At 44.8% G+C, this 947,744-nt stretch overlaps 1 protein-coding gene and 2 long non-coding RNA genes across 6 annotated transcripts; 1 reads left to right on the forward strand and 2 right to left on the reverse strand.

The window, feature by feature from the left end:
• Positions 1-292,298: 292,298 nt before the first annotated feature.
• On the reverse strand, positions 292,299-296,080 carry LOC143963827 (uncharacterized). Its single transcript, XR_013271045.1, has 2 exons — positions 292,593-296,080; positions 292,299-292,497 (listed from the first exon to the last, which is right to left on the reverse strand). It is a non-coding gene; the product is annotated as an uncharacterized LOC143963827 (long non-coding RNA).
• A 9,697-nt stretch (positions 296,081-305,777) lies between these two features.
• On the reverse strand, positions 305,778-874,520 carry KCNIP1 (potassium voltage-gated channel interacting protein 1). Of its 4 annotated transcripts, XM_077473562.1 has the most exons (10): positions 874,396-874,520; positions 874,106-874,234; positions 790,455-790,499; positions 603,550-603,674; positions 563,688-563,757; positions 517,604-517,674; positions 445,782-445,889; positions 389,802-389,906; positions 329,096-329,158; positions 305,778-314,120 (listed from the first exon to the last, which is right to left on the reverse strand). In XM_077473562.1, the coding sequence occupies exons 2-10, from the start codon at positions 874,164-874,166 to the stop codon at positions 314,073-314,075; spliced, it is 696 nt and encodes a 231-aa protein (XP_077329688.1). In that variant the 5' UTR covers positions 874,167-874,234; positions 874,396-874,520; the 3' UTR covers positions 305,778-314,072. The 4 variants fall into 4 exon arrangements, with proteins under 4 accessions (XP_077329688.1, XP_077329690.1, XP_077329689.1 ...); XM_077473564.1 differs by lacking the exon at positions 790,455-790,499; XM_077473563.1 differs by lacking the exons at positions 790,455-790,499; positions 874,396-874,520 and having other exon boundaries at positions 874,106-874,342.
• Positions 439,624-440,585, forward strand: LOC143962696 (uncharacterized). Its single transcript, XR_013270763.1, has 2 exons — positions 439,624-439,896; positions 440,162-440,585. It is a non-coding gene; the product is annotated as an uncharacterized LOC143962696 (long non-coding RNA).
• Positions 874,521-947,744: the final 73,224 nt, after the last annotated feature.

Below are 947,744 nucleotides of genomic sequence, written 5' to 3' on the forward strand. Positions count from 1 at the left end.
AGAGCTACCACAAGTACAAGCTGGATTTTGAAGAGGAAGAGATAAAATTGCCAACATTTGCTGGATCATGGAGAAAGCAAGGGAGTTCCAGAAGAACGTCTACATCTGCTTTATGACTACAATAAAGCCTTTTATTGTGTGGATCACAAGATGTGGCAAATACGGAAAGAAATGGGAATACCAGACCACCTCACTTACCTTCTGAAAAACCTGTATGCAAGTTAAGAATCAACAGTTCGAACAGGATGTGGAACAATTGACTGGTTCAAAATTGAGAAAGTAGTGCGGCAAGGATGTATAGTGTCACCCTACTTATTTAACTTATATGCTGAGCACATAATGCGAAATGCCAGGATCGAAGAATCACAAGCCGGAATTAGGATCCCAGGGAGAAATATCAACAACCTGAGAAATGCAGACGATACCTCACTAATGGCAGAAAGTGAAGAAGAACTAAAGAATCTCTTAATGAAGGTAAAAGAGGAGAGCGCAAAAGCTGACCTGAAATTGAACATTAGGAAAAATAAGATTATGGCAACGGTCCCATAACTCCTTCCCTTGGCAAATAGAAGGAGAAAAAATGGAAACGGTGACAGATTTTATCTTCCTAGGTGCCAAAATCATGGCAGAATGTGACTGTAGCCATGAAATTAAGAGATGCTTGCTTCTTGGGAGCAAAGCAATGGCAAACCTAGAGACATCACCGTACCGACAAAGTGCCCTATTATCAAAACTATGGTATTCCCAGTAGCAACCTATGGCTGTGAAAGTTGGACCATAAAGAAGGTTGAACGCCAAAGAATTTATGCTTTCGAACTATGGTGTTTGAGAAGGCTCTTGAAAGGCCCTAGAATTGCAAGAAGATCAACCAGTCAATCCAGAGGGAAATCAACCCTGAATATTCACTAGAAGGATAGATTCTTAAGCTGAAACTTGAATACTTTGGCAGGTATCTGCACCCCCCTCCCCCCTGAAAGGTGCCAATTGTGGCGCCGGAGGGGGGGGGGGGGGATCCAATGAGCGGAAGCTCCACTTTAGGGTGGACCTCTGCTTTAACAAGCTCTGGCAGGCAATGGAGGACAGAAAAGCCTGGCACACTATGGTCCATGAGGTTAAGAAGAGTCGGACACGACTGAACAACAGCAAAAGCAAGTGCCCCAATACTTTTGACAATATAGTGTAGTTACATAGTTAGGTTGAAAAAAGATCTACAGTAAAAATCAAGCAAATAGAAAACCTCATTATACAAAATTCTTTACCCACAGTTGATCCAGAGGAAGGCAAAAAAATCAATAAAGCATGATCCAATTTGCCCCAGTGCAGGAGGAAAAAAAATCCTTCCTGATCCCCAGGAGGCAATTGGATATTTCCTTTTTTTTATCTACTGAGCTTACAATATGTTAGGATGTTGTTTGTGTACTTTATTTTTGGCATTTAATTCTATAAATCCTAAAAAAATGGTTACTAAATTACAGAAATTGGATTTTAGTTTGGTCTTTATATCTGTGGATTAACCACTTGAGATCCGTGCTATAGCCGAATGACGGCTACAGCGCGGACCTCCTTTGCCGGGACGACGTCTATTGACGTCGTCCCGTGCACGAGCGGCCTGCGCGCCCCCTGAGGGGCGCGCGCGGCGCGCTCTGTGATCGGCGAGTCTATGAGACTCGCCTGATCACGGATCCGAGGAAGGGGTCGATCCCGACCCCTTATCACGTGATCAGCTGTCAGCCAATGACAGCTGATCATGTGATGCAACGGAGCCGGTAATCGGCTATTATTCCTCCTCGCGCTGACAGCGCGAGGAGAAAAAAAAAAAGAGCCGATCACCGGCGGCCGTGATCGGGACATCAGTCCCGATCACGGCCATCCCTGCCAGTGCCCACCTGCCCCCTGCCAGTGCCCACCTGCCCCCTGCCAGTGCCACCTTAATAAAATATAAGTGTCCCCGTCAGTGCCACCCAGCAGTGCCCACAGTGCCACCCAGCAGTGCCACCCAGCAGTGCCACCCACAGTGCCCACAATCTGCCTCAACAATGGTGCTGCACCCTAGTGCCACATATCCGTGCCCATCAGTGTCATCTACCAGTGCCCATCAGTGCCCAGCAGTGCCGCCCATCAGTGGCCAGCAGTGCCACCTATCAGAGCCACCTATCAGTGCCCATCAGTCCCATCTATCAGTGGTACCTATCAGTGCCCCTTAGTGCCACCCATCTGTGCCACCCATCCGTGCCACCCATCCGTGCCACCCATCCGTGCCCATCTTTGCCCATCAGTGCCGCCTTATCTGTGCCCATCAGTACTGCCTTATCTGTGCCTATCGGTGCCACCTTATCTGTGCCTATTAGTGCCGCCTTAACTATGCCCATCAGTGCCCGCCAGTGCAGCCTATCAGTGCCCACCAATGCAGCCTATCAGTGCCCACCAGTGCAGCCTATCAGTGCCGCCTCATCAGCGCACTTAAATGAAGGAGAAAAATGACCTGTTTGCAAAATTTTATAACAAACTATTAAACATGATTTTTTATTTTTATTTATTTTTGCATCTTTTTTTGTTTGTTTAGCAAAAAATAAAACTCCGAGCTGTAATTAAATGCCACCAAAAGAAAGCTCTATTTGTGGGAAAAAAATGATAAAAATTTCATTTGGGTACAGTGTTGTATGCCCGCGCAATTGTCATTCAAACTGCATCAGCGCTGAAAGCTGAAAATTGGTCTGGGACTGAGGGGGGTTTAAGTGCCCAGTAAGCAAGTGGTTAAAGAGGAAGTAAACTCTCCCACTCGAATGCTTCTCTTCATTTAGTCCATTATAATAAGTAATTATCAGATTATAGCCACTGTAATCCAGCCCAAATCGCATATTATTTACTGTTTAAAGAAAGTTTAAAAAACTTGTTTCCAGGCAGGGGCGGACTGACAACTCATGGGCCCCTGGGCAATAGGAGATTATGGGGCCACACAGTATACACAAACACGCGCACACAGTATACAATCACACAGTATACACAGACATGTTTCTATTGGCTGAGAAGGTACTGGAGAGGTGGAGCAGCTATAATCTTGGGATTTTTAGACCAAAAGGATTTCGGTAAGGGACATTTCAGAGGCAGATGTAAAAAAAAACACACATTTTTACATACTGTCCCTGGTTTTACTGAGGCTGGCAACCCTGATGGGGCCCCCTAGTGGCATGGGGCCCTCGGGCAGTGCCCGAGTGGCCCAATGGTCAGTCCGCCCCTGTTTCCAGGGGTTAGGCAGCACCATCTTAAGTATTGTTTTCTTAGTCCACAGTAGAGTGTATTTCTGCCCTTACATTGAGCACTTCCTGTACTGTTAACCAAGCCTCCTTCTCAATCCAACGTTTCTATGGCAACCCTGCTTCCCTGTTCATAGCTGATTTGTTTTATTTCATAGTATTTACTTGTGCCGATGTCTAATGTTTCCCTTTGTCAGTCTTATCAGCTTCAGCTGATAAGAATGTAGTAATGGTCAAGTTTACACTGCATGCCATGTCACATGGTCACATGGTGTGTAGGATGAAGCTCTGAATGATTCTGAAGTCTCCTGGGAGTTCAGTGTTGTGTCGTAGGAAGTCCTGATAACAGATAGATAAGCACATAGAGAGTGTGCCGTAAATCAGGGGAGATCTGGGCATGCTCAGTCACTTCATTCTAAAGAACAAAAAAGGATTACAACAATACTAAGAAAGTAAGGAGATATCTACAAGCAGTGTTCATTAGGGTTTTTTATGCTGATTTACATGGGACAAAGTTGTGGGGGAGGGTTTACAACCACTTTAAATACTTTTTATCCAATAGACCACAGTTTCACATCCATCACTGTCCTTATCACTGGTGTTGCTTCTCAGTTCACTTTTTATTCACTGTTTACTCATGATTGCACTGACATCTTATAGCTTCAATTCTTTTAAGCTTGTAGATGAGGGGTGGCACAGTGGTGTAGTGGTTAGCACTCTCACCTAACAGCAGCAAGCCTCGCTGGTTCGAATCCCAACCACAACACTACCTGTTTGGAGTTTGCATGTTCTCCCTGTGCCTGCAAGGGCTTCCTCCAACATTCCAACAACATGTAGGTAAGTTAATTGTACTCTATCCAAAATTGGCCCTAGTATATGAATGGGGACCTTGGATTGTGGGCTCCTTGAAGGTAGGGACCGATGTGAGTGTGCAATGTACAGGGATAGGGACAATTGCAGACACTCAGTCAAAGACTGTACAAAGACTGGTGTCTTTATTCAACCTTACTAACTATGTAACTATGATGTGATTATAGTGGGTTTTAAATAATGAGATAGATAACAGAGAGGGGGTTATGGTGTTGCCTGCATGGTATAGAGATTAGTGATGGCCGAACTTCCGATGGAACGTTTCGCGAACGTGCCCAAAAGGTCATATTTTCAGCCACAAAATACTTACTAGCTGTGCACACATAGTCCCACAACATGGACACTGACATACCAGAAGTATTAAGTGAATCTGGGAACGACAAGCATTTTTTTTTATCTGTGAAATTTTGTCAATTTAAGAGTGCATGAAGGCCATGGAGGAGAGGCAAGGTCAGGCCAGGCTATGAAGGGGGTGCAGGAGTCCCAGTGTGCCAACCTGTGCTTGAGCCCCTGACCCCTCCCTCTGCCCGGCCCTTACACCCATCTATGAAGTGCTCCACTGCGGTGGTCCAGAGGTGCCAGTCCAGTGCTTATCCTCAGCCATGGTGCTGGCACTGCCTGCTGATTGGCTTCTCTGCTGCTATCTCCCTCACTGTCTGACACCAGCACTGAGATAGAACACTGACACCAGCACCGCGATAGAGACTAAGCACTGACACCAACACCGAGATAGAGAGCACTGATGCCAGCACCGAAATAGAGAGCACTGACACAAGCACCGTGATAGAGAACACTGACACCAGCACTATGATAGATAGCACTGACACCAGCACCGTGATAGAGACCACTGACACCACACCAACACCGAGATAGAGAGCACTGACACCAGCACTGTGATAGAGAGCACTGACACCAGCACCGAGATAGAGAGCACTGACACCAGCACCGAGATAGAGAGCACTGACACCACACCAGCACCGAGATAGAGAGCACTGACACCAGCACTGAGATAGAGAGCACTGACACCAGCACCGTGATAGAGAGCACTGACACCACACCAGCACCGTGATAGAGAGCACTGACACCACACCAGCACTGTGATACAGAGCACTGACACCACAACCAGCACCATGATAGAGAGAACCGACACCAGCACCGAGATAGAGAGCACTGATACCACACCAGCACCGTGATAGAGAGCACTGACACCAGCACTGATACCAGCAACTTGCTGCGGAACCCAAAAATATGACACTGCTCAACCTCTTCAAACAGGAGGGTTCGGACATATAGTACGGTGTCCGTACATCCAGCATTGCGACTTCCTCATCTTCCTGCTCCTGCTCCTCCACAGCTTGATCAATGACACGACGCAATGCACGTTCCATAAAGAAGGCATAAGGTACAATGTCACTGATGGCGCCATGGCTGCGATTGACCAGTTTGGTGATCTCATCAAATGGTCGCAAAAGTCTGCATGCATCGTGCATGAGCAGCCACTGGCGCGGTGAAAAAAACCAAGCCCCCCAGAACCTGTTCTGCCGCAGAGTTCGTACAGGTAGTCGTTAACTGCACGTTTCTGCTGGAGCAGCCTATCAAGCATATAGAAGGTTGAGTTCCATCACGTCGGGCAATCGCAAATAAGACGTCTGGCCAGCAGATTGTGTCCCCCCTGAATGTCAGCAAGGAGGGCCATGGGCGTGTAAGATCTTCTGAAATGGGCCGAGATTTTCCTTGCCTGCCGCAAGATGTCCTAGACCCCAGGGTATTTGAAAACGAATCGCTGCACGACCAAGTTTAAGACGTGTGCATGCATGGCACGTGTGTAATTTTGCCCTGTTTCAATGCGCTAAGCAGATTGGCACCGTTGTCACACACCACTTTACCAACTGTCAAATTGAGCGGTGTTAGCAACTAATCTGCCTGTGAACGCAAAGCTGAAAGGAGTGCAGGGCCAGTGTGGCTTCCAGGCACAACAGACGCCGCACAGCATGGCAATGTCTCACCTGGCATGTCAAATAGGTTCTGGGGATCTTGGGCGGCGCAGCATAAGAGACGCTAGCAGCGGAAAAGGAGGAGTCAGCCGAGGAGGAGAGGGAGGATGGTGTAGGACGAGGAGAAGAAGAGCCAGGCCTGCATGCAATCCGTGGCGGTAAAACCAAATCTACATGGGTTCCACGGGTTACATGCTTGACGGCCGTCAGAAGGTTCACCCAGTGATTAGTAAAAGTTATATACCTTCCCTGCCCGTGTTCGCTAGACCACGTGTCTGTGGTCAGATGTATCTTGGCACCGACACTGTGTGCCAGAGATACATTCACTTGCGGCTGAACATGGCCATATAGCTCTGGGATGCCCTTCTGTGAGAAATATTTTCTTCCTGGGACTTTCCATTGTGGTGTTCCAATGGCCACACATTTTCAAAAGGCCTCCGAGTCCACCAGTATATATGGTAGTAGTTGGCGGGCTAACAGTTCTGACAAGCCAGTGGTCAAACGTTGGGCAAGAGGGTTATCCGGTGTCATCATTTTTTTACGCTCGAACATTTGGCCCATGGAAGCCTGCCTTTTTCCAGAAATACGTGAGGACAGCATGATGGAAGGTGGAGTGGAGGACAATTCTGAGGAGAGAGGAGAAGGAGAAGTAGAAGACGAGGCTGGAAGATGAGAGCCTGGAGTGTGGCTTTGTGGGTTCCTTTGCTCCTACTGAGCTCGGTGATGGCAGCTCATGTGCCTTCTTAAGGCGGTCATCCCTAGGTGAGTGTTGAGCTTACCGCGACTTATACGTTGACTGCAAAGGCTGCAGATGGCAACACTATTGTCAGCAGTGGACACATTAAAAAAAGCCCACACTGCAGTGCCATGTGCCAGCATCCTGGGAGCACCAGATGTGACCGTACATGGTTGATGCCTCGCTCCTGATACATTAGCAGTCTGGCTTGTCCCACCTGAGCAATGTTCTGGGGATCTTGGGCGGCGCAGCATAAGAGACGCTAGCAGTGGAAAAGGAGGAGTCGCGGATATAAGTTCCGCCTGCTTCTCCTCCCTATCTGTGGTCCATATCTCCCTCTGAACTGCCCTCCTCTTCCTCTCTTGTGGGCACCCACGTGACATCACTAGACACGTCATCATCGACATCACCTTCCCCACCGCTATAATTAGAGATCTTGGAGTAGGCAGCAACACTGGGGACCAACCTCCTTGGGCTGATCTGGGTACTGTCGTCAGACTGCTGAGTGGCGGTTGTTGCTACCTCCTCTTCCTGATCCAATGCCAATAATGGCTGCGCATCGGCAATGTCTTGTGATGGATCGGAAAATAATTCCTGTGACTCAAGCGGAGGGTATATGGTGGTGGTGGTGTTGGTGTAGGTGTCTTTTGGGGTGCACACAGCAGAGAGTGAAGAAGAGGGTGCAGATTGAGAGAATAAGGATGATCTATCACACCAGTTATAATACTTTTTTCTAATTGCGTTTGTCACTCTTTGTAGTATCGCTGCAGAACCACTCAGCAGTCACAATGCTGCACAGTGGAAATGCACTATATTATGCTTTCTATATTTGAAAGTATTTTATACGTGTATTACACCGCTATGTACTGCACACCAAATAGTACACCTATACCAGTCCTTAAAAGGACCTTTGTGGACCTAATAGTAGCTAGCTAGTAGTAGCTAGTGAATTGCAGACTGTCCCTGCTCCAAACACCGAACTGTCCCTCTCTACACTGAGAAATGACAGCTGCAGAATCGATAAGCAGCACTGCATGCAGTGCACTATAATATGCTTTCTATATTTGAAAGAAAGTATATTATACGTGTATTCCAACCCTATATTTTGTACACCTATACCAGTTCTTAAAAGGACTTTTGTGGACCTAATAGTAGCTAGCTAGTAGCTAGTGAATTGCAGACTGTCCCTGCTCCAAACACCAAACTGTCCCTCCCTACACTGAGAAACAACAGCTTCAGAATCGGTCAGCAGCACTGCATGCAGTGCACTATAATATGCTTTCTATATTTGAAAGAAAGTATATTATACGTGTATTACAACCCTATATACTGTACACCTATACCAGTCCTTAAAAGGACTTTTGTGGACCTAATAGTAGCTAGCTAGTAGCTAGTGAATTGCAGACTGTCCCTGCTCCAAACACCGAACTGTCCCTCTCTACACTGAGAAATGACAGCTGCAGAATCGATAAGCAGCACTGCATGCAGTGCACTATAATATGCTTTCTATATTTGAAAGAAAGTATATTATACGTGTATTCCAACCCTATATTTTGTACACCTATACCAGTTCTTAAAAGGACTTTTGTGGACCTAATAGTAGCTAGCTAGTAGCTAGTGAATTGCAGACTGTCCCTGCTCCAAACACCAAACTGTCCCTCCCTACACTGAGAAACAACAGCTTCAGAATCGGTCAGCAGCACTGCATGCAGTGCACTATAATATGCTTTCTATATTTGAAAGAAAGTATATTATACGTGTATTACAACCCTATATACTGTACACCTATACCAGTCCTTAAAAGGACTTTTGTGGACCTAATAGTAGCTAGCTAGTAGCTAGTGAATTGCAGACTGTCCCTGCTCCAAATACCAAACTGTCCTCCCTAACGACAGCTGCAGAATCGGTCAGCAGCACTGCATGCAGTCAGTGCACTATAATATGCTTTCTATATTTGAAATAAAGTATATTATAAGTTTATTAAAACCCTATATACTTTACACCTATACTAGTCCTTAAAAGGACTTTTGTGGACCTAATAGCAATAACTAGTGATTAGACTGACTGTCCCTGCTCCACACAGCGTCCTTTCCCTACACTGACAAAAGACAGAATGTAAAATGGCCGCCAGATCATGTCTATTATAAGGTAGGGGGTATGTCAATGTGCTGAAATCTCAATTGGCTGTCCTGTACCCCATGATGAATGTGTCATGGGTCAAAGTTCTTCACAATGTAAACAAATATGTCCGCCGCAAACAGCGCCAGAAGTCCGCCGGTTTGGCGAATCGATCGCGAACGAGCAAAGTTCGCAGCGAACCGACTGCCGGGCAAAACGCAAGGCCATCTCTAAAAGAGATGATTTGCATTGTATTACATAGAAAAAAATACTGATTTTAGATGGAATTTAAAAAAAACAGCACACAACACTCCACTGTGCATTAAAGCGGAGGTCCACCCTAAAATGGACCTTCCGCTCATCGGAATCCTCCCCCCCTCCGGCGCCACAATTGGCACCTTTCAGGGGGGAGGGGGGTGCAGTTACCTGGATAATCCAGGTAACTGCACCCACTTCTGGGATAGCTCTCTGCGGAAAGGGGCGTAGATTACGCCCCTTTCCGCAAGTGCCCGCCCCTTTCCGCAAGTGCCCCGCTGCCTGCTGGGAAAACACACAGATCCCAGAGGCAGCGGGCACCGTCCTTATTGCGCAGCGCGGCTCGCGCATGCGCAGAAGGGAACCGGGAAATGAAGCCGAAAGCGGCAGCACCCGAGAAAACGATCTACAGATCGGCTTCGGGTGCCGACATCGCGGGTGCGCTGGAGAGGTAAGTGTCACTATTTTAAAAGTCAGCAGCTGCAGTATTTGTAGCTGCTGGCTTTAAAAAAAAAAAAACGCGGAGTCCCGGCGGACTCCCGCTTTAATCACTGCCAGAACAGTTTTTCTTTTTTTTTAAACACATTGTTAAAAAAATAATTTTATGAAGATTATATAAACTCCCCAAACATTATATTTTCTGAAAGCATACACCCTACAAAATAGAATAGTGGTAGTTCCAATTCAGTGCTATATGTAGTGTTATATGTAGTGCTATATACAGTAATTTCACAAAAAAATACAAAAAATACAAAGTAAAATATAGGGCACATAAGCATAATACTGTACATTACCCAATTTTTTGGTAACATATACAAGATGAGGCTGCACTAAATAAATAGTTACCTAATGTCAAGCTTAAAAATTGCGTGCACCTGTGAAAGAGCAAAAAACTTTGGTACCCTATATCTTCCATAGACAACATGTTAAATGCCACCTGCAGGTCATTACTTTAGAACTAACTAATAAAAAATGAGCCTAGAATTACTGATTTCACTCCAACATTATATAACACATGTAGTGTAATCAACGGTTTTGTACTTAGGAGCCCCCAAAACATACATTTACATCTATACATTCATGTTTGTGGGGATGGAGGGGCCTCAAAAAATTTTTATTGGGGGGGGATTTTAACCACTACAATACAGGGCACTTTCGCCCCCTTCCTTCCCAGCCCAATTTTCAGATTTCAGCACTCTCGCAATTTCAATGACAATTGCACGGTCATGCTACGCTGTACCCAAATTAAATTGTTATCATTTTGTTTGCACAAATAGAGCTTTATTTTGGTGATATTTATTAACGACTCCGATTTTTATTTTTTGCGATATAAGCGAAAAAAGAGCGGAAATTTGGAAAAAAAAAACAATATTTTCTTCTTTCTATTTTAAAAGAAATCCAACAAAATCGAATTTTGTCATAAATTTAAGCCAAAATGTAATCTGCTACATGTCTTTGGTAAAAAAAAATTGTTTAAGTGTATAATAATTGGTTTGTGTGATCACGGACATATGTACGCAAATGATCATGTACATATTTGTGCAGGTGATCACGGACATACAGTGGTGTGAAAAAGTGTTTGCCCCCTTCCTCATTTCCTGTTCCTTTGCATGTTTGTCACACTTAAGTGTTTCGGAACATCAAACCAATTTAAACAATAGTCAAGGACAACACAAGTAAACACAAAATGCAATTTGTAAATGAAGGTGTTTATTATTAAAGGTGAAAAAAAATCCAAACCATCATGGCCCTGTGAAAAAGTGATTGCCCCCTAAACCTAATAACTGGTTGGGCCACCCTTAGCAGCAACAACTGCAACCAAGCGTTTGCGATAACGTGCAATGAGGCTTTTACAGCGTCCTGGAGGAATTTTGGCCCACTCATCTTTACAGAATTGTCCTAATTCAGTTACATTAGAGGGTTTTCAAGCATGAACGGCCTTTTTAGGGTCATACCACAACATCTCAATAGGATTCAGGTCAGGACTTTGGCTAGGCCACTCCAAAATCTTCATTTTGTTTTTCTTCAGCCATTCGGTGGTGGACTTGCTGGTGTGTTTAGGATCATTGTCCTGCTGCAGAACCCAAGTTCGTTTCAGCTTGAGTACACGAACAGATGGTCGGACATTCTCCTTCAGGATCTCTTGGTAGACAGCAGAATTCATAGTTCCTTTTATCACGGCAAGTCTTCCAGGTCCTGAAGCAGCAAAACAGCCCCAGACCATCACACTACCAACACCATATTTTACTGTTGGTATAATGTTCTTTTTATGAAATGCAGTGTTCCTTCTACGCCAGATATACTTGGACACACACCTTCCAAAGAGTTCCACTTTTGTCTCATCGGTCCACAGAATGTTGTCCCAAAAGTCTTGGGGATCATCAAGATGTGTTGTGGAGAAATTGAGACGAGCTTTGATGTTCTTTTTGCTCAGCAGTGGTTTTCTCCTTGGAACTCTGCCATGCAGGCCATTTTTGCCCAGTCTTTTCCTGATGGTGGAGGCATGAACGCTGACCTTAACTGAGGCAAGTGAGGCCTGCAGTTCCTTGGACGTTGTTGTGGGGTCTTTTGTGACCTCTTGGATGAGTCGTCGCTGCGCTCTTGGGGTAATTTTGGGCGGCCGGCCACTCCTGGGAAGGTTCACCACTGTTCCATGTCTTCGCCATTTGTGGATAATGGCTCTCACTGTGGTTCGCTGGATTCCCAAAGCTTTGGAAATGGCTTTATAACCCTTTCCAGACTGATAGATCTCAATTACTTTCTTTCTCAATTGTTCCTGAATTTCTTTGGGTCTCGGCATGATGTATAGCTTTTAAGGATCTTCTGGTGGACCTTACTGTGTCAAGCAGCTCCTATTTAAGTGATGTCTTGATTGTGAACAGGTGTGGCAATAATCAGGCCTGGGTGTGGCTAGAGAAATTGAACTCAGGTGTGGACAACCACAGTTATAGTATGTTTTAATAAGGGGGGCAATCACTTTTTCACACAGGGCCATGATGGTTTGGATTTTTTTTCACCTTTAATAATAAACACCTTCATTTGCAAATTGCATTTTGTGTTTACTTGTGTTGTCCTTGACTATTGTTTAAATTGGTTTGATGTTCCGAAACACTTAAGTGTGACAAATATGCAAAGGAACAGGAAATGAGGAAGGGGGCAAACACTTTTTCACACCACTGTATATGTGCAGATAATCATTGGGACATGTGATTTTAGTGGGACTTATGTGGGGACATGTGTTTTTATTATTGGGGACATGTGTTTTTATTATTTGGGGACATGTGCATTTTGGGGACATGTGTGTTATGGGGACGTTGTGTTTTCACTAGACTGGTGATTAGTGAGTAAAAAGCTGTAAAAAACAGCTCATACTCACTGATCTTCAGCCAGCTGCAGCGATCTACTCTCCTCTCCTCAGCGATGACTTCCGTGTGAGGAGAGGAGGAGCCAATTGCCTAGCAACCGGCTGTTTGTTTACATCACATGACGGCCGTGATTGGACACGGCCATCATGTGATCAGGAGGGCCAATCACAGAGCCCTCCTGCAGATCCGAGATGTGCCGTGTCCGGGTGACATGGGTGCATCGGGATTGCGCCGCTGCGTGGGCACGCACGTGCGCGATCCCCCTACTTCTGATGGACGTTCAGGAACGTCCACTCAGAAGTTAAGAGCCTGGGTGGGGTAATGTTCATTTTTTTATCTTTCTTTTTTTTTATTTTTACTTTTTTTATCACAGGGGACAAAAGGTCCACTATGTTATGCATGTATGGTGACAGGTTCTCTTTAATTAGATATCAGAGGTCTAAAAGACCCCTAATCTCTTACCAGCACTCTAAGGAAACGAATGCAGTGCAGATCGGGGTGGCCATCAATGGGGAGAGGTGTAGCAGTTTTCCAGTTTTGTTTTTTGGGGGAGTTCAGGGGGTTTGACATGGAGCCCAAATACATCATATTTCATTAAGGTGGTCTAGTAGGCCCTCTTTTGCATGGGGTTCTTAAGGCCAAATGGTCTCCCTTAAAACCTGTTATTGAATATTTTTCATAGTACAATAGAAAGTATTTAATTGATTGGTACACAGTTTGGTATTTGGGTTGTATCATGGTAGATAGGAGAGATCTGCAGCAAGTAGTAGTAAACCAGAAGATCCATGCTGCTATTAAGCAAATACTTATAAATCCACCAAAAAGAACAGTGCTTTAGTTAATTTCTTGGTGTGGTGAGAGGCAGGTCACATGCTATAGAGTGAGTAGGAGAAAGAGGAGGAGATGTTAAGGAGATGGTGAATTGTTTTGGATATGGATTTAATAACTGCATGCCAGTTTGACCTGCCTATAATTTGGAGATCACAATTGTAGGTGATTGCAGTTTCAATAGGTGAGGAATCGAGTGGTGATCCACACAGATTGCATTTATGAAAAGGATTTTCATCTTTTCATCACACATACAGACTGGGAATTTTATTTATTTGTATAATTTCAATATATATTTGTATTGTATTAAATTCATGACATTAACTCGAGAGCTGTTCTTTTTGGTGGAAAAACACAAGTTGCGAATTTCGGGGCTTGTACTTTTCCCCAATTGAACATTTGACAAATCTTGTTCAATTACACCTGAATCTGGTATCTCTGAACCCCAAGGGCTAAGAACGTAATTAAGTAAGCTTACCCAAGATTTATTTATGCAGAATTTTTGTTGCAATAGATTTTTATTGTTAATTATAACAACAGTTTACAAAACATGTCAATAATAAGTGGCAGTAGGACGAGATGCCCCCTAAAAGACAAATGCTTCATACTGGTAAAGCATATAATGAGAAAACAAGTAAGAAAAACATATCCCTCCCCAGACCATGGTTGCAATATAGAAGGTAAGAGAATAAACCTTGACCAGTCCGAGAATGAGAGCGCATGATAGCAATAGTACATTCGAGAACAAGGGGTCAACGAGGCCCCCTCCTGATTCGTGGGGACCCGGAGATCCCCCCTTAACACCTTCCACCCGGGGCCGAGACGGGCCCAGGGAAGATCGCCCAGCCGCCCCAAATGGGAACACACTGCGACCGGGCAACTCCCCAGGGCCCCCTCCACCCCCCAGCAAAAGGGACAGGTCAACCAACTACATTGGTTATGCATTCGAAATATAGCAAGTGAGAACTATGAGTTATGCAACTGAATGAGGCACACGGGATATATACTCAATATCTGGGAGGAAGAGCAAAAGAACACAGTAGAACAAATGAAGATTTCCTTTCAGCGTATAGATTAAGAAATCCAATAAGTGAAATGTTAACTAATCACAAAGAATATTTGCAACCAAAGGGAGCATCCCCTACAGGGAGGGGAAAAGGGAGTATAGGAGGAAAAGGGGATAGACAAAGAAAATAAGAGCAGGGAAAGTAGAGGAAAAAGGCAATTAGCGCAGAAGAGTGTAAAAGGAGATAAAGGGAGGTGTAGAAGGTCGTCTGGAGAAGTGAGCGACAGCCAGTAGTACAGCTATTTCAGTGTGGGAGGGTGATCCCAATAAAAGATGCCCAAGGTTCCCAAGTGTGATAGAATTTCTCAGAACGATCCAAGATTACACCGGCCATTTTTTCTTGATTCATGATCCAAGAAATTTTTTTCTTTGCTACTCTGGGTGATACAGTAGGCGTCTTACAGGCTTTTGCCAGGGTAAGTTTGGCACCCAGTAAAATAAAGTGGATGAGGCGTTGTGTAATCTTGGGCGCTCCCGTGACTGGGAAGTTGAGAAGTGCAATGAGGGGGGATGGTAAGATAGGCTGTGAGGTAATTATGCTTATCCAGGAGAAAATTTTACGCCAGAAATGTCGAACCCTGGGACAGGACCACCAAACATGAAACATGTCACCTCTAAGGTTACAGCCCCTGAAACATAGAGGAGATGTTGACGGGAAGATGTGGGCAAGTCTTGTGGGTACTAAGTACCACCTGGTAAGTACTTTAATGCTCGCTTCTATGAGACCGGTATTCATGATGCCCTTGTATGAGTAGGAGAAATTCCTTTGCCAAGTCTCCAGGTTCCAAAATTGGGCTAAGTCATCTTCCCAAGCCAACATGTAAGAGGTTTTGGACTGTTTACCCGAGAGTGCCCTGTAAACCAGTGAGATCCCACCCCTCTGCTCGATGCCTTGCCCACACCATTGTTCATAAGGGGTAATTTGTGGTCCATCTGGGAAGGATCTGCATTTTTTGTGAAGAAATGCGGATATCTGTGTAAATCTGAAGAATTCAGATCTGGGCATGTCCAGTTTACTTACACAATAGGCCTTCGTTAGGGGGCCTAAAGGTCTGAGAAAGTGACCGATTCTGTAGAGCCCTTTGTCTAGCCACCACTGGAACGCTTTGATGTCTAGGCCCGGGTAGAAGTCTGGGTTGTGAAATAAGTGTTTCAGGGGTTCTAAAGAAGAAATTAGGTGTGTGTTACCCCTGAGGGAGTCCCATAAAGTGAATGAGTGGGACAGCGTCGGCGACATGATCGGGGGTCTGGATTTTTTGGGGCTCCATAGAAGGAAATCAAGGGTATGAAGCGGGACTGCCAGTCTTTCAATGTGTATCCAGTCAGGGTGTTCCCATCGGGAGTAGATTCTGGAGAGCTGTGAAAGTTGTGCTGCTTGGAAATACCAAAGCAAGTTTGGCAGGCCCAGTCCCCCCTCTGTCCTTGATCTATATAGGACCGACTTAGCCAGTCTGCGTCCACCCTTCCCCCAAATAAATTTGATGACTTTGGCTTGGAAGAGCCCAAGGTGGTTTTTGTTTATTGGTATCGGAAGGGTTCTAAAATAGTAAAGGATACGTGGGAGTAATGTCATTTTGATGGCATTGATCCTACCTAGCCATGTCATGGGAAGTCCCGACCCCTTTAGGAGATCTCTCTCTAATTTTTTGTACAGCGGCGGGTAATTAGCTTGGTAGAGGAGATCTATCCTTGGTGTCAGTTTTATTCCCAGGTATGTAATAAATGAGTTGGTCCATGAGAGTCTAAAGCTATCTCGAAGCCTAGAGATGAGTGAGTCTGCAAGATTAATGTTAAGTGCTTGAGATTTGTTGTAGTTGACCTTGAGGCCAGATACCAAGCCAAAGTCATCTAGGAGGCGGCATAAGTTAGGGAGCATTGTGAGGGGAGAGGATACAAAAAGTAGGATGTCATCCGCAAACATTGCGCATTTGTGAGTTTGGGAGCCACAAGATATGCCTTTGATATTAGGGTTGTTCCTAATAGAAATCGCTAAAGATTCAATCGCTATAGCGAAGATAAGAGGGGATAGAGGACATCCTTGTCTCGTCCCCCGTAAGATAGGGAAAGATTCAGAGTAAAATCCCTGCAGACGTACCTGGGCCGAAGGGGTTGAGTAGAGAGCCCTCAGAACATTGAGAAAATGCTCACCAAAACCCCAACGCTGTAAAGTTGAAAAGATGAACGACCAGTTAATAGAATCAAATGCCTTTTGCAGGTCCAAGGAAAGCAAACAGCCTTGTCTAGGAGCTCCTTTGTCCCAGTTGGAGTTTAGGATAGAAATCAGATCAATGGCTCTACGCGTCTGGTCAGAGCCTTCTCGGCCTGGTATAAAGCCTACCTGGTCCTTATGGATATACAGACTAATGAAAGAGGCCAGGCGGTCTGCAAGGATCTTAGTCAGAATCTTTAGATCATTGTTGATGAGGGAAATTGGTCTATAGTTGGAAACAGCACTAGGGTCCTTGTCTGGTTTAGGAATAACCGTTACATATGCCATATTAGAAGAAGCTTCTAAGGGACCCCCTCTCCGAAGCTCATTGAAAAAACGAGCAAGGTATGGGGCTAGAGTGGTGGAAAAGGATTTGTAGTAAGGTATAGAGAAACCGTCCGGGCCAGGAGCAGAGTGGGGTTTTAATTTTTTGATCACAGCACAGACTTCTTCCTGTGAGATAGGGGCATCTAAGATCTGGCGATGTGAAGATTTCAAAATTGGGTTTTGTACCGTGTCGAGGAACTGATCAACCTGCGCTTGCGTCGGGCAGTCTTTATTACTATAGAGGGATTGGAAGAAGGAATGAAATTGTTCCATTATGCGTTGCGGATTTTGGGAGAGGGTACTACCATTTATTTTGATTTTAGGGAGAGCAGTGTGTTTGATTTTTGGAGAAAGTCTACGTGCTAAAAGTGTGCCTATCCGATCTCCCTGGCAGTAAAAACGGGATTGATTCCAGCGGATCCATTTTTCAGCTCTAGTAGTGAGTGCTAAGTTTAAAGAAGCACGAGCTGCATCCAGGTCCGAGATGGGAACCTCGGAGGGGCGAGCCTTGTGTCTTTTAGATAGGGCCGTGAATTCCTGGTCCAATCTGACAATATCAGATTTTTGTGCTTTGTTAATTTGAGAAGCAATTTGGATAAGGTGTCCTCTGAGAACCGCCTTATGAGCAGCCCAAAGGCACGAGGGTCCAACCTCCGGGGTGTCGTTGACTTGAAAATAAGTTTTAATTTTGGTATCAATCTCTGCCTTCCTGCCCGGGTCGCTCAAAATAGATTCATTGAGGCGCCATCTCCTACCGGGTCGAGCCACTCCAGGGCGTCGGAAGGCTATCACCACCATAGAGTGGTCCGACCAGACTACGTCTTTAATGAAAGCTCTGTTTGTTAATGGAATGGTATGGGAGGTAACCCATATGTGATCTATTCTCGAGAAAGATTGGTGGGGACTGGAGAAATGGGTAAAATCCCTCAGGGATGGATTCATTTCCCTCCAGATATCAATCAGCCCATGTTGAGAGATTAGTTTGGCTATGCGCAGACTTTGTTTAGTGGGTCGAACAAGGCGTTTACCCGGAGGACATGCCTTGTCCATACCCGTGTCAAAGGCCGTATTCGAGTCACCCCCAAAAACTACAGTCCCCTCCAATAAAGGTGACACGGTGTCTAGTAGATTCTTAAAGAAGGCATATTGACCTCTGTTGGGGGCGTAATATGAAATGAATGAGTAGAGATGACCATCTAGCTCTCCAATCAATAGGAGAAATCTGCCTTCTGGATCTTTAAGTTCTGACTTGAGAGAGAATGTACATCTGTTGGAAATAAAAATACCCACCCCCTTTGTTTTATCATCTGCATTAGCCAGTGAGAAATTAGAGAATTTGGAATGGATAAAAGAAGGATGGAAGCGTTTAGGGAAATGGGTTTCTTGTAGAAGTGCTACATCAACTTTTTGGGAGTGAAAATGTTGAAACATTTTCCGACGTTTAGCCGGGGAGTTTAGGCCTTGGGCATTGTGAGTGATTAGCTTAAGGGGAATTTTGTCTGGGTCAGTTACCGCCATCGAGCAGAGGAGTGGGAATACCCCGATACACAAAGGCACTTACCCTTAGTAGATTCATAGACCAGGACAATATCAGACCGGTGTGTGACTTCAGCTAGCATGGATGAAGACCGTGCCCTCATTCTCCAGACGACTTCTAGGGGAAAGAAAGAGTAGAGAATGAGCAAGAAAAGGGGATAGAGAGGAACAGAGAAGAGAAGAAGGGGGACAAACATGACCCCTGATGCGGGCGGAATAAAATACCACCTGCAAAAAAAATACAAAAACCTCCCCAATCTCAATCCCAAAGGGGATAAAGATAGAGAGTAATCCTGACCAGTGAAGGGTCAATACCGAGTTCACTAGGCAGGATGGGGTGCATGAGCACCGCCCTAGCAGGAAGGACCATCTAAGAATTTAAACAAAATGTAACTGTCAAAAAGGCCCCAGAACCAACGTTAACAATTGAAATCGTTTGAATCTCCCCAAAGGCCAGGAGAGAATAAAGAAAAACAAATCAGGAGAGGAAAAATACTTGAGTGTGGCAACATAAAATTGGTAAAAAAGGGTTAGCCAATTCCCCCCAACACAGAGGGAGACCTTGAGTGCCGCTCCCACCTATATGGTGAGGTATATTCTAGGCGATTTCCCCGTTCAAGGTCCCCGAGAGGGAAATAGTAGCCCCCCAAAGTCCCAAAACTTGTACTGCAGACAGTTCATAGTGAGTCAGGGAGGGACGTTGTCCTTCGATTTCTTGTATCTTGCAGGTTTCCACATCGAGTTCAGTGGACTGGATGGACTGGAGGGAAGTTGCCTTTTAGCCGAGTGAGGAGAGGGCTCCTGTTGCATAGCGATTGGGTCGTGAGAGATGAGGCCGAGTCGTAGGAAAAGCTGTTCCCCTTCTGGAAGTGAACTAAAGGTGTAGGGTTTGCCATTGAATAACATCTTCAGTTGAAATGGAAAGAGCCACCAATATTTAATGTCCTTATTCATTAAAATTTGAAGTAGCGGTTTCAAGGTGCGTCTCTTTTGAATGGTGGAGGGAGATATATCAGCAAAGACTTGTAATTGGTGTCCCTGAAAGACGATCTTGGACAGGGATCTGGATTTCTTCATGACTGCTTCTTTCACTGTATAGTGGTGAGGCTTTACTACAATATCTCGAGGCAGGCCATCATCCCTGGGGGGCCTGAGGGCCCTGTGAGCCCTATCAAGCTCTAGATGGTGTTGTGGGGTGTCAGGGAGCAGATCTTTAATGAAGGCCTGTATTGTCTCAGGAACGTCCTTGTAGGATTCAGGGAGTCCCCTGACTCTAAAGTTGCACCTCCTATTTCTATTTTCAAGGTCATCTATTTTGGCATTGGCAGTATCCAGTTGCTCTTGTAAAACTTGTAAGCAAGCAGAGTTTTGATTTGTTCTGGAAATCGTCGCATCCAGGTTGGATTCAATAGTTTCAATGCGAGATCCAATGTTCTGGAGGTCTGCTTTAATGTCATTTGTGATTTTGGTAGCCGTATTTTGTAAGCCCCTGTCCAGGAGTTCTGCAAATTTAGCAAAGAGTTCAGTCACATTGATCGGCTGCAGTAGGCCCAGATCCCCAGGCTGTGTTAGAAGTTGGGGCTGAGGGAGGTTAGCTCCCAAGGGTGGGAAATCCATGTCTGGGAATGATCGCTCCAGAAGGGACACTGTGGAGGCTGGGGAAGTCATTTCAGGACGATCGGTACCTGACTGTCGTTGCAGGGCAGAAGAGGGAGAGACTGCCAGCTGTGCCCCGGTCGTGTAAGCCGCGTCCGATCGGTGAGGCCCGGCCGCCATTTTCGCCTCTGTCTGGGAAGAACGGGTCGTCTCGAAAGTCGGCTCGAGGTTTCTCCTGACAGCCCCGGAGTACATTGGGGAGATCCCTGATGTATCCGCTACTCAGCGGACGTGTTGTGGAGTGAGCGTTGGTTCTCTGGGCGCCGTTATCAGTCCTGATCCGCCAGGGCGGGACAGAGCTCCAGGTCTATGCGGCCATCTTCGGAGCTGCCGCGCATGCGCCCTCTATTTATGCAGAATTTAAACAAAAAAAGTGCATCGCAGTAGAGGTCAAAATGCAGAACAACACAGCACATTGTGATATGCTTATATTTACAGACACTTCCTGGTGTGAATAAGCCTTCTTGGTTCTAAATGATATATACAGTATATAGTTTGTATAGCTTATAATGTATGTGTGTTCAGAGTGTACCAGCTCTGCATAATGGTGGTATATTAGCTAACTATAGTGTTGTTTCAGAAAAAGCAAAACAAATTGACAGACTTCTATTAGCTAGAAGATTAGCTTTTAACAATCACCATATAAACATATATCCTTTCAGCCTTAAAGATAAAAGTTCATATGACACAAAACATTGTGTTCAGATTCTTAAATCAATACTTACAGCTCAAATTATAGCATTAAACTAGTGCTTTGAAAAGAAAGCTATTGATTCTAATCTGCTTGAAGCAATCAATTACTCCCTGTCCTCATTATTCTAAACTGTAATGAAAACTAAACTGTGTTGTGCTGAAAACTAAATGTGAAGATGATCATAAACCAGAATTTAAACTCCATGGATTATTCATATCATCCCATTTAGATTTGCCATTTCCATTATGAGTACATTTACCATGAGCATTTAATGGACATCTAAAAGGGAATTCATTAAAGCAAGAGATGTTGGCAGCACTTACAGGCTTCAGACTGCTTTATGCTTTCCTTTAATAGTCTAGTATTATAAAAGTGATTTATTGTGATCATCCCATCAGTAGTTTGCATAAAAATCGGAAAGAGGTAACAAATTCTGAAAGAGAGCACTTTCATAATGAAATGAAACATTTCAAAGCAAAGTTCTCTACCTTACTACAATTTTTTATTTTATTTTGGATGGTTAATTAAATTGTAAAATGTTCCCATCATCCTTTTTATACTAACCCTCAATTTATTGTACTATTAATAAATTAAGGAATGCTTTAATAAGAACTGAGAAATTTAGACAGTTATTAATATAATACATATACAAAAGCCATGTAAATATTTAAAAAAGCACACTCAACAATAATTAAATAATTCCTTAATATAATAATGTAACTTATATAATGCATAAATGAAAGCTATGTAAATTATAACATGCATACTTATATACATACAATTTGATAAATAAAGACTATTTTATATTTCTAGAGATGTTGCTAAAATAACCAAACTACCCCCTTCTTTTGATGTAGAGTTTATTAAAGTGGGGTACCCCCTAAAAAAAAAAATTTAAAAGTCAGCAGCTACAAATACTGCAGCTGCTGGCTTTTAATAATCGGACACTTACCTGTCCCGGGTTCCAGCGATGCGGGGGAACGAAGCCCCCCCCTCGCTCCCCGCTCCGCTCGCGGCGCCGTCATGCATACTGTGGGCACCCGGCTGTGGCTTCACAGCCGGGCACCCACTGCGCATGCGCGAGCGGCGCAGGGCGCCGTGATACGCCGTACAGTCACCTGGGACACGTGACAGGTCCCAGGTGAATGTGCGGCGCGAGGGGAAGTGATGTCACCAGCCCGGGCAATGAAGAAGGCAGACTACGAGGGACCCCCTAGCAACCGGTATTTAGAGGTGAGTAAAAATTTTTTTTTTTGCCAATTATTTTTTTTTGATTTTTTTTAAGAATTTTAAGTAGTTTTATTTTTTGGGGGGCAACTCCACTTTAAGTTGAAAATGAAGGCAAAAGAGAATTGGAAGTTAAGAAATGTGAATATGGAGATATACAGTACATTAACAATTCAAAGGAAACATTAATCCTATAGTAGAACATTAATGGTGAGACTGGGCTATGAACTAGTTATTCTTATGCTAGAATTTTAGATTAATAAATCTTAATGCACTCTGCCTCCCTCATTACCCTGTTATGGCATTGATGTTTGACAAAGTTATTGATCGTCGCCAGTGAACAAAGAGATATTGATGTCACAACATGTTGAAAATAGCATGGAATGCAATGTTCTTTGGCATATAAGGGACTTCAACATCTCAATAGACACACATTTAAATTAATGATTGTCTATAGTACATGAATTAACCATTTAAGGGCATTTGTAATACATTTTATATTTACCCAGGGGTTACCCAAGGACTATAGCTTACATAAAATATCCTAAAAACCAATAGAGCAAGCGTAAAGTGAAGGGTGCATCCTACAACTAGTTTTCCATGTTTCTGGAGCTATTTAACTTGCTATGTAGACTATTGCAGCAGTTTTATCAATAACAAGCAATGAAACCATCCAATCCAGGTTTTTGAGAAACATATGGAGCTTTATGAATGCTTCTTGGAAAGCTACAGTGCTTTAGTGCTTGAGAGAATATTGACAAGCAAGGTATGATTGATTAAGGCTGAATAAACTCTTGATTTTGCTACTCCTGTTGTTAACCAATTCAGCCCCGGAGGATTTGGCTGTTCAATGACCAGAGCACTTTTTACAATTTGGCACTGCACTGTTTTAATTGGTAATTGCGCAGTCTTGCAATGCTGTACCCAAAGGAAATTTGCGGCCTTTTTTTTTCCACAAATAGGCATTTCTTGTGATGGTATTTGATTGCCTTGCAATTTAAATTTTTTTGTGATATAAGCGGAAAAAAATCCAATAAACTAAATTTTAGTAATACATTTAGGACAAAGTGTATTCAGCCACATGTCTTTGTTAAAAAAAAATATTAATAAGCGTATATTTATTGGTTTGCGCAAAAGTTACAGCGTCTACATTTTCTGAAATTTACGTAGCTTTTAGTTTGTGACTGCCTATCTCATTTCTTGAGGTGTTAAAATGGCAGGGCAGTACAACACCCCCCACCCCCCCAAAAGAGCCCATTTTAGAAAGTAGACACCCCAAGGAAATTTCCGAGAGGCATGTTGAGCCCATTGAATATTTTTTATTGTCAGAAGTGATTGAAAAATCCATTGTAGCGGTGAGTCGGTAGAAGCAGAGGGTGGCGGGGGGTCATCCCCTCTCACCTCCCGTAAGAATGATCAACAGTGGAACAGCCGCTATGATCATTCTTATGGTGTATGGAATCGCCGTCTAAAAAATATGATATCTGAATGATGCTCGTAGCTGCAGGCATCATTCAGATATCCCCGCAAAAATCAAGGATGTCATTTGATGGCTGGCGGGTGGACAGGAAGTGGTTAAAACGCATTTTTTTTAACATAAAGTTGTTCATTTATACAATATTTCTAACTCATAGCATGTATATACCAAAAATGACACCCCAAAATAGATTCTCCTACTCCTCCTGACTATGGCAATAGCACATGTGTGAGACTTCCACAGCGGCCGAGTACAGCCAAGTATGGCTGAGCAGGGCTGGGTATGGCTGGGTATCGCCGAGTATGTCTGGGTATGGCTGGGTATGGCAGAGTATGGCTGGGTATCACTGAGTATTGCAGAGCATGGCTGGGTATGGCTGGGTATTGCAGAGTATGGCAGGCAATTGCAGGGTATGGTAGAGTATTGCAGAATATGACAGGGTATGGGAGGGTATTGTAGATTATGGCAGAGTACTGCAGGGTATTGCAGAGTATTGCAGGGTATTGCAGGGTATTACAGAGTATGGCAGAGTAATGGAGGGATGGCTGAGCCAGGATGGATGGCTGTAGCTCTGTGTCACAGAGCAGCACTGTGGGCACTACAGATCCAGCCCACAGCGCTGCTACCACCAATCTCTCCCCCTCTCCTCTCACATTGTACCGATTGGTATACAGAGAGGAGAGGGGAGAGAGGACATAATCATGACATGACGCCGGTTTGTGTACAAGTGATCGTCCATCATTTGACGGAGCGATCACGTGGTAAGCCAGGTCCTCTGGACCCGGTGGTCACGGATGCTCTCAGGTGCGCACCCCAGGGGGCGAACGAGAGCGGGATTCTGGGAGAACGTCACTGTCCCAGAAATATGCAACCGCCCTGTAGCCGTCAGGGATCCCCCAGCATGGGATGTGTGAATATACTGGATGACCTGAGCATTGGCGCTCATGTGTGAACCGGTACGTGCCTCAGGTGTGTGCCTCAGGCACGTGTGCGATGGGTGCGGGTGCGCACACAACGGGCACACACACGTTCGCGCTAGCGCTGTTTGGCGCCAATGGCCCTTTAAGAGGATCACAGCTACACTTGTGCGGCGCTGTTCGTCTGCAGCTCTGTGCTCAAGTTCTTGATTCATGTTTGTTTGATCCTGTGATTACCGACTCGTCTGATTGCTCTGACCTCTCCTGTCCCAATCCCGGCTTGCCTAACCCTGCTTATGGACTTCTGCCTGACCCCTGCCGGCCATCCGACCTTGCTCCAGCCTGCTGCATCGGTCTGCTTGTCTACCTGCTTTGATCCAGCTTGCCTGACTATTCTTCTGCCTTGCTGCTAGTGTGCTGTGTCCTATCCAGGTCCTGTAGCCGCTGCTCAGGCATCCGCCGGTCCACTGGTTGCTGATCCGCTGTCATCTCAGCCATCTCCTGCAGTTCCAACCTGCCTGGAGAATCTTCACCCTGCTTCTCGTCAGCCGCTGCAACCTGCTCAGACACTCCTACCCCGCTGTGCTCACGGGACCACTGTCTCATGTGTGTGTGTACATTATATATATATATATATATATATATATATATATATATATATATATATATATATATATATATATATTACTGCTCAGCAGGAGTCCACTCAAGTACAGGTGGCTGCCTTGCAGGAGGCAGTACAGCGGCTGGCTCAGGGACGTGAACAAGTGGCTGTTGCCGCTGGCAACCAGGTGTCTGTGAGGGCCAGACATTTTTTACAAAAAATGAATGCCCAGCGACGATGTGGAGGCCTTTCTCACCACCTTTGAGAGGATAGCGGAGAGAGAGGGGTGACCCTGTGACCAATGGGCCAGCATTATCTCCCCTTTCCTCATCGGTGACCCGCAAAAGGCCTATTTTGACCTCCCAGCAGAACATATCAGCGACTATGAGCGTCTGAAGGCAGAGATCCTGGCCCGCCTAGGAGTGACCACAGCTGTCCAGGCTCAGAGGGTGCATCGCTGGCGGTACAAACCTGACCGACCACCCAGGTCGCAAATGCATGAACTGGTTCAGCTGGTTAAAAAATGGCTGCAGCCAGAAAAACTGTCAGGCCCACAGATGGTGGAACGAATAGTGATGGACTGGTACCTGCGGTCCCTGCCAAATGACCTACAGCGCTGGGTAAGCCATGGAGACCCCGCAACCGCTGACCAGCTGGTGGAGTTGGTTGAAAGGTACACCGTGGTGGAGGACCTACTTGGGCCTGCCAGGCATAGGGAACCCACACCAAGGGCAACCAGACCAGCCATAGCGCCTAGGAGAGAAGCCCTGCCAGACGCTGGGATCCGCAAAACCACATCATCTGCTACAGAACCTCGAAGGGTGGTTCCTGTCCCAAGAACAGGAGACCTACAGTGTTGGCGATGTCGGTCCTGGGGACATACCCGGGCGCAATGCCCACTTCAGGAGGAGCCTATGGACTGCGGGATTGGTCGGAGAAGCTCCTTCTACGTGCAAAGAGTCTGCACCACTCACCTGGATCCAATTGCAGGACAGTTTGAGTGTGAAGTGTGGGTGAACCACCTTCCTGCCAGGGCGCTACTGGACTCTGGTAGCATGGTAACATTGGTACATGCCAGGGTGATTGGGAGACTTGGCCCTGTAAGGAAAACCCTACGGGTAGTGTGCATCCATGGGGACACCAAGGAGTACCCCATGGTTGCGGTGACTGTGTCCTATGGCCATACCTCAGTGACCCAAGAGGTCGGGGTAGTGAGAAGCCTAATACATGACATTATAGTGGGGTGGGAATGTCCACTATTTTTCGAACTGTGGAGCCAGGTACAGATGGGGATGCCAGGACAGCCAGGAGAGTCGGAAGGACCTGGGCCTGAAACCCCCACAACCCACCCCACTGATACAGAGATACCCGTTATTGATAATGATACTGTAGAGAATATTAAGTTGAAGGATGTGACTGTTTCAGATTGGAAAACCGAGTTAAACTCTGAGGGGGGGGGGGGGTCTTCCCGTTACAGGTTATGCTGGGGGAGGATGACGAGGAGCTCTCCCCATTGCAGTCTCCGGTTGAGGAAAGTGAAGGGGAAACATCCTCAAGGCCAGTACACCCAGATCTAGATGTACCCAGGGGTGCGTTTGGCACCGCCCAGTTGCGGGATCCTACCTTGGTCAATGTCCGAGAGCAGGTTACTGTTGTGGATGGGGTCCCACAAATGCCGGGAGCAGATCAGAGGTTTCCTCATTTTGCGTTAAAGGAGGACTTGGTTTATCGAGTGGCTGAAAGCCGTGGGGAAACTATAGAGCAGTTGCTGGTTCCCCAACCGTATAGGCGGATGCTACTCGATCTAGCCCACAACGTCGCACTGGGAGGACACTTGGGGGCAGAGAAAACAGAGGCCAGGATAACCGATCGGTTTTACTGGCCCAGGGTGAAGGTTGAGGTTAAAAGATATTGTGCATCTTGTCCCATTTGCCAGTTAACTGCCCCAGTGTCCCACTATAGAAGCCCTCTGGTACCCTTGCCAATTATTGAGGTTCCATTCAAGTGGATCGCCATGGATCTCGTGGGACCCCTGGTAAAATCGGCAAGGGGGCACCAGTATATATTAGTCATCCTAGACTATGCAACCAGGTACCCAGAAGCAGTTCCTTTGAGGAAAACTTCCTCTAAAGCCATTGCCCGGGAACTATTTCAAATGTTTTCGCAAACTGGTTTTCCCAAAGAGATATTAACGGACCAGGGCACCCCTTTTATGTCAAAGGTGATGGCGGACCTGTGCAAACTGTTTCAAATTAAGCAGTTGTGGATGTCCGTCTATCACCCGCAGACCGATGGCCTAGTGGAGAGGTTTAATAAAACTTTAAAGACCATGCTAAAAAGAGTCGTCCAGAAGGACGGGAAGGATTGGGATATGTTACTCCCCGCCCTTTTGTTTGCCATCTGGGAGGTTCCACAAGCGTCCAGGGCTTCTCCCCATTTTAGCTAGTGTATGGGCGACGGCCTCGGGGGGTTGCTGGATCTGGTAAAGGAAACATGGGAAAGTGAGTCCTCACCACACAAAACCATAGTAGAGCATATCTCTCAAATGCAAGAGAGGGTGGCTAAGGTGATGCCGCTGGTGAGGGAGCACATGCAGAGGGCTCAGGAAGCCCAAAGAAGGGTGTATAACCGGTCTGAGAAAGTCAGAAGCTTAAGACGGCATTGTGCCAGGATCCGGTGCTTGTTGCCCCAGACTTTAATAAGGATTTTGTTGTACAGACAGACGCTTCAAATGAGGGGTTAGGAGCAGTCCTGTCGCAGGTAATCAACGGGGAAGAGCACCCCGTAGTTTTCCTAAGTATAAAGCTGACGGCAGCGGAGAAAAACTATGCGGTGGTGGAGCGGGAGTGTCTTGCCATTAAGTGGGCATTGGACTCCTTGCGGTATTTCTTCTTAGGCAGAAGGTTTCGCCTGGTATCCGACCATGCCCCGCTGACCTGGATGAGGCAAAATAAACACACGAATGCCAGAGTAACGAGGTGGTTCCTGTCTCTCCAGGAGTTCAATTTTGTGATGGAGCACAGACCCGGGAGACTACATCAGAATACCGATGCTCTCTCCCGGGTCCACTGTATGGTGTCAAATGGTGCCTCCAACACCTCCGTGTTGAGGCAGAGGGGGGGGGATATGTACAGGACGCCAAGGTTGGGTCCTGGACGGGTGCTATGTGGCGCCTATATTCGGGAATCATGGTAGGCCTCAGGGGGTCACCCAAAAATGGGTGACAAATTCCAGGGATAGTTTCGGGAGAAGACTGACTCACGGTCCTCTCTATATTTTAAGAGAGATAGTTGGAACCCGGAATTTGGGAGGCTCTGAAGTGACATTTGGGTGGGAAAGAGCCTCCCTCCCTGACCACAGGGATTTGGCCCACGGGGGTTAACGGCCTCCAGGAAGACAGACAGCCTATAAGACAGGAAGTAGTAGAGAGGTGGGGGTGAGGAGGAGAAGGAGATGAACACCTGTCTGAGGAGCTGTCTGGCTGTGTTGTTGTATTTGCTGTTTTGCTGTTTTGGAGGCTGCAAAAAGATCTCTGCAAGGACTCTAAAGAAACTTTTTGGTGAAGACCTGTCTACAGAACTGTAGGTGCTTTTCTTTTTTGTATTATTTGTGCTGAAGATAAGCGGACTTTAATTTAAGTTTTTTATATGCTGAAGAAAAGCTTTATTTTTGATTTAATTATAAATAAATATATTTTGGTTTCACCTTATAACGGTTTATGCACTTAATCCCGTGGAGCTAGTATCCCCAAACTTCACAATATATATATATATATATATATATATATATATATACATATATACTCTGCATCTAGTGTAGCCTATATCTACAGTGCATTCTGTGTTGTACTACTTCTAATACACTTCAGATGGTGTACACGGTATCAAATACAGTGTATACAGTTTCTACTACACATGTGGTTGTGTACACTGTATCTAATTTACAGTTGTATGTGTGTATGTATATATATATATATATATATATATATATATATATATATATATATATACACACATACACACATACACAATTCAAACCAGACTCTTTTTTTAGGCATGTGGCCAGGAAAGGGAGGGCAGCACATGTGCACACCATCTTCCTTCCTGTATCTTACCAGGTCAGATTCCTTCAACATTAGGAGTGCATCCTGAAAGGGAGAAGGGGTGTTTAAGCCTTTCTCACTTGCATGGCATTTTGTCCTCATGTTGAGGGGACAAGGTTTTCATACCCATATCCTGCCCCCCACCAAAAAAAAAAAGTACAGTGGTGTGAAAAAGTGTTTGCCCCCTTCCTCATTTCCTGTTCCTTTGCATGTTTGTCACACTTAAGTGTTTCGGAACATCAAACCAATTTAAACAATAGTCAAGGACAACACAAGTAAACACAAAATGCAATTTGTAAATGAAGGTGTTTATTATTAAAGGTGAAAAAAAATCCAAACCATCATGGCCCTGTGTGAAAAAGTGATTGCCCCCTAAACCTAATAACTGGTTGGGCCACCCTTAGCAGCAACAACTGCAACCAAGCGTTTGCGATAACGTGCAATGAGGCTTTTACAGCGTCTGGAGGAATTTTGGCCCACTCATCTTTGCAGAATTGTCCTAATTCAGTTACATTAGAGGGTTTTCGAGCATGAACGGCCTTTTTAAGGTCATACCACAACATCTCAATAGGATTCAGGTCAGGACTTTGGCTAGGCCACTCCAAAGTCTTCATTTTGTTTTTCTTCAGCCATTCGGTGGTGGACTTGCTGGTGTGTTTAGGATCATTGTCCTGCTGCAGAACCCAAGTTCGTTTCAGCTTGAGTACACGAACAGATGGTCGGACATTCTCCTTCAGGATCTCTTGGTAGACAGCAGAATTCATAGTTCCTTTTATCATGGCAAGTCTTCCAGGTCCTGAAGCAGCAAAACAGCCCCAGACCATCACACTACCACCACCATATTTTACTGTTGGTATAATGTTCTTTTTATGAAATGCAGTGTTCCTTCTACGCCAGATATACTTGGACACACACCTTCCAAAGAGTTCCACTTTTGTCTCATCGGTCCACAGAATGTTGTCCCAAAAGTCTTGGGGATCATCAAGATGTGTTGTGGAGAAATTGAGACGAGCTTTGATGTTCTTTTTGCTCAGCAGTGGTTTTCTCCTTGGAACTCTGCCATGCAGGCCATTTTTGCCCAGTCTTTTCCTGATGGTGGAGGCATGAACGCTGACCTTAACTGAGGCAAGTGAGGCCTGCAGTTCCTTGGACGTTGTTGTGGGGTCTTTTGTGACCTCTTGGATGAGTCGTCGCTGCGCTCTTGGGGTAATTTTGGGCGGCCGGCCACTCCTGGGAAGGTTCACCACTGTTCCATGTCTTCGCCATTTGTGGATAATGGCTCTCACTGTGGTTCGCTGGATTCCCAAAGCTTTGGAAATGGCTTTATAACCCTTTCCAGACTGATAGATCTCAATTACTTTCTTTCTCAATTGTTCCTGAATTTCTTTGGGTCTCGGCATGATGTGTAGCTTTTAAGGATCTTCTGGTGGACCTTACTGTGTCAAGCAGCTCCTATTTAAGTGATGCCTTGATTGTGAACAGGTGTGGCAATAATCAGGCCTGGGTGTGGCTAGAGAAATTGAACTCAGGTGTGGACAACCACAGTTATAGTATGTTTTAACAAGGGGGGCAATCACTTTTTCACACAGGGCCATGATGGTTTGGATTTTTTTTCACCTTTAAAAATAAACACCTTCATTTACAAATTGCATTTTGTGTTTACTTGTGTTGTCCTTGACTATTGTTTAAATTGGTTTGATGTTCTGAAACACTTAAGTGTGACAAACATGCAAAGGAACAGGAAATGAGGAAGGGGGCAAACACTTTTTCACACCACTGTATATGGTGGATTGCAGGGGGAACTAGTCAATATTTGGAAGTCCCCTTTATAATAAGGAGGCCACCAAATATCCACCCAGGGAATGATTATAGGGGTACATTAGTGTCCCTTGTTACTCATCCTCAGAAAGATTTAAATAAAAAAAAAAAAAAGGAGAGACCTCTGGACAAAGTCTTTTAAATTAAAGAAAACACAACAGAAACAAAACAGAGATTTTTTTTGTCCTATTTGTAATCCACGTTAACCACTTAACAACCGCCCATTGCCGATTAACGGCTTCAGGGCGGTTGTTTAACTCTGAGAGGCCGTTAATTAACGGCCTCCCAGAATTCTGCTCTCGCGCGCCCCCTGGGGCGCGCACATGAGATCATCCCTGACACCGATCTCTTTCCCCTCCGCTGTACCCATCGGTACAGAGAGGGGGAGGGAGGAACCGGCGTCATGTTATGACGCAGGTTTGTTTACAAGTGATAACTCCGTCATTTGACGGAGCGATCACGTGGTAAACGGCCGCTCGTCGCGGCCGTTTACCACGTGATCGCTCGTCAAATGACGGAGTGATCACTTGTAAACAAACCGGCGTCATAACATGACGCCGGTTCCTCCCTCCCCCTCTCTGTACCGATGGGTACAGCGGAGGGGAAAGAGATCGGTGTCAGCAGCGATGTGGGCTGCATCTGCAGTGCCCACATCGCTGCTCACCGAATTTAACCCCTCAATACCCTGCCAATACTCTGCCAATACTCTGCAATACTCTGCAATACCCTGCAATACCCTGCAGTACCCTGCCATTACTCTGCAGTACCCCCCATTACTCTGCAGTACCCCCCATTACTCTGCAGTACCCTGCCATTACTCTGCAGTACCCCCCATTACTCTGCAGTACCCCCAATACTCTGCAGTACTCGCCATTACTCTGCAGTACCCGCCATTACTCTTAAGTACCCCCCATTACTCTTCAGTACCCCGCCATTACTCTGCAGTACCCTGCCATTACTCTGCAGTACCCGCCATTACTCTGCAGTACCCCCCAATACTCTGCAGTACCCTGCCATTACTCTGCAGTACCCCCCAATACTCTGCAGTACCCTGCCATTACTCTGCAGTACCCCCCAATACTCTGCAGTACCCGCCATTATTCTGCAGTACCTGCCATTACTCTGCAGTACCCCCCATTACTCTGCAGTACCCGCCATTACTCTGCAGTACCCCCCAATACTCTGCAGTACCCCCCAATACTCTGCAGTACCCTGCCATTACTCTGCAGTACCCCCCAATACTCTGCAGTACCCGCCATTACTCTGCAGTACCTGCCATTACTCTGCAGTACCCCCCATTACTCTGCAGTACCCGCCATTACTCTGCAATACCCCCCAATACTCTGCAATACCCCCAATACTCTGCAATACCCCGCCAATACCCCGCCAATACCTTGCCATACCCAGCCATACTCGGAGATACCCAGCCATACTCGGTGATACCCTGCAATACCCAGCCATAGACGCCCCCTCGCCACCCTCCGGTGCTTCTACCAACTCGCCAGTACGATCAAAGCCAGAATCTTTTATTTTTTTTATTTCAGGCTTCCCAGCCTAGAGGTGAGATGTGGGGTCATATTGACCCCCAGATTTCACTGTAAAGAGGACCTGTCACCCCATATTCCTATTACAAGGGATGTTTACATTCCTTGTAATAGGAATAAAAGTGATCAAAAACTTATTTTTGGGGAAAAAAATTTCAAACTAAAATAAATAAAGTAAAATAAACAATAAAAATAAAAATAAAAATTTAAAGCGCCCCTGTCCCCATGTGCTCGCATGCAGAAGCGAACGCATATGTAAGCCCCGCCCACATATGAAAACGGTGTTCAAACCACACATGTGAGGTATCGCCGTGAACGTTAGAGCAAGAGCAATAATTCTAGCCCTAGACTTCCTCTGCAACTCAAAACATGTAACCAGTAAAAAAAATTTAAAGCGTCGCCTATGGGGATTTTTTAAGCAGCGACGTTTGGCGCCATTCCACGGGCATGTGCAATTTTGAAGAGTGACATGTTTGATATCTATTTACTCAGCATAACTTCATCTTTCACTTTATGCAAAAATTGGGCTAACTTTACTGTTTTTTTTAGCACAAAACTGTTTTTCCCCCAAAAAAACACGTTCGAAAAATTGCTGCGCAAATACCGTGTGAGATAAAAATTTGCAATGACCACCATTGTATTCTCCAGGGTCTTTGCTAAAAAAAATATATAATGTTTTGGGGTTCTCTGTAATTTTCTAGCAAATAAATGATGATTTTTACATGTAGGAGAGAAATGTCAGAATTGTCCTGGGTGCTCCAGAACGCCTGATGGCGCTCCCTGCATGTTGGGCCTCTGTATGTGGCCACACTGTGTAAAAGTCTCACACATGTGGTATCGCCGTACTCGGGAGTAATAGCAGAATGTGTTTTGGGGTGTAATTTGTGGTATGCATATGCTGTGTGTGAGAAATAACCTGATAATATGACAATTTTGTGGAATAAAAAAAAAGGAAAAAAAATCTTGATTTTGAAAAGAATTGTGGGAAAAAATGACAACTTCAAAAAACTCATCATGCCTCTTACTAAATACATTGGAATGTCTTCTTTCCAAAAAGGGGTCATTTGGGGGGTATTTGTACTTTTCTGGCATGTTAGGGTCTCAAGAATTGAAATAGGCCATCAGTCCTTCAGGTGTGATCAATTTTCAGATATTGGCACCATAGCTTGTGGACTCTATAACTTTCACAAAGACCAAATAATATCCACCAATTTGTACTTATTTTTACCAAAGATATGTAGTAGTATACATTTTGGCCAAAATTTATGAAGAAAAAATTACTAATCTGCTAAATTTTATAACAGAAACGAAGAAAAATTTATTTTTTCGCAGAATTTTTGGTCTTTTTTCTTTTATAGCACAAAAAATAAAAAACTGAGAGGTGATTAAATACCACCAAAAGAAAGCTCTATTTGTGTGAAAAAAAGGACAAAAATTTCATATAGGTCCAGTGTTGCATGACTGAGAAATTGTCATTCAAAATGTGAGAGCACCAAAAGCTGAAAATTGGTCTGGTTATTAAGGGTGTTTAAGTGCCCAGTGGTCAAGTGGTTAAACATGACCACACTCCACCTGTCGGCCCACTGTACTTACACAGCTAAATTAATCCAATCATGGAGTGTGCTATATCTTTGCAATGATAGAAATAGAAAAAATCATAAAAAAATACATACTTGAGATACACCTCTAATTAAAAACATTTAAGCTCCATTTTGGAGCAATTAAATATATTCCATCCACACCATCTATACTGGCAAGACATACACAAATGTTTGGCGCATACTATAACCACAAAGGTGAAAATGCTTTAGCTTCCACATTTACGATTAGTGTCTCACTAGGGCACCAGAATTTTTTTTGTCTATCAAACAAAGCATATGATAAATCAGGGCCAATGAGTTGAAGAAGAAAAAAACATTTCAATTTAAGGTAACAACGATGCAAAGTAATATAATTCTTCCCAATGCCGTTGTACGATCATTAGAAAAGCTACTTAATAATTTTCATTTCCTAGAGGCTACAGAGAGGTATTATTGCATATTAAAAAATCTAAATTCAGCTCCCCCAGAGGTAAATGAAAGTTATTAAAACAACCTATTTATTGTTGCGATAACTATCCATTTGTGTTAAAGAAAAAAAAAACAATTTTGAACACATACAAAGAAAGAGGTAGTTAAGTTATAATTGGTATTTTCAGTATTCTGAGCATTAGGGTACGTTAGCTGTATTATGCTTTAGTGCATTGAGAGCTACAGAGAACAGACATTTCAAGAGTGGCAAACTTTCTTAAATCCCTGGTGGAGATGAGGTTTATAATTTGCTGTTAATGATAGTTTATTTACATTTATAATTGCTTCGTTACGTAAAAATCAATATGGCCCTGTTGCCAGATTGACCTCAGATCTCAAACTTTTTTTGTTATTAATTTCTTTATTAAATTGCAGTTGGATATCTATACCCTTAAAATACAGTTTTAAAAATGGAATATATAAGATAACATTTCCAATTATTTACACATTTTTTTAACTCAGTTTTTTTTATTTTTTTTTGCTTTTTAAAGATTTTATTGAACATATCGCATATGAGTTGTGGTACAAATCGTATTTGTCAATACCATAAAACTAAACATAGCGCAAGATAAATTGTGAACAAAGAAAAAGAAAGAAAAGGGAAGAGATGAGAGTATCAGGCAGCGGAGCGTGATATCCTTGATAGAAGATGATTACTGGAGGGGAGGGACTGCCTCAATCCCCTCCCCCTCAGAACATCCATAAGAGGTTGAAAACGAGCGGAGAAACAGATGAACATAGCATTTGTGCAGTATAAAGTGGGCGTTGAACAAAGGCCTAGGAAAATCTATGAGAATTTACACCTTACAGAAGAAATATATATCTGATAAGGTCGGACATACCGCAGAGGGCTCAATTCAGTCACTTAGTGGGACAGATGGACTTCCTCCGCCCTCCAAATAGAGAACATTGGTGGAGGGGCTCAACTGGAGATATTAAGATCAGGTGCATGACTAAGCTCTCGGGTCAGGTAACCAGTATTGCCAATTAACATAAAATTTACCCAAGTGCATGTGTGCTTTTGCAAAAAGGAATTCCATCAACATATGATCGTTCAAAATCTTAATGACATCAGAAATGGAAGGTGAGCAAGGTTGTTTCCAGCGACGGGAAATGGCCAGTCTTGCCGCTATTAGTATGTGTGTAATTATGGGGTGGAATTTAAGGGGCCACAATGTAAGATCAAGACCAAAAAGAGCCGTCTGCGGTGTCAAATTGACAACTGTACTCGTAACGTCCTGGATAAAGGAGGAAATTCCTGCCCAAAAGCTATTTATGGGCGGGCATTCCCACCAGATTTTCATCACAGTCTCCCAATGTGACACATTCCTAGATACTACTGCCGGAAAACGGATTGCTCGGTACCAAAGTGATGGTGAAGCTTGTATTTGTAATGTACGTTCCTATGAGTCAATCGCCGGAGTGGTTCGATCCGGACTAGGCTTCATCAAGAGACCATAGAAATATGATATACCCCTTATCTTGCAGTTAATTGAAGAGAATGCATGCATTATGTCTTTAGTCAAAGAGCAGACCGATGTCTGGATAGAGGATAGAGCATGACGGATCCTCAGGTATATGTAGAAGTCTTTGTTGGGGATGTTGAAGATCTCTGAGAGCTGTTGGAAGGACTTAAGTTGGCCACTTTGGAATAGATCCCCTAGGGTTTTTATGCCTTTCAAGGACCAGCTATGGAGCTGTAGATCCCACGATAAGAGCGAAATGGCGGCAAGTGGGAGATGATATAGGGCTTGTACATACTAGCCACCTGCGGTTTGCAAGATCGCCTTCCAGTTACTTGTGAGGGCCTTGACCATTGGAAGGTGAGAGTGTGTGGAGTGCAGACCCATCCAAATAGCCGCAAGGAAGTGTGAGGGAGGGATCGACATATCTGCAATTTCGATCGAGGTCCATGGCAGGGAAGCAGCTGGGTCCCACAGTTTTCTAGTTTGGTCTAGTATAGTGGCTTTGTAGTAAGCTCTGAGGTCCGGGACTCCCAGCCCAGCAAATCTAGTAGGTATGTTAAGCAGCGGGGCTCTGATACGTGATTTATGGGCCGCCCATATAAAGTTGTTGATAATCCTTTGCAAACCAGCAATATCAGGTTTCAGAATAGGTACAGGTAAAGTTCTGAACAGGTAAAGAACATGCGGCAAATGGAACATCTTAGCTAAAGCGATTCTACCTGCCCAGGAAGCTTTTACGGATAGGAGTGAAGTAGCAGTTTCCTGAAGCTTCTGGGTCAAAAGAGCAATGTTAGTACGTAAGATCAGGGAGGCTGGGGAAGTCAATTGAATGCCCAAATAAGACAAGGAGGAATTGGGTGCCCAGGAGAAGGGAGAGGTTGATGTTATTCTCGTTTTATGAGGAATGGGAAGGGAAATACCTAACATCGCCGATTTGGAAGGATTTAATTTATATAAGGAGATTTGGCTAAAGCTGTGTAGAAGGGCACAGAGAGGAGGGAGAGAGTGAACGGGATCAGTAAGCCAGATGACTATGTCATCCGCGTAGAGGCCAATCTTGTGGGTACTCTGGTTAATTTCGAGACCTGTTATGTCAGGGTTGGATCTAATGGCTTGCGCTAATGGTTCAATCATTAATGTAAAAATGAATGGGGAAAGAGGGCACCCCTGGCGGGTCCCATTCTTTATCAGGAAAGGGGAAGAGAGTAGACCTGATGTCAGGACCCTAGCACTTGGGGTAGAATATAGGCCTAGTATGGCTTGAAGAAACTTGCCCGAGATGCCAAATTTTTGAAGGACCATGTCCAAGTAGAGCCAATTGACCCTATCAAATGCCTTCTCTGCGTCTAAAGAGAACAGCAGAGAAGGCACTTGATGATGCTCCGCCCAATAGAGCATGTCAATCAGTCTGCGGGTCCCATCCGAGGCTTGTCTTGAGGGGATAAAACCCACCTGATCCGGGTGAATCAAGGTGGAGATGTAGCCGGCTAATCGGGTGGCTAGTAGTTTTGAGTAAATTTTGGTATCGTGTTTAGCAGCGATATGGGGTGATAATTAGCAGGGTCATGGGATGGTTTGCCCGCTTTGTGTATGGTTGTGATAACCGCTTCTAGGGATTCAGAGGGTATTTCCCCAGTAGCTAGGAAATTATTAAACGAAGCACATAAGTGAGGTAGCAACTGGTCGATATATGTTTTATAATAGTCATTTGTGTAACCGTCAGGCCCGGGAGCTTTTTGAAGAGGGAGGTCTTTTATCGCGTTGGAGAGCTCTTGATGCGTGAATGGTTGGGCCAGTGATTCTAGTTGCGCCGGGGAAAGTGAGGGGAGCTGAAGGGGGGGCAAAAATTCTGATATGTTTCCCACCGTAAGGTGTGGTTCTTATGTGGAATTGGAAAGGTTATACAACTTTGAGTAGAAGAGACTAAATTCATCGGCTATATCCTTGGGATTGCAAATTTTCTGTCCCTTCTGGTTTAGGAGGAAAGGGATCCTATTCTGTGCTGCCCTCTTTTTATATTGTTGGGCCAGATGTTTCCCGGTTTTATTGCTTTGGGAGTACCAAGTGAGTCGCAGGCGTCTTAGGTAATAATTAAAGTTTTTGTGAAGAAATGAGCTAAGGTCATTTCTTAGGGTACAAAGTTATTTTGCGATCAGGGGGGAAGGAGCGCTTTTATTTGTCACCTCGAGATTGTGAATTTTCTTTAAAAAGGAGTCTATCGTTGCCATCCGTTTTTTCTTCTTCTGTGCACCCAACTTGAGGCATACTCCACGAATAACTGCCTTATGGGCATGCCAGAGCGTTGTGGGATTAGAGACAGAGCCAGAGTTAGAGTCAAAAAATAGTGATATCTCAGATCGGATGAATTCTCGAGTCTCAGGTGTGCTAATAAGCACGGAATTCAAACGCCAGAGTGTATGTCTGGCTGTGGGTGGGGAAGTGGCAATAGTAATCGACACTGGGGCGTGATCAGACCAGGTTATGAGGCCCACTGTGGCTTCACTAATTTTCTGAAGTGTAATTTTAGAGACTAGAAAGAGATCGATCCGAGAATATGACCTCTGAGCGTGCGAATAGAAGGAATAATCCCTCTCGGTATCGTGGAGGCATCTCCATGGATCATGGAGGTCCTCCTGCAAGGCCGCAGCGGATATAGCCGTGGAGTGTCTGCGTTTCATATTAGACGTTTCTAGCTGGATATCAAGAACATCGTTAAAATCCCCACAAAGCACTAGATGTTCCTTGGGGTAAGGTTGAATTTTGTTCACTATGGACCTATAAAATTCTTTTTGACCTGTGTTCGGGGCATATTGATTATTGAATACAGCCGACAGGATCAAGTATCTACCAGCTGGATCCTGTTCAATATGTGTGAGAGAGAAAGATACGGACGATCGCACAGCAATCATCACACCTCTCGCTTTCTTATCGGAGCGAGCATGGAAACACTGGGGAAAAAGCTTGTGGGAGCATTTTGGGGAGTTGAGTTCAGAAAAATGCGTTTCCTGAACACATAATATATCTGCTTTTTGGGCTAAGGCTTCTCGCCAAAGTAACGACCTCTTAAAGGGACTGTTAAGGCCTTTGGCGTTTAATGACACTATCTTAATCGACATTTTTCATGGGGGTGGGGCCTGATATCAGTCTTTGCTGTGGTACCGAGAGAGATATACTCCGCTTTAAAGGGGAACTCCAGAAAGAGAGTAAAAGAGCGAAATATTGCAGCTAAATTAGAGTGCCGCTCGTACTCCGTAGCCGCTAAACTAGGTGATCAGGTCAGGCAGCCCCCAAATGGGACTGACTGCCCTAACCCGACACCTGTAAAAATCAATACAATATCAACTCTAGAAGAGAGACAAAAGCAACAACAAACAAAAAACAAAAAAAAAGAGCCAAGTAAATAAGCAAGGTGTAGTGAACTATAGGGTGTTTATCCCTTTAACAGGTTAAATCAAACCAATAGACGTGCGTAGCACATCAAAAGAAAGTATGGAGCGTGGAAGGGGTATCATAACCGCTTCCACTCATCCACAGCATCACTATGTAAGTGTTATATAACATATTTAACATAGGCAGCAGTATGCATCTGTAGCGACTAAGGATACAAATTACCGCATGGTTCCGGATAGGTTCAAATTATGTGAGAGCATGGGAGTCCCAGGGGGTAGCCATTCTGGAAGATGGTCTCGTTCCAGGTGTATTAGGAGGAGGTGCTTGGGAGATCATACCCCAATTATGGGTTGCGATATGACACCAGGAGCTTAGTGGGATGCCCCCACTTGTAAACCACTTTATGTTCAGACAGAATGGACGTCACTGGGGCGAACGCTCTGCGAGCCTGAGCCGTAGTGGCAGAAATATCATTGAACAGTAATGCCCCGTACACACGAGCGGACTTAAATCCGAAGGAGTTTCCGCCGGAGTTCCGCCGGAGTTCCGCCGGAGTTCCGACAGAGTTCCGTGGAAACGGACTTGCCTACACACGATCCCACTAAAGTCCGCCAGTCTGGTACGCGGTGACGTACACCAGGTCCGACGAGACTATAAAACGGAAGTTCAATACCAAGTGCGCCACCCTTTGGGCTCGTTCTGCTAATTTCGTGTTTATCTCGTGTTAGTAGAAGTTTGGTGAGAGACGATTCGCGGTTTTCAGACTCGTATTTTTCAGAACGTTTTTCACTGCTTTTCAGTTTGTGCTTGTGAGGTTTGTATCTGTTTTTTAGTGCGTGTAGTCAGTTCGTGTCTGTATTTTGCAGTGCGATCTAACTGCGCTCGCTGACTTTCAGCTCGCTCTTCACAGGCCTTGCTGTTCTTCAGTGACGTCTGTTAAGTTCGTTCTGACAATCCGACCGTTTTGAAGCCATGTTGCGTGTACGTACTCGTCGTCGAGTTCGTGCTTTGCTTGCGCTTGGTGTTGTAGTTCATTCTGCAACCCAAGAACAGTCCGTGGACGGGGTGTTGAGGAGTTCATGGACGAAGAATTGGTTGCTCCAGCGTGACCAGTTCTCGCACATGCCTTTGCTTCGTGAGATCCGGGAGAATAATCCTGATGATTTCAGGAATTATCTCCGGATGACGGACCCCGTTTTTCACCGTCTGCTGGCTTTGCTGACCCCTTATATCAGCAGGCAGGATACCTGCATGCGGCAAGCCATCACTCCGGAGCAGAGGCTCGTCGCCACGTTGCGCTACTTGGCGACAGGGAGAAGCCTTCAGGACCTCAAGTTCTCGACAGGCATCTCCCCCCAGGCTCTGGGGATCATTATCCCCGAGACCTGTTCTGCCATTATACAGGTCCTGCAGGAGGACTATATTAAGGTAAGATTTAGCATTTAACATCACATTTTATTGTCTTTAATGTTTGCTAATGCCTTGTATTTCTTTCCTCAATCTCTAATTACCATGATTGCAATATGCTGTGAATGTCCCCTTTGTCCTCATGCATGCTGCAATCTTTTAATGCTCCTTTTTTGTTTTTCATGCATATTTGCCTTCATTAAACCTCACCAACATGCTATGGTAGGCCCATATCCACCTAGTCTAGTCACTTAAAATGTCTTTTGTCAGCTCCATTCTATTGCTTTATCCTAAAACCAAACATTTTAAAGATTATTCCAAATGGTCTGTGTCCCCTTAACTGAATCCCCCCCCCCCCCCCCTTAATAGTATCCCAAATGGTCTGTGTGTCCTTTAACTGGATCCCCCCACACTTAATATAATTCCAATGAGTCTGTGTGTCCTTAAATTAATGTTGAATTATATATTGTATTTTTAACACACTTCAACCCTGGAATGATTTTCCCCCCTTCCTGACCTTCATCACTTTTTTGGGTGATTTGGCAGTGCGTTGTTTGAATTGACAATTGTGCGTCCTTGTAACATGGCTCCTCCTAGTAAATTATCTTCATTTTATTAGCACAAAGAGATTTTGTATTTGGTTGTCTTTGATCACCTCTGCTTTTTTTATTTTTGGTGATTAACCACCAACAAACCCAAAATGCATTTTTCAAAATATGCATTTTTTTCTCACTTTTCGCTCTAAAGAAAGATAGGCACAAAAATATATCACCATGATTTTTTTGGACATCATTTTATGCTGATACGTATTCTTTTAGTAAACAAAAATGTGTTAAAATGAATCACAATAAGCGTTTATTGATTGTTTTGGGCAAAAGTTCTATCGTTTCGTAAATATGGTCTATTTTGCTGGCATTTGTAAAATCTTGCCATTTTTGAAAATAGTAATGGCGTTGCTAACCGTTTTATTTTTGTTTTTTTTTCTGGTGACTGCCACATTATGGCGGACACATTGGCCAATTTCCAAACATTTTTGTGACCATTGTCATTAATACAGTGATCAATGCTGTAAAAAATTGTATTGATTACTGTAAAAATGTCACATGCAGTGAAGGTGTTTTATTAAGCACAAGGGGGCCAAGGAATGGCTTAAAGTGTGTTCTGGGTGAGTGTTTATTAACCACTTGAGGACCGCCGTATTGCCATTGTACGTCAGCACAATGGCACAGGCAGGCACAATCACGTACATCTACGTGATTGCCTTCCAGCGGGTGGGGGGTCCGATCGGACCCCCTCCCGCTGTTTACGGCGGTCCGATTCGGTCCAGGAGCGCTCCGTGATGAGGGGATGGCCGTTGGTTTTCGGCCACCCCCTCTGGATCGCTCCTGGCCAATGAGAAGCTTCCTCCCCTGTGTATTGTTTACACAGGAAGGAGGAAGTGATGTCATTCTCCTCGGGGCGGTCTTTTTGACCGGACTACGAGGAGAAGAGTAAAAGTAAGTGTGCACCAACACTACACTGACATGTAGGTACACACAGGCACACAAACCCCCCCCGATCCCCCCCCGATCGCCCCCCGATCCCCCCCCGCCCCCCCTACCCCCCCAGTCACAGTGTCACTGATTGCATTGATCATTTCTTTACTGATCAATGCATTCAGTGTCAGTTGTGACAGTAAAAACTGTCAGGACAGTTAGTGTTAGGTCCAGGGTAGCCCCCTATCACCCCCCAATAAAGATTTAACCCCCTGATTGCCCCTAGAGTTAACCCTTTCACCCCCTTTTGCCAGTGTCACTAAGCGATCATTTTTCTGATCACTGCATGTGTCGCTAGGTAGCTAGTTATTTTTTTAGGTTCACCGCCAGGTTTTTATTTCGCTAGGTACCCCGATATACTACCCAATAATGTTTTTAACCCCCTGATTGCCGCTAGTTAACCCTTTCACCCCCTTTTGCCAATGTCACTAAGCGATCGTTTTTCTGATCGCTGCATTAGTGTCGCTACAGTCGCTAGGTAGCTAGTTATTTTTTTAGGTTCACCGCCAGGTTTTTATAGCGCTAGGTACCCCGATATACTACCCAATAATGTTTTTAACCCCCTGATTGCCGCTAGTTAACCCTTTCACCCCCTTTTGCCAGTGTCACTAAGCGATCATTTTTCTGATCGCTGCATGTGTCGCTAGGTAGCTAGTTATTTTTTTAGGTTCACCGCCAGGTTTTTATATCGCTAGGTACCCCGATATACTACTCAATAATGGTTTTAACCCCCTGATTGCCGCTAGTTAACCCTTTCACCCCCTTTTGCTAGTGTCACTAAGCGATCGTTTTTCTGATCGCTGCATTAGTGTCGCTACAGTCGCTAGGTAGCTAGTTATTTTTTTAGGTTCACCGCCAGGTTTTTATAGCGCTAGGTACCCCGATATACTACCCAATAATGGTTTTAACCCCCTGATTTCCGCTAGTTAACCCTTTCACCCCCTTTTGCCAGTGTCACTAAGCGATAATTTTTCTGAACGCTGCATCAGTGTCGCTAGTGTCGCTAGGTAGCTAGTTATTTTTTTAGGTTCACCGCCAGGTTTTTATAGCGCTAGGTACCCCGATATACTACCCAATAATGGTTTTAACCCCCTGATTGCTGCTAGTTAACCCTTTCACCCCCTTTCACCAGCGATCACAGTATAAGTGTCACTGGTGACGCTGGTTAGCCAGTTAGTTATTTAGGTTCCCCGTCAGGTTTTTATATAGCGCCAGGGACCCCCATATACTACCTAATAAAAATTTGAACCCCCTGATTGCCCCTAGTTAACCCTTTCACCACTGATCACCGTATAAGTGTTACGGGTGACTCTGGTTAGTTTGTTTTTTATAGCATTTTATATTCAAATCCGGAAGGCAGTGCTTGGTTTTCGGGGTCCCGTACGTGGCTAGGCTCCCAAAAAGTCCCCCACATGTGGTATCCCCGTACTCGGGAGAAGCAGCAGAATTTATTTTGGGGTGTAATTTGACTTCTGCCCATAGCATGTGTGAGCAATATATCATTTAGTGACAACTTTGTGCAAAAAAAAAAAAAGTTTGTAATATTCCCGCAACTTTTGGCAAAATATAAAATATTCCATGGACTCAACATGCCTCTCAGTAAATAGCTTGGGGTGTCTACTTTCCAAAATGGGGTCATTTGGGGGGGTTTTGTGCTATTTTGGCATTTTATGGCCTTCGAAACTGTGATAGGTAGTGAGGAGTTAAATCAAAAATTTGCACCCTTAGAAATCCTGAAGGTGGTGATTGGTTTTCGGGGTGCCGTGCGCGACTAGACTCCCAAAAAGTCCCACACATGTGGTATCCCCGTACTCGGGAGAAGCAGCAGAATGTATTTTGGGGTGTCATTTCACATATGCCCATAGCATGTATGAGCAATATATCATTTAGTGACAACTTGGTGCAAAAAAAAAAAAAGTTTGTAATATTCCCGCAACTTGTGGCAAAATATAAAATATTCCATGGACTCAACATGCCTCTCAGTAAATAGCTTGGGGTGTCTACTTTCCAAAATGGGGTCATTTTGGGGGGTTTTGTGCTATTTTGGCATTTTATGGCCTTCGAAACTGTGATAGGTAGTGAGGAGTTAAATCAAAAATTTGCACCCTTAGAAATCCTGAAGGTGGTGATTGGTTTTCGGGGTGCCGTGCGCGACTAGACTCCCAAAAAGTCCCACACACGTGGTATCGCCATACTCGGGAGAAGTAGCGGAATATATTTTGGGGTGCAATTCCACATATAACCATGGCATGTGTGAGCAATATATCATTTAGTGACAACTTTTTGTAAAAAAATTTTTTTTTTTTGTCATTATTCAATCCCTTAGGACAAAAAAAATAAATATTCAATGGGCTCAACATACCCATCAGCAATTTCCTTGGGGTGTCTACTTTCCAAAATGGGGTCATTTGGGGGGGATTTGTACTGCCCTGCCATTTTAGCACCTCAAGAAATGAGATCGGCAGTCATAAATTAAAAGCTGTGTAAATTCCAGAAAATGTACTCTAGTTTGTAGACGCTATAACTTTTGCGCAAACCAAAAAATATACGCTTATTGACATTTTTTTTACTAAAGACATGTGGCTGAATAAATTTTGCCCTCAATGTATGACTAAAATTTAGTTTATTCGATTTTTCTTATAACAAAAAGAAGAAAATATCTTTTTTTTTCAAAATTTTCGCTCTTTTTCCATTTATATCGCAAAAAAAAAAAATCGCAGAGGCAATCAAATACCATCAAAAGAAAGCTCTATTTGTGGGAAGAAAAGTACGCAAATTTTGTTTGGGTGCAATATTGCATGACCGCGCAATTACCAGTTAAAGCAGCGCAGTGCGAAATTGCAAAAAGACCTCTGGTCCTTAAGGTGTTTATTGGTCCGGAGCTGAAGTGGTTAACTGTCTGGGGGATGGGCTAGCAGTGACATGACCCTGATCACTGCTCCCAATGACAGGGAGCAGACGATCGGTGTCCTGTGACTAGGCAGAAGCGTGAAATAAAGTTTGTGTTGTAATGTACAATGTTTAATGTGCAAAAGTACTTTTTTTGGTTTTTTCTGCTTTGCCTCCCCAGTTTCCTTCATCGCCACAGGAATGGCAGACTGTGGCATCCCATTTTGCCACCCGTTGGGACTTTCCGAACTGCGGTGGTGCGATAGATGGGAAGCACGTCCACATTGTGCCACCACCCCATTCGGGGTCATACTTTTATAATTACAAGGGGTTTCACAGTATTGTGTTAATGGCGGTGGTGTCGGCACAGTATGAATTTCTGTATGTGGACGTGGGGAAGAATGGCCGGATGTCGGATGGAGGAGTCTTCGCCCAGACGGAGTTCTACCGCCGTCTACAGACAGGTGGCCTGGGATTGCCACCTGATTCGGAGAATGTGGAGGAACTACCCTTCGTGTTCATCGCTGATGAGGCTTTTGCTCTGGACGACCACATCATGAGGCCATTCCCCCAAAGAACCCTCACCCCGGAGAGGAGGGTTTTCAACTACCGGCTGGCCAGAGCGAGAAGAGTTGTGGAAAATGCATTTGGAATAATGGCCAGCCGGTTCCGTGTTTTTCTGACTGCTATAAACCTAGCCGAATACAAACTGAACCATGTCGTACTTACGTGCTGCATTTTGCACAAATTTTTACATAAAAACTCAACAACTTATTTATCCACAATAATGCCGGAGGCTGGACTTGGTCCGGAATCACTGACAGGCCTGGATACTGGCCGTACTGGCTTGGCCCCCCAAAGTGCCTGTGAAGTTCGCCAAAGATATGTGACTTATTTTAACGGTAGGGGGGCCATTGCAATGCCACACAATATTTAATTTTTAAAAAGAGTAAAATAATAAAAGAACCTCAAATCTGAAATGTGTTTTCTTGCTTGCTTTTGGTTTGTGCTGTCTCCTATGTTATCCTAGTGCACTTGTAGTGCCAAGTGTATTTTCATTAAATTCAATAAGGCCCATTGTCACTGGATACACAAAATCACTTTTCCCAAACTGGTATTGAGCATTGAAAGAATACGCCACACATTCTTGATTCTTCAAAATTTTAATTTGGCCACATTCACATGTGCCATTGAATATTTAGTGATATAATTTTTTTTTGGGTTTATTTAACTTTGTTTGCCAAACATTTTTTAGTTTCCTTTTTTTTCAAATTTTTAAAAACATTTTTTTTTTTTTGTGGTTTTTATTTTTCGTTAAAAAATATGAAAAATGTAACAACAATCAGCCACAATCGTAAAAATTTGGGAAGTAACAATCTTTGAACTAAAACAAGGGAAATGAAGAACATGATCGATATTATGGAGAAACGGATTATATTCTCCCCAAAATATCGATCATGTTCTTCATTTCCAGCTGCATATTGTCAATCTGAGTCTTCATGAGATCCAGGCTAGTTCGCATGTCATCTAGTTCCCCATTCCAGCACATTATCTGGCCAATCAGCCTTTGTGCGCTGTCACTGGAAAATGGGGCCCTTTCCACAACCATAACATCACCTACAATAGATGGGAAAAATTGGGTCAAAAATTATGCAGTCATACATGGATTTCAACAAGCTGGGGTGTCAGACACTCACCTGGTGGGGTGCCCATCTCCCCTACTTCCTCCACCTCTCCTTCCTCAACCTCTCCTTCCTCGACATCCTCGGGGGGGGCACTGGTGCTTGGAAATGTGTCGCTTTCCACAACAAGAACATCACCTAAAATAGATGTAAAAACATGTGTTTGGAAATATGCAGGTATATATCGATTACCTGAAGCTGTGGTGTCAGACACTCACCTGGTGGGGTGCCCATCTCCTCTCCTTCTTCCACCTCTCCTTCCTCCACATGCACATCCACGGGGGGGATGGGGCTAACCTCACATTCATGCTGGCAAGGGTGGCGGTCCCTGGGATCCTGCTTTGTGAGGCTTTTCTCCCCTATGAGAAATTAACAAACAAAAAGGTATACTTTAGCACACAGATATTTAAGGCCAGAACTAGGAAGATGAAACCTTGATTAGAAGTGTTGTACAATTGTCGGTTTATGAAGAGATGCAAAATGTGAAGACATGATAAATCAATTCACTTTGCCAAAAAATCAAATAATTTGCTTTTTGTGCCAAGGTTCACACATGCCCAACCCCCCCCCCCCCAAAGTATACCAGGGAACCCCGTGTGGCGTGTGGTTTACCCTAATAAATGTTCTCTGGTGTCCCACACCTTTGCTCATGAGTGCAGATGTGTTTTTACCCAGCTGCCAAGTGTCCTCTCCTTCAATTACACTGAATGTTCTTTTCTAGTCATTGTATTTTGAAACACATCTAAACCACAATGTCCTAATCATTTTTTGTGTCCTAAAAATTACACAGCCAAAAAATGCTGTTTAAACCCTGTATCATAAACGAGGTTTGCCACGAACAATTTACGAGGGTTTGTTAAAACGATACGATTCTTTTACTGTATCCAACATGAAAGCAGCAATTTTTTACATTGTACAAAGGTAAAGCATATGGATCTGTATGCAATAATCATAAAATAGGAACACACGACAAGTACTTACTTTTTTTCAGAACTTTCTTGATCCTTCTGTATTGATCCGGCTCCCTCAATTTAAGGTCGGACCACCGTTTCCTCAATTGGTCTTTTGACCGTCGTACCCCAAAACGATTATGCAGGGTCTTAACTACTTTGGCCATGATTCTGGCCTTGCGCAAGTTCGGATGGGTGTATGGTCCATGCTTGCCATCATAATCCTTACTTCGCAAGATTGCCACCATCTCCACCATCTCTTGAAATGCCATATTTGAGGCCTTAAATCTCCTCTTTCCGGATCGGGACGTTTGTGGCTCCGGGGATTCGTGACTACTGGAGTCGTTAAGATCAAGCACCTGTTGTGTTTCCGCCATGTTTCTCCTACTGCGCACCGTAGAGAAAAGGGGGCGGGAAATATTCTTGGAAAAGAACGTCATGGGCGGGCAAAGCAGGCGTAGTTCTACGCGTACGCACTGGATCTTACGCCAAAATGCACATGTCGTACGTACGTTAAGTGCGCAGAAAGGGCGGGAAAACATGAACTTGACTAAAAGAACGTCATGGGCGGGCAAAGCAGGCGTAGTTCTACGCGTACGCACTGGATCTTACGCCAAAATGCACATGTCGTACGTACGTTAAGTGCGCAGAAAGGGGCGGGAAAACAAGAACTTGACTAAAAGAACGTCAGGGGCGGGCAACGCAGGCGTAGTTCTACGCGTACACACTGTATATAACGACAAAAATCACATGTCGTATGTTCGTTTGCGAAAATAGGAACGGAAGTTGGGAGCAAGCAAAACGAAGGTAAGTTTAAACAAATTCCCCAAATAAGTGGCAGATCCTGGGGTCTATATTGGGCTAAGATTAGGAGAGTCTGAGCTAACATTATTGTTTTTGGCTTGTGTATTGTCTTTCAGAAAAATGAATCAGAAATTTAAAGTTTTAAGTCTATTTATAGACAAATATAAAGAGATGACAAATCTGTGGCATTCCAAGCACATTGATTATTTTAATAAACCAGTAAGGAGGGCAACACTGGTGAAATTTGTGACATTTGTGCAGCCTTGGATCCCAGAGGCAGACGCGGACTTTGTGGAAAAGAAAATTCAATTATTGCGAAATATGTACCGAAAGGAAAATAAGAAAATCGAGAAATCCAAAGCATCAGGAGCAGCACCAGGTGCTGTGTATGTACCCAGGCTGTGGTACTTTAACAAGCTACGGTTTCTTGGCGACCAGTGTAAAGCCAGGGAGTCGCTTTCAACTCTTCCCTCCACCCTTCCCTCCACCCTTCCCTGCAGCATTCCCTCCACCTCAGCAGAGGCTGATGAGCAAGCGGAGCCTTCCATCTTGGAAGAAGCGGATGCACCCAGCTGGAGCCAGGTATTTTGTTACAAAAAATAGTGATATTCATAATATTAATGATGTTAACTAGATGTTCTAATTTAAACGCTATTATTGATGTTAAAAAAACCTAAAAATTTGGACATATCAATTTACAGTAGTGGCCACAAATGTTTGTCACCAGCAGAAACAAGAAATAGTGGTGTCATAATGATACTCTTTTATATGTATTAACAGAATTTTGAAGTCAGGAGCTGAAAAATGTTTATGATTGATGAACAAAAAACTAAAACAATGTCCCTTTTTTATACACAGGATGAGCTCAGCCAGGAGGAAGGTGGGGAAAGTGGCAGGCAGGAGGAGGCTGGGCCCACTGTCAGCCAGGAGGAGGCCATGCCCTCTGTCAGCCAGGAGGTGGCCGGGCCTAGTAGAAGCCTGACAACATCACAGGTGCCTCCCCTCCGTCTTCCATCAAAAAGGGCAAAAAAAAATTCGGTATCACAGGAGGAATCCCTGCGCCTAATTCGAGAGGCTACTAATGTCTTAAACAGCCCCCCTGATGCTGAAGAGGCCTATGGCTGCTACATCGCCAGCCGTCTCCACCAATTAGAGATGGGCCAACGTCTCCAGTGTGAAAGGCTAATTTTCTTGGCGTTACAGAAGGGGCTGAGTGGCGAATTATCTGCCAACAGCAATATTGTGGAGCAAGTTCCTCCTGTTCCTCCTCCTCCTCCTCCTCCTCCTCCTCCTCCTGCCACGAGTACACCACCGGAGACACAGCCTCCCAGGAAGGCTACAGGGAAGGGTGCAGTGAAGGGTGGAGCGAAGAGAAGAAGGTGCTGACCTGGCTTCACTCTGGTCCGACCAAAGACGCAGCCTGTTGTACCACAGCCTGGGGACATATATACCATCTGATGCTGCTCTTGATGTCTGGGATTCTGGGACCATATTGGATTTCGTAATATTTGAATTTTCTTTTCCACAGAGTTTCACGTTTGCCCTGGGGCCAAAAGGCTACACAAATGTCACAAGTTTCTCCAGTGTTGCCTTCATTTTTTTTTGTTTGTTGAACCAGAATAAATGGATATTTTTGTTTGAAAATATAATTGCCTATGTGTTTTTTGGTCAAATACATTTCTAAAAGACAATGTGAAATTAACAAGGGACACTAACCTCCTTGAGGTTACAAACAAAATAAAAATGTTATTGTGGTAACTTGTCACCAGAATAAAAATAAAAAGGTTATTGTGGTAATGAAAAAAAAAAAAAAAAAAAAAAAAGTTTTTGGTGTTAACTTGACGGAATAATTAAATATGGAGATCACAAGAAAAAAAATGGTAAAGAATTCTACCAAAAATATGGAGGAAAAAAATTAGTCACCACCATTTTTTATTTTTTTTTTTGTTTGGAGTAATTTTTTCCTCCATATTTTTTTTGGAATTCTTGAACATTTTTTTTCTTGTGATCTCCATATTTAATTATTCTGTCAAGTTAACAACTTTTTTTTTTTTTTTTTTTTTTTTTACTTGACAGAATAATTAAATATGGAGATCACAAGAAAAACATGGTAAAGAATTCTACCAAAAATATGGAGGAAAAAAATTAGTCACCACCATTTTTTATTTTTTTTTTTGTTTGGAGTAATTTTTTCCTCCATATTTTTTTTGGAATTCTTGAACATTTTTTTTCTTGTGATCTCCATATTTAATTATTCTGTCAAGTTAACAACTTTTTTTTTTTTTTTTTTTTTTTTACTTGACAGAATAATTAAATATGGAGATCACAAGAAAAACATGGTAAAGAATTCTACCAAAAATATGGAGGAAAAAAATTAGTCACCACCATTTTTTATTTTTTTTTTTTGTTTGGAGTAATTTTTTCCTCCATATTTTTTTTGGAATTCTTGAACATTTTTTTTCTTGTGATCTCCATATTTAATTATTCTGTCAAGTTAACAACTTTTTTTTTTTTTTTTTTTTTTTTACTTGACAGAATAATTAAATATGGAGATCACAAGAAAAACATGGTAAAGAATTCTACCAAAAATATGGAGGAAAAAAATTACTCCAAAAAAAAAAAAAAAATATATATATATATTGAGATGGGGCTTTAAAATAAAAACAAGATCATTCATGAGATGAGGAGAAATAAGACAGAAATGTGTTTTGTGAGAACTCTGTGAGTGAATATGAGCAGCAAAGCAACTTCGTTCTTCTAGCATTATAAATAAAGACTTCGTTCTTCTAGCATTATAAAGAAGATGCGCTATACATTTAAACGAGCACAGAATTTGCAGCATGACGAATGTGCTACTTCCAATACGAACTGGAGTTTTACAAGACCGAGCACTTCCGTCTCGTACTTGCTTCAGAGCATGCGTCGTTTTAGGACTGTCGGAACAGCATACAGACGAGCGGACTTCTACATCGGAACTGGGTCCGGCGGAGTTCCGTCGGGAAAATTTGAAGCATGCTTCATTTCTAAAGTCCGTCAGACTTTGGCGAGTCAAAAGTCCGTTGCAGCCCACACATGATCGGATAGTCTGACGGACTCGGTCCTTCGGACTTTGGATGTTGAAAAGTCCGCTCGTGTGTACGGGGCATAACACTTTGGTAAATGGCTCTGGCAGTGTGCGCAAGGCTCTCGCAGCACGCATGATTTCTTCTTTAACATGAAAGAAGTGCACTCTCGCTAATATGTCTCCAGGGACTGAGGGTGGGAGGTGCTGTGGCTTGTGCAGTCTATGCGCCCGATCGATGAGCAAGTCTTGTCTCGTCAGTGATGGAACAAGTTTGCGGAACAACTGGTGCAGGTACGGAATTATATCCGTTGTTGCCAGCGATTCTGATACCCCCTTATCTTTATATTATTCCTGCGTGAGCGATCTTCGAGGTCTGCGATTTTTAAACGCATTTGAGATATTGCTGCAGCCTGCTCATCCTGTACGTCCACCATCCTGTTATGCGCATTAGTGGCTTCAGAGAGATTTTGCTCAATATGCTCCGTGCGGCGCTCTAAAGAGTTAACTGTATCTTGGATTTGATTAACAGAGATTTTCAGCTCTCTATGTAATTCAGCTTGGAGGGACATAAGCATTGCTTTCATACTGTGTTCTGAGGCAGGACTATCTGTGGAAGGGAACTCAGCAAGTGATTGTGCCTGGGTTTGTGCTATAGAGGGACTACAGGTCCCAGTGCTATGCTGTTTCTTAGAGGGAGGCTGTTTGTCAGGGGAAGGAGCAGGGAAGTCAGCTAGCCTCTTACCTCTGTCCCCCGGAGATACAGCGTGATTGTCCAATTTATCCATGTCCTCCAGCTGCTCAGGGCCGTCGAATGCCTCGCTTGCCTGTGCACTCGGCAGGGTCTCCGGTCTCCTGCATGCGCGATCGGCGCCATCTTGGCTCCCAGGCCGTGGAGGCTTCATGTAGAAGTCTAAGAGCCGTCGGGGTCCCTTTACTTTCGATTTCTTGCGGGACATACCCCCAGCTGTGTCCCCCGTCCCGGAGGTTGCTTGTTCGTGTGGGGCTGCCTATATCGCTGATTAAGGCTGTGGAGGAGCGGAGCAGACGCTTCAGGCGGTCATCCTCAGCAGCGGCCAGACCACGCCCCCCCCCTTTTAACTCCATTTTGTCAGCTCCCAGGAAAAATTGTATCACTTTAAAAAAGCATAGTTTTACAACAAGCTGTGAAAGAAATGGTAAATTCTGTATATACTGTAACTGTATTTTGTTTTGTATGCTTTGCTTTGTATTGCACAATGCACTCATTTTGCACATGCCACTAATAATGTATTATTTACCTATTTTCATTTGTTCCAGTCCTGATTATAAATTAGTTTGCCTATGTTATGCCCCTTAGTACCATAAAAGCACAGTTGTAATATTAATTTTATACCTATGTAAGCATGTGTATAAAAAACGTAATTTGTGCCGAATAACCAGTTCCTGACCGGCGCACGCCAATGTACGTCGGCAGAATGGCACGGGCAGGCATATTGGCGTACAGGTACGTCCATTTTTATATGCCACCCTGCCATCGCGTGCACGCCGCTGGTGGCGTGCTCGCTTGCCGGTCGGAACCCTCGTGAGTCCGGTCGTGGGTCCTGTGGACTCGATCACCGCGGGGATACCCGCGGTCGTTTCACGGGGCGACTGAACGGGGAGATGCCGTTGTAAACAGTATCTCCCCGTTCTCCCTAGCAACAAGTGACACTGATCTCTGCTTCATGTGATTGGAGCAGAGATCAGTGTTCACTAACACAAAGCCCAGCCCCCCACAGTTAGTAATACACCTCTCAGAACACTTAACCCCTACACTGCCACCCCCTGGTTAACCCCTTCACTGTCAGTGTCATTTACACAGGAATCACTGCATTTGTATGGCACTAATTGCTGTATAAATGACAATGGTCCCAAAAATGTCCGATGTGTCCGCCATAATGTCGCAGGCACAATAAAAATCGCTGATCGCCGCAATTACTAGTAAAAAAAAATTATTAATAAAAATGCCATAAAACTATGCCCTATTATTTAACTTTTGCGCAAACCAATTAATAATCACTTATTGCGATTTTTTTTTACCAAAAAAATATGTAGAAGAATACGTATCGGCCTTAACTGAGGAAAACATTATTTTTTAATATATTTTTGGGGGATATTTATTATAACAAAAAGTAAAAAATAATGCGTTTTTTTCAAAATTGTCACTCTATTTTTGTTTATAGTGCAAAAAATAAAAACCGCAGGGGTGATCAAATACCACCAAAAGAAAGCTCTATTTGTGCGGAAAAAAGGACATCAATTTTGTTTGGGAGCCACGTCGCACGACCGCGCAATTGTCAGTTAAAGCGACGTAGTGCCGAATCGCAAAAAGTGGTCAGGTCTTAAGGCAGCAAAATGGTCCGGTCTAAAAGTGGTTAAACTGCACAGTGATTCAGAAAGATGCTGAGTGTATCTTTTTGTGGGTGCTCCCTACTGCAGTAGGTATTATTAATGCTAAACCACTAATCAATATGAGGATAGTAGTTGGCTATCTATAAAATTTCCAGAACAAAGCAAAATATATACTGTGTAGCATTTTAGTTCAAAAACTTTTTTTGGTGATATTATCTTGCATATTATGTTTTTTTTTATGCGATACATAAGCAAAAAGTAACAAAGCTTAAAAGTTACTATGGGCAGGGCTGTCATTAGGGAGGTACATCTTTAACAGGAGGCAGCTGCTGCCAGAGCGGATCGGCTGCCAGGATGCAGGGGAGGGTAGAGAGGTGGGCGGATCCCATGTGTGTGCGAATGGAAGCCCGCTGTCATGAGCTGTGGGGTGAGGTCAGCTGCCAGGTCAGAGGGCCTCATGGAGGAGGACATCAGTTGGGAGAAGCCACTCCCTACTCTTTTGTGCATGCAGGTCATGGCCCCCTGTCACAGTCGGACATGCTCCGCTTCGGTCAGGTACCAGTGTGTGCCGGGCTGTGCAGGGTGGGTGAGGCCAGTTGGTGCCAGTGGAGGGCCCCATAGAGGAGGAAGTCAGGGTGGAGAAGCCCCCCCACTTTTTCTTGCAGCTGCCAACAGAGATCCTGGTGGAGATGGGACACAGGCTCAGCTACCCCTCCTGGCACTGCTGGACAGGTGAGAGCTGGGAAGACTGGTGCTTCCTTAGGTGTGTGTGACACTGCCCCCACCTGTCCTGCTTCCTCCCACCTGTGACACTGCCTCCCACCTGTGGCACTGCCTCCTACCTGTGGCACTGCCTCCCACCTGTCCCGTTGCCCCCCACCTGTGACACTGCCTTCCATCTGTCCCACTGTCCCCCACCTGTGATATTGCCTCTTACCTGTCCCGCTGCACTCCCACCTGTCCCACTGCCCCACACCTGTCCCACTGCCTCCCACCTGTCCTGCTTTACCCCACCTGTGACACTGCCTCCCACCAGTCCCAGTTCCTCCTACCTGTTCTGCTGCCTTCCATCTGTTCCACTCCCTCCCACCTGTCCTGCTGCCCCCCACCTGTGACACTGCCTCCCACCTGTCCCACTGCCCCCAACTGTGACACTGCTTCCCACCTGTCTCGCTCCCTCCCACCTGTGACACTGCTTCCCACCTGTCCCGCTCCCTCTCACCTGTGACGCTGCTTCCCACCTGTCCCGCTCCCTCCCACCTGTGACCCTGCCACTCACCTGTCCCACTCCCACCCACCTGTCCCACTCCCTCCCACCTATCCTGCTCTTTCCCACACTGACACTCACCTGTCCCACTCCCACCCACCTGCCCCGCTGCCCCCCACCTGCCCCGCTGCCCCCCACCTGCCCCGCTGTCTCCCACCTGTCCCACTGACCTCCTCCCATGACACTTTCCCTTCCAGTTCTGCTGCCCCCACCTGTCCCGCTGCCTCCATTTCATCCAGCTGCTCTTCTCCTGTGACACCCCCTCCTAATCCATTGCCCTCCACCTGTCCCCTTGCTCCCTTCCTGTCCCATTTCCCCCCTTCTGTGGTAGGAGAAGATGGGACTGGAGGAGGAAGAGGTAATGGGATGGAGGATATGGGACTGAGGAGAAAAATGATTCCTGGATGGCCGCACATCAAAAAAGGCATCTTTATTGGCAAACGATTAAAATCAAAGTACAGTCACCTCATAAAAATAGGGAAAACAGGACAAATAGCTAATGCATTTCACACCCCATCATGGTGCTTATTCATAGCTAAACAAAAGAAGCATGTTCATGGGTATATATAGAAGTATTTAGACAACCCTATAGGCTAAATGACCAATCAAAAAGAGCAGTCTCAATCCCATAAGCACGCTTCAAAATACTTCCCTTAGCAAAATGGAACACACCTGAGCAACAAAAGGGTGGCCAACACTTGTAGTTGTCAGCCATGCTCAGTGTGTGGATCCATAATCCCAGGGGTAGAAAAACATGATAAGTACTAAAACAATCCTGGATCAAGTACAAAATAACAGCTTCAATATCAAAAGTATCTTATCGGACATTATCTGCTGAACAAATTGCCAGAACTATGCGTACTTCACTATATAAAAATGAACAAATAATAACATATAAAGCATCCATGCATATTGTCATGACACCTGTAAATTTGAACAGATCCAAAAAATGTGCTAATGTAATCCATATAATAAATTGAATTAAAAATATGTAAATGTTATATCATAATTTCCATATAAATACAAGCACCCAAAGGAAAAGCCAGTGCTCACACCATTAGGCATATTACACATACCAAAAATTCCATATAACAACAGGTTAATATAAAAACAATGTCAAAACAACAGCCCTTATGTGGAGGGGGCACTGAAATAGTGCATGTGAAAAATGGAAAACAAAAAGGTTTTTACGTAGAACCGTAAAAACATAAAGAAGGACCCAGAGGAAATCAAGTAATAAAGTTACTTATGAATCAATGAAGATATAAATATGTCAAAATCGCATGAATTGCTCTATCAATGTTTTTCTAGCAAAATCGCTTAACATAGAGATGTTTAGCAATTTAAATTACTTAAGAATCAATGAAGATATACGTATCCAAATGGCATAAATCACATTAATTGTATGCGATTTCAAAAACTTTTTCTGGCAAAATCGCATAATATAAAGATGTTTATCAATCTAAATTACTTATAAATCAATGAAGATATACGTATCAAAGTATATTTATTCATAGAAGTGAGAGACGTCCCACTCAAAGTTCAAGCTGGTGGGACTTCTAGTATTTAAATTAAAAATCCATCAAAATTCTTGTTTACACAGCATACTGAATTTATCTTCGCCTCTAGGTGGTTTAACTATTTTTTCTATACCTTGAATGCTGAGGCTGAAAGTATCTCCTGAATGGACATCATTCCAGTGATGAGATACGTTAGTGGCATATTCTTTTTCTATGTCATAGAGATGGTCGTGCAGACGATCTCTCAATATGCGAGTAGTTCTGCCTATGTACTGGATAGAACAAGCAGTGCACGTAATGGCATAAATTATATAGCGTGTATTGCAGTTCATAAAAGACTGTATTTTATATGATTTACCCATAGAGGAGGAAGAAAGGGTGCCCCCCCCTTTTATGAAAGGGCAATACATACAAGACTGGCTATTTATATGTTCCTTTGAACTGTAGCCAATGTGTAGCAGGTTTTTTTACTAAGGTAAATACTGGGGGACAATAATCCACCCAGAGACAGTGCTCTCCTTGACAGGTACGTATACCTTTCTCAAGAATTGGAGAATAAATATGATCGTTAGACAATGCTGGTAAATATTTGGTAACTATCTTTGCGACCTTAAGGAACTCAGCACTATATGAAGTAGTAAAGGTTGGAATAGAGTGAGATCTATTTGAATTTCTGTGTCTGCTGGGTTTATCGATTAACAGATTAGCCCGAGATCTTTTGTTGGCAATAGACAAAGCCCTATTAATAGTTGATCTGGAATAACCCCTGGCTTCAAATCTATCTGACATCTATAGTGCCTCCTGTTCAAAGTCTGCTTGTCTGGTACATAGTCTTTTTAATCTTAAAAATTGGCCTATCGGGATGCTTTTAATGGTGTGGGATGGATGGCTGGAATCTGCAGATACAAGAGTATTACCCACTGTTGGTTTCCTGTATAGATTCATAATTGTCTCCTGTGAGCCTCACATCCAGAAATTCTATGGTTTTTGGAACATGGTAACCAGTAAATTGTAAATATAGATCGTTGTCGTTCATATACTCTAACCATTGATCCAGACTGATGTGAGGGTCAGAGACAATGAACAGGAGATCGTCTATATAGTGAAAGTAAAAGACAGTGTACCTTCAACGGGGACTTTCAGGTCCAAAAATGTGGGACCCCTCCCACCATCACATATACAAATTAGCCAAGGATGGCGAGAACGTCGCTCCCATAGAGGCCCCGCACTTTTGGAGATAAAAGTCCCCATCGAACATAAAAAAGTTGTGTGTCAAACGGTATTCTAAGCTCATGATAATGAATTCATGTATGGCTAGAGAAAACTTTCCTGATCTTTTTAAGAAAAAAGACACCGCCTGCAAGCCCAGAGAATGTGGAATTGAGGAATAAAAGTTGGAAACATCACATGTTATCCAAATGAATTCCCCATTCCAAACCAAACCATCAAGCCTGGACAAGAGTTGTTTAGTATCTTGTAGGTAGCCCGGCAATTCCGCCACCAATGGCTGTAGCTGCTTGTCTACCCACTGTCCCAATCTCTCATTTAAGGAATCTATACCCGCCACAATTTATCTACTTATAAGAGGGGTTAACCCTTTGTGTAATTTAGGAAGGTGATGAAAAATGGGGATAACAGGAAACTTAGGTATAAACATTTTTCACTTTTTGTGTAAATAAACCCATGGAAACAGCACGATCCAACAAAGAGGACAACTCAGCCCTAAAGGAATCAGTGGGGCCTCCTCTTAATTTGCGGTAAGTCAAGGGGTCTGATAGTTGTCTCACAGCCTCTTCTCTATACATGGTTGTGCTCATGACAGCCCCTTATCCACATTTCAATCACATCCATCACAATGCTATCATCCTTACGCAAACTCTCAATAGACATTTTTTCATCATGAGACAGATTGTCCACTGGTTTCTTTGAAATACTGCATGCTAAAGCAGTCAAATCCCTTTCAACCAAAGTTTGGTACATGTCCATATCCTTGCCTCTCGAGTTCACAGAGTAAAAGTCAGATTTCATCTTAAATGATAATGCACCACAATGGACATCATTATCGTCTATATTAGTGTCTGATTCAATAGCTAAATCAATAAGGTCTGTAAGGGCACACACATCTTTAAATGATTGAGGGGAAGGGGTATAGACTCACTGACCATTATCTTATCCGCTGGTGGGGAAGTGGTCAATTCCGCTGATTCAAAATAATGTTTTTACAGTGTTAAAGTCCTGGCTAATTTATTCACATCCAAGATTGTTCCAAAAAAATTAAAATGATTGGTGAGGCAGAAGTTTAAACCCCTAGATAACAAAGCAATGTCAGCGGAAGATAAAGGTCTTGAACACATACAAATTTTGGATTACTTCCGTCCCCACAACTGGTAGTGACCCTCCTTTGTATTTTCTATGCCTTTGACCTCCCCTCCTCATTTTCCTTTTTTCTTTTTTTTTTTTTTTACTTTTGTAGTATCCTGTTCCACCCGAGTTTAAAGGCAAGGCTTTATCTGTGTGTGTATGTCCAGCAACCTCATGTCCAGGGAAGAATCGGATCCAGTTAAAGCCTTCGTGTCCGAGAAACGGACAAAGAAGATCTTTGTCGGTGAACTGAACGAAAGGTGGGTTGCTTCCATATATATACCTTATCTGTGTCATAATCAATTTGGTCTCAAAGGTGTTTTTCTTTCTTAGTGGCAGTCACACTCCTTTCCAATTTATCAAGTTTTTTATTGAGTTGACATCAAGCTGCAAAAAAACAGGTTGATTTTGCTGTTCTGTTAGCTCACTTTGGATTACAGCCATTTCACCTTGTACACGATTCAGCTCCTTTTTCTTGCATGTGGTAAGAGTGTTAGTCCATTCAAGTTTAAATTCCTCATCAGGAAATTCAAATGTGGGGAATTTCCTGATATGAGGGCCCCGAGGGATTTGCTCCAATGTTAAATATTCAGTGAGGGAAATAATGTCCCAGTAAGCTTTGATTTCCTTGGCCATCAACTCTTCCAGCTTTCTAAAAGTCCTTTTCAAAATTAAATCCCTAGTATCAACATTTTGCAATTAAATAGTTTGCTGGCTGGAACGAAGCGGGTTGTCAGAAGGAGCCGTCTGGGTCCGACTAAAACCTGTATCCATATTAAGATATGGTTTCAAATGTAATAGAACCAGATGCCATGTCCATGCAAAAGCACTCCTGCTTTGAAAACCAAGTGTAACAGAGGATATAGGACTGAAGGAGAAATGGGATGGAGAAGATGGGACTGGAGGAGGAGGAGGACATGGGATGGAGGACATTTGATCGGATGGAGGAGATGGGATTGCAGGAGGACAAAGAGGACATGGGATAAAGAACATGGTATGGAGAAGGAGGAGGATGTGGGATGGCCAGTGGGAATATTCAGTGGGACAGCCAGTGGGAGGGTGCTAGAGAATGTTGGCAGGGGTTCCACAATTTCTGATGGCTGCCCTGACTAGGGAGGAGATTTACTAAAACGAGTGCACCCGGAACCTGTGCAACTGTGCATATTAAACAATAAGCTTCCAGGTTTTATTATCAAAGCTTAATTAAATAAGCTGAAGTTAAAAGCTGATTAGTTACTGTGCACAGCTGCACCAGATTCTGTATGTGCCATATCTCTAAGGAATAAGGAGAACAAAAAAGAAAAGAAGCAATAGACAAGACAATACAAAAAAAGTTTGTATTTATTTATAACACATCAAAATAGACTAAGCAGTTACGCTTTGTGAAATAAATTTAGCTATACTGTACCCAATAGCTTCTGTTCATACAAAAACAGCACACAAGGAAGATACGTACGTATTGCTCATTAAATAAATAAAATAAATAACAAGCAGGAAACAATTGAAACATACACATTGTCTCCCTCTGTCCCCAACATGATTATATGGAAAGAAAGGAGGTATTAGTAACAGTGTGTACTACTAGTATGTTATTGGGATTTTAAGACAATTTGTTAAAAAAAAAAAATTATAAAAAATATTTATTATTAAAAGTCAAGAAAATATCGTATATATCAAAAACATAGACAATACAACAATTCAACAATTATTGCATAAGACCAAGATATTACATCACATTGAATACAATTCATAGTGTGTATCCAAAGTTGAAGTTGTATTCCCCAGCTACTTGCTATTCCGCCATAAAGGCACTTGTAGACGGTTATTCAGTAGGTGGGGGGATGTCCAACGCGTTTCAAAATATAGACATTTAACAATTTCTTCTTAAGGGTTTAATACCACTTCTGAAATTAAAAGCAATAACATTTTAGCATCAATGCTTCCTACATTCATGCATAAACTTTTCAATGTGCCTTACATATGCACTTACATCACATTACACACAACTTTTGACATACATTATGAATGTTATTCAATGTGATGTAATATATTGGTATTGTGCAATCATTGTTAAATGTCTTGTTTTTTATATACAATATTTTCTTGACTTTTAATATTAAATATTTTTTATAATAATATTTTTGAATCAAATTGCCTTAAAAATCACAATAAGGAGGTAAATACTGTAACTAACATGTTTAATAAGGTACTTCTGAACTCAGAGCCTACTACCTCAAATTGGTGAAAATGAATAAAGCATATTAACATACATTGTAAGTTCTAAATAAATCATTAAACCAGGGCAGTATATCTATTATCCAGAAGATAGGGGCCCCATTGTTGCCAAAACGTATTCCAGTTGAGATTTACACTGGCAAACATAAGCTTTAAACTGATGTAGTTGTTGAGAATTTTAACTGTTAAGGGGGGATAATCCTTCCATTTCCACTGTCTCACCAGTGGCACCATCTGGATGTTATCAGTACATGTGTAAAAAATATCTAGAAGTCAGAAGGCCATTGCTCAATCTATACACCCAGTAGCATGTAGAAATATGGGTAATAGAAGCAATGATCTCAAAGACATCTTTTCAAAAACCGATAAGATTATCAATTGACTCAAAGATCTAATATATCCACAGTCTCTCTAGTACAAAAAAATCCCTGGTAGCCTTTGAGGGTTCTTATACCACCTATATTATAATAATTGTTATGTGGATGCTTTAGGAGGCCAGCAAAAAGAATTGCTCAATTTCTGGGGCGTGATAATGATTTTTAGTTGCCTGTCACACCCTTCTATGGTAGTAAATGATTTGTGCAGCTCCAGTTTAAAAATGTTAGGAATAATGGATTCAGACATCCATCAGCAGGGAAGACCAGATTTTTGTGGCCACACTCAGAAAATTGAAAGCCAACTGTGTATGAGTTAAGTAAGATTTATTTACAATGAAACCAAATCCATCCAAACACCAGCAAACAGAATAGACAGCAAACATGAAGTTACAGGGTGTACAGGTTGTGCTATGATGTTTAATAATCTAATGGCCTGGGGGTTTTGCATAGTATTCAAAAGCAAAATGGGGAGATAATTAGCAGAGCCCAAAAAAGATTCCTGAGGGAATATCAGGGGATGAGCTTCGAGTTTGAGTCAAACTCATGTTCGACTCAAACATTGCCCGTTCGCCTGTTTGCTGAACAGCAAACAATTTGGGGCTTCCCCAGTGACGTGGGGGTGACCCCGCCCCCTCTGATGTAACAGAAGCCTGTGGGCGGGGTCACCCGTACATCTCTGGGGAAGCCCAGCTTTCCCCTTGCGTCAGAGGGGGCGGGGTCAGGTGATGGGTGGTCCCGTCCTCCTCAGCTAAGACATGTCAGGCTGCGGGGGTTCCTGCAGTGTCTCCAGTGGAGACAGGATGAATGCGCTGCGCTGGACCATCGCTGGATCAGATCACCCATTGCTGGACCCCGGAGAAGAGATCAGCCATCGCTGGATAGCAAGAGTGGATTACCACCGCTGGAATCTTTTATTTTATTTTTTCTTATTATTAATGAAGGACTTTTCCCAATGGTGTATGTGTGTTTTTTAACAATTTTTTACACTTTCTTTGTGAAATGGTAGGGGTACTTTTGTACCCCCTTACCATTTCAAACAGGGGGGCAGGATCTGGGGGTCCCCTTGTTAAAGGGGGCTTCCAGATTCTGATAAGCCCCCCGCCCGCAGACCTCCACTGTCAGGGCTGGCTTAGCCCTTCCTTCTCTGGGCTGGCTGCTCAGCTGTCAGCTAATTGTCAGCTCCCATCTCTCTCCACAGTTACCAACTTTTCCTTATCCAGCTCGTCTGACCTGCCTACTTAAAGCTGTCCAGCTCACTTCATATCTGCCTTCGCCTTGGTCACATGACAAGAAACCAACTCCTGTGGTTCTGTTCATAGACTGGATTGCTGCTGCGCAGTCTCTGTGCAGGCACCCACCTAGAGTACTACCTCTATAAGAGGTATGTCTGGTTCCGCTCCACTTCCCCAGCGATTTTGGGGTGACCCAGTTCAATGCACAGGGTTTCCCACGGACAGAAGCAAAGCAGGTTTTGTGAGATCTTTGCTTTCTGAGAGAGCCTTGGCCTGGGCTAACCCTCTATGGGAGACGCAACAACATGTTGTTTTGAGTTACCCTGAGTTTGTGGCCTCCTTTAACCACTTTCAGACCGGACCATTTTGCTGGTAAATGACCAGAGGTCTTTTTACACTTTGGCACTGCGCTGCTTTAACTGGTAATTGCGCGGTCATGCAATGTTGTACCCAAACGAAATTTGCGTCCTTTTCTTCCCACAAATAGAGCTTTCTTTTAAAGGTATTTGACTGACTCTGCGATTTTTATTTTTTGTGATATAAACGTAAAAAGACCGCAAATTTTGAAAAAAAATGATATTTTCTACTTTTTGTTATTAGAAAAATCCAATAAACTCAATTTTAGTCATACATTTAGGCCAAAATTTATTCAGCCACATGTCTTTGGTAAAAAAAAAGTCAATAACTGTATATTTATTGGTACGTTTTCTGGAATTTACGCAGCTTTTAGTTTACGACTGCCTATCTCATTTCTTGAGGTGCTAAAATGGCAGGGCAGTACAAAACCCCCCCAAATGACCCCATTTTGGAAAGTAGACCCCCTAAGGAAATTGATAAGTGGCATGTTGAGCCCATTGAATATTTTATTTTTTTGCCTCAAGCGATTGAATAATGACAAACATTTTTTTTTTTTTTTACACAAAGTTGTCATTAAATGATATATTGCTCACACATGCTATGGGCATATGTGAAATGACACCCCAAAATAAATTCTGCTGCTTCTCCTGAGTACGGGGATACCACATATGTGGTACTTTTTGGGAGCCTAGCCGCGTACGGGGCCCCGAAAACCAAGCACCGCCTTCAGGCTTTCTAAGGGCGTAAATTTTTGATTTCACTTCTCACTACCTATTACAGTTTTGAAGGCCATAAAATGCCAAGATGGCACAAAACCCCCACAAATGACCCCATTTTAGAAAGTAGACACCCCAAGCTATTTGCTGAGAGGCATGTTGAGTCCATGGAATATTTTATATTTTGCCACAAGTTGCGGGAAAATTACAAACTTTTTTTATTTTATTTTTTTTACACAAAGTTGTCACTAAATGATATATTGCTCATACATGCTATGGGCATATGTGAAATGACACCCCAAAATAAATTCTGCTGCTTCTCCTGAGTACAGGGATACCACATATGTGGGACTTTTTGGGAGCCTAGCCGCGTACGGGGCCCCGAAAACCAAGCACCGCCATCAGGCTTTCTAAGGGCGTAATTTTTTGATTTCACTTCTCACTACCTATTACAGTTTTGAAGGCCATAAAATGCCAAGATGGCACAAAACCCCCACAAATGACCCCATTTTAGAAAGTAGACACCCCAAGCTATTTGCTGAGAGGCATGTTGAGTCCATGGAATATTTTATATTTTGCCACAAGTTGCGGGAAAATTACAAACTTTTTTTTTTTTTTTTTACACAAAGTTGTCACTAAATGATATATTGCTCACGCATGCCATGGGCATATGTGAAATGACACCCCAAAATAAATTCTGCTGCTTCTCCTGAGTATGGGGATACCACATATGTGGGACTTTTTGGGAGCCTAGCCGCGTACGGGGCCCCGAGAACCAAGCACCGCCTTCAGGCTTTCTAAGGGCGTTACAGTTTTGAAGGCCATAAAATGCCAAGATGGCACAAACCCCCCCCAAATGACCCCATTTTGGAAAGTAGACACCCCTAAATTTACGGGTACACTAGTGAGACTAGGTAATAAATGGCGGGTGCCCTGAAACTATAAAAAAATAACTAACCAACCAGCGTCACCTGTAACAGTTATATGGTGATCACTGGTGAAAGGGTTAACTAGGGGGCAATCAGGGGGCTTTATGCGGTAGTATATGGGGGTCCCTGGCGCTATAAAAAGCTGCGGCGAACCTAAATACCTACCTGCCTAACTAGCGTCACCTGTGACACTAATACAGCGATCAGAAAAACGATCGCTTATTAGGCTGGGTTCACACTGGAGCGATGCGGGAACGCCATGAATCCGCGGCGGGTTCCCGCATCGCATGCCTCCCGGCAGCAGTTCACACTGCCCTATGCGAACTGCTGGGAGTGTCAGTGAAATGTTAATGACACCCCAGATCAGTTTGCATATCGCAGTGCAATCTGCAAACTCGGATCGCATGGTGTGAACACCCATGTGATCCGATTCTGCTGCGGACCAAAAAAAGGGTCCCGTGCGAGTTTGCGGCGGGTGCGGCGAATGGCTGAACTCGAATCGCAGAGATCGGATGTGATTTGCACTGCAGTGCGGTGCGAATCACATCCGTTCTCATAAACCGCTGCAATGTGAACCCAGCCTTAGTGACACTGGCGACGGGGGGTGATCACGGGGTTAAACCTTTATTGGGGGGGTTAGGGGGGTACATTAGAACTAAAGGGGGCTAACCCTAACTGCCCTAACAGTTATTACAGTCACAAATGACACCAATGCAAAAAAAAAAAAAAAAATGCATTGGTGTCACTGTGACTGGGGGGGCAGGGGTAATTGGGGGGGTGATCGGGGGTAAAGGGGGGGTGTGAGTGTGCCTGGCATGTTCTACAGTGTAGTGTAGTGCTTGTGCAACTCACCGATGCTCTCTCCTCGGTGCCGGAACGAAAAATACCGACACGGAGGAGAGATTACATCACTTCCTCTCCTGTGTTTACATTACAGGAGAGGAAGTGATGCAATGCTTCACTCCCATTCGTCAGGAGCGATCGCGAGGGGGTGGCCATGAATGAATGGCCGCCTCCTCATCACCGATCGCTCCTGCACGGATACCGACCCGCGGGAAGGCAGGGACGTACATGTACGCCCATATGCCTGCCCGTGCCATGCTGTCGACGTACATCGTCGTGCGCGCGGTCGGGAAGTGGTTAAAAGGGTATTTGACGTTCCCGCGCACTCTGCTTCTGCTGCCAAGTGCCTGATGTCCATCAAACAGAGTACGAGAACTGTTGCCGACTACGCCATTGAATTCCGTACTCTGGCAGCAGAAGTTGCTTAGAACAATGAGGCCCTCGTGGCTGCTTTTTCTCATGGTCTCTCGGATTCCATCAAGGATGAGATAGCAACCAGAGATATACCCACTGAGCTGGAGAGCTTGATCTCGTTTGCCATCCTCATTGACTCCAGACTCAGAGAAAGACTTTCTCTTAAGGAGCGCTTACGGAAGCCTCCTGTACATTTGCCTCCGAGCTTTGTAGTCCCACCCATGCCTCCCTCCCCTCCCATGCACCTGGGCTTCACGGAGGAGCCTTTAGGAGGAGGGAGAGATTGTGCCTTTATTGTGGCCAGGCAGGTCACTTTTTGAAGTCTTGTCCAACCGTGCAGGGAATGGCCGAACCTTGAGGTCCTGTCATGGACAGACCTTAGGTGGCGTTGTTTCGTCCCCAGTTATCCAGAAGGATAAACCCCTGGTTTCGGTCACCCTTTCTTGGACTAAGTCGTTCATCGAGATACAGGCTCTAATTGACTCTGGGGCTGCAGGCCTGTTCATTGATGCTGTATTTGATCCAGCTGCGTGACACTCCTTATTGAAACCATTGGTCTGAAACCGATTTACCACCTCAGTGCCACGCCCTCAGCCGATTCAGGTTGAGAAGCATGAGGAGTATTAGGTACAATCCATTATTGACTCCCGTATGTTCCGTGGGGGCATACAGTACCTGGTGCATGGGAAGGGGTGCGGTCCGGAGGAATGCTCCTGGGTTTTATCCTCGGACGTATATGCCCCTGTCCTCCTCTGCAATTTTCATAGACGTTTTCCCCTCAAGCCCGGTGGCCCTCCGAGTGTCATTGAGAAGGGGGTACTGTCAGGGCTGGCTTAGCCCATCCTTCTCTGGGCTGGCTGCTCAGCTGTCAGCTAATTGCCAACTCCCATCTCTCTCCACAGTTACCAACTGTTCCTTATCCAGCTCATCTGACCTGCCTACTTAAAGCTATCCAGCTCACTTCATATCTGCCTTTGCCTTGGTCACATCACTAGAAACCAACTCCTGCAGTTCTGTTCAAAGACTGGATTGCTGATATCCCTTCTAGCTCCTTATCCTGCTTGCTGTTGCTCTACTTGGATCTCTGACTTCTGGCCTGGCTGATTACCCGGTCTGGTTATTGAACTCTGGACTGGCTGACTTCTCGATCCGGTTACTGGACTCTGGCTATGCTTTGACTATGCTTTCTCTATTTACCTTTTTATTTTTATTTAATAAACAAGTGTGATTTAATTGTACTTCTGTCTTGGTCTGATTCATGGTTTCTGACACCCACAACCACCGGCCAGGGTTGTGGGGATGAGGCCCTTGTCCCCATCAACATGGGGACATGGTGCTTTGAGGGGTCACAGACCCCCAAAGCATCCTCCCAATGTTGAGGGCATATGGCCTGGTATGGTTCAGGAAGGGGGGTGGCCGCTCTCGTCCCCCCTCTTTTCCTGTGGCCTGCCAGGTTGTGTGTTCGGATAAAGAGTCTGGTATGGATTTTTGGGGGGAACTCCACGCCATTTTTTTTACATTTGGCGTGGAGTTCCCCTTAAAATCCATACCAGACCTGAAGGGTCTGGTATGAATATTTGGGGGGAACCCCACGTAATTCTTTTTAATTTAATGCGGGGTTCCCCTTAATATCCATACCAGACCTGAAGGGTCTGGTAATTGAATTTGGAAGGAACCCCACGCTTTTTTTTATCAATGACTTTCAATGACTGTTCTCTGTATTAGGGGATCCGACAATTCATTATAACCGCGAGTGCTTTTAAATTACTTTTTTTCCTGCAGAAATTACACTTTGTGCAGGGACAGTTCTAAGCATGTGAAACATGTGCCCCTTTACAGACATACTATACACACCCAGGTACGAAATTTAAAGGAATATTACATTTTTATTGTTTCACTTTAAGCATTATTAAAATCAGTGCTCCCAAAAAAACTGCAGTTTTTAAAACTTTATTTTGCATTGGTACATGTCCCCTGGGGCAGGACCCAGGTCCCCAAACACTTTTTAGGACAATAACTTGCATATAAGCCTTTACAATTAGCACTTTTGATTTTCAACATTCAAGTCCCATAGACTTTAATAGGGTTCTAAATTTCACACGAAGTTTAGGTCGTTCGCAGGTTCTGGTGCGAACCAAACCGGGGGTGTTCGGCTCATCCTTATCTCTGTTGCAGCTGCCTGGTTAAAAACTTGACACACGTGGGACGATAATGTGTCTACATATGTTTTATGACATTCCCTGCTTGACCCAACAGGGTCAGTGCTTTTTGAAGAAATAGACCTTTAATTGCTGCCATTATCTCCTCTACAGTGAATGACACTGACCATAGAAAGTTGGCTGGGAGTTGCAGAAAGGCATAAAGAGTGGAGAAACTGATGAACCCTCTGAATGTGGGGATAGGGCCTGATGTAAATTCTCAAAATGTTATAGAAAATATTATAATTTCCAAAACGAATTAGCTATGTTATGAAAATTACTGGCTAATTTTCAATTTTTATCCTGAAAATAGGAAATTCTAGTTTGTCCCATCTTACACTTAAACTGCTTGCCCATTGTGTACGGCCCTTAAGTCTTTTAATATAATAACAATATTGGCTTTTGGGGCAAGAGTTAAACTGGCATATAAATGTGCTCCACTCTGCTGCATGCAGGCTATATTGTTTATTTTAACCACTTCACGCCATAGTTATAGCCGAAAGATGTCTACAGCATGGCGCTCAATTGCCGGGAGGGCGTCTCTGGACGTCCTCCTGTTTTCTTCCCTCTCTGCGCGCCGCCGTGGGCACGCACCGGGGAAATTTTGTGTTGGCCGTGTCCCTTGGACAAAGTCAATCACAGATGGTGCTAAATGGCCAATCACCAGCCCATTTAGCACTCGATCGGAGCTTCCAATCAGAGATGATCTCAAATGTAAATATATGAGATCATCTCTCATTGACGGCTCTCCCTCCTCACACAGAGACTGTGTGAGAAGGGAGAGCTTCCTGCTGCAGTGTGAGTGAAAAAAATCACACAATACAGTGGCACATATTAGTGCCGTCTGTCCCCAATGCCACCTGTTAGTGCCATCTGTCCCCATTACCACATATCAGTGCCAACTGTCTCCAGTGCCACCCATCAGCGCCATCTGTCCCCAGTGCCACCTATCAGTGCCACCTGTCTCCAGTGTTACCTTCCCCCCAGTGGGACCTGTCCCCAGTGCCATCTGTGATTAGTGTCACGTGTCATCAGTGCCACGTATCAGTGCCATCTGTCATAAGTGCCACCTGTCAGTGTCACATGCCATCTGTTATCAGTGTCATGTGACATCAGTGCCACATATCAGTGACATCTGTCATCAGTGTCATGTGCCATCAGTGCCACGTATTAGTGCTTGTCATCAGTGCCACATATTAGTGCCATCTGTCATCAGTGCCACATCTTTGTGCTATCTGTCATCAGATCCACGAATTAGTGCCATCTGTCATCAGTGCCAAGTGTCATTAGTGCCACATATTAGTGCCATCTGTCAGTGTCACATGTCATCAGTGCCACATATTAGTGCCACCTGCCATCAGTGCCACATCAGTGTCACGTGCCATCAGTTCCATGTATCAGTGCCTTCTGTCATTGCACAACCTAATGCTTAGTACAATTTAGGGTATTCAGGTGGCTCTAGCATTAGGCCTCCTGTAGGACCTAATTTTGACAATAGGAATGAGTTTGACTTTGGGGGTAACCCACAGAATAGCTTCTATCCCTTGCGGGATTTGAATGGTCCCAGTGAGGATAGGGAACCTATTCGTTCAAATCAGTTTGGGGTGGCCAGTAATTGCCCCTCGAATAGTTCACAGGACTCTGTTGCCAATAGAGGCTTAGAATATGCATGTTCTGGGCCATTGTGCCATGAACCTAACCAGTGGGGTTTTCACAGGCCCAGTCAGGGAATCAAAAGGGCTATAGACAGAAAAGAGGAATTAGAGGGGGGAGAAGAGTATGAGCAAAAGAGAAAAAAAACGTAGTGGGAACTGGTATCTTCAATCTTAGCATGGCTGTTCTAACTTAATCAGAAAAGACCGTACTAGATAAAGGGCTGAACCCCCCCGTAGAATAAGTTTGAAACCTATATGGATGTACACAAGTACATCCAAAAATGAAACATCATAAGGTATATGCTTCCCAATCCCTTTAAGGATAGGGTAATAAGACCTAACGATTATCATCATTCTGGACTCTCCAATGCTTCGCTGTTTAACCCCCCAGGGGCATTAGCCCCGTCGATTCGTGTCTTTAGGGATGTGATTCTCAAAGACCTTGAATCGATGCCTGTTAAGAAAACTACACCTCAACCTGAGCTTATTGCTGGCCTAGATTTGTTATGCAATAATAAGGATCTCGTTATTAGATCTACTGATAGGGGGGGGGGGATTGTTGTTTTAAATAGAGCTGATTATATTGCTGAAATGTATCGTATCTTGGATGACCGTGAAAGCTACTCCCTACTCAAATCCGATCCCAAGTTTCTATATCTTAACGAGTTACAAGATATTGTTAAGAGAGGATTTGATCAAGGTATCCTTGACAAGAAAGAAAGATCCTATCTTGTTCCTAAGGCACCTTGCACGCCCATTATCTATTACTTGCCAAAGATTCATAAAAATCTTACCTGCCCCCCGGGACGTCCTATTGTCAGTGGGATTGATTCTCTTACGTCCCGGGTGGGCAGGTATATCGGGTGGTCCAGATGTGCTGAGGCAATTACGTTGACCTTCTGAACGGAGGTTTGCATGCCGGCCAGCATTTCATGCTTTTTTACTGCTATGTTTGTGAGTATATTTTGTTTATTTAAATAAAAGTATCCTGCCTGGTTTACGCTATGGGAGGCTTTCTTTGTGTTTTCCGAGTTACCATCGAAACCATTGCCTGCTTATGTGGAAATCTTCATGGTCCATTCGAAAGTGTTTCCACAATAGGAGTCAGGATCGGTGCAGTTTGGGTGACAAATTCAATGAGCGTTTACATACCACTTTCTGGTAAGCGTGCATTCCCACTGTTGACTCACGGGTTTCTGGCTTGGTGAAGGTGGATCGCACGGCTGACTGGCACCCTCTTAAAGAGATATCTCTTCCATTATAAAGACTTTTTGTTTCGACTTTTTCTCATTGGTTGTGGTTCACTGGTTCACCTTTTTTATGGATATCATTTTTTATTAATTTGTCACTGGGTTTTTATCTTATTTAATTATAATTAATAATCACTGTATTTATTTATAATTATTTATTTATTGATTATAATCAATTTAAATTAATTTACTTATAGTCAATAATTAATGAATTTATTTATTCATTTATAATTATTTATTCACTTTTTGAATATAATCAACTGTTATTAATCACTATATTCATTTATTCATATTTCATTTTTGAGCATTTATCACTTCATTTTGATTGTATATGAATTGTTCTAGCTGATTTCACTTAATCTATTGGAATTATCTGATTAATTTTCATTTCTTTGCACAAACAGTAATAGCCTCAGTGGGGTTAGGTAGCGCAGCTAATTTTGTTCTTTATATGCACTGTATTTTGGATGTGTATCACATCCTGGTAGCTGCAGCTGTAACTGGGTTTTTGTTTTTTAATCTTTTAGATTAGGAGCGCAGTAATTTTTTTCTCTTATTTGCCGTCTTTGTACACTTGTCTTTGTACTCCTCACCTGGTTGCTGCCACACATGCTTGACACCATCTAAACCAAATAAGTTTATCTTGGTCTCAGACCATGGGACATGGTTCCAGTAATCCATATCCTTAGTCTGTTTGTCTTCAGCAGATTGCAGGCTTTCTTGTGCATCATTTTGGAAAAGGCTTCTTTCTGGGATGACAGCCATGCAGACCAATTTGATGCAGTGTGCAGCGTATGGTCTGAGCACTGACAGGGTGACCCCCCCACCCCTTCAACCTCTGCAGCATTGCTGGCAGCACTCATATGTCTATTTCCCAAAGAAAACCTCTGGAAATTATGCTGAGCACGTGCACTCAACTTTTTTGGTTGACCATGGTGAGGCCTGTTCTGAGTGGAACCTGAGTGGCCAACCTGTCTTGGCCACCATGCTGCAGCTCATTTTTAGGGTCTTGGCAATCTTCTTATAGCCTAGACCATCTTTATGTAAAGCAAAACATTTTTTTTTAGATCCTCAGAGAGTTCTTTGCCATGAGGTGCCATGTTGAACTTCCAGTGACCAGTATGAGAGAGTGAGAGTGATAACAACAAATTTAACACACCTGCTCACCAGTCACACCTGAGACCAAGTAACACTAAGGAGTTACATGGCACCGGGTAGGGAAAATGGCTAATTGGGCCCAATTTGGACATTTTCACTTAGGGGTGTACTCTCTTTTGTTGCCAGCAGTTTAGACATTAATGACTGTGTTTTGAGTTATTTTGAGGGGAACGTAAATTTACACTGCTATACAAGCTGTACACTCACTATGTTACATTGTAGTAAAGTGCAATTTCTTCAGTGTTGTCACATGAAAAGATATAATAAAATATTTACAAAAATATGAGGGGCGTACTCACTTTTGTGAGATAATGTATATGGCATTAAACTTGCAGTAATGCAATGAAATATATTGTGGTAAACTTACATTAATGCAATGAAATGTATAGCATTAACCTTGCAGTAACGCAATGAAGAATACGGAGTTAAACTTGCAGTAATGCAATGAAATATATGGCGTTAAGCTTGCAGTAATGCACAGAACTATATGGTGTTAAACTTGCAGTAATGCACATAACTATATGGCGGTAAACTTGCGGAAATGCAATGAAATATATGGCAGTAAACTTGCAGCAACGCAATGAAATATACAGCCTTAAACTTGCAGTAACACGCAAAACTATATGGTGTTAAACTTGCAGTAACGCACAGAACTGAATGGCGTTAAACTTGCAATAATGCAATGAAATATATGGCGTTAAACTTGCAGTAACACAATGAAGAATACTGCGTTAAACTTGCCGCAATGCATAGAACTATATGGTGTTAAACATGGAGTAACGCAAAATAATATACAGCATTAAACTTGTAGTAATGCAATGAAAAATATAGTGGCATTAAACTTGCAGTAATGCACAGAACTATATGGCATTAAACTTCTAGCAAGGCACAGAACTATATGGCGTTAAACTTGCAGTAACGCAACGAGGAATCATACATTAAATTTGTCACAATGCAAAGAACTATATGGCGTTAAACTTGCAGTAATGCAATGAAATATACAGCATTAAACTTGCAGTAATGCAATGACATATACGGCATTAAACTTGCAGTAACACACAGAACTATATGGCATTAAACTTGCAGTAACACAATGAAATATGCGCCATTAAACTTGCAGCAACACACAAAACTATATGGTGTTAAACTTGCAGTAACGCTATGAAATATACGGCGTTCAACTTGCAGTAACGCACAGAACTATATGGCATTAAACTTGCAGTAACACAATGAAATATATTCAGTGGTAAACTTGTTGTAACACAATTAAATATTCAGCGTTAAACTTGCAGTACCCCACAGAACTATATGGCGTTAAACTTGCAGTAAAGGAATGAAATATATAGCCTTACACTTGCAGTAACACAATGAAATATACAGCATTAAACTTGCAAGAACACAATGAAATATATGGCGCTAAACTTGCATTAACGCAATGAAATATACGGCGTTAAAAATGCAGTAACACAATAAAATATACGCGTTAAACTTGTAGTTATGCTCAGAACAATATAGTATCAAACTTGCAGTAACACAATGAAATATGCAGCGTTAAACTTGCAGTAATGCGCATGCAATGATATGGGGAGTGGGAGTGGCCTGGTCATTTATGGTGTGGAGCTATCTGCATGGATGGTTACTAATTTTCTTATCTAACCTCCTGTTCATTTCTGAACATGGTTAAACTTGCAGTAACGCAATGAAATATACGTGTTAAACTTGTAGTAACACTCAGAGCTATAAAGTATCAAACTTGCAGTAACACAATAAAATATAATGATTACTAACGTATTAAAATTAATAAAAAGTCCAAAGATAGCTGTTGAGTCGAAAAGTCCACGTGAGGCATCTTCAGTGGTATACAGTCAGTTCACGCATAAAGTGACTTACTGCCAAGGGGGGGTACCACCAATGGTAAAATTGGCTGCTCACCTCATTGTATTAACCCTTTAAATTACAGAGGGTTGTATGCACTTAAATATCAACAAATGCTTATCAACTTGTCCAATCGCTGTACTCCTCTCTGACAATATCCGACCGATTCGCAAACGAAAACACAGCTTTCTCCCATTCAGAGTCAAATGAACTGACATGTTTGTGGAATACCCACACTGGATCGGTATATAGCAGTATTCAAAATTCCTCAGACCATGTGGATAGAAAGACAGGCCATAGTGCTCTCCATAGAAAAACGTTTTAATGATGAATATACATAAAAAACACACTTACAATAACGAAGCGTCATACGATCATTAAAATGAACAATGAACGCATGTGATGTCATGTGATCACCATCCTTACGTTACATCCCTATGGGCAGGACTTCATCAGCGGACACGGAAACTTTGTGACACCCGATATATAAATATACAATAAGGGTTTCCTATAGTGCGCTTACTGTGAGCACGACGTGGCGGACAACCTATCCATGTTTACGAAAGTTACCAAGGTAACAACACATCCTGTCGTGTAGTACGAATCTACACGATAACAGGCAAAGACCTCGGGGCAGCCCTTGTGAATTTAAACAAACGTTACCATGTTAACGGCTCATCCCATCATGCCTATCCGCACTATGCAAATGAGCACAACAACGAGCGGAATTTAAAAAAGGAATCATATCAATATTTGCAAACATTGCCGTTGCAACAATGAATCTCTTCCCCTTATGTATATAATGTAATCAAATAAATACAAACTTAATGGGTACTCAAATCCAATACAAAAGAACCCCATTATTAACCACTTCCCGACCGGCGCACGACGATGTACGTCGACAGAATGGCACGGGCAGGCATAAGGGCTTACATGTACGTCCTTGCCTTCCCGCGGGTCGGGGGCCCGATCGGGCCCCCGCCCGGTGCCTGCGGCGGTCGGTATTGGTTTGGGAGCGATCCGGGATGAGGGGGCGGCCATTCATTCATGGCCACCCCCTCGCGATCTCTCCCGACGAATAGAAATCCTTCGTCACATCACTTCCTCTCCTGTAATGTAAACACAGGAGAGGAAGTGATGTAATCTCTCCTCCGTGTCGGTATTTTTCGTTCCGACACCGAGGAGAGAGGATCGGTGAGTTGCACCAACACGACACTACACAGTAGAACATGCCAGGCACACTCACACCCCCCCGATCACCCCCCCAATTACCCCTGCCCCCCAGTCACAGTGACACCAATGTCTTTTTTTTTTGCATTGGTGTCATTTGTGACTGTAATAACTGTTAGGGCAGTTAGGGTTAGCCCCCTTTAGTTCTAATGTACCCCCCTAACCCCCCCAATAAAGGTTTAACCCCGTGATCACCCCCCGTCGCCAGTGTCACTAAGGCTGGGTTCACATTGCAGCGGTTTATGAGAACGAATGTGATTCGCACCGCACTGCAGTGCAAATCACATCCGATCTCTGTGCGATTCGAGTTCAGCCATACAGATAGTATGGCTGAATTCGCATCGCACCCGCCGCAAATTCGCACGGGACCCTTTTTTTGGCCCGCAGCAGAATCGGATCGCATGGGTATTCACACCATGCGATCCGAGTTTGCAGATCGCACTGCGATATGCGAACTGATATGGGGGTGTCATTAACATTTCACTGACACTCCCAGCAGTTCGCATAGGGCAGTGTGAACTGCCGCCGGGAGGCATGCGATGCGGGAACCCGCCGCGGATTCGTGGCGTTCCCGCATCGCTCCAGTGTGAACCCAGCCTAATAAGCGATCGTTTTTCTGATCGCTGTATTAGTGTCACAGGTGACGCTAGTTAGGCAGGTAGGTATTTAGGTTCGCCGCAGCTTTTTATAGCGCCAGGGACCCCCATATACTACCGCATAAAGCCCCCTGATTGCCCCCTAGTTAACCCTTTCACCAGTGATCACCATATAACTGTTACAGGTGACGCTGGTTGGTTAGTTATTTTTTTATAGTTTCAGGGCACCCGCCATTTATTACCTAATAAAGGTTTAACCCCCTGATCACCCGGCGGGTGTCATTTGTGACTGTAATAACTGTTAGGGCAGTTAGGGTTAGCCCCCTTTAGTTCTAAGGTACCCCCCTAACCCCCCCAATAAAGGTTTAACCCCGTGATCACCCCCCGTCGCCAGTGTCACTAAGGCTGGGTTCACATTGCAGCGGTTTATGAGAACGGATGTGATTCGCACCGCACTGCAGTGCAAATCACATCCGATCTCTGTGCGATTCGAGTTCAGCCATACAGATAGTATGGCTGAATTCGTGTCGCACCCGCCGCAAACTCGCACGGGACCCTTTTTTTGGTCCGCAGCAGAATCGGATCGCATGGGTGTTCACACCATGCGATCCGAGTTTGCAGATCGCACTGCGATATGCGAACTGATCTGGGGGTGTCATTAACATTTCACTGACACTCCCAGCAGTTCGCATAGGGCAGTGTGAACTGCCGCCGGGGGGCATGTGATGCGGGAACCCGCCGCGGATTCGTGGCGTTCCCGCATCGCTCCAGTGTGAACCCAGCCTAATAAGCGATCGTTTTTCTGATCGCTGTATTAGTGTCACAGGTGACGCTAGTTAGGCAGGTAGGTATTTAGGTTCGCCGCAGCTTTTTATAGTGCCAGGGACCCCCATATACTACCGCATAAAGCCCCCTGATTGCCCCCTAGTTAACCCTTTCACCAGTGATCACCATATAACTGTTACAGGTGACGCTGGTTGGTTAGTTATTTTTTTATAGTTTCAGGGCACCCACCATTTATTACCTAGTCTCACTAGTGTACCCCTAAATTTAGGGGTGTCTCCTTTCCAAAATGGGGTCATTTGGGGGGGGTTTGTGCCATCTTGGCATTTTATGGCCTTCAAAACTGTAACGCCCTTAGAAAGCCTGAAGGCGGTGCTTGGTTTTCGGGGCCCCGTACGCGGCTAGGCTCCCAAAGAGTCCCACATATGTGGTATCCCCGTACTCAGGAGAAGCAGCAGAATTTATTTTGGGGTGTCATTTCACATATGCCCATGGCATGCGTGAGCAATATATCATTTAGTGACAACTTTGTGAAAAAAAAAAAAAGTTTGTAATTTTCCCGCAACTTGTGGCAAAATATAAAATATTCCATGGACTCAACATGCCTCTCAGCAAATAGCTTGGGGTGTCTACTTTCTAAAATGGGGTCATTTGTGGGGGTTTTGTGCCATCTTGGCATTTTATGGCCTTCAAAACTGTAATAGGTAGTGAGGAGTGAAGTCAAATATTTACGCCCTTAGAAAGCCTGAAGGCGGTGCTTGGTTTTCGGGGCCCCGTACGCGGCTAGGCTCCCAAAAAGTCCCACATATGTGGTATCCCTGTACTCAGGAGAAGCATCAGAATTTATTTTGGGGTGTCATTTCACATATGCCCATAGCATGTGTGAGCAATATATCATTTAGTGACAACTTTGTGTAAAAAAAAAAAAAATAATCATTTTTTTGTCATTATTCAATCGCTTGAGGCAAAAAAATAAAATATTCAATGGGCTCAACATGCCACTTATCAATTTCCTTAGGGGGTCTACTTTCCAAAATGGGGTCAATTGGGGGGGTTTGTACTGCCCTGCCATTTTAGCACCTCAAGAAATGAGATAGGCAGTCGTAAACTTAAAGCTGCGTAAATTCCAGAAAACGTACCTTAGTTTGTAGATGTGACAACTTTTGCGCAAACCAATAAATATACAATTATTGACTTTTTTTTTACCAAAGACATGTGGCTGAATACATTTTGGCCTAAATGTATGACTAAAATTGAGTTTATTGGATTTTTCTAATAACAAAAAGTAGAAAATATCTTTTTTTTTCAAAATTTGCGGTCTTTTTACGTTTATATCGCAAAAAATAAAAATCGCAGAGGCAATCAAATACCATCAAAAGAAAGCTCTATTTGTGGGAAGAAAAGGACGCAAATTTTGTTTGGGTACAACATTGCATGACCGCGCAATTACCAGTTAAAGCAGCGCAGTGCCAAATTGTAAAAAGACATTTACCAGCAAAATGGTCCGGTCTGAAAGTGATTAAACACATTTTTATATGGCAAAGCATGAACTATTTTCTCCAAACTTGAGTTTACAAAAGTCCACCTCCTACAGAATGCATATAAAGATGTGTTTCGAACTTAATATTCAAAAACAATTAAGAATATTAAAATGTGTATAATACACATATATCAACGTGACATCACCTGCAGCCAATAAATTAAATAGTACTAAAAATACAATAAAAAGTAAACAATAAAATCATCATCAGAAATAAAACAGTTAATATCAAAATCGACATTCAATCCACCAGGCATTAATACATTGGTCTCATGTATCCAGTAAGATTCCCTACGACTTAACTGGCATATGAAATTACCCCCCCCCCCTTCCAATGTTTTGTGATCCTCTCAATCCCCCAAAACTTTAGGCCTTTAGGGTTTTGCTGATGCAATTGCTTAAAGTGTCGGGACACATTGTGGGTTTTCAGACCTTTTTTAATATTATCAGCATGTTCTGCACATGTAAAGGTCTAGAAGTGAGTCCTATGTATTGTAACCCACATTCGCACTCTAACATGTAAACCACCCCGATCGTGTCACATGTAATCAATTGCCGAATATCGTATTCCCTATTAGTTGCAGAGGCCAGAAACTTCTTCCGTTTCTTAATGTTGACTTTAGAATGCTTACACGGCTTACACTGCCCACAAGCGTAGAACCCCCCCAAAAAGGAGAACAATTGGTTCTCTGGTGGAATAGGGGGGTTAAGAACGCTGGGAGCAAGACGGTCCCTCAGAGAGGGAGCTTTTTTATAAATAAACTGTGGATGAGTACGTAGCATGGGTCCCAAAATGTTGTCCTGCTTTAAAATGGACCAATGTTTAGACACTATCTTTTCAAATTTTTTATGTTGAACATTGTAATCTAAAATCATTCTAAAATTTTACTCACTATTATTAGTCTCCCTAGGTTGACTGGAGACTAAAGTAGACCTATCAATCTGTTTGACCTTTTCAAATTCTACCTTCAAGACTGACCTATTATATCCCTTTTGTTCAAATCTGATGATCAACACTTCGGATTGAGATATATAATCCTCACTCCTCGTACAATTATGATGTAACTTAATGAATTGTCCCCTGGGGATGTTGCATAACCAAGATTGGTGATGACAACTCCCCAGGGGGATATAAGCGTTACGATCAGTAGGTTTAAAATGGTTAACCAACCTGAAGTTACCCAAATCTTTGTTGATCTCCAGATCCAAAAAGAGTATGTGATCTTGACTCACATTCCATGTGAGCGAAATATTCCCATCATTGGAATCCAATGATTGAATGAAAATGTTGAGTGAAAATCTAGTACCATCCCAAATCAAAATAAGATCCTCTATAAATCTACAGTAGCACACCAGTTCTGGGGGGCGATGTTTAAAAACTGCTTCTTCCTCCCAGTGGGCCATAAATAAGTTGGTCACACTGGGAGAAAAACGAGCTCCCATTGCAACCCCTCTGGTCTGTAAATAAAATTCCTTGCCATACCAAAATTAATTTCGGCTCAGGCAAAAGTTTAAACAAGTCAGCAAAAATTCCTGATGTCTACCCGACAATGCTGATGATGACAAGGCCCACTCAACTGAGGTCATAGCGTCATCATGCCCTATGATGGTGTATAGCGAGCCTACATCAGCTGTCACCAAGATACTGGAAGGGAAACATCCCAATTCTTCCAAAATTTGTATATGTTTAGTATCTTTCAGGTATGCCGGAGTGTTCAACACTAAAGGCTGAAGAAAAAAGTCAATATATTGACCCAATCTAGCAGATACAGAATCGATACCATTCACTATAGGCCTCCCTGGGGGATTGCTACTGTCTTTATGGATCTTAGGGAGAAAATATATTATAGGAGTTCTACAAAACAAAGGGTCTAGATATGCTGCTTCCTTTTTGGATAAGATCCTTTGGTCTTTTCCATCTTCTATGATGGAATGCAGTTCATCTTTATACGTTAACATTGGGTCTCTATTTAGGATTTTGTACGTATCCTCATCATTTAGTAGTCGGGACATCTCCCTTTGGTAATACTTCTTACTTAAAATTACCAAACCCCCCCCCCTTATCTGTGGGCCTTATGACAATCTCTTTGCGTGCTTCTAGAGACTTCATATCTCGCTTGATATATTGAGGATCCATAATTTTCTTAACCCTTAATTCTTCCACATCTTTTGTGACTATATTTTTGAATACTTCCATATATTTATTCTCCACATTAGGAGGGTTAAAAATAGACTTATTACGTAAATTAGAATGGTCACCCCCACTCTGTGTGGGGCCTACACGTGAATTAGACTAAAAGTATTTTTTTATGTTCAAGGTCCTAACATATTTCTGAAGACTCACATATGTCTGGAATTTGTTTACATTTTTTTACGGGTGCAAATTTCAAGCCTCTGTCTAATACTTTTATTTCATCAGTGTTTAATGCAATACTACTAAGGTTGTAGATCCCCATACCTATTGGGGCTTGGGCCTTTTGTAGTCGCCTACCCCCTCGTTTTCTTCTCTTTCTTTTCATTTCCTGAGAGGACCCACACTGGGTGAGGTGTGAGGAGGAGGTTATCTCCACCATTCCCCTACATTGGGTCTGTATACTGGTGGAACTTCCTCCTGTGAAAATCCCCTCCTCCATAAGGTGCCTGGTTAGCTAATGGTGCATATTTATTATAGGTGGGTATTGGTCTTTCTGGGGGAAAATAAGGTCTCCCTCCTCTCTGCTGACCTCCTCCCTCCCCATACTGGTTATTCGTCCTCCAATCATTAGATTGATTTACATAATGAAGAGAGGGGGGATAATGATTATCCCTCATAGGCCATGATTGCCGATTCTCTCCTCTACCTCTTCCTCGTTTGTTTTTACCCCTCCTATCATTTCCCTGAGCGTAATTGTTCTCCTGTGTTGGAAACTGACTAAATTGCTGGGGTGAAGCATATGTATGGATAGGTTCTACACTCAGAGGGCCTTTCTCTGTGTTTTTATTAGTCTCACCTGTGGGGTTCTGACTAATGTTAGTAGCTGAATTAGAGTCTACTTGCCACTTAAAAATGTTACCCCCTCCAAAGTCATCAAGATCTCTCACAATTTTTTTCTTTTTATTATTTTGAATCTCTAAATCCCATTTGATAAGTTTATTCTTAAGTTCAGCAGACAATTTAATAAACTCCTCACTCTCCTTGTGAAACTCCAAATTTTTGGTGATTTCTTTAATTTGAGAGTCCAAAACATGCATCTTCCTTTGCTTACGCAATAGAAGAAACTCCAAAAACTCAAAACCCTTTTCAAGGAAGAAATTTGGGATGGTACTAGATCGTCACTCGACATTTTTATTCAATCATTGGATTCCAATGATAGGAATATTTTGCTCACATGGAATGTGAGTCAAGATCATATAGTCTTTTTGGATCTGGAGATCAACAAAGATTTTGGTAACTTCAGGTTGGTTAACCATTTTAACCAGACCAGAGGTCTTTTTACAATTTCGCACTGCACTGCTTTAACTGGTAATTACGCGGTCATGCAATGTTGTACCCAAACAAAAATTTGCGTCCTTTTCTTCCCACAAATAGAGCTTTCTTTTGATGGTATTTGATTGCCTCTGCGATTTTTATTTTTTGCGATATAAATGGAAAAAGACATGGAAAAAAGATATTTTCTACTTTTTGTTATAAGAAAAATCAAATAAACTCAATTTTAGTCATACATTTAGGGCAAAATTTATTCAGCCACATGCCTTTAGTAAAAAAAAATGTCAATAAGCGTATATTTATTGGTTTGCGCAAAAGTTATAGCGTCTACAAACTAGAGTACATTTTCTGGAATTTACACAGCTTTTAATTTATGACTGCCTATCTCATTTCTTGAGGTGCTAAAATAGCAGGGCAGTACAAACCCCCCCAAATGACCCCATTTTGGAAAGTAGACACCCCAAGGAAATTGCTGAGGGGAATGTTGAGCCCATTGAATATTTTTTTTTGTCCCAAGTGATTGAATAATGACAAAAAAAAAAAAAGTTTACAAAAAGTTGTCACTAAATGATATATTGCTCACACATGCCATAGTTATATGTGGAATTGCACCCCAAAATATATTCTGTTGCTTCTCCTGAGTACAGGGATACCACATATGTGCACCCCGAAAAACAATCACTGCCTTCAGGATTTATAAGGGTGCAAATTTTTGATTTTACTCCTCACTACCTATCACAGTTTCGAAGGCCATAAAATGCCAAAATAACACAAAACCCCCCCAAATGACCCCATTTTGGAAAGTAGACACCCCAAGGAAATTTTTGAGGGGCATGTTGAGTCCATTGAATATATATATATTTTTTTGCCCCAAGTGATTGAATAATGACACAAAAAAAAGGTTAAAAAAAGTTGTCACTAAATGATATATTGCTCACACATGCCATAGTTATATGTGGAATTGAACCCCAAAATATATTCTGCTGTTTCTTCTGAGTACGAGGATACCACATATGTGGGACTTTTTGGGAGTCTAGCCGCGTACAGCACCCCAAAAACCAATCACTGCCTTCAGGATTTCTAAGGGTGCAAATTTTTGATTTTACTCCTCACTACCTATCACAGTTTTGAAGGCCATAAAATGCCAAAATAGCACAAAACCCCCCCAAATGACCCCATTTTGGAAAGTAGACACCCCAAGCTATTTACTGAGAGGCATGTTGAGTCCATGAAATATTTTATATTTTGCCACAAGTTGCAGGAATATTACAATTTTTTTTTTTTTTTGCACAAAGTTGTCACTAAATGATATATTGCTCACACATGCTATGGGCATAAGTGAAATTACACCCCAAAATAAATTCTGCTGCTTCTCCCAAGTATGGGGATACCACATGTGAGGGACTTTTTGGGAGCCTAGCCATGTACGGGACCCCGAAAACCAAGCACTGCCTTCCGGATTTAAATATAAAACGCTACCAAAAAAAACTGTTAACGATCGCAGGGATCAGGACTGACTCTGCGAACGCTGCAGTTATGTGTTTAGTGTTTTGTAAGTGACAGTGATCAATTTATACTGCACTTGGGTGGGCTGGGCGGAGGGGCAAAACGCAGGTGCTAGCAGGTATCTGGGCTGATCCGGCTAACAATGCGTTTTTTTGGAACCCTAAACTGCTGGGGACGCTAGTATAGATCTGATCAGTCAGATATTGATCTGTTCAGATACTATACCACTATGGGAGGTTTATGCTTTGCGCGTGGGTGTTAGCGGTACTGGCACTAACCTAGCGCTGCCTGGGGTGACGCAGACCCTGACCCTAAAACCTAATTGATATCACCCGCTGGGTGATCAGGGGGTTAATCCTTTATTGGGTAATAAATGGTGGGTGCCCTAATGCTATAAAAAGCAAACTAACTAGCCAGAGTCACCCATAACACTTATACGGTGATCACTGGTGAAAGGGTTAACTAGGGGCAATCAGGGGGTTAAATTTTTTATTAGGTAGTGTATGGGGGTCCCTGGCGCTATATAAAAACCTGACAGGGAACCTAAATAACTAACTGGCTAACCAGCATCACCAGTGACACTTATACGGTGATCGCTGGTGAAAGGGTTAACTAGGGGCAATCAGGGGGTTAAAACCATTATTGGGTAGTATATGGGGGTACCTAGCGCTATAAAAACCTAGCGGTGAACCTAAAAAAATAACTAGCTACTTAGCGGCACCAGTGACACTAATGCAGCGATCAGAAAAATGATCGCTTAGTGATACTGGCAAAAGGGGGTGAAAGGGTTAACTAGGGGCAAGCAGGGGGTTAAAACCATTATTGGGTAGTATATCGGGGTACCTAGCGCTATAAAAACCTGGCGGTGAACCTAAAAAAATAACTAGCTACCTAACGGCACCAGTGACACTAATGCAGCGATCAGAAAAAGATCGCTTAGTGATACTGGCAAAAGGGGGTGAAAGGGTTAACTAGGGGCAATCAGGGGGTTAAAACCGTTATTGGGTAGTATATCGGGGTACCTAGCGCTATAAAAACCTGGCGGTGAACCTAAAAAAAATAACTAGCCACTTAGCGGCACCAGTGACACTAATGCAGCGATCAGAAAAACGATTGCTTAGTGACACTGGCAAAAGGGGGAGAAAGGGTTAACTAGGGGCAATCAGGGGGTTAAAACCATTATTGGGTAGTATATCGGGGTACCTAGCGCTATAAAAACCTGGCGGTGAACCTAAAAAAATAACTAGCTACTTAGCGGCACCAGTGACACTAATGCAGCGATCAGAAAAACGATCGCTTAGTGATACTGGCAAAAGGGGGTGAAAGGGTTAACTAGGGGCAATCAGGGGGTAAAACCATCATTGGGTAGTATATCGCGGTACCTAGCGCTATAAAAACCTAGCGGTGAACCTAAAAAAATAACTAGCTACTTAGCGACACCAGTGACACTAATGCAGCGATCAGAAAAACGATCGCTTAGTGACACTGGCAAAAAGGGGAGAAAGGGTTAACTATGGGCAATCAGGGGGTTAAAACCAATTATTGGGTAGTATATCGGGGAGGCGGATACAAGCAGCTAAAACTAAAAAGGCATTAGGGGAGGGTATTTTTAATCTCAGCACCCAGGCACTTTCTGACCCCGAAAAACGGCTTTTGGATAAGGGTCTGAAATTTGCTCCACCAAGATGTCTGAGCAAATTTCAGACCTACATGGACATACACAAGTTTGTACGCAGATTAAACATCAAGCGGTACATGTTGGGTAACCCCATTCAGGAGAATAATAGGTCGAGTCCGGTCTTTCAACATTCCGGCCTTGCCAATGCATCCCTTTTCAATCCCCCAGGGACACTGGCTCCTAGTATCAAAGTCTTTAGGGATCTAGTACTTAAGGATTTGGATGGGATGAAAGTAAAGAAATGCAAACTTCGGGGTGATCTGCAGAAGGGTTTGGATTCCCTCTGCAACAATAAGTCCCTTGTCATCAGACCTGCAGATAAAGGGGGCGGCATTGCCATCCTGGACAGGTGCGACTATCTCAAAGAGTTGCATCGCATTACTGATGACAGGGAGACTTATTCCCTGCTTAGCAGGGATCCAGTGATTAAATACAAAAAGGAATTAACAGGGATTGTAGATGAGGGCTTCCGTAGAGGGATCCTTACGGACAAGGAAAAATCTTTCCTTATACCTATGGCCCCTAGAACCCCAGTTATCTATTATCTCCCGAAGCTACATAAGAGTACTACCTGCCCCCCTGGTCGCCCTATTGTTAGTGGTATTTACTCGGTGACGTCCAGGGTGGGCAGGTATATAGACTTTTTTCTTCAGCCACTTGTGAAGAAAATCCCATCATACATGAGGGATACCAAGCAAATCCTTAATATGTTAAACTCCTACAAACCAACCACAGGCTTATGGCTCGTGACAGCCGACGTCACATCACTTTACACCATTATTCCCCATGAATTGGGTTTTGAAGCCGCCAGGGTTTATTTGGAGCGAGACTCTGGTTTAACACAGATCCAGATTGATTTCATTTTGGCCCTTTTAGATTTTGCAGCCAAGCACAATTATTTCTGGTTCGACAACCAGTTTTATCGTCAAGACAAAGGGGTTGGCATGGGGGCCAAATATGCCCCCAGTTTGGCTAACTTATTTATGGCCAAATGGGAGGAGGATGTCATCGATTCTCCCAGACGACCGGAGATAGTGCTGTGGGCACGATATATTGATGACGTCCTCCTCCTGTGGGATGGTGACGAACATGAACTCCATGCCTTTATGGAAGGGCTAAATAACAACTCGAGAGGCATCAAATTTAGCTATGAAGCCAGCCAGGAAGGTGTGAACTTTCTAGATTTAAACATCAAGGTTAATAGTGAGAGTTTTGTTACCTCCACCTTCTTCAAATCCACAGATAGGAATTCCTATATTCCTATGGGCAGCTGTCACTTGGACTCCTGGTTAAGGTCGGTCCCTTTGGGACAGTACCTACGCATAAGGAGAAACTGTTCTGACACCAACAAGTTTGATGAGCAAGCCAAGTTACTATCTCAGCGGTTTTCGGAGAAAGGCTACGCGGCAGACCTGTTGACCGAGGCTTATACAAAAGCACAGGAGAGAGACAGATCTACCTTGCTGGCAGATAGGGAGAGTGAGGCCGATGCCAATCAGTCTTTATTACCCTTCGTTACTACCTTCTCGATGCAACATCAGAAGGTTAAACAGCTGATCCGTAGACACTGGCATATTTTGACCAATGACCAAACTCTTGGAACTATCCTACCGGAAGTCCCTAGAGTAATTTTTAAAGGAGTCTCTTCACTAGGCAATATGATTGCTCCTAGTGTACAGAACCCCCCTGTGAAGGACAGATGCTTCTTTCAGAACCTCAAAGGGTTCTATAGGTGTAGGAATTGTCAGGTGTGCTCCTACAATAAGAACAAAAATTCTAAAATCCTTGAATTCGTCTCCACCAGCACCCAGAGAAGGTATATAGTGGAGCCGTTCATCACATGCTCGTCAGAAGCAGTGGTTTATTTCATCCAATGTCCTTGTGGGCTTCAGTACGTGGGGAGAACTAAGAGAGCCCTCAAGGTCAGATTGAATGAGCATATCGCCAACATTAAACGGGGTTTTGACAAACATCCCCTTTCTAGAGATTATGACGAGAAACATGGAAGGGATCCGTCTAACACCTTGTACATGGGGATTGATAAGTACAAACCCCACTGGAGGGGGGGAGCTCTGGTCAGAGAGATCTCACGGCTGGAGATGTCGTGGATCCATAGACTAAAAACTTACACCCCTTACGGTATGAACACAGATACAGACGTTAATGCGTTTATTAATAATGCTTAACGTGTTGTTCCTGCCAGTGTTCTAGGCACAGACGTAAAGCATTTATGACTTTTTCCATCAGACATTGTGGGATCTGGATATTTGTGGATTTTTCTACCTCAATGTAGCGTTTGATGGTTTTTCTTGTAAGCTCCCATTCTTTCCATTTTGAGAGAGAAATATCTTTTTTCTCATCTTTTTTCTCATAATGTATTGAGTTCTACATAATACAGTTGTGTATGCCCCTTTCACTTTTTGCTGTGGGTGAACTTTGTAGCTTAGTTAATACCGCTATCTTAATATTATGAAGTGTTTAACCACATATTGAGTTAGCCATGTATTACAAAGTGCCTTGTATGTTTTATCCATTTTTGATTATTAAGTGTTAGTTAATAATTTTTAATTTTGTGGTTGGACTAGTCCCCTCCTCCCTTTTTAATTTAATTTTATTTGAGGTATACATATATATAATTCTTTATTCTTCCTCCTTCGTGATATGGAGGAAGATTTATTTGCTATGGAGGTCTGGAGCCATGACTACACTGTATTGAAAGCGAGACATGGCACCAGATGAAACGCACACACTTCCCTGCAGGGGGTGATGTGCGCCGCCCATCCGCCCACTACGTACGGTGTGTTGTCATCCGCTCGTTACGTACATTGTATTGAAAGCGAGACTTGGCATCAGATGGAGCGCACATACTTCCTTGTAGTGGGTGATGTGCGCCGTCCATCCGCTCGCTACGTACGACGTGTTGTCATCCGCTCGTGACGTACGATGTGGCGTCATCCGCTCGTTACGTACGGCGTGTTGTCATGCCGTTGTAAGGAGCATCGTTTTACAGTCGTAAACAGGGAGGGGCGGGTGATTGCATGGATCATTTCCGCCGCCTTGGCTCTCTGACCTTGCACTCTATTGGATATGAGAGTGAGGCCTGGTTCTTTGATCCCGGAAGTGAAATAGGCTCGCACTCTATTGGATATGAGAGTGAGGCCTGGTCCTTTGATCCCGGAAGTGAAACAGGCTCTCACTCTATTGGATATGAGAGTGAGGCCTGGTCCTTTGATCCCGGAAGTGAAACAGGCTCTCACTCTATTGGATATGAGAGTGAGGCCTGGTCCTTTGATCCCGGAAGTGAAACAGGCTCTCACACAATGGAGGAGGTGGCTTGTTCCAACATTCACTATATAATGGAGGCAATATGGCGTGTCACCCATACCCCAGACGACGTGAATTTTTCACGAAACGCGTTGGGTGGCGTGACACGCTGACTTGCCTCATGTGAACTGGTACCAGAAGGGATATCGATTGGTGTTCGCGATCGGCCGACGCTTGCCCAGTTTGATGATATGCCCGATGTTCTTTCATGTTTATAAGTGCATCTCTTGTTTTATATTTTTGTTTTAATAAATGATTTTACACTATTTGGAGCATCTTTTCCTCCCTATGGTGAACCTTCCTTGATCCTACAATGCTACACATCTGAGTCCCGCTTCAAACAGCGTTTTCCCCTGCTGGATGGTTTATGACTGGCGTATCTCCTAACCTGCCCTACATAAAAGTGTTCCATTTGGAGGGCTCAAATTTGATCCATCTTCAGACCCATTTTGTGATTAAGCGCTCCCTACCGGGACGTCTGGTAAGGGGCTATTATTACTTGTCTGGTGGAGGTGCACCTGGTTTTACTTCACGTTGATTGAAAAGTTTTACGATTGAATAGATCCCTTCTACACAGGGTGTTTCTCCAGTTGGACTTTTAATGGACTTTATGTTATCACATACATTTTCAGTACTGTTTGATTCTACTTTATATGTTTCTTGTTTTTGAATCGCTGACTTAGAATTGTACATTTTTTCCTTTTGGTTCATAACCTATGAGGGGCAATATATATGTTTACTGTATTTAGTTATAAGTAATGCCTTATGGTTTATTTAGTCATTAGTTTGGTGTGTTAGAATAATAGATCACAAGATACACTTCTTTAAGGTAGAGTGGTTTACATCCTAATAGAAGTATTAGGGATTGCGCAGTTCTCTTCTTTTTCTTTGTTTTTATATGTATATTTCACTTTGGGTATATATTAGAATTGCTGCATCACACATTTTCGTTAAGTATACACTGTAGCGCAGATTTCCTCTTCCTTTTTTCTTAGTATATCGGGGTACCTAGCGCTATAAAAACCTGGCGGTGAACCTAAAAAAATAACTAGCTACCTAGCGACACTAGTGACACTAATGCAGCGATCAGAAAAATGATCGCTTAGTGACACTGGCAAAAGGGGGTGAAAGAGTTAACTAGGGGCAATCAGGGGGTTAAAACCATTATTGGGTAGTATATCGGGGTACCTAGCGCTATAAAAACCTGTCGGTGAACTTAAAAAAATAACTAGCTACTTAGCGGCACCAGTGACACTAATGCAGCGATCAGAAAAATGATCGCTTAGTGACACTGGAAAAAGGGGGAGAAAGGGTTAACTAGGGGCAATCAGGGGGTTAAAACCATTATTGGGTAGTATATCGGGTTACCTAGCGCTATAAAAACCTGGCGGTGAACCTAAAAAAATAACTAGCTACCTAGCGACACTAGTGACACTAATGCAGCGATCAGAAAAATGATCGCTTAGTGACACTGGCAAAAGGGGGTGAAAGGGTTAACTAGGGGCAAGCAGGGGGTTATAACCATTATTGGGTAGTATATCAGGGTACCTAGCGCTATAAAAACCTGGCCGCGAACCTAAAAAAATAACTAGCTACCTAACGGCACCAGTGACACTAATGCAGCAATCAGAAAAACGATCGCTTAGTGACACTGGCAAAATCGGGAGGGGTTGTGTGCCTACATGTCAGTGTAGTGTTGGTGCACACTTACTTTCACTGTTCTCCTCGTAGTCCGGTCAAAAAGACCGCCCAGGGGAGAATGACATCACTTCCTCCCTGCCTGTGTTTACTATACACAGCGGGGAAGCTTCTCATTCGCCAGGAGCGATTGAGAGGGGATGGCCAGAAACCAACGGCCATCCTCTCATCCCGGATCGCTCCTGCAGAGAAACGGACTGCCGCATCCAGCGGGAGGGGGTCCGATCGGACCCCCCACCCGATGGAAGGCGAGCACGTACATGTACGTGCTTGTGCCTGTCGGTGCCATTGCACCAACGTACATTGCCATGCGGCGGTCCTTAAGTGGTTAAACCTACTGATCGCAACGCTTATATCACCCTGGGAAGTTGTCATCACCAATCTTGGTTGTGCAACATCCCCAGGGGACAATTCATTAGGTTACATTGTAATTGTACGAGGAGTGAGGATTATATATCTCAATCCGACGTGTTGATCTCCAGATTTGAACAGAAGGGATATGATAGGTCAGTCTTGAAGGACAGAATTTGAAAAGATCAAATAGATTGATAGGACTACTTTAGTCTCCAGTCAACCTAGGGAGACTAATAGTGAGCAAAATTTTAGAATGATTTTAGATTACAATGTTCAACATAAAAAATTCGAAAAGATGGTGTCTAAACATTGGTCCATTTTAAAGCAGGACAAAATTTTGGGTCCCGTGCTACGTACTCTTCCACAGTTTATTTATAAAAAAGCTCCCTCTCTGAGGGACCGTCTTGCTCCCAGCGCTCTTAACCCCCCTATTCTTCCATCAGAGAACCGATTGTTCTCCTTTTTGTGGGGGGGTTCTACGCTTGTGGGCGGTGTAAGCCGTGTAAGCATTCTAAAATCAACATTAAGAAACGGAAGACGTTTCTGGCCTCTGCAACTAATAGGGAATACAATATTCGGCAATTGATTACATGTGACACGATCAGGGTGGTTTACATGTTAGGCCGCGTACACACGGGCGGACTGTTCGCTCAACTTTGTCCGCTGAACAGTGTTTCAGCGGACAGTCCGCTCGTGTGTGGGGCTTCAGCGGACAGTTTCAGCGGACAGTTTGACGAACAAAGTTTTTCGGAAATTCCGAAAAACTGTCCGCTGAAACTTGGTTTGAGCAGACAGTCCGCCCGTGTGTAGGCCACTTTCGAAATGAGCAAACTGTTCCCGCTCGGAGGAAAGTCTGCTCATTTCGAGCGCGTGTGCAGGTAGGCGGGGCCCGCGACGGAGACGTCGCGGGCTCCGCCGCCTGGAATGTACTTAAAGGGGACCCCCAACGCCGAAAAAAATTGGCGTGGGGGTCCCCCCAAAGTCCACAACAGACCCTTGTCCGAGCACGCTACCCGGCCGGCCAGGAAAGGGGGGCGAGCGAGCGCGCCCCCCCTCCCGAGCCGTACCAGGCCGCGTGCCCTCAACATGGGGGGTGCCTTACAGGTGAATGGGTAGGGGTACATTGTACCCCATACTCATTCACATAGGGTGGGGGGCCGGTATCCGGGGGCCCCCTTATTAAAGGGGGCTCCCGGATTCCGATAAGCCCCCCGCCCGCAGACCCCGACAACCAACGGCCAGGGTTGTCGGGAAGAGGCCCTTGTCCTCATCAACATGGGGACAAGGTGCTTTGGGGTGGGGGGGCCGCGCGGCCCCCCCTTCGCCAAGGCACCCCCCATGTTGAGGGCACGCGGCCTGGTACGGCTCGGGAGGGGGGGCGCGCTCGCTCGCCCCCCTTTCCTGGCCGGCCGGGTAGCGTGCTCGGACAAGGGTCTGTTGTGGACTTTGGGGGGACCCCCACGCCGATTTTTTTCGGCGTTGGGGGTCCCCTTTAAGTACATTCCAGGCGGCGGAGCCCGCGACGTCTCCGTCGCGGGCCCCGCCTACCTGCACACGCGCTCGAAATGAGCGGACTGTTGCCTCGTGTGTGGGCGAGTCCGTTCATTTCAAAAGTTGCGCGGACTTAGTACGACGAACAAAGTTTGCCGTATTTGTCCGCTCAAAAAGTGCCGTGTATGGGCGTGTTCGTTCATTCAAAAGTTTGAGCGGACTGTTTGACGAACTTCGTTTCGGCAGACAGTCCCCGCGTGTGTATGCGGCCTTAGAGTGTGAATGTGGGTTACAATACAGAGGACACACTTCTAGACCTTTACATGTGCGTTTAGCAGAACATGTTGATAGTATTAAAAAAGGTCTGAAAACTCACAATGTGTCCCGACACTTTAACCACTTGCTTACTGGGCACTTAAACACCCTTCCTGCCCAGACCAATTTTCAGCTTTCGGTGCTCTCACACTTTGAATGACACTGTACCCAAATGAATTTTTTGTACTTTTTTTTTCCCACAAATAGAGCTTTCTTTTGGTGGCATTTGATCACCTCTGGGGTTTTTATTTTTTGCGCTATAAATGAAAAAAGACAGAAAATTTGGAAAAAAAAACGCATATTTCTTTGTTTCTGTGACAAAATTATGCAAATTATTAATTTTTCTTCATAAATTTTGGCCACAATTTATACTGCTACATATCTTTGGTAAAAAAAAATACCCAAATTAGTGGATATTATTTGGTCTTTGTGAAAGTTAGAGAGTCTACAAGCTGTGGTGCGAATCGCACAAAATTGATCACATCTGATGTACTGGTGGCCTATCTCGCTTCTTGTGACCCGAACAAGCCAGGAAAGTACAAATACCCCCCAAATGACCCCTTTTTTGGAAAGTAGACATTCCAAGGTATTTAGTAAGAGGCATGGTGGGCTTTTTGATGTTGTCATTTTTTTCCCACAATTCTTTGCAAAATTAGGTTTTTCATTTTTTTAATTTTTTTACACAAAATTGTCATTGTAATAGGTTATTTCTCTCACATGGCATGTGTATACCACAAATGACACCCCCAAAAAAATTCTGCTACTCCTCCTGAGTATTACAATACCATATGTGTGGAACTTTTTCACAGCCTGGCCACATAGAGAGGCCCAACATGCAGGGAGTGCCATCACGTGTTCTAGGAGCATAAATTACACATCTAACTTGTTGACTACCTATTACACTTTTGAAGGCCCTGGAGCACCAGGACGATGACACGTGACACTGATGACAGATGGCACTGATATGTGGCAATGATGACATGTGGCACTGATGACAGATGGCACTAATATGTGGCACTGATGACAGATGGCACTTATACGTGGCACTGATGACAAGTGGCACTTATACGTGGCACTGATGACACGTGGCACTAATACGTGGCACTGATGACAGATGGCACTAATACGTGGCACTGATGACAGATGGCACTAATACGTGGCACTAATACGTGGCACCGATGACAGATGGCACTAATATGTGGCACCGATGACGCGTGACATTGATGACAGATGGCACTGATAAGGGGCATTGATGACACGTGACACTGACAACAGATGGCAAGTGACACTGACAGGTGGCACTGATGACAAATGGCACTGATACGTGGCACTGATACGTGGCACTGATGACAGATGGCACTAATATGTGGCACTGATGACAGATGGCACTATGTGGCACTGATGACACGTGGCACTGATGACAGATGGCACTTATACATGGCACTGATGACAGATGGCACTGGGGACAAATGGCACTGACAACAGGTGGCACTGGGGACAGATAGCACTAACAGGTGGCACTGGGGACAGATAGCACTAACAGGTGGCACTGGGGGCAGGTAGCACTGGGGTGGATGGCACTGGGGCAGGATGGCACTGGGGGAGCATGGCACTTTTTTTATTTATTTTTTTATTTTCCCACTTACGGCCACTGCAGCCGTTCATCTCTCCCCTCTCACATGCTGTCTGTGTGAGGAGGGAGAGCGGCGCTGAAAGATGATCTCATATGTTTACATATAAGATCATCTCACATTGGACACGCCGATCGCGCTGTAAACTGCCGCTGTGATTGGCCGTTTACAGTGATCTGTGTTTGCCTGTCTCCGGGGGACAGGACAAACACAAAACTTCCCCGATGCGCACCCGCGGCAGCGCGCATTGCGGAAGTAAACACCAGGACGTCCAGGGACAGCCTCCCGGACAAAAGTGCCTGCTCTATAGCCGTCATTCGGCTATAGGGCGGGTGGGAAGGGGTTAAACAATTCCATCAGCAAAACCCTAAAGGCCTAAAGTTTTGGGGGATTGAGAGGGTCACAAAAGGGGGGGGGGGGTAATTTCATATGCCAGTTAAGTTGTAGGGAATCTTACTGCATACATGAGACCAATGTATTAATGCCTGGTGGATTGAATGTCGATTTTGATATTAACTGTTTTATTACTGATCGATGATTTTATTGTTTACTTTTTATTGTATTTTTAGTACTATTTAATTTATTGGCTGCAGGTGATGTCACGTTGATATATGTGTATTATACACATTTTAATATTCTTAATTGTTTTTGAATATTAAGTTCGAAACACATCTTTATATGCATTCTGTAGGAGGTGGACTTTTGTAAACTCAAGTTTGGAGAAAAAAGTTTATGTTTTGCAATTTAAAAATGTGTTTAATAATGGGGTTCTTTTGTATTGGATTTGAGTTTGTATTTATTTGATTACATTATTTACATAAGGAGAAGAGATTCATTGTTGCAACGGCAATGTTTGCAAATATTGATATGATTCCTTTTTTAAAGTTGTTGTGCTCATTTGCATAGTGCGGATAGGCATGATGGGATGAGCCGTTAACATGGTAACGTTTGTTGAAATTCACAAGGGCTGCCCCGAGGTCTTTGCCTGTTATCATGTAGATTTGTACTACACGACGTGATGTGTTGTTACCTTGGTAACTTTCGTAAACATGGAGAGGTTGTCCATCACGTTGTGCTCACAGTAAGCTTACTATAGGAACCCCTTAATTGTCTATTTATATATCGGGTGACGCGTAGTTTCCGTGTCTGCTGATGAAGTCCCGCCCATAGGGGCGTAAGGTACGGACGGAGATCACGTGACATCACCCGCGTACATTGTTCATTTTAATGATCGTATGAAGCTTCATTATTGTAAGTGTGTTTTTTATGTATATTCATCATTAAAATGTTTTTCTATGGAGAGCACTATGGCCTGTCTTTCTATCCACATGGTCTGAGGAATTGTGAATACTGCTATATACAGATCCAGTGTGGGTATTCCACGAACGTGTCAGTTCATTTGACTCTGAATGGGAGAAAGCTGTGTTTTTGTTTGTGAATCGGTCGGATATTCACAAACGAAAGAGTACAGCGATTGGACGAGTTGATAAGCATTTGTTGATATTTAAGTGCATACGACCCTCTGTAATTTAAAGGGTCTATATGATGAGGTGAGCAGCCAATTTTACCATTGGTGGTGGTCCCCCCTTGGCAGTAAGTCACTTTATGCATAAACTGACTGTATATCACTGAAGATTCCTCACGTGGACTTTTTGACTCAAAAGCTATCTTTGGACTTTTTATTTATTTTAATATGTTAGTAATCATTTTATTTTAGTTAGAGCGCTGTACCATCTGTTTGATATATTGTATTTTGGGATTTGGTAATTGATCCTTGGTGTTCAGCAGCTTTTCGTAAAGGGGTTGTACTGCGCAAATTTTTTCTGTATTTATAACACAATGAAATATGCGGCGTTAAACTTGCAGTGACGTACGGAACTGAACGGCTTTAAACTTGCAGTAATGCAATGAATAATATAGCATTAAACTTGCAGTAATGCACATGCAATTATACGGGGAGTGGGGGCGGCCTGGGATTTGGAGCTATTTGCATGAATGGTTACTAATTTTCTTATCTAACCTCCTGTTCATTTCTGAACACGGTTTTGAGTCTGGGTGGACACGCAAGCCACTTAAGTGACCTTGCTCCCGTCTTCTGATGGGAGCAACCTCATGTTTGATTCCCCAGGACCATGACCTGGGGAGGGCTTTGTCACCCTGTAGTTCTTATTTAATGGTTAAAATGTTACTTACAGTGCAAGGCAGTAAGCCTTGCAATCCTCTCCTAATACTTATACATTTCTCTGCTTTCTTCTTCTTTTCTTGGGCTCTGACCTCCCGCTTCACTCCTACCACATCCTCATGGACCCCTGGGCTGCTCAAGTCCTCCAGTCCTTGGAGCCTGGAGGCTCTGCATCTATGTCGCTGTGAGTGTGCTCTGTCAGACCATGATGTCAGCTGATTATCTAACTAAGTACTCAGTTATTACACATAATGTGCAGGGCTTTAATTTCCCTACCAAAAGGCCAGTTGGAATTTTTACATGACATGCTGGCAGTGCTGCTTCCTAAAGTGCAGGGACGTGTGATTCTAGGTGGGGACAGTAATCTACCTTTAGAACAAATGTTAGATAAGTTGTCACCTAATAAATCCATATCTAAACATGTACCCAGAAGCAGCAGTAACTTGGGATGGCTGCTAAAATGAATGACTTAATTGATGCTTGGCAGAAGGACAATCCATCCACCAGAGATTACACGTCCATGGTTCATACTTTCAAATAGATCATATGTTTATAGGATCCCCATTACTATCCTACGTGAAATTGGATCACTCGCCAATTAGGTTATCCCTTATGGACCTGTGGAAAAAGCCATGTCCCTCCCTGTGGCGTCCTAATGCAATGTTATTAAACAACGTTATTATTGCTAACGGAGATAGAAGCGCAGATACGCAAATTTTTTCAGGCAAATTTGCCCTTGGCCACGTCCCCAATTATAAATTGGGCAGCCCACAATGCCACTATTTGTGGTAAGTTACTACAAATAGCGGCCAGACTCAAACGATCCCGGGACAGTACGATAACACAACAAGAGACAGAATTGAATGACCTGCTATATGAACAACGGGCATGACCACAGATATTTGGCTTAAAATTGATATGGCCAGACTGGCATTAAACTCAGATACTACATGATAGGGGATATACCTGCCAAACTTTTAGAGCAAAAATTTGTTCCTCACCCCTACACGCCAGCATTGCCTAAACGTAGACTGAATAATGGGCAGTTGAGCCAAAATGAATAACTAATTTTAAAAAAAATTTACCAAATTTTACTCCAAATTATACAGTGACCCAGCGAAATAGGGACAGGCTAAAATGGAGGATTTTTTCAGTAATATTTCCTTGCCCAAATTGACACGAGAACACTTGGAACTAATGGACAATTCTCCAAAATAGAAATAGGACAGTCTAGAAAACGTTTGAACCCCTCAAAAGCCCCGGGATCAGATGGGTTCTCAGGACAATACTACCAAATATTTCAAGAGGTCCTAGCCTCACATCTCTGTAAATTTTTTAATGCAATCAGACAGAGCACAGATCTTCCAGCACAGGAAAACACACTATTAACTGTGCTTAGTGTTACCATCTACCACATGCCCATCTTTTCCTCAGTAATGCCCAGGACCAGATATCTCATTATTATGAGATTCCTACACTACAATGATAATACCCAGTGCCCTCCCCGAAATGACCCAAATTTTGACAAGCTTTATAAAATTTGGCTACTACTCAACTATTTTTCTGATATCTTCCCCTAATTTTTTAACCCAGACCAACACATTTGCGTGGATGAGTCCCTTGTCAAATTTTCTGGGAGGCTGGGCATAAAACAATTTATTCCCTCCAAAAGGGCCCACTATGAGGTGAAGATGTACAAATTGTGAGACAGCACTACAGGGTATACCTATGCCTTCATGGTATACGAAGGGAAGGACACCCAGCTACATTCCCCCAATTGCCCAGAATACATTGGATCGAGTGGGAAAGTTGTTTGGGAACTCATAAATCCACTCCTGGAGAAAGGCTACCATATCTATATGGACAACTTTTATACAAGTTTACCCCTGTTCCGGAACTTCACAGAAAGAAAACTCCAGCATGTGGCACCGTAAGGACTAAACGGAAGGGCTTTCCTCAAAGCCTCTTCAACAAAAATCTAAGAAGAGGAGAGACAGCGAGCTTATGGAAAGAAAAGAAATTCTGGCTGTGAAGTGGAAGGACAGAAGGGATGTGTATGTTCTTTAATCGATCCACAATAATACCTTTCGTGGAGATCAACAGGAGGGATGGCCGAGTTCAAAAGCCAACATGTATCCACGAATACAATATGTTCATGGGTGGTGTCGACTTCAACGACTAGATGTTCGAACCCTACCTTGCCACAAGACGAACATACCAGTGGTATAAAAAAGTTTCCATTTATTTATTTAATTTGGCCATATATAACAGTTACGTAATTTATCACAAATCTACTGAAAGACACAAATCCTTCCTTGCCTATCAAGAGGAAATCACCACTGTCCTTACATTCCCAAACGGCCCACCAGAAACCATTAGATCTGATGTGATTAGTAAACTCTCCGAACGACACTTTCCCGAAAAAATCCCTCCCAAACCAATAGGCCAAAAACGGCAGAAAAAATGCAAGGTGTGCACCAAAGGAGGAGTGAGAAGAGACACCACTTTTTATTGTCCCCAATGTCCTTCCCAACCAGGCATCTGCGTAGTTGGCTGTTTCCGTCGTTACCATACTTCACTACATTATTAGTGAAGTATGGTAAACATAACCCTCACTTCCTGCCATTTACCTTTACACCCCTTATGCCTCTACTTGCTCTGTAACTGACCCTGGCTTGTTATTCGACCATGATTCTGCCTACCGATTCTGTTTATACCTCTGCCTGATCTGGAACTGACCCTGGCTTGTTATTCGACCACGCTTCTACCTACCGATTCTGTACATACCTCTGCCTGATCTGGAACTGACCCTGGACTGTTTGACCATCCTTTTTTCTTGCCTCTTGGACTGATCTTGTACCCTGCCACTGGACTAGTGGGATTCATAACATAGGGGTCTAACATATGTGAGGGGCTCCAGAATTGTTTTTCTGGATGAAGAAAACATATTTTTTTGTTTTCTCATTCGTAGATTAGAGTCTGGAGACTCGGAGGCTTCAAAGAGATTTGGGTGGGAGAAGCCTCTGCCCCTATCCCCATTCTGCCCTGAACGAGGCCCTACTTTTGCCTGCTGCCTGTAGGACCTATGCCTTCATGCCTCTGCCTGTCGCATGAACTGACCACACCACATGGATGGACCATTGCTGACAATCTCTGCCTGCACTGACCCTGGACTGTATCCCTGCCTGTACCGACTATGGAAAGTGTTCCTGCCTGTTGTCTGGACAATTGCGTTTGCTTTTGCTGACCAAGTCCATGCCTGCTGCCTGGACCAGTGCTATCCTCCTGTGGACAACTGTGCTACTAAAACCACAGGTAATCTTTTTTTTACCCTTTGCTCAACAGAATGTTTTTTGGGGTGTAATTATTGGTATGTGCATGCTATGTGTCCCTAGAACACCTGGCGGTGTTCCTTGTATGTGGCCAGGCTGTGTAAAAGTCTCACACATGTGGTATTGCCATACTCGGGAGGAGTAGCAGAATGTATTTTGGGGTGTAATTTTTGCTATGTACATGCTATGTGTTGGAAATATCTTATAAATGGACAACTTCTGGAAAAAAATTAACCATTCAAAAGACTCATTATGCCTCATAGATTATATGTTGGGGGGTTTCGGCAATGCACTAGAGCGGACGTGTGCTCCGTGAGCTCCGGTGCTAATTCAGCTTTATTATTAAGATTCCCTCACAGCCACTTCACCCGAAGATGGGACGGAAGACGGGCAAGTCCCTAACCAAGAAGGGTGCCTCTACGGGGTCCATTAAGAGATTCCTCTAGCCCGAACCCGAAGATGTGGGGGAGCAGGACGGCCTAGGCCACTCGCCACACTAGGCGCTACTAGGGGTGAGCCCCGCCTCCCGCGATAAGGCCGGAACGCAGACCGCGCTCTCCTTATTCCTCCGCCGACTCGGGAGGTGAGGAGGGCCTGCCTGTCTCAGCCGGAGTGGCGACGAAGGTGAGCGACCTCCCAACCAAATCTGACCTGGCATCTATGCTGCTAAACCTGGAACGGGTCATCAAGAAAGAGGTCTCCGAGGTCCGCTCGGACCTGTCTCAGGTACTGCTAAGGGTGGAGGAATCCGAACAGCGCTTAGACCGTCATGCGAGTGCCATTCGGACACTGCAGACGACCACCCACCAACTTTCCATTGCACACCGGACAACCCTCTACAAAATCGAGGACCAGGAGAACCGCAACAGGCGTAACAATATCCAGATTAGAGGCCTGCCGGCCTGACCTACTACCGTCTATCAGAGGCATCTTTAATGGCCTCCTAGGCCGAGCGGCGGATGCACCCTTGAAAATAGATCAGGTGCATAGAGCCCTTCGTCCTCGCAACCTCACTACTGACACCCCGCGTGATGTCATTTGCAGGGTCCACCATTATCCGGAGAAGGAGATGATAATGCAGAAGGCCAGAGGCACCACGCCATTTGACTTTGACGGTGTGATGCTCTCCTTTTTCTCCGATCTGGCGAGGGAGACCCTGGACAGACGCAAGGCCCTGAGTCCCCTTACGGAACTGCTCCGGGCGGCCTCCATCAAATACAAATGGGACTTCCCTGCGGCGCTGATCACCTCGGCAGACGGTAGAACCACGGTTCTCCGTTTCCCAGAGGCCCTGGTCAGATTCTGCAAAGACTTAAATATCGCTGCCTGGCTGGCAGGATGGCATCGACCACGGTTGGCAAAGAGCGGGCCGCAACCAACGCGTCTCCAACCAGGATCACCAACCTTGAACCCACAGAGAACCATGTCGCTTGCTTCTCCAACTGGAGCTGGTTCCTTGGCTGCTACCGCAAGTATACCCCCTTTTTTTGTTGACCCCCTTTCTTTTTTAGCTGGGATCACTTTGCTGCCCTATGGGAGCTAACAACTGTTGTGAGTGTCGCACTCTCCCTGCCCCGCACATATGCTAAGCCTGACTTTTCACCACGGCTGACAAGCCCTACTGCTATGCGGGTAGGTTACTGACTGCCTGCTGTTCCCATGGGCTCAAGTGGGGGACCCCGCTCAGGTTTGGACATTGGGTTCTTTTTGTTTTTGGTTTGGTTTTAGTTACTTTTATCTAATTTGTTTCTCTAGAACCGTGCCCTGATTTATGTATTTCCTTTTTCACCTACACTAGGATGCTGTGAGTTTTTGATGCAGTGTCGGTGCTGGGCCACTGGGACGCTGCTCGGACCCCCATGGCGTGGTTTGCGCCCAGTTGCCTGAGCTCGGCCTCCCCCTCTCAGGGCGGGAGCCGTTTGGTGCGTGTGCGGGGGCCCTGAGCCGGACGTGCAGCCCGCTTTTTCACTGCATGATTATGCGTGCACCAATAGCTGTTGTTAGACAGTGTTTATTCTGGTATTTATGTTTTCTACTCTCTCTCCTGTTATTCTATCTTTCTTCTCCTTGCTCTTCTTCACTCTCTCCTTTTCTGTTCCCCTCCCTTCCCCTGCCTCTCTTTTTATCCTCTCCTATACACCCTCACCCGTTTAGACCTAGTCCACCTTGGTTTTGTACTAATGATATTATGGTGTTCGCGGTTCCACCCCTTAAGACCCCATGGCCACGGTGAACCTTGTATCTTTAAATATCAGGGGCCTACATGCCCCAGGGAAAAGACACAGCCTGTACAGGGAGCTGGATCGCCTGCGGGGGGACGTGGTCTTCCTGCAGGAGACCCACCTCACACATACGACCCTGGTCAGACTACATTCAGCGAAGTACCCCACATGGTACTATAGCCTTTCGGATGTTTCCAAAGCTAAAGGAGTGGCCATTGGGCTGCGTAGGGGAACCGCGCTCACACTGGAGTCTATGTTGAGCGATCCTGCTGGATGCTTCTTGTTCCTGAGGGGCACCCTGGGCAGCATGCCATGCATTCTGGCTACACTTTATTCCCCCAATCGGGATCAAGCGGGTTTCACACTTAACTCCTTGCGGGGTTTTTCCTGTGGCTGCATCCTCCTAGCGGGTGATTTTAATGTTTCCTTGGAACCTACTTTGGCTACTTTGGCTCGTCCTTATCCTGCAAAAAATTTAAATTCATCCGTGCACGGCTCCATGACTTACAGCTGATGGATGCTTGGAGGATTAGTCACAAGCGAGAGAGAGATTTTACTTATTCCACGGTACATCAAACGTATTCTAGAATTGATTTATGCTTCATTGATCACCAACACTTACCACTAATACTGAGATCAGGCATAGGAACCTCCCCCTTATCGGACCACGCGTCCATCTCACTAACTATTAAAGTAGAGTCGCTACCCCCTAAATCCACTAATTAGAAGTTAAATGAGGATCTTATATCTGAGGAGTTGGACAAAAAATTAATAGGCGAGGAATTGGAATTTTATTTTAAGACTAATGTAAGCCCCGATGTTTGCCCAGGTGCAATATGGGAGGCCCACAAGGTATTTATTAGAGGTAAACTTATGGAATTGGGGTCTAGGAAAAAGAAGGAGCGTATACTACAACAAACCACATTATTGCAGGAAATTAAACGCGTATGCCTTGTACACACGATCAAACAATTCGGTGGAAAAGTCCGAAGACTTTTTACCCAAAAGTCCGGCGGACTTAGAAAGTAGTTTTGCACTCCAATCTGTCCGCCGGACTCGCATTTCGGCGGACAATCCGGACGTGTGTGTGCCAGTCCGCCGTACTTTTGAAATGAACAGACTTTTCCCGCCCGGAGAAAAGTCCGCTCATTTTGAGCGCGTCTCCAGGTAGCCAGGGCTAGCGAAGGAGGCGTCGCTGGCCCCGTCACCTGGTATGGACTTAAAGGGGAACCCCTACGCCGAACCCCCCTCCTGAGCCGTACCAGGCCGCGTGCCCTCAACATGGGGAGTGCCTTGGGGAAGGGGGGCCGCGCGCCCCCCCACCCCAAAGCACCTTGTCCCCATGTTGATGAGGACAAGGGCCTCTTCCCGACAACCCTGGCCATTGGTTCTCGGGGTCTGCGGGTGGGGGGCTTATCGGAATCCAGGAGCCCCCTTTAATAAGGGGGCCCCCGGATACCGGCCCCCCACCCTATGTGAATGAGTATGGGGTACAATGTACCCCTACCCATTCACCTGTGAAAAAAAGTAAAAAAAAAACACAACACAAAAGGGTTAAAATAGTTTATTGCACAGCTCCGGGGGTCTTCTGTCCGTCTTCTGGGGTCTTCTCGCCGGACTCCTCCGCTATCTTCTGCTAGCTCTTTTACTAGCGGAGGAGCCCGGCTTTCTTCTTCACCGCCACGGCCCTCTTCTTCCAACTTTGGGGGTCTTGTCCCCCTCTTCGGTTCTTCTTGCCGGGCCACCACGCCGTCTTCTAGCTCTTTTACAGCTCTTTCTGTCACCGCTGTCGCCGTCTTCTGTTCTTCTGTTCTTCTCTTCTTCTTTTCATCTCTTCAGATGCTGCCTCCGCTCACAATGGCAGGGATGCGGCGCGCAGCGACTTATATAGGGAAATCCCTGGATGATGTCGCCGCCCATTATGATGTCACAGTCCCAGAGGATGCTGGGACCCCCCCATGTTGAGGGCACGTGGCCTGGTATGGCTCAGGAGGGGGGGAGGCGCTCGCTCGTCCCCACTCCCTTTCCTGGCCGGCCGGGTAGCGTGCTCGGATAAGGGTCTGATGTGGACCTGGGGGGGACCCCCACGCTGATTTTTCGGCGTAGGGGTTCCCCTTTAAGTCCATACCAGGTGACGGGGCCAGCGACGCCTCCTTCGCTGGCCCCGGCTACCTGGAGACGCGCTCAAAATGAGCGGACTTTCCTCCACGTGTGTGGGCGAGTCCACTCATTTCAAAAGTATGGCGGATAGTCCGGCGGACTTAGTACGCCGTATTAGTCTGCTGAAAAAGTGCCGTGTGTGGGCAAGTAGCTCATTCGGAAAGTCCGTGGAACAGTCCAGCGGGAAGTCCGCCAGACTAAGTCCGCCGGATAGTCCGCTACGTGTGCGGTATTAGAGCGACAACACAAACTAAATCAGGCCCCGACTCTTTTCCACACCCTGACTGAAAAACGGGAGGCGCTGAAGTCCCTCCTACACCTGGAGCAGAAACAACGCTCTCGGCTGGTATCCCAACGGTTTTATGAATGGGGGGATAGACCTGGCAAGTTGTTGGCCAACTCCGTGAGACAGCGGAAGGCTGCAGCGTTTATTGCTAAAGTCAAAACCCCCACAGGAGCTATGGCGTTCGACACTCCACACATAGCCAAGGCGTTTAGGGAGTTCTATCAGCATCTATACCACGTACACCAGGCTGTTAGAGATAAAGAAGCTAAGGGGCAACTCATCCATGAATATTTGGCCCGTGCAGACCTCCCTAGACTCCCCACGGAGACCTTGGCTTCCTTAGAGGGTGAGTTTACGCCGGCGGAGCTCCTAGGTGCCCTGAAAGGTATGGCCTGTGACAAGGCCCCGGGGCCGGATGGCCTTATGGTCACTTACTATCGCTCCTACGCTGACATACTAGTCCCCCATCTGGCTACCTATGCTAATGGGACATTGACTGCCGGAGCTCTGCGTCTGGAGACTACCCATGCTCATATTACGGTTATCCCCAAGGCGGGGAAGGATCCTAGTGATTGCACGAGTTACCGCCCCATTTCGCTATTGAATATTGACGCAAAGATTTATGCCAAAGCTATTGCAAACAGACTGCTCCCCCTGATCCCGCAGTGGATCTCGCAGGACCAAACGGGATTCGTCCCGGGAAGGGAGGCACGGGACAACTCCCTGCGCACTCTTTCCTTGATGGCACATGTACGGCGGACCTCCCAGCCCACCCTGTTACTCTCTACAGATGCTGAAATGGCGTTTGACAGGGTGGACTGGGAATATCTCATGGCGACGTTATCTCACCTCAGAATCGGCCCCTCTTTTGCAAGCCCAAAACTCGGCATTATACCAACAACCCACTGCCCAACTACGAATTAATGGAACCCTAAGTGACCCCTTCACCTTACACAATGGCACGCGCCAGGGCTGCCCACATTCTCCAATTCTGTTCGCGATCTTCTTGGAACCCTTTCTCTCCATGGTTAGGCGAAACCCGAATGTACATGGTATAGCAGTAGGCAAGACGGAACATAAGTACGCAGCATATGCGGACGACATACTATTCTATATTTAACAACCCCTAATTACCCTCCCAAATCTTATGTCTGAATTCTCGGCTTACGGTACGGTTTAAAATTTTACAATTAATATGTCCAAATCGGCATTATTAAATATATCAGTCCCCGCACACTCTGTGTCACAGTTGAAACACGCCTTTCCCTTTACTTGGCAGACGAGAAGTATGAAATACTTAGGTATTTACCTTACGCCCACCCCGCTGACTCTCTTCCGTACAAACTTCCTTCCCCTCCTTAACACACTTCGGTCAGATATCCAGAAATGGTCCCAGCTGAGGCCTTCTTGGATGGGGAGAATTGGGATGGTTAAGATCAATCTGCTGCCCAGGGTGCTCTTCATGCTTCAGATGATCCCGTTTGGGATACCGATAGGTTTCTTTACGATATTGAACTCTATGGTGTATAGATATGTATGGAATAGGAAGAGACCCAGGCTTCCTAGATCCCTACTTATCCACCTTAAGTGCGATGGAGGGCTAGCGGTGCCGGATTTTAGGCTTTACTACCGCTCCATTGTATTAACCAGGCTCTCATATTGGAAATACAGCAAGGATGCCGAATTGTGGGTTGCTTTGGAGGCAGATCTCAGTGGTACCAAACTTTCTACATTGATGTGGATACCGAGGAAATACCGAACCTTCTCAGCCAATACATCACCATTAACACGATCAACCCTTATGTTATGGGATTCCCTGTGTAAGGCCCAGAGATGGGCGTACAACTCACCTTTGATGCCCTTGATGGGGCACAACTATTTTCCGCCTGGCAATATGGATCCCCAAATTCACTCCTGCCACCTGGGAACTAAAACTTACCTGCATCAGGTTGCTGGCTCCTCCGGCATTTTACCAATTTCTAACATCATGGCCACCTTTCCCATCTCTTATATGGATCGTTGGAAATACCGCCAATTGGTGGCCTTTGTTCACTCACTCCCGCAACCCATACGCTCCTTCACTGAGCTGATTCCGCTGGAGGTCGCATTCTCAGATGTTCATCCAATAGAGAGACATTACAGCACATGGACATTTGGACATTCCCCCTAACTTATAAATAGACCTGATCCGGTGGCCATTTTACATTCTTTCTACTGTCACTATAGGGAGAGGTTGCTGTGTGGAGCAGGGAGAGACTGCAGTGACCCAAATCGCTAGCTATTAGGTCCACAAAAGTTATTTTAAGGACTGGTATGGTATAGGTGTAGTTCAGGATATAGGTTTGAGGCAGTGCTATTCAAGTCATTGTTGCAGCAGATTGTCTTTTGTCAGTGCAGATAGGGACAGATAGGACGCTGTGTGTTGCAGAGAGGGACAGTCAGTTTAATCATTAGCTGTTACTATTAGGTCCACAAAAGTCCTTTTCAGGACTGGTATGGTGTAGTAGTACAGGATATAGTTTTGAGTGCTATTCAAGTTATTGTTGCAGCAGCCTGTGTTTTGTCAGTTTAAATAGGGACATACAGGAAGCTGTGTGTGACAGTGAGGGAAAGTCAGTTTAATCAGTAGCTGTTACTATTAGGTCCACAAAGGTCCTTTTCAGGACTGGTATGGTAATAGGGTTGTACACGTATAATATTCTTTCTTCCAAATATAGAAAGAATATTATACTTGACTGCTGCCCTTCTGTTGCAGTAGTCCTTTATGAGTATAGGGACTAAGGTGCAGTCTGCTAATCACAACCTACTAGTTTCACAAAGGTCCTTCTAAGTACTGGTAAGGTATAGCGTACTAGAGTATATAGGGTTGAGTGAGGTACAGTCTGCTAATCCTTAAGGACTGGTATAGGTCCACAATATATAGGGTTGAGGTGCACTACTGCTGACTGCTGCCCTATTCTGCAGTAGTCCTTTATCAGTATAGGGACTGAGGTACAGTCTGCTAATCACAACCTACTAGTTCCACAAAGGTCCTTCTAAGGACTGGTAAGGTATAGCGTAGTACAGTATATAGGGTTGAGTGAGGTACAGTCTGCTAATCACAACCTACTAGTTCCACAAAGGTCCTTCTAAGGACTGGTAAGGTATAGCGTAGTACAGTATACAGGGTTGAGTGAAGTACAGTCTGCTAATCACAACCTACTAGTTCCACAAAGGTCCTTCTAAGGACTGGTAAGGTATAGCGTACTAGAGTATATAAGGTTGAGTGAGGTACAGTCTGCTAATCCTTAAGGACTGGTATAGGTCCACAATATATAAGGTTGAGGTGCACTACTGCTGACTGCTGCCCTATTCTGCAGCAGTCCTTTATCAGTATAGGGACTGAGGTACAGTCTGCTAATCACAATCTACTAGTACCACAAAGGTCCTTCTAAGGACTGGTAAGGTATAGCGTACTAGAGTATATAGGGTTGAGTGAGGTACAGTCTGCTAATCCTTAAGGACTGGTATAGGTCCACAATATATAGGGTTGAGGTGCACTACTGCTGACTGCTACCCTATTCTGCAGCAGTCCTTTATCAGTATAGGGACTGAGGTACAGTCTGCTAATCACAACCTACTAGTTCCACAAAGGTCCTTCTAAGGACTGGTAAGGTATAGCGTAGTACAGTATATAGGGTTGAGTGAGGTACAGTCTGCTAATCACAATATACTAGTTCCACAAAGGTCCTTCTAAGGACTGGTAAGGTATAGCGTACTAGAGTATATAGGGTTGAGTGAGGTACAGTCTGCTAATCCTTAAGGACTGGTATAGGTCCACAATATATAGGGTTGAGGTGCACTACTGCTGACTTCTGCCCTATTCTGCAGCAGTCCTTTATCAGTATAGGGACTGAGGTACAGTCTGCTAATCACAACCTACTAGTTCCACAAAGGTCCTTCTAAGGACTGGTAAGTTATAGCGTAGTACAATATATAGGGTTGAGTGAGGTACAGTCTGCTAATCACAATCTACTAGTTCCACAAAGGTCCTTCTAAGGACTGGTAAGGTATAGCATAGTACAGTATATAGGGTTGAGTGAAGTACAGTCTGCTAATCACAACCTACTAGTTCCACAAAGGTCCTTCTAAGGACTGGTAAGGTATAGCGTACTAGAGTATATAGGGTTCAGTGAGGTACAGTCTGCTAATCCTTAAGGAATGGTAAAGGTCCACAATATATAGGGTTGATGTGCACTACTGCTGACTGCTGCCCTATTCTGCAGCAGTCCTTTATCAGTATAGGGACTGAGGTACAGTCTGCTAATCACAACTTACTAGTTCCACAAAGGTCCTTCTAAGGACTGGTAAGGTATAGCGTACTAGAATATATAGGGTTGAGTGAGGTTCAGTCTGCTAATCCTTAAGGACTGGTATAGGTCCACAATATATAGGGTTGAGGTGCACTACTGCTGACTGCTGCCCTATTCTGCAGTAGTCCTTTATCAGTATAGGGACTGAGGTACAGTCTGCTAATCACAACCTACTAGTTCCACAAAGGTCCTTCTAAGGACTGGTAAGGTATAGCGTAGTACAGTATATAGGGTTGAGTGAGGTACAGTCTGCTAATCACAACCTACTAGTTCCACAAAGGTCCTTCTAAGGACTGGTAAGGTATAGCGTAGTACAGTATATAAGGTTGAGTGAAGTACAGTCTGCTAATCCTTAAGGAATGGTATAGGTCCACAATATATAGGGTTGAGGTGCACTACTGCTGACTGCTGCCCTATTCTGCAGCAGGCCTTTATCAGTATAGGGACTTAGGTACAGTCTGCTAATCACAACCTACTAGTTCCACAAAGGTCCTAAGGACTGGTAAGGCATAGCGTACTAGAGTATATAGGGTTGAGTGAGGTACAGTCTGCTAATCCTTAAGGACTGGTATAGGTCCACAATATATAGAGTTGAGGTGCACTACTGCTGACTGCTGCCCTATTCTGCAGTAGTCCTTTATCAGTATAGGGACTGAGGTACAGTCTGCTAATCACAACATACTAGTTCCACAAAGGTTCTTATAAGGACTGGTAAGGTATTGTGTACTACAGAATATAGAGTTGAGTGAGGTACAGTCTGCTAGTCCTTAAGGACTGGTATAGGTCCACAATATATAGGGTTGAGGTGCACTACTGCTGACTGCTGCTCTATTCTGCAGCAGTCCTTTATCAGTATAGGGACTGAGGTACAGTCTGCTAATCAGAACCTACTAGTTCCACAAAGGTCCTTCTAAGGACTGGTAAGGTATAGCGTAGTACAGTATATAGGGTTGAGTGAGGTACAGTCTGCTAATCCCAACCTACTAGTTCCACAAAGGTCCTTCTAAGGACTGGTAAGGTATAGCGTACTAGAGTATGTATGGTTGAGTGAGGTACAGTTTGCTAATCCTTAAGGACTGGTATAGGTCCACAATATATAGGGTTGAGGTGCACTACTGCTGACTGCTGCCCTCTTCTGCAGCAGTCCTTTATCACTATAGGGACTGAGAGTTTTGTCACAGGGTCATTTAAAAAATGACAGGCAGAGGAAGAGGCAGGCCCTTCCGCAGGGGTGGTAGGGGTAGGGCAGGAGCAACAGGCTTGATCCAAAGTGGGAAATTGCAGAAGGTGCGTGCGATTACGTCAAAGGAAGCACCAGAATTGGTTGACTGGCTCACTCAGCCTTACTCTTCTGCACCCTCCTCATCCTCTCGATCTGCACCCTCTTCTTCACTCACTGCTATGTGCACCCCCAAAGACACTACCACCTACAACACCACCACCACCACCACATACCTTCCGCTTGAGTCACAGGAATTATTTTCCGATCCATATCAAGACATTTCTGATGTACAGCCACTCTTGGCATTGGATCAGGAAGAGGAGGTAGCAACAACCGCCACTCAGCAGTCTGACGACAGTACCCAGATCAGCCCAAAGAGGAGGTTGGTCACCGGTGTTGCTGCCTACTCCGAGATCTCTACTTATAGCGGTGGGGAAGGTGACATCGATGATGACGTGTCTAGTGATGACGTGTCTAGTGATGTCACGTGGGAGATATGGACCATCAGATAGGGAGGAGAAGCAGGAATAACTTACATTGCACAGGAGGGACAAAGCTGACTGCTAATGTATCAGGAGCGAGTCATCGACCATGTACGGTCACATCTGGCGCTCCCAGGACACCGGCACATGGCTCCGCAGTGTGAGCTTTTTTTAACGTGTCCACTGCTGACAATAGTGTTGCCATCTGCAATCTTTACAGTCAACGCATTAGTTGCGGTAAGCCCAACACTCACCTAGGGACGACCGCCTTAAGAAGGCACATGAGCTGCCATCACCGAGCCCAGTGGGAGCAACGGAACACACAAAGCCACACTCCAGGCTCTCACCGTCCAGCCTTGTCTTCTACTTCTCCTTCTCCTCTCTCTTCACAATTGTCCTCCACTCCACCTTCCATCACGCCAAGGTCACGTTTTTCTGCAAAAAGGCAGGCTTCCGTGGGCCTAATGTTCGAGGGTAAAAAAATGATGACGCTGGATAACCCTCTTGCCCAACGGTTGACGGCTGGCTTGTCAGAACTGATAGCCCACCAACTACTGCCATATAAACTGGTGGACTCGGAGGCCTTTCGAAAATTTGTGGCCATTGGAACACCAAGGGCATCCCAGAGCTTTATGGCCATGTTCAGCGGCAAGTGAATGTATCTCTGGCACACAGTGTCGGTGCCAAGATACATCTGACCACAGACACGTGGTCTAGCAAACATGGGCAGAGAAGGTATATCACTTTTACTGCCCACTGGGTGAACCTTCTGACGGCCGTCAAGCATGTAACCCGTGGCACCCGTGTAGATTTGGTTTTACCGCCATGGATTGCATGCAGGCCTGGCTCTTCTTCTCCTCCTCCTCCTCCTCCTACTCCATCCTCCTCCCTCTCCTCGGCTGACTCCTCCTTTTTCGCTGCTAGCGTCTCTTCCGCTGCGCCGCCCCAAGCTCCCCAGAACCTATTCGACATGCCAGGTGAGACGTTGCCATGCCATGCTGCGTCTGTTGTGCCTGGAAGCCAAGAGCCACACTGGCCCGGCACTCCTTTCAGCTTTGCGTTCACAGGCAGATCAGTGGCTAACACCGCTCAATTTGACAGTTGGTAAAGTGGTGTGTGACAATGGTGCCAATCTGCTTAGCGCATTGAGACAGGGCAAAATTACGCACGTGCCATGCATGGCACACGTCTTAAACTTGGTCGTGCAACGATTCGTTGTCAAATACCCTGGGGTCCAGGACATCTTGCGGCAGGCAAGGAAAATCTCGGCCCATTTCAGAAGATCTTATACGGCCATGGCTTGCCTTGCTGACATTCAGCGGTGACACAATCTGCCGGTCAGACGTCTTATTTGCGATTGCCCGACGCAATGGAACTCAACCTTCTACATGCTTGATAGGCTGCTCCAGCAGAAACGTGCAGTTAACGTCTACCTGTATGAACTCTGCGGGAGAACAGGTTCTGGGGAGCTGGGTTTTTTTTCTCCGCGCCAGTGCCTGCTCATGCACAACGCATGCAGACTTCTGTGGGCATTTGAGGAGATCACCAAACTGGTCAGTCGCAGCCATGGCGCCATGAGTGACATGGCACCTTATGCCTTCTTTATGGAGCGTGCATTGCATCATGTCATTGATCAAGCTGTGGAGGAGCAGGAGCGGGAAGATGAGGAAGTTGCAATGCTGGATGAATTCCCAGGGGGGCTACTCTATCTGAGACAAGTGAACAACAGGAGTCTGAAGAGGAGTCAGAGGAGGATGGTGCCGGGGCGGATGAGGAGGAGCAAGAAGAGCATGCTTTAAACCTTTCTGGGATCCCTGTTGTGCGTGGATGGGGAGAGGAGAATGAAGAGGACGACATTATCCTGGATGATGAGCAGGAGCCAGGCCACCACACCGCTTCCAGTTTAGTGCAAATGGGGGCCTTCATGCTCCAGTGTTTTAACAGGGACCCCCGTATAAAAAGCATAAGGGTCAAGGACCAGTACTGGGTGGCAACATACTTAGACCCCCGGTACAAACACAAAATGGTGGAAATGTTACTGCCGTCACAGAGGGCTGTCAGAATGGAGCACTTCCAGGCCTTGCTTCGAGAAATGCTGCATTCTGCTTTTGCGTGCACTGGCAGAGGAGCAATTCCCACTCCCGGAGAAGGAGTTGTGGGTACCAATCCAACAGCACCTGAAAGAAGAGGCCGGTTTGAAGATGTGTTGGTGACTTCTGATATGAGGTCATTCTTTCAGCTGACCCATCGACAGGTGTTATCCGGATCCAGCATCAGGGAACGCCTAGACCGACAGGTGTCCGACTACATCGGGTTAACGGCCGATGTGGACACTCTGAGGAGTGATGAACCCCTGGACTACTGGGTGGACAGGCTTGACCTCTGGCCAGAGCTTGTCCAATTTGCAATGGAACTGTTGGCTTGCCCCTCGTCCAGTGTCCTGCCTGAAAGGACGTTCAGAGCAGCAGGGGGGATCGTGACCGATAAGCGTACTCGCCTAGCTCACGACAGTGTTAACTACCTCACATTTCTAAAAATGAATGAGGCATGGATCTCAGAGGAATTCAACACATGTGACCAGTAGACCATGTATATGTCTAGAAACGATTTTTTTAATCGAGCACACAGGCCTTCTTTCTTCATTTGGCTCACTTCCTTGTACTAAAAAAACACACCGTACTATATGCCCGTACCCTCCTGTTTGAAGAGGTTGAGCGGTGTCATATTTCTACTGGGGCTGCTTATTATGAGGGGCTCCCACCATCCCTGTGCTATGCTGACTTACTTCTGGGGCTGCTTATTATGAGGGGCTCCCACCATCCCTGTGTTATGCTGACTTCCTCCTGGGGCTGTACCTCTGCTGTGCATATTATGAGGGGCTCCCACCATCCCTGTGCTATGCTCATTATGAGGGGCTCCCACCATCCCTGTGCTATGCTGACTTACTCCTGGGGCTGCTTACGGTGCAGGTGTCAGTGCTGTATATCACGGTGCTGTTGTCAGTGCTGTATATCACGGTGCTGGTGTCAGTGCTTTATGTCACGCTGCTGATGTCAGTGCTCTCCATCACGGTGCTGGTGTCAGATCACTCTATCACGGTGCAGGTGTCATTGCTGTATGTCACGCTGCTGATGTCAGTGCTCTCTATCACGGTGCTGGTGTCAGATCACTCTATCATGGTGCAGGTGTCATTGCTTTATGTCACGCTGCTGATGTCAGTGCTCTCTATCACGGTGCAGGTGTCAGATCACTCTATCAACGTGCAGGTGTCATTGGTGGGAGCACTGATTTTAATGACGATTAAAGTGAAAAAAAAAGTGAAATATTCCTTTAAATATGGTGCCTGGTGGGTGTCTGTAGTATGCCTGTGAAGTGCCACGTGTTTCCCGTGTTTAGAACAGTCCCTGCACAAAGTGACATTAAGCGGAAATAACACCATTTAAAACTGCTTGCGGTTTTAATGTTATATCTGGTTCCTGCAATATGGTTGAAAATCATTCAGAAAAATGGCATGGGTAGCCCTCCCTGCCCATTACCAGCCTATTTGGGTCTTGTACGCATATTAAGGGGAACCCTGTACCCATATTAAAAAAAGGAAATGCGTGTGGCCCCCAGGCCCTATATACTCAGAACAGAAGTATACAGGCGGTGCAAACAAGACAGGGACTGTGTAGGTTTGTTGTGTTAAGTTGAATCTGTTTGTAATTTTCAACTGGTACATTTTTAAAGTGTAGCTCCAGTCAAAAAAAATATTTTTAAGCTTTTTGGAAAACATAGGGAAGGGTTATCACCCCTGTATAATTTGTTTTGTCGTCCATCTTTTTTCATCTCACTTGCTGTTGTCTCCTTCCGTTTGCAAGTAGGAGATGTTTGTAAATTGGATGTTTGAAAGTAGGGGCCTGCCCTATATGCTCTGCAGAAATGGCGGAACAAGGTGTTGGTTTTGCAACAACATTGTAAGCCCTCAAAGTGACTCTTGGCGGGCGCTGGAGCGCCCTGCTGTGAACCATTATATCAAGAATTGTAATTACATGCCATTGTTGAACAGTGGTAGAAAAATTGACCTTTGGTGGTTGTGGTGCTGGTGCCACAACACTATAAGTCCTCACAGTTACTCTGGGTGGGCACAGGAAGGGGCCCTCCTGTGAAATATTATATCAAGAATTGTAATTACATGTCCCTGTTAAGCAGGGGCAGAAAAATTGGGCCTTAGGCACTGGTGCCATCACACTGCAACCTCTGCCATACACTCTAGTTTTATTGCAGGAATTAGCCCTGCTGCAAAGCATTGCATCAAAAATTGTACTTAAACGCCCCTGTTAAACAGGGGCAGAAAAATTGGGCCTTAGGCACTGGTGCCATCACACTGCAACCTCTGCCATACACTCTAGTTTTATTGCAGGAATTAGCCCTGCTGCAAAGCATTGCATCAAAAATTGTACTTAAACGCCCCTGTTAAACAGGGGCAGAAAAATTGGGCCTTAGGCACTGGTGCCATCACACTGCAACCTCTGCCATACACTCTAGTTTTATTGCAGGAATTAGCCCTGCTGCAAAGCATTGCATCAAAAATTGTACTTAAACGCCCCTGTTAAACAGGGGCAGAAAAATTGGGCCTTAGGCACTGGTGCCATCACACTGCAACCTCTGCCATACACTCTAGTTTTATTGCAGGAATTAGCCCTGCTGCAAAGCATTGCATCAAAAATTGTACTTAAACGCCCCTGTTAAACAGGGGCAGAAAAATTGGGCCTTAGGCACTGGTGCCATCACACTGCAACCTCTGCCATACACTCTAGTTTTATTGCAGGAATTAGCCCTGCTGCAAAGCATTGCATCAAAAATTGTACTTAAACGCCCCTGTTAAACAGGGGCAGAAAAATTGGGCCTTAGGCACTGGTGCCATCACACTGCAACCTCTGCCATATACTCTAGTTTTATTGCAGGAATTAGCCCTGCTGCAAAGCATTGCATCAAAAATTGTACTTAAACGCCCCTGTTAAACAGGGGCAGAAAAATTGGGCCTTAGGCACTGGTGCCATCACACTGCAACCTCTGCCATATACTCTAGTTTTATTGCAGGAATTAGCCCTGCTGCAAAGCATTGCATCAAAAATTGTACTTAAACGCCCCTGTTAAACAGGGGCAGAAAAATTGGGCCTTAGGCACTGGTGCCATCACACTGCAACCTCTGCCATATACTCTAGTTTTATTGCAGGAATTAGCCCTGCTGCAAAGCATTGCATCAAAAATTGTACTTAAACGCCCCTGTTAAACAGGGGCAGAAAAATTGGGCCTTAGGCACTGGTGCCATCACACTGCAACCTCTGCCATACACTCTAGTTTTATTGCAGGAATTAGCCCTGCTGCAAAGCATTGCATCAAAAATTGTACTTAAACGCCCCTGTTAAACAGGGGCAGAAAAATTGGGCCTTAGGCACTGGTGCCATCACACTGCAACCTCTGCCATATACTCTAGTTTTATTGCAGGAATTAGCCCTGCTGCAAAGCATTGCATCAAAAATTGTACTTAAACGCCCCTGTTAAACAGGGGCAGAAAAATTGGGCCTTAGGCACTGGTGCCATCACACTGCAACCTCTGCCATATACTCTAGTTTTATTGCAGGAATTAGCCCTGCTGCAAAGCATTGCATCAAAAATTGTACTTAAACGCCCCTGTTAAACAGGGGCAGAAAAATTGGGCTGCTGGCATCACCCAGAACCAAAAATGTTCTTCCAACATATCAGCGGAGGAGGAAGAGGATAGACAATCAACATAACAGGACAGTCACTCAGCATCAGCATAGGCAGTCTTGAAGGGATGTGGTATTTCAAAAAAAATTATTCGGTTACATCAGCTTCAGGTGCTTGGTAGCTGTGGGTGATCCAAGACTGATTCATCTTGATGAAGGTCAGTCGATCAACTGATTCGGTGGACAGGCGCACCCTGTGATCGGTAACGAAGCCACCAGCAGCACTGAAGGTGCGTTCCGAAAGAACGCTGGATGCAGGACAGGCCAGTAGCTCAATTGCATACTGTGCAAGCTCTGGCCAGTGATCCATCCTCAAGACCCAGTAAGCCAGAGGATTTTCAGTGGGAAAGGTGTCCAAGTCTGACCTTGCCCCTAGGTATTCCTGCACCATGTAAATTAGACGCTGGCGATGGGTGCTGGAACCAATCATACCTTGGGGCTGCGGACTAAAAAATTGTCTGAAAGCATCAGTCAGACGGCCACCTTCTCCACCGCTCCTTCTGACTGATGCCTCAGCAACACGTTGTCCAGGACCAGGAGTTTGTGACCTCCCAGTCTCTGGGAACGCGTTGCACAGAGCTTTCTGCAAGGCCTCCCGGAGATGTCTCATCCTCTGCTCCCTCTGCGATGGCAAAATAAGGTCGGCAACCTTACCCTTGTACCGTGGATCAAGGAGAGTGGCCAGCCAGTAATGGTCCCTCTCCTTGATCCGAAGAATACGAGGATCCTTCCGCAGGCTTTGCAGGATCAGGGAGGCCATGCAGCGTAGGTTAGCTGAGGCATTCGGTCCGGAGTCCTCTGGGTGACTAAGGACAACATGATCCGCAGCTACCTCCTCCCAGCCACGTACAAGTCCACGTGTTTCTTGGGACTGTAAATCATCCCTATAAGACTGCTGCTGCTGATGCTGAGTGCCAGCCTCCACCTCCATGCTGACACAATCATCCTCCTCCTCCTCTTCCTCCTCCTCACCCTCTTCCTGTGTGATGGGTGGCACAGCAGGAACACTGTCTGGATAAAGGGGGCCTTGAGAGGCAAGGAAGTCCTCCTCTTCCTGCCTCTGTTCTGCCTCAAGTGCCCTGTCCATTATTCCACGCAGCGTATGCTCCAAGAGGTGGACAAGAGGTATAGTGTCACTGATGCATGCACTGTCACTGCTCACCATCCTTGTGGCCTCCTCAAACGGTGACAGGACAGTGCATGCATCCCTGATCATGCCCCACTGGCGTGGTGAGAAAAAACCAAGCTCCCCTGACCCTGTCCTGGTGCCGTAGTCGCACAGGTACTCATTGATGGCCCTCTGCTGCGTGTGCAGCCGCTGCAGCATGGCCAATGTTGAGTTCCATCTGGTGGGCATGTCACATATAAGGCGGTTCTTGGGCAGGTTCAACTCCTTTTGGAGCTCAGCCAGCCGAGCACAGGCATTAAATGATCGGCGGAAATGCACACAGACTCTCCTGGCCTGTTTCAGGACATCCTGTAAGCCGGGGTACCTGCCCAAGAACCGCTGCACCACCAGGTTAAGGACGTGAGCTACACAGGGCACATGGGTCAGTTGTCCCTGTCGGAGGGCGGAGAGGAGGTTGGTGCCATTGTCGCAAACCACCATTCCTGGCTTAAGCGGGCGTGGCGTCAACCACCTCTCGGCCTGCCCCTGCAGAGCTGACAAAACATCCGCCCCAGTGTGGCTCCTGTCCCCCAAACAAACCAGCGCAAGCACGGCATGGCATCGTTTTGGCTGCGTACTTGCGTAGCCCCTGCAACGCCTACGGAGCACCGCTGGTTCTGAGGACAGAGCACTGGAAGAGGCCATGGAGGAAGAAGAAGAGGAGGGGGTGGAGGAGAGAGGTGTGTCACAACCAATAGTAGCATTTTGGAGGCGTGGTGGCGGAACAACCTCCAACACTACTGCACCTTGTCCTGCATCCTTCCCAGCAGCCAGGAGAGTGACCCAATGGGCCGTGAAAGACAGGTAACGTCCCTGTCCATGCCTGCTGGACCATGAGTCAGCGGTAATATGCACCTTACCGCTGACCGCCCTGTCCAGCGAGGCAAGGACATTGCCTTCCACATGCCGGTAGAGAGCCGGAATCGCCTTCCGTGAGAAAAAGTGGCGTTTGGGGACCTGCCACTGAGGAACCGCACATTGTACAAACTCACGGAAGGGGGCCGAGTCTACCAACTGAAAAGGCAGCAGTTGAAGTGCTAGCAATTTAGCCAAGCTAGCATTCAACCGCTGGGCATGTGGATGGCTGGGAGTAAATTTCTTCCGCCGGTCCCGCAGCTGGGGCAGGGACATTTGTCTGCTATAATCGGACGTGGATGTACCACTAGCAGAGTTCCCGGAAGCACTTGGCTGTGACACACCTAATTCTACACCTTCATTCCTCTCAGAGCAGGTTTCAGAGAGGACTGAAGGTCTAGTGGGGTTGGAGATGCCAGCTGATGAGGAGCAAGGAGAGGTCCGCTTTGTTCTTTGGTGTGGGTCTTTGAGGTATGCTTGCCAACGAGCTGCATGGCAGGTCAACATATGTCTGGTCAAGCATGTGGTGCCCAAGCGGCTGATGTTTTGGCCACGTGAGATACGCTTGAGACATATGTTGCAAATAGCAGCGGTGCGATCTGATGCACTCGTCTCAAAAAAGGCCCACACCAAAGAACTTTTAGAATAACGCGCAGAGGAAGCGCTCTGCGCAGAGGAAGCGCTCTGCGCAGGCGGAGCTCTGCGGTGTGATTCAGTCGGTGTGCTGCCCCTAAGCTGGCCCCCGGAGGGCATCCTGCCTCGTTGGACATGTGCCTCCTCCTCCTCCTCCTCCTCCTCCCTCCTTCCAGGCACCCACGTGGAGTCAGTGCCCTCATCATCCCCTCCCTCTTCATCGCTGTAGCAAACCTGGCAGTATGCTGCAGCTTGTGGAACATGACTGCCAGATTGCTGTCCTTCTTGAGCATCCCCTCTCTCTGTGCTCACGCTACTGCCTTCCTCTAGCTGAGTGTCATCATCAGAGCCCACCAAACACTGGGCATCCTCCTGGAGCATGTACCCAACACTGTGCTCAAAGAGTTCAGGAGACTCCTCAGGAGGACGTGGTGGGTCTAGGGAAGGAGTCACTGATGATGACATTGAGAGGAGGGACGACGATGTGTTGGCAGCTGCTTTTCTACTACCCTGAGACTGGGTGAGAGAGGATGAGGAGGATGAAGAGGGCTTGGTCATCCACTCTACCAAGTCGTTGGCATGTTGCGGTTCAACATGTCCAGCTGCAGAAAAGAAGGACAAGCATGTCCCATGGCCACGTGCTGATGACAATGCACCGCGTCCACGACCAGCACTGTTGTCTCTAGACACAGAGCCTGCTTGCCCTCTTTTATCGGCTCGCGCCTGTCTGCCTCTCCTTGCTGGCCTTCCAGACATGGTAATGGCCTGAAGGGAGTTGGGTAAAACAGTAGTTGGGTAGTTTATATTGTGCTGGAGGCACACAACACCCACTATCTCCTGCAGATGCCTTTTTTATAGAACAGCAGAGTTAAAGGGGTATATACAGATGTATACTGTGCTGTGCTGGAGGCACACACAACTTCCAATAACTCCCGCAGATGCCAATCGGGCCCAAATAGAGAACAGCTATGTAGGTGGATAATAGCGGTATGTACTGGGTACAGAGCAGGCACACAGCACGCACTATCTCCTGAGTGACACTACTGACTGCAAGCTCTATTGTTAAAGATGGACCACTAGCTATATAGGTGAGGTGAATATCACGGTGTATACTGCGGTCAGGGCACGCAGACAATAACAAGAAAACAGCAGAGTTAAAGGGGTATATACAGATGTATACTGTGCTGTGCTGGAAGCACACACAACTTCCAATAACTCCCGCAGATGCCAATCGGGCCCAAATAGAGAACAGCTATGTAGGTGGATAATAGCGGTATGTACTGGGTACAGAGCACGCAGACAGCACGCACTAACACTACTGACTGCAAGCTCTATTATTAAAGCTAGATCACTAGCTATATAGGTGAGGTGAATATAGTGGTGTATACTGCGGTCAGGGCACAGACAGTAACCACTACACAAGAGCAAAATAGTAAATCAGCCAAAAACGATTGGTGTGTAACTGTGTTGAAGGTACACAGAACACCCACTGCTTCAGATGCTAACAAACACTACACGAGGCCGCCTGAAAGGCAGCTTTATATAGTGTGGGGCGTGCACTACACAGCCTGAGCTATGATTGGCCACAGGCAGGATGCCTGTGGCCAACCATTGCTCTCCTCGCTACTGGCGCTGCGATTGGCCAAGCATGCGGGGTCACAGTGCATGCTTGGCCAATCGTGAGACAGCAATGCATTGCGCCATCGCAATGCATTGTGGGCCACACGAATTTTGCCGCGAACGACCCAAACGTTCGGAATTCGGCGAACGCATGAACGACCGATGTTCGAGTCGAACATGCGTTCGACTCGAACACGAAGCTCATCCCTATCCCTAACGATCCATGGTATATACTGTTCCACTGTACGGGGAAACCAACAGGCCCCTATAAAAGATCGATTACGCCCCACATACTTAATGCGGCAAAAACCCTCATTCTGTAATTTTGTAAAATGGGGAAGATCCCAACACTCCGACGTTGGTTAATTAAAGTAGATAACCTTTATTACATGGAGGACTTGACCCTCTCCCTCCGTGGTAAATCTGATTTAGCAAAGAAAATTTGGGCCTGTTGGGTTTCCTTCAAATACTCCACTAACTATGCAGATATTATGTCTCAACCGTTGTAATCTCAATATTTTAGGTTCCTATTAAGATGTTGGGGACACCTGTAGAGCAGGGGCGGACTGATAACATCCAGGGCCCCCGGACCAAATTAAGCAAGGGCAGGCCCTGCCCATGACCCGCCCCTGGCCCGTTCCTTCATTTTGCATAAAGTACAACTTCTGCCTTTTTTTTTTTTTAAAAACACTATTTAACAGAGTCTAATGGGACCTGGAGGGAGGTCTTTCTCTGACAATGTCCATTGGACAGTCTGTTAGAAATTGTCCCCTCCAGGCCCCATTAGAGACTACAACAGAGTCTAATGGGACCTGGAGGGGGGGTCTCTTTCTAACAGTGTGCATCAGAAAGTCTCTGTTAGAGAGCGAGACCACCTCAAGGACCCATTGGAGAATTCAAAAGAGTCTAATGGGACCTGGAGGGGGGTCTCTCTAACAGAGACCCTTTCAGTGTCCATTGTAGAATCTGAGTCACCCCTTTAGGTCCAATTATAGACTGAAAAGGAGTATAATGGGACCTGGAGGGAACAGTTAACACCTTCATTAACTCTGGTCCTCAGGGGATCCCCTCCTTGTGCCATGACTCTCAGCCCTGCCCATAGGTGTGCGTGGCCTACTGTATTGAAGTGTGCACCTCAAAGCTCCAACATATATGCATTTGTGACATATTAACCGGCCTTGTCCCCACTCATCATCCTAAAACAATGGGGGGGGGGAGCAGGTGAGCACACAGGGGGACCTGGGCAGCAGAAAGAAAATAAACTGGGACAAGAGGGGTGGCATACATTGGTACCAATACCTGTATTTTCCCCGATGGGGTAGGTGCCAGGTAGATAGCAGGCGGGCAGGCACAGCGGCTGCATATTATGGGCACAAAGCCTGCAATTGATGGAGCACAGTTGGCTGCATTTGCTGTGATTATAGGGGGTGTATGAAGAATGTATGGAGTGTGCTGTGATTATAGGGGGTGTATGAGGAATGCATGGAGTGTGCTGTGAGTATAGGGGGTGTATGAAGAACGCATGGAGTGTGCTCTGAGTATAGGGGGTGTATGAAGAATGCATGGAGTGTGCTGTGAGTATAGGGGGTGTATGAAGAACGCATGGAGTATGCTGTGAGTATAGGGGGTGTATGAAGAACGCATGGAGTATGCTGTGAGTATAGGGGGTGTATGAAGAATGCATGGAGTGTGCTGTGAGTATAGGGGGTGTGGGGAATGCATGGAGTGTGCTGTGAGTATAGGGGATGTATGAGGAATGCATGGAGTGTGCTGTGAGTATAGGGGCTACATGAGGAATGCATGGAGTGTGCTGTGAGTATAGGGGGTGTATGATGAATGCATGGAGTTTGCTGTGAGAATAAGGGGTGTATGAGGAATGCATGGAGTGTCCTGTGAGTATATGGGGTGTATGAGGAATGCATGGAGTGTGTTGTGAGTATAGGGGGTGTATGAGGAATGCATGGAGTGTGCTGTGAGTATAGGGGGTGTGGGGAATGCATGGAGTGTGCTGTGAGTATAGGGGGTGTACGATGAATGCATGGAGTGTGCTGTCAGTATAGGGGGTGTATGATGAATGCATGGAGTGTGCTGTGAGTATAGGGGGTGTATGATGAATGCATGGAGTGTGCTGTGAGTATAGGGGGTGTATGATGAATGCATGGAGTGTGCTGTGAGTATAGGGGGTGTGGGGAATGCATGGAGTGTGCTGTGAGTATAGGGGGTGTATGATGAATGCATGGAGTGTGCTGTGAGTATAGGGGGTGTATGATGAATGCATGGAGTGTGCTGTGAGTATAGGGGGTGTATGATGAATGCATGGAGTGTGCTGTGAGTATAGGGGGTGTATGATGAATGCATGGAGTGTGCTGTGAGTATAAGGGGTGTATGAGGAATGCATGGAGTGTCCTGTGAGTATATGGGGTGTATGAGGAATGCATGGAGTGTGCTGTGAGTATAGGGGGTGTATGATGAATGCATGGAGTGTGCTGTGAGTATAGGGGGTGTGGGGAATGCATGGAGTGTGCTGTGAGTATAGGGGGTGTATGATGAATACATGGAGTGTGCTGTGAGTATAGGGGGTGTATGATGAATGCATGGAGTGTGCTGTGAGTATAGGGGGTGTATGATGAATTCATGGAGTGTGCTGTGAGCATAGGGGGTGTATGATGAATGCATGGAGTGTGCTGTGAGTATAGGGGGTGTATGATGAATGCATGGAGTGTGCTGTGAGTATAGGGGGTGTATGAAGAATACATGGAGTGTGCTGTGAGTATAGGGGTGTATGAAGAATGCATGGAGTGTGCTGTGAGAATAGGGGGTGTATGAAGAATACATGGAGTGTGCTGTAAGTATAGGGGTGTATGATGAATGCATGGAGTGTGCTGTGAGTATAGGGGGTGTATGAAGAATGCATGGAGTATGCTGTGAGTATAGGGGGTGTGGGGAATGCATGGAGTGTGCTGTGAGTAAAGGGGATGTATGAGGAATGCATGGAGTGTGCTGTGAGTAAAGGGGGTGTATGATGAATGCATGGAGTGTGCTGTGAATATAGGGGGTGTATGAAGAATGCATGGAGTGTGCTGGGAGTATAGGGGTGTATGAAGAATGCATGGAGTGTGCTGTAAGTATAGGGGTGTATGATGAATGCATGGAGTGTGCTGTGAGTATAGGGGGTGTATGAAGAATGCATGGAGTATGCTGTGAGTATAGGGGGTGTGGGGAATGCATGGAGTGTGCTGTGAGTATAGGGGGTGTATGAGGAATGCATGGAGTGTGCTGTGAGTATAGGGGGTGTATGATGAATGCATGGAGTGTGCTGTGAGTATAAGGGGTGTATGATGAATGCATGGAGTGTGCTGTGAGTATAGGGGGTGTATGAAGAATGCATGGAGTGGGCTGTGAGTATAGGGGTGTATGAAGAATGCATGGAGTGTGCTGTAAGTATAGGGGTGTATGATGAATGCATGGAGTGTGCTGTGAGTATAGGGGGTGTATGAAGAATGCATGGAGTATGCTGTGAGTATAGGGGGTGTGGGGAATGCATGGAATGTGCTGTGAGTATAGGGGATGTATGAGGAATGCATGAAGTGTGCTGTGAGTATAGGGGCTACATGAGAAATGCATGGAGTGTGCTGTGAGTATAGGGGGTGTATGATGAATGCATGGAGTGTGCTGTGAGTATAATGGGTGTATGAGGAATGCATGGAGTGTCCTGTGAGTATATGGGGTGTATGAGGAATGCATGGAGTGTTCTGTGAGTATAGGGGGTGTGGGGAATGCATGGAGTGTGCTGTGAGTATAGTGGGTGTATGAGGAATGCATGGAGTGTGCTGTGAGTATAGGGGGTGTATGAGGAATGCATGGAGTGTGCTGTGAGTATAGGGGGTGTATGAGGAATGCATTGAGTGTGCGTATGAGGAATGCATGGATTGTGCTGTGAGTATAGGGGGTGTATAAAGAATGCATGGAGTGTGCTGTGAGTATAGGGGGTGTATGAGGAATGCATGGAGTGTGCTGTGAGTATAGGGGGTGTATGAGGAATGCATGGAGTGTGCTGTGAGTATAGGGGGTGTATGAGGAATGCATGGAGTGTGCTGTGAGTATAGGGGCTGCATGAGGAATGCATTGAGTGTTGCATATGAGGAATGCATGGAGTGTGCTGTGAGTATAGGGGGTGTATGAGGAATGCATGGAGTGTGCTGTGAGTATAGGGGCTGCATGAGGAATGCATTGAGTGTTGCGTATGAGCAATGCATGCAGTGTGCTGTGAGTATAGGGGGTGTATGAGGAATGCATGGAGTGTGCTGTGAGTATAGGGGGTGTATGAGGAATGCATGGAGTGTGCTGTGAGTATAGGGGGTGTGGGGAATGCATGGAGTGTGCTGTGAGTATAGGGGGTGTATGAGGAATGCATGGAGTGTGCTGTGAGTATAGGGGGTGTATGAGGAATGCATGGAGTGTGCTGTGAGTATAGGGGGTGTATGAGGAATGCATTGAGTGTGCGTGTGAGGAATGCATGGATTGTGCTGTGAGTATAGGGGGTGTATGAGGAATGCATGGAGTGTGCTGTGAGTATAGGGGGTGTATGAGGAATGCATGGAGTGTGCTGTGAGTATAGGGGGTGTATGAGGAATGCATGGAGTGTGCTGTGAGTATAGGGGGTGTATGAGGAATGCATGGAGTGTGCTGTGGGTATAGGGGCTGCATGAGGAATGCATTGAGTGTTGCGTATGAGGAATGCATGGAGTGTGATGTGAGTATAGGGAGTGTATGAGGAATGCATGGAGTGTGCTGTGAGTATAGGGGGTGTATGATGAATGCATGGAGTGTGCTGTGAGTATAGGGGGTGTATGAAGAATACATGGAGTGTGCTGTGAGTATAGGGGTGTATGAAGAATGCATGGAGTGTGCTGTGAGTATAGGGGGTGTATGAAGAATGCATGGAGTGTGCTGTAAGGATAGGGGTGTATGATGAATGCATGGAGTGTGCTGTGAGTATAGAGGGTGTATGAAGAATGCATGGAGTATGCTGTGAGTATAGGGGGTGTGGGAATGCATGGAGTGTGCTGTGAGTACAGGGGATGTATGAGGAATGCATGGAGTGTGCTGTGAGTATAGGGGCTACATGAGAAATGCATGGAGTGTGCTGTGAGTATAGGGGGTGTATGATGAATGCATGGAGTGTGCTGTGAGTATAAGGGGTGTATGAGGAATGCATGGAGTGTCCTGTGAGTATATGGGGTGTATGAGGAATGCATGGAGTGTCCTGTGAGTATAGGGGTGTATGAGGAATGCATGGAGTGTGCTGTGAGTATAGGGGGTGTATGAGGAATGCATGGAGTGTGCTGTGAGTATAGGGGGTGTATGAGGAATGCATGGAGTGTGCTGTGAGTATAGGGGGTGTGGGGAATGCATGGAGTGTGCTGTGAGTATAGTGGGTGTATGAGGAATGCATGGAGTGTGCTGTGAGTATAGGGGGTGTATGAGGAATGCATGGAGTGTGCTGTGAGTATAGGGGGTGTATGAGGAATGCATTGAGTGTGCGTATGAGGAATGCATGGATTGTGCTGTGAGTATAGGGGGTGTATGAAGAATGCATGGAGTGTGCTGTGAGTATAGGGGGTGTATGAGGAATGCATGGAGTGTGCTGTGAGTATAGGGGGTGTATGAGGAATGCATGGAGTGTGCTGTGAGTATAGGGGGTGTATGAGGAATGCATGGAGTGTGCTGTGAGTATAGGTGCTGCATGAGGAATGCATTGAGTGTTGCGTATGAGGAATGCATGGAGTGTGCTGTGAGTATAGGGGGTGTATGAGGAATGCATGGAGTGTGCTGTGAGTATAGGGGCTGCATGAGGAATGCATTGAGTGTTGCGTATGAGCAATGCATGCAGTGTGCTGTGAGTATAGGGGGTGTATGAGGAATGCATGGAGTGTGCTGTGAGTATAGGGGGTGTATGAGGAATGCATGGAGTGTGCTGTGAGTATAGGGGGTGTGGGGAATGCATGGAGTGTGCTGTGAGTATAGGGGGTGTATGAGGAATGCATGGAGTGTGCTGTGAGTATAGGGGGTGTATGAGGAATGCATGGAGTGTGCTGTGAGTATAGGGGGTGTATGAGGAATGCATTGAGTGTGCGTATGAGGAATGCATGGATTGTGCTGTGAGTATAGGGGGTGTATGAGGAATGCATGGAGTGTGCTGTGAGTATAGGGGGTGTATGAGGAATGCATGGAGTGTGCTGTGAGTATAGGGGGTGTATGAGGAATGCATGGAGTGTGCTGTGGGTATAGAGGCTGCATGAGGAATGCATTGAGTGTTGCGTATGAGGAATGCATGGAGTGTGCTGTGAGTATAGGGGGTGTATGAGGAATGCATGGAGTGTGCTGTGAGTATAGGGGGTGTATGAGGAATGCATGGAGTGTGCTGTGAGTATAAGGGGTGTATGAGGAATGCATGGAGTGTCCTGTGAGTATATGGGGTGTATGAGGAATGCATGGAGTGTCCTGTGTGAGTGTGTGAGTGTGTGATTATGAGGAATGCATGGAGTGTGCTGTGAGTATAGGGGGTGTATGAGGAATGCATGGAGTGTGCTGTGAGTATAGGGGGTGTAGTATGAGGAATGCATGGAGTGTGCTGTGAGTATAGGGGCTGCATGAGGAATGCATTGAGTGTGCATATGAGGAATGCATGGAGTGTGCTGTGAGTATAGGGGGTGTATGAGGAATGCATGGAGTGTGCTGTGAGTATAGGGGATGTATGAGGAATGCATGGAATGTGCTGTGAGTATAGGGGGTGTATGAGGAATGCATGGAGTGTGCTGTGAGTATAGGGGGTGTATGAGATATGCATGGAGTGTGCTGTGAGTATAGGGGCTGCATGAGGAATGCATTGAGTGTTGCGTATGAGGAATGCATGCAGTGTGCTGTGAGTATAGGGGGTGTATGAGGAATGCATGGAGTGTGCTGTGAGTATAGGGGGTGTATGAGGAATGCATGGAGTGTGCTGTGAGTATAGTGGGTGTGGTGAATGGGTGGGTGTGGTGAATGCATGGAGTGTCTTTATATCTATATATATATATATATATATATATATATATATATATATATATATATATATATATATATATATATATATATATATATATCTCTTTATGTCTTTTAGATCTTTTTCTGCTGTTTTTAAAGAAAATATATATTTTTTAAAGGGGTGGGGGTTGGGCTTGCCCAGGGCACAGTATCGTCTAGCACTGGATCTGTTTGGGTACTGTAAATCAGGCACTCCTGATCTGGGAGGGCAATTTAATGATTTCAGTGCCAGTGCCCAAGGCAAATCAGAGTGCCAAGATCACAGGGCAGAATTCCTCTAGCAGCAGATCAGGCTACCTGCTGCTGATATAAATCAAATGACAGGACCACAGAGTGGAGTTTCCCTCCCCCTCCCTAAGCTCAGCAACAGCTCCCTTATGAAAACAACAGCCATCAACCATCCTAATTCCTCCTCTTCACCACAGCCTGCACAACAGGGAACCCCCTCCCCCTCCTGCCAGATGACTCAGTCAGCTCTCTGCCTACAGCAGCTCTGCTCCCTCCCCCACGGTCTAGCAAGGAAACAGCTCAGCAGTCATCATCTTACCTTCCTTGCTTCTGGGCTCTCACTCTTTCTGCTACACCCTCTCTTCTCTCTTCACTCTTCACTCTTCACTCTTCACTCGCCAGATGCAGAGGCACCATGTGACACAGGGGAGCTTTTAAAAGGTAGCACCTCTGCACAACATTCTGAATCAATCCGCCCCCTCTCAGCCGGGACTAACTAAACATCAGCGGCTTATGCGGCTGTATCCCTCCTCTACAAAAAAGAGTCCCCAGCCAAGTAGCAGACATGATTCACAGCAGGGACAATATTATTTCAAATAAATCATGTGAATTGTATGCCAATACCTCAGTGCAATTTTTGAGGGTGCTATGAGGTGCCACCCCTGTGGGCCACTCATGGGGTCCCCCTAACTACGGGCCCTCGGTCCGTGCCCGAGTGACCACCTGCTGTAGAGGCTGAGTTGAACTCCCTCCCCACCCCACCCTCCCCCTTCCCCATTCCCTTCTCTGTTTTTTGTCTTCTGTCTCTTTTATATCTTTATCAACTGTACTTCTCTTTCAAATTGGAAGGAAGGAGGTACTCCTCATTGACATGTTGACCTGAGAGTCCCAGCTTAGACGGTTTATAGTAATAAGTTTTGCTTTATGATCTTGGGGACTTACAGGTCCCAACCCACCTCTGCTGCTCTGTCCTTCATGTATTGGACATTGTCTAGAGCAATGGATGTTGTTAGTGCTTTATCTGATGTCCCATGAGCTGGTTCATATATTTTATTGTACATGCTTCTTTTCTTCAATAAACATTGATTAAAAAAATAAAAAGTAAATAAATTATACGTTGGGGTGTTAGCTTTCCAAAATGGGGTCATTTTGTGGACGTTTCCATTGTCCTGGTGCTCCTGGGCCTTCAAAAGTGTAATAGGTAGTCAACAAGTTAGATGTGTCATTTATGCTCCTAGAACACCTGATGGTGCTCCCTGCATATTGGGCCTCTCTATGTGGCCAGGCTGTGATTTTTCACACATGTCCCACACATGTGGTATCGCCCAACTTAGGAGAAGTAGCAGAATGTATTTTGGGGCATCATTTGTGGTATACACATGCCATGTGAGAGAAATAACCTATTACAATGACAATTTTGTGGAAAAAAAATCTTAATTTGCAAAGAATTGTGGGGAAAAAAATTACAACATCAAACGCCTAACCATACATCTTATTAAATATCTCAGAGTGTCTACTTTCAAAAAGGGGTCATTTTTGGGGTATTTGTACATTCCTGGCTTGTTTGTGTCACAAGAAATGAGATAGGCCACCAGTACTTCAGGTGTGATACATTTTTTATGATTTGCACCACAACTTGTAGACTCTCTAACTTTCACACAGACCAAATAATATCCACTAGTTTGGGTTATTTTTACCAAAGATATGTAGCAGTATAAATTGTAGCCAAAATTTATGAAGAAAAATTAATCATTTGCAAAATGTTATCACAGAAACTATGAAAAATGTGTTTTTTTTTCAAAATTTTCGGTCTTTTTTCATTTATAGCGCAAAAAATAAAAAAACCCAGAGGTGATCAAATACCACCAAAAGAAAGCTCAATTTATTTGAAAAAAAGGACAAAAATTTCATTTGGGTACAGTATTGCATGACTGAGTAATTGTCATTCAAAATGGGAGAGCACTGAAATCTGAAAATTGGTCTGGTCGAGGGGGGTTTAAATGCCCAGTTGTCAAGTGGTTAAAGAGATGCCCCTTGCAATATGCAGTTAGTTTTGTCTCAAATAACTCTTCAGCATAAAAGGATTTTATATTATAGTTATATTCATTTAACCACTTGAACTGTATATGTAGTTTACAGCCTAAGTTTGCCTTTACAAAATATTAGCACAAGGGGCTCACTTCAGTTTGACATGTGTGTGCCTTGTGCTTCTGTCTTCTAATTCAGTAGTAATCTTTCACCCAGCTTTGTTGTCATAATCTTCTGGTTCTGTGCAGGTTAATAGAACTTAGGAGCTGTCACAGACAACCATCAAGAGTCCCTGATTATGGCAACCCTTTGTCGCCAGCACCTACATTAAGAGAAGGAGTACTATAGCTTCTATGAATGAAATAGGGTCTCTGAATAGATAATGGGTAGACTTTTTAATCATCCACCCTTCCTCCATTCATGGATCCAGTTTCACTCCAAGAAAATGTATAATGGTTTCTATGAATGACAGAGCTGGGTGGAAAGAGTGGGCATAGTTTGGGCACTCTTCCTCAATTCTATTAACCCTTGTCATGCCTGCATGCCTGAAGATTACAACAATGGGTGTGTGGGTGTGTTGGGGGGGGGGGGGGGGGGGGCTTCAGAGAAGGAAAATTACTACTGAACTATAAAACAAAAGCACAAGGAACAGATAACACTGAACAAAAGGAATGTCCCTTTGCTTGTTTTGCAATTTTTTAGGGAACTTAGGATTTAAAATTTAGAAATGTATTAAGAAAAGTATGTTTGGATCAAACATTGCAAGGTAGATTACAAACCAGGTTTAGTCATAACAAACAAAACATATGTATAGAATATTAGTAGAAGCAAAATGTACCAATTATACAATGAGTAAAAAAGAATAAAACACTAAAATACATAAAACATAAGGTAAAACTGATTACTTCATACTAGATGCACATCCGAAGGTAAGGATTTGGAGCACATTTGTGTGTGTGTGAGCTCTAACGTTTTACAAAAATATGATGGTTTATCATTAAGTGGTTGAAGAAATGTATTTGCCTCAATTTATAAATATCAAGCATTTGTGTTATAACATTTCCAAAGTCTTTTGAAATTTCAACAAAAATTATATAGAAGATCATTTTTTGGTATTTGGAATTTGAAATTTCAGCTCATAGGATATAGCAGGGTTAAAAACAAAAAAGTTTGCTTTGCAAAGAATTTTAGTGGTATGGCTTTTGTTCTGTAACCATAAATTATCTCCAATTATGCTTTTATGATGGCCTCTTCCAAAAGTATCAGCAGGAGATGTGTCGAAAGAAGACATTGAAAAATACATGAAGATATGAAAGCAATGAGGAAGAATATAAATCCAGTCCCATTATTGTAGTACTTGGTTTTGCCTCTAGATAGCAGCAGAGTTCTTCTTGTGAGATGGAAAAGTAGCTAATGGTACCACTGTGTAAAAAATGATGTGTAGCTGAAAAATAAAAAAATAGTTACTTTAAAAAGTATCTTCTGTTTTTAATCAACAAAGTTTTGTAATAAGATATCTAAAAAGCACAGGACACATGGAAGCACTGTGTTCATGATAACTTTGTAAAACAGAGAATTTTGTTTAATTCGTTTGGATCTGTTTGGAGATCTCTGTATTCTTATTCTTATTTAGGGGTTCTTTATTTTTTGAGTGGAAGATATATATATATATATATATATATATATATATATATATATATATATATATATATATATATATAATGTTTTTTGTTTTGTTTTTTCAAAGGATTGACAGTTTCCTAATCGTTTATGAGTGGCAAGGTTTAGATGTTTTCAGTGTTTATGGTTCATTTGAGAAAAATGTGCTGCGTTATCGTAAACTTGAAATCCATATATGAAAAAAAAAAAGGACAAATTATGGCAAAGAAATGGTAAATAAAGTGCTGACACAACCTAGCGTGTATGTATATCTTCCAAATTAAGACAGAACAAATGTAATTATTATCATATGGAAACAAATCATAATAAAAAATATGATAATTAAAATGCTGATACAACTAAGCGTGTATGTGTATTGTTAAATTAAAGACGTTGTGATTCTAATAAATGTGGTAACAAATCATGACAAAGGTGCAAAATCTTGAATGAGCAATAATTCCACTTTTCCGTTGTGATCAGAGGTGCTCCACCTGAAGAAAGCCTCCACCGACTCCCAAAGGTCAAACTCTCACCTTCACTAATTGACCGCCACTACAAAGGTCAAACTCACATATTATTCAAGCAGCAGGACCCAGGAGGCACCTCTAATCACAATTGAAAAGTGTAATTATTGCACATTCAAGATTTTTCACTTTTTGAGACTTTTTCATCATCTGTTACCAAAGAAACGTATTAGATTTGTGATGTCTTTTTTTTTTTTTTTTTATGATACACATACATGCTTGATTGTATCAGCACATTATCTGTCATATTTTTGCTAGAATTCATAATTAGTTTTTTTGATATATTGGTTCAAAGTTTTAGATAGCACAATTTTCTCACATTGTTATTTTCTTTTATTTGTGCTGCAGCTTTGTCTTCTTATGGGCTGGTGTGCAATTTTATTTTTATACGCAGTGTTTATACAGTTGATTTATTATCTAAAGTGGTGTTTCTCAACTCCAGTCCTCAAGGCGCCCCAACAGGTTAATTTTTTAGGCTTTCCATTACTTTGCACAGGTCATTTGATCAGTTTCACTGCCTTAGTAATTACTAGGGTTGCACCGATATCGATACTAGTATCGGTGCAGATAGCCAGTACTTGTACTTGGGCAAATGCTCCCGATGCTTCACCTGATACCTTTACATACAAAGGCTCCCAGATGTGGGAGGATAAGGCGGAGATGAGAATAAGTTCTGGCACAGTGAAGAGTCCTTGCAGCGGAAAGTAAGCTGGCTGGGGCAGGGGTGTGGGTCACAGCTGCATGTGCTGCCCATCAGAGTTGGTGACCAGGGGGTTCCAGAATCATTAACGGAAGTGACGGCCCATGTCTCCACCAGGGACTGTACACTGCGACGCTCATTCTGGTAAACCCTGCACTCGGCCCCAGTAAGCCTGCAGTCACAAGGTGGCAGCAGACACCCAGCCCATATAGTTTACTAACTATATGGGCTGGGTGTATCAAGATGTCCGCTGCTGCATAATGACTAGGCTTACTGAGGCCAAGTGCAGGGTATATCAAGATGGGCTCTTGTATACTCTACTCTACTATATCAGTACCCATCAGTCAGTGCCACCTATCAGGGCTGCAAATCAGTGCCCACCAGTAAGTGCCACATTGGCGTAAATCAGTGGCCATCAGTCAGTGCCTCCCATCAGTGCCCATCAGTCAGTGCCACCTATCAGTGCTGCAAATCAGTGCCCATCAGTCAGTGCTCATTAGTGCTGCTGCATATTAGGGCCTCCTCATCAGTGTCACCTAATACTTTCAGTGCCCATCAGTGCAGCCTCATTAGCGCACATCAGTAAAAAAAAGTACTTATTTACAAAATTTTCTGACAGAAACTATAACATAATTTTGAAGAAGACATTAAAAAAAAGTATTGGTGATTGTTATCGGCGAGTACTTGAAAAAAGGTATCGGTACTTGAACTCAGTCTTAAAAATGTGTCGGCCAGCAGTTGTTTGCTCCCCACATTGCAATTATTTTTGTTTTTATGTATCACGTGATTTTAAATTTTTCAATAAACCATCATTGGTTGTATTTCACCATGCGAGGCGTTTTTTTTAATGTTTTGTCCCTTTTATGGTGAACCTTCACGAGACTTCTGGCACCAGGTTCTACAGCAATTCATGGTACGGAAATTCCATTTACCTTCTCCATCTGGATATCGTAAGGAATCCCAAGAGGAAAATATCATCTGGCCGGTGTATTGGGGTGAGTGGATGGAGCCCCCCCCCATAAGCTCGTAAGACACACTACTATAAGGTGGATGTGTCCAACCCATCCAACCCATCCGGTAAGAGTATCTACCTTCTCTAACTTGCTTAAAATCCATTTTCAAGAGGTTCTGAAGTCTGAGAACTTCTCGAGTTATTTAGCCTTGAATACCATCTGATGACTCTAACAAAGCTCCAGATGCACCAGAGTGATTAATTTTGGTAAAGTTTACACATATTTTGTGGACTTCTGTATCACTACTATTTGTCTGTTTGCTAGAAATATATATTTTCACTTATTGAGATAGGTGCCTTCAAGCGCTGCACTGATTTATATATGTTAATTTGAACTTGGTTTGTTTGTGTGCTAGCAGCTGGGCTGTGTTTTTCACAGGAATATTGCAGTTTTACTACTTTTGTATTGTGAATTAGCGCAGTGTTTTTCTTTCTTCTAAAATATAACTTTTATCTGCAAGCTCAGTGCACCAGCACTGCATATGTTACTGTGACATACACCCTGTACATATTCTGGGTGTATTCTGCTATTGCAAAAACACCCATTTAGTGCAAAAAACAACTTTGCAGTGTTTTCTGCATATGTGGAGGTGCATGTTACACAATTTATATATTTTTCTTCTATTATGCTATTCAAAATAATTTTTTTAGGGCAAAAACTATTTTTTGAATAGCATTTTCGCCATTTCTGCAGCTCTAAGATACACGTTTACATACTCTGGGTGTATTCTGCTATTGCAAAAAACACCCATTTAGGGCAAGATCCTAAATTTGGAAAATATGAGGAGAACGTCAAAGAAGGGACGTGGCTCCGGTCGTGGTGCTGCTGGTGGAGCTCCTGTTGCAGGGAAAGGACGTGGTCAATCTGTGCCAGCTACACGCACAAGTGAAACACCTTCCTCAGGTGCGAGTAGATGACAGAGCCTGCAGTGGTATTTGGTCAGGCCTAATGTGGCTGTACGAATGTTGAGGCCAGGACAAGTACAGGCGATAGTAGATTGGGTTCCTGACAGTGTCTCCGGTTCCTTGACATTGTCTCCCACCCAGTCTCCTGATGAAAGATCAGAGTTGGCACCTGCAGCCGACGTCCATCAGTCTTTCACATCACCCCCTTGCAAATCAGCCGTCTGAGCCCCAAATCATGCAGCAGTCTCTTCTGCTTTTTGATAACTCTGTTAGCAGGGTTTCCCAGGGTCATCCACCTAGCCCTGCCCCAGAAGTGGAAGAGATTGAGTGCACTGATTCCCAACCACTTATGTTTGAATATGAGTACATGGGAGGACCATCGCAGCACGTCTCGGATGATGACGAAACACAGGTGCCAACTGCTGCTGCTTTCGCAATTGTGCAGACCAACAAGGAGGGCATGGGTGAAGACTGGGTGGAAGATGATGTGGAGGACGATGAGGTTCTGGACCTCACATGGAATCAACATCATGCAGGTGGCCAGTGTAGTTCGGAGGAAGAGGCGGTGGTCGCACAGAGCCACCAGCTCAGCAGAAGAGGGAGCGGGGTGCAAAAGCGGAGCGTCCGTCCCCTAGACAGTATGCCTACTACTGCCCAACACAACAAGGGACCGAACAGACCAAAGCGAGGTCCAAGGAGTTCCCTAGCGTGGCAGTTCTTCAGACAATGTTCTGATGACAAGACATGAGTGGTTTGCACGCTGTGCAATCAGAGCTTGATGCGAGGCATAAACGTTCTCAACCTGAGCACAACCTGCATGACCAGGCATCTAAGTACAAAGCACGAGCTGCAGTGGAGTAGACACCTCAAAAAACAAGAAAGGTCTCTGGCTCCTCCTGCTTCCTCTTGGAAGCACCTACCACCTGGGTCACCAACCATCTCCACAATGTCCCATGTAAGCGTTCAACTCTCTATCTCCCAAACACTGAAGCGGAAGAGGAAGTACCCCCCTAGCCACCCGCGATCCCTGGCCCTGAATGCCAGCATTTCAAAATTCCTCGCCTTTGGAATGCTGTCATTCCGTCTGGTGGCATTGGCTGTCCCACAGTACGTCGTGCCCAGCCGCCACTACTTTTCCAGGCGAGCCATCCCTTCCCTGCACAACCAAGTGGGGGACAAAATCAGGTGTGCACTGCGCAACGCCTTCTGTGGCAAGGTCCACCTAACTACGGATGCGTGGACCATTAAGCACGATCAGTAGTGTAGTGGCGGCTGGGCCTGAGGCGGATAGCAGTTTGGCGCATGTCCTTCCACCACGAGGATTGCAGGGCGCTTCAGTTTGCCTCCTGTTTCTAACTCCTCCTACTCCGCTTCCTCATCCTCTACCGCCTCCTCATCCAGTCAGCGTAACACCTTCACCACCAACTTCAGCACAGCCAGGGGTAAACGACAGCAGGCAGTTTTAAAACTTTCCTGTTTGGGGGAAAAACCCCACACCGCGCAGGAGTTGTGGAGGGACATGGAACAACAGACTGATAAGTGGTTGGTGGCAGTGAGCCTCAAGCCCGGCCTGGTGGTGTCCGATAATGGGAAAAATCTCATAGCAGCTCTGGGCCTAGCTGGATTGAGGCACATCCCTTGCCTGGCGCATGTGCTGAACTTGGTGGTCCAGAGGTCCCTTAAAAATTACCACCATATGCCAGAGCTGCTGCATAAAGTGCGGGCCATCTGTGCGCACTTTCGGCGTTCTCACCCTGCTGCTGCTCGCCTGTCAGCACTGCAGCGTAACTTCAGCCTTCCCGCTCACCGCCTCATATGTGACGTGCCCACAAGTTGGAACTCCACCTTGCACATGCTTGCCAGACTGTGCGAGCAGCAGCTGGTGATAGTGGAATTTCAGCTGCAGCACGCACGCGTGAGTCACTCTGTGGAACAGCACCACTTCACCACCAATAACTGGGCCTCCATGTGAGACCTGCGCCAACAAACGCCAGGTACACAATTGTCCGGCAGCAAGAGCACAGTTCTAGAGGATGACGAGGTGGAGGATGAGGAGGAGGAGATGGAGGAGGAGGAACCATGTTCAAAGCAGGATGGCACCCAGACCAGCTCATGGCCATCACTAGTGCGTGACTTGGGGGGATACAGAGGACAAAGACGATAAACCTCCCACAGAGGACAGCTTTTCATTGCCTCTGGGCAGCCTGGCACACATGAGCAATTACATGCTGCAGTGACTCCGCAACGACCGCCAAGTTGCCACATTCTAACTGGTGCTGATTACTGGGTGGCCACCCAGTTACAAGGACAACGTACCGTCCTTAATTCCCTCATTGGAGGAAGAGGTCACCAACGCAGCCGGGGCACCGCCAGCACCTCAGAAGGCAGGGTTAGCATGGCTGAAATGTGGAAAAGCTTTGTCAGCACGCCACAAGAACCAGCACCACCAGCTGAGATGTAACTTCTTAGCAGGAGGCAGCATTTAACCAACATGGTGGAGCAGTATGTGTGCACAAGCTTACACGTACTGAATGACGGGTCTGCCCCCTTCAACTTCTGGGTCTCCAAATTGGGCACATGACCTGAGCTTTCCCTTTACGCCTTGGAGGTGCTGGCCTGGCCTGCCCTGCAGCCAGTGTATTATCTGAACGTGTATTTAGCACGGCAGGGGGGCGTTATCACAGACAAGCTAGCTGCTTGTCCAGAGCCAATGTGGACAAGCTCACGTTCATTAAAATGAACAAGGCATGGATCTCACAGGACTTGTCTGTACCATGTGCAGAATATACATGTATACCAGTGTTCTGACAAAAACGGTCTGGTGATCGGATAGTGTCCGGTCAGAGGACAAGGAGATTCTGAAAATCTCAGAAGATGAATGGCGCCTGAGTGCAGTTTCAAGCCCCATCATCCAAGTGGACACATGGTAGCACATAGTAACAGGGCCCCTCACGGCCTCGCTTCGCTTCGCTTGAACCTCGGATTGTGTGACTTGAACCTGGACTCACAGCGTAGCACTGTTCGTCTTCTGAGATTTTCGAAATCCCCTTTTCCTACATACTGAGAAAATGCAGTACAGGGCGGACACTATCCGATGGGGGACAGAATTCGACACATCACCAGCCTTACCCAGCCATTGTTGTATTTTTGAACCAGCGTTGGCTACCTCGTCCTCCTCCACCGCCGTTTCCACCTACACTGCCACATCCACCGCCACCTCAACCTCCTATTCCATATGGACCTCATCTTCCTAGGTCAAGATTATAATTTTTTATTTTTTTTATTTCAAAGTATTTTATTTTCCCACTAGCTTATCCATTAAATTGAATCATTTTTTCTAGAAAGGGCATATTCTGGGGCATTCTCACCATATGTGTGGCATCGTGCCGTTGAGTTTCTGAGGTACTTAATCAATTCCTGTACCTCTTCTTCTGAGAATGGGGCCTCCAGCATATATATATTGTAATGGACGCCGTGGCTGGGTCCTGGAAGGATGCTATATTTCCCCTCTGTTTGGGTTGTGCTCTCTTTAAGGGAATACAATTGATTAACCCACCTGTTAAGGCAGTGTCTTTAAAAAGCAAGACAGGAAGTTGTAGATGGGTGTGGAGGAGTGTGAGCAGCTTGCTGCTGGTTGAAGAGTGGTTTGCCCTGTGGGAGACTGTAGTCCGTGTAAGGGACTGGGAAAGGCTGACAACCTTGAGAGTCAGGAAGACTAAGGAAGTCGGTGAGTCCAGGGGGCTGGAAAGAGTTGACAAATCTGTTGGGAGCAAGCAGAGGAACTGTTGACAATTGAGAGTCAGGTGGCTTGGTATGTTCATTTGTGTGCTGAATGAATTTAAACCCCTGCGTGGGATTACTGGATGAACTAATATTTTGTTTTCTTATAATAAACGTGGGCTACCAGGCCCTTAACCATAAACTGCCTGCCTGATGTAGACTAAAACGTGCATCTACCAATTGAGTTTAATCACCCCGAACATTACAAGTGGTGCTCGAATGCGGGCATGTAGATGGTGGAATCTGGGTCCTTGCTCCATGGTGAGTCGCATCAGGAACTGCTGCTAGCTGTGTGTGGCAGCCAGGCGAACAGCATTGCGTATACGTTTATTTGATGGACTGTGTTGCATGCAGGTTGTGTACCTGTGAAGGAAGAATCAAACATCAGATTTTTTTTTTTTTCTTTCTCTGCTGAGAACTGTTACAAGCTGCTGTGTGCATGTGATTGCAAGGATGAGGCAGTCAAAAAGCAAGAAGTTCATGTTTAATCAAGTTAAAGAGGATGTTGTTCCTGGCAGCCTGAGCCCAAAGGTGCCACAGCATGACGCAAGGAGGCCTCTGCGCTGCATCCGTTGTAGTGAGTGGGGACATGCTGTTGCCCATTGCCCCTTGTCACAGGAATGTTTGTGGAATAACCAAGCTGGATGGGAGGTTGATGAATTCTGGAGCTCATCTACTAATGATTGTGATCAGCTGTGTCCTCAGAAGTGGTATCCAATGGCAACGAGTGAGAGCCAATCATGGAGGAGATGCCAAGAAGTGAGCTCAGCATGGCCTGAGAAGATGTCTCCACCTTGTAGGACCAGTAAAAAGGGGCCAGTGACATGTGAGACAGCGAATGAATGGTTCAAGCGGAATCGCAAAGAGTCGGGTGCACTGCAAGGGGCTGAGATCTTGGCCTCTGACTATGTGCAACCCATGCTGCCTACAGAGGAGGTGGGAGACTTCCTTGTAAGATTTGAAAAAGTTGCTGTAAAGAGAAAATGGCCTAGGGACCGGTGGCCAAAACTGCTGCAAACCTTATTGCGGATAGAGTTCCGGTCGGTTTACCATTTGATGGATGGGGGCCAGGATGACTATCGCAAGTTTAAAGAGGAAATCCTTCTTAGAGGAGAGTTCCATCGTATCATGGGCCGCCAGCAATGCTCCAGGATGGGAGAAGTGTCGCCGGAAGTCCTAGGAATTGGAAATCCAGAGAAACGTAAGGTTTTCTGTCATGGCCACTTAGGCAAAGGGGTCAGTCCAGAAAGGAGAGTATATCAGCCTGAATCCTGCATGAGGTATAGCCAACCTGCTTTGGAGCGCAAGTCTGCAGTTACCCCTAGCAACAAGGATCTTGTGTTACCTACAGGGGGCGTCAGTGGGTCCAGAAAGGCTGCAGTTTTGCTCCATGGCCACATGGGGGAGTCAGCCTGTGGAGACACCACACCAGTGAGACAACGCACTCAAGTGAAGGCTATGACAACAGCTGCAGGAACTGGTAAGACTGTTTCAGTTTATGATGCTGAATCCAGTGAAGTGGGAGTATGTCCAGTGGGGAGATCCGCAGTACAAATGGACATAGACTTTCTGCATTGTGCTACCCAGAGCAGTGGGGAGGCGCAGCGTAAAGCCCAACTAGACGCAGGGCTAAAGACTGAAAAGGACATGGGGACTCTGCATATGCCTGCTATGATCCAGCAGATGGCTGGGAAAATTGAGCTAGGGGTGACCAAAACGGTGCTGGTACCATGTTCCCTAGTGACAGCTGCTGCAGGGTTGCCCAGGGAAACTTCCAAGGAGCTTGCAGTGTTGGAGCAGAGAGTTTCCCAGGTCAGCTATGGAGCTGCCCAAATAGGCAAAAGTGCCCCTTTACAGAGAGCAGGTGCTGTGAAGAGTCGCTCAGAGGTTATGGTGACTCATAGACAACCCACAAAAACAGCAGTTGTGTCTACATGTAATGAGAATGCTAATGATCGTACTAACAAAAGTGATACTATTGCTAAACGTGATGAGTGTAATGACATTGAAACATGTATTTCTTGTAATGTCATATCTGAGAGTGAGGTTGGTAATATGTTCACTACCAGTGATGAGAGTAGGAGATCTCCCATGACAGGCAGAGGCACAGGATTGTCCATGGAAGTCTCATGGGGTCTCCATGTGTTGGAGTCAGAGGCTGTCCAGGATGGCTCTGGTGCTATGCTGGTGGAACAAGGGGGGACTAATTCACACAGTGGGAGCGTGTGGGCGCAGCCCCACAACCCTACAGGTAGCCCAGTGGGCAAGGGGTTAATTCAGCCTGCAAAAGTTGAGTGTACAAAGCTGAATGTGTCTGTAATGCCACCAGAAAAAGGTGTTCAAAATGGTGTGCTGCACCAAGCTTTAGGTGATGAAGCATCACCCCAATGCAACGTTGATAAAAGTGTGGTGTTACAAAATGATGTATATAGAAATGAGGAATGTGCAGTTAAAGCTAATGAATCCCAGGTTTCTGTGTGGCCTTCTACAGCAGGTGATGCAACGCTGTGGAACACCCATGGTGGAACCACAATGGACTGGGACAGCTGGGCCAAACAATTGCTAGCCATGCTGGGTAAGGCTAGCTTAAGTAACAAGGGTGTGGACACAACTGCTATGCCAGACAGGGGGATCGCAGAGCCGTCGGTGGTTGAGGGCGCCTTGGTCCTTGCAAAGGTTGCTGCCCTCCCCTCTGAAGAAACAGTTCAGGGCACTGGCATCGCAGATGTGTTGTCCACAGCTCCACAGCTAAATGATATTGAGTATCAAAGTGATAGTGTGACTTGTAATGACCTGCAGAGGCTCACCAACACTGGTGCAGAAGGGATAAGTGTGAGACATGTGTCTGACAGCTCTCCAGGGGAGAAACAGTCTGTGATGATGAGTACCTCCAAGGAGGATGAGGTCTCTTCAAATGTCTCACCCTCTCAACCTGCAGTCGCTGAGCCCCTCCATGTCTTGGACAGGGTAAAAGACCCTAGAAAGTTCTGGTGTTTAGACATGGGATGTTTAGAGATGACCGAAACCTTACTGGAAATGCTAGAGTTGGTAAAGATGAACTTACTGTATACTTGGGTATCTCCACCGCAGTTGGACCAGGGGGTGCTGCGTAGCACCAATGGGTGGAGCCAAGTGGTACAGGCAGTGCTGGGAAACCTTGACCAACAGTGGAGTTGGTGGGACCAATGGTTACCCATTTGGCACAGGATCTCCAGATTCTCTGTGAGCGTACTTCTAGTTATTGATTGGTATGGAAGGCACACGAGAGAACTGCTTGAGATATCAGAGGTCTCTCCGTCTGATGTGATGACTAGAAACATCTCGGCTGGTGTGGTCCGAGGTACGGCGGAGCAGTGGTCAGTAGAGGGCGCAGATACTGCCTTTCCCGCTAGGCCTCATGAGAAGGAACGGCCCAGAATGGACTCAGCAGTAGCAGAGATGCTTTCTGTCACTGGCCCAGAGGTACAAGTTAAGGTGCCCGGAGACACTATGGGAGAAAGTGTTAATATTGGTTGCCATAACAATGTAATGTGTTCACATGGAAAAAATGGTTTATGCTTGGGTCAGGGTAGGTTGTTAGAACAAGTACCCATGGAGTGTTGGACAACGGGTGAGGTGGAGCTGTGCTATGGTCCCGTCGGATGTAGTCCCTCCTCGGGTCTTCTTCTAACAAGCACTGATGATACGGAAAGCTGTGATCTGTTAAGAGTTCGTTCTGCAAACAATGATTTGGTTGCCATGGGTAACAAGAGAAACTGTTTTGAACCTGAAATACAGATGGTGAAGGGTAAAATGGGTATTTGTAAGTTGAAAGGAGGGCTCAAGGAAGGCAGAGTTCCCCCAAGAAAAGTGAATAAGCCCAGGGACCCCAAAAGAAGAGGAAGGCTGAGTATAGGACAATATAGGAACCTGTTAAGATCCAGGGGGGAATGTTCCTGGAAGCGCACCCGGAAAAAAGGTTGGGCCTACGTGGCTGACAGCCAGCACAGAGGTGTCCCAACCATCATGATGGGTGCTGGTGTTCCTCCCTCCGGATCGAAACACAGGGGGGGGATATGTAATGGACGCCGTGGCTGGGTCCTGGAAGGACGCTATATTTCCCCTCTGTTTGGGTTGTGCTCTCTTTAAGGGAATACAATTGATTAACCCACCTGTTAAGGCAGTGTCTTTAAAAAGCAAGACAGGAAGTTGTAGATGGGTGTGGAGGAGTGTGAGCAGCTTGCTGCTGGTTGAAGAGTGGTTTGCCCTGTGGGAGACTGTAGTCCGTGTAAGGGACTGGGAAAGGCTGACAACCTTGAGAGTCAGGAAGACTAAGGAAGTCGGTGAGTCCAGGGGGCTGGAAAGAGTTGACAAATCTGTTGGGAGCAAGCAGAGGAACTGTTGACAATTGAGAGCCAGGTGGCTTGGTATGTTCATTTGTGTGCTGAATGAATTTAAACCCCTGCGTGGGATTACTGGATGAACTAATATTTTGTTTTCTTATAATAAACGTGGGCTACCAGGCCCTTAACCATAAACCGCCTGCCTGATGTAGACTAAAACGTGCATCTACCAATTGAGTTTAATCACCCCGAACATTACAATATATATATATATATATATATATATATATATATATATATATATATATATATATATATATATATATATATATTTTTTTTTTTTTTTTTTTATGTAATTTTAAGTTATTTCCCTATCCACGTTTGTTTGAAGAGCACTTGCCATGCTCTTAACAACATTGTGTTGCCATTTGCAGCCCTCTAGCCCTTTCCATTACTTTTGTAGAGCCATTTTAGTCCTCAAAAGTTCTGGTCCCCATTGACTTCAATGGGGTTTGGGTTCGGGGTCAAGTTCGGTCCCGAACCCAAACTTTTTTCCGAAGTTCGGCCACACCCGTCGAACCCGAACATCCAGGTGTCTGCTCAACGCTAATAAAAAATGATACTTTATATTTCTACCCACACAAATCTTTATTTGGAATAAACCACATATTTATCCCAGTGGTGTACTCACCAATCCTTTTAGATTAAAGAAGAGATGGTGTATGAATGATATGCACCTAGTCAACAAATCCTACTGCTTTACAGCATGCCCTCAAAGAATACCTCCTGCACAATGCTTCTCCGAATATCCAGACATCTCCCCGGTTCTCCTGTGGGAAGCTCATAAATCACTAATATGAGGTACCTGCCTTTCTGTCTCTTCCCATCTTAACCGGGACAAAAAACTTAGATTACAGCATTTAGAAACAGACTATTACCAGCTATTTCTTCAAATCCAGTCTTCACCCATCTAATTGAAACAAGGGTGAACAGCGGCGCTAGATATGGTGATAACATAAAATTATATAACAACTGGAATATAGGTATACATAAAATGTGTGTGAATAAGCACACATGCTATTAAAACATTTGTTTAAAACATAATGTCCATAAATGATCCGAGATCTTGTATGATTAGCACCTGGAGGCAGCTCCCTTAGAGTGAAGCGATGAGCTCTGTGTAGAAATGGGAACAGAGGGGCGCCAGACTGAGTGCAGTATAAATCATATATTTAATAAAAACAAGTAGTAACTCACAGGTTAAATTAGATGAGTTCAGTATGCAGTGAAAATCGCCAGTCCTGGAGTCTCATAAATGTCTTCCCTTTGCAGCCTGGGGCACTGGTGTGATCTTACAGGGATCCAGAAAATGCTGGGAACCAGGAGGCAGGAAACAAGAAGCAGCTGGTCGTGACTTCACAGGAACAGGAAGTGTGATTATTCACAGTGGCAAGGAATGGTAATGCATTTCGAAGCTACAGCTTCTTCATCAGACCATGATTAGCTGGCAAACCTGGCAGTCTTATATTACAGAGGAAATAGAAACAGAGAGATCTGATGGGCTGGCCAGCCCGTCAATCAAATACACAGATTCAAAGAGGTAGATGGCTGGAGACCGAGGAGAATGTAAATATGAGTAAGAAGCTTGCTGATTAATAGTGGAAGATAAGTTTATAACGTTTGCAGAAATCGATCAATTCACTAATTGATTAAATACATAAATATAAAATGTATAAATATACCTCAAATTTAAAATGAATACATTTTTATAAGTAAATTAACTAAAAAATGAATTAAGAAAATTATTAGCAATTTGGAAATCAATTGATTATTATAAATTATAATGAATTAATAAAATGGTGAGAATGGAGGAAAGAGAGGACTCTATGCTAGGTATAATATTACGTTTCTAAGTTATATCATGACCAAAACATCATGTACATGTTCACAACATGCAGTTGTAAACATGTACATGTGCAACAAATGCATGTATATACGTGAGTATATACAAACATCTTTCTGTCCCAATACTCTCTAGAGGGAACATACTATTGTATAAAAAAGGGGAAGGGGGAAGAGAAAAAAAAAAAAAAAAAAGGGGGGGGGGAGGGGGTGGTAAAAACAAAAACAAAAAGGGGGGGTGGTAAAAAAAAAAGAAAAAAAAAGCGGTGCCAAATTTGTGTCTGTTGCCCAAATGAGCTATTTAGTGGATAAAACTGGGTATCCATTCACCAGTAACCGGGCAACCCACTGAGGCATGACCAGGGGAAAATCACACCAGCACCTGATTAAATAACAGTGCTGATTTCGATCTCCTCGTTCATTCCTCTAGGCGACATAGTATCCAAAGTGAAAATCCAATACGTTTCCTGACGACACAGTCTTTTGAAACGTTCTGCTGGGGGAAATTTATCTGGAATTGATTCAAGGACCCAAACTTTTAGATCCTTGGATGATTGTTTATGATATTCTAGAAAGTGGCGGGGGACACTGTGTTTAGGGAGACCAGCATCGACAAATCTGCGATGTTCCCCAAATCTGGCTCTAAGGGCTCTGATTGTACGGCCCACATATAGCATGCCACAAGGGCAGGCTAGACAGTAAACCACAAACATGGAAGAACAGTTATGGAAGGTGTTGAATGTGTATGTCTTACCCTTATGAGCAAAGGATTTTTGACCATGTTCAATATGAGCACAAGTCAGGCACAGGGATTTTTTACACTGAAACATGCCCACCAGAGGAATGAGTGTTAGTTGAATGTTATTGGATATAGATTGGGCATATTTAATTTTGCTAGGAGCGATTTTCCCTTTTATATTTGGAGCCTTCCTATAGGCAAATTGTGGCACTGTAGGAATACTGGTTTTTAAGTGTGGGTCTTGCTGTAGTATAGACCAGTGTTTTTTGAAAACGCTCTCCATTTTCCAGTGTTTGTTGTGATATTGGGTTATGAATCTTGTTCCTACATTTTCTTGTGATCGCTGTTTTGATTTTGGAATGTCATTGGTATTGTAAACCATATGAGCCTGATCGATGAGGTCTGGGGGGTAGCCTTTCTCTATAAATTTCTGTTTGAGGTGAACACTTTGTGCATTATAGTCCTCCAACCTAGTGCAATTGTGCCGTAACCGGCAAAATTGACTTTTGGGGACATTTTTAACCCATCTCGGATGGTGACAACTGGTGAAATGTAAAAAAGAGTTCCCTGATGTGGGCTTGGTGTAACCTTTAGCTATAATTGTGGACTCTTGGTGACTGAGTTCCAGGTCCAAAAAACAAAGAGAAGTGGCATTTATTTCTGAGGTAAAGGAAAGACCAAAATTGTTAGAGTTGCAGTGTGATAGAAATTCCTGTACAGTATGAGGAGGACCATCCCAGATGATAATAATGTCATCGATGTAGCGCCCATAGAAGACCAGGTGCGCTGCGAATGGGTTATGTGCCCATATGTACCTGGTCTCCCATAGGCCCATCGTGAGATTTGCATAACTGGGGGCAAAATTTGCCCCCATAGCAGTCCCAGTATTCTGAAGGTAATAATCATCCTCAAAGTTGAAGTAATTATGTTCCAGGCAGAATCTGGTCGCTTTCAGAATAAACTGTGACTGTCTGGAATTGATGTCACTGTCCTCGGATAAAAAATGCAAAACCGCCTGTAGTCCAACCTCATGCGGGATCGAGGTGTACAATGAACACACATCCAACGATACCCACAGATATGTTGTTCACCCTTGTTTTTACTGTATATTGAAGCCATTAGTGTGCTGCAGTTTTGTGTGTTAGCATACAACCATGGAATTTTTATCACAAATCGAATGTATGAAAAATGACAATCTTGAACAGTTTTATGAATTTTTTTCTCCTTCTTTCTTCTCTTCCACTGCTCCTCTATCTGGTCCTAATACAAAAGATGCTTGCACAAAAATTAAGAAAATTGAAGAATTGATTAATTCAGCCAACCAACAGTGGTGGGATGGCTTTTTCCTTAACCACTTGCCGACCGCCGCACGACGATGTACGTCCATTTTTTGAAGAGGGATATCTCGGTAACGGCAGCAGCTGCTGCCACAACCGAGGTGTCCATCTCTTCAGGCGGCGGTCGGCTGTACGATAACGGTGGTCTCCGCGGCGGATTCGCCGCAAGATCACCGCTATCGGCGGCGGGAGAGGTGCCACCCCCCCTCCCGCCGCCCTCCCGCACCTTCCGCCGCTTACCGGAGCCGTCGGTAGCGGCGGAGGCGATCGGGTCCTTCACTCTGCTGGGCATAGAGACAAGTGAGGCTAAGATGGCCCCCACTCGTCTCTATACCATAGGAGGGCGGAAGCGACGTCAAAACGTCACTTCCGCCTATACCTCTTAAAGGTATATTTTTTTTTTTAAATGTCAGATTTTCTTTTTTTATTTATTTTTTTTTTTTTTTTTGCATTTTAGCCCAAATATGAGATCTGAGGACCTTTTGACCCCAGATCTCATATTTAAGAGGACCTGTCATGCTTTTTTCTATTACAAAGAATGTTTACATTCCTTGTAATAGGAATAAAAGTGATCCATTTTATTTTATTTTTTTTAAAAAGTGTAAAAATAAATAAAATAAATTAAAATAAATAAGAAAAAAAAAAATAATTTTTTAAAACACCCCGTTACGACGAGCTTGCGCACAGAAGCGAGCGCATACGTGAGTAGCGCCCGCATATGAAAACGGTGGTCAAACCACATATGTGAGGTATCGCCGCGATCGGTAGAGCGAGAGCAATAATTCTAGACCTCCTCTGTAACGCAAAAAATGCAACCTGTAGAATTTTTTAAATGTCGCTTATGGAGATTTTTGAGGCTAAAAGTTTGACGCCATTCCACGAGCGGGCGCAATTTTGAAGCGTGACATGTTGGGTATCAATTTACTCGGCATACCATTATCTTTCACAGTATAAAAAAAATTGGGCTAATTTTACTGTTGTCTTATTTTTTTATTCAAAAAAGTGAATTTTTTCCAAAAAAAGTGCGCTTCTAAGACCGCTGCGCAAATACGGTGTGAAAAAAAGTATTTCAATGACCGCCATTTTATTCTCTAGGGTGTTAGAAAAAAAACAATATAAAATGTTTGGGGGTTCTAAGTAATTTTCTAGCAAAAAAAACTGTTTTAAACATGGAAACACCAAGTCCGAAAAAGAGGCCTGGTCCTTAAGTGGTTAAACAGTATTCTGAGTCCAGAATTTCTCCGCGGGGACTTCGTGTACTTAAGAATTGTCCTTTTCTAGATAAAGATCTCCTTATAGAATGGGAGCAGATTGCAGAATTTTGCACTCAAAAATGGATAAAACTGCTGATTATGCAGAGAGACAGGAAATTTTATGCCCTGAAAGAGCAGATAAAGACCACTATAACATCATTGTCCTCTTTAACCCCCTCTGCCCCTAGAGAATGGTCAATTAGAGAGTAGAGAATTTTGAAACAACATACAAAAAGGAAAGAGGATTTCCTTCTAAAATCGAAACTAGGAAAATTCCGTAGAGATATAGATGATTATAACTCGAACAGAGTTTTCAATTGGAAAAAGAAAAACCGTTTGAATAATGTGCCACCACTCATGTCCCTGACTCCTACTTCTCACATCCATAATCATTCGAATCTCATTCCCTCCAAATCCAACCACCAGACTGCTACTTCTAGATTTTCCAAATCTAAAACCCCAAGTCCCTTTCCATCTTCTCAAAACCACAGAACAGTATCTTCCTCCAATAATAAATCTGAGACCCACAGGCCAACATCTGTACATCCCACGGCAGACATCAGTCTGAGTCGTACAGATACCACCAATAGAGATTTGTCCAATACTACATCTGCCTCAGGTACACTAACCACTGCTATTATAGTGACAGAGGACACCACCCCTACCATTTCATCATCCATTGATCCCGTCACCATTATCCATGATGCACCAATTGCATTAGGTATGACTGATAACACTGTCCCTACTTGTGATCTTTCAATTACGCCCTTGGCACCAGCCAGAGATAGTGATCCTATACATGATGTGGCTGGAAACATTGGCCACCCACCTGGTTCTCCTAGTGCTCTCAATAAATCATCTTTTTTATGCCTAACCCCCCGATCCAGCCCCAACAAAAGAAAACACGACGACGACGAGGCAGGAGAGGGGGCAGATCTAAACACACCACACCCAGAAAAAATGCGGAGACTGTAAAGATCTTCAATTTGTCTTCCATTAAATTTACTGATGATGAACTGTCATTATTACAACGAGGTCTAAATTTCGCCCCTACTATTCCACTTAATCCATTTACCATTTTCAAAGATTTGAACAAATTCATACGAAATATTACTCTCAAGAGACATTTCAGTCTACAGGCCAACAAACACAAAGATACCATAGTAGCCAATGTCAACACCATCCCAGTGCCTGACACCATTTTCGATACCTCCATAGAAATACGAGCCATGAGCGATTTGATGGAACTATGGGAGGATTGTGATAATATGGAGCAAATTCTTGAATTCCAACAACTAGCCCATTCTCCACCTATTAAACATACCTCTTTTAAACCAAAGTCTATCTTTAACCCCACACATAACAAAGGCCCCTACATAGAATCATTTTATCAGGTGGTATATTCAGAACTTCTGGAAATATGTAAACAATACAAATCCATACATAATAAAGCCAATCTCACCTCTCAAGAATGTCTAGCTATAAACAACTTAAGTAAGAACGAACAAATAATTATCAAAATGGCAGACAAAGGTGGTGGTATAGTCATTCAAGACCGAGCCACCTATCTTGATGAATCACACCGCCTACTTTCTGATCGTAGCACATATACAAAACTAAAAACAGACCCTTTACCAGATTTCATCAAGGAATCCAAGAATTTGATTACCATAGCTTCATCTGAGGGTGTCCTTTCTAAAGCTGAAGCCTCTTTCTTCCATAGAGAATATTACAATGTACCGTACTTCTACCATCTTCCAAAGGTACACAAGAACCTTGAGAATCCTCCTGGACGTCCCATTGTGGCATCCATGGAGAGTATTACCACCAGTTATTCTCTCTACATCGATCAATTCCTCCAACCTCTGGCCCAAGCTCTCCCCTCGTATATCCGGGATGGTACCCATCTCCTAGAGTTATTACAACCATATACTTGGGAACCAACATATCTGTGGGTATCGTTGGATGTGTGTTCATTGTACACCTCGATCCCGCATGAGGTTGGACTACAGGCGGTTTTGCATTTTTTATCCGAGGACAGTGACATCAATTCCAGACAGTCACAGTTTATTCTGAAAGCGACCAGATTCTGCCTGGAACATAATTACTTCAACTTTGAGGATGATTATTACCTTCAGAATACTGGGACTGCTATGGGGGCAAATTTTGCCCCCAGTTATGCAAATCTCACGATGGGCCTATGGGAGACCAGGTACATATGGGCACATAACCCATTCGCAGCGCACCTGGTCTTCTATGGGCGCTACATCGATGACATTATTATCATCTGGGATGGTCCTCCTCATACTGTACAGGAATTTCTATCACACTGCAACTCTAACAATTTTGGTCTTTCCTTTACCTCAGAAATAAATGCCACTTCTCTTTGTTTTTTGGACCTGGAACTCAGTCACCAAGAGTCCACAATTATAGCTAAAGGTTACACCAAGCCCACATCAGGGAACTCTTTTTTTACATTTCACCAGTTGTCACCATCCGAGATGGGTTAAAAATGTCCCCAAAAGTCAATTTTGCCGGTTACGGCACAATTGCACTAGGTTGGAGGACTATAATGCACAAAGTGTTCACCTCAAACAGAAATTTATAGAGAAAGGCTACCCCCCAGACCTCATCGATCAGGCTCATATGGTTTACAATACCAATGACATTCCAAAATCAAAACAGCGATCACAAGAAAATGTAGGAACAAGATTCATAACCCAATATCACAACAAACACTGGAAAATGGAGAGCGTTTTCAAAAAACACTGGTCTATACTACAGCAAGACCCACACTTAAAAACCAGTATTCCTACAGTGCCACAATTTGCCTATAGGAAGGCTCCAAATATAAAAGGGAAAATCGCTCCTAGCAAAATTAAATATGCCCAATCTATATCCAATAACATTCAACTAACACTCATTCCTCTGGTGGGCATGTTTCAGTGTAAAAAATCCCTGTGCCTGACTTGTGCTCATATTGAACATGGTCAAAAATCCTTTGCTCATAAGGGTAAGACATACACATTCAACACCTTCCATAACTGTTCTTCCATGTTTGTGGTTTACTGTCTAGCCTGCCCTTGTGGCATGCTATATGTGGGCCGTACAATCAGAGCCCTTAGAGCCAGATTTGGGGAACATCGCAGATTTGTCGATGCTGGTCTCCCTAAACACAGTGTCCCCCGCCACTTTCTAGAATATCATAAACAATCATCCAAGGATCTAAAAGTTTGGGTCCTTGAATCAATTCCAGATAAATTTCCCCCAGCAGAACGTTTCAAAAGACTGTGTCGTCAGGAAACGTATTGGATTTTCACTTTGGATACTATGTCGCCTAGAGGAATGAACGAGGAGATCGAAATCAGCACTGTTATTTAATCAGGTGCTGGTGTGATTTTCCCCTGGTCATGCCTCAGTGGGTTGCCCGGTTACTGGTGAATGGATACCCAGTTTTATCCACTAAATAGCTCATTTGGGCAACAGACACAAATTTGGCACCGCTTTTTTTTTCTTTTCTTTTTTTACCACCCCCCTTTTTGTTTTTGTTTTTACCACCCCCTCCCCCCCCCCCCCTTTTTTTTTTTTTTTTTCTCTTCCCCCTTCCCCTTTTTTATACAATAGTATGTTCCCTCTAGAGAGTATTGGGACAGAAAGATGTTTGTATATACTCACGTATATACATGCGTTTGTTGCACATGTACATGTTTACAACTGCATGTTGTGAACATGTACATGATGTTTTGGTCATGATATAACTTAGAAACTTAATATTATACCTAGCATAGAGTCCTCTCTTTCCTCCATTCTCACCATTTTATTAATTCATTATAATTTATAATAATCAATTGATTTCCAAATTGCTAATAATTTTCTTAATTCATTTTTTAGTTAATTTACTTATAAAAATGTATTCATTTTAAATTTGAGGTATATTTATACATTTTATATTTATGTATTTAATCAATTAGTGAATTGATCGATTTCTGCAAACGTTATAAACTTATCTTCCACTATTAATCAGCAAGCTTCTTACTCCTATTTACCTTCTCCTCGGTCTCCAGCCATCTACCTCTTTGAATCTGTGTATTTGATTGACGGGCTGGCCAGCCCATCAGATCTCTCTGTTTCTATTTCCTCTGTAATATAAGACTGCCAGGTTTGCCAGCTAATCATGGTCTGATGAAGAAGCTGTAGCTTCGAAATGCATTACCATTCCTTGCCACTGTGAATAATCACACTTCCTGTTCCTGTGAAGTCACGACCAGCTGCTTCTTGTTTCCTGCCTCCTGGTTCCCAGCATTTTCTGGATCCCTGTAAGATCACACCAGTGCCCCAGGCTGCAAAGGGAAGACATTTATGAGACTCCAGGACTGGCGATTTTCACTGCATACTGAACTCATCTAATTTAACCTGTGAGTTACTACTTGTTTTTATTAAATATATGATTTATACTGCACTCAGTCTGGCGCCCCTCTGTTCCCAACCCATCTAATTGAGTAGGACCTGCCTAGAGAAAACTAAAGCAGAGCTGGACCTGCTTTTGGCTGAGCCACCTGACAAGGCTACTCATAAGTCCAAACACAAAATCTATATCCCAGCTAATAAGCCGGATAGCTTTTTGGCTCTTCGCCTCCATCAGCTGGACCAGGTCCGAAAACCAATTAGATTTGAACTAGCTAAGAATCACCATACGAGGGCCTGGCTTGGCGGCGATCCGGGATGGCGGCGTAGACCTGGAGCTCCTGTCCACGAGGCCCAGCTTACAGTAATCACGGCGGGGAAAAGACGCCAGAAGAACAGCGGTAAGCAAGGACCGCCACGGGGGATGTCGGCAGTGAGGTCCCGCTCCCCTTCGGAGCAGAACGCGCAGCCAAATAGGCAAATTCCGGACCTCTTCCATTCAAGGCCTAGAGGCGGCTCGCAAGCCGCGGCCTCGAGTAGATTGTGCTCCCACAGCAGGAGCCCGTTACGCTCGAGGATGGACCCCGACGTCCGAGAACCCCAAATGCTCACCATAGATGACCTCAGGAGTGTAGCTGCTGACATCAAGGGCACACTATCCGCCGATATTGCGGATTTAAGAGGAGACATTCAATCCATGTCAGTCAGAGTGGAAGAAACTGAGTCAGTGCAGGCCCGCCATGATGCCTCCCTGTGTCACGTTCAACAGATTACACGCCATCCATCTAAGAGATATCAATCGACATATGGAGGACCTGGACAACAGGGGGAGAAGTCAGAACCTTAGGGTGAGAGGTCTCCCCGAATTAGTTGAACCCAATCACCTTACTCAAGCGGTTACCCACATCTTTAATGACCTTCTGGAAAGACCTCCGGAAACCCCGGTTGCATTTGAACGCATCCACCGAGCACTTCGTCCGAGGGGTAGAGATGCAGACCCCCCGAGGGATGCAGTATGTTGTCTAATAGACTTTCAGCTGAAAGAAGAGATCCTCCGCAAAGCTCGGGGAAGAAATCAGCTCACATACAGGGGAGCCACCATAAAAAAAATTCAGGATCTCTCCAGTATTACGCTGCAACGCAGGAGGGAGCTGAGGCCCCTCCTGGAAGTTCTCTGGCATAGAGCCATCCAGTACCGCTGGAAATACCCTTTTGGCCTGTCAGCTTCCCATCAGGGTCACACCGCAACCCTTAGGGTGCCAGAGGACTTGGACCACTTCTGCTCAGCCTTAGATATACCTACAGTGGATCTACCAGATTGGTACAGCGACTTCAAGCTCCCATCTTTAACGAGAGTCTCCTCCATGGAGGGAATAGATGAAGCTGGTAACTTCCACATTGGCCGATGGCGCAGAGCTCCTCACCAACATCCTCCTCCTCTCTCGCCCCGAAGGATCCCGGACGTCCCACGAAATGGCAGTCCCACTGCATCTCCAGTCCACAGAAGGCCTGGACACAATTGACCAGTCCAGTTCAAAATGAGGACACCCCCACAGGGGGCCTTTCAAATTCACGCTATAGAGGAACTACCGAGTGGGAGGAGTCCGGAATAGGGAATCCAAGGGCGAGCCCCTCCCCTTACCGGAGGGCCTCCAATTTGACGAGAACGGTTGCCAGGTATTACATTTTTATATTACACAATTGTGCCTGGGTTCCCGTACAGCCCGACACAACGGGTAATTTTGGCACAAATGATATTGCAATATCTTTGCGATTAGTAGCCAACATGGATTCCTCCCCCTCGTGTACAGCGACTTTTCTCAGTTGCTTTGGAGCTAGGGTCTTGGTTCCAACGTTTTTTGTTTTTTATAGTTGTCAACTTCATTGTTGTCGGTAGGGCAGTCGATTGCTCAAATTTAGGTCTTGTCATGCATCAGTTATGTTCTGTTACATGTTGCTTAGGTTGTAGCTTCCAGTGTCTCACCACGATTAAATGGTGCCCCTACACAGGTTACCCCCTAGACATATTAATCTAAATTAGTCATGAAGCAGTTTACCTCGCTCATGAATTAGGCCGTTTTAGTCTTTGAGCTAAAATTCCAGGATTCTGGAATTCTGTACATCTTAGGAAATGCCTCCTTCCACTTGAAAGCTCCCCTCCATGCTCTAACCTAAGGGCATTATCAGCTTGTGTGCATTCCAGAGGACACACAAACCCTCTAGTGTCCTGTCCAACCTATGGTGGGCAATCCCCTCCCCTCTTTGCTCCCTAATACTATGGTTTCTTTCCAGCTCTATTGTATGAGTTGAGTAAAGGGGGAAGGTAAAGCTATTCTTGGCCCCTATCTCTCCTATTTGGGTTCTTTACCTGTTATATATGCCACCCCACCATTTATATGACACTTTAGGCCTCATTAGGACTTAGGGCTCGCTTCCCCTCGTGATACTCCGTCCACCACCCCCACACAACGGACGCTGGTAGTCTCTGTTGACCACACTGAATTTAGACTCACTGAGAAGGTTGACGAGCTCAACCTACTCTTCAGCCTGACCCTTATTACCCCCTTCCCCATTACGTGAAGACCCATCTACCTAGGCTCCCACTCTTTTTTTTTTTTCCTCCTCTTCAGTCCTCCCACCTAACGACAATGCCTCCCCTCAATCCTCGCCAACAGCATGATAGCCTGAAACTAGTATCCTTGAATGTAAAAGGGCTTAATACCCCGGAAAAACGCACTCAAGTGCTCTCACTCATGCGATCACTGCAGGCAGACATTGTCTTCCTGCAAGAAACTCATTTTTGTTCTAAATCGATCCCGAAACTATTTAGCCCTAGCTTCCCCCTCTGCTACAATGCCACCTCCCCCACCTCAAAATGTAAGGGGGTCTCCATTCTTTTCGCAAAAAATTCACATATTCAAAAAACAGACACGCTAGCAGACGAACAAGGTAGGTTTATCTTCCTCAAGGGAATGTTCAGAAATAGGAAAATTACACTGGCCAATATCTATAGTCCTAACACCTCACAAGTTCCTTTCTTCCGTGAAACTATAAATAGATTGTCTGAATTCCAAGAAGGCCTACTGATTCTAGGCGGGGATTTTAATGTCCCGCTAGAGCCTCTCATTGATACGTCCTCCGGCACCTCCAGCATCCCCTTCAGAGCCATCAAGCAAATTAAGAAAAGCTTACAAGAGGCACTCCTTCATGACACGTGGCGCATACTCTTCCCCAAGGAAAAGGACTTTACATTCTTTTCTATTAATCACAATAGATATTCACGTTTAGATTACATCATGATTTCACAGCAGGGTCTCCAACATCTAGTGAGAGCAACCATAGAACCCATGACAATCTCTGACCACCATCCTGTCACAACAACACTCTTCTTTCCTGAAACACTGACTCGATCCAATGTATGGAGGTTAGACGCGAGCATTCTGACAGATAAGATCAGGGAGATGGAAATTCGAGACTGTTTAATGCATTTCTTTCGTGAGAACGACACACCCGACACATCATTCCAATTGCAATGGGAAGCCCACAAATGCGTCGTGAGGGGGAAAATGATTGCTATTACAGCAGCGATGCGAAAAGAGAAACAAGCTAAAATGACAGCCCTACTGGCCAAACTCAGAAAATTTGAAGCGCAACACAAGCGCTCCCTAGCACTAGACACCCAAGCTGAGCTTACAGAAACCCGCGCATGCATCCAAGAAGAACTTAATCGCCACGTCAAAAGAAAATATATCTTGACCCTGAAGCTCTTCTACGAATTGGGAAATAAAACAGGCCATCTATTGGCACAAGCGCTGCGGGTGAAAAAAGCCAAGCACACAGTTCACCAAATCCGATCGCCGACGGGCGCCGTACGCGAATCAAACCCCGAAATAGCACGGGAATTTGAAAAATACTACGCTTCCCTTTATAACTTGAACGGGAATTCTTCGAATACCCAAGACCCACAACTCAGGCAGAAGAACTTTATAGAATACCTTAAAAACATACCGGTAGGTAAAATTCCTAAAGATGCGGTAGACGCACTAGAAGCCCCGATCGCCACCACAGAATGGGTAAAGGCAGTAAAACAAATGAAACCGGGTAAAAGCCCGGGTCCTGACGGTCTGACGGCAGCGTACTATAAAATCTATATGGATACCCTCCATACACCCTTTTTAAAAGCATTCAATACTCCCTCCCTCTCTAGATCTTTCTCAAAGGGGCTCCTTGAGGCACATATAACTGTAATACCTAAGCCAGATAAAGATACTACTAATGTGAGCAGTTATAGACCTATATCCCTCTTAAACGTGGATATTAAGATTTTTTCCGAAATCTTGGCAAATAGGCTTCTCCCACTCCTTCCCTCTCTTATTTCCACAGACCAAGTAGGTTTTGTCCCTGGCCGTGAAGCGAGGGACAACACAATAAAGGTAATTAATCTACACCATCTAATTACTCAATCAGGGCAGAAGGCCATGTTTCTATCTTTGGACGCGGAGAAGGCGTTTGACAGAGTAGCATGGGACTACATGGAAGCAGTGCTACAGAACTTGGGCTTAGGCCCCCACATGCTCAACCTGATCATGTCTCTGTATTCGGTCCCAACTGCTAGGGTCAGGGTTAATAATACTCTGTCGGACGCCTTCTCCATCCAGAATGGCATGAGGCAAGGTTGCCCTCTCTCCCCAATTTTATATATTTTGACCTTAGAACCCCTTCTGCAAAAAATTAGGCACAATCCGGATGTCAAAGGAATACAAACTCCACACAGAGAATTTAAATACGCCGCCTTTGCGGATGACATCCTGTTATTCCTCTCTGAACCTATGACCTCCCTGCCGGTTGTCCTTAAAGAATTTAGAGACTTTCAGTCGATAGCTAATCTTAAAATTAACTTCACCAAGTCATATGCTTTGAACATATCTCTTCATAAAGCCACGAAGGAACAGTGCGAACTTAACTTCCCTTTTCGTTGGAGGAGTGACTGCATCCCTTACTTAGGGATTAATCTCCAGTCAGACCTGTCCGAACTATACATCAAAAACCACTTACCCTTGCTGTGTAAATTAACAGATGATCTCGTCAAATGGAATAAACCCACGTTCTCATGGTTTGGTAGAGCTGCCATTTTAAAGATGAATGTGCTACCCAGAATGCTGTATGTGCTTCAGGCAATCCCTATACAAATGCCTAGCTCCTTTTTTAAGTCCTACAGGAACATATGCACCAAGAATTAACTTCAGACAACTCACCTACCCAAAACACTTGGGGGGATTGGCCTTCCCGATATCTACAATTACTATAGGGCGATCCATTTATCCAGAATAGCGGACTGGAATCTTCACAGTCAATACAAGGATTGGATTCCACTGGAAGCCTCCTTTACCGGTCTCACACTAGCTACTATACCATGGCTGGAACAGGCCCACATCCCACCGGAATTACACCAGCATCCGCTGATAGGTCCTACTCTAGCGGGCTTTAAGCAAACCTGCTCCCAAACAAGGTTCTCATCGGTACCGGGCCCCCTTACGCCACTTAAATTCAACCCTAATTTCCCCCCAGGTATGTCTTCTCAATTCCTTGTAGACAGATGGTCGAAAAATCACGTCCAGGCTTTTCACTTCTTTGATTCGGGAACACTGCGCTCGGCGTCACACATTGCAACACAAATGGACAAAATGCCCATATCTCCCTGGTCTTATCTGTTAGGCCGCGTACACACGGGCGGACTGTCTGCCCAACTTAGTCCGCCGAAACACATTTCAGCGGACAGTGGGGACAGTGTGGGCTTCAGCGGACTTTTTCAGCGGACAGTCTGGCGGACTAAGTCTTACGGAATTTCCGTAAGATTGTCCGTCCAAACTTGGTTTCAGCGGACAATCCGCCCGTGTGTGTGCCAGTCCGCCGTACTTTCGAAATGAGCGGACTTTTCCCGCCCGGAGAAAAGTCCGCTCATTTCGAGCGGCTATCAAGGTAGGCGGGGCCGGCGACTGAGACGTCGCGGGCCCCGCCGCCTGGAATGGACTTAAAGGGGAACCCCAACGCCGAAAAAAATCGGCGTGGGGGTCCCCCCCAAGTCCACAACAGACCCTTGTCCGAGCACGCTACCCGGCCGGCCAGGAAAGGGGGGCGAGCGAGCGCCCCCCCCCCCCCCACCCTGAGCCGTACAAGGCCGCGTGCCCTCAACATGGGGGGTGCCTTGGGGAAGGGGGGCCGCGCGGCCCCCCCACCCCAAAGCACCTTGTCCCCATGTTGATGAGGACAAGGGCCTCTTCCCGACAACCCTGGCCGTTGGTTGTCGGGGTCTGCGGGCGGGGGGCTTATCGGAATCCGGGAGCCCCCTTTAATAAGGGGGCCCCCGGATACCGGCCCCCCACCCTATGTGAATGAGTATGGGGTACAATGTACCCCTACCCATTCACCTGTAAAATAAAAGTACCCAAAAAAAACACAACACACGAGATAAAATATTTTATTGCACAGCTGCGGGGGTCTTCCGAGGTCTTCTCGCCGGACTCCTCCGCTATCTTCTTGTAGCTCTTTTGCTAGCGGAGGAGTCCGGCTTTCTTCCTCCCCGCCGCCGGCCTCTTCTCCCGACTTCGGGGGTCTTGTCCCCCTCTTCGGTTCTTCTGTCGGGCCACCGCGCCTTCTTATAGCTCTTTTACAGGCGGTGGCCCGGTCTTCTGTCGCCGCTTTTGCCGCCGCCTTCCGTTCTTCTTCTTCTTCTTCTTCTTCTTCTTCTTCTTCTTCTTCTTCTCCAGGAGATGTTGCCTCGACGATCTCTCCGGCCGGAATGCCAGAGCCGCGCTGCGCGGCCACTTATATAGTGACAATGGGGCGGTGTCACATGGTATATGTCACATGGGTTGGTCACATGGGTTGATGTCACATGGGGACTATGACATCGTAAGGGGGCGGGGTCACCATGTGACACCAACCCATGTGACATATACCATGTGACACCGCCCCATTGTCACTATATAAGTGGCCGCGCAGCACGGCTCTGGCATTCCGGCCGGAGAGATCGTCGAGGCAACATCTCCTGGAGAAGAAGAAGAAGAAGAAGAAGAAGAAGAAGAATGGAAGGCGGCGGCGACAGCGGCGACAGAAGACCGGGCCACCGCCTGTAAAAGAGCTATAAGAAGGCGCGGTGGCCCGGTAGAAGAACCGAAGAGGGGGACAAGACCCCCGAAGTCGGGAGAAGAGGCCGGCGGCGGGGAGGAAGAAAGCCGGACTCCTCCGCTAGCAAAAGAGCTACAAGAAGATAGCAGAGGAGTCCGGCGAGAAGACCCCGAAAGACCCCCGGAGCTGTGCAATAAAATATTTTATCTCGTGTGTTGTGTTTTTTTTGGGTACTTTTATTTTACAGGTGAATGGGTAGGGGTACATTGTACCCCATACTCATTCACATAGGGTGGGGGGCCGGTATCCGGGGGCCCCCTTATTAAAGGGGGCTCCCGGATTCCGATAAGCCCCCCGCCCGCAGACCCCGACAACCAACGGCCAGGGTTGTCGGGAAGAGGCCCTTGTCCTCATCAACATGGGGACAAAGTGCTTTGGGGTGGGGGGGCCGTGCGGCCCCCCTTCCCCAAAGCACCCCCCATGTTGAGGGCACGCGGCCTGGTACGGCTCAGGGTGGGGGGGGCGCTTGCTTGCCCCCCTTTCCTGGCCGGCCGGGTAGCGTGCTCGGACAAGGGTCTGTTGTGGACTTGGGGGGGACCCCCACGCCGATTTTTTTTCGGCGTTGGAGTTCCCCTTTAAGTCCATTCCAGGCGGCGGGGCCAGCGACGTCTCCTTCGCGGGCCCCGCCTACCTGGAGACGCGCTCGAAATTAGTGGACTTTCCTCCGCGTGTGTGGGCGAGTCCGTTCATTTCAAAAGTAGGGCGGATTGTATGGCGAACTTAGTCCGCCGTATTAGTCCGCTCAAAAAGTGCCGTGTGTGGGCAAGTCCGTTCATTCAAAAGTTGAACGGACTGTCTGTTGAATTGTCTGACGAACTTAGTTGGGCAGACAATCCGCCCGTGTGTACGCGGCCTTAATCGTACACTTCCTAAAATCGATAGACAAAAATTCTGTTTGCTCTAGGCCACTTACCACATTTGAAAAACTATGCACCCAGAATGCCCCACAGCGACATCTTATCGCTATCACACATAACCTCCTATTCGAGGATATACGTCCCAGTTCGGGCAAGGCCTGCCGCAAATGGGAGGAGGATCTATCGATGACTGTGACTGATGATCAATGGGAAAACATATTTCGGAATATTCACTCAGGATCACTTAATGTGAACGCACAAGAAAACGGGTTCAAGATTCAGGTTAGATGGTATCGCACACCCGCTCTCCTTAAAAAATTCTACCCTTCCACCACTAATACTTGCTGGAGGTGTCAGACTGACATTGGGACATTAGTGCACACTTGGTGGACGTGCCCGTTGATACAGGCCTTCTGGAAGGAAATTTGTCAAATCACATCCCAAGTGACATCTTACCAGATAGACGCGACCCCGGCCCAATGCCTCCTCCACTTGTCACCTCTACCACACAGCGCATATCACAAGTCACTGGCAATGTTCATGCTTAATGCAGCGAAACAATGCATTCCCGTCCACTGGGGCTCCCCCAAGGTCCCCACACTGAAAGAATGGTTTCATAGGATCAACAAAATGGCAGACATGGAAGAACTGATTCACATTTCCAGAGATACAACCTCAAAATTTAACATAATCTGGACCTGTTGGAAACATTTTACATCCACCCCAAAATATACTGGAGTTATGACTCAAGCAAGAATATAATTAGGTTCTATATTACAGAGTATCCCACGAACCTGTCAACGCGACCTTTGAGGTGGGGGAGGTGGCGGAATAGATAAGTCAGTAGAAGGCGAAATTCTCCCCCATGTTAGAAGGGATCAGTGCTCCCCCCCCCCATTTCTGTTCCCACCTGTGTGGTTTTTTTTTCCTTTTTTTTTTCTTCCTATTCGTCCTCCCTCTAGTTGTCCCCCCTCCTAGATGATCACTTTACCTTTACCTTTGTCTACCCCCCCCCAACCCTCCCATGATTGCTCATTCCTAAGACTTTTAAGACATGTATCTTAACGTGTAGAATACGGGAACCAGGTTTAACAATGCACTACCCACAGGAAGACCACCCTATTATAAATGACTGAAGAACATTATTGGAATAGGTTACCATGCGTTGTAGTGTACAATATACCCTGCTATCTTCAATTACCCATTACGTGTCATCATAATTCCGGGCCCTTTTGGAAGTCGCCTGGGAAATGTACCCCAATGGCAAAGAGAGATTAGATTCACCCTTATTTGGGCACCAAACATAATTCAGCTATGTCACCCCTCCAGGGTAATCGTGGTTCAGCTCTATCACCTTGATTGTAATTGTAAATGTACACATATTAGCTTCGACAACTGTTTGTGACGTTAGCTGTTTTTCAGCCATTGGATATTGGTTTCCGTAAGAAATGATGGATTGTCCTTTACTTTCCTCTGTGCTTGTATCCTTTTCCTTGTTTCTCCCAAAAAAATGTTTATAAAAAATAAAATAAAAAAATAAAAAAAGAATCACCATACGAGGAACCCTGTCAAGGTTGCTCGTATGGATTTAGAAAGAAGTTATATGAAGCCAAGTCTAATTTCTCCTCTGATCAGGCTAACTCTCTATTACAGGATCTGCACATGCCACCTATGTTCAAGGACAATTGAGAGTCAATAGAACGCCCTGTCTTGGTCACGGAGGTCTTGCTGGTGATCAAAGCCCTTAAACCAAATATGCGCCCCACCCCTGTCGGCTGCATATTTAAAAAACATCCTGGACATATTAACCCCCCATTATCTAATGCTTTTTTTTTTTTTTTTTTTTTTATAAAATTTTATTGAACAAAGGCATACAACAAGTTGTACAAAAGTTGCGGGCTAATACTTTTCTCATTGAAACAGAAAAAAGATAAAGGCAGAAAATAAATAAAAACATTCAGGCAACTCGGGGTTTGATAACAACTAAGTAATTTGTATATAACAAAAAGGAGGATTCACCATTCCCCCAAAAAGGGAGAAGGGGAAGCCTCCCCTGGATGGATCTGGTGGTTAGAAGATAACCTGGTGTGCAATATAGGAACAATCTACAAGGTAACATAGAGTATAGGTGTAATGCAGTACATAGGGGAGAGGGGGGGGGGGAGGTGCTGCACAGTTCCCGGCCGTCCATGAAAGGCGATGCATGAATGAGGCCCCATGTGAGGGGGAGATAGATAGGAGCACAGAGACACGCATGGTATGATTTCAGGTTGCAGCGATTGGCGCCGGTAATGCGTGACCCTTATAGATGAAGGAGTGGTCCTCAAGGTGGGCTCGTTCCTGGGGGGTGAGTTTTGAAGACACATATAAGTCCCATCTATTGTGGAAGCGAAGTTTGGCTTTGGTGTGCAGAAAGCTAGTGTTTAGTTTGTCCCGAAAGAGGAGGTGCATGAGTTCTCTGTCCACTTGTGATACAGATGGTTTGTTCGTGGAAGTCCAGTTGGCCAGGATGTTTCTTCTGGCGAGTAATAAACAAAGCAAGGCCCAATCCTTGCCCAGAGGTGTGGAAGTAGCCGACCAAGGAAGCAGTTTGGGGTCCCAATGACCAAAGATAAGGAGTAGCGGATCCTTGGGGATTTTCAAAAGTGTTATCTTGAAGATAAATGCCAAAATTTCATCCCAGAATGAGGAGATAACCAGGCAGGACCAGTAACGATGGGTAAGGGAAGGTCTCGGATGCTGGCAGAGAGGACACAAAGAGACCGCAGGTTGACCTGAGGGTGGGGAGTATAGAAAAGGTATGTGCGCTCGGTGTACAATTTTTAGTTGGGTTTCCCTCCAAATTTCATTTGGGACCAACTTGTAGACTGATTGTAGTCCTTGTAGGATCTTGTCCACAGTATCAACACTTGGAAAGTCTTTAGCCCAATTAGAAACCGAGGAAAGTTCCAAAGAGGGTGTAGTATTCAGCAATAGAGGTTTGTAGATATCTGAGATACCATAAGAGTCTTTATGGAGAAGTACATCAATGAACGAGGATTGGAATCTTGCGTGCTCTGCTCTGCATGTTTTCTGCATGAAACTGAGGCATTGACCATAGTGGAAAGCAGATGAATCCGGTAAGGAAAACTTAACGGCTAGCTGGCGGAAGGAAAGTGGTCGACCAGAGTCCGGGTCACACAACGAGAAAAAGGAGTCAAGGCCTTGTTGACGCCATGTATCATAGGGTTGGCGGTCCAGCCCCGGGGCAAAGGTCGGGTTGCCTTGTAACGGGAGATGTCTAGATATGTAGGGAGACAACTTAAGGCTCTTTCGTGTTTCTCTCCAGGCAATGGCCGTGTTTCGCAGTAAAAGGTTGTGTTGCAATGACGGATCCAATTGTTTCCATTTGCAGTGGAGAAGTGCAGCTAGGGAGTAAGGATGGGTCATTTCAGCTTCCAGTGAATAGTTGGAGCAGCAGGATTTTTGGGATATCCAGTCCAAACCTACCCTTAAAAGACATGCTAAATTGTACATTCTAAGATTGGGAAGACTAATACCCCCTTCGCTCCTAGGAAGGTGAAGTTTAGGAAAGGCAATGCGGGGCCTCTTACCTCGCCACAGGAATTTGGAAATTGATGAGTTTAAAAGTTTAACATCCTTATGCCTGAGGAGTAAAGGTATCGTCTGAAGGGGATACAGAAACCAGGCGAGCAAAACTAACCATTTTTACCAGGTGACACCTTCCCAAGAGCGAAAGAGGCAGATCCATCCAGTTATCCAGTTCCTGCATAAGTTTAGTAAAGAGGGGGGGGTAGTTCAAGTGATAAAGAGATGAGGGGAGCTTCCCTATCCTAATGCCCAAGTAAGTGATATGGGTGTTAGCTACCTTAAAAATAGAGTGGTTTGCCCATGTCGGAGGTGGAAGGGAACCCAAAGGGAGTATTTTGCTCTTGGAGTAATTAATACGCAATCCCGAGCACTGCCGGAATCGGTCAAATATGGATTTGATCGTGGGCATGTCTGAGGAGGGGTTGGCAGAAAATATCAAAACGTCGTCGGCAAAGAGGGAGGTTCGTAACTCATGTGACCCGACTCTGATTCCGTGCAGCGGTGCATTATATGTCAAGTGTCTGGATAATGGCTCTAACGCTAGGTTAAAGAGAAGTGGGGACAGGGGGCAGCCCTGTCGGGTCCCCTTATGTAGCCGGAACTCATCAGACAGAAGGCCGGCGGCCACCAGTCTGGCTGCAGGGGAGGTGTACATGGAGCTGATCAGGTGCAGAAAAGGTCCGGTGAAGCCCATATCCCCCAGTACCATGGAAAGCCATTCAAAATTAACATTATCAAATGCCTTTTCGGCGTCCAGAGTAATAATAGCCAGATCGCTGGTTGGATGACATCTAGCATATTCTAATGCCATCATCACCTTCCTGATATTGATAGTTGCCGTTCTGCCCTTGACAAAGCCTGACTGAGCGGAATGGATCAGGGAAGGGATGATGTCGGCCAGCCTATTGGCTACTATTTTAGAAAGAATTTTGACGTCAAGATTAAGGAGCGAGATGGGTCTATATGACCCAGGCTCTTGCGGGTCTTTACCCTTTTTTTCTAACAACTTAATAATTGCTTGGTTACCTGACGGGAGATAGGGGCCACCAGACCATATATGTTGATAAACAGCAGCCAGAGTCGGAGTTAGAAGAGTATTCAAGGATTTATAGAACTCGCCTGATAAACCATCCGGGCCTGGGGCTTTGGAGGAGGCTAGCTTACGGATCGTGGCAGATATCTCTGAAGGGGAAATGGGGGCGTTTAACGAGTCGAGTTGAGAGGGAGATATTCGAGTCAGGCGCGTACCATCAAGAAAATCGCGAGCAGTGGGTCGATCAATGGGGTCCGCCGCATACAGAGAGGTATAAAAGCGGAGCATTGCCGCATTTATGCCCTTCGGAGTAGACATGACCGTGCCGTCGGGGTTGCGTAGCGACGATATGACCGTGGGACGGTAGGGTCCCTTGCACAATCTGGCAAGAAGCTTGCCAGCTTTGTTGCCAAATTTATGTAACGTGGCGTCGAAGTGGGCCCTTTTAGTGGTTTCCAATGTTTCAGCCCAAGTGTCAAATGACTGTTTGGCTGTGTGCCAAGCTTCGCGATTTTCAGGGGAGTTTAAGTTAGAGCGCGCCCGCTGGGCCAGATGTAGTCTGGAACTGGAAGCTTTGTATTGGGACTGGGCGTGTTTCTTGAAAGAGGAGGCATACGAGATAATGCGTCCCCTAAGGAACGCCTTACCTGCATCCCAGAACAAGTGCGGGTTGTCGACATGTGTTGCGTTTGTTTGCGAGTATGATGCCCACTCTTTCAACATGTAAGTTTGAAAATCTGCATTGTGCTGTAAGAAGGAGGGGAAGCGCCAAATTCTGGGATTAGGATGTAAGCCGGGGGTGTCTAGGGTCACTGATATCGGAGCATGGTCTGATATGGCTATGTCATGGATTTCCGCCGTCGGAAGAAAAGGGATTAAATCGTCAGAGCCAAAATAGTCAATCCTAGAGAAGACATTGTGTGGATAGGAATAAAAGGAAAATTCCCGGTCGGTCGGGTGGTGTAGTCGCCAGAGGTCATGGAGGTGGAGGGATTCCATAGTCAGCGCCAGGGTCGTGGGAGTGATAACAGTCGAGCAAAGTATAGGGCGGGGGGGGAGGACTTGTTGTCTGTCGGGTGAGCAACAGAATTAAAGTCACGCCCTACCAGATGTGGGAGGTGTGGGAAGCGCAGAAGCCAACTGGTCAGCGTGCCAAAAAAGGATTTTGTGGGACTATTAGGAGCATAAACATTTGTAATAGCAAGTTCCTTGGTCCCTATGAGGGCCCTGATAGTGAGGAGTCTGCCCTGATGATCTGTGTCAGTAGAAAGGATCTTACAAGGGAGATTCTTATTGATAAGAATAAGAACCCCTGCTTTTCGACCCACAGCTGCAGCGCCCGCCACCTCACCTACCCAGAGCTTCCTCATCCGGACAAAGTCCGATGAAGAGAGATGGGTTTCCTGTAGCAGTGCTACGTCAGTCTTGAGTTTCTTGAGGTGACGCAGTACCTTCATGCGTTTGTTGGGGGAACGGAGCCCTTTAACGTTCCACGATACTACTTGTAGCATGGTGAATCGTTAAGTGCAGTGATAGCGGGAACAAATAATACCATGTGTTCGGGAGGACCCGGGACATAAAACAGCAGGAGCTGCGCTCCAGAGAAGGCCAGGATAAACCTTGGTAGAATGACAGCAAGGGGGAATACATCAGGTATAAGTGCAGCTGTATAAGAAGGGGGAAGGAAGGGACGGGGAAGGGAGTGGCAAACAGGCCAACCAAAACAACTCACTGTGAACTTCTCTTTTTTCCGCATGGGAGGTCACTGTGTAGACCAGCTCCCAGAACCAGGCCATCGAACTGATATAAATACGGCTGCCCTAGAGAAGGAAATATGGCCCGCCGTCACCCCAGGCAAGGGTCAGAACGAAATGAGATGGTCCACACAGAAGACCCCACAAGGGGAACCAGTGATTGTAACCTGAAAGAGGGAATTGAGAGGCTACACACAAATATTGAGAGAGGAGGAATAAAATAAGATACATGCAGTTCTAATAATACAATAACAAAACATCCATAGGCCAAGGGCCCATGGGCCATGGTGAAGACATATGAACAGATAGTGCAGCGCCCAGAGCCAGTCACGGCCCTGGGCAAATAATACCTTATGAGTGCGCACAGCGCGCGGGTGGACCAGGATGAGAGTAAGTCAAAACAGGAGCCACTTCTACCAGGTGGAAACGGGTGGTAGGTAAAGCTGTGTCCCTAAAAAAGAAGGGAGAACAAAAAAGAAAAAACACGGTCCAAGTGTTCATCAACGAGCATTTAAAGCGTGGGGGGCAGGACCTGAGGCCCTGAAGCGCTTGGGGGAGTCCTTCCGTGGGCTCCTCTGGTCAAGAGCTCTATTGACAGGGGCTGCCTTGGGAGCCAGGCTCAGTGGAGGACCCGAACGTAGCGATTTCAGAAAACGCGATGCATCATCGGGGTCTTGAAAGGAGAGTTGTTCTCCGTTGGGTGCTTTGATCCGTAGAATTGCCGGAAATGCAAGAGTGAATTTCAACTGCCGTTGGAATAGTTCCGTACAGATATGTTGAAAAGCCTTCCTCTTCTTAGAGACATCCACTGAATAGTCAGCAAAAATCAGGATTTTGACTCCATCAATTTGAAGCGATCTGGACTGACGATACTGCTGCAAAATGGAGGCTTTGTCTGCGTAATTTAGATATTTAGCAATTATCGGGCGTGGGGACTTGCGGTCCGAGTTCGGCGCCCCCACACGATGTGCTCGTTCCACGACGAAGGGTCCCCCCAGGCCCAGAGCCTCCGGGATGCGGTTTGCGCACAGGTCTGATAGGGCAGAATGGTGGAGCGACTCTGGAATACCAACAAAACGCAGGTTGCTCCTCCTGGACCTATTCTCGAGGTCATCAAGTTTTTCCAAAATAAATTTGTTTGTTCTGTCCTGGGCTTGTTCCAGGGACTGCGTTTGGTATAATTCTTCCTCTAATGTAGAGATGCGACTTTCAGCCTCATTAAGTCTGGATGCATGTTCCCCAAGTTGGGCCTGAATTTTATGCATGCCCAGGGTGACAGCTTTTTCAACAGAGGCCGCTATCATAGGGGAGAGGAGAGCAGCCACGGCTTGTGCCAGAAGCTCAGTCTGTGGGTCTTGCAGCTGTGGGGATGGCAAAGCATGTAGCATGGCCGCAGGTGCTACAGGCCCAGGTACTTGCGTGGAGGCAGGTGGATGCATGGGAGGGGGTGTCTTGGAGGCCGTCTGGCCTTGCGCTGGGTCTCCTACCTCCATCGCTGGTGTCTGCTCCTCCGGGTAGGCCGCGCTGGCTGGAGCGGGGGCCGAAGCGGTGTAGGCCGAAGCCGGGGCCTCGATTTGCGGCGCGGCCCGGTTTTTTCAACGAACCGGTCCATCGTGGAGCCGGTATCGTGGGGAGGATGGCTGGCCGGTGTAACGGGCGAAAATGCCTGATTTAGAGCAGATTTGAAGGCCGGTCTGCGGGAGCTGTGTGGCGGGACAGCTACTCCATACGGCACCGGAACCGGAAGTTATCTAATGCTTTTAATGCCTTGCTGAAGCAGTGTTCCTTTCACAGGGACACAGTGACGGCTATAATATCCATGTTACCAAAACCTAATACAGACCATACAGTATGGATGAATTACAGAGTAGGATTTCCCTGCTCAACTTAGATATAAAAATCCTAGCTTAAATTCTAGCCCTTAGACTCAACCAATTATAGGAGGCTTAGTTCACAGGGACCAAGTGGGTTTCATCCCAAGATGCCAAGCCAGTGCTAACATCAAATGAGTGATTTTGCTTCAGCATTTGTCCAGAACTCACAAAATACCACTGCATCTTCTCTCGCTTGACATCAGAAAAGCTTTCGGTACTGTTTCATGGTCATACCTACATTTCATCCTCCAGGAATGAGGCTTTGGCACCAAATTTCTTGGATGGATTGCTTCTTTATATGACTACCCACAGGCATAAGTAAAGTACTCAGGATTTAGATCAGAACTGTTCTCCATTATGTGTGGTACTAGACAGGGCTGCCCACTACCCCCCTTACTTTTTGCCCTTGCAATTAAACCCCTTGTGCTCTTGGTTCGAACTAACCCTGACATTAAGGGTCTAGAAATTGCCTTGACTGACTATAAGTTGTGTTTATTTACTGATGACGCTTTACAGTTTGTCACCTCCCCATGTACAACTCTCCCAAATGTATTTAAACTACTGAATACTTTTGCTTCAGTTTCTGGATTAGAGGTCAACCTAACCAAATCCAAGGCCCTCAATGTGTCCCTGCCCTCAGGGGAGCTCTCTTTTTTTCAGGAAATCTTCCAGTTTCAGTGGTTTACATCCTCAATGCTGCATCTTGGAATCTACTTAATGAGTTGTCCCTCTCTCCTATATCGGGCAAATTATCTTCCGATGCTGTCACATCTATGGTCTCTACTAGCCTCTTGGCAACCACACTGCATCTCCCGGTTAGGCCGTATCGTCGCAGTTAAATTTACCTTATTCCCTAAAATAGTGTACCTCTTTAGGGCCCTGCCGGTCTCAATTTCCTGTTATTTCTTTCGGGCTCTACAGGGTTGTGTATATAAATTGGTTTGGGATACTATTAAACTGCAGAACAAATTACATGGAGGCTTGGGGGTCCCTAATTTTCTCAGAAACTTTCATGCCACTCAATTGACCCAGATTACACTCTATCATGCTACATCTGAAATGCCGCCATGGGTTGCTTTTGAGGCGATCGATATATCGGTAACTAATATGCTTTGGATGACACATACAGATCGTGTGCCTATAACCAAACCAGAAACACAACATTCGCTTACGCTTTGGGACAAACTCCGCTGTTCATTTAAGCTCAGGTCCCCTCACAGTCCACTCCTTTCTTTTCTAAACTATTCAGCTTTCTATCCAGCTTACTCTAGTCCATCCTCATTTTGACTTTGGCAAGACCTGGGCTTGACACTTATATGTGACTTAGTGACAAATAGCGACTTGAAAACATTTGCAGTATTACGAGAACAGGTCCAGATTCCGTTTAGGTAATATTTTCATTATCTTCAGATTATCTTCAGATTGCACACTCTTCTCTCACTAGCCTGTCCCCTCTAAATTGCCATCCTATGCAGTACAGTGGTCCAGAGACCTTTTAGGTAATATTTTCATTATCTTCAGATTGCACACTCTTTTCTCACTAGCCAGTCCCTTTATGAAGTTATATGTAACTCTGATCCACATGCCCCTGGTATTATATCACGTCCATATAGCCATCTCACATCACCTTTGTCTACATTGCCATCCTATACAGCACAGTGGTCCAGAGACCTTGAGATAGATGTAGAATTGTAGGATTAGGATGCCATCTGGGCCACCACAAAATCCTCCTCTCAAAATATTTTAGCCCTTGAAACAAATGATAAGGTCCTCATGCGCTGGTATTTGGTCCCAGTAAGGATCACCATATTTTTGCCTTATTTATTCCCCTTTGTGTTTCTGTGAGTGTGACCAAGAAGGTACTCACTTACAGATTTGGTGGGAGTGACCTATTGTACTGAAATTTTCCAAATGGTTTCCACAGACTGTTCTAGAGCTTAGTTCCATCTCATATTGCAACTCATGACAGTGGCTAAACCAACCACAGTGCATGCCTGGAAGTCCCCCTCTCTTTGTGCCATTGAAACTAAACATAGGGTCACCCAGGCTATCCATAGCAAAATTGAAGCAAATATTCAGGATAAAATTCCTAAACACCTCAAAATCTGGCAACCATGGGTGGACCATTTTCTTCCCCCAGGCTTTGATGAGTCTCTCCTGAAGCCCCAGATCCTTCACGACTACCAGTTTTGTATACTTTGGTAATAGTTCCAGTATTATTTCCTCTGTTGTTTGATCCAATATGCTTGGAAGATCCTACGCCTTCTATTCATTATACATGATGCATAATTAATGTGCCCTTAGAACTGATATATTGTTGAGCTTTGTACCCAAATGCATTTTTTTCCCTTTATATTGGAATCAGACTTGTACTTTTTCTATAACAATAAAACGTTTAAAAAGAAAATTGCTGTTCACAGATGCTCTCCATTCAATCTGACAGAGCTTGAGCTATTTTGCAAAGAAGAATGGGCAAAAACTTCACTCTATGTGCAAAGCTGGTAGAGACATCCCCAAAAAGACTTGCAGCTGTAATTACAGTGAAAGATTGTTTTACAAAGTATTGACTCAGGGGGGCTGAATATAAATGCACGCCACACTTGTCACATATTTATTTGTAAACAAATTTGAAAAACATGTATAATTTTCCTTTCACTTCACTTCATAATTATGTGCCACTTCATGTTGGTTTATCACATAAAATCAATTTACATTTTTGGTTGTAACATGACAACATGTTGAAAATTTCAAGGGGTGTGAATACTTTTTCAAGGCACTGTACTATGTTTATCCTGATTCTGTGGTTCTTTACCAAATAGTACACAGAGAAATGCTTAAAAACTACTTAGGCCGCGTACACACGCGGGGACTGTTCGCTCAACTTTGTCGGCTGAACAGTGTTTCGGCGGACAGTCCGCTCGTGTGTGGGCTTTCAGCGGACAGTTTCAGCGGACAGTCTGCTGAACAAAGTTTTTCGGAAATTCCGAAAAACTGTCCGCTGAAACTTTGTTTCAGCGAACAGTCCCCTCGTGTGTAGGCTTGTTCGTCAAACTAAGTTCCGCGCATGCTCAGAAAGGATTTACACGCCGAAGTTTGCATTGCAGTGTATAGGACGTCGTTTTCTAGTCCCGTCGTACGTGCCGTTCACGTCATCGCGCACGGTTTCAGCGGACTGTTCGTTCGTCGTGTGTGGCCAAGTCCGTCCATGCTAATTTTGAGCGGACTGTCCGCTGAAACTGTTTGACGGACAAAGTTGAGCGAACAGTCCCCGCGTGTGTACGCGGCCTTACCTTCATCAATGAGTGTACTAAGAAGTATATAATGATGGGTATTGTCTAATAAAGTATGTTTTTAGGGACATATAACTTCCTTTATGTATTTTCACTTACCTGCTTTGCTACTCTCTAGTGCCATAAGGGTGGTATTTTTGTATATAGAGTACATTGTTCAAAAGTGGTTTATGGGCAGATTCCAAAGCTCAGCTGTAGCTGTGTATACTTTGAGGTTAGAATATTAGATGTGTGCAGTATTTGAGGATATATTTAACAAATATAAAACATTAAGATGCTGAAAACAAATTGCTTTTCTTCTTAAGGACATATGACAACATTGACATTTCAAAATCAGCATATTTTTTAAGACTTTGTCTAAGGCCGCGTACACACGGGCGGACTGTCTGACGGACTTGGTCCACTGAAACGTGTTTCAGCGGACAGTCCGCTCGTGTGTGGGCTTCAGCGGACTTTTTCAGCGGACAGTCTGGCGGACTAAGTCTTTCGGAATTTCCGTAATATTGTCCGTCCAACTTTGGTTTCAGCGGACAGTCCGCTCGTGAGTAGGCAAGTTGGACGGACTAAGTATGGCGCATGCTCAGAAAGGATTTACACGGCCGAAGGTTGCATTGCAGTGTATTGGACGTCGTATTTCTAGTCCCGTCGTATGTGCTGTACACGTCATTGCGCAAGCTTTCAGCGGACTGTCTGTTCATCGTGTGTGGTCAAGTCCATTCATTCAAAAGTAGGACGGACTGTCTGTCGGATTGTCTGACGGACTTAGTTGGCCAGACAGTCCGCCCGTGTGTACGCGGCCTAAGAGAATGCTTGTTTTTTAGACATGATTAATTAATCCTGTACACTCCACCCCATTATAGCCTAACAAGCAGGAGAGACAATATCCTGATTATCTACAAAGGAAAGCATGATACCTTTATATTCATTGCTATGAAATAAACTATTGCAACCCTCCCTTTGTCTCACATGAAACATTGAATTAATAGGCTCTATGATCAATGAAAATCTTAAAGTGATTGTAAAGTCTAGAATAATTTTTTAATAAAATAACAAACACGTTATATTTACCTGCTTTGTGCAATGGTTTTGCTCAGAGCAGCCTTGCCAGTGCCCCAGGCTCCTCCTCGTCTCCTCTTCTCTGTGTGCCCCCATAGCAGGCAGCTTGCTATAGGGGCACACCTGCAGGGTTGCTCCCAAGCTGTGCTGTTTGTGTCCATATACACACATAGTGTGGCTCCACCCCGACCCATGAAGAGGAGAAGAGAGTGGAAACAAGACTGCAGCCGGGCACAACACTGGATCACTGACAGGCTCAGGTAAGTGTTTAGAGAGAGGAGATGGGAAATAATGCAGATAATGCATTAAGGTAAAAAAAAAAACACCCAGACTTAGAACCACTTTAATTTTGTTTCAAACAATATCCTGTTGCAAAAAACAAACCATCATAGTGCTAAATGAATTCAAAATAAAAATTAGTAAAAACAGCAGCATTCATGAGTACAAGAATAATGCAATATCAAAAACATTATATACAAACAATGACAGCAAAAGAAAGAAGCTGGTATGAGATGGGTAAAGAGAGAGGTAGTGTCTCAGTCCCAGTTAATATTTGCACAACACCTATCTAGAGCCCATGGGACTTTTGAAGAGTCAAGCCTCAAACACATATAAAATATAACAAAAGGTAATAGCATATATTTAAAACTATACAGAATACAAATTTAAAAACTTCTGCATTAAATCTAGATGATCTGTAATAATATCCCCCATCAACCTGGAATATCTGTGCTGACATTCTCACCACTTTATGCGAGATGAAAGACCTTGCTTCCTTCCTTCCAATGCGTTTGGTGAGATGAAAGACCATGCGGCTGATTTGCGGTTCGGCCGTGTCTTGTTCCAGGTTACAGGTATGTTATACCAGTGGCCAAGTCTTATGGGCACCATCAACACCATTTGTTTATGGATAATTTATTATACATTTTTCATTCAACGTTTAGATCTATTTATCAAGCAATTGGATTTGTTTCACAGTTCTTTCAGCTGTTTTATCTAGTTATTAGCACTTTATTTCTTCACAGGTATCACTTTCAACAGTCAGCATTGATCATTGCATATATGCATGATATTATACACATTCAAGGTTTGACACTTCATATAGATATAGATTTATGTGCTTACTTATTTATACCCATACACACTGTAGCAGAGCGGTACTGCTTGGGTTCGGGTCTAGTAAACAGCACTAAACAGTTCACTAATGAGTCAGCTGTGTTCTGGGCTTTGACTTCAGCCCCAGAATATTTTACCCCCTTCCTGACCAGAGCAGTTTTTACAATTTGGCACTGCGTCGCTTTAACTTACATAGTTACATAGTTAGTCAGGTTGAAAAAAGACATAAGTTCATCTAGTTCAACCACAAAAAAATATATATAATAATAATAATACCATACAATCCCATATACCCAATTCTATACCCGCAGTTGATCAAGAGGAAGGACAAAAACCCAGCAGAACATGATCCAATTTGCTAAAGCAGGGGAAAAAATTCCTTCCTGATCCCCTGAGAGATCAGATTTTCCCCAGATCAACTTTACCTATAAATGTTAGTACCCAGTTATATTATGTACACTTAGAAAATAATCCAGGCCCTTCTTAAAGCAATCCACTGAGCAGGCCAGAACCACCTCTGCAGGGAGTCTATTCCACATTTTCACAGCTCTTACCACGAAGAAACCTTTCCATATTTGGAGATTAAATCTCTTTTCCTCTAGACGTAAAGAGTGCCCCCTTGTCCTCTTTAACTGACAATTGCATGGTCATGCAATGCTGTACCCAAACAAACTTTGCGTCCTTTTTTTGCCACAAATAGAGCTTTCTTTTGGTGGTATTTTATCACCTATGCGGTGTTTATTTTTTTCACTATAAACAAAAAAATAGGGATAATTTTGAAAAAAAGTTTTTTTTTACTTTTTGCTATAATAAATATCCCCAAAATGTTTTTAAAAAACAAATTTCTTCATCAGTGTAGTCCAATATATAATCTTCTGCATATTCTTGATAAAAAAAATGCAATAAGTGTATATTGATTGGTTTGTGCAAAAATTATATAGTTTACAAACTATGGGAAAGATTTATGGCATTTTTATGGTGTTTTTATTATTTTCTTCTTTTTTTTTTTTACTAGTAATGGCAGTGATCTGCTATTTTTAGCGGTACTGCGACATTGTGACAGACAGATCAGACACTTCTGACCCATTTTGGGACCACTCACAATTATACAGCAATCAGTGCTGTAAATATGCACTCATTACTGTGTAAATGTCACTGGTAGGGAAGGGGTTAACACCAAGGGGACATCAAGGGGTTAAATGTTTGTTCCCTAGATGTGTTCTTACAATGAGGGGATTGGACTGACTGGGGGAGGAAACATCATTGTTCCAACTTAGCTGCGTTATCTCCCTATAAGTCTTCTGTAATTGCAATAGGTTTAAAGTGCCAATATAACAATAATATACAAATGAATACTGCAGTGGTATACGAGTGATTTATGTCACCATACAAAATCCCACATCATAAATTGCGAATAAACACAAAGGGTGGGGAGCACTTGAGTGAGATCACTGCAACAGATCTTTTTGATTGCGGTCACCAATCAAGTCACGTTTACAATTTATTTTTTTATATATTCAATAAGGACTTTTTTTCTATATTTAATAAGGACTTTATATTAATTTTGAACTGATCCTTATGTGATCAGGGGGTCACGGGACTATATGCACTTGAGCACTTTACTGATCACGTTTTTGTGTCACTATATATGTATTTTTTTTTTTTTAAGGATGTGTGTGTGTGTTTATTCACAATTTATGATGTGGGATTTTGTATGGTGACATAAGTCACTTATATACCACTAAAGTATTCATTTGTATATTATTGTTATATTGACACTTTAAACCTACTGCAAGTACAGCAGACTAATAGGGAGATAGTGCAGCATTTATTATTATTATTTTGATATGGTCTCTCCCCTGATAGACCAGTGATTTGTGTGTTTACACACACAAATCCCCATGCACGCGATCGTGCATGGCCGGTGGCTCTTAAAGGGGAACCTGTACAGGGCTTCGTGCAGCAATGTCATTGTGCCGCAGTAAATATCCGTGAGCTGGTCGGAGACAGGGTAGGTAATGACCAGACCAAGGTTCTAGGCTCCCAGTTGTAGATGACTCCACCCTGCAGGCAGGAGGTCTGGGCATGGGAGTCAGGAGGGCTTTACCTAGGAAAGAGAGTTAGGAGCCAGTGTAGCATGAGGCTACTTGCTGTATGCATGGAGGTGCTGAGCATCTGGTCTGTGGGAGACAGACCAAGGCCCTAAAGCATAAGGCCTCAGCGGGAGAGCTGCATTTATAAGCCATAAGCATTTATAAGCCAGGAGGGCTGAATATTGTTTATTTCGGTAGCAGAACTGAAATGCTGAATACCCCTGCCAGGGAATCTACAGTGTTTGTTTTGAACTTTCTTTTTAAATAGAGAAAAGCGAGTGGTGGTGTCCTTAACATTCTACGCATGGAGTGTAGAACCCCTGACAACATGTTTTTCAACTGCACATGTGTAGATTTTGAACATCTATATACATGTGATATTCCTGTGTAGTTTCTACCCTTCAGCTCATTTGGTGAACTTTATTCATTTTTCAGGATCTGGGTGTATCCTTTCCACCACTGGGCCAGGCATTGACGGCTGGGGGCCCATTCTGAAAGTGTTTGGCTCCTTCTCCCTCCCCCCTGCCCCTCCACAACTCCTGGGTAGAAAGAAGTGGACCTTTGGGCTGCTCCATCTGGCCTCATCTACTGTATGCATTTGTAAAATACTTGATTTTAAGAATTTGCTTTTAAACTACTATACTTAGGTAGAAGTTGGCCACAACCTTTCACAACTGTAAGTTGAAAATGTAAGGTGTGTTTTATTTTTAGTTTTTTGTTACTTATATGTGTACTTTATCTCCAGATATTCTTCTCCTGTGCTTCTCCTGAGGAAGCTAGTTCTTTCATCTCTTTCAGCACAGGTATTCCAGGTTGATGAGGGATATTAATACAGACCATCTAGGTTAATTCAGAGGTTTTTCAATTTGTATTCTGTATAGTCTTAAAAATGTATTTCTACTACTGATATATATGTATGACATGCTGTTTTAAACGAAAAAATGCTGCGCTTACCTAAAAACCCAACCACCAAATATTGTTCTAAATATTGTAAAGCTGCAATTATTACGATGTGACACACATCAAAAGTAAGCATAAAACACGAATATAACTGCGCTACCCCACAAATTTGACCTAACAAATGATTCGCATATATACTACCATGGACCTGGAATCCCCAGTAACGGTTCTCATACACATCAAAAAGAAATATCAGAAAAAATATTCAATATAAACACCATGTGACTAGTGTTGAATAAATAAAAAATGACAAAAAATATATATATAATTAATGATAAAAAACCTGCAATCCTAATAAAAAATATCAAATAAATAAATAAATTCATTATAAAATATCAAATGAGTAAATAAAGTGCTTCAAAAGAGAAAAGTACAGCAATTCATAGAACTACACAAATAAATTAATGTGCTCAAAAGGAAAGAGCAGTGCAAGCAGTCCATAAAGTTGAAAAATAATTCTTCCAACGAGATTCCGTATGGAGACAGGCTTCCTTCACCACCAATGTGCTGATAAATAGACCAAATGCACGCTTACCAGACCGAAAAAGAGTCCAGGCTTATAACACATATCATGTAAAGACCATCGGAATGGAACAGCAACAGTCCTCTCCAAAAACGACCTCCACTGACGGGATCATTCACAGGGTACAGACATGAAAAACTCCCATAGTGTAAATCCACATAGATACCAGTTTATTAAAAAATGAATAACATACTCACAAATGAATAATAAAAACAGCGTTAAATGCCGGCCGGCAAAACGAGCGCCCAATAGTTCCTGTCACGTGATGGCGTCAACACGTCGAGACCACCCTACGCACGTTTCGTCATATGTAACGTCGTCTGGGGTGTGGTCCAAGATGGTTCAACAATGAGCTTTATGGTTGGTATGCAGCATCCAAAATGTTGATTTCACTTGGATTTTAATATATGCAGTTGCCATCATCCTGCACAGAGAAAAACATTCTTTCTTCTGTGGGAGATCAAAAGTGATTTAATACCTCCTGTATTATGAAGTTTGGGACTCTGGTAAGCAATTGCATGTGGTGCTGGCTGCAGCACTGGAGTCAAATTGATTCAAAAGGATAATTTCACAAGTGGACACACTTTTTGTGATTGTCTTGTGAATATTATTTAGCGACCTATTTTTCCTTTTAGACCCCTTTCACACTGAGGCATTTTTCAGGTGCTTTTGGGCTCAAAATAACGCCTGAAAAACATCTCCCCTGCAGTCTCAGTGTGAAAGTCTGAGTGCTTTCACACTGAGGCGATGCGCTGGCAGGATGTTAAAAAACTCCTGCAAGCAGCATCTTTGGAGCTATGTATACACCGCTCCTGCCCATTGAAATGAATGGGCAGCTGCGCCAAACTGCTAGCAAAGCACCACTGCATCGGCGTTTGTGAGTCGCTTTAACCCTTTTTTGGATACTAGCAGGTGTTAAAAGCTAGTGGCGGAAAATCTCAGCAAAAATTACGGTAAAGTGTTGATCAAAAATAGTGCCGCTTTACCACCGGCTCCGCCGACACCCCAGTGTTAAGGCAGCCTAACAGTTGAATTTGTGTTAATATAAATTGGATATTTGCATGTAACAGTGCAACAGATTTTTGTCTATATAATATCCTGTTACAATTTTTATTGAAATTGATCACCCTGCATTGACTACGTGCATTCTGGGGAGATTGATAAAGTATTATTAACACTGAATGCAGTGGGCCTGTGTGTAAATTCATTCAAGTTGGTCCCTTTTCCCAGAAAAAAGTGGTGTTTATTGTATTGATAAATATTGGGTACAACTTAAAGGGGAGGTGGTCAAATAGAGTCTGACATTACTCATACTAATTTGTAGCATTAATGCAGAACAAAGCTTACTATGTCTATACCGTTCTTGGCATATAAGTATTAAAATGTCATTTTAGCCCCTGAGGAATAATATGTTTTAAAATGTGTCAGTCTATTTCCACAAAAGAATGTAAAATGCTTGGATTTTGCAAAAGTGTTTGACACAGTTCCCCACACATGGCTAATGTGTAAGGTAAGGTCTTTAGACTTGGAAAAATCTGTTTATTTCCACTGGTGGCTGTGTCATCTTCCGGGGAATCTCTCTCTCTAAGCATCTCCTATCTTCTTTTCTCCTCCTTAGCCTTGGTCTTATTGTTCTTTGTCTTTATAAATATTTCTTTGGATAAGCATTCTTCATAGTGTCGGGCTTATTCTCACAATATGTTTACTAAGATCCCTTTCTTTTCGCGGTAAGCCCTCCCATGATCTGTTTCAACAGTCTACAATTATTGTTATGTTTAGACCTCTGCACAGAAGACGGTCAATATTTGCTTTCAATAAAGTGCATTAGGGATGAGCTTCGTGTTCGAGTTGAACCCATGTACGACTCCAACATCATCTGTTCGCCCGTTCAGCGAATTCTGAACATTATGGGCCATTCGTGGCAAATTCGAGTGGCGTGTCACGGCCCATAATTCACTGCGGCATCGCAGTGCATTGCTGTCTGATGATTGACCAAGCATGCACTATGACCCGCATGCTTGGCCAAACACAGCACCATCTGTACAGTGAGCCGTAATTGGCCAAAGCCAGGGTGGCTTTGGCCAATTATGGCTCAGGGGGTTTAGTACACGCCCCACACTATATAAGGCCTTGTGTAGTGTGTTCTGGCATGCTGATAGAGAGAGAGATAGGTAGTGTCATTTAATTTAATTTGAGTTAGATAGAGCAGGCAGGAGGTGAGTCAGTTGGCTGCAGTGAGTGTATTGTGTATATATATATATATATATATATATATATATATGCATCCTAGGTGTTGTGTGTGTATATATATATATATATATATATATATATATATATATATATATATATATATATATATATATATATATACATACAGTGCCTTGCAAAAGTATTCGGCCCCCTTCAGAGGCGGACTAAGTGGGGGGGGCGGGCCGCCCCGGGTACCACACATTGGGGGGGGGGTGTCAGGCCAGCGCCCTCCCCCTCCGCAACTGAAGAGGAGACAGCGCCGTGGGTTCGCAGCCCACAAAGAGAGAGCCCGAGGCACTGGCAGTGGGCGGCATTGCAGCGGGGAGGTGCGAGCAGCACCCGAGTGGAGTGACACCTGTCGGTTTAGTGATCTGGGACCCGGCGCAACAATTCCCTTCTCTCTGTGGTCAAGTCGCGCCGTTCTGATCAGTCTCGGCAGCGGCTGTCACTCACAGTGAAGCCGCCTCCCCCTCCTGCTGCATGCACAGCACTGTGTAGACGTAAAGGAGGAGGGGGAGGTGGCTTCACTCTGCTCGGCTGTGAGTGACAGCCGCTGCTGAGACTGATCAGAATGGCACAACGCGAGTCACGCGACCACAGAGAGAAGGGGATTATTGCGCCGGGTCCCGGATCACTGAGCCGTCAGGTGTCACTCCACTCAGGTGGTGTTCGCACCTCCCCCCTGCAATGTCACTGTCTTGGGCTCTTCATGTGTGTTCAGGTATATTATGGGCCTGTGGGGGGGCCTGTATTGTTAGGGGGGTCTGAGCATTGTGGGGTGGTCTGCACACTATGGGGGGGTCGGCACTGTAGGGGGGGTCCTGCACAGTAGGAGGGGTCCTGCACTGTAGGGGGGGTCCTGTACTGTAGGGGGGGTCTGTACTATAGGGGGGTCTGCACTATAGGGGGAGGGGTCTGTACAGTAGGGGAAGATTTGGCACTGTAGGGGGGTTCTTTACTGTAGGGGGGTCTGCACTGTGGGGGGGTCCTGCACTGTAGGGGGGGTCCTGCACTGTAGGGGAGTCCTGCACTGTAGGGAGGTCTGCACTGTAGGAGGGGTCCTGCACTGTAGAGAGGTCTGCACTGTAGGGGGGGTCCTGCACTGTAGGGGGGTCTGCACTGTAGGGGGGTCTGCACTGTAGGAGGGGTCCTGCACTGTAGGGAGGTCTGCACTGTAGGGGGGGGTCCTGCACTGTAGGGGGGTCCTGCACTGTAGGGGGTCTGTACTATAGGGGGTCTGCACTATGGGGGGGGTCTGTACAGTAGGGGAAGATTTGGCACTGTAGGGGGGTCTGCAGTGTAGGGGGGTATGCACTGTAGGGGGAAGGGGTCTGTACTGTAGGGGGGTCTGTACTGTAGGGGAGGATTCTGCACTGTAGGGGGGGGGTCTGTACTGCAGGGGAGGGGCCTGCACTGTAAGGGAGTCTGTACTGTAGGGGAGTTCTTACTGTAGGGGAGGATTCTGTACTGTAGGGGGGAGAGGTCTGTGCTGTAGGGAAGTCTGTACTGTAGGGGGGTCTGCGCTGTAGGGTGGAGGGGTCTGTACTGTAGGAGGGTTTGCACTGTAGGGGAGGATTCTGTACTGTAGGGGGGGTCTGCGCTGTAGGGTGGAGGGGTCTGTACTGTAGGAGGGTCTGCACTGTAGGTGAGGATTCTGTACTGTAGGGGGGTCTGTACTGTTGGGGGTTTTACACTGTAGATGGGGGGCCTGTACGGTAGGGAGGTCTGCACTGTAGGGGGGTCTGTGTAACATGCAGGGGGTCCAGAGCTGCGAGGGGCTGTGTAATGTAAAGGGGTGCAGAGGTGCAGGGTGCTGTGTAATGTAAAGGGGTCCAGAGGTACAAGGGCTGTGTGATGTAAAGGGGTCCAGAGGTTCAGGGTGCTGTCTAATGTAAAGGGGTCCAGAGGTGCAGGGAGCTGTGTAATGTAAAGGGGTCCAGAGGCACAAGGGCTGTGTAATGTAAAGGGGTCAGGAGGTTCGGATTACTGTGTTATGTAAAGAGGTCCAGAGGTACAAGGGCTGTGTAATGTAAAGGGGTCCAGAGGTGCAGGATGCTGTGTAATGTAAAGAGGTCCTTAGGTGCAAGGTCCTGTGTAATGTAAAGGGGTCCAGAGGTGCAGGGTGCTGTGTAATGTAAAGGGGTCCAGAGGTGCAGGGTGCTGTGTAATGTAAAGGGGTCCAGAGGTGCAGGGTGATGTGTAATTTAAAGGGGTCCAGAGGTGCAGTTGTGGAGAGGGGGGTACACAGTTGTGACAAAAAGATATTGAAGGATGCAGAGGTATGCAGGGGACACAGTGGGGTGTTTTTACATTTTAAGGTAGGGGGTGCCAGATATAGGATCCGCCCCGGGTGCCAAATGCTCTAGGTATGCCCCTGGCCCCCTTGAACTTTTCAACCTTTTGCCACATTTCAGGCTTCAAACATAAAGAGATAAAAATTTTATTTTTTGTGAAGAATCACCAACAAGTGGGACACAAACTAAATGTATTGGATTTTTGAAACTTTTTTAACTAATAAAAAAATGAAAAGTGGGGCGTGCAAAATTATTCGGCCCCCTTGCGTTAATACTTTGTAGAGCCACCTTTTGCTGCGATTACAGCTGCAAGTCGCTTGGGGTATGTCTCTATCAGTTTTGCACATCGAGAGACTGAAATTCTTGCCCATTCTTCCTTGCAAAACAGCAAAAAGAAAAGATAAGATTGCGCTATGGACAAATTTACCTGTTTGCTAGACAAGTTTAAATAAGTTTAAATGTTAAAATGACTACAATAAAGTGAACTGTGAAGGGTTAAAGCTGCCTGTGCTTGAAACCTATCCCTCAAGATGGGAATAGATTAGAAATCTGAAAAATAAATTAAGCTTTGGCGCTAAAACCTAAATGGTGTACTAAAAATGCTAATATTCTGCAAATTACATAAAATGAAGCCCAATGTGGGAATTTCACCAATACACTGTATATGTGATATTAAAAATATATGTGAATGGGAATGTGTATCCGTTATCTTACATAACAACTATGCACAAGTGTGGTAAAAAATAATAATAACTATGCACAAGTGTGGTAAATAATATGATGAAAAATACAACTAATCTATCACAACTAAAAATGTAAGTGCTTTGGTAAAAAGTGCTTTTGCTCACATAAATGAGCCAATACTTATACTCTAAAAAGTGATAATCAAAAAGGCATTGTGAAACTACCAAGTGAAAACATCAAAAAGATCATATAATGTCCAATCCAAAATATATTATAATGTCCAACTGAAAATATTTATTCAAAGTCGCATCATCTAGTTGCTGAAAAAACGCATAAGACTTTTATCAGATAGGAAGGTGAAGCAAGGTGACTGGTGAAAACAAGGGTTAAATTCCTCTCCGGTGCGCCACTCTGTGTTAGAGAAGAAATGTATATATGCGCTCACCAGACATTAAACCCCCAATGGGTTAGCCAAGCAGTCACAGTATGAGCCACTGTGCAGCTCTCTCAAGGCTCTGCCACCGCTGTGCTGTGGGGATATTTTACACTCTTCCTTCCGTGAATGGTCCGTTTAGCGTTTGTACATGAAGGGAAACAGAAGTACAGCCATGGTGCAATATTGTTGTGTAAACGTACAATGTTTATTAAAATCAGTTTTACTCACAAATTCCAAAAAAGATAGATCGCTGTGAAATATGTTCCGCCGGCGTTACTGCTTGAATAGCAGTGTAAGGTGCACGTTCTAGGCCACGCCCTACGCGTTTCGTCAGAGCGACGTCATCTGGAGCGGCCATATTGGTGCACCTTCACGTTTATGTAGGGTGCAGTGCTCTTCTGCGCTTGCGCGATGTATTAGCGCCATTTTAATTGTGGGAATGCCCTATCCGAGCCGCTGTGCGTCTATATTGTATGGTCTCTTGTGACAGTATAAACGTGGGAAGACTCTTTGCTTATTGTCAATCCAGGGTATGCCGTCTTCTATTGTGTAACGGTCACAATTAAACTTTTGCCTACATGTTTGTAATTGCGGACTCCGGGCATGGTGAGATATAATAATGTAGCACCGCAACCTACATAACTATTCCAGTATACTTATAAAGGGAATATCAGCAATTATGCATGAATACAATTGGTATCTTTCAATATACTCATAAAAAGAGGTTAACCACTGTACATAAAAACAATTAGTAAAATTAATATAAAATTAATACAGTGTATGTAAAAAATATATGTAAAACATACAGAAAAGAAAGGAGAAATTATTAAAATATATAAGGACCAAGTATATAAAATTTAATATAAAATTTAATATATTTAATATATTTAATATATTTAATAGTAATACCCTGACCAGCTGCATATTGCATGTGTTACCTGCTGGGCTTCCTGACTACAGGATTTTTATATGTGTTTATTTTCAGTCTGAATGGTTAAAAACAAGAATACAAAAAACTATATGTCCACTATATTAATAAATGGACATATTCCCCGGTAAAGAGGACAGGAGGAGAGGAAAAACAGCTCGAGCTCAGTGAGGTTGGATGGAGAGCGTTTGTGAACAGCAGTTTTCAGCTCTTTCCACAGATTCTCGATTGGATTCAGGTCTGGACTTTGACTTGGCCATTCTAACACCTGGATACGTTTATTTGTGAACCATTCCTTTGTAGATTTTGCTGTATGTTTGGGATCATTGTCTTGTTGGAAGATAAATCTCCGTGCCAGTTTCAGGTCTTTTGCAGACTCCAACAGGTTTTCATCCAGAATGGTCCTGTATTTGGCTGCATCCATCTTCCCCTCAATTTTAACCATCTTCCCTGTCCCTGCTGAAGAAAAGCAGGCCCAAACCATGATGCTGCCACCACCATGTTTGACAGTGGGGATGGTGTGTTGAGGGTGATGAGCTGTGTTGCTTTTACGCCAAACATATCATTTTGCATTGTGGGCAAAAAGTTGGATTTTGGTTTCATCTGACCAGAGCACCTTCTTCCACATGTTTGGTGAGTCTCCCAGGTGGCTTGTGGCAAACTTTAGACAAGACTTTTTATGGATATGTTTGAGAAATGGCTTTCTTCTTGCCACTCTTCCATAAAGGCCAGATTTGTGCAGTGTACGACTGATTGTTGTCCTATGGACAGACTCTCCCACCTCAGCTGTAGTTCTGTGCAGTTCATCCAGAGTGATCATGGGCCTCTTGGCTGCATCTCTGACCAGTCTTCTTCTTGTCTGAGCTGAAAGTTTAGAGGGACGGCCAGGTCTTGGTGGATTTGCAGTGGTCTGATACTCCTTCCATTTCAAAATGATTGCTTGCACAGTGCTCCTTGGGATGTTTAAAGCTTGGGAAATCTTTTTGTATCCAAATCCGGATTTAAACTTCTCCACAACAGTATTACGGACCTGCCTGGTGTGTTCCTTGGTCTTCATGATGCTCTCTGTGCTTTCAACAGAACCCTGAGACTATCACAGAGCAGGTGCATTTATACAGAGACTTGATTACACACAGGTGGATTCTATTTATCACCATCAGTCATTTAGGACAACATTGGATCATTCAGAGATCCTCGCTGAACTTCTGGAGTGAGTTTGCTGCACTGAAAGTAAACTGGCCGAATAATTTTGCACGCACCACTTTTCAGTTTTTTATTTGCTAAAAAAATTTAAATTATCCAATAGATTTCGTTCCACTTCACAATTGTGTCCCACTTGTTGGTGATTCTTCACAAAAAATTAAAATTGTATATCTTTATGTTTGAAGCCTGAAATGTGGCAAAAGTTTGAGAAGTTCAAGGGGGCCGAATACACCAAAGGCCTAATTTTTCTACCACTGTTCAATAATGGCATGTAATTAAAATTCTTGATATAATAGTTCACAGCAGGGCGTTCCAGCACCCACTAAGAGTAATTTTGAGGGCTTACAGTGTTGTGGCAACACCAACACCTTAAGCCCAAATTTCTGCAGAGCATATAGGGCAGGCCCCTACTTTCAAACACCCAATTTACAAACGTCTCCTACTTGCAAACGGAAGCAGACAACAGGAAGTGAGATGAAATCTACCCCTAGGAAGGGAAATTCTCTCCTGTAAGAGTTGATATGGGTAAAACGTGTCTCCTCTCCACTGATGTTTTATCATCAAATCCTTGTTTCACTAAAAAACTCAAATTTTCAAAAAAACATTTGTCATTGGGACAGAAAGTAAGGTGAAATCTCCTGAAGAGGTGCACAGACAGCAAAAATAACCCTCCCCTATTTTTCCAAAAAGCTTAAAAATTGATTTTTTGACTGGAGCTATACTTTAAAAATGTAACAGTTCAAAATTACAAACAGATTCTACTTAACAACAAACCTACAGTCCCTGTCTTGTTTGCATCGCCTGTATACTGCTGATCAGAGTATATAGGGCCTGGGGGCCACACGCCTTTCCTTTTTTTATTTAGGTGCACAACTGGGGGAATGGATGGTGGAAAAGAATCTGGGTGTACTGGTAGATCATAAGCTTAACCATTTCAATACATGACATTTACTGTATATACCCTTTCTGCCCAGACCAATTTTTAGCTTTCAGTGCTCTCACACTTTGAATGCCAATTGCTCAGTCATGCAACACTCAAACAAACATTGTTATAAGTTTAACTTATAGTTATAAGTTTTTTCATGCAAATAGAGATTTTTTTTGGTGATATTTAATCACCACTGGGAGCAAAAATTTTGAAAACAAAACACTTTTTTTTAGTTTCTATGATACAATTTTGCAAATTTTTGTTCATAAATTTGGGCCAAAATTTATACTGCTACATCTTTGGTAAAAACAACCCAAATTAGTGGATATTATTTTGGCCCCTTTCACACGGGACAGATCTGTAATGATCCACCCCGTAATGATCTGCTTGCTCAGCGGGGATCGCTCCGTTTATCCCCGCTGAGCCGGCGAGTGACAAGGCGGTCCCGCCACACTGTGCAGGGACCGCCCTGTCATATCTCCGCTCTCCTCTATGGGGGATCAGATGAACACGGACCGTCTGTCCATGTTCATCCGATCCGCTCTGCAGACAGATAGAAAAATAGGATTTTCCTCCATCTGCAGAATCGGACCATAGCGGAGACGGACGATATCGGGTGTCCCATAGGGATGGATGTATGTCCGTATTTCATCCACAAATGTGTGAAAGGGGCCTTAGTCTCTGTGAAAGAGTCTACAAGCTATGGTGCAAATCATTGAAAATTGATCACATCTGATGCACTGATGGCCTATCTCATTTCTTGAGGGCCTGAAATGTCAGGAAAGTACAAATACACCCCAAATGACCCCTTTTTGAAAAGTAGACAGTCAAAGGTATTTAGTAAGATGCATGGTGAGTTTTTTGAAGTTGTATTTTTTACCCACAATTCTTGGGAAAACTATTTATATTTTTTTCACAAAATTGTCATAATAACAAGTTATTTCTCACACATAGGATATGCATACTTCCAATTACCAAATTTGTGTGACTTTTACACAGCCTGGCCACATAGAGAGGTCCAACATGCAGGGAGCACCATCAGGGGTTCTAGGAGCATAAATTACACCTCTAATTTCCTAACGACCTATTACATTTGTGAAGGCCCTGGAGCACCAATACAGTGGAATTACCCACAAAATTACCCCATTTTAGAAAATAAACACCCCAACGTCTATTCTATGAGGCATAATGAGTCTTTTGAATGGTTCATTTCTTCCACAAGTCTTTGGAAAACATGGAGAGAAAATGAAAGCTTTTTTTTTTTTTTTTTTACACAAAGTGGTCAGTTTATATGATATTTCTCACTTAAGCATGTATATAGCAAAAATGATACCCCAAAACACATTCTGCTACTCCTCCTGAGTATAGCAATACCACATATGTGAGACTTTTACACAGCCTGGCCACATACAGAGGCCCAGCATGCAGGGAGCACTGTCAGGCATTCTAGCATTCTAGCGACCTATTACACTTTTGAAGGCCCTAGAGCACCAGGACAACGGAATTACCCACAAAAATGACCCCATTTTGGAAAACAAACACCCCAACGTATATTCTATTAGGGATGAGTCATACACCCCCCAGTTTGGTTCGCACCAGAACCTGCGAACGGACCGAAAATTTGTGTGAACTTTAGAACCCCATTAAAGTCTATGGGACTTGAATGTTCGAAATTAAAAGTGCTAATTTTAAAGGCTAACATGCAAGTTATTGTCCTAAAAAGGGCTTGGGGACCCGGCTCCTGCCCCAGGGGACATGTATTAATGCAAAAAAAAGTTTTAGAAACGTCCGTTTTTTGGGGAGCACTGATTTTAATGATGCTTAAAGTGAACAAAAAGGTGAAATATTCCTTTAAATATCATGCCTGGGGGTGTCTATAGTATGCCTGTGAAGTGGCACGTGTTTCCCGTGTTTAGAACAGTCCCTGCACAAAATGACATTTCTAACGGAAAAAGGGTAATTTAAAACTGCTTGCGGTTTTAATGTAATGTCTGGTCCCGGCAATATGGATGAAAATCATTGAGAAAAATGGCATGGGTATCCCCCCCCTGCCCATTACCAGCCCCTTTGGGTCTTGTATGGATATTAAGGGGAACCCTGTACCCAAATAAAAGAAAGGCGTGAGGACCCAAGGCCATATATACTCAGAACAGAAGTATAAAGGCGGTGCAAATAAGACAGGGACTGTGTAGGTTTGTTATTAAATAGAATCTGTTTGTAATTTTGAACTGGTACATTTTTAAAGTGTAGCTCCAGTCAAAAAATCTATTTTTAAGCTTTTTGGAAAACATACGGAAGGGTTATCACCCCTGTAACATTTTTTTCCCGTCTGTGAGCCTCTTCGGAAGATTTCACCTCACTTTCTGTCCCAATGACCAATGTTTTTTGAAAATTTGGGGTTTTTAGTAAAACAAGGATTGGGATAAAGCATCAGTGGAGAGGAGACACGTTTTTCCCATATCAACTCTTACAGGAGAGAATTTCCTTTCCCAGGGGTAGATTTCATCTCACTTCCTGTTGTCTCCTTCTGTTTGCAAGTAGGGGACGTTTGTAAATTGGATGTTTGAAAGTAGGGGCCTGCCCTATAAGCTCTGCAGAAATTTGGGCCTAATGACACTGCAACCCCTCACAGATACGCTAGTTGGAGCGCAGGAATGAGCACTGCTGCAAAGTATTGCATCAAAAATTGTAATTACACGCCCCTGTTAAACAGGGGCTGAAAAATTGGGCCTTAGGCACTGGTGCTGATGCCACGACATTGCAACGCCTCACAGATACTCTAGTTGGAGTGCAGCAATGAGCCCTGCTGGAAAATATTGCATCAAAAATTGTAATTTCATTTTTTTTGGAGTTACCACTCGGCGGATATGCTCAAATTCAAGCTACTTCATATATCTCCAGCTATGGAAACGGACACTACTGTTTTCTCAACCACACAACTTCCTAGCCACCGTTCTTGGCAATCATCCTGGATATTGACTGTCTTAAGGGAACATTTTTACTTCATAATTGATCCCTGTACAACTTACCACAGGCTTCCTGACTTAACCAACGATACAAATCTAATCTTTCCACAAAAGATGAAAAAGTGCCATATCTTCCCTGGACGACGCCGGCATCGACTAACATCTCATTTAACTGATTTGAATGACCGTTAAGATTTTATCAATCAATGCGAGAGGCCTCAACCACCCGGCCAAAAGAAGATCCCTCTGGAAGGAGGCTATTCAGCACAAAGTGGACATCCTAGCAGTTCAAGAGACTCACTTTCATAGCTTAGCCACACCCAAATGTTCCCACCCAAATTTCCCACATGTTTTCTTGTCATCTACTACAACAAAGAAGAGGGGGGTAATGCTGGCTATAAGAGACACTGTGGCGTTCGAATTGAAAGACTCCTTTATTGACCCAGAAGGTCGCTTCATTATACTGGTCTGTATTATAAATAAGCTTCCTATTACTTTAACATGTGTATATGCTCCCAACTCGCATCAACTTAAATTCGTTAAGCGGGTTGTCAAACAAATGTCAAAGATGCGAGCGGGGAGCATATTAATGTGTGGGGATTTCAATATGATTATAGATGACAACTTAGACACTTCTTCTCGAGCCAAACAGCGTTTCCGGAATTTCCTTATTAGAGAGGAATTGTATGATGCTTGGCGTTGCTTAAACGCAAATGATAAATCGTTCACATACTATTCCCCCAGACACAATTCATACTCCAGATTGGACATGTTCCTTGTAGATAAGGTGCTGTTGCAGAGAATCTCCCACTCTACTATATACGCCATAACGTGGTTAGACCACGCCCCTGTGGTCATACAGATAGAGGGTGGGAGTGCCTATGCTATGGCACGCTTATGGCGATGTAACGAGTACTTAATTCAAGACCTTAAACTTCAAAAAGACATTGCCCTACAGCTAGAAGAATTTTTTCATTTTAATACTCCCAATGTCACAAACCCCTTCAACAACTGGAATGCCCACAAAGCATATATCCGTGGTATCCTTATTGCATTGAACTCAGGAGTATATAAGGCACGCTCAGCTAGGGTCACGGATCTTATTACTGAAATTCGTAAACTAGAGAAGGAAAACCAAACCGCACCTACAGTAGCTCTAGCCTCGAAGCTAGCCAACACACGTTTCCAACTCAGGGAACTATTTAGTATGCAACACGATCAATACATGAGCAAGCTTAAATTAAACTATTATGCCAACAACAACAAAGCAGGTAAATTTTTAGCGAATAGACTTAAAGAACGTAGATCCAAAACAGTAATTCCTCACTTGTACTACCCTGACGCCTCTAAAAAAATAGAAAACCCACAGGAAATTGCAAATGCCTTTGCAGATTATTTTTCGTCACTATATAATTTAAAGGATGACCCCAAAACCACCCAACCATGTAGAACAGACATAGATGACTTTTTATCTAAATTGAAATTGCCCTCGTTTTCGGAAACCCAGCTTCAAGCACTAAATGACCCCTTCTCCACAGCAGAATTGGAAAAAGCTATAAAGTCCCTCCCCCTCAACAAAGCCCCGGGGCCGGATGGCCTATCCAATGGATATTACAAAGCCTTTAGCCATATATTATCTCCGAACCTTTTACCACTATTTAACGAGGCCAGGATAAAAGGCACCTTTCCACCAGAAATGCTCAAAGCTTATGTGATTACACTACCAAAACCAGGTAAACCCCCGGATGTTCCAGCTAACTTTCGCCCCATATCTCTTTTAAATGGTGACATCAAGCTCTATGCAAAAATGCTAGCTAACAGGTTATATGATCTTATACCAGAACTGGTGAAACCAGACCAAACGGGCTTCACCAAAGGTCGTCAGGCATCGGATGCCATCAGACGCCTTTTAAATATAATCCACCAGGCAGAAACTCGAAAAACGCCTTCTCTGCTTCTATCTGTGGATGCAGAGAAGGCGTTTGACAGAGTCCATTGGGGATATATGGAAGCGGTTTTACGGAAGTTTGGATTCCAGGGGGAGTCGTTATCAGCTATACTAGCCTTATACACAAGCCCAGCAGCACAAGTTTATACGTCAGGACTGGCGGAGACCATTCGAATTCACCCTCATATTACAGGCTTTAAATACCACCAGACCACTCACGTAATCAATCTTTTTGCGGACGACGTAATTCTCCTTCTTTCCAACCCTACCATTTCACTTTAATTCACCCATGATGTCCTCAGTAAATTCGGTAGCTTGTCATACTAAGTGCTCATGCACACGGACGTTTTAAAAAACTGGCTGCAAAGCTAGCTCCGATGCCTGGAAAAATCGTTGTTAAAAACGTGATTTTTACCACGTTTTGCATTGGCGTTTTTGCGCGTTTTTGCGCGTTTTTTAGCGTTAGCGTTAAGTAGCGTTTTTTAAGAAACACATCTCTTGGCTATAGCACTCAGAAAACAAAGAAAATATGTTGCGCGTTTATGCGCGTTTTTGCGCGTTTATGCGCGTTTTCCCGCGATTCGTGTTTTTACAGCTCTAGCTCCACGCCACGGAACGCACTGGTCCTGGGTTTTTTTTACAGCTTAAAAACGCCTATGCCATTTGCAGCTCAAAAACGCCTAGGTGGGCATGAAGCCATAGACTAACATGGACAGCCGTTTTTAAGCTGCAAAAAAAGCTCAAAAAAAGTGGCTGTAAAAACGTCCGTGTGCATGAGGCCTAAAAGTTAAAGTGGAGGGCCACCCTGAAAACAAAAAAAATATTAAAAATTACAAAAAAATATAAAAAAAAAAAAATGAAAAATTTTTTTTTTTTTTACTTACCAGAAATGCCTGTTGCTAGGCACTTTCTCCTAATCTTCCTCTTCCTCCTCCGCGGAGATCTTCTGTCTTCTGTCTTCGTCGCGGCGTCTTCTGGGTAATGAGTCGCGCTGTGTTCTGGGAACTGTGTGTTCCAGAACACAGCGCGTCCCATTCAGAAAGCGCTGCGGGACTCGCGCATGCGCAGTAGCTGCGGGACTCGCGCATGCGCAGTAGGAAACGGGCAGTGAAGCCGTAAGACTCCACTGCCTGTTTCCCTTACAAGGAATGGCAGCACCGGGACCCGAGAGCCGAGGGACGGGTCGGCCTCGGGCGGCCGACATCGCGGGCACCCTGGACAGGTGAGTGTGTTGATTAAGTCAGCAGCTGCAGTGTTTGCAGCTGCTGACTTTTTTTTTTTTTTTTGTATAACCGGCCCTCCTCTTTAATTTTAATAAGTCCCTAATACTAGACCTGGGCGTTCACCATCCTACTAGAGATCATTTAAAAAAAAAACGCCCATATGTATGGGCAGAGAAATCTATCCCCTATTTGGGCATTCAATTAGCGGCAAAAATATCACAGATAGCTGAGACGAATATCAAACTCCTACTTTTAGATATACGGAAATCATTGAACACCATGGCCAAAACGGAACTATCCTGGGCAGGCAGGATTGTATCCTACAAAATGGTTATTCTCCCTAAAATCTTGTACGTTTTCAGAACCCTCCCCATCCCATTTAAAGCATCCCACTTCCATGAATTAAATAAATCTCTTAAATTGTTTATATGGCATGGGAAAAGAGCTCGCTGCTCCCACAAAATTCTTATACGACACAGAAAGGTGGGTGGGATGGGTCTCCCGGATATAAAAGACTATTATTGGGCATCCCTCCTAACTCAAGCCAAAAACTGGTTTCATATACATCCCTCTCCACTATGGGTGAATATAGAAGCAGCTGTTAACAAAGTATATCCTTTAAATTTATTACTGATTGCAGACTCCTGGAAACCGTTAACATTAATGTCCTTGTCCCCGACCACCAAAGCCACGTTGCTTGCGTGGAGATACTTTTTGGCTCAACCAAAAAATGACAATTCATTCACCACCATAAAAATCCCATTGCAAACACTTGGGACTAGGGATGAGCTTCGTGTTCGAGTCGAACATACGTTCGACTCGAACATCGGCTGTTCGCCCGTTCGGCGAAGTCCGAGCGTTTTGGTCCGTTCGCGCCTAATTCGTGTGGCGCTCACGGCCCACAATGCACTGCGATGGCGCAGTGCATTGCTGGCTCATGATTGGCCAAGCATGCATTGTGACCCCGCATGCTTGGCCAATCGCAGCGCCAGCAGCGAGGAGAGCCATGATTGGCCACAGGCAGGATGCCTGTGGCCAATCATAGCTCAGGCTGTGTAGTGCACGCCCCACACTATATAAGGCCGCCAGCGCGGCGGCCTTGTGTAGTGTGTTGGCGTCTGAAGCAGTGGGTGTTCTGTGTACCTTCAACACAGTACACACCGATAATTTTCGGACGATTTTCGATCTTGCTGTTGTGTAGTGGTTGTTGTCTGCGTGCCCTGACCACAGTATACACCGCTATATTCACCTCACCTATATAGCTAGTGATCTATCTTTTATAATAGAGCTTGCAGTCAGTAGTGTTAGGAGCTAGTGCGTGCTGTCTGCGTGCTCTGTACCCAGTACATACCGCTATATCCACCTACATAGCTCTTCTCTATTTGAGCCCACTTGCCATCTGCAGGAGTTATTGGAAGTTGTGTGTGCCTCCAGCACAGCACAGTATACATCTGTATATACCCCTTTATCTCTGGTGTTCTATAATAAAGGCATCTGCAGGAGTTAGTGGGTGTTCTGTGTACCTTCAACATAGTACACACCGATCGTTTTCGGTCGATTTTCGATCTTGCTGTTGTGTAGTGGTTGTTGTCTGCGTGCCCTGACCGCAGTATACACCGCTATATTCACCTCACCTATATAGCTAGTGATCTATCTTTTATAATAGAGCTTGCAGTCAGTAGTGTTAGGAGCTAGTGCGTGCTGTCTGCGTGCTCTGTACCCAGTACATACCGCTATATCCACCTACATAGCTCTTCTCTATTTGAGCCTACTTGCCATCTGCAGGAGTTATTGGAAGTTGTGTGTGCCTCCAGCACAGCACAGTATACATCTGTATATACCCCTTTATCTCTGGTGTTCTATAATAAAGGCATCTGCAGGAGTTAGTGGGTGTTCTGTGTACCTTCAACACAGTACACACCGATCGTTTTCGGACGATTTTCGATCTTGCTGTTGTGTAGTGGTTGTTGTCTGCGTGCCCTGACCGCAGTATACACCGCTATATTCACCTCACCTATATAGCTAGTGATCTATCTTTTATAATAGAGCTTGCAGTCAGTAGTTTTAGGAGCTAGTGCGTGCTGTCTGCGTGCTCTGTACCCAGTACATACCGATATATCCACCTACATAGCTCTTCTCTCTTTGAGCCCACTTGCCATCTGCAGGAGTTATTGGAAGTTGTGTGTGCCTCCAGCACAGCACAGTATACATCTGTATATACCCCTTTATCTCTGGTGTTCTATAATAAAGGCATCTGCAGGAGTTAGTGGGTGTTCTGTGTACCTTCAACACAGTACACACCGATCGTTTTCGGACGATTTTCGATCTTGCTGTTGTGTAGTGGTTGTTGTCTGCATGCCCTGACCGCAGTATACACCACTATATTCACCTCACCAATATAGCTTGTGATCTATCTTTTATAATAGAGCTTGCAGTCAGTAGTGTTAGGAGCTAGTGCGTGCTGTCTGCGTGCTCTGTACCCAGTACATACCGCTATATCCACCTATATAGCTCTTCTCTATTTGAGCCCACTTGCCATCTGCAGGAGTTATTGGAAGTTGTGTGTGCCTCCAGCACAGTATACATCTGTATATACTCCTTTATCTCTGGTGTTCTATAATAAAGGCATCTGCAGGAGTTAGAGGGTGTTGTGTGCCTCTAGCACAATATACACTACCCAACTGCTTTTTTACCCAACTCCCTTCAGGCCATTACCATGTCTGGAAGGCCAGCAAGGAGAGGCAGACAGGCGCGAGCCGATAAAAGAGGGCAAGCAGGCTCTGTGTCTAGAGACAACAGTGCTGGTCGTGGACGCGGTGCATTGTCATCAGCACGTGGCCATGGGACACGCTTGTCCTTCTTTTCGGCAGCTGGACATGTTGAAGCGCAACATGCCAACGACTTGGTAGAGTGGATGACCAAGCCCTCTTAATCCTCCTCATCCTCTCTCACCCAGTCTCAGGGTACTAGCAAAGCAGCTGCCAACGCATCATCTTCCCTCCTCTCAATGTCATCATCAGTGACTCCTTCCCTAGACCCACCACGTCCTCCTGAGGAGTCTCCTGAACTCTTTGAGCACAGTGTTGGGTACATGCTCCAGGAGGATGCCCAGTGTTTTGTAGCCTCTGATGATGACATTCAGCTAGAGGAAGGCAGTAGCGTGAATGCAGAGAGAGGGGATGCTCAAGAAGGACAGCAATCTGGCAGTCATGTTCCACAAGCTGCAGCATACTGCCAGGTTTGCTACAGCGATGAAGAGGGAGGGGATGATGAGGGCACTGACTCCACATGGGTGCCTGGTAGGAGAGAGGAGGAGGAGGAGGAGGCACATGTCCAACGAGGCAGGATGCCCTCCGGGGGCCAGCTTAGGGGCAGCACACTGACTGAATCACACTGCAGAGCTCCGCCTGTGCAGGGCGCTGCCTCTGCACGTTATGCTAAAAGTTCTTTGGTGTGGGCCTTTTTTGAGACGAGTGCATCAGATCGCACCGCTGCTATTTGCAACATATGTCTCAAGCGTATCTCGCGTGGCCAAAACATCAGCCGCTTGGGCACCACATGCTTGACCAGACATATGTTGACCTGCCATGCAGCTCGTTGGCAAGCGTACCTCAAAGACCCCCACCAAAGAACAAAGCGGCCCTCTCCTTGCTCCTCATCAGCTGGCATCTCCAACCCCACTAGACCTTCAGTCCTCTCTGAAACTGCTCTGAGAGGAATGAAGGTGTAGAATTAGGTGTGTCACAGCCAAGTGTTTCCGGGCAATCTGCTAGCAGTACACCCACGTCTGATTATAGCAGGCAAATGTCCCTGCCCCAGCTGCTGGACCGGCGAAAGAAGTTCACTCCCAGCCATCCACATGCCCAGCGGTTGAATGCTAGCTTGGCTAAATTGCTAGCACTTCAACTGCTGCCTTTTCAGTTGGTAGACTCGGCCCCCTTCCGTGAGTTTGTACAATGTGCGGTTCCTCAGTGGCAGGTCCCCAAACGCCACTTTTTCTCACGGAAGGCGAATCCGGCTCTCTACCGGCATGTGGAAGGCAATGTCCTTGCCTTGCTGGACAGGGCGGTCAGCGGTAAGGTGCATATTACCGCTGACTCATGGTCCAGCAGGCATGGACAGGGACGTTACCTGTCTTTCAAGGCGTATTGGGTCACTCTTCTGGCAGCTGGGAAGGATGCAGGACAAGGTGCAGTAGTGTTGGAGGTTGTTCCGCCACCACGCCTCCAAAATGCTACTATTGGTTGTGACACACCTCTCTCCTCCACCCCCTCCTCTTCTTCTTCCTCCATGGCCTCTTCCAGTGCTCTGTCCTCAGAACCAGTGGTGCTCCGTAGGCGTTCCAGGGGCTACGCAAGTACGCAGGCAAAACGATGCCATGCCGTGCTTGCACTGGTTTGTTTGGGGGACAGGAGCCACACTGGGGCGGATGTTTTGTCAGCTCTGCAGGGGCAGGCCGAGAGGTGGTTGACGCCACGCCAGCTTAAGCCAGGAATGGTGGTTTGCGACAATGGCACCAACCTCCTCTCCGCCCTCCGACAGGGACAACTGACCCATGTGCCCTGTGTAGCTCACGTCCTTAACCTGGTGGTGCAGCGGTTCTTGGGCAGGTGCCCCGGCTTACAGGATGTCCTGAAGCAGGCCAGGAAAGTCTGTGTGCATTTCCGCCGATCATTTAATGCCTGTGCTCGGCTGGCTGAGCTCCAAAAGGAGTTGAACCTGCCCAAGAACCGCCTTATATGTGACATGCCCACCAGGTGGAACTCAACGTTGGCCATGCTGCAGCGACTGCACACGCAGCAGAGGGCCATCAATGAGTACCTGTGCGACTACGGCACCAGGACAGGGTCAGGGGAGCTCGGATTTTTCTCACCACGCCAGTGGGGCATGATCAGGGATGCATGCACTGTCCTGTCACTGTTTGAGGAGGCCACAAGGATGGTGAGCAGTGACAGTGCATGCATCAGTGACATTGTACCTCTTGTCCACCTCTTGGAGTATACGCTGCGTGGAATAATGGACAGGGCACTTGAGGCAGAACAGAGGCAGGAAGAGGAGGACTTCCTTGCCTCTCAAGGCCCCCTTTATCCAGACAGTGTTCCTGCTGTGCCACCCATCACACAGGAAGAGGATGAGGAGGAGGAAGAGGAGGAGGAGGATGATTGTGTCAGCATGGAGGTGGAGGCTGGCACTCAGCATCAGCAGCAGCAGCAGCAGCAGTCTTGTAGGGATGATTTACAGTCCCAAGAAACACGTGGACTTGTACGTGGCTGGGAGGAGGTAGCTGCGGATCATGTTGTCCTTAGTGACCCAGAGGACTCCGGACTGAATGCCTCAGCTAACCTATGCTGCATGGCCTCCCTGATCCTGCAAAGCCTGCGGAAGGATCCTCGTATTCTTCGGATCAAGGAGAAGGACCATTACTGGCTGGCCACTCTCCTCGATCCACGGTACAAGGGTAAGGTTGCCGACCTTATCTTGCCATCGCAGAGGGAGCAGAGGATGAGACATCTCCGGGAGGCCTTGCAGAAAGGTCTGTGCAATGCGTTCCCAGAGACTGGGAGGTTACAAACTCCTGGTCCTGGACAAAGTGTTGCTGAGGCATCGGTCAGAAGGAGCGGAAGAGAAGGTGGCCGTCTGACTAATGCTTTCAGACAATTTTTTAGTCCGCAGCCCCAAGGTATGATCGGTTCCAGCAACCATCACCAGCGTCTGATTTACATGGTGCAGGAATACCTAGGGGCAAGGTCAGACTTGGACACCTTTCCCACCGAAAATCCTCTGGCTTACTGGGTCTTGAGGATGGATCACTGGCCAGAGCTTGCACAGTATGCAATTGAGCTACTGGCCTGTCCTGCATCCAGCGTTCTTTCGGAACGCACCTTCAGTGCTGCTGGTGGCTTTGTTACCGATCACAGGGTGCGGCTGTCTACCGAATAAGTTGATCGACTGACCTTCATCAAGATGAATCAGTCTTGGATCACCCACAGCTACCAAGCACCTGAAGCTGATGTAACCGAAAATTTTTTTTTGAAATATCACATCCCTTCAAGACTGCCTATGCTGATGCTGAGTGACTGTCCTGTTATGTTGATTGTCTATCCTCTTCCTCCTCCGATGATATGTTGGAAGAACATTTCTGTTTCTGGGTGATGCCTAAGGCCCAATTTTTCTGCCCCTGTTTAACAGGGGCGTTTAAGTACAATTTTTGATGCAATGCTTTGCAGCAGGGCTAATTCCTGCAATAAAACAAGAGTATATGGGAGAGGTTGCAGTGTTGTGGGACCAGCACCAGTGTCTAAGGCCCAATTTTTCTGCCCCTGTTTAACAGGGGCGTTTAAGTACAATTTTTGATGCAATGCTTTGCTGCAGGGCTAATTCCTGCAATAAAACTAGAGTATATGGGAGAGGTTGCAGTGTTGTGGCACCAGCACCAGTGCCTAAAGCCCAATTTTTCTGCCCCTGTTTAACAGGGGCGTTTAATTACATTTTTTGATGCAATGCTTTGCAGCAGGGCTAATTCCTGCAATAAAACTAGAGTATATGGGAGAGGTTGCAGTGTCGTGGCACCAGCACCAGTGCCTAAGGCCCAATTTTTCTGCCCCTGTTTAACAGGGACATGTAATTACAATTCTTGATATAATATTTCACAGGAGGGCCCGTTCCTGTGCCCACCCAGAGTAACTGTGAGGACTTATAGTGTTGTGGCACCAGCACCACAACCACCAAAGGTCAATTTTTCTACCACTGTTCAACAATGGCATGTAATTACATTTCTTGATATAATCGTTCACAGCAGGGCGCTCCAGCGCCCACCAAGAGTCACTTTGAGGGCTTACAATGTTGTGGCGAAACCAACACCTTGTTCCGCCATTTCTGCAGAGCATATAGGGCAGGCCCCTACTTTCAAACATCCAACTTACAAACATCTCCTACTTGCAAACGGAAGGAGACAACAGCAAGTGAGATGAAAAAAGATGGACGACAAAACAAATTATACAGGGGTGATAACCCTTCTCTATGTTTTCCAAAAAGCTTAAAAACATTTTTTTTGACTGGAGCTACACTTTAAAAATGTACCAGTTGAAAATTACAAACAGATTCAACTTAACACAACAAACCTACACAGTCCCTGTCTTGTTTGCACCGCCTGTCTACTGCTGTTATAGGGCCTGGGGGCCACACGCATTTCCTTTTTTTAATATGGGTACGGGGTTCCCCTTAATATGCGTACAAGACCCAAAGGGGCTGGTAATGGGCAGGGAGGGCTACCCATGCCATTTTTCTCAATGATTTTCAACCATATTGCAGGAACCAGATATAACATTAAAACCGCAAGCAGCTTTAAATGACTTTATTTCCGTTAAATGTCATTTTGTGCAGGGACTGTTCTAAACACGGGAAACACGTGGCACTTCACAGGCATACTACAGAAACCCCCCAGGCACCATATTTAAAGGAATATTTCACTTTTTTTTCCCACTTTAATCGTCATTAAAATCAGTGCTCCCGCCAAAACGGACGTTTTTAAAAGTTTTTTTTGCATTGACCCATGTCCCCTGGGGCAGGAGCCAGGTCCCCAAACCCTTTTTAGGACAATATCTTGCATATTAGCCGTTAAAATTAGCACTTTTAATTTCGAACGTCCCATAGACTTCAATGGGGTTCTAACGTTCGTACGAATTTGGGGTCCGTTCCAAAGTTCTGGTGCCAACCCAAACCGGGGGGTGTTCGGCTCATCCCTACTTGGGACACTACTCCCTTACAGCCATATCACCAAATGGATAGACTTGGGAATAGAAGGAGTAGAAGAGCTTCTAGACAAAAGCATTCCTTTAACATTTCAGACCCTACAAGCTAAATTCAAATTACCTGCTTCACATATCATGTTATATAAACAAATATCATCATTCTCAGTCAAAAACCCCTTGCCGGAAATCGAAATAAACACCCTTGCATGGCGTTTTTTTACGACCAATCAGGATAAATGTAGAGGCATATCTTTTATTTATAATCTACTTCAAGCTAAACAAGAATTCATTAAGTCCCCAACTATATTATCTTGGGAGAATGATCTAGGTACAACATATGAAACAGACCACTGGCGCGCAGTACTACGATACAATTATAAGGCCCACGAGCTGCATTAGCCATTGGGAACTAACCCAAGAAATACTAACAATATGGTACAGGACCCCCTTTCAACTGGCCAGGATGTTCCCTACACACTCCATATTATGCTGGAAGAATTGCGGTACACCTGGGACAATCCTACACATATTCTGGCAATGCAAAAACCTAACTAGTTACTGGAAGAAAATATTCACCGTTCTCGCTGATATCACTGGGATAATACAAACACCAAATCCAGCACTAGCAATCCTCCATATAGGCATACACAATTACCCTACCCAATTCAGGTTAGTGGTTACTCATATTTTAACCACTAATCATAGCCAGACACTGGAAAAATACCCTCTCCCCGAACCCCTCAGAAGTAATGGCACAGGGGAATCTTAACTATCACTACGAAAGACTATTGTCGATTAGGAGAAACTCTTGCACAACTTTTGACAAAAACTGGAAATGTTGGAAAGATTGGTACGGGCGTTGAAGACATAACCCTTTCCCTCTTCCCCCATCCCCCCTTACCCTTCCCTGATACCCTTACAACTATATTATGTACAATAATAACACTGAAGTAAGAAGTCTGTTAATTGATTAGGTAGCCGAGACTTTATTGCAAATTGTATTAATAGCTGGAATCTAGTTTGCTTCAATTCCCTTTCCCATGTCGAACCTCCTCTGGCGCAGTGAGATCCCAGATGGGGCGCTAGAGGGGGCTAGATAGGGTCCTATGACGGGATGACCAGCTAGATTGGGCACCGACACTATTCATAACAGTAAAAGGAAGTTTCTTACAACAGAAGTGTCCTCCGCCAAGTAATGCACTGTATGTTGTCGAATGTTACAATGTAAAATTGTCTATAACTATATTCAGTATTATCTGATTGTATCTGTTAGGCCGCGTACACACGCGCGGACTGTTCGCCCAACTTTGTCCGTCCAACAGTTTCGGCAAACAGTCCGCTCAAACTTAGCATGGACGGACATGGCCACACACGACGGACGAACAGTTTGCTGAAACCGTGCGCGATGACGTGAACGGCACGTACGATGGGACGAAAAATACGACGTCCTATACACTGCATTATAGCTTTCGGCGTGAAAATCCTTTCTGAGCATGCGCGCAACTTTGTTTGACGAACAAGCCTACACACGGGCGGACTGTTCGCTCAAACAAGGTTTCAGCGGACAGTTTTTCGGAAATTCCGAAAAACCTTGTCCGTCCAACTGTCCGCTGAAACTGTCCGCTGAAAGCCCACACACGAGCGGACTTTCCGCCCAAACACTGTTCAGCGGACAAAGTTGGGCGAACAGTCCGCCCGTGTGTACGCGGCCTTACTCTTCAATAAAAACTATATTAAAAAAAAAAAAAATTGTAATTACAAGCCCCTGTTAAACGGGGGCTAAAAAATTGTGACTTAGCCACTGGTGGTGGCCCCCAGAACCAAAACTGTTCTTCCAAGCTATCAGCAGGATCATTGAGGAGGAAGAGGATAGTTAGTCAGCATAACAGGATAGTCAGTCAGCATCAGCATAGGCAGTGTTGAAGGGATGTGACATTTAAAAAAAAAATTATTCAGTTACATCAGTTTCAGGTGCTTGGTATCTGGTGGTGATCCAAGACTGATTCATCTTTATGAAGGTCAGTCGATCAACCAAGTTGATGGACGGGCGCACCCTGTGATCAGTTACAAAGCCTCCAGCAGCACTGAATGTGCATTCCGAAAGAACGTTGAATGCAGGACAGGCCAGTAGCTCAATTGCATACTGTGCAAGCTTTGGCCAGTGATCCATCCTCAAGATCCAGTAACCCAGAGAATTTTCAGTGGGAAAGGTGTCCAAGTCTAATCTTGCCCCTAGGTATTCCTGCACCATGTAAATCAGACGCTGGCAATGGTTGCTGGAACCGCGATCATACCTTGGGGCTGCAGACTAAAAAATTGTCTGAACGCATCGGTCAGACGGCCACCTTCTCCACCACTCCTTCTGTGACTGACCGAAGCCTCAGCAACACGTTGTCCAAGACCAAGAATTTGTAACCTCCCAGTCTCTGGGAACGCTTTGCACAGACCTTTCTGCAAGGCCTCCCGAAGATGTCTCATCCTCTGCTCCCTCCTCGACGGCAAGATAAGGTCCGCAAGCTTACCCTTGTACTGTGGATCAAGGAGAGTTTCCAGCCAGTAATGATCCCTCTCCTTGATCCGCTGAATACGAGGATCCTTCCACAGGCTTTGCAGGATCAGGGAGGCCATACAGCGTCGGTTAGATGAGGCATTCGGTCCGGAGTCCTCTGGGTCACTAAACACGACATGATCCGCAGCCACCTCCTCCCAGCCACTTACAAGTCCACGGGTTTCTTGGGACTGTAAATGATCCCTAAAAGACTGCTGCTGATGCTGAATGCCAGGCTCCACCTCCATGCTGACACAATCCTCCTTCTCCTCCTCCTCCTCTTCCTGTGTGATCGGCGGGCCAGCAGGAACACCGTCTGGATAAAGGGGGCCTTGAGAGGCAAGGAAGTCCTCCTCTTCCTGCCTCTGTTCTGCCTCAAGTGCCCTGTCCATTATTCCACACAGCCCATGCTCCAAGAGGTGAACAAGAGGGACAGTGTCACTGATGCATGCATTGTCACTGCTCACCTTCCTTGTGGCCTCCTCAAATGGTGACAGGATATTGCATGCATCCCTGATCATGGCCCACTGGCGTGGGGAAAAAAACAGAGCTCCCATGAGCCTGTCCTGGTGCTGTAGTCACATAGGTACTCATTGATGGCCCTCTGGTGCATGTGCAGCCACTGCAGCATGACCAATGTTGAATTCCACCTGGTGGGCATGTCACAGATTAAGCGGTTCTTGGGCAGGTTCAATTCCCTTTGGAGGTCAGCCAGCCAAACACTGGCATTATTTGACTGGCGGAAATGCAGACAGACTTTCCTGGCCTGCCTCAGGACATCCTGTAAGCCCGGGTAACTGCCCAAGAACCGCTGGACCACCAAGTTAAGGACGTGAGCCACCCGGGGCACATTGGTCAGTAGTCCCTGTCGGAGGGTGGAGAGGTGGTTGGTGCCATTGTCGCAAGCCACCATTCCTGGCTTAAGCTGGTGTGGCGTCAACCACCTCTCAGCCTGCCCCTGCATCTCTGCCCCAGTGTGGCTCCTGTCCCCCAAGCACACCAGCGCAAGCACGGCATGGCATCTTTTTGCCAGCGTACTTGCTTAGCCCCTGGAGCGCCTACGGAACACCGCTGGTTCCCAGGACAAAGCACAGGAAGAGGCCATGGAGGAAGAAGAAGAGGAGGAGAGAGGTGTGTCACAATCATCAGTAGTAGCATTTTGGAGCGTGGTGGTGGAACAACCTCCAGCACTACTGCACCTTGTCCTGCATCCTTCCCAGCTGCCAGAAGAGTCACCCAATGCGCGCGTGAAAGATAGGTAACGTCCCTGTCCATGCCTGCTGGACCATGAGTCAGCGGTAATTTGCACCTTACCACTGACCACCCTGTCCAGCGATGCATGGACATTGCCTTCCACATGCAAGTAGAGAGCCGGAATCGCCTACCATGAGAAAAAGTGCAGTTTGGGAACCTGCCACTGAGGAACCGCACATTGCAAAAACACATGGAAGGGGGCAGAGTGAAAACTGAACTGAAAAGGCAGCAGTTAAATTGCTAGCAACTTAGTCAAGCTAGCATTCAACCACTGGGCATGTGGATGGCTGGGAGTGAACTTCTTTCGACAGTCCAGCAACTGGGGCAGGGAAATTTGCCTGGTACAATCAGACGTCGGTGTACGCTAGCAGGTTGCCTGCAAGTACTTGGCTGTGACACACCTAATTCTACACCTTCATTCCTCTCAGTGCAGGTTTCAGAGAGGACTGAAGGTATAGTGGGGTTGGAGATCCCAGCTGATGAGGAGCTAGGAGAGGTCCGCTTTGTTGTTTGGTGTGTGTCTTTTAGGTGCGCTTGCCAACGAACTGCATGGCAGGTCGACATATGTCTGGTCAAGCATGTGGTGCCCAAGCTGCTGATGTTTTAGCCATGCTCTGCGGTGTGATGCAGTTGGTGTGCTGCCCTTTAGCTGGCCCCTGGAGGGCATCCTGCCTCATTGGAGATGTGCCTCCTCCTCCTCCTCCTCCTGTCTCCTATCAGGCACCCACGTGGAGTCAGTGACTTCATCATCCCCTCCCTCCTCATCACTGGAGCAAACCTGGCAGTATGCTGCAGCTGGGGGAACATGAATGCCGGATTGCTGTCCTTCTTGGGCATCCTCTCTCTCTGGACTCACGTTACTGCCTTCTTCTAGCTAGATATCATCATCAGAGACTTCAAAACGCTGGCAATCCTCATGGAGCATGTACCCAACACTGTGGTCAAGAAGTTCGGGGGACTCCTCAGGAGGAGGAGATGGTGGGGCTAGGGAAGGAGTGACTGATGCCATTGAGATGAGGGAAGAGGCCGCGTTGGCAGCTGCTTTGCCATTACCCTGAGCCTGTGCGAGAGAGGATGAGGAGGATGAGGAGGGCTTGGTCATCCACTCTACCAAGTCTTAGGCATGTTGCGACTCAACGCGTCCAGCTGCCGAAAATAAGGACAAGCGTGTCCCATGGCCACGTGCTGATGAGGATGCACCGTGTCCATGACCAGCACTGTTGCCTCTAGACACAGAGCTGCTTGCTCTGTTTTAGTGGCCCATGACTGTCTGCCTCTCCTTGTTGGCCTTCCAGACATACTAATGGCCTGCAGGGAGATGTAGCTGCACAAAGCTGGGACATATATACTGCTTATACTGCAGCTAGCAGAATCAACTGCCTGCCTGTAGTATTATTACTATGAGAACACCAGCAATTGGGGTAGGTTTAGGTGTACACTGTGCAGATGGCACAATACACCCACTGTAATTACTGCAGCTGCCTGCCTGTGGTATAGGACTTGAAGAACACCAGTATTTTGGGTAGCTTTAGGTGCACACGGTGCAGATGGCACAATATACCCACTGTAATTACTGGAGCTGCTTGCGGTATAGGATCAGCAGAACACCAGCAATTGAGGTAGCTTTAGGTGCAAACTGTGCAGATGACACAGTACACTGACTGGAATTGCTACAGCTGCCTGTGGATAGAATCAGCAGAACACCAGCAATTGGGGTAGCTTTAGGCGTACACTGTGCAGATGATACAATACACCAACTGTAATTGCTGCAGCAGCTGCCTGTGGTATAGGATCGGAAGAACACCAGCAATTGGGGTAGCTTTAGGCGTACACTGTGCAGATGATACAATACACCAACTGTAATTGCTGCAGCAGCTGCCTGTGGTATAGGATCGGAAGAACACCAGCAATTGGGGTAGCTTTAGGCTTACACTATGCAGATGACACAATACACTGACTGTAATTTCTGCAGCTGCCTGTGGTATAGGACAAGCAGAACACCAGCAATTGGGGTAGCTTTAGCTGTACACTGTGCAAGTGGCACAATACACCCACTGTAATTGCTACAGCTGCCTGAGGTATAGGACCAGCAGAACACCAGCAATTGGGGTAGCTTTAGCTGTACACTGTGCAGGTGGCACAATACACCAATTGTAATTGCTACAGCTGCCTGTAGTATAGGACAAGCAGAACACCAGCAATTGCGGTAGCTTTAGGTGTACACTGTGCAGGTGGCACAATACACCGACTGTAACTGCTACAGCTGCCTGTGATATAGTATCAGAAGAACACCAGCAATTGCGGTAGCTTTAGGTGTACACAGTGCAGGTGGCACAATACACCGACTGTAATTGAGACAGCTTCAAACAAAATTAAGACACTGTCTCTCCATCTATCTCTCTCTCTCTTAGCCGACGCAACACACTACGTAAGGCCGCCAAGCAGGTGGCCTTATATAGTGTGGGGCATGTACTAAACCCCCTGAGCCATAATTGGCCACAGGCATCCTGCCTGTGGCCAATTATGGCTCTCTTCGCTGAGAGTGCATGCTTGGCCAATCATCAGCCAGCAATGCACTCTGATGCCGCAGTGAATTATAATGTTCGGATTTCGCCGAACGGGCGAACAGATGATGTTTGAGTCGAACATGGGTTCGACTTGAACATGCAGCTCATCCCTATATTCTATGATGCATTATGAGTCATTTGAACGGTTACTTTTTTACACAAGTCTTCAGAAAACGTGGAAATAAAATTATTATATTTTTTTTACACAAAGTTGTCAATTTAAAAGATATTTCTAACACATGTATATAGCAAAAATTACACCCAAAAACACATTCTGCTACTCGTCCTGAGTATGGCGATACCACATGTGTGAGGCGTTTACTCTTATACAGAGGCCCAAAATTGAAGTAGTACCTTCAGCAGCTTCCCATGGGGGCACTGGATAGAGAGGAGGGGCCAGGAGTTCCGGTGGGGGGCCCAAAAAGCCATGATTTTGTCTATGTATAAAATATTAGTAAGACCGCATCTGGAATATGCAGTTCAATTTTGGGCGTGAGAGTTCACAAAAAAGGATATCGTAGAACTATAGACAGTGCATCGGAGGGCAACAAAACTGATAAGAAGCATGGAGGATAGGGATGAGCCGAACACCCCCCGGATCGGTTCGCACCAGAACTTTCGAACGGACCCCAAATTCGAACGAACTTTAGAACCCCATTGAAGTCTATGGGACTCAAACGTTCGAAATGAAAAGTGCTAATTTTAACCGCTAATATGCAAGATACTGTCCTAAAAAAGGGTTTGGGGACCTGGCTCCTGCCCCAGGGGACATGGGTAAATGCCTAAAATGTTTTTAAAAATGGCCATTTTGGCGGGAGCACTGATTTTAATGACGATTAAAGTGGAAAAAAAAGTGAAATATTCCTTTAAATATGGTGCCTGGGGGGTGTCTGTAGTATGCCTGTGAAGTGCCATGTGTTTCCCGTGTTTAGAACAGTCCCTGCACAAAATGACATTAAACGGAAATAACACCATTTAAAACTGCTTGCAGTTTTAATGTTATATCTGGTTCCTGCAATATGGTTGAAAATCATTGAGAAAAATGGCATGGGTAGCCCTCCCTGCCCATTACCAGCCTATTTGGGTCTTGTACGCATATTAAGGGAAACCCTGTACCCATATTAAAAAAAGGAAATGCGTGTGGCCCCCAGGCCCTATATACTCAGAACAGCAGTATACAGGCGGTGCAAACAAGACAGGGACTGTGTAGGTTTGTTGTGTTAAGTTGAATCTGTTTGTCATTTTCAACTGGTACATTTTTAAAGTGTAGCTCCAGTCAAAAAAACTATTTTTAAGCATTTTGGAAAACATAGGGAAGGGTTATCACCCCTATATAATTTGTTTTGTCGTCCATCTTTTTTCATCTCACTTGCTGTTGTCTCCTTCCGTTTGCAAGCAGGAGATGTTTGTAAATTGGATGTTTGAAAGTAGGGGCCTGCCCTATATGCTCTGCAGAAATGGCGGAATAAGGTGTTGGTTTTGCCACAACATTGTAAGCCCTCAAAGTGACTCTTGGTGGGCGCTGGAGCGCCCTGCTGTGAACGATTATATCAAGAATTGTAATTACATGCCATTGTTGAACAGTGGTAGAAAAATTGACCTTTGGTGGTTGTGGTGCTGGTGCCACAACACTATAAGTCCTCACCGTTACTCTGGGTGGGCACAGGAAGGGGCCCTCCTGTGAAATATTATATCAAGAATTGTAATTACATGTCCCTGTTAAATAGGGGCAGAAAAATTTGGCCTTAGGCACTGCTGCTGGTGCCACCACACTGCAACCTCTTCCATATACTCTAGTTTTATTGCAGGAATTAGCCCTGCTGCAAAGCATTGCATCAAAAATTGTACTTAAACGCCCCTTTTAAACAGGGGCAGAAAAATTGGGCCTTAGGCACTGCTGCTGGTGCCACCACACTGCAACCTCTGCCATATACTCTAGTTTTATTGCAGGAATTAGACCTGCTGCAAAGCATTGCATCAAAAATTGTAATTAAACGCCCCTATTAAACAGGGGCAGAAAAATTGGGCCTTAGGCACTGGTGCTGGTGCTACCACACTGCAACCTCTGCCATATACTCTAGTTTTATTGCAGGAATTAGCCCTGCTGCAAAGCATTGCATCAAAAATTGTAATTAAACGCCCCTGTTAAACAAGGGCAGAAAAATTGGGCCTTAGGCACTGGTGCTGGTGCCACCACACTGCAACCTCTGCCATATACTCTAGTTTTATTGCAGGAATTAGCCCTGCAGCAAAGCAGTGCATCAAAAATTTTAATTAAACGCCCCTGTTAAACAGGGGCAGAAAAATTGGGCCTTAGGCACTGGTGCTGGTGCCACCACACTGCAACCTCTGCCATATACTCTAGTTTTATTGCAGGAATTAGCCCTGCTGCAAAGCATTGCATCAAAAATTGTAATTAAACGCCCCTGTTAAACAGGGGCAGAAAAATTGGGCCTTAGGCACTGGTGCTGGTGCCACCACACTGCAACCTCTGCCATATACTCTAGTTTTATTGCAGGAATTAGCCCTGCTGCAAAGCATTGCATCAAAAATTGTAATTAAACGCCCCTGTTAAACAAGGGCAGAAAAATTGGGCCTTAGGCACTGGTGCTGGTGCCACCACACTGCAACCTCTGCCATATACTCTAGTTTTATTGCAGGAATTAGCCCTGCAGCAAAGCAGTGCATCAAAAATTGTAATTAAACGCCCCTGTTAAACAGGGGCAGAAAAATTGGGCCTTAGGCACTGGTGCTGGTGCCACCACACTGCAACCTCTGCCATATACTCTAGTTTTATTGCAGGAATTAGCCCTGCTGCAAAGCATTGCATCAAAAATTGTAATTAAACGCCCCTGTTAAACAGGGGCAGAAAAATTGGGCCTTAGGCACTGGTGCTGGTGCCACCACACTGCAACCTCTGCCATATACTCTAGTTTTATTGCAGGAATTAGCCCTGCTGCAAAGCATTGCATCAAAAATTGTAATTAAACGCCCCTGTTAAACAAGGGCATAAAAATTGGGCCTTAGGCACTGGTGCTGGTGCCACCACACTGCAACCTCTGCCATATACTCTAGTTTTATTGCAGGAATTAGCCCTGCTGCAAAGCATTGCATCAAAAATTGTAATTAAACGCCCCTGTTAAACAAGGGCAGAAAAATTGGGCCTTAGGCACTGGTGCTGGTGCCACCACACTGCAACCTCTGCCATATACTCTAGTTTTATTGCAGGAATTAGCCCTGCAGCAAAGCATTGCATCAAAAATTGTAATTAAACGCCCCTGTTAAACAGGGGCAGAAAAATTGGGCCTTAGGCACTGGTGCTGGTGCCACCACACTGCAACCTCTGCCATATACTCTAGTTTTATTGCAGGAATTAGCCCTGCTGCAAAGCATTGCATCAAAAATTGTAATTAAACGCCCCTGTTAAACAGGGGCAGAAAAATTGGGCCTTAGGCACTGGTGCTGGTGCCACCACACTGCAACCTCTGCCATATACCCTAGTTTTATTGCAGGAATTAGCCCTGCTGCAAAGCATTGCATCAAAAATTGTAATTAAACGCCCCTGTTAAACAGGGGCAGAAAAATTGGGCCTTAGGCACTGGTGCTGGTGCCACCACACTGCAACCTCTGCCATATACTCTAGTTTTATTGCAGGAATTAGCCCTGCTGCAAAGCACTGCATCAAAAATTGTAATTAAACGCCCCTGTTAAACAGGGGCAGAAAAATTGGGCCTTAGGCATTAGTGCTGGTGCCACCACACTGCAACCTCTCCCATATACTCTTGTTTGATTGCAGGAATTAGCCCTGCTGCAAAGCATTGCATCAAAAATTGTACTTAAACGCCCCTGTTAAACAGGGGCAGAAAAATTGGGCTGATGGCATCAACCAGAACCAGAAATGTTCTTCCAACAAATCAGCGGAGGAGGAAGAGGATAGACAATCAACATAACAGGACAGTCACTCAGCATCAGCATAGGCAGTCTTGAAGGGATGTGATATTTCAAAAAAAATTATTCTGTTACATCAGCTTCAGGTGCTTGGTAGCTGTGGGTGATCCAAGACTGATTCATCTTGATGAAGGTCAGTCGATCAACTGATTCGGTGGACAGGCGCACCCGGTGATCGGTAACAAAGCCACCAACAGCACTGAAGGTGCGTTCCGAAAGAACGCTGGATGCAGGACAGGCCAGTAGCTCAATTGCATACTGTGCAAGCTCTGGCCAGTGATCCATCCTCAAGACCCAGTAAGCCAGAGGATTTTCAGTGGGAAAGGTGTCCAAGTCTGACCTTGCCCCTAGGTATTCCTGCACCATGTAAATCAGACGCTGGCGATGGGTGCTGGAACCGATCATACCTTGGGGCTGCGGACTAAAAAATTGTCTGAAAGCATCAGTCAGACGGCCACCTTCTCCACCGCTCCTTCTGACCGATGCCTCAGCAACACGTTGTCCAGGACCAGGAGTTTGTAACCTCCCAGTCTCTGGGTACGCGTTGCACAGACCTTTCTGCAAGGCCTCCCGGAGATGTCTCATCCTCTGCTCCCTCTGCGATGGCAAGATAAGGTCGGCAACCTTACCCTTGTACCGTGGATCAAGGAGAGTGGCCAGCCAGTAATGGTCCCTCTCCTTGAACCGAAGAATACGAGGATCCTTCCGCAGGCTTTGCAGGATCAGGGAGGCCATGCAGCTTAGGTTAGCTGAGGCATTCGGTCCGGAGTCCTCTGGGTCACTAAGGACAACATGATCCGCAGCTACCTCCTCCCAGCCACGTACAAGTCCACGTGTTTCTTGGGACTGTAAATCATCCCTACAAGACTGCTGCTGCTGCTGTTGATGCTGATGCTGAGTGCCAGCCTCCCCCTCCATGCTGACACAATCATGCTCCTCCTCCTCTTCCTCCTCCTCATCCTCTTCCTGTGTGATGGGTGGCACAGCAGGAACACTGTCTGGATAAAGGGGGCCTTGAGAGGCAAGGAAGTCCTCCTCTTCCTGCCTCTGTTATGCCTCAAGTGCCCTGTCCATTATTCCACGCAGCGTATGCTCCAAGAGGTGGACAAGAGGTACAGTGTCACTGATACATGTACTGTCACTGCTCACCATCCTTGTGGCCTCCTCAAATGGTGACAGGACAGTGCATGCATCCCTGATCATGCCCCACTGGCGTGGTGAGAAAAAACCGAGCTCCCCTGACCCTGTCCTGGTGCCGTAGTCGCACAGGTACTCATTGATGGCCCTCTGCTGCGTGTGCAGCCGCTGCAGCATGGCCAATGTTGAGTTCCATCTGGTGGGCATGTCACATATAAGGCGGTTCTTGGGCAGGTTCAACTCCTTTTGGAGCTCAGCCAGCCGAGCACAGGCATTAAATGATCGGCGGGAATGCACACAGACTTTCCTGGCCTGCTTTAGGACATCCTGTAAGCCGGGGTACCTGCCCAAGAACCGCTGCACCACCAGGTTAAGGACGTGAGCTACACAGGGCACATGGGTCAGTTGTCCCTGTCGGAGGGCGGAGAGGAGGTTGGTGACATTGTCGCAAACCACCATTCCTGGCTTAAGCTGGCGTGGCGTCAACCACCTCTCGGCCTGCCCCTGCAGAGCTGACAAAACATCTGCCCCAGTGTGGCTCCTGTCCCCCAAACAAACCAGCGCAAGCACGGCATGGTATAGTTTTGCCTGCGTACTTGCGTAGCCCCTGGAACGCCTACGGAGCACCGCTGGTTCTGAGGACAGAGCACTGGAAGAGGCCATGGAGGAAGAAGAAGAGGAGGGGGTGGAGGAGAGAGGTGTGTCACAACCAATAGTAGCATTTTGGAGGCGTGGTGGCGGAACAACCTCCAACACTACTGCACCTTGTCCTGCATCCTTCCCAGCTGCCAGAAGAGTGACCCAATGGGCCGTGAAAGACAGGTAACGTCCCTGTCCATGCCTGCTGGACCATGAGTCAGCGGTAATATGCACCTTACCGCTGACCGCCCTGTCCAGCGAGGCAAGGACTTTGCCTTCCACATGCCGGTAGAGAGCCGGAATCGCCTTCCGTGAGAAAAAGTGGCGTTTGGGGACCTGCCACTGAGGAACCGCACATTGTACAAACTCACGGAAGGGGGCCGAGTCTACTAACTGAAAAGGCAGCAGTTGAAGTGCTAGCAATTTAGCCAAGCTAGCATTCAACCGCTGGGCATGTGGATGGCTGGGAGTGAACTTCTTTCGCCGGTCCAGCAGCTGGGGCAGGGACATTTGCCTGCTATAATCGGACGTGGGTGTACCGCTAGCAGAGTTCCCGGAAGCACTTGGCTGTGACACACCTAATTCTACACCTTCATTCCTCTCAGAGCAGGTTTCAGAGAGGACTGAAGGTCTAGTGGGGTTGGAGATGCCAGCTGATGAGGAGCAAGGAGAGGTCCGCTTTGTTCTTTGGTGTGGGTCTTTGAGGTACGCTTGCCAACGAGCTGCATGGCAGGTCAACATATGTCTGGTCAAGCATGTGGTGCCCAAGCGGCTGATGTTTTGCCCACGTGAGATACGCTTGAGACATATGTTGCAAATAGCAGCGGTGCGATCTGATGCACTCGTCTCAAAAAAGGCCCACACCAAAGAACTTTTAGAATAACGCGCAGAGGCAGCGCTCTGCACAGGCGGAGCTCTGCGGTGTGATTCAGTCGGTGTGCTGCCCCTAAGCTGGCCCCCGGAGGGCATCCTGCCTCGTTGGACATGTGCCTCCTCCTCCTCCTCTCTCCTTCCAGGCACCCACGTGGAGTCAGTGCCCTCACCATCCCCTCCCTCTTCATCGCTGTAGCAAACCTGGCAGTATGCTGCAGCTTGTGGAACATGACTGCCAGATTGCTGTCCTTCTTGAGCATCCCCTCTCTCTGCACTCACGCTATTGCCTTCCTCTAGCTGAGTGTCATCATCAGAGCCCACAAAACACTGGGCATCCTCCTGGAGCATGTACCCAACACTCTGCTCAAAGAGTTCAGGAGACTCCTCAGGAGGACGTGGTGGGTCTAGGGAAGGAGTCACTGATGATGACATTGAGAGGAGGGAAGACGATGCGTTGGCAGCTGCTTTGCTAGTACCCTGAGACTGGGTGAGAGAGGATGAGGAGGATGAAGAGGGCTTGGTCATTCACTCTACCAAGTCGTTGGCATGTTGCGCTTCAACATGTCCAGCTGCCGAAAAGAAGGACAAGCGTGTCCCATGGCCACGTGCTGATGACAATGCACCGCGTCCACGACCAGCACTGTTGTCTCTAGACACAGAGCCTGCTTGCCCTCTTTTATCGGCTCGCGCCTGTCTGCCTCTCCTTGCTGGCCTTCCAGACATGGTAATGGCCTGAAGGGAGTTGGGTAAAAAAGCAGTTGGATAGTGTATATTGTGCTGGAGGCACACAACACCCACTAACTCCTGCAGATGCCTTTATTATAGAACACCAGAGATAAAGGGGTATATACAGATGTATACTGTGCTGTGCTGGAGGCACACACAACTTCCAATAACTCCTGCAGATGGCAAGTGGGCTCAAATAGAGAAGAGCTATGTAGGTGGATATAGGGGTATGTACTGGGTACAGAGCACGCAGACAGCACGCACTAGCTCCTAACACTACTGGCTGCAAGCTCTATTATAAAAGATAGATCACTAGCTATATAGGTGAGGTGAATATAGCGGTGTATACTGCGGTCAGGGCACGCAGACAACAACCACTACACAACAGCAAGATCGAAAATCGGCCAAAAACGATCGGTGTGTACTGTGTTGAAGGTACACAGAACACCCACTAACTCCTGCAGATGCCTTTATTATAGAACACCAGAGATAAAGGGGTATATACAGATGTATACTGTGCTGTGCTGGAGGCACACACAACTTCCAATAACTCCTGCAGATGGCAAGTAGGCTCAAATAGAGAACAGCTATGTAGGTGGATATAGCGGTATGTACTGGGTACAGAGCACGCAGACAGCACGCACTATCTCCTAACACTACTGACTGCAAGCTCTATTATAAAAGATAGATCACTAGCTATATAGGTGAGGTGAATATAGCGGTGTATACTGCGGTCAGGGCACGCAGACAACAACCACTACACAACAGCAAGATCGAAAATCGTCCGAAAACGATCGGTGTGTACTGTGTTGAAGGTACACAGAACACCCACTAACTCCTGCAGATGCCTTTATTATAGAACACCAGAGATAAAGGGGTATATACAGATGTATACTGTGCTGTGCTGGAAGCACACACAACTTCCAAAAACTCCTGCAGATGGCAAGTGGGCTCAAAGAGAGAACAGCTATGTAGGTGGATATAGCGGTATGTACTGGGTACAGAGCACGCAGACAGCACGCACTATCTCCTAACACTACTGACTGCAAGCTCTATTATAAAAGATAGATCACTAGCTATATAGGTGAGGTGAATATAGCGGTGTATACTGCGGTCAGGGCACGCAGACAACAACCACTACACAACAGCAAGATCGAAAATCGGCCGAAAACGATCGGTGTGTACTGTGTTGAAGGTACACAGAACACCCACTAACTCCTGCAGATGCCTTTATTATAGAACACCAGAGATAAAGGGGTATATACAGATGTATACTGTGCTGTGCTGGAAGCACACACAACTTCCAAAAACTCCTGCAGATGGCAAGTGGGCTCAAAGAGAGAACAGCTATGTAGGTGGATATAGCGGTATGTACTGGGTACAGAGCACGCAGACAGCACGCACTATCTCCTAACACTACTGACTGCAAGCTCTATTATAAAAGATAGATCACTAGCTATATAGGTGAGGTGAATATAGCGGTGTATACTGCGGTCAGGGCACGCAGACAATAACCACTACACCTTCAACACAGTACACAACACTACACGAAAATCGGCCGAAAACGATCGTTGTGTACTGTGTTGAAGGTACACAGAACACCCACTGCTTCAGACGCCAACACACTACACAAGGCCGCCGCGCTGGCGGCCTTATATAGTGTGGGGCGTGCACTACACAGCCTGAGCTATGATTGGCCACAGGCATCCTGCCTGTGGCCAATCATGGCTCTCCTCGCTGCTGGCGCTGCGATTGGCCAAGCATGCGGGGTCACAGTGCATGCTTGGCCAATCATGAGCCAGCAATGCACTGCGCCATCGCAGGGCATTGTGGGCCGTGAGCGCCACACGAATTTGGCGCGAACGGACCAAAATGTTCGGACTTCGCCAAACGGACGAACAGCCAATGTTCGAGTCGAACGTATGTTCGACTCGAACACGAAGCTCATCCCTAATGGAGGAGCTCAGTTATGAGGAATGATTAACTGAACTGAATTTATTTTCTCTTGAGAAGAGGAGATCAAGGGGATAAAAGATCAACATGTATAAATACATAAATGGTCCATATTGTGAACTTGGTGTTGAGTTATTCACTTTAGGGTCATCACAGAGGACAAGGGGCACTCTTTACATCTAAAGGTAAACAGATTTAACCTCCAAATATGGAAAGGCTTCTTCACAGTAAGAGCTGTGAAATTGTGGAATAGACTCCCTCCAGAGATAGTTGTGGCAAGCTCAGTATATTGTTTTTAAAAAAATGCCTGGATTATTTCCTAGATAAACACAATATAACTGGATACTAATATTTTGTAAAGTTGATCCAGGGAATATCCGATTGCCCTTTGGGGGATCAGGCAGGGTTTTTTTCCTCCCGCTGGAGCAAATTGGATCGTGCTTTATTGTTTTTTTTTTGCCTTACTCTGTATCAACTTTGAGTATATGGTAGTGTATATGAAGGTTTTCTATTTGTGTGGGGTTTTTTTTGTTCATGTTGTTTGAACTAGATGGACTAGTGTCTTTTTTTTAACAAGATTAACTATGTAACTATGGCAGTGTAATAGTAAATGTTGGCATGGCACACAGATATTTCAGCCAGTAATTGTATACAGGCATTTTACAATATATAAAAATAAAAATGATGAAGGGGGCGTGTCCGGAAGCCAAGCTGGAAGGACGCTGTGAGTGAGAGCTCTCCTCCAGCCCAGCGCTACATCGGCCTCCTTCGGGGGATACCAGCCACATCTAATGGGGAGATCACGGGCTACTAGGTCTTCTTCCACCCGGCGGTCATCCCAACCACCTCGGCCTCTCTGAAAGCCTTCTTTCTGCAGCCCGGAGGATCGCCGAGCGAGGGCCGCAAGATGGCGCCGGCTGACCCGGTCACGCTGCGGAGGGACCCGGCCTCACCTCCCCCGCAGCGACGGCGCGACCTCCACACGGAGCACCATGCGGTCCCCCTCCTGGACATGGACGGCCCGCATCCCTCCACCGATTCCCCCCACGAGTCCCGGGGCACCCAAGCTGGGCAGGAGGACAGGCCGCGATTCGGCGCAGGCCATGATTCCAAGATGGCGCCGGGGACACAGCACGGGCGCCCTCTCCCATCACCTGCATACAGCCAGACGGATCCCCAGGAAGGCCACTGGTCCCCGCAGGAGCCGCCGCATGCCAGAGCACTGCCAGGGGTGAGTGATAGTTCTCCCTCCTCCACCCCACCCTCCGCTCCGCTGGGATCACAGTCTGCAGCTCAGCAGGCCCCCCTTCCTTTACTCAATGTTCCGAGGCCTTCCCCCACCTGTTGCGGACGGCCTCGGACCCGGCCATAGCAGGGTCTTTCTCTCCCTACTCACTGGGGGCCACGGAGGACCCCACCTGTCACACGGGAGCCGCAGCACCCCCCCGGCCGAGGGAGGGGCCCTATACATGCAGCAATTACCCGCTCCCCCCAAGGCCCAGAGACTGTCTTGATCCAGGGACGCCAGCCTACCCCGAGCCCAAGTAACCAGCCACTCTACTTATGCCCAGGTGGTCCGCACCCACTCCTCACTCCCACTAGATGTCCGTCAGGACCCCTCATCCGGCTCTCCTCATGCCACGTCTTGGTCAGACCATCTGAATCCCCCACCATCTTGGCCCCCCTCTCTGGTAGAGAGGTCACGGCAGGGAGGCTCTCCTCATCGCCCGTCGCCACCCCATTCCCCAACGGGGCATCATGACGGTGGATATCCCCCCTGGCACACCTATTTGACAGCCATTCCCACGAAAGATGATTTTAAACAACTTGTAGCGGATGTGAAGGCCACATGTCGCGCTGAAATCCAGTCACTGCACGCCGGCCTCAAACACCTCGCTGAACGTGTTGAGATGGCGGAAGAGGAGATCCAGGAGACTAAGCTGGCTGTACATCGCACTCAGGTGGAGAACTCGGACCACCGGCTCCTCCTACGCGACATGCAGCGCCATGTGGAAGATCTCGATAACAGAGGTCGGCGGAACAACATCCGCGTCTGCGGCCTCCCCGAAGCCGAGGGGTCGAGGACCTGCAGGCCTCTTTGCAAGCACTGTTTAACGGGATGTTGGGATAAGACCCAGCCAAGCCCATTGAAATGGACAGGGCCCACCGCGCCCTCCGACCCAAAGGTCCTGCCTCCAAGCCGAGGGATGTCATCTGCCGGGTCCATTCTTTCCCCCTCAAGGAAGACATCATGCGTAAATCCCGCTCCATCCGAAACCTTATGTTTGACAATGCTCCAATCCAGGTCTACCCGAATGTCTCCTGGATAACCCTCCAAAAACGACGGCTGCTGCTGCCCCTTCTCCAAGCCTTGCAGGACAAGAACATACTCTACCGCTGGGGATTCCCCTTTTGTCTTACGGCCAGACACCAGGGGAAGTCTGCATCCCTTCGATTCCCAGAGGACCTGGCCCCCTTTTGCGACACCCTGGGCTTACCGGTCCCCAAGCTCCCTGACTGGGATTTGATTGCTTCTCCACCACCTCCGCCGGTCATCTGGCAGAAAGTTCCCTCAACTAAACGGCACAGAGGGCCGGAGCCGGCCCGCAATTCACCTGTACACCAGTGACACGGATGAGCCCAGTCCAGTGGACGTCTCCCCTTTGCAGTTTTTTCTTTTCCCCTGTTTTTTTTGGGTTTTGTCTCCCCCCCCCCCCCCGATTGCCGAAGCTACACGTTTTACTTGTTTTTTTTTACCCCGGGCTGGTCCAGGTTGAGTTCCAGAACGGTTCGACTGCCGGGTTACTGCCCCCCCCCCCCCCGTGGTTTTGCACTAGTTGGTTCCTTTTGTGGAGTGGACTGTTGGTGCCTCCCTGACCCGGGTTCTTTTTCCTGGATTTTTTGGTCGGGGAGTCGATAAGGAACTGTGCAGATCCAGTGTCCCTATAGGACCTCTGGACCTGTCGTTTATTGATGTCTTCCTTTATCTTGTATTGTGTTATTGTTTTTCTTCTTTCCCTTTTTTCTAGGCTTTCTCCCTCTCTGGTCTTATCTGTGACGTTCTGCCAGCGGTTCTCCCGGTCGCCGCCCCTCCTCCTGTGGTCGCCGCTCCTTCCGGGGCATCCAGGCCTCCATCAAAGTAAGCTAAGTATGCCCTGCACCCCACCCCTACTTGATCATGGCTAAGATTCTATCCCTCAATGTACACGGCCTGAACTCCAACAAAAAATGACACCTAGCGCTTAGGGAGTTCCGGCAGGCGGGGGCAGACATAGTGATGGTCCAAGAAACACACTTTGACCGGGGAGACTCCTTTACATTCGCCTCCAGACATTTCCCTCAGGTCTACCAGGCTTTCAACCCACAGAAGAGGGCGGGAGTGGCCATTCTTTTTCGACAGGGCACCCCTTTCACTTGCACTTCCGTATACCTAGACCCACGAGGCCACTACATTATTCTCCGCGGTCTGTGGGGCACGCAGGCCCTGACTCTATGCGTCATCTATGCCCCAAATGTCCGTCAACACCAATTTTTGTCCAGGGTGTTTTTCCGTCTGTTTAAGACGTCCCCCGGGCTTCTGGTGATAGGGGGGGATTTTAACCTTACTCAATCCGCACTCCGTGATCGCCTAGCTGTGGACCCTCGGGCACCTCAGGCTAGGACCTCCAGAGACTCTAGGCTGTTCCGCCAAATCACCAGAAGGCGGGGCCTTTTTGACGCCTGGCATGCTTTGCACCCACAGGACCGCCAGTACACTTTTTACTCGGCCCCTCACAGCACACACTCACGTATTGATTATTTTTTTGTCAACAACGCGACACTTAGGGCGGTCCACTCTGCACATATACTGCCCATCTCCTGGTCGGACCACGCCCCCATAACTCTATCCCTAGAATTAGATCTCCCCCTTCGTAAGCCCTGCACCTGGAGGCTGAACAATTATCTCCTGCAGCATGCTCCGGCAAAGGCGGTGCTGGAGACTTCGCTCCGGCACTACTTTGTCGAGAATGATACCCCAGACGTCTCCCTCACTACCCTCTGGGCCACCCACAAAGCGGTCATCCGGGGGCATTGTATTGCCCTGTCCTCAGCTTTGAAGCGGGACGCACGGGCCGCTGGGCTGCTGGCCGAGAAACGGCTCACGACCCTAGAGGCCCGTCTTGTGGAATCCCCCTCCATCTCCACCCTCAAGCAAATTGTCCAGACTAGGCAGACGCTTCGGGACCTGGCGTTGGGGTCGGTAGAGAAAGCACTGGTCCGCCTGCGACAACTCTATTATGACAAGGGAAACAAAGCACAGTCACTGTTGGCCCGGAAGTTGGCAGACCGCACAGTGTCCTCTACTCCGGCCCAAATTAAAAACAGGGGGGAGACCTTTTGACCCACCCCCAAGTGATAGTGGACGCGATCGCGGACTTCTATACGGATTTGTACAATAGGCCTGACATCCCCCACAACCCCCCAACCTCGGGTCTGTCTACCCGTATTACTCAGTACTTGGAAAACATCATACTACCCCGACTGCAAGACACGGACCTCCGGGAGCTGAACGCCTCTATTACTGAGGAGGAACTCCTGGAGACTGTGAGGGCTCTTCCAACCCACAAGTCCTCGGGACCAGACGGGCTCCCCTACGAGTATTACAAGACGTTCTTACCCCTCCTGAGCCCACATATGACCAAACTATTCAACTCCTTTCTCCTCCAGACCCCGGTCCCGACCGACATGCTAGGCTCATTCATTTCCCTCATTCCCAAGCCAGACAAAGACCCGACCTCTTGCGCTAGCTACTGGCCTATAGCCCTGCTGAATGCTGACCTTAAAATTTTCATGAAGCTCCTCGCAAACCGCCTAAACACGATTCTCCCTTCCCTAATACATAAGGATCAAGTGGGCTTTGTCCCCTTGCGACAAGCGGGGGACAACACCAGGAAGATCATTGATCTTATTGACGTTGCGAACAGAGACAACTTGGCGTCTCTGGTTTTAAGTTTAGATGCATAGAAGGCGTTTGACCGCCTCAGCTGGCCCTTCATGGAGGCTACGTTGCACCGTATGGGCTTTCGGGGCCCATTTCTGCGCACGGTACAACACCTCTACACTACACCCTCTTCGCAAGTTAGGGCCCCCTTCGCCACATCCTCCACTTTCTCTATCGCTAATGGCACCCGCCAGGGCTGTCCGCTTTCTCCTCTTCTTTTTGCTCTGTGCGTGGAGCCTCTGGCGGCTGCCATTAGAAGCAACCCCGATGTCTGAGGGATCCCGGTCAGGGGTAGGGAATTCAAGATTTCGCTTTTCGCAGATGACATTATCCTCACCCTGACCCAGCCTAGGATCTCACTACCCAATCTCTATTCAGAGCTGGACCGCTACGGAGAGCTTTCAGGCTATAAAATTAACCCTTCCAAATCGGTGGCCCTCCCACTAAACATGGCTACGGCTGAGACGACCCACTTACGTTCTGCGTTCCCATATAAATGGGAAAGCTCCTCCCTTAACTATTTGGGGGTCCTCCTTACACCGCCATTCCATACCTTGTACCAGGCCAACTCCCCCCCCCTCTATCGGGCGATTAGGGAACTGATTCGTAAATGGAAGGCCCATCACATCTCACTCCTGGGACGGATTACGTCTATTAAGATGGTGGTCCTCCCCAAGCTCCTATACTTGTTTCAGACACTGCCAGTCCCGGTCCCATATGCACAATTACGCACACTCCAGAGGGACCTGTTGAAATTTGTTTGGAACTACAAGAAACACCGGGTCCCGAGCTCTGTCATGACGGCCTCACGCTTAGACGGCGGCCTGGCGTTTCCTGACTTGGTTCGTTACTACCAGGCCACCCAGCTGCGGGCCATAGCCTCCTGGTTCCCACAGAGATCGTTTAATAGGTGGTCAGAGATTGAAAAAATCTGGTTAGCCCCAGTACATCCGAACAGTTTTCTCTGGGGCGCGAGTGTCGAGATAGACTCGGGTCGGCTACTAGGGCCGATGGCTCAGCTCCGTCTGCTTTGGCGATCACAGTCTCCATTCGGAGTTCTCCCCACTGACATCCTTTCTGTGTAACCCGCTCCTGCCGGCTGGCCTGACCCATCAGATGTCCTGGCCCTGGGCTTCGCGCGACCTGTTTCACCTAGGGCACCTGGTAGATCCCAGAACGAGAAAGCTTTTGTCCTTCTCGGTGCTCCAGGATAAGCACGACCGCCCCAGACAGACGTTCTACAGCTACTTACAAATTCGACATTTTGCACAATCTATAGCCCCTCACCTACGTTTTTCCCCGCCCTCTCCTTTTGAACAGATAATTCTGGAAGGCAGACATCGCAGAGGGTTGATCTCGGACATCTATCGCATTCTTAACACATACCATTTTCTAACGAGGGGTAAACATTCCTATATGAGACGCTGGGAGAGGGAATTGGGTGAGGAGCTCTCCCTCGAGACTTGGCAGGGGGTGTGGGGCCAGGCGGCCAAGTCCTCTTTGTGCACATTGTACAAAGAGAACTCCTACAAAATCATCTTTTTCTGGTATCAGACCCCGGACATACTCCACAAAATATACCCCTCCACCTCAGACCGCTGCTGGCGATGCTGTTCCACATTTACTGGGCCTGTCCCCTGATCGCCCCGTACTGGCTCATGACCCGAAGGCTGCTCCAGCGTTTATTTGACGTCCCAGTACCCCACTCCCCTAAATTTTTCTTACTAGGCTTGTCCCAACCCGCACTGGCCAGGTCGGGTCCATGCATGTCCTGACAGCGGCCCGTTGTCTGATAGCCTTAAACTGGAAAAACCCATTGCCCCCGTCTAGGGAGGCCTTATACGCAAGGATCAAAGATGTTGAGCTCATGGAGAAGATGACCGCCAGGATGAGGGATAGGCTTGAGGAGCATGACCTGGTCTGGGGGAGATGGCGGCTGCTGGAGGATTGATGGCGAACCGGTATGGGTGTGGTGATGTAGACCGCTGGTGCTCTAGTTTCTTTTCTTTTTCCGTTTCTTCTTCTCTGTTTCTCTCCCTTCTTCTCTCTTCCACCTTTCTTGCTTATGCTATTGATGGTCCTTGTCCTGTTTTAAGTGTGGCATATGAGCTAAGCAGCAGACCCTGGGTGGCTTCTTGGTTTCCTATGCGGATGTTTGACTCTGTGTGTCTCTCATCCCACTCTGCACCCCTGGTCAGATCGCCTGTTCTCGCTGCACCTCCCAATACTATGTTATTTTGTGCTGTTTCTTGGCAATGGGCCCTCCAAACTTTGGGAGCCTTACTGCTTTTGCTGTATGCCTGTACTATTATCTCTGTTTTATGACCACGAAAAATAAATAAAACTGTTATTTGTAAAAAAAATGATGTGGATTTTTAACTAAAATGTTGTGTTTAAGTCAGCATGCCTTAAAAAAGTCCCATTTGGCAAATGTAATCATCGTACAAGTGGATCTCACATTCCCTCTCCACATAAGCAGGGGCTTGCAGAGCTGTGCTGGAAATTGACCAGCTCTCTACTAATTTATTGATAGCACCCACCCCAAGACAGAATTCAGCCTGGTTTTATCACAGTTGACAAGAACATAGTAGGAGAAAGACATGGGACTTAAAGTGGTTGTAAACACTTACAAACCACTTTGACCTACAGGTAAGCCTAGATTAAGGCTTACCTGTAGGTCCAAGAAATATCTCCTAAACATATATGGTTTAGGAGATATTTGCCCGAAAACAGGCACCACTGTCTATGGCGCATGCGCCGTAGACAGCGGCGCGCAGGCGCACTGAGCGCGGCATTCTCAACGACGGAGCTGCCGTGCGTGTCGGCTCCCGTGCGCATGCGGGGGAGTGACGTCATCGCGGCTTCGCCGAATGACAGCGGCGGAGCTGCGAGACCCCACCAAGAAGATGGATGCGGCGGACTACAGGGGACAGCGGCGACTTCGCTGGCTCCTGTGTCAGGTAAGTGACACATAATGGACTACTATGCGATGCATAGTAGTCCATTAGGCTTTGCCTTTGCAGGGAATGAAAGAGGAAGTAAACTCATCAGGGTTTACTTCCTCTTTAAGGCTTTGGAGAGAGAAAAAAAACACTGCAGATATATGTATCCAGCTCATATTTCATGAACCAGGTTTACATCCACTTTAAGGTCTTTCATTACATATGCTTTCCTGTGTACTGGGGGGAGAGGGAGGAAGGGGGAGTTCTGGGTACTGGGGGGAGAGGGAGGAGGAGAGAGTTTTATGTGCTGGGGGGGTCTCTGTGTACTGGGTAGAGGGACACCACCCTGTGTACTGGGGGGCACCACCAACATAGGGAAGTTTTTTCCTTTCAGTGATATCATTGAATCATGGACCACTGGCAAACCAGTTTGTCCCTATGTTTGTGAAGACAAGGGCCTTTTCCCCACAACCCTGGCCCAGTGACTTTGGGCTCTGCTGGGGTAGACTCATCAGAATATTGTGGGCCCCTTAAAACTATGAATAAGTAAGGGGTGCTTCTGATAACTCATTCACAGAATACAGTCAAAATGTAAATAAACACACTGACGTCATGCACAAGACCATTATTTAAAAAAAGGGGATGCAGAACACATTTGGTTCACAGGGGATGCAGGACACCCAAAACTGATAGACTGGGAATGCATGAGCTTCACAGGAGAGCCAGAAATGAGTTGTACTAAAAAAACTGAAACCGCAGGAGTCATTGACATTGTCAAATAGATTGTAGTTCCTGGGTCCTGGATGACTGATGGGCACAGGATTCTGTTTTTTGATTCAGTGGAACACCAGATCATCCATGGAGGATGATGCATCACACTCAGCTAATTCAAGTAAACAGATTAGGATAAGCTATCTTTGTTAGTTTAGAAGGAAAAAGGTTGAGCAGACGTTCAAACGACAATGGCAATGATTCATAAAATCGCAAAAGGGCTTGCAGATTTCCACCAATGCTTAATGTTTTAGTTGTCCTTATTAATATACACGATATTGTCAAAAGTATTGGGACATCTGCCTTTACTTGCACATGGACTGCAATGGCATCCCAAATCTGTAGGGTTCAATATTGAGTTGGCCCACCTTTGTGAGCTATAACAGCTTCAACTATTCTGGGAAGACTGTTCACAAGGTTTAGTAGTGTGTCTATGGGAATGTTTGACCATTGTTTCAGAAGCCCATTTGTGAGGTCAGGCACTGATGTTGGACGGGAAGGACTGGCTCACAGTCTATGCTTTAATTTATCCCAAAGGTGTTCTATTGGGTTGAGGTCAGGACTCTGTGCAGGCTAGTCAAGTTCCTCCACCCCAAACTCGCTCATCCATGTCTTTATGGACATTGCTTTGTGCACTGGTGCGCAGTCATTTTGGAAAAGGAAGAAGCCATCCCCAAACTGTTCCCACAATGTTGGGAACATGAAATTGTCCAAAGTGTCTTGGTATGCTGATGCCTTAAGAGTTCCCTTTACTGAAACTAAGGGGCCAAGCTCAACCCCTGAAAAACAATCCATGCATCATAATCCCCCCTCCACCAAATGATTTGGACCAGTCCACAAAGCAAGGTTCATAAAGACACGGAGCAGTGAGTTTGAGGTAGAGGAACTGGACTGGCCTGCACAGAGCCCTCACCCCATCTCGATAGAACACCTTTCGGAATGAATTAGAGTGGAGACTGCGAGCCAGGCCTTCTTGTCCAACATCAGTGCCTGACTTCATAAATGCACTTCTGGAAGAATGGTCAAACATTCCCATAGACACACTCCTAAACCCTGTGGACAGCCTTCTCAGAACAGTTGAAGCTGTTATTGCTGCAAAGGGTGGGCCAACGCAATAAAGCCTCATACATACTATTAGATTTTCTGCAGATTTTTTCCTTCAGATTTACCAAGAACATATAATATGAGGTCAAGAAGAGTTTCAATTTGTATGCAATCAGGCAGGCCCTTGCACTGCATGGTTTTGGTAAATCTGAAGACAAAAATTTGCAGAAAATCTAATAGTGTGTTTGGGGCCTAAGACTGGGATGCCATTAAAGTTCATGTGCGTATAAAGGCAGGTGTCCCAATACTTCTGACAATATAGTGTATACAGTATGTCTCTTTTAAGAAGGAATTTCCTCTCATCCACTGTTATGGTGGCACTCTGTATACCAAGGTGGGGCAGGAGGATGTCACTGAGATGTGAAGTGAGTAAAAACCTTTTCGATGTGAATGCAAAAAATAATAAGCTTACAGAAGATTTAAAACTCTGAATCTTTAAAGAAATACCACATTTTCTGGTGCAGTTAGCAAAATGCTAGAAGTAATAAAAGTACTCATTATTGTGGTAACAGATTCTGCACCAGTGTTTGTCATCTTTTGCAAGTCAACCTGATGTTTTTAGAGACTAAAAAAGAAAATATCTTACCCCTGAGCACAAAATACAAAAGAACAGAAAGCAGTTGTTCTAAAGAAAATGTAGCTTTGCTTATTATGTAGAATTTAATTTAATTGTTAGTTTAGTTGTTTTGTTCATTTGGGACCATTATTGTTTAGCTTCTTGTAATATCACAGAGTAGTAGAGGAAGCATATCTCAAAGGGGTAGTTTATTAAAATGTATAAATATTTAAGCAGTGTGCTAACAAATAGAAAATATAATTCCACCAAAACTGTTACATAGAAATAGAGTTTAGTTTGTAAAAGAAAAAAATATATATAAATATTTTTAGATATAAAACATTCTGACCAAAAAGGTACTACAACTTGCTTGCAAACGACCTAAAAAAATGGGGTCTTTGGGCGCTGCCCTGATACACCGAAGCAGTGTTTTAAATCTCACTATATTTAGCCAAAGCAATGTACCATGTTATTGACTAGAAATATTACAATAGAACTGAATCAATAGTCTTGATCACAATTTGTATGTATTAACCAATTGAGGGCTTTAGGCATAAGAGATATGCCATAAAAAGCTTCAAAAACGTTTCTAAGGAGCATTTCCTCTCCTGCCACTATTATTTTAATGTATCAAAATGACATTTAACAATTGGCTTGTATTAAATTGCAAGAGTGGTTGTAACAATGCAGCTTCTCCTGTGTAAAATTACACTTGCAGATAGTGTCAATGAGTATAACAGTTGTGAGGGAGTTAGCTCGGCAATGGGTGTGTGTGACCCCCTGGATGAGTTCACTACACAAAAGTAGACACAGCAAACAGCATTGCAGATGAAAAAACAAAGGTTCGGTTAATTTACACTATTACAATGAACAAAAAATCACAGCAAACAAAAAGAAACATGAAAATAAATCCTTGCCAAAGTGGCCACTTACTACACACACAGGTTCCCTATCTATTGACTAGGTGCAGCCTTGTACTGCCCCCAGCACCTCCCTGTTTAAGAGGTTTGCCCAACAGGCTTTGTCTCACTGCACAGGACAGGTATTACGCTCCCCAGTCTCCGCAGACACAAAACGGGTTCCAGGATGGAGCAAGCAGGCTGGGAACTTTTGTAGAGGCCCTAATGAGCCAACTTGCTTCAGCTGGGCTCTCAACGCTTCCTTCTAGTGAAATAAATCCTCATAGAGCCTGAATCTAGGACTAACATACCTGCCATCCTGGATGCAACCAGGCTGTTTTACCTGCCTGCTGTCACATACACCCCCCTTGTTTCAACCTTGAGGTTGGAACAACAGTAGTCAGGCATGCGTAAAACTAGTATAAAGCATCCACATTCCCCATCTGAACCCCAGGACGATGCTTTACCATAAAGTAGAATTCTTGTAGGGCTGCAAACAACCTATTTACCATTCTATTGGTCTTCTTATTTTGAGCCATTCACTTTACCGGAGCGTGATCAGTAACTAGGTCAAAATGTCTACCTAGCAGATAGTATCGAATGTAGTCTGAATTCCACTTCACAGCTAAACACTTCTTCTCAATGGTGGCATAATTCACCTTGTGAGATTTCAATTTTCTGCTGAGATATAATGACCAGGTTCTCTTTCCCCTTCCAAACCTGGGACAACACTGCTCCTAACCCAACATCTGATGCATCAGTTTGTACAAAGCCATTAGAGAAGTTGGGGGAGTACAGCACTGGCTGGCTACATAGTGATTTTTTTAAAGACTGGAATGCTGCTGGAATTTAGCCATGACAGACTCTTTCCCTTTTGTCAGGTTGGTTAGGAGCATAGACTGTGAAGCAAAATGGGGAATGAATCGCCAATAAGAAATACATTAGGCTCATGTGGACTGGCATGTTATTGCCATCATCCCTTGGTATACAAAACAATTGTGACCTCAAATATTGGTATTTTAAAGGCAATATAAACAAAGAGAAAAAATTCTATAAAAATATATGTAGTTCAATGATACACAAAAAGAAAATCCTAAAAAACAGCAATCCTAAGAGTAAAACCAAAGGTAATGAAAATTGGATACATAGATACACATCAGCATGACAGTAAAAAGTGGCAAATTTAAACTACAGATTCAACAAAGAGAACATAATAAAACATCACTCTATGTGGTAAGTAGTTGAAGAATCGATGCGTTTCAAAAAAAGTGCATATAAATTCTTCATCAGGGACAAAAAAACACTTTCTGAAAATACAGAGTATGATATCAATACATGAAATGCAGGCATACTCAAGATATTCTATGGCATGTACATAACGCTTATTGAAAAACACTTGCATGTCAGAATATTGATTCTAGAAAGGAAAACTCCTCCATCTTAGAGAATGAAGTCGATATAGGTCCTCCACCGCATTAAGGGGTCCAAGAGTAGAACACTCAACAAGTACGTCAAATCGCAAAGGGCTCTATCATTTCACATCCCAAACCCCAGAAAAAATTCATAGGGAATGGGAATGGCCTATAACAAAAAATAAAATAAAATAAAAATTGACTTGTATCAAAATAAATAAACAAGTCAGACTAGCGTGAAAAAAAACTAAAAAAAATCAACCATAAGAAGGACTTACATAGAGCACAAAAATAGGGGTGCTCGGCTCTGGAGTATCCACGCCACCCCTGGCTCTGGTCCAGCAAACAGTAGATCCCCCTAAGAGTATGAACAACATCTCCTTGTTTGTTATTACCAGACCCACAGATTCAAATGGATGGAGCTGACATCCCCAGGGCTCCTGGCGTCTTCCTAAAATAGCCCCTAAAGTAGCCAAAAGGGAGCAAAAACATGACGTTATGCGGGCCAAGCCGCTGCGTCACTATCTGTGGCTGTCGGCTGGGACTAGTTGAAAAAGGCGACATGAATATGCGCGGTTGCCCAAGGCCCAGAAGTAGCCTCAAGCACTGGGGCGGTCCCCCGCCAGAAGAGACAGTGGTGCCATTACCATGGCAACAATGCCGCCAATCATCAGGCATCACCATGATGATGATGCCGCTCACCGAGCAGAGGAGGCAGCCCATGCCCGAGGTGAGATGGTCACATGGCAAAACAGCTGATCACTGCTGATCACTGCTACAAGGGGAGGGGCCACCCGAACACCCATGTGACCACAAAGCAACCCCTCTCCCCACGAATGTAGACCTGTGCTGGGCTGGAACACTCAGCACAGAATCACCCCCACTGTAAGCAGGAGGTATAATCCATCCCAGAGCCAGCAAAGACCTATAGGCCCGAACATCAGGCAACCTCTGAGCCACAAAACGTGAAGGACCCAATATAGGCTGAGTCCGGGGACAGGAAACCAAAAAATACCAGAGCAATGCACATCTGGTGAGGTGCCTGAACCCCAGGGAAAACTAAAATCTCCGACACACTAATCAAACCCCCATAAAATGCCACTACTATGGGTCACCCAGAGGAGGCCCTCATATAAACCACATGAGGGCCTATGTGTGCCCTTGTTTAATTACTATTTTTACTATACTCTCTTTGCATATAGTTGATATTGCCTTGCCGTTTTTTTACATCAGGGGTGCCCCATAATACTATATGTGATTTGGAATGCTATCTGCGTTGTATATATTTATTTAACATTGTCTATTATGGTGTGTTTTTTAGGATTAGGATCCTCCTCCATCTGGGCATCTACTTTCGGTTGTCACCGCCGCATTCCCGTCACATGTAGGCCCTCATGTGGTTTTATATGGGGGCCTCCTCTGGGTGACCCATAGTAGGGGCATTTTATGCCCCTCCTTGGGCCTATCTCAGGGGGTTTGATTAGTGTGTCAGGGGATTTAGTGTTCCCTGGGGTTCAGGCACCTCACCAGATGTGAATTGCTCTGGTATTTTTTGGTTTCCTGTCCCCAGACTCAGTCTATGTTGGGTCCTCCCTGTTTTGTGGCACGAAGGTTGTCTGATGTTCGGGCTTACAGGCCTGACCTATAGATCTTTGCTGGCTCTGGGATGGATTACACCTCCTGCTTACAGTAGGGGGGGTGATTCTGCGCTGAGTGTTCCAGTCTGGCACAGGTCTACATTCATAAGGGGAGGGATCCCCCAGCTCTTGAGACTATTTTCTGGCCTTAGGCAACCGTGCATATTCACACCACTCTAGGGGCTATTTAAGCAAGATGCCAGGAGCCCTGGGGATGTCAGCTCCATCCATTCAAATCTGTGGGTCATGGAATAACAAACACAGAGATTGTTGTTCATATTCTTCGTGGGACTTACTGTTTGCTGGACCAAATCCGGTGGTGGCGTGGATACTCCAGAGTCGAGCTTATTATGTTTTTTTATAAACAGGTCACATGCTAGTCTGACGTGTTTATTTTGATACAAGTCAATTTTTATTTTATGTTATTTTATTTTTTGTTATAGGCCCTTTTCCCATCCCCCCTGAATTTTTTGAGGGGTTTGGGATGTGGAATGATGGAGCCCATACATGCCATAGAATATCTTGAGTATGCCTGCATTTCATGTATTGATATCATACTCTGTATTTTCAGAAAGTTTTTTTGTCCCTGATGAAGAATTTATATGCACTTTTTTAAAAAGTGTCGGACTCTTCAACTACTTACCACATAGAGTGATGTTTTATTATGTTCTCTTTGTTGTATCTGTAGTTGAAATTTGTCACTTTCTACTGTCATGCTGATGTGTATCTATGTATTCAATTTTCATTAGCTTTGGTTTTAACCATAGGATTGCTGATTTTTAATATTTTCTTTTTGTGTATCAATAAACGATATATATTTTTTTATAGAATTGTTTCTCTTTGTTTAAATTGTGTTTAAAATCCCAATATTTGTGGTTTCAATTGTTTTGAATCGCCGATAATAGCCAGCAATTCCTAGAAATCGGCTAGGGGAGTTTGCCAATAGCCTTTGGTCAGATCGAGCGTTGTCATATACCGGGCTGCTCCTAGTCGGTTGATCAACTCATCTATAGGTGGCATGGGACAGGTGTCAAATTTTGTAATTTTATTCAACTGTCGAAGATTGTTACAATATCACCAGCTCCCATTAGGTTTGGGCACTAACATCATATCAACAAAAAAGGAAAAAAAGGAGGGCTATGGACTTTTTAGGCACAGTCACAAAAACTTTAAAAAAATATATACAGTTTTATTTACATATATACCAAAAAATGCACAAACAACTTTAAAAAGTCATAAATAGTCAAAAATTCATCCAGAAGATGTTACCACTATTTATACTATGACCATAATATATTAAGTAGTAAGAAACAACAAACCTCTTTAAAATTAAACAATCCAAGACATACTATGTGAACAAAATCGCAAAACATCAAAGGTAATTGAATGTTGGTATTCGACATGTTTCACGTGCCTTCACGCTTCTTCCGGAGCTAATTATGATTAACTAATAAGAACAGAAAGCAAGATATTTTTGATAATACAAAAATACAATACAGTAAATATATATTATATATTTAAAACATCAGATAAAGAGTGCAATCTGTGGAGGCTGGTCTAAAATGATGTATTGACTTAGAAACAGTTTATAAAGGGCACTATGGGGACATACGTAACATGATATAAAAAGTAAAAGAGGAGGGAGGGGAAAAAAATAAATAAATACCTAATACAAAAGAAAAAATTTTTTTGTTATTTTGTTAGAAATTAATAAAGAAATACTTACTAATTATAACATCGTAGAAACAATTTTTTATGGTGGTAATAAAATACTATACGGTATATAATTATACAGGATCCCAGCAGCAGGGGATATCGTATATATATATAGGAGGCGTTTCCGTTGGAATAAACTGGAGAAAAAAAAAGTTTATAATTCTAAAAGTTAGTTATACGTTTGTCGTGAAATCAAAGGCCCAAAAAAAAGGGGCAGATCAATACTCACCACATTAAAAATAACTGGGAAACCCAGAATCCCATAAGAGTGTAAGAAAGACAGTACGCAAAGGATGGCTAGGCGCAGCAGGTGAACGGGGACCAATCGGGACCAATTGGGGAAATCAAGGAGTGCTCCCCAATCGACCAAACCCTGCGCCATGGAGACAAAAAGAGCCCATGACACTGGGTGGCCACATAGCGCCCAAAACTGCACCCAAACGCACCGATCTCTCAGAAATAGCCAGAGCCTGCACAGAAAACAACATCAATAAATAATGTTAATATCTGAAATTATTTCAATCTGATAAATTATAACTCTTAAAGTTTATTTAAGGGCATAGCAAAAAAAAACAAAAAAAAAACACCATCATATATTAAATGTTAAATCGCAAATTCCCAAAACCCGGATAGCTGACATAATAATATTATTACATGCGTTTAAATGGACATAGGAGGGAGGGCTGGAAATAGGACAAGATGGAGACTAAGATCAATGTCTGTGGGCCAAAATATTCCAATGTGAAATAGATATACAGGCAAGAATAATTTGTTCACATAATCATATTAAAGGATAGATATAGAAAGAGCTCTAAAGATAGGGTCTGTATGACTGAGCCTCTTTGATACCTGGAGCGTAAATCGCATTGAGTCACTCAATCCAAGTAGTCTCTTTTCTAAGAATTTGTTTATCCCAATCACCTCCTCGTGGGTCTTGGGAGACCACAGCGAGGACAATGAATGAGACAGATGTGTTGAATTTGTGGTATAAGTCCAGATGCCTACTGACTGACGTGATCATTTTTCCACCAGAAGAGTAATATACATGGTCCTTATTACGGGAACATAACTGTCTAATAGTTTTGCCCACATAGAAGGCAGAACATTTACATGACATAAGATAAACCAGTCCGCGAGTTTCACAGTCAGCATGAAACCTAGGAATAAACCGTTCACCATTGGGCAATGTGAACTGTTCACCTGTCTGAACCCAAGGACAAAATGGGCATTTGCCACATCTATATATCCCATGTCGAGGTTCAATCAAAGGGATAGTAGAAAAATGGCTGGACGTGAGCTTGTCACGTAAAGATCTCGATTTTCGGAAAGTAATGTTAGGGGATGTGTTTACATATTTAACAAGGACTGGATTCTCACATAGTATCGGCCAATGAGAGGCCAGAGTTTCACGTTAGTGAAATCTAGAGAATCTAGAATGGTTAGAGAATCTAGTTACAAATCTTACTGTTGAGGTCTGTTCATTGGTCCTTTTCTTGTAAAGTAGAGAATTTTGCGATTGACGTAGAGCTTTGTTGTAAGCTCTACATAAAAACGATTTGCTATACCCCCTAGCTTTGAGGCGATCACGTAATATGTTTGCTTGAAATTTTAATTCCTCTCTGTGAGTACAGTTACTGTACGACGCAGCCTAACATACTGTGTGTATGTTATGCTACGTATAAGTGCATCTGGATGTGCACTTGCTGCATGCAGCAATATATTGCCCCCTGTATTCTTCCTAAAGAGAGTGGAAGCAATGCAGCCTACATTATCTTTGAAAATGGTAAGGTCAAGAAACTTAATTTTGGAGACATAGCTGGCCACCGTAAATTTAAGGTTAAATGAATTATGGTTGAGACTATCAACAGGATCTCAGAGGTACCTGTCCAAATGATGAATACATCATCGATGTATTGCAGCCAGCACAACGCTTGGCTGGTATACATCGACAAGGCATCATCAGAGAAAATTTTATGTTCCCACCCCCCCAGGTACAGGTTGGCATAGCCCGGTGAACAGCAAGTGCCCATGGCCACCCCCTGTACCTGGAGGTAGTGGGACTCTTTGAATAGGAAACAATTGCGTGTAAGTATAAATTGTAAAAGATCCAATATGAATTCACAAAATTCTCAATGGTGATGATCTTGTTCACGTAGAAAGGTACATCCTGATGCCCTGCTCGTGAGGGATACTGAAGTATAGTGCCTCCACATCCAAAGTCATGAGCAAGGCATCAGGAGGCATGACCGTGCCCTCAATATGTTTTAATAGATCAAGTGTATCTCTGATATAAGAAGGTAAGGCTAGTACATGTGGCATAAGAGAACCAATCCCTGATACTATCAGCCTCCCTGGAGGCATAGTGGGATGTTGGTGTATTTTTGGTAAGGCATACAATGTTGCCATTCTCTGATTTTTTACATTGAGGTAGTCATATGTATCTTTGTCAATCAGGTTTCTCTGATAGGCCGAGCCAATAATCAATAGATATTCATTTTCAAAGAATTTGATTTGTGTCGCAGAAATTTGTGTACACCATTCCCTATTACGTAGGATCTTAAGTACCATAGCAGTGTAGGTGGCCTTGGTCATAAGCACGATGTTGCCGCCCTTATCAGCCACCTTACTTTCAAGGTCTGTATGATTCCGTAATCGCCAAATCGCTTGCAATTGTGAACAAGTAAGGTTACTTGGTTTGGGGGTAAGCGCCATCTGTTTTATGTTGTTGACCGTACCTTTGAGAAAGGCCACGATTTTGTTCATATAGTATGTCTTGGATTGTTTAATTTTCAAGATAAGGTTTTTGTTTCTTACTCCTTAGTATATTATGGTCATAGTATAAATAGCGGTAACATCTCCTGGATGAATTTTGGACTATTTATGACTTTTTAAAGTTGTTTGTGCATTTTTTGGTATATATGTAAATAAAACTGTATATATTTTTTTAAAGTTTTTGTGACTGTGCCTAAAAAGTCCATAGCCCTCCTTTTTTCTTTTTTTGTTGATATGATCTGAAGTCAGGATGTGGCAGGCTTTGATATCAATTTGTATCCACCATACCACTTGGTGTGTTGATACACTCAGTCTTTTCCATTATTGGGCACTAACATTATAGTCACTCTGGGACTCTTCTATTACACCCAATATAAGCATTCTTTGTACTTCCCCATGTATTGCCTCCCGTCGGGCCTCTGGTATTCAATAGGGTTTTAGTTTCCCCCTTTCACCTGGCAGAGTGATAATGTAATGCTCTACCCCAGATGTTTGTCCCAGCAGCTCAGAGAAAACCTTTTTGTTGCAGAGCACAAACTCTTTAACCTCCTGTTGTTGGTGTTTTGATAAGGTGACTGCTATTACAACCTCAGGAACCAAGCAATCAGACTGACCCAGTGACAATAAAGTCTCTGCGACTAGGGATTGCCTATCGCTCTAGGTTTTCAACAGATTAATGTGATATATCTGTTCTGGCTTTCATCTACTTGGTTGTCTGACCCTGTAGTTCACCTCACTCACTTTTTTAATTATTTCATATTGGCCCTGCCATTTGGCCAGGAATGCTTTCAACTGTAGGGATTAGCATCAGTACCCGTGCAATTCTATCTTGCATCTTGTCAACACGCTCAATCACACTACTGTGGGAAGAACTCTCGCTTTCCAAATTTCCTTGGCGATGTCCAACAGCCCTCTTGGGTGTCTCCCATAGAGTAACTTGAAGGGTGAAAAACCCTTAGAGGAAATGTGGTACCTCCCTGATGGCAAACATCAAATAGGGTATTATGCAGTCCCAATCCTTTCCATCTCTATCCACCATCTAACCTTTGCTTTAAGGTTTTATTGAACTTTTCAACAAATCTGTTTGGGGGTGATACATGTATGTCTGCAATTGTGTCACTTTGAACAACTTGCATAGCTCTTTCATAACCCAGGACATAAAGGGTGTACCTTGGTCCGTAAGCAGTTCTTTACAAATACCCATGAGGCTAAATACAAGAAATAGCTCTTTGGCTATCGTCTTGGCAGAGGTATTTCAGAGAGGAATTTCTTCTGGGTAGCGAGTGGCATAGTCAAGTATAACCAAAATGTACTGATGCCTCCTAGTGGACTTCTTTATAGGTCCTACCAAATCCATTATAATCCTCTCAAATGGGACAAGATATAGGAAAGTAAAATGGGACTTTAAATGAGTCATGACATTGTAGTTAGTAAAATTATGTATGAATATCTGAGAATTGTTTTGGATAAATTACATTTGTTTTGGTGTCATAATCCCCAAGTGGTAGTCCAAGATATTTGTAGGCATAATAAAACAGATATATATATAATAATAATTTTTTATATATTCATAAGAAGAATATTAACATGATAATTGTAATAGTAGATTTCATGAAAACAATGAATATAATTAATACAATAGATACAATTACTGGTAAATGTATAAATAAAACTACAGATCATAGGTGGAAAAAAATCACATAATAAGTATATAAACAGTAGATAATAATGATGTTGAAATAAAGTTGTATAGGGATCCTTAGGCCGCGTACACACGGGCGGACTGTCTGACGGACTTGGTCCGCTGAAACGTGTTTCAGCGGACAGTCCGCTCGTGTGTGGGCTTCAGCTGACTTTTTCAGCGGACAGTCTGGCGGACTAAGTCTTTCGGAATTTCCGTAATATTGTCCGTCCAACTTTGGTTTCAGCGGACAGTCCGCTCGTGAGTAGGCAAGTTGGACGGACTAAGTATGGCGCATGCTCAGAAAGGATTTACACGGCCGAAGGTTGCATTGCAGTGTATTGGACGTCGTATTTCTAGTCCCGTCGTACGTGCTGTACACGTCATCGCGCAAGCTTTCAGCGGACTGTCTGTTCATCGTGTGTGGTCAAGTCCGTTCATTCAAAAGTAGGACGGACTGTCTGTCGGATTGTCTGACGGACTTAGTTGGACGGACAGTCCTCCCATGTGTACGCGGCCTTAGTTGTATACCCAATACGTTTCATGGCTGACTCCCAAAATCAGGGGTAAGATCCATTTGTATACTGGAAAGTCAAATAAATAAAATACTATTCATTTACAAAGCCCTCAAAGTTCACAAGTAGGAACCAGCTCCAATAAGGGAATGACATGGTGATCTAGAACTGTTTGTCCCAACCAGAGTTGAGGCAGGATAACACAGAGAAATCGGAGAAAGGGCTAGGAGGAACAGCAGCCATAGAACAAACCAGACAGTCATGTCTTATGTTCAAAAGGTATAGTGTGTGCATATTTTAGACAAATCTGTGAAAAAACAGGGAGGTGTGTACCGAGTGATCCCATACATGGGACCACAGTGTATGTGTGATAAGATGTGTATGGAGATTATGAAAATAAACAGCACAGCTAAAAAGAGTGTGCAAGTAGTGTGGTAGTACGGAATCTCCAATCCTGGGACCGGGTTTTGGGACCAGCCAGCAGTCTGGCTGGATGATTGCACAGGTGGGTCTTGGGCTTAAAACAAAGCCAACACCATGGTTCTGGGCTCCACCCTCCCGAGGAGTCCAGGCGTGTAAGGGAGAAGAAGTGTGCATGTCTGCACAGGTCGGTCTGTCAGAGCAGACAGAGGGTCCAAGCTTGTGGGCTGAAAGAGAAGCTGTTAAAGAGTGCTGAGGTACTGGGTGTACAGGAACTCTGTTAAAGAGCCAAGAGGGCTGCAGCAGAAGTCTGAGCAGCATTGCTGCTAAAGAGAGCCAGGTGGCTTGGTATTTTTGGTTCTACGTACATTATTGCTGTGGAGAGCTGAAACCCCTGTGTGGGCAACTATTTTGTTATCGGACTTTTCTTTCTTTAATAAAAGTGGGCCTACAAGCCCTTAAAACGGCATATCTGGCGTGGACTCAGCTCACTGGTAAGCTCTACCTTTAAGCTAAAATAACCCCCAAATATTACAAGTGGTGTTCGAATGCGGGCAGAAGACGGTGGAATCCGGGTCCTTGCTCTACAGTAAGTTCAAGTCAGGAACTATTGGCTGTGTGTTGAAGTGCAGCCAGGCAAAAGGCATTGCGTGTTGCAGGTGGTGTACCTGTGAATGAAAAGTCAAATTTTTTTTTTCTCTTGCTATGAACTGTGTTTGTGTGCATGAGACAGCACAATCAGTGTGTGCAATGTGCAGGTGAGGAAAGCTTGCATTAAGAGAAAAGCAACTTGCTGAAATGAGAGACAGAGCTCTGTGGTTGGAGGGGTTGTTACCACCCAAATGAGCCCCATACATACCTGATCAGAGTGTATCAAGGAGAAAAAGGGCTGGGGTTGTCCCTAGCAACCCTGGTGCAATGAGTGCACAGGTGACTGCTGTTATGGAGAGTCCACCAGCATTTGAATCTGCAGTGGATTGGTGCGGCATTTAGCAGCACTGGACCAAGCTACAGAGGAAAGGAAGCCAACCCTCAGTGCAAGGGGAAAGCCGCTGGATGTCCATAACTGGAAGAGGGCTGTTGTTGCCCCTGGCAAAGCTGATGCAGTTAAAACAGCTAATGTGAAAGATGTGAATGTGTCACAGCATGAGACGGGATCCAGCAGAGAGAAGCCCATGCTATATGCAAGGAGCGAGGCTGATCAAAGGCTGAGGATGAGAGTGGTTGCCCATAGCAACGCAAAGGAAGCCAGTCGGGCTGTCTCTGTACCATGGGCTATGTCTAATAAGGATCGTGGAAAGCAGCTTAAGGAGGAGCCAATTTTTCATGTTGGAGAGAGCCAGCAAAGTTCTGCTGGGAGAGTGCGGTCTCCCATGGCAACCGGAGTGAAATTTATGCCTGAAAGGAGCTGCAGTAGAGGTTTGGTTCAGCGTCCCCACAAAGAGGCCTGTGCATTCCGGCCAGCTGGGAATCACCAGGAGAGAATCGCTTTGGGAAAAAATCGTCCAGTACCATGCCTGGAATGTGGCCAGCTGGGGCATGGCATGTTTTCTTGCCCTAGGTTGTGGAATACGGCTGGAGATAATGTTGCTGAGAAAGTTTTGTCTGTAGGCTCAGATTCCGGTGAAAATATGTTTGCAGTCACCCCTAGAAACAAGAAGTTTCCTGTTGTGCCTGCAGGGGGTGCTAAACGGTGGGAGATGCCTGCTGTAGTTTCATCCCATGGCCACCAGGAGGAATTGGCCAGTAAAAGTGCAGCAGAGGACTGGTGCATAAGACGACGTACTCAAATGAAGATGGTGACACCAACTACTGCGGTGGGTAAGACTGTCTTTAATGAAATGATGGCTGGAACTGCTGATTTCATGTGTAAAAGGACTGGTTACGAGACTGTCCATGACGATGTGAGAGTGACCCCAGTTAGTGGGGCCACTAAATGTGCACTTGAGAATGACTTTTCCCTATATAGTGGGAATGCAAGGGTTAAAATCCAAATAGAACCTGTGTTGATGTCTAAAAGTGTTGTGTCTAATGACTATCAGGCTCAAGTTGACCATGGGCTAGGACAGCCTACAAATGTGAAAAAACAGGGAGGTGTGTACCGAGTGATCCCATACATGGGACCACAGTGTATGTGTGATAAGATGTGTATGGAGATTATGAAAATAAACAGCACAGCTAAAAAGAGTGTGCAAGTAGTGTGGTAGTACGGAATCTCCAATCCTGGGACCGGGTTTTGGGACCAGCCAGCAGTCTGGCTGGATGATTGCACAGGTGGGTCTTGGGCTTAAAACAAAGCCAACACCATGGTTCTGGGCTCCACCCTCCCGAGGAGTCCAGGCGTGTAAGGGAGAAGAAGTGTGCATGTCTGCACAGGTCGGTCTGTCAGAGCAGACAGAGGGTCCAAGCTTGTGGGCTGAAAAAGAAGCTAGTAAAGAGTGCTGAGGTACTGGGTGTACAGGAACTCTGTTAAAGAGCCAAGAGGGCTGCAGCAGAAGTCTGAGCAGCATTGCTGCTAAAGAGAGCCAGGTGGCTTGGTATTTTTGGTTCTACGTACATTATTGCTGTGGAGAGCTGAAACCCCTGTGTGGGCAACTATTTTGTTATCAGACTTTTCTTTCTTTAATAAAAGTGGGCCTACAAGCCCTTAAAACGGCATATCTGGCGTGGACTCAGCTCACTGGTAAGCTCTACCTTTAAGCTAAAATAACCCCCAAATATTACAGTAGGCAGAAAATGCAACGACAGATGGTGTGTGAGTGAGCAACAAGTGGTTTTTAAAAAAGTGTGTATGTATGAGAACGTGAATAAGCCTACCGTCTCCTACGTGATATGAGTGTGGCTCAAAGTGATTCCTTTCTTGAGCTCATCGCAACCTCGGAAATGAGACCACTAAGTATCCAGTCCTGCTGTCCGTGGTGGACAGGCTGGAAGATGGTGAAGGGAGTGGATGTCCTTAAAAGATCACATGGGTCTCTAAAGGTAGTTAAAAAAAAGAATAAATTGATCATTGATAGAAAAAAATATATAATATGAACTAAGGGCCATGAATAAAAATGTAGAAATTATAAATTAGTATATTTTGTTTGTGGGGTCACCTATCACATAGGAGATGGTAGGCTTTGGGTAAAAACTGCACACACAATACCTTTTGGACCTATGACATGACTGTCCGGTTTGTTCCATGACTGCTGTTCCTCCTGGCCCTTTCTCCGATTTCTTTTGGGGAGGGTGGTTGTTACCCTGTTTCAACCCCAGTTGGGACAAACAATTCTAGATCACCATGCCATTCCCTTACTGGAGCTGGATCCTACTTGCAGACTTTTCTGTAAATATCTCTATTAAAGGTGGTGTATTTGACATTTCCCTCTTATTCAAGGGTTTGTATATTAATAGTTATTTTTTTATTTGATTATCCAGTATACATCTTACCCCTGATAATTGGCAGTCTATATCTATCTAGGTATACAACTAAGGGTGCCTATACAACTTTATTTCAATCATGAATTTCAATATTATCATCATCTACTGTTTATATACTTATGTGATTGTTTCACAAATGATCTGTAATTTTATTTATACATTAATTGTATCTATTGTATTATGCCCTTTGATTGTTTGCATGAAATCCACTATTATAGTTATCATGTTAATATTATTCTTATGATTATGTTAAAAATGATTTATTATCTATATATCTATTTTAATAAGCCTACAAATATCTTGGACTACCCCCTAGGGGATTAATGACACCAAAGCAAATTTTATTTATCCAAAACAATTCTCGGATATTCATACATAATTTTAATAACTACAATGCCATGCCTCATTTTAAGTCCCATTTTCCTTAACTATACCTTGTTACAATATATTTAGGGATGGAGGCATTTCATTGTTCAAACTAGGGTTGGGATGGGTCACTTTTGCTTCCAATTTCTCTCTCAAAGGGGTCCTCAATGATGGGAAGAGGTACCAGTGGGTTAGGAAAATGTGGCATAGGTGCCGACTTCTGGCACTGTCAGGGAACCAATGGTAGGAGAAGGGCTCTAGAACCCGGCATCCCTCAAGGCATCAACAGCAGGAGAGGGGCTCTAGGACCCAGCATCTCTACCAGCATGTCTCATGGGTCTTTATAAGGAAGTGTATTAGTGTTCAAAGCTGCTGATTGATCTTCAGCTTGTACCGTGTTCCTGTGATCCTTGTTCCTTTGCTACCAACCCGGCTTGTTCTTGACTATTCTCCTGCCTGTCTCCTGACCTTCACCTGCTTGTCCAACCGATAGTCTCTACTTTCTCCTGTGTCTGACACTGGCTTCCCCTCTGACACTGCCTGCTTCCTTATGCTCCTGGCTCCAAACTCTAGCGTGAACTGACTTCCCATTATCTCAGTGCTACTACAGACCTGCCACGTCTCACAGATGCCACCTGTCTGCAGCAACTACTGAGCACATCAGAAACCCTTCTGAGTTCCTCTGCAAACAACATCACTGGCAACCTGTGCTACTTTGTGCCTGACTCCTCTTGTTCTCACTTTCAGGGGAGTCTGGAATTTAGCTGCAAGGGAAGCCCTCTCTCCACTGGCCTCCAGCACCAGGTACGTGATAGACACACAGGGTAGGAGGAACAATAACTTTCTATTTCCTTCATGACCCCAGGCCCATAGAATCTCTGCAAAACTCGCTGTTTTTTTTCTGCCCCAAATTACCTCCAAGAATGTGCCCCTGGGCTAACTCCAACACTAACTTACTGTAAGTTTTTTTGCACCACAAGTTGCTCAATGGTTTCTTCAGCCCTTTGAGCAACTTGATACAGTAGATCTCTTTCCACAATGAAATACGGGTAAGCGCAAGTCTTATCTGGGTTCACTAGTTTGCCATCTTACTCTTACCGCATTTTCCTGTGCTTTTATCAAAGTGGGGTCTTTTAACTGTTCTGTGGCAACATTTTACCTGTGAAACCTAGATCAGAAAACTGATGTTGTTTCTTCCCCAATTTCTTGAGTCTCCCTGCCAATACTGACAAGGGGAATTCTGGAGATTCCTCACCACTCCCAGAGGACTTGTGCGACAGTGGGGGGGGGGGGGGGGGTGCAGGACAATCCCAGAGTTCCCAGAATTTTGGAAAATCCCTCCCCACAATAGCATCATGTGGTAAGTGAGACAATAACCCTGATGAGATAGGTTACCTTTTGGGGTCTCAAGAAACAATGTAGCCACAGGATACTCGGCTGTCCCCATGCACACAAATAACAGTCACCTTGTTATTCCCAGAGACCACTGAAGTAACCAATTCAGCTTTTACTAATGTTACCAGGCTACCTGAATCCAGCAACACAACAACATTTCTACCATTAATATACATTTTGCATAAATGTTTCTCTGTTCCCCAAATGGCAGTGCATTCAACTGTCACATTGCATCGATTCATCCACAACTGGGCAAATTGCTGCAATATGTCCCTCTTCCTGGCAGCGGTAACAGATAATCTTTTTTGCTCCTTCTGTGGCCTTGACTTCCCAGGCTGCTCTCGCCAGATATTAGGGAACTCCCTCCCTCTCACTCTCTCCACCCTCACCCCTTGGTATCATCTTACCCACCACTGTGGATGGTCTGGTCTTAGGATGGAAAGTCTGTGAGTCACTGGGAGAGGCGGTCAGGTTCTCTGTAGCTAAGTACCTCTAAATCAGATCCACAAGCTTGAATCATACATTTGAGACCTAGAGGGGTTTTCCAAGCCAGAAAGTCCATTTATGCACATGCTGAGCCCGGGTGGCCACAGGGTGACACCCAGCAGTGCCAATATTTCAGTTTTTAGCACAACATAGTGTTTTGCTTGTTCAGGCTCTAGGTCAAAATAAGCTTTCTGCGATTCACCAGATAATAGTGGGGCCACCGGTCTAGCCCACTGCTCCTTAGGCCACTTTTCCCTTTCATCAGTCCTTTCAAATGTGGTCAAAAATCCTCTATAGTAATTGTTGGCAGTAAACGGCTCACACAAAATGATGGGGTATTAATGGAACCACTTGTCTCACTGGTCTGCTGACATTGCTGTAGAAGTGGGAGCTGTTGGAGTCTCTGCTCCCACATCTGCAATAGGTCTATGAAGCGAGCCTCATATTTCTGCTGGGCTTGTTGCCGAGCTTTCAGACTCTGCTAGTGAGCTTGCTGCTGAGCTTCCAGACTCCACTGAAAGACTCCAAAAAAACTGCCCATGGCTTCCTCCACCAACTGTTTTAGCTTGGCAGCGGTGTGTGTGACCCCCTGGATGAGCTCACTACACAAAAGTAGGCAAAGCAAACAGCATTGCAGGTGTAAAAATAAAGGTGCAGTTTATTATTTACTATATACCATGGAAAAATCCCAGCAAAACAAAAAGAAACGTGAAAATAAATCCTTGCAAACTTGGCCACTTACTACACACGTAGGTTCCCTATCTATCAACTAGGTGCAGCCTTGTGCTGCCCCCAGCACCTATCTCCCTGTTTTAGAGGTTTGCCACACAGGCTTTGACTCACCTCAGAGGACAGTTCACAAGCTCCCCAGTCTACACAGACACAAAACTGGTTCCAGGATGGACTGGAGCAACTCCCTAAGAAGGCTGGGAACATTTGTAGAGGCCCTAATGAGCCAACTTGCTTCAATTGGGCTCATTACATCACCACTAGGGATGAGCATTGGGTGTTCCTCTGTTTGCCGAATAGCAAACAATTTGGGGTGTTCGTGGCAAATTTGAAAGCCACGGAACACCCTTTAAAAGTTTATGGGAGAAAACAAAAGTGCTAATTTTAAAGGATTATATGCATGGTATTGTCATAAAAAGTGTTTGGGGACCTGGGTCCTGTCCCAGGGGACATGCATCAATGCAAAAATAAGTTTTAAAAATGGCAATTTTTTGCGAGCAGTGATTTTAATAATGCTTAAAGTGAAACAATAAAAGTGAAATATTCCTTTAAATTTGGTGCCTGGGGTGTGTCTATAGTATGCCTGTAAAGTGGTGCATGTTTCCTGTGTTTAGAAAAGTCTGAGAGCAAAATTACATTTCTAAAGGAAAAAAAGTCATTTAAAAGTACTTGCGGCTATAATGACTTGTCGGTCCCGGCAATACACATAAAAGTCATTGAAAAAAATGGCATGGGATTCCCCCACAGGGGAACCCCAAACCAAAATGTAAAAAAAAATGTGTGGGGGTCCCCCCAAATTCCATACCAGATCCTTATCCGAGCATGCAACCTGGCAGGCTGCAGGAAAAGAGGGGGAGATGAGAGAGTGGCCTCTCTCCTGATCCGTACCAGGCCACATGCCCTCAACACAGGGAGGGTGCTTTGGGGTAGCGGCCCCCTCAAAGCACCTTGTCCCCATGTTGATGGAGACAAGGGCCTCATCCCCATAACCCTTGCCCGGTGGTTGTGGGGGTCTGCGGGCAAGGGGCTTATCGGAATCTGGTACCCCTACCATTTCACAAAAATTGTGAAAATGGTAAAAAAAAACACAAGACACGGCTTGGGACAAGTCCTTTATTAAAAAATAAAAATAAAAGTGTCCCATGAAGTCCATTCATCTTCTTCTTCTCTCACTCTGATGGACCGGGAAAAAAAAGTTGCACGCCACCACTGATCTGACTCCATGGAAGGCACCAGCCGTAATAACTGCTTCTCAGATGCCAGCTATTTTATAACTGAGGGCGGGGCCACACAATCACATTGCCGGATGACCCCTCCCCCCTCTGACACATGGGGACATCCCTATGGCTTCCCTGTAACGCCAGAGGGTGCAGGGTCACCCAGCGACATCATCATGTGGCCCTGCCCTCAGTTATAAAAGAGCTATCACCTGAGAGGTGGTCATTTTTCTATTTCGATCCATCGGAGCGAGAGAAGAAGATGAATGAACTTCGTGAGACACTTTTATTTTTTAATTTTTTAATAAATGAATTGTCCCAAGTGTTTGTTTACTATTTTCACACTTATTTTGTGAAATGGTTGAAGTACATTTGTACCCCGTTACCATTTCACACAGGGGGGAGGCCGGGATCTGGGAGTCCCCTTGTTAAAGGGGGCTTGCAGATTCCGATAAGCCCCCCGCACGCAGACCCCCACACCCACCGGGGAAGGGTTGCGAGGATGAGGCCCTTGTCCCCATCAACATGGGGACAAGGCGCTTTGGGGGAGGGCACTGCCCCAAAGCACCCTCCCCATGTTGAGAGCATGTCGCCTGGTACAGTTCGGGGGGGTGCTCTCTCATCCCCCCTCTTTTCCTGTGACCTACCAAGTTGTGTGCTCAGATAAGGGTCTGGTATGGATTTTTGGGATACCCCACACCATTTTATTTGGCGCAGGGTTCCCCTTAATATCCACACCAGACCTAAAGGGCCTGGTATGGAATCTGGGGGGACCATGCTTTTTCTTAAATTATGGTTTGGGGTTCTCCTGTGGGGGAATCCATGACATTTTTTTCAATGACTTTTATGTGTATTGCCAGGACCGACAATTCATTATAGCCGCAAGTAATTTTAAATTACTTTTTTTCCTTTAGAAATTTCATTTTTCTCTTGGACTGTTCTAAACACGGGAAACATGCGGCACTACACAGGCATACTATAGACACCCCCAGGTATGAAATTTAAAGGAATATTTCACTTATTGCTTCACTTTAAGCATTATTAAAATCACTGCTCCCAAAAAAAAAATCAGTTTTTAAAACTTTTTTTTGCATTAATACATGTCCCCTGGGGCAGGACCCAGGTCCCCAAACACTTTTTATGACAATAACTTGCATATAAGCCTTTAAAATTAGCATTTTTGATTTTTCATGTTCTTGTCCCAAAGACTTTAACGGTGTTCGCGTGTTTGAACAAATTTTTTGCCTGTTCGCATTTTCTGGTTTGAGCCGAACCGGGGGGTGTTCGGCTCATCCCTACTTACCACTGAAAGATTCTTAGCATTTCCTCCTAGTAGAATAAATCTGCATAGAGCCGGAATCGAGGACACACATACCTGTCATCCTGGATGCAACCAGGCAATTTTACCTGCCTGCTGTCACACAGTGTATTTGTCACAGATCAGCTGCAAAGCTGATCTGTCACCCATAATTCTACAGACTTATATGGCCAGCTTGTTATATGTAGCTGATCCGTCTTCTCTTTCAACTGTAATTGTACATACATGCAAGGTTGACCTGTTAATTTTACCACAGACATGCAAAGCTGATTTGTTACCTGTAGCTGATCTATTAATTGCAGTTCCACAGACCTGCAAGCTTTGCTGTTACCTGTTCTATAGCCATGTATTAAAATTAGTCCTAGGCAGTGGTAAAGGATACACTCCTAAAGGTAGCTACTGTAATTGTCTAAAGTTCATCTACATGCTCCAATTGGACTGTAATTAAACAATCGTGTTACTGGCCTTGCAACTCTCTTTAGACTGGGCGTTATTAATAAAATATTTCAAATACTCAGAGTACTAAAAAAAACAGCTTGTAAAACACAGCATTCATCTAGGCATGGATTCCCCTGAATCACTGGATACAAATGAAAAATTGTTGACCCGTAAAGTAACCCTCTGTCACTGACAGTAATGTTGTTGTGTTTTGAGAGCCAAGCCCTCTTCCTCAGAGCTAACTGCCGCGCACAGAGTTTGCTTTTAGTCTTTTAGCTAGTCATAAAACTTTTTGGAAGGCACCTCCCAATTAGCATAGAAGGTGTATCCAAGCAATAAATAAATCTCCCCTTGTAATATATTAACAAATAACATCCCAAAACTAAAACCACAAGGTACATATCTTACAGCATATACAATAAAAATATCTCCAGAGCACAATCTAATTTATCTTCTGAGTTACATAATACAGTATATAATATATCATATTATAATAGCCAGTAAAATCCATACCAGACCCTTATCTGAGCAGGCAACCTGGCAGGCAACAGGGAAAGAGAGGGGACGAGAGCGCGCCCCCCTCCTGAACTGTACCAGGCCACATGCCCTCAACATGGGAAGGGTGCTTTGGGGTCTGACCCCAAAGCACTTTGGGTGGGGACAAGGGCCTCATCCCCACAAACCTTGCCTGGTGGTTGTGGGGGTATGCGGGTGGGGAGCTTATCAGTATCTGGAAGCCCCCTTTAACAAGGGGACCCCCAGATCCCGGCCCCAGTGTGAATTGGAAATCCTACCATTTTACAAAAAAAAGTATCAAAAATGGTAAAAAAGACAGGAGACATTATTTATTAAAAAATAAAGAAATAAAAATGTCCCGCAAAGTAAATTTAGGGGAAGCCCCCATGGCATCAGAGGGGGTGGGGTCACCCGTTTACATCACTGTGTGCCCCCTCCCTCAGCTATATGAGAACTGTCACAGAGAAGACGCGTCAGTTGGTGGGAGCCTCCCATGGATCAGTTGTGGCTTTTTTTACATTGCGGGACATTTTTATTTTTTAATAAAGGACTTGTCCCAAGCTGTCTCTTGTCTTTTTTACAATTTTTGACACTTTTTGTGTCACTGTCATCATATATGTGAACCAACCAAGGAGAAGTGTGGGACTAGTAGTCTTTGGATCAGCCATTCGGATGTTGTGATATTACTCCCGGACTACACATCCCAGATACCCCTGCGCAACAGGAGGGGACCTCTGGGAGGAATTATAAAAGGGTCAGTGAATCTGCCAATGCTCTCTTCTTCCTGGGCCTCACTGAGTGTGCACCTCTTTGCTGTTCGGAGCTAGAGCTGCAGCCTACCACACGGCAATCAAGTAACACATAGCTGGCTCTGGAGGGCCCAACTCTGAAGTTTGTTAGACATCCACATGGCATTAACTCATCAGGCAGACCCAACGACCACCTGCATCCTGCAGCTGGTGGGTCATTGCTATTCATCATTTAGAAGGAAATCCCATTCAGGGTCACTGTTCCAGAGGCTTCTATCCGGTCCGGTCATTGTGTACAGACATCTTACCCATGGAAACACTTTACTAAATTACATAAGACACTGTACATAGACATCCTTACCCTAAACTACTTCAAGGAGTTTCACTAGCCTGTTCAAGCTGTCTTGCTTGTCATCCAATCACTGTGCCATATTTGGATATAATTTAATGAGCTCCAACTACCGGTGAAGACTATTGCAGGTTTGCATTCTGAACATTGCTGTTGTTATTGGTTAGAGGGCCCCATGTCCTGCTCTTATTCTATCTGGTCTCTCATTAAGATATAAAGGTTTTGTAGGCCAGCCTGGGATTCCCCTTTAGTGTGGTAACATATTGCATATATAGTGGGTTGTACAATCCTTTCAGTTTACTCTCTAGCTAGTATTCCTGTGTACATACAGGTCCTTCTCAAAAAATTAGCATATTGTGATAAAGTTCATTATTTTCTGTAATGTACTGATAAACATTAGACTTTCATATATTTTAGATTCATTACACACAACTGAAGTAGTTCAAGCCTTTTCTTGTTTTAATATTGATGATTTTGGCATACAGCTCATGAAAACCCAAAATTCCTATCTCAAAAAATTAGCATATCATGAAAAGGTTCTCTAAACAAGCTATTAACCTAATCATCTGAATCAACTAATTAACTCTAAACACCTGCAAAAGATTCCTGAGGCTTTTAAAAACTCCCAGCCTGGTTCATTACTCAAAACCGCAATCATGGGTAAGACTGCCGACCTGACTGCTGTCCAGAAGGCCATCATTGACACCCTCAAGCAAGAGGGTAAGACACAGAAAGAAATTTCTGAACGAATAGGCTGTTCCCAGAGTGCTGTATCAAGGCACCTCAGTGGGAAGTCTGTGGGAAGGAAAAAGTGTGGCAGAAAACGCTGCACAATGAGAAGAGGTGACCGGACCCTGAAGAAGATTGTGGAGAAGGACCGATTCCAGACCTTGGAGGACCTGCGGAAGCAGTGGACTGAGTCTGGAGTAGAAACATCCAGAGACACCGTGAACAGGCGTGTGCAGGAAATGGGCTACAGGTGCCGCATTCCCCAGGTCAAGCCACTTTTGAACCAGAAACAGCGGCAGAAGCGCCTGACCTGGGCTACAGAGAAGCAGCACTGGACTGTTGCTCAGTGGTCCAAAGTACTTTTTTCGGATGAAAGCAAATTTTGCATGTCATTCGGAAATCAAGGTGCCAGAGTCTGGAGGAAGACTGGGGAGAGGGAAATGCCAAAATGCCTGAGGTCCAGTGTCAAGTACCCACAGTCAGTGATGGTCTGGGGTGCCATGTCAGCTGCTGGTGTTGGTCCTCTGTGTTTTATCAAGGGCAGGGTCAATGCAGCTAGCTATCAGGAGATTTTGGAGCACTTCATGCTTCCATCTGCTGAAAAGCTTTATGGAGATGAAGATTTCATTTTTCAGCACGACCTGGCACCTGCTCACAGTGCCAAAACCACTGGTAAATGGTTTACTGACCATGGTATTACTGTGCTCAATTGGCCTGCCAACTCTCCTGACCTGAACCCCATAGAGAATCTGTGGGATATTGGGAAGAGAAAGTTGAGAAACGCAAGACCCAACACTCTGGATGAGCTTAAGGCCGCTATCGAAGCATCCTGGGCCTCCATAACACCTCAGCAGTGCCACAGGCTGGTTGCCTCCATGCCACGCCGCATTGAAGCAGTCATTTCTGCAAAAGGATTCCCGACCAAGTATTGAGTGCATAACTGAACATAATTATTTGAAGGTTGACTTTTTTTGTATTAAAAACACTTTTCTTTTATTGGTTGGATGAAATATGCAAATTTTTTGAGATAGGATTTTTGGGTTTTCAGGAGCTGTATGCCAAAATCATCAATATTAAAACAAGAAAAGGCTTGAACTAATTCAGTTGTGTGTAATGAATCTAAAATATATGAAAGTCTAATGTTTATCAGTACATTACAGAAAATAATGAACTTTATCACAATATGCTAATTTTTTTAGAAGGACCTGTATATGTTTATTATGCTTTGCATTGTTGAAATGTAATTAAGCTGTTTCTTGGGGACTCCTCATCTGAATCTTGGTTGTTATCTATAACTCAGTTGATCAATACCCCCTTTGTACATATATCTTTACTCCAGTAAAACCTAAAGATAATATCTATTTGACTTTTGTTGGAGTGTCATGTAAAAGTGTCAGGTGGGTTGGAGTGTTCACAGGGTCAGGGGGTGCAGTTCAACAGGTAAATCAAAGCAGCCCTCAAGGGGCTAGTGCTACACAAGCTATACAAAAATGGCAACAATGCCAATTTATAACTATATTTTGCAGTAAGGTGTACAAGGAAGGCCACTCCTAGCCTAATATTTGACATTCTCCATATTGGAGCATATATAGCAATGGATAAATAAGGGCAGGTATGCCTGGGAGCAGGCTATTCCTCCTTAAAAGGCACAGAGACACAATAGAAGCCCAGTAAGACACAAGCAGCCAAAGGCGTCCAATGTGTCTCCATACCAATTCCAGCAGGCAAGCGATATGAAAAGGGCAATTATCCCAATTTATAGCTAGCTTTTGTAGTAAGGGGCACAAATAAGGGTTTTGCACAGTACAAACAACTAAAAAAAATCCCAGCTAGCCTGCGAAAAGAAAATGACCCTGGTTACACTGTTCTTGCCAAACCAATCTATTAACCTTCTATGAGGAGGTGAGTTGCCATCTGGATAAAGGAAGGCCTGTGAACGTGGCGTATCTATATTTTGCAAAAGCATTTGGCACAGTTCCCCATAAATGTTTACTGTATAAAATAAGGCCCATTGGCATGAACCATAGGGTGAGCACATGGATTTAAAACTGGCTACAAGGGAGAGTTCAGAGGGTGGTGATAAATGGGGAGTACTCGGAATGGCCAGGGGTGGGTAGTGGGGTCCCCAAGGGTTCTGTGCTGGGATCAATCCTATTAAATTTTTTCATAAATGACCTGGAGAATGGGGTAAACAGTGCAATTTCTGTATTTGCGGAACGATACTAAGCTAAGCAGGGCAATAACTTCTCCGCAGGATGTGGAAACTTTGCAAAAAGATCGATCTGAACAAATTATTGGGGTGGACAACTACATAGCAAATAAGGTTCAATGTAGAAAAATGTAAAATAATGCATTTGAGTGACAAAAATATGAATGCAATCTATATACTGGGGGGAGAACCTCTGGGGGAATCTAGGATGGAAAAGGACCTGGAGGTCCTAGTAGATGATAGGCTCAGCAATGGCATGCAATGCCAAGCTGCTGCTAATAAAGCAAACAGAATACTGGCATGCATTAAAAAGGAGATCAGCTCCGGAGATAAAACAATAATTCTCCAGCTCTACAAGACTCTGGTCTGGCCGCACCAAAAGTATGCTGTCCAGTTCTGGGCACCGGTCCTCAGAAAGGATGTACTGGAAATGGAGCGAGTACAAAGAAGGGCAACAAAGCTAATAAAGGGTCTGGAGGATATTAGTTTTGAATAGGGATGAACCGAACTCCCCCCAGTTCGGTTTGTGGCAGAACATGAGAACGGGCCAAAAATGTGTGCAAACACGCAAACCCTGATAAAATCTATGGGACTTGAAAGTGAAAAATCAAAAGTGAGAATTTTAAAGGCTAATATGCAAGTTATTGTCCTAAAAAGTGTTTGGGGACCCGGGTCCTGCCCCAGGGGACATGTATGTGTATCAAGTTTTTTGAAGAGCAGTGATTTTAATAATGCTTAAAGTGAAAAAATAAAAGTGAAATATTCATTTAAATATCATACCTGGGGGGTGTCTATTGTATGCTTGTAGAGTGGCGCGTTTCCCATGTTTAGAACAGTCCCTGCACAAAATGACATTTCTAAAGGAAAAAAAAGGTCAGTTAAAATGGTTTGCGGCTGTAATGTAATATTGCCCCCCCAGCCCATTAATGGGCCCTTTGGGTCTGGTATGGACATTAAGGGGAACCCCGCACCCAAATAAAAAAAAGGCTTGGGGTCCCCAGTCTCTATATACTCTGAACAGCAGTATACAGGTGGTCCCTGGGTTACAAACAAGATAGGGACTGTAGGTTTGTTGTTAAGTTGAATCTGTTTGTAATTTGGAACAGGTACATCAAGTGTAGCTCCAGCCCCAAAATCTATGTTTAAGCTTTTTGGATAATATAGGGCAGGGTTATCGCCCCTGTAACTTTTTTTTTTGCTGTCTGTGTCCTTGTTCAGAAGATTCCACCTCATTTTCTGTCCCAATGCCAATTGGATTTTGAAAATTTGGGGTTATTAGGGAAAGAAGGATTGGTGATAAAGCATCAGTGGAGACACCTTTTTCCCATGTTAACTCTTACAGGAGAGAATTTCCCTTCCTAGGGGTAAATTTCCTCTCACTTCCTGTTGTCTCCCTCCGTTTGTAAGTCGGATATTTGAAAATAGAGGACCGCCTGTATATACTATACTATACAGCCTGCCCTATACACTCTGCGTAAAAATGGGCCTTAGGTGTCGGTGGTACCAGAACACTGTAAGCCCTCATAGTTACTCCTGTTGGGTGCAGGAACGGGCCCTGCTGTGAATTATTACATCAAAAATTGTAATTACACGCCCCTGTTAAACAAGGGCAGAAAAATTGGGTCTTAGGCACTGGTGGTGGTGCCACAACACTGCAACCCCTCACAGATACTCTAGTTGAGAGCAAGAAGGAGCCCTGCTGCAAAATATTACAGCAACAATGATAATTATATGCCCTTGCTAAACAGGGGCAGAAAAATTGGGCCTTAGGCACTGGTGGTGCCCTGAAACAAAAATGTTCTTAGAAGCTATCAACATGAACATTGAGGAGGAATAGGATAGTTACTCAGCATAATAGGATAGTCACTCAGCATGGGCAGTCTTCAAGGGATCTCACATTCATGGAAAATGTATTCAGTTACATCAGCATCAGGTGCTTGATAGCTGGTGATCCAAGACTGATTCAGTTTTATGAAGGAGAGTCGATCAACTGAGTCTGCGGAGAGGTGCACTCTGTGATTGGTTACAAATCCTCCAGCAGCACTGAATGTGCGTTCAGAAAGAACGCTGGATGCAGGACAGGCCAGTAGCTCAATTGCATATTGTGCAAGCTTTGGGCAGTGATCCATACTCAAGACCCAGTAACCCAGTGGATTTTCGGTTGGAAATGTCTCCAAGTCTAATCTTGCCCTAGGTATTCCTGCACCATGTAAATCAGACGCTGGCGATGGTTGCTGGAACCGATCAGACCTTGGGGCTGCGGACTAAAGAATTGTCTAAATGCATCGGTCAGACGGCCACCTTCTCCACCACTCCTTTTGTGACTGACTGAAGCCTCAGAAACACGTTGTCCAGGAGGACCAGTAAATTGTAACCTCCCCAGGCTGTGGAAACGCATTGCACAAACCTTTATGCAAGTCCTCCCGAAGATGATTCATCCTCTGCTCCCTCTGCGAAGGCTGGATAAGTTCTGCAACCTTATCCTTGTAACGTGGATCAAGAAGGGTTGCCAGCCAGTAATGATCCCTCTCCTTGATACCACCAATCCGAGGGTCCTTTCGCAGGCTTTGTAGGAGGCCATGCAGCGAAGGTTTGCTGAGACATTCGATCCAGAGTCCTCTGGGTCACTAAGGATGACATGCTCCACAGCTACCTCCTCCCAGCCACGTACAAGTCCATGGGTTTCTGGGGACTGAAAACGATCCCTTGAAGACTGCTGCTGATGCTGAGTGCCAGGCTCCACTTCCATGCTGACACAATCCTCATCCTCCTCCTCCTCTTCTTGCAGGTCCACAGGAATACTGTTAGGATAAAGGGGGCCTTGAGAGGTAAGGAAGTCCTCCTCTTCCTCCCTCTGTTCTGCCTCAAGTGCCCTGTCCATTATTCCATGAAGCATGTGCTCCAACAAGAAGACAAGAGGGAGAGTATCACTGATGCATGCACTGTCACTGCTCACAAACCTTGTGGCCTCCTCAAATGGTGACAGGACAGTGCATGCATCCTTGATCAGTATCCACTGGCGTGGCGAAAAAAAGCCTGACCCTGTTCTGGTGCCATACTCACACAGGTACTCATTGATGGTCCTTTGCTGTGTGTGCAGCTGCTGTAGCATTGCCAACGTTGAGTTCCACCTGGTGGGCATGTCACAAATGAGGTGGTTCTTGGGCAGGTTGCATTCCTTTTGAAGGTCAGCCAGCCGAGCACTGGCATTATATGACCAGTGGAAATACCCACAGAATTTCCTGGTCTGCCTCAGGAGATCCTGTAAGCCTGGGTACCTGCACAAGAACTGCTGCACCACCAAATTCAGGTCCACAGATGAGCTTTATGTTTGAGTCAAAGACATGTTCGACTCAAACATTGGTTGTTCGTCAGTTCGCCGAACAGCGAACAATTTTGGGTGTTCGCGGCAAATTCAAAAGCCGCGGAACACCCTTTAAAAGTCTATGGGAGAAATCAAAAGTGCTAATTTTAAAGGCTTATATGCATGGTATTGTCATAAAAAGTGTTTGGGGACCTGGATCCTGCCCCAGGGGACATGTATCAATGCAAAAAAAAGTTTTAAAAACTCCAGTTTTTTTGGGAGCAGGGATTTTAATAATGCTTCAAGTGAAACAATAAAATATGTAATATTCCTTTAAATTTTGTACCTGGGTGGTGTCTATAGCATGCCTGTAAAAGGGCGGATGTTTCCTGTGTTTAGAACAGTCTGACAGCAAAATGACATTTCTAAAGGAAAAAAAAGTCATTTAAAACTACTCGTGGCTATAATGAATTGTCAGTCCGCAATACACATAAAAGTTCATTGATAAAAACAGCGTGGGGATTTCCCCACAGGAGAACCCCAAACCAAAATTAGAAAAAAATTCCACACCAGGCCCTTCAAGTCTGGTATGTGTATTTTATGTGTATTGCGGACCAACAATTCATTATAGCCACGAGTAGTTTTAAATTACTTTTTTTTTTCCTTTAGAAATGTCATTTTGCTGTCAAACTGTTCTAAACATGGGAAACATGCGCCCCTTTACAGGCATACTATACACACCCCAGGTACGAAATTTAAAGGAATATTACACTTTTATTGTTTCACTTGAAGCATTATTAAAATCACTGCTCCCGAAAAAAACTGGCATTTTTAAAACTTTTTTTGCATTGATACATGTCCCCTGGGGCAGGATCCAAACACTTTTTATGACAATACCATGCATATAAGCCTTTAAAATTAGCACTTTTGATTTTTCATGTTCGTGTCCCATAGACTTTAACGGTGTTTTCGTGTTCGAACAAATTTTTTGCCTGTTTGCATGTTCTGGTGCGAACCGAATGGGGGGGTGTTCGGCTCATCCCTATTCAGGATGTGAGCCAAACAGGGAACATGGGTCAAGTGTTCCTGTCAGAGGGCGGAGAGGAAGTTGGTGCCATTGTTGCAAATCACCATTCCTGCCTGAAGCTGGCATGGCATCAACCACCTCTGAGTCTTCCCCTGCAGAGCTGACAGAATCTCTGCCCTAGTGTGGCGCCTGTCCCCTAAGCAGACCAACTCAAGCACCGCTTGGCATCTTTTTGCCTGAGTGCTTGCGTAGCCCCTTGAACGCCTACGGAGCACCGCTGATTCAGAGGAGAAATATGCAGAGGAAGAAGCCATAGAGGAAGAAGAGGAGGGGGTGGAGGAGAGAGGTGTGGCAGAATCACCACTACTAGCATTTTGGAGGTGTGATGGTGGAACAAGCTCCAACAATACTGCACCCTGTCCTGCATCCTTCCCAGCTACCAGCAGACTTACCCAGTGTGCCGTGAAAGAAAGGTAACATCCCTGTCCATGCCTACTGGACCATGAGTCAGCGGTAATATGCACCTTACCGCTGACCGCCCTGTCCAACAAGGCCAAGACATTGCCTTTCACATGCCGGTAGAGAGCCGGAATGGCCTTTCGTGAAAAGAAATGGTGTTTGGGAACCTGCCACTGAGGTAATACACATTCCACAAATTCACAAAAGAGGGCAGAGTCTACCAGCTGAAAAGGCAGCAGTTGGATTTCTAGCAATTTAGTCAAGCTAGCTTTCAGCCGCTGAGCATGTGGATGCCTGGGAACTAATTTCTTTCGACGGATTAGCAACTGGGGTAGGGAAATGGAATAGTCTGCATTGGCAGGAAAACTTCTCTGAGCCTGGATGACAGAAGATGAGGAGGATTAGGATGGCTTAGTTATCCACTCTACCAACTCTTCTGCATGTTGTGGATCAACACGGCCAGATGCTGAAAAAAAGGACAAGCGTGCCCCACGGCCATGTGCTGAGGATTCACCGCGTCCACCACCAGCACTGTTGACTGTAGACAGAGAGCCTGCTTGGCCTCTTTTAGTGGCCTGTGAGCATCTTCCTCTCCTTGGTGGCCTTCCAGACATGCTGTAAATTTTTATTAGCTTGGCTAGGCTTGGCTAGACTAGAATGCAGTGAATATATATATATATGTAGGAGTGTCAGAGAAGGACTTTGTCCACCCATACTCGCCATGCTATTGAGCGAAAGCATGTGCACGGCCCAAATGTGGTCTGATGCTTTGGGGGCAGAGGAGAGATCTAGAGTCTAATAGACCCCATTGTTTTTTAAAAAGGAGTACCCGCCACTACCCCTTGCTACCATAAGGATATTTACATTCTCTGTGACAACAATAAAAATGCTAAAAAAAAAAAAAGTAAGGAACAGTGTAAAAAAAAAAAAAAAAGCAAAAAAAAAAGAAAAGAAGCACCCCTGCCCCCCCCCCCACCATGCTTTCAAGCAAAGGCGAATGCAAGCATTGGTCTTGTATCGTATGTAAACAGCAATTGCGCCATGTATGTGAGATTTCACCGCAAACATCAGATCGATGGCAGTAATTCTAGCTGTAGACCCCCTCTGTAAATCTAAAATGGTAATCTGTAAAGGCTTTTAAAAATGTATGTAGTTTGTCGCCGCTGCACGACTGTGCACAATTTTAAAGAATGTAGTGTTTGGTATCTAGGCACTCAGCATAAGATCATCTTTTACATTTTACCAAACATTACAGGCAATATAGTGGGGGTTATTTATGAAGGCCAAATCCACTTTGCACTGCAAGTGCACTTGAAAGTGCACTAAAAGTGCACTTGGAAGTGCAGTGGCTCAAAATCTAAGAGGTAAATCTGAAATGAGTGGAAGCTCTGCAGATTTTATCATCCAATCATGTGCAAGCTAAAATGCTGTTTTTTATTTTCCTTGCATATCCCCCTCGGATCTACAGTGACTTTACTTCCAAGTGCAGCTTCAGTGCACTTTCAAGTGCACTTGCAGTGCAAAGTGGATTTGCCTTTAGTAAATAACCCCCAGTGTGTTTTAGTGCATTGAAAAATTCTAAAAAGTTATTTTTTTCAAAAAATCACTGCGCAAAAACTGTGTGAAAAAATATATAATGTTTGGGGATCCAAAGTAATTTCTAGCAAACATCATGTCTAGTCTAGCAACTTTCATGTAAACAAAAAGTGTCAGAAAGTGCTTTGTGGGTGATGTGTGGCATAAGCTCCTAATGTTGTGCATAAAATGCAAGGACAGTTCTAACCTCTCCAAAAGACCCTTTTTTGCAAAGTAGACACCCCAAGCTATTTGCTGATAGGCATGTTGAGTCCATGGAATATTTTATATTTTGCCACAAGTTGCGGTAAAATTAATTAACCACTTCAGCCCCGGACCAATAAACACCTTAAGGACCGGGGGTCTTTTTACAATTTTGCACTGCGCTGCTTTAACTGGTAATTGCGCGGTCATGCAATATTACACCCAAACGAAATTTGCGTCCTTTTCTTCCCACAAATAGAGCTTTCTTTTGATGGTATTTGATTGCCTCTGCGATTTTTATTTTTTGCGATATAAATGGAAAAAGAGCGAAAATTTTGAAAAAAAATGATATTTTCTTCTTTTTGTTATAAGAAAAATCGAATAAACTAAATTTTAGTCATACATTGAGGGCAAAATTTATTCAGCCACATGTCTTTAGTAAAAAAAATGTCAATAAGCGTATATTTTTTGGTTTGCGCAAAAGTTATAGCGTCTACAAACTAGAGTACATTTTCTGGAATTTACACAGCTTTTAATTTATGACTGCCTATCTCATTTCTTGAGGTGCTAAAATGGCAGGGCAGTACAAACCCCCCCCCCCAAATGACCCCATTTTGGAAAGTAGACACCCCAAGGAAACTGCTGTTGAGCCCATTGAATATTTATTTTTTTGTCCTAAGGGATTGAATAATGACAAAAAAAATAAAAAATTTACAAAAAGTTGTCACTAAATGATATATTGCTCACACATGCCATAGTTATATGTGGAATTGCACCCCAAAACATATTTCGCTACTTCTCCCGAGTACGGGGATACCACATGTGTGGGACTTTTTGGGAGTCTAGTCGCGCACGGCACCCCGAAAACCAATCACCACCTTCAGGATTTCTAAGGGTGCACATTTTTGGATTTCACCCCTCACTACCTATCACAGTTTCGAAGGCCATAAAATGCCAAAATAGCACAAAACCCCCCAAAATTACCCCATTTTGGAAAGTAGACACCCCAAGCTATTTACTGAGAGGCATGTTGAGTCCATGGAATATTTTATATTTTGCCACAAGTTGCGGGAATATTACAAACTTTTTTTTTTTTGCACAAAGTTGTCACTAAATGATATATTGCTCACACATGCTATGGGCATATGTGAAATGACACCCCAAAATACATTCTGCTGCTTCTCCTGAGTACAGGGATACCACATGTGTGGGACTTTTTGGGAGCCTAGCCGCGTACGGGACCCCGAAATCCAAGCACCGCCTTCAGGATTTCTAAGGGCATACATTTTTTATTTTACTCCTCACTACCTATCACTACCTATCACAGTTTTGAAGGCCATAAAATGCCAAGATGGCACAAACCCCCCCCCAAATGACCCCATTTTGGAAAGTAGACACCCCAAGCTATTTGCTGAGGGCCATGTTGAGACCATTGAATATTTTTTTTTTTTTGTCCCAAGGGATTGAATAATGACAAAAAATAAAAATTTTTTTTTTTTTACAAAAAGTTGTCACTAAATGATATATTGCTCACACATGCCATGGTTATATGTGGAATTGCACCCCAAAATATATTCAGCTACTTCTCCCGAGTATGGGGATACCACATGTGTGGGACTTTTTGGGAGTCTAGTCGCGTACGGCACCCCGAAAACCAATCACCACCTTCAGGATTTCTAAGGGTGCAAATTTTTGATTTCACCCCTTACTACCTATCACAGTTTCGAAGGCCATAAAATGCCAAAATAGCACAAAACCCCCCAAAATGACCCCATTTTGGAAAGTAGACACCCCAAGCTATTTACTGAGAGGCATTTTGAGTCCATGGAATATTTTATATTTTGCCACAAGTTGCGGGAATATTACAAACTTTTTTTTTTTTGCACAAAGTTGTCACTAAATGATATATTGCTCACACATGCTATGGGCATATGTGAAATGACACCCCAAAATACATTCTGCTGCTTCTCCTGAGTACAGGGATACCACATATGTGGGACTTTTTTGGAGCCTAGCCGCGTACGGGGCCCCGAAAACCAAGCACCGCCTTCAGGATTTCTAAGGGCATACATTTTTTATTTTACTCATCACTACCTATCACAGTTTTGACGGCCATAAAATGCCAAGATGGCACAAAACCCCCCCCAAATGACCCCATTTTGGAAAGTAGACACCCCAAGCTATTTGCCGAGGGCCATCTTGAGACTATTGAATATTTTTTTTTTTTGTCCCAAGGGATTGAATAATGACAAAAAAAATATATATTTTTTTTTTACAAAAAGTTGTCACTAAATGATATATTGCTCACACATGCCATGGTTATATGTGGAATTGCACCCCAAAATACATTTTGCTGCTTCTCCTGAGTACGGGGATACCACATGTGTGGGACTTTTTGGGAGCCTAGCTGCGTACGGGGCCCCAAAAACCAATCGCCACCTTCTGGATTTCTAAGGGCGCAATTTTTTTATTTCACTCCTCACTACCTATTACAGTTTCGAAGGCCATAAAATGCCAAAATAGCACAAAACCCCCCCCAAATTACCCCATTTTGGAAAGTAGACACCCCAAGCTATTTACTGAGAGTTATGTTGTCTGAACGAAAAAAAAGAGATTGATCGGTGGGTATGCCCACCATTAGATACCTCCCTTCATCCACCCACTTCTAATGATGGACATACATGCACCATTTATATATGCCGAAGCATGGGGGCATCCTCCCGCAAAAAAGTTATGCCACGTACATACGTTCAAACTTTTCCATGGGCAAGCCCTCCGTCGGAATTTTGACCGTATGTACGCGGCATTAGGAGCAAAATCGCTCCTCCACCCCTTATGCCCCCATGCTTCGGCATATATGCTCTTTTTTAACTGTGGTGGTGAAATCACCTCCTACAGCACTGGAGTCACGGCTTTATGTATCGTGGGAGCAAACGCTGTTGCTGTCAAGATAAATAAATCCGCGCTGCAGCTGAATGGCGTACCTGCTAAGCAAATTATGGTTAACGTTAAAACAAAGTAACATCACAGTAAAACCTTACCATACCATACCTGCAAAGCAAATGCCAAAAAAAACAGTAAAAAATAAAACATTTTTTAACACAACCTGTGCCTAAAATATATATATGCCGAAGCATGGGGGCATCCTCCCGCAAAAAAGTTATGCCGCGTACATACGTTCAAACTTTTCCATGGGCAAGCCCTCCGTCGGAATTTTGACCGTATGTACGCGGCATTAGGAGCAAAATCGCTCCTCCACCCCTTATGCCCCCATGCTTCGGCATATATGCTCTTTTTTAACTGTGGTGGTGAAATCCCCGCCTACAGCACTGGAGTCACGGCTTTATGTATCGTGGGAGCAAACGCTGTTGCTGTCAAGATAAATAAATCCGCGCTGCAGCTGAATGGCGTACCTGCTAAGCAAATTATGGTTAACGTTAAAACAAAGTAACATCCCAGTATAACAGTAAAACCTTACCATACCATACCTGCAAAGCAATTGCCAAAAAAAACAGTAAAAAAATAAAACATTTTTTAACACAACCTGTGCCTAAAATATATATATGCCCAAGCATGGGGGCATCCTCCCGCAAAAAAGTTATGCCGCGTACATACGTTCAAACTTTTCCACGGGCAAGCCCTCCGTCGGAATTTTGACCGTATGTACGCGGCATTAGGAGCAAAATCGCTCCTCCACCCCTTATGCCCCCATGCTTCGGCATATATGCTCTTTTTTAACTGTGGTGGTGAAATCACCTTCTACAGCACTGGAGTCGCGGCTTTATGTATCGTGGGAGCAAACGCTGTTGCTGTCAAGATAAATAAATCCACGCTGCAGCTGAATGGCGTACCTGAAAACATGAAAAATGGTTAACAATAACACAGTAAACAGTAAAGTATAAAAAGTTAGAGAGAAGAGAGAGAGAGAGAGAGAGAGAGAACAATAAAACGACAACTATTTTTGGTTTTTATATTTTATATTTTTTTTGTTTTTTTTATTTTACTTTTTTTTTTTTTTATACACTTTTCTTTGAACTGTAAACTGTAACGGTTCGGGTCTCTCAAAATGCAATGGCATCTTGGGAGACTCTGTGTTAGTGTGCCTAGCCTGTGAAATGCTGTACCCTACGCTAATACTTCACTAGTGTGTGGTAGCGTTCAAAACACTCACCCTGACAAAGACCAGGATTGCCAGGACAGCGTGGACAATAAGAACGGGTGTCACGCCTAAATCCACGCTTGGTACAGACACGACATCTTTTTTGGGGGGCTCGTTGGGTAGGGGTACTCGGGAGGACATAAGAATAATGCCTCTCATGCAGCCGGCTTACTGCATTTGGTTGGGAATGGTGAGGTGCAGAACCCTCTGGATACAGAAGCTCTGTGACAACCTCTCTTTGGAAGAAAAGAAAGGTTAATGTCCCGCCTGAAGTTTTGTATAGCACAAAAGCATTCAGCAAAGCCAATTGAAATAAGTAAGCAGACACTTTTTTGTACCAGCGTCTGGCCTTACGGGAAGCTAGATACGGCGCCAACATCTGGTCATTGAGGTCCACCCCTCCCATATTTTTGTTATATTCATGGACACAGAGGGGTTTCTCCACAATACCAGTCGCATGAAGGGAGGTAAGAACGAATACATTCTTATTATCCCTCCACTTCATAGCGAGCAAATTATTACACCGATAGCAGGCTCTCTCCCCCAGCCTAAGACGGGAATCTACAAGCCACTGGGGAAAGCCCCGGCGATTAGGTCGCACGGTGCCACATGCTCCAATCTGATGATCAAATAAATGACTAAACAGTGGCACGCTGGTGTAATAGTTGTCCATGTACAAGTGGTACCCCTTTCCGAATAAGGGTGACACCAATTTCCACACTATCTTGCCAGCGCTTCCTATGTAATCAGGGCAGTTCTCCGGCTCTACGTAACTATCTTTACCCTCATAAACCATAAAGCTCCATGCATAGCCTGTGGCCCTGGCACAGCACTTATAGAGCTTGACCCCGTATCTGGTACGCTTGTTGGGAATGTACTGTTTGAATGACAAGCGACCAGTAAACTTAACCAGGGACTCATCAACGCAGACAACTTTTTGGGGAGTAAACAAGTCTGCAAAATGTTGGTTGAAGTGGTTTATGAGGGGCCGAATTTTGTAGAGCCGATCGTATTCAGGGTCTCCACGTGGACGACAAAGTTCATTGTCACTGAAGTGCAAGAACCGCAAGATCTGCTCGTATCGTTTCCTGGACATGGAGTTAGAGAACACGGGCATGTGGTCAGCCGGATGCGTGGACCAATAAGCCCGCATCCTCATGAATTTATGTGTGCCCATGTTGAGGGAAAGGCCCAGAAAGGTCTTAAATTCGGCAACCGTAACTGGTTTCCAATCTCTGGCAAGAGACGGCAACTGGGGATTAGCGGCGATGTGTTGACCAGCATATAAATTGGTTTGGTCCACAATAGATCTATAGAGATCTTCCGTGAAATACAGAAAATAAAAATCGAGTGGCGTAAAATCATCTGTATCCACCTGAATACCGGGTTGGGCAGTGAATGGGGGAAGTACTGGTGCTGCAGAAGTGGTGGGCACCCAATCAGGATTGGCAAATTCTGCAGGAAGGGCACTATGGGAACGACGGGCCTGTCTTCGTCTTCTTGGTGGCAGCTGGACACTACTTGTGCTTGCCACCTTGCCAGCTTGAACTCGCCACGTCACCACGTGATACTGCAGTGCTGGATGTACGTCCAGGGTGTACTAGGCCGCTGGTGCTTGCCAGTTCACCAAAAGGATGAGCGCCGCTAGTACTGGCTCTATACTCCATACGAGGGACTTGCGGTTCCTGCACCTCAACAACATCAGAAGATCGGGGTCGGGTACGCCTGAAGTTAGCAGGGACCTCTTCTTCGTCGTCAGAGCTATCTGACATGGAGGCGCTGTCCTCTACAGGTTCGTATTCTGAGCCTGAATCTGACAGATCAGTGTCTTCCTCTTCACTATCTGTCATGCTCAGAAACGTGTAGGCCTCTTCACTAGTGTACCTTCGCTTTGCCATTTTGGGCTCTAAATTTAGGGGTACAGTAGTGAGACTCACAGGTAAAAAAGCACCTAGCCTGTCAGCGACTGTATAAAACGCTACAAAAAAAACTGTTAGCGATCGCAGGGATCAAGCCTGACTCTGCGAACGCTGCAGTTATGTGTGTTGTGTTTTGTAAGTGACAGTGATCGATCGATACTGCACTTGGGTGGGCTGGGCTGGGCTGGGCAGAGGGGCAAAACGCAGGTGCTAGCAGGTATCTGGATTGATCCTGCTAACAATGCGTTTTTTTAGAACCCTAAATTGCTGGGCATGCTAGTATAGATCTGATCAGATCAGATATTGATCTGTTCGGATACTATACCACTAAGGGAGGTGTATGCTTTGCGCGTGGGTGTTAGCGGTACTGGCACTAACCTAGCACTGCCTGGGGCGACGCAGACCCTTTCTGACCCTAAAACCAAATTTATATCACCCACCGGGCGATCAGGGGGTTAAACCTTTATTAGGTAATAAATGGCGGGTGCCCTGATGCTATAAAAAGCGAACTACCTAACCAGCGTCACCCGTAACACTTATACGGTGATCACTGGTGAAAGGGTTAACTAAGGGCAATCAGGGGTTAAAACCTTTATTGGGTATTTATATGGGGGTACCTGAAGCTTTATAAAAACCTGACGGGGAACCTAAATAACTAAATAACTAAATGGCTAACCAGCGTCACCAGTGACACTTATGCAGCGATCGCTGGTGAAAGGGTTAACTCTAGGGGCAATCAAAGGGTTAAAACCTTTATTAGGTTATATATCGGGGTACCTAATAAAAACCTGGCGTTGAACCTAAAAAAAAACTAGCTTCCTAGCGGGACCAGTGACACTATTGCAGCGATCAGAAAAACGATCGCTTAGTGACACTGGTAAAAGGGGGTGAAAGGGTTAACTGGGAGGGCAATCAAGGGGGTAGGGGGCTACCCTGGACCTAAAGGGGCCTAACACTAGCTGCCCTGACACTTTTTACAGTCACAACTGACACTAAATGTAGTGATCAATAAATAAATGAACACTGCATTAGTGACACTGTGACTGGGGGGGGGCGGGGGGCCGATCGGGGGGGTGATCGGGGGGTGACTGGGGTGAAATGTGTGCCTATGTGTAACTATGTGTCAGTGGACTGTTGGTGCACTTACTTGTGTGTCTTCACTCCGCGCTGTCCGGTCAAAAAGACCGCCACGAGGAGTGTGACATCACTTCCTCCTCCTGTGTTTACATTTTCACAGGTTAGGAAGTTCGTCACTGGCCAGGAGCGATCGAGAGGGGATGGCCAGAAACCAACGGCCATCCCCTCATCGCGGATCGCTCCGGCACCGAAAGGGACCGCCGTATCCAGCGGGAGGGGGTCCCCCCACCCGCTGGAAGGCAGGCACGTACATGTACGTGCTTGTGCCTGCCTGTGCCATTGTGATGACGTACATTGGCAATACAGCGGTCCTTAAGTGGTTAACTACTTAAGCTACGGACCATTTTGCTGGCCAAAGACCAGACCACTTTTTGCGATTTGCCACTGTGTCGCTTTAACCACTTGGGGACCGCCTAACGGGGATGTACGTGATTTTTTTTGAAGAGGGATATCTCGGTAACGGCAGCAGCTGCTGCCACAACCGAGATGTCCATCTCTTCAGGCGGCGGTCCTCTGTACGATAACGGTGGTCTCCGCGGCGGTTTCGCCGCGAGATCACCGCTATCGGCGGCGGGAGAGGTTCTCCCCCCCTCCCGCCGCCCTCCCGCACCTTCCGCCGCTTACCGGAGCCGTCGGTAGCGGCGGAGGCGATCGGGTCCTTCCATCTGCTGGGCATAGAGACAAGTGAGGCTAAGATGGCCCCCACTCATCTCTATACCATAGCAGGGCGGAAGCGACGTCAAAACGTCACTTCCGCCCATACCTCTTAAAGGTATATATTTTTTTAAATGTCAGATTTTCTTTTTTTTTTTTTTTTTTTTTTTGCATTTTAGCCCAAATATGAGATCTGAGGACTTTTTGACCCCAGATCTCATATTTAAGAGGACCTGTCATGCTTTTTTCTATTACAAGGGATGTTTACATTCCTTGTAATAGGAATAAAAGTGATCCATTTTTTTTTTTTTAAAACAGTGTAAAAATAAATAAAATCAATTAAAATAAATAAGAAGAAAAAAAAATTTTTTTTTAAAAACACCCCGTCACGACGAGCTTGCGCACAGAAGCGGGCGCATACGTGAGTAGCGCCCGCATATGAAAACGGTGGTCAAACCACACATGTGAGGTATCGCCGCGATCGGTAGAGCGAGAGCAATAATTCTAGCCCTAGACCTCCTCTGTAACGCATAAAATGCAACCTGTAGAATTTTTTAAATGTCGCTTATGGAGATTTTTGAGGCTAAAAGTTTGACGCCATTCCACGAGCGGGTGCAATTTTGAAGCGTGACATGTTGGGTATCAATTTACTTGGCATACCATTATCTTTCACAATATAAAAAAAAATTGGGCTAATTTTACTGTTGTCTTATTTTTTTATTCAAAAAAGTGAATTTTTTCAAAAAAAAAGTGCGCTTGTAAGACCGCTGCGCAAATACGGTGTAAAAAAAAGTATTTCAATGACCGCCATTTTATTCTCTAGGGTGTTAGAAAAAAAACAATATAAAATGTTTGGGAGTTCTAAGTAATTTTCTAGCAAAAAAAACAGTTTTAAACATGAAAACACCAAATCTGACAAAGAGGCCTGGTCCTTAAGTGGTTAACAGACAATTGGGTGGTCCTGCAATGTGGCTCCTTTTTTTCCCCACAAATAGAGCTTTCTTTTGGTGGCATTTTATCACCCCTGCGGTTTTTATTTTTTGTGCTATAAACAAAAAAAGAGCGACAATTTTAAAAAAAAAAGCATTATTTTTTACATTTTGCTATAATAAATATCCCCCAAAAATATATAAAAAAACTTTTTTTTCCCTCAGTTTAGGCCAATACGTATTCTTCTACATATTTTTGGTAAAAAAAATTGCAATAAGCGTTTATTGATTAGTTTGCGCAAAAGTTATAGCGTTTTTAAAAAAGGGGGATCGTTTTATGGCATTTTTATAAAAATAAATTTTTACTAGTAATGCCAGCGATCAGCGATTTTTATCACGACTGGTGGACACATCCAACATTTTTGACACATTTTTGGGACATTGTCATTTATACAGCAATCGGTGCTATACAAATGCACTGATTCCTGTGTAAATGACACTGGCAGTGAAGGGATTAACCACTAGGTGGCAGTGTAGGGGTTAAGTGTGTCCTGGGGCATGTGTGGGGGGGGGGGGTGTGGCTGTGTGTGACATGTCCCTTTAGGGCACTGCACAGCGTATTCCCAGCACAGAGACCATGATCTCACCAAAGGCCCCGTACTAAAGATCGGGACCCGGATGTTCCGATTCCAGGTCACCCGATCCCTGTGATAGCCTCTGGTTGGCTACCACAGTGATCAGTCACTGTGAAACCCGCCCTGTGTGTTTTTTTTTTTTCTGTGACAGGAGAGGAAAGATACAATTTATCTTGATCTTTCCTTGCAGAAAGGAAGAAGGAACAAATTATTTGTAAAAATGTTTTAAAATATATAAGAAAAAATACCTAGATCAATGCCAGGGTTAGTGTTTGGGTCAAAGGTCAGGATATTTTGGACAGGATTTTTTTTATTTTTAATTAGCATAATTGTGTTTTTGTAGGACAAAAATAAAAATGCACACTATTGGTTCTGGGCTGTACTACAGGTACAAACGACAAATAACATACACATGTGGTATCGCTGAAAACGTCAGGAGCAGGAAAATTTATTATAGGTTGTTCTTTGGTGGTAGGTTATGGTAATAACAATAAATATACATCTACATTTTAAAAAATAATTATTTTTTATACTATTTTGGGCCAGTTTTCCCTTTATAACAATAATAATAAAAAATATTAGAGATCCATAACTATTTGCTACCAAATGAATGCTCAATTTGTCATAAACAAAAAAAAAGAAAAAGGTATAATCCACCTGGATGCACAAAGTAATTGTGATGATATGTACAGTTTTACTAACACATGTCAAAATTGCAAAATTATCCTTAGGCATTTAGATTTGTTTTACCCTTAGGCATGAAGGAGTTAATCTCAGTTTTACCAAAAAGAGATCCATGAACTTGGGTGCCAGCTTCTTTGATGGGCATGCCAGCCTGAAGTTTGCTCTGGATAGCCATACTCGATCTCCTGTTTGAAGAGTCAGCTCCCTTCTCCTCCTCTTGTCGAATGCCTGCTTGTTATCCATCTGCACCTTTGTCACTGCTTCCTGTAGGATCTTGTTGTTATGACTGAGTAACTCCATTGTACTGCTGGAACTGAGGGCTCAAACAAAATCAGGTAAAAAAGATACATAGAAACCATAGTTTGCAAAAAATGGGGACTACCCTGTGGCAGAATGGCTGACATTATTATATGCAAACTTGGCTAGGGTCAACAATGACACCCAATCATTCTGTACAAAGGATGTAAAATACCAGATGTACTGCTCCAGTGTCTGGTTTGGTCTGCTCCTCTGCCTGCCGTTAGTTTGGGGGTGGTATGCAGAGGACAAGGATAGCTCAATCTTCAGAACCTTACACAATGCTCTCCAAAACCATGAAGTGAACTGCACCCCCCGATCAGATACAATGTTCACTGGAACCCCATGAAATCTCACAATCTCCTTAATAAAGACTCTGGCTGTTTCCACAGCAGATGGAATATTTTTCAATGGTAGAATGTGGGCCATCTTTGAGAGCCTATCTACCATCACAAAGATTGCCGTGCATTCCTCTGATGGTGGGAGCTCTATGATAAATTCCACTGAAATCATTTTCCATGGTCTATCGGGGACAGGTAGGGGTTTCAGTAATCCCAAGCTCGGCTTCTTGTGGCCTTGCTTCGGTTACAGATGGGACAAGAGTTCACATAACTCCTGCAGAACCCTTCTAGATCTGGCCACCAGAAGGTACGACTTACCAAGTCTTGGTCTGGTATGAAAATCTGACTCTTCCACCATTGTAACCCACCTGTGGCTACCAAGGTCACCCCGGGGGACTACTGATATTAGTGGAGGCCTGTTTAATCTGTGACAGCAGATCAGGTTGTAAAAGCAGAAAGTTACCTGCGGGTAAGAAGTTATCTGGTACAGCCAGTTTCCTTGGGTCCTCATACATCCTTGATAGCGCATATGGCTTAACACTCTTGAATTTCCGGTCTGTACCAGATATGGAAGGTGAATCTTGTGAAGAACAGCACCCACTGAGCTTGGCATGGCCTCAGCCGTCGGGCGGATCATAGATATTCTAAGTATTGTGATTAGTTTAGATTAGTATGGGGCGTGTTGCACCTTCGAGTATATACCTCCATTCTTCTAATGCCGTTTTAATAGCGAGTAATTCTAGGACACCCACATTATAATTTCTCTCCACTGGGGACAGTCAGCAGGAGAAGAAGGCCCACTGCTCCTATTGCTAACTCTGAGGAGTCTACCTCCAGGATGTAGGGTAGTGCTGGGTTAGGGTGGCTTAGAATTGGTGCAGAGGCAAACAATTCCTTTAAGGTCTGGAACGCTTCTTGTGCTTCTGTACTCCAGTTGAATCGCAGGTGTGACTTGGTTAACTGGGTGACAGGGGTTATAATTGCTGAGAACCTCTTGATGAATCTCCTATAGAGTATAATACTCCCTTAGTGCTTCTTGTTCCTTCTCGGATAAGGGGAAAATGCGCCCAAAGGGGATCTCAGACCCAGGGAGTAACTCTATGGGCTAGTCATATGGCCTATGGGAAGGCAGCGTGTCTGCCCCGTTTATTGAAAACATCTTGGTATTCCTAATAGGGCTTGGGTACAGGCTGACTTGTCTACGGGTTGGAGTCCATACATAGTAAGGTGGTTGTGGCCTCAGAGGCCCTGGGGAAGCAGTGTTCTTGGAAGTATTGGGACTGAAACTTGAATTCTCCAGTGATCCAATCAATTTGAGGGTTATGGGCTTGGAGCCAGGGAAGGCCCAAGGTGATTGGAAACAGTGGAGATGAAATAGCATCCAAGCTTGGGAGTTCCTTATGCTGAGCTGGTGTAGTCACAGATAGTGGCCCTGTCTCCTGAGTGACTAGTCCTGACTTAATACAAGATCCTTCGTCCAGTTATACCGACAACCCGCTTGGTCGCATGAAATAGCTGCATGCCCCTAACTCAATTATGGCATTGACCCATACTGTTCCATTCAGAAGCTGAAAAGAGTGGAGAAGAGTGAGATGAGTTGCTTGTTTTGACAAGGAAGACAGATGGGTTAAAGGTAGAAGCACTAGTTTCGCTGGACAGACACATATGTAATGGCTTGCCTCCCCGCAGTATAAGCATAAGTCCCTCTGTCTGCACCCAAAGACACTCTTTGGGAGATAATGCAGGGCGTATCAATCCAATTTGCATTGGTTCAGGCTCATTGGGAGCCGAGCTGGCAGAACTGGTATGTGTCATGGCTGGGTTGGACTGATTGGGGCTTATCACGGAGTGAACCTTTCTACCAGTTGATTTAGATTGCCAGGGTAATCAAGGACTCCTGGGTATTGGGTATACCAACCCAGGTGAGCTCATCCTTGAGGTTCTCAGAGAAGCCCAGACAGAATTGGTGTCACAAGGCTGCTTCATTCCACTGGGTGTCCACACTCCAACATCTGAAATCTGAGACATTATCCTCGGCTGCTCACCGACCTTGCTGAAGTGGAGGGCTGCTTCAGCCGTAAAATAGGATTTCTATAACAGCTGACCTGTAAAATCATTTTCTTGGAGTACATCAGTGGACACAGAGCCATAGTAGTTACTATGTGGTTATAGGTCATCTTCAGGTGATGGACACTGGCACATCCTAAGACAGGAAGTCCACTTCAAATATAACCCCTCCCACTACTGGGAGTACGTCAGTTTTTGTAGCAAAGCAATATACGTGTATTAAAAGAGGGGGGGGGGGACTTCGGTGTCCCGTGATGTACTCCAAGAAAAGGATTTTACAGGTAAGCTGTTATAAAAATCCTATTTTCTTTATCGTACATCACGGGACACAGTGCCATAGTAGTTACTATGTGGGATGTCCCAGAGCAATGCCCACTGAGGGGAGGGAGACACAACAAAAGTAGGGCACCATGAGACTAGAGGACTTATACTGCTACCTGCAGTACACTACGCCCAAAGGCAATATCCTCATGCCTTTTTACATTCACCTGATAGAATCTGGTAAATGTATGGACTGAAGACCAAGTTGCGGCCTTGCAGGTTTTAGCCATGGAAGCTGGATGATGCACTGCCCACGAAGCACTTCCAGCACTAGTGGAGTGTGCTTTGATTTGAGAGGGTGGAATCTTCCTCTTCAAATCATAAGCTTGAACAATTACTTGCCAAATCAATTTAGAAATAGTAGATTTCAATGCTGCCTGTCCTTTTTTAGGACCTTCAGGCAACACAAACAAAACCTCAATTTTTCAAATCTGAGCAGTAGCCTTCAAGTAGACTTTGACTGCTCTCACCACATCCAGAGAATGTAGTGACCTGTCTTCCATAGAACAGGGTTCTGGAAAAAATTAAGGTAGAACAATTGCCTGGTTTATACGAAAACCTGACACTACCTTTGGTAGAAAGTTAGGATGAGGACGCAATACCATCTTATCCTTGTAAATACTGTAATTAAATATGGCTCTTTACAAGAAAGAGGAGACAACTCTGATACCCTTCTTGCAGAAGATATTGCTACCAGAAAAATTAGTTTCCTTGTCAAAAGGGACCAAGGGAATATGCCGTATCGGCTCAAAAGGTTTCTGCAATGCCGACAGAACTAAATTCAAGTCCCAAGGGTTCAGGGGTGAACTAACCCAGAGGATTAAGCCGTGTTACCCCGTGAATAAAGCTACGAACCAAAGAATGCGAAGCAAGTGGTCGTTGAAATAATACTGATAAGGCCAAGACCTGGCCTTTGATAGTACTTAAGGCCAGCTTAATTTCTAACCCCAGCTGCAGAAAGTCAAGGATTTTACCTATGATATACTTCCTGGGGTGCCAACCTCTGGATTCACACCAGGAGACATGTGCCTTCCAGACACTATAATATATGATTCTGGAGGCCGGGCTCCTTGTAGATAACAGTGAACCTGATAGCCCACGCTTCTTCAGAATGTAGGTCTCAATAGCCAAACTGTTAAATTTTGCGTTTGTAAAGTAGGTTGGAATACTGGACCTTGCGAGAGAAGGTCTGGACGTAGTGGTAGGGTACAAGTGTCCCCTACCGCCATCCTTATGATCTCTGCATACCAGGATCTTCTGGGCCATGCTGAGGCCACAAGAATCACTGACTTCCCTGCCTGCTTGACCCTGCAAAGAAGTCATGGAAGCAGCAGAATAGGAGGGAATGCATAAATCAGTGAGAACGGATTCTACAGGAACACCAAGGCATCTGTTCGGCACGCTAGCTGATCCCTTGTTCTTGACACAAAGTTGTCAATCTTTTTGTTGAACCTAGATGCAAACAGATCTATGTCTGGGATCCCCATCTTTGGCATATTGTCAGGAAGATATCAGGGTGAAGGAACCATTTTCCCGGGAACAACTGCTGGTGACTAAATGAGTCCACCTGCCAATTTTCTATTCCTGGAATGAAGAGTGCTGATAGGCAAGGTACATTGTTTTCTGCCCAAGTTAGGATATGATTCACCTCTCTCTGGGCCGCACAACTCTGGGCTCTCTGGGCCTCCCCAGGGGGGATCCGGGGCCCCTTTTTATCAGGGGATCCACACTCCTGGACCCATAAAATCCAAAGCACTGGATCCCGGGGTCCAGCTCTCTAAAAGAGAAGCATTATGGGCTAAACCTTGTTTCTTCTGCCACAAGGCCCGGGTACCATTCAATTTGGCCTAAAAAGACACTTTGAATGGTTTTGGTTGCATAGCCTGTCCCAGCAAAGGAATATTCCAGTGGAGCTCAGCATAGCACATCTTTACTCGTGACCAACACCTAAGAAACAGTAGTGGGAGGGGTTATATAGGGAGTGGACTTCCTGTCTTAGAGTGTACCAGTGTCCATCACCTGAAGGTGGCCTATAACCACATAGTAACTACTATGGCTCTGTGTCCTGTGATGTATGATAAAGAAAGGTACGTTGGGGGTTGTCTTATAGCATTGTGTTGAAAAAGGATGACATCTCCTGAACCTGTGTATCATTCTTCTCCAGTAAGTGGTGGGTCCAGGACTGATGTTCCCTTTGCTGGAGAGCGATGTTGAAACCAACCTTTGTGACCTCCAGAGAAAATGTCCAGGGTTGGCGAGCAAAAGATAACTGGCAGGCGATGCGGAAGGCCCGGAATTTGCTAAGAGAATTGTTCAGGTTTGGGAACCTGTGGTTCTGGTGGCAGCATCATCACTGCAGGTGGAGGAGCCGCCTGGGCTGGACTGGTCAGAGAACTGGGTGGGGTAGCTGGGGACTGTACCCGTTCTTCCAGCTGAATATATGCCTCTTGCAGGGACTTCAAGGCCTGTGTAAGAGCAGCGAGATGTTGGTAGATCTCCTCCATAGGAGAGTGTCCTCTTGCAGGCTCCATCATGGCTGTCTGATACTATCACATACCTTGCTGGTAGAGCCTGACAAGCAGAGGAAGGCCTCTCATACAGCCTGGGGCAGGGACCACTGAGTTTGCAACAGCGACCGCGAGAGCATGTTGAGGTAGGAGTACCTGTGGTGTTCTCCGTAGTAGGGGGACACATGTAGCAGCTAGCTGTGGTTGGTGGCTGTGAATGCAGTCACTCATGGATGCAGGGGTTCTGCTGATGCAGGTTGGTTGCTGGTGCTGGCTACCGCAGATGCAGGTATGTGGAGGCTGTATCAAAGGGAGGAGGCTGGTGCACAGTCAGACAAGCCAGGCCAGATACGGAAGAATCAGGTACATCAGAGATATCAATAACTGAAGAAAGGTCAAGCAAGCCAAGGTCAGGTATGGAGAGAATCAGAGGAGTCAGGAAGCCGGGTTACAATCAGATCAAGGGCAGGCACTGGAAATAGGATACAGGGGAAAGTTGCAGATCAGACAGCAAAGGCCCTAGTGCATCTGCCCTCTCTATATACTGCAATTGGCCATAAAAGGTGCCCCACACATGTGCACATGTGCAAGAGCATTCACCCGAACCCGTGGATATGCCTGCCAGGAGAGACATCATTGGAATTGTGCCCACACATGAGCAATGGTGTCTGTTGCTGCACATCTGCTCTGCTATGGCCAGCAACAGATACTCCTGATGTAGGACTCCTCCTAATCCATCATAGCTGGCATCTACATGCAGAATGTGTGGCTTTTGTGGGTCTGCATAAACCAACATTGGTGCTTCTGTAAGCCCTTGTACACACGGTCGGAGATTCCGACAACCAAATCCGTCGTAGTAATTCCGACTGATTAATTCTGGAAGAAGTGATGTTGCATATACACGGTCGGAATAAGTTGTCAGAAAACCCGATTGTACATAACATGATGACGTTATTTCGTTAGGACGGGACTACGTTCAGGCTAGTAGCCAATATCTTTGGTCTAGGAATTTGATCTGAGCATGCGTGGCACTTTGTCCGACGGAGTAGGCTACACATGATCGGAGTATGTCCGATCGGAGCATTTTGTCAGAAAATTTTACCGGCAAGTTGGAAAAGTTGGTCCGTTGGATATTCCAACGGAAACAGTCTGATGCAGACCACACACAGTCGGAATATCCGACAAGACGGTCCGATAGGAAACATTCCATCGGAATCTCCAACCGTGTGTACAAGGGCTTAGACTTTTCTTAAGCTGTAGAAAAGTGTCCTCAAAAACATAAATCCACCTCTGACTGAAAGGAATTTTGTGGGTTGTACAGCAAAAAAGGAAAGGAGGTGGCGGCATGACTGGCGTAGAAAAATTGTATTTTATGAAAGTATCATAAAAGTCAGCAATATGATATGCATACACTGCCCATGTGGCTTCAGCACAATGTGTCAATGCCAGGGGTTCCTTTGATCAAGTCATTAAGAGGCCAAGCAGTCTTAGAATAGCCTCTAATGAAGAGGGGATAATAGCTACAAAACCCCAAGAAGGACCTCAGTTCTTTCAGATTCGTGAGACATAGCCAGGTTACCACAGGCTCCACTTTATCAGGATCAGTTGCTACCCCTTCTGCAGATACGACGTGACCCGCACAGTTTACTGAAAAATGAGAAAACTTATATTTGTCCAGGGAGAGTTTCAGATCTTCTTTCCTCAGACGACCTAACACTTTAAACAGTTATGTTCCTGGTCATGCTCCTCCAGAGTGGACCTAAAAACAATTATGTCATCTAGGTAGACAACACATTGTGTGGGACAAAGGTCTCCCAAAGTCCAGCCCATTAGATGCAGGAAGGTTGCAGGTGCACCACTAATACCTGTAAGCATGTGAGCAGACTGGAGAAACTCCGTGGGACAAATAAAACCTGTCTTTTCTTAATCTTCCTCATTCATTGGTACTTGGTAATAACCAGATCTTAAGTCCATTACTATTAACCATTTGTTGCCTTGGAGGGCATCAAGGGTTCCTCGGTGTTGAGTCTAAAATGGCTTTTAGACTCAACAATGATGTTTTGATCTTTAATTTTGTGCAAGCACTCTCGAACATCATCCAGATCCATCATTAAGAGGTATACATCTGGGTCTTTTTCTAAATGGGGTGCTAGCTATTAGGCGAATACTGTGCTGAATACTTTTAGCACACCCAAAATCCATTTCATCAAAAGAGAAAACATCATTGTTCCATTAGCTGCTCTCCTACAGTTTGTGCTCTGCAGGACTATCAGCATCATTCAGGTGAAAGTCGAATTTGGCTTCTTTCTCTTCGACCTTGGCAGGGTAGGAGCTAATGATTTCCACTGGGTAAAAATAGCAGACATCTCAAGTCTCCCATGAGGTGCAAGTCTCTGCAGCGGCTCCCATACACCCACAAGTTCCTCTCGATCTCTCGGGAATGATCCGTGTGGTGGGGAACAGCTGAGAAGACCAACTCTGTCCCTGCAGATGTCTCTGCAAACAGCTTCCACTCCTAGCATCCCCATCAACACTAAACAATCTGTCCTTGTAATTAGGGCTTTGGCTGGCGGCCATTTTGTGGTGGACTAAATTGCATTGACTTTCATGGGAGAAACATTCTTCTTGTGTTGAGTGTCCAACCATTTTCCTAAGAAAAACACCTCCTTACAGCATAGGACAATATATATATATATATATATATATATATATATATATATATATATATATATATATATATATATATATATATATATATATATATATATATATATATACGCACTGTTTATTTGTTATGTTCTTTTACTTTATTTTAGAGCAAGTGTATAAGCCACCATTTTCCTTAGAAAAACACCCCATACAGCATTGGACAATATATATATATATATATATATATATATATATATATATATATATATATATATATATAAAAAATCAGCTTTGAAGTAAAAAAAATGAACAAGTAAAAAAAAAAAGAACAAATATGCTGACATTTCACCAAAGCCCCCCCCCCCAAAAATATAAAAAATAAAAATATAAAGAAATTCTTAAAAAATTTAAAAAAATTTAAAAAAGAAGGGGCGTGGCTTGGACGCTGATGAAGATGGCTGCTTAACTCCTCCACTCCTGCTGACAGGGCTGCTTACCTTAAAAATACGGAGGTATTATTCATTCTTTTTACACCCAAATTGACATGGGTACATCGTCTAGGAACTCCTTCACCTCAAGGTCTCGGTCTCCCCGAAATCTGAGCTGTTATTCCTCTCTTACAATCCCGGCTATGTTCCGGTCCAATAATACTGCTGTTGATTCATCTTCAACTGCGCAATTAAATTCCGGTATACCTATGGCTGATAATTCCCTATCACAGTCGTCTGATAATAACATTATGCTTATGCAAAATCAACACCCCAGCATTTCGGATTTACATTTAGTTGCGGCAGATATTAAAACTACGTTAACGGCAGCTATATCTGATCTTCGCATTGATATCCAATCTATTGCTGGACGTGTTACTACAATAGAAAAAATACAAGATAAACATTCTATTACTATTAACTCTGCTCATCAATATATTGATACACACTCCCTTCAACTACGTGACCTCAATAGACACATTGAAGATCTCGACAATCGTGGCAGACGTCATAATTTACGCTTGAGAGGCCTTCCTGAATCAATTGATACAGACAACCTTAAGTCTACTGTTATGATTATATTCAATAATCTATTAGGAAAGCCCCCTGCAACTCCTCTAGGAATAGACAGAATCTATCGTGCTCTCAGACCTAAAGGTAGAGAATCTGATCCCCCTAGAGATGTCATCTGTCACTTAATTGACTTTCAGCTTAAAGAAGACATTCTCAAAAAAGCTCGCAATGATTCTAAAATCCTTTTTAATGGCACAGAATTGCATCTATTCCAGGATCTTTCCGTTATTACACTACAGAGACGCAGGGAACTTAAACCCCTTCTTGATGTTCTCCGTAAACGCGGTATTCCGTACCGCTGGAAATTTCCCTTTTGTTTATCTGCATCATCACTAGGCCGCACAGCCTACTCAGAGTGCCTGAAGATCTGCGTCATTTCTGCTCTACACTGGATATCCCTTTTACTGCAGTTCCGGATTGGTATGCGGACTTTCGTCCACGGATCACAGGCTCAGCCCAGCTTCATTGCGAACAGATGGATACCCAAACAATTCGTCACCGCAGACAACGATCACCGTCGGAACAACGTCCCTTGGATCCTGCTTCTGCTAATACTGGCGGTGATTCACATTCCACGAGAGCACCTCATTCCCGCCGAGCCCGCCGGGGTCATTGACTTTCATTGACTTTCTAATGCTCTGCTTATTACTTCTTACTTTTTTTTTTTTTTTTTTTTTTCCGTTCAAAATTTTTATTAGGAAAAGAGAATGGTTACAATAACAGGGCACGTAACGTGCGTGCAAAAACAGTACAGTCCAACACGTTATACATATTTGAACATAGTACAATTGATCTGCGTCTGAGTATGACGTATTTCCATGCTGAAATTCCGATGCAGAACCTACTCACAACATGGGAAGGTTAAACCTCCCGCTATCATGTAATAAACATCTCTTGCCATTCCTTCCCAACAGCTGTCGTAATGCGTTTAACAGGTCACATTGGAACGGTCTAAGTAAGGGAACGTCTGTATTAGTCTAAGAAATAAAGTAGGGTTCCGTACCCGAGCAAGTCGGTTATCTCACATGTAGTCATTTGTGGGCAAATTGGTAGACCGTCTAAATGAATGCAGCCTATTGGTAGTGAAAAATGAGTAGTTGAGTACGTATGAAGGGTTATCTACACAGGTAGAGGAGGGGAGGGGGGGGGGGTAAAGAAACAAAGGGGTAGAGGAGGGGGAAAGGGTGTAGGGAATATGATTGCCTCTCCGGCTTCCGCCGTCCGCGATGTGTGGGCCCAGTTTATCTGGGTCTCTGCATTGTTTGCGCCGTGAATGGGATCTAGTAGATCCCAAACCTTCCTAGTCTAGGAAGAGGAGGGGTAATGTCCATGTGATTACCTAATAATAGCGTCAGGGTCACCAGGAACTGGCCGTTAATGTGTTTGGTATCTCTCTGAGTTCATGAAATCTCTCCATTGTCCCCAAGTTCTAGCGAACTTATGTGGTGTGTCTTTCGCAATATGGATTAGCTCTTCCATTTCTGCCATCTTCTCGATGCGTTTAAACCATTCTGAAACAGAAGGGGTATCCGGGGAACCCCAGTGAGCTGGTACGCATAATTTGGCTGCGTTAAGCAGGTGCATAGACAGAGATTTCTTGTACACTTGAGCGGGTATATCAGAATGGTGGAGAAGAAATCTCTCAGGCGAGTAGTCTAGTTGGGCATTCGTAATTTGGGAAATGGTGGTGTGAACTAGCATCCAAAAGGCCTGTAGTTTGGGGCACGACCACCAGACATGAAGGAATGTGCCTCTCTCAATGTTGCATCTCCAGCACCTGTCTGTGAGCTCATTGTTATATTTGTTTATCAAAGCTGGTGTCCTGTACCACCTAGAGATTGTCTTATAATTGTTTTCCTGCGTTGTAACATTAAGTGATGCTTTGTGGGCGATTAGGAAAATCCTCTCCCACTGATCCTCTGTCAATTCCATCTGCAAGTCTCTCTCCCATGCCCTGCAAGCGGTTCCCTCTTTCGGCGAGATCGAGGAAAAAAGGAGTGAGTATGTGATTGAGATGACATGCTGTTGTGGTGTGGATTGGGAGCAGAGACTCTCAAATGGGGTAAGTGAGCGTCCCAGAACGTTGTTTAAGTTTGTCTTTAGAAGGAAATGGCGGATTTGGAAATAGACCCAATAGGGGAGAGGGTCTGCTTCAGGAGTCTTGGGAATTGCCTCGCGTTCTAATAGTTTGCCCCTTTGGAAAAATTGGTGGGCCTGTACGTCTGGATATGGCCAGCTGTTACTGAGAAAGTGGGTGGACATTCCCGGTTGGAAGTCCGGATTGAGCCTAACCGGGGTGAGAGGACCCGGGTTCGAGGAGATCATGCCCCCTTTGACTGCTTCTCTGAAACTGGATAACGTTGCACTTATCAGAGGGTGATCTTTTAGTGTCTTAGGGATGCCGTGTGGGGGCAACCAAGGGGTACTTTTAATTTGGAGCTCCGTCAGGGAGTCTTCTAGCTTCACCCAGTCTTTGGTATCGTAGTGGACCGCCCAATCAACAATTCTACATAAATGGGTGGCTCTTGCATATAGTAGAAGGTCAGGTAGACCGATGCCCCCCTTTTGTTTTGGTTTGGTTAGTTGAGAATAGCTAATTCTGGGGCGTTTGTGGTGCCATAGAAAGTGTTGGGTCAGCCTTCTCATGACTTGGAAAAAGGAACGAGGAAGTTTGATAGGTATTGTTTGGAATAAGTATAGAACTCGAGGAAGGACATTCATTTTCAATATCGCAGCACGGCCAAACCATGAAAAATGTGATTTGTCCCAGTTGCGCAGATCTGAAGCAATAGCTTGAGTAAGTGGGCCAAAGTTCTTCGCATAAAGGTCTGACAGGTGTGAGGGAAGTTGAATCCCTAGGTATCGAATGGAATCTTGTTTCCATATGAATGGGAAGTTATTCTGGCATTGGGTGACTATGTCATGCGGGAGGGATATATTGAGGGCATGGGATTTAGAGAAATTAATTTTTAAGTTGGAAATACGCTGGAACAGGTCGAATTCTTTTAGTAAGTTGGGGATGGAGGTTAGGGGGTCCCTGAGGAACAGCAAGATATCGTCCGCAAAAGCCGCCAACTTGTATGAGTGATCAGCAATGGGTATCCCCTTGATGTTGTCGTTCGCTCTTATGCTATTTAGAAGGGGCTCAAGCGTGAGGATGAACAGTATGGGGGAAAGGGGGCATCCCTGTCTCGTTCCATTGCGGACGGGGAAGGCGCCTGACAGGTGGCCATTGACTCTAATTCTCGCCGTTGGAGACGAGTATAAAGATAAGATGTAGTTCAGCATGTGGGAGGGAATACCCAGGTGTTGTAAGGTCATAGCAAGGTAGTCCCAGGCCAGCCTGTCAAACGCCTTCTCCGCGTCCAGGGAAAGAAAAAAGCCTTTCATCTTGCTAGAGGAGAGATAGTGGTGAATATTAATCGCCTTGATGGTATTGTCCCTGGCTTCACGCCCAGGGACAAATCCCACCTGGTCTTTGTTAATCCATGAGGGTAGGAGGGGGAGAAGACGATTGGCAAGGATTTTCGAAAAAAGCTTCAGGTCCACATTTAGCAACGAAATTGGCCTGTAATTTGAGACCGAGGTGGCATCTTTACCCTCCTTGTGTATGACCGTTATGTGTGCTGCAAGCGTGTCAGTGGGTGGGGAAGGAGAGGTGGATAGGGAGTTGAGGGCTGCCAGAAGTGGGGCATTGAGTAAGTCAGGGAAAGTTTTATAATACGGGGCTGACAAACCATCCGGACCAGGACTTTTGCCTGGTTTCAGTTGTTTGATCGCCCCTTTCAATTCCTCCTCAGTAATAGATCTGTTAAGGTCACTGGCCATTTCGTCCGAAATAGGGGCAGGTCCAAATTCTTGTAAAAACTTCATAATTAAGGCTTCTCTATCTTTATTACCCGGTAGGGTCGCTTGTTGCCCCGAGATGTGGTAAAGCTTTCTATAGTATTGTTCAAATTGGGCCGCTATGTCTACAGACGACGTGTAAGAGACGCCCGCATGATCCTTTAAGGTGTGGATAGTATTATTGGCTTTTTTTGAGTGAATGGCCCTGGCCAATAGTCTCCCGCTTTTGTTGCCCTGTTCATAAAAGAGCTTCTGTGTCAGGACAAATTTACGTCTAGTTTTGCAATTGAGTAGATCAAGGAGTTGTCGTCTAGTTTCCGTAAGGGCCTGTAAGGTATCCTGCGCCTGCGATTGCTTGTGTGTACGTTCAAGTCTTTTAATTTTATTAATAAGGTCAGTAATCATCCCAGAGTGCGCTTGTTTCCGAATGGCTTTGAGGGTCATAAACTCGCCTCTAATCACACATTTATGTGCCTCCCAGATCGTAAAGGGGGAAAGGTCCGGGTCCGCGTTGTCTCTAAAGTAGTTGGTAAGGCTCGTTCTAATGTAGTTGATGTCCGTCTCGGAGGACAACAGGGTGGGGTCCAGGCGCCATATTTTGGTGGTCGTTTTCGTCTGTGGAAGTGTCAGGGTAATCGTAATTGGGTTATGATCCGAGTGTATAAGGGGTTCGATAGTTGCTGACTGTAACAGTGGTAGGTCCTTTTGAGAGAGAAAAAGGTAATCCAGACGTGTGTATTTAGCGTGGGGGGCCGAGAAGAAAGTGAAATCCTTCTCGGTTGGATGTGCTACGCGCCATGAGTCGTGGAGACAGAGATCTTGCAGATGGGATTTAATCTTACTCAGAGATCTATACGGTAGTGATGAGGTACCGGTTGAGGAGTCTAACAGAGGCTGGAGAGCAACATTGAAATCCCCTCCCAAGACGGTGATACCCGCTTGGAAACCCAATAAAAGTTCTGTTACTGTGCGAAAGAAGCTAACCTGGGCTGTGTTTGGGCAATAGATGTTCACTAAAGTGCACTTATAACCGTTGAGAAGGCCCTTAAGGAAGATGTATCTGCCGTCAGGGTCTATCAGGGAATCCTCCAGCTGCCAGTGAAGGTTTCTAGACAGAAGAATGGACACCCCCTTGGTCTTGGCCAGCGGGTTTGAGGCGTGAAAGGCCGTGGGGAACCTGTAGTTGGACAATTTAGGGATTTTTTTCGAGTGGAAGTGCGTTTCTTGAAGAAAAGCCACATCCGCTTTCAGTTTCCAAAGCATGTGCAATATTTGGGACCTTTTTTCTGGGATGTTTAAGCCCTTGACATTCTGGGACACTACCTTCAGTGTTACATTGTGGGTGCGGGGGTTATCGGTAGGCATATTCGCGTCGGTCGGCTAAGATAAGGTGTGCGTGACAAAACCTACGCTCCGGCCTCTTGTTATATGCAAGGCCTAGACTTCTGAGATCTATGAGTATGTATTGTATTGAGTCGCGGACCGGCGAAGGCCGGAGAGGCAATGGAGAGAGGTGTGGGGTAGGGTGACTATTGGTAGAGAGGGAAGGGAGTTGGGCTGGAGAGAGGTGTCAGGAGAACGGGTCAGGGAGAAGGGAGGGGAAGATCGGGGTGGAAGGGGTCACTATACACCACCGGGGGTATGTAGACCTGCTACTTTACCCAAAGTACCTTGGCATCCGGTGTAGGTCAACGAAAAGAAATTCTTTGTCGTTTTGTGGAGGAGTGGAAGGTCGTCCGAAATAATTTCTTACAACGTCCAGTCAGGGTCGAGACCATTTAAACTATCATAGTTTCGAGAGTTGAGTATCTACTGTAGTAGGGGGGAAGCAAGAGGTAAGCGAGTGCAACAAAAAAAAAAAAAAAGAAGAGGTTCGTTAAACATTCTGGTAGTACATCATGCGATATGCTATATGAGACCATGTGAAGTTAGTCTAAACTACAGCAACTAAACAGAACAGTAGAACTAGTTAGCTGCCCTTAAAAGGCACCAAAGAAATTGGAGGAGCTAAGTGTACAATCAAACAGAAAAAACATTATCCTGCCCAGCCCCAAATCAACCATGAGCCCAGAAATAGGTGGGGGGGACAATAAATGGGAGAGGGACGGTAGGGGGGAAACAAGGCATCCAGGTTAAGCAGAAGCCAATAAAAGTACAAAAACACAAAAAAAAACAAAAAAAAAAGTGAATATGTGTGCCTCCGTTCCTGACTGCCATAAGACAACAGGAGACCTGAGGTTATCGAGGGAGTGGGCAACACATAGGTACTCCTCACCCCCGTGTAGGAGCGGAGTACTGATATATCAGAGAAGGGGCCATTGCCACACTGAAGTTCCATGCAATGCGCACAGGGGCCTATCGTCTCTGTACGACTGCAAGCCGATGGAATATATCAATGAGACAAACATGAGAGGACATGACCCCAAGATCCAGACCCTATCCCTCCAAAAATCAAGGTGAACTTGTTTCCGCACCTCCATCACCACCCCACCAACATTAACAGTGAAGAGGCGGGAGTCAAGTCTAACAAGGGTGAGGAACACTTAAACTTTCTAGTGAACCCCCCAAACTAACAAAAACAAACAATACCCAATGTTCCATAGGCTGCCTGTTGATCATCAGAAAAAGGGCTCAATGTACAGTTCTAGTCTCTAGAGGCGGCTTTGCCTGGAGCATCAACCGTATCCCCTTTAAGCAGAACGATAGTAGAGCCTCTAGTAGGAACTGATGTTGTCTGCCAGCCCGTTCGCAGTTGAGGCAGAGAGATTGTCACGGGTTGCCCGGGCAGCAGTCGGCAGCCCCCGCCGTCCCAAAAAAAAAAACTGGAAAGTGATACCTTACCAAAGGTGGTCAGCACGCTGAGGCGCGTCCTTTAAGAGCACATGGCAAGTAGTGAATGACCACATGGCCCGTTCAGTGTTGAGGGTCTGGAAAGGGATGTGGGGGCAAGGAGTAAAAGAGCAGGGGATTGTTTCATCAAGTGTCACTATTGTAAAAGCCCGTGGGGTGGCAAGTCACAACCAATGTGAAAAGTAGCAGTATCAACCATTGGAATCCCCTGGCCAAGTGTTCAGGTGGTCCCATGAGATGTGAGGTTGTTCAGGAACTATCTGGCCTTGCACGCCTGTGTGCAGGGGAGGATGTCGGGCTGAAATGAGGTCTGTCCCTTCGTTCCCTCTGATGTGGCGGACGTGGTGAAGCAGACCTCCGTCTCCGAATTTGGAAATCCTCTCTTTCAGGGACGATGTCCATGGAATTAGACCTCTGCATACGCGGGGCGCGAAACGCTCTATACCAGTCCGGCAATTCAATCAGGGGTATTTGGAGTGTAGAGCAGAAGTCCCTAAGATCTTCTGGAACCCTGAGATGTGCTGTTCGACCCGCTACTGTGGCAGAAAGACAAAACGGGTGACGCCAGCGGTATTGAATTTCCTTACGGCGTAGAGTCTCCAGAAGAGGGCGTAGGTCTCTTCTGTGCTGTAAGGTAATGGGGGAAAGGTCTTGGAAGAGCTTAATTTCCGCGCCTTGAAAGGTCAGGTTGCGCCTGTCTCTGGCCCTTTTCAGGATGTCTTCCTTCAGCTTAAAGTTGACAATACAGCAGATTACATCCCTCGGGGGGTCTGAGTCTCTGCCCCTCGGCCTAAGGGCTCTATGCAGCCTTTCAAAGTCAATCGGGGTCTCAGGGGGTCTCCCCAAAAGGTCATTAAAGATATGGGTGGTGGCTTGAGTGATATGCGGTTGTTCAATCGTCTCAGGAATGCCTCTTACCCTGATGTTATGGCAGCGTCCGCGGTTGTCCAAGTCCTCCATGTGTCTATGGAGTTCTCGGATGTGTGTGCTGTGCACCTGTGAGGCCTGTTGTAGGTGGAGAATGGCAGTGTCATGGCGGTTTGCGGCCTCCTCAAGCTCAGACGTGCGGATGTGCATGGCTTGAACGTCCCTCCTCAGGTCTGCAATCACTGAAGTGAGGGACTCCTTGATATCATTTGCCACTGACCTGAGGTCCGCCATCGTGATTGTGCGAGCTGCGGGCGGGCTGTCTGGTCTCTGGGCGCTTCTCCTCCCTGAAGGGCTCCTGCTGGGCGAACGTTCGTCCGAGTAGGCCGCAGACGGAGCCTCGGCCTCGCGTGAATGCGCTCGGAACATGTCCGGGATATTGCGCCCGGCGCCGGATCCGAGTCCCCTTTTGCTTCCCCATGCTGGCGGCTGATTATCCCTCGGCTAGGCTTCAGGCTCGGTCTCTGGCTGCTGGAGCTCTGTGATCAGGCGGCCATTCCGGAACGGCGCCAAGCCACGCCCCTACTTCTTACTTTGATTTCCAATGCTGTTTCTATTTACCTGCTCTGCTTGATGTTTTCTTTTGTTTTTCTTTCTTTCCTTTCTCTCCTCCTCCCTTTCTTTTTTTTATTTATTTATTTTTCTTCTCCCTTCTCCTAATCTTGTTATGATAAATTATACATTGTATTTCATTCTCGATACATTAGTAATGAATTATATCTGTTTCTTTTCTTTACATGTTTTAATCAACCTGATCTCACTGCCACATTTTTCTCCTTTGCAGTGGTTTAGTTCCTCTATGAAGTATCGTCGGATGTCTCAAATGTTATTTTTATTTATTTATTTTTCCTTGGCATGTAGACCTCCGGGATTTGTTGGTTTATCTATATCTGTGTAATTGATATTAATTTTATTATTATTAATTCTTGTTTTTCTATAGGAAGTTATTGTATTTATGGTTATATGGCTATTACCATAGGGGAGAGTGAAGTGGGGGGGGGAGAGGGAGGAAGAAGTAAAGGTTTGGGTGGAATATGATAAAAGATTGGGACTACAATTTTATTTTTGAAAAATATTAACCTTTGTACGATATGGACACAGTGGAAAAACAGAAATTGCGCTTAACATAGCATACTTTTTTTTTGACACCCATATTTTACATTGTGATATTCTTCGAATACTCTATTCATTTTTTTTATGTATATACCTCCTCCATTTTATGTTGTTCATTATCTTTGTTCAACGGGAAACTTATTATTACTTACTAAAAGACACCTCTTTTTTGTGTCCAACCTCGTTCTCTCACAGTGGTATACGCTACTCTCATTCATAATAAAAAATATTTAATTATTACTCATACCACTGATCAATATCCGGTATTTTGGTAGATTTATTATCTACCATTCACGGATCAACAAGCGGGTTCTTGTTTATCCCCGGTTTTACCCCTTTTTGATCTCATACCTATTTATTTATATATTTATTTATTTGTTTAATTTTTTATTTTTATTTTTTTCTCTTTTTTACTTGCAGTATAATATTTTATCTTCTTTTTCTCCTGCATCTCATATCGTACAATGGCTTATTCACATATTAAATCTTCTTTGCCGACCATTAAAATTATTTCCTTAAATATTAGAGGTCTTAATGTACCAGAGAAACATTCACAATTGCTTTCCTATATGCATAAAAACAAAGCTGATATAATTTTCTTACAAGAAACACATTTTAAAACGAATTCCACTCCTAAACTTCATGATGCCCAATATCCATCTTTTTTTCATGCCACTAATCTCCATTCAAAATCCAAGGGGGTTTCTATTTTAATTGCTGCTAAATGCCCTTTCCAAATTTTGGACTCCTGTATAGACATAGAGGGAAGGTATCTTTTTTTGAAAGGATCACTTCATGGTAAACCTATCACTTTAGCTAATATTTATGTTCCTAATTCTAAACAATCCCTATTTTTTAAATCAACCTTGCAGAAACTGTCTGCTTTTTATTCTGGTATTCTCATTATAGGAGGTGATTTTAATGTTCCCTTGATACCTATTCAGGATAAGTCTACCGGTTCCTCATCACTCCCTTATACAGTTTTACGCTCCATTAAAACTCAACTTCAAAATTTATCTCTACATGATACATGGCGTACACCAGGGGTGTCCAAACTAAGGCCCTCCAGCTGTTGCAGAACTACACATCCCATGAGGCATTGTAAAACTCTGACATTCAAAGACATGACTAGGCATGATGGGGATTGTAGTTCCTGAACAACTGGAGGGCCGTAGTTTGGACACACCTGGCGTACACTATACCCTACAATGAAAGATTACACCTTTTATTCTGCACCACATAAACGTTACTCTAGACTTGACTATCTATTTCTTTCTCAGAAAGACCTACCTTTCCTCACTTCTACCACTATTGATCCTATGTTTTTATCTGATCATCACCCTATTTCCATGTCCATGTAATTTCCTGATGTACTTTCAACACCATCTATCTGGCGTCTAGATCCCTCCCTTCTCACAGATAAAAGATTTTCTCCCGTCTTTGTTGAGAGACTGAATCAATATTTTGCTGAAAATACCTCTCCTGATGTTTCACCTTTAGTGTCCTGGGAAGCGCACAAATGCGTTATAAGAGGTTACTTTATTGCACTTTCCACAAAACGCAAAAAAAGAAAAACAATCATATATCAATAACTTGACATCTCGTATTCGCCATTTGGAAATGGCACATAAATCTTCACAGGCTATTTCCTCTTTAAATGATCTTATTCAAGCTAGAAAAGATTTGTTAGCCGAATTGCACAATCAATATAAACGCAATTACATATTAAATTAAAAACGTTTTTATGAATACGGGAACAAAGCAGGGAAACTATTAGCAAATGCTTTGAGACTCAAGAAGAGACGTTCTACTGTTCATTCCCTCACCACTTCCACGGGACACAAATTAGTTACTAATACTGATATTGCTAATCACTTTGTTAATTATTATACACGTCTATACAATTTATTGCCCTCCATTTCAGACTCTGAACGAAACACCCGAATAAAAAAAATTCAAGATTTTTTATCTAAATATACCACGAGAAAACTTTCCGAACAAGACTCTCTCACTATAGCACAACCTATTTCTTCTAAAGAACTTGATATGGCTCTTCAACAGTTAAAACCTGGAAAGAGTCCTGGACCTGATGGTCTAACTTCGGGCTATTACAAATCTTTTATAGAAATCCTCCGCCCACATTTTCTAAATGCTGTTAATTTCTTATCTTTACACAAATCTCCTACGCCTGATTTACTTACTGCTCATATAACAGTTATTCCTAAACCTCATAAAGATCCATCCCTTGTTTCTAATTACCGTCCAATTTCATTGCTGAATGTGGATCTGAAGATTTATGCAAAAATTTTGGCCAATCGTCTTTTACCCTTCTTGCCCACATTAATTTCATTAGACCAAGTAGGCTTCATTCCAGGTAGAGAAGCAAAAGATAATACAACGAAAGCTATTAATCTACATCATTGGTTGTCTTCCTCACAACAACGTGGTTTTTTCTTATCTTTAGATGCGGAGAAGACGTTCGATAGAGTGGCCTGGGATTATATGTTTGAAGCTCTCAAAATATTTGGTCTCCCCGAACACATGTTGCAATTTATTCATGCATTATACTCCTCCCCGACTGCGAGAGTGAGAGTTAATGGCCACCTATCGAACGCCTTTCCAATTTCCAATGGCATTCGTCAAGGATGTCCCCTATCCCCTTTAATTTTTGTACTCACTCTTGAACCTTTACTTCATTGTCTCAATTCTAATCCTGACATCCATGGAATTACTATCGCCCACAACACTTATAAACTAGCAGCTTTTGCTGATGACATTCTGTTATTTCTTACTAATCCTCATATTTCTATTCCATCCTTGCTTAAAGACTTTGCCACATTTAGGCTGGGTTCACACTATAGCGATGCGGGGAAACGCCGCGAATCCGCGGCGTTTTCCCGCATCGCATGACTCCCGCCGGCAGTTCACACTGCCCTATGCGGACTGCTGGGAGTGTCAATGAAATCTTAATGACACCCCCAGATCCGTCCGCATATCGCAGTGCGATCTGCACACTCGCACAGGAATTGGATCGCATGGTGTGAACACCCATGCGATCCGATTCTGCTGCGGACCAAAAAAAGGGTCCCGTGCGAGTTTGCTGCGGGAGCGATGCGAATTCAGCCATACTTTCTCTATGGCTGAACTCGCATCGCTACAGAGATCCGATGTGATTTGCACTGCAGTGCGGTGCGAATCACATCCGGATCTCCCCCCCGCAGCAGTGTGAACCCAGCCTTAAATTTCTATCTAATCTGCAAATAAATTTCAATAAATCCGAAGCTCTGAATATATCTCTAGACGCTGATGATATTTCCCAATGTAAATCAAATTTTCCTTTTAAATGGAATACTGATTCAATCACTTACCTTGGTATACAATTACCCTCTCATTTGTCTAAACTCTACTCTAAAAATTACATTCCCATCCTTCAAAATATACAAAAAGACTTACATTCTTGGTCCACTGGTATATTTTCCTGGTTTGGTAAAGCTACTATAATAAAAATGAACATCCTTCCAAGACTTCTTTATCTTTTTCAAACTATACCCATTAAGCTACCACGCGCCTTTTTTGTCTCACTCCGAAGTGCTTGCTCTTTATTTCTGTGGGGTAAACTCAGACCAAGAATTAGTTTTGATAGACTGACCATGCCTAAATTGAAAGGGGGTATTGGTCTTCCAAATTTTTCTAAAAATTATTAGGCCTGTCACCTATCAAGAATAGTTGACTGGAATATTCACTCTTCTATTAAAGATTGGATATCCATTGAACATTCATTTACTAATATTCCTCTTCACCAACTACCTTGGATTTCTCCCGCTCATATACACAATACTATACAAATATTCAATCAAGCTTGTAAAAAACATAATAATAATACTTCTTCTCCAGGTCCCTTCACACCCATTTGTGATAATCCTGACTTCCCGCCAGGTATTTTAAACTCTTTTTTCAAGTCTAATTGGCCTCATAAAATAGTTAGGGCCATGCAATTTTTTCATGATGGTTCCTTTTTAAATTTATCAGATTTACATTTACAGACTTCAAGTTGTTCTTTCCCTTTCTGGCTATACTTTCAAATAAGAAATTTTTTAAATAACCCTCTCAAACGTATAGCTTTTACAAAATCACTAACCTCCTTTGAAGTACTATGCTCTCAAATTGAACCTCAAAAACACGTTATTTCTAAAATGTATTCTTTTTTTTTCTCTGATATTGACTCCAAATCCAATGTTGCCAGTCAACGATGGGAGCAAGATCTCTCTCTCGATCTTTCAAGTAAAGAATGGAGTAAGATTTATTCCTATGTACATAAAGGTTCCATTAATGTTTCTACTCAGGAAAATGGTTTTAAAATTTTCTCTAGGTGGTACAAAACTCCACTTTCCCTACATAAGTTTTCTCCTTCCATACCTTCTCATTGTTGGAGATGTATGGATTTAGAAGGCTCTTTACTTCATATCTTTTGGTCTTGCCCCCTTATTCAACCTTTCTGGAAAGAAGTCTACCGTATTACTTCTCTAGTTTCCACATTCCCAATTGATTTCTCGCCAGCACAGATGCTTTTACATCACTCTCATATCCCTAGAAAAATGTATCATAAATCTCTTACTCTACACTTAATTAACGCAGCAAAAATGTGTATTCCAGCTCTATGGAACATTACTACTCCCCCATCCATTCTGGATTGGTTTAATCGTATAGAAAAAATTAAATGCATGGAAGAATTGATTCATCAAGCGAATGATACTACTGATATCTTTAGGAAGATTTGGGATTCTTGGAATTGCTTTTGTAAATCCTCTGACTATGCGCAATTATCCTTATGATAATTTTGCGAATCTTTATTGTCATATACTGCATTTTGATATTTAAAGTTCCTATTTAATTTATTTATTTATTTATTTTTCTTAAATGCATGTCCATTTTATTTATGCTTATTGTAAGTTTGTATTGTTATTTTATTGTTCCATTATATATTTTTTTTATTTACTCTTGTATACCACAATAAAAATGTATTGCAAAAAAAAACAAAAAAAAAAATACTGACACCAATCTCCCCTGCCCTACCAACACTGTCCACTGCCCCAACCTCCTCCCCCCAAAAAGCATTGTGAAAAATTAAATTGTAAAATAATCTATTTTCAAAAATAAAAAAAACTACTGACACTGTCCACTGTCACATACCACCCATCCCCTTTCCCAGAAGGACTGTGGAAAAATATTAAAAAGGTGATTAAAAAATATTTTGCCGTGGGGGAATGAGTTTATCACCTCTCTGAAATTAGTTTTTGCAGGTTGGGATGTCTGCAGTAGGCTACCACTTGCCAGGCTGGTATTATAACTGGGGTATGTGGTAATGTTCCGAACAGTAACAACCTCCAGGAATGCAAGGCAAAGGAGACAGGGTATAAATCATAAAGAGCAATGTCTAAAGTTTTTACTGAGCTCATGCAGTAAAAACTCGCAGGTCACCTTTCTTACAGGTTACTTTCACACTAGGGTGGGCGCAAGCGGTAAAGTGGCACTATTATTAGCGCTGCTTTACTGTCGTTTTAGTGGCGCTATTCCAAAAAAGGGTTAAAACGGCCCGCGAAGTGCTGCTACGGTGGTGCTGCCTCCATTTTTTTCAATGGGTAAGGGTGCTTTATGAGCGGGTTTCTGTGTTAGCAAAGCAGATATTCAAATATTCATTTGCTTTGCTAACACACCTGGGTAAACTTTAAGCATAGTGGTTTGGGGTGGCTATAGCGACCATGGATAGATACATGCAATGCATGAATCTATCCATAGTATACAGTGGGGGTGGCTGGAGAGAGGGGGCGGTGCCCGAGCACCCCTAATGGATGCACTGCCACTGGTGGTACTGTCAAACCCATTGAGACGCTTGGCTCAAGTTGCAGCACAGTTCCACAATGGAAAATTGCTGTTTGACAAAAAAACAGCCATTGTGCATAGTTTGCATTTTATATAAATTTCTTAAAGGAGAAGTATGTTTTTTTTTTTTCCCATTATACTTACCTAGCTGGATGCAGCATCGGTCCGATTCTGCATCTGTCTCCTGGGTTCGCTGAACTGAGAAACAAGCCATCGAACACGGCCATTGCCTCGGGTTCTCTCGGCTACCCAAGCATAGAACTGCTGACTGTCAATCAGCAGCTCTCCTGCTCTGCTCCGACACGCTCACTGGAGCGCTGAGCTATGGAGAAGTGACAAAGGAAAAGGTCTGGTGTCCCCAGTGACACACTTCCATCCCTGTAATATAAAACAAACAACAAAGGATTCCCCCTGAGACTTTAAATTAAGTGGGTACTGTTTCCGCCAGTAAACATAACAGTAGTAAATATAATATATGGTTTATTCAAGTACAATTGTTTACATGGATAAATAACATCAACGGTTGCCAATATAAAATATATAAACAAGGAGTATTGGTACATAAATGTAGAAGTAGTACATGGTACACGGGCATCATACTACCCGACTAGTTTCGTGAGATCCAGCTCGCTCTTCAGGGGTGGATGTGTGTAACAATGTACCTAGGATGAACAAAAATATATATGTTTGGCAATATAGCACAGTATTAGTTATAACAGCGCAGGGTAGGAGGGGTTGTAGGCCCCCCCATACTTACCACTGAGCTTGGCCATGGCTCCAGGTGTGCAGCCTCGAGACGGCAGCAGCGTATGCCTCCCCTGGGAGCTGAGGGGGCAGGATCAAATGGGACCCCAACCAGGGCCAAACGGAGAGCAGGCATGGCAAAGGTGTAGTGATGTATCCCTAGGGTCCTCATTGGTCGATAAAACGTATAGGCTGTGAACATAAGTATGTTTGTCAGGCATCTGAAGTAGTAGAGTAAAATCAATAGATATTGGTATAAAGATATGTATGCATGTATGCATGAATGAATGAAAGGCCTGAGCCAAAAGTTGTAGGGCCATGAAGATGGTTAGAAACCTAGGACAACAGAGGGGTACTACCAGGTGACAAAAAGAGGGGGGAAAGAGGTGAACTACAATTGTGTGGGTAGTGATGTATCCCTAGGAACCTCATTAGTCCATAAGGCTGGACTTCTCCTTAAAGTGTAATTTACACTGTGCTTGAAGCATGGAGGAATGAATAATATCTGGTTGTTGATAATGTTGTATTTCATTTTAGTTTTTGTTGGGAGATTACCTAGTCATGATGTGACAAAATTTTACAATAAAGGGTAATTTTTATGTGCATTTGGCTTCTCTTTAGACCTTTTCCTTCTGTGCTGTTTCTTGTAAATGTTGGTTGGACTAGCCTGCACACCCTTGTCTTTAATCACAATCATTTTAGCATCACTAGCCAGAAGGGGAAAAAAATAGCTGTTTGTTTTTTGATTGTAGAAAAATCTGCCTTGGTTTCTGTCATTGCTATCAGTGAGAGTATTCCCCTGTGAGGTAATCATGGAGTAGAATGCAGAAACGGGGTAAGTGTGTGTGTAAAAGTGTACACAGCTATCCTGTAGAGAAGTCCTTGTGGCAAAAGGGCAGTAGGAAGCATCTGAGTAACATGTAAAGGGCTTTAGGCAGACATAGTAGTATCACTACCTGTGGTTTGATGTAACACCTAATCGGCCACCTGAGACTAAGCTGTGAATAGTGGAATATTATCGCCAAGTTCGGAATTTGTTAAAACTAAGTGAATAATTTTCAAACACAATTCCCAGATAGTTTTGATATAGAACATATACTATTTAGGAAAAGTGTAATAAGTGAAGGTTGTATATTGGTCCGTTAAAAGGTAAGCCTGTCCCCAGTTAGGATCTGGGCTTCAGCCATGATGATGGGCATACTTCAAAAAGTGGGGATCTTTGGGGTCTGGGTTTCATAGGGATGGACCATGGAACCGGACCTGTATAGCACCCTAACTACATGCTTTGTGATTAGGGATGGGCCAAACGAACCCCTGTTTGGTTCGGACCAGAACTTTCAAACACCGCAAAAGTTCGGCCCTGAATAACAAACTCCATTAAAGTCAATGGGACCCGAACGTCAAATATCAAAAGTGCCCATTTTAAAAGCTTAAATGCAAGTAATTAGGCATACAATGGTTATAGAGGTCTGGGTTCTGCCCTGGGGGAGATGTATCAATAAAAAAAAAGTTTGTGAAAAACGTCATTTTTAAATGAGCAGTTATTTTGATTTGATTTTTAAATTAAAAGCCTAAAAATAGGGTGGCACAGTGGTGTAGTGGTTAGCACTCTCACCTAGCAGTAACAAGGGTTGCTGGTTTGTATCCCAACCACGACATTACCTGCCTGGAGTTTGCATGTTCTCCCTGTGCCTGTGTGGGTTTCCTCCAGGTACTCCAGTTTCCTCCCACACTCCAAAGACATGCAGGTAGGTTAATTGGCTTCTGTCCAAAATTGTCCCTAGTATATGAATGGGGACCCTGGATTGTGGGCTCCTTGAGGGTAGGGACTGATGTGAATGTGCAATGTACAGGGATGGGGACAATTGTAGACACTCACTCAGGATGGACTGATGTCTTTATTCAACCTTACTAACTATATGACTAAATGAAAAATTCCTTCCAATATAGTGCCTGGGGGTGTCCTTAGTCTAACTGTAAAGTGGTAGATCTGTACCATGTCTAGAATCTGCTGCAGCAATAAAAGCCAAAAAAATTATGAAATTAAATTTTTTCTTGCAAGCTGCCTTTATTTTGCTCAGCAACAGCTGGGGAGCCAGTGTGTATGATGAGGCCACAATGTAGCGCATTGGGAACAAGATTAGAGATTTTTTGGATACATTCTGGTGTCACTTTTATTTTGGATAGAAGTAACAGGTGCATTAAAATTGGTCTTTGGGTGTCGGGGCGCCTTCCCGCCGTAACGCTATAGAGATAATCTTGATGAAAGCAAGAATTTGCCTTGCTGTAAAAAATTGCAATGATATGCACCTGTCAGACAGGTGCTAAAAAATTGGTCTTTGGGTGTTAATTGTGTCCATGAAACCTATATCAAAAACATTCTTCCAGATGAAATGATTGAACACCCTCAAAGATATGTGGCCTTAAAGTCCTGCAGAGATTCCACATTTCAAAAAGAGTTAATCAGTGATATCGGCATCAAGGGCTTCATAGCTGGTAATCCAGGGCTGATTTATTTTTATAAAAGTGAAATGGTCCACGGAGTCCGTGGACAGACATCTTCTATGATCAGTAACAAAACCTCCTGCAGCACTGACTGCCTGTTCTGAAAGCACACTGGATGCAGGGAAGCCCAACAACTCAATAGCATACTGGACAAGTTCTGGCCAGTGGTCTATTCTCATGACCCAGTAAGCCAGTGGATTGTCAGCTGGAAATCTCTCCATCTCTGTTTTGGCTCTGAGGTAATTGTCCACCATGTGATGCAGACGATACCAATGGGATGTAGAAGCTGAAAGCCCTGGGTGGCGAGGACTAAAAAAATTCCAAAATGCCTTACTTAGGCGGATGCCTTCTCCAACGCTCCTTTCTTGACCAACGGAAGACTCACAACAAAGTTTTCCACCACACTGTAACCTACTAGAGTCAGGAAAAATGTTCAATAAAATCCTCTTTAATATGTCCTCAAGAGATTTTATGCTCTGCACTCTCTGTGGGGACGGGATGAGTTCAGAGACATTCCCCTTTGTCATGGTTATGCAGTAATCTTTCTCTGTCAGCTTACCTCCTCATGTGTTCAGACTAAGGGGCCAGCCACTCTCACCTGTCTGTTTTTATAACCTCTCCTCTAAGCATGGCTCCTCCCCAGGCCCTATCAGGGAACCAGGCCCTATCAGAGAACCCTATATTATATTATCAGGGAACCCAATGTTAACCTGTGCACTGCAAGCCAGCGGTGCTGATCAATCATTGTGTTTTTGGCTTCCTGTTTCCTGCTTGCCGTGTGCTCTTCGTTTGTCTCTGTTGTTCTCATGACCCTGACCTTTTGGCGTGTCCCAGATTATCCCTGTTTGCCTGTGACCCTGAACCTTTGGCATTTACTCTGTTGTTCCTGTCTGCTAGTTGCCTTGACCTCTGCCTTATCCTTTACTATCCTTTTTGTTCCAGCCTGCTGCTTCCCTCTCCTGTAGTCTACCATGAGTGTGAGCTGTGAGACCCTAGGGCAGTGATGGCGAACCTTGGCACCCCAGGTGTTTTGGAACTACATTTCCCCTGATGCTCTGGCACTCTGCAGTGTACTGGAGCATCATGGGAAATGTAGTTCCAAAACATCTGGGGTGCCAAGGTTCGCCATCACTGCCCTAGGGGCTGTGATCAGGAGCCAGACTGCAGCGCAGTCTATCCTCACCACTAGAGGCTCTGGTGAACACCTGCTGGCTCTTAGGCGGCGTACACACGCGGGGACTGTCTGCCGAAACTAAGTTCGTCAAACAGTCCGCTCAAACTTTTGAATGAACGAACACGCCCACACACGGCACTTTTTGAGCGGACAAATACGGCAAACTTTGTTCGTCGTACTAAGTCCGCGCAACTTTTGAAATGAGCGGACTCGCCCACACACGAGGCAACAGTCCGCTCATTTCGAGCGCGTGTGCAGGTAGGCGGGGCCCGCGACGGAGACGTCGCGGGCTCCGCCGCCTGGAATGGACTTAAAGGGGAACCCCAACGCCGAAAAAAATCGGCGTGGGGGTCCCCCCAAAGTCCACAACAGACCCTTGTCCGAGCACGCTACCCGGCCGGCCAGGAAAGGGGGGCGAGCGAGCGCGCCCCCCCTCCTGAGCCGTACCAGGCCGCGTGCCCTCAACATGGGGGGTGCCTTGGGGAAGGGGGGCCGCGCGCCCCCCCCCACCCCAAAGCACCTTGTCCCCATGTTGATGAGGACAAGGGCCTCTTCCCGACAACCCTGGCCGTTGGTTGTCGGGGTCTGATCGGAATCCGGGAGCCCCCTTTAATAAGGGGGCCCCCGGATACCGGCCCCCCCCACCCTATGTGAATGAGTATGGGGTACAATGTACCCCTACCCATTCACCTGTAAAATAAAAGTACCCAAAAAAAAACACAACACACGAGATAAAATATTTTATTGCACAGCTCCGGGGGTCTTCCGTCTTCGGGGGTCTTCTCGCCGGACTCCTCCGCTATCTTCTTGTAGCTCTTTTGCTAGCGGAGGAGTCCGGCTTTCTTCCTCCCCGCCGCCGGCCTCTTCTCCCGACTTCGGGGGTCTTGTCCCCCTCTTCGGTTCTTCTGCCGGGCCACCGCGCCTTCTTATAGCTCTTTTGCAGGCGGTGGCCCGGTCTTCTGTCGCCGCCTTCCGTTCTTCTGTCGCCGCCTTCCGTTCTTCTGCCGGGCCACCGCGCCTTCTTATAGCTCTTTTGCAGGCGGTGGCCCGGTCTTCTTTCGCCGCTGTCGCCGCCGCCTTCCGTTCTTGTTCTTCTTCTTGTTCTTCTCCAGGAGATGTTGACACGTCGCTCTCTCCGGCCGGAATGCCAGAGCCGCGCTGAGCGGCCACTTATATAGTGACAATGGGGCGGTGTCACATGGTATATGTCACATGGGTTGGTCACATGGTGACCCCGCCCCCTTACGATGTCATAGTCCCCATGTGACATCAACCCATGTGACCAACCCATGTGACATATACCATGTGACACCGCCCCATTGTCACTATATAAGTGGCCGCTCAGCGCGGCTCTGGCATTCCGGCCGGAGAGAGCGACGTGTCAACATCTCCTGGAGAAGAACAAGAAGAACAAGAAGAAGAACAAGAACGGAAGGCGGCGGCGACAGCGGCGACAGAAGACCGGGCCACCGCCTGCAAAAGAGCTATAAGAAGGCGCGGCGGCCCGGCAGAAGAACGGAAGGCGGCGACAGAAGAACGGAAGGCGGCGACAGAAGACCGGGCCACCGCCTGCAAAAGAGCTATAAGAAGGCGCGGTGGCCCGGCAGAAGAACCGAAGAGGGGGACAAGACCCCCGAAGTCGGGAGAAGAGGCCGGCGGCGGGGAGGAAGAAAGCCGGACTCCTCCGCTAGCAAAAGAGCTACAAGAAGATAGCGGAGGAGTCCGGCGAGAAGACCCCCGAAGACGGAAGACCCCCGGAGCTGTGCAATAAAATATTTTATCTCGTGTGTTGTTTTTTTTGGGTACTTTTATTTTACAGGTGAATGGGTAGGGGTACATTGTACCCCATACTCATTCACATAGGGTGGGGGGACAGTATCCGGGGGCCCCCTTATTAAAGGGGGCTCCCGGATTCCGATAAGTCCCCCGCCCGCAGACCCCGACAACCAACGGCCAGGGTTGTCGGGAAGAGGCCCTTGTCCTCATCAACATGTTGACAAGGTGCTTTGGGGTGGGGGGGCCGCGCGGCCCCCCTTCCCCAAGGCACCCCCCATGTTGAGGGCACGCGGCCTGGTACGGCTCAGGAGGGAGGGCGCGCTCGCTCGCCCCCCTTTCCTGGCCGGCCGGGTAGCGTGCTCGGACAAGGGTCTGTTGTGGACTTTGGGGGGACCCCCACGCCGATTTTTTTTCGGCGTTGGGGTTCCCCTTTAAGTCCATTCCAGGCGGCGGAGCCCGCGACGCCTCCGTCGCGGGCCCCGCCTACCTGCACACGCGCTCGAAATGAGCAGACTTGCCTCCGAGCGGGAACAGTTTGCTCATTTCGAAAGTAGCCTACACACGGGCGGGCTGTTCGCTCAAACCAAGTTTCAGCGGACAGTTTTTCGGAATTTCCGAAAAACTTTGTTCGTCAAACTGTCCGCTGAAACTGTCCGCTGAAGCCCCACACACGAGCGGACTGTCCGCTGAAACACTGTTCAGCGGACAAAGTTGAGCCAACAGTCCGCCCGTGTGTACGCGGCCTTAGACTCTGCGCCCTGGGAAATCTATGCTCTAGCCCCCACTGGGATCTGTGTTAGTGATCCAGTAGACCTGCTTCCTGAACTTCCCTGGGTAATATCCGTAGCAGTCAGTACTAGAGTCCACTATCTTAGCAGTGCACTTCTGACTCATACGGAGTGCATCTGTCACCTGGTCTCAGATGACCTGACACCCTTATAACAGTGGTCAAGGAGGGTTGCCAACCAGTAATCATCCTCCTCCTTTATGCCACGCATTCTTAGGTCCTTTCGCAGGCTTTGAAGCATGAGGTTGCCCATGAGCCTCAAATTTGCAGATGCTTGAGAAGCAGACTCCTCGGGGTCACTCAGAATGACAGGATCTGGAACTTCCTCATCCCAGCCACGTACTACTCCCAAGGGTCTTTGGTTTGGAAAGCCATCACTTACAGTTTGACGCATGTCTTCCTCTTCTTCAAAGCCTATGAGCGTACCAGAATCCTCCTCCTCATCCTCCTCCTCTCTCTCCAGCTGTGTGTTCTGTGACATAGGAATGATGGTGTCTGCATAAAGTGGGCCTTGAGAGGAAAGAAAGTCCTCATCTTCTTCCTGCTGCTCTGCCTCCAGTGCCCTGTCCATAATGCCACACAGAGTCTGCTCCAGCAGGAACACAACAGGCATGTGTCACTGATGCATGCACTGTCACTGCTCACCATCCTTGTGGCCTCCTCAAATGGTGACAATACAGTGCATGCATCCTTAATGATCAGCCATTGGTGTGTGGAAAAAAAAGCAGAGGTGGCCTGAGCCTGTCGTCGTACCGTACTGATACAAGTACTCGTTGACGGCCCTCTGCTGCATGTATAGCTGCTGCAGCATTCCCAAAGTTGAGTTCCACTTGGTGGGCATGTCACAAATCAGGCGGTTTACGGGCAGGTGGAATTCCCGCTGAATTTCAGCCAACCGAGCACTGGCTGCTTTAGTACATCGTCCAATCCTGGGTACATACTTAGGAAACGCTGTACCACCAATTGAGTACATGTGCCAGGCATGGCACATGTGTAAACTTTCCCTGTCTAAGGGCAGACAGGAGGTTTGAGCCATTACCGGACACCACCGTTCCTAGCTCCTGCTGGTGTGGTGTGAACCACCTCTGGGCCTGTCCTTGCAGCGCTGCAAGAATCTCTGCTCCGGTGTGGTTCCTGTCCCCTAAACACACCAGCTGAAGCACTGCATGGCACCTTTTAGCCTGACTCTGGGAAAAGCCCTTTGAATGTTTAGGGGGTACCTGATGTTAATAGGACAATTCTGCAGAGGAGGGCATGGAGGTGGCAGAGTAGGAGGAGGAGGAGGGGGTAGAGCTCACAGGTTTGGCATCATCACCACCAGCTGTATGGAGACATGGGGGCACAACAAGCTGCAGCACTGAGCCCTGTCCTGCATCCTTTTGAGTTGCAAGCAGCGTTACCCAGTGTGCTGTGAACAAAATATATCACCCCTGCCCATGCTTGCTGGAGCACATGTCAGCAGTAAGGTGGATTTTACGGCTGACTGCCTTGCCTAACATTGCCAGAACATTCCCTTCCATGTGATGGTATAGAGATGGAATGGCCTAACGTGAAAAGTAGTATCGACTGGGAACCTGCCATTTTGGTACAGCATATTGTTCAGCACGAATTCATGGAAGGTGGCAGAATCCACCAGGCTGAAAGGCACAACAACTTTGACAAGGTTGCATTCAGGCACTGGGCATGTGGGTGGCAGGGACTGTATTTTTGCTGCTGAAGATGGGGCATAGAAATTTTCCAGCTACAGTCTACTGCTGGCAGATGAGCTGCTAGGACCTTGGACACCCTGTGCTATGCCATCATCCCTGACAGTGGAGGCTGCTGAAAGGTAATGACTTGGTATCGCAGGGGCAGACTGAAGTGGGTGAGGAGGGACAGATTTGTGCCCCTTTTGTGTGGCTTTTAGGGGCTCTTGCCAATGGACTGAGTGGACGTTAAATGCCTTGTTAGGTATGTGGTACCCAAATGGTTGGTGTTTTTGCCACGTTTGATGTGCCGGTGACACAGTTTGCAGATAGCAACAGTGCGATCTGCTGCAGATGTGCTGAAAAAGGCCCAGACAGCTGAGCTGTGGGGAGTGGGCAGGGAGATAACAGCTACAGAATTTGATGGAATAGGGTAGCTGCTCTCTACTCTTTCTTGATGTCAACCTCCTTGGGGTTGTGCCGCCTCACCTACAGTTTCCTCCTCTGCTCTATCTGGCACCCAAGTCGCATCAGTGACCTCATCATCATCATCATCCTCTCCAGACTCAGAATTCTCCTGACACTATGGGTGGAAGCTAGTGGAATACAGGGTACAGAGTGGGTGTATTCTATAAACAGTGGAGCTTATGAGAAGTGGGAGGGGTCAAAAAGGAAGGGCAGAGTCTGGTGCCCCCCCCATCCTAAAACTTCACCAGCTGCCATAGACGTCAATGTGGTTGGTTATTCGGTTCCGAACTTTCCCAGTGTTTGAAGTTCTGGTGTGAACCAAACAGGGGGTCATTCAGCCCATCTCTATCAATTACCTAGGGACACTTTAAAAAACGGAGGTCTCACAAAGTGAGGTAGGATTATAAGAGCACGCTCAGAGGCATGTCCAGCAAAACTTTGCAGTGTTCAATCACCTTAGGGTACCAGCTTATAACCCAGGGACTATGAATGTTGATCCAGTGTCCTGTACCATATGATAGAGATAGGTTTTTATTATTTTTGTAGAAATACACAAGCTTTTCACAACTCCCACTGAAACTAATGAAATTGGTTTGAGAAACCCCCTACCCCTCTTTGTGGAAAATATAAATTTTTTCAAAGTAGTTGATCAGGCAAACTTTATAACTAGGGATGAGCCCGATGTTTGAGCCAAATGTAAGTTCATCTCGAACATTTGGTGTTGGTTCATTCGGCGAAAACTGAAAATGATGGGGCGTTCGCAGCAAATTTGAGCACCGCGGAACGCCCCAAAATGCACTGTGAGGTCGCAGTGTATTGATGTCTGATGATTGGCCAAAGCATGCACCTGACCTGCATGCTTTGGTCAATAACAGCACGCTCTGCTGTGAGAGCTATGATTGGCCAAAGGCAGGGTGCCTTTAGCCAATCATGGTTTAAGTCCATGGCCCACACTATATAAGGCTGCTTACATGGAGGCCATATATAGTGTAATGAATGAGAGAAGTTAGCTAGAGGCAGGTTAGTTAGTGGCATGCAGCTAGTTTGGTATACTGTATATATATGTATATATACATATATATACACACACACATACATACACACATTATATATATATATATATGTATATATACATACATACATGCATACATACATACATACATACACACACACACACACACACACACACACATATATATATATATATATACAAACATATACAGCGTAGTCAGTTTAGTGTAGACTATATATACAAAGTGCGGGCAGTGCATTAATATACCCTGCATGTGTTCCCCCGCCCCCACCCCAGTCAATACCAGGCCCTTTTCGGGGAACCATTTTTGTGGTTTTTACTTTTTGACACTTTTTTGGTGAATGGGTAGGGGTAACAATGTACCCCTACCCATTCACATGGGGGCAGTGCCCCACAACCAATGGCCAGGGTAGTGGGGACAAGGTTTTTTGGGGGGACCCCAAAGCACCCTCCCCATGTTGAGGGCAAGCGGCCTGGTATAGTTCAGGAGGTGAGCGAGTGCCCCCCCTCCTGAACCATTCCAAGCCGCTCGCCCCCCCTTTCCTGGCCTGCCAGGCTGCTTGCTTGGATAAGGGCCTGATATTGGCTGGGGAGGGGAACCCACTCCATTTTTTCCTCAATTTTGTATCTATTGCCGGGACCCGCAAATCATTACAGCTGTGAGCAATTTTAAATTAAATTTTTTCCTTTAGAAATTACATTTTCCTGTGGCACAGTAAAACACATCAGACAGGTGAAAATTACTGCTCCTGAAAAAATGATTGTTTCAAAAACTTTTTTTGCATTGATACATGTCCCCTGGGGCAGTACCCGGGTCCCTAAACACTTTTCATGGCAATAACTTGCATATAAGCCTTTAAAATGAAAACTTGATTTTTCACATTTGTGTCCCATAGACTTTAACGGTGTTTGCATGTTTGCACAAATTTTTTGCCTGTTTGCAGTGTTCTGGTGCGAACCGAACCGGGGAGGAGGTGTTTCAGCTCATCCCTAGTTATAGCCTTATAACCGGCATGACATCAATATTTTTGACCACTTCTCCTTGCAAAATTCCTTTAGTTACAAGAGGTTTGTGGGTTTCCTTGAATAAACTGCCCCTTTCAAAATCTCCCTACAAAATTTTAATTGGAATCAAACTGCATTTGGAGTAGTGCAGTTCATAATCCTATTTTTGTTTTTTGAGGCATTTTTTGTTGGACTTGCTAATGTGCTTTAGATCATTTTTAAATAGCTCCCAACTGTCCCTGATTTCGAGGGACTGTCCCTGATTTGGAACAAATTCCCTCTTTCCTCCTCATTTGTCCCTCATTTTGGTCTGATCTATAAAGTTGTATATAAAATGTACTGGCTATCTTATAAATAGTGTTTCCCAGTGCTAAACCTTTCATCCAAATTCTAAATTGCTGCATTTGTATATTTCAAAAGCCAGAGAAATAGTAGTGGTAAAAAAAAGAACTTGTGGGTTTAACTAATAATTGTTTTTGTTTAATTCTCCTTTAAGGGAGCGTGGCAGGGGGTGTGTCCTATGCCTACATACTTTTGCTAATAGGTGTCCCTCGTTCCCATCTCAAAAAGTTGGGAGGTATGTTTTTAGGTTAAAAGTGTAACTCAGCTTTAAGTCCCAGTTCGGCTTCAACATGTGAACAGATGTTCTCACATTTTCATCCGAATATATAGTTGATGCAATGATTGCAAGCTGCCCAGGGCCTGAAACAGCAAAGCAATGCTAAACCATAACATTTCTACCACCATGATTCACAATTTAAACAAGGTTCTTCACCAAAATCCTGTCTTTAGTTTGCAGCAATCATGTTTACTGTTAGGGTACTTGCACATGGAACTGATGTATGAACTTCAGATATTCCTGGATGGGAATGGGCTGTATAGATCATGCATGTATTTGTACATGTACACACACGAAAAGATTCTTCTATGTTTTTTTTTTTTAAATCAAGGGAGTGCAGCATATGCACATAAAATATTGACCAGCAATGTAGACTTTATTTTTTTTAATATACTGATCCATGTGTAGTGCAAGCATAAATAAAATGGGCTTCCTTTAGATCATTAAAAGAATGCTTAAATAATTAGTGTTTTTAGGCTTTCATGTGCAAAAAGCCTTATGGCGCGTACACACAACCTGACTTTTCCGGCAGAAAAGGTCCGAAAGTCTTCCCGGGAGAGTTCCAACGGAGTTCCGACCGAACGGACTTGCCCGCACACCAAAGTCTATCTATTTTGAACGTGATGATGTACAACAGGACTAGAAAAGGAAGTTCAATAGCCAGTAGCCAATAGCTGCCATTGCGTCGTATTTGGTCCATCGGACTAGCATGCAGACAAACGGTTTTCCCGATAGTAATTGATTCCGTTGGACAGTTTTGAAACATGTTCTATTTCTAGGTCCTTCGGAATGTTTGAAGAAAAAAGTCAGACGAAGTCCACACACGATCGTAATATCAGACCTTTTCTGCCAGTAAGTTTGGTCGTGTGTACGTGGCATTACTGTGACCAAACAACTCTGTTTGATTGGTTAGTCTTCATCACATTGTTCCAGAAGGCCTGGTCTTTGCCAGTTTGTTAAATGTCAAAACTTAGCCCTTGTACACACAGTCGGACATTCCGACGGAAAATTTCTGATCGGACCATGTTGTTGGATAATCCGACCGTGTGTGGGCTCCATCTGATTTTTTCTGTCGGAATGTTCGACCAACAAAGTTTGAGAGCTGGATACAAAATTTTCCAATAACATGATCCGATGGGCTAAGTCATGTTCTATTTTTTTTTTTTTTTTAGGACAGCAAAGGCTTTTTCTCAACACATCTATCATGCAGACTAAATTAGATGCATGCACTTTGCCTCCAACTATTGCAAAATCCAACCAATGCCCAAAAAATCACAGCCTACAAATGCTTAGGCAGTTCTAGTCTTGAATCACTGAACCAACAGGCTATGGTAGGCCCTAAAGCTGGATACACAATATACAACTTTTGTTGTTAGATTTCCTTTAGCGTTACAGTCAACTACTGCAAGGGCCTGCTCGATTGCACACAAATTGAAAGTGTTTAGGTTTGAGCTCATATTATATGCTTTTGGTAAATCTAAAGAAAGTTGTATAGTGTGTATCCACCTTAACAGAGAAACCACCTTCATACAAGATTCCAACCAGACAGATTATCCACGGTCCACTGGATCAGCACAAACCACCAGAGTTAGGTTATTGCATAAGCCAAGCCATGGCTTAGACTACAGATAGTGAAGGACGCCACAGGTTGATTTGAGGTCTAGTTGGGAATATATGTGGGATTGAAGGGGTAATGGGAACAGGCCCCAACTTTATTTAAAGAGTATATTTATTATGCATGTTAAGAACATAATCTATCTTCAAGGAAAAAAAAACATGTCAAAAAAAGGCACACTCAAGAACCACTTAGACTTTTTCCCATCGTAAGTTTATGTTTTTTATGTTTCTAAAAGGAGCTTTTTTAGAAAGTCAGAACTTTCTGGTTTCTGCCCTATGTTGGGCCCTGTGCCTTTTGCAATTGCTATGTCACAGCTATTCCAGGAGGTAGTGTGTTAACAAGCTCCAATTTTGCAGTATATCTGTACATGCACCCAAACACCACATGTGGTACAGTTGCTAGATGTCTTGGCAGTCTCTGCCATTTAAAATGGCTATGCAGATGAAGGCATTCATGCAGTGGTAAAATTATTACACTCCCAACATCATTTCAACCAAAAGGGTATTTCTGAAAATAAATGACCTGGGCTATTGTGTAGACAAATTATATTTCAAAGTTGCTTTTGTGTTACACATTAGACAAAACATAATAAATTTTACATGAAACTATTATAAATAACTAGTTTACATACAATTGACATACATCATCCATCCATGTGTGCCAAAATGATTTTTACCGTCGTAGTCACATCACAGAATGGTAATTTTGGTCAAAATGGCAGCAGTGATGGCTTTAACCACAACATTTTCAGTTGGGTAAAATGATTTGGCAATAACATTTTTATTAATTGTAATACCAAAGTAATTCTTCAATTCTTATACAATTATTATTATTTTTTTATTTGGAGGTGGTTGTTTTTTGCAAAAATTATTTTGTTTTCTATGCAAATACATTTATTTAAACACAAACAGACACAACAAACCAAATAAATTTTGTTTAAAACCACTAGTGTTACTTGCAAATATAAAAGTGCACTTTTTGTCCTTTATCCCATTTGTTGACACTAACATTAGATTGATGGCATAAAGCATTGTGAATGTTGCTATTTAGTGCATTTTTTAATGTTACATTGGAAAAACAAACTAAAACAAACTAAAACAGCTTACAGATGAATGGAAAAACAGCCCAAAATAATAGCGATGGGGGGAATGGTAGGAAGGATTTAAAAAGGGGTGATTAGTGGTACCTAAGATTTAACATGGGGTTAAACTGAAGAAACTTTAACAAAAATGAACATACAGCTAGGAAGACAGCTCCCTTAGGTTTCTCAATCCTCAAACTGCCAGAAAATGTTAGTTATTAGCAAGCAGTACAAGCTTTGTCACTCAATGTATAAAGAATGTTACAGAAAGTACAAATAATTCGACTTTCTCTTACATTCATTGAGAGACACAGCTTTTAATTATAGATCAATCAGAAACAGTGTGATGTCAACAAGCAGTACTAGGGAAAGGCGATACCTGAATAACAAATGAATTAACATGGTGAGCCCTTATACCACATTTGGCTGATGCAACCTTATGAACCTTATAAAAATAGGAAGGTATCAATGGAGGACCAGGTCACAGCCTTACAGATGGATCTCAGAAAAGCCCAAGGAGTGCTGACTGAATAGGTACTGTAATGGCAGGAAATTTTTTTTTTATGTTTAATGGCGTAAGCCTGAAATATAGTTTTTAGAATCCATCTAGAGATGGTAGCAGATGAAGTAGCATGTCCCATATAGGGACCATCAACCACAACAAATACGTTATCGGAAAGACTGCAGTAGCCTAAAAGTAAACCCTAACACCACAACATCTAAGATATGTAAATTACTTTTTTAGGCCAACAAGAAATCAGACAAAGGGGTAGGGGCGGAATACCTTCATTAAGGTGAGACTACCTCAAATAGAAAAAAAGGGCGGGATGTTACCACCTTGTCCTTGTGCAAAATCACAAAGGGTGATTCACAGGAGAAGGCTGTGAACGCAGACATGCCAACCTGTGTAACAATATCTGCAAGTGATCCTCCTAAATGATGGCAAAAAGAGGTCTTTGCAAGATTGTAAAGTTCCATGAAGGAATCACCTAACAAGAGGAACACCATGTATAAAAGTAAGGAATGATTTGTCAAAGGGCATAGAAACATGGCAGCCAAGGATAAAATCAAACCCCCCCCAAGCCCAAAAGGCTTACTATTGTCATAATGATCAGCCAATGTGGAGGAAGAAATGACACATTTCCTGCTTCAAAGGAGGAGACCATCAGACTGAACACCATCATACAGGAAAGAAGACAGAATTTAATGGTTTAATGAAGACTCTTGACGTGGTACTGAAGTTTGTACAGTTTATCCAGCAGAAGAAAATGTGTCAGGATTAGCCCCAGATTCTCCAGATGAAAAATTTGATCAGACTGCAAGTACTGCAAGGTTTATAACATTAACTGAATGTGGTCCTGCAAAGTTTGGTAGAAGCCTGCTCCCAAGACAAGATCATCAAGATAACCTCCAACTGGGATCCCTGAAGTGAAGAAGAGCAAGATCAGGGCCAAGATCTTTGTGAATACTCAAGGAGCAGAGGCAAGACAAGCCACAAATGGGCAATGGTAATGTCCCACAGTGATTTGTTGGTAGCTCTGACAAATTGGGACATTAAGAATGAATGTTGATGCTTAAGCCTCTTTGATGAAGAGAAGCAACTACCAAATAAATGGGATCCATTCTGATTTTTTTTTCACAAAGGCATTTATTACCTACTTTCTTAGGGATTTGATCAAGTATGTTTTGGATAGCTAGAGATAAGTTTGTGAGGGAAACCCAGGGAACGATTGTGGCCAGAAATCACTCCAAGGAAAAAGACCAATGGTTTTTCACCCAAATATTTTAGGGCCTGAACCATTTGATCTGTTAAGGCCAACAAAGTACAGAATACTTGTTCTGATGCAAGGTCCTAGGGCAAATGTCTAGCCTTCTCCACCACAGCCAATGCTTTAACAACTCTCCTCGGAGTTCCAGCAATGGTATACACAGAACAGAGAATCAACTCCATTTTATGGTCCATTGAGTTTTTAAAAACATACAGTTTCCACTGCAGAGATCACAGTTGCTTTATTAAAACTTGAAACCAGCCGTTCCAGGATAAGAGGAATAGTAATTTTAGTGAATTATTATTAGGAAGATTCCGTTCCTTGTAAATGGGATTGTCAAAGAACAAATGGTATGGAAACACTTTTGTATCTCACTTAGGTTTATGAAAACCAACAACAACCAAGAGTTCAAATAAGGAAGCAGGAGAATCCTCTGTTTTGTGAGTTTTACAAACTGGTTTAATCAGAGGTGAAACCAATTCCTTTTCAAGAATTAAGGGAAAAATCATCGTTCTTGTCCACAGAAATTAAAAAGTGAGAATCTTCATCCAAGCCCTCATGAAATCCAAGACCAGACAAAACCGGGGCCAAGCCGTTAAACAAGTCAGACCGGTGAATTTGGAGGACGTATCTATGAGACTTTGCTTAGGGTCAGAAATAGCTTGTACAATCTTAGTTACAAAGCCATCCATAATTGAAGTCAGGGATTCCAGTGTAATTGAGGAATGGGGAGGGGGGCAGAAGAGACACGTGATAGTGTAGTAGGTGGGGTAGCAAAGGCAGATGCACCTAAGGCTGCTGTACAGATAACACAAAGTGAATCACCCTGGTTACTATCCATGGTAGTGTGACAATCGGTATACACAGAGGCAGCTGGTAAAGAGGAAATTGGATTGGAATTACCTCTTCTTAGAATCAGTCATGTTACCACATTAGAGACTCTATGCAATAAGAGCTGCCACCAACAAACCACTCCACAGGAATGAGGTATGCACCCAGACAGCCACTCAAGAAAGCAAGCATTTCTGAGATGCAAAGGCTGGTTTCTTCAGGAAAGAAACCACAGATTCTAATAAGGATCCAATGCTTCAGCTTGAGAAGGGCAAAAAACAACTGCAGCACACAGTTAAAGGCTTCAGGCTCCAAGGAGCATGCGCAGTGCCTTAAGGACCTACAGGGAACAATAATTGCATAAAGAGTAAAACCAACTATGCTTACACAATACAACTTAAAAAAGCAAAAATTATGTGGTGGCTGAACAGAAAGCCACACAGATAAAAATAAATAAATGACTGTAATCAGTGTAAAGCACTCTGTAATAAAAGAGAGAATAGGAAAGGATAGAAATCTAGGGTTAGCCAGACAGCACAGACAGCAAAAATAACCTCAGATTCCCTCCAGGATCCAGAAAGATGGGGCCCTTCAGCCTCTTTAGGAAACACTGTGACAAGCAGACCAACACAACCTCTCATACATATTACAGTACATAAAAGGCTTGCTGTCCAAATAGAAAAAAAGGGATTGCACAGTGAGTATTTGTTACAACCTAGAGAGACTGATGGTTAGACTAGGGAGACTAGGGAGACTAGGGAGACTAAAAGGCTAGACTAGGGAGACTAAAAGGATCAACATCCAACCTGTCTACCAGTCAGCTTCTTGATAGAAGAAATAGTCATCTAAGACGATTTCAGGAGCAGAAGAAATACGCATCTTAATCCTCGACACTAGACAAAAAAAAAAAATGTCCTCTGACAGTTGTGGGATTAAAGTGACATCAAAGGCTCCTTTATAAAAAAAAAATAAAAAAAATATGTCATACTTACCTTTGCACAGAGCAGCCCCAATCCTCCTCTTTTTTAGGACCCTGTCGGTGCTCTTGGCTTCTCCGCCTTAGCCAGTTCCCCCAATAGCAAGCCGCTTGATTTGGGGGCACTGGTGCGTCCATAAGACACACAGATCTGTGGCTCAGCCCCATGCTTCCCCCCCCCCACTCTCTCTTCATTGGCTCACTGGCTGTGGTTGATAGTAGTCTCAGCCAATGAGAAATGAGAGACTCATAAGAAGCTCATCTCTCATGCACATAGCTGGATTGAGAGGGAGCTCAGGTGAGTATTAGGGGGCTGTTGCACACAGAAGGTTTTTTACCTACATGCATACAATGCATGTAGGTAAAAAAAAAAAAGTGAGACTTTAAAACCACTTTAAGCCACCCAAGGGAGCTGTTCAGACATTTTTTTACACATGTCTGGAAGCAGGCAGCTTAACCCACTGGTTCTGATTGATCTTCAGTGAAAAGCTGCGTCTCTCAACGAATAAGAGAAAATTTCATTTATGCAATTAAAATTCTACCTAATATAACACTTTTATGCTGTATGTATGGACTTTGTACCACCGTTAGCATTTGAAAGTATTATAGCTACATGTGCTACTTTGACCAAATTTATGATTGCTGATCCAGCACAGGAAGTGAAAGTAATTTCCCAAGTGGGACAAAAACTAAAAAAAAAAAAAAGCATAGACTGGAATTTTAACCTTTCCCTACTCTGTCTAAAACTAAACAAAAAAGTTTTGGATATACATAAATTTTAAAGTCAACCTGTCATGAGAGTATCAGGGCTGCTATTGCTAAGCTTCTTTTGAAAAATCCAGTTACCTGACTGTTATCACCTACTTCGAGTCAATTAACTGAAAAATAAATACAGATTATTAAAATCAGAGGAATGTAAAAAGGCTATATTTGAATCCTTGTCCCCTGTTAGTTAATCAAAATATTGAAGCATAGAGGTTACCAAGACAATCAGGTAACTAGTATTTTTAGAAGATCAGCTCAGCCATCTTCCATATTTCTTACATTATTTAAATTTTTACATGTATATAACAATCAACACATCAAAAAATTCTCTTTAAAAAAATATATCTACTATGAATAGTAATTTTCTTCCGGTTTTTAGGAACTTAACTTTGCTGCTACAATAATTAGTGATGATAAAGGAAGGCAACATATCAATACACCTACTCTAAATCTGATCCCCTGTTCAACAAAATTTAAGATGGACCTTGCACCAGAAAGCACCCATTACATTGGGTCCTCCTTTATCAATCATAATATGATAAACTTGCCAAAAAAGCACCTGTGGGGAAAAAAGTTAGTCTATTTACTTTACTGGCTTCCACTCACAGTACCTAGGTAAGGGTGACATCGCAATCCTTCTGATAAGATCCTGTGAATGACGAGGATCACAAATATTGTGGTGGTGTGTATTCTTATGATATTTGGAATATCCAACATTTCCCAGGATCTCACTGGAAGTATAACTGTGCCACTCCTTGTAGTGCAAAATCTGGGCGTAAGGTAAGTATTTATTTTTACTTTTGTTCCCACAGGTGTGCTTTTGTACATCCATTATGTGCACATTTTGTAGGGTGGTTGAAGCCTTGAGGTAATGCACAGACTGCTTTCTCTTGCATAATCCTCTTTACTAAGAATGTAACTAGCTTTTTATTTGCCTCTACTATGCCTGTTTTGGCTGCAAATACCAAACAGCTTCAAATCAGTTAAACAGAAAACGTTAATATTGTTTCACATTTTTCAATGTCTATTAAAGTGTGGGAACAATTGCATATATTTTTGGTTTACACGTGATGCAGACTCCCAAACTAAAATAGCATACTTTTTTTACAAAGCATTTCTGTGATGTGTGCTAATGGCTTAAACATCCCATATTATGCTATTTAATGTCATGTTGATGTTTTTAGCATATCCATTGCCAAAATTTCACTGGAACTCAACAAGTTGACATAGGTAATATATTCAAGTGAATAAATAGTGAGTAAAGTGTATACAGATGTTCACTTAAATTTCAGCCTTGCTCATTGCTTATACTTACATAGTTACATAGTTAGTAAGGTTGAATAAAGACTCCAGACCATCCAGTTCAACCTGAGTGAGTGTCTACAATTGTCCCTATCCCTGTACATTGCACACTCACATCGGTACCTACCCTCAAGGAGCCGACAATCCAAAGTCCCCATTCATTCACTAGGGTCAATTTTTTTTTGGACAGAAGCCAATTAACCTATCTGCATTTCTTTAGAGTTGCCTGCCTTTCAGTCATCCATCGCTCTTTTTGTGCACAGGAGTGAAAATAAAAAATACTTTCTAAGCTTAAATCATAACTAAAGGGAAAAAAAAAGTGTTTCTGGTTTTGGACAGAATGGAGAGGGTTTTAACCCATGTCAGGATTTTATCGCTGCCTGTGTCCCTGTTAGGGAAATTCACCATCTCCATCTGACATGTTTACTGTTATCATCGAAGGTGAAAGTGAAAAAAAAACCTCAAATTTTGGGTTGTCCTCAGATCAACAATAGAGGGGATATCTTCTAATAGCTACAAAAGCTCTGGTGACCCTGATGACAACCAGGGATTTCCACACTTTAGAGGGATTTCCTCTAATTTACCTATGTTTGGCTATGGGACAGGAAGTGAAGGGAATTCTCCCCAATAGGACCCAGATGGCAAGAAATCCTGATGGGGTTGAAACCCTCCCCAACTCTGTCCAAAATGCTAATAATTCTTCTTTAAAGTTGCTCTAGCAGGACCTTACTCAGGCTTAGGACTATCTCCATACACCACATGACAGGGCAAATTATTGTTGATTGGCTGATCATGCACCTATGATTTCTGAGAAGAAGGAGAGTAAATCACAGTGCAGTGCAATGACTCATTCAAGCAGGAACCTAATGGCCATAACCCTGGGGTTCCCAAAAGATTACGTGCAAGTATATACAGCATACCTGCATGTTATGCCACACTTACCTAATTAAGTGCCTTTCTCCAGGGATGTATTGTCCATGTTCCCCCCCATCACTCCTTTATTACTGCTGGCATCTCCAGATCTTCTAGTAGCACAAGCTTCAGCCATTTTAATTGGCCAACCAGAAATGGCTTTGTCCTAACACCCAAAGCATGCAGAGATTGAGCTGCACATGTGCAGCTCAAGCTACAAGTAGGTGAAAAATGTTATCAGGCAGGGCTTTTAAGGCAAAGGAGGCATACACTGGGGTTTTTCTTTTTTACTAAAGACAAATAGGCTGCTTATGTTGAAAGGGCATTTTCACTTTTTGTTTAATTCTGTTTATTAAATGAGGTATTTTGACTTTGCAAGTAAATTTTACTTTAGCCTAGTGAATGAGGTGAAACTCTACTAACTTTAATTATCTAATAACGTGGAAGCAAAAACACTCATTTTTATTATGTTCCTTGCATGTGATTGGGTATTCTTTGCAAATTTTAACCACATACCCAGAGTTTATTCTACCATGAAAAACGACCTCATAACAATAGATAAAAAAAATTAAAAAAAACTTTAGTTCTGCTTTAAAATACACTAAAATATATTTTTATTGAAAACATAACTAGATTCGATGAAGGTGTTTGATATTTGCATTTACTTACGCTTTAATGTTTCTGTTCATAAAATATATTATAATCTGTTCAAAATTCAGTTCATGTGGAGTGTCTTCCTACTATATTTTTTACAAAGCGATACTAACACAAAATAGTTGTATGAAAAGCTTTTAAGTTTTCAGTTACAGTTTATGGCTAAACAAATTAACAGTATTGAATCTTATATTTTGCAATCATACTGCATTAAAAAGCAAAAGCATTTAAAACTAGCCAAACACATATCCACTAATAACAAAGGTAAAGCTATAAAACATGTAAACGCAGTACACATCCAAAAGAGTATTAAATCCTGTGAATGCGTCACACAGGGGAAATCAAACAATTCTTTTTCCACAAATTTGAGATTGTTGATAGATGACAATATGGATTTCTATAAATTTGTTCTTTGATGGTTACAAACTTCATAATTACAAAATTTCCAGAGAATGTTTTGTGGTTCGATTTGTAAGGTTACAAACATTTCACAGTGCGATTGAGAGTCAGCACCATTGTTCACATAGCCTTTTTTACATAACATTTTCAAAGAGCTGTAATGACCTCATGATATTGTCATCCTAAAAAAACAAACAAACACAATGTTAATTTTTTTGTTGTTAATTTTAATTGTGAATTATTGCATAGTTAAATTTTTTAACAAATTACCCAGCTACTAAATTAACACACTGATGGTCTTAAAAGAAGTAGGCATCTCTAGTCAGCATATTTGTTGCCAAAATAAAAAGAAGTTTGCACATCCTCTGCAAGGACCCATTTTACACATAATGGGTGTTATTTATTAAAAGAAAATCCACTTTGCACTGAAAGTGCACTTGGAAGTAAAGTCGCTGTAGATCCGAGGGGGACATGCAAGGAAAATGAAAAATAGCATTTTAGCTTGCACATGATTGAATGATAAAATCAGCAGAGCTTCCACTCATTTCAGATCTACCCCTTAGATTTAGAGGGAGTGCACTTTCAGGTGCACTTGCAGTGCAAAGTGGGGTTGCCTTTCGTCAATAACCCCCAATGAATTTTAATTCTTTTCCATATACACTTACTTTAATTTGCTATATTTTAAAGAATGGAAATAGATAAAAAATAAATGTGGCAAATGTAAACGTTTGGCAAGCTGTCCATCAGGAATCAGTAACACCATCAATGGTAGAAACATTTCCTGTAACACAGCTTGTATTTTCTTGCTTTAAATTATATTTGTTTTCCATGTGGGTTTGGGAGTTTATGTTAAGCCCACTGTTCTCTATTTTCTTCATTGCAACAAATGCAATATTAACAAACTTCAAAACTTAAAATGGTTGTAAAGGCACAAGGTTTTTTAATGAATTTAATGCATTAAGATAAAAAAAAAAAACTTCTGTGTACAGCGGTCCCCCTCAGCCCCCCTTATACTTACCTGAGCTCCATCTTGATCCAGCGATGTTGCACAAGAGACTTGGCTGTCCAGGAATCTCCCTCCTCATTGGTTGAGACAGCAGTGAAGCGCCATTGGCTACCGCTGCTGTCAATCAAAGTCGGTGAACCAATGAGAAAAGAGAAGGGGCGGGCTGGACCACGGCCCATGTCTGAAAGGACATAGGGAGCTGTGGCTCAGCTCAGGTGCTCCCATGGCAAGGAGCTTACTGTGGGGACACTCAAAAGGAGGGAGGGACCAGGAGTGCCAAAAAGGGGCCAGAGAAGAGGAGGCTCTGGGCTGGTCAAACTACTGCACAGAGCAGGTAAGTAGAACATGTTTGTTATTTAAAAAAAAAGAAAAACAAGACTTTAGTATCACTTCAATATTTCCATTCCTCCTTGCAGACTTCTAGTTCAGAAAAATGTACACAACTCTTTTTACTAATATTCAATACTTTCAATTTGAAGGACATATAAAAATGTTTTTTTTTCTTGATCTGCCAGGTTTTGCCAAAAGTTGTTGTAACCCTAAAAAAAAAAAAAAAAAAAAAAGGAGATACTGTTCCATTATAACTGCTTGTTGCTTGTGCTGTCTAACCTGTCCCTCTTTGCAAAAAATCTGTCTGATCCTGCCTGTTTCGGTGTCCTATGTAAAATGACCATGGTAACCATGACTGATGATCCCTGATTACTGTGGTCAGTTTTACATCCCTCCGTCATCCCGCTGCTCTCCTTCTCTCTCCCCCTCCCTTTCTGCCTGTCAACTCCCTTGTGTGTGTGTGAGCTGCCCCTTCCCTCTCCTCCTGCCACTATTAATAGTAAAATAAAATTAAATATCACTGCCAGCACCTATGTTTTATGAAGCCATCCTACACGGTGTAAGTATGAGTGTAAAATGAGGCCACTAAATACCTTATCTAAGATCTATTCTGGCCGGTCACGTGACTTCCGGCAGCTCTCTTCCTCCAATCTAAAGGCTAACGCAGGAGGGGCTGAGCAGACAACACAGCGGTCACATGACCTCCCTGGCTGATGTCAGAGGGGATCTTGGCCTCTCATTCTGTAGCCCTTAGAATGGATGAGGAAAGCGCTAAGAGGTCATGTGACTGGCAAGAAAAGATCTGAAATAAGGTATTTAGAGGCATTGTTTTACACAAACGCTAGGGTGGCTTCATAAAACAAAGGGGATGGCAGTGATTTTTTTTTTTTTTTACTTTACAACCACTTTAATTTAGGGGCATTCTAGATTGCAGAATGTTTAAGTTAAAATAATAATTTTCTTTTTCTGGCAATCATATGGTACATAAGTATAAAGATATCCCATAGGTAGCATGTGTGCTTTCTGTTTTACACACACAAACAAAACCCACAGGTGCCTTAATGCTGATATAAGCTCACTCGCAGAAGTATGGTGTCCCACCTAGGATTTTCAGCATCTAAATAATACACAGCATTGTAATCAGTTTAGCATTTTCAAGTCCATAACCCTTTATTTCTTCTTTTTGATCCTTTTCTTTGGTGGATTTGCTAAGATCATTATTATACCAAAAAATAAGTTGCCCACTGTTGAACATCCTGGTTGTATGGTAACCCATCCTGGAATCTTGGCTTCTTATATCCATTCATTCCCTGGGGATACTGGAGCCAGATCCCCTTATTGGGATCAGAGTAGCTGGTAAGTGGCATGAGAATTTGGTGTGCACTTTGAGTATGAAGATTTTGCTTTCTACACTGAAATATGTTTTTTTTGTTGATACACAAGTATAAATTAACTTTTTGCACAAGAGCACTTCTCTTCTTTTTTTCTGATGGACTTTACTGGAATATTTATGAATGTTTTTTTACACATTCTTATTTACAGTTTTTGATATATTTGAATGTTTTACTTGATTGATTAGTTATGAATGTATGCACTTTATATTGATGGTGCAACATCTTTTTCAGTAATATTAAGTGAATATTATGTAAAAAAAAAAGACAAATTTCTTGAGTAAGTTCAACTTTTTGACCAGATGTCCTCACATTCTCTTTAAGCACACCTTTGATATGACGAAGAATATATAGTTGGCTCGATGACAAGCTTCCTATGCCCTGAACAGCAAACCAATCTTAAACATTAACATTTTCACTACCATGCTTCACAGTTGCTATGAGGTTCTTCTGCTAAAATACTGGCTAGACTTATTGGCATCCAACACTTTCTTCTCAAGGGCCTTGGAGAGCCCTATTAATCCTGGTATGATGACACTAAGCATGTCAACAGCAAAGAGAACATAGATCCTAGATATACTTGTGCATAGGTTTAAATAAGGCAGGTTCCACCTGCATATTCCCCAACAAGTTTCTAATTATTGGCACCCAATCTGGGTCACTGAATCCTAATTTCATAGCAAGAAAATTAATACACCGTGCCAATTTTATATATAATTTGTTTAGGTATATTACCTTTATTTATTGGCACTATTTGAATCAAGGCCGAGTATTTGAAAGTGAATGCAGTGAATCGCACTAGACTTGTGGCAGAGTAGCCAACACACATGGATGCACCCAACAACCACAATAGGCATCCTTACAATATTATATTGTGCTCCTTTTACCTCTCCATATAGTAGTGTTTTGAATAGAAACTATATACAGAAGTGTATATATCACTCATATTAATACAACTTTGAACAGAATAAATACTTTGTGTCGACATATAGAAGTGAAAAAAACTTTAATATGTACCATTAAAAATCTATTACACAACAATAAATATTACTCTCGACCAGTGGCTGGTGGGTTCTTTTGGGGGGGCAGCAAACAAACACCCCCTGGTGGCGTGTCACAGCACTGAAACTACACCCCCCATGCGGGTGGTTCAGCCCAGGACTTACTTGTGTGGCGGGGCTGTGGTGTCCTCTCCTCCTTTCCTGGAGTGCCAGCAGCGGCTCCGGTGTCCCTTCCTCCATATTCCTCCACTGTGTGTCTCCTCTCCTCAAAGTGCTAGGCATCCAATAGGATCACCTGATGCTTTGGCCAGTCTGGAAGCAGGTCTCACAGACCTGCCTGATTGGCGGGGAGGGAACTTTAGTGAAATAATAGTGAAAATTAATTTGCTATGATCACACAACTGGGTGGACTCGGAGCGCAATGAGGCCATACTTTTTTGAAGCCAATTAGAGCCTCTGGTTCTAATCAGGTGCTTCAAAAAAAACACCCACCCCGCATTGGAATCCATGGTCTGGCACCACTGATATGTAGATCAGGGGACCGGACGCATGGGTAGGGGAGGTGGCGCCCGCACACCCTCAATGGACAGGCCGCCACTGCTCTCAGCATAGAGGTTCACAACATGCAAAGATTTGGATTACAGTTCACATATGAACTCAATACATTTTGGGAATCCTTCTTCAGGATAACATGTGACAGAATCACTACATTGGAACCCACTCCTAATATTTAATAAAGTAATACCAGCCAGCAGGGTAGACTGGAATTCATAGGATGTGTGTGTTGCCCATAGAGGTGCAAATGAGTAAGCCACTGTGAAGTCACTGCCTCCTGGGTGGAAAACACAGGTACATTCAGTAACACAGGCAATGGTCTTGTACACACATCCCAATAGGAAACCATCCAGACCCAATGTGAGTAAGTCACAATAAGGACAACATGGTAGTCAAAATAGTCAAGGCACATATTTTCCAAAGAGGGGGCTCTTGATAAGTATCTTAGAAACAAATTCAGTTAACATGAATCCAGCCTCCTACTAAGGCAAGCTTGGGATGGTTACTATGTGCAGGAAAAAAGCGTGTATACCCCTAACGTAGAGGAATTTGCTGCAGGAGTAAACAGCACAAGACAAAATTCAAAAGAGTCTACGCTACCTTCCTATCATAGCCTTTATGGACACAAATCACAGAGAATAAAATAAAATATGTGACACTTCCAGTAATAGTCTTGTTATGTCCACATCCCTAAGGAAAAAACAACTGTGATAAGAACTGTTAACTCTGACCCAGAGTTTGATTCCTTCTATCTACACCTCAATCCTTTTTTTATCTGCATTCCACACTTCCCTGGTTCCTTTACTACCGCTCTCTCCTAGCAAGCAGTGTGTATCAGCTTCCTTTAGCACCTCCTCCTTCCAGTTCACATTTTCACCACTGCTGTTTCCCAGGCAATACATTACATTCCATAAGGCCTTAGGAATTTCTATCTCCTTGATGAAGGTAGAGGTTCTATCAGAGTATTGGAAGAGATGGAGGCGGAGCATGCTATAGCTACAGACACTGGTTACCAAGTTCTTACATCATCACTACAATGTCTGCTCACTAACCTTTGACTTTTACTCTTTTCAGGCGCCCTAATTTATTACCTTGATAATAGTATTTGGAATTATTGGTCAATCTCATCTGTAGACATCCACGGTAAGTGTGAAGTTCAGCACAAATATATATTTATAATATATCTAAGAAAATATGGTCCTGTATATTTGAAAAATAATTTCTTGTTTAATAACAATTACCAACGGTCTTCTAATTGTAATTTCCTTCCTCCTACCATTATATCATCTAGCTCATACACTAGATTCTTACAGCCAAATAAGTGAAAACCTATTTATTGCGAGTCATCATTTATACGTGGTCCTAGAAAATATCCTTTGCTTTCTATATTCATGCATACGAATCTTCACTTTTAATCTCATTCATATGCCAATGCATTGTTTTTTAAAACTCCTTTGTGCTTCCCTTACATTGAGAGACACAATATGCTGGTATGAATAGTTCTAATGATGGTACATGCTGGCATTTGTAATTCTTCCCTATTATAATGATAATAATTATGTTTATATCCTCTTGTTTGATGTCACATATTTTTATTTCCTTTTTTATAATTTTTTCATACTTTTGAAGTATCAGGTGTATAGTTGATTGGAACCAGATTTCATACTGTGTGAATAACAATGCTTTTATGCTTTTTAACTGTTATATAGTATGTATGGTATTTACAGTATTCATTAATTGCAGTATTATCCTTCTCTATATGTATATTATATGCCTATTATGCCTTCATCATTTTGTGCCGATCACCCCCCGCCTAGTTTATTAAATCTTCTGCCCATTTCCCCATACCCTTACTCCTTTTAAGCCACATACACTGCTGCTTAGGTTTTGAAAAAGGAGCTACTGCACATGCTCAAACGCATTATTGCGTTATTATTGTAACTAGGGATGAGCCGAACACCCCCCGGTTCGGTTCGCACCAGAACTTTCGAACGGACCCCACGTTCGTTACGAACGTTAGAACCCCATTGAAGTCTATGGGACTCGAACATTCGAAATGGAAAGTGCTAATTTTAACGGCTAATATGTAAGATACTGTCCTAAAAAGGGTTTGGAGACCTGGCTCCTGCCCCAGGGGACATGGGTCAATGCAAAAAAAAGTTTTAAAAACGGCCGTTTTGGCGGGAGCACTGATTTTAATGACGATTAAAGTGAAAAAAAAAGTGAAATATTCCTTTAAATATGGTGCCTGTGGGGTGTCTGTAGTATGCCTGTGAAGTGCCACGTGTTTCCTGTGTTTAGAACAGTCCCTGCACAAAATTACATTTAACGGAAATAACACCATTTAAAACTGCTTGCGGTTTTAATGTTATATCTGGTTCCTGCAATATGGTTGAAAATCATTCAGAAAAATGGCATGGGTAGCCCTCCCTGCCCATTACCAGCCTATTTGGGTCTTGTACGCATATTAAGGGGAACCCTGTACCCATATTAAAAAAAGGAAATGCGTGTGGCCCCCAGGCCCTATATACTCAGAACAGCAGTATACAGGCGGTGCAAACAAGACAGGGACTGTGTAGGTTTGTTGTGTTAAGTTGAATCTGTTTGTAATTTTCAACTGGTACATTTTTAAAGTGTAGCTCCAGTCAAAAAAACTATTTTTAAGCTTTTTGGAAAACATAGGGAAGGGTTATCACCCCTGTATAATTTGTTTTGTCGTCCATCTTTTTTCATCTCACTTGCTGCTGTCTCCTTGCGTTTGCAAGTAGGATGTTTGAAAGTAGGGGCCTGCTCTATATGCTCTGCCTCCTGTGAAATATTATATCAAGAATTGTAATTACATGTCCCTGTTAAACAGGGGCAGAAAAATTTGGCCTTAGGCACTGCTGCTGGTGCCACCACACTGCAACCTCTTCCATATACTCTAGTTTTTTTGCTGGAATTAGCCCTGCTGCAAAGCATTGCATCAAAAATTGTACTTAAACGCCCCTGTTAAACAGGGGCAGAAAAATTGTGCCTTAGGCACTGGTGCTGGTGCCACCACACTGCAACCTCTGCCATATACTCTAGTTTTATTGCAGGAATTAGCCCTGCTGCAAAGCATTGCATCAAAAATTGTAATTAAACGCCCCTGTTAAACAGGGGCAGAAAAATTGGGCTGCTGGCATCACCCAGAACCAAAAATGTTCTTCCAACATATCAGCGGAGGAGGAAGAGGATAGACAATCAACATAACAGGACAGTCACTCAGCATAGGCAGTCTTGAAGGGATGTGGTATTTAAAAAAAAATTATTCGGTTACATCAGCTTCAGGTGCTTGGTAGCTGTGGGTGATCCAAGACTGATTCATCTTGATGAAGGTCAGTCGATCAACTGATTCGGTGGACAGGCGCACCCTGTGATCGGTAACAAAGCCACCAGCAGCACTGAAGGTGCGTTCCGAAAGAACGCTGGATGCAGGACAGGCCAGTAGCTCAATTGCATACTGTGCAAGCTCTGGCCAGTGATCCATCCTCAAGACCCAGTAAGCCAGAGGATTTTCGGTGGGAAAGGTGTCCAAGTCTGACCTTGCCCCTAGGTATTCCTGCACCATGTAAATCAGACGCTGGCGATGGGTGCTGGAACCAATCATACCTTGGGGCTGCGGACTAAAAAATTGTCTGAAAGCATCAGTCAGACGGCCACCTTCTCCACCGCTCCTTCTGACCGATGCCTCAGCAACACGTTGTCCAGGACCAGGAGTTTGTAACCTCCCAGTCTCTGGGAACGCGTTGCACAGACCTTTCTGCAAGGCCTCCCGGAGATGTCTCATCATCTGCTCCCTCTGCGATGGCAAGATAAGGTCGGCAACCTTACCCTTGTACCGTGGATCAAGGAGAGTGGCCAGCCAGTAATGGTCCCTCTCCTTGATCCGAAGAATACGAGGATCCTTCCGCAGGCTTTGCAGGATCAGGGAGGCCATGCAGCGTAGGTTAGCTGAGGCATTCGGTCCGGAGTCCTCTGGGTCACTAAGGACAACATGATCCGCAGCTACCTCCTCCCAGCCACGTACAAGTCCACGTGTTTCTTGGGACTGTAAATCATTCCTATAAGACTGCTGCTGCTGATGCTGAGTGCCAGCCTCCACCTCCATGCTGACACAATCATCCTCCTCCTCCTCTTCCTCCTCCTCATCCACTTCCTGTGTGATGGGTGGCACAGCAGGAACACTGTCTGGATAAAGGGGGCCTTGAGAGGCAAGGAAGTCCTCCTCTTCCTGCCTCTGTTCTGCCTCAAGTGCCCTGTCCATTATTCCACGCAGCGTATGCTCCAAGAGGTGGACAAGAGGTACAGTGTCACTGATGCATGCACTGTCACTGCTCACCATCCTTGTGGCCTCCTCAAACGGTGACAGGACAGTGCATGCATCCCTGATCATGCCCCACTGGCGTGGTGAGAAAAAACCAAGCTCCCCTGACCCTGTCCTGGTGCCGTAGTCGCACAGGTACTCATTGATGGCCCTCTGCTGCGTGTGCAGCCGCTGCAGCATGGCCAATGTTGAGTTCCATCTGGTGGGCATGTCACATATAAGGCGGTTCTTGGGCAGGTTCAACTCCTTTTGGAGCTCAGCCAGCTGAGCACAGGCATTAAATGATCGGCGGAAATGCACACAGACTTTCCTGGCCTGCTTCAGGACATCCTGTAAGCCGGGGTACCTGCCCAAGAACCGCTGCACCACCAGGTTAAGGACGTGAGCTACACAGGGCACATGGGTCAGTTGTCCCTGTCGGAGGGCGGAGAGGAGGTTGGTGCCATTGTCGCAAACCACCATTCCTGGCTTAAGCTGGCGTGGCGTCAACCACCTCTCGGCCTGCCCCTGCAGAGCTGACAAAACATCCGCCCCAGTGTGGCTCCTGTCCCCCAAACAAACCAGCGCAAGCACGGCATGGCATCGTTTTGCCTGCGTACTTGCGTAGCCCCTGGAACGCCTACGGAGCACCGCTGGTTCTGAGGACAGAGCACTGGAAGAGGCCATGGAGGAAGAAGAAGTGGAGGGGGTGGAGGAGAGAGGTGTGTCACAACCAATAGTAGCATTTTGGAGGCGTGGTGGCGGAACAACCTCCAACACTACTGCACCTTGTCCTGCATCCTTCCCAGCAGCCAGAAGAGTGACCCAATGGGCCGTGAAAGACAGGTAACGTCCCTGTCCATGCCTGCTGGACCATGAGTCAGCGGTAATATGCACCTTACCGCTGACCGCCCTGTCCAGCGAGGCAAGGACATTGCCTTCCACATGCCGGTAGAGAGCCGGAATCGCCTTCCGTGAGAAAAAGTGGCGTTTGGGGACCTGCCACTGAGGAACCGCACATTGTACAAACTCACGGAAGGGGGCCGAGTCTACCAACTGAAAAGGCAGCAGTTGAAGTGCTAGCAATTTAGCCAAGCTAGCATTAAACCGCTGGGCATGTGGATGGCTGGGAGTAAACTTCTTCCGCCGGTCCAGCCACTGGGGCAGGGACATTTGCCTGCTATAATCGGACGTGGGTGTACCACTAGCAGAGTTCCCGGAAGCACTTGGCTGTGACACACCTAATTCTACACCTTCATTCCTCTCAGAGCAGGTTTCAGAGAGGACTGAAGGTCTAGTGGGGTTGGAGATGCCAGCTGATGAGGAGCAAGGAGAGGTCCGCTTTGTTCTTTGGTGTGGGTCTTTGAGGTACGCTTGCCAACGAGCTGCATGGCAGGTCAACATATGTCTGGTCAAGCATGTGGTGCCCAAGCGGCTGATGTTTTGGCCACGTGAGATACGCTTGAGACATATGTTGCAAATAGCAGCGGTGCGATCTGATGCACTCGTCTCAAAAAAGGCCCACACCAAAGAACTTTTAGAATAACGCGCAGAGGCAGCGCCCTGCACAGGCGGAGCTCTGCGGTGTGATTCAGTCGGTGTGCTGCCCCTAAGCTGGCCCCCGGAGGGCATCCTGCCTCGTTGGACATGTGCCTCCTCCTCCTCCTCCCTCCTTCCAGGCACCCACGTGGAGTCAGTGCCCTCATCATCCCCTCCCTCTTCATCGCTGTAGCAAACCTGGCAGTATGCTGCAGCTTGTGGAACATGACTGCCAGATTGCTGTCCTTCTTGAGCATCCCCTCTCTCTGCGCTCACGCTACTGCCTTCCTTTAGCTGAGTGTCATCATCAGAGCCCACCAAACACTGGGCATCCTCCTGGAGCATGTACCCAACACTGTGCTCAAAGAGTTCAGGAGACTCGTCAGGAGGACGTGGTGGGTCTAGGGAAGGAGTCACTGATGATGACATTGAGAGGAGGGAAGACGATGCGTTGGCAGCTGCTTTGCTACTACCCTGAGACTGGGTGAGAGAGGATGAGGAGGATGAAGAGGGCTTGGTCATCCACTCTACCAAGTCGTTGGCATGTTGCGGTTCAACATGTCCAGCTGCCGAAAAGAAGGACAAGCATGTCCCATGGCCACATGCTGATGACAATGCACCGCTTCCACGACCAGCACTGTTGTCTCTAGACATAGAGCCTGCTTGCCCTCTTTTATCGGCTCGCGCCTGTCTGCCTCTCCTTGCTGGCCTTCCAGACATGGTAATGGCCTGAAGGGAGTTGGGTAAAACAGCAGTTGGGTAGTTTATATTGTGCTGGAGGCACACAACACCCACTAACTCCTGCAGATGCCTTTTTTATAGAACACCAGAGATAAAGGGGTATATACAGATGTATACTGTGCTGTGCTGGAGGCACACACAACTTCCAATAACTCCTGCAGATGGCAATTGGGCTCAAATAGAGAACAGCTATGTAGGTGGATTATAGCGGTATGTACTGGGTACAGAGCACGCAGACAGCACGCACTATCTCCTAACACTACTGACTGCAAGCTCTATTATTAAAGATAGATCACTAGCTATATAGGTGAGGTGAATATAGTGGTGTATACTGCGGTCAGGGCACAGACAATAACCAGAAAACAGCAGAGATAAAGGGGTATATACAGATGTATACTGTGCTGTGCTGGAGGCACACACAACTTCCAATAACTCCTGCAGATGGCAATTGGGCTCAAATAGAGAACAGCTATGTAGGTGGATTATAGCGGTATGTACTGGGTACAGAGCACGCAGACAGCACGCACTATCTCCTAACACTACTGACTGCAAGCTCTATTATTAAAGATAGATCACTAGCTATATAGGTGAGGTGAATATAGTGGTGTGTACTGCGGTCAGGGCACAGACAATAACCACTACACAACAGCAAGATAGGAAATCAGCCAAAAACGATCGGTGTGTACTGTGTTGAAGGTACACAGAACACCCACTGCTTCAGATGCCAACATACTACACGAGGCCGCCTCAATGGCGGCCTTATATAGTGTGGGGCGTGCACTACACAGCCTGCCTGTGGCCAATCATGGCTCTCCTCGCTGCTGGCGCTGCGATTGGCCAAGCATGCAGGGTCACAGTGCATGCTTGGCCAATCATGAGCCAGCAATGCACTGCGCCATCGCAGTGCATTGTGGGCTGTGAGCGCCACGCGAATTTTGACGCGAACGGACCAAGTGTTCGGATTTCGCCAAACGGACGAACAGCCAATGTTCGAGTCGAACGTACGTTCGACTCGAACACGAAGCTCATCCCTAATTGTAACTGTTGCAGTTACATACGGTTAACAAAACGCATTTCAATACAAAATTAGCCTTAATTTTCATGTCTGCTTATAGTCTTAGGCCCCGTACACACGAGAGGACTGTCCGTCCAACTTAGTCCGCCGAAACACATTTCAGCGGACAGTCCGCTCATATGTGGGCTTCAGCGGACTTTTTCAGCGTGCAGTCTGGCGGACTAAGTATTTCGGAATTTCCGTAATATTGTCCGTCCAACTTTGGTTTCAGCGGACAGTCCGCTCGTGAGTAGGCTAGTTGGACGGACTAAGTATGGCGCATGCTCAGAAAGGATTTACACGGCGAAAGGTTGCATTGCTGTGTATTGGACTTCCGATTTCTAGTCCCGTCGTATGTGCTGTACACGTCATTGCGAAAGCTTTCAACGGACTGTTTGTTCATCGTGTGTGGTCAAGTCCGTTCATTCGAGAGTAGGACGGACTGTCTGTCAGATTGTCTGACGGACTAAGTTGGCCATACAGTCCGCCCGTGTGTACGCAGCCTTACACTTTACCAAATACTCCCTATAATTCAAAAGCCTATGCTTGTGAATTATATGGGGGCTAGCAGGGAAGAATCTTATCAATCCTTCTGCTGAAGATGCTATGTGAGTAGACACAGCAGATCATATGGGGCAGAGATGGTGGGAAAAAATGTCATTCAACCTACTGGAGTCATCCCTTAAGTTGGTATGTCATATGGTGCAAATGTGAAAATGAAAAGCTTCCTGACAGATTCTGAGCCTATGAAACATGCGATGCTGAATAATGTCTGTGCTGGCTGAATGCATTGTTGGAAGTCTATAGTTTAATTTAGCGGATAAACTCTGCTTTGTGTGAGCAGAAGCTTGGACATAAAAATAATTTCTAGGGGCTATGTATTTTAATTATTTTATTCTATATGTGATTTGTGTTGATAAAGGTTAATATAAGAAGGTAATATGGACTTCAATTTCTTATTAATGAGACCCCTTTTCAAAGGTATCTGTGCAGGATTCCCTTCAAGTACAGGGTCTACACACTTTTCTCTACATAGTAACCATTAAAGTATGCCTTAGAATATGGAATATACACACTTCTGTATATGGTATCTACTGTATACATAACACTGCCATACAGAGAGGGAAAGGATTATGTATTTTAGGAAGATCTAATATCTGTTCAAATATGTTGTAAAAATAAGCATATTACATGGAATGTACTTCTTTTCCACATTCATCACTACAACAGCTCCCACTGCATGCTCCTAGCTTCCCAGGACTGTTATTTTACCATGTTTTTTTTTTACCCCACATGTGACCCTTCCTCATTACCTTCTTTCTTTTGCATTACTCCCTGCCTACATCTTTATGTCATCATTTGCCATTTTCCCGTCCTGTTCTCCTCCTTTTACTACCTGCCCTTTTCTTTTTTTCCTGTTACACTAAGGTTTTTCTGCTCAAGACACTTTACATAGCCAAAATGATGATTGCTAAGACCTGGTTACAGGGGCGGAACCAGGGGGTGCTTGGATAGCAGACCCATAGCAACCCCATCAGCAGTTGCCCTGGACACTTCAGAGAAGAGATTCACAGTTTGCAGCCTGGGTCTCCTGCTCATCATGACTTCAGGCAGACTCAGCTCTTGATGTGAGCGGCTCTCCTGCCCCTGTGTGTACACATGCTGCTCAAGGAGTAAGCAGGCACTTCCCCTAGCTGTACTCCACACCAGCCTGACTGGCCACAGACTAATTATAATTAAGTTTGCTTTGCATTGTGCTGAGGGATGAATACTGCAGTGCTTGTGGAACAGCTGTCATATTTGTGATGGAAAATTGTAATGTTAGGGAAACGACTATAATATGTGATGGAGCAACTTTAATGTAAGTGGCGCATATTGTAACATTTGTGGTGGAGCAACTGTAATATTTGTGGTGGAGTAACTGTCACGTAAGTGGAATAGCAGTAATATTAGTGAAGCATATTTTAATATTTGTGGTGGAGCAACTGTAATGTTAGTGGCGTATACTGTAATATTCACATAGTTACATAGTTGGTAAGGCTGAATTGGTTTTGACTGGTATAGATTTTGTTAGAGTATGCACGCTTCTTTTTGTTTTCCGTCATTTTGAGTTAAAAGTGAAAAAGTAAGAAAACAATGTCATGTCCATATTTTTGTCAATGGTGTTACCCATAGATGCACCGCTTCATAGGAATATTTTGGGCATCCGCCAAGCAAAAGGAGTTTTGCATTTTTTTAAAATATTATTAAACTAACTTCTCCCCGTTGAATGGAATTTAAAAATATTTTTTGTTTTGCATCGATAAATTTTTTGGCCCAGCTCCCCGTTATAATATTAAATGAAGAGTGTTAAATTGGGCTTTAAAGGCTAAATTCACCTTTTACATTTTTTTTATATTTTTGAAGGAAGAAAAATGCACATCTACTTTTTTTAATAGGAGCTAGAAAAACATTGCCCCTGTGATAAGTGTGAATGAATGAGCCCTTGTTCACACTGAACACGGCTTTGAAATTGTGCAAGATCATCTGAACTTGCACGATTTCAAAGCTGCATTTCAGTCCAACTTTGGGGGTGGCATCTGTGTGGGTTCATGAACCCACACAGATGTTTATTGGAATTGCCCCTGAAGTCCCCAAAAGTAGTGCAGGAACTACTTTTGGAAATCAGCACGGTGCCGCAAAAATTGTGCGAGTTCATCTGAACTTGCACGATTTCAAAGCCGCATTTCAGTCCAACTTTGGGGGTGGCTTGAAAGACATCTGTGTGGGTTCATGCACAGATGTCTATTGAAATTGCCCCTGAAGTCACCAAAAGTAGTGCAGGAACTACTTTTGGAAATCAGCACGGTGCTGCAAAGTCGGCGTCGCACCGATTGGGACGCTCCTTATGCCGGCAATAGGCTCAGATTTGACCTGTCAAATCATACAGATGTGAACGGGGCTAAATGAATAAATCAAGTGGCCACACTGACTTCAAAAGTGCCAGAAGCAGCAGAATAGAAGAACCCCCAAACACTGCCATAGGAGAGGGCGAAGGGTTAAGGGTTGGGGTATTCCATGTGCACCACATAATACACCCTAAATATAGATGTAACATGGTCCAAAAGAAGGAGTTAGCATTTAAGCATGACCTGTTTTAGGGCTAAATATTTGAAAGCGTAAAACAGATTTTGTACTGTGTTGAACAGATCAGTAAATTAAATAATGTCTTACCTCTTGGCAGGACTCAATGAATTCATCTAAAGTTACAACTCCATCTTTATTTTTGTCCATTTTCTGAAAGAGAAAATTACTTCAGTTAAAAGATAGAAATGAGCAAGAAACAAAATAACCTTATTGACATAAATAACTAGGGAAAACTTCATAACAAAGCCAAAAAACGTTAATAAATGTTCCTCCCCTTGAAATCCTTCAACTGACAATTAGTGCAGCTGGGGCTCTCAATCCCGGCTGTCACTGACAGTTGAACTCCCCATTGATGATTGGGAACCAATCGCCATGGTTTCCGATCATGTGATCACCATGTCAGATATGAAAAAATGAAAGCCATCCGTCTACAAGTGAACACCTTCATGCGGAGACAGAAAGGTAGACGTGCCCTGCCACTAGATTGTGTGGGCTGACTACTACTTGTCCTGCAAAACCCGCTTGCTCCTCACTACCAGGGCCATCTTTAATGGGGGGTCAAATGGGCAGCTGCCCAGAGCCCAATTATTGTTGTGGGGCCCAATAGTGCAGTGTATGAAGGATTGTGGTATTACCGTATAGTAATGTGCAGTACATGGAGTGTAGTATTGTAGAGTACAGTATGGTTGTCTATAGTAGTGCAGTGAAGCAATGTAGAACAGTGCAGTGTGATAAGTCCAGTAATTCAGTGGGTATTATTATTATTATTCATTGATTCATTTTTATCTCCAGATACCTACCTGCACCTCTCCTGAGGAAGAATTACCTTGTGAAATGCCTAGAAATCATTTGCGCAGCAGCTCTAGATCAACATTTATGTCTTCATCTTTTTTTTTTTATTGTATTTTTTATTGAAAGTATAAAGATAACAAGATTACAGTACCTTACACTTATATAAGTGCGCAGGCAAACAATATTAATAGTATAAATAACAAATCAAAAAAGGGGGGAGGAATGTAAGGAAAGGGAGAGAGAGGGGGAAGGGGAGAGAGGGAAGGGGGAAAGGATAAGGAAGATCCAGTACAGTCAGTATGCCAGCAAAATAACAGTCATTTACGGCACAGATCACAGATCGCTACAACCATACGTATATATACCAAGAGGCCAATGTATTCTAGATTCTGCAAAACTTGGGAGAGAGCGGGTGGTGTTTGGGAGAGCCATCGTACAGGGATGGCTCTTTTAGCTGCTATTAGAATAAAGGTGGCAAGTTTCTGAGCATGTTTGGAGAGTCCAGGGATCGGTAGTCCTAATGGAAGGAAAATCTCAAACAGATCCTGGATAAAGGACTGTATTGTAAGCCAGAATGGGCGGATCAGGGGACAGTCCCAGAAAACGTGGAAACGAGAGCCTGTGTCTCCCTGGCATCTCCAACACACCTTAGGGGTCTTGGGGTCATATTTGTGCATAATTTCTGGCATTTTATACTAAAAGAGTAATATCTTATAGGCCGTTTCTTTCTGTTCCACGCAGCATGATGACTTGGAGATGGCTGCCTGTGTTTTCTGCCACGGCGGGAGTAGTACGGGATGTTTTAGCACTTGAGTCCACTTCCACATGTAAGAATGGGAAGAGTCGGTAATGGGCACTGAGTCGTGGAGTATTCTGTATATGTCAGAGATTAAATGGGCCTGATATGGGCCTTGAGCACATAGAAGTTCAAATGGGGTTGGTTTGTCAAGACTTAGGGCGGGGGATTTAGAGGCAAAATAATGTCTGATTTGCAAACAGGAGTGGAAGAGCTGTTTGGGAATCTGGTGCTGCTTCTGTAACTCCACAAATGATAGTAAACCCCCTTACCAGGAGACTTCTATGTTGCAGAGTTGAAATATACCAGCCTGGGACCACGGAAGCATTCTATCGTATGCCAGGCTGTTCAGTATATCTGGGTTAAACAGTATGTTTATCAAAGGAGGGCATTGGGAGGCAAGAGAGAATAATCTCGAGCACTTCCTCCAGATATCCAAGGGGAACAGCATCAGGGCTAGACATATGCTGCGAAGTGGACCCATGGAGGTTTTAAGGTCTGGCCAAATCATGGCACAAATGTGTGCAGGTCTAGTGATGCTCATCTCAATTTCTGATCACACAGTAGGGGCTTTCCTGGGTGACCAGGTAATAATTGGTTTGAGGTGTGTAGCGTAATAATATTTAATCAGATCAGGAGCTCCCAGACCCCCATCCCATCTCGGAGCCAGCATCACCGAACCTTCAACCCTATGATGTCTTCTTTATCATTGTGGTACATGTTTTTAAATGTGTGATAATAAAAAAAATCCCATGGGAAAAACGTTTTTTTTTTCTGTGTTGTACATTTAAATGTTACTTTACACTTTAAAAACAAAACAATACATGTCATTGATCAATTTATGCTGCAGAACAGTAATAATAAGTACAATATCAGGTAATATAATGTCTAAGTAAATATCAGGTATGTTTATTCTTAGTTAACCACTTCAGCCCCAGAAGGTTTTTCCCCCTTAATGAGCAGGCCATGTTTTGCGATACGACACTGCGTTGCTTTAACTGACAATTGCGCGGTCATGCAACATTGTACCCAAATAAGTTTGATGTACTTTTTTTCCCCACAAATAGAGCTTTTTTTGGGGGTATTTGATCACCTCTGCTGTTTTAATTTTTTTTATTTTTTGCGCTATAAACAAAAAAAGAGCAACAATTTTGAAAAAAACAACAATATTTATTTACTTTCTGCTATAACACATATCCAAAAAAATATATACAAAAAAAATATGTCTTCATCAGTTTAGGCCAATATGTATTCTGCTACATATTTTTTTGTTGAATAAAATCACAATAAGCATATATTGATTGGTTTGCGCAAAATTTATAGTATCTACAAAAAAAGGGAAATATTTAGGAACTTTTTATTTTTTTATCGTTTTTATGGCAATGTCGAGGATCAGCATTTTTTAGTGGGACTGCAACATGCAGACAAATCTGACCCTAAGTGATACTTTTTAGTGACCAGTGATATAAAAATGCACTGATCACTGTATAAAGGGCATTGGCAGGGAAGGGGTTAACACTAGGTGTGATCAAAGGATTATGTGTTCCCTAGGGAGGTTTTTTCCAACTGTCAGGGAGTAGAGAGAGATCGCTGTTCCTGATCACTAGGAACAGCTGATCTCTCTCTCTCCTCCCCATCAGATTGGGGATCCGCCTTGTTTACATATGCAGATTCCCATTCTGCCTCTATTTACAGCGATCGTGGGAGGCTGGCGGATATCGAGTCAGCTGGACCCGCATTACCACATGCACAGAGTCTGTGTCTTTGTCTGTGTCTTTCTGCTTTTCAGTTCCTCTGTTATCAGCATGACAACTTCTGATAAGCAAAAGGGGGGGTGGAGGTACCTGACCTATACTACTACCACCTGTCAGCAATATTAGTCAGACTAGTTAACTGGTTCCATCATTCGCATTTTAAACAATGTGTACACATAGAACAGTTAATTGTCCCCTTTGATCTCCAGGTGCTTCCCTGGTCAGATACCGCTGTCCTGGGCTCACTTTCGTCCATGACTCTTCTTACAGCTTGAACAATGTCGTCAAATTTGGCAGCTTTGGAAGATGTTAAGGGAATGCTGTGAATTACAGAATATGATTGGAGGTTGTAGATAGGATATGAAATTGGTGCAGAGTTGGGTTGAGCGAGGTGACGTTGGTTTGAGTAGTCATTTCGGGTAGTTCTAATTGTTTTCTCTCTTTTTTTTTTTTTGCTCTCCCTCTGCCTCTTGATAGGGTTTGGCAGTGGGTAGGTATATGTTTTATATTTTATTATAATGTGGTATGTTTTTCATTATTATTTATAGGATGTGGATTATGTGTGTGTTCTCTATTTTTATGTGTTTTTGTGTTTAGTTGTTTGTTGGTTATGTAAATTTCTTAAAATTGTCAATAAAAATTAGAAATAAAAGAAGGTCTTTTTAAACACACACACATTATATATATATATATATATATATATATATATATATATATATATATATATATATATATATATATATATATATATATATATATATATATATATATATATATATATATATATATATATATATAGATACATATACACAAACACAGTTGTGCTCATAAGTTTACAAACCCTGGCAGAATTAGTGATTTCTTGGCCATTTTTCACTGAATATGAATGAGAACACAAAAACTTTTCTTTCACTCATGGTTAGTGTTTGGCTGAAACCATTTATTATCAATCAACTGTGTTTACTCTTTTTAAATCATAATGATAACAGAAACTACCCAAATGACCCTGATCAAAAGTTACACACCCCAGTTCTTAATACCATGTATTGCCCCTTTTAACATTAATTACAGCTTGAAGTATTTTGTGGTATTTGTGGATGAGGCTCTTTTTCTTTTCAGATGGTAAAGTTGCCCATTCCTCTTGGCAAAAAGCCTCCAGTTGCTGGAAATTCTTGGGCTGTCTTGCATGAACTGCACATTTTGATGTCTCTCCAGAGTGGCTCAATGATATTGAGGTCTGGAGATGGCCACTCCAGAACCTTTGGTTTATTCTTCTGTAGCCAATGACAGGTCTTGGCCTTGTGTTTTAGATCAATGTCATGTTGGAATGTCCAAGTACGTCCCATGCGCAGCGTCCTGGCTGATGAAGGCAAATGTTCCTACAGTATTTTTTGATAACACACTGCATTTATCTTGACGTAAATTTTGACCAAATTTCCTGTGCCTTTTGTAGCTCCCACATCCCCAAAACATCAGCGATCCATGTCCGTGTTTCACAGTAGAAATGATTTACCTTTCATCATAGGCCTTGTTGACTCCTCTCCAAATGTTATGATTGTGGCCAAAAAGCAAAATGTTGGTCTCATCACTCCAAATGACTTTGTGCCGGAAGGTTTGAGGCTTGTCTCTGTGCTGTTTGGTGTATTGTAAGCAGGTTACTTTGTGGCATTTTCGTATTAATGGCTTTCTTCTGGCGACTCGACCACGCAGCCCATCTTTCTTCAAGTGCCTCCTTATTGTGCATCTTTAAAACAGCCACATCATGTTTTCTGAGAGTACTGTATTTCATCTGAAGTTATTTGTGGGTTTTTCTTTGCATCCCAAATAATTTTCCTGGCAATTGTGGCTGAAATTTTAGTTGGTCTACTTGACCGTGGATTGGTTTCAACATTACCCCTCATTTCCACTTCTTCATTAGAGTTTGAACACTGCTGATTGGCATTCTCAATTCCTTGGATATCTTTTTATATCCCTTTTGCATTTTCTATAGTTCAACTACCTTTTTCTGCAGATCCTTTGACACTTCTTTTGCTTTGCCCATGACTCAGAATCCAAACACACACTAATTACAAGCAGACAGATCACAGGTGAGGATGGTTACCTTTAAAAGCCATTCAAACCCCTTTGTGTGAACTTGTGTGCATGTCATCAGGTCAAACTCACCAGAATATGTAAACTTTTGATCAGGATCATTTGGATAGTTTCTGTTGTCATTATGATTTAAAAAGAGTAAACACAGTTGATTGATAATTTTTCGTGCATGTCTGGTAGAACAATATTGGATGAACAGCCATCGGCTTTTGAAAGCTCTGTACTAACGATCCGATTATCATACCATCGATTTTAAAGTGGTATTTCCCATACAATTTTCTGATTGTTTGTTTCAAGCTTTATTTGGTTCAGATGGTGTCAAGCATGTGTGATGGAAAACAGGTGAGGAGTACAAAGACAAAGTGTGTCTTGCCTAGTTAAGTCAAGCATGGTGGTGGGAGTGTTATGCACTGGGGCTGCATGAGTGCTGCCGCCACTGGGGAGCTACAGTTCATTGAGGGAACCATGAATGCTAACATGTACTGTGACATACTGAAGCAGAGCATGATCCCCTCCCTTTGGAGACTGGGCCGCAGGGCAGTATTCCAACATGATAATGACCCAAAACACACCTCCAAGATGACCACTGCCTTGCTAAAGAAGGTAAGGGTAAAGGTGATGGACTGGCCAGGCATGTCTCCAGACCTAAACCCTATTGAGCATCTGTGGGGCATCCTCAAACAGAAGGTGGAGGAATGCAAGGCCTCTAACATCCACCAGCTCCATGATGTTGTCATGGAGGAGTGGAAGAGGACTCCAGTAGCAATCTGTGAAGCTCTGGTGAACTCCATGCCCAATTGTGTTAAGGCAGTGCTGCAAAATAATGGTGGCGACACAAAATATTGAGACTTTGGGCCCAATTTGGATATTTTCACATTTTCTGCGGTTTAGATATTAATGGCTGTGTGTTAAGTTATTTTGAGTGGACAGCAAATTTACATTGTTATACAAGCTGTACATGCACTACTTTACATTGCAGCAAAGTGCAATTTCTTCAATGTCGTCATATGAAAAGATATAATAAAATATTTACAAAAATGTGAGGGGTGTACTCAGTTTTGTGAGATACTGTGTATATATATATATATATATATATATATATATATATATATATATATATATATATATTTATTTATATATTGTGACATTGGGGTGTTTAGCTCAAGTGGTTAGATGCATTTTCAGTCCACATCAGGCAGGCATTTATAGTTAAGGGCCTGGTAGCCCACGTTTATTAAAGGAAAAACAAAGCAATAGTCCATCCAGGAATCCTACGCAGGGGTTTAACTTCATTCAGCACACAAATGAAAACATACTAAGCCACCTGGCTCTCAATTGTCAGCAGTTCCTCTGCTTGCTCCCAACAGATTTATCGATTCTTTCCAGCCCCCTGGACTCACTGGCTTCCTTAGTCTTCCTGAATCTCAAGGCTGTCAGCCTTTCCCAGTCCCTTACACGGACTACAGTCTCCCACAGGGCAGACCACTCTCCAAACAGCAGCAGCAAGCTGCTCACACTCCACCATCCTCCACACTCTATTCCCAACAGCCCCTCGTTATATGGGCTGTGTGCAGCTGGGCACACACCCTGCTCGCTATCGTCAAGACACGGACACAGGGTTGGAGATCCCGTCCCACCCTTGACTCTCAGGGATCTCCAAACTACAGAATCCCATTTGGAGCTAGCAAAACCTGGAGAAAACTGACAGAGCAGTTTTTTCCATTTAAACACTACATTCTGTAGTCTTGCAGTCCGCAGATATGCAAACTCTGTGTCTGTGTCTCTTTTTCCTCCAATTTCATAAGGACAGAGCCTTGCTCTGTCACATATCCCCCCCCCCTTTGTTTCGATCCGGAGGGAGGAACACCAGCACCCATCATCATGGTTGGGAAACCTCTGTGCTGGCTGTCAGCCACGTAGGCCCAACCCTTTTTCCGGGTGCGCTTCCAGGAACATTCCCCCCTGGATCTTAACAGGTTCCTATATTGTCCTATACTCAGCCTTCCTCTTCTTTTGGGGTCCCTGGGTTTATTCACTTTTCTTGGGGGAACTCTGCCTTCCTTGAGCCCTCCTTTCAACTTACAAATACCCATTTTGCCCTTCACCATCGGTATTTCAGGTTCAAAATAGTTTCTTTTGTTACCCACTGCAACCAAATCATTGTTTGCAGAACAAACTCTTAACAGATCACAGCTTTCCACATCATCAGTGCTTTCCAACTCAATGTTTGTTAGAAGAAGACCTGAGCAGATAGAAACACATATCCAAACCTATTTCACAGAAAATGTAGGCTCAGTTGATTCTCTAGTTGCCTTGTGGGAAGCCCACAAGGCGACGGTCAGGGGACACCTAATCCAGATCGCTTCTCGTACAAAGCGGGCCAGGGAGCAGCGGATACGGGAGTTGTCCTCCTTGTTAGAAGCGGCAGATGCGACGTGGAAGGCGCGTCCTACGGTAGCCCATAGGCGGACAACTTGGCCACTGAGTTGGACATGCTCGCCTCCGCTCAGGCGGAGAAAGCTCTGCGCTGGTCCAAATATAAATTTTACAGTTGCTCGAACAAACCTGGTCCCATGTTGGCTAGGAAACTTAATTCAGTGGGGGGTCCGGGCAGGCCGGTTCGATTACAGGTGACAGGTGGGGGATTCACGTCCAATCCATCCAAGGTAGCTGCTGGCTTTGCCTCCTTCCTCTCCTCCCTCTATAGTGGACCAGCTGCCTTCGACCAAGACAGGACCGAGAGATTCTTCCAATCAATTAGTCCTCCTTTATTGTCCTCAGCGGCACAGGCTAATTTGAATGCTCCCATAACTGAAATGGAGGTCACCCAAGCCCTAAAGTCCCTTAAGCCGTCCAAGGCCCGGGTCCGGACGGCTTTACCGGTCTATACTATAGGACATTTGCATCCCTGCTCACGCCCCATTTAACATCTTATTTCAACGCCTGGCGGGAAGGTGCGAGACCCTCGCCGGACTCGGTGAAAGCCCATATCTCTATGATCCCTAAGTCATCCGAGGAAGCCACAGACCCACAGTCCTTTCGTCCCATCTCCCTGTTGAATGTTGACCTGAAGGTTCTGGGAAAGGTTCTGAGCACGCGAGTCAACAGATATCTTCAGGCCCTCATTCACAGGGATCAGGTGGGCTTTGTGCCCAGTCGCCAGGCGGGGGACAATGTCCGCAAGGTGGTCCATCTCCTTAATATACTTCGTCAGCGTAAAATACCAGGACTTTTGCTATCCCTAGATATTTATAAAGCTTTTGATTAGCTTTCCTGGGACTTCCTTTACTTTGTTCTAACCAAATGGGGATTTGGACCACATTTCCTACAATGGATCCATATTTCACCGAGGGTGCGGAATAGAGGGCCTGGATCCATTGTAGGAAATGTGGTCCAAATCCCCATTTGGTTAGAACAAAGTAAAGGAAGTCCCAGGAAAGCGAATCAAAAGCTTTATAAATATCTAGGGATAGCAAAAGGTGGAAGCCTTTCTGAACCTTTCCCGATACTCCGGGGGACTAGACAGGGATGCCCCCTTTCCCCGGCACTATTTATCCTGGCATTGGAGCCACTGGCGGCGGCGATCAGGGCCAATTGTGATATCTCGGGAATCCCTTACGCGGGCACTCAATACAAAGTGAACCTCTTTGCGGACGACGCCCTATTGACCCTGTCCAACCCGCTTATCTCCCTGCCCAACCTGCAACTAGTATTAGACCGATTTTCGGCCTTCTCAGGTCTTCAAATTAACCTCTCCAAGACCACAGCGATGAATGTTAACCTCCCTCTGGAACTGGTGCAGCGCCTCCAGGACCATTTTCCATACCGTTGGGTATCCCACTCGATTGATTATTTAGGTGTCAAATTGACACCGTCTTATTCTTCCCTTTTCTCGGCCAATTATTATCCCCTGTTGCGAACGGTGTCCACCCTTATGCAAGCCTGGCAATTCCCCACACTCTCATGGGTAGGCAGGATCTCGGCGGCGAAGATGACCATCCTCCCTAAAGTCCTTTATTATTTTCGTACTTTGCCTGTCCGGGTACCCACTTTTTTCTTCCACTCCTGCAGAATAGGATCCTCCAATTTAAATGGGCGCGCAAACGCCCCAGGGTACCTAGAGCAACCCTTTATACCCATAGGCTCCGGGGAGGCTTGGGGGTCCCCAATATCTCTAAATATTACACAGCGGCCCAGATCGCTCCGTTGACTATGCTCCATGCAACCACGGATGTTCCTCTGTGGGTGCTCCTGGAGGTGCCTGACTGTGACCCTTGTGCACTTCAGGCACTCCTCTGGCTCCCCAGAAATCTGCGCCCTCCCTCCCTAAGCCCCATGCTCCTACATAGTCTGCAGGTGTGGGACTCAGTTCGCTTTTCCAGCAATCTGATGCCCCCCTTTCTACCCCTACTTCCCATCACCCATAACCCTCTTTTCCCCCGGGTCTGGAGGAGCCCCAGGCATTTTCCTGGTGGTCCTCACATGGCTACCCACGAGTCCAAAATTTTCTTTCCTCACGCTTATTTCCCTCCTGGGAGAATATCCGGGAAACAAACGGGGCGCCGGGTAACGAGCATTATCACTTTATCTAATTAGAGCACTGGATTGCAGCATTGTGCCGCAAGTCCACCTACCCCTTCCAAAAAAACTTTTTTTGAACATTCATGCCAACATGCCCCAGGGTCCCCAGGCCTTATTTTGGCCATTTATGCCTCCCTGAATAGCCGTCCGCCATCAGCACCCCTCTCTTATATGACTCAATGGGAAAAGGACCTTCAGACCCCAGTAAACCCAGAGGACTGGAGCAGGGCCTGGAAAACAATCACCAAATGCTCGTTCAACACGAATACCCTGGAGGCTGCATATAAAGTAATGCTCCGATGGTATTGGGTACCTGCCCGCACAGCTCGGGCTTTCCCTGGGAGTACGGACAGATGCTTCCGCAATTGTGGACAGCGAGGTGATGTTATGCATACATGGTGGGCTTGCCCAAGGCTGGTGGGGTTCTGGTCTAGGATTTTTGGTTTGCTGCAGACACTTTTCCACCTAACCATCTGAAGGGACGCTAAGCTAGCTCTCCTACATTGCCCGGTACCTGGTTTGCGGGGCCCTCAACAGAAGTTGGCTACTTATCTATTTATAGCGGCCAAGCGGACCATTGCCCAAGCCTGGAAGTCCCAATGGGTAGACTTTCAAGGTGTTAAAACCTGCATGACTGCAATGTTACTTCAGGAACGTATGTCCAGTATTGTTCATGATTCTCATGCTAAATTTCTAAAAATCTGGGAGCCGTGGATCTCCTATGAGTTCCCCGCACTCCAAGCAGCATGCCTAGGCTTGGTCTAACTCCTCTTGGCGAGACACCCGCACCCGAACTTTCCCCCTCCTTCCTTCCCCCTCTTTTCTCTCTATCTTTTCTTCTTTTGTTCCCTATCTCTCTTCACTCTTCTTTGTAATCTCTCCCATTGCTAACGAATTCTGCTGCCCCCCGTAGGAGGGGGTAGTGGAAGAAGGGCCTGCCCTCCGGAAACGACGAGGGAACGAGTAGCCTGGTTCTGGAACCAGCCTCGATACCATCCCCTACTCATATTCCCTCCTTTTCTTCTGTTTATTATAAGTATAATGTGATGGCTGGCCCTTTGGTTTCATATTCATGCTTTGTAGCCCCTGCGAGGGCGCACAAGGAGCAGATTGTAGTCTCTTGTTTATTCCTGTTTATTCAACTTTTCAATAAACATATTGAAACAGAAGAAGACCTGAGGAGGGACTACATCCGACGGGACCATAGTACAGCTCCACCTCACCCGTTGTCCAACACTCCATGGGTACCTGTTCTAACAAACTACCCTGACCCAAGCATAAACCATTTTTTTCAGGTGTACACATTACATTGTTATGGGAACCAACATTAACACTTTCTCCCACAGTGTCTCCGGGCACCTTAACTTGCACCTCTGGGCCAGTGACAGAAAGCATCTCTGCTACTGCTGAGTCCATTTTGGGCCCTTCCTTCTCATAAGGCCTAGCGGGTAAGGCAGTATCTGTGCCCTCTACTGACCACTGCTCAGCCGCACCTCGGACCACACCAGCAGAGATGTTTCTAGTCACTGCATCAGGCAGAGAGACCTCTGATATCTCAAGCAGTTCTCCCGCGTGCCTTCCATACCAATCAATAACTAGAAGTATGCTCACAGAGAATCTGGAGATCCTGTGCCAAATGGTTAACCATTGGTCCCACCAATTCCACTCTTGTATATCAAGATATACAACGGAATTTACACATATTTTCTTTTTTTGAAGTGTATGTAATTTTCTTTGTTTGAATTAGTGCCTTACTGGTTCATGTGGTTTGTTGCCACCTAAGCGCTACACTTTTTTGTTTTAATTTTTGCATGTTACTGTGTAGTCTTCAGTAGTGTTGGCAGCTGGGTACAACACATTTTTTCACAGTGCAGTATTTTTTTACACAGCGATGTCAGACTCAGACGAATTCTCTGGTGTGGCTGGGGCATGTGGTGAAATACCCTCTAGCCACAATAGCCGCTCCCTGGCTTTAGCAAGGATTGCTTCCTTTTTTTGCTTTGTCCGTCCCATCCTTGCGGTCTTGCACACAGCAGCTTGTAACAGTTCTCAGCAGAGGAAAAAATATCATCAAATATCCATCAAATACCTATGCGCAATGCTGTTCGCCTGGCTACCACACACAGCTAGCAGTAGTTCCTGATGCGACTCACCATGGAGCAAGGACCCAGATTCCACCGTCTACATGCCCGCATTCTCCACCACTTGTGACATTGGGGTGTTTAGCTCAAGTGGTTAGATGCATTTTCAGTCCACATCAGGCAGGCATTTATAGTTAAGGGCCTGGTAGCTCACGTTTATTAAAGGAAAAACAAAGCAATAGTCCATCCAGGAATCCCACGCAGGGGTTTAACTTCATTCAGCACACAAATGAAAACATACCAAGCCACCTGGCTCTCAATTGTCAGCAGTTCCTCTGCTTTCTCCCAACAGATTTATCAATTCTTTCCAGCCCCCTGGACTCACTGGCTTCCTTAGTCTTCCTGACTCTCAAGGCTGTCAGCCTTTCCCAGTCCCTTATATGGACTACAGTCTCCCACAGGGCAGACCACTCTCCAAACAGCAGCAGCAAGCTGCTCACACTCCACCATCCTCCATACTCTATTCCCAACAGCCCCTTGTTATATGGGCTGTGTGCAGCTGGGCACACACCCTGCTCGCTATCGTCAAAACCCGGACACAGGGTTGGAGATCCCATCCCACCCATGACTCTCAGGGATCTCCAAACTACAGAATTCCATTTGGAGCTAGCAAAACCTGGAGAAAACTGACAGAGCAGTTTCCTCCATTTAAACGCTACACTCTGTAGTCTTGCAGTCCACAGATATGCAAACTCTGTGTCCTGTGTCTCTTTTTCCTCCAATTTCATATACACACATATACACACACACACACACACACACACACACTGAAGCAGAAAGGAATATACATTGGCCCGGAAGTGAATCTGCACACAGGAAGTAGGTGTGTGTTTTGAGGCCAAATCATTTAGATATACACACATGACCCACACAAACACCAACCCATGTAAAAATAAATAAAAAGTGATCTTTCTTTGCAAATAAGAATCATCTCTTCCGGGACCCTCATCAGTGCAGCCTAGGCTCCCCGTCCATGCCTTACAGGAGGAGAGATCGCATGCAAGCCTAATATCCCTAGCCTCACCTCTGCCATGGACTGCCGTTCGTAACTGTTCCCGCATGTGATCCTTTTTTCTTTTTTTGTTGTTGTTTCTACCCATTTCCCCTTCCCCCTATGGGACTCGGACCCCAGTTGGCTTCTCCATCAGGCCCCCCTCTGGCATGGCCTCGTCCATCACCCTGTAAAGATAGACGCTGTGTTATACGCCAGGATGGAGTCTTTGTAACCTTGTTTTTTTCTTTTTTTTTTTCTTCTTCCCTGCATCCTCACCTTGATGAGAAAATGCTAAAGAAGGTATAACCGCATCTTGGTTGGAGCTGCCCTTCCTACCCCAAGACTTGGACACTTCTACCCTAATTCTCTGACATACCATGCCATACGCTCTCTACCAAATCTTAACATTTGGAACCCCCCATTGTCTCCTCCACCCCTTCTCCCCTCTCCCCCCCCCCCACTCTTCCTCTACTGGTAGGCTCCCCAATACAATTATTTTAGTATGTTTAATATTTGTTTTCGAATCCCCAGCTCGCACCCCTCTGGTGGTAGCCACCCTTGCTTGTGTCCCCACACAACAGTCCTGCTGGGATGATAGCTGACCCTCCCAGATTCTTTTCTATTTAGGTGGCATAGCCAGTCTATCCCCACCTCTGGTAGTGTTCTATTCATCCCCTACCCCCCCCTTTTTCTCTTACTTCCTCCCTCACCCTTGGCTCCGCACCCACCCCTTAGGGAATATCCCTACCGCCTTCCAAGTTTTTGCTAAATATACTGTTGCCAACAGCGGCTCTCACGTAATCCTTCTTGCAGGACTATGAAGGAACAGATATTGACTGGGCCCGCTCTGAATGAATGAATGAATGAAATACTTGTATAGCGCACAATGCGAACTGAATCGCCTCTAGGCGCTGTGGCGAGCTTTGGTCATCAGCTAAAAGAGGAAGGTCTTACGTTTTTTCCTAAAAGCCAGGTGATTTTTTTCCAGACGGATGTCGATTAGTAGAGCATTCCATAGCCGGGGCCCTTGGACAGCGAATCTCCGATCCCCCTTGGATTTATACCAGGCTTTGGGCACGAGGAGGAGGTTTTTGTTATCAGATCGAAGACTGCGGTTTGGTGTGTAATGATGTATTTTCTCCATTAGGTATTGCGGAGCTTCTCTATGCACGCATTTATGGGTGAGGCAAAGGATTTTGAACGTGTTCCGATTTTTTACAGTTAGCCAATGTAAGCTCCTCAGCGAAGGAGAGATGGATTCCCATGGGTTTTTTCCTGTTATCAGCCTTGCCGCCGTGTTTTGGATAAGTTGTAATCGCGCAAGTTGATATTGAGGTAATCCTATGTAAAGCGAGTTTGCGTAGTCCAGTCGCGAATTGATGATTGTTCCAACTACCACTGCTTTGTCCTTCTTTGGGATAAAAGGGACGAGTCTGTGAAGCATGCGCAGCAGATGGTGAGATCCCCTGACTACTGCTCCTATTTGCGCATCCATTCACATTTGTGCGTCTAATATAACCCCAAGACTCTTGGCTTTAGTTTTTGGGGAGATAGCCTGCCCAAAGACAGTTATTGGAGACCAGGGGGTTTTGGTTGCAGGTTTATGATTTGGGTGCAAGATAAGCAGCTCTGTTTTTGATTCGTTCAGTTGGAGGGAATTGGTGGTCATCCAGTCCTCTATTGATCTGAGGCAATTTTCAAGTTGTTGTTGGTGATCTTTTTTCCCATTGATCCTTAAATAAAGTTGTGTGTCGTCAGCGTAAGAGTGGAAGCAAAGGTCTGAGCATCTGATGATTTGGAGCAGTGGGCCGATGTAAATGTTAAAGAGAACGGGTGACAAAGGAGAGCCTTGAGGGACCCCGCAGGTGACTGCCTGAGATTCGGAGAAGTATTTTCCTAGTTTCACTGTCTGTGACCGATATAGCTCTGACCCTGAAATGCCTATCCCTCAATGTTAAAGGCCTCAACTTACCAGAAAAAAGGTCCCAACTCTTGACATCCTTGGCCAAACACAAGGCACACTTCATTTTCCTGCAAGAGACCCATTTCCGTTCGGATGCCATACCTAAATTAGCCAACCACATCTACCGAACTGCAATACATGCCACTGACCCCAATTCTAAGACCAAAGGTGTCTCCATACTAATATCTAAGCACGCTAATTTTCAAATATCTGATTCCCTTATTGATCCTGAAGGCAGATACGTTTTTCTTAAAGGCTCTTACGCCTCGAAGCTGATCACGTTGGCCAACCTGTACTGCCCAAACAACCACCAGGTCGCCTTTATTAGGAAGGTATGTGACCTGCTGACTGCGTTTCGAACGGGGATTACCCTTATCGGATTTCAATATCCCTCTGAATCCATTACTGGACTCCTCTACAGGCACATCTACTCTGACGTACAGGGCCAGATGTTTGGCACACCCTATACCCCTCAGACAAGGACTACACCTTCTTCTCGACCCCACACCAAAAATACTCTAGGATTGATTACTTTAAGTCTCCCAACCAGAGTTAACCTTTCTTCAACAGAAGACCAAAGAACCAATGTTTCTATCTGATCATCACCCGATCACAGTCACTCTATCTTTCCCTGAAACCTACTCCAGAACAAAGACCTGGCGATTAAACCCATCCCTGCTCTAGGACTCCCTAGCGATTGACCGTATCCGTACGAGACTTCAGCAATACTTCCTGGAAAATTTGAATCCAGAAGTTTCTCCTATTTCCCTCTGGGAAGCGCATAAATGCGTAATCCGGGGGGAACTCCTAACCTTAGCCTCAAACACCAAGAGACAGACTCAACAGACTATTAATGACCTCATTAAGAGAATTAAATCCCTTGAAGCCCACCACAAATTGACCCACGCACAGAACACCCTACAGGACTTAATATGCACCCAAGCCCTTCTTTTGGAGGAGCTAGGCAAACACACTAGAAGACGGTAGAAGACGGTACATCCTCGGCCAAAGGATCTTCTATGAACAGGGTAATAAATGCAGTCACCTTTTGGGCCAGGGACAACACCATCCGCGCACTACTGTAAATCTTCATCACTGGCTCACGAATTCTAAATCACAGGGGTTCTTCCTGTCACTCGATGCTGAGAAGGTGTTTGACAGGGTGGCCTGGGACTACATGCGTGAGACACAACGGGCCATTGGTCTGGGGACTAGGGATGAGCTTCGTGTTCGAGTCGAACATATGTTCGACTCAAACATCGGCGAATTCCGAAAGTTATGGGCCGTTGGCGCCAAATTCGTGTGGCGCTCACGGCCCACAATGCACTGCGATGGCGCAGTGCATTGCTGGCTCATGATTGGCCAAGCATGCACTGTGACCCCGCAAGCTTGGCCAATCACAGCACCGGCAGCGAGGAGAGCCATGATTGGCCACAGGCAGGATGCCTGTGGCCAATCATAGCTCAGGCTGTGTAGTACACGCCCCACACTATATAAGGCCGCCAGCGTGGCGGCCTTGTGTAGTGTGTTGGCATCTGTAGCAGTTAGTGGGTGTTCTGTGTACCTTCAACACAGTATACACCGATCGTTATCGGCCGATTTTTCATTCTTGCTCTTCTGTAGTGGTTGTTGTCTGCGTGCCCTGACCGCAGTATACACCGATATATTCACCTATATAGCTAGCGATATATCTATCTTTTATAATAGAGCTTGCAGTCAGTGTTAGGAGCTTGTGCGTGCTGTCTGCGTGCTCTGAACCCAGTATACATCGCTATATTCACCTATATAGCAAACTATTTTGCTAGTTTTAAATAGAGCTTGCAGTCAGCGGTAGGAGCTTGTGCGTGCTGTCTGCGTGCTCTGAACCCAGTATACACCGCTATATCCACCTATATAGCAAACTATCTTGCTCGTTTTAAATAGAGCTTGCAGTCAGCGGTAGGAGCTTGTGCGTGCTGTCTGCGTGCTCTGAACCCAGTATACACCGCTATATCCACCTATATAGCAAACTATCTTGCTCGTTTTAAATAGAGCTTGCAGTCAGCGGTAGGAGCTTGTGCGTGCTGTCTGCGTGCTCTGAACCCAGTATACACCGCTATATCCACCTATATAGCAAACTATCTTGCTCGTTTTAAATAGAGCTTGCAGTCAGCGGTAGGAGCTTGTGCGTGCTGTCTGCGTGCTCTGAACCCAGTATACACCGCTATATCCACCTATATAGCAAACTATCTTGCTCGTTTTAAATAGAGCTTGCAGTCAGCGGTAGGAGCTTGTGCGTGCTGTCTGCGTGCTCTGAACCCAGTATACACCGCTATATCCACCTATATAGCAAACTATCTTGCTCGTTTTAAATAGAGCTTGCAGTCAGCGGTAGGAGCTTGTGCGTGCTGTCTGCATGCTCTGAACCCAGTATACACCGCTATATCCACCTACATAGCTCTTCTCTATTTGAGCCATCTGCCATCTGCAGGAGTTAGTGGAAGTTGTGTGTGCCTCCAGCACAATATACACTACCCAATTGCTGGTTTTCCCAACTCCCTTCAGGCCATTACCATGTCTGGAAGGCCAGCAAGGAGAGGCAGACAGGCGCGAGCTGATAAAAGAGGGCAAGCAGGCTCTGTGTCTAGAGACAACAGTGCTGGTCGTGGACGCGGTGCATCGTCATCATCAGCACATGGCCAAGGGACATGCTTGTCCTTCTTTTCGGCAGCTGGACATGTTGAGCCGCAACATGCCAACGACTTGGTAGAGTGGATGACCAAGCCCTCTTCATCCTCCTCATCCTCTCTCACCCAGTCTCAGGGTACTAGCAAAGCAGCTGCCAACGCATCGTCTTCCCTCCTCTCAATGTCATCATCAGTGACTCCTTCCCTAGACCCACCACGTCCTCCTGAGGAGTCTCCTGAACTCTTTGAGCACAGTGTTGGTTACATGCTCCAGGAGGATGCCCAGTGTTTTGTAGGCTCTGACGATGATACTCAGCTAGAGGAAGGCAGTAGCGTGAAAGCAGAGAGAGGGGATGCTCAAGAAGGACAGCAATCTGGCAGTCATGTTCCACAAGCTGCAACATACTGCCAGGTTTGCTCCAGCGATGAAGAGGGAGGGGATGATGAGGGCACTGACTCCACGTGGGTGCCTGGTAGGAGAGAGGAGGAGGAGGAGGAGGAGGAGGCACATGTCCAACAAGGCAGGATGCCCTCCGGGGGCCAGCTTAGGGGCAGCACACCGACTAAATCACACCGCAGAGCTCCGCCTGTGCAGGGCGCTGCCTCTGTGCGTTATTTTAAAAGTTCTTTGGTGTGGGCCTTTTTTGAGACGAGTGCATCAGATCGCACCGCTGCTTTTTGCAACATATGTCTCAAGCGTATCTCGCGTGGCCAAAACATCAGCCGCTTGGGCACCACATGCTTGACCAGACATATGTTGACCTGCCATGCAGCTCGTTGGCAAGCGTACCTCAAAGACCCACACCAAAGAACAAAGCGGGCCTCTCCTTGCTCCTCAAAAGCTGGGATCTCCAACCCCACTAGACCTTCAGTCCTCTCTGAAACCTGCTCTGAGAGGAATGAAGGTGTAGAATTAGGTGTGTCACAGCCAAGTGCTTCCGGGCACTCTGTTAGCAGTACACCCACGTCCGATTATAGCAGGCAAATGTCCATGCCCCAGCTGCTGGACCGGCGAAAGAAGTTCACTCCCAGCCATCCACATGCCCAGCGGTTGAATGCTAGCTTGGCTAAATTGCTAGCACTTCAACTGCTGCCTTTTCAGTTGGTAGACTCGGCCCCCTTCCGTGAGTTTGTACAATGTGCGGTTCCTCAGTAGCAGGTCCCCAAACACCACTTTTTCTCACGGAAGGCGATTCCGGCTCTCTACCGGCATGTGGAAGGCAATGTCCTTGCCTCGCTGGACAGGGCAGTCAGCGGTAAGGTGCATATTACCGCTGACTCATGGTCCAGCAGGCATGGACAGGGACGTTACCTGTCTTTCACGGCCCATTGGGTCACTCTTCTGGCAGCTGGGAAGGATGCAGGACAAGGTGCAGTAGTGTTGGAGGTTGTTCCGCCACCACGTCTCCAAAATGCTACTATTGGTTGTGACAAACCTCTCTCCTCCACCCCCTCCTCTTCTTATTCCTCCATGGCCTCTTCCAGTGCTCTGTCCTCAGAACCAGCGGTGCTCCGTAGGCATTCCAGGGGCTATGCAAGTACGCAGGCAAAACGATGCCATGCCGTGCTTGCGCTGGTTTGTTTGGGGGACAGGAGCCACACTGGGGCGGATGTTTTGTCAGCTCTGCAGGGGCAGGCCGAGAGGTGGTTGACGCCACGCCCGCTTAAGCCAGGAATGGTGGCTTGCGACAATGGCACCAACCTCCTCTCCGCCCTCCGACAGGGACAACTGACCCATGTGCCCTGTGTAGCTCACGTCCTTAACCTGGTGGTGCAGCGGTTCTTGGGCAGGTACCCGGGCTTACAGGATGTCCTGAAGCAGGCCAGGAAAGTCTGTGTGCATTTCCGCCGATCATTTAATGCCTGTGCTCGGCTGGCTGAGCTCCAAAAGGAGTTGAACCTGCCCAAGAACCGCCTTATATGTGACATGCCCACCAGGTGGAACTCAACGTTGGCCATGCTGCAACGGCTGCACACGCAGCAGAGGGCCATCAATGAGTACCTGTGCGACTATGGCACCAGGACAGGGTCAGGGGAGCTCAGTTTTTTCTCACCACGCCAGTGGGGCATGATCAGGGATGCATGCACTGTCCTATCACCGTTTGAGGAGGCCACAAGGATGGTGAGCAGTGACAGTGCATGCATCAGTGACACTGTACCTCTTGTCAACCTCTTGGAGCATACGCTGCGTGGAATAATGGACAGGGCACTTGAGGCAGAACAGAGGCAGGAAGAGGAGGACTTCCTTGCCTCTCAAGGCCCCCTTTATCCAGACAGTGTTCCTGCTGTGCCACCCATCACACAGGAAGAGGATGAGGAGGAGGAGGAGGAGGAGGATGATTGTGTCAGCATGGAGGTGGAGGCTGGCACTTAGCATCAGCAGCAGCAGCAGTCCTGTAGGGATGATTTACAGTCCCAAGAAACCCGTGGACTTGCACGTGGCTGGGAGGAGGTAGCTGCGGATCATGTTGTCCTTAGTGGCCCAGAGGACCGAATGCCTCAGCTAACCTACACTGCATGGCCTCCCTGATCCTGCAAAGCCTGCGGAAGGATCCTCGTATTCTTCGTATCAAGGAGAGGGACCATTACTGGCTGGCCACTGTCCTTGATCCACGGTACAAGGGTAAGGTTGCCGACCTTATCTTGCCATCGCAGAAGGAGCAGAGGATGAGACATCTCCGGGAGGCCTTGCAGAAAGGTCTGTGCAACGCGTTCCCAGAGACTGGGAGGTTACAAACTCCTAATCCTGGACAACGTGTTGCTGAGGCATCGGTCAGAAGGAGCGGTGGAGAAGGTGGCCGTCTGACCAATGCTTTCAGACAATTTTTTAGTCCGCAGCCCCAATTTATGATCGGTTCCAGCAACCATCGCCAGCGTCTGATTTACATGGTGCAGGAATACCTAGGGGCAAGGTCAGACTTGGACACCTTTCCCACCGAAAATCCTCTGGCTTACTGGGTCTTGAGGATGGATCACTGGCCAGAGCTTGCACAGTATGCAATTGAGCTACTGGCCTGTCCTGCATCCAGCGTTCTTTCGGAACGCACCTTCAGTGCTGCTGGTGGCTTTATTACCGATCACAGGGTGCGCCCGTCCACCGAATCAGTTGATCGACTGACCTTCATCAAGATGAATCAGTCTTGGATCACCCACAGCTACCAAGCACCTGAAGCTGATGTAACCGAATAATTTTTTTTGAAATATCACATCCCTTCAAGACTGCCTATGCTGATGCTGAGTGACTGTCCTGTTATGTTGATTGTTTATCCTCTTCCTCCTCCGCTGATATGTTGGCAGAACATTTCTGGTTCTGGGTGATGCCATCAGCCCAATTTTTCTGCCCCTGTTCAACAGGGGCGTTTAATTACAATTTTTGATGCAATGCTTTGCAGCAGGGTTAATTCCTGCACTACAACTAGAGTATATGGGAGAGGTTGCAGTGTGGTGGCACCAGCACCAGTGCCTAAGGCCCAATTTTTCTGCCCCTGTTTAACAGGGGCGTTTAATTACAATCTTTGATGCAATGCTTTGCAGCAGGGCTAATTCCTGCACTAAAACTACAGTATATGGGAGAGGTTGCAGTGTGGTGGCACCAGCACCAGTGCCTAAGGCCCAATTTTTCTGCCCCTGTCTAACAGGGGTGTTTAATTACAATTTTTGATGCAATGCTTTGCAGCAGGGCTAATTCCTGCACTAAAACTAGAGAATATGGGAGAGGTTGCAGTGTCGTGGCACCAGCACCAGTGCCTAAGGCCCAATTTTTCTGCCCCTGTTTAACAGGGGCGTTTAATTTCAATTTTTGATGCAATGCTTTGCAGCAGGGCTAATTCCTGCACTAAAACTAGAGTATATGGGAGAGGTTGCAGTGTCGTGGCACCAGCACCAGTGCCTGAGGCCCAATTTTTCTGCCCCTGTTTAACAGGGACATGTAATTACAATTCTTGATATAATATTTCACAGGAGGGCCCGTTCCTGTGCCCACCCAGAGTAACTGTGAGGACTTATAGTGTTGTGGCACCAGTACCACAACCACCAAAGGTAAATTTTTCTACCACTGTTCAACAATGGCATGTAATTACAATTCTTGATATAATCGTTCACAGCAGGGCGCTCCAGCGCCCACCAAGAGTCACTTTGAGGGCTTACAATGTTGTGGCAAAACCAACACCTTGTTCCGCCATTTCTGCAGAGCATATAGGGCAGGCCCCTACTTTCAAACATCCAATTTACAAACATCTCCTACTTGCAAACGGAAGGAGACAACAGCAAGTGAGATGAAAAAAGATGTACGACAAAACAAATTATACAGGGGTGATAACCCTTCCCTATGTTTTCCAAAAAGCTTAAAAATAGTTTTTTTGACTGGAGCTACACTTTAAAAATGTACCAGTTCAAAATTACAAACAGATTAAACTTAACATAACAAACCTACACAGTCCCTGTCTTGTTTGCACCGCCTGTATACTGCTGTTCTGAGTATATAGGGCCTGGGGGCCACACGCATTTCCTTTTTTTAATATGGGTACGGGGTTCCCCTTAATATGCGTACAAGACCCAAAGGGGCTGGTAAGGGGCAGGGAGGGCTACCCATGCCATTTTTCTTAATGATTTTCAACCATATTGCAGGAACCAGATATAACATTAAAACCGCAAGCAGTTTTAAATTATGTTATTTCCGTTAAATGTCATTTTGTGCAGGGACTGTTCTAAACACGGGAAACACGTGGCACTTCACAGGCATACTACAGACACCCCCCAGGCACGTTATTTAAAGGAATATTTCACTTTTTGTTCACTTTAATCGTCATTAAAATCAGTGGTCCCACCAAAACGGCCATTTTTAAAAACATTTTAGCCATTGACCCATGTCCCCTGGGGCAGGAGCCAGGTCCCCAAACCCTTTTTAGGACAGCATCTTGCATATTAGCCATTTAAATTAGCACTTTTAATTTTGAACGTTTGAGTCCCATAGACTTCAATGGGGTTCTAAAGTTTGTACGAATTTGGGGTCCGTTCGAAAGTTCTGGTGCGAACCGAACCGGGGGGTGTTCGGCTCATCCCTACTGCGGACCCGCATGTTGACACATATCATGGCCCTGTATTCAAGTCCCTCAGCAGCAGTGAAAGTCAATGGCCACCTGTCGGACGCCTTTCCCATCAACAATGGTACCCATCAGGGATGCCCTCTCTCACCTCCAATATACATTCTAACCCTAGAATCCCTTCTTAAAAAACCCAGACATTCAGTGAGTCACTGTGAAGGGGAGGGAATTTAAGGTTGAAGAATTTGCTGATGACATTTTACTTTCTTTGAAAGGACCCCGAGTTTCCCTGCCCTGCCTTCTCAAAGACTTAGAAACCTTTGGAACCCTGTCGAATCTCAAAATTAACCTCATGAAATAACGGGCTCTATATGTCATCCTCCCCCTCCTTGAAGTGACACATTGTCAAGAGTCCTTTCCTTTCCGTTGGGAACAGGACACAATCACCTACCTAGGCATTCAAATACCTTGTCGCCTATCAGACCTATATCTGAAAAACTACCACCCTGCCCTAATTACAGTCCAGAAACACCTTAAAGATTGGATGGGTCTGAAAGTTTCATGGTTTGGATGTGCAGCCCTCATAAAAATGATACGTCTACTTTATCTGCTTCAATCTGTCCCCATCGCCTTACTGACAGGATTCTTTGGTACCTATCGGAAAGCCTGTTCCGCTTTCCTCTGGAAAGACTCCCCCCCTCGCATTAATTTCTCCCGCCTCACAGTACCCAAAGCTAGAGGTGGCATCAGGCTACCGCACCTCCAGAAGTACTACATTAGTTACATAGTTAGTATTAGTTACATAGTTAGTTACATTGCCTGTCACCTTACAAGGATCGCAGACCGGAATATCCATGCCCTTAAGAAATCATGGATATTCCTTGAAAAGGCCTTTTCGTCTAGACCCTTGCACCTCCTCCCAAGGTTAACACCAAAGAATTGGCCACAAACCTTCGGGCACACCCTCTCATTAACCCCTCTCTTTCGGCATTCAGAAAGGCCTCCAACTGCGGGTCTTTTTCCCCCGTCCTTGAGCCCCTTAACGACTTCCCTTCAGGGGAATCTGACTCCTTTTTACAAGGCGAATGGCCGCACGAGGACGTCCTTGCCCTCCAGTTCTATTCCAACGGAAATCCCATTCCCTTTGACCAGCTAAATTCTACCGCTAGGACGCCCCCACTCTCCTTCTGGACTTACAGATCCGACACTTCCTTACGACCCAGGCTCAACAGTCACATTGGACAAGACAACTGACCATGTTCAAGTCCCTGTGTCATCGAAAGACCCCACAAAGACATCTGATCTCCCTCCTCTACAATCTTCTCTCAGAGACCTCTACCCAGTCCCCAACCCCTTCGCAAATATCCTGGAATAGGGAACTGCAAACTGAGGACTGGAGTACTATATATGAATATGCACGTAAAAGTTCACTAAACTTGGCCATTCAAGAAAATGGATACAAGATAGCTACTCGATGGTACAGAACCCCATCACATCTTCACAAATTCTCCCCGAGTATTCCTGACATGTGTTGGAGATGTGGGTCGGGAGTGGGCACCAAGCTCCATGTGTAGTGAGATTGTGAGAGACTCCAGCCCTTTTGGAAGGAGGTCCACAGTCTCATTGCGCATATCACCACGCTCACCTTAGATTTCACTCCGGCCCAATTTCTCTTGCATCACTTATCCCTATCCAAAAAAGATTACTATAAATCTTTGGCCATGCATATGGTCAACGCTGCCAGACTTTGTATTCCCATACATTGGCATTCCACCCATACCCCAGAAATTCGGGAATGGTTTGCGAGGATTTTGAAACTTAAAGAAATGGAGGAACTGATCCATATCTCACAAGATAGGATCCATAAATTTTCAAGTACATGGGCATGTTGGATTCACTTCCAAACCACTGATCGATACCGGCAATATGTCCCTCAGGGCTGAACTAAAAACATAGCTTTAACTCCAAGGAAGCCTTGGGGCGGGTGCGGCTCCATCCTCCCCACCCCTTTCCCCCTGCCCCCCTCCTTTCTTCTTTCTCTTTCTCTCCCTCCATCTGTTATCATCCTTTTGCCCCCCCCCCCTTGCTCTATTGCGCTTGGGTTTTTGTCCCCCCCCCCCTGTAACCCCCCTTTCCTCTTCTTCTTCACTTCGACTTTCCTTATATAAAGTAGGTACCTCTCACTCACCTGTATATAAGCCCTGTTAGGATACGCCACACATCTGAGTCTGACCGAGATTGACCCAATACGTACTCTCCTCCCCTTGTGTATAATGTGGGAGGAGAAGGGGGAGGGGATAACAGATAATGTGCCCCTCCGCACTCCTACGATTTATTGGGTGGCCGGTCAAGGTCATTACGTATCTGTTTTGGACTATACTGTGGTATCTTAATATTGGCACCTTCTATGGTATTTTCTGTTTTCGCTTTTATATGTTACTTGTTATGACATGTATGTTCATCTTTATACTCTGAATAAAAAAAAAATGAATCATCGCTTCCTCAAAGAGCAGTGAACGGGGGCATGGTGACGGGAAGAAATTAGCAGCAGTACAAGAAACTTCCTGGAGGGGCACAATGTCATTCCTGTGTGTTGGCCACGGCTTTCGGGGACCAGATATGCGCCACGGGGACATGAGCACACAGCAGTCGCGCATCTAGGGGCAGGCTCATAACTTTGGCAAATAATAGGAAAGCAGATGCAGATTTCCAGGACTGAAATAACAAATATTTCTAGTGAAAGGCAACTGGTGTTTTCTATTAAACAAGGTTAAACTAAATTAAAACCTTTCTTATTTTTGCTTGGGGATAGAGTGCAGAGGGATTTGAAGTCTTGTCAGTTTTTTGGGATGTCTGCACCCCTGATAGGGTGAAGACACCTCCCAAATTTTGCTGGTTTCTCCAAATTTATTCACTTCCTGTCACATAAGTAAACAGGAAGTGAGGCTAAAACCCTACAAATGTCTTTCCTTGGGGACACACAGGTCAATCTAAATAGTGTCCCAATTAGGCAAATTGCACTCTAGCACTTTGCAGTGTACACCCCAAATTATTAGGTATCTTGGACTTTGGGGTTTATGTCCAAATTGAAGCACATCATCCAGCATGCTACACAATTACTGATGGGACAAACAAGCCCCCCCCCCCCCCCCCAGTTCAGGGAGCAAACAAACAGCCAACATGGGCAAAAGATATACGTCACACACCATTGCAGTTCATGGGATCTGACCTATTAATTTTGGTAGTTCCCACTTGGCTGGCTTATATTCTAGTTATTGGCCTTAAAATGGGTATACTTCCGGTTCTGGTGCCACATGTAGTAGGAGCGAGTGACGGTGGTTCCGACAGGGACAGCCTAAAAGACCAGCTCCCATTATCCAGGCACAACCCTGTCCTCTCCTGCTTCTGGGGGGCTCCCTGAACACCTCTACATGTAGCGTTTCCTCGCCCCGGGCAGCTCCAGCTCCTCACAAGCCGCAACACCAGAGCCGGTCTCTCCAGGCTTTCTGCACTCTAAAATGGCCATCACCGCTGACGTGAGTACAGCCCTGCACAATTTCCTCACAGCTCCTGCCTCTCCAGAAGAACAATATGGCAGATTTGTGCTGTGGCCACTCTTCCCTGCCATCACAGCAGCGGTGGATAGAGCAGTGAGTGCGGGCATTGATCAGCTCAGGAGGGAGATTAGGGACCAGGCAAGCAGACTCCCTGAGGCAGAGAACCGCATATCAGAGCTAGAAGAAGGCTCAAAGCTCACAGTCAGCCACCCACCAGACCTCCCAAACTCAACACTATATACTAGAGAAGCTGGATGATTTGGAAAACTGATCTTGCCAAAACAATTTGCGGGTCATTGGCCTCCCTGAATCCTAAAATTCGGAATCCCTTTCAGAACTCTGCACTACATGCATCCCGGCAGCCTTTGGGATCACATCACCGTGCACTGTAGAGAGGGCACATCGTGTAGGGGCCCCCTCAAACGACAGATGCTTCTCGCGTCCTGTCATTGTGCGATATCTTAACTACACAGAGTGGCCATTTTGAAATCCTTCAGCAAACGCCAAGTCCTTCCAGTTAGATGGCCATAAGGTACTAACCTTCACCGACTATTTGCAGGAAGTGTCACGCAGAAGGAAAGCACTCCAATCCATCACCTCAAGGGTGTTAAATTCACTCTGGCATACCCGACTATCCCCCTGACTCATGGATTGATCAGGAGAGTCCAAATCCTTCTCCCACCCTAAGGAGGCAGCTTCCTATCTTAAAATGTACCTGCACATTCACCAAGAGCTATCCCCAATGGAGACAAATTGCTACCCAGAAGGCCCCAGGGAGCAACGTTAGCCCCCGCAAAGATCCCCTCAAGACGTTTCGGTACTCTGACTTGGCTAAGCTCAGCTGATTTACAACTCTCTAGGACCTCAGGGGTAGTTCACTTCATAACACAGCTGCTCTAGATATCTGGCCCGCCATTCATTTGACAATAATAATATGTTTGGTTTATTTTTGCTCCCATTTTTGTTACAGCCTTCCGAAGACGTTTGGGCTGTACCCCTGAGTGATAATTTTGTCATTCACGGGGACCCCACAGAACTTGTCATGATTCTGCATTGACTGCCTGGTGGACACGATTGTACATTTGGACTTCAGTCCCCTTCTCCCGTAATGCTGTCCATTTGTTGGAGAATACATGTGGAAAAAGTGAAGTCAAGGCTTCTCTGTAACTGAGTTTTTTTTTGCTAAATTTGACTTGATCTCTCTTTACACAATACTCGTCCCCCCATCCATTCTACCTTTCTCGTTCCCCTTACCAGGGCCTCTTCCATGCCCCACCCCTCCTCATTAACTAGTATTATCCCCCAGTCCATTTCACAACACCACTTAATCCAGCTACCACTCGCCCACTTTACCCCACCCCCCTTAATATGAGAATTACATCTTGGAATGTCAAGGGGCTCTGCACCCCACATGAACGCATGGCAATATTGTGACATTTAAAAAGACTTAAAACAGACATCGCCCTCCTACAAGAGACTCATCTTCCTTTGGAAGATTTCCTCTGCATACATAAATTATGGGTAGGGAAAGTGTTCGGCTTGGCATCAAGGAAGGAAAAGGCAGGAGTTCTGATTGTTATTCATAAAAACCTCCCATGTGAAATAGAATCCACGGTCAGTGACACAGAAGGCTGTCTTCTGGCCCTACACCGCCACATCGTGACTAGAAACCTAGTAGTGACCAATGTCTATGCCCCCAACTCTCCCACTGAATATTTTTTCCAGTCAGCCTCCTCGCACTTACCTCCATACCTACATCTTCTTCTGGTGATAGTAGGGGATCCAAACTCAGTTATGTTAGTGCAGGAAGACAAATCTATGGCGAAGACCGCATTCCACCCTCACCAACAAACTTCAGCCACTCCAATATTTTCCTTTACTGATGCCCTACAGCTCATTGACCTTTGGCACCTAGCACACCCCGAGGGCAGAGACTTTACCTTCTAATCTCCCCCATCACACTTTATCCAGGATTGACTATCTAGCCTGCAATTATGTTCTCTTACCTTACACAGCAGAAACCCATATACACGAAATAGCTATCTCAGATCATGCCCCTGTCTCAGTCCACGTCAGAGATTATGGCTCATCACCCCCAGTAAAAATATGGCACTTTCCCCATTATCTAGCCCATAACCTTGATCTCCAAAAAGCACTGCATGAAGCCTGGTCAGAGTATGAATTGACAAACGCAGTCCACAGCATTCATCCCAATTTTTACTTGGACGCTGGTAAAGCTGTGTTGCGAGGCAGAATCATTGCATTTATGGCCTTTTATAAAAGAAAAGTCCTCAAACGCTATCGAGAAGCCTGCGACACTCCCAAACACTGTTATCACAAAACAACTCCCCTGACCATCACAAATCCTGATGCCAAGACTGATTTCGATCTGTGGGCTGATGCCCAGGAACAAATCTACCAAACACAATAAGCCAGGGAAATTGCTGGCTAGACTTGATATAGGAGTACCCACACCCCCACACAAATAACAGTGCTAAAAGACTCAAAGGGAAATACCTCCTCTTCTGCAACCGACATCAGCCTAATCCTCGAGCAGTTCTATACCAAACTTTACAGTCCAGACCAAATATATGCTCAGCCCAAAAATTCTTAGCCCAAGCTTCCCTACCACCGCAGATTCACAAGTCAATATCTATGCTGGCAAATGAGAAGGCCCCAGGCCCGGACGGTACACCCCCAAATTCTATAAATTGATGAAACACACGGTGGTCCTTTTACTAGCAACGGTTTACCAGAAGATTTTAGAAGGAGGCGACTATTTGCCATCTGGATACCAGGCCCACATAAAGTTAAAGCAGTAGTAAACCCGCTGAGGTTTTTTTTTCATACCTGCAAGGGAAAAGGCATAATGAGCTAGTATGCACCACATACTAGCTCATTACGAAATACTTACCTTAGAACGAGGCCCCGACATCTCGCCCGATCCACTCCGAGGGAGATGACATGTTCCCTTGGCGTGTCTTCTGGGTATCGCGGCTCCGGCGCTGTGAGTGGCCGGAGCCGCGATATCGTCACTCCTGCGCATGCACACGGGAAATTTCTTTCCAGCAGGGTCCGGCGTCTGCCAGACTTTCAGCCGAGAATCCCCTGTGCGCATGCGCCACTGCAGTCAGCGGCGCATTGCGAGGGGAATATCTCCTAAACTGTACAGGTTTAGGAGATATTTTTTTTACCTACAGGTAAGCCTTATTATAGGCTTACCTGTAGGTAAAAGTTGCAAAAAATACTATACAACCATTTTAATAGCCAAAAAGCCTCCTATAGACCAATCTCCCTTTTAAACCTGAACTCTAAAATCCTTTCTAAAGTCATGGCCAACAGGCTAGCTAAAATGATGCCTACCCTAATACACTCCACGCACGTCCACGACGTCCAACATACAGAAAGTACTCACAGTCCCTGAACATGCAAAGACCAACCCCAACAGCGATATCACCATAATCTCCCTTGACATAGAAAAGGCCTTTGATAATGTCAGTTTCACATGGTTGTCAATGGCCTTGCAACGTTTTGGATTTTCGGGTCCCTTACTACATCTATTCTCTTCTATGTATGCAGATCCCACAGAAAATATTGTAGCTGCCGAACCCCAAATCATTTAAACTACACAAAGGCACCAGACAAGGTTGCCCCCCTACCCGCTTCTCTTTAATCTCACCATAGAACCTCTCTCCCGCCACATACTCTCTCACCCCTCCTTACATGGAGTACACATAGGCCAACAAAAACTGCGACTAGCACTCTTCTCAGACAACATTCTTTTCTTGACTTCCAACCCAGCCTCAGATATGATTACTATCCAAGAACTCTTCACACGCTTTAGGAGTTACTCTGGTCTGCGCATCAATTTCTCTAAAAGTGAAATTCTCCGTTTATCATGCTAGACCCCCACCCTGGACTGGTTTCTCTATCTTTTCTGTTGCAAACTCCCATATCACACACAGTGACTGGCCAATCCCCAGACGACGTCCTTTCATGATGAAATGCGTAGGGAGGAGCCTGTGGTGGTGACATCATTTTATGTTTGATATCCGGAGATTGATGGGACATAGTTGGTAGGCGGAAGGGAAGCCTGTGGAGACGCCGCAAATTCCGAGACTGTGTTAACTATTACGCTGGTTGATGATGATCCATCTTGTAAGTGCAACTCTTTTACCTTATTAAAATTTGAAAAAAATACTACGCTATGGAAGCCATCTTTGTTTTGTCTCATGAGCGAAACAGTTATTTCCTCAGCTGTGGAAGCCGGTATAGGTTGCGGGGGAGACCTGAATCTTTTCCCTAATGCTTGGTGGGACTATCTTTATGGTAGTCTTTTGCAGCTGGTAAGAGGCTTTGCTACTCACTTTGGTGCAATTCACCTTGGATTTGGGATGTTTTCACTGTCAACTTGTTTGGAGCGACATTGGCACTTTATGGACTTTGTTTCATGCATTAGTTTGGGAACTGATTAATACACTGTTTTATATTATCATTTGTGTGGAGCATTAATTTGCACTTTATGGATTTTGTTCACATAATAGCATGTGATTTTATTAATGCACTGTTTTGTATTATTTAGTGATCACGCTGCTTAATTTATACACATTTTTCACAGATTTTTACCAACTTTTCCTTTGTTTTTGGTGATTGCTTTAGTTTTCTAAGGCCGCGTACACACGCGCGGACTGTTTGCCCAACCTTGTTCGGCAAACAGTTTCGGCAAACAGTCCGCTCAAAATTTGCATGAGCGGACTTGCCCACACACGAGCGGACTGTTTCAGCGAACTGTTTGCCAAACAGTCCGCTCAACTTTTGAAATGAACGGACTCGCCCACGTAAGGCGGAGGCAAATCCGCCCATTTCGAGCGCGTGTACAGGTAGGCGGGGCCCGCGAAGGAAACGTCGCGGGCTCCGCCGCCTGGAATGGGCTTAAAGGGGAACCCCAACGCCGAAAAAAACCGGCGTGGGGGTTCCCCCAAAGTCCACACCAGACCCTTGTCCGAGCACGCTACCCGGCCGGCCAGGAAAGGGGGGCGAGCGAGCGCGCCCCCCCTCCTGAGCCGTACCAGGCCGCGTGCCCTCAACATGGGGGGGGGTGCCTTGGGGAAGGGGGGGCCGCGCGGCCCCCCCACCCCAAAGCACCTTGTCCCCATGTTGATGAGGACAAGGGCCTCTTCCCGACAACCCTGGCCGTTGGTTGTCGGGGTCTGCGGGCGGGGGGCTTATCGGAATCCGGGAGCCCCCTTTAAGAAGGGGGCCCCTGGATACCGGCCCCCCACCCTATGTGAATGAGTATGGGGTACAATGTACCCCTACCCATTCACCTGTGAAATAAAGTACAAAAAAAAAACACAACACAGGGGAAAAAATATTTTATTGCACAGCTCCGGGGGTCTTCCGTCTTCGGGGGTCTTCTCGCCGGACTCCTCCGCTATGTGTGTGTAGCTCTTTTGCTAGCGGAGGTGTCCGGCTTTCTTCCTCCCCGCCGCCGGCCTCTTCTCCCGACTTCGGGGGTCTTGTCCCCCTCTTCGGTTCTTCTGCCGGGCCACCGCGCCTTCTTGTAGCTCTTTTGCAGGCGGTGGCCCGGTCTTCTGTCGCCGCTGCCTTCCGTTCTTCTGTCGCCGCCTTCGGTTCTTCTGCCGGGCCACCGCGCCTTCTTGTAGCTCTTTTACAGGCGGTGGCCCGGTCTTCTGTCGCCGCTGTCGCTGTCGCCGCCTTCCGTTCTTGTTCTTCTTCTTGTTCTTCCTCTTCTTCTCCAGGCGATGTTGACACGTCGCTCCCTCCGGCCGGAATGCCAGAGCCGCGCTGTGCGGTCACTTATATAGTGACAATGGGGCGGGGTCACATGGTATATGTCACATGGGTTGGTCACATGGGTTGATGTCACATGGGGACTATGACATCGTAAGGGGGCGGGGTCACCATGTGACCAACCCATGTGACATATACCATGTGACCCCGCCCCATTGTCACTATATAAGTGACCGCACAGCGTGGCTCTGGCATTCCGGCCGGAGGGAGCGACGTGTCAACATCTCCTGGAGAAGAACAAGAAGAACAAGAAGAAGAACACGAACGGAAGTCGGCGGCGACAGCGGCGACAGAAGACCGGGCCACCGCCTGTAAAAGAGCTACAAGAAGGCGCGGTGGCCCGGCAGAAGAACCGAAGGCGGCGACAGAAGAACGGAAGGCAGCGGCGACAGAAGACCGGGCCACCGCCTGCAAAAGAGCTACAAGAAGGCGCGGTGGCCCGGCAGAAGAACCGAAGAGGGGGACAAGACCCCCGAAGTCGGGAGAAGAGGCCGGCGGCGGGGAGGAAGAAAGCCGGACTCCTCCGCTAGCAAAAGAGCTACACACACATAGCGGAGGAGTCCGGCGAGAAGACCCCCGAAGACGGAAGACCCCCGGAGCTGTGCAATAAAATATTTTTTCCCCTGTGTTGTGTTTTTTTTTGTACTTTATTTCACAGGTGAATGGGTAGGGGTACATTGTACCCCATACTCATTCACATAGGGTGGGGGGCCGGTATCCGGGGGCCCCCTTCTTAAAGGGGGCTCCCGGATTCCGATAAGCCCCCCGCCCGCAGACCCCGACAACCAACGGCCAGGGTTGTCGGGAAGAGGCCCTTGTCCTCATCAACATGGGGACAAGGTGCTTTGGGGTGGGGGGGCCGCGCGGCCCCCCCTTCCCCAAGGCACCCCCCATGTTGAGGGCACGCGGCCTGGTACGGCTCAGGAGGGGGGGCGCGCTCGCTCGCCCCCCTTTCCTGGCCGGCCGGGTAGCGTGCTCGGACAAGGGTCTGGTGTGGACTTTGGGGGAACCCCCACGCCGATTTTTTTCGGCGTTGGGGTTCCCCTTTAAGCCCATTCCAGGCGGCGGAGCCCGCGACGTCTCCTTCGCGGGCCCCGCCTACCTGTACACGCGCTCGAAATGGGCGGACTTTCCGAGCGGCAACAGTCCGCTCATTTCGAAAGTACAGCGGACAGGCCCACACACGGGTGGACTGTTCGCTCAAACACAGTTTCAGCGGACAGTTTTTCGGAATTTCCGAAAGACTTTGTCCGTCCAACTGTCCGCTGAAACTGTCCGCTGAAAGCCCACACACGAGCGGACAAACACTGTTCAGCGGACAAGGTTGGGCGAACAGTCCGCCCGTGTGTACGCGGCCTAAGAGTTTTTTCACCATTACTCTTAGTTTCACAAACAATTTTTTTTTATATTCGTACAATATTGTATACAACATTATTTTGAGTGCTTAAGTGGGATTTCAGCTTTATGCCAATTGTCAGGAATTTTTCACTAAAATCTTTTTATTTATCATTAATTAGCGCTGCACTTATATTTTTTACTATCTATTTGGAGTTTGGTATCAGGCTTTATGGTGCTGGCAGCTTTTTACTATCTGATTGTTTTCTTTAGCGCAGCATTTACCTTTTTGGTTTTATCCTATTGTCTAACTTTAAGCTGGCGCAACAACACTCCCTGCATATTCACCAAGCCATCAGTTAACGTAATAAGGTCTGGCTGTCAACTTGCTTCACGACGGACAGGTGCGTCATTCTCAAAAAATGGTCCTCTGCCAACTCACCCAACATATCAGATGTCCACCAAGACCTCATAACCCTCCTGCACAAGGAAAAACTTGATGCCGGTTTGTCATCCACTGGCTTGTCTCCTTGTCTACAGCTCAAATGGTTACCCTTTATCACTAAGACCCAAGCAACGACCAACATGGGTACTTATCTCCAACTACTCACATCGACCCACATTGATCCACCGATGATCCCAAACTTGTTCCCCATTGAGCCACAGTCTGAACAATGGGTGTACTCCCTGTACCTACATCACCATTGAATATCCCCATGTTAAGAGGACACCCCGACATTACTACCTAAGAACTGATATACATTTATGGTTTATTTCTCCTCCTCACCACCCCCCTCCCTGGGTATTTTTAATCAACTGTTTATTGTTTATTTGCATTTTTAAGCCGCGTACACACGGGCGGACTGTATGGCCTACTTAGTCCGTCATACAATCCGACGGACAGTCCGTCATACTTTCGAATGAACGGACTTGACCACACACGGATGCACAAACAGTCCGTCGAAAGCTTGCGTGATGACGTGTACAGCACGTACGACGGGACTAGAAATAGGAAGTCCAATACACAGCAATGCAACCTTTCGCCGTGTAAATCCTTTCTGAGCATGCGCCATTCTTAGTCCGTCGAACTAGCCTACTGACGAGCGGATTGTCCGCTGAAACCAAAGTATGACGGACAGTATTTCGAAAAATCCGAAATACTTAGTACGCCAGACTGCAGGCTGAAAAAGTCCGCTGAAGCCCACACACGAGCGGACTGTCCGCTGAAATGTGTTTCGACGGACTAAGTAGGCCATACAGTCCGCCCGTGTGTACGCGGCTTTAGTCTTCTATGGTCAACATGTTACTCTCTCTGCTAGCCCAGACTAACTACAATCAATCCATTTATAGCAATATAATGCTGCGCTATCCAAATGTAATCAAATGAAAATTGTACTAAATCCTAACATTACTGACTGCAGTTAAACATTCCTATGTAAAAAATCTAGTGAACATAATAATGAAATCTTATGTCCAGTCAATAATAAAGACAGCTCTGTCTAGTGTTAATGGGCAACATTGAGGAGGTGAGATAAATAGAAAATCCCTGAGATTGGAGACAATGGATTAATTGTAATCTAAAAAACAAACAAACTCTTGCAAGCTACCATGTGAAAAGTCATATGATAATTAGAGAGATGATTAAAGGACAGGCTGCAGTTAAAGTGGTTCTGCACCTTTAAAAAAAATATTAAAAGCCAGCGGCTACAAATATTGCAGCTGTTGACTCTTAATAAATTGACACTTGCCTGTCCCAGGGTCCAGCGATGTCGGCGGCAGATGACAAGCAATCGCTCGTCTCTCTGCTGCCCCCACCGCCATCCTCTGTCAGGGAATCGGGAAGTGAAGCATTGCAGCTTCACTGCCCGGTTCCCTACTGCGCATGCGTGAGTCGCGCTGCGTGTCTCTGCTGGTCCCCGTTGTGTCCTGGGAACTGTGTGTTTCCCAGAACACAATGGGGGGGGGCGGGGCATCTGCGGCGATCTGCGGCAGTCTTGTCCCGGAAGTGGGTGCAGATACCTGGATTATCCAGGTAACTGCACCCCCCCTCCCCCCTGAAAGGTGCTGATTGTGGCACCGGAGGGGGGGAGGGATCAGATGAGCGGAACTTCCACTTCAGGGTGGAGGACCGCTTTAAATATTGGTGGTGAGATATTCCATCCCTATGTAAAAAATCTAGTGAGCATAATAATGAAATCTTATGCGAATAAAATTGTGATTATAAACAACTAAAAATTGCAATCATATTCAATTCTTCCAATGTCAACCTGTGTAGCATACACACCTCTATATACCTCTATATACACCTCTATATACATGTTGCATTCATATGCAACATATGAGAAATATGCAACCCTGTGCGATAATTGCTATAATTTTAAAACCTATAATTTTCATAAATCTATATAAAAAAGTGCATTAATATACATGCGATACTCCCAATATCAACCTGTGTAGCATACACACCTCATATGTACATGTTACATTCATATGTAGCAGAAAAATATGCAACCGTGTGCAATAATTGCAATAATTGCAGTGATAACCTGTAATTTACATAAATCTATATAAAAGTGCATCAATATACGATAATCAATATAAAAATAAAGTGACATGACTACTCCATTCTTCTGGTACTCATTGCAGATGATAAAACAGATGATAAAACTATAAAGTGCCCCCCCTTCCCTTTGGTGTATGCGCTCACCTTAGAGCGTGTGACCTTGCACCTAAGCTTGGTCAAAACACACTTTTAAACCACCTCTGGGTTTATGGTCAGCATTCAGATCCTTGGATGGTTGCTTGCAACAATATTAATATGAAAAACAGGGGAAACGGGATAGTGTATTACCGTTTTCAACGTTTTATTTAAAATGAAAATATTCCCTATATTAGGGTACTCACATTTAATAGGTGCTATGAGCGCAGCCAATCTGTAACTAGCCAATTGAATATAAAGGCTGTATTGAGGTGTCTTCTCCTGCTCTGAGCTAATTCCACTGTCTGACAAACCATCCTGTCCCCTCCCCAACATGAGTCGATACCGGGAAATAATGTATCTTCCTCAGGGGGAAATGTGAGTACCCTAATATAGGGAATATTGTCATTTTAGTTTTCAATGATTTTTATTAAGTTTTCAGCAATACAAAATAGAGATTTGGCATTGAAATTAACAGTGCAAAGCTTATATATACTAATGCCGCGTACACACGCAGCCGACTATCCGACGGACTTAGCCTGGCGGACTTCCCGCCAGACTGTCCGTCGGACTTTCCGAACGAGCTACTTGCCCACACACGGCACTTTTTCAGCGGACTAATACGGCGTACTAAGTCCGCCGTACTATCCGCCCTACTTTTGAAATGAACGGACTCGCCCACGCATGCGGAGGAAAGTCCGCTCATTTCGAGCGCGTCTCCAGGTAGGCGGGGCCCGCGAAGGAGACGCCGTTGGCCCTGCCACCTGGTATGGACTTAAAGGGGAACCCCAACGCCGAAAACAATCGGCATGGGGGTCCCCCTAGGTCCACATCAGACCCTTGTCCGAGCACGCTACCCGGCCGGCCAGGAAAGGGGGGGACGAGCGTGCGCCCCCCCTTCTGAGCCGTACCAGGCCCCCCCACCCCAAAGCACCTTGTCCCCATGTTGATGAGGACAAGGGCCTCTTCCTGACAACCCTGGCCGTTGGTTGTCAGGGTCTGCGGGCGAGGGGCTTATCAAAATTTGGGAGCCCCCTTTAATAAGGGGCCCCCCAGATACCGGCCCCCACCCTATGTGAATGAATATGGGGTACAATGTACCCCTACCCATTCACCTGTAAAATAAAGTACAAAAAAAACACAACACACAAGATAAAATACTTTATTGCACAGCTCCGGGGGTCTTCCGTCTTCGTGGGTCTTCTCGCCGGACTCCTCCGCTATCTTCTTCTAGCTCTTTTACTAGCGGAGGAGCCCGGCTTTCTTCCTCGCCGCGGCCTCTTCTTCCGACTTCGGGGGACTTGTCCCCCTCTTCGGTTCTTCTGCCAGGCCACCGCGCCTTCTTCTAGCTCTTTTACAGGCGGTGGCCCGGTCTTCTGTCGCCGCCGCCTTCTGTTCTTCTCTTCTTCTTCTTCTTCTTCAGATGTTGCCTCGTCTGGTCCTCCGCTCACAATGACGGGGACCGGGCACACGGCGACTTATATAGGGACATCACCAGATGATGTCCCCACCTATTATGATGTCACAGTCCCAGCATCCTCTGAGACTGTGACACCATAATGGGCGGGGACATCATCCTGGATGTCCCTATATAAGTCACCGCGTGCCCGGTCCCTGTCATTGTGAGCGGAGGACTCGACCAGGCAACATCTGAAGAAGAAGGCGGCGGCGACAGAAGACAAGCCCCTCGCCCGCAGACCCCGACAACCAACGGCCAGGGTTGTTGGGAAGAGGCCCTTGTCCTCATCAACATGGGGACAAGGTGCTTTGGGGTGGGTGGGGCGCGCGGCCCCCCTTCCCCAAGGCACCCCCCATGTTGAGGGCACGCAGCCTGGTATGGCTCAGGAGGGGGGGGGGCGCTCGCTCGTCCCCCCTTTCCTGGCCGGCCGGGTAGCGTGCTCGGACAAGGGTCTGATGTGGACCTGTTTGCGTGGAACAATCTTATCATATGGCCCTCAGGGTGCTCCTCCGCGCTAGGGAATACCATCTGCCCCAGCTAGTGTTCGGGGCTTTTTCGGCATCCCCCAACCACAGAGAGGCCATCCCCACCCAATAATACCAGAATCTTGGAAAGTAAAAGAAGAATAGGAGTAAGCGGAGAGGAGGGGGGGAAGGATAAGAGGGAAGGGAGGGAGGATGACTCCACACTCTGTGTTATTACCCCTCAGAGACTTCTTAGCCAGAGAGTGTCCGGGAGTCATTTGTCAAATAACCAACCCATGGATCCCATACTTTTTCAAATAGTTTAATTTTATTTTGTATAATTGCTGTTAGTCTCACGTTTAACATTATCCATGAAAGCTTATGTTTAAACTGGTCAAACGGTATTGCTGCTGACTTCCAGTTTTCCGCTATTGTGATTTTAGCTGATACAAAGATGAACATAAGGAGCTGTCTTTGGCTTTTAGAGGCTTCCTCTATCTTACAGCCCAATAGTGCATGCTTTGGGGACTTGGTCAAGTTTATTTGGGTAAGGGAGTAAGCAAAGTTATAGATCCTGATCCAGAATTTCCGCACTTTGGGGCATTGCCACCAGATATGGAATGCCGTTCCCTCCGGACCATAGCCCCAAAAGCATTTGGATGATGCCCCCGAAACAGGGCTACTCTAGTAAGTACCAAGTACCACCATAATAGTACCTTGTAATTTGCTTCTATTATTGAAGTATTGATCAGCAACCTGGAAGCTGCCTGAGCCACCGATTGTCATTCTGCTAGTTCTAGGTTCTCCTGGACATCCTTTTCCCATTGAATGATATAGGTCAGTTTAGGTGAAAAAAATGTTGAGATCGAGTATATAGCCGATATATGACCTCTGAGTTTATTATACTGGTGGCACGTTCTCCATAGGTGTCATAGTTGTAAGGTTACCTTTGAGTGATAGGGTCTGTATAAAATGATATATTTGGGTATATCTAAAGAGTTCTGTATCTGGTAATTGGTATTTTTCTGTTAATGTTCTTTTGGATAGGATAACCCCGTTATCACAAAGGTCTCCTATCTGCAATAGACCCTTGTTGGACCACCATTCGAAAGCAGGGCGGGTGAGGCCCAAGGGAAAATTCTCTGTTTCACAGGAGAGGGGTTAGAATATTGTCATTTTAAATAAAACTTTTAAAATGGTAATGCACTATGCATTTTCCTCTGTTTTCCATATGCATATTGTTGCAAGCAACCTTCCAAGGATTTGAATGCTGACCATAAACCCAGAGGTGGTTTAAAATCGTGTTTTGACCAAGCTTAGGTGCAAGGTGACACGTTCTAAGGTGAGTGCATACACCTTTATGTTGCGATTTTGTGGACACAGATTAATGCATTAATTAGTTTGGCACAAGAGCACTTTAACCGCTTTAGCTCCGGAAGATTTTACCCCTTTCCTGACCACAGCACTTTTTGTGATTCGGCACTGCGTCACTTTAACTGACAATTGCGTGGTCATGCAACTTTGCACCCAAACAAAATTGATGTCCTTTTTTTCTTTTGTTGGTATTTGATAACCTCTGCGGTTTTAATTTTTTGCGCTATAAACAAAAAAGAGCGACAATTTTGAAAACGCAATATTTTTTACTTTTTGCTATAATAAATATCCCCCAAAAATTTTTTTTTTCAGTTTAGGCCAATATGTATTCTTCTACATATTTTTTGTAAAAAAAAAAAAAAAAAAAAAAATCGCAATAAGTGTATATTGATTTGTTTGCACAAAAGTTATAGCGTCTACAAAATAGGGGATCGTTTTATGGCATTTTTTTATTCATTTTTTTTTATTAGTAATACCGGTGATCTGCGTTTTTTATCGGGACTGCAACATTATGGCGGACACATCAGACACTTTTGACACTATTTTGTAGTGTATTTTTTATTTAATGACCATTGTCATTTATACAGCGATCAGTGCTTTAAAAATGCACTGATTAATGTGTAAATGACACTGGCAGTGAAGAGGTTAACCATTAAGGGAGCCATGAAGGGGTTAAGCGTGTCCTAGGGTGTGACTCTAACTGTGGAGGGGTGGGCTACTGGTCACATGACAGCAATCACTGCTCCCGATGACAGGGAGCAATGATCCCTTTCATGACACAAGCCAGAACAGAGAAATGTCTTGTTTGCAGGCACTTCCCCATTCTGAGGCACCGAGACACGATCGCTGGGCGACCGGAGGACATAGAGTCCACCGATCCCGCGGGCCCGTCAAGCTGTGCTCGGCGCGAGCGCGCGTGCCTGCTATCCCCACCTCTTAAAGGGGACATACAGGTACACCCATTTGCCCACCACTGCCATTGTGTCGATGTATATCTGTGTGCAGCGGTCGGCAAGCCGTTAAAGACAGTTCACTTTATTTCTATATTGATTATTGTATATTGATGCACTTTTATATAGATTTATGTAAATTACAGGTTGTTGCTGCAATTATCGCAATTAGTGCACAGGGTTGCATATTTCTCTGTTGCATATGAATGCAACATGTGTGTATAGAGGTGTGTATGCTACACAGGTTGAGATTGGGAGTATCGCATGTATATTAATGCACTTTTCTATATAGATTTATGTCAATTATAGCTTGTCACTGCAATAATCACATTTATCACAATTATCACACAGGGTTGCAGATTTCTCTGTTGCGTATGAATGCAACATGTGTATATAGAGGTGTGTATGCTACACAGGTTTACATTGGGAGTAATGCATAGGATTGGAATTTTTTATTGTTTATAATCGCAATTTTAATTGCATAAGATTTTCATTATTATGTTCACTAGATTTTTTACATAGGAATGGAATATCTTACCACCAATATTTAACTGCAGTCAGAAATATTAGGATTTAGTACGATTATCATTTGATTACATTTGGATAGAGCAGCATTTTATTGGTATAAATTCTTATTTGGCACGAGCATATGAGACGTGGTCAATGATAGCAGCTGTCCTTTAACCACTTCAATACTAGGCACTTAGACACCTTCCTACCTAAGCCAATTTTCAGCTTTCAGCGCTGTCGCAATTTGCATGACAATTGTGTGGTCATACAACACTATACGTTCGAGTGGAGTGTGGAGTTCCCCTTTAAAAGCAAAATCGAGCCCAAGGAAATTAAAGGGATTAGTGGGGGAGACAAAAGCATTGGAGAATGCAGTGGAGTGTGGAGTTCCCCTTTAAAAGCAAAAGCTAGCCAAAGGAAGTCATATGCATTATGGGGGGAGGGGGGTTCATGCCCTTTTAGGCCTTAAAAAAGGAGCTAGAGGAACAAGAGTCTTTTTAAATAATTTTAACAAGGTACATGTCACATGGCAATTAGTTGGCTTCACTGGTCATAAGCACTCCCCCCCTTACACACTCACTACTATAACCTTCCTGCTAGCTCCTTCCCAATGCCAGTGTTTCGTCAGATTAAGCAACCTGTCAGATTTTGTAATGGAAGTGACATTCTGTCATTGCCATCTTGCTACACTCTACACTCATCCACAGTAAGGATCCAGTGAGAAGGCAGCAAGCGGACATCTTGTTACAGTCACCAGAGTAATGCATTTCACACTTATTTTTAACAGTAAACCTAGCTTATATAGTGAAATACAGTATTTAAAAATCCACCTGACTGTTTAGATGTTGAATTTTAAAAGCAGCAGCAAACTTGCTGATCTCACAAGTTTGGTAATATGACATAACAACACTGCTTTGAAAAATCAACATCAAAACATTCTGATGGATTTAAAAATACTGAATTTCACTATATAAGCTGAGTTTACTTTTAAAAATAAGTGTGAAATGTGTGTAACAAGATGTCCGCTTGCCGCCTTCTCACTGTATCCTTACTGTGGATGAGTGTGGAGTGTAGCAAAATAGCGGCGACGGAAGGTCACTTCCGTTACAAAATCTGCCGGGTCGCCTAATCTGACAAAACACCAACTCTTTTCAATCATAGCTGCACCCACTTGGTCCCTCATCGCTTTGACAGGAGCCCTCCTCTCATGTTCTCTTCACATTTGTTCTGGCAAATTACTGATTGCATGTTACCCCTTCTCCTCCAGATAACTGCTTGTGCCAACCGATTGCTGAGTGGGAAAAGCGAAAAGCAGTTTGGCCATTGGGAAAGCTCAAAAACAGGAGTTGTCACGCCCACTAGAGCTTAGAGCTTAGTTGGTGGACAAAAGGAGCAGTGTTAAAAAATAACCACCATGCGGCAGCCATCTTGGTGGCGCAACATTAATGTGGCAGGCCTGCGCGGAGCGGCACTGAGCTCATTAATGTTGCGTTTTTGTAAACGCATTTGTCATTTTTCCTGTGGTGTGTCACTTGGATGGATTAATAAATGACTCATATTCATCATCTTGGAGTGCAGCTGTTTCTTCTTTTTTGGCAGTTTGTACGGTGGGCGAGCCGTGGCAAACACCCTGGAGACTTCAATTCACTTCACTTATTCATTTATCTGGATTCACCCACCTGGGTGGTGTTCCTTGTTTTTTTCCCCACAAGTCTTAAAATGACAGGCATGTGGATGCACGTATGTGGCCCCAAACACGGAAATTGTTCACTCTGGGCCACATGCACACCTGTCAAATTAGAACCTGCAGCTGTGCTCGTACAGCTGCTGCGTCCCCATAGAGTAACAGGTGGCTCCAGCCACACACACCACTTATTCACACTGTATGTACAAGAGAACCTATATGAAGGAAAACCTTTTTTTTTTTTACATTTTATAAATGGTTTTATTATTTATTGCAATTTTTTATATATTTGTTTACATTTATTTTACAATTATTTTATTTTACAATGCTTTTAGTGGGGAGGCAGTGTATGGTGTCAGTAGGACAGTGGCCCCTGTTATTTTATTTATTTGTTCTTTCCATTTTAATTAATTGATTTTTTTTTACAGGGGAGGCAGTGGACAGTGTCAGTTTTTTATTTTAATTAATTTCTTTTTTATTATTTTTTTACTTTTTATTATTTATTAAAAAAATTTTAACAGCCATGTTGAAGGCTCATTTTGAAATCTCATTTTTGAGACCGTGATAACGACTGAGGAAACATTCCCCAGTCCCTTTCTCTGTAGCCTCAGCTGCCCCTCAGAGGCTCCTGCTTATTCACAAACTGAAAGCTTTAGATATGAATGGACCCAAAAGCGATTGGTACTGATCACTGACTCATTCCACTTTCCACCCTGACACAAGCATTAATCTCCATGTATGGTTATCCATGAAGCAGCTGAAAGCTGCGGGAGGGAGAGGAGGAGAAGTGGCTTGTAATTGTGCCCCCCCCCCCCCCCCCCACAACACCAATCACCCCTGACTGTTATGCCCTATACACACTATCACTTTTTCTGCTGAGTTTTTCCATCAGGTTTACCAAAACCATGTAGTACAAGGGCCTGCCTGATTGCATACAAATGGAAACTCCTAAGGTTTGACCTCATATTATATGGTTTTGGTAAATCTGAAGGAAAAACTCAGCAGAAAAACTGATAGTGTATATGGGGCTTTAGATTCCCCCTGCTACAGGTGTTGGTACCAGGAGCCCCCCATGGGGCCCCTATTGGCCTTAGGCAGTGCCGAAGTGCTGGAATGGTCAGTCCCCCCCTGTTGCATAGTTTATAAGGTTGAAAAAAGACACAGGTCCAAAATATGTGTGTGCCATTTTTATTCTCTAATAATTTCTATTGCCCTGTAAATTCTGCTTCCTGAAAAAGACATCTAAAAGCTGTGCCCATCCCTAGCCCAACACAGCCTTTATCCCTTCATTCCGCACCCCACATCACCCCCACGTATCAGTTCCCAACGTTTTTATTATTTTTTCACTTATTGTTATCTCTACATATATTCCACCTGACAACAGGTTACAGTTTTGAAGCTCATTCATACCATCTGATTATGATATGTAGTTGTGTGTATATATTCTTGCCATACAGCGCTCATACTGTAGGTTTTATCTTACGGATTTGAGTTTTATAAGAATTTTTCATATGCAACTACGTGAATGATATTTTTAGCTGTAATTTTCCATTTGTACATATTTATCTGTATATTTGCTTTTTGTGAACCCTTTAACTTTTTGAACAACCCTGAGGAAGAGGGAGTCGTTGTTCCCCCGAAACGTGCTGGTTTGATTTTATTGTTTCTATGAAAAATAAAACGTCTTTTCAAACCCACATCTACTGGACATCGGTGCTCTTTTACATCCACTGATCTAAAAGTCATGACACTCTCAGATAGAATCACCTCCTGGGGAAAGAGTTCGATGCTGCTGCGCTATCAATAGAGAACCCTTTCCACACTCCAAGAACAGACCTCTTTTCTTCTAACCTCAAACCGAAGGGGCATTTTCTCTTCAGGGATCTTAGAATAAACAGTTTATTACAGTTACTGAAGTCACCTTTGATGCATTTGTACATTGTAATCATAGCCCCTCTTAAGCGCCTCTTCTCCGCAGTGAATAACTGTACTCAATGTGATCAATCCTCAAAGCTGAGGTCCTCCACCCCCCTTATTAGAACTAGACTTAGGACAAATGGGAGACAGGGCTTTTTGTGCAGCTGCCGCGTGCTTGTGAAATGCCATACCTGACACTTTGAGGGCTCATCAATCCATCGACTTAAGGGTCTTAAAACATTTCTTTTTAGCAAACGTTTGTTTCTTTGTATAAATTGCTAATTTTAACCTCTAGCGCTTTGAGATCTTTTATGTAAAGCGCATTATAAATAAAATGTATTATTATTATTCATTTTATCTAATTCAAAAACATCTTTCCTGAGGATTGACCAAAACTGAACTGCATATTAAGGATGAGACTGAACCAGTGTTTTGTAAATGGGTAGAAATATTGATTATGCCTTGAATGTATGCCTTTTTAATGCATGACGGTATTTTGCCAGCTTTGTTAGCTGAAGCTTGGCACTGCATGCTATTGCTAAAGCTGGATATACACTTAGAGATTTTTTCAATCAGGGGGTTGAAGGGGAAAAAAATAAAAAAAATCACAGATTTCATAATGTGCTAGTATGCGATGCAAGGTCCATAAAGACATGGATGAACTAGTTTTGGATGGAAAGAACTTGACTGGCTTGCACAGAGTCCTGACCTCAACCTGATAGAACACCTTTGGGATGAATTAGAGTGGAGGCTGCGAGCCAGGCCTTTCCCATAGACAAATTCCTAAACCTTGTGGACAGACTTTACAGAAGAGCTGAAGCTGTTTTATCTGCAAAGGGTGGCCAACTCACTCAATATTGAACCCTACGGACTAAGACAGGGAAGCCAATAAAGTTTATGTGCATGTAGAGGCAGGTGTCCGAATACTTTTGACAATATAGTGTGATAGTGTGTATATATATATATATATATCTATATCTATATATAGACAGAGATATCTATCTATCTATCTATATATATATATATACACACACACACACAATCCCATACCCACAGTTGATCCAGCGGATGGCAAAAAAAACCCCAATAAAAGCATGATCGAATTTGCTCCAGCAGGGGAAAAAAATTCCTTACTTAACCCCAAGAGGCAATCAGATATTCCCTGGAACAACTTTACCTATAAATATTATCCAGTTATATTATGTGTATCTTAGAAAGAATCCAGGCCTTTCTACAAACAATCTACTGAGCTGGCCAGACATGAACATTTACATGAATAAATGAAAGTTGATTATTGTAAGCACCCCTGTCAGTAGTAAATGGTATGATTTAACATTCTAGCTGCTACTTTTGCAGAAATTGCTCAGTAGAAAAACAATAAACTTACTGGCAGGATCACCAAAGGAAAAAAAAAAGCCTAAAACAAAAACGAATGCAAATGCAAATACAAATGTTGCGTTAAACACGATCAGACTTTCCGGCAGACTGGGTCCAACAGTCTTTCCGACTGACTTTGTAGTGGAGGTCTGCCTGACTTTCAAACAAATGAACTTGCCCACGCAATCACTCCAAAAGTCCTCCGGTTCCGAATGCGGTGACGTACAGCACGTACGACTAGACTGGAAAAAGAAAGTTCAAGCCCCAGTGCGCCACCCTTTGGGCTCCTTCTGCTAATCTCATGTTTATCTCGTATTAGTAGAAGTTTGGTTAGAGACGATTTGCGCTTTTCAGACTTCAGCTTATTTTGATCATTTTCTGCGGTTCAGATTGTACTTGTGCTTGTGTTGGGTTTTCAGTGCGTGTTGGTCAGTTCGTACCTGTATATCAGGGAGTTCTGATCCGCTCGTTCCTGTTCTTCAGGTCGCTCTTCATAGGCCTTGCTGTTTTTCAGTGCATTTGTTTAAGTTTGTTTGTTTGACCAGCTGACCGTTTTGAAACCATGGTACGTGGACGTACTCATTCTTGAGTTCATGCTGTGTGGGGGCTTGGTGATGATTGGAATATGCTGTGAATGTCCCCTTTATCTTCATGCATGCAGGATTTTATTTTTTAAACTCCTTTTTTGGTCTACATGCATATTTGCCTTCACTAACCTCCCCAGCATGCAATCCTGGGCCCATATACACCTATAGCATAGTCCCTTTAACAATGTATATTGTCAGCTCCATTGTAATGCTTTACCCTCCCCCCATCCCCCCAAATGTCTCCAAATGTAATGTGTGGTCTTAAATTAATTTAGAACCCTCCCCCACCCCCTCAAATGTCTCAATTTATACTGCTGTTGTGCAAGAATGTTTTTGTGTAATCTGCTTGCAATGTTATATTTAAAAGTACTTATATTTTTTTTTTCTTGTTTGACTCCACAGTTTCCTTCCACGCCACAGGAATGGCAGACTGTGGCCTCCCATTTCGTTGGGACTTTAACAACTGTGGAGGGGCGATCGATGGGAAGCATGTTCGCATTGTGCCACCACCCCATTCGGGGTCTTACTATTTCAATTACAAGGAGTTCCATAGTGTAGTGTTGATGGCAGTGGTGTCGGCACAATATGAATTTATGTACGTGGACGCGGGGAAGAATGGCTAGATGTCGGATGGAGGAGTCTTCACCCAGACGGAGTTCTGCTAGCGTCTTTAGACTGGTGGCCTGGGATTGCCAGCCAATGCTGAGAATGTTGAGGCACTCCCCTTTTTTATTCATCGCAGATGAAGCCTTCAGTCTGGGCGAGCACCTGATGAGGCCGTTCCCCCAAAGGACTCTCATCCCGGAGAGGAGGGTTTTTAACTACCGGCTGGCCAGAGTGAGAAGAGTTGTGGAGAATACCTTCAGGATAATGGTCAGCCATCAATATGGCGGACTATAAACGAAATCATATAATCATGTGCTGTTGCATACTTCATAATTTTTTAAGACAACATCCCAAACTTATCTACCTTCAGTTGGGCCTGAGGCCGAACTTAGTGCAGAATCTGTACTCTCAGGTCTGGATACTGGCCGTACTGGCTTGGCCCCCCAAACTGCCTGTCAAGTGTGGGACAGATATGTCAATTATTTTAATGGTAGGGGGGCCATTGCAATGCCAGAACATATTTAACCGTTATATTAATAAAAAAATTATGATAAAATCTTGAGTTTTATTTCTTGTTTGCTTTTCTTTTTGACTGTCTTCTAGGTTCTCCTAGTGCACTTGTAGTGCCAAGTGTATTTCACTTTCGTAAATAAGCCCCTTTGTCACTGTAAACACAAAAAGAATTCCAAAACTGGTATTGAGTATTGAAAGAAGAAGCCACACACATTGTTGTCTTTTAAATTTTTTACTCTGTGCACATTCAAACGTGCGTTTTTTAAAACGTGATTCAACGGTATTTTTATTTTTATTTTATTTATTTATTTTTAATCATTTTTACTCAATATTATTTTTTTTCTTTATGCACAATATTTTATTTTCTGCATTATTTTTTTTTTTTGTTATTTTTTTTTTTTTTTTTTAAAGCAGGCATCATTTGTAAAAAAAAAATAACCAACTCTGGAACTTACAAAGTTCAACATGTAAAACTTTTGCAGGTGATTTCACCCATGTAAAAGCCACATTTTGAAGATGCACACACATTGGCAGTCCAAATGGGTAATGTCAACATGTGCTATCTCCCATCATGGGGGATCAACGGACGTGTTTTGTGGGTGTAATCCCTTCCTCTCACCTGCTAGCATTATGAGGAAGGGGTTGCAACTACATTGAGATCCCCTGACGGCAGATAGCCATCATTTTAAAAATATAAAAACCAAAACAAAGTTCTAATTTCAAAAGGAAATAAAGAACATGATGGATTGTGTTTTATGGAAAAAGGGATTCGATTCTCCCCAAAACATCGATCATGTTCTTCATTGCCTGCTGAATGATGTCCAGCCGATTTCTCATGGCATCAATCTCACCGTTCCAGGCCATGATCTGCCGAATGAGTCTTTGGGCGCTGTCAGTGGTAAAGGGGTCCACCCCTTGCCCTTCCACAACCAGAACATCACCTAAAATTGTAGAAAAAAATATGTATTTAGAAATATGCAGGCATAAATATATTACCTGAAGCTGGAATGTCAGACACCTGGTGGGGTGCAGATAACACCCACTTCCTCCACCTCTCCTTCCTCCAGATCCTCGGGGGGATTGGGCTAACTACTCAATCAGGCTGGTGAGGTCGGGGGGCCCTGGGATCCTCTGACTGTTGTCTGATGAGTCTTTTCTCCCCTATGAGAATGAAACAAAAGGTATACTTAGCACACTGATATTTGAGTCCAGAAATAGGAATATGAAACATTGCTTTGAAATGGTGTACAATTGTCTGTTTGGGAAAAGATCCAAGTTGAAGACATGATTAAAACTCAGTTTTAACCAAATAAAAACTAAAGGGTAGTTGGGACTTTAAATTAAGCAATTGGATAGTGGAGGTAAATTGTAAATAAATAATGTTTAATTGATGACATTAATCTAAAATCATAGAAAATATTTGTTCATTTCATATATTGCAGCATGCAAGTTAATTAGCATAATAAGAACACACAAGCACTTACTTTTTTTATGCACCTTCTTGATTTTTCGATACTGATCCGGCTCCCTCATTTTAAGGCCAGACCAGCGCTTTCTCAATTGGTCTTTAGACTGTCGTACCCCAAACTGCTGCTTCAGAGTGGTCGCAACTGAGGACATTAATTGGGACGGGTGTGCGGGCCATTTTTGCCATCATAGTCCTCCCTCCTCAAGATGTCTCCACCATTTCTTCAAAGGCCATGTTGGTCGCCTTCAATCTCCTCCTGGATCTGGATGTTCTGGGCTCTGGGCTTTCCTCCTCGCTACTTCCAGATAATATCTCCGCCATCTTTATCTATATACTCCCACTGCGCACCGAAGAGAGAAGGGGCGGGGAAAATTAGTTATAAAGAACGTCAGGGGCAGGCGACGCAGGCGGAGCTTGATACAGGCACAGTGTATATAAAGCTAGTACACTGTCGTACGTACGTCCGAACAGAAGTAGCGAGCATCCTAAACGAAGGTAAGATTTGACCTTTGCCCATCACAGTGGTCTATACTGCTTCAAAGTTGAGGCCTATATTGGGATAAGATACTGAGAGTTTGGACTGACATTGGTGTTTTTGTTTCTTATCTGTGTGTGTTGTATGTGTGTTGTGTGTGTGTTGTGTGTGCCCTATATTGGGATAAAATAATACTGTTAGTTTGGACTGACTTTAGTTTTTTTTGTCTTGTGTATTGTCTTTCAGAAAAAAATGACTCCCTTTAAAGCGGTTCTTCACCCTAAAGGGGAAGTTCCGCTAATCTGATCCCTCCCCCCCTCTGGTGCCGCAGACCCCCGCAGATGCCCCCCCCCCCCCGTTATGTTCTGGGTAACACACAGTTCCCAGGACACAGCGGGGGATCTGAAGAGACGCGCAGCATGACTCATGCATGCGCAGTAGGGAACCGGGCAGTGAAGCCGCCATGCTTCACTTCCCGATTCCCTGACAGAGGATGGCGGCAGTGGCAGCAGCGAGACGAGCGATCGCTCGTCATCTGCCGCCGACATCGCTGGACCCTGGGACAGGTAAGTGCGATTTTATTAAAAGTCAGCAGCTGCAATATTAGTAGCTGCTGGCTTTTAATATTTGTTTTTAGGTGCAGAACCACTTTAAAGAGCATGATTTTTTGTCACATTTTATTGACCTATATCCAGATAACCGAAACCAGTGGGAGGTCAAGCACCCTTTGTATTACAACAAGCAGGTAAGTAAGGCAACACTGGGGACACTTCTGGAGTTTGTGAAGACATGAGTCCCCCAGGCAGACATTAAGGATGTGGAAAATAAAATCCGAATCTTGCGGAATATGTACAGGCGGGAGCACAATAAGATACAGAATTCCCTCAGATCGGGAGAAACAGCAGATGAGGTTTATGTCCCCAAGCTGTGGTACTTCCACAAACTTCATTTTCTGGACAACCAGACTGATGCCACCCTCCACCCTTCCCTCCACCCCAGCAGAGGCTTCCCAGGAAGAACCGGGCCCTTCCATTTCCATCCTTGAGGAAGTGGATGTGCCCAGCTGGAGCTAGGTATAATATTTTTATGGAATATTGATTGTCCTAATATTAATGATGTCAACTAAAATGTTTGAATTGCTTACAAATCAATGATTTTAGCCCAACAATTATGTATACATATCACTAGACAGTAGTGGCCAAAAATGTTGGTAAAATGTTGGTGAACAGCTAGAAAAATGGGCTGGGGTCAAAATGATAGCCTTTTCTATTTCTTTAAAATTCAATTTGTAAGTCATGAGCTGAAAATTGTGTGTGATTGATGAAGCAATAAATACAACTATGTCCCTTTTTATACACAGGATGAGCTCAGCCAGGAGGAGGCCATGCCTAGTGGTAGACAGGAGAAGGCTGTGACCAGTGGCAGGCAGGAGCCTCACAGAATGCCAGGTGCCTCCCCTCCATCTTCCCACCAAAAGGCCCAGGAAGGTGAGCAGAACAGAGGAGGAATCACTTGCCCTCATTTGGGAAGCCAGTCAGTTCCTCAGTACCCCCGCTCCCCCCAATGCTGAAGTGGCATATGGTACATTATGTATTTGACCACCAGGTTGGTGGAACGGGAGAAGGGCCAATGCCTCCTCTGTGAGGGTATTTTTGCTGAGGCCCTTCAGAAGGGGTTGAGAGGCCAGCTCACCGAAACCAGCCATATTTATGATCAAGCCCCTACTCCTCCTCCTCCTCCTGCCACAAGTCCACCACCAGAGGCACAGCCTCCAAGGAAGGCTGCAGAGAAGCGTGGAGGGAAGGCTGCAGGGCAGCGTTGAGGGGAGGCTGCATGGGAGAGGTGAAAGTGATTGCCTGGCTTCAGTCTGGTCTCACAGCCTGGGGACATAGATGTCATCTGCTGCTGTTTCTGATCTCTGGGAGTCCTGGACCAGATTGTGCTCCCTATTTTGTTTTCCACTGATTTGATGTGTGTCCTGGGGGACAGAAGGCTTCACAAATTCCAAAAGTGTCTCCAGTATTGCCTTCCTCTTTATTTTGTTAACCAGAATAAATGGATATTTTATTTTCACTAAATACTTTCCTATGTGTTTTTATTCAAAAATGACAGTTTGTGAGTAGGCATGTACATGTCAAAAAGACTATGGGGGTTATTTAAAAAAGGCAAATTTGTTTAGAGCTACAAGTGCAAACTACAAGTGCAAAGTGCACTTGAAATTGCACTACAAGTGCACTTGGAAGTGCAGTCGCTGTAAATCTGAGGGGAAGATCTGAAATGAGGAGAAGCTCTGCTAATTTTATCATAAAATCATGTGCAAGCTAAAATGCTGTTTTTTTAGTTTCCTTGCATGTGCCCCTCGGATCCACAGTGACTGCACTTCTAAGTGCTCTTTCAGTGCAATTTCAAGTGCACTTTGCACTTGTAGTGCTAAATGAATTTGCCTTTCATAAATAACCCCCCTATGTTAAATTAACAAGGGACACCAACCTCCTTAAGTTTCAGAAAAAAATACAAGATAATAATGTTATTGTGATAACTGGAAACTCCAAAAATTATATATATATATATATATATATATATATATATATATATATATATATATATTGTAATATTTGGGGGTTATTTTAGCTTAAAGGTAGAGCTTACCAGTGAGCTGGATCCACACCAGATGTCGTTTAAGGGCTCGTAGGCCCACTTTTATTAAAGAAAGAAAAGTCAGATAACAAAATAGTTGCCCACACAGGGGTTTCAGCTTTCCACAGCAGTAATGTATGTAGAACCAAAAATACCAAGCCACCTGGCTCTCTTTAGCAGCACTGCTGCTCAGACTTCTGCTGCAGACCTCTTGGCTCTTTAACAGAGTTCCTGTACACCCAGTACCTCAGCACTCTTTAACAGCTTCTCTTTCAGCCCACAAGCTTGGACCCTCTGTCTGCTCTGACAGACCGACCTGTGCAGACATGCACACTTCTTCTCCCTTACACGCCTGGACTCCTCGGGAGGGTGGAGCCCAGAACCATGGTGTTGGCTTTGTTTTAAGCCCAAGACCCACCTGTGCAATCATGCAGCCAGACTTCTGGCTGTTCCCAAAACCCGGTCCCAGGATTGGAGATTCCGTACTACCACATATCCCCCCCCTTTGTTTCGACCCCGAGGGCGGAACACCCAAGTTACTTTTGGCACCTCTGTGCCAGATACCATTTACAGAAGTACCCTCCTGTCCAACCTCGCTTCTCCTAACGGGGAACTCCACCCAATGCCTCCTTTGGGGTCTCCCTCTAAGCCTTACTGTCACTCTGCTATGAGCTTTGATGCGACCTTCCCAACTTTTCTTCCGAGTGCATTTCCACAAGCACTTCCTCTCCTGAAATCTTAATGGGTTCCCGTTGGTCTTCCTACCAACCCTTCTGCCTCCACGCTTCAGGTTCCCAGGTTTCCCCAAAACTCTCTCAGCAGTACTGTTCTGAGACTGTAGGGGTCCTATTTCTATAGTGTTTAGAACGGAAACCCACCTCTTATTTCTGGTACCTGACTCAGCAGTCACTAATTGATTATCAGGTTTACCTGTACCTTTGGACACCACATTATCATGTACCATTAACACATTATTTGGTTCATCATTGACAGACATATTCAAACCAACATTAGACCTCTCAATGTTGCACATGTCACCAATGCCTTTTTTTCCAACATTTGCTAGGGTAGAGTCCACAGAGGGCACACATACTGGAGGGCCGCCATCACCCACAGGAACCTCACAGGACGCCACCTCCCCTGGGTTCACCCACTCTGCAGGCAGCTGTCCTACCACTTGACCCGTTTTGATGCTACCTGTATTTTTATCCACCGGAACAGGCAAGCTCTCGTCTGATCCACATACAATTTTTACCATGCTCCTTGTCCATTCCCCTGTCCCGGGAACCTTATTAGGTTTTTCACCTAAACCAACCACTGGACTGGGGACCCCAGTCTCTTTAACCACCTTTGTTTGAGCCCTGGTCAGGATCTCTGCTGCTTTCAGGTCCACACATGGCCCTTCCACCTCATGTGGTTTTTCTACTGGTGCAGTATACACGCCCTTCACCAACTGACCAGCACCACACTGGACCATAGCAGCAGAAATGCTTCCCATCTGGCTGTTAGGAGGTGTAACCACAGGCAATTTAGGCTTATTTTCAACTTCTCCAATGTCTGTCTCAAATATTTCTTCTGGATCTAATCTAGCAGCATACGTAGCGGCAACTTTTAACAAAAGTAGCAAATTTAGGAATAAACCATTCCTGTCCTGTTTTGCTTTGCTCTGTACAGCCTGCCATACAGTGCTCCACCTAGTGGTACTGCGCAGTACCAGCCCATCAGACTGTGGAGGAGACACACTAGTATAGATTGGCTGTACATCCCAAAGTTCAAGCATCTCTTTTAATGCTTCAGTTATAAACCAGGCCCTTGACTCCAGACCTAAGTCCTTCCTGGGGATTTTCATGACACTGGGGATGCAGAGAGACCCACTTGCTGAGACTTGAAAAGTTGAAGGTTAACGGAACCTCCTCCCGTCTGGAGGTAAACCCAGCCTGGTGCTCCACCAGAGCGCTGCCAGGTGCTGGACTTATACAACTTCTCAGGCTCAGCATCAGTGAACTGCTCCAGAACATTACCAGTGACATCACGTTGACACTCCATGCCAACCTCAGTTTTGTGGGTCACGGACAATGTCTCTGCTGTGCCCTTATTTGCTTCATCCTGCTCACCAGGGTTAACCCCTGCAGCAGCCACCGCGCCCTCAGGTACAGGCTGTTCTGCAGCCCCTCTTGCTGGCCCAGCAGAAACCGTGTCCACCTTATCTTTGTGCATAAAAGCCTTATCTATCAGGGAGATAAGATTTTTGCTCCAACTATCCCAATCTGTTGTATGTGAGCTCCCTTCTGCGGTACTCCTCAGCACCAATCCATCTGCCCAAGGAGAGACATAAGAACAGACTGGCTTAGTTGCAGACTCATAACACCAGTCATTGTAAATCATGTCAGACTGTGGTAGCACAGGTTGCAATACACCATATTCACCACCTTTCTCAGCTTGCACTAACACATTACCATTACACGGTACAGTTCCATTCTGTCCCACCAGAGTGACATCGCAGTTGTCCAGGGCAACCTCTGACTCCAACACATGAAGTTCCCTGGAGATTCCTGTGGACAACTGTGCTGTCTTACCACCAGTTGCTACAGGCAACGGCCCATTTTTGATAACCTCAGGTTCTTTCAGAGCAAAAGTTTTCCCAACAGCATTAAACTTTTCATTAACAGTGACACTTATAGCATTTTTCGCATTTGTAGGCTGTCCTAGCCCATGGTCAACTTGAGCCTGACAGTCAATAGAGACAACACTTTTAGTCATCAACACAGGTTCTATTTGGATTTTAACCCTTGCATTCCCACTATATAGGGAAAAGTCATTCTCAAGTGCACATTCAGTGGCCCCACTAACTGGGGTCACTCTCACATCGTCATGGACAGTCTCGTAACCAGTCCTTTTATACATGAAATCAGCAGTTCCAGCCATCATTTCATTAAAGACAGTCTTACCCACCGCAGTAGTTGGTGTCACCATCTTCATTTGAGTACGTCGTCTTATGCACCAGTCCTCTGCTGCACTTTTACTGGCCAACTCCTCCTGGTGGCCATGGGATGAAACCACAGCAGGCATCTCCCACCGTTTAGCACCCCCTGCAGGCACAACAGGAAACTTCTTGTTGCTAGGGGTGACTGCAAACATATTTTCACCGGAATCTGGGCCTACAGACAAAACTTTCTCAGCAACATTATCTCCAGCCGTATTCCACAACCTAGGGCAAGAAAACATGCCATGCCCCAGCTGGCCACATTCCAGGCATGGTACTGGATGATTTTTTCCAAAAGCGATTCTCTCCTGGCGATTCCCAGCTGGCCGGAATGCACAGGCCTCTTTGTGGGGACGCTGAACCAAACCTCTACTGCAGCTCCTTTCAGGCATAAATTTCACTCCGGTTGCCATGGGAGACCGCACTCTCCCAGCAGAACTTTGCTGGCTCTCTCCAACATAATAAACTGGCTCCTCCTTAAGCCACTTTCTACGATCCTTATTAGACATAGCCCATGGTACAGAGACAGCCCGATTGGCTTCCTTTGCGTTGCTATGGGCAACCACTCTCATCCTAAGCCTTTGATCAGCCTCTCTCCTTGCATATCGCATGGGCTTCGCTCTGCTGGATCCCATCTCATGCTGTGACACATTCACATCTTTCACAATAGCTGTTGTTTTAACTGCAGCAGCTTTGCCAGGGGCAACAACAGCCCTCTTCCAGTTATGGACATCCAGCGGCTTTTCCCTTGCACTGAGGGTTGGCTTCCTTTCCTCTGTAGCTTGGTTCAGTGCTGCTAAATGCCGCTTGCACCAATCCACTGCAGATTCAAATGCTGGTGGACTCTCCATAACAGCAGTCACCTGTGCACTCATTGCACCAGGGTTGCTAGGGACAACCCCAGCCATTTTTCTCCTTGATAAACTCTGATCAGGTATGTATGGGGCTCGTTCAGGCGGTAACAACCCCTCCAACCACAGAGCTCTGTCTCTCATTTCAGCAAACCTGGCTTCTTTTAAGAGCTTTGACCGCCCCATACTTAGAGACTCCAGAACAACTTTAAACAGTCCAGGAAAATGAAAGTGTCTCTTTTAAAGCAAGTTGCTTTTCTCTTCATGCAAGCTTTTCTCACCTGCACATTGCACACACTGATTATGCTGTCTCATGCACACAAACACAGTTCATAGCAAGAGAAAAAAAAAAAAAATTGACTTTTCATTCACAGGTACACCACCTGCAACACGCAATGCCTTTTGCCTGGCTGCACTTCCACACACAGCCAATAGTTCCTGACTTGAACTTACTGTAGAGCAAGGACCCGGATTCCACCGTCTTCTGCCCGCATTCGAACACCACTTGTAATATTTGGGGGTTATTTTAGCTTAAAGGTAGAGCTTACCAGTGAGCTGGATCCACACCAGATGTCGTTTAAGGGCTCGTAGGCCCACTTTTATTAAAGAAAGAAAAGTCCGATAACAAAATAGTTGCCCACACAGGGGTTTCAGCTTTCCACAGCAGTAATGTATGTAGAACCAAAAATACCAAGCCACCTGGCTCTCTTTAGCAGCACTGCTGCTCAGACTTCTGCTGCAGCCCTCTTGGCTCTTTAACAGAGTTCCTGTACACCCAGTACCTCAGCACTCTTTAACAGCTTCTCTTTCAGCCCACAAGCTTGGACCCTCTGTCTGCTCTGACAGACCGACCTGTGCAGACATGCACACTTCTTCTCCCTTACACGCCTGGACTCCTCGGGAGGGTGGAGCCCAGAACCATGGTGTTGGCTTTGTTTTAAGCCCAAGACCCACCTGTGCAATCATGCAGCCAGACTTCTGGCTGTTCCCAAAACCCGGTCCCAGGATTGGAGATTCCGTACTACCACAATATATATATATATATATATATATATATATATATATATATACCGTATTTTCCGGCGTATAAGACGACCTTTTACATGTAAAAAAACTGGCCAAAAAGCAGGGGTCATCTTATACGCCGTGTCAGCCCCTCGGATGCCGGCTGGGTGTTCGGTAATACTGTATGTAGCTTCGGCTACATACAGTATATACCGCTGAGCCAATCCTGGTGAGCGATGTATTCAAATGAATACAGAGCCTGCTCAGATTGGAGTAATAACCTCTGCCAATCCAAGCAGGCTATTCTGTAGCCTGCTCAGATTGGCTTTGAGATTCAGAGAGGCGCGGGCTGATGATGTTACAGCCTCTGCCAATCCAAGCAGGCTTTGTATTCATTAACAGAATACATGGCTCGCCGTGATTGGCTCCAGCAAAAACAGGAAGAAGGAAGAAATATGAAGCCTCGGAAGCCTCGAAAGCCGGGTCGTCTTATACAGTAAGTACAGTTTTAAAAGCCTTTTTGTCCTGTAACATTAGGGGGTCGTCTTATATGCCGGGTCGCCTTATACACCGGCAAATACGGTATATATATATATATATATATATATATATATATATACAGGGGCGGACTGACCATTCGGTCACTCGGTCACGGACCGAGGGCCCGGCCACTAGGGGGCCCCATCAGGGTTGTCAGCCATAATAAAAACCTGAAATGTCCCTTACCGACATATTTTTAATGTAAAAATCCCGAGATTGTAGTTGCCCCGCCTCTCCACTGCCTCCTCAGCCAATGGGAAAACAGTGTACCCGCCCCCTTCTTCAGCGCGGCTTATTCGAGATATGAGCAGGAGATGCCGACAACTGGAGGAGAGAAGAAGAAGAAGGAGGGGGAGGGCACAGCCTGCAGCCTGATAGAAGGTAAGCAACTGAGCTGAATATATTATTATGAGTGGTTTACCCTTGTCAGCAAGGGGGAGGGGGGAGGCTGTGTTTGCTCAAGCAGAGCTCTTCCTGTCTCTGAAGCAGTTAGATCGTTTGTCTGAGGAGAAGTGAACTGCTTCTGGAGGATGTGCTGAATGTCTCTCCCCCCCCCCCCCCCCCCATCTGTGCTACACCTCCCTACTCATTACCTGCTTACCAGTACACAGGCACAGTCCCCTCACATGCATTCCTGTGTCTGTGAGCTGCTGGGGTACTACAAGTCCCAGCATGCCAGGAGATGGAGGCAGCAGTGTGTTCCATCAGACTTTTTATAGTGTGTGTATATACTGTGTGTATATATACTGTGCAGGCATGTGTCTGTGTCTATAGTGTGTGTGTGTATATATATATATATACTGTGCACTTGTGTGTGTATATACTGTGCAGGCATGTGTCTGTGTCTATACTGTGTGCGTGTGTGTGTATACTGTGCACTAGTGTGTGTGTGTGTGTGTGTGTGTGTGTGTGTGTGTCTGTAAGTATACTGTGTCTGTGTATTACTGTGCATGCGTGTAGGTATACTGTGCATGCATGTGTTTGTGTATATACTGTGCATCTGTGTGTACTGTGCATGCGTGTGTGTATACTGTATGATCCATGTGTGCTCACTGCCGCTCAACAGAATTTGATCCAACAATCCTGTGCCCGTGAAAAATGCCCTTGTTGCCATTCGGAGCCATCTGATTGGCGCACTGCTGAGCTCAACCTCGGATCAGGCAGCAAGGCAGGTCTGGGTGCACACCTGTGCAGTGATAACATGGTGCACAGCTTTTATTCATATGCCCCACTGCCCGATCTGAGGCCAACCACTGCAGTTCCCTATTCCGCTGACTCTACGACAGCACATGTGCAGTTCAGAGCCTGCAACATGTGGCTTTATTTTTTTTTTAAAGGCCTTGCCCACCAGCTGCCTACCTCACCAAGCACCAAGGTGCAAAGGTGTGTGTGTGTGTGTGTGGGGGGGGGATATTCATGGAAGGTGGCACTCTGGGGGCTCTGCCGTAGGGCATGTCAAAAGTGTCCAATCTGTCTGCCATAATGTCGCAGTCCCGCCGCCATTACTAGTAAAAGAAAAAAAATTATAATAAAAATACCATAAATCTATCCCCTATTTTGTAGACGCTATAACTTTTGCGCAAACCAATCAATATACGTTTATTGTGATTTTTATTTTTTAACAAAAATATGTAGAAGAATACATATTGGCCTAAACTCTGGAAAAAAATGTGTTTATATCTATCCATCTCTCTATCTATCTTACTTTTTTTTTATAGTATAAAGTAAAAAATATTGCTTTTTAAAAAAAAGTGTCTGCCTTTTTTTGTTTATAGCGCAAAAACTAAAAATCCCACAAAAGAAAGCTCTATTTGTGGGAACTAAAGGACATCACTTTTGTTAGGGGAAATACCTCGCACGACTGCGCAATTGTCAGCTAAAGCGACACAGTGCCGAATCGCAAAAAGTGCTCTGGTCAGGGAGGGGGTAAATACTTCCGGGGCTGAAGTGGTTAAGACTCTCCCATTGACCATGCCCATTGTTCGCCATGGTTCACTATGCATGCCACAGATCATCATCTCCCTGGTAGGGGTCCCAGTGCAGTATTTTGCCCAGGGGACCATGATGTTAAGGTGGCACTGCCCATGAGAGGCTCGTGGTGCCTTTACTGGGTCACCAGCTCTAGGTCTCCTGCCACCCTGCATGTCGCCGAGCTTGGTGCCCCTCCTCTAAAAAAAAAAAAAAATGGCTGCCACGTGGCGGCCATCTGTAAGCCTGGGGGCCCCATAATCTCTTATTGCCCGGGGGCCCCATAAGTTGTCAGTCCGCCCCTGTATATATATATATATATATATATATGGAAATCGCTAGAATTTTTTTTTTTTATAATTGTAAAATATATATTGATGAAATATAAAATGATAAAAGATGAGTCTAAAAAATAATTGTAAACATTATTTATGGAGATCGGGCTTTTAAAAACTAGAATATTAGTCATGAGATGAGGATAAATAATGAATAAAGAAGTCTGTGTGAATATGAGCAGCTAAACAACTTCATTCTTCTAGCATTGTAAAGAAGAAAAGAATGCGCTTTATTAAAAGATCACAGAATTAGCAGCGTGAGGAATGTGCTTGCTTCAATACAAACGCTAGTTTTACCAGACCGAGCACTTCCGTCTTGTACTTGCTTTAGAGCATGCGTCGTTTTTCGTCCATCAGACTAGCACACGAATGAACGTTTTTTACGCTAGAAAGTCGAGTCCGTCGGACAGATTTAAAACATGTCCGATCGTGTGTACACAGCAAAAAAATAAGTATGCTGCAATATAATAAATGTTTGCTTTTTGGATTTAATACCACTTTAACCAAGGCAATGCTGTTTTCTGCCACACCTTGCTTCATGAAATTATAACAGGATAAGAACACACAACAAATAGAGAAAAATCTCTGCCGCTGCACACCATACCACACCATACACATCAAACAAGCCCACTTATTACATGCTGGTGTTGTATGTGTGTGCGGTGGCTGAGATTTTTCTCTATTTGTTCTGTGGATTACTATCCTGACCTGCATCCTTAGTGGAACACACCAAATGGGGGACATATGCCGGAGCAGAGACCCTAAAGTTGGTTTCGGACAAGAACACAAGCATTCAAGCATCAAAACTGCTCTTATCTGAAAGTTATAATTTTAAAATATTGTTTTTTAAAGTAATGCAAACTAACCTGAAAAAATAGGTCCAGGTGTTGCTTAGGGGCATCATCCTTGAGAGCAGGGTATGTATATTTCCCCATCATGTCATATATGGCTTTAATTATATCCATCATTTCCTAAATGAGAAAGGGAACAATTATTTAATTAGGTAATTGCATCATTCTTTACAGAATAAAATGTTTTTACTGGCCCTGTATAACCTTACAATCTTATTAACTTGCAAACCTACCATTATGAAGTAACTTTTTACATTTGTTTGAGATGTCAGATTGTCTCAAAAATGTGCTAAGTGTCCAGGGATTTTTGAGGTGCTGTGAGATTAAAACTGATTTATAGATTGTAGTGAAGTGTAAATAGTTTGGACCAAGCTGGTTCAAACAAAGTATTACCTTCACTACTAGATGTTCCAGATGTTTGCGCTGTACAAGCTGTATGTAGCATCAGCTACACACAGTATACAGCACTGTGTTTCAGTAGTGAGATCAGTGAGATAAAATCTTCCCATCTCATTCCCAGAACAAAATCAAGTCAGGGCTGAGCACTGCTCAACTATTCATAGGGAGCTTTGTATTCTATGAAATATGTGACATAATTCGTGTTTATCCTCATGACACATCACAGGAAGCACCTCCATGGTTAACAGAGGACAGAATTAAAATTAGACTTGGGAAAATTAACATTAATAAATAACCGGGACCAGATAGCTTGCACCTGAGGGTACATAGGGAACTCAGTCAAGTAATTGCCAGACCACTGTACCTAATTTTTACTGACAGTCTACTGACTGGAATGGTATCAGCTGATTGGAGAAAAGCCAATGTAGCACCAATATTTAAAAAGGGCCCAAAATACATCCCTAGGAATTACAGACTAGTTAGCCTAACATCAGTAGTATGCAAGTGTCAGAGAGTTGCCCGTAGCGGACTTGTCACTGGGCGCGCTGCGGGGCATCGGTGTGTGCTGGTGCGCGCTGGCGCTGCCGGGTGCGCGCCTGCGCGTGCGCGCGCGCGTGCGCGTTCGCGTGCGCGCGCGTCGGTGCGCGTTGGCGCCAATCGGCCTACTTAAGTGTTACCCCGTGGTGTGATCGGTGCTGTCCGATCTGCAGCTTCCTGTGCCCTGTGACTTCGCTTGTGTTCCTGAACTCCTGTTTACCCGGCTCGTCCCTTGGATTTTCCTGTCTGCTGCCTGCCTTCGACCTCGGCCTGTCTCTGACCTTGCATCTGCCTGCTCCTTTGTACCACGCTGCCCGCCTGTTGCCAACCCTGCTTGTGACCCGGACTCGAACTTGCTTATCCCTTTTCTGCACTACCTGCCATCTGTCATCTGTGCCTGTGGCTGGACCTGCTCCCACCTTCTGCTTGCATCTGCTCCTGCATCTAGCCGTGAGAAACTGTCTACCTGCCTGAACCCTGCCGTCGGATCCCTCCTTCAGCAACTAACCCGCCAGGCTCTCATACCCGTCTGCGCTCCCGTGCCTCCTGTCCATCCTATCAGGGGCCGTGAACCAGACCCGTAAGGGAGACCTTCCCCTGCTATTTCGGGCTCACCTGTCAGGTACGTGGGTCTGACGGTATCGGACAGCCATGTCTGAGCCTGAGCAGGGAGCCTCCCCCATGGAGGAATTGTGCAGACACCTGGCGGGTCTCACTCAAGCCGTGAAGAGTCTGCAAGAAGGCTACACCAGACTGGAAGGCCAAATCCAGGTACTGTCATCTCCTGCACACCAACCAGGAGCTTCCGCTGCCGGACCAGCATCCTCCGTAGTAATGCTGCCTCCCGAACCCAGGGTACCTATTCCAGAGAGATTCTCTGGTGACCGCGGTAGGTTCCGGTCCTTCCGCAATGCTTGCGAGCTTTACTTCGCTTTACAACCTCGCACCTTCTCCCTGGAAGTGACTAAAGTGGGCTTTGTGATTTCTCTCCTGTCTGGTGAACCCCAGTCCTGGGCCCATCGCCTGCTTGAGCAGAAGTCGCCCTCTCTTGACAGTCTGGATACCTTTTTCGCCACAATGTCCCAGCTCTATGAGGATCCCCAGCTGAGAGCAACTGCGGAGGCTGCCTTGCATGTCCTACAGCAGGGGCGCAGGGCGGTTGAGGACTATGTGGTGGACTTTAGATGTTGGAGTTCTGATACAGAATGGAATGACGCCGCCCTGCGCTACCAGTTCCGCATGGGTTTGTCTGACTCACTCAAGGACGAACTGGCACGGGTCGGTGTCCCTCAGTCTCTGGAAGAGCTCATCAACCTCTCCATCCAAATCGATCGACTCCTTAGGGAACATCGTTCTGAGAGGTCCTCCAGCCAGTTTCGGCCTACGTGGGTCCTCCCCAAGGTTCCTAGTGCTTCCAGCTTTTCTCGGCCGTCCACCCTAGCTCCTCCGGCTCCGGGACCTGAACCTCCTGAACCCATGCAGCTGGGTCTCATCCGTCCTTCCCTCACTCTGGAGGAACGGCAACGTCGAAGAGCCAGTAACCTGTGTATGTACTGTGGGGAACCAGGTCACTACGTGAGATATTGTCCTAACAAGACACGTAAGTCTCTTCCGATTCCTTTCAAGCATGCTCCTAATCTGCCTAAGTCTACTTCTCACCTTGCTCTCTCTGTTGTTCTACAGCTTCCCGACAAGGATATCCCAGTTCCAGTCATAATTGATTCCGGAGCCTGTAGTTGTTTTATTGACCAGACATTTGCTGCCAATCACCGCATTCCCCTCCGACCGAAGTCCCAGAGCCTGGCGGTGCACCTTGCCGATGGCTCCATCCTAAGTTCTGGTCCTGTCACCCAGGAAACCATCCCCTTGCTGGCCACCATGGGTCCTAACCATCATGAACTCCTTTGCTTGGACGCCATTTCTTCCCCTCTTTTTCCCATTATCTTGGGAATGCCCTGGCTACAAGCCCACAACCCCAACATCGACTGGCCCTCAGGGAGGGTCGAGTTTCTTTCCGGCTACTGCCAACAGCAGTGCCTTCTTGAAGTCCCTTCCACGTCCACTCAGCTTCTCAGTCTGGACTCTGATCCTGAGTCCCCTCAAGCAAATCCTGAGCCCTATCGGGATTTTGCGGATGTGTTTAGCAAGAAAGGAGCAGAAACCTTACCCCCGCACAGATCTTACGACTGCCCGATAGAGCTTTTTCCCGGAACTGAGGTCCCATTTGGAAGGATTTTTCCGCTAACTGAGCAAGAGCTGGAAACTCTGAAGGGCTATTTGGATGAAAACCTCAAGAAAGGCTTCATTCGCCCATCTACTTCCCCAGCTGGGGCCGGCATCTTTTTCGTTGAAAAAAAAGACCACTCTCTTCGACCTTGTATTGATTATCGGGAGCTAAATAAACTTACCATCAAAAATCGCTACCCGCTACCCTTAGTGCCTGAACTCTTCCAGAGACTGGGATCCGCTGTTGTGTTCACCAAGTTAGACCTCCGTGGTGCCTACAATTTGATTCGCATTCGTGAGGGGGACGAGTGGAAGACTGCCTTCCGTACGCGGTTCGGGCACTTCGAATACCTCGTTATGCCCTTTGGTCTGTGTAATGCACCCGCCACTTTCCAACACTTTATAAACGACGTCTTCCGTGACCTGTTAGATTTATATGTTATCGTTTACTTGGATGACATCCTAATCTTCTCTTCCTCAGTCTCTGACCATCGCAGACACGTCCGAAATGTGTTGACCCGCCTTAGGCATCATAGACTTTACGCCAAGTTGGAAAAGTGCGAATTTGAGCTCCAAAGCATACAGTTCCTTGGCCTGGTTATCTCTGTTAATGGCATCAAGATGGACCCTTGGAAAGTGTCCGCTATTCTGGATTGGCCCGCTCCTACCGATAAAAAGGGTGTCCAGCGTTTTATTGGCTTTGCCAACTTTTATCGGAGGTTCATTAGGGGCTTCTCAGCTATAATCGCCCCCATCACTGAATTAACCAAGCAAGGAAACCATTTCTGTTGGTCCCCTAAGGCCCAAGTTGCTTTTCAGAAACTGAAGGAACTTTTTACTTCTGCTTCCATCCTAAAGCACCCGGATCCTGCCCTGCCTTTTGTCCTTGAGGTGGACGCTTCCGAAATCGTGGTAGGGGCTGTACTCTCCCAGCGACAAGGTTCCAAGGCCCTTCTCTTCCCTGTGGCCTTTTACTCTCGCAAGCTTTCCGCAGCGGAGAGAAATTACGATGTGGGGGACCGGGAACTACTGGCTATAAAGGCAGCTTTGGAGGAGTGGCGTTACTTACTGGAGGGTGCTGCACATCCAATCCTGGTCTATACCGACCATAAGAATCTGGAGTATTTGAGAACGGCTAAAAGATTGAAACCACGGCAGGCGAAGTGAGCATTGTTCTTCTCCAGATTCCACTTCCACATCACGTACAGACCCGGCTCCAAGAACATCAAGCCTGATGCCCTCTCCCGCATGTTTCATAACTCCCAGGATACCTTGCTTCCAGATACCATCCTCCCTGCTGGAAATTTTCTGCTTCTTCAGGGGGATCTCCTGTCCCGGATAAGACAAGCTTCTGTGGGGTGGTCCCCACCAGTTGAGAATGTTGTGAGGTCACAAGATGGCATGTTCCGGTACAGGGACAAAATCCTAGTCCCGGATGATGTGTGGATGGCTGTTCTGGAGCTCTGCCATGACCACAAACTTGCCGGCCACTTTGGCACGTTGAAGACGGCGAACTTGGTACAGCGTGCATTCTGGTGGCCGCAGCTAACTAGTGATTGCAGGAAGTACGTAGAGTCCTGCACCACCTGTGCCCGGAACAAGACTAGCCGGACAAGATCCTGGGGTCTACTAAGAACCTTGCCAGTTCCAGAAAGACCTTGGAAGATGATTTCAATGGATTTCATCGTGGAGTTGCCCCTGGCGGAAGGTTTCTCTACCATCTTTGTGGTGGTCGACAGACTGTCTAAGATGGCCCATTTTCTGCCCATGAAAGGCACACCTTCGGCCTTGGAAACTGCAAAGGTGTTCATTAAAGAAGTGGTGAGGTTGCATGGAGTTCCCTCAAGCATTGTATCCGACCGGGTCGTCCAATTTACCTCCAAGTTTTGGAAGGCTCTGTGCAGTTCCCTTAAGATTGAGTTAGCGTTTTCTTCTGCCTATCATCCCCAGACGAATGGGCAGACGGAGAGGACTAATCAGACCTTGGAACAATACCTCCGCTGTTTTTCTGCCTTCTCACAAGACGACTGGGTCTCTCTTCTGCCTCTAGCCGAATTTGCCTATAATAACTCATTGCATTCTGCTATCAAACAGATGCCTTTCTTTGCAAATTATGGTTACCATCCATCCTTCTTGCCCAGTTCGGTTCCTGAGTGTGCCATTCCTGCAGTTTCAGAGACAATTGACTTTTTTATGACCAACAACAAATTGCTACAGGAGGCTATGGCCAAGACCCAGGATTATAACAAGAGGATGTTTGACAGAAAGAAGCGAGGAGAACTCATCCTTGTACCGGGCAATCAGGTCTGGCTTTCTAAGGCTAATCTGAAGATGGCTTGTCCCTCAAGGAAGCTGGGTCCTAAGTTTTTGGGTCCCTTTGCAGTCAGAAGGAAAATTAACGATGTTACATATGATTTGGACTTGCCCAGTTCCCTAAAGATTCATCCAGTCTTCCATGTATCTTTGTTAAAACCTGTTACTCCTAATCCTTTCACTGGCCGGAACTCGGGCCCACCTAAACCCGTAATCGTTAATAATGAAGAGGAATTCGAAGTGGAAGCGATTTTGGACTGTAGAAGGAGGGGTAATCAAATCCAGTATTTAATCAAATGGAAGGGGTACGGTCCGGAAGATAACTCCTGGGAACCTGAAAGCAATTTACATGCGGAGCAACTGCTCAGTGCTTTTGAAAGTGCCCACTTGGATAGATTGGCCCGGATGGGCATCCGGAGGCCGCCCTTGAGGGGGGAGGCACTGTCAGAGAGTTGCCCGTAGCGGACTTGTCACTGGGCGCGCTGCGGGGCGTCGGTGTGTGCTGGTGCGCGCTGCCGGGTGCGCGAACGCGCGCGGGTGTGCGTTCGCGCTGGTGCGCGTGCGTCGGTGCGCGTTGGCGCCAATCGGCCTACTTAAGTGTTCCCCCGTGGTGTGCTCGGTGCTGTCCGATCTGCAGCTTCCTGTGCTCTGTGACCTGTGACTTCGCTTGTGTTCCTGAACTCCTGTTTACCCGGCTCGTCCCTTGGATTTTCCTGTCTGCTGCCTGCCTTCGACCTCGGCCTGTCTCTGACCTTGCATCTGCCTGCTCCTTTGTACCACGCTGCCCGCCTGTTGCCAACCCTGCTTGTGACCCGGACTCGAACTTGCTTATCCCTTTTCTGCACTACCTGCCTGCTGTCATCTGTGCCTGTGGCTGGACCTGCTCCCACCTTCTGCTTGCATCTGCTCCTGTATCTAGCCATGAGAGACTGTCTACCTGCCTGAACCCTGCCGTCGGATCCCTCCTTCAGCAACTAACCCGCCAGGCTCTCATACCCGTCTGCGCTCCCGTGCCTCCTGTCCATCCTATCAGGGGCCGTGAACCAGACCCGTAAGGGAGACCTTCCCCTGCTATTTCGGGCTCACCTGTCAGGTACGTGGGTCTGACAGCAAGCTCTTGGAGGGTATGATAAGGGACTATATACAAGATTTTAGTAATGAGAACGGTATCATTAGCAGTAATCAGCATGGATTCATGAAGAATCGTTCTTGCCAAACCAACCTTTTAACCTTCTATGAGGAGGTGAGTTTCCATTTAGATAATGGAAGGCCCATAGACATGGTTTATCTGGATTTTTCAAAAGCATTTGACACATTTCCCCATAAACTTTTTTTTTTTTTTTTCACGTTTCACATCTTTATTTGTAAAAAAAATTGAAAACCATTTATCATTTTCCTTCCACTTCACAATTATGTGCCACTTTGTACTGGTTTATCACATAAAATCCCAATAATTACATTTACAATTTTGGTTGTAACATGACACAATATGGAAAATTTCAAGGGGTGTGAATATTTTTTTCAAGGCACTGTAGGAATTGACTTCCACAATTCATTTGTGACTGCTTGCTCCAACAAACGGAAAGTTATTCTATATATAAGTAGCAATGGTATTTATGTGCTCATAACCTTTTTTTTTTTTTTTTTTTTATTTACATAATCTTTATTTATTTTCATAATAATTTTTCCATAAACAAACTTTATACATTTAAATACTCAATTTTACAAATCTCTCCCCCCCCACCCCCTCCCCTTCAAGGACATATCAGGAAAAAAAAAAAAAAAGAAAAAAAAACAAAGGGTCCCTCATGCACAGACTGTGATCGTAATTCTCCTAGTATCTCGGTCTTCTTAACACCTTTTCCTAAAAACTCTCTCTCTCCCTCCCCCCCCCCCCCCCATCCTCAGTCATTACAATCCCTTATGCTGGGTGTCCCAGCCTATCCAACCATGGTTTCCACATTCTTTTGAATTCCCTAAAATTCCCTCTCCTTACATATACTACCTTTTCCTTCCAGACCGTCTCTGTTATTAGCTGCCTCCAATCTGCTACCGTCGGGGGGTTTTCTGCCTGCCACCTCTGCGCTATCAATTTCCTTGCCTGAAACATACACCTCATCACTGCTTTGTTTATACAAGCTGATCCTCTTATTCCCTCGTTCAGGCCCAGCACACACATTCTGGGGTTCCCGTTAACCGTCACTCTAAATGTTTCATTCATATCGGCGATAACTTCTGACCAGTAGCGAAACAGTTTAGGGCACCTCCAGAACATGTGTGTCAGATCCCCTGTCGCCTGACATCTCGGACATCCATCGTCTACTCTTTGCCCAAACCTATATAGCCTCTTCGGTGTATAATAGGCTCTATGTAACAGCATCAGATGTAATACCCTCTGGGCTGGCGAGACAGATATCAAATGTCCCCCCTCAAGTATCCTCATCCACTGCTCATCTGAGAATGTTCCTACTTCCTCCTCCCATTTTCTTCTACTTTTAAGTTTTCCTGGGGTTTCTATACTCCCTTGACATATGTGTGGATAAATTTCTGCTATAAAACCTCTCTCTCTATCTTGGGAGTTTAATCTATTATAAATGGGGGATTTACTCCAAACTGGCCCTGGTGTATCAAATTGTTTCAATAAAGCATGCCTGATTTGTAAATATTTATAAAACGAATGTTTTGATAAATCAAATTCCGTTCTCAGTGTGTTAAATGTTTTTATTGTGTTTCCTTCATACAACTGGGCCAGCCTGTCAATCCCTCTACTTTCCCAGTCTTTGTATCTTCCTATCTTTCCCATTTCCTGTAAGTTCAGGTTATTCCATTGGGGGGTTTCTCTAGTCAACCCTTCCAGGCCTTTTATCGCTTTTACTGCCTTCCATACTTTTAAAGCAAGTTTTATTGTGGGCATTCCATGGGGGAATGAGTTTGCCTCCAGAGCTTCTACTATAGTCTTATGAGGTGTCCCAGTAATCATTAATGTCGTGTTTGTATCTCCACTGAGCTCATTGCTCGTCCCCAGATGCTGCAATTGTGCAGCTAAGAAATAGCTTCTTGGGTGAGGTACTGCCATTCCTCCTTTCCTTGTTGGTAACTGCAGAATTTGTAAGCCTTTTCTTGAAGTACCTCCTCTCCATATGAGTTCTCGAAATAGTGTTTCCATTTTTTTTAAACCATTTTATGTCTATCCATATTGGCGAATTGTGCAACAGATACAATAACTGAGGCATCCACAGCATTTTGACAAGATTGCATCTCCCTGCGACTGATAATGGGAGTTTCTTCCAAATTTCTATTTTATTTTTACATTTGACTAATAGTGGGGCAACATTATCACTTATATACCTTTTTGGATCTCTTTTTATATGTATTCCTAAATATTTTATTTTCTCCACCACTTCTAACTGCGGGATTGCCAATATACTTTGGCTCCCCAGTGTATCTATAGGCATCAAAGCTGATTTTTCCCAGTTTATAGTTAATCCCGAGAAACTGCTAAACTCCCCAATGACTTTCATCCCCTGCTTGGTGGACTTCTCTGAGTCCCCCAAATAAAGGAGAATATCATCCGCGTATAGCGCGATCTTCTCTTCCCTCATCCTTCTTTGGAAGCCTTCCATATTAATATTAGATCTTATTGCAATGGCTAATGGTTCCATTGCGAGGGCAAAGATCAGGGGTGACAGAGGACACCCCTGTCTTGTCCCTCTCTCTAATAATATTTTATCTGAATACTCGTTGTTAACCCTGATTCTAGCACTAAGACCATTATACAAAGTTTTTATCCATGCAATGAATGTAGAACCAAATCCAAATTCGCTCAGTACCCGCCAGATATATCTCCATTCTAGACTGTCAAAGGCTTTGACTACATCTAAAGCCATAATTGCCCTTTTACCTACGTTTTCCGTTGGTATCTGCAGGTTAAGATACAGCCTTCTGATATTCATACTAGTTGATCTACCGGGAATAAATCCTGTTTGATCAGGATGTATCAATCTGGAGATAATTTTATTCAATCTGGCCGCCAGTACCTTAGCTAATATTTTTGCGTCCGTACACAGAAGTGAGATAGGTCGATAAGACTTAGTTTCCAACAGATCCTTCCCCTCTTTGTGCAGAACAATTATCGTTGTTTCTGTCATCGAGGTGGGCAATCTCCCTTCCTCCTTTGCCTTATTTAATACTCTGAGAAGCTCCGGAAGCAGTACTTTCCCATAATATTTATAAGTTTCCAATGGAAGACCATCTGGTCCTGGGGACTTCTGGTTAGCCATTGCTGTCACTGCAGATTGAACTTTAACTGTACAAAATTAGGGCAAGTTCAGCCGGTGGTGATAAATGGGGAGTACTCAGAATGGTCAGAGGTGGGTAATAGGGTCCCCCAGGGGTCTGTGCTGGGACCAATCCTTTTTAATTTGTTCATAAACGACCTGGAGGTTGGGGTAAACAGTTCAATCTCTGTATTTGCAGATGATATTAAGCTAAGCAGGATGTGAAAACCTTGCAAAAAGATCTGAATAAATTAATATGGTGGGCAACTACATGGCAATGAGGTTTAATGTAGAAAAATGTAAAATAATGTATTTGGGTGGCAAAAATATGAATGCAATCTATACACTAGGGGGAGAACCTCTGGGGGAATCTAGGATGGGAAAGGAGCTGGGGTTCCTAGCAATGTCATGCAATGCCAAGCTGCTGCTTACAAAGCAAACAGAATATTGGCATGCATTAAAAAGGGGATCAACTCCAGAGATAAAACAATAATTCTCCCGCTCTACAAGACTCCGGTCCAACCGCACCTAGAGTATGCTGTCCAGTTCTGGGCACCAGTCCTCAGGAAGGATGTACTGGAAATGGAGTGAGTATGCAGAAGGGCAACAAAGCTAATAAAGGGTCTAGAGCAGGGATATGCAATTAGCGGACCTCCAGCTGTTGCAGAACTACAAGTCCCATGAGGCATAGCAAGACTCGGACAGCCACAAGCATGACACCCAGAGGCAGAGGCATGATGGGACTTGTAGTTTTTCAACAGCTGGAGGTCCGCTAATTGCATATCCCTGGTCTAGAGGATATTAGTTATGAGGAAAGGATGCAAGCATTGAACGTATTCTTTCTGGAGAAGAGACACTTGAGAGGGGATATGATTTCAATTTACTAATACCCTACTGGTGACCCCACAATAGGGATAAAAAAAATTGTGGAAAATTAGAAGAAAAGTGGTTTAACCTTAAACTACATAGAGGGTTTGTTACTGTAAGAGTGGAAAGGACGTGGAATTCCGTTGCACAGGCGGTTTTCTCAGCGGGGAGCATCGATAGTTTCAAAAAACTATTATATAAGCACCTGAACGGCCACACCATACAGGGATATAAAATTTAATACTGACATATAATCACACACATAGGTTGGACTTGATGGACTTGTGTCTTTTTTCAACCACACCTACTATGTAACCTATGTAACTATGTAATCCACCCACCTCTCTACCTCTTCACCTTAGCCAACAGAGCACTGTAAACTGTATGTAGCTGAGGATATACAGCTCATACCATGCTCATACACATCTAGTAGTGAAAGAAATTTTTTGTTTGGACCACTTTGGTCCAAACAAACTATGTAAGCTTCACTAAAAGCTATTGAACCACTTGCCTACTGGGCACTTAAACCCCCTTCTTAACCAGGTCAATTTTCAGATTTCAGCAGTGTCACATTTTGAATGCCAATGACTCAGTCATTCAATACTGTACCCATATAAAATGTTTGTCCTTCTTTTCACACAAATAGAACTTTCTTTTGGTGGTATTTAATCACCATTGAGCTTTTTATTTTTTGCGTTAGAAATGAAAAAAGACCAACAATTTTGTAAAAAAAAAGCATTTTTCTTTGTTTCGGTTATAAATTTTTGTAAATTAGTAGATTTTCATTATAAATTTGGGCCAAAAGTTATACTGCTACATATCTTTGTAAAAAAATAAACTAAATAAGTATTTATTATTTGGTCTTTCTGAAAGTTATAGAGTCTACAAGCTATGGTGGCAATCATTGAAAATTGATCACACCTGATGTACTGATGGTCTATCTAATTTCTTCGACTTGTCAGCGCTCCATTCAGTACAATGGAACCATTCTAATAGGAGCGACTCAAGTTGCTCCAACTTAGGCCGCGTACACACGCAGGGACTGTCTGCCGAAACTAAGTTCGTCAAACAGTCCGCTCAAACTTTTGAATGAACGAACACGCCCACACACGGCACTTTTTGAGCGGACAAATACGGCAAACTAAGTTCGTTGTACTAAGTCCGCGCAACTTTTGAAATGAACGGACTCGCCCACACACGAGGCAACAGTCCGCTCATTTCGAGCGCGTGTCAAGGTGGGCGGGGCCCGCGACGGAGACGTCGCGGGCTCCGCCGCCTGGAATGGACTTAAAGGGGAACCCCAACGCCGAAAAAAATCGGCGTGGGGTCCCCCCAAAGTCCACAACAGACCCTTGTCCGAGCACGCTACCTGGCCGGCCAGGAAAGGGGGGCGAGCGAGCGCCCCCCCCCTCCTGAGCCGTACCAGGCCGCGTGCCCTCAACATGGGGGGTGCCTTGGGGAAGGGGGGGCCGCGCGGCCCCCCCACCCCAAAGCACCTTGCCCCCATGTTGATGAGGACAAGGGCCTCTTCCCGACAACCCTGGCCGTTGGTTGTCGGGGTCTGCGGGCGGGGGGCTTATCGGAATCCAGGAGCCCCCTTTAATAAGGGGGCCCCCGGATACCGGCCCCCCACCCTATGTGAATGAGTATGGGGTACAATGTACCCCTACCCATTCACCTGTAAAATAAAAGTACCCAAAAAAAAACACAACACACGAGATAAAATATTTTATTGCACAGCTCCGGGGGTCTTCCGTCTTCGGGGGTCTTCTCGCCGGACTCCTCCGCTATCTTCTTGTAGCTCTTTTGCTAGCGGAGGAGTCCGGCTTTCTTCCTCCCCGCCGCCGGCCTCTTCTCCCGACTTCGAGGGTCTTGTCCCCCTCTTCGGTTCTTCTGCCGGGCCACCGCGCCTTCTTATAGCTCTTTTACAGGCGGTGGCCCGGTCTTCTGTCGCCGCCGCCGCCGCCGCCTTCCGTTCTTCTTCGTCATCTTCTTCTTCTTCTTCTTCTCCAGGAGATGTTGACACGTCGCTCTCTCCGGCCGGAATGGCAGAGCCGCGCTGCGCGGCCACTTATATAGTGACAATGGGGCGGTGTCACATGGTATATGTCACATGGGTTGGTCACATGGGGACTATGACATCGTAAGGGGGTGGGGTCACCATGTGACCAACCCATGTGACATATACCATGTGACACCGCCCCATTGTCACTATATAAGTGGCCGCGCAGCGCGGCTCTGCCATTCCGGCCGGAGAGAGCGACGTGTCAACATCTCCTGGAGAAGAAGAAGAAGAAGAACGGAAGGCGGCGGCGACGACAGCGGCGACAGAAGACCGGTGCGGTGGCCCGGCAGAAGAACCCGAAGAGGGGGACAAGACCCCCGAAGTCGGGAGAAGAGGCCGGCGGCGGGGAGGAAGAAAGCCGGATTCCTCCGCTAGCAAAAGAGCTACAAGAAGATAGCGGAGGAGTCCGGCGAGAAGACCCCCGAAGACGGAAGACCCCCGGAGCTGTGCAATAAAATATTTTATCTCGTGTGTTGTGTTTTTTTTTGGGTACTTTTATTTTACAGGTGAATGGGTAGGGGTACATTGTACCCCATACTCATTCACATAGGGTGGGGGGCCGGTATCCGGGGGCCCCCTTATTAAAGGGGGCTCCTGGATTACGATAAGCCCCCCGCCCACAGACCCCGACAACCAACGGCCAGGGTTGTCGGGAAGAGGCCCTTGTCCTCATCAACATGGGGACAAGGTGCTTTGGGGTGGGGGGGCCGCGCGGCCCCCCCCTTCCCCAAGGCACCCCCCATGTTGAGGGCACGCGGCCTGGTACGGCTCAGGAGGGGGGGGGCGCTCGCTCGCCCCCCTTTCCTGGCCGGCCGGGTAGCGTGCTCGGACAAGGGTCTGTTGTGGACTTTGGGGGGACCCCCACGCCGATTTTTTTCGGCGTTGGGTTCCCCTTTAAGTCCATTCCAGGCGGCGGAGCCCGCGACGTCTGCGTCGCGGGCCCCGCCCACCTTGACACGCGCTCGAAATGAGCAGACTTTTCTCCGGGCGGGAACAGTCCGCTCATTTCGAAAGTACAGCGGACTGGCCCACACACGGGCGGACTGTCCGCTCAAACCAAGTTTCAGCGGACAGTTTTTCGGGATTTCCGAAAAACTTTGTTCGTCAAACTGTCCGCTGAAACTGTCCGCTGAAAGCCCACACACGAGCGGACTGTCCGCTGAAACACTGTTCAGCGGACAAAGTTGAGCGAACAGTCCCCGCGTGTGTACGCGGCCTTAGAAAAAAGTTCCTGTACTACTTGGAGGCAACTTCGGAGCGGCTTTCATTGACTTCTATACAGAAGTCATTTTGCAAGCCGCACTGAAGTCATACTGTACAGGGCAGCTTCAGAGTTGGATGAGAGTTGGGTGACTTTGAAGCCATCCCTGTGTGAACCAGCACTCACAAGCCAGGAAAGTACAAATACCCCCCAAATTACCCCTTTTTAGAGAGAAGACATTTCAAGGTATTTAGTAAGAGGCATGGTGAATTTTTTAAAGTTGTAATTTCTTCCCACAATTCCTTGAAAAATTAAGTTTTATTTTTTTACAAAATTGTCATATTACCAAGTTATTTCTCACACACTTTATAGGCATACTTGCAACTACACCCCAAAACACATTCTGCTACTCCTCCTGAGTATGGCATTACCACATGTGTGAGACTTTTACACAGCCTGGCCACATACAGAGGCCCAACATGCAAGTAGCACCTCCAGGCATTCTAGGGGCATATGGACAATAAAAATGCCCCCATTTTGGAAAGCAAACACCCCAATGTATATTCTATAAGGAATTATGAGTCTTTTGAACATGTAATTTTTCCCACAAGTTTTGGGAAAATGTGGAAAGAAAATAGTAGGGTTGGTATGGAGAGTGGAGGGGTGAGTTAGGATTATCAGATAGGAAAATGTGTTACTGTAGTCAGAGGGAGTGATAAGGGTTTTACAGAAAAGGAAGGCCAGCCCTGGGTTTGAGCACCCTAACAGATATGCCAAGATGGGTAAAGGGGAGGAGGTGGCAGCCCTAGATAGTCACTACTACCCCTAACAGCTGGTAGAGCAGCCCATCTAGTGGGGGGGGGGGGTGAGGGTAGTGCAGGTAGGCCTAGAGTTGGTGGTAATAGGGGATTCTATAATCAGAAGGACTGATAGAATAAATTTGTTGTCAGGATCGCCTAAACCAAATGGTTTGCTGTCTCCCTGGTGCCAGGTGCCAGGGTTTGGCATGTGGTGGACCAGGTTGATAAATTACTGGGAGGGGCTGGGCAGGACCCAGCTGTCTTGGTCCACGTGGAAATCATTGACAGAATATATGGAAGGTCGAGGCTCATTAAGAATGCATTTAACCACCTCAATACAGTCCACTTACACCCCCTTCCTGACCAGACCAATTTTCAGCTTTCAGCGCTCTCACAGTTTGAATGACAATTACTCAGTCATGCAACACTGTACCCATATGAAACTTGCGTACTTTTTTCCACACAAATATAGCTTTCTTTTAGTGGTATTTAATCACTAGTGGGTTTTTTATTTTTTGTGCTATAAATAAAAATTTATACTGCTACATATCTTTGGTGAAAATAACCCACATTAGTGTATATTATTTGGTCTTTGTGAAAGTTATAGAGTCTACAAACTATGGTGTCACTGAAAATGAATCACATCTCATCAGGCCTTCAGTACATCAGGTGTATCTCATTTCTTGAGACACTAACAAGTCAGGAAAGTACAAATACCGCCCAAATGACCCCTTTTTAGAAAGTAGACATTCCAAGGTATTAAGTAAGTAGCATGGTGAGTTTTTTTAAGTTGTAATTTTTTCCCACAATTCTTTGCAAAATGAAGATTTGTTTTCTATTATTATTATTTTTTACAAAATTGTCATATTATCAGGCTATTTCTCACACACAGCATATGCATACAACAAATTACACCCCATACCACATGTGTGGTATTACTTTTACACAGCCTGGCCACATACAGAGCACCAACATTGAAGTAGTACCTTCAGGCGTTCTACGAGCAAAAATGACACATCTTATTTCACAGCCACCTATTACACTTTTGAAGGCCCTGGAGTACCAGGACAATGGAATTGCCCACAAAATTAGCCCATTTTGGAAAGAAAACACCCCAGCGTATAATCTGTGAGGCATAATGAGTCTTTTGAACGGTTCATTTTTTTCCAGAAGTTTTTGGAAAATGTGGAAAAAAATGAAAACGCATTTTTTTTTACACAAAGTTGTCAATTTATAAGATATTTCTAACACATAGCATGTATATAGCAAAAATTACACCCCAAAACACATCCTGCCACTCCTCCCGAGTATGGCGATACCACATATGTAGGACTTTTACACAGCCTGGCCACATAGAGAGGCCGAACATTGAATTAGTACCTTCAGGTGTTCTAGGAGCATAAATGACACATCTCATTTCATTCCTACCTATCACAATTTTGAAGGTCCTGGAGCACCAGGACAATGGAATTACCCACAAAATTACCCCATTTTGGAAAGCAAACACCCCAACATATATTCTATGAGACATGTGCTGCAAATAGGTACTCGGGTACTCTGATGGGCTGCAAATAGGTACTCTGGTACTCTGATGGGCTGGTAACAGGTACTCGAGTACTCTGATGGCCTGGTGACAGGTACTCGGTACTCTGATGGCCTGGTGACAGGTACTCGGGTACTCTGATGGCCTGGTGACAGGTACTCGGATGGGCTGTGACAGGTATTTGGGTACTCTGATGGCCTGGTGACAGGTACTCGGGTACTCTGATGGGCTGTGACAGGTACTCGGATGGGCTGTGACAGGTACTCGGGTACTCTGATGGGCTGTGGCTGGTACTCGGGTACTCTGATGGACTGTGACAGGTACTCGGGTACTCTGATGGACTGTGACAGGTACTCGGGTACTCTGATGGGCTGTGACAGGTACTCGGATACTTGGATGGACTGTGGCAGGTACTCTGGTACTCGGATTCACTGTGACAGGTACTCGTGTTCTCTGATGGACTGTGACAGGTACTCGGGTTCTTTGATGGACTGTGACAGGTACTCGGGTACTCTGATGGGCTTTGACAGGTAATCAGGTACTCAGATGGGCTGTGAGTAGGTACTCGGGTACTCTGATGAGCTGTGACAGGTACTAGGTTACTCTGATGGGCTGTGACAGGTACTCTGTTACTCTGATGGGCTGTGACAGGTACTCGGGTACTCTGATGGGCTGTGACAGGTACTCGGGTACTCTGATGGACTGTGACAGGTACTCTAGTACTCTGATGGACTGTGACAGGTACTCAGGTACTCGGATGGGCTGTGACAGGTACTCGGGTACTCGAATGGACTGTGGCATGTACTCGGGTACTCGGATGGGCTTTGACAGGTAATCAGGTACTCAGATGGGCTGTGAGTAGGTACTCGGGTACTCTGATGAGCTGTGACAGGTACTAGGTTACTCTGATGGGCTGTGACAGGTACTCTGTTACTCTGATGGGCTGTGACAGGTACTCGGGTACTCTGATGGGCTGTGACAGGTACTCGGGTACTCTGATGGACTGTGACAGGTACTCTAGTACTCTGATGGACTGTGACAGGTACTCAGGTACTCGGATGGGCTGTGACAGGTACTCGGGTACTCGAATGGACTGTGGCATGTACTCGGGTACTCGGATGGACTGTGGCAGGTACTCTGGTACTCGGATGCACTGTGACAGGTACTCGTCTTCTCTGATGGACTGTGACAGGTACTCGGGTACTTTTATGGACTGTGACAGGTACTCGGGTACTCTGATGGGCTGTGACAGGTACTTGGGTACTCTGATGGGCTGTGACAGGTACTCGGGTACTCTGATGGACTGTAACAGGTACTCCGGTACTTTGATGGGCTGTGACAGATATTCGGATGGACTGTGACAGGTACTCGGGTACTCTGATGGACTGTGACAGGTACTCGGGTACTCTGATGGACTGTGACAGGTACTCGGGTACTCTGATGGACTGTGACAGGTACTCGGGTACTTTAATGGGCTGTGACAGGTACTCGGGTACTCGAATGGACTGTGACATGTACTCGGGTACTCGGATGGACTGTGGCAGGTACTCTGGTACTCGAATGCACTGTGACAGGTACTTGTCTTCTCTGATGGACTGTGACAGGTACTCGGGTACTTTGATGGACTGTGACAGGTACTCGGGTACTCTGATGGGCTGTGACAGGTACTCGGGTACTCTGATGGACTGTAACAGGTACTCCGGTACTTTGATGGGCTGTGACAGGTATTCGGATGGACTGTGACAGGTACTTGGGTACTCTGATGGACTGTGACAGGTACTCAGGTACTTTAATGGGCTGTGACAGGTACTCGGGTACTCGGATGGACTGTGATAAGTACTTGGGTACTCTGATGGGCTGTGACAGGTACTAGGGTACTCTGATGGACTGTGACAGGTACTCGGGTACTCTGATGGACTGTGACAGGTACTCTGATGGACTGTGAGTGACAGGTACTATGATGGGTGGTGACAGGTCCTCTTTATTGGGGGCTCAATCAGTGTGATTGGTGTGTATTGTAAGCGGTAATGAGATGTTACCGCAATCTCCTCCTCACACGCAATCGTTGTGTTAGGAGGAGAACCCGGTAACATCTCGTTACCACGGTTTGTTTACATTTAGTGATCTGCTGTGAAACGATCACAGCTGATCACGTGGGTAAACAGCCTGCCAATGGCTGTTTACCAGTGTCGGTGATGAACAGTGTTCCCGGAAACACGCCGCCACCGACAGGATTATTTAAACTAGGATTGAGGGGAGAGGGTGAAGTAGATTGTAATGGGGGCAGACAGGTCAGACAGGGATGGTGGATGAAATGGGGGCTATGGGTGGTGATATGAAAGTTCCCATGTTACAAACAACCATTGGAAATGGTATTAGTTGTACTAAAGTAAGTATGCAAAATAAGTGTGCAAAATGTGACAATGAATTAAAGTGTTTATTCACCAATTCCAGAAGTCTTCCAAGCAAAATAGGTGAGCTGGAAGCTTTGGTGCATAAAGAAAATGATCATTTAATTGGTATTACTGAATCTTGGCTTCATTCTTCACATGACTGGGCTATTAATATTCCTGGCTATACTCTGTTTTGGAAAGACAAGGTAAAAACAGAGGGGTGGTGGTGACTGTCTCTATGTGAGAAGTGATCTCAAAGCAAGTGTGAAAGAGGACCTAGTTGATGGAGAGTGTGATGAGGCTGAAACATTATGGGTGAAAATGCACATGGGTGTGAGTACTACAAAAGTAATCATTGGAGTTTGTTATAGACCTCCCAGTTTTAATGAGGAGGTGGAGACTGAGTTCCTTGCACAGATAGAAAGGGCTGCGAGGGCTGAGACAGTCAGGGATTTTTACCAAACAGAGCTTGAGTGGAGTAATAGCACTGCTGTAACAGTTAACCACTTCCCAACCGGCCCGCGACGATGTACGTCGGCAGAATGGCACGGGCAGGCAAATTGGTGTACAGGTACATCCATTAGTAATTGCCGCCCTGCTATCGCGTGTGCGCCGCTATTATTAATTAAAATGCCATAAAACTATCCCCTATTTTGTAAACCTTATAAATTTTGCACAAACCAATCAATAATCACTTATTGAGATTTTTTTTACCAAAAATATGTAGAAGAATACGTATCGGCCTGAGGAAAAAAAAATATTTTTTATATATTTTTGGGGGATACTTATTATCGCAAAAAGTAAAAAATAATGTGTTTTTTTTTTTTTATTGTCGCTCTTGGGAGCCACATTGCATGACTGCGCAATTGTCAGTTAAAGCGACGCAGTGCCAAATTGCAAAAAGTGGTCTGGTCTTAAGCCAGCAAAATGGTCCGGTCTGAAAGTGGTTAAAGGGCAAAATGTATAACCTATTATAAGACAATTTTATTTTACAGTTCATAGAGGCCCTGACTAGGAATGATGCTCTGTTGGACCTGGTAATCTCAAACCATGCTTAGCTTATTATTAATGTTCATATAAAAGAACATCTGGGTAGCAGTGACCATAACATGATTTCATTGAATGTTAGCTGTAAGCAACAAGCTCATGCTGGAAATATAAAAACACTTAAAGCGGCTGTAAATCGCTGGATTCTTTTTTTTTTGTACCTTGCAAGATAAAGGCATAATGTTCTAGCATGCATCACATAAACTTACCTTAAAACGAAGCCCTCCCACGCCAAGAAGTCAGATCTGGAGGCCACTTCCATCTTCAGCCATCTTGCTTCCGGGTTTGTGGACTCCAGCTCTGTGATGTGCATGTGTGTGGGAGCCGCTGCTCACGGCACGGGGCTCTAAAGAAATGGCACCGGTGTCTGTTTCTTCAGAGCATATGTGCCAGTGAAGCACTGTCTGCATGTACAGTAAATATCTCCTAAATGGTGCACGTTTAGGAGATATTTACATTACCTATAAGTAAGCCTTATTATAGCCTATTTCACTTTAACTTTAAGTGAGCAATTTTTAAAAATGATGAGGGCTGCTGTCCAAGACTTTGACTGGAAGGGAATATTGGCATGATAAACACAGAACAGAAATGGGAATTCTTCAAACAGACTGTATGTGAACTGACTGCAAAGTATATTCCCATGGGCAATACGTTTAAAAGGCTTAAAATAAAACCTTCGTGGCTCATGGCCAAAGCAAAAAAAAAAAAAAAACTATAAATAAGAAAAGAGCTTTTAAAAAATATAAAAAAATTAAGGAACACAATCAACGTTTAAATGTTACAAATAATATAAACAGGATATGTAAAAAGGAAATCAAGGATGCAAATATCTAAAACGAACGACAGATTGCAAAAGATAGCAGGACAAACCCCAAAACATTCTTCAAATATATTAATAGAAAAGGGGTCAGGTCTGAGCATGTAGGCCCTTTACAAAATAATCTAGAGTAGGTTAATGGGGACAAAGAGCAGGCACATTTATTAAATACTTTCTTCAGCTCTGTGCATACAAAGGAGCATGGGGAAGTTCATGTCCATAATGGGGATGGTATTGACACAGCCCCAAATGATCCACAGTGGCTCAAAACTGATATGGTCCAGAAATATTTAGACAGAATAAATGTGGATAACACATCTGGACCAGATGGCATCCACCCATGGATCCTAAACGAATTGAGCTCTGTCATTTCAAAGCCATTGTTTATAATTTTTAGGGACTCTTTAATCACTAGAATATCACCACTAGATTGGCATAAGTTCAATGTAGTGCCTATATTTAGAAAGGTACCAAAGTCTTTACCAAGTAACTATAGACCTGTTTGTTAAATTTCTATAGTTGGGAAGACCCTGGAGTTAATAAAAGACCACACAGATGAGTTTTTGCTGGAAAAAGTATTTTAAGCAACAGACAGCATGGGTTCATGAAAGACAGACGTTTTTAGACAAATCTGATTTCCTTTTATGAGGAGTTAAGTAAAACCTTGGACAGAAGGGTGGCTGTGGACATGGTATACTTGGATTTTGAAAAAGCGTTTGACACAGTTCCCCACACAGCTAGCACATTTTTCCAGACCTGTAGACTTAACCTAGTCTACAGGTCTGGAAAAATGTGAATGGATATTCAGACAGTAGTAGTTAAAGTGGTTGTAAACCCTCCACCACAACTTTGTCCCATGTAAATCAGCATAAAACACCCTAATGAACACTGCTTGTAGATATCTCCTTACTTGCTAAGTATTGTTGTAATCCTTGTTGTTCTGTAGAATGAAGTCACTGAGCATGCCCAGATCTCCCCTGATTTAAGGTACACTCTCTATGTCTTATATATCTGTTATCAGGACTTCCTACAGCACAACACTGAACTCTGCTAATCACTCAGAGCTTCCTCCTACACACCATGTGACCATGTGACCTCACATACAGTCTAAACTGCAGCCATTACTGCAGTCAGTAATATAAGTAATAAGTAATACAAGTAATATGCAATTTGGGATGGATTACAGTGGCTATAGTCTGATAATGACTTATTATAATGGACTAAATGAAAAGAAGCATTAAAGTGGGAGAGTTTACTTCCTCTTTAATGATTCTTACTCTAAATGGTCTAAGGTTATCAGTGGTGTACCCCAAGGTTCGGTGCTGGGACTCTTACTTTTTAAAATACTTATAAATGATATAGGGTCTGGGATGAAAAATACAATTTCGGTGTTCGCAGGTGACACCAACCTATGCATTAGGAATAATGTCCTTTTGAAGATGTCTTCAACTTACAAGCTGGCCATAATTCACTGTTTGTTTTGGGCACCATTTCACAAAAAGAATATTGATTAATGCACAATCCCAAGACAGCGGAAAATTGTAGGTGCTGAAAGTGGGAGGGAAGGGGTGTTAAAGGCTGGGTAACGGTCAAAAGCATATTGTCTGAAAATATGCTAGTTTTAAATTGAGCCCAGCAAGCTCCATTCCCTTGGAGCTCATCTTCCCTGATCAGCATGAGTAGAGATTTTTTAGCAGTACAAAAAAGTGTGGGGGAAATGACAGGTTTGAGAAGTGCCCTGAAATGCCCTAATGTCTCCAAAGTAAGAGCCAGCATCTTTTAACCAAGATAGGGAACTGGTAAACAATTGAAATTCAAGTATAAAAGGCAGAGCCAAAATCAAAAAAATATATTATTTTTTGAAACACCCCCCTATAAGGAAAACAAAAAAAAGTATTTTAACTAAGTGCACTATGTTCAAGCGCCGGACACAGTGCACTATAGGAGGCGCCATGTCAATGCAATCATGAGATTGTAAATGTGGCGCTTCATTGGGGCTGTTTAGAGCTGCTTTGCGGTGCATTCGATCGCACTGAGCAGCATCTGCCTGGCTGGGTGCTTTGTTCTCAGTGTGAGAACAAAGTCACTTCCGACGGGCTACAAAAAGATGGCCGCCGTGAGGACTAAACCCCTTGTGTTCTGTGGAGAAGGGAGGCCCCTTCCCTCTCCACTGACCACACAGAGAAAACCAGTAATGGACGGGCCACCACTGTCCCTGACTGACTGATCCATCAATCAGTAACAGTAAGTTGTAGTGCCGTTATTCCAATTTACAGGAACAAGCTTCAGTAAGGACGGCCACCTTTGCATATCTGACAGTCACAGTTGATATCAGCCGATCACAAATCTGTGTACTGTGGTGTTCTGTTGTATGTACTGTGGTGTTCTGTTGTATGTACTGTGTTTTCTGTGTTCTCTGTATGCATTGTGTGCTCTGTATGTACTGTGTGTTCTGTGTTCTCTGTATGCATTGCTTGCTCTGTATGCCCTGTATGTACTGTGCGCTCTGTGTATAGTGTGTTTGGGTATTGGGAGCTGTGACAGGGGAGGACGGGCAGGTAAGGACCCGAAGGGGTTTGCACCCTGCGAAATTTTTTTATCACCAGCCACCACTGGCCAAAATACCATCAGAGTCAGTCCCATGTCACTGTATCAAAAGCTTTGAATATATCTAGGAATAACAGAAAATATGTCTCTAATACATTAAACAGATTAGTAGGGTTGCTGCTGATATTATCGCTGGCCTGGAAAAGGGAAACAAAATAAACCTGATGCCTATAGATCAGGAAGAAGAGGTTATGGAGGTGAATTGTCAGTATGTTCGCTAATAGTTTGATGTCTAAGGCCGCGTACACACGGGCGGACTGTATGGCCTACTTAGTCCGTAGAAACACATTTCAGCGGACAGTCCGCTCGTGTGTGGGCTTCAGCGGACTTTTTCAGCGTGCAGTCTGGCGTACTAAGTATTTCGGATTTTTCGAAATACTGTCCGTCATACTTTGGTTTCAGCGGACAATCCGCTCGTCAGTAGGCTAGTTCGACGGACTAAGAATGGCGCATGCTCAGAAAGGATTTACACGGCAAAAGGTTGCATTGCTGTGTATTGGACTTCCTATTTCTAGTCCCGTCGTGCAAGCTTTCGACGGACTGTTTGTGCATCCGTGTGTGGTCAAGTCCGTTCATTCGAAAGTAGGACGGACTGTCCGTCCGATTGTATGACGGACTAAGTAGGCCATACAGTCCACCCGTGTGTACGCGGCTTAAGTTTAACAAAAAGAGTTTGGACGGAAGTTGGAAAAATCTGTTTGATTATCGTCAAGTTTCAGAAGAACTGCAATATTCGCAAGCAAAGAGAAGGGACACAAGCGATTTCCTTTTTTAATAAAATTAAATAAATTAATGAGTTTGGGACTGAGTAAGTCACTACATTTTTTATAATAGAGATTACAGAATCTATCCGGAGAATGATATTTTTTGTTTTTGTGAGATTTAGGCTTGATGCGTACCTATGCATTTTTAATGCTTTTTGCATTTTGCAGATTTGCACTACAGCCCATTTAAGATGGTTTCTTATGGAACATGTTCTGTAGTGCAAATCTGCAAAATGCAAAAAGCACTAAAAATGCATAGGTGTGAATCAAGCCTTAATAGATGACCTCTAAACATTAGAGAATTCAGGGAAAGTTACATTTTTAAAAGTGTATCAATTAAAGAATAGACATGGGCCAAACACCCATGTTCGCAGCAGAACTTCCCCAAAAAATATATATCTATATTTAGCGCCGCTTTACCGTCATTTTAGCGGCACTATTTGGTCAACAGCGGAGCAATTTTAACCCCCACTAGTGGCCGAAAAAGGTTTAAAACCTCCCGCAAAGCACCGCTGCCAGCGGGTTTGCAGCGCAGCCCCATTATTTTCAATGGGAAGGGGCGCTTTAGGAGCGGTGAATACACCGCTCCTATAGCGCTGCAAAGATGCAGCTTGCAGGAATTTTTTGACTGGCCTGCAAGCGCACCGCTCCAAGTGCACTGCTCCTCAGGCTTTCACACTAGAGACACAGGAGAGGCTCTTTGCAGGCACTACACAGGCGCTATTTTTAGCGCTGTAGCGCCTGTAAAGTGACTCAGTGTGAAAGTAGCCAAATATTCAAGTAATTGGGCATACAATGGTTATGAGGGCCTGGGTACTGCCCTGGGGGACATGTATCAATGAACAAAAAGTTTGTAAAAAACTTCAGTTTAAATGAGCAGTGGTTTACTGATGCTTAAAGTGAAACCATAAAAAAGAGAAATAGCAATAAAAATGAAAAATTACTCTAAATATAGTGCATGGGGTGTCCCCTTAGTCTGCCTGTAAAGTGGCACATCTGTACCATGTGATTAGAGATTTTGTGGATAAATTCTGGTGTCTCTTTTGCAGACTTTGGATGGAAGTAAATAAATTCTAAGCACCAATGAATTAGCAATTATATAAATTACACATATGTGATTCCACCAGCTGCAGTATCAACTTGTTAACACCAAATACAGATTAAAAAGGAAACAGTCACCACGCTACCACGCTAGGTGTACACAAATATGAATCCTTAACAGTCCCAATAAACTGTTATTGAAAGTGATTATGCTCAATACAAAATCCATGTTGTATGGTGCTCAGACTGGGTTCCCCACATGGATGTACGCTCACCCCTTTGAGTTGACCAACTATATCTAGTATAGTCGTTCAAGTGTGTGGGGAAACTCCTGGAGAGATGCATGTCAGATAAGTGGATACGAATAACAGAAAAGAATCCTCATTGTGCAATGTCGTTGAAAATGTATTGGTAAAAACAATTTAAAGTTACAATCACATGTGTTAATGCCCAAACATCCTGGCACCCGGCGTGTATAGCAGGCGATTTATTTTGGGAAATCGTCCCACAAAATATAGTATGGCACTGGCCACGGTTCAGGTCGATTCCCGGAGAATAGCATGGGTGGAAGTGTGTTGTGGTGAAGTGGTAATGCCCGAGTTTCAGACAATCAATGCGCCATGGTGGATAAAGTCATTTATACTAGATATTGCAGAGGCTATGAGAGTCACCCCTCTCCAAACTAGAGAAAGAAGACCACAGTCCCAACATATATGCTTAACGGTACCCAAGAGCTGACAGCCCCTGAAGCATAGTCCGGAAGCCCCAGGAAACATGGCCTGAAGTCTGGATGGGGTGTAATACCATCTAATCAATACAATATAGGCCGTTTCTCTAACAGCTAAGGATTTTGAGGATTTTCATAAGTTATCCAGCATTGTGTCCCAATCCTCTGGAGCAATCTGTTCATTACAGACTGACTCCTATTTCCTTTTGTATGGAGGATCACCCGGGAATCCCAAAGATAGTGCTGCTTTAGGCATTGGAGAAAATGCCCTTTCCTCTGGGGGAGTCATGGCAGATCTGTTCAAATGAAGTAGGGGGCGAGGATGGGGAAAGTGCAAAGTGCGCTGCATAAAAGTGTCTTATTTGCATGTAGCGGTAGTGTTCCCTGAGTGGAATCTGTTTTTTGTGTTTGGAGGAGGTCAAACATGGCAAATGTATCACTTATTTGGAGGTCAGCTAATGTGACCAAAGAGTTAGAGGTCCACCAAGAGAAACTATCAGGATGATTAAAAGCTATGGAGAATAAGGGATCTCCTTGGAAAGATGAGCCTTGGGGTGCAGGTGACATCAGGTCGAGTTTACCCTTATAGCGGTTCCAAAGAATGAGAATGAGCCACTAAGGAATTTAGGGAGGCAATTTTATGTATAGAGTTGGTGGAAGACCATAGTATATATGGGAGACAATAAGGTTTGATAGATATGTCTTCAAACTTGACCCATGGTACCTTGGATTCTGGAATATTCCATTGGGCTATCTGGGAGCCGCAAGCCGCCAAGAAATATAGCCAGAGATTCGGTAGACCCACACCACCAGTGGTCTGAGAATTATATAAAACGTTTAGAAAATCTAGGCAGCTTCTCTCGCCTATTGTAATTTGTCCATAAAAGATTTGGGGATAATAATAGGTAGGGCTCTGACTAGATACAAAAGTTTTGGTAGATTTTGACTGCCGTGACTCTCCCAAGAAACAAAATATGGTAGGTGCTTCAGGATTTAAACAGATTCCGAAGATGGGACACACATGCCAGATAGTCCGCTGCGAAAATGGAGGACCACGTGGAGTGATATAGATGCCCAAATAGGGTATTTTATCTGTCGACTAATGAAATGGGAAGGATCCCCAGAGAGTTTCACATTGAGCAGGGGGTATATTAACCAGGTGTGCAATTGATTTTGTTACATTTACTGTAAGTCCAGAAATAGAGGCAAATTTGGATAGTAAGGTGAATTAATTTGGTAGGGAGATTTGGGGTTGGGTTAGAAAGAGTATGACGTCGCCTGCATGCATGCAGAGTTTAGAGGGGGTGGATGCCAACGGGTATCCAGATATGTCTGGATGTTGTTTGCGGTTGCTAGGGGTTCTAATGCTAGAGAAAACAGGGGGGATAGAGGACAACCCTGTTGGGTGCCCCTACCCAGTGTGAAAAACTAAGAGTTACAACACGGCAGTTTTATTCTTGTTTTAGGATGGTGGTACAAGGCTTGTATACCTGTCAGAAGTTCATCTCTGAAACCCATACATTGTAGGACAGCAAATAAGTAAGGCCAGAGTATTCTATCAGATGCTTTATTAATATCTAGACTCAATAAAGGGACCTGTTTTTTGTGTAGATTAGCATCCTGGAAGACATTCAGTGTCAATCGGATATTATCAGTGATGAATCTGTTCAGAATGAAACCCGACTGGTCAGTTGAGGTCAGGGATTCAACGGTATTGGTAAGTCTTTTAGCTAGGACACGACTAAAGATTTTGAGGTCATTATTAATGACCGATATCGGGCTATAATTTTGAGGGAGCAGATGATCATTAAGTGGTTTGGGAAGAAGGGACATGTTGGCCAAGGTCATTTCAGTAGGGAACTGGACTCCCTTGAGAATTTTGTTAAACATAGTTGTAAGGCGTGGAACTAAAATAAAGGCATAATGTTTGTAGTAACTAGCTGTAAAGTCATCTGGGCCAAGAGCGTTTCAAAGATTTGACTACACCTAGCAGTTCTTCCTTTGTGAAAAGAGCATTAAGGAAGTCTGTGTGTGATGTTGATAAAGTGGATATTGGGAGGGAGGATAGCCAGTCCTGGGTTGATTGGGATGGAAAAGGAGGTGGGTGTGAAAGTAATTTAGAGTAAAAATTTGCAAAAATATTTAGAACCTCCTTGGGGTGTGAGACTGCATTACCGGCTGAATTAGGGAATTTATAGAGATGGGATGGGTGCAAGGTTTGATTCAATTTATGGGCAAACACAGAGGATGTGGTGTTGCTATGCAGGAGAAATCTGGCCCTGGACCAACAAAGAGATTTTTCAGTCTTAGCTGATAATAGGGCATCCAGCTAAAGTATTTTCTGAGCTACCATACGTTCGTTGGACCTTGATGGGTTTCCTATTTGAATTTTGTGTAGTTGGTGTAGCTCAGTGGTTAAAGTATAAATTTGTTGCCAGTGCTCTTTGTTTTTCTGGGATGCTATACGAATGAGTCGGCCTCTCAAAACTGCCTTGTGGGCAACCCAGAGAGTACTAGGGGACATGTCTGGAGAGGCGTTTACAGTGAAGTATTTCTGAATAGCAGTAGAAATTTCTTGGCGTATTAAAGTGTCAGTGAGGAGGGAATCGTTCAATCTCCATGTGTAGGGGGTGTCCGACAGGCCAATTAAAGAGGTAGGTAAGGCAACCATGTTGTGGTCAGACCAAGGGCAGAGGTGATTAGCACAGTGTGTGGAGTTAGCCCGAATGATGGGTGTGCAATAGATGTAATCTAATCTAGCAAAAGAGTTATGGGGGTGAGAGTAAAAGGTGAAATCTCTTGCACCTGTATTGTGTGCTCTGCATGCATCAGATAATTGGAATGACTGTAGTGTTTTGGTTAATGATTTAGGGAAAGCTGAACTGAGCTGGGAAGCAATGCTGTCCATCTGGGCATGGGCCACCAGGTTGAAATCTCCACCTACAAACAAATGTGTTAAAGAGTATCGTTCAATAATTTTAAAGGAGGATATATGCGGTACATTAGGGGAATATACATTTGCTATTGTGAGTTCTCGCCCAGCCACTAAACCTTTGATTATAAGGAACCTGCTGTCTGGATCTTTATAGACTTGTTTCAACTCTAGGGGGAATGAATTATCTAAAAATATCGCCACCCCTCTACATTTGGATTGGTACAGGGTATAAAAAGCTTACTTATATGATCTATGGAAAAAAGTTGGGTGTTCATTAGAGGCGAAATGAGTCTCCTGTAATAATATAATTTGAGCTCCCAGTTTCTTATAGTTAGTAAAGGCTTTTTTTGTTTGTGGGGAGAATTAAGCCCTGCGTGTTATGTGTAATACACGTTATCACCATTTATGTAAAGAAAATATTTTAAGCTCACCTGAAGGGGAAAGTGGTAACGTCAGTACAGCTTCAAAACCCCACTGCACAGGGAGAATGCCAATCTGGGAATACCTTATACAATATCCAGTATCAAGACCATTGTAAGATAAACTGTGACTGAAATACTTTGGCAACTGAAATAACAAAAACATAACTTGAAACAGTTCAAGCAAAAAAACAACAAAAAAGAACGCCAGCATAATGATTAAGAGCTGGACTATTGACGAGTCAAGTTGCAAGTAGCAAGAATCTGAAACAGCAAAATTATATATGTAAGGGGCAAAAGCGCCCTTAACTTCTGAGGCCATATCCAGACTTCAAGAGGAAGTCAAGATATGAGGGGAGTGGGGTAGCATAGCATTGATATCCCTGAACTAGCCTACTTAGTAAGAGACTAACACATTATGTGTGCTTGACTAAGGGTCTAAGGATAGTATCCTGTAGAAATCAACAGAAGTCCTGGAAAAATTACCATACCAGAAAAGAATAGAGGATGTAACTAATCCACAAAAAAAGAAAAAGGGAGGGGGCTGGATAGTACTTATCCAAACAGGATGCGGTACATAAGTACATAAATGGCAAAATATGCGGGTATTCTGAATGTATCCTGTGAGGCTGTATAAAAGTCATCTGGGAAGGGGAGGTCAAAGCTTCATGGTAGTCCAGAGGTTTACTGAATAATGTAGTAAGAGATAGTGTATAACATAGGATAAGTTGGATACTGGAACTTCCAAAAACGGACATTAGATGGTGCTCAGACCTCAGAAAACTCCATGAGATAGCCAGGATTCAATGTAAGTATTGGGAAAGATGTAATGTCTCAGGCAGTGAGCTAGTAGTGTTTTTGTAGAGGATCACAGCTTCGGACTTATATACATACTATGTAAAGTGGTTATACCTTATGGCAAATTACAGATAAAGGAACGAAGGTATGTTGAAGGATTAGTTGGGGTTTATTTAGAGAGTTTATATACAGCCATAACTTAGGTATCAGGAGGGTCAGCAAGGCATTAGCAGTTCAGAAGTACAAAGTTTATGCAGTTCAGGTATACTTGCAGTGAGATGCTGATGGGGACACTCCATAGGTCTGGAGAGATGGTGGTGAAGCGTTCATTGGCCCAAAATAAACAGTAGTAAGTGGGTGCTCTGTCTGGCCCAAACAAAGAGGATGAAGTGGGGCTCTGTCCGGCCCAAACAAAGAGGAGGAAGTGGGGCTCTATCAGGCCCAAACGAAGAAGATGATGTGGGGCTATGTCCGGCACAAACTTGAAAAAGTAAGCAGCAATGTGTGTCTGGCACTTGGCCTGGTACCAGGTTCCTAGCACAAATGATGAATCATTGGTGGCAGCTGTTTAAATTGGAACAAGAGGAGGTATCAGGTGATGTGGCTGAGACCACATCAATGGGCTGAGGGGATAGTGGAGATGACTGAGCCCCCAGTGGATGAGTCAGACATTACAAAAGAATCCCTAATGGTGACAACAAAGTGCCTGATGGATGTTTTGGCCAGTGTCCTGTCTGAGGTGTCTGCGATCGAGTCTCGGAGGGGGTGTGTGCCAGATGGGCAATGGCCTGGGAGTGGAGGGTGGACGAGGTAGGGCTTCAGCGTCTAGGAGGCCCAATCTAACTAAAAATTTTTGTCCTTCCGAGAGTGTAGTTGCTGTATATGTTGTGCCATTATGGGGAACTGAGAGTTTAAAGGGGAAGCCCCATCTGTAGCGAATGTGTGCATTTGCTAGCACTGTGGTTACTTCCTTCATCCTGCGGCATCTGTCCAGGGTTAACAAGCAGGACAAAACTCTGGATAGCAGCTCGAAAAAGACTTGAAATCCCATCTTTAATTGAAACAACGTGGGTCACATCAAAACAAAATCAAAAAATCCACAGCAAAAGAATAACAGGGTACATGAAAAGGCTGACGTGTTTCGCACCGTAATCAGTGCTTACTCAGAGCATATCTGTCCAGGGTTGCAGGAGAGATATCTGGATATATTTGTATTGGAGTATCATCCAGGGATATAGTGTGAGAGTTGGTGGCAACCCTAAGGATCTCTTCTTTAAAGAGGAAGTCCTTTAAGCAGAGGACAATGTCTTGAAGGGGTTTATCAGGTGGAGGTTTCAGGTGGAGTGCCCGGTGTATACGGTCACAGGTAAAAGAATCCAGCTTATGTTCAGGCAGGAGGGACTGGAATAATTTGTGCATATCAGGGATAAGGTCAGAGGTGGTCTCAGGAACCCCTCTGATTCTGAGATTATTCCTGCTTTTGCGATTGTCGAGGTCCTCGACCTGAGACTAATTGTGAGACAGTCTCAGTAAGGGATTCAAATTCTCTATAGAGGTCATTGTGGGCTATACTGAGTTCATCATGTTTAGTCTCTAAGCGATCAGTATGGGCCCCTAAAGCAGAGATCTCCTGTGTTAGAGTATTTGTGCTTTTGTACAATTCTGTTTGGAATTTGGCGGCTATTTTACTGTAAATGGGCTCTTGTCTAAGTCAGCCTTTGTGAGAGGTGGGGAATGCTCACAGTCCTGTAGTGGAGCAGAGACATCCTGTGCAGTTTGTGGTAAAGGATAAGCAGGGCTGCCAGCACCATCTTGAGACATCTTGAGACATGCTGTATCGTTCCTGAGTTGGCAGCAGATAGTTGGTTAGTGACCTCTGCGCCAACTTCTTTACTTTTTTACAGGATGCACAATGTGGTCCGGGGGTGTTGGAGGCAGTTGTGGAGAAATGTGTGCACTTCTGGCCCCAGGAAGCAGGCTAAATGAAGCGAGTAGGTTGGAGCTACTCAGTCATGCGGCCGGTCCCACGGAAGGCGCTCATTCGCCCCCCATGACAGTGATATTTTAATATTGAGAGAGGCCATCTAGTGAAAATTAAATTAAATTAAATGTAGTGTTTATGAAAGCCACCTAGTAGACACAGTGATCAAGTTAAGTGGCCAATAACATTTTAGTTGTGATGATGTTATTTAGAGAGGCCATCTAGTCGCTATGAGTCAGAATAAAATAACATTAGGGTGTTTATAAAAAACACATAGTGGACAAGGAGATCACAGTACATGGTTAGTACCATTATAAATGTGATAACGCATATTAGTAATTAATTATATTTAGTAATATTCCTGAAGTGATAAACAAATTAAATAAATAGGTTAAATAAATCAAATTAGTTTGGATGGAAGTAATAGGTGTAGAAAAACCGGGCTTTGGGTGTTGGTGGTGCCTTCACGCCATAACACTATAAAAGTACTCTTAATGAAAGCAAGAATTGGCCTTGCTGTCAAAAATTGTCAAACAGGACATGAAACCTATACCAAAAAAATGTATTCCAGATGAAATCAACACCAACAAAGCTAGAGAGCCTAGACAGTCTTTCAGAGATTCCAGATCCAGAAAGCACTTAATCAGTAACATCGGCACCAGGGGCTTTATAGCTGGTGCTAATCCTGGACTGATTCATTTTTAATAATGTCAGCTGGTCCATAGAGTCTGTGGACAGATGCACTCTCTTATCTGTCACAAAACCTCCAGAAGCACTGAATGACGGTTTGAAAAGCATGCTAGATGCAGGGCAGCCCAGCAGCTCAACTGCATACTGGGCAACTTCTGGCCAGTGGTCTATTCTTATGACCCTGTAACCCAGTGGATTATTAATTGGAAAGCTGTCCATGTCTGTTTTTGCCCCTAGATAATCTCCCACCATACAAAGCAGACGCTACCGATAGGATGTGGAAGCTGATGCCCTTGGGTAACGAGGACTAAACATTTTTTGAAAATGCATCACTGAGGTGGCCTCCTTTTGCACTGCTTCTCTCTAAACCAATAGAAGCCTCAAAACAATGTTTTCCACTGTAATCTACCAGAGTCTGGAAAGGCGTTATATAAACTCCTTGTCACGTACCTTACAGCGGAGTCCGAAATGACTAGGGCGGCCTCTTGCACGATCCCAGTCCTAGCACCCCTGGAGGTGGAGACGAGGTCGGTGCAGGTAAACAGAGACAGACAAGGTTGCAGGGGTAATCCAAGAGAGTAGTCAGGGAGAGCCAGGTGTTCAGGATCAGGAGAAGTCAAACAAGGTAACAGCAGGTATACAGGAACATGCTCCTCTTTAAGGTGCCCTTCAGAGATTTCATCTTCTGCTCCCTCTGTGGGAACGGAATGAGTTCCTAGAATTTCCCCTTGTAACAGTGGTTAAGGAGGGCTGCAACCGATAGTGATCCTTCTCCTTGATGCCACATATTCTCAGGTCTTTTCACAGGCTTTGAAGAATGAGGGAGCCCATGCACTGCAAGTTTGCAGAGGCATGAGAAGAAAACTACTCTGGGTCACTGAGGATTAAAATATCTGGAACTGCCTCCTCCCAGCCATGTACAACCCCCAAGTATTCTGGTGATGGAAAACCATCTGTTAAGGGTTGACATATGTCTTCCTCTGCTTCAATGCCTCCAAAACTGCCAGAATCCTCCTCCTCCTCCCTCTCCTCTTGTGTTTTCAAGAGGCCGGACTTGGGGGCTTCAGTAACTACAACTGCAGTGTTTATCCTCATGACACATCACAGGAAGCACCTCCATGGTTAACAGAGGACAGAAATAAAATTTGACTTGGGAAACTTAACATTAATAAATGACCAGGACCAGATGGCTTGCACCCGAGGGTACTTAGGGAATTCAGCCAAGTAATTGTCAGACCATTGTAACTAATTTTTACTGACAGTCTACTGACTGGAATGGTACCAGCTGATTGAAGAAAAGCCAATGTAGCACCAATATTTAAAAAGGGCCCAAAATACATCCCTGGGAATTACAGACCAGTTAGCCTAACATCAATAGTATTTAAAGTCTCGGAGGGGATGATAAGGGACTATATGCAAGATTTTAGTAATGAGAACGGTATCATTAGCAATAATCAGCATTGTCTCAGGAAGAATCATTCTTGCCAAACCAATCTATTAACCTTCTATGAGGAGGTTGCCATCTAGATAAAGGAAGGCCTGTAGACGTGGTGTATCTGGATTTTGCAAAAGCATTTGATACAGTTCCCCATAAATGTTTACTGTACAAAATAAGGTCCAATGGTATGGACCACAGGGTGAGTACATGGATTTATAACTGGCTACAAGGGCGAGTTCAGAGGGAGGTTATAAATTGGGAGTACTCGGGATGGTCAGGGGTGGGTAGTGGGGTCCCCTAGGGGTTCTCTGCTGGGACCAATCCTATTTAATTTGTTCATAAATTACCTGGAGGATGGGGTAAACAGTTCAATCTCTGTATTTGCAGACGATACTAAGCTAAGCAGGGCAATAACTTCTCCTCGGGATGTGGAAACCTTGTAAAAAGATCTGAAGAAATTAATGGGGTGGGCAACTACATGACAAATGAGGTTCAATGTAGAAAAGTGTAAAATAATGCATTTAGGTGGCAAAAATATGAATGCAATCTATACACTGGGGGGAGAACTTCTGGGGGAATCTAGGATGGAAAGGGACCTAGGGGTCCTAGTAGATGATAGGCTCAGCAATGGCATGCAATGCCAACCTGTTGCTAACAAAGCAAACAGAATATTGGCATGCATCAACTCCAGAGATGAAACGATAATTCTCACGTTCTACAAGACTCTGGTCCGGCCACACCTAGAGTATGCTGTCCAGTTCTGGGCACCAGTCCTCAGGAAGGATGTACTAGAAATGGAGCGAGTACAAAGAAGGGCAACAAAGCTAATAAAGGGTCTGGAGGTTATTAGTTATGAGGAAAGGTTGCAAGCACTGAACTTATTCTCTCTGGAGAAGAGACGCTTGAGAGGGGTTAAATCTTTTTTGCAGAACAGAGTTTAACAAGACTCGTGGCCACTCATTAAAATTAGAAGAAAAGAGGTTTAACCTTAAACTATGTAGAGGGTTCTTTACTGTAAGAGCAACAGGGATGTGGAATTCCCTTCCACAGGTGGTCTCAGTGGGGGCCAGTGATAGTTTCAAGAAACTATTAGATAAGCACCTGAACGACCGCAACATACAGGGATATACACAAGGTAATACTGACATATAATCACACACATGGGTTGGACTTGATGGACTTGTGTCTTTTTTCAACATCACCTACTATGTAACTATGCTGAGTGGCATCACAAGAAAGGGTATCTGCATGAATCGGCCTTGAGAGATAAGGAAGTCCTCCTCTTCCTCCTAATGCTCTGACTCGAGTGCCCTGTCCATAATGCCACGCAGAGTCTGCTCCAGCAGGAACACAACAGGCTGTGTGTCACTAATGCTTGCATTGTCATGGTTCACCATCCTTGTGGCCTCCTCAAATGGTGACAGTACAATGCATGCATCCTTTATCAGCAGCCACTGGCATGGGAAAAAAAAGCCAAGGCAGCCTGAGCCTGTCATTGTTCCATACTCACACAGGTACTCGTTGATGGCCCTCTGCTGCATGTGCAACCACTGTAGCATTGCCAAGTATTTTGCAGTGCGTTGGTGCATGTTTAATGCAGTATATTGCAGTGCGTTAGTGCACATGTAACACAGTATATTTAGGTGCAGTATATGTCACTGTGTTAGTGCACGTTTAACGCAATATATTGCATTGCGTTGGTGCACGTTTACCACAGTGTATTGTAGTGCATTAGTGCACGTTTAGTGTAACATATTTCAGTGCATTGGTGCACATTTACCGCAGTATATTGCAGCTTGTTAGTGCACATTTAACGCAGTATATTTCAGTGCATTGGTGCATGTTTAGCGCAGTATATTGCAGTGAGTTGGTGCACGTTTAGCACAGTATATTTCAGTGCGTTTTTGTATACATTTAATGCAGTATATTGCAGTGCATTCGTGCACATTTAAAGCAGTATATTTCAGTGTGTTGGTGCATATTCAATGCAGTATATTGCAGTTTATTTTCAGTGCGTTGGTGTACATTTACCACAGTATATCGAAGTGCATTGGTGCATGTTTTCCTGCTGTATATTGATGCCTGTTGGGGCATGTTTAATGCAGTATATTGCAGTGCATTATTACACGTTTAACGCAGTTTATTTTCAGTGTGTTGGTGCACGTTTATTACAGGATATTGCAGTACGTTGGTGCACGTTAGTATATATTTCAGTGCAGTAACGTACTTAAATATACTGCAGAAAACCTGCCCTGACAAAATAAAATGATACTAAAGTAAAAATGGCAATATAGTGTGGATGAGTGAGTTTGGGGTAGAGGTACTTGACTGGTCTGCACAGAGTCCTGATCTCAAAGCAATAGAACACCTTTGGGATAAATTAGAGCAGAGACTGCAAGCCAGGCTGTCCAATATCAGCGCCTGACCTCACAAATGCGCTTCTGGAACAACGGTCAAACGTTCCCATAGACACTCTCCTAAACCTTGTGGACAGCCTTCCCAGAAGAGTTGAAGCCATTATAGCTGCAAAGGATGGGCCAACTCAACATTGAACGGCCTAATGCCCCATACACACGGTCTGACTTTCTGACGGAAAAAGTGCGATCGGACTGTGTTGTCGGAAATTCCGATCGTGTGTGGGCTCCATCTGACTTTTTCAGTCGGAATTGCTGAAACACAAAGTTTGAGATCTGGATCTAAAATTTTCCGACAACAAAATCCAATTGTTTAAATCGTGTGTAGACAATTCCGACGCACAAAGTGCCACGCATGCTCAGAATAAATTATTAGATGAAAGCTATTGCCTACTGGCCTCTTTATAGTCCCGTCGTATGTGTTGTACGCCACCTCATTCTGAACGATCTGATTTTCCGACAACTATGTGCTACCGTGTGCATGCAAGACAAGTTTGGGCCAAAATCTGTCAGAAAAAAGTTGACGGATTTTGTCGTCAGAATGTCTGACAGCGTGTACAGGGCATAAGATTGGGATGCTATTAAAGTTGATATGCATGTAAAGTTTGGAATCTAAATACTTTTGACAATATAGTGTATGTACCTATGCATTATACGCTGATGAGGATAGTAATATAGGATGTTGTATAATTGTTGTATGTGTTCTTTTATATCTCTTTTCCTCTTCTTTCTTAGCATATGCATTATGCGCCTGATTGGAATAATTTTTTTGAACCTTAACTTATATGTTCCTGAGCAAGTATGTAATCTGCAAAACGTGTAAACCAGTTTATGCCATCTTCGTGATAATATTCCAGAGTGTTGGAATATATTTACACCACTGTGATCATTACATATGATTTTTGCTTTTAACTTTGGTATCTATTTTTGATAATTTATGTGAAATGAAATAAAAAGTTGTTGTTATACTTAAATAAATTTAAATAATTACTGTGCTAACCCTAAAAAAACTTGTGGAAAAAAGCAGCTACATACTAATTTGAGAAGCATAACAAGATAAAAGTGGTAAATAATGTAGCGCTTATAAATGTACACAGATATTTTATATATGTGAAATAGTACAGAAAATGACAGTATTCATGAGAAAAACATCTGTGAATAATAATAGTGTGCAAACAATATATAATAATGTCCAATAAAATAAACAGTGTGGAACAAAGACTGTGGCATCCAACATCAGATGATGAGAGTTCACAGATGAGTAGAGTGGAAAAGCTCTGTCCATTGAAGAATCAAGACAATAAATCATCAACCACATAATAAGATGTGAATGCTCTTACCAGAACAGGTGGACTCTAATGTCAGCGACACGGAGTCTAACAGGCAGAGTGCCGCAGGCGGCAGATGTGTGGAACTCACGAGGGTCCGAGCCTCCAAAATGGCATCCGGGGGAACTGTGAGTAACCTCCGAGTCAACTTTCAAGCGAAAACCATCACAGCTGGATCTTGATGACAGTCTCAAAAAGGACAGCACACCCATTCACATCCAGATAATATGTGGAAAAAAGGGAAATGGCTTCCACATGGTGTAGGTCAAAAAAGATTATTTATTTATAAAAACTGGCAAACAAGTGGTTGGAGTAGAGATGGTCATCTCTCAATCATGTAATTTTTGTCTTTTTCTTATCATGGGACCTCACAGTGAGGCTTGGATTTTCAATGGTCAGGTGACCAGCTCTACTCCAATCAAAGGTTTTTAGAGGTCACACATTCTGATTGGTCAATTTAGAATAGTTTATATATATATTGGCAGTGTGGGAGAGGTGATATATGCCCCTTTCAAAGACCCATTGGTCGAAACGCGTAGGGATTAGCTCATTACTCTACACATTGCCATACATTTTATATGTGATCGCCCTTTTTACTTGTATTCCAGTTTTTAGAAATAAATAACCTTTTTTGACCTGAATGGGTGTGTTGTCCTTTTTATTCCTATCATCAAGATCCACCTGTGATGGTTTTCATTTGGAAATCAACTTGGAGGATACCCACAGTTCCCCCAGATCCCATTTGGAGGCTCGGACCATCATGAGTTCCACACATCTGCCGTCTGCAGCACTCTGCCTGTTAGACATTGTGTTGCTGACATTAGAGTCCACCTTTTCTGGTAAGAGCATTCACATCTTATTACATGGTTGATGATTTATTGTCTTGATGATTCTTCAATGGACAGAGCTTTTGCACTCTACTCATCTGTGAACTCTCATCATCTGACGTTGGATACCACAGTCTTTGTTCCACGCAGTCTATTTTGTTGGACATTATTATATATTGCTTGCACATTATTATTATTCACAGATGGACTTTTGAGTTTTTCTCATCACTACTGTTATTTTTTAGTACTATTTCACACATATCACGATATCTGTGTACATTTGTTAGCGCTACATTATTTACCACTTGTTGTTATACTTAATGTTATATGAGTTGGAAACTCAACGGCATATTTAAAGTCCCTTTTATCTACTGTATATTTGGACTTCTATTTGATACTTTCAGGGATGATGCCCTAGGGAGTCATGATTTAGATTTACACTTAAATACTCCACTCTCACTTTTGGGTGCTTTCTTATATGCTTCCTCCTTTACACTTTTGGGTTCATGCTTATATGCTTCCTCCTTCCCAGCTGGGAAACCCAAAAAAGTACTTCCTCAAGAAATAGCCCAGCATGCTTGCTCTAGTCTTAGCCCACGTACACATGGTCAGAGATTTTGGCAACCAAATCCGTCAGATTTTGCCCGTCGGATTTAGTCCAACGGATTGTGTCCGAAACTGTTGCATACACACGGTCGGGCCAAGTTGTCTGATTTTGCGGTTGCCAAGAACACGGTGACGTAAACCGTGTACGGCGGGACTAGAAAAAGGAAGTTCAGCACCATGTCCGGCACCCTTTGGGCTCCTTCTGCTGATCTCGTGTTTTAGTAGAAGTTTGGTGAAAGACGATTCGCGCTTTTCAGATTAGTGATTCAGATCGCTACTGCTCTTCAGTTTGTGCTTGTCTTTGCGTATATGATAATCAGTGCGTGCAGTCATTAAGTATTTGCTTCTCATTGTGGACTCTATCTTGTTATAGTACGCTTTGAAAGGCATTTTTTATTGTCTGCTTGCTTCTGCTATTCAGGTCGTCCTTTCAGGCCTTGCTGTGTAGCGTTGCTTTCTGGTGTCCGTTCTGACCACCCGACCGTTTTCCAAACATGTTTCGTCTACGTACTCATCGTACAGTTTGTGCTGTGCAGGGGTTCTTACTTTGACTTTGACACATCTGAGGATTTCGATCGACCACTCACTAGGTTCGAGGAGTACTGTGAGAAGAAGGAGCCCCTCTCTCATATTATTTCTAAAATATATGTTTTACTAGTCTCCCCTTTGGAGGATATTGATATAAGGAGTTTGGATAAATGGGAAAGAGATGGACAAACCTTTACCCCGGCCCAACGTAAGAAAATAATACATTTGACTTTTAAATCATCCAGATGTGTTAAGATACAGGAATTAAATTATAAAGTATTAATGCGTTGGTATTATACTCCATCACGAATGCATACTTTTTTCTCAGAGTTATCGGATAGGTGTTGGAGGTGCGGTAAGGAGAGAGGCACTATTGTCCATATTTTTTGGAAATGCCCAGTGATTAGACAGTTTTGGGAAGAGGTTCGGAAAATCTCTCAATTGTTTACTGAATATCATCTTGAGGTAGATCCGGCATTTTTTCTATTACAATGTACACACATCCCATTAGAGAGATACAAGAACTCAATGCTATGTCACTTGGTGAATGCAGCTAAAAGCGGCATCACCATTTGTTGGAAAGAAACGGGTTCTCCACAAATCTCGCAATGGTTAAATAAAGTAAGGAAAATTGGGATCTTGGAGAGTCTGATCCCTATGCCTCCCGAGGAAAGGGAAGCTATAGCGCAAGTCTGGGCCCCATGGGATATATTTTCACAGTCAGAGGAAGGGAAGAGGCTGATTGGAGAGGAAACTGAGGACTAAATCAAATGGCTGAGTGATGTAAACCCTACCTATTGGAAGGGCGATGTCGGACTCCTCCTCTCTTCTCCCTCTTCCCAACCCTCTTTCTGCTCTATTCTTCTCCCCCCCCCTTTTTTTTTCTCTCCCAAGGAGAAGGTTGGGAATCGTTGAGGGGAATTTGTTTATAAAAATGGCAAGATATGGTTATCAGAAAGTGTTTCTTATGTATAATTGTTGTTAACAACCTACGTATTGTTTTGTTCTTGCAAAGAAATAAAGAATTAAAAAAAAAAAGAAAAAAAGAAAAAGGAAGTTCAGTACCACGTCCGGTACCCTTTGGGCTCCTTCTGCTGATCTCGTGTTTTAGTAGAAGTTTGGTCAAAGACGATTCGCGCTTTTCAGATTAGTGATTCAGATCGCTACTGCTCTTCAGTTTGTGCTTGTCTTTGCGTATCTGATAGTCAGTGCATGCAGTCATTAAGTATTTGCTTCTCATTGTGGACTCTATCTTGTTATAGTACGCTTTGAAAGGCATTTTTTATTGTCTGCTTGCTTCTGCTATTCAGGTCGTCCTTTCAGGCCTTGCTGTTTAGCGTTGCTTTCTGGTGTCCGTTCTGACCACCCGACCGTTTTCCAAACATGTTTTGTCTACGTACTCATCGTACAGTTTGTGCTGTGCAGGGGTTCTTACTTTGACTTTGACACAAGCCAAAGGGCTTGTGTCAAAGTCAAAGTAAGAACCCCTGCACAGCACAAACTGTACGATGAGTACGTAGACGAACCTTCAGGACCTCAAGTTCTCTACAGGCATCTCCCCCCAGGCTCTGGGGATCATTATTCCAGAGACCTGTTCTGCCATCATTCAGCTCCTGCTGAAGGACTATATTATGCAATTTTTTAACCTTAAACATCACATTCTATGTATTTCATGATTGCTAATGTCTTGCATTTCTTTCCTCATTCCCTAATTACCATCATTGCAATATGCTCTAATTAGCAATCTTCTATCTGATGACTTGACCCAACCAATACACACTCTAAATACCTTTTTCATGATCACATTTATGGAACAATTCACCAAAGCATGTAGTGTAAGGGCCTCAATACTTTCAAATGCTAGTTTTATTTTTTTAACACATTAATTTTCTTGCTATTGTGGCAGCACGCAGGTAAAATCACCTGGTTGTATCCAGGATTGGAAATATGTGTGCCCTAGATTCAGGCTTTATGCAGACTTGTACAACTAGAGGGGAAGAGTTAATGAGCCCAGCTGAAGTAAGTGGGCTCATTAAGACCTCTACAAAAAACCCCAGCATGCTTATTGAGATGCTCCATCCTGGAACCAGTTTTTGTGTTGTATAGACTGGGGAGTGTGACACCTGTTCTGTGCGGTGAGTTAACGCCTGTGTGGCAAACCTCTATAAAAGAGACAGGGACTGGTGCAGCACAAGGCTGCACTCAGTTGTTAGATAAGGAATCTAAGTGTGTAATTAGAGGTCAAGCTGACCAGGATTTATTTTCATGTTTTATTTTTGTTTGGCTGTTATATGTTTCACTGCATCTAGCATAAATAAACCGCATCTTTTGTTTTTTTTGCACCTACAACGCTGTCTGCTGTGCCTGATTTTGTGTTGTGAACCCATCCAGGGGGTCACACACACCCGCTGCCGAGCTAACCCCTCACAGTTGGTGGAGAATTTTGGCAGTTTTTTATTTTTTATTTAAGGCCAGCATGGAGGAGATACTGAGACAGCTGGCTCTAGCAAATGCCAATCAGCAGCAGACAAATGCGAGTTTACAAAGGAGCCTTGCAGCTCAACAACAGAGCCTTGCAGCCCAGCAGCAGACAAATGCAACTTTGCAGCAGAGTCTGGAAGCTCAGCAGAAGGCTCACCAGCAGAGTTTGGAAGCTCAGCAACAAGCCCAGCAGCAGACAAATGCAACTTTGCAGCAGAGTCTGGAAGCTCAGCAACAAGCCCAGCAGCGATCTGAAGCCCGCTTCATAGACCTGTTGCAGAAGCAAGAGCAGAGTTTTCAACAGCAAATAGAGACATTGATACAGCAACGTCCGCAGACCAATGAAGCAAGTGGTTACAATAATACCGCATCCTTTGGTGTGAGCCGTTTACTGACAAAAATGACTGGAGAGGATGATCCGGAGGTGTTTTTGACCACATTTGAAAGGACTGCTGAAAGGGAAAAGTGGCCTAAGGAGCAATGGGCTGGACTGGTGGCCCCTCTGTTAACTGGGGAATCGCAGAAAGCTTATTATGACCTAGAGCCTGACCAAGCAAAAGACTATGTGGTACTAAAAACAGAAATATTGGCACGGCTGGGTGTCACCCTGGCCGTCCGGGCTCAGCGTGTGCATAATTGGACTTTTCAGGTTGGAAAACCTCCCAGGTCTCAAATGTATGATCTCATTCACCTGAGCAGGAAGTGGTTGCAGCCAGATACTTTGACCGCACCAAACATTGTGGAACGTGTTGTCATGGATCGTTTCCTGAGAGCTCTTCCTACTGCCATCCAAAAATGGGTAAGCCATGGAGACCTAGAAAATGCAGATAAACTTGTGGATCTGGTTGAGAGGTACTTGGCTACAGAGAACCTGACCACCTCTTCCAGGGACTCACAGACTTTCTACCCTAAGACCAGATCATCCCCAGTGGTGGGTAAGATGACTCCAAGGGGTGAGGGTGGAGAGAGTGAGAGGGTGGGAGTTCTACCTAAGGTCTGGCGGGAGCAACCCAGGAAGCCCATGCTGCAAGAGGCAGCGAAAAAGATTATTTGCTACCGCTGCCGCCAAGAGGGACATATTGTAACAAATTGCCCAGTTGTTGATGAGCCTATGCAATGTGACTTTATAAGGGAAAGACGTCAGTTGCTGTTTGCGACAGTTGCATGCACTGCCATTGTCCTGAGAAACATTTATGTAAAATGTGTATTAATGGTAGAAATGTTGATGTGTTGCTGGATTCAGGTAGCCTGGTAACATTGATAAAAGCTGAATTAGTTACTACAGAGGTCTCTGGGAAGAACAAGGTGGCTGTTATTTGTGTGCATGGGGACACCCGAGAGTATCCTGTAACTTCAGTGTTTTTTGAGACCCCCAAAGGTAACCTCTCTCATCAGGTGGGGTTAGTGTCTCACTTACCACATGATGCTATTGTGGGAAGGGATTTTCCAAAGTTCTGGGAACTCTGGGATTGTCCAGAGCCCCCCACTGGTGCCCCTATAGACCATGAAGATGACCAGAATTCCTCTGGGAGTGGTGAGGACTCTCCTGAATTTCCCTTGTCGGTATTGGCGGGGGAAACTCGAGAAACTGGGGAGGAGCCAACATCCTCAGATGACAACATGCCGCCTGTGGAGTTTTCAGATCTTGAGGTTCACAGGGAAAATTTTGCCACAGAACAGTTAAAAGATCCCACCCTAATAAAGGCACGGGAAAATCTGGTGAAAATAGATGGCGAGTTAGTGAACCCAGATAAGACCGGCACTTATCCGTACTTCACTATGGAAAGGGACCTGCTGTATCGAGTGGCTCAAAGGGCAGAAGAAACCATTGAGCAACTTGTGGTGCCCAAACCTTACAGGAAGTTGGTGTTAGAATTGGCCCATGGGCACATTCTGGGAGGTCATCTGGGGACAGAGAAAACCAGAGAGAGGATATTGCAGAGATTCTATTGGCCTGGGGTCATGAAGGAAATAGAAAATTATTGTTCCTCCTGCCCTGTGTGTCAGAAGTCGGCACCTATGCCACATTTCCGTAACCCGCTGGTACCTCTTCCTATCATTGAGGTCCCCTTTGAAAGGATCGCAATGGATTTGGTAGGTCCGATAATCCGGAAGCAATTCCTCTTCGAAATACCTCGGCCAAAACCATAGCCAAAGAGCTATCTCTTGTTTTTAGCCGCGTGGGTATTTGTAAGGAACTGCTTACGGACCAAGGTACACCCTTTATGTCCAGGGTTATGAAAGAACTATGCAAGTTGTACAAAGTGACACAATTGCGTACATCTGTGTATCACCCCCAAACAGATGGGTTGGTTGAAAGATTCAACAAAACCCTAAAACAAATGTTAAAGAAGGTGGTGGATAGAGATGGAAAGAATTGGGACTGTCTAATACCCTACCTGATGTTTGCCATTAGGGAGGTACCCCAATCCTCTACGGGTTTCTCACCCTTCGAGTTGCTCTATGGGAGACACCCAAGAGGGCTGCTGGATATCGCCAAGGAAACTTGGGAAAATTAGAGTTCTCCTCACAGGAGCGTGATTGAGCATGTCGCCCTGATGCAAGATAGAATTGCACAGGTGATGCCAATCGTAAAGGAACATTTGACCCAAGCGCAGTTAGCACAGCAGAGAGTGTACAACCGTGGGGCCAAGACCCGTACTTTTTCCCCGGGGGATAGGGTCTTGGTGCTAGTCCCTACGGTTGAAAGCAAATTTCTGGCCAAATGGCAAGGTCCATACGAAGTAATTGAAAAAATTAGTGAGGTGAACTACAGGGTTAGACAGCCAGGAAGGCGAAAGCCGGAGCAGATCTATCACGTCAATCTGCTGAAAGCCTGGAGGGATAGGGAATCCCTAGTCGCAGAGACTTTGTCACAAGCACAACCTAATTGCTTAGTTCCTGAGGTTGGAATAGCAGACACCTTATCGAAAGCCCAACAACAGGAGGTTAAAGAGTTTGTACTTCGTAACAAAGAGATTTTCTCTGAGCTGCCGGGACAAACATCTGGCGTAGAGCATGACATTATCACCCCGCCAGGAGAAAGGGTAAAACTAAAACCTTATAGAATACCAGAGGCCCGCCGGGAGGCAATACGTGGGGAGGTTCAAACGATGCTGGAATTGGGTGTGATAGAGGAGTCCCAGAGTGACTGGTCCAGTCCTATCGTACTAGTGCCCAAACCTGATGGGAGCTGGCGGTTTTGTAACGATTTTCGACAATTGAATAAAGTTACAAAATTTGACACCTACCCCATGCCGCGTATAGATGAGTTGATTGACCGGCTGGGAACAGCCCGATATATGACAACTCTTGATCTCACCAAAGGGTATTGGCAAATTCCCCTGGCCGAGTCGGCCAAGGAGAAAACTGCGTTTGTAACCCCAGATGGGGCATTCCAATATAAGAGAATGCCGTTTGGGTTACAGAATGCACCGGCAACATTCCAGCGAAAAATGCATAAGATTCTGAGGCCCCATCAGAAATATGCTGCAGCTTACCTGGATGATGTGATTATCCATAGCACAGACTGGGTCTCACATTTGCCAAAAGTACAAGCAGTCCTAGACTCTATCCGGGAAGCTGGGTTTACGGCCAATCCAAAGAAGTGTACCATTGGACAGGAGGAGGCCAAATATCTTGGGTACACTATTGGGAAGGGGGTGATAAAACCCCAAGTCAATAAAGTCGAGGCCATACAGAGTTGGCCACGTCCCAACAGCAAGAAACAGGTACGAGCCTTTCTGGGAATCGCTGGCTATTGTCGACGATTCATTCCCCATTTTGCTTCTCAGGCTGTGCCCCTCACCAACCTGACAAAAGGGAAAGAGTCGGTCATGGTTAAATGGTCCCCAGAGGCTGAAGAAGCATTTCAGTCCTTAAAAACAGCCTTATGTAGCCAGCCAGTGTTGTACTCACCAGACTTCTCTAAGGACTTCGTGGTACAAACTGATGCATCAGACGTTGGGTTAGGAGAAGTGTTATCCCAGGTCTGGAATGGGGAAAAGCACCCAGTCATTTACCTCAGCAGGAAGTTGAAGTCCCATGAGGTAAATTACGCCACGATTGAGAAGGAATGTTTAGCAGTGAAGTGGGCTCTAGATTCCCTTCGGTACTATCTGCTAGGTAGGCACTTTGACCTGGTGACTGATCACGCTCCTTTAAAGTGGATGGCTCAAAACAAGGAGACCAATAGAAGGGTAAATAGGTGGTTCCTGGCCCTACAGGAATTTAACTTTACAGTTAAGAATCGCCCTGGTGTTAAAATGGGGAATGTGGATGCTTTGTCTCGGATACATTCGTGTCTGACTGCTTGTGTTACAACCCCGAGGTTGAAACAAGAGGGGGGGGTATGTGGCAGCATGCAGGTAAAATCACCTGGTTGTATCCAGGATGGGAAATATGTGTGCCCTAGATTCAGGCTTTATGCAGACTTGTACAACTAGAGGGGAAGAGTTAATGAGCCCAGCTGAAGTAAGTGGGCTCATTAAGACCTCTACAAAAAACCCCAGCATGCTTAGGGAGATGCTCCATCCTGGAACCAGTTTTTGTGTTGTATAGACTGGGGAGTGTGACACCTGTTCTGTGCGGTGAGTTAACGCCTGTGTGGCAAACCTCTACAAAAGAGACAGGGACTGGTGCAGCACAAGGCTGCACTCAGTTGTTAGATAGGGAATCTAAGTGTGTAATTAGAGGTCAAGCTGACCAGGATTTATTTTCATGTTTTATTTTTGTTTGGCTGTTATATGTTTCACTGCATGTAGCATAAATAAACCGCATCTTTTGTTTTTTTTGCACCTACAACGCTGTCTGCTGTGCCTGATTTTGTGTTGTGAACCCATCCAGGGGGTCACACACACCCGCTGCCGAGCTAACCCCTCACACTATGTAATAGCAGAATGTCAAAATGTCCTTCCATTTTGTTATTATGACACTTCTTACCTGTCCGGTGGGCTGCCAATAGTGTAACTAAGGAGGGGCTTCACAAAGTATCACACATTATTTAGGCATTCAGCTCTCAATCAAGTGGAGAGGGTTACCTCTCCTAAACATCCCCCCTCATTTTTTATCAAGGGCCCATCAGATGGGGGGGATGGGGAGGGGGGTTAGGACTCTCATAAGGGGACCTTATACTTTAGGCTTTAAATACTCATTTTAAAAAATGTTATACTAATTTTGTCCAAAAATGTGTGTGTCTAATCTGCATGCAATGTTGATTTGTAAAATTACTAGTTTTTTTTCTTGTGTCACCACTACACAGTGTCCTTCAACGCCACAGGAATGGCAGACTGTGGCCTCCCACTTTGCCAGTTTTCGTCAAGTTGTGCCTTTTTCAGCAACAGTGCAAACCCAAGTTCAGAGTGAGATGAGGGGACAGTCTCTTCTTCAGATAATCTTATTATGTTGTGGGTCTGCTACACACACACCTTCTTTTTGTTAACTAATGTGTAGTGCATTACTGATCTAAATCATGCTCATTTTCAGCACCATGGCAGGAAAATGGCATTATTGTCCAAATTGACACCTCACTCTGGGTGCTTTTTACTAAAGGCACATCCACTATGCACTACAAGTGCACTGCAAAAGTACACCTGAAACTGCACTTGGAGTGCAAAGTGGAGTTGCCTTTAGTAAATCACACTCCTTCTCAGCACAAACTAAAATTTCACTACAAATACATTTTAAGCCCAATGAAAAAGGAAGCCACACATTGTTGAGAATTCAACTTTTTAATACAAGCACATTCATATGTGCGTTTAGTAAAGGTTTTTACAACAAACCAAGATATTTTGGGTATCCAAAACCCAGTTTAATCATATTTAGTTTTTACTTGTTTTTTGTGTAAATAGGCAAGTATCAAACCGTAAAATACAGAACACAGGAACTTACAAAGTTCAACTTGGAAAAGTGAAGACAATATCAGACATGAGTATGTACAAACTGGGCTGATATTGCCTTCATCACATGGGGTGTGACCCCTGAAAAATACAAATTTGGAAGATGCACACAGTGTGTCAACATGTGCTATCTCCCATCATGGGGGATCAGTGTCCATGCTTTGGGGCTGCAACCCCTTCATCTCAGACACTTTCCACAAAACATGTACATTGATCACCCATGATGTGAGATAGCGCATGTTTACACACTCTGCGCATCTTCCAAATTTGGAATTATGCAAAATACACCTTTTTAAAAAAACAAAACAAAACTAAAACCCTATCTAGTTTTTTCGTTTTCACACTCTCTCCCCAAAACATCAATGATGTTCTTCATTTTATTTTTAACATCATTGATGTTTTGTTGTACAATTTCCAAATCCCGATTGCACCCCATTATCTCCCCGATCAAGATCTGGGCACTTTCACTGGTAAAACGGGAATCTTCCTCCACATCACCTAGAAAAAAACAAACAAACACACCATGTAATCCAAATATGGTGATATACATTGATGAGCTTACCGGAAGCTGTGTTCTCCGACACTCACCTGTTGTGGTGACAATTTGGCCAACCTCCACGATCTCTCCTTCTTCCTCCTCTTCCTGCTCCTGTTCCTCTGTTTCTTCTTTTGGAAGTTGCCCTTCTTTGGGAGGGGTGTGGTCCCTGGTGTCCTCATGGTCCCTGGTGTCCTCATACTTGCCGAGTCTTCTCTCCCCTATGAGAATGTAAACAAAGATTAATTAGCACACAGAGGGCAGAAATAGAAATATGAAACATTGCTTGGAAGTGTTGTACAATTGTTTTTTTGGGCCGAGTTACAAGGTGAAAACATTATTGGGGCCACTTTGTTAAGCTGGAATACTTCCCTGCAGAACGATGTTTCATACGAACGAACGAAACCATGACCTTGAAAGTGGCCATTTTAAAATGCACAACATGAAATCAAAGCACATGGAGTATGTATGCAAGCAAGAATAATCATATGAACACACGACAACTACTTACTTTTTTTAAGAACACGCTTGATCCTTAGGTACTGCTCGTGCTCCCTCAGTTTCAGGTCTGACCAGCGTTTTCTCAGTTGATCCTTGGATCGGCGTACCCCAAAATTCTTCAGAAGACTCTTCACAACTTTATTCATGATCTTGGCCTTTCTGATATTTGGGTTTGGGTAAGGTCCATACTTCCCATCATAGTTGCTCCTGTTCAATATGTCGACCATCTCCAACATCTCTCCAAAAGACATATTTGAGGCCTTAAATCTTGTCTTCCTGGATCGTGACGTTTCAGGCTCCGGGCTTTCCTCACCCTCCTCCTCGTTAGTGGAACTATTATTGTGCACCTGCCTTCTCTCCGCCATGTGCTCTCCCCACTGCGCGGGAAGCAAAGGGGCGGGGAATAGTCTGGAAAGAACGTCAGGGGCGGGCGGAGTTTCACGCATGCACACTGTATATAAAACGCCACACGTGTATCGTCCGTGCGATCTGGGAGGAGAGTGTGAGTCACGGACGCGGCGAACGTCGAAACGAAGGTAACATTTTTACATTTGTGCTTCACTAGACTAGACTGCTTGTATCTAGGCCGCTGTTGGGACAAGATTAGGAGGGATTTTAATTGCATTATTAGTATTTGAGGGTTTGTCTTGTGTTGTGTCTTGCAGACAAAATGGACCCATTCAACAATCCCAACTTCATGGGGCTATTCCTCGAGCTCTACATGGAGATGCCCTGCCTGTGGCAGTTCCACAACAAATTTTATTATGACAGATCAAAGAGGAACGCAGCACTGGAGAAACTGCTTGCTTTGGTGCAGATCAGGGTCCCTACGGCAGACATGACATATCTGAATTGCAAAATTGTGGCCATGAAGCTTACATATTTCAGGGAGAGAAAGAAGCACCTGGAGTCCTTGAGAGCAGGAGATCCAGATGCTGTTTACTACCCCAGGCTGCATTTTCTGGTAGACCAAGGGGTACCCAGGCCACCACTCAGGCCACCACTCTCCATGCTTCCTCCAAGGCATCCTTCACCCCCAGCTGAGGCTTCTGATGTCCAACCTGGGCCTTCCAGGCAGCACCATGTGGTGGGGCCCAGCTTGAGACAGGTATGGCATTGTTGAACATATTTCTTGTGTTACATTTAATGATGTTAACTAGATGTTCTTATTGATCAGTAAGTTGTGATTCTCAATCACAACTTAATCTCAATAGACAGTAGTGACCAAAAATGATTGGGACGGGAGAGAAAAATGCTGGTGTCAGAATGATAGTCTGTTCTATTTGGTAACATTCAATTTGCAAAAGCCAGGAGCACAAAATGTTGTGATTGATGATCAAAAAACTAAAACTATGTCCCCTTTTCATACACAGGAAGACCTCAGTCGGGGGGAGGCTGTGGCAAGTGGCAGCCAGGAGGTCCAACAACGCCCTCCTCCTCCTGCCCCAGCTACAGGAGCCCAGCCACAGCCTGGAAGGATGCCTGGTGGGAAGTCACAAGGGAAGACCAGAGAGTGATGGCCTGGGATGAGTCAGGTGTGCCAGAAGATGCAGCCTGTTCAATATCACCATCCTGGGGACAGAAATGGCATCTTAATTTACTGCTCTCTAGGACTTCAGGAGCAGACTTCTCTCCCTGAGATATCTACTCCTCAGGCCACCAATTTTTTTATATCTCATTTAGTCATGTCTGCCCTGGGGGCCAAAGGCTGCACCAAAGTTAAGAAGTTTCTCCAGTGCTGCGTTCCTATTTTTATTTTCGAGCAAACAAAATACATTTTATTTTTGTTTGATGAAATACTTGTGTAATGTGTTTTCCTTCAAAAAGTAGAGTTTATTTGTGAGCAGGCAGGTACATTTCCAAAATACAAAGTGAACTAAATAACAAGGGGTACCAACACTAAACAACCTCCTGTAGATTAAAAAAAATCAAAAGAAAATCTGAAAAATACAATAATGTTGTTGTAAGTTTACACACAAAAATAAAAAGTAAAAAAAAAGGAGAAATGAGCAGTGTCTTTAAAGGAGATTTTTAGGGAATCCCCCCCCCCCAAAAAACATCCAAAAAATAAAAAAAACATTGTGTAGATGTGACTTAAACTAAAATTGTATTGTTGAAATGGTTAAAAAAGAGTAATGAAATCCGTTCGGGAGAAGTGTGTGTGACTATGAGCATCAAAAGAAGTTGGTTCTTGCAGCATTGTAAAGAACAAGAGAATGCGCTTGATGAATGATTTTTTAACATTGCAGCGTGACGAATGTGCTATATCGCTTACGAGCAGTAGTTTTAGCTGAACGAGCGCTTCCGTGTCGGAATTTGAATGTGAGCATGCGTGGCACTTGGTCCGATGAAAATGCTCTACACATGATCGGATTAGGTCCGCCTGGCCCAGTTGGTCGGGAAATCTTTCCAACATGTTGGAAAATTGGGTCGGACGGAGATTCGGACGGAATCAGTCCGATGCATACCACACACAGTCGGATTATCTGACGACACGGTCCGATAAGACTCATTCCGACAGATTCTCCGACCGTGTGTACAAGGGCTTAGGGAGATCTTACTGTGATCTGGCCAAGAGGTGGGAAAACCTGATTATTTTTATCCACAAAGGAACAACCGTATATTGTGAGGGACTGTTGGGAGTAAAGAGGGCAAGGGTAGCCCACCATATTCGGCTGATTACAAAAGCCCCATTCCTACTAAATTCAAATGGTAACTGACAATGTTTTATTTTTACCACCCTTTTTTGTCCTAGTAACAATGGTCACCAGTACAAACAGAAAGGTTTGATCTCTGCAATTGAGATACAGCAATAAAAAACCTTTCACTCTTTTAGTCTAGGTTCACATCTATGCAGTTGATGCATTTTTCAGGCATGTATTGCAGGGTTTTTTGTGTTTTTAAACCCACCTTTTTTAGGCCGCTGCATACCAAGTACTGCTACTCATTCACCAAAGAAGTGTAAAAGTGTATAAAGACAGTACAAGAATTTTTGACAATCCCTTTATTAAAAATAAAGAAAAACAATGTCCCCCGATGTAGAGCCATCATCAAGCATGGCAGGTCAGGAAAGGGAGGGGACAAGCGAGTACCCCCGCCCCCTTTGAAGCACATGCAAGTGTTGTGTTTTTGATGCTTTTTTTATGCGTTGTGTTTTCCCCTTTAAAAATGCTGTATATAGCTGGTTGCTAAGGAGTGGGACGGGAAGCCAGCCGCTGCATCCTTAATAACTGAAGAGTCATCAGCTGTCAGTTGGGTTTTGTAAAAAAAAGAATTGCCGGCTAAAAAAATCTGTGAAACAAAATGGCATGGGGTCCCCCCCAAATAAACACTAGGCCCTGGTATGGGGCTCTGGTGTGAGTCCATTGAAGACTATTACATGCAAAAGGCAATCTGCTGCTGGAAAAAAGTCCCTGACCCTTTCTAAAAATGCACCGGCTGAAAAATGCATAGATGTGAATGTGTACTATAGGAAAACATGCTAAATGGACTGTATTGCATTTCCAAAAAGAGAAAAACGCACAAAAAGCGCATAGGTGTGAACATAGGGTTAAATTAAACTAAAAAATATATATATTTTTTCATATATGTAGAGAAATTAAGGTATCTTTGACAGAGGAACCAACCTGTGTTGAAAAATATTCACACATTCTTAAAAACTTCTGAAAGATGGTAAGTGTGTTTACATTTTAACACAGCTTTCACCCTAGAGTTGCATATGTCTGATTCAATTGAAAGAAATGTTTAAAAGTTATGTGACTCTTGGGTGAAAACATTCAAAAATAGACCCATAGCATTTCTTGGAGTTTACTTTTGTCAAATGGACCAGCTGAGCAACCTTATAATATCTACAGTATAGAGATATAGAGGTTTAAGACTGGCTTTTCCTTCAAATGTTTATTTTCATAATTTTCTTAGTTTTCCTAGAATTAGTGGGATGAACATTAAAAGGTTTATGAGCGCAGTAAGGTCATTAAACTAAATAGATGTTATTAAAAACCAATAATTCAAGATAGAAAGGCAGGGTGGCCATCTTTACAGTATAACAGTAATTCATTGGGATATATAGGGACAGGCACAGGTGAGTGAAAAGGCCATATATAATAATGCAATATTTTTATAGCTGATCAACACCCTTAGTCAGACAGATCTCAAGACAAGAAATGCACTCTTATTTTAAATGCAAACTTTAAAGCTAAATATTTTTGCATGTGGGGATGTTAAAAAGGACAATGAAGGGATGTTATAAAATATAAATTAACAATACAAAGGAATGAATTTATCTAATAGCTAAGTTTAGTTAAAAAAAAAAATAAGCACAAGGGATACTTCTAACCAACAGTGTGATGTGTCCCTTGTGCTGCTGTCTCCTGGATCTATGAATATAATGTTATTTATAAATGAGGAGAGGTGGCCCTTTCAATCATCTGCTCATCACCGTCACCAGAGAGGGTTGTGGACTAGCACGTACAGCCTGGGTCCAGAAACTGGAAGTGGAGGACGATGCTGGACTTCAAAAGCCAAAAAGGTAAGTATTAGGTAATTACAAAAATTACCACAAAACAGCTAAGGGCAGTCTGTAGTATGACAGGGAAATGTAATTTAGGTTTTGGCAATGAGGAGAGGTGGCCCTTTCAATCATCTGCTCATCACCGTCACCAGAGAGGGTTGTGGACTAGCACGTACAGCCTGGGTCCAGAAACTGGAAGTGGAGGACGATGCTGGACTTCAAAAGCCAAAAAGGTAAGTATTAGGTAATTACAAAAATTACCACAAAACAGCTAAGGGCAGTCTGTAGTATGACAGGGAAATGTAATTTAGGTTTTGGCAATGCTTTAAAGCAGTTCGGGAAAAAAATAATTTTTGCCATGCGGTGGGGCTGTGCCCGCACTGCATGGTTTAACTACTTGTTTTGTCCAGTGGCGTACAGAAAGGCTATACTCACCCAACCCTTTAAACCACTTGGTTCCCACACTACGTCTATTGACGTCATGGGCTTTCAGTGGTTATATCTAAATGATGCCTGAGGCCACAGACATCATTCAGATATTGCCGCTTTCAGCCGGCGATTCCCTGCACCATAAGAATGATCATAGCGCCTGTTCCGCCGCTTGATCATTCTTACGGGCGGCGGGAGGGGACCCCCCCTCCCGCCGCTGTCCGGTGCTTCTACCGACTCACCGTTTCCATCGGTGAGTCGGTCACAGGATCCGCCGGCCCCAGCAAGTAATCATAGAGATTTCTGGTGGACTAGATTGTCCCTGGAGTCTCTATGATCGTTCGGAGGCCGGGTGCGATGTTATGACGTCACGCCCGGCCTCGGTATTCAAATTAACGGCGCCGATCTGGCTAGGAAGCCAGGATCGTTTTTTTTTTTTTATTATTATTATTCCCAGCCTAGAGGTGAGATATGGGGTCTTATTGACCCCATATTTCACAGTAAATAGGTCCGATCGTGCCATATTCCTATTACAAGGGATGTTTACATTCCTTGTAATAGGAATAAAAGTCATCAATTTTTTTTTTTTTTTTTTAAGTGTAAAACTAAAAAAATAAAAATAAAATTACGGTAACAATAAAAAAAAATAATAATTTAAAGCGCCCCTGTCCCCGTGAGCTCGCACACAGAAGTCCCGCCCACATATGAAAACGGTGTTCAAACCACACATGTGAGGTATCGCCGCGAACGTTGGAGCGAGAGCAATAATTCTAGCCCTAGACCTCCTCTGTAACCCAAAATATGTAACCAGTAAAAGAATTGAAAGCGTCGCCTATGGGGATTTTTAAATACCAAAGTTTGGCGCCATTCCACGAGCGCGTGCAATTTTGAAGCGTGACATGTTGGGTATCTATTTACTCGGCGTATCCTCCTCTTTCACATTATGCAAAAAAATTGGGCTAACTTTACTGTTTTTTTTTAAGCTTTTTTTTCTGAAAAAAACGTGTTTGAAAAATTGCCTCGCAAATACTGTGCGAGAAAAAAAGTTGCAACGAGCGCCATTGTATTCTCTAGGGTCTTTGCTAAAAAAACATATATAATGTTTGGGGGTTCTATGTAATTTTCTAGCAAAAAAAATAGGAATTTTACATGTAGGAGAGAAATGTCAGAATTGGCCTGGGTGCGAAGTGGTTAAAAAACAGCACTCTCCCTTGCCCAGCAGTAGACTGTTCCTGCCTCTTCATGTTCAGAGACGGTCTATGGGCGTGAGGTCATCAGGAATAGTTCACTGCACAAGACCGCTAGACCATGAGGGAGAAGCCTCAGGGACCGGTCTTGCGATCAGAAGATCTGCAGATTAGGTAAGTATATCTCCTCAGCCCTAGCTAAAAACAATCAGTAAACCTATGCAGTGCGGGGGCAGTCCCACTGCATGGGATAAAAAATCCTGTCATTTTTCTTTAAAAAATGAATAGGATCACTTTAAACCACCATAAATGTGCCTTCCCAGTTGACTCTAATAATGTTTTCCACTTGTAGGTTAAAAATCAGCAATCATTGATGACATTTTGACCAAGCAGAAATGGCTAATTTTGCTTATGCCTGGAAGACTGGAAGTTGCAGTAGTGCATACACACAGGAGACACCAGTGATCCAATACAGTTTTAGCTGGAAAGCCAGGAATTAGTAGCAATCCCTACTTTTACACATCCTCCATTTTTGCTTCAGTTTCATCTCGAGCCCTAATTCACCTGAATGTAAAGCTGTCACTGGCCTGGGCAATTAATATTATGGGCATGATTATAAAATGCTTAAACAGTGGTTACCTTCATGTTAAGCAATCACCTGATCTAGAGACACATGTCCCACTCCTTTAAACCTGTAAATGCTACTAACCATTCAATTAAATGAGGTATTGAATCCCCAGCAGACTGAGATAAGAAAATTATAAAAGATTATCCAGTAAGACAGAAAGTGAGAAAAGGGAAAGGATTTTTTTTATATATTATCGGTAAGAGGGATAGGAAAAGGGAAAAAGCACTTAAATTCTTTACCTCTTTGTTTATATATCCGTCTTTGTTTATGTCATAGAGATTGAAGGTCCACCTTAGCTTTTCGCGAATTGTTCCTCTCAGCAAGACTGATAAAGCAGCTACAAAATCCTAGGAAAAAAACAGAAAGGAAAAAAAAGGAAAACATTTCACTTGTATACATTTTTGAACTGTAGTTTATATATTTTCACTATGTATTAAAACATTTTTAAATTAAATTTACAAATAAACATGTAATACAGGGTACAGTGACACGTGTTACAGTATTGTGGATTGTCTAAGGACAGCACTGAAGACACTGCTTACCTTCCAACTCTTTCTCTCTCTGAAACATTATATAGCATCGTCAAAACTATTAATGAGAGAATATGCTCAAGTTTGAGTAATCAAATTTTCAGTGAATCTTATTCAAAATTTGATGAACCTAAGCTTAGAGGTGAAAGTCTTAAGGATGAATGTTGCTATTAAATTCAGAGAGTTGAACTTTTCATGATGCGGTGAGGAAGTAAATATATGAAAAAAACAAAACAAAAACATAACTTGACATGCTTAAGGAATGTCTCAACTCGTGGTGTTACAAAACAGTATGATTTTTAAAGGAAGTGACAGTGTACACTCAGCTGTAGAAATTATTATTTTTAGATTATAACTACATACTTACATACAGTTTACATACAGCAGCACCTCCCACACACTGTTCCTGTACATAGTTTCTTTTTCACTTTCAAATGATGCAGCTTCTTTTATTGACAGGAACAAGTGAATGCTCCGCTTTGAGCACTCCAAAGGTTTCTATCAATATAAAAATATATAAATGTGCAAAAGATATGAAACCCCCAAATTACCACCTGTGAAATAAAAGCCAGCTTTTTTTTAGATGGGCAAGTTACCTAAATAAAGTTTAATTCAATTACACAGGATTTATATAGCAGCAACACATTGTGCAGTGCTTTACAACATCAGGGAATACAGTACGGTCATAATAAAATTCAAAACAGAGGGACCTGCTTGTTAAAGCTTACAATTTAAAAGAGAGGGTCAAGTGATACAAAAGATAATAACTGTACACTGTGGGCTGATGGAGACAGTGAAAATACAGTTGTTAGGTGGAGGCAGTAAAGGCTTCTCTGAAGAAAAGGTTTTTCAGGGATCGCCTAAAAATGGACAGATTAGGAAATAGTCGGGCAGATTGTGGCAGAGCGTTCGATAGGATGGGATCGCCTTGGAAGCAGTCCTGGAGGTGAGCGTGGGAGGAGGTGACAAGGGAGCTAGAGAGCAGGAGGTCTTGAGAGGAACAAAATAGAATGGCTTGGTTGGTAATTTTAGACTAGTTGTGAATGGCTTTGTTAGTTATTGTTAGTATTCGAAATTTAATTTATTGGGTAAGCAGAAGCCAGAGGTGGGATTGACAGAGAGGGGTAGCAGACACTGAACGGTTGGCAAGGTTGATGAGTCTGGCAACAGCATTCATAATGCAGGGGATAGCCTATGTAAAAGTAATGGAATGAGGCTGGAGTTGCAGTAGTCAAGGCAAAGATAACCAAGGCAAAGTCATTACAAGCAGCCATCTGAGTGTGCCTGCTTGTACCATCTACAAGCTCCAGTTGATTCAGAATGCGCAGCAAGGTTCCTGACAGGTGTTGGTCATTATGACCACATCACTCCATCCCTTAGAGCCCTGCATTGGCTGCCCGTGAAAGAACGGGTTCTTTATACCTGATCTTTGAGATCGGCGAACCTGGCCATATTGAAGATTCCAAAATTTAAAAAGAAAATGCACGGAGGGAGAACGAGTCAAGTACAAGGAGCTGAATTTTGGAACTTTACTTTTTGTACAAGCTTTTGGAGTCACCCAATTTTAATTGGGGTGTGATGGACAGACTCCCTGGTATTTATTTTGTATGTTGCCATGCTGGTATGTTGGTTCTCTTAAGGTCTTTTAATGTCAAAGTCTTTTGTTTTGGGCATGGAGGCCTTCGGGAAAGACTGCGTAGGTTAAGTATTTGAATAAATAAATAAAATAAATAATTAGAAGCCATGTAGTGTCATTGGTTAGGAAGGGGCGTATTTTGGAGATATTGTGGAGATTGAGGAATCAAGCTTTGGACAGTGATTGGATGTGGGGCCAAAAAGATAATTCAGAGTCCAGGATTACACCTAGCACCTGGCATGTGGGGAAGGGTTGATAGTTGCGCCACTGATCTTGACATCGATCTTGACAGAGAATTCAACGGAAGAGGCATGTTGGTGAGTAAATATTATGAGCTAGGTTTTGGATAGATTGAGTTTCAGGAAGTGATGTGACATCCAGGCTGATATGTCTGTCAGTAAATTAGTGTGAGGAAACTGAAGTTGTGAGCTGGGGGGTAGAGAGATAGATTTGGGTGTTGTCAGTGTAGAAATTATATTAAAAACCATGGGAGGCTGACCGAGAGAGGAGGTGTTAATTGAGAATTGCAGAGGTCTGAAAACAGGGCCTCAGAGACCCTGGCGGAAAAAGGAAGAGGAGAGGAGGAAGTAGAATAATAAGTGACACTAAAGGTGCGGTCGGATAGGTAGGATGAGAACCAAAGAAGAGTACAGTCATGGAGACCAAAGGAGTAACAGCTACTGTATCAAAGGCAGCTGAAAGGTCCAGAAGGAGCAGTTCAGAATAGTGTCCATTGGTTTTAGCAGTTTAGATTGAATTTTAGGAGAGCAATTTCTGTGGAGTGCTGAGGGCAAAATTCAGACTGAAGGGAATCAAGAAGGTTATTCTCAGTGAGGTGCTTACTCAGTCAGTTGTAGACCAGGCGTTCAAGAGTTTGGGGTAAAGGAGACCAAGGAGATCTAGATTGGTGGTGTGCATGGATTGCTTTTTAAGCATGGGGGTGACTGGTGCATGTTTTAGAGAGTTGGGGAAGATGCCAGAAGAAGGAGAGATTGGACATGTGAATTAGATCCTGTAGGTTAGAGCCAGAGGGTGACCACATTATTTGAGAGGGAACAGGGTCCAAGGGGCAGGGGGTTAGGTAGGCATTAGAAGTTTAGCAATCTCATCTTTAGTAGAGGGGTTGAATGAGGCAAGTATTGAGTGTACCTGTGGACATGGGGTGTTGGGGGAGTTATCAATACAGTGGAGATTGCATCACAAATTATATCAATCTTATGAGTTAGTGGGTGGAGGAAGTGGAAAACGAAGTGAGATTTTAAAGTAAAGAATAGTTGACAAGGACTGGATGAGAGGGTGTTAATGCAAGTGATAAATAGGTCTTCTTGGCAGTGAGGGCAGATTTATATTGGTTAAAGTCTTTCTGAGACTTAGTCTTATGCCACAGATACTCAAGAGTGCGGCTAGGTATTTGTGTCTTCCGGTGTCATCTGTTTGCCAAGGTTGTGGGGGTCAGTGCTTGAATCTGTGTGTACTAAGTGGGGAGAACACGACCAGGCTGCTGAAAAGAGTGTTATATTGTAGAGGTGGTCAGTAGCAGAATAGTGAAGAGAAGGGTTAAAGTGGTGAAGCTTTCTACAGGTCATTGTTAGGGGGTTGGAGGAAGAGGCAGTGGAAGACAGGGAGAGAGTGAAACTAAAGCGGTGGTGAACAGAGAGAAGAAATGGATTGTTGGAGATGTTGAACGGAGTGCATTGGTAGAAGAATACAAGGTCAAGGATGTTGCCATCAGAGTAAGTAGAAGCATGTATCCATTGCTTCAGGTCAAAAGAGGAGGTTAGACTGAGAACTTTAGGAGCAGCAGCGGTGTTAGTATTAACAGGGATGTTGAAGTCACTGAGAATGATTGTTGGAATTTCAGAAGAGAGAAAGTAGTGTAGCCAGGCAGAGAAATCATCAAGGAAAGTTAATAGAGGGCCAGTAAATCAGAGCAATTCTTAAAACAATTGGAAAAAATAGACTTATACAGTGAGCTTCAAAAAAAATTGAGAGGGACAGAGAGGGAGGAGCGTGAACCTGAAAGGTGCTTTGTGGGGATAGGAGGATACTCACTCCACCTCCCTACTGTCCACTGGGTCTGGGGGACTGAGTCCAGAGAAGGCCACCATGGGATAGGAAAGCAGGAGCTGCGGTGTCATGAAGTCAGGTTTCAGTAACAGCAAGTGTAGACATTTTTATTCTAAATTCAATAATAGGAATTTTGTTATATTATTAAATGCAAGCTTGCTAAATATTACATTTTTATGATTAATCTTATACAGTAAGAGTGAAAACTGAATGGCTTAATCAGAATATTGTGAGTCGAGCTATAGCTAACCAGCAACACTTGAGCTGAATGCCAGTTGGTCAGAAAAATGTAAGATGGAGTTGGAAGTGGACAAGCATAGACAGGATTAGTTTAACCAAAAATAATATATATTTCTTAAATATAATTAGGATTATAGTGTAATAATATATTCTCAGTTTTAATTAGTAGTAGCTGTATGTATTTGTTTAAAGTGCATTATTCACATCAGGCAATGCTTCTTGTGAAAAGAAAACCCAGAACTGATGTGTGTTTTTTATGGGACAGGGCAGCTGTAACCAATACCTCCAATCTCATCTCATTGATTGGAATCCAGTTGGCTGAAACCTCATGGTGTGTTCAATAAAAGCAAGGTAACATTTAATTATTTTTGTGTTATTAGTTTAAGCAGACTGTGATTGTCTATTGTTGTGGCTTAGATGAAGATCAGATCACATTTTATGACCAATTTATGCAGAAATCCATATCATTCCAAAAGGGTTCACTGACTTTTTTTTCAACTGTATATTTATTTATATATATATATATATATATATATATATATATATATATATATACACACACACACACACACACACACACACACACATACACACACACAGTGCTTTGAATAAGTATTATTCATGCCACTTGAAATGTTCCACATTTTCTCATGATTTAACCAAAAACGTAAATGCATTTTATTGGGATTTTATGTGATAGACCAATACAAATTGGCACATAATTGTGAGTGGAAGGAAAAGGATAAATGGTTTTCAATTTTTTTCACAAATAAATATGTGAAAAGTGTGGCATGCATTTGTATTCAGCCCCCCTGAGTCAATACTTTGTAGAACCACCTTTTGCTGCAATTAAAGCTGCAAGTCTTTTTGGGTTGTCTCTACCAGCTTTGCAGATCTAGAAAGTGACATTTTTGCCTATTCTTCCTTGCAAAGTAGCTCAAGCTCTGTCAGATTGGATGGAAAGCTTCTGTGAACAGCAATTCAAGTCTTACCACAGATTCTTAATTGGATTTAAGTCTGAACTTTGACTGGGCCATTCTAACACATGAATATGCTTTGATCTAAACCATCCATTGTAGCTCTGGCTGTATGTTTAAGGCCGTTGTCCTGCTGGAAGGTGAACCTCCCCCAAGTCTCAAGTCTTTTGCAGACTCTTTACCCAAAAGTCCGGCGGACTAAGAATGTATTTTTGCACTCCAATCTGTCCGCCGGACTCGCATTTTGGTGGACAATCCGGTTGTGTGTGTGCCAGTCCACCGTACTTTTGAAATGACAGACTTTTCCGTAGAAAAGTCCGCTCATTTTGAGCGCGTCTCCAGGTAGCCGGGGCCAGCGAAGGAGGCGTCGCTGGCCCCTTCACCTGGTATGGACTTAAAGGGGAAAAAGCCGAAAAATCGGCGTGTGGGTCCCCCCCCAGGTCCATATCAGACCCTTATCCGAGCACGCTACCCGGCCGGCCAGGAAAGGGGGTGGGGACGCCCCCCCTCCTGAGCCGTACCAGGCCGCGTGCCCTCAACATGAGGGGGTGCCTTGGGGAAGGGGGCTGCACAGCCCTCCACCCCAAAGCACCTTGTCCCCATGTTGATGAGGACAAGGGCCTCTTCCCGACAACCCTGGCCGTTGGTTGTCGGGGTCTGTGGGCGGGGGGCTTATCGGAATCTGGGAGCCCCCTTTAATAGTTTTTTATCACAATTTTTTGGACAGAATTTTTTTCACAGCTGAATGGGTAGGGGTACATTGTACCCCATACTCATTCACATAGGGTGGGGAGCCAGTATCCGGGGGCCCCCTTATTAAAGGGGGCTCACGGATTCCGATAAGCCCCCTGCCCGCAGACCCCGACAACCAATGACCAGGGTTGTTGGAAAGAGGCCCTTGTCCTCATCAACATGGGGACAGGGTGCTTTGGGGAGGGGGGCCGCGCCATGTTGAGGGCACGCAGCCTGGTATGGCTCAGGAGGGGGGGCGCTCGCTCGTCCCCACCCCCTTTCCTGGCCAGCTGGGTAGCGTGCTCAGATAAGGGTCTAATATGGACCTGGGGGGGACCCCCATGCTGATTTTTCGGTGTAGGGGTTCCCCTTTAAGTCCGTACCAGGTTACGGGGCCAGCGACACCTCCTTCGCTGGCCCTGGCTACCTGGAGACGCGCTCAAAATGAGGGGACTTTCCTCCACGTGTGTGGGAGAGTCCGTTCATTTCAAAAGTACGGCAGATAGTCCGGCGGACTTAGTACGTTGTATTAGTCCGCTAAAAAAGTGCTGTGTGTGGGCAAGTAGCTCGGTCGGAAAATCCGGTGGACAGTCCGGCGGAAAGTCTGCCAGACTAAGTCCGCCAGATAGTCTGCTACGTGTGTACGTGGCATAACAGGTTTTCTTCAAAGATTGCCTTGTATTTGGCTCCATCCATCTTCCCATCAACTCTGACCAGCTTTCCCTACCCTGCTGAAGAAAAGCATTACCACAACAGGATGCTGCCACCCCCATGTTTCACAGTGGGGATGGTGTGTTTAGGGTGCTGTGCAGTGTTAGTTTTCTGCCACACATAGTGTTTTCTTTTAGGCAAAAATGTTAAATTTTGGTCTCATCTGGTCTTTTTGGTCTCATCTTATCAGAGCACCAGTTTCCCTCACATGGCTTCTTGCAAATTGCAAATAGGACTTCTTATGGCTTTCTTTCAACAATGACTTATTTCTTGCCACTCTTCCATAAGGCCAGATTTGTGGAGTGCACAACTAATAGTTGTCCTGTGGACAGATTCTCCCACCTGAGCTGTGGATCTCTGCAGTTTCTCCAGAGTTACCATGGGCCTCTGGACTGCTTCTCTGATTAATGCTCTCCATGCCTGGCCTGTAACTTTAGGTAGATGGCCATGTCTTGGTAGGTTTGCAGTTGTGCCATACTCTTTCCATTTTCAGATGATGGATGGAACAGAGCTCTGTGAGATTCATCATCTCAGATTCAAAGCTTGGGATATTTTTTTATAACCTAACCCTGCTTTAAACTTCTTCACAACTTTATCCCTGGCCTGTCTGGTGTGTTCCTTGGCCATCATAACGCTGTTTGTTCATTAAGGTTCTCTAAAAAATCTCACAGAAAATCTGAATTTATACTGAGATTAAATTTCACACACTCTATCTATTGGTACAAATAAGACCAAGGATAAATCCGGGGGAAAATACAAGCTTAAAGCAGGATTCCACCCTAAAGTGGAACCTCCGCTGATCGGATCCCTCCCCCCCTCCGGTGTCACAATTGACACCTTTCAGGGGGAAGGGGGGTGGAGATACCTGTCAAAGACAGGTATTTTCACCCACTTCCGGGCATAGACTCCCGTGGGAGTCTACGCCATTTCCTGCCCTGCTGCGCTGTCTGCTGGGACACACACGGGTCCCAGTGACAGCGCGGAGATTTCCTATTGCGCGGCGCGGCTCGCGCATGTGCAGTAGGGAACCGGGAAGTGAAGCCGATTCGCTTCACTTCCTGATTCCCTCACCTAGAATGGTGGCGACAGCAGCCGAGGGCCGAGCGATCCATCGGCCTCGGCTGCCGGCATCGCTGGAACCCGGGACAGGTGAGTGTCCATTTATTAAAAGTCAGCAGCTGTAGCATTTATAGCTGCTGGCTTTTAATATTTTTTTTTGGTGGAATCCCTTTTTAATTTACCACCAGCCCACAGACAATCAAATAACTTGTCTAACAGTATGCGTTAAAAGCAGGGGTTTAGTCTGCACACATTTGCCAAAGCATGCATAAGCCACAGAGCCTCGTCAAGGCACCCTGGTATCTGTGGCACCTAACACCAAGGCCACCCCTTATTAGAAAGGTACAAGGTACACTGAAACACCCAGAATATAGCACAATGGCTACAAAGGTGTCAGTACATTGCCTGACCAAAAAGCACGACAGTGATACAAAAAAGATGCCACTTGCTCCCATCTATAGCTGGCTATCGCAGTACGAAGCATTGGAAGGCTAACAACAGGTACAAACGAGGCCAAGGATAAATCCAAGGGAAAAAACAAGCTTAGCTTACCACCAGCCCACAGACAACCAAATAATCTGTCTAACAGTATGTGTTAAAAGCAGGGGGACACTATCTGTTGACTACTGAAGGCAATTGATTCTATTAGATTTTAATTAGCGTATCAGAGTAAAGGAGGCTGAATACAAATGCATGACACATTTTTTCACATATTTATTTGTAAAACATTTTGAAAATCATTTATAATTTTCCTTTCTCTTCACAATTGTGTGGCACTTTGTGTTGGTCTATCACATAAAATCCCAATAAAATACATTTACGTTTTTGTTTGTAACATGACAAAATGTGGAAAATTTCAAGGGGTATGAATACTTTTTCAAGGCACTGTATATATACACACAGTATCTCACAAAAGCGAGTACACATTTTTGTAAACATTATATCTTTTCATGTGACAACACTGAAGAAATGACACTTTGCTACAAGATAAAGTAGTGAATGTACAGCTTGTAAAACAGTGTAAATTTGCTGTCTCCTCAAAATAACTAAACACACAGCCATTAATGTCTAAACCGCTGGCCACAAAAGTGAGTACATCCCTAAGTGAAAATGTCCAAATTGGGCCCAAAGTGTCAATATTTTATGTGACCACCATTATTTTTCAGCACTGCCTTAACTCTCTTGGGCATGGAGTTCACCAGAGTTTCGTAGGTTGCCACTGGGGTCTCTTCCACTCCTCCATGACGACATCACGGAGCTGGTGGATGTTAGAGATCTTACGCTCTCCACGTTCTGTTTGAGGATGCCCCACAGATACTCAATAGGATTTAGGTCTGGAGACATGCTCAGCGTCTGGGATCGTTATCATGTTAGAATACTGCCCTGCTGCCCAGTCTCCAAAGGAAGGGGATCATGCTCTGCTTCAGTATGTCACAGTACATAATCAAAAAATATCAGAAACACAGCTGATCCAAGTGCTCAAAATGGATAAAAGATACATAGTTAGTAAGGTTGAATAAAGACATCAGTCCATCCAGTTTAACCTGAGTGTCTACAATTGTCCCTCTCCCTGTGCATTGCACAATTACATCGGTCTCTACCCTCAAGGAGCCCACAATCCAAAAGCTCATATACTAGGGCCAATTTTGGACAGAAGCCAATTAACCTACCAGCATGTCTTTGGAGTGTGGGAGGAAACCAGAGTACCTGGAGGAATCCCACACAGGCACAGAGAGAACATGCAAGGCAGCAGGCAGGTAGTGTCATGGTTGGGATTCGAACCAGCGACCCTTTATACTGCTAGGTGAGAGTGCTACCCACTACACCACTGTGCCACCCAGATGTCAGTGTACTGTAGCTGCAGATGTAGATGCAAAGATAAACTATAAATAAAATATCCTAGCATTAAAAGTGCTTAAGAAACATATAGCCAAAGATGTTAGAATGCAATTGAATATACTGCACATGAAACAAATGTTCATATATAAGTCCCAACAAAAAGTCCATAGGGTAAATGTAGTGCTCTGTGATTCCTCAGAAATGTAACTGTGCTTTACCATCACCAAAAGAAGAAACCTTGTGCTCAGAGTGGTTCCCTTTAGTAATGCACTTGCCCCAAATGGGCTAATAATGAGCCTTATAATCTCCAGGAAATACTGCATATGCCATTAATCTGGACTGGAATCCTTCCAAGGACAGCAATCATAATGTGGGTAAACCTGGACTCTCCTTTAAGATGTGACCTGTTCTTGCATATACCATGTTAATTGCTTAGGATTGCTCACCATATCAACCATGCAAAAAAGAAGGGATTCTCATAGCATAACACCGTTTTTATTTGGGAACATCCCCACAAACCATACAAATTTGCTTACAAGATAAAACAGATCAAACAGCATTGGAGGTGTTTAAGTCAATACCACACAGCGCTTAGTCAATTCTCACTGCTTCCTAAGATGTTGTTTTGGCTTGGTGAGACCCCGGGATGACAGACACTGAGGCTGGTAGATAGGGGAGCTGTGTGGACATGCCCTAATGCGTTTTGTAATCACTTCTTCCTCAGAGGGCATGGCCACGCAGTACAGCTCACCCCTTAAATGCGTCCGGTGGGCAGCGATTTAACACATACTCTGCTGGAGAGTCAAAACAATCAGCGCAGATATCCTTGCGCCAAGCTGAAACAAACATCAGTCTGCAGTGTCACTGAACACACAAGTTGTATATGCCAACAATGCCTACCATTGTATATATCACTCGAGCTAACACCGCTCAACACTGAAGCCCGCATATAAAAGCCCAGTGCATGCTACGGTGCCAGCCCGAGCGCATACACTCCACATGCATTTAAAAAACATTGTCTTGTGGCAAGCGTGAAACACACACTCATACCTACTGGAACAATATGCATTTCTAGGCATATCCCGGAGCCATCAGCAACTCCAAAGTGGTTGAAGATAGAAGGGACATGCAAATGTGCAAATATGTGTATAGTAAGAACATATATCACAAAACATTCTATTATAAAATCACATTTAACCCAAAATGTGCATGTAAAAGCATTAATAATAAAATGACACTTTAAAAAAGCAAAGGAAATTGATGTAAGAAAAAATGCAAAAAAACACTGCAGCACACCCACATATTGCCAAATATAAACATACTACAGACTACTCCATGTAAGTATGCCACAATGGCAGTATACTCAGCAGAAAAACTCACACGACCATAGTCGCATGGCACGACAACCGCATACTACTCAATATGCACAAACTACATAATTAATTGTCACAGTGGTAAACTAGACCAAGTAGCCGCCCAGCTGTCTATAAAGACATACTAGGCCTCAAACTCCAGGGAAACAAATTAATAATACAATGAATTCAAATACAAAAAACAAGTATATAAAAAATATACATGTTAAAATATTCAAAAAATGCAAGGAAAAAAATAGATACTGTATAAGGAAAAAACAGATACTGGAGGGTAAATATATATTGAGGAAAAATATCTAACTATCATATACCTTGCATCAGAATTTATTAGACACGATGATTCCAATTATGGCCACAATTCTCAATACTGAAATGTAATTTATAAAATTACCTAAGAGCTTTACCGACCCAAAGTAACGTACTATAGGCCCCCTAGGTTACCAGGGCAAACCAGGTAACCAGGCCAAATAAATCATACTACAAAGTCCAAACCCAGAAGCATTAAAACTTCTAATAAGGATTATTCACATCTACACTGAGGTATATTGGGCCAATTATAGTAAATACCAGAAAAATAAATATTTATATATAAGGTGTTATGGAATCAATATTAAAGGGGAACATATGCAACACTAGTAATCACTAATGAAACAATTCAAATCCAAATCAATATTCATTCCATTGAGGCTAAGCGTGTTAGTCATAAAGTTCCATTGGGTAGCATGTTTAGACAGTTCACAAACGATGTTACCACCCCTCCAAGCTGGGTGAACCCTATCTATCCTCCAGAACTTCAGACCAGTTGGATCTCTACCATGTTATATATGAATATTTGTTTCATGTGCGGTATATTCAATTGCACTCTAACATCTTTGGCTATATGTTTCTTAAGCGCTGTTAATGCTAGGATATTTTATTTATATGTCACAGTACATGTTGGCATTCATGGTTCCCTTAATGAACTGTAGCTCCCAGTGCCGGCAGCAGACCATGACACTCCTACCACCATGACTGTAGGCAAGATACGCTTGTCTTTATATCCCTCACCTGGTTACCGACATACATGCTTGAAACCATCTGAATCAAATAAGTTCATCTTGGTCTCATCAGACCACAGGCCATGGTTCCAGTAATCCATGTCCTTAGGCCGCGTACACACGGGCGGACTGTCTGCCCAACTAAGTTCGGCAGACAATCCGACAGACAGTCCGTCCAAACTTTTGAATGAACAGACTTGCCCACACACGCCACTTTTTGAGCGGACTAATTACAGCGGACTAAGTCCGCCAAACAATCCGCTCAACTTTTGAAATGAACGGACTCGCCCACACACGCGGAGGAAAGTCCGCTCATTTCGAGCGCGTCTCAAGGTAGGCGGGGCCCGTGACAGAGATGTCGCGGGCCCCGCCGCCTGGTATGGACTTAAAGGGGAACCCCAACGCCGAAAAAAATCGGCGTGGGGGTCCCCCCAAGTCCACAACAGACCCTTGTCCGAGCACGCTACCCGGCCGGCTAGGAAAGGGGGGCGAGCGAGCGCCCCCCCCCTCTCCTGAGCCGTACCAGGCCGCGTGCCCTCAACATGGGGGGGTGCCTTGGGGAAGGGGGGGCCGTGCGCCCCCCCCCACCCCAAAGCACCTTGTCCCCATGTTGATGAGGACAAGGGCCTCTTCCCGACAACCCTGGCCGTTGGTTGTCGGGGTCTGCGGGCGGGGGGCTTATCGGAATCCGGGAGCCCCCTTTAATAAGGGGGCCCCCGGATACCGGCCCCCCACCCTATGTGAATGAGTATGGGGTACAATGTACCCCTACCCATTCACCTGTGAAAAAAAGTACAAAAAAAAACACAACACGGTTAAAATATTTTATTCGGCGTTGGGGTTCCCCTTTAAGTCCATACCAGGCGGCGGGGCCCGCGACGTCTCCGTCGCGGGCCCCGCCTACCTGGAGACGCGCTCGAAATGAGCAGACTTTTCTCCGGGCGGGAAAAGTCCGCTCATTTCGAAAGTACAGCTGACTGGCGCACACACGGACGGACTGTCCGCTCAAACCAAGTTTGGACGGACAGTTTTACGGAAATTCCGTAAGACTTTGTTCGTCAGACAGTCCGCTGAAAAAGTCCGCTGAAGCCCACACACGAGCGGACTGTCCGCTCAAATGTGTTTCGGCGGACTAAGTTGGGCAGACAGTCCGCCCGTGTGTACGCGGCCTTAGTCTGCTTGTTTTCAGAAAACTGTTTGCAGGCTTTCTTGTGAACCATATTTAGAAGAGGCTTCCTTCTGGGATGACAGGCAGACCAATTTGATGCAGTGTGCGACGTATGGTCTGAGCACTGACAGGCTGACTCCCCACCCCTTTAATCTCTGCAGCAATGCTTTCAGCACTCATACGTCTATTTCCCAAAGACAACCTCTGGATATGACGCTGGGCACATGCACTCAACTTCTTTGGTCAACCATGACGAGGCTTGTTCTGAGTGGAACCTGTCCTGTTAAACCGCTGTATGTTCTTGGCCACCACACTGCAGCTCAGTTTCAGGGTCTTGCCAATCTTCTTAAAGCCTAGGCCATCTTTATGTAGAGCAACAATTCTTTTTTTCATATCCTCAGAGAGTTCTTTGTCATGGAGTGCCATGTTGAACTCCCAGTGACCAGTATGAGAGAGTGAGAGCGATAACACCAAATTTAACACACCCGCTCCTCATTCACACCTGAGACCTTGTAACAGTGACGTGCCACATGACACTGAGGGAAAAATTTGATTTTTTCTTCATACTTTAAATACCCTGTAAAATCAATTTCTTTGAGTACATCAGGGGACACAGAGCAACCAGATATATTACTACCTGGGTAATATATTAATGGACACTGGTAGAATAATCAAAAACAGGAAGTTATCCAATATATAACCCCTCACATACAGGAAGTACTCCAGTTTTGTAGCGAGCAATGAACTGCCAAAAAGAGAGATTGAAGGGACCTCTGTGTCCTGTGATGTATTCAAAGAAATGGATTTTACAGGTAAGTATGAAGAAAAAAAATCTAATTTTCTTTCTCGTACATCACGGGACACAAAGCAGCCATATACATTACTACCTGGGATGTGCCAGAGCAATAGCCTTGAGGGGAGGGAGACACACTGTATGAAAACGTTATAAGATTTATACAGCAGCCCCCAAGACACTACAGCCAAAAGCCGAGTCCTCTGTTGCCTTAACAGCCACCTGATAAAATCTTGTGAACTTATTTACCAAAGACCAAGTAGCAGCCTTGTATATCTGCACCACTGATAGTAAAAAGCCCAGGAGGTTCCAACACCCCTGATAGAATGAGCTCTAACCCCAAAGGTATGAGCTTTACCTTTATTACCTTTGATTAACTGGACAGATCCAAAGTGAAATGGATGCCTTATGCCACGTACACACGTAGCCGACTATCCGGCGGACTTAGTCTGGCGGACTTCCCGCCGGACTGTCCGCCGGACTTTCCGAACGGGCTACTTGCCCACACATGGCACTTTTTCAGTGGACTAATACGGCGTACTAAGTCCGCCGGACTATCCGCCGTACTTTTGAAATGAACGGACTCGCCCACACACGCGGAGGAAAGTCCACTCATTTTGAGCGCGTCTCCAGGTAGCCGGGGCCAGCAAAGGAGGCGTCGCTGGCCCCGTCACCTGGTATGGACTTAAATGGGAATCCCTACACCGAAAAATTGGCGTGGGGGCCCCCCTAGGTCCATATCAGACCGTTGTCCGAGCACGCTACCCGGCCAGCCAGGAAAGGGGGTGGGGACAAGCGAGCGCCCACCCTCCTGAGCTGTACCAGGCTGTGTGCCCTCAACATGGGGGGGTGTCTTGTCCCCATGTTGATGAGGACAAGGGCCTCTTCCCGACAACCCTGGCCTTTGGTTGTCGGGGTCTGCGGGCGGGGTCTCATCGGAATCCGGGAGCCCACTTTAATAAGGGGGCCCCCGGATACCGGCCCCCCACACTATGTGAATGAGTATGGAGTACAATGTACCCCTACCCATTCACCTGTAAAATAAAAGTAACAAAAACCACAACACACAATGGTTAAAATAGTCTATTGCACAGCTCCGGGGGTCTTCTGTCCATCTTCGGGGGTCTTTTCGCCGGAATCCTCCGCTATCTTCTGCTAGATCTTTTGCTAGCGGAGGAGCCCGGCTTTCTTCTTCGCTGCTGCCCTCTTCTTCATGACTTCGGGGGTCTTATCCCCCTCTTCGGTTCTTCTTGCTGGGCCACCGCGCCTTCTTCTAGCTCTTTTACAGGCGGTGGCCCGGTCTTCTGTCACCGATGTCGCCGTCTTCTGTTCTTCTGTTCTTCTCTTCAGATGTTGCCTCGTCACTCTCTCCGCTCACAATAACGGGGACGCAGCGCGCGGAGACTTATATAGGGACATCGCCGGATGATGTCCCCGCCCATTATGATGCCACAGTCCCAGCATCCTCTGGGATTCCGATAAGCCCCCCGCCCGCAGACCCCAACAACCAACGGCCAGGGTTGTCGGGAAGAGGCCCTTGTCCTCATCAATATGGGGACAATGTGCTTTGGGGTGGGGGGCCGCGCGGCCCCTCCTTCCCCAAGGCACCCCCCATGTTGAGGGCACGCGGCCTGGTACGGCTCAGGAGGGGGGGGCGCTCGCTCGTCCCCACCCCCTTTCCTGGCCAGCCGGATAGCGTGCTCGGGTAAGGGTCTAATGGGGACCTAGGGGGGGACCCCCACACCGATTTTTCGGCGTAGGGCTTCCCCTTTAAGTCCATACAGGGTGACGGGGCCAGCGATGCTTCCTGCTGGAGACACACTCAAAATGAGCAGACTTTTCTCCGGGCGGGAAAAGTCAGTTCATTTCAAAAGTACGGCGGACTGGCACACACACGGCCGGATTGTCCGCCGAAATGCGAGTCCGGCGGACAGATTGGAGTGCAAAAATACTTTCTAAGTCCGCCGGACTTTTGGGTAAAAAAAACTCCGCCGGAGCCTACACACGGAGGGATTGTCCGGTGGACTTGAGTCCCCCGGACTTTTCCACCGAATTATTTGATCGTGTGCACGAGGCATTAGAAGTCGCTTGAACTTCTGATGCTTGCAGACCTTTCCAGGTAGACTCTGACCGCCCGCACTACATTCAAATGGTGCAACTGCTTCTCTTTTGGCGAACCAGGCTGAGAGAAAATAAAAAAGGTAGAACAATGTCCTGATTAAAATGAAATTCAGAAACTTAGGCAAAAAGCACGGAACAGGACTGTGACAGACCTAGCCGGGACCAAGGCTGTTGGAGGGGACTGAATGCGAGCCTCTTGGAAACCGATTATGGGCCCTGGATTTTAAGGGGCACAGGGTGAATGAGAAACCCACTATAATCTGTGCTAGTCACATTCAATGCTGTATATATGTATATATAATGTGTGTTGTCTCATGCTGTTGGGACACACACGTTAGATGCTAATACCATCAACTCCAGCCACCTGTCTGTTGTCTTGTATAATTTAAATGAGTCTAGTCTAGCTTGACACAGATTCTAAAGACTATTTCATCTATTTCACCTATTGTTTGTGCTAATTAATCCTGTAATTTTATGAAGGAGTCCAGTGTTGATAGGTAATTACAGTGCCTTGCGAAAGTATTCGGCCCCCTTGAACTTTTCAACCTTTTGCCACATTTCAGGCTTCAAACATAAAGATATAAAATTGTAATTTTTTGTGAAGAATCACCAACAAGTGGGACACAATTGTGAAGTGGAACGAAATCTATTGGATATTTTAAACTTTTTTAGCAAATAAAAAACTGAAAAGTGGTGCGTGCAAAATTATTCGGCCCCTTTACTTTCAGTGCAGCAAACTCACTCCAGAAGTTCAGCGAGGATCTCTGAATGATCCAATGTTGTCCTCAATGACTGTTGGTGATAAATAGAATCCACCTGTGTGTAATCAAGTCTCTGTTTAAATGCACCTGCTCTGTGATAGTCTCAGGGTTCTGTTGAAAGCGCAGAGAGCATCATGAAGACCAAGGAACACACCAGGCAGGTCTGTTGTGGAGAAGTTTAAAGCCGGATTTGGATACAAAAAGATTTCCCAAGCTTTAAACATCCCAAGGAGCACTGTGCAAGCGATCATTTTGAAATGGAAGGAGTATCAGACCACTGCAAATCTACCAAGACCTGGCCTCCCTCTAAACTTTCAGCTCAGACAAGAAGACTGATCAGAGATGCAGCCAAGAGGCCCATGATCACTCTGGATGAACTGCAGAGAACTACAGCTGAGGTGGGAGAGTCTGTCCATAGGACAACAATCAGTCGTACACTGCACAAATCTGGCCTTTATGGAAGAGTGGCAAGAAGAAAGCCATTTCTCAAAGATATCCATAAAAAAGTCTCATCTAAAGTTTGCCACAAGCCACCTTGGAGACACACCAAACATGTAGAAGAAGGTGCTCTGGTCAGATGAAACCAAAATCCAACTTTTTGCCCACAATGCAAAACGATATGTTTGGCGTAAAAGCACCCTCAACACACCATCCCCACTGTCAAACATGGTGGTGGCAGCATCATGGTTTGGGCCTGCTTTTCTTCAGCAGGGACAGGGAAGATGGTTAAAATTGAGGGGAAGATGGATGCAGCCAAATACAGGACCATTCTGGATGAAAACCTGTTGGAGACTGCAAAAGACCTGAAACTGGGACGGAGATTTATCTTCCAACAAGACAATGATCCCAAACATACAGCAAAATCTACAAAGGAATGGTTCACAAATAAACGTATCCAGGTGTTAGAATGGCCAAGTCAAAGTCCAGACCTGAATCCAATGGAGAATCTGGGAAAAGAGCTGAAAACTGCTGTTCACAAACACTCTCCATCCAACCTCACTGAGCTCGAGCTGTTTTGCAAGGAAGAATGGGCAAGAATTTCAGTCTCAATGTGCAAAACTGATAGAGACATACCCCAAGCGACTTGCAGCTGTAATCGCAGCAAAAGGTGACTCTACAAAGTATTAACGCAAGGGGGACGAATAATTTTGCACGCCCTACTTTTCATTTTTTTATTCGTTAAAAATCCAATAGATTTTGTTCCACTTCACAATTGTGTCCCACTTGTTGGTGATTCTTCACAAAAAATAAAAATTTTATATCTTTATGTTTGAAGCCTGAAATGTGGCAAAAGGTTGAAAAGTTAAAGGGGGCCGAATACTTTCGCAAGGCACTGTAGCTCAGGTTAATTCTGTTTCTGGCTACAGTTGTATTGTTAGAATAATATGAGTCCCCCGTGTGCATGTCCTCCTGTGCTGTGTGCGTGTCCCCCTGTGTGCATGTGTCCCCCTGTGTGCATGTGTCCCCCTGTGTGCATGTGTCCTCCTGTGTGCGCATTCTCCCTCCAGTGTCCCACTGTGTGTGTGCATTCTCCCTCCAGTGTCCAGCCATGTGTGCGTTCTCCCTCCAGTGTCCCCCTGTGTGTGTGCTCTCCCTCCAGTGTCCCCGTGTGTGTGTGCTCTCCCTTCAGTGTCCCCGTGTGTGTGTGTTCTCCCTCCAGTGTACCCCTGTGTGTGCTCTCCCTCCAGTGTACCCCTGTGTGCATGTGTCCTCCTGTGTGCGCGTGTCTCCCTGTGTGCATGTCCTCCTGTGCTGTGTGCATGTCCCCCTGTGCCGTGTGCGTGTCCCCCTGTGCTGTGTGCGTGTCCCCCTGTGCTGTGTGCGTGTCCCCCTGTGTGTGCATGTGTCCCCCTGTGTGCGTGTCCTCTTGTGTGCTTGTCCTCCTGTGTGTGCATTCTCCCTCCAGTGTCCCACTGTGTGTGTGCATTCTCCCTCCAGTGTCCCCCTGTGTGTGTATGTGCATTCTCCCTCCAATGTCCCCCCATGTGTGCGTTCTCCCTCCAGTGTCCCCCTGTGTGTTTGCTCTCCCTCCAGTGTCCCCCTGTGTGTGAGTGTGTGTGTGTGCTCTCCCTTCAGTGTCCCTGTGTGTGTGTGTGCTCTCCCTTCAGTGTCCCCGTGTGTGTGTGCTCTACCTCCAGTGTCCCCCTGTGTGTGTGTGTGCTCTCCCTCCAGTGTCCCCCTGTGTGTGTGCTCTCCCTCCAGTGTCCCCCTGTGTGTGCGCATTTTCCCTCCAGTGTCCCCCTGTGTGTGTGTGCTCTTCCTCCAGTGTCCCCCTGTGTGTGCTCTCCCTCCAGTGTCCCCCTGTGTGTGTGCGCGTTCTCCCTCCAGTGCCCTCCCCCGTGTGTGTGCTCTCCCTCCAGTGTCCCCCTGTGTATGTGTGTGCTCTCCCTCCAGTGTCCCCCTGTGTGTGTGTGTGCTCTCCATCCAGTGTCCTCCTGTGTGTGCATTTTCCCTCCAGTGTCCCCCTGTGTGTCTGCGCGCGTTCTCCATCCAGTGTCCCCCGTGTGTGTGTTCTCCCTCCAGTGTCCCCCTGGGTGTGTGCTCTCCCTCCAGTGTCCCACTGTGTGTGTGCTCTCCCTCCAGTGTCCCCCTGTGTGTGTGCTCTCCCTCCAGTGTCCCCCTGTGTGTGTGCGCTCTCCCTCCAGTGTCCCCCTGTGTGTGAGCTCTCCCTCCAGTGTCCCCCTGTGTGTGCATTTTCCCTCCAGTGTCTCCCTGTGTGTGTGCGTTCTCCCTCCAGTGTCCCCTTGTGTGTGTGTGCATTCTCCCTCCAGTGTCCCCCTCTGTGTGTGCCTCCAGTGTCCCCCTGTGTGCGTGCATTCTCCCTCCAGTGTCCCCCTGTGTGTGTGCGTTCTCCCTCCAGTGTCCCCCTGTGTGTGTGCGTTCTCCCTGCAGTGTCCCCCTGTGTGTGTGCGTTCTCCCTCCAGTGTCCCCCCGTGTGTGTGTGTGCGTTCTCCCTCCAGTGTCCCCCCTGTGTGTGTGTGTTTGCGTTCTCCCTCCAGTGTCCTCCCCGTGTGTGCGTTCTCCTTCCTGTGTCCCCCCCGTGTGTGTGTGTGCATTCTCCCTCCAGTGTCCCCCTGTGTGTGTGTGTGTGTGCGCGTTTTCCCTCCAGTGTCCCCCTGTGTGTGTGCGTTCTCCCTCCAGTGTCCCCCCGTGTGTGTGTGTGCATTCTCCCTCCAGTGTCCCCCTGTGTGTGTGTGTGTGCGTTCTCCCTCCAGTGCCCCCCCGTGTGTGTGTGCGTGCGTTCTCTCTCCAGTGTCCCCCCCCTGTGTGTGTGTTCTCCCTCCAGTGTCCCCGCCTGTGTGTGTGTGCTCTCCCTCCAGTGTCCTCCTGTGTGTGCATTTTCCCTCCAGTGTCCCCCTGCGTGTCTGCGCGCGTTCTCCACCCAGTGCCCCCGTGCGTGTGTTCTCCCTCCAGTGTCCCCCTGGGTGTGTGCTCTCCCTCCAGTGCCCCACTGTGTGTGTGCTCTCCCTCCAGTGTCCCCCTGTGCGTGTGCTCTCCCTCCAGTGTCCCCCTGTGTGTGTGCTCTCCCTCCAATGTCCCCCTGTGTGTGCGCTCTCCCTCCAGTGTCCCCCTGTGTGTGCATTTTCCCTCCAGTGTCTCCCTGTGTGTGTGCGTTCTCCCTTCAGTGTCCCCTTGTGTGTGTGTGCATTCTCCCTCCAGTGTCCCCCTCTGTGTGTGCCTCCAGTGTCCCCCTGTTTGTGTGCGTTCTCCCTCCAGTGTCTCCCTGTGTGCGTGCATTCTCCCTCCAGTGTCCCCCTGTGTGTGTGCGTTCTCCCTCCAGTGTCCCCCTGTGTGTGTGCGTTCTCCCTGCAGTGTCCCCTTGTGTGTGTGCGTTCTCCCTCCAGTGTCCCCCCGTGTGTGTGTGTGCGTTCTCCCTCCAGTGTCCCCCCTGTGTGTGTGAGTTCTCTCTCCAGTGTCCTGCCCGTGTGTGCGTTCTCCTTCCAGTTTTCCCCCCCGTGTGTGTGTGTGCGTTCTCCCTCCAGTGTCCCCCTGTGTGTGCGTTCTCCCTCCAGTGTCCCCCCTGTGTGTGTGTGTGTGTGTGCATTCTCCCTCCAGTGTCCCCCTGTGTGTGTGTGTGTGCGTTCTCCCTCCAGTGCCCCCCCATGTGTGTGCGTGCATTCTCTCTCCAGTGTCCCCCCCTGTGTGTATGTGTGTTCTCCCTCCAGTGTCCCCGCCTGTGTGTGTGCGTTCTCCCTCCAGTGTCCCCCCTGTGTCTGTGTGTGTGTGTGTATGTGCGTTCTCCCTCCAGTGTCCCCTCCTGTGTGTGTGTGTGTGTGCATTCTCCCTCCAGTGTCCCCCCCTGTGTGTGTGTGCGCGTTCTCCCTCCAGTGTCCCCCCTCTGTGTGTGTGAGCGTTCTCCCTCCAGTGTCCCCCCTCTGTGTGTGTACGCGTTCTCCCTCCAGTGTCCCCCCTGTGTGTGTGTGTGTGCGTTCACCCTCCAGTGCCCCCCCCCCTGTGTGTGTGTGTGCGCATTCTCCCTCCAGTGTCCCCGTGTGTGTGTGTGTGTGTGTGCGTTCTCCCTCTAGTGTCCCCCTGTGTGTATGTTCTCTATCCAGTGTCTCCCTGTGCAGGTTTGGCTTGAGTGTGGAGACCAAGGGGGCCCCATGATCTTCTATTGCCCGGGGGCCCCATGAGTTGTCAGTCTGCCCCTGCAGACTAGATTCATTTACATTATACAAGACAACAGACAGGTGACTGGTATTAGCATCTAGCACAGATTATAGTGGGGTTCTCATTCACCCTGTGCCCCTTAAAATCTAGGGCCTATAATCGGTCTCCAAGAGGCTCGCATTCAGTCCCCTCCAACAGCCTTGGTCCCGGCTAGGTCTGTCACAAGGACATCGCACCAAGTAGAATACAATGAGACATTTTTGAGAACCGATCAACTACCATAAGGATAACTGTGTTGCCCTGGGATTTGGGTAACTCCACAATGAAATCCATAGACAGGTGGATCCAGGGCCTCTCTCCATGGGTATGGGTTGTAGAAGGCTCACTGGAAGGTATCATGGAGTCTTACTCTGAGCACATACGGAACAGGCAGCTACGAAGTCGGTTACATTAGCACGTAGTCTAGGCCACCAGAATTGTTGGGAAATGGCCCAAAAAAGTTAATTCATCCCAGGGCTGCCAGCAGCCTTGGAAGAATGGCAAGTCTGGAGCATGGCAGTACAGAGACTCTCTAGGACAAAGCAGCGGTCACAAGGTTTTTCAGGAGGTGTATGGACCTGAGCAGCAAGAATATTGTCACCCAAAGGAGAAGTGAGACCGTTGCGAACCATAGCCAGAATACGATCAGGAGGAATCACAGGAACCGGAACCGACTCCATCTTGGAAGTGGAGGAAAATTGTTGTGACAAAGCGTCAGCCCTTACATTCTTAGTACCGTGTAAAAAGTAGACATAATGAAACTAGAAAAGAAAAGAGCCCATCGCGCCCCTTCTGGGAGAGAGGCATTTAGCCTCAGACAAGAATGTGAGATTTTTATGGTCAGTAAGAATGAGCACCAGCACAGTGGTACTTTCAAGGAGATGTCTCTATTCTTTCAGGGCTAAAATGATTGCTAACAGCTCTCTGACACCAATCTTATAATTGCACTTTGTAGGTGATAATTTCTTGAAAAAGTAGCCACAAGGATGCATAGTGCTCTCAGAGATAGGACGTTGAGACAGAAGGGCGCCAATGCCAGTCTCAGAAGCATCAACCTCAAGGATAAAAGGTAACGTAGAATCAGGATGTGCCAACACAAGAGCAGAAACAAAGGCAGCCTTGAGACTCTCAAAGGCCTTAATGGACTCCGGAGACCAACTCTGTGGGTTACAGTACTTTCTGGTCATGTATGTCAGGGGCTTGACCAAAGACAAGAAGTTACAAATAAACTTCCGATAACAGTTGGCAGACCCCAGAAAATGCTGCAGAGGATGTAAACCCACGGGTCGGGGCCACTGTAGGACTGCTGAAAGTTTCTCTGGGTCCATCGAAAAAAAAACAGGAGTCAAAATGACATAACCCATTAACTTAACCTGTTCACAATGGAATTTGCACTTCTGCAATCTACAATCGAGATTGTTCTCTCTTAGTTTGTGAAGCACATGACAGACATCGTTAATAAATTCCTGGAAAACTGCTGGGGCGTTACACAGGCCAAAAGGCATTACAAGGTAGTTATTATTGCCTGTTCTGGTATTAAACACAGTTTTCCACTCATTGCCCCCTCCTTAATTCTCATGAGATTGTATGCCCCTCTCAAATCAAGCTTTGTGAAAACCGTTGCTCTCTTGAGGTGGTCAAATAACTCCATGATCAACGGAATCAGATTCTTAAAGGTGAAACAATTGAGACCACTATAATCAATACAAGGTCTCAGTTCACCACTCTTCTTCACAAAGAAGAAACCAGCACCAGCAGGAGACAAGGATTTGCGAATAAAACCTCCAGAAAGTGCGTCTGCAACATACTCCTCCATGGACTTATCCTCCAAGACCGACAAAGGGTAAATGCAGTCACGAGGGGGTATGGCACCAGGTTGAAGGTCAATTGCTAAATTATACGTCCCCACCCGTGTGGAAGCAAACTACCAGTGTGTCAAAGACACCGCTAAAATCACGGTACTCCTCCAGCATTGAGGAGAGTGAAGAGGTGCACAGGACCTTGGCTACCTAATGGAAGCATGTCTTACTGCATTGTGGTGACCAGGAGAGAACCTTAGCATGGAGCCAATCAAAAGAGGGGTTGTGCTTGTGTAACCAAGGATAACCAGTGGAAACTTAGGTAAAGAAATAACTTGGAATTGGATTATCTTGAGGTGAAGAGCCCCTACAGCCCTGGACAACGGAACAGTCTCATGAGTCACATGGGCAGGCTGTAGAGGTCTCTCATCAAGAGCCTCAATGGCAAGTGGAGTGTCATGCAGCTGCAGTGTAATCGAGTGGTTCGATATATAAAGGCAGCATCAATGAACAGGCCTGCAGCCCCAGAGTCGATAGGGCCTGTATCTCGATGGACGACTCAGCCCAAGAAAAGGTGACTGAAAACAGGGACTTATCCTTCTGGATAACTGGGGATGAAACAACGCCACCTAAGGTCTGTCTGTGACAGAGTCTCAAGGTGCGGGCTTTCCCTGGACGGGTAGGACAAGCCTTCAAAAAGTGACCTGCCTGACCACAATAAAGGCACAATCTCTCCCTCCTCTTAAAGGTTCTCTCATCCACAGAGAGACGCGTGAAACCCAAGTGCATGGGTTCGCCTTCACTAACCAGTTCGGTACCAGGAGGCATGGGAGGTGAGGGAGGCATGAGTGGGACTGCAAAGCTCAGAGACAAACGTACAGGAGGCTCCTGTAAGCTCTCCTTAAAAAATAGAGTCTTTCTCTGAGTCTGGAGTAAATGAGCATGGCAAACGTGATCAACTTCTCCAGCTCAGTGGGTATATCTCGGGCTACTGTCTCATCCTTCATGGTATCCAATAGACCATGAGAAAAAGCAGCCACGAGGGGTCTCTTTGTTCCATGCAACCTCTGCTGCCAGAGTACAGAATTCAATTAAGTAATTGGCAACAGTTCTCGTACTCTGTTTGATGGACATGAGGCACTTGGCAGCAGAAGCAGAGCATGCAGGAACATCAAATACCCTTTTAAAGGAAGCTAAAAAACTCAGGGTAACTAAAGACAACAGTTTTTTATGTCTCCCATAGAGGGTTTGCCCAGGCCAAGGCTCTCTCAAAAACCAAAGATATCATGAAACCTACTTTGCTTCTGTCCATGGGAAACACCTGGGGCAGCATCTCATAGTATATCTCATCCTGGTTGAGAAACCCTCTGCATTGGACTGCATTGCCCCCAAATCGCTGGGGAAGCGGAGCGGAACCATATATACCTCTTATAGAGGTAATACTCGAGGTGGGTGCCTGCACAGGGACAGCAGCAGGGACGGCCTGCAATACAGGTTGTACCTGAGCAGACACAGTGGAAAATTCCAGGTGAGCCCTGCGACTCAGGAGCATTTGTGACACCATGGCAAGCTGATCCATGCGGCGATCCTGCTCATCCAATCTGGAAAAAATATTACCAACAAGTGGATTGACTGCATCTTCTGAATTCATGGCCCTCGCCTACTGTCAGAAACCATGAATCAGACTGAGACAGAAGTACAGTCAAATCACACTTGTTTAATAATGATTAAAAAAAGGTAAACAGAGTAAACGTAGTCAAACATAGCCAGAGTTTGGGAACCAGAACAGATAGTCAGACAAGCCAAAATGTCAGGGTGCCAGAGATGAGCATAATAGAACAGCAAGCAGGATCTGGAGCCAGAAGGAATGTCAGCCAAGCAAGTCTTTAACAGGAACACAGGAGAGCGTCTCTACAGATGTGACCAAGGCAAAGGCAGAGATCATCTGGACTGGACGGCTTAAGTAGGCAGGACAGACGAGCAAGATATCATCAACATGTGAGTCACCATGGAGAGATAGGAGCTGGCAACTAGCTGACAGCTGAGCGGCTAGCTTTGAGAAGGAAGGGCTGAGCCCAGCCCTTACACTTACCTGCCGAACCTGATCCTTTAGGGCCTCGACTCCTCTTGGGGCAAGAACGCTCTTGCCTGGACTGTGCCCATAAAAAGGCCTAAGTATTCCGTACTTCAAACCAGTTTTAGGCCCATTTCTCAGAATTTATAAACCATCCAAAATGTTCCAGGAATTGGAACGTAAAGGTAATTTTCCTTATCAAAACCTGCAGAGATTGATCCCTGTGTAAGACATCATCTAAGTAGCCAACAATCAAGAACCCTCAAGATCTTAGAAGACCCGATATGGGTGCTAGGATCTTTGTGAAGACCCGGGATGCGGTTGCGAGCCCAAAGGGCAGAGCCACAAACTGAAAATGTTGTTCCTCTATGACAAAGTGCAAAAGCCTTTGATGAGGTTGAAAAATTGGCACGTGGAGGTATGCATACCTGCTAGAAAATCTCCTTCTTGGAGAGAGGTCACGACTAGGGAGGAGCCCGATGTTTGAGTTGAACGTAAGTTCGGGTGTTCGCTGAATTTGTGGTGTTGCGGCAAATTCGAAAGCCACGGAACACCCTTTAAAAGTCTATGGGGGAAATCAAAAGTGCTAATTTGCATGGTATTGTCATAAAAAGTGTTTGGGTCCTGCCCCAGGGGACATGTATCAATGCAAAAAAAAGTTTTAAAAACGTCAGTTTTTTCAGAAGCAGTGATTTTAATAATGCTTAAAGTGAAACAATAAAAGTGAAATATTCCTTTAGATTTCGTATCTGGGGAGTGTCTATAGTATGCCTGTAAATTGGCATGTTTCCCGTGTTTAGAACAGTCCCTGCACAAAATGTCATATAAAAATACTCGCGGCTATAATGAATTGTTGGTCCCGGCAATACACATAAAAGTCATTGAAAAAACGGCCCTTTGGGTCTGGTATGAATATTAAGGGGAACCCTGAACCAAAAAAAAAAAATAATTAGCTTGGGCCCCCCCCCAGATTCCATACCAGGCCATTCAGGTCTGGTATGGATATTAAGGGGAAACCTGTGCCAACATGGGAATAAGGTGCTTTGGGGGGGGCGCTACCCCAAAGCACCCTCCCCATGTTGAGGGCATGTGGCCTGGTATAGTTCAGGAGGGGGGTGCTCTCTCGCCCCCCTATTTTCCTGTGGCCTGCTAGGTTGCGTGCTCGGATAAGTGTCTGGTATGGATTTTTGGGAGGACCCCCACACCATTTTTTTAAAATTTTGGTGCAGGGTTCCCCTTAATATTCATACCAGACCTGAAGGGCCTGGTATGGAATTTGGGGGGACCCCCATGCAATTTTTTTTAACATTTTGGTTCGGGGGTTCCCCTTAATATTCAATTATTTTTATGTGTATTGCCGGGACCTACAATTCATTAGAGCCGCAAGTACTTTTAAATTACTTTTTTTCCTTTAGAAATGTCATTTTGCTCTCGGACTGTTCTAAACACGGGAAACATGTGCTACTTTACAGGCATACTATAGACACCCCCCAGGTAAGAAATTTAAAGGCATATTTCACGTTTCTGTTTCACTTTAAGCATTAATAAAATCACTGTTCCTAAAAAAAGTCAGTTTTTAAAACTTTGTTTGCACTGATGCATGTTTCCTGGGGCAGGACCCAGGTCCACAAACACTTTTTATGACAAGAACTTGCATATAAGCTTTTAAAATGAGCACTTTTTATTATTCATGTTCGTGTCCCATAGACTTTAACGGTGTTAGCGTGTTCCAACACATTTTTTGCCTGTTCGCATGTTCTGCTGCGTACCGAACTGGGGTGTGTTCAGCTCATCCCTTGTCATGACAGAGCGAAGTGATTACATCCAAAAGGGCTGTTGTAATATGGCTGAACCGGAGTGACTCCATCTTTATAAGTTCATATAAGATTAACTTGGGTTAACCTGTTAGTCAGTTAGTTTAAACTCTGTACTTACAGACTGTAGCAGTTTTCCTATAAAGCATACATATAAGAAAATATAGCTTGCATAAGCAGTTTTATTCTGCACTGTCTAAATATAGAATTTGTGTCTCAATATGTCTGGGCCACAGAACTCATGACTGTGACTCATGAAAGCAGATGACATAGTTAATGATATGTAATGATATGTAATGTACACCTCTGTATTAACCACACCCATTTTCTATGCAATGATTAGCTGATAATGGTGCATATAAATTGTAGACCCTCCCAGAATAAACCAGACAACCCCTGAACACCAATCTTGATTCATCTCTTCTTGTGTTCAGCAAAATGCTGTCTCCTTAGTCTGCAGTGCTAAGCAGGTTTCGTAAGTGTGGTAATTGCCGTAATTATACCTAGCTGGTCTTTGTCAGGTATATGGAAATACCATTTTAATCACAACAAGGGCCACTCTGAGAGATCACGGTTCAGTGCTCTTAGATCCAGAATTGGTCTCATGCCACCATTTGGCTTTGGAACCGTGAACAGCTGCGAATAAAACCCTGTTCTCCTTTCGGGAAATGGGACCTCCATGATCACCCCTTGCCAGCTTAAATGGTCTAGTGCTTGGAGTAATAAGCCCTTTCTTGAAAGGTCCGTGGGAACGCTGGGCCTCGCAAATCTTTGAGGAGGGTAAGAGTGTAATTCCAGCCTGTACCCCTGAGACACTATGGAGATGACACACCTGTCCTGAATTAGCGTTCCACACAATCACGCAAACTGTACCAACCTTCCCCCCACCCGCAGGAGTGGGGGCGTTCCTTCACAATTTAGGTTTGGTGCCAGTATTAGCAGGCTTTTGGACCCACGGCCTCTTTTGGCCCTGGCCCTGCTGTTTACCTTTGGCAGCAGATCCCTGGTGCTGTCGGAACTGCCTAGGGCCTGGAAAACCTGAGGAATTAGCACGTGGCACCTTAAAAGAGGGCAGTGTAGCTACCTTTTTCACAGAAGGAGGGAACTCTTTCCTCCAAATATCTTTTGGATGTACTTATCAAGATCATCCCCAAACAAAATGTTCTCCATAGATAGAAAAACCAGCTAGCATCCTCTTACAAGGGAGCTCTGCTGACCAGCTTTTTAGCCATAAAATTCTGTACATGTGCACAAACAAAAACGCCAAGCGGGAGATCTGTTGCATGGAATGTTTAAGAGCATCTATAGCAAAGCAAAGAGCATTAGGCAGATCTGCTCTATCTTTAACAGAGTCCTCCAGTCTATTGGGCCGTCTAGCCTGATCCGTCCAGGCTTGACAGACCCCAATTGCTGCTACTGTGGGCTGAACCTGAACCTGCCGGGGCGGAGGATGCTTTTAACAAGGTTTCCGGTTTCTTATCCGCAGGATCCTTAAAAACCTGTGCATTAGTGCGCATGCGCGAGCGCTCCGTGATGGCCGCTTAAGCCGGGAGCTCCGCATCACCCCTGCTCCATTATCGCTCGTGGCACCGCAGCAACAACCCGAACGGCTCCTTTTTACCCCGTTCGCTTCGGGGAACCCGACGGGAACACCCGCAGATGCCCGGTCCGGCGGCCAGACGAGATCTGGGACCGGATTTCAGCAAAGAAAAACGGAGAGGGTGTACCAAGATGGCCGCCGTCCAGATTACCTCACAGCCTCACACAGCCACAGGGGACAAGCAAACTGAACACAGGCAAGTGTTAACCCCTGCAACTCTGTCATATTCACAAGTGGCCCAGGGCAGTCACCACTATCCCCAGACTCCGTCCCCAGCCTCCACAGAATCCCTCCTGAGCCGTCACATTGAAGATAATGCCCTGTCTCCATTAGGGCCTTTGTCTCCGTGCCTCATGGCTACACCTCCCCCTCCCAGGCCTACACAGGACTCTGTCTCCCCGCAGGAAGACCTTTTTCTTAAATTGTCAGCCCTCCTGGAAAGGGGCCTGGCGAACACAGCAGCACAGATTACTAATGACATGAGGTCTGATTTTGCCAACCTAGGTTCTAGGATGGAAGCGATTGAAAGTAAACTGGACATTACTGTCTCACGCACGAATCAAAACGCAGCGCATATTCAAACCCTTCAGGAGCAACTAGATATGGCCCTATCTAGGATCGATGACCTCGAAAATAGGTCCAGGCGTTATAATATTCGGATCCGGGGCCTTCCTGAATCCTTTTCGGATGTATCGACAGTTGTCCAGGAACTGATTAAAGAACTGATCCCAAATATTCCCTCACATAGACTGGAACTAGACAGGGCCCACAGAGCCCTTGGACCCCTGAGAAAAGATGGCTCCCCCAGAGACATCATAGTGAAGCCACACTTTTATGCTGTTAAGGAAGAGGTCCTGAAGCAGTCGAGACTGAGGCAACAGGTCTCCTGCCACGGTCACCAGCTCCAAATCTTTGCTGACCTGTCCCCTTCAACCATTCAGAAGAGACGAGCCCTGAAACCACTTCTCATGGCCCTCTCCAACCAGGAGATCAAGTATCGCTGGGCTTTTCCCTTCGCAGTCAAATTTACTCACAAGGAACGCACCTACTCGTTTTCCAGTCTGCAGGAAGGTGAAAAGCTTCTCCTCCACCTGAAGATTATCTCCCAGGAGGCTCCCATGGAAGTGTCGGCCAACGCAGCAGCTTCAGCCAAGCGTCCACAACCAACGAGCCCAGTCTCCCCCCTTTGGGCATCCGGAAAGAACAAGAAATCAAGGGATGGCAGACCCCCCTAACAAGGACTTCAGGAACCCCACACTTGTTTCCTCCATGTTTGGAATCTACTTCGGGACAGGTTTCCCTCTGTTGTTGTGAGCCTTAGGCTCCTATTACGCCTTGTCCCCCTACTGGACCTCTTCTGGCTCCTCCAGATTAGGTCTTCCCCCCTTCCCCTTTTTTTCATTTTTTAACTCACCTGTTTTTCATCTCAGTTATTTTTTTTTTTTTTTTCTCTCGACGGCCAGGTCGGGTGTTTTTTCCCTTTTCTTTTCCCCTTCACAGGGGAGGTGTGGAGGATCTGTTCAACTGCACACAATCGTTCTCTTCATAGCCCCTCCTTCATGGTTCCTCCACATTTTGATCTACCCATCAAACGTTTTTTCCTTTGGGCAGGACTGAATTGTGACTGGTACATTTTGCTAGTTTTGCCCTTTTTATCACAGGTTGTTCAGGTTTACTTTCTGTTTTATACGACCTCTCATAAGTGGTGCCTTAAGCATATTTGTTTGATTTTTTTTTCTAATGATTTTTCAGTCAGGGGCAGGGGTGATCCCCTTGCGCCTCCATCCTTCCCGCGAAGACAAGTTTTTGTATTTGCGGGACGGACAGCCGGCCCTCAGTTAGGGAGCCGGCTCCTTTGACCGTTGGTCTATGGGGGGTAATTCCCCCGACCTTTACTGTACTTATTTGTCGTTGTCTTCTCATGTATGTTTTTTTTCTCTCTTTACCTTTCCTCCCTTCTTCCTTTTTCCCCGGAGCCAGCCGCCAGGTCATGCAGGGACCACGGAGCCAATTCTGCATTGGTCTACCTCCTCGACTTCAGCCAGTCCTCAGGGTGTGGGATCGACCTCGGGTAAGAGCAGCCTGCTTACACATCTCACCTTCCACAGGTTTCCATGACTGATTCCAATTGTCCTTCAGGGGCTCTCCGTTTTGCCTCTCACAACACTCAGGGACTAAACTCCCCCAGAAAAAGGAGATTAGCCTTTGACCACTATCGCTCCCTCAAACTGGATATAGTTCTTCTTCAAGAAACACACTTCCCAATTCGGTACAGCCCTAACTTCCTCCATCCACACTACCCCAATTTCTTCTTAGCAAATGCTGAGAACAAGACTAAAGGGGTAGCCATCCTCTTTTCTAAAACGTGCAAGTTTGAACACTCTTTTACATATAGCGACCCCGGGGGTAGGTTTATACTGGTCAGGGGACTGATTGAGGGCAACATGTACTCCATAATATCGTATTACGCACCTAATACAGGACAATTGAAATTTTTTCAAGACCTCCTCAAAACCTTGCTCCCCCTGACGGAGGGGAAGGTGATTTTCGGAAGAGATTCGAATGTTGCCTTTGATCAGGGCCTAGACAGATCCAAACCTCCTAGTTCTCAATTAACGCGCCCCACCAAACTCAGCTTATCTATTGCGAGGTACCTCCACAAGCACAACTTAGTGGACATATGGAGGGAATTGAACCCTACCAAACGGGATTTTACACACTACTCTTCACCACACCAATCCTACTCTAGGATAGACCATATTTTGGTTCCTCCGGAGCTGATCCCTCCCACCCGTAAGGCCTCCATTATCGATGTGCCCTGGTCGGATCATTCAATAGTTAGCATCTCCATGGACAATACCATTACAAAAAGGCCAGGGACACACTGGAGACTCAACGAATCTCTCCTAAATGATTCTCTGATTACCAAAGAAATTGAGAGCTCCCTGAAAGAATATTTTAGCCTTAATGAGGTGGGGGGGATCTCTCCGGAGACCCTTTGGGCGGCTCATAAAGCTGTGGTTAGAGGTAAAATAATAGGTATAGCCTCGCGAAACAAGAAAGCTAGGCAGTTCGCCATACAGAAACTTGAAACTGAATTTAAAACCCTAAAGTCCCAGCATAAGAAACATCCCTCTCGGGCACTAGCCGAGCAGGTGGATGCGACCAGATTAGAACTAAACTTGGCCCTAACGGTTAGGACAGAGAAAGAGATCCGTTGGAGCAGTGCAAGATTTTATCACCAGAAAGACAAAATAGGATCCATGCTAGCGACCAAATTGACCCCTAAGTCTCGTTCTCACTACTTCCCCAAAATTAGGGTGGCAGGGCAAACGCTTTCAGCTAATCCTGACAAAATACTGAGGGCCTTCCGAGACTTCTATGCCAAACTTTACAGTTCAAACCAAGCAAGAGACCGCCAAGCCTGCAATGCCCTCTTCCGGGATTTGCCCATGCCTAAACTGTCGGCTGACCATAGAGATGTAATGGAAGCGGAATTCTCGACTGAGGAGATAAGGGAGGTAGTGAAATCCCTCAAAACGGGTTCGGCTCCGGGGCCTGATGGTCTTTCTGCCATATATTATAAGACATTCATAGACCCCTTAGCTCCTTACATGGCAAAATTCTTCAACTCAATCGCTAAAGGTGCCCCATTAGATCCTCAGCTGAATTCCGCATTCATTACGGTTATCCCAAAGCCGAATAAAAGCCCGGAAGAGGTCGAAAATTACAGACCCATTTCTCTAATAAATAATGACCTTAAGATACTTACAGTTCAAGATCTTGGCCAACCGGCTAGCATCCTTTATTGGACGATATGTCCATAAGGACCAAGTGGGATTTATCCCTGGAAGACAAGGGCCGGATCTGACTAGGAGGGCAGTAGACATCATTTCTGTTCTTCAATCTAACTGGATAGGAGGTCCTAAACAAGAGGGTATGCTGCTGTCCATTGACCTACACAAAGCTTTTGACTCCATCGAATGGCCTTATATCTTCTCACTCATGACACAATGGGGATTTGGCAACAGATTTATGGGCATCCTTCATGCCCTATACTCGAATCCGACCGCATCTATTCGATTGTTGGGCCACTACTCCCAACCTCTCACCATAGCCAGAGGCACTAGGCAGGGGTGCCCCTTATCCCCCTTGATCTTTGCCCTAGCTATCGAAACTCTAGCCATTGCCATCCGCATGAATCCTGATATACAAGGGGTCTCCTGTGGCGCCCAATCTCATAAATGCGGTCTGTTCGCAGACGACCTACTGCTCTTTCTCACCTCTCCACTCACCTCGCTGCCCGTCCTCTATAAAACCCTAAAGACCTTTTCATTAGCCTCAGGCCTCAAGGTCAATTTCGCCAAATCTCATGCCCTTAATATTTCACTCCCAGGGCGGATTGTAAGCAGCCTTCGGGACAACTTTGAATTTGCATGGAAGGACACGTCCCTGGATTATCTAGGGATTAAACTCACTCCTAAAATAGAACAATTATATTCGGCCAACTTCCCTCCCACCTACAAGAAGCTAGAACTAGACTTACGAAATTGGGCTAAGCATGGTCTTTCATGGCTAGGCAGGGTTCATTCCCTTAAAATGACTCTCCTTCCCAGACTTCTCTATCTATTCAGAGCAATGCCAATTGCCATCAGGACTGATCACCTTAAATCTTTTCAGAGGAAGGTAACTCACTTTATATGGGGAAAAAAGGTCACAGACTGCCCTGTAGCGCGCTTTTTAGGCTGCGAAAACAAGGTGGGATCGGAGTCCCGCGGCTGCTTTGGTATTACCAGGCGGCCAGAATTGCACAATTATCCACTGTTTACTCCCGGCTTGAAAAACCGGAATGGGTGAATATAGAGCGACAGGCCGCCCCATTACATACCTTAGACTTCCTGCTCTGGGTCCCCGCCAAGGAGAGATCCCCCATTCTCTCGCCCACCCTATCACAATCCCTCTCCCTTTGGGATAAACTTAAAACAAACAAATCCTTAGTGTCAGACTCCCACCCGCTTGCGCATATTTTTAATAATCGGGACTTCCCTCCGGGAATGGATATTAAGTCATTCAAGTGGTGGTTGGATAAGGGGCTGTACCGAATTGGACATTTCTTTACTCCCTCGGGCCCGATCTCCCTGCAGTTTTGTAAAAAGAAGCTAGAACTCCCCAATAAGGAACTATTTAGATTTTCTCAGATTCAACATTACCTTCATGGGCTCTGGAGGGAGAAGCCGGGTCCTCCGCGCTTTTCTGATTATGAAATTTGGTGTGGTCAAGCCACAGATCAGAGAGGAGGGATCTCGATTATTTACCAAGCTCTTGCCCAGAATGGTAGTAAATCACCCTTCATGATAGCATGGGAAAAGGATCTTCTCATCCAATGGAAACCGGAGTCCTGGTTCTCCTCCTACTCCAGAGCCTATAGGGAAATTAAGAATGTTTCCCTGATAGAAGCTAACATCAAAGTGTTGACCAGATGGTATTTGACCCCGAACAAATTGGCCCGAATGTTTCCCTCGACCAGCCCCTTATGCTTTAGAGGTTGTGACATGGTAGGAACAATGGCCCACACTTGGTGGGAATGCATCAAACTCAGGCCATTCTGGCGGAAGATGTTCAACCTAATCTACCAGGTAACAAAAACTCAGATTCCTAGAACCCCTTCAGTGGCTCTTCTGAATGGCCCCATCCCACAAACAGGCAAGTATACTAGCATCTTGATCCACTTTATGCTGCTTGGAGCCAAGATCACCATAGCCAAATCCAGGAAACAGCCCAGGGTTTCCCTTCGGGCAGTCAAACATAAAATATCTTGGATTATGACCCAGGAGAAATTGACTAGCATTTTATTAGACTATAAAGACAAATTCGAATCAGTCTGGGAACCATGGGCACAACATGTGGGCATCTCCCTCATCACTGGCATATGATGTAATCTGGATTTTTGGGCGCCTAGGTCCTGGCACTGGCTCTGTCGACTGGCTCTATTCTCCTTCCCCTACCTCGGCTTTACCCCCTCTACATGATGAACACCTCCTCCTGTCAAATATACCAGACGATTCTTATCTGTTGACACCCACTGGGTGTTTATCAGCCATCTCTATCTTTCCTTCGTTGTCTTTTCTACTCTCTTCTGGGTCCCTTCACCCCACTGTTCCCCTGTCTTCGTCTTCTTTCAGACCCATAACATTTTAATCTCATGATAGATTCTGAAGATAACTGTATTTTTTTTCTTTTTTTGACTGGTCTCAAGAGTGTATAGGCCTTATCTATGTAGGTCTTAATCCGGTTTTATAACCTCACTAATCCCTCAGACCCTTCTGGTATTTTTTTGGATACGGGGGGGTGGGGGGGCCTGGGTTGGGCTTGCCTTGCACAGCAAGTTCCCGTAAGGGGTGCTGGGCTGGCCCCTAGGGCCTCTGGTCCTCCTGACCTTGGGATAGCCAGGGACTTTTATAGTCATACAGCATGTACTGTTAATGTTATGTTCCCTCTTTCTATTTGTATTGAGTTGGGACCCCCTGGGGTCACGACCTTGCTTCATTGTTCATAATATTTGTTTCACTGAAGGTCGATCAGTCTTTGATGTCTATCTTGAGATATTACTGGTACTTCTTTCTTGATTGTATACTTTTGTAACCAATAAAAACTTTGAAAGAAAAAAAACCTGTGCATTATCCACCGGACACGTTAAGGTCTTGCTTAGGGAGGAAACCGATGCATCCACAACTGATATTAAAGCTTTCCTCCATAGGATATAATAAAGAAAATCTCCTTGGAGGCACAAACATCCTGTCTGAGTGTTCCAAGTCAGAATATACCTCCTGCTTCAAGAGTGGGTGAAAAGGAAAAACCTGCGTACCCTGCTCTGGTTTTAAAGAACCAAGGAAGGATCAAGTTGTTTCAGGGACCTCTACTGGAGGTAACTTAAAAGCTGTATGGACCATCTGTATAAGAGAATGGATGAGAAGCTTTTGTGATTGAGAGGCTAATATAATCTGAGTCTCTTCAGGCTCTGAATGAGTTGAGAGAGATTCCTCTGTTGGAATATCAGCTGCCTGATCGGCCATTACCACTTCTGCCTCATCAACTCAGTCTTGCTTCAATATAGGAGGAATAGGGGAAAGGGATCTGTCATGCTTTCTTCCACTCTGTGTGACAGGAGTGATCATTCTAGCAATCTTGCTTTCTAGACCAGCCAAAGCTGATGATAGGTCTTCCTTAGTAATATACTCTGAGGTATAAGCAATGGTAGCAGGCAAAACGCTGGATAGACTCAGCGGTTCAGATTGCCCGGTGTCATCCGGTCTTTCAGGTGAGGCTATTGCAGCAGAGTTCCGTTTACCCGCTACAGGGCCCACTGATAGAACACATGTACCCCTTGCTGCAGCACCCAGAATGCTTCTTGGAAGACATAGCTTGTTGAAGCAATGGTAACTGACTTTGTGACACAATACACAAGTTCCTCAGTACCACAACTCCCCCTTGGAAGAATGCTATACAAATGACCCATTCTTCCAGTCAAAGCAACATAACTAGGCTGCACCTGCCATCACTCATAGGACTCATGTGTCACACCAGGATAGGCTGCCCTGTGTCCCTCCAGTCTGTCCAAAAAGACCTCTGACTGTATGTTTTTTTTTAATAAAAAGCTTTGCACGGTTGGGCAGCTCTGGGAAGAGAAACACAGAGTGAACCCATGCCCTCTAGAGGGCAAAGCAAGCATAACAAGGAAAACATTTTTCTTTTTAAAATATGTCAGCTTAGATACAACTGTTGCAGGGGAATATATAATAATTGGATCTTGGTTTTTCAAAGAGCCACTTACCACTCCTGCCGCAGGACAATAGCCTAAGCCAGAGGTCCAGCCTTCGCCCATCACGGCGGGTTCTGTCACCACGGACCTTCAAGGACTGGGTACCATTTTAGGATGAGGGTCTACTCCCTTGGACCTGTACAGCACCGTGCAGGAATGCCTTAGTTCTGTGGTGTCCAGGATTCCACTACGCAGGGTCCAGCGCCCGAAGGTTGCATTACAGGCAAAACCTTGTTGTTGATCCTTTATTGTTCTTCCTTATGAGGCTCGGGTACCATTTATCTTAGCATAGTAGCTTTTTGAAATGGATCCAATCTGGAAATGCTGTCCCTTGATTCTTAAGAACCTGCGCGGGGTTGCAGCATGGAAGCTCATAGAGAGCTCAAAAGTGACCATCCATCATTTTAGACAATGGCGAAAAAACTGGATACTTCCTGTATGTGAGGGGTTATATTGGGATCACTTCCTGTTTTTGTTTATTCTAATAGTGTCCATTCACCTATAGGTGGTGCATAACCCAGGTAGTAATGTATATGATTGCTCTGTGTCCCGTGATGTACGAGAAGAAAAATAGCTAAATTGGGCCCAATTTGGACATTTTCATTTTTGTTGCCAGCGGTTTAGACATTAATGACTGTGAAATTATTTATTTTGAGGGGACAGCAAATTTACACTGTTATACAAGCTGTACACTCACTACTTTACATTGTAGCAAAGTATCATTTCTTCAGTGTTGTCACAAAAGATATAATAAATATTTACAAAAATTTGAGGGGTGTACTACTTTTATGAGATACTGTGTATATATAAGAGGGCCAGTATGGTGGCCCGTAATTATGGGAGGAGCCCGGAGGGTATATAATCAGACCACCCACAATGGTCTGTGTCGGTTCCAGTGCAAGGTACTGCACATCAAGAGGCCGACTCCTGTCCAGTCGCAGGTGCACTTCGGCTTCTTCATTCGTGGTCTTCGTCAGCGGTTCCCGCTCATGGTCGCAGATAAGTAGTATCCGAATCTTTTCATATCATGTGCAAACTTGCGGCTTGTCATGCTTACTATCCTGCACCCCTTTCGCAAAACCTACCTCTGAGTTGTTGACACTCATGTCCCGACATCTTTCGGCACAGGCATAGTTCATTCGTAAATTCCTTCTACCAAACATACGATTCATTCATAGATCCAAGCCTCCGAGTCGCTGTCGGTCGCTCTCCAATATCACTCGCCATAGGCTTCACTAGTTATAAGATTCACTGTTCTCATCCTTTTTGAGATAAACAGGTATTGTTTGTATGGGTTTCTGTGGCTGATTGAGGTGTAATTAAACCCACCTGATGTCTTTCCTGCACTTGATTAGCCTGGGGGGATGGGTGGTTGATAGGTGTTTGGTTTCACAGTAAGGAATGGCATACACTCTACAACCAATTCGTATCAGATACTCCTTACTGCCAATTTATATCAGATTCATCTCATACATTTTTTAAGCTGATTCGTGTCAAATGCATTGCACAGGCTGACTCTGCCAACTCACTGCGTGTCCACGTAGTTGTACCTTTGAGATCGGTCGTATATCTTCATCGATTGTCCCACGCTCTGACCGCTACACACTCGCTGTTGCAGGTAGGACTTTGTTGTTACCGCTCCTCTAAACTCTAGTAGTTACGTTATCATGTTCGTTTATCATGTTCGTTTTGCAAAAAGTCGCACTTACGCCACCGTAAGTCTTTCTATGTCATCTTTCATGTATTTCATGCTTTCTACCCAACGCAGGTTTACTCGAGCCGTTCACTTCACGGCGATGCGGTCAAATCTGACATTCAAGCCCCTTACTCACCTCACGTCTATGGCTGATTCGAATCTAGTCGCAACTTCGCTTCTATGTTTCGGATCCTTGGCAATCACAAAGCCCCTTCAACCGCCATCACCATTTAGTTGATTCGAACCCAGCCATATCATCGGCAATACGGTCAGATCTGTCATACGAGCCCCGTAGTCACCTCACATCTATGGCCGATTCGAATCTAGTCGCAACTTCGCTTCTATGTTTCGGATCCTCGGCAATCACAAGCCCCTTCAAACCACCATCACCATTTAGTCGATTCAAACCCAGCCATATCATCGGCAATACGGGCAGATCTGTCATACGAGCCCTGTAGTCACCTCGCATCTACAGCCGATTCGAATCTAGTCGCAACTTCGCTTCTATGTTTCGGATCATTGGCAATCACCAGCCCCTTCAACCACCATCACAATTCAATCAATCCGAACCCAGCCATATCCTCAGCGATACGGTAGGATCCCATAAACAAGCCTCTCGGTCGCATCTACGGAGGATTCGAGTCTAGTCGCAGCATCTGCGCAAAGATTCCAGTCCTTGCCAAACGCAACTCTAACAACCAAGCCGAATCCTGTTGCATATCCGACTCAAATGAGTCAAATCTTTCGCAGACTATTCCATAGCTATAACCCAGTTCAAACTAGTCACATCGACTGTACGAATTCAGCAGTACTTACGTTTGACTTTCTCAGTCTATCCATACATGATCATACACAATTCTCTCCACCAATTTGCTCAGTGTTGCGCACGGTCATTCCTACATAATGACATTTCCTCTATAACCTTTTCTTTCGCCTTTCAACAAAGCTCCTTGCAATCGCTGCAAGCATCAATGCAATGGCTCAATACGGCCACTCATCTCCAGTAGCAACACGGCTGCTCTCCTCATTCCTACACACTTATAATTTAATTTATAGATTCAAATAAAGCTGCTTTCTTGCAATCGCTGCAAGCATCTCTGCAATAGCTTAATACGGCCACTCATCTCCAGTAGCAACACAGCTGCTCACCTCATTCATCCATTCATTCATTCTCACCTCATAATTCAAATAAGGCCGCTTCCTTGCAATCGCTGCAAGCATTTCAGCAAGTGGCTCAAACTGTCACTCATCGTCTCCAGTAGCAACACGGCTGCTCATCATTTTCTCTGTCGCTTTGCCCTTTTTAGAAGGTTAGAACACCAGTTAGTCCACCCTGCACCAGGTTTGGACAGTATCTCCCCAAAAAAAAAAAAAAATAAATAAAAAGGGAAAAAAAAAAACCATTGTCGAGGGCTTGCATTTTCACCAGGGGGCCAGCTTTGCCCCAAAGAGCTCTTTGCAATCCTCCTTGTCAAAACGAAATTCTCATGTCACCTTACTACAGGCTCCCGGTCAACTCAGTTCTCGACCCCAACCAGTCGACTTCACAACTAGTGCATAAAGTCAGGTGTTTAGTTCAAAGGGATTCCCCCTTTCTCTTAAACACTCTTTCACTACATATTTTTACTTCACATACAGAATTTGACCTGCTCCTGAGGCGTTAGCAACTGTCACATACTTCTGTGCACTTCACTCTGTTTTCGAAGCACAAGCCTTCAATACGCAGACAAGGTCGCCTAATCTCCATACTTGCTGGCAGTGCAAGCATTAGTAGACCGAACCCACGTCAATTAACTACAGATCGCAACATTCCTACTTAGTATACCAGACTTCAGCTACCCACCCCAGTCCGCCCTGGGGCGCTCTGGTTCATTAGTCTGTGCCGAGCACAGACTGACAACCGAGCTATCGGTTACCTAGCCAGTCACCTCCTGGCTCACCTCGGTTGTCACGCATTCTTTTGAGTTTTCTAAAGTCACACTCAACAGCGCTCGAGCGCAAACCAACTGTCACTATGGCTGTCGTTCCTTGTCCTATTCTTCTTGTTTCCTTCCGCCTTTCATCTTATATACCCAACGCAACTATCCCCTCCTACCTTTTCAACTTACCTCAAACATACGCACCCCCCCCCTTGCTTTTAGTTGACGCCATGTCGCAGGCAGACAGTGAGGACTTTGCCTCAGCCCTGCCATCACCCTTTACGGGCTCAGCAAGCGGCGGTTTACCGTCTCACAAGAGCTTGGACCAATAAAAAAAAAAATCATAGCAGAACAGGGCGCAGGAGTAAATCCTACCCTGCCGCAGCCAGGAAACCAAGCCTTTAGGCTACTGTTTCCACCGCCAGTGGCAGCCCTTCCAGGCACCCCTTCAGTCTATCTTCTTTGCGACTACTCAGCTGCACTCCTGGGTAACCACACTGTCAACAGCAGTCGTCGAAGTCCAAGCAGAGTGACAGCCCTGGAGGTACGCCCAGCCGTGCCCCTACCAGCTCCAGTCACCACCGTCATTCCCGTACCTTCACTTACAGATACACCCAACTTCTGCACCATCGTCTTCCTTGCACACCTTGTCCTAGCAGGGCATCTAGGAGGACATCTTGGATGACAACGACGTTAACTTAGCATCCCTCCTCATAGCAGTACACAACTTGGCCTAGAACAAGTCATATTCGCGGGGAGATGTCTCCGTCATCCTGAAGGCCAGAGAGCCTTTACTTAATCGCAAGCTCACTGTCACAGAGTTTGTGCTGGCCTTGGGGACAGTCAGAGACATGCTAGGCAGAGCAACCCCAACAGGAGGGTAGAATTGGACCCGTATCTGCATGCAGCAGGTCACAAGTACGCAGGGTGCCCATCCTTTGACTATCACCGCTCATTTTCAGCCAAGGCAGCAGCCAGACTCAAGGGGATCCTTTACCTCCCATCTTTTAGTGTTTCTCTTCCAGGTAAAGACCCTGACTAAATCCTTAAATTAAGATGTGCCAGCTATAGCAGATCTGCCCATGGGAGTCCAATTTCTCACAAATTGGAATGGCATACCAATGTGTATTCCCTCAGCATCTCTCTCTTCATCTCAGGTAGTCATGGTCACCACAGGTCCTCGCCTCAATTTTGGCCAAATTGGGTTTATAGGGCCATGGCCGTCAGAAATCCTCTTGATTCCTGGGTTCAGTTAGTCCTCCTCTTTGTTCGACCTCTACCCCATTGTCGCAGCAGCTCAAGTCTAGTGCAACAACTGGGCAGGACAAACAGAGACGTTCGCCACAGACAACCAAGCCACAGCCAGTATTATGAATAAAGGAGGTCCTAGTAGCCTGCCATCGTGGCCTTCCTGCGCAGGCTGGTGCCACTATCCCCACAGCACCAATCTAACGCCCTATGCGTCCACATCCCAGACAAACGCAATAATCTGGCCGACGCACTACCCGTTAACTTTGCTTCGTTATTTTGCAGGAACCTGGAACGGACCTGACCATGTCTCTTATCCCACACTGGTTGTAGCTAACCTCGGATTCAAACAACACTTTCACGACGCTACCTGCCTTATTAATCTTTCACTATCTCGCAACACCCTGAAGGCCTACCGTGCAGCCTAGAGGTTCTATGTCAGGTTACTAGCCTCAAACCCCAGAGCAATACCAAGAGTTCTCCATCACATCCTGGTCTTCATACTATGCCACCACACACAGTTGGCATTGTCACACAATACCTTAGACCCCACTCAGCTGACATCCAGTATTTCATCCCCTTATGAGATCCTAACAAACCATCTTGTTTGCCGCCCATACGGTCAAGACCATGTTGTGTGGTATTCACAGGCAATGACCCCAAATCAGTATCAAACGGCTACCCATCACCAGCGCCATATTCCGAGACGTGTCTTTCATCCTGTCACATTCCCCTTTGGCTAAATTCAGCCTGGTCGTTCAAGCAGCCATCTACCTGGCTTTCTACAGCTTCTTTTGCCCCAGTGAATACTGTCACCATCCCAGTTGTAAAGTGTTACGTAGACGCCACCTCACACGCCATCAGACTTACTTCATCTTGCTCCTCAGGGTGTCCAAAACACAATAGTCCAGTCCAGGGATTGACATCAAACCTTTCCAAACTCTCAAAGCCTGGTGCCCCGTGTCCATCCTAGATCAATTTTTGGCCAATATGTTTGATCCCTCAAAGGACAGCCCATTACTACCGTTCCCGATTAGTACCCCAGGCAGCAACCAGTTCATTAGTCACGTCAGGTTCCTTTTGAGCAAAATAGGCCAGGACCTTGGTCATTTTCTTGGACATTCTTTCGCATTGGAGCAGCATCAGCAGCCTCACGAAACGGGGTCCCAGTCCATGCGATCAAAGATGGGCAGGCGGGAATCCACCTGCTTTACTCGATATATCTCCAATCCACAAGTGAAAATGTCCTGAGCCTTCAGCAACTTTGCCCCGTAGTGTCTTGTTGTACATAAATTAATAATTACCTCCCTAAACCAAGTCTTTTGCGGCCTTCTCTTGGCATATCGCCCAGCAGACCAGGGCTCACCGCCCAGCTCACCAGAGCTTACCTTACAGCAGACCAAGGGCACAATTCAGGTCTATGTTATGTTGTTAGTCTTGTGACGTGTTTATGTGTTTTTTCATATCTCTTAGAGCGGAGGGCTCCGACCATAAATAAGAGGGCCAGTATGGTGGCCCGTAATTATGGGAGGAGCCCAGAGGGTATATAATCAGACCACCCACAACGGTCTGCGTCGGTTCCAGTGCAAGGTACCCACCCACCCATTTCCCTTCTCAGAGTACTTCCCTTAAAACATGTTTCTCTACAGAAACATCCATTTACTCTCTTAAGGTATGTGGCCTTCTCTTGGCATATCGCCCAGCAGACCAGGGCTCACCGCCCAGCTCACCAGGGCTTACCTTACAGCAGACCAAGGGCACAATTCAGGTCTATTTTATGTTGTTAGTCTTGTGACGTGTTTATGTGTTCTTTCATATCTCTTAGAGCGGAGGGCTCCGACCATAAATAATATATATATATATATATATATATATATATATATATATATATATATATATATATATATATATACACACAATTATATATAATTTTCTTTTATAAATTATTAAAAAGCCATAAAATAGAGACCTGCAGTTATGTCACCTTTTGATGTGTGAAGTCACGTTTTAGATCAACATTAAGATCAGGAAGTTATTTCTTGTCAAAGTATATATATATGACTCTGATTTCAGTTCCCCTTCCCTTCAAGAAAATAGCTGTAATAAACAGTATTAATGCTTTCCATACAAGGTTCTGAGAATTATAACGTCTACATGTAACATAAAAAGACATTATAAGAGACGATGGAACATTAATTTATACACTCACGGACACACACTTAAACAGACACACTAGGCAGCAGGAAGACATCAAGACACCTATTCATATACATATATTAAGCACCTTCCCACTGACCTCAAAGCGTAACACTTATGAACATGCAGTAGAACAACATAGTACATATATCATGTGCTCAAGGGCTCTCCCTAGGTTTTAAATGCAATGTTCCCAATGCAAAGTAAAGCAATATGGTGCTTTTGTGGAAAATGATAGAAGTCCCTTGTCCTCTTGATCTTCAGCTAGCTCAGAGTATTATACTACAGTATTTGTAAATCCAACAGAGAAACAAGTGGACACCAGACTGTATGATAAGTGATGCGCTTGCAAACAGAACTTTACTTATAATACTCTCTCCTTAGCAGTGAAGGCGATACAGCATTAACTTTATAGCACGGGGAGAGCAACCTTGCAGTTCCACTGTATGCAGGCTATGGATGAATGAGAATGCTTCTCTGGGTCCCACCAGCAGTCTGTAACAAAGTAACATGGCAACAGTACACTATATTGATCTGGGCAAGTGCCCGCTCACCACAACAGGTCCAGATGCTTGCAAAGCTCCTTTTCTGGTATCTAAGTCCCGATCCAAGCTGGCACCATCACACCGCACCACTCCTTCTGATGACTAATGTAACTGTAATGCAGGAAACCTTTACAAATCTTGGGTCCTCTGGTCCATCCGCACGCTGGTCCAGCTGACTGTGCTCTGGAGCTCCTCAAAGGCAAAACGATTCCGCTCCGTGCCTTCAAGGCTGCAGTTTGTCGGTCACACACAGATCTCCTTGCAGGCAGGCTTAGAGTGGTGTCCCAAGAGGCCGGAAAATTGGCCGCACTGTCACTACCCAGAAGGCTGTTCTGTGACCTAGCATTGTGGGTAGGTGAACTGGGCATTGCGGGTCAGTAGTTCACAGACTGAATTTTAACACACGAGTCACTTCCTCATTCATTACATCTCCCACAATGCTTTGGAGCGTGGCTTTAAAGAAACCAAACAAAAGTCTTAATAGCATTAAATAAAAAGGACACTAGAGGGAGCCAAACTCTTATTTGAAGAACATCACATTGTTTAACATAGTAACTTGGCTGGCAAAACCCCTCAGCTACACATGGTTTCCCCTTAAACCACTCAAGTGATGCTTTAGCATTGTGTGTTTGGGGTCGATGTCCTGCTGGAAGGTAGACCTCCGCCCTAGCCTCAAATCACATAGAGAGTGGTACAGGTTTTGCTAAAGAATATCCCTGTATTTAGCACCATCTATCTTTCTCTCAACTCTGACCAGTTTCCCAGTCCCAACTGCTGAAAAACATCCCCACAGCATGATGCTGCCACCACCATGGTTGTGGGTGATGTGTTGGGTTTGTAATAACTTTGTTTACTACAATATACTACTAACTTTCTCCTTCTTTGTAAAATAAACTATCACCCAAGTGGAATATAATCTGTTAACATTTGAATTTGGTGATATTTCAATGTACCTATATGTTCATGACTATTCATAATACTCTTCTCCATGTTGGAGCACGCGTTTACCCTCTCTGAGGCATACATTGTAAAGTTTTCATTGTAAAATGTTAAACCTTAATAAAAATCTATTTTGAAAAACAAAAAGAAGCTGATTGATTACAATGCCGAGCTGCATCAGATTTTAGAAAATCTCCCCCTGTGTCTCTGTAATTTTTAGGATTTCCCTTAAATTTAGTAAGCAATAGAAGGTGAGCCTCATTAAGATCACAGTCTGTAGCTGCTGCTGCTATTGCAAAGTAATTACTTGTCTTTGTAACAGTGGCGGCCCATACATACAGGGTGCCCCTAATCCATATGCCTGGCCCTAATCTACATTTGATTTCAATGGGTTTTTTTTTAAGCTTGTGATTAGAGCCTGAGGCTCTAATCGACTTTAAAAATGTTGGGCTTGGGGCGCAGAGCATTGTGCCCTGAGTCCACCCTTTGTATGACATTAGCAAATTAATATTCGCTTTCTGAGATGCTGCCATGATCATCCCCTAGCAGGGCATTTTGGAATCTACAAGACTGACAATTTGATCTCCCGTGCCTTCTGGTGGCCAGATTTTATGCAGGACTGCAAGAAATATGTTAAATCTTGTATCACATGCCTTCAAGATAAAACAGACAGAACCAGAACTTGGGGACTCTTGGAGCCTCTCCCCGTACCTAAGAAACCATGGAGCATGATCTCCATGGATTTCATCGTAGAGCCCCCCCCCCCCCCCCCCCCATCTGAGGACTTCACCACCATTTTTGTTGTGGTAGATCGTCTAACGAAGATGGCTAATTTCGTACGCTTACAAGGAATTCCTTCCGCCATGGAGACTGCCTCAGCCTTCATCAAGGAAATTGTTAAACTACATGGTATTCCTGATAGCATTATCTCTGACCGAGGGGGAAAATTCACCTCTAGATTTTGGAGGGCCTTATGTGAAGCACTGAAGATTGAACTCTGCCTCTCCTCAGCTTACCACCCACAAACAAATGGACAGACTGAAAGAACCAACCAAACCCTCGAACAGTACTTACGATGTTTTTCCTACTTTACTCAGGTTGATTGGCTCTCTCTCCTCCCACTTGCAGAATTCTCATACAACAATTCCATCCACTCAGCAACCAAGCAATCACCCTTTTTTGCTAGTTACGGGTATCACCCCTCATTTTTGCAGGAATTATCTGTTGAATCTCCCGTACCCGCTGTACAAGATCAATTAAACTTCCTCAGTACTAATAATCAATTATTACAGGATACAATCTCTAATTGAAACCAACGGTGCCAAATCCCTTTCCAGACCATGTTTCTGAAATTCCTCCTCTGATTCTCGTCCAAGGTAATGAAGAATTTGAAGTGGAGGCCATGTTGGACTGTAGACTTAGGAACAACCAAACACAGTTCCTTGTCAAATGGAAAGGCTATGGCCCGGAGGAAAATTCTTGGGAACCAGCTTCAAATGTACATGCTCCAAGACTGGTAGCCTTCTTTCAACACCACCCAGAAAAAAGAGCCCTGAAGGGCATCCGGAGGCTGCCCATAAGGGGGGACAATGTAAGAGAAGTGCTCTGGTGCACACACGTGCACGCGTGTGCGCAAAAGACTGCGTGCACGCACAGGAGTACATCCCTAATGTCAACTGGCACCTGACAGTCTATTTAAAGGGTGCTCTGACTCACAGACAGTGCTGACTGGTCTTCAGCTGTGTCCCGATCTTCTGATTCCTGTTATACCCTGCCTGATATCTGTTGCTGAACCTGGCTTACCCTGACGCTGCCTTTGGACTCATTCCCGATTACTGGTTCCTGATCTCGGCTTCCATTTGACCTTGCTTCTGCATATGCCTTTGTACTTCGCTGCCCGCCTGTTACTGAGCCCGGCTATCCTTGAGACCCTGCTCCTGCTCTTCACCTGGCTCAAACACTGCCTGTTGTCCTGCCTCTGATACTGAGCTTACTACTCCATCTGCAAGTTCTGCAAGCAACACTTACAGGCACTTGTGTTCCTCCTGGCCCTAGCCACCATCTGTTGCACTTTCAGTGGGGCTTGGGCTGGAGATACAAGGGAGGCCAACCTCGTCATATCAGAATTCTACCAGGTACGTGACAGCCATGGACCTCATTAGGAAACTGAATTTGAAAATAAGTAACAAGAGTATCTGTTACCCTTTGCACATCTAGCCACATTTAGATGAACACATTTCAGGAAGGTGTAAAATAGTGAAAGAAAGCTTTGGAAAGAAGATGAAAAAATTACAGAGAAATAGCAATGATTACTCCCTGGTAGGGATGAGCCGAACACCCCCCGGTTCGGTTCGCACCAGAACTTGCGAACGACCCCCGCGTTCAGTACGAACGTTAGAACCCCATTGAAGTCTATGGGACTCGAACGTTCGAATTGGAAAGTGCTAATTTTAACGGCTAATATGCAAGATAGTATGCTAAAAAGGGTTTGGCGATCTGCCTCCTGCCACAGGGGACATGGGTCACTGCAAAAAAAAGTTTTAAAAACTACAGTTTTGGCGGGAGCACTGATTTTAATGACGATTAAAGTGAAAAAAAAAGTGAAATATTCCTTTAAATATGGTGCCTGGGGGGTGTCTATAGTATGCCTGTGAAGTGCCACGTGTTTCCCGTGTTTAGAACAGTCCCTGCACAAAATGACATTAAACGGAAATAACACCATTTAAAACTGCTTGCGGTTTTAATGTTATATCTGGTTCCTGCAATATGGTTGAAAATCATTCAGAAAAATGGCATGGGTAGCCCTCCCTGCCCATTACCAGCCTATTTGGGTCTTGTACGCACATTAAGGGGAACCCTGTACCCATATTAAAAAAAAGGAAATGCGTGTGGCCCCCAGGCCCTATATACTCAGAACAGCAGTATACAGGCGGTGCAAACAAGACAGGGACTGTGTAGGTTTGTTGTGTTAAGTTGAATCTGTTTGTCATTTTCAACCGGTACATTTTTAAAGTGTAGCTCCAGTCAAAAAAAATATCTTTAAGCTTTTTGGAAAACATAGGGAAGGGTTATCACCCCTGTATAATTTGTTTTGTCGTCCATCTTTTTTCATCTCACTTGCTGTTGTCTCCTTCCGTTTGCAAGTAGGAGATGTTTGTAAATTGGATGTTTGAAAGTAGGGGCCTGCCCTATATGCTCTGCAGAAATGGCGGAACAAGGTGTTGGTTTTGCAACAACATTGTAAGCCCTCAAAGTGACTCTTGGTGGCCGCTGGAGCGCCCTGCTGTGAACGATTATATCAAGAATTGTAATTACATGCCATTGTTGAACAGTGGTAGAAAAATTGGTGGTTGTGGTGCTGGTGCCACAACACTATAAGTCCTCACAGTTACTCTGGGTGGGCACAGGAAGGGGCCCTCCTGTGAAATATTATATCAAGAATTGTAATTACATGTCCCTGTTAAACAGGGGCAGAAAAATTGGGCCTTAGGCACTGGTGCCATCACACTGCAACCTCTGCCATACACTCTAGTTTTTTTGCAGGAATTAGCCCTGCTGCAAAGCATTGCATCAAAAATTTTACTTAAACGCCCCTGTTAAACAGGGGCAGAAAAATTGGGCCTTAGGCACTGGTGCCATCACACTGCAACCTCTGCCATACACTCTAGTTTTTTTGCAGGAATTAGCCCTGCTGCAAAGCATTGCATCAAAAATTTTACTTAAACGCCCCTGTTAAACAGGGGCAGAAAAATTGGGCCTTAGGCACTGGTGCCATCACACTGCAACCTCTGCCATACACTCTAGTTTTATTGCAGGAATTAGCCCTGCTGCAAAGTATTGCATCAAAAATTGTACTTAAACGCCCCTGTTAAACAGGGGCAGAAAAATTGGGCCTTAGGCACTGGTGCCATCACACTGCAACCTCTGCCATATACTCTAGTTTTTTTGCAGGAATTAGCCCTGCTGCAAAGCATTGCATCAAAAATTTTACTTAAACGCCCCTGTTAAACAGGGGCAGAAAAATTGGGCCTTAGGCACTGGTGCCATCACACTGCAACCTCTGCCATATACTCTAGTTTTTTTGCAGGAATTAGCCCTGCTGCAAAGCATTGCATCAAAAATTTTACTTAAACGCCCCTGTTAAACAGGGGCAGAAAAATTGGGCCTTAGGCACTGGTGCCATCACACTGCAACCTCTGCCATACACTCTAGTTTTTTTGCAGGAATTAGCCCTGCTGCAAAGCATTGCATCAAAAATTTTACTTAAACGCCCCTGTTAAACAGGGGCAGAAAAATTGGGCTGCTGGCATCACCCAGAACCAAAAATGTTCTTCCAACATATCAGCGGAGGAGGAAGAGGATAGACAATCAACATAACAGGACAGTCACTCAGCATCAGCATAGGCAGTCTTGAAGGGATGTGGTATTTCAAAAAAAATTATTCGGTTACATCAGCTTCAGGTGCTTGGTAGCTGTGGGTGATCCAAGACTGATTCATCTTGATGAAGGTCAGTCGATCAACTGATTCGGTGGACAGGCGCACCCTGTGATCGGTAACGAAGCCACCAGCAGCACTGAAGGTGCGTTCCGAAAGAACGCTGGATGCAGGACAGGCCAGTAGCTCAATTGCATACTGTGCAAGCTCTGGCCAGTGATCCATCCTCAAGACCCAGTAAGCCAGAGGATTTTCAGTGGGAAAGGTGTCCAAGTCTGACCTTGCCCCTAGGTATTCCTGCACCATGTAAATTAGACGCTGGCGATGGGTGCTGGAACCAATCATACCTTGGGGCTGCGGACTAAAAAATTGTCTGAAAGCATCAGTCAGACGGCCACCTTCTCCACCACTCCTTCTGACTGATGCCTCAGCAACACGTTGTCCAGGACCAGGAGTTTGTGACCTCCCAGTCTCTGGGAACGCGTTGCACAGAGCTTTCTGCAAGGCCTCCCGGAGATGTCTCATCCTCTGCTCCCTCTGCGATGGCAAGATAAGGTCGGCAACCTTACCCTTGTACCGTGGATCAAGGAGAGTGGCCAGCCAGTAATGGTCCCTCTCCTTGATCCGAAGAATACGAGGATCCTTCCGCAGGCTTTGCAGGATCAGGGAGGCCATGCAGCGTAGGTTAGCTGAGGCATTCGGTCCGGAGTCCTCTGGGTCACTAAGGACAACATGATCCGCAGCTACCTCCTCCCAGCCACGTACAAGTCCACGTGTTTCTTGGGACTGTAAATCATCCCTATAAGACTGCTGCTGCTGATGCTGAGTGCCAGCCTCCACCTCCATGCTGACACAATCATCCTCCTCCTCCTCTTCCTCCTCCTCACCCTCTTCCTGTGTGATGGGTGGCACAGCAGGAACACTGTCTGGATAAAGGGGGCCTTGAGAGGCAAGGAAGTCCTCCTCTTCCTGCCTCTGTTCTGCCTCAAGTGCCCTGTCCATTATTCCACGCAGCGTATGCTCCAAGAGGTGGACAAGAGGTATAGTGTCACTGATGCATGCACTGTCACTGCTCACCATCCTTGTGGCCTCCTCAAACGGTGACAGGACAGTGCATGCATCCCTGATCATGCCCCACTGGCGTGGTGAGAAAAAACCAAGCTCTCCTGACCCTGTCCTGGTGCCGTAGTCGCACAGGTACTCATTGATGGCCCTCTGCTGCGTGTGCAGCCGCTGCAGCATGGCCAATGTTGAGTTCCATCTGGTGGGCATGTCACATATAAGGCGGTTCTTGGGCAGGTTCAACTCCTTTTGGAGCTCAGCCAGCCGAGCACAGGCATTAAATGATCGGCGGAAATGCACACAGACTCTCCTGGCCTGTTTCAGGACATCCTGTAAGCCGGGGTACCTGCCCAAGAACCGCTGCACCACCAGGTTAAGGACGTGAGCTACACAGGGCACATGGGTCAGTTGGCCCTGTCGGAGGGCGGAGAGGAGGTTGGTGCCATTGTCGCAAACCACCATTCCTGGCTTAAGCTGGCGTGGCGTCAACCACCTCTCGGCCTGCCCCTGCAGAGCTGACAAAACATCCGCCCCAGTGTGGCTCCTGTCCCCCAAACAAACCAGCGCAAGCACGGCATGGCATCGTTTTGCCTGCGTACTTGCGTAGCCCCTGCAACGCCTACGGAGCACCGCTGGTTCTGAGGACAGAGCACTGGAAGAGGCCATGGAGGAAGAAGAAGAGGAGGGGGTGGAGGAGAGAGGTGTGTCACAACCAATAGTAGCATTTTGGAGGCGTGGTGGCGGAACAACCTCCAATACTACTGCACCTTGTCCTGCATCCTTCCCAGCAGCCAGAAGAGTGACCCAATGGGCCGTGAAAGACAGGTAACGTCCCTGTCCATGCCTGCTGGACCATGAGTCAGCGGTAATATGCACCTTACTGCTGACCGCCCTGTCCAGCGAGGCAAGGACATTGCCTTCCACATGCCGGTAGAGAGCCGGAATTGCCTTCCGTGAGAAAAAGTGGCGTTTGGGGACCTGCCACTGAGGAACCACACATTGTACAAACTCACGGAAGGGGGCCGAGTCTACCAACTGAAAAGGCAGCAGTTGAAGTGCTAGCAATTTAGCCAAGCTAGCATTCAACCGCTGGGCATGTGGATGGCTGGGAGTAAATTTCTTCCGCCGGTCCAGCAGCTGGGGCAGGGACATTTGTCTGCTATAATCGGACGTGGATGTACCACTAGCAGAGTTCCCGGAAGCACTTGGCTGTGACACACCTAATTCTACACCTTCATTCCTCTCAGAGCAGGTTTCAGAGAGGACTGAAGGTCTAGTGGGGTTGGAGATGCCAGCTGATGAGGAGCAAGGAGAGGTCCGCTTTGTTCTTTGGTGTGGGTCTTTGAGGTATGCTTGCCAACGAGCTGCATGGCAGGTCAACATATGTCTGGTCAAGCATGTGGTGCCCAAGCGGCTGATGTTTTGGCCACGTGAGATACGCTTGAGACATATGTTGCAAATAGCAGCGGTGCGATCTGATGCACTCGTCTCAAAAAAGGCCCACACCAAAGAACTTTTAGAATAACGCGCAGAGGAAGCGCTCTGCGCAGAGGAAGCGCTCTGCGCAGGCGGAGCTCTGCGGTGTGATTCAGTCGGTGTGCTGCCCCTAAGCTGGCCCCCGGAGGGCATCCTGCCTCGTTGGACATGTGCCTCCTCCTCCTCCTCCCTCCTTCCAGGCACCCACGTGGAGTCAGTGCCCTCATCATCCCCTCCCTCTTCATCGCTGTAGCAAACCTGGCAGTATGCTGCAGCTTGTGGAACATGACTGCCAGATTGCTGTCCTTCTTGAGCATCCCCTCTCTCTGTGCTCACGCTACTGCCTTCCTCTAGCTGAGTGTCATCATCAGAGCCCACCAAACACTGGGCATCCTCCTGGAGCATGTACCCAACACTGTGCTCAAAGAGTTCAGGAGACTCCTCAGGAGGACGTGGTGGGTCTAGGGAAGGAGTCACTGATGATGACATTGAGAGGAGGGACGACGATGTGTTGGCAGCTGCTTTTCTACTACCCTGAGACTGGGTGAGAGAGGATGAGGAGGATGAAGAGGGCTTGGTCATCCACTCTACCAAGTCGTTGGCATGTTGCGGTTCAACATGTCCAGCTGCAGAAAAGAAGGACAAGCATGTCCCATGGCCACGTGCTGATGACAATGCACCGCGTCCCCGACCAGCACTGTTGTCTCTAGACACAGAGCCTGCTTGCCCTCTTTTATCGGCTCGCGCTTGTCTGCCTCTCCTTGCTGGCCTTCCAGACATGGTAATGGCCTGAAGGGAGTTGGGTAAAACAGCAGTTGGGTAGTTTATATTGTGCTGGAGGCACACAACACCCACTAACTCCTGCAGATGCCTTTTTTATAGAACAGCAGAGTTAAAGGGGTATATACAGATGTATACTGTGCTGTGCTGGAAGCACACACAACTTCCAATAACTCCAGCAGATGTCAATCGGGCCCAAATAGAGAACAGCTATATAGGTGGATAATAGCGGTATGTACTGGGTACAGAGCAGGCACACAGCACGGACTATCTCCTGAGTGACACTGCTGACTGCAAGCTCTATTGTTAAAGATGGACCACTAGCTATATAGGTGAGGTGAATATCACGGTGTATACTGCGGTCAGGGCACGCAGACAATAACCAGAAAACAGCAGAGTTAAAGGGGTATATACAGATGTATACTGTGCTGTGCTGGAAGCACACACAACTTCCAATAACTCCAGCAGATGCCAATCGGGCCCAAATAGAGAACAGCTATGTAGGTGGATAATAGCGGTATGTACTGGGTACAGAGCAGGCACACAGCACGCACTATCTCCTGAGTGACACTGCTGACTGCAAGCTCTATTGTTAAAGATGGACCACTAGCTATATAGGTGAGGTGAATATCACGGTGTATACTGCGGTCAGGGCACGCAGACAATAACAAGAAAACAGCAGAGTTAAAGGGGTATATACAGATGTATACTGTGCTGTGCTGGAGGCACACACAACTTCCAATAACTCCAGCAAATGACAATCGGGCTCAAATAGAGAACAGCTATGTAGGTGTATATAGTGGTATGTACTGGGTACAGAGCACACAGACAGCACACACTAACACTACTGACTGCAAGCTCTATTATTAAAGCTAGATCACTAGCTATATAGGTGAGGTGAATATAGTGGTGTATACTGCGGTCAGGGCACAGACAGTAACCACTACACAAGAGCAAAATAGTAAATCAGCCAAAAACGATTGGTGTGTAACTGTGTTGAAGGTACACAGAACACCCACTGCTTCAGATGCTAACAAACACTACACGAGGCCGCCTGAAAGGCAGCTTTATATAGTGTGGGGCGTGCACTACACAGTCTGAGCTATGATTGGCCACAGGCAGGATGCCTGTGGCCAACCATTGCTCTTCCCGCTACTGGCGCTGCGATTGGCCAAGCATGCGGGGTCACAGTGCATGCTTGGCCAATCGTGAGACAGCAATGCATTGCGCCATCGCAGTGCATTGTGGGCCACACGAATTTTGCCGCGAACGGCCCAAACGTTCGGAATTCGGCGAACGCACGAACGACCGATGTTCGAGTCGAACATGCGTTCGACTCGAACACGAAGCTCATCCCTACTCCCTGGAAAAGACAAGGCCATGGCAATATAGGAGACAGTCTGAGGCCATACAACCACCACTTCCATGTCTGAACACTAATCCAGGGGTTGAGAAATCAAAAACTTACACTCAAACCAATCCAGGGAGTCCTGTAAGAAGAACCCCATGGAGACCCTGGCAACATAAGCTCTGTTGGCCCACAAGAGAACAACAACATCCCTTCTAGGACATTCGCCAATAGTACACTGGGAGCAACCATCTCAACCAATAGAAGATAACCTGATGGAGCTATATTAAGCATATCCTGGGAAGACAACAACAACAGAAGATTTTACACATCCAGACCCAAATATACCCATTAGGTCTGAGAACCAACAAATTATGGATGAGAAGTCCCCTCAAATAATCTTTCTGGGTCAGGAGGTAGAGCTATCTAGTATCAGTGGTGTGTCCAGTTAAGGGTAATATGGTGACAGCATCAAAAATGCACCTACATTGCTAATACATTTCATTTAAACTTTTTTTCTACTTGTTTATCTACAAACTGAAGTCACCCCCTCTATCAAGCCTTAAAGCAGAGAAGATAACAATGTTTCTCCACCAATATGGGTCAAGAGAAACCATACATAATACAACAAAGAGGGTGTGTGTGTGGGGGGGGGGGGGGGGGCAGAAGCATTATCATCTCTATCAAAAGATGGCAATTCCCTTCTCAAAAATGACTGAACTACTGTCCATCAGTTAAACCCAATCTTTTTTTAACTGTTTACAGATCTACAGGGTTTCATAAGAAAATTAACATGAGGATGACATTTAAAAAAATGCATTTCTTCTTTTGCTTTAACGTTTAAGCCCCAGTCCACCTCCTACCCCACCCAATAAATAGGCGATTTAATCTCGACTTTCCAAGCAGTGGAAATTAAAGATTCAGTAATATTATTTGATAAAGGACCAATGGTGTCCAACTTGATGAAGGAAGAATAACATACCATCTTTTGTCCGATAGTTGAATCATAACACATTGGGCTTATTTTACCAGTCATCATCTTCACTCCTCTATAGAGTTTCTGGATGTGGTCCTGACAGGTAACCCAAGGGGATAATAAAATTCATTCTGAAGGCACCATCGATAATAGGATGTTTTAGATGTGGGATCCCCAAGTGCTTAAAGCATAGCTCCACCCAAAAGGTTAAGCTCTGCTTGTTCCTACTCTCTCCCCTCCACTGCCATATTTGGCACTTTTTGGTACTGGTTTCCGCAGCAGCGATCTCTGAGCATTTCCAGCCCCTCCTTTCCCCCATGCTGCCTTCTGGGAGACACACAGGTTCCAGAAGATGGCAGAAGATGGCGGGTCCATTCCAAAAAGTGAAGGATAAAAGGCTTCACTGCTGGTTTACCTGACAATGCACCTGCACCTGAAGCCTATTGACGAATCAGCTCAGCGTGCCAACATTGCGGGATCCAGACTGGAGCTCCTCTTTAAGTTGTTTATCCATGACCAACATCACCACTATCATTGAGTTATATGGCACAAGCTCAATTTGGCTGATCAATTTCTCTCTTAATTGCTCCCCACACAAAATTTAACTCAGCCCTATTGAAGGAAGATTGTGTGGCCCCAACATTTTTTTTTCCCTTCTTGCTGTAACTAGTTGAAAGATAAAGACTTTAGACTCCTAGAGATTTTTCATTTGCCAATTTCTTTGACCTATTACATTTAGATTTCCCAATTCAGGTAAATATCCACTCCTGGGGAGTCCCTGCCTTTGTGGTGAGCTGCCAAATGCAGGCCAATTGTGTTCAAGTAATGACTATATCTACATTTTATTGCCCCCCTACCACTACCTTTTAGCAGGGGAGATTTTTTCAATCCATGCTGCTTAAAGTGGACAGGGAAACCTATTCTAAATATAAATATGTATGTTAGCCTAATTCCCACTGAAAGGTCTATAAAGTCGATATCCAGGAATCAGAATATGACTTCTTAAGATTCTAAGTAGGGATGGATGACTGATTCGGCCCCAGTGTCAGGTCACCTGAGGCAAGGTGACAGATGCACATCGTTCAGGTCAGGAGTGCATAGCTAAAATAGTGGACCCTAAGGCTGACAGGGGTGCACTGCTAAGGGAGTGGACCCTACGGCTGACCTGCTTTCCTGAACCATACTGAGCTGACTGATGGAGCTCTGGGTGGCTCAGGAAAGCAGGTCCTCTGGAGCACCAACACGGATAACACTGGGAACTAGAGCATGAAATTCCCCAGGGCGTGATGTCTAAGAGCCAGCAGGTGTTCACCAGGGCCCCAGATGGTGGGGATGAACTTCGCTGCAACTGGATCCTGGCTCCAGGTCACGGCCCACAGGGCCTCTCAGCTCAGGCTCCCCATAGGCTTCTGGAGGATAGAGAGGAAGCAGCAGACCATGACAACAAGGGATAAACAGGAGAGGTCGGGGGAACGAGCAGACAGAGATAGTCAAAGAACACGCCAAAGGTCAGGGTATGAAGCAGACAGGGATAGTCAAGAACAAGTCAAGTTCGGTAAACAGAATCAGACATAGAGCACACAGCAAGACACACAGAAAGCTTGGTCAAGGCAGGCTTGGACAGCACAGTGTTAAATAGTGTATCCAATAGAGGCTAGGGTGGAGCCACGCTGAGAGAAGATTACTTAACCATGCAGGTATAAGAGTGCAGGCCCTAAGGCTGATACACAGACCAGTGGTAAGCAGACAGACAGGGCATGAAAGTATTACTGCAGATTCAAGACACGAGCATGAGTTTGGATCGAACATTTGCCTGTTTGGCCATTCACTGAACACCAGAATTTACAGGGTGTTTGCCAGGTGTTCACCCCGACGAACATCCTGCAATGCACTGAGCGCTGCACAGTGCATTCTGCGCCCTGATTGGGCAAAGCTTTGCCCAATCAGGGAGCAGTGTAAACTTGTTAAGGAGCGAGGCCTGGAAGGATTCAATAATATTATGAGATAAAGAACCAATGGTGTCCAACTTGACGAAGGGAGACATTTATGCTATGAGAATTCTTATAGAAAACATGAATATCAGGATTAGGCATGCCAATAAGGGTGGCAGGATCATCATTCAAGACAAATCAGACTATATCCTGGAAGTGAAAAGAATTCTAAAGGATAAAACATACTTAATGGTGTTGGAATCCGATCCCACTGTCAGTTTCTGTAACGAACACTGTATATCACATTCATTGATGATGGCTTTGAAAGGTCGATATTTTACTTTTATCATGTCCCCTAGGTTGATAAATTCTTATCTAATCCACCTGGATGACACATTATTTCTGGTAATTAAGCTGTTTATAGATGGACTGATAATCAACCAGTTCAGTGGGGGCCAGCTAAATTTTGATCAGTGGGTGGCTGTTCTACCTGACAGAAGTCAACTGTTTTATCAACTTCTGTTGAGGCTGGGTTCACACTGCTGCGGCTACGAGAACCGGATGTGATTCGCACCGCACTGCAGTGCAAATCACATCTGATCTCTGTGCGATGCGAGTTCAGCCATACAGATAGTATGGCTGAATTCGCATCGCACCCGCCCCAAACTCGCACAGGACCCTTTTTTTGGTCCGCAGCAGAATCTGATCGCATGGGTGTTCACACCATGCGATCCGATTCCTGTCCGAGTTTGCAGATCGCACTGCGATACGCGAACTGATCTGGGGGTGTCATAAACGTTTCACTGACACTCCCAGCAGTTCGCATAGGGCAGTGTGAACTGCCTTCGGGAGGTATGCGATGCGGGAACCCGCCGCGGATTTGCGGTGTTCCCGCATCGCTGCAATGTGAACCTAGCCTGAAGGAGAACTTTTTTTCAATCAGCAGCTACAGATCCTGATCATTGTATTCTGACAGCAACGAGTACAGCTGTCAGATTGCAACGTCCCGGCAGAGGAGGTGATTACTCCATCCACTTCATTTGTGTGGATGGACAAAACTGTAAGCTTTTTCTATTTTAATCAGGGTGGATTTAAATCACAATTTAAATCACTAGTAAAAAGGCCTGATTTAAATCAACTCAATTTAAATCATAATTTTTTAAAGAGCAACAGTCATCTCTGTCCTGCAGCGGCTCCTCCTCTGATCCGCTGTTGACTTACCGACAGTCTCATTCACTTTAATGGGGCGACTGGTGATGTGGCAGTGATACAACAAGGTGAGGGACGTGGCAGCAGCAGGCGAATGGATGCCTGCTAACAGGCGCTGCCATGATGGGTCTGAAATGACAGGTGCTCTTTGAATGTAAGGCCTTATTCTTTCTGGTAGTTAGAATCTTTAATATTTGCAAACAAAATGAAGGTTTCCTATTTAGAATAATAAGCTGTCAGGTTAGTAAAACAGCTATATCAGAACTGATTCAATCATGCAGTTTGTAGTGTACATATATTTGTAAAATAATAGGATAAAGAAATATTCCTGAACTTCGTTTTATCTCATGGTTACTGTGAAATTGTGTGAACGCATCAATGCAGTGCATGTTATCTCAGCTTGCAGAGCTTGGATTCATTGAATGAGTTTACCAAAAATTAAAATATTGCAAAATATACAGCCTCATGCTACATAACTAAGCTCCATTTCATGCTGAATAAACTAAATTATCAATGTATCTTAAATAAAAAATCTATCTTTAGATAGATTTTTACTCCAAAAGCATTTTATTAAAATAAATTTGATAAGGGCTTGGACATGAGAGTGTGAGGACACGTCTCGTGTGGGCTCCAGCACTTATTCCTGCTCTCCGCGCTAATCTATCACATTCAGACCCCAATGGCAAGTCTCACCCCAAAAAGAGCACTCCAGCAAGCTCTATCAAGTGTTTTCTATCCACGGAGACTGAAGACTTGCCGGCGTCAGACTGGCTAGGCCGCTTGCCAAGTGGGTCGAGTACAGGCTCTGCCTCCCAACATGGGCCAGAGACCAGAAATTGGTCTCCAGTTTCCTCGGGCGGATTGGATGGAGAGAGAAACCCGAGTAGGCATTCGAGAGTGGAGGAGCTGGTGATTGGACACAAAAACGGCCTCAATGCTGTTGAGCCTGGAGAGGGTAATCAAGAAGGAACTCTCTGAGGTCCGGGCAGACCTATCCCAGGTACTGGAACGCATTGGAGGAGACGGAACAGCGTCTGCAAACCATTACCCGCAATGTGTCTATAGCTCATAGAATGGCGCTCTATACAATTGCGATCAAGAAAACCGAAAAAGGATCCGCATCAGAGGACTACCGAAGGCAACAAGAGAGGGAGATCTGGTGGCCTCCATCCGTGGCATTTTTAACAGCCTCTTGGGTAATCCGGCTGACTACCATCTAAAGCTTGATGGGGTCCACCGGCCCTTGGCCCACGTAACATGTCTTATGAAACAACCAGAGATGTTATTTGCCGGGTGCATTATTTAGAGTAAAAGGAACTTATTATGAGGAAAGCGAGAGAGGCAGCCACGTTGGAATTTGATGGAGTCACTTTGTCCTTGACCTGGCTAGAGAGACCCTGGAATGGTGCAGAGATTTAAAACCCCTCACGCAGAAGCTGCGTCAAGCATCTATTAATTACAGATGGGGGTTTCCATCAGCTCTCATAGTGAACAGGGATTGGAAGACAGCCATCTTACGTTTCCCAGAAGATTTACCCACATTCTGCATGGATTTGAGCACCGAAGCTTCCAGGCTGGCAAGATGATATCCCTGTGCTGCCTAATGTGTCAGAAGTTCACTGGCAGAAAGTCTCTCGCAAACGTTGCTCAACTACCCTGGGATCCACCTCTGGAGCAGATTGAACATGCACTTTAGGATCACCAAGTTCCACCTTGAACGGTACTGTGGGGATTCAGTTAACCCAGGGCTCTGCCAAAATATTCTCTTCTGTTATTGGGAGTTAGTACTTGTTATGTCTTAGCGGACAGTTTACACTAGGCTAAGTAAAAGTTCTATAGTTCACTTATTCTGGAAAGTCGTAGAGTGGTTGTTGTGATAAGATAATGTGTCTAGACCATAATGCAATCATTTAACAGTGTGCGGCATCGGATCACGCAGATGGCGGATTCGGTCATGCGCGGTTCCGACTCCGTGGCGATGACCTCCCCCCCTAGCGGGGGTAGCGTTGGGCCCCGTTCGCTGGTGTGGGCAACCCGTTTGAGGGGCGTGCACTGCGGGGACGGGTCTTACTCCATCCCGCGAATTGCACTGCAAGGATTTGCGTGCATAATAGAGAAGTACTGTTGTGTTAGACATTATTTTATTTTGGTCTTTCTTTCTTCTCTTTAACCGGTTTCTCTCTCTAGTCTCTTTCTCCCCTCCCCCCCCCTCCCTCTTTCTCTCCCCAGCCAACTTACCAGCTTTGCAGTATTCACGGACAGGACAAGATTTCCAGATGAAACCGATGGCCACGATTAAGCTGATTTCATTCAATGTGAGAGGGCTACATGCTGCAGGTAAGAGACACATGCTCTATAGAGAACTTAAACTTATGCAGGGAGACATTGTCTTCCTGCAAGAAACCCATCTTACTTATACCACCACGGTCAGATTGTATGCCCACCACTACCCCACATGGCACTATAGCCTTTTGGATGTCTCAAAGGCAAAAGGTGTGGCCATCGGTTTCCGAAGGGGTTCCTCCTTTCTTGTAGAAGATTGCCTAGCAGATCAATTGGGGAGATTTTTGTTCATAAGGGGCAGCCTGGGTAATATGCCATGCACTCTTGCCAACTTGTACGCACCTAATCATGGGCAAGCTGATTTCATAGCAGCCACCCTAAACAAACTAAAGGACTTTGCCCGGGAATGTGTTATTATGTGGGGAGACTTGAATGTATCCCTAGAACCTGTCTTAGATACCTCCCAGGGCAGGTCATGCATTCCTTATAGACGTCTTGCATACATTTGTAAACAGTTGCATGATGGCCAACTTATGGATGTATGGAGGATCATGCACCCAAGTGAAAAAGATTATACACACTGTTCTCACTTATACAATTCACACTCACGGATAGACTATTTTTTCCTACAACATCATTATCTAGAACTTATGGTGAGATCTGGTATTGAAATTTCGCCAATTTCTGACCATGCCCCGATTAGCTTGTCATTACATGTCTCATCTTTTCCCATGAAATCCACAAATTTGAAGCTTAAGACTCACTTTTAACTGAGGAAATAGATGTAAAAGAGATTGGTTTAGATCTCTCCCTTTATTTCCATGACAATGTCTCTTTGGAAATAACACCAGGGACTCTATGGGAAGCTCATAAGGCCCATATTAGGGGCAAGCTTATTGAGCTGGGTGCAAAGAAAAAGAGGGAGAGAACATACCTACAGTCTCAACTCATTAAAGTGGTTTTAAACCCTCCCCCACAACTTTGTCCCATGTAAATCAGCATAAAAAACCCTAATGAACTCTGCTTGTAGATATCTCCTTACTTGCTTAGTATTGTTGTAATCATTTTTGTTCTTTAGAATAACGTCACTGAGCATGCCCAGATCTCCCCTGATTTGTGGCACACTCTCTATGTGCTTATCTATCTGTTATTCACAACACTGAACTTCCAGGAGGCTGCATAATCACTCAGAGCTTCCTCCTAGACACTATGTGACCATGTGACATCACATGCAGTGTAAAGCAGGGCATGGGACAGCATTACTGCAGTCTTATCATCTGAAGCTGATAGGACCCACACAGGCAAACACTAGATAATCAGCACAAGTAAATACTATGAAATAAAACAAGTCAGCTATGAACAGGAAAGCGGGGTTGGCATAGAAACGTTGAATTGAGAAGGAGGCTTGGTTAACAGTACAGGAAGTGCTCAATGTAAGGGCGGAAATACACTCCACTGTGGACTCACAATACTTAAGATGGTGCTGCCTAACCCCTGGAAACAAGTTTTTTAAAGTTTCTTTAAACAGTAAGTAATATGCAATTTGGGCTGGATTACAGTGGCTATAGTTTGATAATTAAGTATAAATGAAAAGTACTAATGCGCTTCACCTCACTAATAAAAGATGTGTAGGAAAAAAGTACTAAGCAAAAAATATGTGTAGTAAATATATATAAAATGTATATAAATGTGTGGAAGCAGCCAGCAAAAAAATAGTGATCTCAGCACCAAAGGAATAATGAGTAAAATAAGTAAAATGCGGCGCTACCAAAAAATAAAATATAAATGTAAATATAAAATATGGAATATATCAAAACATAAATAGTGCGAAAAAGTGAATCCACCTCACTAAAGTGATAAATGTGCAATATAGGGCAATCAGTTGTTGCAGCTAATAAAATGATAGATGTGCATAAATGATCAAACAATCATGCATGAAATAATGACACAATCCAAAATGCAAAAAACAGGGTTGCTAAATAACATGTGCAAAAAATGCAATAATAAATAAATAGTGCTCCACAATTAAAGTCCATGCAATTGCTTCGTGAGCATATACCAAAGTCCATGCACTAAATTAAGAGTGACTTTCAAACACGTGACTGTTCAGCGACTAACTTCAGTGCAAAGCTTGTGCACCACCAGTTTCTCCCAGCCTCTCACCTCAAATGCTTAGTATACAAGCACTGTATGCAAGCAGAAGCTAATCCATCCTCATCCGTCCAGCAAATAGTATGCCCCTGTACACATACGATTAGTCCTTTCTCAGGTTCTTCACATAGATCCCATTAAAGTGGGCGGTACATAGAGCATGGAATAAAAGGACAGGGGGGCTCTCATGTGTAGTATTCAAATATAACAATTTTAATAGAGCAAATTTTCACTTACATCAAAGCAGAAAACAGCGAGTAACGTAGTACAATCCGAACTTCCGGTCTCGGCCGCGACCGGAAGTGATGAGTGTAACACCACAGCTCCTTCCCTGACGCGTTGCGTCACGACCTCGTGACTTTTTCAAAGGGTAAAATTAAAATTGTTATATTTGAATACTACACATGAGAGCCCCCCTGTCCTTTTATTCCATGCTCTATGTACCGCCCACTTTAATGGGATCTATGTGAAGAACCTGAGAAAGGACTAATCGTATGTGTACAGGGGCATACTATTTGCTGGACGGATGAGGATGGATTAGCTTATGCTTGCATACAGTGCTTGTATACTAAGCATTTGAGGTGAGAGGCTGGGGGAAACTGGTGGTGCACAAGCTTTGCACTGAAGTTAGTCGCTGAACAGTCACGTGTTTGAAAGTCACTCTTAATTTTGTGCATGGACTTTGGTATATGCTCACGAAGCAATTGCATGGACTTTAATTGTGAAGCACTATTTATTTATTATTGCATTTTTTGCACATGTTATTTAGCAACCCTGTTTTTTGCATTTTGGATTGTGTCATTATTTCATGCATGATTGTTTGATCATTTATGCACATCTATCATTTTATTAGCTGCAACAACTGATTGCCCTATATTGCACATTTATCACTTTAGTGAGGTGGATTCACTTTTTCGCACTATTTATGTTTTGATATATTCCATATTTTATATTTACATTTATATTTTATTTTTTGGTAGCGCCGCATTTTACTTATTTTACTTATAGTTTGATAATTACTTATTATAATGGACTAAATGAAAATAAGCATCAGAGTGGGAGAGTTTACTTCCTCTTTAAAGACATAGGTCAACTTGAGAACAATCACAACATTTCCAATCTTTCATTCCCTTACAAAGAAAAGAGAAGAGTTGAAAGCACTCTTTTATGAGTAGTACAATTCAAGGCGTTGCTTCATTTCCCAACAGTTTTATGAATGGGGGAATAAGCCTAGCTGTATTTTAGCCTGCTCCATACAACAACAAAAAATCGGCTTCATTTATAGCTAAAGTTAAATCAGCCTCAGACAAAATGCTATACAAGGACATAGCTAGGGAATTATGCTATTTTTATCAGCAGCTATATCGAGTAGGGGAAGCCATTCCAGATGATGCAGTTAGGAAAATAGGTATTCAGGAATATCTACTGAGGGATGATCTCCCTAAAGCTCCCCATTTCTGTTCTAGAGGCTCTGGAGGGGGATTTCACCACAGCATAGCTCAAAGGGGCACTTAAAGCAATGGCCAATGGCAAGGCACCAGGTCCGGATAGGTTGACGGTGGCCTACTACTGCACTTCTGCTGACATCTTACTCCCGCATTTGACTTCATATGCCCACTGTGACTACGCGAGGGGGATTCTGCCCAAGAACTCTCCACGCGCATATCACAATATTACCCAAGCTCGGGAAAGACTCAAGTCTTTGTGGCAGTTATCGTCCAATTTCTTTATTAAATCTGGATGCTAAAATATACGCCAAATCGATTGCCATTAGACTTTTACCCTTAGTCCCTTGGTGGGTCTCCAGAGACCAAACAGGTTTTATACAGGGGAGAGAGGCTCATGATAATTCCCTCAGAATGCTCTCCCTGATATCCTATGTGCGGATGTGCTCCCAGCCCACCCTTCTTTTGTCCACAGATGCTGAGAAAGCGTTCAATAGTGTGGACTGGGAGTGCCTGCTAACCACCCTGTTACATCTTGGTTTAGGGCCGAACATGCTGGTGAAAATATTGGCCTTGTATCAAATGCCTCCAGCTCAATTAAGAGTCAATGGCACACTAAGTGACCCTTTTTACCTTCATAATGGAACCTGTCAGGGCTGCCCCCTATCCATAATTCTTTTTGCTTTACTGTTAGAACCCTTCTTAGCGACGATACATAATGACTCTAATATTCATGGGATTAAAGTGGGAACGTCGGAACAGAAATATGCCGCGTACGCGGATGATATCCTCTTTTATATACAACAGGGATATGCAATTAGCGGACCTCCAGCTGTTGCAGAACTACAAGTCCCATGAGGCATAGCAAGACTCTAACAACCACAAGCATGACACCCAGAGGCAGAGGCATGATGGGACTTGTAGTTTTGCAACAGCTGGAGGTCCGCTAATTGCATATCCCTGATATACAACAACCCCTTATATCTGTGCCCAATCTCATGTCCGCTTTTACCAAATTTGGCGCAATATCTAATTTCAAAATGAACCTATACAAGTCAGAAATATTAAACATATCGATCCCATAGGCAACAGCGATAAGATTACAGTCTTCCTTTCCATTCCACTGGCAGCCACTAGTGCTAAAATACCTTGGAATTTACCTCACTTCTAAACCAGCTTCTTTATTTCGTAGAAATGATATCCCCTTATTGAACGCAATTAGGTCAGATCTCCAGAAGTGGACACAGTTGGCACACTCATGGCTAGGAAAAATTAGCATTGTAAAGATGAATATATTGCCCAGGCTGCTCTTTTTATTCCAAATGATCCCTTATAGCAGTGGTCATCAACCTTGTCCTCGGGGGCCCACTAACAGGCCAGGTTTTATGTATTATCTTGGAGAGATGCCAACTAAAATACTGCAATCACTGAGCAGCAAATTATATCACCTGTGATGTATTTCAGTTATCTTGCAAACCTGGCCTGTTAGTGGGTCCTGATGACAGGGTTGATGACCACTGCCTTATAGGATACCTATTGGGTTATTTAAGTTATTACAGTCCATAATAGGTAAATATGTATGGAATCGCAGAAAAAAAACCAAATTGCGTACAAATGGTTAATAAGACCTAAGTTTGCAGGAGGGTTAGCACTCCCGGATTTCAAAAATTACTTCCAAGCTATAGTTTTAAGCCAGATATCAGACTGGAAATACCACAAAACCTCCAAGCTATGGGTGCAGTTGGAAATGGATTTGAGTGGGATAGATTTATTCCCTTTGATTTGGATACCTGGCAAATTTCGAAGATTGGCCTCGACTACTTCTCCACTTACCAAATCTTCCTTAGCAACATGGGAGTCTTTACGTAAAGCTCAGGATTGGCCCTACAGTTCACCACTTGCAGTTGACAGGACATGACTATTTCCCACTGGGGAACATGGATTCAAGTTTTAGCAATTGGATCTCGGAGACACCTATTTTACTACATCAAGTAGCAACAGACTCAGGTATTCTACCTATATCTACCTATATCGACCATAGTACCAAGTGGGCCAATTTTATTTATGAGTCAATGGAAATACCATCAGCTCTCGAACTTTGTTAAATCTCTCCCTCAGCCATTACGATCCGAGAATTACTTGAACCCAGTGGAGAAGCTGTTTGCTGGGAACCAGCCCCCCGATAAGCCCATTTCTAACTTTTACCAAGCGCTGCTGTCCCTGTTGCCTATAACGCAACATTTGTTTTTAGCTAACTGGGAATTGGAGCTCCAAAGTCCTCTATCTGATACCCAACGCAATACGATACTTCAGCTATCACGTTTCATCCATTTCTTCGAAAACAGCGGAAGTAAATTACAAAATGTTAATGAGGTGTCATTATACCCCAGCCACACTCCATACGTTTTTTCCATCCACTCCGGATCTCTGCTGGAGGAGCTGTGGTTGCTGCCCTCTTATTAGACCATACTGGACCACTATCTTATATTGGGTTGAAAAAATCCAGAGTAATGGGGTCCCTAACGATCCTTGGAAATTATTGTTTCACTGTACGGATCAGCCAATAGGATCATACAAAAAGTTGATCACACCCCATCTATTAAACGCAGCTAAGGCGCCCATTCCAAGATTTTGGAAACAACAGAAAATCCCTTCTATATGTCAATGGTTAGAAGTCGTAGACCGAATTTATCATATGGAAAATAGCAACCTTAAGCTTAAAAATAAAGCTCAGTTAGCAACCAAAATATGGTCCTGTTGGATCGTCTTTAAGTTTTCATCAACATATGCAGAAATTATGGCCTCATAGTAAAGGCTGGAAAGAATGATTGTACTCTTATTTGGAATGGTATACTGCAATGGCTGGACAACTACCCCACCTCCTATCCCCTCTTCTTTTTCTTATCTTTAACTCATCTCTTTCTTTACTTCTCTGTCTTTTTCTCCATTTAATAGCATATTTTAAATGTTTTTTCCACTAGAGATTTCTGGATATTAGAAATGTAACCTCCAAGGGTAGCACTTATAGAACACAGGGCTACTAATTGAAATGCCACATTTAGTGAATACTATAGGGGAAATGTTTGGCCTTTCCTTACATTTCTGAGTAAGCGTGTATAAGATATCACATGAATGACATCGGCCATAGGATAAGAGGTGCTACAGTGGTACATGCTGTAAAAGAATTCTGTTCCATGCTCGGTTGCATTTCGTTTTATTGTAATATGTTACATAATCTTCAATAAAAATGTATTGAACAAAAAAAGAATAAATTTGACAAAAATCTGATTTAAATAAATAAATAAATAATAGGATTTCTTTTTATAAATTTTTTTAAAAATCATAGATTTTTTATCCACCCTGATTTTAATATCCACTCCTGGAGAGTCCTTGTCTTCGTGGTGAGCTGCCAAATACAGGCCAATTGTGTTCAAGTAACAACTTTATCTGCAATTTATTGCCCCCTACCACTACCTTTTAGAGTACAATACCTGGCAGAGGAGTTTTTTTCAATCCACGCTGGTTAAAGTGGAAAAGGGAAACCTATTCTAAATCTACACATGTATGGTTAGCCTTATTCCCACCCAAAGCACAACACAGTTGATATCCAGGAATCAGAATATGAAATCTAAGATTATTATTTTTTGGCGAGACCCCACGCTTTAAAAAAAAAATATTTTGAGGTGGTGTTTTCCTCCAAATCCATACCAGACCAGACCCAAGGGGCCTGGTATGAACTTGGGGGGGACCCCATGCCATTTTTCTTTATTTTTTTTAATAGCACTTTTTATTTTTTATGTTCAGCTGTCAGCGGGGAAACCCATTGGCAGCTAAAGACTCATTGGTTGTTAAGGACACTGCGGCCAGATTCCCCTTCCACTGTGTCCTATTCACTCAGTGCATTGCAGGGTGTTCGTCGGGGGGGAAAACAATGCAATTTGTGGTGTTCAGTAAATAGTCGAGCAGGCAAATGTTCAGCCCAAACTCATGCTCGGGCTGAACCATTCGTCCATCCCTACTTAGAATCCTAAGAAGTCTTAAGACTGTAAATGCAAGGAGGGATTGAAAAGTTATTTGCCTGAATGTAAAAGGAGCCTCTGAGAACTAGAGTAGGTGCGAAAAGAAAAGCCCGGCGTCGCAGGGGTTAACAAAACCCCGTAGGCAGAGGGCTGGCATGACTGTGTGAACAGTGCATGTCAGCCCTGAATGATAGGGGGCGGGGGATTGGCTGAGGGGAGTAGGAGGTGGGTTATTCAGTGCAGGGAAGCTGATCCCGCCCCCTCCACGAGGCAGCATTCAAGAAAAAAGTTTCCCACCCTCCCTCCCTAAGCTTGGGCTGTATATGTCGAGGGCTTTTTTTCTGTGTTGTGTGTTTGTGTTTTTCTCTTTCAGGACTAGAACATGGACTGTCGTGGCAGTGGCTGGTGTTTGGTCTTTGTGGGTGAGGAAGAGAGTTCTGAAGAGTCAGGATCTGTCGGTGGTACGGGTCCTGTGGGTGGTACTCCAGTTAACGGAGGTTATCTGGTAATTGGTTATGGGGGCATTGCGGTAGGTGGGTGTCTCTGAGTCAGCCTGTCGGCTTGAGGCCCAATAACCCATGCAGAGTGACCGCAGTGTCATAATTTTTGGATATAACCTGAGTGTTATTGGTGTACCTGCAAAGACCAACACTAGGGGGAGCTGATGTTTTTGTCATAACTGATGTTGTTATTGTCTTGTTACTGTTTTTATCATGGTTTATGTTATTTAAAGAGTTATATATTTTTGGATATTTTATACAGTTTGTTTAATAAATTAATGGCTGCTACGGCCTATTTTACTCCAAAAGTGGTATGGTCTTATTTATTATATAATGGTGAGGTAAGTGTAGTAAAGGTTGGTAGAAAATGCATATATGTTATAAACTAGTCAAGCTTTGCTGCCTGAATACAATAGATGACATGAGCAGGGAACATTTTAAAGTAAAAAAGCAAAAATGCCATATGCAGTATGCTGCAGTCTGTCAATAACCTGTGACATAATTGTATGACCTGTAGAGCCATTGATTTTTCACGTACTGTAACAGGGTTACAAAGCTATTTATTCTGCAGTGAAATCTCTGTAGCATTGCTACTTTTTGGACAGTGTAATTTTAAATAAACATACCATTTTACAAGTAAGCAACAAACAAATCAAAGTCCAAATCCAGCACATTAAAAAAGTTGCAATAGTTTTTCTTTCTTCTAGTAAAAAGACTTTAACCATATGACTAAAGTTGGCAATTGTAGGCAACCTAGCCAGTATAATACTTTTTCCCAACTTCTGTTACTATCAATTTTGCTGGGCAGCTAGGCCTTTGTGTAAAGGTGGAGAAAATATAAAGAAAAAATTCAAAAAAACATAATTCATATACTGAATACTATCATAGGTATTAACACTAAACGTTATTATAATAAATTTTTTCCTACAGTGCACCTTTAAGGTGTCAGCGATAGAGACATTGATGAAGTGCACAAGGAGAATTACACCTATGGACAGAATATTTTCCCTTAGCTACATGTCCAGTGTATGAGAGCTAGTGTTCAGAAATCCTGAGGATTTTTTTATGGCACACTACAGTATAGGGTTGGGCTGATGGTTAAGCAGATTGAAAACTTGCCTTGGGTGTATCAGAGGTTGGGATAACACAACACAACAGGATTGCTGCACATAGAAGGAGCTCCAGTTATAGAAAGGAAGGTACAGCTCCCTTGGCATGGACCTAAAGAATGGTACACACCTCTGTATTTTTAGCAGAAATTCTTTTTCATGAGCTTTGCAAGAACTATAAACTGCACCACACTGATGAAACTAAGCACCACCAAGTTTTCCCCTTTTAATGACATGCCCTTCCTACCTAAAGCTACTTCCAGGCTGTTTGCATTTCAAAAATACCCAGGTGAATACAAGGCTGTGGTTGGAAGATGAGGAATATTTGCCTGTTTGAGAGTATATGTACCACTGACACTGCAGGGACTCTATAAACTGAGGACCATTGACTGTGCTTGGGGGGGGGGGGGGAAGTTGTCTACACTCCAGTGTTTCTTTAGGGATATCCCATGCACCCCCATTCTCTATCCAAGTTCAATGTTCCTAAAATAATAACCAAAAGCCAAAGCCGCTAGACTGACTCGGATGTGGGTGCTGTGAGGGGGAAGTAGGATGGAAAACCTTTGGGGGTAGCGTATAAATAAAAAGTGTTTCATACAAAATGTGGTTTAACCAGTTTTCAATTTTTATTTTTTTTTGTTTTGTTTTGCACATCAATCTGTCTGCCGGACTCACACCGTACTTTTGAAATGAACGGACTTTTCCCGTCCGGAGGAAAGTCCGCTCATTTTGAGCGCGGCTCCAGGTAGCCGGGACCAGCGACACCTTCTTCACGTTACCTTGTATGGATTTAAAGGGGAATCCCTACGCCGAAAAAATGGCGTGGGGGCCCCCCCCAGGTCCATATAAGACCCTCATTCGAGCACGCTACCTGGCCGGCCAGGAAAGCTGGTGTGGACGAGCGAGCGTGGTCGTTGGTTGTCGGGGTCTGCGGGCGGTGGGCATATAGATGTATACGTATCGGCCTAAACTGAAGAAAAAAAATGTTTTTTATATATTTTTTGGGGATATTTATTATAGCAAAAAGTAAAAAATAATGCATTTTTTTCAAAATTGACACTCTTTTTTTGTTTATAGCTCAAAAAATAAAAACCGCAGAGGTGAGCAAATACCACCAAAAAAAGCTGTATTTGTGGTAAAAATAGGATGTCAATTTTGGTTTGGAGCCAGGTCGCACGGCCGCGCAACTGTTAAAGCGACGCAGTACCGAATCGCAAAAAGTGCTCTGGTCAGAAAGTGGGTAAATCCTTCCGGGGCTGAAGTGGTTAAAACTTGTAGGAGGAGTTTTTTGACTGTCCTATTAAACTGCAAGATCCCTGACTCTCTGTCTGCACAGCACTGATTGGCCCTGTGCTGATCGCATGCACTCTCCAAAGAAAAAAAAACCTCTCTAGCGATACATACCAAACTGAGCATATGCAGCCTGACTCCATAGACTCATGTTATCAGGAAATTATTAGGGGTCCGTGGAAGGGGAGGAGGATCATAGAAGCCAGGATGAAACTGCCTTTTTAAAACAATGCAGAGGATTAACCCCTTTGGTTCCACACTGAGTTTAACAAGCATGCTTTACTGCATATACACACTGATTTTACTGTTGTGGGTTTAGTAACACTTTACCTCCTATCTTCGTATTTTTCATACTATTTTTTGCTGTTTTCCAGGGGTTGTATGCTCCTTTGGGGTAGCAAATGGGCTATTAGCTCATTTTTGTTTTTTCGATAGATGATTAGATGATTAAATGTATTTTAAATGCTATCCTAATGTGCATACAATTTTAATCCCTTCAAAAATATAATCTACATTCACATTTATATTTTTAGTGAAATGAAAGGTATACTGTACATAGCTGCAGAGGAAACTTACATTAATTAATTTAAAAAAGAGGGTGTTTTGTAGAATGAGTACTAAACTGTACTTTTGTGCTTATATAACACCTAAACAAAATTGCAATTGCACAGATATAAACTGGCCTAAATTAAAAATCCACTTACCTCAAATTTAACTGATCCAGACTGAGCTGCATCAAATGCATTGAATAGATAATGTGCATACGTACTTGCATCTATAAAATAAAAATGCAACAATAATTTAGAATAAAAATGAGCTGTTTGAATTTGAAATAATTTCATCAGCTTTTAGTTAACATTAAAGTAAAATTCCAACTTAACCCTAACTAGTCTTACAACGGTCCCTTCCTCCCTCCTAACACTTACTGTATGCTTACTAACCTGAATAAGATCTGTATACTTACCTATTTTCAGCTAGCTCAAGTTCCATCACATGATCTCCCCTGTGTCTGCCTGTGGAGCTGCAGGGGAGGAAAAAGAGTGCTCCAACAATGGCTAGTGAAGCCTGGACATCACCCATAGACTTCAATAGGCCATCTGTTGTCTGCACTCCCTCTTGCCCTGTGCAGCCACACAGGCTGAGCTGGCTGAAAAAAGATATGTATACAGATTTTTCTTACACAGGTTAGTAAGCATTGGTATTAGGAGGGGGTAGGGGACAGTTTTAAGGGTAGGAAGGGTTAAGCCTGGAATTCTGCTTTAATTATATACAGTTACATGATTCGTTATTAAAAAGTGAGTGAAAAGTTTCCATGTGACGTGTATAGGACATGTAATTGTTTCTTCATTTCCTCTCAATTCGTTATTAACATGTGGGTTTTTCTTTTATATTAATGTATACGAGAACTAGCAAATTTGCACCTAAAATTTACCATGCATTTTAAAGTAGCTGTAAACCTGAAAAATTAACAAAGCACACATTGGTATAGTGTTTACTAATCTGAATCCAAAGCACTGGGTCTAGTTCCTCTCTGATCTCTCCTCCCTCTGCTATCTACATGAAATACTGTTATAACGCTGTATGTGTCGGCAGGGGGCAGGAGGCAGAGTTTCTGGCTGTCTGTGCGGGGGCAGGGGGGAGATCTACTGAAGGAGAGGAAGATGAGGGGTTGGGAAGATAACTGTCAGCACCAACACAGATGGCACCAGGTAAGGCTAAAAATACTGCACAGCACAGAGATGACAGGCTGAGACAGCTTGCTCTGGATTCTGTTACATACAGGCTGCCATGGTTGATAATGAATAGATGTCTCTGGGTCTAACAGGTGGTATACTAGTGCTAAGGTGTTACTGGCAGCATGGTGGTGCCAAGGTGTTGCTGGCTGCATGCATGGTGGTGCCCAGATGTTGCTGGCAACATAGTAGTGCCTGGGTTTTGCTGGCAACATGGGAGTGCCCAGGTTTTGCTGGCAACATGGCGGTGCCCAGGTATTGCTGGCAACGTGGCGGTGCCCGGGTTTTGTTTGCAACGTGGCGGTGGCCGGGGTTTGCTGGCAATGAGGCGGTGCCTGGGGTTATCTGGCAACATGGCAGTGCCCGGGGTTTGCTGGCAACATGGCAGTGCCTGAGTTTTGCTGGCAACGTGGATGTGCCCGGGTTTTGCTGGCAACATGGCAGTGCCTGGGTGTTGCTGGCAACATGGTGATGTCCAGGGTTTACTGGCAACATGGTGGTGCCTGGGTTTTGCTTGCAACCTGGTGGTGCCTGGGGTTTGCTGGCAACATGGTGGTGACCGAGGTTTGCTAGAAACATGGTGGTGCTGCAGGTAAGTCCAGGAGAAGTTTGTTCTGGAGGAGCCAGATACTGTTTGCTACATGCACTCTGCTTTGGAGCACCAGTACCCTGCATTCGATCTAAGAGGAAAAGGTGGAGCCTAAAGAGGGAGAGGTGTGGTCTTGATAGGAGGGGTGGGTCATATTTAAATTACGGAGTGCACAAGTTTAGCCAGGCCTAGGGCAGCACAAATCCTAAATACACCACGGAGTATGTGTGATGTCAGATACTTACTCCCTGCTTTCTGCTGCTGAGAGATGTTGTGTAAAATGTGTGTTTTAACCACTTCAATACCGGGCCATAGTCAAATGACGGCCACAGATGGGATCTCCCATCCTGGGTGGACGTCATTTGACTGCCTCAGTATTGCGCCACTCCTGCGGGCCCCCGGGGGCCCGCAGCATGGCGATCGTGGATGAGCTGTGTCCCTCGGACACAGCCCATCCCCGATCTGTGGGATTTTCCTCCCCATCGACCCCCCCCCGATACATGTGACCGGCCGTGTTCAATCACAGCCGGTCACATGTACTGTGCCGTTATAGGGCTCGTGCACGCGCCTAGGGTACGTGCAGAGCTCCAATCGGGGATGCAGCTTATCACCCTGACACAGCCCAACCCCGATCGCAGTAAAGAGCCAATGAAATTGGCTCTTTACCATGTGAACGGCTGTGTCCAATGACAGCCAGTCACAGAATGTAAACAAACCGCGGTAACGAGAACATCTCGTTACCACTCAGTGTACACCGACACACACTGATTACCCCCCCAATAAAGAGGACCTGTCACCACCCATCAAAGTACCTGTCACCACCCATCAAAGTACCTGTCATCACCCATCACAGCCCATCTGAGTACCCGAGTACCTGTCAGCCCATCTGAGTATCCGAGTACCTGTCAGCCCATCTGAGTACCCGAGTACCTGAGTACCTGTCCCAGCCCATCTGAGTACCTGAGTACCTGAGTACCTGTCCCAGCCCATCTGAGTACCTGAGTACCTGTCCCAGCCCATCTGTGTACCCGAGTACCTGAGTATCTGTCAGCCCATCTGAGTACCCGAGTACCTGTCCCAGCCCATCTGAGTACCCAAGTACCTGAGTACCTGTCAGCCCATCCGAGTACCCGATTACCTGTCAGCCCATCTGAGTACCTGAGTACCTGTCACAGCCCATCTGAGTACCTGTCACAGTCCATCTGAATACCTGTTACAGTCCATCTGAGTACCTGAGTACCTGTAACAGCCCATCTGAGTACCTGTCACAGTTCATCTGAGTACCCGAGTACCTGTCACAGTTCATCTGAGTACCCGATTGCCTGTCACCAGCCCGTCAGAGTACCCAAGTGCCTGTCACCAGCCCGTCGGAGTACCCGAGTACCTGTCAACAGCCCGTCGGAGTACCCGAGTACCTATCACTAGCCCATCGGAGTACCCAAATACCTGTCACCAGCCGTCGGAGTACCCGAGTACCTGTCACCAGCCCGTTGGAGTATTCGAGTACCTATTTGCAGCCCATGCCTCATAGAATACACATTGGGATGTTTGCTTTCCAAAATGGGGTAATTTTGTTGGTAATTCCATTGTCCTGGTGCTCCAGGACCTTCAAAAGTGTGATAGGTAGGAACGAAATGAGATGTGTAATTTATGCTCCTAGAATGCCTGAAGATACCACTTCCATGTTGGACCTCTGTATATGGCCGGGCTGTGTAAAAGTCTCACACATGTGGTATCGCAATACTCAGGAGGAGTAGCAGAATGTGTTTTGGGGTGTAATTTTTGCTATATACATGCTATGTGTTAGAAATATCTTATAAATGCACAACTTTGTGTAAAAAAAAAAAGATTTTAATTTTCTTTCCACACTTTCTGAAGACTTGTGTAAAAAAATTAACCGCTCAAAAGACTCATAATGCTTCATAGAATATACTTGGGGGTGTTTGTTTTCCAAAATGGGGTCATTTTGTGTGTAATTCCATTGTCCTGGTGCTCCAGGGCCTTCACAAATGTAATAGGGCGTTAGGAAATTAGAAGTGTCATTTATGCTCCTAGAACACCTGATGGCTCTCCCTGCATGTTGGGCCTTTGTATGTGGACACGCTGTATAAAAGTCACACACATGTGGTATTGTCATACTCAGAATAAATAGCAGAATGTATTTTGTGGTGTAATTTTTGCTATGTACATGCTTTGAGTTAGAAATATCTTATAAACTGACCACTTTGTGTAAAAAAAAATATGTTTTCATTTTCTTTCTACATTTTCCGAAGACTTGTGGAAAATTTCCTAGGGCAATTAGAGGTGTCATTTATGCTCCTAGAACCCCTGATGGTGCTCCCTGCATTTTGGACTTCTCTGTGTGGCCAGCCTGTGTAAAAGTCGCACACATGTGGTATCGCCATACTCAGGAAGAGTTGCAGAATGTATTTTGGGGTGTAATTGGAAGTATGCATATGCTGTGTATGAGAAATAAATTGTTATTATGACAATTTTGTTAAAAAAAAAAAAAAAAACCTTCTTTTTCCCAAGAATTGTGGGAAAAAATTACAACTTCAAAAAACTCACCATGCCTCTTACTAAATACCTTGGGCTGTCTACTTTTCAAAAAGGGGGGGTCATTTGGGGGGTATTTGTACTTTCCTGACATTTCAGAGCCTCAAGAAATGAGATGGTGTGATCAGATGTGATCAATTTCAATGATTTGCACCATAGCTTGTAGACTCTATAACTTTCACAGAGACTAAATAATATCCACTAATTTGGTTTATTTTTACAAAAGAGATGTAGCCATATACATTTTGGCCCAAATGTATTAACAAAAATGACTTATTTGCAAAATTTTATCATAGAAACTAAAAAAAAGTGTTTTTTTTTTTTCAAAATTTTCGCTCTTTTTTCACTTATGCTGCAAAAAAAAAAAAAAAAAACCCTGTGGTGATTAAATACCACCAAAAGAAAGCTCTATTTGTATGAAAAAAATTATAAAAATTTTGTTTGAGTACAGTGTTGCATGACTGAGTAACTGGCATTCAAAGTGTGAGAGCGCTGAAAGCTAAAAATTGGTCTGGTAAGGAAGCTGTATAAATGCCCTGTATTGAAGTGGTTAAAAGACTGCAGAGGACAGAGGTTTGCAGATATATAGGTACAACTTATGTAGGATGATTTGTTTCATCCCTGTATCCTCTGAGGCTTTTTACTTCAGTGGGTATATGTAAAGGTTTACAACCACTTTAAGCAAGTAATCCATGAAATTAAAAGTAATGAATGGTGCATTCTACACTGCACACAGTGGCGGAATTATAGGGGTCGCCAAGCTCGCCATGGCGACCGGGCCCCCTGTACTTCTGCGATAGGAGGGAAGGCTGAGAGGAGCTCACAATCATCAGCCGAACTGAAATCGGCACTGTGCGGCAGCTCCTCACATTAGGCTTAGTGAAAGCAGTGTGTGCTCTTTGTCTCCCCCTAGAGTGCAGTACCCGCCAGGAAGAGGTAAATGTCTGCTGTTTTTTTTTAATAAGCCTATCTACTGTATTTGTGATTGTATGTGTGTGTGTGAGCATGTTTGTATGAGTGAACATGCTTGTATGTGTGTGTGTGAGCATGCTTGTATGAGTGAACATGCTTGTATGTGTGTGTGTGAGCATGCTTGTATGAGTGAACATGCTTGTATGTGTGTGTGTGTGTGAGCATGTTTGTATGAGTGAACATGCTTGTATGTGTGTGTGTGAGCATGCTTGTATGAGTGAACATGCTTTTATGTGTGTGTGTGTGAGCATGCTTGTATGAGTGAACATGCTTGTGTGTGTGTGTGTGTGAGCATGCTCGTATGTGCGTGTGTGTGAGCATGCTCGTATCTGCGTGTGTGTGAGCATGCTTGTATGTATGTGTGTGAGCATGCCTGTATGTGTGTGTGAGCACGCTTGTATGTGTGTGTGAGCATGCTTGTATGTGCATGTGTGTAAGCATGCTTGTGTGTGCGTGAGCATGCTTGTGTGTGTGTGTGTGTGAGCATGCTTGTATGTGTGTGTGTGTGTGTGTGTGAGCATGCTTGTATGTGTGTGTGTGTGTGTGTGAGCATGTATGTGTGTGTGTGTGTGTGTGAGCATGCATGTGTGTGAGCATGCATGTATGTGTGTGTGTGTGTGAGAATGCATGTATGTGTGTGTGAGCATGCATGTATGTGTGTGTGTTCGAGCATGCTTGTATCTGTGTGCGTGAGCATGCTTGTATGTATGAGCATTAATGTATGTGTGCGTGTGTGTGAGCATGCTTGTGTGTGTGCGTGTGAGCATGCTTGTATGTGTGTGTGAGAGCATGCATGTATGTATGTGTGTGTGTGTGTTCATATATGTATGTGTATGTATGCATGTGTGTGTGCATGTGTTTATCAGTGGCGGTGCATCCAAAAGGGTGCACAGGTTCCACCCCCTCTATGACCAATGGATAGATTCATGCATAGCATAGCATGAATCTATCCATGGCCACCGCTGCCACCCTCATATTTAGGTGTCTGGTTCCTTTTGGGGTGCCAGGTGCCTGAATTACAGCGGCGGGGGGTGTTTTTGTAGCGCCTGATTAGAGCCATGGGCTATAATAGGCTTCAAAATAGGTGAACTGCGAGCGCCATGCTTGACGCTCACAGTCTACCCAGCCAGGTGTGTTAGAAAAGTGAATTAATATTCACTTTCCTAACACTGAACCGCCTCTCCACCAATCAGGTGTGCGGGTCTTTTACCCATCACTTGTTTGGCTGAAACGATAGACACAGCTATTGGACGCCCATCAGGAGGAGAGGACGGGAGATGAGGATGGCAGTAGCTGCATGGAGGACCCCGCTCATAGCCGTTACCCGCTGCCCCACCAAGACAGGGTAAGTGGCGGGCAGACAGTGAGCAGGCAGTGGGGATTCACAGTGGCAGCATTTGATGGGCACAGTAGCAGCATTTGATGGGCACAGTAGCAGCATTTGATGGGCACAGTGGCGGCATTTGATGGGCACAGTGGCAGCATTTGATGGGCACAGGGGTGGCATTTGATGGGCACAACGGCAGAGTTTGATGGGCACAGTAGTGACATTTGATGGTACAGTGGTGGCATTAGATGGTACAGTGGTGGCGTTTGATGGGCACAGTGGCTGTAATTGATGTTTTTTAAATCGGTTCCTTTATATGCAGCCACCCACTTGGGACTGGGCCCTGGTGTTCCACCATCGGGCTCGGAGAAAAGAGCCCTGTCCGGAGGTCGGGGGGGGGGGGGGGCCCGCCATGGTTTCCTGCATCGGGGCCCTGAAGGTTCTAGTTACGCCACTGACTGCACATATGTACAGATTAACTGGTGGAGAAAAAAATATTCGATTTTTTGCCCACTTACAAAGAAATGAAGGGTCTATAATGTTTAGCATAGATGTATTTTAAATGATAGACAGAATATCAACTAAAAATCCAGTAAAAAAACACATGATACAAATGTTATAAATTGAGTTGTAGTTCAGTGAGTAAAATAAGTATGTGATCCCCAAGCAAAACATGACTTGGTGGAAAAACCCTTGTTAGAAAGCACAGAGGTAAGACATTTAGGCTGCTTTTACACTGGGGCGGTATTCAGGCGTTACAGCGCTAAAAATAGCGCCTGTGTAACGCCTGAAAAAAACCGGCCCCTTTAACTCCAGTGTGAAAGCCGGAGGGCTTTCACACTGGAGCGATGCGCTGGCAGGACGGTGAAAAAAGTCCTGCTAGCCGCATCTTTGCAGCGGTGAAGGAGCGGTGTATTCACCGCTCCTATACCGCTCCTACCCATTGAAATCAATGGGACACCGCGGCAATACCACCGGCAAAGCGCCGCTGCAGCGGCGCTTTGCGGGCGGGTTTAACCCCTTTTCGGCCGCTAGCGGGGGTTAAAACCACCCCGCTAGCGCCCGCACACCACCGCTAAAACGACGGTAAAGCGCCGCTAAAAATAGCGGCGCTTTACCGCCGACGCTGCTCCCGCCCCAGTGTGAAAGCAGCCTTATTGTAGTTGGTTACCAGGTTTGCGCAATGGTCTACTCTTCTTTACTGATCTTCTCTAAATCCTTAAGGTTTCTTGGCTGTTGCATGGCAACTCAAAATTTCAGCTCCCTTCATAAATTATCTATAGGATTATCGTCTGGACACTGGCTAGGCCACTCCATGACCTTAATGTGCTTCTTCTTGAGCCACTGCTTTGTTGCCTTTGTTGCCTTTGGTGGTATGTTTTGGGTCATTGTCATGCTGGAAGACCCATCCATGACCCATCTTCATTGTTCTGGATAAAGGAAGAATGTTCTCATCCAAGATTTTACAATACATGGTCCCGTCCTTTGGCCTCTCAATCCGGCAAAGTCAGCCTGTACATTTAGCAGAAAAACAGCCCAAAGCATAATTTTTCCACCACCATGGTTGACTACAGGGATGGTGTTCTTAGGGACATAGTCAGCATTTTTCTTCCTCCAAACACAGAGAGTTGAGGTAATGCCACAGAGCTCAATTTTGGTCTCATCTGACCACTGATTTATTTATATGTTCACTGACAAGCTTCAGACGGGCCTGTACATGTGCCTTCTTGGGAGGGTGACCTTGCAGGCACTGCAGGATTTCAATCCCTGGTGGCGTATTGTGTTACCAATGGTTTGTTTGGTGACTGTGGTCCCAACTGCCTTGAGATCATTCAAAAGATTCTCCCATGTAGTTTGGGCTGATCTCTCACTTTTCTCATGAACATCCTTACCCCATGAGGCAAAATCTTGCATGGAGCTCTAAACCGTGGGTGTTTGATTGTTATTTTGTATTTCTTACATTTGCGAATAATCGCTCCAACAGTTGTCTCCTTTTCACCAACCTTCTTGCTGATGGTCTTGTAGCCCATTCCAGCCTTGTGCAGGTCTACAATCGTGTCCCTGACATCCTTTGACAGCTCTTTGGTCTTACCCATGATAGTGATGTTTGAATGGTAGAAAGAGATTCTGTGGACAGGTGTCTTTTATACCCATAACAAGCTGTCGTTAGGAGCACCTTCCTAATTTGACAGGATTAATCTGTGTACCTCAAGAGTACATACTGTAGCCAGTCTGTTGGAGCCAGGATTATTGTTAGTTGGTAGAGAATAGGGATGGGCCAAACGGACCCCTGTTCGGTTCGCACCAGAACGTTCAAACACCACGAAAAGTGCCCATTTTGAAGGCTTATAGGCCAGTAATTGGGCATACAATGGTTATAGGGGTCTGGGTTCTGCCCTGGGGGACATGTATCAATAAAAAAAAAAGGTTTGTGAAAAATGTCATTTTTAACCACTTAAGGACCGCCGTATTGCCAATGTACGTCATCACAATGGCACAGGCAGGCACAAGCACGTACATGTACGTGCCTGCCTTCCAGCGGGTGGGGGGTCCGATCGGACCCCCTCCCGCTGGATACGGCGGTCCGTTTCCCTCCGGGAGCGATCCGTGATGAGGGGATGGCCGTTGGTTTCTGGCCACCCCCTCTCGATCGCTCCTGGCCAATGACGAACTTCCTCCCACTGTGTATTGTTTACACAGGAAGGAGGAAGTGATGTCATTCTCCTCGGGGCGGTCTTTTTGACCGGGCTACGAGGAGAAGACTAAAAGTAAGTGTGCACCAACACTACACTGACATGTAGGCACACACAGGCACACAAACCCCCCCCCCCCCCGATCCCCCCCCGATCGCCCCCGATCCCCCCCCGCCCCCCCAGTCACAGTGTCACTGATTGCATTGATCATTTCTTTACTGATCAATGCATTCAGTGTCAGTTGTAAAAGTAAAAACTGTCAGGGCAGTTAGTGTTAGGTCCAGGGTAGCCCCCTATCACCCCCCAATAAAGATTTAACCCCCTGATTGCCCCTAGAGTTAACCCTTTCACCCCCTTTTGCCAGTGTCACTAAGCGATAATTTTTCTGATCGCTGCATCAGTGTCGCTAGGTAGCTAGTTATTTTTTTAGGTTCACCGCCAGGTTTTTATAGCGCTAGGTACCCCGATATACTACCCAATAATGGTTTTAACATCCTGATTGCCCCTAGTTAACCCTTTCATCCCCTTTTGCCACTGTCACTAAGCGATCATTTTTCTGATCGCTGCATCAGTGTCGCTACTGTCGCTAGGTAGCTAGTTATTTTTTTAGGTTCACCGCCAGGTTTTTATAGCGCTAGGTACCCCGATATACTACCCAATAATGGTTTTAACATCCTGATTGCCCCTAGTTAACCCTTTCACCCCCTTTTGCCAGTGTCACTAAGCGATAATTTTTCTGATCGCTGCATCAGTGTCGCTACTGTCGCTAGGTAGCTAGTTATTTTTTTAGGTTCACCGCCAGGTTTTTATAGCGCTAGGTACCCCGATATACTACCCAATAATGGTTTTAACCCTCTGATTGCCCCTAGTTAACCCTTTCACCAGCGATCAGTATAAGTGTCACTGGTGACGCTGGTTAGCCAGTTAGTTATTTAGGTTCCCCGTCAGGTTTTTATATAGCGCCAGGGACCCCCATATACTACCTAATAAAAATTTGAACCCCCTGATTGCCCCTAGTTAACCCTTTCACCACTGATCACCGTATAAGTGTTACGGGTGACTGGTTAGTTTGCTTTTTATAGCATCAGGGCACCCACCATTTATTACCCAATAAAGGTTTAACCCCCTGATCACCCGGCGGGTGATATCAATTAGGTTTTAGGGTCAGGGTCTGCATCGCCCCAGGCAGCGCTAGGTTAGTGCCAGTACCGCTAACACCCACGCGCAAAGCATACACCTCCCGTAGTGGTATAGAATCTGAACAGATCAATATCTGATCTGATCAGATCTATACTAGCGTCCTCAGCAGTTCAGGGTTCCAAAAAAACGCATTGTTAGCGGGATCAGCCCAGATACCTGCTAGCACCTGCGTTTTGCCCCTCTGCCCAGCCCACCCAAGTGCAGTATCGATCGATCACTGTCACTTACAAAACACTAAACACATAACTGCAGCGATCGCAGAGTCAGGCCTGATCCCTGCGATCGCTAACTGTTTTTTTGGTAGCATTTTATATTTAAATCCGGAAGGCAGTGCTTGGTTTTTGGGGTCCCGTACGTGGCTAGGCTCCCAAAAAGTCCCCCACATGTGGTATCCCCATACTCGGGAGAAGCAGTAGAATTTATTTTGGGGTGTAATTTGACTTATGCCCATAGCATGTGTGAGCAATATATCATTTAGTGACAACTTTGTGCAAAAAAAAAAAAAGTTTGTAATATTCCCGCAACTTTTGGCAAAATATAAAATATTCCATGGACTCAACATGCCTCTCAGTAAATAGCTTGGGGTGTCTACTTTCCAAAATGGGGTAATTTTGGGGGGTTTTGTGCTATTTTGGCATTTTATGGCCTTCGAAACTGTGATAGGTAGTGAGGAGTTAAATCAAAAATTTGCACCCTTAGAAATCCTGAAGGTGGTGATTGGTTTTCGGGGTGCCGTGCGCAACTAGACTCCCAAAAAGCCCCACACAAGTGGTATCCCCATACTCGGGAGAAGTAGCGGAATATAGTTTGGGGTGCAATTCCACATATAACCATGGCATGTGTGAGCAATATATCATTTAGTGACAACTTTTTGTTATTCAATCCCTTAGGACAAAAAAAATAAATATTCAATGGGCTCAATATACCCATCAGCAATTTCCTTGGGGTGTCTACTTTCCAAAATGGGGTCATTTGGGGGGGGTTTGTACTGCCCTGCCATTTTAGCACCTCAAGAAATGAGATAGGCAGTCATAAATTAAAAGCTGTGTAAATTCCAGAAAATGTACTCTAGTTTGTAGACGCTATAACTTTTGCGCAAACCAAAAAATATACGCTTATTGACATTTTTTTTTACTAAAGACATGTGGCTGAATAAATTTTGCCCTCAATGTATGACTAAAATTTAGTTTATTCGATTTTTCTTATAACAAAAAGAAGAAAATATCTTTTTTTTTCAAAATTTTCGCTCTTTTTCCATTTATATCGCAAAAAAAAAAAAATCGCAGAGACAATCAAATACCATCACAAGAAAGCTCTATTTGTGGGAAGAAAAGGACGCAAATTTCGTTTGGGTGCAATATTGCGCAATTACCAGTTAAAGCAGCGCAGTGCGAAATTGGAAAAAGACCTCTGGTCCTTAAGGCGTTTATTGGTCCGGGGCTGAAGTGGTTAAATGAGAAGTGATTTTTTTTGATTTTTAAAGTGAAAGCATAAAAATGAACAATTCCTTCTAATATAGTGCCTGAGGGGGTCGCCTTAGTCTACCTATAAAGTGGCAGATCTGTACCATGTCTAGAATCTCTGCAGCAAAAATTACATCTATAAAGTAAAAAAAAAAAGACATTTTCCCTGCAAGCTGCCTTTACTTTGCTCAGCAATAGCTGGAGAGCGAGTGTGTATAATGAGGCCACGATGTAGTGCACTGGGAATAGGATTAGAGATTTTTTGGATACATTCTGGTGTCACTTTGACTTTGGATAGAAGTAACGGGTGCGTAAAAATTGGTCTTTGGGTGTAGGTGGCACCTTCACACCGTAACCCTATAGAGGTAATCTTGATGAAAGCCAGAATTGGACTTGCTGTTAAAAATTGCAATGATATGCACCTGTCAAACAGGTGCTGAAAAATTGGTCTTTGGGTGTTAATTGTGCCCATGAAACCTATATCAAAATAATTCTTCCAGATGAAATGATTGAATACCTCAAAGCTAGGCAGCCCTAAAGTCCTGCAAAGATTCCACATCCCAAAAAGACTTAACCAGTGACATCAGCATCAGGGGCTTCATAACTGGTAATCCAGGACTGATTAATTTTTATGTAAGTCAAACAGTCCACGGAGACTGTGGACAGACGCACACTGGATGCAGGGCAGCCCAACAACTCAATAGCATACTGGGCAAGTTCTGGCCAGTGGGCTATTATCATGACCCAGTAAGTCAGTGAATCCTCAGCTGGAAAGCTCTCCAATTCTGTTTTGGCCCTGAGGTAATCGTCCACCATGTGATGCAGACGCTGCCGATGGGATGTGGAAGCTGACAGCCCTGGGTGTTGAGGATTAAAAAAATCAGAAATGCCTCACCTAGGCGGACGCCTTCTCCAACGCTCCTCTCTTGACCAACAGAAGACTCAAAACTACGTTTTCTATGACACTGTAACCTACTGGAGTCAGGAAAAACGGTCAATAAAAGATACTATCTTCTGCACTCTCTGTGGGGACGGGATGAGTTCTGAGACCTTCCCCTTATAACGGTGGTCAAGGAGGGTTGCCAACCAGTAATCATCCTTCTCCTTTATGCAGCGTATTCTTGGGTCCTTTCACAGACTTTGAAGCATGAGGTTGCCCATGCGCCTCAAATTTGCCAAGGCTTGAGAAGCAGACTCCTCGGTGTCACTCAGGATGACAGGCTGACATCTGGAATGTCCTCATCTCAGTCCCAGACTACTCCCAATGGTCCTGAGGTTGGAAAGCCATTCCTTACAGATTGACGCATGTCTTCATCTTCTTCAAAGCCTATGAAAGTACCAGAATCCTCATCACCACCCCCCCCCCCCCCCCCAACTCTCCTCCTGTGTATTCTGTGACATAGTAATGATGGTGTCTGGATAAAGTTGGCCTTGAGAGGAAAGGAAGTCCTCCTCTTCCTCCTGCTGCTCTGCCTCTAGTTTCATGTCCATAATGCCATGCAGAGTCTGCTCCAGCAAGAACAAAACAGGGATTGTGTCACTGATGCATGCACTGTCACTGCTCACCATTCTTGTGGCCTCCTCAAATGGTGACAATACAGTGCATGCAACCTTAATGATCAGCCATTGGCATGGGGAAAAAAAGCCGAGGTGGCCTGAGCCTGTCATCGTGCCGTACTGGCACAAGTACTCAATGATGGCCCTCTGCTGTATGTATAGCCGCTGCAGCATTGCCAAAGATTCCACTTGGTGGGCACTTGGTTATGTCACAAATCAGGTGGTTTATGGGCAGGTGACATTCCTGCTGAATTTCAGCCAACCAAGCACTGGCTGTGTATGACTGCCTGAAATGGCTACAGACTCTTCTGGGCTGCTTTATTACAACTTGCAACCCTGGTTACGGGAAATACTGCACCACCAAATGGAGGACATATGCCAGGCATGGCACATGTGTCAACTTTCCCTGTCTAAAGCAGACAGGAGGTTTGAGTCATTATCGGACAACACCATTCCTGGCTCCAGCTGACGTGGTGTGAACCACCTCCTGGGCCTGTCCCTGCAGAGCTGCAAGAATCTCTGCTCCGGTGTGGTTCCTGTCCCCTAAACACACCAGCTGAAGCACTGCATGGCACCTTTTTACCAGACTCTGGGAATATCCCTTCGAACATTTAGGGGGTTCCTGATATTCATAGGATAAATCTGCAGAGGAGGACATGGAGGTGGCGGAGGAGGAGGAGGAGGAGGGGGTAGAGCTCACAGGACTGGCATCATCACCACCAGCTGTATGAAGACGTGGGGACACAACAAGCTGCATCACTGTGCCCTGTCTTGCATCCTTTCGAGTTGCAAGCAGCATTACCCAGTGTGCTGTGGACGAAATATATCATCCCCATCCATTCTTGCTTGACCACGTGTCAGCAGCAAGGTGGATTTTATGGCTTACTGCCTTTCCCAACGATGCCAGAACATTCCCTTCCACGTGATGATAGAGAGATGGAACGGCCTTACGTGAAAAGTATCAGGGACTGGGAACCTGCCATTGTAGTACAGCCCATTGTGCGAATCCACCAGGCTGAGAGGCAGAAGTTGGAGAGCCAACAGCTTTGACAAGCTTGCATTCAGACACTGGGCATGTGGGTGTCAGGGACTGTATTTTTTTTTTCCGCTGCAGCAGGTGGGGCAGAGAATCGGATGTGATTAAGTCAATCATGAAACGTCTAAACATCTATTCCAATGTATATATGAGTACATGTTTTATATGCCTGACATATCAGCTTCAGTTTATAAGTTTATCAGCCTTAAGACATGTTCAGATATTTTGCAAACTCACCCTTCCCTAGCTTAGGAACTGGACTGACAGTCAACAGTTAACAAAAAGTTTGCACCTGCTTCTGAGAATACATTCAAAATATAACAACATAACACCAACAGTTTAAAAAAGAAGCAAGAACAAGGCCACTTCCTCGTGGACGTCCCAGCTAAAGGCCAAAACTTTGTCACATACCTTGTCCTAATGTATTTTTATATTTGAGGTTTGTATGCGCCAGTCTTGTTGATGTATCTCTTAATCTTTAATGGAAAAAAATCTTGAGAAGCGGAAATATTAAGCAGAAGTTTTTCTATTCTGAACTGAGTGTCAGCTTAACCACTTCAAAGAATGCATGCTTTTATATTCAATCTGATCAGGAGTAGATATAATAATATTGGACTTTTGTTCTGAATCCAAAACACTGCTAGGACCTGGGACACCCTGTGCTATACCATTATCCCTGTCAGTGGAGGCTGCTGAGAGGTAATGACTCTGTATCACATGGGCAGACTGAAGTGGGTAAGGAGGAGGAGGTGTTTATGCCACGTTTGATGTGCCTGAGACACAGTTTGCAGATAGCAACAGTGCGATCTCTTGCAGATGTGATGAAAAAGGCCCGGACAGCTGAGCTTTGGGGAGTGGGACGGGAGATAACAGCTGCAGAATGTGATGGAATAGGGTGGCTACTCTCTACTCTTTCTTGATGTCGGCCTCCTTGGGGTTGTGCCTCCTCACCTTCAGTTTCCTTCTCTGCTCTATCTGGCACCCAAGTCGCATCAGTGACCTCATCATCATCTCCATCTCCTCCATCTTCATCATTACCACTGGAGACAATTTGGCATTATGCTGCAGCTTGGGGAACATGAATGCCAATTTGGCTACTAGTGTTCCTCCCTCTCTCTAGGCTCATGTCCCTGTCATCCTCAACCTCAGAACCAACATCTGAATCAAGTAATGGCTGGGTTTTATCAAGGTGCAAGTGGCTGAAGCTGTGGTGAAATAACTCAGCTGACTCCTCAATGGCTGATGTTGGGGCTATGGCAGGAATAGATGTGGACAAGGAGGCAGGTTTATCCACTCTGGCAACTGCAGGGGATTGCACACTTGTCACTGCTTGCGTGACAGAGGATGAGGAGGATTAGGAAGGTTTAGTAAGCCAGTCCACCACCTCCTCTGCATGCTGTGGCTGGATTGCACTGGCAAACGCACTAAACAGAGGAAATGATGCCCTGCCTGAGGACTGACCACCACGTCCACCTTTGCCTGTGAACACATTTGTTGCTGGCTCCCTTACAGTACCAAGGGAACGTCTGCCTCTCCTCGTTGTCCTCCCAGACATTATTGGTGCTTATAAGCAAATGTAAAGTAGTAGCAAAAGTTGAAATCTGTACATAGATGCACTTTAATCAATGTAAAGAGGTGTTTGGTGCACTTTAATTTGAGTACTCACACTACACAGACACACTCCACAGATACACTATAATATACTGCAATATAATGTACCAAACATAGAGTGATGCACAGAACTATATGGTGTTAAACTGGCAGCAATGCACACAAAACTATATGGTGTTAAACTGGCAGTAACGCACACTGAACTATATGCCGTTAAACTGGCAGTAACGCACACAAAATTAATATGGCATTAAACTAACAGTAACGCACACAGAAGTAAATGGCACTAAAATGGCAGTAACGCACGCAGAACTATATGGCTTTAAACTGGCAGCAAAGCACGCAAAACCATATGGCGTTAAACTGGCAATAACATACACAGAAGTAAATGCCATTAAACTGGGAGTAATGCAATCAACCGTCACTACACTGACACTATCTGAACTGTCCATACTCTCGCTATACACTAATGTAAAGATTACTGGCACAGTCTCAGTACACTACACTGACACTATCTGAGCTGTTCCTACTCTAGCTGCACACTATGCAAAGCCGAATGATGGTCCTCTTCACCACACTCACACTATCCATAGACTGACACTAAACTAATATTCTACACTGACAATTGAAGCAAAATAGCACATTATATAGTTACATAGTTAGTAAGGTTGAATAAAGACACCAGTTCATCCAGTTCAACCTGAGTGTCTACAATTGCCCCATCCCTGTACATTGCACACTCACATTGGTCCCTACCCTCAAGGAGCCCACAAGTCAAGGTCCCCATTCATATACTAGGGCCAATTTGGGACAGAAGCCAATTAACCTACCGTTTTTGGAGCGTGAGAGGAAACCGGAGTACCCGGAGGAAACCCACGTAGGCACAGTGAGAACATGCAAACTCCAGGCAAGTAGTGTCGTGGTTGGGATTCAAACCAGCGATGCTTTTTACTACTAGGTGAGAGTGCTAACCACTACACCACTGTGCTGCCCATTATAGCAAACTAACTAACTAATAGCACTAAACAGAGCCCTGTTCTATTTCTCTCCACGCTGAAATCACACTGAAAATGGCTGCCATTGAAAGAATACTTTTATACTGTGGGGCGTGAATGAGTCATGATTGGATAAAGTCATGATGATAGTGTCCAATCATGACTCTGACAGTGCTCTGTGCCCTGATTGGCTGAAGCTTTCACTGCTTCAGTCAATCAGGGGTTGCAATGCACTGTTCAGTGCATTGTGGTCGGTTTGGGGGGCAGAACAAATGGTCAAACAACCCATTTTTCGGCTGTTCGCCGAACGACCAAACTTATGCTCAGACCGAACCATTAGCCCATCCCTAGTAGGGAATTAAATACTTATTTTACTCACTGAACTGAAACTGAATTTAGGACATTTGTGCTAAATCATGTGTTTTTTTCTGGATTTTTGGTTGATATTCTGTCTCTATCATTTAAAATACACCTATGATAAAAATTATAGACCCTTCATTTCTGTGTAAGTGGGCAAACTTACAAAATCTGCAGGGGATCAAATAATTATTTTTCGCACTGTATTTTCAACAATCATATTCTGGTACTAAATCCAACACTGACTTATTCTAGGTTCCCACCTATGCATTTTTGCGGGCCACGTTCAAATGAATGGGCTGCCGTGTCTGCATTTCTGCAAAAAAAAAGGTGCATGCTCCTTTTTCAAAAATGAGGCTGCAGGGAAATTGCATGGTCATGGATCCTGCACCTGCACTGCAAATTTTTTTTTTTAATTTAATTCATTTTTATTAGATTTATAAGCACAAATAAACAATAAATTTCACACTTCATAAAAGCCTTCAACTCGTGCATAAATATCACAAAAACAAAACTGTATTCAACACACAAGTTGTGAAAAACTCGCAATATAATTATCCCCCAACCCCCCCGCCCAACCCACCCCCCTCTTCGAATACACACTGTTAGCTCCAGCCACTCCAGTAATGGTTGACTGGTTGGGTAGTAAAGGACGCCGCCAAGAGCAAGGGAAAAGGGGGTAAAAAGCAGGCCCCCCCCACACCCCCGAGCGACCCATCCATAGGGTGGTCCAACAGGGGGAGCGCGGCAGGAGCCCCCCCCCAAACACAAACCAACCGAATGGGTGCTAGGCCAGCCCCTCAGTGGCCCCACCGAGGGGGTAGCCCATGTCGCTCAACCAAGGGTTCCACAGTGCTCCGAATTTCTTTAAGTTGTTTTGCTTTATAAACATCACTCTTTCACACCAAATTGTAGAACTAATTGCATTGACCCATGTTTCAAATGCGGGGGGATTTCTGGCTTGCCAGTTTATTGCTATTAACCGCCTAGCCTGGTACAGGCACCTTAGTACAGACATCCTTATTGGGGAGGAGGCTCCACCCTCTAAAATCCCCAATAGGCAGGTCTTAGCTTCTGGTTTCAAAGTAGTCTTAAAGATCCTGTTTATTCTATCTACTATTTCTATCCAGTACCTATACAATTTTGGGCATTTCCACACCATATGGAGAAGGTCCCCTGACGCCCCACATCTGGGGCAATCATCGCTAGGTTTCCTGCCCATTTTCCACATCTTTTGTGGGGTGTAATATGCTCTATAGATAAGGAGCAAGTGGGACACTCGCTGAGATGGAGATATGGATACCAAGTTCCCCTGTTCTAGGATTTTGTCCCATTGTTCCATAGATATCGGTCCTACATCCCTTACCCATCCCCTCCTGCTCTTTTCAGGTCCCTCTCCCTTCAGAATTTTATCCCTAAGTTTAATATATAACCTAGAGATCTGACCTTTTACTAGCTTCCGGTCAATAAGTCCCTGGAGCAAGGGGGATTCAGACCTCTCAATAACTAATGACCCAAACTGGGCTTGAATTCCATGCCTTAACTGTAGGTATTTAAAAAATGTCTTGTTGGAAATACTAAATTCTTGCCTAAGATCTTCAAAGGATTTCATTAGGTTCCCTTCATATAATTGCACTAGCCTACTAATCCCCTGCCTCTCCCATTCCACGGATCTATCTATGCTATATAATTCAACCATATTTCTATTGTGCCATAATGGAGTATAGTTGGTCACTCCCACCTTTCCCATAAGTTGCTTTGCTATCTGCCACACCTTCCTCATTAATGCACTAGTAGCGCACCTATGGGCAAATGAATTGGCCTCCAAAACTTCAGCCAATACTTTATGGGGCGCATTCTCAATCATCAATTTGTGGTTTGGGCACTCTCCAACTTGGAGCCCCGCCCCAGCTAAATGCTGGAGTTGGGCTGACAGAAAGTATGATCTCGGATGTGGTATCGCCACTCCTCCCCCCGCGACGGGTAGCTGCATTGTCTGCAATCTGATCCGAGCTTGCCCCTTCTTCCAAATTAGGTCCCGAAATAACGATTCCAACTTCTTGAACCATTTCTGGTTAAACCAAATTGGAGAGTTATGTAGAATATATAACAACTGTGGCTGCCAGATCATTTTAATTAAATTGCAGCGCCCCGCCACGGAAAGAGGAAGGCAACACCAAGTGTTAACTTTCTGTTTCATTTTCATCAATAGTGGCGCCAAGTTATCATTAACATACTGAAGTACTTGGGGATTTGGATCTCCGGAGAAGTAAATCAGTATGTTAATGATAACTTGGTGCACTGCAAATTTACATGCGTAGGGGTGCCATTCAGAATGAATGCCAGCCTTGTGCGTTTTTGCAGAGCAGTGCATTTTTACTGCGGGTACACACACAGAAGTGTGAACCAAGACTTATACTGTAACCCTAGATATACCTGTTTTCTAATGAACTAACTCACGGTTAGTGTGTGGTTGAACTGGATGGACTTGTTTCTTTTTTCAACCTGACTAACTATGTAACTATGGTCAGAAATAACAATATGATCATTTTACCCATCGATAAATATCAACATCAATTCTTTGCACATATACAAATATTTTTCTTTACAATTTCTCTTTTATTGATTTTTAATTTTTAGACAAACATACAAAAATATATACCGTATATATCACTTGTAGTATTTGGATATTCTAATATCTTAGTAAAACAAACAGTGTATTAAAAATACTCCTTGATCTTACTTTAGTTTCCCTCTTTCTATAGATCTAATATATTAAGGTATTCCTTTTACTGTTCTCTCTTAACTATTATCCAACCTTCAGCTCTGTACATACTACTAAATGACAGGACAAGCACACATCCATCACACACACTACTTTGTAGAGGTTTGAAATTCTTCCCATTGTTGCCACATTTCTGGGCAAATTTCGTTTTTATTTGCACATTGAGTCTGTGCACCAAACAACCTTTTAAAAACATCTAAAACATTCAAACAGGACCCAACCCTTACTGCATTCTGTACACAGTATATACCATCTTTAGTAAAAAAAAAATCTTTCATGCATACTCCATGCTTCTCCTTTCAGCCAATAAAGAAATGGGTCTTAGGGAGGAGAATCAGAAATATTAATTTGCTATTGTCACACAACTGGGTGGGCTCATATAATGAGAAATTTGCCTTTTGGATATTTAGGTTAGACACTTTGTCCCCTAATGGGTTAAACGAGGAGTTAGAGACAAACAATTTGATATAAGCATCCAATGCCCACCCTGCACATAAAATAGTGTTGTTAAAAAGGATCTGATAGAAATTACCATTATAGTTTGTTTGCCCTTTTGGGTTTCTGGGACACAGACACGTGGGGCATTAGTATGTAGAAGTCTCTGATCACCTTTAATATATATGTCTGCTATATATACTCTGTTATCCACCATTTTTATTATTATTATTTTCCATTTTCTTCAATTATTATTTATTACTATTATTTTTTCACTTATTTTTTTTTTCACTTAACCTTTCTCAAATGTTTAATAACATTGTATTATAACTCTTATAATATAGGGAGAGGTCAGAGATGTGTCTACAGCCAACCGCAATATCTCACCTCCCTCAGACTACTTCCGGTCTCTAGCCTTCTTAATTCCCACTGGTCCGTCCTATCACAAGACTTGACAAGGCACAGGAGTGCAAAACATGTCATCATAGCAACGGTACCCCCTACTATTAGCTTGATTTCAAAGTGTCCATTCCTCCATTGGCTTCTGCCTAGGATCTGCTGGCGCAGTGAGTTACATCATCGATTGATGCTGCTTCCACTCGTTGTCTCCATGGGGAGACGTCACAGACTTTGATGGTTGTTCCTTCCCTAGCACCATGCATGGCACTTACACATATTGGCTCTCCATCAGCCCCCAGATTCCCCTGCTTAGTCCAGCTGTCATACACCAAGGCTGGAGCTTGCAAGTGCTGAGGCACAGCTCGAACTTCTTCAACTGCAGGCAAGTAAGCAGATTTCAACTATGGAGGTTTGTTATTAACCATGTGACAACTGGGCACTTAAACCCCCCTCGTGACCAGACCAATTTTCAGCTTTCAGCGCTCTCACACTTTGAATAACAATTACTCAGTTATGTAACACTGTACCCAAATAAATTTTTTTTACTTTTTTTCCCATAAATAGAGCTTTCTTTTGGTGGTATTTGATCACCTCCGGGTTTTTTATTTTTTGCTCTATAAATTAAATAAGACCGAAAATTTTGAAAAAAAAAGAATTTTTCTTTGTTTCTGTGATAAAACTTTGCAACTTATTTTTCTTCATAAAATTTGGCCACAATTTATACTGCTACATATCTTTGGTAAAAATAACCCAAATTAGTGGATATTATTTGATCTTTGTGAAAGTTATAGAGTCTACAACCTATGGTGCAAATCATACAAAATTGATCACATCTGATGTACTGGTGGCCTATCTCATTTCTTGAGACCCGAACAAGCCAGGAAAGTACAAATACCCCCCAAATGACCCCTTTTTTGAAAGTAGACATTCCAAGGTATTTAGTAAGAGGCATGGTAAGCTTTTTGATGTTGTAATTTTTTCCCACAATTCTTTGCAAAATGAAGATTTTTTTTTTTTTCACAAAATTGTCATTGTAATAGGTTATTTCTCTCACATGGCATGTGCATACCACAAATGACACCCCAAAATAAATTCTGCTACTCCTCCTGATTATGACGATACCACATGTGTGGGACTTTTCCACAGCCTGGCCACTCAGAGAGGCCCAACATGCAGGGAGTGCCACCAATAAAAGTAATTGCATTAAAAATAATAAAAACATGTAAACATATATAAATATATATAATAGAACTAATATATATATATAATAGTAAAAAAAATGATTTTTTTTTAAATTGAATTTGGTTCTATTATATATATTTATATATTTTTACATTTTTTATTATTTTTAATGCAATTACATTTATTGGTTGATTTTAGTTTAGTTTATTTGTTTATTTATGTATAAATTTCCTTACATGAGATGTGTATTCAGGTGCCGGCCCCCCCTCCCCCTTTCTCCCTCTGGCCGTGACTTTAGTAAGAGTATACTTTGATGTGTTGCCGCCCCCACACCCAGGCTTTTGGCTGGCGTGCGTGAGGGTGGAGGGGTTGGATCTGGCGGTCCAAAGCTGTGGGCGGGACTGACTCTGCCCATACTTCCGGTTGCAGCTTGCGCTCCAGCGACTCCTGTGTACGGAGGAGCGGAAGCTGATTACAGAAGGCGGCCACAAGCTTGCGCTCAGGCGACCTCTATGTGCGCATGAGCGGAAGCGTCCCATTCGGGGCGGCCGGAAGTTGTGGGTGGAAGTGGGTGGAACGCACTTCCACCCGCACTTCCTGCTATATGAGGCTGGGTGCGCTCCAGCTACGAATCAAGTGGAGATGAGAGTGAGGTTTACACTAGGTAAGACTTCCCCTTCTTTATGCACCTGTGTTAATGTTGAGATTGATAGATCCCTAGTTGATGCCTGCGTTCTTATATATACACGAATATCCATTTATAAAAAATATATAAAAGATATATTAGAATAATTGCTCCTCTCCATACATAAATAAATAAATATAAAAATATAAAATTAAATTAAATATAAGGATAAAGATACTTATATACCACGTCATTCATATTATAATATTTATTTTTTTATTTTTATATGAAATAAAAATAGTGATGATGGGGGATTGTTGTTGGAAGGTTGATGGAATGGAGGAGGGAGAGAAAAATGAAAGCCTAGTTGCTAGCTGTTGGGTTGTTTTTTTTTTTTTTTGTGTGGGTGGGGCTCTATGACCTTCAGGCCACATGTTTTCAGAAACCTCCACATATATAGAACGCTAGCCTCCAGCGAGGAACCATTGCTTGTTTTGGCTCTGAAGAAAGCGGATTCCCCCCTGAAACGCATGAGCCGTTTACGTTGGGGTATTCATCAATCAATTTACCTGACATCAGATCTGGATGTGTCGATGTTTGGTGCGATGGATCCAATTGTATTGATCATGCCTTTTATCAGTACTCGTTTGTGAGTAGCCATTTTGCTATTTGTTCTGTTCTGAATAAAGCTCTATTTATGGTAATGCACTAGGTCAGTGCGCCTTCCTTTTTTGTTTTGTTTTTCCAGTATTTGAATACCCAATATTCTAAGGAGGGCTGCAAGACCTTTTTGACACTACCATCTTAACCACTTCCCGACCGCCGCACGACGATGTACGTCGACAGAATGGCACGGGCAGGCATAAGGGCTTACATGTACGTCCTTGCCTGCCCGCGGGTCGGGGGCCTGCGGCGGTCGGTATTCGTTCGGGAGCGATCCCGGATGAGGGGACGGCCATTCATTCATGGCCACCCCCTCGCGATCGCTCCCGACGAATGAAAATCCTCCGTGACATCAATTCCTCTCCTGTAATGTAAACACAGGAGAGGAAGTGATGTAATCTCTCCTCCGTGTCGGTATTTTTCGTTCCGACACCGAGGAGAGAGGATTGGTGAGTTGCACCAACACGACACTACACAGTAGAACATGCCAGGCACACTCACACCCCCCCCGATCACCCCCCCCCAATTACCCCTGCCCCCCAGTCACAGTGACACCAATGTCATTTTTTATTTTTTTTTGCATTGGTGTCATTTGTGACTGTAATAACTGTTAGGGCAGTTAGGGTTAGCCCCCTTTAGTTCTAATGTACCCCCCTAACCCCCCCAATAAAGGTTTAACCCCGTGATCACCCCTGTCGCCAGTGTCACTAAGGCTGGGTTCACATTGCAGCGGTTTATGAGAACGAATGTGATTCGCACCGCACTGCAGTGCAAATCACATCCGATCTCTATGCGATTCGAGTTCAGCCATACAGATAGTATGGCTGAATTCGCATCGCACCCGCCGCACCCGCCGCAAATTCGCACGGGACCCTTTTTTTGGCCCGCAGCAGAATCGGATCGCATGGGTGTTCACACCATGCGATCCGAGTTTGCAGATCGCACTGCGATATGCGAACTGATCTGGGGGTGTCATTAACATTTCACTGACACTCCCAGCAGTTCGCATAGGGCAGTGTGAACTGCCGCCGGGAGGCATGCGATATTCGTGGCGTTCCCGCATCGCTCCAGTGTGAACCCAGCCTAATAAGCGATCGTTTTTCTGATCGCTGTATTAGTGTCACAGGTGACGCTAGTTAGGCAGGTAGGTATTTAGGTTCGCCGCAGCTTTTTATAGCGCCAGGGACCCCCATATACTACCGCATAAAGCCCCCTGATTGCCCCCTAGTTAACCCTTTCACCAGTGATCACCATATAACTGTTACAGGTGACGCTGGTTGGTTAGTTATTTTTTTATAGTTTCAGGGCACCCGCCATTTATTACCTAATAAAGGTTTAACCCCCTGATCACCCGGCGGGTGTCATTTGTGACTGTAATAACTGTTAGGGTAGTTAGGGTTAGCCCCCTTTAGTTCTAAGGTACCCCCCTAACCCCCCCAATAAAGGTTTAACCCGTGATCACCCCCCGTCGCCAGTGTCACTAAGGCTGGGTTCACATTGCAGCGGTTTATGAGAACGGATGTGATTCGCACCGCACTGCAGTGCAAATCACATCCGATCTCTGTGCGATTCGAGTTCAGCCATACAGATAGTATGGCTGAATTTGTGTCGCACCCGCCGCAAACTCGCACGGGACCCTTTTTTTGGTCCGCAGCAGAATCGGATCGCATGGGTGTTCACACCATGCGATCCGAGTTTGCAGATCGCACTGCGATATGCGAACTGATCTGGGGGTGTCATTAACATTTCACTGACACTCCCAGCAGTTCGCATAGGGCAGTGTGAACTGCCGCCAGGAGGCATGTGATGCGGGAACCCGCCGCGGATTTGTGGCGTCCCCGCATCGCTCCAGTGTGAACCCAGCCTAATAAGCGATAGTTTTTCTGATCGCTGTATTAGTGTCACAGGTGACGCTAGTTAGGCAGGTAGGTATTTAGGTTCGCCGCAGCTTTTTATAGCGCCAGGGACCCCCATATACTACCGCATAAAGCCCCCTGATTGCCCCCTAGTTAACCCTTTCACCAGTGATCACCATATAACTGTTACAGGTGACGCTGGTTGGTTAGTTATTTTTTTATAGTTTCAGGGCACCCGCCATTTATTACCTAATAAAGGTTTAACCCCCTGATCACCCGGCGGGTGTCATTTGTCACTGTAATAACTGTTAGGGTAGTTAGGGTTAGCCCCCTTTAGTTCTAAGGTACCCCCCTAACCCCCCCAATAAAGGTTTAACCCGTGATCACCCCCCGTCGCCAGTGTCACTAAGGCTGGGTTCACATTGCAGCGGTTTATGAGAACGGATGTGATTCGCACCGCACTGCAGTGCAAATCACATCCGATCTCTGTGCGATTCGAGTTCAGCCATACAGATAGTATGGCTGAATTTGTGTCGCACCCGCCGCAAACTCGCACAGGACCCTTTTTTTGGTCCGCAGCAGAATCGGATCGCATGGGTGTTCACACCATGCGATCCGAGTTTGCAGATCGCACTGCGATATGCGAACTGATCTGGGGGTGTCATTAACATTTCACTGACACTCCCAGCAGTTCGCATAGGGCAGTGTGAACTGCCGCCAGGAGGCATGTGATGCGGGAACCCGCCGCGGATTTGTGGCGTTCCCGCATCGCTCCAGTGTGAACCCAGCCTAATAAGCGATAGTTTTTCTGATCGCTGTATTAGTGTCACAGGTGACGCTAGTTAGGCAGGTAGGTATTTAGGTTCGCCGCAGCTTTTTATAGCGCCAGGGACCCCCATATACTACCGCATAAAGCCCCCTGATTGCCCCCTAGTTAACCCTTTCACCAGTGATCACCATATAACTGTTACAGGTGACACTGGTTGGTTAGTTATTTTTTTATAGTTTCAGGGCACCCGCCATTTATTACCTAGTCTCACTAGTGTACCCCTAAATTTAGGGGTGTCTACTTTCCAAAATGGGGTCATTTGGGGGGGGGGGTTGTGCCATCTTGGCATTTTATGGCCTTCAAAACTGTAACGCCCTTAGAAAGCCTGAAGGCGGTGCTTGGTTTTCGGGGCCCCGTACGCGGCTAGGCTCCCAAAAAGTCCCACATATGTGGTATCCCCGTACTCAGGAGAAGCAGCAGAATTTATTTTGGGGTGTCATTTCACATATGCCCATAGCATGTGTGAGCAATATATCATTTAGTGACAACTTTGTGTAAAAAAAAAAAAATATTTTTTTTTTGTCATTCAATCGCTTGAGGCAAAAAAATAAAATATTCAATGGGCTCAACATGCCACTTATCAATTTCCTTAGGGGGTCTACTTTCCAAAATGGGGTCATTTGGGGGGGTTTTGTACTGCCCTGCCATTTTAGCACCTCAAGAAATGAGATAGGCAGTCGTAAACTAAAAGCTGCGTAATTTCCAGAAAACGTACTTAGTTTGTAGATGTGACAACTTTTGCGCAAACCAATAAATATACAATTATTGACTTTTTTTTTACCAAAGACATGTGGCTGAATACATTTTGGCCTAAATGTATGACTAAAATTGAGTTTATTGGATTTTTCTAATAACAAAAAGTAGAAAATATCATTTTTTTTCAAAATTTGCGGTCTTTTTACGTTTATATCGCAAAAAATAAAAATCGCAGAGGCAATCAAATACCATCAAAAGAAAGCTCTATTTGTGGGAAGAAAAGGACGCAAATTTTGTTTGGGTACAACATTGCATGACCGCGCAATTACCAGTTAAAGCAGCGCAGTGCCAAATTGTAAAAAGACCTCTGGTCATTTACCAGCAAAATGGTCCGGTCTGAAAGTGGTTAAACTGTCGGTATCACACTTTGAAGACCGAGACACCAGAGTGCAGGAGAAGTTGTCTTTTTCTTGTGTAAACACACCAATTTCACTTTCAGACTCCACTCACACCTAGAGTAGTGGGAGTGCATGGTTTTTGGGGACACCAGTGTGTGCCTCTGTGTTTGGTGTGCCATTAACAATTAGAATGCGGCCTGAGCCCTTCTCAAAAGCCGCTGGGGAAGCCAGGCAAATGCATGCATGGAGAAATACTGTGGATGCTGTGAAAACATAATTGATGGGTAAAGGTGTGCTAATAGGGTCATCTTATAAACTCCTTCCTGTGTCTTGGTTTCTCCATCCTACATCTAATGTCAGGATGTGATGATACTTTCTAAGAAGTACAGCAAGGGCTAACAGACAGCCTTGTTCTCAAGATCAGCCAAGGTACATTAAAGTGTTACTAAACCCAGGACCCAGCATTCAATATATCTGGTCTCCCACAGTACAGAGAATATAGAAATATAATTATTTTAGTAAATATAAACTGCTAAATACCTTTTCTCATCAGCAGTATATAGCAGTCTTGTAACTTCTATCAGTGTCTGGTTAAATCTTGTAGGAGGAGTTTTCATTCTACCCTTACTGACCTATGACCTATGACTGACCTATGAGGCTGCATGACTCCTGCCCCTCTGTCTGGACAGTGCTAATTGGCCCTTTACCGATCACATGCACCCTCCCAAGAAAAAAAACAAATTCTAGCAATACACACCAAACTGAGCATGTGCAGATTGCCTCCTAGGCTCTTTACTATGAAGAGATGGATTGTGGACATTGGAAGAAGAGGAGGATCAGAGAAGACAGGATCAAAAATATTTTTTACACAATGAAAAAGATTAACCCCTGAGGTTGCACAGTAAGTATAACAGGAATGCTTTACTGCATATACACACTGATTTTACTGTTTTGGGTTTTGTAACACTTTAATGGTTTATTGGTACATAGGGGGGCTGGATTTAAAAAAAAAAGGTGAACTTAGTCTTTAAACTTACATTACTGTGCAGAGTTATGCAATACAAATACAAAACATGCTTAAAGCGGTTGTATACCCGCTAATGTGTTCTTTTTTTTTTTGCCACCTGCAAAGGAAAAGGCATAATGAGCTAGTATGCACGGCATACTAGCTCATTATGAAATACTTACATTAGATCGAGGCCCTGACATCTGTCCTGATCCACCCCGAGGGAGCTGACATGTTCCATCTGCGTTTACTCCGGGTATAGCGGCTCCGGCGCTTTGAGTGGCCGGAGCCGCGATATCGTCACTCCCGCGCATGCGCGCGGGAGATTTCATCCCGGCAGGGTCCGGCATCTGCCGGGCTTTCAGGCGAGGATCCCCTTGTGCGCATGCGCCGCTGCAGTCAGCGGCGCATTGCGAGGGGAATATATTTTTTTACCTACAGGTAAGACTTATAATAGGCTTTTCTGTAGGTAAAAGTAAAAAAATTGACTATACTAACGCTTTAATGATTCTACCACTGATATATGCACCAAAAATGTATATTGGAACTGTTATGGTAGTGAAAAGATTCAAATGTTAAATATTTTATCATATCAGGGCATGTTTTACAGTTTTCCCCCCCATGCACATAATTAAATGCTCTTTGAAAAGTGAATTTTCACCTCATTCACTAAGCTAAGAAGAAATTCCCTTGCAAAGTGATAATTCCTCCGGGAAAGTATAAAGCCTATTTGTCTTCAGTTAATAATCTAATCAAATTGTTCAGACATATTGGGGCTTAAACAGTCCCCTGCTGTTTATAAATTATCATTATATTATAAATCCTCAGCCTTGGAAAAGCTTTTTAAATTAGGAATGATCTCAGCTTTTTTTATTATTTGTTTCATAAACCCCCTATTTTATTTCTACAAATCATTGTGCTGTGCACAGTGCTGGAGATTTGTGGGTTTCTGTTTAAGCATAAGCATGGGTGTATGCAGGGGAGCAAAGAGCTATGTAAGTCGGCCTGTGGGAGATATCGAGCAGCATCAGGGCAGCTACAGATACTGGGCAGGTGAAAACTGTGGTGGTGGTAGTTATGGGTAATGGAATCTTTCTTTTTCATGTAATCTGGGATATCTCTGGAATGACCGCCACCCAGTTTGGTGAAAGCAAAACAGGTCATTTATTTAAATCACGGTTAAATAAAAAGACAGCTTACTTCAGCCTAAGTCAATAAATAGTTAAAATCCTGGTATCAAAAACTAAACATCAGGCTCACTGCTAATCTTTGATCCCATACAGGGGTTAGGCTCCTCCATAATAAGGGTGCCAGGTAAGCCACGGTTGGGGGTTAGCAGCCCGTCTCTCTGCTTGTGTGAGAGCTTAAACTTGCCACACAGCTTGTGTGTCTCTCTTCCACTCACTTCCGTGACACAGGTGCTGATTTCCATCTGCTTCATTTCAAGCACCTAGGCTGCGCTGGTGGCTCCCAATGCTTCCTGGTTCTCAGATTGGGGTTGGGGCAGCTGGACACCTCACTGCTGGATGGTGAGAGAGTGGGGAGCAGCGGGCGTTCAGAGCATGCGTGCTCCTTCATGCAAACGCACGCTCCTCCCCACGCTCTCACCATCCAAAAGTGACGCGTCCAGCCGCCCCCCGAGCCGAATCTGAGAACCAGGAAGTGTTGGGAGCCACCAGTGCAGCCAGGAACATCAGCTGCCTCTCCACCTGCAAAATGACTGCCTTCCCCCAGGAGTGGATGAACTTCCTATACCATTTCACATGCGCTGTAATCTCTACAATCTTGCGAGTTTAAAATCGTCTGTCCTATATTAAAATGTTTTTATCACACTGCACTTAGATGGCGCTGCTCTCTTCTTAGTTTTTTACTGTCTATAGAGCCCCTTCTGACTTGTTATGAGCTGACAGCCATCCAGAGTCAGCCCATCTGTGACCATCTACACACCTCTTGCGGCATTTGAACTCTCATGCATGGACTCCCCACTATAGAGAGTAGATTAATTCACCCACTTCTCTATATTTGAGCTGACAGAGAGTACATGAACATGTCTTACCAAGAGTGGCCGGTCCATTGGGTGCACTGGGGCGCTGCTCCCCTGCAGGGCGCCGGACGCTTGTATGAGGTTTTTTTTCAAGCCACATGATTAGAGCCTGAGGCTCTAATTGGCTTAAAAAAGGTTGGGCTTGGGCGCATAGCATTGCACCCTGAACCCACACACTTGTGAGTTGTGACAATAGCGAATTAATATTCACTATCATCTTCTGGCTTTTCCTCCTGGCCAATCAGGACAGATCAGGTTGGCAGAGAGGAAAAGCTGAGGTATACATGGAGGGGTGATGGCAGGGGTGACTGTCAACATGGAGGGGTGAGTGCGGGTGGACCTGGGGGGACAGAGAAAGGGACTAAAGATAGTCCATTTTCTCTGCAGCACTTTACTTGAATGAATGAGAATCTGTATAGAGATTCCATTCATTCAGAAAATGACAGTCTGATACATTGTAACACTCTGGGTTACAACATATCAGCTGTCAGTGTCAGTGGGCACATAGCAGCAATCAGTAGTGATCACTGCATGTGCCCTCTCTTCTACAGGGGGAGCTTAGTAAACACATGTTCACTAAAGCCCCCCAAGAACCAACTTCACCCCCACCTCACATCTGGACCCCCTAAAGCCCCATGTAGCACCTGAAGCTGGCGGGAATGGAAGAAGAGGGTTATAATAATGTTGGCTGCGGGGAGCGGGTTTACTGGGGGGTGTCGGATCAGATGAAGGGGGGTAGTCAACGCTGGGGGTGAAGAAGGGGGTTGAAGGAGATAGCAGAGAAGAGTTGGGGGGCATTTTTAGATGGAAGGGGGTGGAGAGGCAGGGAACAGGGAGGCGGCGTGTGGATGGGGACGGTCACATTAGGGCTTAATAACGCTGATCAGTGGGTTGTAATCCACTGATCAGAGTCACAGAATTGTTCAGCAGAGTCTGCTGAACAATTCTGATATAAGCTTATGGTCATTGAAGTGACCATAAGCTTATAGGAGAGGGAGAAATGAGGTCCATAGCCTTACTGACCTGGCTACCTGCAGGGACTTCTGTACGTCTGTACAGCATGAGGCTGAAAGGGTTAAACAGTGGCAAAGGGTTATGTGAGGTTATCTTCAAAGATAAATGTGGAAAAAGATGATTTTGTTCTTGCCTAAAATATTTTTTGTTAAGTCAATTGATGGACTCCAGAATTTAGTAATTCTAATGCCGCGTACACACGGGCGGACTGTATGGCCTACTTAGTCCGCCGAAACACATTTCAGCGGACAGTCCGCTCGTGTGTGGGCTTCAGCGGACTTTTTCAGCGTGCAGTCCGGCGTACTAAGTATTTCGGATTTTTCGAAATACTGTCCGTCGTACTCGCATTTCGGCGGACAATCCGCCCGTGTGTATGCCAGTCCGCCGTACTTTTGAAATGAGCGGACTTTTCCCGCCCGGAGAAAAGTCCGCTCATTTCGAGCGGGTATCCAGGTAGGCGGGGCCCGCGAAGGAGACGTCGCTGGCCCCGCCGCCTGGTATGGACTTAAAGGGGAACCCCAACGCCGAAAAAAAACGGCGTGGGGATCCCCCCAAGTCCACAACAGACCCTTGTCCGAGCACGCTACCCGGCCTGCCAGGAAAGGGGGGCGAGCGAGCGCCCCCCTCCTAAACCGTACCAGGCCGCGTGCCCTCAACATGGGGGGGTGCGGCCCCCCCACCCTAAAGCACCTTGTCCCCATGTTGATGAGGACAAGGGCCTCTTCCCGACAACCCTGGCCGTTGGTTGTCGGGGTCTGCGGGCGGGGGGCTTATCGGAATCCGGGAGCCCCCTTTAATAAGGGGGCCCCCGGATACCGGCCCCCCACCCTATGTGAATGAGTATGGGGTACAATGTACCCCTACCCATTCACCTGTAAAATAAAAGTACAAAAAAAAACACAACACACGAGATAAAATACTTTATTGCACAGCTCCGGGGGTCTTCCGTCTTCGGGGGTCTTCTTGCCGGACTCCTCCGCTATCTTCTTGTAGCTCTTTTGCTAGCGGAGGAGTCCGGCTTACTTCCTCGCCGCCGGCCTCTTCTCCCGACTTCGGGGGTCTTGTCCCCCTCTTCGGTTTTTCTGCCGGGCCACCACGCCTTCTTATAGCTCTTTTACAGGTGGTGGCCCGGTCTTCTGTCACCGCCGCCTTCCGTTCTTCTTCTTCTTCTCCAGGAGATGTTGCCTCGACGATCTCTCCGGCTGGAATGCCAGGGACGCACTGCGCGGCCACTTATATAGGGACAAGGGGCGGTGTCACATGGCTTTATGTCACATGGGTTGGTGTCACATGGTGACCCCGCCCCCTTACGATGTCATAGTCCCCATGTGACATCAACCCATGTGACCAACCCATGTGACATAAAGCCATGTGACACCGCCCCTTGTCCCTATATAAGTGGCCGCGCAGTGCGTCCCTGGCATTCCGGCCGGAGAGATCGTCGAGGCAACATCTCCTGGAGAAGAAGAAGAACGGAAGGCGGCGGCGACAGAAGACCGGGCCACCGCCTGTAAAAGAGCTATAAGAAGGCGCGGTGGCCCGGCAGAAGAACCGAAGAGGGGGACAAGACCCCCGAAGTCGGGAGAAGAGGCCGGCGGCGAGGAAGAAAGCCGGACTCCTCCGCTAGCAAAAGAGCTACAAGAAGATAGCGGAGGAGTCCGGCGAGAAGACCCCCGAAGACGGAAGACCCCCAGAGCTGTGCAATAAAGTATTTTATCTCGTGTGTTGTGTTTTTTTTGTACTTTTATTTTACAGGTGAATGGGTAGGGGTACATTGTACCCCATACTCATTCACATAGGGTGGGGGGCCGGTATCCGGGGGCCCCCTTATTAAAGGGTGCTCCCGGATTCCGATAAGCCCCCCGCCCGCAGACCCCGCGGCCCCCCCTTCCCCAAGGCACCCCCCATGTTGAGGGCACGCGGCCTGGTACGGTTTAGGAGGGGGGGCGCTCGCTCGCCCCCCTTTCCTGGCCGGCCGGGTAGCGTGCTCGGACAAGGGTCTGATGTGGACCTGGGGGGACCCCCACGCCGATTTTTTTAGGCGTTGGGGTTCCCCTTTAAGTCCATACCAGGCGGCGGGGTCAGCGACGTCTCCTTCGCGGGCCCCGCCTACCTGGAGACACGTTTGAAATGAGCGGACTTTCCTCCGCGTGTGTGGGCGAGTCCGTTCATTTCAAAAGTAGGGCGGATAGTATGGCGGACTTGGTATGTCGTATTAGTCCGCTCAAAAAGTGGTGTGTGTGGTCAAGTCCGTTCATTCGAAAGTATGACGGACTGTCCGTCGGATTGTATGACGGACTAAGTAGGCCATACAGTCCGCCCGTGTGTACGCGGCTTTAGTTAATTGGATTACACTGTTGCCTGTAGGAAGCTTGAACACTGGCAAGCAAAATTAAAAAAAATTAGGCTAGCCCCCTATAACCCATTCTGACCATCACACCTCAGTTTTGTGAGCAAGCATTACTTTGTACATAAAAACACAGGGGGATAGGACCTGTGTCCCTCAATGGATTTTAAGAAAAGATTTTATGCCAAGTACAAAAGTACAAAAAGATATGAAGTTTGAAATAAAATAATATTTAAAGGAATCAATAAATGAGCAAAGTTGGTTGACAAAAAGGAGAAGCAAATAAAGGAATTTGCTACTTACAAAGCAAAACACCAATATGGAATAAGGAATCGCTGTCTGAAAGAATGATGGCCTCAACAAGAATGTGAAGCACAATTAATTAAGCACCCTAAGGAAAAATCATGTGGAAGGGAACTGAGACCCAATCCTGGACTTCAGGAAAAAAAAGTTTGACAACACAAAGCATGTCCCAATCCAAGCTCCGATAGCCTCTGCCGCTGCCGATGGCTCCGGTAAGCGGCGGAGGGCACCAAAGCACGGCAGAGTGGCCCCCTTCCCACCGCCGAGTAATCTTCTGGTGAATACACGGACCACCGGCCGAACAAGAGGATACCGGGGGTTATGGCAGCTAGATGCAGCCATAACAACGATATTCCTCCTCAAAGTAAGGATGTATATCGTAATGCAGCAGTCCAGAAGTGGTTAAACAGAAGGTTTGTGGCTACAAGGTGTGAGGTAGAGATGGTAAATAGGCTTGTGCCAAAAATCAGATTGTCTCTTGGGGGATCAGGAAATAATTTTTTCCCCTGCTGTATCAAATGGAATCATGCTCTGCTGGGGTTTTTTGCCTTCCTCTGGATCAACTGTGGGTATAAAATTGGGTATATTGGATTGTACAATATTTTATTTTTTTATTTACTTATTGTTTTTAAGGTTGAACTGGATGGACTTGTGTCTTTTTTCAACCTGACTAACTATGTAACTATGAAGTAAAAATCTGGAGCCTAAGTGTACTAAACATATGGACTGACATAACTGCCATGCAAGACTGTAGTTTCACAAATTTTTGAAGAAGCTGTAAAAAACTCAAAGGTCTTAATCTGTGTCAAAGAAATCACTCACAAAAGATGTGATCCATTGAGACACGGTGTCACACATTAAAGTTTCCACCAAAGGAGGGCAGAGTTGTAGCAGTAAATAAACTGTGACATAAGAAGGAATTCTAATTAAGCATTGGTGAAGCCCCTAAAGTTTACAAAGGAATTTGCTGTTTAATGGAAAAAAAAACCTCTATGTTTCAGAAGAAACCATGACAGAGAAGGAGATTCTCCATCTTCACACAGAATATTTTCCAGAAAGGAGGGCAACAGATTGGTCATTCAGACTCGAAATATGAAACATGTTAGATTCATCAATGACCCATTTAAACACGTGTTCTACTCAAGTTAAGTTCTACTTAAGAGGTAGTCGGGGAGCTTAAGACAAGCTGCCAGCAATGGGACTGGATTTTGGATTTGTGCCCTCCAGCGACAGCTAAACACTGGAGACTCAACCACCTTGGCTAAACAAGCAGTGTGTCAGTGAAATCTTAAAAGATATATACATCCAAAATGAGGTTGTTGTATTTACAAATGCAGGCAATTGGGTTTGATGACAATAGCAGGCAGCTAGAAGTGACCAGTTCAATGAAGGCAGACAGTTGTGTAAGACCAGAGACTGGGACATGCACAGTGCAACTGAAAAAAGCAGTAGGAGTGGGCAGAGATTTCCTTATAAGCCAAAGGAAGGTGCAACATTCCCCCTCGAAGATGACATTGGCCCTGATTTCCCTCAGACAAAGCAATTACCTCATTAAAAAATTAAAGGAATTTTAGAAATTATAGCCATCCGGAAAATAATACTGTGACACAGCTGCAACACAGACTGCTAAATACATCAAGCAAAAGTGCTGGGATTATACTCTGTTGATTATATTACACGAGGCACTAAACAAAAAGCATCTCATAAAAGACTGCAGGAGAAGGTGTTATGGCTCTGAAACTAATATGAAATGTGCAGCGTTCAGAGACACAAAATTACATATATATACAGTATTTCACAAAAGTGAGTACACCCCTCACATTTTTGTAAATATTTTATTATATCTTTTCATGTGACAACACTGTAGAAATTACACTTTGCTACAATGTAAAGTAGTGAATGTACAGCTTGTATAACAGTGTAAATTTGCTGTCCCCTCAAAATAACACACAGCCATTAATGTCTAAACTGCTGGCAACAAAATGAGTACACCCCTAAGTGAAAAATGTCCAAATTGGGCCCAAAGTGTCAATATTTTGTGTGGCCACCATATTTTGTGTGGCCACATGAAAAGATATAATAAAATATTTACAAAAATGTGAGGGGTGTACTCACTTTTGTGAGATGCTGTATATACACGTTAGGTAGCTTCAACCACATAAAGTGCCACTCACAAATCACCACAGTAGTTGGGTAAAAGCAGAATTGATTAAAAGCTATGCTGAGGGACTATCTGCATATTATAGCCAAAAGGTAGGGGTCAAGTCCTGGGGAAAAAAGTGTAGGAACTCCCACCCAACATCCACTCCCGCACAAAAAAAAAAGAAATAAGAGGACATCGGGGCACATCAGGGCACGAGGCATATCAGGGCATGGGACACATCAGGCCACATGGCACATCAGGGCACGGGGCACATTATGGCACATCACGGCACATTATGGGGCACATCAGGGCACATTATGGGGCACATAGCACATCAGGGCACATAGCACATAAGGGTGCGGGGGCACATCAGGCCACATGGCACATCAGGGCACATCAGGGCATGGGGCACATCAAGGAACATTATGGCACATTATGGGGCATATAGCACATCAGGGCATATTATGGGGCACATAGCACATCAGGGCACATAAGGGCACGGGGCCCATCGGGGCATGGGGCACATCAGGCCACATGACACATCAGGGAATGGGGAAACGTTGGCACATGGAGGCACATTATGGCACATCAGGGCACATTATGGGGCACATCAGGGCACATTATGGAACATTATGGGGCACATAGCACATCAGGGCACATAGCACATAAGGGCACAGGGCACATCATGCCACATCAGGGCAGGGGGCACATTACGGCATGGGGCACTTCAGGGCACATAATGGGGCACAGTGGGGCACATAGGACATCAGGGGGCACATTTGGGCATGGGGCACATTGTCATCTTACTAGCCAGTATGCAGAGTATGGCAGGAAGCGTTTGGCTATAGTAGGTTCTCCCTCACTTCACACAGCACTGTTCGCTCCCCAGCGGCCCCTCCTCTCTTCTCGTCTATCCCTATTGGCTTGTGACAGACCATAGGGTCTGGGATAGACCATAGACGAGAAGAGAGGAGGGGCTGCCGGGGAGCGAACAGTGCTGTGTGAAGTGAGGGAGAACTTACTACAGCCAAACGCTTCCTGCACTACTCTGCATACATCTCATTCGGGCGGCTTGAGTCCTGCAAAGGGAACGGCGTTCCCGCTGTGAAAATAGTGCAGGGACGCCGTTCCCACACGTTCCTGCAGGACTCGAGCCCTGCCAAAAGGCAATACTGACAAAATGCATAGTTGGAGTCACTAAAGACTGTGCCATGGCTCTTGACTAGAAGAGCACTTTTCAGTGATAATCACAGCATTCAGATGTCTGCCAGTGAAAGTCATTTAACAGACATAATCACAATTCATACAGTAATTGGGAACTGGTGAGGTTCCCTAGCTGCACTGAAGAGATGACAATATAATTTATGAATAGTAAGAGATCACCGTGGATCAGTGTCATGCCAACTGACTAGAAGTGCCCTGCAGCAAGTATCACAGTATACAGAGGCAGAGCTTGGTGAGTGAATTTCACATAGTTAGGTTGAAAAAATACAGAAGTCCAATAGGTTCAACCAACAGAAAAAAACAAAAAATTTGAAAATCCCCATATACACTATCCTATACCCACAGTAAATCCTGAGAAACCTCATTAAAGCGTAATCCAATTTGCTCCAGCACAGGAAAAAAAAAGGGAGGGAGTCTATTCCGCATTTTCAAAGCTCAGCATCCAACCACCTAGGACACTAACAAAAAAATGAGGTATGATGGCTGGAAGTAGGGTTATCTGGGGGCTGGCTTAATTTTTTTTTTTTTTTGCTTATTTGTCGTGCCTAAACCTCCTAAAGGCAGCAAAATAAACCAACTGCCTGTGTAGAACACATTTTCTTTTTGGTAATAAATGTAATTGTCATGGAGTTGCAAAACAGAAAATGATGTACTCCAATTGCCCCTCTGTAAAAACCGGAAAATTGTATCATACTTACTGTAATTTTCCTTTCCTGGTGCCTATTCATGGCAGCATACCTGTGATAGAGCTCCGCCTCGACTCCTCCCTCAGGACTAGTGAATAGCATAAATTAAAGGCATAGTCCCTCCCCCAACATTCTCTTTAATATAGAATGCCGAGGGTGGGAGCGTATGCTGCCATGGATAGGCACCAGGAAAAGAAAATTACGGTAAGTATGATACAATTTTCAGTTTTATACAGAGGGGCAATTTCCGTTTTCCTGGTGCCTCCATGGCAGCATACTTGTGATAAATAACTAGCTGACAAGGGTGGGATAATGCTTAAAGGACATTGCAGCCTGCACTGCTCTCCTTCCGAACTCAACAGTTGTGAGAGCTCCTGGATCAATATGGTAGTGTCTGAGAAAAGTATGGTGAGAAGACCAGGTGGCGGTCCTGCAAACCATCTCCACTGAAACATTAGCCCTTGCTGCCCAGGAAGCTGAGACTGCCCTTGTAGAATGAGCATTCACTGGGGATGGAGGCTCCATATTCCTCACTCTGTAGGCCTTCTGGATCAGCTTTACAACCCAAGATGCCAGAGTTATGATGGAAGCTTCTTTTCCTCTGTATCTACTGAACAGTACAATGAAAAGTCTCTCAGAGTTTCTGAAGGGTCCGGTGGCTTCTAGGTAAGCTTTGAGCACTCCGGAAATGTCCAGCTCGTGAAAAGACTCTGAGTCTACATCTGAAAAAACTGGTAGTGCCCAAGGTTCCGATAGGTGACTTCTAGTAGCGACCTTAGGTGTGAACCCCCGAAGAGGACGACGTTCCACTCTGTCTGGAGAGAAGGAGATATGGTCGTCACCTATCCCTAAAGAGTGAAGTACCGAAATTCTTCTGCCAGGTGTAATGGCTAGCAGGAAAGCCGTTTTCTGTGTTAAGTTCCATATTGCTACTTGTTCTACTGGAGCAAAGGGATGGTCAGATAGAACTTCAAGGACTAGGGACAAATCCCACTTAGGAAACGATCGTCTGACAGGAGGGTGAATTAAAAAAAAAATCCTCTGAGGAAAGTGACCACCAAAGGATCCTCCGCCCATCTTCTATTTGTTGCTGCAGAAATTGCTGCTACCTGCACTTTGAGGGAGCTTAGACCAAGCCCCAGGTCAAGACCTGTCTGAAGAAAACCCAAAATATTAGACGTAGAGGGAAGGATTGGATCAAAGTTATTACCAGCAGCGAATGACAAGAACTTATCCCAGATTCTTGAATAAATAGCATTAGTTGCAGGTTTTCTGGCTTTTAGCAGGGTTGATATGACGCCTGGGAACACCCTAAGGCCTCGAACCTTTGCCTCTCAACTTCCAAATTCGAAGATCCAACTTCTGCGAGTTTGGATGAACTAGATTGTCCTGCGTCAGAAGTTGAGGTAAAGGAGGGATCCTGATTGGAGAGCTCACGCTGAGACGCATGGCTAGAGGAAACCAGGGTCTCTTTGGCCAATACGGAAGTACCACTACCATTTGAACTGACTCTCCGAGGAACCTCAGGAGGAACTTGAATATTAATGCCCAGGGAGTAAAGGCGTATGCCATGGTGAACCTCCAGGGGCACAACAGGGCATCAAATTGGGTGAATACCCTGGGAGAGGTGCACAGACCGAAAAGGCAGAGCTTGAAATTGTAGGTGGGTCTGTCCCACTGCAAATCTTAGGTACTTTTGAAATGCAGGTAGAATTGGGATGTGTAGGTATGCATCCTGTAGATCGACTGAGATCATCCAATCTGTGTGCTGGACTGCTTGAATAATTGTTTGCAGGGATTCCATTTTGAAGCTTTCGGGGCGGATGTACCAGTTGAGCCCCTTCAGATCTATCACAGGCCTCCACTCCCCTGTCTTCTTTGGCACCAGGAATAGGGTGGAGTAGAAGCCTGCAAAGCACTCTGATAAGGGAACCAGCGTAGCCACCCCCTGAAGATGGAGAGATGTTATGAAACGTATTAGAGCTTGAGCCTTAAGCGGAGAGGATGGAATCTCTGTTCTTTTGAGAGATGTGCGAGGTGGAGGATGAGAAACTCCAAAAGTGTCCCCACTGGATTATTGACAGAACCCAGGGCTCCTGGCAATGCTCAGACTGGAACAAAAGACCTTAATCTGGCTCCTACCAGGAGTGCCTGGGCTAATCTGGTGTCAAAAAGACTGCTTCTGTTCCTGTGAAGCCGTAAGGGCTTTATTCTTCCTGCTCAGAAAGGATGCCTGGGTGCCCTTCCAAGGCCTTCTGTTATCTCTAAAGTGCCTTGATTGTCTGAAATCCCTTGGGTTCCACTGACGGAACCTAGAAAAACCTCCTCTGGATCTTTGCATCCTTCTGTCCTGGGGGAGCATGCCGGATTTCCCCCTGTCACACTGGAGATAGTTTTATCTAACGTATCCCCGAATAGTGCTTTCCCATCAAATGGGATCTTGCACCAGTTCTGCTTGTAAGCTAGATCAGCCGTCCAGGGTTTTAGCCACAAGGCTCTCTTCGCCATTACTGACTGCAGCATAGATCTGGCTGAACACCTAATGGTGTCGATGGCTCCTTCTCTGACTAAATCTGCTGATAATCTAAGCTCTTCCAAGGCCTTAATTATGTCTTCCTTGGGGACATCCTGGCATAAGGCCATCTCGATGTTGTCTGTCCAGGCCCTAATGGCGCTTGACACAGAAGTGAGGGCAACGGCTGGTTTACAGATGGCTCCTGCGGCCAAGTAGCTCCTCTTAAGATCCAGATCGATCCGCCTATCTAGAGGGTCTTTGAAAGAAGTGGAATCCTCCATTAGAAGGGTGATATTCTTCACAAGGCGTACAACTGCTGTGTCTACTACAGGCATAGAGTTTAGTAACTGCGTTTTGATCTCTGGTAAAGGGCAAAGCTTATTGAACCGGCCCAAAGAAAGTTTTGTATCGGTTTTTGACCACTCATTCTGAATGACCTCGCTGAAGTCGCCCATCAGAGGGAAGAGAATCTGCTTCCTTTTGAGGAATGGGAAATAGCTCTTAGATTTTTTAGATGGTTCCTCTGCATCCTCCCAGGCGATCGCAGTCTTGACTGCTTGGATGAATGGTGGGACCAAGGAATAGCTGAACCCAGAAGGCTCTGATTCCTCTGAAGAGTCCCCTGAGAGGTCTTCAGGTGGTAAATGTTCAGCCGGCCGACCTGACGGAGGCAAAGGGGTACTAACTGCCGAGGGACCGGGAACCTCAGTCTGTCTCCTGTACCTGGGATGTCTGTGGGACTGACTGAGCGGGAACCAGGGCCACTAGCTCAGAGAATGAGTCTTTCATTGTCCGCTTTAGCAGATCCACAACCTGCTGACTTTCAAGCTTACGGTTGGCTGCATAGTCTCTAAAGCAGTCTTTACAGACCAGCTTGTCCGGTAGTGGCGTAGCCCCACATGTCCAGCACTTCTACCTTGCATAAGCCCTAGGAGAGGGAGACTGATCTCGTCTTCTGGATCTTGACCTCTCCGACCTATGGTGTGAAGAACGGATCCTATGATGTGAAGAATGGGACCTGCAGTCTGGGCTGTCATCACCGCAGTGTCTTGAGAATTTTCTGGTGCTCTGGGAGTGGGCAGGGCTACGATGCAAGGAATCCATGTTAGATTTAGGCAGCGCACTTTTTTTTTTATACTTACGTAAAGTTGGTCTCATACCTAATGGAAGTAGGAGGATCTTTGTTATGAGATGAATGACTTATTGCATAGTTGGGCAGAAGAATCAGCTGTAGAAATATAGTAAGACAGGGAGGGGGGAGAGAAAAAAAAAGACTAACTGTACACATGTATACACACACATAACCTATACATATATACACCCATATATAGGCTAACTCCCCTATTCCCCCCTTTTTATATATATATATATATATATATATATATATATATATATATATATACACAGAGCAGAGTCAGCAATGAATTTGCAGGGCACAGCTGAGCAGATACTGACAGCCATGACCCATACAAGCTGACCCTTAAATACAAAACAAGGTGGGTGGGCTAATCCCAAAGTCCACCTCTGACCTAGAAAAAAAAGAGGGCAAAACTGGAAACTTTTCCAGTAACCAAGATGGCTGCCGGCCGAACAGGCAACAGCGCATGTGCCCGCGCATGCTCAGTAGCTATCGGCGCCAATGACTCTATACAGATCCCTTGCTAGTCGGCATTGGGTCCCCAGCCCTGGAACACTGAAGCGTCAGTATGGCCGCGAGGACGCCGACCCGCAGAGCCACCTGTAGCCAGGAAAGTAACTGTAAAGTAAGGGGAGCGTGCCCGCGGCCCCCTATACATAGAGGGCAATATATATGAATTTAAAAGATGGCAAATATATGGTACCGGCAATCATAATAGAACATATAAGAAGGAAGTAGAGCAAGAGAGTGAGAGAGAATACAAGGAAGAAAGAAAAAAAAAACACCAGCCTGGAAAATGTGAGCTGATCCTGCGACTCCGCTGTATTCATCATGAAATAAGATGGCAGACTGCGTTCCTGTGAGGAAACTGCAAGATGACCCCAACAGATCCACAGAGGGGTTCCCAGTCTTATTAGCACTGTGAGCGGCCCAAGAACAGGGACTGTGCACGGGAAAGGCTAAACCCGGCAGACGCTGCCAAAGGAAAAAAAGGAGAATGTTGGGGAAGGGACTATGCCTTTAATTTATGCTATTCACTAGTCCTGAGGGAGGAGTAGAGTCGGAGCTCTATCACAGGTATGCTGCCATGGAGGCACCAGGAAAATCTATTATGTAGGTAGTCACCGATCTCCCCAGTGTAAAAGATACCTATGTAAACTTCTTACAAATGCTATTTTTGAAGTTTTCTGTGCATAAGTGCATTGAAAGTTCTCTTTGAATGCATGGGAATTGTACTTTGTATTCATTTTTCTAAACATGATGAATTATAAATAAATTATAAAGCAGAATATCATAGTTTAAAGGGAATGTATAAAGGTTTTTTTATCTTGTTTATTTTTTAGCGTAAGCAGTAAAAATATATTTAACCACTTCGGTACCGCGCTATTGCCAAATGACGGCATTAGCGCGGACCTACATTTCCGGGACAACGTCTATTGACGTCGTCCCGTGTACGAGCGGCCTGCGCGCCCCCTGAGGGGCGCACGCGGCGCGCTCTGTGATCGGCGAGTCCATGAGACTCGCCTGATCACCGATCCGTGCAAGGGGTCGATCCCGACCCCTTATCACGTGATCAGCTGTCAGCCAATGACAGCTGATCATGTGATAGAATGGAGCCGGTAATCGGCTATTATTCCTCCTCGCGCTGACAGCGCGAGGAGAAAAAAAAAAAGCCGATCACGGCCAGTAATGTAAGCGCTCACCTGCCCCCTGCCAGTGCCCACCTGCCCCCTGCAGTGCCAATTTAATAAAAGTTAGTGCCCCCCGTCAGTGCCACCCAGCAGTGCCCACAGTGCCACCCAGCAGTGCCCACAGTGCCACCCAGCAGTGCCACCCAGCAGTGCCACCCACAGTGCCCACAATCTGCCTCAAAGGTGCTGCACCCCAGTGCCGCCCATCAGTGCCCAGCAGTGCCGCCCATCAGTGCCCAGCAGTGCCACCTATCAGAGCCACCTATCAGTGCCCATCAGTCCCATCTATCAGTGGTACCCATCCATGCCACCCATCCGTGCCACCCATCCGTGCCATCTTATCTGTGCCCATCTTATCTGTGCCGCCTTATCTGTGCCCATCGGTGCCGCCTTATCTGTGCCTATTAGTGCTGCCTTAACTATGCCTATCAGTGCAGCCTATCAGTGCCCACCAGTGCAGCCTATCAGTGCCCACCAATGCAGCCTATCAGTGCCCACCAATGCAGCCTATCAGTGCCCACCAATGCAGCCCATCAGTGCCCACCAATGCAGCCTATCAGTGCCGCCTAATCAGCGCACTTCAATGAAGGAGAAAAATGACCCATTGCAAAATTTTAGAACAAACTATTAAAACATGATTTTTTTTTTTTTTTTTTTTGCATCTTTTTTTGTTTGTTTAGCAAAAAATAAAACTCCGAGCTGTAACTAAATACCACCAAAAGAAAGCTCTATTTGTGGGAAAAAAATTATAAAAATTTCATTTGGGTACAGTGTTGTATGCCCGCGCAATTGTCATTCAAAGTGCATCAGCGCTGAAAGCTGAAAATTGGTCTGGGACTGAGGGGGGTTTAAGTGCCCAGTAAGCAAGTGGTTAAAAATATATTTTCTTTTTGGTTTATTCTGATAAATATAAAATATTGCATATGAATAATTTGTACATTAATATGCAGCAAATTGTTGACATTATTAGTTCTTTTTCACATTTTCTTGAGTCTTTCTATTACTTTGTTGAAAAAATCTTGTTTACAGAGTTCAATAGTACAAGTTTAAATTTACATATAGACGTGAATGAGTCAGAGTAGTACCTCATTCCATTCATACAACTCCGTATTAGATTCTGTATCAGAGACAGTTAGTCTGAAAAGGAAAAGCTTTTGCTGCGCTTTTTTGTTAAAATGCCGATAGTGCTCTTGGAATTCAGATAACCATCAGTTAAAAAAAAAAAAAAAGAAGTAAAATAAAAGTGATTAGAAACTGTTATAGTTTCCTTTGAATATGCAGTATAAAAATGAGGGCTGATTATGGCAACAATTTGATGATCTTTTACAAATAGTAAAGTCTTCCCCAAAGGCAGAGTTCCATTCCATAATAAATGTCTGTTTAGGGACCAGCAGCTAAAAGTAAACTGATATGAGATTATTAGAAGCACTGCCATTGATCTTATCCTGAAAATGTTAGTTTCCTGGTTGCTATGTTAAAAGAAAAAGTCAGCAAGTCTTCATGTTTCTTTTGTGACAGGTTTTCTTTAATGCCCCTAATTTTTTTAGAGAAGTATTCGTTTTATACTAAATAACCTTTTTTGTCTTTATAGTCTGTCCCAATAGGTTAATGATAACATGTTATCTTTTTCCCCCAAATTGTACTTTTTTATTTTTTTGTAGCACATTTGAATATATTTATTTTATTTTGTAGGTTTTCTTTCAGATAAAAAAATTGAAAGTTAGGGAAAAATAAGATTATGGTAAAATCCATTTCCTGGACTATAGTAAAGGTCACAGGCATCGTTAAATCATTATGACTTATTTGCAGTTACCTTCAGGTGCGTGGACATTGGCAAAAAAGGCTGCATGGACATTTCCCTATGTAACCCCCTCCCACTCTCAAATAGTCACTTTTTTTCAAGCAATAGAGAGATCATAACAGAGGGGGGTATGCTGTGTCCTCTATTTCAGTGTTCCTTTATAATTATGCACATTCTGGAGGTACACCATTCTAAAATGTAAAAAAGGAGACTAGTAGTTAAAGATAACGCAGTAACAGCCACACACGTAGGACACCCAACATTAGAGGTGATTTATTCTCCCAAAGTAAAAACCGATACAGACTAGTATTCCAACAGTTCGCTTCTTCCTCAATTTGTCTCCCTCATACAGCTATTGGGACCTCAGTGCTGAAGGAGGGGCAGGGAAGGGCAGACAAGGATGTTGTGCAAGAGTCCAGTGTCCTCCTGATCAACCAATGACATCACTGGTTGTTAGGATACCACCTGTAACGATGCACAATGAAAACTTGTGACATTGTGTGATCCACCCACTGGCTTGTATACAATTTTTCACCCCTGAAGAAACCTGAATGCACCCCAGGGTTGAAAAAGGCTGCTCTACTGTACTCCAGGAAACAGATTTTACTGGTAGGTTAAACGTACTATTTTCCTGAAATTTCCCATGCTTACTTCAAAATATATGGTAAAATAATTGCGGCAAGTCAAATTTGGACTATTCATTTATTAAAGTTTTTTGTCTTTCAATGTTATATTTTGTTGCATACCAATACACAGTGTACAATTATAGCGCAGGACATGATGAAAATACAACTTTTTTTTCTTTTTTACTTTAGCCAAACTTTCATAAGAAAGAATAAGAATTTTTCTCCCCAATCACATTGTGATCTCTTGTCCTTGATCTAATGTTCTAGTGACACCCCCTTAAAAAAACACTTACCTCCATGAGGAAAAAATTGTGAGTAGATCTGTTTAAATGTGTCTTCATTAACAACTCCACTAGGACATTCCTTAAAATATAAGAAAAAAAAAAGGTAAGCAATTAGGTAAAACATATGTATTCAGACTATATACGAGGGGTCTTCAAAAAGTTTCCACACTTTTATATTTTCGTTGGAAACGGTGAAGGTGGTGGGAGTAGTAATTGGCCGTGTCTGAGAGTGTCATGTGACTAGTCTATCTGGCAAGCCGGCTAACTTAGCAGTTAAGTATAATATTTGTCATACTGTGATGATGGCTGCAAAACATTTTTAAGAACCCTCGTATTATACGCACACACACAAAATCCAGCTGTTGCAGCACCGCAGTATTTATTGGTTCATTAAAGTCACATGCCATAATCCAAAATTAAATGAAATAACAGTTTTGGATCAGCCAGCTGAAATATTTTTCTTGAAAAGTATTCTAGATTTTGTCTCGCTCACTAAAAAAGTTATTAGACCATTTCTTTCTTTAAAGTAGTTGTAAAGTCAATAACTGCCATCCCCTCCCCCGTGCTGTGCTGTGTGTCTGTTTTTTTAAAAATTCTAATCCTAAATACCTCTTCTCACAGCACCTCCGTGCTGTCATGTATCCTCCTCTGCTCTCCTTCCCTGATCTAAGGAGAGTGACAAGAGGGGCTGAGATTCCCCTCTGATGTCACCCGTCCAGCAGAGGAAGGTCACGTGACCGCACATTGGTGCTGTGAGAAAAGGTATTTAGGATTAGAATTAAAACAAAAAAAAAACAGACACACAGCACTATATATCTTCATAAAACAGAGGGGATGCCAGTTATTTATAGATGTTATTTTCAAGCCACAGAGAAGAGGAGCAGGAGGGGAGGGGCAGGAAGGTGATCAGCTCTCACACACAGGCTTAGGAACTTATAGGCAGGGAGGGATGGGGAGAAGAAGAGACTCACAGCAGAGAGCCGAGAGCGGGATGATGAAGGCACATAAACTGACCATGGTATCATTGATCAGCAGCCATGTTTACTGTGGTCAGCACACACAGGAAGACACAGGAACAGGCAGGATCAGCCAGGTATTTTACAACATAGAAAGAACAAATTACATGGCACAAACACTATATTTGTCCTTTTAGGGTTACAACCACTTTAACCCTTTCATGAGTCACTGATGCCTAGATCAACTTTAGCAGCATCAGCATACAGTATGTCTTTAACTTGACAATAATAATATAATGTATGTTTTTTGTTTTTGTTTTAAAGACATAGAAGACTCTTGTGGTACACTTTTCATTACATGCTGAAAATGTCATGAATTATTATATATATATATATATATATATATATATATATATATATATATATATATATATATATATATACACACACACACATACATATATACACACGCAGTATATATATATTTTTATTTGTGTTTTTTAGATGAGACTAATAGTCACAGCATGCACTTTTGATAACATCAACTATGTAAGAGCAAAATAAGTTATTTTTGACAATTCAGTAAAAGCTTAGGTTCATGTTTTGAGTCTTGCCTGTCTGCTCACCATCTCTTCCCATAACTTCCTGTTTCTTTGTATGAATCCTTTACTGAGTCTGTCTCCTAATATTCTACCCCTCAATGACTCTGTAGCTAGAAATAATTGAAATACAATGTGGAAATGAATATGTGATTTTAAATTTCAACCATACACTTTAACATTGTAATTCAATTGCTCAATTAATTATATAGAGCTGTGGATGACCACTGCAGCCTGAAAGTTTCAGTGTTTTTTTACAGGCTGAAGGTTTTAATTTTCCCCAGTGAAGCTTCTAGCCTGCATGTGATCACCTCGTCTTAGATCACATGGTGGACACATAATCGGGAACCATGCTTGATTTGTTCTTGATCATCAGTGGAGGTCCAAGTTGGGGCTTGTGGCTCTAAAGAATGGACATGTTTATAAACCCAATTTCAGCATGGAGTGAAGTAACATTTATATATAGAGAATGGGTAGAAGGGATTAATCAGAAAAGGTTCAAAAACAATCCTGGCTATCCTCGTAATCTGGCCTTTAAGAATTAATAAGGAAACTGGTAGAAAATCAATGTTTTGTCCCAAAGACAGAGGCCGATTTCCTAAAAGAGCTGAGATTTTTATTCAGATTGTAGCTGTGTTCACACTGAATAACAAATTATGTGCAGATTAAATATTCAAATCAGCCTTAGTTTTTAAAGTTTTGAAGTTTAGATTTTAGTTCTATGCAAGGATATCATTGTTACTTTTTTTTCTAGATTCACTTTTTTGCTATCCTCAGAGTATGAAACTTCCCTATACAGTAGTTTTAGCAGTAAGAGAAACAGTACTACTTTCTGGATACATGTTAATTTTAGTGGATGGTAACCTACGTTGCTATTGCATTAGCCTTTTACCCAGCCAAGGAGAATTGACTTGCACACAAGTGGAAATGGTTGTGTAGACCTTAAAAACATTATTTTTCTAGGCATTGTATGTGGATGTGCCCTATACATTGATTGGAGTGGGGCTGGAGCACAGCATTGTACCTCTTATAACTGATGTCATTACAAATTGGCTGGATGTGGCTTGTATACCATCATGACATGACATGAATCACAATTACTACTAACACCTGTATATGTCTTTACCAGTAAAGGAACTCTGTGTGATTGTGGGCAGCTGCAATATTATCATCCATGGACATTCATGTAGCATTGAAAGCGAGTCTGCTTTATATATGGCTAGGAGCAAGGGCTGATTACTGCACATTGTTACAATATATTCCCCTTTCACAGACTGTCATCCTGTGGAGCTGAATTTGTATATCATTATTGCCTATAAGTAGTGATGTAAGTAACTCAGTTGAAATAAACTGAGTTACATAACGCAGTTACTTTAGAGGGTAACAAGTAATCTAACTGATTACTCTTCCCCTCATGGTAACGCCGTTCCCATTACTTGGGGCGGCGTTACTGCAATTACATCTACTGCCAGGGACCAGGTAGACGGAACTAGCGAAGGATGTGAATGTCGCCACCTCCATCGGCGAGATTGACTCCTCGCTGGCCCCGTCGCCTAGGATGGATTTAAAGGGGAATTTAAAGGTTCTTGTCAATCTCACCGATGGAGGCGGTGACATTCACTTCCCTCACTAGTCCCGTCTATAGAATATAAAAAAAAGTCACAGTTACTTTGCTGAGTAACTAATTACTTTTCCAATGTAGTAACTAGCGCAATTACTTTTTGGGAGAAGTAATTTGTTACTTAACTAATTACTTTATTAAAGTAAGATGACCAACACTGCCTATAAGACTCTTGTGTAGGACTTTTAGCCAATGTGCTAGTTATAGGATATCCACATACACGGAGCTTGCTGTTTTGAAGGTTAATCAGCTGCTAGATACAGTTATGACATATTGTATGACAGGCTGGATCTAGAAGGCTTGTTAGGAACCGGATCGTGAAACAAGATCTATTCTATGTGCAGGCTCATATATGTATGGAGTACAAGTATTCACCATAGGGTGGATTTTGTCCTTACAGCTAATGCCTGTTTTACTATATATTGGTATCACTCTTGAGGTAGTCCACTATGGTTATGCTTTATGGGTAATGACCACCTTATACTAATTTTTCCTAATTGTGCTTTAGGCTGCGGTGTCATACACATAGGAATCCTTTGTGGACCTGATCTAGAAAGGGGGGAACAGGTATAGATTTGGGAGGGGGAGAGGGGTTCTTAGAGAATAGGGAGTGGGGTGGGATCTGGGGTGTTGAGGAGTGTGGGGTTTGAATGGGGGTTGGGGATTGAGGGAGAGTTTTCCTTGTGGGGAGCTTGGACACCGTGCTGTATTTTTTAATCATATACAGTGCCTTGAAAAAGTATTCATACCCCTTGACATTTTCCAAATTTTGTCATGTTACATCCAAAAATATAAATGTATTTTATTGGAATTTTATGTGATAGACCAACACAAAGCGGCACGTAATTGTAAATTAGAAGGAAAACGATAAATGGTTTTTAAATTGTTTTACAAATATATATGTGAAAAGTGTGTTGTGCATTTGTATTCAGGCCCCTTCACTCTGATACCCCTAACTAAAATCTAGTGGGAACAATTGCCTTCAGAATTCACCTAATTAGTAAATAGAATCCAGCTGTGTGTAATTTAATCTCAGTATAAATATAGCTGTTCTCTGAAGCCCTTCAGAGGCTTGTTAGAGAACCTTAGTGAAAAGACAGCATCATGAAGGCCAAGGAACACACCAGACAGGTCAGGGATAAAGTTGTGGAGAAGTTTTAAGCAGAGTTAGGTTATAAAAAAATATCCCAAGCTTCGAACATCTCACGGAGCACTGTTCTATCCATTATCTGAAAATGGAAAGAGTATGGCACAACTGCAAACCTACCAAGGCATGGCCGTCCACCCAAACTGACAGACCATGCATGGAGAGCATTAATAAGAGAAGCAGCCAAGACGCCCATAGTAACTCTGGAGGAGTTGCAGAGATCCACAGCTCAGGTGGGAAAATCTTTCCACAGGACAACTATTAGTCGTGCAGTCCACAAATCTGGCCTTTATGGAAGAGTGGCAAGAACTAAGCCATTGCTGAAAGAAAGCCATAAGAAGTCCCTTTTGCAGTTTGTGAGAAGCCATATGGGGAATACAGCAAACATGTGGAAGAAGGTGCTCTGGTCAGATGAGACCAAAATGTAATTTTTTCTGGCCTAAAAGCAAAATGCTATGTGGGGGGAAAACTAACACTGCACATCACCTGAACACACCATCCATACTGTGAAACATGCTGGTGGCAGAATCATGTTGTGTTGTTGCTTTTTTTTCAGCAGGGACAGGGAAGCTGATCAGAGTGGATAGGAAGATGGCTGGAGCCAAATACAGGGCAATCTTAGAAGAAAACCTGTAAGAGTCTGCAAATGACTTGAGACTTGGGTGAAGGTTTACCTTCCAGCAGGACAACGATCCTAAACATACAGCCAGAGCTACAATGGAATGGTTTAGATAAAAGCATATTCATGTGTTAGAATGGCCCAGTCAAAGTACAGACCTAAATCCAATTGAGAATCTGTGGGAAGACATGAAAATTGCAAATCTGCATGAGCTATTTTGCAAAGAGGAATGGCCAAAAATGTCACTCTCTTGTGCCAAGCTGGTAGAGACATAACCACAAAGACTTATAGCTCTAATTGCAGTGAAAGGTGGTTCTACAAAGAATTGACTCAGGGGGGCTGAATAAAAATGCATGCCACACTTTTCACATATTTATTTGTAACAAAATTTGAAAAAACATTTATCATTTTTCTTCCACTTCACTATTATGTGCCACTTTGTGTTGGTCTATCAAATAAAATCCCAATAAAATATGTTTACGTTTTTGGTTGTAATATGACATAATGATGAAAATAACAGGGGGTATGAATTATCTTTTCCAGGCAATTACTGTGTGTGTTTGGAAGCCTTTGTAGGTGCTATATCCTTTGTGGTCAGGCCCATTGTGACAGGACAGGCAAAACAAGCAATTGCTTGGGGCCGCCAGCTGGCCTGGGGCCCCAGCCACACCGCTTCCTATAAGCTGCAGCCTGTAGCGTGGCCAAGCTCCTCTTCCTTCCTCCTGCAGTCCACGCGGTACAGGAGATTCAGGGGGTGGCAGTCATCAAGACCCATTTAGTAATAAAAAATATGATAGCTTGCTGACTATAATAAAAACAATTCCCATAGCTTTCTTTCCATTTTCTTTCTTTCTTTACCATCCCATTTCTATCTTATTGCTTCTTTTTTGAATCAGGTAATATTTATTAAAGCTTTTTGAAAAAATTTGCAAAGCGGGGGCGTGGCTTGACCTCAGCCAAGATGGAGGTTTAGACCCAGAGCTCCGGTGTACAGCGGGATAACGGAGCGGCTCACGGAGCACAGTGGCCACACTTTACATCCCTATACCGGCGTTTCGATCCGGGCACAGCCTGCCGACATGTCTAGGAGGAAAAGAGCGGAGAGGAAGCCCAGAAAACTGACGGCATACTTTATGCAGCCGCCGAGACAACATGGCCAAGATGGCACCGGCGCGTCCTCCACTCCGCTCCTTACATCCAGCATTCTGGAGCGGTCCAATGAGAATGCTCACACCAGCAGTGAACATTCGCTGGGGAACTCACAGGCGTCCACCCCGCTGAGCAGAAGTCCAGCCAAGGCCAGGAGCAGAAGGGACAGCTCCGGAACACTGCAGCAGCACGAGGTGAGATCCCCTACTGATTCCCAGGAAGACACTAGAGAACTCCCTGACTCCATTACCACTTTCCCCACGACAAACCAGCCTGTCCTGGACACTACCCTTAAAGACATGCTAATCTTTTTGCGCAGCACCATTCATACAGACATGATGTCTTGTATGAGAAGCTTTAGCACAGAGCTTAAGGAGGTGGGTGAGAGAGTGGGTCATGTGGAAACTAAAATGGGGGAATACGCCACCACTATAAAGGACTTAATTGATGCCCATGACTCAGTTGAGGAAGAACAGAATTGGATTAAAGCTAAGCTGGCGGATTTGGAAGACAGGGCCAGGAGGAACAATGTGAAGCTAAGGGGCATCCCTGAGTCGGTAGCCCCAGCAGACCTGCGTCCCTATGTTACCAACCTGCTAACTACTCTTATGCCAGATCTTTCGCCAATAGAAATTTCTATTGATAGAATACATCGCATCCTGAAGCCTACCTTTATTCCTGAAAATTTTCCTAGAGATATTCTATTTCGTAAGCATCTTTACCAAACTAAGGACCATTTAATGCAAATTACCAGGAAAGGGGAACACCGCACTACGGAATTTTCTAATATTCAGCTCTATGGGGACCTTTCGCAACATACATTGCAGCTTCGCTAAAATAACATCACCAAGGTTCTATGGAATCACAGCATCAATTATAAATGGGGGTTCCCCACCAAATTGATTGTGAGCAGGGAAGGGTCCAACTATGTGATTTCATCACCTGACAAAGGCCTTCAACTCCTCAAAAGATGGAAGATCCTCCCCGACGATTCCTCTCTGCCTCCTGCTGCACACAGCCCAAAGGGCCAGTCACTGGTTGATTAACTGTACTATGACACTGGATTTGGATCTGAGGCTTTTTTTGCGGCCGCTGCGCTGTGTTAAACAGCCTCTTATGGGCCCCACCTGACGGAGCCACTTTCTTTTGGTCAATAAAGCCCCCACTTTCTTGAGCAGATACGATCTGCACACGGGTTATGATGACGCTCCTTATACCCAGTTATTGTTTTGGAAGTTTTTTCCCTTTTTTGTTTTTCCTCCAGGAGCTATCAGCACTACCACCACGTCCAGAAACAACCAACTCCAACGTATCAGAACACCTACTTTACGCAGAGGATCTTGCAGGGGCCTTCTATCCACCGCATCTACACTACTACCACCTAAGGATGTACCGAGCAGAGACCAGTGGTGAGTACAAGTGTCTCCTCATGGGCAGCGCCCCATCACATAGATGCAATGCCTCTTAATATCCTGTCAGTCAATGCCCACAGACTAAACCACCCGGCCAAGAGATTTTCTTTATGGAAAGAAGCCCAATCATCGCATTGCGATATACTCTGCGTTCAAGAGACACATTTTCAAAAGGATTCCCCTCCCAAATGCACATCAAGAGGTTTTCAACACTATTTTCTAGCCAGTGCACAGAAGAAGAAGAGAGGTACTATGATAGCTATTAGAGACACTGTCTCCTTTCTTTTGCACCAGGAACTTACTGACCCTAATGGTCGATTCATAGTCTTGGTGTGCGATATCAATAACACCCGTTATACATTGGTAAATGTTTATGCACCTAATGTTCGCCAGATCCGTTTTTTGAACAGACTTATGAAAAAGATAAGCAAAATTAGACAAGGTGCTCTATTGTTGTGTGGAGACTTTAATATAGTACCAGGCCCGGAGATGGACTCAACGTTTACCCCTGCTAGAAAATCTCAGTCTTTGTGCAACTTCTTAAGAACTAACGATATATTTGATGTATGGCGTTGTAGGCATGCCGATCAGAGAGATTATTCTTTCTATTCTCATAAGCATCGCTCTTACAGTAGGATTGACCTCTTCCTCTCAGACAGGTGGTTCTTCCAGAATATCACTCATACCAAAATTAATTAAATCACATGGTCGGACCATGCTTCAGTGCTGGTCACAATCGCAGACAACAGTCCCACTAATGCCTCCTATTTGTGGCGATCAAACTCCCAATTGATTCAGGATCCAGCTACCAAACGTTTACTGGAGGACCATCTCTCTGAGTTTTTTCAGATTAATTCTACCCCTGAGGTCACTCCTACTGTGGTATGAAATGCCCATAAGGCATTCATCCGTGGTATCTTTATCCAGCAAGGTGCACGGTTGAAGAGGTAGAAGCAAAGGCAGACGGAAGATCTTCTGAACAAAATCACAACCCTAGAAAGCCTGAACAAGACCAATCCTACTTTAGCTCTCCATACCGCTCTAGGGCATTTGAGGCATGAACTCAGACTAGTGTTAATACACAAATTTGAACAGGTGGAAAGGAGGCTAAAACTGTCCTTCTACTCTGCGGGCAATAAGGCTGGGAAGGCCTTGGCGCGTAGGCTACAGGGACAGCGTATCAAATCAAAAATCCCTCACCTGTTCAACCCTAGGACTAATATCAAAGAATGTGATCCGCAAAAAATTGCAGACTCTTTTAGCGACTATTACGAATCTCTTTATAACTTAGGTAAAGTCAGTTCTACCCCACAGCCATCTAAGGATGACATAGCAAATTTTTTAGCGCAAGCAAAAATTCCTACTCTAACCACTGATCAGTTGGAGGAACTAAATTTGCCTTTTACGATTGCTGAGGTGTATAGGGCCATAGACATTTTACCAAACAACAAATCCCCAGGCCCTGACGGGCTGACTGGAGAATATTATAAGACTTTTAAGTCTGTGTTGGGCCCCCACCTTCTTAAGGTGTATGAGAATGCTGCTGCCTCTGCTCTCTTCCCGTCTGAAATGATGAAAGCAATTATAGTAACCCTGCCTAAGCCGGGCAAAGCTCCGGAGGTGCCCCAAAACTTTCGGCCTATATCATTACTGAACAATGATTTAAAGGTATACGCTAAAATGCTAGCTTTACGTCTGATGCCGATGTTGCCTACTATCATAGATGCTGACCAGTCGGGGTTTACTAAGGGGAGGCAGACCTCGAATGCCATGAGGCGTGTTATAAATATAATTGGCTTGGCAAGGGGTCGGCGATCGCCTTCTCTGCTCCTTGTCTTGGACGCAGAGAAGGCGTTCGACCGGGTCCATTGGGGTTATCTGTCTAAAGTGTTAGGGTCATTTGGCTTCACTGGCCATATTCTATCGGCCATACTTGCCCTCTATACCTCTCCTTCGGCTAGGGTATATTCCTCAGAAATGTTGTCAAACCCCTTCCAAATCACGAATGGCACTCGACAGGGATGTCCATTATCCCCCTTGATCTTCAATATGCTCATTGAGCCTTTGGCTGCGTGCATCAGACAGGACCCGAATATTTATGGGTTTAGGGTGAAAGGTCGCAAACATGTTGTCAGCCTATTCGCTGATGACATGATTCTAATGTTTACTAGACCATCTGATGCACGTCGCCAGGGTTCTGGATCACTATAGCAAAGTCTCGTACTATAAAGTAAATACAGCCAAGTCCTATGTTCTTGATCTGGGAAACTTTTGCAGTCTTCCTACCCCTTTCAATGGCAAGACTCGGCAATACCTTATTTAGGGATCACGCTTACCCCCTACCCTGATCAACTTTTTAAAGCTAATTATGTTCCTTTAGTAGACAAAATGAGGTCTGGTCTCCGCGCCCTAAGTAAGCACATTCTATCATGGTCGGGACGACTTACGGCATTTAAAATGCAAATACTACCTCAGTTGCTTTATATTTTTCGTACGGTCCCCATTCCAGTCACTAATCAATTTTTTAGTAAATTGCAGTCATTGCTCTCGGGGTTTCTCTGGGAAGGTAAGAAAGCTAGAAGTGCATTCAAGAAATTGAGCAAGTCTAGGAAGGCTGGCGGCCTCGGCTTGCCCATACTAGTGGATTACTACAGAGCAGCTATCCTAGCACAACTGAGGGAATGGTTTGCTAATAAGCCATCCTCGTTATGGGGGGAGATAGAACAGCAGAGTGTTCCAGGCAGTAATTTACAAGATTTTGCCCTGGCCTTCCCATACCTTGCACGGACACCGAAAGATCTTTCGCTCCCAGTGCTAGCAACCTTAAACTCCTGGAAATTATTTGTTTCTACACAATCGCATAGCAGCCCAACCTCTACAATTTCATTACCAATATCTATATTAACAATACTAATTCCTGAGCTATCCCTGAATAGTTGGTTTAAATCGGGAATCCATTGGATTCACGACCTGTTTAGTGGCTCTCAGCTTAAACCCTTTGCAAAGGTGCAGGAGGAGTACGGCTTATCGCACTTGGAATGCTTTACTTATCACCGAATACAGTCATATCTTACTAGTAAACACACTCCCCCTTACAAAGTTAATTGGCGAATTAAACAATATCTTAGTACCGGGGGTGAGAAAAAAGGTGGTATCTACCTATTTTATAGCACTCTAAATGACAAATTGATATTAGAAAAGTCTGGGCCTATAATGGCTTGGGAGAGAGATCTTGGAGTCTCTATTTCTGACGATCAGTGGAGCATAGCTATCCATCACACGTATTCTGCCACAAGATGCACCTCCCTTTGGGAATTAGCACATAAAACCACACAAAGATGGTATTTAACACCATACCGTCTGGCCAAATTTAACCCCTCGATCTCTTCACTTTGCTGGAGAAACTGTTCTCAAGTAGGCACTATTCTTCAAGTAATGTGGTCGTGCAGCAAACTAGCTGGATTCTGGACGAGAATATTCGAAATATTCTGACAAGTGACAGGCATCACGATGTCCCCTTCCCCTGCTTTTGCACTGCTTAATATAGGAATAGAAGATATTCCACCATCCCTTAGACAGTTTGCAACTCATCTATTTTTAGCAGCTAGACTGGTACTTCTTAGGGTTTGGAAATCCTCTCAGCCACCGGAGGTGCAAGAGGTTATTCGATCTCTTGCTACTCATTACAATTACGAACTTATTTTGGCATCGATATCAGGGAAACGTACTTCCTAAATAACTGGCTACCGTGGTGCGACTGGTACAAAGCACATATACCATAGTTAAACATCGTAGCTAATCTAGTAGTGTGGGGTGTGAATTCAGAGGAACTGGAAACATATCCCACTCTCTTCAGAAACTCTTATTGAGTGATAGCCTCCTGCCCTGGGGCCTAGTATTAGGCTCCTACCCTCCCTTCCCTTCCCTTCCCCTTACCCGATTAAGGTTACAGTTTGGTTTTCCCCTAATTTTTTACTTTCTTTATGGCACATAGTAGACATTATGGAATATCAGCATTGTCGCCTACCGAATGTTTGTCACAATCTATGGGAAATGAGTATAAACCCGATTGTTCTAAGTTCAATACAGAATCCAAATGAAGGGAACCATATGATTCCTCCCACGGGGGTGCAGCTAGACCCCCGAGGGGGCACCTACGATGGGAGGGTGATATGGTCTCAGGCGGTGGTAACGATGCCTGTTTGGCAGTATGTTGTGTCAATACACTGTATTGTTTTCTATAACTGCAACCACATAGTTAGCGGATTATGTTTGGATCGTCTCCTGTTTATGTCAATGGTATGATTCCTATGTACGAAAGTTAATTTGTATATTTTGTACCCTGTAAATCTGAAAAATTTGAATAAAAATGTATTGGTTAAAAAAATTTGCAAAGCAAAGACTCTGCAGTACACTCTACTGTAGAGTCTTTTCTCTGCTTCGTATTGTTTTGCAAAAAGCTTTAATGCACAATAACATGGAAATGGGATGGTAAAGAAAGAAAATGGAAAGAAAGCTATGGTAATTGTTTCTATGGTAAAGCTATAGTAAATCTTTCTATTTTTCTCTCATTAGATATCGTTTGATATACTGTGTCCACTGTACAAGATGTTATCCCTTATCTATAATTTATATGCCCAGCCAGACGAGACTTTCAGAACTGACTTCTTTCTGCCCATGGTTGACACAGCCCTCAGAAGCCTAAGTGACAGGTTTTTAAGATTGAATGGTGTTTATTTATGACCTTTATGACTTTCTGTTCTCAAAGGACAACATGAAGCAGACAATAAAGAATGGAAAGGTTCATGAACGATGCAAAAAAATTGAACAAACCCTCCATGACATTGATGCTGATGACTTGGCACTTGAGATCAATTCATCTCTCTACACTTTTCCTGATCATGTAGTCACTTCCCCATTTGACATGCTTAATTACATATACAGTGAGAAGCTACTGGATTTGTACAGTAATTTAAGCATTGCTTTGCGTCTACTCCTGACTCTCCCTGTGTCAGTGGCCTCTGGGGAGAGGAGCTTTCCACTGCTACCCCGTCTGCCAGCTCGCTGATTGGCCAGCTGCCCTCTCATCCACGAGCCACCCAGTTGCCCAGCCTGCCTTCTCTCTCTCACACTGCCCATGGAGTCACCCACTCTCTCACCCGCCCGCCGAGCCATTCGGCTGCCTGGCTCACCCACTCTCTCACCCGCATCTAATTTCCCCCCTCGGATCCGCCCCTGCTTTGCTCATACTGTACTTCAACAGCCCTGACCTTAGATGTTGTATTGACTATCCATGTGCCACTTTTCTGTTTTCTGTTGTCAGTTCTGTTTACTCCTAGCAGTGGCTCTTGGCTACTAACCTCAGTTCTTAAGTCATACTTGCTGAGGAAGACTGCTTAAGTTCCTCAGAGAGCCCAAGTACAAGTGTACACATAAATAGAGTCCTTGAAAGGCTGTTGCTAACAGGGAATTGCAGCAACAGTCATCTGAGAGTAACCACTTCAATACCGGTTACTCTTATCCCCTTCCTGCCCAGGCCAATTTTCAGCTTTCAGTGCTGTCGCACAATTGCACGGTCATGCAACATTGTACCCATATGAAATGTTATGATTTTTTTTTCCACACAAATAGAGCCTACTTTTGGTGGTAATTAATCACCACTGGGTTTTTCATTTTTTACTAAATAAATGAAAATGGACAAATATTTAGAAAAAAAAAAGTTTTTCTTAATTTCTGTTATAAAACTTTGCAAATAAATAATCTTTCTTCATAAATTAAGGCCAAAATGTATTCTGCCAAATTTCTTTGGTGAAAAAACCCAAATCAGTGTATAATATTTTGTCTTTAGGAACGTTATAGAGTCCACAAATTATGGTATATATATATATATATATATATATATATATATATATATATATATATAGAATATATATATATATATATATATATATATATATCAGAAAATCGATCAATCATAATGTACTGACGGCCTATCTCATTTCTTAGGCCGCATACACACGGATGGATTGTCTGGCCAACTAAGTTCGTCAGACAATCCGACAGACAATCCGTCCTACTTTTGAATGAACGGACTTGACCACACACGATGAGCAGACAGTCCGCCGAAAGCTTGCGCGATGACGTGTACGGCACGTACGACGGGACTAGAAATACGATGTCCAATACACTGCAATGCAACCTTCGGCCGTGTAAATCCTTTCTGAGCATGCGCCATACTTAGTCCGTCCAACTTGCCTACTCACGAGTGGACTGTCCGCTGAAACCAAGTTTGGACGGACTGTATTACGGAAATTCCGAAAGACTTAGTCCGCCAGACTGTCCGCTGAAAAAGTCCGCTGAAGCCCACACACGAGCGGATTGTCCGCTGAAACACATTTCAGCGGACTAAGTTGGACAGACAGTCCGCCCATGTGTACGCGGCCTTAAAAGCCAAAAATGCCAGGACAGTACAAATACCCCCCAAATGACCTTTTTGCAAATTAGGCAGTCTCAGGCATTTAGTAAGAGGAATGACGCATTTTGTAAAGTTGACATTTTTGCCACGTTGAAATTTTTTGCCACAATTTTTTTTAAAAATTAAGAAAAAAAGTTGATGTACAGTATCTCACAAAAGTGAATACACCCCTCACATTTTTGTAAATATTTTATTATATCTTTTTATGTGACCACACTGAAGAAATTATACTTTGCTACAATTTAAAGTAGTGAGTGTACAGTTTGTATAAATTAGTTTGTGTAAAGTAGTGAGTGTACAGTTTCTATAACAGTGTAAATTTACTGTCCCCTCAAAATAACTCAACACACGGCCATTAATGTCTAAACCACTGGCAACAAAATGAGTACACCCCTAAGTGAAAAATTTCCAAATTGGGCTCAATTAGCCAATTTCCTTTTCCAGCATCATGAGACTAGTTAGTGTCTCAGGTCTCAGGTGTGACTGGGGAGCAGGTGTGTTACATTTGGTGTTATCGCTCTCACTCTCTCATATTGGTCACTGGAAGTTCAACATGGCCTCTCATGGTAAAGAACTCTCTGAGGATCTGAAAAAAAAAATTATTGCTCAACATAAAAATGGCTAGAAGGGCGTGGCTTGGCGCGCGGCGGGGATGGCAGCATAACTGAGGAGCTCCGTCGGATCCGTGGCCCTAGCACGTCTAACTGCACTGCTTTTTATCCGAGGATGAACAAACAGCACTGGAATTCACACCACACTCGCTCCCGCCGCTCCGGGATCGCAGGCAGAGAGAGAAACATCTCAGATCTCTTTAAAGATCAAGCGGCTGCCCTGACTGCCGCGGAGGAAGACAAGATGGCGCCGATGCACGCCAAGGACGACCTCAGCGAGGATTCGCAGTCGGCGACGGAGGACGCCAGCAGGAGAGGTACCCGCACTAATCACCCCCTTACCTATGAGGACATGTCCGGCTTTGTGGCGGACATTAAAGCCTCGTTCTCCACCGCCATTACAGACCTGAAGACCAGCTTCCTGGTTCTTCAGGAAAAGATGGCTGCTTCAGAGACGGCTGGGAAGCATAGAGACAAACAGATTTCTAGACTGGACAGGGTGGCAAGTGCTCATGCTGTGCATTTTATTGAGATAAACAGACATTTAGAGGACTTGGACAACAGGGGAAGGCGCAATAACATTAGGGTGCGTGGTATACCGGAATCGGTCATGGCCGAGCAAATTCCCGCTGCGTTGCAGAGAGTTTTCAACACTGTGCTGGACAGGCCGGAGGACACGGGTATTGAATTTGTCAGGGCCCACAGAGCCCTCAGAGCTTGGGGTCCGGATACGCTACCCCCTCGGGACATTATATGTAGGCTTGCAGAGCTTCTCCCTCAAAGAGGATATCATGTCCAGAGCACGCAGGAATGAGCAGATCATTTTCAACTGGGAAAATATCAAGCTCTTTCAGGACCTCTCGCAAATCACCCTGAAAAATCGCAGGGCTTTGCGCCCTCTCCTGGAAAAGTTGCGAGAAAAGGAGCTACGCTATGCTTGGCGCTTTCCCTTTGCCCTGTCGGTCACGCATTGGGGGTAAACAACACATCCTGCGTACCCCTGAGGATCTTCCAGAGTTCTGCACAGCGCTCCAACTTGAACCGCTGGATTTACCGGACTGGTACCAAGAATTCTACCCACCGCCCAAAGATAGGAGTCCGCCTCATTCGCCTCTGACCTCCCCGGAGAAACATCACTCTAAGAAAATGAGACAAGGCCGCCATGAGACACTGGGGTCGGGCACTCCTCGGGGCCGTCCTCATTCCTCCAGGAACCTGCTGGAAGATTGACAAGCTTGCAAGGCGCATACCGTGGCAGGCCCTCATCGGTTTAAGGTTCTCCTTCTGATTCCCATTTGACTGTCCGGAGCTGCACAATTTGAGACTCCTTGTTCCCTTTTTTCTTTTTCTTTTTCCTTTATTTTTGGTCTGATTTCAGCCTCTGCTTTTGATCCCCATGTTTTATTTTTCTTTATTCTATTTTATTTCATTTTATTATTTTTTTGCCTTTATATCATTTTTCTTCCCCCTTTTTGTTTCGGGGGTTTTTGTGTTTAGCTTCCATGCTCCACTAGTGTTCTTATACACAGCACCACCTCACACTGGGTCTTCAGCTGATAAGGAATTGTATGAGACTGACTGTTGCTTTACAGACCTGATAGAGTAATGGACCCATTATCCGGCAGTGGAAGGTCATATCTCACAGTCCCTGATGGCTGCACAGAACTGCATGGCAGATCACCTTTTATCCCCATGTTATTCTAAAGGTTTCCCCCATTTTTTCCTTTTTTATTTTATTTTATTTTTTTTTTAAACCCCCCCCCCCTCTGCAGTGCAACTTGGACATTTGAGCATTCATGGGCTTGGTTGGGCCACGGCCCGACTTTCCGTTCCTAGATTATTACAGTTTTACTTGTTTAGCTATAAGATTGATTAACCTCCTCAGGCTGGGCGGACACACAAGTAGGTTGTTGTGTGTGTCGCGCACAGTAGTTGCTGCTGTTCTCGTTGGGTGTCTACATTGACCCCACAATAGTGCCTCGGGCGGATCCAGTTGGGCCCGCCCGTATACACTAACTTTGACCCTCCAGGACGAACTATTCGCCTGCGGAGGGAGTGACTTATACCCTCCACTCTTTTTCTATCGTGCCTTTCTACTCTTACCTATTTTCTCTCTTCTCTCTCTGTATATAACTTGGGGCTATAGAGTGTTAAGATTTAAATTTGTATTACGGTCTGTCTGATATTGTTTTCTTCTAAGGCTTGATTACAGGTGCGGGTGACCCTCTCTCTCTGAGTCTCTATAATGGCGTACTCCAATCTCGGCGGCAGGCCCACGGTCATTTCCCATAACGTTAAAGGTCTCAACATTCCTGAGAAGCGATCCACCCTTTTACGAGAGCTCAGGAAAGGTAGGCCAAGTTTTGTCTTTCTTCAGGAGACGCACTTCCAGACAAATAAGGTACCCAGGCTTACTGACTCCTTCTTTGTGGAAGCACATCATGCCACGAACGAGACTTCTAAGTCAAAGGGGGTCTCGGTCCTGGTAAGCAGGGAGGCCGATTTCGAGCTTTCGGACAAACTGGTGGACCCGGGTGGGAGGTTTATTTTCCTCAGGGGGTCTTGTAGAGGGGTTCCCCTGACGCTGGCGAACGCTTATTTCCCCAACACTGCCCAGCTTACGTTTTGCCACAAATTAATCGACGAGCTGACGGGTTTCTGTAGGGGCTGTTTGATTCTAGGGGGGGATTTCAATGTTCCCTTGATCCCAACGGAGGATACTTCTAATGGGAAGTCGATAGTTACCTATAGAGTTCTTAAAAGACTCAAGCAGCTCTTACACTCGTTGGACCTGATTGACACCTGGCGTTACTTGCATCCTGAGGGTAGAGACTACTCCTTTTTCTCTATCCCCCACGGCAGACACTCAAGACTAGACTACATTTTTATAACGCAGAGGGATATTCCTCTGTTGACGGGAGCCAATATTGGGTTACAAACCATTTCGGACCATTCTCCCATTTCCATTACGCTGAACTTATTTACGCCCCCACCCAAACCAAATATGTGGAGATTGAATTCTTCCCTGTTGACGGACCCAGAGGTGCTCTCCTATCTCACCTCTTCCTTATCAGACTTTTTTAGGCGTAACACAACTCCGGAGGCTAGCCCCATGGCGATTTGGGAGGCCCACAAGTGCTTTATTAGGGGTGAATTGATCCGAATAGGCACACACAAAAAGAAGGAAAGAAATAAAGAGATAAAAAGACTGACGGATAGAATTCGCTCCCTGGAATCTCTTCATAAACAGTCCCTTGCAACAGACACCGCAACTGCCCTATTAGAAGCTAGACGGTCCCTTAAACAAATTTTTGACACCAATACTAGGAGATTTCTCTTCTTTAAAAAAAAGATTTATTACGAACACGGAGACAAGACGGGCAAGATACTGGCCAGAGCTTTGAGGACCCTTCCGACACGGAATAACATCGTGGGCATCAAGAACAGGGAAGGTAGAATTGATAGGGACGTAACCAGCATAGCTCGACATTTTCATGAATACTATACGAATCTCTACAACCTCCCTTCCCGACATAAATCGTCAGAAGCGCAGCCTGACAGGTGCCAAGTTATAAAAGAGTATCTGCAGTCCGCCAATCTCCCTTCCCTTAGTGCCGACGATGCCGCCCTGTTAGAAAGACCTATAGACATAGCGGAGCTTCGATCGGCCATTAGAGACCTGAAACCTGGTAAGAGCCCTGGCCCAGACGGCCTTACGGCCATTTACTACAAGACGTTTTTGGACCTACTAATTCCCCCTCTCCAGAACGCTTTGGGAGACCTGTCCAGACGGGACCATGTCCCAGACGATTTCTTGGCGGCGTATATTACGGTGCTACCCAAAGAGGGAAAGGATCCCCTGGTTTGTTCAAGCTATAGGCTGATTTCCCTACTTAATATCGACGTGAAGCTCATGGCCAAAATCTTGGCTAACAGGCTGAGGCCTCTGCTTTCCGACCTGATAGGTCCCGACCAGGCTGGGTTCATGCCTGGTAGGGAGGCCAAAGACAACGTGATGAAATCACTGAACCTACTTCACTTGGCTCACCAGCGAAAGATCGAGGGTCTTCTCCTATCGACCAACGCGGAGAAGGCCTTCCATCGAGTAGCATGGGACTACATGTTGGAGACGTGTAGACATGCGGGTCTAGGCCCCAATATGATGGCTTGGATATCGGCCCTCTATCAGAACCCTTCCGCAAAACTCAAGATTAATGGCACGCTCTCGGACACAGTCCACATTAGAAACGGGGCGAGACAAGGGTGTCCCTTGTCCCCCCTACTTTTCATTCTATCATTGGAGCCATTTATTAGACACATCATGTCGAATGACTCTATTTATGGTTTCCAGATCAACCAACGGGTGTTTAAAGTAACAGCATATGCTGATGATCTGCTATTTTATTTAACTGAGGCCGCGAACACACGAGCGGACTGTTCGCCCAACTTTCTGAAACAGTCCGCTCGTGTGTGGGCTTCAGCGGACTGTTTCAGCGGACAGTCTGACGAACAAAGTTTTTCGGAATCTCCGTAAGACAGTCCGCTGAAACTTGGTTTCAGCGGACAGTCCGCTCGTGTGTAGGCTTGTTCGACAAACTAAGTTTCGCGCATGCTCAGAAAGGATTTACACGGCGAAGGTTGCATTGCAGTGTATTGGACATCGTATTTCTCGTCCCGTCGTACGTGCCGTTCACGTCATCGCGCATGCTTTCAGTGGACTGTCCGTTCATGCAAATTTTGAGCGGACTGTTTGTCGGATTGTTTGACGAACTAAGTTGGGCGAACAGTCCGCCCGTGTGTACGCGGCCTGACCCGCATGTCTCCATCCCGTCCCTGGTGAAGGAGTTCTCCATTTATGGTTCCCTCTCCAACCTTAAAATAAATTACTCTAAGTCTGAAGCCATGAACGTCACGTTGAGTCCGGATTGCTTGACTAAGACTCAGACTAACAGCCCCTTTAGGTGGGTTAGGTCCGCCTTAAAATACCTAGGAATCTGGTTGACACCACATCTATCCTCAATCTTTGAGCGTAACTTCCCCCCTCTCCTTAAAACTATAGAGGGAAGGCTGCGGGACTGGCACCCCAAATATTTTTCATGGTTTGGCAGGGCAGCCATCTGCAAGATGACAGTTTTGCCTCAAGTTCTGTACCTACTCCGCACTTTACCCATTAAAATACCCCAAAGCTTTTTTAAAGCTCTACATGCCTCACAGATGAGATTTATCTGGGCACACAGGCCCCCTCGGCTGAAATCCACTCTTTTAATGGGACCTAAGGCCAGGGGGGGTCTGGGTATCCCTGATTTCAAAGGTTACTATCAAGCCGCACATATAGCACAAATAATAGACTGGCACTGTCACCATCGCTTTAAAGACTGGGTCAACATTGAAAACGAGGCGAGCGTAATCCCCCTACGTTTCTCTCCCTGGATACCCATATCTAAATATCCCACGGCAGTGAAGGCACATCCGCTTATTGGCACCACACTTAAAATTTTTCACGAGCTTACCAAACATTCTAAATTTTCTACCCCCTTAAGCCCTCTTACACCCCTGCTTGATAATCCTGACTTTCCGCCTGGGATTAGCAACCAATTCCTGAATCCACAGGGCTTGGAGAAGCCCCTTCTGGCAAAGCACTGCTTTTCAGACGGGAAAATGAAAGATTTTATGCCCTTCAAAACGGACAACGGTACTCCACGCATGCCCCTTTGGTCATATTTCCAGATACGTAGCTTTGTCAATTCCTCAGATCACAGGGTTCATTTCACAAGAGAACTCACTGAAATAGAATCGGTCTGCTGGAAGGGTGAACCTGTTCCGAGATCGACTTCGATCTCCTACGCTTGGATGCAAAACTTGAGACCGCGGGACGACAATAGACTCAGAGAGAGATGGTCAGAGGAACTGGGAGTTGCGATCACTGACAAACAATGGGAGACAGCATGTATCCTGGCTCACAGGTGCTCCCTAAGCACACGAATGCAAGAAACAGCTTTTAAGATACTGTCTCATTGGTATGCAACGCCAGTGAAACTTCATAAGTGGTACCCACAAACGTCAGATAGATGCTGGAGGTGTGTGTCACCGAAGAGGGCACCTTGCTCCATATATGGTGGCAATGCGAAAGGCTGGTACCATTTTGGTCCAAGGTGGTCGAGATGATCACACAGATCACGGAGACTAGGCTCAGATTAGACGCTGCATGCTGTCTTTTACATATTTCAATCTTCTCTCTCCGGAAGTATAAAAATTCGCTCTCTAGACATATGATAAACGCAGCCAATTCCCTCATTCCCCTTTTCTGGAAATCTACAACCATTCCCACCTTGAGGGACTGGCTGAATAAAGTGTCCTACATTTGTGAAATAGAGGACACAGCGGCACAGTCCAACGAATTGGTGACCCGCTATCACAACACCTGGTCTCCGTGGTTTGCATTTAGATTCTCTCAGGCTTACACTATGTTGCAGTCACAAACTTGAACTGTCAGAGTAACCGGGGGGGACTCCGAGGCATCAAGGGGCGGATCGTCCCTAGACGTTAGTTGATACATATGCTGGTCTACCCGATCTCACACCTAGAATCATTCTGCTACCGCTGGAGGGGGCCCCTGTGGTACTTCCCCCTACACTCTTGCTCCTCTTTCTTTCTCTCTTTCCTTTTCTCTATATTCCTTACTTTTCCTCTAACTGCCCTTGTTTCTTTCTCTTTGGACCGCAAAGAATAGGAAATTCAGTTAGGCCGGTATTTGAATGTGTATGGCTTGATGTAGCTTCAAAGTGTCGATTAGGTCTGTACACCTTCTGTTATGACCACAATCTGATATGTTTTACCTTTATAGTCAATGTTCTCATCTTGTATACTTTTCGAGCACCTTCTCTGTTCTGAAATGTATATGTGGTACTGTGCAATTTCTGTTCTAACGTGTTTTGTACTTTGCTAATAAACTTTTTCTTTAATGAAAAAAAAAACAAAAAATGGCTAGAAGAAGATTGTCAAGACCCTGAAACTGAGCTGCAGCACAGTGGCCAAGATCATACAGCGGTTTAACAGGACAGGTCCCACTAATAACAGGCCTCCCAATGGTTGATCAAAGAAGTTGAGTGCAAGTGCTCAACATCATATCCAGTAGGTTGTCTTTGGGAAATAGACGTATGAGTGCTGCCAGCATTGCTTCAGAGGTTGAAGGGGTAGGGGAGCAGCCTGTCAGTGCTCAGACCATACGCCGCATACTGCATCAAATTGGTCTGCATGGCTGTTGTCCCAGAATAAAGCCCTTTTCTAAAGATGATGCACAAGAAAGCCCGCAAACAGTTTGCTGAAGACAAGCAGACTAAGGACATGGATTACTGGAGCCATGTCCTGTATTCTGATGAGACCAAAATAAACTGTGTCTTGCCTACAGTCAAGCATGGTGGTAGGAGTGTCATGGACTGGGGCTGCATGAGTGCTGCCAGCACTGGGAACAACAGTTCATTGAGGTAACCACAAATGCCAACATGTACTGTGACATATTGAAGCAGAGCATGATCCCATCTCTTTGGAGACTGGGCCGCAGGGCAGTATTCCAACATGATAACAACCCCAAACACATTTCCAAGATAACCACTGCCTTGCTAAAGAAGCTGAGGGTAAAGGTTATGGACGGGCCAAGCATGTCTCCAGACCTAAATCCTATTGAGCATCTGCGGGACATCCTCAAATGGGAGGTGGAGGAGAGAAAGGTCTACAACATCCCCCAGCTCCGTGATGTCGTCATGGAGGAGTGGAAGAGGACTCCAGTGGCAACCTGTGAAGCTCTGGTGAACTCCATGCCCAAGAGGGTTAAAGCAGTGCTGGAAAATAATGGTGGCCACACAAAATATTGACACTTTGGGCCCAATTTGAACATTTTCACTTAGGAGCGTACTCCTTTTTGTTGCCAGCGGTTTAGACATTAATGGCTGTGTGTTGAGTTATTATTTTTGAGGGGACAGCAAATTGACACTGTTATATAAGCTGTACACTCACTACTTTACTTTGTAGAAAAGTGTAATTTCTTCAGTGTTGTCACATAAGATATAATAAAATATTTACAAAAATGTGAGGGGTGTACTCATTTTTGTGAGATACTGTATGTCTTGACAACCAATCATATAGCACCACATGTATTTCTATGGTGAAACTGTTATAAAAAGGTTTCTGCAGGGGGCGTGGCCAAGATGGCACTGAGAGTGGCTGCTTTTCCAGAGAGCTCCACTCCTTCTCGGCAGTTTATCTGGATCCAGGGTGGAATTAAACTTGTTAATTTACCCTTCCAGATCGGGAGGGTGAACGAGCACCACACCAGCCCTAGGCCCTAGGAGGGAAGAGATGTCAAGAGCCGGCGGCCACCAGTGCTCCCCCTGGACACATTCCAGCCCTCCTTGTGCAGCTAGGCCGCAAGCGTGGCCTTCCTGGCAGACCCCGAGGCTCTAGAGCAGGATGGAGGCACCCGCGCTCCCTGCTTACGAGAATGGAGCTCTCCACACCGCACAAGCCACAGACGGCGGTGGGAGAGACCGACCTCCGGTAGATTCTGGCCTATCCTGATACACATCCCGGCCTCCACGTGCAACTAGGCCGCAGCCGCAGCCTTTCCTAATGGCCCTGAGGCTCTGGACTGGGTCAGAGGCGCCTCCTGCGACCCCTGCTCATGAGGCAGGTACTCTGCGCAGACCGCAGGACAAGGATGGTGGAGTGAGAGGCTGAACTCTGGTGCATACCGGAGCATCCCCAGCATACATCCCGGCCTCCTTGTGTAGATAGGCCACAGCCGTGGCGGGAGCGACTTCTTCTGACAGGCCCTTGAAATCTGGAGCGGATCGCTGCTGCACACCAGGAACTGCTGGTAAGGGGTGGAAAGACTGACTGGGGGCCCTAATACTCACTCCCTGACACCCCCCGGCCCCACTAACAAACCCTCCAAGATACCCACAGTTCAAATAGCTTACATTGTAAGCCCTGGGCATCTGAATGAGGTGCCGAAGCTCGGATGCAAAGTTTAGCAAAGGGGGTAAAAGATTGACTCACTCTCACAGCCAAACCCCCCAAATGCCCACCGACCCCCAAGTGGAGGTTCACACCACAGAGCCTCACAGATGGGCTCCATGGACTCGGCCGAGTCCCGACCTCCGTGGCTGGCTCATCAACTTCAGGGACAGAGACAAAATTCTCAGTGCCTCCAGAATTGTTGGCGACCGCCATTATCAGAATGCCTAGCTGATGATTTTCCCTGACTATTCGGTGGAGACCCAAAAGCTCAGGAAATTCTTTGACCACGTCAAAGCAGCATTGAGAGCGTGCAATATCCGCTACAGTGTCCTCTCCCAGGGCCGTCTGAGAGTCCAGGATGGAGAGACAACCCACTCCTTGAACACCCCCAAAGAGGCATCTACCTGGCTGGACTCGATACCACCGGCCTGCTGATCGGGCACATGGTATGCACCACAAGACACCCTCAATTCTGCTGAGCTTTACTCAGGCCCAGGCCTGGGTTGACCACAAATTAACCCACGGATGAGACAGCCACACCTTTGTAGCACCTGTTGTGCCCTGTTTGTACCCACTACTGGATCAAAATTACTGCTGGGACTCATTTCGGGTTTCCTTTCTCCTCTTGAACACATGTCCCTTACAGCTTACTATATTGAGCCAACAGTTGTCTCACACTTAAAGAGCTGCTCGGTCTACTGCTTGACCCCCCCAGAGAAGTTTCCGGGGGGCTGAGCTTGCCTCTTACACAGACCCCTTGTTGCAGTCAATGAGCTGAAACGATTTGGGATGAATGCCCTCCTCAGTTTAAGGGGGTTGGGCAGGGTGGGGGGTGGGGATTGTTCCCTAAATGGGGCCAGTTTTTTTCATTTTAGTTATTGGGTTTTTACAAATGTTCCTAGTTTGGTTGTATTCTATTTGTGTACTAAAATACTTAATATTTCAGCATTGCATTGCTTTCAGATGTGTCTGCCTCGGGTCCAGTGGTCCACATCAGGAGCTGAGATCCACATTGATCCTAACCCCTCTATTGCCCCTAGAGCCCGTGTCTAATCTTAACATCCTTTCATGGAATACCAGGGGGCTGAACTCGCCTATCAAACGATCCCTGGTGTTCCAATTCCTTAAAGCTTCCAACCTGCATATATGTGTGCTCCAAGAAACGCATCTTATGGGGAGCAGGATCCTCACCCTTAAAAAAATCCTGGGTGGGTTATCATTATCACTCCACACATTACAGTTTTGCCAGGGGTGTCAGTGTCCTGGTGTTGAAGTCCCTTCCCTTCCGGCTCCTGGATCTGGCCCTAGACCCAGACAATAGGTATGTCGTCATTCATGCTAAGATCCACTTGATGACGTGGACCATTCTGGGTTTATATTTACCTCCTCTGGCCTCCTTGCTGATGCTGAATCAAATCACTAGCAAGATAGCCAAGTTTGCCTCTGACAATGCTATCGTCCTGGGGGATTTCAATCTAGTCCCTGACCTGGTCATGGACAGACTGATGTCTGTGGGGCACCACTGCCCTGGGCTGGCTGAATGGGCTGACACCTACGGCCTGACAGATGTCTGGAGGTGGAGACATCCCCGATCTCGGGCATTACCGTGTCACTCGGGATCCCATAGAACATTCTCTCGCATAGACTTGGTCTTTGCGGGGAGCCCAGTCCTCCCTAGGGTCACAGACATATAAATATCGCCCAGGAGAATTTCAGACCATGCACCCTTGCTCCTGACATTAGACCTCTCCCTGGCCCAGCTGACAGACTGTGGAGGCTATCTAGATTTTGGATTTCAGACACTGCTGTGAATGCTCAATTCAGGACTGAGTTGAGTGGCTACTGGGCGGCTAATGCTGGTTCAGCGGAGGCTATGGTTGTGTTGGATGCCTTTCAAGCCACAACGAGGGGACAATACCAGACCATCATTGCCAGAGTATGCAGAGAGTGCAGAGCAGATCTGACTAAGGCTGAGAGGGAGGCAGTTAGTGCAGAGGCACTCTTTGTTTGCACTCGAGACCCCCGACACTACTCGCAATTGCAGCTCATAACTAAGGAGGTTATCCGCCTCCGCACCTCTCTTACCCAGAAGAAAATGCTAGCACAGTCCCAATGGATCTTTGAGCAGGGGGAGAGGTCAGGAAGACTGTTGGCCTGGCTCTTCATAGAGCAGAAACGGGGGATGAGTATCTCACATATCAGGGGATCCTCAGGACAGTTGATTCATACCCCAGATGGGATTAATCACTGTTTTGTAGAATTCTACAAATCCCTTTATACCGCTAGGACAGACTACAGTAAGGAAGACCTAACGACATACTTGGCTGACATTGACATACCGTCCCTTACGGTAACGTACTGCAACAAGCTAGATGCCTCCCTTACGGTCTTGGAGATTCTGCAGGCGCTTAAATCCATGAAGGATGGGAAAACGCCGGGGCCCAATGGTATCCCAGTGGAGTTCTACAAGCAATACGCTGCAGAGCTCGCTGATAGACTCCATAGTCTCTTCTCTGCATCGACGTGCCTCGAGAAACTTCCTGACACCATGAGCGTAGCGATAACAGTCATGATCCCCAAGCTGGTAAAAGATCCCACCTTATGTTCCTCATATCGTCCCATATGCCTGCTAAATGTGGATCCAAAAATATTGGCCAAAATTTTGGCTACTAGGCTAAACTTAGTCATCACTGCCCTCGTCCACAGGGACCAAACAGGCTTTATGCTGGGAAGAAGCACAGATATTAATATTACATGCCTTTTTATTCGTATAGACAGAGCAGATGGAGGGACGATGGAGGTAGTGGCCTCACTCGATGCGGAGAAGGCTTTTGACTCCGTCGAGTCGGGTTACCCATGGGAAGTACTCTCGCGATTCGGGTTTGGTCCGGGCTTCACAAATTGGCTATGCATGTTATAGTATGGTATGTGCCTCAGTTAGAATCCGCACCAATGGCTATGTCTCGGGGGTCATTTCAGCTAGCTCGGGGCACAAGACAAAGATGCCCCCTCTCTCAAGGTCTGTTTGCCCTCTCAATGGAGCCCCTTGGCTATATTTCTGAGAGCGGATCCTAGGATTAAGGGACTACAGATGAGCCCAGTTGAGGAAAATCTGTCTTTGTATGTGGATGACGCTCTGCTCTATTTAGCGGACACGTTGTCCTCCTTACAAACTGCACTGGAACTAATTAACCAATTTGGTCGATACTCAGGGATTAGTATTAACTGGGACAAATCAGTCCTCTTCCCACTCCACTCCGCAACCCCTGGAGTGCCACATCCACAGCTTAAGTGGGTAGAAAGTTTCATATACCTGGGGAATAAAATTAGTAGTAAAGCACAGGACTATATGGACACAACTAGCAGCCAGATGTGCTGTATGGTGTTCCCTCCCTTTGACCCCTGTGGGCAAAGTCAATCTGCTAAAGATGATCTCCCCAAGTACTTATATTTTTTCCGTATTAACCCCATACAGATCACCAGGACTTTCTTCCGGAGGCTGAAGAGTTTGCTGATATCCTTTGTCTGGGCTGGGGGGCCCCCCAGGGTGGCCAAGCAGATATTATACCTCCCATTATCGGGGGGGAACAGAACAGAAGCTTCACACAGTGGAAGACTCCCACTGAGGTGAATCGTGCGGACAGAGTGGAGAAGAAGCCGGAGCAAGATGCGGGATGAGAAGAGCGGAGGAAGAAGAAGATGGAGAAGAAGCAGAACATCGAAGGAAGACCAGAAGAAAGAAGATGGAAGAAGAAGCAGAGAGAAGAAGAAATTAATAAAGGACTTGTCAAAAATCATCTCTTGTGTTTTTTTAACCCTTTTGACACTTTTTTGTGAAATGGTAGGGGTACATTTGTACCCCATTACCAGTTCACACAGGGGGGCTGGGTTCTGGGGGTCCCCTTGTTAAAGGGGGCTTCCAGCTTTCGATGAGCCCCCCGCCCGCAGACCCCCACAACCACCGGGCAAGGGTTGTGGGGATGAGGCCCTTCTCCCCATCAACATGGGGACAAGGTGCTTTGGGGCTACCCCAAAGCACTCTCCCAATGTTGAGGGCATGTGGCCTGTTACGGTTCAGGAGGTGGGGGGTGCTATCTCATCCCCCCTCTTTTCCTGCGGCCTGCCAGGTTGCGTGGGTCTGGTATAGATTTTTGGGGGGACCCCACACAATTTTTTTTTAAACATTTTGGTGCGGGGTTCCCCTTAAAAGCCATACGAGGGTCTGGTATGGGTTTTGAGGGGGCCCCCCATGCCATTTTTTTAACATTTTGGCAGGGGGTTCCCCTTAATATCCATACCAGACCTGAAGGGCCTGGTATGGAATTTAAGGGGACCCGCGCAAATTTTTTTTTTAATTTTGGTCCGGGGTTCCCCTGTGGGAAAATTCCATGCTGTTTTTATCAATGAACTGTTATGTGTATTGTCGGACCGACAATTCATTATAGCCGCGAGTAGTTTTAAATAACTTTTTTCCCTTTAGAAATGTAATTTTGCTGTCAGACTGTTCTAAACACGGGAAACATGTGCCTCTTTACAGGCATACTATAGACACCATTGGTCACCGTTTCATTTTAAGCATTATTAAAATCACTGCTCCCGAAAAAACGTCCGTTTTTTTTTTTGCATTGGTACATGTCCCCTGGGGCAGGACCCAGGTCCCCAAACACTTTTTATGACAATAGAATGCATATAAGCCTTTAAAATTAGCACTTTTGCTTTCTCCCATAGAACTCAAGTTCGACTCGAACATAAAGCTCACCCTTATATACCAGAGATATGCAATTAGTGGACCTCCAGCTGTTGCAGGACTACAAGTCCCATGAGGCCTGGCAATACTCTGACAGCCACAAGCATGACACCCAGAGGCAGAGGCATGATGAGACTTGTAGTTTTGCAACAGCTGGAGGTACCCTAATTACTTATCCCTGCTATATACTAATATAAATTACATATATCACTGTGTAACAAATTGAGTCTAATTGTGTGATTTAATACTTATTATTAAAGACTTCTTAAAAACTGTTCAAGGACAAGAGGAAATGATATGCTAAACTATATACATGATGGAAAAGATGTTCATACACATAAAAATCAACCATGTCCACATATATATAAATCTTTTTTTTTTTTCCTTTGAAACGCAAGTAATTTAGGGTGTTTTTCATTTTTTTTCTCGCCTTCTAGTTGAGTGTTGAGAACACTCCCTTTGATTCCATAAGTGATCTTAATAGAAAGGTAAATTCAATAAATATTGAATGCTTTCTACGGAGGTTCTGTGTGGAATATTTGCAATGTATATGCGTTTATATACAAAATTTGCCTCTACATGATACATATATATATATGTGGATTTTCAAGTGTATGCGCATTTTTCCATCATGTATATGGTTTAGCATCTCATTATTTCCTCTTGTCCTTGAACAGTTTTTAAGAAGTCTTTAATAACAAGTTTTCAATCACACAATTAGACTCAATTTGTTACACAGTGATTTATATTGGTATATTTACATGTTTTTTCACTAGTTATTATATTTTTGGTTTTTAATACATTTCTTGCTTACATGTTTACTTTATCTATTTCTCGTATTGACCATATTATGATCAGATCTTTTAGCATTTAAGAAATGTTTTTATGTCGGTGAAGTTTTGCGTTGATTGCTCTATAACTACAGGTGTTTTGTGTGAGGTGTTTGATTTGATATACGCCTTTAACCAGTTGACCACTGGGCACTAAAAACCCCTTCACTATTTAGACCAATTTTCAGCTTTCGGTGCTCTCACATTTTGAATGACAATTACTCAGTCATACAACATTGTACCCATATAAAATTTTTGTCCTTTTTTCACACAAATAGAGCTTTCTTTTGGTGGTATTTAATCACCATTGGGTTTTTAATTTTTTGCGCTATAAAAGAAAAAACTGAAAATTCTGTAAAAAAATGAATTTTTCTTTGTTTCTGTTATACAATTTAGCAAATTAGTAATTTTTCTTCATACATTTTGGCCAAAATGTATACTGCTACATATCTTTGGTAAAAATAAGTACAAATTGGTGGATATTATTTGGTCTTTGTGAAAGTTATAGAGTCCACAAGCTATGGTGCCAATATCTGAAAATTGATCACACCTGAAGTACTGATGGCCTATCTAATTTCTTGAGACCCTAACATGCCAAAAAAGTATAAATACTCCCCAAATTACCCCTTTTTGGAAAGAAGAGATTTCAAGGTATTTAGAAAGATGCATAGTGAGTATTTTAAAGTTGTCATTTTTTTCCCACAATTTTTTGCAAAATCAAGATTTTTTTTCTCAAAATTGTCACATTAGCAGGTTATTTCTCACACACAGCATATGTATACCACTAGTTACACCCCAAAACACATTCTGCTATTACTCCCGAGTATAGCAATACCATATGTGTGAGACTTTTAGACAGCGTGGCCACATACAGAGGCCCAATATGCAGGGAGTACCTTCAGGCGTTCTGGAGCACCCAGGCCAATTCTGACATTTCTCTCCTACATGTAAAAATCATAATTTTTCTATAAAATTACGTAGAACCCCAAAACATTATATATTTTTTTTTTAGCAAAGACTCTAGAGAATACAATGGAGGTCATTACAACTATTTATCTTGCACGGTATGTGCGCAGCAATTTTTCAAACACATAAAAAAAAAAAAGTTTTGTGCTTTAAAAAAAACAAAACAGTAAAGTTAGCCCAATGTTTTTAATAAAGCAACAGTGTAGCACTAATATACACACTAAAATGAAATGCATGTGCCTAAAATCAATGTGTATGAAACAAAATTATATGTGTAAAATACAAAATTAACTGTGTTTGGACACAGTAAATATATATATATAATTAATAATATAATATATAATTGGACACAGAGTTCCAGTTTGCGTACCTCTTGTTGATACCGTGACTACCTGTATGCTAGCTCTGGCTTTGCTGGCTGCCCTTGGCTTATCATCTGGATTGCCGTTTTAGCTGTTGAACACAGAATTTGCGGTCTTTTCTACAACTCTGAGAGCTTGAGCTGCCTTTAAAAAAGATCTGGTATATAAAAATCGAACTGGGGGATTTCCCACATCTTGGAGGTACTGGATCTATCATACAACAGCCTGTCCCCAGGTGACATTGCACAGCTAGGGGTACTCCCACGACTCAGAGTAATCTATCTAACAGGAAATGAGCTGACTCAGCTGCCCCTGATCTGACTGCTCCACCACGGAATGATGACAATATGACAATGTTTCCATGTCTGGAAATTCTGATGTTGGATAACAATAGACTATCACACCCATCCGTATTCATGAGCCTGGCTAGACTTAAAAAGTTATTTTGGAGTACATGAGGAACTGTTGGGGGCGATACCCATTTTGATTATAGAGTGCCTGTGGAGTGTTCGGACCGAGAGTCGGAGATACTACGCCAGACCTGCCTCATCTCCTCCTGTGTACAGCACCTGATCCAGGCTTCATAGGATCTCAAGCCTGTTTTGACCCACTGTCATACGACATGTGCATCCATCCTAGTTAGTAAGAGTATTTATTTACTTACCTTCGAAGTGTCGCTAAGAGGGACTACAGACAATCAGTTTACCATCCCCATTGGCTTGGTGTCACCGCAACAGGAAGAGCTCTTCTTTTCACATGTTCTGTGGACTGTTGTTTTGTGTCCATTTTATATATTTACTGTGTCCAAACACAGTTAATTTTGTTTTTTACACATATCATTTTGTTTCATACACATTGCTTTTAGGCACATGAACTATTTCATTTTAGTGTGTATATTAGCGCTACACTGTTGTTTTTATTATTCACGTTGAACTTTGTTTAAGTGTTGGCAGCTTTTCTTCACTTTGAATTGTTTTATGTTGTAGCGTCTTTTCCCCACATGTTTTTGCATAATGTGAAAGATGAAATTGTGCCGAGTAAATAGATACCCAACATGTCACCCTTCAAAGTTACACACACTCGTAGAATGGTGCCAAACTTCACTACTTAAAAATCCCCATAGGCAACACTATAAAATGTTTTACTGGTTACATGTTTTGAGTTACAGAGGAATTCTAGGGCCAGAATGATTGCTCTCGCTGCGATACCTCACATGTGTGGTTTGAGCACCATTTTCATATGTGGGTGGAACTTACTCATGCGTTCACTTCTGCATGCGAGCACACGGGGACAGCGGTGCTTTAAAAAATTATTATTATTTTTTTATTGTTCATTTTACTTATTTACTTTTTATTTATTTTAGTTTGACACTTTTTTCCAAAAACTAAATTTTTTGATCACTTTTATTCCTATTACAAGGAATGTAAACATCCCTTGTAATAGAAATATGGCATGACAGGTCCTCTTTACAGTGAGATATTGGGTCAATAAGACCCCACATCTCACCTCTAGGCTGGGAAGCCTGAAATAAAAACAAATAAAAAACATTCCTAGCTTTGATCATATTGATGAGTCGGTAGAAGCACCGGAGGGCAGCGGGAGGACGGGACATCCCTTTTCGCCTCCTGTAAGAACGATCAAGCAGAGGAACAGCCACTTTGATTATTCTTATAGTGTAGGGAATTGCTGACTGAAAAAGCTGATATCTGAATGATGCCTGTAGCTGCAGGCATCATTCAGATATCCCCACACAAAGTCAAGGACGTCATATGACGGCGGGCGGGAAGTGGTTAGAATGCATTTTTTTTAACACAGTTAACAAAGTTGTCCATTTATACAATAGTTCTAACACATAGCATGTACATTCCAAAAATGACATTCCCGAGTATGGCGATAGCACATGTGTGAGACTTCCACAGTCTGGCCACATACAGAGGCTGAGTGCAACCGAATATGGCTGAGTATGGCCGAGTATGGCTGAGCATGGCCGAGTATGGCTGGGTATGGCTTGATATTACAGGGTATCGCTGAGTATAACTGGGGATGGCAGAGTATGGCTGGGTATCACTGAGTATTGCAGAGTATGGCTGGGTATTTCAGGGTATGGCAGGGTAAGGGAGGGTACTACAGAGTATGGCAGGTTATTGCAGGGTATGGGAGGGTATGGCAGAGTATTGCAGGGTATTGCAGTTTATTGTAGACTATTGCAGGGTATAGCAGAGTATTGCAGAGTATTGCAGAGCATGGCAGGGTATTGCAGAGCATGGCAGGGTATTGCAGAGTATGGCAGGGTATTGCAGAATATTGCAGGGTACTGCAGGGTATTGCAGAATATTGCAGGGTACTGCAGGGTACTGCAGAGCATTGCAGAGTTTTGCAGGGTATTGCAGGGTATTGCAGAGTATAGCAGGGTATTGTAGAGTATTACAGGGTATAGCTGAGCATAGATGTATGGATGGCTGGATGTGACTGCACTACAGATCCATCCCACATCACTGTTGCCATCCGATCTCTCCCCCTCCACTGTACCAATCGGTACACAGAGGGGAGAGAGGAACGGGCGTCATGGCATGACGCTGGTTTGTTTACAAATTATCGCTATCATCATTGTAATTTTGTCTGGCTCATGACAATAAAGACATTTCTACAGCATCTTTTGGATTCAAGTGTGCGATCAATCTTTTCTTCTCTTCTTTATATCACCTGACTCCCACTCCCAATGTGGTTTGATGGTTTGTTTTTGTTTTTTTACAGTTTTAACTCAAAACATTCCTTACTTACTACAAGAAAATTCACATGAAAAAGGAGCCATCACTATGAAAATTCTAAGCTTGCTTATGTTGCAGATTCAGACCCAGTGGACATTCATGCATTCCGTGAGCACAATCCCTTAACAGATCTGGTAAACCATACACTGTTGCTTGCATTAAACATTGAACATCCAAATATCTCTGTTTTGTGCCATAATATGGTAAGCACCATGACTGCTCATGAAGGTATGAAAGGCAAATAGCCTGGATTGATAAGGGATAAATCAAAGATAATTTTCTTGTGGGTGTAGTTTTCAGCAGAAATAGAAAACATGTGAAAAGACACAACATCTGATTCCTAAGGGGAATACCAATGGCTTTACTAATCCTGGACAACAGGAGCCCTATCCCCATATCTCCTCCCAGGTGCTCTGGAAGTCAGAACAGCCATCACCAACTAAAAGAAGCAATCTGTCTGTTAAAATTAGGCTCGGTTCACACAGGGGCGACTTGTCCAGGCGACTTCGCCGCCTGACAAGTCGCCCCCCGTTCTGTACTACGGAACCATTCTAATAGAAGCGACTCGAGTCGCTCCGACTTAGAAAAAAGGTTCCTGTACTACTTTGGCGGCGACTTCGGGCGACTTGCATTGACTTCTATACAGAAGTCGTTTTGCAAGTCGCCGCTGAGGTCGCGGCAGGTCGCGGCGCTGCAAGTCGTGCCGCGTCCTGTGTGAACCGAGCCTTAATAAGCTAGAATCGTTTTTATTTTGATATCATAGTAAAGCTTGTCAAAATAGCTACAGTTTTATTGGTTTTGAGACACTGCTGCTGCTACTGTTTATTATAACGTTGTTAATGTATACTAAGTCAATATTAAGTACAAATTTACATTGGAAAAACGAAACGTCAGTTTGGCTAGAGGATTGGTGATCACACCTTTTACTCTGGTGGGGGAAAAATCATTACGCCCATCACAAGACATATTGGCCTTCATCATAAATATCACACAGAAATGGTTTCCTTCTTTGTCTGGAGGTGATTTCTCCAGATAGCAGAGTAAGGAATTGGGACAAGCGTATACTCCAGCATGAAACTCTATGGATCAAACGCCTTGATGCTATGATCCTACCAGGCCTGAATGAGGTTAACTCATATAGACCTTTTCTTTGAATAATCTGGGCTTTATGGATACACATGCATATGCACATATGTTATATGTGCAGCTGCATGTGTATATCTGGTCTGCCTCTGGTCCTCTCTACTATTATTTTAACTGCATTTTTTCCTTGGTGATTTGCAGGGGCTCAGATTTGGATTTTTCCAGCAATCTATTTCAATTTTAACTGATCTCCTGTCTTTGATCATATATTCCATAACTACAATCCAACCTGAAGAGATGACATAGCCATGTAAGCCACTAGATTTCATCCTGTAGCATCCCAGGTCAGTTTTGCCAATTTCCTACTTAGGATCTTGGGACCCATTCCTTATGTGACTTCCTATCACAGGGAGAGAAAGGCTGTGGCTTCATGCCCCTGTTTTTTCGCTGTCAGATGGGCAACACACTGCACGGATGCTGCCCGTGCCTGTGTGGATGCCCGTTTGGAGACATTGAGCATGCGCAATTCCCACGCATGCTCTCTGCGGGTCTGGGCCCGGTGACGTCACACACCAATTGGTTGGTGGGCAGCACTAGGCAGGAGCCTCACACAGATAAGAGAGGGCTGTGTGTGGAGCTCAGCGTTTTGCTGCAGTCCTGCTGTATCTATTCCCCTCCCCCGTTGTGGATGGTAAGTCCTGACTACACCTGCATTCTAACTTTTACACTGTGAAAATGGGGGTTCAGTGATAATCCTCCTTAAACCCTTTGTTATAGGGACCCTTCTCCCATAGATGCAGTGCGTGCTTGTTGGATTACTCAGGGATAGGATGAGCTTGGTGTTCGAGTCGAACGCATGTTCGACTCGAACGCCGGCTGTTCACCCGTTCGGCAAAGCCAGAACTCCGTGGGCCGTTCGCACCATATTCGTGTGACGCTCATGGCCCACAATGCACTATGCCATCTCAGTGCATTTCTGGCTCATGATTGGCCAAGCATGCACTGTGACCCCAAATGCTTGGCCAATCACAGCGCCGGCAGCGAGGAGAGCCATAATTGGCCACAGGTAGGATGCCTGTGGCCAATTATAGCTCAGGGGGTTTAGTACACGCCCCACACTATATAAGGCCACCAGCGCGGCAGCCTTGTGTAGTGTGTTGCGGCATGCAGGGAGAGAGCAGGATAGGCAGGGACAGTGTGTTCTTTTCTTGTGAATCTGCAGCAGTTAAAGTGGGTGTTGTGTGCCTCCATCACAGTATACACCTGTAGCTACCCTTTATTGCTGGTGTTCTCTAATACAGGCATCTGTGACATTTACAGTGGGTGTTGTGTGCCTCCAGCACAGTATACACCTGAAGCTACCTTTTATTACTGGTGTTCTGTAATACAGGCATCTGCAGCAGTTAAATTGGGTGTTGTGTGCCTCCAGCACAGTATACACCTGAAGATACCCTGTATTGCTGGTGTTCTGTAATACAGGCATCTGTAGCAGTTAAATTGGGTGTTGTGTGCCTCCAGCAAAGTATACACCTGAAGATACCCTTTATTACTGGTGTTATGTAATACAGGCATCTGCAGCAGTTAAATTGGGTGTTGTGTGCCTCCAGCACAGTATACACCTGAAGATACCCCTTATTGCTGGTGTTCTGTAATACAGGCATCTGCAGCATTTACAGTGGGTGTTGTGTGCCTCCAGCACAATATACACCTGAAGCTACCCTTTATTACTGGTGCTCTGTAATACAGGCATCTGCAGGAGTTAAAGTGGGTGTTGTGTGCCTCCAGCACAGTATACACCTAAAGCTACCCTTTATTACTGGTGTTCTGTAATACAGGCATCTGCAGGAGTTAAAGCGGGTGTTCTGTGCCTCCAACACAATATACACCTGAAGCTACCCTTTACTACTGGTGTTCTGTAATACAGGCATTTGCAGCAGTTAAATTGGGTGTTGTGTGCCTCCAGCACAGTATATACCTGAAGATACCCTTTATTACTGGTGTTCTGTAATACAGGAATCTGCAGCAGTTAAATTGGGTGTTGTGTGCCTCCAGCACAGTATACACCTGAAGATACCCCTTATTGATGGTGTTCTGTAATACAGGCATCTGCAGCATTTACAGTGGGTGTGGTGTGCCTCCAGCACAATCTACACCTGAAGCTACCCTTTATTACTGGTGTTCTTTAATACAGGCATCTGCAAAGGTTAAATTGGGTGTTGTGTGCCTCCAGCACAATGTACACCTGAAGATACCCCTTATTACCGGTGTTCTGTAATACAGGCATCTGCAGGAGTTAAAGTGGGTGTTGTGTGCCTCCAGCACAGTATACAGGGAACCATGAATGCCAACATGTGCTGTGACATACTGAAGCAGAGCATAATCCCCCTCCTTTTGGAGACTGGGCCGCAGGGCACTACTCCAACATAATAACATCGCCATATACACCTCTAAGAAGACTGCTTTCCTAAAGAAGCTGAGGGTAAAGGTGATGGACTGGCCAAGCATGTCTCAAGACCTAAACCCTATTGAGCATCTGTGAGGTATCCTCAAATGGAAGGTGAAGGAGCACAAGGTCTCTAATATCCACCAGCTCCGTGATGTCATTGTGGAGGAGTGGAAGAGGACTCCAGTGGCAACCTGTGAAGCTCTGGTGAGTTCCATGCCAAAGAGGGTTAAGGCAGTGCTGGAAAATAATGGTGGTCACACAAAATATTGGCACTTTCAGCCCAATTTGGACATTTTCACTTAGGGGTGTACTCATTTTTGTTGCCAGCATTTTAGACATGAATGACTGTGTGTTGAGTTATTTTGAGGTGACAGCAAATTTACACTGTTATACAAGCTGCACACTCACTACTTTACATTGTAGCAAAGTGTAATTTCTTCAGTGTTGCCACATGAAAAGATATAATAAAATATATACAAAAATGTGAGGGGTGTACTCTCTTTTGTGAGATATTGTAAGACAGGTGTCTAGGGAGACAGTGTCTAGGGAGTTCCTAACCACTGGCACCTAATCTGAAACACCCAATTCTAATTTCATGGATTTAAAGTGGTGGTACAGTGCCTTACAAGAGTATTCACCCCCTTGGCTTTTTACCTATTTTGTTACATTGCAGCTATGTATAGTTCAATGTTTTTTTTAATCTGAATTGTATGTGATGGATCAGAACACAATAGTCTAAGTTGGTGAAGTAAAATTAGAAAAATATACACATAAAACTATTTTTCAGAAAAAAAAACCTGATAATTGGCATGTGCGTATGTATTCACCCCCTTTGTTATGAAGCCCATAAAAAGCTCTGGTGCAACCGATTACCATCAGAAGTCACATAATTAGTGAAATGATGCCCACTTGTGTGCAATCTAAGTGTCGCATGATCTGTCATTACATATAGACAACTTTTTGAATGGCCCCAGAGGCTGCAACACCTAAGCAAGAGGCACCACTAACGAAATACTGCAATGAAGACCGAGGAAATCCCCAAACAAGTAAGTGACAATGTTGTTGAGAAGTACAAGTCCGGATTAGGTTATAAAAAAATATCCAAATCTTTGATGATCCCTAGGAGCACCATCAAATCTACCAAATGGAAAGCACAATAGCAAACCTGCCAAGAGACGGCCGCACCCAAAACTCATGGAACGGGCAAGGAGAGCATTAATCAGAGAGGCAGCACAGAGACCTAAGGTAACCCTGAAGGAGCTGCAGAGTTACACAGCAGAGACTGGAGTATCTGTACATAGGACGACAATAAGCCGTACGCTCCATAGAGTTGGGCTTTATGGCAGAGTAGCCAGAAGAAAGCCATTACTTTCCGCAAAAACAACAAAATGGCAGGTTTTGAGTTTGCGAAAAGGCATGTGGGTGACTCCCAAAATGTATGGAGAATGGTACTCGGGTCTGATGAGAGTAAAATTTTACTTTTTGGCCATCAAAGAAAATGCTATGTCTGGCGCAAACCCAATACATCACATCACCCAAAGAACACCATCACCACCAGCAGTCTGGACTGGGAAACTGGTCAGAGTTGAGGGAAAGATGGATGGTGCTATACAGGGATATTCTTGAGCAAAACCTGTACCACTCTGTGTCTGATTTGAGGTTAGGATGGAGATTCACGTTCCAGAAGAACAATGACCCCAAACACACTGCTGAAGCAACACTTGAAACATGTAAATGTGTTGGAATGGCCTAGTCAAAGCCAAGACCTCAATCCAATAGAAAATCTGTGAACAGGCTTAAAAATTGCTGTCCACAAGCACAAACCCTCAAACTTGAAGGAGCTGGAGCAGTTTGCAAGGCGGTATGGGCAAAAATTCCAGTGGGAAGATGTGGCAAGCTCATAGAGACTTATCCAAAGGGACTTGGAGCTGTGATAGCTGCAAAAGGTGGCTCTACAAAGTATTGACTTTAGTGGGGCTAATAGTTATGCAAACTGGGGGTTATTTACGAAAGGCAAATTCACTTTGCACTACAAGTGCAAACTACAAGTGTAAAGTGCACTTGAAATTGCACTGAAAGTGCACTTGGAAGGGCAGTCGCTGTAAATCTGAGGGGCAGATCTGAAATGAGGGGAGCCTCTGCTGATTTTATCATCTAATCATGTGCATGCTATAATGTTGTTTTTTTATTTTCCTTGCATGTCCCCCTCAGATCTACAGCAACTACACTTCCAAGTGCACTTTCAGTGCAATTTCAAGTGCACTTTGCACTTGTAGTGCAAAGTGGATTTGTCTTTTGCAAATAACTCCCATTGACTTTTTCTGTTATTTTGTCCTATTTGTTGTTTGCTTCACAATAATAATAATAATAATAAAAAAATCTTCAAATTTGTGGGCATGTCTTGTAAATTACATGATGAAAATCTTCAAACAATCCATGTTAATTCGAGGTTGTGAGGCAACAAAACGCGCAAAAATGCCAAGGGGGGGAGGGTGAATACTTTTGCAAGGCACTTTAAATATAGGCGTATACTTCCTTTTTCTCCTCTTTTCTGATAAATCTGTATTCTTGTTAATTTATTTTATAAAAATGAATGCCATTTTATTTGTCCAAATATATAATCTTTTTCTGTAGGCACTGTTTGAATAAAGTATTTTTTTCGTAAATACTGATCTAATTTAATGTCTGTGTAAATGTATTTAAAAGTTAAAAATTTCCAAGAGGTGTACTTCATTTTTAGTATGTATTTCAACAGTGTATGAAGCCTCAAGTTTCTATACTGTGTGGTAAATTTAAGAATTATCTTTTTTAATAGATAAAGACTGATATTTAGAAAAACTTGTCAGAGCCCCATAATTCTCAAATATTTTTACATTTTGGAAAGTTTAGGTTATTTGTGCCAGAAAGAATACAATCTGAATATTTTTTGGCCTCAAGTCACCTTGAACTAATATTTTGGTGTATCAGTTGACTGACCTTTTATCGTGTTATCACATCATTATGTTAAAAAAATGAATCTGCTGATTTTTGTCAGAACTGTTTTTATTTGATTTGTATAAACTTACATTTTTGAACCCCCTGTAGAGAACTTGCAGCTCTAGTTTTGTAAAGTTTGTTTGTGCTTCAAGCTGTTCCAGTCCTTCTGGCCGATAACAAATTGTTGTCATTTCCAGCTCATCTTCTATTTTGTCTATAAAAATAAAAGAATGCATATTAAGTGTTACAATAAAAAAAAAATAAAAAAAAATACAATCTACATAAAAACCTTACACATTACAAAAATCTTATATACTGATTATTATTATTGTTCTTACAAGAAACATGCACCACATATACACTACATATATAGTACATGAACACTGTATCAACATGGACAATTGCATATTATCACTACAACAATTCTGTAGTGCCAATCTTGCAAAAAGGGAATACAAGGAAATCTTAGCCCTATTATTGTTTGTTTTTTTTAGACAAGAGAAATTCATCTACCAGTGTTAGGCCGGGTTCACAAATGCTGCGGCCGTGGCTCACAGCAGGGGTCTGGTGTGTCCCTGTTCTCTGTTTCAGGTGCAAATCAGGTCCAAATTATTGCCAGAATTCGGACTCACAGAACCCTTTTCCAGTGGGAACCAGCTACATTGAGAGTTGGTCACACTCTCCTGTCATGTGAATTGGATGCGGGGAAACCCGCATATTTGCATAAAGCCCCATACACACTATCAAATTTTTTGCTGATTTTTGTCTTCAGGTTTACCAAAATCATGTAGTGCAAGGGCCTGCCTGATCGCATACACATTGAAACTCCTAAGGTTTGACCTCATATTATATGGTTTTGGTAAATCTGAAGGAAAAAAATCAGCAGAAAATCTGATAGTGTGTATAGGGCTTCAGTTTGAACCCAGTCTTACACTTTATACAATGCAGATCAAGTTCTCCTGCATTTAAATGAATAGGCATTTACATGCATTCAGAATAACCAATGCCCCTGGACGCAAATACTTCTATTCTTTTTTAAACCAATTTGAATGCATCTGAAAGGAAGTAAATGCATGGTATACATGCATGGTATACATTATACCATTTAAATCATTACATGTATTTAGAAATGTCCTATACGCACCTACAAATGCATATAATCGTATGTGAGTGAGGTCCTACAAAACATAGTGAGGCACAAGGGGTTGTATTTAGAAATAGATGACCTTTTTCATCATAATGTACTTGTCATGTTAGATAAACAACAAGAAATATTGTTGTAGCTATGACCCTCTACAAAGTTGCTGGATTGTACATGCCCCCCCTAGCCTTTCTACTGGTAGTTTGCCCTTTAGCTGCACCAAACTATTCACCGACCTACCAGCAATGCCCAAATCAATCTTATGTTCTAAAACGTATTGGTTCGGTCTTTAGAGAAGAATGACTTATGGTTAGTGGATACCCAAAAACATAAACAGCAGAAAAAATCCCTTGTATCCCTTGTATCTTGTAGTGTTATTGCCACCACCACTGGTTACTGCTATGGGTGATTTTATAGCATAGTTATATGTGAAGAGTTACATTTTAAAACCATGTGCTGTTTTAGAAGCGAAGCCCTTCCCCATTGATATGCAAATGAACCAGTCAGACTAGTGTATGAGCCCAGCAGAGGAAGCTCCTTCCAAGATATGATGTACAGGAAGTATGGGAGAAGGGAGTAGGACTTTTTAACAAGCATGTGGGAGAAATAAAGTAGAGTTGTTCTTGAAGACAAAGAAATAAGAGTTGTTCTGGGGACAAGAGAAAGCTGTTGGGCTCTGAGCAAAGAATCACAAAGAAGATTTCATCTTGATTCAATCTCCAAGTTGAGCAGCTGTTTCATCGGAATCCTTGAGGACTGGAGTTGAGAAACACGGATCTAGAGAACCTTAAAGTGGTAATAAACTGAATTAATACAAAATCTGGTGTCGGGCAGGGCTTTTATAACAGAAGAGACCCTAGAGGGCTCTTCTGTCACAAACATCCCCCCTGCCTTTCAGTGGGTAATGTGATCTGCACAGCTCAAACCACATTTATGGCCTCCTCTGTGTGCAGCGATGTGACTCCCATGCACATGTGCAGGAGTGATGTCACCTCAGCTTTGACATTCAAGCGGCCAAAGATAGGAAACCCGGAAGGAAAAACAGGTGAAGATGGAAGCACCAGGGACAAAGGAGAGCCATGACAGCGCAGCTCTGGAGAGCTCAATTTGTAGGAAAGTCTGTCATAATGTACTAGTATGCAGTGCATACTTGTATATACTGTATGACTTACACCTGCAGGTGAGCCCATTTTTTCTGTTAATACCAAGACTTTACTACCGCTTTAAGGTGAAGATAGGTAATAGACTAAGCAGAACTCTTCTAAGTGGCCACCTTCCTGTGTACCCAGGCCGTAGCATAGGCCAACTCCCAATCCTTGAGACTTGCCTCTGAAACCGTATCATCACTAGTTAAACAGAACTGAAAGGCAAAGCACCAATTGACTCTTCTCATTCTCCCCAGAATGTGCAGGCCTGACAATTTCTGGATCATTCACACATGCATCCTCTCCAAGAAAAGCCTGGGGAGGGAAAGACCCTTTACAGAAGGTTGCTCACATTATTTATTCCCTTCCCCATGACACATAACTTGTGATTGGTCAACTATCAATTTTGGTGAATCCCTTAGTCATTGGTCAGGAGTTACTTGTCCTCCTTACTTCTACCAAAGGCATAGGTAAGTTGTCCTCCCCATTCATCCTTCACCTTGATGCATTAATGTTTGCTCAGATGTCACTTTGCTTAATCTTAAAAGAGAAAAAGGGTCGAATGGAAGTATCGGGTAGTCGCTCACACCAACCCCATATGTAGTTCCATTCAGCCCTATAATAGATTGGACTATACCGGTACTTGGTAATAGAAAAACATCAGTAGAATTTAAAATCAATATAATATTTAATCAAAATATAAAACAAGACAAAAATGAAATATCACTTGAAGAAGTACAATGATATGCACATCACAGTTGAGGTATTCCTGACGGGTTCTCCATAGGGAACATTCAACCGTAGAGGATGCACAATAATTTTCCTCGACTAGTTTCACGGGAAAAGGCCCGCTTCTTCAGGAGGATATCTATACAAAAGTATCACAATCATTAAATAATACACACATATAAAAATATAAGCAATACAATTATCATGGTGTTATTGATTTTACATACACAAATTCCCCATATTCAAAAAAAAGGAGATCCGCTCACCCCACTTCAAGGAACAGGCTGCAGGCAAGGAGATCCACAAAGTCCCCCCACGGTGAACATTTATAATGATTTAGATCAGAGGCGATACTCATAATATGTGATTTAGGATAGGGTGGATAACACACCCATTTACTCATTCACCTAATTGGGGAACTTAATTGGTGATTGATTGTTGGAGTGCCTCTAATATTTATCATATTGTAATGACAATTATTGTTATATATTTTTTCCTTGTTTAGTCACGTCACCATAGAAAAACTTAGGGACTGTCTCTTTCCTTTTCCTTCCCTCCACCTTCCTGTCATGGATACCCTAAATACTGATTGGGGAGAATTTATGACAAATCTGAAAACTGCTTGCCTTAATGAACATAAAGTTGAGGATGATTTGAAAACCTATTTTTATAAGATTTATGGATTATTGAAACGTAAATCTCATCTACATTGGCATATTGAATACTTTAAGATGTACGTTACCGACTGTATTTGCCCTATAGGTTTGCGAAACCAAATTTTTCCAACCCTAAAAGACCCCTCACCGGATTTTAGGAAAAACTGGGAGAACATCCTGACTAATTGTAGTCTTGATCTCATGAAAACTTTGATTAATCAATATAGTTTGGATATGACTTTATTGGATAAAGAGATTGAACGACTGAATACTGATTATATGTACCTGAAGGACAACCCATCTTTTGATCCCAAATGGAAGGAATTAAGAGATCGGTTGGAAATTCTGAATAAATCTATTATTACAAAAAAACAGATCAAATTTAATAGAGATAAATCTGCCTTTACTGAAGGCTATGCATACCGTTGGTCAAACAGGAATCTGGGGAGAAAGCCTCCTCTTCGATATAATACCTTTAGTAATCCAACAATGGAGATAGAATCTGACTCCTCTTTGACATCAACTTACTCATTATCAAGTAATCCTAGACCTTCGGTCACCCCAACAGTAAATTCTACTCGTAAAAGATTACGTTATGGTGGTGGCACCCCACCTGTGAACCCTAAAAAAGATAAGAAGGGTTCCAAACCCCCTAAACCGGCACGTACACCTGCCACACAAATACCTATTGAGGTCACTCCCTCAATAGAGGGGGCTACGGGCCACTCCACACTTCATGGTACTATCCCAAAGGTCTTGAATTCAACATTAATGACTAATAAACACACAAAAATAAATGAGGACATGATTTTTTTAGATCTAAAAAAACAACAAGGGAATCTGGACTCCTATATTCTCAAACCAGCACCAGCACTACCACATATTCCCAATCCGACACTAACCGTAATATCTTAAATCTGACCCCTTATCGTTTGTCAGACGAACAGGTGTCAGTACTCCATTTGGGCCTAGGGTTTTGCCCATTGGATAGACTAAAAGTTAATGAAACCATAAAAGATTTATATTTGTTTGCACGGAATCTCACATTTAAGTTTTTATTTGACAAAGATCGCACCAATTTGAATTTAGAACGTGAACTTACAGAACGCACTAAACACTTTAGTATGGCGGAATTTCGGGCATTACGGGATCTTATGCTCCTCTATGATGAAGGAGCTATTGAAGACCCTATTTCACAAACTACACCCCCCCCCCAACACAGCCTCATCCACTCACATAGAACATTTAGAGGTGGCTTCCAAGAAATTTAAATTACGTTCCTGTAGATTCCCTGATCTCATGATATGTCCTACCATCTGGAATTTTCTTCAAACTACAATAAGAGATCTGAAACGACAGCATTGGCATGATGTTACCCCTAATCTTGATGTTGGACAGATCCAAGCATTGAAAACTTTACAAAAACATCCAGATTTGATCATCAAACAGTCGGACAAAGGTGGGAATATTGTCGTCATGACACACCACCAGTACCAGACCATGTGTATGACTATCCTCAACAACTCTACCTGGTATCGTCCGATTGACCAATCAGTACCCAATTCATTTCATCAGGAACTCTGTTTTCTCTGCACTGAGGCATTTATGGCAGGCCTCATTGACAAAGATACATTAGATTTCCTGATTCCTAAATTTCCGATGGTTCCTACCTTCTACGCTCTTCCGAAGACGCACAAAAATTTACCATTACCCCCTGGTAGGCCAATTGTCTCGGGGATTGACTCATTGACAGACCATGCCAGTAAACTGGTAGACGCCTATTTAATGCCACATGTGCGAAGACTCCCCTCTTACATTAAGGACACGACGGATTTGTTGCAACAACTGGAGGGGATCCAGATCCCTCCGGATGCCCTGCTCGTGGCGATCGATATCGAGGCCCTTTACTCGAGTATCCCCCACGGGCAGGGCATCCGGACGGCTGGATCCTTTTTGTATGAGCAGGAGATCAATACATGGCCATTTAATGAATTTATTTTAGCATTGTTGGAATTTATACTAACAAAGAATTACTTTACCTTTAATGACCAATTATATTTGCAAACCCAAGGCGTTGCCATGGGGACTTCTTGTGCCCCAGCGTATGCAAATTTATTTTTGGGGGGTTGGGAGAGACAAATTCACTCTGATGATAAACTCGCTCCATTCCTGGAGGACGCTCTTCTATGGTATCGCTATTTAGATGATTTATTTATGGTATGGACTGGAACTAAGGAAAGATTCCTCCAGTTCATGCAAGAATTAGATAACAATGAATTCAACTTGAAATTTACGTTTACTTTCGATACAGAGCGGATTCCATTTCTGGATCTCTTTATCATAAAGCAGCCCGATGGCACTCTATATACGGATCTCTATCGCAAACCCACCGCAGGCAATACTCTATTGTTTGCCACCAGCGCCCACCCGGAACCCTTGGTGCGCAGCATCCCGTTTGCACAGTTTCTGCGATTACGCAGAAACTGCAGCCGAGACGTTGACTTTAAAGTCCAAGCTGATGCCCTACGTGACCGTTTATTAGCCAGGGGCTACTCTCCCACTAATTTGAGGAAAGCCTTTAATAAGGCCGTATCTCATTCAAGAGACACATTATTACATAAACGACCTAAGACGACAAGTAATGAATCATTGAGATTCATCACAACATATTCTGCTCATCATAAAACTCTTCGGAATATCCTCACAAAAAACTGGCATTTACTTACGGAGCATCATGTTCTAGCTAAATATATACGGCCTACTCCCGAATTAGTCTTTCGAAGAGCATGTTCCCTTCGGGATCGTCTAATGCATAGTCACTATACATCTACTAGTCCTATGCATAGACATTCTAGAGGTACATTTAAATGTAATAACTGCCCCCGTTGCCCATGGGTCCTGGAGGGTAACCAATTTACTCTACCTAATGGAGAAGTTTTTCTACCTCGTACGTTTTCTGATTGCAGTACGAAGGGTGTCATATACTTTATGACTTGTAAATGTGGAGCCTTTTATATTGGAAAGACTATTCGAGAGTTTAGACAGAGGATTGGTGACCACTTATATTATTCAGAAAGTGGGAAACTTACCACAATTGGTAGACATATTGGTTTCTTACCATCGTTTTGATACCACAGTGATCCAATTCTTTGTCCTCGAAGTAGTCTTTCCAAATCCTAGGGGTGGAAACTGGGATCGAACGATCCTACAGAGGGAAACCCTGTGGATCGAACGACTCAATGCCACCCTACCACCAGGTCTCAATGAGACAATTTCTTACAAACCGTTTTTATAATAGGTGACGTTTAATATGCCACCAATAAAAAAAACCCTATATCCATTTCCCCCCCCCCCTTGTTTCCACCTCCCCCCCCCTCCCTTCTCCTTCCCCCCCCCCCCTTAAATTTCCTAGGTGATTCTCTGGTGTACGTTTCTGTTTCTTTTTTCTGGGGGACTATATCCCCTGGTTATAATATGTATATCTTTGTATACTAAAAATGATGTATAATATGTTATATGTTTTTTGGATAAGTCTTTTGTTTCCCATGTTATAATTTTCCTATGTGTTGGGAGATGTGCTTTGACCCCTAGAATTGAGGGACAGTGCTTTATGGGTAGTATGGAGTGTCCTTGACTTTTTTCCCCCCGGTGGACATGTGTTTCCCCTGGTCTGGACGATTTATTCGCCCGACTTGCAAGGGTTAACCTTTGGATCAATGATCCATTGGGGTTGTTTCCCTTGCGCACTGGCGCAGTAACAGTCTAGTACTGCACCTGCGCAGTGTGGGGCAACAGACCACATGACGTTCGGACGCCGCCGGGACTTGGCGTACGTCCGACGTGGTGATTGCTAGGTAATCCGTTCGGGCGTTCTATTAGACCGCCGAACGGACGCACCTGCGCAGTAGCGACGGATTAGTACGCCTGCGCGGTGCGGAGAGGCGCGCCATATGACGTCGGACGGCGCCGACTTCCGGCGGACGCCAGACGCCGTGTGTGTTGGGGAGTCTATTTATTGGTCGAATTGACCGCCGAATGGACAGGTGCGCACGGACTCCATCAGGGCTGCATTAGGATATTGTCCCCGCTGACAGGTAACCACTATATATGATGCTATTTACTCATTTACGAATTTGTTTAAATTCTCTCCTTGACGCATTGGCTTGGTAATGCCTGCGGTCCTCTTACCTTCTTTATATTTAAATGTTTTATATCCCTTTTGCAGTACTGATGGCCATTAAGCTATCTAACAGTGAACCTGGTATCTGATACTCAGCGAATGGTACAATATCCTTGCAAGCCTGCTTAACCATTTTGGTGTCTTGTTTTTACACGATCTCTTGATTGGCTTTTTGGTAAGCCGACTTGCTTTTATCTTAACCCCCCCTTTGGAATTAAGGATTCTTACTTGGGTGAAGGGTTCCTCTCTATTCTTCTCTTCACATTACTTAATCCACATGGATACATTTGATTACTCACGTTTGAATTTTTACACATATACCTATATGAGATATTATGGTTCAAATCACTTTTTGATCTTATACCTTTGGAATTATATGTAGCCACTTCAACCTATTTCACCTTCACTCCCTCTCCCCTCCTTTCCTCCCCTTCCCCCCCCCCTTCCCCCCTCCCCTTTCCCCCCCCCTCCCCCCCCTCCCCCTCTCCCCCTTCTTCCTTTCCCCCCCCTCCTTTCCTTTTTCCTTCCCCTTCCCCCCCTTCCCCCCCCCCTTTCCCCCCCCCCCCTTCTTTTTCTCGGCCCCCCCCCTCCCCCGCCTTCCCTCCCCCCCCCCCTCCCCCCAAAATCACGGGTTCACCGATCACGAGGTCCTTCCTTTCTCTTTTTTTTCCCCCCCCCTTCTCTCCTCCCCTTCCCCGTCTTTTTTTTTTTTTTCCCATCCTTAATCCAAGATATACTTCTACCTAATTGATAAACGATTATAATATTATTTATCCAGAGCCGGCGCTTACCAATCCCCCATGTTCACCGTGGGGGGACTTTGTGGATCTCCTTGCCTGCAGCCTGTTCCTTGAAGTGGGGTGAGCGGATCTCCTTTTTTTTTGCATATGGGGAATTTGTGTATGTAAAATCAATAACACCATGATAATTGTATTGCTTATATTTTTATATGTGTGTATTATTTAATGATTGTGATACTTTTGTATAGATATCCTCCTGAAGAAGCGGGCCTTTTCCCGCGAAACTAGTCGAGGAAAATTATTGTGCATCCTCTACGGTTGAATGTTCCCTATGGAGAACCCGTCAGGAATACCTCAACTGTGATGTGCATATCATTGTACTTCTTCAAGTGATATTTCATTTTTGTCTTGTTTTATATTTTGATTAAATATTATATTGATTTTAAATTCTACTGATGTTTTTCTATTACCAAGTACCGGTATAGTCCAATCTATTATAGGGCTGAATGGAACTACATATGGGGTTGGTGTGAGCGACTACCCGATACTTCCATTCGACCCTTTTTCTCTTTTAAAACTACAAATTCTGGATGATGGTACGTTATACAAATTTATAATGATTTAGATCAGAGGCGATACTCATAATATGTGACTTTGCTTAATCTGTTATTTGTCATACCCCTCCCACTTCCTCCTAACAGCTAGCTGTGAATATAGTGCATTTGGACTTTGAAAAAGCATTTGACACAGTTTCCCACACACATCTAATGTGTAAGTTAAAGTCTACAGGCCTGTCACTTTATCTCTCTCATTGCTGGCAGTATCTCAGTTTTTTAATGTGGGAAGAGTTTATACCATTTATCACTGTAACATTATAGTTTGACGTTACTTAACATGTGCATTTAATTTGAGGGGAATCCTTCAGCCAATCCAAACAGATTCATGACTGCTTGCCCGGTACATGGCTTCATAATGTGCTTGGCATTCGCAAAACACATTCCTCCAGTGGCGGCTGGTAAAGTTTTTGGATGGGGGCGCCCAGAACCCGCCCTTCCTTTTTGACCCATCCCACTTCTCAGGAGCCCCTCCCCTTATATATTCCACCCACTCCATCCCCTGTATTCCACCCATAGGCCCCTTTCACACTGGGGCGGGAACGGTGTCGGCGGTAAAACTATTTTTAGCACCGCTTTACCGTTGTTTTAGCGGCGGTATGCAGCTGTTAGTGGGGTGGTTTTAACCCCCGCTAGTGGCCGAAAAAGGGTTAAAACCTAAAACCAGGAGTATAAAGCTCAGCATCACATGACAGAGTATATAGCCCCAGAATCACAGGACAGGAGTATACAACCCTAGCATCACAGGACAGAGTATACAGCTCAGCCTCACAGATCAGGGTATATAGCTCAGCATTACATATCAGGGTGTATAGCTCAGCCTCAAATATCAGATTATGCAGCTATACATCCTCTGTCCTGTATACAGCTAGCTATATACACCCACCTTCCTTCCTGTATATAGAGCCCTTCCTCCATCATCACTGCCTGCAGATATACATCATATGTCCTGTATATAGCTTTATATAATATAACAGGACAGATGATGTATATCTGCAGTCAGTGATGATGGAGGAACGTCTCTATATACAGGAAGGAAGAAAGTGGGTGTATATAGCTGTATACATTATAGGACAGATGTACTCACAATTAGTGACTATTATGTAGTGTAACATAGTGAGTACATGGCATGGTAGAAATCCCCAAAATAATGTATTACAAAGCAGCCAGCGGGACATGATGTGGCACCAGTGACTGGCACACTCACTGACACCTGATGCTCCAGTCATTGTATAATACACACATCACTGTTATCCACATATTATACACCTGTCATCATTATCCTCATAATTGTATAATACACCCATCATTGCTATCCTTATTTTTGTATAATACACCCATGCGCATCATCCTCATCCTTGTATAATACACCCGTCATCGCTATCCTCATCATTGTATAATACACCCATCCTCATCACCCTAATCCTTTTACAATACACCCATCATCACTAGCCTCATCATTGTATAATACACCCATCATTATCATCCTCATCATTGTATAATACACCCATCATTATCATCCTCATCATTGTATAATACACCCATCATCATTATATAATACACCCATCATCATCCTCATCATTGTATAATACACTCATCCTCATAATTGTATAATACACCCATCATCATCATCATTGTTAGAGATTTTGAGTTTATTATTATTTTAAGTGATAAAAGTTTCTGGAAAAATATATGAAACACATGAATGTTATAATGTAATTGAAATGAAGGTTACAGGACAGAGGACAGAGAGAAGTAATTTTGCTGTGTAGGTACTTATATTCTGAGTTACTATGTCAGGACAATGGGTGGAGTTATGTAACTAGACTGAACCAATATAAGCTTATATGCAATAATGGATGTTACTCTAGGACAGTGATGGCGAACCTTTGCACCCCAGATGTTTCCCATGATGCTTAAACTACTCTGCAGAGTGCCAGAGCATCATGGGAAATGTAGTTCCAAAACATCTGGGGTGCCAAGGTTCGCCATCACGGCTCTAGGATATGCTGACATAACATTATGAAACAGTATAAGAATTTAGGGTTGAATGGCTAGTTAGGAAGCGAGGTAGGAAGAGAGGGAAGGAAACCTACACTTTGGAGAATGTAACATCTAATATCTTGTCCTCCTTCTGAAGCCATCACCATACAATAAGTTACCAGATGTCATTATGTAAGTCTTGTCTTTGCTTATCTTTCTGAAGATTAAACACACTTTTCTTGAAGCATTTTACGAACGAAGGATTCTACAATTTCTATTATGAAACGAATTCCTTACATATTGATGGAGATGTGGCCTTGGATAAAGACAGACACACTTCTCCTTCACACACACTCTAGGAGAGAGGACACAGACATATTTACACAAAGACTTTGCTATTCATCCAGAAGTGACCTTGAGATACAAGAATATTAAATATTTAATTATATTCTTCAATCCTCATCATTGTATAATACACCCATCTTCACCATTGTATAAAACAACCGTCATCGATATCCTCATCATTGTATAATACACCCATCATCATCATCCTCATCATTGTATAATACACCCCTCATCGTTATCCTCATCATTGTATAATACACCCATCATCATCCTCATCCTTGTAATACACCCGGATTCAACAAACAGTTGAATTCTAAATTCCAAATTGTAAAATAGTGGATGTTTATAATCTAGATGTATTGATCTTTCTCCTTTAAACCCTACCTCCAGTAGGTAATAAGAGCACCCAACAAAACAAATGCAGGGAAGTGAAGGGTTAACCTGATAACAGAACATTCACTGCACACTCAGGCTGGGTTCACACTGGTGCGACAAATGCTCATGTCGCACACTGCAGCCCCCCCACCCCAAAGCACCTTGTCCCCATGTTGATGAGGACAAGGGCCTCTTCCCGACAACCCTGGCCATTGGTTGTCAAGGTCTGTGGGCTTATTGGAATCTGGGAGCCTCCTTTAATAAGGGGCCCCAGATCCTGCCCCCCCCGCCCTATGTGAATGAGTATGGGGTATATCACCTGGGGGAAAAAAGCGTCAATAAAAAAAAACACAGTAGACAGGTTTTTAAAGTAATTTGTTAGGCAGCTCTGGGGGTCTCTTCCGACTTCTCTGCTCTCTCTCTTCTCCCGCTCTCCGGTTTCTTCTGCCGGGCTCCTCCGGTATCTTCTGCTCTTTTTCTCACTCTTTTGCTAGCATTGGCCTGATCTCCTCCGTCGTCTTATTCCCTCTTCTACCAATGTTGACACGCCTCTCTCTCCCGCTGTGATGCCATGTGCGTGGTGCACAACTAATTATGTAGGCATGGGGCGTGGTCACCGGGTGATGTCATCCAGTGACTCCAACCCCTTATGACATCCCCGCCCGGGGCATGATGTCATAAGGGGTGGAGTCACCGGATTACATCATCCGGTGACCACGCCCCATGCATATATAAGTAGTTGCGCACCGCACACATGGCATTATTTCAGAAGAGAGCGTTGTGTCAACATTGGAAGAAGACCGGAGGGAAGAAGACGATGGAGGAGACTGGCCAAGGCTAGCCAAAAAGCAGGCAGAAGCAGAAGATAGCAGAGGAGCCCGGCAGAAGACACAGGAGACCGGGAGAAGAGCCAGAGACCGGGAGAAGAGGCCAGAGAGCGGGAGAAGAGGCCGGAGAGCGGGAGAAGAGGCCGGAGAGTGGAGAAGTCAAAAGAGACCCCCGGAGCTGCCTAATAAATTACTTCAAAAACCGGTCTAGTGTGTTTTTTTATTGACACTTTTCCCCCCCAGGTGAATGGGTAGGGGTACGCTGTGCCCCATACTCATTCACATAGGACGGGGGGTCGGGATCTGGGGGCCCCCTTATTAAAGGAGGCTCCCGGATTCCGATAAGCCCCTTGCCCACAGACACCGACAACCAACGGCCAGGGTTGTTGGGAAGAGGCCCTTGTCCTCATCAACATGGGGACAAGGTGCTTTGGGGTGGGGGGCCACAGGGCGCTCCCTGCCCCAAAGCATCCATCCCCCCATGTTGAGGGCAGGCGGTCTGGTATGGTTCAGGTGGGGTGCTGGTTCATCCCCACCCCCCTTCCTGACCGGCTGGGCTGCGTGGTCGGATAAGGGTCTGGTATGGATCTTGGGGGGGCCCCCACGCCGTTTTTTCGGCGTAGGGGGTTCCCCTTAAAATCCATATCAGACCAAAGGGCCTGGTACGCTCTTGGAGGGGGAACCCATGCCGTTTTTTTTTATTTAAAATTTGGCATGGAGTTTCCCCTCAAGATTCATACCAAACACAGTAACTGGTACTGGCGGGGATCCAAGTTGGATCCCCGTTCATTGAAGTCGGATGCGTCTCTGACTTCTAGTCGCAGGGCAAAGTCGGATCCAAAGTAGGACGACTGTGATGTAAACCCGGCCTCAAGCTCAGAGTCTTATTTACTGTGGGACAGATGTAACTGGAGACAAGTTCAACAAACAGTGCAGTGGTAGCTGAAGATAGCAGTACTCCAGCAACCTGTCACAGGGGAAGATCGGTGTCTGTCCAGTGTGACGATCCGGGGTGATTAGGTTCAAGTGGTGCATGCAATTTTCCAGAAACGTGCCACTCCAGACTTGCGTTTTTAGGGCATGGCAGCCCATTTTTATTTAAAGGAAACGAAAAAGTTCAAACAAACAGTAATTTTCCCTCGCAGGGGGTTCCACCATCACTGTATAAACAAACAATAGCTTCCTGGCTTACTCACTGTCAGCTTTGTGCTGCTTCAGTCACAGGCTACACCTGCCTGCTTCAGACATACACACAGACTGTCACCTGCAGTCTTAGACTCCGAGACCTCATGTCTCTTTCTTCTGGAGCCGTCTCCTACTGGAACCCTCCTGGCCAGACTTTCTGTCTGCCGGGCGGAGCTGTCTCCAAGTCTGAGCACTGACTTCTTTTCCTGGCATGTTTATGAACCCAGCCCACTGGTGTGTAATTAGTATTCCTGCCAACATCAGGCATATACTGCTTATATGCACCTGTGACTTGGGGTCGCATCTCCACACCAGCAATAAATAAGGTTGAGCCTAGTGTGCAGTGAGCTCTGTTATCATGTCAGTGAAAGATTTACTTCCCTCTATTTGCTTGTTGCTACTGTTGAAGAAGAGAGGATGAGCTACTCCAACTCCAAGTCTGTCCCTGCATCTATATAGAGATGCTTCTCCCAGGGCATGTGTCCCTTCTGCCCATGCCTTGCCTAGGTGCTTATCTACCGTTAAGGAGCCGCACTGCTCAAGCCTTCCACGTGGTTGCGCTGGCAGTTTCAGTCAGTAGATCCGGGTCCACTCCACACAGCAGTGAGCTGGAGAACCAGAAGTGATGCAAAGGGGCTGACAAAAAGCACCACCCATCATCCTCTGATCCTTGGAAATTAAAATACAGGAAAGGAGTTCTGATGAGTCCAAATCAGTGAAGAGTGGGAGTGTTTGCGGGCACATCATTTGCGTCCCAAACACTCTCTAAACACAAGAAAATCAGCTTCCTAGCTTGCAGTCAGCTGATTGCACACTGGGAAGCTTCCCATAGAGCGCTGTGTGTCCGGCATCTGGACACTCGTAAAGGGCACTTTTTGTCTTTATAGCTTGTAGGCAGCGCCCATGCGCCCCTTATGGATGGGTCTCCACTGCATTCCGCCCTAACTGCCTCCCTATAGTGCAGGATAAATGCACCACACCAAATAGAAATCTAACAGTTCCTATTCTGTGAGAGTGAAAAACGTATTGCTGCCGTGGTGTTGTAAGCCCTCAATGTTACTTCTATATTTAATACTGTAAGTGGCATATTGCTTAAAAGAGAAGTATGGGCTTTTTTTTTTTTTTTTTTTACAGAATCATACTTACCTAGGTGGATGTAGCATCTGTCCCCCGTCGGCTTTAAGACCTAGAACTGAGTGATCAAACACTGCCGATCACTCGGTTCTCAAGGCTCCCTGAGCAGAGAGCTGGTGATTGTCAGTCACTACTGTCTGCTCTGCCCCCCCTCCCCTCGCTCACTGGAGCACTGGGCTGTGAAGGGATCAGGAGCGGCCGTCTTAAGGTTTCAGTAGCTCACTGAGAGGCTGTGCCAGGTGTAGGCCCAGGCATGTGAGCCTTCATTGTCGTGATCTTGCCAGAGCCTGGACCGGCTCTGTGACGTCAGCCAACAGCAGGCTTCACCTATCTACTTAAAATGGGTCACAGGAGTGCAGAACGAACTGCACTCTTGTGATCCACAGGAGAAGCACAGTCACACAAGCTTTGTCTGTACTTCTCCTTAACCACTTGGGATCCGCGCTATTGCAAAATGACGGCAATAGCGCGGACCCACATTTTCGGGACTACGTCTATTGACGTAGTCCCGGTTACGAGCGGCCTGCGCGCCCCCTGAGGGGCGCGCGCGGCACGCTCTGTGATCGGCGAGTCCGTGAGACTCGCCTGATCACCGATCCGTGTAAGGGGTCGATCCCGACCCCTTATCACGTGATCAGCTGTCAGCCAATGACAGCTGATCATGTGATAAAACGGAGCCGGTAATCGGCTAGTATTCCTCCTCGCGCTGACAGCGCGAGGAGAAAAAAAAAAAGCCGATCGCCGGCGGCCGTGTTCGGGACATCAGTCCCGATCACGGCCAGCAATTTAAACGGACACCTGCCCCCTGCCAGTGCCCACCTGCCACCCGCAGTGCCATCCTGAAATAAAGTAAGTGCCCCCCTGTCAGTGCCACCCAGCAGTGCCCATAGTGCCCACAGTGCCACCCAGCAGTGCCCACAGTGCCACCCACAGTGCCACCCAGCAGTGCCACCCACAGTGCCACCCACAGTGCCACCCAAAATCTGCCTCAGGTGCTGCACCCCAGTGCCGCCCATCAGTGCCCAGCAGTGCCGCCCATCAGTGCCCAGCAGTGCCGCCCATCAGTGCCCAGCAGTGCCACCTATCAGAGCCACCTATCAGTGCCACCTATCAGTGCCCATCAGTCCCATCTATCTGTGGTACCTATCAGTGCCCATCCGTGCCACCCATCCGTGCCACTTATCCGTGCCACCCATCTGTGCCATCTTATCTGTGCCCATCTTTGCCCATCAGTGCCGCCTTATCTGTGCCCATCGGTGCCGCCTTATCTGTGCCTATTAGTGCCGCCTTAACTATGCCTATCAGTGCCCACCAGTGCAGCCTATCAGTGCCCACCAATGCAGCCCATCAGTGCCCACCAATGCAGCCCATCAGTGCCCACCAATGCAGCCTATCAGTGCCGCCTAATCAGCGCACTTCAATGAAGGAGAAAAATGACCCGTTTGCAAAATTTTATAACAAACTATTAAAACATGATTTTTTTTTTTTTTTTTTTTGCATCTTTTTTTGTTTGTTTAGCAAAAAATAAAACTCCGAGCTGTAACTAAATACCACCAAAAGAAAGCTCTATTTGTGGGAAAAAAATGATAAAAAATTCATTTGGGTACAGTGTTGTATGACCGCGTAATTGTCACTCAAAGTGCATCAGCGCTGAAAGCTGAAAATTGGTCTGGGACTGAGGGGGGTTTAAGTGCCCAGTAAGCAAGTGGTTAAAGGATTTTATACTTAAAAATATTAATATCTAAGTAAGTTTTTGCAAACTACCTCTTACAGAAGTCTATGCATGCTGATTAAGTGAGCAATAATGCGTGAGACTCTTATGCTACATGCTTGTGAATTTGAACTAGAAAACCATGTGCATCTTCTTGTAGGATAATATTCTGTACTTCTCCTACAGACAAGGGTAAGATGTTGTTGGCCTTGTTCATCCTTCACATTGATCCACTAATGTTTGTTCAGGTGTCACTTTGCTTGAACAGTATTTTCTTTTGTCATACTCCTCCCACTTTTCCATGCTGCTGAATAGCTGGCTGTGGATATACTTCTGTAAATTTGAACGCGGCAAAAGCAATTGACACACACACCACAGCTAATGTGGAAGTTAAAGTAGTTGTAAAGTCTCAGGGTTTTTCACCTTATTGCATTCCATGCATTAAGGTGAAAAATCTTCTGTGCTGCAGCCCCCCCCCCCCCCAGAACCCCCTTTTTCTTACCTGAACCCAATCGTTCCAGTGACAAGCATGAGCCTAGCAGCTCCAGCCACTGTCTCAGGTCCTGATTGAATAGATTAATAGCAGCAGCAGCCATTGGCTCCTGCTGCTGTCAATCAAATTCAGTGACACGGGAGCCGGAGGTGGGGCCGAGTCCTGCTGTCTGTGTCAATGGACGCAGCAGCAAGACTTGGTAGCATGCACAAACAGGTGCCCCCATGGAAACTGGCTCTCCGTGGGGGCACTCGCCAAAGAGGAGGAGCCAGGAGTGTTGCAGGGGGGCCCCAGAAAAGGAGGATCGAGGCCATTCTGTGCAAAATGCATTTTTTTAAAACAAAAACAAACCTTTACAATCACTTTAAAGCTGCATGCTTTACTGTAGGCTTGGAAAATGCAGTGTGCAAATGGATATAAAACTGACTAAATGATAGTATTCAGAGAGTAGTGATATAAGCCTCATACGCACAATTGGATTTTCCAAGGGGAATTGTGTGTTGACAGGCTGTTGGCCTAAAATCCAACCATTTGTACGCTCCATCGGACAATTTTTGTCAGATTTTCCGTGGACAAATGTCGGATGGCAGGCTTGTAAATTTTCTGCGGACAACGGTCTGTTGTCAGATTTTCCGATCGTGTATACACAAGTCCATCAAACAAAAGTCCAAAGTACAAACCCGCGTGCTCAGAATCAAGTATACCATAAATAGAGCTTTGTTTTGGTGGTATTTGATTACTTCTTGCTAAACAAATTTAAAAAAAGACCCACATTTTAGAAAAAAAAAAAAAGTTTTTGTTTGTTTCTGTTATAAATTTTTGTAAATAAGTACGTTTTCCCATTCATTGATGGTGCGCTGATGAGGCTGCACTGATAGGCACTGATAAGGTGGCACAGATGAAGTGGCACCAATGAGGTGGCACTGACAATGGGCAGGGACGATGGGCACTAATAAGCGACACTGATGGGCACTGAATGGCTGCACTGGTGGGTACTTATTGGTGACACAGATAGGTGGCACTGATGGGAACTGATAGGCGGCACTGATGGGCACCAGTAGGTGGCTCTAATAGATGGCACCGATAGGCATCACTGATGGCACTGGCAAGCATTGCTGATGGCAGGGTATTGCAGAGTATTGCAGGGTATGGTAGAGTATTGCAGAGTATTTCAGGATATTCCAGGGTATTGCAGGTTATGGCAGAGTATGGCAGGGTATTGCAGGGTATTGGCAGAGTCAGAATGTGGCTGGAATGGCCACTGAGCAGCGCTGTGGGCACTACACACCCAGCCCACAACGCTGCTGCAAACGATCTCTCCCCCTCTCACCTCACATTGTACTGATTAGTACAGAGAGGGGGGGGGGGATGAACTGAACATGACGCCGGTCTGTTGTTGTGATTGCTCCTTCATTTGACAGAGTGATCACGTGTAAACAGCCACTACCAGCGGCCATTTATCGTGATCTGTGATGCACCGAGTCTTCTGGACCCGGCGGTCATGGATGTTTCCGGGTGTGCGCCCCAGGGGGTGTGCGGAAGCAACATTCTGTTAGGATGTCCATGAACGGTCAGCATGTGGTTAATTTGAAATGATTAAAGTATAACTAAAGGCAACATTTTTTTTCTAGTTTTGGACAGAGTGAAGAGGGATCAGAATGCTTGTCATTTTTTATTACTGGCTGAGCCCCTATTAAGAAGATTCACCCTCTCAATGTGTCCTGTTTACCATTATCATTAAAAATGAAAGTAAAAGAAAATCTCAAATTTTGGGTTGTCCACAGAAAAGTATCAGATGGGAAATCTTCCAAAGGGGACACTATTCCTGGTGACCAGGGGGTCCTCAAGGAATTCCCTTCATTTGCAGGGATTTCCTCTCACTTCCTGTGGCTTTGGGACAGGAAGTGAAGGGAAATCTCTGCAATGAAACACAGATGGTGAGAAAAATCTGTCAGAGGTTTACCTTCCCTCAAGCCCCATGTGTATGCAATCAGGCAGAGCCTTGCACTATATGGTTTTGGTAAATCTGAAGACAAAAATCAGCAGAAAATCTGATGGTGTGTATGGGGCTTTACGCTATCCAAAAAAAAAAGAAAAAATGTTTAGCCTATAGTTGTGTTATAACCCCAAGTTTACACGTATGCAGTTTACATATATGCGATGCAATTTTGATACAGTTCAAAAAAGGGTCCTATGCGAGTTTAGTGCTGTGTGGTGCAAATTTCAGCTCCATAGACTTCTATGGGAAGCGATTGAATTCACAGTCCAGTGTTCATATTACTACACATTTTTTTTATCAAGATATTATAGATAATAAAATCACAGATGTGACCACTCCCCTCACATATTCGCACTAAATTTGCATGGAAAGCGCACAGGCCAAGCGGAATTTGTATTTCAATGTAAAGAAATCGCGATGTGAATTTGCACCGCATCAGAGTGAATCGGGGGTTAAGCGCTTGGGATTAAAAACACAATTTCTGTGTTTGCAGATTACACCAAGTTATGTAGTAGAATAACATCCTTACAGGATGTCTCTAGTTTTTAAGCCAACCTCACTTTGTACTTTTTTGTGATAAGACACTGCGAATTGATGTAATTTTTTTCCCACAAACAGAGCTTTCTTTTGGTGGTGTTTGATGGCTTCTGCGTTTTTTATTTTTTTGCGCTATAAACAAAAAAAGAGCAACAATTTTGAAAAAAAAGCAATATTTTTTATTTTTCGCTATAATAAATATCCCCAAAATATATATAAAAAAAAACATTTTTTTCCTCAGTATATATATGAAAAAAAAATCTTCCTCAGTTTAGACCAATATGTATGGTAAAAAAAAAATCGCAATAAGTGTATATTGATTGGTTTGTGCAAAAGTCTACAAAATAGGGGATAGATTTATGGCATTTTTATTAATAATTTTTTTTTCTATTAGTAATGGTAGTGATCTATCGTGACTGTGGACAGATCGGACACTTTTGACGCTATTTTGGGACCATTGACATTTATACAGCGATCGTTGCTATACAAATGCACTGATTACTGTATAAATGTCTTTGGCAGGGAAGGGGTCAAACACTAGGGGGCAAGCAAGGGGTTAAGCGTGTTCTAACTATAGGGGGGATGGGCTCACTTGAACATGACAGAGATCACTCCTCCCTATCACTGGGAGCAGTACATCCCTGTCATGTTGCCAGGCAGAACAGACAAATGCCTTTTTTACATAGGCATCTCCCTGTTTTGCCTCTCCATGCCACAATCGTGGGTCGTCTGCGGACGCTAAGTCTGCAGGACACACGGGCACACTCCTCCGTGCACGTGCCCGCTAGCGTACGTCATTTTGCGCACCAGTGCCACTTTGTCGACGTACATCAGTGTGAGCCGATCGGCAAGTGGTTAATTGGACAATGAGCTTTAGGCTGGGTTCACACTATCTTCGGGAGTCTGGTGCGTCCCCAATCACCATTTCAGGTCTTTTTTTTCTTCACTGGATTCGGACCTGAAATGGACGAAAAGACACACAGGGCTTCTGTGCAAATTCGCACCGGAACCTCACTAAAGACACAAATGTGTCATACATCCTAGGAGGAGTGCAACAGGGGTAGTCAATGGCTGAGAAGAATCTGGGTGTTCTGGTAGATCATATACATGTGCATTCGTTTTCGTCCGAATGCATTTTCGTCCGAATTTCGGGTATTTTCATTATCCTTTTAACCAACGATATTGAACGTGCAGAATCCGAAAACTGTAAGATTTGACATAAACAAATGCTTTATTTTCATTTTCGTTGTGACAACAGTTTGATATAGATAGGAGATTCGACATAACGCTGACAATAACAATCTGTGTCCATCGAACCTGTTCACAGGTTCCTAACCTTAGCTCTATTAGTCCAAGATTATTCTACATAGAGAGAAAAGATTCGACATAGAGAGAAAAGATTCAATGTTATAGAGACAATAGCAAAAAAGGTCGAATGTGCCTAACCTAACTCTATTAGTCCAAGATTATTCGACATAGAGAGAAAAGATTTGACATGAAGATTCGACGAAGCAGTCGCCGCAAGTGGACATTTATGGTCAAATGCTCCGCCCATAGGCTATAGAAGAATTCAAATGTTGGTTGACTAGTGATAATAATTAATAAATATAATTATTACTAGTGTCATACAACATTAGAATTCTACTTAGCTTGTAGTCAGAACATTCGACCGGAAATGTATGTCGTACAGTTTAGCTGCTCTCTCAAATCTTTTTAGAACATTCAACAGACACCATAAGCCTTCAATAACAGATTTGACCTTAATTATTTCGGATTTTCGGACGAATGTATTTTTTAACAAAACAAAATAAATAAAAACAAATTTCGGGTGTAACTAAATAAATTTATTTTTTAGACGAAAACGAAATTCCAAAACAAAATATTTCAGTGTGCATATGTCTAGTAGATCATAGACTTTAACAAAACATAACTGGATATTACCATTTATAGGTAACAGCACCAGGGATTATTGATCTAGTGAATATCGGACTACCTTTTGGGTGACCAGGAAGGAATTAATTTTTCTTCTGCTGTAGCAGACTCGATCATGCATCATAGGGTTCTTTTATTGATTGAACTAGCTGGATCTGTGACTTTTTTTTTCAACTTGTCTAACTCTGTGCCAGATGCTCTGTGCTTCTCAACTCTTTTTCTGCTGCCTCCTCCTCCCTGATGCTCAGCTATACTGGCACTCTGTGCTGCTCATCTATGTATTTAATGCCTCTTTCTCCTCCCTCCAGGTCAGTTGTACTTGTTCTCCAGTTCTTCTATCCTTTGCTACCACAGCTTGATTCTAACAACTGGGAGAGCTGAATCACTATATTAAGAATAAAGGTGGCAACCGCGTGCATTTATTTTTAGGTAATTAAAGGGGTTGTAAACCTTTGTGTTTTTTCACCTTAATGCATCCTATGCATTAAGATGGAAAAAAAACCCACCTGGCAGTGACTGGCCCCCCAGCCCCCCGTTTTACTGGAACTTGACTCAATGGGGACACAATTTCTCTCTGCAGGGGGTTCTTGGCTTTTGATTGGATAGATTGATAGCAGTGCAGCGATTGGATAGATTGGTAGCAGCGCAGCCATTGGCTCTCGCTGCTGTCAATCAAATCCAATGAGGCGGGCGCTGGGGGGCAGGGCCGAATTATACATTTGGCCACTATGGACGCCTCTACTTATCCTTAAAGTGGTTTTAAATCCCTATCGTTAGTTACAGTTAGGACTTTTATGCCTGATTAAAACGGTCCTGCTGAGAAAAAATGTTACACTGCTGTGTCACCACTGAGAGAAGCTCACAACCCCTTGCTCTGTATTCTGTCTGTATGAGTTTAACAATCTAGCTTGCCTAGCCTGCAGTATCAAATATACTGCCTAGCTTGCAGTAGCCTCTTTTCCCTGGTACCTCCCGGTTGGGATTATAAAAAGCTCATCAGATCTGAAAGGAGCAGTAACATAATTTTAATCCAGTTCATGCAATCTCCCAGAGTGCTCTTCTGGAAAGTTGGGCAAAGCACAAATACCTGAGTGGTGGAAAGATGTTGTTACCTTTGGCACAAAAGGGTCAACAGGCCTTAAATTTTGACTCGATCTGGGAAGAATATTATATGCCTCTCTCAGGCTTTAAGGGCCTGGAGTTCAGAAACTCTTCTGCCTGAGGTTATTGTTATCAGAAAAAACGCCTTGTATGTAATGTCCCAAAGTCCCAAAGAAAATATTGCTCAGCAAACAGGTGGGCTGACAAAAAGTCCAATAATACTGACAGATACCATTGGGGAAAGACTGTTCTGTTAGGAATTCAATGACTAATTGATCCTCAGCATTAGGGATGAGCTTCGAGTTCGAGTCGAACTCATGTTCTACTCGAACATTGCCTGTTCGCCTGTTCAGCGAACAGTGAACAATTTGGGCTGTTCGCAGCAAATTCGAAAAGCCGGAACACCCTATACAAGTCTATGGGAGAAATCTAAAGTGCTCATTTTAAAGGGTAATATGCAGGTTACTGTCCTAAAAAGTGTTTGGGGACCTGGGTCCTGCCCCAGGGGACATGGATCAATGCAAAAAAAAGTTTTAAAAACGGCCGTTTTTTCAGGAGCAGTGATTTTAATAATGATTAAAGTGAAACAATAAAAGTGTAATATTCCTTTAAATTTCGTAGCTGGGGGGTATCTATAGTATGCCTGTGAAGGGGCGCATGTTTCTGGTGCTTAGAACTGTCGCTGCACAAAGTGTCATTTGTGCAGGAAAAAAAGTCTTTTAAAATCACTTGCGGCTAAATTGTCGGGTCTCCGTAATACAGAGAACAGTCAATGAGTGTTCTCTGTATTAGCCGACAATTCATTCATTCATTGATTAAAAAAAAAAAAAAAAAAAGCGTGGGGGTTCCCCTAAATTCAATCAAAAGGCCCTTCAGGTCTGACATGGATATTAAGGGGAACCCCGTGTCAAATTTAAAAAAAAAATTGACGTGGGGGTCCCCCCAAATATCCATACCAGACCCTTCAGGTCTGATATGGATATTAAGGGGAACCCCGCATCAAATTTTAAAAAAAAATTGACGTGGGGGTCCCCCTAAATATCCATACCAGACCCTTTATCCGAGCACGCAACCTGGCAGGCCGCAGGAAAAGAGGGGGGGACGAGAGAGCGGCCCCCCCTCCCTCCTGAACCGTACCAGGCCACATACCCTCAACATTGGGAGGATGCTTTGGGGGTCTGTGACCCCTCAAAGCACCTTGTCCCCATGTTGATAAGGACAAGGGCCTCATCCTCACAACCCTGGCCGTTGGTTGTGAGGGTCTGCGGGCGGGGGGCTTATCAGAATCTGGAAGCCCCCTTTAACAAGGGGACCCCCAGATCCCGGCCCCCCCCCTGTTTGAAATGGTAAGGGGGTACAAAAGTACCCCTACCATTTCACAAAGAAAGTGTCAAAATGGTTAAATAAGACAAACACACTTTTGAAAAATTCCTTTATTAAAAATAAAAAAAATAAACGCAGGTTTCCGTTACATCAGAGGGGGCGGGGTCACCCACACGTCACTGGGGAACCCCTGGCTTCCCTCTCCTGCGTCAGAGGGGCGGGGTCAGGTGACGGGTGGCCCCGCCCTCCCAATATAAGAAATGTCAGCGCTCGGCTCTCTGCAGTGTCTCCGCAGTGGAGACAGAAGAAGGAGGTATGGACAGCGCTGGACTGAGAGATCCCCCGTCGCTGGATATGATCATCCATCGCTGGACCCCGGAGACCCGTCGCTGGATAGCAAGAGTGGATTAGCACCGCTGGAATTTTTTTTTTATTTTTTTTATTTTTAATAAAGGAATTTTTCAAAAGTGTGTTTGTCTTATTTAACCATTTTGACACTTTCTTTGTGAAATGGTAGGGGTACTTTTGTACCCCCTTACCATTTCAAACAGGGGGGGGGCCGGGATCTGGGGGTCCCCTTGTTAAAGGGGGCTTCCAGATTCTGATAAGCCCCCCGCCCGCAGACCCTCACAACCAATGGCCAGGGTTGTGAGGATGAGGCCCTTGTCCTTATCAACATGGGGACAAGGTGCTTTGAGGGGTCACAGACCCCCAAAGCATCCTCCCAATGTTGAGGGTATGTGGCCTGGTACGGTTCAGGAGGGAGGGGGGGCCGCTCTCTCGTCCCCCCCTCTTTTCCTGCGGCCTGCCAGGTTGCGTGCTCGGATAAAGGGTCTGGTATGGATATTTAGGGGGACCCCCACGTCAATTTATTTTTAAAATTTGATGCGGGGTTCCCCTTAATATCCATATCAGACCTGAAGGGTCTGGTATGGATATTTGGGGGGACCCCCACGTCAATTTTTTTTTTAAATTTGACACGGGGTTCCCCTTAATATCCATGTCAGACCTGAAGGGCCTTTTGATTGAATTTAGGGGAACCCCCACGCTTTTTTTTTTTTTTTTTTTTAATCAATGAATGAATGAATTGTCGGCTAATACAGAGAACACTCATTGAGTGTTCTCTGTATTACGGAGACCCGACAATTTAGCCGCAAGTGATTTTAAAAGACTTTTTTTCCTGCACAAATGACACTTTGTGCAGCGACAGTTCTAAGCACCAGAAACATGCGCCCCTTCACAGGCATACTATAGATACCCCCCAGCTACGAAATTTAAAGGAATATTACACTTTTATTGTTTCACTTTAATCATTATTAAAATCACTGCTCCTGAAAAAACGGCCGTTTTTAAAACTTTTTTTTGCATTGATCCATGTCCCCTGGGGCAGGACCCGGGTCCCCAAACACTTTTTAGGACAGTAACTTTCATATTACCCTTTAAAATGAGCACTTTAGATTGTGAACGTTCGAGTCCCATAGACTTTAATAGGGTTCTAAAGTTCACACGAAGTTTAGGTCTGTTCGCAGGTTCTGGTGCGAACCGAACAGGGGGGTGTTCGGCTCATCCCTACTCAGCATATTTTACCTTTTTATTGCTGAGATTACAGATATTTGCACCGAGGCAAAAGCCCACGTCTAAACCAGACTGAAGAAAATCCAGCACAGCTGATAGCGTGGGAGCAGTAGGGTCCATGCCACACTCAGCCAGCAATTTGCCTTGTACTAGGAGGTGTGCAAACACTGGGAGGGGAATTGGTTGTTGCATGCTAAAGTAGATTGGCAGGAAGTGTGGGGGCATGGTCAAGATAGCGACCAGATAGGATGTGAGGGAAGAGAGCTCCGCACCTGGTAGGCCGTTTATCCGACTCCAAGGGACACATAAATACCCTGTTGTGCCGGCGAAGCGGTGGAGAGGATCGGGTATGTGCAGGGGAAGCTCCGGTTCCCACAGAAAGAGGCAATCGGCTCCTGGAACCCCGCGGCAAACTCGCGCCACACGCGGGAAGGCCCACACCAACATGGCGTACCAGACAGGAACAGGCTGACACACCACCGCTGGGAGCTGAACAATTCCAGGCACTCATGCGGGCTATCCCGGGCTGCCAAACTACCCTAACCACCAAAATAGAGCAGATACAGCTCGATATGGGGCTCAAAAGGCACGACATGGACAAGCGCCGTGAGAGGCTGACAGAGGCGGATCGGAGGGTAGGTAAGATGGAGGATGTGGTCCGGGACCATGCTGCCTCCCTCCACATGCTGCAGGTGGAGATGAAGGCGTTGGAGTCCCAGGCTGAGGATCAGGAAAACAGAAATTGTAGGAACAACCTGAGACTGGTAGGCCTGCCAGAAGGTGCTGAGGGACGTGACATAGAGACTTTCACTGAACACCTGCTATGCACACTCCTACCACAGGCACCATTTTCTCTTCACTTTGTGGTGGAGCGGGCACACAGAATGCCTTCTATCCAGGGCCGGCCAGGTGCTCCCCACGCACATTTATTTTCCTACCCCCCTCTGGGCAATGGCTGTCTGGGAACCTATACACCGGCACAATGATTTGTATCCCTCGGATGGGGATGTGGGGGTGCACGGGTCCTGCGGCTGTGAACTGATGAGACAGGGGGGTGGGGGTCATACTACAGCCCTGCTCGCCTTCTGGACAGCTTTTTCAGGATTCGGGACTGCTGTGTAATGTGTAATGCTCCGTTTGAAAGCAATAACTTGGGCTTGGGCATGGCCCATGTGAGGTGCCGAAAATGGAGACTTTGGAAGCCAAAAAGGCCTGGGGGTCAGGCAGTTGCCCCCCCAGCTCAATTAATGTTAATGTTCACTTTCTTCTGATGTCGCGTACACACGATCAGACTTTCTGTGTGTGTGGGCTCCGGCGGACTTTTTCTTTCCAAAAGTCTGGCGGACTTAGAAAGAAGTTTTGACTCAAAATTGTCCGCCGGACTGCCCGTGTGCTAGTCCATCAGACTTTTGAAATGAACGGACTTGGCCACACACGAAGAAAAGTCTGTTTATTTTGAATGCGGCTCCAAGTAGATGGGACTAGCACAGGAAGTCAATGTCGCCTCCTCCATCGGCGAGATTGACACCTCGCTGGCCCCATCACCTGGTATGGAAGCCCTACGCCGAAAAAACGGTGTGGGGGTCCCCCCAAGTCCATATCAGACCCTTATCCAAGCATGCAGCCCGGCCAGTCAGGAAAGGGGGTGGGGACGAGCGAGCACCCCCCTCCTGAGCCGTACCAGGCTGCGTGCCCTCAACATGCCCGGCCAGTTAGGAATGGTGACCCCCCTTATGATGTCACAGTCTCAGGTCAGTCCCGGGACTGTGACATCATAAGGGAATGGGGTCACCATGTGACATCACCCAGTGACTCCGTCCCTTGTCCCTATATAAGTCGCCTCACAGCGCGTCCCTGCCATTGCGGCCAGAGAGCGTTGTGTCAACATCGCAAGGAAGAAGTGAAGAAGGCGAGAGCGACAGAAGACCGGGCCAACGCTAGTAGAAGAGCTGGAAGAAGAAAGTGGAGGCCCGCCAGAAGAACCGAAGAGGGGGACAAGACCCCCGAAGAGCGGGACAAGACCCTCGAAGTCGGAAGAAGACCCCCCGACGACGGTGGCGGCGACGAAGAAGAAAGCCGGGCTCCTCCGCTAGTAAAAGAGCTAGCAAAAGAGCAGAAGATAGTGGAGGAGTCCAGCGAGAAGACCCCCAAGACGGAAGACCACCGGAACTGTCTAATAAATTATTTTAAAAACTTGTGTTTTTTTTTTATTTACACTTTTTTCACCAGGTGAATGGGTAGGGGTACATCGTACTCCATACTCATTCACATAGTGTGGGGGGGCCAGTATCTGGGGGCCCCCTTATTAAATAATCCCCCCGCCCACAGACCCCGACAACCAATGGCCAGGGTTGTCGGGAAGAGGCCCTTGTCCTCATCAACATGGGGGCAAGGTGCTTTGGGGTGCTTTTGCGGCCCCCCTTCCCCAAAGCACCCTTCCATGTTGAGGGCACGCGGCCTGGTATGGCTCAGGAGAGGGGGGCGCTCGCTCATCCCCACCCCCTTTCCTGACCGGCCGGGCTGCCTGCTCAGATAAGGGTCTGATATGAGCTTTGTCAGGGACCCCCACTCTGTTTTTTCGGCGTAGGGCTTCCCCTTTAAGTCCATACCAGGTGACGGGGCCAGCGAGGTGTCAATCTCGTGGATGGAGGCGGCGACATTGACTTCCTGTGCTAGTCCCGTCTACCTAGAGCCGCGTTCAAAATGAACAGACTTTTCTCTGTGTGTGGGCAAGTCCGTTCATTTCAAAAGTCCGGCGGACTCCCGCCCTAGTCCGTTGGAAAAGCCTGGTCGTGTGTGGGCAGGTCCGCTCGTTCGGAAAGTCCGGCGGACCTCCGCTGCACTAAGTCCGCGGGATAGTCCGATTGTGTGTACGCGGCATTACAGGTTTTTTTTTATGTTTTTTTTTCCTTTACTGGAAAGTGTTGTAACTAAAAATGGGCCCTTAGAACACTCTAAGCGAACACTGTACTTCAGTTTGAGGTATCACTTATACCCTATTTTGTTCCCTCAGTTATATATTGCCTCCAGGAAGAGGCTGAGATGGAGTCTTCATAATCTAACGCAATAGACTCTGTCCTAGGTGTGCTGGTTGTTACACACTGCCCCCACAGGAGTTTTCTCTTATAAATGAGTTTAATTAAGTTTGGTTTGGGTACTCAAACACCCCGTGGTTTCTTTTTTGGGATGTGGGGTGGGAGGGGAGTTATGTTTCATTTTTATTTGGTTTTTCATTATCTGTTTATATGACTTTTATTGCAGACAGTCCTATGACAGCAAATGTAACATCTGTGTCATGACGATCTGGGTTTCAATATCTGTGTACATGGTTCTGGGTGGGCCCCCGGTGGGTTCTGAATTGCTGTCCCCCTACCCTGGCCTCGGTTATGCAGTGAGCTCCGTTGGTCCCCCCTGACCTTCCAGGTTATGGCTCTGTTAAAGATCCTGTCCTGGAATGTCGGGGGGCTTAACCAAAAAATTAAGCATTCCCTGGTTTTTGACTACTTGAAAAAATATGCGCCCCATATTTGTATCCTCCAAGAGATGCATTTAGTGGGGGGAGGATAATGGGCCTAAAAAGGCCATGGGTGGGTCGCCCCTACCATGCCACACACTCCAGCTATGCCCGAGGGGTTAGTGTCCTGGTCCATAAGTACCTTAATTTTGAGCCTCTAGATATTGTCACAGATCAGGAGGGGAGCTATGTGCTGATACACGCAAGAATAGACATAGCGATGGTGCTGGTGGGTCTCTATATGCCACCTCTGACCAGTCTGTCTCTGCTACACAAACTGACTGCCCTAATTGCCCAGTTTCACACTGACAATGTGGTCCTAGCAGGGGACTTCAATATCCCTCCAAATCCGTCTCTAGATAGGTTATCCTCTGATCCCACTACTGACTCTGCACTCTCTCGGTGGGCATGGATGCTTGGGTTGGAGGATGTGTGGAGGTGGAAATACTCATCAGACCAAAGGTATACGTTCCCACTCTTCCTCCCACAATACTCTCTTCCGTATTGACCTTTTCTATGCTAGTGGAACCATGCTCCCCAAAGTTCTAGGAATCGAGATGCTCCCTCGGGGTATCTCTGATCACTCCCCATTGATGTGTACACTGCAAACCTTTACCCCTCAAGCGGACAGACTGTGACGTCTCTCTAGGTACTGGATTGAGCACCCCACCATAGCCATAGAGATAGCCAAAGAAATAAAGGGGTTCTGGTCGTGTAATGCCAATACTTCTTCGAAGGGGATATTCTGGGATACATTTAAGGCCTACATGAGAGGTTGTTATCTCTCATCCATTGGCCAGGAGCATAGAAATGATAGGATCACAATAGAAGAGGCAGAAGCCAAAGTCCAGGACTTTGAAATCCGCTTTACCCTCACCGCTAACCCTATCACGGCACAAGATATGAAAGTAGCCTACCGGGAGGAGTGGTACTCCTCAGAGTAGCCAGGGCAAATAAACGCCAACTGGCCCAAACACAGAGGATCTTCGAGCAAGGAGATAAGACAGGCAGACTGTTGGCTTGGATCTCTAGAGAACAGGCCCCAGTCTACACTATACCCCGCAACCATAAAAGTGATGGGACACTGGTAACAGATCCTGTCAACATAAATGCTTGCTTTGCGGATTTCTATACCACCCTCTACTCCTCTAGGGCATGGTACTCCCATGAGGAACTCTGTGCCTTCATAGAGGGGGTAAAACTCCCTACCCTCACTTCAACAGCTAGGGACAGCTTAGACTCCCCGATCACACTAGAGGAGGTCCGACTAGCACTGGGTTCCATGCAGACGGGAAAAAACCCCCGGAGTGGACGGGATCCCCCCGGAATTTTATAAACAATATATGGAGGAGGTGACTATTAGATTGCATGACATGTTCACAAAGACCCTACAGGAGGAAGATCTCCCCCCATCTATGGCTCAAGCCATAATAGTGGTGATACTCAAACCTGGGAAGGACCCCCGACTGTGCTCTTCCTACCGACCCATCTCCCTGCTCAATTCTGATGCAAAAGTGCTGACTAAAATTCTTGCTAGGGAGCTAAATGATGTAATATTCACCCTAATCCATGAGGACCAGTCAGGCTTTATGCCAGGAAAGGGGGCCGACATTAATAACTGTAGGTTGTATACTGTCTTGGCCTCTGGAGACGAAGACGGAGAAGAAGAGGTGGTTGCCTCCCTAGACGCAGAGAAGGCTTTTGACTGGAGTGGGACTATCTCTGGGAGGTCCTCCTCAAATTTGGATTTGGTCCGGCCTTTGTCTCCTGGGTCAGGGCAGTGTATAAGGCCCCCACGGCTAGAGTACGTATGGGTGTGGTTCTCTCCGCGCCTTTCCCTTTGTACAGGAGAACCAGAGAGGGGTGCCCCCTTTCCCCGGGGCTTTTTGCGCTGGCTATTGAACCTGTGGCAGTTCTACTCCGATCCTGTCCTGAGGTCCGGGGATTGTAAGAGGCCCACTGCAGGAAAAGGTGTCACTGTATGCTGATGAAACCTTGTTGTATCTCAGAGATGAAGGGACCTCGCTGAAAGCAGTTTTATCAATTATTGACAGGTTTGGACAGTTTTCAGGTATATGTATAAACTGGGGGGACGTGTTAATCTAGTTAAAATGTCGGTTCTGCCCAGGTTTACTTACCCCTCCTGCCAGACCCCTGTGCCTATACCCAATAGATTTTTCAAGAAACTGCATGGAATCATCACATCCTTTGTTTGGAATGGGAAAGCCCCCAGAATAGCCAGAACAACCCTTCAATTACCCCTTTCACTAGGGGGTCTAGCATTACCCTGTTTCTTGAAGTATTACTAGGCTGCGGTCCTTTTGATTATCAAGTGGTGGCTCTCTGAGAGCCCAGCCAACCCTGCATCCTCATTGGAGGCGGCATTGTTGGGCTCCTATGCTGAATTGAGAAACCTGATCCATAGGGCGCATGACCCTTAGGGTGTGGGAAATAGTTACCAGACAATTGTTGGGTCCAGGGGTGTGGTCCCTGTCAACCCCCCCTCTGCGGAACCCCCATCTACCCCACTTCCAATCTATCCCTGATCCAATTGTGTGGGCCAGGCATTGGGTCATAACACTGGGGGACATAGTATCTCAAGATCAATTGATCTCCTTCGATGCTCTAAAAAGAGATTGAGACCTACCGAACCATATGTTCTTCAGGTTTCTCCAGCTGCGGCATGCCTTTCGGTCTCAATTCCCCTCCCAGGTGAATCTGGGGATGTCAGCAGTGGAAGGCGCGCTCGGGTCTCTGGGGGGGGGGGGGACGCACACTCTCCACACTATTTAACATGCTAGCTGCACACAACACGTCTAGGGTCTACCACCCGTTTGAGCTCTGGCAAGGAGACATTCCAGAACTCACTGATAACGATTGGGAGGAGGGTATCCAGCAATGCCTGCCTCTTGCAGTTTCGGCAAGAGACAGGTTCATACAATTGAAATTTATACTACTCCCCGGCACGCCTGGCAAGAATTTACCCTGACCGACCAGTGTACCAGATGCAAATCAGATGGTGCTGACTTTTTCCATACAGTATGGTCCTGTCCAGGAGTGGTGGAATTCTGGAAAGACGTCCTGACTGACATTAATGATATAGGGAAACTGACGGTCCCATTCAGCCCATTACCTCTCCTGCTGGGTATTTGCAACTTTCTGGAGGTCTCCTGGGGGAAAAAACTGTTTATTTTCTATACCACACTCTACGCGAGGAAAGCAATTTTATTGCAATGGAACCAACCCTTCCCTCCCACTAAACAACTGTGGCAGTCCTTGGTGATCAAAGCACTACCGTTATACAAATTGACATATTTGGGTAGAAACTGTCCCCAAAAATTTGGGAAAATCTGGGCAGCATGGGTGGAGGCGAAACACTTGACCATTGATTGAGCTTCGGTAGAATAGTCAAATAGGATCCCCCCTTATGTTTTACTGACCCTGCACTAGCATAAGAGGTATTAGGGAACGTCTGAAACGTGAAATGCAGTGATGAACGCATATATTTGCTGCTAGAAAAAAAAATTACAGTAAGTAAATAAAGAAACTTGGATATTTGTCTATATGTTTTTTGTAACCTGATAATGTATGTTTGTTTTTGAAACTATAAATAAACTATATGTTAAAAAAAAAAAAGAAAAAAAGTAGATTGCCAGGGAAATCCAAGGCCTCTTGGGCCAGAATGGGAGAATGGCTATGACTGCTACTTTCTCTTTCAATAATCTCAAGAGGAATCTCATTATGAGAGATGTTGGGGGGGGGGGGGAGCATAACCTAGGCTACAATTCCAGGATGCATCTGTCCCCTGTGCCTGGGGATACTGAAACTGGGACAGGAACCTCTGAAACTTGTGATTGTTGTGGGATGCAAAAAGGTCTATTTGAAGTAGACCCCACTTGTGAACTAACTGAGACAAGGCCCATTCTGTATAGTCTGGAAATGCTTATGACAGATGATCTGCCTGCGTGTTCAACTTTCCAGAGAGATAAACTGCCCTCAGGGCTTGTAGGTGACCTTCCGCCCAGAAAATGACATTACATAGTAGGTGAGGTCGAAAAAAGACACAAGTCTATCAAGTACAACCTATGTGTGTGATTATATGTCAGTATTACCTTGTATATCCCTGTATGTTGTGGTCGTTCAGGTGCTTATCTCATAGTTTCTTGAGATTGTTGCTCCTCGCTGAGACCACCATCTGTGGAAGGGAATTCCACATCCTCGCCGCTCTAATGCCCTGTACATATGGTCTGACTTTCCAACGGAAATTGTGCGATCGGAGATGGTTGTCGGAAATTCTGACCGTGTATAGGCTCCATCTGATTTTTTCCATCGAAATGTCCAACACACAAAGTTTGAGAGCTGGATCTAAAATTTACAGACAACAAAATCCAATCACGTAAATTCCGATCATGTGTAGACAAATCCAACGCACAACGTGCCACGCATGCCCAGAACAAATTACGAGACAGAAGCGCTCGGTCTGGTAAAACTAGCGTTTGTAATGGATATAGCACATTCGTCACGCTGCATTGTTAAAAATTGTTTAATGCAGCGCATTCTGTTTTTCTTTATAATGCTAGAAGAATTTAATTGTTTTGCTGCTCATATTCACACAGACTTCTCACAATCTTCTTTCTTTATTATTTCTCATGATTTCATAAATATAATATTTTTATTCGTCAGATCTCCCGCAATTTTTTTTTCATTTTTATGTTTTAATATTTTTAATTATTTTGTGGTTATTTTTTTAATCAAGATCTTCATTTTTTTATTTTTTTGTGGGTTGTGTGTGTCAAGTTTCCACAACACCATTATTATCTTGTATTTTTACCTGCCTACTCACAAATAAACTGTCCTTTTTGAAGTAAAACACACAGGCAAGTATTTCTGAAAAATAGATATACCTTTATTAGGGGGTCATAAGAAAATAAAGAGGAAGGCAACGCTGGCAAAACTGCTGAAACTGGTGAAGCCTTTGTACCCCAGGGCACACATCAACTATTTAAAGGCAAAATCTGTGGCCTGAGGAGTCCATATATAAGGGAGTACAATCTGGTCCAGAAGTCCAAGAGATCAGGAACAGCAACAGATGACATCTATGTCCCCAGGCTGTGGTCATATAACAGCCTGCATCTTTTGTCAGAACAGACTGAACCCAGGCCATCACACTCTTCTCTTCCTTAGACAAATCCTTCCAGGCTTCCTTCCAGGCTGTGGCTCTGCTGTTGTAGTTGTGGCAGGAGGTGGAGGAGGAGGAGGGTGATGGTCGACCTCCTGTCTGCCACTTGCCACAGCCTCCTCCTGGTTGAGGTCTTCCTGTGTATGAAAATGGGACATAGTTTTAGTTTTTTGTTCATCAATCACTCAATTTTGTGCTCATGACTGTTGCAAATTGAATTTTAATAAATAGAACAGACTATCATTATGACCCCTGCATTTGTCATTCTTGTCCCAATCACTTTGTGTGATCAATAATACCATCTAGTTAACATCATTAAATGTATGACAATAAATATGTTGAACAATGCTCTACCTGACTCAAGCTGGGCTCCTCCACTTCTTCCTGCCTGGAAGGCCCAGATTGGACATCGGAAGCCTCAGCTAGGAGGGGGGGGGGGGGCGGAGGAAGCCTTGAAGGAAGACTGGAGAGTGCTGGCTGGGTTCCCTCTGGTCTGCCAGAAAATGCAATCTGTCATATTACCGCAGCCTGGGTACATAAATGTCATCTGCTGCTCCTGATCTCAGGGAATCCTGAACCTTCTTGCACTCCCTAAGATAAGTGCTCCTCATGCCACCAATTTTGGCCTTCAAATAGTTGATGTCTGCTGTGGGGATCATCGGCTTCACAAATTCAAGCAGTTTCTCCAGCTCTGCCTGCCTCTTTCTTAGCTTATTAAAAAATGGGTAGTTCACTTGCCACAGGCAGGGCAGCTCCATGCACATGTCAATGAATGTAGGGATAAATATCCCTATCTTAAAATTGTACCTTCGTTAGAACGATCGGCTCTTCCGCTACTCCTTCCTACGCTCACAGATCGTACATACGATGCACGTGTGTTACATTTTATATACACTGTGCATGAATGCATCTGCCCGCCCCTGACGTTCTTTCTAGTATATTCCCCGCCTCTTCTCTTTCTGCGCAGTGGGGAGAGCACATGGCGGAGACATAGCAGGTGCATGCTAATTTCAGCAACGAGGAGGACGAGGAAAGCCCGGAGCCAGAAACGTCCCGATCCCAGAGGAGATGTAAGGCCTCAAATATGTCCTTTGTAGAGATGGCGGAGATGGTGGACATGCTTTGAAACATGCCTGTTTTTACAAAAAAGGCTAGTTATATTAATGTTACAAAAAATAATGTTATATACACCAAAAATGTTGGTTTGTTAAAAAAAAACTTTTATAAACGCACAATGTGTGGCTTCTTCTTTCAATGTTCAAAACCAGTTTTTGTAGTAAAGTTGGTTTTTTCAGTGACATTGGGGGTTATTTACTAAAGGCAAATCCACTTTGCACTAGAAGTGCAGTTTTAAGTGCACTTTTGCAGTGCACTTGTAGTACATAGTGGATTTGCTTTTTAATTTGCCCCAATCACGCCATGTGGAGTCATGAAAATGGTGCGATTGGGGCAAATTAAAAAGCACTGTGGGCGTTATTTACTAAAGGCAAATCCACTATGCACTACAAGTGCACTGCAAGAATACACTTGAAACTGGTGCTGAAAATTTTTAATAGTTTTGTCAGTAATGCGCTACATACATTAACAACAAGAACAAGGTGGGTGTGTGTGTGTGTAGTAGACCCACAACATAATAAGAATATTAACTGAAGAAGAGACTGTCACCTCATGTCTCAAAGAAATTTGGTTTGCACTGTTGAAGAAAAAGGCACAAAAAAAACAACCTAGGAGACAGCTAAAAGAAAGCCACGCAGTAAATGAAAGCAAATATTATTCCAGTTTCAAATGTAAATTTATTTAAAAAATGTCTCAGACATTGTCTGGCATATCAATGGCCCCCCATAACCGCAAAGTGCTCCATGTATCTTCAGCTTCAAGTGCCATCAGGGATGTAGCATCTGGAAAGTTGGCCTCAGGCCCAACTGAGGCCAGATAGTTTGTGGAATGTTGTCTTAGAAAATTGTGCAGAATGCAACAGGCAAGCACAATATGATTCCGTTTATATTCTGCCATGTGAATCGGTGTCAAAAATAGGCGTAACTGGCTGGCCATTATCCAGAAAGCGTTTTCCACACTCTTCGGGCGCTGGCCAGCCTGTAATTAAAAACCCTCTGGTTTGGGGTGAGGGGAAAGGTCACATAAGATGGTCCCCCAGCACAAAGGCTTCATCTGTGATAAAGACGAAGGGGAGTCCTTCCACATTATCTTCTGGAGGTGGCAAGCCCAAGCTCCCATTCTGGAGACGACAGTAGAACTCTGTCTGGGCGATTACTCCACCATCCGACATCCAGCCATTTTTCCCTGTGTCCACATATAGGAACTCGTAAGTAGCTGACACCACCGCCAAAATCACAATACTAATATACCCCTTGTAATTATAATAGTATGACCCCAAGTTGGGGGGTGGGACTATGTGGATATGTTTCCCATCAATTGCACCTCCACAATTGGGAAAGTCCCAACAGGTGGCAAAGTGGGAGGCCACAGTCTGCCATTCCTGTGGCGTTGAAGGAAACTGTGGAGTCAAACAAGAAAAAAATAGTCATTTTGCACATAAACATTGCAAGCAGATTAGACACAAACATTTTTTGCCAACATAAATATAACATTTATTGAAATTTGTATTTAAAGACAAAAGTATAAGGTCCACTTATCAGATTGAATGGGGGGGAGATGTTTTGGACAGGTAACCCTCTCCACTTCATTGAGAGCTGAATGCATAAATAATGTGTGATACTTTGGCCAGCCCCCCCTTACTTACACTATTGGCAGCCCACTGGACAGGTAAAAGCTGTCATAATCCAAAAATAAAAATAAACACTGAACAAATGGAAGCACATTTTTACAATCTTCTATTACTTATCAAGATAATATTAATATGAGAAAAACTTTAAACAGTACCATTTGAAAGTAATCAGGCAGGCCCTTGCACTAAATGCTTTGGTGAATTCATCCATAAATCTGACCACAAAAGAGGTAGGTATAGTGGGTTGCCAAAGTCAGCAGACAGAGGATTGCTATCAGCTGACTTAGCGGTTTGGGGGGAGAGGGGGTTCCAAAAGAGTTTGGGCCACCAAAAAAAAAAAGCCTCTGGTACTCTGCATGAATTTTAGGACACAAATAAAATTTTTACACATTTTAGGGGGTGTTTAGGGGAAAGCACTACTATGGAGCTGACAAAATACACTGCTAAATGACTAGGCTATAGGTGTATCTGGGCCCAGGAGAGCATGCTGGGGGGGTTAGTGAAGGCAAATATGCATGAAGGACAAAAAAGGAATTTTACAACCTTCCAGCATGCATGAGGATAAAGGGGCACAGCATATTACAATCATGGTAATTATGGAATGATGAAAGAAATACAATACATTAGCAAACATTAAATACATAGAATGTGATGTTAAAGGATAAAACACCTTAATATAGTCCTTCATCCGTCATCCTGAGATAATTCCTGAAATCATCAGGATTATTCTCACGGATCTCACAAAGCAAAGGCATGTGCGAGAATTGGTCACGATGGAGCAACCAATTCTTCGTCCATGAACTCCTCCCTACCCTGTTCATGGACTGGGCTTGTGTCAAAGCTAGAACCCCAAACCAAGCCCCTGCACAGCACAAACTCTACGGCGAGTACATACATGCAACATGGCTTCAAAACGGTCGGCTGGTCAGAACAAACTAACAGAAAGCACTGAAAAACGTGCTACTGAACTTCCCCTTCATGGTCCCGTCGTACGTGTTGTACGTCACTGAGTTTTTGACGATCGGAAATTCAACAACTTTGTGCGACTGTGTGTATGCAAGACAAGTTTGAGCCAACATCCGTCTGAAAAAATCTGATGGATTTTGTTGTCGGAATATCTGATCGTGTGTACAGGGCATTACACTAAAGAAACCTCTATGTAGTTTAAGGTTAAACACCTTTTCTTCTAATTTAAATGAGTGGCCACACGCCTTTTTAGACTACCTTCTGCGAAAAAGTTTTATCCCTATTGTGGGTTCACCAGTACAGTATTTGTAAATTTAAGCTCCACTTCCCTCAGCAATGTGCTCCTGCAAGTTCCTCCCTGGCGTTGGATATAGGCAACTGCTGCCCTGTTGTTCATCTTCAAAGCCTGTTGAATAAATATTGGGATGCATGATGACATGGTGCCCAGAAGACTGAGACATTGGGAGGCTGATAAGCTGCTATCAATATTATCTTGCTGACTGTCACTGCTTTTCCTGATGGTATTGAGACAGATGCATTGGCGGTATTGAAGGATGCACCTAAGTACACCAGCTGCTGGGTTGGACTGAGTTACATAGTTAGCCAGGTTGAAAAAAGGCACAAGTCCATCTAGTTCAACCAATAAAAAAAAGAAAGAATTGGCTCTGGATAACAGAAGGATATCGCCCAGGTAGTGGTGGATCCAGAGACCCTGCACTCAGAGCGGGGCTAGTAGAGCAGTGAGGACTTTCGTGAATGTCCTTGGAGATATGCATAGGCCGAAGGGAAGACTAGTAAACTGCAGATGTGTCTGACCAACTGCAAACCTCAGATATCCCTGAAAGGAGGGCAAGATTGAAATCTGGAGTTAAGTGTCCTGCAGATCCAATGAAAGCATCCAATTGGCCATCTGTATAGTCTTAATAATTGTGCGGATGGATTCCATCTTGAATTTTTCCAATAGGATGAAGTGATTCAACCTCTTCAGGTCTATAACTGGACGCCACTCTCCATCTTTCTTGTGGACCATAAATAGGATGGAGTAAAACACTGTGTACTTTTCTTAAGAGGGAACCAGTGTTATGCCGCGTACACACGGTCGGAGAATCCGTCGGAATGCGTCTTATCGGACCGTGTCGTCAGATAATCCGACTGTGTGTGGTAAGCATCGGACTGATTCCGTCCGAATCTCTGTCCGACCCAATTTTCCAACATGTTGGAAATATTTCCCGACCAACTGGGCCGGTCGGACCTAATCCGATCATGTGTAGAGCATTTTGATCGGACCAAGTGCCACGCATGCTCACATTCAAATTCCGACATGGAAGCGCTCGTTCAGGTAAAACTACTGCTCGTAAGCATTTCATCAAAGAAAAATAAAATGTATTTTGTTTGCTAGAAAACAAAACTAGGAACGCAGCACTGGAGAAACTTCTTAACTTTGGTGCAGCCTTTGGCCCCTAGGGCAGACATGACTAAATGAGATATAAAAAAATTGGTGGCCTGGGGAGTAGATATCTCAGAGAGAGAAGTCTGGTCCCGAAGTCCTAGAGAGCAGGAAATTCAGATGCCATTTCTGTCCCCAGGATGTGGATCTTCAAGAGGCTGCATCTTCTGGCACACCAGACTCAACCCAGGCCATCACTCTCTGGTCTTCCTTTGGGACTTCCCACCAGGCATCCTTCCAGGCTGTGGCTGGGGTCCTGTAGCTGGGGCAGGAGAAGGAGGGCATTGGTGGACCTCCTGGCTGCCACTTGCCACAGCCTCCCCCCGACTGAGGTCATCCTGTGTATGAAAAGGGGACATAGTTTTAGTTTTTTGATCATCAATCACACCATTTTTGTGCTCCTGGCTTTTGCTAATTGAATGTTACCAAATAGAACAGACTATCATTCTGACACCAGCATTTTTCTTTCCCGTCCCAATAATTTTTGGTCACTACTGTCTCTTGAGATGTAAACCACTTGGAGAAATCTCAACTTACAGATCAATAAGAACATCTAGTTAACATCATTAAATGTAACACAAGAAATATGTTCAACAATGCAATACCTGTCTCAAGCTGGGCCCCACCACATGGTGCTGCCTGGAAGGCCCAGGTTGGACATCAGAAGACTCAGCTGGGGGTGAAGGATGCCTTGGAGGAAGCCTGGAGAGTGGTGGCCTGGGTACCCCTTGGTCTACCAGAAAATGCAGCCTGTCAAAGTGCACCATCCTAGGGTAATAAACAGCATCTGGATCTCCTGCTCTCAAGGACTCCAGGTGCTTCTTTCTCTCCCTGAAACATGTAAGCTTCATGGCCACAATTTTGAGATTCAGATAGGTCATGTCTGCCGTGTGGACCCTGATCTGCAACAAAGCAAGCAGTTTCTCCAGTGCTGCATTCCTCTTTGATCTGTCATTATAAAACTTGTTGTGGAACTGCCACAGGCAGGGCATCTCCATGTACAGTTCTATGAATAGCCCCATAAAGTTGGCATTATTGAATGGATCCATTTTGTCTGCAAGACACAACACAAGACAAACCCTCAAATACTAATAATGCAATTAAAATCCCTCCTAATCTTGTCCCAGCATGGGCCTAGATACAAGCAGTCTAGTCTAGTGAAGCACCAAGTTAAAAATGTTACCTTCGTTTCCATGTTCGCCGCGTCCGTGATTCCCACTCTCCTCCCAGATCGTTCGGACGATACACATGTGTTGCGTTTTATATACAGTGCGCATGCATGAAACTCCGCCCGCCCCTGACGTTCTTTCCAGACTATTCCCCACCCCTTCGCTTCCCACGCAGTGGGGAGAGCACATGGTGGAGAGAACGCAGGTGCGCACTAATAGTTCCACTAACGAGGAGGAGGGTGAGGAAAGCCCGGAGCCTGAAACGTCCCGATCCAGGAAGACAAGATTTAGGGCCTCAAATATGTCTTTTGGAGAGATGTTGGAGATGGTCGAAATATTGAACAGGACCGACTATGATGGGAGGTATGGACCTTACCCAAACCCAAATATCAGAAAGGCCAAGATCATGAATAAAGTTGTGAAGAGTCTTCTGAAGAATTTTGGGGTACGCCGATCCAAGGATCAACTGAGAAAACACTGGTCAGACCTGAAACTTAGGGAGCACGAGCAGTACCTAAGGATCAAGCGTGTTCTTAAAAAAAGTAAGTAGTTGTCGTGTGTTCATATGATTATTCTTGCTTGCATACATGCCCCATGTGCTTTGATTTCATGTTGTGCATTTTAAAATGGCCACTTTCAAGGTCATGGTTTCGTTCGTTCGTATGAAACATCGTTCTGCAGGGAAGTATTCCAGCTTAACAAAGTGTCCCCAATAATGTTCTCACCTTGTAACTCGGCCCAAAAACACAATTGTACAACACTTCCAAGCAATGTTGCAGATTCCTATTTCTGCCCTCTGTGTGCTAATTAATCTTTGTTTACATTCTCATAGGGGAGAGAAGACTAGGCAAGTATGAGGACACCAGGGACCACACCCCTCCCAAAGAAGGGCAACTTCCAAAAGAAGAAACAGAGGAGCAGGAGGAGGAGGAGGGAGAGATTGTGGAGGTTGGACAAATTGTCACCACAACAGGTGAGTGTCGGAGAACACAGCTTCCGGTAAGCTCACCATATTTGTATTACATGGTGTGTTTGTTCGTTTTGTTTTCTAGGTGATGTGGAGGAAGATTCCCGTTTTACCAGTGAAAGTGCCCAGATCTTGATCGGGGAGATAATGGGGTGCAATAGGGATTTGGAAATTGTACAACAAAACATCAATGATGTTAAAAATAAGATGAAGAACATCATTGATGTTTTGGGGAGAGTGTGAAAAATAAAAAACTAGATAGGGTTTTATTTTTGCTTTTTAACATAAAAATGTTGTATTTTGCATAATTAAACATTTTGAAGATGCACAGAGTGTGTAAACATGCGCTACCTCCCATCATGGGGGATCAATGTACATGTTTTGTGGAAAGTGTCTGAGATGAAGGGGTTGCAGCCCCAAAGCATGTACATTGATCCTCCATGATGGAAGTTAGCACATGTTGACACACTGTGTGCATCTTCCAAATTTGGATTCTTCAGGGGTCACACATGTGATGAAGGCAATATCAGCCCAGTTTGTACATACTCATGTCTGATATTGTCTTCACTTTTCAAAGTTGAACTTTGTAAGTTCCTGTGTTCTGTATTTTACGGTTTGATACATGCCTGTTTACACAAAAAAAAACAAGTAAAAAAAAAATATGATTAAACTCTGTTTTGGATACCCAAAATCTCTTGGTTTGTTGTAAAAAACCTTTATTAAACGCACATATGAATGTGCTTGTATTAAAAAGTTGAATTCTCAACAATGTGTGTGTGGCTTCCTTTTTCATTGGGCTTAAAATGTATTTGTAGTGAAATTTGAGTTTGTGCTGAGAAGGAGTGCGATTTAATAAAGGCAACTCCACTTTGCACTCCAAGTGCAGTTTCAGGTGTACTTTTGCAGTGCACTTGTAGTGCATAGTGGATGTGCCTTTAGTAAAAAGCACCCACAGTGATGTGTAAATTTGGACAATCATGCCATTTTCCTGCCATGGTGCTGAAAATTAGCATGATTTTGGTCAGTAATTCACTACATATATTAATTACAAAAAGAAGGTGTGTGTGTAGCAGACCCACAACATAATAAGATTATCTGAAGAAGAGACTGTCCCCTCATCTCGCTCTGAACTTGGGTTTGCACTGTTGGTGAAAAAGGCACAACTATAATAAAAATGGCAAAGTGGGAGGCCACAGTCTGCCATTCCTGTGGCGTTGAAGGACACTGTGTAGTGACACAAGAAAAAAACCTAGTAATTTGACAAATCAACATTGCATGCAGATAAGACACCCACATTTTTTGGCAAAATTAGTATAACATTTTTTGAAATGAGTATTTAAAGCCTAAAGTATAAGGTCCCCTTATGAGAGTCATATCCGCCCCCCCCCCATCTGATGGGCCGTTGCTTAAAAATGAGGGGGGATGTTTAGGACAGATAACGCTCTCCACTTGATTGAGAGCTGAATGCCTAAATAATGTGTGATACTTTGTGAAGCCCCTCCTTAGTTACACTATTGGCAGCCCACCGGACAGGTAAGGCCGCGTACACACGCGGGGACTGTTCGCCCAACTTTGTCCGCTGAACAGTGTTTCGGCAAACAGTCCGCTCGTGTGTGGGCTTTCAGCGGACAGTTTCAGCGAACAGTCCGCTGAACAAGGTTTTTCGGAAATTCCGAAAAACTGTCCGCTGAAACAAAGTTTCAGCGAACAGTCCCCTCGTGTGTAGGCTTGTTCGTCAAACTAAGTTCCCGCGCATTCTCAGAAAGGATTTACACGCCGAAAGTTATAATGCAGTGTATAGGACATCGTATTTTTCGTCCCGTCGTACGTGCCGTTCACGTCATCGCGCACGGTTTCAGCAAACTGTTCGTTCGTCGTGTGTGGCCATGTCCGTCCATGCTAATTTTGAGCGGACTGTTTGCCGAAACTGTTTGACGGACAAAGTTGGGCGAACAGTCCCCGCGTGTGTACGCGGCCTAAGAAGTGTCATAATAACAAAATGGAAGGACATTTTGACATTCTGCTATTACATAGCAAGAAAATTAATGTGTTTAAAAAATAAAAATAGCATTTGAAAGTATTGAGGCAGGCCCTTACACTACATGCTTTGGTGAATTTGTCCATAAATGTGATCATGATAAAGGTATTTAGAGTGTGTATTGGGTTGGGTCAAGTCATCAGATAGAAGATTGCTATCAGCTGAGCTAGCAGTTGGGGAGAGGGGGGTTCCTAATGAGTTTGGCACAACTCCAAAAAAACAAAAAAAGGTCACTTTGCATGAATTGAAGCACACACATCACATTTGTAGAGATTTTAGGGGGTGTTTAGGGTAAAGCAATACTATGGAGCTGCCAAAAGACATTGTTAAGTGACTAGACTATAGTTTTAGGGGCCAAGAAGAGCATGGTGGGGAAGTTAGTGAGGCAAATCTGCATGAGGACAAAGGGGAAGAGCATATGAATTAGAGCATATTGCAATGATGGTAATTAGGGAATGAGGAAAGAAATGCAAGATATTAGCAATCATGAAATACATAGAATGTGATATTCAAGGCTAAAAATGAGCATAATATAGTCCTTCTGCAGGAGCTGAATGATGGCAAAACAGTTCTCTGGAATAATGATCCCCAGAGCCTGGGGGGGAGATGCCTGTAGAGAACTTGAGGTCCCTGTCGCCAAGTAGCGCAACGTGGCGATGAGCCTCTGCTCAGGAGTTATGTTTTGCCGCATGCAGGTATCCTGCCTGGTGATATAAGGGGTGAGCAAAGCCAGCAGAGAGTGAAAAACGGGGTCCGTCATCCTGAGAAAAATCCAGAAATGATCAGGATTATTCTCGCGGATCTCACGGAGCAAAGGCATGTGGGAGAATTGGTGACGCTGGCGCAACCAATTCTTGGTCCACAAATGCCTCCCCTCCCTGTTCATGGACTGGGCTTGTGCCAAAGTCAAAGTAAGAACCCCTGCACAGCACAAACTGTACGATGAGTACGTAGACGAAACATGTTTGGAAAACGGTCGGCTGGTCAGAACGGACACCAGAAAGCACCGATAAACAGCAAGGCCTGAAAGGACGACCTGAATAGCAGAAGCAAGCAGACAATAAAAAATGCCTTTCAAAGCGTACTATACCAAGATATAGTCCACAATGAGAAGCAAATACTTAATGATTGCACGCACTGATTATCAGATACGTAAAGACAAGCACAAACTGAAGAGCGGTAGCGATCTGAATCACTAATCTGAAAAGCGCAAATCGTCTCTCACCAAACTTCTACTAAAACACGAGATCAGCAGAAGGAGCCCAAAGGGTGCCGGACGTGGTGCTGAACTTCCTTTTTCTAGTCCCGCCGTACACGGCTTACGTCACCGCGTTCTTGGCAACCGCTAAATCTGACAACTTGGCCCGACCGTGTGTATGCAACAGTTTGGGACACAATCCGTCGGACTAAATCCAACGTATTTGGCTGGCAAAATCTCCGACCGTGTGTACGTGGGCTTACAGCTTGCTATGCTTGGAGTGTTTGTATGTACTGTAGCAGTACACCTGCTTTTTGTGGTGCCTCTGGGATGTTGGTGGGCAAAAAGTGACCTGGAGCAGGGGCGTTGAGAAACATACAGAAATGGCCCTCGGTGACTGTTTTCACCCAAATATCTGTACAATTTTTTACCCGCAAAGTGCGTCAAACTGGCTCCTACTGGGAGCATCTGGGACTGCTTGCAGGCTCTGATGAAGGTTGCCTGTGTCCCACTAAAACCGCTGCCTGAGGTCCTTGCTTGACGAATGAATCTAGATTTTCTGTATCTGAAGGAATGGAACCTACTGGGAAAAGTCTTTGAACTCTTTTGTTTCCTGTCCTGCGGTAGCAGATTAGATTTGCCCCCGAACACTTTTTTTTTAATCAACAAAAAGGTTTTTATTGATGAGAACCAAAGGCATTACATGAAATATAATACACATGTATGACATTTGAGTATGTATAATGAGAATAACAGGGATCTTAATTCTCACAACAACATAAAATTGCCTTTAACTGTAAAGTTATCACTGTTCTCATACACCCAGAAAGAGAAATCAGTGCAGCAGCCTAGTGCTCATTCAATAAAGAAACACAACTAAAATAGGAATTGGATTAAAAGTCCAGTATTTAACCAGCCATTGACATATCATCATGGGTTCAGATCCGTCAATCATGCAAAACACTCACATCATGTTTCAAATCTTAACACATATTATAAAACTCCAATAGCAGCTTCATATGTCCAACTATCCCATCGGCAGCCTATCCAGAGCCATTTGTCGCGGAGCCACCTGAGGAACTTAACCAACTATGCCATATATTGAAAAATGTATTTGGTGATTTCCTATGTTAATATGTGTTTTTTTCCCGGATAAGAGTAGTATTAACCATTTGGATCCACTGCTCCTCCCCTGGGGTGAGTGCCGACAACCATAGATGGGCAATCAGTTTCCTAGCCATGTAAAGTAGTCTCATGAGGGAAATGTATACCGAGGGGAGGTACAGGTCTTCATCCAGGTTACCTAGTAAGCCCACCAGTGGCTCCAGTCCAAGCTGAACCTGGAAAACACTGTTTATTCTAATGATAACACATTTCCAGTACCTCACTAGCTTGGGGCAGTGCCAAAGCATGTGAATAAGGTCACCCAGGTGAGCCTGGCATGTGGGACATATGGGTGAATCGCGCTTGCCCCATCTATGCAATTGCACAGGAGTACGGTATACCCTATGCAGTATGAACAGGTGGGAGAGTCTTTGTGCCACTGACAATGATGCCACAGGACCCACTACCAGGATTTGATTCCACTGCTCACCATCAATGGGGCCGACATCTCACCCCACCCCTCTCTACATGGCAACAAATCTGGGGCTTGTATGTGAGATAGTAGGTGGATATAGATTCTGGAAATGATTCCCTTCTTTTTTGGGTCAGAGTATATGGATTTGAGGAACGTGGAGTCTTCTAGTTGCATGTTAGAGTGTCTGCTCTGATATCTAATGGCATGTTGTAGCTGTATTTATTGGAAGCGGTGGCCTTTGAGCGCAGGGAATTTGTTCATCAGTTGGGTAAACGGTTTTAAGACAGGTCCATTGACTATTTGAGTGAGGAATCTAACCCCAGCCCTTTCCCAATATGATGGGCTGGGTACCCTGGTCAGGTCAATGTAAAAGGTGTGATTTTGACCTTTCCAAATTTTCATCAGTGACCGAGCTGTGGGGTAAGTAGAGGGAAACCCATTTTCACAAGGCAGTATAGTCCGTGTTAGAGCCCAGGAGAAGACCCCTAGAGGGGTCTGACCCCTGCTTGAGATTCTATCCCGTGAAATGTTGCAATTGCGCAGTCAGGTAGTATATTAGAGGGTGTGGGACCACCATAACCCCCTGATCCTTAGGGAGCTGTACAGTGGCCAGCTTAATTTTCGCCACTCCACCTTTCCATATAAGAGATCTGAACTGTGAATCCATGCGATAGAACCAATACTGTGGTATCCAGATTGGGGCATTATATAAAATGTACTACATCTGCGGTGCCCAGATCATTTTTATGAGATTAATGCGACCGGTCACTGACAATGGCAGTCTACTCCTCATGGCCGCCTCTTTGGTCGGGTGCTGTGTTCGGGCGCCATCTTGGCCTCCATGTTCCGCGGCCTGCATGTTGTCCTTTCTGCTTTTGCGGGACATGTCCGCTGCCAGGATGTGGATGAAATTTGCACCTCTGGCTCGGGGAGGAGAAGAGGAACCCTCCGGTGTAGATAGCGGACGATGCCAGTGTAACAGGATTGATATAACAGGGTAACTGCACAGGATTTCGGCGGAGTTCTCACACAGTGCTTCCTACTCCATCAGCTGCAAGCCATGCCCCTCCCCCGACACACTTTAAACAAGCCATCTCCATCTTACTACCAAAGAGGAATTTGCCATCAAATGGTATCTTGCACCAACTCTGTTTTGAAGGTGCATCCGCTGACCGGGGTTTCAACCATAGAGCCCTTTTAGCTGTGACTGAGTGCAGCATTGCTCTGACTGAGTACTTGAACATGTCTATTGCTGCTTTGCCAATCAAACCTGCTATCCATGGCACGAATAATGTCTGCCCTTGGTACCCCCATTTTAAAGCGGTTGTAAACCGCTGGACAATATTTTATTTTATTTTTACGCAAGGTAAAGCCACTGTGTGCTAGTATGCATTGCATACTAGCACAATATGTTAAACTTACCTTAAATGAAGCCCCCCCATGCCGAGAGGTCAGAGCTGGAGGCCACCTCTATCTTCACCCGTCTTGCTTCCGAGTTCGTCGGCTCCGGCTCTGTGACTGTCTGAAGCCATGATGACGTCACTCCTAAGTGGGGATGTGCTGAGTGTTCGAGTCGAACCCATGTTCGACTCGAACAACAGCTGTTCGCCCGTTTGGCGAAACCAGAACATTATGGGTCGTTCGTGCCAAATTCGAGTGGCGCTCACGGCCCATAATGCACTGCAGCATTGCAGTGCATTGCTGGCTGATGATTGGCCAAGCATGCACTATGACCCGCATGCTTAGCCAATCACAGCGCCGTCAGCGAATAGAGCAATAATTGGCCTTTCTCCCATGGATGCAGTGCATGCTTGTTGGATTACTCAGGGATAGGATGAGCTTGGTGTTCGAGACGAATGCATGTTCGACTCGAACACTGGCTGTTCGCCCATTCAGCAAAGCCAGAACTCTGTGGGCCGTTCTCGCCATATTCGTGTAGCGCTCACGGCCCACATTGCACTGTGCCATTGCAGTGCATTGCTGGCTCATGATTGGCCAAGCTTGCACTGTGACCCCGCATGCTTGGCCATTCACAGCCATAATTGGCCACAGGCAAGATGCCTGAAGAAATAAAGATAAATCCCATTTGGGAAAACTAACAATAGGTCTAGGTTTTACTTTAGCCATAGCCCTAAAAAATCTGATTATTAAAGGTTCCCCTGACAGGGTCCTTTCCAAAGAAACTGATAAAGCAGCTACCTGCGTCTTGAGCGTACTTGCTGCTAACCCCTTCTCCAATCCTTCTTGAAGAAATTCCAAAACTGAAATTGTACTAAGCAAATTAAAGTTTTTTCTGGAACACTAGGTATTATACACCTTCCAGACTTTGAAATAAATGTCTCATGTCACTTTTTTCCTACTTGCAAGAAGGGTAGTAATAAGTATCTCTGATAAGCCCTTCTGTCTTAAGATTTGTTCTTCAGAAACCAGGCTGTTAAATTGAGATAAGCTGGATCTAGATGGAGGATCTGGCCATGACTCAGCAGATCTGTTCTGCTTGGCAACTTTCAAGGAGGTTTTACTGAGAGGTTCATCAAGATTGAAAACCATGGTCTTTTCGGCCAATAAGGAGCTATTAAGATTAGTTCCGTGGATTCCAGCCTGAATTTGGCTAACACCCTTGGAATCAGCTGAAATGGGGGAAAAGTGTAAGACAGCTGGAAGTCCTACTTGTGGGCCAACGCATCTATTCCAAGAGCTTGATCCTGCCTCTAAAGGGAGAAGAAGTCTGGTACTTTTGCATTTTCTTGTTTTGCAAAGAGGTCCACCTGAGGGGAACCCCATCTCCTGGAGATCGTCTCGAATAATTCCTGATTTAGAGACCACTCGGCTTCCCTTATTTCTCTCCTGCTGAGGAGATCCGTCCACTTGAAATGGACTGCAGATAGAGAGGCCAACTTGTTCAAATCTAAGGATTTGGTAAGCTAGCTCCATCAAGGTTCTGCTTTTTGTGCCCCCTTGCTTTGTTAAATATAATACTGCCGTCATATTGTCCGACAATATTTGAACATGCTGTTTCACTAGAACTTCCTGGAAGGAGAGAAGGCTTAGGTGAATAGCCTTCAACTCTCTCCAATTCGATGACCTTCTTGCCTCTGGTTTAGACCAAACCCCCGAACCATTTGTTCTTCCAGGTGGGCACCCCAGCCCTATGCACTGTCATCTGTGATCAGTCTTCTGGTTACCGGGAAGGACCAGAGAAGCCCTTTTGAGATGTTTCTTAGGTTTCTCCACCACCAGAGCGATCTTTTTGTTCTTGCCCCTATGAAGAACTTCTTCTCCAGGGGTTCCTGGTATGATCAATTCCTCAAGATATCCGCCTGCAGTGGATGAGCATGGAACCTGGTCCACTGTACGTAGGGAATTGTCGCTGTCAACAGGCCCAGAGCTGACACGGCTTGTCTTACGGAAATCTGAGTTGAATTGAAGTGCTTTCAGAACTGACTGCATCTTCTCTATTTTCTCCTGGGGTGCTATTGGAATATGGAGATAGGCATCTCTCGAGTCGATGGAAGCCATGTAACACTTGGGGGTCAGTAAGTTCCTCACCGAAAAAAATCGCATCCATCCTGAATTTTTTGTATTTTATGGATCGATTCAGAACTTTCAAATTGAGAAACAGGCGGAACTTTCTGGATGTTTTTTTGACCAGAAAAATATGGGAGTAAAACCCTTTCCACTCTTGACCTTTTGGAACCTGGGAGATGACTTTCTGTTGCATCAGCTCTTGTAGAAGAAATTACATAGCCAGAGCTTTCTCCTGATCCCTTGGCAGGTTTGTAATGTAAAACCGACTTGGGGGACTTTGTGAAAATTCTAGATGATAACCCTGTTTGATTAACCCCAGAACAAATGGACTTCTTGTCGTTTCTTCCCAAACTGGTAAGGAATCCTGAAGTCTCCCGCCTACTGGGAGATCGTCATTGTTTTTTAGGGGATTGCTTGGGGTTTCTAAACAGTACCCCGCCTCTGCCTCTTCCTCTCTGAGGATTCCAGGGTCTTTTCTTTGTCTGGTCTTTTTCCTTATCGGTTTGTCAAAAAGGACAAACATTCTTCCTCTGCTGCACCACTTTCTTTTTCTGTGGGAAAGCTTTCTTTTTGTCTGCAGTCCTGTCAAGGATAGCCTCCAGTTCTGGCCCCAACATCAGGTCCCCCGAAAAGGGAATTCCGCATTACTTTAGAAGCCGAATCCCCTGACCAAGTCTTTAGTCAGAGGGCTCTTCTCGCTGAGTTAACGAGCGCTGAGGATCTGGCAGATATCCTGATAGACTCTGCAGAGGCATCTGCCATATATTTGACGGCCTTAAGCAATGTAGGGAAGGACTCTAATATAGCTTTTCTGGAGGTACCTGCTACCACGTGACTCTTAAGTTGGTCTAGCCAACACTTCAAATTCCTAGCTACAACTGTAGCTGCCATTGCGGGTTTCAGATTGGCTAAAGATGAATCCCAGGCTTTCTTCAGTAGCCCATCTGCCCTCTTGTCCATCGCATCTTTGAGAATCCCCATATCCTCAAAGGCTAAATCAGTCTTCCAAGACACTTGTGAAAAGGCAGCATCTATTTTTGTTATTTTATTTCACACAAATTCCTCATTTTCCTCAAAAGGAAACCTCCTTTTAAGGGCTTTAGAGAAGAACTGCCCTTTTTCTGGATCCTTCCATTCCTTTTTAATAGTGCCTGTTAAAACTTTATGCACAGGGAAGACTCTGTGTTTAATCTCCTCCAGCCCTTGGTACATCTTGTCATGTGCCGACAGCTGGGTTTTTTCTTCCTGGATCTCCAGGGTAGTATAAATTGCCTTGAGTAGATCATCCACCTCCTCAAGTGAAAGTTTGTATCTAGATGATCTGGCTTCTTCTTCCTCCTCAGAATCAATGGATGAGGGAGGAATGCTTTCCCTTTCTTCCTCAGACTCACTTTCCACCTGTATGGAAGTGGACGGAGGGAAACTGGACTGAGAGCTCTATTCTTGGCTGGAACTCTGGCCACGCTTTTTCACAAGGGAACGCACTGTCCCTAGGGCCTCTGCTATTTCTTTTTTTTTTAAAGAAGATAAGAGCTCCTTGCACTCCTGTGAGGACTCTTCTTTTACTAAATCCGCAATGCAGGATCTGCACAGGGGTTTGGGCCAAGAGTCCCTTAAAGGATTTTTGCATGAGGGGCATTTTTTCCCTGATGTTCTCTCTGACTTGGCAGTAGCTTTCTGAAACAACGGAAAAACAAAAGAACCCCAAGGTCCTTCTTTAGCTATAGCCTCTAAAAATGAGAACGGATAGCACCCACAGCCAACACCCTAAGTGCCCAGAGTCTCACTCCTTGCTGAACTGCTAATGGAACATTTACACCAAAGCAGACAGCTGCAGGTTTTTGTTTCAACAAAAAAGAAAAACACCCAGTGATATACAAGGAAAGAGGCACCGCTGTACCTCTCCTACCTGGGACTGGCCGGGAACCTGGACGCCTGCATCCGATTCTTCCTCCATAACAAACGTTGCAGCCACTGCCTGTGTGCTTTGGAATGGGGTCCTCCATGTGCCAAACAAAAGGAAGTCCCGGCCAGAGGACTTGCCCTTCCTCCTGCATTCCAGAAGCTGGAACCAATCGCTGCTATGCCCTGCCGGAAGTCTCCGCCCACCGGAACAGGCGTCACTCGCTGTCCGGGATTTGACGCCGCCATGTCGAGGCCTGGCATGGAACGCTCGTTCTGAGCACAACCGCGGCCCCCCAAACACCATGGGTGGACGACCTCCAGCAGACCATTACTCCTGTGAGTCGACGAAGGAAGGGACACCGAAACAACCCCCCCCCCCCTCACGTGTAGGAAGGTGCTGGGCTGGTCTTGAGCATAAAATCTGAAGGTACTGCCAAAACCCTCTCCTTGGAGAGAGCGCAGCCCCTCTGGTTCCCCAGCAGTGCTTCCATGGCGGAGGAAACACTAAAACTGATAGCATGGTGGAAGCAGTGTTTCCTGTGAAGGGGTTGAGCTACGCTCTCTCCAAGGTGCTGTCCTGAAAGGCGAAGGGAGAAAAACACTTAAGTTAGCCCAATATTTTTGCATAATGCAAAAGATGATGTTAAGTAAATAACATGTTATGCTTTAAAATTGCATCTGCCCGTGGAATGGTGGCAAACTACAGTGCTTAAAACTCTCCATATACAACACTTTAAATGCTTTTACAGGTTACCAGTTTAGAGTTGCACAGGAGGTCTGGTGCTAGAATTATTGCTCTCGTGCTGACATTCACAACAATACCTCAAACGTGTGGTTCGATGGCCGTTCACATTAGCGTGCAAGGGTAACGTATGCATTTGCACATAAGCACAGTAGGATGGGGGCACTTTAAATTTATTTATTATTTATTTATTACAAAAAAAAAAAATATATATATATATATATATACACACATATATATATATATATATATTTTTTTTTACACTTTTTTTGGTACTAACTTTATTGCTATCAAAAGGGATGGACAACATGCCTTGTGATAGCATGGACCATGACAAGTCCTCTTTATGTAGAGATTTGGGGGTATTACACCCCATATCCCTCCTCTGGCCTCCCATGTAGACGATCAGACAAAGATCATTCTGATCAGCTATTTACCTGGCTGTTGACTAGACATGTGCACCTTCGTTAATTCCGAATTTCCAAATTTTTTAATTTCCGAAATTTTCGAATTTCCGAATTTCAAAATTTGCGAAATTATGAATTTCAAAATTTTTCAATTTCCAAATTTCGGATTTTACGAATTCTGGATTTCCAAATTTCGGATTTTCGGAATTCCAAATTTCGGATTTCCGAATTTTCAGAAATTCAAAAAGAGAAAGAAAATCTGTTTAATTCTAAATAATAACTATTAAATTATAGGTATTGGAATTCCCTTTCAAATTTGTCTGTTAGTAAACGTAACGAGTACAAATTTATCCGACGTTACGAATTATCTGAAATAAGGAATGCCACATCCAACCAAAAGGAAAGTAACAATCTAATAATAATACAACATTTTTATTATTAGTAATTATTTATTATGAATTAGTTCCGTTCCATTTGTTTCGATGCGGCATTCGTTATTTCAGATAATTCGTAACTTCGGATAAATTTGGAAATCCCAAATGTTAAAATTCCTGAAATTTACTAATTCCGAATTTCCGATTTTCGGAATTTCCAAAAAAAAGCAAAAAAACAAATGAAACGGAAATGAAAATGAACTAATTTATTGTCAGTGCACATGTCTACCGTTGACGGCCAGGTAAACAAAGGGGTGAAACCAGAAGTGACAAACTGCTCGTCCAGGGTCACAGAGAAAGGGGAACAACGTCAGTTATTCTTTCTCTGTACAGGGCAGCTATCGCTCCCGGCCTTCACGATGGGACTTTTTAGGCTCTATTTTTTTCTATTTTCATCTGGTCATCCAGCCAGTAAGTCATGGGTAGCCTTGGCCCTAGGGAGCTCCTGTTATTTTTTTAGGTTCCATGTAGACCAGCAGCTCCTAAACATGACTTAAGGAGCTTTTGGCATTTTTTGCCGAAGTTCCTAAACTCAACTTTATAAAAGCCTGTGTCCATGTGCACATAGACTTTTAGGATCATTTAGGAGCTGCTGAGGTTAGAAGAGGTTCGACCTCCCCTAACCTCTCTCTCCTGAATGCGTAAGAATTGCATTCAGGATAGGAATGTTTTAACTGCTGGTTGCAAAACACGCAAAATCGCTGCAAATGGCTGTAAAATCACGGCGTGATTTTGATATATTTTGAGGTTTCCCATGGCCGGTGGACAAAGTAGTTCAAGTGTACATGAAGCCTTAAAGGAGTTGTAAAGTCACCATTTTTCACCTTAATGCATTCCAAGCATTAAGGTGAAAAACCTTCTGTGCTGCAGCTGCCCCCCCCCCCCCAGAACCCCCCTTTTTCTTATCTGAACCCAATCAGTGACGAGCATGAGCCCAGCAGCTCCAGCCACTGTCTCAGGTCCTGATTGAATAGATTGATATCAGCAGGAGTAATTGGCTCCCGCAGCTGCCAATCAAATCCAGTGACACGGGAGCTGGGGGCAGGGCTGAGTCCTGCTGTCTGTGTCAATGGACACAGCAGCAAGACTCGGGAGCGGGCCTGCAAATTAGCGCCACAGAGGGACCTCAGAAAAAGTGGATCGGGGCTGTTCTGTGCAAAACCCTTGCACAAAGCAGGTAAGTATTACATTATAAAAAAAAAAAAAAAAAAATTATAATTACTTTAATGTGGTTGCCTATCTTTCACATTTTTCCCCCTCTAGAGGGAGAACCCTCTGCTAAAGTGAAAGCTTGTTGGTGGCTTTTTTGCTTGAAAGGACCCTGATTCAGTCCTGTTCCCACTAGTGGTCATTGGTTGCTGTTTTCCTGGAAGCCCTTCCCCCCGCTAAACAGGAAAGCTTGTTGGCGAGTGGAGACAGCACACGCCAGAACTGAAGGCACAGGCAGTATTTCCTGTGAAGCCAGGCTGGGCATCATTACAGAGCCACAGGGCAGTATGGCTTTTCAGCTTTCCTTGGGTTTACTTGAGTACCCCTGGGAGGGAAAAGAGACTCTGGCAGATTTCTACCTGGGTCTGTTGCTATGTAAAGAGTTTAGTTTAAGAGCTGGTCTGCAAAATTGCCATGTAAGAAGTTATTGGCAGGCTTCCCATTCCAAGAGGAATGCTTGTTTGGGTCGGTTTTAAACATATAATATATATAGAAGATCGCAGGAGGAAAGAGCTTGCTTCTCCATCAAAGGAAGAAGGGTAAGCGTCCAGCTCGTATGGCATCTATTGCTTCTACATTAGGATCTACTTCCTCTACACATCTCAGAGGAATAATCAAAAGATTCTAAGAGGCTCCTAAGCCATCGTTAGAATCTCACATAATAATAGCAAGGGGCCATATAATAATCAGCTATAAACTATAGTAACAGACACAATCTTAAGTGAACAAAGCTATCTATGTCACTACCAGTCAGGAGCTTGTCCACTTTGGTATCTGTTACAAAAACTAAAAAAAAAACATAAAGGAAAATATCTAGTGGATAAGACACTATACAATAACCGCTTGCCAACCGCCGCCTGTATATAAGATACCACATCTCACCTCTAGGCTGGGAAGCCTGAAATAAAAAATAAAAAAATCCTGGCTTCGATCGTATCTGTGAGTCGGTAGAAGTACCAGATGGCAACAGGGGGGGTTGCATCCCCTCTCTTCTCCCATAAGAATAGTCAAGCAGTGGAACAACTGCTATGATTATTCTTATGGTGTAGGGAATCGCCGTCTGAAAAAGCTGATATCTGAAAGATACCTGTAGCTGCAGGCATCATTCAGATATCCCCACACAAAATCAAGGACGTCATATGATGGCCGGCGAGCGAAAAGTGGTTAAAATGCATTTTTTTTAACAAAAAGTTGTCCATTTATACAATATTTCTAACACATAGCACGTACAAAAACGGCTCCCCAAAATGGATTCTCTTACTCCTCCTGAGTACGGCGATACCCCATATGTGAGACTTCCACAGCATGGCTGAGCATGGCCGAGCATTGCAGATTATGGCCGAGTATGGCTGGGTATTGCAGGGTATCACCGGGTATAGATGGGTATTGCAGGGTATCACCGAGTATGCCTGGGTATGGAAGAGTATTGCTAGGTATGGCAGAGTATTGCTGGGTATTGGCAGGGTATTGCAGAGTCAATTGTTACAGAGCAGCACTGTGGGTACTACAGATCTAGCCTATAGCGCTGCTGCCACCAATATCTCCCCTCTCACACTATACCGATCGGTACAGAGAGGGGAGGGAGGAACCGGCAGCATGACATGTTCTCGGATGTTCTCGGGTGCGCACCCCAGGGGGCGCACAAGAGCGGGATTCTGGGAGGACGTCACTGTATGCCCTCCCGGGGTTAAGCAAACGCCCTGTAGCTGTCATTCGGTTATGGGCCGGTTGTTAAGTGGTTGAGAGCTTTCTGCAGCATACATTCAAATTTTTTAAATATGTCTGAAGCACTGTCTGTGAACCTCCTGTGTCTGAGGCCGCGTACACACGCGCGGACTGTTCGCCCAACTTTGTCCGCTGAACAGTGTTTGGGCGGACAGTCCGCTCGTGTGTGGGCTTTCAGCGGACAGTTTCAGCGGACAGTTGGACGGACAAGGTTTTTCGGAAATTCCGTAAAACTGTCCGCTGAAACCTTGTTTCAGCGAACAGTCCGCTCGTGTGTAGGCTTGTTCGTCAAACAAAGTTGCGCGCATGCTCAGAAAGGATTTTCACGCCGAAAGCTATAATGCAGTGTATAGGACGTCGTATTTTTCGTCCCGTCGTGCGTGCCGTTCACGTCATCGCGCACGGTTTCAGCAAACTGTTCGTCCGTCGTGTGTGGCCATGTCCGTCCATGCTAAGTTTGAGCGGACTGTTTGCCGAAACTGTTGGACGGACAAAGTTGGGCGAACAGTCCGCGCGTGTGTACGCGGCCTGAGTAAGATTTGCCAGTGAAATTCAGAGTGCTTATGCTGAGTTTTAATGGCTTGGCAGTATGTGACGTGCTGGGCTGTGAGGAGACTGCCGTCGCCATATTGGATGATGGCCGGGGCGGCGCTTCTTTAATAGTACCAGTCTTAAGTTTCAATTTTGTACCCTTCAGAACCATAACGGCACCTGATAACTGTTTTTTGGCATCTCTGGGACCTGTAGTTATCCCTGAACCGGAGCTCTAAGCCAGCATTACCATCCTCTCAGACATCCGCGCATGCGCCCCTGACAAAAGAGAAATTCAAATCAATTCAATATTTGGTGTGACCGCCCCTTTGCCTTCAAAACAGCATAAATTCTTCTAGGTACACTTGCACTCAGTTTTTAAAGGAACTCAGCGAGTAGGTTGCTCCAAACAACCTGGAGAACTAATCATGGGTCTTCTGTGGATATAGGCTGCCTCAAATCTTTGTCTCTTCATGTAATCCAAGATAGACTTGATGATGTTGAAATCAGGGCTCTGTGGGGTCCAAAAACAATCACTTCCAGGACCTGTTCTACTTTATGCTGATGAGAAGTCCTAATGACATTTGCTGTATGTTTGGGGTCCTTGTCCTGCTGCTGAATAAATTTGGGACCAACCGCATGCCTCCCCGATTTTATGACTTGATGGATAAGCATCTGTATTTCTCAGCATTGAGGACACCATTGATCCTGATCAGATCTCCAACTCCATTTGCAGAAATGAAGACCCAAGAAGCAAGAAACCTCCACCATGCTTCACTGTTGCATGCAGACACTCATTATTGTACCACTCTCCAGCCCTTCAGAAAATAAACTTCCTCCTGCTGCAGCCATTTCTTTAAAATATTGTGCAGTTCATAGCACCTGCTGCCATTTTTCTGCAGCCCAATTCATATGTTTTTGTGCATAGTTTAGTCACTTCGGCTTTTTTACACATCGAAGGTATGGATTTTCGGCCACAATTATTCCATGAAGACCATTTCTGCCCAGACTTCTCTGAACAGAGGATGGGTGTACATGGCTCCCACTGACTTCCACCAGTTCTGTGCTGATAGCACCGTTGGACATTTTTCAATGACAAAGGGAAGCATGATGATGTTTCCTTGGTTAATCATTGCGTCTACTTTCCTCAACATTGTCCATTTGTTTGTGCTTCTTTAAAAGAGCTTGAACAGCACACCTTGAAACCCAAGTCTGCTTTGAAATCTTTGCCTGGGAGAGACCTTGCTGATGCAGTATAAATACTTTATGTCTTGTTGCTGTGCTCAGTCTTGCCATGGTGTATGACATGTGACATAAAAATTGTCTTTTACAACCTCACCTTAGTAGTGGAGTTTGATTGATCATTAGCACGTGCTTGGTATAATTGGTTAATCATATACCTCGCTCTAATCCTACAAAATCCCTGACTTTGAGCAAGTGTACAAAGTGTGAAAGTGTAAGAACTGATGGCAGTTTAAAGCCAAAGGGTAGTCACACTAAATTTTGATATTTCTTCTGTTTACTCACTTTGCATTTTGTAAATTGATAAAAAAAATATAATTATATATATATATATATATATATATATATATAGGCGCGCCAGGCGGCCAGCATTCCCCAACTGTGGGGGGGGGGGGCCCGCCGCTTATAATTTTGACTGTCCTATCATCCTGGACCATGAACCTTCCTCACTGTGCTGTTTTCTGCTGTACCATTGGCATGGTTATATTTTCTTAGTCCTCTCCATAAAATGTTCCAAAATTTGTGCTTAAAGTAGAACTTTAGGCAACACTTTTTTTATTTTGGAAAGAGTAAGGGAGGGTTATAGCCCCTGTCAGTTTATTTTTTACCATCCCTGTCCCATTGCAGAGATTTCCCTTCACTTCCTGCCCCATAGCCAAACAGGAAGTGAGAGGAAATCTATGCAAATTAGGGGAATCCATCCCCCCCAGGCCCTCAGAACTAGTGTCCCCACTCAAAAATTTCAGGGTGGGTCTGCAAGGGATGGCCTTGACAGGAAAGGGTGGGTGCACAAGTTTAGTCAGACCTAGGGCAGCACAAAACCTAAATACACTGTGTATACACTACTGTCTCATATACACACACATACATAAACACATACACACATACACACTACTTTTTCTACTTTACAGCATTTCTTCACACCTGCCTAAAACCTCTGCACAATACTATATATACCGTACTTCATAAAATTGAATTCACCCCTCAAATTTTTGTAAATATTTTGGCAATCTTCTTATAGCCTAGGCCATCTTTATGTAGAGCAACAACTCTTTTTTTTCAGATCTTCAGAGAGTTCTTTGCCATGAGGTGCCATGTTGAACTTCCAGTGACCAGTATGAGAGTATGAGTGCGATAACACAAAATGTAACACCTGGTAAAACTAACGAGTCACATGACACCGGGGAGGGGAAATATCTAATTAGTCCCAAGTTGGACATTTTCACTTAGGGGTGTATTTGCTTTTGTCGCCGTCGGTTTAGACATTAATGGCTGTGCGTTGAGTTATTTTGAGGGGACAGCAAATTGACACTGTTAGCCCTTGTACACACGGTCGGAAATTCCAACGGAAAATGTTCGATCGGACCATGTTGTCGGAAAATCCGACCGTGTGTGGGCTCCATCGGACTTTTTCCATCGGACTGTCCAACCAACAAAGTTTGAGAGCTGGATATAAAATTTTCCGACAACATGATCTGATCGGACTTTGTCCGATCGTTTGTAGAGAATTCCGATCGGACAAAGTGCCACGCATGCTCAGATCAAATTACGAGACCAAAGCTATTGGCTACTAGCCTGAACGTAGTCCCGTCGTAACGAAAGAAATCACGTTCTGAACGATTGGATTTTCAGACAACTTTGTCCGACCGTGTGTATGCAGTTTCGGACAAAATCCATCGGAAAAAATCAGACGGATTTTGTGGTTGAAATGTCCGACCGTGTGTACAAGGGCTTATACAAACTGTAGACTCACTACTTTACATTGTAACAAAGTGTCATTTCTTCAGTGTTGTCACATGAAAAGATATAATAAAATATTTACAAAAATGGGAGGGGTATACTCACTTTTATGAGATACTGTGTATATATAGAAAAAGGGTGTCCTGCAGCTAGCCAGTAAAAGTCCTGTACAGGACTTGTACATCTCCAAGTTAGCACTTTGATTTGTGTAGTTAGTGCTCGAATTTTGTTTTGGAAGGATGCTTTCTTTTTGTAACACTGTACAGGACTTGTAAATGTTATTGTAAATGGCACAAATGAACACACAACTGTTTGTCACTGTATCATTGAACTGGTATCTGTGTCTGAAAGTGTGCTCACCCCAGGGAGCATTGTACCTGCTACCCCTCCCCAGCATGATATATTATAGTATAGTATTTACAGCATATTGCAGCTTCTTGGACTTTTTACATCTGCAACTAATCTATTCATTCTGTTTCGGTAACATACACAATCTTCATTTATTTATTTTTTATTTATTTATTTTTTAGCCCTTTCCTGCCCCCTTCTCTCCGACACATACTATCTCCAATACTGTCCCTAGCACAGCTGAACATTAACCCCTGCACCTTCATCCTGCCACTGTATGTGACCAGTACATCTAGTGCACCAAGTTTAACCCCCTGTTTCTACATTTCCAAAAAAATTGTGGCAAAATGAGATCACCTTGGGGTGTCTAATTTCCAATGAGGTGTCATTTGTGGATTTTGACTTTCACAGCACTGAAAAATGGCCTGGTAATGAAGGGGTATTGTAGGTTGGTATACAAGGGGTTAAATATTCTTTAAAATACTCTTGAGGGTTTTGTTAAATAATTTAACAAGCCCACCTGTCTGAGGTTTTTACACAGATGAACATAGCTGATTCAATGCCTTAATTCATCAGAACATCTTTAGCAATCTCTGTGCACCTTAAAATGTGGAGCAATTATTTTGCATAAAGCTTTTTGGAGAGTAGTATAATCCATACCCACAATAATATACTTGTACTTTTTTGCAGACTTTACCACAATTTACATTAGTGTGTTTTCACACTGAGGCATTGGGAGCATCGGCGGTAAAGCGCCGCTATTTTTTGCAGCGCTAGTCGGCCACTAGGGGGGTGCTTTTAATCCCCGTTAGCAGCCAAAAAAAGGATTAAATCCACACGCAAAGCACCGCATTAGTGGCGCTTTACCGATGTTTCAGCAGCGCTACCAATTGATTTCAATGGGCAGGGGCACTTTAGGAGCGGTGTATATATAGCTCCTACAGCGCTGCAAAGATGCTGCTTGCAGGGCCTTTTTTACCGTCCTGCAAGCACCCTGCTCCAGCGTGAAAGCACTTGGCTTTCACACTGGAGAGACAGGAGAGGCTATTTACAGGCGCTATATAGGTGCTATTTTTAGCGCTGTAGCACCTGTACAGCACCTCAGTTTGAAAGCAATCTTAGGCTATTACTATACATTCAATAGGGACCTTAATTACTTACCAATGTTTGGTAATACTGGGCCACCGGGGCTGATATTTGCTAGTTGTGTTATGACCTGCAATGCTCCCCCCCCCCCCCTTTTCTTTTCTGCATGATCCAACTAGCCCAAAAAACACTATATAATAAGTTCTGTGGTTCTTTAGCTAGTTTGTGGCCACCAATCTAATACATGCAATACTCTTGACCATGTATTCTCCTGCCCCTGCATTCCTTGCAACCTTTAGTTTGCAATCAGATGACACCAAAAATATCAAGCCATTCAGCCGTGTTTTTAAGAGAGCATGGGGTAAAACTATGCCCCTGAAAGACTTTGCCTGGTATTAAGCTGCCCTTCTAAAATACATTTTCTCCCTTCATGCTGCTATTTCACTCTCATTAACATACTATCACCCAGTCCTCATCAACTCTTCTAACTTTAACACTCTACTTCGTCCTCAGCTTGGCCAACTCTTACACTGCCCAGTACATTGCCAGCCATTTAACGAGCAAGATTGACACAAATCGTCACAGGATCACCACTGTCCAGTCATCTTCACCAATTAACAAACTATCTCTTCTACTAAATTTAACACATTCTTCTTTTGACCCTGTCACTACAAAGGAATTTGAACTATTCTCTGATGAGCAGCACACACCTGCCCCCCTGGACCCTATTCCCAATCAACATCTTGCTTTATTCTATGCTCTCTTACTCACATGTTCAACCTCTCCCTCTCTATTGTTATCTTCTCCTGCCCTCTAAAACATGCACTATTCACCCCCATACATACAAAGCTCTCACTGGACCACACCTGCATCACCCACTTAAGACCAATCTCCAGCTCCCATTTACCTTCAAACTCCTAAAGTGTCAAGTATGCAACCCTCTGAGCTGCTACCTCACTAATAATATTCTAAACTCTTTACAGATTGGCTTTTGTCCACAACACTCCCCAGAAACTGGTCTTTTAATTTTCACAAAATATTCACTAGCTGCTAAATGCAATGGTCACTTCTCAAAATCATTAGCACTTCACAAAATTATCAGCATAACTATCAGTCCTTCTACTCATGCGAGTGTAATCCTGGACTCTGATCCACTCTATTCAGCCCGCATCCAGTCACCATCCCAATCTTGCCACCTTCACCTCTATAATGTTCCTAGAATATACCCTTACCTAACAGATTATACCACCAACCTACTAATCCAATCACCTGATATCTCTCATTGTGACTAATGCAATGGTCTACCTCTACACAGGCTATTCCCCTTCAGTCCATCATTAATGCTGCTGTCAAACTCTTCTACCTTACCAACTGCTCAGTGTCTGCCACCACACACTGCCAATCTCTTCACTGGCTTCTGATCACTCCACAAATTCAAATCAAATCAATTAAAAATGACATACAAAGCCACCCACAACTCTGCTCCCAGATACATCACCAGCCTCCTCTCAAAATGTTAACCAAGAGCTCGTGCTCTTTAGCTCTTTCCATGCCCCTCCGCCGCCCTGGAACTCTCTACAGCAATCTGTATGGCTATCTCATATCTGCCTGCCTTCAAAAATTTTGCATCAGTTCCCTATCTCTATAAATCATAAGATCAAATGAGCATGGTGCTTGTAACCCTCTTGTCTTGAATTGTAATGTAACTGTAATGTCTCCCCTTACTTTGAAAGATGCTGTTTGTGATAGAGATAGATATATATATATAAAAATAATATTGTAACCTGGGGGGCAGGTGGCAGGTACAAAGCCTGCTAGGATGAGCAGTCTTTCAGGCACAGATACCAAATCCAGTGAGGTAGCGACAAACAGTGTGATGATTATTGGTGATGATATATACAAGTCTTTTATATACAGGTGCTGTACGGTGTTTCAGAAAAAAATTAACAGAACAAAAATAGCCAAACAAAAACCTAGCCATGTGTCCGCACTAACTATACAATATACAGGCCCTAACAACCAGGCTGAGCAAGCTTACAGCTTGTCAGCTTTCACTGATCTGTTGCTCTCACAGACCAAAGTTGTCTGATCTTCCCAGGCAGAGAGCAAACACTGTCTGTCTCAGGTGAGTTTAAATTAGCCTGTGGGAGAAAACCAAGATCTGAACTGGAGCATGTATCAGAGATCTATGAATGTGTATGAGAGGAGTCTGGGAGATGTATAAACCCCAAACAGGACTTTTTCCAGCTCTCTCTGGGATGCTCTGCTACATATCCTCCTCCCCTTGTTTCAACCCCAGGGTTGGAACACCTGTGGCCAACAGGATGAACACAGTACAGGGCATCTACATTCCCCATCTCAACACCTGGCCTGTGTTTTACAGTGAAGGAGTAATACCGTGTAGAGCCAAAAAAAAAAAACGTTTATTAGTCTCCTTTTGGGCCATCCAATTCAGGAGAGCATGGCCAGTTATTAAATCAATCTGGCGCCTTACCAAATAGTACCTTAGCGTGTCCACGGTCCACTTTATGGCTAAACATTCCTTTTCAATGACTGCATACTTTTTCTCATGGTCATTGAGCTTTCTGCTTAGGTACACCACAGGGTGTTCTCCCCCATTGTGTACCTGTGACAATATCGTCCTGATACCTACATCAGACGCATCCGTCTAAACCAGAAAATATTTGGAGAAATCAAGGGAGTACAGTACTGGATGTGCACAAAGAGCCTTCTTCGAGACTAGAAAAGATTCCTCTGCTACTGGGGAGCATTTTACCATTACGGAGTCTTTCCCTTTCGTAAGGTCTGTCAGTGGGGCAGCTATAGTTGCAAAATTCGGGAAAAAACTTTTATAATACCCCATGATCCCAAGGCCCTAACCTGCTTCTTGTTTGCAGGACATTTTATTCACTTGAGGTTTGTTGACACCACGGCCAATAGTGTAGATAGACACGATAGAGTAAATCCCCATTGCTGCTCAAATAAGGAAAACAGGGCCTGTCCCCTGGTTCCACAGGTATATCATTAATCACTACTGTATTCTTCCAGGCCCTGGCAAGGGTAGGGTCTTTTCTCTGCTCGGTACCAAAGTTTACCTTGTGAACATTAAGGTCAGCAAACTCTAATGTAGCCTCAGAATCAGCAGACGGCTGTCCGCCTTCACTGGTTGTGGAGACTTCCTCAGGCTCCTCCAGTTTCCCTGCCATAATCAAGAAAGGAAACCCTGAGAGGAGTCCTATGAACCCACATTGTCGGTGCTTGCCAAACATTCTGGCTTTGCCACTGAGTTACTCCGACTGGGTCGGGATGATGCTACAGTTCCCAAAACGTAGGGAAGTTCCTACCAATGATGGCCTCGTGCACTAAGTGGGGCACAAGTCCAACCAGATGGGTCACTATACCTAAGGCAGTTTTAAAGGTAACTGTGGATATAGGATACTCCTGGGTATCCCCATGTACACAGATCATAGCAACATTTTTTTTCATGAAAATTCACAGTTTCAACAATCTCAATTTAAACCAGTCACTAGACTTCTAGAGTCCAGCAAGGCCATAATAGGCTTATTATTAACAGCCATTTGGCACATGTGTTTTTCTATACTTGGCTCTGCAGCGCATGAAACAGCCGCAAACATAGACTGCCTTCTAAGGGATACATTGCACTGCGTGAGTTTATCTGTCAATGGACAGTTTTCTGCAACATGTCCCAGTTCCTGGCAACGAAAACACCTGATGTGCCCCAGTTTGATTTGCTGACAGGCAGTGGCTTCCCCTGTTTGGTACGCCAAGCTTCAGTCCTGGCACCAAAAATCCTCCCCCCATCTTCTTGCCATGCTTATCACCCACTTCCCCTGGTACAGTCTTACTGGTCGCCTGGGGAGACCGTGGCTTTGGGTGGAAAGTCTGTGCCGTTGTAGGGGTGGTGACCAGGCTCTCTGCAGCCAAGTACCTTTCAATGATGTCCACCAGGTTTTCTGCCGACTTGGGGTCTCCTTGACCCACCTACTTCTTCTGGGGAATTGGTAGTGACCTCAGGAATCTGTCCATGACCACACAATCCGCTATTTGTAGCCCAGATAGGGACTCGGACTGTAGCCATTTCTGCAACAGGTGGATCAGGTCAAATATCTGCGATCTTGGGGACCTCTCATTTTGTAAGAACCAGCTGTGGACCCGCTGTGCTCAAACTGCCAAGGTGACAGAGTGTCAGGGCTGGCTTAGCGATGTCTTTGATAAGGGTCAAGCCGGTAGTTTGCCTCCACGCCGGTCTTATGATTGCGCAATTGACCTTCAACCTGGTGCCATACCTCCTCGTGGCCGGGATTACCCTTTGTCGGTCCTGGTGGATAAGGCCATGGAGGAGTATGTTGCTGACGCACTTTCTCAAGGTTTCATCCGCAAATCCCCATCTCCTGCTGGTGCTGGTTTCTTCTTTGTGAAGAAGAATAGCGGTGAACTGAGAGCTTGTATAGATTATAGGGGTCTCAATGGTGTCACGATTAAGAATGCCTACCCGATTCCATTGATTATGGAGTTATTTGACCGCCTCAAGGGAGCAACGGTTTTCACGAAGCTTGACTTGAGAGGGGCATACAATCTCTTGCGCATTAAGGAGGGCGACGAGTGGAAAACTGCGTTTAATACCAGAACAGGCCATTATGAATACCTGGTAATGCCTTTTGGCCTTTGTAATGCCCCGGCAGTTTTCCAGGAATTTATTAACAATGTCCTCCAAGATTTGTTGCAGTTATGTGTGGTGGTTTATCTCGAGGATATCCTAAAATTTTCCAAATCCCTGGGGAGCCACCACACAGATGTCTGTCGTGTGCTTCAGAAACTAAGAGAGAACAATCTCTATTGTAAACTGGAGAAGTGCCAGTTCCATCGTGAACAGGTTACATTCCTGGGCTATGTCATTTCCACTGCTGGTTTTTCGATGGACCCAGAGAAACTTTCGGCAGTCCTACAGTGGCCTCGACCCGTGGGTTTACGTCCTCTGCAGCGTTTCCTGGGTTTTCACCAACTACTATCGGAAGTTTATTCTCGTCTCTGGTCAAGCCCCTGACTGATATGACCAGAAAGGACGGTAACCCACAGAGTTGGTCTCCGGAGTCCATTAAGGCCCTTGAGACTCTCAAGGCTGCCTTTGTTTCTGCTCCTGTGTTGACACATCCTGATCCTACGTTGCCTTTTATCCTAGAAGTTGATGCTTCTGAAACTGGAGTTGGCGCCCTTCCGTCTCAATGTCCTAACTCTGAGAGCGCTATGCATCCGTGTGGCTACTTTTCCAAGAAATTGTCACCTGCTGAGTGCAATTATGAGATTGGTGACAGAGAGCTGTTGGCGATCATTTTAGCCCTAAAAGAATGGACACATCTCCTTGAAGGTACCACTATGCCTGTTCTCATTCTTACTGACCATAAGAATCTTACATTCTTGTCTGAGACTAAGCGACTCTCTCTCACAAGGGCGTGATGGTCTCTTTTCTTGTCGAGCTTTAATTACATTGTCTCATTCTTACCCGGTACTAAGAATGTAAGGGCTGATGCCTTGTCATGACAATTTTCCTCCACTTCCAAGTCGGAGTCGGTTATGGTTCCTATGATTCCTCCTGATCGTATCTTGGCTACGGTTTTCACCAGTCTTACTTCTCCTTTGGGTGACAAAATTCTTGCTGCTCAGGTCCATGCTCCCCCTGATAAACCTTGTGACCGCTGCTTTCTCCCAGAGAGTCTCTGTACTGCTGTGCTCCAGACTTACCATTCTCCCAAGGCAGCTGGCCATCCTGGCAAGAATCAACTCATTTGGGCCATTTCCCAACAATTCTGGTGGCCTAGTCTATGGGCTGATGTTACTGCCTTCGTAGCTGCCTATCCCGTGTGTGCACAGAGTAAGACCCCAAAACACCTTCCAGTGGGCCTCCTACAACCCATACCCAATGGAGAGAGGCCCTGGACTCACCTGTCAATGGATTTCATTGTGGAGTTATCCAAACTCCCAAGGCAACACTGTTATCCTTATGGTGGTTGACCGGGTCTCAAAGATGTGTCATTGTATTCCACTTAAGAAGTTGCCTACCTCTAAGGAACTGGCTTCCATTTTTGCTTGGGAGATCTTTCGCTTACATGGGCTACCCAAAGTGATGGTCTCGGACAGAGACAGTCAGTTTGTCTCCCAGTTCTGGCGAGCCTTTTGTGCACAGTTGGGAATCCAGCTTGCGTTCTCTTCTGCGTATCACCCGCAATCTAATGGGGCTGCAGAGCGAGCCAATCAGTCCTTGGAGAAATTCCTACATTGCTATATTTCTGACCACAACAACTGGTCAGGCCTATTACCATGGGCAGAGTTTGCTCACAACAGTGCCTTGAATTCTGCCTCCCGATTGTCTCCATTTATGGTGAATTATGGTTTCCAACCTTCCATGTTGCCTGACAGGGTCTGGCTGTCATCTCGCAACCTCCGGCTTCGTGTTTCCTCACTGAAGTTTGCAAATCGGTTTATTGGGTCTTTCCGTATCTTCGCAGGATTAACCCAGTGGCTTACGCGTTGGACCTTCCTCCTAGTATACGCATCTCAAATGTTTTTCATGTCTCCTTATTTAAACCATTGGTCTGTAACCGATTTACCACCTCGGTGTCATTTTCTCACCTTATTCAGGTTGAGAACCATGAGGAGTATGAGGTACAATCCATTGTGGAAGGCTGATAGCTTGTCTCCAACATCGTCAAATTTATCAGGTAACCACTCTGCTAGCGTCTCCACAACCTCAGTCAGGGGTTTCCTATCTACTTTTGCAGCAGTGGCTAGCTGTTCAAACAGCCTCTGCATTTGTTCCTGCACAGCACTAATCTGTTGGCACAGTGCCTTGGTTTGGTCCTGTGCAACAGTGTTAGCTTGCTGTTGTGCAGTGTTGGATAACACCAGTTGTTTGAGGATTTCCTCCATGCTTAGCCACTCTAGGTACTGGCCCTTTAAGTAGTAACTTACTATAGCTGCCCGCATTCTCCATCATATATAACCTGAGGGACAGGTAGCAGGTACAATGCTCCCTGGGATGAGCAGTCTTTCAGGCACAGATACCAAATCAAGTGAGGTAGTGACAAACAGTGCAGTGTTTATTGGTGACATACGGTATATAAGTCTTTTATATACAGGTGCTGTACAGTGTTTTAGAAAAAATAAACAGAACAAAAATAGCCAAACAAAAACCTAGTTGTGTCTTGGCGCTAACTATACAATATACAGGACCTAACTGCCAGGCTGAGCAAACCTACAGCTTGTCAGCTTCCACAGATATAGCTTAACAGTTTTTACCAACCTGTTGCTCTCACGGACTTAAGTTGTCTGATCTTCCCAGGCAGACGGCAAACACTGTCTGTTTCAGGTGAGCTTAACCACTTACAGACTGGAAGATTTGGCTTCTTAATGACCAGACCATTTTTTTGCGATACGGTGCTGTGTCGCTTTGACTGACAATTGCGCGGATGTGTGGCGCTGTACCCAAACAAAATTGATGTCCCTTTTTTCACATAAATAGAGCTTTCTTTTGGTGATCACCTCTGCGGTTTTTATCTTTTGCGCTATAAACAAAGAGCAACAATTTGAAAAATATTTTTCATTTTGCTATAATAAATATACCCAAAAATGTTTTTAAAATACACATTTCTTCCTCAGTTTAGGCCAATATATATTCTTCTACATATTTTTGGGAAAAAAAATTGCAATAAGCGTATATTGTTTGGTTTGCGCAAAAGTTATAGCGTCTACAAACTATGAGAAAGATTTATGGCATTTTTATTATTACTAGTGAAAAAAAAATAATGGCGGTGATCTGTGATTTTTAACGGTACTGCAACATTGCGGCAGACAGATCAGACACTTATGACACATTTTTGAGACCACTGACAATTATACAGTCTTCAGTGCTATAGAAATGTAGTGTTTACTGTGTAAATGTCACTAGCAGGGAAGAGGTTAACACTAGGGGGGGCAATCAAGGGGTTAAATGTGTGTTCCCTGGGTTTGTTCTAACTGTGAGGGGATAGAACTGACTAGAGGAAGAGACAATAGGATTTTTGTACTCACCGTAAAATCCTTTTCTCTGAAGTTCATTTACGGACACAGCAGCTCTTCTTGACCTTAGGGTTATATCGCCCCTTTAGGAGAGGACTAGGCAGAAAGTGTTAAAACAGCAACACTTGCACAGTACCACCCAGGGGGCGGTGCTACTGGCTATAACCCCTCACACTGCATTCAGCAGCTCAGTTCGTCAAAAGCAGTAAAAACAGAAATAGGAGAGGTGGGTGCTGTGTCTGTCAATGAACTTCAGAGAAAAGGATTCTACGTGTGTACAAAAATCCTATTTTCTCTATCGTTCATTGACAGATGCAGCAGCTCTTCTTGACCTTAGGGACGTCCCCAAACAGTGTCAAAGAAACGAGGGGTGGGAACAGCAAACAACAATAACTCCACCCATAACAACCAGAGCTCCTCAACGGAGGAGTTGCAACCTTAAACAGCCGCCTGCAAAACCTTGCGGCCGAAGCAAGCATCCGAAGATGCGCCAACATCAACCTTGTAAAATTTAGTAAATGTGTGAACGGATGACCAGTTCGCTGCCTTACACACCTGAGAAACAGACGCTTGATGTCGGAAAGCCCAAGAGGCACCAATTGTCCTGGTAGAATGTGCCGTGATAGGAAATGGAGGCGCCTGTCCCCTTATGGCATAAGCCTGAACTACAATCTGTCTGATCCACCAAGAGATGGTGGCCGATGAGACTGTCAGTCCCTTCTTCGGTCCAGCCACTGATATAAATAGTGAGTCCAACCTCCGAAAAGGAGCAGTAGCAGATACACCCGCAGAGCCTGGACCCCGTCCAAGGAATGCCACCTCTTTGGGGTGTGACGGCTGAGGACATAAGGACGGAAGCACAATGTCCTAATTTAGATGAAAGGCCGAAACAAACTTTGGAAGAAACGAAGGCTGAGGACGCAGCTTATAATTGTGGAGGATCAAGGAGGGAGACTTGCAAGACAAGGCCGCCAACTCAGAAATCCTCCTGGCAGATGTAATGGCCACTAGAAATGTCAATAAGGGAATATCCCTATTGTTTTCAAACAGCGGTTTCTGAAGCACCGAGAGCACCAGATTCAAATCCCATGGAGGCAGCGGTGGTCGAACTGGAGGGGCCACATGTCGAACCCCCTGAACAAACGTACTCACCAATGAATGAGTCACCAAGGAACTCTGAATAAAGACAGCCAAAGCTGATATCTGTCCCTTAATGGTGCTTAATGCAAGTTTCTGATCCACTCCTCGCTGCAAAAATGCAGGTTCCTTTAAACTGAATATGTACGCAGACGCCACCCCATCTCCTCACACATGGAGATGTAAGCCTTCCACGTACCATGATAAATTTTCAGAGAAGATGACTTCCGTGCCCTCAACATAGTGGATATTGCTGAATCCGACAGATCTCGATCCCTTAGCACCTGGCTTTCAACAGCTATGCCGGTAAAGCCAGTGACGGTAAAGCAGGATGAAGTATTGGACCTTGCGACAGGTCCTCTAGCATCGGCAGTCGCCAAGGAACATCAGCCACCATTCGTACTATGTCGGCCGAGACCAATCTGGGGCAATCAGAATCACCGGAATCCCCTCAGCCTCCACTCTGTGAAGCAGACGTGGTAGAAGTTTGAGTGGGGGGAAGGAAACAAATCAGCCGATAATGCCCCCTTGGAGCCACCAATGCGTCTGCCGTGTCCGCCCAGGGATTCTTTGACCTGGCCACAAACCTCTTTACCTTCCAATTGAGTCAAGAAGCCAGGAGATCCACATCTGGCGTGCCCCACCTTAGGCAAAGGAGCCAAAATACATCCGGATGTAGCGACCATCCCCCTTGGTCCAGCATCTGACGACATAGGTAGTCCACTTGCCAGTTTTCTACGCCTGGAATGTACATGGCTGACAGAGCTGGCACGTGTCGCTCTGCCCACCGCAGGATGTGAGCGACCTCCAGTGCTGCAGCCAGGCTCCTTGTTCCTCCTTGATGGTTGACATACACAACCGTCATGCTGTTATCCAACTGGATCCTGACCGGATGCCCCTGCAGCCTCTGTGACCATGTGGACAGGCACTGCATGATTGCCCAAAGTCCCAGCACGTTGATCAGCAGGCGGGATTCTTCCTGGGTCCACCGACCCTGGGCTGACTGTACACCCCAAACTCATCCCCCCAACCGGTCAGGCTGGCGTCCGTTGTGATCACCGTCCAATGAAGAGGCAGAAACTACGCCGAAGGGCCGGTAACCTCAGCCACCAGAGCAGGGAATCCCTGGCTCCTCCGAATTTGACAATCCAGGGACAATGGAGATTTGTCCCATTTGGACAGTATCTCCTTTTGCAAGACTCGAGTGTTGAACTGAGCATTCGTTACCACCTCGAAAGTGGCTACCATGAGACCCAGGAATTGCATGCAAAAATGCAGTGACAACCACCTGCAGGACACCAACAACTTCAGCGCAGCTTGAAGAGTCTGCAGCTTGTCTGAAGGGAGAGACTCTTGCCTCTGAGGAGTCCAGAAGCAAGCCCAGGTACTCCAGGCATTGAGTCGGCACCAACACCGACTTCTGTAGGTTCAGTACCCAACCAAACTCCGGAAGAGCTTGCATGGTGATTGCCACATCCTTCCTTTATTCTGAGGCGGAAGCTGCCCTCAGAAGGAGGATGTCCAGGTAACCCACGTTTGCAATCTCTCGTTGCCTCAGCAAAGCCAAAACTGGGGCTAGCACCTTGGTGAAGACCCCCAGTGCCGACGCCAGGCCAAAAGGCAGAGCTACAAATTGGTAGTGCTCGTCCCCAACCACAAATTGCAGAAACCTCAGATGCTTGATGCATATGGGGACATGCAAGTATGCGTCCTTGATGTCCAGGGATGACAGAAAATCCCCCTGATGGAGTGCAGGGACCACTGAGTGAAATTATTCCTTCCTGAACCTTTGTACTTTCACAAAGCTGTTGAGGACCTTGAGGTCCAGGACCGGGTGGACCCCTTCCTCCTTTGGGACTACAAATAGATTAGAGTAGAGCTCCTGAAACCCTTCCGGTGTCAGTACAGATACTATCACCCCACGCAGCAGCAGGTCCTGTACTGCCCCAAACAAGGCCTCCCAACGAGCCGGAAGAAGATGAAGGTTGGAGGGAAAAAATCTGGCGGACAACAAAGAAACTCTATCTTGTACCCTGAGGAAACCAGTTCGCAGACCCACTGGTCGTAAAGTGGGGAGGTCCACCTGGCTGCAAACTGCCAAAGATGACCCCCCACCCGAGAGTCGGGCGGGGGCAAACCTTCATGCGGTAACAAATTTGCTCGCAGGCTTGTCTGGCATTCCCCACCTTGTCGGACTTGGAGCGTTTACCTACCGACCCGGGGGGACAAAAAATCTGCTTCCGAGCGGAAAAAAGAGGGCCCTTGCCTACGGCGTGGCTCCTTCCCTTTTCTGGACTGTGGGAGTAACGTACTCTTACCCGCAGTAACATTCTTAATAATGTCATCCAGCAAGGCTCCAAATAGCCTCTCTCCCTGGAAGGGCAAGTCCGCCAGTGCTTTCTTAGATGCCTGGTCCACAGACCAGCATTTCAGCCAAATAAGGCGACGTAGAACTACTGTTGATACTGAGGCTCTAGAGAGCAAGGGGGTGTATCTAAGACCGCATCACAGACATACTTAAGGCCCTGCACCAACTGGTTTGCCAGTTCCACGCAGACCGGGGAAGCTTGTCGCTTCTCCAATTCACGGCTGCAACAATTTAGCCCATTCAGTCAGCATCTGTGATACCAGGGCCGTGGCTAACACTGGCCGCAATGCTGACTCCACCACGATAAACATGGACTGGGCAACCGCCTCGGTCCTTCTGTCAGCAGGGTCCTTGAAGGCAGGTGTCCCTTCCACCGGAATTGTGGTTATCTTATTTAGCCTGGATACCGGGGGTCAATAATCGGAGGAGATGTCCATTTCTTCAGGAGACTCTCCTCAAAGGGGTAATGCACCGTGTTTTGGGACTGAAAAGGCTTGCTGCGGTTTTCCTGACTCTTTGTAAAAAAACGTATCAAAATAAGTTGGGTAAGGAAACACCTTACCCGCGCGGGCCGGCATGTGGAACCCGAAAGGGACCGACACCTCTGTAGATGCCCCCGCCGTAGCCACCATTTTTAGGGTATCCCGCACCGCTGTAATAAGTGCTCCTACAAGCGCCTTTTCCTGCACTGACCCAGACACAGAGGCATCCTCACTGTCCGAACAGTCCTGGTCCACATCCTCTGATACATCAGAACAGGGGCCACCTGTCACAGTGGGGCCCGAGTCTGAATCAGAGCTTTTCCCAGAAGACGGTAGGGGGAGTAGGCTTTTTTTACCCCCCTTGCGCCCGCACATCACTTCCAGCCTGGCAACAAAGGCCTCTAGGACTGCTGACAGAGCGTTCATAGGCACCGCAGGTGCAGGGAACCAGTTGCAATAACAGGGATGTCTGGGGAAGAAGTTCCAGCTTCTGATGCCATGCTGACCCACACTCGCCTGTCACCACTTAGGGACCTAAGGCAAGTCACACAAAAAGTCCACCCTCCTAGCTGCACAGACTGAGGGGCCCACTGCAGGATTCACCACCCTGACCCAGGTACTGCGCTGTTGATGTCCGCTTTCCCCTGTGTCACCCACGAGGTGTCTGTGTGGAAAGCATGCTGTTCTAGAAGGAAACAAGCACCCGCGCTAGAGGCAAAATTACCTGAGGCTACTAGAAAATGCCCACCTCAGCAAAAATATCTAAGGGCGCCAAGAAAATGGCCACTGAACTACTAGAATATGACTGAAAGGCGAAAAACTGGCTGTGACTACAAAAAAATTGTGTCTCACACAACACAGACACCCTACCATGGCCCAGAAACAGGGAAGAGGACAAGCAGACCTCCAACACCCATCGCAGCCCCCTGCCAGGACCCAGAGCCCTCCCCAGAGGACCCCCAGCCAGGTACGTGCACCGCACCCCCATGTGTGCCCAGTCAAACAGCGGCCCATAGCATGGGGAGGAGGGAAGGGACAGGGAGAGAAGAAAGGGAGAGTGAGAGACGCCATAGTCGACCTCCCAGAGAATGCCCAGCTGCTCCATCCTGCCGAGACAGGTGGAACCATACTTACCTCTCCTGCAGGGACTACTAGACGCATTCCACAGACAGACTCATCACCCGAGCTGTACGGGGTGGCTGCCAGCCATGGCACACTGACACAGACAGCAGTAGCCATATGTGTGCCCCAGAGCATATAGCTCACCGGCCGCCCCTGGATTAGACGGGGCTTGTCGTGGCTGACCTAGCGCATAGCTAGGGCCTGCTCACGCTTGATGGCCAGGCTGGGGAGACTACAAGGATCTATATTATCCAGCCTGTCACCCAGCCCAGCTGTTGATTGTAGATCATAGGAATCAAAAATGCAGAAAACAGAAAAAATTCCCAGGACCAATGGTCCCATTGGGAGCCAGGTCCTTCTCCTACACTAGGCAGAAAAAAAACTGAGTTGCTGGATGCAGTGTGAGGGGTCATAGCCAGTAGAACCGCCCCCTGGGCGGTACTTTGCAAGTTACAGAGTTACATAGTTAGTCAGGTTGAAAAAAGACACAAGTCCATCCAGTTCAACCACCAAAAAAAAAAAAAAAAAAACAGTTCCATATACCCAATTCTATACCCACTGTTGATCCAGAGGAAGGCGAAAAACCCCAGCAGAGCATGATCCAATTTGCTACAGCAGGGGAACAAATTCCTTCCTGATCCCCCGAGATGCAATCAGATTTTCCCCCGGATCAACTTTATCTATAAATGTTAGTACCCAGTTATATTATGTACACTTAGGAAATAATCCACAGGCCATTCCTAAAGCAATCTACTGAGCTGGCCAGAACCGCCTGGACCCTGTCCAAGGAATGCCACCTCTTTGGGGTGTGACGGCTGAGGACATAAGGACGGAAGCACAATGTCCTAATTTAGATGAAAGGCCGAAACAAACTTTGGAAGAAACGAAGGCTGAGGACGCAGCACCACCTTATCCTTGTGGAGGATCAAGGAGGGAGACTTGCAAGACAAGGCCGCCAACTCAGAAACCCTCCTGGCAGATGTAATGGCCACTAGAAATGTCAATAAGGGAATATTCCTATTGTTTTCAAACAGCGGTTTCTGAAGCACCGAGAGCACCAGATTCAAATCCCACGGAGGCAGCAGTGGTCGAACTGGAGGGGCCACATGTCGAACCCCCTGAACAAACGTACTCACCAATGAATGAGTCACCAAGGAACTCTGAATAAAGACAACCAAAGCTGATATCTGTCCCTTAATGGTGCTTAATGCAAGTTTCTGATCCACTCCTCGCTGCAAAAATGCAGGTTCCTTTAAACTGAATATGTACGCAGACGCCACCCCATCTCCTCACACATGGAGATGTAAGCCTTCCACGTACCATGATAAATCTTCAGAGAAGATGACTTCCGTGCCCTCAACATAGTGGATATTGCTGAATCCGACAGATCTCGATCCCTTAGCACCTGGCTTTCAACAGCTATGCCGGTAAAGCCAGTGACGGTAAAGCAGGATGAAGTATTGGACCTTGCGACAGGTCCTCTAGCATCGGCAGTCGCCAAGGAACATCAGCCACCATTCGTACTATGTCGGCCGAGACCAATCTGGGGCAATCAGAATCACCGGAATCCCCTCAGCCTCCACTCTGTGAAGCAGACGTGGTAGAAGTTTGAGTGAGGGGAAGGAAACAAATCAGCCGATAATGCCCCCTTGGAGCCACCAATGCGTCTGCTGTGTCCGCCCAGGGATTCTTTGACCTGGCCACAAACCTCTTTACCTTCCAATTGAGTCAAGAAGCCAGGAGATCCACATCTGGCGTGCCCCACCTTAGGCAAAGGAGCCAAAATACATCCGGATGTAGCGACCATCCCCCTTGGTACAGCATCTGACGACTTAGGTAGTCCGCTTGCCAGTTTTCTACGCCTGGAATGTACATGGCTGACAGAGCCAGCACGTGCCGCTCTGCCCACCGCAGGATGTGAGCGACCTCCAGTGCTGCAGCCAGGCTCCTTGTTCCTCCTTGATGGTTGACATACACAACCGTCATGCTGTTGTCCGACTGGATCCTGACCGGATGCCCCTGCAGCCTCTGTGATCATGTGGACAGGCACTGCATGATTGCCCAAAGTCCCAGCACATTGATCGGCAGGCGGGATTCTTCCTGGGTCCACCGACCCTGGGCTGACTGTACACCCCAAACTCACCCCCCCAACCGGTCAGGCTGGCGTCCGTTGTGATCACCGTCCAATGAAGAGGCGGAAACTACGCCGAAGGGCCGGTGACCTCAGCCACCAGAGCAGGGAATCCCTGGCTCATCCGAATTTGACAATCCAGGGACAATGGAGATTTGTCCCATTTGGACAGTATCTCCTTTTGCAAGACTCGAGTGTTGAACTGAGCATTCGTTACCACCTCGAAAGTGGCTACCATGAGACCCAGGAATTGCATGCAAAAATGCAGTGACAACCACCTGCAGGACACCAACAACAAAAACCCCAGCAGAGCATGATCCAATTTGCTACAGCAGGGGAAAAAATTCCTTCCTGATCCCCCGAGATGCAATCAGATTTTCCCCCGGATCAACTTTACCTATAAATGTTAGTACCCAGTTATATTATGTACACTTAGGAAATAATTCAGGCCATTCTTAAAGCAATCTACTGAGCTGGCCAGAACCACCTCTGCGGGAGTCTATTCCACATATTCAAAGCTCTTACTGTGAAGAAACTTTACAGTATTTGGAGATGAAATCTCTTTTCCTCTAGACATAAAGAGTGCCCCCTAGTCATCTGTGTTGACTGTAAAGTGAATAACTCAACACCAAGTTCACTATATGGACCCGTTATATATTTGTACATGTTGATCATATCCCCCTTAATCTCCTCTTATCAAGAGTGAATAAATTCAGTTCCTCTAATCTTTCCTCATAGCTGAGCTCCTCCGTGATTCTTATCAGTTTGGTTGCCCTTCTCTGCACTTTCTCCAGTTCCCCAATATCCTTTTTGTGAACTTGAGCCCAAAACTGAACTGCATATTCCATATGAGGCCTTACTAATGATTTGAACAGGGGCAAAATACCTCTCTTAATACAAGAAAGGACTTTTCTCACTTTGGAAACCGCAGCTTGACATTGCATGCCATTATTGAGTTTATGATCTACCAAAACCCAGATCCTTCTCCACTATGGATCCCCCCAGTTGTACTCCCCCTAGTATGTATGATGCATGCATATTCTTAGGCCCCATGCCAAGTGTTGCTGTTTTTAACACTTTCTGCCTAGTCTTCTCCTAAAGGGGCGATATAACCCTAAGGTCAAGAAGAGCTGCTGTCCTTCAATGAACAATAGAGAAATAGCATTTTTCCTACTTAGTAGGGGCAAACAATATACCTCTTCTCTCCTGACAAAACAGGGATTTGTGTCTTCACACACACAAATCCCTGTTCCTGCTCTTGTGCACGCAATCGCTCATTGGCCAGCGGCAATTGCGCCCGCCAGGCGCAAGCATCGGATTCCCCACGTGCAGTGGGCACGCGCGTGTGCCTGCTCTCGCTCTTAAAAGGTACAGACGTACCCATACGGCAATTCACAGGAACAAACCACTTTGCCGAGGTATATTGGTGTGAGCCTGTCAGCGAGTGGTTAAATTAGCCTGTGGGAGAGAACCAAGACACGAACTGGACCAGAGATCCCTGAATGTGTATGAGAGGAGCCTGGGAGACGTATAAACTCCAAACAGGACTTTTCCTGGCCCTCTCTGGGATGCTCTACTACATATCCTCCCCCTTGTTTCAACCTCAGGGTTGGAACACCTGTGGCCCAACAGGAGTGAACATGGGACAGGGCATCTACATTCCCCATTTCAACACCTGGCATGTGTTTTACAGTGAAGGAGTAATCCTGTAGAGCCAAAAACCACTGGTTTACCCATCTCTTAGTCAACTTCTTTTGGGCCATCCATTTCAGGGGAGCATGGTCACTTATTAAATCAAACTGGCGTCTTAACAAATAGTATCTTAGCGCATCCATGGCCCACTTTATGGCTAAACATTCCTTTTCAATGACTGAATACTTTTTCTCATGGTCATTGAGCTTTCTGTTTAGGTACACCACTTCTTCCCCATTGTGTACCTGTGACAATACTGTCCCGATACCTACATCAGGCGCATCCGTCTAAATCAAAAAATCTTTAGAGAAATCGCAGGAGTACAGTACTGGCTGTGCACAAAGAGCCTTCTTCAAGACTTGAAAAGATTCCTTTTCTACTGGGGACCATTTCACCATTACGGAGTCTTTCCCTTTCGTAAGGTCCGTCAGTGGGGCAGCTATAGTTGCAAAATTCGGGATAAACCATCTATAATACCCCGCAATCCCAAGGCCCTGACCTGCTTCTTGTTTGCAGGACGTGGCCACTCCTGGATAGCTTCTATTTTATTCACGTACTATCACGTGTTATGAGAGAGAGAGAGACAGAAATAGTGGGAAAAATTATTATTTGATCCCCTGCAGATTTTGTATATTTGCCCACTTACAAAGAAATGAAGGGTCTGTAAGTTTTATCATAGGTTTATTTTAAATGATAGAGACAGAATGTGATCTGGTGACAATAGGGGCGCTGTTGAAATAGAAAAACCGAATTCCCTAGGCATTAAATTAAATAATTAATAAGTGAAAGATCCTACAATAACACCAGCATGTAATTTTAGTGATGTTTGCAACCCACTGTGCGTGCAATAATACAAAAACAATTGCAAAAATTAATTAGTAAAATAGTCCCAATTAGATGCTAGAAGAAAAACATATATCCAAAGTCCATGCAAAGACTAAACATCACAGATTTACATTTGTGATATGCTTCAACTAGATCCACTTTCCAGAATGCAGTAAAGTCTTCTGAAATTATTTAGAGATCCCTTCACCACAGGTATTGAACACGTAGACACCCAATCGTGATGATACAATAATCTCCTTAACAAATTAAAATGACTACTTTAGTTAAAAAGATAGTCAGCTGAGCTTGTGCAGGTGTGTGCCTGCTCACATGGAATATGACATGGACTCTATAGAGATCACTTCCTCCTCATAGGCTCAGATGGGGCATAAAAAAAGAGCAAACAATATCCATAGTGTAATACTATTTATTTAAAAAGAAAATTTAAAAACATAAAGCTAAATGGCTGCTTACATTACTCAGTGACCGACCTGGCACTGGGGCTGCTCGCTTAATCAGATCATTTCGTAGTCTAATTGTGGTTCCTCGTTGTGTACGGCGTGCATTCCACCGAATACGACTGACAACCAAGAGGACCGGAAAATTGCGTATACGAACATGACCAGGTACCTGCCCCGGGCCCCGAATCACGTGAACAGCCTGAAGACAGCTGAAAAACGGTATTTTCTCTGCTCGTTTTCTAAAATGCTTCAAACGGTGTGGTATGCCAGCCTCTAATAGAGGGGCTGGCAGTGACAATTTTAGTTTTATTCTTTTCAATAATAGAGGTGGGGGGGGGGGGGTGCAGGGCTGAGCTGAGACAGACAGAGAGAGGGAGCTGAGAGGCAGGAAGGAGGGGGTGAGCAGGAGAGAGGAGAGCTGAAAGGAGGCAGTGTATGATGGAGGGACATACGCTGACCACAGTGGTCATGATTCAGCAGCCATGATTTTAGTGGTCAGCGTTTAGAGGGGCAGATTACACAACACATGCACTGTGCTGTTTAATCTGCTTGAAGGGACCAGGATATTATTTTTATTTTTTTGGGGGGGTTAACAAACGCTTTTTGGGGGCCATGGCTTGGCGCGTAGCGTGGATGGACGCTGTGTGAGAGGGCTATGGAGATACAGAGGATCTAGGCAGAAAACGGACCCCCTCAGGGACAATTATGTCCACTCACATCAAGAAGGGGACACACAACCGTCCCCTCCGCTCGTCTGGAACCCCAAAAAGTAAGCTGACACCGGCGAATCTTAGCAAATACCGCTATAGTGGTGGGAGCTGCAGTCCCAAGATGGCGCCGACACACAGAATGGCCAGGAGAGAAGACAGGGAGGATTATGAAATATCCTTGCCAGTGTCGGAGGATTCCTCCAAAGGTAACAACACCAGTGACCAGGGCCGGATTAACATAGGGGCTATTGGAGCTGCAGCTCCAGGCCCCTTTCTCAAGATAGGCCCATTTGCCCAAAAAAAAAAAAAAAAAAAAAAGGTTTGACTTCGAGGATTATAGCTCGGCGATCAGGAGTCACAGAGACCCCATATTTGGGGGGTAGGTAGCCAAAGACCCACTCCAGCACTGGTTCAAATATGGGGCTGCTATCATCTATGGTTCCGGAGACACTGGGCTCCTTGCACAGCCTGTCAGAAGCTACATACAGAGCGGCAGTATAAATACAAGCTGGAACACTCTGCAGCAGACGGAGAGGATGAACTCACAGTGCTTATAATAATTATTTGTATATTACTTATGATAATTAACCCCTTGCCACCCAGGCCCATTCTGAGACTTCTCTCCTACATGTAAAAGTCATCATTTTTTTTAAGCTAGAAAATTACTCAGAACCCTCAAGCATTATATATTGTTTTAGCAGACACCCTATGGAATAAAATGGTGGTCTTTGCAACTTTTTATGTTACACAATATTTGCTCAACAATTTTTCAAACTTTTTTTTGGAAAGAAACTGTTTCATTCATAAAAAAAAAAAAAAACACTAAAGTTAGCACGATTTTGCTTTACATTTTTTTACAGGTTACATGTTTAGAGTTACAGAGGAGGTCTAGTGCTAGAATTATTGCTCTCGCTCTAACGATGGTGGCGTATGTAACCTGTGTGTATCTGGCTCTGATACTAACCAGTGCCTACCCAGGGACTGACTAGTATCTCTCCCCAGCCTGTCCCCACACACCCTCTCACCTGCTGACCTGTGAATGGGGCAATCACTCCCGCAGTGTTATTGTGTTCTGCCAGTCAATACAATGATTAGTGTTGCTAACTATAGCTGGCAGCACTGATTATTTTGGGGAAAACCTGACAGGCTGGTTGTACTCACGTCGGTTAATAGGTTGACTTGTGTAAAACCAGCTAGCCCATACATAGATCGACTATGGCTGGTCTCTGCTTAATTGGTGTAATTTCAATCCATGTCTGGCCCACTTAAGCACTACGCAGTCCCTAAACATCCTTCCACAAACCTTTACATTTTTCCTTCCCAGATCACTTCATCCTCCTCTCCTATACATAGTGCCCACTGTCATACTCTCCACACTTCTCTCCTATACATAGTGCCCGCTGTCATACCCTTCACACTTCTCTCCTATACATAACACCCGCTGTCATATCCTACACACTCCTCCTCTCTTGTACATAGTGCCCGCTGTCATACACTTCTCTCCTGTACATATTGCCCACTGTCATACCCTCCACACTCCTCTCCTATACATAGTGCCCACCGTCATACCCTCCACACTCCTCTCCTGTACATACTACTCACTGTCATACCCTCCATACTCCTCTCCTATACCTAGTGCCCACTGTCATACCTCCAACAATCCTCTCCTATACACAGTGCCCACCGTCATACCCTCCCCACTCCTCTCCTGTAGATACTACTCACTGTCATACCCTCCATACTCCTCTCCTATACAGAGTGCCCACTGTCATACCTCCAACACTCCTCTCCTATACATAGTGCCCACCATCATACCCTCCACACTCCTCTCCTGTACATACTACTCACTGTCAAACCCTCCATACTCCTCTCCTATACATAGTGCCCACTGTCATACCTCCAACACTTCTCTCTTATAATCTACAAAATGTTTATACTCTCGTGCACTGCGTCTATAATTTGTATAAACACAAGCGCTGATACACTATTGCGTATCTTTACTGGAGACTGTAGAGTTTCAAAATACTGCTGCTGCTTGGATCCCCTATTCATGAGAATATCTTAATACAAAAGTCAACAAAAGACCAGTTGTCAGTAGAGATAATATGCGACAACTACTTCTCTCTTATACATAGCGCCCACTGTCATACTCTCCACACTCCTCTCCTGTACATAATCTTCACTGTCATACTCTCCATACTCCTCTCCTATACATAGTGCCTACTGTCATACCCTCCACACTTCTCTCCTATACATAGTGCCCACTGTCATACCCTCCACACTCCTCTCCTATACATACTACTCACTGTCATACCATCCATACTCCTCTCCTATACATAGTGCCCACTGTCATACCCTCCATACTCCTCTCCTATACATAGTGCCTACTGTCATACCCTCCACACTTCTCTCCTATACATAGTGCCCACTGTCATACCCTCCACACTTCTCTCCTGTACATACTACTCACTGTCATACCCTCCATACTCCTCTCCTTACATAGTGCCCACTGTCATACCCTCCACACTTCTCTCCTATACATAGTGCCCACTGTCATTCCCTCCACACTCCTCTCCTGTACATACTACTCACTGTCATACCCTCCATACTCCTCTCCAATACATAGTGCCCACGTCATACCCTCCCTCCACACTCTTCTCCTGTAATTACTGCTTACTGTCCTATTCTCCACATTTCTCTCCTGTACATAGTGCCCACTGTCATGCCCTCCCCTTTCCTGTACATATTGTTGACTGTCATACCCTCCACACTCTTCTCTTATACATAGTGCCCAATGTCATACCCTCTACACTCCTCTGCTGTGCATACTTCCCACTGTCATACCCTTCACACTCCTCTCCTGTACATAGTTCCTTCTGCCATACCCTCTGCACTCCTCTCCTGTACATAGTGCCCACTGTTAGACCCTCCACATTCCTCTCCCTCACCTGCACATACTTCCCACTTTTATACCATCCATACTCCTCCCCTATGCCTCTTACCCACAAAAACTGTTCTTTAAAATGATACTGAATATCCTCAATGTTACCAGCTCTAGAATGGGCACTTTTGTCAGTTCAACTAAAGGAAATCTCACAGTCCTCATATTTGTTCTGCCCCATTATTAGTACTTATTTCATTTTGTAATTACTATTGTGATGTATAGTGGAACACGGGGGATGTCAGCTACTCTAAATATAGCACTTGTAGAAAAAGCGTCCCTGAAATTATTTTTGAAATGTTGACTATGCACTTAGGCACTGCCCAAGGGCCACAGGGTCAGTAGGGGGCCCCATGAGAGTCTCCTGTGATATTAAAGTGGTAGTAAACTTTTCTAACATTACTACTTTTTAGAGGTCCTGGGGTAGGTTATGCTATAATGTACAAGTATGCCCAGCATATTAGCACATTAGGGTACACTTACCTGTCAGACTGAGCCCTCCAGTGCTATGCTGTGATCAGTCCGGCGGGGCCCGGGCACTTCTATCTTCACCCAGACTTCCTTCTGGGTTCTGTGCCTTCCGTCACTTGCCTTGGCCAGGCTGCGTTGATGCCATTCCCACACATGCTCATGTGCATCCTCTCTCTCTCACCCCCCTTTCTCTCTCATCCTCCCTTCCTTACCTTCCTCACCTCCTTCATCTCCTTTCTCTGTCTCTTTTTCTCTCTCTCTCTCTCATCCTCCCTCTCTCTCTTTAATTTGTTATCACAAAAAATTGTTTGCATTTTTATTTATTTATTGTTTATAAAAGGCCCCACCAAAATCTTCAGCACCAGGCCCATGATGTTCTTAATCTGGCCCTACCAGTGACCTACCCCTGACATATGCCACAATGACAGAAATCGCTGCTGATATAAAGAATTCCTTTTCTGCAGCCATTACTGATATAAAGACAGAACTAGTCAAACTGTCAGAACAAATGGTGGTAAATGACAGGGCAGGGAAGAGGAGAGACAGAGCCCTGGTGAGACTGGATGACATCACAGCTACTCACTCTCAACAGATGGTTGAAATGAATAGACAGATTGAAGATCTCGATAACAGAGGGAGACGACATATTAGAGTAAGAGGTGTCACAGAGTCTATCACTCCAGAGCAAATTAAACCAGCCCTCTCCTCCATCTTTAACAGGCTCATGGAAAGACCTGATGACTCACCTACTAGACCCAGGGTACCTGACAACAATCCCCCGACAGACATCATTTGCTGCTTGCCAAACTTCCCCTTAAAAGAAGAAATACTTCAGAAATCCAGGGCAAATGAGCAAGTGATCTTTAATGGTGTCGCTGTACAGCTATTCCAGGACCTCTCCCCTATTACCCTGAGAAATAGGAGAGCTTTGAGACCATTGCTTGAAATTCTCAAAGAAAAAGGGATCACATACAGGTGGAAGTTTACCCTTTGCTCTTCAAGCCTCATATAACGGCAAACAATACCTGCTTAGGGTGCCAGAGGAGCTGCATAAATTCTGTGAAAACCTGCAGATAGTACCTGTAGATCTACCTGAATGATACGCTGAATACAAACTACCTCCCCCCATCAACAATGTGCCACCCCTGGTAGGCCCCTCACCTGAAAAATCACCTTTCCATCATGGGAGAAATAGGGGTAATTCTATCAGAAGCAACCATAACTCCCCTTATGCCAAAGTCCTAGAATGTGAACTACCTATGGAGAATAGGACATATTTTCTCTGAACTCATGTTAAACAAATGAGTTACAACTGTTCTTATTTCTTAGTTTTTCGTTCCCCCCTTTATTTTGGATATTTCTGTTATAAAGCTGACTGCTTACACACAAACAGTGCCCACCGCCCTGCTTTAACTCAAAGCTATAATAAGGAAAAAAATGCTGAAACTTCTACAGCCATTTGTTCTATATTCCACTAGATGGCAGCAAATCTCTGGCTGCTGGTTGTAACACTTGGGACAACAATGGTAATTGCCATCTAGTACAACACTCCTCCAAGGGAAAGAGACTGCCTCTTAAGAGCAATTTAGCAGCATGTACTAAAGCCTAAGAGATGCAAAGTTGCATTTGACTCTGGTAGATGGCTGTCCTTAATCTGACAAACAGGCAACAAAGATACAAGTCTCCATGCTATTCCACAGACAATCGGCATTCGCCTTTCTCCGGGAAGTTTTTGTCTTCGAATGGTCTAGTCACAATAAAAAGAGGACACTCCTAAAGGACAACAGGAACACCAATTGGAGACAGCCAGACAAGGAAGCTAAGCACAGAGCAGGATATGAAGCTTTTATACCTCTGCTTGTCCTCCTTTGAACAATGACAAACAAGGAAAACACCTTGAGACATGCTCATGCATAAACTTGTAATTCTTGCAGGTCTTAATCTTTCATCTCTCCAATTCCAGTACTCGCATTAACAGATGGAAACAAGATAATCCACCTTTACAAAGTATGAAAGACCCTCACAACCCAGACGATGAGCACCCAGGTATTTCTCTTGGAGGTGTTTACCCGGGACCAAACTAACTGTGATTATAAGATATGTGGGCACACGGACGCAAACTATACTGTGCAGTCAAAGGTCATGCTATGTTAATCAAACTTTATGTTGCCATCCACTACATTGGACAACTTATCCTACATACTTTTGATCACATAGCCCGCAGGACCCTCCAACTATAGGGGACTGTACTGATTATCCAAAGGGAACTTTTGGAACATTCCCACAATGCAGGTTAATCTAAATACCAACATAGGTGGGACTACAGTTCCACAGTCCAATACTTTTATGTTTGTTTAGAGGTTATGCTGTTTTTATACTGTTTTGTCCTTTTTTTTTGTTTACCACTTATGCATGCTAGCAAAACCAGGTACTTAAAACACTGATAGAGTCTTAGTTAACCCACCCTGCCACCAATACATAAACCTCCCACAATTGGAATTCTATAGTCCCACAATTGGAATTCTAGGTCCACGAGACCTAGCGTTTAACACTGATATCTATCACCTAGATCCTCCTGTGACACCCAATACTTGTTAGGAGAGCTACAACTGTAATCCACCCTCTTCCATCCACCGGTACGCCTCCCACTCACCCCCAAGAGTCAACTTAGGTGTTAAATTGTTAACATCTTTAACTGGCCCCATGTCAAAATTGAAGTGGATTTGTGCCTTCACTCGAATAAGGTACTTTCACCCCCCCCTCTCTTTACCCACACCTAATAACCCATCACTAATTGGACTTTAACCATCTGCTTTGCCCCCCTCCTTGACACACCCACCCCTCCACCTATCTTCCCCTTATTTTACTGCCCCCTCCCCCCCCCCTTTTTTTCTTTTTTTCCTCCCCTCTCTCACCTCCAACATGGCTTACTGTTTTTTAGGTAAGTCCCCAAACTTAATTTCACACAACATAAACGGCCTCAATATTCCTGAAAAAAGAACCGAACTATTAAGGGAATTCAAAAAAATGAATCCGTCCTTAGTCTTTTTACAGGAAACGCACTTTAAAGGTCAAAACATTCCCAAGCTCACCAACAGTTTCAATACAAAAGCATACCACGCCACAAACCCACTAGCCAAAACCAAAGGGGCCTCTATTCTCATAAACAAACACACTCCATTTGAATTGACTAGTCAACTAATTGACCCTGAAGGACGCTACATTTTTCTCAAAGGCACATGGGAGGGTTCCCCAACCTCCCTGGCGAATGTATACTTCCCAAATAATAAATGAGCTCAAATGGTTCGCAGAAGGCTGTCACGTACCTGGTGGAAGGAGCCCGGAGTGCAGGGAGCGGCCTCTCGTAAGCCTCTGGCTCGAGATTCCCTGGGAGTGGGAACAGGGATTCTAGAGTTCAGAGGGCACAAGTGCCAAGCAGGTGAATAATAGGATTGGCCCTGGAACTGGCGGCAGACAGCGGCAGACACTGGTAGGTGGTTCTGGAACAGCTGGTAAGCAGTCAGCGGCTGGCAGCGGGTACAGGTGATCACACTGGAACAGCTGATAGGTAGGCAGCAGACAGCAGCAGCACGGATGGCAGACCGGAACAGCTGGCAGGCAGGCAGCAGACAGCAGCAGCACGGATGGCAGACTGGAACAGCTGGCAGAACAAGCGGAGTCAGATACAAGCCGGGTCATCAACAGGCGGGCAGCAGCGGTACACAGGAGAAGGCAGAAGCGAGGTCAAACAGTCCGAGGGTCAAGACTGGCAGCAGGCAGGGATAGTCAGGAGCAGGCCGGGTAGAACAGAACAGGTAAGCAGAGGCAAGTAACCGGAACGCTGTAGACTGGACAGCACCGAGGCACTGGAACGGATTCCTTAAGAAGCCCTCTGGGCGCCAAGAACGGTCGCGCGACGTGCCCGCGCGCGCCCACGTGAAACCGTGCAACCGTTCGTGACCCCGCGCACCCGCGTGCGCTCGTTAGCAACATCACGCACCCGCGTGCGCTCGTTCGCAACCTCACGCACCCGCGTGCGCTCGTTCGCAACCTCACGCACCCGCGTGCGCCCGTTCGTACCTACTCGCACCCGCGTGCGTCCGTTCGCGTCAACGCGCGCCCATGGAAACCTATTAACGCTCAATGAAGGAATTCCGTGGATGGGTCTTCCATGAGCCACTGGATTCCGGAGACGACCATGACATTGCCCCCCCCAAGGGGCAGCCTCCGGATGCCCAACTGTGCCATTTTACCCGGATGGGCCCGCTCAAAGTATCAGTCTTCTGGCGTGAATGTTGGATTCAGGTTCCCAAGAATTTTCTTCAGGCCCGTACCCCTTCCATTTCACCAAGAATTGGACTTGATTGCGTCTACGCCTACAGTCCAGGATAGATTCCACCTCATACTCGACTTCGCCGTCGATGATCACAGGTTCAGGTGGAGCAACCCTCCGGCTGTCAAAGGGATCTGGGACGGCTGGCTTGAGCAAGGCTACATGAAATACAGGGTGAATCCGGAATGATTCCGGCAATTTCAGCTCGTACGCCACGTCATTCACCTTTTTCACGATTGGGAAAGGACCCACAAATCTTGGCCCCAACTTTTTGGTTGGACAAGCCATCTTCAGGTTCAACGTGGAGAGCCAAACTTGATCCCCGACTTTGAGTTCAAGCTCTCCCCTTCTCTTCTTGTCAAAAACCTCCTTATTATACCTCTGGGTTCTTGTCATGGTCTCCTGCAGAAGTCTGTTGTTGGAGCTGAAGAAGTCAATACTCTCCTGAACCGCTGGTACCGGGCTTTCTGGAAGGTCGTTGGACAGAAATGAGGGATGGAAGCCGTAGTTAGCGAAGAACGGGGACTGTTTTGTGGCAGAGTGGATGGAGTTATTGTATACAAATTCCGCTAGTGGAAGCAAAGGAGCCCAGTCATCCTGAGAAAATGACGAGAAACAGCGCAGATATTGTTCCAACGTCTGGTTCGTCCGTTCAGTTTGCCCATTGGTCTGAGGGTGATAAGCAGACGAGAGGCAGAGATCGATCTTCAGGGCCCCACAAAGTGCCCTCCAGAATTTGGACGTTAATTGTACTCCCCGATCCGATGTAATATTTGCAGGGACGCCATGTAGTCTCACTATTTCTTTGATAAATATCTTGGCTGTTTCCTCGGCGGAGGGGGTGCCCTTCATTGGCAAAAAGTGGGCCATCTTAGATAGCCTGTCCACTACCACAAAGATTGTGGAGCAGCCTTCTGAAGGTGGTAACTCAACGATAAAGTCCATCGAGATCATCCGCCAAGGCCTCTCTGGGACAGGTAGTGGTTTCAACAGACCCCAGGCCCTGGACTTGTTGCCTTTGTTCCGGATGCAGGTGACACATGCCTCCACGTACCTTTTACAGTCTGACTTTAACTGCGGCCACCAGAAGGTTCGCTGAACCAGTTCGGAGGTCTTGAGGGCTCCAAAATGGCCGGCCAGCAGATGATCATGACACAAACTGAGGACTGGAACTCGAGCTTCCTGAGGAACAAAAATTTTGTCTTTATACCAGAGGAGTTCGTCCTTGGCCAGAAGAGTGACGTCAGGTGGGGGAGCAGCACTAGCGGAAGCCTGCTTGATCAGAGACAGCAGATCTTCTTGGAGAAGGAGGAAATTCCCTGAGGTCAGAATGGTATCTGGATGAGGGGAGGTTTCGGGCTTGTTAAACATTCGGGACAGAGCGTCCGGCTTGATATTCTTTGACCCAGGGCGATAAGTTATGTGGAATGAAAATCGGGAGAAAAAGAGAGCCCATCTGGCCTGACGTGGTCTCAGTCTCTTGGCGGACTTTAAGTATTCCAGATTTTTATGGTCCGTGTAAATAAGGATTGGATGCATGGCTCCTTCCAGTAGATAGCGCCATTCTTCGAGAGCCACTTTGATGGCTAATAGCTCCCGGTCTCCGACGTCATAATTGGCCTCTGCCTCGGATAACTTGCGGGAGAAGAACGCGACTGGATGCAGAAGGGATCTAAGTCCATGTCTTTGTGATAGCACCGCCCCAACCAATATCTCAGAGGCATCGACCTCCAGAATATAAGGCCGAGTCGGGTCAGGGTGTTTAAGAATAGAGGCCGACACAAACAAGTTCTTCAAAATGGTGAAGGCCTCTTGAGCCTCTGGGGACCATTGGAACTTCAGGCCCTGCTTAGTTAATCTCGTGATGGGAGCTATAATGGTAGAAAATCCTCTAATAAACTTCCTATAAAAATTTGCAAATCCGATGAATCGCTGGACCCCTTTTCTGTCCGTGGGAGCGGGCCAATCACGAATGGAAGAGATCTTCTGAGGGTCCATCTCGATGCCATCTACGGAGATTATCAGCCCCAGAAACTGGATACTTGGTTGTTCGAAGGTACATTTTTCCGGTTTGGCGTATAGCCCGTGAAGTCGGAGTCGGGATAATACGTTCCTGACATGTTCCCGATGTTCAGCCAGGGAGGAGGAGAAGATCAGGATGTCATCCAGATAGGTGATGACGAACAGATCTAGATAGTCTCTGAAAATGTCATTGATGAAGTGCTGGAAAGTAGCAGGGGCGTTACATAAACCAAAGGGCATAACTAGGTACTCAAAATGCCCAAAGCGAGTACGGAAGGCAGTCTTCCATTCGTCACCATTTCGGATGCGAACAAGATTATAGGCACCCCGAAGATCCAGCTTCGAAAACACTGCTGCAGACCCCAGTCTTTGGAAGAGTTCCGGCACAAGTGGCAAAGGATAACGATTCTTAATAGTTATTTTGTTGAGTGCCCGATAGTCAACTCAGGGGCGCAAGGTTTGGTCCTTCTTCTCCACGAAAAAGATTCCCGCACCCGCCGGTGAAGTGGAGGGACGTATGAATCCCTTTCTTAGGTTGTCATCCAGGTAAGTTTTCAAGGCCACCAACTCCGTCTCTGATAGTGGGAAGATTCTCCCAAAGGGAATTTCTGCCCCTGGAAGCAGTTCTATAGGACAATCGTATGGCCTGTGAGGGGGTAAGGTCTCCGCACCCTTCTTGCTAAACACATCCAGGAAGTCGTGGTAGACAGGAGGTACAGCCTGGCGGGTTTCTGCATCAGCTTCCAGGCAGAGCAAGGAGGAGGAGGCCTGGTCGGTTCCCGACAAGCAGTGCTGGAGACAGTAAGGAGAAAAAAATTTCAATTCTCCAGTGGACCAGTCAATCTGGGGGTTGTGTGCCCTCAGCCAGGGCATGCCGAGTATGATAGGGAAAAGAGGGGATGTGATGACATCCAAACACAGCAACTCTTGGTGGATCCCGGCAATGGAAGTCAGTAAGGGCTGAGTCTCCTGGGTTACAGGACCGGACTTGAGAGTGGAGCCATCGGCCAGATGTATAGAAAGTCCCTTTGCCCTGGGCCGAAGGGGAACGTTATGTTTTGAGGCGAAGGATAAGTCTATAAAGCCGCTGCAAGCTCCCGAATCAATAATGGCATTGGTCCGGACGTTCCCTCCTGGTAGCTGCAAGGAAATGGACACAGTCAGATGGGAAGTAGTACTTGGTAAGTCAGAAGTAAGGGCAGGAGACACGGAGAGGCACTTACGGAGCTTGGCAGGGCAAGTGCGCACGAAATGTCCTGGTTCTCCACAGTATAAACAGAGGTTTCCCACCCGACCGTGCTGGCGTTCTTCAGGCGTCAAGGAAGGTCTAAGTAAGCCCAACTGCATGGGCTCGGGGGGATCCTGATTCACTGTAGTGGCAGCAGAAGAGGTTGGATGAGGGGAGCTGGAAACCCGAGGAAGCATCCACACTGGACGAGGGGTTGTCGTGGACCGCTCCAAACGACGTTCTCTTAGCCGTCTGTCTATTTGGATAGCGAGCTCCACTAAGGCTTCTAAAGTCTCTGGAATGCCCACTCGGGCTAGCTCGTCTTTCAAGGGTTCCGAGAGACCCACACGGAACTGGTAACGTAGTGCCGCATTATTCCAGTCTGTGTCAGAACTCCAGCGTCCGAATTCCGACACATAGTCTTCTACGGGTCGACGGCCTTGCTGTAGTGAGTGCAGGGCCGCTTCAGCGGTGGCGGTTAATTGTGGATCTTCATATAACCGTGACATGGCCTGAAAGAAGATGTCCAGGGTTTCAAGGGAAGGGTCCTTCTTTTCTAGTAAGCGATGAGCCCAGGACTGAGGTTTGCCAGTTAATAGAGAAATGACATATCCCACCTTGGTGGGAAGCTTTCGGTTACTGGACATTCGGGACACCAGAACTAGACATGGGGAAGATACGCCTGGTTGATGTCTCACCTGAGAGGTTGAAACCCTGCACAGATAATGCCAGTGAATACACACAGGAGCATGCTCCGTTAAAATAAAGGGAACAAACGCTGGCTACCAAGGTACCGTAGGACTTCACCACATGGCGCTGCAACATCTCACGGTGGTTGACAAAAAACCTATCACCCTATATGTTCTGAGTATACACTGAATCAAGTGCGGTCATTGTACCAGTGACTTACTCCCAGAGATGCGATCAAGTCCACGCAGGATGCTTATTTCTGAGGAGTAACCCGAAAGAGGAGGGATGTATTCAGCACTATATTGGGGGGGGAACAATAGCTGGGATGGGTGTTGGTAATGGAGTGGACATCAGCCTCCTGAGGAACAAACTCACAGCCAGAGCTTCAGAGAAGGAGCGTGACTTTGTTACCCCGGGAGATTGGTGGCATCCGTGATAACATTCGACGGAGTCACAGAAACACTCAGGTTAGAATGGCTCCGGATTTTGTCAACCATGTTGAGAGGTTGGTAGAGAGGACAGAAACCTGTCATTGGCTCTGGCGCGCACTCTGTGGCAGGTGGAAATATCAGCCAACATCAAGCTGATTGTAAGCGCCCAACTCTTGTATATATAACTATTTAAAATAAAACAAGAGAACTATAGACCACAATATGTGTGCACATCTATCATAGATGGACACAACGTGACCCAAAAAAATTAGAATGATGGTGACATATGCTTGAAAGACCAAATAGTGAATATAGTGACAATCAAATCCTATATATCCATGCACCTGTAGTGACAATCAAATCTTATATGTCAATACGACTAAGCATATAAATATATGTCTCAGTGAAAAGATGAATAAATAAGAAGGTTACACTGAGTCCTAGTATGACCCAAAACCTAGGAAGTGACACCAAAAAGTATATAAACAAGAAAAAACAAAAAGAAAAAATCAATGTATACACATAAAAATATAAACCACCTTAAGAAGCGCAGGCTTACCAGATGGACGTGACCCAAGTAGACTTATGCCTCGAGGGTCAAAAAAGGCTTGTAATCCCAGGTAATACAATCCTGCGCTTCTTAAGGTGGTGGGAGCTTCACAGGGTGGAACAGCATCTGGTCACAATAACGTGAAATCTTTGTGGACACTGAAGTTCATTGGGACTTACACTTTGCACGGTTAATTCCACTATTCAATGGACTTTATCACTTTCAACATTTATATTTTTATGTGTATACATTGATTTTTTCTTTTTGTTTTTTCTTGTTTATATACTTTTTGGTGTCACTTCCTAGGTTTTGGGTCATACTAGGACTCAGTGTAACCTTCTTATTTATTCATCTTTTCACTGAGACATATATTTATATGCTTAGTCGTATTGACATATAAGATTTGATTGTCACTACAGGTGCATGGATATATAGGATTTGATTGTCACTATATTCACTATTTGGTCTTTCAAGCATATGTCACCATCATTCTCATTTTTTTGGGTCACGTTGTGTCCATCTATGATAGATGTGCACACATATTGTGGTCTATAGTTCTCTTGTTTTATTTTAAATAGTTATATATACAAGAGTTGGGCGCTTACACTTTTTACCTTCGATATCCTCCCAGCTAAAAAGATCCTCATTTTAGCGTGTTAGCAGCCTGCAGTGTTGTTCCATCCCTCCTTTGTTGGCTACTGCGCAGTATTGTTGTATATATTAGATTTATCAAGTTGATTGTACCGTCTCTGTATGAGGGGCAGTGGCCTGATGAGTTAGCATCACCGCTCAGTAAGATTTTGCCAAAACACGTTGCTTACACTAATCCAAAGTAGTGGTTGAATGCCTGTATGGGCTGTACTAAGTTGGATTGTGAAAGGTGTTATGCTGTATGTTCCCATATATAGAAGTGCAGACTCGGTCTGTATATTTGGTGGCATCAATGGGCTTACTGACTGGGGATTTCTATCTTGTTGCATTTGAGGCTATATCACACATGTGATCAGAGAAGATGAACGCTGGAGGCAGGTGGATATTTCCCTTTGTCGGAAGCATGACCATGATGTCCTTTGTATGCCAGGTCAATACGTGGGGATGAACGAGTAATGTTGGGAAGTTATTTCTCTCTGTGTTCTGGATGGAGAGATCATTGCTAGGAAGGAGGCACCCAGGTATTATTTAGGACATAGGTGAGTTTGTTAGTCATGGAACTAGAGGGTTCCTTGAACCTAACCATAGGTAGAGGTGCATGGTATACAATGGGCATGATCTCTGAAATCCAGGCACAGGGGTGGAATTGTGTGGGTTTGGTAATTGTTGTAAACTTATACGTGTAGTTAAGCGATATTTATCTAGAAGGGTCTCCCATTTGTCTATGCAAGTTGAGGGACGATTTGACGGTAAGCTCTCTGTGTACAAATTGGAGACGTTGCTGCCAAGTCAGAGCCCTGCAACGCCGCTGCGAGCAAGCCTGCCTAATCCCGACCCGTAGTTATGGCAAGGACGTATAGGAGGTGGGGAGCGGGATACACAATTTGAGGGTTCCTATGTATATATGTATATTAGGGTAATGGGTTGATTTATGTCATGGCGTAGTGTGATAAAGGTGTGTTTTAGGTTAAAAACATGGGCGAAAGGCTGTCCTCGTGAATCTGGGTCTGAAAGCTGGGTGATATGTTGCTCTGAATGGGTGCTGGTGAATGGTGAATGAATGGACACCCCTTGCCTGTACTGCCATCCTGAAGATACCCAAGATACAGAATGGTGACATGGAAGCTGTCGCTGAAAAATGGTGGAGATGTGTCACAGCGGCACGTGTTGGGAAACATCACATGGTAAAACAATTATGGACTGCTCCATAGGACCTGTTTCTGCACACGTTGAAAACACAGCGTGGCAAGACAATTGTGTACTGTTCCATGAGAGATGTCTCTGGAGCGCTCGTTTAAAACAACCACGCGTTACACAAGCTAAGGACTGTGCCACAGGTACTGGTTTGGAAGCACATGTTGGGGAACTACACACGTTAAGACAGTTATGGACTGTTCAATAGGAGCCGTGTCTAAAGAAGGGTGGTGTGCGCCTTTTAGGCGCAAAGCGGCATATGTTGGAATCAAACAGGAATTAATGTTATGCATATAAAGTTGTACACAGCTGTTTGTACAGCCGAACTCAGCCATATTGATACTTGCAGTCCCACATGTTTAACCACTTGCTTACTGGGCACTTAAACCCCCCTCAGTCCCAGACCAATTTTCAGCTTTCAGCGCTGATGCACTTTGAATGACAATTGCGCGGGCATACAACACTGTACCCAAATGAAATTTTTATCATTTTTTTCCCACAAATAGAGCTTTCTTTTGGTGGTATTTAGTTACAGCTCGGAGTTTTATTTTTTGCTAAACAAACAAAAAAAGATGCAAAAAAATCAAAAAAAAAAATCATGTTTTAATAGTTTGTTATAAAATTTTGCAAACGGGTCATTTTTCTCCTTCATTGAAGTGCGCTGATTAGGCGGCACTGATGGCTGCATTGGTGGGCACTGATGGGCTGCATTGGTGGGCACTGATGGGCTGCATTGGTGGGCACTGATGGGCTGCACTGGTGGGCACTGATAGGCATAGTTAAGGCGGCACTAATAGGCACAGATAAGGCGGCACCGATGGGCACAGATAAGGCGGCACTGATGGGCAAAGATGGGCACATAAGATGGCACGGATGGGTGGCACAGATGGGTGGCACGGATGGGTGGCACGGATGGGCACTGATAGGTACCACAGATAGATGGGACTGATGGGCACTGATAGGTGGCACTGATAGGTGGCTCTGATAGGTGGCACTGCTGGGCACTGATGGGCGGCACTGCTGGGCACTGATGGGCGGCACTGCTGGGCACTGATGGGCGGCACTGGGGTGCAGCACCTTTGAGGCAGATTGGGTGGCACTGTGGGTGGCACTGTGGGGTGGCACTGTGGGTGGCACTGTGGGTGGCACTGTGGGTGGCACTGTGGGCACTGACGGGGGGCACTGACGGGGGGCACTTACTTTTGCGTTCTATTTAATTTCAGGATGGCACTGCGGGAGGCAGGTGGGCACTGGCTGGTGGCAGGTGGTCCCTTGTATTGATGGCCGTGATCGGGACTGATGTCCCGATCACGGCCGCCGGTGATCGGCTTTTTTTTTTTCTCCTCGCGCTGTCAGCGCGAGGAGGAATAATAGCCGATTACCGGCTCCGTTCTATCACATGATCAGCTGTCATTGGCTGACAGCTGATCACGTGATAAGGGGTCGGGATCGACCCCTTGCACGGATCGCCGATCACAGAGCGCGCCGCGCGCGCCCCTCAGGGGGCGCGCAGGCCGCTCGTATCCGGGACGACGTCAATAGACGTAGTCCCGGAAATGTAGGTCCGCGCTGTTGCCGTCATTTGGCAATAGCGCGGATCTGTAGTGGTTAAAGGATAAAGGAATGTCGCACCAAAACACAATCTGAATAGCAGAATGAGTTCTATTCAGCCCACCCGGAGTGTACTGAACTTCAAAGACAGTATGGCGCCGGGCTGTCTGTAAGGACAAAGAAGGTAATTAATGAGCGGGAGGGGCGTCCGAGATCGAGCCACAAGATGGGAACCCAGTCGGAGCAGTTGCAATTCATGGGCAGACACTGCCCCCCAGAGGCCAAGTATGGCAGGACTGTCCGAGGTTGTTAGCCTGGGGGAGGAGACGCCCCAGAGACGCTGATTGGTCCAGAGGCAAAGTAGGATGGGCTATGGGGTGTGGTATGGCTGAGGTATGTTTATCAAAAAGGGTTGCAACAATGAGTTCGGTCTCTGATTCCATCAGGAGGTCCAGTCACGAGGGTCGGATAAGTATAAGGCTTATATTGTATTCTAATTGTATGCTATGTATTATTGTAACTTCTATTGATACTGTATGCACGCTTTCTTATTTCCTTGGGAAATAAATGAGATTTAATTGATCTCAGACCGTGTATTGATTTCATAGCCAATGGTGGTAGTATTGTGATATTAATGATAGCATGTGCTTGGCGTATTTATAGCTAAACTATAGGGACTAGACAAAGTAATACATAACTGATAATAATAATAATAATAGATTGTATTGATCAGTTACTTCAAGGACACTCACATTTCTCTTATAAAATCTTGAAAAGAATTAAGGTCCTACTACAATCACTAGCCCTGGCCGATTCGTGGAGGTCCACACACCCTACAGGGAAGAACTACACATACTTTTCACCTCCTCATAAAAGGTATTCAAGGATAGACTTGATTTTCATGACCCAGAGAGACTTAATTAACCTTGTCAAAGCTGATATTGGAATTATCACTCTATCAGACCATGCCCCCACCGCCGTCACCTTGAAACTAACCTCACCCAAACAAACCCCCTTCAATTGGAGACCGAACGCTGCTTTACTGACTGATTAGATTATACATGATGACATACATGAATCTATTTAAGCATATTTCACTAATAACGTTGACTCAGACACAAACCCCCGTAACAATTGGGAAGCACATAAAAGCATAGTCAGAGGGGAACTTATAAAGTGCGGAGCCAGGAAGAAAAAAGAAAAGAATGCAGAAATTACCAAACTATCCAATAAGATAAACTAAGCTAAACTCGAGACACAGCATAAGCTATCCCGCTCAATGCAGGAATGCTTTATTACAAATGTTACAAATCCAAACCCAAAAATCTCTTTTCTTCCACAAAAGCATATTCTATGAGCACGGAGATAAGAGTGGGAAACAGTTTGCTAGAGCCTTAAGGGACACAACAATAGCTAACCATATCCATGCGTGTGAAACAAAGCGGGCACTCTTGAACACAAACCTGAAAAAATTGCGGTTCTTTGCTGTCTCTTGGCAATTCAAAGTTTCAACTCCCTCCATACATTTTCTATAGGATTAAGGTCTGGAGACTGACTAGATCACGCCATGACCTTAATGTGCTTCTTCTTGAGCCACTCCTTTGTTGCCTTGGCAATATGTTTTTGATCATTGTAATGTTGGAAGACCCATCCACAACCCATCATTATTGTTCTGGCTGAGAGAAGAAGGTTTTCATACAAGATTTTACAATACATGGCCCCATCTATTGGCCCCTCAATGCGGCAAAGTCTGCCTGTACCTTTATCAGAGAAACTGTCCCTAAGCATCATATTTCCACCTCCCTGCTTGACTGTAGGGATGGTGTTTTTAGGGTCATAGTCAGCATTTTTTTCCCTCAAACATGGCGAGTTAAGTTAATGCCAAAGAGCTCAATGTTGGTCTCATCTGACCACAGGACTTTGTCCTAATCTTTCTCTGAATCATTTAGCTGTTTATTGGCATGACGGAACATGCCTTCTTGAGGAGGAGGATTTGCCATGTTTGGAGTATGAAAAATGCTGGCTATGATCTTAAGAACACCATCCCTACAGTCAAGCATGGAGGTGAAAACATTATGCTTTGGGGCTGGTTCTCTGCTAAAGGTACAGACCGTCTTTGCTGCATTAAGGGTCAATGGATGTATTGTAAAATCATCTTGGATGAAAACCTTCTTCCCTCAGCCAGAACACTGAAAGTGGGTCGAGGATGGGTCTTCCCGCATGACAATGAACCAAAACATACCGCCAAGGCAACAAAGGAGTGGCTCAAGAAGAAGCACCTTAACCGCTTGCCGCCCAGCCACTGTCATTATACTGTGGCAGGTTGGCACAATCCCGTGAGCTGGCATAGCTATTCACCAGCTCCTTTAAGCGGGATAGCAGCACTGCGGGGGTGCCAACGCTCGTTGCCGACGATCGCGGGCACGAGAGGCAGAACAGGGACATGTCTTACTCTGTGCTTGGCAAAAAGGGTTTCTTCACAAGTACTAAGTTTTACTTGGGGATCAAACACTTATTTTACTCACTGAACTGCCACTCAATTTATAACATGTGTATCGTGTTCTTTTCTGGATTTTTGGTTGGGATTAGGGATGATCTGAACACCCCTCAGTTCAGTTTGCGGCAGAACATACGAACGGACCGAAAGTTTGCACGAACATTCAAACACTGTTAATGTCTATGAGACCCGAACGTGTGGATTTTAAAGGCTAATATGCAAGTTATTGTCCTAAAAAGTGTTTGGGGACCCGGGTCCTGCCCCAGGGGACATGTAAAAAAATAAAAGTGAAATATTCCTTTAAATATCGTAGTTGGGGGTGACTATAGTATGCCTGTAAAGTGGCATGTGTTTCCTTTGTTTATAACAGTCCCTGCACAAAATGACATTTGTAAAGGAATAAAAGTAATTTAAAACTGCTTGCGGCTGTAATGTAATGTCGGGTCCCGGCAATATGGATGAAAATTATTTAGAAAAACGTCATGGGTACCCCCCCAGCCCATTACCAGGCACCCAAATAAAAAAAAGAAAAGGCTTGTGGCCCCCAGGCCCCATATACACTGAACAGCAGTATACAGGCAGTCCAAACAAGATAGGGACTGTAGGATTGTTAAATTAAATCTGTTTGTAATTTGCAACAGGTACATTTTGTAAGTGTAGCTCCAGCCAAAAAAATCTATTTTCTTGATCATACATCACAGGACACAGGAGTTCATTACATAGTGGGTTATATAGGCACCTCTGGTGATTGGACACTGGTTAACCCCAATTAAGGAGAATTCCTCCCCTATATAACCCCTCCCATGTGGGAGGCACCTCAGTTTTTTCACCAGTGTCTATGGTGGTAGGTCACGTAAAACATGTGCTATGAAGAAAGCTCTGTGCAGGTCCCTGCGGGGGCCTAAGGGCTACAACAAACCGGATCTATATCTCGGGCCGATATTTTGACTCCCAAGATGGTATGGTACCCGGGACTCGTCATCCGAAGAAACGAGGTTTGGCCTGTAAGTCCTCTCCTATTGGAAGACTGGGCTCTGGGAAAACCAGACTTGGTGTACTATTTACATAGTGGCACGAAAGTTTCTGGCAGAGTCTTTTACAAGGTCCAGGTAGGAGGTTCTTCTGAACCCCCGAAGAAACCTGAAGGTTGGCACAACTCTGCCCGCCGTGATGGGTGAAGGCTGGAATCTGTCTGTTTTCAGCAATTCCTGCAGCGAGGACAGGTAAGGGAAGTTAATCCTATATATAATTATATTATGGATTTCTTAAATTGAGTAGTAGTATGTCTTACCTGGTTTCCACCACTAGAGGGAGTAAGAGCAGCCTGATGCATACTTACATGCCTTTCAGTACACACGCTCAGTGAAGCCTGGTTCTCCAGAGGTCTCACGTCTCCACTGCAATCCCTGCCACAACAAAGGTAATACAGGGGTCCCACATAGTCTGGGGGTCCCACGCAGCTCTGATGGAGATTCCCTTTCCCCCCTGGATTCTGGCGGTCCTCGTGCACACGCGCCGAGCTAACGGAGGAGGGGGGAGTGTGGTTGTGAGCCGTGCACGCTGGTGTGCACGGCGCTGTACTGCGCAGGCGCCAGGCAGCAGTTTTAAAAAGCCCAGAGCGTCAGAGGGTTGTAAGTGTGAGACACAGGAGCTGTGGGCAGTAAGCATCCCAATGGATTGGATCCAGGTAAACCTTAGACACCTACTCAGCATCAAGTTGTGCAGTTTAAGCATATATATTTATTGTGAGACTTTAAGCACAACAGTGATTGCACTTTGTACTAGTACCTCTGCTTGTAGCTTAGGACTATGTCTCCTCGTAAGAGGGTCTCAGGGGGAGGTAACAAGGGCACTGGTAAATCACCGCCTAGGTCCAGGGGTTCTAAAAATGCCTGTAAGTTACCATCCCCCCCTGCAAGACTGGAGCCAGCCTCACAGGATGAGTCAGTGCCCCTGTCAGTTTTTGCAACCTCTCCTAATGTCTTAGCCCCGGTATATGTCACTGAGGACTCCCTTAGGGCTATATTGGAGGGTTTTGAAGGGAGAATCATGAATTTTATTTCTGCTTCCCTGAAAGATAGCAGGAAAAGGGGTAGATCCCCTCCCTCTGCTGAGATTCCTCTTTCAGATGATTCTTCTGACAATGAGGGGAGATCCCTATCTTGGGACAGGGATCTTGAGCAGTCGGAGGAATCAGAGGAAGAGGAGAGAGTCCCCTCCTCCCAAGCGCTCAGAAAACAGGTACAGTATTATACTGAATTGGTGCGTACCACATTCCGAATTCCTGCTGCTGAAGTCGCTACGTCCTCTGTTTCAGGAAAGTCAGGAAAGTCCCACAGACTGCTTTTTCCTTTCCAATTCATCCCTTAATGGATAAATTGTTGTATGAGGATTGGGGACATCCCGATAAACTGCTTGCTCCTCCTAAAAGGGTTTCTATGTATTATACTCTGGAGGAAAGTTTCACCAAGAAATGGGGGGTCCCATCTGTCGATGCGGCTGTTTCTTGCGTGAATAAAAACCTGACCTGTCCGTTGGATAATGCTCAGGTATTTAAAGATCCAACTGATAAGAAGTTGGAAACATTATTAACCACTTGCCGACCGCCGCACGACGATGTACGTCGACAGAATGGCACGGGCAGGCATATGGGCGTACCTGTACGTCCCTGCCTTCCCGCGGTTGGGGGGCCCGATCGCCCCCCCCCCCCGTTGCCTGCGGCGGTCGGTATTCGTTCAGGAGCGATCCGGGATGAGGGGGCGGCCATTCATTCATGGCCACCCCCTCGCGATCGCTCCCGACGAATGGAAATCCTTTGTGACATCACTTCCTCTCCTGTAATGTAAACACAGGAGAGGAAGTGATGTAATCTCTCCTCCGTGTCGGTATTTTTCGTTCCGGCACCGAGGAGAGAGGATCGGTGAGTTGCACCAACACGACACTTCACAGTAGAACATGCCAGGCACACTCACACCCCCCCTTTACCCCCCGATCACCCCCCAATTACCCCTGCCCCCCCCCAGTCACAGTGACACCAATGCATTTTTTTTTTTTTGCATTGGTGTCATTTGTGACTGTAATAACTGTTAGGGCAGTTAGGGTTAGCCCCCTTTAGTTCTAATGTACCCCCCTAACCCCCCCAATAAAGGTTTAACCCCGTGATCACCCCCTGTCGCCAGTGTCACTAAGGCTGGGTTCACATTGCAGCGGTTTATGAGAACGGATGTGATTCGCACCGCACTGCAGTGCAAATCACATCCGATCTCTGCGATTCGAGTTCAGCCATTCGCCGCACCCGCCGCAAATTCGCACGGGACCCTTTTTTTGGTCCGCAGCAGAATCGGATCGCATGGGTGTTCACACCATGCGATCCGAGTTTGCAGATCGCACTGCGATATGCAAACTGATCTGGGGGTGTCATTAACATTTCACTGACACTCCCAGCAGTTCGCATAGGGCAGTGTGAACTGCCGCCGGGAGGCAAGCGATGCGGGAACCCGCCGCGGATTCGTGGCGTTCCCACATCGCTCCAGTGCGAACCCAGCCTAATAAGCGATCGTTTTTCTGATCGCTGTATTAGTGTCACAGGTGACGCTAGTTAGGCAGGTAGGTATTTAGGTTCGCCACAGCTTTTTATAGCGCCAGGGACCCCCATATACTACCGCATAAAGCCCCCTTATTGCCCCCTAGTTAACCCTTTCACCAGTGATCACCATATAACTGTTACAGGTGACGCTGGTTGGTTAGTTATTTTTTTATAGTTTCAGGGCACCCGCCATTTATTACCTAATAAAGGTTTAACCCCCTGATCACCCGGCGGGTGTCATTTGTGACTGTAATAACTGTTAGGGCAGTTAGGGTTAGCCCCCTTTAGTTCTAAGGTACCCCCCTAACCCCCCCAATAAAGGTTTAACCCCGTGATCACCCCCCGTCGCCAGTGTCACTAAGGCTGGGTTCACATTGCAGCGGTTTATGAGAACGGATGTGATTCGCACCGCACTGCAGTGCAAATCATATCCGATCTCTGTGCGATTCGAGTTCAGCCATACAGATAGTATGGCTGAATTCGCGTTGCACCCGCCGCACCCGCCGCAAACTCGCACGGGACCCTTTTTTTGGTCCGCAGCAGAATCGGATCGCATGGGTGTTCACACCATGCGATCCGAGTTTGCAGATCGCACTGCGATATGCGAACTGATCTGGGGGTGTCATTAACATTTCACTGACACTCCCAGCAGTTCGCATAGGGCAGTGTGAACTGCCGCCGGGAGGCATGCGATGCGGGAACCCGCCGCGGATTCGTGGCGTTCCCGCATCGCTCCAGTGTGAACCCAGCCTAATAAGCGATCGTTTTTCTGATCGCTGTATTAGTGTCACAGGTGACGCTAGTTAGGCAGGTAGGTATTTAGGTTCGCCGCAGCTTTTTTTAGTGCCAGGGACCCCCATATACTACCGCATAAAGCCCCCTGATTGCCCCCTAGTTAACCCTTTCACCAGTGATCACCATATAACTGTTACAGGTGACGCTGGTTGGTTAGTTATTTTTTTATAGTTTCAGGGCACCCGCCATTTATTACCTAGTCTCACTAGTGTACTCCTAAATTTAGGGGTGTCTACTTTCCAAAATGGGGTCATTTGGGGGGGGTTTGTGCCATCTTGGCATTTTATGGCCTTCAAAACTGTAACGCCCTTAGAAAGCCTGAAGGCGGTGCTTGGTTTTCGGGGCCCCGTACGCGGCTAGGCTCCCAAAAAGTCCCACATATGTGGTATCCCCATACTCAGAAGAAGCAGCAGAATTTATTTTGGGGTGTCATTTCACATATGCCCATGGCATGCGTGAGCAATATATCATTTAGTGACAACTTTGTGAAAAAAAAAAAAAAAAGTTTGTAATGTTCCCGCAACTTGTGGCAAAATATTAAATATTCCATGGACTCAACATGCCTCTCAGCAAATAGCTTGGGTGTCTACTTTCTAAAATGGGGTCATTTGTGGGGGTTTTGTGCCATCTTGGCATTTTATGGCCTTCAAAACTGTAATAGGTAGTGAGGAGTGAAGTCAAATATTTACGCCCTTAGAAAACCTGAAGGCGGTTCTTGACTTTCGGGGCCCCGTACGCGGCTAGGCTCCCAAAAAATCCCACACATGTGGTATCCCCGTACTCAGGAGAAGCAGCAGAATTTATTTTGGGGTGTCATTTCACATATGCCCATGGCATGCGTGAGCAATATATCATTTAGTGACAACTTTGTGAAAAAAAAAAAAAAAAAATTAAAGTTTGTAATTTTCCCGCAACTTGTGGCAAAATATAAAATATTCCATGGACTCAACATGCCTCTCAGCAAATAGCTTGGGGTGTCTACTTTCTAAAATGGGGTCATTTGTGGGGATTTTGTGCCATCTTGGCATTTTATGGCCTTCAAAACTGTAATAGGTAGTGAGAAGTGAAATCAAAAATTTACGCCCTTAGAAAGCCTGAAGGCGGTGCTTGGTTTCGGGGCCCCGTACGCGGCTAGGCTCCCAAAAAGTCCCACATATGTGGTATCCCCGTACTCAGGAGAAGCAGCAGAATTTATTTTGGGGTGTCATTTCACATATGCCCATAGCATGTGTGAGCAATATATCATTTAGTGACAACTTTGTGTAAAATCGCTTGAGGCAAAAAAATAAAATATTCAATGGGCTCAACATGCCACTTATCAATTTCCTTAGGGGGTCTACTTTCCAAAATGGGGTCATTTGGGGGGGGTTTTGTACTGCCCTGCCATTTTAGCACCTCAAGAAATGAGATAGGCAGTCGTAAACTAAAAGCTGCGTAAATTCCAGAAAACGTACCTTAGTTTGTAGATGTGACAACTTTTGCGCAAACCAATAAATATACATTTATTGACTTTTTTTTTACCAAAGACATGTGGCTGAATACATTTTGGCCTAAATGTATGACTAAAATTGAGTTTATTGGATTTTTCTAATAACAAAAAGTAGAAAATATCATTTTTTTCAAAATTTGCGGTCTTTTTACGTTTATATCGCAAAAAATAAAAATCACAGAGTCAGTCAAATACCTTTAAAAGAAAGCTCTATTTGTGGGAAGAAAAGGACGCAAATTTCGTTTGGGTACAACATTGCATGACCGCGCAATTACCAGTTAAAGCAGCGCAGTGCCAAAGTGTAAAAAGACCTCTGGTCATTTACCAGCAAAATGGTCCGGTCTGAAAGTGGTTAAAAGCCTCCTTTTCCATGACTGGCGCTGTAGTGCAACCTAAAGTCGCAGCCGTAGGGTTGTGTCAGTTCCTCAAGGAACAGGTTAAGCAGATGCTTGGCCTCCTTCCCAGTGAGGAAGTGGAGAATTATGCAGAAATACCTCAAATTCTGTGTTTCATGATTGATGCGATTTTGGATTCTGTCCAACAAGCATCTCGTTTGTCTCTCCTGTTGGTACACATGCGAAGGGCCCTATGGCTAAAGAATTGGGCAGCTGAGCTATCATGCAAGAAGCATTTGATTGGGTTCCCGTTTAAAGGGGAACGCTTGTTTGGAGAAGAATTAGACCAATTCGTCCCAAAAATTTCAGGGGGTAAATCTACTCTCCTTCCAGTCAAAAGGAGCAAACGTCCATCATTTAGGCGTTTTCTCTCTCCCAGAGCATCAAGCTTTAAGCAGTGGCGACGGCCTTCTCAACCCTCCTCTACAGGAAAGGCTCAGGGCCGGGCCCAGGGGCAGAAAAAGACTTGGGGGGCGAAAGCTTGCCAAGCAGAGCCCAAAAGCTTCCTTGTGAAGGGGCGCCCCCGCTCGGCCGAGTTGGGGGAAGGCTCCTGCAGTTTGCAGAAGCCTGGCGGGAAGAGATCGAGGACAAGTGGGTGATCTCTTCGGTATCTCTGGGCTACAAGCTAGAGTTTCAGGAGATTCCACCTTCTCGCTTTCTAAGGTCAAGGATCCCCAGGGACCCAGTAAAGCAAAAAACGCTATTTCTGGCCTTAGATCACTTACTATCCCAGGGGATGATAGTAGAAGTGGACTCAAAAGAACAGGGTTCAGGGTTTTACTCAAATCTCTTCACCATTCCGAAGCCAAATGGAAGTGTCAGACCTATCCTGGATCTGAAGGATCTGAACCGGTTTTTACGCATCCGGTCCTTCCGAATACAGTCAATTCGTACTGTGGTCTCCTCCCTGCAAGGGGGAGAGTTTATGGCATCAATAGACATCAAGGATGCATATCTCCATGTGCCAATTTTTCCCGCACAACAAAAGTATCTAAGGTTCGCGGTAGAGCAGCGCCATTTTCAATTTGTGGCCTTGCCGTTCGGGCTCGCTATGGCCCCTCGAGTCTTCACAAAGATTCTGGACCCTCTCTTGGCAAACCTAAGAGCTCAGGGTATAGCCGTCATGGCTTATCTAGACGACTTGCTTCTCATGAAGAAAACAGTAGTGTTCCTGGACCACAGTGTTACTAGAACGCTAGAACACCTGGAAAGCCTAGGTTGGATTATAAACCTGAAAAAGTCGTCCCTACAGACCGCTACCAGGTTGGAATACCTGGGTATGTTTATCGACACCGCTCAGGGCAAGGTGTTTCTTCCAAGGCCAAAAGCCTTGGCCATTGGGGATCTGGTGCACCTAAATCTGGGCAGGAGATCTTCCCCCATTCGGTTGTGCATAGGACTGTTAGGGAAAATGGTTGCCTCCTTCGAGGCAGTTCCATTCGCCCAGTTCCACTCAAGGCCTCTGCAAAGATGCATCCTTGCGGCTTGGAACAGGAAGCCCCAATCCTTTGATATTCCTAGGCGTCTATCCCCAGGGACACGCAAGAGTCTCGTCTGGTGGTTACAAACCGAGAATTTGCTGAAAGGCAAAACTTTTCTTCCTCTTCCATGGAAGGTTATTACGACAGATGCCAGCCTGACAGGCTGGGGAGCAGTGTTAGAGGAGACGTGCTCGCAGGGGAAATGGTCTGCGATCGAGAAGCTATTGCCCATAAATGTCTTGGAGATCCGTTCAGTTTATATGGCTCTCATAAACTGGTCTTCCAGACTACGGGGTCTTCCTGTTCGGGTTCAGTCCGACAATGCCACAGCAGTGGCCTATATCAATCACCAGGGCGGTACCAGGAGTCTGGTTGCGCAAAAAGAGGTGAATCGCATACTTGTCTGGGCAGAAAAGCATGTTCCATACCTTTCTGCAGTCTTCATTCCAGGAGTGGAAAATTGGCAGGTGGATTTTCTGAGCCGTCAGCAGTTGTGCCCAGGAGAATGGCCTCTGCACCCCGACGTGTTTTGGGACATATGTCACAGGTGGGGTACTCCAAACGTAGATCTGTTTGCATCCAGGTTCAACAGAAAACTGGACAAATTCGTGTCAAGAACAAGAGATACACTTGCTCAGGGGTCAGATGCTCTGACAATTCCCTGGAATCAGTACAATCTGATTTATGCCTTTCCCCCGTGCCCGCTACTGTCGCGGTTCCTGGGAAGAGTCAAGAGGGAGACAAAATCAGTTCTGTTGGTAGCCCCGGCTTGGCCCAGGCGACCGTGGTACACAGAGGTCATGAAGTTGGCAGTAGGCAGGCCGTGGATCCTCCCTCTCCGGCCAGATCTGCTCTCACAGGGTCCAATTTACCATCCTGCTTTACACAGTCTGAATTTGACGGTTTGGCTGCTGAGACCCACATTCTGAGAGACCGTGGCCTTTCGGGGCCAGTCCTTTCTACTCTGGTTAATGCCAGAAAGCCGGCCTCCAGGCTTATTTACTACAAAATCTGGAGGGCATATGTTTCCTGGTGTGAACTCAGGGAATGGCATCCTAGAAAGTATGTCATTAGCAGGATCTTGGCCTTCCTCCAGTCAGGCCTAGAAATGAATTTGGCCGTAAGCACTATCAAGGTGCAGATTTTGGCCTTGTCAGTCTTTTTTCAGAAGCCACTTGCATCGCATTCCCTGGTGCGGGCTTTCATCCAGGGGGCTATGCGGATAAGGCCACCAGTCAAACCTCCGGTATGCCCATGGGATCTGAATTTGGTTCTCTCGGCTTTGCAGGGGGCAACCTTTTGAACCTTTGCATCTGGCTTCATTAGTTCTTTTGACCAAAAAATTGGTTTTCTTGGTAGCCATATCCACGGCTAGAAGAGTGTCAGCAGCTAGCTGCTCTCTCCAGCAAAGAGCCGTATCTAATTATTCATAAGGACCGGGTGGTCATGCGTCCCAACAGGTCCTTTCTACCTAAGGTGGTTTCAGGATTCCATTTGAATCAAGATGTAATCCTACCATCCTTTTTTCTGGACCAACAGTCCGCAGAAGAAGAATCTTTGCACACTTTGGATGTGGTTAGGGCAATCAGTGTCTATCTTCAAGCAACTGTTCAGATAAGGAAAACTGATTGCTTGTTTATTTTGCTGGAAGGCCCTAGGAAGGGCCAGGCGGCATCAAAATCCACTCTCTCAAGGTGGATTAGACAGATTATTTCTCAGGCCTATAGTGTTAAAGGGAAAATCCCTCCTTTTCAAGTGAAAGCGCACTCTACTAGGGCTGTAAGTGCTTCTTGGGCAGTGCATAACCAGGCCTCCCTGGCTCAGATCTGTAAGGCTGCAACTTGGTCATCACTCCACACATTCACCAGATTCTATCAGGTGGATGTCAGAGGGCAAGAGGATATCACCTTTGGTCTCAGTATACTGCAGGCCGCAGTTTAGGTCCTCCGGTCCATGGCGGTCTATAATTATGATCTGTGTCTCCCTCCCCTCAATCTGAACATTGCTTTGGGACATCCCACTATGTAATGAGCTCCTGTGTCCTGTGATGTATGATCAAGAAAATAGGATTTTTATATCTAAAAATATATATTTGATATCTTTTTACAGCTTACCTGTAAAATCCTTTTCTTGAGAGTACATCACGGGACACAGGGCTACCGCCCCTCTTGGTTTTACGTGGTTTCCTATTGCTTTGCTACAAAACTGAGGTGCCTCCCATATGGGAGGGGTTAAATAGGGGAGGAATTCTCTTTAATTGGGGTTAACCAGTGTCCAATCACCAGAGGTGCCTATATAACTCACTATGTAATGAGCTCCTGTGTCCCGTGATGTACTCTCAAGAAAAGGATTTTACAGGTAAGCTGTATATAAAAATTCTATTTTTAAGCTTTTTGGATAACATAGGGAAGGGTTTTACCCCTGTAACATTTGTTTTGCTGTCTGTGGCCCTGTTCAGAAGATTTCACCTTACTTTCTGTCCCAATGACAATTGGATTTTGAAAATTTTGGGTTATTAGGGAAACAAGGATTAGTGATAAAGCATCAGTGGAGACAACTTTTTCCCGTATTAACTCGGGAGAGAATTTCCTTTCCTAGGGGTAGATTTCCTCTCACTTCCTGTTGTCTCCCTCCGTTTTGTAAGTAGAAGTCGTTTGTAAGACGGCTGTTTGAAAGTAGGGGACCACCTGTATATACTATACAGCCTGCCCTATATACTCTGCAGAAAATTGGGCCTTAGGTGTTGGTGGTACCAGAACACTGTAAGCCCTCACAGTAATGCCCTTTACACACGGTCAGACTTTCCAACAGACTGTGTTGTCAGAAATTTTCCAATCGTGTGTGGGCTCCATCTGACTTTTTCCGTCAGAATTTCCGATATACAAAGTTTGAGATCTGGATCTAAGATTTTCCAACAACAAAATCCAATTGTTTAAATTACGATTGTGTGTAGACATTTCCAACGCACAAAGTGCCACGCATGCTCAGAATAAATTACGTGACGAAAGCTATTGGCTACTGGCCTCTTACATATGTGTTGTACGTCACTTCGTTCTGAACGATCGGAATTTCTGACAACTTTGTGCGACCATATTTTGTCATCGGAATGTCCAACCGTGTGTACAGGGCATTACTCTTGTGCCGCGTACACACTATCAGACTATCTGGTGGACTTTGTCCGGCGGACAATCCGCCGGACTTTCCAGTGGAGGTCCGCCGGACTTTCGGAACGAGCAGACTTGCCCACACACAACCACACATGAACGTATTTTTCCGGCGGACAATCCGCCAGACTTTTGGCAGGGGTCCGCCAGACTTTCTAAATGAACGGACTTGCCCACGATTGAGTATCACCTTACCCTGTACTTTTAACTGATACTTTCTGGTTCTATACGTTCGACCTCAAGTTGCTTCGCTCATTTGAAGCAAGTTTATTCTTCTTTCTTCTCTACTCGGTTGGACGGATTGCCCACAGTCCACAGGACCTAAGAAGGAAACAACATTCACTCGATTGTTGGGCTTTATTACACAACAAAGTCGGCCGCGTGTTGTTCAACACAGTCATCCGACAATGGGTTCATTGTCTCTTGAAGACCCTATCCGTACTTCCGCGGCTGCATTCTACACATTTTTGCCTTGAACATTCGACCGCTAAACTACGTACTGAAATGGTATACGGCTATCTAACATTTATAGTTCTACACTGAATCGGGGTGAATTAGAACTACCACTGGCTTTCTCGTGGATTGCAGAGACTGACTTGCTATCCCCCTCCCGAATAGGTTTGGGTCCTATGAATCATCTGAACTATGGTTTGAGACCCTCTTTTGAAATCTATCATATCTCTCCTGGTTTGTTGCTACACCTATTTGTTTTATTTTGTGCTGTTTTCATTTCTTTGCCGGATTTCATTTTTTCTTTTTAGTAGGCTATTGCTAGACCGAGTAGGTATTCAGCTATTAGAGGCTTAGCTGTTTTTCTTGTTGGAAAGCCGCCTCATGTTGCATATACTGGGAGTTCACTGAACGATGACCTGCGGTGAGCCCGCAACGTTTTTCGACCAATTGTGCAGTTAGGTCACTGATTGGTAACTCGCCATTCTGGGGCTTATGCTTGGCCGACGAATCACTTCGAATGCGGTGCTTCAAACAAATTTTCGAGATGATTTGGTTCTCGGCCTGCGAACTTCCTGGTTTCCGCCAGAACCAACTTTGACTTGCTCATCGGGAAGGGGTCGTAGGCCAACTAAGAACTCCCAGGCCATATCCCAACTACTAATTAAGTGTTTGCATTGACTACATATTGTTTTACAACAGTTTAGAACCGTTATTGTTATCTTACATTAGACTACGGTAGGCTTAAGTCACTTAACAGTTGTGACTCAAATGGGTCGTAACTTCACTTTGCAATCTAGACGTTTGGCTACTGTTCTTGAATTGGATCGACGAGTCTAGGTATTAGAGACAGAGACCCCTCTTCCGATGCCGTTAGGGAGGGTGACCCGCCTCAACTCCAAAGTCGGAATCGTCCGGCGATTGAGGAACGTGGTTCCGCATTGCTATTACACCATGAAGTGTTCCCCCTCGCACGCGGCATTGGACTTCTCTTTTCTCACATGCCTAGCCCCCTCGACATTAGTCTACCTGATTATAGTGGAGCCTAGAGCTACTTTTCCGCTATCTTTTGAACAAATCCAGAATTCCAACTTAGACTCTGGTGTGCTTCTGCATGATATGTACCTTTTTCTCTTCACCCGAGGTTACACTTTTGTTACACATTCTCACCATAGAAAATAGAAAATAGTGTTCGAGAGTTCAGCGGTAGTTTCGTTTATTTTGAGATTAGGTTACAGGTGTGAGACCTTGGTCGACACCCCAACAGTGCCGTGAGTGGAATCGTGTTGCTATTTACGGATACGGCTTCAGATCACGGCGCTGTACTTTTCTGACTTACACTGTTTTAGTGTGGGTCAGTATAATATTCTTCACTTTTACACCCTTGTTCACAGTACTCTTTTCGCCAGCTTGACTCTTCACCGCGCAGAGTGTACTTACGCACCTGTCTGATAGACCATATTTTGCTCTCAGTGTCCTAATTTGTGAACAGTAGCATGACCTACCAGGCTCAAACCCCACTTGCCACTCCGGCGACAGCGATACAGGCTCGAGACTTACAGATTAATTTCACCTCACTTAATGCTCGAGGACTTAACATCCCTCAAAAGCGATCGCAATTACTGTACACTCTTAAAAAACACAAACGGCATATTGTATTCCTCCAAGAGACTCACTTTAGAACAAACAACATCCCCAAACTGTACAATCGACATTATCCCACGATTTACCATGCAACGACGGCCGACTCTAAATCTAAAGGAGTTGCAATACTGATTTCCAAACAGTGCCCTCTGACAGTTACGGATATTAAACGTGATATGCAGGGAAGATATCTTTTTATTAAAGGTACCATTCATAACAGACGGATTACGTTAGCAAATTTATACGCTCCGAACAAGAGGCACGTCGCGTTCTTTCGAGAGACACTCCACACCCTCACTGAATTCCAAGCTGGAATGCTCATAGTAGGGGGGGATTTTAATGTGACGCTAAATCCAACCCAGGACTCTTCCAACGGAACTTCGTCCCTTCCATATAGGGCATTGCGGGCTACTAAAACACAACTACAAGAACTAACATTGCATGACACCTGGCGTACGCTCAACCCGAATGGTAGAGATTTCACCTTTTACTCAACACCACACGACAAGTACTTCCGTTTGGACTATTTTTTCATCTCCCAAAACGATCTGTCGAATGTTACTCACACATCCATAGAACCACTAGTAGTTTCGGACCACAACCCGATAACCATGACTTTAACTCTACCTATCTCACAGACCCCGAGCCCGATTTGGAGATTGGACAATTCTTTATTGACTGATCTAGACATAACTCAGACGCTCTCCTCCAGATTGACGCACTATTTTCAAGAAAACAATGTAGGGGAAACCAAACAGTCGAGCGTATGGGCAGCACATAAATGTGTCATACGGGGGGAATTCATATCCATAGCTGCACACAGACACAAACTTAGGAAAAAACATATGCAAGAATTGTACGACAAAGTTTATAAAGTAGAACGATTGCACAAGGCATCGCTGGCACATAATACGCTCTCAGAGCTGTTGCAGACGAGGGACGAACTTCGACAGGAGTTGATTAAAAGATTGCAGAGGAAATATACTCTCTCGCAGAAGCTATTTTATGAATTCAGTAACAAATCGTGTAAACTGCTGGCAAGAGCGATACAACGTAAGAAAGCTGCGATGACTATACATAAAATCATAGATTCGCAGGGCAAGAGTTACGTAACGTCTGAAGGAATTTCCAAGCAATTCGTAAGTTACTACTCGAAACTTTACAATTTGTCCCCAGAGGTCCCGACCGCTCAGACTTCCGACAGGCAAAAGTTAATCTCAGACTTCCTTACCAAATACGGAACTCCCTAAATAGAAATAGACGACATGCAAACTTTAGACGGACAGATCACCACCGAAGAACTTAACCTAGCATTGAAGCAATTAAAGCCTGGCAAAAGCCCGGGTCCTGATGGCCTGACTGTTGGGTACTATAGGACTTTTCAGGAGATACTCTCCCCGCACCTGCTAAACATGTTTAATTCTCTTTCTCCCACAGACTCAGTCAATAAAGATTTACTAGAAGCTCACATAACACTGATTCCCAAACCCGGTAAAGACGACACCATTGTTTCAAATTACAGGCCCATTTCACTTCTCAACGTGGATGTGAAATTATTTGCCAAAATTTTAGCTAACCGTCTCCTCAGGATTCTCCCACAAGTAATTTCGCTAGACCAAGTCGGTTTTGTCCCTGGAAGAGAGGCTAGGGACAACACTATCAAAGCGTTACATATACAACATTGGCTTACTACTAAATCACAACAAAAAGGTTTTTTCTTATCGTTGGACGCGGAGAAGGCGTTCGACAGGGTGGCCTGGGACTATATAGCTGCTTCCTTACAAATGTTGGGCATACCCGCACATTTTCGACAGATGGTGGCGACGTTATATTCTTTTCCATCAGCTAAAGTAAGAATCAATGGTTGCCTGTCGGATGCCTTCTCCGTGTCGAACGGAACTCGACAGGGATGCCCGCTTTCGCCACTGATTTTCATTCTTACTCTTGAACCCCTCTTACGGAAACTTAGGGAAAATAATGATATTAAAGGCATTGATATCGGACATAAACAATATAAAATAGCGGCTTATGCCGATGACATTATTTTGTTCCTCTCGGACCCGCTCATTACAATACCAAACATATTAAACGACTTCATGCTTTTCAACAAACTGTCCAATCTGCAAATTAATTTTTCAAAATCGAAAGCTCTAAATATCTCCCTCCCCTCACCCACAGTAGACCTCTGTAATAGTGATGGACGAACTTCCGACGGGACGTTTCGCGAAAGCGAAATGCGAACGGACCCAAACGTTCGCGAAACCGAACGTTCGCCGCGGGCCCCATTGACTTCAATGGGAGGCGAACTTTGCAAACCTTCATGTCGAATTTGCGGCCACGTGGTAATTATTAGGGGGTAAAACGTAGTCCCACCATCTGGACAATGACATAATACATGTATGAGGTGAATTTGGGATCGATAACTACAAGCATTTTTATTTTATTTGGGAAATTGTTCTAACAATTCAGGACTATGGAGCTAATGAAGGCAATGGAGGAGAGGGAAGGTCAGGGACCAGGGTAGGCAAAGAAGAGGGTGCAGGAGATGATCACCAGCAGCGTGACATACCGGAATGACACATGCACCGTGATAGAGGCATCTGACAGCAGCACCGTAATACAGAGCACTGACAGCAGCACCGTGACATACAGCGCTGACAGCAGCACCGTGACATACAGCGCTGACAGCAGCACCGTGACATACAGCGCTGACAGCAGCACCGTGACATACAGCGCTGACAGCAGCACCGTGACATACAGCGCTGACAGCAGCACCGTGACATACAGCGCTGACAGCAGCACCGTGACATACAGCGCTGACAGCAGCACCGTGACATACAGCGCTGACAGCAGCACCGTGACATACAGCGCTGACAGCAGCACCGTGACATACAGCGCTGACAGCAGCACCGTGACATACAGCGCTGACAGCAGCACCGTGACATACAGCACTGACAGCAGCACCGTAAGCAGCCCCAGGAGGAAGTCAGCACAGCACAGGGATGGTGTGATCCCCTCATAATAAGAACCCCCAGGAGGAAGTCAGCACAGCACAGGGATAGTGTGATCCCTTCATAATAAGAACCCCCAGGAGGAAGTCAGCACAGCACAGGGATATCATAAGCAGCCCCAGTAGAAATATGACACCGCTCAACCTCTTCAAAGAGGAGGGTAGGGGCATATAGTACGGTGTGCTTTTTTGGGTCAAGGAAGTGAGCCAAATGAATTAAGAAGGTCTGTGTGCTTGATTAAAAAAATAGTTTATAGACATATACATGGTCTACTGGTCACATGTGTTGAATTCCTCCGAGATCCATGCCTCATTCATTTTTAGAAATGTGAGGTAGTTAACACTGTCGTGAGCTAGGCGAGTACGCTTATCGGTCACAATCCCCCCTGCTGCGCTGAACGTCCTTTCGGACAGGACACTGGATGAGGGGCAAGCCAACAGTTCGATTGCAAATTGGGCAAGCTCTGGCCAGAGGTCAAGCCTGCCCACCCAGTAGTCTAGGGGTTCATCACTCCTCAGAGCGTCCACATCGGCCGTTAACCCAATGTAGTCGGACACCTGACGGTCTAGGCGTTCCCTGATGCTGGATCCGGATGACACCTGTCGATGGGTCGGCTGAAAGAATGACCTCATATCCGAAGTCACCAACACATCTTCAAACCGGCCTCTTCTTGCAGGCGCTGTTGGATTGGTACCCGCAAATCCTTCTCTGGGAGTGGGAATTGCTCCTCTGCCAGCGCACGCAAAAGCAGAATGCAGCATTTCTCGAAGCAAGGCCTGGAAGTGCTGCATTCTGACAGCCCTCTGCGACGGCGGTAACATTTCCGCCATTTTGTGTTTGTACCGGGGGTCTAAGTACGTTGCCACCCAGTACTGGTCCTTGACCCTCATGCTTTTTATACGGGGGTCCCTATTAAAACACTGGAGCATGAAGGCCCCCATTTGCACTAAAGTGGAAGCGGTGTGGTGGCCTGGCTCCTGCTCATCATCCAGGATAATGTCGTCCTCTTCATTCTCCTCTCCCCATCCTCGCACAACAGGGATCCCAGAAAGGTTTAAAGCATGCTCTTCTTGCTCCTGCTCATCCGCCCCGGCACCATCCTCCTCTGACTCCTCATCAGACTCCTGTTGTTGACTTGTCTCAGATAGAGTAGCCCCCCCTGGGAATTCATCCAGCATTGCGACTTCCTCATCTTCCCGCTCCTGCTCCTCCACAGCCTGATCAATGACACGACGCAATGCACGCTCCAGAAAGAAGGCATAAGGTACCATGTCACTGATGGCGCCATGGCTGCGACTGACCAGTTTGGTGATCTCCTCAAATGGCCGCAGAAGTCTGCATGTGTCGCGCATGAGCAGCCACTGGCGCGGTGAAAAAAAACCCAGCTCCCCAGAACCGTTTCTTTCGCAGAGTTCATACAGGTAGACGTTAACTGCACGTTTCTGCTGGAGCAGCCTATCAAGCATATAGAAGGTTGAGTTCCATCGCGTCGGGCAATCGCAAATAAGACGTCTGACCGGCAGATGGTGTCGCCGCTGAATGTCAGCAAGGCGAGCCATGGCCGTGTAAGATCTTCTGAAATGGGCCGAGATTTTCCTTGCCTGCCGCAAGATGTCCTGGACCCCAGGGTATTTGACAAGGAATCGCTGCACGACCAAGTTTAAGACGTGTGCCATGCACGGCACGTGCGTGATTTTGCCCTGTTTCAATGCGCTAAGCAGATTGGCACCGTTGTCACACACCACTTTACCAACTGTCAAATTGAGCGGTGTTAGCCACTCATCTGCCTGTGAACGCAAAGCTGAAAGGAGTGCCGGGCCAGTGTGGCTCTTTGCTTCCAGGCACAACAGACGCAGCACGGCATGGCAACGTCTCACCTGGCATGTGGAATAGGTTCTGGGGAGCTTGGGCGGTGCAGCGGAAGAGACGCTAGCAGCGGAAAAGGAGGAGGCAGCTGAGGAGGAGAGGGAGGAGGATGGAGTAGGAGGAGGAGAAGAAGAGTCAGGCCTGCATGCAATCCGTGGCGGTAAAACCAAATCTACACGGGTGCCACGGGTTACATGCTTGACGGCCGTCAGAAGGTTCACCCAGTGGGCAGTAAAACTGATATACCTTCCCTGCCCGTGTTTGCTAGACCACGTGTCTGTGGTCAGATGTATCTTGGCACCGACACTGTGTGCCAGAGATACATTCACTTGCCGCTGAACATGGCCATATAGCTCTGGGATGCCCTTCTCTGAGAAATACTTCCTTCCTGGGACCTTCCATTGTGGTGTTCCAATGGCCACAAATTTGCGAAAGGCCTCCGAGTCCACCAGTTTATATGGCAGTAGTTGGCGGGCTATGAGTTCTGACAAGCCAGCCGCCAACCGTTGGGCAAGAGGGTTATCCGGCGTCATCATTTTTTTACGCTCAAACATTAGGCCCACGGAAGCCTGCCTTTTTGCAGAAAAATGTGAGCTTGGCGTGATGGAAGGTGGAGTGGAGGACAATTGTGAGGAGAGAGGAGAAGGAGAAGTAGAAGACGAGGCTGGACGGTGAGAGCCTGCAGTGTGGCTTTGTGTGTTCCGTTGCTCCCACTGGGCTCGGTGATGGCTGCTCATGTGCCTTCTTAAGGCGGTCGTCCCTAGGTGAGTATTGGGCTTACCGCGACTAACGCGTTGACTGCAAAGATTGCAGATGGCAACGCTATTGTCAGCAGCGGACACGTTAAAAAAAGCCCACACTGCGGAGCCATGTGCCGGTGTCCTGGGAGCGCCAGATGTGACCGTACATGGTCGATGACTCGCTCCTGATACATTTGCAGTCTGCTTTGTCCCTGCTGTGCAATGTAAGTCATTGCTGCTTCTCCTCCCTATCTGCTGGTCCATATCTCCCTCTGAACTCCCCTCCTCTTCCTCTCTTGTGGGCACCCACGTGACATCACTAGACACGTCATCATCAACGTCACCTTCCCCACCGCTATAAGTAGAGATCTCGGAGTAGGCAGCAACACCGGGGACCAACCTCCTCCTTGGGCTGATCTGGGTACTGTCGTCAGACTGCTGAGTAGCGCTTGTTGCTACCTCCTCTTCCTGATCCAATACCAAGAGTGGCTGCGCATCAGAAATGTCCTCTTGATATGGATCGGAAAATAATTCCAGTGACTCAAGCGGAAGGTATGTGGTGGTGGTGGTGGTGGTCGTGTTGTTGGTGGTAGTGTCTTTGGGGGTGCACATAGCAGAGAGTGAAGAAGAGGGTGCAGATCGAGAGGATGAGGAGGGTGCAGAAGAGTAAGGCTGAGCGAGCCACTCAACCAAGTCTGGTGCATCCTTTAAAGTAATTGAACGCACCTTCTGCAACTTCCCACTTTGGCTCAAGCCTGTTGCTCCTGCCCTACCCCTACCACCCCTGCGGAAGGGCCTGCCTCTTCCTCTGCCTGTCATTTTTTAAATGACCCTGTGACAAAACTCTTAGTCCCTATACCGATGAAGGACTGCTGCAGTATAGGGCAGCAGTCAGCAGTGGTGCACGTCAACCCTATCTATTGTGGACCGATAGCGGTCCTTACAGAACAGCAGACTGTACCGCACTCAAGCCTATGTACCGTAGCACCCTATACCAAGTTACCAGTCCTTATAAGAACTTTTGTGGACCAAGCAGGTTGTGTATTAGTGTTTAGCAGACTGTACGTCAGTCCCTATACCGCTGAAGGACTGCTGCAGTATAGGGCAGCGGTCAGCAGTGGTGCACGTCAACCCTATCTATTGTGGACCGATAGCGGTCCTTACAGAACAGCAGACTGTACCGCACTCAAGCCTATGTACCGTAGCACCCTATACCAAGTTACCAGTCCTTATAAGAACTTTTGTGGACCAAGCAGGTTGTGTATTAGTGTTTAGCAGACTGTACCTCAGTCCCTATACCGCTGAAGGACTGCTGCAGTATAGGGCAGCGGTCAGCAGTGGTGCACGTCAACCCTATCTATTGTGGACCGATAGCGGTCCTTACAGAACAGCAGACTGTACCGCACTCAAGCCTATGTACCGTAGCACCCTATACCAAGTTACCAGTCCTTATAAGAACTTTTGTGGAACAAGCAGGTTGTGTGTTAGTGATTAGCAGACTGTACGTCAGTCCCTATACCGCTGAAGGACTGCTGCAGTATAGGGCAGCGGTCAGCAGTGGTGCACGTCAACCCTATCTATTGTGGACCGATAGCGGTCCTTACAGAACAGCAGACTGTACCGCACTCAAGCCTATGTACCGTAGCACCCTATACCAAGTTACCAGTCCTTATAAGAACTTTTGTGGAACAAGTGAGTTGTGAATGTTTAGCAGACTGCAGCAGAAGGGCAGCAGTCAAGTATAATATCCTTTCTATATTTGGAAGAAAGAATATTATACATGTACAAGCCTATTACTGTACCACTGATACCAGTCCTGAAAAGAACCTTTGTGGAACTAATAATAACAGCAAGTCTTTAAAATTACCCTCACTGCCTGACAACACTGCTTCCTTCCTGTCCCTATACAAATTGGCAAAAAAAGAGAACGATTAGTGGTTACTGGAACAGCTCTTTTGTGGACCTTGATAGTAACAGCTAATGATGATGATGATGATGATGATGATGATGAAAGACTAATCTGGCTGTCCCTGTAGCATACACCGTCCTTTCCCTTTCTCTAAACTAACAAAAGACACTCAGGCTGCTGCAAGAATCAGCAGCACAGCAAACCTATCAACACCTAACACCTATACCAGTCCTGAAAAGAACTTTTGTGTACCAAATAGCTAGTGGTTTATCTCTCCCTACTCCACACAGGAACCTGTCCCTATCGTAACAGAAGAAAGAATGTAAAATGGCCACCGGATCGGGTGTATTTATAGGTTAGGGGGAATGTCCAAGTGTCCATGTGCTGTCATGTCTCAATTGGCTGTCCTGTATCACATGATAAACGTGTCACCAAAGGTTAAAGTTCTTGTATACATTAAACACGTAAGTCCGCCGCGGCGAACGACGGAAAAAGGCGTTCGAACGTGCGGACCGCGAATGTCGGAAATTCGCCGCGAAACGACCGCCGGGCGAAACGTTCGTCCATCACTACTCTGTAAGCTAAATTTCCCCTTTAGCTGGGAACCTAAAGCCCTCACATACTTAGGCATACAACTTACTTCCTCGTTAGATGACCTCTATGACTTAAACTACAAGCCATTCCTTCGATCCTTGCAAAATGATCTCACCAATTGGACGAATGGCAAGTTCTCGTGGTTCGGCCGCATAGCTATCATAAAAATGAACATCTTACCTCGCATTTTGTACATAATGCAAACTGTGCCGATTAAACTTCCTGCATCATTTTTTGCAATGTACAAAAGGTTATGCAGAAACTTTATTTGGGCCTCAAAATTCCCCAGAATTAGTTGGGACACATTAGCGCTGCCTAAAGCCCTAGGGGGTCTTAGTCTACCAGACATTCGTAGGTATTACTCAGCTTGCCACCTTACAAGAATCATTGATTGGCATGTGCACAATGCTACGAAAGATTGGATAAACTTAGAGGACTCATTTGACCCTGTACCTATAATGCACCTGATGTGGATCTCGGAGAGAAACACGCCTAAAGCTGCTGTTACTCACCCGCTCACAGGTGCATCAGTGCGAGTGTTTAGGGACGTAGCCACGCAATTGAAATGGACTACATATCAGGGTCCGATGACTCCTCTAACCAACAATCCAGATTTCCCCCCTGGAACCTCCGTTCGAGAGACAGCAAGAGATTCTGAAAGACAGACCCTGAGAGCTTCACAATTAGTTGTCAATGGTACAATCCTTCATTTTCGAGAGATGGTTTCATCCCTCCCCGATTATGATATTCCATTTTTTAAATTCCTACAACTCCGACACTTCCTCCACAGTGCAGTTCATGTATCACACTGGAGTAGAAATTTAAACTCGTTCGAAACTCTCTGCGTAGGTACTCCTCCTCTCAGACACCTCATTTCAGAAGTATATTCACTGCTGTTTGATGCACACGACTCCAAAGACTTGCTAGCGGTACGCAACTGGGAGAAAGAACTTAACCTAGATCTCACGAATGAGGAATGGGAACGAATCTTTCGTAACATTCATAAAAGCTCGGTTAATGTATCAACTCAAGAGAACTCATACAAAGTTTTCACGAGATGGTACCGAACGCCGATCGTACTACATAAGTTCTTTCCCTCTGTTTCTCCATTATGCTGGCAGTGCGGCCAAGCAACGGGAACTTTTCTACACATCTTTTTTATTTTTTTTTTCCTTTTTTATTTTTATTTTTTTTATTTTTTTATTTTTTTTTCTCCACGTCAGAAGACCTGTGCTTGAGACACAATCATATTGCCTCTCATTTTTATCTCAGCATCATATCTCATCATCGTGGGTTATAATTCTTATTTTCAATTTTTTTTCTCTTTTTTTTTTTTCTCTTTTTTTTTTTTTTCTTTTTCCTTTTTTTTGCTATTACAATATCCGACAAAAAAGTTACCCGCCTTCCTGAGGCCTATCTAGACAACAACAATCTACCTATATTTTATCCCTTACCCGCACTACCCCTACCCATCCCAAACCCCCCCCCCCCCCGCACCCCCCTCCACCTCCCTCCCTTGCGCCCATTTGTACATGAACATCAATATGCTACCCTTATGTCTCGTATTCATTCTAATCTATAGGATATCCCATCTCGGTTATCCATGGGGACCATATTCCCTTCCATACTCTATAATTTCCTCTCCTTACAAACAGAGTCTTCTCTTTCCAAACTAGTTCATTAATACTTTGGGTCCATTCTCCTACTGTAGGGGCTCTTTCAGCTTGCCATCTTTGCGCGATCAATCTGCGTGCCTGAAACAGGCATCTTACCACTGCCACCGTGACATATTTCCCTTCTCTTGGCTCTTGCCTATATCCCAGTACGCACAAGATCGGGTCCATTCCCAATTCTAACTTAAAGATCCTATTGATACTCGCCGTCACTTCTCTCCAATATCGAAAGAGCTTCGGGCAGCGCCACAGCATGTGTAAGAGATCTCCCTGTCCCCGACATCTAGGACATCTGTCATCTATTCTCCTACCAATCTGACGTAATCTTTTAGGGGTATAATAAGCCCTGTGCACCAGCATCAATTGTGAGATCTTTTGAGAAGGGGAGAGCGAGGTCACTGGCCCTAATTCCATTATTCTCCTCCACTGCGTATCTAAGATTTCTCCTAAATCCTCTTCCCATTTCCTCTTCAAGTTCGGATAGTCTATTTCATCATTAGAATTCGTACCTAAATAATTGTAAATACCTGAGATGGACCCCTTTACGCTATCTGAGGTGAGCAACTTCTGAAGTGAAGCTATTTTATCCCACGATGGCATATTTCCCCCAAACTGTGCTACTAAAGCATGTCTCATCTGCACGTAGCTAAAGAATGAGTGTTGTGGTATATCGTAGACTTTTTTTAAGTCCGAGAATGATCTTAAGACCCCTCCATCATAAAGGTGGATCAGTCTGGTTATACCCTTCCTTTCCCAAGATTTAATCTTACCGATACTAAATATTTCAGGTAAGTTTTTGTTGCCCCAAAGGGGTGTGGTTTCTAACAGCCCTGAGAAACCCATTTTTAATTTCACCGCTTTCCAAACCTTACCTATCATTTTAGTTATCGAATTACTATACTGAAAAGAATCAGCCTCCAGGACCTCAGCTATAAACTCATGTGGGGCACCTATCATTCTAATCCCTTCTTTTAGCTTTCTTCCTTGCTCCGAATCGTAACCTGCCAGATGCTGCATCTGCGCCGCCAGGTAATAGTTCCTAGGATGTGGAACAGCCAGGCCTCCTCTATCTATTGGCATCTGCAACGTCTGGAGTCGTATCCGGGCCGTACCCTTTTTCCAAATAAGTTCCCGAAAAAGGGTGTCTACTTTCTTAAACCATTTTTTGCATATCCATACGGGCGCATTATGCAAAACATACAGCAGCTGTGGCAGCCAAATCATCTTGATCAAGCTGCAGCGGCCCATAACTGAAAGCGGAAGTTTACTCCAGACGTCGCATTTGCACTTAAATTTATGCAGAAGAGGGATTACATTTTTATTAATATATTGATCGGGGTTCAATGTCAAGTATATCCCGAGGTACTTCAGCACATCCACCTCTCTTACTCTTATCCCCGGGTGCGGGACTGCGGCATCCAGGGGGTCGACTCGAAGCAGTTCAGATTTCTCCCAATTAATAGCCAGCCCTGAGAAGTTTCCGAAACATTCTACTAAAGTTACTGCCTGCGTCAGAGATGGTCCGGTGTCTCCCAAAAACAATAACACATCATCTGCGTATAAGGCAATCTTTTCCTGTCTTTCTCCGCTTCTTTGAAATCCCTTAATCCCAGAGTTGGCCCTAATAGCTATAGCTAATGGCTCTATGGCCAATGCAAAGAGCAGAGGGGACAGGGGACAACCTTGCCTTGTCCCCCTGCCCATTTCAATTTTTTCTGAGTACCTACCATTGGCCCTTACCCTGGCGCTAGGGGCATTATACATCTTTTTAATCCAGCCAATAAAGGTGGGGCCCATTCCTACTTTCTCCAACACCCGCCATAGGAAATTCCATTCTAAACTGTCGAAAGCTTTTGATACATCCAGGGACATTATGGCCCTCGCCCCTACATTCTCTACTGGGATCTGCATATTTAGGAAGGTTCTTCTGATGTTCATACTTGTAGATCTTCCCATAATAAACCCAGTTTGATCTGGGTGCACTAGCTTTGACATGAACTGATTCAGCCTATTTGAAAGTACTTTAGCTAAGATTTTTTCATCCGCATTCAGTAATGATATTGGCCTATATGAGGCCACTTCCAACGGGTCCTTATCCGTTTTGGGGATGACTATGATCGTTGCCTCTGTCATTGAAGTCGGAAGGTGTCTCCCTTCCGCTGAGTCTGTTAAAGTTTTATGCAACTCGGGAAGTAGCAGTTCTCCATAATATTTATATATTTCTACCGGGAGCCCATCCGGGCCGGGAGCCTTATTGTTTGGCATCCCAGCCAATGCCTGTTGTAGCTCGTTAATGGTTATCGGGGCATCTAAGATTTCCCGTTCCTCCTGAGTGAGGGTCACCATTTCTAAGTTTTCCAGGAAACTATCCATTTCCCCTTGCTCCCCTGAGCCTCGTGACTGATACAACTCTCTGTAGTAATTTCCAAAAATTTCTACTATCTCCTCGCTCTTGCAAGTTATCACCCCATTTGAATTTCTAATACTAGAAATAAGTGAGGGGGAGATGTTTGTCTTAACCAACTGTGCAAGCAATCTTCCCACCCCCTCCCCTTCCCCAAAGTAGCGCTGTTTCACAAATATTCGTTTACCCTCTTCTTTTTTTACAATTGCTATTTTATAATCTTGTTGTTTATTTAACCAGATTTTTTGGTTTTCTGGGGTTGGGTCCAAGACATAGGCATTCTCAGCTTCTAGAAGTTCCTTCCTAATATTCTCCTCCCATAATCTAGATTTTCTCTTCATTCTTGCTACCTGTTGGATCAAAACACCCCTAATAAACGCCTTTAGGGTATCCCAGATCACGCTCATTGGGGCCGAGCCGGCATTAAAACCTATAAACTCTTTTAAGCTTAGTTTAACTTCCGCTTCGTCCTTCATAAGTTCGAGCCAGAACGGGCTAATCTTCCAACACCCTTGAATTTTTTTAATCCCCGTATTAAGCACGACCCTTAACAAGGAGTGGTCTGAGATACCCCTAGGCATATATTCTATCTTACTTATGTTTTGTGCCATTTCCACATTTCCTATAGCCATATCTATCCTAGAAAGAGTACCGTATGTACCTGAAAAGCAAGAGTATTGTTTAATTCTCGGGTACCTCTCTCTCCAGAGGTCCTTCAAGCCTATTTCATTCAGAAAGCAGCTCAGCCTAGTTTCACCTAGGTCCCTGGATCGCACCTTAGGGGGAAACCTATCGTAATTTACATCAAGGACTTCATTGAAATCTCCCATCGCAATAACTGGAATATCCTCTTTATCCCCAATGAATTCCAACAGTCTGTACATAACTTCCATTTTAAACGGCGGGGGTATATATATATTTGCCAGGATACAGCTACTGCCCTCAAGTTTACCGTACAAAAAAATATATCGGCCCTGCTCGTCTATGCTGATCTGGTTGCAGGAGAAACTCACCCCTTCCATTATTATCACACTTACCCCCCTTGAATAGGAGGAGTATACTGAGTGGTATTGTTGTCGATATTTCCTGTTAATTAACAGTGATTTGGATATATTGGTAAGGTGGGTCTCCTGCAAACAGGCCAGTCCAATATCAAATCTCTCCAGCATAGCAAAAACTATCGCTTTTTTTACCGGGGTACCCAGGCCCCTCACGTTCCAAGACCCGATGTTTATAGATTTACCCTGCGTCAAATTTACCATCGGATCTAAAAGAAAACAAACCTGCAGGCAAAGAACGCCACACAGTTACACAGAGAGCGACTACATGATATTTATAGAATATAAAGTCTACTAGGATACCTATCTCTATAAGTACACCCACCCTAGTGTCATATACAGTTTATGTTTCTCTACTTTGTACATTAATAGCTCAGGGTTAGATTTAACCCCAGATATTATCTTATCATAGTGCTTTATGTTTATATATTTTCTCTCTTGTGCAATTATCCTGCATCTATCATATTTTCCCTCCAGGGTACCATAGGATACTGAATGGTATTGCAGTTGATATTTCCTATTATTTAGCTGTGGTTTAGACACATTGGTTAGGTGAGTCTCCTGCGGACAGGCCAGTCCTACGTCAAATCTCTCCAGCACAACAAAAACCACCATTTTTTATTTTTTTTTTTTAACCAGGGTGCCCAAACCCCACACATTCCAGGACCCAATATTGAGGGTTTTAGCCTGTAGCAACTGTACCATCAAACAGAGAAAAAAGAACAAACTAACAAGCGGAAAGTGCCAGCAGCCAACCAATGTGCGTAAACATAGTACTTATAATATATAGACCCTACCGGAGTACCGATATTCAAAAAGTGCTCCCACCTCCATTTCATCTTCCTTTGACTTTTCCATACTTTATATATTTGTAACTTACAATTAAATTTAACCCTAGTTTGTGGTATCTTGTAATTGTGTTTAGTGTTACTTTTCTTACTCACTTGTGTATTTATCGTGCTATATTCGAATTTTCCCTTCACGTGTTTACTTTTTTTTAACAATTTTCCCCTCCCATCCAACCCAACCCCCCCTCTTCCCCCCAAACATCCTACCCTCCCTTTTAATCCCACCCCCTCCCACCCTTCCCTCCACCTAACAAGGTGCTCCCTTTGGGAGTTTAACGTGACCGAAACATCCATAACCCACCTAGTACCCAAACTCACAGACACCACCCCGTTGACCCCCCCCATCCTGCCTAAACTTAACTTCCACTTCCAACTGAAAATTTATCAATCAACATATAACCACCCCTCTCCCTTGCTATCTACCCTCCCTTTCCCCCTGGCTACTCCGTAAGGACTCCTTATTAGTTTCCAGCCAGTTTAGTGCCGCATCTGCAGAGTCAAAAATCTGTACCCCGTCCGGGGTCGTCACACGCAGTCTTGCTGGATATAAAAGTGCATATGATACTTTATATGACTGCAAAGTAGCTTTAATTGTCCGGAATTCCGCTCTGCGTCTCTGCAAGTCGGGAGAGTAATCTGGGTAAAGTGAAATCCTTGAACCATTAAAGGAAATGTCCCCCATCTCCCTCGCCTTGCGCATTAATGTCACCTTGTCCTTATAATTAAAAAACTTCAGCAGCACGGGTCTGGGACGCCCTCCAGGTGGCGGTGCTCTGAAAGGAAACCGATGGGCTCGTTCTATCGAAAAAAAGGGTGAGAGACCTTCCTTTCCGAACTTATCTACCAACCAGGACTCCAAAAATTTTATAATATTGGGGCCTTCACTTTTCTCGGGTAGGCCCAACAACCTAATGTTATCCCTGCGAGACCTATTCTCTAAATCGTCCATTTTAGTAGCGTAACTGTCCAAGTGATTTTGCATATTCTTAACCACCAACTGGATTGGGCATAAGTCATCTTCCAGTTGACTAATTCTCGATTCCAGGGCGGTTGTTCTTTCAACTGCTTTTTGAATGTCTTGTCGAACTAACAATATATCCTCCTTCATTCCTGTTAGCTGGGCTGCCAAGTCTCCCAAGGAGTGTTTACATGCGTTTACCGCCTGTAATACATCTTTCAGTGTTGGGGCCTCCTCCTCCTCCTCCTGTGGCTTGTCAGACACATCTGACTCCAGATCTACTTGGTTACCCCCCTGGCTCTTTTTACTCTTACCCTCAGGTACTAGCGTGGTCAGAGCGGCCGATTGGCCTTGGCTTTTTCTGTCGGCCGGACCCCCGTGGTGAGATTTAGTTTGTGCCGTCTGTCCTCCTTTTGTTGGTGTTTGGGCCGGGGTATGCGTAAACCATTCTAATTTTGCTGCAGCTGACATTGCTGCCTGATTACTTTTTTCCTTTTCTTTGGAGGAGCGGAGATGTTGTTCCCCCGCACCCTCCTGCTGCGACTGTTCCTCCCCTCTTCGCCTTGACATATTGACTTATAAAAAAAAAAAAAAAAAGGAGGGGGCCAATAACACTTATGACACTGATGCTATATGCAGCCGTTACCCCAAAGAAAGCAAAAGAAAAGAAAAACTTGGTATTAAGACCTTTCGGACATTATTGTAAATCTGTGCTGCATAAGGAAAGCGAAGAAGAAAGGGAAAGAAAATACAAAAAAAAAAAAAAAGAAAAAATGTTCTTATGTTTTCTTTTTCTTTAAAAAAACTTTCCTAGCTGTATCGTCCGTTGCTGCGTTTGCGAGACATTTAAATAAGTGTGGGTGTTCAACTGTACAATTGCACTTAGGGAGGCAAAGCTTGTTTTTTTTTTTTTTTTTTTTAAATATCACTGGAATATCATTCAAACAGTTTACCAGAGAAATCTTGTCATCCTAAGAGATACCGAATCTGGTAGCAAACCAATAGATAGCAGTATAGGCATGTGTACTCTTTCAGTTCCATCAGCAGAAAAAGCATAGAGAGGCATAAAGAGTGTAAGTTACATCCTACTGCCTAAACTCCTGTATACCAGAGAAACAGACAAATGGAGCTGCTACTACTACAGTTTATTGGCCGGAGAAATCCAGTGTACTGATCATTTTTTTCACACCTCCAGAGGGGCTATTCCCAGACTATTTTCCCCAACAGGGGGTACTCACGGATACCAAAATTAGCAGCTGGGAGATACCGGTGCCTTCGCTCGTACAGCGCCGGGGAGGTCCTCTTCGGCCGGCGTGTGTGTCGCCGCCTCCACTCCTGCGCTGCTCGGGTGGTCCTCGGCCAGCGTCGGCTTACGACAGGATATCTTCGGCCGCAGTCGGCCAGCTTCGGCATATACCGGCGCTTCCGCTCTCCTGGAGACCTCCGGCGAACCTCATCAATTCCTACGCAGCCTGTCACTCAGACAGGACGAGGGAGAGACAGCGTGGCGGCGTCTCGCTCACCTCAACCCAGCCACATCCTCACTCCTCACACCACGCCCCACATACATCCGGTCACCTCCCCACTTTCTAATCCCTAATCAATGAGTAATCAATGCTCAGGACAACACTGCTCAATTACCCTTTTCTACACATCTGGTGGGAGTGTACATTAATTACACCCTTTTGGGAAAACATTCACAAATTAATTGCAGAAATTACATCGGAAACACTGGATTTTACGCCGATGCAATTTCTGCTAAATTATGCACCCACTACATACATAAGTCTCAAGCACTCAATCATACCGCATTTATTAAATGCGGCTAAACAATGTATCCCTCTTCTTTGGAAGACTACAACACCTCCAACGGTGGCGAACTGGATTACAAGGGTTGAAAAAATTTCTGAGATGGAACAATTAATCCATCAAGCCCATGACACCCCTGCTAAATACACTGCATTGTGGATGTGTTGGATTAATTTTAGAACTTCCCTGTGATTCGACGACCACAGTCGAATATGTTAAGCTCCTTTCAACATTGTTCTTCTGTTAGAGTAGTACTTTACAGCATATAACAATAAATATAAAGAGGTACACTTTTGTGGTGATCTATATAAAATGACATTACTATGGGTCTTCAGGAATCCTGCCAAGAATCGAAGGGAACGTACGTATTCGGTGAAGGCTGGGAATTGAAATATAAATATAAACGTGACTTCATTGCATAGGAGTAATTAAGAAAAGACCCCTAGACTTTGGACTACAGTTTATTACTGGCTTGGGTGCGTCCCTATTCCCTCCGCACAGCAAGTTCCCGTAAGGGGTGCGGAGGCGGAATAGGGAGTATCTAGTGACATTTGTTCCCACAGTCATGACCGCAGCATGCCTCGAATACATATTCCCAGCAGACCTAACTCTTGGTATTACACGTTTCGAACTGAGCCTCTTTCAGAGTCGGTAGGAAGGTTTGGATGTGATGTTTATATGGTCTTAATATGGCTCCCTAGGGCAAGGTAATAGGACTTGTATTGAATTCATCTCTGTATTGACTATCTTTTGAATACTTTTGTACGATGTTAACTGTAAGGGAAAATTGTATTCCCATACTATGTATATTGTAATGGTTTCTACGCTTGAATTTACTTAATAAAAATTTTATTGGAAAAAAATAAATAAATAAATAATTGTAATTACATGCCACTGTTAAAAAGGGGCAGAAAAAAATTGGGCCTTTGGTGGTGGTGCCACAGCACTGTAAGCCCTCACAGCTACTCTTGGTGGGCGCAGGAACGGGCCCTGCTGTGAAATATATCAAGAATTGTAATTACATGCCCCTGTTAAACAGGGGCAAAAAAAATGGGCCTTTGGTGGTGGTGGGGGTGCAACAACATTTTAAGCCCTCAGTTACTCTTGGTGGGTGCAGGAATGGGCCCTGCTGTGAAATATTAGATCAAAAATTGTAATTACATGCCCCTGTTAAACAGGGGAAGAAAAACTGGGCCTTAGGCACTGGTGGTGGTGCCACAACACTGAAACCCCCCACAGATACTCTAGCTGAGCTCAAGAATGAGCCCTGCTGTAAAATATTACAGCAAAAATTCTAATTACACACCCATGTTAAACAGGGGCAGAAAAATTGGGCCTTAGGAACTGGTGGTGGTGCCCTGAAACAAAAATATTCTTGGAAGCTATCAGCATGAACATTGAGGAGGAATAGGATAGTCACTTAGCATAACAGGATAGTCACTCAGCATAGGCAGTCTTCAAGGGATCTCACATTCATAGAAAAATTAATCGGTTACATCAGCCTCAGGTGTTTGGTAGCTGGTGATCCAAGACTGATTCATTTTTATGAAGGTGAGCCGAACAACTGAGTCTGTGGACAGGAACACTCTGTGTTCAGTTATAAAGCCTCCAGCACCACTGAATGTGAAAGAACGTTGGATGCAGGACAGACCAGTAGCTAAATTGCAAATTGTGCAAGCTCCGGCCAGTGATCCATCCTCAAGACCCAGTAACACAGTGGATTTTCGGTTGGAAAGGTCTCCAAGTCTGATCTTTCCCCTAGGTATTCCTGCAACATGTAAATCAGGAGCTGGCAATGGTTGCTGCAACCGATCAGACCTTGGGGCTGCAGACTAAAGAATTGTCTGAGCGCATCGATAAGATGCCCACCTTCTCCATTGCTCCTTCTGTGACTGACCGAAGCCTCAGCAACACGTTGTCCAGGAGGACCAGGAAATTGTAACCTCCCAGGCTCTGGAAACGCATTGCACAAAGCTTTCTGCAAGGCCTCCCAAAGATGTTTCATCCTCTGCTCCCTCTGCGAAGGCTGGATAAGTTCCGCAACCTTACCCTTGCAATGTGGATCAAGAAAGGTTGCCAGCCAGTAATGATCCCTCTCCTTGATATCACAAATCCGAGGGTCCTTTCGCAGGCTTTGCAGGATCAGGAAGGCCATGCAGCGAAGGCTTGCTTAGGCATTTGATCCGGAGTCCTCTGTGTCAGTAAAGATGGCATGATCCACAGCCACCTCCTCCCATCCGCGTACAAGTCCATGGGTTTCTGGGGACTGAAAACAATCCCTTGAAGACTGATGCTGAGTGCCAGGCTACAACTCCATGCTGACACAATCCTCATCCTCTTCCTCCTCCTCCTCTTCCTGTGTGATTGGCGAGCCCGTAAGGAATACTGTCTGGATAAAGGGGGCTATGAGAGGTAAGGAAGTTCTCCTCTTCCTCCCTCTGTTTTGCCTCAATTGCCCTGTCCATTATTGCACGAAGGGTGTGCTCCAACTGGAAGACAAAAGGGACAGTATCACTGATGCATGCACTGTCACTGCTCACCATCCTTGTGGCCTCCTGAAATGGTGACAGGACAGTGTACGCATCCTTGACCAGTAGCCGCTGGCGTGGTGAAAAAAAGCCAAGCTCCCCTGACCCTGTTCTGGTGCCATACTCACACAGGTACTCATTGATGTTCCTCTGCTGCTTGTGCAGCTGCAGCATTGCCAACGTTGAGTTCCACCTGGTGGGCATGTCACAAATGAGGCGGTTCTTGGGCAGGTTGCATTCTTTTTGAAGGTCAGCCAGCCGAGCACTGGCATCATATGACAGGCGGAAATGCCCACAGATTTTCCTGGCCTGCCTCAGGAGATCCTGTAAGCCCGGGTACCTGCACAAGAGCCGCTGCACCACCAAATTAAGGACATGAGCCAAACAGGGAGCATGGTTCAAGTGTCCCTGTCGGAGGGCAGAGAGGAGGTTGGTGCCATTGTAGCAAACCACCATTCCTGCCTGAAGCTGGCGTGGCGTCAACCACCTCTGAGTCTGCCCCTGCAGAGCTGAATCTCTGCCCCAGTGTGGCTCCTGTTCCCTAAGAAGTCCAGCGCAAGAATGGCATGGCATCTTGGTAAGCCCCTTGAAAGACTATGGAGCACTACAGATCACTGAATCACCTGCCTGCCTGAAAGTATATTTGAAAACGTACACCAGGAATGGCCTGTAGTCAGATATAGGCTTGGTAGACTAGAATGCAGTGGATATATATATATATATATATATATATATATATATATATATATATATATATATATATATATATATATATGTAGGAGACTGTATATATATTTAATGCACTGCAAGTCACTGATTCACCTGCCTGCCTGCTAAAAGTATATTTGAAAAAGTACATGAGCAATGGCCTGCAGTCAGATATAGGCTTGGCTAGACTGGAATGCAGTGAATATATATATATATATATATATATGTAGGAGACTGTATGTGTGTGTGTATAGATATACATGCACTGCAGATCACTGAATCATCTGCCTGCCTGTAAGTGTATTTGAAAACGTACACCAGCAATGGCCTGCTAGACTAGAATACAGTGGATATATATGTAGGAGACTGTGTGTATATAATATATATATATATATATATAGATATATATATATATATATATATATATATATATATATATCTATATCTATATATATATATATATATATATATATCTATATATATAGATATATATCTATATATATATATACATACACGAGACTGACTCTATATGTGTATGTGTGTGTATATTAAATACACTGCAGCTAACTGAATCGCCTGCCTGAAGTATATTAGAATACACCTGAAACAGACTGCAGTGAGATATATCTAAACTGGATACAGTGGACATATATACGAGACTAACTGTACATATATATATAAATACACTGCAGCTAACTGAATAACTTGCCTGCCTGAAGTATATTAGAAAGAATACACCAGGACCAGAATGCAGTCATATCTAGCTAAACTGGATAAAGTATATATATATATATATATATATATATATATATATATATATAAATACACTGCAGCTAACTGAATCCCCGCCTGCGACACACTCTCGGTCAACACCAGCAACACACTACACAGGACCGACGTGTCAGGCGGCCTTTTATAGTGTGGGCCATGGACTTAACCCCCCTGAGCCATAATTGGCCAAAGGCACCCTGCCTTTGGCCAATTATGGCTCTCTTTGTGATGGCGCTGTCATTGGCCAAAGCATGCGGGTCATAGTGCATGCTTGGCCAATTATCAGACAGCAATGCACTGCGCTTATGCAGTGCATTATGGGCCATTACATGCCGCTCGAATTTGGCACGAACAGCCCATCATAATGTTCGTTTTTCAACAAACGGGCGAACAGCCAATGTTCAAGTCAAACTCAGGTTCGACCCGAACAGAAAGCTCATCCCTAGTTGATATTATTACTCTATCATTTAAAATATCCCAATGATAAAAATTATAGACCCTGCATTTCTTTGTAAGTGGGCAAACTTACAAAACCTGCAGGGGATCAAATAATCAGCCCCTGTATCAGCCCCTTACATATATATTGTAAATTCACATCAGTCCCTGTCCTCAAACTTCCTCACTCACATTCATACATATACATATATATACCTGGAGGGAATTCATGAAGGCAAAGGGAGAACAAGCAAACTCCAGTCAGGTAGTGCCATAGTTGGTATTCTAACAGATGACCCCTAGTGCTTCCTAACCAGGTAGCCACTGTGCAATAATAACAATAATACTATAAGATTTGGGTGCAATTAGTTGCCTTGGATTTTGTGAACACTTTGTTCAAAGCATTATGAGGCAATACATTTTCAGGATCTGGTACCTGTGGCTTTGTTGATTGATGGTGGACCGCGCACCCTTGGGTTTTGCTACACAAAGTGCAATGATGTGAAAAACCACTGGGTGTCCTCAGTGAGTGATAGTGACAATGATGCTATACAAACAATTTAAAGTACAAATAATAAGCATAAAAATTACCACCCAATTTTCAGATGGATGGCAAAATTTGTACAATGTCCAAAGAATAAGTGTTTAAAGCACGAAATTCATCAAATAATTCCAATGGTGCAGTGATCTTGTGGATCCCAACAAACAAATGACTGTAAATCTTCCTCCACCAACACCAGTCACTCAGTCTAATCACCAGATATACATGACCCCCATTACAGAAGTCATATACAGCATAAGGTTGCAAGATATTCCCATGATCCGTCACAGTGCCCGGAAATGGAGTCTCCAATCGAACCTCAAAGGATAGAACACCTGCCACATCTCTGGACAACAGGTTCAAAAAATGAAAAAGGAACAATCTCCCATGATGAATGTTGGTGTTTTATTAAAATAAGTGCTAAAAACACTTAAACAAGTGTACAACATTGTTGTGTGCTCCACCTGCATTCCTCTGTGGGCGGTAGTGACATGTCACGCTCGACCACACCCAATGTGTTTTGATAGTATGGTTCATGGAGAAGTCGTGTATACATCGCCAGATGGGGGGTGAAGAGAAGACTCCCTTTTCTGCAACAGATGTAGAAATTGCAACATGGTCTGACCATGTAATGTAATGTATTGTTGTTGTTTCAATGTTTTGCAAGAGCCATTTGTCCGTCAAAAAAATGTCTATACGGGAATAAGAACCATGTCTGTTTGAAAAAAAAGGTGTAGTCCCTTTCGTTGGTGTGAAGGCATCTCCATATATCGAACAGTTCCTTGTTGTGGAGCAGTGTCTGAACGGAAAGGGTGCCTTTTGGTTTACCTGAGGTAGTGTCCATTAACAGATCGGAAGTTATATTAAAGTCTCCACATATCAGAAGGTTGCCATATTTCATTGCATTGGCTTTGTTGAGAACCTTTCTTATAAAACAAAGTTGGTGCGAGTTTGGAGCATACAACCTAAAATCATGTATGGTTTGGAGTTGATGTCTCCCACAGCAATTATATATCTGCCTCCCTCGTCAAGAGCAACGTCTTTGGGTTGGTAAGACAGAGCGTTTTTGATGGCCATTACAATGCCTCCCCTTTTGCTGTTAGGTGTACAGGCCATGTATATAGTCGGGTAGTCTTTATGCACATATTGTGGGGTGCTATTTAGCTGGAAATGTGTTTCCTGTACGCAAAGAATATCCGCCCTGTGCTTGTAGACTTCTTTTCACCGGGAGAATCGCTTTGCTTAATGATTTAGTCCTCGGGCATTAAACGATATAAATTTTATTTTCATTGTAGAGGATATGAGAAAGTTTGTGTGGTGGTGTTTAGTTACTTACTGTTCCAATAGGATTTTCTCTTGATTGTTGCCGTACCCTGTGAGGGAGCCGCCTGGTGCTCCTCTTCTTCAGCGATGGTTAACATGTTGTTTTGGATGGGACTGTGTATATCAAATAAACAATAGGAAGAACAAAAAAAGAACAAGAAAGTCAACTGGGTTAGCATAAGAAATTAATCCATAATCTAATCCTCATGCAGTCGTAACTGCTACTGAGAGTGTAGGGGTGTTAAGGAGAATCAAATTGTGATATCTCAACCCCGGAGATATTCATGTATGAATGTGGATCATATTTATGAATGCCCACCGTTTTTTTTCTTGGAGGAACACTTGTGGGATACTACCTGCCATTCGTTTTGTATGGGCTGAAAGCTTGTGGAGGATGATGGTTGAGTGGTTGGGGCAGAAATGATGCCCCATTTACGTAGTGTTCTGAGCCCTTCCTCCAACTTGGATACAGAGATGGTGACCCCATTGTGGGTAATGGATAGGGTTGCAGGGTATTTCCATTTGTGGAGGATATTGTGGTTCCTCAGTGCTTTGGTGATTGTCAAAAGATTGTGACGGCGTTGTAGTGTGTGTCTGGAAAGATCAGGGAGCAATCTGATGTTGGCATATTGCGGAGGGATGTTTTCTGCCTTACGTGAGGCTTGTAATATCTGATCCTTGATGTGATAAAAATGTACTCTCAGTAGTACATCTCTGGGAGCGACATCAGGGAGGAATGGTGGTTTGGGGATCCTGTGACCCTGTCCACGAGGAGATCCTGTGCTGTTGCACTTGGCATTAATGTGGAAAATTGTAGGAGTTAGTTACAGAGTTAGTTACAGAGTTACATAAGAAGTAAGGTTGAATAAAGACGCTAGTCCATCCAGTTCAACCTGAGTGAGTGTCTACAATTGTCCCTATACCTGTACAATGCACACTCACATTGGTCCCTACCCTCAAGGAGCCCCCATTCCAAGATCCCCATTCATATACAGTACTAGGTCCACTTATGGACAGAAGCCAATTAACCTACCAGCATGTTTTTGTAGTGTGGGAGGAAACGGGAGTACCAGGAGGAAACCCATGCAGGCACAGGGAGAACATGCAAACTCCAGGCAGGTAGTGTCGTGGTTGGGATTCAAACCAGCAACCTTGTTTTTACTGGTAGGTGAGAGTGCTAACCACTACGCCACTGTACCGCCTCAGTTAGGGGGGACAGATTCTGGTATACCTCGCAGCTTGAGGTTATTCTTCCTGGACCTATCCTCGAGGTCTGCCATTTAGTCCTCTATTCATGCTATGTCTTCCCCCTGTGCTGTGTGGACCTCCACCACCAAATTGTATGAAGTATATTCTTCCATTTTGGTATCCACATGACTCACTCTGTGACCCAGGGCTTGAACTTCCCTCTGACATTCATTTATCCCCCTGAACATATCCGCTTGTAGGGAGGATCTCAAGGACAGCAGCATGTCCTTTAGCATCGTGTCTGACACTGGCCTGTCTGCTGTGGGAAATTCTGCTATGGGGTCCTCTCCCTGTGTATGCTGGCTTGTGGTGGCAGGATGGGGCCGGCTTACCGTCATTGTCGAGTCTCTCCTCCCAATGTGTTTTTTCAACACTTTGACATCATCAGGAGTCATAGCACACCCTTAAACTAATACTATGTTGAAGCACCTTTTGATTTTATTACAGCACTCAGACGAATACCCAAAAAAACTATAACCATGGCACATCTTGACCTGGTAATATTTGCCCACTCTTTGCAAGAACACTCCAAATCTATCAGATTGTGACGGCATCTCCCGTGCACAGCCCTCTTCAGATCACCCCACAGATTTTCAATCAGATTCATGTCTGAGCTCTGTCTGGGCCATTCCAAAACTTTAATCTTCCTCTGGTAAAGCCATTCCTTTGACGATTTGGATGTATGCTTCGGGTCGTTGTCATGCTGAAAGATGAAGTTCTTCTCCATGTTCAGCTTTCTAGAAGAAGCCTGGAGGTTTTGTGCCAATATGGATGGTATTTGGAACTGTTCATAATTCCCTCTACCTTGACTAAGGCCCCTGTTCCAGCTGAAGAAAAACAGCCCCAAATATAATTCTCCTAAAACCATGCTTCACGAAAGGTACGGTGTTCTTTTGGTGATGTGCAGTGTTTTTGTGCCAAACATATCTTTTGGAATTATGGCCAAAAAGTTCAACCTTGGTTTCATCACACCGTAACTCATTCCTCATTCTCCCACATACTTTTGGGAGACTTTAGATGTGTTTTTGCAAAATTTAGCTGGGCTTGGATGTTTTTCTTTGTAAGAAAAGGCTTCTGTCTTGCCACTCTACCCCATTGCCCAGCTCTTTAACCATGTGATTGGCTGTGTCCAATTACAGTTGGTCACATGTAAACATGGAGATGCCGGTAATCAGCGTTTCTCGCCTCACATTGACAGATTGTGTGGCGAGGAGAGCCAATCAGCAATGTCTCCTTGCAGGGGACAACAAAATACCTAATCAAGACACGGATCATCAGTGCCCTAATTACATTACAGCGCCACAAGTGTCACCAATAAGTGCCAGCAATCAGTGCCCCCCATTGCCCACCAGTGCCAGCAATCAGTGTCCACCAGTGCCCACCAGTGACAGCAATCAGTGTCCAGCAGTGCCCACAAGTGCCACCAATCAGTGCCCATTAGTGATGCCAGTCAGTGCTGGCTATCAGTACCACCTATCAGTGCTGCCCATCACTGAAGTTCATCAATGCCCATAAGTGTCACTCATCAGTGCCACCCGTCAATGCGCATCAGTGCTCAACAGTGCCACCTATCTGTGCTGTCTATCAGTGCCACCTATTAGTGCCCATCAGTGCCACCTATTAGTGCCCATCAGTGCCGCCTATCAGTGCTCATCAGTGCCCATAAATGCAGCATATCAGTGCCACCTAATCAGTGCCCATAAGTGGTGCCTCATCAGTGCCCGTAAGTGCCACCTCATCAATGCCCACCAGTTCAGCCTATCAGTGCCGTCAGTGCCGTCTCATCAGCACACATCAGTGAAGGAGAAAAATTACTTGTTTATAAAATTGACTGACAGAAACGAAGTAAAACAAAAAAATTTCAACACTTTTGGTATTATTATTTTTTTTGTAAAAAATAAAAAACCCTGCAGTGCATAAATACCACCAAAAGAAATCTCTATTTTTGTGAATTTTCATTTGGGTACAGTGTAGCAGGACCGTGCAATTGCCATTCAAAGTGTAACAGCGCTGAAAGCTGAAAAATGGCATGGGCGGGAAGGGGGTGTAAGTGCCCTGTAGGCAAGTGGTTAATGTTGCAGTAGGCCTCTTGGCAGCCTCCCTGACCAGTTTTCTTCTCGTATTTTTATCAATTTTGGAGGGGCATGCAGTTCTTTGTAATGTCACTGTTGTGCCATATTTTCTCTACTTGATGAAGACTGTCTTCACTGTGTTCCATGGTATATCCAATGCCTTGGAAATTCTTTTGTACCCTTCTCCTGACTGATACCTTTTAACAATGAGATCCCTTTGATGCTTTGGAAGCTCTATGTGGACCATGGCTTTTAATGTAGGAAAATATTAGGAAAGACCTACTAGAACAGCTGAACTTTATTTAGGATTAATCAGAGGCACTTTAAATGATGGCAGGTGTGTACTGACTCCTTTTTAACGTGAATTTGAATGTGATTGCTTAATTCTGAACACAGCTACATCCCCAGGTATAAGACGGTGTGCACTACATTATTTTATATTTATTTATATATGTTTATTTATATATTGTGCAACTTAAAGATTTCAGTTTGTTTTTCAATTGAGTTGAACAGTTTATAGGTCACACTAAGGATGGAAAAAGTTCTGAAATTATTCATCTTTGTCTCATTTTTTTTACATCATACTGTTTTAGACTGTTTAGACTTCTTATATCCACTGTATGTTGGGCCTGTAGAGAAGTTACAATCCTCTGACATCACATATTTTCAACTTTGAACTTTCTACTTTTTTGAAGTATCCAGACAAAAACCCCACCCAGTTTGGTCCATGGCTCCCAATTACCAGTCTGTTAAAATGACTGGCGTCCATGGATTTTGTCAGGCCTGCCACTTTTACACTGTATGTCTCTAGCTGATTAGACATTGTTGTTGGAAAGCCATCTTTTGATGCATTTGGGCCTCCTGTTGCTTAGCATTTTCCCTGTTAAGCTTTCTCTTAAGCTTCTCTATACTGTGGACACAGAAATGTCAAAGTCCATGCAAATATTTAATATTTTTCTCTTTAAATGTCACTGGTGCAAAGCTTTTACAGCATGCAAAAAATAATGTATTGCCTATTAAGACAATTGTGCCATCATCATCCTTTTAGTATATGCCTGTAAACACCAGTACTTGTGTTTACACCTCTATGGGTATAGTTCCCTGAGCAGAAATCTTCCAGGGATGGGAAATTACGCTCATACACGTGGTGCAAGTACTAGTGTTTACAGATGAATACAACCTGGCAATAGTAAATTTGGAGGCAGGGTGTCCTTTTCGAGATCCTGTTGACAGAACAAAGAGTCACTTTTCATATAGAGGCTGATATCACCTTAACCACTTGCTTACTGGGCACTTAAACACCCTTCCTGCCTAGACCAATTTTCAGCTTTCAGTGCTCTCACAATTTGAATGACAATTACTTTTTTTCCCACAAATAGAGCTTTCTTTTGGTGGTATTTGATCACCTCTGGGGTTTTTATTTTTTGCGCTATAAATTAAAAAAGACCGAAAACTTTGAAAAAAACCCGCAAATTATGCAAATTATTAATTTTTCTTCATAAATTTTGGCCTCAATTTATACTGCTACATATCTTTGGTAAAAAATAACCCACATTAGTGGATATTATTTGGTCTTTGTGAAAGTTAGAGAGTCTACAAGCTGTGGTGCGAATCGCACAAAATTGCTCACATCTGATGTACTGGTGGCCGATCTCACTTTTTGTGACCCGAACAAGCCAGGAAAGTACAAATACCCCCCAAATGACCCCTTTTTGGAAAGTAGACATTCCAAGGTATTTAGTAAGAGGCATGGTGAGCTTTTTGATGTTGTCATTTTTTCCCACAATTCTTTGCAAAATTAAGATTTTTAATTTTTTTTATTTTTTTCCACAAAATTGTCATTGTAATAGGTTATTTCTCTCACATGGCATGTGTATACCACAAATGACACCCCCAAAAAAATTCTGCTACTCCTCCTGAGTATTACAATACCACATGTGTGGGACTTTTTCACAGCCTGGCCACATAGAGAGGCCCAACATGCAGGGAGCGCCATCAGGTGTTCTAGGAGCAAAAATTACACATCTAACTTGTTGACTACCTATTACACTTTTGAAGGCCCTGGAGCACCAGGACAATGACACGTGGCACTGATGACAGATGGCACTGATACGTGGCAATGATGACACTTATACGTGGCACTGATGACACGTGGCACTGATGACAGATGGCACTAATATGTGACACTGATGACAGATGGCACTTATACGTGGCACTGATGACACGTGGCACTTATACGTGGCACTGATGACACGTGGCACTAATACGAGGCACTGATGACAGATGGCACAAATACGTGGCACTAATAAGTGGCACTGATGACAGGTGGCACTGATAAGTGCCATTGATGACACGTGACACTGACAACAGATGGCACGTGACACTAACAGGTGGCACTGATGACAAATGGCACTGATACGTGGCACTGATGACAGATGGCACTAATATGTGGCACTGATGACAGATGGCACTATGTGGCACTGATGACACGTGGCACTGATGACACGTGGCACTGATGACAGATGGCACTTATACGTGGCACTGATGACAGATGGCACTGGGGACAAATGGCACTGACAGGTGGCACTGGGGGCAGGTAGCACTGGGGTGGATGGCACTGGGGCGGATGGCACTGGGGCAGGATGGCACTGGGGTGGATGGCACTGGGGTGGATGGCCCTGGGGCAGGATGGCACTGGGGGAGCATGGCACTGGGGGAGGATGGCACTGGGGCGGATGGCACTTTTTTATTTTTTTTATTTTTTCACACTTACGGCAGCTGCAGCCGTTCATCTCTCCCTCCTCACACGCTGTCTGTGTGAGGAGGGAGAGCGGCGCTGCGAGATAATCTCATATGTTTACATATGAGATCATCTCACATTGGACACGCCGATCGCGCTGTAAAGGGCTGCTGTGATTGGCCGTTTATAGCAATCTGTGTTTGCCTGTCTTCGGAGGACACGGCAAACACAGAACTTCCCCGATGCGCACCCGCGGCGGTGCGCATTGCGGAAGTAAACATCAGGACGTCCAGGGACGGCCTCCAGGACGAAAGCGCATACTCTACGGCCGTCATTCGGCTATAGGGCGGGTGGGAGGAGGTTAAAGGAGAGAAAGGAGGGTTTGAGGTGTAAGACTTTGTCCCTTTGAAAGGGCGATTACTCTGAAACATGTCTAACACGGGAGAGAGAGGGAGAAGCCAAGAGATTTTGGAATTAATATAGGGGACAAGGACCAAACCTCAACTTTAGAGTACTTAGAACTTAGTTTTTAGTCAACTTCTAATGGCAGAAAAGCCATATTATGAGACACTGAGTAGTCCCTGAGGTTGAAATGCCTGTGTTCACAGTTACGGTAGCAGATTTATCTCAAAGTGTTTTTTCTGGCCTTGAGTAATGTGAGGATGATGAATTCACATATACCCCTTTCCTTCAAGACCTAGGCTTCAACAGCCATGCCATTAAAGCCAGTGACGGCTTCCAGGTTCCTGCGCCGTATGGAGTAGCTGTCTCTCACAAACGGCTCCCACAGCATGACCCACGAAACGGCCTAAAAAAACTGCCCGCAGCTCCTCCGGGTGACCCCCCGTGCATCTCAAACGGCCCAGCCACAAATCAAGACCCCGGTCTTGACCCTGCCTGAAAACACGGTGGACACGCCAGAAATGGAGGTAAGCAGCTGCACAGCCTCACCAAACCAAGGAGACAGCAGTACTGTGCGCATAGCCCAAGCAGTGGCAGCGCTTTTATCCCCCACATTAGCTGCCTCAGTGAAAAAGGCTGTCAATGCAGGGATGAGGCAGATCAAAAAAGAACTGGGGGAACATGCAACCAGGCTAAATGATGCAGAATATCACCTCTCCAATATAGAGGCACAAAGCAGGCACAGGACAAACCAATCAATATGTACTCCAGAAGCTAGCCGATTTGGAAAATAGGTCAAGAAGGAGCAATCTGCGCTTTGTGGGCCTCCCAGAATCTCTGCCAACATCAGCCCTCACTGAATTCTGCCCCAGCACATCCCAGAAGCACTAGGCCTTCCTGCCCCCTGCACAGTAGAATGGACCCACCACATGGGATGGGAGCATTCGCCACTGAACGCAAATCTTGTATGATCATCGCTAAATACTTAAACTACTCAGACAGCTGCTATTCAGCAAAAATTCAGGCAGTCACGGGGATACCCCAGTCCAGGAAACAAGAACAGACCACTTGGGCCTCACGAACTCCTCTGAACACGTGACCTCAACATCTTTAGTACCCCCTCCCAGACTCCTCAGCGGGGTCTGGCACACCCACTGATTGGTTCCAAGAAGGCTGATACCCAAAACATCCAACCAGGCCTGGCTCTGACTTGTCACGTGCACCTCACTGTACACATGACCAAGCAGAACTTCTAACACAGCCCAGCCAAACTAAAGTCAAAGTTAACCTACATAATTAACCCTCAGAACCCCACTACTGTTCTGAGGCAAAAACTAAATTTACACATGAATGACACTTTGTCCAAAATGTCATCCACTACATGAATAATTCACACAGCAAAATTGCTCCATACACTGTTCAGTTTATTATCGCGGGCACTGTGTTAAATAGCAATGAAAGGTAGGCATTACAGACCATTGTCTACCAATAAGGGGTACATATTCTAATGACCCATTTGCCCCCAAAATGCCCCCGACATTTACCTTGACTGCTTTCTCTACTTTTTTCTTTGGGCTGATATCTGGATCTCTCCTTTGTGATGCTCACTGGAATTTCATAGACCTTGGGCGTGCGTCATTTGGCTAACCCTCAAGGTGTCATTCCCAGGAACATTTTCCAGCAGGAGTCTGCCTCTAATCATCTCAGAACCTCCCATGGCATTAAAACAACAAAGATGTATAGGGTAAGGTATGGGCATGAATGGGAGGGGCATTTCTTCATGTGCATATGGCTGGGGTTGAATACTGGCTGGGGTGCATACTACTCATCCAACATGAATAACTACAGAATCTACCTGATCAATTCAGGCCTTGACAGGTATTAAAATAATATTCTTCATTAAAGCTAACCTCATGGGGGCATGGCCTATGCATGGCGCCGAGCGGCCGTGCTCGAGAAGAGCTCCGTCCAACCATTGGCCTTGCCATGGAGAAAGCTACCCCCAACACACGGAGTGGGCAGGCCAGAGCCTCGAGGTCCATTATTTCGCCAGACTCGCACCCCGACTCCATTCGGAGGAAAGCTCTCCAGCCTCCTCCTGCTGCTCAGAGCTAATGGAAGATCCAGAACCCCTGCTGGCTCTGAGATGTCTTCCCTGGTGAGTGAAATCAAAAAGGAAATCACAGGCATGTTATGCAGCATGGAGACATCTATTAAAAAGGACATATCTGCAGTGAGGGCTGACATGTCTCATCTCCTAGGTAGACTAGAGGAGACCGAGCAGCGCCAGGACTCCCAAGCAGCAGCCATTAAAGAACTACAAGACACAGTTACCCAAATAGCATTTTCTCGCAGGGCCTCACTATATAAACTCGAAGATCTCAAGAACCATAACCGTAGAAACAATCTACGCATCAGAGGGCTGCCAGAGGCTACCAGGGACGATGATTTGGAACCCTCAATCCTTGGCATTCTTAATATTATATTGGACAACCCTGTCACAAATGCACTGAGATTCGACTGCGTACACCGTGCTTTGAGGCCACGCAATGTTGCATCCGACCAGCCCAGGGATGTAATTTGCCGTCTTCGCGATTTTGAAGATAAAAATGCGGTAATGGTCAAATTGCGCAGTACTCCTAGTATTGATTTTGATGGAGTGGTTCTCAACATCTACCCTGACATATCCAAGGAGACTCAGACGCAGAGCACTGAAACCTCTCTTCAACTAAGAGGAGATGGAATCACTTACAGATGGGGTTTCCCTGCGAGCCTCATAGCTAATAAAAACGTCCGCTCTCACACATTGCGGTTCCCTGAAGAACTCCCTGCCTTCCTCCACGAGCTGAATTTTCAACCAATAAAGCTTCCAGGATGGCTAAATCCCATACCCACCTTCTCGGCCCCCCAGACATCTCAATGGTGGAAAACTCCCTCCAAACAGAAACGTGCTGCCACTCTGGGCTCTTCTCAGAAAAATTAGTGAGATACTCCACTGCCCACGCTTATTAGCTTTGCTGCCACATTTTACACTAACTGCAGCTCTAACCCCAATGCCACACTTCCAAAGTTTAGGGATGAACCCCTAACCTGAATTTCCCTGAGCTCAGTACCTCATTACACAATGGTGACGAGTTCAAATTGTATTTTGTTTCATGTTTTACCCCTTATAATATGGTCACAATGTTGTTTCTGGTTCTTTGCTTTGTTCTGAATGACTTACCATGGTTTTACAGTTTTTGTTCTGCATTTCTATAGTTTAAATTTTACTTTATTAATGTTCTTTTTTAGAAGCCGTATGCTGGCGGGCATACTGATCCTTTTTTATGCCCTTATTATGGCGTACGTTCCCTGCCCCTCTCCTTCTGGGGTGGGTGAGTGTTAGTGGCCTACGCGCTCTTATCATTGGTCTCATTCTCAAGCCCATGATGGCTGCTCGCTATCCCCCTCCCCACTGGGACCGCCGCAGATCTCTGTGTGCATCTCCTCTTATTCCCATTGGTTTAATGGACTGTAAATGTATTTTCAATATATGTTCCTTATCCTTTTTTCCTCTCTCTTGGTCTTTTCCTTCCTCTCTTCTCCCATCCCTCCCCTCCCTCCGCTTTTATGCATGGTTATATAAGTTGAAGACACACTTACTTCTGACTTAATGGCTACTCTAAAGGTTATTTCATATAACGTAAGGGGCCTTAATGTGGCGGCTAAGAGGCACCAAGTCTTGCGAGAATTGAAAAATGCACATTGCTCAATCGCTTTTCTCCAGGAAACTCATTTGACGCATTCAACGCACTTTAAACTTTTCTCACCACAATTTCAGCAATGGTATTACAGCGTCTCTGATACAAAGACAAAGTATTTTTGCTTCACTACTATGCTAGCAGAGAATCATGGTCGATGCCTTTTTCTCATAGGCAACACCCAGTGTACCCTAGCGAATGTATATAGTCCCAACCATAACCAACCCTCCTTCCTCAACCAAATTCTAGTGGGGGATATAAACATGCCCCTAGATCCCACTATCGACACTTCACAGGGTCACTCCAAAATTTCATATAAGCGAATTGCGCATGTCAAAAAAAAGCTTATGGACCTACAACTCATAGACACCTGGCGTATGCTACACCCTAAAGACAGAGATTTCTCCCACTTCTCTAAAACGCACCACTCCTACTCCAGAATAGATAATATATTTCTGGATCTCTTCCACCTCCCTCTCCTACGCTCCGCCACTATAGGCACGGCATCTATTTCAGACCATGCACCTGTCTCTATATGTTTGTCCATGCCCACTCTGCCACACCGTTCCAATAATTGGAAGCTCAATGACTCCCTCCTCTCTAACGTAGCAGAAGTTTCCATGCTATCCACTTCCTTAGCTCAATTTTTAAGGAAAACGCTTTCTGAGAAACCTCTCCTGCCATTCTGTGGGAAGCCCATAAAGCTTCTATGAGGGGTTGTTTCATTGAGTTGGGAGCAAGGAAAAAAAGAGAACATGGGCAGCAGCTCAAACAAGTCCTAGGACAGATTGCCGAACTCAACAAGCAACACAAATTATCTTTGCAAGTTGCGCATCTCGAAGCTCTCACTTTTAAAAGAGAAGAGCTCAAAACTCTTTTAGATCTCAACACTAAAAGGAAATTTCACTACATCTCCCAAAAAGTATACGAATGGGGCAACAAACCAGGTAAACAGCTGGCTAGATCTCTTAGGGCCAAAAAGACCCGTTCTTTCATACCTAAAAATAAACTTCCATCAGGCGAACTAGTACACGCTACCCCCCAAATCACCAAAGCATTCAGAGATTTTTACACTGATTTATACAATGTCGGGGGCAATTTGGCAGCGCTTCCACAATCAGAAAAGCGTAAATGTATACTCACCTATTTATAGGCTGCCAATCTCCCCAAACTTCCACAATCGGCCCTTGTGACCATGGAAGCTGATTTCTCCATAGAAGAATTTGAAATTGCTCTTAAGTCCTCCCCCGCAGGCAAAGCCCCTGGCCCTGATGGTTTCACCATCATGTATTACAAAACATTTAGTGATACCCTTCTCCCCTGTCTTGCAGCATATGCCAATTCCATCTCCCACACCTCAGGCCTACGACCAGAATCCTTATCTACAATTTTAATTTAAGGGTGTATCAACCACAGAGTGGTGCTGTGGATACACTATACAGTAAAGATGCCACGTCCCGATATTTAAATTTACTAAATGAGAGAACAACTACTGTTGACTTTGATGGACTTTTTAGGCATAGACATACAAGGAAATTATAAATTCAAACAATATTTATTTCTAAAAATGACAAAACATCCGTTATTGTATCTCAGAGCATGATGATTACACTGTCTACTATATCACAATTAAAAAATGATTCATACATTCCCATTTTATATAGTATAGGGATGAAATACAATAGAATCACAGAAATCCTTGCAGAAACAGTGTATCATAGATGGTTCAGCTCGGAGGTGCTCTACATGTTACACGTTCCATGAAACGCTTCATCAGGAGCTTATGACGATTTTATTCCTCATAGCTAAGACAAGGCTCATCTATATAAAGATGAGGGTGGTAGTATGAACCTCAAAAAACATACAGGTAAAGGACAGGAGACTCCAAAAAGGGGGAGTAATAAACGCATCTAAAGATCCTCCAGTACACACATCCATTAGTGCCACAAATGAGGGGGGAAGGGGGGAGGATTGGAACGTGATAGATGATAGTGGTTGTAAGTCAACCTTAATATAAAAAATGTAATAGTCTCCCTTGTTGGATTCCCAAGAGGAAAGCAGAGACAGAGCCTTCCTTGCCAGTGTTCACATATACCGGGGCTGCTGTGTGGTTTATTTTATTTATAATTTTCTTGTATGTCTATGGCTAAAAAGTCCATCAAAGTCAACAGTAGTTGTTCTCTCCTTCAGAATCCTTATCTGCCCACATCACTGTTATCCCGAAGCCTGGAAAGGACCCCTTCCCTTAGTGCTAATTACAGGCCCATATCCCTTTTAAATGTAGACACTAAGCTTTATGCCAAAATCATGGAAAATTGGTTGTTGCCCCTACTCCCCCCGTTGGATAATGGCTGACCAAACCAATTTTATAGAGAAGAGAAGGGATAACTCCTTGTACACCCTGTCTCTGATCCATTATGTCTGCAGGTGTTCCCAGCCCACCCTTCTCCTCTCCACAGACGCTGAGAAAGCGTTTGATAGGGTGGACTGGGAGTACCTTATGCTAACCCTGTGACACTTTGGCCTTGGCCCCCACCCCTCTTCACAAATCCGTGTAAATGGCTCTTTAAGCGAACCTTTTACAATACACAACAGGACCAGGCAGGGCTGCCCCCTTTCCCTCCTTTTTGCTATCTCCCTTGAACCCTTTCTGGCCACAATTAGACACAACAAAAATATCTAGGGCATTCAAATTGGAAATAGACTTCATAAATATGCAGTCTACGCTGATGATATTTTACTTTTCATCCAACAACCACGCATCCCACTCCCAAACCTTATGTCAGCTTTTTCAAATTTCCAAACATCTAATTTTAAAATTAATCTATCACAATCCAAGATACTAAATATCACGTCCCTCAACCACTCACTGATCAGCTAAAGTCTCTTTTCCCTTTCTGTTGGGAAACAATTCATATGAAATATCTTGGAATATACCTAACCCCCAAACTCCATTCCCTCTTCAAACACAACTACAACCTCCTCTTGAACAATATAAAGTCAAACCTCAGGAAATGGTCCTCCCTCTCACACTCCTGGCTAGGTAAAGTCAACATTATTAAGATGAACATTCTACCCCGTGTCCTTTTTCTTTTTCAGATGATACCCTTAGGGGTCCCTATAGGTTTTTTTACTATACTGCAGACCATGATCGCCAGCTTTGTTTGGAGGGATGGCCACCCCAGGGATTTCAGGGCTGTTATTTACCATTCCAGGAACTCAGGTGGACTGTCCCTCCCTAACTTTAAAGCTTATTACCACTCTGTAGTATTAGCTCATATTGTGGATTGGAAGTATGCCACCTCTTCCAAACTTTGGGTTCAGCTGGAACACTCCCTATGTGGCTCAGATCTCTCCATCATTCCTTGGATTCCTTGTCCCTCTAGAAACCTCTCTCATGACACCTCACCCCTTACCACATCTTCTCTAGATGTCTAGGATGGACTTCATAAGAAACTATCTTGGACCTATGACTCCCCTTTGATGCCACTCCTACATCACAAGCATTTTATGCCTGGCGCTTTGGACCATGGATTCAAGTTATGGTCTCCAGAAGATCCCCTCCTGCTACACTACGTTCTTCACTCAAATACTCTCAACTCCCTTTCTGAAATCCTGGGGCCCAAACCACCCATGTTTATGGACAGATGGAGGTACAACCAACTGCAACGTGTCCTCCTGACCCTCCCACAACCCTTCCGATCAATCCAAGATCTTACTGGAATCAAAGCCATATTCAACTACGTGGACCCTCCAGAGCACTGTATGCCACAATTCTACAAAGCCCTGATCAAACTACAGAGCCCTCAATATCCTGCATATCTGGACAAATGGGAGTCTTACCTCAAATCCACTATAACAAAACAAGACAAAAGACAAAGTTCTTCAGCTCGCACATGTCTCCTCAATTGCTTCGTCTATGGCGGAGTCTAACTATAAGCTCCTCACCAGATGGCACCATACACCAGCTAAACTTCACCGGATGTTTCCTACCAACTCCCCACTATGCTGGAGAAACTGTGGAGAAGTTGCCACCCACGCACACATCTGGTGGCTCTGCCCCTCATACGTCCATATTGGACTAAGGTGATTGACCTGATTCATCAGATCACTGATATCAAATTCCCCCAGAACTCCTGGACTATCCTCTTTCATGCCACCCAAAGACCTATTGCCAGATACAAGCGCTCGTTGATTCCCCATCTGCTTAGGTGCTCATTCCCACCCTATGGAGCCAACCTACGATCCCTTCCATAAAATCCTGGTTGCAAAAAGTATCTGAAGTAAGCCTTATGGAGGAGCTCACAAACATCGCAAGGGGGACAGCTGAGTGTCATGCCCTAACTTGGGCTCCTTGGTCCTCATTCCTCACCTCCGCTTGCTACAAAGGCATCATCTCTTTGACCTCCCAAGACACGTAGATATCTCGACTGGACCCAACAACTAGCTTACCTTCCCATAGCTACCTATATCTTAATGATCACTTTCTTGAACTATTAGCTGTTTTCTCTGCACCTACATTCAAACTGATTGTGTGTTACCATGCTTACCAGCCACCTATCCCCCCCACTTCCCACACCCTTTCACCCTCCCTCTAATGCCCCCCCCCCCAACCTTTCCTTCTTTAAATCCCACCCTCTGTATCCCCATCTACCTCTCTTCTCATGGAATCTGTAAATTTGTTTCCTCGCAAACGTTAGTAAGTCACTGGTTCCTCAGATTTACGTCGACTCAAATGCTCTTGCGTCCCCATATCCCACATCACATCACTCAAGGATTACCTCCTGCACTCCTAATGGGTCTAATACGCCTGACCGTTAATGGTCCAGGAGTTTATTTTTTTCTATTAGTAACTATGTGGGTACATGAGAGCCTTAACTATTTGTCTTTGCTGCATGTCGGAATAATGAGTTATTGAGTAATTGTATCTTTTCTGTATACAGGGCCGTCTTTAAGGCAGGGAAAAAGGGGCAGCTGTCCTGGGCCCTGTCATTGTTGGGGGGGCCCAAAACAGCTGCCTCATACTTGCCAACTATCCAGGTTTAAATTCCCTTGTCCCTTGAATTCTTATTCCTATGCTGTGTCCTAATATCTCAGTGTGAAGTGCTGGTACTAATGCTGCCCAGCTCTACCTTATTGTTGTGTACAGATGACTCACCTGCAGACCCTGTGTTTACATGTAAATAACTGGAATTCGTATGTAAATAGCGGCGACAATACTAAGTAAATAGCTGCGGCCGGCAGCATTGATATGTAAATAAAGGTGGCATCCTATGTATATCATGCCCCCCTGCTGTGAGGAGGTGATGTGCTGTAACCTCTAGCAACTAATCAGTAAGCCGTAATGTGTACTGTAACCTCTAGCAACTAGTCAGTAAGCAGTAATGATATGCTGTAACTGCTGGCAACCAATCGCAATTGCTGCCTGATCTGATACAGAAAACTGATTTTAAGTCTAGCTGCTATTTACTGTATGTCTCAGAGTAGGTGGAGAGGGAAATTGCATGGGGGGGCCATAGAAATTTTTTGCCCAGGGTCCAATCTATATTAAAGATGGCCCTGCCTGTATATGTATACCTTTTGTTCAATAAAAAGATATTAAACAAAAAAAAATTAAAGCTAACCTCACTAAGCAAAGCATGCAGAAATAAAAATGTTTCTCGGAAAGAGTTTTCATTATATAGATGCAATATATTTAACTAAACATTTTTCCCAAATCCAGTATCACAGCAGAATTTCAACAACACATAAACAGCTTTAGTTCCTTATATCTAGCAACAAACAAAACATTGACACTTTATGGTTGACATTCTGGGAATACAAAAGGTAAATATATCCAGAATAGTCACTCTGACTTTTATTCAAACTTTCTCCTCACATTTTAGCATTTCATAGACTCAATATACATGCAGCAATTTATTTTTGTCCTGATTACTTAATTTCAGTAACTCTTCAAACACTTTTAATTTCACCCTTTTTTCCAATCCCATTATCAAATTTTTATTTTAACCCCAAACTTTTAGGGAAATCATTTGTAAATATACATATATTATCAGGAGCATTGGTCTAATAACCTCTACTACTAACCTCTAGAAAACACAACTTCTCATGACATAACCATCTCTTTGTGTACATTTTAAACAAACACTTGGATACTTTACTAATCAAATAATACCTTGTGCATTCTTTAAACACAATACAACCACTTTCTCATTCACTGGCCATTCCAATCATTCTCTATTTAGAAATGTTTCCATATTTTCCCCTCAAACACCTTTTCCCTTTTTTTTTAATCCATATCTCACCCTAAATATATAGCTTAGTACATAGGATTACACAACCTTAAGTTACTTTCTTTTTGTTTCCTAACCATAATTCCTCTGGCGTAGCGCATGGAATAAATAACTTCCTCTTATTTTTATTTAGTTTTTTTTTTTTCATAGAATGGATATCTACTTCTTAATTATAATATTCTTAAACTTGTATTAACCAAAAAAGTAAAAATCAAACATTTTAAAATCCCCAAACATTTTTAAAACAGCGTAAACACAATTAAAAACTTAACACAATTATAAACATGTGCACAAATAACCATTCTCTTGTTTTGTAACAGGCAATATACAATGCCAAGTTCCCTATTTCTTTAACTTTAATATCAAACACACAATCTATTTTTTTTCCCCATAATTAATCCTGAAACACCATTCTAGGCTCTTCTATAACACTATAATGCCATTTATCGAATACCTTAGAGCCCAGGGCAATTATATAAATCCAAAATATAGTACATTTGTTGATATTGAAAAAATACCCTACAAAGCTTCAACAAAGTTCCATTAACTTTTGCACCGCAATCTCAAGACCGTAATACTCCCAGAGTTTTCTTTGCTGCTTTTTTTCTTAAAGGGGTTCTGCACTCATAATAAAACATTTGCCCATTCTGTTGCCTCTAGTTCATATATTTCATAATGCCACCTGTTTTTTTTTTTGGATTCACCTACCTTTTGTAATCTGTAGTAATTTATTTTAAACCCCTGCGGCGATGGGCGGTCTCTTGCGGGGATCAGCGTCATTTCCTGCTGAAGCCCGCACTGTCTCCTGGGATCTCGTTGAAGTAATCCCAGGAGACATTGAGGCTAATGCACCCGACATCTCGTGAGATATCGGGTGCTACAGCCGACATCTCGCGTGATTTGGGTTATTACAGCCGAGATGTAATTTAGCAATACCAACCAGCAATCACAAGTTATGCTACTAGTAAAGTAATACTAATCTGCACAAACTTCAAAGTACTCCATAAGTTCTTGACCTGACCTGAGGTGTTTGTCCTATAAGGGTGGGGAACCCAGGTGAAAGCTAGGAATTAACCAACTCTGTCACAGAAGCATCCTGCACCCTTCCCAACAAAAAAATACTCAAGAAAAAAACAATTCTCCTTTTTTATCTAAGTTTCTTTCAAATGCAATCTGGGGAGCCGATCTGTGTCTTACCTTCACTGCTGTAAGTCAGCTGGCACCTGTTGTCCCACTAGCTTGTGTTCAGCTCTGGCTGTACTCTGCAGCTATGGGTGTCACCGGTTTCACCTTTTTCTTAATATATCATTCCTTACTGCTACTTCCTGTCCAGCCCCCTATGTGCTTCTCTATTTAAATTCCTCTCAGACCAGTTTCTGGTTGCTTGAGCAACATTTGTTTCTGAGCTCCTTTTGTATAACCTGCTTTAACCTGACCTCTCGTGAACTGATCTCTTGTGTCTGATCTCTTCAAATACGGAAAGGTTTCTTCACAGTAAGAGCTGTGAAAATGTGGAATAGACTCCCGTCAGAGGTGGTTCTGGTCTACTCAGTAGATTACTTTCAGAAAGGCCTGGATACTTTCCTGTATGTACATAATATAACTGGGTAAAGTTGATCCAGGGAAAATCCGATTGCCTTTTGGGGGATCAGGAAGGAATTTTGTTCCCTGCTGTAGCAAATTGGAGCATGCTCTGTTTTTTTGCCTTCCTCTGGATCAACTGTGGGTATAAAATTGGGTATATTGATTGTATAATATTTTTTATTTTATTTATTTATTGTTTTTAAGATTGAACTGGATGGACTTGTGTCTTTTTTTAACCTGACTGACTATGTAACTATGTAACTATGTGTACCAACTCGGCTAGTTCTGATTATTTTGTCTGTTGGCTGCCCTGACCTTGGCTCGTTATCCGGCTCTCCTTTGCTTCATCCATCCATCCATCCTTGTCTGACAGTGTCTTCTGGTACTCCCCTAGGGAGCAGGGTGAGCCCGAGGGTCGTGACCTGGGGTCAGCACGTAGCTAAGCCCAAACCCTCGTGAGGGGGTCCCTGGCAGAATACCGGCTGGCCCTTAGACTCCACTCCCTGGGGGATCCCGTGTTACCTGCTCGCCTGTGGGCTCACTGTAGTAGTACCGTGACATAATCTATATTAAAAATAATCTAATTACCAGAGTATTTAAAACTAACACCACAGAAAGGTGAATTTCCACCTTTAATTCACTAGTCCCAACTATCATCTTATTGCCTTTCATCAGCCAATTCCATTGCTTCATATCCAAATATCTCTATGCATAGGAAGCAGCGTACATTAATAATTCATACAGCAAAATTGCTTTGTACACTGTTGAGTTTATTATCCCAGGCAAGGTGTTAATAATGAAAGGTAGGCATTACAGATCATTGTTCACCAATAAGGGGCACATATTCAAATGAGACATTTCCTTTTCAACCAATCACAGTCACTAACTCTTTAACTAAGCAAACCCATCATGTCACATTATTATTATATCGCCTAGACAGATAAAAATCTAGACCATCTTATGACATATGTCACTTCCTATGTCTAGTTTCGTTTTCAACACAAGACCCATTTTACACAACAACATATTTTTTTCTTAATCAGCAAAATGATAACTTTTAAAGGAACAGTCATGTATTAGATTAAAAAACACAAGGGGGCTTTTTTAATGACTCTTTCAGGCACTGTCCGGGGATCTGATGCTGTTGGGAGCAAAGCCGTGGTTCTCATCCTGATTGACAAAAACCTCCTATGTGAAGTTGTGTCTGTAGAACCCGACAGCCAGGGTAATTTCCTCACTTAACATATCCGATTAGGGAGCAGATATCTCGTGGTATCCAATATATACGCTCCCAATAGCCCCATAAAACAATTCTTTGGCGAGATCTCCACTAACTTAATAAAAACCCTGCACATCCCTCATATAGCTGGTGGTGATTTCAACTCTACATTACACCCGACAGATTACATAACCAAACCCAAACGCCCTCGCCAAACCGCCCAAAACTTCCAACTTAACATACTTTGCCTCTACAGTGGACTCTCTCCACTTCCATGACATTTGGTGACTCTTCCAACCAGCGGACATGGAATTCACTTTTTACTCTACTCCCAATAACGTCTTCATCAGATTTGACTACCTTTTTTGTACTGACAGTCTTGTCCCAATGATCTCTGAAGCAGTTATTCACGACATAACCAAGTCAGATCATGCCCCAATTTCAGTAACTCTTGGCAAGCCCGACTTCCACCCTAAACCCAGAATTTAGCGCTTCCCATCTTATCTCCAGAACAACTATGACTTTCAATCCTACATGAAGGAGGCACGGAAAGACTTTTCTTCAGCCAACTCATCCCACGTTGACAACCCAAACCTATTTTGGGAAGCTGGCAAGGCCTTCCTCCAAAGTTGGATAATTTAATATGCCGCCTCCTACAAAAAACACACCCAAGCAAATTACAAGACAGTTAGCTTCTGACTCCAACTGGCACACCGTTCTCTATCTGCCCTAGACTCTCCTGAAAATAGAACAGAATGGCAGGCAGCAAAAAGAGCCTTTGACACCTGGGCAGACATGCTTGAACTGACAAAAAGGGCTCATATGGACACCAATCTCCACAAATTCACCAACAAAGCAGGAAAATTGCTGGCAAGCCATTGCAAAGGCCCTTACCGCCCCACACATATCACCTCTCTACGAGACACCTCAGACACCATTAACTCATCGCAACAAGAGATCAATAAAGTAATTCTACAATATTATACATCCTTCTATACCACTGACCTCATAAACAAAAACGTTGCACAAACTTTCCTCAATAAAATATCTCTACCAATGGTTACTCCTTCTCAACTGAAGACCTTAAATGTACCCATTTCCTTATCCGAAATCTCTACGACCATTTGAAGTCTAGCTCCCTCTAAAGCCCCAGGCCCCCGATGGGTTTACAAGGGAATTCTACAAAACCCCACAAAAAATAACAAAGCCCACCCTCCTCAATGTCTATCAAAATTACTTTAAAAAAAAGACAAAGACCCCCTTGAACCGGGTTCCTATAGGCAAGTGATGGCGAACCTTGGCACCCCTGATGTTTTGGAACTACATTTCCCATGATGCTCATGCACTCTGCAGTGTAACAGAGCATCATGGGAAATGTAGTTCTAAAACATCTGGAGTGCCAAGGTTCGCCATCACTGCTATAGGCCCATATCACTTCTAAACCTAGACGTCAAGATCCCTTAAAAAATTGTTGTCACCAGACTTGCCACCATCATCCCCTCTCTGATACACCCCACCAGGTTTCGAAAAAAAGGGAGAACAGCAATGTTAAATATCCGAAAAGTAATGATGGTACTAGAACATGCCAAGTGCAACCCAGGAGGGGACTTTGCCATTATCACTGGACGTGGAGAAAGCTTTTGATAATGTTAGCATTGAATGGCTTTTGATGGCCATCACAAAAATGGGCTTTACTGGCCCCTTTAACCATCTCATTAACGCTATGTACACATCTCCCACGGCCAGACTGGTCATGGCTGGCCTTCTCTCTGATGAATCTCACCTCCACAAGGGCACGAGACAAGGCTGCCCACTCTCCCCGCTGCTCTATAATCTTGCATTAGAACCCCTCTATAGATATTTAACCCAAAGGCCCCCATACACGGGATCAACATTGGCGACCATGAACTACGCACCGCCCTCTTCGCTGATGATGTTCTCATCTTCTAGCGAACCCCTCCTCTGACATGTTCACTATCAAAACAACATTTGATGAATTTAAACTATGTTCAGGTCTTTGCATAAACTACAATAAAATTGAAATCCTCCCCATAGGCTCCTTTTAAAATCCTCCTTGGGCCTCTTATTCGCCTTTCACAGTAGCCAAATCACACATATTTACCTAGGCATCAAAATAAGGAAACTGCCATCTTCTATATATCACCTAAATTATCCCCCTCTGGTCAAAAAAATCTCAAGAACGGGAAAACTGGATGGATATGCCTCTCTCGCTCCTGGGAAGATGCCACTTAGTAAAAATGGTCAGCTTTGCATGCTTTTTGTATCCACTTCATACAAACTCACTACACCTGAAACACAAGGATATTTAGCTACTTAACAAAGCTATCTCAAATTTTATCTGTCAGAATAGGTGACCGAGCATTACACTTACAAAATTATATCTTCCCAGACGCGAAGGGGGTATTAGTCTTCAGAGCCTACAACCTAGCATGTTTGCTCCGAATAGGCCTAGATTGGATATCACAATCCTCCTGCTAATTAAACTACCCCATTGAATCACCGATGGCCCACCCTTACTCTTTAGTAGCCCTCCTTCACTGCAAGTGGAAATCTATATCATCAACCATGCAACACAATCTCTTCCTATGGGACACTGCCATAGCCTGGAGAGAAGAAAGAAAATGTCTGAAGCTCTCCCCTTTCATGTCCAGACACCTTCCAATCCAGGGTAACCCAAATTTCCCACCAGGGATGGAACACAAACCCTTCTCTATTTGGCAACAAAAAGGCCTCATTAAATTCTCTACCCTTTGCGACCTGGAAACAGGGCTACCCCATACCTTCACAGTCATTGCTGAGAAATTCTCTCTTCCCCAGTCACATGCCTTCTACATTTGGCAATGTATCAGCTTCATCCGCAACTCATGAAGAGAGGAGGACAAAAGATTCAGAGAAACTATTACAGATCATCTGCTCCAAGAAGGCTCTTTTACTATCTCTGACATCCACAAACCTCTCATTCAAAAGATCACTCTTGCTATAGCATCCTTACCAGCAACAACGCTGTTCCTGATGCAGATATAGTAGATAAACTCTTACTAGGCTATAACAAAATCTTGCAACTGAGCCCCAACGAATCTTGGAGAGAAACCCAACTGAAAAATTTTCACTGTGCCTATATACCTTTCCTCTCAGAAAAAAACAACCAGAAGTCCGCCACCTGTCCTTTATGCCATCAGGCAAGACCTTCCTTGTCCCACCATTTCTAATCCTGCACATACATCTCCACCTTCTGGGATCAAGTCATATCCTTCATATACGGGATAAACCTACAGAAACTACCAAAAGACCCCCTGCACCTCATCTTTGGGTATTGGGACAAACAACTCAAAAGACTGGATCCTGAACTGTCCTGGTCACCCGAAGATCCATTTTAAAAAATTGGACTTCCCCCTACTGTCCAAAGATCTCACAGGTCAAACAGGAGATCCTACGGTTATTACACAAGGACAAACCCAACACCGACCTCAAACACGAAGCATCAAACACAAAGCAAACGTCTCTACTCCAGATGGCAGGCTTTCATGAAATTGACACTATCTCAAGAGGAACTCGTTAACTTTGAAAATTCCTTCTCATACTATGAGGCTCTCCCAACACTGCTTGGGAAAGAGGACACCTCCAGCAATTCACTGTCTCCCAGTAGGACTTGCGGTCCTCAATGTCATACAGTTCGATCATCCTCCTTCCTCACCGGCATCAAAATTGACAACACTCAGATCCTGACTATAGTCACAGTCCTAGTGTCATTCTAAAGTGTAGTTGGTATATGCCCCCCCACCCCTTCCCCCTTCTTGTTTTACACCTTGTAGTTTAGAAACCCTCCACAGAGGATCCATTCAGTTATCTGGTGCTCAGAAGCTCTTATTTCATGATGTTTATTATCCCTCCTGTTTTAAAATCCACCCATGTAAACAAGGCCTAGTCAACACTGTGTATGCCTAGCGAAATATGAAAATGCCTTATCGTCATTATCATATCTTGTAATGCAATTTCTTTAATTAAATCTAATGAAAAAAAAAGCCAGTGTCTGAGATTTAGGATGGTGCAGTGGGGCTTGTGACAGCAGGTCTGATCTGTCTTGGAGATCTGGCCATCTCCTAGGAGTTCGAGAATGTCTGTGTCCCAGGCCCTTCTGGGACAGTGTGGTGCAATGAGAATAACCGTTTCTTCTTTCCCACTATCTTGCGAAGCGGTCAAAAAGAATCTACACTGGAAGGAAGGCATATATTAACCTGAACTAAGTCCATGGGACTACCAGAGCATCAGATGCTAGGGGATCCTTGGACCTGATCAGAATTAGGGGCAACTTGCTGATGAAATTGAGTGCCAGGATTTTAACATTTGTGTGTTTCCCCTCATTTCTGATATGATATTTTTTGCTTGTGTCTTTTAGATTCTTTGTGTTAGAAGCAAGCAATCAATTACATCCTTTGTTTTGTGATATAGAAAAGGGATGACTGACTAATATGTTGTCATATATGTATGACGATGATGATGATAATTATTATAAAACAAATCTCTGCAGCAACAAGTTCAATTGTTCTTTTCCAGAGTGATGCATTTTTTGAGTGCCAGCACAGAGTACTTGCAACAAAAATCCAGCAGAGTATTTGTAAATATTACAATGAACAGCAGCCTTTAGTCATTCATGTCATAGCAAACATAGTTGCAATATGCCATCCAGTATAAATAATATGCACCTAGATAGCTTCTATGCATGCAATTATGTATGCTATCTTCTAGACCTGTGCTTCCATACTACTGTGTGTCAGCAATCAAATTCTTTCTTTATATACAGCTTCCTTACAGTGTTAATTTTAGTCTTAGGACTAAAATGGCATTTTAGTTTTAGTTCCATTTTAGTCTTCTGCAATTGTTTTAGTTTTAGTCGTATTTAGTCGACCAAATCGCCAGTAGATTTTAGTAGACTAAAATGTCCTACGTTTTAGTCAACTAAAATCTCCAGTACATTTCAGTAATTGTAATTTTTAGTTGTAGTCATAGTCTTTTGACTAAAATTGCATTTCTTGATCATACATCATGGGACACAGGAGCTTCATTACATAGTGGGTTATATAGGCACCTCTGGTGATTGGACACTGGTTAACCCCAATTAAGGAGAATTCCTCCCCTATATAACCCCTCCCATATGGGAGGCACCTCAGTTTTTTCGCCAGTGTCTATGGTGGTTGGTCACGTAAAACTTTAGCTCTGTGCAGGTCCCTACGGGGGCCTAAGGGCTACAACAAACCGGATCCATACCTCGGGCCAATATTTGACTCCCAAGATGGTATGGTACCCGGGCCTCGTCAGCCGAAGAAACGATTTTTGGCCTGTAAGTCCTCTCCTATTGGAAGACTGGGCTCTGGGAAAACCAGATTTGGTGTACTGTTTATACAGAGCGCACAAAAGTTTCTGGCAGAGTCTTTTACATGGTCCAGGTAGGAGGCTCTTCCGAGAAAGAGCCCCAGATAAACCTGAAGGTTGGCTAAAACTGCCCGCCGTGATGGGTGAAGGCTGGAATTTGTCTGTTTCAGCAATTCCTGCGGCGAGGACAGGTAAGGGAAGTTAATCCTATATATATATAATTATATGATGGATTTCTTCATTTTGAGTAGTTGTATGTCTTACCTGGTTTCCACCACTAGAGGGAGTAAGAGCAGCCTGATGCATACTTACATGCCTTTCAGTACACACGCTCAGTGAAGCCTGGTTCTCCAGCTGTCTCACGTCTCCACTGCAGTCCCTGCCACAACAAGGTAACACAGGGGTCCCACGTAGTCTGGGGGTTCCACGCAGCTCCGGTGGAGTTCTCCTTTCCCCCCCTTGATCCCGCGGTCCTCGTGCACGCGCGCGTTCACGCTCGCTGGGCGCGTTCCCGGCCTAATGGAGGAGGAGGGAGTGTGGTTGTGAGCCGTGCACGTCAGTTTGCACGGCGCTGTACTGCGCAGGCGCCAGGCGGCAGATTTAAAAAGCCCAGAGCGTCAGGGGGCTGTAAGTGGAGACACAGGAGCTGTGGGCAGTAAGCATCTGTGGGGATTGGATCCAGGCAAACCTAAGACACCTACTCAGCATCAGGTAGTGCAGTTTAAGCATATATATTTATTGTGAGACTTTAAGCACAGCAGTGATTGCACTTGTACTAGTACCTCTGCTTTGTAGCTTAGGACTATGTCTCCTCGTAGGAGGGTCTCAGGGGGAGGTAGCAAAGGCACTGGTAAATCACCGCCTAGGTCCAGGGGTTCTAAAAGTGCCTGTAAGTTACCATCCCCCCCCTGCAAGACTGGAGCCAGCCTCTCAGGACGAGTCAGTGCCCTGTCAGGTTTTGCAGCCTCTCCTAATGTCCCAGCCCCGGTTTATGTCACTGAGGACTCCCTTAGGGCTACATTGGAGGGTTTTGAAGGGAGAATAATGAATTTTATTTCTGCTTCCCTGAAAGATAGCAGGAAAAGGGGTAGATCCCCTCCCTCTGCTGAAATTCCTCTCTCAGATGATTCTTCTGACAATGAGGAGAGATTCCTGTCTTGGGACAGGGATCATGAGCAGTCGGATGAATCAGAGGAAGAGGAGAGAGTCCCCTCCTCCCAGGCGCTCAGAAAACAGGTGCAGTATTATACTGAATTGGTGCGTACCACATTCAGAATGCCTGCTGCTGAAGTCGCTACATCCTCTGTTTCTTCCCTGGGAGTCAGGAAAGCCCCACAGACTGCCTATTCCTTCCCAATTCATCCCTTAATGGATGAATTGTTGTATGAGGATTGGGGACATCCCGATAAACTGTGTGCTCCTCCTAAAAGGTTTTCTATGCATTATCCTCTGGAGGAGAGTTTCACCAAGAAGTGGGGGGTCCCATCTGTTGATGCGGCTGTTTCTTGCGTGAATAAAAACCTGACCTGTCCCTTAGATAATGCGCAGGTATTTAAAGATCCAACTGATAAGAAGCTGGAAACCTTATTAAAAGCCTCCTTTTCCATGGCTAGCGCTGTAGTGCAACCTACAGTCGCAGCCGTGGGGTTGTGCCAGTTCCTCAAGGAACAGGTTAAGCAGATGCTTGGGCTCCTTCCCAGCGAGGAAGTCGAGAAGTATGCAGAAATGCCTCATATTCTGTGTTTCATGATTGATGCGATTTTGGATTCTGTCCAAAAAGCATCACGTTTATCCCTCATGTTGGTACACATGCGAAGGGCCCTATGGCTAAAGAATTGGGCAGCTGAGCTGTCATGCAAGAAGCATTTGATTGGGTTCCCGTTTAAAGGGGAACGTTTGTTTGGAGAAGAATTAGACAAATTCGTCCAAAAAATTTCAGGAGGTAAATCTACTCTCCTCCCAGTCAAAAGGAGCAAGCGTCCTTCATTCAGGCGTGCTCTCTCTCCCGGAGCATCAAGCTCTAAGCAGTGGCGACGGCCTTCTCAACCCTCCCCTTACAAGAAAGGCTCAGGGCCGAGCCCAGGGGCAAAAAAAGACTTGGGGACGAAAGCCTGCCAAGCAGAGCCCAAAAGCTTCCTTGTGAAGGGGCGCCCCCGCTCGGCCGAGTGGGGGGAAGGCTCCTGCAGTTTGCAGGAGCCTGGCGGGAAGAGATCCGGGACAAGTGGGTGATCTCTTCGGTATCTCTGGGCTACAGGCTAGAGTTTCAGTAGATTACACCTTCTCGCTTTCTAAGGTCAAGGATCCCCAGGGATCCAGTAAAGCAAAAACCGCTATTTCTGGCCTTAGATCACTTACTATCCCAGGGGGTGATAGTAGAAGTGGACCCAGAAGAACAGGGTTCAGGGTTTTATTCAAATATCTTCACCGTTCCGAAGCCAAATGGAAGTGTCAGACCTATCCTAGATCTGAACCAGTTTTTACGCATCCAGTCCTTCCGAATGCAGTCAATCCGCACTGTGGTCTCCTCCCTGCAAGAGGGAGAGTTTATGGCATCAATAGACATCAAGGATGCATATCTCCATGTGCCAATTTTTCCCGCACACCAAAAATTTCTAAGGTTCGCGGTAGAGCGGCGCCATTTTCAATTTGTGGCCTTGCCGTTCGGGCTTGCTACGGCCCCTCGAGTCTTCACAAAGATTCTGGACCCTCTCTTGGCAAACCTAAGAGCTCAGGGTATAGCCGTCATGGCTTATCTAAACGATTTGCTTCTCATGGAGAAAACAGTAGCGTTCCTGAACCACAGCGTCACCAGAACACTAGAACACCTGGAACGCCTAAGTTGGATTATAAACCTAGAAAAGTCGTCCCTACAGTCTGCCACCAGGTTGGAATACCTGGGTATGATCATCCACACCGCTCAGGGCAAGGTGTTTCTTCCAAGGCCAAAGGCCTTGGCCATTGGGGATCTGGTGCGCCTAATTCTGGGCAGGAGATCTTCCCCCATTTGATTGTGCATGAGACTGTTAGGGAAAATGGTTGCCTCCTTCGAGGCCGTCCCATTCGCCCAGTTCCACTCAAGACCTCTGCAAAGATGCATCCTTGCGGCTTGGAACAGCAAGCCCCAATCCTTGGATCTTCTTATGCGTCTATCCCCAGGGACACGCAGGAGTCTCATCTGGTGGTTACAAACCAAGAATTTGCTGAAGGGCAAAACTTTTCTTCCTCTTCCATGGAAGATTATCAGGACAGATGCCAGCCTGACAGGCTGGGGAGCAGTGTTGGAGGAGACGTGCTCGCAGGGCAAATGGTCTGCGATCGAGAAGCTATTGCCCATAAATGTCTTGGAGATCCGGGCAGTTTATATGGCTCTCATAAAGTGGTCTTACAGACTACGAGGTCTCCCTGTTCGGGTTCAGTCCGACAATGCCACAGCAGTGGCTTATATCAATCACCAGGGCGGTACCAGGAGTCTGGTGGCCCAAAAAGAGGTGAATCGCATACTTGTCTGGGCAGAAAAGCATGTTCCGTGTCTTTATGCAGTCTTCATTCCAGGAGTGGAAAATTGGCAGGCGGATTTTCTGAGCCGCCGGCAGTTGTGCCCAGGAGAATGGGCTCTGCACCCCAACGTGTTTCAGAACATATGTCACAGGTGGGGTACTCCAAACGTAGATCTGTTTGCATCCAGGTTCAACAGGAAACTGGACAATTTTGTGCCAAGGACAAGAGATACACTTGCTCAGGGGTCAGATGCTCTGACAGTTCCCTGGGATCAGTACAATCTGATCTATGCCTTCCCTCCATGCCTGCTTCTGTCGCCGTTCCTGGGAAGAGTCAAGAGGGAGATGAAATCAGTCCTTTTGGTGGCCCCGGCTTGGCCCAGCCGACCGTGGTACGCAGAGATCATGAAGTTGGCAGTAGGCAGGCCATGGATCCTCCCTCTCTGGCCAGATCTACTCTCACAGGGTCCAATTTACCATCCTGCTTTACACAGTCTGAATTTGACGGTTTGGCTGCTGAGACCCACATTCTGAGAGACCGTGGCCTTTCAGTGCCAGCCCTTTCTACTCTGGTCAATGCCAGAAAGCCGGCCTCCAGGCTTATTTATTACAAAATCTGGAGGGCATATGTTTCCTGGTGTGAACTCAGGAAATGGCATCCTAGAAAGTATGTCATTAGCAGGATCTTGTCCTTTCTCTAGTCAGGCCTAGAAATGAATTTGGCCATAAGCACTATCATGGTGCAGATTTCGGCCCTGTCAGTGTTTTTTCAGAAGCCACTTGCATCGCATTCCCTGGTGCGGGCTTTCATCCAGGGGGCCATGCGGATAAGACCGCCAGTCAAACCTCAGGTATACCCATGGGATCTCAATTTGGTTCTCTCGGCTTTGCAGGGGCAACCATTTGAACCTTTGCATCTGGCTTCATTAGTTCTCCTGACTAAAAAATTGGTCTTCTTGGTAGCCATATCCACGGCTAGAAGAGTATCAGAGCTAGCAGCTCTTTCCAGCGAGGAGCCGTATCTAATTATTCATAAGGACCGGGTGGTCATGCGTCCCAACAGGTCCTTTCTACCTAAGGTGGTTTCGGGATTCCATTTGAATCAAGACGTAATCCTACCATCCTTTTTTCCGGACCCACAGTCCGCAGAAGAAGAATCTTTGCACACTTTGGATGTGGTTAGAGCAATCAGTATATATCTTCAAGCAACTGCTCAGATAAGGAAAACTGATTGCTTGTTTATTTTGCCGGAAGGCCCTAGGAAGGACCAGGCGGCGTCAAAATCCACTCTCTCAAGGTGGATTAGACAAGTTATTTCTCAGGCCTATAGTGTAAAGGGGAAGATTCCTCCTTTTCAAGTGAAAGCGCACTCAACGAGGGCTGTAAGCGCTTCTTGGGTAGTCCATCACCAGGCCTCCCTGGCTCAGATCTGTAAGGCTGCAACTTGGTCATCAGTCCACACATTCACCAGATTCTATCAGGTGGATGTCAGAGGGCAAGAGGATATCGCCTTCGGGCGCAGTGTACTGCAGGCTGCAGTTTAGGTCCTCCGGTCTCCCTGGCGGTCTATAATTATGATCCGTGTCTCCCTCCCCTCAATCTGAGCATTGCTTTGGGACATCCCACTATGTAATGAAGCTCCTGTGTCCTGTGATGTATGATCAAGAAAATTGGATTTTTATATACAGCTTACCTGTAAAATCCTTTTCTTGTACATCACGGGACACAGGGCTTCCGCCCCTCTTGGGTTTAACGTGGTTTCTTATTGCTTTGCTACAAAACTGAGGTGCCTCCCATATGGGAGGGGTTATATAGGGGAGGAATTCTCCTTAATTGGGGTTAACCAGTGTCCAATCACCAGAGGTGCCTATATAACCCACTATGTAATGAAGCTCCTGTGTCCCGTGATGTACTCTCAAGAAAAGGATTTTACAGGTAAGCTGTATATAAAAATCCCATTTTTAGTTTTAGTCTCATTTTAGTCTTTTAACTAAAATGGCTTTTAGTTTTAGTCGTATTTTAGTCATCTCAATTGTTTTTGTTTTTTTCGTATTTTACTTGACTAAAATAGTATTCATTTAGTCGATTAAAATGTTCTAGTCCTTTTAGTCTACTAAAATATTTTAGTTGTTTTAGTCGACTAAATTAACACTGCTTCCTTACTGACTGGTTTTACTAGCACCTTTAATCCAAAGTATGACAAAACATGCCTCCTGGCCTCGGACAGCTGCAAGTACAGGTTTCAAATTGAATTTGATCAGAGATCTCTTGTATTGTTTAAGCCAAAATCACATTCTTAACTAAGCTTACGTAAATAAATAATAATAATAATGTGGGTAAAGTTCCACTTTGAAAAGTGCTATTAACCATAAACAAAAACTCAAATACTTAAGGCCCCTTTTCATGTCATTAGATATCTGCCAAATTGCATTCTTACCAAATTAAAAAGCACATGCGTCTGCATTTTACAAACCCCTGTAGGTAACTTCCTTTGACTCTTTTGATATGTAAAATGTCTGCCAGCTACAGTATGTGCTAGCCTCAGGTACCTACTTATGTACACATAAAAAAAAACAGTGTATATGTGTATATACAGTGCCTTGCGAAAGTATTCGGCCCCCTTAAACTTTTCAACCTTTTGCCACATTTCAGGCTTCAAACAAAGATATAAAATTAAAATTTTTTGTGAAGAATCACCAACAAGTAGGACACAATTGTGAAGTGGAACGAAATCTATTGGATATTTTAAACTTTTTTAGCAAATAAAAAACTGAAAATTGGTGCGTGCAAAATTATTCGGCCCCTTTACTTTCAGTGCAGCAAACTCACTCCAGAAGTTCAGCGAGGATCTCTGAATGATCCAATGTTGTCCTAAATGACTGATGGTGATACATAGAATCCACCTGTGTGTAATCAAGTCTCTGTATAAATGCATCTGCTCTGTGATAGTCTCAGGGTTCTGTTGAAAGCGCAGAGAGCATCATGAAGACCAAGGAACACACCAGGCAGGTCCGTAATACTGTTGTGGAGAAGTTTAAAGCCGGATTTGGATACAAAAAGATTTCCCAAGCTTTAAACATCCCAAGGGGCACTGTGCAAGCGATCATTTTGAAATGGAAGGAGTATCAGACCACTGCAAATCTACCAAGACCTGGCTGTCCCTCTAAACTTTCAGCACAGACAAGGAGAAGACTGATCAGAGATGCAGCCAGGAGGCCCATGATCACTCTGAATGAACTGCAGAGAACTACAGCTGAGGTGGGAGAGTCTGTCCATAGGACAACAATCAGTCGTACACTGCACAAATCTGGCCTTTATGGAAGAGTGGCAAGAAGAAAGCCATTTCTCAAAGATATCCATAAAAAGTCTCGTCTAAAGTTTGCCACAAGCCACCTGGGAGACACACCAAACATGTGGAAGAAGGTGCTCTGGTCAGATGAAACCAAAATCGAACTTTTTGCCCACAATGCAAAACGATATGTTTGGCGTAAAAGCAACACAGCTCATCACCCTCAACACACCATCCCCACTGTCAAACATGGTGGTGGCAGCATCATGGTTTGGGCCTGCTTTTCTTCAGCAGGGACAGGGAAGATGGTTAAAATTGAGGGGAAGATGGATGCAGCCAAATACAGGACCATTCTGGATGAAAACCTGTTGGAGTCTGCAAAAGACCTGAAACTGGGACGGAGATTTATCTTCCAACAAGACAATGATCCCAAACATACAGCAAAATCTACAAAGGAATGGTTCACAAATAAACTTATCCAGGTGTTAGAATGGCCAAGTCAAAGTCCAGACCTGAATCCAATTGAGAATCTGTGGAAAGAGCTGAAAACTGCTGTTCACAAACGCTCTCCATCCAACCTCACTGAGCTCGAGCTGTTTTGCAAGGAAGAATGGGCAAGAATTTCAGTCTCTCGATGTGCAAAACTGATAGAGACATACCCCAAGCGACTTGCAGCTGTAATCGCAGCAAAAGGTGGCTCTACAAAGTATTAACGCAGGGGGCCCAATAATTTTGCATGCCCCAAGTTTCAAAAATCCAATAGATTTCGTTCCACTTCACAATTGTGTCCCACTTGTTGGTGATTCTTCACAAAAAATAAAAATTTTATATCTTCATGTTTGATGCCTGAAATGTGGCAAAAGGTTGAAAAGTTCAAGGGGGCCGAATACTTTCGCAAGGCGCTGTATATATATATATATATATATATATATATATATATATATATATATATATATATATATATATATATATAATTAGTGTGTGCGTGTCTGTGTGCGTATGTATATATATATATATATATATATATATATATATATATATATATATTTCCAAAAGTATTGGGACACATGCCTTTACACACACATGGACTTTAATGGCATCTCAATCTTAGTCCATAAGGTTCAATATTCAGTCGGCCCAGCCTTTGCAGCTATAACAGCTTCAACTCTTCAGGTAATGCTGTCTCAAAGGTTTAGGAGTGAGTCTATGGAAATTTTGATCATTCTTCCAGAAGTGCATTTGTGAGGTTAGGCACTGATGTGGACAAGAAGGCCTGGCTCATAGTCTTTGCTCTATTTCACCCCAATCGTGTTCTATTGGGTCGAGGTCAGGCCAGTCATGTTTCTCCACCTCAAACTCCCTAATCCATGTCTTTATGGACCTTGTTTGTGCACTGATGCGCTGTCATTGTAGAACAGGAAGGGGCCATCCAATGGACACTATTCTGTAATCCTACTGCTAGACCTTTCTGCTGCCTTTGATATGGTTGACTATCCCCTCCTCCTCATAAAACTCCATGACTTTGGTCTCTGTGACTGTACTCTTTACTGGTTCTCTTTCTACTTATCCAACCACACCTTTAGTGTTACTTACAATTCTACTTCTTCCTCTCCTCTTCCTTTCTCTGTTGGATTCCCCCAAGGTTCTGTTCTTGGACCTCTCCTATTCTTGATCTACACCTCCTGCCTGGATCAGCTGAAAGCCTCCCATGTCTTCCAACACCATCTCTACGCTGATGACAGCCACATTTATCTCTCTACCCCTCAGCTCACTCCTTCATAATATTTCCTCCCCCATATGCCCCCCTCTGTCATGAGCGATGGCACTACCCTTCATACCAAGGTTCTAGATGTTATCCTGGACTCTGATCTATCTTTTAGGCCCCACAACCTATCACTGTCCAAATCTTGCCTCAACCGCTGCAACATCTCCAAAATAGGCTAATTTCTAACCAATGACACCACAAAGCTCCTAGTTCACTCTCTGGTCATCTCTCGCCTCGACTACTGCAACTCCTTCCTCATTGGCTTACCTTTACATAGGCTATGCCCCCCTTCAGTCATCATGAATGCTGCTGCTCAATGTCTGCTACTCCTCTCTGTCAATCTCTCCAGTGGCTTCCGCTCACCCAATGAATTTAATACAAAATACTAACAACAACGTACAAAGCCATCCTCAACCCAGCTAGATCACTAACCCTGTTTTAGGGCTAGGCTTTTAACAGCTCTCTTCTCGGTGCTCAGGCTGCTCAGCTTTTGGATCCTTGTCAGCACTCATTGTTTCCACAGTGGCTCACCTGCTTGTCGATACCTCCGTCAGAAAGCCCCTTCTAGCTACTTAAAGCTGCCTTGTTCATTCATTCCTTTTGTGCCTTCTCCTAGTCAACATATCTGTAGATTCTCTGCTGTGTAGCTGTGAAAGACTTTGCCCAGCTGACGTCCCTTCTGGTTCCTGATCCTGTTCTTCTGCCTCTGACGACGCTGATTTCTGGTTTCCTGATTATTGGCTCGTCTGACTACCAGTTTTGGCTTCCGATCCCTGGCTTATGTTTTGACTACGTTTACTGATCTGCACCATTTTTACCATTACATTAAAAGGTGTGATTTTTACTGCATTTCTGTCTGTCTGATTCATGGTTCCTGACACCTAATCTCAAAATACCAACTTAATCGTTCTGTTCGTTCTTCTCAAGACCCCCTACTCTCCAGCTCCCTCGTCACCTCCTCCCATTATTGCCTTCAGGACTTTTCCAGAGCCTCTTCCATCCTATGGAACTCCCTACCCCAATCTGTCCGATTATCTCTGCAACGGATCCTATAACACACTCTGCTGAGTTCTTCCATCAGTAATACCGCTTCCTCCAATCTGACCATCAGAGAGCTATATTATTATAGCTGCACTGAATACAAGTCTAGCCAAAAATAGCTTGTAGAGTCTTGAATGAGTTATTGGACAGAATACAGCCTTTTTATACACTTTTAACACAAGAGGTTAGATAACGAGGCAGGGCTGGCTCATGGATAATCCCCCCTCCCCTCTAGCAAAAACTTAAAAGACAATTATATAATTAACATGTTAATTAACACAGCACTTAAGGCAGCCTAGGTGACCAGACAGTCCGTCTCCGGAGGTCAATGTGATCAGCTCTTTCAATGATCATGTATTGTTCAGAATTAACAACCAAGAATAGTCTTTGGGCCAATCCAAGAAAACCTTCTCACAATAGCAGACTTAATTAACACAAACAACAATGGGTGAAAGACTTAGAGCCCACACTAGCCTGATTCACAATAAACACATTATAGCAGATAAACAGACAGGTGCCTGGAGTTGACATCAGCATCTTCTATGAGCCCCAACATTTTGAATCAGTCACTATTTATAATATGGCATATAAAGGGTTCCCATAGTCTGTGTGTCTTGGGGGGATATGGACCTGAATCCAAAGTAACAACACCTCCAGGGTCCCCAGGCATACAGCTCACAAAGAGCACCATTCCCCCAAATTCCAGGGCCCATGATCGGTGGGCAAGAGGCTATCATCAGTCCCCTCCAAAAGCCTCTGTCTTGGCTAGGTCTGTCACAATCTCCTACTCTTTTTGCTTTTAGATAATCCCTGAAACCCTCCTTTTTAGAGAAGCCTGTCCTGCCTATCCTTCCCCCACCTAACTACTGTACTTTGATTTTCTCCATCATCTCATCCCCCACAGTTATTACCTTTTGTATCAGTGGATGAGGGTCTATGATGAAGGCCTCCTAGATTGCAAGCTCCAATGAGCAGGGCCCTCTGATTTCTCCTGTATTGAATTGTATTGTAACTGCACTGTCTGCCCTCATGTTGTGAAGTGCTGCGCAAACTGTTAATAATAATCCCCAAGCTGTTCCCAGAAAATTGGGAGCATGAAATTGTCCAAAATGTATTTGTATGCTAATGCCTTAAGAGTTCCCTTCACTGGAACTAAGGGGCCAAGCCCAACTGCTGAAAAACAACCCCACACCATAATCCACCCTCCAACAAATGATTTTGACCATTTGGGAGGGCCAACTGAATATTGAACCCTATGAACTAGGACTGGGATGCCATTAATTATCATGTGCATGTAAAGTCGGGCATTCCAAGGCGTTTGGTAACATAGAGTGTATTTGTGTGTATATACATATATATATATATATATATATATATATATATATATATATATATATATATATATATATATATATATATGTATGTATGTATGTATACACACACAGTTAATATAAAAGTCTACACACCCCTGTTAAAATGTCAGGTTTCTGTGATGTAAAAAAAACATTTCAGAACATTCTCCACCTTTAAAGTGATTGTAAAGGCTCATTTTTTTATTTTTTAAAAATAACAAACATATCATACTTACCTCCACTCTGCAGCTCGATTTGCACAGGGTGGTCCCGAATATCCTCTTCTGGGGTCCCGCATCAGATAACCGGCTAGGAGAAGCTCTCTTCCGGGGGGTTACCTTGCAGGCGCGCTCCCGAGTCCAGAATTTGCATCCATGCATCCATGCCTGCATCATTGGATTTGATTGAAAGCAGCAGGAGCCAATATCTGTACTGCTTACAATCTATCCAATCAAGACCCCATTGAGAGAGGGACAGTGTCTCCCCGGTGAGAGAAATGCAGGGCACAGGTAAGTAAAACGGGGGGCTAGGGGGCCGGTCACTGCCAGGAATGCTTGTTTATCTTGAACATAGGATGCATTAAGGTGAAAAAACACAAGGGTTTACAACCCCTTTAAATGTGATCTCTAAACTGTACAACTCAGGTGAACAACAAACTAAACTGAAATCTTTTAGGTGGAGGGAAGTAAAGAAATAAATAAAAAAATAGAGTTGAGAGGCCCTGCTTATCCACGGGCACAAGGTACAAATTTTTGCAGACATCTCACCCTACACCATACAGAAACAACGCACCTTAAAACCTCTCCTACAAGCGTTAATTCGTAAAGACATTAAATACTGGTGGACTTTCCCGCTACGCCTTCATTTTTCTTAAGAATAAATCCTATGCATTTCTACTCTACTAGAGGGGGAGAAGGATGGGGAGAAGTTGCTACTCCATCTCATTCTCAAACCGCTTCCTCGCAAAGCTCGTCATCTGCACCAACCAACATCAGACCACCTCCTGGTCCATTTTCCCACTCTGGCAATCGCAAAGTGCCCATTTCCCCACAAATTATTTTCCACCTTGAACTCCTGCTGTTGCTGAACGGCGCTGTATTTTTTCTGCTTGGGGTCTTTCCCACTGTTTAGGACATCTTTTTCCCTACATGATAAGGTGGGACACTGATAGCTTAGTCTGGAGAGAGGGAGTTCTATAGCGTTTTAACTTTTTATCTGTTTACTTGACGGTTATGCCTTTTTTTATGAGAGCAGTCCTTCTTTATAACATTTTACATTATTGTAACTCTTCAGGTTTGGGCCGGTCTGGTGCACCACTACTGACTCAGGATATAGGCTTAAACTTGTGCCCAGACCCAGATTAGGTCTGCATTACAGCAGACTTTCTCGTCCCTTGAGTTGATATTTTGTTTTAGACTGATGATTTTTTTGTTTGTGCTGTGTCTTTCTGTAACCTTTTTCTTTCTCTTTCTCTTATTTTCCCATCTTGGAAACCTGGAGAGGTATCTTTCCTGAGGACTACATGTTTTGAATCTCGATGGCATACCGCAGGTAGATGGATCTGTCGATGTTCGTGGGAGGTAAGCGGCAGCTTGATAGTCCTTACATCCCCCCCCCCCCCCTTAAGGGTACACCATGGCCTCCTCTAAACCCCCACTATCATCTCATAACGCCCAGGGCCTAAATTCATAGATTAAGAGGCATAAGGCCTTCTAATATTATTATTCTCAAAAACCGTATATCATTTTTCTACAGGAGACCCATTTCCCCCACCTCATATAAACCATTCTTTCTAAAATAATATGTTTGAATAAGTGTGCACACCCTCAAACTAATACTTTGTTGAAGCACCTTTTGACTTTTTTTACAACACTCAGTCTTTTTAGGTATGAGTCTATCAGCATGGCACATCTCGACTTGGCAATATTTGCCCACTCTTCTTTGCAGAAACACTCCAAATCTGTCAGATTGCAAGGGCATCTCCTGTGCACAGCCCTCTTCAGATCACCCCACAGATTTTCAATCAGATTCAGGTCTTGACTCAAGCTGGGCCATTCTAAAACTTTAATCTTCTTCTGGTGAAGTAATTTCTTTTCTTTTATGCTTTGGGTCACTGTCACACTGAAAGATGAAGTTCCACTTCATGTTCAGCTTTCTAGCAGAAGCCTGAAAGTTTTGTGCCAATACTGACTGGTATTTGAATATGTTCATAATTCCCTCTACCTTGACTAAGGCCCCTGTTCCAGCTGAGGAAAAACAGACCCAAAGCATGTTTCTGCCACCACCATGCTTTACTACTGTGGGTATGGTGTTCTTCTGGTGATGTGCAGTGTTGTTTTTGTGCCAAACATGTTTTGGAATTATGGCCAAAAAAGTTCAACCATGGTTTATTCTGACCATAACACATTTTCCCACATGCTTTTGGGAGACTTCAGATGTGTTTTTGAAAACTTTAGCTGGGCTTTTTCTTTTTGTTTTTGTTTTTTTCCATCATAAGGAAAGGCATCTGTCTTGCCACTGTACCCCATAGCCCAAACATATGAAGAATATGGGAGATTGTTGTCACATGTACCACACAACCAGTACTTGCCAGATATTCCTGCAGCCCCCAAAGATTTGGCTGCTCAGTGACCAGGAAATGTTTTGTGTTACAGCACTGCGTTGCTTTAACTGAAATTGTACAGTTGTGCAGCGCTGTACACAAACAAAATTTACATCCTTTTTTTCCCACAAATAGAGCTTTCTTTTGGTGGTATTTGATCATCACTGCAGTCTTTATTTTTTGCGCTATAAACAAAAAAGCGAAATTTTGAATGAAACACAATATTTTATACTTTTTGCTATAATAAATATCCCCATTTTTTTTTTAAAAAGCTAATTTTTTCCTCAGTTTAGGCCAATATGTATTCTTCTACATATTTTTGGTAATAAAAATCTCAATAAATGTATATTGATTGGTTTGGGCAAAAGTTTCAGTTTTTACTAGTAATGGCAGTGATCAGCGATTTTTATCAGGACTGTGACATTATGGTGGACAGATCAGACACTTGACAAATTTTTGGGACCATTGACAATTATACAGTGATCAGTGCTATAAAAATGCACTGATTACTGTGTAAATGTCACTGACAGGGAAGGGGTTAACACTTGGGGCGATCAAGGAGTTAACTGTGTTCCCTAGTGTGTATTCTAGGGACTGGAGGAAATGACAGATCATTGTTCCTAGCTAGTAGGAACTCACAATCTGCCTCTTCTCTCCCCACAGAACAGGGATTTGTATGTTTATACACAAATGTCCAAGTTCTGGCTCTCGCACCCCTGATTGCGCGTGGCCAGCAGTCATTGCGCCTGACGGCCATGCACATCGACCCCCCCCCCCGCGCTGTGCAGCGGGCGCCTGCTATCCAGGTTAAAGGGACCGACATACAGCTAGGATGGTTCGCAGGATCGTGCCGACCTGCCACCATCATTATACATATATATAATGACACCGGCTGGTCGGCAAGTGGTTAATGTTGCAGTAGGCCTCTTGGCAGCCTCCCTGACCAGTTTTCTTCATGTCTTTTCATCAATTTTGGAGGAACGCTCAGTTCTTAGTAATGTCTCTGTTCTGTCTCCACTGTGTTCCGCGGGTATATCTAATGCCTTGGAAATTCTTTTGTCCCCTTCTCCTGACTGATACATTTTAACAATGAGATCCCTGTGATGCTTTGGAAGCTCTCTGTGGATCATGGCTTTTGCTGTAGGATGCGACAAAGAAAATGTCAAGAAAGACCTACTGAAACAGCTGAACTTTATTTGGGGTTAATCAGAGGCACTTTAAATGATGGCAGGTGCGTACTGACCTCTACAATTATAAGAGGGTGTGCACACTTATGCCATCACATTATTTTTTATTTTTACCCCCCTCCCCCTAAAAGATTTCAGTTTGTTTGTGTTGAGTTGTAAAGTTTATAAGTCACATTCAAGGTGGAAAAAGTTCTGAAATTATCTACATGTGTCTCATTTATTTACATCACAGAAACCTGACATTTTAACAGGGGTATGTAGACTTCTTATATCCACTGTATACTGCATATAGAATATCCTACATAAATCTGCCTATACTCAATTGTGTATTCATTTGCTTTTACTAAACAAATGCCGCACATACAAGACATTTACAATTATAGGTAAACAATACAAGACTGACAGATATACATACAACACATTCCTAGCAAATAAGCATGAATAATACTCTGTATACAATAAGAATACACTAAAAAGTTACTTAGCTCAGGTTATAGTGGGTTCACGGTCTCCATAGGCAACCAGGATTCCAGGCTCTACTGAACTAGCAATTGCAGGAAACCAAGCAAAAGTGTCATAGTTTCTTCTGGCACAGACCTTCGTTGTTGTTGTGTCATTGTCAAGTCCTCGAGCAGAACTGTCCCTTTGTCCCTCACCATATGACTTGTTCAAGTCCTCCTTCCTCTCCCTATTTCCTGTAGCATAATTTCCTGTCCTGAGCTCATGAAGCAGTCCAACAGGTTTGTTAGCACATGAATATAAGAAAATTAAAATTCTTCTAAACAATACATGGACTTAATATATATATAGATATTAAAGATATTGGGATGGAGGGACCATTCCCCTTTATCCAGGTGACGACAGCTGGGAAAATCCTCCTTCCTTCCAATTGTACACTCCTGAGATGTGAATAGCAGAGGTTGCTGGGCAATGCTTTTATGTCCAGGAGAGGACCAAACTTGCTTCCTTCAAGACTGCCTGGCTCCTGGCTCACCCCTGATAATTGCTATAGGCCCCTGCAATGGCATTGTCTGGGTGCATGCTGATTAGGTGTTTCTGGAGAAGGGGGTACAGAGTAAATTTTATTGACTATTTTTTCTAAGCTCTAAGATCTTGATAGGAAGCTTGGCTTCCCTGGGTGGCCATGTTCCCTGGACTTTGAGAAACTGAAACAGTCCTTCCCAGCCTGTGAGGCTGGCTATCTGTTATCTACTTCCTTGAAGGTGGGAAAGAGGACTTTCCCATTTCTGGGAACTATTTAACAATGTATCTATGTAATGCTGGACTGGTAATCCACCAAGCTAGGGAGTCCCCTGCTGGGCTGGAGGAAAGCATAAGGAAGTCTATGGATGGCTAGTGTTTGTTCCAGGTCAATTTTAAGGTCCAAGCATGAGACTTTAGTGAGAGAAGCTTGTTTGGCAGAAGGTAAGTCTGAAGAATCTGGCTAGCCCTTTGGACGTTTACAGACAATATGGTCATCTAGAAACCTATTAAGCTGGATGCTCTGTTTTCAAGAGGGCGAGCAGGGGTGCAAGTACCATTTATGAATATTCTGGGTGAAGAGAATAATCTGAACGGTAGTGTGACAAATTGTAAGTGTCTGTCTCTGTTTTGCTTTGTGTCTATTAAAGGTTGTTGTAGTAAAAGCCAAGGAAGCTTGAACATCTATAGTGTATTAATACTTTTACTAAACAGAAAAGCTGAACATACAACTGCAAAAAACACAATTCATAGTATGCAAAGTATAACAAGATAAGCCTGTAACATGCACAAACTATCTTCCTTGCAAACCAGCATGTACAATATGCATGCAACAGGTATACTAAATAGCTACTTAACTTGGATCTTTCTTTTGTGATGGAATCTTATCTTAATTCTTTTTTTCCGTTCAATGGAAATAAATTGTTGGCTCCGGTCGGAGCTGCTATACTATCTATGCAAATTTAGTACCGCAATCTCCACAGCTGAGTTATTGTGGTCGGACAGGGGGACTGTCCCCTCCAGAACACACCAAACGCTCTTCGCAATTGGCACCCAATATTTAGTTGGATCATTTTATTCAGCACCACATAAAAGTCCCATGGGCATGTTCTTTTTTGGTTTGATCTGGACACTCAGAACAATACAGTGGTGTGAAAAAGTGTTTGCCCCCTCCCTCATTTCCTGTTCCTTTGCATGTTTGTCACACTTAAGTGTTTCGGAACATCAAACCAATTTAAACAATAGTCAAGGACAACACAAGTAAACACAAAATGCAATTTGTAAATGAAGGTGTTTATTATTAAAGGTGAAAAAAAATCCAAACCATCATGGCCCTGTGTGAAAAAGTGATTGCCCCCCTTGTTAAAACATACTATAACTGTGGTTGTCCACACCTGAGTTCAATTTCTCTAGCCACACCCAGGCCTGATTATTGCCACACCTGTTCACAATCAAGGCATCACTTAAATAGGAGCTGCTTGACACAGTAAGGTCCACCAGAAGATCCTTAAGGCCGGGTTCACACCGCTGCGATGCGGGAACGCCGCGAATCTGCTGCGTTTTCCCGCATCGCACACCTCCCGCCAGCAGTTCACACTGCCCTATGCGGACGGCTGGGAGTGTCAATGATATGTTAATGACACCCCCAGATCCGTCCGCATATTGCAGTGCGATCTGCCGACTCGCACAGGAATCGGATCGCATGGTGTGAACCCCCATGCGATCCGATTCTGTTGCGGACCAAAAAAAGGGTCCCGTGCGAGTTTGCTGCGGGACCGATGCGAATTCAGCCATACTATCTGTATGGCTGTACTCGCATCGCTACGGAGATCGGATGTGATTTGCGGTGCGAATCACATCCGGATCTCCCCCTGCAGCAGTGTGAACCCAGCCTAAAAGCTACACATCATGCCGAGACCCAAAGAAATTCAGGAACAATTGAGAAAGAAAGTAATTGAGATCTATCAGTCTGGAAAGGGTTATAAAGCCATTTCCAAAGCTTTGGGAATCCAGCGAACCACAGTGAGAGCCATTATCCACAAATGGCGAAGACATGGAACAGTGGTGAACCTTCCCAGGAGTGGCCGGCCGCCCAAAATTACCCCAAGAGCGCAGCGACGACTCATCCAAGAGGTCACAAAAGACCCCACAACAACGTCCAAGGAACTGCAGGCCTCACTTGCCTCAGTTAAGGTCAGCGTTCATGCCTCCACCATCAGGAAAAGACTGGGCAAAAATGGCCTGCATGGCAGAGTTCCAAGGAGAAAACCACTGCTGAGCAAAAAGAACATCAAAGCTCGTCTCAATTTCTCCACAACACATCTTGATGATCCCCAAGACTTTTGGGACAACATTCTGTGGACCGATGAGACAAAAGTGGAACTCTTTGGAAGGTGTGTGTCCAAGTATATCTGGCGTAGAAGGAACACTGCATTTCATAAAAAGAACATTATACCAACAGTAAAATATGGTGGTGGTAGTGTGATGGTCTGGGGCTGTTTTGCTGCTTCAGGACCTGGAAGACTTGCCGTGATAAAAGGAACTATGAATTCTGCTGTCTACCAAGAGATCCTGAAGGAGAATGTCCGACCATCTGTTCGTGTACTCAAGCTGAAACGAACTTGGGTTCTGCAGCAGGACAATGATCCTAAACACACCAGCAAGTCCACCACCGAATGGCTGAAGAAAAACAAAATGAAGACTTTGGAGTGGCCTAGCCAAAGTCCTGACCTGAATCCTATTGAGATGTTGTGGTATGACCTTAAAAAGGCCGTTCATGCTCGAAAACCCTCTAATGTAACTGAATTAGGACAATTCTGCAAAGATGAGTGGGCCAAAATTCCTCCAGGACGCTGTAAAAGCCTCATTGCACGTTATCGCAAACGCTTGGTTGCAGTTGTTGCTGCTAAGGGTGGCCCAACCAGTTATTAGGTTTAGGGGGCAATCACTTTTTCACACAGGGCCATGATGGTTTGGATTTTTTTTCACCTTTAATAATAAACACCTTCATTTACAAATTGCATTTTGTGTTTACTTGTGTTGTCCTTGACTATTGTTTAAATTGGTTTGATGTTCCGAAACACTTAAGTGTGACAAACATGCAAAGGAACAGGAAATGAGGAAGGGGGCAAACACTTTTTCACACCACTGTAAGTGTGTTGAATTCAGACAAACAGCTCCAGGCAACAAAGTTGAAATACAAACATGATAGTAGTTTTACCTACCAAAGGATTCCTGTTTCTGTGTATTAATTTCTGAGATTTACTCAGTACTACCAGACAACACTGCCTGACTGGTGCTTTGAATCTTATTTATTGCAGTTAGGTCATGCAATTAAGTCCTCAACTTGCCACAAAGCCTAATGGCGCACAATCGGAATTTCGGCCAGCAAAAGACCGATGAGAGCTTTTCATCAGAAAATGCGACCGTGTGTAGGCTCCATCAGAATTTAGCTGGCCGAATTCCCGCCAGCAAAAATTTGAGAGCATGTTCTCTATTTTTCTGACGGAAAAAGTTGCTATCGGAAATTCCGATTGTCTGTAGCAATTCCAGTGCTCAAAATTACTACGCATGCCATGCTCAGAAGCATTGAACTTGATTTTCTCTCGGCTTGTTGTAGTGTGTCACTGCGTTCTTGACGGTCGGAATTTGGTGTGACCGTGTGTAGGCAAGACAGCTTGAGCAGAATTCCGTCTGGAAAGCCATCAGAGCTTTTTCCAACCATAATTCCATTCGTGTGTACGCGGCATTAGACTAAAGGAAGGAAAAAAGCAAAATGATGAAAAAGCAGAATGACGACTGCATCTCCCTGTGCACTAATTTCCTCCTGTGAGCAAGTTCACAATCAGAACATGAGCGCTGCAAAACACATGACTGGCTCCCTGTGCTGACCCTTGCTTTCACAGTCTGGCTTTTGCTGTACAGAAAATTGTGTAAACTGATGTCAATACAAATTCAAGCTTTTGCTTTAGTTGCTTTTAAAAATACACTTTTTACATCTGCCTAAAGTCATTTTTAAAAGGGACACAAAACAATATTCTTATTCTCCAAAAATAATCCATACACATCTATTACTTTATGGCCCTGAATACATACTTTTAGGGCACACATTACAGTGCCCTAAAAGCTATTGTAGCTTGATGAGTAATGGCTAATGTGTTAATAAAGAGTTCTGTTTATGTACAACTGATTATAACAATACTATTTGTTGCTTTCCAAACAACATTTTTATCAGTTGTACATGACTATTCATATTCCATTTAAAGAATCAAGCCACCAAACACTAGCAGTTAATAGGATATATGCTAGAGAGTTAAATCCCCAAACTATGTGTTATTTCTCATAGAATCTCTATTGTCAATATATTCTTTTGTACTTCAAATTTCATAATTGCACAAAATTGACATTACTATTTTTAAAGCTATAAAGCTATACTATGAAGTATGAAAGAAATAAAAAAATAAAAAGCAAGAGCACACAAAATTGCAATGACACAGAGCATTTCTAAGGGGGTGGATTCAATGAAAGAAACTAGGGCAAGATAATATCACAGCTGGAGTCCCTAAGAGATATGACTCAGCCCAACAGACTTAAAGTGTTTGTTAACCCAAAAAAAAAAGAAAATATATTTCCTGGTCCCTTAAAGCAGATCAAACAGTGCAGTGTTTGTGCTGAGTAATATGCCCCCCTCTAAACTGTAAAAAAAAAACCTCCCTGAACCTGCCACTTCCTGTATCCTGTATCCCCTCTCTATACTGACCACGAAAATCAGGGCTATTAAGCCCTGACCACCGTGGTCAGAGTGTGTCCCTCCATTATACGCAGCTGTTCTCTCTGCTCCCCTCTCTCCTCTTACTCCCTCCTTCCTGCCTGACAGCTCATGTCTGTGTATCTCTGTCTCCACCCCCACCCCCTGCTGCTAATAGCAAACTAAAAATGTTACATGTTCACTGCCAGCCCTCTATGCTATCCTGGCATAGCCAACTGCATTATTCTTTTATAAAATTGTACTGATTTAGCGCTGTCTTCAGCTGGTCATGTGAGTCTCGGCCAGTTTCCAGGGCTACTGTAGGAGGGGCTGAGGGGCCATGTGATCTCCCCGGCTGACGTCAGAGGAGCTGCCCCTCCTGCAGAAGCCATCCATCGGAGCTGTACAGAGGCCAAGGTCATGTGACCAGCCAGAAGACAGCTCTAAATAGGTATTCATAACGCTCATTTTTCAAAAAGACTAATGTAGTGAGCTATGCCAGCCTCTAATAGAGGGGCTGGCAATGTTTGAGTTATATGGCTTAACAAACCCTTTAACATAAAGTAAAAAATTTATTCTGAGTGGATTAAACCCTTTAGCTTAACGGGTTACAATTAAGAACACAGAGATGTGCTAAAAAAACAATTATGTGTCAACAGTTTACTAATTTTGTTTCAGCAAGCAAGCCCTTGTAGATTATTGTTGACACTAGCATTGAAGGGATGTAATGCATATACAGTAGATGTTCCACCTAGTGAACCATTACATGATGCCTGCTATCTTGTATAACTTACACATAGCTTGCATGTATCCTGCAGGATAGCCATTGTACAGTGTTATTACAGATAATTTCCCAGCAATACCGTTGTGTTTTACTACATCCTATAATGGTCTAGGGAGCGATGAATAAAGTGTTGCTCAGTTGGACATTTTAGCCATTTGTGGTCACTAGATGTGATATACATGGCCAAAAAAAGATCATCAAAGTACACCGGGCATGTGTAGCACATCCTGCTCTTCATCCCTGATGATGCCCTCTTTCCTTCCACTTGATGTCAGTTCACAGCTATGATAATGATAGCTGTCATTTTCTGTGTAAATACAACTCATATGACAAAACAACTGACACTAATTTATATATACACAGTTCAGATGCAAGATTGAGAGATGCAAAGTACATTTTTACATTTGTATATAAGCAGGGATGAGCTTCGATCTGATATGATGTCAGTTAAAGCAAACTGGCAAGTAACAAAAAAATTAACAAAATGTGTTAAAGTGTGTTTATTTTTATTTTGCTAACCATTAAAATATAAACGTATCTTCTTTTTTTTAAATTGTTTCTTTGCCCTACACAGAGTGAGAGGAACTTCCATTGTTCTTCCCCCTCCATGGCATTAGAAACCAGAAGCAAGCCAACTTGTAAAGCAGCCGGTCAAACAGATCTCAGTTTGATCGGCTGCTTTGTAGTGCAGAGGAGAGATCTGGGGTCTATAACACCCCAGATCTCACCATAAAAAAGTTCTGCCATGGCCCATGCTATTACAAAGGATTATGTTTAAAAAATTAATATTATCTTTTTTTTAACCTAGCATTAGTATTTCAAAGCTGTTTGTGTCGTCACTTCTGGTGAACCCTGCACTGTATAGCTAGAAGAGGGAAAAGCAACAGAGTCGGCTGCTACGACCTCTTACATTGTATAGTCCCACCAGTCTAGCATTGTAAAGATTAAATCATGGGAAATCAGAGAAAAGAATAAGAAAAGGGAGATGACGCCACCCTATTCTTTAGAACAAAATTGCTCATTTGAAGCAAAGTAAGCCTGCATCTGAATAGCAGGTATCCCCTGATGTCTCAACTTACCATAAGAGTTCTTGTCTGTGTCACTGCAGGCCCTGAATTTCTGAAAAGTCTGCATTTTTTTATAGCTCCCCAACCCCCTCCACTTCCCACGTGACAGTGTTCATGCCTAGGGCTAGGTTATTCAAGAACTAGGCATCAGATTCTTGGATGCAGTAGAAACTATACAAGTACAATACATCCTATTTCAATGGTTTTGCATTCAGAATCATGCAGGCAATTATAGGTAAGGTTTGAAACTAAATGGCACCTACTATGCAGCTAAAGGGCTACTTTGCTTTTCATGAGTGCTTTCATTTTCTTTTCTATTTTCAGTGTCCAGCACTTATTTTATCTGAATTCAATAAATACACTGCATATAATTTAATCTTTTGCTCTGTGTTTTTGTGTGTATACACCCTAGTGCACATCCATATCACATATAAGAAATTGCAAACATTCATTCATTAAACAATCCACAATAAGCGTGTTCATATGCATAAATTCCTTTAAAAGTTCACTTCCACAGTGCTTCTTGTTGATAGGAGTTGGAAGTCAACTTTCTGTGAACATGAATGTTTGCAATTTGTTATATGTAATATGAATGTGCACTAGGGTGGGGTGTATACACATAAAAACACTGGACTCAGCATTAGGGTATAGATTTATTTTATTCAGGTAAAATAAGAGCTGGGCACATTGAAAACACTGTTTGCATAGATAGGAGCAAAGTGGCTAAGTAAAGGCTTAAGATGTATTCACAACACAATTTTAACGCAGTGGTCACTTCAAGAACACACAGAATTTTTTTTTCCTGTGTGTCTCATTCACATTGCAACCCCGTCCAGAGCTGCAGTGAGATGTGATAAAATGCAGACATGCTTCATTTTATTGCAGCACACTGTACTGGGTCCCATGTCAATGTACAGCAGTGCAGCGTGTCGCACTGCTGTACAGAAACATGAATGAAGTGTACTTTTATACACTTCAAATAAAGTTTTTAGAAATACAGAAAAAAAGGGAGCTGTGCGTGATACACCCCCTGTTATCAATCTGCCCAGTGAGGTGGGAGAGAGCCAGGAGAGCTGCTGCTCTCCAACACAGCAATTGGATCTAGATCGGGCTCAGGTAAGTATAATGGAAGGCTGGGGGGGGGTTTAAACTTCAAGATTCTTCAGATTAATATTAGTAGGCTAGAAAAAACAGAAATTAAATTTGGAAATTAAAGTGATACTAAAGTCCTGTGTGTTTTTTTAGTTTAAAATAACAAACATGTTATGCTTACCTGCTCTGTGTAGTGGTTTTGCACAGAGCAGCTCCTGGCCCCTCCCTGCTGTTGAGTGCCCCCACAGAAAGTAGCTTGCTATGGGGACATCCAAGCTGAGCCACAGCTCCCCCAGACACTGAGCCACAGCACGGCCCCACCTCTTCCTCTCCTCAGTAGCTGACTGACTTTGATTGACAGCAGCATAAGCCAATGGTACCACACTGCTGTCTCAGCCAATGAGGAGGGGAGTCCCGGGCAGCCAAGACACTCCTGCAGCATCACTGAATCTAGATGGACCTCAGATAAATATTAGTCGGGGCTGAGGGAGGCTGCCGCACACAGAAGCATTTTTATAAGATAAAAACACTTTCTGCCTTTACAACTACTTTAATATATGATTTAAAATTCTGACCATAAATACACCATACACCTTTCACACCATACTGCACATAAAAATGCTTTGCATTTGTATGCATTCATGTGTGCTGCAGAGTGAATGAGGTACATAGAAAACTATTGACCTGCATTTATCCAGAAATGTGCAGGTAACTGGAAATGGTGCATTCCCTCAGGCATTTAGTACACACTGCAAGTTCCAGCGGCAAGAATCTGCAGATTCCTGCAGGTGAAATCACAGGCATGTGTGAAGAGCTACAAATGACTGTTTGTACAACCAGCGATTTTGGGCCAAGTGCTGGGTCATGAGAGAAATCAGGTAATTAAACAATAGAAAAGAAGGAGAGTTCTCCTACAAGTAGCACAGCACAGCAAGATCTTTTACAATACAAATCAACATGCTACTCACAAACATACGTCAATAGCAGTGCAACAGATGAGTACCGCATGCTACAGGGTTACAGCAGTCGGAAAAGGTCTGCTTCCTTTGTAATGGACAGGACCTCACAAGGATTTGGTCTCTTTGCTATTCAAGCCCAGCTCCTCTCCAGATTGTAGATATCACCTTTGCACCCATTCTCTCAGAGGGCCTCATGAAGGGGGGTCAATTTACAGCAGAACCTCACCCAAAAGGGGAAGTTCCACTTTTCTGCCTCCTCCCTCCCTCCTCTAGCACTTTTGGACATTTCAATTTTAGGGGGGGGTGTACCTAGTTTTTACAGGTACCTGCTCCCACTTCTGCTTACACTGCACAGGCTATCGGAGCGGAAGTTCACCCCTTTGTTTTACCTGCAGCCTTTTGGGACATTTCACAGGTCCCAAAAGGCTGCGTGACCATTCACAAACTGCAGAGCGGCTCATGCTTGTGCAGGTGAAAGCTGGCTGTGAAGCCTCAAGGAGTCACAACTGGCTTCCCTTAGTAAACATGGGGGCACCGGGGACTCGAAGACCAGCAAAGAATTGGACTGGGTAAGGATGGCACTGGATCTCTGGACGGGTACGTTTTCCTTTATTAAAAGTCAGCAGCTACACTATTTGTAGCTGCTGACTTTTAATTCTTGGGGGGAGACCTAAGTTCCTCTTTAAAGAGGAGTTCCCCTTAAAAAAATAAAAGTCAGCAGCTACAAATACTGCAGCTGCTGACTTTTAATAATCGGACACTTACCTGTCTCAGGGTCCAGCGATGCGGGGGAACGAAGCCCCGCTCCTTCCCCCCCTCCGCTCGGTGGTGCTGGCATTCTGACTGTGGGCACCTGGCTGTGGCTTCACAGCCGGGCACCCACTGTGCATGCGCGAGCGGCGCCACGATTGGCCGCGCAGTCATCTGGGACCTTTCACGTGTCCTAGATGACTGACAGGAGGGAGGGGGCAGAGCTGAGCCCTTCCTGTGCTGAGGGGAAGTGATGTCACCAGCCCAGGCACTGAAGGAGACAGACTACGAGGGACCCCCTAGCAACAGGCATTTAGAGGTGAGTTAAAAAAAAACATTTCCAAATATTTTTTTATTTATTTATTTTTTTTAGGAAATTTCTATGAGTTTTTTTTTTTCTGTGCAACACCACTTTAAGTTCCATTTACTGCTTTTTTTTACTGATATGTCTCTTCTTAAAAGTGGATGCATGATTTTTTTTCAGTGGGTGCAACAGGCTTAATATACATCAAGATCTGTGGCGAGAACAGCCACATTTTCTCTTAGGCCAATAACTCCTATTTAATGGGCAGTGATTCCTTCTCTGCAGCTTCATAGTAGTAAAGTTCATGGTAATGTGCTTCCCCCTCAGGATGGGGGACACCCAGCAGCATCAAATTGAATTTTTTTTTTTTGCATCACTTCTTAGGGCACAACAAGATGCCCACTCCACACAAAAGATCGCTGTTCAGCTCATTGAGACCACTAGGCCTCTACTTCTTCACCAATGTGCCACTGCCCTTGTAATTATGGAAAATCCATAAAACTAAAACGTTCAGAGCATGGATCATGGGAATTTTTTGGAAGCAGATAATGAGTAATGATATTATGTTTGGTCCTAGATTGATAATTTTTTTAATGTGTATGTCAGGGAAAAAAAATATTTATATAAATATGTAGCACATTCCTGCCATACATGCACATTTGCCCACATTTAATCCCTTTAATGACCCTCCAAGTGCAGAAAAATACCTGTTGATCTGCCAGAAATGCACTCAGCTCTAAATTCCCATGCTTTATGCTGACAACACATAGCATTTCTGTGTACATAATGAAGTCAGCCCTTCCAGTGTTTTTTTTGTTTTTTTTTACTAAACTGATCTGAATCCTCAACCCCACAAAATCGGGAAATATTGTTATGTAGTCCAAGATATGAACAGGGATGGCTATTTGCACCCCTTGAAATAACACAGGAACTGTGCACAGGACACAGGATAGCTCTTAATTTCTGACATGATCAACAGTTTTTTTTCCACTTATCCAACAGATATAACAGAGCGCTTTCAATGATATGTTTAACAGATGAAAAGGACGCTTTCAATGGTACAGAATGAAAGGAAGCAAATAAGAGAAGTTCAGTGTTAGAGTTTACATACACTTATGTTGAAAACCTTTTTTTCTGTTATATGATGATATTTTAAGGACAGTGTTGCAAGGCTAGGGTCCTGGATACAAAGCCCACAAGAAACACTGACTGCATAGTTTTTGTATGTTATCCCAATGTCTGTGTGTTGTCTATTGAGGTGTCCCAACTTCGGGCCACAGCCCAAAATTGTATTGGCAGTTTTAATGCCATCTAAGTTAGCCCTAGTCTGAATTTTCTTACCTAGCATTCTATTTTTTGGTGGAAATTAAGGCATAAATAAGGCAAACGTTCAGTTGGCCTAAACTTGATGTCAACGGGTGTATACAGTATGTAAATATAAGCATATGATATTTTATTTTACACACATTTTTGACACATAATAAAAATCCACATATTAAGCTTTATGATGATTATTTCATAAACTTTTATGTTTATTGCTGCTGTATGTTGTTGTATGATGGTGTCCTGAAGTGTATGTAGACCTACAAAGATCTACACTGTAGAATGCAACATGAAAAGCTTTTGCATAGCAATGAATTTATACAAATGGTATCCATAGAGCATGTGGTGATTCTGAAGCCAATGCTTAAGCCAGTAAGTCAGAAACAGAAAGATCCATTACCTGACTTATTTTGTCGAGGAGCGTAGTCCATAACATACAGCTGACCTGTAAAAGAAATAATGTATAGTAGAGAGTTCTCATATGGTATAGAACTACGCGGTCCGGTATACGCAAGACATTTGTCATGTGAATTGAAAAGATGAAAAGGGGGGGGGGGGTTGGCGACAATGTTAAATCATGTATGCATTTACAGTATTTGGATTTTTAACAGGCCTACATCAATACTGAAAATGTTTAAAAACATGCATGCAGTACTTAGTTCCGTTGTTACTTGCTTAATGGTATCCCAAAGATTTACTAAGCGTATTACTGCCAAATATCTTAGCATGGCTTAAAAAAGGTGTTCTCATCAATGCAATATGAAGTTGTAAGAATGAGAGTGATCGTTAAACATAGGCAAATCATCCAAAATCAGCTTCACAGGTAGCTTGCCTATAATAGTTTTCACCAGGTTTGACTTTGCCTTTTTATTCTGGCTTTATTTTTTTCATTTTTTTTTTCACATCACCATTACAGTGTGTTACAATGTTTGCTGTTTATCAATGAGATCATTATTCAGACCATGGAAGTTGTAGCAAGGTGACCTTCAAAATTCTAAAACTTTATTGGTCTAATGAATTTGCATGGAATTGATGCATTTAAGGCCATTTAAGGCTACAAGCTCCAGAATAAAGATATTGGGGAACTTTCCTCACCTGAAAGGGGTCACTGAGAGTAGAGAAGACCAGAAACTGAATGAAAAAGATAAAATATCTTTTGGATATTCTTTTTTTTATTTAAAGACTGGAAGTCTCTTAATTTTACATAAATGTTTTTGCTTCTTTTAGATCAGGTTTCACATATTTGTGAAACAAGATCATACTGTGGGGCATACAAGCAGGCTTTAATGTAAGAAGGGTCACAAATGCTTGCTATGTTTTTTTTGCGCCTTTAGAAGATCTATGCATATTGCAGATTGGTTTACAGATTAGATGATATTTGAAAATCTAATTGGCCTGGCCAAGGCTCAACCTCAATGGTGATTTGACTTTCTGACATTAATACATTTGACTTTGCATTTCCAGATATCATTTTATCTATTAGCAAATGCATGCAAGTTCTGAGTACAGGATGGATTGTGATTAGTAGACTTCAATATTTGGATGGAAAATTCAGTAAAATATAAAGAGCTCTTTGTGCCATCCTACTCTACAGAGCCTTTTCTCTTCAACAGAATTTAGGCTTTTTTTTAATGTGGTTCCTCTTTTTCAATGATGATCATTGTGTATGCCTTAACCACTTAAGCCCCAGACCAATTTGCAGCCAAAGGACCAGGCCCTTTTTGCGATTCGGCACTGCGTCAATTTAACTGACAATTGCGCGATCGTGCGACGTGGCTCCTAAACAAAATTGCCGTTCTTTCTTTCCCACAAATAGAGCTTTCTTTTGGTGGTATTTGATCGCCTCTGCGGTTTTTATTTTTGCTCTATAAACAAAAATAGAGCGACAATTTTGAAAAAAATGCAATATATTTTACTATTTGCTATAATAAATATCCCCAAAAAATATATAAAAAAAAAACATTTTTTTTCTTAGTTTAGGCGTATTCTTCTACATATTTTTGGTAAAAAAAAATCACAAATTAGCAATTATTGATTGGTTTGGGCAAAAGTTATAGCGTTTACAAAATATGGGAAAGTTTTATAGCATTTTTATTAATATTTTTTTTTTTTTACTAGTAATGGCAGCGATCATCGATTTTTATTGTGATTGCGACATTATGGTGGACACATCGGACATTTTTGACACATTTTTGAGACCATTGTCATTTATACAGCAATCAGTGCTATTTAAATGCACTGATTCCTGTGTAAATGACACTGGCAGTGAAGGAGTTAACCACTAGGGGGCAGTGTAGGGGTTATGTGGGACGTTATGTGTTTTTTTATTGTAGGGGGCGTGGCCTGGCATGTGACATCACTGATCGTCTTTCCCTATAAAAGGAAACAGGCGATCGGTGACAGCCACACTAGGAAGCACGGGGAGAGGTTTGTTTATACAGACCTCTCCTCGTTCTTCAGCTCTGTGACCCGATCGCGGGACACTAGCGGCCGCTGGTCCCGCGGCCACGCTCACGGAGCTCAGGACCGGGTCGGGAGCACGCCGCCGGCTGGCTCCCGAACCAAGGCCGGGCAATTAAAGAGCAACATACAGGTACGTGATTGTGCCCAGCCGTGCCATTCTGCTGACGTATATCGGCGTGAGGCGGCCCTTAAGTGGTTAAAATAAATTTTTGATGTGAAATTATTATTTTTTTCATTTTCTCTTGAACCTTAAAGTGGATGCAACCCCTCAAATATACCCAGTGATGTGAACAGCCTCAGATGATAAACAGGGATGAAACGAATCTCCCTACATAAGTTTTACATGCATATGTGCTGTCTTCAACTTTATATACTATTAAGAAATATTTAGATCATGATTTTCTCCTCCTGTTTAACACACAGCCAAGACAACTGATTGGAGGAAAGGCACACACCCCCTCTCCACATAGGCATAGACTCTCAGAGGTGTTCTATGACACGGCAAGCTGCCTGCTAATTTATTTATAGCAACTTCCCTGACACAAAATTCAGCCTACTTTTATCTCATGTATTGGAGAGTTATCAGGCTGATAACAGAAGAACGGAGCAGGAGAAAGCCACGGAACACAGAGCAGTAAGAAAAACACTGCAGATATACATGTCCAGCTCATATTTCATGAATTAGGTTTACACGTACTTCAGTGTTGAATATACAAACATGTAGACGAACCATCTAGTTGCTGTCTGCATGTCTAAAAAAATTCAGTATCTGGAATGCATGTTAAACATCCAAAATATTGAGAGATCCAATGGATTTTGTCATAAGAACCCCCCTCCCCCCATTGCAGCATGTGTGAATCATTGATTTAAAGGTTACCACAATGGTTGTTGCCAGTAGCAACACCCTTACTGACAAGGGGTCTGAACAAATTAAATAAAAGAGCACTAGGATATAAATATGTTTCTATACAGGAGTGAATCCTGCTTCTTCCACATCTATTAAAAGCATCAGCAGTGGCACAATCACCAGCAGTAATTATTGCAGCTTGTGTAACATATTTTTCTTCATGTTGCAGCCACAGACATGCATAGAGGTGCTGGACTATGGCCATATTCAGCAATTTGAAAGCCATTGTTCATTTTGATTACTCCATGGTCCTTGAATCTATACCAACCATATTAGGTCTGCAGGATGAACGAGTAGCCCAGATTGGCTCATTTTGCCATATAGGTGTGTCCTTGCCTAGCCTCCTGTTTCCTATTGAAGAGGATATTTAGCACAGCATTATCATCCAGATGTGTTGATGAAGGGAAAAGAAAATTGTATATTAATGGGGTGGGTTCTTTATATAAAAGGTGCAATTGATAGAATGTCTTTTACTTGGAGATGTTGTTAGAACAGACCTTGGAATGTGTTGTGCTTGGAAAACCCTGTTGTGCAGTGTTGGACAGACAGTCTTCTAACATTGTACAGTGAGACATTTCAGGCTATGGCTTGAGATTAGGCTGTTCCAAAATAACAGAAATGATTGTCATCAATTTTGTTTGGGTACAACGTCGCATGACCACGCAATTGTCAGTTAAAGCGACACAATGCTGTATCACAAGAAAAGGCCTGGTCAGGAAGGGGGCAAATCCTTCCGGGACTGAAGTGGTCGAATACAGTGCCATGATCTTTATATATAAATAGAAGGGAAGGCAATTAAACATTGTAAGTTTAGTATCTGAAAGAGCCAGTGATAAATATTTTCTAAGAAAATGTGAAGATGAGCTGAGGGATGTGTGCTCTGAATAGGGACTGGCAGCACCTTGCCTGTCTCTTCCCCCATCAGTGGGTCTAAAATAAAGTTATATAATGAATGTGGAAAGGAATGTTTTATTTACAAGTAATAAACTTCAGCTTTGAATGCTTACTTGCATTTTCTTTCACATTTAATATGCCTTTAAACTTACTAAAAAAATGTAACCGCTACTGGGCAGTCAATTCCCTAGTGGGACCTCCTTTTTTTGGCATGTCATAGTCCTTCTGTCATGGTTATGCAATAAGAGTTTGTCAGCTTACCTGTCTCCATGTGTTCATCTCTATATGAACACCCAACTCTCTCCTGACTGCTTTTATATTCCCTCCTCTAGCATGGCTCCACCCTAGCTCCTATCAGAGAACTCTATATTAACCTGTGCACTGCAGGCCAACCTTTGTGTGTTTGTCTCCCTGTTTCCTGCCTGCTGGGCTCTACATTTGTTTCTGTTACCGAGCTTGGCGTGTTCTCTACTATTCTTGTCTGCTCGTGACCATGACCTTTTGGCATTTCCTAGACTATCCCTGTTTGCCTGTGACCCTGAAACTTGGGCGTGAACTCTGTTGTCCTTGTCTGCTTGTGGCCCCAACCTTGGCTTATTCCCTTACTATGCCTATTCTCCTGTTGCCTACTGTGGGCAAGAGCTGGGGGACCCTGAGGGTTGCGACCTGGAGCCAGTTGCAGCCCAGTCCATCCTCACCACTAGGGGCTCTGGTGAACACCTGCTGGCTCTCAGACTCCGCGCCATAGGGAATCTTACACTCTAACCCCCGGTGGGATCCGTCTTGGTGTTCCAGTGGCCCTGCCTTCCTTACCACCTTGACTTCGATTCACAGCAGTCAGCTGTAGGATCCACTACCCTGCGGTGCACTCCTGATCTCAATGGTGTGCATCTGTCACCCAGCCTCAAGGTGACCTGACACCTCCAACTTCTGGCAATATCTTTCATAACAGAAAATTGTATCAAATACTTAACGTAATGTTCCTTTCCTGCATACTAGTGATAGAGCTCCGTCTCTTGACCACTCCCTCTGGACCAGTGAATAGCATAAAAAAAAAAGAGTAGCTACCCCCCCCCCCCCATTCTTTCTAACAAGCCACATACCGAAAAGTACAGGGTGGGCCCATACGCTACCATGGTTTGGTGTCAAGAAAGGAAAATTACGGTAAGTATTTGATACAAATTTCCGTTTTCCTGACGCCAATATGGCAGCATACTAGTGATAAAGAACTAGCTGCTAGGGTGGGTTCTGCTTGCCAAATCAATTTTTCAATTAGGATGGGACAGAAGACTAAATAGTCTCTCCTCCAAAGTCCACTGTTGACAAGGCACCTGGGTCTACTCTGTAATGTTTTAAAAGGTATGTTGGGACAACCATGATACCTCTCTACAGAGGAAGTTCAGAACAGCTGCCACCTGAGGTGCAGTAGGATCAAAGTCTCGTCCTGCCAAGAAAAACGTAACTTGTCTCAGATTTTTTTTAGCAGAGTGGCTTCTAGCACTCAACAGTAGAGATCACTCTAGAGCAACTCTGGAGCAACCTAGGTTCTCCAGCCTCCCCTTTTAGTTGCAATGCTTGCATCCACAGTCTGCATATGTTCGGAAGAGAATTAGCTGCTGTATCCTGAAGTGAATGTCCAGGGAAAACCAAGGTCTTTGTGGCCAATATGGAGGAATGGCTATAACCGTGTTCTCTATCGACAGCCTCAAGAAGAATCTCTTTATGAGAGATGTTGGAGAAAATATATAGGCTCGATTGCAGTTCCAGGGAGAGACCAGAGCATCTGTTCCCTCTGCCTAGGGTTCTTTAGTCATGTTAGATATCACACAATTTAGTTATCGCTGTGGGAAGCAAAGAGGTCTGTCTGTGATAGGCCCCACATGTGGACCAGCAGGGAGAAGATCTGAGGTGTAAGGCCCACTCGTGATCTGGGAAGCTTGCATGATAGTCAGTTTGCCTGTGTGTTCAGTTTCTCTGGAAGGTAAACTGCTCTCAGAATTTGTAGGTGATTTTCTGCCCCAGGCATTATGGGTTTCACCTCTTTCAATTACATATTGCTGTAAGTTCCTCCCTGGTGTTGAATGTAGGTAACTACTGCCAGCATTGCCCTGGTCGACCGCCTGATTGAGTCTATGACCGCCTCTCCAATAGAGTTTGACTACACATTCATTTCAGCTAGGGCCTGAATTTTATCAGCTATAGGGATTCCCTCTTTAACTGCTACCTCTATATCCTGGGTCCAGAACCATCGAACACTAGCCACCGAGGAAAGGGCCATTGCCAGATGACAGATACCCCTGGCTACCTCTTTACTAGACTAGTGCCACATCTTTTATAGGCCGGGGTTCAAGTGATTCTAAATCTAATTCCTGACAAGGATAAGACTTGAATAAACAATTGAAGGAGAATCTAAAACTAAAATAATAAAAAAAGTATTCATTTTTTTCCATGAACAGAAAAAGAATTGCCATTTTGAAGAAAGGGGAAATAGAACCTTGTCTTTTACCCCTGTAATGGCTTACTTGACTGCCTGGGTAGATGGTTCTAAGAAGAAGCACTGGGTGGCCACTTTCGCCCAATAGGGACACCATGGAGGACCCAGGCAGTGCAGCATGGATCCCCACCCAGGCAAGCAAGAGGGCGACAAAAAAAAAATGTAAACTATAAAAAAATGGACACAAAATGAACCAAGAAAGAATGAACAATGACAAAGGTAAAGGGAAAACATACATGGGGATAAATAAATAAAGGGAAAGGCAACCCTGGGTGGTACAAAAGACCAAAAGAGAGAAGGAATTAAATAGCTGCCCCCCCCCCTCCAAACCCCAGACTCCAGGCACTTACGTAATGGCAGATTTAGTTCCTAATGAGGAAACACTGCAGGCCCCATCAAGACTCCAATACTACAATGAGCAAATAGAGGGACATAGTAGTGCTTACTGTTTACTTGTGCATTAAGTTTTGAGGAAAAACAGAAGAATGGGGGGGGGGGGGCGGCTAGCTACTCCTTTTTTATGCTATTCACTGGTCCTGAGGGAATGGTCAAGAGGCAGAGCTCTATCACTAGTATGCCGACATGTTGGTGTCACGAAAACCTTTTATGTAGTTGCCAAAGAATAAGCAAGGGGTGATATTATACACTGTAAACTGAGTGACAGCTCTGAGTCTGCTAAGGATGTTGGTATCACATCCAAGATGGCTGTACCCAACAGCAGCCTCAAGTCTTTTGGATATCTACAAAATAGTCTTTTACAATGAAAATAACATGTGAAAAATAAAGCAAATGTTGTATTATGAAAAATATACAGTATTTTTTCAAATTATTCTGGTGACAGGGACTCTCTAAGAAGCTGGCCCAGACTGCACACATTGCGTTCTGTGCTGTTAGTGTTACTTTCAGAGTATCCTTAAAAAATATTTGTTGTCATCTGCACTTGAAACCTGATGCATCTGCTGCAATATCTGGGGCCTCTAGTGCCACAATGAGTAAGACCAAGCGAAGGCTTAAACCTCCCCTACTCCCATTCCTCAATCTCCAGTAACATCTTTTAATGGGCAGGTGTTTCTGTCACATATACAGGGAGGGAAAAGGTATTTGATCCGCTGCTGATTTTGTACGTTTGCCCACTGACAAAGAAATGATCAGTCTATAATTTTAACCAGTTCTGGACTGCCCATCGCACATTTACTGCAGCGGAGCTGCCCGGTTGCATGAAACAACAAACCTGTGGGGGGCGTGTGCAGTGATGGGACTAGTTTAAGAATGGATCAATCTACAGGTCCAGGCCAATCATTTATGGCCTGGACCTGCTGATCGGTTCTGCACAGTAAATGATCTCCTCTCCTAGAGCCCTTTTCTGTTCCAGCGTGAGGGGAGATAGCATCAATCCTGAGTAAAAGCACAACACTGACACCAGGATACACAGGCACATTTACCGCTGATCCCCCCCCCATATTTAGCCCATTCACTCCCTGTCACAGTGTCACTAAGTACAGTGTTCATATTTTCACTGATCACTGTAGTGGTGTCATGGGGGACACTTGTCTGCGTCAGTGTCAGTCTTATACATATTCCCTAATAAAGTTTAACCCCCTGATCCCCCCCCCCACTTAACCCTTTCACTCCTTGTCACAGTGTCATTAGTACAGTGTACAGTTTTGTCTTCTGATCACTGTATTAGTATCACGGGTGACGCCAGTTAGCGTCAGCTTCAGTAGGCGTCAATCCTAGACAGTATAGAATTTTAATACTTGATTGCTAGTAACACTAGCACACACACACTATATACCCCAATAGTATAGTGTTCCCATAAATGCAGCATTAGCAGAATCAGCCCTGACACCTGCCAGCACCTGCGTTTAGCCCCTCTGCCCCCCCCCCCCCCAAAACAAGTGCAGTATCAGTAGATCACTGTCAGTTCTGATACACTGCACACAAAACCCCAGAGTTAGAGTCACGCCTGATCTCTGCTAGCACTAGCAGTTACATTTTTTTGTACCAGTCCAAACAGTCCTCGACAACCAGGTGCTTTTTTACCTGTGAATCACACTAGGTACCTGTAAATGTAGTGCCCTGTAGAGGCCTACAGGATACTCAGAATGACAAGGGACGTCTCCCTGTCAATCAGAATCAGATTCAGGCTCAGTATACGAACCTGTCGAGAGCAGCAGCAGATAGCTCTGATGACGGTGCAAAGGTCAGGCATACCCGACACCGTTCCTCTGTTTCTGAGGTGCAACAATCGCATGGTTCTCGTATGCAGCAGAGAGTCAGTGCCAGTGCTGCTCAACCTTCTGGTGAACTGGCAAGCACCAACAGCCTAGTACATCCTGGTTGTAGACAAACCAGCACTGCAGTAACACTTGGTGACCTGGCGAGTCCCATAAGTGCAGTTCAAGCTGGTGTGGTGGCTAGCACAAGTAGTGCCTCACAGCCACCAAGAATTCGAATAAAGGCTCGTAGAGCCCATAGTGCCCTTCCTGATGTGTTTGCAAATTCTGATTGGCAGCTCACCACTTCTGCAGCACCCGTACTTCCCCCATTTATTGACTTTTAGAAGCTGTTTTTCACAGAAGATCTTTACAAATCTATTGTAGACCAAGCAATTTTTACGCTTGTCCATTTATCGCCGCAAATCCAAATTTGACCCTTGCTAGAGAATTTGGCTGCAAACTTTCTTTACTTCCCCCATTCACTGACCAACCCGAAATTCAGGTGGAAACAGCAAATTTAACTGCCTTTGGCTTTTATAAGCTGTTTTTCATGGAAGATCTATACAGATCTATTGTGGACAAAGCAATTCATATGATGATTAATTTATCGCCGCAAACCCAAATTTGACCCAGACAATTTGCATGAAAACCTATCAATGTTTCCAAATTTAGGACCTTTCTGGGCCTATTCCTCATCATGGACATTACTAAAAAGGGTGAGTTATGGTCATATTGGTCCACTGACCCAATTCACCATATGCCCGTGTGTCAGACCTATGTACCTGACAGGTGAGCCCGAGATAGCAGGGGAAGGTCTCCCTCATGGGTCTGGTTCACAGCCTCTGGTAGGATGGACAGGTGGCACGGGAGCGCAGACGGGTATGAGAGCCTGGCGGGTTAGATGCTGGAGAAGAGATCCAACGGCTGGGTTCGGACAGGTAGATAGACTCTCACAGCTGGATGCAGGAGCAGATGCAAACAGGAGAAGGTGAGCAGGTCCAGCCACAGGCACAGATGACAGCAGGCAGACGGTGCAGAATAGGGATGAGCAAGTTCAAGTCCAGATCACAAGCAGGGTAGGCAACAGGCGGGCAGCGTGGTACAAAGGAGCGGGCAGATGCGAGGTCAGAGACAGGCCGAGGTCAAAGGCAGGCAGCAGACAGGATAATCCAAGGGATAAGCCAGGTAAACAGGAGGTCAGGAACACAAGCAAAGTCACACGTAACAGGGCACAGGAAGCTGCAGATCGGACAGCACTGAGCACACCGCGGGGGAACACCTAAGTAGGCCGATTGGCGCCAACGCGCACCGACGCACGTGCAAGCGCACCCGCACGCGTACGCGCACCCGTATGTGCACACGCGCGCCCGCACAGCCGCGCGCACCAGCACACACCGACGCCCTGCAGCGCGCCCAGTGACACGTCCGCTACAGGCAACTCTCTGACACCGTGTTCTCTGCTGCCATGGCCAGGACTAGATACAAGCAACTCTTGTGGTTTATGCACTTCGACAATGAACTCTGTCATCCTTGGGGTGATCCTGGATATGATTGGCTCCCCAAAATTCAACCCCTCGTAAACCACTTTAACCAAAAATTTGCAGCCTTGTATATCCCAGATATGGGGACAAAATGTATATGCTCTGTGACAGGGCAACAGGCTATAAATGCAGTTTCCTGGTTTATGACAGAAAATATAGCAATGTGGAGCCCCCCCAACTGCCCAGATTACATAAGGAGCAGTGGCAAGATTGTTTGGGACTTGTTATCACACTTATTTTACAGGGGGTACCATTTATACGTTGGCAATTTTTACACAAGCATTGCATTTTTTAGACACCTCTCTCAAATAGGAATTGGCGCATGTGACACAGTGTGATCTAATCACCAGGGCTTCCCCCAACAGCTTGTAAACAACCCAAATTGAGGTGGAAGGACAAACAGAACATTTTCGTTCTTTCTTCCATTCACCAGATATGACTGTCCAAACTGTAACGGTGACTGGTGTTGTTGAGAAGCCCCTCTGTGTCCACAAATACAACCTTAAAATGGGAAGGGTGAACTTCAACAACCAGATGATAGGGCTGTACTTGATTGCCCATAGGGCAAAAAATGTGTCTGTATACTTATTCAAATTGGTTCTGTTCAACGCTTATGTACTATACAAAATTCCAGGAAGAGATCATCACAGCCCTTTTGTATCCAGAAGGTGCTGTGGCCCAATTTCTTAATCCACATGCAGTTAGCCAGCTGCATGAGAGGCATTTTCTGGATTTCCTCCATGGTACCCTTACCCAAAAAGCACCCCAAAGAATATGTTGTGCCTGTGGTAAACGCTGACATAGGAATGACACTTGCTATTTTTGTCCCTCCTGTCCTGGTGACCCTGGTCTCTGCATCAGGGACAGTTTCTGTCGCTACCACATACTAGTGGAGTATTAGTATAAGGTACAGCACGGCACAGTCTAGGGTGCACTTTCACACAGGGTCTCAAAAGATGTTAGATGGCTATCGCATTTTGAGAGACCCTAGCCTGGAACATCCAAATTTTTTTTTTACAGTTACAAAAAAATATATAAAATAAACCTCCCAAAAAAAAAAAAAAGCCAAAAATAGTTGTTATTTTATTGAGTTAATGTTTTGTTCTTTACACTATACTGTATTTTTTTATTGTTACTGTGTTTTTTTATTGTTAACCATTGTTTGATTTGCAGATATGCCATTCTACTGTTTTAGTGTACTGTATACTATTATATTGTAGTGTTTTATTTATACTGTGTTTTATTGTTAACCATTGTTTGCTTTGCAGGTACGCCATTCAGCTGCAGCACTAATTTGTTTATTTTGACAGTAAGGCCGCGTACACACGCGCGGACTGTTCGCCCAACTTTGTCCGTCCAACAGTTTCGGCAAACAGTCCGCTCAAACTTAGCATGGACGGACATGGCCACACACGACGGACGAACAGTTTGCTGAAACCGTGCGCGATGACGTGAACGGCACGTACGACGGGACGAAAAATACGACGTCCTATACACTGCATTATAGCTTTCGGCGTGAAAATCCTTTCTGAGCATGCGCGCAACTTTGTTTGACGAACAAGCCTACACACGAGCGGACTGTTCGCTGAAACAAGGTTTCAGCGGACAGTTTTACGGAATTTCCGAAAAACCTTGTCCGTCCAACTGTCCGCTGAAACTGTCCGCTGAAAGCCCACACACGAGCGGACTGTCCGCCCAAACACTGTTCAGCGGACAAAGTTGGACGAACAGTCCGCCCGTGTGTACGCGGCCTAACAGGTTTTGTTCTCACAATACGTAAATCAGCCACCCCTGTGCTGTAGGAGGTGATTTCACGAATGCAGTTAAAAAAAACAGATAAATGCCGAAGCATAGGGGCTGGGGTGGATAGAGGGTGGATCGCCCCTATGCTTCAGCATATATTTTTTCACTTTTCTTGGCAGAGATTTCTTCATCCACATCGATCAATGTGAATGGAGGAATCTGTTAGGTATTTTTCTTCATTCAGCCCATGGGCTGAACGAAAAGAAAAGAACGGTGCATGTATGCCCATTATTAGTACTGGGTGGATGCAGGGCGGTATTCTAATGGTGGGCATACCACATACTTTTTCGATTTCACATCAATCAATGTGAATGGAGGAATCTGTTTTTCATTCAGCCCACAGACTGCATGAAAAAAAAGAACATTACAATCTATGCCCAATTAAGACCAGCAATTTACTGGTTGCTGGAATTTGAGTGGTTATACCAGAATGATGCCTGCAGGTTTAGGCATCATTTTGGTATTGTTTTTTTCAGCCGGCAGTTGGCTTTCATGTAAAAGCAATCTTAGTGGATAATTAGCCGCTAGGCTGCTTTCACAAGCAGTGGGATGGGACACCCCCCCCCCCCCCACTGCCTTCCAGTGTTTTCTCAGACTTATCTGTCACACCGATGGTTCCGCCAGCTGACCATAGAGCTGATCGGAGACCAGAACAGCTCCAATCATCTCTATGGCCTAAGAAACCGGAAGCTACGAGCAATTTATCACTTCCGTTTCGCTGGATATAAACAGAGCCATTGGGAAATTGGGAAAGCATACTTTAAGGGCAGAGGAGTCTAATAGACCCCACATTTTTCAAAAAAAGAGTACCTGTCAATACCTATTGCTATCATAGGGATATTTACATTCCCTGTAATAACAATAGTGATAAAAAAACAAAAGGGACAGTGTAATGGTAAAAGAAAAAAGCTAATTAAATAAAAATAATTTTAAAAAAAGCACCCCTTTTCCCTTGTCCCCCTGTGCTTTTTCAAAAAAATTGCGTATGGAAAATCGCAGCGCAAATACTATGTGAAAAAAAAATTGCAACACCCACCATTTTTTATGTAGATCCTCTGCTTTAAAAAAAAATATATACTTTTTTGGGTTTAAAGTAATTTTATTGGAAATTTTTTTTTTTTCACATATACAAAAAGGCTTGTTCTTTAAGAGCTGGTTCACACAGGGGCAACACGACTTCCAGCGCGACTTTTGGAGGCAACTTGGACATGACTTGAATATGAATAACAGCACGACTTGGAGTGACTTCAACACGACTTGGGGAGACTTACAACACGACTTTAAGTCGCCCCAGGCCAGGCGCCTTTGGCCGTGGCCAATCAGAGAATAATGAGCTCTCAAGGGGGAACTTCACGCCAAATTTTAACTAAAAAACTGGCATGGGTTCCCCCTCCGGGATCATACCAGGCCCTTAGGTCTGGTGTGGATTTTAAGGGGAACCCCCCATGCTGAAAAAACGGCCTGGGGGTCCCCCCAAAGTCCATACCAGACCCTTATCCGAGCACACAGCCTGGCCAGTCAGGAAGGGGGTGGGGACGAGCGAGCGCTCCCCCCCTCCTGAACCTTACCAGGCCGCATGCCCCCCACCCCAAAGCACCTTGTCCCCATGTTGATGAGTACAAGGGCCTCTTCCCGACAACCCTGGCCGTTGGTTGTCGGGGTCTGTGGGCAGGGGGCTTATCGGAATCCGGGAGTCCCCTTTAATAAGGGGGTCCCCAGATCCCAGCCCCCCACCCTATGTGAATGAGTAAGCACCCCTACCCATTCACCTGGGGAAAAAAGTGTCAATAAAAAAAAAACACAAAACAGGTTTTTAAAGTAATTTATTAATCAGCTCTTCCGACATCGGGGGTCTTCTTCCGACTTCTCCACTCTGTTCGCCTCTTCTCCCGATTTCCGGCCTCTTCTCCTGCTCTCTGGCGCCTTCTCCCGGGCTCCTCCGCTGTCTTCTTGTAGCTGTTTTACTAGCAGAGGAGCCTGGTCTCCTCCGCCCTTCTTCCTTTTTCTCTCTTCTTTCTTCTTTCGATGTTGACACGCCGCTCTCTTCCACTGTAATGGCTTGTGCGAAGTGCGAGGGCGTGGTCACCAGGTGATGTGACCCGCCCCTTTATGACGTCACAGTCCCAGCATGCCCCAGGACTTGATGTCATAAAGGGGCGGGGGTCACCGTGTGATATCACCCGATGACCACGCCCCATACCTATATAAGTCGCTATTACAGCAGTGATTAGAAGAGTGAGTGATGTGTGGCATAAGCTTCTAATGTTGGGCATTAAATGCCAGGACAGTTCAAACACCCCCCAAATTACCTCTTTTTGGAAAGTAGACACCCCAAGATATTTGATGAGGCATTTTTTTATTTTTTTATTTTTTATACAAAGTTGTCACTTAAATGATATATTGCTCAAACATGCCATGGGTATATTTGAAATGACACCACAAAATATATTCTTCTGCTTCTCCTACGTATGGGGATACCACATGTGTGAGACTTTTTGGCAGTCTAACCACGTACAGGCCCCCGAAAACCAATCACAGCATTCAGGCTTTATAAGGGCCTAAATTACTAATTTCACTTCCCCACTACCTATCACATTTTTAGAGGCCAAGATAGCACAACCCATTTGGGGGCATTTTGTGCTATCTTGGCATTTCATGGCCTCCGAAACTTGATAGGCAATGGGGAAGTGAGAAAGGCTTAAGGCGATGATGGGTTTTCGGGGTCCTGTATTTGGCTAGACTGCCAAAAAGTCTCACACATGCGGTATCCTCATACTCTACAAAATGAATTTTGGGGTGTAATTCCACATATACCCATGGCATGTTTAAATAATATATCATTTATGTTTCAATGGTATTTCTTAAAGTTTTCGGTACAGAAAAATATGCTCATTATACATTTTGTACAGTATGTATAGTCACAAGAGAATCATAGTTTGGTCTCTTAACATAACAAAAAACAACTGAGGATAAGAAAAAGAGATCGATTCACCTGTCTGGGCCGTGTACTTTAAGTCCATGGGAGGTGAACCTTTTAGTCATTACAACAAGGCAGTCCGTATATGTGACTCCTGAAATAAGGGCCCCTTAACCTCAAGCTACTTTCAGTCGGCCCAGCACCCCCCCACAAGGGAGAGCCCACCCCCATCACACTAATGGGGGGGTCAAGCATCTCCCACATGGGGGCGGGCCCCAACCAACTTCAGTTCTCCCTATATGGGCCCTTATAGTCTATAACTCTGCATAGAATTGGTACTTTATTTGAGCATATGAATTTTAAAGAGAAAGGTAGAGAAGAGATTGGAGGGTGACATAGAGTTAAGAGGGGGGAGTGGGGGGGGGGGGTATTCAAGAGCCATGGTCCTAGTCCCTATTATCCATTATATATATATACCAGTTCCTAAGTGGTAAGTGGTCTGGGATCGCTAGCAAAATAATCTAGCCACGGATCCCAGACTCTGTGGAACAACCTCATTTTATCCTAAACCAGCGCGGACAACCTTTTATTCAACATTGGCCACGACATTTTACTTTTTAGCTGACCGAATGGCAGGGTGGCGGACCTCCAATTCCTGGCAATAGTAATTTTTTCTGCCATAAATATGAAGGTAAGTAATTGCCTTTGGGAATTAGAAGCTTCCATTACCCTATCGCCCAGAAGTGCATGTTTGGCAGATTTGATTAAATTTATCTGGGTAAGAGTATACACAAAATTGTAGACCCTGATCCAGAATTTTCTGACCTTGGGGCATGTCCACCATATATGATAGGTAGTTCCATCCTGACCACAACCTCTAAAACACTTGGGGGTAGCTCCATGTACAAAGGTGGCCAGTCGGACCGGCACCATATACCATCGTAACAACACCTTGTAGTTAGCTTCTATTATCGAGGTATTTATAAGTGATCTGGACGCTGATTCTGACATAGCCTGCCATTTTTCTAGGTCAAGGGTTTCCCGGAGATCCTTCTCCCACTGGAGCATATAACTCAGTTTTGTCAATGCATTCATCAATAATGTATATATGACCGATATATGGCCTCTAAGTTTATCATAGCTATTACATAAGTGCTCCATAGGGGTCAGGGCCACCCGGTCACCCCCCACGAGTCAGAGATTGAAGATAGTGGTGAAGCTGAGCATATCTGTAGCGTTCTACTGATGGCATTTGATATTTCTCAATCATAGCGTATTCTGTCATCATACCTCTGTTGTCGCAAAGATCTGCTAATTTTTATAGGCCCTTATTGGTCCACCATTCAAAGGTTAATGGAGTGAGGCCCGGTGTGAACGTACTATTTTTAAGTATGGGTGCCAATAGAGTATGAGGTGATTTAAATTTATGAGTTTTAGTAAGCCTGTTTTATATTTCTAGTGAGAAGGATAGGGAGGGACATAATATTGTTTGTTTGTCTTTAGGTGGAAGCCACATAATGTGGGATACCCGATCTGGATGGCATGAATAAGATTCCATGGTCATCCAAATTGCGTGAGGTGTGTTTGAGTAAAATCTAGATAGCTGAGCTACCCGAGCTGCAGAACAATATATAATTTTGTGTAAAAAATTAAAACATTTTGGTCATATTCCCGAAACTTGTGGCAAAATATGAAATATTCCATGGACTCAACATGCCTTTCATCAAATAGCTTGGGGTGCCTACTTTCCAAAAAGGGTTCATTTGTGCTATCTTGGCATATCAGGGCCTCCGAAACTCTGATAGGTAGCGAGGTAGTGAGGAAGTGAAATGAGCAATTTACGCCCTTTGAAATCCTGAAGGCAGTGATTGGTTTTCAGCACCTGTACATTGCTAGGCTCCCAAAAAGTCTCACACATGTGGTATCCCCATGCTCTGGAGAAGCAGCAGAATGCATTTTAGGATGAAATTTTACATATACCCATGGCATGTGTGAGCAATATATAATTTCACTGACAACTTTGTGTTTTTTTTGTTGTTGTCACTTTTCAATCACTTGTGACAAAAAAATTAAATATTCAATGGGCTCAACATGGTTCTCAGCAAGTTTCTTGGGGTGTTTATGTTCCAAAAAAGAAAATTGGGAGGGGGGGGGGGTTTACTGTCCTACTAATTGAGTTTATTAGATTTTTTTAATTATAAAAAGTAGAAAATATTTTTTTCTAAATTTTCTGTCTTTTTAAAGTTTATATTGCAAAAAATAACAATCCCAGTGGTGATCAAATACGACCAAAAGAAAGCTCTATTTGTGGGGAAAAAAAAGGACGCAAAATTTTGTTTGTTTACAGCGTTACATGACTGCACAATTACCAGTTAAAGCAGTGTAGCGCAAAATTGTAAAAAATGCTCTGGTCATGAAGGATGTAAAACTTTCTGAGGCTGAAGTGGGTTTATTTTATCAGAATAACAACAAAAATATCCAGAAAAAAAGCATTTAAAAAAAGTTATACATTGGATTTACATTATAATGAGTGAAATACGTATTTGATCCCCTATCAGTCAGCCAGATTTCTGCCTCCCAGGTGTCTTCTATTCAGGTAGCAAGCTGAGATTAGGAGCACTCTCTTAAAAGAAGTATAAAAGACACCTGTCCACAGAAGTAATCAGTCAGATTCCAATCTCTCCACGATGGCCAAGACCAAAGAGCTGGCCAAGGATGTGCAGGGACAAGATTGTAGACCTCTACAAGGCTAGAATGGGCTACAAGACTATCGCCAAGCAGCTTGGTTAGAGGGTGACAACAGTTGGTGTGATTTTTCACACATGGAAGGAACACAAAATAACTGTCAATCTCCCTCGGTCTGGGGCTCCATGAAACTCTCACCTCGTGGAGTTTCAATGATCATGAGAACGGTGAGGAATTAGCTCAGAACTATAGAAACTATAGAAAAATCTGGAGAAGAACAAAGCCCACCGCGCTTGACATGGCTTCAGAAGTTTGGCGGTTCACAGATACTCCAAATTTTTGTGTAAATGGTCAGTGTAAATGAGTATGGGATGTGCTGCTCCTTCTAACAAATACCTCCACTCTTCGAGTGCAGCCTTAATGGCCAGAAGTTCACGATCATCCACGTCGTAATTCTTCTCGGCTGAAGAAAGCTTACGGGAGAAAAAGGCTATGGGATGCATTAGATCCTTGAGGAAAATACTGCCCCAACTTCTGTTTCTGTGACCCCGCCCCTTATGCCTATATAAGTCGCCACGCACCATGTCCACAGCATTACGGCGGGAGAGAGCGTTGTGTCAACATCGGAAGAAAAGAAGAAGAAGAAGACGATGATGACAACGACAACGAAGGAGAAAGCTGGGCTCCTCCACTGGCAAAAGAGCAGAAGATAGCGGAGGAGCCCGACAAGAAGAACCGGAAAGCACAGAGAAGTCGGAAGAAGACCCCCCAAGTCGGAAAAGAAGACCCCTGGAGCTGCCTAATAAACTACTTGTGTAGTGTGTTTTTTTTTGATTGACACATTTTTCCCTCAGGTGAATGGGTAGGGGTAGGGGCCGGGATCTGGAGCCCCCTTATTTAAGGGGGCTCCCGGATTCCGATAAGCCCCCCGCCCGCAGACCCCGACAACCAATGGCCAGTGTTGTCGGGAAAAGGAATCCTCATCTCATCAACATGCGGCCTGGTACAGTTCAGGAGGGGGGGCGCTCACTCATCCCCACCCCCTTTCCTGACCGGCTGGGTTGCGTGCTCAGATAAGGGTCTGGTATGGACTTTAGGGGGACCCCCCGCTGTTTTTCGGCATAGGGGTTACCCTAAAAACCCATACCAGGTGACGGGGCTCATCAAGGTTTCAATCTCGCCGATGGAGGCGGCGCAATTGACTTCCTTCTCTAGTCCCGTCGTACCTGAAGTCACGTTCAAAATGGACTTTAGTCTGTGTGTGGGCAAGTCCGTTCATTTGGATTGTCGGCTGGACTAAGTCCGCTGGATAGTCTGATCGTGAGTACGCGGCATTAGAGCCCAGGAGTGGTTCAACTGCTTATGTGGACCAAACTTAAGTGTGCGGTCACACTGTTGGAGGTGAGCACATTCACACGGGGGGAGCATGTGTTTGAAGTCATCCTCTTCTGATCAGGATTATTATCACGAGTCACCTTTTGGACATTGCTTGTTTGTTATACAAAGAAATATTTTTTATATTCATAATTAAATTTTTTAGCAATATTTATTTCCATTGTTTATAGCACTTTTATGGATTTGTAAGGTTCAGTATCACACAGCGCTGAATTTTTTTGTTTTTTCTATAAATGTTTTCACAGATTATGGGATTGTGATCAATGCTTAGCAGCTCTGAATTTGCACTTTGTTTCACAGGAATTGTCATGCCACACCTGACGCTCGGTTGTCACCTCAGGTTACTTAATACCTGACATTCATTGCAGTCTCACCATTGCAGTAAAACCATATAAAAATGTTGACCAGAAATGGATGTATCAGGATAAGCTTGACGCGTTTTGTGGACTCCATCCACTCATCAGGAGGAGATGCATAGATGTTGTATAAACTGAAACCAAAACCGTGCAATGCCACATGCCAGGGGCCAGCCAAGCAGGTCTGTCCCGGGAGCTGAGGAAAGGACCCAACGATAAAACCGCAAGTTTGACCACAATCCCACATGGAATGTGATGTATGGAAATTCTTCATATCGTGGTTAATGGAACTTCTAAATGGATCATGGTGAAGCAAGGAGCCAAGCTGCGGGAACACTAATGTGAAATGCACTGTGAAATTAACTGTACTGCCGCGCAAACTATCTACCACTGTAGACTGCAGACACAAGCCCAGTATAGCCATCAGGTCCCCTCCAGCGTCACGCTGGCATGGCACAATAGGAGCGACAGCCCTCTTTTCATGCCACCAAGTACTAAGTCATGTTCTGCGAAGGGGTAAAATACTTATTTCACTCATTAAAATGCAAATCAATTTATAACTTTTTTTAAATGCATTTTTCTGGATTTTTTTGTTGTTATTCTGTCTCTCACTGTTAAAATAAAACTACCATTAAAATTATAGACTGATCATTTCTTTGTCAGTGGGCAAATGTACAAAATCAGCAGGGGAACAAATACTTTTTTCCCTCCCTGTAAATATAACAGACGAAAAAGAAAAGTCCACCAGCCACTCTCATGCCCAGATGATGGCTTTTCAGCTAATCCCATTCCAGCTCATTAATCAACCATTCTTATGGCCTGTGCTACACCACAGTGGCAGGTACCTATCTGCAATTATTTTGCCCAGGAGGCCATCCCTGCCTTTCACAAGGAAGCATGTGGAATATAATGTGTCTGTTGCTGGACCGTACTGTCAGTAGCAGGGTACACGTGTCCACAGACCCATGTTCGCTTATGAACGGGCAGGAATGCTATATCTCTTTTATGGCAAACTGGGTCCATCTTCTGGAGGCTGGAAAAGAAGCATGCCATCACCTGTCTTGCCTGAAGTCCCCATTGGCTTCATTCTGAGATGTCTTGGAACCAGCAGTCCCCTCAAGTACCTGAGCATGCAACATCCCAGGCTAAATATCATGCTGTTTTGCAGCTTGTATGCATAGGACTCAGGAGCCACTCTGGGCCAGAGTTGCTGGAAGCTCTCCAGACCCAGGTCAATATATAGCTGATTCATTGTAAGCAAGGCAAGGTCATGTGTGACAATGGCATTAAACTGCTGGCTGTTCTTCGCCTGGGAAAAATCACACATGTACCTTACCTGGCACATGTTATCAACCCGGTGGTGACGGAGTTCAGCACAAAAGTACCCTGGCTTTCAAAAGGTCCTTCTTCAGAAGTGTTTGTGTCCACTTTAGGCAGTCATATCCAGCCAATGTTTAATGGGCAGAAATGCAGCACCAAAAATTGGAATATCAACCTAAAGTTCATTTATTTCCGTAATTCAGTTCAAAAAGTGAATACATTTTGTATCTCAGAAAATTTAAATATTACATAGTAACAATAAAAAAAATTATTTTTAATACACAAATGTTGGCTTACTAAAAAATGATGTAAATAGTATGCACTCAATACTTGTTCATTTTCCAGGAATTACTGGATCAATGAGATGTGGCATCAGCCTGTGGCACTGCTGCGGTGTTATGGAAGCCCTGGTTGCTTTGATAGCGGCCTTCAGCTTGTCTGCATTGTTGAGTCTGGTGTCTCTTATCTTCCTCTTGACAATATCCCACAGATTCTCTGTGGGGTTTAGGTCAGGCGAGGTTGCCCAAGTACAGTGATACCATGATCATTAAACAAGGTATCAATACTTTGGGCAGGTGCCAAGTCCTGCTGGAAAATGAAATCATGAAGCTGGTCAGCAGAGGGAAGTAAGTGCTCTAGAATTTCCTGGTAGAGGGCTGTGCTGACTTTGGACTTGATAAAACACAGTGGACCAACACCAGCAGATGACATAGCCCCCCAAATCATCACTGACTGTGGAAACACTGGACCTCATGCAACTCGGATTTTGTGCCTCTCCACTCTTCCTCCAGACTCTGGGACCTTGATTTGCAAATGAAATACAACATTTACTTTCATCCGAAAAGAGGACTTTGGACCTCTGAGGAACAGTCCAGTCCTTTTTCTCTTTAGCCCAAATAAGAAGCTTCTGATGTCTCTGAATCAGGAGTGGCTTGACACAAGGAATGTGACAGTTGTAGTCCATGTCCTGGATACATCTGTGTGTGGTGGCTCTTGAAGAACAGACACTGGCTGTAGTCCACTTCTTGTGAATCGCCCCCAAATTCTGGAATGATCTTTCACAATCCTCTCAAGGCTATGGCTATCCCTGTTGCTTGTGCACCTTTTTCTACCACATCTTTTTCTTCCACTCAACTTTCCATTATTATGCTTGGATACAGCACTCTTTGAACAAACAGCTTCTTTAGCAATGACCTTTTGTGACTTACCCTCCTAGTAGAGGGTGTCAATGACTGTCTTCTGGACAACTGTCAAATCACACAGAGACCATTTGAAGGCTCAGGAAACCTTTACAGGTATTTTAACTTAATTAGCTGATTAGAGTGTGGCATCATGAGTTTACAATATTGAACTTTTTCACAATATTCAAATTTTCTGAGATAAAAATGTGGGGTTTTCACTAGCTGTAAGCCATAATCATCTAAATTAAAAGAAAGAAATGCTTAAATATATCACTGTGTGTGTAATGAATCTATATAATATATATGAGTTTCACATTTTGAATAACATTTCTGAAATAAATTTACTTTTTGATGATATTAAAAATTTGTTGAGCTGTAACTGTATGAGTACTACGGATGGGCAGAGCGGACCTCTGTTTGGTTCACACCAGAACTTTTGAACACTGCAAAAGTTCGGACTCGGATAACGAACCCCATTAAAGTCAATGGGACCCAAACTTCAAAAATCAAAAGTGCCCATTTTGAAGGCTTGTATGCAAGTAATTGGGCCTACAGTGGTTATAAGGGTCTGGTTCCTGCCCTGGGGGACATGTATCAATAAAAAAAACTTTGTGAAAAGCATCATGTTTAAATGAGCAGTGATTTTTTTTTTTTTTAAAGTGAAAGCATAAAAATGAAAAAATCCTTCCAATATAGTGCCTGGGGGGTCCCCTTAGTCTACCTGTAAAGGGGCAGATCTGTACCATGTCTAGAATATGCTTCAGCAATAATTGCATTTATAACAAGCTGTCTTTATTTTGCTCAGCAACCACTGGGGAGCCAGTGTATATGATAAGGCCACAATGTAGTGCACTGGGAACAAGATTATAGATTTTTTGGATACATTCTGGTGTCACTTTGACTTTGGATAGAAAAGTAACGGGGGTGTAAAAATTGGTCTTTGGGTGTCGGTGGTGCCTTCCCACCATAACCCTATAGAGGTAATCTTGATGAAAGCAAAAATTGGCCTTGCTGTAAAAAATTGCAATGATATAAACCTGCCAAACAGGTGCAGAAAAATTGGTCTTTGAGTGTCAATTGTGCCCATGAAACTTATATCAAAAACATTCTTCCAGCTGAAATGATTGAACACCCACAAAGCTAAGCAGCCTTGAAGTCCTGCAGAGATGCCACATCCCAAAAAGACTTAATCAGTGACATTGGCATCAAGGGCTTCATAGCTGGTAATCCAGGAATGATGAATTTTTATGTAAAACTCAAACAGTCCACAGAGTCTGTGGACAGACGCATTCTATGATCACTTACAAAACCTCCTGCAGCACTGAATGTCCATTCTGAAAGCACGTTGGATTCAGGGCAGCCCAACAACTCAATAGCATACTGGGCAAGTTCTGGCCAGTGGTCTATTCTCATAACCCAGTAGGTCAGTGGATCGTCAGCTGGAAAGCCCTCCATCCCTGTTTTGGCCCAGAGGTAATTGTCTACCATGTGATGCAGACGCTGTCGATAAGATGTGGAAGCTGACAGCCCTGGGCGACGAGAACTAAGAAAATTCCAAAATGCCTCACTTAGGCAGATGCCTTCTCCAACGCTCCTCTCTTGACCAACAGAAGACTCAAAATGACATTTTCCACCACACTTTAACCTACTGGAGTCAGGAAAAACATAAAAAAAATCCTCTTTAACGTGTCTTCAAGAGATTTTATCTTCTGCACTCTCTGTGGGGACAAGATGAGTTCTGAGATCTTCCCCTTATAAGGGTGGTCAAGGAGGGTTGCCAACCAGTAATCATCCTTCTCCTTTATGCCACATATTCTTGGGTTCTTTTGCAGGCTTTGAAGCATGAGGTTGCCATGTGCCTCACGCTTGCAGAGCCTTGAGAAGCAGACTCCTCGGGGTAACTCAGGATGACAGCATCTGGAACTTACTTCTCCCAGCCACGTACTACTCCCAAGGCAGTAACGCACACAGAACTATATGGCATTAAACTGGCAGTAACGCACACAGAACTATATGGCGTTAAACTGGCAGTAACGCACCCAAAACGATATGGCGTTAAACTGGCAGTAACGCACACAAAACAATATGGTGTTAAACTGGCAGTAACGTACACAAGACGCAATGGCGTTAAACTGGCATTAATGTGCACAGAACTATGTGCCGTTAAACTGGCAGTTAACGCACGCAAAACTATATGGCGTTAAACTGGCAGTAACGCACACAGAACTATATGGTTTTAAACTGGCAGTAACGCACTCAGAACTATATGGTGTTAAACTAGCAGTAATGCACACAGAACTATATGGCGTTAAACTGGCAGTAATTCATGCAAAACTATATGGCGTTAAACTGGCAGTAATGCAAACAGAAGTAAATGGCATTAAACTGGCAGTAACGCATTAAAACGATATGGCTTTAAGCTGGCAGTAACGCACGCAAAGCTATATGGTGTTAAACTGGCAGTAACACAAACAAAACTATATGGCGTTAAACTGAACACAGAAGTAAATGGCATTAAACTAGCAGTAACACAATAAAATAGACAGTGTTTAACTGTCACTACACTGAAGCTATATGAACTGTACCTACTCTAGCTATATACTAATGTCAAGATTACTGACACGGTCTCGCTACATTACAGTGAAACTATCTGAGCTGTCCCTACTCTAGCTGCACACTATGTAAAGCTGAATGATGGTCCTCCTCACTACACTCATACTATCCCTAGACTGACACTAAACTAATATTCTACTCTGACAATTGAAGCAAAATAGCACAGTATAGCACACTAACTAACTGATAGCACTGAACAGAGCCCTGTTTTATCTCTCTCCACACCAAAATCACACTGAAAATGGCTGCCATTGAAAGAATACTTTTATGTGGGGCTGGAATGAGCCATGATTGGATAAATTCACTCATGATTCTGACAGTGCTCTGTGTCCTGATTGACTGAAGCTCTCACTGCTTCAGCCAATCAGGGCTTGCAATGAACTGTCCAGCTCTGCAATGCATTGTGGTCGGTTCGGGGGGGGGGGGGGGGGGCGCAAACAAATGGTCTAATGATGCTCTTAAAGGCACCAGAAAACAATTATCAAGGAGGATGTGAATAAGAGCACTGTAGTGGATGGGAGACCATAGTGCAGAGTTACCTGGGACCCTGGAATACAAATCGGATGTGAGAGAAGTGAACTGAATACTATTATACATGCACGTATATTCCACCGTTGAAGATTAATCAAAGTAGAAGTTATGTATTGTTTCACGTCATAGTAGTCAAATATTTTTCTTTGTTGGACTATTCATTTATTACTAACTGTTACATTGTTACATATATTAACCACTCGGCGCTGCACTATAGTTGAAAGATGGCAACAGCATGGCACTCCGCCGTGGGCGCGCATCGGGAAAAATCTGTGTCAATCACAGATTGTGCTAAATGGCCAATCACAGCGGCCATTTAGCACTCGATCGGCATTCCAATGAGAGATGATCTCATGTGTAAACATATGAGATCATCTCTCATTGCCGGGTCTTCCTCCTCACACAGAGACCGTGTGTGAGGAGGGAGAGCTTCTGTGCTGCAGCTTGTGGATTCAACAGTAAAAAAACAACAGTAAATACAGTGTCCACAGTACTTATCACCTGTCAGTGGCACCTATCATCAGTGCCACCTTTCAGTGCCATCTGTCATCAGTGCCACCTGTCAGTGTCATCTGTTATCAGTTTCACGTGTCATCAGTGCCACGCATCAGTGCCATCTGTCATCAGTGCCATCTGTCATTAGTATCACGTGTCATCAGTGCAACGTATAATCGGTGTCACCTGTCATCAGTGTCACGTAATCAGTGCCATTTGTCATCAGTGTCACGTGTCGTCAGTGGCTTTTGTCATCAGTCCTTATTTCACATGTCATCAATGCCTTCTGTCATCACCAATAATGTCTAGAAGATTATTTTCAGCCGAGGAGGCGTACAATATTCTTGCGCCTGACGAGAGCAACAGGGAGCTCTACGCTTCGGATTCCTCCTCAAATTCAGATTCTGAGTCTGACGTTGACTACAAGCCTGTCCTAAGCAGTGGAATACTGACAGCCTCAGCGGAGGATGAGAGTCTGCCCGCCAGACGAAGACGATCTGGTGAGGAGGCAGTGCCATCCACCAGCACCGCAGTGCCTCGGCAAGAAAGGTCATGTACCAGTGGGGTGTCACCTAAGTCCCAAAAGGTTAGGACCCATGCCAGCCTTCCCTATTCCCTGCAGAACCCCTTGTGGCTTCCTCCTTATTCATGAGAAGCTAACATTCCCCCTTTCACTGCCCAGCCAGTAGTCAAGGTGGACACAGACATTTTTTCCCCGATTAGATTTTTTCCATTTAATTTGTACGGAGGACATGCTAGAATCAATTGTGGCACAGTGCAACCCGTATGCACAACAATTCATGGCAAGTAACCCAACGTCCTATTATGCCCATCCCTACGAGTGGAGAGTCCTATCAGTGGAGGAGTTTAAAACATTTTTGGGCCTTACATTCTGTATGGGACTAACCAAAAAAATGATTTACTTTCATGTTGGTCAACCCTCCCCATCCACCACATGCCCATCTTTTCCTCAGTAATGGCCAGAACCAGATATCTCATGATTATCAGATTCTTACACTATAATCATAATACCCAGTGTCCTCCCCGAAAGGACCCAAATTTTGATAAGCTTTATAAAATTTGGCCACTACTAAATTATTTTTCTGAAATATTTCCCCAGTTGTTTACCCCAGACCAACACATATGTGTGGATGAGTCCCCTGTCAAATTTACTGGCAGGCTGGGCTTTAAACAATTTATTCCCACCAAAAGGGCTCGCTATGGGGTGAAGCTGTATAAATTGTGCGACCTAGCCACAGGGTATACATATGCCTTCATGGTATACGAAGGAAAGAACACCCAGCTGCACCCTCCTAATTGCCCAGACTACATGAGATCAAACGGGAAAGTCATTTGGGAACTCACTCCCGGAGAAAGGCTACCATTTGTACGTAGATCATTTTTATACAAGTTTGCCCCTGTTCCGCAACCTTCACAGAAAGAACACTCCAGCGTTTGGCACCGTAAGGACAAACCGGAAAGGCTTTCCTCAAAGCTTTGTCAACAAGAAGTTAAGAAGAGGGGAGACAGCGAGTTTACGAAATGAGGAAATTCTGGCTGTGAAGTGGAGGGACAGAGGGATGTCTTCATGCTTTCTTTGATCCACAATATATAAGTTGAGATCACCAGGAGGAATGGCCCAATCCAAAAGCCATGTATCCACAAATACAATATGTTCATGGGGGTTGTCGACCTCAAAGACCAAATGCTCGAACCCTACCTTGCCACAAGACAAACATACCAGTGGTATAAAAAAGTTTCAATTTATTTGTTTAATATGGCCATATACAACAGCTATATTATCTATCGCAAATCCACTGAAAGCCCCAAACCCTTCCTTGGCTACCAGGAGGAAATCACCCTTATATTCCCAAACGGCCCACCAGAGAACATTTGATCCAATGTGATTAGCAGACTCCCCTCCCTCCCAGACCAACAGACCAAAAACAGAAGAAAAAATTCTGGGTGTGCACCAAAGGAGGAGTTAGAAGAGACACAACTTATCATTGTCGCCAATGTCCTTCCCAACCAGGCCTCTGCAGAGTTGACCGTTTCCGTCATTACCATACTTTTAATTATTACCATACTTTTAATTTAATTATTAAATTATTAGTGAAATATGGTAAACATTACCCTCACTTCCGGCCATTTACCTTCACACTCCTTATGCCTCTGCTTGGTCTGTAACTGACCCTGGCTTGTTATTCAACCACTCTTCTGCCTACTGATTCTGTACATACCTCTGCCTGATCTGTAATTGACCCTGGCTTGTTATTCAACCACGCTTCTGCCTACCGATTCTGTACATACCTCTGCCTGATCTGGAACTAACCCTGGCTTGTTAATCGACCACGCTTGTGCCTACCGATTCTGTACATACCTCTGCCTGATCTGTAACTGACCCTGGACTGTTTGACCATACTTTTTCCTGCCTCTTGGACTGATCTTGTACCCTGCCACTGGACTAGTGAGATTCATAACACAGGGGTCTCACATATGTGAGGGGCTCTAGAATTGTTTTTCTGGATGAAAACAATTTTTTTTTTGTTTTCTCTAACTAGATTAGGGTCTGGAGACTCGGAGGCTTCAAAGAGATTTGGGTGGGAGAAGCCTCTACCCCTGTCCCCATTCTGTGCTGAACAAGACCCTACTTCTGCCTGCTGCCTGTAGGACCTATGCCATCATCAAAAGTCTCACACATGTGGTATCAGGAGGAGTAGTAGAATTTATTTTGGGGTGTCATTTTTGCTATGTACATGCTATGTGTTGGAAATATTGTATGTGGCCAGGCTGTGTAAAAGTCTCATGCATGTGGCATCGCCATACTCAGGAGGAGTAGCAGAATGTAATTTGGGGTGTCATTTTTGCTATGTAGATGGCACATGAGCAGATCGGGATCGGGCGGTGTTCTGACATCATTGACGGTATAGGTATAGGTGCCAGGTGTCTATATAACAAGAACATACTTTCACGTGTTTATTCCGTGGCAGCGTGCATGGCGGTGGAGAACTGTGGAGGAACAAGCATTCTGGTCAGTATTTTCCCTGACTCACTTCAATTTAAGTAATGGAGTCAGTGATGTCCACACTCTCTGTCTGATTTTTGCCTATATGCTTTATCTATTCAGATGATCGTGGTGACTATATGTACAGCCTAACTTGATCTGTAACCATGGCAAACCCACTTTCCACTTTCAACTTTCTGTTGTTGCTGTGGAATCTATGGTCTTAGGATTGATACATTTCCAAACTGAAATTTTAGCTGAAATCCAATTGGTGCCGCATTCCATATGACGGCGAGAATCTCTTCGGTGAAAAGCTGGATTCTGCAATTTCGAAGGTGACTGGTGGAAAATCGGGACTGATACCATCAGACAGGAAACCAAAGCAGCAGAGACCTCCTCCCTTTAGGCTTAATCTGCCAGACAGATACAGGGATGCGAAAGCTTATAGGCTGGGGAAAGAATACAGGAGGAGCTGGAAGAATCCCCAAACTTCTTTTATAAAGTTCCAGAAACCCAAGACATCCGCTCCCGGTGACCAAAAGTCTTTTTGAAGGTACGCCCATCCAGCCAGCAGTAGTGAGGGCAAGGCTTTCAAGATTCAAGCTGGCTTGGGCGGAAGCAATAAAGGACCCATGGACACTGGGACAGTGGCCACTGTCCATTTCGGGCACAGGTGGTCTTTCAGAGGACGTCCCCCAGGGGATCATTTTTGTCCAACCAGACTTCCTCCATCAGGGGAAAACCAGTTTCTACTGACCAGTTATGTTCAAGAGCTTCTTCAAAAGAAAGCAATAAGAGAAGTACCCACTTCACAGAGGGGACGGGGTTTCTACTCCCCATTGTTTCTGGTCAAGAAGAAATCAGGGGACCTTCACCCAGTTTTAGATTTAAAAAACCTCAATCGCTCCATTCGAGTGGAGACATTCAAGATGGAGAGTTTACAATCGATCCTCCAAGCCATAAACCTGGGAGATTGGATGCTCTCCACAGACCTTCAGGACGCCTATCTTCATGTTCCGATCCATGACGCCTTCCAGAAGTTCCTTCGGTTCTCGGTGAATCAGGGCCACTTCCAGTTTCAATGTCTCCCGTTCGGGATCTCTACCGCCCCAGAACCTTCACGAAGGTACTGATACCAGTGATAGCGTCCTTAAGGGAGAAAGGATTGAGTGTCCATCACTATCTGGACGACATTCTTCTCCTTTCAAGCAGCCAGGAGTCCCTTATCCAACATCGGGAGGTCCTAGTTGCCACTTTACAAGGACTGGGCTGGTTTATAAACTGGAAAAAAAGCAATGCTCATCCTACCCAAAGGATGATCTTCCTGGGTGCAGAGTTGGATACTCGGACAAACACGGTGGAACTACCGGTGGAAAAGATTTCCCTACTGATTCAGAAGGTGAGAAGAGCAATCTCCGCAATATCCCTGCCAGCCAGAGCATGTCTCAGTCTTCTAGGCACTCTGTCTGCGACCATTCCCATGGTCCAGTGGGCCCAATGGAACACAGGACCCCTTCAGACTTCTTTTCTGCGTCAATGGGACAGCTCGTCCATGACCCAACCGACTACATCTCGGGGGAGGTCAAACAATACTTACAGTGGTGGACCCGTTCCTGCAATCTGACGAGATGCAAGCATATAGTTCCCCTTCCTCAGGAATCTGTAACCTCGGATGCAAGAATGGAAGGATGGGGGGCTCACTACCAACATTATGCAGCACAAGGCCAGCTGGCCATTCAGGATCCGGGATGCAGTTTCAAACGTGCTGGAGATTAAACCAGCTTTTCAGGCCCTCCTGGCCTTCAGTACTTACCTGAGGGGGAAACGAGTCCTTCTGAAGATGGACAACAAAGTGGCCATCGCCTATATCAACAGGCAGGGGGGCACCAGAAGCTACTCCCTGATGCGGGAAGTTCGCAATGTGATGGAGTGGGCTCAATTGAACTTAGGCCGCGTACACACGCGCGGACTGTTTGCCCAACCTTGTTCGTCAAACAGTTTCGGCAAACAGTCCGCTCAAAATTTGCATGAGCGGACTTGCCCACACACGAGCGGACTGTTTCAGCGAACTGTTTGCCAAACAGTTCGCTCAACTTTTGAAATGAACGGACTCGCCCACGTAAGGAGGAGGCAAATCCGCCCATTTCGAGCGCGTGTACAGGTAGGCGGGGCCCGCGAAGGAGACGTCGCGGGCTCCGCCGCCTGGAATGGGCTTAAAGGGGAACCCCAACGCCGAAAAAAATCGGCGTGGGGGTTCCCCCAAAGTACACACCAGACCCTTGTCCGAGCACGCTACCCGGCCGGCCAGGAAAGGGGGGCGAGCGAGCGCGCCCCCCCTCCTGAGCCGTACCAGGCCGCGTGCCCTCAACATGGGGGTGCCTTGGGGAAGGGGGGGCCGCGCGGCCCCCCACCCCAAAGCACCTTGTCCCCATGTTGATGAGGACAAGGGCCTCTTCCCGACAACCCTGGCCGTTGGTTGTCGGGGTCTGCGGGCGGGGGGCTTATCGGAATCCGGGAGCCCCCTTTAAGAAGGGGGCCCCCGGATACCGGCCCCCCACCCTGTGTGAATGAGTATGGGGTACAATGTACCCCTACCCATTCACCTGTGAAATAAAGTACAAAAAAAAACACAACACAGGGAAAAAATATTTTATTGCACAGCTCCGGGGGTCTTCCGTCTTCGGGGGTCTTCTCGCCGGACTCCTCCGCTATCTGTGTGTAGCTCTTTTACTAGCGGAGGAGTCCAGCTTTCTTCCTCCCCGCCGCCGGCCTCTTCTCCCGACTTCGGGGGTCTTGTCCCCCTCTTCGGTTCTTCTGCCGGGCCACCGCGCCTTCTTGTAGCTCTTTTACAGGCGGTGGCCCGGTCTTCTGTCGCCGCTGTCGTCGCCGCCGCCGCCGCCGCCTTCCGTTCTTGTTCTTCTTCTTGTTCTTCTTCTTCTTCTCCTGGAGATGTTGACTCGACGAGCTCTCCGGCCGGAATGCCAGAGCCGCGCTGTGCGGTCACTTATATAGTGACAATGGGGCGGTGTCACATGGTATATGTCACATGGGTTGGTCACATGGGTTGATGTCACATGGGGACTATGACATCGTAAGGGGGCGGGGTCACCATGTGACCAACCCATGTGACATATACCATGTGACACCGCCCCATTGTCACTATATAAGTGACCGCACAGCGCGGCTCTGGCATTCCGGCCGGAGAGCTCGTCGAGTCAACATCTCCAGGAGAAGAAGAAGAAGAACAAGAAGAAGAACAAGAACGGAAGGCGGCGGCGGCGGCGACGACAGCGGCGACAGAAGACCGGGCCACCGCCTGTAAAAGAGCTACAAGAAGGCGCGGTGGCCCGGCAGAAGAACCGAAGAGGGGGACAAGACCCCCGAAGTCGGGAGAAGAGGCCGGCGGCGGGGAGGAAGAAAGCCGGACTCCTCCGCTAGTAAAAGAGCTACACACAGATAGCGGAGGAGTCCGGCGAGAAGACCCCCGAAGACGGAAGACCCCCGGAGCTGTGCAATAAAATATTTTTTCCCTGTGTTGTGTTTTTTTTTGTACTTTATTTCACAGGTGAATGGATAGGGGTACATTGTACCCCATACTCATTCACATAGGGTGGGGGGCCGGTATCCGGGGGCCCCCTTCTTAAAGGGGGCTCCCGGATTCCGATAAGCCCCCCGCCCGCAGACCCCGACAACCAACGGCCAGGGTTGTCGGGAAGAGGCCCTTGTCCTCATCAACATGGGGACAAGGTGCTTTGGGGTGGGGGGGCCGCGCGGCCCCCCCTTCCCCAAAGCACCCCCATGTTGAGGGCACGCGGCCTGGTACGGCTCAGGAGGGGGGGCGCGCTCGCTCGCCCCCCTTTCCTGGCCGGCCGGGTAGCGTGCTCGGACAAGGGTCTGGTGTGTACTTTGGGGGAACCCCCACGCCGATTTTTTTCGGCGTTGGGGTTCCCCTTTAAGCCCATTCCAGGCGGCGGAGCCCGCGACGTCTCCTTCGCGGGCCCCGCCTACCTGTACACGCGCTCGAAATGGGCGGACTTTCCGAGCGGAAACAGTCCGCTCATTTCGAAAGTACAGCGGACAGGCCCACACACGGGCGGACTGTTCGCTCAAACACAGTTTCAGCGGACAGTTTTTCGGAATTTCCGAAAGACTTTGTCCGTCCAACTGTCCGCTGAAACTGTCCGCTGAAAGCCCACACACGAGCGGACTGTCCGCCCAAACACTGTTCAGCGGACAAGGTTGGGCGAACAGTCCGCCCGTGTGTACGCGGCCTTACTGGATCTGAGAGCGGCCTATATTCTGGGGACCGAGAATCTCCTAGCCGACTCACTCAGCAGAAGCTTTGTTTCCAAAAACGAGTGATCTCTGAGTCCCCAAGCATTTATGCTCATAACTCAGACCTTGGGCTCACCGGACATAGATCTAGCAATGAATCCAGCAAACGCAAAATGTCAGAGGTTTCTATCAAGAACCCCCTTCCCTTCAGCAGAGGGAATAGATTGTCTTCAACATCCCTGGTACTTGAACCTTTGTTTCATCTTCCCTCCGACTCCCCTCAGCTGCAAATACATCAGTTATATTTTCTTCCACTGTAGCAGCTATGAAGAGAAACACCCGCCTTGGGAAGGATGCTGCTGGAGATGGTGTGGTGGAGGTTTAAGCCTTTAATCATCAGTGTGGCCCTATAAACATCTTCCTCACTTGACCATCTCTGTAACCCCTTATGAAAATCACGAGAGGCCTCAGATGTTTCTGCAGATGCAGCAGGAGAATTTTGTAAAAGGGGGGGGGAAGGGGGGTGTAGAACGTTGGAACCTGGAAAAACAACAAAGGCAGGAGGTGGATGTGGCTGGATCACCAGATGAAAAAAAGGCTTAAAAAAAAAAAGAAAACGAACACAGCCAACACATTTAAGCATTGGTAAGTTGTAGGATATTATTAGTGACTGTATACTTAAAGATCAGCTTCTATTCCATGTACAGACACTAGGGGGAAGGAGTCGCAGTGGCAGAGTCATCCTGCAAGCATCTTGTTTCTATGCATCCTGAGCCCGCACTGCTTAAGTGCTGCATTTGTGAGTAATGTTGTAATGTTTTAATGAGGAGATAAACCGTTTTGATATACAGAGAGCACTAGATTTTGCCTTTTCTATTACTATGAGCACCGGACCCCATTGAGGGAATTTTTACTGGCTGGAATCCATCCAATCAGCCCCCCCTTCACAAAATTCTCCTGCTGCATCTGCAGAAACATCTGAAACCATTTCAGCCCCGGAAGAATTTACCCCCTTGCGCGGTCATGTGACATTGCACCCAAACAAGACTGACGTCCTTTTTTTCCACAAATAGAGCTTTCTTTGGGTGGTATTTGATCACCTCTGCAGTTTTTATTTTTTTGCACTATAAACAAAAAAAGAGCGACAATTTTGAAAAAAAAAGCAATATTTTTTACATTTTGCTATAATAAATACCCCCAAAAAATATATATTAAAAATGTCTTTCTCAGTTTAGGCTGATATGTATTCTTCTACATATTTGTGGTAAAAAAAAAACACAATAAGCTTATAGTGGTTTGTGCAAAAGTTATAGCATCTACAAAATAGGGGAAAGATTGATGGCATTTTTATTATTATTTATTTTTATTAGTAATGGCAGTGGTCAGCAAATTTTATCATGACTGCAGCATTGCGGTGGACACATAGGACACTTTTGACACTATTTTGGGACCATTGACATTCATACAGTGATCGGTGCTATAAAAATGCACTGATTATTGTGTAAATGTCACTGGCAGGGAAGGGGTTGAACACTAGGGGTGATCAAGGGGTTAAGTATGTCCTAGGGAGTAAATCTAACTGCGGGGGATGGATTCACTATAACATGTCAGAGATCACTGCTCCTGATGACAGGGAGCAGTAGATCTCTGCCATGTTGCTAGGCAGAACAGGGAAATGCCTTGTTTACACACCCCCGTTCTACCACTCCGTGTCACAAACGCTGGCCCCCGGCAGACAACAAGTCCACAGGACCCACACGCTCACGGAGTATGCGGCAGGCGCGTGCGCCCAGTAAGCCGCATCTTAAAGGGGACGTACAGGTACACCCATTTGTCCAGCCGTGCCATTGCGGATGTACATAGTGGTGTGCTGGTCGGCAAGCAGTGAAAGTGGATTTCCACCCAAAAATGCAAATTACTGGTGACCCACTGACATGCCACATTTGGAACGTCAACATATGAACTGGATCAACTTGCAATAGAGCTGGTTCATATAGCCACAGTCCATTTTTAAAAGGAGTCCTGTGCGGTTTTAGGTCTGCTTCAGGTGTGAATTCGCAGTAAAAATTTGCACCTGAATAGCACCTGAAATGGTGAACAAAACTGTACCGGGCTCCTTTTAAAAACTACTCCTTTTAAAAACTGACCACAAACCACAGCTGCACGTGTGAATCTAGCTTTAACCACCTAGTGCAATTTTAGGGCTGTAGTCTGGGAAACTGCAGTATCAGCCTCCCTTTAGCAGTATTTAATAATGCCTTAGGTTTAACTGGTTCCTGACCAGCTCACGCAGATATACTGCAGCAGGATGGTTCCCCTGGGTGAAATCCCGTACAGGTATGTCCTTCCGTTTTTCCGCCATCAAAGGGCATGGCAGGGGAACCCAATGCGCATGGCCGGTGGGCACGATCGTGTAAACACACAAATCACTGTGTTGTCAGTGAAGAGGAAGGAGGAGCCATATCGTTTGTTCCTACTAAGTAGGAAAAACAATATGTCTCTTCTCCTAGTCAATCCTATCCCCATACAGTTAGAACACACTGAGGGAACACACAATTAACCCCTTGATCACCTCCTAGTGTTAACTCCTTCCCTACCAGTGACATTTACACAGTAATAAGTGCACCTTTATAGTTCCCCCCTGACAGCTGAATATAAAAAAAAAAAAATTACCGTCCAAAAAAAAAAATCAGGAAGAAAACGGCGTGGGCCCCCCCCAAATCCATACCAGATACTTATCTGAGCATGCAGCCCAGCAGGTCAGGAAAGGGAGGGCATTAACAAGCGTAACCCCCCTCCTAAACCATACCATGCCACATGCCATCAACATGGGGGGTGCTTTGGGGTAGGGAGGCTCTGCCCGCCTACTCCAAAGCACCTTTGTCCCCATGTTGATGGGCACAAAGGCCTCTTCCCCACAACCCTGGGCAGTTGTTGTGAGGGTCTGCAGGGTACATTGTACCACTACTTATTCACCAAAAAAAGTGTCAAAATTTAAAAAAAAACGTCTATGCCTGTATTTGCTCATAGAAGATGAAGCCTAAATTGACAGCAAGGTTCTGTGATTTTTCCTAGCTGGGACCATACAATAGTACTCAAGTACCTGTCTGGTCCTAAAATGTATGATGGAGTTATCGCTATGGGAATTGTCATTAAAGATGGCTTTCCTGGTAGCAGCAGCCTCAGCCAGAAGAGTTTCTGAGTTGGCAGCTCTAAGGTATAAAGAACCCTATATGTCCTTCCTGTTGGACAGTGTTGTTCCGCTCCCAATGCTGGATTCTATCCCAAAAGTGGCCTCAAGATTCCATTTAGGTCAAGAAATCGTGTTTCCTATTTTTTGTCTGGAAGATGGACCAGAAGTTATTCCTTTGGATGTCAGAGAAACGCTGAAGTCTTATGCTACCTCAAGCTTGAGGTCATCAGATTACCTGTTTGTGGTTCTCAGAGGTTCATGCAAGGGGGCCAGAACTTCAAGTAGAGTGACTGATTCTTGGTTTGTGAAAGTGATCTGGCATATAAGGATAGGGGTTGGTCCTTCACGAAGGAATAACAGCACATTCCACACAAAGCATCTCAATCCCCTTGGCAGTTGCCTGTAGGGTCAATATGCAAGGCAGCAACGTGGTCATCCATACACACCTTTATTTCACATTATCGCCTAGATCCGTAATTTTTGACAACTGTTAATTTTGTCAAAAGTTAAAACAGAGGCCATATTTAACCTTATTTTGTTTGGCCATTATCCCACCCAGTGATAGGCTGACATAGGCTGACATCTCCATTTGGTTTTGGTACTGTGAAGAGGTATGAATAGAACCCCAAACCTTGCTCTTCTATGGGGATTTGCATGATCACCCCTTGAGCCAGCAATCGGTCCAATGCCCGAAACAGAGATTGCCTTTTCCCTGGATCTTTGGGAACATTTGACCTCTGAAAACGAGGTGGTGGAAACTCTCGAAACTTCAGCTTGTAACCTGGAGCTATTGTGGAGATGACCCATCTGTCCTGAATTTCCTCCTACCAGACTTCTGAGAGCTGCAGAAGTCTTCCCCCCACCCTGCTGATCGGGGGGTGCCCCTTCATAATGCGGCTTTAGAATTCTGTTTTACAGGATTCCTTCCCCAGGACTTCTTTTGTGCCTGGGTCTGACCCTGAGGCTTTCCTCTAGACTCTGATGGCGGAGGCCATCGCGACTGCCTAGAGGCAGATGCCCCTGGCCCTGGAGTAAGAGTCCGCTTAAATGAAGAGCATTTATTCCTTCTTTTGACTGGCACAAGAGTACTTTTCCCACTTGAAATCCGTTGGATGTATTTGTCAAAATCATCCCCAAATAGCCAATCCCCATGAAAAAGAAAACGAGTCAGGAGCCTTTTGCATGGTGCTTCAGCTAACCAATTTTTTAACCACAGGATCCTACGCATGTGCAAGAGCGCAATGGAAAAGCATAATGCCCTTGGCAGTTCAGCCAAGTCCTGGGCCTGTTGTACAGGAACCTCCTTAAGGGCCTGTCTACCTGCAGTAACTGCACCAGCCCAAAAAAAAAGGAATTCCAATCTTTTATCTGTTGGATCCTTTAGTATTTGAGCATTGTCTACTGGACAAGTTAAGACTTTTATTCACACTGGATGTGTGCTAAGCCACGCCCCCTCCATCCTCTAACATGCCCCTCCGTTATTTTTACATTTCCCAATTCCCACGCGCGGTGCCGTTCGGATCTGCTTTTTTGACAGAGTCCATGAGAGGGACCTTCAAGGACCGGGTCCCTTTTTATCAGGGGTTCCACTCTCTTGGACCCGTATAGCACCTCGTCAGGAAAACTTTATGGTAATGTGAGCATGAGCAAAGCACTGGATCCCAGGGTCCAGCCCTCCAAAGAGAGGCATTACAGGCAAAACCTCTTTCTTCCTATATGAGGCACGGGTACCATCCACTTTGGCCTTTGGCACTTTGGAAGGATCCCGTTTGTAAAGCCTGGTTTCAATCCAATAAAAAGGATCCTGCCAGCAAAGCTGTTTATAGCACAAAAAATTAAAAACCGCAGAGGTGATCAAATACCACCAAAAGAAAGCTCTATTTGTGGGAAAAAAAGGACGTCAATTTTGTTTGGGAGCCACGTCGCACGACCGCGCAATTTTCGGTTAAAACAAATGCCGGTGCAGAATCACAAAAAGTGCTCTGGTCAGGAAGGGGGTAAAATCTTCCGGGCCTGAAACGGTTAACAGGAAAGAAAATGAAAACTTTTAAAGTGACCTGGTTACTATACAAAAAGCAAGTCTTGTCCTGTAAAAGAAGACAGGACACACACACACACCTTTCCTGCTGCCCTCTAAATATACCATAAAACCTGCTACTCTGCCTGTAAAGCGAGAGATGTCTGTCAAAACAAATCCCTCTGACAAGATCTCAGAGATGACACCAGCAAGCAGGATAAAAGAGAGAAGCCACAAGCAAAAATGTGCAGTCACAACATGCGATAAGGGCTCTTTCAGACAGACCATATAGCAGCAGCTGGCTGGTATGCAGGAGGAGCTGCTGCTACCTCTTCCCCCCTGTATTTTTTATTTCAAAGGGCTCGTTTGAAAGGCAGTACAACCTGTCAAACTCTGCAGCCCAAGTTGAAATAGAAGTTCTGAATAAAATAAAAAAACCATACTCACCTAGGTGGATACAGCATTGGTCCAATGCTCTCTGCTCTGCCCCTCCAGCACTCATTGGAGTACCAGGCTGTTCAGGGAGCAGGAGTTGCTGGCTCAGGCCCTCAGCAGTACGGTATTACTCAGGCATCTGAGCAGATCAGTCAGGATCCCTCCAGAGTCTGGAGCGGCTGAGTGACATCAACCAACAGTGGACATAGCCTGCTGTTGGCTGAATACGGGTCACAGGATTGAAGAACTAAGTGCACTCCTGTGGCTCACAGGAGAAGTAGGGCCAAAAGAGATTTTACCCTACTTCGTCTTTAAATTTTCAGTGGCTGCAATGCAAAGCAAGATCACAACTATGCCATGTTAAAATTCCAGTTGCAGCCCAGGGGGAGGGGGCACAGTAAAACCACAAATCAGCCGCCAGTGTGAAAGAGCCCTTACAGCCTGATAAAGATCTGAGGTTTTGTTCACATTAGTGTAACTCCAAAGTCACAGGATTTTCAGTGTGAAATTGTAGTGTGACTTTGATGGGACTTTACACTCTCTGGAACTTAAGTCACATCAAAGTCACATGAAACTAGAGCAGTAACCTTTTCAAAGTTGCTGCGACTTTAAGTCACATAGATCACAAGGGGTGCCAATGAAATCAAATGTGACTTGTCATGCAACTTTGTGTCCAAGGTTGCATGACAAGTCGTACTAGTGTGAACAGATTCTGAATGAGGATTCAAAGGCTGATCGGGCATCTAACTTAAGGCCTGTGCACAGGGTCAGAAAATCTGAAGTTAAATTTTGTCCGATGAACGATCTGATGATTTTCTGATTGTTAGTATGCTGCTTTTGACAGCCGATTATTTTCGAAATTTTCGGCAGACAAAAACTGGATGTGCAGGCTCCAAAATTTTTGTCTGATGTGACCACAACGTCCAATTTTCTTTTCATTAGTATGGTTTTCTGCCCAAAAAAATGTGGAGACAAGACTAGGCATGCTCAGAAATGAAAGAACACATACAAAACAATTCAACACATTACATCACTTCTGATGTTGAATTCTGTTGTCTGAAAAATTTCTGATGATTAGTACCCACTTCACGTTCGATTTGAGACTAGCATCCAACAAAAAACTGACGGAAATTCATCCAATAATCTGACCGTGTGTACAAGGCTTAAGATTCAGAATTCACTACAGGTGCATTTGACTTGCTTCAAGTTGCTTTTGCATTCCCATTAAATTTGTATGGGGAGAGATGCAGTTCTGAAGTTACACTAATCCTTAATGAAGAAATCACAACTTAAAGGAGAAGTGTAATCCTTTTATAACCACATTGCTAAAGTTAAAATGAAAACATATATTATTACATTAATACCTCTCTGCATTCAATTATTTATATACTATCCCTATTGTGAGCATTTGGTGTTCACTTATTTTTTTTAATATACCAACTCTCAGCTTTATTTATTTTTTAACAAAAACACAACACTATTACTTAAAGCGGGAGTCCACCAGGACCTCCGCGTTTTTTTTTTTTTTTTAAAGCCAGCAGCTACAAATACTGCAGCTGCTGACTTTTAAAATAGTGACACTTACCTGTCCAGCGCGCCCGCGATGTCGGCACCCGAAGCCGATCGCTAGGTCGTCTGTCGGGTCCTGCCGCCGCCATCTTGGGTATGGGAATCAGGAAATGGAGCCTTTCGGCTTCATTTCCCGGTTCCCTACTGCGCATGCGCGAATTGCGCTGCGCAATAAGGACGCTCCCCGCTGCCTCTGGGAGCTGTGTGTTTCCCAGCAGGCAGCGGGGCACTTGCGGGAAGGGGCGGGCACTTGCGGAAAGGGGCGTAAGTTACGCCCCTTTCCGCAGAGAGCTGTCCCGGAAGTGGGTGCAGTTACCTGGATTATCCAGGTAACTGCACCCCCCTCCCCCCTGAAAGGTGCCGATTGTGGCACCGGAGGGGGGGAGGGTTCCGATGAGCGGAAGGTCCACTTTAGGGTGGACCTCCGCTTTAAAGTCATATATTTCCTACAAGTAGACAATTCTGCATTTGTCTTCCTGGTTTCGAGTCAAGTACAGTTGTAATTTTTAATTAGGTTGCAATGACATAAGAGGTCCAGTAGATGTCATCCCTATCCAAAAAATGTTCTAAGATACACTTTTATTAATACCCAGCCTATTATGTTACTCAGTATTATAAAGTGTTTACTACAGTATGACACTTAGTTTAAAGTGGAAGTCATTTTCTCAGCTTTCCATCATATTTCCATCTTTTAAATCTTCTACCCTTGTTGTTTTTACTGTGAATAGTAAAACTTTTTTTTTTCCTGCCTGTAAATATCTTATAAAGTCCACTTCCTGTTTCTTGCCTGGTAAAAAGCCTAGGCTTGTGACATCTTTCACAGCTCTCCCCCTCACTCTCATGAGAGTTTACCAGGAAGGGAGTAGGGATAAGTCATAAGAGGGCCAATGAGAGCTGTAGAGCTGGAGGTGTGCCTCAGCGTGTCTGTGTAAATCCATGAAGTGAACCGGCAGCAGCTTCACCTGCCCACTATTAAAATGATATCAGCCAGACTCAGTGGAAGGAGATTTCTGCAGCATATTTGGCAAGTGGTTCGAGGGAAGCTTCAGAATGGCAAATACGTTTTTATTCCAGATTATGTGAGCAGACTACAGTTCCTCTTTAAAGCTTTTGTATACAGGGGCTTAGCAGCTGCTATGTGCTGAGGAGTAAAATTAAGCAGTGCCTATGCATGCACTTTTGCGCTTGGGGAGAAACATGATACATGCATGCAGAAGCTATTGGTGTCACAGTTCCCCTCTATTACTGTTTTTGGGGCAACCCAAAATTTGGGATTTACTTGCACTTTCAGTGATAACTATACGCATAACAAATAGAGAGGATGAAGCTCCCAAATTGTTCCACAGACAGCAAACCCTCTCCACTAAAGGGACGTGCGGTGAGGTCAGTGGCTGGTGAGGCACTGGCTAGTATCAGAGCCAAATACACACACACACACCGTGATCATTAGAGGGAGAGCAATAATTCTAGCACTAGACCTCCTCTGTAACTCTAAACATTTAACCTGTAAAAAAATTTTAAAGCCTCGCCTATGGAGATTTTTAAGTACTGAAGTTTAGCGCCATTCCACAAGTGTGCATAATTTTAAAGCGCGCCATGTTAGGTATCTATTTACTCTGTGTAAGATCATTTCATAATTTACAAAAAAATCTGGATAATTTTAGTGTTTTTCTTTTTTCTATTCATGAAACATCTGAAGAATTGCTGCGCAAATACCGTGTAACATAAAAAGTTGCAATGACCACCATTTTAATCCCTAGGGTGTCTGCTACAACAACATACAGTATCTCACAAAAGTGAGTACACCCCTCACATTTTTGTAATTTTTTAATTATATCTTTTCATGGGACAACACTGAAGAAATAAAACTTTGCTACAATATAAAGTAGTGAGTGTACAGCTTGTATAACAGTGTAAATTTGCTGTCCCCTCAAAATAACTCAACACATAGCCATTAATGTCTAAACCGCCGGCAACAAACGTGAATACATCAAGTGAAATTGTCCAAATTGGGCCCAATTAGCCATTTTCCATCCCCACTGTCATGTGACTCGTTAGTGTTACAATCAAAAAAAAAAAAAGGCTTCCCCCTGAGTGGGTGGGATTTTAAATGACCATCAACTCCGGACACAAATGGATACAATAATATACAATTTTTATTCATAAATTACACAATGTACATAATATTACCAGGAAGTGCAAATGGGCTAAACAATGTCCTCCTGGTATATTAATAAATAAACAAACATATATACAGAACAAAATATGATTAAAATAATGCTTGTCCTATATCACCCCCACCCCTACGCGTTTCCAGTTGCTGATAATTCAGAACCTTCATCAGGGGTGAACAAACTTGATGATATAGCAATCTAGTGAGGTGTAAGTTCGAGGATCAAAATGCCTGCCATTTAGAAAAATATAAGTATGTCTGAAGAGTACTTCAAATACTATCAAGATGTCAACCAAGTACAGGATGTCCTGCAAATTACTTCCAGATCAGTTAGACGGATTCTATGGCAAGGAGGGTTTTTGTTTCTATGTGAGACATTAATTGGAACAAACAACGGCTATCTGGATGTTTCAAGTCCACCTTCATGTGTGTGTCAAGCTGAATTAGCATGTATATGACTTGCACCCAGGGTTGCCTTGTCCCATTCCCAGGAAATAAGCCCAAAAGGAAAACTGGAAGCTGTAGTCCAACCACAAATTACAAACAGCAAAGCAGTCCTCTATGTGCAGCGTATGGATGCACATAGAGGACTGCTTTGCTGTTTGTAATTTGTGGTTGGACTACAGCTTGACACACACATGAAGGTGGACTTGAAACATCCAGATAGCCATTGTTTGTTCCAATTAATGTCTCACATAGAAACAAAAACCCTCCTTGCCATAGAATCTGTCTAACTGATCTGGAAGTAATTTGCAGGACATCCTGTACTTGGTTGACATCTCGATAGTATTTGAAGTACTTTTCAGACATACTTATATTTTTCTAAATGGCAGGCATTTTGATCCTCAAACTTACACCTCACTAGATTGCTATATCATCAAGTTTGTTCACCCCTGATGAAGGTTCTGAATTATCAGCAACTGGAAACGCGTCGGGTGTGGGTGATATAGGACAAGCATTATTTTAATCATATTTTGTTCTGTATATATGTTTGTTTATTTATTAATATACCAGGAGGACATTGTTTAGCCCATTTGCACTTCCTGGTAATATTATGTACATTGTGTAATTTATGAATAAAAATTGTATATTATTGTATCCATTTGTGTCCGGAGTTGATGGTCATTTAAAATCCCACCCACTCAGGGGGAAGCCTTTTTTTTTTGATAAGTATATAGGGATTGGACCACTTCACTGTTATTTGACCCATTTTCAGTTCTTTTCTCGTTAGTGTTACAAGGTTTCAGGTGTGAATTGGGAGAAGGTGTGTTAAATTTGGTGTTATCGCTCTCACTCTCATACTAGTCACTGGAAGTTCAACATGGCACCTCATGGCAAAGAACTCTCTGAGGATCTGAAAAAAAATGAATTGTTGCTCTACATAAAGATGGCCTAGGCTATAAGAAGATTGCCAAGACCCTAAAACTGAGCTTCAGCATGGTGGCCAAGACCCACCAAGTCCATGATGTCATCATAGAGGAGTGGAAGAGGACTCTGGTGGAAACCTGTGAAGCTTTGGTGAAAGCCATTCCCAAGGCAGTGCTGGAAAATAATGATGGCCACACAAAATATTGACACTTTGTTCCCAATTTGGACATTTTCACTTACGGGTGTACTCACTTTTGTTGCCAGCGGTTTAGACATTAATAACTGTGTTGAGTTATTTGAAGGGGACAGCACATTTACACTGTTACACAAGCTGTACACTCACTACTTTACATTGTAGCAAAGTGTAATTTCTTCAATGTTGTCACATGAAAAATTAAAATAAAATATTTACAAAACTGTGAGGGGTGTACTCACTTTTGTGAGATACTGTATATAATATTTAGGGATTCTGAGTAATTTTCTACCAAGAAAATTATGATTTTTACATGTAGGAGAGAAGTGTCAGAATTTGCCTGGGTGGCAGGGGGTTAATTACCATAAGTAAGTAATACACAAATAATTATTATATATTATTTTTAAGGTAATTTACTATATTTTCAAAAACTGTACTCAAGCAGATGGCTTAACGGACAAATTACTGAAGTTTGAACGTATAACTTCAAACCAGTAATTTCACAGCAATTAAATAAATAATGAATTATTATCTTATAACATACAGCATAATATATAATTTAGCTTGTACCTTTTCAGCAGCAGCAGGTTCTCGTTCTCCCACTTAACTGTGTGAGAAAAACATGGGATTATGGGTAAATATTATACCCATAAACCATTGTTTTTTCCTTCTTGTTAAGAGGGCTGGGCTTTTAGACACATGCCCCCGTCTATGGCACTGCAGTAAAAGGCCAGCCTTCACTGCAGCATTTTTATTGGACAGCTTGGGCAAATGGTACTTTACCATTGGTCAAAGGCTCCAAGCTGTCCATTGAGCTCAGTGCCTCTGACAAGAAGTGAGAAGCACTGTGAACTCATCCTCTCAGTCTGTTGCAAATAGAGTGTGCTAGCTTGCTTTTAAACTGGCTGCTTTGTATTTAGCTTCTGACAGGCTGTGCAAGGAGCCCCATTTCTCAGGAACCATAGATGATAGGAGCCCCAAAGTTTCACCAGTGGTGGGACAGGACTTCAGCTACCTACCCCTGGTCACTGAGCTACGACCCTCAAATTGGAAGTCTACATTTTTTGTTATGCTCATGGCTCTGTCTCACCTGACTGCCTGTCCCTGCTTCGCTATATCCAAAAATAAAAAGCGTAGCAGGGTAACATCATACTAGAACTATAGTGGCAGTATTGCATACCTCCCAAAAGTCCTGGACTTTGCAGGCTGCCCCAAATTATTTATCAAATCCGGTGGGAGAAGAGAAGAGGGAAGCCAGCAGCGCTGTGGAGGAAGGGAGGAAGAGGGGACAGGCAGTGGGAGAAATCTGTGCCAGATGGGGTGATTAGGGGGTGTTCCGGTCCCCTGTGTATGCCTATGGTTGTAATGCCCCTCATTGCACCTGAGTTTATTTTGTCTTTTTCATGTACTTGCATTTTTTTTCTTCTGCTTTTTTTTTCATTTTTAACTTTTTTTAAACCAATAAGTCCACATGTGACATAATTCATAAGACTAATAGAGACTGTTATTCAAGTGATCAGATGATCCTAAAGGCAGATGGATGTTAACCAGTTGCTGACTGCCCTATAGCACATTTACTGCTACAGGTCCAGGCAATGATTTTTGGCCTGGACCTGATTATCGGTTCTGAAGAATCATTATGTAATCTCTCCTAGAGCCCTTCTCGGTGCCAGTGTGAGAGAAGATCACATCAAACTGAGTAAAAGCAGTACACTGACACCAGTTCACATGGCTAGGCACAATTAACCCCCTGACCCCCCCCCCAGTTAACCCTTTCACTCCCCTGTCACAGTGTCATTAGGTACACTGAACAGATTTTTTGCTGATCACTTCATTAGTGTCACTGGTGATGCTTGATAGCATTAGCGTAAATCCTAGATAGTGTCAGTTTGCCCACCACACATTCCTAGAGCTGCACTATTCTGGATAAAATGAGAATCACAATTTTTTACTTACAATAAAGATCACGATTCTCTCACGATTTTGATGAAATTTTATTATTTTAAATATTTACAACCCCTGAGCATTAGGTTATCAAACAAGATGGCAATAGACATACTCTTTGCTTCAATCAAATTCAAAGAAATGTAATGAAAAATAATGTAATGTGTAAAGAAATAAAAAGATTACCATTAAGTTATATTAGGGTCTTTTTCTTTAGTACTTGCCGATACCAGTTACCAATACCTACAGCAACTTTTTTGTTTACACTTCAGCTGTCAACATTGGTACAAAGCATTGAAAAAATGTTTTACAAATTAAATAAATGTATTTTTTTTTTTTTTACATTTTGCACTTTTTTCAATGTGAAACATGCAAATATATGTTGAAGGTGTAAAAAATATTAATTAACAAAGCCAACAGAAAAAAAGTTTTAGTTATTAATAGTTTATAAAATAGAAGTAAATAATAAAAAAAAATCTGCAGGAAAATAATAATTAATTGTTGAAGGAAAATAAGGAGTTAATAGGGATGATTAGAGTAAATGAAGGGTTAATAAAGCGTTCAACAGAGGCACAATTTAATAAAAAACTAAAAATAAATAAAATAAAAAATTTTACTTGACAAGGTTGCTTTAAATAGATTTAATTTGCAGACTGAAGTTCATCCCTTTTAATTTGTAAATGAATACAGAGAAAGGTAGAAAGTTTTTTTTCCTTTCAACGCTGAGCAATGTTGTAAATAAATATTGCCATGGGTTGCATAAATTACATCTAGACTGGAAAGTGTAGACAATTCCGACTCACAAAGTGCCACGCATGCTCAGAATAAATTACGAGACGAAAGCTATTGGCTACTGGCCTCTTTATAGTCCCATCGTACGTGATTTACATCACCTTGTTCTGAACGATCAGATTTTCGGACAACTTTGTGCTACCGTGTGTATGCAAGACAAGTTTGGGCCAAAATCCGTCGGAAGAAAATCAGATGGATTTTGTCATCGAAATGTCTGACCGTGTGTACAGAGCATTATACTTTTGAAGGCCCTGGAGCACCATGACAATGGAAATGCCCCAAAAATGACCCCATTTTGGAAAGTAAACTCCCCAACCTATAATCTATGAGGCATAATGAGTCTTTTGAACTTGTCATTTTTTTTTACACATTTTTGTAAAATGTGGAAAGAAAATTAAAAAGCATTTTCTTTTTAACACAAAGTTGTCCACTTATTTTTAACACATAGCATGTACATACCAAAAATGACACCCCAAAATACATTCTCCTACTCCTTAGTACAGCGATGCCACATGTGTGAGACTTCCACAGCCTGGCCAAAAACAGAGGCTGAGTACGGCTGGGTATGGCTGAGCACGTCTGGTTATGGCTGATTATGGCTGGGTATCGCTGAGTATGGCTGGGTATGGCTGGGTATCACTGAGTATGGCTGAACATGGCTGGGTACAGCTCGGTATGGCTAAGTACGGCTGAGTATGGCTGAGTATCGCCGAGTATGGCTGAGCATGGCTAGGTACAGACCAAAACCACAAAAATTGGTACAGAAACTACTTTTTGAAATTGGTGCAGCACCGCAGATGCGGCGTCGCACCATCCTAATTAGGTCGGTGCCATTGACAGCAATTGCCGCCGGTTTTGTGTGCAATTTGACATGTCAAATCGCATGTCAAAACGCTCCAGTGTGAACCAAGGCTTAAGGCACAAAAAAATGAATAGTCAGCAGCTACAAATACTGAAGCTACTGACTTAAATTTTTTTTTTGGAGGGGGCAGAACTCTGCTTTAACCACTTAAGCCCCGGACCAATTGTCAGCCTAAGGACCAGAGGTCTTTTTACAATTTTGCACTGCACTGCTTTAACTGGTAATTGTGCGGTCATGCAATGTTGTACCCAAACAAAATTTGCGTCCTTTTCTTCCCACAAATAGAGCTTTCTTTTGATGGTATTTGAGTGCCTCTGCGATTTTAATTTTTTTACGATATAAAAGGAAAAAGACTGAAAATTTTGAAAAAAAAAGATATTTTCTACTTTTTGTTATAAGAAAAATCGAATAAAATAAATTTTAGTCATACATTTAGGCCAAAATGTATTCAGCCACATGTCTTTAGTAAAAAAAAATGTCAATAAGCGTATATTTATTGGTTTGCGCAAAAGTTATAGCAAACCCCCCCCCCCATGACCCCATTTTGGAAAGTAGACACCCCAAGAAAATTGCTGAGTGGCATGTTGAGCCCATTGAATATTTTTTTTTTGTCCCAAGTGATTGAATAAGGACAAAAAAAAAGTTTACAAAAAGTTGTCACTAAATGATATATTGCTCACACATGCCATAGTTATATGTGGAATTGCATCCCAAAATATATTCTGCTGCTTCTCCTGAGTATGGAGATACCACATATGTGGAACTTTTTGGGAGCCTAGCCGCGTACGGCACCCCGAAAACCAATCACTGCCTTCAGGATTTCTAAGGGTGCAAATTTTTGATTTCGCTCCTCACTACCTATGCCAAAATAGCACAAACCCCCCCCCCCCCCAAATGACCCCATTTTTGGAAAGTAGACATCCCAAGCTATTTACTGAGAGGCATGTTGAGTCCATGAAATATTTTATATTTTGCCACAAGTTGCGGGAATATTACAAACTTTTTTTTTTTTGCACAAAGTTGTCACTAAATGATATATTGCTCACACATGCTATGGGCATAAGTGAAATTACACCCCAAAATAAATTCTGCTGCTTCTCCTGAGTATGGGGATACCACATGTGGGGGACTTTTTGGGAGCCCACCCGCATACGGGATCCCGAAAACCAGGCACCGCCTTCAGGATTTAAATATAAAACGCTACCAAAAAAAACTGTTAGGCCGCGTACACACGCAGGGACTGTTCGCCCAACTTTGTCCACTGAACAGTGTTTCGGCAAACAGTCCGCTCGTGTGTGGGCTTTCAGCGGACAGTTTCAGCGAACAGTCCGCTGAACAAGGTTTTTCGGAAATTCCGAAAAACTGTCCGCTGAAACAAAGTTTCAGCGAACAGTCCCCTCGTGTGTAGGCTTGTTCGTCAAACTAAGTTCCGCGCCTGCTCAGAAAGGATTTACACGCCGAAAGTTATAATGCAGTGTATAGGACGTCGTATTTTTCGTCCCGTCGTACGTGCCGTTCACGTCATCGCGCACGGTTTCAGCAAACTGTTCGTTCGTCGTGTGTGGCCATGTCCGTCCATGCTAATTTTGAGCGGACTGTTTGCCGAAACTGTTTGACGGACAAAGTTGGGCGAACAGTCCCCGCGTGTGTACGCGGCCTTAGCGATTGCAGGGATCAGGCCTGACTCTGCGAACGCTGCAGTTATGTGTTTAGTGTTTTGTAAGTGACAGTGATCGATCGATACTGCACTTGGGTGGGCTGGGCGGAGGGGCAAAACGCAGGTGCTAGCAGGTATCTGGGCTGATCCAGCTAACAATGCGTTTTTTTGGAACCCTAAACTGCTGGGGACACTAGTATAGATCTGATCAGATCAGATATTGATCTGTTCAGATACTATACCACTACGGGAGGTGTATGCTTTGCGCGTGGGTGTTAGCGGTACTGGCACTAACCTAGCGCTGCCTGGGGCGACGCAGACCCTGACCCTAAAACCTAATTGATATCACCCGCCGGGTGATCAGGGGGTTAAACGTTTATTGGGTAATAAATGGTGGGTGCCCTGATGCTATAAAAAGCAAACTTACTAACCAGAGTCACCAGTGATTTCCTCTCGCTTCCTGTTTTGGTTACAGGATAGAAAGTGAAGGAAAATTTCCCCAATGAGACACAGATGGCAAAAAAATTGACAGGGGTTGTAACTAGGGCTGCAACTAACAATTATTTTCATAATCGATTAATCGGCCGATTATTTTGATTAATCGATTAATCAGATTAAAAAAAAATGAAAAAGGGGAGAAATATATATATATACACACACACACACACACACACACACACACACACACACACACACACACACACACACACACACACACACACACACACACACGTGTCCCCCCCAGTATAGATGACACATTCCTCCCCTCTCATATTGGTGTCACTGCCCCACCTCCTGTCAGTGCTCCCCTCCCCCCTCCGGTGTCTCGGGTTTTCTCACCCCTTCACGGTGACAGCGGCCCCTCCTCGGTGTGCCGGGGTGGTGTGGGGCGGAGTCTCAGTCCGGACCCGCCACACGTGACTCGGCCGACTCCTCCAAATGGAGCGAAGGCCACCCGAAGCCGGGAGATGGATGCACGCATGTGCAGAGCACAACCTCCAATCACGGCAGTGCTGGGAAGCAGCCCAGCGAGGGCTTGCCGCGCCTGCGCTCTGCGGTGGGTCTATCGGAAGGCTGCTGGGTAGAGGGGGGAGGAAGAGCCGAAAGCAGTGCAGGCGTGTTGCTGGCGGGACGTCAGCTGGGTGGAGAATGCAAGCAGGCGTAGCTGCGTGCTCATGGACATGGTGCATGCGTAGGACACGGGAGGATACATGGGATTCTAACGTACCGGCAGGGGGGAAAGTGCGGACTAGGGGTGCAACGGATCAAAAAACTCACGGATCAGATCGTTCCTCGGATCAGAGTCACGGATCGGATCAATTTTCGGATCAGCAAAAAAATTACCACTATCCCCGCCCCCCCACAGCCACATTGTTTATTTAAATAAAAGGTATAACACTATCTCCCCCCCAATAAAATGCAGCTTATTACAAGCATAAAAACATAGTCGGCATATCACTGATGATTTGCGCAAAGCTCACCACCGATCAAAGTTCCTCCAAACAGACCGCCGTGATGAGTCCCGGGATGCCTATTGGCGCAAATGGTCAGTGATATGCTATGTTTTTATGCTTGTAATAAGCTGCATTTTATTGGGGGGGGAGAGATAGTGTTATACCTTTTATTTAAATCAACAATGTGGCTGTGCCGAGCAAGTGGAAAGGCTTAGATAGGATTAGATAATAACTAACTACTATCTAATAGATAGTAGTTAGTTATTAGGTTAGATTAGGTAATAAATGTAGTGGTACCCGCATAAAAGAAGTTTTGAATGAGGGCAGGCAAGGCATCCAGCGTGACTCCTCCAGAATTCCTTCACTTGGGCTGACACAGGCTGAACAACGTGTTGGGGGTGACGTCAGCGCACAGCTCGCTGCCGCCGGGTGTACCAAGATGGCCGCCAGCTCCGGAGCTAGGCCGAAGCCGTGGCCTTTCCTAAGGCCGTGGCCCGCTCCGCGGATCGCATGGTACGGACTAACTAATCAATAATGAAAATCGTTGACAACGAATTTCATTATCGATTATTATCGATAATATTGATTAATCGTTTCAGCCCTAGTTGTAACTATTCCTTATGCTATCCAAAATGATAAAAAAAAGTTTTGCTTTTAGTTCTACTTTAGGAGAGACATACCAGGCAGGTGTCCATAAAAAAAAAAAGTGTTTCAGCTTCACAGAAAAAAAGACATAAGATATTGTACAGACTCAGACACTATAAGCAGCTTTAATAGGACCTGGTTTAAGAAAGGGGGGGGGGGGGGGGCAGGGAAGTTTTAAGAAATAAATGAAAATAAGATGTATTGCTGCAATACACAGGTTATAAGAAAGCTTTACTAGATCACATTTTTATCAGAATAGATGCCTGACAGTTTGAATCCAAAAAAATCAACAGTAAGTATAAGAATTGTGGTGATTCTTTGCACAGAATTTAAGCACAGTCTGAGTGACACTTTTTGGGGACCAGTGACACTAACACAGGGACCAGTGCTAAAAAATGTGCACTATCACTGTACTAATGACACTGGAAAGGAAGAGGTTAACATCAGGGGTAATCAAAGGGTTAAATGTTCTCCTAGGGAGTGCTTTCTAAGAAAAGAAGGAAAAGAAGCCTCACAGCCAGTGAAGGTGGACAGCCCATCTGCTGACCCTGAGGCTACATTAGAGTTTGCTGACCTGAATGTACACAAGGAAAATTTTGGTACCGAGCAGACAAAAGACCATACCCTTGCAGGGGCCTGAGAAAATGTAGTAGTGATTAATGATGTACCTGTCGAACCAGGGAACAGGCCTTGTTTTCCCTATTTTATTTATTTATTTTTATTCATTTCAGGTACTTATATATCAATTTGTGCAGCGCTTTAGATATACATTGTACATTCACATCAGTCACTACCATCAAGGAGCTTACAATCTAAGGTCCCTAACTCACATTCATATACTAGGGCCAATTTAGACAGTATCTAATTAACCTACCAAGATGTCTTTGGAGTTATTTCAGCAGCAATGAGGATTTACTGTATTGTGCCTATAAAAAGAATGATGAAATTGTTGAATGGTTGGTGATCCCTAAGCCTTACAGATGGGTGGTGTTGAAAATTGCCCATGGACTCTTGTTAGGAGGTCATTTATGGGTTGAGAAAGCCACTGAAAGGGTGTTGTGCAGGTTTTACTGGCCCAGGATACAGAAAGATATTGAGAATTATTGTCAATCCTGTTTTGTGTGTCAAATGTCAGCCCCACTACCCCACTTCCGGAATCCTTTTAGTGCCCTTACCCATTATTGAAGTGCCCTTTGAGAGGATTGCAACGGACCTTGTGGGTCCACTCCCTAAGCCTGCCCAGAGTCATCAACATATTCTTGTAATCATGGATTATGCTACCCGGTACCCAGAAGCAGTTCCCTTACGCACCACATCTGCTAAGAACATTGCTAAAGAGCTGTTTGTGGTGTTCAGTTGGGTTGGGATCCCTAAGGAAGTCCTTAACCACTTTCAGACCGGACCAATTTGCTGGTCAAAGACCAGACCACTTTTTGCGATTCGGCACTGTGTCGCTTTAACTGACAATTGCGCGGTCGTGCGACGTGGCTCCCAAACAAAATTAACGTCCTTTTTTTCCCACAAATAGAGCTTTCTTTTGGTGGTATTTGATCACCCCTGCGATTTTTATTTTTTGCGCTATAAACAAAAATAGAGCGACAATTTTGAAAAAAACGCATTATTTTTTACTTTTTGTTATAATAAATATCCCCCAAAAATATATAAAAAAAATTTTTTTTCCCTCAGTTTAGGCCGATACGTAATCTTCTACATATTTTTGATAAAAAAAATCGCAATAAGCGATTATTGATTGGTTTGCGCAAAAGTTATAGCGTTTACAAAATAGGGATAGTTTTATAGCATTTTTATTAATAATTTTTTATTATTTTTTTTTTACTAGTAATGGCGGCGATCAGCGATTTTTATTGTGACTGCGACATTGTGGGGGACCCATCGGACATTTTTGACACATTTTTGGGACCATTGTCACTTATACAGTAATCACTGCTATATAAATGCAGTGATTCCTGTGTAAATGACACTGGCAGTGAAGGGGTTAACCAGTGGGTGGCAGTGTAGGGGTTAAGTGTTCCTAGGGATGTGTTACTAACTGTGGGGGGGGTTGGGCTTTCATTTAGTGAACACTGATCTCTGCTCCAATCACATGGCGCAGAGATCAGCGTCACTAGTTGCTAGGCAGAATGGAGAAATGTTGTTTACAACGGCACTTCTCCATTCGGCCGCTCCGTGAGACGATCGCGGGGATGCCTGCGGCGATCGAGTCCGCGGGTCCCGCGACCGGACTCACGGGGGTCCCGACCAGCGTGGGAGCGCGCCGCCGCCGGCGCGCTCCCGATGGCAGGGCGGCAAATTTAAAGGGACGTACATGTACGCGCATTTGCCTGCCCGTGCCATTCTGTCGACGTACAACGTCGTGCGCTGGTCGGCAAGTGGTTAAAGACCAGGGCACCCCATTTATGTCACGAAAAACGAGGGAGTTATTTAAGGTGACGCAGTTGCGAACCTCCGTGTACCACCCTCATAGGCTTGGTGGAACGCTTCAATAAAACCTTAAAGGTTATGTTAAAAAAGATTGTTGACAAGGATGGGAAAAATTGGCACTTCCTGATTCCATAATTGATGTTTGCCATCAGGGAGGTTCCCCAGTCCTCTATGGGGTGCTCTCCATTTGAGCTTCTTTATGGGAGACACCCTCAGGGACTGCTAGAAATAGCCAAGGAAACCTGGGAGGAGGAGCAGACACCCCACAAAACTGTCATTGAGCATATTGCTCAAATGCAGTACAGGATTGCAGCAATTATGCCTATGGTAAAAGAGCACTTACTGCAGGCCCATGTAACCCAACAGAGAATATACAACATGAGGACCCAACTCTGTGTTTTCTCACCTGGTGTTCCTGGCTAAGTGGCAGGATCCCTTTGAAGTAATTGAAAAAGTTGGGCAGGTCAGTTACAAAGTGTATGAACCAAATAAAAGGAAGCCCAAACAGATTTACCACATAAACCTGTTGAAGCCCTGGAAGGCTAAACTGGCATTAACTGTGAGGTCCCTCACGGTAATGCCTAAGGGTACTAAGTACCCTCTGGTCACAATTCCAGACACACTGTCCTGTTCCCAAAAACAGGAATCTAGAGTTCCTGATAAGCAATAGAGAGAAATATTCAGAGTTACCTGGTACAACTTCAACAGTTCAGCATGATATTGTTACTGAACCTGGGGTCCGTGTAAAGCTCAAATCATACCGAATTCCTGAAGCTAGAAGGAAGGACATCATTGATGAAGTTAAAAGGATGTTGGTGCTAGATGTTTTTGAGGAATCCAATAGTGACTGATCTAGCTCCATCGTGTTAGTCTCAAAACCGGATGGCACTTGGAGGTTTTGTAACGACTTCAGAAAGCTTAATGCAGTGACAAAGTTTTCCTACACTTGTTTTCCTACACTTGGAGCTACAGCGCATGAAACAGCAGCAAACATAACTGTCTTATAAGAGATACGCCACGCCACTTTTTTTTGTTTGTGGGAAAAGAGGACATCAATTTTGTTTGAGTGCAGCGTCGCATGGCCACGCAACTGTCAGTTAAATCAACGCAGTGCCTGTGGCGTGGCCTAGCACGTGGAGGAGTAAGACATGCTCTCCTTGAGCTCCGGAACCTACCGGACCATCCAAGGCTCCCAGCGCTTTCCGGAACCACTGTTATGGTCGGTAATGGGGAGGAGAGGTGAGGGAGAGGGCCATCAGACCCCCGATCTGCACAAAGATGGGGAAATTGGCAGTTTACCCAACCAGGGCCGAATCACCATGGCTCCCCTTATCCAAGATGGCGCTGTCCCGTTCATCAGGCTCTCATGCAGCTTCACAGGGAGCTGCCTAACAACACTCCACACCATACATGAGAACCAGGCAGTGCGCCAGGTCCCCTGCAGACTCAGAAAACAGATCCACCCACTCTGCTTGTCATTCCCCAGAATCACACCGCTCCTTTAGCAGCTGGGACATGGAAGCTTACATTAACGCCCTGCCAACCAGAAATTATTTTGAAGCCTATGTGCAGAGACTTGAACACTCATATAAGCAAGAGATGTCAGAACTGCACAAAGATGTTAAAAACAGGCTGGAGGAAGTGGAATACAGTGTTGAGGAGACTGTTCACACACTACAGTCGCATGAAGCCATCCTAAATGAGCATACCCTGCAGATTCAACAAATAATGTACCACCAAGATGACCAGGAAAACAGGGCCAGGCGCAACAACATACGCATCCGCAGCCTCCCAGAATCTGTTGAGACCAAAGCCCTGGCCCCTGCTGTCATTGCCATGTTTAACGAACTGCTCCAAAAAGCCAAAGACGTCCCTTTGGAACTCGATCGTGTACATAGGGCCCTTGACCCGAAAAACTCAAACCTAGAAGACCCCAGAGACGTGATTTGCGGAGTGCATTTCTATGCGGTTAAGGGTGACATAATGCAAGCAGCACGCACGCAAGAGGCCATCTACTTTAATGGCACCCAGATCTCTCTACTTCCAGACCTCTCCAAACTGACCCTGGACATGCGTCGTGCTCTCAAACCACTCACAGGAGCCCTGCAAGCAAAGAAAATCAAATACCGCTGAGGTTTCCCGTTCAACCTTTTTGCCTCCCATGATGGGAAGTCGGCGACATTCCGCACATTGGGTGATCTCCCAAATTTCCTAGGGACCTTTGAGCTTCCACAAATCCCTATTCCTGATTGGCCACTTCATGCAGCTACTCCTGGACTCCCTGTCACCTCAGGATGGCAGAAAAAATCCAAGAAGATCAAACGTTCCAGATCGGAAGTCTCCGAGTCGACAACCGGATCAACTATCACAACTCTAATGAACAAATTTTTTCTTCACATAGAACAGACCCGTGAAGCTGTCCCTGATTTCAGTTTTGTTGGGACACTACCTTGCTAACCTACCTTTTATTTTTTTATTTCCCTCATATAGGTTTTGACTTTCTACTTAGAAATGTGCACTCTTCTTAAACAAGTCTTACCCCCTGTTATATATTAACGGGGGTATTATATTATATATATTGCTCTCCCTCTACTTCCTCGGGACCCCCCCCCCTCATCTAGATATAAAAGATTGTAATATCTGAAGCTGGCAACAGGACCCTGTATGCTATCCTGTTCACATGGTCCCCTCCTGGGATTTATCGTACCAGAGGCTTACCTACTGCTTCACAAAATATCCGCAGCAATACAGGGTCCTAAGCAGTAATATTTACAAAAAAAGTTTAATGTTGTTGCCTAGTGTGTCCCTCCTACCCCCTTCCCTGGGACAACGAGCCTCACCTACAACATTACCCTCCTACCCCCCAAACCACTCCCCTCATTGCAACACAAGCCTCCCTGAAAGTCTCCTCTCTAAATTGTAGAGGCCTCATAACTCCAAAAAAGAGAAAGCAAATATTGTATTACTTTCATAAACTTCACACCCAAATCCTCCTCCTTCAAGAAACTCATTTTAGATCCAATACGATTCCACATCTCCTCCATAAGCAATACCCCTCCTGGTTCCATAGTACCAACCCCTTAGCAAAATCCAAAGGGGTTTTCATCGCCTTCCATGCCTTGTTCACACCAGATGTCCTTGACACCAATATTGACACGCAAGGGAGATATGTTTTTCTTAAACTGTCATTTGTAGTCAGAGTCTTCATTCGGAAATACGATGACCCTAACTACCAAGGCCTGAGGTGTGCCTTGGCCTGGCTGGACAGTATGCCTAAAAGAGGGCATACCCTGAATGAAGATGTATGAAATGTAAATTAAATGATGAAAGTATGGCGGAACGGGTGGGTGGGAACCCAGAAATGAGCCGACGAAGGCTCTGATGGAGGAGAGATTTAAAGCCCTCAGACTCCTCCTACAAATTCAGACTAGCCTGCGGCCAGCCTTCCAACTTGTAGTCAGAGTCTTCATTCGGAAATACGATGACCCTAACTACCAAGGCCTGAGGTGTGCCTTGGCCTGGCTGGACAGTATGCCTAAAAGAGGGCAAAAAGACACAAAGTAGGTGTGATGTTAAAGCTACAAAGAAGGCCCGCAACAACCGTTTAGTCTGGAAAATGGGAATGCCCGGCTGACTACAGAAAAGGGAGGTTACGTATGTCGCTGCAAACATGGAGGATCTCCAGCGCCCCATGAACCTGATGTAAAGAAAGGACCCCCTGCGGGACCTACAAAAATTGCCCAGCAACCAGATAAATAAACAGAAAAAGGGGTTAGGATTTCAGCCTGGTATGGCAAGTAACCTGGACGGGAGAACAAACTGTTTGTAGTGAGAGGATGGAGAAAGCGCAGACCCAAGGAATGATGCAGAGAAGGCCAACTTACTTTACCCGACACCAAGGCTAAGGTACAGAAATATGACCGCAAACCCCTAGCTTACCCATCTATTCCAATGAAGGGGAAGTTGTAAGTGGTAAGAGAGAAACTGCCTAGAGCACTAACTGGGAACTGCCATGGGAAGGAGACAGGAAGTCTGAACCACCACGAAAACCTGGCCGGTAACTGGTAGCCGTGCCAAAGAGAACATCCCCGACTTCCCCCCCTTGACGGTTAGAGAGGGTGAGCTGCAAAAATTGACAGATTGACGGGAGTCTGTAGGTCCTGAACACTGGTCATCTGATAGATACTTCATGGAATTGGCAGATGAGGCCAAATTGCCAATGCAATACCCAGCGAAAGCCATAAACATGAACCTATGAGACCATCCTGCCTTGTAAGAAACCCACTGCAAAATCTGGATAAAAACCATTGGCCAGATTGATTACCTGAGACCACACTGCCCCCAGTTCTACAAGCCACTGTGAGAAATTCCAACATCACCTGAAGGCGCACTGAGAAGAACAGGAGCGGCAGCTGAAACCTCAGTGCAAGCCTAACGGGCTATGAACCCCACCATCCTGACTAACAAATAAGAGTGCATAGAGAAACCACATGAACTGGGTTGAAGAATCCTGCACAAAACCTGCGCTGCACTGGTGAATGGAAGAGGTTGTAACAGAGTTGGGAATAACCACCTGAATACTGCCCCCCCCAGCTGAGGCCGGGAAAGGGGTACCCCAGCGATAAACTGAGCTAAGAGTTTGGAAGGGTCCCACCCCTAAAGATGGGGTGCTACCAAGCACTGAACCCCCATGTGACGGTGGAGGGATGAATGTGCACCGGCCTCCTCCGCAACCCACCCCAAGCCCTAAACAGAGAAAACACAACAAGCGAAAAGAGAACAGACAACCAACACACGAAATAACAATACCCCTACGTACCTGACAAGTATGAGGATGTAAGTGCAGAAATGACAAGACCAACAGCGCGTGAATGTGAACCTAATGCTGACACAACCCTAGTGTATGTAGTGAGTGAGCCCGAGCAACTTGCAGCGCCACGACGGGTAACTAAAAAATGAACACTCAGGGCTGAGGTACCCACAGACCGTGGTGGGTAGTAGTAAAGGTATGGTGAACGTGCTCGTATGACGTATGGTATACGGGCGAGAAGATTGTGGGACGACAATCAATTAAAAACGAAACCTCAGCCCGTATGGGTCCGTAGATGTGACGGACCCTGGATGTGCGCCCTAGCTAACAGACGTACTACGAACATCAAGCTATGACATGAAAGTTACGAACGAAAAGCTATGACAGAACAACAGAGACAGATAGCAAACAAACCCTCCGGGCTGGTGTACCCACAGACCGTGGTGGGTAGACGAACAAGAGTGAAGAAATAAGCGTGCAACGTATGACGTACGGTATACGGGCGAGAAGATTGTGGGACGACAATCAATTAATAACGAATCCTCAGCCCGTATGAGTCCGTAGACGTGACAGACCCTGGATGTGAGCCCCAGCTAACATACACTACGAACGACAATAATGCTACGAACAAAAAAGCTATGACAGAACAACAGAGACAGATAGCAACCAATCCTCAGGGCTAGTGTACCCACAGACCGTGGTGGGTAGACGTACAAGTGTGATGAAATAAGCATGCAACGTATGACGTATGAAATGCGGAGAAGATTGCGAAACGGCAATCAATTAAAACGAAACCTCAGCCCGTATGGTCCGTAGGCATGACAGACCAGGATATGAGCCCTGGCTAACAGAAATGCTACGTACAAAACGCCATGACCGAAAGCAGACAGGTAGCAAACAACCCTCCGGCCTAGTGTACCCACAAACCGTGGTGGGTAGACGTACAAATGCAAAGAAATGAGCGTGCATCGTATGACGTGTTAAGAGAGAGAAAATTATGGGACGACAATTAAAATGAAACAAACCTCAGCCCGTATGGATCCGACAGAAATGCTGGACAGAACGCTATGACAGAAATGCTGGACAGAAACGTTATGACAGAAATGCTGGACAGAACGCTACGACAGAAATGCTGGACAGAAGCGCTACGACAGAAATGCTGGACAGACGGCTACGACAGAAATGCTGGACAGAAACGCTATGACGGAAAAGCTGAACAGAAACGCTATGATGGAAAAGCTGAACAGAAACACTATGACGGAAAAAAGCTGGACCGAATGATATGACAGAAAAGCTGGACCAAACGATATGACAGAAAAGCTGGACTGAACGAAAAGCTGGACCGAACGATATGACAGAAAAACTGGGCCGAACGATCTGACAGAAATGCTGGACCGAACGATATGACGGAAACCCCTGGACAGAACGTGATGACAGAAGAACGCAGAGACAGAAACCTGGGGCCGAACGCCGTGATAAACCCCCGTGACTGAAATGGGTGCCTTGACGTGCGGGGGGGGTGCGAGAGTGCCGGGAGGTGAACAGGTGGGTGATTTCCCCCCCATGAAAACCGGGCAGCGTGTGGGCATCCCCTCCCTGGAGCATGGCGAGAGTTCCCAGGAGGTGAACTGGCTGGCAAGCGGCAAGTGGTGGGTGTAGGGTGACGCTACGACTGAAAGCTGGACAGAAACGCAATGACAGAAACGCTGTGACAGAAAATGCTGGACAGAAAACGTTATGACAGAAAAAGCTGGACAGAAACGCTGTGACCGAAAATACTGACAGAAATGTTGGACAGAAAACGCTGTGACAGAACATGCTGGACAGAAAACGCTTACAACCGAAACCTGGATAGAACGCAGCCCAGCCTTCCAACATACGACTATGATATACACAATAATCAATGTATTTTTTCCAAACCAGGACCAACTGCAGTTCCTCTCTTCAGTGACCTTGCACCTGAAGCGATTCGGCACAACCAACATGATCCTGGGACGTGACCTCAATGCTGCTTTGATACCTCGCCTAGACACCTCGACTGGTAAGTCCTCAATCTCCGCGGCCTCTCTGACCAAAATCTGGTCGCTCCTCTCTGAATTATCTCTAGTAGACGTGTGGAGAATACTGCATCCCACAACAAAGAACTACACATATTACTCTCCCGCATACTCCATCTACAGTAGGTTAGACTACATTTTAATTTCTCAATCCTTACTGGGGACCTTGTATTGTTGGATCCTTGAGGGTAGGGACCGATGTGAGTGTGCAATGTACAGGGATAGGGACAATTGTGGAAACTTTTAGGTTGAACTGGATGGACTGGTGTCTTTATTCAACCTTAATAACTATGTAACTATGTAACTATGTACTGGAATACTCCCCCACTGCCTCCATAGGCCTCACCCACTGGTCTGATCATGCTCCCATACACATGAGTTTAGGAAACATCCCCACACACAGGAAGAGATCCTCTTGGAGGCTGAATGACAACTTATTACATGACTCAGTATGTACTCAAAACATCATACAGACAATCAGGAACTTTGTCAAAGATCATACACATGATAAGACCAACCCGCTTAAAAAATGGGAAGCACTTAAATGTATTCTCAGGGACAAATTTATACAACATGGTTCCTGACTTAACCGTGCACGCACAGCGGACATATCACGCCTTCTTGACACTATAGCCTCCCTGGAAGAGTTCCACAAACGAACCTCTGACTCTAATGTACAACTAGAATTGACCAACGCCAGACGAGACCTCCTGCAAATTTTCGCAGAACTCTCTATGTCGGCAAGAGATAAGGGGCCCACTACTCTCAAGCCAATAAATGCGGCGCAACCTCGCAAATACACTCCAACCTTGACAAGCACGGAAACCCATGACCAACACAGCTAAAGCTGAAGAATTCCATCAATATTATTCCACTCTATACAACCTCAACCCCCACACAGTATCAACCATACCCCATACAGTCAAGCCATCACAAGACCTACTTGCATATATACAGGAGACCGTTCTGCCAACTATCCCAGCTTCTGACACAGAGGATTTAGATCCCCCCCTGTCCGAAGCTGAATTTCAACTCGCCATAAAAAGCCTACAAAACGGTAAGAGCCCCAGCCCAGATGGGTTCTCCCCATGTTTTTACAAGACGTTTCCGCTTATGCTGGCTCCCCTCCTAGCGAAAGCATTTGATGCCATAGATGAGACCCTCACCTCCTCCCCTACCCTACTCCAAGCCCAAATAGTAGTTATCCCGAAGCTTGGTAAGGACCCCTCTTTATGCTCCAACTACAGACCGATATCCCTCCTAAACATAGATTTGAAATTATTCACCAAAATTTTAGCAAATCGCCTTTCACCATTATTAACCGAGATAATACATAGAGACCAGCTGGGTTTTGTCCCTGGACGCAAATCCAGGGACAACACCACCAAAACTATACACTTCATAGCTTATGCTCAAAGTAACCACATACCGACCTGCCTTCTCTCCTGTGATGCAGAGGAGGCCATTGATAGGGTCAGCTGGACCTTTCTCCAAACCACCCTCTCCCAAATAGGACTTGGCCCAAACATGCTCTCACGTATTGCATGTCCCTGTACTCCAAACCCTCCGCCACAATTCTAGTAAATGGAACCTAAGCAGAAAATCTCACGATTTCCAATGGCACCAGGCAGGGCTGTCCCCTTTCCCCTTATCTGTTTAACTTGGTAATTGAGCACCTAGCCCAAGCCATCAGGGAAACCCAAACATACATGGTATACAAACCCCCTCTTCCCAGTATAAACTCTCCCTATACACGGACGACCTCCTCCTTTATGTGACTCGACCCCATATCAGCATTCCATCCATACTCACAGAGATACACCGGTTTGGCCGCTTTAGCAACTATAAGCTGACCATCTCCAAAACAGAAGCACTGAACCTCTACTTACAACAATCTACCCTCTCCTTCCTTAAAACCAACTTCTCCTTTCAATGGTAAACAAAATCCATATCATACCTAGGAACAGCTATCCCAACACGCACTACAGATATACTGTATAGGCACTAAACTTTAACCCATTACTCACAAAACGTAGGCGCCTCACAGAAAGCCATGGTTTGGCTGCATGAACACATTAAAAATGGACATACTCCCCAAACTATTATATTTATTTCAGGTCCTAGCAATTGCTCTCCCATCTGCCTTCTTCCACACTCTTCGCTCCATGGCCATCAGATTTGTTTGGAAGAGTAACCACCCATGACTGAAACACAAGCTTCTATGCTCCCCTATTTCTAAAGGCGGGACAGGCCTTCCAGATTTTGAACTCTATCACACGTCAGCACTGGTCCCCCAAGTTCTGGAATGGTTCCCCCCTCCTTTAACCAAAGCCTCCACCCTGGTGGAACAAGAGCTGTAATTAGTCGACCTCCGAGCACTTCTCTGGGACCACGATCGGAGTTACAAATCTCTCCCAATGCTGTCTTCCCTCACTAAGGATGCCTTAGCAATCTGGTACCGAAGAATGGAGGGCTCCTCGTTATCTACTGAACCGAGCCCGCTCTCTCTGCTATTTGATAATCCAGCCCTCCCTGTAGGCAGGTCAACCCAAACTCTAGACAATTACAATAGAACCTCCTGGTCCACAGCACAAGAATTCATCCACAATACCCTGGGCACCTATGTGATGGACAGCACCAATACAATCTCCAATATAACATGGCTTACCCATCTACATTTGTCCTCCTACTGTAAGAAAATCCATGACTCCAAATAGATTCATAGACCCCTGACGAGCTTTGAACAATTATGCACACTCTCAGAAACCCCCAGGCACACCCTCTCACTGATCTACAAAATTATACTAGATCATACTCATGGCGCCCTACCCAAATACACAAAAACTTGGTCAGAGAAGCCGGGGAGAGACATATCAGAGGTAGAATGGAGTAAAGCCTTTCTCTTTACCCACAAATCATCTATCTCGTGCTACATTCAGGAAAAAAAATACAAGCTGGTATCTAGATGGTATCGTGTGCCCACCAACCTCAGGATCATGTTCCCCTCGGTCAACTGAGGTAATTCTGCAAAAGGTACGTACAAACACATCTGGTGGGATTGCGATGAGATCCAACCATTTTGGGCTCAGATCTTCCAAATCTATACCGAAATGTACGACAAGCCTCTCATTCCCTCCCCACTCATTGACCTCCTTTCCATACTACCTGGTACTGTTAAATCTCAAAAGCACAGCCTCCTAAAATGTTTCCTCAGTGCAGGTAGGCAGCTAATTCCCAGACACTGGAAAATTACCTCCCCCCATCTCTTATAGAATGGGTGAGAGAGATAAACGACATTATGCTTATGGAGGAGATGCAAGCCAAATACCTAGATAAATATGCAAAATTTTCCTTTATCTGGAGCATCTGGAGGACTTACTCTACCTCAGATAAACTAAAGCACAGACTCTCAACAGCAAGCACCCCTTGAGACGCCAACTCACCTCCAAAACAGTGTTCCCGTGTCCTGGCATGGCAACACCTGAGTAGACGGAGGCTCGCTGTCTCCTTACCCTCCCTCCCACCTTTCTTCCCCCCCTTTACCCAAACTTCCCCTTTTCCAACACTAATTCCCCCCCCCACTTCTATAGCTTCTATCTTTCCCTAACCTATATATTTCTGGTTATATATAGCCATACTACGAAATCATATGTATCCTAGTCCCTAAATATGAGCACTTAAATCAGTCCTGAGACTTGAAAGTACACCACCACTGTTGTACAGACAAATCTCCCAAGTCTTGCTCAGGTATATCAATTTCCATCGGCTTCTGGGTTCAGCAGGTTCCCAATGGGCGCCTAGTCCGTTGGAAATTGCACTTGCATTAATGTTAGTACAATGTTTGAAACCCTACCTCAATGATTCTTTCTCAGGCTATGTACATAAAAGACATAGAATGTACTACTTATTGTATAATTTGTAACTGTTTTACCAGAAGGCACCTGGTCTGTTCATTTCTGATTAAATATGTGTTGAAAAACAATAAAAATGTATTGAACCCAAATCGATGCAGCGCCGAATCGCAAAAAATGGCCTGGTCATTCAGCAACCAAATCTTCCGGGGCTGAATTGGTTAAGCAGTTTATGGGGAAGCTGACAAACTGTAGGCTTGCTCAGCCTGGTAGTAAAGGACTGCATTTTGTATAGGTAGGGCCGCTAGGTTTTTGTTTGGCTATTTTTGTTCTGTTTTCCTGAAACACTGTACAGCACCTGCATATAAAAAACTTGTATATTTCACCAATAAACACTGCACTGTGTGTCACTACCTCACCAAATTTGGTATCTGTGCCTGAAAGACTGCTTATCCCAGAGAGTGTTGTACCTGCTACCTGTCCCCCAGGTTATAGGGGTACCTCTACACTTACAGTGGTGTGAAAAAGTGTTTGCCCCCTTCCTCATTTCCTGTTCCTTTGCATGTTTGTCACACTTAAGTGTTTCGGAACATCAAACCAATTTAAACAATAGTCAAGGACAACACAAGTAAACACAAAATGCAATTTGTAAATTAAGGTGTTTATTATTAAAGGTGAAAAAAAATCCAAACCATCATGGCCCTGTGTGAAAAAGTGATTGCCCCCTAAACCTAATAACTGGTTGGGCCACCCTTAGCAGCAACAACTGCAACCAAGCGTTTGCGATAACGTGCAATGAGGCTTTTACAGGGTCCTGGAGGAATTTTGGCCCACTCATCTTTGCAGAATTGCCCTAATTCAGTTACATTAGAGGGTTTTCGAGCATGAACGGCCTTTTTAAGGTCATACCACAACATCTCAATAGGATTCAGGTCAGGACTTTGGCTAGGCCACTCCAAAGTCTTCATTTTGTTTTTCTTCAGCCATTCGGTGGTGGACTTGCTGGTGTGTTTAGGATCATTGTCCTGCTGCAGAACCCAAGTTCATTTCAGCTTGAGTACACGAACAGATGGTCGGACATTCTCCTTCAGGATCTCTTGGTAGACAGCAGAATTCATAGTTCCTTTTATCACGGCAAGTCTTCCAGGTCCTGAAGCAGCAAAACAGCCCCAGACCATCACACTACCACCACCATATTTTACTGTTGGTATAATGTTCTTTTTATGAAATGCAGTGTTCCTTCTACGCCAGATATACTTGGACACACACCTTCCAAAGAGTTCCACTTTTGTCTCATCGGTCCACAGAATGTTGTCCCAAAAGTCTTGGGGATCATCAAGATGTGTTGTGGAGAAATTGAGACGAGCTTTGATGTTCTTTTTGCTCAGCAGTGGTTTTCTCCTTGGAACTCTGCCATGCAGGCCATTTTTGCCCAGTCTTTTCCTGATGGTGGAGGCATGAACGCTGACCTTAACTGAGGCAAGTGAGGCCTGCAGTTCCTTGGACGTTGTTGTGGGGTCTTTTGTGACCTCTTGGATGAATCGTCGCTGCGCTCTTGGGGTAATTTTGGGCGGCCGTCCACTCCTGGGAAGGTTCACCACTGTTCCATGTCTTCGCCATTTGTGGATAATGGCTCTCACTGTGGTTCGCTGGATTCCCAAAGCTTTGGAAATGGCTTTATAACCCTTTCCAGACTGATAGATCTCAATTACTTTCTTTCTCAATTGTTCCTGAATTTCTTTGGGTCTCGGCATGATGTGTAGCTTTTAAGGATCTTCTGGTGGACCTTACTGTGTCAAGCAGCTCCTATTTAAGTGATGCCTTGATTGTGAACAGGTGTGGCAATAATCAGGCCTGGGTGTGGCTAGAGAAATTGAACTCAGGTGTGGACAACCACAGTTATAGTATGTTTTAACAAGGGGGGCAATCACTTTTTCACACAGGGCCATGATGGTTTGGATTTTTTTTCACCTTTAATAATAAACACCTTCATTTACAAATTGCATTTTGTGTTTACTTGTGTTGTCCTTGACTATTGTTTAAATTGGTTTGATGTTCCGAAACACTTAAGTGTGACAAACATGCAAAGGAACAGGAAATGAGGAAGGGGGCAAACACTTTTTCACACCACTGTACATAGACCCAGTGAAGTGACTAGCCTCAGGCGATGCACAAAGAAATCCTCCAACATATATTTTACCTTTTTATTTGCAGCCCTCTCTCCTCTACAGCCTTCTAAAACAAACAGATCAAAGGATTTTTCTCAGTTTTATCAGGCAGGGGTCAGGGGATCTAAGGCCACACACACCGCAGAACTAGAGCATAGAGCTACAGTGTAATGTGATAACTGAATAGAGGGAAAAGACACACTTTGTATGCCCCCCCCCCCAAATACTTACTATGTCCTCTACTCAATCCAGGGCTATGCTTGTCTGTAGCGGCTATTTCCTCTAACTCCCCCTGCATTCACAGGACAGAGGCAGCAGCGGGAGTCATTGGCTCCTGCTGCTGTCAATCAAATCATGTGAGGAGGGAGAAAAGGGTGGGGCTTAGTCGTGCTGTGTGTGTTTATAGATGCCCACAGATGCACAAAGCCCAGCGTGTGAGCGAGTAGGCAGGTGCACCCTCATAGGAAGCTGATTCATATGGTGGCACACAGAAAGTTAGAGAAGAAGAGGAGCTGAGAGCCCCAGCAAAGGACCCCAGAAGAGGAGGTTTACAAATGTTTTATGATAAACCAAAAAGTGCAACACCCTATGGTCAGCAGTGATGTAACTAACGGAGTTAAAGTAAACGGCTTTACTTAACGCCGTTGCTTTAGAGGGTAACGAGTAATCTAACTGATTACTCTTCCCCTCATGGTAACGCCGTTCCCATTACTTGGGCGGCGTTACCGCAATTACATCTACCGCCACTAGGGGCGCACCCGCTGCAATCCGCTCTGTGTACAGATCTGTACAGTGGAGGGGAGAGATCGGATGGCAGCAGCTCTGTGGGCTGCATCTGTAGTGCCCACAGCACTGCTCTGTGACAATTGCAGTCACAGCCATCCCTCCATACCCTGCCAATACTCTGCAATTCCCTGCAAACACTCTGCAATACCCTGCCAATACTCTGCAATACTCTGCAATACTCTGCAATACCCTGACAATACTCTGCCATACCCTGCCAATACTCTGCAATACCCTGCAATACCCTGGAATACCCTGCCAAGACTCTGCAATACTCTGCCATACCCTGTCAATACTCTGCTATACCCTGCCAATACTCTGCAATACTCTGCAATACCCTGCCAATACCCTGCCAATACTCTGCAATACCCTGACAATACTCTGCAATACCCTGACAACACTCTGCCATACCCAGCCAATACTCTGTCATTCCCAGCCAATACTCTGCAATACCCTGCCAATACCCTGCAATACCCTGCCAATACTCTGCAATACCCTGACAATACTCTGTCATACCCAGCCAATACTCTGACATACCCTGCCATACTCTGCCATACTCGGTAACACCCAGCCCTACTCTGCCATACTCTGCAATACTCGGTAATACCCAGCCATACTCGGCGATACCCAGCTGTACCCAGCCATGTTCAGCCATACTCAGCCAATATTACAGTGGGGGAGATGATGTGGATATTACAGTGGGGGAGATGTATATTACAGTGGGGGAGATTGTGTATATTACAGTGGGGGAGATTGTGGATATTACAGTGGGGACTATACGGCGGTGGAATTTTCACAGGTTTTGGCGAATTCAATTATTATTTGCTGATCCGAAAAATGATCCGATCCGTGACTCTGATCCGAGAAATGATCCTATCCGTGAGTTTGTGGGGGACAGATGTACAGAGGGGAAACAGATATATGTGTGTGGGGGGATGACAGATGTGTAGTGGGGTACAGAGGGGGAACAGATATAAGTGTGGGGGGGAACAGATGTGCAGGGGGTACAGAGGGGAAATAGACTTGCAGGGGGGAACGTGCCCCTTGCTTACAGTAATACTAGACCCGCCCCTTAGAATATAAAAAAAAAGTCACAGTTACTTTGCTGAGTAACTAATTACTTTTCCAATGTAGTAACTGAGTTACTAGCGCAATTACTTTTTGGGAGAAGTAATTTGTAACTTAACTAATTACTTTTTTAAAGTAAGATGACAAACACTGATGGCCAGTGGTCCAGGTTCAACACTTAATATCCATGGGGTCCACCTTTCACTTCAAAGAGTGATTTAAATGGATATGGCATATGATTTTGTCACATATTTTCATTTGCCAAGACTTCTTGACCCCAAATAGCTGCATGTGAATAGCCTCTGGCTTCTGTACAGTACATAAACAATATTCAATCACTTGTACTAGGTCTGTACTAGGTACTAGGTCTGTACTAGGTCTTGTACTAGGTCTATTTTAAAAAAAGGACCCCTACCATCCATTTTAAGATCTAAAAATTAACAATACAGTGTCATTTATCTGTATAAAAAATCCCCCAAAATGTTGATGTTATAGAACGTATGTGCACCAGCTGAAAACACTAGTACTAGTCCTCTTTTTAACAAGACTCCTAACATCCATTTTTAAATCTAGAAATAAAGATAATATTTTCACACACCACAACACTCAGAATATGGTTATGCCTAAATTTGCAGTCTTAAATATGTTGTAGTAGGCCCCATTTTGAAAAGGACCCATAACATCTATTGTAAAATCTAGAAATAAACGTTACTGTGTCATTTATTCTGTGCTTGATTAGCTTTACTGTGGGTGACATTAGGCGTCTAACAGACCACAATTTCCCCTTTACAAGAAATTGTCCTATACATTATGCTATCATACACTGTAGAGAACAATTGGTCGCATAGTCCCCCATGCGAAAACAATAAAGTTAAAGGATCACCATTTTAAAAAATGAAAATGTTTCGCAGATAATTTTTTTTTACAATTACAATTATTGCAATGCAGAGCTTCTCCTGCAGACTGTAATGCCGTGTACACACGATCGGAATTCCGACCAGAAAAAGACAGATGAGAGTTTTTCAGCGGAAAAAAATGCGACCGTGTGTATGCTCCATCGGAATTTAGCTGTCCGAATTTCCGCCAGCCAAAAATTGATAGCATGTTCTCAATTTTTCAGACGGAAAAACTTTCTATCGGTAATTCCGATTGTGTGTATGCAATTCCAACACGCCAAAAATCACGCATGCTCAGATTCAACTACGAGACAGAAGCTATTGGCTACTGGCTATTAAACTTCCTTTTTGTAGTCCCGTTGTACGTGTTGTACGTCACCGCGTTATAAACGAAATAACGGAATCGGAATTTGATGTGACCGTGTGTAGGCAAGACAGCTTGAGCCGAATTCCGTCGGAATTCCGTTGGGAAAACCATCAGAGCTTTTTCCAACGAGAATTCCAATCGTGTGTACACGGCATTAGTGTAAGCCGTCTGCTCATGACTTGTAGTTACACAATGACAGAAAGAATCAAGGAACTACCTGGAGTGCTCAACAGCACCCTAGTAGTTCATTGTTAACTACCAGCCATCAGCCGCAAAGATATTTGTAGTTCGTACATTCATTCACAGAACTCTATGAATGAATGATGCAGTCATGTGGGCGGATCCCTGCATAGCCACACTCTTTTCAAATAGTGACAGCAGTGACAGCAGGTGAACAGAGAAGATCCCCAGCCTGCTGTCACAGGGAAGTAGCTGTAGGAGTGGGAACATGTTACAGGCATACCCCATTTTAGAAACCAATGAGCTTCCAGGTTTTATTACCAAAACTTAATTGAACAAGCTGGGATTAGAAGCTCATTGGTTTCTATGCAGAAGGGAGCCTGATTTTACACTTTCCAGCTTTAGTAAATAAACCTCATTGTGTATTTAAAAGTGGGGTATGCCTGTACATGCTCCACCCTAAAAACGGGTGGAACACATAACATGTTCCATAAGGTGAACCTAACCTATATTGTGATATTTAAACCTAAAAACAAAAATGCTATATATTGTTGCTTACCAATTATTAGATGTGGTGTCTGCATTTGTTTTATTTTAGGCCTTTTCCCCTTTTTTTCACCTCTTAATCCTGCTAGTAAGCCCTTGTACACACACGGTCGGACATTCCGAAGGAAAATGTCCGATTGGACCATGTTGTCGGATAATCCGACCGTGTGTGGGCTCCATCGGACTGTTTCCGTCGGAATATCCGACGGCCCAAGTTTTCCAGCTTGGCTGTAAAATTTTCTGACAACATGATCCAATCGGACCTTGTCCGATCATGTGTAGAGAATTCCGATTGGACAAAGTGCCACGCATGCTCAGATCAAATTCCTACACCAAAGCTATTGGCTACTAGCCTGAACGTAGTCCCGTCTTAACGAAATAAAGTCACCACGTTCTGAACGATCGGATTTTCCGTCAACTTTGTCAGACCGTGTGTATGCAACAGTTTCAGACAAAATCTGTTGGACAAAATCTGACGGACAAAATTTGACGGATTTGGTTGTCGGAATGTCCGACCGTGTGTACAAGGGCTTAGTCTGTTATTTTTCAGCTTTCTTCACAGACCAAGCTATTCAACAAAAGGAAGCATTATTAATTTATATATTGTAAAACCTTTACCCCAAAAGCTAATAAAAAATAAACTGCTGCTGTAACGGCTTAAAAAGTGTTAGCTGGAGTTCATCATTAATTTGTTAGTCAAGTCCAGGGGCGGACTGACCACTCAAGGCACCGTCCAAGGACACAAGGTCAGTATGGGGTCCCATGAGAGGCTAAACATGTGTCATATGGGGGAAGTATATTTAGATCTGTCTAAATAATGTGTCTGTGCAAAAACCAGGCCCTATTATTCAGACATGAATGTGGCTCAGTGCAGGGTCTGGCAGGAGAGTGAAGAGAGCCCAGGATAGGAGCAGATGAGGAGGCAAGATGAGAGGGGGACTGCCGGTAATGTGAGGAGGCGGGGGCACCCGATTTGATGCCAGAAATATCTCTCCTGTGCAGAAGTGGCAAAGCCCAGGCTGTGATCTTTCCTCAATACATGCAGCTGGTGATGGAGCTGGCAGGAAGGTGAGAGGAGTCCCTGACTGTGTGACATGACTAGTGATCAGAGAACCCTGCTGATGGGTACATTACAGGTATTTGAAAGTTGTAGAATATTATATAGGTGTAGTTTTGAGGGGTGTCTCCTGGTGTAGTATTGGGCATAGGGAAGTCCCCCTTCTCTCTCTCACCCCCTCATAATCCCTCTTACTCTCACCCCCTATCCCCCTCTCTCGCTTTTACACCCCCTCTATCTCACCCCCTCTCTTTGTCTCTCACACTCAACCTCTCTGTCTCTCACTCACACCCCTCTCTTCCCCCTCTATCTCTCCCTATCCTTTCCCACTTCTCACCTCCCTCTCTCTCCCCCACCCTCCCCTTTCTCCTACTTTCCCATTTCTCTCTTTTCCTCCTATTCCTACCTCTCCTCCTCCTTCTCCCCCCCCCCCCCCCCCCCACCCCCATCTCTCTCCCTCCACCTCCTCATCCTCTCTTTAGGTTCTAATAGTAGTTTCTGGCATACAAGTGCATCTCGTAAAATTAGAATATCATCAAAAAGTTAATATATTTCAGTAATTCAATTCAAAAAGTGGAACTCATATGTCTTATATAGATGTGTTACACACAGAGTGATATATTTTAAGCATTTCTTTCTTTTCTTTTGATGATTATGGCTTACAGCTAGTGAAAACCCCAAATTCTATATCACGGAAAATTTGAATATTACATAAGACCAATAAAAAAAAGAATATTTAATACAGGAATATTGGCTTACTGAAAAGTATGTACATGTACAGTATAGTATGCACTCAATACTTGGTCAGGGCTCCTTTTGCAATAATTTATTGCATCAATACGTCATGGAGGCGGTCAGCCTGTGGCGCTGCTAAGGTGTTATGAAAGGTCAAGTTGCTTTGATAGTGGCCTTCAGCTCATCTGCATTGATGGGGCTGGTGTCTCTCATCTTCCTCTTGACAGTACCCCACAGATCTCTATAGGATTTAGGTCAGGCGAGTTTGCTGGCCAGTCAAGCACAGTGATAGCATGATCATTAAACCAGGTATTGGTACTTTTGTCAGTGTGGGCAGGTGCCAAGTCCTGCTGGAAAATGAAATCACAATCTCCATAAAGCTGATCAGCAGAGGGCAGCATGAAGTGCTCTAGAATTTCCTGGTAGAGGGCTGTGCTGACTTTGGACTTGATTAAACATAGTGGACCAACACCAGCAGATGACATGGCTCCCCAAATTATCACTAACTGTGGAAACTTCATACTGGACCTCATACAACTTGGATTCTGTACCTCTCCACTATTCCTCCTGTTGTGGAAATTTGATTGAGGTGAACATTTTATTCTAGGATGTGTGTTTTATAGATTGTCATCTGTCTCCCTGTGTCTGGTTTAATCGAGGAGCGCTCTAGCAGAGCGCACTTGGGTCAAATCGAGACCAGTGGTAAAAACGGTCAGTATGAAAACCTTCTCATGGGATGTGAGACGTGTTCTCTGTGTCTGTGGATGTTTGTTGGCTTATAGGTACCAAGCGCAATGCGCTGGGCTTCTTGCCTTCAAATGACTGTGCGCATTCGAGAAGCGAAGTTCACATAACGAGATAAACATATTTTTCTATAACTGCGTGGCTACGTTATCCCTTTTGGATACATATCTGCTTTAATAAGAGGACATTGGTATCTGCCTTGTTAATATACTAGTACCGTATATTGACAACACCAATAGCAATGTCCGTGCAGATTGTCTCAAGCCTGCAAGAATCAGTAGAATGAGCTCACTACATACTGTTTACTTTGAAACATTATTGTCTGTGCTCCATGCTGACTAAAAGGGGGTGTGTGCACTTCCTCTTGTGAGTGCCCTCCCCTTTAATGTATGTCATTTCCTGTGATGTCATTTTCTGTATTGAGGAAGTGCCTGTTGTGGGCAATCACTTCCTGTTTTGCCTCGTACACACGATCAAACAATCCGGTGGAAAATCCGCCCGTGTGTAGGCTCCAGCGGACTTTTTTTACCCAAAAGTCCGGCGGACTAAGAAAGTATTTTTGCACTCCAATCTGTCCGCCGGACTCACATTTCGGCGGACAGTACGGCCGTGTGTGTAGAAGTCTGCCGTACTTTTAAAATGAACAGACTTTTCCCGCCCGGAGAAAAGTTCGCTCACTTTGAGCACGTCTCCAGGTAGCCGGGGCCAGCGAAGGAGGCGTCGCTGGCCCCGTCACCTGGTATGGACTTAAAGTGGAAGTAAACTCCCCTATCGTTTTCAGCCAAGGAAGCTGCCATCTTTGCCTCTGTTTAATCTTCAACTGCTATGGTGCTGCACATGTGATTCGTTATGACACCAGACATTGGATGGTTTGATAGTTTGGTTGAGAGCACAGCCAATGTGCAGTTAGCATTCCCGGCATGCCTTTTTTTTAAATCGATGGGTTTACTTCCACTTTAAAGGGGAATCCCTACGCCGAAAAATCGGCGTGGGGGTCCCCACCTCGGTCCATATCAGACCCTTATCCGAGCACACTACCCGGCTGGCCAGGAAAGGGGGTGGGGACAAGCGGGCGCCCCCCCTCCTGAGCCGCACCAGCACGGGGGGTGCCTTGGGGAAGGGGGGCCGCGCGGCCCCCCCACCCCAAATCACATTGTCCCCATGTTGATGAGGACAAGGGCCTCTTCCTGACAACCCTGGCCGTTGGTTGTCGGGGTCTGCGGGCAGGGGGCTTATCGGAATCCGTGAGCCCCCTTTAATAAGGGGGCCCCCGGATCCCGGCCCCCCACCCTATGTGCATGAGTATGGGGTACAATGTACCGCTACCCATTCACCTGTAAAAAAAAAGTAAAAAAAAACACAACACACAAGGGTTAAAATAGTTTATTGCACAGCTCCGGGGGTCTTCTTCCGTCTTCGGGGGTCTTCTTGCCGGACTCTTCTGCTATCTTCTGCTAGCTCTTTTACTAGTGGAGGAGCTCGGCTCTCTTCTTCGCCGCCGCCCTCTTCTTCCGACTTCGGTGGTCTTGTCCCCCTCTTTGGTTCTTCTTGCCGGGCCACCACACCTTCTTCTAGCTCTTTTACAAGCGGTGGCCCGGTCTTCTGTCGCCACTGCCGCCTCCTTCTGTTCTTCTGTTCTTCTTCTTCTTCCCTTATATAGGGACTCACCGGATGATGTCCCCGCCCATTATGATGTTACAGTCCCAGAGGATGCTGGGACTGTGACATCATAATGGGTGGGGACATCATCCGGTGATGTCCCTATATAAGTCGCCGCATGTCCTGTCATAGCGACCAGAGGCAGCGACGAGGCAACATCTCCAGAAGAGGAGAAGAGAAGAAGAGAAGAACAGAAGACAGCGGCGACAGAAGACTGGGCCACCGCTTGTAAAAGAGCTAGAAGAAGGCGTGGTGGCCCGGCAAGAAGAACCGAAGAGGGTGACAAGACCCCCCAAGTCGGAAGAAGAGTGCGGCGGCGAAGAAGAAAGCCGAGCTCCTCCGCTAGTAAAAAAGAGCTAGCAGAAGGTAGCAGAGGAGTCCAGCGAGAAGACCCCCGAAGACGGAAGAAGGCCCCCGGAGCTGTGCAATAAAGTATTTTAACCCTTGTGTGTTGTGTTTTTTTTTTACTTTTATTTACAGGTGAATGGGTAGGGGTACATTGTACCCCATACTCATTCACATAGGGTGGGGGGCCGGCATTTTAAAAGTACGGCGGATAGTCCGGCGGACTTAGTACGCCGTATTAGTCTGCTACAAAAGTACCGTGTGTGGGCAAGTAGCTCATTCGGAAAGTCCGGCGGACAGTCCGGCAGACTAAGTCCGCCGGATAGTCTGCTACGTGTGTACGCGGCATTTGTCATTCTTTTGGTGATAATAAAAAGTACATGCTGGGCCCCCCCGGGGGGGGGGGGGGGCAGTCAGGCTGATGGAACTGAGAACGTAAGAAGGATGGTCATGTCTGTTCATTGGGATGAATGTGTTGAAAGGTAAGCTAAAGTATTATATCATTAAGACGGAAATAGGTGCTTATATGAGCAAAGTAGATGTGGCTGTGTGCATAGCATACAGCCAGATTGCTATTACAATCCAGACTCTGGGACTTTGATTTCCAAATGAAATGCAAAATTGTTCACAGGCAGTGTTCTTCTATTGCTCAGGGGGCCCCATGAGTTGTCAGTCCACCCCTGGTCTAAATCTGAAGTCTAAATCTGCTTGTGCATCTAACAGTACCCAGTCTCCAGATTGGCAATTATGTTATCCAAAGGTGTCTCCATTGCTCATCTATCCAGAGTGGATACTCCCTAAGACAGAAAGTGTGTTACTGGTAGGCTCACCAAGTGAAAATAAAGGTTTAAAAAGAACCTAAAAAGAAACCTAAAAAGAAAAATACAGCCATGAAATTTAAGGCTTGGTAAGCTGTAATATATCACATTTTTGTTTCTGGGTTTATTACCATTTTAAGTAAAAAAAAAAAAAAAGTACACCCTCTCCAGGTACCCCTATGTATGAAAACCTTAGGTTTACTTAGAATCCTCCAGAGAGAGGCTTCACATATTTAAAACATCTACTATCAATAAAAAGAGCACAGTCACCTATTCTCCTAAGTATTAAGCAAGAACAGAGGGCAACAAATGGAAAACATAACACCACAACAGAACACAGAATGGGAATCCCTGCTGTCCTGGAAGATTCATGGAAATTCATGGAAATTGAGTTTCCAGGTAACTAACTCTGTTTTCCAAAATCCTCTCAGGACAGCTTATGAGAGGACATGAAAGGAACCTAGAAATACCCATTAGGGTGGGGCTACTTCTTGAACTATTCCATGGGGCTAAGTCCTGACAGAAGAGCATGGGGCTAAGTCCTGACATCCAGATGTGTTGTACTATCATATGAAAATAGGAATAGATGGCAGCCCAGGAGGGGCAAACCACTAATTATCTGCCCATGCTGAGGCCAAAGACCTGTGAAATGACCTCCGCTGGGAGGCTCTACTTTTAAAATGATGTGCAGTATGCACCAAAATGCGGCGCCTCATTTGGGTCCTATGAAGAGTACCAAAAGGCTACTTAATTTTTTCCATCATATGGATTTCTAAAAATAAAATAGTCTGGCTCTGAGTTAATCTAAGCATGAAGGAGATGCTTCTAGGTTTTGAAAATAGGAAAGGAATTACCGAATCTTCAGCCCCATAGCTTGGGTGAATTTTATTCAGACCTTCAGATCTACTATAATGACTATTAAGTTCAGGCAAACTGTACATTAGGATTTCATGATAACTATACCAAAACTTTCACTGCAACTCCTGATCTGGCCAAATAGCTACTTGCAACACGGTCTTAAAAATAATGTACTTTACATCTCAAAAATAGCTAGATCGCCAATCATTCAATATGCAGTGCATTGTCACATGTGGGTGAAGGATTTGGCCCTGCTCATTGTTGACTGGGAGTATCCTATGAAGAGTCAGTGAAGCATAACGACACTGAGGGACCTTTGGCCATAAAGGGCTGCAAGGATAATCCTCACTGCCCCCCCCCCCCCCGTACTTGTGGACCAAGTCAATAGGGAATATAAGCCTGCACCACAAATAATCTAGGAATGTGCCTGGCCACAATCTTTTCCTCTAGGTAAATTGATTTTCAGACTTTCCTGTCACCTTCCTAGCAGACAAGTTGGTAGCAACTATGAAAACCTGAGTTCTTTACAATACTAAACTGCATGTGAGTGATACGTGAGGACAATCTGATAGTAAATGACTGCATATGCATACAAAATCTTGGTCCTCAAGCAGATACAATGATAACTCACGCCTACATCAGGGTTCTCCAGGCTTTCTAAGCGAATTACCAATTTACTGTCCTTCAGGTTTTTTAGTGGGCTGGACTGTGTTCAGTGGAAGCAAGAAATGCCCCATCATTGGTTTTAATGGGGGGGAATAGTGCATTATTGATGCTATCAGTGGGAGGAATGGTGTCCCATCAATCGTTTCAGTGGAAGGAGTAGTGCCCCATTGATGCCGTCAGTGAGAGGAAGGGTGTCCCATCATTGGTGTCAGTTTGAAGAGTTGTGCCCCATCATTGGTTTCAGTTGGAGGAGTAGTGCACAAAGGGCCAGATAAAGGTAAGCAAAGAGCCACATCTGGCCCCTGGGCCACAGTTTGGAGACCTCTTCCCTACATAATAACCTACATAAGAGTGGTACCTATGGGCACATAGATGATAGGCTCTTGTATTACCTAGGAGAACTCTGCCCCTGATGTTATACATGTGCAAAATGCCCTATGGCATATGACTTTCCTCACATTTATATGATATGACATCTGTGTGAGTTTCCTGTATATCCAAGTTCCCGATACACCTAATGGTACTGTAAATGCACTGTTAAGCAGAAAGGAGCTAGGTAAATAATGAACATGACTATTTTACACATGACAGGAAAGACAAAGGAAATACAAATTACTGTAAGATAAGAGTTTGACAGCTGCAGTGTGCATGAGGCCTAAGTCCTGTTAAAACTCTCAGATTCAGGACTGCTGAATTCTCTAATTTACTCACCTCTATTTCAATACCCATGGCATAAAGGCTTTTGGGAAACCTGAATTGTATCAGGAGGAGGCTTGCACATTGGAAAACTCCCATGATTAGCCCTACCAAGCTATATAACCTCAGTTCAGAGTTCCAAAAGTACATGATTTGTAATAGTTACATTGGTGTCCTTTTATGAAGCAGTGAAATCTATTCACTGCTTCATTCTCCGGCATTCACAGAGGAGATCTTTCTCCTCTGTATGCCAGTTTATAAAGCGAAGTAGATCGCTTCACCCTTGGAGAAGTGAAGCAATCTACAAACGCTTCTAACACTGGAGAACGGCCCCTAATACTGCACTCTCGTGAGACTTTACGAGATTACAATACTAGAAATTCACCGATACACAGAGATGTCAATTTATTAAGCAGTGATAAATTATCACAGCTCAATACACTGACACATGGTGTGATTAATCTTAGTAAAATAAAGAGTCCCCCTACATAATATATGCATGTATACACACACAGACATTATATATACACACACATTTTATATATATATATATATGTATGTATATGTATACACATAAATATGACAGGAGGGCATGGTTACAGTGTTGGGGGGTCTGAACGAGGCATAAGGAAGTTAATTATCTTCCTCTTTCCCCCTCAGAACCCCCCACATTCCCTCTTTACTCCCTGATTCTCCACCTCTGAGCTGGTGAATCCGGGAGTGTGAATTCTGACACAGATCGCCAGTGAAGCAGTCAGATTCATTCAATGAGGATTCTCAGTGAGCGGAGATAATCGGCGGGAGAACAAGTTCAAACACTTCTCCCCCCGATTATCTCTGGTTCATAAACTGTTTATGGGCTGTGATCAGCGGCGATCCTCGGGATCACTGCTGATCACTGCTTCATAAACGGACACCTAATGCCGCGTACACACGAGCGGACTGTATGGCGTACTTAGTCTGGCGTACTTTCCGCCAGACTGTCCGTCGGACTTTCCGAACGGGCTACTTGCCCACACACGGCACTTTTTGAGCGGACTAATACGACGTACTAAGTCCGCCGTACTATCCGCCCTACTTTTGAAATGAACGGACTCGCCCACACACGCGGAGCAAAGTCCGCTCATTTCGAGCGCGTCTCCAGGTAGGCGGGGCCCGCGAAGGAGACGTCGCTGGCCCCACCGCCTGGTATGGACTTAAAGGGGAACCCCAACGCCGAAAAAAATCGGCGTGGGGGTCCCCCCCAAGTCCACAGCAGACCCTTGTCTGAGCACGCTACCCGGCCGGCCAGGAAAGGGGGGCGAGCGAGCGCCCCCCCTCCTGAGCCGTACCAGGCACCTTGTGCGAGCGAGCGCCCCCCCCCCACCCCAAAGCACCTTGTCCCCATGTTGATGAGGACAAGGGCCTCTTCCCGACAACCCTGGCCGTTGGTTGTCGGGGTCTGCGGGCGGGGGGCTTATCGGAATCCGGGAGCCCCCTTTAATAAGGGGGCCCCCGGATACCGGCCCCCCACCCTATGTGAATGAGTATGGGGTACAATGTACCCCTACCCATTCACCTGTAAAAAAAAAGTACTTGGGGGGGACCCCCACGCCGATTTTTTTCAGCGTTGGGGTCCCCTTTAAGTCCATACCAGGCGGCGGGGCCAGCGACGTCTCCTTCGCGGGCCCGCCTACCTGGAGACCCGCTCGAAATGAGCGGACTTTTCTCCGGGCGGGAAAAGTCCGCTCATTTCAAAAGTACGGCGGACTGGCATACACACGGCCGGATTGTCCGCCAAAATGCGAGTACGACGGACAGAATTTTGAAAAAAACGAAATTCTAAGTACGCCGGACTGCACGCTGAAAAAGTCAGCTGAAGCCCACACACGAGCGGATTGTCCGCTGAAATGTGTTTCAACGGACTAAGTACGCCATACACTCCGCTCGTGTGTACGCAGCATAAGGCTGCAAATGGTTGCAATGAACAAAAAACAGCTTGGTTAAAATCTAACCCATAATTGACCCAAAGTCAAAGCTCATCTCTAGCCACTGACAATCATTTTGTTTGTATCGTAACGTATGTTCGTTTGCTGATTATTTCTTGCCTGTCTATTAGACCTGTTGCAAGAATATTTTGTATATTTGCCTATCCCATGTGTTGTCAGGATTGTTGCTATTTGCACATGTAATGTTAACTCAAAGCTATTTAGAAGACCATAATGCTATAAATGTAATCTGCTGCAGTCCCACAGAGGTGGTATGAACCCTGTATGTCAAATTCACTAGGTATGCAACTGCTTTGCAATGCTGATCTTATTACCACGGCTGAAACAAATGCACCACACACACACACATCATGCACTTAATTAGATTAAATCCCATTCTCGGTCCACTAAGCAGGCCACTGCGGGACAGCTGTGGTATGTGGAAGATATTTTTAAGGGAGAGAGCCAAACAGAGGTAAACTGTGACATAAGCAAGCAAAGGCACTTGCAAACACTGGAAGGAATACTGCAAGTATAGAGGCTAAATAACAGTATATATATATACGCAACAAGTCCATAAACAAGTCCATAAACAAGTCCATAACTAATTTGATCTACTCTATTGGTGCATCTCTTCCTCTGTAATCCCCACCTAGAATGGGTCCCCATCTCCTATGATGCAATGACATACACATTGTTTTAATTAAATTATGTCTGTTTCTGAAGAAGGTAACCACAAGATGTGCCAATACAAAGCCGCCGGCTCTGTATTATGTCACGTAAAACTATATCCATATAGGAATAAGGTTTTATGTTAAAAGCTTAAAGTGATTATACACTAATGTAGCATTTATCATGTGTAACTCTATGAAGTACTAAGCAGGTGACAAGGAATGGGTAACTCGGGAGAATGTTTATATCTCATTGTATAGGTCTGTTTTTTTACAGAATATTATGTAATACCATGTAAGTTTTTTATTTTTTTATTTTGCAAAGATTTTATAGTTTATCACTAAAAATGTATGTCTGCATGGAGACAAATGCGTAAATAATATTTGGAACCAAAAAAGTTCCACCATAACAAATATTGTGAATTTTAGTTCAAGTGACAATCAATAGACTCAAAGTGACAATCAATAGCCTTGGCTACCTTCTAGATATGGGTATATGAAAATAATGACTTCAAATAGTATATTGACAAATACCCCATGCATATTCAACTTGGTACCATTAATCAACGAGGCTCCCCATTACCTTAAAGGACCCATTAATGACATAGGAACTTTCTGGTTGAAAGCGGTTTTGCACATTAGTGTGCTTTGGGTATCAGGGTTACCAGGACACTTTGGAAGATTACTGACACTATGAGCAGGAGCCCAGAGGAGTTTTTATATACCACCCAGAGGCAGGTCACTATGCCCCAATTGAATTTACAATGATAAAACATAGCATTAGCATAGGATGTTACTTACAAATTGTTTTTTTTTTTTATGTGATCACTACAAGGCTTTATATTAGTTAATCCAATTATACATACCTGAATCTTGAACTGCAGCAGATATTAAAGTGTATATAAAGTTTTTATTTTATTTTTTTCAATAGAGTAAATCCATGTCATTTAGGAGATTCCTCATTGCTACTTACACTATAACCACACAGGAAGCAAGAGGGAATGTATAAGTAAAAAAATCAGTTTTGAGACAATTTTCATTAAACAGGTGTTCACATTTCCCCTGTAAACTTTTTCTGGTGACAGCTCAAAATTTCGAATTTTCTAATTGTAATGGACTTTTAAACCTTGGGTAGGTAAACCTCTACTGGGAACACAGACAGTAAGAAAAAAAAAAACATTCTGAGGCAAGACACATTTATCAATCATTTGATCGCTGTGACTGGTTGTCACAGTTATCACATGACTGAGGTCCTGTCCCATCGGCTGCTGATCATAAACAGAAATTGGGAGCTATCTGTGAGGGCTCAGTCACTGTGCTCTCAGCAAAGGAACCTTGGTCCCCATGGATGTATCCATGGCCCACCCACCCTGCTGTCACATGCATCTTTTTGAGATGTGAACATGGGACACCTATTAGCAAAAGTATGTAGGCCCAGGACACACCCTCTGCCACACCCCCCTTAAAGAAGAATTAAACAAAAAAAAGATTAGTTAAACCCACAAGTGTTTTTTTCTTTTTACCACTACTATTCCTTTTGAAATTTACAAATGCAGCCATTTGGCTGAAAGGTTTAGCACTCAGAGCCGGTTCACACAGGGGCGCCTTTGTCAGGCAACTTAGCCGCCTCACAAGTTGCGCCCCGTTCTGTACTATGGAACCGTTCTAATAGGAGCGACTATACAGAAATCATTTTGCAAGCCGCTGCTCAAGTCGCGTTCAGGTCGCCTGAGGCAGTCGCGCTGCAAATTGTGCTGCCCCTGTGTGAACAGGCTCTCAGAAAAATGTTTTAAATGATAAATAGTGCATTTTATAAACAACTATATAGATCAGACCAAGATGAGGAGGAAAGAGGGACAGAGGGAAGGAGCTGTAAATGCAGTAATTATATGTCTAAAATATATTTAAATGAAATGAATGTAAATAACTAAGTTTGACTTGATTTAAACAACTTGCAATCCTCAGAGTGGCACCGAAGCTGTATATACTCTCTATATCTATCGAGATATATATATATATATAATATTATACAGGTCTTATATAGCGCCAACAGTTCGCGCATCGTTTTACAACATATATATAGATCTCTCTCTCTATATATATAGATTTATATCTATCTATCTATCTATCTATCTATCTATCTATCTATCTATCTATCTATATATATACACACACACTGTCAAATATACTCATCCTAAATTGGATGAATGTATTACCAACCATCCTTGCATTTTATATACTCTCATAGTTCAATTTTCTCAAATTACTGCCAAACTATTAGAATACTTGTGCATGAGCTTCATCGGTCACCAGAGCACCTTTATTTTTTATTTTTTTTGGTAAACGTAGATTCCATAAAAGATTGTTTTCTACAGCTTCAGTTGAGGTTTTTGATAAGGCGTTCATCTGAGTATTGTAACCTCTGGAGAATTGTCCACAATGTTATCAACTAGTCCTTCTTTGACCTGAGAAAGCTTTTTACAGTTACTGTAAAAACTAAGCGCAACATTTTTTTTTTTTCCGCCATGGTGGAAATATAATTAAGTACGTGTGATAAATAGCCAAAAGAGTTCTAATTAAAAGGCTGCAAGGATCAGCAATACTTTGGCCAAGGCTGTGTTATAATACATGTTGCCAGTTAAAAAGTGAATGTACATTTCATTCACATTTCCTTATAAACTATCATTTATTTATTTTCTTTTAGGTCGTTTTTTTGTTTGTTTTTTATACACAAGAATCATTGCTTAATTATGACAACAAAGACAAACAAAATCCTATTGTGAAGGGCTTGGTTGCAAACAGGTGCACTGCTGTTGCTTTTGAGCAATGATACATTTGTGTGAGATGCATAAAAACAAATAGCAGATGATTTTGTTGTGACCCTGGATAGGAATGCAGAAGGGGGGGCATGATTTAGGAAACAGGATGTGATGTAGGTACATCCCTTATATAAACCTAAAGCACCTCACCTACTTCCCTGCCCAATTCCTCATGACATCTCCGTCATTTTTGCACAAGTAGACATGTTGATTGCACATGGCATTTTTATGGCAAGCTATGTGACACAGAGCGGTGGCATTATGTGAAGGAAGGCATAGAGGATTCACACATTAGCATAGCTTATGTCAACAAGCCGTGCAAAGCAGAGGAGAGAAGAGGGGAGAAAAGCTTCTCTCCATCACAACCTTCCCAGGCACCTGAGCCTGTCATCAGCCTGCTCACAGTGCTCAGTCTACAGCTTCAATAGGAAAGGAAATCACAGCAAACCTTACCTTTAGAGGGTCTTCTCTGCTTGGTCTGGAAAGAGGAGAACGTGCCCATCACTGCACCCATTTTGCAAGAGATTGTGTCACTTTTTTTAATGCCTCTTCAATGAAAAAATCCGTTTGAACTGACTACTCCTGGGGAAAAAATAAACAGTGTGCGGCTGAGCCTTGTGCTGTGAGCTGTGCTCGCCTTCTCCCCCTCTCCTCTTCTTCAATCAGCACACACACACACACACACACACATACACACACACACACACACACATACACACACACACACACACACACACACTCACTGAGAGGCTTCACGTTATTATTCAAAACATCTCCCCATCAAAATGGAAATGCCTCTGGAGTCCCTCACACCAGAGCTGTCAGGAGATGGGAGACTGAGAAATAAAGCCACAGTGCTTTTTATTCCTCCCTCCCTCTCTCTCTCTCTCTCTTTCTTTTCCCTGCTGGTTTATGGCTCCCATAACTAATCTGAAATCAAACATGACCAAGGGATTTCTCTCAGAATACCGATCTACAGCTCTCTGGAATAGGGAGAGGGGCTGCTCTGGTGAGAGGGACCTGGAAACCATCTGTTTAATAGTAAGGGAGCAACAGGAGCAGCTTTCCTACATGGGAGATGGGCCATTTTTTTTATCTAAAGACAGCATTTCACAATTTGATATGGAATCTCTCATACGTCCAGCATTATGTCAAGGAACCCTTGAAATAACTTTCCTGGTGCCAACACAGCAGCGTACTACTACGTGCATGCTGGCACCATAAAAAAAAAAAAAAAAAGATTTTGGTAATTGTTTGATACAATTTTCCATTCTGATGGTGCCAACATGGCATACTACCACGTGTATTCAGCCATGTTCCCACCAGAAAATGATAATTACAGTCATTCTTTGATACAATTTTCCGTTCTAATGGTGCCAACATGGTGGCATACTACCACGTGCATTCAGCCATGTTCCCACCAGAAAATAATAATCACAGTAATTCTTTGATACAATTTTCCTGGAGCCAACGTGGCAGCATATTACCACATGTATTCAACCATGTTGGCACCAGAAAAGGACAGTTTTGGTAATGATTTAATACAATTTTCCTGGTGTCAACATTTCACCATACTACCACATCTATGCAGCTATATTGACACTAGAAAATAAAAATGTTGGTAATTATTTGATACAAGTTTTCATTTTCCTGGTCCCAACATGGCAGCATACTACCACGTGTAGTCAGCCATGTTGGCACCACAAAAAGGGAATTATAGTAATTGATACAATTTTCCTGGTGGCAACATGGCAGCATACTACCACATGTATTCAGCCATGTTGGCACCAGAAAATGACAATTTTGGTAACTACTTGATATTATTTTCTTGGTGCCAACATGGCAGCATACTACCATGTGTATTTAGCCATGTTGGCACCAGAAAAGGAAAATTACACTAGTTGATACAATTTTCCATTTTCCTGATGGTAACATGGCAGCATTCTTTGTGTACAGGGCTGGTGCAAGGATTTTTGACACACTAGGCAAAACCTAATTTTGCCGCCCCCTTGGCTCCACCCCTGACTCCACCCCCTTTGCCCTGCCCATATATATCTGTAGGTCTCGACACGTTTCGTGAGAAGGATCTCACTCCTTCGGGAGAAGCACAGGGAAGTATAGTTGCTGGAAAAAAACCTAGGCTACTAACACCTGATAGGTGGTAGACTATAAAGTACACAAGGGATTAATGTATTCCAATACAGATAATCACCCACAGACAATAAACTTCAAGGAAAAGGGTATAAAATATAAAATGACACCGGTTCCACCAGTTCAGAGATGAACCGGCGAACAGACACCTCGGTCTGTCTCCCCTTAGGGTGCGAGGTAAAACCCTTTGTTGGTTTGACACCCATTGTCAAGGCTTCAGTCCTTGAGCTCTTCACTGTTTTACATCCCCCGCTCTGTCACAGCTCCCAGGGGAAGACTGGGGTAACCAGTGTCATTTTATTATATTTTTATACCCTTTTCCTTGAAGTTTATTGTCCATAGTATAGTCATAGTATAGTTGGTGGAAAAACCTAGTCTACTAACACCTGATCATTAGGAAGAATGAGTGTCATGAATAGGGCTATCACATATGGTTGAGTTTGCAGCCTGCACACTGGATGAACAGAGAGCACACCCATGCAGGCTACAGCTGAGGTGGTACAACAGAGCCAAAGATCTTGGAAAACATAGAACACAGGATTCATAGGAATGTCAGGAGTATAGAGTAGCACTGAGGGCAGGGCCATCTTTAACATTGATTGAACCCTGGGCAAACATTTTATCCCCCCCCCCCTCCCCACATCATACAATAGATATCTGGATCTAAATAGCAGCTAGACTAAAAATCCATTTACTGCAACGATTGTTATTGGTTGCAGGAGGTTACTGTGTATCATTATGACTGGTTGCTGGAGGTTACTGCACAGTATTACTGCTCACTGATTGGTTTTTAGAGCTTACCTCACATCATTACAACTCACTCATTGGTTGCTAGAGGTTAGCGCACATATTTACTGCTAATGAAATGTTTGCTAGAGATTAAAGCAGATCATTACTGTTCACTGATTGGTTACTAGAGGTTACTGCACAGCCTTAATGCTCACTGATTGGTTGCTAGTGGTTACTGCACATTATTATTGCTCACTGATTGGTTGCTTCAGATTACTGTGCAACATTACAGATTGCAAAGTTGAGCTACGTATAGAGTTGAAGGGTGTGCAATGTACAGAGTGCAGGATTGAGGGGTTTGCTATGTAGAAAATGCAGAGTTAAGGGGTGTGTTTTGTACAGAGAGCAAGGTTGATGGGTGAGCTTTGTACAGAGGGAAGGGTTGAGGGTGTGCTTTGTATTGAGTACAGGCTTGAAGGGTGCGCTTTGTGGAGCGTGCATGGTTAAGTTATACATTTTGTGCGGTGTGCAGAGGTTGAGGGGTTCGCTTTGTGCGGAGTGCAGGGTTGAGGGGTGCACTTTGTGTGGAGGGTAGGGTTGAGGGATATGCTTTGTGCGGGTTGCAGGAGTGAGGGATATGCTTTGTGCGGTGTGCATTGTTGACAGGTGCGCTTTGTGCAGAGTGCAGGATTGAGGGGTGTGCTTTGTGCGGAGTGCAGGGGTGAGGGATATGCTTTGTGGGGAGAGGGGTATGCTTTGTGCAGAGATTCAGGGTTGAGGGGTGTGCTTTGTGTGGAGTGCAGGGTTGAGGGGTACACTTTTTGCGGAGGGCAGGGTTGAGGGGTGCGCTTTGTGTGGAGTGCAGGGTTGACGGATTTGCTTTGTGCGGAGTGCAGGGGTGAGAGATATGCTTTGTGCAGAGTGCAGGGTTGAGGGATATTCTTTGTGTAGAGTGCAGTAATTTTTTTTTTACTCCCCCCTACAAGCCACACATCATTAAGCAATGCCCACCTTATTGGCCATTCCTCCAGGCGTTCAGCGGGCTGTGTGCTATGCATGCTGTATTTTTCTTTTTGTTACCTTGAAAGCATCCCTCCCAACTATGCATGCATATCTTGGTGTCTCTTGATCATTTATTCCTTGAATGTTTGCCTCGGGTTCTAAAAGTTTGTTACCAATTGTTTGAGGGAGTTTAAAAATTAGAGCGTGATTTTGTGCATGTTGCTAGAAATGTGGGCATGATTTGTGGGAGTGGTTAAAAGAGGGCAAGGTCAGTGGGGTGCCCCTCTATTTTATTTTTGGCATAACAGACATTTTTTCCTCAGACCACTGATGGCAGGCTTTTCTTCTTACCACTGACTGCTAATGTAGGGCATTCCTCCTTCCACTGATCATTGACACCAGCATTCCTTCCTGCCACTGGCCACTTACACTAGGCATTCTTTCATATAAACATAACAAGGATAGAAGGTGCCAACAGGAAACCAGACCCTGTGATGGGGGCAGTCTCTGTATAAAAAGATTGTAAGACGTTCATATAAATATGGACAGGAAGAAGTGATCCAACAAGAATGGGGGGATCCTAGGACATGGTGTCTAAGGAAGACTTATTCGTAGGAGCAGAAGCAAGCTCTAAATGACAGGCAGGCGAGTGGTAATCTCAGTTAAAGAATCCGACAGGCTGGTTGTACCCAAGTAGATTGGTTGATCGACTTGGGTACAATCAGCCTGTCTATAGATGTACTGTATGTATAGCAGGCTTAAGGAAGAGGTACCTAAAGTTACAAAAAATAAGTAAATTGATCTTTCCTTTTGTTTAGCTATATTGAGCTGTGGAGAACCACAGTGGGCAGCCAGCAAATCACAGGAAGTGAGGCAGAGAGCACAATAATCATACATTCTCCCTATCACACTGCCTGCAACAAACATGTTTTCTGCTGTGACAAAGGAATGTATAATTACTGTGAGTTCCATTCCTCCATCTGCCTAGCTGGCTGCTGTAGTTCTTTTAAAAAGTATTTCTTGGACTCAAATGCAGGTTGAAATTGCATATGGCACAATAACTTCTGACACCCTTTCTGCCCTCTGTTTTTTTTTTAAATATACAAATTGCTTGTTCCTTTGTCCCTTTGAAAGACCCTTTCACTAATCAATGAGTATGTTTTCTGTTTTACTGATTTATACGGTATGTGTGTTTGATCATGCATTGATGCCACACAGATGAGCAAAACTGCTATATCTATGCGCATAGAATTTATCATTCGCCTGCAACAAATGCAGAAATGTATGTACAAGTGATAGCAAACATGCACAAATTGTATTACAATTCTGGTTAAGATACAGAATGTACACTCTAGCATTCAAACACATACCAGTTGTGCCATTGTGTATTTTTTTTTTTGTCTTTCTAACAGGTGTTAGGTGCACATCCTATATAGGGATAAAAACCACATCAAGTGCACACAGTTGTATAAGCCCCTGTACACACGGTCGGAGATTCTGCCAACCAAATCCGTTGGATTTTGTCTGTCAGATTTAGTCAGACGGATTGTGTCCGAAACTGTTGCATACACACGATCGGACTAAGTTGTCGAAAAATCCGATCTTTCAGAACGTGATGGCATAATTTCGTTACGATGGGACTACATTCAGGCTAGTAACCAATAGCTTTGATGTAGGAATTTAATCTGAGCATGCGTGGCACTTGGTCCGATCAAAATTCGCTACACATGATCGGAGTATGTCCGATCGAACCAGTTGGTCGGGAAATATTTCCAACATGTTGGAAAATTGGGTCCGACGGATATTCGGACGGAATCAGTCCGATGCATACCACACACAGTCGGATTATCCGACGACACGGTCCGATAGGACACATTCCGACGGATTCTCCGACCGTGTGTACAAGGCTTAAGAATGGGAAAAACTTGAAGACGTATAAAAGCTTATTTGGTCCTACCTCTCCTATGGGTCACATGAGTACAGTTCGTTCTGCAACCCATTTTCAGCCACTACAACTGTCGTGTGATGTTACTCAGCTGGCCTAGGCTTGGGAAAGAACCCAAATTTAAAGACAGGATCCACCTAGATGCTTGGACCACCAGCTGGCACAGCCTCTCAGCTGCTCTGCTAGGAGACTGAGCAAGCTGCTCCCTCCTCTCCCAAGCACACTCATAGTTGCCAACTGTCACGGATTTCCCGGGACATTCCCGGGATTAGGACCCTTGTTGATTTAATTTTGTCCCGGGAAATGTCCCAGGAAATTCGGTTTGTCCCGGTTTTTCGCCGCCGGCCGCTAGAGCTCCGTGGCCATTTTAAAGAAGACCAGAAGCTGGTCTACAATAGAGATGCTGCGGCGCAGCCCACCCCCGCTGCAAGTGTCTGTGAAGTGTATGGAAGGTGGGCGGCACCACAGTTCAATCTCTTTCCCCGTGGCAACGACGGCGTCTGGATGTCGGGGGCCAGTCTGGATGACGGGGGCCAGTCAGAGTCTGGATGTCGGGGCCAGTCTGGATGTCGGGGGGCTAGTATGGATGTCAGGGGGCAGTCTGGATGTCGGGGGCAGTCTGGATGTCAGAGGGGCCAGTCTGGATGTCAGGGGGGGCTAGTATGGATGTTGGGGGCCAGTCTGGATGTCAGACGGGGGCTAGTATGGATGTCAGACGGGGGCTAGTATGGATGTCAGAGGGGGCAGTCTGGATGTCAGAGGGGGCAGTCTGGATGTGAGAGGGGGGCTAGTATGGATCTTGGGGGCCAGTCTGGATGTCGGGGGCCAGTCTGGATGTCAGAGGGGGCAGTCTGGATGTCAGAGGGGCCAGTCTGGATGTCAGAGGGACCAGTCTAGATGTCAGAGGGGGCAGTCTGGTTGTCGGGGGCCAGTCTGGTTGTCGAGGGCCGGTCTGGTTGTCAGAGGGGCCAGTCTGGATGTCAGAGGGAGCAGTCTGGATGTCAAAGTGGGCAGTCTGGATGTCGGGGGCCAGTCTGGATATCAGAGGGGCACCAGATATTAGGAGGACTGATGTGGACACCAGATGTAAGGAGGACTGATGGGGACACCAGATGTAAGGAGGGGCTCCCTTGATGGAGACACAAGTGTGAGGAAGGCTGCTCTGATGGGGCACCTGATGTAAGGAGGGACTCTGCTGGGGGCACCTGATGGCATCTGGTGGCAAGCAACGTGACACGCTCATGGCTCCCACTGATTCTGCATTATGGTGAGTTGAATGATTTCATTTTATATTACAATTTAATAATGGAAATAATGCGCAAATATCTTTATCTGCTGATTGTCAAACTCTGGAAAACACATATTGCTATTGCGGTGTAGGATTGGGGGCTGCTGTCCCTCCACCCCCCATTTCCTTCTCCACCCCCCCCCTTTCCCTCTCCATCCCGCATTCATCTCAGACTCTAACCACACCCCTTTGAGCCACCCCACGTAAGCCATGCCCACTATTTTACATAAACCCCACCCATAATTTGGCGCAGCGCACGCTGCCTTTTCACCTTTTCATATGCCACGCCTATAACCGCATGCCCGCCCCCTAATTATAATACAACTCTGCCCACTGCCAAAAAAGTGTCCCGAAACAATTTTTTTACAATGTTGGCAACTATGCACACTCCAATGAGCACTGGAGGGGCAGAGCAGAGAGAGAGTGATTGACAGTCACAGCTTTCTGCTCAGAGCACAGGGGAAAACTGAACAATGATCAGAGAGCTCTGTTTGGACCATCCCCACACCGTATAGGTAGGAGACTTCTCCCACAACCCCTTACTTCTCTTTTAATTCTCTTTTAATTGCCTCAGTTTCCTGATATTGATAACCTTTGTGCAAATGCCTAAAAGTTCAGTAACCTTTCAGTATATATGACTTTCCATACATTTGTGCTTAGAATACAGATTCTAATAATAAATATTTGCATACACACTGATTTAAAGTTTTTGAGGTTCCTTTATATACATTTTAGGTTGGTGTATGCACTTTAATTGCTTTGTGGGGTAGTTACATTATTTTTACAAAAAGTTTTTTTCTGTGTCCATTCAGCAGTAACACATTTAAGGACGTTCAGTGTGCATGACAACCAAGAACCAAACCCTATGCATTAAACATCAATATACAATAAGCCAGAGAGGTTTATGGATTGTGCATGTGAGCAAACATTCACATAGATATGCAGGCACACAAACCATGTTTATCCCTGTCCCTGTTTATTTTGTTAATCAGCCTCTGTTTTGCATAGTCGTGATAGCAATTCTTCTGCTAGGGTGTGGGTAATGGAGTTCTTGACATTTGCATACTCTATATTATTTATATTAGTGACTGTAGGGCTGTTCACTTGTTAACTGGGCTGCTCTCTTTTGAATTACTTGATCTCTAGGTTATGTTTTAGGTAGCGTTGCTGGTTTTTATTAAATGGATCTAAAAATGGAACCGTCCATCGACTGATACCAGTGGTGGAACTACAGGGCTCACAAAGGTCATACCTGTGACCACGCCCTGGAGTTCCACCGCCAGACTCGGAGGGAAGGGCCCTGGCTGGCCTTAGGGGGGGCCCTTCATGGTTTCTTGCATCGGGGCCCTGAAGGTTCTAGTTACGCCACTGAGTGCCTTGAAAAAGTATTCATACCCCTTGACATTTTCCACATTTTATCATGTTACAACCAAAAAACATAAATGTATGTTATTGGGATTTTATGTGATAGACCAACACAACGTGTCACATAATTGTGAATTGGAAGGAAAATGATAAATGATTTTCATACTTTTTTACAAATAAATATGTGAAAAGTGTGGCGTGCATTTGTATTCAGCCCCTTTTACTCTGATCCCCCTAACTGAAATCTAGTGGAACCAATTGCCTTTATTTCATCTAATTAGTGAATAGAGTCCACCTGTGTGTAATTTAATCTCACTTTAAATAGAGCTGCTCTGTGAAGCCCCCAGAGGTTTGTTATAGAACCTTAATCCTGTGCTAGGTCCGACGGTCTTCCCGACGAACCTTACGAATGAATGGACTTGGCCACACACTATCACACCAAAGTCTGACGGATTCGAAGGTGATGACATACAACAGCGTCGGTTTTCGTCCGTGAGACTAGCATACAGACAAACAAATTTTTTAGACCGGACTCGAGTCCGTCGGAAAGATTTAAAGCACGTTCTAAATCTAAAGTCCGTCTGATTTTTCAACAGCAAAGGTCCGATGAAGCTCACACAGATTTGTTCAATCGGACCTTTGCTGTTGAAAAGTCCGGTCTGTGTACATGGCATAAGGAACAAACAGCATCATGAAGGCCAAGGTTGTGTAGAAATTTAAAGCAGGGTTAGGTTATAAAAAATATCCCAAACCTTGAACGTCTAGTGGAACACTGTTCAATCCATCATCCAAAAATGGAAAAAGTATGGCACAACTGCAAACCTACCAAGACATGGCTGTCCACCTAAAACTGACAGGCCAGGCAAGGAGAGCATTCATCAGGGAAGCAGTCAAGAGGCCGATGGTAACTCTGGAGGAGCTGCAGAGATCCACAGCACAGGTTGGAGAATCTGTCCACAGGACAACTATTAGTCGTGCACTCCACAAATCTGGCCTTTATGAACGAGTGGCTAGAAAAAAGCCATTGTTTAAAGAAAGCCATAAGAAGTCCTGTTTGCAGTTTGCGAGAAGCCATGTGAGGCACACAGCAAACACGTGGAAGAAGCTACTCTGGTCAGATGAGACCAACATTGGACTTTTTGGCCTAAAAGCAAAACACTATGTGTGGTGGAAAAACTAAAGCTATGTGCACACGATAGGATTTTCCGACAACAAAACCATGGATTTTTTTACGAAGGATGTTGGCTCAAACTTGTCTTGCATACACACGGTCACACCAATGTTGTCAGAAATTCCAAATGTCAAGAAAGCGGTGACGTACAACACATACAACGAGCTGAGAAAAATGAAGTTCAATAGCCAGTGCGGCTCTTCTGCCTGATTCCGAGCATGCATGGACTTTTGTGCATCAGTATTGTGTACACATGCTTGGAATTTCCGTCAACAAGGCTTGTTGTCGGAAAATTTGAGAGCCTGCTCTCAAACATTTATTGGCCGAAATTCCGACAACAAATGTTCTATGGAGCATACACGTGGTCAAACTTTCCGACAACAAGCTCACATCCAACATTTGTTGTTGGAAAATCCTATCATGTGTACGGACCAATACACTGCACATCACCTTGAATACACCATCCCCATTGTGAAACATGGTGGTGGCAGCATCATGTTGTGGGGATGTTTTTCTTCAGCAGGGACAGGGAAGCTGGTAAGAGTTGATGGGCAGATGGATGGAGCCAAATACCCCCCCCCCATCTTAGAAAAAAACTTGTTAGTGTCTGTAAAAGACTTGAGACTGGGGTGACAGCAGGACAACGACCTTAACCATACAGCCAGAGCTACAATGGAATGGTTTAGATCAAAGCAGAGGCGTAACTAGAACCTTCAAGGCCCCAGTGCAAGAAACTGCAAAGGGTCCCCCAGACCCTTGACCGGGGTCCTTTCTCATGGGCCTGTGACCCCTACCCCGAAGCTCGGTGGTGGAGTGCCAGGGTTCGGTCGCAAGTGCAACCCTGGTAGTCCTGCCACTGGTGTCAGTGTTTTTTTTTTATTATTTTTTTTTTACCTTTTTTTTTTTTTTTACAATATTATTTTAATTTTTTTTAAGAGCACCATTGGTGGGGGGGGGGGGGGGGGGGGTTCGTTGGTTCCACCTTTGAGACAGAGAAAGGAGATTGAGGACACAGCATCTTCATTTCTGCAGTCTTGGCTGCACAGAATCTTCCCTTTGTTTCACAAACTGAAGCATTGTAACTATAGTTTACTATGCCTCAGTGATGAATGAACAGCGTCAGTCATCGATACCTATCAATGACTCTGTCAATTCAGAGAAGGATGAGGCCAGTAAATTACATATTTACCATCTAATTCCCTGCTCTCCATCCAGACAGGGGTGTCATATACCTGGTCGGAGTCTGAAGTGACAAGGTCACCCTCTCTTGTCTCTCCAACCCGGGTCCCGCTGAGGATGGAGACAGAAGGACCCGAGTGAAAGGAGGAACACAAATGCCTGCAGATGGATCCCAATATGCTTGAGGCAGATGATGCGACTGAGGGCGTGCAGGAAGTTGCAGCAGGTCGCAGAGGTGGAGTCGCAGCAACACGGCAGACAGCTCGGAGTCAAACAGGAGACAGAAGCGAAGTCACAGGGATTGCCAGGTTCGGAAGTAGGCGGGCAGCGAGCTACCAAATCATCAAACAGGAGCAGGATCAGATAGGAGGCCGGGATCAGGAAGCAGTAATCAGTGGTCAAGGAAAGCCAAGGGTATCAATCAGGCAAAGACAGGAGTCACGGGTTATGGGTACAGGAACAGCTGAAGATCAGTCAGCATCTGCCATAAGTCAGCATGCCCCTTAAAAAGGCTGTCTGGCATCAATGGGTGCGCACCTAGGCGCGCGCATTGTTGCCAGCGATTAGTACATTCCCTTGTGCGCGCATGCATGCGCAGATGCGCCCAGATCGCAACAGCAGTTCTCTTACATTGCTCCCTCCTTACGGGCAGCCTCTGGATGCCCCTCAGGGGCTTCTTCTCAGGATGGCGTTGAAAAAATGCTCGTACCTTTAGTGGGGCATGTACATTAGAAGCAGGTTCCCATAAATTGTCCTCTGGGCTATAGCTTTTCCACTTAATTAGAAACTGTGTCTGGCCATTCCTGGTTCTACAATCAAGGATAGTTTCTACTTCAAACTCCTCACTGCCCTCAACGAGCAACGGAGGAGGACCTTCGGGATCGTGGTTGGGAAAGGGATTGGGCACTGTTGTCTTCAATAACGAAATATGGAAAAAATATAAATTTTTAGGTTCCTGAGTAAAGTTAGCTCATAGGCCACAGGATTGATCCTTCTTTTTACAGGAAAGGGCCCCAGGTATTTTGGACCAATTTTTTTGGAGGTACATTTAAGTTTCAAATTTGCAGTGGATAACCAGACCTTGTCCCCTGGTTTCAGGTTCAAGTTACCCCTCCTCTTTTTGTCAAAAAGTCTCTTGTTGTTTGCCTGGGCCCTAGAGATAGTGTCCTGAAGCAATTTGTTGTTGGAGTTGAATAAACTCAATCTATCTTGAACAGCAGGTACAGAAGATTCCACTGCTATTTCAGGCAAAAATGAAGGCTGGTACCCATAGTTGGCAAAAAAGGGTGTTTGTTTAGTAGTGGAATGGATGGAATTATTGTATGCAAATTTTGCTAGTGGAAGGAGAGATGACCAATCGTCCTGTGAGAAAGAGGAGAAACAACGCAAGTATTGTTCCAGGGTCTGTTTGATTCTCTCCATCTGTCCATTTGTTTGAGAATGGTAAGCAGTGGATAGACGGAGCTCGATGTTCAAGAATTTACAGAGGGACTTCGAAAATCTGGACGTGAACTGTACCCCCCCCCCGATCAGAAGTGATATTGTCGGGGATACCATGTAGCCTCACAATCTCTCGGATGAATGTGGAAGCAGTCTCTGTAGCCGAAGGGGTTCCTCGTAGGGGTACAAAGTGTGCCATCTTGGTCAGACGATCGACCATGACAAATATGGTGGTAAAGTTCTCAGACGGGGGAGTTCCACAATATAATCTATGGATATCATGCTCCATGGTTTCTTAGGTACAGGAAGGCATTCTAATAGACCCCACGTCTTGGCTCGATCAGACTTGCAGCGTTGACAGGTTAAACAAGATTTGACATATTTTTTACAGTCCTGTATCAAGTCTGGCCACCAAAAAGAATGGGAAATTAAGTCGATGTTCTTGAGGGTCCCAAAATGGCCTGCCAAGGGATGGTCATGGCAATGCTTCAGGGCAGAAACTCTAAATTGCTCCACAACAAAGACCTGTTCATTATGGCAATAGAGCCCGTCCTTTAGCTGGAGGGATAAGTCTTGGGAAGGGGGATGCTCCAGCAAGTCAGCTCTTATTCGGGTCATGAGATCTGATTGGAGAAGGAGAACGTTTTTGGCCAGTAAGATGGTGTCGGATTCCGAAGGATGAACAGGATCATGGAACAGCGCGTCTGGTTTACCATTCTTAGAACCAGAGCAGAAAGTAATGTGAAAAGTGAAGCGGGAGAAAAACAAGGCCCATCTTGTTTATCAAGGTCTGAGTCTTTTAGCAGTTTTCAAGCACTCAAGGTTCTTATGGTCGGTAAAAATTAGTATTGGGTGAAGAGCACCTTCTAGCAAGTAGCGCCACTCCTCAAGGGCAGATTTAATGGCCAACAACTCCCGGTCTCCTACATCATAATTCTTCTCAGATGGATTCAATTTCTTGGAGAAGTACGCCACAGGATGGAGTAAAGATTTACTACCCTGTCGTTGTGAAAAGATGGCTCCTACAGCGACCTCAGAGGCGTCCACCTCCAGAACATAAGCTAAGGATGGATCAGGTTGCTTAAGAATGGGAGCTGAGGTGAACAAGGCTTTCAACTGTTCAAAAGAGGTTTGAGCTTCAGGACTCCACCGGAAAAGAAACATGCTGTTTGGTCAAGCGTGTAATGGGAGAAATAATGCCAGAAAAGTTCTTAATACATTTTCTATAAAAATTAGCAAATCCCACAAACCTTTGTTCTGTCTTTCGGTCTGTAGGGGCTGGCCATTCCAGGACAGTGGCAACTTTCTGGGGAACAATGGAGATACCATCAGCGGAGATGACGAGTTCCAGAAACTGTATTGTCTGTTTTTATAAGTCGGACTTTTCTGCCTTGACATAGAGGTGATGTTCCCAAAGTTTACTCAAAACCTTCATCACATGGGTACAGTGGGCTTCGATCGAATCAGAAAAGATGAGAATGTCATTGAGATAGACTATGATGAACAGATCAAGGAAGTCCCAAAAAACTTCATTTACCAGGTGTTGAAAGGTGGCTGGGGCAATACAGAGCCTGAAGGGCATGACTAAGTACTCATAATGACCAAAACGTGTCCTGAAGGCTGTTTTCCACTCATCTCCCTCCCTGATTCGAACCAAATTGTAGGCACCTCTCAGATCGAGCTTAGAAAATACTCATGCTCCTTGCAGTCTCTGGAACAATTCAGGGATTAATGGTTCTTAATTAATTAATTAATGGTTCAGGTTCTTGATAGTTATCTTATTAAGATCACAGTAGTCAATACAGGGCCTCAGTGTGTGATCCTTTTTCTCCACAAAGATACCGGCCCCTGCAGGAGAGGAAGAGGGCCGAATAAACTCTTTCTCCAGACTCTTGTCTATGTATTTACGCAAGTCTCCAGTTCGGGTTCAGAGAGAGCCCCGGGTAAAAGTTAAATGGGACAATCATAAGTCCGGTGGGGAGGCAAAGTATCTGCGCTCTTTTTGTTAAACACATCTAGAAATCCATGATATACTACAGGTACTAATTTCATAGTTTTGGGATCAGAATGGATGCTGAGGAGAGAAGCAGGAATAATAGACTTTTCTGGGTAGCAATGTCTCTGACAATAGTTAGAAGTAAAAGAGATATCTACAGTGCGCCAGTCAATATGGGAGTTATGGGCCCTCAGTCAAGGTAATCCCAGGATAACAGGAAACATGGGGGAAGTTATGACATCCAGACGGAGAAGTTCCTGATGTTCCGGGGAGGTCTGGCAGAAAATGGGAACAGTCTCTTGTATAACAGGAAGAATGAACCACCGCTCCAAAGTAATCCTCGAGGACTGAAGCTCTGTCTCCTATTGATGAGCCCCAGGTGCTGACCATTACACACACCATGAGAAAACAAGCAGAACAAAACTCTGGATAGCCGCACACTGGAAAAAGACTTGAAATCCCATCTTTAATTGAAACAACGTGGGTCACATCAAAACAAAAAAAAATAAATACAGTGTGCGGCTATCCAGAGTTTTGTCCTGAGACCAGAGCCATCCGCAAGGTGCACCGTAAATCCCTGCTCTTTAGTGCGTACAGGAAGTTGATGTAGGGTAACAAAAGCAGAATCCACGAAACAACTGCAGGCCCCAGAGTCTATAATTGCAGTTACAAGGACAGTCCTTCCTGGCAGATGGAGCTGAAGCGGAAGAGGGAGATGTAGCAGATCCCTCCCAGGAAGGTGCATCATGTGAGGTGGTGTAGAAGCGGGTTTGGCAGGTCTTATAGGACAACTCTGAATGAAATGGCCTGACACTCCGCAGTAAAGGCACAGTCTGTCATTTAGTCGCCGGAAGCGTTCAGAAGGAGACAGAGGTGGTCTCTGGAAGCTTCCACGGTGGGATACCAGGTGCTCCTTACTGTGGGAAACCCTTGGCATCCGGGAAGTGCCTGCAGAAATGGAGGCAAAAACTCTTGGAGTTGTAGGTGTCTTGGTATTAGCCCTCTCAGATTGACTCTCATGCAGCCGATGATCGATTTGGATGGCCAGATGGATGAGATCTTCCAGGGATGGGGGAGCCCCTACATGGGCAAGTTCATCTTTTAATGTGTCAGAAAGTCCAAGACGAAATTGATGGTGAAGAGCAGCTTCATTCCACTTAGGTGTCCTTTTATGATGCAGTGAAATCTATTCACTGCTTCATTCTCCGGCATTCACAGAGGAGATCTTTCTCCTCTGTATGCCAGTTTATAAAGCGGAGTTGATTGCTTCACCCTTGGAGGAGTGAAGCGATCTACAAACGCTTCTAACTCTGAAGAACAGCCCCTAATACTGCAATCTCGTGAGACTTTACGAGATTACAGTACTAGAAATTCACTGATACACAGAGATGTCAATTTATTAAGCAGTGATAAATTATCACAGCTCAATACACTGACACACGGTGTGATTAATGTTAGTAAAATAAAGCTCCCCGCTACATAATATATACATGTATACACACACAGACATTATATATACATGTATATACACACACATTATATATATATATAGTATATACATATACACATTATATATATATATAGTATATACATATACACATTATATATATATATATATGTATATACATTAATATGACAGGGGGACATGGTTACAGTGTTGGGGGGTCTGAACGAGGCATAAGGAAGTTAATTATCTTCCTCTTTCCTCCTCAGATCCCCCCATATTCTCTCTTCACTCCCCGGTTCTCCACCTCTGAGCTGGTGAATCGGGGAGTGTGAATTCTGACACAGATCGCCAGTGAAGCGCTGAGATCCCAGCTTCATAAACTGGCCATTACTGTGTCATTCAATGTGGATTCTCAGAGTGTGGAGATAATTGGCGGGAGAACAAGTTCAAACACTTCTCCCCCGATTATCTCTGGTTTATAAACTGTTTATGGGCTGTGATCAGCGGCGATCCTCTGGATCTCCACTGATCACTGCTTCATAAACGGACACCTTAGTATCTAAACTCCAAACATGGAAATTGGTTACGTAGCCCTCTACGGTTCTTAAACCTTGTTGAAATTTTCCAAGTGTGGATTCAGCAGTCTGCACGAGGAAGAGATCAGTATACAGTTGCAACATGGCCGATAAGAAGGAATCAGTAGTTGACAAGGCCGGATCATGGTGTTCTCTAAGCCGAAGAGCCCAGGATAGTGGTTCTTCTTGTAGGAGGGTGATACTGAATCCAACTTTAATACTTTCCGATGAAAAAGTCTGAGGTAACAGGGAAAAGTAAAGTTCACAGGCAGTCTGGAATGTACGGAACAATTTGTGATTTCCCAAAAAACGCTCAGGCAAAGGCACTCTGGGTTCTGGAGGAAGAGAGATTTCACTGAGCAAGCAAAAGTCCATTTGCACAAAGGAGCTCACAAGGGCAAGGTGGGTTGAGGCAGGTGAGGCATCACGCAAGTTGGGTAGATGCTCCTCAATCTGGATCAAGTCCTCTTGGAGATTCTGTACAGTATGTGCGAGTCCAGAAATTGATCGGCTGATGTCCATTAAGGGCGAGGCCTCCCTTTCAGACTCCATTGCTGGCTGACCGATACTGTCACGTACCTGGTCGGAGTCTGAAGTGACGAGGTCAGCCTCTCTTTTCTCTCCAACCCGAGTCCCGCTGAGGATGGAGACAGAAGGACCCAAGGGACAGTGCTGTGTGGGGGATGGGAGCAGTGACAGTTCTGGGGGGGTGGGATCAATTGCAGTGCTGTTGCTGATGGGAAATGAGATAAATGGCAATGCTGGGGGGAGGGTGTTTGATCAGTGGCAATGCTGGGGAGGATGGTGGCAGTGCTGGGGGGTGGGATCAGTGGCAGTGCTGGGGGGTGGGATCAGTAGTGGATGCTGGGGGGGTGGGATCAGTGGCAGATGCTGAGGGTGGGTGGGATCAGTAGCAGTGTTGGTGTGGGGGGTGGTATCAGTGTGACAGTGGTATTGGGGTGAGAGCAGTGGCAGTGCTGTGTGGGGGATGGGGGCAGTGGCAGTGATGGGCGGAGGGGATCAATTGCAGTGCTGATGGTAATGGACTTGAACGGTGGCAGTGCTGGAGGGTGGGATCAGTGGCAGTGCTGAGGGGGGGATAGATCACTGGCAGATGATGGGGGGGATCAGTGGCAGATGTTGCAGATGCTGAGGGGGGAGGATCAGTGGCAGATTCTGGGGGGGGGGGGGGGTCAGTGGCAGATGCTGGGGGAGTGGGATCAGTTGCAAATGCTGAGGAGGAGGGATCAATGGCAGATGCTAGGGGGGATCAGTGGCAGATGCTGGGAGAGGGGTCAGTGGCAGATGCTGTGGAGGGTTAGTGGCAGATGCTGAGGGGGGATCAGTGGCAGGTGCTGGGGGGAATGGGAGCAGTGGCAGATGCAGGGGGGAATGGGATCAGTAGCATTGTTGGTGTTTGTGTGTGGGGGATGGGTGTGATAGTGGTGGCATAGGAGCAGTGCCAGTGCTGTGTGGAGGAAGTGGTGGTGCTTGGGGGGGGGGGGGGGGGGGGGCGATGGGATCAGTAGCAGCGTTTCTGGGGTTGGGATCTATGGCACTCACTTGCTCTCTCACTTGCAGCTTGGGACTCTATGCTCCATGTTCCGTGTATGCTCCGGCTCCCTCCACGTGTCTCCAGGTCCCTATCCCACAAAAAGGGATAGCCTCAGACAGCAGAGACCTCCTCCGGCTCCTCCCCCTTCACTCTACCTGGTCAGCTGGTAGAGTAATCAGTTTCTGCCTCCCGATGGCTATAGGGCTTTGCAGCTAAAAGCTCAGTGGCTTTGGGTGAGCGGCCCACTGTGCAGTTACTATGGCGGTAATACAGTAATACACAGTGCAGCTGGGAAGTCAATGGGCAGAGATGCTCGGTGAGCAGTCCGCTCTCCCATCATTGCCTCTGGGTAAATAGCAGAAGAACCTTCTGGCGGCACCCCCCCCCCCCCCACGCAACTGGGGCCTCTGGTGCGACTCTGGTAGTTCCGCCACTGGATCAAAGCATATTCATGTGTTAGAACTGCCTAGTCAAAGTCCAGACCCAAATCTAATTGAGAATCAGTGGCAAGACTTGGAAATTGCTGTTCACAGACAGTCTCTATCCAGTCTGACAGAGCTTGAGCTATTTTGCAAAGAAGAATGGGAAAAAATGTCTCTCTCTATATGTGCAATGCTGATAGAGACATCCCCAAAAAAGACTTGCAGCTGTAATTGCAGTGAAAGGTGCTTCTACAAAGTATTGACTCAGGGGGCTGAAAATAAATGCATGCCACACTTTTCAGACATTTATTTGTAAAAAAAATTGAAAACCATTTATCATTTTCCTTCCACTTCACAATTATGTGCCACTTTGTGTTGGTCTATCACATAAAATCCCAATAAAATACATTTACGTTTTTGGTTGTAACATGACAAAATGTGGAAAATTCCAAAGGGTTTGAATACTTTTTCAAGGCACTGTATATGATGTACTGTATATAGCACCAACAGTTTACACAGCATTTTACAATATAAAAGAGAGACAATACAATACCAGGGGTGCTGGTAGAAGTGGAAGGATGCAGGTGTCCGGGAAGACGCCGAACATATGAGGGACTGACAAGCCTATCCACCAGCTGATATTCACACTGCCCTCCTCTGTCGGGTCTCCTTGTCTACCTTTGGAAGTGGCTGGTCAGACTTGAAACATCAGAGATCCATCCGTCCCTGCAGAGGGCTGAATTTGCTTGCGATTGTGACTCCGCTTGCAAGGGAGTCCACTCACTCTGGTAAGGACCCTCACTTACAGATTTATTTCTTTAAAGAGCTGAAAGTTGATGGGCATCTGTATTTGCTTTCGAATTGGACTGAAGTGCTTTTTTTAATCTTTATTATAATGTCTTTTCACCATTGTTTTGCTCACTGAATTATATATGGACACTTTTTTTATTAATTTCAATTGGGACATTTTAATATTTATACACTGTATCATTTGACTATATCAAATGTATCTTTTGTAGCACAGCAATTTATTTTTATTAGACAATACAGTTACAATACAATAAAATAGAGGATTAAGAGGGCCCCTACTCAGAAGAGCTTACAATCTAATATGGTGTGGCAGGTGGTACAAACGGTTGTAACTGTGGGAAATGAGCTGATAGAAGTTGTAAAAGACTAGTTGTAGGCGTGATAGGCTTCCCGGAAGAGATGAATTTTCAGGGTTTGCTTGAAGGCTGCTAGAGTAGGAGATAGCCAGACAGGTTGAGGCAGAGAGTTCCAGATAATGGAAGAGGCTCTGGAGAAATCCTGGAGACGAGCATGGAAAGAGGAGACAAGGGAACTTGGAACCTTGGAGTAGGAGGTCTTGAGAGGAGCGGGGGGACGGTTTGGATGATACTGTATTTGGAGACAAGTTTGGTGTAGCTCGGGGCAGAGTTGTGGCTTTGTATGTTGTGGTTAATATTTTGTATTTAATTCGCTGGTCGATCGGGAGCCAGTGTAGGAATTGGCGGAGAGGGGTGGCAGACACTGAGCAGTTGGTAAGCTGGAAAAGTCTAGCAGCACCATTCACGACAGACTGAAGAGGGGATAGCATATGGAGAGGTAGGCCAAGGAGAAGGGAGTTGCAATAGTGAAGACGAGAGATAACAAGGGAGTGAATGAGTAGCTTGGAGGTTTAATTTGTTAAAAAGGGGCGTATTTTAGAGATGTTACGGAGGTGAACTCTACAAGCTTTTGACAATGATTTGATTTGGGGCTGAAAGGACAGGTCAGAGTCTAGGATTATGCCTAGCACCTTGGCATGAAGGGAGGAGATTGATGGTTGCATTATTGATTTTGTTTAGTCATGGAGGGGGCAAGGGCAGAGGGGAATATTACTAGCTCGATTTTAGAGAGATTCCGTTTAAGGAAGTAGTGTGACATCCATGCTGATATGTCAGTTAGTAAGTTAGTAATGTGAGAGGAAACTGAAGGAGTGAGGTGGGGGGTAGACAGATTTGGATGTCATCGGCATATAGATGGTATTGGAAGCCGTGGGCAGTTATCAAGTGACCAAGGGAGGAGGTGTAGATAGAGATAAGATAAGGGGTCCAAGAACAGAGCCTTGGGGGGCTCCCACAGAAAGGGGCAATGGGCAATGGAGAGGAGGAGACAGAGTTGTAGATAGGTAGGAGGAGAACCGGGATAGATCAGAATTTTGGAGGCCAAGGGAACAGAGTTTATTGAGAAGGAGCGAGTGGTCAACTGTATCAACAGCCACAGAAAGGTAAAGTAGTAGGAGGATGAAGTAGTGGCCATTGATTTTAGCAGTTAGTAAATCGTTAGTGAGTTTTAGTAAGGCAGTTTCTGTGGAGTGCTGCGAGTGAAAGCCAGACTATAAGGGGTCAAGTAGGTTATTTTCACTGAGGTGTGAGCTACGGCGGTTGTAGACTAAGCTTTCTAGAAGTTTAGAGGTGAATGGGAGCAATGAGATGGGTCTTAATTTGTTCAGGTTGGTGGGGTCCAGTGAGGGCTTTTTAAATATGAGAGTGTTTTGTGCATGTTTTTTTGAGGAGGGGATGGTGCCACTAGAGAGGGAGAGATTGAAAACGTGAGTGAGGGAGCATAGGATAGAATAAGAGGGTGACCGTAGTAGTTGTGAGGGAACAGGGTCCAGGGGACAATTAGTTAAAGTGGAGGGCCACCCTGAAAACAAAAAAATATAAAAAATTACAAAAAAATAAAAAATAAAAAAATGAAAAAAATTATTTTTTTTTACTTACCAGAAATGCCTGTTGCTAGGCACATAATCCTAATCTTCCTCTTCCTCCTCCGCGGAGATCTTCTGTCTTCTCTCCTCGTCGTGGCGTCTTCTGGGTAATGGGTCGCGCTGTGTTCTGGGAACTGTGTGTTCCAGAACACAGCGCGTCCCATTCAGAAAGTGCTGCGGGACTCGCGCATGCGCAGTAGGAAACGGGCAGTGAAGCCATAAGGCTCCACTGCCTTTTTCCCTTAGAGTTAGGCGGCGCCGGGACCCGAGAGCCGAGGGACGGGTCGGCCTCGGGCGGCCGATATCGCGGGCGCCCTGGACAGGTAAGTGTGTTTATTAAGTCAGCAGCTGCAGTGTTTGCAGCTGCTGACTTTTTTTTTTTTTTTTTTTTAAACGGCCCTCCTCTTTAAGTGGGCATCTGAGATTTTTTTTTTAACCTCCTCAGTAGTAGCCAGTTTAAAAGAGGAGAGTGTATGGATAGTAGAATGTACGCACAGTGAAGGTGCCCTCATATATTGCATCAATCTTGTCTTTGAAGTGATTGGCAATCTCTTGGGCAGTGAGTATAAATAATAAATAGGCTGTGTTGGTAATTATGTCATCTGTATCTGCTAAATGGATAGGCTGCATTCTCAGTTCTGACTCTTGCTGTACTATACTGTAATTAATTGCATGCTCGGTAATACCCTTAGCACACAGTAAATAGATTGCCTTCTCAGTGATGATCCTGGTCTATGGTAAATGGGTATGCACAAAAAGCCAAGTCAAACCCAATAAGCTACAGCCTCTAAGAAATCATCTAGGTTAAATTAATCCCCAGCATACACCTAGATGTGTCCCTTGCACCCTCTGGCCCTAGAAACTCTTTTCTGTCAAAATAAAATTTTCTTTCCGCCCAGTGCCACCACAGCAGTGGTTAGCAAGACTTGTCTGTCACAATGATTGTGAGGCAGTGTTTTGAGTGAAGTCTTATCTAAATAAATAGGCTGTGTTGCTAATGATGTCATCTGTAACTGTTGAGAGGATAGGCTGCATTCTCAATGAGAACGCTTGTCTGTAGTGGATGTGTTAATCTGTAATCTTAGCGTTAACCCTAGTCCATGGTGAGTAGATGGATTGCCTTCTTAGTGATGATCCTGTTCTACAGTAAATAAATATGCACTGAAAGCCAAATTAACCCTAATCAGTGGCGGCTGGTGAAGTTTTAGGATGGGGGCAAGACCACGCCCCTCAGATTTGGCCCCTCCCACTTCGCACAAGCCACACCCCTTATCGAATCAACATCATATACCAGGCTGCACATTATACACAGGGCTCTACTAAAGCAGATGAATCATGGCTATCTTGTGTATAACCACATCAGGCACCTTTTCTGCAACCTGTAAATCACACATATCTGCATTCTGCAACCTGTAAATTGCACATATCTGCATTCTGTAAATCGCATATATCTGCATTCTGTAAATCGCACATATCTGCAACCTGTAAATAGCACATATCTGCATTCTGCGACCTGTAATTTGCCCATATCTGCATTCTGCAACATGTAAATCGCACATATCTGCATTCTGTAAATCACACACATCTGCATTCTGTAAATCACACATCTGCATTCTGTAAATCACACATATCTGCATTCTGTAAATCGCACATATCTGCAACCTGTAAATAGCACATATCTGCAACATGTAAATCGCACATATCTGCATTATGTATATCACATTCTGTAAATCACACATATCTGCGTTCTGTAAATCACACATCTGCATTCTGTAAATTGCACATATCTACAACATGCAGATCGCACATATCTACAACCTGTAAATTGCACATATCTATAACCTGTAAATCGCACATATCTGCATTCTGTAAATCGCACATATCTGCAACCTGTAAATAGCACATATCTACAACCTGTAAATCGCACATATCTGCATCCTGCAACCTGTAAATTGCCCATATCTGCATTCTGCAACCTGTAAATTGCCCATATCTGCATTCTGCAACATGTAAATCGCACATATCTACATTATGTAAATCGCATTCTGTAAATCACACATCTGCATTCTGTAAATTGCACATATCTACAACCTGTAAATTGCACATATCTACAACCTGTAAATTGCACATATCTACAACATGCAAATCGCACATATCTACAACCTGTAAATTGCACATATCTACAACATGCAAATGGCACATATCTACAACCTGTAAATTGCACATATCTTCAACCTGTAAATTGCACATATCTGCATTCTGTAAATCACATATCTACAACCTGTAAATTGCACATATCTACAACATGCAAATCGCACATATCTACAACCTGTAAATCGCACATATCTACAACCTGTAAATCACACATATCTACCGCATGCAAATCGCACATATCTACAACCTGTAAATCGCACATATCTACAACCTGTAAATCGCACATATCTACAACATGCAAATTGCACATATCTACAACATGCAAATCGCACATATCTACAACCTGTAAATTGCACATATCTACAACATGCAAATCGCACATTACAACCTGTAAATCGCACATATCTACAACATGCAAATCGCACATATCTACAACCTATAAATCGCACATACCTACAACCTGTAAATCGCACATATCTACAACATGCAAATCGCACATATCTACAACATGCAAATCGCACATATCTACAACCTGCAAATCCCATATATCTACAACCTGTGAATAGCACATATCTGCATTCTGTAAATCGCATTCTGTAAATTGCACATATCTACAACCTATAAATTGCACATATCTACAACATGCAAATCGCACATATCTACAACATGCAAATCGCACATATCTACAACCTGTAAATCACACATATCTACAACATGCAAATCGCACATATCTACAACATGCAACTCGCACATATCTACAGCCTGTAAATCGCACATATCTACAACATGCAAATCGCACATATCTACAACCTGTAAATCGCACATATCTACAACATGCAAATCGCACATATCTACAACCTGTAAATTGCACATATCTACAACCTATAAATCACACATATCTACAACATGCAAATCGCACATATCTACAACCTGTAAATCTTGTTGGGGGGGCAAGTATGGGAGTTAATGCTGCCGACCACCGATAATAACCCTTTTTTTTAAATCTTGTTGGGGGGGTATGCTGCCAAACACCGATAATAAGTTATTATCGGTGGTTGGCAGCATACCCCCGCAAACAAGATTTAAAAAAAAAGGGTTATTATCGGTGGTCGGCAGCATTAAACCCCATACCTGCCCCCCCAAACAAGATTTAAAAAATGGGGCTAATATCGGTGGTTGGCAGCATTAACCCCCCACCCCGCCCCCGCTAAACAAGATTTTAAAAATAAGGGTTATTATCGGTGGTCGGCAGCATACCCCCCCACCCCCCCGACAAGATTTTTTTTTAAAAAGTGTTATTATTAATAACCCTTTTTTTAAAGGTTCTTTGGGGGGTATGCTGCCGGTCACTGATAACACTTTTTCTTTAAATCTTGTTTAGCAGGGGGTGGGGGGGGGGGGTTGGGGTATGCTGCCGAGGGGGTACCGGCAGCTGGGATTAATAAATGATCAAGATTCTGTAAGCTGCCATTCGGCAGCCCCTTACCTGATCATCTCAGGCGGGCAGAAGAGAGAAGTGCCATGCCAACGTCACTTCCTTGAGTGACGACGGAAGCACCGCCCACCGCTCACTCAAGTGCAAGTCTATGCACTTGCTCTGCCAGTCAATCGTGCCGGAAGCTGTGACACGATCGTCTGCGCCACAGAGCGCTCTTTTTTTGGGCAAATGAAGCGCCTTTTTGTTGTATTTTTTTTTTTTTACTACATGGGAGGGGGAGCTGCGCCCAGGCGCCACCTATGGATGGGCCTCCACTGACCCTAATGCGTTACAGCTTTCAAAGAATCACTTAAGATGGTCCTATAGGCATAAACTTTACCTACCCACATACCTATGGTGTCTACATGTGCTGCAAGGTCCCAATGCGCCCCTTGTGCTCTATGACCTTAACTACTCCCATGTTCTTTCCAGCAAAACCATCCTTTCTCTCTATCAGTGCCATCAAAGTAATTATTTTCAAGGCCTAAACCCATGATTGTGAGTGCCTCCTCCTCTGTCCGTTTCAGTGCCTCCTTTTCTGAATAGCTAAATGCTATACTTGATAACTATTAGAGGTTCTGCTTTTATAGCTTGGTGTTGTTCTGTTGTATAGAATAGTTGTACAAGTCCAACAAAGCCACGCATCAAGCTCCAATCAATAAAAACTACCAGCTGTTTGTATGAAGGTACTTCATCAGTAAAGCCTCAAATTGTTACTTAGCGATATGTCTAGACTTTACACATAGTAAAACCACTCATTATTCACAGTGACAAATGGGCAATAGCTTATTTTCACCTAGTTATGACAGAAATGTAAAGTCGTAAGAAACCATAATGTTCCTGTCAAAAACCACTCCAACGTTCCAAGCAACCTCTCGCTGGTTATACATACGCACACAAAGTTAGGCGTTCCCTAGCAGCCTTGCTGGATTTTGATTTATTTTCATTTATGTCAGTTTTATCTTGCCCCAATAATGATTTGTATGATATCAGTCATCCTGTTGAGGCTCCAGAGCCTTGTACAGGGAGGAATGCAGCGATTCCTGCCTTTTTTGTCAGCTGGCCAACTAAGGGTGAGCTTGTCATCAGTGGGTTGGACCTAGATTTGACACAACAGTGATGCAATATTCTGAAAGGGGTCTTTGTAGGCCGTTACTCCTTGGAGATGGTGTTCTTTTTCCCTCCTCTTGTCTAGGGATGGGGTGCTCTGAGAATGCTGTGTGACTCATTTCAGGCCCTGAGGTTGGAACCCTGGCCTAGAGAGTATTACATCTCTTTTTAAGGCAAGCCATATGGACCTAATTTCACCTGTTCTGTGTATTGCTTCAGGATTCTATGACTCACCTAGTGAATGCTTGCCAAAAGATTTTGGAGCCCTGTGTAAGTTTTGGGTATTTCAGCACCTTTGTCCTTCGGTCCTACTTACCCAGCAATAAAAACCTGACTAGTATTCTAATCCTGCTACACACTATCCAATACTAGAAAAAAAAAAGTTTAGTCAAACTTTAATTTAGCGATTGAAAATGGCATTCAAGACTGGACCAGCATTTCATAATAGATACAAGAGTATGTTCTTGAGAAGCTGTCCTACTTACAAGCTAAGGACCTTCTGGGGACATTTAGCACAGGGATATGCAATTAGCGGACCTCCAGCTGTTGCAAAACTACAAGTCCCATCATGCCTCTGCCTCTGGGTGTCATGCTTGTGGCTGTCAGAGTTTTGCTATGCCTCATGGGACTTGTAATTCTGCAACAGCTGGAGGTCTGCTCATTGCATATCCCTGCTCTAGTAGAACACAGAAGTTAATTCAAAGATGTGACAGGAAATGGCAGCTCCATTGTGGCTGATATTTTTTTTATAGAAAAGGTGGCAACCCTATTTAAATCTAATGAACTGTTAACAGTCTGTCTGCATCTCTGGGATATAACACTATGCTCCTTAAGCAAATAAGGTATATGTGGATATTTATCATTACAATGCATCATAAGAAAGTGTGCTCTTGCTGCCACAAAGATAAGGTGGAAAACTGTTGTTGTCATATTTGCTGTAAAACCAAGATCATTCGATTTCCTCACCCATGTACCCCTTCCCCTGACTTCTCCATCAAGATCAATGGCAGAACCATCAACCAATCCCCGCATGTCAGGGTGCTAGGCATAGTCCTGGACTCTGAACTCTCCTTTCGGTCTCATGTCCAATCACTTTCCAAAGCTTGTCATCTGAACCTCCACAACATCTCCAAAATACGCCCCTTCCTAACAAATGACACCACAAAGCCCCTGATCCACTACCTGGTTATCTTTTGACTCGACTACTGCAACTCCCTCTTCATTGGCTTACCTTTTAAATAGGCTATCCCCTATTCAGTCCACCATGAATGATGCTGCTAGACTCTCCCACCTTACAAACCACTCAGTGTCTGCTATCCCTCTCTACCAGTTCCTCCATTGGCTGCCACTCACCCAACAAATTAAATTCAAAATACCAATAATAGCTTACAAAACCATCCACAACTTGGCCCCCTGCTATATCATTAACCTAGTCTCAAAATACCAACCTAATTGTTCTCTTCGTTCCTCCCAAGACCTCCTGCTCTCTAGTTCCCTTGTCACTTCCTCCCAAGCTCGCCTCCAGGACTTCTCCAGAGTATTTCCATCTTTTGGAATTCCCTACCCCAATCTGTTCAACTATCTTCAACTCTAACATAAAGTCAATAGTGCTGCATTGCCAATTGAAATGTGCATTATGCTGCGTCTATAAAGCAAAATAAATAAAGTTAAAAAAATTGCAAACTCATAGATCATTTGACTCAAGCTGAAATGGATGGCGTATAAATATCCACATATAAATAATGTGCAAAATGCAAATCCACAAATAAAGCAGGTATACAAAAAAAACTGGTGGTTAATATACAAGAAATAAAAATTGGCTATTGGCTACTAAAATACAGGTAGACCTTTTTTTATATATAAATGTTGTATCCCTTCACCGTTAAGCTGTGAATGTCCATATACATATATATTCTTCCCTTTTTACAGGTGTCACCTCTGTGCTCTCTAGTAGGGATGAGCTTCGTGTTCGAGTCGAACGTACGTTCGACTCGAACATTGGCTGTTCGGCCGTTCGGCGAATTCCGAACGTTTGGGCCGTTCGCGTCAAAATTCGAGTGACTCGCGCGCGCGGACCACAATGCACTGCGGTGGCGCAGTGCATTGCTGCCCCATGATTGGCCAAGCATGCACTGTGACCCCGCATGCTTGGCCAATCGCAGCGCCGGCAGCGAGGAGAGCCATGATTGGCCACAGGCATCCTGCCTGTGGCCAATCATAGCTCAGGCTGTGTAGTGCACGCCCCACACTATATAAGGCCGCCTTTGAGGCGGCCTCGTGTAGTGTGTTACTTAGCATCTGAAGCAGTGGGTGTTCTGTGTACCTTCAACACAGTACACACCAATCGTTTTTGGCTGATTTCCTATCTTGCTGCTGTGTAGTGGTTGTTGTCTGTGCCCTGACTGCAGTATACACCACTATATTCACCTCACCTATATAGCTAGTGATCTAGCTTTAACCACTTAACAACTGCCCATTGCCGATTAACGGCTTCAGGGGGGTTGTTTAACTCTGAGAGGCCGTTAATTAACGGCCTCCCAGAATTCTGCTCTCGTGTGCCCCGAGGTGTGCGCACTCGAGAGCATCCGTGACCGCCGGGTCGCATCACGGATCACGGTAAACGGCCGCTCATAGCGGCCGTTTACCACGTGATTGCTCCGTCAAATGACGGAGTGATCACTTGGAAACAAACCGGCGTCATGTTATGACGCCTGTTCCTCCCTCCCCTCTCTGTACCGATCGGTACAGCGGAGGGGAAAGAGATCGGTGTCAGCAGCGATGTGGGCTGCATCTGCAGTGCCCACATCGCTGCTCACCGAATTTAACCCCTCAATTCCCTGCCAATACTCTGCAATACCAGTGCATACTCTGCAGTACCCTGCCATTACTCTGCAGTACCCCGCCATTACTCTGCAGTGCAGTACCCTGCCATTACTCTGCAGTGCCCCCCATTACTCTGCAGTAACCCCCATTACTCTGCAGTACCCCCCAATACTCTGCAGTACCCTGCCATTACTCTGCAGTACCCCGCCATTACTCTGCAGTGCAGTACCCTGCCATTACTCTGCAGTGCAGTACCCTGCCATTACTCTGCAGTACCCCCCATTACTCTGCAGTAACCCCCATTACTCTGCAGTACCCCCCAATACTCTGCAGTACCCGCCATTACTCTGCAGTACCCGCCATTACTCTGCAGTACCCCCAATACTCTGCAGTACCCTGCCATTACTCTGCAGTGCAGTACCCTGCCATTACTCTGCAGTACCCCCCCATTACTCTGCAGTAACCCCCATTACTCTGCAGTACCCCCCAATACTCTGCAGTACCCGCCATTACTCTGCAGTACCCGCCATTACTCTGCAGTACCCCCAATACTCTGCAGTACCCTGCCATTACTCTGTAGTACCCCCCAATACTCTGCAGTACCCTGCTATTACTCTGTAGTACCCCGCCAATACCCCGCCAATACTCTGTAATACCCTGCCATAAATTGCCATACCCAGCCATACTCAGAGATACCCAGCCATACTCGGTGATACCCTGAAATACCCAGCCATAGACGCCCCCCACCCCTCACCGCCCTCCGGTGCTTCTACCAACTCGCCAGTACGATCAAAGCCAGAATCTTTTTTTTATTTTTTATTTCAGGCTTCCCAGCCTAGAGGTGATATGTGGGGTCATATTGACCCCCCAGATTTCACTGTAAAGAGGACCTGTCACCCCATATTCCTATTACAAGGGATGTTTACATTTCTTGTAATAGGAATAAAAGTGATCAAAAATATATTTTTGGGGAAAAAAATGTCAAACTAACATAAATAAAGTAAAATGAACAATAAAAAAATAAAATAAAAATGAAAGCGCCCATGTCCTCATGTGCTCGCATGTGCCACACATGTGAGGTATCGCCAAGAATGTTAGAGCGAGAGCAATAATTCTAGTCCTAGACCTCCTCTGCAACTCAAAACATGTAACCAGTAAAAAAAAAATTAAAGCGTCGCCATGGGGATTTTTTAAGTAGCGACGTTTGGCGCCATTCCACGGGCATGTGCAATTTTGAAGAGTGACATGTTTGATATCTATTTACTCAGCATAACTTCATCTTTCACTTTATGCAAACATTGGGCTAACAAGTGGTTAATAATAGAGCTTGCAGTCAGTAGTGTTAGGAGATAGTGTGTGCTGTCTGCGTGCTCTGTACCCAGTACATACCGCTATAATATAGGGCAGGCCCCTACTTTCAAACATCCAACTTACAAACATCTCCTACTTGCAAACGCAAGGAGACAGCAGCAAGTGAGATGAAAAAAGATGGACGACAAAACAAATTATACAGGGGTGATAACCCTTCCCTATGTTTTCCAAAAAGCTTAAAGATAGTTTTTTTGACTGGAGCTACACTTTAAAAATGTACCGGTTGAAAATGACAAACAGATTCAACTTAACACAACAAACCTACACAGTCCCTGTCTTGTTTGCACCGCCTGTATACTGCTGTTCTGAGTATATAGGGCCTGGGGGCCACACGCATTTCCTTTTTTTAATATGGGTACGGGGTTCCCCTTAATATGCGTACAAGACCCAAATAGGCTGGTAATGGGCAGGGAGGGCTACCCATGCCATGTTTCTCAATGATTTTCAACCATATTGCAGGAACCAGATATAACATTAAAACCGCAAGCAGTTTTAAATGGTGTTATTTCCGTTTAATGTCATTTTGTGCAGGGACTGTTCTAAACATGGGAAACACGTGGCACTTCACAGGCATACTACAGACACCCCCCCAGGCACCATATTTAAAGGAATATTTCACTTTTTTTTTTTCACTTTAATCGTCATTAAAATCAGTGCTCCCGCCAAAACGGCAGTTTTTAAAACTTTTTTTTGCAGTGACCCATGTCCCCTGAGGCAGGAGGCAGGTCCCCAAACCCTTTTTAGGACACTATCTTGCATATTAGCCGTTAAAATTAGCACTTTCCAATTCGAACGTTCGAGTCCCATAGACTTCAATGGGGTTCTAACGTTCGTACCGAACGCGGGGGTCGTTCGCAAGTTCTGGTGCGAACCGAACCGGGGGGTGTTCGGCTCATCCCTACTCTCTAGACTCAAACCTTAATACTGCTATCTCTCAGGTGGTGATGCTATAATATCCACTCCCCTCTATGGGTCCTCTGTGTTTTCTCCAGGATAACTGCTCTCTATGGTGGATGTATGGACTGTTGCTTCTGGGGCTCCATGTCATCTGTAATTGGGTACATATGGAAGACACTCTCATGTTGTGATATCGTTTTAAGCAGTTTATTAAAATAAGATAGCTATTATTCACATTTAAGAACTCGAAAATGCATGAAAATCCAAACTTGTATCCGTGCTAATGTCATTTCTGATATGCCTCTGCTCACACCCTACACGTTAAATCACATCCACGTGACTTCTTCAGGGGATGGCAGTGGGTTTATGTGGTGTCCTTATATAGCCTATACTAGTTATCAATGACGGCAGCCATTTTCAAGAAACCTAATGCTGTTACTATGTGGTCTTTGGCATTGGCTATTTTCAGGTGGTCTGGGAGATGTTTGTACCATCGCTATTTTTGTTATGTATTTATGTATTATTATTATTTGTGTATTATTATGTATTATTATTATAATTATGTATTTATGTATTATGTATATATCTATGTATTTGTATTCTCCTGTCGGCCATTTTAGTGGAGTCCTTGTGTATATTATGGTAGTGAGACCGAATGAAGATACTAGTGTGTTAGACTTTGCCTATGGCTCATATATTTGTAAAATATAAGGTGTCTGGAAATATAATGGCGATATGACACTACTACTATATATGCTAAAACCGAGCCCAGTGATACCAGGAGGGATGTGCTAAAATACAATGCAATTACAGTATAACACTGAAGGTAAATTTAGACATAATATCATAATGTTCAAGTAAATGTGTTATATTACTCTATTCAAATACAATCCTCAGCTAAGTGAGGAAAAAGATTAACCCTTTAAAACATGGAATAAATCATAATATATAACTTGATAAAAGAAATAAAATGCAAGTAAATAAAATAATAAATAATGGAATAGTTCAAATAGAAAAAAATAATTATAGTAAAATGTAGATAAGAGGAGAGGGGAATGTGCCTGCATCTGTGTATACAGTATATGGAGAAAGGAATGCAGATAGTAAAAAGCTATAAAGAATAGCCTATCTCTATATTGAGGGGTGACAATCTCACAAAGGCCATATATGTAATACGAAAAATATTGTCACAGGTCCAAGAACCGAGGAACTATGAATCCAGTATCTTTTTTAAAGCTAGAAATCACTAACTAAACAATTTAGATTGAATTCTATGTTTAACCCGTGAGGAGTGAGAGTATCCATATGTTTGCGTGGTTCTATACCCCAGAACTTCAATTGGGTGGGTTCGCTCTGATGTACTTTAGCAACATTTATGGACATGCTGTGTTTACCGTATCCTTTCTGTATATTCTGTATATGCTCTTTGAATCTTATTTTTAGCTGTCTTTTTGTTCCTCCTATATATTGTAGTCCGCAGCTACATTCTAGGGCATTTACTGCCCTCTCTGTATTGCATCCTATAAATTCATTATTGTTGTATGAGGTTCCTTTGCTAGTAGATGTAAAGCTGAACTTTGTTTAATTTGGACGTTTGGTGCGTAGCATTTCTTGCAAGGATAAAAACCTTTTTCTCCCGAATAAAGAGAAATTCTTTTTTGGAGGGTCTATTACACTTTTTACAACTTTATTTTCGGACAGTAGGGGTCTTTTTATACACAAATTTCGGTTTGTTCAGTAGTACAGTATAAAAGGTGTTTATCCACTGATAATATATGACAATATCATTGTATACTTCTTTCTATTTGTCTGTACATTGTAATCTAAGAGGATGAGTCCTCGGTCTACTTGTTGGTTGTTGCATTCCTTGTCCTTTAGTAATGTCACACTCTTTATTACCGCTACTTCCTTAATTTTTCCTTCAGTGAATCCTTGATTGTATCCTTTGTTATTAAACCTCTGTCCCATTTTTGTTGCTTGTTCCATATAATCTCTTCTGTTAGTACAGTTGCATTTCAGCCGCATCATTTGGCCCTTGGGTATGTTATATAACAAGTTTTTGTGATGGCAACTCTTCATTGGTAAGTAACTGGTCTGATCTACATTCTTGAAATGCATTCAGTTATCAATTTATTATCTTATTGTATGATTTCTACATCTAGTTAGTTAATATTTTTCTTACTGATATTCCATGAGAGTTACATAGTGGGCGAGGTTGAAAAAAGACACAAATCCATCAAGTCCAACCTATGTGTGTGATTTTATGAGAGAATTACATTGTATATCCCTGTATGTTGTGGTCGTTCGGGTGCTTATCTAATCTAGTTTTTTGAAATGATCAATGCTCCCCGCTGAAACCACTGCCTGTGGAAGAGAATTCCACATCCTAACCACTCTTACAGTAAAGAACCTACACAGTTTAAGGTTAAACCTCTTCTAATTTCAGTGAATGGCCACATGTCTTATTAAATTCCCCTTTTTTATCCCTATTGTGGGGTCACCAGTACGGTATTTGTACATTGAAATCATATCCCCTCTCAAGTGTCTCCTCTCCAGAGAGAACAAGTTCAGTTCTCGTAACCTTTCCTCGTAACTGAGGTCCTCCAGTCCCTTTATTCGTTTTGTTGCCCTTCTCTGGACTCTGTCCAGTTCCAGCACATCCTTCCTGAGGACTGGTGCTCAGAACTGGACAGAATACTCTAGATGTGGCCAGACCAGAGTCTTCTAGAGTTGGAGAATTATTGTTTTATCTCTGGAGTTAATCCCCTTTTTAATGCATGCCAATATTCTTTGCTTGCAGCAGATTGGCATTGCATGCCATTGTGGAGCCTGTCATCTACTAGGACCCCCAGGTCATTTTCCATCCTAGATTCCCCCAAAGGTTCTCCCCCCCTGTGAGTAGATTGCATTCATATTTTTGCCACCCAAATGCATTATTTACATTTTTTCTACTTTAAACCTCATTTGCTATGTAGTTTCCAACCCCATTAATTAGTGCAGATTTTCTTGCAAGGTTTCCACATCCTGCGGAGAAGTTATTGCCCTGCTTAGCTTAGCATTATCCGCAAATACAGAGATTGAGCTGTTTATCCCATCCTCCAGTTTGTTTATGATTAAATTAAATAGGGATGGTCCAAGGACTGAATCCTGGGGGACCCCACTTTCCACCCCGGACCATTCAGGGTACTCCCCATTCATGTAATTCCCAGGGATGTATGTTCACCCTTTTTTAAATATTGGTGCTACATTTGCTTTTCACCAATCATCTGGTACCATTCCAGTCAGTAGACCGTTTGTAAAAATTAGGAACAATGGTCTGGCAATTACTTGACTGAGTTCCTTAAGGACCCTTGGGTGCAAGCCATCTGGTCCCAGTGACTTATTGATGTTTTTCAAGTCTTAGCCCTTGTACACACGGTCGGAGAATCCGTCGGAATGTGTCCTATCGGACCGTGTCCTATCGGACCGTGTCGTCGGTTAACCCGACTGTGTGTGGTATGCATCGGACTGATTCAGTCGGAATATCCGTCGGACCCAATTTCCCAACATGTTGGAAATATTTCCCGACCAACTAGGCCGATTGGACATACTCCGATCATGTGTAGAGAATTTTGATCGGACCAAGTGCCACGCATGCTCAGATCAAATTCCTACATCAAAGATATTGGCTACTAGCCTGAATGTAGTCCCATCGTAACGAAATTACGTCATCACGTTCTGAAAGATCGGATTTTTTTGCCAACTTTGTCCGACCGTGTGTATGCAACAGTTTCGGACAAGATCCGACGGACAAAATCCGACGGGAAAAATCCGACGGATTTGGTTGTGGAAATCTCCGACCGTGTGTACAGGGGCTAATTCTAATTCTGTCCTCTGTTAGCCATGAGGGTGCTTCCTGTGACATGTCATGAGGATAAATATTGCCGTTTTGATTACTGAAGCCCCCCGATTCCCTCATGAAGACCAAGGAGAAGAATAAATTCAATACCTTTGCCATCTCTCCATCCTTTGTAACCAGATTCATGTCATCATTCTTTACATGATAGGAGGTCTGCTCCCTCTGGTTAGGGGGCCTATAGCATACCCCCAGTATTACTTTCCCCTTAGTTTCCTCCCTTTGTAGCCCTACCCTTAAGGATTCCACCCCCTCCCTTACTCCCTTAGTGATGTCATCTCTCACATTCACTTATACATAATTTTTTGATATTCATGAGAGTTGGATTTTCCAATCATTTTGATTTAGCTTCCCTAGAAAATTAATTTGTTTCTCTTGGTTTCCTTTCCATAGAATGATTACATTATCAATGTATCTTTTGTAAAATATCAATTCTGGTGGTGTTAGCATATAAACAGATTTATTCTCTCATTGGGCCATGAATAGATTTGCGTCTGTTGATACCAGAAATAATTGTTTTTAAGAAAGAAAGCTATACATTTGATGAGGTATTTTCTTAGTGTGCATAATAGTGAAATATATTGTTTAAGGGCCCATTTTGTGGCCTTGCATGCCTGATGGTGTTGGATGATTGTATACAATGAAGATACATCTCCTGTTGCCATAATTATAGGGTCTTCTTTGAGTTTGATGTCCTCTAACAATTGGCAAATGTGTTTCGTGTCTTTCAAGTATGCCAAGTATGTTATTGATTCAATTCCATTAACTATTGGTGTTGGTTTTAGGAACCAAATATTTTGCTGCTTTTTCCCCAGGATTCCTCCTTTTAATCTCAAGTGAACCACTTTTTCCAGTTCTCTCCTAATTATTTATTAGTAGGATTGCCTAGTATATCTTTTTTAATGTTCAATTTTCTTATTTACTTTTTTATGTTGGAAATTTGTCTAAATTTCTTTTGGGTGCATACTTTAGGCCTTTGTCAAGTATCTTTTAGTTAAGATCTTTCCCACTCAGCTTAAATACCCCTTCGCCAATTATTCTCTTTTCATTTGTTTTCTCTTCCCTGCTCTGCATCTTCTTTTTTCTTTTTATGCTTTTTCTTGTTCCTCTTGGCTCTTGGTGGAGATGGGGTCCGTGTCTCCAATTTGACTTTGACTTGAATATTATAGTCATTGATGTCTCTTGTATATTTTTTACCTTTTTGCTGTTGCACTTCTCAATCCTTTTTGGTTAGATCATTGTTGTGTTGTGAGTGTTTCTTTATAGGTTTCCAGTTATTCCTTGAGTTCTCCTATCTGTTGTATTTTTCTAAAAAAACATTCTGTTTCCTTTTGAGGAGCAGTCTCAATAATTCTATACCTTTTTATCATTAAAAAAAATAAACATTTCATCTATAGATTCCTGGTGTATGACACCATCATTGAGGGAAACTTCCCATCTTAACCTTCTGTGCACTATATTGTTTCTGATGTATCTTTTCAAAGGTGGTGACATCCCACCACAGGCTAATCTTTTTCTCCTTATTATAACCTAATTTTCCCATGAGGCTCTCTATATCTCCATTTTCTTAGAATTTTCCACGTTAAATACTTCATCCAAATAAATTTTTTTGTTCAACAAATGTAAAAATATCCATGATTGCGGCAAGAGTGAGTGGGATTGTGGGAGTTGTGACGAACGTGGGTATCAGATCCCTGCCCTCCTCACTAACTCGTGATAAAGGACCGGCCAATCCCACACTGTCATTTACGCAACAATGCTACTCCCAGCTGCACCTGGCACAAAGATTTTCCAGCCTGCAGGACCCAATCTAGGTGCCAGCAGCCTGGGAACAATTGTCACTGGGCTAATTAAGCAATTAACCATTTAAATGCCATCACCCCCTCTTTTGGACCGAGCAGGAGGAGACTTGTAATTTTAGCAATACCGATTATGATTTTAGAATAATCGTCTGTAACACACACTGTCACCCAGTGGTCTAGTGGGGGGGGGGGTGAAATCCCACGCCAACAGTGTGTGTCGCCCCTGGCTCCATCCTCCTAATTTCCTGTGTTCCTGCGCTCCAGCCGCCATGTTCAGTCTCAGTCTGGGCGGCCGGCGCCCTGTGATTGGGAAAATTATGTTATGTGCGGTGGAGGGGCTGGCCTGTCCGCCAGGGGCATTGCCAGGTCTGTAAAAGATCTGGGGCTAGAGCCCATTGCTGTCTTCACCAACCTTTCTGCAGTCCCGGGGAAGGGGGGTGGGGACACGCAGGTGGTAAGCAATTTTTTGCGGGCAATGGCTAGTGTTGGAGCTTCAATCATCATGGCACCATGGTTGATATGGTGTCAGGGTGATTGAAGCGCATTATTTCTATTGTTACATTATAATTTATAATGAAGTGGTTCAACTCACCATAATGCAGAATCAGTGGGAGTTCTGGGTGTGTCACTTGCCACCGTCACCTGCCATCAGATGTGGGTTGTCACTTGCCACGTCGCCTGCCAACAGATGTGGATTGTCACTTGCCACTGTCACCAGATATGAATTGTCACTTGCCGTCACCTGCCACCAGATGTGGATTGTCACTGGCCACATCTCTTGCCACCAGATGTGGATTGTCACTTGCCACCGTCACCTGCCAGCTGATGTGGATTGTACCTTGCCACCGTCATCTGCCTCCTGATGTGGATTGTCACTTGCCACATCACCTGCCACCATTTGTAGATTTTCACTTGCCACATCGCCTGCCACCAGATGTGGATTGTCACTTGCTACGTCGCCTAACACCAGATGTGGATGATCACTTGCCAAGTCATCTGCCACTATTTGTGGATTGTCACTTGCCATACCGCCCAGTGCATTGTCGCTGCATTGGTTGCAGGCTGGCAGCACTGGTCCATTTAGCACAGAAGCCGTTGCAATTGTTGGTTCTAAGGGCAGGTGAGCGGGATGCAGGGCAAGCAGTGAGAGATGATGTTGTCTCGCCGCTCCCAGCTGCACCTCCGACATTGAAGAGGCCCAGTTGGGAGGGTGGAAGAGCTTCTCTCATCCACCTGCCCAGGCCTCTCTGCATGGCCGCTGGTTAGGCAGTGACCACTGTGGCAGGAAACTCAGGGCTAAGGGCCCCAGATTCTGGGCTATAGCCCCAATAGCCACCCCCTGATGATGCCACTGCTGTACGCAATTGCGGCGAGTGGGGATGGCCTCTGGCTTTGCTGTGAACTGCCGCTGTCTCCTTCTCCTCTACTCCGGACTGGATTTCAGATAATTTCCTCATCGTGGAAGCCAGTCTGGCAGTGTGACAGAGGCCACAGAGCAGATGGACGAAAAGCAGGTGAGAGACTCCCTTGTGAGAGTTGTTGCTGGCCCCGGGGGGAGTGGACACGGTCCGGGGAATAGGAGAAGCCAGACAGACAGAGAGTAGACTAGCAATTAGAGTCAAGCCATGTAGTGATCAGTATAGGAATATTGTAGGTAGGTCAGTGTAGTGTAGTGGTCAGTGCAGTGTAGTGGTCAGTGTAGTGTAGTGTATAGCATAGGAATACCGTAGATATTTCATTGTAGTGGATAGTGAGTGTAGTGTAGTGGTCAGTGTAGTTTTGTGGATAGTGGATAGTGTAGTCGTCAGTGTAGTGTAGCGAACAGTGTATGTTAGTGTAGAGGTCAGTGTTGGAATCAGATAGGTCAGTGTAGTGGACAGTGTTGGAATCAGGTATTGTAGTGGTCAGTATAGGAATCAGGTAGGTCAGTGTAAGGGTCAAGGTAGTGGACAGGTAGGTCAGTGTAGTACCCAGTATAGGAATCAGGTAGTGGTTAGGTAGGTCAGTGTTGGAATCAGGTAGGTCAGTGTAAGGGTCAGTGTAGTGGACAGGTAGGCCAGTGTAGTGGACAATGTAGGAATCAGGTAGTGTAGTGGTCAGTATAGGTATCAGGTATGTTAGTGTAAGGGTCAGTGTAGGAGTCAGGGTAATGGTAAGGTAGGTCAGTGTAGTGATCAATGTTGGAAACAGGTAGGTCGGTGTAGGAATCAGGCTGGTCAGTACTATTGTAGGAAGTAACTCAGCGAATGCTAAAAGTCTGCAGATTAGGGGGCCGCAAATTACTTGCCTTGCCCCAGGCACTGTGCTGACAACCCATGCTACACCATGTCTGTCACCACAGACAGGTATGTTGATAGGATTTATCCTATACAGTAGCACTCTTAAAGAGACAGGTTCTTTTCTAGCTTGCATTAAGAGCTTAGAGACAAGGTTAATACTTTTCAAAATAAGGATTTTAATAATTAATAATGAAAAGGTCAAAATTGGTGCAAATAAAATATTTACAGAAAAAAGGTGTTTCAAAGAAATAGACATAACACAGCAATAGAGATATAAGGCAGAAGTGAGGAGGAAGCATACATCACTGGGAATTACAGACCAGTTAGCCTAACATCAATAGTATGCAATGGATGATAAGGGACTATATACAAGATTTTATTAATGAGAATGGTATCATTAGCAGTAATCAGCATGGATTCAGTAAGAATCATTCTTGCCAAACTAATCTATTAACCATCTATGAGAAGGTGAGTTGTCATCTAGATAAAGGAAGGCCCGTCGACGTGGTGTATCTAGATTTTGCAAAAGCATTTGACACAGTTCCCCATAAACGTTTACTGTACAAGATAAGGTCCATTGGCATGGACCATAGGGTGAGTACATGGATTTAAAATTGGCTACAAGGGCGAGGTCAGAGGGCGGTGATAAATGGAGAGTACTCGGAATGGTCAGATGTGGGTAGCGGGGTCCCCCAGTATTCTGTGCTGGGACCAATCCTATTTATTTTGTTCATAAACGACCTGGAGAATGGGGTAAACAGTTAAATCTCTGTATTTGCGGATGATACTAAGCTAAGCAAGGCAATAACTTCTCTGCAAGATTTGGAAACCTTGGAAAAAGATCTGAACAAATTAATGGGTTGGGCAACTGCATGACAAATTAGGTTCAATGTAGAAAAATTTAAAATAATGCATTTGGGTGACAAAAATATGAATGCAATCTGTACACTGGAGGGAGAACCTCTGGGGGAATCTAGGATGGAAAAGGACCTGGGGGCAGGGGCATACATAGAGCAATTGGCACCCGGGGTCGGATCCTATATCTGGCACCCCCCCACCATAAAATGTAAAAACACCCCACTGTGCCCCCTGCATACCTCTGCATCCTTCAATATCTTTTGGTCACTACTGTGTACCCCCCCTCTTCACAACTGCACCTCTGGACCCCTTTAAATTAAACAGCACCCTGCACCTCTTTACCCCTTTACATTACACAGGACCCTGCACCTCTGGACCCCTTTACATTACACAGGACCTTGCACCTAAGGACCTCTTTACATTACACAGCACCCTGCACCTCTGCACCACTTTACATTACACAGCCCCTCACAGCTCTGGACCCCCTGCATGTTACACAGACCCTCTAGAGTGCAGACCCCCCTCCCTACCGTACAGACCCCCCATATACAGTGTAGACCCCCTTACAGTACAGACCCCCCTACAGTACAGAATCCTCCCCTACAGTGCAGACCCTCCTACAGTACAGACCTCTCTACCCTATAGCGCAGACCCCCCTACAGTGTAGACCCCCCTACAGTACAGAATCCTCCCCTACAGTGCAGACCCTCCTACAGTACAGACCCCGTCACCCTACAGCGCAGACCCCCCTACAGTACAGACTCCCCTACAGTACATACCTCTCGCCCCTACAGTGCAAACCCCCCTACAGTACAGAATCCTCCCCTACAGTACAGACCCCCCTACAGTGCAGAATCCTCCCCTACAATACAGACCCCCCTAAAGTGCAGAATCCTCCCCAACAGTACACACCCCCCTACAGTACAGTATCCTCCCCTACACTGCAGACCCCCCTACAGTGCCTGAATCTTCCCCTACAGTACAGACCCTCCCCCTACAGTGCAGGACCCCCTACAGTGCAGGACCCCTCCTACAGTGCAGACCCCCCTACAGTGCAGGACCCCCTACAGTGCAGAACCCCTCCTACAGTGCAGACCCACCTACAGTGCAGGACCCCCTACAGTGCAGGACCCCCCCCCCCCTACCACAGTGCAGACCCCCCCACAGTAACCCCCCCACAGTAAAGAACCCCCTACAGTACAGTATCCTCCCCTACACTGCAGACCCCCCTACAGTGCCTGAATCTTCCCCTACAGTACAGACCCTCCCCCTACAGTGCAGGACCCCCTACAGTGCAGGACCCCTCCTACAGTGCAGACCCCCCTACAGTGCAGGACCCCCTACAGTGCAGAACCCCTCCTACAGTGCAGACCCACCTACAGTGCAGGACCCCCTACAGTGCAGGACCCCCCCCCCCCCTACCACAGTGCAGACCCCCCCACAGTAACCCCCCCACAGTAAAGAACCCCCTACAGTGCACAGACCCCCCTACAGTAAAGAACCCCCCTACAGTAAAGAACCCCCCTACAGTGCACAGACCCCCCTAACGACCCATAATGTACCTCAAGCCCAAAGCAGTGGCAATGCAGGGGGGAGGTGCGAGCAGCACCCGAGTGGTGTGACATCTGTCGGCTCAGTGATCCGGGACCCAGCGCAATAATCCCCTTCTCTCTGTGGTCGCGTGACTCGCATCGCGCAGTTCTGATCAGTTCTGATCAGTGGGCTGCAACCCGAGGCGCGGCCCTGTCTCCTCTTCAGTTGCGAAGGGGGAGAGCGCTGGCCTGACACCCCCCCAGTGTGTGGCACCCGGGGCGATCCACCCCCCGCCCCCACTTATTACGCCACTGCCTGGGGGTCCTAGTAGAGGATGGCATGCTATGCCAAGCTGCTGCTAACAAAGCAAACAAAATATTGGCATGCATTAAAAAGGGGATCAACTCCAGAGATAAAATGATAATTCTCCCGCTCTACACCTAGAGTATGCTGTCCAGTTTTGGGCACCAGTCCTCAGGAAGGATGTAATGGAAATGGAGTGAGTACAAAGAAGGGTAACTAAGCTAATAAAGGGTCTGGAGGATATTAGTTATGAGGAAGGGTTGCAAGCATTGAACTTAACTTATTCCCTCTGGAGAAGAGACGCTTGAGAGGGGATATGTTTTCAATTTATAAATACCCCACAATAGGGATAATACTTTTTCGTAGAAGAGAGTTTAACAAGACACATGGCCACTCATTAAAATTAGAAGAAAAGAGGTTTAACCTTAAACTACGCAGAGGGCTCTTTACTGTAAGAGTGTCAAGGATGTGGAATTCCCTTCTACAGGCGGCATTCTCAGCAGGGAGTATTGATGATTTAAAAAAACGATTAGATAAGCACCTGAACGACCACAACATACAAGGATATACAATGTAATACTGACATAAAATCACACATATAGGTTGGACTTGATGGACTTGTGTCTTTTTTCAACCTCACCTACTATGTAACTATGTAATCAATGTCCTTGGGTTGATCAGAGTTCAGTCAATGATGTTATTGGTTCTCAAACTTGACAGATGTTCCTGATTTGATGGTAAAGGAGAACTGACAATTGTCATGGCATCTCCCTTTTTCTCTGGGATCAAAGGGGTGCTGACAGATGCCCCTGACCAATAAAACAGGTAAGGAGTGTCCATGGGCTGTCCGGGGTTTACATAAGTATCAGGGCCCTCCTTTACACACAGTTTTAAACCACTATTCATATCTCCCAATATGTACATGTTGCATTCTTGAAACTGATAGATTATTGTTCAGAATTGAATTTCATGTCCAGTGATACTAAACACAGGGTAGCTCAGATAAACTTTTCACCCAGGAGGCATCTGACAGCTATCTTTGCTTCCGTATGTTTTATCCCAGTCATGGATGACCTTGACTTGCTCTGTATGACACTCCCAATTTAAATAAATACTTATTATTGATGTGGCATGTTCCTGTCTGTGTTTATGATTCCTGTGTGGATTTGTTTTTCATTGGCAGAGGTTTCTTAAGGGTCAATTCTGCTCCGATTGTCTTTTACAATCCCAAGTAGTTTGTGGTATCCTTTGATGGCATGCTATGTATTCTTAATGGATTTGGTCATAGTTTTACGATAGGCCTGGACAGCAGAAACAGACCCTGCCAGGACTCAATTAGCTGTTTTACAGCTCTGCATAGGCCTAAGCTTGGTTTCTAATGTCTCTAAGTTGAGATAACGGCTCTTTTGACGGGTTCTAAAGTTAAGCCTTTGGATTCCTTGAATTAAAGGAGGAGGGAAAGGGTAAGATCACTGCTGCAATGTGTAACTGTTAGATAAGACTGTCATGGCTAACGTATGATTCCAGAACAGCTACAGCTTTTTGTTTATCTAGTACATGATATCATTACAGGAGTGATCAATGTATAGTGAATTACTCACGGTGTATGTAAATAAATAATAATCTGGCTGCTGCTAACACTCTATAGCTTATCCACGGCTATTGTGATATAGGTATAACATAAAGTGAATAGTGCTGCTCTGCCAAATAAAAAGTGCAATATGCTGTGTGTATCTTACAAAGTCTATAAAGCAAAATAAATAAGGTAAAAAAAATTACAAATCTGCAAACTCATAGATCATGCGACTCAAGTTGAAATGAATGGTGCATAAATATCTGCATATAAATAATGTGCAATGTGCAAATTACTATGCCCCCCTCAGGGATGACTATGAGCAAGGAAGGTATAAGAGACATCAGTACAGTAACAACAACCATTAACAAGGTTACAATAGATCTTTTTTTAGGAAGAGGAGTGGAGAAACACTCTGCAAGGAGAAGGGAAGAAGCAAGAGGATCGAGAAGAAGCATATAAAGAAAAGAGAATACAGAGCAGGGAAGCGAAAACAAATGAAGAAGAGAATAATTGGAGAAGGGGTGTTTAGCCTGGGTGGGAAACATCGTACTCATGAGGAACTAAAGGTACTTCCCAAAGGCCTAAAGTATGCACCCAAAATAAATTTTGACAAATTTCAAACATACATACCGTAGGAGTACAAAAGTATAAAAGAAAATTGAACAATAAAAAAAAATCGGGGGCGTGGCCGGCCGCGAAGCAGGGAGGACGTGTGGAAGCAGAGCTCCACACACTCACAGGCAATCCAACGCCATCCCTGCCTCAATCCCCGCGGGAGACTATACAGAGTCGGTGGCAGACTTGGGAACCCCCGTTCGGCCATCCAGATGGAGAATCGCTGCTGAAAACTTTAACCCGCTGTCAACAGCACCCCCAGCAAGGCCCGCTACACCAGGAACCAGCCGCCATCTTGTGGCCTACAACCCAGCCAGGTGCGGCTATAGTCTTGCGGCCTGCAACTCGGCCAGACGCCGCCGCTCGTAGTGGCCGCGATCCCCGGGACAGCTTCCGCCATCCATCCGCCACTACATCGCTGAGTTGGAACCCCATCAAGCCCCGCCGGTGAGCGCAGAAGACCCGCAGATCCGAGCCGCTCCACAGGCCTGCGGACCAGGCCTCATCCCGGGGCACAGTGAGTAAGGGGTCTGATCCACCCCCTCTTAGCAAGATCTCTCAGGGGTGCTAGCTGGGGAGCCCACACTTGACCACCACCGGGGAAACTTGCAGAGATCTCCTGGACAGCTGCCCCCCAGGACAGTCCGAGGCTTCGGCCTAACCCCACAGCCAGCGGCCATATTGGTACTCCACCTACACCCTATCCCCTCTGGCTGTAGATAGACACCATCAAACACCAGGATAGGGATAAATGCAAGCCTAACATCCCACTGTCACCAAAAATGGGTAGAGACCCCCTGTGGGCCCGCCTACACCAGCACCAGAACAATAAGAGGCTCTGACCCTTACCACGCAGCCGGCAGCCATTTCTCAAACCCCAGGACATTCCACCCATCTCTGTCCTGCTCTGGGGGCTCTTCACACCCTCTCCCAGCTGCTGCACCCCCGGCCACTACCTAAGTGGCTAACCGCACGCCACATAAAATATTTTGGAGGCCGTGGCCTGACGCGCAGAGTGCATGGCTGCAATGTAATAACACCCCGGTGATACGAGGAGCCTGAGTCCTGAAAAAAGACCAAAGAAGGAGAATATGTCCACACATCTGAGGAGGAGTACACACAATCATACTCTCCGCTCACTAGGGACCCCTAAAAGGAAACCCTCACCTGCAAACCTAAACAAATTCAGATACAGTGGCAGTGGCAGGAACCCCAAAATGGCCCCACCACAGAGGAACAGTATTGAAGAAGACCTTGATGACGACGAAGTCTCATTACCAGCATCGGAAAACTCAGGTAACAAACTCGACCAACCTCTCACATACGCCGCCATGACAGATATTGCAGCTGACATAAAAAATTCTCTTTCTGCTGCAATCACGGACATTAAAACTGAATTGCTGAAAATAACAGAACAAATGGCGATATCTGAACGTGCAGGGAAAAGAAGGGATAGGGCCCTGATCAGGCTGGATGACATCACAAATTCACACTCTCAACATCTGATTGATATGAACAGACAAATAGACAAATCGAAGACTTAGACAACCGTGGCAGACGGAACAACATCAGAATCAGGGGGGTGCCTGAAACGGTCCCCCCTGATCAAATCAGACCAGCTCTTACTGCCATTTTCAACAACCTCATTGAGAGACCTGAACAGTCCCCTATTGACTTTGACAGAGCACATAGAGCTCTCAAACCCAGAGCACAAGATGGAAATCCGCCAAGAGACATCATATGTTGCCTACCTAGCTATGGCCTGAAAGAAGACATTCTTCAAAAAGCAAGATCTAAAGATCAGATCATATACGCGGAAGCTCCAATACAACTCTTACAAGACCTCTCACCTATCACACTCAAAAACAGAAGAGCACTAAAACCCCTACTGGAAGTATTGAGACAAGAAGGCATCAACTATAGATGGAAATTCCCCTTTGCGCTACAAGCAAACTACATGGGGAAACAACACTTACTAAAAGTCCCTGACGACCTACTAAAATTCTTTGAAGAGCTACAGATCGCACCAATAGACCTGCCGGACTGGTACGTGGAATTCCGTACACCACCTGAAATCAACAATCCCCAGTTCTCACCAGGACCATCTCACGCACAGTCCCCCTACCAGCGTGGAAAACACCGCCGACATACAGACAGGAACGGCTTTGAATCCCCAGCTTCTTCTAAAGCAATTAGAAGCCCGAGAGCAAAGGACTCCAGAGGATACTGAAGCAATTCTCACTACGACAAGTTACAACCTTACCTACCAAATATCCACACTGAACAGTTAAAGCACTTATGCCTTTTGGTCCATCTCAACCCAGATCTACACACATGTATGCCTATTAGAAGAGTTGGCACATCTCATCACCCAACCAGATAACCTTGTCCTGGGTTAACCTTTCTCTTATTCCACTCTCTTAGCATTGACAGTATAGTTGATCACAGTCTGCTCTGGACGCTGCTTCCCTGAACCACAACTTGTCTGCACTGACTCTGAAACACCTTCGGTCGGAAACCTTCTAAATGTGAGTAATGCTGTCTACCTGCAATGCTATAAACTAACCCCCAATGCGTGTAGCCAGGATGCAGCACCCCCAACTCATAACAACAAACGCTTCTTCTTTACTCCCAAATGAACATAAGGAGTCAGACGAAGGAGGCTCACCACTCCTTCACTGCACAAGACTGGTTTTCATTTTTTACAACACAGAGGATACCTACTTGTTTGGCCGTGCAGATACCCATATCTCAGGGATGTGAATTTTTTTTTTTCCCTTTTTTTTTTTCCCTTATTGGACCACTCCCCTTTGGCTTTCCCAGTCACATATGGGGTTTTTATTTTTTGTTGTTTTTTCTTCCCCTGAATGTTCAATAATCTCATGGGTCAATTGTTTATAATGGCCTATTATAGCGACTACTGTAAAGTTTAATGTTTGAGTTTACTGTTTCTCTGATAGGTTGTAGAACGGTTGTACTGTTTACATATCTTATAATCCGGTTAATAACAGACCACAAGACACGTTTCCTTCTAAAATAGAAATGGTCGTATATGCCCAATATAGGACACAGCCATAAGGTCGGTCTCAGTCACAGCCTGCACAAATGTTACTACCTAACTTTACACTCTGGCCTCTCGGAGCCTGTCGGGTTCCTCCCACAAAGTATTTCTTACCGTTCTAAAACGTATATCATCATTGTATAACTTTCTTATAAACGGGTCACCTGTGCGTCTCCCACTACCCCCCAAAAAACAAAACAAAAAAGAAAAAGAAAGGGAAGGATCACTTCACACCTTCAAACCTCCAAAATCTAAACTCCAAACTTATTTACTTCTCACTGGTTAGTTGATAACTGTAACACTAACCAACTTACAGAGATCCTAATCCGTTATCTGACTCCCCTTTCCAACCTCCTCTACCACCTTACCCTCCCCTATCCCTTCCTCTAATTATAACTTTTTACTTAATTTTAATCCCCTTCTACCCTCACAACATACTTCACTGCAGCTGGTTGCAAACACAACAAACTGTGCTAGACCCTTACGACTCTAACCTAACCATCCTACTGTCCCAACATGGCGTACGCCTTCCTGGGGAAAACACCAACAATTATTTCACACAATGTAAATGGACTAAACATACCAGAGAAAAGGACCAAATTATTAAGAGAACTCAAAAAATCCCGCCCCTATGTTGCATTTCTTCAAGAAACACATTTTAAAGATAACAACATCCCTAAACTCACTGATAATGTCTACACAACAGCCTACCATGCTACCAATCCCCTCGCCAAAACCAAAGGAGTGTCCATTCTAATTAATAAAGATGCACCCTTCGAACTTAAACAGCAGCTTACTGACCCTGAAGGCGGATATATATTCCTGAAAGGCTCATGGGAAGGTACACCTATCACATTTGCAAACGTATATTTCCCAAACACTGCCCATATCACATTCTGCAACAAAATTATTGAAGAGCTTAAATGGTTTGCAGAAGGCTGCATCATCCTAGGAGGGGATTTCAACATCCCTCTCTCTTTACTTAAAGATACCTCCACAGGACACACATCCGTCACTTACAAGATCCTCAAGCATATAAAATCCTTACTACAGTCCCTAACACTGATCGATATATGGAGATCCACGCACCCTACAGAAAAAGATTTCACATTCTACTCTACTCCACATAAAAGATACTCGCGAATTGACCTTATTTTTATTTCACAAAGAGATCTGGGAAGTCTACTTTCAGCTGAGATTGGCATTATATCAATCTCTGATCATGCACCCACTGCCATCTCATTGAAATTGGATACATCCCCTCAAACCACCTTTAATTGGAGACTCAATTCCGTGCTCCTCACTGACCAAACAATAAAAGTTGAAATACTTAATGCTATCAACACCTATTTCAGCAACAATGCCGATATTGACACCAACCCATTAAATAACTGGGAAGCACACAAAGCAGTTATAAGAGGCAAACTTGTAAAATGGGGAGCCAGGAAAAAGAGAGAAAGAGAGAGAGAAATTGAAACATTATCCCAACAAATTGCCACCCTTGAGTTACAACACAAACAATCTCAGTCGATCATAGTGGAAGAAAAATTGACGCAAAGCAGATTATCCTTGAGACTTATTCTAGATCTAAAAATCAAAAGATCCCTTTTTTTTAAAAAGAATATATTTTACGAACATGGAGAGAAAAGTGGGAAACAATTAGCCAAAGCTTTGAAAGACTCAACATTATCAGGCCACATCCATGCCATTAAAAATAAGGAAGGCACACTAAAACATAAATCCAAAGAAATCGCGGACCTCTTCCATAAATTTTACTCCAAATTATATGACCTCCACCTCAGCATAAGCCACCCCACCTCACACAATCAAAACGAGATATAATTCAATCCTTCTTAGAGGACAGTAAAATCCCCTCCCTATCAGCAGGGGACTCACATAAACTTGAAGAACCAATATCCACAATTGAGATCATAGAAGCAATATCGGATCTAAAAACGGGGAAAAGCCCGGGCCCTGATGGCTTTACCTCACAGTACTACAAAACTTATGCCCATTTACTTGCAAAACCCCTTCAATCCACCTTTAATTATCTCGCAAAGAACAAATACAATTCTAACTCCTTCCTCATGGCACATATAGCCGTAATCCCCAAATCCGACAAAGACCATACAGATTGTGCAAACTTTAGGCCTATTTCACTCCTAAACATTGACATCAAACTCCTTGCCAAAATCCTAGCTAACAGACTAAAACCCCTCCTAACAAAGATTATTGGACCTGAACAGGTAGGGTTTATGCCAGGTAGGGAAGCCCGCAATAACATTACAAAAGCCCTAAACCTAATTCACTTTGCCCAAACCTCCAAAATCCAAGGAATATTACTCTCTACTGATGCCGAAAAGGCTTTTGATAGAGTCTCCTGGGAATACATGATGTCCACGTGTGCCCACATTGGTTTAAATGAACACATGTTAGCGTGGATCTCAGCCCTCTATCATAACCCCCAAGCAAAAATCAAAGTAAATAATACTCTCTCGGAACCCCTAAGGATTTACAACGGCACACGCCAAGGATGTCCCCTCTCTCCCCTACTCTTTATTATAGCACTGGAACCCCTAATAAGGACAATTAATTTAAACAATGACATAAAAGGATTTACAGTAAGCAACAGAGAATACAAAATAGCCGCATACGCGGATGATCTCTTGTTCTTCGTATCTAACCCCCATATTTCCATACCAAATCTCCCAAAAATTTTTAAAACCTTCGGATACATCTCTAACTTTAAAGTCAACCAATCGAAATCTGAAGCACTTAACCTCACCATGCCCCACAAACAGCTAACGTTGTTAAAGGATAACTACCCTTATAAATGGGAACAGAATACACTTAAATATCTAGGGATATACCTAACAAACAGCCTTGACTCATTATATAACACTAATTACAAACCTCTGCTAGCCGCAATAATGACCGATCTCCGTAGGTGGACCCCAAAGATGTTCTCGTGGTTTGGTAGACTTTCGATCCTGAAGATGACAATACTCCCCAGACTCCTCTATATGTTTAATACCCTACCTATTAGAATCCCAGGAACCTTTTTCACAAAACTTCTCACAGTACAAAGAAACTTTCTCTGGGCCGACAAAAAACCAAGAATTAATCTCCGTCTCCTAACATTACCTAAAAACAAAGGGGGTGTAGGGTTACCCGATTTCAAAAAATACCACCAGGCTTCGCATATCACCAGATTGATAGACTGGCACTGCCATGGCCCAAATAAAGACTGGGTTCAATTAGAAGCCAACCTATTTCTACACCAAACCCTCTTCTACCCATGGTCCCTTCACTCCAAAAAAACAAACAAATAAACCACCCACTAATTGCGAACACGATCCATATTTTGCACAAAGTAGCAGGCCCATATAAAATTGCCTCCATACCAGGGCCCCTGACACCTATCGCCAACAATCCTGATTTTACGCCAGGTATGCAACATAATATACCACATGACCTTCTCACCTCTCAATGCTTGAATGGCCCGAATGTTAAGTCATTTGAAACGCTCCGCGCCGAGGTGGGTGAATCATTTCCTGGCTTTTGGTTTTATACACAACTGAGGGACTTCCTGGTGAACGGCAAACACAAATCTCAATACCGCCTCCCACTGACGCATTTAGAGTCTTTATGCCTCAAGAGATCACAGGTACCAAATACCACTTCTCTTGCATACACCTGGCTGAACAAAACACCACATGCAGATAATTATAAACATAAGAAGAAATGGGAACATGATCTCAAAATTAAGATTTCTGAGAAGCATTGGGAAAAGGCGTGTATCATGACACACAAATGCTCTTTAAGCTCTAGATACCAGGACATATCCTACAGAATCCTTACTCAATGGTATGTAACACCACAAAAGGCCAGGGATGGTTCCGCTCAGCCTCGGACATATGCTGGCGATGTAAGTCTCACATCGGATCATTTTTGCACATCTGGTGGGAGTGCCCACCCATCCTTGCCTACTGGGTTGAAATTAGGACCTGGATAAAACATGTTACGGATACCAAACTAGAACTGAATGCAGCAGCTTGTCTGATTAACATAGTCCCCACTACTCTAAGCAGATATAAAAAATCACTAACACGACACCTACTTACTGCAGCCAAAACTCTCATACCCATTTACTGGAAATCTACAAAAGTCCCAGGGGTCAAGGATTGGTTAAACAGAGTACACTATATTTATAAAATGGAAGAAATTGTGGCCATGAAGAGAGAAAGTAGCTCAAATTTCAATAAAACATGGCAACCCTGGTTGGTGTTCACTCTTTCTCACGAATACCAATCACTCAGTGAAATATCCACTCCACTTAATTATCAATAGTGCTGTACTGTCATAAATAATTGAGATTTGTAAAGTTAATGCAACCAAGAATTCCTGTACAATGAGGGTCACCCCCCCCCCCCCCCCCCACACACTGCCCAATCCGACCTAAGCGGACTCTGACAATCTTCCTTAAGCGGTTCCCGACCAGCGCACGCCGATGTACGTCGACAGAATGGCACGGGCAGGCATATTGACGTACAGGTACATCCAATCTTCAATGCTGCCCTGCCATCGGGAGCGCGCCGCCGGCAGCGCACTCCCGCACTGGTCTGGACCCCCGTGAGTCCGGTCGCGGGACCCGCTGACTCGATCGCCGCGGGCATACCCGCGATCGTCTCACGGGACGGCTGAATGGAGGAAATGCCGTGTAAACAGCATTTCTCCATTCTACCTAGCAACTAGTGACGCTGATCTCTGCTCCATGTGATTGGAGCAGAGATCAGTGTTCACTAAATGAAAGCCCAACCCCCCCACAGTTGGTAACACACCCCTAGGAACACTTAACCCCTACACTGCCACCCACTGGTTAACCCCTTCACTGCCAGTGTCATTTACACAGGAATCACTGCATTTATATAGCAGTGATTACTATATAAATGACAATGGTCCCAAAAATGTGTCAAAAATGTCCGATGGGTCCCCCACAATGTCGCAGTCACAATAAAAATCGCTGATCGCCGCCATTACTAGTAAAAAAAATAATAATAAAAAATTATTAATAAAAATGCTATAAAACTATCCCAATTTTGTAAATGCTATAACTTTTGCGCAAGCCAATCAATAATCGCTTATTGCGATTTTTTTTACCAAAAATATGTAGAAGAATGCGTATCGGCCTAAACTGAGAGAAAAAAATGTTTTTTTATATATTTTTGGGGGATATTTATTATAACAAAAAGTAAAAAATAATGCGTTTTTTTCAAAATTGTCGCTCTATTGTTTATAGCGCAAAAAATAAAAACCGCAGGGGTGATCAAATACCACCAAAAGAAAGCTCTATTTGTGGAAAAAAAAGGACGTCAATTTTGTTTGGGAACCACGTCGCACGACCGCTCAATTGTCAGTTAAAGCGACGCAGTGCCGAATCGCAAAAAGTGGTCTGGTCTTAAAGCGGGGTTCCACCCTAAAGTGGAACTTCCACTGATCGGAACCCTCCCCCCCTCCGGTGTCACAATTGGCACCTTACAGGGGGGAGGGGGGTGGAGATACCTGTCAAAGACAGGTATTTACACCCACTTTCGGTCATAGACTCCCGTGGGAGTCTATGTCATTTCCTGTCCTGCTGCGCTGTCTGCTGGGACACACACGGGTCCCAGTGACAGCGCGGACAATTCCTAGATGAGATACATTGATGATGTAATCATTCTATGGAAAGGAAACCAAGAGAAACTAATCAATTTTCTAGGGAATCTAAATCAAAATGATCGGAACATCCAACTCTCATGGAAACTCCACACACACAAAACATTCAACTCTCAGTAAGAAAAATATTTCCTACCTAGATCTAGAAATCATACAAGAAGATAATAAATTGATAACTGAAACACATTTCAAGAATGTAGATCAGAACAGTTAATTGGGCTTTTTACATTTGCTCCTATATGCTGTATTTTATCTACAAACCTGTAAGTGCATTACTTTTATTCATTAAACTGTTCCTACGTTATTACGCTATGTCAGTCCATTTCTTTTCTGTGGGCCTCTGAGTGCTTCATATCGAGACCACTGAACAGATTATTATCTTGGAAACACCGCTAAGAGATGGAGTGCTGACCCAGCTGAGGAAGGTTAACCTGGACGTCATCCATTTATCATTTATATATGCTTCATTCCATATATTTTCTGGTAAGCGCATTCAACATATGGTGACGGGTATCTCACGCGCCTTGGAAAGTGTTGAACCACTGTGGTGCTGTCATTTAAGAACACTTATGTCCGTTATTTGGATTCACCTGTGAACTTTTCTTAAATTGGACTTTTTATTTTTATTTTACGCCATTTTTGGCTTGTTTGGTCATCTCCACATTTTTTTGAAGTCTATTGCTTTTTTTAATTTTTTAATCTATATTATATATGTAGGGGAGGGTTGGCGCGGCTTTGTATATTCTTTAGAACAGTTAATTACCAATGGGAAGTGACATGTTCCAAAGCTAAATTATAACTATATTTACCTCAATCCAATACCCTGATGAAGGTGTATAACCAGAAACGCATCGGATACCGGAGATTACCATTTACCAGAGAGTATCATTCCATTTGATCGTACACTTTTATGTATATCTAATAAACTATTTTTTATACTATACAAGTGTATGTTGACTTTAAAGTCCCATTGAAGGGGGATTCCTCTTTTTCTTAAAGCGGTTCTGCACCTTTAAAAAAAATATTAAAAGCCAGCAGCTACAAATATTGCAGCTGCTGACTTTTAATAAAATCACACTTACCTGTCCCAGGGTCCAGCGATGTCGGCCGCAGATGACAAGCGATCGCTCGTCTCTCTGCTGGCCCCGCCGCCATCCTCTGTCAGGGAATCGGGAAGTGAAGTGTTGCGGCTTCACTGCCCGGTTCCGTACTGCACATGCACGAGTTGCGCTGGGCGTCTCTGCTGGTCCCCGCTGTGTCCCGGGAACTGTGTGTTTCCCAGAACACAACGGGGCACAACGGGGGGGGGGGGGGGGCGGGCATCTGCGGCGGTCTGTCCTGGAAGTGGGTGCAGATACCTGGATTATCCAGGTAACTGCACCCCCCTCCCCCCTGGTCAATGTCATTGCACAAATATTGCAAGTGATCATATTTAGAAAGTGATGTCATTGCTATCCCCACCCCTTTGCTTAAAAGGTACGGAAATTCCCAGTGACGTCAGTTGTTTTGTAGGGACGCCACAGGTGCAAGCACCCATGGATTCTTTAGGAACCAGTGACAGTAGGAAGCTATCATATACCGAAGTGGTAAAATACCACTTCTACATATGATGCTCAGCTCCTGACAAACAGGGGGCCGGATGGGCAGTAGTTTGGGCGTTCATCCAAACACCCATAATAGCCAAAGTTTGATAAAAACCTAGGCTCGGACCAAAGAGTCAGCTCATCCTAATTGTGGCTGGAACAACATTCTATATGTCTTTACCTTTTTAATATTAAGCCAACAACTTTTATGCCTTGTATGGTTGGTTTTCTGATATTGGATTATTAAATGCTAATAGACACAAGTAATTGACTTTCAGTGCTATTTATTTACTTCAGTTAACACCGCAGGCCGCAGCCTCTCTTTCACTACATCATATTTCAAGTGGTGTAACCACACTGATGGTTATTTCATGCTGTTGAAAGATGACTAATTTGATGGACAATACAATTGTTTGATGCCATTCTGGCTAGCAGTATGCTTGGAATGGTTTGCTTGACACAGCTGTGGATGTTTGCATGCTACTTATGAAGTGCATACTTTATGCATGACAACTTGTTCAATACTGATTTAGATCATTTCAATGTATTGCACTTAGAATTATCTATATGGTCTGCTTATATGAACAGTTGCATGCTGCTGGATATCAACGCTGACTGTGATTGAAATAGATTTGTTTTAAAATCATACATGTGCTTGTATTATCAGACTGATGAATTGCCTATATTGCACAGTAACACAGATCTCACCTAATGTCTCACTATAACTTAGTTAGGAAGTAGCAGCATGAATTTTTCTTTCAGAACGTGATCAATACAGACGTTCAGCTGTACCTATATACTTAATAATTTCACACTTGCTATTATCTCCCTTTTGGGACATATTCATTGTACATCTCCAATTCCAAAAAAGTTGGGATGTTTTGTAAAATCTACATAAAAATAGAATGCAGTGATTGCAAATCTCATAAACCCATATTTTATTTGCAATAGAAAACATATCAAATTGTTAAAATGAGAACATTTAAAATTTTAAGAAAAAAATGTTGGTCATTTTGAAATTGATGACAGCACCACGTATCAAAAATACAAAATACTATTTCCAGTTCTGAAGACCTCACTTACAAAAAGATTTCAATAAGATAGAATGAGTCCAGAGATACACGAGTCCAATGATGAGGAAAAAACACTCAAGGTGTGAGTGCTGCAAGTCTAGTTTTGCTTACAAAGCAGAGGTGCCTGCCCGGCTCGCCTCCGAGATCAACAGGGAAAAATGAATGAATGGCAGTACACTCCAGAAGGATGCCAAAATCTTCATTGTAGTGATCCACAAATAAATGCATATACAGCACAGCAAGCTCAGAGAAAATGCCCTTTAACCACTTCCCGACCGGCGCACACCAATGTACGTCGGCAGAATGGCACGGGCAGGCAAATGGGTGTACCTGTATGTCCCTTTAAATTTGCCGCCCTGCCATTGCAAGTGCGCCGCCGGTGGCGCACTCGCGTGGCGGTCGAGACCCCCGTGAGTCCACTCGCGGGTCCTGCGGACTCGATTGCCGTGGGCATACCCGCTATCGTCTCACGGGGCAGCTGAACTAGGAGATGCCGTTGTAAACAGCATCTCCCAGTTCTGCCTAGCAACAAGTGATGCTGATCTCTGCTCCATGTGATTGGAGCAGAGATCAGTTTTCACTAATAAAAGCCCAGCCCCCAACAGTTAGTAACACACCCCTAGGAACACTTAACCCCTACACTGCCACCCACTGGTTAACCCCTTCACTGCCAGTGTCATTTACACAGGAATCACTGCATTTGTATAGCAGTGATTGCTGTATAAATGACAATGGTCCCAAAAATGTCTGATGTGTCCGCCATAATGTCGCCAATACTAGTAAAAAAAAATTATTAATAAAAAAAGCCATAAAACTATCCCCTATTTTGTAAACGCTATAACTTTTGGGCAAACCAATCAATAATCGCTTATTGTGATTTTTTTTACCAAAAATATGTAGAAGAATTGGTATTGGCCTAAACTGAGGGAAAAAAATGTTTTTTTATATATTTTTGGGGATATTTATTATAACAAAATATTAAAACAAGTAAAAAATAATGCGTTTTTTTTCAAATTTGACGCTCTATTTTTGTTTATAGCGCAAAAAATAAAAACTGCAGGGGTGATCAAATACCACCAAAAGAAAGCTCTATTTGTGGGAAAAAAAGGACGTCAATTTTGTTTGGGAGCCACGTCACACGACCGCGCAGTTGTCAGTTAAAGCGACGCAGTGCCGAATCGCAAAAAGTGGTCTGGTCTTAAAGCGGGGTTCCACCCTAAAGTGGAACTTCCGCTGATCGGAACCCTCCCCCCCTCCGGTGTCACAATTGGCACCTTACAGGGGGGAGGGGGGTGGAGATACCTGTCAAAGACAGGTATTTACACCCACTTTCGGGCATAGACTCCCGTGGAAGTCTATGTCATTTCCTGTCCTGCCGCGCTGTCTGCTGGCACACACACGGGTCCCAGTGACAGCGTGGACAATTCCTATTGCGCTGCGCAACTCGCGCATGCGCAGTAGGGAACCGGGAAGTGAAGCCGTTTCGCTTCACTTCCTGATTCCCTCACCTAGAATGGTGACTGCAGCAGCCGAGAGCCGAGCAATCGATCGGCCTCGGCTGCCGGCATCGCTGGAACCCGGGACAGGTGAGTGTCCATTTATTAAAAGTCAGCAGCTGTAGTATTTATAGCTGCTGGCTTTTAATATTTTTTTTTAGGTTGAATCCCTCTTTAAGCCAGCAAAATGGTTTGGGGCTGAAGTGGTTAAATAGTGGTGAGGAACCACAGGTGTTAACCATAATTACAAATGAACCCTAACACTGTCATTACAAAATAAAGCAAAATTATTGGTAAAAGAGAAAGAGAAAAAGTATATATATATATATATATATATATATATATATATATATATAAGTTCTACAGATATATTAAATCAGTGGTTTTCAACCCTGTCCTCAAGTACCTTTTCTTTATCTTGCACAGGTGCTTAAAATATGATTCAATGGCTTGGTATTTTGGACAGCTATTTTATCTAAGAGAAATTCCCAAAACATGGCTTGTTGGGGGGAACTTGAGGACAGGGTTGAGAACCACTTTATTAAATCAAGATACAAAAAACCTGTATAGATCCTAGAGCATCAACAAAAACACTGAACAAGAAGCTGCAGCAAAAGCAAGTATTCACTCAAAAAATGGGAAAAAATGAACAAATTAACCCTCACAAAAAAAAGTATATACAAATAATCTCTCACAGAATAAACAGTGACTCACAATGCATATAACAATCAAATAATTAATGGCAATCAATAAATCTATCTAAAGTCACTGTCACAAAAATAAATAAAGGGAAAAAGATATGCACTATCTATTTATAAAGTTCTAAAGAGCTATTAATTCAAGATCCAAAAAACAGATCCAAATATAGATCCTAGAGCAGGGATCTGCAATTAGCGGACCTCCAGCTGTTGCAAAACTACAAGTCCCATCATGCCTCTGCCACGGGGTTTCATGCTTGTGGCTGTCAGAGTCTTGCTATGCCTCATGGGATTCGTAGTTCTGCAACAGCTGGAGGTGCGCTAATTGCATATCCCTGTCCTAGAGCATCAACAAGGACACGGAAGAGGAAGCTGCACAGACACTGAACAGTTGGTGGGAATTGTCCCACATCTTTGGAAGGAGCAACCCATGTAGATCGCATATTAGAATGTTTTTTCACCACATAAATGATCTCATTTTTGTAGTAGACGATGAGATAGGTGAGATGGACAGCGTATTGTCATATTTGAACAACAATACTTTTAATCTTAGTTGTATTGACTATATAGGCAAGAGGAAAACATGTTTCCTTGATGTCTGTTTGACAGATGAACTTGATGGGGTTCACACAAGTTTGTATATGAAACCACTTTCTAGCAAAAGCCTTTTACATGCTCATTCTGGCCATCCAAGAAATACAATTAAGGGTACACCTGTGGGATAGTTCTTATGGATATGTAGGATCTATAGTGAGGACCAACAGTTTGTGAGAGACTCTTGCACATTATACCAATGATTTTTGAGTAGAGGCTATCCCTGGTGGATGTTAGATAGAGCTTATGACATTGCTAAAAGTAAGAACAGATCCGATTTGTTTAATAACAGCAAATGGCATAGGACACCTGACAGGTCTCATAGCTGACCCTATCCACTCCATTCAGACTGGAGTTTAACCAAATAAAGGCCATCATTGACACAAATGTACCCCCGCTGTACACTGATCAGACTTGTGCCACTCTGCTTAAAGATGGCATCAACATAATTTGCAGAAGAGCCCCCGCTTTGGGTAGTTTTTTCCCACCTACTGTGTTCCCAATCCACTAAATGGTTATGTTTTAAGGGTAAGTATAGATGCGGGTTCCAATTGTCCATGCTGCTCTCATATTCTAGGGGGTGACCTCGTGAGTTCCACGCCAATAGGAGAGATCATAAAATACAGTCCTTTTTCAATTGCAATACTCGGTACATTGTATATGTAATTACATGTAAAATGTGTCAGGTGCAATACGTTGGCAGGATGACCAGGTGTTTGAGACCGTTTACACGATCACCTTTATAAAATTACTAAGCAACATTCTACTGACTGTCATTAAGGTGATTTTTCTGCGGTAACTATTGAAAAAATTCAGACCCCCAAGAGGGGTGGTGATGTGTTTTGCATTTTATGCAAGAGAGAAGTTCACTGGATCTTTTGGTTACAAATTCACAAACCAGATGGTTTAAACTTTAAATGGGATGTTTCCCATATTTATGAGTGAATACTTCCTGTGTACCCATCCCTCGCTTTTGCTGCAGCTTCATGTTTAGTTGCTGCTCTAGGAACTATATTTGGACCAGGCTTTTTTGATCTTCATTTAATAGATCTATAGAACTTTTTCTCTTTGCTGATCCCCCCCCCCTTTTTTTTGCCTTTTTTTTACTGTTGAATCAGTGTGAACATAGCCCAAGCGATGTTATCTGGATGCTGTATATGCTTTTATTTGTTGATCACTACAATAAATATTTTGGCATCCTTCTGGGGTTTGCAACCATTCATCCATTTTTCCAGTCCAGAGATGAGTAACAAAAATGGAGAAAGGTTTGGAGGATAAAACATATCAAGAGAGACTTTAGGAACTTTTTATGTACAGTCTGGAAGAAAGAAGGGGAAGGAGAGAAACCTTTAAATACATCAAGGGGGTGAATAAAGTTCAAGAGGCCAGTATATTCAATATGAAACCAAGATCAAGGAAACGGGGACATGATCTCATACTAAATGGAGGAATGTTCACGCTAATCTTAAAAAGTATTATTTTACTGAAAGGGTAGTTGAAGCTTGGAATAGATAATTTCAGCAGAGGTAGTGAGTAAGTCAACAGTAAATTGCTTCAAAAATGCATGGGACAAACATAGATTAACCACTAGAGATCCGCGCTATAGCCGAATGACGGCTACAGCGCAGACCTGCTTTGCCGGGACTACGTCTATTGACGTTGTCCCGTGCACGAGAGGCCTACGCGCCCCCTGAGGGGCACGCGCGGCGCGCTCTGTGATCAGCGAGTCTATGAGACTCGCCTGATCACGGATCGGAGCAAGGGGTAGATCCCAACCCCTTACCACGTGATCAGCTGTCAGCCAATGACAGCTGATCATGTAATACAACAGAGCCGGTAATCGGCTATTTTTCCTCCTCACGCTGACAGCGCGAGGAGAAAAAAATCCGATCACCGGCGGCCGTGATCGGGACATCAGTCCCGATCACGGCCAGCTTAGCAGTGCCCACCTGCCCCCTGCCAGTGCCACCTAACTAATAAAAAAGTGCCCCCCATCAGTGCCCATAGTGCCACCCATCAGTGCCCACAGTGCCACCCATCAGTGTCCACAGTGCCACCTATCAGTGCCCACAGTGCCACCTATCAGTGCCCAAAATCTGCCTCAACAACAGTGCTGCACCCCAGTGCCACATATCCGTGCCCATCAGTGTCATCTACCAATGCCCATCAGTGCCCATCAGTGTTGCCCATCAGTGCCCAGCAGTGCCACCTATCAGAGCCACCTATCAGTGCCCATCAGTCCCATCTATCAGTGGTACCTATCAGTGCCACTTAGTGCCACCCATCCGTGCCCATCTTTGCCCATCAGTGCCGCCTTATCTGTGCCCATCAGTACTGCCTTATCTGTGCCTACGGGTGCCACCTTATCTGTGCCTATTAGTGCCGCCTTAACTGTGCCTATCAGTGCCCACCAGTGCAGCCTATCAGTGCCCACCAGTGCAGCCTATCAGTGCCCACCAGTGCCGCCTCATCAGCGCATTTCAATGAAGGAGAAAAATGACCTGTTTGCAAAATTTTATAACAAACTAAGAATCTTTTTTTTGTTTGTTTAGCAAAAAATAAAACTCCCAGCTGTAATTAAATACCACCAAAAGAAAAAAAATGATAAAAATTTCATTTGGGTACAGTGTTGTATGGCCGTGCAATTGTCATTCAAAGTGCATCAGCGCTGAAAGCTGAAAATTGGTCTGGGCAGGAGGGGGGTTTAAGTGCCCAGTAAGCAAGTGGTTAAAAAAAAAAAAACCCTAATCCATGTGCCCAGTACTTAATCTCAATGCAGGGTGCTGGACGCATGGATTTCAATGTTGTTGTTTTTTTCTTTTAGAAGCACATGATTAGAGTTTCAGGCTCTAATTGTCTTCAAAAAAGGATGGGCTCGGGGCACAGAGCACTGCACCCTGAGTCCACCCAGTTGTGTGACATTAGCAAAAATAATAATGTCTTCCTACTTTTTCTCTTGGCCAAACATAAAGCAGGTCCTGAGACCCAATTGGCCAGGGAGGAGAAGCAATGGCCCCGGGTTTTCCCTTGGCATGCTGGAGCAACAAGCAGTGGGCGGAGGAGCAGCCGCTTCAAGGAGCCCTACCCTGGATCCATCACCACTTCGTCATCGTAAGGTAAGATCACGAATCTCTGCTTTCCCACCTGACCCGCGCGAAGAAGGGGGGTTGTTTGCCACAGCCCCCCAAATATTGAGCACAAGGCCACTGCTTAGAGAGTCAGTGTCTCAGAAGAAAAGATGGGCAGAGGTTCAGCAATCTGTTAAAAGCTAAGTTTAAAAATTGTAGAACAATTTCAGTATAATGTTCCCCAACATAAAATTGTAAAGATTTTAAATATATCATCCTCTACTTTACATAATATCATCAAAAGATTCAAAGAGTCTGGAGAAATCTCTGTGATCAAGGGATAAGGCCGAAATGCAATATTGTATGCCTATAACCTTCAGACCCTCAGACTGCACTGCATTAAAAACAGACATTCTGTAATGGACATCACTGCACGGGCTCAGGAATACAAAAATCACATTCTATGAACACAGTTTGCTGTGACATCTAAAAATGCAAGTTAAAGCGTCATCATGTAACAAGGAAACCATATCTGAACATGATTTAGAAATGTTGCTATCTTCTCTGGGCTACAGCTCATAAAATGTTCTGCTGCAAAATGGAAAACTGTTCTGTGGTCAGACAAACTTAAATTTTACATTCTTTTTGGCAACCATAGGCGCTGTTTTTTCTGGTCTAAAATGGAGAGGGAACCTCCGCTTGTTATCAGCTCTCAGTTCAAATGCCTTCATCTCTGATATTATAGGGGTACATTAGTGCATATGTAATGGGTAGCTTGCACATCTGGAAAGGCACCATTAATGTTAAAATATACACTGCTAAAAAAAATGAATGGGACACTTTTTAATCAGTAACGTATTGCATAAAGTCAGTTAAACTTCTGGGATATTTATCTGGTCAGTTAAGTAACAGAGGGGGGTTGTTAATCAGTTTCGGCTGCTTTGGTGTTAGTGAAATTAACAACAAGTGCACTAGTTGGGCAACAATGAGATGATCTCCAAAACAGGAATGGTTTTACAGGTGGAAGCCACTGACATTTTTATCCCCTACTCATCATTTTGATTGTTTTTCACTAGTTTTGCATTTCGCTAGGTTCACTACTGATACCATGAAGCCATACCTGGACCCTATAGAGATTGCCCAGGTAGGCCAACTTCTCCAGAATGGCACATGAATACATGCCATTGCCAGAAGGTCTCAAGAGCACAAAGGAGATTCCAGGAGACAGGCAGTTACTCTAGGAGAGCTGGACAGGGCCGTAGAAGGTCCTTAACCCATCAGCAGGACCGGTATCTGCTCGTTTGTGCAAGGTGGAACAGGATGAGCACTGCCAGAGCCCTACAAAATGATCTCCAGCAGGCCACTGTTGTGAATGTCTCTGACCAAACAATCAGAAACAGACTTCCCCAGGGTGGCCCGAGGGTTGGACGTCCTCTAGTGGGCCCTGTGTTCACTGCTCGGCACTATGGGGCTCAATTGGCATTTGCCATTGAACACCAGAATTGGCAGGTCCGCCACTGGCAACCTGTGCTGTTCACAGATGAGAGCAGGTTTATCCTGAGCACGTGACAGATGTGAAAGGGTCAAGAAAATCCACTGAGAATGTTATGCTGCCTGCAACATCGTTCAGCATGACCGGTTTGGTGGTGGGTCAGTGATGATCTGGGGAGACATATCCAAGGAGGGACGCACAGACCTTTACAGGCTACAGAATGGCACCCTGACTGCCATTAGGTATCGGGATGAAATCCTTGGAACCATTGTCAGACCCTACGCAGGTGCAGTGAGTCCTGGGTTCCTCCTGGTGCACGACAATTCCCGGCCTCATGTGGCGAGAGTATACAACCAGTTCCTGGAGGATGAAGGAATTGATACCATTGAATAGCCCCCATGCTCGCCTGACCTAAATCCAATGGAATACCTCTGGGACATTATGTTTCGCTCCATCCGATGTCACCAGGTTGCACATCTGGGAGGAAATATCCCAGGACACCATCTAGTGTCTCATTAGGAGCATGCCCTGACATTGTCAGGCATGCATACAAGCACGTGGGGGCCATATAAACTACTGAGTACCATTTTAAGTTGCTGCAAAGACATTTCAGCAAAATGGACTAGCCTGCTGCATCATGTTTTCACTTTTCTTTTTGGGATGTCTTTGAATTCAGCCCTCTGTAGGTTGATATTTTTAATTTCCATCAAACGATGTGGCATCCTCTCATTTCTAACACATTACCCAGTCCATATCAGTATAGATATCCAGCATGATCTTTTTCCCCATTGAGATCTGATGTGTTTTCAAAGTGTTACTTTACATTTTTTAAACAGTGTATATCCAGGTTTTAGAGCGGCATATGCTGCCATCGAGACAACATCTTCTCTTTTTAGGGAAGACCTTGCATATTTCAGCAGCACAATGCTAAACCATATACTACATCTATGATAACAGCATGCCTTCATAGTAGAAGAGTCTCAGTGCTCAATTGGCCTGCCTGCAGTCCAGACCTTTCTCAAACTGAAAATATTTGGTGCATCTTGAAACAAATAATATGACAAAGAAGACCCAAGACTATTGAGCAGTTAGAATCCTATATTAGGCAAGAATGTGACAGCATTCCTCTCCCAACACTCCAGCAACTGCTTTCCTCAGTTCCCAGATGTTTACAGAGGTGGTTGATTACTAAAGGAAAATCCACTTTGCACTGAAAGTGCACTTGGAAGTAAAGTCATTGTAGATCCGAGAGGGACATGCAAGGAGAATAAAAACAGCATTTTTAGCTTGCACATGATTGGATGATAAAATCAGCAGAGCTTCCACTCATTTCAGATCTACCCCTTAGAGTTAGAGCGACTGCACTTCCAAGTGCACTTGCAGTGCAAAGTGGATTTGCCTTTCGTAAATAACCCCCAGAGAAAGGGGAATGCTATACCATGGTAAACATGACCCTGTCCCAACTTTTTTGAGATGTGCTGCTGCCATCAATTGCAAAATGACCTTATTTTTTTCTTTAAATTGTACATTTTCTTAGTTTAAACGTCTGGTTATGTTTTCTATTATGAATAAGATACGACTTTATGAGACTTACAAGTCATTGCATGCTGTTTTTATATAGATTTTGTATTTTACACAGCTCCCCAACTTTTTTGGAATTGGGGTTGTATGTGTATGCAAATTCCGGGAAGAGGCATCGATCTGCAGTGATTTTTTTTTTTTTATGTTGACCATAATTATAGTGATCACATAACCTTTTTGACCCAATGAGGCCTCAGTATAGTAATGTTTTAGGCTTTTTGTGACATCAAAATATTATTAAAGGACATCATTGATAGCGATGCCTCTTTTTTCCCAAATCTCATTCTGATTACAGCTTTTGCCTCTCTTCTATTGCGTGGGTACACAGATGTCTGATATTTTTTGTGTTTGGACATTTATGGTTTGACAGTCAATAAATTACACTGTATCGCAATAACAGTTTTACCTTTCTTTGGCCCCTTATCACCTAATGGGTATTTATTAGCAATAACTGAAAAAAATCTGGTTCATATGAAATGTAGAATATACAGTAAAAAAGTGTTGGCTCTAAACTGCTGCCATATTCAACACTTAGTGACCAGGAATGTGATAATAGGTCAATGATGTCACAAGCATTCTCGTCCCTTTGTGAAAGTCCTGGGAATGGTTGATTGGTCTAGTGTGAATGTGACAGATTCCCATGGGTTTTGCCAAACTGGGTTCCACCCAACTTTTTAACCACTTCAGCCCCGGAAGATTTGGCTGCTCAATGACCATGCCATTTTTTGCGATTCAGCACTGTGTTGCTTTAATTGAAATTTGCACGATCGCGCGATGCTGTACGCAAAACATTTTTTTTCCCACAAATAAAGCTTTATTTTGCTGGTATTTGATTGCCTCTGCGTTTTTTATTTTTTGTGCTATAAACAAAAGAAGAGCAACAATTTAGAAAAAAAAACGAGGGTTATTTACCAAAGGCAAATCCACTTTGCACTACAAGTGCACTTGAAAGTGCGGTCACTGTAGATCTGAGGGGAAGATCTGAAACAAGTGCAAGCTAAAATGCTGTTTTTTATTTTCCTTGTGTGTCCCCTTCAGAGCTACAGCGTCTTTACTTCCAAGTGCTCTTTCAGTGTAGTGCAAAGTGGATTTCCTTTAGTAAATAACCCCCAATATCTTTCACTTTTTTTTGCTATAATAAATATACCACATGTTTTATCAAAAAACTAATTTTTCTCAGTTTAGGCCAATATGTATTCTTCTACATGTTTTTGGTAAAAAAAATATCACAATAAGTGTATATTAATTGGTTTGCGCAAAAGTTATAGCATCTACAAAATAAGGAATAGATTTATGGCATTTTTATTTTTTTTTTACTAGTAATGGCGGCCATCTGGGATTTTTATTGGGACTGTGACATTATGGCGGACACATCGGACACTTTTGACACATTTTTGAAACCACTGACAATAATACAGCGATCATTGCTATGAAAGTGCACTGATTACTGTGTAAATGTCACTGACAGGGAAGGGGTTAACACTAGGGGGCGATCAAGGGGTTAACTGTGTTCCCTATGTGTGTTTCTAACTGTGGGGAGGGGGGGGGGTGGGACTGTCTCCTGTCCCCGAATTTGTTTCCTCACACAGATCCCAGTTCTAGGTCTGTCATGAGTGACCGTGGGCATCCAGCAGTCATCGTGCCCACCGGGCACTTGCATCGGGGTCAGGCACACGCTGCAGGCACATGCGCACGCCTCTGGAGGCGCACCCGCCCCTAGTGACCAAAAGGCGAAGTGGAGTAACATAACTTAATTTCACCCAGCTGTGCCACTCTGCCGCAGTAAAACTGTGGTGGCTGGTCGGCAAGCAGTTAAAATACATGCTTGATCAAAGTATTCTTCTTTGGGTTAGAATCTTTTACTATAATCAACAAGTGTCACGTATATTACTCAGCTTGTATTTATATTAATTTAAGCAAAACATTTGTTGCAAGAAGATATTTAAAAAGACAAAAACATGCCCTAAAAGTCCTGGTATATGAGGTTATTGACCTGGACCTCTCTGGGATCATTATGTTTCCTTTTTCTTTGTTTGGTCTCAACCATAAACACGTGTCACTATTGCTAATCATATTTACAAATTTGTATTACATATTTTTTTGTAGTTATGTGGGTTTAAAGCTTTTATCAAGTTTAAACATACCTCTGGAAATTAGCTTAGTATTCAACCGATAAACCCTCACATCTGAATAGACATAAGCAGATGTAAGTAACTTTGCTTTGTCCCCAAATAAAAATCAATTCGGCCAGGGGAAGTCATTTTTTAAATGCTTAAAATGGAACATTAAAAATGAAAGGATGCATCTCTGATGTACAGAAAGTGCTACAATAGCACTGACATTTACAAAGGAAAAAGTATTTAACCACTTACAGACCAGCTGCCACAGTTGTACTGCGGCAGGTTGGCTCTCCTCTCGCCATCATGGTATGCAGGCCGCTTTAACACTACTAGGGGGTGCAGCGGTGGTGCGACACCAAAGCTGATGCACGTGGCCGGGGGCCGGGAGGTCCAATGGCCACCCATGATCGCTCCTGACAGAGACAGAAAGGGATCCGTCAATGTCAACAGACAGATTCCTGTTCTGTCAGGGGAGGATAGACAGATCATCTGTTCCTAGTGATTAGGAACAGTGATCTGTCTCCTCCCCCAGTTACTACACTGCTCCCACAGTTAGAAACACCTCCTTAGGGAACACTTAACCCCTTGGCCACCCCCTAGTGTTAAGCCCTTTCCTGTCAGTGACGTTTATACAGTATTCAGTGGCTATGTTTAGCTATAATCACTGTATAAATGTCAATGGTCCCAAAAAAGTGTCAAAAGTGTCCGATCTGTCCGCAGTCCCACTAAAAACCACTGATCACCGCCATTACTAGTAAAAAAAAAAAATTATAATAAAAATGCCATAAATATATATTTTGTAGATGCTATAACTTTTGTGCAAATCAATCAATATACGTCAATTGTGATTTTTTTTTTTTTTACCAAAAATATGTAGAAGAATATATATCAGCCTAAACTGATGTTTGACAAGTCCTTTATTTAAAAAATATTACAATCCCAAATTAAGTCCCTCATTGGAATCGTCAATCTTCTCATCCAGCAATGCAGATGCCCATCAATCGATATGCATTGAAAAATGTTGCCGTCATGACACATCCTGTGCTTTAGCCTGAACTTGTGTCAGGCCCAAACCCCATCCTTAATTTAAAAGAAAAAAACATTTTTTTGACAGAACTTCACATAGCTTTACCCAATTTACCTGACTCACAAAATCAGTAAACATTTAGTAAATTAACCCCACTAACTTTATTTAGATGTTTGATGTCTTCAAAATAGGAATTTGAACATACTCTGACCTCTAAGCCTCGCTAGTGATCCTAATAAAGGTGATAATAAATAAATAGTAATATTAATAATGGCTCCTATACTTCCCTTAGGGCCGGTTCAGACTGTGGCGATGCGGGAAACCCTCCAAATCCAGTGCGCGTTCCCGCATTGCACCTGAAGCGCTGGCAGTTCACACTGTCCTATGCAAAGTGCTGCTAATGTCAGTACAAAGTTAATCACATCCCCAGATCAGTTTGCATCTCGCAGTGCAAACTGTCAATTCGGCCAGGAATCGGATCACACGTGATACAATTCTGGTACGGATAATGAAAAAAGGGTCCTGCGCGATTTTAGTCTGAATGCGATGTGAATTCAGCCACACAATCTGTATGGCTGAATTAGTATCGCACAGTCATTGCATGCGATCTGCACAGCAATGTGGTGTGAATCACATGCAATGTTTGGCAATGCAGCAGTGTGAATCGTCCCTAAGGCTGGGTTCACACTGTAACGATGCGGGAACGCCGCAAATCCGCGGCGGGTTCCCGCATCACATGCCTCCCGGCGGCACTATGCGAACTGCTGGGAGTGTCAGTGAAATGTTAATGACACTCCCAGATCAGTTCGCATATCGCAGTGCGATCTGCAAACTCAGACAGGAATCGGATCGCATGGTGTGAACACCCATGCGATCCGATTCTGCTGCGGACCAAAAAAAGGGTCCTGTGCGAGTTTGGGGCGGGTACGATGTGAATTCAGCCATACTATCTGTATGGCTGAACTCGCATCGCACAGAGATTGGATGTGATTTGCACTGCAGTGCGGTGCGAATCACATCCGGTTCTCGTAGCCGCAGCAGTGTGAACCCAGCCTAAAGGACTAAACGAAACCATAAACATTACTGATTGTTTATAAAACAACTAGGGGTCAACCATATGTTTAAACAATGAATGTCACAAGCATTTGTATAGCTGATGCAACATCAACTGTGATAAATATAAAATATTGATTTCCTAAGATAGTCAGCTAAATCTAGTGGCCCCAACATGGTTCCTTGATGGAGGTATTCCAGGAAAAAAAAACGGAAAATTGTATACTCACCTTTCCGTAATTTTCCTTTCCTGACGCATTTTCATGGCACCACACACTGGGTTGTGACTCCGCCCCCACAACCTGACAGGATTGGTTAACTATAAATTTGAAGGGGAGACCCCCCGCTGCATTCTCTGTAAATATCATCACAAACAAAACAAACGGGGTGGGCATTGTGTGGTGCCATGAAGATGCGTCAGGAAAAGAAAATTACGGAAAGGTGAGTATACAATTTTCCATTTTCCTGACGCCTTCATGACAGCACACACTGGGAAATAACTCGCCAGACGGGTGGGTAAATGCAAATAATATTTAATTCCTACAATGCAGAAGAATTGGCTCTCATAACAGATCTACCAAAATCTGCCAAGGACAAATGGGCAGAATTCACTCTATAGTGAGAAATGAAAGTATGTTCGGAAGACCAAGTTGCTGCCCTACAAATTGTCTCTGGAGAAACCCTGCAATATGCTGCCCAGGAGGTAGCCACTGCCCTAGTAGAATGAGCCCTGATGTCTACTGGAATCACCAAATGTTGAGTGGCATATGCCTTTTCAATGGCTCTCACCAACCAGGATGCAATAGTGCGTGAGGAAGCTGCCTGCCCGCGTCTGGTTCCATGAGGAATGACCAAGAGAGAGTCCGTCTTCCTAAAGGAGATGGTGGCTGACAAGTAGTTGCTGATGGTGGTTTTAATGTCCAGCGGATGAGGCTCTCCCTGATCATCAGTGAAGGATGGAAGGACAATGTTTTGGTTATAGTGAAAGGAAGTAGCCACTTTGGGTATGAAACGATCTGAAGGCCCAAGAACTACCCTATCCGGAAAGAAAACCAAATAAGGTTCTGAAATAATCAGAGCTTGAATTTCTGACACTCTCTTGGCTGATGTTATAGCAATAAGAAAATAAAGTTTCAAAGTTAAGTCCCATAGTGAAACAGACTCCAAAGGAATAAACGGTGGATTGGAAAAAGCATGGAGGACTACTGACAGATCTGATGATGGAAAAATAGGTTTCCTAGGAGGTTTTATCCTCAGGCTAGCTCTAAGAAATTGAATGAACAGTGGATGGAAAGCCCATTTTGTGCCTGTTTTAGCGGAAAGAGCAGAAACCTGCACCTTGAGGGTACTTGAACTCAGGCCTTTGTTAATTCCCAACTGAAGTAATTCCAGAATTTGAGGCGGTTCTGTAGAAAGAGGACTGCAATCTCTCTCTTGGGCCATGAGGCAGAACTTTTCCCAAATCCTTGCGTAGATGGAATTAGTAGAAACCTTCCTAGCCTGCATTAAGGTAGAGATGACCTCCTGAGAACAGCCTTGCGCCCTCAGTCTAGACCTCTCAATTTCCAGGCCATCAGATGCAACCTCTCGGGAGCTGGATGGAAGAACTGTCCCTGTGAGAGAAGATCTGGTTTTAGTGGAAGAGGAATTGGCGGTTGAAGACTGAGTTGCAGAAGGGTCGCAAACCACGGCCTCCTCGGCCAGAATGGAATCACTGCGATTATTGTTACTGAGGACCTCCGAAGTCTGGATAGGAACCTCGCAATCAATGGCGTAGGAGGGAATATGTACCCCAACTTGAAATTCCATGGATGTACCAGACAGTCTATTCCCTCGGCTGACGGAAACGGATTCCTTGACAGGAACCTGCGACATTTGGTGTTCATTGGTGTGGCTGCCAGGTCTATCTCTGGCATCCCCCAGGCTTCCGTCAGGAGAGAAAAAATTGGAGGACTCAAAGACCACTCGTTGTTGGACAACGATCTCTGACTCAGATAGTCGGCCAATACATTCTGCGCTGCTGGGACATACACTGCTCTCAAGTCTGCCAGGTGTATCTGAGCCCATTCTAAAATAGGATGAACTTCCCTCATCAGAGTGACACTTCTGGTACCTCCCTGTCTCTGTATATAAGACACTGCCACCCTGTTGTCCATTCTGATAAGAAAATTTTTCCCCGACAGTAGAGGCGTGAATGCCCTTAAGGCATGAAAGGCCGCCCTGAGTTCCAATATATTGGAAACCACTCCTAGGTCTTGGAACTGCCATTGGCCCTGGGCTGCTAGATCCTGATAGTGGGCTCCCCAGCCGCTCTGGCAAGCATCCAAAGTCACTACCTCTGGGTCCGGAGGGATTATTAGCTTGTATCTTTTTAAATTGCTTTGGTGTGTCCACCACCATATTGATCACCGACCTGGAGATGACAATGATCTGATGCATGGACACTCCATCCCACTGCTTGAGAAAAGAGTTTTGCAGGGTCCTCATGTGCCATTGGGACCATTGCACCATGGGTATGGTTACAGACATAGATCCCAGCATACTCAGACAGACCCTGGCTGACAGATGATTTTCTGATAGCAGCCTCCGCATTTTTTGTATTAGAGGCTGAATCTTTGCCTGTGGGAGTTGCACTCTGTTCAGTTTGGTGTCCAGATGTGTTCCTAGGAACACCATCTTCTGAGTGGGTTGTAAACTGCTCTTCTTCCAATTGATGATCCATCCAAAGTTGTGGAGAGTTGAAAGAAGAATTTCTCGGTGCTGAAGCAATATCTCCTGACTTTTTGCCAACAGTAGGATGTCGTCTAGGTAATGATGAATTTGAAGACCTTTCCCTCTGAGGAATGCCACTAACGGTAATAGAACTTTGGTGAATGTCCTGGGAGCTGACGAGATGCCGAATGGAAGGCACCGAAACTGAAAATGGCAATAATTGATGGCGAATCGAAGACATTTTGAAAAGCCGGATGGATTGGGATGTGAAGATAGGCGTCTGACAAATCTACTGACAGCATCCAATCGCCCAGACTTATCGCTAGGAGTATGGATTGGAGACTCTCCATCTTGAAGGCTTCCACTCTGATGTTCCTGTTGAGCCTTTTGAGATCCAATACTGGACAAAAATCTCCTGTCCTTTTCTTCACTAAAAATAAAGGGAAGTGGAATCCTCTCATTCTTTGAGCCGACGGGACCTCTACAATAGCCCCCTTTTGTTTTAACTCCGCTACATATTCTACAAGGAGATTTCTCCTGAATAGTGTGGATGGTAGTCTGGTAGCCTGGAAGTGGTTTCCTGGAAACTTGTTCACGAACTCCCACTTGTGCCCATACTTGATTGTGGACAGTGCCCAAAGGTCCTGTATATGCCTTGTCCAGATCTGAAGAAAACCCCTTAGCCTGGCGCCCACCTGGGCTGGGTGGGCGGGCAAACTTTCAAAATGATTTTGGGTGCTCCCCTGCGGGTGTAGCCTTGGTCTTCTGCATTCTCAGGAAGGAAGGTTTAGTATTCTTCCAATCTCTCCTAAACTCTCTACCGGGATGTTAGGATCTGGACTCCCTGTATTTATCCAAGAGATTGCATCTAAAAGAAGGCCCTCTCTGAGCCTTGGGTCTTTTATCGGAGGGAATCAGCCCAGATTTTCCTCCCATGACTTTGGAAATGGCCGAGTCTAGTTTGGCACCAAAAAGATTAGAGCCATCATAAGGAATTTTGCACCAATTAATCTTAGATGCTGTATCGGCCATCCATGGTTTAAGCCATAAGGCCCTCCTTGCTGTCACCGAAGCCAACATTGTTCTGGCCGAGGACCTTATGATGTCCACTGAGGCCTCTGCTACAAAGTCACCCGCCAGCCTGATTTCTTGCAAAGAAGAAACTATTTTCTCCATCTCTGTGCCATCCAGAAGATCCTTCTCTATCTTAGTTGCCCATCCCGAAATGGCTCTTGCCACCGCTGCCGTGTTAATAGCAGGCCTGCAGGAACCCCCTGCCATGGAATACGCCTTCTTTAATTCTAAGTCCATTTTATGATCAAGTACGTCTTTAAAGGAGACTGCATCCTTGATAGGTAAGGTGACATGACGGGCCAGACGCATTAGAGAGGAATCCACTATGGGAGCATTAATTAACGGTTTTACCTTTGATTCGTCTAAAGGATACATCTTCGCTAGCCTGTTAGCAATGCTTGCTTACATTCTTTATTTTATATTTTTCATTTTGGGGAGTTAACTTATAGATTATTTTTTGTTGGCGCAGCTTTTTGTATTTTCTTATTGCTGTTAGATGTTTGTATCCCATTTATTGCTGCTGCCTTCTTTATAGATTATTAGTAATTTTTGTTTGTTTTTGTTTCACCCAAGCGCAGTTTATTTTTCCTTCAATGCTTGACCGCTTGTCTGATTCCCACTCGTCCTTAATGAGATCTCCGAGTTCTTCAATAAATGGAAAGGACTCTGGATAACTCTTCAAATTGGGGAAATACTTGCGAGTTTTCTGTGGCTCAGTAATAACGTCTTCCCAGCCGATAGCCTCTTTGACTGATCTTGCAAAGGGCTCCACCAAAGAAAAATCAAATCCTGCAGACATTTCCTGACCGTCATTATCAGAAGAAGATTCTGAAGCCTGGGAGTAATAGGGTTGTGCAGCGGATGTACTAGGAACTGCCACATCCATAGCGGGTACTGTTGTCTCCAAAATAGAATCCCATACTGATTCCCTTATAAGATTAGCCATCCTTGCGTCCGCCTTCTTCTCTTTAGTCGCTTTGTTGAAGCAAGAACGGCAAGCAAGTTTGTCTGGCAGGGCTGGTGCGCTTGTCTGATTCCCACTCGTCCTTTATCCAACAGGCATTAGCTGCAGGTCTGGAGTGACGGCTGTGATGTTGTGAGGAAGGAGACCTCCTGTGGTTTGACCGGCTATGCCGGGGGCGACTGTGGTGCGAATGGCTGTGATGAGAGCGACCATGTCTCCGACGAGATGAGGACCTTGAGCGACTTCTGTGTGATCTTCTGCTAGAAGTGCGACTTGATCCTCTTCCATGTCTGGAACTTACTCCTCTTGCTCTGGTAGGGCTGCCAAAAAAATGCAGCATTTTAGCAGTCGGCACTCTTTTTTCCTCCCCTTCTTCAATACTTACCTACAGCGGTAGAGCCTCTTACCTTTCTTTCGGGCAGTGGACTCCATGGAAAAAGGTAGACAGTATAGACTAAAGGGAAAATAAAAATAGAATTTTCTCGCAAACCAAAAACAGGAAAAACAAAAAAACAATAATACATTTTTTTTGCCTGCCCCTTTAAGACCTAGAACACTCAGAGATTGCAGATGCCATAAACAAGAGAGAGACAATGTAATGTAACAGAAAGAAAACGTTCTCACCTTATCCAGCAGAAAAAAGAGGATACAGGGCAGTATTAGGCAAACAACAGCAGTATGCAGAAGCACACAACTGGATTTTAAAAAAAGGCGCCATAGTGGCGGCCGAATGACGCTCCGTGCCGGCGCCAATCACTGGGCGGTTCCATCAGCTCTAGTGTCGGTGCCCCTCCCCTCCCCCTCGGCTCACGCACGTGGTGTTGGCAGCGTGTATTTAGGCTCTCCCAGTCGGAGATGGCTGGTGTTGTTTTCTACATGTGCGTCACACCGTTTTCGGCGTCATCGCGCTGACGCTGTGAGCACTATCTGCGTGGCCTTAATGGGGGTAGCGGCCAGCGCCAATCACTGGGCAGTTCCATCAGCTCTAGTGTCGGAGCCCCTCGGCTCACGCACGTGGTGTTGGCAGCACATATTTAGGCTCTCCCAGTTGGAGATGGCTGTTTACACAGC

This window comes from Lithobates pipiens, unplaced genomic scaffold (genome assembly GCF_037356315.1).
Source record: "Lithobates pipiens isolate NorthernLeopardFrog02 unplaced genomic scaffold, aLitPip1_a1.2 Scaffold_8, whole genome shotgun sequence".
NCBI lineage: Eukaryota > Metazoa > Chordata > Amphibia > Anura > Ranidae > Lithobates > Lithobates pipiens.

What these genes read in the sequence shown, in the direction of transcription:
- KCNIP1 (XM_077473562.1), bottom strand. Translation starts at nt 874,166, where the DNA reads ATGGGTGCAGTGATGGGCACGTTCTCCTCTTTCCAGACCAAGCAGAGA. An exon ending in TCCTCGACAAAATAAGTCAG is followed by an intron (nt 603,675 to 790,454) that starts GTAATGGATCTT and finishes TTATTTTTATAG; the next exon opens with ACAAAATAGAAGATGAGCTG. An exon ending in TCTACAGGGGGTTCAAAAAT is followed by an intron (nt 563,758 to 603,549) that starts GTAAGTTTATAC and finishes TTATATTTTAAG; the next exon opens with GAATGTCCTAGTGGAGTTGT.